General features: G+C 40.1%; 8 protein-coding genes, 2 long non-coding RNA genes and 1 pseudogene across 26 annotated transcripts; 6 read left to right on the forward strand and 5 right to left on the reverse strand.

The window, feature by feature from the left end:
- The first annotated feature begins 11,140 nt into the window (after positions 1-11,140).
- On the forward strand, positions 11,141-24,029 carry LOC128092127 (uncharacterized). The gene is made up of 3 exons (XR_008211641.1): positions 11,141-11,193; positions 22,225-22,302; positions 23,743-24,029. It is a non-coding gene; the product is annotated as an uncharacterized LOC128092127 (long non-coding RNA).
- A 7,993-nt stretch (positions 24,030-32,022) lies between these two features.
- On the reverse strand, positions 32,023-245,584 carry LOC128071766 (uncharacterized). Its single transcript, XM_052664791.1, has 3 exons — positions 244,971-245,584; positions 68,320-69,468; positions 32,023-32,223 (listed from the first exon to the last, which is right to left on the reverse strand). Exons 1-3 carry the CDS (start codon positions 245,058-245,060, stop codon positions 32,023-32,025), a joined length of 1,440 nt encoding a protein of 479 aa, XP_052520751.1. The 5' UTR covers positions 245,061-245,584.
- A 380-nt stretch (positions 245,585-245,964) lies between these two features.
- Positions 245,965-972,897, reverse strand: LOC128092111 (uncharacterized). The gene is made up of 2 exons (XM_052705646.1): positions 971,324-972,897; positions 245,965-246,477 (listed from the first exon to the last, which is right to left on the reverse strand). Exons 1-2 carry the CDS (start codon positions 972,128-972,130, stop codon positions 246,451-246,453), a joined length of 834 nt encoding a protein of 277 aa, XP_052561606.1. The 5' UTR covers positions 972,131-972,897; the 3' UTR covers positions 245,965-246,450.
- Positions 296,747-301,482, forward strand: LOC128092143 (uncharacterized). Its single transcript, XR_008211659.1, has 2 exons — positions 296,747-297,088; positions 298,590-301,482. It is a non-coding gene; the product is annotated as an uncharacterized LOC128092143 (long non-coding RNA).
- KLF12 (KLF transcription factor 12) lies at positions 304,896-620,248 on the forward strand. Of its 9 annotated transcripts, none has more exons than XM_052705638.1 (8): positions 304,900-305,083; positions 380,520-380,583; positions 407,324-407,413; positions 468,953-469,496; positions 491,665-491,800; positions 505,100-505,159; positions 546,688-546,845; positions 620,202-620,248. In XM_052705638.1, exons 2-8 carry the CDS (start codon positions 380,563-380,565, stop codon positions 620,210-620,212), a joined length of 1,020 nt encoding a protein of 339 aa, XP_052561598.1. In that variant the 5' UTR covers positions 304,900-305,083; positions 380,520-380,562; the 3' UTR covers positions 620,213-620,248. The 9 variants fall into 9 exon arrangements, with proteins under 9 accessions (XP_052561597.1, XP_052561599.1, XP_052561598.1 ...); XM_052705630.1 differs by lacking the exon at positions 620,202-620,248 and adding an exon at positions 563,462-565,841 and having other exon boundaries at positions 304,903-305,083; XM_052705634.1 differs by lacking the exons at positions 304,900-305,083; positions 620,202-620,248 and adding exons at positions 305,241-305,259; positions 563,462-565,841.
- On the forward strand, positions 329,937-358,854 carry LOC128092105 (E3 ubiquitin-protein ligase TRAIP-like; annotated as a pseudogene).
- Positions 775,675-794,500, reverse strand: KLF5 (KLF transcription factor 5). Of its 2 annotated transcripts, none has more exons than XM_052705621.1 (4): positions 794,132-794,500; positions 791,935-792,799; positions 790,836-790,895; positions 775,675-777,623 (listed from the first exon to the last, which is right to left on the reverse strand). In XM_052705621.1, the coding sequence occupies exons 1-4, from the start codon at positions 794,345-794,347 to the stop codon at positions 777,445-777,447; spliced, it is 1,320 nt and encodes a 439-aa protein (XP_052561581.1). In that variant the 5' UTR covers positions 794,348-794,500; the 3' UTR covers positions 775,675-777,444. The 2 variants fall into 2 exon arrangements, with proteins under 2 accessions (XP_052561581.1, XP_052561582.1); XM_052705622.1 differs by lacking the exon at positions 794,132-794,500 and adding an exon at positions 793,782-793,880.
- Positions 813,865-949,127, reverse strand: PIBF1 (progesterone immunomodulatory binding factor 1). Of its 4 annotated transcripts, XM_052705585.1 has the most exons (17): positions 948,501-949,126; positions 947,293-947,393; positions 944,791-944,989; positions 938,657-938,776; positions 924,636-924,769; positions 922,547-922,655; positions 921,422-921,603; positions 914,406-914,531; positions 910,381-910,479; positions 868,367-868,532; positions 860,140-860,290; positions 852,248-852,338; positions 848,448-848,550; positions 843,295-843,425; positions 834,648-834,732; positions 816,387-816,566; positions 813,865-814,196 (listed from the first exon to the last, which is right to left on the reverse strand). In XM_052705585.1, the coding sequence occupies exons 1-17, from the start codon at positions 948,750-948,752 to the stop codon at positions 814,140-814,142; spliced, it is 2,286 nt and encodes a 761-aa protein (XP_052561545.1). In that variant the 5' UTR covers positions 948,753-949,126; the 3' UTR covers positions 813,865-814,139. The 4 variants fall into 4 exon arrangements, with proteins under 4 accessions (XP_052561545.1, XP_052561544.1, XP_052561546.1 ...); XM_052705584.1 differs by having other exon boundaries at positions 813,865-816,566; positions 948,501-949,127; XM_052705586.1 differs by lacking the exon at positions 860,140-860,290 and having other exon boundaries at positions 813,865-816,566; positions 868,477-868,532; positions 948,501-949,127.
- DIS3 (DIS3 homolog, exosome endoribonuclease and 3'-5' exoribonuclease) lies at positions 949,199-968,412 on the forward strand. Of its 2 annotated transcripts, XM_052705582.1 has the most exons (21): positions 949,201-949,475; positions 951,139-951,296; positions 952,014-952,213; positions 952,326-952,399; positions 954,292-954,459; positions 956,246-956,410; positions 957,102-957,215; positions 957,317-957,454; positions 958,447-958,593; positions 959,466-959,582; positions 960,340-960,441; positions 960,644-960,708; positions 960,805-960,889; positions 961,413-961,540; positions 961,814-961,900; positions 962,739-962,895; positions 963,885-964,099; positions 964,937-965,105; positions 965,634-965,792; positions 966,171-966,293; positions 968,095-968,412. In XM_052705582.1, the coding sequence occupies exons 1-21, from the start codon at positions 949,236-949,238 to the stop codon at positions 968,182-968,184; spliced, it is 2,901 nt and encodes a 966-aa protein (XP_052561542.1). In that variant the 5' UTR covers positions 949,201-949,235; the 3' UTR covers positions 968,185-968,412. The 2 variants fall into 2 exon arrangements, with proteins under 2 accessions (XP_052561543.1, XP_052561542.1); XM_052705583.1 differs by lacking the exons at positions 965,634-965,792; positions 966,171-966,293; positions 968,095-968,412 and having other exon boundaries at positions 949,199-949,475; positions 964,924-965,054.
- An 18,037-nt stretch (positions 972,898-990,934) lies between the features above and the next one.
- On the reverse strand, positions 990,935-1,007,338 carry BORA (BORA aurora kinase A activator). Of its 4 annotated transcripts, none has more exons than XM_052705611.1 (12): positions 1,007,250-1,007,338; positions 1,006,534-1,006,704; positions 1,005,735-1,005,841; positions 1,003,032-1,003,077; positions 1,001,140-1,001,221; positions 998,545-998,607; positions 997,747-997,803; positions 996,396-996,613; positions 995,026-995,179; positions 993,230-993,825; positions 992,892-993,023; positions 990,935-991,365 (listed from the first exon to the last, which is right to left on the reverse strand). In XM_052705611.1, the coding sequence occupies exons 2-12, from the start codon at positions 1,006,687-1,006,689 to the stop codon at positions 991,180-991,182; spliced, it is 1,797 nt and encodes a 598-aa protein (XP_052561571.1). In that variant the 5' UTR covers positions 1,006,690-1,006,704; positions 1,007,250-1,007,338; the 3' UTR covers positions 990,935-991,179. The 4 variants fall into 4 exon arrangements, with proteins under 4 accessions (XP_052561571.1, XP_052561572.1, XP_052561569.1 ...); XM_052705612.1 differs by having other exon boundaries at positions 993,230-993,795; positions 1,007,195-1,007,331; XM_052705609.1 differs by having other exon boundaries at positions 1,007,195-1,007,327.
- Positions 1,007,339-1,007,554: 216 nt separating this feature from the next.
- Positions 1,007,555-1,012,931, forward strand: MZT1 (mitotic spindle organizing protein 1). Its single transcript, XM_052705655.1, has 3 exons — positions 1,007,555-1,007,621; positions 1,011,344-1,011,489; positions 1,012,346-1,012,931. The coding sequence occupies exons 1-3, from the start codon at positions 1,007,573-1,007,575 to the stop codon at positions 1,012,367-1,012,369; spliced, it is 219 nt and encodes a 72-aa protein (XP_052561615.1). The 5' UTR covers positions 1,007,555-1,007,572; the 3' UTR covers positions 1,012,370-1,012,931.
- Positions 1,012,932-1,153,433: the final 140,502 nt, after the last annotated feature.

Here is a 1,153,433-nt window from a genome sequence, read left to right on the forward strand (position 1 = left end):
ATTGCCTCTATATTCTTCACTCACAGAATTAAATCTGCACTGTCCAACTGCATTCAAGAGTCTCTTCCTCCTTTTTAAAAAATAGTATGCTTCTGCTTCTAACATTTGTGGATAGCCTTTAACAATATGAACTGAATATAAATTCATACAGTGTTGTTTTCCTATGTCAAGAACTGAGAAATGCTGAATGCAACTGAAATACCAGTGCATTGACTCTTGCAGAAATATGTAGCTAATGTATGTCTCCTATAGTACAAACATCTATCTGACATTGGTTGCCTACAAATCTCAGCTTGAATGCGCTCAATTGCCAAGGCCCTCATCTTCCTGTTCTCTACCCTGTCCCACATTCTGTGGTTGCATACAACAAAATAGGGGTGTGATTGTTGCATTTTAGTTTTAACTCTTTACTCCACTCATATAAGACTCTAGCCTGACTCAGGCAGTTCTATGCTTCTTGATTGCTAACATTACAGTTATAATGTAATGAGTGCATTCAACCCTATTATGTGATGATGATGGGATATGTTGCATGAATAAAGCCAAAGCCTAGCTAATGTTCAGGTAATTTCTAAACGATATTCTATAAGTGCACTTTAACAAATTCAAGAATTTCAGCACTCTTGTTGCCCAGGCTCCCAGCATTTGGCTCTCCCTCAGTGGGACGTGCAGGATGCTGCTCCAGTCCTGCCAGTACCCACGGAACAAAGGGAATGCCTCTCTGAAGGAGCTCCATGGGGATCTTTCTGATCACCTCCAGTAATTATTCCTGCACATCTGGCAGCAGTCAGAGATGGAAAAAAAAAAAAACAAAAAACAAACAACATTCACCATTGTTAATGGTCTACTTTTGCCACATGCGTAACAGGACAAGAAAGCAATACAATGCTCTTACTAACTGATATGTCTTGAATGCCCTTACATTTTTTTTCTTAGAGTTGACCCTTGACTGGCTGGATTAAACCTTTTCCACCAGTTTTCTGAACATTTATTGTAAATAATCTTTCAGTGTTTTAGTACTAGCACGTTATTTCTACTCTGGTGCAGAAATCTAAGAAGGATCAGTGGAAATCTTTTAGCTGAAACCATATTTTTTCTTTTATTTTTCCAACAAAACCCACAGCTAGATAAGGACTGTGTCTTCCTAGGGTACTGTTTTCTTCTACTGTACAGTTTCAGAGTTGATAGCTCCATCACAAGGTTTAATTGGAAGGCTAATACCTGCTTCTGGACAAACGTGGTCTCTACATGGAAAAGATATTGTCTCTTCCCCTTTTCATTGCTCCATGCAGTTAGAAATTAAACAAATGTACATAAAGATCAAATTATGCTAACATTAAAACATAAAAAGAATGTTAGTGTTCACTGCTGCCCCCACAACACATGCCTGTGAAAATATCCTGTCTATAAATCTTATTATCTTTGTTTCTAGATCAATATGATTATGCTTTACTAGTGCTTATATCCTTTGCTTTCATTCATTTTATTAGGAAATTCAGATTGCTCCATGTCTCTGACCTTTCCTCTTCATTATTTTTCAGTTCACCAATCTTTGTGTCACCTGCTAATTTGATTAGCAGTGATTTTTTTTTTTTTAATTTTTTTTTTAGTTTTTTTTACTGTCAGGTTTTTGAAAAGTACAAGCCACAATCTGTGCAGGCTTCCATCAGCAACACTCTCACATAATACTGAGTCCTTGTTTACAATTACATTTCTAAACCTATCAGTTAGCCAGTTCTTAATTCACTCAATGTTGTGTCTGCTATATTGATTTTTACATCATTCAAGTTTCCTAATCAAAATATTGTCTGGTACCGAATCAAATGCCTTACAGGAATCTAAGTATATTACATTATCATGATTACTTTTATCAATCAGTTTAGTAACCTCATCAAAAAAGATAGGAAATGTTCTCTGTCAAAGTCTATTTTCCATAAATCCAGGATGATTGGCATTAATTGCATTATTCTCCTTTAATGCTGTATTAATCAAGTTCGCTCTCTTTTCCTGTTTCATTTTACCATGGACTGCAGAGCTGCTGACAGCCTTATTGTGAACTCAGGACTCATTAATCCCTTTAAAATATTGCCACAGCATAATTTTTCCTTTCAGCCATCTGAAACATTCCCAGTATTCCAAGATTTAGTGAAAATTGACTTTAGCATACAGATAGATATGTGGAAAACAGCACATAAAACATTGTTTTTATTCCTTTTTCTTTTGCTTTTTTTTTTCTTTTTCTCCTGAAAGAGATATCAGCACTATTGCCATTACTATTATTATGGCCCTAAGTTTGTGCTGTGTCTAGCATGGCGTCGCATCAGAAGAGATGATATAAGGAGCCCTTGATTTCTCAGAAGGAATAATTTCTCTGGCAGCCTGCCACGTCTCCTGGCCAGTGGGGTGAAATCCAGATGATGTCATATGTCTGCTTTTGCAGCACTCCCTGCAGCTATCTGTGCCAGAAGATCACAGTTGTTACTCAGATTGTCTATGAAGAGTAAAGAGACTTAGAATAACAGCAAGAGATTTGCTTTAGAAATCACTGAATTTGCAGAGAATTTGCACAAGGTTTATTCCATCTTCCAAGCTGCTTTATAAGAGTCTTGATTCAAACTGAGTAGAATGATTAATATACTGAGGTAAATAAAATTAAGTGGCTGAGAAGTTCACCAGGCTGTTGGACTTTTGCATCTGCTATGATTTCTTTTGGGGAAGAAGAATCAGTTTTTCTGATTCCAATCCCTGAATGCATTCAAGGCCAGGCTGGATGTGGCTCTGGGCAGTCTGGTTGGTGACCCTGCACATAGCATGAGGGTTGAAATTAGATGACCATTGTGGTCTTTTTCAATCAAGGCCATTCTGTGATTCAGTTTGAACACCATGAAATATCTGCATTGAAACAGAAAATAAAGCAGGTTGCCTTAAGGCACACAGATTTTGTAGACCTTTGAATTATTATTATTTTTTTTTAATTATTGTTATTATTATTATTATTTTGCTTGCTGAAGCTCTTTTTCTGGCACTTATTTCTGCAAGAAAATTCAGTGAGTGGGAGCTGCAGAGCCTGGGAGCGCTGCACAGGCTGCTCACTGAATGGCAGCCCCAGCCACTGACGCATAAATAACAAACTGCCAGGCTGCCCAAGGCCACCAAGCTCCAATATGGGCAAGCAAGTTCACAGGGCTTGGGCTTTCCTAGATTAAAAGTTACACAGTGAGGAGAAGAATAAGTCATGTTGAAGTGCTAGTGGGCAAATAAGTGACAGCTACTCTGTCACACTGCTCAAGGGTCTGTGTGGAAGAACTAGACAACTGAGGTGGCATCAACATGACTGATGTTGTGCAAAAGGAGCTAAAAAGGGTGTTTTCCATTTCCCTGGATTTCATTTTTCTCATTGAGATCTCCTCCATTGCCACCCCATGTTTTTTAAGGGCTTGGGACTTCTATAGAGTACACCTTGGAATGTATTTATACAGATTTTTGTAGGTGAAGGCAGGCAAATTCAGCCCATGCCTCAGGAAACAGAAGACCAAATCACCTCTGAATTGGAAGCCACTGACTACTAGTTAGGCTGCTGCTAGTCTTGAGTCAATACACTTTGCAGAACTGCATTTCTGTCCTGCTTGTTGGACCTCTATCATTCACAATAGAGTGGTTTATAAGATATATTTAGCTTAAAAGCGATGGCAGCCATTATAAAGAATCAAGTCAATTACTCTCTGCAGTGTTTTAATCAGATGAATTTGAATTAGTTAACTTCTTAATGAAGAAATATTACCTTCAAATTGCTAGGCTATTTTGTTACCATAAGAGTGCAAACAATAATAAAAAGCCTTTTGATTTAGCTTGGTTTTACACAGAAAGCTTTGATCCTGAAATAGTTCATATTTATTGAATAGAAGATGTGCACAGAAAATTTCAAATGTTTCAGAATGATTTTCTGTGCAAGCTTTCATAAGGATGCACTTTCAAGATTCATAGGGAACATTTCCTGCCAAACCCACAAAATTTGCTCCTATTTTCTGAGCAGTCAACTTGAAATATACTGTTACTGTACTGAAATTCCTGTGATCTTAGCAATAGTAGACTGTTAGGGTGGAGTAGAAAAACAAGCTGGGGAAAAAGGTGTGTCTAAAGGAAGTGGGTAGGGTGTGATGCCAAAATGCAAGCATTACCCATTTTTCAAGGCTTACTTGGAAATTCACAAAAACCCTGTGGCTTCAACCCATACTGAGTCTAAAAATGTTAGAGAAAATCATGATTGCTTCATATGTCTTCCATCAAGATGCAAAACTGCAGTGTGAGAGAAAATTCAGACTCACACTGAGGATTTCCCATGGATTTCTTTTTATGTGGTCTTTACCATTTGGTGAAAAACCTAAGGTGAAAGCGAGATGTGTAACGCTCTGGCTGTGCAATGCCTGAATAGGGACAATCAGTCATCACAGCAAAGTTTGTGCAGAAAAACAATGCTAAAAAAGCAGATCTAGAAATTCAGCTACACATTTAGAGAAATGAAATTTCTCTAACGTGAAAACTGACCAGCATGTCCTCATAAAAGAAATAAAACTTTCCAAAGAGTTGGCTGCGATTTTATACTGTTTGTGTAATTGCAGTAGATGAAAGGAAAATCTAGGAAATGCACACACTGCCATTTCATATAACTATACCTTAGTACTATGTAATGGTGTAGATGAATTGGGGTCAAATTCAGAATTTCCCATCTGCTTATTTTAGCAGAAATGGTTTTAGTTATTTCATAGCTAGGCTTTTTGGACTGAACGGGTATCTGAAACTGCAAAGACAGTGCAAAGTCTTGAGGATGATGTTGCTTGTTGTGGAACATATAATTGCCTCTCATTGCAGACATCTTCCATAAAGGCAAATGTTGCCATCCCTCTAGTAACTTGTCTAGAGAGGACTTCTACTAGAGATGAATGCTTTCTCTCAGGGAAAGCTTTTTCTGCAGTACAGTGCCAATATTTACAGGTTTTTTTTCTGGGCTGAGCATCAAGTATTGGAAGAGATGGAACTGAGGAATCCACCTCAGCATGTATCCATTAGTCATTTCCCTCATGGAAATGATGGAAAGTTAAGTGGAAAATGAAATCTGTGATTCAAGCTGGTGCTCTGCTTTTTTTGTGCTTTTGTTCTCGATGTTGGTCTCCAAATACCTGCCTGCAGTTTACTTGGTTATTAGGTAAAAGAAGAGGTTTGAGATAAATATATAAATATATAAATATAAAAATAATATTCTCAATATCAAATGTTTTCTCTTGAAAAAGCTTTGCAATTTCTAATTCTTCTCTACTATCTACCTTTCTTCCTCAAATATATGGTATGCTTTATTGTCCAAACTCTGGTGACAAACAGAAAGCAGACTTGTGTGTGCCTGAACTCTTCTCCCTAACCTGAATAGTGTTTGGCATTTGAGAACCCCTTACTAAGCAATATACATGTGAGAACAGCCATGGCATCACTCATACAAATCAACTGATGAAAACTCATTTATTTCCAATTCAAATAACAAGAGTTTGGTAACCTGTTTCTTCTTTATTTCTTAGGATAGCCTATTGTTTAGCTTTATTGAGAGGAAAAGATAACCTGCTTGAAAGCATTCAGGGTTTGGAGGCAAATAGGTAATGATCTGGAAATATTTTCTCATATCTTAATACCTTTATTTTGAAAATTTTCTGTGAAATGACACTTTCCAGAAGAGATACTAGTTGCCATTTGCTTCTCATGGAATAAAATGATTAATTAAGGTGTGATGCAAGAATGAGGCTGCAAAACTAGGAGAAATGGTGATAAGGATCCACCATTACAGTATTAGTTGCTTCAAATGGTATGAACCAACAGGGTGGATTGCCATTTTGGTTAGTACCTTCTAGTGTGGAAGGAAATTATAGCACAAAATACTAGGATAATGTCTGAATCTCTTGGGAAAGCCATACAAAGGGGTTAAAAATAATTATACATCCAAAAAACTTTTTTTAATTAATAAAATGCAGAACATACAAACCCAAGTTAATTTTCTTCCTTTTTATTCTGCAAATTCCCCTCTTTGCTCTCTTCTTTTTCATCCTCCTGCCTCACACCTAAAGAGAATGGAAATTCTTTCTTAGTTCAATCCATTATAAGAAGATTGCATATAGATTAAGAAATAGAGGACTTATCAAGGATTCAAATTTGCAGAAGACTGAAGATTCATTTAAGGGCACTTGGAAGCCTTCTATGGATTATATACACAAAACAGATGTTACATCTTAGAAATCTTGTAATTCATTGTTATTTGACTATGGGGTGGAATAAAGACTATATTGTGTAGTACTGTGAAGTAAGACTTCTTTCACGCAGTACAGTTGTTCTGCTTTCTTTCCTTTGCTCTCTTGGGATGCATGTTCTCAATCGTAGAACATAGTACCTCTTGTGACAAATAATTATTGTTTTCACAAAGAGAACAGTTGTTCAAAAGCCATCGAGAACACTAAAGAACAGGAGTAGGAACACAATGCGTAAGTGTTCTAGAAAACATCTTATTAGGAAAGAAATTATTATAGAAACCATGTTAATTGTTCTTTAGGAAGAATCCATCATTTGGTTGATATGAAACAGCATTGAGGTTTGTGCCTTTTCTGTACTGGAGTGAGTAGGGATCTTGCTAGGCCCTCACTTAAATCAGCTGAAAAATGACCTGTTTGTCAGAATTACTTCTATGAAACTCAGTCTTTCTGAGGATGTCATCCGAATCCTGGGTCTGGAACACAGGCCATATGAGGAGAGGCTGAAGGAGCTGGGAATGTTCAGCCTGGAGAAGAGGAGGCTCAGGGGAGACCTCATTGCTCTCTATAACTTCCTGAAGGGAGGCTGTAGTGAGCTGGGGGTCGGCCTCTTCTCTCATGTCATCAGTGATAGGACCAGGGGGAATGGCTTCAAGCTACGGCAGGGGAGATTCAGGCTGGACATGAGGAAGTATTACTTTTCGGAAAGGGTGGTCAGGCACTGGAACGGACTGCCCAGGGAGGTGGTGGAGTCACCAAGCCTGGGGGTGTTCAAGGAAAGACTGGATGTTGTATTGAGGGACATGGTTTAGTAGGAGCTATTGGGAATAGGTGAACGGTTGGACTGGATGATCTTTTAGGTCTTTTCCAACCTTGGTGATTCTATGATTCTATGATTCTATGAATTCATACATGTGGTGTCTGGGATGTGTTGTCTCCAGAGAATCTTTAATCCATACCAATTCTCTTGTTATCTATTTTGTGAGATTTTCTCTAGTATTTTGTGCTGCGTCTGTTGGGTCAGGAATTTGAAATCCCTTATGGGTTCTCATTTTTAACCCAGAGCCTTCATGTTAAGAAGCCTGTTTTATTGTAATGACCATTTGTCCTTCAAAGGCCTTGCTATTCCCTCACTTCTGTTAAGGTGATTTATATATCCCAGGGAGCTGGAAGAGATCTTCAGACTTCAGACACCAAAGAATATGTCTTGGGATGTTAGGTTCAAAACAAAATTAGAACAAAATTAGCTTATTGTGTAGATGCAGGGAATAAAAGGCAAGCAGTTCTTTGCCTTCTTTTGATCTGTCCTTATACTTGCACTTCCTGCCACTTGGGTCTTCACTATAAGGTTCTTTATCATTTCTGCTTTTTAACCTAGTTATGACTGTTATTTGGCAGCTTGCCTTTTTTGGAATAATGCCATTTATTTCTTATACTTGTATGATGTATGTTTAAGTATGTTAAACATTTAATTTGGAGGATCTGATTTTTATCTATGGCTTTTATCAGCTGATTGCTTGTTGCTGGTGGCTCACTGTCAGTAACTAATTCCAATTCTAATTTTTGCTCTAATGGATGGTCTGCAGGGCTGCAGACATGCAGGATGGGTTCAATTAGTAGAAGAGAAGCCTTTGCTAAAACTAGGGCTGATGAGATCCAGAGGCCTTCTTCAGTGTTTGTTTGAGATTTGCATGACCTGCTGGATGAGAGGGTCATTAAAACAGTTCCTTTTCTCAATAGGGAACCCTCTGTTACAGATACAGAAACATTAGATATAATTTGAGATACTCTATGAATTATAAAGCTGAAGAATTAGATAGTCTAAAAATTATTGTTTAATACTACTCAAATATGAAAGATTTTATTCATAACAGCTTTTTGCCCATTAACTGAGACAAATATATCTGTATTTCAAAATTAGTATTTTCAGCCTACACAAGAAGTTATTGAGAAGTGTCTACATAAAGTTAACTCTCCCTTTTTCACACAGGTATGTAAATTTCTTCATTAACACTTGTCGTTGAATACACAACCTGGCTGAACTGGATCCCAAATCCAGCCAGTGCATCTGCTTTTGTAGTGATTTACAGGGCTAAATATGACAGCAGTTTGACATAGAAGCTCGTGTGTCAGACTGAAAAATGCTGAAAGAGGGTGGGAAAAATAGATTATTCAGCTGCCTTTGACATGCTAAATCAGGTTAGTCTTGTCCTGGGGACCTAGAAGCTGACAGTGTCCTGCTTTATGTCTGTGTTGGCTAGTGTCTGCTCTTTGGGCCTCCTAGAGGTCTGTCAGTTCTCCAAAACACGAATGGACCAGGGCAGATCTTGAAATGTTTTCTGAGTCTGAAGAATGAGTCTTCTCAGTTCATGCTGCAAGACTGCTGCTCTGCTCTCCTTTTCTTTGTGTCAGTGCCTACACCACCTGCTTGTACTCTGAACTACTTCAGTACTGCAGTCATTCTGGTTTGGGTATCCGTAGCACAGTATATCAGGTTTATTTCAGGTAAGCTGCTGAAAAGAGCTTGACGTCGTAATGCATGATATCTTAACTCAAAGAAAATCTGTGCACTGGCAGTGGTCCATAAACATGTTGTAACAGAGGATTTCTGTCAAGCCCATTAACCAGTGTGCCAAGACCAAAATTTTTGCAGTAATCGTAGCAATAAAAAGTGTAGTTTTGTGTAGCAAGACACTTCAAAGCAAGCAAAGCTACACTGACATTTTTGATGGGAGTAAGAGTATTTTTTAATATTTTAATCCCTGAAAAACTAGACTTTTCTGAAGAAATTTTTCATTCTGCTGTTTTCAAAGGAGGTGAGTTTGAGAATGAAAATTAGGCTCATCTGAGTCAAGCTTATTCCAGAAAAACACAGATTTCTACCTGGACAACTGAAACTGTTCAGCAGCATCTGCTGGGGATTGCTCTGGTACTGCCATGCTAAAAATGATTGCAGTGCTATATTTACAGCCTGATTCTGCTCCTGGACTACTCTTATCTCATGAAGTAAAGACTGATGGCTGTAGAAGAGTTCTTTGTTTCAGCGAAAGGGGGACAGTGGTGGAGAGGATGGGAGAATTTAACAGCAGTACATGACTATCAACAAAAGCAACTGTTTTTGTACTGTTTGTTTAAAAAATCTTTAAGGTGTTGGGGATCAGCTAAAATTATTCCCAGCTGAAAGATACACATAGCCCATTAGCTATTAGCAGTACTCTGGTTTTCCTGGGGTGTGAAGAAATAGGGCTTACAAGGACTACCAGAAGAAGCAGGCTTGGCTCTTTGATGGCCCAGCCAAGGGTTAATGGTTTATTTGTTTGGATTGCTTGAAAATAAAGCTAATCTAAAGGACTGCCTGTCAAAGAGTCTGCTGGCAGTTTATTTGTCTGGGCTGGTGAACATGGAGCCCGTGATATCCTAGACTAATTTATGGATCTGTTCATTAAAAACAACAACTTAACCTTTACCTGCGAGCTCACCGATACAGAGCACTGAGTTAGTATTTATGGCGAGACAGTCAGTACTGCAGCTAGTTTCATATAGTCAGAGCCAGCTTCAGTTTCTGTATGCATTCAAGCTGTAAATCTCTGTGCACTTGTTTTAGGAGCATAACTTCAACACAGCTATGTCTGTCTCTGAAAGGACTGCTGCAGTGTCCTGCCTGTGTTTTAATAACAGAGCAGAGATGCTTGCTCCTTCTTATTCAGCAGTGCAGGTTCACATGCGTTCTATTTTCTCCACTTGTATGGTTATGATCATTCATGAGATGCTGAAAAATAATCAGCTTTGAGTCCCATTTCTTCTAGAATTCACTTTACGATCTCTGTGGATTTGTTTTTTCATTTGTATGTTGTGTATTTTTGTTGTTCATTTTGCTTTGTTTCACTTTGCAATTGTGTTTGATTTACTAAAGTAACATCAATTTTCGTATCTTTTTTACATTTAAAATGGTTAAATTATAAAAAATAGTGACTTGGCTTCTCCTCAGCCCAACCCTCCTCCTCACAAGTTCTGCTGGAATGGATGATGACATTGGCAAGACTTTTGGTGGGGTTGGTAACCTGAGCATCTAGTATTTGAATTCTAGATGTCAGTCTCTTTCCGCATTACACACTTTAGTACTAAAACTTCATGAAAAGTAAAACTATAACATTCTATTAGATCTGTAAAACCGTAAATTTGAATTTGAACTGGATCTCGCAAGAAACTGTGCTCAGAAAAATGGCCTTATTTTGCTTGGGGACCTTACAGGTGAGTTCAGATTCTTTAGATATAGCTTAGTTTATAGCTTATAATTTAGATATAGTACAGATGTTTGTTCTATAGCTCATGGCCTTGGCCAGAAGATGGTTCATTTCCTCCTAAGGTAAGAGCTCAGAATCGTAAGATATATTAATCAGACTCCAGTGTTTATAAAGGGAGATTGTATGATTACTTCAAGAAACATAAATGTTAACAAAAAGCTTAATTTTATTCTTAGCTTCTGGGTGAGTCCTTGATTGCTTGCATAGTGAGTCACAGACTGATAGGTATGACAAGTTTTGGAAAAACCTACCAGAAGGTCACACAGGTACAGATTTATGCATCCAACTCTACATTTCAGCTTCAAAAATCTTGTTCTATTGATGTTAAATTGAAAAATTATTGAATCAGTTGGTTTTAGTTGGTGTAACATTTAGTGTTTATAATTGTATGGGAACTGCTGAATCATGGCCTGAACCTCTGATTAATCACCTGAGGTGAGCAACGAGCCAGCCATGGAGCACAGGTGAAGGCAACTCACCTGTGCTGCCAGAAGGGGTGGAGCCTAGATCCACCTCTCCTAGACCTATTCAAGAGCTGACTATGAGGGGGAGGATCTCTTCTGGAGATCCCTCCTCTGGAATTTTGCAGTAAGCCCAGGATGCAGGTAGGCTTTCTATCTATTCTCTTTTTGTTGTTATAATCTGCTTTGCCAAACTGTTTGTTTCATAATTATAGCATCTTTATATTCATTGACTATACAATAATCATAATTCAAATCTTGTATTCAGTAAGTATTTTTTTCTTTACTGATTGTAAAATGTGGATGAAAGGTTAGTTGTGGTATTTAATTTTCCTGATAAGAATGAAATAATATATTCAGAATCATAGAGTTGCAAGGTTGGAAATGATCTGTAAGATCATCTAGTCCAACTGTCCTCCCATTGCTACTGCTACTACAAGCTACTAAACCATATCTCATAGCTCCTCGTCCAGACACCTCTTGAACATTGCCAGGGATGGCAACTCCACCATCTCCTTGGGCAGGCTGTTCCAGTGCCTGACCACTCTGAGAGAGAAAATTCTTCCTTATGTCTAAACCTTCTCTAGTACAACTTGTTACCATTTCCTTGGATCCTGTTTCTTCTCTGGAGAAGAGGCTAATCTCTTCCTCACCACAACCTCTTTTCAGGAAGCTATAGAGTGTAATAAGGTGTAAGGTTTACGGGCTGGCTTGGCCCAGTTCTGTGACTAGTTGCAATAAATGTAAACAGCAGGGCAAGGGTAAATGGTTTTAAGTTGAGGGAGGGAAGATCTAGGTTGGATGTCAGGGGGAAGTTCTTTATAGAAAGAGTGGTGAGGTGCTGGAACAGGCTGCCCAGAGAGGTTGTGGATGCACCATCTCTGGAGATGTTCATAGTCAGATTGCATGGGGACCTGGGCGACTTGGTCTAGTAATAAATGTGCAGGTTGGTGGCCCTGCCTGTGGCAGGGGGATTGGAGCTTCATGATTCTCGAGGTTCCTCCCATCCCAAGCCATTCTGTGGTATTCCTGGTAGACTTCTGCTGTTTCACTTTTTGGTAAGATCACTTGACATTTATCAGTATTTCAGGCTTCGTTTATTTTGTAGTTATTGAGTAAGGGAGATAAGCACACACCCTTGCTGAAGTGTGTGAAGGTTTTTTCACCATGATACACCATCACAGAAGACTTTGGCAGCATAGGCAGGATTAACATCTATGACAGCATCTTGTTAACTGTATTTAACTCCTTATTGAAAAGAATTAACTGTAAGGCCAAAGTAGTTTTAAGAAAATAAATGAATGTGAACTGAAGTGTCTCAGAACATTTAGTTATTTAATCTGATGCACCTTGGTTCAACTTGCATATGAAGCAATGAAGGCTCATGATACTTGTGCCAGCCTGCAACAGAGATGTAGAATTATCTTTTCCTTGTTGACTGTATTTAGAAGTCAAATGAGAACAAGAGAGAAGTTGTACTTCAGTCAGAAGATTTTGTGTAGACTGGAGATGTGGTTCCCTTGTCCATTCTTAGAGCTAAATATATTTTTTCTTCAGTCCAGTAAAGCAGAAGCTTAGAACATAAATGCCAATACTGTTATTTTTTTGTGATTGGGCTGAAAAGCTCAAATATTCAGCTCTCTTCACATTCTTCATACATGTATACAAATGTGCATATGTATAAATGTTTTGTCTGCAAATCAAATCCTCTGTCAACACCAAAGTATTGGTCACTGTCTATGACCTGGTGTATGAGCCAAGGTGAAAATTTCATCATCCACACGCTGCTCTTCACAATTCAGACTTGTTTATGTGACATAGTACTTGAAATACAATTTTCAGAAGCGATGGATGTCACAGAGCTAGCACAATGATACTTACACTTGGTCCATGTCTTTCTCCACTCTTCTTACCTCTTTTTCCATAGCTAAGCTTGCTGGCCATGCTGATGCATTGCTTGTCCATCAACTTTCTTTTCTTCAAGGGCATGCTGAGCTTCCTCCAATCTTGCTCCAGTAGCTTGATTCCTGATAGTACTTTCTTCTTTGAAGCAATGAGAGTATGAATGACCATGAGGAGAGCTATGTGAGAGAAGAGGGTAACTGCAGGGCAGGCTGTGACCTCAGTGATTATGGCTTAGACCCATGGACCTGCACTGGGCCAGGCTGGTGGTCATGGCAGGTTCTGTCAATGGACACTAGTCAAGACAAGGTAACCAATCAGACCTCAGGACGGTTAGCAAAAGCAGAAGACAAGACTGGAAAAACTGACAAACCTACAACATAGTTCAGGGCAGGTGTACATGCCCAGGAGTGGCAGATATGAGCCATTGGCTGAGGGATAGTTGGTCATAGCCAGAGATTGCCCTTGGATTAGATGAAGGTGGTCAAGACTATTAAGATTTATTAGTGCACTCAAGACTGACAACTACTATTTTCATAACACTTCCTTTTCCACTGAATTACAGGAGCAATGCTCCATTCCCACCCTAAATCTCAGTGTAGGCTGGAAAGGCTCCTTCAAAATGTTGTCATCCACTGTCTTCTGTTTTCTTGGGTGACTTCCAGGGCCCAACTGTTTCTTGAGAAATTCTGTTAGTTGGCAAGCTCTTTTGAACAACTCTGCCCCCAGCTTCTGGCAGGTGTTTTTAGGGGTTTCTCTTTGGCTTCCTCACCTTTTGACTTCCTCACCTTTATCTCTTCTCTTCAAGCAGCAGAATCCACTCACATTCAGCTTCTCTTTTGATTGAGGTGATTCACAGATCTTACCTATTAGCTCATAGTAACAGCAATGAGAACTGAAGAACTCAATTCAGGTTCCTGAAGCAATTTCCCTTGGAGATAATTTCTGTAGTTAGGATTTTTGGTTAATATTCACGTAAGAAATCGGTTTTGTATGCTAAAGCAGTCATCCTACTAAATATAAGTTCAATTTTTCAGACTAGGAGTGTTACTAGTATTATGAAAAACATTTTATTCAGAAAACTGAGTCTCAAAAAGGCAGCACTTATTTCCTTTTCCATTAATTATGCAGAGGAGAATTATATAATTAGGAAGTCCATTTGGCAAAGCAGACATAAAAGCTAGTGGTCACTGCTACACCATACCAGCTGATGCTATCAGGAAGCACTGTTGTAGAGTGCTTGATTAAATGTGTTTTTTTGTTATTATTTCAGATCCTCAAATCAGTATTGCTTCTGAGTTATTCTTTTTTACAAGTTCAATATTAAAAATTGACTATTAGAGGTTATAACTAGTGCTCTTTGCATTACTTTTGTGTGAGCGTTAAATAAGACTAAGATGAGAAAAGGGAAAGCTGATACTTTGTTTCAGTAACATCATAACCAAAATAAGCTAGATACTGCGGTCCTTTACTAACCAAGCCATGAAGAATTCTCAACTAAGGTGACTTCCTTTCTCTGTGCAGCCCTGCTTTTGTTGTTAAATCTTTATGTGAGAAAGGTAAACAGTACTCTTAATGCAGCCTGGGGAAAGGGTGGGGCCATACCATCCATTTTCCTGTGTGACTGGAAAGCAGTAGGCGATATGTGATTCCTATTGAGTATCATTTAGGTGGCACATCTGGCCACCAGCCTGGAGCTTGAGTTTGAGAAGGAGTCTCTGATTTAAAGTGATGACATCTGTGAGACAGAGCCACTATTTGTACATGCACACAGGAGGAAAAAAAGCAAAAAAAGAAAGAGGCACAAAAAAGGGACTTTCATTCTTGGTTAAGCACGCAGAAAACTAGGTGCTCTGCTAGGGTCTAAGCAGGCTGATACCTGTACGAAGATCCACTGGTATTTTTTATTTATTTTTTTGCTCCAGTGAACAGAGGGAAGGTAAGATTGCCCAGAAATGGGGATACTGAGGTTTTGCTGTTTGTTGTTCTACTCCTAGAGGAAGTCACATCGCTCTAGATAGCATAAACTTCGTCAACTCCAAGTATGCTGTCTGAATGAAACTCCCACAGTGACAGTTAGTAGCTCAGTACATTTTGTACACAGGGAATTCTAGTGTGGACAGTTTGTGTATGTCCCTTCAGCAAGAGAAATGAGTTTTATTCTCTTAAGACCATAGAATAGAGGCAAAAAAAAAAAAAAAAGTCCATTTTGTGTGCTCATCCAGGCAACTTAAAACATTTTTTGAGATGCTGAAGTAAAGGTAAGATTGCTCTATAATGAATATTAATGTAAGAGTCAGAAACTACATTGCTGCTTTTTCAGAATTTGAAAGACTGCTGTAAAAGAGCTGATGAACTTGAAACCCTCATACTGGTATTTTTACCAGTGCAAGTCAAGCAAACAAGTGAAATGGCATGAATGTTGTCCTTGCTTCTACACAGGGAATGTGACAAGATCTGGTACAGTTGTACATATTCGTACTGTTGGGGTAATAGTCATTATTGGACAATTTTTATATTGGTAATATTCCTGCAGCATAATTTATATCCACCATTAAAAAAAAATATTACTGTAGAAGAAGTGAGATCCAGGAAAAAAGAAAAAGTACAAACTGAAAACAATGGTGTTTAATTGGATGAAATAGTTTTGGAGAAAGAAAGAAATAATGCCATAAAATAACCAACCATGGTAGATAGTACTATAAATGGACAATAAAGACTAGAGCTCTCTGAACGGTTACAGTTTAAAGATCTTCATACGTCTTCAAAAACTGCTTTCCTGATCATGTTGCTACTAGGTATTTCCATTTCAAAATGATTATTACTAAAACTCTAAATGAAAGTGTGATTGAGTCTGGTTGATGTGTAAGATACTGCTTACTGAATAAAGCTATGTTCTAATAACACACATAGCAAACAGTCTTCTAATGAAACAGCCAGCTTTAGGATTAATGCCTATATGTCTTCTATTTGCATCTCACCTCTGAGAGAAAAGATGGCTTTATTAAATGTACAGATCCACACTGAATGCTCAGATACACATTTTGAACACAAAATCGCGTAAGAATTAACCTAGTCTTTAGCTCTGATCTGCGACTAAAATTTCTATGTTTTTTTGAGCAGTAGATTTCAAGTTTTGGAATTCTTTCTTATCCTACAGATACAGCATTACATGAAGAAGAGAAAGTGTTTGTCTTGTTTGGTGAAAGCCAGAATGCTGTCCTTAATATTGGTGTTCTAACTTATACTTGAGCTTACCATGTTTTTGTTCACTGACACATCAAAGTGCTTCCTGCAAAGTTTGGCTGAGATTGTGAGGTCTTATCAAAAGACTCTGTGAGGCTCAAATGTAAGTTTATTTTTTCTTAAGATGTGACACACTGAAATATATAATGTTTATAATGTCTGCATGTATGTAGTCTTTGTTTTAATCTTAGTTCTTCTTAGTTAAGACTAACAGTCTAAGAAGAAATCAACTGACATTCCTCTGTGTTGATAGCTGTAGGACAACTGAAATTTGTTGTAGTCATTGCTTTTCTAATAGAAAGATACTGGAATGATAACAGTATAAACTTCTTTGTCTACAAAATGACATTATGCATGTGATCTTAGCCAGAAGATACCTAAGATGGTATCATCTGTTGGTTAATGAACCACATTTTTTGTCGTCTTTTCTGGATAAGTACCATTCCTGGGGACAGTGCAGCAATGTAACAAATATGCAGGTTGTGAATGTGTACCACTGAAACCTTGGTGGCATTATATAATGGTTCTTCAACTAAACTGATGTTTGCTTAAGAGCATACTCACATCTGTTTGTCGTATGATGTCCTCAGTCAGCCTGATGTTATTTATTACTAATGGCCAGTAGGAGAATTCTTTGTCACTGTGGATCTCAGAAGAGAAAAGAAAATCTATTATCTCTTTCCTTCTAGGTGTGCTTGTACATACCTGGAAACACAGCCACAGTTATTTCAGAAGAAAGGTTCTGTATATTTGTCACTTCGGATTCTGATCTTTCTGTTTCTTTGATATGTAAATAGATGACCTGATGCAATCAGTGAAAAATGTTCTTTAAACTTTATTCAAAATAAAATCAAGTAATGGATCAGCTGATATCAAATCTCTTTTGCTCTTGACATGTTCATCTATGGCTTTTACAAATTGATATTTGAGGTAAAAACTAACAATGGAATTTTAAGTATGTGCAACTCATGAATCAGTATGATTTTCTTTAAATTTATTTTGTCATTCAACACACTGTGTTTTGTTTCAGTAGTTATTTTATCAAATAATCAGACATCACTGGATTGGTTTTAAATCTGACCCACTGCTCTCATAATATGCTATAAATCAGTTCTGCCTCCAGTGCAGAATGCTCTTGGTGCGACTAGAATCTGTATCTGTCAACAGGGAAGACCTTCACATCTGTGGGATGATGTTGTTGATAAGCATTCTCATTCTCACAGTCTCCTACCAGCTGACCTATGTAGGTGAGTTCCTACCCACTCAGATGCTTACCATCCTATAGCTCACTAGCTCAGGCAGTGAGATCAAATTTCCTACATCCATCTGGCAGTTCTAAGGTTCAGCCTCCAAACCCTAAGGACAAAAATATGTAGCATCACATCGACATGATCTTTTTGGAAGGCTAGGCTTTCAGATTGAATAAATGTGAAGACTGTTGGGTATTACTTCAATTTTAAGGGAACATTAATATTAACCAACACTCAAATCCCAATGGGAAAGTGTGGCTGCTCTTTGAATATAAAATCAAACTGTTATAACTGGTGCTGAACATTACAGTACACAATAAAGCTGGTTAGAACCTGGTGAATGTGTTAGACTGACAATTTATTACGAGGGCACAAAATTATTGCTTTCAGTGCATGACTGAGTCTAAACCACTACAGGAGTAATTTTGATGTTCTGCTGTTTGTGTTGTGTTGTTTTTTTTTTTTTGTGAAACTAATTTTTGTGAAATTAATATATTAAATTAGCTGTGTATAATTATAATTTGTTTACAAAATCATTTCAATTTGAGATATTGCAGTGTGGCATGGTTGAGTCTTCTCATTTACTACATTAGAATAGGTTATTCTCATGATCAGTATAGTATCAGAACCATACCATTTTAGAAGTGTTTCTTACATTGTTTTACCTTCAGAAGTATCTTTTTTTTTTTTTTTTTTTTTTGTCAGTTTTATTGGTACTTTTAATTGTTATTGGAGAAGTAAAGGAAACACCTATATGTATGTTACCTGGACTACTTAATCCCACTAGCCTTTCCAGATTTAAAATAAAAGGTAAAGTGTATGTAATTGTGAATTGATTGTGTGTCATAGCTGAGCAAATAGTGACAAATACTTCCTATGGATATTAATTGACTTAGGATTCGAATACAATCAATATCATTTTATAGAAGCTTGCTATGGTAATCTACTGCTTAGAATTTACTCTTAAGAACACTCAAAGTGTATTCTTATCTGACATGCTTGGATTGTCTGTGGAAATGAATTTTGATTACAGCTTGATTGTACAAGATACACTTTACAATTTGCATTGGCCTACACAATATGAATTATAAATACTGTAAATGGCCGCAGTTCAGACCTGCTATGTGGGAGAGACTGAATCTGCCTAAGGGATGGTCTGTATACCTCAAACTAAGTTAGCATGTAAGTTTCCAGCTCACTAGACATTTCATAATTAATCTCCATGTGGATACCTTACATCAGTTGGCTTAGACTACTTCAAAGCTGAATCTAAGCATTTCTGTTCCATCCCATGTTAGCCCACTTTTTTTTTTTTTTTTTTTTTTTTTAAGTTATGGTAGTTTAAAGTGTATTATTTCTCAAACTGGTATTTACAGATACTCAGAATAGGTTTTCAGTGGAAGGTGCCATAGAAATGCCATAGAAAACCACCACAGCTCCATACCCAATATGATGGATTATTGCTGTTTAAAAAATGAAACAGATCTCATTTAAGATGTTCATTGATAGTTACTTTTTAATTTCTTGCACACCAGAAAATGAACATTTTGATTTTTCCTTCTCAGAACTCTTTATGCCCTATATCTTCCTGTTATTATCTGAAGTAGCTCTCATTTTTATTTATTTATTTTTACAGGAATACTACATAATCTTGGGATATTCTCAATCAGTGTTGCACTGCTTTTTCTTTTTTTTCTTAACAGAATCACAGAATTATAGAATGGTTTGGGTTGGAAGGGACTTTTAAGATTGCTTCGTTCCAACCACCCTGCTACAAGCAGGAACACCTCCTTCTAGACCAGGTTGCTCAAAGCCCCATCCAGATTGGCCATGAATGCTTCCAGAGAGGAGGCATCCACAGCCTCTCTGGGCAACCTGTTCTAATGTCTCAACACCCTCACAGTAAAGAGTTTCTTCCTGATATCTAGTCTAAATCTACCATCTTCCAGGTTAAAGCCACTTCCCCTTATCCTGTTGCTACATGCCTTTCCAAAATGTCAGGCCCCCTTCAAGTACTGGAAGGCCTCTATAAGCTTCCCTTGGAGCCTTCTCTTCTCCAAGCTGAAGAGCAATAGCTCTGTCAGTGTGTCCTCGTATGGCAGGTACTCCAGCCCTCTGATCATCTTCACGGCTCTCCTCTGGATTTGTTCCATCAGCTCCACGTCCTCCTTATGTTGAGGGCCCCAGAACTGGTTGCAGTACACCAGGTGGGATCTCACAAGAGCAGACTAGAGGGGCAGAATCATCTCCCTCTCTCTGCTGGTTCCGCTGCTCTTGATTCAATCCAGGATACAGTTGGCCTTCAGGGCTGCAGGCACCCGTTGCCAGCTCATGTTGAATCTTTCATCAAACGACACTTCCAGATCCTTCTCCTCAGGGCTGTTCTCAAGCCATTCTCTGCCCAATCTGTATCTGTGTGTGGGATTGCCCCAACCCAGATGCAGGACCTTACTCTTGGCCTTGTTGAACTTCATGAGGATTGGATGGGCTGACTGTTCAAGGTCCCTGTTGCTTCAGGGCAGTTCCACCTTCTGTGAGACTGGTGAAATTCCAACAACAATACAGTGGAAAAGGGGGGAAAGAAAGTTCCATCTCCATATGTGTAACAACTAGTCATACTTAGGAGTGGTTTCTCCTTGAAGTCTGGAAGCTTTACTTCAAATTCTATTTTAGATTTCTGTATTAAAATCATGTGTTCAGAGATTTCTTTCCTGTTTTTTGGATGGGTGTCCTAAATTTGGTCTATGGGTGCTATTTGGTGGAACTATGTATAGCTCTTTCTCTTTATACAAATATTTTGTAATTTAAACATTACGATCCATTTGAGAGTTGTAACAAGCTGCATGCAGTATCCTTTTCCTCAGTGAGGAACCAGGATTTCAGTCTGATTTTGAGAATAATGCTAAAGTATTCTGCTGGTGTGTGAATCTGGGTCCCAAGGATACTCAGCGGTGTGATTTTCTAAATGTCTGTCGGCACAACACAGTCATCTACTAGGTGCATCAGTATTTGAGAAGTGAATTTGAAGATCTGTTATGCTTGCATATTGTACTTTATACATCTGAAGGGCAACTGAGCACCTACGTTGATGTGTTTCAGACATAGAAAGAATGGCTACCATCACTATGTCCAAGTCCTCATATTGGTTCTGGAAGTCAGGCTTCTTCCCTGGAATACAAGAGGTTTGTCACAAGACCAATATGAACCTCTACAGATTTTCACTGATAGCTCATGCATACCTTTGGGACTTACTAGATTATAGCTATGGATCAAACAGAAGGAAAAGACTGGGAGAACACATGGAATAAATGTCTCTAGATGTTTAATGGATGCGAAACCTCAAAAGTTACAGATATTTGGACACTGCAGGTTCTAAATCCATTCTGTCCCTGAAAGCCTTTCAGAATGTAATAAAAATAAAATAAAAAGGACCTTGAGGTACACAGTCTGCCTGCTGCTTTGTCTCCTGCTAAATCTTCTTGCTATTAAAGGAAATGTAAGGGTCCATATCTTAATTTAGAAAAAAAAATTCCTAATACTCTGTGCACCTCCACTATTTTTTTTCTCTCCAACATCTGACAGAGGACAGAGTTTTGGCAGAGGGTTAACTGTTCATCTCCTGTTTTAGCAGTACAAGGTTGTTCAAATGTTAATGGTCTTGTTCAGTCTCTGGCACTGAGTGCTTTTGCCCATAAAATGGAAGATTTAATCTGTATTGAAGGTTTTGGTCAAAGGTAAAGTTCAGAAAATTAAAAAGAATTCGGAAGTATAACGAGATAGAGTCCCTACTGTGTTTTACCCACTTCCACCATTTCAGCCTTATCTTGCAGCATTACTTAAGATGCATTTGTGAACTCTCCCTCAAACATCATCATTCCTTCCTTAATCAGTGGTAACGAAACAGTTTCTGTTCTAATTTAAACTCAGGTAGTTCTACTTCAGAAGACGTCAAGTTAGCAAATGCTGTAGCATGTAGATTTTAGAACATTCTTGCCCTGGGAGAAAATAAGAGAGCTGACCTTGATTTTTTTTTTTTTTCTTTCTTCCAATTGTGTGATAACTAAGTAATTTCCTACTTTTGTATAAAACAGGTTTTTTTTTTTTTTTTTTTTTTGGTTTTGTTTTGTTTTGTTTTTTTTGTGAAACAGAAAAACAGAAGGATATCAGGCTGCCCTAAAGCAAGAAGCTGTGATGTCAACATGCTACAGGGATGCATGGATAGCTAAAACAAAACTGTGTAAAAGAAACATAATACATATTTTTCTAATACAGTGTCTATATATGAACATGCATATATATATATGCATATGTAAAGTTTCTTTTTTTCTCTGATGTTTTTGAAGATAACTTTCCCATTAGGGATTTACTTTTTGAAATATTAATGGTATTAGTAATTCAGATCTGCACATCTAAATGTGATTTTTATTAAGTGCTTGAAATGACTTTTTTCCCCCAAAAGTAAGACATGATTTATGGCATTACGAAGATGTGCAAAATCTTAAACAATAAATGCTGTCTCTATATTAAGTATTATATCTTAATTTGAATCTCCTGATGACTGAATGGCATTTTTTTTTTTCAAATGTCACTAGACTGGCTTTTTAGTAATTTGTTCAAGTGCGTAGAAGGTAGATAAAACATTAAGAAGCTGTGACAGGTCAAGTTTAGCATGACTAAATTATATCTGATACTAGGAAGAAATGGTCAGAATAGCATTATTGAAGCAGAGGGGATGAAAAGAGGAGAAAAAAAGTAACCTTTCTGTTTTTGTTACTAGGTGGGGAATGAAAATGGCACCTCTAAGCCTTGAAGCAGAGATCTCTGTCGTGTCAAGATCCTTCCCTATGAAGTTCAGGTAATGTAATTAAGTAAAAAAAAAAAAAAAAAAAATTGGAGTTGGAAATGTCTTCTGTAGTCCACTTCAAAATCAGTCTCTTGGTGAGGTCTCTGGAAGCAAAGAAATGAAGTGTTTTATGACAAATGTTAATGAGTACAGGTACAGGCAAAGCAAATATAACAAGAAAAATGTGAAGGGTGCCATGGAGAAAACCCTACAAGAGAGCATAAGGAGAAGAGATGGCCATCCTCAGATTAAATAATGCTTCCACAAGTTTGCCAACAGTGGCATCTCCTTTCTGATGCTCTCCATCCTCCAACATAAATTTGATGACTGGAAGTTTCTCTTTAACTGGTGAAGATATGATACCCATGTTAAAGTCATTCTGAGGAACAGAATGAGGTTGGAATCATGTAAAAATTCTCCACTGCTACCTTTCCAGTTGAATAAAGTGGAAATCATCTATTACTGTCAAACAGTTATTTTAGAAGTAATCGTTTCAGTAGAGGGGAGGATAAACGTCTTTTTGTCACTACCTTGGCAGATATCTAAGCTCTCCACACCCCTGCAGTGGCATTTTCTTGGGATTATGTATGTGAAATGTATCATTTACTCATCCAAGGCTGTGGCAACACTAGATATGCTGCACTAGAGTGGGCTTAGATGTGCTCTGGCTATCTCCCAAGTCACAGCAGGCAATCCACTTAGTACAGTGTGTGTCCACATGAATGACTGATAACTGTGGCTCTATTTCTGAGAGCATTTGCTTGGTACAAACAGTGACTAGCAATATCATTTCTACTACTTTGTTTAATACTTTATTTCAACAAGTCTGACAAGGCCTAAATGTTTCTGCTGTCAGGAAAAAAAACACATGCAGTGGTAAGAAATGGAAGGCAAATGGCATGGCATCTATGGAAATATCTACTGGTGTTAATGAAATGAGCAGAAGAGCTCTGACTTTGGACAGCAGTACAGCAGCAGTCCAGAGCTAACTGCATCACCTCACAGATCCTACTGAGTTCTCAGTCAAAGGAGCAATGTCGGATGAAAGGAGAAGTAGTGACCAGAAGGTAGAGGTGTTGGAGAACTTATGGCTCCTTGAGACCAGCTTTTCTGCTTTCCTGACAAAGGGCTTAAGAATCTAATTTCAGAAAAAAATCTGGCTTACTCCAAGACCAAAGATGGTGCGTTTTGCAAATATGGTGCACACTTCCTGCCAGTTTCACTGGGTGTGCGTCCTCTAGGATATCTACGCACATTAGCACTGGGTAGTGGGAAATACACTGCCAAGAGCCTTGCTGCTTGTGAAAAATACCAGTGCTGCTAGCAAATACAGAGGATTTGGGAAACCTGTCCAATGTGATATCTAGTAAGCAGCATGAAATTTTCATGCAATTACAGAGTGAAATAAAATGTCAGACAATGAAGAAAGCTGTTATCACTTATACTTTCCAGATCCAAGCCTTGTCTTCAGGGGACACAGAGACTCCTGCTACACCACAGTCACAGCCCAGAGAAAAATGACAGCAAACTCGATGCTGTTCTCAGCTTATCTGCCAAGACCAATGTAATGCTGAAGATGCTGATGTTCAATGACAAAAGCAGAAAGGAAAAATTGTTTCTTATCTAAAATCAAATAGGTGAAGTATGAAACTATTCAATCATCTTGACTTTCATGAAGATCAGCACACACACAAAAAAGCTGTAATTGTTATGCTCTCATGTAAAATTACAGAGACTGTGATCTTACAGCACTTGCCTTTGCTCATCGCTTGTCCTATGCTCAACATTGCTGAGGGCCCTTCTTGGAGTTTGTGCAGCATGGCAGGGAAGGTACAGCAGCTCCCATGTTGACTGGGGAGAAGTAAAATGTCGTGACAGCTCTGATGAAATTGCAGTTGCAAATGGCCACTTGAACAGCCTCAAAGCTTGGATGAAGAGAACAGCTCTGAAGTTCCACAGCTTCATGAACAGCTTCTTTGTTGTCAAACCAACGTGATGTGACATTTATAAGGAATCTTCTGGGAACAGGGGGATGTGCTGGAATTTTTCCATGTCCAGTAAATAGATTGTTTCCAGATAGAGCTAGAGATCTCTGCTTCCTGTGCTGAGTGAAGATTGACGATTTGGAAGCCACTTTGAGCTTCCTGAACCTTTTAAGAATTTCACAGAGTAAGAAAACAGATTATCATTCTTTCAAGCTAAAAGCTCATTTCAGGTAAATGTGCTATGCTTGAAGAATATTTCATCATATCCATAGTGGCCATAAAATATACGATTGACTACAGTGTACAACTGTGCAGATCTCTGCTGCAAACCTAGAAGAGACCAGTCTTTCAAAAGGCACTGCTGATGGGATAAAAGCCCTAAAAGCTCTGGTACTGAACTGTATGATATTTTCCTCAACATCTATAAATGCACTTAACAGCCTGGATTTTCCATCAGCTCCTTGCAACTGTCATCGAGAGAGAGACAATGCTTTAATAAGTCTTTAAGGATAGAAGAGTAACACTACGAACCAGAAATTTGTCTCACTTTTTGAGTTATTTATAATTCATCCTCAGGCAAGACCTTCTGATAACAAGTCTGTTTTTAAGAGTTTTTTGGTGTCTGTCACTTTGTGAGCCCCTCCTTACATCAGATGATTAGTGACTGGAGTTCTAACGCACTTTACAGGAGGAAAGCAGAAGAATCTGGTGCTAATCTAAAGTTCTCATACTGGACATTCAGTAGCACATATGAAGACAGAGTATCTAAGAGTGCCAACAGAGATCACCAGTTTGTCATGCTGGTATTCTTCCCAGCGCCTTAAAATTGGAGCACAGGGAGACCAGCTTGTTAGAGGAAAATATGTCGTGACAAATCCAGCCACCTGAGAGAGGCAAGGTTATTTTCTGAGTCCAGGCAATATCAAGGCTGAAGATGTTTTTCCAGTAGGCACACACACAGACTACATGTATATATACGCGTATACATAGCTGGGTGCATAGGTCTTGGACAGACACTCAGAGCATCCACATGAACACAGACAGCATCAATATCCTAATCCTATTACCATCTCTCGCTGAACAAGCTGGAAGTCCACCAGTGAGATTACGGTGATGTACACATATGTACAAGGTGAGTCTATAGAGAGATCTTCCCACTGAATCCCAGTCTTCCACTTCAGACATCTGAACTTATGAACTGCTAGGACTGTAATTCTACTCCTTCAGTGTGTAGAATCATAGAATCATAGAATGGTCTGGGTAGAAAAGGACCACAATGATCATCTAGTTTCAACCCCCCTGCTATATGCAGAGTCACCAACCACCAGACCAGACTGCCCAGAGTCACATCAGCCTGGCCTTGAATGCCTCCAGGGATGGGGCATCCACAGCCTCCTAGGACAACCTGTTGAGTGCGTCACCACCCTCTGAGTGAAAAACTTCCTCCTAATATCTAACCTAAACCTCCACTGTCTCAGTTTAAAACTATTCCCCCTTGTTATATCACTATCCACCCTTGTAAACAGTCATTCACCTTCCTGTTTATGCACTCTCTTGAAGTACTGGAAGGCCACAATGAGGTCTCCCCAGAGCCTTCTCTTCTCCAAGCTAAACAAGTCCAGTTCCCTCAACCTTTCCTCATAGGAGTGGTACTCCAGCCCTCTGATCATCTTAGTAACCCTCCTCTGGACCTGCTCCAAGAGCTCCATGTCTTTCCTTGTACTGGGGGCCCCAGGCCTGGACGCAGTACTCCAGATGGGGCCTCACAAGAGCTGAGTAGAGGGGAACATAGAGGGGAACACTCACCTCCCTCTCACTGCTGGCCACCCCTTTTTTAATGCAGACCAGAACACAGTTGGCCTTCTGGGCTGCAAGCTCACACTGCAGGCATGTCCAGCTTCTCATCTACCAGGACCCCCAAGTCCTTCTCTGCAGGGCTGCTCTCCAGGAGATCCTCCCCCAGTTTGTATAAATACCTGGGATTGCCGCAACCCAAGTGCAGCACCCTGCACTTGGCCTTACTGAACCTCACTAAGTTTTCATGGGCACACTTCTCCAGCCTGTCCAGGACCCTCTGGATGGCTTCCCTTCCTTCCAGCATAGTGACTGCACCGCTCAGCTTGGTTTCATCTGCAAACCCATGAGGGTGCACTGGATGCCATCATCTGTGTCATTGATGAAGATGTTGAAGAGTCTTGTTGGTCCCAAGACTGACCCCTGAGGGACACCGCTTGTGACTGGCTTCCACCCTGACACAGAGTCATTAATCACAACCCTTTGGTTGCGTCCAGCCAGCCAATTCCTAATCCATCGAACAATTTGTCCTTGAAATCCATACCTGTCCAATTTAGAGATAAAGATGTGGTCAGGGACCATGTAGAAGGCTTTGCAGAAGTTGAGGTAGATGACATCCATCGCTCTTCCCCCATCCACCAAAGCCGTTACTCCATCATAGAAGGCCACCAGATTGGTCAGGTACAGGCGTTTGGTACAGACAGTCATGCATGCAACTGTCCCATGCTTTCAGCCCTAGAGATGCACAGGTGCCAGACTTAAGGAACCTGCTCATGCCCTAGTTTCCAGGCCACGTCACCTACTCACTGGCTCATCCAGTTTTACCATCACTAACAATCACAGTCTCTCACACACTTGCATTTGTTCCAATTGCTGCACCATAGACACATCACCTCTAACTCATGGTTCAACTCCAGCTGCTGTACTCACGCCCTCATACAGACCTTCTCCCAGGGAGGCATTAGAAACGAAATTAAGAAGAAGACAGGACAGACTACTCTGATCAGATGCAGGGCACACCAAGACAGATATACCAAGCAGTCCGTTATTTACAAGCAATTGCTTCTTTTTATCCCCTAACTGCTTCACGTTTTCATATTTGTTTCTTCAGAAACTACTAAAAACACTCACAGTTACCAACTTTGGTTCTTCCCATGAGTACTATGCAATCCCTAGGCTGCTCTTTCTCTGTATCCCATGATGTGTTCTGTCTCTCCTGCCATGGTCTCTCTGAGATCCCTTGTGAGTGATTTATCACATAATCTAACATGGCTGGGGCAGTAACTCAAAACTCAAGCAACTCAAAACTTAGTTGTGCACCTCAGCCGAAGAAATCAGTGTGAATGGAGAGTTGTTTCTGAATGTGCACTGTGGAATGATGAAGAAATTGCATGAATTTAACCTACGCTGATGTCACAAGAGATTAAATACAAGCAGTAAGTTTATATGTACATGATTTTTTTAAATGCAGTAATTCCCCTTTTCATTACATGTAGAGAGGGCCTCATGAAGCTCTCAAGACTCCTGACATCTTCAGACAATACCGTTTAGTTTCAAACCTGACAGGACCACATTGAATTCAAGGTAACAAATGCTAGATGGTCTCAAATTGATCCTGTCCATCTTTTCTCTGTGGTTCATACATAAGTATATAGTATATGTATGTACCTAACAGCATAGAGCTAGTAGGTATAACATAGAACCCTGCAGAATATCTGCAACTCTCCTGAAGGATAGGTAGGGCCTACGGATCTCAAGCAGTACCAGAAACAAGCATCCAGATAACTGAAGAGATTTTTTGTGGTCAAAATAGTGAATGAGATATGGAGTGCTGTGGGGCTAACTATAGATGTGTGCATCAGAATAAAGTTAACAGCCCCGTGGAAGAAAATAGGCTTGGCTGATGCTTAAACACAGGTTGCTTGTAGTGTTCAAGACTCCCTAGAATTTGAAAAACACCTGCATGAGGCTGGAAGATTTTGCACAAAATCAACAGCTGTCCCATGCCCTTCTAGAATAGAGACTGGAGGCTGGAGAGGTTACTTAGGGCATTTCAAATTGTTCTAGGCTTATGAACTCTTATGAATGATTATGTACTCTTATGAATGATTTGGTTTTCCTATCCTAATCCTCATTTAGCTCACCTAAATTGAAGACATTCAGTTATTTCTGATGTAAGAGATTAAGAAGAATGAAAGAGGTGGGAGCTATTTAAATGGGTTTTATCAAGTGTGCAACAGCAAGATATCTTGCTGCAGAGGAAAAAAAAAAAGACATGAGAAGTTTAATAATAGTCTATTAGCCTATTCCTGACTGTATAAAAAGCTGTTCAAAGACATTCAAGAAGGAATTTTTAAAAAGTGAAATAGCATATAGAACATAGCAACAAAATAGCAGAGGCAAGTGGATAGAAATACAGCGAATAGAATGAGATTTCTTAAGTGAAGTAGAACACAAAAAATGACAAGAAAACTTCTACAAATGTAGCAGGAGGACAAAGGCAAGGAAAGGGTCTGTTGCAAAACAGTGGAGGAAAATGAATGACAGGAGAACCAGAAATATTCTTTTGCCTTAGTTATACCCTCCCCCCCAAAAAGTGTAATGTCGTAATTAATATAATGTCTTTTAATAGAGAGGCAGGAGAACGTAGCAGAGCAGGGAAAATAGTGTCAGACGATATCACAGAATCACAGAATGGCCTGGGTTGGAAGGGACCTCAGGGATCATGAAACTCCAAACCCCCACCACAGGTAGGGTCACCAACCTCCCCATTTAATACTAGACCAGGCTGCTTAGGGCCCCATCCAACCTGGCCTTGAACACAGGCATCCACAATCCAGAGAGCAGCCTGTTCCAGTACCTCACCACTCTCATAGAAAATAACTTAATTTCCAGTCAGAGACACAAGAAAACTTGTTTTCTAAAAAATATCTCTGTACATCTTGCCCAAGATGCCCAGAGAAGCTGTGGATGTCCTGGAAGTGCTCAAGACCAGGCTGGGTGGTCCTTTGGGCAACTTGATCTTGTAGAATATAACCCTTCCCACAGAAGGGAATTAAGTGATCATTAAGGTCCCTTCCAACACAAAACATTGTGCGATTCTACAAGTGTGAAACATGTACAAGCTCATTGTGTGGTACAGATCTGAAAGAATGAGTCAACATGAGAATCTGGTGTAGAAAAGCACGTCTTGATCTGAGCCATGCTGGACAAGTACTAATGTATGGCAATGGAAATAATAATTCTGCTATAGTTAGTATTGGTAAAGCCTCAACTGGAGCATCATGTTTCATTTTGGTCATTATACTTCATAAAGTGTAAAGGCAAGTTGGAAAGAGTATGGAGGAAAGAATGCAGAAGAATAAAAGGCCATGAAATCCAATAACTTTCTTTGATGGGTTGATTCCCCATAGAATGACAAAAAGAAATCCCTGGATTTTTCAAACAAGATAGTTTTGGTAAGATTTAGGAGAGGGAAAAAAGCTGTAAGGACAAGAGACCTGAAACACTGAAGGAATTCTGTTGAGGTTCCTTCACTCCAGGAAGGACTGTTGGGAATATTTTAGTTGAAGTGGCTAGACACCACTAGCCTGGTGGATCACTGCATGCTCCTTCCAGTCCTCTGATCTGCAATTCTACATGGTCCTTCGTTCCTTGCTGTAGCTAACGAGGGAGCCAATTAGCAGTAATTGGGATGCAGCCAAGTTCCTGCTAGGAAGAGTGTGATGCCTAAGAAGGCATTTCATACAGGCCACTAAACAGCTGTCAGATGGTAACAGTGCTCAGTTGCTACTGACCTAGGCTGAATTTATATTTTAGTGACTTGCAGTGAAAAGCTCTGTATGCCATTATCAATCCCATGGGCAATGTAGCTCCTGTTTTAGAGTTGCTTGACAAATGAGATTTAGTTTCCAGAGAAATGTTGCTAGGTAGCACCTTTTTATTCCTAGATATTAACTTATCACACCTCCCACTGTTTTTCTTTTCTCTCTGACAAAGTCAAATAGATATTAAGCAAGAGAAAAAAAAGAGGCAGAATGGAAGGTGTTTTACTGCAATATGGTTTTATGCTGTTATCATAAAAGAGCTGAATTGGCCGTTCAAACAAAGAGAGAAACATACACAAAGCTCCAATGTTGTGAAATTACCAGAAGTATTTAATTTTCATGGAAATAAATGTCCTTCAAAAATATCATTAGAGGTCTGTGTAAGTATGGTTTGAGATTCTCAAGCTTTCTGCTGGGAGTCCTCTTTTATTGTTTTGTAGAAGTTTTATATTACCACTCTGTCTACTCACTGCTGATACTAAACACACAAAACAAAAGACAACAGGCCCTTCTCTCCCTTCCCCCATGGAAAAATGTTTTAAAAAAAAAAAAAAAGAGAGGAGAGGAGAGGAGAGGAGAGGAGAGGAGAGGAGAGGAGAGGAGAGGAGAGGAGAGGAGAGGAGAGGAGAGGAGAGGAGAGGAGAGGAGAGGAGAGGAGAGGAGAGAGGAGGGGAGGGGAGGGGAGGGGAGGGGAGGGGAGGGGAGAGAAGAGAAGAGAAGAGAAGAGAAGAGAAGAGAAGAGAAGAGAAGAGAAGAGAAGAGAAGAGAAGAGAAGAGAAGAGAAGAGAAGAGAAGAGAAGAGAAGAGAAGAGAAGAGAAGAAAAGAAAAGAAAAGAAAAGAAAAGAAAAGAAAAGAAAAGAAAAGAAAAGAAAAGAAAAGAAAAGAAAAGAAAAGAGGGAGTTGTTGACAGACTTTTGACAGCAAATAATTAACTAAAAAATTAGCTGTGTTCATTTGTTAGCCAGACAAAAGTTCTAGGTGGAATATAAAAAGAATTTGATTTAACAAAAAATAGTGAAACCAAGTTGTTATGGTAACTGGATTTTGACAGGATGCAGGTTTAAAAGAAAAAATAGGAAAAGGAAGAAAAGATTTATGCTCCATCTGGTCTAATCACCATGGTAATACCCAATTGTTAAAGAAAAACACCTAATAAGGGTAATTTTACATCTGGCTTCAAGCCTGTATGATATTTCATATCAACAAGGTACCCAGATGTGAATCAAATCTTGCTCAAATATCTACCATACTACACTGAGAGGGGAATATGACTGCAGGTTATGCTGAATTACTAATTGAATTTAATAATTTTTAAGCTACATTACTGTGAAAATTCAACTGTTTGCATTTGATCACTTGTGCTGCATACACTGTGCTTATTGATTTTGATTAATTTCTATTAGTGCACGCTAATTATCTGACACAAGTTAGTGTATACTTGCTTCTGTTTTTGTGCTAGCAAGCAGCACTGGGAAATGAGATGCTTCATCTCATTTGGTGCTTCAGTCTATTACATAAAATCTCCACTGAGATTAGAATTGAGAATGTCTGAAAGGGAGCTCTGTCAGAGAAATAAAGGCTTGCCATGGATTTTGCAGTCTATGTCTTTCAATTCAAGTGAAAAGCACATCAGATGAAAATCACCACCACCACTTCACCCTCTGAAAAACGAAGAATCTTAGAAAATGTGTGTGGGAACCTATGCTGTGTAGTCTCACATTATGTTTTGTTTATTTTCAGTTCATTAGAAGTCTGTAGCTACACAAAATACCCCCAAATAAATAAGTTTTTAATGGCATAACCCAACTTGTTTGTAATGGCTTCATTTTGTCATTCCTTTAAATTCTGGCATGCATTTTCTGATTTTTCACGTTTATGATCCTTCTTACATCTTCAGAGCCAGATACTTAGGTGGGTTCTGAAGAGAGAGATTCATCTTTGCTAACCATATTTTCTGAAAAAGGTGTTATTCTGATAATTTAAGTTCCTATCTTTCCTCCCTCTTCCCGCTTTTTGCCTTCTGTCAATAATTAAATGTTCATAGTTAAAACATGCTTTTATAGTTGATTGAAATTTAATACATATATTTGTTCCACAACCCATGAAAGACCATCTTTCTCCTTTTTCACTTCACAGTCCACTGTGCATTATTCTTATAATCACTCTGTGGTGCCCCTCTCCCAACAACTGTCACTAGGGAAAACTCTGCAGTGCTTATGTCTGCTTTCTTCCCAAACTGTCCGTGATTGGGGTTACGAGTGATCTCATAAGCTGTATGAAGATTCTTACAGAGCCGATATGATACTGACCTGAAGGGAGACAGCGTCTGAAAGATGGATGAAATACAGAAGGTATCCCGTAACTCAGGCCCACCACGTGTTCATTACACAAGCCTGAATCTGAAGAACTATAAACCCTAAAGTGGAATCTGTTTAGGGGAATAGCAATTAACATTTTTACTGATTGTACTGATGAGTAAGGAGTGCCATGTCATGAGGAAGACACAATAGGCTTTAAGATTCTAAGCAGCAAATTTAGAGAACTAGTCTCTGTTTAGCAACATGAATATTATCTTTACTTTTTAAAGTCCTCATGATCTTGCTCTGTCTCACATATCTTCTCAGACAGCTTCACTGCTCTTTTCTAATACTCTTAAACAAGCAGCTTCGTGATTTCTGTCATGTTTCCTGAGGCCAATATGAATTTCAAGAAAACTCTCACTTTTTATGTCTTAACTACAATTCATAATTTTATCAATATTGCTATTGGTCAAAGACATCGGTATTACATTTGTGGTTCCCTTCTACTCCCCCAAATTACCTGTGCTTATTTGTAACCCCTGTTTTAACATATACATTGCAAGACAATGTCTTTCTATGTCTGAGCAGGGCATAGCATGAGAAGTCAAAGAAGGGCAACAAGGATTGTGAAGGGCTTGGAGAATATGCTCTACAAGGAGTGACTCAAGGAACTGGTGCTGTTTAGTCTGAGGAAGAGGAGGCTGAGAAGAGATCTTATTGCTCTCTTCCAGTATCTGAAAGGTGCTTACAGTGAGAGCCTTTTCTCACTGGTGACAGGACAAGGGGAAATGGCCTCAAGTTGCGCCAGGGTGGTAAGTTTAGGTTGGAGATCAGGGAACACTTCTTTACGTAAAGGGTTGTGAAGCACTGGAATTGGCTCCCCAGGGAGGTGGTTGAGTCACCATCCCTGAATGTGTTTAAAAACCGTTCAGATGTGGTGCTCAAGGACATGATTTAGCAGAGGGTTGTTAGAGTGAGGGTAGTATGGTTAGGTCACGGTTGACTTGATGATCTTGGAGATCTTTTCCAACCTGAGCAATTCTATGACTCTATGATTCTATGTCAGAAAGTACAAGAGCATGAGGTCCTGTTGCTTTGATTTGCTTCTCTACCCACTACTATCCTTCTCTTCTGAGCATGTCAGGCTCATATATACACATACATAGGCACACATACGATGTCTGCAATATTCCCCTCAGAAACATCCTTCACACTCAAAACCTTCCGAGGCTGTTAAAACAGCTTTTGCCAATAACTCAAACCTATCATCTTATATTTTCTAGAAAGGGCGAATTAGTTCATTTTAAACTGCTGAAGAATTTGCATGTGCTTCAACCAGTCTCAGAAAACTTTTCCTGGAATGCATGGAAATATGCATATTTCTTAAAAAGGCTGCATAATAAGTGGTGGTATTAATAACATTGTAGTGGGAAATCTGTATATTTTGGCTGCCGTTTGCCTAGTAGGAATTACACTTCACATACTACTTTAACTCTTCTAATTTACTTAATTATAGGGAAAACAGCATTTTCTCATATGTTCTGGATGGAATTTCAGAGTGCAAAACTATCTCACTGCAAATCTTTTAATAATGTTACATTCCACTTCCACAAATTTGGAGGAAAATTAGAAATTTTAAAATGTTTTGTGTTCTTTCACGGTCAGCACGAGGACTATCAGTTCTCCTGCCCAGTTGCCTTAGACAGTTTTCACATTCAGCTTCCCTTGGTTTGCACAGAATCACAGAATAGCCTGAATTGGAAGGAACTCACAAGGATCAACGCATTCAGCCCCTGGCTCCAAACAGGGCCACCCAAAATCCAAACCCTTCGTCTGAGAGCACTGTCCAGGCACTTTTTGAACTCACACAGCTCAGTGCAATGGCCATTGCCCTGGGCAGCCTGTTCCAGGGCCCAGATACCCTCTGGTGCAGAGCCTTTCCCTGACACCCACCCTGTCCCTCCCCTGACAGCTCCATGCCGTTCCCTCGGGCCCTGTCGCTGTCACACAGAGCAGAGCTCAGCGCTGCCCCTCCGCTCCCAGTGAGGAGCTGCAGTTGCCATGAGGCCTCCCCTCAGCTCCTCTGCTCCAGGCTGTTAACTGCAGATTAAAAGCACGCCACTATACCACCATCAAAGTGTTCTCTTTAGGATGGCTGTTCACTGATGAAAAAGGAAGAATAAATTATCATCCCGAATCTTAGAAAACAGAAGATTTCTGGTCCAATTAGTGTTTACTGATCACTTAAACACTGAGAGAGAAAATTCCCACTCCCACAATCATATATGAGTTTGTATTCATCCAAGGGAGAAAAATGATGTTAAATCAAGTCGATGGAATAAGAAGACATCTAGGGCACTAGATTAGAGGACAATACCACAAAGAGGTTTTCTTTATTTATATCTATGATGCCTTGTCTGCCAACATTTCCTACACTGTTACTTAATCCATCATGTATTACTACGCTTTTTTTGGCTACAGCTGAATCTTCTCTTTGCAGTAAAGTTCCCCCTTTGCAGGCAAACTGCACTTTCAGAACAGTGTATAGTACTGCTGCAAAGAATCTGTCACTCTAACCTCCAGTAAAACCAAGGTCAGAACACAATTATAGGGTTCAAGTGTTTGGTAAGTTATTTGCTTGCACAGACTGCTGATTGATTGTTCTGAAATTGCTATTAGGTAACTGCAAGAACCAGTGAGCAAAGAAAAAGTGGAATGAAACAGGAAGCAGTAAACAAGGAAAACTTCTACAGGCTGTAGAGCTTGTGCATCAAGCTTGTGCATTAATAAGGGCAGTGCCAAGGAAAACATGAAAATACTGAAAAGCAAATAATGTCCAGTGAGACACCTCGTCAGTGGCACATACACCTAAAATCCAGTATTCTATGAAACTCTCAATTCATTTAAACTTCTCCATGAGAGGGCAAAAGATCACTGCTAGGCTGCACAGCTAGTTATAGATCCCGCTAGTCTTCTTCTGCCCATGGCCAAAGACTACTTTGACTGTTAGACAGTTGTCTATACAAGATCAGGGTCAAGAATTCTAATCAGTCCCAGACTCTTTAACCCCTGTAATCCTCAGAAATCTTTCAGAGTAATTTTGGTAAGTACAGCAAAGCCTGCATACATTTGGGCTGCTTTTTCTGTGCATATTCACAGTATTTGTAAGAAGGAAAAAAAAAAGAAAAAAGTCTAAGGATCTGCTGAGCTTGAAGGAGGAGTTACTAGGGAAAAAAAAAAAACAACTGAAAATTGAGAATGAAGAACAATTTTCAATATAAACTGTTACCTCTGTATCAAGACCTATAAAAACATGTTTTATTTTGTCAGTAAAAATTGTAGTGAGTCATGGTTGAAATATCTCTTTAAGTACTGGAGACTACAGAACTGTGATCCTGATGTGGATATTTTCTTTGTTTCCTGTCATGCAGGACTGGAACGTGGGGGAATCTTTGACTCCTTACTGCCGAGACTCTGTGGAGGGCCGACATGGATCCTTGCTGTACATCTAGCCATCTGCAGCTGCATCCCTCTCCTCAGAAACTCCTAAGCATACTCAAACTATTCTCTTTCCTGCAAGCCCTAGCATTTTAAAAATCATTTTTTAAATATTTTCCCTGGCATTGTTAACATGTGCTGAGGAAATCTTTGGAAAATTTGTTCAAGGAAACAGAAACAGTGCTTTGTAAACTACTGTATTTTCTCACTTTGTTCACTTTTGACATAGATTTAAGCATCCAAATTAAAAGTTTATATTTTATTATTTATGTTGTCTTTGAAGAGAGGCAAGTCTCAGAACAACAACCTAATTAAGATGCTTAAGAAGTATGTTATTAAATTACCTGACTAGGTAAAGACCTTTGAAAGTCAATTTTCTGTTCTTTTGTTGGAAAGTATATGGGACAGCCAGGAGGGGGGGCTAATACAGGAGCAGGAAGAGACGAGTATTCCTGGATAAACTGAGTGTGAAATGCAACATAATTTAGCCTGCTGTAATGTGTGGAGTCAAGGGCATCTAATGCTTATGGAAAACAGAAGATCTAGTTTATAAAATCCAGATGTTCCAAAGCTATTTGTTTCCTGATGGCTTGTATTATGGCAGGCTCAGACAGAGAATATAAGACTCAGCCAAAGAGTATAAGGCACAACCTATGACATGGATCATTAAAAAATGTTGGGATTATGAGCTCATTCAATCCTTCAGAAATACTTGACTTACTCAAGTGCTGGATAGAATTTAATCCTTTACCTAAGATGAATGCTTTTGAGTTAATATGGATTTTTACAGAATTGTCATCAAAAACCATCTGAAATAATGACTCGAAGTCACTTAATTATCAGTGGAAAAAACAGACATTTCCAAGATGAGACTGAAAACAGCAAGCAGTTGTAGATTCAAGACAAAATAAATAACAGCCTAAAGATGCTTTTTTTCTCTTCATTACAAGTAAGGAGAACTTAGAGTAGTCAAGAAAAACTTACAGAATTCTGTAATAAATGTCTAATTGGACAGAACAGATCTTCTCTGATTGTGTATTACAAAGACTGGATCAAGTGATTTGAGAAAAAAAAAAATCAAATTTAATTTTAATTGTTGCACAATTAAATCACAAAACAGCAAGACAAACAACTTTCCTTTAGTTTTCTGAGAAAAAAAAAAAAGTAGAGAATACAGGTCAAGAAATCAGTATGTAGCTGCCTTGAGGCAAAGAAGCGGAGTATATATCTTCAGTAGCATTTTACTGCAGTCACCTAGACAAAGTAGTTATGTGAGATAACAGCACCTTTTTTCTTCTTTTTTTTTTCTCTTCCCATTTTTCCTTCCCCTTCCTTCTTCCTTTTCCAGTTGCAGACTTCATATATGGAAGTAATATAAAAATAAATTTAAAAGATCAAACTATCCTAAAAATCTTTAATGCTTCACTACACAGTCAATGCTAACCAGAATATTTACTGCCACTGTTACAAACTTTTTGTGAGAGCAGGGAAACAAAATACTATTCAGTTTGTAGACTATGTGATACTCTAATACCATGAGAAAAACTAGCTGTTTGCTACCTAGAGCATGTTAATGTTTTCTGAAGGTTGCTTTTGGTAGAGGTTGTCAGAAATATAAAAAACACAATGAGAAGAAAATACTAAGATGCCTTGATTCCTCAAATAGTGAATATGTTTGACAATTCTAGGTGGTGCTGTTTTACATTGTAAAATGAGAAAGGAAGTGGGAAATATGAATCTGAAATTAAAAAACAAAGAGCCCTTCCCAATGTCTTTTAGAAAACTGAAAGGAAAGGAGATGAGATGCTATTTTCCATGTCTTGCAGATGCATCAACTATGGTCATTTTCAATCACTGATATTCATACACGCTGTCTTTACAAAGGGCTCTTCTTGAAGAATGGATAACCAGTGTAAGCTAGTAATCTTTGGCAGTGCCACAGTCCAACATTTCTTTCCTGCCATTAATCCTCAGAAAATGCCCTGTGTTTTACTGGCTTCTCTTTTTAAAGACAGAGAGGATATACTCAGGTTATGAGAATTGCATCCATTTATTGCAAGTCTCTTACGGTGCCCTTCTGTCATTTCTCTTGTTGACATTTCCTATGTGATACTGTGTCTTGCGGTATGGGAAATTGAAACACAGCAAAAAGTGGTGTAATTTAATACTCTGCAAATAAGCCCACCAAGACTTTTTTCAGATCCCATGGCAGAGAACAACAGTTGACCCAAGTTTAACACTGAGTAATAGACTTCAACCTTCACATAGCTGTAAATCTCCCACTTTCAAGTCAGATTTATCTAGAATAAGAGACCACTTTATTTTACTAAGGTACCTTGGAAACTGCAAATAGCTACATTTGAGATTGCTACCTGCTTTTTTTCTAATGCAAATCAATGGATTTATCACTGCCTTTTCCTGCAAAAAGTATGCTAAAAAAGTTCAGATTACATCAGAGATTCTGCTGTTTACAGGAGTCTTTGGAGAATTTGCTGACTTTACATATATAATATAAAATCTTCCATGTGCTTGCTATAGTAAGGAGAAAGAAGATGTTCAAAAGAGTGCTCCATCTTAGTTAAAATGGGATTAATTACCTTCATGAAAGCACCTGTTCTGCATGGACAGTAGATCTGATGAGATTGGCTGGAATTATTCTGCTGAATTTAGATAAATAAAATTTTCATCCTCTGCTGTTATAAGTGAACTTAACTAGATAAAACAGAATCTTTGAAAACTTGTCATTGTGTTGTCCTCCCAGACATCCTCCTTAATCTTAAATCTTTACTGTAACTAAAATTTTATTTAATTTGGTTTCTTCTTAAAGCAGACGCATAGTTCTGCTTTTCACCTATGACATTTTCTTTAGGATGAGGATTTATCCCTCCACCTCCACTAGGTTCTGTAGATTATGTCAAGCTGACGCTGTCCAGTAGTGCAACACTAATATCAGACTTAGTCTTTCATGGATCTGTGGTTACCAATACCACTTCTTGGTTTGGAGATTAACTCTTTTCAGTGTTCAGAGCTGTACACTTTCAGGCAGTTAACTTCATCCTTTTTGACCGAGTATGCATTTTAAATAGAATTTTTAACTTCCCATTTGCACATCTCATCTGACCATGATACTAGCACTTGGTTGTGTTGGAGAGATGGCTGAGATAACCTCAAATGAACATGAGTGTAACAAATAGATCTTATCTGGAAAATAATGTTGTCTAAATATTATTTGTGCTTTTCGGTCAAGTTTGTATCCTGATTTTGGTGTCATGAATATGAGATAGATACTTCTTTTGTGGAAGAGACTTGTTGGAAAATAGGGAAATTAAGTTTTAAAGAAAAAATCCCCAACTTCCAGTTAATAACACTATACATTGTCTTCAGTTATTTTTGAAGAACAGTTAATTTCCACGTTCAAATTTTAATCACTGTGTATAAATATACAACTGGTCAATCAAAATATGTATCTGAATGAACACATAATGCTTATGAATACTGGAATACAAATTAAGCAAGAAGGAAAACTAGATCATCATAGATGTTTATCCTTTATATGTGTTTTTATTGTCATAGAAATATAAACACGATTTTCTTAAATTCACCACTTCAATAGCAAATCTTCCTCTAAAATAACATCTTCTAAGACTGACAGAAACAATAGAAATAAAATGCTTTTGATGCAAATGAGATGAAATTCAACCTTAAAGATCTACATGTAAGAACCATGTGTCAATCAGTACCATGTGCATTCACCATTCTCATTATAGAAGAGGCTCTGCAAACAAACCACAAGAGGGCTAATCAAGAACATCTTTGACAGTACAGTGAGAAAATATACAGTTTATAAGACCCTCAACCTACTAGTTGGCCTCAGTAATTACTGAAACACACTCTCCTTATTAAGCAAGCCCTTACATAATTGATCTTTTATTTGCCCCTGCTCACTATGGAAATACCATACATAAACAGATTTTTTTTTTACATACAGTATCTTACTTGCAAATTTTGCTAGCAAGAAATACATGATTAGACTATGTATCAGGCGTGAAAGGTTCTAGCTTCAGCTCTGCAGCTGATGTCCTGTGTGACCTTGGCAAAGTCCTTCCCTGTCATACCTTTCGTCTAAAACTTGCTGTCTGTCTTGTGTACCATCTGGTTTAAATTACCTTGATATATTTTACTTTCATGTAAACACCTTCTGAAACTACTACTTTTTCCAATGCATTTGAGATTCTGTTTAACATCAAATTTTCAATTCAAATAATGGTAGAAAAAGAAGCCAAATTAAAAAAAATGAATAAATGAAAATAAAAATGAAAGCCTTTGAGACTAGTGAGGAAAGATAGCATAGATTTTTATTTTTATTTTAAGTTTGATTTGGGTTTAAGCTGGTTTGGGTTTCATTACTTCAGCAAGTTCTGTAGTTACCACAGACAGAGCTCAATTTAGAAAAAAATTCTGAAAGAAGCTTACTGAAGAGAAAAGCTTTTGCTTAAGATGCTGTGAAGGACATTTTACAGTTCTCTCTTCTCTTCATATTGAGTGGATAAAAGCTATTACAGCCTCCCTCTGTGCAACATTACTGCCTAGTTTTTATCATCTCATTCCATAAGTGCCAAGTAGGTGGTGTGCCAACAGGGATGCAACTGTCCACCATGATTAAATGTAAGCACTTTGGCCTGGGGAACAGATGGGACATTGGCTGTGCTAGAGGGAAGGCAGAGGAAGTTGAACAGTCTCTCATCTCTCATTCATTTCAAATGTACATGTGAATGATACTGTACATAGTTCCACAAAGAAAAATCCAAATCCAGAAGAAACCATGTGCTTTTGCCTTCACAGTTTTTAAATAGTCATGTTTGAAATATTTTATAATTTGCTTTGATCAAATAAGTATAATTCATATACATATTTCAGTCTATGAATTCCACAGACAAATGCTACTTTAAAAGTACTTTTCATACTGTGATCCTAGTGGTAACCTAGATTGTATAAAATACAACATAATGAGGAGACCTGAGGATGTAATACATTTTTAATGTGAATTACTACAAATAATGTAATAACCCTTAACAGGAGTGATTCTAGGGATGTGTCTACTAGATTAGTAGGGAAAGAAAAATAAGCATTTTATTTAAATATATTTTAGTTAGATTAATATTAATATTTTAGCATATTTACTGAGGAAAAAGTGTTATGTTTTCTCATATAAAATATTCAGAAACCTTTCAAATTCTCCATGTATAATAGATATATTTTAATACTTGGTAAAGGTTGAAGGTTGTATCTGCATACAATAAAATTATATTTTAGAATTGATTGTGGATCTGGAGAATCAGGAGCAACAGAGAGGTATAGCATATTACAGATGTAAATTCATGACATTTCTGAACTCATGGTTAAAGCTCTTTATCATGTGTCTGAACAATTAGAGAGGTCAAATGTGACAACCAGTACCCGAGTACGGTACCTCCTGCTGGGTGTTGAACAAAATGCTAAATCTTGAAGATCTGCAGTCAAGGTTGCCTCCTGTTCTTAGGGCTTTGGTTGGGTAAGATTAGAGAGCTGTTGGAGAGGAAACATTTGATATTTTCAAAATTCTGTAAGTCATATCTTTGGAGCCTGTGAATTGAGGCACTATAGAATATGACAGTAAAGAACCACCACATAGTGCTTTTCCTGTTTCTCAAGTTACTTTCCTTGCTTAAGTGATAAAGAGCACTGCTGTGCTTAAGGACTGTGGTTCTGCTACACTTAATGTCTTCTAATTGGCACAACTATCTACACTTAAATAATTTTCCTTTTACTCTGTTAAAGAGATTTTTTATGCTTCATTGTAAAACCGCTGTATAAAGTGATAAATTGTAGAAGTCCCATCCCACTCCATAAATGGTGACATATAGGTAGCAGTAAATGCTAGCAGTAGTCCACACTGAAAAGCAAAATAAGAGAAATGAAAGCTGTCTGTCAAAATTCAGATTACTTGCCCAGTTTTAAAATAATCAATTGGTGTTGCTCTGTTCATTAAATTTAAAACAAATTATGAGGAACACCATTAGGTAATTATTTTAACACAGAAGCAATGCAATAAAAAGAGTCTAAATTACCACAAGTTGTTGTGCTCGTTGTTACCTAAATCTTAATACCTAAATCTTAATATTCAGTCAACAAGGTCTACAGTACAGAACGTTGAAATAATAACAAAATTAATTTATTAGTGTAGTTTACATTGGTGATTGAAAGCATTTTGCAGAAATACAAGAACGTTAAAAGTCATCAATTATCTTGGATATATTTAAGCAAATTTACAAACAAAAAGTGGATTGAACACCATCTTCATACTATATCACACTTTAGAATCAATCCCAATACCTTGGGATAATGCATTACAAATATTGCCAAAAATTACATATCGTATGTACATCAGGCTCCTTCATCTGCCAGTATGTTAGAGTCAAAATAAGAATAACTTTTTTTAATTCTCATCAGTATCATAGAAATGTCAAGAAAATATTAGCCAAACTATGTTTCAGTCTTCGAAACTTCCAGTGGGCTGTCTTAGTAGTAATTTTTCTTCTGTCTGCTTGAGTACTTGGTATCTATTCTTTAGCCCATGAACAAAGGGCATGACTCATTTTGAAGAACCTGTGGGATCAGTGCATCACTGTGCATCACAGTGCATCACCTCTGACACAATATGTCAGAGGTGTCTTCTCAACATATATAAAAGACATGGACTCCCTTCTCTGCGTCTGACACACTCAGGATTTCTCTGAACACAGAATATTTTCTTGCATTTCTATTTAATACAGAAGAAAATGTTGACAAAATGACTGATGCCTTTCTTACTCAAAAGCAAATTAAATGCTATTTTTTCCAGACTTCTTATACTGCTTCCCCAGAGAACTGTGCATTTTTTCCAACATAGTGATCTTTAGGCACATAATTAAAATTTCTAGAAGTTCATACCTTTTTAAGAGATCATAACATCCAACTTGGTCAAGTTCTGCAGTCACAGTGAAACTCAGCTGTGTTAGCTTGCTAAAGTGAGGAACAGAAAAAAAGACTCTCCTTTGCAGAGAATGTAGCAGTTGTTTCTGAGATTTTGTCCCTGACCCAAAAACACTGACCTAAGTTAATGTGGATTTCTGTATTCTGTTTTCTGTTCCTACTTTCACTACTAAACCTAAATATAGGACCATCAACTGGAAGGTTATCCAATTCAAGTTCTCATGGAATAAGTAATAGAGGGAGCATACAAAAGATTCCTGAATTGATGTACTAGAACTTTCCATTAAACCAAGGAGCTTCGCGGTTTTGCTTCTATGCTAGTATGATCTGTCAAGCAACTAATCTCTCCAACAGATATGTCCTTAGGTACACCTATGAAATTTCTTGGAAGTACACCCTCATTTGAATATTTAGGAAAAAGGTGCAGCTTTATCTGGGATACTGTAAAAAGCTGTGTCGATTGAATGATGGAAAAATTATGAGCTGAAGAGAAAGAAGTTGTATTTCCTAATCTTGTTTAAAGATGTGAGTTGGATGGAATTATAGAGATAGAGGAGGGCTGGACAAATGGAAGGCTGATGCAATCTTTTTCTGTACTGTAATAAATAGGAAACAAGTATCTACTTCAAAATGGGAAAAGAATGGATGTATTTGTAGAATATCAGTTTAAATTAAGCTGCTTCTATTTTTGTTGTGGATCAATGCCCCCTGCAATGATTGTCTGTAGATTCTCTGGGAGATTTAGGTTTGGCAGCATTAATGAAGTTACTGTCAGAATGCCCTGTGTCTGTCATATTTTGGCTCCCTGCTTTGAACAACTTTTTGCACCTCGAGGTGAGCACACTTGCTTCCTCCAGGTTTTATCAGCTGAATATCCCAAAAGCCTTTCAGGCTGGAGTACTTTCAGGCTCTCATTTCCCAGCACAATTCCATTGCTGCTCCCTTTTTTGTAATTTGTCTTTATTTCTTATCCTTATATTGCTGGCCAGTTCAATTCAGAAACAACTTGATCAAATTCACTCTTTCATTAAATAATTTATTAATAAACTGAGAAGACTGCTCAGATGACTCAAATGAACTTCATTAGCATAGTGTGAATAATTCAGCACTTTTGACAGGGAAAAAAAAAAAAAAAAGGGCCTTTGGAAGTACAAAATACACTTTCTTGCCAAGTTTCCCATCTAGAGTTTTCCTGGAGTCAAAGGGTACTTCATGATGCACCACTCTGCTGCTAGAGTCTGTCCCTGTGAGGAGGCTTACAAGCTTAAATTTTCATAGAATTGCTTTTTTCCCCAGTACAAAACCTGAAAGTTTGCCAAAATTATTAGGAAATCCAATACTATTTATATTTTGATAAGTTTCTTCCATACAAATAAAAGCTGGAAGAGACTACCTGACTTAAGGAATTTCCAAAATACCTGTAATGTAAATATTGCAATTTATTTCCTCTTCTGAAGAGACTTCTAACTCTATGTAAGTGTGATCAAAAGTTAAGGAAAGTTTTGACTCGGCTCTGAATGGTAGATGTGTTTAGGATGAGCCACCTGAAGAATCTTGACTATATATTGAATATTGATTACAATCCTGACAAGGTTATACAATTTTAAACTAAAAATATTGGGCATAGAGTGTGACTTTGCAGAGGGGACTTCCATATTAAGATATTAGTTCACAATAAATAAAGGAAACATAGGAGATCGTGGATATGCTCAGTGCAGGAGAAATTCTGTAATGGAGACACCTAGTACTCTGGGTCTTTTATCTTCTGCCCACTTTTTCCTGAGAAATGTCTGTTCCAGCTGCAGTATGCTTGTTTCCAGCAAGAGGTTTTACTCAAATGCTCTCACAGGAAGGGAAGATACATAGAGGAGGAAAATGGCATTCTCTTATGTTTAAGTTTATAGATATTCTAGGATATTGAGCTATTTTGCAACTTTTGGAGTGATCCATTTGAAGTCAATGGCATAGAGTTGCCTTTGGCACCAGTGAAGAACAGAGAGTCTATTAACAGCTGTTGCCATTCCAGCTGTGAAAAACAATTCCAGTTCTGAACACCTGGAATCCAGTTGCTTCCTTCTTTCATAGTTCTGAATAGGTGCTATCTTCCACATAAATGGTATACTAGTCCAGAAGAATAAGTGCATTTTGGCAAAAGAGTTTTTCCTTGTCTATTTCAGATTTTTCCCCTTTAAACTGAGATTTAAGTAAAAATTCAACTCCCACTTACCTCTCAGGAGTAATAAGGAATAACTGGCTCATATTTAGATACAGCTCTGAATGTGTGGCAAACTTAACTGTTTGTTTTTGTAATTAAAGAGTTCTAGGTGTGAAATTCTGGCCCTGCATATAGTGAATTTAGCAACTTCTATTTTTACAACTGTAAGTTTCTGTTTTAAATATGCATACCTTAATACAGTTCCCTTCTTCAATTCTTTGGATTGTTGAGAAGCTCTTGTACAGGTAATAAAGTAGCATACATCTTTGCTTTGCTAGTCACTAATATCTCTTTCCATTGCTCTCCTGACAAAGGTTTTCCTTCTTCTTTGCCTGACAATAGAAAAGCACCATGGCCCTGATTCTGTTTGTCTCATTCTTTCTCTGCTCTTAAGGCCACAAGTTCACATTTTAAGAGAAATCCTCTGAGATTCATGTGTGTGGTAATTTCTATAAAGCAGCTGGAAGTACATTTTTTTTATGACAATATCTGTTTTTGTTTACAAAGGCCAAACCCAATTCTATTGTAAATCTCTAGGGGAAATGCTTTTAACTTTTATTCAGTTAATTCAAAATACTGAGAGAGTAAAAATTGCTTGCTTAGATGTCCATTGTAAAAGCAGTGATTTATGATGTCAGTAACTCTAATGATAGCTTTATAGGATTAAATTATTTATCACCAGGAATTCAAGACAACCAGAAGTAAATGCAAAGCCAATAATGTTGCCATTAATGTTTCCTTAGAAAAGAGAACAATTAGTTTTTATTGTCCCTTCTTCATTGTTTCTTCATGTATAACTAACTTTTGGTAATTGAAATACATGTCAGTGATGGATAATTGTAAGTTGCAATCCACCTCCTTCTGGAAAAATGTACAAATACACAAACTCTATCCTATGTATCAGTATTTTTGTTCAAATCTTGCTTCCTCTTAAATCAGTGACAAAAGTACAATGCCTAGCCCACTGAGGATCAAGTCTTGGTCATCGTCTGTTTCTGAAGAAAACCAAACATTTTCAAATATCAGCCTTATGTCTTGAACATGTATATTTGCAGTACAAATTTAACTGTAGTATTTCTTGTTTGTTTGTTTGTTTTTCTGGGCTGGTCTGGAGTATAACCCTCACTCTAAATAAAAATATATTTTTGTTCAGAGGATAGTTCCTGTAATCTGCAAGTATTCTAGAAGTTTTGCCCTTCACTAGGCATTGGCAGGAGATAAGAAAATTAAGGGAAATGTTCTACTCTATTAAGGTTCGTGTCTGTATCTTTGCTACAGAGGGAAACCTAACTCTGGTTGCAGGAAAATTGTGTAAGATATATGATTGGATGAGATGGGAAGAACACAAGAATGGTGGAGAGGAGAATCATAGAATCACAGAATGGTTTGGGTTGGAAGGGACCTTAAAGATCATCTAGTTCCAACCCCCCGATATAGGCAGGGACACCTCCCTCTAGACCACATTGCTCAAAGAGATTGGGTTGCTCAAAGAGAAGACGACAATCCTGAGGCACACGATATTTCAGAAAGTCACAGAATCAACAACAAAAGCTAGATCTTCGAGTCTCAATACAAAGCTCTGCACATACTGGCAGTGATTTTCTCAAGACTACAAACAATGTACAAAGACAGATAGAAAAGATATTAAAAAAATGCTTTTGACAGAAAGGACTGTAATTCACATAACATTCCAGATAAATCCTTTTTCTTTTCAGCACAGGGATGTAAATAATAATGTTAGATGAAATTGTTAATAAAAGATATGAGACTGAATATTTCCACTTTCTGGGATCACAGAACAGACATTCATGTACCTATCTATCTGACATATCTGTTTGCAGATCTGTTTGCAGATTCACAAAGTTTCATTATTTTCAGTAGGTTGCAATTATTCACTTCAAAAGTCACATCAGAAAGGCTTTACTGTATAGTCTAGTTTAAAAATTCAGTCATCAGCTCAAGCAGTTGAACGTATTACAGGACTAGAAACTACTTACGTACAAGGAATACTGAAGAAAGAATAAACAAATTACTGTCTAAAATGTCTTTTCAGAAACTCTTGGTTGAGCAATTACATATAATGAAGACATCCTTAAAATACAGTTTTTCTTGAGATCTATTAAGCAAACAAGGAACAGAAGCAGGTATAAAATGAATGCTATTTGTAATAGAAAACCTGGCTAGTTCTGATAACAGCTGGAAAGTTGGTTTCAGTTTCAATACATTACTATGAAACAGTTGACCGATAATTTATTACTTCCCACATACATATGAGACTCTGTTAGAGCAAGACTGTCAGAAGATATGCATGAAAACAACATAGAAACATACAGCGTAAGATACTGGCTCCTTTTTGTGAAAAGTCCTTGATACATGCAAAGGATACAGAAGTTTGGAAGCAGTAGTTATCAGGTCATCAAAAAGACCTACATTTCATAAGAGTTCTTGGATGAATTTGGCATTCAATAACCCAATCCAGATCCAATGAAACAGGGCAAGCAGGAGAGAGAAGTTGAAAAGCTTCCCATCTGTTATTCCTGCAAAACTCCAAAAAAGCTTGGCACAGAATGACAGAACCATATTTTCTGCAGAAATTGAGAGAAATAGATAATGTGGTCCCAATTCTCAGTAGAGTACTCCTTGTCTGATATCCTTCAGGAATGGGAACTCCACCACTACACCAGGCAGCTTCCAATCCTAATATCATCAATCAGTTCACTTGGGCTGGTGAGCAATAGGTCCTTTGTGCAGCCGTCTTTTGCTTGGCTCAAGAATTCATCCCTGATGCAATCCAGTAGCTTCCTGGATTGCCTACAGCTTACCATGCTACTTTTCCAGCTTTTCCTAAATCACTTCAGAAAGGAGTTTGTACGCACTTACAAAAACATAACCAAGGAGTTAAAATCCCCAAAAGGAAAATTTTGAATGAAGAATAAATATGGTCATCCTGGCTAACTAAAGGAAGAATATGCTTGCTTTAAACAGAGAAGAAAACAGAGAAATATATTTTGAACAATCTATTTTAAATTGGTAGGAATTGTATAACTCATTGCACACTTATCGTGTAAAACCTAGGAAAAACAAACTAATAAAAAAGGAACTATCAAAAATCATGTTTAATAGAAAGCTAAAAATTGTCAGTCTAATTGTATCCAATGTGGTTTTCATTCAAATGTAGAGACAATCAAGTTCACCACACTTGGTGTTAATAATAAGTAGTGTCAAGAGATTTTATTGTGATTAGTGATGGCTACACACTAAAAGAATGACACAGATGAAGAAATAATTGAAGAAATTAGTTCCTTGACATTCATAAGAATGAATTACTTCCAGAAAAGTAAAATATGCAATCAATCAACTCAAGCAAGGGCATTCTCATGGGAAGAAAGGAAAGACCACAGCAGGATTTAAACTATAGCTAGTGACCTAGAGTAAAGTGTAATTCATGAGATAAATATTTAAACAAACTTTATGAGAGCTCAGCATTCACTAGTGAAGTAGCAATGGTTCAGTAAAGTCCATTGGTTAGGACACACTATTCGGATATTGCAAACTGTATGACAGAGCATGAGTGCAGCAGAGCCATGCCATCCTAAAAGGTTTCTTATAAAAAAATCTCTCTTGAGTGCATAAGTGTAAATCTTCAGTATGATTTTACAGGGAAATTTTATAGTAGTTGAAGATCTGGCTGACTACTTTCAAGTTAATTTTCTTACAGTGCAGAGGAATACAGGTATTAATGCTATCTTTTTTTCTATTTCTATTATTCTATTTTCTATTAGTTATTTTATCCCATCATAAGATAGACTAAATTGAAATTAAATGATGAAGATTTGTAGCTTGTCACAAACAAACAAAACAAAAACAAAAACAAAAAAAAATAGAAAAATGCACCACATCCAGGTAGCCAAATTTTTTTAAATTTTATCTTAACACCTAAATCCACTGCTTTTTTAAGAACTGAAAGGTTGGAGATTTTATGTTCTCTGAAGTTTATAAATGAAATTGAGTTATTTTGAACTATAACTTATATAAACATTGTAGATTAATATATAACATAGAATAATAGAATCATAGAATTGTTCAGGTTGGAAAAGACTTTAAAAATCATCAAGTTTCCAACCATGGCCTAATCATACTGCCCTAACTCTAACAAACCTCCACTAAATCATGTCCCTGAGCACAACATCCCAATGGTTTTTAAACACATTCAGAGATGGTGACTCAAACATCTCCCTGGGGAGCCTATTCCAGTGGTTCACAACCCTTTCTGTAAAGAAATGTTTCCTGATATCCAATCTAAACCTCGCAAGTTGCAACTTGAGGCCATTTCCGCAACATATTTGTATAAGTCATAGAATAATAATAATATGCTATGGAGGTAGCTGTTCTTCATCTTGGCTTTGGTGTTTACACCAGGTGGAACTACCCAGAGTATCAAAAATATATTAGGAGCCCTACCATGGGTGCAAAGCATGGCTGGCCCTGGCAGCAAGGACAGAAGCCCAAGCATGACTCTCCTGCATACTCTGCTGCAACACCTTATTTCATCCCTTAGCGTTTCTACCACTGATGTGGTTAGATAACTCATGTATTTATATCCTATTTATTTTTCTAACCACATTTATTGGATACAACAAATATTTATAGCTACTCATACTAACTCTAGCTTTGCAATGTCATGAGAAGCAGCAGGATGCAAGAACCAGCATTTTCCACAAAGTAAAAGTCACTCTGGGCTGGGCAGACAAATGAAAGGTGTGTAATAACAGCCTTGCTGGCTATCTTGTGAGTGGGGCAGAGTGTGTGAGTTGGAGGGCACTAGGGCGGGTGGGCTGTCTTGTTTGCAGGAATGTGGATTCAGAAGGTGAGACCTGAGATATAAGATTAACTAGCCTGTATTTCAACCACACCTGGAGACAGCACCATTAAAAATCCTTGTTGCAAAAGGTGCAAGTCCTTGGAAGAATGTCCATTTTATGTTAGCAGGAAACATGATGTTGCAAGCACGGTGTTGTTTAACTTATGAAATGTAACGCTGTAGGCACATGTACAAGGCACTGAAGGTCAGACTGTGAATCTATAGCATTCTACTCTCTTCACATTTACTGCTTTTAACAATGTATTTAGTTGACGTAAGTAATTCTAGGTAGTCCTTAATTAAAGAAAAAAAAAAATTCTACAAATAATAATGATAATAATAAATGATGCCCACTGTAAATCCCTCTCTGCACTTTTTGCTTGCTCTCCTTGTAGTCCATCTCTGTAGCTAGATGATTAGACCCCTATCCTGCTCAGGTGGATAATGTGCAAACTGTAATTTTGTTCCTCCTGTCTTAGATGTCCTTCAAGATCAATCCAACCTAGGCAACTTATAACACTAAGCCATTGCTGTTATGCAGTCTTTTTTATTTTTTTTCTTCCAGTGAAGACTCCAGTGTTAACACTTTCTATAATATATAGGTTTATAAGGTTATGAGATGATATTAGGTAAGAAATAGTTCTGGTGGTAAAAATGATTAAATTATGTTTCCAGATTTTGCAGTCTAGCCCCTTAAAATTTTGTTCCTTTCACAGCTCTTTACCAAAACATTTACACAAGAGGAGAAGCAAAAAATACTACAAACACTTAGAAAGAAACTAGAAAAATACAGGTTTGGGTACCAGAGAATGAAGCAATAGCAGAAGCACTAGAAATATATTGATACAGTTGAAGAAGATATTGACACAGATGACAGAAGAATGTGAATATCTACACTGTAAAATAGGCAACCTATTCAGTATATATAATGTGTATATGTTATCCATATATTTGGTATTAATATTGTGCAAATCTGAAAAAATATATATATAAATGTCGTTATATACACTGAATATATATGCTGACTAAATTCAGTACCGAAAAGCTTTTTTTCACTTTAGAATTTTAATCCAGGTAAAAAAAAAAAAAAAACAAAGATAGCTGCAGTATTTTAATATATTTTACTGAATTGAATTTTTGATATCACTGCCTGAAGCATTTTATAGGTTCTAAATTTCATAGTATGAGCTGGAGATTTTGATTTAACCAGTTAGATATGAGGATAAAGATTCATAAAATTAATCAAAAGCAGCTAGGACAATTCCCTGAGTGTATAACAATCAGACATTCTGAGAAGATAGACTATCAGAGCAAGAAAATTATAACCAATGACTCTTCTGGTGCTTTTAAATTTTTTACAAGCAAAGCTTTGATAATGTATGTCCATCCTCACTTATCACTTTATATTTCACAACAAAGACAGAACCTCAGCTGGAGTCAATTTCCTTTTAAGACATGTACATGAAGCAGTGTCCATGATGTCAGCTGAAGATTTTAATCTCCTTTATTCTCTCGACTCTCTTCCCATTGTCTATATTTTACTAGAGGTTTATTCTTGATTAACATTTTAAGTGTCTTATAAGATCAAACGGTTCTACTATAGTTTTAAAGGCCCTCCAATTTGGCAAGAAGCTCACACTTTCTACGGAAACAATGTAAACAAAATGAGTTAGTTTTGAAAGTAATATATTGAAAATGTCATTTTCTTTTTTCTTTTTTTTTTTTTCTTTTTTTTTTTTTTTTTTGGATTTACAAAATCCATGCAGTGTCTTAAAGTAAAGCACTTATTATTTGACATGAGAATACATTTATTGTAGCAGATGTTTTTTGGTTATTGTTCCAACCAGTCAACGTTGCAATATAATCTGTCTAATGTTATGACAGAGCGCAATGCATAAGTAAAAATATTTAATAGCCAGAGGGTTTTGTCCTTCAAATATATCTCCTGGCTGCATCAAATGACCATATGAGAGAAAGATATGCTTCAATAGTGCATGTGAGTAATTCTACTTCTTTATAGCTGACTAGTTCTTTGAAATGGTCAGTCTTGACAGAATGTGAAAAAAAGGAGCAGAAGACTGATTACAATGATTACAATGTGCAGTCTGAGCTAATTGTCCATAGGTGAAAATATTTACCTTCCTAAAAACGACTCTTATGAATCAAATGAGGTACAGAACTTTGCAGAGGCACAGAACTGCAGAAATTATGCCATGAAACAGAATCACTACTACCTCATGGGAGGTAGGAAAAATTAGTGTGGCCCAAGACAGTAGGTTGACATTCAAGCACTTCTTCCAAGCTCAACATTGGTAAATCCCTAAGAGTATCCCTAAGAAATAATGCAAAGTTGGCAAGAAGGCCACATAGATGAGCAATGAGCCAATTGAAAAACACAAACCAGAGAAGAAAGTCTACACAATGTGGATAAGAAGTCTGGCCCTTGGCAGGAACACAGGAACATTGTCAAGGTGTGCAGGGATGTGACAAGGAAGGCTAAGGTCCTCTTGGAATTGAATCTGGTGAGAGAGGTTAAGGACAACAAGAAGGATTTCTTCAAGTACGTCAGTAGTAAAGGGAAGATTAGGAAAAATGTGGGTCCACTGCTTAACGATAGAGGAGGCTCAGGGGAGACCTCATTGCACTCTACAACTTCCTGAAGGGAGGTTGTGGTGCAAAAGGATCTGGCCTCTTCTCCCAGGCAAATAGTAGGACCCGAGGAAACGGCCAGAAGTTGTACCAGAGGAGGTTTAGGTTGGACATTAGGAGAAACTTTTTCTCTCAAAGGGTGGTCAGGCACTGGAATGGCTGCCCAGGGACGGGGTGGAGTCGCTGTCCCTGGCAGTGTTCAAGAGGCACCTGGATGAGGAGCTACAAGAGATGGTTTAGTAGCTTGTGGTACTAATAGGAATGGGAGGGTGGTTGGACTGGATGATCTTGCAGGTCGTTTCCAACCTTGTGATTCTGTGATTCTGTGATATGGCTGCCCTTGTAACGTAAGACACTGCGAAGACAGAGTTACAGGATGCTTTCTTTGCTTCAGTCTTCACTCATAAGACTGTCCCTTGGATACCCCAGATCCCGGAGATAAGTGCGAGAGTCAGGAAAGAAGGACTTTCTTTTAGTTTGAGGTGCAGGGGGGCTTCGGTCGGTTCCCTCATGCAGGGATCCCCGAGACAACAGAGCGGCCGCGCACTTCGCGGCCTGGCAGTGCTCGCGAGAGCGGCTGAGGCGGCGGGTGCGTTGCCAGGGCAATGGCTCTGCGTCCACCCCTTCGCCTTAGAAAAAGCCTCCGGAACGGAGAGAAGGAGTCGGGGTGTGAGAATCACTGGGGTGTTTTAACGAGAAGAAACAGTAAGGTACCCATACACGGGACTCCCCAGCAAGGACGGTTATCACCGACAAGTGAGTGATAAGTGCGCGGGCTCCTGTTAACGACCGGCAACGGGGTGAGGGCCGAGCCTGCGCTACCGGCAGCAGGGCAGGGCTGATCAGTCACACCCCATTAAGGCTATCTAGTGCTGTTAGTGTGCCTGCTGGTTTGCAAAATGGCTGCATCCCGGCGGATGGCTACCGCCACAAACATTGTGGAGACCCAGATGGAAGGCCCATGCTCACGCAGAAAAAAAAATGCAGCCAAAAAGAGTGTGGAGACCCAGACTGAGGTCCTGTGCATTAAAAGGATGGCTGATGCTAAGTGTGGAAACTCAGACTGAGGCCCCAACACAAGATGCTAGTATGCAGGTCGCTGGCTGTCACGAGTGCCAGAGCCTGGCCTTTGCAGTACCAGGCAATGGAAGTGACACTTGTATAAGATGTGACCAGCTAAATGCCTTACTCAGCCGTGTGGTTGACTTGAAGGAGGAGGTGGAAAGACTGAGGACCATAAAGGAGTGTGAGAGGGAGACTGATTGGTGATGCCAGTCCCTATCAGCCCTGAGATCTTGGCACACAGCTGAGTCTCCACGTGGAGCACATCACCCCCTGCTGCCTTGCAAACAGGTGGGAGAGGAGAACAGGCAGGCAAATGGTGCTACCCCCTGTCCTCTCTTCCCCCTAGCAACAATTTGAGAGAGGAGGAGGAGTGGAAACGGATACCGGCTTGGCAAAGTGGGCATCTCCCATCCCGACCATGCTCTGCTCTATAGGTGCCTCTGCACAATAGGTTTGAGGCCCTGGAAATTGAGGGAGAGGTGAGTGGGGTTGTGGAGGGAGGTCCACCCATGAGGTTGCCTAGGGTGAAGTGGTTGACCCCATGCCTCAAGACTGCCTCCATCTGGAAGGACAGAAGGGTGGTTGTCATAGGTGTCTTGCTGAGAGGAACGGAAGGCCCTGTATGTCGGCCTGACCCTACCCATAGGGAGATGTGCTGCCTCCCCAGGGCACGGGTCAGGGATGTTTCTAGGAAACTTCCTGGACTGATTTGCCCTTCTGATTATTACCCCTTATTGATAGATCAGGCTGGCAGTGATGAAGTTGCTGAGAAAAGCCTCAAGACTATCAAGAAAGATTTCAGGGGACAGGGGTGGGTAGTTAATGGAACAGATGTGCAGGTGGTTTTTTTCTTCCATACCTTCAGTGGCAGGGCAGGATACTGAGAGGATCCAAAAAAACCCACCTTATAAATAAATGGTTTTATAATAAAAGTTGGTGCAAACACAGGAATTTTGGTTTATTTACCATGGGGCAATTTACTCGTCACCTGGCATGATGGCTACAAATGGAAGTAGCTTGTCTCTGAGGGGTAAGAGGACCCTAGCTGAGGAACTGGTGGGACTCACTGAAAGGTCTTTAAACTAGGTATGAAGGGGGAAGGGGACAAAACAAGGGCCACTGGGGTTGAGTGGGTCGTTTGAGGGCTCATACCAAACTTGATGGGTGAAGATTATAGAGTACAAAGGGATGGACTGGTGCAGGGGGATGCTGGGGATGCTGCTGTTCTAGGGGATCCTAGATCCTCTATAAAGGCGGTGAGACAGAAAGCCCAGCTGAAGTGCCTTTATACCAATGCACATGGCCTGGGAAATAAGCAGGATGAGTTGAAAACCGTGATGCGCTTGGAAAGTTATGACCTTGTTGCTATCACAGAAATATGGTGGGACAACTCCCATAGCTTGAATAACACCGTTAAGAGGTATCGTCTCTTTAGAAGGGATAGGTGAGGTAGGAAGGGTGGGGGAGTTGCCCTCTATGTCAAAGAGTGGATAGACTCTTTTCTTAGCAGCTTTCCTTTCGTGCGTGCATGGGATCTCAATCTGGGTCTCCACATTTTTCCTGGCAGTAGCCTTCTGCAGGGGTGCAGCTATGGCAAACATCAGACTCACCAGCACTATTTGGGTAGCCTTAATGGGGTGTGACTGATCAGCCCTGCCCTGCTGCCGATAGTGCTGACACCACCCTCACCCCATTACCAGCCCCCGCAGGTGCCCCCGCATTTATCACTCTCTTCACAGTGATAGCAACCCTCTGCCCCGTACCGCTTCTCCTCCTCTGAACAGCCCACGTGCTCCACACACTCTGACGGCTCCCCTCCGTCCCTGAGGCTTTTTCTAGGCAGGGGGGCGTGGATGCAGAGCCGTTGCCCAACGCGCACTTCACGTCAGCCTCTCTCGCGAGAGCTGCCGGGCTGCTCTGTTATCTCAGGGTTCCCTGGATGAAGGAGCCGAGCGAAACCCCCCTGTACAGTTGCGGTTCTGGCAGGAACAGCTCCGAAGCAGCGAACCTCAGCAATCAAGGCCAGGTTGCATGGGGCCCTGGGCAGCCTGGTCTTGTATTAAATGGGGAGGTTCGTGGCCCTGCCTGTGGCGGGGTGGAGGTGGTTGAGTCACCATCCCTGGATGTGTTTAAAAACCATTTGGATGTGGTGCTCAGGGACGTGATTTAGCGGAGCATTGTTAGAGTTAGGCTAGTACAGTTAGGTCATGGTTGGACTCGATGACCTTTAAGGTCTTTTCCAAAACCTGAGTGATTCTATGATTCTAGGCAATCAAGGCAATCCTTGTAGGTTATTTTAGGAAGTGTGAGATAGATGAAGGGACAGTGAGATGGACTGAGAACTGGCTGATCTGTAGAGCTCAGAGAATTGTGTTCAGCAGTGAGTCTAGTTGGAGGCTTGTAACTAACAGTGTTCCCCAGAGGTCAGTATTGGATCTGATCTTATTCAGTGTGTTCATCAATGACCTGTTTGGAGGTATAGAGTCCACCTTCAGCAAATTTGCTGATAATACAAAGTTGGTAGGGGTGGCTGACACAACAAAAGGCTGCGCTGCCATTCAGTGAGACCTAGGCAGACAGGAGAGTTGGACAGAGAGGAATCTTACAAGTTTTAACAAGAACAAATGTAGAGTCCTACACGTGGAGAGGAATAACTGTATGCATTAATAAGGGATGAGGCTGACCAGCTGGAAAGGAGCACTGCGCAGAAGGACCTGGGGGTCCCGATGGACAACAAGTTGACCATGAGCCAGCAGTGTGCTCTTGTGGCCAAGAAGGCCAAAAGTATCTTGGGGTGCATTAAAAAGATCTGGGCCAACAGGTCAAGGGAGATGATCTTACAGAATCATAGAATTATAGAATCACAAATTTGGAAACAACCTGTTAGATCATCCAGTCCAACTGTCTTCCCATTAGCACTGCTACCACAAGCCAGAAAACCATATCTCATAGCTCTTCATCCAGACACCTCTTGAACACTGCTGGGGACAGTGACTCCACCACCTCCCTGGGCAGCCATTCCAGTGCCTGACCACTCTCTGAGAGAAAAAGTTTCTCCTTTTGTCTAATCTAAACCTCCTCTGGTACAACTTGTGGCCATTTCCTTGAGTCTTGTTTGCTGCCTGGGAGAAGAGGCCAAATGCCTCCTCATCACAACCTCCCTTCAGGAAGTTGTAGAGTGCAATGAGGTCTTCCCTGAGCCTTCTCCAGACTGAACAATCCCAGCTCTCTGAGCCGCTTCTCCTAAGACTTGTGCTCCAGACCCCTCACCAGTTTCGTTGCCCTTCTCTGGACACGCTCCAGGACCTCAACATCTTTCCTGTAGTGAGGAGCCCAAAACTGAACACAGTACTCGAGGTGCAGCCTCACCAGTGCTGAGTACAGGGGGATGATCACCTCCCTACTCCTGCTGGCCACACTATTTCTAATGCAGGCCAGGATGCCGTTGGCCCTCTTGGCCACCTGGGCACACTGTCAGCTCATGTTCAGCCAGCATCAGCCAACACCCCCAGGTCCCTTTCCTCTTCACAAGTATCCAGCCAATGAACTCCAAGCCTGTAGCGCTGCATGGGGTTGTTGTGGCCAAAGTGCAGCATCCAGCATTTGGCCTTATTGAACCTCATCCCATTCACCTCAGCCCAGCGATCCAGCTTATTCAGATCCCTCTGAAGGGCCTCCCTACCCTCAGGCAGATCAACACTACCTCCCAACTTAGTGTCATCTGCAAAGTTACTGAGGGTACACTCAATGCGTCATCTAGGTCATCAATAAAGATGCTAAACAAGATAGGCCCCAGTACTGACCTCTGGAGGACACTGCTTGTACCAGGGCACCAGCTGGACTTAACTCCATTAACCACTACCCTTTGGGCATGGCCCCTCTAGCTGGTTCCTTACCCAAAGAAAGGTATACCTGTCCAGGCCACAGGCAGCCAGTTTCCCCAGGAGAATACTGTGAGAGACTGTGTCAAAGGCTTTGCTGAAGTCTTGCTGATGTAGGCAGACTACATCAACAGCCCTTCCCTCTCTACCAGGCTGGTCACCCAGTCGTAGAAGGAGATGATGTTGCTCAAGCACAACCTGCCTTTCAAGAACCTGTGCTGGCTGGGCCTGATCCCCTGGGCATCACGCACATGCTGTGCAATCTCATCCAAGATGATTTGCTCCATAACTTTCCCTGGTAGTGAGGTCAGGCTGACAGGCCCATAGTTCCCCGGATCCTCCTTCTGGCCCTTCTTGTTGATGGGAGTCACATCAGCAAGCCTCCAATCTTCCGGGACCTCTCCAGATAACCAGATAATCTTCCCTATCTACTCTGCCTTGATGAGGCCACATCATGAATTATGTACAGTTCTGGGCTCCTCAGCTCAGGAAAGATAGGGACTTCTAGAGAGATTCCAGTGGAGAGTCACAAAGATGATGAGGGGCCTGAAGCATCTCCCTTGTGAGGAAAGACTGAGAGACCTGGGACTGTTCAGCATGGAGAAGACTGAAGGGGGATCTTGTCAACGCTTGTAAACATTTAAGGGTGGGAGTCAAGTGGGTGGGGACAAGCTCTTTTCAGTGGTGCTCAGTGACAGAACAAGGGACAATGGGAACAAGCTGGAACACAGGAAATTCAATATGGACATGAGGAAAAGCTTTACTTTGAGGGTGACAGAGTATTAGAAAGGCTGCCCAGAGATGTTGCTTTTCTGGAGATATTCAAAGCCCATGTGGATGCTTTCTTATGTAACCTGCTATAGGGAACTTGCTTTAGCAGGAGGCTGGACTTGATGATCTCCAGAGGTCCCTTCCAAACCCTGTGATTCTATGATTTTGTCCAGCATTGGTCATGGCACCATGCTTGCCAGAGTACACGAAGCATACAGACAATGCTTTCTGACATACGTTTTGAATTTTGGGTGGTCCTGTGTAGTGTCAGGAATTGGACACGATAATCATTATGGGTTCCCTCCAACCCAGGATGTTCTATGATTCTAAGGTTCTGTGATTATTGAGCATTAGTAATTCTTCCATTTTAAAGGAACTTTATAGATTTTGCTTGTTAAAAATAAATCTATCATGGAAAACATGAAATAACATTATGCTCTAAGGGTACAATAATTTTAATCCCCTTTTCTTTGAAATTCCTGTCAAATCTTTGATCTGGTGAAGTGAGGTCTGTCTATAGGTTACAGTAAGTCTAAGTATTTAGGTAAAAGGACTTGAGTCTTATGATTAAGGGTAAATATTATTTATAGTTAAAAAAAAAAACAACCCACAACCTATTTTCAGTTCCATGGCAAGTTTTGAGTATAGTATATAACAGAAAAGTTTTGTTCTTATTTTATCTGCTTAGATGTCAATTGGTAAAATAATCTAATAAAGCCATTGGCCTTACTTCAGTATAAAATTATACATCAGGCTCATAATATTACCTAAACTCTTTTTATTTATAATGGAACTATGTGACTCACAAAAAAACGAACATTTATTGTGGATCATTTAACACACCATCTGTACATTTCTTAACAATGAAACTTTCATCATGGTTTGACTTTGTTCAGGATATCAGTCTGGTTTTTATGCCATGGCTTAATTCACTCTCACAATAAAATCACGCTTGCAGTTGGCAGATGAAATATGGAATAATGAGGTACTTAGAGAAATTAGATTTGTGCATTACAGTATAATCAGATTTTAATGAAACAAGTAACATATACTATTCATATAATTTTGGTTTATGAGAAACTTCATTTGATTAATACCAGATTTGTTTGGTTGCCAGAAAGAACTGGGATGATTTCTTCTTTGATGTATAGCATTGCCTTATCTGCTTAAAATCTATTATGACATTATATACAGTTTGTATTAATTCTTTCCTATTGGATAATTGGTGGTCCACAGTATTATTTAAAGTGATGAAGAAGCAACCTTAGCTCATTCTGCACTTTTTAATTTCATGCTTGTATTCTGTGAAATCTTTTCCATAAATTAATTTTCAAGAGAATGTGAATGCAGCACAAAGCATAAAACTTAAATATGTATTGATTAAAATTGTTTCCAGAATCAATGAAGCTAGAATTTCTTGTGAATGTGTTATCAGTCAGTGTAAACTTTGCTAATAAGGCGTGTATTCTAGCAGTAGTGAACTTAGCAAGCCAAGTTAGAAATAGTAAAGTCAGCAATATCAAGATAAGTATCTGAATGTTTGCAACAGTTATTGTGCCAACTTCTATTCATCCATGATCAAATGTGTGATGTTTACAAAATGTCCTTGGCCTAGGTCCTCATTTCTTCCATAGAAATACAACAAAGAAAACAAGTCAATATGAATACTTAAGTCTGGGTATGAGTTTTTGCTGCAGGACTTTAGGAACCTCATTAGATTCTTCATTTAAAGACTAGCTTTTATAGTCTCTCTCATAACCAATACTCAGAAATATATCTCCAAAGGGAAAATAAGATCTTATATATGTGTCTTAAAAGTGTCTTGTCTTTTTAATGATATAATACAATGCCTGAGCCCTTAAATAAGGTATGAAAATGGTCCCAACTGTGTATGGTCCAAACATCTCCCTAATATACATGTATGCAACAAAATAAAGATTGGATGAAGAAAAAGTCTGTAGTAAACTTCTATGGAAACAGGCACTTGTCTAGCCAAGACACAATTATGAGGGAAAATTCCCCATTTTATCCTTTGGTATTATAAATATAGCTTATTTTCTGAGTATTTTGATTTGTCTTCCATACTTAGGTCTCAGGGTTGCTTACAGATTTAATTCCACAATGTGAGGTTTTGTCACCCTGGTATCTGCAATCCAGTATTTTGTACATTACATAACATGACGGATGAACAATTGAGTGACTTATGAGGCAATTTATGAAGGAACTTGTGAGGGTTATAAATACATAGTGAAGCTGTGCAGGGAGAAAATTAGAAAGGCCAAAGCCCAGTTAGAACTGAACTTGACCACTAAGGTAGAAGGTAACAATAAATATTTCTATAAATATATCAACAGTAAGAGGAGGGCTAGGGAGAATCTCCATCCCTTGCTGGACGCAGAGGGCAACACAGTTGAACGGGTCCAAAGAAGGGTAACGAGGCTTGTGAGGAGCTTGGAGAATATGCTCTATGAGGAGAGACTGAAGAACTGGGGCTGTATAGTCTGGGGAAGAGGTGGCTCTTTGCTCTCTTCCCACACATGAAAGATGATCGCAGTGAGGGCAGCGTTGGTCTCTTCTTGCTGGTGACAGGTGAAAGGATGGGGGGAAATGGCCTCAAATTGAGCCAGGGTAAGTTTAGATTGGATGTCAGGAAACAGGTCTTTACAGAAAGGGTTGTTAAGCACTGGAATAGGCTGCCCATGGAGGTGGTTGAGTCATCATCCCTGGATGTGTTTAAAAGCTGTTTGGATGTGGTGCTCAGGGACATGATTTAGTGGAGGGTTGTTAGAGTTAGGGCGGTATGGTTAGGTTGTGGTTGGACTTGATGATCTTGGAGGTCTTTTCCAACCTGAGCAAGTCTATGATTCCATGATTCTATGACAGATAGGGCTCAAAGTATTATAGTAGATGGGGTTATAGCAGTTTGGTCGCCAGTCACTACTGGAGTTCTCCAGGCCTCTGCATTAAGGCCAGTTCCCCTTATTGTTTTCATAAATGATTTGGATGCAGGACTCAAAGGTTTGCAGATTACAGATAATATTAAATTGGAAGATGCCATTGGCTCCCTTGAAAGTGGAGAGACCATACAGAGAGATCTTGAAAAACTGGAGAGCTAGGCAATCAACAACTGTATGAAATTCAGCAAGAATTTTTAAGTGCCAGATTTTGCACTTGGAATGGGGCAATCCTGGATGAAATTACAGACTGGGGGATGAGAGGTTGGAGAGCAGCCTATAGAAATGGATCTGAGGATTTTGGTTATGGCAACTTGAATGTGAGCCAACAATATGCCCAGTGCAGCCATTGGGTGAGGGGAGGGGCTATCCTGCTCTGCTCTGTGCTGTGCAGCTTCACCGTGAGCACATGAAGTGCATGAAATTGTTAGAGCATTCAAAAGAAGGCTAGAAAGACGACAAAGGGCATAATGGGTAAGATGTATGAGAAACAGCTGAGGTTGACAAGGCAATCGTGTACCCTCAGCAAGTTTGCTGATGACACCAAGTTGAATGGTGTGGATGACACAGTGAAAGAAAGGAATGCCATTCAGAGGGACGTCAGCAGACTTGAAAGGTGGGCCTGGGTGATCCTGATGAGGTTCAACACAGCGAAGTGCAAGGTTTGCACTCGATCCAGAGGAATCCCAGGCATCTATACAGATTGGAAGAAGCAGTCCTAGAGAGCAGCCCTGCAGAGAAGGACCTGGGGGTCCTGGTGAATGAAAAACTGAATATGACCCAGCAGTGTGCTCTAGCAGCTTGGAAAGCAAATGGTATCCTGGGCTCCATCAGAAGAGGGGTGGCCAGCAGGAACAGGGAGGTGATTGTCCCCCTCTACTCTGCTCTTGTGAGGCCCCATCTGGAACAATGCATCCAAGCGTGGAGCCCCCAGTACAGGAAAGACAGGGAGCTGTTGGTGAGGGTCCAGAGGAGAGCTACAAAGATGATCAGGGGACCGGAGCACCTTCCCTACAAAGACAGGCTGAGGGAACTTGGCTTGTTCAGACTGGAGAAAAGAAGGCTGCGGGGTGACCTCATTTCAGTACCTGAAGGAACCTATAAACAGGAGGGGAATCAACTCTTTTAAAGGGTTGACAACTGCAGGACAAGGGGAAATCGTTTTAAGTTGAGGGAGGGAAGATTTAGGTTGGATATCAGGGGGAAGTTCTTTGCAGAGAGAGTGATGAGGTGCTGGCACAGGCTGCCCAGAAAGGATGTGGATGCCCCATCCCTGGAGGTGTTCAATGCATGGGCCATCCTGGGCAACCTGGTCTAGTATTAAATGTGGAAGTTGGTGGCCCTGCATGTGGCCCTTGAGGTCCCTTCCCTGGCGATTCTGTGAGATTTGTTCACCCCAAACAGAGGCAGCTGAGGGGAGGCTTCATGGCGGCTGCAGCTCCTCAGTGGGGGAGCAGAGGGGCAATGCTGAGCTCTGGTAACAGTACCAGGACACGGCATGGATCTGTCAGGGCTGGGTCAGGATAGGTGGTAGGGAAAAATTCTGCACCAGAGGGTATCTGGTACTGAACAGGCTTCCCAGTGCAGTGGTCATGGCACTGAGCTGCTGGAGTTCCAGGAGTGTTTGGACAGTGCTCTCAGATATAGGGGTGGTCCTCTGTGAATTTAGACTTTATGATAACTGTGGGTCTCTCCCAACTCAGAACATTCTAAAAATTCTGGGTAAAGGCTAATGATTGACTCATAAAATCACAGGTAATTACAATAAGTAATGTAGTAAGCTGAGTAGGCAGGCAGATAGGAGTACACTGTCAAGTATTTGGAACAAAGATGTTTGAAAAGGATGTGGAAAAGTCACAAATGGGAATAGAGATCCAGTAATATGCCTTGCTAGGAGATAAGAGTTAGGACTGTGTACTTTATTACAAAAATAACCTGACAGGTGACTTGTTTATAGTGTGTAAGTAGCATAAAAGTGAACCCTCATCCCACTAGGCCAAAACCCAGTTACTCTGTGGTACATTAATTCTCAGAGAAAGAAATAACTGGAGACAAAATCTGGAAGTCAAAGCCACTTAAATGTACAATGAAAACAGATTTTACAGTAAAAATAATTAACTTGTGGAAATCTGAAAGGAATAAATGGTTTCCACTGGTGATATTGGTGGTGATCAAGTGCATAAATGTCCATTACTGCCAGTCTGCTATATAAATCCTGCCTTTACATAGTTTGGCCCTCTAGCTTCCGTATTTAAGCAAAACTAACAAGTACAGACAACGTTAAGCAAATATCTCACATTAAAAAAAAATATTTTACATTGTGTTTGGCAGATTGTGGCATGTGTATATATGTATAAAGTTATAAATTATAAATAAATTATTCAATTATTAACAGGAAAAGTGTATTATCCTTTTGGTTATCAGCTGTTTTAAAATAATTCTGTCTTTGCAGTCTTACCATTAATAACCCTCATATTAAGATTTTACCTTGAAACATTCCCTACAAGTTTCTTTATTCTATTATGTTATGTCTATTTGCATGGAACTTTGTCTGCCAATTATGAATTAAAATTGACAAATCTAAGTTATTTAAGTCGTTCATAATGATGAGTCCATTTTTAATATAAAGATTTGATCTGTGCTTTATTTGAATTTAAATAAATCTCTAGTCAAACCATTAAGTGAGTCATTTCAGTAACAATCATGTTTTAATATTGATTGAAACAATTGTGATCACTATTCTACTCAAAAAATAGTTTTTGTGTGTCTTTTCTTTCTCTAAAGAACATTAAAAGGAAATAGAATTTTAAAAATGTTCGAAAATCATATACAGAAATATCCAATATAATACCTTTTCCTGTCTGTATTGAGAGAACAGGAAAAGTAACTGAACATCAGGAAACAACTCTTTACAGATGACCAAATACTGGAGCAGGTTGCCCAGAGAGGTTGTGGAATCTCCCTCTTGGAGATCTTCAAAAGCCCCATGGGAGAGTTCAGTGACACTCTTTTGCTTCATTCATTCTTCAGTGTCAGACGTGAATCTGTCAGACTTCCCCATTGCTGCCATCTGTCATGCCGCAACAAAATATAATGGAATATTGGTGGGAAGGTTCAGCCTCTACTACCAAACCACCAACATCTGCCTCTGGCATCGTGGTCTACATCATAAAACAGGAGGGATTGCTTTCAGAGCAGCTCCTGTGTAGCAGAGAATGTGTAGCACAAGAGAATATTTTATAAAGCAGGCATGAACACTTCTTCCATCAGACCATCACCAGAGAAGTAGGAAGAACAAAGTGAACACTGCATAACCTACATCAAGTTTATCTAGATCAAGAGAAGTAAGTTACAGACTGTCAGCCCTCAACAACAACTTCTGTTATTAAAAGAATTTTATGGCTTCAAGCTGTGTGTCACCAGATCAATCTATGTCCGTGACAGAGGCAACAGGCCTCTGCCCTCCCCCCCCAGCCCAGTCCCACAAAAAATGGGAAGGAAGGAAGGGAGGAAAAGAACAGCAGCAACAATCTATGGAGGAAAACTTATTTTACTATAATATTGGAATACAAGATAACACAATATGTACAATTTAATTGAAATTGAAATTAATAAATCAGAAAAAAAAGATGAGAGAGAGAGTTCCTGGGACCGAGTCAAACCTGAAAAGCTTGGAGCGGATAGGAAAGCACCTCCAGCACCCACTGCAAGGCAGCAAGAGAGCGCCCCCCCCACCCGGAAGGGCCAGATCCCGTGACTGCTGTAATGTACAGGGATAGGTACCTGGGATGGGGAATTAACACTTTACACTACATGATGTTTTGATGTGGAATACTGAAACCCCAAAACAAAAGAAAACATAGAACCATGACATTCCACCCCTTATTCTACATCATTACATCATGCTTAAAATATTTGTACATATATACAAACAAACAAAAAATGATTAAAATGCATTACTCACACATGGCTCTATATATATATATATACATACATGGAATTACTAACTGCATTCCCCGGCATCAAGTTTCCTTGTGGTACACATTGGACATCCCCATTCTTTTGCATTACCCACCAAGTGGACCCTGGTCCCTGGGCAAAAACTGTACCACGGAGAGGTTTGCCCTTTCCAGAAGCTGGAAGAACCCAAACTGCCTTTCCTAACATGTTCTTTACATGTACAGTGGGGACTTTATCTCCCTCTACAGTATGTAGGGAACTGGATTGGTTAGGACCATCACGATTGATAGATCCTCTGGTATTGACTAACCAGGTGGCTTCTGCCAAATGCTTCTCCCAGTGCTTAAATGTTCTGCCACCCAGTGCTTTTAGCATCGTTTTTAACAACCCATTGTATCGTTCAATTTTACCAGAGGCTGGTGCATGATAGGGAATATGGTAAATCCACTCAATGCCATGATCTTTGGCCCAAGTATTTACAAGAGAATTTTTGAAATGAGTCCCATTATCTGACTCAATCCTTTCTGGGGTGCCACGTTGCCACAGGACTTGTTTCTCGAGACCCAGTATGGTGTTTCGGGCGGTAGCATGGGGTACTGCATATGTTTCAAGCCACCCAGTGGTTGCCTCCACCATGGTGAGCACATAATGCTTACCATTGCGAGATCGTGGCAAGGTGATATAATCAACCTGCCATGCCTCCCCATATTTGTACTTTTGCCATCACCCTTCCTCCCAGAGAGGTTTCATCCTTGTTTGATGATGGCACGTTTCACAGTTGTGAATAACCTGTGCAATGGCATGCATAGTTAAGTCCACCCCTTGGTCTCTAGCCCATTTGTATGTTGCATCTCTCCCTTGATGACGTGAGGTCTCATGGGCCCACCGAGCTAGAAATAATTCACTCTTGTTCTGCCAGTCCAGGTCTATTTGAGCCACCTTAATTTTGGCAGCTCGATCTACCTGATGGTTACTTTGCTGTTCTTCAGTAGCCCGACTCTTGGGCACATGAGCATCTACATGGCGCACTTTTACAACCATAGTCTTTGTTTGGGCAGCAATGTCTTTCCACAGTTCAGCAGCCCAAATAGGTTTACCCCTTCTTTGCCAGTTATTTTGCTCCCACTGCTGTAGCCACCCCCATAACGTATTTGCTACCATTCATGAGTCAGTGTAAAGATAGAGCATTGGCCACCTCTCCCACACAGCAACATCTAAGGCCAGTTGGACAGCCTTTACCTCTGCAAATTGGCTTGATTCTCCTTTCCCTTCAGTTGCCTCTGCAACTTGTTGTGTGGGGCAGCTTTCCATCTGCGATGCTTTCCCACAATATGACACGATCCATCTGTGAACAGGGCATACTTCCTTTCATTCTCTGATAGTTCATTGTATGGTGGGGCTTCTTTAGCACGTGATACTTCTTCTCCTGGTGATGTTCTAAACTTTTTACCTTCAGGCCAGTCCATGATCACCTCTAGGATTGAGGTTCCCCATCCGTGCTCGTTGTGTAATCAGTGCAATCCACTTACTCCAAGTGGCATCAGTAGCATGATGGGTGGAGGGAACCTTTCCTTTAAACATCCAGTTCAGCACTGGCAGTCGAGGTGCCAGAAGAAGCTATGTTTCAGTACCGATTACTTCAGAAGCAGCCCGAACCCCCTCATACGCGGCTAAGATCTCCTTCTCAGTTGGAGTGTAGCCCTCCTCTGACCCCCTGTAGGCTCGACTCCAGAATCCCAGGAGTCAGCCTCGGGTCTCTCCTGAGGCTCTTTGCCACAAACTCCAAGTGGGACCGTTCTCTCCAGCAGCAGTGTAGAGGATGTTCTTTATACCCTGTCCTGTCTATACTGGCCCTAGGGCCACGGCACGGGCTATCTCCTGTTTAATCTGTTCAAAAGCCTGCTGCTGCTCAGGGCCCCATGTAAACTCATTTCTCATTCGCGTCACATGATAAAGGGGGCTTACAATGAGGCTGTAGTTTGGAACATGCATTCTCCAAAAGCCCACTACACCCAGAAAAGATTGTGTCTCTCTCTTGCTAGTGGGTGGAGACATGGCAGTGATTTTGTCGATCACATCTGTTGGGATGTGATAACTTCCATCTTGCCACTTTATACCTAGGAACTGAATCTCCTGGGCAGGTCCTTTCACTTTGCTTCGCTTAATAGCAAAACCAGCACTCAGAAGAATTTGGATTATTCGCTCTCTTTTCTCAAGGACTTCTGCTGTATCGCCCCACACAATGATATCATCAATGTACTGCAGGTGCTCAGGAGCACTGCCCTGTTCCAATACAGTTTGGATCAACCCATGACAAATGGTCGGGCTGTGTTTCCACCCCAGGGGCAAACGGTTCCAGGTATACTGAACGCCCCTCCAGGTGAAAGCAAACTGTGGCTTACATTCTTTGGCCAAAGGAATGGAAAAGAAGGCATTAGCAATGTCAGTGGTGGCATACCATTTGGCCGCTTTTGACTCCAGTTCATACTGGAGTTCTAACATGTCTGGCACAGCAGCACTCAGAGGGGGTGTGACTTCATTCAGGCCACGGTAGTCCACCGTCAGCCTCCATTCTCCACTGGCTTTACGCACTGGCCATATGGGGCTGTTAAAAGGCAAGTGAGTTTTGGTGATCACTCCCTGGCTCTCTAGTTGACGAATTAACTTATGAATGGGGAGCAAGGAATCCCTGTTGGTGTGGTACTGCTGCCTGTGCACCGTTTTTGTAGCAATTGGTACCTGTTGCTCTTTTACTCGCAGCAGCCCCATAACAGAAGGATCTTCTGACAGGCCAGGCAAAACAGACAGCTGCTTAATGTTGTCTGTGTCCACAGCAGCTATTCCAAAGGCCCATCAATACCCCTTAGGATCCTTGAAATGCCCCCTTCTGAGATAATCAATACCTAGTATACATGGAGCCCCTGGGCCCGTCACAATAGGATGTTTTTGCCAGTCCTTACCAGTGAGGCTTATCTCAGCCTCCAACACAGTCAATTCTTGAGAGCCCCCGGTCACTCCAGAAATATGGATTGATTCTGTCCCTTCATGACTCGAGGACAACAGAGTGCACTGTGCACCAGTGTCCACCAGTGCCTTATATTTCAGTGGTTCTGATGTGCCAGGCCATAAAATCCACACAGTCCAATATACTCTATTATCCCTTTCCCCCCCCGACTGAGGGCAGGGCCCCTCTATTCATTACCTGTGGTAACTGGAGCAACTGCACTGGTGGTTGATCTGCCTTGTAATTCTTTCACCCGAGCTCGTAGTACAGGAGTAGGTTGACCGTGCCACTTCCTCATGTCTTCTCCATGATCACGTAGGTAATACCATAAGACAATTTGCGGTGTATTATCCCTTACTTGAGCCGGAAAGCATTTGCCTCTAACAGCTGAGATTTTTGATGGTGCACATGAGAAGGAAGGTTTATCCTCTTTATTTAGGTGGACTCGCACAAATTTCATCATCTCCTTCATGAGACTCTTTTGATTATCCTGATCTTCATCAAGCGTCTCTGATACTGCTACAGGTTTGTCATGGTTAATCAGCTGAGACATTTGTTCCCGTGTTTCATTCAGTTGGTCTGTCATTTTTGAAACAGCAGCAACTGCAGCATGAATTGGGGATAGCAATTGTTCATAGTTTTGGAGCGTAAGAAATAATTCATAAACTAAGAGTGTTCTCTGTTGTTCCTTGTATCTGTTACACGCTGACGTTAGTGTAGCAGCATATTTGTCCGGCGCTGCTGTCACGATTTTCTGCCATATCTCAGGAGTCGTCCTCACTTTTTCAGGGTCGTGGTCTTGGCATGGGTGGTTAGGAACAAAGTCAGGGTCATACAACATTTCCACCATGCCTATTTCCCTCAAATACTGGATACCCTTTTCAACTGTAACCCATTTTTTCATCGCAATCCTTAAGCCGTTTTTGAAGGGATACTTTTCCTTCACGGCTGTTAACACTTGTTCCCAGAGGGTGGCAGCCTCATCCGAACATCGACTAATTCCTCTATCAATAGCTGGATCTCTGGCAATGGCGCCTAGTTGGCGAGCTTCATTACTATCTAGAGACAAGCTATGGGCCCCACTGTCCCAACAGCGAACCAACCAGGAAACGAGAGTTTCATTCGGGCGCCGTGTAAACTCCTTTCTTGAACCTTGGATTTCAGTCATCTTTAGAGGCCGGCGAGTAGTAATAGAGACTTCCTCTTCATCACTCTCTTCTGCATGTCTCTTAGTTTTCCCTTTTGCCTTTCGCGATGGTGGTGGTTCTGAGGAGGGCCCCTCATCTGGATCTTCCTCCACCTCCTCCTCCTCCTCTTTTTCTCTTTTTCGTTCAAGACGCGAAGACACTCGTTTCCATTTCTTGCCCTCCACAGGAGCAACTGGTATTGTTACTGGTGTCTCCTTTAATTGATTAGATTTGACTTGGAGATTTTCCCCTTTGGCTTGAACCTTAGCTCAGAAACTCTCTCTCTCCAGAATGGTATTATATAGGGCACGGTAAGCACAAGCCAAACCCCAAATAAGTTGTACCTCCTTAGATTTATGTAAGCCGCATAGTCCCTGACTCAAATACTGGCTTAGTTTCTTGGGATCCCACAAGTGTTCAAGAGTAAAATCCCATGACACTGCGGGTCCCCATGCTTCTAAGACCTTTCCTAAACCTCTCCATATTCCCTGCCAGTCATCATTCTCTAATTTTGGAGGAGACTCCGTATTACGAATGCGATGGAGTACATTCAGGAAAATTAATGACATGCACATCAACATAAGTATTGATGACACGCACACCAACATGACCATTAATTCAAGATTCAAAAAACGTTTGACAAACCAAGAAGAAAACCCGGAGACTGGTCTGAACATCGTGTTGTTTGTAAAATTAGCTATTCCATTTGGGATGTAGTTGTTTGTGAAATTAGCCATTCCTTCTGGGATGTAAATGTCAAATTCAAATCATACCACATTGTAAATAGGTAAAACATAGGTGTCTCCATCAGTGCCCTTAGGTAGTTACATATGAATGCAATTCCACAACACACAAGTGTGAGATGGATTATTGGCCAGTAGGTTGTGAGTAACACCATTGCTTGTAATCCTTTACCCAGCACCCCCAGGATAACGAGTGGGTTCATTGCTGGTGCTTGCTAAAAAAAAGGGTTAATGAATTGAAGCTAACAAGAGGAGAAAAGAAAAAAAAAAAGTCACTACCCAGAGGAAGTAGTGCTCAAAGTTTACAAATATCCCAGAATACTGGCAGTACGCCTAATCTTTCAAGGTCAGGTTTTCCAGCACAGAAACCTGAACTACTGATAATGCACCTTAACAAAGCTCTCTAAGAGCAGAGAGAAAAAAAGATTCGTTCTAAAAGCTAAGAAGCAGCAATTTCCCAGCCAACGCGCCAAAAATCTGTCACGGAGTTGACTAGATCAATCTATGTCCGTGACAGGGGCAACAGGCCTCTGCCCTCCCCCCCCAGCCCAGTCCCACAAAAAATGGGAAGGAAGAAAGGAAGGGAGGAAAAGAACAGTGGCAACAATCTATGGAGGAAAACTTATTTTACTATAATATTGGAATACAAGATAACACAATATATACAATTTAATTGAAATTGAGATTAATAAATCAGACAAGATGAGAGAGAGAGAGTTCCCGGGACCGATTCAAACCTGAAAAGCTTGGAACAGCTAGGAAAGCACCTCCAGCACCCACTGCAAGGCAGCAAGAGAGCGCCCCCCCACCAGTAAGGGCCAGATCCCGTGACTGCTGTAATGTACAGGGATAGGTACCTGGAATTGGGCATTAACACTTTACACTACATGACGTTTTGATGTGGAATACTGAAACCCCAAAACAAAAGAAAACATAGAACCATGACACTGTGCCAGGGGAGATTTAGGCTGGACATTAGGAAATAGTACTTTTCTGAAAGAGTGGTCAAGCACTGGAATGGGCTGCCCAGGGAGGTGGTGGAGTCACCGACCCTGGAGATGTTCAAGGAACATTTGGATTTTGTGTTGAGGGACATGGTCTAGTGAGAACTATTGGTGATAGGTGTATGGTTGGACTGGATGATCTTGTAGGTCTTTTCCAACCTTGGTGTTTCTGTGATCCTGTGATTTTGTGATTCTGTGAAACAGGAACAATACCTTTCATTTTCCCGTTACACATAGTGCCTGAACTTGAAGTCAAAGTTGGTATTTAAAGAACTGCATGAGGTGGAGCAGATGAGAAATGCAGGAAAATACATTCTCAGCACAGTCTAGCATTGAAGAAACTTTCCTAATGGTGACAAAAGAGATCAGCAGTGATCCTTGTAGCCCATGTATCAAATGCAATATTAGTGCAGTACACTTTGCAGATATTTACATTGGTTGGACTCTGGGAGACAGGCTGCATTCTAAGACTGCCAGCAAAGGAGCAGCTAAGGAGTTGAATAGCTTCATTCATCTCCCTTTGCTGCTTTTACCAGCAAGAACAAACCCTGCAGCTATGAAACAAGCTCTGATACTGGAAAAAAACTGAACAGATTGTGACAGCAACTATACAAATTCAAGGTATTGCTGCCATGCATGAATGAGAGACTAAGTGCAAAAGCCAGCAGTCAGCATTACAAAGCAATATACACAATGCAGTTACATTTTGAAAGTGGCACAAAGCTGTATCTAAAGCAACACAGCAGCTGAAAGGTATGATTAGGGATGACATGCATATTATCAGAATCTGTATTGTTACAATCTCTTATAAAGACTACAAGAAGATCATCTTTCTTAATTTTAGTCAAGTAGGAGTGAAGGATTAGGAGGGGAAATCTATGTTTGTTTGTTTGTTTTTTGTTTTTTTCTTGTGACTGTTCCAGTAGACATAAAATGAGAATTAGGTTATCTGTGAAAGACTTGGTCATGGAACTGAACTAGCTGAGGCAGCAGCTTTTCAGTACCATGTGTCAAGATTTGGCCTTTGACATGATTTTAAAAACATGATAGGGTAGAAGTATTGCATTTTTGACTGAAGTACTCCATAGATATATGTCTCCATGAGATACAAGAATGGCCTAAGCCATGATCAACCTTATCAGGTGTATGTTCCCTGCAAACAAAAATAACAAACTTCTGTGATAGTCACATGACACTCTAGCTGTTAATCTTTTTAAGGCATATCAAAAATCTACTTCACTGATAATTTTTAATATAACTATAGTTTTCTCATAAGATAAATCACATCTGTATTCTGTACACTTCAGAACTGACATCCACAGAATATACTTTAAAAGTCAATATTACATTAAGAGCACTGGTCTGCAACCAGTGTCCTTGGTTTTCATTAAATATACATAAAAGACATACACAAAAATACCCCCAAACTATTCTATGATTATACGATTCTAAGAATGAAGAAATAACAAGAGCGTATCAGATCATAGTAAATCAGACTGATGAGCTCTCTATAATCAGTATATATTCTACACACTTACAGAATCATAGAATGGTTTGGATTGGGAGGGACTTTTTAAGATCATCTAGTTCCAACTCTCCTGCTGTGGGCAGGGACACCTCCCACTAGACCAAGTTGCTCAAAGCCCCATTCAGCCTGGCCTTGAATGCTTCCAGAGTGGGAGCACCTACAGCCTCTCTTGCCAACCTGTTCCAGTGTCTTACCACCCTCATAGTAAAGAATTTCTTCCTAATATCTAGTCTAAATCTACTCTCTTCCAGTTTAAAGTAATTTTACTTCATCCTGTTGCTACTTACTCTTCTAGAAAGTCCCTCCCCAGCTTTCCTGTAGGCCCCCTTCAAGTACTGGAAGGCCACTATAAGGTCTCCTCAGAGTCTTCTCCAAGGTGAAGAGCCCCAACTCTTTCAGCCTGTTCCCATAGGGCGGGTGCTCCAGCCATCTGATCATCTTCGTAGACCTCCTCTGGATCTGCTTGAACAGCTCCATGTCCTTCTTATGTTGAGGGCCCCAGAACTGGACGCAGTATTCCAGGTGGGGTCTCACAAGATCAGAGGGGCAGAATCGTCTCCCTCAGTCTCCTGGTCACACTTTTCTTGATGCAACCCTGGATACAGTTGGTCTTCCGGGCCGCAAGTGCAGACTGTTAACTCATTTTCAGTCTTTCATCCTTCTCCTTAGGGCTGCTTTCAAGCCATTCTCTGCGCAACCTGTATACACCCTTGGGATTGCTCTAACCTAGGTGCAGGAACTTACACTTAGCTTTTTTGAACTTCATAAGGTTGGTGTGGGCCCACCTGTCAAGCTTGCCAAGGCCCCTCTGGTTGGCATCCTTTCCCTCTACTGTGTTGACTGCACCTCTCAGTTTGGTGTCATCTGCAGACTTGCTGAGGGTGCATTCAATCCCACTGGTTCCAGCGTTGGTCCCTGAAGAACACCACTCATCACCACTGGTCTCCATTTGGTTGCTGTGCTGCTAAATGCAACTCTCTGAATGTGACCATCCAGCCAATTCCTCATCCAGTGAGTTGGTCTGTCCACCAAATCCATTTTTCTCCAACTTGGCAACCAGGATGTTGTGCAGGACAACGTCAAATGCTTTGCACTTTGTGCCATGTGACTCAGAGAAAGGTACAACAAGATAGATGGTTGTAAACTATGGATTCTTTTTCTTATTTTTATAAGTGAAGATTGATTTATGTCCAGAAAGTTTGAAATTTTGGTTCCTTTTAAAATCTTGCCTTTCTATAAATTTCACGTGTCACAGAGCTCTTATTAGCAATAGTAGTATTGGATTCTTTTAATGACAGCAATGTGTTTTAGTCATGTTATCTCTTAATGAGGAAAGTTTCTTGGTCAAATTATGTGCTCTAAATAGTCCATTTTCCATCTGGTTTTAATATGAGACTATTTCACAATCTCTGATCTTATCACTCTCACCTTTGAGCCCCACCTGTTTCTCTACTGTTCTTTCAGACACAGGGCAACATTTACTGAATGAAATGTTCCAGTGGAAGGCATGCTCTTGAATCCTGTATGATGCTATTAAAAATATCATAAGCACCATTCCTCACGAGCACGCTGTTTAGCTGACTGCTGGATGATCAACAGAGGCCTTCAATATATTTTTTAAAACAGAATATGATTAAGTTTTCAGACTGTAGTATTTATCTACTACCAAGTTACTGAAAATCCTATCAAAATAGCGTCCAATTGTTTCCTCCATATACTTCAGTTCAAACTGCATTATTAAGATGTGTTTCCCCCCATGTCTAGATGTTATCAATCTATTTGTTAACAGTTCCACCATTATTCTGGCATTTTATATTTTTATCTATTATCCTTTAGATTTTGATCCCTGATTCAAGTAAATCTGCTCTTCCACCGCACTTCAGGAAATCCAAAGTGTTTATGTCTAATGCTGGTATTTTTAATCCAGTGGCTTTAATTTCCAGCCATGCTTAAAAAGATAAACTTTATCTTCCTCCCTTGCCTATTTCTTACATTCTCCAAGAAACTGTTATTATTGTTTCTTAATCCACTAATTACTTTTTTATTTGCTACTGTGTTTGCTTTTTTCAATCCATTGCATTTTCTATTGTTCAAATTAATTCAAACTAATTATCATAAATGCTTTGTGTTGCTGCTATTGTTACATCTTTCTACATTAGTTTCTACCACTTCTGGATAGTAGTATGTAGTAAAGTATTTCTGTAAATAAACAGAGAGCATTTGTATTTTACAGTTAAGTGAATTTTGGTATAGGGAAAGGATTTATTCTGGCCTTTTGAAGATATAACATGTTGAAAGGTACTTCCATTATGTGTCAGATAAACAATGATGGTAAGTTTTCCACTTTTTTAGTTGTACTGTTGATCTTGTTTATCAATGCTGCCACAAATTACCTACCTATTCAGTGTCATTCCTGCAATTAATCTCATTAATCCCATCTTGTATGTTATCTGTCTTAGAACTTGTAAGATTTTCATTCTGTCTTGAAAACTTTACAACAATCAAACAAGTTAGCAGAACAGCAAAAACAAGCTTTTATTCTGTTTCAACATCTTACGTGTATGAGGGCTGCTCTGAAAGTATTGTCTCCTATTTTACTTTGTTGGCTCACAACATCAGAAGCAGATCATAGAATCACAGAATCACCAAGGTTGGAAAAGATCTCTAAGATCTTCTAGTCCAACTGTCCACCTACCACCAATACTACCCACTAAATATGTCCCATAGCATCACATTTAAATTTTCTCGAGTTCCTCCAGGGATGAGGACTCAACCACCTCCCTGAGCAGAACTATGTTGGTGGTATGGCAGTAGAGGCTGAATCTTAACACCAGTATTTCATCACATTTTGTTGCCGTGTGACACATAGCAGGAGATGGGCTCTCTGACAAAATGATATCTCACCATGGAAATGAGTATGAAGTGAAGTGTGTCACTGAATTACTCCATTGGAAAAAAATGACACCCATTGTCATTCATTAACACTTGCTGAATGCTGATGGAGATCCAACAGTGGGTGTGAGCACAGTGAGGTGGTGGGTAGTGTGTTTCAGCAGTGGAGATAAAAATGTGAAAGACAAGCCATGCTCTGGACAGTCAGGCACAGATGTCACACCATGAAATGAAGAGTGTTTCAATCAGCTCATCCACATGAATCAGCAGATAACAATCAGAGAACTGTTTATGGAGCTGAATATCAACTCTGTTTCTTGGAAATGATGGTGACAATGTTGGAATATCACAAAATTTGCATCAAGTTTGTCCCAAAATTGTCAAATCTTCATACAGGAACAGAAAGAACTACAGGCAAGTTTGTCAAGACCTACTGAACAAATAGGAGACTGAAGGTGACAGTTTCCTGGATCACACAATTATCAGTGATGAGACATGATGTCACCACTACGAGCTGCAGTCTAATCAATAGTTCATGGAGTGGTTATATGTGAATTTTCCATTAAAAAAAGTTTAAGATGCAGCCCTCAGCTGGAAATATTATTTTCCAAAAGTATCCAAAATTTTGGACTGTTGAATTTGTTTAAAATCGTTGTATTTAATTGCTTTGCACGAGGTACTTCTTAGGCAATGCTTCTCCGACCTGGTCTCATCACTTGGACTTTAAAAGTGTCCAAGTGCTTGATGACTGAGATTCATGAGCGTCCCTTCAACTATATTTAAAAGCACAAGATGTAAATAAAATCAGTTATTGAGTTCTCTTTGTTGCCAGACCTTGGCCATACTTCTTGTTCTTCCTTCATGTTGGGATATTTTTTTCAGAGCTACGCTTTGCTAGACCAGAAATAAATATTTAATACATATTATCGCACTTTTATGTTTATCTTTTTTTCCAAATGCTATTGATCCTGTAGTAGAATCCATTATTGCTTAAGGCAATAATTCATATATCCACATCTAAAGCTCTGGGCCTGCTTAAAACCCATCTGGCCTTTCTGGACAGCATTTTGCTCTTAATTATATCCATGCTAATTTAGAGCAAGTCTGTTTAAGTCAGTTGAGGATAGAATCTGGATTTCTGTCATTTATATTCAGGAAGTTTCTTTATTAATTTTTGTTCTTTTATTTAATATCAGAGTTCCTCCCCTGCACCTCCCATATGTTTAAGAAATTATCCACTTAATTGTTTCTCAGGATTGTTCACTGTAACAATGTTTATTAAAATGTCGCTTTGAAACTTAATTAATATCCAGATGTTTCCAATTCTATACTATCTTTTGTTTTTTCTTTATTGTTGGGTGAAACATTTCCTGATAATGAAGGAGCATATTGGTGCCAGCCAGAACTTCTCCTTTGGCATAACCCATTTTTTTCTATTCAGTTCATAAAAGTGACGGAGAGATCATTTTTCTAGGTCACTAATTAGGCCATCCCTTCATTTTCCTGGCTTCAGTGGCTCCCTGCTTTCTACTGCATCAAAAATATTTTCCTCAATTTGATAGACCACACATGATGGAGCTGTGCCCATCTTGCCACTTCTCTCTTTCTTTGCTATTGAGATCACTTATCTCAGTTAATCAGTCAGATTTGTTGGTCTTCATCATATTTGTTTGTTCTCTTTTTCAAAAACAACTTAAGTAAACACTCAGTGCTTAGATTACTTACCGTGTTAGGAAGGTGATTGGTAAAGTGGATTATGATTTTTTTCTTTGGTTCCTTTAATTTCCTTTGTATTTTGCTGTTTTCCTTCATTTATGCTTAAATGACAAACTGTTAAAAAACAGTATTGCTGCTGAAGCAAAGATTCTGGTGCATGACGTAGTAGTAATAGTAATTCCAGTAGAAATTATAAGAATATACTACAGATAAAATATAGTACAAGCTAATCCTTTAAAAACAGGTCTTTATTCAATGTATTGTTTGATTTTTCTGTTAACAATTGCAGAAAAATTACTGAAATCTCTGTTTTCCCAAGCAATTTCCTCATACTGGCTGGCTACCAATTTACCACTGTATTCCACACTGATCATTTATATAATTTATCCTCAAGAACAGTTGCTCACATCCCCACTTTACTTGTAATTGCTTAGCCTTCCATTTAGTTTTAGCTGTGCTTCCAAGAGACTTGAGAGAAGTGATGCCAAGGAATTTCAGAAGAGCCAGCCTGAAACGCATCAGGATATGATATGGCTAATCTGATCACCAAACTGAATGTACAAATAATTTAACAAGGGTTGAGAGATGTCTAGCTCAAGGTGGAATCGGCTCAGTAAGAAATGAAGTCCAGCAGTTCCAAACAAAAGATGAAAGACTCCTGAAAGGCAACAAGGTTCAAATTGATCAAGCCAAAAACAATAGGCAGATCTTTAAACAAAAGATGACGGAGGTACCTCACAAAGCCTGGCAAGATGGGAACTTTGTGATTCTTTAGAAGAAAGTGAAAAGTGCCCATGATAAGTAGAGCAGAAAAAAAGAGAGTCAGAAGAGGTCCTGTGTTTATAATGAACTACTGTAGCAGGCAGCTGTACTTGAAACTGCATGGAAACTCATCAACAATGATATTGGGATGGGAAATGTTAATTACAACTGAACAGTCTCCTGGTTTGGCAGAAATCCCAGGACAAAGTGATGGCACTTGGGCTGCAGATGTACTATTTTATACAATCCCTGCCATCAAAAACGCTCTACTTTTCTCATTTTCATACATTTGTAACAGAGAAAGTGAAAACAGATTTTGTTTCTTTTATAGAGAATCTCATGTTTTTATACTGATTTCGGTAGCAAACTGATGGTCAAAATGATTTTTTTCTCTCCTCTGGAGCTTAGAAAATTTAGCTGATGTTTAAGCAGTAAGTATGCTACCTAGGTGAAAGTCAATTCAGGGCCTATCATACCAGGGACATTGTAGATTCAAATGATTTCATTACTTTATTGGAGACAATTAATTATTGTACAGCACTTGTAGTTTGTAACATTAATTATAACCTCAGTGAGTAAGTACACAACAGTCGTACCTGCAGCACAGAGCTATGTCTGTGCCTGATGAGTATGTTCAGAATTGCCATGGTGATTCAATGGCTTGCAAGATGGAGGGCCAGCCACCATGATTTTAATAGAGATTGCACTGCTTCATGACTTATGTCATATTTTGTACAGGATACACTGGAACTCTTTTCTTTTTGAGTTTGAATGTGTTTTACCAAGTACCTGTAGAAACTTGCAGGTTTCCCACCAGGACATAAAAAGAAATTGAGAACCAGGAAGACATCTTTTACAGAACTGCCAGCTTCCTCAGGAACTGCACATTCATAATGGTGACATTGTTGAATTTAAAACACAGAAGTTTTGTTTCATTTGTTGTTAACTTCAGACCTCCAACCTGTTTGTGTTCCCTCTTTGCCAAGGAAAGTCATACATCATTCTCAGACTTTACAATATTCTGCCAGTACATTCTGTTTGTAAAGATAAAAATCCCAAAGATAAAAAAGAGGTTGAGAATGAAATTGAGAACGTGCTGGAGTATTACGACATGGAGCTATACATTTAATGATCAGTGTGAACAATTTGTGTCAGGCATAATCTTCTCTTTCCTTGTCCCTCAGAAAGGCTCTCCTTTAGCACTGCATTTAGTTTTGTCATTAAAAACTTAAAAGCTTGCCTTCAAATTTCTTCTGAATAGTCATAAAAGAATGCAATGCTGCCAGAGCTATTATAGTCTATATAGAATAAAATTAAACTTTTATTAAAGTAGAATGCCTTTAGCTGAATGGCTGGGCATTCACCTTGCTGAGGGAGATCGGGTTTAAATGACTTTATAATTTATTGATGTGGATATCACTCAGTGTGTTAGGACAATATAATGTGAAGCACTGGGTTAACTAAAACTCTGAGAACATAATTTTTATGTCATTCCAGCTCTATGACAACAGATCTAAGGAGAGATATATACTTCAAGAACTAGCAAGCACTCCTAAGCTGAATGAAGTTGCTACATCTTCATCTTCTTCCTAAAACTATGCTATAATAAATAAAGCAGCATAATATAGCACAGTAGTAAGAAAACAGGCTTTAAGCCAAGCAGTGGGAGACTAAAAGGAAAGAATATGTGAAAGGTAAAACCAAGAGTACTCAGTAACAGCAAGACGTGGCTTAGCAATTTATTTTTATGCTATTTGTTTAAAGTGAATAACCTCATGCTTTTTACATCACTATGAAAGTGCAATATTTCAACTGCCCTCATTCATCCTTAATTTTGTATTTTTCAGAATTCTTCACACACTATCAAGAAATCCTTCCCTACTCTCTAAGTGCAGTTTCCTAACTACATCCTTTATGTTTCTCTTTCCTATCCTCCATATTAAATTTTCTGTGCCAGCAACAATGATCAGAAAATAATACCATACCGAAGAAAAACAGTCTCTTTAAGACAACTACCTCTGGGTCTCTTTTTGCTCTGTGAAACAGCCTTACAGCCAGTTCCCAGATAATTCTCAGCTTACCAGCTGGCTGACTGGCACAGAGCAACTGGGATGGGCTCAGCTGCTGCAGAGCTTGCCAGTAAATTTGTTGCTACATTAGTGGAGTTGTTGGCTAGAGTTTAAAAGGTGGGGGACAATAAAAGGGCAAGAATGAGGTGGATGACAATAAATATCAGCCATGTGGGTGCAATGGTGCTAGCCAAGAAAAACAATTCATGAACACTGTTTGATAGTAGTTGTTGTGTTGCTCCTACAGATTATTTTATAGTGGATATGTTTCATTTATGGGCCTAATTTTAGAGAGTATGAGTCCTTGACAGTAAGAACCATAGAGAATATAAGCAGAAACGTTTACCATATTATGGATGTCATAATGATGGAAGTCATGGATGAAAGATTCCTGTGAAGATTTGCATATATATATATACATAAATATATATATATTTCTTATCAACCATATGCAGTTTCTATATTTCTCTGCTCAGATATTATGGAGTAAAAAAAATCAGATTTTATATATACATAGAAAATACCTGGGAAGCCAGGTCTAGTGGTTGGCAACCCTGCCCATGGCAGGGGAGTTGAAACTAAATGTTCTTTGAGGCCTTTTTCAACCCAGGCCATTCTATGATTCTATGAAACATGTGAACTACATTTGAATGATGCAATCAGAATCACACCAATGCTATTTGCAGCTACTTGCAACTGAGGAATAATATTACAGAATGTTAGAGGGAGTGTACTGGAATGTACTAAAAATATTCTTGACACTGTGGTCATTTGGGAATAATTTTTGTGCATTGTCAGGACTAAAAAGATCTGTCAGTACTGTTATGAATCAAATTAAGAATAAAGATGACCCTTAAACATATTTATTGCCCCATTTTGCTTTTTGATCCACTCCAGGCTATGAAGAAGGCATACATAGCCATAGGATCAAATGCAAATTATCTGAATTTACACTGGGCCTATACTTAAATGCCTGAATTTTAGGCATTAGTCTGCAGGCCTTCAAAATCACCAATTTCTCTTTGTTGTTTCTACATGAAGACTTTAGATTTCCACTTAAGAACACCTCCTTGACAAAGTTACTGAAGTTGGAAAAAAGTTAGTTTCCAAAGTTAGATGCAGTGTTCCTGGGGTCCTCCTTGCTCCCTTTCTTGTAAATGGGAGTGATGTGATCCTTCCTCCAGTCGTTCGGGACCTCACCTGACAGCCACAACTTTTCAAATACGATGGAGAGCGGCTCGGCAACCACCTCAGCCAGCTCCTTCAGAACCTCATATATGAGGTCCAGCAAGGTGAAGTGCAATGTGTTGCACGTGGGTTAAGGCAATCTCAGATACATGAACAGACTGGGAGAAAAACTCATTGAGAGTTGAGAACACATTGAGAAGGATTTGGAGTCCAGATGAACAAAAATCTGGACATGGGCCAGCAATACGAACGGAATGGCCAGCAAAGTGAGGGAGGTGATTGTAAAGCCCCATCTGAAGTATTGCACCCAGACTTGGACCTCCCAGTACAAGAAGGATGAAAAGCTGTTGGAGTTGATCCAGAGGAGGTCCACAAAGAGAGGGCTGGAACACCTCTCTTACGAGGAAAGTTTGAGGCAACTGTACTTGTTTAGCTTGGAGAAGAGAAGGCTCCCAGGAGATCTCACTGCAGCATTCCAGTACTTGAAAAGAACTTACAAACAGGAGGGAGATCAACTTTTTACCTGGATGGGTAGTGATAGGTCAAGGGCAAATAGCTTTAAATTAAAACAGGAAATATTTAGTTTGATAGTAGGTGGAAATTCTTTACAGAATAGGTTTCCCAGAAAAGTTGTGGATGCCCCATCTGTGAAAATATTCAAGGCCCCATTGGATGGGGCCCTGGGCAGCCTGATCTAGTGGTTGGCAGCCCTGCTCATGGCAGGGAGTAGGAACAATAAGATCTTGAAGGTGCCTTCCAATCAAAGCTGTTCTATGATTCTATGCCATTCCACATCACTCTAGCTACTACAAACACATTTCCTGTGACATAAATGTACAATGAAATGAACACTCAGAGCATGAACATTTTATTTTGATTGTTGCCTCAGGTTAGTGTCAAAAAGATTGCAATTGTTTCATTTCAAATAAGATTGAGATTATAATATAAGTATGATAAAATTTAGTTGAAACTTAGTGAATGCTGGGATAGTTATCCACACTAGATTTAAGATGAGGCATACAGTGTGCATTTTATAGAATCACAGAATTGTAGGGGTTGGAAGGGACCTCCAGAGATCACCAAGTCCAACCCCCCTGCCAAAGCAGGTTCCCTACAGCAGGTCGCACAGGTAGGCATCCAGGTGAGACGTGAACATCTCCAGAGAAGGAGACTCCACCACCTCCCTGGGCAGCCTGTTCCAGTGCTCCGTCACCTCACTGTGAAGATGTTCCTTTGCACATTTGAGCAGAACTTCCTATGCTGCAGTTTCCGGCTGTTTCCCCTTGTCCTGTCACCACTCACCACTGAAAAGAGCCCTCCTCGCCCTTCTGCCCCCCACACCTTAGATACTTAGAGACCTGGATCAGGTCCCCTTTAAGTCTTCTCTTCTCGAGGCTGAACAGACCCAGTTCACTCAGCCTTTCTTCATAGGAGAGATGCTCCAGGCCCTTCACCATCTTTGTGGCCCTCCGCTGGACTCTTTCCAAGAGATCCCTGTCTTTTTTGTACTGGGGAGCCCAGAACTGGATGGTACACTCCAGATGAGGCCTTACCAGAGCAGAGTAGAGGGGGAGGATCACCTCCCTCAACCTGCTGGCCACGCTCTTTTTAATGCACCCCTGGATGCCATTGGCCCTCTTGGCCACAAGGGCACACTGCTGGCTCATGGCCCAACCTGTCGTCCACCAAGACACCCAGGTCCTTCTCCATAGAGCTCCCCTCCAGCAGCTCATCCCCCAACCTGTACTGGTGCATGCAATTATTCCTCCCCAGATGCAAGACTCTACACTTGCTTTTGTTAAACCTCATCCGGTTTTTTTCTGCCCAGCTCTCCAGCCTGTCCAGGTCTCGCTGAATGGTGGCACAGCCTTCAGGTGTGTCAGCCAATCCTCCCAACTTCGTATCATCAGCAAACTTGCTGAGGGTGGCCACTATCCACTCATCAAGGTCACTGATGAGGATATTGAACAAGACTGGACCCAGCACCGACCCCTGGGGGACACCACTGGTTACAGGCCTCCAGCCAGACTCTGCACTGCCAACGACGACCCTCTGTACTTTGCCAGTCAGCCAGTTCTCAACCCACCTCACTGTCCACTCGTCTATCCCACACTTCCTCAGCTTTGTTATAAGGATGTCGTGGGGGACAGTATCAAATGCCTTGCTGAAATCAAGGTAAACTACATTCATTGCTCTCCCCCCATCTACCCAGCCAGAGACAACATCATAGAAGGCTACCAGATTGGTCAAGCACAACCTCCCCCTGGTAAACCCGTGCTGACTACTCCTGATAACCTCCTTTTCTTCCAGTTGTCTGGAGATGACATCCAGCACAAGCTGTTCCATCACCTTTCCAGGGACAGAGGTGAGGCTGACTGGCCTATAATTGCCTGGATCTTCCTTGTTGCCCTTTTTGAAGACCGGAGTGACATTGGCTATCCTCCAGTCTTCAGGCATCTTCCCCATCCTCCAAGACCTCTCAAAGATGACAGAAAGTGGTTCAGCAATCACCTCTACCAGCTCCCTCAGCACCCATGGATGCATCCCATCAGGTCCCATGGATTTGTAAACATTTCCACCTACCTGAAACAGTAGAAACCCAACCCAAAAGTACAAGACAAATGGTGAAATGTGTGCTAAGAATTTACTGGGTATTGTTTGACAGACATGTTTCAGAATCAGCTAAAAAACTTCAAAAACAGAGAAGACAGTGAAAAGACAACAAGGAGAGATAAGAATGATTCATTTGAGAGGTGGGGGGTGAATTCTGTGTAGACTGGAAGTTAAAACTTTTGGCAAAGCAATAGCCTTTTATTGTTTAACTGTTTAATGTAATTGTATCAAAGAAAATAAAATTTTGTTAGCTTTTTTTTTGGACATAAACAGGTGTGTAAGAAAGAAGTAGCTGATGAAGTCACCAAATTAACCTCCAAAACATTTTAAAGAAGCCACATAGTGGCTATCTGAAAATGTCAAAAATCTAAAGTTTAATGAATATGCCATTCAATTGGTACAGGAAATGTGGGTTTTGTTTGTTTGTTTTTTGGAGCTTGACTTCAGATTTGCTGACTGCCTTGTGCTGCAAAGGAAATCACAGAATCACAAAATCACAAGGTTGGAAACGACCTGCAAGATCATCCAGTCCAACCACCGTCCCATTCCTATTAGTACCACAAGCTACTAAACCATATCTCGTAGCTCCTCATCCAGGTGCCTCTTGAACACTGCCAGGGACGGCAACTCCACCCCCTCCCTGGGCAGCCATTCCAGTGCCTGACCACCCTTTGAGAGAAAAAGTTTCTCCTAATGTCCAACCTAAACCTCCTCTGGTACAACTTCTGGCCGTTTCCTCGGGTCCTACTATTAGCCTGGGAGAAGAGGCCAGATCCTTTTGCACCACAACCTCCCTTCAGGAAGTTGTAGAGTGCAAAATAACTAAGATTTGTTTCTATTAGACATACAACTAAGATTAGATTGAAAAAAATATATCCATCTTTAACACAGGCTTTAAACTAATCCAAAATTCTGCTTTAAATCTTTCAGTCCTTACTTTATTTCAGGCACAGGTAAAAGAAGGTAATTGTGACAAGACTTAGTGAATCACGGACTGGCTTGGGGTTAGACACTGTACTTTAGGAACAGATGAACAGTAATTGGGATGAATATAACTTATTCTCTTGTTAAAACTTCATAGCTAAATTGAGAGAAAAAGTGGATAAGTAAGTTGTAATATTGACATCATACATTTTGAACAAGGTGATTCTATGAACGACTAAATAGCTGTCCATATTGAGAAATACAAAGAGTGACTTCGTAATTAAAAAATGAAGCAGAGTACAGTCTCTAGGGATTCTATAGCTGTGATAAAAGTGATTAATATGAGTTATAAGCCCACATGTATGATTGGTAATTTCTTCTGACACCTCTATCAGCACTAGAGCAGCCACTGAAGAAAGAAACAAGGCTGTCAGAGATGAACAGACTGTAGGAACGTGTGGTGTTCCAATTTTAACTCTCCAAACCACATATGCAATGTTTTGAGGAAGAAATTTGAATCACATATACAAAGTGTCCTATTAAATTTAGTTAACAAAAATAAAAACTGACGTCCTCCAGTATAAAAATTGGAGAGACTTAGGCATAGGGTCTTAGTAAAGATTTATGCTACTAAGATAAAAGTACTGATGCCAGGAGAGATTCATGTTGGATATTAGGAAACACTTATCCAAAGGAAGTAGTCAGGCACTGGAATGGGCTGCCCAGGGAGGTGGTAAAGCCACTGTTCCTAGAGGTGTTCAAGAATCATGGAGAAGTTGTACTGAGGAACATGGTTTAGTGGGAAATATTGGTGATAGGTTGGACTGAAATAATCTTGGAGATCTTTTCCAACCTTGGCGATTCTATGATTCTCTGACCATTACTAGACAAAAGAGAGAAAGACACGAGTTCTGGAGTACTGTCTCACAACATACAGGAAATCACCTGGGAAGTATTCTAAGTATCACAAAGCCAAATTTAGACCACTCTTTACTAAAAATTGTTTTATAAGTTTTCCAGCACTAGAATACAGGCAGACTGTAGCCACAATTCCACTATATTTTAAAATACAAAGCTGCATGATTCCAATCAAGTTCTGGAATCTGTATTTGTTGAAAGGTGCTTCAAATCAAGTCATTTTTATTTCCCAAGATACAAATATTTTCTTTACAGAAATAAAATAGCATATCCCTTTTACGTTTCCCTGAACTTGGGCTGTAAGAACCATGCACTTCAGTGCAACATCTGAACGGCACGAGTGTCAGACACTGTCAGGCACTTTACCAAGGGTGCAGAGATAGTTAGCAGGGAAGTATCCCAAATGCTATTTTTCAAAACCGTTTCTAGCAATCAAGAACATTGTAAGGATTTTCAATTATTAATGACCAGCATGCCTGGAAATAAGTTTCAATTACTGCTTTTTCTCCCCGTGCTGTGGTTGTATAAGATCTATACATTAAAACTAATAATTAGAGATACTCTGAAACTTCCCCAGTCTGACATAGTTTTAATATTTATTGGGGAAAGTATTCCTTTTAAAATATATTATTAATATGATGGGCACAGCAGTTCTATGCCATTGAAACAGTATGTTTAAAGGAGGACTTCCACAGGGAAAGATTTGCAATTTAGAGCTACTGCAGCACAATCTCTTTGCATAGAATTGGCAATTAGAAAACTTGCATTGTATTCCCAGGGCTGGTGTCTCATCATGGGATGGTCTCTGAATACAAATTTTTACAAAGAAAATTATTACTATGCAGTAGTTGCCTATTAGCATCTGTACACTTGGCTATACTATTAATGCTTATGTTTTGAGTCACGAATCATCCAAACCATATAACTCTAATCAAATAACATAACCCTTCACTATTTAGTTATGTTTGAAATTAAACTATATATGTATGTACTTAAATACATATAATAATTTCATATTATGGACTACAATAGCCTCATCTGTTAAATAGAGAAGATGCAGGATGCATGAAATTGTACAGAGCCCTGAGTTCTCTACAGAGATAAGTGAAGAATTTGGAAAGTCTCTTCCTGTATCCACTGTGAATTAACCCTGTGATAACAAGGGACGCGTGTACTAATTATTTAAGTAGCTAGTTTTTATTTCTTGTCCTCTGTATAAACACAGAGAGCTTTAAAACTCTGTACTATCCTTACCTCTATTGCAAACTCAATATTTATTAAACTATAAGGAGTAAAGGAGAAATGCAATGGCTCACACTACCTTAAAATTCATCTTTATGATGTACTGTATTATTGTGTAGACTTTAAAATATAAGTCTTGATATTTTATGCTGTGTTAGATTTTGGCAAGGTTTTTAAGCTACATCCCTAAGCCTTTAAATAAAACTTGGCATATGTTATATTGGGCATGTTTGGAATATTTCCTAAATTACTTAATTTATTTTCTGCATGACATTTAAGTATGAAGTGTTTTAAAATGGTACAATTAATGATTGGGTTTTATATTAACTTGCTTAACAATCAAGCCCTAGATTTAGAAAAAAGAACCATGTGGAGAAATCTTGTTTTCGACACCGAGCAATGCCAAGACACTCCATTTACAGCTTTGTTCACATCCTGCTGTGCTGTGGTAATAATGATGTCTGAACCTGCTCCCTGTGTTTCCCTTGTAGGTTAAATGAAACTCTGTTTCAGCTATTCTCTGGAGAGCAAAATCCCTCTCCTTAGACAGATGATGATGAGATGCCTGACAGAAGTACACCTTACAGGGATACACTTACATTGCAACCTGAGTGCTTAGGTGGTTCAGAGTCCTATTACTCTCACTGTTGTGTAACCAGGCACAAGGGAAACTCATTGATGATTTGGCACAGCGAGTGGAAAAATGGCAGTCTTTCAATGGCAAGCTGAAAATAAGCTGGCAGAGGACAATTCTGAAAAAATATCCCCTTAGAAATGCTGTTTGAAGTGTGATCCAGTTTAATCGATTCATATCGCCAACAAGTTATGTAAATCCAGTTCCTCAATCATAAACCCCATTTCTCTAAAGAAGTGAATCTCTTTTTTTGTGAAGAACAAAAACGTTTCAGTATCCAGAACCAACACATTTTTAATCATATGGATTCTGGTCCCTTTAACTTACTCAAAATCTGTTGAGTGAATAAATAATTGAGAATCTGTTAGGTGGCTTCATTATATGAAGTTTGGAAAATCCTTCAGAAATTATGTAAAAAGGCAACTATTTTAGTGTACTAGGACTAGGATAATAATTATGACCAGTATACGTATATGAATGTATGTAACAAATGATGCAAAAGTAATTGCTCACCACCCACCAAGCAGCTAGCTCCCCCAAGGAGGGGAAGAGAGGAAGATACAGACAGAGGCGATACCCCTTGGTGGTGAGAGCTCTCACTGGAGCTAGCAATGACAAAATAGTAACCAGTGCATATCTTTGATGTCTGCAAACTTGGGTTGTGATTGGGTGATTGTTTCAAAGATTGCAGAGTCCACTGACAAACATAGAAATTATATAGCTCTTGTTTCTCTAGAAACCAAATTAAACCCAACAATGTTACATATACAATCAATTGTCAGTGTGTGTTTTTTTTTTAAACTGGCTTTGGCACTCAGTACTTTCAAATGCAAGACTGAGAAAAGAAGTTTGTCCTGCACTGGAGTTCTAAATTTGAATAGTTCATAATACATAAATATATCCAGCATTTTGTCTACAATTCTTTTGTTAACTTTTTGTCTTTTCTTATATCCTCTCCTTATAACTTATCTATTTTATGATGAGTTCTCAATTCTGATCAATCTAAATGATGCAAAATTTGTTCTGTTTTTTTTTTTGTTTGTTTTATCATAAGTGGATCTCATTCTTAGAGATCTCATTCTTATGCAGTTTTGATACTTTACTCCAGTAGATATCTTAAATTGTTTACAGTTCTTTCTTGTTATACAAACTGGTTTTCCATTCAAAACCTAAGGTTTCCTCACATCTTCAATGTATGACTGACTGGATACTAATATAGTGAAAAATAATTAAAAAAAATATATATAGTCTACTATTTTTGTTCTTATGCCATTTGCCAAACCTAGGTTTTAACAAGCAGGCCAATGTTTATATCTATTTTGCAGCAAAGCTGAGAAAACTGTCAACAGTGTAAATAAAGCCAGTGGTGACAGGAATTTAATGCCCACTGCCATCACCAGTCATGGAGGAAAAAAGAACTTTCATTAAGTAATGGATGAAAGAAAGAGACTGCCATTTTAAAGCCATACACTATATGAAATACATATTGGAATCATTCTTTCAAGGATGTAATGCTTTTACTAACATTTTGTAACTGCTTATGGAATTTAAACATCTCCAAGTAGGGACATTAATTGCCTTGATTTATAAAAGTCAGGCTCTTTTGAATGGTACCCAGCATCAAGACTGGAGACAATGGGCTCAGAATAAAACACGGAAAGTTCCATTTGAGCCTTAGGAAACACTTCTATGTTGTGAGGGTGACTCAGCACTGGCACAGGTTGTCCAGAGAAGATCACATGTATTTTTAAAGTCTAAATTAAAATTGAATATCAGGAGGGTCAGTTCCTATAGGAAAAAGGAAGCAAGGATTCAAATGCTAGTATTCAAATATTAGTTTTCTAATGCTTGTCAGAAAGCCATTCATTCAGCATGTCCACCCTCCTCCTTTTGTGCAGATTCCAGTCACCAATGAGAGGACAGAGGAGAACACAACTCACACTCCTGATCCCTTCAGCGGTCTTCCCAGAGCCCTGAAGTCCCTTTTGGTCACCCGAGAACTTCTTTTGCCTCCTCTTCATTTCCAATGTGGAAAACCAGTAATGGATAATAACTGGAGGGCTTAATCAGGTGAGTGATGTTCCATACATGTGTAGCGATGTCAGTTGCTATCAGGTATGCAAGAAAATAAATGATCAGGTTTGCTATGGCAGATCTCACATCAACATCTGTATTACTGAAATCATATTCAAAAATTGTGGTGGAATTGTAAGAAGGATAAGCACCAGTCAGACAGACTTAAATTTAAAATAAGAGGATGTATTAAGGAGGACAGAACAACAAAAAAATTTTGCCCACGAAGAAAAGAACTGGAAAGAAGAGAAACAGCACTATTTTATTACAGAATGATTTGAACAAGAAAGCTTGCATTGCAACCATAGGAAGAACAGAACAAGGATGAAAATGCTGGAATCTTAGTTCCTGTATACTAAGTGCAAGTTCTTTTAATCGTAGTATGTCAAATATATGTATTGCCTGGCTGATCTGTGTAAAGATCTTGTTTACTAACAACAGAAGTGCTGTGACTTGAAATGAAAATGACCTCCACAGTGTATGCTGTTAAAAACAGAACTTTCAAAAAGACAGCCAGAAGGCTTCTTACTGCTTTGCTGACTTAATGGGGTGACATTATCACTCCTGTGCTTATTGCCAATAAATACTTTTCAGAATTTCAGAACTTTGAACTAATTTGACTGGCATGAGCCAGTAGGGTGTCTGTGTGTGTGCTTGCGCATGCTCATTTGGTCTCACTGATTCAGCTGCAAATCAAAAGAAATTCTCTGTTTAAATGATCTCAATAACACAAAAATAGGATGTGATCAGCAGTGTGGATTCTCACTCAGCAGAAAGCTGTGGCTCCTGATGACCTTGATGAATGACAAAGAAACTGTCAGCAAATATTTGACAGTAGCATTTCATGTTGTGTTTCAGAAGACCTGCCATGATCTCTGCAAAGGATTTCCCTTTTGGCCAGAAAAGCGATCTCAAGCATAGCTGAAGCATCAAGTGGCAGATAAAGAAGAGTAGCACTATATTCAGTACTTTCTGTTAAATAAAGTAAAAAGTACTTTGATTGAGATTTTCTTTTTTCTTTTTTTTTTTTACTGCAGGGTTTGGGTGGGAGCTGAACGATCAAAGATGACCGCAAAGTTTTTGGTATAAATGTAGATCAGACATAGTTGAACCCAGGAAGCTTCACTTGAATTTACCAAAGTAAAATTATTTGAAGGTTTGTTAAGCAATCTTACTGTGAAAAGTCGCTTACATATGTTTAAAAAATGTTATGAATAGCTGAACAATGAATGGGACCGTGATTCAATTTAGAATTATGAATTGTGGCTATTCATTTTTGTCTAATGTGTATAACCCTCATGGTAAAGTCTGAGTCCTACAGAAGCTACACTGAATTGAAGGACTTCTCTCCTTGAAGAAATGTTCACATTTTAGCCTATGGCTGTCACTGTCTCTCCTGTTTTATTAATCTTTCTTATTTTACCTCGAAATGATCTGGATGTTCTTTCCCTCTTCCCATTGATCCCTCTTTTCCAGAGAAGTGTAGACAGGGCACATGGAGAAGAAGGAAGCCGTAGCAGTCCCCTTTCTGATGAAGGCTGCCCTACGCTTGTTCCCAGTTTCTCCAACTGGTGGCTTAGCTCACATTATAATCATGACTTGAGCTTCTGGGCTACTCCAAGGATGGGGTACTTTGGTACAAAGCCTAACCGAAAATCATATAGGAACTTAAAATATTCTCAAGAACAAGTCTGCACTAGGCCTGCACTCCTGTAAAATCATGCACAAATTTCTCACAGTACCAGAATTGCTTTAGTGAAATTAAAGTTCCCAGTTTTGCTTCCAGTGACATGTTTGTGAGATGCAGGTACTCAGTTTGTCCTCCTTCTCTGGGCAGATCATCATGCCAACTAGCTTTCCCTGAAAGCTTTCCCCTTTAGTTCTTTCCCACCACCCATTTGCACTTTCAGCATTCTAGGCATCAAGGGAAGAAAGTGGGGCTGCCTCTGACCATCGGCACCCATTCCCTGACCCCACACTGCTCGTTACCTAGAACATCAGAGCTGCTTGTCCACGGGGCCTTGGTTGACAGCTTCCTGTGGAAGGCCAAGAGGTTGACAGTGTGCAAAGCACTGAGGCTCTGTGGCAGCCCTGGTTCTGGTGGGACCTCTGATCAGGCCCTGACATGGCAGTGGAGAGACCAGGGGCAGAGGCCAGTGGCCCAGCGTTCAGGCACCACTGCATCCCGTGTCACGTTGCAGCTGGTTACCATTTGCAGAGTTGGCAGTGGGGATGGAGGCCTGGCTGAGGAGTGCAGCGCAGGGAGAAAGGCCCTTGTTCAGCTGGTCTTCTGGGAGCTGCTGCTTGTGTATTGTTGAGAGGGCTCCCAGGCACGTGCCTTCTCTGGGCAGGCAGTCTGTTGGGCTAGGGAGAGAGGCAGGGAGAGGGGAGACATGCAGAAGGAGACTTCCAAGGACGCTGTTGCATTCCTTTCTGCCTGGAGAAAAAGCACCTAGCTGAGAGGTCCCTCATACAGGGACGTGGCTATGCACATTGTTTTGGGCCCAATTTTGACCAGTTCGTGCAGCTGCTCAGGAACTAGGCCAGGCCAGAAGTCATTCATTGTCAAGGTGTACAAGTAGGACTGGTGAAGGTGCTGTGTTACCCTCTGGCCTTTGCTAATGTCTTCAACAGATGTATGAATGAAAACCAAGGGAAATGCTTACTCTGCAAGTTCTGTCTGCCCAGAGTTGCTTGTATTGATCATCTTTTGGTGGTTTCCCCAGGTGGTATTCATCTGTGTAAGCCTATTTCCATTTTACCTCTCTAGGACTTCTCATCTCCAACTATGGCTCCAGAGATTGTTGGGCTCCTGTAGACTCTGTACTGCCTTTTTCAGAAACTGTGAAGCATCTCAAGACATGCTAGACAACAACATTTAAGCAGCAGAATCTATATCTTACAGCAAACCTGAGGATTGTTTTTAATCAGCCTACCCCTGTAGATAGTGACATGAAAAATATTAAAGCACAATGTATGCTCATTCAGTAACAATAATTAAGTAGCTCTTTTGTTTTTGTTTGCCTCAACTGAAACAAAGACAAATAAGCTTTCTATCACAAAAGCCCAGCAGTTCATTGTCATGCTCACAATCCTTTTTGTTTATATAAAACAAATAGCAGATACCAGAGAATCCTTTTCAGGAAATCAATTTAAATTCTTAAGCATGTCTTTTCTCAGTAAGCTCTTTAATTTATATCTGTTTTCATACACAGTACTCATTAATTATTTATTAATTACACCATGCTAAGTATACTGGGCTTATGGTTCATGTACATCACTCACAGCTGTGCTCTAATACCACCAGATAAGCAGTATTTTCCTTCATTAACTCCACAACTTCACTTACACCACTACACATTGCTATGTAAAATACACTCTGACTTATTAACATCCTCCGTATATATTTGGTGTAAAATTGCTGTTACTGCTTGGACTGAAAACATTTGAAAACATGTAAATGCACAAGACTAATTGCTCCTATTACTCCTCGTTTTGAAATCACGTAACCTTTTCATATTCAGGCAAGCTGTTTTATATCTATTTTACTTTTAAGTCTGATGTTCAAAGACAATTATATTTAAAGGCATTCACAAACTTTCAGTGTTTTTCTGAAGACTTAGATAATGTTTATTTTCATATACATTACCTTCTTACATTCAACATTTCTTTTTATTCCTATGAGCTAGTGTTTCTGTAGTATGTTCTGTGTTTCTGGTGGTGACTAACAAACAAAACCTGGACACGGGATACACAGAGACTCTTGCTTTGTTTTAGCAAAGGGATAAATCCTGACGATGGATACGGACAGAAGATGATGACCCCTCCTTCTTTCTCCACATGCTGCAAAATGATAATTAGATCTCTCAGTAACATTGCAAAAGACTGTGGAGTGAGGGCAAACATTCAAGTATAGTTCTAGAATTCAGAGATCTGTGGTCAATTTAATTACGACTGACAATTTCAAACAGGTCTGGGAGAAGAAAGATTTAGTCTTATTCTAAGAGTTAACCATACCCTGGGGTGCAACAGGTCCTGGGCTGCCAATGGGTGAGGGAAGGGATTGTCCTGCTCTGCTCTGTACTGTGCAGCCTCACTGCCAGCACTGGGTGTAGGGTTGGATGACACAACATAAAAAGGATATAAAACGTTCAGAGAGCACCCAAAGAAGGACTATAAGGATAGTCTGAGGGGCAAGATGAGGAGTAGTTGAAGTCCCTTGATATATACAGCCTGGAGGAGGCTGAGGGGAGGCCTCAGCTGCAGTTCCTCACAGGGAGTGGAGAGTGGAGGGGCACTGCTGAGCTCTGCTCTCTAGTGACTATGAAGGAGCAGGACCTGAGGGAATGGCATGGATTGCATCATAGGAGGGTCAGGTTGGATATCAGGGAAAGGTTCTTCACCTAAGGGTGGTCAGGCACTGGAACAGGCTGCCCAGGCCTGGCACCGAGCTGCAAGAGTTCAAGGAGCACTTGAACAATGCTCCCAAATGTTTTGATTTTGAGCAATCCTTTGTGGAGTTGGACTGAATGATCCCTGTGGGTCTATTCCACCTAAGGATATTCTGTAGTTGTATGGGTCTATGATTATTCTATTGAACTTCTGCATGAAACTGATGGACTACTTCTAGTATATTTGGTCCAAGTCTATGTCTCATCTGGTTGATGGTAGTTCAGGTGTTTTTGTGATGCATAATGTTTTGCTGTGTAGATGGTATAGATGCTACCAATTACTGCTTTTCAACGAAAACTTCAAAACTGTCATTTAGATAACCAATATATGATTAGTAGTACTACTACCTTTTTCCTTTAAATTGGAAACAGAAGGGAAGAGTGATCCAGAGCACGTAGCAAACCACGTACTACCATGTACTACTGCCAGTTTCGACAATTTTACTTTCAATCTCATCATCAGAAAATATAATATCAACATGTTAAAATAGGATGTATTCTAGATAGTCATAATGGAGGTGGATTTCCTCAGACAAATTACACTTAGTTTTTAAAAACACTCTCCCTTTGGAAATCATGTGAAAAATCCCAACATTGATAATATTTTCTTTTCCATAAACATTTTATTGTTTAAATATTTTCTAATTGTTTTAACACCAGGCATTGTGAAGCAGAGGAAGAACAGGAATATAACAGTCCATCTCTAATGATTCTGTGTCAGCTAACCAATAATTAAAGGTGAATTGCACCTTTGATAAAGAACATGCTAAAGGATAGAAAATAAAAGACTGTGAGAAAGAACAATAGAATGAAAGCTTAATCACTGAAGTCTATGAGAATTTCCCTACTGTATGCTTGCCTGCCTTATTATCAACCTGCAACTTTGCCTAACCATTAAATATTTTAACTCAATTTGAACCAAAAGTATATGTCATCTAATGTCTGTCAGTCATACCAATACTTCAGATAAAAGTTCAAGAAATCCATCTACAGGCACATGTCAGACAATCTGTTTTGCCTTTTAAAGTCAACTAGGTCTCTAGTCATTAGGGACTGGAGCGGTCTCTGCAGCAACAGATGTGATATTCTTTCAGTAACTTCTGTCATCATTAAATAAGATTCCTTTGAATTGATAGCTGAGAAAAACTAAATCCTTCTGCATTTCTTCCATTCAGAATGTCATGGTGGCAAGTTTCTACGTTTCTACATTCTACAAATTATGTGGAAAAAAAAACACCTCATCAACTTTAAATTTGTAGAATGATTTTTCCTCTTAATTTTGTAGAATGATTTTTTTTAAATAAATACTAAGCATGTTACTCCTCTGCATGCTTCTACTTTTCTTCTTACTCATCTCTTTTTTTAACTCACCAGAAAAACTTAATATGGTTCCATTTTAACATTAAAACAATTTCTACCTTCAGTTATTTGTAAGTAAAAAAAAAAAAAAAAAAGCAAATATTGATTCTGACAGTGGTTGATTGGGTTTAGGTTTTAAAATACTAATTTTACCTGAAATATTTACTTATATCTTGTCTTAAGTTCTAATGATATCGATATATGTGGGAACATGGTCTTTAGACGACTGTGGTGTTAAGGAAGCATATGGCATGCAATATGTTAGAAACATCTTGGTGGTGGAAGTATATGAATTGTGAAAAATACACAAATTTGTAAAATGCAGATGCTTTGTTTTCAGTAAATATTAGCTATCTTCAAATTTAGATTATGAGGTGACCTTTCAAAAAGCAATCAGATAAATGAGAATATTTAGACCTGTGGACACTATAAACACAGCCAGATCCATGCTTCCTTTCAAGTGGATGGATCCTTGAGATACAGATTGCCTAATGCTTTATAACAAAGAAATCTGTCCTAGATCAACACCAATCCAAGAGAGACTACTAACTCACATCTTGCAACACAGGAACACAATCATTTCTGCTTGCAGTAAAAAGTAAGCCATTTAGTTGTAGGGTTTTTTTGTTTGTTTCCAGCAGTGTCCAGCGATAGGACAAGGGGCAAACTGAAACTTAGGAAGTTCGGTTTGAATACCAGGAAGCACTTCTGTGCTATGCAGGTGACAGAACATTGAAATAGTTTGCCCAAAGGGTTTGTGGAGTCCTCCTCTTTTGAGACCTTCCGAAATTGTCTGAATATTGTTGTTGACAACCTGCTCTGGGTTGCCCGTTTGGGTAGGGGGGCTCTACCAGATGACCTGCAGAAGTCCCTGCCAACTTCAGCTACCCTCTGATTCTATGAGGACCACTCAGCTGAACTGTACAGAAATGTGTGAACAGTTCACAGCCAATTCAGTCCTAATACAATTTTGCCAGGCAAGAGTAGTTTCCCTGAATTGCTGGGTGTTTCCATATCTTAGTTCTAGGTGACCTGTGAAGTCTTAGGTTGATACATGAACACTCACAATAAAGTATTTTTCTTGAAACTGGTGCAACACATTTCTGACACCCAAATGGCTCTCTATGGATTTAGCTTGAGTCTGGTATGAACTGCAGTAAAATAGTGCTAATAAATTTTGCTGAACTGAAAATGATTACTACAACACTGCCCTGCTTATACCTAGTTTGTTTCAGCCGAGCAGTGGATTAGAGGTTTCCAATCCTAAACATGAATTGAAAGCCTGAAAGACCCCACTTCTGTTTTTCAGGCATTTGTACTTCTACTTTATGTGTTCAGGTGGTAGAAGCTATCTTGGCTAAGAACTGGGCTCAAGTTTAGGCTCAGGCTACCTAGCCACTGTCCTCAGTATGTCAATTAACAGGGAATGTACACTTCCAGACATGTCTCGGGGAATTCACCCTGAAAGGGGAAGCCAGAAGCCACAATAGTTTTTCTCTTTTAAAATGTGGAAAGTTGCTAGTGCCTTATGTTAGACTGGGAAAAACTCTACACGCAGTAGGAAGAAGTCACCATGCTTTGCAGGTGCCAGGAAAGTCTTATATTGCTGTTAACTCCCTAACAAACATAGCAGAACTGCTAGACTATGAGCGAAGGAGTAATAGGAAAATTATCTCTGTCAGAAAATGTGTCAGGAAATGGCAGATGGCAACCATGATGGCAGCTATGATAATGAAAATGTGGTGGGATTAAATTGCACTCTCTCACTTTTTTGCTTCTGATGTTTCTTTCTTACTCAGATTGTGGCACAGTGAAAATGAAGGAATAGTTTCTGCTTGCAGCACTATGCAGTTTGGTTCGAGTTCAGATTGCTGCGCCTTTCACAAAACCAGTGGTAGCCTATGAAACATTTTCAATCAAAATATAATAGACTTAAGAATCAAGTTAAAAAATGCTTTGTTCCTGCTCAGTGCAAATGATTGACGTGCCTCACTAACTGGTTTGCTAAACTACTACTGCAAGATTTAAATACCTCATGAACTTTTAAAAGAAATTAACAGTGTTGCAGCATTAGGACTTAATAACATGCATTTTCGAGGTTCAGGAAAACACTTAAAAATGTGTATCCCAAAGTGTTTCTATGAAAAGTAATTGAAAATGGCTCAGTTATAAAAACCTTAAATTGAAAAATAGTCTGGGTGATGGAGTATAAAAGATAATGATAAACAAGAATTCATTACGCAGGAGTCATCCAGCAGGATCTCTGGGGATTAGTGTCACAACACACCCTTACTAACATTTCCATTAGTAGTATAGACGTAATGAAGATGTTAGTGATGTTTGTGTATGGTACTTCATACTAGATTAGGATATTTGAAACATATAGTGAAGTGAAGGACCAAAGGAAAGTGATAGAAAAGTGAAAGATTAGTGAGGTGATAGATCAAGCGTTAACAAGTTAATTTCTTCCACATATTGCTGGGGGAAACAGGCAGCATGAGAGAAAATGGAAACTGTATTCTGGTTTTGGTTGGGATAGAGTTAATTGTTTTCATAGTAGCTGATACAGTGCTGTGTTTTTGGTTTTTTTTAGGATAATAATGTAGATAAGACACTGATATTTTAATTGTTGCTGAGCAGCGCCTACACAGAATCAGTGACTCTCCTGCTTCTCATGTTGCCCTGTCAGTAAAGACTGAAGATGCACAAAAGAATCTGTGAGGGGACAGAACCAGATCAGCTTCCCCAAAATAACCAAAGGCCATCCCACACTTTATGTTATCGTGGTGAACAATAAAACTGAGAGGCCTGCTGTAAGGGGACCGGCTGGTCATTAGCTGGTGATCAGGTAGTATTTTGCTTTACTTGAGTCACAGAATCATTAAGGTTGGAAAGACTGCTGAGAGCTACTCCAACCATTGATCCACATTTGTGCCTGCTCTAGACCATGTAATTCAGTGTGACATCTACCACTTGCTTTTTATCCTTTTGAGTTTTCATTTTCCTTCTCGTTTCTTATTAAACTGTCCTTATTTCAACCCCCGAGTTCTCACATTTTTGCCTTTTTTAAATTCTCTCCCTTACCCATTTTGTGGAACTGAGCAAATGACTGTGCTGTTTAGCTGTTTTCTGGGTTAAGTCACAAAACTTTGCAACCAGAACTCAATTATGGAAACTTTACAACCTTAATAAGATAATATGTACAGAAAATTACTTTGCAGGGATAAACAGGTAAAAAAAGATGGGGAAAAGAAAAGTATCACAGTAGTTTTACATCTACTCTTAGCTGGTTTTTCTTACCATAAAGAAGCTGACCTGGTCAGAGATCATGAGGTTGATCAAAATTGACTAGTGGATATTCTGAAATTTCTCCTGATAACAGTAAATGCAAAATTACTTGAAGACACTGTGAGGCAATACTGTAATATTTCCAAAAAGGAACTGGGAATATTGTTGTGACAAAATAACTACAAGACATTAAATTTGACAGTGCAAAGTCACAAAGAACAAGCGTGCTATAACATTTGAATATATCACTGTTACTGCTTGTACTAACTTTTCATATTCATAGGTAGTACCGAGGCTTGATATCTAGTGAAGACAAAGGATTTGAATGATCTGTTCTTGTTCTTCTTTGAAATAAGATCTTCAGTATCAGATTCCTTATTGAAGCCAGTCAGTACTTTCATAACTACTGCCACCAGTAGGGCTGAAATGCTGACATTAACAGCTAGAGCAACTGAAGTATTTCCAAGCCCAGAAAAACTTGCTCATGGTATTCTTAGATAAGCCACCTGAACTGTCTGTCCTTTACTCAGTGGACCCAGCTGCAGTACAGTGTCAACGGTTTGTGGGCTGGTTCGGCCCGGTTCCGTGACGAGCGGGGCGAAGGGATCTGCAGATCCGTGCCTCTGGAAAAAAGGAAACAGGGGACCCCAAAATAATTAAAAACAGCGGCACCGATCTGAGGAGAAACAAACTAATTTACTAAGTATATTATCGGAATGCAAGATAACACACCATAATACAATATAATCAGAATTGAAGCTAGTAAATCAAATATAATGAGAGAGAGAGAATGTCCAAAAGGTGGATAGGCCTCATCACAACGCTGAGGTGAGATGCGCAGTGCAGTTGAGCAGCAGGGAGACGGGAGCAGCGCCCATGATGAAGGGCAGGTGAGAAAAAGCAATCAGGCGACATTGCCAGGAGTTAAACCTCCTCTCCCTGACCGCAAGGTCCCCTGGGGAATGCAGTTCTTCTTCTCTTCAGGGCAGGTACCCAGGACTTGAGCATTGACAGTTAAAGTCCCAACGCCCCACATGATGTTATGATATGGAATACCGAAAGCCAAAAATCACAAAACCATGACATACAAGCACAGTAAATCTAGTATAAACAAAAACAGCATGCATAGGTGAGTGAGTGTGTGGTACAGAGAACTGCAGCAAATAAACTCATGCTATTTTTATTTACACTAATGGAGTGTATCAGTTGAAATGAACTGTCACAGTTGTTGTTGTTGAGGACGCGATGCATGAAATGCAAGTTATAAACAAGTACCAAACAGCTGAAATGAAAGCCCATGCATTGCAGCAGAAGGAAGTAATATTGATGAAATTACTCCCATTGAATTTATTCTAACATTTATTGTCTAATGGCAAATTAGTCAAGCAAGTTATAGTTAATTTAATTTTATGGTTGTTTTCTTTATCAAATCAGTACTGAATAAGATAACTCTTGGCTAAGTTCCTTATTCATAAATGTGTAGTTGAATGTTTCCATTTAGCAAACAGTTTATGAATGTGAAGGAAAATATTTGTAAACTGTATGTCAGTATTTTAGCAGTAGGAGAATTTTTCTTTGATTGAATGGTACATAATATCCTCTTCTAATTGGAGGCCTTTGCAGTTCAGTAGAAGACTGTGGTTCTTTTAACATCTCCATTAATAGCATTTAAAATGTATGATTAACTGCCTTTTTGTTAGCTTCACATTATTTTTACCATAATGCAGCTACAACAAAGTTCTCCACAGAATGTAAGCACTGTAACTTCATTATTAGTTATGCTAGCATGGCTATGACATGTGCTATGAAGAAAAGGAAAACAGAAGGAAATTTTACAACACTGCAGCAGCTCTTTTGGAGTCCAAATAGGTGCAATCAATAGAGTAAAATGAGTAGGCTCAGTCGAAATGGGTGGAAATGAAAAGCTTTAATTTGAAATATTATCACTTCCTCTCTAATGACAGCCTCAAGTTTGTTCCATGTACTCATTTTTTGCTTTATTTATTGATCTCAAGGTTGCATTAAGACAAATCAAAACTTATACATGCCTGTTATGTCAATTCCGCACTGCCATCACCTCTGCTCCTGATCAGTGTAACAGCAGATGGACTTCTCCATATTTTCTGAAGGGAAGGAGAGATGTAGCAATACCCCTGCCCATCTATACCAGAAAGTCTGTCACAGCTGTTATTCTGCAGCTTCTTTTGGATGCCGCAGCTTCCTTGTGAAACAGTAGGAAATGTTCCCTCCTCTCCCCTTTGTGCAGTAGGGGAGTCCCAGGCTACCCTCCTACATGGCAGTCAGGCACTTCCTGAGGCAAAGCATTGCCACCATGAATAGCAAACAGAGTCTGCTTTAGTGATACCAGGCAGCATTGTCCCTGGCTCTGGTGCTTGCTATTCTTCTTTTGCCTCACGTTGACTGATGGCTATGAATTTCTGTCATTATGACAGCTATGCATGATTCAGGTTTTCATATTTTTCTTCCTGGAGCAGAAGGCTGGGGGACTGAATTTCTTTTCTAAAGAAAAGTGGGCTACTGGCACAGTCTGTCCACATCAGTCTCCAATTGATATAGAAAACTGAGCTGTACTGATATACAAAATGGAGCTGTCCCATTCTTAGTGAGTCCTTTCTGACACCACACAATGTAAAATCAGTGCTGTGGTGTTTGTGATATCTGTGGTGCTTAGGAAACAAGAATCCTTGCTAACACTTGCAAAAACATGTCCTGGTGCTGTGAAAACACAATGAACCACTTTAAACCTTGGGACACAGCACAATGGAAAAAGTGGTCAGGAGATGGTAATTTCACCTTGCAATGTCACAAAATTTCAATCACTTAATTTCTTATGCCATTTCCCAGAACTCTGGGGCTCAGAGGAGCAGCAGAAACATACACTGCAACCTCTTCACTACCCAGCAGCAGCGAAGTCAATGAGCATCAGCAGCGTAAAGGAAATTTTATGCAGAAGTCTTGTATTCAGAGCAGTAAGGTTTAGTCAACTTTATGTTCTTTATAATGCTTAAGTCAGTCCCAATAGCAAACTGCTCTTGCCTGTTGCTGGTTCTCCTTAGAGAGCAGTGTAATGTAATGTAACTCACTGTTGGTCTCATGCCTGTTCAAAGTTTGAGGGAGCACTTAAGCCATTAGGAAGTTCTGCTCTTCACTGAGCTCCACAGCAGACAAAGCAGGAGGCGATCTTGGCTGCCTCTCCCAGTGCAGGGAGAGATGGTGACCTTACCTCCCATCACCATCAGGCCCTGCATCTAGTCTACAAGCTTTAGAGGAGAGGCCTTTTGCTCTCATTGATTCTGACATCTCTCCTTACTGCTGGCTGGCAGTCAGCTGAAGACAGGTCTGAAAAAGAGAGGTGATCAGAGGGATTCAGAAGTAAAACAGCAATACAAAACTTTGAGAGAAAGAGATTTTTCAGTGTTTTGTCTGGAAATAAAGATGTCCTTCCTTCGAAACACATTCCTAACAGAGTGTTAGGAGTTCACTCCATTGCAAACAGCTGACATCCTGGACAAAGTGTACTGGGGCCCCCAGTACAGGAAAGATGTGGAGTTCTTGGAGACGGTCCAGAGGAGGGCCACTAAGATGATCAGAGGGCTGGAGCACCTCTCCTATGAAGAAAGGTTGAGGGAACTGGGCTTGTTTAGCTTGAAGAAGAGAAGGCTTTGGGGAAACCTCATTGTGGCCTTCCAGTACTTCAAGGGAGTGTATAAGCAGGAGGGGGAACATATGTTTATGAGGGTGGATAGTGATAGGACAAGAGGGAATGGTTTTAAACTGAGACAGGGGAGGTTTAGGTTAGATATTAAGAGGAAGTTCTTCACGAGGGTGGTGACACACTGGAACAGGTTGCCCAAGGAGGCTGTGGATGCCCCATCCCTGGAGGCATTCAAGGCCAGGCTGAATGTGGCTCTGGGCAGCCTGGTCTGGTGGTTGGTGACCCTGCACATAGCAGGGGGGCTGAAACTTGATGATCATTGTGGTCCTTTTCAACCCAGCCCATTCTATGATTCCGTGATTCTGTGAAAGTCTTGGAAGTGCTTGCCATCATGTTCTGGATATGGGGTACAGGCTCATCACCCATTAGACACATCAAAGTCAGCCTTTTGCACTGAGAAGTCTTCCATCTACTTTGGCTGTTCCAGAGCTGAAGGACAGGAAGACTCAATATGTCAGCCTCTCCTTCAGAAGAAGGCACAGAGAGTGCTGGCCTCAGGCAGCAGAGATGCTCTGTGATTTTTCCATTTTAAAATAATAAAAAATCCCCAAATGAAAAACAATCCCCAAAATTAAATGAATATGAAACCTCCTGAAGTTCTACTGATGTATTGACATTCTAAATAAAGTTGTTTTTTTGTTGTGTTCTATTTTTATGTGGTATTTTACAAAAGCAAGACTAAGTACTAATGTTTAGCCAACTGTTCCAACAATATTATGTTCAGCAAAACATGTGGCATCTTCCCTTGGCTTTACAATTATTTGTTGCTAGAATATAATTAATGAATTGGATCTTGTAATTACCAATGTGAAGAATGTATCTTTTGTTGTAGGAGGAAGGGAAAGTAATCCTTTCCAAAATCTTGTAAAAGGGTCTTATGTTAGATGTACAAAAAATTCCAGCTGTGACAGGCTGAGACTATATAGCCCAAAGCCAGTGCCTGTCATTGTATGATATGTGAGCATAACAAAGACTCCAGCTGGCTTCTATCAGGGCTAATAGAGGCATTTTGGCTTATCTACCTGGTAGACCATTTGTCAGGTTGTCACTTGTCTGTCCTAACCTTGAAGCTTCTTGGTTCTTTTATTTCTCAGTGTCTTCATTTTCATATTCTGAATTACACCAAATGTCTATTCAAACTGACTGCTCTCAAATCAACAGGATGCATGCTAAGACCTATGAAGAATTAAGTTAGGGACAGTGGAAGGGACAACATTTTTCTCTCTCTTACATGCATTCTCCCAACAGCTGGGGGCTGTTAAGATTCAGAAGTATGAGACATTAAAAGATTTTTATTAGCTGGTGGCGGTGATTTGGAAACTCAATGTTAGTTGGTGTACAGCATGTCTCTGCTGATTCACTAATATTCTAAGCTATTATGTCAGCTTTCAAATTTAGTTTGTGAACATTTATGCCAAGAAGAGCACTCCATTTCAAAATGCTTTTTTTAAAAAATCAGTTTTTAATGGTATGCATAGCTACAAAAAACATTGTTGTATTATCTTGTTAGGTAAAAAAATACTTATATTTCTTCTCCTGAGACATGGTGAGAAGAGTAGTCAATTTTACAGTGCTGACATCAACAGATTAGCATTGGCTGTCAGGATTTTAATGCTGTCATGAAAATCACTGCAGAATACTTATTATTCTGCTCCATGTTTGTGTGTGCTTGAGCTGTACCAGTTCAAACCAATGTCAGTGTAGTCTGTGCTGAAAATCGATATGCTGTTGCTTTACCATCTCTGAAAAATTGTGAGGTGGTCTCACAATTGACTTAAAACATGCCAAGAGTTGCTCTAATTACAGATGATTAAAGCATTGCACACAGGATTGAGTATGTTCTCTTCCCCTGTTGCATCTATACTGTAAACGCTAGAATCATATAATAATCATAGAACCACAGAATGGAGTGGGTTGAAAAGGACCACAATGATCATCAAGTTTCAACCCCCCTGCTATGTGCAGGGTCACCAACCACCAGACCAGGCTGCCCAGAGCCACATCCAGCCTGGCCTTGAATGCCTCCAGGGATGGGGCATCCACAACCTCCTAGGGAAACCTATTTCAGTGCATCACCGCCCTCTGTGTGAAAACTTCCTCCTAATATCTAACCTAAACCTCCCCTGTCTCAGTTTAAAGCCATTCCCTCTTGTCCTATCACTATCCACCCGCATAAACAGCCGTTCCCACTCCTGTTTATATGCTCCCATCAAGTACTGGAAGGCCACAATGAGGTCTCCTCAGAGCCCTCTCTTCTTCAAGCTGAACAAGCCCAGTTCCCTCAACCTTTCTCCATAGGAGACGTTCTCCAGCCCTCTGATCATCGTAGAAGAAGACCACTTTATTACAGGTAAGCCCAAACCTTTATATTAGAGCATTTATCCATATCTTTTCAGCACTACTGTGTGCAGGGCTGAAGCTAGGGAACAGAACTGAGGCTGTTTATGTCTTAAATACAATCAACTTTAAATTCTGCTGCTAATAGACCTTGCACTGTACCTTTTTAACAGTACACAAACCTAACTGACATTTGCAAAGGAAATACAGTGATCCCAATCTAAATATCCCAATCTAAAAGGGGAAAGCAAAATAAAATACAAAAGGAATCTGATATGAATAGATGTATGAATGAAGCAGGATTGACAGGTAAGAGTATAATGGGATAACACAGGAACTGCCTTTTTAATGAGAACATTTCCCAAGACAGCTTATTCTTCTCTTGACTTTCTCAATTACTTTCAGTATAACTATCTTCTTGTAAACAGATAACTGCAGGAATCAATATTGCAGTTGTTCACATAACATTGTGCTGAAAATACTCATTTACAAAAGTCAGATGTAAACAGAGAATCACTTAATAAATCAAACTATTTTTTCCTAAGGTAGAAGAGCTGAGATATCCCTCACAGATTGCTGTATGCTTGCAATTTGGAGAATGGAACTCAGTAAATTATCTGTCATTTAGGGAATCCAGTGAAGCAAGAAAGTGAGGTCTTCAAGGTACAGAGAGAAGAGGATTGCTGTGAGAATAGTCAACAGAGAAATCAAGGCAATCTGGTACGGAAGCCATACAGTTATAACTACTATTTAATTACATAGTTCTCTCCAGAAACCTACATCATCATGGACAGAAAGGGGTCGTATTTTCAGATACCTCTGATAATTTTGTGTGAAAGCTTTAGGTTGAGGTACTGCAACCTCAACACCTTTGCCCCTACAAGGGGTTATTTTAGGCATCTGTGTAAAAACCTGTAAGTGAATTAGTTATGTGAACTCTTTTCATAGAGAGAGAAAAGCAAGCATTGCTAGGTCTATGTCAGAAGTCCACATTAAGATTAGATGGACTTTAAAATGAAATAGAGGGAAAAAGGTAACCAGGTTGTGGAAACAGGAAAGGGTTTGCTTACTGAATGAAAAGAGTGTCCCATAAGATCATGCTATACTAGTGCACAGCTGTAATGATTGTTAGAGGAATTTTATTGGAGAGCTTCAGTGTAATCAGTGTTTAAAGATCTCCAGTGATAAGTTCTGCAAAAAAAAAAAAAAAAAATTGCTCTTGCAGCTTACATCCCATCTGAACAATGAAGAAGTGGTAGTTACCCTGGGTCCTGAATTTAATTAAAAGTTGAATGTATAAATCTTAATGTGCGTATAATAAATTTTAGATGTAGTAGGTAACTTCACTGATACAGAACAACAATTTCATTTAGATGTAATGATACAGATAAGATTACCTAAGAGGATAAGTCACTATGATGAAAACCAGTAGCAGGCTAATAACAGCAGGAGAGAATTTTTCTCCTGCTTCATTGGAGAGGCAGAAACATTGTGGCTGGTTTTGGGGGAAAAAACAAAAAGGAACTGCTTTACGTTAAATAAAAAGACAAAGCAGAATGATTTAATTTGAGGTTTTTGTTTCCAAGTGCCTCTAAGAGAGGAAAGTGAAGGTAGAAAACAATTTTGACACTTCTCCTATTGGGCCCAACTTTGGTAATTTCATCAACATAGTACACTAAGCCTTTGTAAACTGAATTCCTGTCTGCTGATGTCACGGAGTTGAGCAGATCAATCTATGTCCGTGACAGGGGCAACAGGCCTCTGCCCTCCCCCCCCCACCCCAGTCCCACAAAAATGGGAAGGAAGGAAGGGAGGAGAACAGCGGCAGCTTTCCTCTATGGAGGAAAACTTATTTTACTATAATATTGGAATACAAGGTAACGCAATATATACAATTTAATTGAAATTGGGATTAATAAATCAGACAAGATGAGAGAGAGAGTTCCTGGGACCGAGTCAAACCTGAAAAGCTTGGAATGTCTAGGAAAGCACCTCCAGCACCCACTGCAAGGCAGCAAGAGAGCACCCCCCCCACCTGGAAGGGCCAGATCCCGTGACTGCTGTAATGTACAGGGATAGGTACCTGGGATTGGGCATTAACACTTTAATGCCCCATACACTACATGATGTTTTGATGTGGAATACTGAAACCCAAAAACAAACAAACATAGAACCATGACAGCTGATAAGCACTCTGATAATGGAAACTTACAGATAACAGAATAACAGTCCTGTTGAAAATGAGAACTATGAAATCTACAATGCAATGGAGTCCAACGTCAGGTTCCTCTCACACACAGTTCCCCGGACTATTCCTTAAGAGACTAAAGCTTAGATGGCACCATTCTGTGACATCTTAAAAAACGATTACAATAAAAACCATGTATAGAAAACAGGTGAGACGTGAGGCACTGAACAAAGCTGCACTGTGATTTTAATTTAAACTGTAGTCATTTTGAATACGTATTACATGAGTTTTCCAGACAATGTGCTTTGTCAGTGAAATCATCCGCGGTCAAAAAATGAAAGCTGTATTTGGCCAAAAATGTTCCACTAGTTGCATGACGATTAGTAGAAGCTAAGGGAAATTTCACCTTGCCCTTTTTTTATTTCTAAGGCAATGAAACATGACAATTACTTGTGTTGTTTATAGATGAAGAGTTTCTTCACCACATGATTGCCTCTGGTATGGTGAATGCTTTCCTCCCTCTTGTAGCTGTACCCCCACAGATGCCTCTCTGGTTTTGTGCTTAAATCCTAAATCTCTTTGAATAGATTCAGAACCATGACGATTCTGCAGAATAGAGTCTACAAAAGAAACTTGTAACTTTTTAAAAAAGCATAGAAATCTAAAGTGTTCAACCTGGCATCTGCATTGACAGCTTTTAAGAGTGGGTTCAGGCCTTACATTCCATCGTTTCATCACATGAGAATCAGCTACCATCTGACTGCCATTGATTTGCTAGGACTCTAAATTAATCCTGCAAGACAACCTCAATCAAATTAACATCAGTAAGTTTTGAATTGCAGTTCAGTTAACAGTAAAGACATTTGCGATAAAGGAAGAAACATGTACATGTTTTGGGCTGTTCTTAAAGGCCTTATTAAAAATCATGCCTAAGATTCTGTGCAACCCTTCACCTGACAAGCAGGTCTCATAAAAGAGAACCCTGAGAAGCACTGCAAGTAATTAAAAGATAAATGATTGTCTGTTGTGTAACTTTGGTAAGTTCAACCAAATGTGGGCTAAATACAGAACATAACTGGAGTTGCACATCGTTCTAGGAGAAAGGGAGAGAATTCTCTACTTGCCAGTTCAGCAAGTGCTGAATCAGTAGGGTAGGTTCTGCTTTCTCACTCTTATTGATGATGGCTTTATTTGACAGGGGGTCGACTCTTCAGGTAGATAGAACCAAAGTCTGAAGTTGCGATGTGTTTGGCAAACACTGCGGGACGAACAAAGCTATGGCAGAAACTTAAGCTGTTGGTGTACAGTAGTAGGGTTTCAAATACATCAGTTACATAGACACACATCTATGTTGCAACTACAATATTTTTTTCTTTTTTTTCACATTTATTTAGAATTATTAAAAAAATATTACAGTTGTTAATATTTCCTCAAGTAGTGCTACCTACAAGAAAAATACCTTAGCAGATTAAAGAACCCCTAATGTATGCTTGAACATCCTTTTTCTGTCTTTCTTAAGTGTTGAGAGTCTGTCTTGGCATAGAAACTACATAAAATCACTGTGCCTCTTAAATCACTTGAAGACCTCCAAGACAGAAATAGCTTCAGTGCGAATGTTGGAAGGGTCTGTGCAGCTGTATGGCTGCTTTATGTGATGTGACCTGCAGAAGAAGCACTGAATTGGTGTTGAGGACCACTCCTCCAGTTTCCTTCCATGCTGGAACACATCTGCTTTACAACCTTTTCCTTTAGCCAGTTCACACCTCTTACAATAAAACAAACCCACTAAAGTGCATGTAAACCTGTGTGCTTCACTTGTTTCCAAACAGAAAATGTCAGACAGTGATCACAACCTAAACAACTCTTTGTTAATAGCAGTATAAGACTAATCACTAGTATTTACAAAATCTCCCATAACCAAGCCACGTTGATGTCTAGAGCCGGTATATTAGATTTCCAGCTGCTGTAAATGGGAGTTGTTTCTCAGCATTTAAGTAGAAATGTATTGATTTACTCTTATTGCAGATCTGGCTCAACACATCTACCTGCTACTGTGCTAACGATATTTCATGAATAAAAACGTTGGGTGGCAGCAGATGATGAAATCCGCAGGATTTATATTGGGCTCTTTTCTTTCAAAATGAACTGCAGAAGCCAAATGTCTTGTGATTCACATCCTAATCCTCAGAGTTCTATATCACTACAAGGCTTTGAATGCATAACATTTTCTGAATCAGGTAGTTAGCCTACCTATTCTCTGGAATCTTCTTTAAAATCATTAAACACATTTCAACTCTGCAGCACAAAGAGGAAAAAATCAAGGCTGTTAAGCAGCCTATGTTGCTGCAGTGTCTAAGCTTCCTGTAAATTTGCCTGGATTTGAAAGACTGTCTGGGAACAAAGGTCTTTGTGTTGGCTTTGATAATGCTCTTGTACAAGCTTTGGACACATGTCAGAAAGTGAAACCCTATAGCAGAAACATTAGTACTGAATGTGGCTGCTCTTTTAGGAGCTGTAGGGAAGAACTGTGGGCTCTGAGGGCTTAAGCCTGCAATTTTCTGAGTGTCTCGCCATGTGGATGACTGCCATCTTTTCACATAGTGTTCAGTAAGAGCAGTGGGTGCTGGCACTTCCAAGAGATGTAAATACCTTAGAGAACTGGGCTGTTATCTTCAGTCGAGACAAATAACCAATGGAATTTTTAATGTGAGTTTGACTTCATCAAAGCCACAAGTAGGGGAAGGGACATATTAATCACAGAATCACACAGAATCACAGAATTGTAGGGGTTGGAAGGGACCTCCAGAGATCGAGTCCAACCCCCCAGTGGACTCCCAGTGGACAACCATCCAGCAGTGATTTAGTAAATAGAAGGCCCCAAGGCAGATTTTCCCATTTTGTTTTTGTTACTTTGTTCTTCTCGGGCATCACAGATTAGCTTTTAAAATCAAGACCTATTTTCAGCACTCCTGTATCTCCCACTCTGTGATGCTGTGCAGAGACTCGTGTCTGGAAAAAGCCTGTGCCAGTCCTTATTGAGAGCTCTAGACAGCTAATTCTAGGGTTGTCAGTGAGAACATCTTGGTGCAGAATGATGCCTGAGTCACAAGAGTATACCATGATTATTTTGTGAAAATGTAAGAAGAAGATGGAAACATTCATGAAGAATTTGAAGTTGATAAAATGTTCAGCTACCTGATTTGCAGAAGAGCCTGGGATGCAGTGATGTCCCTGCAGCATACTGTGGTAGTTACATTGGGTTTCAGGTGTGACAAGCATATGATATATGAATTGCATTTACTTTGAAATACACAGAGAATAAAAGCTAAGAATATTATTTTCCACTTGTTTTCTCTCTACACTGTGGACTGGCACTGTGTTGCAGACTGAAACATCTGGTGTTTGCTTTATGGCTTGCATGGGGAAAAAAAAGAAAAGAAAGCAGAAAGAAAGCAGATAGTGCATTAGTATAATCCAGGGGTGTCATTCAGAGAACTGGATAATATTTCCCAATCCTTTGTCTCCAGTTGCTCTAGAAGAATCAATTATCATCACCACATGGCAAGCATCAACAGCCATAAGCAGAGAAATTTAGGCCTGAACAGCCCTTGCAGATGTATGTAAATCATAGACTTCTGCTTCATGTATTCCCCCCTAATTCATGCTGAATAGGAGATATCTCAAAAGGCACTGGGAATAAGGTTTTCATGTCTCAGTGGGTGCACAAGGACCAATATGCCTCTGCAAAGATGATAAGAAATCTATATGCAATGGATAGTGCAGACTTCAGTTCAAAATGTGTCTGAGAGCCATAGGTCAGTTATTTTTCAGGGCAACCAGACAGTTTTTGGAAAGCCCAACAGCTGGGGCTGCCAAATACTGATTTCTGATGCAGGCTGAGTTCAGTCACCCCTGAGCAGGGCAGCCTGATGTGACATATTTCAGACCCTGTATTTGCACATTTGACTCATGCCTCTTCTGAGAAAGTCTGTATTCTTTGCACAGTATGTGCCTTTCCACACACTGTACATGCAACACAGGCTTCTTCTGGGCCACTTCGCTGTCCAGGAAGGCACAGATCTCCAGTGAGATCTTTCTCTAGGACCTCTAAATTCTTAGGAAAGGCCTGGCATATGGCCACATATGGAAATACAAAAAGGTCAGCTTCCAAATTTCCTTTGCCCTTCCAAATCTCACTGGATTTCTTTATTCATGCATCTGATGCTCTAAAATAAAAACTCAAAAATAAAAAGGTGTATGCACACTAAGAGATTAAAATGTCTTAATAGATCTGAAATATTACCATGGCTTGTGAATTTAATCAATAGTAATTATTACAGAAAAATAAGCAAAAGGTTGACAACATGGTGTCAAGACAGTGCCTAGCAGTAGCTGATACCCATTTCAGTCATTTTCTCTCACAGTCTTTTAATCTCACCCATTTCCTGAAGCACACAAGGAACTAGCAGGATAACTAAAAGTAGCTTAGGAGGTATGGATTATTGCCATACAACAATGTATTGGCCCAAAAGATTACAACATCTTAGGAATCACTTGTCCAGAACAAAATTACTGCTGGTTAATGATAATCTCTCATTCTTTATAATTTTATTTTCATAAAAGCACATTAAAATATTATCCATGTTATCAACTACTTATTTCACTTCGAAGAACAGAGTAATTTTCAAATTACAAATGGTTAAGCAATAAGATCTTATTAAAGAACATAACATTTGAATTTTAAAAAGACAAAAAAAAAGTTTCTTAAATTTTGGATTTGGAACAAACAAACAAACAAAAAAAACAAGAATAAAATCAGAAAATCAGAAAAGGAATGTTTACCAAAGAATTTCATCCTGGAGGAAAACTGAACTGAAGCACAGATCCACGAAAGCACAAATTTACAGTGAGACAATTGAAATTGCTTTGCATACAGTTTCTCTAGAGACTAATTTGTGTGTGGATGTTGAACAAGGTACAGCAGGATTAAGATTCAAAATAAGTAACTTTAGACAATATACATATACAATTTCACAGTCTAAGGACTAGATTCAGATGAACACTTAGTTATCTACTACCACTGGAAGTGTCCTAGAGTATCCAGACATGTGCTTGAGCTAGAAGATAAGGCATGGGACCTAAGCATAGACACCAGTCTGTAAGGTATTCTGCCTAGGCAGGATACCAAGATATCTGCATGATGTTTCTGGTTTTGATGCATTAATGATAAGTGAGCTGCACCTTTCTGAAGTCGAATTTAAGAATCTGGCAAGGTACACTGAAATGTTTAGGGTGAATTCTGATGCTCTATTTAGTCGCCTGTATCTCAAATATCCCACTGTGCTTCCAGCTCCTCCTTCAGAAAGACAAAAAATCTTCAGAAAGTCTTCCCTATCATATCTGCCAGATTCATGAGTATGTCTTGAACAGTAATGTTGCAACAGATGGCTATGTTTGAGCAACTGAAACAAACTATGGATATTGCTGACTCTAAAAAGAACTTAAACAACTAAGTCATGTGTAAACACCTACACTGAGATGCCTAAGTGGAGCTGTCTGCAATCTGCTGCTGACTCTCACTCAGTAGGTTCAGTGAGTCACCTCCACTAAGAGAAGTCTTAAGGTATGTGCAGAGGATTAGTAGGACATGAGACCTATGGAAGAGCCATGTCTTTCTGCAGAGCAACTATAGACCAGAAGACCATTACTGCACTTACTACTGTGTTTAGTTCAATTTAGCCCTGAATGCACTCCCTGTGAATAAACAATGGATAAGTAACAGTATTAGGAACAACTTTATCTGGTATTTTGCTAATTGTAGGTGATCTGACAATGGATAATGTGCCTGCAGTATTTCCAGAAGCTTAAAAACTCACAGCAAACAGGAATTCTTGGCTCATCCAGAAAAGTCTGCTGGATTTCAAGAAAAGAGAGAGCCTTTGGGCAGACATTTGTACCCAAGATGTTGTGGTTATATCTTTTCATTATAGATTATCTATTTGTCCCAGTTAGTTAAAGCAAGGCCTTTCTTACATTGGGTGAAAAATATGCTGTGAAAGAAGTTAAAACAATATTATGTTTGTTTGTTTAAATACGCAGAAAATCATAATCAATACTAGAAAGTAGGTGAGACAAAACTGCATCTGTAAGTGACTGAAGATATTTGTGATCTGGTCAAGAAAAAAAGTTAAAAGTGTCAGAGAACCTCATTATTGCATACATGAGGATGACTCCATGTTACTCATATTTGTTCATGAGAAATAGAAGTGACAAATCTACAGACTATGGCAAGAAATCTGCATTTACTCTTTTTTTTTCTTTTTTCTTTGTACTGGATTTGACATTAATGACAACAAACATAAAGTAGCTCGTAAAGTTCTGTGCAATTATTATGTTGACTTGGCAGGAATGCTCAACATTTAGAAACAGGTTGTCTTAAAAGTGGCCATGCTGTCTGGGAGGTATAATAGTTCTGGAAAGATAAATCTCATGTACACATTTCTGTGCATGTACAGAAATGATCTTCCAGCATTATATGCTGAGTGTGGCTGAATCTTACATATGGGGCACCAAGTCAGCCTATGTAGCCATAGTAGGTTTGGCATGTGAAGATAAGCAGTCATAGCAGATCAGTGGCACAGCACTTGTGCTGCAGACATGACAACTCCTTCAGAGCTGCTATTGCATATGTACTATTTATGAGACACTATGTACAATTTATGGGATACCTGTTTAGCCACTATTTTTTTTTTTCAACAGACCAGACTGCTTGGCAATCTGAGCGAACAGCTGGCAGCTACAAAATTATGACAAAAGAAGAGTCCCACATATCTTTTCGTTTATGGTACAGGAGCAGATCATGAATGGGACATGAACTCAACAGACTTATTTATGGAAAAAAAACCAGTTTATCTGTTTACCTACTGCAAACATTTTGGTATATCTGTAATGCAAAAAAACAGAGTGAAAGCTAGATGCACAAACTTGTGGTGCTTATGAGCTCTTCCTCAGAATTAGGCTTGCTAGATATGGATATTCAAGTCATAGATAGATACAGATACTTCAGCTGAAAAATATACAGTCTTTTATATCCAAAAGCATTGCCACTGAATATAAGAATTACATAATTTAGCTTCCTCATACCTAAACTGACTTAAATTGGTGGGACTTCAGCATAGTCATCTGCAATATCCCTGACATTTTTTATTTTGCTTTGACAAGAATACTGGTCTTGTATTAATTTGTATTGATTTACACTCTTCCAAGTGCACGTAAAAATATCTGCATTTTACTTCTCTTTTTAAATCTTACATTAAATCCAAGTTTCCGGTGAGTTGTTTGATTTTGGTATTGCACTGAAATCTATCCTTCTCAGCAGTGTTTTGCATCTGTAATTGTTAAACCTGACTGTCTGCAGTGTTCCAGAACTATCAGGTTGATAGGAGCCTGAGGCAGAACAAAAAGACTAGGCAAAAACAACAAATCATAAACAGGTTGGCTTTCTCTCTCAGCTGTTCTAGTTCTTTTCTGTAATGTAACAGCTGTGTTCAGCGTGGTAAATTTGAATATGACATATGTAGGAAAAACAGCTCTAATAAATGTGCAGAGCTCTTCAAGCTTGAAATCAAATCCAAAATTTCAGCCTGTGTAAGTTAGGCAGTTTTTCTTAATCTCTATGTCAGGCCTCCTGCAAACTGATCCTCCTGAAAGAAGGGTGGTGCTGCATCCAAACGTTACCTAGTCCACACTAACTGTATTGATTCCCTATCATATCTGAGCTTGAAGGGATGTGGTAAGGAAAGTCAAAGCCTCATAAAGAAGATGGAGATAGACTGTTGTCAGTGACAGGACACAAGGCACAAGGCACAAACTGAAATACAAAAGTTCATGTTTGAACACGAGAAAAAGCACTGTTACTGTAAGGATGACCTAACACTAAAAAACAGGTTGTCCAGAGAACTGTGGAGTCTCCATCCTTGAAAATATTCAAAACCCAACTGAACATAGCAACTTGCTTTAGCTGACCCTTTCTTTGAGCATTATGGTTGGACTAGGTGCTGCTCAGAGGTGCTTTTCAAAATCAGTTATTGTGTGAAACTGCGATTCTGTATTAAGTGCGAAGCAACATCTCCATACAAATATACAGATGAGCTTATAAAGTAGGACCAATTGCCTTTCCAGGGTGTTTGTTTTTCTCCATAGACTTTAAAGGGATTTTGGTCAGCCAGCTTAAATTAGAGATGGGATTTATTTCCAGATTCAGACACTGGAATTCAGTAGACTATACTGTAAGTATTAATGTGTGAGTTAAGTATTGGAGCTTAAAAGCTTTGGTAGTGTTGGGCAGGTGAAACCTTCTACTTTAGCAAATCTGTCCTTTTCTTGGAAAACAAGAGATAGTGAAAGATGAAACTGGGGTAGAGACTGAGCTCCATGTTCAGGGAACTAACTTTATATGACTGTAATACTATTTCAGCTCCAACTACTGTGAGTGGCTCAATTTAGTGTACTAAACAGAAAACATTTGATTCAGTTAAGCACCTTTCCTAATGCATGGTTGCCACTTGAGAAAAGCAGGGATCTCTTGTATGCCAGTTCCATGAAGATGATGATATCTTAGGAAACTGGAGCATCTCAGGTGCTTGTTTCTGATTGCTTGAATCAAGCCTTAGGTTTCCATTGATCATAATGGAGCTGAGGCAGTCATATGAAGGGAGAGATTCTGTCGTCTAGACATAAAAACTTAGTAATACTTGAAGTATCATAGAATATATTAAAAGTCTGGTCTCTAGGTGCTGTTCCAAAAGGGTCCATTTTTCCCAAAGGTTCTATATCTCATCTGCCAGATCCATGCAGCTGTTCTGATTAATCTAAGTAATGTCAAACAGCAGTAACTAAGGAACTCTGGAGCTGAATCCAATTCTTCAAGTCCTGCAGATACTTACAATCATTAGATAATTCAATTTAGGATACGTCAATCCAGATTTAATTACAAATATTTGCCAGTTAAGTAATAGACACATAACTAGAGATTTCTAGGTCCCTTCAAGTCTTTTCTGCCTAAATATAGGTTTCTAAGGCACTTATTTCTCTGCAGTGACTACATAGAGAATGTAGGCATCTACTTTTGGTACGGGCGTAAGTGCCTGTCTTAAGGTTCACTGGATTCTCTTCCCAGTTACCCACACGTGGCATATGAAACAAGTGAGATGCTTCAGGGTATGCCATCTGGCATCCAGCTCTCATTCCAGAATAGCACTTCTGCATCCCTGTGTCTCATATGTCCTATCTTGTGTTTGACAGTCCCAGCTGATTGCCCCAGGTATCCTAGAGCATTCCAAATGGTACAAAATAGCATTTAGGCAACAGAACTGATTGCCTACTGTTCTTTTGGTGCTTAATCATAGAGATTTAAAAACTACCAGTTTAACCATAGGCTCATGAACAAAAAGAAAGGCATATTAATACATATAAATGATGGTTAGAAAGTATTACCTTGTAGATATACAGCAATTGAAGCCATAATCTGGAAATCCATAATGTGATGCTGATGTCTTCTCACTAGATTTTTATCATGTATATATGAGAATGCCATGAAGTCATACAAGAGGTATATGTACATCTAACTATACACAACGTTGGCATAACACTCCCTTCCCCCTTCCCCTTTTCCATAATCATTTTAAAAATAACACTGAAATCTCATTTCAACATTAAGACTGAGAAAGCAGACAGTCAAATGACTCCCTCTGTTGTAATGAGCTATAATTTTGTGCACACTTATAGTATTTCCCAGTGCGGTATTCTGAAAACATTACTCCAGGGGGTCTATATCTGAACAGAAATAGTGTGAGAAATTAAAAGCCAGAGGTAAAACAGCTCTCAACCTTGCTTGGCTATTACAAGTATTACAATATATTATGCAACTTGATGCAGATGAGGCAGTAGCCTAATATAGCAAAGTTAAAGACAGAAAAGGTAGGAAAAGGACAGAGCTGTAGTCTTAAATCTAATTAAGACAGAATGGGTCTATTTTGGACCCATGCCTTATCTGCTAGCTCAAGCAACTGTCTGGGTACTCTAGGCCACTTCCAATATCTGAGGTATCTGAGGGTTCATCTGAATCTAGTCCTTAGATGCTGAAGTTGTATCTGTATTTTGTCTAACGTTACTTATCTTGAATCATTTGTTGACCAACTAAAACATTATTTTTGGGATGGGGAAAAAAGAATAGTAGGCTAAAACATCAGATCCCATTAAGCAGTGACATAATGAAATGTTAATTGTATTAGCACTTACATATTTCAGAGTTTGCAGCTTTTTATGAGGCTCTCAATGACTATTCTTGACCTGTAAGTGGTACCATAGAAAGTGATACTTTTAAAGTCAGAACTGGGAAAAGAAGCAACAAACATTTATGGGGTTATTCTGGTAAAACAGTGTAGAGAAAGGCTTCCTTAAATGGCAGTACATGCATCTCTAAATATTCTTCTAATTTCACAAATTTCCCAACCACTATAGACTTTGTATAAACTGTTGGAACAGTAATTCCGTGTAGGTGGAAGGGGATGTTTGCAAAACACATGAAGTGTCAGTAAAACCTAAACCAAACCAAAATAAAACTAGCTGAACAACTAAGCAAACAAACAAGCAGAATCAGTCCTGAAGAGGGTGTAAAAGTAAACTGCAAAGTACACGCTATTGCACCCCAGTGTTCTTCTGCTGAGCCTATGTCTAGTAATGTCCATAAGGACAACATAGACTGTATGAGTATATGCCCTCTAGGAAACATCTTCTTCAGTTTCTGTTCAGGGACATAATGTTATTTGCAAGCCTCAGTGAAGAGAAAGGTTTGAAATCTCATTTGAATTATAGAGAATCTCTTTTCTGGTCTATCTATGAGGGCTACTCGAAAAGTAATGCCTTCTATTTTATTATGTTAGCCTGCAACATCAGGGGTAGATGTTGGTGGTATGGCAATATAGGCTGAACCTTCCCACCAATATTCCATTATATGTTGTTGCTGTATGACAGATGGCAGCAGAGAGACAGTCTGACAGAATGGCATCTGACATAGAAGTGCGTGTGGAGCAAATGGGTGTAACTGAATTCCTCCATATAAAAAAAAAATTGTACCCACTGATGCTTACTGAATCTTATGGAGACCAAACAGCAGACATGAGCACAGTCAGGTGATGCGTGGTGAAACACGCTGGAACAGTAGGTCACCTCCACTTGCAAAGATTTTTACAAGCAAAGCATGCATGCTCTTGTTCACTGCTGGTGAAAATGCACAGATAATGGTGGTGGTTATGCTGAAAAACAATGTTTTTGTCGCCGAGAATTTGCTCTATCAAATAGTGTTACTGTGCTTTTCATATCTGTTGTAGTTTCCAAGGGAAAATACAGGAGATTGGGGGTTGGAACTACATGATCCTTGAGGTCCCTTCCAACCCGGGTGATTCTGTGATTCTGTGATTCTGAGATATTACATTTGAGTGACCAAACATAACATTTTTCTTTCTGAATGATCCATATTTCACTGCTGTAAGTCACCACAGTTTTCAACTATTGGCTCTTGCCTAACTGCCAGCAATCAGTTTCTTACAGTTTGGAGAGATCTCCAAGGAACGAGACACAGGCATTTTTCCTGCTGGTTTGATTAGTCATCTCCAGGGAAGAAAGCCAGCCTCATTAACAAAGGTAATTCCAAGAAGAAAACCTACAGCCTTCCAGCACTAAGAGGGTCCCCAGAACCCTTTTGGAATTTCTGCAGGCAAGAAATTACAGTGCCTGGCTTCACTGAATACATCTGAAATAGTTTAGTGGAGATTTAAGACAGGATATTTTAGAACTCTCTCCATCAGTTTGAAGAGAAACTGATCCAATTAATTCTCAGCTGTTCTTCTACCACAGAAAACACAGGGAATAATCTTAGTTCCACTTCATTTATAATTTAAATGAGTATTTGACTGTTTAAATAAAGCCTTATTTTATTTTTGAAAGTGCTTTATTGTCAATTTAATTGACACTTTAGAATCTGCTGCAAATAGTAGGAAAAATGCTATAAAATAAATGATTTATTAAAATTTAAATAACCTCTTGTTCATAGAAAATTCAACCACACTGTGTATGTCAGGGGAAAAACTGAAATCTGAGTAGTTTCAGGCATGAAAATGACATGGCAGTCTTTCACCCAGCTGCAAGTTCTAGAAGGACCATTTACAGACCTCAGAAATAGAGTTTTGATCTAACAGGAACAGAGAGAAATTCAGTGAATTTATCTCTCTGGTCAATAGACCATAGGTAATAGCAGAATAGCTTTGTATTTTGAGTCTCTTCTGGTCTGAACAGCTTGTCCCCGCTTCTTGTCTGCACAGTCCTTGCCTTCTCTTGTTATTACTACAGGCATATAATGCTATGTAACCTAGGAGTGATAGAATGAGTATTCCAGTTAATGCAGGAGTAACAAGCTTTGTTCTCTGCATATTGTTTCTGTCTTTTCTCACCCTTCAGTTTGGAAAAAATCAGGGATGCATGGGATGGAGAAAGAAATGGAAGTTTGTAGTACTTGAGCTGAAGGTTTCAAGGAGGTTTCAGGAAAGAAGGGGTTTAAGCAAGTGGCGGGGAAGTTATCGTAGGGAAGGAAAGTCAAAGAAAGGAAGGAGATGATGCTGTAGATTTCCTGTTCATATGCCCTAAAATTGAGAAGTGCAATTCCTGCCAGTCCAAAGGAGCTCTGACTTACCTCCCCCCCTCATCTGCCTCATCAAGCCTGATGACAGTTCTTCAGTAATTCCCATGGAGTGCCTCCTTTTACAAATTCAACCTCATGTCTCAGGTTATTTTGTTCCAGTATTGAAAAATACCATTGCTTTTCCCCATACCCTGTCCCTTTGGTTATCAAGTTAATTAGTCAGCAATATCCGTCCTACTTAATTACTAAGAGAGACATCATCTGCTTCAAAGCTTCTCACCCTTAAGGTATCTATATAAAGAAATGTACACTCCTGTAGACATTGCTTATTAAAAGAAAGTCTGATAATGACTGTGTTGTTCTTGTGGTTGACTCCCCAAGAAGCAACTGAGAGCTCCGTACAAAGACTGCAGTATGTAAATTTTAGTTCATTTAGTTTCTCTTCACACTGCTGTGTTAGCAGCCCTTCTTTAAATCTGCCTGTCTTTTCAGTACCGAAATGCAGAGGGAAGTGCAGGTGCAAGGGAGACATTAGTGCTGATTAAGTGACTGACAGGTCAGAGGAGTGGGAAAGACACAGAGAAAAAAATATCTCCAGCTTTCGTTTCCCATGATTCTTCAGCCAACAGTTAGAAATGTCTGTTTCCCTAGATATTGTACTCTGTAGCTCTATAGAATTAAAAATTTCCCTGCTGTTCTATGGAGGAAGCACAAACTTTTGGCAGGAACAGTAGAAAATAGTGCAGCTGATATTTTCTTAAAAAGGTCAAGATATACAAACATTAGGATCATAGGATTAATGATTCCTGGGTACCACCATACTAAGAATAATAAATTTTGTTTTCAATGTGTTAGCATGATGTGAGAATGAAAACATCTGCTTTCAGAAGATATTTATAAGGCTATCGTAACCTAATGTAACGCCACTATTTCAAAGCTCACATTGTAAAACCTAACAGATAACATGGGCAAGGTGTTGTTAATTTCCTGTAATGACCTGTGTAATTAAAGGAGGACTGGCCAGCAGGGACAGGGAGGTGATTGTCCCCCTCTACTCTGCCCTTGTGGGGCCCCATCTGGAGTACTGTGTCCAGGTCTGGGGCACTCAATGCAAGAAAGACAGAGAGCTGTGGGAGAGTGTCCAGAGGAGGGCCACAAAGATGGTCAAAGGGCTGGAGCACCTCCTCTATAAAAACAGGCTGAGGGAACTGGAATTGTTTAGCTTGGAGAAGAGAAGGCTCTGCCTCATTGTGGCCTTCCAATATTGGAAGGAAGCATATAAACAGGAGGGAGAATGACTCTTTACATGGAGGGATAGTGATAAGACAAGGGGGAATGGTCTTAAACTGAGACTGTGAGGTTTAGGTTAGATAGTAGGAGGAAATTTTTCATTCAGAGGGTGGTTACACGCTGGAACAGGTTGCCCAACAAGGCTGTGGATGCCCCATCCCTGGAGGCATTCAAGGCCAGGCTAGATGTGGTTCTGGGCAGCCTGGTCTGGTGGTTGGTGACCCTGCACGTAGCAGGGGGTTGAAACTAGATGATCACTGTGGTCCTTTTCAACCCAGGCCATTCTATGATCCTATGAATACAAAGATACTCGGTCACATGCGCTGTTTCCGATAAAATGCTGTCATTTTGCAGAATCTCAGAACTGCTGTGGATTGGAAGGAACCCCTAATGGTGACCTGGTCCAACCAGATATCCAAGTGGAGTTTTTGCCACTTTCTTTCCCACAGGGGTTTCACTACTATTTACTCTCTATACAAACACAATGATATTCATGAATGGTAAACCTAAAGCTATCAAATGCTATCAGGCATACTGTGTGTGCTGTCATTGCCCTGTGTGTGGGCACTTATTCCAGTCATGTGGCAGACAAGGAGAACATAGCAGGGCCTCTAGAAGGAAGTATGGGAGTGTGTGAACTTGGGCAAAATTCATTGAATTTAACAACTGAAGTAAGATCAGTGTGCCTTGGGGTGTATTACCGTCTTTTTTACAGCAGTTTGGGCAGTGTGGGGAATATGCACTTACAGTGATTATATAGTAACCAGAAATATCAATTAGGTCAAATCAGTTTATCGAAGTAGAATACATAATTTTCCTGCTTTCACTTACAATAAGGTAAAAGTCCTCTGCATCTAGTTCTGTGCAGTTCTATACAGCCAAGACTTTGCTCCACATATTCCACAGTTTTCATGCTCCCTGTTAGAGAAACCAAGCCACTTCTTTGCTGTCCATCTGTTTACTTCATCTGCCTTCGTCTAGCTAAAGTCCTTAACGCGCACTTTTATGTTAAACAACACCCCACAAATAAGTGAAATTGAGGGGAAAAAAGGATCTGTATGAGTAATGAAATCATTGGAATTTTAATTTTCAAATAAAAGGTTTCCTTCTCAGTGTTTTCTTTTAGGGTAAGCACTAATAATAATGAAAAATTTTGTAACCCTTACATCTCTTTAAATCAGATGGTCATTTTTAGACCCATGGAACCAAATTAACCATTCTTCTACAATGTATGGAATTGGAATTGGATAATATGGAATTATTTTTTCTGTGTGTTCTCAAACGTTTTCATTTTTTAAGTATTCAGATAATAATGCTCCTGCTAGCTCTCCCAGGGAATCTTTCAGATATGAATCTTATTTATATATCATTTTTGTTTGATGACTTTTCAATCTTTTTGTGTGATTGTATCAACCTTACTTTTTTCTCCATTTCTTTACCGCTACTTTTTTTTCATTAACACCAGTAATAAATAAGGAGTAAATATGTCAAGAACTGAAACTATGATTGTGTGAAATCTCAGCTGTCTGCACACTTAAAATATCAGCAATTACAATTGTATACCAAGAAACAGGCATTATTGGGTTAACAGCAATGGAGCTATTTCCCCAACTGAGACTCAGTGCCTGACTCATAACAGATGGGATAAAAGGCTGCAGACCAGGCAAAATAAGGTGATTGCCAGAGAGGTTAGGATTTACCTCAAGGAGACTCTTTAGCTACAGTTTATTGGAGGAATGTCTTGGGAAAACTCAAAAAAATGCCTCAGGTGTGCTGACTAGGAAAGGGCTGAAGAGCATCAGACTTTTTAAGGCTTATGTTGTGAGTCACTGAAGGATATCTGATGTGGGTGGCAGGCCATGAAGCTCAGGTCTTTGCAATTTGAATGTCCTTGCTAGCTCCTTAAGTAGGCTCAGGGAGATTGAATTCTTTGGGTACTATGATCTTCTGGGAATAATTGTGTGTACATATATATATATATATATATATAAAATAGTGCTTAAAGAGAGAAATACTGCACAGAGAAAAACTTATAATTCTATGTAGGATGCTGTATTGCTAGAGAATACCAAATGAATGTATTCAAGAAAAAAATAAAATAGTCAGTGGTTTTATGAGCATGGCATAGATAGGAAGGAATGAGAAGAGACAGAAGAAAAGCAAAGCATCAACATAATGTCTGCAAAGCAGTTGACAAAGTGATTGAGAGATGGATTCAATGTGTTTCAAAGATAAACCAAAGCAGTTTGTAGTGACAGGAAATTATTAGTGTTCTGTCAAGTTCATTTTACTCTTGTCATTTAATGGTCTTGGCAGACACAAGAAGGGTACATGCTGATGTTGTGAGGATACTAGACAGCACTAACATAAAAGTGCAAGGTATTAATAGTACAGGAGGAGCTAACTGGAGTTCTATGGGTTGTTTTTTGTTTGTTTTTTTTTTGTACATTCCAAGTGCAAAGCTGTAGCTAAGAGAATCTGTATTCATAAGGCAATTGGAAAAGGAAATAAAGGGAGTTCATCATCAGGAGCTAGAAGTAGTGAGAGAGTTGATTGTATGATGCCTGAGTGTTGTCATAGGGTGGTTGATGTACACTGAAGATGTACAATTGTGGTTGGATTTTTCCAGTAAGAAAATGGAGAAATATTCCTGCTGTATAGGCCTCATCTTGAATAGTGCCTATGGTTTTGATTGCCCAACTTCAAGGCAAATTAAGCCACTAAAGACTACTGGGATGACTCTGGAAATGGAATACAATCTTTCCATTTGAAAAGTGGGTGTGTTTAGTCTACTAAAGGAAGATCAAATTGAGAAGGGATATGATTGCTCATCAGGGAAGAACTACTTAAAGTGTTGACAGAACAGCAAGTGGATATAAAGTAGCCTTGAATAAATTATGATTGAAGTTAAACAGTAGTTGAAACCACCTGAGAAAAGAGCTTCTGAAAGTGAGTTTCTCTAGAAGTTCTAGGAGAAAAACCTAATTGGTTTTAGGAGTTGGACTCAATGACCCTTATGGGTCCTTTCCAACTTGGGACATTCTATGATGCTATGACTTTAGAATGAAACTAGTTTGATTGAAGAAAAGACCATACCACTGGAGTACTTAAAATTGTTGGGCACTGTTTTCTTTTGATAACCTGTGTTACCCTTGTTGTGGTTCTGACATCCCGATAATGAGTGGGAGACGGGGAGTTCGGGAGAAGTAATACTCATCACTCATGCAGACCTCGTTTATCTCCAGCCTCTGAAGTGTCTCTGTCAGTAAGTAGTAGCAGATTCTGTTCTGAGGGGAGAATCATGAAATTATTGCTGGTGTTCTGTGCCCTGCCAGTGTGTGCCGTAGTTTCAGTGAGTGACATATCCATTTGCAGTGTCATTTTCTAAAATACTTGTAGTTCTTGAAATTGCACTCACGTGAGGCCGAGTTCAAATAAACACTGATATGAGGAATATATAACCTTGTGAAATCCATAATATGTACACAGCATTTAGTCACCTCTGCTTTATTGTTAAAATACCAAGCATGTGGTCTAGCTGACAGAGTACTAGAGGTTCTAAGCTGAGGTTTCACTACTACAAGAAACAGTTTCTTGTTCTCACTCATGAAATGCCAACCTTCTTTCATGTAGCTGTTTAGTGTTTAGAGTAGGGACATGGAGTTCAAATATAAAAATCTTTCTCTGATGTAGTCTATTTTTTGAATGATTTTTTTCTTCTGAACTTCAGTCAAGAGACATTATTTCTTTCACATAATTGAAAATGTTGTGTCAGTTTTGGTTATGATACTTCATACCCTTTAGACTGACTAAACACAGTTTCCTGGCTAGTAAACCTGAACTGCCTGGGACACTGAGTTGTTAATCTATGGTATGCAAAAATGCTGTTTACTGTCACAGGAGTCAACAGCATGCTTCAGCCAAGTTGTACATGGAACTCCACTTTTCATGTAAGCATGGACGTTTCCAACTGTTTCTTACAAAAGCATATGAATGATATTAGTACACGCAGGTTGCTACAGGCATTTAGTCAAGATGGTAAAGCTGTAATCAACCTTGTAAACCAACCCTGATCCTTATCTCTGGGAGTTTTCATGAAAACCAGTTAGTGGTGGCATAGTTATGAATAGATATTTAAGATTTGTTTAAGGAAGCCTTTTCATTAAGTGACTATTCAGACAAAGAGAAAGCACCTTAGTTTTCACTGAAGAGAAGATAAATCTTCTTTGGGCCTGTTTTGGTTTAATGCTTCTTTCTCTAATTCTAAAAGTAAACATTAACTCTATTCAAAACTGCAAAGAACTGTTGTTCTAACCATCAACTACAACCGCTAGTGCAAAAAGTAGCTTAGGAAAAGCAGTATTTTCATGGCACAGAAAACCAGAAATTAAAGAGGAAGTGTGATTTTGTGTTCTCTGTAGTCTGACTTATCCTCAGAAGAATTCAGCTGGTGATATGGTGTGTCATCCATCTATCAGTTATTTTCTAACTGTTTCACTCTAGAGAAGCCCGATTCCACATTATCTTTTGTTTTATTTCAAATTTAATTTATTTGGCTGTTGATAAATCACCAAAATGCACTGTTTTACCATGCTTATAAGACTTTTGAAATGAGCACAGCCACCAAGTTTGTAAATCAAGAAATCATTTTTCCCTCTTCTCCACCATGATGCTTGTAATTCCTTGTTCCCCATCTGACAAATGTCTGGAGCTCATAATATGCCTTAATGTTTCTGGAACACTGTGGATTCTCATGTTTCCTATACTGTTTGCAACACTCACACTGGCCAGGACTGTATGTATTAAAGTACAGCTGCTCTTTTAGGGCAGACAAAAGGAGAGAATTATGTGTCCACATATTCTGTGGAAAACAATGGTGCAAATTGCAGTGCATTACAGCAATATCATACTAGCATGAGATGCTTCTAGCACTGGAAGCTGGGTAGCTGAGGCAGACCCTTCCTAAACCAGTGGTCTCATGGACTCAGAAGAAGGACTTGTAAAAGCACATTGTAAAACTGGATGTTTTGCTGAGATCTTTGGTGCAGTAAATATTAAGATATGTGTCATTAAATTACTGGGCAAGTAATCTCTCTGTTGCATCTGAAGTTAGCATTATTACTGTACAGTGCACGTTCTCCTTTGTGGTTTGGCTTCCTCATAAACCAGATACTTAGTGTTTTCTTAGCTGTTTCTTTCTCTTCATACCATGCTTCCTTCTGAACTCACTGGCATCATTAACAATGTAGATTGATGCAGGCAGCTTATACCGCAAATGGAAAAGCCTGATTAAGTTATCATGCAATGCTTCTCTTAAGTAAGGATTATCCTCATGAGCTGTTCTAGAGTTATTTTGTAATAACATAGATTTAAATAGACATGGGCCCAATTGATAAAATTCAGATGAGGATTCAAAGCTTGTCTTCCTGAACTTTATGGCGCTCAGATGCAGGTTTTCTTCAGGGTTACATTAAGTCAACCAGGGGCACTAATCACATGAGGAGATGAAGGCCTCCCCTTTTATACAAGTATGCCCTTGTCCCTCATTGAAAGGACTGAAAAGGGTCACTTCTCTGCAACCAGGGAGAACACCTCTGTTTATTGCAATGTGCGGAAGAAAAGACCTCAGAAATAGGTGTTGAGCCCAATTCCCAGTGGAGGTGCCCAAAGCAATTTCCACCATTTAATTTAAAAAGATGACTGTTATTTTTAAACCATATATGACTTCTCACTATTACATATTCTATGTGACGTTTTGTGTGCTGAGTTTGCTTTATTCAAGACACAGTTCAGGCTGTTCTTATCCATTAAATCCCTTATTTCCCAGTCTAATTTCTCAAATTAGTCTAAAAACCTGTAAAGGTAGTTAAAAATGAAAATGTATTCTCACAAGAAAAATTCTTATTATTAACAGAAAAATGTATTTCTTCCACAAGCAATATTTTTGTGGAAGGAGCAAATTATGGGGTATTAACAGAATAAAGAGGCACACTAAACAGCATTGTTAATACTTAGCTTAGTCATACTTGTATATCTTTGGCAGTAGTTAATCACTTTAGATTACCATTACTGTAAAACTGCTACACTGTTTGTAATATCATTTTTATTTCAGAAGAGATTCATGTCTTCCAATTGCTTAATGCAAAATAATTTCTAATTAATAATCCTTTTGGAGTAATTATAATTAGCAGTGTGAATGTGGGGAAACTAATAAATTAGGAGGTAAACTAAAATTTTGTGCTTCGATGTGTATGCTAGAATGATTTACAGTGCTTTCTGCTTACTCTGGTAATGGCTGTAATTTAATTGTGACAACTTCAAGAAATGTTCCCTTTCCATTCACTGATTCTGATTTCCCGTAGCTGTCATTGCTTTAGAGATTCACACTCAGAGTGAATTAAAAAAAGTAACTGAAAGAAAGGGAGTTGTTTCACCTTCTGCTATGGATCCTAAAATGAATAGCTATTTTCAGTTGTCTCAACAATTCCTTCACCAGGATGATAATGTGACCTTGAAGATCATTTATTGATTGATTGATTGATAAAAACTTCTTACTGACTCTTATTGGTAGGAAGACAGCCATATCATAAAATCACCGAATGGTCTGAGTTGAAAAGGACCTCAAAGATCATCTAGTTTCAAACCTCCCCCCCCACTATGTGCAGGGTTGTCAACCACCAGACTGTGGCTGCCTAGAGCCACATCCAGCCTGGTCTTGAATGGCTCCAGGAATGGGGTATCCACATATCTAGAAATTGGATTTCCAAGTGTCTTAACTCAGGTAAATTCATGCATACAAATAAAGTCAGTCTTGGATATTTGTCTCAGGGAGTGTCCTGGCAATGCTCAGAATTAGTACTCTGAAAACAGAAATGAAAAGACTAGTCAACATGAGAATCACAAGCAAACCACTTGATCATTCCATGTTTCTATGACTACTTTCAGAGCTAGTGCTTCAAAACAGTAAAATTTCTACTTATTTCATTCATGTTCTCCTATATGCTGAAATTATTTTTTTCCAGAGCGTCTATAATTCTTGAATAAATTCTACAGTTTATTGCTAAGATCGAAAAGGTAGTGCAAGTGGATATTGGCACCGCCCTATCAGTTGTCGTCTGGACCAAATACTGAGTAAGATATAAAGTTCAAATGCCAGTTACTGTGTTTGGTCTGTGTTTGGACTCTGGGAGTCAATATTCAATAGCTGAAGAGCATCTGTACAAAAATACTTGATTGCCACCCAGGCAGTGTGATCTGTGTTTATAGTACAAAAGCATCCAACCATACTATTCTCTCAAAAAAATGCCAGCTATGAAATGCACTAAGATTAAGCAAACCAGTAGCTCCATTCTTTAAAAGGGTTGAATTACTCCTTTGTGACAGTGACTGTTCTCAGCTACCATATCAGCTGGACTTTGATGACTTTCTTATCCAAGATGCTGTCTGAATGCTTCTTGATTCAGGATGACAAAAGATGTAGGACAGAGCAAGGAGAAGCCAGGGGCACTCAATGTGATTAGATTTGTCATCCTGCTCCTGAGGCTGCAAGCTCATTTGGCCTGTTAGGCTGCCTCAGAGTTGCTCAGTGTGATGCCTAGATGCCCATATCTTCAAGGAATCCTTTCGAACTCTGCTAAGTCACTTTAGAAGGGTCAGAGTAGTTTCCAGGATTTCCGAGTTTAAAAATCACTAGCATCTTTATAGTCTTTGAGAATTCCTAATGCATTTTACTTTCTGACTGCTGAAATGTCCTCTGTTGTTATCAGTGAACTTCAAAAATATGTCTTCTGTTTTGTTTCACTGATTTCACCATGGCGATTCTATTATTTAACTGTATTATTTCTGATGATATATGAGTTCTGATTAGCCAGGGTCTCTGAAAAGTCAGTCTTGATTTCCATTGAGGCTGTGATCAGATGTTGTTCTATCCTACTCCTTATAATGTCTTTTCGTATATATACCAGAAGCTTCTATATCCCAAATAACATGGTTTTCATGTATGTCTTCTCAGCAAATGTGGAAACAGCCTAAACTGCATTCACTTCAATCATCTTATTATATTTCCAGACCAGCATTTAAATAGAAAACCATTAATACTGAATTGACAAAATATCATTAATATGTCATTTTTCCTCCACAATCCTCATTTAGCTACCCTGTTTCTGATACTAGGCCATTAAGTCTTTTTAATCCCTGGAGACCCCTTTGTTATATGAAGAAAGGTTGAGGGAACTGGAATTGTTTAGCTTGGAGAAGAGAAGGCTCTGGGGAAACCTCATTGTGGCCTTCCAGTACTTCAAGGCAGAATATAAACAGGAGGGGGAATGTCTGTGTAAGAGGGTGGAGAGGGATAGGACAAGGGGGAATGGTTTTAAACTGAGACTGTGAAGTTTAGGTTAGATAGTAGGAGGAAGTTTTTCACTCAGAGGGTGGTGCAGTTGGAACATGTTGCCCAAGGAGGCTGTGGATGCCCCATTCCTGGAGGCATTCAAGGCCAGGCTGGATGTGGCTCTGGGCAGCCTGGTCTAGTGATTGCTGACCCTGCACAAAGCAGGGGGGTTGAAACTAGATGATCATTGCGGTCCTTTTCAACCCAGGCCATTCTGTGACTCTATGATTCTGTGATTAAATAAAAAATAATTCTGCTTTCTTGCTACTTGCACCTCCCATTGCCTCAACTGAAGGAACTGGGAGGGAAGAGCGTACTGCAAAAACAAGGGCAGTTGTGGCTAGAAACTGATGAGGAGATTTGGTTGAAATGGAGACTCTTTTGGCTGATACAAAAGTGAACCATTAGTCCTATTGGGAAGGAAGAAAAGTTTCCCTTCTTTTTGCACTAATTCTATCTTCACATTCAGATCTCAACTTGAGATCCAGTAGCATATGTTAAGCACCACAGGAGCATCTCAGAACAGAATGTTTTCCGCTTCAGAATATTCATATGTGAGAACTTTCATAACTATTTAAGGGAACTAAGAGAATTATCTGGTGTACAATCAATGAATATGCAGATGATATAATATATCCAAAAGCTTGGCTTATGTAGTTATTATACAGAAAAGGACACTCACCCTATCCTGGGCTCACATGGGAAACTCTGGTGGAGTTTCCAGATCCTTCCCCCTGGTAGTCAGCTCTTAAATGGGTCTTGGAGATGTGGAGCCAGGCTCCACCCCTTCCAGCAGCACAGCTGGATCGACTTCACCTGTGCTCCTGTGGCTGACATTGCATGATGGGAGTCCCTTTAGCAATGAAGATTGGAGTGTTGACCACAATATCAGTAGGTCAGGTACCTATTACTGGAGGGACTACTGAGCCTCCTGCCTCCAGCAATCTCCCCCAAGGTGCAAGTAGGCCACACCACTTGGCCTTCCACACACCTTCCAAGGCCATTTTACTCTATGGGTGCCAGGATCTAAATTCTCAGGGGCAGGGAGCAGATTATTTTCATTACCAGTTTGGGGTCTTACCTGATTATCAGTGCCCATAATTTGGATCCTAAGCAGAGGGGCCCATGTCGTTTGCAACATTCTCAGGGCACTGGGTCTGTGGTCTTTCATTCAGGTCCCACAAGGTTTCAGTCTTTTTGTCCACCCCTGCTGACTGGGACTGACTGGGAGTCAGTCTTCATGGCAGCCTTAAAAATACTGCTGTAATGTTCAATGAGGCCTGCCCCCGTTGGATTATATGGCAGGCGGAATCGCCATTCGATGTTATTTTCTTCTGCCCAGTGCTGTATATTGTTGCACCAGTCAAATGAATCACTTGATCTCTCTCGATGACTTGAGGTGTCCCCTAGGCAGACATCAGTTTAGTGAGTCCCTTCATGGTATATGCCAGGTTTGCTTCTGGTACTGGATAGGTGTGCAGTAGCTCGCTTGCAGCGTCAACGCAGCTGAGGGCGTATCTCACCCCCTGAGACTGAGGAAGGGGCCCAATGTAATTGACCTGCCATTGCTGGAGAGGATTGTGTCCTCTAGCAAGATGGGCTGTTGTTTCGGGCAACGATCTCGGTCTCAGAACAAGTATTGCAATCTCAGCATCCTTGGGTGGTCAGGTAGCTGTATGGGCATTGTATTTTGTCCTGCATGCCGTAGCTTCTGATGTAACCAATGGATGATGTTCTCAGATGGTGAATTCTCAATCCATCAACCTCAGGCCAGCATGCCTTAGCAGCTGCAATAAATGAGGTATAAACAAACACCAGTAACCCAATATACCTAGAAATTCTTGCAGCTGCTTCAATGCTGTAGAGACTGGGAACACCTTATCTATAACAGCACTGGGTAGTACTTTGATCTTTCCTGACCAAACCATCTTCAGGAATTTTACAGACAGGCCCAGACCTTGGACCTTTTGGGGATTTATAGGTGTAAATAGTCGGTTAGTGAATCCACTGCCTGTCCTATTGCTTCCAGTGAGTTAGATGTCAGCAGGAGATCATCAATATAATTGATATAAGTTAACATCATCTGTTTTTTTCCAATCAGCCAGGTCACGTGCCACTAGATTATGACAATACGTTGGTGAATGCACGTACCCCTGTGGCAGGATCTGAAAGGTCCACTGCCTGCCTCCCCACATAAACGCAGACTGATCCTGCGATTCTTCAGCAATTGAGATACTGAAGAACGCGTTTGCTAAACCTAGGACACAATGATAGGTTTTTATCTCCCCCTACTCAATGTGCCCATTAGGGAGGCAATATTGGGTACGGCTGCATGAATAGGCAGCGTGACCTTATTTAATTCTCTGTAATCTACCATCATTCTCCACGTGCCATCTGACTTTTGCACTGGCCATATGGGGGAATTATATGGGCTGTGAGCAGGTCTTAATAATGCCCACTTTTTCTAATTCCTGCACCGTTTTTGATATTTCATCCTGCCCACCCAGGAGTCTATACTGTCTTACGTTAGTAATCTGGCACAGTTTCAGCAGGCAAATAGGCCCATGCTTCGCATGGCCTCTTAACATTGCCTGCACAGCCTGGATACTGATACATCTCTGTCGAAATCTGAACTCTCCCACAGTTGTCTGGAGAGCCAGACTCCATAGAATATCTATGCCCTAGATGTATTCCTTGACTGGGGCAATAGATACCTTATACTCCCAAGGTGGGAGACGCCCAACCCCCAGTTTTAACAATGTTTGGGTGACAGGAACAGTTTGTCCTCCAAAACCACCAATCATCACTCTGTCTCCATCAAATTTGTTCGGATCTCCGTAGATAATTGATGTTTCTGCTCCAGTATCAACAAGTGCCGTAACTCTCTGGATGTTTTTCTGGGACCAGTATATTGTCAATTCTACATACACCCCTGGAGGCCCCAGGGGTACTAACATCCCACGTCATGCCATGAACTGGGCCAGAGTCAAGTCTCCTGTTTCAGGTGGCTCGGGCATTGTAGCCCAAGACACCTGAGACGACTTCTTTTTTCTATTGGGAACAACGAAATCCTCTAAGTTCCACGTTGTCGTTGGTACTGTTCTGATAATTCTTACCCTTGGTTTCTTAGGGTAGCTTCGGAATCCTTCAAAAACTCCTGTCTCCACAGCTGAAGGAGGATGTGATTGGGCTGGCGGTCGATCTTCACAAATTGGATGCCAGCCCAAATAAGATCATTAAACACTTGTTTTCACAAGATCCTTACAGGCCCCAACTGAGGATTCTGCACAGGTGGCCTCTTGGTTTTAACTACTGGAAGCACCTCTGCTTCTTCTATTTCTCAAATATTGTGCATAGTGTGCAGATGCTCTGTCTCCCCCAGATCAGCTACTAACTGGGCAACCTGTTGAACCACAGCCTCCAAGGCCACCAGAGGGTTTAATATAGAAACTAAGGTCCCATATAGGTGAGAAGGAGCCTGTTCCAGTTTTTCAATCTTTTAATAGCTGATTTTCACTTTCTAAGGTGTCCAATCTTACTGCGGATGCAGCTAACTGCCTTTCTTTTGTAGTTAGGATGTCTCTGTCTAATCCTTGAAAGTATTCTGCCATGCAGAATGGGGAAATATTCCCCATAGTATGCAGGGTACCCCATTTCTCAACTATGGTTGCTAATTGGTAATAAGGAGATAACAGAAACCCTGGGATCTGTCCAGGGATCATTTTATCTAAGGGGGTGATGTTCTCTCCCCTGACCCATTTATAGAAGCTCCACAGAAAGGCCATGATATAAAGTACATTTGGCCTGCTTGGCTCACTAAGTGTACAATCAATGAATATACAGATGATATAGTATATCCGAGAGTTTGGCTTATGTAGTTATTATACTAGAGCAGAAAAGGACAGTCACCCTATCCTGGACTCACATGGGAAACTCCAGTGCAGTGGTTCTCCAGAAGAGATCCCTCCCTACCAGTAGTCAGCTCTAAACCCGATAAATGGGTCTAGGAGAGGTGGAGCCAGGCTCCACCCCTTTCTGCAGCACAGGTGGATTGCCTTCACCTTCTCACCCGTGGCTGACTTATTGCTTGCCTTAGGTGATCAATCACAGGTTCAGGCCGTGATTCAGTAGTCCCCATACACCTGGTTTTTCTGCTATAGCTTTTCCACCTCTCAAACTTTGAATGTTTTGGTAGTAGTATAACCGGAAAATGAAATGTCTGAGTTTGCAGATATTTCTTTTCACGGTATTTTATACTTCAGATACATTATAGTGCACTTTACCATATCCCATAATATTTCGCAGCTATTCAATAACTGCAAAATTAACTTCATGACTTAAAGCCCCCCTGATCTTACCAAACATACGTATTTCCAAATCATAAAAATTCTTCACAAGTGAAGTGTACATTGTAATTTGAGGCCTACTAATTGAAATTTGGTTGCTATAAACAAATCCACAATTAGAATTATTTTTCTGCTCTCAGAAGATTTGGTAATGAATCCAGGTATTTTTAGAAGCAAGGTATATTCAAATGTGCTTTAGTCTCCTGCTACAAAGCACAAGGACTCCTCATGTGACTGTGCACCTTCAGCAATGTCAGCTTTCTTACTCTCAGCATCTTTAACTTATTGCTATGGGATAGATACTTATAAGCAGCTCTTCAAATATCTGACTTTAATTTCTTGTAGGTTTTTCTTTCTCATTTCTTCTTTGAAAGGCCAATTTTAATCCTGATAATCCAGTTCTGTACTTCCCTAATGTACCCAAGGGACAACATGAAAATGTAAGTAGAATGTGTTTAAAATGATGCCTAAACTAATCAAAGGAATTTATTGCTGTTGGGTGCTGTTAGTATGAGAAACTTAGTATGATTTCTAAAATGCACTAGCTACTTATTTGACTAAACAGGTTACTCAGGTTCACTCTGAGAAGCAATGACAGCACAGCTGATCTAACAGCTTTGGATAGCTACATTTGGTTGGTTGGTTGGCTGGAATTTTGGGGGAAATTTTGCATAGAAGCATCATTGACATTTTACAGAGAAATTAAGGCTGAAATTTGTAATTATTTATATGAAGAACAATTGTAGCAGTAAGAGATGGAACAATATGAAACTAGCTTGTATTTTATCAATAAAATCAAAAGATATCAAAGTCAGGAACACTTGAAGGTGACTACAGTAGGGCAGTATTTCCCCATAGCCAATGGAGGGGACCATAGCAAAGCTGACACCCACATAGCACCCTGTAGAGGATCTCAAGCTGGAGCAGTGTATGTGCTGTGAAGAAGTTACTGACTGTGGAGAGTCCGTGCTGAAGAAGGTTTATACTGGAGGACTGCAGCCCATGTTGAGCAGCCACACAGGAGCAGGCAAAAAGTGTGAAGAGGAAGGAAGACCAGAGAAGAGCTATTATGGACTGACAGTAACCCATTCACCATCTCCTTTTGCTGCTTGGCAGGAGAAAGAGCAGTCTGAAGAATTGAAGCTGAACTCAGGAAAGGGAAAATAAAATACGTTGTTTTGTCTTTCTTTCTCATCACCCAACTGTATTTTAATTGGCAATAAATTATTTTTTCATTAAGTTGAACCTGGTTTGCCCACAACAGTAATTGGTAAGCAATCTCCCTGTCCTTACCTTGAGCCACGAGTTTTCTCATCCTATTTTCTCTACATTCTAGTGAGGAGGGGGAGTGAGTGAACAGCTGGGTGGGTGTCTGGTAGACAGCCAGGATCAACCTATCCATGCATGCATTGAATGCCACAGCGGATCATTTGCTGTTGTGCATTTTTTTTTTAGTTTATATTCCAAAAAACTGGATTACAAGATGTCTATATTTGGTTGAGTTCTCCTTGAACTCATTTAGGAGAAATACTCAAATCATAGCTGAGAGGGACCACACAGTAGCTTGGATTGGATTTCTCGCTGCTGTGGAATATGACTACACTAGAATATGAGGCCAAATTCAGTCAATACAGAGAGGTGATGACGGCAACTTGGCTTATTAAAACTATCTCTAAAAGATTTTGGCATTTCTTTAAAATGGCAATAAGTCTGATGATTTAATACATCAGCCTCTGATAAACTGGAAGATTTTCTTAAGGAAATACGAAAATGTTACTTCAACACCTGCAGTATTTTCTGTTCTTCTCTAATGTGTATTTGCTATAGAATGATGAGTAATACTACTCAATCTAAATCAATTATCGAAATGGTGTGTATTTCATATTTTTTATAATTTACTTACCATTAGGGATACGATTTGCTTATCCTCATTACTTTTCAGCTTGCACATTTGATTTCTACAGAATTTTATTTTTCTATTACCTCAGGTAGTCAGCTGAAGTCAGCGTTGGGGGAAACTTGCATGGGAGCAATTTTGTTTTTAGCAAGTCCAGAAAATTTAATCACCCATGGAAACCAACCAAACAAACAAACAAAAAAACCCCACAGTGTACATTCATAGTTTTCATGAAATAAAATGTTTCAGCTTTTTCTCCAATCACAGCCTACAAATAGAGCTGTAGAGAAGAAGAGAATGCAGTAAAGGACATGATGAGATCACAAAATTCAATCCAAAAGATATAGGTAAATCTCTCATTCTTGACTTGTGGGATTTATGCTTAGATTAAGAATATTCATAATTGCTTATGCTATCACTTTCTTTGGTCAAGACCAAAGGAACAGGGCACAAAAATGACACAGAGCATCAAAGATAGCTACTGCCTTTTAAGCTTTGGGTCATCAATCCAAAAGGCAACTGGGAGACTGAAAGGCCAAAATGAGTGAAGAAAATGGGGCAGAAAAAGAAATGAGAAGATATCCTTTACAAGAAAGCAAAATAGATCACAACAAAGACTTTCAGTAACAAAGGGAAATGTCTTCTATTCACAAACCACAACTTACTGGAGTACCTCTTGAAAGCAAAGGCCTATAGTTAGTTTGCTGCTTTTTGAATTAATTTAGAGGTAAATTATTACTGTGCAATAAAACTAACTTGAGTCAGGTGTTTTGCTACAGGCATATAGGTTTTACTTACTAAATATTAATTTAGTAGATGGTATCTGTGAAACTCACAATGGTATTAAAAGTAAAGCAGAAGTAACAGGTGGATCTGTGTATTTACTGTTTGATAGCTAATTTTAAAATCGCATCAGCAAATATTTAGAAATGTCACATATTAATATAGTTTTATATATAAAAATGTTTATTATACCAGCAATCACGAGATGTCCTTTTTTAAAATGTCAGAAACATGTTAAATATGTACTTTACACTGTTTGTTGAAGCTTGGCAAGAGGGAATCATTAGAGAGAACAAGCAACAGAAACAAACCCTGGTACTTGTTCTTAACTATACAAGCTCAAAAAATTGAAGGAGGGTGCTCCTACTAGGCCTTTGCCATAGGGCAACAGGACATAAACCTCCTTGACTATGATGGGATTCAGTTCACCCTAACATTTAACTCTGTCTTAGGAGTAAGTACCTAAATAGCCATTATAACTAATGGATATTAAGGATATATTTTTAAATCAATCTATGCATCAGGTGACAATTTTCTCTTCTGAGTCTGGAATTTATGTACCTAATATTTACTGACACTGTTGCGGAATCCTAAGAGACCATTGCTGCATCCATCACTGCCAACTAGAGCATAATGAGGTAATATCTCCAGTAACATACTATTTTGATGGACATTGAAGAAACAAATTACATCAGATGCAGTTATGTTAGTGAATGACTTAATCATTCTTTGAAGCAAACAGTTAAAAAGTGGAGGAAAGTCTTCTGTTGGAATTTCTGTTAGAAGCCTCTATTATGGAAATCTCATTTCTTTACGCAGAAGAGATCATAGTGATTGAAACAAATATTTTAAGTGATTAAAAATATAAAAATCAGCAGAAGATATATTTCAGATCATTTTTTCTTTCATTTTGTTTTGTTTTGTTTTGTTTTGTTTGTTTGTTTGCTTGCTTGTTTTGCCTGAATTGTCTGCAGATCTTTTTATTCTTTGTTTACTTGGTTGGTTCATTGGTTTTGTCACATGTCAATAGAGAATATCTACTTGTCAAAGTGATTTAGATTTGTAATAAATATATATATGTTTTGCTATTCTATCCAAATTTTCAATGAGAGAACGTATCTGCAGGAATTTTGCATAGGGCTGCTCCTATGGAAAAGCGAGAGTGACTAAATTGGATTACCTTCACCTCAGTTTAGCTAGGGAGCTCCTTGTGAAGATAATGTAACTTCCTTCTGGTGAGATTGGATTAGCCCTATTAAAATCAAACATGATACTTCATTAGGTGAGTATTCCTAACACTCTGGACATTGCCTGAGCAATTGATTGCACTTACTACATAGGAGAACTTTTAGAGTGTTCCTTGATTTTATTAAATGGGAAAAATGAACTGTATGTCTTCATTAATATAGTTATTATTGAAAGAAAACAAGAAGTATGACACCAATTGCCACAAGATGTCACAAAAATACCAATCGTTTGTATTTGTCAGACATCTGTCTGTCCCTTCTTACAGCCTCCCTTTAAATACTGACAGACCACTCTCAAGTCTTCCCAGAACCTTCTCTTCTTCAGGTTGAACAGCCCCAGCTCTCAGTTTGTCCTTGTTGGGGAGATTTTATCAGCATTCACATGATGCCTAGTATGTTGGAACCTATTCAGTGTAATTTTTGGTATAGTGTTACAGTGTCTGTGACACTGATGTCTATACTAATGGAGAAGAACAGCTGATGTTTACCCCCAGTAACCAATACTTTCTCAACCCAAGGTTTCCCAGTAAACAGGATACTATTGTCTTTCTTGAGTGGAATTTAGTTTTGTGACAAAGACCTATGCAAACCATATCCTTCTTCCAATGAGTTGGATGATAAGGAAAGTGAAAATGAGTTAAGACTGCTAAAGATGTTAGAGCTGTTCCTTATGTGGGGTCTTCTCATGTGCAAATTGTATACAGCTTGGCTGACTATTCTTTGAGCAAAGAATAGCAAAGAAAGAAAAGCATCTATACTAAGTTCATTCACAAAGGGCTTCCAGAAAGAAAACTGTCAGAATCTACAGGTTCAAGTGAACGAATTACCAATTATCCCTCTGCATAGTGATCTGCAGAATAATCCTACCAATATCAATCGGTTGGTCATTTCCTTATAGTTTTCTTTCAGGGGAAAAATGTCAATGTCCTAATTTTTGTAAGCAGAAATATATATAACAAACTCTGCATGTCGGGGAAAACAAAACAATAGGGAGTCTGGAACCTCTGTCATAACCCCAAAATCCCAGAGATTGCTGCCATCAATAGTAAATTATGGTTGTGTTCTAACCACAGTAGTCAGTTAAGCAACACCCAGCCACTTTTGTACTCTCCTCAGTGTGATAGTGAAAAGAATTAGAAGGACTAAAGTGGAAAAAACTTGTAGGTTGAGATAAAGACAATTTAGTAGCTGAATCAAAACAAGCACATGCAACCAAAGCAAAACAAGGAATTAAGTTCCTGCTTATTATCAGTTAGCCTATAAGTAGCTGCTTCCAGGAAAGCGAGGCTCCATCACACTTAACAGTTTCTTATGAAGACATGCACTCTAACTCCAATTATTATGGAATCCTTAGAGATGTAAGGGACCTTTACAGTTCATCTGGTCCAACTCCCCTGCAATTAACAGAGAAACTCACAGCTAGATCAGGTTACTAAGAGCTTGACCTTGAGTGATTTCTGGAACCAGGCTTCCACCACTTCTATGGAAAAGCTGTTTCTGTGCCTCACCACCTTCTCTGTAAAAGACTTTCAAGACTTAAGACTGTAAAAGACTGATTATTGATTATCTGTGTCCCAGTTCTCATTCCATCGTAGTTGTTCTTGTTTGTAACCGGAGCAAGGTTTGACTATGAAAAACTATGACAGAATAACTCCTAGGAGTCCAAACCTAGACATTCATCCATGTCAGGGTGCTCTTGAGCTCTCTTTGTCTCTGCAACAATCTTTGGAATATAAACAGTAATTTTGAATGTACAGGTAGTTTTGCAGTTAGTTTTTGGTGTTTCAATGTCTTCTGACATGAAGGGAATATTTGGTGCTTTATTGAAACTTCATCATTTTCAGTATCAAACTGTTATCATCACTTGTACATTGTCATTGACAATGTACATGTCATACTCTGGCCATTCTTTGTTTGCTTTGCTCAAGTTCAGTTTTATCCTCTGTTCCTCTGCAGCTGAATCCAGGCCTGGCCACTTTACCATAGATTTATACAGCATTTGAGTCAAAGCCTTTTGCGTTCTTTGAAGTGTCCTCATACTTTGACATTATAAATTATTAGTATGGTTCTTCCAATCTATACAATCCATAAAATGCAGATACAAGGAATCCTGCAAGGAAGGCCATTAATGGATATTGGATTTCTCTTTGAGAGGAAAAATATTCTTCTTCTCCTCCTTTCCTTCTTGTCCAGTTCCTGTCCTTATTTTTTTCCCTGTCCTTCTCAAGGTAAGTTGAAGAGATTACACTGAAGAGATTGCACTGGGACCTGATTCTTGTTTACTTTAATGGCTCATCAGACTATTCTTCTGAGGAAAGAAATGTTTTGTCAAGTGCAAACCTATTTTACCCTCACGCTGTCACTGTTTTTACTCAGCTGGATGGTCTAGAGGAACTTGACTAAAATGAGATTATAACTCATTATTTTTCCAGAATGTACACCAGCACAGTATGATGTCTAATGAATAATATATACTATCACTGTCAAAATAATGGAACAAAGGGCAGTGGAGTTTTTTTAATGCATTTTTTCACAGGCCAATTTGCAACTTTCAGGAGTTTACAATAGATTTTTCAGCCATTAAAGCCAATTAGTGAATTTCTACTGTAAATAACTACGTACAAAATAGAGGAGTCAACATGGTGCAATGTTTTGCTGTCATTCATAACAAAAGTTGAAGCATAGTCTAGCATCTTGACATCATAAATCAGTGGGACTTAGGAGGGTGATATCCTTGAATTAATTCATTTTTATTCACTTTCTTCTGTTGTGAGATAGAACTGCTGTGTTGTTTCCTTCGAAAGTTTTTCAGAATTTGTATCATCAGAGGCATTTTGATTGTAGCAGATGGCTATTTTGCTGTCAGATATTGAACAGACACTGTGTTTCTCTAAGATCTTTCACTTCTCTTTTTTGCAGTATGTAAATACAGTCTGTAGGAAGCTGAGGTGCTTTCCCTAAAAAGCTTAGAATCAATTTAATGTTAACAAGTTATTTTACTGACAGGTAGTGTAGAGATGACCCAAGATATCTGGTGTACATCCTTTCAGAACTAGTAATTATATATTTTCACTATATTTGAATACTCCTTTCTTGTTTGACATGAAAAATACTTTAGATGCTATATACCGCGTTTGAGTTGCAGATCAAGTGGCTTGTAAACCAGGAAGCTGGAAAAAGCCATGCTGCTGTATTTATGCTCAGAGTCATTGGCAAGAACTATGCCAACTGCATTATATGACAGTCTACAAACATACATTTGCCCAAGCTTTCAGCCAACTGCAACTGGTTTATTCCAAAACCCAGTGTGCTGTCACTACCAGGAGCATAACATTCATTAAAATGGCTTCTGTCACTGCGCTGTTACTATTTCATGCTAACATATGCTGTAAAAAGCATGCATTTCTTTACAGTAATTTATTTTAAGCATGGAGGTAATCCAATGGACTGCATTCATCTGAAATTATTTACTCTATTTTGGAAAAATCTGATAGCAAATACTAGAATTATTTACTTACTGAGTTAACATATAAGCATGCAGATGGGTGCATATATCACTATTGAAATGCTGGTCTTTTGCGCCTACCTTACTATATTAGAAGAAAAACACATGCTATGCAGCCACATCACAAAGGCAGGCTGTGAGTTTCCTCCATGTTTGAATGGACAGATACTCTGAGATGATGATAAAACTGTTATATGTTAATGTTATTGTGATGAAAGAGAAGAACTCTCCCTTGAACTCCCTTGCTCCTCTTCCTTCCTTGTCTGTATTTTACAATAATTAAGTATATCCCAACAAAAGTGATGCAGTTTGACCCTGCAGGCAGCTCAGCACCACACAGCTGTTTGCTCACTCACCCCTCCCCAGTAGGAACAGGAGAGAATCAGAAGAAAAAACAACAAAGAAGAACTCATGGATTGAGGGGAAAAAAAAAAACAACCAACAACTCTTTACTAAGACTGAAAAGGAAGAGAAACAATAGGAACAATAAAAATCTCTCTCTATATGTATACATACAAAATGATGCACAAAACAACTGCTCACCACCTACTGACCAATGTTCAGCCAGACTCCCAGCAGTGGCAGTCCCCACTATGGCCAACCCCCTTCACTTGTATTGGTTTTTCACATGTTGTTATATGCCATGAGATATCCCTTTGGCCAGTTTAGGTCAACTGTTCTGGTTCTATCCCATTCCAGATCCTTGTGTTCCAACACCCCTTTGCTATCAGGACAGTATGAGAAGATGAGAAACTGAAATGTCTTTGGTTCTATAAAGCTCTGCTCAGCAAGAGCTAAAATATCAGTGTGTTATCAACATTGTTTTCCTCCTAAAGCCAAAACATAGCATCATACCAGACACTATCAAGAAAGAATCAACTCTATCCCATCTGACTCTGGGACAAAAGCAGGATCTGTTTTGATAGGGCAATGGGAAATGATTTCAAACTGTAATAGTTTAGGCAGGATATAAGGAAGACTTTTTTACAATAAGAGAGGTGAGGCACTGGAAATAGCATGCCCAGAGAGGTGGTGAATGCCCCATTCCTGGAGACATTCAAGACCCCATCAGGCTGGACAGAGCTCTGAGCAATCTGATGCAGCTGCAGATGTCCCTGTTCATTGCAGAGGAGCTGAACTAGACGATCTTTAAGGGTCCCTTTCAACTCTGTGATTCTATCATTCTAATAGATTAATTCTCCATAAGATTGAGTTTATAGCTGATAATCAATGCAATTAATTGTTCATATGGTTCCCAACGTGACACATAATCTAGCGTTGTTTCCTCCTACATCGTAGAATAGGGCACATATTGTCTGGCCTTCACTACCAAAATATTAATTGTTGAAGCCTAAGCCAGTCATCCAGACTTTCTTTATGATCAAAGTTGAAAGCCACATACAGAGCAATCCAGCTTTCCTATAAAGAAAGGTACTCTAGGATAAGATGAAACAATCTCTCCAGTGCCCATACACAGAGAATCTGTATGGCTCTGTATTCAAGCTAAATTTAAGATGATTAAATATAGTTGATACTTATCCACATTCTTACTCATTCTACTATCAGATCACACAACTGAATATTACCATACAACAATGTATATGGATGTACTACTTAAGCTGTTTTTTATGACAAGATTTTTAGCACTTTTTCTGAAAGGTGAGTTTGTGTTTTATAAATTTAAGCAAAACCATCTGTTCACTATCATTTAATTAGCAATTAAATGATCTTACTATTGGAATAATGCAGATGCCCTTAATTTCATTTATAAAATCAGTATTATTCTCCAAGGACTAAAACTGTTTAAAGTGGAGCATTTTGTTGTATTTTTAAAAGAAATGAAAGAACATAATCCATAAAGTCAGAAAATTAGAAAGTAGAGGAAGGCACATCTCTGTATTGTTCTACTGCTTTCTTTTTTATACAACCATATATTCATCTGCAGGACACACTCATGCTGTGGGAGACTTTGAGTGCATGTATTCTTTTGTGATTTTATTACATGTATGGGCGATGCTAATTATGCCACTTTGTGATTCTGTACTGCATCTGCATTTTCAGCCCCATGTGTCTATCAAAGCCAAATGCTAGATAAAGAAGGTAATTGGCCAGTCCATAACTGAACCTCCCAGCTGAGCAGGGCTGTCAGCCTGCCTTTTGCCTCTAATCTGCTACTCTCATGAGGTTTGGAAGACACTGCTCCTACACAGAATCATGGAATCATTAAGGCTGGAAAAGGTTACTAAGGTGATCTAGCCCATCCATGAGCCCATCGCCACCATGCCTGCTAAACCACACCCTTCAGTTTCATATCTACGCATTTCTTGAAAGCTTCCAGGGACACTGACTCCACCACTTCCTGACAGGAGATGACACCTCTTGGACAGCCTCTTCCAATGCATTACCACTCTTTCTGAGGGGAAATTTTTCATTGTATCCAACCTGACCATCCCCTGGTGCTATGTGATGCCATTCCCTCTTGTTCTACTGCTTTTAGCTGGGAGAAGTGAACACTGACCACACCACAATCTTCTTTAAAGCAGTTGTAGAGAGCTATGGGATCTCCCCTTAGTCTCCTCAGTCTGAACAATCCCAGCTCTCTCAGCCACTCCTCCTAAGACTTGTGCTCCACACCTCTCACAGTTTTGCTGCCCTTCACTGGATGCGCTCCAGGCCTCGATGTCTTTCTTGTAGTGAGGGGCCTAACATGAACACAGTACTTGAGGGAATCATATGGAGATTCCAGAGACTATCAGGAGTATTTTGAGAAAAAATTTCCCTGTCTGCTTCTTCAGTTATTTAGTTCCCACTTCGACTTCTGGAGGAGAAAGACTTTCATTGACTACAGAGGCTACTTCATGGACTATTTGGTTACTGTGAATTCTCTCCTGTGTGTATTCAGTTTTTTGTTGTAAGGAGCACACTTACAACTGTCAGTAGAGGAAACTGTCAGTAGAATCTAGTCCTGAGTAAGCACAGATGTGTGCCCCAAGAAGATGGAAACTCAAATAATTAATGTTTAAAACCAGCATCTTACTACTGTGAAGTAATTGTATTTCTAGCACAGCTTAATCCATGCTAGTGTTGATCTTCAGAGTAATGTATTCAGTATGGACTGGAGAGCAAAAATGCCAAAAATATCAATAGTGTGACAGACCAGTTTTAATGACTAATCCTCTATTTTTATATAGGAGTATCAATGCACAAGTAGTCAGAGTGAAATCCAAAGGGATGCTGGGTGAGGATAAGCATTTCTAACTCACTCAGACTGGAAATGTATTTCTTAATACAAGTTATCAACATTTCTATTTTAAGCATCTATACAGATCAAAGATGCAACCTCTTTGGAGTTAAGAACTGAGAAGTAGAACTGTGTAGACTGTTGAACCACTTTTGCATTGTTCACCTGAAGTAATTTGCAATTCTGCATAGTAAGTGAAGGTAAAGAGTACACAAAGATAGTCACATGGTCCTTCAGCACCAAGAGTTCATTATCCCTCAGGAATCCTCCATTGTGTTAAAGCTAAGTTTGAGAAAAATGGAAAGGATCAGAGAAAGGGCTCAGTGAGACTTGCTGAAGACCAGGATCAACAAATTTCAGTACAAGCCTCAAGAATTTTATAGAAACTTCAAAGACCAAAGGAGCATTGCTTTGCTTTATGTTCATACATGGCCTTTCACAGGTATGATTCAGCCAATATGCCAATTACTAACACAACCTTTTGTGGCCTTCAAGTAACACTGACTCTTTTTTTGTTCCATGATTGTTCTGTTCGGTCTCTGTTGCACTTGTACTTCATGCTTTACTCACATAGCAGACCTTCTTCCACTTTATTTCTGGAATATATGCTATTGAACTGTTCCAAGGGCCTGTCCATACACTTCTGGTATCATAAAGCCTCTAACTTTGAACTCTGAAATGAGGCAACAGAAGGACAAAGCAGGTCGTAGCATTAAAGACTGAAGCTGTTCCTCAGCTGGCATACTTAAGCATAGCTTTTGAGCTTTCATAATATTAGTGGAAATACTTATGAATATTTTTCTGTCCATTTAATGAAGGCCAAAAGCTTCACTTGTCATAATTAGCACTTCATGAGTATCACATTTAGCTCAGAGTATCTTGTTGGACCATTCTGTTTAACAGCAGTTCTCAAGCTGGCCTAATTTGAAGATTAGCCCCTTGGGGTGGGACACATTTGTCTTAATTTTAGATATCCAGCAGTTCAATGTGCCAATTTGAACTAGTCACCCTAAGACACCTAGCAGAGAAATAGGCACCTCCAGAGGGTGATTCATCTGGCCTACTTTAGGATGAAATGAGTCACTACCCAGAGATACCTCTTTTTCTCTTTTTTATTACAAAGAGATCCTACAATGACTGGCTAAAGACCTAAATGTTAGACTTCTAAATGCTTCAAATAGGAACATAAACCCTAACTTGAATATCATCATGATTAGTGAATTATAGAAACTGAGTGAAAAGAGAAGTAATAAAGTAGATGTTAATGGATAAACTCATTCTCAGCCAATAAGGAAAACAAATTTAAAAACACGTTGAGGTAAACTTGATCTCTTCTTAACAAGGACTCATTTCCAGTGGCTTTGACTTGTTAATAAGTTACTAAGCTCTGCTACAACAGAGCCATTAACAAGTCACTTTTTATTAATTTGCACAAGGGTGATTAGGCTTCTTTAAAAAAAATTAAAAAATTAAAAATAAAAAAGAGAGAGAGAGAGTTACTTGGAGCTTACCTAAACATAGCCAGCCATAAATTTCTGCTCAAGGAATTAAAGTACTGATGTAAAGCGGGTTCCATGTAGAATTGATGAGTTCTGTCATTTGGCAATCCGCTGTCTTCTCCTTTGTCACACACCAACCCATGGTTCCTTGCCACTCACCTCCACTAAGCCACCTCGATTTTGGCGGGGCTTGCCAAATTGGCGGGGCTTGCCAATTTGCTGACACCCATGCCAGGTGTACAAGCTAGACGTCTCATGATCATATCAAGAGGGTCTGTCTGGCATGAATAGTTACAATCTTTAACTTGTTTATACCTCTGAAGGTCTTTTGCTAGTCCGAGCAAGAATATCTTTAATTTTCTCCCGATAATATACAGGTTAAAGTAATTGAAGTAAGGGACCTGGACAAATTAAATGAGGGGGCCTGGAAAGTATACAGAAACAGGGATTGTGATGAAAGAAAGAAATTGAGAAGTACAGCAGGCCTTGAAGGACCCAGGATGAGTATTGCCCCAGTAGACAGAATGCAGTTCACAAGAAAGTGAGAGTTATTTCAAAACTTCCCTTTTCCCGAATGGAGTAATCTAGTAAAAAAATTTGGTAGGTTCAAGAAAAAGGGGGGACTGAGTTAGGGGATGAAGGGTAAACATGGGCCAGGTGTAAAGGAAGACAAGACAAAAGAATGTAGCAAGCAGGATGTGCAGTAAATAAGGGTTAACAATTGCATAGGAATGTGAGTAAAGATAAGGGTTAACCATGCATAGAAATGCAGGTAAGCAGGATGTGAGCCCAGATAAGAAAAGAACATCTTGAAACTCTATTGTAAACTTGAAAAGAACATGGCACAAGGAACAGGTAGGGTCAGATTCCTTCGGTTGAAGACAATGAGCCTTCATCCCATGACCATCAGAAGAAGATCCCCCACTGCCCACAGCGCAAGTGCAAGAGGGAGGGACCATATTCTGATGGGTTCTCGGAAATGTAATGAATATGTATACGAATTCTGGGAAAAACACTGATTATGTATTAGTTTGGCCTATATCTGTACCAAGCTTTTGTCCTATGGTGTGCAAGTTCGGAAGAGCTATCCCCCTTGCATCCAGCTTGGCGCCAAATGCTGAATAAAAACATACCTGTTTTATAACCTAACTCTGCTCGATTCCTTAAATCACTGATTTGACATTCTGCAAAACTGAGGTGGAAGAAACTTCCAGATATGAGTACTGAAAACATTTCTGGTGAGCTGATATTAGAGGGAATAGATCAGTCACTGATACATGAAAAGATTTTACTAATGAAAGATGGTTTTGGATCTTTTGCTCTCTGCTGGATATTTCCATCGCTTTACCTGCTCTAAATGGTAATAAAATGCTTATGTCATTGAGCTTCATAGTGCACAGTTTTGCCATGGAGTGAGAAAGAGATGATCATTTATTTCCAGCTTTCTTTTTCAGACAACCTGGCAAGATCATAGAACCATAGAATGTTTAGAATTGGAAGAGACCTCCAAAAGTCATCCAGTCCAACTGCCCTGCAGTGAACAGGGACATGCACAGATAGATCAGGTTGCCCATGGCAACCAGTCCCTCACCTTGAAAGTCTCCAGGGACAGTGCATCAACCACATCTCTGGGCAACCTGTTCCAGTGCCTCACTACCCTCACTGTAAGAGGCTTCTTCCTTGTATCTAACCTGAATCTGCCCTCTTTCAGCTTTCATTTCCTAATCATTTCCTCTTATCCTAGCATAACGGACCCTGATCAACAGCACACCTTAGGTCTTGAGGGTCCAACTCCAGCCTGTAGAGTTTAGAATTTTTCCTGCCTGGGTTTATCAAATAATTGTCAGGATCAGATACTGAAGAATACATTGTGAATTGGTTCAGCTTTCTAAGTGAAAACTCACTGAAATCCATGGAAGAAGATACTACAACAGCAATTGGATGTGTATTACAGCATTTAACCTGAGCTCTATACCACTATTCTTTGAAGACAGTGCTCCAGTATTACGAACACTTACCAGGATTTGCTTTTATCTACTTTATTTGGTAAGTTGCTTCCAGAGAATGTTTTACATACAAAGTAAATTACTTGAGTGTCTTTTAAGCCCCCCATTTCTCCACTTACTATAATCTGAAGAACTTCACGTTTCTCATAAATTCAAAGTCCCCTCAAAGACTGCTGAGAAAAAGCTAACAGTTAGCAGCCTACAGGTCATAGACTATCAGCTAATGATTTGCACATTGTTGTAAGAAATTCTCCCTTATACTAACATGGTTTCCAAAGTTTATGTAAACACAGTGGGCATTCGTGCTTCTCCTGAATGATGCCAGTTTTTCCTGTCACCCCACAGCTCCATACAGCTAGGATGATTAAGAAAGACAGCAAGCAGCAAAAATAATTTTGTTGTAGTGTTTTTGTATGTACTTTTACGACTCTTATTTCAATGCCTGATGGCATGATATCAAACTACCTTTCAGTGTCTCATAGTACAACAATAAAGAACAAAGAAAGGAGCGGAACATTTTTGTCATGCTATTTTCCTAGTCCACAGGACAGAGCTAAATTATCAATAAGGTTAACATGCTGATTAATTTAATTTTGTTTATGCAGCATTTTAAAGAGAAAAAAACATTTCAAGATACAGATATTTTCAACCAAAGGCATGGATACCTGCAATGTACTGATGGTCCTCCAAGTTTTTGACATAATACAGAAAATGTATTGTGATCTGGTTCAGTTCTGAATAGAAAAACATTGGAAGGCCTTAGGTAAATAATGTATTTTGCTATTCACACTTGGGGCATTACAGATTTTTAAAAATATATATATTTTTTTTTCACAAAAGCTAAACTAAAATAAGTAATTGATTCCAGTTATAATGAGTTTCCTCTAGCATCAGAGTAATACCTGATGGTCCATTATGGCCAAGCATAAATAATTTCACTATTTTCTCCCCTCACTTCATACAGAAATGTTTACCATTGGGCAGGTTGATTACCTCTTATACGCTTTGCACTTGGAGGGCCCTGTATCTTGGTAACAGAGCCTTACACCTGCACCATTGAATCTCAGCTCATAAGGATTTACAAACATGCCAGTTTGACATGGTCGTTCAATAATCACACTTTTACACACTCAGACTCTCAGAAAAGTAGAAGTACAGCTTAGTCATGGAATAAAACTATGCCAGTAGATTGCATTTCTACAGAATATGCAAGTCTGAAGGATGGTCATATCACACTGCCTCTGTGCCTCATCCCTGTGCTGGAGACCCCTGCTTATACATCTTCAGAATTCATTCAGGCTATCAAGGAACATTTCCTTTTATTTTTTTAACAGATTTCTTTCCTTTTTTTTTTTCACAATCCCAATATAATTTTGACAAAACATTTTAATAGTGAACTAAAAGAATTTGTGCTGTCGTTGTTTTGATATTCCTGCAGTGAGAATCCAGAAAAGTTTATATTCCTGAAAGGGTTATGTGTTGTGAGACATAAGCTGGGAAAAATAACTCAATGGAAATTTAAGAACTATTGGTCCACTACTCTTTTTTTTTGACCAAAGATTCCTACAGATTTTAATAGATGTCTTCACAGAATTGTGAAATCTTCCTGGTGATCAGATTTTGTTAAATATTTTTATCATTAAATTTGAGAATATTTCAAGAGAGGAAGAAAAAAAACATGGAAAAATGTAGTCATCCACCTCATTGGGAAGAAGTGAACAGATATTCCTACGCATCTTTGCTGTGCATTTCACGCACCCTACTACTATCAGTGAACATCCATAAGGTGTGCCTGATCAATCCCAAAGACAGCAGGAAAAGAAAGGAGGAGCAGTCTCCCGAGACAAACTACAGAGAAGATAGGCTCCACACATTGGATCCTCAAGGGATATAGCCATCCTCTGACATGCCCTATGGCTTTTCTAAGTGCTTGCCTAGCTCACTGTTTCATTGACTGTGTCTGAAATGTACTGTGCCTCCCACGTGCACAAAGCACCATCAGTGCCAATCAGCAGACAGGTAGCCACCAATATATATTGCTTTGTGCTGAGCGCAGTGGAAAGAAATCATTAAAAAACTCCTTAAAGCTCCCATGCTTTGTGTAGCTCAAGCTCCCCATTTTGTGCCTGCCTCCGAGAGGCTGCTGATAGGTAGTAGGTAGCTGAGGGGGGTGGAAGAGGATTGACATTTTCATAAGCAGCCTTTTAGCTCTGATTACTCTGGGGTACTATTTCTGCTACAAAGCAAAAGCAAAGGCCTGGTTGCATCATTTAACTGAAGGAGACCTTTGTGCTGTAGCTGTGGCAGCAGAGGACAGAAGCAGCTATTTTTGTGTTAAAACTGATCCAGCTGCAGCAGCTGTGCAGTGACATACTGAGTTTGCATCCAGCTGCCCCACCTCTCCCTTCCTTATTCATGCACTCGCAGATTTGTTAGTTCTGTCACCTATATCTTACTTTCCCCCACCCCCCTCTTTAGATCCTTAGGCAGCTCAGCTGAGCTTCACCCTCCGTAGTGTCACCTGCTGCATGCTGATAGTGACAGGAGCAGATACCACTGCAGGCACTGACATCCCTCTGTGTCAGGTGGAATCAAGTAATCAGCACACACAGTGCTGTGCATGGCAGCCATCTAATTGTTTATCTTCCAATTTTTCCTGCCCTGGGGAGAAAAAACTCCAAAGAGCAGTCCATCAGCTGAAGCCCTCCAGACCTGGAAGCATGCCACACGCATCCGACCTGACTGCTGGGCCAGGGGCTGAGACACAATGCTGAGAGGAGAGGGCTCTACAAGCAATACATCTCTCTGTCCTTTGTTTGGTAGTTTGTGGTTATTTGTTGGCATTGCCTTCCTAAAGTGTACTGCTGAAACTGGAATGGCTGATGTTATGACCAGCAACAACAGCAATACTCAGCATTTTGCATTTCCACAGTGTTTTCCATCTGTGGATTTTAAATGTCTTCAAAGAATAGGTAATGTCAGTGTCCTCATTGTGCAGGTCAAAGAACTGCAAAATAGACTGGATAATACCTTTTCATCTCACTTCTGCTCATTAAAGCTGTTATAAGAGGCAGGAAAGCTAGGAAGAGAAAGTGTGTGAGAGAGACGGAATGGAAGGAAGAAAAAGAAGGAAGGAGAAGGAGAAGGAGGGGGAGGCGTGAAGAGGAGAAAAAAGGATGAAAGATGGATCAAGATGGGGAGACCTCATTGTAGCCTTCCAGTACGTGAAGGGAGCATATAAACAGGAGGGGGAATGTCTGTGTAAGAGGGTGGAGAGGGATAGGACAAGGGGGAATGGTTTTAAACTGAGACATGGGAGGTTTAGGTTAGATAGTAGGAGGAAGTTTTTCACTCAGAGGGTGGTGACACACTCAACAGGTTGCCCAAGGAGGCTGTGGATACCCCATCCCTGGAGGCATTCAAGGCCAGGCTGGATGTGGCTCTGGGCAGCCTGGTCTGGTGGTTGGCGACCCTGCACATAGCAGGAGTGTTGAAACTAGATGATCACTGTAGTCCTCTTCAACCCAGGCCATTCAATGATTCTTTGATTCTATTATTCTATGATCCTATGCAGCTTGGGGCCTCAGACCAAGGCAAAAGTAATGTCATAGTACTGTGCCCAGTGAATCAAGTTTTAAATGGAAGTAATACAATTCACGCAGATCCGCACAGATTGATGGTAAGGGATTGCTGTCAGGCTAATCTGATGCACATTTTTTATGAAGTTAGAACTTGGGCTGATAATTATATTTGCATTGGCTTCTGTGAGGCATTTGATTCGATGGTGTATAACCTTATAATTAAAAATGAAAGCAGATTCTGATGATTTTCACAGATTTCTATGAAAACAGAAGAAAATCAGTACAACGGGTGTTAAGTAAAGCAACTGTGATCTAACTGATTATTCAAAACATGTAAGTGAGAAGTCATCCCTAAGAAAGTATCATCTACAAGGTCTTGAGTGGTTCTGTTCTTGGGCTTTACTGTACCTTTTATCAGTAGACCAATACTGTCACAGTTCCAAAATAGACATTAGAACCTTTGTGGTTACACTTGTAGATGATCTGAAGATCAGAGGGGCAGCTAATAACAAAATGACAGGATAAATAAGATTGAGTTATGTCAGCTCTCTGGTAAATTAGGTGCAAGTGAAAGCATCCTGTTATTAATTTATATGATTGTGATGGCATACAATTACAAAGACAGTAGACTGTCCCCAGCAGATTGTACAATAAACGTTTGGAGGTGGACAACTCTGTGGTCTACAGAGAAAAGGTGCTCAGGTAAGAACAGTTTAAGGCTCACTAGTGGTTCATAGAAAATCCACAGATGATTTGCAGTGATTTAAAAAATGCATTTAAGAATTCATACACACACAATCCCCCCTCCCAAAAAAAAAAATCAACAAAATGAGGAAAATGTGGAAAACATATTCAAAGTTTAATTTTTTTTTTTTTTTTTTTTTTTTTTTTTTTTTTTTTTTTTGTAAATAACAGCTCATAGAGATGTTAAAGATCTCTTTTATTTTCACAGAAATCTTTGTGAATCAGTAGACTGAAAGTGATCAGACACAGTAGTTAATAGTTGTGAACTCAGAAAGACTGCTCAGAGAAATTAAAAAGACTTAGGATAATAATGTAAGGATTGGAAAGCAAGCCTAATCAGGAAAACTGAAGGACTTTGTTTAGTTTAACTTCCAGAAGGAAGGTAAGTTGTGATTTGGTTTTTGTAAATTATCAACACTATTTTTTATTAACCAGGACTGTTAAAATAACAAGTTTTATGGGGAGCAGCTGAGGCAGCTGGGATTGTTCAGTCTAGAGAAGAGGAGGCTCAGGGGAGACCTCACTGCTTTCTATAACTGCCTGAAGGAGGGTAGTGGCGAGGTGGGGATCAGCCTCTTCTCCCAGGTAACTAGCAATAGGACAAGAGGGAATGGCCTCAAATTGCTCCAGTGGAGGTTCAGGTTGAATGTTGGGAAGAATTTTTCCTCAGAAGAAATTGTTTGGTATTGGAATAGGCTGTCCAGAAGATGCTGTTCCTGGAGATATTCAGGAAAAGGGCAGATGTTGTACTTGGGGACGTGGTTTGGTGGGCATTATTAGTGGTAGATGAACAGTTGGACTAGATAAATTTAGAGGTCTTTTCCAGTCATAATGATTCTATTATGAAAATAGTTAATGGCATAGGGCAAGCTACACATGGAACACTTTACCAAGGGTGATGGGTAATCTTCCTAGGTATGAAGATTTTTCAGTCAGTATATGACTGTTTTCTAAAACACATGCTCTCTCATTCCATTTTGACTGTTAGGTCAGAAATAGGAGTTAGTATGATGAAAATCCTAAGAACTGAATATTGAGGAAACTCTGCGCAATATTTTAAAACCATGAAGGCTGTCTATGCCTCTGTTAAATGAGTGGCTTCTCAGCCTTAGTAAACACAATGAACATGGGTGACCCCAAGAGACTGATCAAGTCCATGATGGAGTAGGTAAAGCTGGGACCTCTATACCCCAAAGTGCAATGTCTTATCTGTGATCCACTGTATCTTAGCTTTACTGTTATTGCCAAAGTTTTCTTACCTAAGGACTGAAAGCAACTCCATTTCAAATATTATTTCCAGCTGCTGCAAAGGGAACTCAGCTGGGTACTGAAGAAACAAAGGCAACTCCCATTTCTACCATAAATCTTCTTTTCTAATAAATATGTCTCCTTATTGCACCTAGAATTTCAAACACCTGTCTCTCTGAGCCTTCTTAAGATTCTACTAAACTATGTATAAAAATCATAACCTCATAAAGAAAACACAAGATGATAAAGTAGAAGAGAGTATGGTAAAGAATTACAAATATGTGTGTTATAAAAAGTTAAACTAATCCCTTGAGCAGGAGAGGACTTGATTTTTCAAAAGTATGTCTAACTGCACTAAAGAATATGCAGTTTTAAATCACTTCATGGCAGTCACTTTGCCAACAGACAATAAAGCTGCAGTTTAAAACTGCATTCATCTTCTGCAAAATACAGCAGAGAGCTTTCAGTGTATTTTAAACACCATTTTTTCACGTATTACCAACTACTCTAAATGTGGCAGGAGAAAAGGGTGGGGAAAAGTGCCATTAAAACTTCCAGTTATCAAGATGTGGCCAATAAACCTTTCTCTCTCCCCACTTCGCCATCACACTTTGTCTACCCATGGTCTCCAAGGGTGCACCTGCAGGTCTGCCCATCATTCTCTCGTTTCTTGAGCTATAGTAATGCACCTAGATGTATTCCAGACTCACCTTTGCCCAACCTAAGCATATCCCAGCCCAGGCAGAAAAGATGCGTGTCTGTCTTTGTAATAGGTATACCTCAGTTCACTCCATTCACATCTATTCTTTTCAGATGCTGAAGACTCTGAAGAAAAGGCTTATCTTCTTTTTGTGTATAAACACAGTGCTCCCAGTATCTCACAGCCTGTGTTCTATCAGAAACTTCAAAATGTCCTGGAATCACCTGAGTGTTATAGCAAGGAGGTGTTTAAAAAGGAGGAATATGCAGGATGGGAAAAAACATCCTTCCCTAGGTAGCATTGAAGTTAAGGGGCATACATGTGCTTTCCAGTGGTGTCCTGCATTTTACTGAGGTATAGAACTGTCACACTGAAGGAAATAAGCAATTTAATTATTAAGAAGTTTATCTGTCTATTTTCTATAGTTGTTGTTATCATAGCTGCTGCTAAGTGCCTTACAGACTAGAATGTATTTGTCATCAGAATAGCTTGGTGAGTTATGAAGTTCTCCTGCCACTTTTTTTTTTTTTTCCCCACAATCAAATTTGATCTCTCATATAATTAAAAAATAGAGTAACTCATTTGACCTTCCAGTAATTTTTTGGTACTTTCTCCATGTTCCTCCCTCTACTTTCCATCATTTTCAGCAGCACCTTGATCTGAAGCACAAAGAAGAGGCCATCTTGCCTGGGGCAAGATAATTGCTGCTTCACTGAACTGAACATTAGGCTCATGTAAAAATACAACCAAGGTGATTCATCACAACTCAAGATGCCTGCTCTCCTTAAGCCTCCTGGAGGTGGTGTATAGGCAAGGAAGCATTACTCAGTCCTTAATGTTAAGCCTCTCCAACACATGATTTTCAATCTTGCTGAAAAAGAAGCAAGAAAAACAAAACTAGTTTTTTCCTAATGTAATTATTATCTGAGGATATTCACACTTATTCTCCTCTCCGCATCACTGTTTTCCTCCCCATGTACACACTAAGCACATGTAAATAACAGATGGAAAACTACCAAACCAAAGAAAAACCCTCATGAGTTCTCACAATTTCTTTGTTATATTAGATGACAGTTGCATAGTGAAATATCTCACTAAGAGTAGGCAGTAGGCATGAACACCTGTTCAATAGTTGATACCATGTTGTTGGACTCCAACACATCCAAATTCCTAAGTGGTCACATTTTTCACCATATGAATGTGCAGACATTTCCCTACAGCAGCATTTTTGTATAAGTCACACCCAGCAGCCACAAATATATGCTGTCAGTAGTTTCTTCTGTAAATGCAGCCAACAATGGCGATGATGTTTCCTCCATGTGTATGTAATAAATCAGGCAAGTAGTGACAATGTGGAGTCTTACAGACAGACAAAATAAAGATGAAAATACAAATTGTCTTATTTTGATTCTCAAATCTCATTCTCTGGCATCAGCTATGGTAAGAACTCTGTGAACAGCTATCCTAAACTGTAGTTTAGTGGGAGTCAGTAGATTACTGCTAGAATTGTAACAAGGTGGCATGGTTCTGCTTTTCAGCTCACTGAGGTTCTGTTCTTCATCCCTTTCCACACCTGAATAAAGCTGTGAAATCAAACTAAAACTGTGAAATTTTGCTTAGTTTCCAATCAGAACAGCAAATCCCTGCCTTTTGCTTGAAATCCTAAGCTATACTGACCCAGAAGGCTTGAGAACTAGAACAGTATCCTGAGCATGCAGAATAGCCATGGAGGAAAACGAATGGTTTCTGATAAGCATTTTCATTAAAGATCATACCTCTAGTTCCGTCACAGGCTAGAAAACTGCTGTGAAAACTTGATCACACAGCAGTATGGACAAGTATCCACATTTTATACATGCAATGCTTGCCAGGAAAATCAAAAGTCTCTTATGTAAAGCACATGCATACAGAGTTTTCCTGGAGTCTTATGAAGATGACCTACGTTGTTCTCAATGGATAGGAATATTGTGGAGAATATCTAAGAGGCCCTTGCTTGGATGTAAATAATTAAGTATCAGGAGACTAAAAAATCCTTTTTTTTTTTTTACTGGATGAGTTGGTCACTGTATGAAAATACTGCTTTTCCATGGAATAGCCTTTCGGCAAGACTCTAAATGACCTAATAACTTGGTAGATTTTTTTCTTTAGTATTTATATAACTTTATCATACTCCTGTATGGATAACTGATTGATCTCTACTATCTCTATGAGTTGGGAAAATAATGTTTGTTCGGGTATATACATAGAGATACAAGACAAAGCTGCCAAAAAAGAGAGCCAAAAAAAAGTACTTCACTGTCACAGGCCCTGGTACTGCACTATCAATAATATCAATGCATGGGAGTGCCATATGCCTAGCTTTACTCCAGAGGGTTGAGGGAGAACTGCAGACATCAGATGAGATAACCAAAGCATTCATAAGGCATCTGCCAGATCACAGAATCATAGAATCATAGAATCATAGAATCATAGAATCATAGAATCATAGAATCATAGAATCATAGAATCATAGAATGGCCTGGGTTGAAAAGGACCACAACGATCATCTAGTTTCAACCCCCCTGCTAAGTGCAGGGTCGCCAACCACCAGACCAGGCTGCCCTGTCAGAGGAGATAGTCCCTAGGATGTCAAGGTGTACCAAAACCACATAAACATCTAGGATTACAAATTCTACTTAAGACTGTAGGAATATAAGTTTTCTTTTTCTAAGATGGTGTAGTGCTTCTTTCATGCAACACTGTTGAAAACATCCAGGTGCTGGCACCTGCATTTAGTTCATCTCCCAGCATAAATGTTCCTGTTAGTTTGCTAAGAGTTAGAGAGCAATACGTAATTAGGTGGTCAGAGGAATCACCTTGCCACAGTGAGCTTCCAACTCTTATTCAGATTCTTTATTTCGTACAATAAGTACTTGATTAGGGTAAGGAGCACATCCATCTGAAAGACATTTTTGCATGCAGGAGGAAAGAGAAATGCAAGCACCTATCCTGCAGAGCTGTAGAACTACAGTGCTGAATAAAAACATGGAAATCTTCATCTTAATGATGCTCTTAAGATCATGGAAGACTAGATCAAATAAAGGAACTTAAGCCATGTCTCCAGTGAGGACTATCACTCTAATGATGACCATATATTACATTACTTTGTCTTAATCCTGCATGCTTTTATGCACATATTTGGCTCTATGTATCATTTAGCTATGTCATCTTACTCACAGTTCATTTTAGTCTTACTGAATTCACAATTTTGGAATACACTTAGGAGCAAGGCTATTAATACGGGTAAGTATTAATAGGATTGGGCTGATAACTGTCCAAGTAATCAGCCCAACTAATATTCTAAACTGGACATATGGATAAGATACGCTTTTGGCAGCCTATCTCATTTCTCACTCAAACAGGTCACAATTGCTTATAAAACAGGGCTTTACTGCAACATTCACTTGTGTTATTTATTTTTCCTATGCTTAGAGTTTAGAACTCATTTGCTCTGTTTCCTGTTGGTATTTTCTTCCTTCTACTTATCCCCTGATTTGTTTATTTAAATATGTATATTCCTTTATATAAACAAATACAAATGTTCTCTCTCAAAAACTTATGCTTTCCCACGAATATAAACATTCTCTTTTTCTTGTTTTATACTACACAGATAAAATAGAGACTAATTTTTAGCTGATCTAATTGCATTCTGTCATGGGGACATCAGTGTTACTATTACACTATATTGTGACCAAAAAGACATGACTGCAGTTGAAATCAGAATATGTAATATTTATCCCATACATATGTTACAAATCTGGAGAGATAAAATCCAGAAATGCAGAGGTAAGAGACAGATTTATTCTTCTTTCAAAATCTTTTCATTTAATAAGGAGGAAAATGATGGAAGGGAACATTTTCTTATGCTTTTTTCTTGATTATGATTCCTATGATTCTCATCATGGATCTGGGGCAATCTCTCATAAATCAGAGAAACCTCTCTATTACTTCATGTTATACTACTGCAGGAACCGGTCCAGTAGCCAAACACTATAACTTCAAACACTCTCTCCAAAGCTACATCCAAACATGTTGCTACTTCAAAATAAGATAGTTAACCAATTTTCTGTATATAAACGGTGTTCTTTCTTTCTATGCCTGAAAGAATGGAGATGCCAACTGCACTCTGAACTTCTTTACTGCAGAGAAAGACACAAATCAGAGGAAAGGGCTGACAGCTCAGGAAATCAACTGTTTCTTTGTATTGATGGAAAATTAGGAATTCTTGAACCTCATCTTTTCTCCATTGGCTCACCTGAATAAATCCTGTAGATTTACAAGAAATTATCAGAACTTTATTGAACCACCCAGCTTTAAGTCACTACATTTTTTGCAGAGCCTACAAAGAGTCAACTCTTTGAAAGGGTAGATAATAGCAGGGCAATGGGAAATGGCTTTAAGTTGAAGGAGGGAAGATTTAGGTTGGATATCAGGGGGAAGTTCTTTATGAAGAGGCTGGTGAGGTGCTGGAACAGGCTGCCCAGAGAGGTTGTGGATGCCCCATCCCTGGAGGTGTTCAAGGGCATGTTGGATGGGGCCCTGGGCAGCCTGGTCTAGTATTAAATGTGGAGGCCAGTAGCCTTGCCTGTGGTGGGAGGGTTGGAGATTCATGATCCTTCAGGTCCCTTCCAACCAGGGCCATTCTGTGATTCTGTGTGCCTCAGATAGCTCTTTTGGTTTTCTACAAAAAAGAATGGTTTTATCATTCTGATATTGATAGTATTCCAAGAACAGACAGAGATACCACTCCTGATGTGTTCCCAGATGATCAGCACAAGAACTTGATTTTAAAAACATGCTTTACTAGAGCTCGTTTGAGTACAGAGTTGTGAGCCAGATATCTTTATTATTGCCCTCAATCCCAACTAAATCTATAAGGGGCCTCCCGTTAATCTCACAGGGAAATGGATCAGGTCTCATACACCTCCCTGTGCCCTTGAAAAACCTAAAGAATTTCAAGGTGTTTTTTCCCACTGAGGAGTTTGTAGCAATTCAGGACCCTTCAAGATTTGCTACAATCAAAACGCTTTTCTGCAGACCTAATGTACTGTTGAAAACATCCATGAAAGCATCTTTATTTCATACCAGTAATGTGGAATGCTAGCTTTGAAAAAATGACCTGGCAATCTTCCCACCACATACATCTGGTTGTACATTAAAGAAAATGAAACTGACCCATGGAAGCAGCTGTAATTTTAAGTGTTTTCTGTTTGAGAACATTATTTTCCGCTCAGTTCCTCATCCCCTCCATACTTTGAGATACCAGCTGCCTTAGTTTCTTTCCTCTCTTATTAAAGGCATACTTATACATTCAAAATACCTATGTACAGTTTTAAAGATCCATTTTCTCCTTTGTGTGAGAATTCATTTAAATTGCTGCTGAAGTATAACTCGTTTTGCTCATGTAACAAAATAACACTTCTGTAATAGGTGCCAACAAAAGTTTTGTTTGCTCCCAGTGACCATTTGGTAGATAAAAAAGGACTTTTCTTTGCAGCTTGCATCAAATTGGAAGAAACTATGACCATTACCAGCTTTTCTGTAAAGAGCTCAGTGAGGTACAAGCAGCACAGAAAATACTAGCAGCAACATTAGTGAGATTAACTCACACAGTTGTTTCTCTTCAGAAACCTATGAGTATAGATATGTGCTGGTGACCCTGTTTCCTTCATAGTGGTGACCTCAAAAAACCAACAGGTTGCTGTGAGAAAACTTGCATTGCCTTATTCTATCTCATCTGGGAAGAAATGTCTGTTCTCAAGACTCTCTCTGTTACATGACAAAATCACGATTAGCAGAGGGTTGTTAGAGTTAGGGCAGGACGGTTAGATTTTGGTTGGACTTGATGATCTTTAAGGTCTTTTCCAACCTGAGCAATTCTATGATTCCACAGCAGTACTGACAAGTGAATAGCCACTTTTTCTATTTTCTGGCAATTCTGAACTTGTTTTACTTAAGTTAATATGTAAGGTAATTTGTGATAGAATATTGAACTACCTAAAAGCAAAAGACAAAATAATTGTAGCAATGAATTACGTATGTCTTCAATTTTTTTCTTTGTTTGCATAGCTTAAATATATTTTAAAAGGATAATCTAATTTTTGAAATGAAATTTTATTTAAAAATATTTAAAGCAGGACATTTGAAATAGTTTTTATTCAGTTTTCTTAAGATTTTGGAAACAATCCAGAAAAAAAGTTGATAACATGTTTGTCAGTCAAAATATTGAATAAACAATGAGATGACTGTAAAAATGTTTATCCTATTATACTATTCACAGAGCCATCAAACAGTATTAGTTGGAGGACTGTATCTTCATCTGAACTATTGTGCCAGTGTCCCCTGCGACTGCACGGTTTGCACCACGTCTGCTATCTTTTCCAGTATCTCATTTGCTCGGCATCCCTGGAGTCACTGGAGTCACTAAAAGAATTGCCAGCATCTGAACAGACTGGATCCCCAGTGCATCCTGCCTTTATACATCTGGGATCTTCTTATCTCTTTGAATAATGAATGGAAAGAGGAAGGAATCAGTGTTGAGTGATCTTCCAGCTTTGCATGATTCTCTGAGAACGATACATTCTCACTGCAAATGGCTCAAAGGCCGTGTACTGGGAATTGTGCTATTTCAAGCTTTGTAGTGTTTAACACAGAAAAGTAGCTTTATGGCTCAGCTTATTTGGTAATCCTTTCTTAATTATGGGAATACATATGAATCTAAAATGAAAGGCTATGCTCAAAAGAAAATTAAAAAAAAAAAAAAAAGAAAAAAAAACTTTCCATGTATACATTCCTCTTTAGCCACGGAAACAACAAGAGTGGAATATAAAATCTCACCCAATCTTATAAGAGCAAAAAATAGATACTTAATTCAAAGCCAGTCACCATTGGCTTCCTTTATAATAAATGGAAAGACACAGAAGGATTCATTTCAGATGACTCGTTCTGATGCCTACATTAGAACGAGATGAATAGCCTTATGAAAGTGCCTATCTTTCGCCATTGATTTAAAAGGGATCCCAGTGTGACTTAGATGCCCAAGGTAAGTGAGATTAATCTTACCTTGAACCTAAAGGGACAATATGGTTTGGCTTCTCTACATAGACTTCAACAAAACTAAGGAAATTTCCATTCCAGATCAATAGTGTCCTATACTTCCTATTTTATGAAGAACACATTTATAAATGTTTGCTTAAGATATTTCTTGGTAGCTATTATAGATGAGAAAATGAAAGAACAGGACCTTTCCCTCTCCTACTTTGTCCTCAGTGGGATGCTTTTCAGTACCTGCATTAACATTTTGCTTGCCTGACTAAGCCAATTACCAGTATGCAGAAAAGCAGTGCTGAACTTCAAGGGGGGCAAGATGGTCCAAAAAGAATATCCTCCAACTTCTGTAGAAGGAGAAATGATGACTTTATTAGTACACTACTGCTGTCAGAACAGGAAGCTGGGGTGAACGAATGAATGCCACTTTTGAATGGCTGTGCATGTATCCTGACCTGGTAAGTGTCTCACAATGGGTGCAATTATCTTTGCTGTGATGCCATATCATTAGTTGTCATCCTAATTGTCACACCACTCACTTGACAAAGATTTATTTGATGTGTAGTCCTACAAGCCAAGCCCTAGGATATATTCACGAATTAGACATCTCCACGTTCTGAAAGAATTGCACCTTTCCAGAGATGAGGACGACAGGATCTCTACAGCAGTGCTTAATTAGTTAGATTTACAGTGTACTGCTGCTTCTAGTAGTTGGTGTGCGGTAGCTAAATGTGTTTCTGAGTGGAAATGGCAAACAAAGACTCAGTCCCTGAGCTGTATTTTCTCAGAGACAGTGGGGGAAGGGACACAATGCACTCATACAACCAGAAAACCTGCAATAAATGAGTATTGATAATTATGCTGTGCAGAAATTGACATCGTTTATAGTCTCGATGTTTGTCCTAGTGAAATTTAAATGCCATGGTGTTGATGTAATCAAGCCCCCCCCCTTACTCCATTGTCTCCAGGCAGTTGGGGTCAGCAGTAAGGAACGAAGCATGGTTGGCCATGGCGAGACCCAGCTGCTGAGCTAAGGACGATATCTTTTCAGTAGCTGCATCTGGCTCTTTGGCAAGCTCCACAAGCTGATCTGCTGGCAGGCCTGGGTTTGCCTCTGGGTCTGTCATCTGTCATGCTGTTCTGCTGCTGATGGGCTGTCTCTGCTGCATGGCTCTCCCAGGCTGCATTTGCCTTTCAGCTGCGTGTGCTGCTGATCAGCACTGAAAGAGAGGATGGCAAAGATGCGTGGTTCAGAGTGCAAGACCAAGACAGCATGCTCAGCATCAGAAATATGTTTGGCACATGCACATTTATGCACGATTTAAAAAACAGTCCTGCAGATCTAGAACCACCTTGAAGACTATTTGCTATGCTTTGATGCTAGTTGGTAAGGCAGCGCTCTGGTGACTGATGCACCTTTGTTTTTAATTATGACACCTTCATTTCCGCATATAGCTGATGATGACATACACAATCACTGATTAGCAAAGCAGAAGCCTTAATGAGCATGGAGTGGCTTAGTGGGCTGCCTGTAAAATAAATAGAGAATGTAATAGAGATTTCTCCCTTCCCTACTGCATGACGCATAATAACTTGAAGAAAACAGTTAAAATAAAATATTAACAGGCTCACAGAACTGCAAAACCAGCTCGCTGTTAACATGTCCGGTAGTGAGAGAAAATTACAGGTTTCATTGTGTATGCTGCACCATCTGCCTACACAGAGAGCCTAAGCCGTAGGCTCTCCCGAGGGAAATTGCTGCGGATAAGTTATTCAATTAGAACAGCATTATTGGCCAGCTACCTTGGAGAATTGGGTTGATGATGTTGTGATTATCCTGCTCTACATTCCTTCATGTCTCAGACAGGCTGCATTGCTTTGCAGCTTCCTTAAACGTTCACTCAGCTGTACAGTAGGTGAGCAATTGAAACAGGGAATATCAGGGATAGCTGAAAGGAAATCAATTTTGAATGAACTTTCTCTGCTTAGACATAGCCTACATATTCTGAGTCATACTGTATTTTTGCAGACTTCAGTATATACTAAGTGACAGAACCAGCAGTGGGAGGAAAGAGAATCTCATTGTATGTATTTAACCTGCAGCTGGGCACCAGGACTCGTGGCAGGTTACAAAATAGGACAGTGCTCCTTCAGGTGTGACATTCCTATTACAAGTACAGAAACTTTAAAAGACTACAGCGAGACTTGTTTGGAGAAACTCCTTTGACTCCTTATCACCAAAGCTAAAGGCAAGTTTTTCTTCTTTGAAACTATTTTCTTTCAAAATAGAACAAATCAGGGTCTGATCCCAATCTTGCAAACTCCCATTTTTGTTGGCCTCCTGTTGAAGATAATGACGTCTGAGAATATTCTCAAAATAGCGCTCTCAGCCTCATTTTTCTGCCTGCATTGGAACTTAGAGAAACCCACGTGTGTTTTGTTTTGTTTTTTAAATTACTAGTGTTTTTTAAGAAGAAGAAATGCCGTGCCTTAAAATAAATTAAATTTTTAAAAATAAAATAAGAACCCCCCTATCAGTTTTTATAATCTAGTGCTGCTCTACTTGTCCCTGGTCTACTTCACTACTATTAATGATGGGTTTTTAAGACTGCAGAGACTTGCTGTGCCATTTCTTTTGACGTTCTGTGTCACACAGAGTATAGAATTTTTAGTCTCACCAAATGAAATTGTATCCCTTTAAAGTAAGTAGCAAAGGCTTATTGCTTCCCCATTGAAGACCAAACACTGCCATTTTTTTCAGCTGCTCCTACACTCAACATTGTAGTCACATTTCTTTTGTGGCTGATCTAGCCTGGAAAGCCTAAGAGGGAGCCTTACAATGAGAGCTCCTTAGAGAGACACATTTTTTCCAGCGTGCTTTAATCAGAGCTGAGCTCTCCCATAAAGGTGACTTATGTGAGTTCTGAGTTCACACCACTATCAGTAATCCTTTCCTCCTTATTCAAAGCTGAATGTCTAGTTAAACGAAGATGTACATCATCCACAAGGTCCACACGAGGGAGGCATTGAGAGGTGACAAATGAGGTCACTGGCTTTGCAGCTGAAGAGCTTTCAGATGAGCTCTGATATGTCCACCCTCTGGAAACAGCAGTGATGCTGCATGGCTGATAACACCAGGTCAGCTAGTTTCATTTTTCATTGTTTTCCTTTCACTGCTTATTTTTTCACTGTGTATTACAGACGGACAGATGGGAGAGACCCTGCATGTCCACCTTGTCCTTGGCACAGAACCTTGCTCAGAAAGAGAGGAAGCAGTCAGTTGTCCCAAATGGCCAGAGCAGAGCAGGCCACAGAGGATGGAGGGGAAGGACTTCTCAGTACTTTCTGCAAATCTTATTTGCGCTGCATCTTACGTGCCTTATTTCCCAGATCCCACCACTGCTTCTGTGTGAATCTAGGGGACAGAGGCTTTAAATTTTATGATTTCAGAGTACCAGCACATAGAACTGAATACTGATGTAGTGCTGCTGTGACGTGTTCTTATGCTGCTAATGAAAAATACGATAGTAATAACAAGTCCTTACAATCAGTAAGAAAATCCAATTTCTGCTTATGCGGTGTGTCTCAGTATCCTTCCCTGCCACTGAAGGTATAGAAGAAAAAAAAAAACAAAAAAAAACACATGCACATCTGTTCCATCAGCTACCCACCCAAGTCCCCTGAAGACTTTTTTGATCATCCTCAGGCTTTTCTCAGCGACTTCATCACTGCCAGCCTGAACTATCAATAAGGAGTAATAGTTAGAAGGGCGAGTCAGACTGGGAAGATTCCTAGAAATATCCCTGACCCATTCCACAGGGAGGCAGCACAACTCCCCATAGATTCGGCCAGGCAGACATACAGGACCCTCCATTCCTCTCAGCAAGGAGCCACATATGACAACCACCCTTCTGTCCTTCTGTGTGGAGGCAGTCGAGTTGTGGAGTCGACTGTTTCACCCAAGGCAACCTCACAGGTGGACCTCCCTCCACATCCTCACTCACCTGTCACTTGGGTTACAGGGCCTTAAACCTATTTTGCAGAGGCACCTGGGGAACCAAGGATGGTTGGCATGAGGGATGCCCACTTCACCGACCCAGTACTCATTTCCACTCTTCCTCTTCTCCCACATTGCATTGCTCTGCTCTGCAGTGGCAGGGGGTCCAACACTGTCCAGTGAATATCACCTCGATGTCTTTCTGGGAAAGAGTTACACCAACGTACCACCAAGTCGGAACAACCATCATCACCACCGCTGTCCAGTTGTCCCTGCAGAGCACTGTACCTGTTCCACAAGGGCAGCTGGGGAGGCAGGGGAATCTCTGGGAGGGTGCGCCTGTATCACTGAGCAGGGGTCTTTTGCCACTGCCCCACACCCCCAATTCTTCACCCTTGTTGCTAGGGAGAGGAGAGGACAGGGGGCTCACTGTAACAGCATCATTGCATGCTGGTTCCCCTCTGTCAGCAAGGCAGCTGGGGATGACGTGCTCCATGTTCAGCCTCAGCTGGCTGCCAAGATCTCGAGGTCAATAGGGTTTGGCTCCACCAATCAATCTCCCTCTCACATTCCTTTACTCTCCTCAGCCTCTCCACCTCCTTCAGATCAACCACAAGGCTGAGTAAGTCATTTAGCTGGTCGAATCTCACACAAGTGCTGTGTCCCTCACCCAGCACTGCAAAGGCCAGGCTCTGGCGCTCACTGTAGCCAGAGACCTGCATACTGGCATCTTGTTTTGGGACCTCAGTCTGGGTCTCCACATTTTTCCTGGCAGCAGCCTTCTGCAGGGGTGCAGCTATGGCAAACCAGCAGACTCACCAGCACTATTCGGGCAGCCCTAATGGGGCGTGACTGATCAGCCCTGCCCTGCTGCCGGTAGTACTGGCATCGCCCTCGCCCTGTTACCAGCCCGTTAAATGGTGCACCTGCACTTAACACTTTCTGCAGTGATAACAACCCTCCTCCCCTGTGTAGACCCGTGAACGGGTGGCTTACCGTTTCTCCTCCTCCGAACAGCCCACGTGCTCCACACGCCCTGACGGCTCCTCTCCGTCTCTGAGGCATTTTCTAGCCAGGGGGCGTGGATGCAGAGCCGTTGCCCTGGCAACGCCCACTTCACGTCAGCCTCTCTCGCGAGAGCTGCCGGGCTGCTCTGTTACCTCGGGGTTTCCTGGATGAAGGAACCGAGCGAAACCCCCCTGTACCACGCGGTCGGTCGCTGCGGTTCTGGCAGGGACAGCTCCGAAGCGGCGAACCTCGGCAATCAAGGTCAGGTTGGATGGGGCCCTGGGCAGCCTGGTCTTGTATTAAATGGGGAGGTTCGTGGCCCTGCCTGTGGCGGGGGGGTTGGAGCTTCATGATCCTTGAGGTCCCTTCCATCTTGGGCCATTCTGTGATTCTGCGTCTCAAGGCGTGCTTCTAGAAAGGACAGAATTAATGTCAGCTCCTTGTAGGGCCATAAAGTATGGCTGCACTCTCAACTGCTTCACACTACGGAAGCGCTTTTATTTGAATGCAGACTGTGACAGAGATTAATCAACTCCTGGGATACACCACCTACTGAGTGAAGGGAGTGCCATTTTGCTTTTGTGCGCCACCAGTGGAGAAAATGGTGCCAGGTGAACCCATCTGCTCACCTACTGATGAGTGTGAAGCTGTTTGTTGGGTCTTCAATCAAAGTTTTTAAATCCATTTTTGGGGCATTGCTACTTAGCACTGTAATTTGAAACTGTGGTGTATTTAACAGGCTATGGTATTATATAGCATCCTTGCAAGACTGCGTTACAATCTTTAAATGATATTTTTATCTGTTGTGAGAGGTTTTTTTGGAACAAACCTTCCAGAAATGTGTACTTAGTTAAACAATCACTTATCAGATAGAAATCTGTCTTTTTTTTCTTTTTTTTCTCTTGTGCTATGTTGTTGATGCTCAACAGAACAAGTATTGTACCTCTTGTCTATTTTGAGCAAGGTCAGGAGTTGGACTCAATAATTATAATTAAATAACCTAATTAAATGGCTTTTTAAAATATTCTTTGAAATAAATATGAGATAAGGCTATGTAGGTAGATAAGGCTACTATGATTTCAAATAACAGCATTGAGAGAACCAGGTACTGTGCCTTTATATTTACATCAACAAGAATTTTTGCAATGACACTGTAAGAAGGGAAAAAGTTACACAGAGGGATTCACCTTGTCTTTGCACAGGTTCCAAGAAGTCCACAAACAAAACACTTCATAAACCATCACCTTTAATGCGTTTTATTATCAGCATTGCTGCATGCACAGACAATGTAGTTTTAAAAAAAAAAAAAAAAAAACAGATTGTAGAACTCACATTTTTAATCTTTTTTCTTCCTGTAGAAGAGACAAAGATGTGGTCCTTCTACAACATGGTCTGCTGTGTGCAATTTCCAAAACCACCTGAGTGGTCCATGCTTTGCTTAGGTGGAGCATACACGAGCTGCCCATGATTCGCTCCTAAGCAGAGGAAAAGGAAGAGAAGGTTTGGCTCTGAGCAGAGGCTATGGCTGGAGAACAAGGGCTCTGCACACCATTCCTCTTGTTGTACTACTTACTAATGTGATGTTACATCGTTTGAGCTGGACCTTCCTGGACAAACTATTTGCAAATGGCTTGCTGGTGTTTTTGCAGGCTGCCCGTGAAACGAATGAGATGAGTGGAGACATGAGAGCCCTGCCCTGCCTACCCAGGGGATGCTGTCTAGTACAAACAGTCAGCCAGCCTTAGTGACACACAGCTGTGACTGGATCTAGTAAACATCTTCCAAATCAGTGGAAGCATTTCAGCTAATTTGAGTATGGACAGGATGAAACTTTCTTTTGCTACTGTGCAGAGGTGACTGGCAGTATCCTGATGTAGAAGGCCTCCAAGAATTTCAGGAACTTTCCTTGGCTTATAAAGGGGTTAAAGATAAGCAGGGGTATCCAGAGCCACACTGAAAGCTATGTTTTTCACTCTGTATTGCTCAGTATTTAAGTTTTTTGAAGTTTAAGTTTCAACACTGATATGAGAATTGATTATCTTTACTGTCTAAGGAAGAACACCTGGACCTCAGCAAGAGATGGTTACAAAAGTGCAAAAAATAAATGAAACTTGTCAACATTTTACAGGCTGATTTGGCCCAGTTCCGTGACTCGTGAGGGGGAGGGATTTTGCAAAATCCATGCCTCTGGAAAAGAGAACAGGAGACCCCAAAATGATTAAAAACAGAGGCAATCTGAGGAGAAACAAAATAATTTACTAAATATAGTATCGGAATGCAAGATAACACACCATAATACAATATAATTAGAATTGAAACTAATAAATCAAATACAATGAGAGAGAGAATGTCTGAAAGGTGGAAAGGCCTCACCATAACGCTGAAGTGAGATGCGCAGTCCAGTTGAGCAGCAGCGAGAAGGAGGAGAGCCGACGAAGAAGAGCGGACGAAGAAGAGCACATCAGGTGACCTTGCCAGGAGTTGTATCTCCTCTCCATAACCACAAAGTCCCCTGGGGAATGTAGTTCTTCTCTTCTGGGCAGGTACCCAGGACTTGAGCATTAACAGTTCATCTCCCAGTGCCCCACATGATGTTATGATGTGAAATACTGAAAACCAAAAATCACAAAACCATGACAAAACTTGACAATGAATCTTGGGTCAAATAAAGTAAACAATGGGAAAAGGGTGGTGCCAGAGATGGGTCTAATTTTTTTGTTTTGTTTCATGCATTCAGACATGAATAACCTTCAGCTTCTCCATTAGTTGGGCTACAGTAACTTCCTGAGAAGGCCTAGGAGGAGAATTTATGCAAAACAAACTTATTCCTAGTGAAGATTCTTCACAAGGAGAGTGGTTAGGCCCTGGAATGGGCTGCCCAGGGAGGTTGTGGATGCCCCATCCTTGGATGTGTTCAAGGCCAGGTTGGACGGGGTCCTGGGCAACCTGATCTGAATGTGGATGTTTGGTGGCCCTGCTAGGCAGGGGGGTTGGAACTACATGATCCTTGAGGTCCCTTCCAACCCAGGTGATTCTGTGATTCTGTGATTCTGTGAAGACACCCCGCATCGCAGTGATGAATACTTGGTTGTACTGGCAAAAAGTATTTCTATGACAATCAGGCAAATCAAGATGAATATTTGCATGGTTCTGATCTAAATAGTGCTGGAGGGAGCTGTGTTAAGAGCAGGGCAAGTTCTGCATCTGAGAGGTGCAAAGGTTAGGCTGAAGAGTCCTGAATGGATCTATGCTGTTCAACCTGGAGAAGAGAAGGTAACCTGAGAGCGGGCTTTCAGTTTTTAAAGTGGAGCTACAGTAAAGAAGGGGACAGACTTTTCAGTGGGGTCTGTGGTGATAGAACAAGGGGACGGGGCTCTGAGCAACCTGATGTAGCTGTACTGTTCATTGCAGGGGAGTTGGACTAGATGACCTGAAAGGGTATCTTCCAACTCTAAGGATTCTATGATTCTATGAACTCTAATTATAATTGAGGATGTGGGTTGGTAGGGCTCAGGCTGTCATTTGGTGCATTTCTACATTTGTTCAAAGTGACAAGATCCCGAAACTTAAGTCTTTACTTGGGTACATATGCCTTTTTTTTTTCACCATATTCTTTGCTTTGATAATCTCCAGAATAGGGTATTTCTTCTTCTTTTTTCTTTATTTTTTTCCATTCCAAACCAGGTAGTTTTGCAAATTTGTGACCCAAAGTATTGTTCTGCAGCTGAAGTTCAGAAATACAAGTATGTACATATCAACTGGACTGAAAGGAGCGCAGTTCAACAAAGGACATATCATTGCTGAGGTCACTGCAACAACATATTCATGTTACAATCAAAAAGACATCTCCAAAGTCTCTGAAAGTATCCTTTACAGACTATGGGAAGAAGTTAAATGTCCCTATTGGACAGTGCCTTTAACAGTCAGACATCTGTATTGTGTGTTTAGTAGAGAAGGCAAGGAGTATGGAGTGCAAAGCAAATAGTACCTTTCCAAAGTATCTGTTTTTCTTTAATTGTTTTAGAACTCTATTTTAGAACATTCTCTTTGGCTAATTGTTGTGTTTGGAAAGATTCCAGAGCTGCCCAATGTTCGTAGAACAAGGAGATTTTTTTACATACATCTGCCTTTGAGAATTCTACAATAATGTATATTTGTGTTGTTTCATCTTTGTACATGCTTCCTCCTCAGGGAGAGTTCTGCATTTGGAAGCACATGTTAATTTAATTTAAGGGTAGAACTGCAGCAATGATGGTTTGCCTCTGTGAGAACCTGGTGGTGATGGTGAAGAAGCAAGCTGTAAAAGATTGAGGCTATCCTGTTCTTTCTGTCGCCTGCTTGTTTGTTGTTGTGAGTATAGGTGCACATGTGTATAAATAGGGTGTGAACCTGAACATATAAGCTAAAAAAATTGCTACTGCGTGAGTAGGATGATCAGGATCTTGGAGAGACTTGTATCAACACTGCTACCAGTGATGCCATGATGCCAGTTCATCTTGTCACAAATGTCAGGAATGTTTTTTTTTTTTTTTTAAGATTCTTGATTTTTAAATGAAACCTAAGACTGCCACAATGGAAAGAGGAAAAAGAGAATCCCAGAAGGACTGGAATGCTGAGAAATGCAGTTGATTTTTCAAGCAAACCAACTTAGGAAGTTAGTTTAAAATGAGAAGGAAAAAAAGGACTTAAAACACATAAAAATTCTTAATTTTTAATGCTGGTATACACTGCATGGGAGACAAAGGATAAAATATCATTGAAAAAAACATTTTCCAACACTTCCCAATAGCTAATGCCTTCCTGTTAATTTTTATGAACATAACTAATTGTGCCAGGAACAATTTAAGAAATAAACCCTTGATCTTTAAATGCTAGCAGGATGGATTGCAAGAGGGGGAACTATTGGCAGATACCTTTTTTGGGATTGCTTTTCCTGTAGTGCCCTTGGTGTGCTACTTCACAAAGCAAAAAAAGGAAGTCCAGCTAACTCCACAGAAGCCAAACACCGCAGAATTAGGGACAGACTAATCCTTGAGAAAGGAATGGCTGTTCTTGGATAAAATACTAAAAGACAGAATATTTGTAGGAGAATATTATAGGAAACCTATTAGGCACTTCTACAATTCCGGCATTAACTTCTCTTTTGTGGTACTGAAGACCATGTCTTTTGTGCTGAAGAGTTTCACAGATGATGTTGGGTAAGTCTTTAAACGCATCCAAGTTACCAAGTGGAATGTGCACAGGACATGTACTTGCATGACATGAACCTTGCAGGACATGAACCTGAGTTTACCTTTGTTTTTGACTAACATCCCTACCACAGTTTACCAGGTCTCTTACAGCCAGAAAAGAATGATCTTGAAGATGTAGCAAGTAAGTACAGGATGTTCTGGTCTAGGTTCCACCTCACACAGACATGACCCAACTGGGTGTGCTGTGCAAGAACACCAGTACTAGCAATGTAGTAAGTGTAACCAGACTTGGCACGCACAGCAATCTTAAAAGCTCAAGAAAGCATCTCCAAAAGCAATCCTTAGCAGGAGATTATGTCTTTGCAAGTATTTTGAAGCCTATTTCACTCAAAACTTACTTCCAAAACCATTCTATTTCTCTTTGTTAACGCTATGAAGTTACCAGTACTTACCTCACAGCTATTTTATCAGCATCCTTCTGTACAAGCTTTTCTTCAGAAAGGTTCGCATTTCTGGGCAGCTACGCATGTTCTTCTCATAGGTGATGGCATGTGCAAGTGTTTGAAGAATCAACAGCTCATTTGGTTTCCTGTGTACCTATCAGACTGTAAATTCTCAGAAAATAACCTTTGACAACACCAAGCAGAGCAGTGCAGTTGACGCATTGGAGGGAAGTGAAGCCATCCAGCGGAACCTGGACAGACTGGAGAAGTGGGCTCATGAAAACCTAATGAGGTTCAATGAGGCCAAGTGTAGGGTGCTGCACTTGGGTCTGGGCCATCCCAAGTATTTATACAAACTGGAGGAAAATCTCCTTGAGAGCAGCCCTGTGGAGAAGGACTTGGGGGTCCTGGTGGACAAGAAGCTGGACATGAGCCCGCAGTGTGCGCTTGCAGCTCGGAAGGCCAACTGTGTTCTGGGCTGCATTAAAAAAGGGGTGGCCAGCAGAGAGAGGAAGGTGATTGTCCCCCTCTACTCAGCTCATGTGAGGCATCATCTGGAGTACTGCATCCAGGCCTGGGGCCCCTAGTACAGGAAGGATGTGGAGATCTTGGAATGGGTCCAGAGGAGGACTGTTAAGACGATCAGAGGACTGGAGCACCTCTCCTGTGAAGAAAAGTTGAGGGAACTGGGCTTGTTTAGCTTGGAGAAGAGAAGGCTCTGGGGAGACCTCATTGTGGCCTTCTAGTATTTGAAGGGATTGTATAAACAGGAAGGGGAATGGCTATTTACATGGGTGGATAGTGGCAGGATGAAGGGGAATGGTTTTAAACTGAGACAGAGGAGGTTTAGGTTAGATAGTAGGAGGAAGTTTTTCACCCAGACGGTGGTGACACACTGGAACAGGTTGCCCAAGGAGGTTGTGGATCCCCCACGTCTGGAGACATTCAAGGCCAGGCTGGATGTGGCTCTGGGCCACCTGGTTTGATGGTTGGCAACCCTGCACATAGCAGGGGTGTTGAAAACTTTGTGGTCCTTTTCAACCTAGGCCATTCCATTATTCTATGATTCTTCCTAGATGATAATAACGACTTACCAAAACCAGTGAACATTAAGTTTTATTCTTAACCTACTCTACATGCTGCTGATGAGAACAAAACGGTTTTGAATCAAAATGAGACACTTGCAGTTGAAGGGGAAAGTGTATCTGCAAAACATCTCACACCTGAACAGGATGAATGACAATGAATGGTCTGCCATAGGTTTTTCATGCCCTAGGTCATTTGTTCTGCTTATTGCTGGGGAAGAATTACTGTCTGTATCTGTCAAAAGAGACTTTCCATTCTGAGTCATTTCAAAAGTTGGTTTTTTTGTTTCCCAATAATTTGGTGTAATTATCAAGATACTGCATATCTATTTTAAAATTCAAGTAATATTCTCTTCCAGCATGCTAAGATAAACAAGCAGATAAGTCTGATAAACAGGCTGGAAGCTCTGTCCTATAAGCAGAGACCGAGCACATTGAGTTGTCTGGTCTGGAGAAAAGGAAGCCAAGAGGTGACCTCATTGCTTCATGCAGACCCCTGAGGAGAGGAAGCATGGAGGGAAGTACCAGGTTCTTCTGGGAATCAATGACAGAACATGTGGGAATGGCACAGAGCTGTGCCAGAGTAGGACCAGACTGGATGGTAGAAAAAAATCATTTACTATGATGATGGTCAGACACTGGAAAAGGTTCCCTAGAGAGATGGTTAACTTCCCATACTTGTCAATGTTCAAGAGGCATTTGGATAATACACTCTGTAATAAACTTTTCTGTTATCCCTGAAGTGGTATGCTGTTGAACTAGATAATCTTTGCAGATCCCTTCTGTTCTATTCTAAGGAAAACAGGCTGATACTTAAGATCTGGATCTCAATGAGCAGCAGTAACTAGAAATGTATTTTCATTTTCATGCTTGTCAAGCTATCTAATCTAAATTAAGTGGAGATCATAGGATCTGGAATAGCTAACATCATATTTTTTTTAAGCGACTCTGAAATTTTCTGTCCAGTGACCTTTACAATTTTCTTCGCAAAGTTACAGATTTTCTGGCAGTTATTTACTGAAAGGGGGGAGTGGGGAAGTGGGAAATTATATATAATTATCAGCATCTGTTCTTAGAGCTGGCAAGCAAAATTCAAGTTTGTTTTTCATTTGTGGATTTTTTGCTTTAAAAGAAACACCTCACCTATGAAGCACAACTTGTGATTAATTACATGCTAATAAAACATTTTCCAGAATATTTAGATGTTAATTTGGTGCTACTTGAATAAGCATCTGTTTCAATTTCAGTGCCTGCTGACTCACCTGAATACCTACAGCAGAACAGCTCAAATAATCTTCCAGAGGACAGAACTGGAAGTTTTATTAACATCATTGGGAAAAGTGCTTCCCTGTAACATGTAGAATATTAGAATCATAGAATCACCGAGGTTGGAAAAGACCTCCAAGTCCAGCCATCCAACTGCCACCAATATTTCCCCATGAAACCATGTCCCTCAGTCCCTTAAATGTTTCATAAACACCTCCAGGGATGCTGACTCAGCCACCTCCCTGGGCAGCCCATTCCAGTTCCTGACCGCTCTTTCTGAGAAGAAATTGTTCCTAATATCCAACGTGAACCTTCTCTAGTGCAACTTGAAGCCATTCCGTCTTGTCCTATCACTAGTTACTCGGGTGAAGAGGCCGAGCCCCAGATCACTACAATGTCCTTTCAGGAAGATGTAGATCACTAAAAAATCTCTCCTGAGCCTCCTCTTCTCCAGGCTAAATAATCCCAGTTCCCTCAGCCACTCCTTTTAAGGCCTGCACTCCAGACCCCCTCACCAGTTTTGTTGCCCTTCTCTGGACATGCTTCCAGGCCTCAATGCCTTTTTCCTGTAGTGTGGGGCCCAAAACTGAACACAGTACTCAAGGTGCAGCCTCACCTGAGCTGAGTACAGGGGGACAATCACCTCCTTGCTCCTGGTGGCAACACTACCCTGATACAAGCCAGGATGCCATTGGCTTTCTTTGCCACTTGGGCACACTGCTGGATCATGTTTGGCAGAGCATCAATCAGCATTCCAAGGTCCATTTCTTCCATACAGTTTTCTAGGCACTTTTACTTTATCTCTTTTACACTAATACTGCTCCTTAGATGGGGTGAAAAAAACTGCAGGACCTCTTGCCTCATAGAGTTGTAGACTGAAGTACTCCTTAACATCAGATGCTGTTTTATTTCCACTGGTGGTAATCTGACATACAAAAATGACTAACAGAATGAAAGAGAAAGTTCTTCATATTGAAGTCACATTTGTGTAGGTCTCATCTCACAGTCAGCCCCATAGTGCCCAAGATAGAGAGGTTTTTAGGATAATGAGTGAAAATTAAATATTCCCATAATCCCACCATGAACAGGATAGAGTTTGTTTGACCAAACAGATATCTCCAATATAGATATCTACATTTTAACTCCCATTACAAGCTCAGTGAATAGAAGGGGTATAATTCATCTCACTCTGAAACAGAATTGAAATAGATGAAATTAACTAAGTTCTGATAGTATTTGTCTCTTTACATTGAAGTGGGTTACTTAAATAATGAAACAGAATTAAGCATTTAAAGATAGTGGCAGGAATTCACATCTTTGGGATTGAGTCCTTAACACCCCGGTATACATCCAGTGTGACTTGGGAAAGTAATGAGACTTCAAGTTGCAGTAAGGTTAATTTAGGTGATATGATTTAAAACCTACCAGTAGAAAATTTGGTGATTTTTTTTTTTTTTTGGAGAGCATACAATCAATAGGTATACAGAGGTTAGGTTTAGTGAGATTACCGCAGTGGAAAGATAATCAGAATAAATGGAAATGCTCACTGGTGTCATAGGCTTACAGTAAACTTCACAAGGAGCAATCTCCAGAGAGAGCTCTTTCCTCAGTTGCTATCAGCACTTAAATGGGATTTAGGAGAGGTGGAGCCCGACTCCACTCCTTCCAGTAGCACAGGTGAATTGCCTTCACCTGTGCTCCTATGGCTGACTCATTGCTTGCCTCAGGTGGTCAATCAGAGGTTCAGGCCGTGATCAATAGTTCCCATACAGAGAGGAATAGAACTTCCAACAGCAGAAGATTTTAAGAAGATATTTAGATGGTGGATCCAGCATTGGGGTAATGAAAAAACTTTCCGTTTATCAAGGTGAGCTCTAAAGGTCCTTTCCAATTTTTTTTTTTTTTTTTTTTTTTTTTGTAATTATGGACAGAATAAGGATGAAAAAAATACAACAAAGTTCTCTAAATAGAATGGTCAAACCACAAGGTCAAAGGCACTTCTATGCAACTTGTTACCTTTTCATAGGCAACATGGACTCACTTATCTCGTTACAGTCAGCTTGTCTCATTGCTCAATGAATCTCAGCTCAGAACTTCTTTGCAGTCCAGGATACTCTATTTTAGCTGATTTTTGTTTTTCATAATGGCTTTTTGCCTTGAGTTTAATGTCAACTCTAAGTGTTTTGTCAGCATCATGCTCAATGCTATTCTGTAATCTCTCACAAGTCTGAAAAAAATATCAGAGAAAATAGGCATTTTTAAATGTTTGTGAGAGGTGTTCTTCTTTTCCCAAAACATATTCACGATGTTTATTCAAGTTTTACTAAGTATGCAGTAGTTTACAATGCAGCAAAGATGCTTAAACTGGTAAATAAACAAATAAGGAAGATCAGAAGAAGAAAGAGGAGGAGAGAGAAGCTGTATTTCTATTGAAGATATGACAAAGCAAATGGCTACCTTTTGATAAGGTAGAAAAAGAAACCTACAGAGATATGCTTCATCTTACTGAATTCTGCCTTTACAAGATTTTCAACAAGTCCTTGTCAGAGGATGAGGGGAAGCAGAGCAGCCTCTTGCTGAGTTCACACAGCCATTGTTTTGGAAGTGCTGACCAAACAACCCTCAGGTGCATAACTATAGCTGGGGAAACTGTGATCATTGTTTTGAGGATTTGTCATGGCAAAACTAACCATGGATTCTTAATTTCTACCAGATGGGACCACAATTCTTACTTTTTGCAGGAAAGTATTTAGAAGCACTCTGAGAATAAATATGACAGCCAGCAGATTAATACTAGCACAAATTTCATGCAAATTAAAACTACTTACCACTGCCAGGGAGAACACAAATGAAAATGCAAAAAGTTGTCAACACCCCACCCAAAAGTTTTTAAAAATGTGAATTCAAAAGGGTACTGCCAGTTAATAGAAATCTTTCCTGTCCAAAAGTTATGAAGGCCAGCATTAAACCAAGCTCATGCTTTAAATATGAAATTAACAGCACTGATGAGTTAAGACCTTGCTTAAGTGCTCTGCTGGATCTAAGCCCTAATTTTTAACCAACATCCAACTTTGTGTAAAGATGGTGTCAGGAAAGCCAAGCTTGAACTAAACTTGTCAAGGGATTCCAAGAAGAACAAAAAAAGCTTCTCCAGGTACCTCAACTGGAAAAGGAAAGTCCAGGGGGGTATACTCCTCTAGTGAGTAACACAAGCAAGCTGGTAACAACAGATAAGGAGAAACCGAGGTACTTATTTTTTTTTTCTCAGTCTTCTCTGATAAATGCTTGTCACACAGCCCTCAAACATTTGGTTTGGTAGGAGGGGATTGGGAAAGCAGCGTCCCTCCCAGGGACGTTGACAACTAGGTTTGTGATCAGCTCTGAAACCTGAACATCCACAAGTTTATGGGTCCTAATGAGATGCATCCCAGAGTCCTGAGGGAATTAGCTAATGTAGTTGCTTAATCACTCTCAATGCTGTTTGAAAAGTCCTGGCAATCAGGTGAAGTCCCTGGTGACTGGGAAAAAGGCAGAATCACACCTATTTTTAAGAAAGGTAAAAAGGATGACCCTGGGAACTACCAACCTGTCAGTCTCACATCTGTGGTTGGGAAAGATCATGGAGCAGATCCTCCTGGAAGCTATGCTTAGGCACATGGAGGACAAGATGATGATCCGGGAGAACTAGCATGGCTTCGTCAAGGGCAAATCCTGCTTGATCAACCTGCTGGCCTTTTATGATGGTGTCACTGCATCGGTGGAAAAAGGAAGAGCCAATGATATTATCTATCTTGACTTTAGAGAGGTCTTTGACATGGTTCTCCACAACATCCTTTTCAAATTGGAAAGGTATGGATTTGATGGGTGGATTGTTCAATGGATGAAGAACTGACTGCAGGATCAATTCCAGAGAGTGGTAGTCAATGGGTCAGTGTCCAGATGGAAATCAGTGCTGAGAGTTGTTCCCTAGAGGCCAGTGCTGGGGCAAATACTCTTTAATATCTTCATCAATGACAATGGGGTCAAGTGCACCCTCAGCAAGTTTGCTGATGACACAAAGCTGTCGAGTGCAGTCAACACACCAGAGGGATGGGATGTCATCCAGAAGGATCTAGGTAAGCTTGAACAGTGGACCCAGGTGAATCTCATGAGGTTCAGCAAATCCAAATGCAAGATCTTGTGCCTGGGTTGAGGCAACCCCCATGACCAATACAAACTGGGGGATGAAAGGATTGAGTGTAGTGCTGCTGAAAAGGACCTAGATGTACTGGTGGGGTGCTGGACATGAGCCAGCAATGTGCCCTTGCAGCCCAGGAATCCAACCCGTACCCTGGGCTGTATCAAAAGAAGTGTGGCTAGCAGTTTGAAGGAAATGATTCTTCCCTCTACTCATTACTAAAACAAGGCATTATTCTTTTTATATATTTTCTTCTGCTCTCCCTAACTTGTGAAAAGTAAAGTAGTTTCAGGAGGTAAATGTATGACTCTACTTGGCATGCAGAATGCTGGAGAAAAGTGCTAAATTGGCAATGAAGGGAAATATTTGTACTTGTCAACTTTACTGATTGAATATTAGAATTTTAAGTAGGAAGACATAAAAATTGTTCAGATAAAGAAATTACCTGGCAAAAAGTTTTTTGCCTAAGGGAAAACTAACTTCTGATGGACCCAATTCACTCAGAACTTTAATTTTTTTTCCTAGATTTTTAATAACTGTTCTTTCTCATCTTCTATTTTTATACACATTCCATTTGATGTAAGATTGCACCAAGCAGTGTTCAAATTGATGTTGTACATGCACAAAGTTAGAAAATCTACATTTCATGTTCCTACATCAACTGCAATTCTTTCTCAAAGTACAACTCCAAACCATTATATTAATTTTTAAATTATTTATCTCAATCTGTTGAAAATTAGAAGATAGTTGGTTGCTGAAGACACTCCAGGCTTAATCTTAAATAACGATGATATCAAAGCCTTCATATGACAGTTCTGGGATTTCTACATGTTCCAAATACAATAGCATACAAGTAACAACTAGAACTTTCTCATCTCATCCAAAAATCTACCTGTGCAGTGCGATGGTCCCTATCCCTCATAAATCAATAATCAGTTTTGTGGAAATTCAATTTTGTGGAAATTTATATCATGCCTAAAGGTTAACATATGCAATTCTGAACAGAGAAGGACATCAAGGATGTAGTATGCAATTTACAAAATAGAAAAAATTATGAAAAATGCCTCACAGAAAGCCATCTTTTGCTTTTCATAATGTATAGAATTCAGTTTCAGAATGTGTAGGATTTCACTGTATGTGTCACAGGATGACACCTTCAATCATGTAAAAAGAAACTTACCAATGATGTGAGAATTTTATGAAAATTTCCCAAGTCCTGTGCAACAAAAAGCCATCATCTACCATAGCACAAATTCAGTACAGACAGAACAGGAATGTAGCATTGAAATTAGCAGAATACACATTAAGGAATTAATTGTCTGCTCCATTAACTATAGGCAGCTGTGGCGTTAGCAGAAACAACTTTCTGTATGGGGCTGGAGTCCTTCACTGTGATATGTAGGGTGTGATATCCACAGCTGTATGGATCTCTGGCAACTTTGGAGTCTAGATTTCCACTTGGGTATAGAAAAAGGAGTTCACAGATGTAAATGCATTGCAATCATTTTCATAGGAGTTACTGCACAGCTCTTTAGTTTCCTTCAAATTCGTATCCCTCTAAAACATTTGTTCATTTCAGTGAAGTTTTATATATTAAAAAAATTGAAACTAGCCCATACAGTCATCTTCTGTTGACCCACTTTTGGTAGGGCAGTAACTTTTGCTTTTGTTCAACCTTTTCTCCTGAGAAATTTGTGAAATAAGATCCAGATGTGGAGTTTGAGTACTTTTCTTTCTTCTCACTAGAGAGTGAGACTGCTTCTAACGGCTTTTCATCTGTGGTCACCTCTGAAGTACTGCCTCACTTTTCATTTCTTCTAGTTCAAATCCATGTTGTTTTCAGGATGTCATATTAAGTTGTACTAAAATGACATCTTTATTGAGTCAGAATCTTTCACTATGATTCAGAGGACACCTAATCTTTCTCAAAGTAATTGGGAAGAGCCAGTGAGTATTTTATCTAGCCCATACTGCCCTCAAACATTAAGTAAATATCAGATTGCATGAATAATATAAGTAAATTTATTTTTAAATAAAAATGATTCACATTAATGCTTAATGTCACTGAATGAGGCACTATCTTCAAATTTAAAAAGAAGCAGCTATCTCAATCTGCTGTTAAATAAATTGCAGGTTCAAAATACACATTTTAAAAAGGTGTTAATTTTGGGGCACATTTTGAAAAGCTACTACTTGTTATTTCTAAGATGATTCTCTTTTAAGGAAATTCTTTTTTGCACATCACCAAATACTATATTGTCCTTTCCTTTTAACAGTAATATAGCTGTTCAGAACCAACACCCGCACTGACCGGGGAGGCAGAGGAGTGTAAGAGAAAAGGTTTCAAAGAGTATTCTGGAAGCAGGACTTTTGATTTGATTTTTTGATTTTGATAAGAGAAGTTCTTATAAGATATTCTCCCACATTATTGACAAGAAAAAATACCTATTCCCTACCAAATAGTGGATTTTGGAAGAGGATGGAATGGGAATAAATTGAGTACTTAAAGCCATCTTGCAGATGTCTTTGAGAAAAACAAAACAAAACAAGAAAACCACAGTGTAATCAACATTAAAATGCACTAAATTTTTGCCAAAAGTTATATTCAGTGTTACTTGAAACTTCTTGCTGATTTCAATATTTTACTGACAAAAATTTGGAAGATAATATTTATCTGATGCTGAAGAAAAAAAGATACTACTTCAAATGTTATATTTGGTAAAATGTATTGTCCTTATTTCCAAGGTAATATGATAAGTATAAATTAATACCACACATTTGCCTCAGATGATTTTGTTTGTTTATGACTTTGGCCGAAATCCTTTTGTCTGTTCTCTGAATTTAGCTGTTTTTTTCTATATAAAGAAATACTGTTCTTGAGCCTCTCTAGAAATTTGACTGAACTCTAATTTCCAATGTAGAGAAATTCATTCTTGGTGTTGATAATTGCTATAATCTAATTTTCCTTCATCTCATCTGGTTGTCCTACTCTTTGTCTTGTCCCTACTTGACTTATCTCACCTCATAAAAGACCTAGCATCCACAGTGAACCTTACACGTCTCATTTTTCCCACCTGAAAAGATTCTATAAGTTTCACTTCCACAGAACTATACAAAGTCCTCAGGGAAGTGGACCTCTCCACAAAGGATCCCCGTGGCTCTTGAATGGTAAGATCAGACCATATCCCCGAAAACGCCTAAGATGAACAGCTGGGGCAATGATCAGACCCACATGTTTATCTCATTACAACTTCTTGTCGCTGTCCCAAAGGGTAGTGTTGTATATCCTCCTGACAGGAGGCCAAGTTAGTCACAATAAATATTTATTAGAATATCTTTTACTGTTTGATTTCTTATTATTAATAGAATGTTGTCTGTGTTATATAGACTGTTGTTGATACCAGTGCCACATCAACTCCTGTGGCTTCAACGGGATTGTCAGCCTCTGAAACGTCACTTTTTTAGGGGGAATTTCACATTCTAACTCTCAGTACACTTTGCTTCATCCTTTGCCCTGCCGTTTCCTGAGAACTATTTCTCCACACCAACAGCTACTTATACATTCCATTCACACAATCTCCAACCTAAGGGGCTCTTTAGAGCAGCACACCTGGTAACTGAAGGCACCTGGGGATGCTACAAAGTCTGTTGAATTTTACAATATAAGAAAATAAAAATTAATAATAAATTAACATTTTTTCAAGTTTAATCCAATGTTAAAAAAATTGTAAAATCTTTGTGTCTCTGTCATCTGGCCTATAGTGTTTGCTATCCCCATTTTTCTTATTAAATATGTACTTAAAATCTGTGAATTGTTTGTAGTCTGCAAATCTTGCTTGCAGATGCCAGTGGGGTTACTTGCCTATATAAGAAGTGTTAATCTGAGCAGAGTTTACAGAATTGGGCACTCTGTTTTGAAATGCATACTATGAAATATATGGATTCACAAAAGAGACACATTAATATACAATTATGTTTCAACTGTGCAACCTTAACACTGTGTTTATATAGTCTTCTTACATTTAGCGTGCAATATGTTTGAGAAAACATATGGCACATAATCCTCTCCAAATGGTTTTAGAAATGAAAAGGTGTCCTCTGTGAGCCTCTGCCACTGGGGAAGGGTACATTTTCTCATTTCTCTGGATGTTGGAACCCCATGATGAGCAGATTTGCATAACAATTAACCTCTAAACATAATTTATAACCTCCCAGATGAGAAATCAGCTTCAGGGTGGTTAAAAGGGGAGATATTCCTTATTAAAGTGACTGTTTGCATAAAGGAGGCATCCAACAAGCATAGGCAGTCCCTTGGAATGTGATGTAATACTTCCTATGTACAGTGGAGAGTGAAAGGTGGTGTATTTCTTCCATTTGTTCTGCAGATGCATTAGTGTCTCAAAAACAAAAGAAGAAACCTTTAAAAAAAAAAAAGAAAGAAAATGAAACTTCATTTATTAGCAGAAAGTCTAATTTGGCCTAATCAAATGTTTAAAAGTTTGAGCACTTCATTGTTTCTGCATTCATGCAAAAAGCACAAGAATCCCTTCATTCTTCACAGCCTCTCTGCCATCGTAGCAGAAGTGATGTTCTGTTTTCATCTACTCTCTCCCTGGCTTTATGGTATAGACAAAGGGAAAAGCAAGGGCAGGAAGAAGGTATGAAAAGGAGGATTTATAGTTTAGAAGTGCTGTGGTTCTCTTACAACCAGGGCTATTCCAAGGATAACACGCTGCATCTGAAGATAAAAGCTGGCTTTCCACAGAAGGAAACTAATTTATTTAGAGAAATTTGTTCTGTCTTGCACTCACACTCTCTTACAGGCTTTCCCTCACTCCTTCCTCCTTATTATTCAGAAGGCAAGACCCAATGTAGAAAGAAGTCAAATGCCGTTCAGTACAACTGGAGTACATGCTCACTTCCTGTCAACGGTTTGTGGGCTGGTTCAGCCCGGTTCCGTGACGAGCGGGGCGGAGGGATCCGCAGATCCGCGCCTCCGGAAAAAAAAGAAACAGGGGACCCCAAAATAATTAAAAACAGCGGCACCGATCTGAGGAGAAACAAACTAATTTACTAAGTATATTATCGGAATGCAAGATAACACACCATAATACAATATAATCAGAATTGAAGCTAATAAATCAAATATAATGAAAGAGGGAAAATGTCCGAAAGGTGCATAGGCCTCACCACAACGCTGAGGTGAGATGCGCAGTGCAGTTGAGCAGCAGGGAGACGGGAGCAGCGCCCATGATGAAGGGCAGGCGAGAAAAAGCAATCAGGCGACATTGCCAGGAGTTAAACCTCCTCTCCCTGACCGCAAGGTCCCCTGGGGAATGCAGTTCTTCTCTTCAGGGCAGGTACCCAGGACTTGAGCATTGACAGTTAAAGTCCTAATGCCCCACATGATGTTATGATATGGAATACCGAAAGACAAAAATCACAAAACCATGACACTTCCTTGTGATGGATGTTGAGAAAATTCACACTTCTTTGCAGAGCATAACCCAAACATCGAACACACTAATGAAACTGTTCTACACAAAGATACTCCCACTGCTGTTTCCCTCCAGTATGACCATCTATCTAAATTACTCCGTTTGTTTTTTTCAACGTCTTGATGCTTGTCTTTTGTTGAACAACTTCACAGAGGATCATTCAAGCAGAAACAGCAAATGAAACCTTTTCTGAGGTAGAAATGCTCATCGCAAACTAACAAATACTGGATTTATTTTCTGTGTTCCTAACATTGCAAAATATTTGGCATCAGCCAAAACATTTTCTATAATAGAAGTAAATGATAATAATGGTGACCCTGCATGTGGTGGGCAGATTAGAGCTTGATGATCCTTGGGGTCCCTTCCAACCCAAGCCATTCTATGATTCTATGAATAAAAATAAATTGTCCAGTCAGCTTTTGATAAATAAGGAATTATTTTTTGGTTTGACATTAGGAAATACTGGAAATCTCAGAAGAAAGCCTGCCATGCGACTTTACTCCCCTCTTCTGCAATCCCTGGTGGTTCAGATAAGCTTTGAACAATCAGCCAACATATAGCTTACTTAGCTAGGTAAACCACTGATGATATTAAGGTTTGTCCATTGAGCAGAATTATGTGTTCTGGGAAGAGATTCATCTAGCGCTCTGGCTGCACAGGCAGTCAGCTGCCATGTAAGATTTTTTCAGAGTCCCCACATTTTTATTGCTTATCCAAAGTGTTTTGTAATGATCTGAGAACATTTTCGGTTTGGTATTTATGCTTTATCAAGTTTTGTTAGTGTTTATATACTGTATATATATTATCTATATATAAATATACCTTCTTTTTGAAAGATTAGCCACTCTTAGTGCCAGCTAATGGTTTTGGATAGTTTGAAAAATGTGAGATTGGATTCAAATCTATGAAGGTGAAATGTATGGAGGTATCACCATTGCTCCTCAGACTTGGGAGGTATTTGACAAAATCAGATAACTCCTCATTCAGAGAAAATCGGTTCTGTGACAAATGAAAATCTTGACATCCCTGTCTTAGTCTATAAGAGACATGTTGACCTATCTCAGTATTTCAGCTGCTGGAGAACAACAAACACACAGCCCATGATTTCCAGCCCATGTTTTACTTAGTTTCTTTTGAGTCAATCTTGTACTTTAGACTTATATTTTATTTAGGTGAACAACAGCATAGCCACAAGATTACTCCTTTCTGTCCTGGGGAAAGTCCTGTGCATTACACTCTGATTCACCACTCTATTTCCTGATAATAAGCAATTTGAACGTTTCATTGAAATACTTACTGAGCTTACTTCTATTTGGGAAGGAGAAACAAACAAATACCTGACTGTTTTCTCATTCATAATTTTATTTGCATGGTTTTGAAGCTTTATCAATAAATGATCGTGCATTAATACAAGGCTTATGTCAGGACAAAAAGATGGAAAAAACTTGTTTGGCCATCATTTGTACCTTTACATTAACTACCATAATACTAAATGATGCCTATTGGATTCACTGTTTATGAGAAAGTTGTCCATGTGGCAGATGCAGGCAGAAAGGCATCTACTTCTGCTTTATGGTAGAACTACATGGAAAAAGCTAATCACTGCAGAATGAGCAATGCATCTCCCTTTGCTTATACACAGTGAGCAGTTCAGGGTTTCAGAGGTAGCTGCCCTAAATTCTACACCAGAGTAATTTGATTGCACATATTTTATGAGGCAGATAGTAATTTTCTTTTCAGTGAGTATATGGGAACATATAGGAGTTCGTAGCATTCTGAAGTATCCTCAAAGAAAGTGACAGTACTTTCCTTATACAATGAAAATTCCTAACCAGGTAGCCAGACCTTGTACAAAATGCAGACGGTAGATCTTACTTCAAATTACAGTTTAGATTTAGTGCTTATAACTTTAAACTTCCCATTCATATTAAGAATTTAGTACTGGCTTCAAATCTTCCAGAGTTCAGAAGTGTTCAGTGTAGAATTTGTTTGGATTGAGTCGTTTGAATCAGAAGTGCCATTTTGGCACATACTGTTCTAAACTCAGAGAAGCCAGAGTGGAATGTAGATCAGCACTCCCATGATATTAATTAGGCAAGTGTCAAACAGTTATTTCTGTTTTCCTATTAGGCACTTATGTTGTCCTCCATCTCAGCGTCTCAATTTTTTCCCACTTGCTGAATCATAATTGATACTGGCTGTGAAATTCTGGCTCTACTGAAGTGATGAGAAATTGTTCTACTTCTTCCACTTTGCCAAGATGTCATCCACTGTCACAGCAAGGATTTTGTTCTTTCTTCCCTTCACAGTGACCCAGTCTTCTTATTTGATCAGAGTTTCTCATCAATAGTGCAGCATGTAAATTTATTAGATTTCTGGCTTTGTTCTACAAAATATGAAACATTTGCAGGCACAAAACTGATCTTGCTTTTTTTGATCGTGTATTCTTCAAGGCAGAAATATGTTTTCCCTGTTTGTTGCATCCAGAAGTTTCTGTTGCATATTTACTCAGACGTTCATCTTTATACTGTAAAAGGATCTTTGAGATAAGTTTTTGGTCAGAACCCCCATAAAGAGATACTGCCAATGTTTTGGAGAAATACAGCACTTGAGAAGTATAACTATCGAAACTGGAGAGCAGCAGTGGTCCTGGATAACACTGAAATGATGTTGGATGACACCAAAGAACTTTTGGAGCGCAGGGCTCTGAATCTTCCTGAAATCTATTAAATGTGGAGGCTCGTGGCCCTGCCTGTAACAAGGGGGCTGGAGATCCTTGAGGTCCCTTCCAACCCAGACCATTCTGTGATGCTATGATTTATACCCCAAGCTTTTCAGGTTCTGAACATGTTCTTATTTCTGTAGTTGAAGACAGTGGAAATAATTACACATTATGCTAAAGACTTAACCTTTTGCCAGCAAAGATCAAAGAGGTTTTTTCATGGCCTGCACTGCATGATTTTGGAAGTTTGTTCTCCTGTGCCACTGACACTTGGATCTGGATGAAGGGAGAGTATCGGCCCATACCTTTGTTAAAACACTCCTCAGTGCCTGGGAAGTGTCTTTATCAACATGGCTAAAGACCCTTTATTGACTCTCGATGAAGATAGGGTCTTGTACTTAGTTATGACATTGATGATGTTTGTAACATAGACATGGTTGGCCCTAAGGTTTCTCAAAATATATTTTAGCTCATTAGTTCTTTCCATTTCTAAGGCCTAAGAAGTCAATATCGACCTGGTCTCTAACTGCACTACATAGCTGAAGTTTCTCAGAAGGCTGAAGTATGATCTAAAATTCCAATGTTTCATGAAATCTAGGTGAGTCTTGATGCATTTTGGTATAAAAAAGAGTATCAGAATCAGTCTAGTGATCTCCACTTTCATTTCTAAGACATACATGAGAAAAGCTTTCATACTTCCTTCTCATTCCTTTCACAATTTTTTCTGAAACAACTACCACCATACCTAAAAACATAACATAACTGCATTACATTCTGGAAGTCCGTGTAGCATGTCAAAATGTGTTTCATTCTGAAGAGAGTGAATAATGCCAGATGTAATTTGAAAGATTCATAACTATGCTGATTACAAAATGCACTCTCCAGTCTTTTTAATCTTTTTTTCCTAATGTGTCTAATTAATTTAAAAGATGAATTTTTTCTTTCACATGGCCTCAGTTATTTAAGAAAATTGTTGCTTTTACAACCTTATCTGCCATTTATTCTCTAATTTCCCCACTTCTCCAGTGCCCACCATATCTTACTGGACTCTCAATGCAAGAAGAGAAGGAAGGATAAACAATTCTTTAAGACAAAGAAATATAATGAAAATAAACGCAAGGCTGGTAATCCAGCAACACTTGCTGTCTTAACACAGTATCCATTAAAATCTAGTTCAGAGAATAAGTACCATCATTTTAATCACAACATACTTGGGCTGCAAATGACTTCAAATCTGTAACACAGACTTCTGCTTTGCTTAACCCAGCAAGAAATCATAAAAAGAAACAAACTGGAAACAAATTGGAGTTTTCTTCTGGGAAGAAACTCTCTATTCAGTGAATGACTTATAAAACCTGGCATAAAATGTGTGAGTTATGCCATCCTGATGGCTTCTTAGCATTGAAAAAGTGACTGTACTGTCTACTTGAAACATGCTGTGATTATACTGATTTATGCTTGGTACACATGACCAAAATTTCAAACATTTATCGGACCTTCTAGGCCACAGGACTAGATTTGACTGCTAAAGGAAGTAATAGGAAAGAAAAGAGGTACCAGGAAGCATTGTTTATATTCTTCATAGCTGGAATATACTTTAGATTCCCATGGAGCATGACTTTAACATCTGACTTACAAGGATGAGCATCTATATAGTGCAGAGCAGTCCTTTGTCCTACTGAGTAACACTGCTCTACCTAGCAAAACATAGACCCAGGCCTGGGGCCCTCAGCACAAGAAAGACACAGAGCTCTTGGAGCAGGTCTAGAGGAGGGCCACTAAGATGATCAGAAGACTGGAGCACCTTTCCTATGGAGAAAGGTTGAGGGAACTGGGCTTGTTTAGCTTGGAGAAGAGAAGGCTCTGGGCAGACCTCATTGCGGCCTTCCAGTACTTGAAGGGAGAATATAAACAGGAGGGGAAACATATGTTTATGAGGGTGGACATGATAGGACAAGGGGGAATGGTTTTATACTGAGACAGGGGAGGTTCAGGTTAAATATTAGGAGGAAGTTTTTCACCCAGACGGTGGTGACGCACTGGAACAGGTTGCCCAAGGAGGCTGTGGATGCCCCATCCCTGGAGGCATTCAAGGCCAGGCTGGATGTGGCTCTGGGCAGCCTGGTCTGGTGGTTGGCGACCAGCACATAGCAGGGGGGTTGAAACTACATGATCATTGTGGTCCTTTTCAACCCAGGCCATTCTATGATTCTGTGATTCTGTGATTCCATGATTCTATGATTCTATGATCCTGGCCTGCATTAGAAACAGTGTGGCCAGCAGAAGCAGGGAGGTGATCATCCCCCTCTACTCAGCACTGGTGAGGACGCACCTCAAGTATTGTGTTCAGTTTTGGGCTGCTCACTACAGGAAAGATGTTGAGGTCCTGGAGTGTGTCCAGAGAAGGGCAATGAAACTGGTGAGGGGTCTGGAGCACAAATCTTATGAGGAGCGGCTGAGGGAGCTGGGATTGTTCAGTCTGGAGAAGAGGAGGCTCAGGGGAGACCTCATTGCACTCTACAACATCCTGAAGGGAGCCTGTGGTGAAGAGGGATTTGGCCTCTTCTCCCAGGCAACGAGCAGGACACGGGGCAATGGCCACAAGTTGTATCAGAGGAGGTTTAGGTTGGACATAAGGAAGAACTTTTTCTCTCAGAGAGTGGTCAGGCACTGGAATGGCTGCCCAGGGAGGTGGTGGAGTTGCCGTCCTGGCAGTGTTCAAGAGGCGTCTGGATGACGTGCTGCGTGATATGGCTTAGTGCTTGTGGTGGCAATGGTGATGAGGAGACGGTTGGACTGGATGATCTTATAGGTCGTTTCCAACCTTGTGATTCTATGATTCTATGATTCTATGATCTGATCAGAATTTGAGCTCTAACTTTTTAGTTCTGCAAAGGTTGTAGTGCAGACAAGATTAATTCCTCTTTGTATGCTACATGCCATTTCAATAGCACTATCAGAGGAGATATCAGTTCTAAGCCAAGTATATGGTATAGAATTAAACACACAGAGGCCACAACTATGAAGTGCTATAATGAGGTTTGTATCTGAGTTTCTATTGCTATACTGATTCTGATTGTTATTATCTATGTGAAATTGATTTAAGAAGAACATTCCTATGCACTCCTCAAGAGTGTTGTTAGAGAGGTTTCAGATCAGTTACCCAGGACAGGAAACCATAAACTTTACTCAAGTGCTCAGAATGAAGTGTTCTGTTAACTCAGCTGATGAACAGCTGGGGTGAGAGTCTTTAAAACAGTGCTTCTTTTGAGCATGTTTGGAAGTAAGAATAACAACACAAGAAATGCAGCATGTTCGTTCAGTGCTGACAATCTGGCCAGTTCGAGGCCGCTTCAAGTGGTAGGCAGTTTGTTACTAAAAACAGGCTCTGAAGCCTGAGTGCTCTGTAGGAAATCCTCCATAGGCAGAGGTGACTGGAAGAGCATTTTGGAAAGTACTCAGCTGCCCCCATGCACTAGCACGCATTTCTCTGCAGGTGAGGACGTAAGGAGAACATATGCCTGATCATGGGACATAGATGTCATCTCAGACCCTTCTTGGCCTTTCCCTCTACATAGCCTGCTGGTGACTACATAGTTGCAGACAGCAGTGTTCCCATCTTTGTGCTGCCACCAGGGGGGTGCCAGGGCTGACATATCTCTGCTGGCACATGCAGGAACACAATGTGTGGCTTTCCGTCTGTGCTACCATGAGATCATCGTTGGGCCCTCCTCCTGTCTCCCACAGAGCTGGGTGCTGCAGCTGCACCACAAAGCATTTGGCAGCTGTTAGGGAGAGCCAGTGCCCCACCTCCAGCCCTTTGAGGAGCCCACAAAAAAACAGCTTGATCCAGCCCGGGATAGCACCACCTGTCTGCTGGGTTGGACTGGAGAGTGGGAAATAAGAACCTGGGGAAGCTCTGAGCATATAAACAGCAGTACATCCTCTCTTCTGAGGATTTCAAAGGTAAGGTTGTATAATGCCAGCCTGTGCAGTGGTACTGTCATATGCACCTGAAGAACTGAGCATAGGGAAAGATGATATGTTGTTACTCAAACTTTACTGGAGACTTCTGCATTTCATAGAACCACAGAATCGTAGAATGGCCTGGGTTGAAAGGGACCACAATGATCACTAGTTTCAGCCCCCCTGTTATGTGCACCAACCACCAGACCAGGCTGCCCAGAGCCACATCCAGCCTGGCCTTGAATGCCTCCAGGATGGGGCATCCACAGCCTCCTTGGGCAACCTGTTCCAGTGCGTCATCAGTGCTGGGTGAAAAACTTCCTCCTACTATCTAACCTAAACCTCCTCCGTCTCTGTTTAAAACCATTCCCCCTTGTCCTATCACTATCCACCCTCATAAACAGTTGTGCCCCCTCCTGTTTATACGGTCCCTTCAACTACTGGAAGCAAAATATTTAAAGCAGGCAGGTGGCTGCTGGTGAGATGGAATTGGAAAAAAGTGTTCTTGTTTGAATTTATATCCTTGGCTTAATACTCTGCAACTGCACAGTCATCCTGCCAGTTTCCTCTTTTCCCAAATAATGGTCCAAACATCTACCCAAATTTCTCATTAATTACTGTTGTTTGTAGAGGGGATCAGCTATCTGCTAGTGAAAATAAGTAATCCCAGTTCTTCAGTCATTTTTGCAAAAGACTTGAAATTTTTAGGAAATTTTCAGTGCTTTACTCCTTGTATCCCTTTACACAGGTAGAAACAAGAGCAAATTAGTTTGCTTGATCTCAGCTACTCAGACACTGAAAACAAAGTTAGCAAGAACCTGGCTGCTGCTGGACCAGAGGTTTTTGAACACAAAACTCAGCCAACCCTATCTGAAATCAGATACTGCTCCAGAAAAAGTCCTGGCAGTGCTGCTCCCATGAAATGAACAGTGCTGTGTTTAATGCCAGGGAAATGCTGAAGAATGTCATATGTTTTACTGTTGAAAACTTTGTGTTTTTGGAAACTCCATGAATCATAAGGATTGAAGAGAACACCTTACATTTAGCAAAGCTCTGCCCTGGGAACATCTAGATGGCTACGTGGGATTTGTCTTACTGACTTCACAGGATCACAGAATCCCTGAACTGTAGGGGCTGGAAAAGACCTCCAGAGATCATGGAGTCCAGCCCCCCTGCAAAGCAAGCTCCCTACAGCAGGCAAAATGTGAGAGAGGTTACAAATCACGGCATGTGTTTCATCTGATGCAAAGTATATCGATCCACTGTTACACATGATGGAAATGAAAACCTGTTAGCACGAGTCATCATGTTTTCAGTATTCAGTGCTTCCCTGTTCCTGTAATTCCTGAAGACAACATGCTGTTGGGCAGTAAACCTGGATGTTCATTAAAATACGGACAATTCTTTCTGCCACTTCAGTTATCGGACAGACTGTGTTTCCCACTCTCTGAAGAAAAGCAACTCTGATTGCCTTGGGTCCTAAGGTTACTCCTTATCTTTCAGCAGAGATACTGTATGGTCTCAAACAGCTTTGGAACCCATCTACATGAAAACGGACATTCGGCACAATGTTTCTACCATGCAAAAATTTGCCAGTAAGTCCATTTACACGGCAAAGACTTTTGATCTCCTGTAATGTAATGAATAGCAAACTCTGCTTCACTGTGGGGAAACTACAACAGTTTTGTTTCAGGAGCACGTTCCTACTGTGACCACAGTAAAATCAAATTCTAAGCACTACAGCTTCAGAAGCAATGGACTCCATACTGAGTTTGTGAAGAAGCAAGTCTGAGTTCGTGGAATGGTGACAGGAGGCTTTCATGGGTCTACTCTGCAGAAGCATCGTGTAAGTAGAGTCCTGACAAGAGTACAAGGGGATTTTAAGCTGACATTGCTGATCTATCTTTTTTAGAATATGCATTTGTTGATGACTTCTTTAATGTTTCATTGTCTGAGACTGTTTACATGAGTGGATAGGGATAGCACAACGGGAAATGGTCTTAAACTGAGACAGGAGTTTAGGTCAGATATTAGGAGGAAGTTTTTCACTCAGAGGGTGGTGATGCACTGGAACAGGTTGCCCAAGGAGGCTGTGGATGCCCCATCCCTGGAGGCATTCAAGGCCAGGCTGGATGTGGCTCTGGGCAGCCTGGTCTGCTGGTTGGTGACCCTGCACATAGCAGGGGGTTGAAACTCGATGATCACTGTGATCCTTTTCAACCCAGGCCATTCTATGATTCTATGATTATATCACAAAATAAAATAAAATAAAATAAAATAATTAAAAAATTGAAGTTCTGGTAAAACTATTTAATCCTAAATTGTTGCAGCAGCTCTGTACTAAGAGTGTAGACCTAAAGCAGCATCATAGCAGTAGCTGGGTGCTCTATGTACCATTTAATTACACAAAACATCCCTATTTCTCAGCCTTTTCTGAAATATCTCAACCTCACATTCTGTTTCCTGCCTGTACTATACTGTCTTCCAGAGCATAGTTTAAAATTTAATGCATTAATAAATGCCATCAATAAAAATATCCTGATAATTCACATGAGGTGCCATGAATAATTATAAAATCAATCATCAAAATGATCTTCCCTAAAACTATGCATTTTTCCTTTTCATTGCATCATTAATTTGAGGCCTAATCCTGTGTACTTTGGCCTTCCAATGTTCCTGCTGATGTCAAGCAGAGCCTCATTAAATTCAGATATTCTGCCCTGCTGGTTCAAATTCCAGCTTCAGAGCCTAATTTTTCAGTTCCTCTGGCTTCCTTCCTGTTTCTGGAGAAAGCCTGAGGAAACATACTGTGCCTCAGCTAAATCTTGCAGGCCTTTTACCTCCTCACTGGTCTCAGAGTTGCTGATCCCAGAAAATATCCCTTCATGATCTGCCTGGGAAAACAGGGAGCAGACGTGTCTTTATTCACCTACTGCTGTTAGTGAAGGTACACGGTGAAATCGTGGCCTTCTGTGCTGAAGCAGATCCTTCAAAATCATGGGCTATTTTTCAGACTCGCCCTTGGTACGTTGGTGCAGACACACAAGTCTTTGTTCAAGAACGTTCACATCCAGCAAGGATCAACACCACAAGTGTCACGTGGAAATGCAGAATTCCCAATAGCCTGCCCATTCAAAATGACTAACTTCTGGCCTCTGCCTTGGAACAAATGAAGAAACTCTTTCATTTTACGCAGTACACTTTCCCGCTCGCTTGGAGTGGGAACTTGGTACCAGCCCAGGTTTCTCCTGGAAGTTTCAGTAAATTCACCTTCAGGCTATTGGGTAAAAGGACTCAAAGCCCACTCACTGTCTAGTTCCCCTGCCCCTAACTTGCTTTCCTTGCAGCATCAAATTGTCCACCTATTTAAAGCTGAAGGAAGAGGCACTGCCAAGTCAAACAAGACATGATACAAAGCTCATTATTTAGGTGTTCCATTCATTTGAATTTCACAAGGTTTCCTCTAAATTATTGTATAGATCATAGATTCATCGTAGAATCATAGTCATAGAATCATAGAGTGGCCTGGATTGAAAAGGACCACAATGATCATCTAGTTTCAACCCCCCTGCTGTGTGCAGGGTCGCCAACCACCACACCAGGCTGCCCAGAGCCACATCCAGCCCGGCCTTGAATGTCTCCAGACGTGGGGCATCCACAGCCTCCTTGGGCAACCTGTTCCAGTGCGTCACCACCGTCTGGGTGAAAAACTTCCTCCTACTATCTAACCTAAACCTCCCCTGTCTCAGTTTAAAACCATTCCCCTTCATCCTGCCACTATCCACCCATGTAAATAGCCATTCCCCTTCCTGTTTATACAATCCCTTCAAGTACTAGAAGGCCACAATGAGGTCTCCCCAGTGCCTTCTCTTCTCCAAGCTAAACAAGCCCAGTTCTCTCAACCTTTCTCCATAGGAGAGGTGCTCCAGCCCTTTGATCATCTTAGTGGCTCTCCTCTGGACCTGCTCCAAGAGCTCCACATCCTTCCTGTACTAGGGGCCCCAGGCCTGGATGCAGTACTCCAGATGGGGCCTCACAAGAGTTGAGTAGAGGGGGACAATCACCTCCCTCTCCCTGCTGGCCACCCCTTTTCTAATGCAGCCCAGAACACAGTTGGCCTTCCGAGCTGCAAGTGCACACTGCGGGCTCATGTCCAGCTTCTTGTCCACCAGGACCCCCAAGTCCTTCTCCACAGGGCTGCTCTCAAGGAGATCTTCCTCCAGTTTGTATAAATACCTGGGATTGCCTTGGCCCAAGTGCAGCACTTGGCCTCATTGAACCTCATTAGGTTTTCATGAACCCACTTTTCCAGCCTGTCCAGGTCCCTCTGGATGGCTTCTCTTCCTTCCAGTGTGTTGACCACACCACTCAGCTTGCTGTTATCCACAAACCTGCTGAGGATGCACTCGATGCCATCATCTGTGTCATTGATGAAGATGTTGAAGAGCACCAGTCCCAAGACCGACCCCTGAGGGACACCTCTTGTGATCAACCTCCACCCTGACACAGAACCATTGATCACAACCCTTTGGCTGCGATCAGCCAGCCAATTCCTCATTCACTGAACAGTCCATCCTTCAAATCCACATCTCAGTTTAGAGCGAAGGATGTGCTGAAGGATCATGTCAGAGGCTTTGCAGAAGTCCAGGTAGATGACATCCATCACCCTTCCCACATCCACTGAAGCAGTCACTCCATCATTGAAGGCCACCAGATTGGTCAGGCAAGATCTGCCCTTGGTGAAGCCGTGCTGACTGTCTCGAGTCACTTTTTTATCTCATATGTGCCTTAATATAGCTTCTAGGACAATCTGCTCCATGATCTTCTCAGGCACAGAGGTGAGGCTCACTGGCCTGTGGTTCCCCAGGTCTTCCTTTCTCCCTTTCTTAAAAATGAGACTAGCATTTCCCTTTTTCCAGTCACTGGGGACTTCACCAGACAGCCATGATTTTTCAAATATGATGGAGAGCGGGCAGTGCTATGAGGTGATGCTATTGGATGATGATATGGGGCAGAACAATGGGATGACACAATGGAGCAGTGCTAAGGAGTGATGCTATGAGGCAGCAGTTTCGTGTGACCCTGTGAGGTGATGCTATGGGCGAGCACTAAGAGGTCACATTGTGGGGTGATGCTATGTGGTGATGCAAAGGAGCAGCACTATAGGTGATCCTATGGAGCTGCACTGTGGGATGACTATGGAGTGATTCTATGGGGTGATGCAAAGGAGCAGCACTATTGGTGATCCTATGGGACTGCACTGTGGGATGACTCTATGGGGTGATCTTATGGGGAAGCACAATGGGTGATGCAATGGGTAAATGCTATGGAGTGTCACTACAGGGTGATGCTATGGGGCAGTGCTGTGCAGCAGCATTATGGGAATTTGTTGGGTGACACTGTGGTGCAGTGGTATGGGACAGGGATAGTGCTATGGGGTGATACTATGGGGTGACAGTATGGATGTTGCTAAGATGCAGCACTGTAGGGTAATGCTATGGAACGATGCTGTTGTAAGGTGACACTACTGGGCATCACCATGTGTTGATGCTATCTGGAGACTGCTGCAATGGAGCAGCACTGTAGGGCAATGCTATGGCGTGATGTTGTGGAGTGATGCTATGCAGCAGTATCATGAAGCAGCACTAGGGGGTGATTCTATGGGATGAAGCTACGGGCAGCGGGATGTGGCAGTGACATGGGGAAGTACTATGGTGTGACATTATGAGGCAACACTATGGGCCAGAGGTATGAGCCAGCAGTATTGGGGTGATGCTATGGAGTGGCACTATGGGATGATGCAATGGGGCAGTGCTATGGGGTGATACTATGGGGTGACTCTTTGGGGCAGCACTATTGGGCAGTTTTATGGGATATAGGGCAGTGCTATAGGGCAATGCTACAGGGCAGCAATATGGGGCAGTGCTATGTGACAGTGCTATAGGGTGAACCTATGGAGCAGTACCATGGGGTGTCTCTATGTGGTGATGGAATTGAGAAGCGCTATGGGGGACATTTTGTGGCTGAGTTGTGGGGCAGTGCATTGGGGCAACGCTACGAAGCAGCACTGTGGCATGATACTATGGAATGTCAGCATTGGGCGATTGTATAGGAACTACTGAGTCACAGCCTGAACCTCTGATTGACCACCTGAGGCGAGCCATGAGTCAGCCAGAGGAGCACAGGTGAAGGCAATTCACATGTGCTGCCGGAAGGGGTGGAGCCTGGCTCCACCCCTCCTAGACCTATTTAAAAGCTGGCTACCAGTGGGGAAGGATCTTGTCTGGAGATTCCTCCTTCTGGTGTTTTGTGGTGGGCCCAACTAAGGGTAAGCCTTCCATTTATTCTCTTTTGTTATCATAATCTACTTCACCTAACTCTCTTGTTTATTTTGTGATTGTAACATCTTAATGTTCATTGATTATACAGGTGATTCTATGGGACAGTGCTATGGAGTGATGCTATGGGGCAACAGTTTGAGGTGATGCTGTGGGGGCAGTGTAATGGGCTGACATTATGGGACAGTGCTATGAAACAGTGGTAGGAGGTGATTCTATGGGGTGATGCTATTGGGTAGTGCTATGTGTTGATGCTATCTGGTGACTCATGGGGCATGGGTGATGCTATGGGGCGATGCTATGAGGCAGTGTTATAAGGTGACACTATGGGGTAAGTCTTTGGGGATGTGTCATGAGATCTACCTGGGAGTGCTGAGAAAAGTGGCAGAGGTGATGGCCAAACTGCTCTCCATCATCTGTCAGCACTCCTGGTCATCTGGAGAGGTCCCAGAAGGCAGAGTGTTGCATCGTGATCCCATCTCCAAGAAGGGCCGTAAGGAGGCTCCAGGAACTGCAGACTGTCAGCCTGAGCTTAGTGCCAGGGAAGGTTATGGAGCAGATTGTCCTGAGATTACACAGTGTATGTGGGACAGACAAAGGACCAGGAACAGCTAGCATGGGTTGGTGAAGACCAGGGTCTGATCTTCTATGATGGAGGGACTGCCAGGGGGTGAGGGAAAGGCTGTTGATGTGGTCTGCCTTAACTGCAGCAGAGCCTTCCGCACTGTGTGCCACAGTGTGCTCCTGGAGAAGCCACAGCCTGTGGCCTGCATAGCTGCACTGTGTGCTGGGTAAGGAACTGGCTGGGCTGCCCAGGGAGGTGATGGAGTCACCAACTCTGGAGGTGTTCAAGAAACATTTAGATGTTTTACTGAGGGACATGATTTGGTGAGATCTATTGGTGATAGGTGGATGTTGGACTGGTTGACCTTGGAAGCCTTTTCCAACCTTGATTCTGTGGTTTTTTAAGATGAGGGTGATGGAGCACTGGAATAGGTTGCCATGAGAGGGGTTGTGGAGACTCCCTCTATGGAGATATTGAAAACCCATTTGGACACCCACCTGTGCGACCTACTGCATGGCACCTGCTTTAGCAGGGAGTTGGACTCCATGGTCTCTTGAGATTCCCTTCCAACTCCATGATTCTATGATTGTGTGATACCAGCTCTTAGCAGATCCTCCTATCATGTAACCCATATAATGCATATAACACAGGAGGCACAACACTCAGCTGCGGCCTTCTGAACTTTCAGGTAGGTACTCAGCCCTAAAAAAAAAAATCACATCCTGCTTTTTCATTTTTAGCCATTTTTTTCTATCATTCTTCACAGACTGTTTTCCAAAGCAACAAAAGAAGAAAAAAGTACAAACAGGAAGCTCTCCCTGTGTTATCACCCACCACACCCAGCTCCTTTTTCTACAAAACAACAACTTGAGGAGTCTGTTCCATTCTTCATTATCGTGAAAGAAAACCACCAAATGAATATTTCAAGACATGCCAGCTAACTTCATTGGCCAACTCCAAATGCTGTACATATTTTTACCTAGCATTCCTCCTGAGATGACAGCCTGAACTCGTTTTCTCTCCCTCCATCCCCCAGTTCCCCTTGTTCCTTCCCCTGGAGAGGCTGAATGCTGCTGATTGTGCAAATTGAAGCCCATCAGCACTTGTCATCTCTCATGGAATTTACCCTTTGACATTCAGCTTCCTCTCCCCACTTGGAGGCAGAAGCTTTGTCTTCGCAAAGCACAGAAGTTGTTTCCTTGGAAAAATCAAGAAATATGTTCTCTTGTGGGGAAATCGGAGACCTTAGGGAAACAAATTTCTATTTATTTCCTTCTTATTTAAATTTGTATATTCTTGTGATAGGGATTTTTTTTTCAAGTGCTAAATTGATAATGATAATTTTTGCAATGATAAACTGAACAAGCGGAAGAGGTGCACAGTCCAATTCTTCTGGTTTCATCATCCAGCTACAAAGCTGTAAACAGTGATTTTGACATTTAACCCCAAATTGCAGCACACAGAATCATACAGTTGTAGAATGGCTTGGTTTGCAAGGGACCTCAAGGATCATCAAGATCCAACCCTCCCACCACAGGCAGGGCCACTAACCTCCATATTAATACTAGACCAGGCTGCCCAGGGCTCCATCCAACCTGGCCTTGAATACCTCCAGGGATAGGGCATCCCCCTCTGGGCAACCTCTCTGGGCAGCCTGTTTCAGCACTCACCAGCCTCTTGGTAAAGAACTTCCCACTGACATCCAACCTAAATATTCCCTCCTTCAACTTAAAACCGTTTCCCCTTGTCCTGCCATTATCTATCCTTGTGAAGAGTTGATTCCTCTCCTGTTTGTAGGCTCCCTTTAGGTACTGAAAGGCTGCAATGAGGTCACCCCGCAGCCTTCTCTTCTCCAGCAACTCATCTTCACAAAATTTCACTCTTTCTTTATTGATATATTGTGAAGATCTCACAATAGTAGTCTCCCTTCAACTACAGCCTGTTCTATTGTGATATATTTCTATACATAACAAATACTTTTTGTTTGCTCACTTTTTAGTGTACTAAGAGAAAGTGAAAGAAAGTTGCAAGGATTTTTCATTCTTCTTTTATCAGAAATTATGAAGTCTCAGGTAGGGGCAAGCCTGTCCTCATTTATACCTGTCAAGCCTCATTAAAACCATTAGGGTTGAGCTACTGTAGCTGGTTACAGCTGGCTCACAGCCTGTCTCCTTTTAAGTCAGAGCACCATCTACCACAGGTAGACCAAGCTGAGATCTGGTGATTGCAGTGCTCCATTTATAGGAATTTGTAAGAGATCTACGATAAGTTCCCAGTCTTTACTGATGCATGGACCCAGATGCTTGTGTTTGCTGAGTGTCAAGAGGTTCCTCTCTGCCCATCTCTTCAGCCTGTCAAGTACGTTATGAATGGCAGCACAGCACTTTGAGCTATCAGCCCCCCATCCCAGTTTTATATAATCAAAAACCTGCTGAGGAGGCATTGTCCCTTAATTCAAGTCACTGATGAATAAGTTAACCACCACCGGAGCCAGTGTTGATTCCTGGGGAACAATGCCAGCTACAGGCCACCAGCTAGGCTCTGTGCCACTGATCAGTACTCTGAGACCTACCATTCACGTGGTCCTAAATCTACCTCTTACCATCCACTCATCCATCCCACACTTGTCTATGAGGATATCATGGGAGACAGCATTAAAGCCTTGCTTGAAGTCCAGGTAGAAAACATTCACTGCTTTCCCCTTATCTATACAGCCATCTGTCCCATCATAGAAGGCAACCAGGTTGGTCAAGAATGATTTCCCTTTGGTGAACCAAACTGACTACTCCTGATCACCTTCTGGTCTTCCGCAAGCAACTGTCTCCTTCAGATCCAGGCAAAAAAAGCTCAATTTTCAGCATCTCTTTATCAAAGTAAGCTCAGTTTTGAGCTGACATTAGCTTTGTTATCCTTTGTTTGCAAGTACTACTAAGAATTGCTTGTATCAAACTGAATTAAAACAATGCAGTACAGCTGATGCCTAGATCTTTGTAGCCAGTTTTTCAATAACATAAGGCCTATATAAAATGTGCCTTCTGTACAGGGAAAGCACATCTTCCTGACTCTGAAACCTGTAAGATGTTATGATTGAAAGAGAACCATTTATTCCCAGGATGCTGACTGAGCTCAATCCTCATTCTCTCAGCCTCAGTCAGGTCTTATGTGTTACAAAATATGCACAGGAAAGCATCCATGAGGGATAAAGCCACAGAAAACAAGGTTCTATTAATCCTAGTGTCACTAAACTATCCATGATTTGATGCATACCCAATGGACTGAGTAAGCAAACCTTCCCAGAGTTTACTTACACCTTGTCTGTTCCACGTTAACTACAGTTGTGTGGCACATTCACACATCACAAATGGAAAGTTCAGAGCAGATAAGCCATAGGAATGTCATGTTCTCCTTTAGGTTTGTTTTGCTGTGGTTATTTCCCTCTTTTCACTGGAGGTTAATTCAGTCACACCAATTATCCAGACTGCCTTGCAATTTCTCCTGGCACATCATAGAAGTCACTGCCATGCTGTGCGTGCCTTTTTGATCACTGTGCTGCTGAGAACAATTTGAAAGATAGATTATAGAGGACCTAAACATTTCTTTATGCTTACAATTCCAAGTGGCATTGATAAATAAGTGTAAAATGGTAATATTACAACTATAATTTTCAATGTAGATCCTTATGAAATCATTATGTAATTAATTTCTTTATCAGCCATGCAAAGTTTAGATATGGAAACTGGATGATGAAATATAGGAGCAGATAAGTTCATAAACAACTAAATATTTTTAGAGATGCGTGCATAAATATGTTTACTCCTTGCTGTTCTGCTATTATGGGAGTTCTCCAAATACAAAAATGAGTCCCAAAATTATGTTGTTTAAATCCAAGCATGGCAGAAGCCCTGTGGAAGAGTACATTAGCAAACCTACAGGTCTAGAGGAGGGCCACTAAGATGATCAGAGAGATGGAGCACCTCTCCTGTGAAGAAAAGTTGAGGGAACTGGGCTTGTTTAGCTTGGAGAAGAGAAGACTCTGGGGAGACTTCATTGTGGCCTTCTAGTACTTAAAGGGAGCATATGAACAGGAGAGGGATTGGCTGTGTAAGAGGGTGGATAGTGGCAGGACAAAGGGGAATGGTTTTAAACTGAGACAGAGGAGGTTTGGGTTAGGTATTAGGAGGAAGTTTTTCACACAGACAGTGGTGACACACTGGAACAGGTTGCCCAAGGAGGCTGTAGATGCCCCATCCCTGGAGGCATTCAAGGCCAGGCTGGATGTGGCTCTGGGCAGCCTGGTCTGGTGGTTGGTGACCCTGCACGTAGCAGGGGGTTTGAAACTTGATGATCGCTGTGGTCCTTTTCAACCCAGGCCATTCTGTGATTCCATGATTCTAGGATTGGACCTAACTTGCTATTTGTTTTGGAGTCACAGAATCATAGAATCACAGAATCGCAAGGTTGGAAAAGACCTGCAAGAACATCCAGTCCAACCACCCTCCCATTCCTATTAGTACCACAAGCACTAAACCGTATCTCGTAGCTCCTCATCCAGGTGCCTCTTGAACACTGCCAGGGACAGCGACTCCACCACCTCCCTGGGCAGCCATTCCAGTGCCTGACCACCCTCTGAGAGAAAAAGTTTCTCCTAATGTCCAACCTAAACTTCCTCTGGTATAACTTCTGGCCATTTCCTCGGGTCCTACTATTTGCCTGGGAGAAGAGGCCAGACCCTTTTACACCACAACCTCCCTTCAGGAAGTTGTAGAGTGCAATGAGGTCTCCCGTGAGCTCCTCTTCTCCAGACTGAACAATTCCAGCTTCCTCAGCAAAGGATGTGTAAAACTGGGGATAACTTCCACTGCCAAGAGTACAGTCTTTGTGCTTTTCCTTACAAAGAGCTCCCACTATAACACAAACACCTAGCTGCACTTGCAACTTCTTTGACTCATTAGCAACTGTCTAATAAGCCTATGTGATACTGCCTAGTAAAGCTAAAACAGTCCATATGCTAAATTTGGATTTAGGGTAACGTGAAACAAGGTCAAACCAGCAACATACAACCCAAATCTTTTGCAGACAGAAGGTGATGCATGATCAACTGAGGGACCACAACTCAGACTGGAAACCTTGGGACATGGACAAACAGGGTTTCCTTATCTTCTGTTTCTGCCTTCTACCTTTTTATAACTCTCCAAGAAAAAGTAATTTTATGGTTGCATTCTGCTATCATGTTCACAAATGAAACTTCCCAAAATCAACTGAGGGCAGAAAAAGATATTTATATATGGCCTTACTTGAAATTTGTGTCAGCTCTAGTTGATATCTTCAGTACTCCTTTCAGCATAAAGCAACCCTTCCCATTCTCCATTAACTTCTTTACTGTGAAAGTGCTGAGGAGCTGGATGAGGCTTCCCAGAGAGGTTGTGGATGCCCCATCCCTGGAGGTGTTTAAGGCCAGATTGGATGGGGCCCTGGGCAGCCTGGTCTAGTATTAATATGGAGGCTGGTGGCCTGGCTTGCAGCGGAGGGTTGGAGATTCATGATCCTTAAGGTCCTTTCTCACCCAAGCGATTCTGTGATTCTGTGATTCAGAGTTTTAGGAATTACCCTGCCAACATCCCCAGCACTTGGCTCGTCCATCTATTCTCCAGATGTTACAGCAGTTACTGCTACTCGTGCCTCTTCTCCTCCAGCACTGCAGTAGCCCATTCTTATGTCAGTGGTAATATTTCTCCATTATTCAGATGACACTGAGGTTAGAATTTGTTTCCTTTTTCTTTTTCATTCTTTTGTAACATGCAGTTCTCCTTCTAGTGCCACCTTTACTTATACCTTGCAATTGATGCATGACCTAGCTGGCTAAAAGAGTCATTTTTCTGCTGATACTTTAATTCAAATCTACCCATGGGTGGTGGATAATTTTAATTGCTACCAGCAGGAAGCAGGGCATATTCCGACCCAGACACCTCTGTCAAGAAATACTGGTCATTTATGACATGCTGGAAAATAAAAGTAGCTGAGGGCATTGTCTGACTTGAACTGAGCTGACAGATTTTTATAGTGTTATGTCTGGAGTCCAACAACCTACGTTTAGAAAAATATACTGAATATTATGAGATGAAAAAAGGCAAGGAAAGTCACTATGTAGATTAAAATGTGTCATATGACCTCCAAATCTTAGGTAAAACTGGAGACCTAAACCAAATCTATGTTGTGCTTGGGTTTTAGAGGTGTATGCTATTTTTTACCTCAAGAAACAGTTCTCTTGTGTTTACATATTATTTTATAAGCATTTAGAGGCCTGTAATAAGTGACGTGGGATATGAACTTCCTTGTTTTTCACAACAAAAATTAGCTTTCTTAAAAAGCGTATTTCCAGCACAAATTAGCATGTTCTGTCAGTCTTAGGGAGCACTTTAATCAGTAGACTGTTCAAATGTAGAACCTAATTAGGATGAATAAAGATTATGGAACCTGGCCATAACTAAGTCTCTACGTGCATTTCTCATTGATGCATACATGTAAGTTAATAACAGAAGTGCTTCCACTTCTGAAGAGCTCTTCACTGAATCGCATGAGTCTAAAAGTGGTGTGGAAACCCATCAGCTGAGGATCTGGCAATTTGCCTAAGGTCAGGCAGCAAAGTGGTGTCAAAGGAAGAATATTGGATAAACCTCATGGTTTGATGCAGTTTGACAAATGAGCAAGTCAAACTCTCGTGTGCAGTAAGCTTGTGTGAAATACCTTCTGTAAAACGTTCTCACTGCTGTGTCACTTATGTTACAGGCAAGTGTTATAAAAGGATGAGAAGAGTTATAGGAGACAGATCCCAGACAAAACAATGTGTGCTGAAGAGCCTCAGTACCTTACAGGTTATGTATACAGAAAGAGGCACCGGAATAAGCCTTGAAGAGTTATATTCAAAAGCTGGTATATGTACACTACATAAACGAACCAAGCATAGCTCTATGCACTCCCTGGCAAGTTTTTGTCGTAACAGTTCCTGATGTAGTGGTACTGCAGAACTATATGAGCCATTTAAACAGTGCTGATTTAAAGATGATTAGGTCTGCTCCCATCAGGCTTTCTATTTGGGGTGCACAATTGCACCTTTGGTCTGAACATTGGCACCAGTGCTCCATATTTGCCACTTTGCATTTCCCCAGCAATGACACAGGCTTCTTCAGGCCATCAAAACAAGGTACAGCAGCTAGGTCCTGTCTATACTGCACAAAGCAGCTATCCTGCCTTTGGAGCATCCTGCTGAACTTACAGGTGTTATTATGTCCTAATCTGTCTCCCTTGACAATCTTAGATGCTGACAGTTTCACAAAATCTTCCTTCCAATCAGCAGTGCTGTACAACAATAATAAAAACAAATCCAAGCATTGATTGTATTGCAGCTCAGAGTAATACTGCAGCAAGACCATATTTTCTACACTTAATAAAAAACATCCTGTCAATGGACTTCTGTACATTCTAACTGGATAACATCCAGAGTGTGCAATATGTGTCAAAATCCTTACTGGATGATATTTCTTCTTGTCAGAACGACAGGAACATCAATACTGAGAGATCTTCAGAGCCAAGTGGGACACTGTTTGCTCAACTACAAACCCACTTTCATCTCTCATAAGCACTCAATGCAAAAATATTCTATTGACGTATCAAAGTTGATATGGGTCGCTAAAGGAAAATAGGAGTAGGAAGCAAGGGTGTTTATCAGAGATAGGTAGAATGAGATCAAGACACTCTGCCAGTAGCTGACAAGCCAAAAGGTTGCAGGTCAGCACTAACAGTGTGTGGTTTAGCTCTAAGAAGCCACTTGTCATAGAGCTGCAGCCTCAACATAGCCCCACTGCTCTTCAATGAGTGCAACAGGCCCACTTTAGCCATGTGAGTGGAGTGGATGTTCGTGCATCAGGCCTGTTAGCTGCACTACTGACAGCACCTCTAACCTCTAAACAGTAAATCACCCAGTTAGCTGAAACAGAGTCTGATTCCTCTTAGGTTTTCATTTTCCACTTTGTTATTTACTAGTACAGCTGAAGTGGGGCTTTCATGCCATTAAGTTGCAGTCTTTGCTAAAGTTATGCAGGTAGTTTTGGCACAGAATATTGCTGTCCTTGCTTGCCCTGCTAGACCCTTACGTGGCCAAAGAACTGTCTCCCTGTGTAGCTGGCCTAATGTAACAACATGGTACCCAGCCCCTCCAGGAGCTATTTGTCAGCTGCCATTGCCACATACTCTGACTGTGAACTACCAAACACAAATGTGGAAAGGGTTTTATGCCGTCTGCTTGATTACTAATTTCTTGCTTGTTCTCAGCATGCCCCATCATTTATGAAGTTGCATGAGTTCCTAGAAACTTTCTAAACTGATATGAATGGATTACTTATTTTTATTTTTCTGGCATCCTTCCAGTGGCCTGCCTTGTTTTAATCAAAATGGGTGGAACACATATTGCATTTGGTTGCACAGCACTAAATCACTTTAATAAACCCACTGCAGAATTCAGTCAAATGTTGCAAAACTCAATGCTGACAATCTGTCAACACTCAGAGGCATTTTGCTTAACGGGATGTTATTATGTACTCTGCCCATTGAGTTTCCTTTCTGAATTCCTGAAGAAAAAAAAAAAAAACACCTTTTTGTTTTTATGGGAATTCTCACATATTTCAATCTAACTTTTTTATTAAAAAATGTTATAGCTTTATCAAGTTGGTGCCTTTCTCAAGGATTACTGCAGTCACAAGCTCTCTCTGCTCGCTTACAGTACCATGCTAGAACAGATTCCTGCCATTCAGCCAGGAAAGGAGGGGCTGCCTTCTGAAATAAAAATCAGCTAAATGAGAAAGGTATTTTAGGGAAGGGCAGCTCTCCCCCTGAGGTGCTAAATATAAATCCTTGTTGTCAGCTAAAAGCCTCTTGACTGCGTGGATGCAACGGGAAGAATTAGCAAGAACACACCCACATTACTGTGGTGCCTCTGCCAGGATGCCAGCACATTTGTGTTCCTTTCTATGCCCGTTCATTCTAACAAATTCATCGCCATCCCTATTTTTAAAACAAAGATTTTCCCATGAGCAGTGCCTACGAGATTAGCATCCCCTTTTGTCTTAGCTCAATAAACTGGGAAGGTTCCCCGCAGGAGCTGCTGGGATTTGGATGTGAGCCTCAGGGAGCAGCAATTATATAAGCGGTGTCTCTCCCCCAGCCATACGCAATTGATCACCACAGCTCCAGTCACATTTGCTGAGCTGCATGCAGAAATTGTACGTGATCACCTGAATAAAACATAATCTGAGAAATGACAGTCTTTCCACAAATATTAGGCGAGCAGAAAAAGATGTCAAATTTGCTGGATAGGTTGCAGGGTATGGAATATTCAATCAGGTTAATTTAATATGTGCGCATTATATACTAAATATTGCTGTCGTTCAAGCTGCAAGAGGATTCCAGCACACAGGCAGATTCCCACAGCAGTGAATGGGTCTCTATGTGGGGATATAACTTGTAAGATAAGATTTTTGCTTGATAGCTTTTAGCATTCTCACTATCAGCGTAGTGACTAGAACGACGTTAGAAGAATAAATCACTTAGAGAAAACTCTGCTCTAAATTATTATAGCAATCTTAAAATGCTGTCTGCTCACACTCTTGCTCCTTCGAAAGTCTATTGTAATGGTTAATATTCCTCATTTCTACACTCCAGGAATATTCACTACCTCATACAATCATAAAATCATAGAATGGCCTGGGTTGAAAAGGACCACAATGATCATCTAGTTCCAACCCCCTGCTATGTGCAGGGTCACCAACCACCACACCAGGCTGCCCAGAGCCACATCCAGCCTGGCCTTAAATGTCTCCAGGGATGGGGCATCCACAACCTCCTTGGGCAACCTGTTCCAGTGTGTCACCACCCTCTGTGTGAAGAATTTCCTCCTAATATCTAACCTAAACCTCCCTTGTCTCAGTTTAAAACTATTCCCCATTGTCATATCCCTCTCCACCCTCATAAACATACGTTCCCCCTCCTGTTTATATTCTCCCTTTAAGTACTGGAAGGCCACAATGAGGTCTCCCCAGAGTCTTCTTTTCTCCAAGCTAAACAAGCCCAGTTCCCTCAATCTTTCTCCATGGGAGAGGTGCTCCAACATGTTCTTCTCTAAGTACAGAGGAGCCTGACCTGCAAATTACTTGAAAGATTGTTTCATTAGGAGACTTGTCAGTACAAACACCCCAGAATCCAACCAGGTGCTCAGTGGTTTGTGTTGATTTGGCCCCACACAGTCCAGCAACTCCCATAAAATCTCATAAATCGCAGGATCTAATCACTCTCATTGCAATTGCTCGAGGTCCTAACAAGAGAGCATCAATTAGACCTTTGAGGTTACATCTGTAATTGCAAAAGATCAGGGACCACCTTACATCCATTCACTTATCATATTTCCCTTTGAGGAAAATCACCTTCCTGTGTTAGATATATCTGAAAGAATTCATTGGTCTGACTAATGAAATGGTGGAAAATGCAGTGTTTGCAGAAAAGCAAAACAGGTTCCATTTATTTTTCTTGGGAGTCTTGAATTTAAAATCTCTAGCAGTGCAGAAAATGTGGCTTGCATAGAGGCATTTGCCATATGGTTGCACCAGCATTTACCTGTCGCTGTGTTACGCTGTGGCTGCGCTCTCAGCTGTGTGTTTGAGCAGCCTTCCCAGGGCTCAGCCTCCTGGCTGTGCCTGACCCAAGGCTGCCCTACTGACCGATTCACGGTCAGCACGATTTCTCTCAGACATCCTTCTAATCAGCCCGTGGTGGCACAAGACTCACTGATTGTCTTTTCCTTTATGTTAAAGGAACTAGCCAGGATACCACGCCTGGATTTTCAGACCCTCCTATCCAATGTTTTAACTGGCACACAAGAGTGAAAGCAAATGCATGAGCTTCTTGCAGAGTTAGCTGGGGTATGCTGCTCCACAAACACATGGTCATGGTGCTTGCTCCACTACACAATTTCCTAGAAGCCTTCCTGTTGCTCCACGGCCTTTCTCTTGAGGCCCAGGGCTTCTCCTCGAAACTGAAGAACTTCTTAGATCAGCTATTTAGCCCAACTTTACTTTACCCCAGATGTAATTCCAAGCTTCAGATTTCCCTGTGAAAGCATCCCCACCTCATTCTTTCTTCACCTCAGAGCTGGCTGTGTATCTTTCCAGGTTTATATTTCACCTAACTCACATATGGATTCATTTTGCTGTGTCTGGGAATTTGCCACTCCCAAACCACCACACCCTGCAGAAAGATCTTTCAAGTAAACTTTCCATAGGCTTCAGCTTGCCTGATGTGCTTTTGTTCAGTCATCAAGGTTTTACAATTGATTTTTAACACCAAAGTTGTTAAAGTGATAGCGATAGGACAAGGGGGAATGGTTTTAAACTGAGACATGGGAGGTTTAGGCTAGATATTAGGAGGAAGTTTTTCACTCAGAGGGTGGTGACGCACTGGAACAGGTTGCCCAAGGAGGCTGTGGATGCCCCATCCCTGGAGGCATTCAAGGCCAGGCTGGATGTGGCTCTGGGCAGCCTGGTCTGGTAGTTGGTGACCCTGCACATAGCAGGGGAGTTGAAACTAGGTGATCATTGTGGTCCTTTTCAACCCAGGCCATTCTATGATTCTGTGATTGTATGATAAAGAATGGTGAACTCACTTTCATTGAGGCACTTAGCTCTGTTTTTTTCACATTAATATGTAATATCAGCCCAAATCCCTTGAGTGTAAACAGACAGCTTTTCCAACTCATCACACAGGTACTCCTGTGGGAATCATGTCAGGCACTTGGCATTTTCTTAGGAAGCACTTTATAATTTTTTATGGAATTTAGAGCCAAAGGAAAATGCCTTCCTTATATTCTTACTGGGGTAAGATGAGGGGTACGTGAGGCGTTTGGCTACAGCCTACTCACCACTTTCATTAGCAAATTTAAAAGATAGCTTTAGCAATGAATCACTCAATGTTTTGGGCTTTCACATAATTTTCTGCCTCATTATCAGTGTCTCCTTTTCTACTAAGAAAAAATCCCACCATTCCAAGCTTTTCATTTATGTGTAACAAATTACATTATATTAAAAAAATAAAGGTTTATGCAATGACAAGGGCTTTCAATAATAATAATAGGAGGGCTGTTCATTTAAGTAAAACATGGTCATGTTCTGGGGCTATTTTGTTTTGCTTTCCAAAATCACACAGCATGGCTAAGACACAACAGCCAGTGATTCCTGCCCTCCACTTTGGTCCTGTCTTTCATGCTCTATTATACATAAAGGGAACTAATTACAGTAGAGGACATTGCAGAGACTGGAAGAAGGATCAATGCATGTATTCCCCTAAGAGCGTTCAACCATTAAACCAAAGCAGGAAACTCCCTAAAGCTAATAAAGGGTTTCTGTTTTCACCAAAAAATGCTCATAATTTTCCCGTGTTTCCTCTCTACTTACTAGCATAAAGCTTTTCTCATCATCACGTTTGAGACTTTTTATATTAAAGGCATATTTTGTTTTCCCCTTTGGTAATAGTCAAGGTTTTGTGTTTTTTTTTAATGAGCTACACTATTAATACAGCCAATTAATAATAGTACAAAGCAAAATCTTCCTGTAGCTAAAATCACATTTAGGTTCAAATACTTAAATATTGATATTGATATTAATAATATTGACTCCTAAGTAGACTCACTGTTGGTATCATAGGCTAGCAAGTTATTTTTCCAATTAACTTTAGAGTTCCTGGTGAGTTACTGTGCTTTGGAAATAACCAGATGTTAGGCAAAGATTCAGTTTCAAAATTGTCAATTCCAGAAAAACAACACTTAAACAGATTTCCTCACTTTTATGCATCTATAAAATGGCCATATCTGAGTCAGGGAAGCAAACGTAACCATGGCTCCTCCCCACCTCTTTGGCTGCTTGGCTTGGATTTGTCTCCCATGAAATACATTCCAAATAACCCTCCCTATAACATTCAATTCAAATCTAGCCATTTCTGTTGTGGCTGCCAGCCCAGCTGTGCTAAAGTTACATTTAGACATGATTAGACACCGATTTATGCATTCTACTGCCTTCCTTTTACAACAGCATCATGAACAAAGTGACTTGGGAGGAGTTTTCAGTTGGGAAATTGCATAGGGAATATCAGTTATTACTGAAAATGTAATGAGGACATCAAGCAAGAATGCACTCTCTCAGCTTTGAGGCTACAACAGGCTCATTAAAAGTGAAAAAGAACTTAGCATTTAATGATGCTTTAAAACTGTTATATTTAATCTTAATTAGAAACATGACCATTGAAATAGTATTTCTGTCAGGCAGTACTGAGTGCGCTGTCTCTATACTGCTGTTTTCATAATTTTGGTAGGAAACTTTACAATTTTGTCTATTTCCTGACAAGTTGCATTCATGGAAAATTTATGTTTCCAGCATTTTGAATCCTTGCCACAGTCATTCTTTTTTATTCATCCTACTGTTATTTATTCTATCAAAGAACAATTAAGGCGATTAATTTTGAAAGAAATACTCCCCTTTGTGCACTATCATCTTTTTATTTCTAGTAAAGCCACATAATTGTGTAGGGGCCTAGTGCCACAGCAGTTAAAGTAGCTTTCTGGGCATTTGGATGGAGAAGATATAGGCAGCCAAACATAGTGCCTTGCATCCCACCTAGTGTTGTCTCATGTGGGCTGGACTTTCAGCTTTGAATGCCTCATTAAATCAGCGAAGTTCGAGTGAAGAGGTCTCAATCTGTTGGACCCGCTCTGTTGAAGGTGTCAGAGCTGCAATGTGGTCCTGCCAACCACTACAGCAGGCTGCTATCTCCAGGCCAGGACTTCCCACTTTTGGGAATACTAGGACATAAAACCAGCGATCATGGTCTCAGGAGTAGAGATCTGCCTGAGCATCAGGAAATGAATGTGGAAGACGCTGAGGAAGAGCAAGAGGCTATACATGGCTTGTCTCTGTTAAAAAAAAAAAAGCCAAGAGAACTGAGATGTTCAGCCATGCTCTTGCAGTATATTGAAAGTAGTGATGTACTGGAAGAGGCTTCCCAGAGAGGTTGTGGACGCCCCATCCCTTGAGGTGTGCAAGGCCAGGTTGGATGGGGCCCTGGGCAGCCTGGTCTAGTTTTAAATGGGGAGGTTGGTGGCCCTGCATGCAGCAGAGAGGTTGTAAATTCATGATCCTTGGGGTCCCTTCCAACCCAAACCATTCTATGATTCTATGATTCTATTTCAGGTTAGGCTTCTGTTTCTCAGCTGACTTGCATCATTACCCACAGCTGAAAAAACAGCTGTGAGAAAGGAAACCAAGATAGGATTCATTTGCAGACTCAAACTTCAGTTGAAACGTAGCACATATCTCTACATTCTCCTAATATATAAGCATTTCTTATAATCAGTGGAGATCTGGACAAAACAATTAGGCAAGTTTCACTGGCTTTAACAGGGTTGAGGCCTACCTCACATTTGTGTCTCTGAGTCTGGAACGGACCCTCAAGGCCTTGGACTAATTGAGACATCTTTAAAAATCTTGACCAAAGCAGAGTTGGTCTTGAGAAGAGTAATATACTTACTCATGCAGAACTTGTTCAAGTGCTAGTACTGGAGTCAGAGACAAGCCATCAGCTTACTAGGAATTATTAAAGAGATGAGCTGAGACACAATGGCTTAAGGCTGCAACTCACTGAAAGTAGCCATCCTGCAGTGTTTTGTTAAGAAGTTGTGTACTGTTTTGTCTAATACTAGTACTGTCACATGGTATGTAAAGCTAATCATACGGGCTTTGTAAAATTAACATATTGCTGCCAGGATGAAAAGATGAAATATATAGATTGTATACTTTTAATCGTAAAAAGTGGGGTCAGAGGAATTGGAGACAATTGTATCTTTCTACAGACTGTAGTCATATATACTGAGGCAAGACATAAGCTTTTACTAGAGGTAAACAAACTTCTTGGGTATTGATGTCTCTATATAAAATGGTAAGACAGTACCCAAAATCAGTACCCGCAGTACTGAGCATTTTGCATGCATCAGTTTGTTCCCAAACATTAAATTGTTTGATTTCTAATCAAAATCATAGATGAATTGTAGGAGTAATAATAAATATATTTTTTACTACTGTGGGTGAGTAGTAGAGTATGGGATAAGACCAGTGGTAGGATGAATTCCTGAAGAAAACGTTTAAGCATTTTACTTAAAACTGAGAATTCATACTGGTATTCACTGTTATTTAATCCCCATTAAACTGAGAAGGATAGAAGTGATTACAGAAATGGGAAGGAGAAAGGTCACAAATCAATAGTGTGAACACTTGAACACAGCAGTTAGTTCTGGTCAATCTCTACCTAGCAGTACGCAGTGGCAATTTGGGGCTCAGAGATGTGTGATTAGTATGACTATAGGTGCATACTACAGGAAAAGATATTTCTCTCGAGGAGTACTCCAAAAATCTGGGACTGATACTTCAGAGGAAAGATAGAGCCAGAAAAAAAAGACAGGCTTACAGAAGGGGACATATATCAGTAACAAACATACTGTACTACACAATCCAATATTTTTATGCAAGTATACAAAAATAAGGGGAATTTCAATAAAATCAAAAGATAGCTACACTCAATAGACATATTTTAAGCTAAATATTGTTTGCCAGGCTGTGAGCAGACAATTAGCACAACATGTAATTGAATCCAGAGCACAGAGGGTGTTCATATGAATAATTAAAACATACTGAGCTCTAAGTTCAAAATTTTAGGTGTGATATCCCCCACATGTTGAGGTACAAATATCTGCATGGCAAGAGAAAGCTTTTTAGCCTCTGGGCAGATGTTTAAATAGCTGCTGTTGACTGATTTGAAAATACTGCTGTAAAATCCAGTACTGGCAGGTGAGGAAATGCACCTTGAGTTTGCTGGGTTGCTGGTCTGGCCTGATAGGGCTGTACCCACAGCCCTCTGCCCCACAATGGCATAGGAACTGCTGTAGTAGCTGCATACCAGCCAGGGGCCTGGGCAGCATCCACCACTTAAGTACTACTGAAAATGTGATCAAGAACTAAAATCAAAGTACAGGCAACTAGTTCCCCTTAATCCACCTGTCTTATAGGCCATAATAAATCCCTTTAAACATGAAAGAAATTTTTGGAATGAACATAGTTGCCAACTCATCTCTACATAAAATGTGAACAACTCATTAATCTTAAGATCCTTTTTGAAAGTGAAACTCTAGTGTACTTGTTCAATTAAAAATAAAAACTGCAGTGGTGTTGGCAAATTCTTGCTTCACTCTTCTCATAAAATTGTATGCAGTGTCTTAATTGTTCTTGGCCTATATTTTACCTACAGTAGTCAATACAGTATGTTCTGCCTGTGGAGCAACTTCTTCCCACAATGTAGTGACAGCAGCAAATTATCAACAAACAATGTGCCTACTCGTGAATGGTTGTAAGTATTTAACATTGCCCATTGCCCAAGTGAATCATTTCTGTGGACCCAATCCTCATGTACTCTAAATTGGCTCAGTCTTACAAAAAAAAAAAATCATAAAATAAGTGTAAGAGAAGATGTGAGTAAAGCAATTTCTTATGCAGAGATAGGCCAATGTATATAATATTGCAGAAATACACGTGCCCAGGATAACATAAACAGCACTGAGCATGTAGAGAAACATAGTTGTTTAATCTGTGAACTGTTAAGTCTTTCAAAATAAACAGTATATTTACACCATAATTCAAGTTTTATTGCAACTCTTTGAACTCCAGACAGCTGTAATTTCCTTTTGTCTATTAGCCAACAGGAGTTTTACCTCAGTTTGATATTTTGCATGGAGTGAAAGAAAGAATGACTCAGATAATTGCATTCAAAGCTGCTGGGTAAAGCTATTTTCACTCCCTAAAGGTAATGTTTCGTATGCCAAGCTTGAAGTTTTGAACTACAAAATAAAAAGTGTGCAAATACTGATTTTATTAGCCTTTTAAGCAATTCACTCTGAAATAATGGGAGGAAAGATAATCATATTTTTAATATGTGTATTAAATCAATTTTAGGAAGGGAGATGCAATACAGTTATTTAATATTAGTAGTCTTCTTAGTCTTCTTAGAACTTCCATACATGGGTTTGTATTGTTGACATCCTCTGCAAAAGGTTCATGTCACCCCCATCACTACAGTTTTCTGAAAGCCAGCAGACTGCAGAGGCAGAGCCAAGGAACCGGGATTTTCTTCTAATGCTATTTATATCGGAAACATACATCGACCTTATGATAGATCTTGTGTATTCCATGAACAAAAAGGGCTTATCCATGTGCCCAAGCCAACAGCAATGGCAAAAGAAGGGCTAGCATAAAATAAATGAGAGCTCCCTAAATCTTTTTTAAAGCCCAAAGCTTCTGCCCTGGCATTTAACGTTGAACAAGGTTTCTGGTCTGTTCTTACTTAACTGATAGTTTGCCCATGCCGATTATGTACTGAGGATTAGGAAGAGCCCTTTCAATTCAGAGTTATTAAAGAATAAAATAGGCTGCCAAGGGAAGTAGTTCCAGCATCAAGCATCAGAGCCTGGAACTAATGAGCATCTAGGGACTCTTATAGTGCTGGCTATATTTCCTGAAAGAGATCACAGAATAGAATCATAGAATCATAGAATCATTAAGGTTGGAAAAGACCTCCAAGATCATCTAGCCTGATTGTCCACCTTCCACCAATATTTCCTCACTAAACCACGTCCCTTAGCAGCACATCTACATGTTTCATGAACACCTCTAGGGATGGTGACTCAACCACCTCCCTGGGCAGCCCGTTCCAGCGCCTGACCACTTTTTTTGAGAAGAAATTGTTCCTAATGTCCAACATGAAACTCCCCTGGTGCAACTTGAGGCCATTCCCTCTTGTCCTATAAATAGTTATGTGGGAGAAGAGGCCAATCCCCACCTCAGTACAACCTCCTTTAAGGCATTTGTAGAGAACAATAGGGTCTTCCTTGAGTCTCCACCAGACTGAACAATCCCAGTTCCCTCAGCAGCTTCTCATAAGACTTGTCCTCCAGACCCGCCACAGCTTTGTTGCCCTTCTCTGGACACACTCCAGAGTCCCACTGTTTTTCTTGTAGGGCCCAAAACTGAACACAATACTAGAGGTGCAGCTTCACCAGGGCTGAGTACAGGGGGACAATCACCTCCCTAGCCTGCTGGCAACACTATTTCAATACAAGCCAGGATGCTGTTGGCCTTTTTGGGCACACTGCTGGCTCACATTCAGCCAAGCACTGACCAGCACCCCCAGATCCTTTCCCTCTGCACGATCTTCCAACCACTCTGCCTTGAGCCTCTAGTGTTGCTTGGGGTTGCTGTGACCAAAGTGCAGGACCCGACACTTGGTCTTGTTGAACTTCATCTTATCACCCTCAGCCCAGCTGTCTAACATGTACGTATCCGTCTATAGGGCCTTCCTACCCTCAGGCAGATCTGCACTTCCCCCAGCTTGGTGTCATCTGCAGATTTACTGAGGGTGCACTCAATCCCTTCATTCAGTTCATCAGTAAACATATGAAACAGGATGGTCCCCGGTGCTGATCCTTGGGGAGCACCACTTGTGACTGGACATCACTTGAGCAACACAGTGCCACCAAAAACTGACTGTGTGGTGGTGTAACTTCACCTCAAACTCATAGTTCCTGGTCAACGAGCCAAGTACAGATGAAAGCTGCAAGCAGGATGCCTAGGAATAGAGTAGTGAAAAAGTAGGAGAATATGTATTTGATCAAACATAGCAGCAAGCTTCAAAAATACATCTAATTAAACATTATTTTTCCCATTGTATATGAGAGAGAGATTATTAAAGAAGTTCAGTAGAATTAAATTGTGTGTTTTTTTCTACACTTGTAGCCTTCCTATTCCTTGGCTGCCCTTCGGTAAACAGATGCTTACTGTATTCTGCCTTTGACACATATTTTATCTCCTTTTGCCTCCTACAATTAGCTTATCTTTATTTCCTTTGAAAAAAGTAGTTGATAGGGAATTTCCTATGAATCTTCAGTTCTTAAACTGCTGCAGCAGTAATGTTAATAAAATGTATGACAGCCAAATAATGCATCAGACATTCATGAAGCTTTCCTCTAAAAAATATGGAATACAGTATGTTGGAAGTATTATATATCAAATAGATTTTACAGAGAAAAGATTAGAGAATCAGTTCCCTGCTCATAAATAAGACGGGATAAAAGAGATGGAACTATCCCTAGAAGATCTGAAGTTCTTCCTCTGCAGGTAGTTAGTGCTGCCTCTTGTAATGAATCTCTTGTCTAAAGTCACTAATAGCCAACAAGAAGTCACCGTAACAAGTTAATGCAGGAACCTTTCATTGGTGATGCTCTAGGTATATCTATCTTTGGACAAGCTAGATAGCTCCCAGAACCTGCTAAATTGATATGGAACTCACAACTCGAGAAAAGACTGAAGTATCACATGCTTCTTGGTGGTATCAGATATTTAGAAAGAAACCAGAAGAGAATGCCATGGATAGTATAGACTAATAAAATATTTCACACCTTAGAGCCTGGGATAGAAGGGTCTTAAATAAGCATCTAAGTTGAATAAATGCACAGATAATTTTAACATTCATTTCTATTTGTTACTCAGTACACAAAATGTTGATTTAAGCAAGTATTTGTTTTAAGAATGTATTATTAACTTTTACTTTCCATTGGTGTAGAAAAACCCACCTGGACACACTTTGCAATTAAAATTTCTGTGCAATTGAGTGAAGGTCCAAAGCTTAGACTGAAGTAGAAAAATCAATTATTTTACTCCAGTGCATTGAAGACTTTGGCTTTATGATATTCCACAATGAATAAAGGAAGAATAAAAATCTCTAACTAATCATGCAAGACTGACAATGATTTTAGAAGAATCTTCTCAGCTGTAGAAACAACCTCAAAAGGAGTCCGAATCAAGCTATCAAATTGATTTTAACAGAGTATCCCAACCTGGTTTGTCATTCTATAAAGAAGCAAAAGGGGCAGATACAAAGAGATAAAGCTTCATCATATTGTTTCTTAGTTTAGGTGAGATTAAGATTTTATCCTGAAATTTGTTGGTTGTTAGGACTCACTATTCTATAATTCATTGCTTAATTTTACATTTTTTTCATTTGTGTGTCCAATGTAGAAGATGGTATGACACAGTGGAAGGAAGGGATGCCATTCAGAGGGACCTCAACAGACACAAAAGGTGGGCCCAGTTGAATCTAATGAGGTTCAGCACAGCAAAGTACAAAGTTGCATTTGGGCCAGAGGAATCCCAGGCACTTATACAAACTGGGAGGAGAAATCCTTGAGGGTAGCCCTGCAGAGAAGGACCTGGGAGTCCTGGTGAATGAAAAACTGAACATGAGTCAGTAGTGTGCTCTTGCAGCTCAGAAAGCACATGTTATGCTGGGCTCCATCAGAAGAGGAGTGGCCAGCAGGGACAGGGAGGTGATTGTCCCTCTCTACTCTGCTCTTGTGAGGCCACATCTGGAGTACTGCATCCAGGTATGGGGTCCCCAGTACAAGATAGACAGAGAAGGTCCAAAGGAGGACCACAAAGATGATCAGGGGACTGGAGCACCTCCCCTACGTAGACAGGCTGAGGGAGCTGGGCTTGTTCAGGCTGGAGAAAAGAAGACTGTGGGGTGACCTCATTGCAGCCTTTCAGTACCTGAAGGGAGCATGCAAACAGAAGGGGAATCAACTCTTTGAAAGAGCAGATAACTGCAGGACGAGGGAAATGGTTTTAGGTTGAAGGAGGGAAGATTTAGGTTGGATATTAGGGAGAAGTTCTTTACCAAGAGGCTGGTGAGTGCTAGAAAAGGCTGCCCATAGAGGTTGTGGATGCCTCATCCGTGGAGGTGTTCACGGCCAGATTGGATGGGGCCCCGGGCAGCCTGGTCTAGTATTAAATGGGGAGGTTGGTGGCCCTGTCTGTGGCAGGGGGGTTGTGTGGGAATACAAGAAAAACTGTTCGAGCAGAAGCTGTCCCTTCCAACCCAAGCCATTCTATGATTCTATTGTTCTGTGATTCTGTATGATTCAATTAGTGAAAATCAGTTTGACAGTACATACTCACTTTTTGGGAGGTACCATGAGCTCATCTAAAACACTGACTTTTTCGAGTACTTTCCAAGAATTTCAGACCTCCAGTTAAACTAATCCTTGAAGTTCATATCTAATATTTTGTCATTCTCAGAAGCTCAAAAGGTCTTTAAGAAAACATGTGGCAATAGCTGTAGTCAGGAGAAAAAGAAATCCAGCCTGGTAGAACTGATATCTTTCAGTTTAGAAATCTTAGAGTAGAAAAAGCCCCACGGAATGTGATACCAGTATGCCTTCTGGTATTTATCAGGGAAAGCATCTATGATAATGACGAAAGCAGTCAAAGAATCAATAAGGGGTTTTAATTTTTAACCATTGTTAGCAATTGATGGGAAATTTTCAAAAATGCTTGTGGTGTAAAAAAAAAAAAGGCTATCTACACACTAAATCTGTTAATCACTGTGGATATAAAGGCATCACTTCATCTATGAAAATTTGTTCTGTGCTTAGCAGCTATGCTGCTACATTGCTTTTGCTGGAAAGAACTGCCCACTACTCTCTATCCAGTATTTCTCTCTCTTCCCTGGTATTCAGCCCACATCACAGTTGGCTCAGAGATCAATGCAGTTACACTTTAGGTTTGCAAAGCTCCTTCTGACATACAGCTAAGGGAAACACTGGTCAATCTGTCAGTAACAGTACCCCCTAAAAGAGAAGATGCTGTGCAATTAAGAAAACTCACATCCCTTTAGATGTACTTGCTCAATTCCTTTTGATTTCTCATATAGCTCTATTACCCTCAGTTCAGAATACTGCACCAAGAGAACTTGCTGCTAGGAAACAGCACTTCCAAAAAACCATTCTCAGCTAGAATTAGATAACTCCTCTCTCCTGATTCTTCCTAGATGGATGATATACAGTAGCCTATATGCCAGTGTTCTGTTGTAGAAGGTTTAATCAGGTTTAGTCTCTTCTCTTGAAACTCGTATTTCCTCCATAACTGTCCAGTTTCTCCGTTAAGATAAAGACTGTTTCCCTTCTTTTAGCACACAAATGTCTCTTTGTTAGATTAAATGCCATCTCTTGCACTTAACAAACTACTTTTTTTACAAGACAAAACTTCATCCTTTCTTCTCAGGCACTGGAATGGCCTGCCTATAGAGGTGGTGGAGTTGCAGTCTCTGGCAATGCCCAAGAAGCGTCTGGATGAGGAGCTATGAGATATGGTTTAGTGGCTTGTGGTAGCAATGGTAATGGGAGGACAGCTGGACTAGATGATCTTATAGGTCCTTTCCAACCTTGTGATTCTGTGACTCTATGATTCATATCTACTTGGCACATTTCAGAAAGGAATCTGCCTTTCACTATATACATGACCTATATCAGTCCATACATGAAATATATACATGAAATGAATAGGCAAAGTGGAAATACAGAAATTTCGGGGGAAAAGGATTGCTGGAGGTCTATTCCAATAGTGTGCTATATCAGGACAGCCACAGATAATTGCTTTGCACTCTGGGGTTTCGTGACTTCTATCATACACAACTTTGAGTAAATAGTTGAAAGCGAGAACAGTTTGAATTATAGAATCATAGAATTGCTAAGGTAGGAAAAGACCTTAAAGATCATCAAGTTCAACCACAGCCTAACCATACCACCCTAACTCTAACAACCCTCCACTAAGTCATGTCCCTGAGCACCGCATCCAAACAGTTTTTAAACACATCCAGGGATGGTGACTCAGCCTCCTCCCTGGGGAGCCAATTCCAGTGCTTCACAACCCTTTCTGTAAAGAAGTGTTTCCTGATATCCAACTTAAACTTACCCTGGCACAACTTGAGGCCATTTGCCTCATCCTGTCACTTGTCACCAGTGAGAAGAGACCAACTCCACTCTCCCTGTAAGCACCCTTCAGATATTGGAAGAGAGCAATAAGGTCCCCCTTCAGCCTCCTTTTCCCTAGACTAAACAGCCCCAGTTCCTTCAGTTGCTCCTTGTAAGACATATTCTCCAAGGCCTTTGTAAGCGTTGTTGCCCTTCTTTGGACCTGCTCCAGCACCTCAATGTCCTTTCTGTACTGAGGTGCCCAAAACTCAACACGGTACTTGAGATGAGGCCTCACCAGTGCCAAGTAAAGGGGCAGGATGACTTCCCTAGTCTACTCACCACACCATTCCTGATACAAGCCAGGATGCCATTGGTCTTCTTGGCCACCTGGGCACACTGCTGGCTCATATTGAGCTGACTGTCCATCAGTACACCAAGCTCCCTTTCCATCAGGCAGCTTTCTAGCTGCTCCTTCCCAAGCCTGTGGGGTTGCCTGAGGTTGTTGTTGAACGAAACTGACCCACAACTCTTTCTTAGGAGGCTTATCACAGTTTCATGATTTGGACCTCACTGTTATCTTCTACTGCTGTGGGTACTGCTGTGGCTCTTCATCTGTAAGAGATGAAGGAGACCTCCACATCTCTTATTGTCTGACTTCCAAAGACTAGTGGACACATTATGCTCACCAATAAGAAAAATGTCCAGAGAAACAAATGACTACAATATTGTTCTTTGAAACAGATGTAGGTAGAAGGATTTTCTTTGGAAGTGTTGAAATGTTTGTTGCTCAGAAGAAGCAGATAAGGTACTAGATGCCTGAAATTTAATATATATTTTTAATTTTATTTATTTATTTTTAATCTTGAAAGATTGTTTATTTTAGGAGTATTACCAGATTCCTGTAAATTGTTGAGTTGGACATGAATCACAGGAAGACTTCAGCTATATCAGGAGTTATAATCATTGAATTTAAAGTTATTAGTTCCATTAGGAATAATCCTCAGATTGTGTTTACATCTCCTTTGGAGGCTGCCAAGTATTGGAAGAAGCAAAACATATCAAAAACTTCCTAAAGGTTGTGAGGACATGGAGAAGATGCTTTAACTACTGGACAAATCGGGATAGTTGCTAACTATTTGCAACTGCTGTTTGCTGCTGTGCTCACAGGAGGAGCAAATGTCAGCACCTCCAACAAGATCTCAGCATCCGTCTCTAAGGAAGAGTTGAGCTGCTGCAGTCTCCAAAGATTGCTTAGGTGAGTTATGATAAAGACGGCTTCAGAAGAGATCAGAGAAAAAATCTGTGGCCTTACAAAGCATTGACAGGACACAATGATCTCTGTACTTAGCCTATAATTTTATTTACATTTCCCTTGTCTTTGAAAATCCACTTCTATTAAAACTGTGAAGTGAAGAAAAAGTCTATTTTTTTCAAATTTGAAAGCTCCTACATTAATTAATGAATTTTGGTAGGGCTGTCATTGGCATGTAAGATATAGTGGATAAGACAAGCTTTCTGAATGCATCTTCAGTGCAAATGCAACTTAATGTGCTCTGTAACAAATTGCTCATACATAGTGATGGAAATGGTATTCTTCTGTGTCGCATCACCAGTGTACTTCTTAAGCTGCATCAGTGCTTCATATTTTCCATAAATAAGCTTATAAATTCATGGCAAAAGAAAGTGAAGCCTTTATATTACTATTATTTATTCATTAGTCTTCTACGGATTTAATACTCAGAGACAGTAGATACTTTACCAACACAGTGAGATAAATGCCTGTCAGAAGACTTTAGCATCTAAATAAGTAGCAAATAGAAAAAGGCGGTGATATTATGTTCCTAGTTTCTGCTTCACATTATGCATAATAGGTTTGCATACTTTATTGCAAACTTAGAGGATAATAGGTTGGTACATGACACCAGGGTGTCAAAAAGGAAATACAACTTAATTATGTAGGTTTCAAACAATTTGTTGAGACAGACTGACACTGCAGCTGTAGTAGCTCTTTCAGCAGTGTTGTGCTGTCAGCAAGGGCCAACGATTTATTCCAGCATCTCTGCCAGTTTGTGTATTTCTTAAGGTTTCCCTCTTAGTCTCTTAATATTCCTACAGTATTCCTATCATATACAGTTTCTATTTAAACATGTGGGATCTCATAGTCCCTCATGAAACTTTAAATCCAGCTATCCTTTTTCTCTCATAATAACACAGTCTTTTAAAATAAAGGCTTTAAAGTATAATATAATGTATAAAGCACGTGACAAAGTGATTTTTTTGTTTTGTCTTCTTTGGTTGTTTGGTTGCTTTTCCTGATTAGGACAGAGACTCAGCTTAGTTTTAAAATGTGGGTTCTGATTTGCTCTGAGTGCGGCTTTCGTCCTGCAGTGTGAGGTTACAGTGACAGGGGTACCAACTGCACACCAGGAATGGCCTCAGTTAGTGTTGCCAATGAATTAAGAAATCATTCATTGTTCGGCCTGGAGAAGAGAAGGCTTCAGGGTGACCTCATTGCAGCCTCCCAGTACCTAAATGGAGCCTATAAACAGGAGGGAAATCAACTCTTTGAAAGGGTAGATAACTGCAGGACAATGGGAAATGGTTTTAAGTTGAAGGAGGGAAGATTTAGGATGGATATCAGTGGAATTTTGTTACTGTGTGGAACAGGCTGCCCAAAGAGATTATGGATGCCCCATTCCTGGAGGTGTTCAAGGCCAGGTTGGATGGGGCCCTGGGCAGCCTGGTCTAGTGTTAAATGTGGAGATTTATGGTCCTGCATGTGGCAGGGGGGTTGGAAATTCATGATCCTTGAGGTCCCTTCCAACCCAAGCCGTTCTATGATTCTATGATTCATTCTATGATTCATTGTGGTGGATGACTTCTGTGGTTTGGTTTTTATTTTTAATTGTTGTTGTTGAAGGTTTTCTGTTGTGTTGTTGTGTTTTTTTTTTTTTTAAGGACTTTAAATAATAATAAAAAACATTAGTTTGTTCTGTGTAGCTCCATAATGGATTTCACCTCATTTGCTGTTTTCAGGAGTCAGATGTCTGGCTATGAAACTTGCCTACCTATGGCCAGCATTTATAGGTGCATAGCAAAATTGCACTTTAAAACTCAAGCCTGAAAAATGTATGTACTTTTAAACGAACTGTTGGACTGGAAAATGATTCAGTCCTTAGTTCAGTTATCAAAGAAGGATAATTCTTCTCTGCTTCAAGTTAATCCTCCTTTGAGAAGACTGGCGGATGAACTTTTTCTGCACAGAAAAGATTTCTAAAGTAAATATTTAGCACTTAATTCAGAAATAATATTTCCAGCTCTTTAAGTGCTCCATTAAAAGGTCTTTAGATAAACTTCCTGAAGATTTTTAGTCAGAGTTCAACAGTTCACTTCCATAACAATAATTCTAAAAACCTGCATAGTATAAAATGGGATTTCCTTTCTGTGAGAAGAAAGTTCAATGATATGGAATGCATTACAGCGGATGCACCAATGTAATGTTACAGAACAGTACACAAAAATTATAGCAAATTTATTATTCCAGCCTTATTTTGTAGTGTTAACTTCCAACACAGTGGAAAGCCTGTAAAACAGGAAAGTGATTTGCTTAGGTAGAAGAAAACATTTCTAGATCAGTTGGTATCATCTGCCACTAATAGAAAATTAGGGAGCAAATTTCCTCAAGGACAGATTATTTCCTAATCGTCTATTTTAAAGGCTCTTCTTCTTTACGGTTGGCATTTATGTTGTACTAGTGCCTACAGATTGAACTACTACTGCATGCTGAGCAGACACACAGGAAATAACTAGTGGCAGAAAAAAAAAACACAAAAAAAACCCCAAGTAATTAAAATAACAGGTTATCATGAATGACAAGAAAAAAATTCAAGTCTATAGTCTAATTTCCATGACAATTCTTTTCATAGTAAAATATGAATGGAGTCAGTTAAGTGGCTGTTAGTAAACAGTAGAATTCTCCATAGCTTTTCATTAGCTGCTGTAATAGAGCCTTCATCACATCAGTTTTTATAAGCTACCAGATTATCTCAGCACCTCAAATAATGTTTGAATTATTTTTGAATAAAATATCACTTTCTCCTTTTTAAGTCACAGTCACCAGGAAAGACAGCAAATATCCACTCTCATTCAATTAAAGGATATTTTGTGCTTAAATATCCTCTCAGAATTTACTTTTTTCATGCTATACTTTCACAGAAATCTGTCAGACGAAAGATTTTGAGTCACTGTATGTGGGAAAAAAACCTGCTTCTTTTCTTTCAATGCTGTTATCATCTTGCTTTGATCCAGAAACAAATGATGAAACAAACATAATGAAGTAGGCCAACTAATTATATAATCATGTGAGTAGCTATAAAAAGTAACAAGCAAGAAGCATAAGAATAAAGGGTTATGTACACATCAGTGCATTAGGACATATAAGGTGCTCCACTTTGCCATGTAGCAATACTTAAGAGTCTCTTCAAATGTATCATACTAATCTTCAGATCCAAATATTAGTATGATGAGAGAGTTATAAGAACTACAGACAGAAAGATTACTCCTCCCAGTGTTCTGGAAATGTCTTAAGAATGGACAGTTCATGCATAAAGGAATGATCAAATGAGAGTGTATTGCTTATATTTCTGCAGAAAGAAGTAAAATCCCTCACATCCTTCAAAGTCTACATAAAACCATGGGAATCAAAGAACTCAGGGGTTGGAAGGGACCTATGAACATCATCTAATCCAATCCCAAAGCAGGTTCCCTACAGTAGATTACACAGGAAAGAGCCCAGATGACTTTTGAGTATTTCCAGAGAATGAGACTCCAGAGTATCCCTGGACAGCCTGCTTCAATTCTCCGTAGCCCTCACAGTAAAGAATTTCTTGGACATATCCAGGTAGAACTTCCTGTCTGGGCCCATTGCCTCTTGTCTTTTTGCCAGGCAGCACTGAAAACAGCATGGCCCCATTCTGTTGATACCCTCTCTTAAGATTACATGTTAATAAGATCCAAGTCCTTTTTAGTGCACTCCATGATACCTTTGGCTTTCTTGGCCACACAGGCACGCTACTGGCTCATGGCGGACCCTGCTGTTAACCAGGACACCCAGGTCCCTTTCTGCAGGGCTCCTTTCCAGCAGGTCAGCCCCTGTAGTGATGCATGTGGTTATTCCTTCTCAGGTGCAGAACACAACACTTGCTTTTGTTGAACCTCATCAGGTTCCTCTTCACTCAACTGTCCAGTCTGTTCAGGTCTCACTGAATGGCAGCACAGTCACCACAGCACAGTGGTGCATCAGCCACTCCTCCCTGCTTTGTATTATCAGCAAACATGGTGAGGGTGGATTCTGTCCATCCATGAAGGTCATTGATGAAGATGTTAAACAAGAGTGTCTCTCCCATCTACGCTTATATCAATATCATAGTAAATGTTGATGTGAAAATATTTAAGAACAATTCTGCGAATGCTGCTTAGTACTGGGCATCAAACGTCATAAAAGTAATTTTTTAACACTTAAAATTTCTTTATGTCTCCTCTAATGACAACATTTTCGTTCATTAGATCCAAACAGCTTTTCAGTCATCAGAAATGATAGGCAGTGGATATGATCCAAAACATTATCTGAACTGGAAAACAACATCAGCAGATTGGTTCTCTCTCAGCTTCTGTACATCACATCAATTGATGTGTAGGTTTAGCTTGTTTTTTTCTTGTTTCTTTCTAGCCTTCTGACTGAATTGCTCATAATGCAGCATTCAGACATCTTCTCACAGAAGTTCCTGCACTATGCACAATGTGTAATGTTCATTAGACATTGTTCAAGATCACTTCTTTGTTGTTGTTTGTTTGTTTGTCTTGTTTTGCTTTGCTTTAAAAAGCCATTAATTCCTCTTGAGAATTTGCTTTCTGATACTCAATTCTTATTGTCCAAGCTTAGCTCTCAGGCTTGCATGTAAGAGCTTTCCAACAGTTCTTAATGTCTTTGACATGAAGAACGTTTTGCTGTCATTTTCCATTTGAAGCTTTATTTATTCCCCCCCTTTTTTTTTCCAATTTACTATTTCTTCATTCCTCTTATATCTTTACAACTCAGGATTAAGTACAGAGAAAGAAAATATGAATTCAGTAGGTTAAAATTTGAAGAATGTAGAATAACCTTTTCTGAGAGCAAATGCTTTTCCCCATTCCTGTGGGGGAAATATAACCAATAGAATAAAAAAAAAAAAATGGGTGACTCCAAAAAAAACCTTTTACACCAGATGAGGACAAGCAGAGTCCGATGAGACCTCATTGTGGCCTTCCAGTACTTGAAGGAGCATACAAACAGGAGGGGGAATGGCTGTTTACATGGGTGGAGAGTGATAGGACAAGGGGGAACAGATTTAAACTTAACACAGGGAAGATTTAGGTTAGATATTAGGAGGGTGGTGATGCACTGGAACAGGTTGCCAAAGGAAGTTGTGGACGTCCATCCCTGGAAGCAATCAAGGCCAGGCTGGATTGTGGCTCTGGGCAGCCTGGTCTGGTGGTTGGTAACTCTGCACATAGGAAAGGGGTTGAAACTAAATGATCTTTGTGGTCCTTTTCAACCCAGGCCATTCTATGATTCTGTGATTCTATGAAACTTCAGAGACACTGAGTTTTTCCTGAGCCAGGACAGGTGGCCTAGTGAAGTGGAGGAGTGTAAATCTCTTCATCAACAGCCAACTTCTCTCTCATTCCAAGTTGATTTCACACTACCACCAAGTCCCTCCACACAGCAGCCTTCTTCTACCACAGTTGTGTTGAGGTGCTGATGATTCTGGCTCCATACACTTTGAGTAGGTCAACACCATGAAATGAGGGGGTGATAGAAGCAGACTCCACCTCTTGGGAGAAATGACACAATCAACTCCCTCCCAAGATATATTTGGAAGATTTGCTTTGAGATGAGTCAGTCTGCAGCACTACTTGGACCCATATTTTTGACTAACTATGGCCTCATAGTTAGATAAGAGCTCAGTGCTTGAGTTCCCACTGTTCTGTTCAGCAGTGCACATACTCTCATTTGAAATGGAGCCAAATGGAGCCATGGAGAATGCATTATACATCCTTGAGGCAGAGAGACTGGGTGGTACTGTCTCCCTGTTCTGCTGTGTCATTTATCAAATTAATTGATAATCTCATTGAGAGATGACAGTGAGATTCCAGAGATAATTTTTACTTTTCAGTAAAAATATTTGAGGTACAACTTTTTCAATCACATCCCAGAAAAGTACAGATTTGTGAAGATTTGAGGGAATGATAAGATTTCCTGACAATAGCTCTGCTTGATAAGAAATTTAATTATCAACATTTGCATGTAGAGTTGAATGAAATTTATCAGATAGTGTTTGTGTTTAGATCTATAACTGTATTCAAGGTGGATTAGGAAGACCTGAAGAAAACTACTGCTGAGGTATTTTTAAAAATTAAAATTACCTGAGTTTATCTAAAAGGAGCTAACATCTTTATAAAATAATTCTGTGGGACATGATGTTATTTAAACATTTGAATTTAAACTTGAGATCTTACTGCAGCTCAGTTGCTGAGCCCTTGTCAGGTCAGTGAGAGAAAAGTTCTGTTTCATCCTGCTTAATTCTGCTTAATTTCTTACTAACTTGAAGGCAAGACGTTCTCTCAGTATGACATTTGTAACATAGGGCAAAAAGGGTCTGGGGCTGGAAAATGAAATTCTTTGCAACAGTAAAAAAGCTTGAAAAAAAAATTAAGACTGCTGCAGCCTTTATCTGCTGGGTATGGTCCTGTACCCAAAACTGTCCCACTGTATTTAAAAAAAAAAGCACCTTTGCCCCTTAGAACTGTAGAAATAAGTGGCAATTTACCAATGCAGCTGTTCATTTTTAATCAGAAAAGGATTTGGTTGGGGGTTGTTGGGTTTGGGGAATTTATTTATTTATTTGTTTGTTTTTGCTTTAGGCCTTTCTTTTTCATTTGACTCGTATAAATCATATTTCATTCCCTTATATTTCAAGCCTCGTTTCACATCTTTATGCACAAGGTCAGAGAGTGTAAGTCTAATAAGTACAGTGGTGGTTTGCCCTGTGGATATGCAATGCGTGCTCTTCTGTTCTTGTCTTCCACCCCTGAACTTTCTAAATGGCACCCAAGAGATTAATATCCATTAAAGCCAATGCTTAACTTAAAACTCTAGTTTTGGATTCTGTACAATAGAATTGTTTATAACACCATGGAAGCTGATGGTCCAAGCTTTTTATTAAGTTTCACATCTGGATTGATTACTATTTGGAGTGTTTTAAAGACAGGTTTTATTTTGTTACTTTTGATAAAATAGAACAACTTATTTCACAGTTCAGACCAATTCAGCAAATGTCTCACTGTGATTATATTCTGTAATTACTTGCAAAGGACAGGAAAAAGATGAAGAATTCCATGACAAACAAAAAAATGCCACATTTCCATTTGGATTGCCAAATTCCAATTTGGAATTTCCACTCCAAAATGCCAATTTCCAAAAAGTCCTTTCTTTGCTCATGATAAGTATTACCTGACTGTATAATACTAAGGTGATTTTCTATCCAGTACTCCATGGACATGCTTTGCAGGACTCTGGGCAATGAGTTCAATGCTGGTAGGGACATTGACTCCGCATGTCAAGCAGGAGACAAGTCAAGAAGAGGATAGGATGTTTAGTGATGTTACACTGTCTCATCACTCTGTGACCCCAAACTACTATCAAAAGTACTTTTTGCAGCTCTCGGTTGAAGTTCACACTACGGGGGATCTCAAGTGCTGCATTCAGTTTTGGGCACCTCAGTACAGAAAGGACATTGAGGTGCTGGAGCAGGTCCAAAGAAGGGCAACAACGCTTACAAAGGCCTTGGAGAATATGTCTTACAAGGAGCAACTGAAGGAACTGGGGCTGTTTAGTCTAGGGAAAAGGAGGCTGAAGGGGGACCTTATTGCTCTCTTCCAATATCTGAAGGGTGCTTACAGGGAGAATGGAATTGGTCTCTTCTCACTGGTGACAAGTGACAGGATGAGGGAAATGGCCTCAAGTTGTGCCAGGGTAAGTTTAGGTTGGATATCAGGAAACACTTCTTTACAGAAAGGGTTGTGAAGCACTAGAATTGGCTCCCCAGGGAGGAGGCTGAGTCACCATCCCTGGATGTGTTTAAAAACTGTTTGGATGCGGTGCTCAGGGACATGACTTAGTGGAGGGTTGTTAGAGTTAGGGTGGTATGATTAGGCTGTGGTTGAACTTGATGATCTTTAAGGTCTTTTCCTACCTGAGCGAGTCTATGATTCTATGATTTTATCTGTGGGATACCTACAGAGAATTTGACCCATGGTATGTACCCCTAATATACACATAGAGAAAAAAAACTGTTAATAGTTGGCCAGTAAAACCAGTTTGTGGGCTACTACTTACAGAAGGCTTACGGCAAGAGAAGAACTTGGTCCTTTCCCCTCATGAGGACAAAAGAATCTTTCTGAGACCATTCTGTGTGCTCTAGCATGCAGTTAGTGAGACAGCTGGTAAATAAATATATTTTATATGTAGATGCTGATTCATGAAAAGGAAACCTCAATGTTCACAGTAAAGAACTGGTTTCAAATTTCCCACTTTATGAAAATGCTGGAAGAAAATTCTCAAAGTGGTATAAATAAACAATGATGAAACAAAAAGGTTCTTTTTTATTTAAGCCATTTTTTTTCTTTAAAATTTTAAATTCACTGACTGGAACAACAATATAAAATTACTGAACCAATTTTTTTTCAGATAAATAAGCTTCTCATTTGAAAACTGAAATGTTCATGACTTGGTCTGCTTTTCTGTGTAGGAGAAGAAGAAGGAAAAAAAAAGATTGCTTGCTTCTTTTCTAGCTGTGTTGTCCAAATCCCTATAATGGCTTTTTTTAATTAGGTATCACAAAAAAAAATAAAAAAAAAATAAAAAAAAAAATTCTTCTTTTCTCAATGTAACTGTTACTTCTAATATTCTCTAGAGCATGAACTCTATTCCACAGGATCATGGGATATTCCAGCTTATACCTGAAGGCACATGCTTTATCTCCTTGCTATTACTAATAAGGTTTCCCCATACTTTGTAAGCAAAAATTATAATAATAGAATCATAGAATTCCTCAGGTTTTAAAAGACCTCCAAGATCATCAAATCCAACCACAACCTAACCATACTACCCTAACTCTAACAACCCTTCGCTAAATCATGTCCCTGAGCACCACTGAAACACCACGACTCAATAAACCACAACTGAATAACACATGGAAAACAGCATACAAGCCATGCTTCAGACAATGTGTATATATTTGCATGGCAACATTCAAATTAATATCCCTACCATTTTCACACATGAATAATGTTATATTGTGCAGTGAACCCATGACTCCAACTACTGTAAGAGAAAGCCAAGGTACTCGTGTAGAAAAAAGAAAATTCTTAATAACTTTTATTGGTTTATTTCATTTTTATTTCATTTTAAAAGGGTCAGATATATGCACCAAAATGCTTCTAAACTTTACAGCTTCCTGCTTTGCTTAATGCCCCGCAATGAATCACAATCCCCTTCATCCCTTTATCAATTTACTGCACATTGTAAAATCCTCCTCTTTTCTCAAATAATTAAGGGGAAAAAAAGGAAAAAGAGAAAGGAAAAATGCCCCCAACATGTTAAGACACCTCCTATGGAGTTTATCTTCAAGCAGCTTACATAATTTGTTTCCAAGTTCTTTGAGTACTTTAGAGCAGAATGGTTCATTTGGAATATGTATCTTTTGATAAGTCTTGAGGCTGCAAGACGGGCCAGGTGAGGAGAGTGCCTGGCACCTTGCTGAATAAGAGCTTTGATGTTGAAATCAAATTACCCAAACTGCTCGTATGCAAACTGCTTGTTTTCACTCAGCCATGTATTCTTGATATTATTAATACTGTTGCGTAATTATTTTTGCATTAGCAGTTATTCAATTAAAAATAATTAAGAGGAAAATTGAATGGACTGTATTTCTGTTTTCCCTGCCAGTAGCATAATCTAACCCCACAGCTACCTGAAGCAGCTGATATTTTGCATCACTCTCCAAAATATGATGTATCCAGACCATACAGATGTAATTAACATCTTCCATTATTATTGTGCCCCTGTCCTGGGACACCATCTGATCTCCTAAAACTCAGCAGTTAGGTCTGAGAGGTATGGGGATAAGTAGAACTGTCCCCGATTTCAACTGGGAGCTTCAATCCATGCAGATTCTGTGCAATTTACTGAAAGTTAGAAGTTAGCTTAAAATATGCACTCTTTCAGATAGTTGGCTATGATGAGCTGCCTCTATTAATTCTTCATACATCTTGCCATATGGAAAATCTTTTGCTGTTTCAATCTTCTCTTATTTACACTGGAGAAACTGAGCCTGTTCAAAAATCATATGACATCACAGCATAAAATGTTTATCAAATTCTTCTTTTTCTGAGAGCTCTTGGATCGTTAATGGATCCAGTTTCTCACATGGCATGATAATTACAGAGACCAAAGGTACTCTGATTAAATCAATATATGACTGTCATCGTTGGTAAAAAAAATTTCCCACTTTCTACATGCCATCTTGAGATCAGCCAGTGTGTTAACAACTAACATCAACGTTATTTTATTCATGACAAAAATGTGGCAGACAGTGGATTTGCTTAGCACAGGGAAACAGGCTTGAGCTATCTTTACTTCAGGAAAAGCAATATTCTTACATCCAAGAACAGCTACACAAATGATGGAGCTCAGTGTCAAAGCATTAGAGAGCAAACAATTCAATACGAATTTAGGAATAGTCCTCCTCTCTTACATAAAAGTCTACTAGAAAAAAATTAAAGGAGCTGTTTTTCTGCTTAAAAAAAAAAAAAAAAAAGTAGTTTAAATGGAAGGAAAGAATTTTATCACTCCTAAATCTATTGTAATTATCAGAATAATGAGGCACAAGAACTAGCTAAGCATACTAACCATATATAAAATACAAGTAAAACACATACAAGACTTTATGAAACCACTTTATGAAAAGATATAGCCATCAATAGGTGAATTATATGTACAATATTCATATGGGACTCCTCAAAATACATTGTTTTGAAACTATTACTGCTGCACAACACTTTAATTGAATTTTTTATTAACTTATTCCTCCACAATGCCTCTTAGAAACAACATACAGAAAGGTATCCTTCATCACAATGTGCTTTGCGATTACACATTTATGTGGTAAATATCCAAATCCATACTCATCTTCTTGCCATGCCACATACAGTCATGTTGGTTTTTGTTTATTTGCTTTTAATGGATGTGCTTTTGCTGTGTTGATTGTAAACACAATTTGTAAACAAGATCAAAATTTAAATAATACTTCTCAATATATGCACTTATATCCTCCTTCATTCTAGAAATGAATAGTAGACATCTGTTTCCAAATGAGACTGGAAATGTCTTTGCTTATGTGGGATAATATTTATTTCAGAGAAGTATAAGGGTGATCTTGGGAACTAGAGATGAGTACTTTTATGTTCAGAAAACTGGTAAAAAGCAATTATGAATAACAGAATGGAAGGAAGGCAAATAAATATGGTATATTGAGGAATAAAATTCTAGTTTCCCATACATCTTTGGCTGTACAACGGCCTTAAGCAGACAGGCAACATGATGCTCCAAAAGTACCAGAGCTAACAAAGCCTGGTTTCCTGTGAATTTGTGTCCTGTATCTCCATTACACATGAAAGGATTCACAGGGAGGCCACATCTTTGAAGGATGCCCTTCCACTGGTCTGGTGAAAGACCTGAGGTACACTTAACCCAGCAACTGGGGACCATTCTGAGGCAACCCGAGAGCAGTGAACAGACTCAATATTTTGTGTAGCAGTTTGTGCAGAAGGGCCCAAGAAGGTCCCATTAAGTCTTACTGGCATACAGTCCCTCAGGAATAGTTTTGACACACTGCGGAGCTCATTCTCCAGCAGCTGTTGGAGTTGCTGTGTCAGCTGTGGCAGAAGCTCCCACCCAAACAGAGAGGCACTCTTCAGCTCTCAGGTTGCAGGGAGTACCTGGGGCCACTATGTGGAGGCTTAGAGCCATCTCCTGTACAGAAGACGTGTTGCTGTTGTTGGTGAGTTATGGCCCAGGTAAAGAAGTTGCAGGAGAAAGTGAGCAGTCTGCAGAGCACTCAAGTAGGTGAGCAGGAGATGGATAGGATAATATCAGAGGCCCTACAGCTTCGGGGATCTTAACTCCCTATTGCAGTGAAGATGGAGGTCAGCTGTGTGCCATGTGAAGCAGTGTCAACGTCTTACAGGATGGTTTGGCTTGGTTCCATGACAAGCGGAGCGGAGGAATTCGCAAATCCACACCTCCAGAAAGGGGAAACAGGGGACCCCAAATAATTAAAAACAATGGCAACAATCTGAGGAGATTGTTTCATTTTCCGTCCTCTTACAGGGGAAACTGATATCAACTCTGGTGCCTTCTGTGGTAGATTAAGTTGGTCAGTTTTGATGCTCTCACTCTCCAACTCAGCTCAGAGTCTGTCCAGTTCTATTATGAGAGTATTTGGTTCATATTTGAGCATGACTTGATAAGCCTGAATGTTGTTTACTTCAATTTGGAGACTGAATTTTGTGAACTGGAAGCCATCTTTCTCAGTTCGCAGTATGTCCTGTTTGGACTTGAGGATGTCCCTCGGAGTGGAGGGCGTCTCACTCGGGCCCAAAGGTGTCTCACTCGGACTGGAGGGTGTCTTGTTGAAATTGAAGGTTGTTAAATTTGTATTGAAGGGAGTCTCTCTTGGTTCGGAGGACACATCTCTTGAATCGGAGGGAGTTCTGCTCGGATTGAAGGGTGTCTCTCTCGGACTGGAGGGTACCTCGCTCGGATTGGAGGTCTTTTCTCTCGAGTAGGAGACTCCATCACTCAGCCTGGAAATTCTCTCTCGGCTGTGACACATTCCCTTTCAGCACAGAGACTCTTCCAATTTCAGAAACCCTCTCCCTCTCTGGGATACTATTGAATAAGGCCTGATAAGCATTAGCCAGGCCCCAAATCATTTGTGCCTCCTCAGATCTGCCTGAGCCGCAACATCCCTGTCTCAAATATCTGTTTAGGCTCCAAGAGTCTTTCAGGTGTTCAGGAGTAAAGTTCCATGACACCGAAGATGTCTGTCTGTCTAAAGTCTCTCCCAAGCCTCTCCACACTCCCTGCCACTCAGTATTCTCTGGTTCTGGAGAAGGCTTCTTCAAAATACGATAAATACAGATGCTGAGTGAAATAATCAAAATGATGAAAAGTGCATTCAGGGAGATTAACAATGTGATCAGATGAGCATTCAAAAAAGGCATAAAGGATTCAAAGGAGAGACTAGGAGCCTGCTTAAAAATCACAAGTTCTGTAAAATTAGCAGCTCCCTCTGCAAACAGGTTCAAAAGAGAAAGCAGAATTATTTTGTTTTTCTCCTTACAGAAGCAAGATAGCAGTGCTCAAAGTTTACAAATATCCCAGAATATTCGTAATAAATTGTATCCTGGCAGTCCGCCTGGACTTTAAGGTCAAGTTTTCAGTGAGCACCTGCAGAAGAGATAAAACTGTCCTAGCAAAGCTCTCTGAAGCAGAGAGGTTTTCATTCTAAAAGCTAAAAAGCAACTTTTGCCCACATTCTCCACCAAGAATGTCAATGGCTTACGGGCTGGTTCGGCCCAGTTCTGTGACTAGTGAGGCGGTGGGATTCGTGAATCCACGCCTCCAGACAGGGGAAACAGGAGAGCCCAAATAATTAAAAACAGTGGCAACAATCTGAGGAGAAACAAAACTGATATGAAAACTAAATATGGTATTGGAATGCAAGATAACACACTATAATACAATATAGTAGAATTGAAGGTAATAAATCAAATATAAATCAAATACAATGAGAGAGAGTGTGCAGCAAAAGCTGGAAATGCCTCACCATATCGCTGAAGTGAGACATGCAGTCAGGTTGAGAAGCAAGGAGAACCAAAGGAAAAGGGAACATCAGATAACCTAGCAAGGCCTTAGATCTGTTCCTCTTGAGCATGAATGATAACAGAACAGTGAACAGTCTTCTGGGGTATGTAGTTCTTCTCTTCTGGTACAAGTACCTGGACCTGGAACATTAACTCTTCAACTCCCAGTGTTCTACATGATGTTATGATGTGGAATACCGATAACTAAAAATCATAAAACCATGACAAGCAGTAACTCAAAAGTCTGTAGAAGATGAAAACTGGAAATTGATCATTCTGGATATAGTGTTCTCCAAGCTGAGGAGGAGCTGGGCATGGCTTCAAGGAAAACAACAGAGCTGATGGACCCTGTGTCATGCAGGAAGAAGCAATGACTGCTGTGAGTGACTCCTCCGGATGTGCTCCAATAGGTCCATGTCTCTCATGTACTGAGGACTGGGTTGCGTCATGGTAAGTTTAGGTTGGGTATCAGAAAAAACGTCTTTACAGAAGGGTTGTTAAGCACCAGAATAGGCTCCCCAGAGAGGTGGTTGTGTCACCATCCCTGGATGTGTTTAGAAACCTTTTGGATGTGGTGCTCAGGGACATGATTTAGTGGAGGGCTGTTAAAATTAGGGTAATATAGTTAGGTTGTGGTTGGACTTTGTGATCTTTAAAGTCTTTTCCAACCTAAGCAATTCTATAACTCCACCATTATCCCAAGTCATCTTCAGAAGAGCTGTACTCTATCCTTTCATCCCCCAACTTCTATTGATAGCAGAGGTTGCTATGACCCAGGTGCAAGACCTTGCACTTGGATTTGTTGAAGTTCATGAGGTTCACCTCGACCTCTGGAAATAAAGAGAAGGCATCACTTTCAGAATGACCTATATGTATGTGCATGCAGAAGACCTATATTAAAATAATTTTAAGGTTATGGAAAAAAAAAAAAAAAAGCTCTTATAAGTTAGAAACTTCTGTCATTAATTCTGCAGTGTTCATGTTGTTCAATTCCCAAGATTTATGGATAGCTTCATTGTTTTGTCCACAGAACTGTGCCCCATTCAATGCATAAGATTGTTGCTTTAAAATTAATAAGCAGTTAGTTGTTCAATACTTACAGTTCAGACTCTAGCCCCAAGCTTTATTTATGGCACAATACAGAAGCCGTTCCCTGAAAATTTACTTATTTCCTTCTGGGTAGAATCAGTTGAAAATCTTCCAATTAAAAAAAAAAAACTTTGGAAAAAAAAGAAGAAAAAAAAAAAGCACAAAACTTTCTATGTCAGATTCTCAGGATAAAGAAATTCCATCCTGAAAAAAAAAAAAAAAACAGGAAGAAGAGAACGAAGGGGGGAAAAAAGAAAGGAAAGAAAAAGAAAGTAAGAAAGGTGGAAGAAAAGCCCCAATTTAAAAGCATTTTGATTATGCTGGGTTTTTTTTTTTACATATTTTCCAAATAGAATGTACTGCAGTTTGCTATTAAAGACATAACGTACTTTTGTATATATATATATTAATCACATCCACCTCCAAAGATTTGACTTTTATAACAGAAATAACAGTATAGGCCTAAACTTTTTTTTTTTTTTTTTTTTAATTTAAATATTCGATTACATTCTAAATTGTTGCAGGGTGGAGCTAGCTTCAAATTTTCATGTTTTTCTCTGCATTTCCTATGGAATGCTATTTTGTATTTTCATGATGCTCATTGCCATAGATCTCTAAATGTCTCACACTATTAATTACAGTGATTCTACAAAACACCTTGATTTTTGAAACTTACTTTACAAGTCAATGAAGATAAGGAGGGATTTGTAGAATCATTTAATCTTTTGAGTTGGAAGGAAGATTTAAAAGCCATCTAGTCCAACTTCCCTGCAATGAACAAGATCAAAACTAGATCAGGTTGCTCAGAGCCTGGTCCAGTCTGACTTTGAATGTCTCCAGGGACAGAACTTCTACTACCTCTCTGAGCAATCTGTTCCAATGCCTCAACAGTCTTACTGTAAAAACGTTTGTCTCTATATCCAATCTAAATTTTTTCTCCTTTACTTTGAAACCATTTTCCTTTGTCCTGTCTCAACAGATCCCTCTAAAGAGTCTGCCCTTTTCTTTCTTATAGCACCTTTTTAGATACTGAAAGGCCTTTATCAGGTCTTCTCAGAGCCTTCTCTTCTCCAGGCTGAACAGACACTGCTCTCTCAGCCCATTCTCGCAGTGAAGGTGTCCCAACTCTTGAATGATTTTTGTGGCCCTTCTCTGGGCGTGCTCCAACAGGTCTATGTCTGTCCTGTACTGAGGACTCCACATTTGAATGCAGTACTCCATGTGAGGTCTCTCCAGTACAGAGTAGAGGAGCAGGATCACAACTCTCAACTTGCTGGCCATGCTTCTTTTGACACAGCTCAGGATACAGTTGGCTTTCTAGGCTGCAAGAGCACACTGCTGGCTCATGTCCAGCTTCCCATCCACCTTAAGTTCTTTTTGGCAGGGTTGTGCACCATCTTTTTATCCCCCAGCTTGTCCTCATGGCAGAGTTTGCCACAATGCAGGTGCAAGACCTGGCACTTGAATTTATTGAACCTCATGAGGCTTACTGCTTGGCCCCCTGCTTGGTGGTATCTCATGGGTAGACAAAGGTCTCTCTGGGTGGCGTCCTGTCCCTTGAGTGTGCCAGCTGCATCATACAGCTTGGTGTCACCTACAAACTTGCTGAGAGTACACTCAATCCCACTGTTGATGCCATTGATGACAATGTTAAAGAGCACTGGACCCAATACTGACTCCTGAGGGATACCACTCGTCACTGGTCTCCATCCAGACACTGAGCATTGAGCACAACTCTCTGGGTACAATCTCATAACCAGTTCTTCATCCACTGAACAGTCCACTTGTCAAATCCACATCTTTCCAATTTGGAGAGAAGGATTTTACAGGGGACTGTGTCAAAGATCTTACTGAATTCCAGATAGATATTATCAGTGGCTCTTCCCTTGTCTACTAACAGTAGACACCACCACTGATGTACATGCCGCTGTAACCTGAATAAGTAGGAAAAAAAAGAAACTTGTAAACATGAAGACTATTTTAAATGACCTCATAACAATCAACATGAACATCTTCCTAACTATAACCATTTTTCACACACCGCCTACAATGAAAGCCAATGAAGCCAGCTCCAGTTGGAAACAGAACTTACTATTCCCCTCACTCCCTCCATAAATTAAGCCATCATTAAGAAATGAAATAGTGCAGAAAAATAGGAGGTAGTATATCTGCATTAGATTACAGCAAAACAGTCGTGGTCCTCCTATAAAATCAAAATGGTAACACTTAGATATTACTACTTATCAAAATCAGTTTGAAGAACAAAGTGAAATATGAACTGGAACAAGCTCTTTATCAGTCTTCTTTTGCTATGAAATAAATAAATTTTTATCTTTCCATGCCTTGTGCTGCAATGTTTGCAACTGAACTGTAAAGTATGAAGAACGTGACATTACTGTTACATCTACTGAAGTCAGACCTAGAGTTTTTCCACTCTACAGCCTGTCTGCAGTGTTACACACTTTCAAGCTGCACAGCTAGTTTCTTAAGCCTTCCAGAAAGTAGTCTTTCAACAGCACTTTAACAACAGTAATTTGTAAGTATTCACATAACACTTAGTTTCATTTGAATGCTGCAGTTTAAGGGAGATGACGAAATGAGCAATTGGTCCCTCCAATAAGACATAAACAATGACTACCCAACAAGTACAAATGCTAACATGAAGTCATGGCACCAGTGAACCAGGAGTATATTGCTTGCAAATGGATTTATTATGAAACAGTACTACTGATTGCTTCATAAATTACTTTGTGTATCTATGTTTTACTCTCGGATAAGCACTGATGTCTGGAAAAGTGATTAGGGATTGCTGTCCATCTATCAACATAAGTTGTGCCCATTTTTTGTCACATACATTCAAAACTTCTGCTGAAATGTACTGAGCTCAGGCATTGAAGTTGAAGACAAAACATTGCCCCAGTGGCAACTGGTGGGGGAAAAAAAAAAGCACCTTGTTAGATGCTGTAAAGATAAATGTGCTTTGCAATGTTGCAATGGAAATCAGTTACTATGAATACTGCAGTAAATGAACTAGCTGAATCCCCAGATGTATTAAATGTCTCTTTCTGCTACTTAAGAAAGTTCTACTGTGAATTTGAAAACTGGTAAAAGTTTTCACAGCATGGTTGTGAATGTTTAATTGCCAAGTGCCACAAAGGCACCAGGAAGCTATCTGGTTGTTACGATTAGTCACTCTGCATCAGTTGTAACTGACAGGCACAATGAGAACGGGAACCAATGAAGCAAGAAGTTTACTTGGTTTACTGAAGAAGGCAGGGCGAAAAAAAAGAAAAAAGTGTTTCCTGTCATTTCACAGAGATTACCTTTCAGTCACTGGGAGACTGTCCAAATGTTTCCAGTCATTCTTTATCTAACCTGGATCATCACCAAACCAAAAGCAGAAAGCAATTACAGGGGTGAGAGACACAAAGGCCAAATCAAAGGAAATGTGACATATAATATACACACTATACAATGTCACTGCTTTCTTACTCTTGCTGGAGGTATTTATTCAGAACATGTACTCTGTAGCATATCTGACCAAAGACAAAATTCACCATATGATGTTGTCTGACCATAGGTCTTGTTACCAAGTTACACACAATTCCTGGTACAGCAGAGTTGACTGCTGGTTTGATATACCACTATTGTGGAGAAAAATGTTAAGAAATGCCAAGAACAATTTCTAGCTGATTCCTCACATGCCCACTTCCTTAGTATTTTTCATAAATCCTTGAAGTGCTAGAAATGCCTAGCATCTATTTTAGGACTTCCATCCTCCCACCAGAAATAAATTCAGGAACGAATCAGTGTGGGTTTCTAAAGGCCAATTCATTTAGCTAAAGGAAACAAAACCTCATGTTTCTATGTTGATTCTAATCCTATTCAGTGCTATTCTCTCCTTGGAATTTACATTCTTGGAATTTACATGCTCAGAACCAGATAACACTATAATGGTAAAACAAGTGAAACAACATGAGGGAGATGGCCATTCAAACATTTTAGAAAGATTTCTAAATAATATTACAAAGCAAACAAACAAACAAAACAAAATGAATATAGAAGCAGTAAAAATAAGAGCTGATTATAATTAAGAATTGAATGCCACGTGAAGCCCAAAGCTAGTCTACATTTTTCATTAAGTTGTTCAAGGCAGTATAAAAATCAAAAACATTCAAGTAGATTTGAATGTAATTTCAATCTAACAGACATTACTGGTTCCATTGATATTCCCATTCTAAATGAAGGAGCTTGCTTTACAGCATTTTATAAGAGCCCAAAAGATTTTTATTAATAGCCAAAGTGTTTTCAGGTATATAGTTGCAATATTCATATATGCACATAAAGCTTGTGGGGAGAATTCACCCAAGGGTATATGTCTGGATATAAATAAACTGTGGGCACATTCTTTGATCAGCCAAGTGCATCCTGAGACAGAGCACAACTCAATTATAAGCAATTGATCCCTGCCCCCACAACTCCCCTGGTCTCCTGAACATACCTTACAATCTTGCATAAAAATGGCCTGGAATTCAGCAGGGCCTAGGAGCAGAGCCAGAAACCACAGGACGCCCAATGTGCAACCACCAATACAGCACAGAGAAATACAGGTGTTTGGCATAAAATCACAGGTAACATTTCATGATGCAGGCACAAGAGTGAGAGCAAGCAGAGCAGAGATACATCAGTACACATATAGGGATGTAATTATTATTCCAAAGGGGATTCTGAACATCAGCAAGCCATTAGAGGACAGCTTCTTTGTTTTTCTTGCAAAACTCTACCATAACGCACAAACTAAATCTGATTGGAAATGACAGGATACTTTTTCTGACAATCCCAGCCTTTGTCCTCTGTATGTGTATGGTTTCTTCTATACCTGTCATGGAGTTGACCAGATCAATCTATGTCCGTGACAGGGGCGACAGGCCTCTGCCCTCCCCCCCCCCACCCCAGTCCCACAAAAATGGGAAAGAAGGAAGGGAGGAAAAGAACAGTGGCAACAATCTATGGAGGAAAACTTATCTTACTATAATATCGGAATACAAGATAACACAATATATACAATTTAATTGAAATTGGGATTAATAAATCAGACAAGATGAGAGAGAGTTCCTGGGACCGATTTAAACCTGAAAAGCTTGGAACGGCCAGAAAAGCACCTCCAGCACCCACTGCAAGGCAGCAAGAGAGCGCCCCCCCCCATCCGGAAGGGCCAGATCCCGTGACTGCTGTAATGTACAGGGATAGGTACCTGGAAATATTGGTGGTAGGTGGATGGTTGGTCTGGATGGTTTCCAACTTTGGTGATTCTATGATTCTATCACTGTCTGCCCGTGTAAAAGCCAGTCTCCTTCCTGCAGCTCCTGTTAAATCATGGAAGGCCGCAATCTATTGAGGTCTACTAACTAGAGACAAGACTTCTGGTTCAGGAAATTCTTGATCTGAAATGTGCTGGATACCAACAAAGCATTGAAGATCTCTGCCATGTGTTTGCCCTCTCTTTAACTTTCCCCTAGACATCCAGTATTGACCACTGCTAGAGACAAGATGTTGAATGGTTCAGTATTCTGATCTAATCCGAGACAACATCTGTGTGTTCTTACTGTAATTTTTATCTCTGTAAATCTGCTTGTCCCATCCCCGAAAGGACCATCATCTTTAGTATTTCTGAAGCTTGCTCCAGTTCTAGTAATTTGCCATTACTCTCTCACTGGAAGTAATAGCTGTCTACAGAAAGAAAAAAAAAAAAATAAAATCTTTTCATGAGAGAAAGAGTCAACATACATGGTTATAAAGAGTAAGCATACTGGGTAGGCATAGTGCTTGAGAATACTTTTCTGTAAGAAAAAAAAAAACACACACAGTGGTGGTTTGTTTTATAGTACTTAAAAAGTGATTATGAAGTAGAAAAGGCTAGCAACACTGCCTACAGCAATGCTTGTATATGTATTTCTTTCTTGGTTAAGAAAATGGTTTTATGAAAATAAAATGCATGAAGCACCTGCAGTTGGCTTAAGAACTTCAGCAACCTGCTCTCTGCAGTGATGGAACCAGTTTTCAGCAAACCGTTAAAGTAACCCAAGGTATCTTAGTAATCATGCAGTGACTTAGGAACTCAAAATACCACAGCAATGAGTGGCATTGCAGTGGGTTAAATGGTTGAGATGACTTTTCTGGTGGACTCTTCACACTCTCAACCCTTAAATCATATTACTTTAATTTTCAAGTACGCTGATCTATCAAATCAGTAACTGAAAACCATGAGAAAAAATTCTAAGTTTCCTATCATGCAGGAAAACAGCTTTTTTTTCAGTTTGAACTCTCAGATACTGAAAATTTACAAACAGATGACAGATTTCAATCATCTCATAAGAAAATGTTATACCTAGTCATTTGACAAAAAGAATTCATGACAAAATGGAAAAGGATATCTGATAATTTTTCTAAGTCTCTAAATAAACTTACTGCATGAATGATAAAGGATTCAAATTAGCAGCAGATGCAGAGAGTTACTCCATTATTTTTTTTTTAGGTAAGTAGACATCCAATGGATGGAAACCTAGCATACCGTGGAGGATGTTGATCAAATTTCTAAATGAATATCTAAAAATGATAATGAATTTGAGTCAAAATGGCATATACAAGTCTTACTGCTTTGTCCAAGTCCCTGTACTCCTTGTGCTTTCAGATTAAGGACTCTCAATGTGGCACTCGATATAAATAGGCTCTCAAAGTGTGTTTTTGTTGTTGTTAAGTGTTTTACATACTTAACTCTTCCTCAGAGAGGTGAATTATGCCCATCAGATCAACGTTCAGAGAAAGGACATGATTAAAAGACTGAAGCACTGCTGCTAATGGCAAGGAAAGACAATTCATAGGTATCCAGTTTAAAGAAGGAATAACATACAGTCTGAATCCAGCAAATGCATCAGGATGGACAAAGGAAAATGTCAGTGCTGGGGTCTATTCAGACTTAGGAAGGTGAAAAACATGTGAGTTGAGATTAAAGTAACTGTTCAAAAATGCTCAGTAATTGCATAATTAAAAAAATAAACACTTCAGGATCACATTAAAATTTTTCATTGACCTATTTTTATCACTGAAGTTACAGGCATTCCTAATAAAATGAAGGGCAATGCTCTCAAAAGCTCACATTTATATTATACATCTTTAGGTGTCTGAACACCTTAACTTGAAACTTATTTGAGCTGCAGTTCCTTTACAGCTGTGAAGCAGCTCAGCCAAAATCTGACCAACTAAAAATGGCAGAGCAGAATGATCCCAAGTGAGGCTGTATGCATAATTTACAGAATTCATAAAGATAATGACACTCTTATACTGCATATTCAGTCTAAGAACTGTAGGGACATGGGCTTTAGCACCTTTCATGCCTGATTCAGTGCAACCATCTGAACATCCTGGGAAAATGTCCTAACTGGTTTGATTCAGTGGCATTCTGGCTTATACTTTGCTACTTCTCTGTGTCGAACATTTTATTTTGCATAAATTACACATTCAGGGTGTGTGAGAACTCAGAAAGGTTAGGACTTGCAAATCCTCAGATTAGGGAGACTACATGTTTGTTTTATAAGCCTTGTAGCGTATTAAAACACAGTTGAAAAAAGAAAAACAACAAATAACTACAGAGTTATCTAAGGGATGACGTGCAACTCCTTGATTTTGTGGCTGGTACATATATAATATTTTCATCCACTTTGGAAACAACATGTATATAAAATGCACAGTTGTCATAGATTTGCCATTTTTAACATGAATTGACAAATATATGTGGACATCCCATTGCTGTCTTCCCTCTGAAAGATAAGCAATCAAGCCTTCAGCAAGAGCTATTTTGCAAAGGTCATTACAAGCCTTGGGTTTAAAAAGAACCCCCTTACACTAAAGTGGTACAGTGTGAGGGACATAAAATCTGTATACACAAACAGAAGTACAATAGGGACTCTCAGAATCTTTCAGTGTTTCTCAGTCTAGCTACTCCAGAACAAATATTGAAATTTCTAACACCGTCAAATTGAGGGTTCAAGAAAGCAGCAACTGAATCTTCTGTGTTATATGCAGCATCAGCTTTGAAAGCTGTTTGCCTCTAGATCTCTAAGCTCTGTATTTACTGTCAGACTACACAACAGTCCATAGAGTAAGGGATATAGTCATACAAGACCAGTACGTGCTTCACGCTTACTACATTTGTTCATTACTGTCAATGGCTGGTTCAGCCCAGTTCCGTGACTAGCAGGGTGGAGGGATTTTGCAAAATCTGCGCTTTTGGAAAAAGGGAACAAGGGATCCCAAAATAATTAAAAACAGCGGCAATGATCTGAGGAGAAACTAACTAACTTACTAAATACATAATATCGGAATGCAAGATAACACATTATAATACTATATAATCAGAATTGAAGCTAATAAATCAAATATAATGAGAGAAAGAATGTAGGAAAGGTGGATAGGCCTCACCATAACGCTGAGGTGAGATGCGCAGTCCAGTTGAGCAGCAGGGAGACGGGAGGAGAGCTGATGAAGAAGAGCGGACGAGAAAGAGCGCATCAGGTGACCTTGCCAGGAGTTGTATCTCCTCTCTGTGACCGCAAAGTCCCCTGGGGAATGCAGTTCTTCTTCTCTTCTGGGCAGGTACCCAGAACTTGAGCATTAACAGTTAAACTCCCAGTGCCCCACATGATGCTATTATGTGGGATACCGAAAACCAAAAGGTCACAAAACCATGACATTCCACCCCTTATTCTACATCACTACATCATGCTTAATATATACAAGCAAACAATAATTCCAAACATTAAACACACGCACACACAAACCTATCTATGTACATGGAATTACTGACTGCACTCCCCCAACATCAAATTCCCTTGTGGTACACATTGAACATCCCCGTTTTTCTGCATCACCCACCAAGTGGACCCAGGTCCCTGGGCAAAAACAGTTCCATGAAGAGGTTTGCCCTTCCCAAAAGCGGGAAGGACCCAAACCGCTTTTCCCAACATGTTCTTTACATGTACTACAGGGACCTTATCTCCCTTGACAGTATGTAGGGAGCTAGCAGGACCACCACAATTGATCCTCTAGTATTGACCAACTAGGTGGCTTCTGCCAAATGGTTCTCCCAATGCTTAAATGTTCCGCCACCCAGTGCTTTCAACAAAGTTTTTAACAATCCATTGCAGAGTTCAATTTTACTAGAAGTTGGTTCATGATAGGGGATATGATAAATCCACTCAATGCCATGATCTTTGGCCCAAGTATTTACAAGAGAATTTTTGAAATGAGTCCCAATATCTGATTCAATTCTTTCTGGAGTGCCACGTCGCCACAGGATTTGTTTCTTGAGACATGATATGGTGTTTTGGGGTACTGCATATGTTTCAAGCCACACAGTGGTTGCCTCCACCATAGTAAGCACATAACACTTCGTGGCAAGGTGATATAATCAACCTGCCATGCTTCCCCATATTTATACTTTTGCCATCACCCTTCCCCCCAGAGAGTTTTCATCCTCTTGGCTTGTTTAATTGTGGCGCATATGTCACAGTCATGAATAACCTGTGCAATAGCATCCATAGTTAAGTCCACCCCTCGGTCTCTAGCCCATTTGTATGTTGCATCTCTTCCTTGATAACCGGAAGTCTCATGGGCCCACGGAGCTAGAAATAATTCACTCTTGTATTGCCAGTCCAAGTCTATTTAAGCCATCTTAATTTTGGCAGCTCGATCTACCTGATGGTTATTTTGCTGCTTTTCAGTAGCCCGACTCATGGGCAAATGAGCATCTACATGGCGCACCTTTACAACCATATTCTCTATTCGGGCAGCAATGTCTTTCCACAGTTCAGGAGCCCAAATAGGTTTACCCATTCTTTGCCAGTTATTTTGCTCCCACTGCTGTAACCACCCCCAAAAGGCGTTTGTTATCATCCATGAGTCAGTGTAGAGATAGAGCATTGGCCACCTCTCCCATTCAGCAACATTTAAGGCCAGCTGGACAGCCTTTACCTCTGTAAATTGGCTTGATTCTCCTTTCCCTTCACTGGTCTCTGCAACTTGTCGTGTGGGGTCCATACAGCAGCTTTCCATCTGCAATGCTTCCCCACAATATGACACGATCCATCTGTGAACAGGGCATATTTCTTTTAATTCTCTGGTAGTTCACTGTATGGTGGGGCCCCTTTAGCACGCAATACTTCTTCTGCTGGTGATGTTCCAAACTTTCTACCTTCAGGCCAGTCCAAGATCACCTCTAGGATTACTGGACGGTTGAGGTTCCTCATCCACGCACGCTGCGTAATCAATGCAACCCACTTACTCCAAGTGGCATCAGTTGCATGATGAGTGGAGGGAATCTTTCCCTTGAACATCCAGTTCAGCACTGGCAGTCAAGGTGCCAGAAGGAGCTGACATCTGACCAGCTACTTCAGAAGCAGCCCAAACTCCCTCATGAGCGGCTAAGATCTCCTTCTCAGTTGGAGTGTAGCACTCTTTCCGACCCTCTGTACGCCCGACTTCAAAATCCCAGGGGTTGGCCTCTGGTCTCACATGAGGCTCTTTGCCACACACTCCAAGTGGGACCTTTCTCTCCAGCAGCAGTGTAGACAATGTTCTTCACATCCTGTTCCATCCGTACTGGCCCCAGGGCCACAGCACAAGCTATCTCTTGTTTAATCTGTTCAAAAGCCTGCTGCTGCTCAGGACCCCACACAAAATCATTCTTCTTCCGTGTCACATGATAAAGGGGGCTTACAATGAGGCTGTAGTTTGGAACATGCATTCGCCAAAAGCTCACTGCACCCAGAAACGATTGTGTCTCTTTCTTATTAGCGGGTGGAGACATGGCAGTGATTTTGTCCATCACATCTGTCGTGATGTGACAACAGCCATCTTGCCACTTTATACCTAGGAATTGAATTTTCTGGGCAGGTCCCTTCACTTTTCTTTGCTTAATAGCGAAACCAGCACGGAGAAGGATCTGGATTATTTGCTCTCCTTTCTCAAAAAATTCCTTTGATGTGTTGCCCCACACAATGATGTCATCAATGTACTGTAAGTGCTCTGGAGCACCTCCCTGTTCCAGTGTGGCTTGGATCAACCCATGACAAATGGTTGGACTATGTTTCTACCCCTGGGGCAAACGATTCCAGGTATACTGAATGCCCCTGCAGGTGAAAGCAAACTGTGGCCTAGATTCTTTGGCCAAAGGAATGGAGAAAAAGGCATTAGCGATGTCAGTGGTGGCATACCACTTAGCTGCTTTTGACTCCAGTTCATAATGGAGTTCTAACAAGTCCGGCACAGCAGCACTCAGTGGGAGTGTGACTTCATTCAGGCCACGGTAGTCCGTCAGCCTCCATTCTCCACTGGCTTTACGCACTGGCCATATGGGGCTGTTAAAAGGCGAGTGAGTCTTGCTGATCACTCTCTGATTCTCAAGTTGACGAATCAACTTATGAATGGGGAGCAAGGAATCCCTGTTGGTGCGGTACTGCCATCTGTGCATCATTTCTGTAGCAATCGGTACCTGTTGCTTCTTCACTCGTAGCAACCCCACAACAGACGGATCTTCTGATAGGCCAGGCAGAACAGACAACTGCTTAACACCTTCTGTGTCTACAGCAGCTATTCCAAAGGTCCATCAATACCCTTAGGGATCCTTAAAATATCCCCTTCTGAGGTAATCAATACCAAGTATACATGGAGCCCCTGGGCCAGTCACAATAGGGTGCTTTTGCCAGTCTTTACCAGTGAGGCTGATTTCAGCCTCCAACATAGTCAGCTCTTGGGAACCCCCAGTCACCCCATGATTATAAATTGATTCTGTCCTTTGGTGACTTGAGGGCATTAGAGTGCACTGTGCACCAGTGCCCACCAGGGCCTTATATTTCTGTGGTTCTGATGTTCCAGGCAGTCCAATATACTCTCTCTATTATCCCTTTCCCCCCCGGCTGGGGGCAGGGCCCCTCTATTTGTTACCTCCATTGTTTGTAGCAACTGGAGCAGTCACCTTTTTGGAGAAGTTCACCTTGGTGGTTGATTTGTCTTGTAATTCTTTTACCCGTGCTTGAAGTGCAGGAGTAGCTTGTTTATGCCACTTCTTCATATCTTCTCCATGGTCACGCAGGTAATGCCAGAAGGCAAAATGTGACATAGTCTTATTGTTGTCACTTGCTTGAGCAGGAAGACATCTTCTTTTGATAGCTGAGACATAGGATGACACCCGCTGGGAGGAAACCAAGTTGATCAGCCCCTCCAGTAGGCTGTTTTGGGAATTCTGGTCCCCGTTGGTTGTATCTGGTACCACTGTGGATCCATCAGCATTAGGCACGTTTTGACAGTTTTCCTATTATATCTTCTTGTTTGCTCTCCATTCTGTTCAGCTTTTCAGCTACCTTTACAATGGCTGAAACACAATCTTGTAGAGGGCTTAAATGTAACTCAAAGTCTTGAAGTTTATTAATCAGTTCACTTATAAGGGGTCTTCTTTCCCCTTTGCCATACATTGCTGCAAATGTACTGGCGTACCTTTCTGGTGCAGTCTTTGTGAATGTATGCCACATATTTGGTGTACACCTGACTCTCTCAGGATCATGCTCTTATCAGTCCATTTCTTTTTTTCAGGCATCAGATCGTCTTTGAAGGGGCATCTTTCTTTTACAGCTAACAGCATCCGCTTCCAGAGGGTAAAGGCCTGATTCTGGCATGTACCAATGCCTCTGTCAATGGCTGAGTCCCTAGCAATGCCACCCAGTTGGCAAGTTTCTCTACTATCCAGCCACACACTGTTGATCTGATTGTCCCAGCATTGAAGTGAACAAGTAACAATAGGCTCATCTGGGCAACGTGAGAAGTCTTTTCTCAGACTTCGAATTTCATTCATTTTCAGAGATCGATCAACAAAGGTAACAATATCTTGCTCACCTCTTTCAGGACTCTTTCAGGACTTCTTGTTGCCCTCATAGACGTTAGTGACCGTGGTCTTACTGAGGGCCCCTCCCCTGGACTCAGGGGTATTTCTCCTGGACCTCTGAACCACTTCTCTGGACCTCTTTCCTCCTCTTTCTTCTGTTCTGAGTTGAGATTCGTTTTGTTTTCCATAACTCTTACAGGGGCAATTGACATTAATTGTGGTGCCTTCTGTGGTTGATCAGGTCGGTCAGTTCCGATGCTCTCACCCTCTAGCTCAGCTTGGAGTTTGTTTTGTTCGATTATGAGAGTATTTAGTTCAGAGTGGAGGGTGTCTCACTCAATTTGGAGGGTGTCCCATTCAGATTGGAGGGTGTCGAGTTTGGATTGGAGGGATTCTCGCTCAGCTCCTAAGACATCTCGTTGAGATTGGAGATTCCTTCTCTCAGCTCAGAGACTTTCCCCTTCGGCTTGGAGACTTTCTCTTTGGATTTGGAGACTCTTGTTTCTTGACTAAGAGACTCTCCTGGAAACTCTCCTTTTCAGCCTGGAGACTCTCTGCTTGGGATTGCAGGGAGTCTCTCTTGATTTGGAGGGCGTCTCTCTCGGACTTGAGGATATCCCTCTCAGATTGGAGGTCTTTTCTCTTGACCAGGAAACTCTCTTGCTCATTTTGTACTGCCTCCCTGAGACTCTCCCTTTCAGCTCTCACACATTCTCTCTCAATTTCACGAACTCTCTCTCTTTTTGGGATACAATTGAAAAAGGCCTGATAAGCATTAGCCAGGCCCCAAATCATTTGTGCCTCCTCAGATCTGCCTGAGCCGCAACATCCCTGTCTCAAATATCTGTTAGGCTCCAAGAGTCTTTCAGGTGTTCAGGAGTAAAGTTCCATGACACCGAAGATGTCTGTCTGTCTAAAGTCTCTCCCAAGCCTCTCCACACTCCCTGCCACTCAGTATTCTCTGGTTCTGGAGAAGGCTTCTTCAAAATACGATAAATACAGATGCTGAGTGAAATAATTAAAATGATGAACAGTACATTCAGGGAGATTAACAATGTGATCAGATGAGCATTCAAAAAAGGCATAAAGGATTCAAAGGAGAAACTAGGAGCCTGCTTAAAAATCACAAGTTCTGTAAAATTAGCAGCTCCCTCTGCAAACAGGTGTAAAAGAGAAAGCGGAATCACTTTTTTTCTCCTTACGGAAGCAAGATAGCAGTGCTCAAAGTTTACAAATATCCCAGAATATTGGCAGTCTGCCTGGACTTCAAGGTCAAGTTTTCAGTGAGCACCTGTGGAAACAGATAAACTTTCCCAACAAAGCCCTCCAAGAGCAGAGAGAGATTTGTTCTAAAAAGCAGCTTTTGCCCTCATTCTCCACCAAGAATGTCAACGGTTTATGGGCTGGTTGGGCCCTGTTCCGTGACTAGCAGGGCGGAGGGATTTTGCAAAATCTGTGTTTCTGGAAAAAGGGAACAAGGGACCCCAAAATAATTAAAAACAGTGGCAATGATCTGAGGAGAAACTAACTAACTTACTAAATATATAATATCGGAATGCAAGATAACACATTATAATACTATATAATCAGAATTAAAGCTAATAAATATAATGAGAGAAGGAATGTAGGAAAGGAGGATAGGCCTCACCATAATGCTGAGGTGAGATACGCAGTCCAGCTGAGCAACAGAGAGACAGGAGGAGAGCCGATGAAGAAGTGCGGACGAGAAAGAGCGCATCAGGTGACCTTGCCAGGAGTTGTATCTTCTCTTTGTGACCGCAAAGTCCTCTGGGGAATGTAGTTCTTCTCTTCTGAACATGTACCCAGAACTTGAGCATTAACAGTTAAACTCCCAATGCCCCACATGATGTTATGATGTGGAATACCGAAAACCAAAAATCACAAAACCATGAAATCTTCTGTGCTACATGTAGCATTAGTTTTGAAAGCTATTTACCTCTAGATTTCTTAGCTCTGTATTTACTGGCAAACTATACAACAGTCCATAGAGTAAGGGATATGGTCATACAAGCCCAGTATGTGCTTCACGCTTATTACATTTGTTCATTACACATTTCCAATCTGAACACAATAGCATAGAGAACAGTTATGGGGTGTAAGTAATTTTTTGTGGATTTTTCCCATTCCACATAGCCCAAAACACTCTGAACCAGCTCCAGGAAAACAGGAGCCTGCCAAAAGATTAGTTCAAGCAGGTGGTTCCAATTCATAGGACCTTTACCTTCACTATGCTTCAGAGGTTCTTGGAACGAAAAAAAAACCCTCACATGCCTACACTGGCAAGTGTAGGATATAAAAGGCAGATGTTATTCCCACCTCCACCCATTGGAATCTTTTTGCCAGATTAGCTAGTATAAGAACTATTAGTTAGCTTCTCAACCAGCCACGTGGGAAGGCAGTTATAATAACGCAGCTATAAGCCATGTGCTGCCACTTATCTTTGTGCTTCTTACTGGGAAAGAAAAAAAAAGGAAAGAAATGAGTCAGAAGAATGGCAATTTCTTACCTGCTAATTTGTTTCTCCATATGCCCTAATATGCAAGTCCAAACACTAGCTGAAACTCCTCCTGACAGCAGATGGACACAGGGAAAATACAAAGCCCTTGGGATGTCAGATTCAAAATGCAGAGTGAGGATCTGTTTGGCAAAGCTCAGACCCAAAATTCCTAGAACAATGAAGGGGAAAAATATATTTCAGAACGTACAGCACAAAATTTTCAGGAAAATAAATTCTTCAGACAAAGGAGAGATACTATGATTTTACAGGCAATTGCTAATGAAAAAAAAAATAATAAAAAAAAAAAACTGAACTAGTCATTCATGGAAGCACTGCACAATTGACATTTACCTTCTGTCCTCTGCCTCTCTGTAAGCACTCTGATTGCAAGGCTGGTCTGTGTCCCTCCTGCTGTTGTTTTTACCTCCAGCTTTGTCTTGACATAGGGTTAATAACATATGATTTTGTTATTCCTTGATAATTTCTTACTCGGATGCACATGACACATGGCCAGCCTACTCAAGCAGGACCAGTAACCAAACAGCAGACCACCTTGTGATGTGATTAAAGCTTATCACAAAATCATGTGACAATGAAAGATGACTAGACATCTACGAAAGGACTGAACCTGATCATAGCGATGCCATCTCTCACTTATTTCAAAGTCATAAGCATGTGCTGGAAGACCAAAATCTAGGACAACATTTCTAACAAAAACAGATTGATGGGCATTAGATACAATGTGATTTTGCAACATCATGCATACATGCAACATCTCCATGCCTTTGCCTTCCAAACCTATGCTAAGCAGCTTCTTCATAGGAATAAGACATCCTTCAACAAAGATGTCAAGAAGCGAGCACTGAGTGAGAAGCCACTGAAAGCCAAGTGGTAAGAAATACTGGCATCTTAGACCTATCCCTTTGAAGAACTTAGATTAGTTAAGGCTATAGAAAAGCTTTTCTATCTTTTGAAGGGATATTTTCCTGATTCTTATTTGAAGAAATGTATCAAAACTCACATTCTTTGCTGTTGCTGCTAAAATGCAATTGGATGTTTTTCACACAGAGGGTGGTGGCACACTGGAACAGGTTCCCCAAGGATATTGTGAATGACCCATCTTGACAAGTGGATTGAGTGCACCCTTACCAAGTTTGCAGACAACACCAAGCCAGGAGGGAGTTTTGATCTGCCTGTGTGTGTGCACATGTGTGTGCATGCATGTATAAGTGCTTGGCATCAAAGCACCACTGCTTCCTTTTCAGTTGTATTTCAGAGGAAAGCATTCATAAGCTATGCTCTGGAAATATCTAATAGATTGAGTCCCTTGAGGCTTTGTAGATGGAACACAGCCTGTGTTCCCAACTCTCCCCTACATTAGAAAACAGGAAGGCATTAAGCTGCTTAATTTAGTTGTAAGTGTCTCAAGAACTTCACCATCTGAGAGGAAAATATCTAATCAAACTAGGCAGCAGACAAACAGGTGGCTTTTGGATCACTGTCCCAGGCTCAGGCAAGATAATTGCACCTAAGTCCCACTTGTAGATGCTTGAAGCCTTTTACTGGCTTCAGCCCTGTGAAGGTATCTATAGCAGCTGTGACTGATGTGAAAAGGTGAAAAGTCTGGAAGATGTTCAAGTGTCTGACTTAAACATTTCACCAGGAAAAGCACATTCTCTCATGGCACGAGAGCATAAGGTTGAGTTGCTTCTCTGAGTCCTAAAATTTAAAGAGTCTCAAAAGCCTGACAAGATTCTCATAAAATATTGAAAAGTATAAAAAGATGACCTGACTTTCTGTCACATAAAAGTCATCTGAAGGCAGAAGAAGTCTTTTTAATTTTCAGAGGAAAAAAAGATGGAAGAATAAGAGAAATTCTAAAACTAACAATGTTTCTCTAAGGGAACAGAAATAAAGAAAGGTCATAAAGAAATGAGGCGGTGGGGAATCTCTGCAAGTCTTTGCAATATTCATTGGGTACATGTATGGGAGAAGGTGGGTCTTCTCCCATGCTCGTACTCAATCAATTTTAAGTTTGATTGGATCAAGATGTCTTAATGCGTATCAGAGATGCCTTAAGAGATGTCTTCAGTGTGTATCAGATTTTCTTTCTCTGTGCTGCTTTCTTAGAAATGTCATTTTTTTGTTAGTTTTCCTGAATTTATTCCCAATGTCTGTATATCCGTTTTTACTGTTATTCTCCCATATATCAAATTGGTTTTCCTTTACACTGTTCTATTTTTTCTTTATAATTCTCTAAAGATTCTGTGATTCTATTTCCAGTCCCCTGAATGAAACCACTCATTTAATGCTTTTAGCCCTCTACCTTGATCCTATGATCAACCTTTAACTTCAGAGAACAGTAAGATTTCTGCCACTCGCACTTTCAGTTTCTTAAATGGCACTCACATTATCTTCCCCACATTTTTTTTTCCCATTTGCACTCTATAGCAGTAAAGATTCTGGAAAAGAGAGGTCTTAGACAGCTCTGAGTTTCTAGAAAAGGTTGAGGCTGTATATCTTTTTTTTTTTTTTTTTTTTTCTGGGAAGAAAGAAATGAAACTTCAGAAGAGTATTTTTCTCAGAAAATGTTTGAAGAATTACATCTGTGGAAGTAATTCACAAGAAAAGACCTTCAGACAAGCTGAATGCATAGACTGGCTGTCACTCCAATAGAAGTGGGCCTCCCTCAGGTCCAAGGCCATAACTGACAGTGCTGCATGGCAGTCTTAAAGAGTGTTGGTCACCAGTGTTGAGGCAAGTAAATTAAGCCTGTAGGGATTAACTTCAAGTATGCCTGCAGGACACAACACCTGAATCAAAGAACTTAAGCACAGATGAGAGCAAGGTGCCTTGTCAGTGTAGAAGCTGGAGACTTAGCTGAGAAAATGGAAGGATCTACTTCAGAATGCAAACTCATTTGAGTGTACTAGGTTAGATGTAGTTGCCTAAATGTGGCTTTTTGAGCCATTGGAGTTGCCCTGACTAATCCTGCCTGACCTTCAATGGCCTATCAGGTCATGAATCCCTGAGAAACCCTACATCATGCTGCATCTGAATGCCTGCTTTCAGTGTATTCAAGTGCAAGGTTCAAATGGCTCCTGTGGAGGAACCTGAATCCATTGTCTGTAATGGAAAGTTAAGATACCTCAGTCACATTTTTATAGCTAAATCTCTGTGCTTGAAGCCAAAGCTGAACTTCACTCTAGGGGACTGCCTTTGAAATGCAGTGTACAGAAAAAAAAGAACTACTCCCCTTTTAGAGTGGAAACATTAAAGACACTCTCAAATACCTTGGGAATCATAGAATATAGATAATTCATTTCTGTACTTATTTCTCAGAGTTCAAATCCCATTTTGAAATGCTGGGAATGTCTCCAGCAAGGCTCTGACATTCTTTCTCCCTTCTGTTTCTGCCTTCCTTATGATCCCATCGGTGTCATGGCTGGACCTTCTCTGAGTTCCTCTCAGCTTCTCCTAACACTGTTCCCCCCTCCATATCACACCCCCACGCATTTCTATTACCCACTACTGTAATATCCCCTTTTTCCAGAGTATCACAGAAAACAACTTCAGGCATGACACAAAGTGCTTTTTGTAAGTACTGTTCTCACAACAGAACACCATCCAAGTAACATCATGAGCACTGACTGAATCCTTACTGGTATTTTTTCCAAATGTACCTAAGATTTTAGGTGGATATTCCAAGCTACACTTCAGATAATGTTGCTGACTAGGAAAGAAGTAAAAACAAATGCATTTATTCAAAATTCAGAGATCATTTTGTCTCACATGTGACTTACCAAAGCAGTATGCCTTCCTGACACTGGCTTCATCTCCTCATGTTGGTTCATCTACGGCAGTTGTTTAAGCCATTGGAGGGAATACAGTGAAAGACTGAAATGACAGAGCAGAATCAAAAGTTTTTTAAATCCCCAGTGCTCTTCTTCAATCCTCTCATTTGGTCATCTTTCATTCACTTTGCAAAACAGTTACTTACCGAATAGAATAGGGACAAACTGCAAGGCACAACCAGCAAGACAGCTGGGGGTAGTTGATCTTTTTTTTTTAAAATACAAATGGTCCCTAAAATAATTTTCTTCAGAAATCAGGCAGTGGGAATTAGCTGATATCACCCTCAGTAAAACTCTGGATCATGTATTTCAATAAATAGCAATATCTTCATATAATTAGTATTCCGAGATCATTAAGTATTATGTAATGTAAATTACATGATAGAGTAAGCCATGAGATACTATAAAAGCACACAGAAAAGCAATGCCACTCTTCTAGTGCCAGGACTCACTTTATGACTGCATATGCGTAACATGCTTCTTTCTAAGGATTCAGAACTCACTCTTGAACTAAACTGTTGTTCGTATGACAGCAAAATTCCAAAAGACATTAATTTATGCTACTTAGGTCTAGTCTTATTTTTGCTGACCTTTAACTTGTTAAAATGTACAGCTACTATCTCATGTCCAGTTCTGTGTTACACAGTTTACTAAACCAGAAACTTACCCCACACATAATCTCATGGGAATCACAGAATCATAAAATGGCCTGGGTTGAAAAGGACAACAGTGATCATAGAGTTTCAACTCCTCTGCTATGTGCAGGGTCACCAATCACTAGATCAGGCTGCCCAGACCCACATCCAGCCTAGTCTTGAATGCTTCCAGGGATGGGGCATCCACAACCTCCTTGGGCAACCTGTTCCAGTGCATCACCACCCTATGACTGAAAAGCCTTCTACTACCTAACCTAAACCTCCCGTCTCAGTTTAAAACCATTCCCCATTGTCCTATCACTATCCACCCTCATAGACAGTGAAATTGTAAAATTGTGAATACACAGTTCAGTTCAGAAAGCAGCTATTTTTTTGTTCCCTTCCACTTTATTTTCAGATTATTGTGATTAACCTTACATAGAAAGAAAATGCAGTAAATATCAAAGCAACCACATAAAGCCAGCAATTTGCATTTGTGAATACATTTTGTGCAGGGTAGGATGATCTTTCAAGGTCTCTTCCAATCCCTGACATGCTATGATTCAGTCGAGGCCTCAGTACAAATACTCCACTCCAGGATGCCTGGAGGGAGAGCACGGCAGCTCTGAGCAGATGTCCAGCACCACTGATGAGAAGGACTCAGCCTGGGCCGACCGCACCAAGCACAGGTGCCTGCTGTTTCCAAGAGGAAGTCATGTCCCTCGCAATGCAAGTGCATCTGCCAGCAGAGCATTTGCCGGGGGAGCAGCACGCAGGTGACGCAAACATCATCAGAGCTGTTATTTCTGTGTCAGCCCTCCCACTGCGTTAATTCAGCACAGGAAAGGGGAAGCAATGCTTTCCTAGCGTTCACATAGCAGGGCTACGGAAGCAGAAACGCAGCTGTGTGCCCACGGCCTGGGGGGAAAGCCTTTTGCTGGGAGACGTTGAGGATGGCTCGGAAAGCAGCGCGCAGGTGCTGGGACCGCCGCCATCTCCTCTGCCTGCCCTGCTGAAAACGGGGAACCGCCGCGGGCCGAGCCGTTACTCCCGGCTCTCATCGCAGCGGGCAAACGGCAGCGGAGCCGGGCGTCGCGGGGCCGAGCAGCGCTAAGCGACGGGGCAGGACGGGGCAGGGCAGACCAGCCGCCGCCCGGCAGGCCGGCCGCCGCCCCGCAGGCCGCCGGCCCCGCCGTTGCCATGGCAACCCGCGGGCAGCCGAGCGGCCCAACGGCTGCCTGGGGTCGGCGGGCAGGCCAGCGGGAGGAGGCGGGGCCGGCAGAGCGAGGCGGGGGGGGGGGGGGGGCTCGTTGATATGCGCGGCGCCTCAGCGCGGCGCCGGGGTGGACAAAGGCGGGTTTTATCCGGCGGCGGGGCCGCGTACACAAGTCGGCCTTGTGCTGGGCTGCAGATGTGCGGCGGGGGCGGGCGGTTCCCCGCTTTCCCGCCCTTCCGTCCTCCCGTTGTGGGGAGAGGCCGTGGGTGAGGCCGGCCCGGCGGCGGGGCCCGGCTGGGAAGGCTGCCCGGGGAAATGAGGCGCGGCCCGGCCGGCAGGTGTGCCTGGCGGCTGGGAGGTGTGCCGTGGGATGATTTAACTAATAAATAAATAAGGAGTACTAACAGTACTTAATTTAGAAACAAGATGAGGTTGTGTGATGCTGTTGGTTTTTTTTTTCTTTTTCCTCTAGTGGCCAGAAGCCAAGCTCTTCCAGTGAATACCTCTGGCAGAATGGAAAAAGCTGCCCTGATTAATTAATGTTAGTCCTGTCCCCGACAAGAGAAGGAGGAAATATTCCCGTTCTTTTAGATGTGGAAAAGCCACGGTAGACATGTTGAGCCCAGCCCTCCTGCCTGCCTCCCTCCTCCCTTCTGTGCACCACATACACAGGCAGCACACGGACACAAAGGAAAAGGGGAGAGCAGGGAAAACATTTCTGAGCAATTAAATACCTGAGCAATTGGATACGGTGCTGTAGGGCACCCTGGGTATAGCTTTCCTCCCAGGAATTTCAGGGGCAGAGGTAACCTTTGCGGTAACCCCTCTCTGCACCACGCCTCATTTAGTACACTGACCCACCCAGCAATGAAACGTGTTTGTCCAGAGCACGCACAGAGCAGAGCTGGTAGCATTTGTAATGCAGTGGGATCTAGGATTCATAAAGCCGTGTGCTTGTGCATAAAGACATTGAAATCTCACTACGTATCTCTAGATATCTAATTCTGTCTAAATGCACGGAAGCAAAAGATATAAATCAGACAGTAGGTCAACCTCCTTTTCAGCTGCGTGCTTTCCTGTTCCTATACTGTTTCAAAAATCATGGTTTATTGTATTTCTGTACAAGACACAAATCTATGCTACATTGGTATAAACATCAGCATTCATACTTGCAGACTTGCAGGTACGAAAAATATGTTTGTACTAATTGTGGTCATAAAATAGGAGTCATAGAATGGCCTGGGTTGAAAAGGACCTCAAAGATATTCTAGTTTCAACCCCCTGCTATGGGTAGGGCCACCAATCACTAGACCAGGCTGCCTAGACCCACATCCAGCCTGGCCTTGAATGCCTCCAGGGATGGTACATCCACAACATCTTTGGGCAACCTGTTCCAGTGCGTCACCACCCTCTGAGTGAAAAACTTCCTCCTAATATCTAATCTAATTGTTGAAGATGTTACAAAGAATAATATATGATCATTTAGATTTTTCAGGGCATTGCTTTCTTTTCAGGTTCTAAAGTCTGAGTTCTGTCTTAACTACAAAACATTCAGTTTTCTTGATGGCTTTGCTTTGTTGCATGTTTGCTCTGTGACTGAGAGCCTTGTATTTTTGAAAGGATTATTTTTCACTTATGGGAAAAGTCTGCTGCAAGTTTTAAGATGGTGTTACACTTCTTTTCTTGGCCTTCATTCCAGTTACACCTTTTTTTTATGTGCATAGAGCCTGTGGTAATTTATTACTTAAGTTAGTTATAGCTTTTCGATGAAGCTAGAGGGGCATATAGAAAATCTCTTAGCAATGTATTAGCATGGAAATGCAGTTCCAAGCAGTAGAAACACAATGATCTCGAGCAATACTTGGCAAAGGAAATCACTGTGTTTAAACCTGACCATGGCTTAATTTCACAGTCCCTGCTTAAGTGTTAAAAATTTTCAAACTGAAGTACTCAATAGGCTACCAAGTCTGAAAATGAAGTCAGAATACGTAAGGGAGGATGCACTGCTTGCAGCACAACACTTTTATTTAACACTCAATTATGAAGCTGTGCACAGAGAGTCTTCTGAGATTGTTGCTATTAGAAACTGAGCCCAAGTCACTGGGGTTGTGGTCAGGCTGCCATTGCCACTCTGCCTCTGTTCCCTGCTTTTCTGCTTGCTGACTGACCTCACCATGCCTGGCTGAGCTGGCCAGGGGTGCTCCATGTTCTACATGGCAGGGCCAAAACATCTCAGGTGCGAGGGCTGGTGCTGTCCTCGGGGACAAGGGCGTTTTGGTTTGCTGAAATCCTGTCAGCTGTCACTTAACATCACCGAGCATCATGTAACAAATAAAAAAGCTACATGACAGTGGGAATGTCTCCTTTGCTACTGATTTAGGCTGAAATTTTCCATTTACTTCTTGCTGTTGTGAAAAGAGAGCTCTCTTGACCTATTTTGACAGCCAGCCAGAGAGGTGACTAAATCAACAAGAAGCTGACGATTTTTGTTTCCAAACTCACCCACCAGAATTTTAATACCATGCTTTGTTTGAACTGAAAGGCTGTCATTTCAGTGCTCTTATTTACCGTTGACCACAGCATTATGTATTTCACATAGTATTTTGGAGACATACTATTAGCCTTTTATCATTATCATATTCACTGTACAAAATTATTGCATATGTAAGCCTGAAAAAAAAATCTGGTGTATTTTCATTATATTACACAGTAGCACAGCGCTTAACAATCTTTAGTGCAAAGATTATCATAGGTTTGCTTGTTTTCTTCCTATGGATCCCAGGCAGAGCCTAATCCTTCACTACCCAAGACTTTTGAGTTTATGCAGTTGATTTCTTCAAGACCAGGAGCAAATATTCAGGCCTCTTAATTCTACATGTCACGGAGCATGTACCAAGAGTCATGCAGGATAAGTGGGATCTAATCCTGAATTAATTCTCCTGGTGGTAACTGGTCCTCAGGATGACTTCACAAGCACCGCTTCCAAAGGTGCCGAGTGCTGCACAGCAGCAGTTCTGCAGACCAGCCAAGGAATCATAGCTCTAAGCAGCAAGGTATAGGGAAATGCTTTGCAGAAACAGTCCACTAGCAGGAGTTTACCACCTTTAGTCTGGATTGTCAGTAGGTCAGATTGGATCATTGCTGGCACACTGCGGTGCTGCCTCAGTTTTCTTTCCCATCAGTTCAGCCACGCAGGATTCCATTCAGTAGCATTTTTGCTGTTATGAGAAGAGAAATTTGAGCTGGGCTGTCAATAGTGCTGGCTGCACGGGGATTTTTTTCCCCAATAGGTATAAGCATCAGTTAGGCACTGGAGCTCCACTCCCTGTCAATCATTTGACAATCTCCCTCTGCATGATGTTGTGTGGCCTCAGGGCTAGAGCAGAAGCTGGTCACTGCTTCAGTGTGATCCACATGGGAAAACTTCTGCTGAGGTTCCCTTGTCAGGGAAGGAGCTCTTTAAACCTTGCATTCATTACCCTTTTAAAGAACTGTACCACATTCAGTCTGAATGTGTAACTAAGACTTGCATTACAAGGACAGACATAAACTTTGCCTAGCCTTCTTTTTGAACAAAAGTGAACGTCTGGACTGCTACTAGGGGCAGCAGAATCTCTGCCTTCAGTACCTAAATAAACACAGTAGTTATGACCGATATGGATGTTAAGAAAAGTGTGAAAAATCTATTTTATTGTAAAGTTGAATCTGTTATTGAATGTGAGATGACAGTAATTATTTTTAACAATACTTCAAAACTGTTTTTTAAAGAAAATGTGGGAGTTCAAATATGTCTGACATTTGCAAGTCAGAAGCAGTACTGCTGACTGACAAAAACAGCAGTTTTAAAAAATAATCTTCAAATGCAGTATCTAAAAATGCTGAAATTATTGGAAATAAATCTAAGCATAAGGATAGAAAGTTAAAGAACTGAAAAGAAATTTAGTGGAGATATGGTGAGCATAGCTATTGATGTAACTTCTGGTGAGATAGAATATTATAAAGAGAATAGAGCAAGAAAAAGCTTGCTATTTCAGATATCCCCTTTTCAGTAGCAAGCTCAAAATCCATATATTGCCTTTTGCTATCATGGTTGGAGCAAGTATTTTTCAAATAACATCTTTCTGCTGCAAACAGTGTGTTTATAATAAATGCAGTACACACTTTTAACTGTCTTTGTTTGCAGTATGGTTTTAAACAAATAAAACTTTTCCAGTGTTTTGAAGTTTTGGCAGACTGCGAAGGCTTAAGGTGGTACATCTCCCATGTAGTATCTGCAGTAGTTGAGAAGCCAGAGCACAAGCAAAGCTCACTAAGTGTGTGTCTGTCGTCTTTGTAAGCTTTGTCCTTGGCTATTTAGTACAGCACTGACCAGTATGTCAGGAATATCTCAGGAATATTATGGAAATCAAAAATATTATCAGAGTTGTGGTTCACAACAATAGAAATGCTTGGAACCCAATCTGCTAAACCATGCACTATGTTTTCAAACAGATGGCAAGCATTCTTATCACTTCAGATTACCTTGCAAAATTTTTAAATGTAACCTTTTAAGGAAACTGAGAGGTAAGCTTCCAAGCTCTCAGAATGTCATGATTTGTTTAATTTATACAATAATCATTAACATACCTTGTTGTTTCAGGAGAATGCTTTATTCACCTACAAGAATATGACTGGTTGAGAGAATTTAAAATGTATGTTTCCCTGAAAGCTGAGGCCTGTCTTTAGGACTTCTTGGGAAACTTCATCTATTGGCAACTGGCTCCTTCCTTCTTTGCACGTAAAATCTGCCCTTCTCCTAGCATTAAATTCCCAGTTCTTCTTAACAAGTTTTTTTGGCTCCTCAAGGGGGGATCTTGAACAGTCTTCAAATTCATATTCAAACTACATTTGAAGAACCAGACAGCAAGAGATTTACTCCTCCCTCCAAAGAAGATGCAAAATTACTTTTTCAAGGATAGCTTGCTGAAGTACCTGCTTAGAAGTATAACCCTGAAAGGAAAGCGTTCTTCTCTTTTGTAGTGTGCATATTCTCCAAATAGTGTTTCTTACATAAAGCCTTCTTAAAAACTTTTCTGGAGCAGTTGATGTATATGTCACAGCAGAACTGGAAACTAGGAAGTACAGTGGCCATGCTTCAGCCTGTAAGCCAGGAAGGCTGGACATCTACAGAGGAGAGTTCCTTTGTTGTCTTTTTGTAGCAGTCATCAGGTACTCACCCAATATTCATGTCAGCTTTTTGGCTGGAGTGACTAAGTGCCCACTGCAGCCTTTTTGCCTCCCCAGCATGACTCAGCCTTCAGAAATCTAATTATGACAGCAAACAGAAACTTGACAGAAAAGTGATTAAGCTTGCGAAGGTTAATTTTAATGAAAAAAACTTATGGTACTGAGCAATCTTTTCTGATATATGAGACTCACATGTAGTGGGCAAGTGGTAAGAGGAAGAAAACTTTGAGTGTCTTTCAAACCAACAGATTTGATCAGGAGAAATCTTTGGCTCCAAGTTTGGGTTTTGTGTAAAGTAAATATCTTTCTGGCAAGGTAGGCTTTGTAAGTGAGGAAGTCATTTTCTGACACTTGCACTGATGTCATTTTCTAACACTAACGAGTTTGCATCTCCAACATGTGTGCAGTCCTCAAATACTCTTTTACAATATGCAAGAGTCAAATAAGAATATTGAAATGAGCAAAATTATTATGATTTTACTGGAATACCTGAGAATGTAATGTGGCCAACTTAATTATCTGTACCTGCATCAGTTAGCATACACTAACTGATGCTTTCTAAGTTTGAAGTAAAGAAGTGTGTAATTGCCTTATATTTATTAGAGATGTTCTGAAAGTGTTTGTAGAACATACTGGAAATTTATCCATGCTATCCAAAGTTGGAGAGGCAGTTCTTCTCTTTGTAGCAGTCAGGATCTCAGTGTGGTCTTTGCATTGTTCCACGGTGTTGGAGAGGCTGGCGTGATTTTGCTGAATTAGCATGGACAGGCTCCTCTGAAACCATTCGTGTCAAAACAATTTCTGAAACACCAAGACAAGAAATTAAACTGGGATTCGGCAGATTAAGGGACATACAATTACATAAACACTCACGACAGGAGAGAAAAATGTGATTTAATTAGTGTTTGTGATTTAAGTTGACTGCCAGACTGTGCTTGACAATCTATATTCATTCCTAATGTCAGGCTGACCTTAATGTGTTTTTATCATGAATTCTTGTTGACAACGTACACCACCTGCACAGTAAAATCCTGCTATTAACCACAATCACAAAGGGTGATTTTATAGTACATACAGTAGATGGAATGTCATTTGGTCATTTTTGTGGAAGAGCTCCATATTTTACAGCTGCTTGTAGTTACTGTCATATACTGGACTATGAAATCTTGCTGAAGCGCATTTCAAAATTAATACTACTGTGAATTCTAGTGCAGAATGCACTTGCTAGCTTTTGTGATAGTCAAACATGAAAATAATTTTGGTTATTTTAACAGATGCATCAGTGTACTTGAAAATGTATTTCCATTTCCATACATACCTTTCTTTGTTCAAAAGGACATACTGTCATGCACATATACTTTTGCCTTGTATTGGCTGGAGAAATTTTAAATTGTAGGAGCAATGTGGTCAGTCTTTGACTTCCAAAATATCTGAACAAACAGAAACTTAGGAAGTTGAAGTAGTGAGAACTGTGGGCAGTGCAGTGCCGTCACAAAGCTGTCCTATGTAACTAGGGAATATATCCATTATTGCTAGGAAAATGTTTTCCTTTTTCTGTCATTAGATTTTAAATCTCTCTGCAATTATCTGTGTATAGATTTCAATTCTTGCATTATTCTGTACAGTTTTTGATTATGTTGCTTTTGATACGTTGCTATGTATGTGTGATATCAAAACAACTGCGTCCTTGGGGGCTGTGGGTATCCCATAGGTCAGTACAAATTCCCCTTTCTCTGGATGTATTCACCTATCAAAGGATTTCTTCTTCCAGCAAGTCTCTCTATATCTGTTTCTTAAGTATTCTCAAATGCTTACTGTTCTATAGTGAGGATTTTCTCAGTGAAGTGCTCTGGCACCTGATACTGTGCTGGTAGCCAGCCATTTTTACAAGGGCTGAACAATATGAAGACAGACCATAGAATTATACAATCATGCAATCATAGAATGGCCTGGGTTGAAAAGGACCACAGTGATCATCTAGTTTCAACCCCCCTGCTATGTGCAGGGTTGCCAACCACCAGACCAGGCTGCCCAGAGCCACATCCAGCCTGGCCTTGAACATCTCCAGACGTGGGGGATCCTCATCCTCCTTGGGCAACCTGTTCCAGTGTATCACCACCCTCTGAGTGAAAAACTTCCTCCTAATATCTAACCTAAACCTCACCTGTCTTAGTTTAGAATCATTCCCCCTTGTTCTGTCATTATCCACCCTTGTAAACAGCTGTTCCCCCTCCTATATGTACTCTCCCTTTAAGTACTGGAAGGCCACAATGAGGTCTCCCCAGAGCCTTCTCTTCTCTAAGCTAAACAAGCCCAGTTCCCTCAGCCTTTCCTCATAGAAGTGCTGCAGCCCTCTGATCATCTTAGTGCCCTCCTCTGGACCCGCTCCAAGAGCTCCACATCATTCCTGTAGTGGGGGCCCTCACCTCCTTCTCCCTGCTGGCCACCTCTTTTCTAATGCCCAGAACACAGTTGGCCTTCCAAGCTGCGAGCGCACACTGCTGGCTGGTGTCCAGCTTCTCATCTACCAGGACCCACAGGTCCTTTTCTGCAGGGCTGCTCTCAAGGAGATTTATAAAATACCAGGGATTGCCCTGACCCAAGTGCAGCACCTTGCACTTGGCCGTATTGAACCTCATTAGGTTTTCATGGGCCCATCTCTCCAGCCTCCAGTCCAGGTCCCTCTGGATGGCTTCCCTTCCTTTCAATGTATATTGACTGCACCGCTCAGCTTGTTGTCACCCGCAAACTAGCTGAGGGTGCACTCAATTCCATTGTCTGCATCGTTAATGAAGATGTTGAAGAGCCCAAGACCAACCCCTGAGGGGCGCTGCTTGTGACCGGCCTCCACCCTGATGCAGAACCATTGATCACAACCCTGTGGCTGCACGCAGCCAGCCAGTTCCTCATCCATCGAACATTCCATCCTTCAAATCCACACCTCTTCTGTTTATAGAGAAGGATGTGCTGAGGGACCATGTCAGAGGCTTTGCAGAAGTCCAGGCAGATGACATGCATCGCCCTTCTGCCATCCACCACAGCCATCTTTCTATGAGAGATCAGTATCCCTCAGGGATCAGAATGCCACCAGACTGGTCAGGCCCTTGGTGAAGCCATGCTGGCCATCGCAGATCACCACTTCATCTTGTATATGCCTTGACATGGTAACCAGAGTAAGCAGGAGGATCTGCTCCATGATTTTCCCAGGCACAGAGTCAGGGCTTACCGGCCTGCGGTTCCCCAGGTCTTCCTTTCCCCCTTCCTTGAGAATGGCAGTAACATTTCCCTTTGTGCAGTCTCTGGGGATCTCACCCAACAGCCGTGATTTTTCAAATATGTTGGAGAGAGGAGGTATCGAACCAGGGACCTTTAGATCTTCAGTCTAACGCTCTCCCACCTGAGCTATTACAGCTCATGGCGCACCAGACCAATACTCGCAGACCTTTTCCGTCTCTGCAGTGATAATGATTGGAGGATGCACTTGCACAGGCAACTTTGTAGTAGGGATTCTGGAACAAGAAGAGAATATAAGCGGGCCCTTTTTTAGGCATCTGGAGAAAGCCTCACAGTCACAGGCTCAGATGCTCCTGCATCATCTTAATCACCACAGTATCTGCTGGAAGGCAAATATGGCTAGATACAAACAATCCAGATTTCTGAACTGTACTGAAGCTAATTTATTGATGCAGGTGGTCAGTGAAGAAACAAGGAAATGTACTGTTTTACCTGCTATTCAAAATCAAGGAAGAACTGATTGAAGATGTGAAGGCTAAGGGTGCTCTTGGCTGCAGCAGCTGAGACTATGGAAGATTGTGAGAGAAGTGAGCAAGATAAACAGCAGAGGTCCTTCTCTGGACTTCAGAAGAGCAAATTTAGGTCTGATCAGGGAGGCTTTCATGGGAAACTGTTCAGCAGGGCAAAAGGCCTCAAGATAGCTGGCTGATCTTCAAGGACAGCCTCCCCAGAACACAAGAACAGTGCACAATGTTCAGAGTTGAGCAAGCATGGCAGAAGGCCAATGTGGATGAACACGGAGCTCCTGCCTAAGCTCTAATACAGTAAGTACACAGAAGGTGGAAACAGGGACAGACTGCTTAGAAGGGATGAACAGACACTGTTCAAGCATATAGGAATATAGTCAGGAAAACCAAAGAGCAACTTGAGCTGAAATTAGCAAAGGAGGCAAAGAAGAACAAAAAGTTTCTTTAAGTATACCAGTAGTGAAAAGAAAGCTAAGAAGAATGCAGACTCAGTGCACTGGAGCAGGAAATCTTATGACAAAGGACATGGAAAAGGCTCAGCTACTGATCTTTGATCTCTCTGGTCCTTGAACCACTTAACTGCTGTGGGTGTGAAACAGTATCCGTGATAGGAGAAGATACAATTAGGGGATATTTAACCCACTTAGACATTCAAATGTGACTACATGGAATATACCTGACGTCTGGAGGGGCAAGTCTGCTCTCTGGCACCTTTGAAAGGTCATGACAGTTTCAAAGGTGGGATGACTAGAAAAGGGCAAATATTGTACCCATCTTCAAGAAGGGCAGGAAGGAGAATTTAGATAACTACAGACAGGTTGCCCTCATTTCAGCTTTTTAGAAGGCTATGGAACAACTCCTCGTGGAATCCACTTTGAAGTACGTGAAGGGCAAGAAGGTGGCTGTGAGTACCTAGCATGGATTTATCAAGAGCAAACCATGCCTGACCAGCCTCATTTCTTTTCAGGGATGTTGTGCACAAGAGAGAGGTGGCATGTTTTGAATATCTTTACTTTAGCAAGCCTTTAACAGAGCTTCCAATAGTCCATTTATCCCCAGTCTAGAACGATGTGGGCTAGAAAACTGGATGATAAGGTGAGTGGAAAATTGGCTGAGCAATTGGCTGAATAGACTCAACAAGTTGTTATCAATGATGTAAAGTAGCTTTTCTGGTTGCAGTAAATAGTAGTATCCCTCAGGGATCAATACTGGGATGAGCAGTGTTTAGTTTCCCTGTTAAAGACCTAGATGATGGAGCAGACTACATTCTCAACAAGTTTGCCAACAAACTGGGAGGAGCGGTCAATGCCCTGTAAGGTAGGAATGCCATACGGAGGGACTTTGACAGACTGAAGAAATGGGCTAATGGGAATTTCGTGAAAGGCAAAAATATGAAGTCTTCATCTGAGGAGGAATAAACCCATGCAACAATGCAGGCAGTCAGAGAAACTGCTTTTTTTTAAAGGACCTGGGGATTCCAAAGGAAGAGTTGAATGTGAGCCAAAAATGTGATTGTACAGCAGGGAAGGCCAACAGAATCTTGAGCTGTATTATCAAGACTGTAGGCAGCAGATCCATAGAGGTGGTGCTCTTTTATGTGTGACACTTTTGACACTGCATCTGGAGTTTTGTGTCCATTTTGGGACTCGACAGTGCATGAAAGACATGGGTTCACTGGACTGAGTACAGTGGAGGCCAGTAAACTGCACTGGAGCCACATGGCCTACAAGGAAAGGCTACACAGGCTGGACCTGTTCAACCTTGAGAAGAGATAAGGGTAGATCTTACTGGTCTGCAACAGGGAAAGCAAAGAAGACAGAGCTAAACTCCTCTTGAAAGTACACAGCAATTGGATGAAAGAATGGTCAGGTGCTGGAATGAACTGTCCAGGAGGTGACTGAGTCAGCATCCCTGAAGAGGAAACATTTTGACATTTTGACTAAAGGACATGTTTTGGTGGAAAAAAATTGATGGTAGGACGACGGTTGGACTAGATATCTTGGGGGTCTTTTCTAACTTTGGTGATTCTGGGGAACATGGGAGATTTCAATTCGATAGATATAAGAACACTTTTTTTTTTTTTTTTTTTTAAACCAAGAGGGTGATCCAATACTGGAAGAGACACAGAGACTGTAGGACATGCAATTCATTCTTCGAAATGTCCAGGTCTCAAAAGGACACAGACAAGTCCCAAATGCAGTGTTGGATGAGATGACCTCTGGAGAGACTTCCAGCCTACCTGGTTCTGCATCTCCATGATTCTGTATTGCCTGGATTAATGCTCCCAATATGAAATGCATAATGTGAGGAAATAATAAGTTTCAAAAACTGGATTTTAAAACTCTTAAGGTTGATAAAGATATATCTACAACAGGAATATCAAATGACTTCTAGAGGTCACCACAGATGGCTGCACAGGGTCACAAACTATAGAACTCTAAAAACACTGTTCTGGTAGAGGGAATTTCCACCATGTCTTGTAAATGTAGTATCCTGCAATATTTAGTGTTGAGTCTATTGCTATAATTGTTGTTCCAGCAAACACCTGTAATAAATTAAAGATCCTGTTTTTGTCATGGTAGCTAGAGGTCAGAATCCAGCTTCAGCTTCTGATTTTGATATTGAGCCAAAGAGCAAAGATTGCCAACCTATGGCAAATATGCTTATTAATAATGAAACATAAAGCTGAACTAAAATAATATCCATAACGCTAAGCCTGGTCAGTCAAGAAACACTGATTTTTTTGTGCCATCAGCAATGTTTCAGCCAAAGTATGTAAGAGCAAAATAAAAAAGTGAAATGTGTCACAAAATCGGGATATTCCTCACATGAGTAATCCCTCAGAAAAGAAGTATCAATAAAGGCTCAAAACTCATAACTGTGCATAGTGTAGATGATGCGTATTAATTGCATCCTCTGTGAACTAGCGTTCTAGCAAGGCTGCTCCAAAATATTATTAAGGGCACTGCAGCATATTGCAGAATGTGTTGGTGATGCCAAAAACATAGGGAAAACAGTAGTGGCAAAAACATAAGACAGCTGCCAAACACTGATTTTCTTTAAAGGTGGGATAGGAAGATACTGGGGCTTTTTAAGAATGAGGAAAAAATGTTTATTTTTTTTTTTACATGTCTAAGGAGGATAAACATAGTGGTTGAAATGTGTTTAATGTATGCACATTCTGACTGTAATTGTGCTTAGGGGAACACAGTTGACAAGAAACCAATAGTAATATATCAGTGTCTGTCTAGGAGCATCTTAGTTGTTACCACGCAGCAACTCATGAGCTGTTGGATCTTTACAGTCACTGTCAACAGAGATTTTATTGCTGTCCACCAAAACCACGAGTCTGTGCCACTGGAAATTTGAAGAAAACAAGAAAAAAAACACCAACGTGAGCTGCAACACATCATAGGTAGCTCAGAAAAGAGGTATATAAAATCCTAGCTTCACTTTGACTATTGCCATATGATAGATTTCAGAAAGTTTGTTAGTGAATGCAAACGTTAGAAAATTTAAAATGTGGGAAGTGCATTTCAGAAGGACTTTACACATGATTTGGTTGGGTCACCAGTCATAGAAAATGTGCAGAAGATTGTGAAAACTGTTGAAATGTTAGAATTCAAAAACTGAATGAAGCAGAATTCTGTCAGAGTACTTGGAGCTGAGGAACTACTCAATTACTTGTGGTATCAACAGTGAAATAAACTACAGAATTCCCATGGAGATAAATGGACCAGTAAAAAGTCCCTCTATGAATGTGAAATACAACTAAGAAAGATTTAAGTAGCTCTTCTCCATTGATTCAAATAGTGTCTGGAACAATCAAGAGTCAGAAATTAATTATTTCTGACTGGAGGTAGCTCCGAAGCATTCATGTTTTTAATACTTTTCAGTTAACAGGAGGCTGACCATTAAAGAACAGAAATTTGAGGAAAATTTTACTCCATACAGAAATGAAAAATATGAGTGATATCTTTTTAAATTGAGAATAAAATCGAAAAATGGAAGTATAAGCACTTGCGACTGATTTAAGAGCTTTCATTCAGCTTCGCTTAGCAAACAGTTCAGGTGCTTCAAGATGTTACTGATGGCCAGCTGTTTGCTATGGGCTCTTTGTAAGAGGTTATCACTCTTTAGCAGAACTGACAGCAGGAAATGTATGTCCATGCACAAACTACTTCAGTACACGGCTTTATTCAAACCCATCTTCACTGGTGATTTAAAGTTGGTTGTCAAAGTCTTAAATCCACTAAGACAGCCTTAAACATTTGAAAGGAATTTTTGTGCATTGGGGAAGGGAAGTTCAGGGACTGAATCACAGGGCTGAGGGGCTGAGTGAAGGGGTAACTGTGAGAAGACCTGCAATTATTTAAGATGTAAGACTTAACGCTCTTACAGAGGCTATCTTGGAAAGAAGGAGAAGAGCACTGGAGTATGTCATTCAAGGACTTTGGAAGATCTCAGTGAGTTTCAGAACACAGATAAGAAAATCAAACTGCCTTCCTTTGACTAACCTCCTACACAAACCACCTCAAATTTCTAGGGGAATACTCTTCATCTTGAAATATAAACTGCTTTGGAACAGGACGGAGCTGCTGCTCTGCAGAAGCAGATGAAATGGCTTACAGCATGGGTGCAGTTTCCTGACCAGAGTACAAGCATAGTAGAAAAGAGGGTAGTTTCTTTCATTTCTGTATAGGTCCTAAACAATTAAACCTGTAAAGTGAGAACATTTTCTTCCAGACCAAGATATACATGTCTGTAGAGAAGAAGATTTGGAAATATTTTTCTGCATTTCGTAAGAAGAAAAACAAAACATGTGTTTGACAATCTCCTCCCTGCTGGAAAACACTGAAGATCACTGTTTCCGTTGTTTTTAACAGATGGTTCATGTGAATATACACCTTTCTCACAATCTAGAGGCTATTAAATTATATGCAGATGAAATTTTGATGTGAGAAAAGCACAGGTTGTCATGCGACTCCTGGGTGCTCTGGAAAGAGTTAGAGCTTCTGGAATAAAGAAAAAATGTAAATTTCAGATCATGAAAATAGCATACCTCATTAAGAAGATAACCCTATCATGCGTACAGGGAAATGAAAGTACAGCTGAGGCCATCGCTTGCCTTAACAAGCCAGAAGCAATGTTTTTTTTTCACATTTCTCAAAACTGTATGTTCAAAATTAGAGATCGCTACAAATGCAGCATGTTGATGAGAACAGAGAGAGGGAAATTTGGCTTTAGTAATTAGACGTTGAAAGTTCTTGTCTTTATTAGTCATAAGGTTATTTGTGACATGTGGATGGAAGCTAACGATAAATCACTTCTTGTCATTGCCAGAAACACTTCACAAACACCCTTTCTACACCTTGGAGAACAAATATATATGTATTTTAGCTATATATATGATTTAAGATTGAATTGATGTCTTGGAAACCATTTATTGATTGGTATGTTCTTAATAGCAGAGCTCTGTAACTGGCAATTTAGTCTGGCCCAAAAATATTTTAAACATTTTGAAATGCATCACCAGATATTTAGTCCTGTGATCTGCTTCTGCATGTATAGGACCAAGAGATGATAGAGCAAGATGGAAAAGCTTCCAGAACAGATGTTGCGCAAAGAGTACTTAAAATGTTCAAATAGGGAACCTAGAAGATCTCAGAAATACTAGAGATGAAAAGGAAATATTTTTAAATTTCTTGTGTATGCCAAACAAATAGGCCAAGTCAGATGAAAGAGCTCATATTGACACCACAGAAACTGTTGGACCCCTGGAGCAAGGTAGACTTACGTTTGTTTATGCTGGCTGAAGAAGACAAACATTTCTCTTTGTTATTTTCAATTTCCAGTGATAGCTTTTCTAGAAAATACCACTGCTAAGTAGACAATTAGACAAAACAAATTATTTTCTGATGTAGAAAGGACTAAGCATAAGGCATAAAAAAAAAGTAGATAATTTGTTGAGCATAGTTGTGTAACTGCCAGTCCTTGTTATCTCAAATCTAAAGTGTTGTTAGAAAACAATATCAAAATAATAAAGTATTATAAAATGACATACACAACCAGATTGATCTGTATTTAGATTAAATTACAGCAGGGCAATGATTAAATTTAGACTGTCATCTGTTGACATTCTCTTTGACAGGATGCTGAGAACTACTAAACCTGATGCCTGCTGTATAAAGAATGAAATAGAGCAGGATAAAAAGCCTGATATGATCTCATGACCCAAGAACTACCATCACTTCATAAACTGATGCTATACATCAGAGAATAATGGTCTCAAAAGACAACGTCATGCTTGCATGAGAATATCACTCTTTTACGTACTGTGAAAGAATGGGTGTCTCTTTTTCACAAGCAGTATCACAGAATCACAGAATCACCAATGTTGGAAAAGACCTACAAGATCATCCAGTCCTATCACAAATATTACTCCTATCACAAATAGTTCTCACTAAACCACGTCCCTTGACACAAAATCCAAATGTTCTTTGAACACCTCCAGGGTCAGCGACTCCACCACCTCCCTGGGCAGCCCATTCCACTGCCTGACCACTCTTTCAGGAAAGTAGTAAGAGATCTTGCCAGAAAATGCTGAGGGCACTTTTTCTGAGAAGGCATCTGACACAAATCAAAATAAATGTTCATTGCTGAACCTTATGAGACTGCTGTCCAGGATCAAAGGCCCTTACTAGCCTTTACTAGACTCATATGGGGCTTTCACCTACACCCTGCCCATGGCCAACCACCTGCTCACACAGGACCTCCACTGATTCTTTAAATACCAAACAGCCCAAAGGTCTCTCCAGAGGAGAGAGAGGATGTCTCTGAAGCTCAACAGCTCTCCAAGCAGCAGCAATGAATGGCAGAAATCCTCCTGCTAGCAGTAGTAATTAATCATTTTACTGCAAATCAAAATTGTAGTAGGTTGCCAATTTTCTTTTAAGTGGATATGGCTGGATGCGCTGATATGGAGAGCGTACTCTGAACTGTTCAAACTGATCCAAGGTGGTTTTCTAAGTCATTTCATTGTCCACAGACAGTAGTTAAAATTGTTGATTTTGTCAGAGAGCTAGCTTCATTCTGCTGAGTATACATAAACGCATGCTGAATGATGCACATAGCAATGCTTTTGTTGAAAATAAAACTCACAGGTATTTCTGAAGTGAAGGAAAACAGGTGTGTGCAAGTCTTTGGGATTCTCTTTTGAATGAAATCCCTATCCATAGTTTCTACATTGCAGTTTTGTGCCAGAACGACCAAACACTGTATGGTTAACTCATTCTCCTGAAAGCATTCTTCTATTGTGTCTTTATAACACTGTCCTGTGGAACTATGACAGATTTTCTGTCAGAAGAATTATCATGATCATTACACTACATAATATAAGCCATAGGACTGATGAAAACTAGTCCCTAATTTAAATTAATGACTGACAATTTAACTAAATCATATCTTAGAAATAAACAAACAAAGAGATTTTCTTTAAAATTTCCAGTATCACAGGACTTGTCAGCATATAGGATTACTTTTGTGCTAGAAAGATGTCATAAAATCTTTTTTGTATAATTGTACTGCACAAAATCTAGTGCTTCCTTTTTCCTAAAAATTACACTGAGCCAGGATCTGCAATTATGCCATTTGTTTACGATCCTCACATGTTAAAATTTTACCTTGTTTTGGTCCGAATGTGTTTAGCTACAGTGTGGAACCGTCAGAACATGTTGCACATTTGTGAGATCAAAAAACCATCTGTTATTCAATTTCTATTCTGCAGGCCAAAACTACCTAGCATAAATGGTAAATGCTGTGCTCCTGATCATCTGACACCGCACTGATGCAATGCAGTCTATCTCAGACATGGTAGGAGGACAGAAGGGAATAAAAGTGCACTGAAATGCAAAGAAGAATGGAGAAAGGTTTCCAGGCCCTATCTCACTTTTCCTTCCTGAAATTTTTTCATTGAAATATTTTGTGCAGCATCAGTAAAATAAAGTAAAATTATAGTGAAAGTGAGATATGTATGTTTTGTACCAGTTTAATATCAGCCACAAACACTGGCTTTTATAAAACAGTTGGTTACTGATTCTGGAGGGAATCTCCAAATAGTAGGATGGTTGATCTCAATCTGAGTAATCCCACAATGATAGTGTTTTGATTTGAGATGTTGTAAAGTGCATCCAAGGAACATTTAATGGCTGAATTGTCCCTGACCAAGTTCAGAAATGAGCCACTGAATCTAGAACACCTGTAATTTATACATTCAGTTCACAGTACAGCTGAAGGTAGAATAAAAGGGTTAAATTCCAGTTACAAATATTAAATATTTAAACATCTACCTACACATGCATTAAATAGATCATACACAGCTCTTCAAATAATATAAATCTCAGATACCTTGTACTTATAAGACTACCATCTCTTTAATATAAAGGATAAATTCAAACCATGGGGCTGGGCTGTATTTCATTTCCTCTCTCTACAGCTTTTAGTAAGATACCCAAATTCCTTCCATTTTTCACAGAACATTAAGAACATATTTTCATTACGGATTATATAGTATCAACTGGTAATGTGCCATCTTGTGATGGATCACAAAACATACTATAACCTGCAGCAAATTTCGGATGTATGAAAGAAATTCTAGTTGAACAACACACCATGAAAATCTAGGGGAAGCTGGAACTCTTTGACTACAATTAAAGCATGCAGAAAATTTGTTCCACCACCAAGTTTTCCACCACCAAGTGTTACATGTTTGACAAGGTTTATTCAGCTTGTACGGCATCATGAATACCAACTTTGTTCCTGAAATTATTGCCATATATGGATTATACAAATGCTCTGCAAATTAAGCAATCAAGGCAAAAAAAACAAAAAACAAAAAACAAAGACATAATTCACATCCCACTGTATTGCTTTCCACAGCAGGATACTGTAGTTTCTTGATGTCCAAATCTGTATTTACTGAATGGATGCAGTGCCAATCGCTCTGATAAATCTCAGAAAAGTCTTCCATCAATGGGACAGTTTCTTGAGTTGCTTTGCCACTACCAGCAAGGCACTGAGTTCCTAGCTTTGCTCATAGAGCCTGATGCCAAAGGATAGTTTCCTCCTCTGTGCATTCAGTTCCTTGGCTTTTGCTAAGAATCCAGAAGAGTCCTCCTAGGGACAGCTGTGGTCTTGTAATTCCATAATTTTGTCCTCAGGGCTTTCACTAAAACTTATTTCAAATCAGCAATTAGAGTCATTTCTGTCAGAGTGACTCAGGCCAGAGTCCCTACATGAAAGGTGAAATATTATTAACTAGCTCAGTGGCAGTAGGTTTCTGAGCATTCTGGATATCACTAAGTCACTTTATTGCTGATATTGTGTGTCATGTTACTGGAGAAGTGAAAAGATCCATTTTAAGTAGTTGGCATCTGAATGTATTGCGACAACAGTGTGTTTCTCTCAGCAAGCTTTATGTGCATCTAATACCCTCACAAAGTCACGTTTGATGACTTGTATACATCAATGTTACAGTAGTTGGGGGAAAAAATAACTGTAGGCCAGTTTCACGGCCAGATTAATTTTAACTGCAGCCTTGAATTTTTACTGCTCTTTGATGATGGAGGACCATAATAATCCGTCACAAGTACCGTCAGATGTCACTATCGCTGTATGTAGAGTACTGGATTGAATTTGGTACAGTGGCTATTATTGCTAGCATGAAACCGGCTTACTGCTTCATTATTAAGAAGCAAGGAAAGAGCAGCATGTACCTGACCTTTGAACAGCATAGGTGCTTTGAAAGGACACATTCATTTTCAGATTTTCTTTAGGCTGGCCCCCTCATCCGGAGCTCCTACTGCTAGTAATGGTTATTTTTAGACAATTTTTTGCCATATAAACTTATACATTGTAGAGTACATACGTAACTTGGTGGTTAGAAATCACCTGAGTACACTGTCACTGCATCAGGACAGAAAGACTGGCATCTTATCAGGAAATACAGTGATTTTAGGACATTTGACCTAGAGAAATGCTGAAGAATAGCACAATGAAAACCAATGTGTTGTAGTGCTGCTGAAAATTTGGCCCTCTATTTCTGTAGTTGACACATTCAGCATGTTGATAGCCCCAAATATTTTGCCAGTTTCTTCACACTTTTTATTATGCAGGCCACATCTTTAACTCAGGAGTAGTATAACATATCCTGGCTCTGAGAGGGGCACTCTAATCATTGCATCATCAATTTTTTTGGTTGTGGTTTTTTTTTCTTGATTCTTTCTGTCATAGTCAGTGGAGGCAGACCCATGTTCTATAGTTCCTTAACTTAGGAAAACAACAATAACAGAGACAGAGTTAGACTCAATTCTTTTCTATATGTTGAAACTTCTATCAGTATCATACAGCCACCAACAGTGCTGCAAATGGTGCACACTGCCTATGCCCATAACATGCATCTTCACAAAGGACATTATGGACATATCAGTCTTTGTTTCCTCGCAGCACCCCTTCTGAGACATTTTTATGATGGAATGGGAAGTACTGATGGAGACAACTATGACAACTCAGAGTCAAGTTTGCACACTTTCTTTCCTTTTATCTAATAGAATTACATTTTTCTTTTTCTTTTTTACAGAGGTTTCTGTAGTTCCCTGTACTGTTCTGCATTCCATCTAGTATCTCCCCTGCAGCTGCTCACCAGACCTACAGAATTCTTTTGAGACACAGCATCTGAGTATTCTACACAGGCAGGAATTCAGTAACCACAGTAGCTGTGTGAATAGTGATCAGAACAAGGTATTCTAAGAAAGGCAGATGCTGTAGATAATGAAACCCACTGGGTCTTGTAGGTATCTGTTATCCAGAAATGCTGCTTTGCCAGGTCAGACTGGACAGTTGTTGACAGAACAGTCAATAATCCCAGGAGTGGACTAAGCATTGCCCAAAAGGTGTTGATTATGATAGGGATATGTCCTGACTTCTATTTTTGAGTCTATAAATACTTTTTGAGTATTCTTCTATATTTTATGAGCATTAATAGGCCAGTGAGGTTGTGTCACTGTCTTGACCACTGACTGCTCAGAGAAAGTAAGTAAAACCCATATCTTTAGAGAGACAGGACTTATGAAAAAATGATATGATTTTTTTTTTCCCCAGATTAACGCACTAGCAGTTATTCTTGAGGGAAAAGACTACACTTTTCCTGGCCTCATAAATCCCTATTGCAGATATCAGGACTACTGCTATAAAAGATCTGTTTTTTCCCTACAAGCAAGTATAGCATGCTTTTCTTGTGATAAAAGACCAAGGAGTGATGGGCTAAAACACAACGAAGTAGGCTCACAGTAAAGAAAATATTACCATTGTTTCCTTTGTGTGTTAAATAAGGCATAACATGTGTGTCAAACAAGAAAACCTGATTATCAGAGTAAAGAGTAAGGTTGAAGACTTGATTTTGAACAGTCTGTCAAAATGCTATAAAACCAAAAACTGCTTTATGGTTTGTCACGATATAATGATTTGTCTTGTATATACTACTCCTTCTGTATGACTTGCATAGGAATTCAAAGTCACTTTTCATATACATCTTCTGAATTCAGAAGGAAGTTGCTGACTTACTGTCTGTCTCATGTTTCTGATTTTTGAGGCTCATTGCAAAAAATATTACCCTGTAAAGCCTCTTCTGAAATTTACTGGATTAAAATGAGAAAGGATCAATTTAATAAAAGCAGCAATACTTTTAAAAATGCATTAATCTATCCAAAATTATTATGACATTTAAGAGCAAAGTGCAAGGTGCTTACCGTTCTAGCATTGATCGTGTACTGGTATGGATGGGATTCATTTCACCTCACTATAGCCATCCAAAAATAAGTCATCTCACCTTATCTACTCACCTAAATTCCTAAAATAAATCAATGGATAGAGACAGGAATCCCCAGGGGGCACGCTAGCCTGTTCTCAGATAGATTAGATAAACAGCCACCTGTTTCTTACCAGTAAGAAAAGACAGATCTTAACTGATGGGAGATAGGAGATTAATTTATTTGCCCACTAGTAATGATCCAGGGCCATTTGAGGTCTCCTTTCATATCCAAGATATCCATGTAGAGGAAAAGACGTAGCCAAGGACTGACCCATAGCAGAACCTTCCACGGTGGCAGCTGGGAGGCTAGACAAGTAGATTCTATGCAGAACTGTGAATATCTTTCAGATCTACAAAATGTACTGAACAAGTGACTGTTGGACTCCAAATCATGTGTGATGACTCTAAGGAGAGCTTCATCACAAGTACCAACATTTAACTGAAAGTGTGTACCAGTGCCATGCTGCCTAAAACTGTTAGGTTTACATCACAAAGGGAAAATGTGAACAGACCAAAAGTTTCCCAATAAAGATATTCAAAATAATAAGAAGGCCTCATCAAGATAGCGTGGTGCAGGGTTTCTCTTCCCCCCTTCTGCTTGTTCTGTAACATGGTATTGAGCTGGAGGTCTATAACCACCAGCTGAAATAATTCCTAAGGAATGAGTGCAAGGATGGTGCACGAAAGATTGAAACAGAGTATTATAAGCAGTGATTATCACCACTGGTTTAGGCTAATGAAGGAACACTAGCAAAGTAGCTTGCAATCACCCTGATTTGCTTGATGCCAGCAGTGGCATCAGCAGCAAGAACCACAACATGGTTTTAGATGAAGAACAGCATCCTGCTGCTCCAATTGGCTTCTATCAGCAGCCCAGGAAAGAGTCAAGGACTGTCTTCCTGAACACACTAAAGGGATTGTTAGAGGACAAAAGGAACATTCATGCTTAAGGCAAGAAAAAGAGAAGAACTGCTGTGGTTTCCCAGCTTCCCAAGCCAAAGCAAAGTGAGAGCTATGAACCACCCACACTGCCCTTACCGCATCCCTCCACCTCAGTCCAAGTACTGCAGGAGAGCAAATTGTTCTTGAGCAACAGGACTTGAAAACCAGGCTTCTGCTCTCTACAGTCTTCAAGTTACGTATCTTAAAAGCGTATCCTTCATGAAAGCTGACTTGTTTGCAACAGTGACTTTTTTTTTAATGCTCTTTAATGTTTATTCTCAGATATGAACTGAAGCAAAGATTCTCTTTTATAGTTATAATCTTCGCCTCTTGACATCCTTACCCAACTCACAAAGTATATTTTTCCTAGCCATAGCTGGGCTTCTTTCCTCTTGGCCACTGATGGCCCTCATGATGGTCTGAACAAATGGCATGCGGTCTGAAAGCAGCACCTGACACAAGCATGGTCCTGTCTCCTTACATACCTGGTAGAATGGCTCATTTTTTCCTTCATTAAGTGTTGTTAGCAGCCTCAGTGGTACCCTTAACTTCACAAATCCTCTGCTGACCAGGCAAACATTTCTGCTTGCTTGCTCATTCTGAAGGTTGGCTTGCTCTGTCCATCCATAGGATGCTGAGGACTGCTGCCTGAGACGCCCTGAAGGCTCAGTCTACATGCACTCTCACGCGTGTTTGCTTGTAGAGGTGGTCCTCCGTGCACAGTTGTGGGCTTGAAGGAAGGAAGGCTGATTTCTGAATCATGCTAGACACTTGGAAGCTGTTCAGGAGTTTCAGGGACGGAGGCAGCCTGGGCAGCAGGAATCAAGCTTGTGACAAGGGCAATCACTCTTGTGTGCCACTAGGGGATGTGGATTGCTGCTGAAAAGACATCTTGCATCACATGCAAGGTAACATTTAATGAAGAATTAACCGTTGACCCATGACCCCACATGTTGACCCATCTTACAAGTGAACTTCTCTCTTCGAGAATAGAGTAAGATAGCATTTCTAGCACCCCTACAACATGACTGGGAAGAATAGCAAATTCTCACAACATACGTGACTTCGTGCTACACATCAGGAACGAATACTTTTTAGAAATACTTTTTTTTTTTTCCACTGCCAATACTACTGAGGATTTTGCTGCCTTCCCTTTGATGTGCTCCTAAAGGACGTATGCCAATGCAGCACCCAGCCCAGCAATAAGCAGACATTCTGTTCATAACAGTAAGGACAGGCTTATAAATAAACAGATTAAAGTTTCAAATTTTGGTGCTGTTTTCTTTTATTTATTTAAAATTGTTATTATTTTATTATTTATTAGGATCCAGTTCTGCCTTCCTTCTAGTTTCAATATCATGTGTATATGCTTAGAATATGCTTTTCTTTTTTGCCTTACCCTCACTGAACTGGTAAGGGGGCAAAATGATTCCAAACCTCAAATTCTGTTTATTTAGCACATGCTGTATCCCAGTCTGGAGACAGCTGCACTTTCCGAAGAGGTCGAGTGAAAACTGACAGCACCAAGTTGAGCGGTGCAGTCGATACATTGAAAGGAAGGGAAGTCATCCAGAGGGACTTGGACAGGCTGGAGAAGTGGGACATAAAAACCTAATGAGGTTCTATAAGGTCAAGTGCAGGATGCTGCACTTGGGTCAGGGCAATCCCAGGTATTTGTGCAAACGGGGGGAAAATCTCCTTGAGAGCAGCCCTGCAGAGAAGGACTTGTGGGTCCTGGTAGACGAGAAGCTGGACATGAGCCAGCAGTGTGCGCTTGCAGCTTGGAAGGCCAACTGTGTTCTGGGCTGCATTAGAAAAGGGGTGGCCAGCAGGGAGAGGGAGGTGATTGTCCCTCTCTACTCAGCTCTTGTGAGGCCCCATCTGGAGTACTGCGTCCAGGCCTGGGGCCCCCACTACAGGAAGAACGTGGAGCTCTTGGGGCGGGTCCAAAGGAGGGCCACTAAGATGATGAGAGGGCTGGAGCACTTCTCTTATGAGGAAAGGTTGAGGGATCAGGGCTTGTTTAGCTTGGAGAAGAGAAGGCTCTGGGGAGACCTCATTGTGGCCTTCCATACTTGAAGGGAGCATGTAAGCAGGAGGGGGAATGGCTGTTTACAAGGGTGGATACTGATAGGACAAGGTGGAATGGTTTTAAACTGAGACAGTGAGGTTTAGGTTAGATAGTAGGAGGAAGTTTTTCACAAAATTTCTGCTTTAACTTACAACCAGGAATAGAAATTAGGAGGAAGTTTTTCACACAGAAGTGGTGACACACTGGAACAGGTTGCCCAAGGAGGTTGTGGATGCCCCATCCCTGCAGGCATTCAAGGCCAGGCTGGATGTGGCTCTGGGCAGCCTGGTCTGGTGGTTGGCAACCCTGCACATAGCAGGGGGGTTGAAACTTGATGATCACTGTGGTTCTGTTCAACCCATGCCATTCTATGATTCTATGATCTGTACGTCCATTTTGGCTGTGTTTATGCTCTATGGTTGTTATGAAGTGTTAGGTTATAGTTGCTTCCTTTTTGATTCTTTTTCTTTTTCCCTTGATGTCAGAGACTCATGTATCAGTACTAGAAGTTGTAAAGCAGTTCAGCATACAAAAAAGAAAACTTATTTCTAGTATTACCTTGTTTTCTGGAATTTGCCTGCTGAAACAAAGCGGCCTAGTGGAATTCTACTCTTAAAATTATGCAGCTATGTCTCACAGAAGCTTAGCAGCCATGGCACGGCAGTAATTGTATTTTGCCTTGGAGTTTTCTAAATTATCAGGGCATGAAAATAAATAATGAAAAATGTGAAGTGGTGGATTCACTGGTGGCTAGGCAGGTACGAGCAGTCTCTCTTCATTAGTGTTTGTATCATGGCACTGCCACTGGAGATCAGTGGAGAGCTGGGCCTGATTGTGCTTGGCATGTACAGCCAGGTAGAACTTGCCCCAGAAGGGCTGAAATCCAGAGACACGAGTACCAAGCGACAGGGAAGGCGGCCCTGCATCACACAGGAGGCCAGAACCTCTTTCCAAAACTGACATCTTCAAATCAGAGTGCTTCTCTCTCAGAGCTCTCCGTCTCACAGGTATCCTTCTAGCCAGACAGCCTTTTTTTTCCTCTTTCTTTGTGCTGCAAAACCTTTAATGTTCTGCCCACGAGGTACACAATATTGATTTAAAAAACAAAACCAGAGAAAGAGCAAGGAGGGTCTACTTAGAGCTGTCGAGGTTAAACTTTGAAATGATTAGTCACCTTCCATTTCAGTCAGTGCAAACTACCAGCATTTCTCAACATTTCTTTTAGCATTCACTTACTCGAATAATTAACTCCTGTGACCCTGCCTTGTCATTTACTGGTTAACATGGTCAAATGCTATCATTAACTTTCAACATTAGCAGTGCTTTCTCATACTTTCCATGCACTGATGTGAATACCCTGACTTGAAAGCTCACATTTCTCAGTGTAGCCACATGGGAACCTCTCAGGGGACTCCTCCAGAGTGGACCCCATGTGCTGCAGTCCCCGTGTTTCCATGCTCGTCTCAGTTCCTTGCCCCTGGGTGGCCGCAGAGGAAATGTGTTGGAGGGAGAGCAGGGCTTTACCTTGCGGTGGCCTGCTTTATCAGCAGAGCCAGGAAGCTGCACAAATCCCTGGCAAGGATCCACCTTCAGCTTTCTGAGAAGCAGATAGCATGTTGCAGGCTGTGCTTCTTTTAAAGAGGCAGGCTGGTTTGGGTGAAAAGTTAAAAGCATGGAGCACTAGTGCATCATATTTGCCCATATATATATATGTATATGCACATTATAGATATGTATATATACATGTATGTTCCCATCCATGGCAAAATGCAAGCAGTGCAACACTGTGGACTTTGCAGTTCACTGAACCTAATAAAATTCTCGGTATATATATCTACTGAATTCTTTACTGGGCCAAATTTGCACACTTTAAGCTGATGGGAAATTTTATACTGGAGACAAATAGAGATTTTTACACAACTAAGAAGCTTTCATTTTGAACTCCTTTTAGGTGTAGAGTGGGAAAGTGAAACACAATAATCTCCTTCTGTCCTCTTAGTACATGGGAATGAACAAAATGTTATCAGTCTCAAAGAAAGATTTCTGTTCTTGTCCTTTCAAATCCCCACTTTGCATCACACCATTACCACAATATGTAAAGCAATGGCAGAAGTTGAACAATTCATGGGAAACTTTCATTTAGATTCAATCCAAACTTTAAAAGCTGCCTACCCTGCATTGCCACAGCGTGGCATGTTTTTAAGCTACAGGAAATATGCTGCGTTCAGCAACATCACGTAATGTTAATTGCTGAATAATCTACCCTGCAGTCACCAGTGTCAGTGCTGTAGGTGACAAGCGAGGTTAAAAACTGCAACTCTGGTTGTTAATGTTGTATTTCTCTAGCAAAGATATTCTTTTGATTATGGAGGTTATTATGGAGCTTGATTTGGGGACAGTAAAAAAATTACTTTCAAACCCACCCTAGTGGAAAAACTCTAAGCTGTTCTTTGGTACATCTAAGAATTCCAACGCTCCCTCTGGGAACAAAATCTAAAACAAAATCTGGTATGAAGGGGACAGATTTGCTCCAATGCCAGAAGTGCTCTAATTAATGTATATGGTGTTTGTGGTGATAAATGGGGTCTGTCAGAGGGTAATAATTAATTATTAATCATCTGAACTTCTCAAGGTCATTTTGCCCTTAGGCTTCTGAAGTGTTCTCCAAAAGCAAAAAACTGATACTGTAAATAAACAACTCTTGATTTGCTACACATGAAGTCCAGGCATGTTCTTGCATTGCTGCTCTCAGTTCTCTTCAGAAGCAGGCATTTCATTTCTAATACTCTGGCTACTGCCCTCCCGCCCCCTGTTTGCACTCACTTATCTGCACTGCAACTGGCAGTGTTGACTCACACTGTCACTACCCAGCCTCTTGCTAGCAAGGATTGGTCCACAGCCCGTTTGATGCCAGCAGCCATTATGTGAATGAAATGCCCCTGTTATTCTGTGTTAATAATATCCTACCTCTAAAGTGATGGTCTACTTTGTAGCTGGAGGGCCTGTGACTACAAGGACGTTAAATGTTAAAATCAGGAGGAGTTTTTAAAAGCAATCATAACACCAGGGAGAAAAAGAAAGAGAGAAATAATATTTTTTGGGGGGTGGGTTGTTTATTTTTGTTTTGTTTTTGTTTGTTTGTTCTTTTTTTTGTTGTTCTTTTTTTCTTTTTCTTTTCTGAAACTCTAATCTCTGTTCTGCATCTGTCCGCTCATTTACCCTCTGGTAACTCTGTCAGCTCCCCCTTTCCCAACAGTTCCCTCATGGAAAAACTGGGCAGGAAGAGGTCATTGAAAACATTCTTGGGGATTGAGGCTACCAGGGCTTGCTGCTGCACAATTACGCAAGCAGATCCTTTTGAAAACAACTTTTAAGAAGGAAATGGGGAGCTTACAGTGAACAAATGAGAACAGTGCTTATTGTAACTGCGTGCCTAGCACTGACTTTTCAGCCTGATAATGTAATTTTGGCTGCCCTAAGGTGTAACTGCAGGACAGTAAAGTGAAAAAGAAAGTAAGTAGCTGGCATTATGTCAATCATTTTAGACTTTATTCTGTAATTTAAACTACTAAAAGGAAAAAAAACAACCCAACAACCTCTTGATCCTTAATTTGAAATTAACTCGTTTATTTAAAACATGTGTTTAATAGTAAAGAAATTGCACTGTGTGAGCATAGGTGGCAAAGCACACACTTCCACTTGTAGTGTACTTACATAAGTCATTTTCCTGTGAACACTCCAGGCTCTTTCATTGTTTTTTTCACATGGGCTTCTTTCAAGGGTTTTGAAATGGTGAACTTAGATCACAAAGCTGAGCTAGGTAAACACAGTTAGGGGTTCTGAGTAATCTTTCATTGCCAATCAAAGTAATGACTTTCTTTTTGCTTGCCCTTTTTCTTTCTCTCTCTCACTTTGATTTATACTCTGGAGTTTTGCTCAGTGATTTTTCAGAAGCTCCAGAGAAGTTAAAATAAACATGTTTAGTGTTGAATAGATTCATCTTCTCTCCATATTTTCCCTCAGGTCTTTTGCTGTGTTCATAGAGCTGCCTTACAGAATCTCTGACTCTGTGTGACAGCCCCTGCTGCTGCTGTCTGCAGCCGGAGACATCCTTTAGGAGGAAGTGGGAGTTTCTCCTATGCAAGAGTGGCAGCACTGTGCTCTTAAAATTGCTTGCCGTCTGGGTTAGGAAACGTGTTCTATGTAGGTCACTGGTCAAATTGTCACATCTGTATGCTCAAAAATCGAGGCTGAAAGCCTGCTGTGGCAGTGGGAGGCTGTGCAGGGGCAGGGTCCAGGTGCAAGGTCAGGGTCCAAGTTTGGGAAATACCTTCATTATTGACTCAGTGTGTTACAGATACGTTCTGCACATTCAGAGGGAAAGGACAGGACATGGAGAGCTTTTGGCTCTCCTCCTCTTCTTCTCACTCCACTCTGTTTTTAGTTTTGGTGTTTTCTCCTGTTCAACACAAGTGCACAAAAGCTGATTGAAAATAATTATGCATGCTGAATCTGATGCTATTCAAATGCTTGTACAGAAAGGCTGAATTTTTTTATAAGAACTACCTCATGTTTTCAGCTGGTGCTACAAGTACAGCCTAGCTTAGTGTAATATACAGACTTAACGATCAGAGGAGCTACTTACCATAAATAAGGGCATAATTTTACAATAAAGGCTTAAAATTATTACAGCTCTTTTTAAATGCTGCTGTCTTTGCTAAATTATACCACAGAAATCCAAGGCTGGTGTTTAACAGGAGCAGGGTGCAAGCCACAAGAATGCAGCCATCATTGCACTGTGTTTATCCAGTTCCCCATAGATTGATTTTAATGTGTGTTTATTTTTATTCTGCTGCCTCTGTGGAAAGCAGGACCTGGAAAAAAACAAAAAACTAACAAAAAAAAACCCCTCTGGCACAGCTGTGCAGATGTCCCTAACTGATACAGTAATGACATTCAATATTACTACCAAATAAATGTCTAATACTTGGTAGCTGCCACATACTTATTCTGCGTGTGCCTCCCCTCCTTTCGCTCAGCTTGGTTTCAGGTTCCTTTGCTATTGTCACTCTTGATCATTAACAGACCAGTGGCATATTGCACTCACAGCTGGCATGGTGCTTTCCTGTCTGTATGCCTTCATGTAAGAAAGTCACTGAAACGATGCCTTTCCAGTGAATCTAAAGGTTGAAGGAATAACTGAAAAATTGCTGACACGTGTTTGTTTTCTCAAAATAAACCTCGTGCCCACGGCTGAGGGGATTTCTTCCTCCGGCTGTGTGCAAGTTGATAGTAAAAAGAAACCTTCTGACATGGAAGTCCTTTCCTTTCTCCAGATGGTTTCCCTATGAACTAAGCTCATCTCCAGAGCTACAGAGCAGCAAGGGGAGCCAGGCCTCCCACTCAGCCCCATGTCAGCAGAGGCCTCACATCCAGGCCCACCCTGGGTCCCTGACACAGTCTTGTCTCCAGTTCCATCTGCAGCCCAGCAGCAGGCCCCAGGGCTGGGCTCACAGGGTGAGGCTGGGGAGCTGCTGTGGGGTGGGCCTTGATGCTCTGGGAATCTTGTGTCTCCATTAACAACAGCATGCAGCTTGGGGCACCTTGGTGCTACCTGATGGAACTCTGAGCTGCGGGAAAATGGTGTCTGAGGCCAAAGGGCTCCTGATGCTTTGTGTAGAGCGCTTCTACTTTCGCTTGAACTCTTGCCTACAAGATCTGAGGTGGAAGCCTCTGTTCCTTCTGGTGCTTTTCCCATAGGGTCTGACATAAATAATGAATTGAAAATTAGGTGGGATACCCAAGACTACTCACTCGCTTTGCACAAACAGGGTGTAATGTGCTCAAGTGGGAGTGTCGGACTTTGGCTTTCTCAAATTTCCTGGCTATTGTTGATTTCTATCAGGCCTTTAAAGCTATTTAAACACAGTGCGTCGTTTGCGTTTCCTAAATGAGTGAAAAGGATGACATATTTCATTGAAGTTTTATGCATTATTGTCAGAAAGACCCAAAGGGTTCTTCTGGCATCAGCACATCCATTAGGCAATTGTTGCTAACATGCATAATACGCATCAGGTAGACTTTGTGGCTCCAAGATGTTTGTCATTCTGTCTTCCTTTAAACACATGCCTATAATATTTTGTGTACGACTTCTACAAAAACATACGCATCTGTGGTGGTGTACATGTATATAATACAGAACACACTACTCCATAAAGCTGTCTATCTTACAAAACACGCAGAATATATGCCATATGTGGGAAAATTCTGTACCAAATTAGATGTTAAAAGTTTTTATGCATACTTAGATGATTTTTCAATCGAGCTTTTAAGAAAAAGAGATCTTTCAAAGCTTTCAAAAGGAACTGTTTGCTATATGATTACTGCCAGTGCTTACTTTCAATTAAAACTATCCTGACAAAAAGCAAGAATAAAAAATATATGAAAATAAGAATCATTCTGTTACGCTAATTCTTGCAATTCTTTGTTCCTAAGAGCTCCAAAGGCCAGTTACAATTCTGGGAGCAGTTCACAAGGATATCCCTTTTTACCAATTCACACTTGGTCTACACTAACGGTCTTTTTATTTTTCTTTTCAAAGTGGCGATAAAAGCACTGAGCTCTGTGGCTGAGTTCAAAGCTTTGCATCAGTGGCTGGAGACAGCAGAAGGCAGCCTGCAGCCTGCAGCCATGGGGAGTCGTGCCTTGGAGACGGGGACACCGCTTATACTGCATCCACGTGGCCAGTGGGCAGTCAGCAGCTCAGCCTGGCCACATGGCCTCCAACACTGCGAGGGCAAACCGCAGCAAGCAGCTGGACAAGCAGAAAATACAACAAAGCAAGGCTTCTTTTGACCTCTTTCTCACTAGCATGCAATGCTGCCTTTACCAGAAAAGTCCCTGGGATGGCTCTTCTTTGGCAGTATTCTCTGAATTCATTATGAGTACGTTCTTCTGAAGAGTGCAGACTTTGAGCTCAGTGCCTCGAATGTGTAGCTTAAAAATGTCCTGATCAAATTGCCAGCTGCTGAAACATGGCATGTACAGGGCCAGACCTATACCATGATGCTTTGAATAGCGTCCTCTCTGTGTAAGGCTTTCAGTGAAGACTGTACATTCCGGGAGAGATTCCAATTTTAGGAGTACAGCAACTAGATTTCTAAACCTAAGCCATTTACCTAAGCCTTTACCACTTGCTGGTACCTCTGTCAAATCAACAAGCCTGCACAAGACTGTTTCTTAAACTTAGGCCCTGTGCAATAACAAGTGAAAATAAAAGTCCAGAAAAGGTAAAGCACCTAAAATGTGGGAAAAGGACCTATATTTTCAGAATATTATACAATTTTTTTTCTTCTTCACAATATAAAAATGAGATTTTCTCACAAAGTAAATTTACTTCTTTTTCAGGACATACAACTGAAGTGCTGAGAATACTATAATAGTCATTCGTCACAGTGCAAGAGAAGCAAATTCCAAATCGTCACAGAACGTATCCAGCAGCTGCACTGTTTTGACAGGTACAACAAAAATATTTCTCACTGAAAGACAGCAGCATTGACTGTCTAATATCAGGTGTTGCAAAAAAAAAAAAAAAAGAAAAAAAAAAAAGAGTATAGCTTTCTTGTTTTAAAACATGCAGACACGCTGGGGCACTGGGTGGGGAGCCAGGGAGTGCTGTGTTGTTATGAATGAAGGAGATTAATCCCAAGTAATATATCATAACCTGTCAAAAATGTTGTGTGGGTTAAACTGATAAGTTGTTAACGTTAAATAACCAGAGAAGAATATTAGTCAAAAACTGTTGCAAGTAAAGATTTGATAGATAGTTTCTAAGAAAAAATAATAAAAAAAGAATGCTCATTTCTGAAATGGGCCTTGGAGACATTCAGATATTATTTAATGGGAAGCAAGCTTTTCCTGGAACAGGCCACTGTGCAGGAGAGTGACTGAATAGGATGAAAGGCTCCAATTGCAAAATCACAAGGTGGTATCTATCACTCCAACCTTTTCATTTCCCAGCCAGACATATGGCTGAACCTTGTAATTTAAATGCAGATTATCTGTCCCAGCAGGGGCGCCTGAACACCCTGGAACCAGGGTCGTGTTTCAGTAGGGGTGTCAGGAACGGTTTCACATTGCATAATTTCAAAATATTTTGTTCTCTACCAAATTGAAATATTTTTCATATTTTTAGAGGATGAGCTTTTTACTCCTTTAAGAAGAAAAGCATTTATTTTTGATTTTCACTACTGCCTGAAAGCTAGTTTGTCTCCTATTTACACAGTAGGAATGAATCTCCCCATTTACAGTCCCAGGATGGCTGAACTTCAGAGTCTTTGGCACTGCAGCCTGGATGGAACTGCAGTGTACATTGCACAGTGGTGAGCTTTATGTCAAGGGCCTGCTGATGCAGACTTGTCATTTAGTCGTGTAAATGTAGGGATTTCATTAAAAAGCAAAGTAAATAGGTTTGTGAGTATAGGTACACAGATCTTAGCATACACAATTACTTGCCAGATTTTTGAGCAGAAGGCAGTAAGAGCAACATACACCCTTATCAAAACTATGCTTATACAAAACTATCAAAACTATCGCAGGGATCCACGTTACTCACTCACTCCAGCACTGTCCAATCCACTAAACACTTACTCTCCAGAAACACCCTAAACTGCCATCAAATCCCTCAAAGCAAAGTTTTGAGTAGGCTCAAATGCAGCCCAAGCTGAGGAAATGCCACACATTTCTCACCTAAAATCTGTTGTGCCCTGGACTGACCAGACAAGATGTCTGGCTTCTTCTGAAATCCCCAAGGGCACGTAGCCTAGTGTAGTCTGAGTTCAGCTTTCAGGATCTCTGGTGATAGCCATCTCACCTTGGAAATAGGGCACGTCTTGAGCTGAGAGGGTTTTAGGCTACAGCTCCTAGATACCAAAAGAATGATTATGTCGCTGTGCAAGGGATATTCAGAGAAGGAGTGAGCTCTGCTGCAGCTAAAGCTAAGACACTGTAGGTGCAGAAAAAGACACACAGAGAAGAGGAAAGCAAGGAATATAAATTTATATTTTAAAAATATATTTTAAAAATATTCTAAGAAATAGTGTTGCCAGTAAGAGCAGGGAGGTTACTGTCCTCCTGTACTCCGCTCTGGTGAGGCCACATCTTGAGTGCTGTGTTCATTTTGGGCCCCTCACTAAAAGAAAAACACCAAGGCCCTGGAACATGTCCAGAGAAGGACAACAAAGCTGTGAGGGGTCTGGAGCACAGGTTTTATGGGGAGTGGCTGAGGGAGCTGAGTTCAGTCTGGAGAAGAGGAAACTCAGTGGAGAACCTTATTGCTCTCTCCAACTACCTGAAAGGAGGTTGAAGGAAGGTGGGGGTTGGTCTTTTCTCTCATGTAACAGTGATAGGACTGGAGTGAATGGCAGGTTGCACCAGGGGAGATTCAGGTTGGATATTAGGAAAATTCTTCTTCATCAAAAGAGTGGTCAGGCACTGGAACAGGCTGCCCAGGGAGGTGATAGAGACACCGTCCCTGGAGATGTTCAATAAATGTTTAGATGTTGTACTGAGGGACATAGTTTAGTGGGGAAATATTGGTGGTAGGTGGACAGTTGGACTGGATGATCTTGGAGGTCTTTTCCAACTTTGGTGATTCTATGATGAGTCTATGATTCTAAGACACAGCCTCCCTCCACCTTGAGCTGCAATAGAGGAATAGAAGAAGGAAATGAGACAGTGTGGACATGGGGCAATGATTGCTTTCAAGGGGGGTACGGATGCTACACATAGCACAAAAAAGTTCTAATAAGGAAATCATTTGGAAAGACATAGGCATCCCTAGAGGCCCAGTAAGGGTACTGCCTGACAGATGCTTGTTCTCAGATCACATCCATGCCAGTAACTGATGGTGCGTAGACCCACATGCTAGCATATGATTAGCAGTGTAACTAAAACATTAATGAGGTCTTTAGTATCATTTTGGCTGTCATCACCAGGGGTAAGACTACATCAGGTCTAGAGCTGATGTGCACAACACATTTGTTAACATGGCAAGGATGAGGAAGCCCCAACCACTGAGGCTTTTCTCCCAAGTAAAGGAGAAATGCCTTAAAAAGGCTACTTTCAGAATAGGATGTGAAGAGTGAATTACAGTGTGGGACACAGGGGAAGTGGAGGGGGGACACAGCAGTGACAGAACAGGATTTAAGTGCAGAGAAAGACACACTACACAACTGATCTTCATAATCTTGGTGTTATTAAATGGAGGGCAGAGGGAATATAAGCACATCCTGGGCATATCGTGATGAAATACCATTAGTGTGTATGCCCAACAATGGAACTTTTGTTCTAACCTGTGGGTAATGAATCAGTGAATATATCCCAGCATAAGAAACATTCAAGCTACAGTAAATTCATGTGCGAAAGATGTGTAAAAATTTATCTTTTGGGCAAGTTATTTCCACACTTACTATATAGAATAGTGTGTATGGTGCTGTGGAGAGCCATTGCATAAGCAGAGAACTTACATCCCTCAAAGACACACAGAAGAGGAATTAGAAGCCCATAAAAACTTATTTCAAGAGCTTGTTGTAATGCCTGTGTAAGAGATTGTTGGTTCTTCTTCTGCATGCTAGAAAAACTAAGTTCTTCCTAAAAATCCGCATGCAGGCTCAGTGAGCAAAACTGGAGATGAAAGCAAGAAAGGGGAAAAAAGATGATGTAATCATTTTGGGGCTGTTCAGTCGGTTCTTTCCACTGAATCTCCAAATGTTTCTTTAGCAAAACACATTCAATAAATTAGGAATCAAGGAGTGTTGCCACATTTTTGTATGTTCATCAGCAATCGGTAAACGAGAGAATGGTTCAACATTTGTCAGCCTTCTTTTACAAGTAAAATCTTGAAATCTCTGTGTTTTAGAGAGATTTTGACATGCTCATTCTCCAGCCCCCTGGCTGGAGTCACGTTGCTGTATGTTTTGGTTAAAAATCCCAACCAAGAAAATCATCCCTTTCTGTGCCTTCAAGCTTTTGAAAATCTAATTTAATGAATTCTGCCTTCTGTCTCTCACCTAAATAAACAGTCTTCTTCTTCTTCTTCTTCTTCTTTTTTTTAAAAAAAAAGCAAACAAAAAAAGCCCCAACAAACTATTGCCATCAACAACATTAACAAATGTCCTGTCTGTGAGCACAATTAGTAAGAAAACAGCCTTAGTGGTTTTTAGCCTGCAGACACCCTGTGGAACTCCACAGTCATAGATTCTAATTAAAGGATTGACTTTTCAAGAAAGATTAAAATAACTAAATGCATTTAGCTTTGCAAAACAATGGTGGGGAAGGAATAAGAGAATTCTCAGCAACAATAACAAGATTGTAAACACCAACAATGGACAAGGGCTGTTTAAAGGAAGAAAAAAAGCGCTTGTTTAGGCACCAAGAGTAATAGGGAACAATAGATGCATAAGATAGAATATGTTCAATGTCAATTATTGGTGTTCTTATTACAGCACAACTTTTGAACAAATGCAGTGATGCTACTTGTCAAGCAAAGATTTACTCACGATTGAGGAAAATGGAAGGGCTCTAATTATGCTAGTAGCACTGCCAAATACTACAAGTAACTACTCTAGCATTACCAGAAAAATTTTGTACAACTTTGCATCCACTTTATTATGAAGGTGTTTGAAGTTCTGCAAGTGTTTGCCTTTTAGACATCTTTTGTGGGAATGCTAATCAGAAATAACATTTAGAGAACTGCAAACCTTCAAAGGACTGGAGGTGGATCCATCACCTTCCCTACAGCAGAGTGAGTAGAATAATCAGGAAAGCAGTAGAGGCCAGTGCCTCTACTGTGCCAGTAGAGGATGATGTGCCTGTTGTTTTGATGCTACATCCAGGGGTGCTCTGTTTCTAAAGGGAACTAAAGTGGATCCTTGGCTCCACCAATGGGATTGCTGTTCTGAGCATCTAAGCAGCTTGATGGAGAAGACAGAAATAAAGCTGGAGCAACCTCTGCTCAAAATAATCTGCAACCCCACTGCATTGATTTCTGCTACTTACTTCAGAGACAGCCACATTTTGAGGTTAGAATTCTTGACTGGCTCTAAAGCCTCTGGGGAAATGTAGATTTAATTCATATTTAAAAGGCCAAGGTCAGCGCTATCAAATATTTTTAGGTTATCAAGATTCAGGCTGGAGCAGAAGTCTGGCTGCAGTAAATTCTATTACTAAAAACTGTCTTTAAAAACTCTGTAAAGCAACCTATCACAATTTTTAGGTCTTGATAGCGGAAGTGTATGCTGTCATTGTTGAAGTAAATATAGTCTTTGAATTAACCCGGATTGTATCCATTAAAGCTCTTGTGTAAAAGCATGAATACTTCCATTGATGTTTTAGGATCCAGAGCTAAATGTGGTGCTGATACACAGATCCACGTGTCAAGACTCAGAGGTAAATCCAGCAAAGACTTCTTGCTTGGTCACCTAGGGACAGTTTGTGATGGTCTCCCAGAGTGCTTCTTTTCAAACAGCAATGCATCATTTTGCCTGTACTAAACGTCCCACTCTTCCCCTGCACGAGGGCTCGCCAAGTGAGCATCTTCCCTCCATTCCACATTTCACAGTGCACACACAGCTGGGAATGCGCACGATTTCATGACATTGTAATGTACAGATTTTATCAACCTTTGCCAGCAGTTATTCAAACTGAAAGATATCCAGGATTACTTTTTTATTCTATTCCAGAGCACGCGTGCAAGTGTAGCAATACAGCATCTATCATGCAATTGCGATGCCATGCCTTAACCACGTTTCCAAACGGCCTATCCCACAAGAAAAGATCAGCAAGTAACTGCTTAGACATACACAATGACTGACTTCTTTTCTACCTGACGTGCAATCTTATCAGAAAACGAAGACAGAAATTACTAAGTACATTCAGAAAACATGGAGTGAGAGGTGTGTGTACAAAGCCAATTAAGGAAAGAATTGCTTTTCGCTGCTTTTTTTCCTGGTGCACTCTTTTGGAAATTTACCGCCATATACTAATTAACCTCTGGGTGACTTTATGTAAATTAGATGGCATGTTTTGCAGTGTTGCTGTGGTAGTGTAAATGTCTTAAAGTTATATGAAGTGCTTTGAAGGTAGCCAACAAAGTTTGTTTTTAGTGTATTACTACGAGATGATAAAATAGCCATGCTTTTTTTGGAATGAGAGATAGATGAGAAGAAGAAAAGATGAGAAGTGATGTGAAAGGTATTGGGAAGATACACAGAATTCTTGGGCCACATCCCCAGCTTGCTAAACACAGCCAGGACAACCAGCTCAATGCAGCTGTTCAAATTGCCATTATTTCAGGACTTGGTCTCTTGCACTTAAATAGATATTAAGGATGCTGACTGAAGGTCTAGAACCCTTGGTGATCTTGGAGAAGTAATTTCAGTAACCTCAATCAGAGAGTACCACTTAGGGAATCAAGCAATTGATTTTCCTTGTGCAATACTGTTCCCTTATGCGTACTGTGCAATTAGTTTTCTTGGGGGTCTGGTGCATTGGGGCAAACATTTTTTTTTGTGGGAAAATTAATTAAGGGGACAGTGGCTGGATTTATAAAGATTCACTTTTATGTCGTGAAGATTTGAGTGCAGAATTAGCCTTAGGGACCCACTGCTGCCTACAAATACACAAATTATTTGGAGGGACCAAATTGGTATTGAGAGAGCCAAAGTATACAGTGAAGCAAAATATACTTCTGAATGCCCTCTAAAGTGTATGGCACAACAAAGGTGTCTGGCAATGCCAATTGGATCTATACATCTGTTTCAGGATGAAATGAGCAAGACCCTAAAGAGGAGTCTTTTCCCGTTAGAGAGAGGCAAGAGTGGTTGGTGCTGATGAAAACACCTGCAGTCTACATTTAATCTGAAACATCCCAGTCTCTCAAGCAAGTGTATCTAATATAGGAAATTGTGCGAGGAGATAAGAGAATTAGGGTATATATCAACTAAGTGCCTGCTGTCTAATATTATTTATAAAAGATAAAGTATTATACATTAACATGTGCTTATTACGCACTATATTACATGCCACACATCTGTCGTTGTTGGGGTACTGACACATCACATTTTAATAATGTGAGCTGCCCCTGGGAATGATGGCTAAGGTGCTCAACATGGGGAGATAGTACCAGCCTGTGAATTCCAATCCTGTGAAGCTGTTTGCTTGCAGCCCACACTTAGGCACTTTAAGTCTTGAGATGAAGGAAATGCTACTGTATATCTGTTTTCTGTCATTCTTTTTGGTTAGTTTAAGAGGCCTCCTGCTCAGTACTCTGGTTGTTGTGAATCTGAGGCACCTAATTCTCCCCGTGATATATACAGAATTGATATTTCACACTGCATGTTATGAATTCAGTAGTAGGAGCCTATGAGTTATGTGTGGGGAAGATCAGTGCTTGCGTGTAGTTTGTAGATGTAAAGCCACATGTCTGTAAGTTAAGCACAGTACCAGCTAGCCTGTAGGCTTGCAGATTTTGCTGGGTTTTAGCCGGTGAAATGCTGAAGCATTTGAAGCAGTGCCAAATAACTGTCTTGTTCACCACCTATATTGAAGAGTGAATATTCAGGGTGAGAGATCTACTTCATGACAGTCTGGGGAAAAAAAAAAAAAAAAAAAGAAGAAGAAGAATTTCAGAGAAATATTAAGGAAAAAATCATATAATCAATTCCATCAAAATAGTGTCATGCAAAGTTGAATAAAGCTATTAGATGCAGGGACAAGTTCTTAGTCTGAAGGAGAGGCAGGCATGATTAAAGAAATGAGGATGATGAAGGTGCTTCCTCCTCGCACCCTGACCATCGAAGTCTCCCCAGTTACACTATTGGGAGAGCAACCTGCTTAATTTCTTCCCTTCACTCACTTCTTTCTTGGTCAACTGGTTCTTGAGTGAAGTGGGAATACATACAATTCTGGAAGATGGTGCAGAAATTTCATCAGCCTTCCTTTGCTGCTTTCTACCTCTTTTTGGATGAGAAGAAACACTGAGTCTGCAACACCTTCGACACACAAGGGTCTCTGGCTCAGCAATGCGTTTTCGAATCTCCTCCCACAGGAGCCTGCATTTCTTCACATCGTTTTGGTGGCACAGGCAGGGTCTCCTCCTGGTTCTGGCACTTGGTTGGAGTGAATAAGGGAGAGTGGAGGTGTGCAATGTTGGGGCTGTAAGGTGTACTGCAATCAGCTCCAGGTTGCTGAGGGTGAGCATAATTTTACATTGTTACAAAAGACAGACAAAAAACATTGGCAGAGGAGGGGGATTGCTAATATGCTTTTTTTTTTAAAAAAAAAAAAAAAAAAAAAAGAAGAAGAAGAAGAAGAAGAAAGAAAGAAAGAAAAAAGAAAAAAGAGTGTGTTCAGAAGGAAATGCAGCAGACTAAGAAAAAGGACGAAGCTGCCTTTTCTCTCTACCCCAAGCTGGCCTCATGCTCCGGTGTGTTTCCATGGAGGCTGTTGCTGTCACTGCATGGCTCATGCTGGAGTGTCACATTGGATGGGAGCCAGCTCAACAAGAAAAATAAAGTGAGTTTTTAAGAGGTAACGTGGTAAATGTTCTTCTCAGTCTGGCTACCAATATGTGCTGTCTAGCCTGAGGCGCGCAGCACATATGGGTGAAGCTACTGAGGTTTGGTACTTTTAACTTCTCAAGTCGCTTTTTACAAAACCAGAGGATACGCATTAGACGCACTGAGAGGGGGGAAAAATAGGTAAGGAAAGGCAAGGCCTAGCATTCTGACTGCAACAGACTGTCACTGGCAATTTCTGAATTCCTACGCCGGGGCTTAGAGGCTTTTCTACATACCGGGGGATTTTCCCCGCTGATGAGGTGCAGGCAGGGAAGGCAGCTGCTTGCAGCAGCACACTGGGCAGCACAGCAGCCTGGCCACGCAGGTGACGGTGCAGCAGATGCTGGCATTTGGGCCACCTGCTTGAGGCAGCTGCGCTGGCACCCCTGCCCTCCTGCTCTCCCAGCAGCAGCCTGGCTCCGGTTCCTCCTTCCTTCCTGGAAATTCTATTTTACCTCCACTGCTGAGAATCTGGTGGGCCTGTTTGGGGGGCTGTGTTAGAAAGGGCGACCTCTGAAACAAAGTACAGTTGATGTCTGCTCCAGGGAAATCTGCTCTTCCCTCACTTGGGGTCTTTCAAGGCACTTGAGCAGTCACTTCACGCTGTGCCTCTGGGCTTCTGGGATAGCATCGCAACCTCCTTCTCTTTTTCCCATCTGTCAGCTCAGTCATGACAATGGGGCAGGCTGGAGTTTCTTTCAGCTCATTCGATTTCTATGGCTAGCATTTGCCAAGTGCTCAACCGTTTGTAAAAATCATGTCATCGGTTGTCATTAGGAAGAGAATTGATAACTGGTATTTTCTGAGCCTTGCAGTCAGTCAAAGGAATTCATTCTTTTAGTTTAAAAAAAAAAACAACAAAAGTGACACAAACAAGCCAAAACGTTAAGTAAGCAATTGCTACAACACAATGATTGGGTATTTTAGCTGTTAGATTGATACCCAGTGGCACGTCTATGGTTAATAATTTGTGAAATACCCTTTTTAAAAATTACAACACATTCCCCCAAAGAAATTTAGTCATTTGAAATGTGATGTGTACAAGTGAGTCCAGATGAAAACTCTTACGCAACTTTTAATCCCGAAAGCACTATGGTGTGTTCATTATGCCCAGGTACCAGAGTGGGCATTTCAAGCCCAAGTCATGAAATAACAGAAGTGTTGAAAAGAAACATTTGCTCTGTGTCCCAGTTCCATTCTGATTCCAGATCTCTTCTACTCTTGAGGCAGGGGAAATCTCATCAGAATCCAAGAGGCTGGTACTGGAACAGCCCAGCTGTGAAATCAAAACAAAAGTTATCAGTGTGAATGTCTTAGTTATACAGGACAGTGTCTGTAGCAAAGGGTGAAAGATGAGAAAGGAGAGGAAAGGAGAAAGGCTGTCTGAGGAAAGAAAAAGCATGTAAGTACTTATTTGCTCAGGGATTTCTCTTGTAATTTATTTAATACCTCCACAGAGAACAAAGAACTTTGCTGAATTAAAAACAACTGGAAACAAACCGCAGAACTTCCTGAAAATATTTGCTATACCCAACATCTGACAAGAAAAGCGTAGAAGATTGTTAAGATAATATGAGCAAAGAAGACATCCCAGGTGTTTCAGCTGCCTACAAAGTACAGAATCAAAGAGTTTGAAGCCATACCTACCCAACTGAATGTGCTCTGTTGCCAAGCTGTCTGCAGAACCCTTCTCAGTACCATGAACAAAACCCAAGTGCTTATGCAGCATTTCTTTGCACTTTGAAACTGCCCTTCTGTGTCTCCCTGTGCAAGACTTCCTCTGCAGCTCGTGAAACCTGCACACAGGGAACAAATCACAAATGGGCACTTTTGCAGAGAAACAGTGGAGTGCAACATGACCAGGAGCCACACAGAAAACAGCACAGAGTGAGCTACAAGGGAAGATGGTCCCACGACAAGTTGCTGTCTTACCAGATGAGATGTAGTTACTTTGGTGTTGATATAAGAATTTGATACCCCTCTCTATAAAGTACTGCTTAAGAGATCCATCATTTTTTGTCGCCTCCTGAACAACGAAATAACGCGTAATTCAATATACTGAGCTCAGACAATGGAATCAAATACAAAGCTTAAAATGATGTAAGAAGATTTCTCAGAGTGATCTTAAGTCCATAAATTCAGCTGACATAGTTTTGAAAGGAAAATCCAGAGCCACTCGTTCCATCCCTAGACTTTCAACTGATATGCTCTCCACAGCCAGGAGTGCTTTTCTCAATCTTTTTTCCTTACAGAAATATTAACCAAACACTGGAGAGTTGAAAGAACCAGAATTTTCTTTCACAGAATGCGTTCATTGACGATTTCTTTCTCCCTGTTAACTTTCGCCAGTGTCAGATTACACTAAATAAGAAACTGTCCCTCCTGTGATTCTGGAGCTATTCTCTTAAATAAGATCACAGCCCTTCAATGGCTCCTGCTGAAAGACAGCAACTTTAAAAAAAGTGCAATCCAAGGTTATATGAAGGGCACACAGCTTTCAGATCAGGGGAGTAGAGCACTAACACTATGCAGCCCCACTTTCCTAGAATATGCATCTTGGCAACACTGCTAATCTAAATCTGGCAAATTGAATATTTTGATCTCTGTCCCCAGAGACAAACATACTCTTATTATATTAGATTATAATTTTCGCTCTGATGCTGAAGTATTCTCCACTATACCCTTCATCATATAAGAGAGGCTATATTGTGTACACTAAGGTTGCCATTCAGGCCCTGAGCCAGGTGTTCAGGCTTACTCAGGAGAGTGGGCTGAAGGAAACAACTTCCTAATTGTCAGTCCGAGAATGAGCAACTGGCTTGTACGAAGCACAGGAAAACACTGATATCTACACTACAAAGCTCTGATCTTCAGACCTGAGGAATACCACTGTTGATGTTTGCAATGAGCTGTGTGAAACATGGCCATGTATCACTTGTACTTCTGTGTATCAGCTAGACCACTTTGGTTAGTGGCCACCTAGAAGCTGACTAAAATACCCCAGTGCTTGGCAGCACAGTGCCATACATACAGGCATGCTTTATAACTAGATTGAAAGAAACGGAAGCTGAAGTCCTCACTCCAAAGAATTTGCAATCTAAGGCTTTATCATGGCTCTTAGAAAAAGGGGCAAGCACAATTTATTCACATTAAGCCTAAAACCAACGTATACAAGGAACGGAGGAACTACTTGGCAGATGATCACAGGCTGCATGGCAAGGCAGCAACCTTATCAGAAAGGCTGTATCTGCTGATGTGGTCAGTTCCTGGGCAAAAAACATTCACATGCCTTTATTCAAAAGGGAAGGCTTGTGAAAGGAATTAGCAACACAATCCCTCAGCTGCAGGTATTTGAATTGATTATCTGTCAACCCAAAGGTTCCCCCAAGTTCAGTAAATGAACACAATCTGTCTTCTAAAATATATCATGTAATTTGTTACTGCTTTTTTTTTTTTTTTTTTTTTTTCCTAGCCATGCATCACAAATAAAAAAGCACTTAGTTTTCAGTTTGGGTAATAAAGGTTGAGTTCTTTTTCTTTTAACTTTACTTGATATTTGAATTAGAAAATTAAATAAAAGCTGAAATGGAATAAGCAGTAGGTAACTTAAGAATATATGTATTTTTATAACTGGAGTTAATTTAAATGACAAAATGGTTCAAACCTCAGCACCTTACTGATTTATTTCAGATGCATCTTTATTTATTTCAGGCTTCCATTGTTAAAATATGCTATTGATTTTCTGTTTTCTTTTGTTCTGAGGTTCCAGTGTGCTCTCTGCTGGTGATGCCATTCCCCATTTGGAAAATGATTGATTCATTATTATTATTAAAACAAAACAGCAACAACAACAACAAAACAATAATCAGGAACCAAGACAAAGTTAAATGTAAAAGTTGCTAAAGTGCTTTCAAGAATATTATTTACTTGACTTTTGGCTGGATTAGAATCTAAAATGAAATGCAAATGGCTACTGGGGAAAAATGAAGAAATCTGTATCCATACAGGACAGATCTAGGAGAGAGGAGAGGCTGAGGGACAGGACATGGAGATTTTAAAGGACTTTGCTTTTGATTAGATTTAGAAAGCTCCATTAAAGGAAAAAAATCTACAGGAAGACTGAAAATAACAATTTGGGGTTGTAAGAGTGAATAACAGCAAGCGTGTAGTACTGGTTTGCAACATGGCAGACCTGGAAAGGGTAATGGAAAAAACCCTCACATACACAACTGTCGGGTCTGCAATAAAAGCAAATAACCAAAAATGTTCCACCGGCTGATTTCTTCTATTTTTAGAACTTAATATGGCAAGACATCTTAAAAAAAAAAAAAAAGAAAAAAAAAAAAAAGATGATGCTGTTTCCAAATTTATGATTCTTGTTTCTGAAAAAAAAAAAAAAAAAGATATGCAAGTAAGTCCCATGGATTAATAGACAATTAAAATCCTTCAGAGAAGAAAAAGACAAAAAAGAGAAATGAGACATTTGTGGAAATACTACATGCCTTCAAAGCACTTCTGTGTTGAAAATTTAAGTCAGAACACTTCCAAATAGATGGTGTATGCTCAGCTTTGTTAAGCTGCACAAGAATGGAAACAGAGGGTTCAGGTATGTGGAGCGAGCCAAGATGGTGATTTAGTAGGACAGCTTTTCCATAAAAGTATGTGATTGAGAACTACATTTCTCTATAAATCTGTGTTATATATCAAATACTAATGCGTAATATCCCTGTTTCTGTATCAATCTATTGATATATAATCATGTAACACATTTCTCCTATGAGTGTAGCCACATACTTTAGCTTTAGATACTGGCCCGCAAATTCATGCATATGGGTAATAGAAGGCAGCGGACCATGTAAACAGCCAGCATAGCACACAGGGAAGCTCACGGAGAACACCTTTCTATCACCAGCCCCTCTTCTAGACGATTTCCTTAGATATACTAGATAAATGAATAAAATATTTCTTAAGTGCGATAAAATATATATTGACGTTTTTAAATATTTTATCTGCGATTGAATGGAAATGAGCTTCATCTGGCTCTCAGGGCACAGCGACACGTGCAGTGTGATGTTTCCCCGCTACGCGCCTTATCACACCGTCTACATGCAATCTTCTTCCTGCGACTGCTATTCATTTTTCATGTGCCAAGTATTCATTAATCCTTTAACCTCTGTAGGTAAATCCTAGTTTTTCTCTGCAGAACGCTCAAGGCTAGGAAATCATTGCTCCCCATTCCAAGTGCTAATACTTACGTTTTTATTGATAAATCTGAATACAACCTATAAATCTACCCAGGTACCATTTCCGGCGGAGTTCTGAAGTAGCCTACTTCTTGCAGGACTGCATGTTTTATCTTTTAGAACATGGTGCTACAGTGTTAACTTTTGACTTGGGTTAAATCTTCTGTAAAGGAAGGAATCACATTCCTAATCTCTTGTGAGTTTTTGGAGCTGGCACTATGCGTGAAGTAACAATAAATCTGCTGTTTGAGTCATTAGACTGTATTTTAACTCTGCGCTCCCTCTTCTCCAAAGGAAAAGATTACACCAGAGACAAAATAATAGCAAATCACACCTAATCTCCTTTATGGCTCACAGAGACATATTTATATACAGTGCGGTGTGGACTTCTGTTTCTGTCTGATTTAGCATTTCTTATTTGCCATCCTGCCTTTTTTAACCTTGTGAGATAACACACAGGGATGAAGAGCAAGGAGCTTGCTTTACCCAGAACACTCATGCCCAGAGGAGGCCGAGTGCCGTTCATGGTAAGGGCAGAACACACCAAGCACTGCATGGATGTACTTCACGTTAAAGGAACAGATGCTGGTTCTGGTTCCTCAGACTCCCTGCGTAACTACCGGGTAGAAGAGCAAGCGTTCCTTTTTACGTACTGAAAGTCACAGCATTCAGCAGTAGTTATTTACCTGGGCTCGGCCTGGCTCTCTGTGTAAATATGCACACCCTACGGGTTGTTATGAACGTGGTTGCGTGGCAGGCCAACCTCACAGCCACAGAGTGATTCCTGTGTTGTGCTTTACTCACCAAACCATTACCTGAGAGGTTACAGACTGGGATTTGAATGTGAGGAGGACAGGAATGTGACTGGAGCGCAGGCCAGGGACCAGCGTGGCAGTGGGACCTGAGGAGGCTTTCTGGCCTCCTTATGCTGAAGGTCTCCTGATCATCACCAAGGGGCACACCGGCAGCCAGAGCTGGTCACAGCCTATGGGCACACCAGCCCTGCTGTTCTGCCCTCAAGCAACAGGAGCCTGAGGGAGAAGGCGAAGAACAGCCACAACAGCTCTGCACTGAGCAAAGGCTGGGAGGCTGGTTGCAGGGCTTGGGCACCACGTGCACGTGAGCCAGCATGCTTCCACCAAAATATCTCGCTGTATAAACATGTACGAGGGCCACTTCAATAGTAATGCCTCCCATTTCATTATTTTGGCCCGCAGCTTCACATATTGGTGGTATGGTGGTAGAGGTTGAACCTTCCTGACAGTATTCCATTACATGCTGTTGCCGTGTGATGGATGGCAGCAGAGGGACAGTCTGATGACATGGCATCTAACATGGAAGTGCATACAAGCAAAAGCGTGTCATTGAATTCTGCCATGCAGAACACATGGTGCCCACTGACATTCACTGATGCTTACTGAACACTGATGGAGACCAAACAGTGGATGCGAGCACCGTGAGGTGGTATGGCTCAGCAGTCCTAACAGTGACAGTGGGTCACCTCGTCACCTCCACTTGTGGAGGGCACAGGCTCTTCTTCATCAGTGCTGAAAATGCACGGATCATGGTTGTCACCATTGAAAACCAGCATTTAGTAGCTGAGAATTTATCTAACAGTGTTGTTGTGCTCTTTGTACTGGTTCAGTTTCTGTGGAAATAAACAGGAGGCATTACTTTCAGAGAGACCTACACCTTAGTAAGCATACTTTGGAGACGACATAGGTGTTTACTTCTCAAAGTTTAGACACCAAGTCCCAAGATTCACGATTTTGTTTCCTAAGTGCTTTAAAGTAACGCCTTCAGCGCAGCCATGCAATAACGACTAATTCCAGGCTGTCGGACTGCCTCTATCTCCGCGTTGCCACGAGAGCCCCGTGCTCCGTTACCCTCAGTTCCTTCGTCTGAAACCCTCCCCATAAGAGAAGTTCTCGGTTTGCAGAGGCGTGACCCTACACATCGACCTCCCTACAAACAGAAGAAAAAAAAAAAAAAAAAAAAAACCACAAGAAAAAATCCCAAACAAATCGACAACCAGCCCTCACAGAGTTCTCAAAAGCTGCAGTGTGTTTATTTAAGACAAAAAATCACAAAGGAAGGTCGGCACAGCTCGGCCCCCACCCCTGCCAGGTGACCGCCCGCACCCCCACGGGGCCCCCGCCCACTATTCCCTTCTCGGGTCCGCCCCGGCCCGGCGGCCACCCTGTGGGAGGCGAGGAACGGCCACCGCCCACGGCCGGTGCTGCCCACGGCGCCCCGCGTCCCCTCCCTCCCCACCGCCTCGCAGGGCTCCCGCCGCGGGTATCCCCTCGGCGCCCCCATCCCCAGGACGCCCGCCGCGCCGTGCGCACCCCCAGTCCGGGCCCCGCCGGCGGCCCCTCCCCCGGGCCGGGCGTTCCCGTCTCCACCCCGGGGGCGGGCGGCTCACCGAGCCCCGGGGCGGCTGCGGGGCGGAGGCGCGGCCCCTCCCTCTCCTCCCTCCCCGCCCGGCGGCCGGTGGGGGCGCTCGGCGTGCCAGCGAGGACACCGGCGCCCGCCGAGGCGAGAGGGGACCGGCGCGGCGCCTTTGTCTGAACGGAGCGGCTCGCTCGGCTGCCCCGCGCGGGGCTCGGCCGCGGCGTTGCGCGGTGTTGTGGCGCGGGCGCGGCTGAGGCGGCGCCGGGAGCCTCCACCCCCGGCCCACCCTGCCCGCGGCTCATCATGTGACGCGGGTAAGTCGGCGGCGAACGCCGCGCTTCGCCGGGGTGCCCCCATTCATTTTCTGGGGACGGCGGCGAGCTGCGGGCGGGCGGGGGGCGCTGCCCCGGCGGAGGGGGCCGGGCCGGGCAGCGCGGGGACACCGCGCCGGGGGGAGGAAGCGGCGCTCCGGCTCTGCGGCTCCGCTCAGGTCTGTGCCCGTTCCGTTCCTTACCGGAATAAACGTAACGTCGGCGTTATTTGGCTTTCGGCTGTCCCGGCCAGCGCCGAGATGGAGTGAAATAATTAAGAAAAAAAAACAAACAACGAAACAACCCAACAGAAAGCAGAGGGGAGGGAGACAGGGGGCTCCGCGCGGGGCCGGGGCTGCGGCCGGGCCGGGGGTCCGCGCGCCCGAACTTTCCCCAACTTTCCCGCTGAGGCCGCTGCAGGGGGCTGCCGACGGGCAGCGCGGGGCCGTTTGTGTCTCCCCTCCCCGTCCGCTGACCTCCGTCCGGGCCGGCCGCGGGGTCCGGGCGCTGCCCCCGCCCGGCTGGGGAACGCGGGGTGAGCGGCGGTGCGACCTCGTTCGCCTGCATCCCTCATCCCTCCGGAGCGCGTCCGCGCCGCGCTGTCAACCGTTTGCGTTGCCGTTGTGTGCACGGGGCGCTGCGTATCCGTGGCTGTGCCCGGCCCGGCCCGGGGGAGCCGTGCGGCGGAGGTGCGCTGCCTTCCGCCCGCCCTCAGCGCGGCCGTGGCACCCGCTCTGCTCGGGACTGAGCCGGCGGCTGTCAGCGCTGTGAATCGGAGCAGATGTGTGTGCGCCTACGGGGGTCAGAGCGCCTCGGTCCGTGCGAGGTGCCGGGGATAAGTTCGCTCCCCCCACCGTGGCTTATGTCAGCCTTTGGCAGCTCCCCCCTCCGATCCCCCGGGTAAGTAAGTAAACCGCTTTTTTTTTTTTTTTTTTTTTCTTCCCTCCACCGTCGTACGATAAACGGTATTCTCTTCATTTTTTTCCTCTTCGTTCCCATCCTGCCCAGCCCCAGCAGGTAGCGACCGCGACAACTTCCCAGGGCCGCTCTGTAGCGCGGGCGCCGGGCTCCATTTTCTGGAGCTCCAACTCCGTAACGTGCGGGAGCGGCGGAGCGCTCCGTGCGGGATTCCGGGGGGGGGGGGGGGGGGGGCGCGGGCAGCGCTCTGTGCATGATGTCAGGCTGCGCGCACCGCGCCGCCGGGCTCCTACGCGGTATTCCTGCGGGGGTGCCCGGAAATACCTTTCTAACGGGACGTAATAAACTCGCGAACATCGCCTGGAAGCCGCCGTGTCGCCCACCGGGAGGTACGGGCGAGCCCTGGGCCGCGCTGCGACCGGAACGCCGCGGCCCCCCCGCTCCGACCGCCCCCGGCTCCGTCGGTCGGTGGCGGCCGCTGCGGGTCCCCGGGCTGAGCCTGGCGGATGACATCACCGTGCCGCCGGCCGCAGTGCCCGGGCTGCTCCCGCACCCCGCCCCCCTCGGATCTCTGGAACCAGGCGGTGGGGGTAGCCAGAGGACGAGGTGGTCCGTTTTCTGCTTTTTTTCCCTCTTCTTTTAGCTTTTCAATTCGTGGAGCAGTGCATAGCATTTAAAGGGGGCTGTGGAAGAAATCATCTTTTCCCTGCCATCCGCCAGCACTTGGCTGCGGGGAGAAGCGCTGCGGGGCATTTGAGGAATGATCGCGTTGTGTGCTGGAGGGACTTAGGGATTTGGGAGGTGCTCTTTGGTTTCTGCTGCTGCTAATGAAGTGGTGTCAGACTTGTGGAGAAGGGGAATGGGAGATGAGGGTGGTTTTTGTTTTAATTTCTATTTTATTCTTTTCCTTCAGCAGTACTTGTAGTAGCATTTCCAAGCTGCCTACCCGTTGTTCCGCTAGAAAAAAGCCTGTGCTAAAAAGGCATCTGAGAGCCTAAGGGAGGCCAGAAGAAAATTTGTAGCAACTTTTAAAAATAAACTTTTAAGATGATTGCAGGACTGGCTAATAACCATGGAGCCCTCTGTCTTTTGGGATTAGCCAGGTCTGAGTGTGTGCAATTTGAGCTTCGCTTCTGAAGTGAGATTTAGGTACTGCAGCATCAAACCAGCTCTTGTGCCACAGAGAGGGTTTAGGCTTCAAACCCCACTGGTAGGCATAGTCCTTCTGCTCTTGAGTTTGCAGACCTCTGCAGTGTGTGACTGATGAACCCCCCTGTAATTAAGTAGAAATAAAGAACACACTGTTTTGGCAAGAAATCCTCTTCCAGGTGTTTGAGGTGCGCTTTGCCACAATTCAGTGTTGCTGAAACCCTGTGAAATTTGGTGCGTGTGTTTTAGCACTTAGAAAGGCATCCTGCTGTTGAGCTTTTGGATACGCATCTACCCACCCAGACAGTTTATCAGCTACAGGGAAGGCATGTGCTGTGTCTCATTATTAAGTAGGCAGTGCTTGCTAACTCCACCTTCCCAGTGCTGTAGTGTTGCAGCCTTCATCTTTGAGGCTGCTGGATGATCTCTGAGCTCTTTGGGATGGCCAACTCCTTGCTCATTTCCCAAAGGCATGAGTGTTCTTTGTGCTGGGTAACAGATCTGCTCAGTGCAAGGTTGGTTTTGACCAGGTCTTTGTTCCACTCAGGTTGAATATACAAATGCCTTATTCACCATCTCATATTAATAATGCTGGGGGAATACTCTTTTTTTTTTTTTCTTCTTGAAATGTTTCATTTTTGGTTTCTGAAGAGTTGTCTTGATTTATTGTGTTGGGACATAGTTGTGGTTTGCCTTTCCATAGAATCATGGAATGCCCTGGGTTGAAAAGGACGACAGTGACCATCTGGTTTCAACCCTCCTGCTATGTGCAGGGTCGCCAACCACTAGACCAGGCTGCCCAGAGCCACATCCAGCCTGGCCTTGAATGCCTCCAGGGATGGAGGTACTTTCTTGACATAAATACAAAGAGAAACAAACAAAAAATTTCTTCAACTGGAAATTTCAATTTTGGAAAAGCTGAGATGGATGCAGCAGTTGAGACGTTGACCTTCTCAGCTCTTGACTAGTGGTTGTTTGCTACAGCTGCAGCTGTGCGCCTTTGAAAGAGGAGGAGCTGCACATGAAGCATGCTCACTTTCTTCGGCTATGAAGAAAACATAGGAAGATGCGTGATGGTTCAAAGTGAGATTTTAAAAATTATTAAGCAAAGTGCAGCTTTTCCTTTATTGTTGTGTTTTCCTTTATGTTGTTGCCATGCCGTAAGACAAATATTTACGTCTTCAAAGTGCAAATGTGAAAGCATGAAGTGATGATTTTCCCTATGCAGTGAAAAAAGATTATTTTTTTAATGAAATAAAAGCATTTCAATTTTATAGCATCTATGCTGTAGCGCTGAAGACACTTCAACAGTGCTTGTCAGTCAAAAGCTCTATGTAAACTGATTCTGTTGAACTTCAGACAGACCTGTATCAGCTAAATGGATTGTTTTTTAAGTCAATCCTAAACATGAAAATGAATGAGCAACAAGAGTTATATTTGCAGGTTATGTTTTGCTGGGATAGATTCTATCTGGGCAGTCAGCTCTATAGGCAAAGTAGAGTACTGATGAGACCGACTGTGTATGTAGACCAGTGCAGTAGTGGTTAGAATTGGACCTGTATGAGGAAAATTGTGCGGTCTCTTTTGGTTTGCACTAAAACTGAGCTGGTAGTGTTGCAGAAAGCCCTTTCCTGTGTAGGTCTGCTTAGATTTGGAGCCCAAAAAGGTGTGAACTTTCTCATACTTCATTGAGGTTTGGTGTGATTGGTTGAAGTTGACTTTGAATTTGTGCTTTTGTCATTGGTCCCAAGCAATAAATATATTGCAAATACAAGTGACTGTTCTTTAATCAGTTGTATTTATGGTTTGGTGGCAGGGAGTTCTTAAAAAACAAAACAAACACTGAGAGACAGAAGGAAGGAAAAAGACCAGTGTGGCTTTGCCAAGAAGTGAGTGGATCTGTGCTGTATATAATGTTGAGCTAGTGTGGGTTTTTCCTTTCTTGATTTCAATGTAATACCTCTTGGTATTTTTCAGAATGAATAATTTAGACTTTAGTCTAAACCACAGTCAAAGTATAGTATAGAATTTTTTTGTTTTCTTTTTGTCTATTGCAAAATAATGTGATTTGAATTGGAGAAGACATCTTGATGTTATGGCTGTGCCTGGCTCATATAGCTGTTTCTCTTCCATTTCCTGCCTTTTTTGGCAGAGGTGGTGGCATGAGCCATTGCAGTGTTGTTCAATCGAAATACACAGTAAAACTTGGCTCAGGAGTCACTGTATGATCTTGTGTGAAACGTCTTCAAAGACTGCAGGTGGCACAGCATAGGTCCATGGGTAAACTTGGGTGCTGATCTAAGAAGGGCTGTCCTCTTGCTTTTCTGCCTCTTTGCACTGTGACAGTGTAGAGGTGACTGAAGCTGTATCAGACTACCACTTGCAGCAGCCCCTGTGGCCTCTGAATAGTCAGTCCATGGTGCGAAATACAACCAGTGCTGGATCCTGAGGTGTTGGCTCTTCTCTCCCTTCAGGGAGCTCCCTTGCCCTCCGGTCTTGATCCATCCTACTGACTTTGCACATCTACTCAGCTGTGCACATCAGCTCTTCTGTCAGAGGAGTCTGTTCATCTGCAGATGCAGAGATAGGACTTGCCTAGGTGATGGTAAGGCTGCGGGGTGACCTCATTGCAGCCTATCAATACCTGAAGGGAACCTACACCCAGGAGGGGAGTAAACTCTTCAGAAGGGCTGACAACAGCAGGACTAGGGGAAATGGATCCAAGTTGAAGGAGGGAAGATTTAGGTTGGATGTTAGGGGGAAGTTCTTCACAAGGAGAGTAGTTAGGCCCTGGAACGGGCTGCCCAGGGTGGTTGTGGATGCCCCGTCCTTGGACGTGTTCAAGGCCAGGTTGGACGGGGTCCTGGGCAACCTGATCTGAATGTGTACGTTTGGTGGCCCTGCTAGGCAGGGGGGTTGGAACTACATGATCCTTGAGGTCCCTTCCAACCCGGGTGATTCTGTGATTCTGATTCTGTGATGGCTTGCTGACTATAGTTATTGTTCTTAGCTCAAATGAAAAACCACACAGTTAAGGATGCAAAAGCTAAGGTATGTCAGAAATAAAATTGCGTGTGTAAGATTGAAGGGAAATCACATGATTCAAGACTTTATTCATTAGTGTAGACCATTGTAGCTTGACATTTCCTCTGAACGCAATCCTAACAATGTCTGGATTTTTATTTTTGTAATCTCTTGGTTTGTTTATTCATAGATACTTTTTTTCCCCCCCTCTGGAACACAAGAAAGATGTTTTCTCGTGCTTATTGTTCTGTGGGTTGCTGGTAGCACTCGCATTGATGGGCTTTGAATTTGCAGCACAAACCAGCATCACTTGAGTTAAGGAACGTCTGGTAAGCAGTAGCAAGCTTTTGTCCTCTGCGTGAACCAGCCCTCAGAAGAGGAATGAAGTATGCTCTTTGCTAATGGCTGGCACGGTATTTGCTACATAGCAGAGTAATGATGGGACTCAGAAATCCCCAGCTTTGTTCCTGGCTGTGGGGTGAACGTGCTGCCTTTGTTTAAACACAGAACAATCAAATGCATGACCTTGGACATCAGTGCAGCAAAGGGGATAATTAATCAGACATATCGTGTTGGAGACCTGAGCTCTGGTCTCAGCTTTGTCAGATGTCGCGTTAGGATAACTGCTTTGTTATCCCTCTGTGAGGTGACAAGCAATGATCCCAATTTCTAATTAGTGTGGGCGTTATCCACTGGTCAGAGCTGTAAAGAGCACAAGGTTAGGAATGCTAACACTGGTCTGCCTGCTGACTACCAAAGAATGATTTCTTTTGCTCTGCCTTGGCCAAAAAGCCCATTTGTGATGGTGACATGGCACCTGTTTCCTAAAGGCTTAGATACCTGTCTGCAGTGCAGGAAGCTTGGTGGCACCGTCAGGCTGGGTCACTGCAACTGGCCTGCAAAGAGGTGGGGCTGTCGGAAGGAGTGCTTGGGGCCTGTTAGTGAAGTTGGGTGTCTTGCCAGCAAGTTCTGGAAGCCTTCCTGAGCGTGTGCAGGCTGTAACTTTGGTAATGGTGTTCAGCTCTCGGCAGATTGGTTGCAGCACAGGGAAAGGTGATTCTCTAACCCCAGCAGTTTCTATGAGGAAAGTATTAATCTCCTTCTGTGGATCTCTGAGGAAGAATCATTCCAAATAAAAACATCCTGAATTGTTCTTTAGACTTTTTCCTTTACCAGTATAGTCAAAAATACCTGATGTATTCTTGAGTACTTTGATATCAAACTTTGCAGAAGCAGACACTGAGAACTTCAGCTGGAATGACTGTTAAATAGAATGATCCAGCATTAGAAGTTTGCTACATTAAAAAAAACTGGTTGTCAGTTACTGTGAATGTTATGGTGTTTTTGTTTTTTTTTTTTTCCATGGGACTGACATTTTTAGATGATATGCTAAAAATTCAGGACACTTTTCATAGCAGATGTGATAGTATGTGGTCATCCTCGCTAGAGTTAGTCATATTAGTTGCTGGTTCTTCCTAGGAAAAAAGGAAAGATGGCTGTATTAAACAGTAACACTTGACACAAATCTGAGCAGGACTTAAAATCAGAATAATGTAGGCAGTCTTTGAGTGTGCTATGCTGGCATAAAACAGTTCTGAATAGTTTTGGAATAAGAGTTGGCAGTGCTGCAGGAGAGCATGTAAAGAGCTATGATTGATGATGCTTTAAAATCTTTTTAAGTGTTGGACAGTAGTTGGAGCTATTCCAGTTTCTTTTTCATGGACTCTTGTAGTTGCAAGAAAATTTGGGTTAAGTGGGAAATGAAAAGATTTTTCTTAGGAAAAAACCCTAAAACAGAAGTTGGGAATATCATTCCTTTCCAGTCCCTGTAAATCAGTAAGTTACAAGACAACTTAGTTTCTACCTAGTCGCAGTCATAGGGGACCTGCAGAGATTGAGTCCTGCCAAAGCAGGTTCCCTACAGCAGGTCGCACAGGTAGGCATCCACGCAGGTCTGGAACATCTCCAGAGAAGGAGACTCCACCACCTCCCTGGGCAGCCTGTTCCAGTGCTCCGTCACCTCACTGTAAAGAAGTTCTTGCACACATTTGTGCAGAACTTCCTATGCTGCAGTTTCCGGCCGTTTCCCCTTGTCCTGTCTCCACTCACCACTGAAAACAGTCTGGCCTCGCCATTCTGCCCCCCACACCTTAGATATTTATAGACCTGGATCAGGTCCCCTCTCAGTCTTTTTTTCTCAAGGCTGAACAGACCCAGTTCACTCAGCCTTTCTTCATAGGAGAGAAGAATTCACCATCTTTGTGGCCCTCCACTGGACTCTTTCCAAGAGATCCCTGTCTTTTTTGTACTGGGGAGCCCAGAACTGGACGCAGTACTCCAGATGAGGCCTTACCAGAGCAGAGTAGAGGGGGAGGATCACCTCCCTCGACCTGATGGTCATGTTCTTTTTAATTCACCCCAGAATGCCACTGGCCTTTTTGGCCATAAGGGGCATGCTGCTGCACACACCAACCTGTAACGGCGCATGCAGTTATTCCCTAGATGCATGATTCTACACTTGCTTTTATTAAACCTCATCTGGTTTCTTACTGCCCAGCTCTCCAGCCTGTCTGGGTCTTGCTGAATGGTGGCACAGCCTTCAGGCCTGTCAGCCAATCCTCACAACTTTGTATCATCAGCAAACTTGCTGAGGGTAGCCACTATCCTCTTGTCAAGGTCATTGATGAAGATGTTGAACAAGACCGGACCCAGCACAGACCCCTGAGGAACACCGCTAGTTACAGGTCTCCAACCGGACTCTGCACCACCAACAACGACCCTCTGTGCTCTGTCAGTCAGCCAGTTCTCAACCCACCTCACTGTCCACTCATCTATCCCACACTTCCTCAGCTTTGTTATAAGGATGTTGTGGGAGACAGTATCAATTAAATCTTTTGTATAGATGGGGCCCTGCAGAATTTTGGAAGGAAAAAATAAACAAAATGCTGTTCAGTTTTCTTCCTTTCTGAAAGGGAGAGCATGCAAACTCAGTCTAGTTGGCACATAGGTTTGGAGGCTGCTAATTGAAAAAGTATTGCCGTGATTTCCAGATCTGTATTCAGCTGAGTCAACATTTTGCTGAAAATGTCTTCAATGTATATTTGAAGAATATACATCAATAGTTCTGGGCCTTGTATTCTGGAATGATCAATAGTCACATGAAACAAATACAAGCACAGGACAAACTGAAAAATAATATTAGATTTAGAACAATTTTTTTTTTCCACACCCCAGCCCGTATTCGGGATAGATTTATTTTATGCTTGCAGGAGATGTGCTCTCCTTTAGTTTCTGTGTGCTGCAGGATTTAAGAAGGCAATATTTCTTTTTCATTGTGATTGTAAATAAGCATGTGGGCAGGGGCAAGGGTGGGAGTCTCTCATCTATGTGTAGTAGCTGAAGGCACTTGCTGAAGAGAGTTCTGGTAGATAGCTTGAATAAAATTCATTCCTTTCCTTAAAAGAAGAGCCTTGCTCCATCCTTACTTCAGAGGTATGTGCTAAAGTCACGATACTTGAAGTGTTCTTAAGGTAAAAAAACAAAATAAAGTCTCTTGTTGAATGACTACAGAGAAAGTCTAAGACGATTAGCTTGAACACAGGCATGCACAGTGTTCTTGTTTAAAAACAAGTGAGAGGTGACTGCACTGGTCATCTTAAATCCTTGGGAAAACATTCCTGTCTCTGTGGGATTTACTGGTGGTGAGGCAGGGAGATTCTGTGTGCTGTTGATTTTTGTGTGGCTTCCACGCTAACACCGCACACTGTGAGAGCAGGCACCCTTAACCAGGCTGTGGTTTTCTTCAGTGGGGAAAAGCACCAGGAACTTAACTCTTTGGTACCCAAGTCATTCTGTGAGCGTGACCCAAAGTCTATCAGCAGAAGTGAGAAAAGCTTGAACTTTCACATTCCTGTCAAGCATGGCTACAGTTCCTTGCAGCTTTCATTAGCTCATCTTTTTCCTCTTCTGGAAAAATAAGACTTATAAATAAAGGCAGAAAATTTCTTTCTGTGATTGAATTGACTGCAATCAGAATGAGCTCCTTCACATCCATCAGTTCGTCTCACTGTGTAATTATCTGTTGCTGCTTCTGCCTCCTATGATACTGTTTCCCTGTACTTCTTCAGGTGAAAAATACTGTTTTCTGCCATTGTTTTCTTCTGCTGTAGCCCTTCTGCTAATGACCTGAGTAGAACAGTCTTGTAATGAAAAGGCTTTGTTAATTTTTAATTTTCTTTTTTTTGCCACTGTTTTTTCTTAATCTTTCTACTTGTACTCCTTTATGTACCCCAACCTGAAGGCCACTAAAACTTGTCATTTGGGCTGTGTTTGCTGTGATGGTGGATGTTGTTGCTAGGAGTAGCATTAGATATTTGAGATATCCTTGTATATTACTGCAATACTATAAATAACAACACAAAACTAGATAAAAATTAGAAATATAAAAGTACTGTCTGTTGAAATGTTCTTATGTTATACAGTGTTACAATTAATTCAGCAAAACTGAATAATTTTATCTTTATAAATGAATCTGTAGAAGTAATTTCTGAAGAAGTGAGGCATGTGCTGTGGCAATCATTTGATACAATCTAAAACTTTAATTGCGGTCAGACATGATGGACTTTTTGGTTTCAAAGTTGAATGAGTAAGCTTTTATAAAGTTTGAGGCAACGCTGTGAGGTAAGAGTTATGTTCTGAAAGCATCTTAACAACACTGAATGCCACAGAAAAAGTGAAGCCAGACCTGACCAGCGTGTAAGTTCTGAAGACTTGTAAGGAATTCTGTCTGGATAAACAGGCTTGCATTTAGCTGTAAATGTCACATTTGGTTCATTCTTTCACTTCATAGTTTGACTGACTGATTTTGGAGATACATCTGGCGGCACTGAGCTTAGAAATGAACTCTTCATTTGGGGGTTTAGGTGTATTTCTAGGCTTTGTTCCTCTGAGACTGCCATTGTTGTTCTTTCTGTCTGGCATGGGTATTCCTCTCTCTTTGTATGGTGCTTTTCTGCCTAAATGTGAAGCCCAGTATTGAGAGTGGGATTTAATTCCCTGTGTCCTAAGCTAAAGATCATATCAGCCCCAACAGAGAGGTGTGTAAATATGTATTTTAAATCTATAATGATATAGTGAAAAAAGATTTTAAAGCCTATGTTTAAGTTGTTAATTGAGGAGTGAAGCTGAATTTCAAGTTCACTGCCGTCCTGAAGGGTGGTTTCAGATGATGATGGATTGTGTTCAGTTTTCAGTTGATGGTGAATGTGCTGTGATTTAAGCAGATCCAGAAGGAACTTAGCATAAAGTCAAGGTATATTGATTGATGAAAGAACTTGGTGGGGTGAGAAGGGAAAAATAGGCCGGTCAGCCTCGCTTTGGTGCCTAGCAGAATATGGAGGTTATTCTGGGAGTTAACAAGTAAACACCTGAAAGACAGTGCAGTTGTTGGTCAGGATTTCTGAGGAGAAGTCCTGTATGGTGATCCTTTTTATGACAAGGTTACTCACCTTGGAACAAGCAAAGCTGGTTGATGTAATCTTTTTTTAATTTCAGCAAAATTTTTGGTGGTGTTTATTGCAGAATTCTGCACAAAATGTCAACATAAAGCTAAACAAATACATAACGCAGTGGGTGAACAGTTGGAAGACAGGTTGGGCTCAAAGGGTTGCAATAAAATGGTACTACACTGGTAATACCATTTACCAGTCACTGGTAGGATTCCACCTACAGGGGCTCTGCTGTAGGGCCAGTTATCTTAAGTGTTTTAATCAATGATTTACGGACTGGACTTGAAGGTGTACTATTTCCACTGTTTGTGGGAATACCTGTGGTTGCCTTGGTAGTAGAGAGACTTTGCAAGGAGAATGACAAATGGGAGGACTGGACAATTGCCAGCTGCATGAAGAGAGCAACTGCCAGGTTCTGCATTGGGTGCAGGCTGAGGAAGAGAGGCTGGTGAGCAGTCGTACAGAGAGGGATCTGGGGTTTCAGGTTGAAGACGAGATGAATATGAGCCAGCAGTGTGCCCTGGCAGCCCAAAGGGCCAACGGTACCCTGGGGAGCAGCACGCCTAACTGGGGAGGGACTGTCCTGCTCTGCTCTGTGCTGTGAGGCTTCACCTCCTGCACTGGGGGGCAGGGCTGGGTGCCACAATGTGAGTAGGACATAAAGCTATCAGTGTCTTAACGGAGGCTCTGAAGATGGTGAAAGATATGGAGGGGAAGATGTATGAGGAGCAGCTGAAGACCCCTGATTTGTTCAGCGCAGAGCGGGCTGAGGTGGGGCCTCATGGTGGCTGCAGCTCCTCACAGGGAAAAAGAAGGGCAGCACTGATCTCTGTTCTTTGTGACAGTGATGGGGTGTGAAGGAATGGCATGGAGCTGTGTCAGGGGAGAGGCAGCTGGGGGCTGGGGACAGGATCTCCGCCAGAGGGTGTCAGGCGCTGAGCAGGATGTCCAGAGCAGTGGACATAACACTGAGCTGCTGGAGTTCAAGGAGTGCTTTGGACAGTGCTCACAGACATTCAGGTAGAATTTTGGGTAGTCCCGTGTGTAGCTGGAAGTTGGACTCAGTGATCCATTGGATCCCTTCCAGCTCAGGGTATCCTATGACTCAGTGGGGTCAGGTTGTAGATTTGTTACTTTGAAGATCAGATAAGACTGTCACAATAAGCTAATTTGGTTTGAATTTTGTCGTCATCACCTAGGCTTACATACTTTGCTGGAGTTAGAACATCTATGAATGAGTAGGGAGATGATCATCCTCTACTCAGCACTGGTGAGGCTGCACCTCGAGTACTGTGTTCAGTTTTGGGCCCTTCACTACAGGAAATATGTTGAGGTTCTGGAGAGAAGGGCAATGAAACTGGTGAGGGGTCTGAAGCACAAGCCTTATGGGGAGCAGCTGAGGGAGCTGGGATTGTTCAGTCTGGAGAAGAGGAGGCTCACAGGAGACCTCATTGCACTGTACAACTTCCTGAAGGGAGGTTGTGTTGAAGATGGATTTGGCCTCTTCTGCCAGGCAGCGAGCAGGACATGGGGTAATGGCTGCAAGTTGTATCACAGGAGGTTTAGATTAGACATAAGGAAGAACCTTTTCTCTCAAAGAGTAGTCAGGCACTGGAATGGCTGCCCAGGGAGATGGTGGAGTCGCCGTCCCTGGCAGTGTTCAAGAGGCGTCTGGATGACGTGCTGCGTGATATGGTTTAGTGCTTGTGGTGGCAATGGTGATGAGGAGACGGTTGGACTGGATGATCTTATAGGTCGTTTCCAACCTTGTGATTCTATGATTCTATAAATACATGATTGTAATGCAATAAAGAATCATCTGTGTTCTTCAGTAAGCAGTCCCAGGTATTTATAATTCCCCTAACCTTTGTGCCTTATTTGTACCCTGAATTCATCCATATACTTGGCTCCAGCCATTGTACTTCTGTCTCTTAAGTTAGTGGTCAGCCAGTCTTCTGTCGATTCCTTCTCTTTTTGTTTCTGGAGTTTGCATAATTGAACAGTGTTTTAATTTGCAGTTGCTGGAGAGAATTGATTGAAATCATTTTTACTTCAAAGTAGGAAGCAGGAAACCTTTGTTTAAACAATCAGTTTAAGCATTTTTTTTCTGAATACTTACGTGTTGTTTCCAGTGCTGTCCATTGTCTAAAGGATGTTCTAAAGGATGATCAACATGCTGATAAACAGGAGAAATCTTTACATTCTGCATAAGCCACTTTTACCTAAGAGAATGCACACCCTTGTATGTGTATGTATATATATACATCTAATACACATGCAGTATACTTATATATATGTGTGTATATATATGTATATTAGATGTATATATTGTGTATACATATATAAGTATACTTATGTATTAGCAGGGGGGTTGAACCTAGAAGATCATTGTGGTTCTTTTAAACCCAGGCCAATTCTATGATTCTGTGATTAATGGAGTTGATTCTTCTGTTGAAATTTTGAGTTAATAAAATTGCATTATAAGAGGAGTTGTATTATTTCCTGGATGGTTTAGTTTTAATACTGACTCATTCAAACTGTACTTGGGTGGAAACTGGAACTCTCCTAAGCCCTAAGGAATCATCACTTAAATTATTTGTATTATTTATGTCTATTTTCAATGTGCCTGGTTATTATAAAAATCTTAATAAAAAGTATTGGCTGTTAAAATTGATTTTTATATTAAATAATGGGAAAATGTAATAAAAGAAGAGAAATAGAAGAAACCCACAGGTTCTGTTTAAATTGTACTTGAGAGTTTTAGAACTAGTATGTATCATTCTTCAGCATATTATTTATACTAAAAGATTGGAAGAGAAATTAAATTAAATTTGTTGTGTTTTTTTTGCTCCTAATACACTTTTAACTTCTGTGTGGGCTGTCTAGTGGTCTGTAGTAGTAGAATAGGCTGTGAAAGAGATGATGCTTTTGTGCACCTGCTTGTTGGTTAGTGCACTACATTGCATTTTTGTTGGGTCTGTAACTTTTATCAGATTAGTAATGGTCATTTTGTTGAGACTTCAGCAAGCGAGTACTGCTTGAATGTGGACAATAGAAGGAGCTTAAATAATTTTTACAATTTTAAACTTTATTTTTTCAACTTTTTTGAGAAGAATCGTTTTAAATAAAATCAGATTTTTTTTTCATTTTTTTTCATTTTTTCATTTCAGTTTCATAATAATTCAAGAAGATTGGTTCTTGACTGAAGACTGTGTCTTTACTGTAGAAGTTTAGAGTACTGTTTGTTAGGCTTTTTCTAGAAGAATTAATCTTTGTCAAAAGATAGAAGTGCCCGTCGTTTCATATTGTGAAGCTGCATGTGAAAGTAACTACTACAGAGGTTTCACTTTCTCTCATATAACATCACCATTTAAGTGCCTTTTCTGAAATGTCTAATGTGCTCATGTTCTGTTGTACTACTTGAGACCTTTCTGTCTCGTTTACCATTTTTTCTTTCCGTGTTTGTCCAGGATCATTTCAGATGTAATAATGCAATTCAGGTACTCAGTTTCCCCCTGTAATTGCTGCTAGTTAACCATACCATTTTTAAAAGAGGGAGTGTGGCTGTCAGGTGATTTTGCTGAGTTTGGTTCAACCTCAGGAAGTTCTGCTCTTTCACAGTAATTTCATCGTTGATGCCCTGCTGATACTCAAACTAACTGGGGCTTTTTCCTATAATTATTGCAGACTTCTTAGAGACTTGCTTTCGTATGTGCTGCTCTATTTCCCCAGTCTTCTCAAGGAGATATGTAAATAAAGCTTAATTTCTACGTATTCTGATTGTAAAAATATGATAATGGAGAAGTTTGTTTTCATAAGGAAACCAAACCAAAGATAGGCTTTTCTCTTTTTTCCTCAGCTTTTTCTTAACTTCTTGAAATAGGCCAAAACATTTTTATTTTTATTTTTATTTGGCAGCTTTTCCAGTGTATGCAATGTACTTCAGCGCAATAACTCTGTTTCTGCTTGTATTTCTCTTGGAGACAGATAGGTATGCAGGATGCAGCGTTATCAAAAACTGTACAAGTTGGAAGTGTTGAGTATCTTCTTCCTTCTTGAGGAAGAAAAAGGAAATTTGTTGGCTCTGTCGCTTTCTTTCTCCAGGTTATTGTAACTAGTGTAGATCATGTCAGAAGGATCAGGTTTAGGAACAAGTGCCATTGTGCTATATAGCCTTGTGCAGCAAGTCAGAAAACTGAAAGGAGCTGTTCAGAACAAAGATATTATTAATGCTTCAAGCTGTACCAGGAAAAAAAAAAAAAAACAAACCCAAAAAACCCAGCAGCTCACCAGGTGAAGAGCACTAGGAATACATTCGGTTGAGGCTGTGCCAAAATAGTATCTTGTTTTGCTCTTGAGAGAAGTTCAAATCAGTGTTTATTTATCAGTGTTTTAAAAGAAGGAAAGAGAAATACATTGTAAAAGCAGATTCTATACATGTCTCATACAAAACTATTACAGACCTGATTGGACTGTGGGGAGGCATCACCTTTCTAAAATCAAATTTACCTTCCATCATCTGTTACAATCCCGGTTTTTGCTCCGCATCCTCCTGTTTGTGAACTGGCTTTCATTTCACTCTGTGATAACTTTATTTAGGCTTCCAGTGGAGTGCTTGAATTGGGCTTGTACTTTACTCTATTGGACTTAGTACTATTCATGATTTTTATGCTCTTCGTGGACCACCAGTTTATTAAGAAATAGCCTCTTACAGTCAAGGAATAGTGTTTCAGCCTTGTGAACAGCTCTCCGTGGAACTTTTGAACTGTATTCTGAGTGCAACTCTTCACTTGGCAAAGGAAGAAATGTGAACCTAAAGCATATGCAGCCATTAGCTTAAAATCCTAATATGCTATTAATGATATCATTTTTTATTAAAGTGGAAGCTTCAGATGTTGCATGTTGTTCTTTGCCAGTAATACTGCTTGTTTTCTTCAGTGTCTGTTAGGCTTCTTATTTTTTTTACTTCCAGGCTTTTTTATTTTTTGAATGCAGCATTAGTTTCCATTGCACGCATTTCTAAATGTAAAAACCAGTCATTGCTTAATTTATATTTTTGTGTTATAGATCACATAGCACGTTACAGGTCCCTGGAGTCCTGAAATTCTGCTGAAGATTTATTACAGCAGTTCCTGAAAACACTGTGGTAAAGCAGTAACCCATTATTTTCTGAGTTAATGCAGTAGGCAGCTGGAACTGCACGTGGCATCTCCTCACTGCTGACTGTATTACCTTTGGGAAAATCTGTGATACCTCACAGCTTACCACGTGGAAGGCAACTCCATTTCTTCTGTTAAGGGTGGCTCTCACAATCGTTTTGTGTCCATCTGGTTTCTAACTGGAGGCATTCAAGGCCAAGCTTGATGAGTTTCTGGGCAGCTTGATCTAGTGGTTGGTAACCCTGCTCATGGCACAGAGGTTGGAAGTAGGTGATCTTTGAGGTCCCTTCCAGCCCAGGTGATCCTGTGATTGTATCTCAGGGTCAAGGTGACTTTGACTTGGCTTGTGGTCAAGGAGTTTTTCTTGAGCTTTTTCCTGTTCTTGCACACTGGGCAGGGGCTCCCTTTCATATGTCTTTTCATGGTGGTTTGTTGTATTGAGAAATGGCTCGAGTATCTTATCAGAGTGTTTCTGCTGTTTCTCATCTCTTTCCCATTTGTGTGATTGAATCACAGAATCACAGAATGGCCTGGATTGGAAGGGACCTCAAGGATCATGAATCTCCAACCCCCCCACCACATGCAGGGCCACCAACCTCCCCATTTAATACTACACCAGGCTGCCCAGGACCCCATCCAACCTGGCCTTGAACACCTCTAGGGACAGGGCATCCACAACCTCTCTGGGCAGCCTGTTCCAGCAGCTCACCACTCTCATTGTAAAGAAGTGAAGAAGTGAAGTGCAAGTTGCAGGGGAGACAAGCTGAAATCAAGTTGTGGGGCTCAGGATAGGGGGAAGGATACAAGTAGTCCCAAGAAAAGTAAACTAACACGTGCATGCGTGTTTTGTTTTGAAGTGGCATAAAGATAGCCCACCGTTGCTGAGCAGTGATTGAAGATCTTTTGAAAGCTATTGGATGCTGAATATAGTTTTAAAGCAGCACAGACAGCATGTTGTTACCCATTAGTAACATCTCAATCAATCATCAGCTGTAGAATGATGTTTGAAATACTACAGACAATTTTTGAGACCTTTTTTTAAACAGGAATTGGCTTTCACTGCTTGCCAAGAAAGTTTGTGTAGCTAATGTAGTGCCTGGTATATTATGTAAAGTGATTCTTTTTTTAATGGGTTCAGTTTTTTGGGTGCTGTATGAACAATTTTGCAGGTTGAGAAGCTGCAGGTTGATTTTGTGTGGTATTCTCAAATCTGGATCCCTGCAGGTTGCAGATTTGTGTGAATAACAATAAATCTTTCTTACTGTCTTGATCCATGGATTTGGCTTGGTGTCTGTTCTGGCAGGAGGAGGTTGTGGTCCCTTTTTGAAGGGTTCGTGTTTCTCTCAGCCACCAGAATACATTTTGTTACCAAATGTGTAGTTCTTTTTCTGACTGAATCAATGGCAATATCCTGATGAATTTTGATTCTGTATTTTCAATGCTAAACAGTTCTATGGGAGTGTCTTGCAGGTAGATGTGAACAGATGAGGAAGTATGATGTGTACTGTTTTTTAGTCTGGATTTTTTTGGTAAAACTTGACTCTCTTTTTCAGGAAAGATGTTTGGGCAAATAACATTCTTCAGGAACGTGACTGCAGAGACACCATCACCAGTTTTTTTGGCAACTGAAATCTTACACAACTTTGGAAAAGTTTGCAAGAGCACAGAAATACTGATGCAGGCATTTCATTCATTTTTAAAGTTTGAAGTATTCATATGAATCAAAGTGGAATTTGTAGGTTTGTTAGTGTTGTTTTTTCCTACATTACTTTTTCTTCCTCTCCAGATAGATTATTTTGTTGTTACTTTGCTGATAACCTACCTCTTCCAAAGCTCTCATCCACAAAATGACTTTGAGTATGTCATGTGGCTCTGGTGTTTTATTGTATTTACAGGATCTGTTCAGCTGATCGTTCCTTAAGCTGATTTAAACAGTTTTCTTCTATTTTTCTTACTCGACAAACAAAAAGTTCTATGAGATGTGTGGTTTTAGACTTGATCTTCTTCATTAACATTTACATTGAACTTTATTATGAGATGCATAATACATTTTTGGGGTGGTGGTGACATGTTAAGACCTCTGTAGTTGGTGTACCGACTGATAATTTAGAAGTCATTTAAGAAGTGCTTCACTTTTACATATGCAAAATGAATGTACTGCTGTTTACCCTGAACATTTTAAGATCAGTGGGAAAATTACTACAGAAAAGCAAAGTAATGCTAGGGTTATTATACGTGTTCTTCACACTGGGAAGTCTTCAGGGATTTCTATATGTTCTTAGCACGGAAGTTGCTTCGGTTGTTTCTGCTAGCTTTTTTTTTTTCTGGAAGGTATAAGGAAAGGTATGACTTTCTTTTGTGACACCAGGAAAAACTTCAGTGAGCCATGTAACCATGAAAAGTGTATTGAAGGAGCTGTTTGCAAGAGGTATTACCCATTTGGTTTCCTTGGAAACATGAAACATGATTTACAAATATTGACTTGAGAAAGCTACAGCTTAGAGGAAATCCTGAATTGTTGGTTCAGGCTTTTAAATTAATATCTCTGAAGAGTGTTGACCATACTGAAAGTTACTGCGTGCACATGAAATCTGTAATTCTGGATTTATATGTTCCTTAATGTAGTAGCTAATTCTGGATGCAGGGCTGTAGAGGATCTTTGAGAGATTTGAATAAGTTGAATACAAAGTGCCGAACTGGGATCTTTGGCTCTGTTTGCACTGGTGTTAAAGAAGTTATCGTACATGGCTGTGAAGATCAGGTCATTAGTGACTTGTGTGCAGCTGGTGAACTGCAACTTGGGATTTTTTTCTTCTCACGCTTCTCCAATGTTTCCAAGCACCTTGGAGAGTGATTTTTATGCTCTTGATTATGTTTATGCAGGATAGTATGTGAGAAATCGTAGAATTGGCTTGGGTTGGAAGGGACTTCAAGGATCATCAAGCTCCAACCTCCCAGCCACAGGCAGGGCCACCAACCTTCATATTAATACTAGACCAGGATGCCTAGGGCTCCATCGAACCTGGCCTTGAATACCTCATGGGACGGGGCATCAGGTGTTTACTGGGTAGCTTATTCTTATTGTGCAGGGATACTTATGCATATTTACTTTTAAAGGCTACTGATTGTAGCTCTGTCTTGCTGGACTTGTTAGTATTTTCAGAATAAAAGTAGCTTTATCCATGGAGTGTGGTATGTACTGTATGGAGCGTCCTGAAGCTGTTACCATGTTCATCTTTAGGGAATAAGAAGCACCTTAAGGAAAAAAAACTATACAGCAGAGTTCTTGTGTACATTTTAGGAGTGCTGAGCTGTATGCAGAGTGGGCAGTGCTTATGTCTGTGTGTTTGTTACTGTGTAAGTAACCCTGGTTCTGTTGGTCAAACCAGTGTATTTCTGACCATGGGTTTGTATCTCCTTCTCTTAGTGTCAGTGGTGGCTTTTGCAGACTCTGTTGACGTCCATCTCACAGAGTGCCTGTTCCTCCTCTGTTGGCTGTAGTCATCGCTTGTACTCGGTGTACTGTCGGTGATTCTGCATGATGAACAGTCTAACTTTATGGGTTGTGCTGATTTATGCTCTACTTTGGCTGTTTTCCCAGTCCAGTTGTATACTGACCCCCTGAAACCGTTGTGACTGTATGAGAGTGAAAGAGGTGTTCAGTGGCCGCCGCTGCTGCCAATGGATAAGTACCTCAGACTCTTCCCAAAACAAGGAATGTGGTGGCCTTATGTCCCGTGCCATGTTATTGAGAGAAATGCCTGCAGAGCAGAAGTTCTATCTTTGGTTTCTCCAGGAAAATGCCCGTCCACCCTGTTTGTCTGTTCACTGCAGTGCTGGTCGCTTCATAGTCATGATCGTGAGAGTGTGGCAAGGCACAGTTTGTAAGGAGATACGATGTGTTACTGTGAACAAATTGTTGAAAGAATATGTGCATGCAGGCCTGTGCCTCTCTTTGAAACCTGCATAAGAGCCAGTGTGTCCCAAGCATTTAATTTTTTCCGCTACAACTTTAACAATATTTTGCATCCAATTTATAAGGAGTATTTTATTTTTCCTTGCTTGATAATTATAAAGACACTGTAGTGAGTGTGTTAAGGTAGCCTTACATGATTTTCTTAATTAAGGCAGGATGAATCTAGATCTACCTACATCTGTGGCTGCAGGAGTATTTCATACTGCAAGTGGTAAGATGAAGGTGGGAAGCTGAACAGTGCTTGAAGCAGTGGCTCTTAAACATTTGGAGGCACTGGTGGCTTGACAAGCAAGAACCACTGAAATCTGTAGGTTGATGTGTCACAGATGGGACAGCTATATGCATGGACCATATATATTACGTGGGATTTAAGAGTAAGAACAGATAGGGGACCACAAAAGCCGTCTATGCATAGATAAGTATCATTGCTTTCCTCATCACATTGGTTTAACTGAGAAGGGCTTTGTTTATTGCTTCTGTAAATAAGGCCTAACATCCTGAAGGCTGTGAAGAAGTTTGGCAGTTATAAGGAAGGATTCAACTACATTGTTTTTGTTTTCAGTTGCATTGTGACTAGTTCTACCCGATGAAAGCAGTCTGCTCTTGCCACATGCGAATGATGGTGCTGCGAATGACGGTGGCAGAGGTATGAAATGGCAGAAAGATTAATTAATTAATAGGAGGAGGGAATCAGGGATCTCCTCTTGGTAAATAATGTACAGAGATGTTAACCCAAGGGAAGGTCAGTCAATCAGGAAAAGCTTTGTTGGTATTTTCCTTTACTGAAGGAGGAGTTTTTTGTTTGCTTGAGGAGTCTCAGGTTGCTTTTCTTTTTTTTTTTCTTTTTTTTTTTTTGGACTTTCTTGTTTCCTTGTCTGCTTACATTATTTGTGGGGTTGGAGAAGGTAAAATTCTGTATGGCTGAAGGCAGAACAGCGGGTATGTCAAGTCATTTGTTGGCAGTCGTGAACGTGGATCCAAAAAAAGTGGATTTCATTTTAGGATGCCAAGTAGATACTACAGAAAAAGATAAATTATGTGAAATGAACAGTAATTCCTCATGTAACCAAATAAACTGCATGGACTACGGCACAGTAAGTCAAGATAGAAACAAGGAGCTGTAGCATAATAGACTTCTGCTAAATTTATAATTATTTTTATGAGAATCCATTGTGCCAGTACAAACGGAATTTCGTATTGAAGGACCAGTTGTAAACTAAGTGCCTCCAGATGAAAGCCAAACAGAATTTACTGCACTTTATTTAAACTTAAAAGGAATGCAATGAATGTAGATGAAGAGTTATCACAGTATAAAAAAAAGATGGAAATGTAACAGATAGTTGTGTGATACTCTTAAAAGGGATCCAAAATAATCCTTTTATCAGGATTGTCTTCTGAACTCATTAGAATAGCAGCATGTAACTATGATATGCTGCCCCTAACGCAGTGATCATGAAAAAAGAATACTGTTTAGCCCTGTTGTGCTTTTCCAATTTTGTTTTTTTGGGTGTCACTGATAAATGGATGGTTGCAAGAACTCAGTCATGTAGAAACATCAGGAGAACTTCCTGTGTTCAGTATTTTTGTGTCAGAATATTGATGTTCATAAAATCATACAGTCACCAAGGTTGGAAAAGACCTATAGGATCATCCAGTCCAACCATTCACATGCCACCAGTATTTCTCCAATAAACCCTGCCCCTTGGTACAACATCTAAACATTTCTTAAACACCTCCAGAGATGGTGACTCAACCACTTCCCTATGCAGCCTGTTCCAATGCCTGACCGATCTTCTGGGGAACAAATCTTTCCCAATATCCAAACTGAACCTTCCTGGTGCAACCTGAAGCCATTCCCTCTGGTCTTATTGCTAGTTATGCGGGAGAAGAGGCTGACCCCCAGCTTACCACTACCTCCCTTCAGGAGGTTGAGAGTGGTAAGATCTCCCCTGAGCCTTCTCCATTCTAAACAATTGTAGCTCCCTCAGTTACTCCCCATGAGACCTGTGCTCCAGACCACTCACAGCTTTGTTGCCCTTCTTTGGACACGTTCCGGGGCCTCAATGTCTTTCTTGTAGTGAGGGGCCCAAAACTGTGCGCAGCATTTGAGGTGTGGCCTCACCAGAGCTGAGTACATAAGGATGATCACGTCCCTGCTCCTGCTGGCAGCACCAGATTTCTTGTTGTTTCTATCAAGTATAGACAGATTTCCAAAATAGTTAGGTGATACTTAGCTATTTCATGAGTAATACTGAAGACTTGGAGAGTCTTGCAGATTTGCCGTGGCTTTAGAGAAACAGCATCAATGTCAGTCCTCAGATATGTTGGCTTTTTCTTCAGGTTGTTGTGACTTTTGGAAGTAAGGTGATGAAAGAAGTCAGGGATGACATTAATCACAGATACACAGAAATGTCAGTTTTAATAGAAAGTAAGCCCCTCTTTCTTCCCACCTTCAGCCTGCAGTTCTTTGAACCCCCAACTGTAAAATGCTTCTGTGTCCAGGCTTGAGAAGCTGCATGGTGTTAGAGCTTTCTAGTCAGAGTACTCGACTTCTCTGTGGGTGAGCACCAGCAGTCTAGTGTGATTATAGGGGTTTTTTTCTTTAGCAGAAGTAGCAGAGGCTTTTTTTCAGCTACATGACATGATGCTGAAACGAGAGATGCAGATAAGTTGGAGATGTTTTATCCTTTGACTTTGAGTTGACTTTTTCATAACTTCCAATGTGTTCATCAGGTCAGCATTGTTGCAGGCTGTCTTGTGAGGTAAGATCCCAAATATGGATGTCAGGTATGTCCTCTGGAGGGTGAGAAAGGAAATGGGAGTGGAATTAGCAAGGTGTTCAGAGTCCTTCTTCCCAACAGTAGGGAACAAAATCTCTTAGGATTCTGTCAGACTTGCTTGATGTGGATTCAAATCTGTACCCAATGCAACTTGAAAATAAATTAACTGAGCAGCAATATAATAGACTGGGCACAAGTAAATGGGGCAGTTACTAGGAGAATGGGAGATGTGGAGTTGAAGAGGGTAAGATTAATGTGGCAAATGGAGTCTTGTGGAAGGGTTAAATTACCAGCAGGCATTCTATTCCTGTTTGGCCAGTTTTTCTGAACTAAAAAGTTTAACACGTGAAATATTGTAAAACATGTGATTGAGTATTAACATCAAGAAAATCAGTTGCAACACATATATTCCAATTTGCAATTTACAAATAGGAAGAGTGCAGTTGGAGTGACCATATAAAAATGAGCAAGATTTCAGTAGTACTGGCTTCCAAAAACAGTGGCCTTCAAAACAAAACAGTGGTATATGTAAGAACTGCTACCACTCTCTAGGCTTGGTGGAGGCAGTTTATACTCCATGATGTTTGTAACTTACATGCAGTTTTTTGTTTTTTTTTTAATTATTTTTTTTTTTTTCACCTTGATAAATAATGGGGACAAGACTTCAGAGTCTGATCTTAATTGCATTGTTACATGCATTTGTGTGTGTATGGTAGGATGAGATAGATCACAGAATCACAGAATTGCAGGGGTTGGAAGGGACCTCCAGAGATCATCGAGTCCAACCCCCCTGCCAAAGCAGGTTCCCTATAGCAGGTCGCACAGGTAGGCATCCAGGCAGGTCTTGAACATCTCCAGATGTAGAAGCAGAGAGGAGGGAACAGGGATGTCTGCTTCTTACTTGAAGTTATTTCTGAATTTAATCAGTCGTCCAACTAATGGGGAAGAGTTAGGAGTCAGGCAAGTCCTTGGAAAGAGAGAAGCAGCAGGAACCTAAGGAGGACTGAAAGTCACATGTTGTTTAACAGGAGGTAAGAGTGGCCATAGCTGACTGTTGTGGTCCTTCTCAATCTGAGAGCTGGTTTGTTTCCCACTTTCCAGTAGGTTATTCAAAAGAATAATAAATAATAAAGAATAATAAAAAAAGGTTATAGAGCCTAGGATAAAACAGTGCAGATGGTGATGTGGAAGTGCTCTAGAGGCAGACCGTAACTCAGGGCATGGAAGCAATAAAGTGCATAATTCTGGATTTACTGGAAGTGTAAAGAAGGGTGAAGTGATAAAGTGACTGAAGGAGATAAACCACTGCATGCTAAAATCTAAAACAGCCCCTGGTAGATTTCTTTTGGTCCTTCCCTTGGAAAGCTGCAGGGTGAGGCGGCATGGTGAAGTTTCGCTTCAGAACTGGTGGGTATCCACTTCTGTAGCTAGCAGATTTGGTGGGGGTGGTGTATTCTTTCCAGTCAACTGTGTCCTGAGTGTTGCTGCAGCCAAAGTAAAATTATTGCTTCATGGTTTCATTGTTTGGCTTTGTAATAGTGAAAAATTCTATAGTTGGCAGACGCTTCAAGGGTGTGGATGGGCTTATCTGCGTAATTCTTTTCTTAGATACCTGAAGCAAAGGTCTTTCTCAGGGCTTTAAAGTCTTGGTACTAAGTTACCTGTAGTATACATGACTGTACACTTACAAATTCCTGATTTTTATGGTTTGTTGTTGTGACTAGGCTTCAAGTTTGTTTTCTTTTTAAATAAGTATTTTTTCCCCTCCCTTTGACATACTTTAAAAATCTGAACTGAGGTGCTGTCTGAGTTGAGTTGTGAGGTAGTTTCATCAGTAATAAATGCACACCACCTCCACTTGTGTGTAACTGCGTTGTCATTTTAAAAAAATGTTATTAAAGTAATGGAATATGGACTCTGTCTACTTTCATTTCACAGTAAGAGGAAATAGGTGACTTCGATCATTAAAAAAAAATTGCAAAACTGGGAAAATAAAGGAACTCCACTGTTGTTCTATCTTATGTGGGTGTAATACTTACAAGAAGCTGTGAATTCGAGCTTACATTTGCATTCGTTCTAATTCTTAGAAGTCCCTTCTGTTTTGTTGTCAGTTCTTTGCTAATTAGTGTCCAAGTGTAGTATTTCTTTCTCCCTTTTCTTTGGGTCCTTCTTACACTGTCCTTTCTCGTTTGGATTTTGAAATGTAACTGGGTAATTGGTCAACAGCTGTCTCCAAGTGCACTTAATAAGGACTGACTTCTTTTCTAAGCCCCATTTCCCCTCAGCACATGCCAGTTAACGATGCAGTAAGGTGCAGAGGAAGATTAAGATGACTGTGGGAGTTTCCGTTTCCATTGCTGATATAGTCTGTGTGATTCTGGGAAATTTCTCTCAGCATTAAATCTTGGACTCAGGTGATGATAATAGCTGGGGGAGAGCAGCGTTCTCATAAAGGTGCCAAAAGCTGGAGGTTGCATTAAACTGGTTTGAGACAGTCGAGGTGTGATGTAGAGATGCAGGGTTCTTTCTGCTCGTTTGCTGAAGCAGCAAAATTAGTTCAAAAATTTACCCACAGAGCTTGAAGTTGGGTACTGAGAATGTGTCTGCTTTTGAAACAGCTCGGCTATTTGTACTAGTCCTCATAGCGAGACATTGAGAAATTCTTAATTAAAAATATGATAGTTGCAAGGGGCAGCCTGTACAGATTACTGTGCATTTGTGCATGAAAGGGCTTTTGTAATAATAACTGTCTGCAGCTACATCTTGGGGTTTTTCTTATCTTTATTTTTCTGTTTGTTTGTTTGTTTTTTTTCTCTCACAGGCATAAAACTTGGCTTAATGTCAATCCTGGTAAGATGGTAGTTTTCCAAAAACTGCTCCCTTCATTGCTGTCTATTCAAGTTGTGAGTGGCATGAGATGTACCTCATGTCACAACACTTTGAAGTGACGTGAACTTTGCCTCAGTCATGGTTTCTAACAGTTGAAAACAACAGCAATAGTTAGCTAGATTTTGGTTCTTCGGTGTTCCATATGGGACTGAAGATTTAACTGCAGCAAACGGTAGCATGACAGTGATAGTGGGTTCAAGTCTCATGGAGGTTGACTTTAGGTAAGTACATGCTTTCTGTGGTTCTGCTAGATGAAGTGAGGGAGGACAGTTCGGTTCTTTCTTTTCAGATACAAAGTTTATGAACATTTACAGTATGTCTGTTTAATGCAGTGGCACTCTTGTAAGTTGGAATTAGAAAAGTGAAGTATGATACTATTTTTTTCTGCCTTGGTACTGAGCTTAATCAGAATCCAAATGAACGCTGTTCAGTACTTCTAGCACACTTCAGTTTCACTCATAGTAGAGCCTGACCAGAAGGGCATGGAGAATAGCAGAAAGAGAGCATGTGGGTGGTCCCTTTGAGGAGGAGCTGATCTCTTTATTTGGGTCTATCCAGAGACTTGGTGACTCTGAATTGTTTAATCTGCTAGGAGAGCATAAAAGCTCTTCAATTATGTTAATCGGGGGTTCTGCATCACTGCGGAGTGGAGCTGTGCTTTTCTTGTTCTGCTGGAGATTATTGTCCATAAGTATATCACAAATGTTTCACTTTGAAATAATTTCATTGTTTCGGTTGCAGTGCTTACAAGCCTTGGTCAGAGGTTAGGATTCCCTTCTAGTAAGGGGTCCACAAACGAACTCCTGAGGGTCTAGGATTAAGAAAGCTGGCAGTGGAGGGACACTAACAGGGGAACAGAAAGGAGAACAATGAAGGACAAAACAGACCAAAAAAAAATAATCAACCAACACAAACAAAGCTCAAACCATAAGGGAAAACCCACAAAAGTAAAAGCAAATCAGACAAAACTAGAGGAAAAACAGCTGGTCTCAGCGAATTAGGATCAATGATAGAGAAATTTAAAGGTGGAAAAATCCGTTTTGTTGCTGGAGTGACTGAAATATGTACTATAGCACTGCACATATATAAATACAGTATTTTCTGTGCATTCCACTCATATGCCATTTGACTTTCCCTGTGCTGCACCCTGTGTGTTTACATCATTTCAAAATTTCAGTGCAATTGTTGCTTGCACAGTAAAAATGCAGCAGTGATGGTTGCCATTCTCAGGGGTCTTTGCTCTTTCTGACTTACTCCTGACTCTGCATTTCACACAGGAAGCATCTCCTTGGATCACAGTGTCTCTGCTCTGCTACCTGAGGTGCATCAAGTTAAGCTTCCCTTAGCTCATAAACAATTTTAAAAGACTTTCCTGTTTTTTTTTCCCCTCACATTTTGTTTATTATGATTCATTATGGCCTTTCTTTCCTCCTGTTTCATCTTGTGTGTTGATATCCAGCCCAAGGGTATGTATGGACATACCAATCTATTGCCTTTGCACAGATATTTTGTTTTACAAGGGAGCAGCTTTCCCCATATTGTGTGGTGAGGTTTTTACTTTTTTTGTCTCTGCTGTGACTTTGTAGATATTGAGCCCCTCCCGGTCAGGAATTCCATTTAAAAATACATAACGTCAACCAACGCGCTGTTAGAAGTAGAAAAATCTGTGAGGTTCTGTTGGGTGGGTGAAGAGGGTTCATCTGTTGTGAAGGCTAGAAGCGGAGGGATGGGTACTGGCGCAGGGCTCTGGTATGGTGTGGCTCAGGGTCGTAGCAGGATGAAGCCATGCTGTGAAGTGAGGGCTTTGTGGGCTGCAGGCCGTATGGCCATGCAGGCTGCAGGTGGGGTAGGCTGGGCCCGTGTTACCAGCTGGGCAGGGGTGGGGAGATGTGCTGCTGTATGGACTGACATTGGAAAAGGGGAAACGGCGGTGGTCACGATTTAATCATGGCTGAGGTGGTTTTGCAGAAACCTGGGACGTTTATGGTTTTGTTGATAATAGCATGCAAATCCTCTTGCTTAACAAAGGTTTAGTAGGCTATCAAGTGACACTAGCTACTGGCATAGAGCTTAACTTGTGTGTTTTAACAGCAGAGCTGAACAAGAGATGGAACTGGAAGAAAACCACTTTTCATGTCTCTGACTGAAAACACTGTCAGAGAGATTAAATGCTTGCTCCCTCCCCCTCGCCTCATATGATTGCATGTGTATCTGCAGACAGGACTGGCTGCCTAGGGCTTTGCTCATAGCCAGAGCACTGTGTGCACTTTGCTGATCTTTCCTTTGAGGCCAGGTAGGGCTGGCACTTGGTGCTCCCAGCTCTTTAGTGGGCTGAGGCTTCTCTAAGCAGGGCTGCTTTGTTCCCCTCTGTCTTTAACAGCAGCTGGAGCAAAGCACCAGAGTGCCTGAAGTGAAAAGAAGTTCACTGTGTGCTGTTTTCAGAGAAAACAACACAGAATTTCCTCAAGGAACCTTGAGCAGGACTTGGTACTTGTTCTGGGCAGATTGTGGCTCTGATGCGTCTTACTGATTTCTCACCTATGACTTTCTGTGCAGTTCAGCTGTCATATGGGTGTGGGAATTGGAAACTTGGAGTTCTACTTTGAACTTTTGGAAACATCCACACTTAGCCATGAATGGGCTCTGTGGGACAGGTATCTCACTTGGCAATTGCTTCTGCTCAGCAGTAGTAAGAATTACGAGATATTGAAGAGCTTTTAATGCTTACTTTGAATAAATTGATAAAGTGGGACGGACAGCAGCCAGAGGAGATGAATCAAACAATTTTTTAAAGGTACTGCAGCAAGTCACAGGTGTTTGAGTGCTGTGTGCCAACCTCCTTACCCATTTCTACACAGAAGTGTTCCTGCCATACCACAGAGAAGTGAAACTACTTTGCAAGCCAGGTGGTACATTTCTTTTTTTTTTTTTTTACTTTTCTCTCTCTCATCGCCAGTAACCTTTATGAACCTCTTAATGTTGTTCTTTTTTTGTATGTGTGTGTGTGTGTTGTTTTTTTTTTCTTTAGTGGATGTTCTTGTAAGGTTTCAGACTGCCAATGGGCGTCAGTTGGAGCGAATTCCCCGAAAGTGACTTCTGTGAAGTCATCAGTAAGATGTGATGGTATTGCCAGGTGATCCAGAGCAGCACTCAGCTCATAAGCATCAGAAAAGAAGTTATAAAGTGCCAGGCACCTTTGCAAGGAACCTTCAGACCTCTTTGGTTTTTACTTACTGTTGACTTAAAGAATGGGCCGCTGTCCTTCCTTGACTTTTTTCCCTTTGTTCCCCAGTGAACTGAAGCCCAACGTATCTTTGTGCGAATAATATTTGCACTAGACTACAGAACTATTTGGCACCTGGAAGGAAACAAATTGAAGACCTGTTAGGGTGGAAGTCATTTCCCCTAATTTCAAATCACTGTAGTTAGAAGTCTAGTTTAGGCTAGTTCTCTGGGTTTCCTCTGTCAGCAATGAAAAACAGTGATGTTTCTGCAGAGCAGTTCCTCCCATCCATCACAGAAACTAATCTGAAAAGAGGATAAATTGTTGTGTAGCTGTGGTTGGCTTCTTCCTTCACTACAGAGCAAGCTTTGGGCCATTACTTTTAGCCAAAAGTAAGCATACAGATAACATGCTAGGTGAGCTGAAATCCAGTCTCAGTTTGTAGTGCAAAATGTGCAGTTGGAGTAACCTTTTTCCTGCATTATTCTTCTCTTAGTATGTGTTTAATTAAAAAATAACAAATCCTACCTACTGTAGTTGTGGTGGTTACGTATCTCTACAACTGTAAAAACAGACTGTAAAAGTTAAAGGTTTTCTGAAGGCTTGATTTACGTAATATGCAAGGGATGGTTATCAGTCAGTTGGTCACTGAAGGATGTGGCCATATGGAAATGTTTGTATTTGTCACCTTTTTCTGTCATTCCCATTGCCTGTTCTTCTGTTGTGTAACTAAGTGGAGTTATTCAAGTAGATATGTACTTCTTTCTTTTTCTTCCATAGGTTATTTTACCATACCTTCCAGTGTATTTCTTTCTAGTTTATTCCCTCACTTTTACCCCTTGCCTGCCTGTAAATATATTCAGACTTGGAGAAAGGAGTTTTAAGTAGTTGTTTTCCTCATCTCTCTCTGAAGAGCTATCTGCTCTTTAGTCCCAGCAGCAATTCAGAAAGGGTAGATTTCTCCTCCCGTATGCAGGCAGTAAGAGGAGATTTCAGAACACTGTTCTTCTAAAAGCTTGCTTTCCTCTGTGGTTAGGGAGGAAAAGAATCTCAACTGAGTATTTTTATGGCACCAATTAAGTGTTAGTAAGTTTTGTTCGTAGGCTTCCCTGAAATACCAGGTAAGGTAATCCAGTACTGTGATTGCATTGGTAGGGTTGGTCTGGAGACGTGTTCTGGGCAGAGCACCAGCAAACTTTTATAATGAAACTCAGATGAAAAATGTAATTGGGTTTTTTTCAGAGGCTGTGCAGAAAAGCCTGAGCCAATCCCTTCCTCCTTTCAGTATCACAAGTTTTCATCTGAGTTGTTTCAGCTTAGTGGCATCCTAAAGTTTCCCTTGCGTAAGGCTGTGTTGTAATCTCTGAACCTCTTTTTCTAAGAAATAGATTAACCCAAGAGAAAGTGAAGGGAAAGTGAACTTACAGATGATCATGGCCAACTGAGAGGACGGGAAATGACTGGTGTGAACAAGTGCAGAGATGTTTGACTTATGGGCCTTGGCTGTTGTTGCCCTTGAGGCCTTGATTAAGAGGCCTAGATGGTTTGGGTCTTCAAGCCTTTCTAGGCATTCCTTTGAGTTGCTTTCTCTGGTTACTTAACAAGCAGACAACATAAAGGTACTGGCTGTCATGCATGGAGGACGGTATTTTGACAAATAGCGTGATTAACCCTGTGGAACATCATCCATGGTTGAAACTTGAGTTGTCCTTCCCCACAGGCTTGTCCTTGCTGATGGAGTTATAGCTCTGGCAGCTCCAAAGGAAATTGCACCTCTTGTTAGCTCATACTTCATTTTGCATGCCAATTCTTTCTCATTTTCCTCTGTTCATGATGCTTGGTCTCTCACAGCAACTCTTCCACTAATATTCGTCTTGCAGGTGGCAAGGAGAAGGTAGGCTACTGTCCTGATTCGAGTGGGCTGGTATTTATGGTGCGCCTGCCAGTCCTTTGAGGCAGACGTGTGCAGGAGAAAGTTGTGTTGGCCACTGGGGTTTGGGTGATCAGAGCACACAGCTGTAGAAAGAGGCAAGCCAGCAGGCTCCGCTGAGGCCAGCATTGCTGCTCCCACTTGCATGGTGAAGTGTCCAGCACTGGAGAAGTGAGGCCTTCAGAGAGTTGTTGTCTTTTCCCAGCTCCTCCAAGGTGTGAGGTATGTGTCACATGCTCTTCAAGCCCCAAGAGGATTATGGTATGTAGCCTGTAGGTTGGGTAGGCTTGCCTCTTGTCTCCCTCCCCAGCCCCTCCTGAGTGCTTTCAGACTTCGCAGCTGTGCTGCTTTGCAGCTGTTGCTGTTCCCTACTGGAGAGGGCTTCACCACTGTCATATTTCCTTTGTCAAAAAGTTGATGTGTCTCCAGCAGGGTCTCTGTCCCTCCTTCCCCCCATCCTTCCTGAAGGGGGCTTTGCTTGCCTTTCTCATCTAGAAGCTCTGTACTTTGTGGCCCAGTCCTAATGTCTGGCTGCAGATGGCATCACTGGCATTGCCACTGAGCCATTGCAATGGTGTGTGGCTGTGTCCAGACTGAAATGACTCCTCAGTGTGCAGTTCCCAGTGCCTATATGGTATGTAATTGCTGTTGTCCCTATGTGCTTTCCTTCAGTATCTGTTCCTATGTGATGAACAAAACTGATATCTCTGTAGTTTTGTACTGACAGTGCTGCTCTGTCTGCCTGGCTAAAGGGTCTTGACTTCTTTAGTTGTGTTCTGAGCTGCGGTCACCTTGACTATGGGTAGCACTCATCTGCAGATACCTATTAAATGAGTTGTTGCTGAAATCTTCATCTGTATGCTTGGGCTGCCAGCTTGGGATTAATTTATTGTCTAGCATAAAACTCGCAGAAGGACTTTATTCCTGTGTGTGTTCATAGAAAAGAAAATGTGTGAAAGCGATCATAGAAGTCAGTTAAAAGCTGTGCTGAAAGTTGCTCTCACAGTCACCCTTGTAAACAACCGTTCCCCCTCCTGTATATACACTGGAAGGCCACAATAAGGTCTCCCTGTAGCCTTCTCTTCTCCAAGCTAAACAAATGCGGTTCCCTCAACCTTTCTTCAAAGGAGAGATGCTCCAGCCCTCTGATCATCTTAGTGGTCCTCCTCTGGACCGGTCTCCACCCTGACACACAACCATTGATCACAACCCTTTGGCTGCGTCCAGCCAGCCAATTCCTCATCCATCAAACAGTCCATCCTTCAAATCCACACCTCTCCTTCTCTTTAGAGAGAAGGATGTGGTGAGGGACCATGTCAAGGGCCTTGCAGAAGTCCAGATAGATGACATCCATCGCCCTTCCCCTGTTCACTGAAGCCATCACTCCATCACAGAAGGCCGTCAGATTGGTCAGGCATGATCTGCACTTGGTGAAGCCATGCTGGCTGTCTCGAATCACTTCTTTGTCTCATCTGTGCGTTAACACAGCTTCTAGGAAGATCTGCTCCATGGTCTTCCCAGGCACAGAGGTGAGGCTCACTGGCCTGTAGTTCCCCAGGTCTTCTTTTTCCCTTTCTTAAAAATGGGAGTAACATTTCTCTTTTTCCTGTCACCCAGGACTTCATCAGACAGCCATGATTTTTCAGGAGTGATGGAGAGCGGATCGGCAACCACATCAGCCATCTCTTTCAGAACCCTAGGATGGATATCATCCAGCCCTATGCACTTTTACATGTTCAACTTCATGAGGGGAACTTGGACTTGTTTCACCATTGCAGTGGGACAGAAACCACTTGCCATACCCTCACCTAGAGGCTCATGGTCCTGGTTGAGATGGGAAGCCTGACCACCCATGATGATCAAGGCAAAGCACCCATTGAGTAACTCAGCTTTGTTTATGTCTGAGGATCTTCCTGTTCTTGTAATTCACCTACTAAGTTTCTCTTTCCACATGGTAAACCATCAGCTTTGTTGAGTTTATTTCTATCTGAATCATAGAATATCCCTAGTTTGAAGGGATGCTTGAGGATCACAGAATCATAGAATGGGCTGGGTTGAAAAGGACCACAATGATCATCTAGTTTCAACCCCCTGCTATGTGCAGGGTCGCCAATCAACAGACCAGGCTGCCCAGAGCCACATCCAGCCTGGCCTTGAATGCCTCCAGGGATGGGGCATCCACAACTTCCTTGGGCAACCTGTTCCAGTGCGTCACCACTTCTGTGTGAAAATATCTAACCTAAACCTCCCCTGTCTCAGTTTAAAACCATTCCCCCTTGTCCTGTCATTATCTACCCACGTAAACAACTGTTCTCCCTCCTGTTTATATGCTCCCTTCAAGTACTGGATGGCCACAGTGTGGTCTCCCCGGAGTCTGCTCTTCTCCAAGCTAAATAAGCCCAGTTTCCTCAACCTTTTCTCACAAGAGAAGTGCCCTCTCATCATCTTAGTGGCCCTCCTCTGGACCTGCTCCAAAAGCTTCACGTCTTTCCTGTAGTGGGGGCCCCAAGCCTGTACACAGTACTCCAGATGGGGCCTCACAAGAGCTGAGTAGAGGGGAACAATCACCTCCCTCTCCCTGCTGGCCACCCCTTTTCTAATGCATCCCTGAACACTGTTGGCTTTATGCACTGCAAGCTCACACTGCTGGCTCGTGTCCAGCTTCTCATCTACTGGGACCCCCAGGTCCTTCTCCGCAGGGCTGCTCTCAAGGATCATCGAGTCCAACTTCTGGTTCCTCATAAGGCCACATAAAAATCAGGTCATACAACTGAGAGCATTGTTCAGACATGTGAGATCTGCAAATGACTTAACCTATGGATCTCGACAGTCTATAGCACCTGGTGTGGAAAGTGGCCCTGTCTTGAGCTGATTTTGCCCTGGTGTATCCAACTTTCCCAGGTCTTAAATAACTATGAGTCTTAAAAATGAACAGAGGACAAACCAATGCACGCAGAAAGTATTTGGAGCTGATGCACTTTTTTAGCCTGTGCATCAGCATTCCACCTTTTAATATATTTTCCTCCTTCTCAAGGTTCGTCCTTTGCAGCTTTAGACAATCAGAAGTAGAATTATGGGCTTTGTTGCTGCATCGTGACAGGGAGAGATGCTCAGGAAATACGCTAGGAGCAAGCAGCTTTGTGATGCTGCCAGCAGCTGTCCATCCAGGGGAGAGCAAATATTCCTCTTATGACCACGCAGTAGTGCCCTGTGGTCTTGTCTGTGTGACCGCAGTGCTAACCGTAGTGCTAAATGTTTGTGCTGTTGTACTGATGGTTTTAGGTGAGCCATCATAAATAGATTTTGTCCCTTCAAACCATACATGTCTATTTTTTGACTGGATGTAAACTAGGATGAATATTTTTGATAGTCTTTCAGTCATTTTGGCTTTAAATGAGAAATAGGCTCTGAAAACTAGCAGCTTTAGTAACAGGACTGAAGCTTCTGAAGTGGAGAGATGACTTTGTAAGTGCATGGTACTGAGATGGTTAGTTTATGTTCTGACATAATGCAGTCTAAACCCTTTTACTTTAGGAGATCTTTTGTATTTGCACAGATAACTGCTGCCAGTGGTGCTTTCTGTCTGCAGCATGGGCACATCTGGGCCTTGTTTGATGTCTTACGTGTCCTTAGTGATGTAATCATGCAAAGGCGTAGAGTGGTCATGGGCCTGAATAGATGTCAGCCGGAAAGCACACAGACTGTGCCACCTGATTGCTGCAATTCCAGCACGCTGCTCTCCAGCCAGGCGTGCAGAACTGGCACGCTGCAGTCCCCAAACACCAGCTGTGCAAACTGGGGTTGGGGTGAGGCTGCAGCCTTGGCAGTGTTTCTCTTCTGGCTTGGTCCAGTTGTACAGGTGCTGTGTGCTAATTTTCACATTGAGATCTAAAGAATTGATAGTAAAATGTCCCCAAGTGTTCTAAGGCCATGTCTGAGAAAGGCTGTGGATGCAGGCATTCTTACAAGAGCATGTTGGTATGCATTTAAGCTTAATTAAGAAAGCTTATTTTAGCAGCACGGCTGTTGTCTATTAGAGTGTTTTGTGTTTCTTATCAGGCTTGGTCTCTGTCCCCTTCTGTCTTCTGAGTGCACCAGAAGAGCTCTGGGCACTGCCACTCTTTGTCTTTTCCTTGCTGTCCTGTTGGATTTCAGTATGCCTGTAGCCCTTCATATCCCTCTTGCTGGTTTGCTTCTCAGACTTCCTGTGTGATGGCCCATGGCCAAAATAGCAGCAGTGCAAAATGGAGGCTCTTCAGTTTGGGCATTGTCCCCAGGTTTTCTGAGCAGGAGTTTTCTTTCTCTGAACAGGATAGCAAGGTACAGCAGTAGTACTGGGTATGTTTCTGTAGTTCATTGCCTCATTCGTGTTCGGAATGTTGTCTCTGCATTAACAAGTTTTAGGCTTGCTCTCCCCTTGTCAGGGAGAGAAGGTTGTGCAGCACCTGATGATGCTCATGAAGTCTTCCTACTCACCAGGCGAGTATCTGGATGTTTCAGATTATATTCTAAAGGGAGATTTTCCCCCTCACTCCCCTGTGGTCAGAATGAAAGTGAGCAATTCAGACTTGAGCGGTGGAAGGAGAACCAAAAAAAAATAAAATTATGTATCTGTTCTTTTCTGCTTGGGTGTTGGTGGTTCTGCCAAGCTGGGCTCTTTGAGAGCCAGGGCAGCTGCTGTATTTTAATCACCGCCATGATCTCTGGGTCCGCTGGAGGTGTGGGCACGCACAAAGCAAGCAGGGGAGAGGAGTGACTTTTTTTTCTTTTCCTTCCCGTTTTCTGTCCCTGCAACAGAAGTTATTGGTGATTGACAGCTTCACAGTTTGAATGCTGCTGAGGTTTTGGTACATGGAGTCAGTTGAAAGGGCTGGAAATGTCTCAGCCAAAAGTGTTAGAGGGGCAGCTCAGCATTTGTCTTCAAAAGAAGCTCATCTTGGTTTCATGTGCTTGTGGCTTGGTGTCAAGGTGCTGTGATGCACGTGTCCAACAGACCCGCTCACTTTGGGTAAGCAAAATGGTGACTTTAGGGAACTGCAGGCAAAACTCTGTTTAAAGAAGAAAACTGAAATTTTGTGCCTAAGTAAAGGTCAGAAGTGCTGGGGCTGCTATTAGCTGACTCTGTCCTGAAGGAGATTATCAAAAAGGTGGTACTACAAGAAGTGGGACACACATCATTTATAATTTATCAGCATATAGGAAAACACATTTAATGTCCTGCTGTGCAATAAATGTATCCTCTACAGGAGCACCAAAGAGTGCATAGATTCTCTGCTTGTTTTTTAATTCATCCTTTTTCACCTACGTAAGAAAAGTCAGGTTGTCCTTTATCGCTTCCTTAATCAAGAGCTTTATTTTGCGTGCTCGAGTCTGCATGGTTAGAGGAGCGACTGACGCATGGTTTGATCCTGGGATCCTGCCTTGAGGATTACGTACTTGTCACCACAGTGCATTTAAAGGTGTACCACAAACAGCCTATTGCAAAGGAAAATAATAATGAAAATGGTGTTATTTCTGAAACAACAGCTACTGCTCTGCTACCCGCGGGAGTGTGCTGGCGGGTTCAGAACTGGCGGAGAGGAGAGGAGGCTGTTCTGGACGCAGCAGCAGAAATGCTCTCTCACTGCTGCGTGTAGTTAATAGAAACAGACAGAGTTGCAGCATGAGTGCATTCAGGGGTCACAGCTGTGAAGGATGCCATGCTTCAACCTGATTTAGCAGTGGGAACCTTGGCAGGAAGTTGCCGTGTTTATGAGAAGCAGGGTAACCACAACTGCAGGCAAACCTGAAAGATTCCACTGTGGCTTTCATTATGAATAGCAGGCAAGAGTGTTGAAAACTGGCTGTAAAAAATCTGAATACCAGAGAGAGAGAGAGACGCTGTGTAAAGGAGACATAAATTCCATCGTGATGTCTCCAAGTAACAATAAAAATGCTGGTTCCGTCTGCCACAGTTGTTTGCAAGGTAGAGAATGATCAAAGATGGAGTAATTCCAAACCGCCAGATTTTTTTTTCTTCAGATATGGAATTGATGTTTGTGGGCACTGGAGGAAGAGAGCAGGCAAGTGCCATTTTGGCTGCTTTCAGGAGGCACGGAGTAGATGTGCTCAGTGTAGTTGTCATTGTGCTTCATTGGGTTAAAGGGCTGCTCCTCCTTGTGGTTTGGTTTTGTTGCAGAAATCAAGTGTGTCTTTTTTTTTAAATGATAGCCTGCGATAGTCGAGCTCTGTTGAAATGATGTCTTAATCATCTGAATGCCATGTGAATATGCTGCGTTCACAGTCCCACTTGGAATATAGCTGGGGACTAGGGAAGCTTTTACAGTCATTTTTGTTTTGTAAAAATAAAGGGATGTGTTTCTTTTGTCTTTAGTGATAGGAAGTGCTTGGAAGTTACAAACCTCAGTCATGGTTGACCCTGTCCTGATGTGACGCGTATTTTCCACTGTGGGTAGGTTGTATTTATGCACAGAGCATCAGATGTGGAGTTCCTAGTCTCTGGCAGTGATGACAAATGAGTCATGCAAGCCAGGATTTTTGGCTGGTGTATTACTGTGAAACAAAGTGCCAGTCAGTCAGTTTTGCCTTCTTAACATAAATTATATGAAAATGGTTAAAATTGCCAGAGATAAATTAAGAACTTTCCTGTTGCAAATCTGTTACTCTCAGTAATGAAGGCATGCATTTCACTTTTAACCTTTGTTATTTTAAATGACAGCTTGTATTAATCGCTACTAAAATAATAATTTTCTGGTGCATGACTGTGAGTGCCTAAAGGGTGCTGCACTTTCCTGGTACCAGGCTCCGCCTTACCTGTTGTTTCCTCCACACAGAAGTGTAAGAATTGTTCTGTGTGAGCTGTTATTGCTCCACAGCTCTGAGTTGGGCTTGCTGAGCCCACCGTGGAGCTGTGTACGTGGAGGGAGCCTGGTACCATCCTCCCACCCGCAGTGGTGCTGTGGCTCATGGTGCTGTGCCAGGCTGCAGGGCCCTCCCAGGAGGGCAGAAGGGCAGTCTGGTCGTGCTGACTTTTGCTGACCTGCCTGAGCTCAGCTGATGAGTTGCATAAGCGCCCTGTGTGAAATTGGTGGAGGAAGCATGGGGGTGGGGAGGAAACCCACTAAGTTGCTATATGCTATAAATTGGTTCTTGTTGCTTCTTGGCATCCTGCATCGTAGGGAAATTTGATGAAACTGAGCAGACAGTCAATTCTGAACTTTACTGATGGTTATCTTCTTCCTCAGAGGTCAGAAAAGTGCAGACTGGAGCTTGTTTCGGTCACCACAAGGATTGAATTACAGGCGTGCTGTGTGGGTTGGGCAGGTTATGAGTCCCCAGCTGTGGATTCAGGAACAGAGAGCTCAGATCTGGCTGCTTTGCCCCTTACTCTGTACCTGTGTAACCAGATCAGTTCCTTGCAGATCTGACCTTACCTTGCACACACTGGAGGGCCAGGCATGCACCTTTTGTGTGTAATTGTAGCAGTTGCTCTTGTAATGTTCTCCCGTAGAGTTACGGAGGTGATACCTGTAGTCCCTTTCCTCTCACTACCTCTGGAAAACATATAGTTGTTTTATATGGCTCTGTGTGGCGTATTGTGTAATAAATCTCTGGAGATCAGTGAGCTTAAGAAACCCTTTTCCCTTCTGAAACCTTTGCTGTTGTGAATAAACAAATTACTTGAGTTGCAATCTGTGTCATATCAGAAGACAGTTACTATCAACACATTTTCCATGCAGGGCTTGGACTTTGGAATTTCTTTTTTAAATTAGAATCTGTTTGTTTTGCAGCACAGCAAAACGGCCCTTGCCCAACAATTTTGTGAACAGATCACTGAGACTTCTGTCCATGTGCTAAGCAATGAGTCTTAACAGTTGGATTGGCATTTGTCTTTTGGGGAGTTTGCTAAACAGTTCCTACTTGCATTCATTAACTTGTGGATGTACTAGATAGATAGAATTGCCTGGAGTTCAGTTATGTATTGCTCTCTTCTCTCCTGTGATATGAATCTGAAGCTGGGAAACTTTTATATTACAGAGCAGTGCAAATAGGCAGTGGGCTGTGACATTATTCAATATATTAAAATAAATTAGTGTTATAACATTGGTGTGGAAGAGGTAAAGAGCAGAGTGCCATTTTGCATTGACGCCCACAACTCCTGAAAATCACAGGAATGTGTAGGTTTCTAGGTTATGTGCTTCTCAGCCTCAAAGGCAAGCTTTAAGAGAGTAACAGCACACGTAAAGCCAAACCACTTTAAGTCACCTCAAGTTAGTTGCCCGGGTTCTGGGAACAGGAGCCATGTTCAGAAGTGCTGGCTGACAATTTGGGTTTGATTTTATTTTTGGGGTTTGCAGATGCCAACTAGAGACGTGGTGCATGGAGGATCAGACACCTTTTCCCTCCATGCTTGCATTTCTGCTTATTCTGTGGGATCTGATCTGGTGATCAGCACTCAGTGTGAGTGGAGGCTGGGCTTGCCTTCTTGTTGCTGTGATGAAATTCAAGCAACTCTTCAGATTCTTTAGCAGGATTCCTTGTGATAGGACAAGAGGAAATAGTTTCAAATTAAAAAGGGAGAATTAGAGTGGGTGTGTAAGGAGAATTTTTCTATAGTAAGGGTAGCAAATCACTGGAACAGATTGCCCAGAGAAGTGGGGGATGCCCCATCCCTGGAGACACCCAACGTCAGGTTGGATGGGGCTCTGAGCAGTGTGAGTTAGCTGGAGGTGTCCCTGCTCATTGCAGGGGGGTTGGACTAGGTGACCTTTAAAGATGAATTCTATGATTCTGTGAACTTCATTTGTGTGCAGAGACCTGATAGTATCAACGTAGATCAAAAGGGGTATAAAAAGGAGAGATGGGTTGCACGAGTGGATGTCTGGAGAGGAAGGGTGGAGGTGGACCCACACATGCGTACGTCTGCACTGCCAGGTTCTTGCACCCTGTCCTATTTGCAGAGCCTCCAGCTGGAAGGAAGAGGTTTGCAGGCTCTGTGTGTTGCTGATTCTGTGTTGGCAGATACTACCTAGCTCTCCAGAGCTACTTATTTTCATATTTACTACAGAATTGGAGAATGATTAATGTTGTAAGGGACCTCTGGGCCCATGTGGCCTAGCCTGTGCTCTGCCAGGGACACCCAGAGCAGGGTGCCCAGGCCCATCTCTAGGTGGTTTTTGAAGAGCTGCAAGAAGGAGACTTTACAACCTCTTTGGGAAGCTTGCAGCAGTGTCATGTCACCTGTACAACACGGAAGTGCTGTCTGGTGTTCAGAGGGAACCTTCTATGCTCCAGTTTGTGCCCAGCATCTTTGTTCCTTGCACTGCAAACAACTGAAAATAGCCTGCCTTCATTCTCTTTGCACCATGCCTTCAAGTATTTATATACATTGAGTACTATGTTCAGTTTTGGACACCTCAGTACAAAAGGGACATTGAGGCGCTGGAGCAGGTCCAAAGAAGGGCAACAAGGCTTATGAAGGGCTTGGAGAATATGTCCTACAAGGAGAGACTGAAGGAACTGGGGCTGTTTAGTCTGAAAGTCTGTTTACCTGAAAGGTGATTGCAGTGAGAGTGGGGTTGGTCGCTTTGCACTGGTGACAGGTGACAGGATGAGGGGAAATGGCCTCAAGTTGTGTCATGGGAGGTTTAGGTTGGGTATTAGGAAACACATCTTTACAGAAAGGGTTGTTAAGCACTGGAATTGGCTCCCCAGAGAGTTGGTTGAATCACCTTCCCTGGTGTTTAAAAACCGCTTAGTAGTGGTAGTCAGGGATGTGATTTAGTGGAGGCTTGTTAGGGTAGTATGGTTAGGTTGCAGTTGGACTTGATCTTTAAGGTCTTTTCCAACCTGAGCAATTCTGTGATTCTGTTGGACCCTCCTGAGCCTTTCTGTAGGCTGAAGAGGAATTCAGTTCTGGACGTGGTTACCTTTTTCCTTCCCCATGTGCTCCAAAATAAGTAAAAAGTTGTAAACACTTTTGAAAGCAGAAACACTGCTTTCCAGGGACAGCTCGGGAATGGAGGTGGCAGGAACTTCTTTCTGAAAATGTCTGCAGGAGAGTTAGTGGCAATTCTTGGACTCTGCAGTTAAGGCTGCCTAATTTAGCACCCTGTCATGAATCAGATTTCAGGCTTTGCCTTTTTTTGAAGAAAAGAGGTTAAATATTGCTCAGTGATCACAAATGTTTCTGGTCTGGGTGCCTGAATCTGTAGTAGAATAGCTAATTAACAGTTGTATTATTCCTAAGTTGCATATATGAGCCACTTTAGATGTGATGCTTTCTAATACCAAATAAGTTGCAGTTGTGTTGTCCCATTAGGTACTATTTCCCATTTGCACATGCCATTGCAGCAAGAGAATTCTGCAAATGTTATTAGTTCACAAATCCCCCAAAATGGGAATTTCTTATTGTTATAGGAATGGAAAGAATATGGGAGGTGAGCAGAGCATTTAATGTATGATACATGAAAAATACTTCAAAGCCATGAGCTACATTTCCTCATATTCAAGCTGTGATTTCTGTAAGCTACTAATTAAAAACTAGAGGAGACTGCTGTTATGGTGAGAGATCACTGAAATGAAAAGAGCAGGTTGAGGATGCTATACTTGACTACCTTTAGAAAAGGTGCACACTCTTCCCAAGTGTGTTCCTTTTCAGTTTTCTGAAGGGCTGCTAAGTCAAGATGTGTATGGTGTATCTTAGTTTTCATCAATAAGAGGAGCTGTGATTCTGGTTTCTTCCCCCTCCTTTTTTATTTTCTTGATTTGTTGCTACAGACCATCTCCTTTCCTTAATGATACTGAGGCTTTTCTAGATCGTGCTGCTCCACCACTCCTCCCTGAGGTCATTCTCAACTCATCCGTGTTCTCATGACTAAGGATAGACAAATGTGCAGATGCGTGTGGGGGACAAAAAAAAGAATGAAATGACCTCAAATCTCTCAAATGCTGCAGTGCACATGTGGATTTTCTCAGGAAGAATTTGAGAGAAAGTAAGCTCTAGATGACAGATGTAAGTTATGTTTTTCACATTTTTTTAGAAGATGCTCAGAAACTAAGGAGAAAAGGACCTGAATTAATTTCATTTGTTTAAATATCCTAGTGCCTTTTACATTCTGCTTTCCTTATGGTTGGCAGACTTTGAGAGTATTTTAGAACTGTGTGGTCTTTTTTCTTGCCTTGGGCAAAAAGTTTTAAATAAAGAAATAATTCACATAACCTTCTTTGGGACTCGCATATTTTTTCTTCTCTAAGAACACGAACTCACATGCAGAAGGTACCAGACTGCTGTAAGGGAAGCCTCCCTTTTAATATGTTAGGTCTCTGCAGTTGTGAAACTCCTAATATTCACCTAAAATTTCTCCGGATGAGGGTTTGATTTCTTACTGCCAAACTATTTCCTGAAGTCAGGTGTTACCTCTTGATAAAGACAGTGGCGTTTGTTTTTGGAGCAGCTCACTTTTCAGCTGCAAGAAGTCTGAAGCCATATTTTTTGATAGAGGACAGCACCCTGGAAGACTTGTGGTGTGTTTTTCGTTCTCTAGGAAGTCACTGAATCATTCTTCTGCACCTCGCTGTCTGCTTTAGACATTTGAAATGTTAATGCTCTGGAAATTACTACTTTGGGAATTAATTAGGTTTGGAGGTTCTCGCATGAAGATGATCTGATGCAGACTTTTTATAGGTTTCAGTGGTGGTAAATGCTTCATATTTGTAAAACTGTATTAGCAATGAAGGGTTCTATCCAGAAGAGAAGGATTTTCCATTTTTGAGATTAAAAACTATCTTGTAAGAGCCAACCTACATCCTGGTCTTGGTATATTTTATGTTTTGACTTTCAGAGTTAAACATATGTAAGTTGTGTAAGTTTCTGTTTTCATTCTTGGCTGTTATTAGGGGATGCTGTGCAACTTCAGGACAGGGAGATGATAGGTAAGAGCTGCTCAGCCAGCAGAGAACCAGAAGTCTGTTTTTAAAGCTTCTGGCCTTTTACAAATAATTTTGCTCATAACATTCCAAGTACTGTGTTCTGTTCCGCACGTTTGACAAAATACAATGCGCTAAAGCAAAGAACATCTCCAGAATCATTTTGCAGGTATGTTTTTCTGCAGTTTCAGTCTCAGTAATAATAAAAAAACTTGCAGTTGATAGTAAAATTTTTGAGAGAGTTTCTGTATATTGCTTCGTATAAGGTTCATGGGCACCTTATATGAGGAGGAGGTGAATGTAAAATAAAGAAAAGACATTAAAAGGAATTGAGGAATAAAAGGAGTGTGGGTTTTTATCCTTTTAAGTAAGGCTATGTAATCAGTAAGTCTATAGCAAGCCAGTATATTTCAGTGCTGTAGCTGTGAAGTAAATACTAGCATTTAAGCATTGATCTTGCAAGGGCAGCATGCCTCATGCCCCAGCTCCTGCAGCTGACGAGGGCTGTGTGTAGATGTCACACTGTTGTGTGGGGGCCGTGGTTTCCGGAGAGAAAGGGGTCCCAAACAGTGGATTTGATGAGTGTGGGAGACTGAAATTTTCAGGAACGGGAGACTTAGAAAAAGCAGTGATGGGGGAGGGGAGAGCGAGCAGCTCATGCCTTGGTGAATGGCTGCCTACCTGCTGCCGCCTCACCCAAGCTGTTTCTTCCCCTGCAGCACCTCATAGCACCTCAAGGGTGCTATGATCTAGCTATGTTAACTTCCATGTGTAGAAGATGATGCTTATCTACGGTTCTCTGAATGGAACTTCAGTAGGCAAGCCGTGACTGATCATATGTGAACAAACCAAAGCAAGCATAAGGTTTTCAACAACAGGAAAACTATCCTTGGTGGTACATGTTTGTTACACTTGGATGTCAACTCTGACAGCGCATGACAAGAGACATGAATTTAGCAATGGGTCAGTCAACCTGAAGCACTGACTGAAACAGTCTTTCCTGTTTGCTGGTGTCCAGAAGGTGGAAATCTGCAGTTGAATGGCTTCAGGTATGCTGCCTCAGCAGAGGGACAGAAACATGCATGCCTAATACCTGATGTGTGGTTTGTTTAGCTACCTATTTTAGGGTGAGCGAAATTGGCTCTGGAAGCCTTTCTTCCCTTGAGCAGTAGGGAAGGCCTTAGGTGATGGGCTCAAGTGTACAGCTGCCCAAGTTGGCATAGAATCATATCATAGAATTATAGAATGGCCAAGGTTGAAGACAATCATCATGATCGCCTAGTTTCAACCCCCTGCTATCTGCAGGGTCACCAGCCACCAGACCAGGCTGCCCAGAGCCACATCCAGCCTGGCCTTGAATGCCTCCAGGGATGGGGCATCCACAACCTCCTTGGGCAACCTGTTCCAGTGTGTCACCACCCTCTGTGTGAAAAACTTCCTCCTAATACCTAACCTAAATCTCCCCTGTCTTAGTTACAAACCATCCCCCGTGTCCTATCACTATCCACCCTTGTAAACAGCCGTTCCCCCTCCTGTTTTTACTCTCCCTTTAAGTACTGGAAGGCCACAATGAGGTCTCCCTGGAGCCTTCTCTTTTTCAAGCTATAAGGGGACTAGTCAGCTGCCTGCATCTGATCAGAGAATGTGTGTCAGGTTCACTTCTGTTCCCAGGACATGTACTATTTCCCAGTGACAGAGCCACCCTACTCTTTGGCTTCAGTACTTCAGCCTTTTTCATGATTTTGTAATTTTGTGTAAAGACATTTAAAAAGTTCTGCTTACTTGGAAAATTGGATAAGGTTGTTCAGAGAAGCAGCAGGAGTCAAGAGGAGTAAAGGGAATGGTAAAATATCCAACAAATACTGATCTAGTGTTATTAGCAAGTCATATTTCTAACGTTGGGCAGTGCGAGTTTATTTTAAATGAGATTTGAAGCAGTCACAGAATCTGCAGCCCACCAGATTTAAATTCACCTCACCTAATTTTGACACGAGTGTGCTGGAGGCTATTTCGACATAAGAAAGTAATTTGGAGCAGCAGGAGCTGATCAGTAGATGAAAATCATGAAACCAGTCATTACTGTGGGCTTCCGTGACCCCGCTGGGGGTTGAAGCGTGCTTGGTGTGCTGCTGCAGACGGGCTTCTTGTTCAGCCTCCTCCAAAGGCAACCTGGTGTGTGTGCATCTCAGCTCTGCTGGGAAGGGGGGTGTGCTGGCACTTCTCCAGCAGCGGCCTTATTGCTGTGGGTTTTCTCCAGAGAGGGGCACGTGGTCTGTCTCTTAGCTGTGAAGAGCAAGAGGAGCAGCATCTCTAGGCACGTGCAGGGATGGTTCTGCTCTCCTGTCTCTCTTCAGAGAATATTCCAAGTTGGAAGGGACCCATAGAAATCATCAAGCCTAATTTCTCATTCCACACAGGACCATCCTGTTTGACTGCATTTGAAACTTAGGGCCACCGAGCTCTTAATTAAGGCACTTTGGCATTTAAAGCTGGCGTGGAGCAAAGCTCAATCCAGCTGCTTGAAGAGTGCTAGAAAATTGCTCTAATTGCCATAGTCACAGCCTGTCAGACCCATCTTGCCCATCTACGCCCACTGCACTGTCTGCTCTGATTTCTTCAGAGGTGTGCTGTGCAGGCGTACCTTCCACTGTGCCTGCCTGTTCGTAGAATCATAGAATCATTGAATCACAGAATGGCCTGGGTTGAAAAATGCCACAATGATCATCTAGTTTCGACCTCCCTGCTATGCACAGGATCACCAACCACTAGGCTAGGCTGCCCAGAGCCAGTCCAGCCTGCTTCCAATGGTTCAGTATGGTGCCTGGCTGCATGTGCCCTCAGTGCAGGATCCAGCTCAGCAAAAGATAAGATTATCGGTAAGCTCTTCTTTGATGTTGCCCTGAAGGAGCAGACTGAACTGGATGCAGAGACCTTACAGAATGAAGTGGACAAGGTGAAGGCTCAGCTCTCTATGAAAGGGAAGGAAAAATGGGAATACCAGGCCATCGTGGATAGGCTGTGGGATGCTCTGGACATTTGCAGTATCACAATAGAGTTGCTTTAGAAGGTGCTGGGAGAGACACAGAGATGCTTTGTTCCTCCCTCAGGAAACAGGTAAAACTCCTGGAGAAATAGCAGGAGGATAACAGAAGACCAGAAGAAGAGGCCTGCCACCAGCAAAGCAATCTGAGAACCATGGAGTGGATTGAATTGTTGTTTCAGAGACAGTAGACTGAAGTGGAGGAGATGTTCAGAGAGATGGGAGATGGGCAGGCAGCAGTAAAGCAGCTTGCTATCTACTGTCTCTCACCGAGGAAGGAATATGTGAACTTGAAGGAGACTTGGAAGATGTCTGGTGAGATGGCAGAGAACCAGAAGAAGTTATTCTCTGTCAACAGTAAGCTGCAGAAAACAGTTTCAGAGTTGGATAAGACAAAGGAGGAGTTAAAAAGCACGCAGAAGAATCTGAAAAATGCAGACATGGGAGACCCCAAGTTTGAGGAAGATAGACATCTATAACCAGAGACACTCAGATGACTCATCTTTTGCAATTCCATAGGAGTGGGTCTTTCAGCATCCAGAGCTCCGTTACTAAGCCCACAGCAATGAGATTGATCTAGATAATGTTTCTGATGTGGATACCCCTGCAGATCAGCCCTGCAGGTCTCCTTTAAGCCTTGCAAAAAAGGCAGAAGCTGGATTAAAAAGCAGCTTCCAGTGGTGAAATCTGCTAAAGAAGGCTTTAAGGGAAACAGTGGAGAACTGGGAACATAATCTGGAGGGTGAGACTTTTAACAGATTCCTGCCAGCATTCATCAGGAATTCAGGATCCAAGAATCGTAAATTGAGTAGCTTGCAGAAACGTGGGCAAGGTGAGGTTGGGGCGCGATGGCTTGGGAGGTAGAACCAAGTTTGTTGAGCCTACAGACCCTTCAGAGCTCTGTCTCTTAGCTGTGAATAGCAAGAGGAACATCTCTAGGCCAGCATCCATCGCTCCCTCTGAACTGTCCTCCACCAGCAGCTGGGCCAGGCTAAATGCTTCGCTGCAGTGAGGTCCCATGCCCCCAGAAACAGCAAGACTGAATGTACTTCCCAAAGCCTACCCGAGCAAAGTCCTGGCCCTGCAGCAAGCCAGTAGCAGACCAGTCCTCTACCTAGTGCACTGACTGGTTCATCCCTCCTTTCAGCCCTCTTCTTTCCCATTTCCTCGCAGAATAAACAGGGTGTTCTTATCTGCTGGTACGCTTGGAGCTCTGCACTTGTTGCTGTTCTTGGGCTCTGCAGGTGGAACCGCGCCTCTGGGACACAGCCGCGAGCTGGAGCTGCCGGAAAGAATCTGGTGTCTGTCTGCAGCTGGGGCAGCAGCTGGGAGCACAAGCGGGGAGAGAAGGGACCTGGAGCAGTGCTGTAAATAGTGCAAATGTCCCTGCATCGTGCGCAGGGCATGGCTGCTCCCAGCAGTGATGCTGCAGCACAGCTGTGCCTGCTGTCACGCCACTCATTGTCCCTCTGAGCTCTGGGGCACCTGTGCCAAGCCAGGGTGCCTCACTGTGCCTTGGGTAGGGGCATGGAGCCTGTATCTAGCACTGGGATCATGGATCAGGGAGGAGGATGTTGGTGAGACCTATCCCATGTGGAAGCAGGGAGGTTGCTGTGCTGATGACCTTTCTTTCTGGCCTGCATGATGTGACTTCTTTATATGAATTTCTGTTTTTTAATGTAATTGTAAGCATTTTTTTTTTGTTGTTCTTTTGTGCGATGGTAAAAATAAATAAATAAATATTCTTTATTGCAAGAAAGACATTGAGACCCTGGAGTATGTCCAGAGAAGGGGGCAGTGAAGCTGGTTAGGGTCTGAAGTACAAGTCTAATTGAGAATGGCTGAGGGAACTAAGATTGTTCGGAGTGGAGAAGAGGATGCTCAGGGGGCCATTATTGGTCTCCCAGGAAAGGAGGTTGTAGTGAGTCACTCTCTTCTGTCAGCTAACAGCAATAGATTGAGAGTGAATGGCCTAACAGTGTATCACAGGACGTTCAGATTGGATGTTAGGAAATACTTCTCAGAATGAGCAGCGATGTGTTGGAATTGGCTGCCCAGGGAGGTGGTGGAGACATAGTCCCTGGAGGTGTTCAAGAAGAGTGTGGATGTGGCACTGAAGGACGTGGTCTAGTGCAGTCACAGGCATGGGTTGTGGATGGACTAGATGGTCCTACTGGTCTTTCTGACCTTAATGATTTTATGAATTTGTGGTCCTGTGTTGTAGCTCTCTGTTCTCAGTAATAGCTGCAATTTAAGATTTGTTGAACATTTACTTCTAGAACCCAAATTCACAAAAAAAGTGCTCCTTCCACTTCTCAGAAAGGGTAGAGGTCTTATTTTATTTACTTTACACTGCACTGGGTTTGTTTTTTTTTCTATATCTGGCATTCTTATTTGGCCTGAATATTACCCTATGAACAGATGAATGATTCATTGTTGTGTCCAGAGGAAGATGCTTTTTTTTTTTTTTTTTTTCCTATGAATAACGTTACAGAAGTTGCCTTTTCTTTTTCTTCTTTTCCCCTTGGGAATTGCTGCTGCTTAGAAAATCCACCACATGGAATGCAGTTATGTAAGAGATGAATCTAGCCTTGCTGCATGCTTGCTGCATCTCACTGGAGGAGTCTCAGCATGATGTGCAATGCAGGTGATTTCCAATTAGAGTGTACCCACATGGAGGACTGTCACTTGAGCCCCCTCTCATGGACAGTGTCTGTGTCCTGTGTTGAGTGCGTGTCAGTGCTGCAGTATCACCTTATTTCCTACTTAAGAAATGTAGAATATCCTGAGTTGGAAGGGACTCATGAGGATCACGGAATCCAACTCCTGGCTCCAGACAGAACCACCCCAAAATCAGACCACATGATTGAGAGCATTTCTCGAGCACTTCTTGAACTCCATGATCTCAGTACCATGACCACTGCCTTGAGGAGCCCGATTCAGGGCTCGACCACCCTCTGGTGAAAAAGCTTTTCCTGACAGCCAACCTCTCTTCCCATGACCTGCGAGCAGGATGTGTGAATCTTATTGTGAATCTTGGACTGACAGTTCTATATGTTGTGTATCTGTTGTTTGTGTCATAGTCAGTCAATCCCCTTTCTTTCTCTAGTCTGATAAATGGGTCAGAGAACTATGTAATGAGAGTGTGTTTACAGTGCTCTCTATGGATGTTATTGATGCCTCTGGACGAAGGGGACAAGGAAAGATGACAGTAAGCTGTCATGAAGGGCTTAATTTGAATTAAATCAAACCCAGAAGAGTTAATGCTGTGAAGATCTTGGAATAGAAGTGTATTTCAGATTTACAAGGCACAAGCTAGCATAATGGTAACTACCTTAAGTGGCCTGTTGTATGCAAGAGAATATTTTTTGCATGCTGAATCACACAGAATCACAGAATGGCCTGGATTGCAAGGAACCACAAGGATCATGAATCTCCAACTCGCCTGTCACAGGCAGGGCCACCAACCTCCCCACTTAATACTGGACCAGGCTGCCCAGGGCCCCTTCCACCCTGGCCTTGAACACCTCCAGGGATGGAGCATCCACAGCCTCTATGGGCAGCCTGTTCCAGCGCCTCACCACTCTTACCACTCGCATAGTAAAGAACCTCCCCCTGATGTCTAATCTAAATCTTCCCTCCCTCAACTTAAAACCATTTCTCCTTGTCCTGCCATTATCTACCCTTGTAAAGAGTTGACTCCCTTCCTGTTTGCAGGCTCCCTTTAGGTACTGAAAGGCTGCAGTGAGGTCACCCCACAGCTGAACAAGCCCAGCTCCCTCAGCCTGTCTTCAGTGCTGCATCGAGTTCTGAAATTTAACTAATACATTTAATGATTATTTCCAATATAAATGGGTGATACTTCATTGTGTTGGTTCTTCATTTCCCTGTGACCGTTTTCTGGTGTGCAAGAGATCGATTGCCAAAGTGGATTAATGCCTTCCACATCTGCACTTCATAGTTCAGATCAAAAGCAAAGCAAGCCATACGTGTTTTGAGTGGCCATGTGTGCACATCATAAATACTGCTGCACAATCTGGCCTGCTTAGAGAATTAAGAGCTCCTATTTTGCGGGAGAGATTCAGTGCTAAAATATTAGTATTTCATAAGCACCGCAGATTTACCCTCAATTACATTTTTTCAGATTAATCCCCAAATCATTCTCTGAGGAAAATTTTTCAGTCAGACCTCAGCTTTTTGCTGCTTTTAAAAAGATGCTCTGTGTTAAACTTTGCCAGTTTTATAGCCGCTGGGTTTTAAGGAGCGGAGTTGGCTGGCAGTTTTCCAGCCAGCACAGCTGCCTTGGTAAGAGCTGTGTAGGTCTGCAAAGTGTGGTGTGGGCTCCTTTGTTAAATCCATTACTCTCGTACTGAGAGGGTGAGAGAAACAGGTATTAACTGCAGTGAGGGCTTCATTATTTGAGAGCTTTCTGCCTTTTCATCTTGACCTTCCAAAATTATTATCTCTTCTGCTGGGGTACCTCAGGGCTTTTTTTCCCTCTAAAATTCCTCATGGCTTTCAGGTGTTAGCGAGCCTGGAGGTTTCACTCTCCTTTTTTCAAGGGAGCTGTTGGGGGGGCATGAGTCTGTGTGGCCTCAGCCATGAAGTTGGTGCTGCTTTGTGGAGAATACATAAAAGTCTATAAAAGGGTCCTTCTCTGAGGGTTCTCTGAGCATCTTCAGGGGATGCAAGCACAGCTGCCTCACCTTTTGGTCATAGCATGGGAAGGATACTATTTCCAGGCCTTTATAAAAAGACCAGTGAGTGTGGGACAATGGCTCCCAGGTGTTTATTTTACACGGCTTACTTAGAGGTATGGATGAACAAATATAAAGATTAATGCAAGCAGCGAGCTGCAGGTTGTGGACACTACAGCAAACACAGGCAAGAAAAAATCAATTTTTCACAAATGAAAAAGGAGAAAAAAATCAATAGGGAAAGGGCTGTTATTTTCAATTTAAAACCAGAGGAGCTGAGGTTTGATCTCTGAGTTCATGCTTTCCTGTTCTCATTCACATGTTCCACAGCTCTGTTATTGGAGAACTCCAGACTGAGCGGTAGAGAGATCATTAAATATAAATGGCTAAAAGAGTGTGAAATGCTCCCCATCCTTATTTATTTACTCGTCTTGTCTGCTGGCAGATATTTATACATCTTTAGTTAACTCCTGCAGATGTTAGTTCTCAATACAGGAATATTTGTGTGCACCGAGCTTTCTCTCTGAAGTCCACCAGCCTTTTTCTGGTACGTGTTTTGACAATATTTAAAGCGCAGGACTCAGGCTGTCGTTATTGATCTGTGTTTGTTTCCTTTCAACAGACTGTGATTCCATCTGGCTACCTGATGGTGAGAGTGCCCCACAAAAACATTACCAATATTTTAAGTGGAAGTGCAGAATTTGTCTTTGCAGTGCTGTCTGCATGGGGTCTGGTCCAATACACTGTGAGGGGGCCCAAGCGGGATGCTGAGGACCATCTCATCTCCTGTGGATGCAGTGTGCCAGAATGCCACGGCAGGGTGCCAGGTTCTTACGTTTAAAAGAGAAACCAAAACGGTACTTTTTGGGCAGTATCTGTAGATTCCATGTGTGCAAACACATCTGCACCAGGATTAACTGTGTGAGAGCTGGGCTGCCCTGCAAATCTGATTATCCAAAGACACAGCCTGATAAGTAGTAGGCAAAACTGTGTGTTGGTGCAGAGCCTTTTCTTATTAAAGGCCCATCATGAAAGTGGAGGGCTTGTTTGCAAGCAGGCACTTGGTAGGTCTTGGCTCAAAAGAGCAAATGAAAATAGTCATTAGGAAGGTACTGCAAAGTTCATGTAAGATCTGCAAAACAAAAAAATCTTTATCATTGTTTAATCTCCAGTAATTATTTTTGTAGTGTTTTTTTTAATCTTAATTGGATTTGCTTATCTCTGGTATATGACTTCTGCTGTGGCATAGCAAAGGAGTGCAGAGAAATGCACCCGCCATAGCTGAGAGGTTCTGCAAAGGTCAGTGGGAGAAATAAGAGTCCAGTCTGATGTTACGGTTTCACCCTGACAACTCCACCACTCTCACTCCCCCTCCTCAGAGGAAGAGGGGGAGAAAATATGATGGAAAAGGGCTCACGGGTTGAGATGAGGACAGAGGGAGGTCACTCACCTCATACCATCCCAGGCAAAATAGACTCACTGTAGAGAGATCAATGCAATTTACTGTCTATTGCTAACAGACCAGAGCGGTGAGAAGAAAAAGCAAACTATGAATACCTTACGTCCATCCACCCCATTCTGCCTTCTTCTTCTGGTGCCCAAGGGAACTGGGGCTGTGGTCAGTCCATAATGCTTTGCCACTACTCCTATTCCACATGAGATGCTGTCCTTCCCAAACTGATCCTGCTTGGTCTTCCCACAGGCTTCAGCTCTCTAAGCACCACTAACACGGCTCTGTACCGTAGGGCCCACCCCTCAGGCACTGCTCCACACAGGTCCCCACAGGCACAGCTCCCCCAGCCTTCCTGCCCCACAGCAGGCTGCTCTCCACGGGCTGCAGCTCTGGCCTGGGGCTGCTCCTGAAGGGGTATACATGGGCTGGGCCTCTTTCAGGCTTCATCCTCTGCTGCTCTGTAGGCTCCTCCATGGCTGCAGGTGGAGATCTGCTTCATGTACTGCCCATGGACAGCAGGGGGACAGCCTGCTCCTCCATGAGCATCTCCTGACCTGTGGGGAACCTCTCCTCTGTGCTTAGAGCACCTTCTGCCCTCCTTCTGAACTAACCTGAGTGATTGCAGGGCTTTTCTTTCTCATTTCTCATGCCTCCATCCCAGCTGCTGCTGTGCAGTAGTTTTTGAAAATGCATCTCAAGCTAATTGGTAAAGACTTTTGAACTGAAACAGTGGCAGGTATATACATATAAACTGCAAGCCCGTCAACATGTGAGACTGTGTTCCTGTGTTAACCAGACTGTGCAGCTAGGCAAGAGTACTGTGTGTTTCACCATGCATCCTTGTCCATCCTCTACCCTAGAAAGCTGCTACCCAAACCTCACCCGGTGGTAGTTTACTACTTGCTTGCATTTGTTGTGTACTTGAATCCATTATTTTTCCCTAAATGACATCTGTTGGAACACTGGGTCTCTTGGGAGGATGAGCACTGGCCAGGGGCTATGGGTAGCATCATCATGAGTGGTTGCAGTGGTGGTGGGAGATGATGTGCTCAAACCCTCAGTTGCCTGTGTGCAGTGTTACTGCGTGGAGAAGTGTCAAAAAAAGACAATTTGATCTCTTGTATTTCTGTTCTTTCCTCTGCAGTTTCTGAGGCTGTGCAAGTTTTCTGTCATCGCAGCTTCTGATGTGGTATGAAATTAAGCTGGCACTTCTAATGAAAAGACATTTGTAGCAGAAATAATCCTTTCCATGAGGTTTGAGGAATGGTTGCTTTATTATTTTAAAACTTTTTTCTTTTTTTTTGCCAAGACTGCGGGAAGGCATGGGAGACGAACAAAAAAAGACAGAATTCTTTGCAGATATACAGAAGCTGAAGTGTTAAGGGATTCTTTCATTATATACGTGTACACGTCTGGTTGAGAAAGCAGCCAAAGAGACTGACAGACTCTGGGACGTTCAGTAGTTGAAGATCAGAAAAAAACAGTAGTGTGCCAGACAACCTCATGTAGAATGTCTTTCCTGCTGAAGACAAGGTAAATAGTATTAGCTGTTCTGTTCAGTCTTGCTATAGAGTGTGTGAACAGGGTTTGAAAATCAAAGGGCACAGCAGCTCAAACTTACCATGTTTCTCATTTCAGCTTTTTAATAAAATGCACAGTAATGCTGTGATTCTGCTGCAGAATGGAGCTTGGTTGGTCTCGTGAAGGACTCAATCATGGTTTGCTGAGGTTGTCAGCAGCAGCCAGGTACCCTTGTGGCACTGTGGCTGTTGAAAGGTGTTCTGGAGGAGAAAAACAGAAACAGTCCTTGGCTTTAAAAGGAGTCCCCTGGCTTTAACTGACTGCAGTCCGGTCGGGATTGGAGAAAGCAGGACAGTGCGTAGGATGATACGACACGCTCCTGCTGTGGAGTTCTACTCCTCCCTCAGAGGCTGCAATAGTGGCCACGCATTTGAAAATGCTTTCAAGAAACTGTTCTTCAAGTAAAGCCCGAGTGGTTCCTGTGCTCATGCTGAGCTTGAGCAGAGGTGCACTAAACATTATTTCCTCTGTCTTTCTGTTGATTTACTAAAATTTGGAATAATCAGAAATATGAATGTAGTGAAAATACTACTAATAACTATATTATCTTATTAGTATCCTCATAATCATAGGGCATTGGCCAGATTTATGTAATATATATTAAAAATGAAGAAGCCACAAGTTTTACAGATGAGTAGCGTAGAAGTTGCATCTTTGTGAATTTTTCCATCCTCTCATTTCTCTGAATGCTTTTTTTCTTCCTCTCTCCACATTTGACTCATCTTCATACCAGTGTCTTGTTCACGTTTGTCTGATGTTTTCTGTTCATCATCCTCTCACCTTTTTGTGTTTCTTTCCATTCTAGTCTCTTGCTAATGAGGATACATATGAAAGATGCTCTTGTAATTTTAAAACATGTAAAATCAGTAGATATGTTTTGTTTCATTGACTTCACTTTCTGAGAGTGGCCAACTCAGCTTGCAGATTCAGTGGTTTCTGTGAAGAACAGAACAAAAAAAGCAACACAACAAAACAACCAACCACCACCAAAAGAAAGATGTTCTTTCCTATGACCTTCTGAAGGTTCTTGAGGTACTTTGAATTTTCGTACTGAAAGAGCTGTACAAGTTTACTCTGTTTCTTCTGAATTTCCTCTCTCCATCTCTTGTTGTTGTCTTCCTACTTTCGCCCATATTTTTTTCCCCACTTGGTGTACTCTGTTTCCTTGCTTCTCTTGCTTATGTTCCATCTTTCTCATGCTGTTCTTCCTTGTTTTGTCTGTACTTCTCCTTCCCCAGGAGAAAGTTACACTTTGGCCACTCCTTTTCTTGAAGGTGGCTGCTGCCATTTGCCACGTCCCTCTCTTTGTTTGCCTTTGTGGAGAGGACTGTGCTTTTCTGCAGTTTTATGTTTCAGTGCATGGCTCATAGTCTTCTCCCGTTCATCATATTCATAGAATCATTTAACGGCCTGAGTTGAAAAGTGTCTCAGTGATCATCTAGTTTCAACCCTCTGCTATGTGCAGGTCACCAACCACCAGACCAGGCTGCCCAGAGCCACATCCAGCCTGGCCTTGAATGCCTCCAGGGATGGGGCATCCACAGCCTCCTTGGGCAGCCTGTTCCAGTGCATCACCACCCTCTGAGTGAAAAACTTCCTCCTACTATCTAACCTAAACCTCTCCTGTCTCAGTTTAAAGCCATTCCCACTTGTCCTGTCTTCCTTTTGAGCAAGAAGAATTGTCTAATTTGTCTAAATACTGTTGCAAATAATAGCATTTCTAGATGCTCCTGAAATTTTGTCCAAATTGTCCTTTTGCTAACTCTGGTCTGATCTTCAGAAAGTGGGTGAAATCTTCCATCGCACCATAAAGAGCTTTATTCTCTAGGCATGGAGTCCCAGCTCAGGTTTCTGGGTGCTCGGGCTTGTGGACCATTTGCCTCTGAGCTCAGGGTGGTGATGTGCAGAGCCCAGTGCCACATGCTGGATCTGATTGTTCTGGTCTGTTCTGAGGTGTCAGGTAACTTGGAGTCCCCAGGCTGAGTAGCTTCCCTTCTAAGCATTGGAGTTTATTGCATGTTTTTATTTGTGGTCATGGCATTTGGAGGTAATTTGAGATTATGAATAACTAGTAGTGAAAAATCATTGTGACCATGTCAAAATCAAGCAGTTTGAGCTAGTTTGAAGGGTACTTCATTGCAAAAAAAAAAAAGAAAAAAAAAGTAAAAGAAAAGGAAGCCATAGCTGAGATAAGCACTCTCAGTGAAAGGACCTTAAAAAGGTTGCAGCCAGGAGTCGTAAAGATAGGATGTGTATGGAAGTGACTGGAGACAGTGTTTTACCTTGAACTGTCCATTTCTTTTTATAATCTTACAGCAAAGGTTTAATGTTAGGTAGATGAAAACCCGTATTTCTTTCAAGATCCTCTGTTAAATATGTTCTAGAAGTCTGCGTTTCTGGAAGCTGATAACGCTCAGCTTCAAAAATTTATTCTGAGCAGAAATTTAGCATAGGATATTGCAACAAAAGTAAAATTAAAGTGATTCAGGTTTAAATTATCTTCTACCTGTATGAAGGATTTAATAGTACTGCAAAAATTGCATTGCATTGTTCTACAGAACAGCCTCTATAATAGCAATGGCACGTTTTCCAGAAGAGTAGTGGTCTGCATTTGACTAGTTGTGGTGAGGCCCTGTGGTGGTGTTTGCTTTGAATTACTTGAGAGGGACCAATTCCCTTAAATAATATGTTTAGAGACCATGCCAAAGAAAACCTAAGTGATTCTAGGAATGTGTATTGCATTTGTTTAGTAACTTTGTGGTTCATCTCTGTCTCAGTCCCTTTGCTAGACATGCAAGCAAATCTTAGAGGTTTCATTGCAGCTTTGTGTTCTTTTATGTCTGTAATTGAGCACGTAATGTGAGTATGCCTTTTGTGCTGCATACTGTGAGGCAGCACGGAGGTAAAAATTGGAACTGCATCCAAACACATTCAATTGTACAGAAGCAAAGTACTGAAAACCACCACAGCATATCCTGCCTCTTGTCTCTGACTGCCTGTTCTTTGTTGACTCACCCGTTGGCATTGTATTACATAGTTAAATGTCACTCATGGGCCAATGTAGTTTTCTTTTGAACCACATCTGTATGTATATCAACACTCTATATTGAGCACTGAGAAATGAAAATGCTCCTGTGGGTTCTTCATCGCCTTTTTATGGAGAGTTCTCTTGCCATTCACTTTGTTAAGGATCGATCCCACTGATGTTAAATGATGGCATGTATAGCTCTGTCAACAGCGGGCAACTCCTGAGATGATTCCAGAATTACAGGAAAAATAAAACAATTATAAGACCACAGAATTCAGTGCTACTAACTTATGTTGGTAAATTCTTGTCATCTCTGTACTGAACAAAAATGTAACAGGTGTCTTAAATTCTATTTAAAATGTATGGAGGCATTAAAATAAATATGAATTAAGGAATGCAAGAAATAACTGTGGCTTGAGAGTAATTATTAGTTTTAGTTTTGTAAGTACAGTTTTTTTACCTATATTAGATGATCTAGAAACTGTTCCTGTCACCATCCAGATCTGTTTTGGTCAACTTGCATAGCAGCGGTGACATGAAAAAGAGAGCTGGCAGTTGGAGATGGTGAGTAAACCTTTGCAGAGCTCTGAAACAGCTCACAGTTCTGATGTCAGTGGGAGTCCTGAGTGTCTGACATCTCTTGCAGTCAAATCAGATATTTATGTGTGGAAAAAGTAAACACTAAGTCTGTAGCATACTGATAGGTTATTCTTGAGGGATTTGATACAAATGCATGATATTAAAAATTTGAGCTAACTGAAACAATGTTTTTCTCCTCCCTCTGGGTATATTTATGTAGTGTAAGCCTAATCGGAAGTGTCATAAATCAGTTTTTCTCATTCTTGCAGTGAAAGCCAATATGTAGAACTGTGGTAGCCATACTTGTCTCAATACTTTCATGAGTTGCCATATAATAATTAATTTAAATCCCTTCCTTTTACCACTTCAAAATCCACGAGGGTGAAACTAGCTTTATATTTTACACAAAAGTATTTAGGCAGTGAATCTTCAATGTTAAGCCTTCAGTAGATGAGGGATGCTCCAACAGTAATGAGTGCAGCATGCAGGCTGTTGTTCATCACTGGTGAAAATGCATAGCTAATGGTGGCAACTGTGTTGAAAAGTAATATCCTATAGCTAAGAATTTGCTCTGTCAACTAGTGTTGTGCTCTTTGTATAAGCTGTAGTTTCCATGGAAATGCATAGGAGACGTTACTTCCAGTGTGACTTATGTATTTGTTATCTCCCTCCCTCTTCCTTGAAGGATATGGGCTAAATAGAATCATAGAATCATAGAATTGTTCAGGTTGGAAAAGACGATAAAAGATCAAGTCCAACCACAACCTAACCATAGTACCCTAACTCTAACAACCCTGCACTAAATCACGGCCCTGAGCACCACATCCAAATGGTTTTTAAGCACATCCAGGGATGGTGACTCAACCACCTCCCTGGGGAGCCTATTCCAGTGCTTCACAACTCTTTCTGTAAAGAAGTTTTTCCCTATATACAACCTAAACCTAAATGTTAAAGTGTCTAAATTTTGTGACTGTATGTTGCAGAAATGGAGCTGTGTATTCTCTGTCGCAAGGGAATTGATAATAATATGGTGGCTCTCTTAGAAATTAGTTACCATGGCAAGGTTGGTTATGGGTTTGATGTGAACTGTTGTTCTGTTCTTATTTTTCTGTGACACTGCCAGTTGCTCAGCTGCTGCTCTCTTTTACAAAGATGTTAAGTGCTGAGTATCGGTATGACCCAACACACTGGGGGGGGGTATGGTTGCTTGCCCTTGGGCTTTGCTGTGATCTCTTGATGTGTGGATCATGGAGAGACATGCTGGTGAACAACTTTGCTGTCAGTGGCGGAGCTCCCTTGCGCTCTTCCAGATATTTCCCAAGGACAGACATGTCCCATGACACTAAGCCAAGTGTGACCATCATGATGCTGAAATAGACAGGATTTTCCAGTCTGCTTTTTGTTCCTACTTTTGTGCAAAATTTGGTACACCATTATGAAAAATGAGTATGGACGTTGCTGAAGAATGTTGTAATGCATTGTGAAGTATTCTGGAACTGAGGCACGACCTGGGCACTGTGTTATTGTTCTGAATCTGAGGAACTGTATAATCTAAGGTTGCATAAATTTTGAAGATGAGGGGGAACTGAATGTGTCCTCAGAGACCTCAGTCTAACTTTAGCATTGCAGTATAATAATAACCCTGTATTCTGTATGCAATTCTGCTGATGCGATCTGTGGAGTCCTGGCTGGTTAGTATCATGTATGTTTCTCAGTGCTTTGTTCACAGATGATAAGAAACTGCAGAAATCTGCTCATCCGTCTGTTTCATCATGTGATTCATATTCTTGGTTTGTACATAAAGATCTGAAAGTTGAAATTTCTGTTTGGAAGATATTTTATATCTCAGATGGATTCCAACATGCTTACATAAACATTTCGCACGTGCCTGGAAGACAAGGAAAGTTACCAGTGCAATTATTGTTATTTTGCTTTTTTTACTTTTTTAAAGTTTGCATGGTCTTCTTCTGAGCAGTGAACTTGAGCTACTGAAAAAGTATGCATTAATGATGGTGTGATTTTGCAGTCATGTACTTCTGGATGTTCTTTTCACTCGCTTTTCACTACTTTTGTAGTGTCTTTATTGCCATATCAATAGCTATTCCTCATAGAAAAATAGAATTTTAAGATAGTTTGCTCTGCTGTTGTTTAGTCAAGTTCTGATTATCTTCAAGGATGGATGTTTTGTGACCTTTCTAAGTACTCTCTATCCACCCGTATCATGAACTCTTCCTCATAGCTAATCAGAGTTAATTTTGCTTGCTGGAACTTGTATCTTTAGGTTCCTGCTATGTGCTTCTGCGCAGAGTCTGGCTCTGATGTTTTTGTACCCCATTAGGTAGCTGCAGGCAGCAGTAGGATCTCCTTCACACTTTCCCTTCTCCAGGTGGAACAGTCCCAGCTCTCACAGCCTGTCCATGTGCACCATATGCTGCATCCCCAAACAGACTGATAGCCTACACAGGTTTCATGGAGCTGGTACCTAGAAGTCAGCAACTAGTGGGTCTTGGAGTAGCTGAGGACTTGGAGTAGCTGAGGTGTTCTGAGCCCATTGATCCAGCTGGTTTCCCACCTGTGTTGCACTCCAGTAGTGGGAGGTGAAGGATGGTTTATCTGACCTGCTCAATGAATCATATGTATTTCACAGTAGAAATATTTCTCTCTTGTAAATCTTGTGGATTTTTTTAGAACGTAAGTCAGAAGAATGATTTCATCCCTGCATCCTCTGGTTCTCTTGGTCTTAAGGGTTTTATTTCAATCACTGTGCCTCTGTCAACCATCTGCAGTGTTTTTGTTCAATTCACATTTTTATATATCCCCACAGGCCTTCCTGCCCTGTATTTTCAGGAGAAAACCTGCATGTCTGGTAGTTACAGGAGGCAGTCTTTGCTTTTGAAGGTCATGGTATTTTGCTTCCTTTAACTAATGCTTTCTCCTGTCCTTTTCTTGTTCCACCGTGTGCTAATATTTCTCCTCGTTTCCCATTCTGTCTTCTTCTCAATGTTAATCCTTGTTCTTTGAGAGTTGGCTTTCTGTTTTTCTATTTTCCTTCTTCTAAAATATAAAACACGATGAAATTTTCTGTCTTTGTCAGGCTGCTTCCTTGTGTGTCTCCCCAGTGGTCTGTGTGTGATTTTGGTGACAGGGCTTCCTGTCTGTGTGAGAAAGAAAACCTGCTTCTTGAGCTTGTTCTCACGGGAGGGAATCACTACAAACGGCAAAGCTGGGGCACTGGACTGTGATATCTTTTCAAGCAAAAATTAATGAATAGACCCATTTCAAAGTAAGTAGGAATGGACAGTCACAAAACAGCAGTCAGATGCTAGATTTACCTGCTAATTCTGTGAAAAGAGTCTTATGTAGAAGTATTAGACTGATGTGAAAACACGAGCTCAGCAAAACACACTTAAAGCATGGTTTACCATTTGCTGTATCTTGCAGTCATTTAGTCTTTTCAGAGCAAGGCTGGATATAACCCCAGCTTTATACTCTAGGGATCAATTGTGTCTTGCATAGTTGCAGTAACCAGTAAGTTAATACTCCCCTGTTTTCATTTCTGAGTAGCAGAGGAAATACAAATGCAATAGAGAGAGTTGCATTAAATATGTATTCATTGCCCTTCTCTAATTTTCAGTAGTATTTTGATTCTTCTTGCTCTCTTTGTGGTATTACCTTTTCCTTACTGCTGGTCTTCCCTTGTTTTTCGTAAGTATGTATTGATGTTTCTTCCCACCTTTAAAAGCAGTGTGCCATGTGACTATAAAACATGAAGATAATTAAAAGATATGTAATTTCTAATGGCTTTATTAATCTTGTTTTCAGGCAGTACATCCCCATAGCACAGTCCAGAAATTAAGCATTCTGTCTGACAGTTACCCATTAGAGTACATCTGTAGATCCAGGACTGTAATGGCTAAAAACTATTTTATGGTCAAATTGTAACATGAAAAAAACAGTTTGCAAAGCTTTCTGTGTGGAATATAATAAAACCTGGTATTATTTGTGATGGCTTTCTGAGTGTGACTAAGCTGGTGTAACCAAATCCTAAGAGATCAGGGGCATTTAGAAGTATCTATACATAGAAATAACACCTTTGATATGTGGTTACTTTGAGAGCATCTGCGTTTCCGCGTGTCCTTTTGGTGTACTACAAAGATTTTTATTTTAATAGTGAAAACAGTGTTATTTTGAGTATATGCACAATTGTTTGTTGCTGCTGTATAGCTGCTGGATGCTGCAGATTTGCACTATATCTTTACATGTCTTGAGTTGAGATGTATTGAAATTCTGGAGGGAAAAAAATATTAAAAACCTACCATCACCACCAAAAGAGCATGGACCAAGTGCTGACTTCTGTATTCAGTAGGGATCACCACCAATTAGATCATCAGCTCCAAGGACCTTTGCAATGACCTAGATGTGCCACTATCACAAGTTCAGCCGTATCCAGAAACTTAATCTGACTGGGATTAGCACCAGACTTGCCTCTCAGAAAATAGATTCAGCTGGGGAACGTGGACTTCTGCACAAAGGAACTGTCTGTTGCTGGTTGTGTTATTCTGGAGGGACCATGTGTCAGAAAGCTCGTGTTCAAAATCAGTTTTGAGAAACTGGTGAAGTGATTGCTATTGTGGATGTATGTATATATATTTGGCGTTTAAAATACTATCATGTTGTTCATTGTGGTGCTGAGGAATGACGGTGTATTTTTTGTGTGTTCCCTCTTGTTCCTGACAGCTACGACTTTGTAGCAGCAACACCTGTTGGAGGGTTTGACCAGGTGACCTCCAGAGGTCCCTTTCAACCCCTATGCTTCTGTGATATTGCTTTTTGTCTTTATAACACGGCAGACATTATCTGTGAAATATATCTGCAGAACAATCGTAAAAGGCATACAAGTAATTGGAATTAATCACAGTCAGTGTGGAGTAAAGCCCTAATTTTCATTTAAAAGTGTTTACTTTGTAGATAGATATCAGTAGGAATAATTGAAGTAAATATCACAACTCTCGACAAAACTCTCAGCGCATGAACACTGACTGTTTTTGACAGAATCATAGAGTGGCCTGGGTTGAAAAGGACCACAGTGATCATGTAGTTTCAACCCTCCTGCTATGTGCAGGGTCACCAACCACCAGACCAGGCTGCCCAGAGTCACATCCAGCCTGGCCTTGAATGCCTCCAGGGATGGGGCATCCACAGCCTCCTTGGGCAACCTGTTCCAGTGCGTCACCACCCTCTGTGTGAAAAACTTCCTCCTAAGTTCTATTCCTGGTTATAAGTTAAAACAGAAATTTTGTCTCCAGACTGAGTTGGGATGAATCTAGATGCCGCAAGCAGTTCTTTTGCAGGTCCGGTGATTTGTTCTTAAAGCTTTTATATAATGGATATAATGAGGCTGTAATGATTTTGAGGTGATCACAGCAGTGGAAATTGACAGGGATAAACGAGGAAATTTCTTGAGGTTCCCAGTGGACAAGCTTTTAGAATTTCAGAGTTCTGTCTTGGTGGCTCTTCAGCTGAAGGAAAAGATGTGCCAGGTGATAAGGATCCTGCTTTGGCATGTACCAGACTGGAGGGTGGGGGAAGGGCTGATGCTTTTTTTACATCACCCTCCTTTTGCTAAATTCTTCCAGTTTGTCAGTGCTCTATAGACTCCATGGTCTGATGCTTCTTGCCTCTGGGTAGTCTTACCTTAAGCTCCAGCTGGTATTGATCGTATGCTTGAGTACTGCTTGGTGTTACTTTAATTCGGTACTAACAGCATTCTGTCTCATGGAGGTGGTGTTTTGTCTTGGTCTAGTTATAGGGCTGGGTGGGGAGGAGACGGACAATGGTGACAAACCTGGCGCTGCTGTTGTCTTTGTTAGTGTGCTGATCTTTGGGAAACTTCTGAAGAGATGCTTCTGTGAAATTTGCCTGATGCATGCCAGGATAATGCTGTTTAGTTTATGGCCTTAACAGGGTTGTAACAAGATGTTGGTGAATGTCATTCCTGGATATTAATGCAACTGTGCTTCTGTATTTATATAATACACTCCTTCTGAACTCATCCAGCGTAATGCTTTGTGGGCTTTTTTCAAACACTGATAAGAAATAGAACACAAAAGAATACAACATTTGAGTATGTGTTGAAGAGAGGGTATTTTGTATTTGCTGACAGACTGCAGGTTAATATGTTTCCAGTTAAGCTTGTGTATTTTTAGTGGGTTTGTTAGGAAGCCAAACCTCGCTGCTATTTCATTTTGAAACGGTGCTGCCTGTTGTAATCCTGCTCAGTGTGTCAAAGCCCTTTAAACCGCTGGGCCGGGTCCAGCACATCTTCCCTATGAGAGGATGACTTACATGCTTGATACTCTAAAGATTAGGGAACTGTTGAGACTTCTTAACTGCCCGACACTTGCAGTGATGCCTGCTGTGAGCAGTGGGACATGAAGGCAGGTGAATTGCTGGGCTGATCTTATGCTGTTGTCACTCAGTCTGTTGATAAGGGAGAGGGAGATGAGACAAGTGGGCTCCTTCTATACACTCGATTAGAAATTGAGCTGGAAAGCAAAATAAGCTGATAGTAGTGCGTCAGTGGGGCAGAGAATAGATGTGATTCAGTGGGCAGAATGACCCTTAAAGACAGGAAACCTTCCCCTGTTTGCCATCCCAGCTGCAAGGCCTGCCCTGACTGCCAAGTTCTGGTAGGCTGCAGCAGGCTGACTGCAGGCCTCTGCTGAGTACAGCTCTGGTGCAGCAGTTTGCTTTGATATGTGTGGTTTTGTGCCTGTGTCCACGTGTGTCCGTGTGTTTTATGCATGTAATGTTCACTTATTGCAGCTAACTGCTCGGTGATGCAGAGCATCCTGATGCTGCACCTACACATTTTAACTTCGGCTTTGTTTCCAGTACTAACTTCAAGCACGTACCCTTGTGCCTTTTTTTTCTATTTTAACTCTCAGTATATTATTTTTGTTGTTTATTGATTTATATTACTTCTCCCTTGTATATTAAAATATGTTAGGTTTCCTGCTTCCCCCAAGGGAGACAAATGTTTTGTTTTCTAGTCGGTGATTCATTGTCTTATAAAACCAGCAAGTTATAACTTGTTTCCGATTATAAGTCTAAATTACAGTTAATTAAAATTAGATATTTTCAGTGGACATCTTAACAGAATCACAATTGTGATAAAAAGATGCAACTCAATAAGGGTTGTGAGAGTGTGAGTTATTTGCAATATTCCTTATGCTTATCAGAAAGAATACTGCAGCTACCTCTGCTGTACAGCATACAGCCTCTGGACTGCTTCAGTACTTTGATTGTATGTGTTCTTGTTATCATAGAGTGGCCTGAGTTAAAAAGGACCACAATGATCACCTAGTTTCAACCCCCTGCTATGTGCAGGGTTGCCAACCAGCAGACCAGGCTGCCCAGAGCCACATCCAGCCTGGCCTTGAATGCCTCCAGGGATGGGGCATCCACAGCCTCCTTGGGCAACCTGTTCCAGTGCGTCACCACCCTCTGTGTGAAAAGCTTCTTCCTAATATCTAGCCTACACCTCCCCTGTCTCAGTTTAAGACCATAAGTTATTAAATGAAGTTTGCAGTTCTATCAATGCCTTTCTGATTACTTATTTTTTTTCATCATCATAGAATCACAGATTGGCCTGGGTTGAAAGGGAAACACAATGTTCATCTAGTTTAAAACCCCCTGCTGTGTGCAGGGTCGCAAACCACTAGACCAGGCTGCCCAGAGCCACATCCAGCCTGGATACTTAGGTTACTCTGAAAGTAATGCCTCCTCTGCATTTCCATGGAAAATATAATTCATAGAGAGCACAACATTCTTTGATACAGCAAATTCTCAGCTACAAAACACCACTTTTCAGTATAGTTGCCATAGTTTGTGTTTGCAATTCAGAGGGATCCCTCCTTTCCTAACCCAAAAGATAGTGCATATCACTTCTACCCACAGAGGGCTGTATCTTGAACTCTTTCTTGTATGGGGAATTCACTTGTCACCACTCCCTGGAGTGCAATTCATTACTGATAATGATGAGATCCAGAAAACTGTCACCTTCAGCCACATGGTTGCCAATGGTTCAGTAGATTATTACGTATTTGCATAAGGTGTTCTTTCTCTGCCTGTGTGAGCACTCGTGAGACCAACCTGGTGCAAACTTTGTGTTATTCCAACATTGCAATCATCATTTCTAATGCATTGAAGCTGATATTCAGCTAAATACAGTTTCCTGGCCATAATGTGACAATTTGCACGGATGAGCTGATTGAGATGCTCTTCATTTCATGGTGTGACAGCTGTGCATAGCCATTTGGAATGTGGGTTGCCTTGCATGTCGCTGTCACCACTGCTGAAACACAGAAGTCAGTACCCCACTGTGCTCGCATCCACTGTTTGGTCTCTATAAACGATCACCAAGTTTCGATGAATGTCAAGGGATGCAATTTTTGCCACATGGAGGAATTCAGTGACACCCCTTTGTGTCATACTCACTTCCATGTCAGGCGCCGTTTTTCAGACTGCCCCTCTGCTGCCATCTGTCACACAGCAACAACATGCAATGGAATATTGGTGGGGAGTTTCAGCTTTTACTGCCGTACCACCACCATCTGCCTCTGATGTTGAAGGCCAACATAACAATATAGGAGGCATTACTTTTGAAGCAGCTCTTTCAGCATAACCTCTTCAGTAGCACAGTGTGTGAGACATGTTCAGTTTGGGTATTTTGGGAGTATCTAGCAACTGCCACATCAACTGCTAGCAATGAATTCAGAGAGTGAACACTTCAAAAATGGAGAAGAGACAAAATATATTTCTAGTGAATAATCAGGAGTACAACTTATGATATAGAAAAACTTATTATCTTTTGTATATTAAAGATGTGAAAAACCCAGCCAGCCCTGTCATCATTCACAGTTAGTGGATGGATTACAGGTTTAAGTCAGAATGTGTCTTTTTAATGGGAATGATGCCAATCTCAGTGAAGCTCTGAGCAGCTTATTGATGGACTAACACTAGTGAATGTGTAGCCCACAAAAGGCAGAAATTCAAGGAGAAGAATAAAAAGAAAACTATGTTGAAAAGCACAGTGAGAGTAGGTGGGACGAGTTACAGAAGGATGTTAGGTTCACAAATCTTCTTCTTCGCAAAATTGTCTAGTTTTGGATTGTTAGTTTTCTTTGAACCCAGTGATGGTTGTGAGGTGTGGTTTAAGAGTGCTGTCTGTGGAGTAGGGTGATGTGGTTACCGAACCTGGACCCCTGAAGTTTATAGCTGAGGCTCTCAGTTGCCAACAGTGGTACTTGGGTGTGCAAGTGGGCATCTATGGGTTTGGCTCAGGTGCCAGAAGTTCATCCTGGCAGCAGTGGTGTGGGAAGGGGAACAGAAACACAATGGTCAGGATGGGAGGATGTTGCTGCCTGGCTCAGTGTTACTGTAATCTGGGGCTGATGGTGGCTGAATCTCAAGGGTGGTCATAAGGGCCCTGAACCTTAGAAAGATAGGGGAAACTTGAGTCTTGAGATCTGGAGAACTGATGTTTCTGCAGTGGGTAATGCAGAAAGCAAAGGCGATGTAACAAAGGGAATATCCAAGAGGTAGGGCCAGATGTGACTCTGTGACTCAGATTGTTGATGAGGGGTAACAACTTGAAATCAGTATAATTCTAGCACCAAGAGCTGTAGTTACTGTTTGATACTGAATTAAATTACATAAATTAGGTATTTTTCAACAGGTGATGCAGTTTAGGAGCTTCCTCATAATTTCAAAACATGAGATAGGTGTGTTCCTGGAATTAAACCAGGGTTGGGTTTAGCCGCAGGTGCATCTGTAGCTGCTGCTGCCAGTTAGCTCAACTGCTTTGTTAAGCAGTTTGTGTAATGTACTATGTCAGGTGTTACCTGCATATTAAAAAGTAATCAAAGGGAACTGATATAAATACAAAAACTTTGATTGTCAGGAAATTACTGATCTTGAACCTCAGAGAATTGGTGAATGTAGTTCTTAGTCATTCTTGTTTCTTCTTCCCAAGGATGGTTTGTACTGATTACAGATTTCAGTGGTTGACCAGAAATTGTTTCATTTGTCTTTGACAGAAGAGTGGTGCTTAACAAGACACTGTTCAAGCGGAGCAGTGTTCATAACATCACATCTGCGTTGGTTTTCTGTTACACCTGGAATACTGAAAAAAATAAAAGTCCTGTGCTCTTTAGCAGAAGCCTTTTCTAATATCCATGCTTTGTATTATTATTAAATTATTTACTACTAAGTTATTATTTAGTTAGTTGCTGTACCCTCTTTTTCCTGCCAGATAATTAAGTATGATGAGCCCACTTGCTAGCTATTAGTGAGAGTGACAGGAGCATAAGTTGGGATTGATACACTTCCATGGCACAGAGTACAGAACAGCCAGTCTGACTGAGATCCATTAAGTACAGGATGAAAACCCTTGCTTTTTACACTGAGCTTTCCTCTGTGCAATATAACATTGTTTCTCTGAAGCACTTTCCAGTCTGCTTTAATTAACTAAGCAATGCAGCTTCCTTATCATTGTTAGCTTCTGATTTTGTAATGATTTTTTACAGTTTTATCTGTACTTCTGTTAAGTTCTGCTAGCTTTTATGTATCAGCTTGGTCTTCTTTTTCAATTAAGAGTGATTGCTGGAATGTGTGCAATGTTACAGAATAGGGACTCAGGGCCTTGCACTGCATCTTTCTCTGCTTTAGCTGTAAAGGCATGAAGAGCAGCAAATGCAGATGTTGCTGTCTGTAGGTAGTTGGGATCACCCCAGTTGGAAGATGAGAACTGGGTGAGAACTTTATTTGCTGAAGTTACTCTTCAGGTTGAGCCTACCATTAAAGGGGGTTTTGTTGATTCCTGTTGGCCTGCAGAATGCAATGGCTCCTACAGCATGTAGATGGTAGTTGCCGCTGCCTCCTCCAGTTATCCCTTCCCCACTCCCCAGGATTTCTGTCTGGTTGGATGTGGAACTATCTGATAGGAGGTGTGAATATACTTTTCTTTAAAAAAAAAATAAATAAAGATAAGCATAGCAGCTGTGTCTCCTGTCAGAAATATGTGGGCTGTTAAAACAAGCAGAGAAGTGATTGGGGTAGGAAGGCTGAGGAAATACATGACCTGGTATGTAGCAGGTAGATCCTGTCTCCTAACAGTACACTTTTTCATGAGATTAATCATAGCTCGCACGGAGCTCTACAGTATATTATTAAGGTTGAACTGTTAGGACAGAGTTTCTGGTAGAAATTCTCAAGGAACAGTATTGGAGTCAATTTTATTCTTCTCAGTCCTTCCAAAGACATCAAGAGGATGAGTGTGGTTCAGTGACTTGCTTTGGGTTTTAAATTATTATTTAAAGATTTGTAGCTGCTGAATCTGCTAGTGGAGCCGTTTCAAGATGTGGATGCTGCTGAATGGGAATATTATATATTCAGTTGTGTGATTTCTCCTTTTTTCTGAGCTTTTTGCCTACAGTATCTTGAGGGATAATTATTAGTAATAATGCTAGTGTGCACTTTCAGTAAAGGCCATGATAGGCGAAGAGCCATTAAAAATGATTAATGAAGACTACTGGTCAATTGATCAATTTTAGAGAGCTTACCTTCCTATTAAACCAGACACTCATCAGCCACGTTTGTATCATGCCAGCCAAATGGACTCGTAAAGCTGATTAATGGCGTTGCTGTTATCACACAGCGTACAGGGCTGTAGAGCCTCAATATGTGTAAAACTGTCACGCTGATTTTCATGAAGAAAAAAAAAAAGTGGTTGGGACACTTCTAACTGAGAACAAAGAAGGGTCCCAAATTGTAATGAACGCAGTGGGAAAACTTGATGGGGCTGAGGGAAGGCAAGAATAGGAGCTGAGCACAACCACCCGGTAGAGCAGCATGCGTTCAGCTGTGGCTTCCTTTTCTTTTGGAAGCGTAACTGAGCCTGGAAGCAAGGTGGCTGGGCTTCTTTGGCATATATCGTAACTTGGAGCTCTGTGGGCATGTTTGCTTGTTTTTCTTTGTTCATTTTTCCCAACTTTGTAGTAAATTTTGACAGTGTGTCCTCTCCTAGCTGCAGCTGTGCCAGATGGCACGTTGGGCTTTTGTCACTTGTGTTTTGGAGCAACAGAATGGGCTTGCTTGAACAGTTCGCCAAGTTCTTTCTAACTTACCTTACCATGATCAATGTGGTGAGGTGGGACTTGCGGATGGAACTCAGAGGAGATCGCTATCTGCCATCTGCAAGGGAGTCAATGTGGATCTTACAGACTTCTTTTGGTAATACAGAAACAGCCTCTGTAGCCATCTTTGTTGCCTATGGAAACATTTTTTTCTCTTTTAAAATGAGTTTACTAGGTGCAGCTCATTCTGTTGCTGCTTATTAAGTGGTTTTGCTATAAAAGCTAGCAAAGCATGCTTGGTACTGTGGTTAGGGGGAAGCAGATGTTTCATGCACACTGATGCTGGGTAGTGCAGATCTTTAACTTCTTTACAACTCTTTCGGAGCATAGAAGGAAAAGACATGGCAGGGTTTATGTAAACTGCTACATATATATTGTATTACTTATATACAAGGCTGGATGTGGCTCTGGGCAGCCTGGTCTAGTGGTTGGCGACCCTGCACATAGCAGGGGGTTTGAAACTATATGATCTTTGAGGTCTTTTTCAACCCACAATCGTTATTCTGCGATTCTATTATATAAACAGCATTCATTTTTTTTCTTCCTGCTGTGATTTTTCCATTGTCCTGGAATTTCCTGTAAGGCAACTGTGAAGAAACTCCCTAATAATTTTTGAGCCATGTAAATTTAGCATTTGGCATCCTGATGCAGGATTACTGGTTTTCAAATTCTCTAGAAGGTTAAGTCTTGAACACATTGCTGTGTTACCAAATGGCAGGATGCTCACTGCAGCTGGAGAATGGTTTTTGACACAAGACTGCAGCTCAGTAGTGCTTGTTCCTTTTTTGGGCTTGTGGTGAGGGGCCTTATTTGTTCAGCCACCCTGCGTGTTCAGGTTGGGTGATGGCTGCCAGCACAAGAAATATTGGATGCACGGTACATTCAGAAACCAATACTTTGCTGAGTTTCCTAAAGAAATGATGGCTCCTCCTTAAGCTCTTAATATTTCACTTACAACTGCATGTGAGTGCAAGAATTGTTTGTTCTTTTGTTCTGGGATTCAGCAGCCCCTTAACAGGAAATCATAGAATCACAGAATGGCCTAGGTTGAAAAGGACCACAATGATCATCTAGTTTCAACCCTCCTGCCGTGGGCAGGGTTGCCAACCAGCAGACCAGGCTGCCCAGAGCCACATCCAGCCTGGCCTTGAATGCCTCCAGGGATGGGGCATCCACAACCTCCTTGGGCAACCTGTTCCAGTGCATCACCACCTTCTAAATAAGGAAATAAGGAAAATCCTTGTTTTATTTTTAACTGGGTTAGGATATAAATGTAGATTGTCTTGCAAGTTTGAGCAGAGAGTGTGAGTACTGCCTTCACCACCGGTAGAGCCAGCTAGGTTCTGTTCTGAACATAAAGCTGATTTCAGTAATGATACTAAACCAGAGGGGGTGGGGTGGGTAATAACATTTAGTAATGATACTTGTTATTAGCAGGAAGATATGACAACATGAAACCTGCCCAAACAGTGAAATGCTTTCCTGTGCAATCTCTGTAGTCAATCCAGTCACTTCATTCATTCCTCCCTCTGTTGGAGAGCTTTGGGCTTTGTCCCCTTCCCCACCATGATGGTAAGGAAGAATCATTGGCAAGTCTTCATTCTGTTGTTCTGTGTGGGGCATGAGCCGGAGTGCAAACAAAGTGCAGAAGCACTGTTTCAACCTGAAACTGAGGTGGCACTTGCCTTGGTATTACTGTTTTGTAATTAGTTTCAAGTGGAATAGTCATCTCAGAGAGTCATTATCATTTTGAGAGTAGTATGTACAGTTATATAGTTTTGCTGAAGAAAGTCTAAAATAAGAGGATAAAATGACTTTTCTTAATTCTCTCTTTGAGGGTTCAGAGATGTTTTCAGAGTTTGGCTGAGAGGCCCTGTGTTATTTTGGTGATTGAGAGTGTGCTTTCTGCAGGTTCCTTAAGTCAATTATTTACAAACAAGTAGTTGATTGATTCATCAGAATTCTGTGTCTGTGTTTTTTCATATATCTATGTATTACGTATTTTCATATATCTATAATCATATAAATGTGTGTATATATATATATATTTTAAAAGTTGCAAGTAATTCTTCTACCAAGAAAGGGCCCGCTAAGTCCTTTGACTTCATGTGTGCAGAATGTTAAATAGGATTTTAACTTTAATGTGTAGTTTGAACTGTGTGTGAGGGTAGATGGTGATCTGAGAGACCTTGTGCTGAGTGTGTGTGCTGTGTAACACAGACATTTCCTTATGTCAGCAAGCTGTCCAAAGTGATGTGTGGCTGTGTTTATCAGAACCTTATTTTATTTAGATCTAACAGAAACCAATGTCATTCTACTTAGGCTAGAGGTGCGAAGGGAATAGAGAGATTTCAGAGCTATCCATTCAATCAACAAAAAGCATGGAGGATAATCAGTGCTTTTACAATAACGATTCAAGGGGTTACGTTGTTTTGCTGTGATTTTCTCTGCTCCCTGCAATTTACAGCACTACTCTGGATTGACCAGTGAATATTACCTAAATTCAGATGTTTGAGGACTCTGTTCTTTCTATGTATTTTAACTACTCAAGCTGTTTAACCTTCACAAGGTTTCTTGTCTTCTTTGCCACACCAGAATTCTTTGTGGACATGCGTACAGTTGCAGATGTTTTCTTTACTGAAATACATTTTTCTCAGAATAACAATTCTCTAAAGTTATAGCACCAGAATTCTAGTATGTTTCTGTATATTATTTTTGTCAAACCATGCCCTTGATTCATAGGGAGGTTGAAGTGCATCTGTAAGTCCCAGGAGATCTGAGACTGATCCTTGAAGCTGTCTGATTCTAAATAATTAATTAATGTCATATATGAGATCTGTAAAGAACAGTGTTTAATACTCTACTGGAAGTGTTCATAAGCACTCCTAGGAAGTTTAGCCATTGAATAAACCTTTTAAAGGGAGGAGGAGGAGATGGGTGGCTTGCAGCCTTCTTGCCAAGGCTGTATGTTCTGTTAGTGACAGCGTTGTCCACACCTGGCCAGCTGCAAATCCACTGTTGAAATACAACAGTTTAAAACACAACAGCTTTTACAGTCAGGTGGGTGAAGGATGCAGGTTCTCCTGCTGCCAAGACCCTAGTGGAACTGAGGTAGTCCCAGTTTGTTGTAAAAGAAAAGCTGGTTTTGGAGGTGTCTTGCTGCTGGGGCTCCAAGTGAAGTCAAGGCAGACGCCGAGGAGGAGCTGCGTCAGCCTCCCCCTCAGCATCCCTGTCATGGTGCACCCCAGGGACTGAACTGGTGGCAGAGCTGCTGCTTCTCACCTTGAATCATGATGCATTTCAGTCAGCGTGTCTCTTCTTTCTCTGTGCTGGATGTCATTCTTTGTGGGAGTCTGGATAAATATTTCAGTCTGTAGGAGTTCAGGAGAGCCTAGGTATCACCTAGCAACAAGCATCCCACTCTCTGCCTGCTGCTTCTCTTTAGTTTTATTAAAATATCAGTCTCTTTACTTTTATTAAAATACCAGAAGTTCAAAACTTAAGTTAACTTTCGGAAATATTTTTGAGATATTAGAGCAGCCTCAGGTATTTTTGTTACTGACACCACGTCAGAGTAACAAAGATACTGGGAGGTGCCGGTGGTCTCAGAGCAGGTAACTCAGTTTGCCTCATCTTAAGAGAAATTATCAAAGACAAGCAAAAACTTTAGCTGAGAACAGAATAAACTTTATGTTCACAGTCGGGTTATCAGTGACAAAATGCGTCGTAAGTGCTCTTGTGATGCTGTTACTTGGCTCCACTTGCAGATTGTGATGCCTGCTGACACCGGCTCACATTGCAGTTTCGTTTTCTCCACAGAAAAATTGGTGGCAAAGTATTTTGCCTAGTCTAAATTACAGCAGTGCAGAATCCAGTTTATGAAGATCTTTGGGGCGAGATCCAAGGAAAGAAATGTAGGTACTTGAGTGCAGGTGTATGTAAAATTTTGGGTAGGCAGATACAGTACAGTGATGCGCTGAATTTTATCTTCTCCTGTCTCTTATTGCTTCTGAATGGGAAGTCTTGTCTGGTTTACAGAGTTCACAGATTTCTCTGCAAGAACCAGAAATGTGGGAAACAAAGGAGGTAAGTTAACAAAACAAGGGAGAATGGTTTTAAGCTGAGACAGGAGAGGTTTAGGTTAGATATTAGGAGGAAGTTTTTCACACAGAGGGTGGTGATGCACTGGAACAGGTTGCCCAGAGAGGTTGTGGATGCCCCATCCCTGGAGGCATTCAAGGCCAGGCTGGATGTGGCTCTGGGCAGCCTGGTCTGGTGGTTGGTGACCCTGCACATAGCAGGGGGTTGAAACTAGATGATCATTGTGGTCCTTTTCAACTCAGGCCATTCTATAATTCTGTGATAAGTATGTGGCTACTATGAGCATACAGGTAGCCATTCTCAACACTGCATTGATGGCAACCACTTTTCTTTATGTAGTACACTGCTAAAAGTGTACTTTCAATTATTCTGCTGCATCTGATGATTAAGATGGCCTTTGGAAGTAGTCACTCTTAGTCTTCATGAAGCTGGATGTGACTCGAGGCGTTTGAGAGGGATTGTAAGGGGATTTGTTGAAAGGCAAGTTCAGATTTGAGAGTTTTGAAGAATAAAAGTGCATATATTTTTTAAAGTAAAATAAATGATTCAAGACAGTGATTCAGAGGTATGGTTATATCCTAATATGGGTTTTACTTTGTAGAGAGGAAAGTTAAGCAAATTACTACTTTGTAACATAGTTGATATTGTCTGTGTATGTGTGTTCTACCTTATATATCCAAATTAGAAAAAGGAGGTGTATGACATGAGGAGTACTTCTAAGGAATTTACTTAAAAATTAATAGTACATAAAACAGATAGTGAAACGATACTTGTATGAACTTGTTGTTGTCTAGAAACAGACAAAAATATAAAAAATACATATAAAAACATTCTCTACAAATAAGAGTAGCCTCCATTTGTCTATGAATGTCTAGCATGATTGTCCTAAAAGTCTTCCCATGTTCCTTACTCTAGCCCTCTCTGCTAAGCACTGGGGATGCCAACCGGATGAAAAAGAGTTGTTTCCAAACTGGACTTCTGAAATTTCTGTTTACTTTTTTTCTTGACATAGGAGGAGCAATCTATTGCTCAGTGGTTCTGACGGGACAGAATCAGTGCATGAGATCTGCAAGGACAGACGGCCCTGTTTCTCATGTACATTTCCATGTCATTTCATTTCAAGTCAAAGGTGTACAACGCTTCTAAAAATGAGGCTGCTCATTGAGCAGGTGTTTTCAGATAGAGATTTACCTCTCAGTACCTTTGTGATACTAAGGAGCATAGTTTAGTGGGCAGTATTGGTGTAAGGTGGACAGTTGGACTGGAGGATCTTGGTTATCTTTTCCAATCTTAATGATTCTGTGATTCTTTTCACCCATAAACAGCCTAAAAAAGTCACGGTTAAGTTATTTGGCCTATATGTGTGGAATCTGCGGCCAGTGCTCATTGCTCATCACCATCACTGCTCTTTGCCACCCTTGCTGGCCATCTCAATACTAGGAGGCTGATTCCTGTTCTGTCGTCAAACTATGTGTTCTGTATTTTGGGTGTTCTGGATCGTGTTTTGGGCAGTGGGGTGGTTGCAATGCTGGAACTGCTTGTGCTTCTCAAAGAGTCCGTACAGTAGTACTTCCATGAGCTTGGAGTGCATTAAGGAGAGAGATTGCAGTGATGTGGTGTGTGGAAGGAAATGGAAGATGGGCAATTCGTTGCTTTTTGTAAATTGTAAATCATGCAAACTTGAAGAAAATGAATAAGCAAAGGCAGAAAATGAATAAGCAAAATTATTGCTAAAGAAGTATGTTTTTTTGTGAAGGGCAATTGTGTGTGATTTGGTAATGCAAACATGGTCACGGTTGTGATTAGCTACGTAACTGTGTTTTAGTTTTAGTTTTGAAACACATATCTATGCTTTTTTCTATTGCCATAGCCACAGTAACCTAAGAAGACTGCCAGCATTCGTGTGCTTTCATGAAGCTAAGTTGCTTTGCATTGCAAAGTTTGCCTCTACAAACGTGATGCAAACATAATTTGAAGAATAACTGCAAGCAGCTTAGAAACGAACAACTCTGAGAACACTGAATAAAATAATATGTTAACAGGAAATATATAAAGCTTTCTCCAATATAGTTAATATAGTTGTATCATAATAATCCAGTTTTATTTTAAAAATCTTACTGTTCTTCTAAGCTATTTCACTGCAAAACAGAAGTCTGTGGTTACCTTTTTACCTATATATATATATATATATGTAGTAATATTTGAGAATTTAATTAATAAGCCAATAAGAAAATAAATCAATCATATGCCAACTAAGTTATTCCTCTTTTTTCTTTTCAGGATTGAAGTGGATCTAGGGACGAATGGATGACTGAATATTCATATGAAGAGGAAAGCCATAAAAGTTGGTTGATATTTTTACAGCCATATGCATTATACATATTACTGCTATTATAAAAAATTACAGTATATTACAAAACAGAATAGATGAAGCAACCAGTCAGAGTTTTATGTGCCATATTGTCTTTCCTGCAGGGGACAGCTTTAGCTTGATGTAACTGTAGCTTAATGCAACAGTTTCTGAGTTTAAAAAAACAAAAACAAAAATAAAAAGACAACAGAAGAAAGCAAAAAAAAAAAAAAAAAGAAGAAACAAAAGCTACAGACCTGAACATTCAAATGAAAAGGTAGTAGTGCCCTTAAGGAAATGAGTGGTGTCATGCCATAGAGATCAGGCGTTTGAATGGTCAGACACACAACAGGGTGTGTTATTCTTGTGCACAGGGATGTAGGGTGAATGGGTTAGGTGTTATCTTCCATTACGTATGATGGCTGTGAAGCTTAATATATTGTTGTGTGGCAGTCAGGTACCACACTGACAAATGCCATGTAAGTCAAATAGGATATGATGTTTTAGTAAATACCTTGGTGCTTTGGTTTCTTACCATGCCGAGATATGTCATACCACCTGTTTTTTCTATGGTAGATGGACAGGAAAACCTATTAGTGGATCTCTGTGTATTACTGAATTTATTGTTATGTTTCATAAGATGATAGAATTCAGTAGGACTTGATATTTGTCAGTCTGACCTGTTGGTGAACTATGGACTTTGACTGGGATGCTGTGTTAACCAGTGCCAGCTAAGGATGTTCAGACAAAGCTGACCGTACCTGGCTTTGCACCAGATGAAACAAATTGCAGTGGCAGATGCAATGCACAGAGCAGTGAAATGCAGTGCAACAGCTCTGTTAAGTAAGGGATTGTGGAAACTATTTGTTGAGAAGGGATGTGTCATAGAAGAAAAGTTCTTTTCCAGACAGTTTTCTTCATCCCCTGAACCTTGGACAGGGGCAGGAACAATCAAAGAAACAGAAATTAAGGTTCTCCAAAAGTGCAGTTGACTACCAGAAATGTATAGCTCTATTTGACCAAAGTATTTAAGTAGGGCTAATATTATCATTTATCACAAAGGTAATTTGGTCATATCAGTACTTGAGTGGCACAGATGTTTTACAGTTTACTGACAGCTGATTTAGTTATGGAAGACTTAAATTCCCAGATTAGTCTTTTTAGTGTTTGCAACAAGTAAAAGATGCATTGTTCCTAACCACCTGAAGTTTCACAAGGACCACAAGCCTTGAGTGAAGCATCTGTGTCCTTGATCCCGACCTCCTGATATAGCAGCCATTGAAATAGTTGGACATAGAAATAGTTGTGTTTAGTTTAGTTTTAGTTTTAGTTGTGTTTAGTTTAGAAACATCTATAGTACATCTGCATTTTATACCACAGGTTCCTGAAAACCTCCAGGAGCCAAATTTAAACCTTAATAGAGTTGACAAGTAGTAGTATTGGTTCTGTGGCATAATTCATGTCAAGGATCAGGGCCTGTATTCCCAGATACGAACCAGCAGTTGCTGTCTGTAAAAGCCACCATACAAAGTCTTAAGGAATTTCTCTGATTTAATTGCTGACACATCCATCCATGGCTGCTCTCTGTACAGATATGTAGGATAGCTTGGGGTAGGATGACATCGTGGAGGAGCAAACACTTCCCTGCTCAGAGCTCTTGGTGTATAAATAGTAGTAAATAGTAGAAAGACTGATACGATTGAGACTTTGCTTGCATCTTACAGAATGAGTGACAAAATTCTGCACATACAGGCTAAAAGGTGGGGATAATGATGATGCTTCACTGGCAGAAAGTTAATGAGAAGTTGTCAGTACCCTCTTACTATCTCTAAGTTATTTCTGAATATTGGAGTTGGAGTGGGTTCCACATACTCTCCAGAAAACAGGATAAGACAACACAACCATGGTGTAATAACATTTGTGTTGGGGGAGAAACATGTTCAGACTAGAGGGCCATACTGTGTATTTGGCCTGGGATGTGACACTAGGGCAGAAAAAATGAAAGATCTGTCAGATCCACAAGATTGGCTGTTGTAACCAGGAGAAAGTGAGAATGTTCCTTGAGTTCATATGGCCATTTTCCAAATCTCTTGGAAAAGACTGTAGTGGTGTGAGAAATGCAGCACTTCTAGCTCTGTATCTCTGATCCTTTTTCTTTTGTTTATTTGACTCAGTGTGGAGGGATGGCAGGAAGAAGAGGAGAAATGGGATGACCTCTTTCTTTTCATAGTATACTTCTACTCTCATGTTCCTCTGATATCCCTCAGTAATCATGGGGTAGCTGTGCAGAATATGTGCAGATAAGGGAGAGAATGCTGCATTATTTCATTGTGTGTTATCAGTTTGGCAGTCTTTGCAAACGTAGGGCTCTGAATCCAGCTGTTAATCTTTATGATTAAGAAAATACCATGATTAAATCATGTAGCTGAACAACGAAAAACAAATGTTTTTTTTCTGTGGAATAACTCAATGTCTGAGACAAAAATCCTTGTCTGTGAAGACTGATTCCAGAAAAATTAAGCAACAGAGGTGGATGCTTTTAAGATCAGTTGATAAAATTCTGACTCCAGTGGGGAGAAGACTGGAGGATTTTAACCAGCATCCTGGTTTTCAGTTTATTGTACAGCTGTGAAAATGCTGCTTAGCTAAATAAGTTTTGAAAACCAATATTTTTCTACTAACATGGAATGAGTATGTTGGTATATCGTTGGTAGTATAAAGATCTTGGATTACATCATCTGTATGCTGTATTGGTATTTTTAAACTCTTTGATGGTCTCCTTCAAACCATATCACGATGTGTGTAAATTTACTTTTATGTAAATAACTGATATCTAGCCATATATGTAATTTTGGATGAAATAGGGACTTAATGTTCTATTTTTCGTAAAATAATGTCAGATGAATCCTTCACAGCAAAGTAAGAAACATGCATGACAAACTTGATGGCATGCCGTGCATATTGGAATGGTTCTGTGTTGTCTTTAACAGTGTCTGAATCCAGAAATTCAGTTTTTTGTTGAATATGGCATTTAAGATTTACATTTTTCGGTCTACATTGATTGAATGTGAATTTATAAAGAAGAGAGGTGTAGAAGCTGATGAGGAATTTGGTAATTGGCAGGGAGGAGCTAGAGCTCTGAAAGTCCTAGGCAGCCGTATTAAGACCGCAGGGCAAAAGAAGTGGGTAGGCTTGAAAGGTGGTCAGAAAGCTTAACTTAAGGACAGAAGAGGGGAGAAGAAGTTGCTTAGAGTAACAGACCTGCCTTTTCAGTGAGTGGTCTTGGGTGCAGTCTTCCAGTCAGGCTGTGGTTTTATGGACAGCCTACTTCTGGACGGCTCCTTTGATCAAACTTAACAACATTCTGAATTATTTAAGGTCATGCTCAAAAAATGTGGAACACACAGAATTGTACTGAATTGACTGCTGCTAGGAGCTGGCTGCTTATTTTCTTGAAGGGGTCCGTGTGACAAACCTGAGAAGTGAGAATGTAACCAGTGTGTCATCTCTGAATAAGAAAGAGAAAACTTTTGTCCAGCTGTATCGGTTCAGTGTCACCTTCCTCAGCTCCCGTGCAGAGCAGGATGTGTGAGAATGAGGACGTGTTGCTGACGTGGTGAGAGCAGGGCTGATACTCAGGTTGGGTGAATGGGCTGGCAGGAGACTCATCAGGGTCAGCAGAAGATGTGAAGTCCTGCACATGGGGAGAAACAGCTCCACAGAGGGCAAGTCCCTGAGATGTCTGATGTATCCTTGAAGCTGCCCTTTTGAATGGAGTTTGGTCTTGTTGGACTTCAGTCTGTATTTTACTGTGATTTTAGAGTTTGATAATGATAAAGGTGATTGTTTTTGTTATTAATGTATATTTGAGGAATTTTTACGTTGTTATTTGCATAATGTATCCTGCTGTCACAATACTGGTAGCAGCATTGCAGTGTGTTTGGCTTTTGTCACCCGCTTTCTCCTCTGTATCTGTTGCAAGCACTTTTCCTAGAAAGGAAATGTCTGCTCTTAAGCGGTCTTTCACATCTAACAATGTTCAATGGATTACTGGAGTATGATTGCAGATAGAAGTACCAACAGGATAAAATGCATTAATCTCAAGAGAGTTATCTTGCACTAGCCATCAATCCTTCCTTTCTGTCATGTTCTTTTCAATGTAGATTACGGCGAAGAGGCTGCAGTTTGATGTTTTGTTTCATTATTATTATAAATACCTTGGATAAAAAAAAAAAATATAACAAGCAACCACTTAAAAATGACCATTGGCCTGATTGAGCAGGGCAGAAAGTCTGGAAAGTTCTTTGGGTTTCATCTGCTGGGTAGCATTTGTTGAGATCTGTCCCTTAGCAATCCACTGGTGGTTGCCATTTAATGGATGCTCAACAGCTAAAACATAGCAGAGTGTTTGTTGTCTGGGGGCACTCATATACACAGAATAGAGCTGCTTTTACTGTTAATCATTTAAAGATATAAAGGACTCTGAAATGGTAACATGGGAGGAAAATTTTACTTTTTCCAAAACCTTATATTCAGAAAATGGAGATGCAGCAGAGATGCTCTGTCTTGTTCTGTCCCTTAAAATGATCACGTGCAGCACATTGGGTCTTGGCTCTGTTCTATTCATTTCCCCACTGTTCTGCTGTGTTGACAATGCTCTTCAGCAGCTGGCTTGGGGCAAGCATCCAAAACACACCCACATATATACACATAAAACCAGTTCATCAGACTTAGGGACAAATCATGCTTGGTGTTTGACTCGTGACCTGAGCTTGTTTAAACCAAGTTGGATTTTAATTTGGGGGCTTTTGTGCTTTTATTTTATTCTTGCCAATGTGGACTGGGGACAGAGGTCTATGAACGATCATAACCATTGCTTTAAAACTCACATCACAAAACAAAAATGTATTTGCAGAAGTGTTACTTCAGAAGAATACAAAGTAGTGGTTAAAGGTAGCTGTGGTTTTTCTGTACCCTCAAACTTCAGAAGGGCTTCCATGTCAAAGCCTCGTCTACTACAAAAGCCTCAAACTTCAGTCTAAAATCAATAAATAAAGAGGTTCTTATATATAATGAATAAGGTTATGTTTTCAAGTTGTCAGTGCAGAGCTGTCCAGGAGGCTTTGCTAAGAATCAGAGAAATGTCTTTGGCTTAGCAGCTGCTCAGTGGTGGTGTTGTGGGGCTTGCATCCTGGTGGCTGCACAGGTTTCTGTTATGCTTGGAACAGCTGTGGGATGATTCAGGTGCATCGACTTTGCAATGGTTCTTGAATTACAATCCTATTTATTAAATATGGTTTGTAAACTGGAGAAGTGGAGAATTGCTTTAAAAAAGCAAGGCAGCAATATCTGTGTAAGATGGCACTGGGGAGAAGCAGCAGCTCCATGTTGTAGCGCAGTGTAGCTTGTAGGAGAGCGATTAGTCTAGAAGTGACACAGTGTAACCAAACTATGGAATATTTCTAATAAGCAAGTTATTTTCACAGTGTGTGTTGCTGAGATTACTAAATCACAGCATACTGTAAAGGTAAATCTTGCTGTTGTCACCTAGATCATTGCTCCACAAAATGCTATCCGACAGTAATGAGCCAGCTAGTAAATTGTGGATGTATGGGAAAGCTGTGTTTAAGGATCTGATTCATTTGACATAACTCAGTATAGTAGGATGCCTGTTAAACTACTTTTGAAAGTTAGTAGATGTCTCCTTACTATTTTAGTTAGTAAATGTGTTGACATCTATCACATTACTAATTACTGTTGATTGTAAAGCTTGCTTTATGATTACTTGACCTTTTGAGCTTAAGTTCTTCCTGTAATGAACGTCTTTCTGTAACCATTACTTTGCTTTTTCAGTGTTTTCTTTTGAAATTCATTTAGAAGTAAAAGCCAAAGAAACCCTTCACTTTGAAAAGTCTAACCTAAAAGTCTAAAACTAACTACTGAATATAAAATGACAGATTGCTTTATAATGCAGACAACTTTAATAGCGGTTTCTGGGACTTTGAAATAGTTGGCTGTGTTAATGATCCTGGGAGAGGGAGAGGAAACGTACTACACAGTCCCTGCCTCTTGGGAGAAACTGAAACAGATGCTGTAACATCTTAAAAACTGTATTATGATGGAAGCAGCATGAAAATCAAGTTCAGAAATCTTGACTTGCACGTTTCCTCAGTTCTGGCTGCTGTGTGAAAGCAGAGGGTGTCTGCTGCAAGTGGTGGGCTCTGTGGCTACAGGGGAGACAGATTTGGAGTGTTTGGTAGGACCATACTGGTACAGGTTTGTCCCCATGGTTACCAAATATGCCTGGAATGATCCATCACCCAAACCATAGGCTAGTTTGTGTTTTGGTGAAAGCTAGTTTGAACGGGAGCTGGAAAGTGAACTGAGTGTATTGCTGTTGTAGCTTAGATCAGGAAGTGCATCCATGAATCTTGTTTCTGTGATTTGGTGACTGCTAGCTTGGCTGTGGGCTGCTCATGCTGGCTTGCTAAACAGGAGCTAAACTGAGAGATGTGCTCTAAAAACTTATCTCACATGCTCTGATTTCTCACAGTCTAAAGCAAAGTAAATCCCCCAAAAGATATGGGCTATGGGTGTCTTCAGGAAAATTTGTCTCACTGAGGAGTTCTTTCCTGTTGCATGGTGGTGCTTGCTGATGGAGACAGGCTGGTGGTGCTGCTGGGTGAGTGCCACAGAGGCCTACCAGCTGGGGAGACACTCTGTATTTCTGTCTGTATTTCATGCTGTTTTCAAACTAGCTACTTTGGTTCTTTTACCCTTGTTGCTGCTGATGAAGACTAGTCCTAAGTGATGGGACAGAGTCCACAGGGAGCTGGATTGCAAATGCTTGGATCGTTTCACTTTTAACTCGGTGATTTTGCTGAAGGTTCCTGCCATCAACAAGCTGACAAGCAGGAGCAGGCATCTCCAGAGGGCACTTCTTCCCACTGGATTCCTTTTTTTCCCTGTAAGAAAAGACATCTGCTGCCCGAAAAATATTCTGGCCCAGACATCATGAGCATACGGGGCTCTGCTTTGCAAGACTTTTTCTTCAGTCCATGGGTTTTCAGAGCATCACTGAGCATCCCTGCTCTTGCATTCTGACTGCTCTGCTGTAACACGTCCTCATGGGAACGAAAGAGCAGCCACTGAGCTCATTTCACCTTTTATTCCTAGAGCACTTAAAGAACAATTATACTAATTCTAATAATGACTAAATTTATAGTACTCCAGAGAGAGAAGCACAAGGCGTTTAATTTCCAAGCAGTTTGACAAGACCATTTTGATGTATTTTCCAAAGTACGACACAAATTACCAAAGTGGGGAGAAAAATGTTTAAATTCATAACTCTCAGGTTTTTTGTTTCCAAGAAGCTGAATACCGTTCAGGTGGGCGTTGTCCATCAAATAAAACAAGTTGAAACCAGAGATTTACAGAAACTTAATTCTTCCTTTTCTTAATTGCCCATTTCCAGTCATTAGTTATCGGAGTTTAAGTGCTTACCTGGAAAGTAAGAATACTTTTTGAGGGATTTTTTTTTTTTTTCAGAACCATGAAGCAGCACAGCTAACTGCAATTTGGAGTTAATCTTTAGTTCTCAACAAGAAGGGAAAAGATATGGCTCTTGGTCTGCACAGTCATACTGATTAAGAAACATTGAAACAGAAATGGAAATACTACATGTACTTTACTGCTTTCCCTTTCCTACCTACCTGACAATAAATGCTGAATGCTAGAAATAAGTGTATATTTTTGACATGTCATGGGAAGAATAATGTCAAACAATGCAATTTGTCAGTTCTCACAGGAAGGCATAGAGTAATGCGTTAGAATTCAGTAGCTAGCACGTAAGGAGAAGGCAGTTATTTTAATACTGATATCCACTGCTCACAGACCTGAATAATGATTGTAAGGAATACGGTATTTCATGTACCCAAGGACATGTGTCTGAAGGAGAAAATAAGCTCCTGGTATTAATCTAAGTGTTGACCTGCTTGTATGCTTCCCACATGGCATGTCAGATGTAGTCTTGGTGATTCATTAAGCCTTTCTTGTTCATGGGTGTAGTGATGAGTCATGAAAGGGCAAGTTTTCTGCTTTTGAGGTTGTTACCTTCTTTTGAACTTTGCTGTTTACCTAGATTTTTTGTTATTGCTTCAGTTCAGTTTGATAGCAGTCCTCTACAGCTGTGATTTCTACAGTCAGAAGTAAAGGATGTGTAGGCATAGCTCAACTGAAAAGAAAAGCCTTAGCTTTTGAACGTATGTAAAGAGGCGCTGGCTCTCTGCCTGAATTCCTAGGTCATATAAGAACATTTCAGTATTATTAAAAAGCAGGCAAAAAACTTCAGTATTATCAAAAAACAGACAAAAAACTCACGAAAAAATCTAGAGGAAGAAAAACAACAAAAAAGATGTTGTCCTAGAAATAGTGAGATTCAAAGCAATACCAGTGCTTCTGCTTCTGCTTTTTTTTTCTTTTCTTTTTTTTTCCCTGTCTTTTAGGGAGATGATGCCCCCCCCTCCCCAATACACATGTGTTTGGATTTAAGTCTGAGTTGTGTTTAAAACTGTGTGGGCTTGGGCTCTGGTGGTTATTCTTTGTGGACAGATGATGATAAGACTGTGTCTTGCAAATTAAGAAATAAAGAGCTTCTGTCGGTCTTCAGAAAATGAAAATTAACTTAGATGTGTAGGTAGTCTTATTAAGTACAGTGATATTGAGATGATGTTTGCTGAACTACTCTGTGGAGATTTTACATAATGGATGAGATACAGGAGCTCCAGGCTGCATGACAGTGGAGTTTATTCTATCACTGAATGTAAAACAAGTGAATTGCCTTAATAATCTCTGCAGAGAGCAAGGATAATGTTTTTTATATGCAGAAAGAGTCAGAGATTTTGTAATCCTGGCTATTGGTGTACAAGGAGCCAAACTTTTCTTTAGAATAATCTGGATCCTTTTAACATACTGTCTCACTCAGTTCATGTGAAGTTCTTTAGGAATGACAAGTGAATGTACATCTCTCCGTGAAAATATGGCTTTTATGCAGTTAAAATATGCTATCTGTTGATAAGTCATGGCTCGATAAAAGATGCCTGGAAGAGGTTGTATAATTATCTCAACAGCTATGTATTTAAGTATATGGAAAGCATTTATAAATCAAGCTCACCTACTATTTACTCCTGTAGTGGCAATAACAGTAATCACAAAAATTTAGAACCTTCATAATTTTGAAGTGGTTTATGTTGGGAAGATGTTTTAATATTAATCATAGAATCATAGAATTATTGAATGGCCTGGATTGAAAAGGACCACAAAGATCATCGAGTTTCAACCCCCCTGCTATGTGCAGGGTTACCAACCACCAGACCAGGCTGCCCAGAGCCACATCCAGCCTGGCCTTGAATGCCTCCAGGGATGGGGCATCCACAGCCTCCTTGGGCAACCTGTTCCAGTGCGTCACCACCCTCTGTGTGAAAAACTTCCTCCTGCTATCTAACCTAAACCTCCCCTGTCTCAGTTTAAAACCATTCCCCCTTGTCCTATCACTATCCCCCCTTGTAAACAGTCGTTCCCCCTCCTGTTTATATGCTGCTTTCAAGTACTGGAAGACCACAGTGAGGTGTCCTTGGAGCCTTCTCTTCTCCAACCTGAACCAGCCCAGTTCTCTCAGCCTTTCCTCATAGGAGAAGTGCTCCAGCCCTCTGATCATCTTAGTGGCCCTCCTCTGGTCCTGCTCCAAGAGCTCCACGTCCTTCCTGTAGTGGGGATCCCAGGCCTGGACGCAGTACTCCAGATGGGGCCTCACAAGAGCTGAGCAGAGGGGGACAATCAGCACCCTCTTCCTGCTGAAAGGTCCTTTTTTAACGCAGCCCAGGATACAGTTGGCATCATTAGCATCAAGAGGTTTCAGACTTTAATTTCACCCATTTTGTTCACCCATTTTGATTATTGTGGTTTTTTTTTTTGTTGTTGTTGTTGTTGTTTTTATTTTATTTTATTTTATTTTATTTTATTTTATTTTATTTTATTTTATTTTATTTTATTATTTTTTTCCCCATACCTTGGTTGAAGATATTTTTCAGTGTGGAATATGAATGAAGGAAATTCTGAAATGGTAGATCAGTTGAACGTAGATGGTAATAATAGCACTCAGCTGCCATTGTGTGCTTCTCAACTTCATATTTGACTTCAGGCAAGGGATGCCTTCTGTTTTACTCAGAATATTTATGTGCCATCACTCTTTGATCTGTAGCAAGTGTATGCATCAAGGCTACTTACCACCATTTGCGAGAAGGAAGAGATTTAGTGTTGGGCGTAGGAAGTTTCCAAAACAATGAATTATGTCATAGAATCATAGAATCACAAGGTTGGAAACGCCCTATAAGATCATCCAGTCCAACCGTCCTCATCACCATTGCCACCACAAGCACTAAACCATATCACACAGCACGTCATCCAGACGCCTCTTGAACACTGCCAGGGACGGCGACTCCACCACCTCCCTGGGCAGCCATTCCAGTGCCTGACCACTGTCTGAGAGAAAAGGTTCTTCCTTATGTCTAATCTAAACCTCCTCTGGTACAACTTGCGGCCATTACCCCATGTCCTGCTCGCTGCCTGGCAGAAGAGGCCAAACCCCTCCTCATCACAGGAAGTTGTAGAGTGCAATGAGGTCTCCTGTGAGCCTCCTCTTCTCCAGACTGAACAATCCCAGCTCCCTCAGCCACTCCTCATAAGACTTGTGCTCCAGACCCCTCACCAGGGGCCCTTCTCTGGACACGCTCCAGGACCTCAACATCTTTCCTGTAGTGAGGAGCCCTAAACTGAACACAGTACTCAAAAGTGCAGTCTCACCAGTGCTGAGTACAGGGCGATGATCACCTCCCTGCTCCTGCTGGCCACACTATTTCTAATGCAGGCCAGGATGCCGTTGGCCCTCTTGTCCACCTGGGCACACTGTCGGCTCGTGTTCAGCCGAGCATCAACCAACACCCCCAGGTCCCTTTCCTCTTCACAGGCACCCAGCCACTCAGCCCCCAGCCTGTAGCGCTGCATGGGGTTGTTGTGGCCAAAGTGCAGGACCTGGCACTTGGCCTTGTTGAACCTCATCCCATTCACCTCAGCCCAGCAATCCAGCTTATCCAGATCCCTCTGAAGGGCCTCCCTACCCTCAGGCAGATCAACACCACCTCCCAATTTGGTGTCATCTGCAAGCTTACTGAGGATACACTCAATCCCCTCATCTAGGTCATCAATAAAGACATCAAACAAGATGGGCCCCAGTACCGACCCCTGGGGGACACCACTTGTAACAGGTCACCAACTGGACTTAACTCCATTCACCACTACCTGCTGGGCACAGCCCTCTAGGGAGTTTCTTACCAAAAAAAGTGTGTACCTGTCCAGGCCACAGGCAGCCAGTCTCCACAGAAGAAGCCTGTGAGAGACCGTGTCAAAGGCTTTGCTGAAGTCTAGGTAAACTACATCAACAGCCTTTCCCTCATCTACCAGGCTGGTCACCCAGTCATGGAATGAGATGAGGTTGCTCAAGCACAACCTGCCTTTCATGAACCCGTGCTGGCTGGGCCTGATCCCCTGGACACCACACACGTGCCGCATGATCTCACCCAAGATGATTTGCTCCATGACTTTTCCGGGTACTGAGGTAAGCCTAACAGACCTATAGTTCCCTGGATCCTCCTTATGGCCCTTCTTGTGCATGGGAGTCACATTGGCAAGCCTCCAATCCTCAGGGACCTCTCCAGATAACCAGAGCGTTGATAGATGGCGAGAGCGGCTCCGCAATCACCCCCGCCAGCTCCCTCAGCACCCGAGCCCATCCGGTCCCATGGACTTGTGACAGTCCAGATGCAGGAGGAGCTCTCTGACTGTCTCCACCGGAATTACTGGGGCACATTCTGAGCAGCGTCCCAGACTTGCAGATCTGGGCATGAAAAGCTGAGAGGATAACTGATCTGGTTATTAAAGGCAGATGTAAAGAAGGCGTTGAGGACCTCAGCCTTCTCTTTATCCTCAGTGGCCACATTCCCTGCTGCATCAAGTATAGGACGAGAATTATCTTTGATTCTTCTTTTGCTGTTGATATATTTATAAAAGGATTTTATATTATCTTTTACTGCAGTGGCCAACCTGAGTTAAGTTGGGCTTTTGCCTTCCGAACTTCCTCCCTGCATACCTTAGCTACTTCTTTGTAATCTCCCCAAGCAGCCTGTCCCTTCTTCCAGAGGACGGAGACTCTCTTTTTCTCCCTGAGTCTCAACAGTAGTTCCCAGCTCACCCACAGCAGTCGTCTTCCCCTACGGCTTGCCTTATGGCACTCAGGGACAACCTGTTCTTGGGCCTCATAATGTGATGGACCCATAATTCTCACCAGTGAGATGAGAAGCTTGGCATTCTCCAGTCCAAGTCGATTTGGACGGCTTAGAACACTGTGGGATGGTTCGTATAGCCAGCCGAGATTTAGACCTTTATAGATAATAGTTATTGACCTCTCTGTAGGCTCTTCAAGATGATTGGCACGTATAATACTTAACTACTATCCAAGTTGCAGAATTACAGTACAAGTTTTGCAGTTCAGGTATAAACCTTTGTCTTAGAGTGTATGGCTGCTGCTGATGCCCCAAGTGTAAAGGATTATTTGCTAACCTATTCTAAAAGGTTTGCTTTGTTTGGATAGGATGTTACCTGCCTTGATAATTGTATATAGCCACAGCAGTGTTAACATTGATCTTCTGAATTAATTAGTAGTTGCTCAGAACTACTTCTCGAATCAGCAAAGTGATTTTTTTATTTAGCTAGTTTTGGTGTAGTCAGGTTAATACCTAATTAACTGTTTTAGAATAACAAGTATAATCTACTGAATCAGTGAATAGGCTTTCAGGTTGGAAACAAATTTCTCTCCCTACCTTTTCTCAGACAAATGGCTGCTCACAAAGTATAGTCATTATTTAAAACAAAACAAAATAAAAAAAGTCTGAATTATAGTGCAGAGACTATTTTAAACTCGAGGATAAATGATGATAGTCAGACATGCGCAATTTGCTCTTAATAGTGGACAATTTATTATTGTTCCTGGCACCAAACAGGAGCTATAATTACTGTGCTTTTTTTCTATAATTCTTGAAATGCAGAATTTATCAGTGTCTTCAGATGATGTGAAGTATACCACCACATACATAATGTGCACACATGCGCACAGGGAGTTCAACAGTTTAATGACTGTTTATGAGGGTTGATAGTGATAGGACAAGGGGGAATGGTACTAAACTGAGACAGAGGAGATTTAAGTCCAGTATTAGGAGGAATTTTTTCACACATTGTGGCGCAGTAGAACAAGTTGCCCAAGGAGGCTGTGGATGCCCCATCCCTGGAGGCATTCAGGGCCAGGCTGGATGTGGCTCTGGGCAGCCTGGTCTGGTGGTTGGTGACCCTGCACATAGCAGGGGGTTGAAACTAGATGATCACTGTGGTCCTTTTCAACCCAGGCTGTTCTGTGATTATATGAAAAGATTGAGGGAGACCCTGTGATTGCTTTGTGCCAGAGTGTCCCCAGCAGTAACACAACTTTGGTTCTTTCCATCACAAAACATGAGTTAGGTACCTGACATACATTGTTCTGTCCTTCTTTAATTCATTTTTAATTATTTAAGCCTTATGAGGAGTGATTTTAAGAAAAGCCATATTTCCCTTAATGATCTATGTTACTCATATGTATAACCCAGTGGCTTGGCATGAACTTTCAACGTGGAAAGCGCTGTTGTTAATCTGTGTTGATTGATGGATTTGCTGTTTAGATTTGTGTCCTGCATCATTCAGTCTGATAACACTGCTGGTGAAAACCACTACTGTTGTGATTTTAGTGGTTAAAATAATTTAATATGTTTATTGAGTTTCAGCATCCAGAATGATGATGTTGGCAGTCTTGTCACAATATTAATGTTGGTGGTCCAGGTCTCTTCAGAAGGATGCAGTACACATTTCAGTGCATATAACACTCTATGCCTGTGTAAAAATCATTGTTTTAAAATATGAGCAGCTTAACCCATCCAGTTCTGGTGGCACAAAGTAAATCTAATAGAAACATTTTACTCTACGCAAGACATAGCTGTTGTAAGTAGGAAATCATTTCCACTGTTTTACACAGTGTAACTGAGCTACGTGTTGGGAATAAATATGTGATTTACACGGGCACAATTTCGCATTATGTTCTAATAAGAAGCGTTAAATATATTAGTATGACTCAGGGCTTGACACTCAATAAAGACTACGTATGATGGCAAACAACCAATTATCTCAGTGCATTATTTATTTCTTGAAAGCCTTGACATGGGTAAGGTCACTATACATTTTTAATGGGAATGAGATGCTAGGTTATAAAAAGATAATTCAAATAGCAATACTTTGTTAGATCTTCCTGCTGTGCGATGTATAATCAGGTGCACTGACTTAAAGAACACTAATGAGGATTTAAAGACACAGCAGGGGCACATTTAATAGTCACACACAATTCCGTCAAACACGTTTACACAGAGCACCTCTGTTGCAAGCTAGTGTTGAATAGCTATAGTAGAGGTGTATGTGTTATTGTATAGCACGGTGTACTTTGTGAAAATAACAGTCAACATTCTGGTTCATGCACTGGGCAGCCTGGTCTAGTATTAAATGTAGAGGTTGTATATATGTATGTATGTAAAAATAAATGTAGGTTTATTTTTGTGCTTAATGTGTCTTGGAAAAACAAGTTTGTAGAAGAAAAATCAAATTGTTTTTTAATCCCTTTGCAGGTGATAAGACAAGTGGACTTCTAATGGCTGAATTACAGTTCAAAAATAGTAGTATCACAGGAGGGAGAAGCATGGATAGGCTGCAAAGAATGAACACTAATATCGTGCAGGCGTGCAGGGGCAGGACCAGGAAAGCCAAAGCTCAGCGTGAGTTCAGGCTTGAAGGGAGTGTCAGAAACAATAAGAGCTATAGGACAGTTGACCTTCCTTCAGTCCACAGAGAATATCATGGAGCCAGTCCTCTGGGACCATGCTTCTGGGCACCGTGAATGAAGAGATGCCTGGAAATAGTCAGCATGGAATCACCTGAGGCTGATGCATGCCTGAGCTGCTGTCTTGGTTTCTGTGACATAAAGTGACTGGAACAGTGGGCAAGGGGAGTGAGAACTGTTCATCTCAACTTCTGCAAGGCTTCCAGCTGTCTGCAGCAATATTCTTGTATGCAAGTTACAGTAAGTGCAGCAGGGATGGGACACAGTCAGATGTGCAAAGCTGAGCTGGATGTATCAGCTCAGAGGGCTGCGGTCAGTTGGTTGCATCCCAGCTGGAAGGCATGGACTGCAGGGGAAAGGGAATGGTAGAAGGAGGAAGGTTCAGACTATGAGGAAACATTATTTTCTGTCAGTGGTGCAGCTTGTCCAGAGGGTTTGCTCCATGTCCATCCTTGCAAGTTTTGAGGCCTGACTGGGCATAACCCTGAGCGACCTGGTCAGAGCTCCCAGCTGCCCCTGCTTAAGGCCAGAGGTTGGACTGGAGACCTCCTGAGGCAGCAGACTCAGCCTTCAATCCTGTCAAAGAAAACATTAGCTGTAGCATTTGCATCTCCTTGAATTTTTACTGGGTATCAGAAAGTTTTGTGCTAACTGATGTGTTAGAAGTTATGCGTCTGTTTTTCCCCTAGAGACGCACGTTTATTTATTTTATGTACTTCAACAAATTTGGTATCTCTGAATTTTAAGGGTGCTATAATCAAAGTGCAAACATCTGTTATTGTGGAGCTTTATATGCTAGCTGAGTATCTCTTTTTCTGATTTTATTATATTTTTTCTGTCATTTTCATGGCTATATCGGAAGTTACTTAAAATGTTCTTTAATCTTAATGTTAGGCAGATATTTTAATTATTGGCATAACTGTTCATATGCAGTACGCTTGCCATCAAATGTGTTTGAGGAATTGCAACTTCACTTAGAATCTGAGAAATTCATGCTGTTGACATTTGAAACTCGTTAATTAGAAATTCTTAACACTTAATTAGAATTGCCTTTGAAGTGGACCCTAATTCCACCATAATTTATTACTTGTGGAGTTAAATGTGACTGTTTTCTATTATGCATAAGCATTTTGGTCACCCTGCTTTGGGTAAGAAGATACATTGTGAGCAATTGAATACCCTTAATATTGACTGTAGGAATTGATGTGAGCAGTTTGCAGGTGATGCATTATTTCAGGCATTTTTTTTCCTCGTATTTGGTAGATACTTAAAAATTCTCATTCTTCAATTGAGCTCCTTTATAATTCATTTGCTAAAAAGTCAGTGTTTGCCTTTTAAAAAAAAACAACACACTAATGAGTGCTACTTGCCAGCTTCAATATTAACATGTTCTCGGGAGTTCATGCTGAAGCCTGTGGGGAGTGTGAAGGCCTCAAACTGATGTTAAGTAGGATAGAGATGAGGTTGTGACAGAATGTTCAACATTTGCAGTTTGGGAGTCACATCACAGGGTATATCTTTCCTTTTGAAGCATCAGAATAAGCAGATTGTTTGCTCCACAGCAAGAAGCATCTACAGCTCTTAGTATGCTTCCATACACGTGCTCTCTGCAAAAGAGAAAGTTGATAAAATAATGTTTTGCTTCTGGCAAGCACTCTGACTTTTTCTCCTGAGCATACAATCATTCAGCTTAATTTTATTACTTTTGTGTTATTTTGGTATGTACATGAATCAAGTGGTATTTATACACAGATTTGCAAATAGCAGCAGCAGAAAAAGTCTGTGCTCTGTTGTTGCTGCTGCTCTGGTGGAGCTGCTTGGGGCGAGGGCTGTGGTTACAGCTCTTCCTAACAGGTGGGATGAGGCCGCTGACAGTATTTTTGGTTTCATCACTTGCTGCCTATCATCTCTACAGCTCTGTACTTGAACTGTGGCAGATGGTTTCTGAGGTCCCGTGAGAGCCAGCTATGCTGCTTGCAGGTATGTCCTACAGTTTTTTGGTTTTAAGGAGTACAGCTGCATTCAGGCGTCTTCTCTTTGTAAGCCTATAGTAAACATGCTTTATCTTCTGTCTCTCTACTGGGCAGTGCAACAAGCTGAGCTGGAAAATAGTGTCTGACTTCTGGGAGCAAAGGCTGTCATATACTGGTTTTGCTTTAATAAAAAAAAGGGCTGAATCTAAATTGAGGCTGAATGAATACAAGTCTATGGTGCTGGATGGCACGCACCCCAGGGTTCTGAAGGAGCTGGCTGAGGTGGTTGCTGAGCTGCTCTCCATCATATTTGAAAAATAGTGATAGTCAGGTGAAGTCTCTGGTGATTGGAAAAAAGGAAACATCACTCCTATTTTCAGGAAACATCACTCCTATATTCAGGAAAGGGAGAAAGGAAGATCTGGGGAGCTACAGGGTGGTGAGCCTCATCTCTGTGCCTGGGAAGACCATGGAGCAGATCCTCCTGGAAGAGATATTAAGGCACATATGAGAAATGTGGAGGTGATCTGAGACAGCCAGCATGGCTTCACCAAGGGCAGATCATGCCTGACCAGTCTGGTGGCTTTCTGTGATGGAGTGACAGCATCAGAGGGCAAAGGAAGGGCAACCGATGTCATCTACCTGGACTTCTGCAAGGCCTTTGACTTGATCTCACACCACATCCTTATCTCTAAGTTGGAGATAAATGGATTTTAAGAGTGGGCTATTTGGTGGATAAAGAATGATAGGAAGAGGGTGGTGAGGCACTGGCACAGACTGCCCAGAGAAGCTATGGATGCACCATCTCTGGAAGCATTCAGGGCCTGGCTGGACAGGTACCTGAGCATGCAGATCTGGTGGGTGGCAGCCCTGTCCATGGCATGGGGGTTGAAAAATAGATAATCTTTAATGTCCCCTCCAACCTAAGCCATGCTGTGAAAAAAAATGTTTCTAAAAACTGCCTATAAATAAAGGAAAATCTGAAATTCAAGTAAGACCTGCTTAATTCAGTTTTCTAGAGTTTAGTGGTTACATTTTTAACCCAAAGTGTGAAGGCTGACTTCTTGGTATACTTTTATTTCTGCTTATATATTGTAGCTCTCAGATAAATTAGAAACACTTCCTTTGGCTTAGAGTAATATCAAGTCAAAACATTTTTAGGGCCCAGCTGCTAGAAGGGAACTAGGTGTACTTAAGGACTACATTACCTTATATTACTCTTGTTAAAAGGGTGTAGTTTGTAATGTCTGTGATTAATAACATGTCAGCTTTCGTCACTGACAATCAATTTGTAAGTATTCTCTGTCCTATGGGAGGGAATGTGATATATGCAGGAGCAACAGTTTTCCCCCCAGACTGAAGGGCATGATCCACCAGCCAGTTGTGCTCCAGCAGGGCATACAGTTTTGCTTGTAGGTCATTTATTTCCCTGGAAAACTGGATTGGCAAAGGGCAGTGTGATGTAAGGAGGAAGTACTGATGTCCAGGCCTCCAAACCCACTTCTGTGGCTGTTTTACGTCCCCTCTGGATCTTTGTCGTGGCAGAGATGAGGATCTGTGGTCATTTCGGGCTGCAGGCACAGCCAGACACATCCCACAGGCTGCACTGGGGAACAGCATTCAACCATTTGACCTCTCATCCAGGATCTCAGACAGAAATGCTGGACTAAACCATGGCTGCTGTTACATGCTAAATGCTCTCTTTATTCTCCAGTGTGCAGTGCCCGTTGTATCTGTCTTCATAGCAGCAGACTGCACATTGGTAGGTGGGTAGAAAAGTATGCCAATGGCTCCCTACAGTTCAAGCAGCTCATTCTGCTACCAGAGCGGCAGGTGGAATTCAGAGTAGAATTCTAGTCATTGTGTGTTTCCAGGTAGGCTCCTGGGCAATTCTATTTAATACTTATTTGGCCGTCAATTACTAGCAAGCCACAATTTGTGCAATTAAAAGGTATGGGAAAATTTGTGTCAGGTGGTCAAACTATTCCCCTGACACAGTTGATGTCATATGCTCCTTCTGGCACCAGGAGAAGTTAATTAAAAGCCTGTTGTGACTTGAGACTTATTTTTGATTTTACAAACTTTGATTTTAGTTTTCAGTAAAGGCAAAAGATAAGGAGACTTCTTAAATAGAAACCTGAGCTCATGCAAACTGTGGTGACATGCACGAACAGGTTGCCCAAGGAGGTTGTGGATGCCCCATCCCTGGCCCATTCAAGGCCAAGTTGGATGTGGCTCTGGGCAGCCTGGTCTGGTGCTTGGCGACCCTGCACATAGCAGGGGGGCTGAAACTAAATGATCTTTGAGGTCCTTTCTAACCCAGGCCATTCTATGGTTCTATGTTTATGTTTTATGCAATCTTTTTTCTCAAGTTGAATAATGAAGCAACAGCCCAACTAATAGTAAGGGTAACCTTTAAGTAATGTTTATTTTGTAAATTGGATCAATATTGTTTTTGCAGGACAGTGAAAAATCTTCCACATTATCTTGACCTATTTTATTTTTCCTATTTGTTTTTAATTTTAAGCGTCATATTCTTCAAACTGTTCTCGAGACTCGAGGGCAATTGATATAAGAGCACAAAACTACTTCGGAGATTGAGTAGTAGTTTTTCAAAACCACTTCACTTGTAACTGCGGTCAAGGAAGAGTGGCAGTCTAGCTCAATTACTATCTTTTTGGTGAAAAGCTGTTCTTAGAATCACAGAATCACAGAATCACAGAATTGTAGGGGTTGGAAGGGACCTCCAGAGATCATCGAGTCCAACCCCCCTGCCAAAGCAGGTTCCCTACAGCAGGTCGCACAGGTAGGCATCCAGGCAGGTCTTGAACATCTCCAGAGAAGGAGACTCCACCACCTCCCTGGGCAGCCTGTTCCAGTGCTCCGTCACCTCACTGTAAAGAAGTTCTTGTGCACATTTGTGCAGAACTTCCTATGCTGCAGTTTCCAGCCGTTTCCCCTTGTCCTGTCTCCACTCACCACTGAAAAGTCTGGCCTCGCCATTCCGCCCCCCACACCTTAGATATTTATAGACCTGGATCCCTTTACTAATTGTGCTTGAAAGAAATATCAAAATTTCTTATTGCTCTGTATCATGAGGTATTACAAAAAGATCTTTTTAGCTTTTAATAGTTCCTGTATAAAGGTAAATGCATTGCATTTTTCTTTGAAACATGTCCTTTTTAAAATACTTTTCCGTTCTAAATAGATGGCTCATTTTTGTCTCTTTGTATGTGTGTGTGTGTGTTTGTGCAAGGCTTCTAAGTGTAAAAAAAAATAAATCTGCAATATTCATTTGGTGTTCAAAAAATCTTATCCAGTTGTTCTGTGAATATTGTGCTGGGAGGAAGTCGAAGTGGTTATTCCTGGTATATAGTGAAAGGTATGGCTCTGATATAATTAACGTTACTTGTAACGTAGTGTCAGAATTACTGTGCTGGTTTCAGCTGGACAGCCTGAACAGCAAAGTGGTGTTTGGGCTGTTGCTGAGCGATGGATGCACAGCCAGAGCCAGGCCAGCCACTCAGCAGGGAGCAGCTCCCGCCATGATGGCACGGGTTGGAGCCAGGACAGGTGGCCTGGATTGGCCAAGGTTGTCCTGTACTACGTGGCATCGTGCAGAAGGCCATAAAGCTGTGTGTAGTTGATTGGGGCAGGCCAGTGCTCAGTAGTTGGCTGGGAGTCCACCGGTGGGTGGTGAGACGTCATGCTGCTGGTGAACAGTTGTATTGTTGCTGTGTGTCAGTCAGTGGGTGGCGCGTAACTGTGTTGTGTATAAATACATACAGTCATCATTGCTTTTTTTGTTCCTGTTTTCCTTTTCTGTCATAGTAAATGGTTTTTTTTATCTATTTTCTATCCAGTCCTTTCCCTCATCCCGCCTGGGAAAGAGTGAGTGAACAGCTGCACGGTGCTGAGCTGCTGCCAGGTTAAACCACGAGAGTCCTTTTGGCACCCAGTGGGGCTCAAAGGATTGAGATAACAGCAAATCTGACCAGAGTATGTTAAAATTGTTGTAAGTGTGATAGTTGCTGGTCACAATATTATTTTTATTTTCTGAGGTCTTGCAGAGTTGGCTTTTTTTTTTTCATTAAACCTTATCGTTTAGCACCTTATTTGTTAGTTGTCTTCCCTGTTGTGCTGTTTACCATTTCAGGATGCTGGATTAAGGTTGTCATTTTTTTGTATGGTGTAACACCAGACAAGAAACTAGTGTGGTATTTGATATTGCAGACATCTTCTTACTTTGAGAACCTTATCTTAGAGATTATTAATGATTACACTCTGTCAATGGTTTATGGGCTGGTTCGGCCCAGTTCTGTGACTAGAGGGATGGAGGGATTTCGCAAAATCTGCCTCTGGAAAAAGGGAACAGGGGACCCCAAAATAATGAAAAACAGTGGCAACGATCTGAGGAGAAACAAAACTAATTTACTAAATATGATATCGGAATGCATGATAACACACTATAATACAGTATAATTAGAATTAAAGCTAATAAATCAAATATAATGAGAGAGAGTATGTCTGAAAGGTGGAAAGGCCTCACCATAACACTGAGGTGAGATGCGCAGTCCGGTTGAGCAGTAGGGAGGAGAGCCTGACGAAGAAGAGCACATCAGGTGACCTTGCCAGGAGTTGTATCTCCTGTGTGACTGCGAAGCCCCCTGGGGAATGTAGTTCTTCTTCTCTTACGGACAGGTGCCCGGAACTGGAGCATTAACACTTTAACTCCCAGTGCACTGCATGATGCTATGATGTGGAATACCAATAACCAGAAATCATAAAACCGTGACAGTATGTAATCACTGGATGCCATGTAGATATGTGTGTGTGATATGTACCTCTTCTGTAGCCTTACAGCCTCCTCTGGCATGATGTAATGTTTGGGATTTTATGAACTACATTTGGGTTCACCCCCAGCTCTTTATAAGGCTAGCAGGGTTAGCCATAGTTAATTATTCTTTGCAGTCTCATGCTGAGCTGATGTCCTGGGGTATTCACAGAAGTCCTTTGCTGTTCTATTTAAAATTGTCACTTAAATAAGATGTAAAACAGAGCACTTATGTCCATGTTGTTCACATAGGCTTCTGCAAACTCTAAGTTCTGCTCTCACTTAAGGAAATTAACTTTGAATTGGAATGGAATGAGATAAACCACACCCGGTTTCACTTGAAAATAGCATGAAAATTTAATGTTCAACCATTTTTTTTTTTTTTTTTTTCCTTTTCCTTGAAGCATCAATAAATGCAAATGATCCTTTTCTTTTCTGGTGCATTTGACATGAAATTCAAGTTCAGAGTAAAATGCAGAACTACCAGAGTTTCTGCTTTCATTCTAAGCATTTCACACGGCAATATACATAATTGCATATGATGAAGATCCTATGGCAAGACATGGACTGTTAACCCCGATTCCCTGGCAGAATTCCCAGTTGAGTGATTACCTTCTAGCCACATAAATTTCCTTTTATTTTCTATTGGATGGTTGCTTCCTTCGCTTATTGGAATGAACTGCTAGGATACGTACTGTGGCAATGTTAACCTGTGTGCTTTACCCTAAAAGAAACATCATTTCTACAACTAACATGTCATTGTGTTGGTGTATAAATTACTTTTTTGGAAATGAAGGTCTTAAGCAAGCATAGGAGATTAAGTTGAAAGGCAGTTTCATGCTTTCTTCCTGTGAGAATTCAAGGTTTCTCCTTCTCTCCTTAGGGGTGGTAGTGGTGTTTGAGAAGAGATTATGATCTTTCATTCTTCTGGTTTCCCTTGAACCTGAGAAAAAGAAGCATTTCAAACTTTCAAAATCATATTTTTATATCATTCAAATGTTCAATTATATTTTCAAAAGCTTTACCTTGCATGGATCACTTCAGATATTTTGTCCTGAGTTGTCTATTGCTTTATTGCTTTGATTGATGGATACTGTATTTTCAGTATAGTAATGTAAGTAATAAGAATAGTGTGAATTCAGGTATTCATTTTCAGAAAAAAACAGCAGTCATCTTATTGCCAGAGCGTAGAAGGAATGTGGGCTGTTTTGTAGTTCTGTAATACATTTAAGTTGTCTGTCATTAAAAAAAAAAAGCAAACAATGAATTTGGGAGTCCTGCAAAAATGGCTCAAAGTTTGAGAAAATGATGAATTCTGAAATTCCTGTGTGTGCAGAAAACTTGTGTGAAAACGACTCAAAGATGAAGAAGCAAGACAAATTATCTGTCATAGCTTTGAGATAGGAAGACTTTTAGGGGCCGTCTTCTGCTCTTAGCTCTTTGAGCATGCTCTCATTAAGACTGAAACTTGTTTACTGTAAATCTAAAGCTGTGTTTGGAAATGCTCTTCCACTGACTGATGCTGCATTTCTCAAAAATAGTGGTTTCTTATTAGATGTCTTCTCAGAAAAGGAGCATGTAAACCTTATAATGTATTTGATTCCTGTGACAGTTACTGTAATGGTAGTCATTGTGCTGTAATAACTGTAATTGCACATACTTGGTGTTTTATGTTCATTTTTCAAGACAGTAAATGTCCAAACCTGATCAGTGAAAGGCTGAAATTGATAGCAGTGAGAAACAGAGGTTTTTTCTTTTAGGGTCAGTTAGTTTATTGATCCAAGATAGCAGATGTTTCCATAAAGTCGTGCAGAGCTAGGCTTGGTGATATGCCTACTTTAGACTATGCATCTGCTGTGTTGTGCCTGGGTGGGTGAGTGGGGTCCAGCAGGTGGGCAGGGCTGGGAGGTGGGATGGTGTGCATCAGAGGCTGGCACAAGAGTTCGTATCACCTTCACATGTGAGAGGGCTGCAATTTAGCTGCCACAGTAGGGTTTAGTGAACCAGGAGGGAAGTGTGGTGTGAAAAACGTTTTGACTTAATACATCATATCGGCAATCCTGGTTGGTGGGTCCCCTGAGTGTAATAAATTATCATGGGGCACTGGAGCAGCCTGGCCTCGCTCAGGTGTGAATGCTCCATCTGGCCCAGCTGACCAAGGGGTTCCAAGGGAAGCTGAATTCACCTCACCACCCGTCTCACTTGAGTCTGTTCTCCTTAGATGGCTGCCCACCATACACAAGCCTCAGCAATTATATTGTATTTGCAGAATGGCTTTAAGCATACTGTAGAGCAAAGCCTTGTTGCAGCAGGAGAGTGGAGTTAGGAGAGATCAGCTCTATGAGTGAATGCTGGGCTAAATATTTCACCTGTGTGTGTAAAGCACGGATTAGATCTGCTCAGGTCTGCCCGGATATGTCACACAATGTCTTTTCAGCTACAAATGCAGAAGGATCAAATAGTTTGTAAAGAATCTACTCCTGAGATTGTTGCTGCTCTTGAATTATGAATGACCCAAAAGCCAGCACTGTTCACTGTATTCATTCTTCAGACCTACGCTCAAAAGGCATAGCATTGCTTTTAAGAAATACGATTTCAGACAACAAAAGGGAAACAGGTGCTGGGAAAAATTGGTTAAATGTGAATGTGTTAAATGGTACATGAACCAGTCAGGTTTTCATGATTTATCAGTTTTAAACTTCAAAGGCTCTAGTTAGCTTGCATTTTTAGAGCTAATGAGTTTACCACAGCCAGTGGGAAAAAATGGTTCAAGTATATCAGCTATAAATTGGTACAAAGCACTAAAAGGGACATTAGCCTCTAATCAGATTCTAACAGTTCATTAAACATGCCTTTCCTCGATTGTGCTTTGTCTTCCCCCCTCCTCCTGCTTGTGCCTTCTGCAGCAAGTCCCTTTTTTCATTTGGGTAAGACGTCCTCGGGGACACAAAGCAATATCTGCTCATTCTTCTTTGTCAACAAGCTAAACAACCTAAGGGATGCTTTATTATGGTATATTCCTGATCTTTCTGTAACACTCAACTGTGCTGCTTATAAATCAAGAATGTAGGGGGACTTCCCTGCTTGCAGAACAGGTGCTGGGAGAGCCCAGAATGCCAGCCTGGCTCCTGCTGCTGCTCCACCCCAAAGCACATCCAAGTCACTGAGGCACTGTAATGCCCAAAGGCATGAGATTCACTTGTGATGAGTAAACACAGTGCAGCAGCCCTTGCTGGGAAGAGGGATGTAGAGCCTGGAGTGATTTCCAAGAGCTATTCCATGGCGTCATACTCCTCCCCTTGCTTTTCCCAACCTGCACCTCAAACACTGAATAATAATCAATGGGTACAGAACTTATTGCTGAAAAGTAAGCATATTTCAGAAGCTTTTAGGAAGCATTAGGGCATATGGTTTTTCTTAAAAATTCTTCTGAAGGACTCATGATAAGGAACAGGGCAGTTAACATAGGAACTCCTTATGGATAATGGCACCACACAGTGCTGAGCAGATCTGCTGCCAGTGAAACACGTAAAAAAAAAAGTTTTTTTTCCATTGCAGTACATTTATTGAGGTCTCTGTGGTAACAGAGTGAAAGTGAGTTTCCATTCTCAAGTACTGCTTTCCAGAGGGGGCCACAAATAAGTAAGTAGCTGTGAAAGTCACTTAAAAGCTTGTATATGTGTCATAGTTTCATATTTGATAAGTAGCTCTGAGGCTTTCACATTTCCATACAACTGACAAAAGTGTGTTGATTCGTCAGGTCATATTGTCATTGAAGTGATAAAATATCTTTATTCTCAGCATCTTGTCCAATCCAAAAGGCAGCTGAAGGGACTCACTTTCAAGTACCAGACTTGAACCTTGGCTGCATTATGAAATTAACTCAGGTTGAGGTGGGATCTGAACTGAAGGCACAGAAGATTGTTCTGCATAGTTCATGAGAAAACTCAGGAAACAGTGGAATGGGGCATTCATAAATGAGGATGTCGATGCAGACAATCTCAGCTTTGCAGCTCTCACTTCTAACCGAAGTTCTCAGCACATATTGTCCGTTACTAAAACAGTGGTTTAACATTATTATTACATGTTATTAATATGTACCTGGACATGGACCTGGAGGTAGTGATGGATGCTCAGCTGAACATGAGCCAGCAGTGTGCCCAGGTGGCCAAGAAGGCCAATGGCATCCTGGCTTGCATCAGGAACGGTGTTGCCAGCAGGAGCAGGGGAGTGATTGTCCCCTGTTCTCGGCTCTGGTGAGGCCACACCTCCACTACTGTGTCCAGTTTTGGGCCCTCACTACAAGAAAGACATTGAGGCCCTGGAACGTGTTCAAAGAAGGGCAACAAAGCTGGTGAGGGGTCTGGAGCACAGGCCATATGAGGAGCGGCTGAGGGAGCTGGGATTGTTCAGTCTGGAGAAGAGAGGCTCAGGGGAGACCTCATTGCTCTCTATAACTTCCTGAAGGGAGGCTGTAGTGAGCTGGGGGTCGGCCTCTTCTCTTGTGTAACTGGTGATAGGGCTAGAGGGAATGGCTTCAAGCTGTGCCAGGGGAGATTTAGGTTGGATGTCAGGAAATACTATTTTTCTGAAAGAGTGATCAGGCACTGGAATGGGCTGCCCAGGGAGGTGGTGGAGTCACCGACCCTGGAGGTGTTCAAGGAGTGTTTGGATTTTGTGTTGAGGGGTATGGTTTAGTGAGAGCTATTGGTGATAGGTGGATGGTTGGACTGGATGATCTTGAAGGTCTTTTCCAACCTTGGTGATTCTGTGATTCTGTGATTATTATTACGTGTTCATGAACTTCATTTAGAAGAAACTTACTTCTCTAATAGTATAGAATTACAACTTTTGTCAAATGTTTTTCATGTCTTTTGTAATTACTCTTGTCTTTTTTTGCTCTAGGACGTCAGCGCTTTTGAAAACAGAATGTTAATGCTGGATGGGATGCCGGCAGTCAGAGTTAAAACAGAGCTGCTGGAATCTGAGCAAGGGGTAAGCAGAGGTTTCTATGTATGTGGCTTCATTTTTCAGCAAGCTGGTGACCCTAGCAAAGCTACTCTGTGGTTAGCTGGCCCTCCTGTTGTATTGCACTTTTCTCTGTTACCATTTTGGAGCTCATTTTCTTGAAAATGTGGTGATGTGATCTTATCTACTGGGAACACAAAATTCTGTGGAAGATATGCTGAAATTATCTGGTTTAGCAAAGATATTTTCTACAGTGTAATTATAAGACTACCAAAAAGCATGCAGTTTGAAGAATAGAGAAAAGTAATGGATTGCAGCAAAGAAGCCAAATTCCTATATCCAGTAAGGCCCACAAGTTTTTGCTATTCTACCTTCTTGCATTCTTTGCCTTAGCACGGTTGATTTGTCCTTTATAAGCTTGTCCTATTTCATTTACTATTTTTGCAAAACTGTGTAGAACTGCTCTTTAGGGTGGAATATATTTGTTTATTGTTGTGATAAGGGGCTGGAAGCTTCATATGGTTAAAGTTAGTGTTGTGGAGTTTGCTGAGTACTGAACTGACCCTATGAATACAATTCTGAATTTCTGCAGAGGAAACACTTGGTGTTAGAGTGGTAGATTTTAGGAAAATGGGTGACTGAAGTTTTGGCTTTGCATGGCATTTTCTTATATGTGTGATAATAATTACATTAGGGACTGCAGACTGTCATGAGAAGATCTAAATTTAATGGGGATGTTTATAGATACTAACAAGATGAGGTTTTGTTCTGTCACGAAGTCTTTATTCCCTTGTGTGCCTTTTATGCTATGCTGAAGAATTCTAGCCACCTTCCCACTCCGGATTCAACAAGCAGAGAATAACAAAAGAAGCAGTTGTTGCCATGTGAGGATGGGCTTTTGCCTCCTTCTGTTATTTTTTTCCTTCCTGCTATTTTCTCGGTTATTTAATTGAGAACTTAAATGATATGGAAGACAAGGAATTAACTTTCAGGATGGCTTAACCTGAAAGACTTGCTAGGAGACATCAGTTATTCAGAATGTTCTTGAGGCTTGTTTTGAGCAAAAAACCTTGACATTTAAGGGCGCTTTTGCTCATCTCTATGTCTTCTCAAGAGTACCATCAGAAAACATACCAGCCCAGCAAAGGCTGAGAGAACACTGAAGTTTGACTGTCTTATAAGCCACGGTGATGGAAAGACAGATCCATTAGAGGTAGTTTAAAATACTTTGGATGCTTTGTATTGTGTCTTTATATGTAATACAAATCTTCATATTCTCCAGAAGGCAAATGCTATATTGTTTTGTTTTGTTTTTCATTTACAGTAAGTTCTGTACGTGATAGATATAGCTGGTCCCTTCAGGAAGAATGCTTCCTTCAGTAAAGTGTGATTTCATTCTGGAAGACCTACTTGGCGTCTTAGAAACTGGAAGGAAATGAGTAATTTATATAGTTTTATTAATTTCCTTACATTTTATTTTTTTAATATAAATGTACAGACTTCTGTGTAAGCAGAAAATGATTTCATCTCTTTCTTTTCCAGTGACTGAGACTTTGGACAAAGAGCTCAGTTTGATTTGAGATTTTATGTGCTTTGATACTAATTAAGAAATGTCTGGTCAGGATTTTCCAGCACCTTTATGACTCTTCATTAGGGAATAATCAATAAATACAAGATGAATTCTCCAGTTTGCTAACTGAGGAACTGGCCATTAGGATGGCAATTTTCCAGGAAACAGCTCAAACTCTAAAGAGGAAAATGGTTGAAACAGATGTTTAGCGTGTGCTTCAGAGACTGTTTTGAATATGTAGATGTTTGTAGACATAACAGGAACAAGTGTTTGAAGGCTGGGATTATCAAAGACGCGTGCTGTGAAACTGTTTGGGAAGGTGAATATCATAACTGGGAAGAGTGGGGTGGGATCTGAAGTGTGATCTGTGCAGTGTGAATTTGAAATAGCTCCTCTTGTGTTGTTTCGGTGTCTGAAGTCCATGTAGTTGCACCTTATTGCAGTGTGGTAGAGTTCAGGGAGGCATTTCTACTTTGAAAACTTGGCAAATTGGGATAGCATTTTTGAATCTTTTTAAAGGTAGAAGCCAAAGCTTCATCATCTTGGATGCAAACTGCTCTAAAACCTCTCTAGGAAGACAACTGGCTCTTAGCTGTTACTGCTTGGTTATCTCATTATTGGTTATAGGTTGAAATTAACATTAAATTAATTGCAGGTTCCAAGGATGTGTGACTGTTTCTTATCTGCCATACTGAAAACTTCCTTGCAGGGTTTATGAATCCATCATCCAGAAAAGGTGTTTTTGTATTAGTTATGCCTTGGTTATCTGTTGCTTCTGGTTCTTAACCTCCACGGTGGGATTCACAGAAAGGGCTTTTTTCTTTTTTTTGGATATTGGTTGGCCATGCATGCAGTGCTGTTTGAGACCCCCAGACAGTCCTCTGCTGTCCTGGCTTTTGAAATGTTTGCCTGGGGAGAGAGCAACTGGTAGAGGAGAGTTTAATTGCATACTGGGCAGCTGTTGCATGGATGCAAGTGGACACATTTGGAATGATGGCAGGTGGGAACTGTGTAAAGTTCTGCTTCTGTGCCAGTGTGCCCTGTTGCATTCATGCTCCTGTGGAGTGCAGTGTATGATGCAGGTGAAGAAAAGATATGGGGATTTTCTCAAGAGTCATTCAGTGCCAGTGCTGAATTACTAGCAAAGAGCAGGAGCCAGAAGGTGCCCCTGTGTTTCTGGGTACAACTCCAAGGCCACAAGGAGAGTAAGCTAAATGCCTCCATCATTGCTTCAAGTGGGAATTGCAAGTGTAAATGTAAAGTGCCAGCTAGGCAGATGACTTCAGGAGATGACATAACCATAGCATTTGAGGGTGCACTACTAAGTTTCAGTTTATTTTATAATTTGATGTGTGTAATGATTAAACAATATGTGTTTAATATGGGACTTAAAAGCGTATTTAAAAAAAATCATGCTTGTCCTCAGTGTTTGTGAAGTAGTAATCTCCCAGCCTATTGACAGCAGTAAAAAATACTGCTGTGTAGCAATGTAGCTGAAGCATGTAGTGATCACTGCAGCAATGTGACAAGGTAGAAAAAAAAAGCTCAAAAAGCAGTAACGTTCCATTTCCTTTTACTCCCACTCTGGCAAAGCAGAAGCACGATAGAAGGCAAAAAACCCCATTCCTTAAACAGACAAAAACTGGTATGAACCTGAAGTTGCTCATACTTCCTATTTCGGTCAAATCAGAGAATCACAAAATCACAGGGGTTGGAAAGGACCTCATTGAGTCCAACCCCCCTGCTAAAGCAGGTGCCCTACAGTAGGTCGCACAGGCAGATGTCCACAAGGGTCTTAAATATCTCCGTAGGAGACTCCACAATTTTTCTGGGCAACCTGTCCCAGTGCACTGTCACCTTTATCATAAAGAAGTTCTTCCTCATACTAGTACAGAACTTCCTGTGTAAGTTTTAGGCCATTATTCCTTGTCCTGTCAGTACACACCACCAAGAGGAGCCTGGCCTCATCCATTTGCTACCCACCTCCCTTTAGGTATTTATAAACATTTATCAGATACCTCTCAGTCTTCTTAGGTTGAACAGACCCAGGTTATGGCTATGGTGAAGGAGGCACCACTTGTCCACATGCACTTCCATTAGAAATTTGTCTTCCATCTTCTGCTCTGGGTAACCTGGTATTCACCTGATGCTGGCCCTTGACAACATGTGGTTGTTATAGAGATTCCAGTTGTGAACCAGGGCAGAGCAATTAATTAAACCTGAGACTAAGCATTTTCCGATGTGTTTGGAGTCAATCCATTGTTTTCTTTTTGGGGACCTTGATCTTTTTGCAGGGTAGGTGAAGTATGAGGTCGTTCTTTACTGTCTGTGCGTTGAACTCCAAGATCTTTGTCTGTCTTGCTATGAGATCTTTGATTTTGCTTTGTTTCATGATATGTCTGTTTCTTGCATTGTGCTAGGGTGTTCTATATTCAAACCCGAGCTGACATCTCTGCACAGCAATGTTAAGAAAGTATACTTCTACAGCAGAAATGTTACGTATATAGAGTAATTAAATTTGTATTTAAAAGGCAACACAGCAGAAGGGACACAACAGAGAAGAAAGTGTAGGCCAACTAAGATTTCAGGGTAAGCGTAGAACAAAGCTATGTGAGCTGGTTCCACGGCACAATAGACAAGTTTCTTGTTAAGCTGTAAGAAACTGGGGAGCTAAAAACTGTATTTCAGCTATGACTGAAGTACCAGTTCCTTCAAGCCCGTGAGTAGAGAGAGATGGTCGTGACTCAGGGTCTGCAGACTGTGTCAATGAAGTAAAGAGAAGCTTTCACTAATGCAGATTTAAGAAGCCAAACGATTGTGGGTGAATGAGATTTAGGCAACTTCATAAGAAAGAAATGCCTTATGAAGTACAGGGTACCAGGTTACTGAGCAAATTTGGAACAAAGTATTTGCAAGGAAAATGGATTTTCTCTTTGCTTTGGAAGAAGTTAAAACAGTTTTGCTTTGTTTTATCATGGCCAATTTAGAATAGTTTAATGATTTTTAGAAGGCCATTAGCATTAGCAAGAACAGATGCTTATTTTTCCCAGTGAACTACTGTCCTTAATTTTGCACAGGAGATTTAATGCCGACTATTGTTTGAAGCTTCAAGAAGATACAGTGCTGCTTTAATGACTTCATCACAAATTAAAAAAGACATTACATAAAAGATATCACATTGCCCTTTAACAAGTCTTCGTTATTACCTCCCCTACTGTGGAACGGGAGCTGGCATTGCTAATAAATTGGTAGAATTACTTTAGAAATGTGAATTTGCTTATCATTTAATATCCTCCCACGACCTGCAGCTTTAGATCTTTTGGTCTGCAGTAACATCTTTGCATGTCAGTAACTGCCTTCAAAGAAAGACACAAAGACAACTGTCTCGGCCTAAATTGGTGTAGGTGGAAATAAATACTTGTTATTTGGCTATGCCAAAAACTGATTTAGAAAGCAATGGTCCTCACTGTAAAAATGGAGGCTGCATTAATTTAAATAGTAATACAAACAAGACAGTGGATTCATTAACTGATGTCTACTATCAAGAAGATAGGATGGATGTTGGCTGCCTTGAGTTTGATGTTTTGGTGGCCATTGCTGCAGATGTAGACCAGTTTTTTAAAACTGTTGTGTCTCATGCAGGCACATGAAGTTACACTTCCTTCAGTATTTACAGATTCAGACCATAAGCCCTTGTGGAGTAAGTCCATGAATTAATCCTCAAATATGGAGAATAACACACTTCTAATTTTCGTCAGTCTTTTTGTTTCTGGACCTTCAGCTTCATCCATTGCTGTGATTGCACTGTCTCCTCTCAGATCTCTGTTGGAAGATTATTCTGAATTCGTCTTCTAAATCTGCATTCCAATGCCTTATAATGGCTGAATTATGAAAACAATGACTGAAACGGCAAAACCCCTTAACAGGCCAGTGTTGTTCTGTGCCTCTTGCCAAATTATCCTATCAGGTCTGAAGAAAGCCATGAATGCTTAAGTTGTATACAGAAATCTGTTGTGCTTGGATGGGAGTGACAGAAATCTCTTCTATTTTCAAAGTCATCTGAAATCACCTATTGAAATTCTGCTGAGAAGTGTGTCAGTAGCAAAGCTTGCTCCTCGACTGCATAGAGAAACTGTTTATATTGATTCATTTTCCTTACAAACATCTTTGTATTGTTAGAAGAAACCATACTTGTAGTATTCAGTGCTGTAATTTATGAGTCCTTGATTCTTCCGCATAATTTTATCTTTTCTTGCTAAAATGATACTTCATATTTAGCACTACTGTTTTGGGGAATCAAGCAGCATGAGGGCAGTGCACGTTTATCAGTATATTTTGTAAGGAAACTTGCCATCTTTTCTTGTTTTTCTTCATCTTGGAAGAGACCATACGCAAGGAGTGTCATTGAAGTGTTAGAAATACAGCTGGTGTGATTCATTAGTTGCCCTACAGAGCCGTAAATTTGACATTATTTAGAAAGAGATCAAGATCTAATTCTAGCAAAAAGTAAGGACATAAGGATGGGGCACGATGCAGTGCTGCGTGAGACATACCTAAACTGGTTCCTGACAAGAAAACGCAATTATATCTTCCTTCACTGTTGTGCTCAGGCAATATGATCACAACCCAGAATCGTAGAATATCCTGAGTTGGAAGGGATCTACACAAAATCCAAACCATACGTAGTCCAGATGCTCCTTGAATTCCCTCAGCTTTGTGCTTTGGCCGCTGCCCTGAGCAGCCTGTTCAGTGCACGACACGCTCTGGTGCAGACCCTGTCCATAACTCTCAGCTGCCCCTTCCCTGGCACAGCTCCATGCTGTTCCCTAGGGCCCTGTCGCTGCTCTCAGGGAGAGCAGAGCTCAGAGCTGCCCTTCCGCTCCCTGTGAGGAGCTGCAGTCGCCATCAGGTCTCAGCTCCTCTGCTCTGGGCTGAGCACACCGAGGGCCTCAGCCACTCCTCGTATGTCTCCCTCTGCAGACCCTTCACCATCTTCTTTGTCCCCCTTTGGATGCCCTTAACTAGTTTAAGTCCTTCTTACACTATGGCACCCAAACTTGCACCCAGGGCAGGAGGTGAGGCCGCGCAGCGCAGAGCAAAAAAGACAACCCCTTCCCTCACCTGGCTGTCAGTGCTGGGCCTGCTGCTTCCCAGCGTGGTGTTGACCCTCTGAGCTGCCAGGGCACACTGCTAACTCATATTCAACTTGTTGTTAACCAGAACTCTCAGATCCCTTTCTGCTCTGCAGTTTCTCATCCCCCAGTCTGTACGTACAATCAGGGCTGCCCCATCCTATGTGCAGAATCCAGCACAAACAACATTGTTAGACACCTTCACTGCTTTTTAGACACAAATGGACTTCTCCTCTGCAACCTTGCCAAATTATTGCCTGCATGATTATGGTGTAGCTCATTTCTTATTCCTTCTGAGATCAGCCCTTCCACTTATGTAGAATAGAGAACCAATTTACACCATGGTTGCACCAACTGTGGTTTATTTGTCTGGGATTTTTTCCCTCCAGGATCAGATGCAACAGTACTGTGGAAAGGTGATCAGTCCAAGATTAATAGGAAATGAGAGCTTAAACAGCTCAGTCAGCACACCCACTTTCACACTTGCCTGACAGCCTTTAGCCAAGTTAACCAAGTTTACAAATGTAAAATGCAGGTGGGATTGCAAGATGTATCATGCTGTCTAAAATTCTCACTAAGAGAAGGATCTTAGATCCTATGAGACTTAATTTACTGACCACTGTCTGCCATTGCTTTATTTTCCTAGGCAGGTAAGTTGGCTGTTATAGAGCACTGCAGGGAATACATTCCTTGTTCTACCTAGTATTGTTTGCTATATGCATGGTAGTAATGTGTAGATTTTCAGCTGGAGATGAGGATTTCATTGCACTAGACACTGCATGAATAAATAATAAGTGGACAGTCTCTGATTATCTCTGGTTTAATCGATCAAAAGATGTGTTTAGACTTCTTTTCAATGGATATTTTCAGATAACAATGATCATGCAAATTAGGAGTGCAGTAGCAGGTCTAAAAAGGGATGAAGCAGAGAAAGATGGAAATAATGTCAAGCGGAATGTTTGATATTACCCAGAAATGAGCATAATTGAATGTTGTTACAGTCACATAGTAAAATTGTTATGCAGAATATTATTCCTTAAATATATAAAATTGTTAACAGCTTCATGTACTGGCCGTAAAGAAAACAGCAACGACTGAAAAACAGTGCATCTAAAAAACACACTGTATTTGGGAAAAAGGAAGTCAGATTTGAGTGTAATCCTGAAGTCCACCATGAGGTTATAGCCTTCTATCCACAGTCAATCATTTTGTGAGCTCACCTTGAAATCGGCTTCTTTTGATAATGTATGACATCTCAGCCTTCTCTGCTACTAGAGTTTATGATGGGAATCTCAAAGATTTATTCATCGGAGAAGCACTAGCTGTAAAGAAGAACAACCATGGAGCATACCAGTTGTCTGTCTATTACTGTGAATTTCTGAATCGTCTTTTTGGATTGAAAAGAGTTGTTTTTATAGAGTTGTAAAAGATCAGTGTTACCTTAAGTGCATTAGACAATAGCTTAAAATGTAAATATATATATATATGTGACATAAGAGTACATAGTTGGATGGTATGTAGCCTTATGTCATTCCCCTGATAACTCCGATTCTAATGATGGTTTTGTGTGCTCCATGTTATGTTTCTTCTGGGAATTCGGCATCCACAACTTAGCTGTCACTTTTGTCTTGTTTGGAATCTTAACTAGGAAACCAGCAAGGTGCAGATTTTTGATCTTCGTATCCTGACAGAAAGGTGTCAATGCTGTACTCAAAGGAGTACGAGGTATTCTGTAGGCCAACTGTAGTCTAAAATCCTGTTATACTTGTTACATATTTAACTAAACAGACCTCTCTACTTTTGTGTAGCAGTGCGAAACAGTTCTAAGATACAGTAATATGATTTTTAGACTTCATGCAAAACAGTCACAATCATTGGCATCTAAAAGGCAGTTACTTTTCTAGTCCTGTGACATACTTGGTTGGGCATCTGTAGTTTGCAGGTTGCTACTGCACTGAAATGTAGTACATTCCAAAATATGGTTAATATGTTCTTATGTAGAAAATGATCAAGGTGAGGTAGGTAATCTCTCCTTTATTAACTAGAAAGTTACCTTATATTGCCTCCTGTTTACCTCTGTGTGTTATGTATGCACACAGGTTAATGAACATCTGCTGATGGCATCTGCTGATGGATGGATGGTCTTCATGTTTCAGAGGTCTTTATTTCCTTTGTTTTCCATTCAAACGTATCAGAGAAATAACTGTGAATACAAAGTCTAATAATCATTTTGAAATGAAAAAAAAAAGTTAACACATTTCATCTTGTTCTACTCTGCAGAGAATTTGATTTTTTTAATGTTCATTAGAGTCACTTCATTCTAGTGGTCTGTGTTTTGATCAGCAGAGCGTGTTTGTATGTTGAGAGTGGAAGAGGAACTGAAGTGACTGGGCTGTAGTTCTTTTCCTTTGTGTTGGCTCAGTGTGAAGTGAAATCTCTCTGTATCCCTCATTCTCACTTGGGTAATTGCTATACTTTGTTTCCTTAAGAACACTGAGATACTTGAAGTGAGAACTATTGTGAAAGTGTACATTATTATTACATCTTTATTATATACTCGTTAGCATAAGAAAAATAAGCATAATTGAGTAATTTACAGTATGACAGAACACTTCATCAGTATGAGCCACTATGTTATGATATTGCCAACATTATTTTAATCTTTGTTTTGTTTTTGTTAAAAGATGGGATTACTTCTAGTTTATACTTGTTTTTTGATATTCTTTCAACTTTTTTTTTTTTTTCCTATTTGAGGTTGCCTTATAAATAGTCCTTTTAATCTATATTTTACTCTTGCTTCATATCCTGCTGGGAAATACTGAAAGAGCTATATATTTTTTAGCATTATTGGCTTTCTCCCTATTTCTCTCTGTGGAGATGAACCCTTACATAAATTACTTTAAGGATCCTGTTTTTGTGATTTTTCCTCCCCTGTCATGCTGGGAGGATGAGTTTTTAATAAACTGTTATTTAGGGGCATCTTCTTTCACAGACACTGTTTTACAAACGTTATTTTTTGGTTGCATCGCCTAAATGTGTCAGAATATCACAAGAATGACAGGCCAAAAAAAAGCCCTAAAAACAACAGCAGTGACAGGCGACGTTCATCTTCTCCTCCAGGTCTGTGTGTGTGTTTGCTATTTGACAAGGCCATTGACCAAACATGGAGCCCAAACTAATGAGCATGGGGAGGCCTATGAGAGCCCCATGTGGGCTCACCCCATGCACATCTGCGCCAGGCCCTGCACCTGGCTCTTGCAATGAAGCCAGAGCTCGTTTGGGTTGGCAGGGAGTGATGGGCTTCTTGTGGAGTTGGTGCAATGGATGGAGGACAGCAGGACCTCCATAAGGGTTGTTCATGGAAAGCCTTTCCAGCCCTTCCTCTTTCAGCTGCCTCTGCTCCACTTTACTAGAGTGGATGTGCGGATAACACCAGGCTGAGAGGGACTATTGGTCTGCCAGAGGAGAGAAATGCAGAGGGACGTGGATAGACTGGATCAGTGGGCCAGAGTACACTGTATGAGTTTCAGTAGGGCCAAGTGTCAGGTCCTACATTTTGGACACAACATTCCCAGGCAGCCCTACAGGCTTGGGGAGAAGTGGCTGGAAAGCTGCCTGATGGAGCTTGGTGTACTGATGGACAGTCAGCTCAATATGAGCCAGCAGTGTGCCCAGGTGGCCAAGAAGGCCAATGGCATCCTGGCTTGTATCAGGAATGGTGTGGTGAGTAGACTAGGGAAGTCATCCTGCCCCTGTACGCAGCTCTGGTGAGGCCTCATCTCGAGTACTGTGTCCAGTTTTGGGCACCTCAGTACAGAAAGGACATTGAGGTGCTGGAGCAGGTCCAAAGAAGGGCAACAAGGCTTACGAAGGCCTTGGAGAATATGTCTTACAAGGAGCAACTGGAGGAACTGGAGCTGTTTAGTCTGGGAGAAAGAAGGCTGAGGGGAGACCTTATTGCTCTCTTTCAGTATCTGAAGGGTGCTTACAGGGAGAGTGGGCTCATCTCTTCCCACTGGTGACAGGTGACTGGATAAGGGGAAATGGCCTCAAGTTGTGCCAGGGTAAGTTTAGGTTGGATATCAGGAAACACTTCTTTACAGAAAGGGTTGTGAAGCACTGGAATTGGCTCCCCAGGGAGGTGGTTGAGTCAGCATCCCTGGATGTGTTTAAAAACTGTTTGGATATGGTGCTCAGGGACATGATTTAATGGAGGGTTGTTAGAGTGAGGGCAGGATGGTTAGGCTGTGGTTGGACTCAATGATCTTTAAGGTCTTTTCCTACCTGAGAAAATCTATGATTCTATTATATCAGCCACGTGGGTGTAGAGGCAAACTGCTGCCACCTACATTCCACCTCCTTAGGCAGCTTTGCCATTTGTAGTCTCCTACTTTCAGAATTTGCACTAGAGATCAATATTATAACAGATTTCAGCTTTGATCATCATCAGAGATGCTGTTGTTTGTAGAACTCCTGTCATGGCTGTTGGTGAGTTGCTGGAGATTCCCTAGTAGTCACATCAGTTTGACCTTGAAAAACAGCAGCATCGCTCTCTCCTCTCTGAATTACAGATACACTCAGTTATGTTTCTAATTCTGTATGTGTCTTTCCACATCATTTGCCTCTTTCTCTGATTATTTTCTGTTAAAAAGGTGGCTTAGTTACAGTTTGGTTGTAAGCAGGTTTCATAGTTCTCAGGTATTGGGTGCCTGGTAGCTCCAAATGTTTATATGTTCCTTACACTAGATTTCTGTTCTTGTTTTGCTCTATCAATACTGAACATCTGTTTGTGAATGTAAAATGGTAAAACCTTAATTGAGAACTTACGTGTTGTACTGTGGTACAGGGCCTTCTTAGTGAAGAGACTGTTGACTGAGGAAAGAAAGGCAAGATTGGGTACCATTAGCAATATCAAATCCTGGGTGAATTCATGCAGAATCTTTCCTGTTACCTTCCTAACCTTCAAAGAGCCCAGAAATGTGCTCACAGAGAACAGGAACAATTTTTCTTCTAGATACCAGGGATCTTCCACTGTCTTCGTGACCTTTCAAACACTGTAGACGAGGGCTCTAAAAGAACTTCGGCCAGCTGCCTCAGCAACCATCAACACAACCATGAGCTTATTTCAGTTCAGTTCTCTCAAGTAATCCCCAGCTTGGTTCTTAGTCACAGCAAGGGGTACTACTGCTTGAACCCTGCCTCCAAGCACAGAGACCTGTGAGTAGGCCATGCTGGTGATGACTCAAGCAGAGAAGGCGTCAAGTACCTCAACCTCACCAATGTTCACTGTCAGTAACTCACGCCCCATTCAGCACGGACCCATATTTTCCTTGTCCAGCCTTTTACTGCAGATATTGTGGTAGAATCTCTTCTTGTTGCTTTTGACATCCCCTGCAAGTCTGAACTTCGGCCTTCCTCATGCAGTTCCTGCATGATGTTTCCTTGCTCATTCTTTTTAGCTTCCTTGCTTCCACCTCCTGTCATATTTCTTGCCTCTTTGCACTGGAGCTTCACCATTGGTTCTGCATTTGTCAAACCAGTCTCCTGCTTTTCTGGTTAGCAGAATGCACTAGTCTTGCACTTTGATATTGTCCTTGAAGATCTGCCACATTTCCTGTACCACCTGACTCTTTTATTGCTGCCTTGTGTGAGGTCCTATGTAGTTCCCTGAAAACCTCTCTTCTACCATACTCCAGGGTCTAGACTGATCTGAGCAGTCCTCTGTTGTTATCTTCCTTTCCTCACTCAGTTAAGAGTCTTGAATTCCATTACTTAAAGGTCAATACAGTGGTGCTACTAGTGATTGCCACTGCTCCACACATTAGTATTTATTCTTTTTAAGTCCCATATGAGGCTTTATGAAAACACAAGAGTGACCACATTGGTTCGTATGGAAAAGTTTTTTCTCCTATGCAATAACAAATCATAGTGTGTGCACTTGCAGCCTGAAGGCCATTTGTATCCTGGGCTGCATTAACAAAGGGGTGGCCAGCAGGGAGAGGGAGGTGATTGTCCCTCTCTACTCAGCTCTTGTGAGGCCCCATCTGGAGTACTGCATCCAGACCTGGGCCCCCACTACAGGAAGGACGTGGAGCTCTTGGAGCAGGTCCAGAGGAGGGACACTAAGATGATCAGAGGGCTGGAGCACCTCTCCTGTGAGGAAAGGTTGAGGGAACTGGGCTTATTTAGCTTGGAGAAGAGAAGGCTCTGGGGAGACCTCTTTGTGGCCTTCTAGTGCTTGAAAGGACTGTATAAACAGGAAGGGGAACGGCTGTTTACGAGGGTGGATAGTGACAGAACAAGGGGAAATGGTTTTAAACTGAGACAGGGGAGGTTTAGGTTAGATATTAGGAGGAAGTTTTTCATACAGAGGGTGGTGACGCACTGGAACAGGTTGCCCAAGGAGGCTGTGGATGCTCCATCCCTGGAGGCATTCAAGGCCAGGCTGGATGTGGCTCTGGGCAGCCTGGTGTGGTGGATAGCGACCCTGCACATAGCAGGGGGGTTGAAACTTGATGATCTTTGCAGTTTTGTTCAACCCAGGCCATTCTGTGATTTCATTTTCGCTTGAAAATCAAGTATAAAGTGATAATACTTCTGATACACCCTTCAGTGTCTGTCAGCCTGTATACTAGGGACCATGCAAACAAAGATGAACCTTTAAAATTGCAAATCATCACTGCTCTTGAACTTCATGGAGACATTTATGACTACTGGAGGCTGTGGTATTAGTTACAACTTGTAAAACCTTCAGTTGTCTTGTGCCTGCCTACTGCCATCCTGATACTAATGAGAGTTTAAGATAAAGGTGTTGGTGGCAAAGTGTGTTTTGTGTGCTAGATTTTCGGTTTACTTCCCCAGTAGTCACAGGAGAGCAGACTTGGGATTTTTAAAGATCATTGCAGAAGGTGTCCTTGTCTTGAGGTTTCTGGAGAGGACAGAAGCTGTGCCATTCGGAACATACTGAAATGCACAGGATTTTTTTTCCTGTGGCTGTTGTGCAGTGTGGAGCAATGCAATGTAACAACTTCATGTGACTATAAACCTCACACTTCATAGGATACATACAGCTTGTATACTAAATATGTCTTTGTATTGTTGAATCTAAAGCACCTAAAGAGCTAACGTCACTAACAGCTTTTTCTTATGGAGAAAAAAGACCCCCTGTGGAAGAAGTAGTGTTCTAGGCTGTGGTTTTTATTGTAGACCATTAGTTGAGAAGCTCCTGTCTACAGTTAACTCTTCTGCAGTCATACACATGGCTGAGCTCTAAACCAGAGCTGGGAAAGGATTCCTTGGGGGAAAAGCAGCAACGATAAAAAACCCTCTAAAACTTCTTGAAGTTTTTCTTTCTAAATTCAGGTTATTCACAGACCCAGGTTCAAATGTAGGTATAAACAGATTAAAGTGGTGAATCTGCAATATCCTCAGTTCTGTATAGTTTGCAAGTTAAAGCATGCTGCGTAGCTGTGGCATGAAAAGTGCTATTAATTTTCATGATAGAAAACTCTGAAAACAGTGGACAGAATAGAAGCCAAAACTATCTGACCAGAGTAGCATGACTAAACTCAGGACTAAACCTGAGATCTATACAAACTGCTGCCATAATCTCTAGAGCCACTGAGGTGTGTATAAAAGTCTTTAAAATGAGTAGAAGAAATCAACCAGATTAAATTTTCTGGCTTTTTAAAGCAAAATAATATATTACATGTCAGATACAATGTTTATTCTTAAATTTGTTTGAAATCTACAATGAAATACTCAAACTAAACTTTTTTGGAAGTAGTGAATGTTAAATATTCCTTATGTACTTATACTAAATGGAATAACGTTGTGAAACCTGTACGAGATAGGCTTTTTTATTGATTGTGTACCCTGATTATTAGTATGTTTCTTGATTCCACTCAAGTGATATGTAAAGCTTTATAATCTCTAAAGAGATGCATGTTATTTCTTGTTAGCCAGTAGTTAATGGTGAGTGCAAATTACATCAGCAAATATACTTTGAGTGCATCCTAGGACAAAATAATTCGCTATTGAAAAATGGTGTCTGTAGTATCAGTAGATGGACTTGCCCTTTTCATTTGAACGGAAAAATATCATAGAATTATGGAATATTCTGAGTTGGAAGGGACCCTCATGGATCGGCAACTCCTGGCTCCGCACAGGACCATCCAGAATCCAAACCCTACATCTGAGAGCGTTGTCCAGATACTTTTTGAACTCACACAGCTCGGTGCCATACCCACTGCCCTGGGCAGCCTGTTCCAGGGCCCGGATACCCTGTGGAGCAACACCTGTTCCCTAACCCCCAGCTGCCCTCCCCTGACGCAGCTCCATGCCGTTCCCTCGGGCCCTGTCGCTGTCACACAGAGCAGAGCTCAGCGCTGCCCCTCCGCTCCCTATGAGGAGCTGCAGCCTCCATGCGGTCTTCCCTCAGCTTCTCTGCTCTGGACTGAGCAAACCAAAGGACCTCAGTCACTCCTCATATGTCTTCCCCTCTAGACCCTCCATCTTCTTTTTTGCCCTCCTTTCCTCCTTCTAATGTGGCACCCAGCCCTGCTCCCAGTGCAGGAGGTGATGCTGCACAGCGCAGAGCAGAGCAGGACAGCTTCTCCCCTCACCCGCTGTCAGTGCTGGGCCTGCTGCTCCCCAGGGTACAGTTGACCCTTCAGGCTGCCACAACACACTGTATTTTTCTTCTGAATTGTAATTTTTTAATCTCAAAATTTGCATAACATAGGTCAATAACTGATTAGTGACCACTTTCACTGTATGTTTAGATGTATCTTCTTAAATTGAGCACGTGTTCCTGAAACTGCACTCAGTCCCCAGCTCCAGCGTTTGCCAGAAGATGGGATGACCACGTGCACCTATGGATGTCAGAAGCAATTTAATTAAAAGTCCATGAAATGGAATAAAGTATGGACTGTAATGGCACGGAGGTCTAGAAATGAATTGGTTGATATTCACCATCCTCAGGAGCTGAAAGGAGGAACAGGGATAGAAATTCAGGATGGGAATGTTACCATGCCAACAGAGTAATTTCTCTAACAGGAGAAAACAGGTAATGAATAACTGCTGAGTGGGAATTCTAAGAGAAAAATATACCTTGAGAAAACCGAAGGAGGTTACATCTTTAATAATTGACCTTGACTCTGCTCCTTGTGCTGGGAATATCTCTGCTGGAGATTTCTGCAGTCCTTTACCTGGCTCTGCCGTGCCCATCTGCCAGCCTGGGAAGTGTCCATGCACATCGTGCCCATGGGTGCCAATACTGAGCCCACTGCTGCAGGTTGGCATGAGCCCCGTGTAGACTGTATGTGGAGCAGCTGAGAAAGCCAGATGAGCATTTCACAAGTCAGTCTAACAGTTCTGACTCTATCTTTTAAATAACTTGACCATATTTGCTTTTTGTCTTTCTTGGCTCTTCTAACACAAAGTGAGAAATGTGAGGAGGAGGATTTTAACACTGGTGTTTCTTACAAATACTTACTTTTAAGCCCTGATTAGCCAGGTGTTCTGTAAGTCTAACATGTGCTATTTGGATATGCTCTGCAGATCTCTAAAAATCTTTGATTAAAAGGGGAAGAAAAAAAGTCGGTATAGTCCACATTGTCTGAAGTGCTGGATTTTTGCTTTGCACTGGGGGAGCAACAAGTGCAACGGTGCAAGGCCGTTGCACTGCTTTACCTCTAACGCCCTCAAAACAAAGTTCATTGTGAATTGTGTGTTGTTTTCAGGGCAGCACTCCCAGTCTGTTCATGCCCTTACCCTGCTACCTCTGGGACTAGAAGCACGCGGTTTGTGGGAACTCAGAGCACCTCTGGAGAGATGAGCTCCCTCTAAGATTTATGCATTTGGTTTGTGCTCCTCTGCTGCTTTCTCTCAACAGTCTCAGTTCTTCTGTTTTTTCTCTTACGGACATGCAAAACCTCAGGACAGTAGCTTACGATATACTCCCACCTGTCTTTGCTGCTGTTCTAAATTATGATCTTTACTTTTTCTGGCAGTGTAACACATGTTAGCAAACTGTCTTAATAAAAGAGTGTAGTGCCTTCTTGAGGATTGTGCTGGAGGAATGGGAATTGACTGCTCACCAATCTTAGCAAGATTTAGTATTCCTTGTAGTAAAAATCTTACTGTTAGCTGTAGTGGAAACCCAGTCTGTCATAGTGCACCGTGGTTTAGAAAAGGCTGTCCTATTTGTTATCCTCATCCTCTACCTTCCTTAACTCCTGCCATCCTTGGCCTGATGCTGGCACTTCTGGGACCCCTCTATGAGCTGGTTCAGATTGCCAATCTGGCATAAAAGCAGCCTGGTGGAAAGGAATAACAAGAATTTTGACTTTCTGAGGAGTCAGATATGAAGGGATGTTCACAGAAGGGGACAAGTGAGAATAAGCCTTTGGGTTGGATCTGCTACTCTAGCTCATGGGTCATGCTTGCAGTCATGCCACAAAGATGAAAGATGCATGGTATGCTTCATTGCCTGGTTTGCAGGTGTTGAACGGATGAAGGAGGCAGGTGAGTGAAAGACTGCTAAGTTACATTGTGAGAAACAGTGGAACTGCGGGACAGCACAGTCGGCCTTTGTAAGCTGATACAAGGCTTCCCATTCAACCCTGCAGAGTGTACTGCTGCTTTTTTTAGTTTTGTTTATTAAGGCTGTTATACTGAGGAAATGCGTGTGCAAAGGAATGGCAGTTTTCAAACATTGTGGAGAACTACGTCCAAGGCCTGTCCCTAATAGTGCCTGTGTGCATCTATTCTGGTAATGGAGTTCATCAAACTTGTGAGTTGCACACAGACTGCAAGATCAAGGCCTTTCTTTATGAGGGTGATGCATCTGCAGGCTAGAAATCTTGGAGCACATCGTGAAAAAACAAGATGCAGTGGTACAGATCTGTTAAGATTTATTGCATCATTATCTTCACATGAAACAGTAAGATGATCCTGGCATGACTGAGCAGAAACAATGGTGTGAGGGTATCATTATTTATTTTGATGCCCTGCTGATTACAACTAGACATTCCTGGGAGCCAAGGCACTCTGCAGAGAATATTATTTTTTTTCACGTAGTTTCAAACATAACAATTTCAAGGAGGGAAACCTGATCTATATCATGTTTCCTTCTCTCATATATTCCATAGGTAGGTTGTGTTCATCTACAAGTTAGTGAGACGCTGTAGTGGGAATAGTTTCTCCTCGTGACTTGTGTCTGCTCATATAAAAACTGACAGCGAAGCCCCTAGGCAGATGACTTGCAAGTTTACACCAAAGAAACACAAAGTCTGATCCCTTTCCTTGCAGACTTGAAGAAAAAACAAACTCCACACAAAATATTCTCTCTTTCTGACAAACCAACTGTTCCTGCTGCCTGCGGGAACAACAGGAGACTCAGCAGCTCATGCTCAAGACACATCCCTTGGCATAGTTTTATTAGGTATATGATCTTTCATTATTTATGTTTTTCTGCACTATTAATAAATAATACTGCAGTGTTAATGTGATCTTGGTATGTATCCCAAGAAAGGAACTTGAAATGAAGAACCTCCTCAGTTTTGTATAAGAAGCTTAATAATTACAGAGTCACAGACTCACGGAATTGTAGGGGTTGGAATGGACCTCATCAAGTTCACCCTCCCTGCAAAGCAGGCTCCCTACAGCAGGCTGCACAGGCAGAATCTGGAAGTTATGTGATGAACACAACATTGCAGTGTTTTACATTGGATAGTCCTGGGCATGTATAATGACTTAAAAATGGAGGCTATCAGCTAATAGCAGGGGGTACTTGATCAAATTGTGTTTTAGAAATCAGCAATCAGTATGAATAAAACAGGTATCAGTAGTGCAGTGTTACTGTTTCTTACAGCACAGAGGTTTTGAACATCTGCATTTGTTGAATCCAACATGCATGGTTTTTCAGTATGAGCTTCAGCGTGGGTAAGACTGTTCCCATTATGCACTTCTTCTCAGTATTTTGTTTATCTTTAGCATGTTGGTGTATTTCTGTAGACATCTCTTGAAATTCACTTACCAATTTGCTGTAGGCACTAAAGTGCCTAAACTGGAGCTTGCAAAAAAACCTCTTTGTATGAGCTAGAGACAAATATATTTATTGTGGTCCAGCTTCAGTTGAAGGCTTGGTCTAATTTTGAATTCAGAGTGTGTCTTCTCCCAAGTAAATCATTTAGCTCACTGTTAACTCACCACTTCAAGCCTGACCTTGAGGAAGTAAAAGAACTTTTCATCGCTCATAAGCTCAGCAAGAGCAGGAAAAATAAGGTTGGGCTTTGCTGGGCCAAGGAAGGCACTCTTGTTACAAATGCCCTGAACATCTTAATGTGGTCAGGTTTGAGCTGGAGAACCTTATCTGAGTCCAGTTGTCAGGGGAGGATGTATGGATGAGAGTTTATCTGGGCTAACCAGCCTGTAAGTCAGTAAAGAATTCATAGATGGAAAACAACTGCTTCCTCTGCACCCTGATAAGAACAAGAGGCTTGTGCCTTTTACAGAATACAGGTATTTGTTTTGTTGCTCTTTTAGGTTCAAATGAATTTTGTGTGTCTAATAGGAAGAATTAGCTCAATGCCCGGTGTGTGTAATCTCATCTTTACTGTGTTGACCCTGTGTCAAGTTTCTGCATTCTAAAAATAGAAATGTGCTCAAAACCGAAATACCAGCGCTGTGTATTTCACTAAATATGAGTACAGTTCTTGCTTTCCAATACTTCAGCCCTGAATAAATGTTCTGTCGATCCGTTACCTTGTTTGATGATCTGGGTGACTTCCACAGTGGGCAACCAGATAGCCTTATTGAGATGCAGTGGTGCCAGTAGGTGAGCTTGAGGGAACACCTGCGCCTGCAGATCTGTTATTCCTGTGAGAAGCCCTTGGAAAAGCCTCGTCTTCAATCTGTGGAAGCTGTGTGGTGTGAACTCTGCCCTCACAGTGTCATTCGTTGTGACAGGAAAGAAGTACAAAGCTGTATTAAAGGAATAAGCTGCTTCTTCATTTTATATTTTGATCAAATTGTCTCCTGCATAGTTTTCTTACTGGGGAACATGACAAAGCTTTATAACTTCTCAGTTAGATTTGTATCCAAATGGCATCTGGCTGTGTACCAGGTATGACATTTTGAGTGATAAAATCCACAACAGGACCTACACTGACTGCTAGCAAACAGACCCTTTATTATATGAGTGCGTGGTGAAACATATTGTGCATTAGTACAGTTTCTGGTTTAGATCTGCCTGTGTGGAGTGGAACGGTTGTTGGCTCTTCAGGAGTACTGTAACCACCATGGTGAGGAAAGCTGAAGGCATATATGGCCACATGCTCCAATATGGTCTGCAGTTGGTGAGGAAAACAGGGAAGATGAAAAAGGTCTATGTCAAGCAGTTCTTCCTTGGACAGAACTGCTGCCAGTCAGCTGTTTTTAGGGGATGTTAAGCACATTGTTGTACTTGGACTTTTGTATTTCACAGAATCACAGAATGGCTCGGGTTGGAAGGGGCCTCAATGATGATGAATCTCGAACCCTCTGCCACATCCAGGGCTGCCAACCTCCACATTTAGTACTAGAGCTGGCTCCCCAGAACCGCATCCAACCTGGCTTTGAACACCTCCAGAGATAGAGCATCCACAATCTCTGGGCAGCCTGTTCCAGCACCTTACTACTCTCTCTGTAATGAACTTCCCCCTGACATCCAACCTAAATCTTCCCTGCCTCTACTTAAAACTATTTCCCATTTCCCCTTGTCCTGCAGTTGTCAACCCTTTCAAAGAGTTGACTCCCCTCCAGTTTGTAGCTTCCCTTTAAATACTGAAAATCTGCAATGAGGTCAATGCACAGTGACCTTCTCTTCTGCAGGCTGAACAGGCCCAGCTCCCTCAGCCTTCATAGGGGAGGTGCTCCAGTCTCTGTGGTTCTCCTCTGGAACCTCTCCAACAGCTCTCTGTCTTTCTTGTACTGGGAGCTCCAGACCTGGACACAGTACTCCAGATGCAGATGCCCTCTCACAAGAGTAGAGAGGGACAATCACCTCCCTGTCCCTGCTGGCCACCCCTCTTCTGATGGAGCCCAGGATATCATTTGCGTTCTGAGCTGCAAGAGCACACTGCTGGCTCATATTCAGCTTTTCATCCATCAGGACCCCCAGGTCCTTCTCTGCAGGGCTGCTCTCAAGGACTGCTCCTTCCAGTCTGTATGGATGCCTGGGATTCCTCTGGCCCAAGTGCAAAACCTTGCATTTTGCTGTGTTGAACCTCATCAGATTCACCCGGGCCCACCTTTTGAGTCTGTTGAGGTCCCTCTGAATGGCATCCCTTCCTTCCACCATGTCAACCGCACCGCTCAGCTTGGTGTCATCAGCAAACTTGCTGAAGGTGCACTCGATTCTGTCATCGATGTCATTGATAAAGATGTTAATGAGCACTGGTCCCAAGACAGACCCCCGGGGGACACCGCTCATTATCCGTGTTTAATAGCTACTAATGAACTCTCCCTTGTTAAATTGTTTAATTCATTTTTAAAACTCATTTATGCTTTTTGGTCTCCATAACACTTGTGGCAATGTAGTAGTTGTACGTGTTATGTGGAAGACTAATTTTCACTTACTCTATAGCTATTGTCTGCTAATTGCACTTGTGTAACCCTGTCAATCAGGATTTTCATGTTTATCATTGAACTTCATTCATCGTTTTCTGAACCATTCTGAAATACATTCTGAACAATGTATTGTCTGCTTTATATATCCCTGAATGTTCACTTCTCAGATCATCCGTATAGCTTTTTTGCACATCGTTTTGGCACTACCATGGCAGTTTCAAGTAAGAAATGTAGGATTCTTCTTCAGTAAGCTGGGTATTTTAACTGTTAAAAAGCAGTGTCTGAGTGAACCACCTTGCATTGCTAAGGCAGGCAGGACAAATTATTCTCTAGCACCCTGATTTTTCTCGGCTCTGCAAGTGGGTGCTTGGATGAACAACACAAATTAAGGGTATCAAGATGAATTGGAGGAGTTGACTCCCACATGGGAAACTAGAGTTGCGTGGTTCCTGTTGAATTTGTTCAGTTGTACAGTGTTATTTTCTGTTTTTGCTCACTCCCTGCTCACTGTTTGCATGTGGGAACATCTAAACATTGTTGGGCTGATGCTCTCAGACAAGTATGCACTGTAGCTTCAAGGTCTCTCAAAACAACAGCGTTGTCATTCATTATATATGTAAAATACAGATTTATAATGAGTTTGTATGTTTTATGTTGTGGTTGGCTTAAAACAGAGGTGTTACTTAGGACTCCCCCACCCATCTGCCCCAAATGGTAAGACAATATAGTTAAGTCTTCAGTGTAAGTGAAGTGAATTCCTGAAAAATGGGAAGTCTTTTATTGCTTAGTCTATCTCCCATGCTGCACTTGAAGGAATGTGTCACACATTCCATAACCTGATATCTTTTTTTTTGTTTGTTTTAATAGTCTTGTTTCTCAGCAGAACTACTGTAGTATAACCCATTATCACCAGAACTGCTATATATGTACATCTGACCAGTTTACATGTCATGGTTGTGTGTGCCCAACATGGCTGAGTTCCCACATGCATTACGTGTTGCTGCTTTGTCACTCAGTATTTCAAGTTCTTTCCACAGGTCTTCATAAATAGAGATATCATATAAAGGATGTAAGAAAAGCCTGTGAAACTTGACATAAAAAATGGAAGTGCCATATGTTAAGTGTTCTTTAAAGGCCCAAGAATATAATATATTAAATAACGTGACCTTTTGTGGCAGTCTCTTGATTTAATTAGCATCTGTCTTCTCACTTATGCAACTGCTGTGTGTCAAGTGGCAAGTTCTTCTAAAGCACCAAGCTGTTGAACGTGAAGTCTCCTGCTTAGGAAGTGGCATTCTCTTAGTGCAAGTCTTGCTTTGGTTCTTAACTACTTCCATTTTTAAATTCCTTTGGGGTTTGATTAGCTGAAAGGTATATTGTTAAAAAAATTCTTTACTATTCTTTTCCTACCTTGAAATTTAAAACTGTATCAGAAATCATAGGAACGTCAGTGTGTGGAAAATGCTGGTGGGATCTTTGGTTATTTCTGATAATAGGTGCATTGTTCTTGGCAAATACAATGTTTGTGAAGCCAATAATGCTACCAGAGACCATTTGTTGTACAGCTAAATGCAGCTAGATTGTTTGTCATTATCTCATTGATCCTAATTGGAACTGGATTTAGTTTCGGATCTACAGAGATCTTTAATCTTCCTTTTTAATTAAAAATAAATAAATAAATAAAATTAGTGACCTGCATATTATTCCTGCTGTTCATCTGGCATAGTTTGTATTTAACACAGCTTAAATTAAGCTTTGTGATTGGCTTTCCATAGTTATTCAGTTGTTTAACTTCTGTAGTATACACAGTATGGAGGGGAGGGTGTGCACTTTGTGTCCATCGTCATCCTTTACTTCCATCCATGCTTTATCACAGGCAGTATTATATGCCTTAATCAGATTGCTGACTTTGAGCTCAGTTGGTTTGGTGCAGTCTTCATACTCATGAAGACTCAACCCTGTGGCACTTCTATCTGAAGGAGGATTTCCATTGGCAGAGGCTGCAAGGACAAAAGGTACTTTTGATATCTTGTGCCTTGCAGGGAACAGAAGTGTCACTTGTGGTGTCCCAAAGGCAATAGATTCTCTGTACTACAGGGTCTCAGATAGTGAAGCATAGGGTTCTGTACAACTATGGGGAATTCTGTAAACCTTGAACTCTGATGATGTCTTACGGGACATAAATGAGAAAGTTTTACATAAGGTGGCTGAGTGGCATCTTCCAAATGAAACAGAGCACCTAGCAGCCATCAGTGATGGTGGAATAACAAATAGGACCTGTTGTCTTGGTCACTGATTGCCATTTATCATGAGCGCTGAATGAATGGGGAGTTTTGTACAAATGTTAGTAGACAATTGTGTAATTTAAATACACAGGAAAACTTTTTTCAGTCACTGTGAAGACAGAATGATCCATACCGCAGATCCTAGTGGGCTTACGAAAGAAGACAGTACAGAACATGACTTGATTGCACAGGAATCCAACCACTCGAGCAGATGGCATTGCCCTTGTCCTTTTGTGTCACCCTCACACCTCCACTTCATTGGCCACTAAGGTGATCAGAGGGCTGCAGCACCTCTCCTGTGGAGAAAGGTTGAGGGAACTGGGCTTGTTTAGCTTGGAGAAGACTCCGGGGAGACCTCATTGTGGCCTTCCAACACTTGAGGGGAGCGTAAGAACAAGAGGGAGAATGGCTGTTTACGAGGGTGAATAGTGATGGGACAAGGGGGAATGGTCTTAAACTGAGACAGGGAAGGTTAAGGTTAGATATTAGGAGGAAGTTTTTCACACAGAGGGTGGTGACGCTCTGGAACAGGTTGCCCAAGGAGGCTGTGGATGCCCCATCCCTGGAGGCATTCAAGGCCAGGCTGGATGTGGCTCTGGGCAGCCTGGTCTGGTGGTTGGTGACCCTGCACATAGCAGGGGGTTTGAAACTAGATGATCATTGTGGTCTTTTTCAACCCAGGCCATTGTATGATTCTGTGATTCTATGATTATGATTCTGTGATTGTTGCCATCACTGGCAATGCACAGTATCCATCCTCTTACCTCATCTTGGCTGCATGGGATCAACCTCTATCCCCTTTCCCATTACCAGCCACAGTCTTGCTATGGCATCAGAGGCACTGAAAGGGAATAAAAATTCCCCTTCTTTTGGGGCAAATAAGGCTGTTCTCAACCTGCCAGTTCTCTGGTGCCAGGGTCCCTGTGGCAGCAGGAGGAGGAGGCAAGCTGAGGGGGCAAGCTGGGAGCAGCAGGGAGGTGGGACTGCTGTTTCTCCCAACAGCAGTAAAACTTGACATAAGTGTGCACTGATCCTGGGATTGTAGTGACATGGTTAGAGACACTGGAGTAATAGATCGATTCTTTGGTAGTGGGGCTGCATGTCTGGCAATGATGGTGGCTAGTCTGCTTGTTATCACGTGAACATTTCCATCTTGCAAACCTGTTATCAAGCATTTCTAACTCTACAGAAAACATCCATATGCTTATTGGAAGAAGCAATTTTTTGATCAGAGGGGATATGATCAAGAAGAAATAAAATAGAGACTGAAGGAAAGGTGTAAGGAAAAAGAGGGAAAGCTTAGTTTTTATTATGAAAACAGGTGTTTTTTAGCTGTCAACAGAGCTTAATGTTACTTCTGAGCAATAATTGCAGGCTTTTTAAAGTCTGCAGGACAATTTCGGTGAACTTTGCTTGAGTCAGCAGTTCAAAAATAGGTCCTAAATCACTTGTCAGACTCTGGGCAGCCTCAATTTTTTTTTTCCTTTTTTTGATTTTTTTCATTTTGCAGACACATAATGTATTAGAAAAGAAACAAGCCTGTAGGATATGGTTTTGCTATTGTTTTCATTACCTGAGAAACTTCACTAAGTATTTTGACTAGCAAATACAATTCGTACCAGAAGACATAGCTCTGTATTTTCTTGGGTTTTTATGATGTCACTCAGTTCCTGCTTAAGACATTGACTGTATTTCAGTGGACATTTGTCTTGAAAATCTCTGAACAAATATTTGTTGAAGAAAAATGAAGTGTCACAATTCAAGCTAAGGGAAAACTCTTCCGATTGATTTTCTGTTTAAAAGTTATTGACAATATGAAATATTGTCAGAGTAAGGAACATCTTCAATTATGCCCTATTTAATTTCAGAGAAGTGGTCAAAATGTCATAGATAATTAAGAAAAATGTAATTTCTAAGCTTGGAACTTTAACCCTGCTTGAGACCAAAGGTTCATATCTCAACAGAGGTTAATTTCTTTCTTCAGTTATATGAAATAAGTAAATTGAATCTTATTCACTTGCCTGTGTGGGTGTCTTTTGGATGAGAGCTTAAAAACTGAGATCCTGTTTATACTGTGTGGGTGTTAAAGATTTCAGTGTTGTGCCGTATGCTGTGGGCAAGTCTCTTAATACCCTGTACCCTTTGAGTGGCTACATTTCATTGATGCTATGTATATATAGTTGCAAAATATTTTGGGGGTTCTCTGTGTGAGAGAGTTTGTCTTTTGTACACTTCTGCAGTGCCTGTCACTGTAATGCCTAAGTTCAAGGTCATTTGGTGTTGTTCATTGTGCTCCTGACTGCTTCTGCATTAATCGTGTGTCTCAAAAAGCAGCAATCCGTTTCATGTGTTTAACTGACATGACTTAAGTTGTATACAAACTTCTACAGTAACGTGAAGAAAATTTAGTCATGACCTTCTGGAGAGCTGCTAGTAAGGCTCCTCTCCTTGCTGGTTTACCTTGACATCCAGTTGCCAGCGGAAGCTGAAAATGCTCAAGACCTTACAAAAGTAAAAGCTGTACAACATCAGGCAAGTATCCAGTTTGTCTGAAAGGAAAGGCAGTTACCTGTTTATGTAGCATTTGTGACTCCTCGTTATGTGGAATCCCTCAGAGTCAGACGTAATATCGTTTGTAATAATCCAATTGTGGTGAGTTAGTCCGTAATTTGTACTAATACCCATAGAAAAACATAATAATAGGTTAATGCAGAGGTAATGTCTAGAGCTAAAGACAGCTCAGCCTGAAGATATTTCCATGGCAACAGAAGAGTCCCTACAGATGTATTCCTTCTAAACTTGATGCTGTTTATTAAAGGCTGTCTGTAGTACAATCTGTAATTATCATTAGGTAAAGAAAGGTTGTGAACGTGGGTGGACTGCTTGGCTGATGCTCTCCAACTGATTTGTTTAGCATTGCTTTGAAATACAGTTACAAAAGAATATTAAAAACCTGAGATCATTTAGCCATTTCTCTCTGCAGGTAAGCTGAGACTTAATTTGAGACTGTTGTCTAATAGGAGTGAAGTGTCTGAACAACAGTATGGGGGCAGTAAGGAGAAATGTTTTTAAACTCTGGCAGCATGGTAACTATGAAGAAAAAGAGCATCAGAAGCTTACTGGGCAAATTAAAATATGCTGAGTAAGGGAGGTGACATTAAAGTTTTTTTTAATAACAAAAGCCTTCCGTAAGTAGAGGGAGACAAAGGAAGCTGTAAGGCTTATGTAAAGGAGAAGAATAATGGAAGACACAAATGTTGGAATAGAATCACAGAACGGCTTGGGTTGGAAGGGACCTCAAGGATCATGAAGTTCCAGTCCCCCCAACACAGCAGGGCCACCAACCTCCACGTGTAATACTAGAGCAGGCTGCCCAGGGCCCCATCCAACCTGGCCTTGAACACCTCCAGGGGCGTTTGGATAGGAATTTACCTTTCTTGCTTCCCGTCTTTGCAAAGAAGGTTATTTGGTTCAAATGCTTGGCATGATTCAAATAACAGCAACATCATAGGAACACCGTGCAAAAAAAGGGAGAAAACAGGTTAAATAACTTTTTTTGTGTTAAAAGCATTCAGGTTAATAGGCTTAGGCTGGAGTTTATTCTGGGCTACCCAAATGACTAAATGAAGAAGCTCTGGGTAGAGGAAATATTGACAGATAAATGCTTGCTTTGACTAGAAAGGAGAAAAGAATGATTTTTATTTTTTTTTTAAATAAGTCTTTTTCAAGTTACTGAAAAGACTGCATAAGGACAACCTGACAAAATTAGTTCTTTGTTTTCTGTGAGGCTGTGATGAGAAGGAATTTCCATCTTGAATTTAATAAAAAAGTTCAGCTTTTATAGAAAAAACTCAGTAGTATTAATGATAGCAAAACGTTGTAATGGGCTGCCTCCTGAAGTTGTAAAACCTGAGTTCTGAAAGGTTTAACACTGACTGAACAAACCTCTCCAAATCCTTGTGCTTCAGTTCTTAGGACGACAACATTAATTAGTTTCTGCCTTGCAGTCCCACATTTCTGTAATAATCTTCTACAAAGGTAAGTTTCTTCTTTTTGGGAGACTCAGCATCCTTTGAATATGTTTTAGGATATAGTCTGTCATCATTACCGTAGAACATGTTTCTTTAATGGCTTGTGGGGTTTTCGGTTAAGAACTGAGACAGAAGTGAAAACCAGAGTCAGCTGGCAGAATTGGGGTGATCCTGTTACTCCGCATAGTGTGCACATCTTATTGGGGGCCAACTCCGTCATTACAGGAGGAAAAAGATTCTGCACTAGTCCATTTTACAGCATTAGCATGTTATGCCCTCATGAGTTTTGCTCTCTTGTTTGCCTGAGTCTGACATTTCGAATTGCAGTTCAGTCAGAAGATGTTAGTTGGTGTTCGTCGTAAGGTTCACTTCTGCATTTGAAATTTAGTGATTTTGGCAGCTAAATGCACAGCAAGTAAGAGTGGAGGAGAGATGGGACAAGCAGATTTGTAAAATATATTTTATAATATCTGGCATCGATAATGTGGAACAGTGCTCTTCTGTTAATATGATAGTGAGGTGTTCGGTACGTTACTGCATGGTACATGAGATCATGAATGGGCAAATAACAGAGAGTCTGATAAAATCAGAGGATTACCTCAAGACAAGAGTAAATAAGCCTTTAATTTATTGCTACTACATCTCTGCAATCTTTGCATCTGAAACTTGGCAAAAATTAAGCGCTGTTGACTACAACATTTTAAGGAAATCAGAAAGACAGAGATGGCAGATAAGAGATGGATGCAGTTGAGTGAATACTATCGCTTTCTTTTTGTTTGGTCATCATTTTACTATCTCCTTGAGAAGACCTTTTTACTGGGGAAGACATGGCGTAATGTTGGCTTTAGACTTACTTAAACAACTTCACCACACTAAACATTTCCCACATCTCTAACAAACTATTTTCTTGCAGTCCATTGCCTTATGCAGGCATTATCCATAAAATGAGGGTAGTTGATGGAGAATGCTAAGGAAATTCCCTATTGCTATCAGTTTTATATGGGAAGTGTTCAGGTAACACAATGAGACAAGTAGCAATATAGAATTTTAGCAGTGAGTTTGGAGAGTGAGATGCTACTCAGTGCATGTAAGGCTAGTAGCAGTAAACTCTGCTTATGATACACAGCGTTCATTGTGAGCCCTCCAAAATCCAAAACAGCAGACAGTGAGGTTTTGGACTCACTGATTCACACAATGAAGACTATAAATAACACATGGAGAAGTGCCATTGATAGCAGACACTGTTTATAAAGTTAATCCCTAACTGTATCTGGGTTAGCATCTGTGGGGAGAAAATAAGCTATCAGGAAGAACAAGGCAGTATCTGGGACTGTTTCTTGAATCCTTTGAGCCCATGCCTTTTATTTCACATGCTTTGTGTGACCCTTTAGTGCAGCGTGGCTAGGATAGCACTTTACAGATGTTGTCATTGGAAAGATTATCAAGGTGGAAAAGAGTCAAGGAAGAAATACTTACCCATATCCAGGGATCTAGGTTCACAGTAGAAAACCCCAAAAAGGAGGGATCTCCAAGAAGAGATCCTTCCCCAGTGGCAGTCAGCCCTTAAATGAGGTTTAAGAGAGGTGCAGCCAGGCTCCACCCCTTTGGTCACACAGCTGAATTGCTTTCACCAGTATTCCCACGACTGACTTAGTGCTTGTCTCAGGTGATCAATCAGTGTTTCAGGCCAGGACTCAACAGTTCCCATGCAGCCTTAGGAACATGTTGTGCATACAGGCAGTTTACCGTAACCATGTGAAAACGGGAGCCTGCTTTATGTGAATTAGACAGTAGCAGTTGCTTTATTGTAGAAATGAGAAATATCATGAGATTCCCTGTTGTAGGCTGGTCAGTCTCCAAATTAAATGATAAGCTGAGGTACTTAGTCTTTAACTGTGTCTTGTGCTGTGTAGGAGTAGAGTCATAGTATAATTTTTCCACTGAAACTTTTCTTTATAAACTCAACATAGAGAGAAGGAGGCACGTGCCTTGGTGTCTATGCCTTATGCAAGCATGAGTAAGTGACCGCTTGCTATAATCCCTGGCATCTCTAGGTGAGGTGAGTAAAGCCATGCATACATACAGCCCTTCCTCCCCCAGATGCATCCACAGTAGGGGCTTGGATCTGTATTACATTGGGAGGTGGAAAATCCTGTTTCAAGTCAAGACCCCACTGTTGTAGGAGTTGTTCATATTTCCAGATTTGGGTTGTTAACCCCTCTAAAAAAAAAGGAACCCTGAATTGTTTTCCCGTAGTTTAATCAGTACAACTGTATTTGAATTTGAGAATATGATGGTTTATCTTATAATTACTCTTCAGAATGACTGAATCCATATTTATTTAGACTCACCATACATACACGCTGTCAGGTAGAGAAGGACTGTGATGGCCAAAAGCTATATATGACCAAAGCAAGACACATCAGTGTAACATTACATATTGTGTTACTTGCTCGGTTCTCTTCTATGGGCAGAAGAGAAATACAATTATTCTTAATGCCCTGTTGGTAGGTAAGAGATCTTTCCTGGTAACAGTCAGAATTCTGATTTTAAAAAGGGGCCTTGACATACATGGTGTACTTATTAATGTCAGTGCAGAGTTTGCATTTTCAGTTCTCTAGGAGTTATGAACATTTTGCAGTGTTCCTGTTCGAACCTCAGTGGGGTAAACTGGAGAACCTGGGATATGTCTGCAGACGCACCAAGTCTCTTCTGGAACAGAATTTAAAAGCAGAAATGTTGAAAGGCATCCTCTGTAACCAATCTCTGGTCTGCTGTTTTGTTTTAGATTGCTAAAGCAATGTGTTCACTGCTTGTAACTCAGAGAAAAACCAAAACTTCTCTGAAGTGCCTCATGCTGTCCCTGCACTGTGCACTCCCTGCTCTGGCTGTGCAGAGCAACACAGCTCAATGTTTTCCTTTCTGCTGGGTCATTTAAGGTAACTGCTAGGCTTCATGTGCTACAAAGAAAATGACCTTCATACACTCAGGTTTAAAAGCTTGATAGTTTCAAAGTCCATTGGAGACTAGCCAGAAGTTAAGATATTTTCCTGTAGCAGTCGTTGTAAAACATTTCTGAACAGTGTCAAGCAGCAAGACAGCTTTTACCTGAAAAAAAACCTGTTTATTACCACTGGAAAGTAGTAGTGAAAAGGACTTTGAAATGAAAACACAGGCTTAGTCGGCAGGCAAAAATACAGGCAAAGGATCAAAGTTGAAAGTGCCTCAGTAGTGACTGGTGCTCTGTGATAATGCAGTTTTTAATAAGCTATGGGGAGATGAGAAGAGGATGATAAGGCATCAGCAGGCTTTGCTGTCAGAAGCAGCCTGTGTACAAGATCCAATTTTCGTAAAGGTGCCAACTTTTATAAAGCATGGGGTCTGAGTATGAAAACCGGGATTATCTGTTGGCAGGACTGTGGCTGTATGCTATTGAACATTGAGTTTAACACTAGCAAAGAAAAATGTTGCTGAATGGGAGGTATTAAATTACTGAATCAATACGTTTCACTTATAAAGACATTTTCTTTTTGAAAGAAGTTCTGCTTGGACGGCTTCTTTCCAGACTCTTCTTTACTCCAGAATATATGGTTACTGGAACACTTTCCCTGCCCCTTTTTTATGCAGCACCTTTGACCTAAAAAAGTTGTGGGAAACCAAACAACAAGGGCAGTCCGTTACATTTTTTTTGGATTTTCAGACATGCTTTTGGATTCTTGGATCCATCAACCAGGATTCAGCATATCTGAAGATAATTACCATTAAATCTTCAGTGTTTACATTGTATACTTTCTGACTGAATTATGGAAATTCTTCTTCGCCTCTTGACCATGACAGATAGAACATCTGATTGTGCATTAAAAAAAACTAACACAAATGTGTCCTTCAACTTTTTGTAAGGCTTTCAGTTTCAAAGTAAGAGTTCATTTGCCTAGCTGTGTCTGCAGCTGAAATCAGAATAAAACTCTTTTGCCCACAGAGTGTTGGTAGTGATGAAAAACAGCTCCTAACTTAAAAAAAAAAATCGGCATCTCCATGAAGGAGAAGACGTTCTGGTATGGAATTCAGTCTCTCTCCTGCTGCTCCAGTAGTTGGACTGGCATGTCTGGGAGTAAAGTTAAGGTAAGTTTGGAAGAGGCTGTATAACAGCATAAATCACTACTTCTGGAAGAGAAAAGGTTTGAGGAGGAGGGCTGGGGAAAAGCAGATACTTTTAGTATGTTTTTTTCAGTATGGGATGCAAAGTAGAGCATGGAAAGGCTGTGCCCCATGATCTCCGTGGGTGGTAGGAGATAGTGTGTGGGAATGGCCTCTAGGGACATTGTCTTTATCAGACTGTCTAATTTAAAGCTAAAAATAAGATGAGATGCAACCCTGTAAGATATCTTGTGTCCTTGAGTCTACTCTAAGAGGAACATGATGATGTTTGATAGAAAGGATTAGCTGCTGGTAATGTCACACTTGTTACTTATCTCAGGTTCTTTTTTGTTCATGGTGTCCCCAAATGGCTTCCTGTGACATCTCATATGGGTATAGCTCCAGTCCTTCTATAAGTGCACGTGGGAAAGAAATGGCTGCTACTTGCACTGGTCCTGATGGAGAAGGTATTGATGATGCTCTCTCCAGAAACTTAGTTACACTTCATCAAAACAAATATTTGAGTTATTTCTGAAACTTCTTTGCTTGGCTTTTTAATATGAAATTGGGCAGTATAGAGGACGTATAAAGCCAGTGAAAATAAGCTATGTTATGAAATGAGATATTCATGTAATAAAGACAATACTTTCATAAGGATCTCTAAAAATGATCGTTCATTAGGGAGCTGTATCCCCACTGCTTCTAAGGCTGTTGCAGGGGGCCATGTCCTGTTGGACACATTCTCTATTGGAATTCACAAAGGAGGAAAGTGATACGAAATTCATGCTGGTGTTTACCTAAATTGTTGTTTTCGTAGTAAGACTGGACATTCACTGAATTAGGAATGCTCTGCAGAAGCGAAGCACAGAGGGGGTTACAGTCAAGATAAGAGGATATTTATATCTCTTAAAAACCTGCCTGGCCAGTAGCCTCAAGGAGTGAGCACAGGAGTAGTTAAGTCATGGTCAAGTTTGCCCTGGGACATCTGTCATCACTATTTTGCCAGTTTTAAGGAAAAGTTTGGATTTATTGTCTTGAACTTTAGGTTTGAAGAAGAATGATGAATGAAATTTACAAGTATAAGAAGCTTTTGCAAACCAAAAAGGCTTATTTTTGAGAGCTCTTTAGCTGCAGTGATTTCAATACTTGTCTGAGGATTAAGCTTCTTCACTTTTTCTGGGGAAATAAATCAATGACTGGATCAAAACATTGCAAAGTGGGATCAGCATCTGTTTGACAATCTTGGAGACTGAGACTGAAAGAAGTGCTTACAGTTCTTCCGTTTACATATTTATTCCCTGTTATTTTTTGTCACCTCTCACTGTGGTCATATATTCTTTGTCCCAGTATCAGGAAAATCTTTATATTTGTAAAGATTGTTAGGCACTCCCCAGGAAGGTGGTTGAGTCACCATCCCTGGATGTATTTAAAAACTGTTTGGTTGTGGTGCTCAGGGACATGATTCAGCTGAGGGTTGTTAGAGTTAGGGTGGTATGGTTAGGTGGTGGTTGGACTCAATGATCTTTAAGGTCTTTCCATGATTCTGTGACTAGATCTGTAAGTTCAAAATCAAGTTGTGTCCTATAAACCTAAGAATTTGAAGATTCATCTGAGGTGGACGCCATTTCAATGTGGAAACTTTGCAAAAGAACTTGTTTTCATGTCCTTCAACCCCTTGAAGAGTCTTTGCAGTGCTGTGCTTGTGGTTAGCTGGATCTGAAACCATATTTAGGGAAACCTGAAGGGTGAGCAGTGGGAGTGGTGCGGGAGTCTGGCAGTTTCCCCTGCCTAAAATTTTCCCAAATTTAACACAGTTGCTGAATTTGGCCTGTGTCATACACGTAGGTTTTGACAAATGTTGTTTTGCTCGTCGGTTCGCTCATCCCCAGTGCAAATGGCATACAGAATGTTTCCTGGGAAATTTGTGCCTCTGACACCATTTCCCCAGTAATTTATGCTGCAGCAGTTGGGAGACTTGAGCAGAATAACCTTCCCTGGTTAACTGACGCAGAAGAAAGAAATGGAAGGAACCATTATTTTCCTGTCAAGATTTCCCTGAAACAAAGAGGTGCAGAATTATGCATGCTGAGGGGTGTCTTTGGTCCTTTGATTAGCAGCAGAGGCCCAATTTCACCATCAAAAGCCTTTTAATTATAAGCTTTGTTGAAAAGGCTGCCTTGAACACTACAGAAATGATACTGCAGGAGCATGTCTTTCTTAGTGTAGGTGATCTGCACACATTTATAGGATAATTTTATTAAAATAATTTGAAATATATTGAGAATGCACAAGAAAGCTCAGATTATCTGATGCTTGTTTCAGCCAATAGCAGCAGCAAACATTACATCTCTGCATCTAGTAGCTAGTCGTGGCTATGAATGTGAGAAAGCCTCCTCTTCTGCTACCTTAGCAAATTCGGATCTTCTCTCTTTGCAGCTGGTGATGTAATGTGCATCACAAGGTCTTCCTCAAATAAAAGACGTTGGTTATTTTATGAGCCTGCTGATTAAAGAGATTTTATTGTAATTACTATGACTAGAAGGCTGCAGCAGAAGATGGAAATGTTAATTTACAGTCTGCTTGCTGACCAAGTGTCATGTGGTAATGGATTGGGACAGGCTGTGGTTTACAAATGGACCTGAATTTTCAGAGCTGCTAAGTTGATGTGGCAGATGAAGTAACAGCACGTACTTTGGAAAAGGGGGTGCATTTGATTAACCGGCCAGAGCCTAGCAGTAGTTGTTTGACAGGTTGTTCTGAGAAATGATCACCTTTGCTTTTACAACAGCAGCAGAGATGTAAAAGAGCAGAGCGAAGTAGCGGAAAGACAGATGGGCAGAACTAGAAGGTAAATCTCTGCTTTATAGTAAGCAGCCTATGTTCCAGATCCACCACATGTCCCTCATTTCCAGTTCAGCAGAGAGGATATAGGTGCCCACCTAGGTATGCAGATCAGATCTTTAATGCTATTGATCTTTTAGGTTTGTATATATAGTCATAAATGCAGCTAATTCATTTTATGTGTATATATTTCATCAGTAGCCTTGGCCCTGCTCTCTTCCGTTCCAGAGGCTTGGCAGCTGGAAATGCAAGGTGTCAGGCGCTCTCAGATATGGCATCAAAGGATTTGAAGGAGTTTCAGAGGCAATGGGCTCCTGTGTGCCAAGCAATACCAGTGGTGGTAACCTGATAGCATTTAAAAGGGGTTTTAAAGTTTCTGCAGAAATTTTGGGATAGTATATTTTACAGCAGGGAGAGAGTCTTTTCTGAGGTCCCCCATCTTGGTCTGTGTGTCTTGTTAAAAAGATTGTCCTAATGTATAAATGTACAGAACAGTTTCTGTGAGTTTCAGTTCCTTGTGCTGCTGAAACCTCCTAAGTAAATAAATCTGTACAAATCTGTACACGATGCTGCTGTCAAAGCCCATCAAACGGTGGGCTCTTGGTGGAGAACTGTACTGAAATATTAACTGCAGTTATCTTGAACTACTATGCTGATTGTTTAAACTCTTAGTTTGTAAAGTGGTATTATGTTATTGAAATGGTTGCTTGCAATGTGGAACACCTGAGTTTAGTTGTATTACCTACAGAGTTTGTATTAGTCACTCTAAAAACATGTATGCTTCTGTTAGCATATGGGGGTACTACTATTCTGTTTTCTGAAAAGGAGGAGCTTACTACTGTTGGGTACAAGAATTGAAAAATGAGACGAGCTTACATGTAGATTTGTTGCAATTGGAAAAGATTTCTAGATGGATATTATGGCTTTACAGAGTGATATACGGCACATTGCTGTGATATCCTTTCAATAATGCATGAATTAAAAGTGATCAGTTCTGCTCTAGAGGTGACAATGAAAAAGAGGGATAGAAATAGTTTTGTTGTTTTGAATCTGCTACATACTGTGGGGTTGCAAGCTGGAAGCAACAAGTCTGTGTGCTGGCATCTGTTTCTGTGCCCTCGTAACCACAATATATTACATATACTCTCAAAAATATTCATTGCTGAATGTCAGGAGCAGCTAGTGCATTTCTAATAACATACTTTAAAAGATACTAAAAAAAAAAAAAAAAAAAAGAGGCATTTTAGTGATAGACCCCAAAGCACAGATTCATAAGCACAGCCTGAAATCTAATGACCTAGTAGAATTAAAGTTCATTTCATTAGAATTCTTCCTCTTTGCCTTTGATCTTTTAAGGGACGGCAGTAAGGTTATGCTGGTGGAAAACCAACTGTAATAAGCAGAAATTCTCAGTCTGAAGAGTTCGTTAGGATATTCATAGAATCATAGAATCACAAGGTTGGAAAGCACCTACAAGATCATCCAGTCCAACCATACTCCCATCACCATTGCTACCACAAGCACTAAACCATATCACGCAGCTCCTCATCCAGACGCCTCTTGAACACTGCCAGGGACAGCGATTCCACCACCTCCCTGGGCAGCCATTCCAGTGCCTGACCACTCTTTGAGAGAAAAAGTTTCTCCTTATGTCTAATCTAAATCTCCCTTGGCACAACTTGTGGCTGCTTCCTTGGGTCCTGTTTGTTGTCTGGGAGAAGAGGCCAATCCCCTCCTTACCACAACCTCCCTTCAGGAGACTATAGAGTGCAATGAGGTCTCCGCTGAGCCTCCAATATTGATCCCCCTATATTGAGGATATCTCAGGACTAACTGAATGGCTGAAAGGGAAGAACTGATATTCTCTCTTTTATTTATTTATTTATCTATTTAAAGAGAGAGTTTGCAAAGAACAAAAAATAGAAAAAGATACTGAAGTGATACCAATCTCTTATACTCATTTTTATACTGTTCTGAGTGTCACTAAGAAGAAACGTAGGGTGCAAAGAATTGCCCTGGTCTCATAAACGTATAAAGTGCTTATAATAAATGTATTTCTAGTTGCACATTTTTTTAATATGTATATAAGTAAATAAGCATATAGTATAATTACATATACAATCAGACTGAGTATAACTACATAGAATATACCGAATGTTATGTAAAATTTTTATAATTAAATATTTTTGTTTCTGTTTTATACTTTGTATGCATGCATGTGTATGTGCGTATAAAGTATTATATTCCAGTATTCTTGATGCATCTCAAAATGAATGAATTTGTGGTTAATGGTTGTTACAGACAGATGCATTTTTGGGACTGAGCTTGGCACTTGTTAGTGTCAATGTAAAGGCAGAATGAAGAGAATATAACAATTCAGCCAATATTGTAAGGTAAGGCAGGTTTTTGTACTATGAGATGTCTGTTCTGGGACGGCAAAAGGAATTGCAAAACACTATTCTGATCCCCGAACTACCCTGAAGCATGTGGTGTGCATTCATTGACTTTGTCACAATTCTTAATGTTGTGAGAAAATGTCACTATCTGTTAACAATAAATTAACAACTATTTGTTGTTGATTTATTGGAATACCATTTGTGAAATAGCTGACGCACTGTAGAAAGTAGTTGATCACCTGTATATAAGTGTTCTGTAATGGTGAACATTGCTGTTGTGGAAGTCTGTGTTCAAGTGATGATGAGAAAGTACCGGAAACTGGGTTAGTTCAAGTGAACTATTCTCAGTTTCTGAATAAGAGGCCAAGGGAAAAGGCAAATAAATCTTGACAACCTGTGTTGCCATTAAAGAGCACTTGAATTGTATTTCCAAATAAAGCTGCTTCTCCTCACTGTCATCTTGGGCTTTGAAGGTAGTGGGAGTGAAATTTCTAGCTGGTGGTGACATCAGGGATGTCAGCTGGCCCTGGTCCCAGCAGCCTGCGGTAAGGCTGCCAAGGTCTTTGTGGAGAGCAGAATTTCAGAGACGCACTTGAACTGAGTGTATCAAAATGTTCAGTTGGGTGGTTTTGTGTTGTTTTTTTTTCCAATTTTTGCAAATTCATTCAAGATTTTGAGAGAACTTGAAATGTTATTGTGGTAGTATAGCGTTAGTTTAATGGAAATGGGCTGCAAGGGAGTAGATTGCCCTAGGCTCTATCATTAACACCTTTAATGACTTCACAGAATCCTCCATTATTTGTTGTTTGGAACTGCTGGTGAAAATAAAGATTATTGTTCCTACTAAAAGCAACTACTTTTAGTAGGAACTAAACTAACTACTACTACTTCCTACTTTGAGATCTACGAACATTCCCACATCTTGGTGGCTGACTGGCAAATGACCAGGGGCTGTGGATTACGCACAGCCACCCTGGATCGTAGGATTCTCAGGTTTGTTGAAATGAGCTACTTACACGGCTCTACCAAGAGAGGTGTTGGTGGCTTATGCCATCTAGAGAAGAGGTTTTCTGCAAAGAGTGAATAAAGCAGCATTGTGTGGCTGGAATGATGGCAGTGATTCATCACCCCCCAAAAAAGTATCATACTGATTGTAGATGCCAAATACTCAGTCATCAATTTCCTCCCTGTTAAGCATTTACCACCTCGCCAACTGTGTTGTAAACAGGTGATGGTAGAGAGAGTTAACCATTGATGAAGTCAGTTATTGCTGGAGCTCAGTGACACATTTGTGATAGTCCCTGTGTTAGAGTCACAGAAGCACCAAGACTGGAAAAGACCTCCAAGATCACCCAGTCCAACGGTCCATTTAACACCATTACTTCCCCACTAAACCATGGCCCTCAGTACAAAATCTAAACGTTTCTTAATCACCTCCAGGGGCGGCGACTCCACCACCTCCCTGGGCAGCCCTTTTTAGTGCCTAACCACTCTTTCAGAGAAGTTGTTCCCAATATCCAAACTGAACCTCCCCTGGTGCAACTTGAGGCTGCTCCCTATAGTCCTGTTGCTAGTTATGTAGGAGACGAGGCCAACCCCCAGCTCATCACAACCTCCTTTCAGGCAGTTATAGAGAGCAATGAGGTCTCCTCTGAGCCTCCTCTTCTCCAGACTGAACAATCCCAGCTCCCTCAGCTGCTCCTTGTAAGACCTGTTCTCCAGACCCTCACAGCTTTGTTGCCCTTCTCTGGACACGTTCCATGGCCTCAATGCCTTTCTTGTAGTGAGGGGCCCAAAACTGCTCACAGCATTCGAGGTGCAGCCTCACCAGTGCTGAGTACAGGGGGATGATCTGGCAACACTGTTTCTGATGGCCGGGATGCCATTGGCCTGCTTGGCTACCTGGGCACACTGTCGACCAACACCCGCAGATCCATTTCTTCTACACCTCTTAATTTTCCTGTTTAAAAATATTTCTGTAATTAATGCAAACACCAAATTTTACTACATTTTTTCATTTACTACGTCAAAGTCATTCATGACTACATAGATATTTTTATTGCGTTGGTCACTTCAAAGTTTTATTTTGAGAGTTAATTAAACAACTCCTCTGGTTTCTGGTAACAAAGGTTTGAAATACTGTACTTCTCTTGGCTTCAATAAAGGCAATAATATCATTACTGGTAAAAACCAAGGTGATTGACATCCTCTAATTCTAGTGCTCTCAACAAGCCTCCAAATGGTGCCTTTTTAAAGCAGAGGAAAAAAATATTTCTGCAGCATCCAATTGCTGGCTGTTTTTGTGTTTTAGTTTAGATAATTCATGTCGTTCTATTTCTACTTCCTACTAGGCTCTTTGTATTCTTACTTCAGTCATGCTCTAACTTCCCATACCTTTGGCCATAGGCTAATCTGAACAAAACAAAGAGGGTACTGGTAGACTGAGAAAATCAACCAAAATATCTTAACAAGAATATCCCTTTTACTGAGTTACTTTGCTTCCCTCTATCATTAATAACCATTTTTTCAGCTTGGAGTCTCCAGTTAGGAAATCAAAAGGGCTAAAATCCTTATTATCACCTTGTATGTTGCCTTCTTCCATTAAACAGATGGAAAATTAGGAAAAAAAATCAAGGCTATGTTTTGTCAGCAATAGCTTTCAGACAATGTGTACATAGGCTGGTAGTAGAATCTGGTTGGTAGTAGAGGCTTTCTTCCTGGAAGTCTGGATTTTGGAGAGGCTCCCTCTATTTCTGTTATTGACTTCGACCAAACACTGAACTCATAGCTCATGTTTTGACACTTCCTTTGTAGACACTGAAATTACAGAAATGGACAATTGCTTGTGGCACACCTTTATGACAACAACCCTCCATCATTTTTTCTTTTTTTTTTTTTCTTTTTACAATATTCAGTGTACAAGTTCTGTGGTTTCATTGTCATAATAAAAACATTTCAACACCTACACTCCTTTCTTCATCAGTAATTTTTCTGGATTTTATTATTTTTTGACCTGTCACGTTTCTAGTTTATTGGTTTCAGCTGTACTTTTTTATCCACTTTATTTGCTTGTTAAGTTAATTAAGATTTGCAGTATGGCAAGAGGCATGTTGACCCATGAGTACCATAAGCAGAGTAATATTTGACAGTTAAATATCTCTCAAATTTCATGTTACCTATCTATTAAAGAAAGGTGTTTTTTGCTCTGGGTTAAGAATCTATAGCAGTAGCATATAAAAATATAATGCTATGATATTTTAAACAAATTATGCATTCTGATTTTTAAGCCATTACATTCTAGTTTAGGAGAAGTTTTACTTGCATGTATACATCTATTTGTAGAAGGACACTGCAACGTTTGCTATGGCTTTGAGTTCATCTTGCACGCAGATGTTCTCTCTGCCTGTTTGTATGTATACATATCTGTACAGTGGAAATGTAAGATTGAGTCTATGAATTTAAACATGATCACAGAGGGCTTGCTTTGCCTATTTTTCCGTCATGGATCCTTTAGGAATGACTTTGATGAACTAAGTGGGTGAATTGGTTCAAATTTCTCTCTGTTTCCTATCATCTTTTTTAATTTATATTTCATCTTCATGAAGTTTTACAGCATTCTGTGTCTCACTGAAAATGTATGTGGTAGGGAAATGACTGGCACTTGTACTGTTTATGTACCAAAGATTTGGCCTTCCTGCCAGATCTGAAAGGATGAAGACAAGCCTCAAACATAGTTTCTTTTCCAGAAGGATTTGGTTGAGAATAGCGGGCCGAGGTCTTTTATTGGATAAAGCTAATTTGTAAGGGAAGTTCACCACCTTTCATGCAGGAGAGGCTTACTGAACTCAGCATGAACTTAGGACACCCTTCCCTTCCAAGATCCAGTTATCTTATTTGTTGTCATTGTTGTACTCAATTGCCTTTCCAAGAGCTACATTCTCTTCATAAGATGTATTTCTGTTATCTCAAAAGAGCTACAGAGTAAACACATTTTCCAGAGATAACTGACTTAGTCTCACAGTGATAAACATATCCATCTATGACAGTATGCAGTTACTTCTGAATGTAATGAAGATGTGATTTCAAATGTCACGCTTTTGGTGTGTAATCAATATTTCCAAGATCAAGTGTATCGTGTGCATTGATACTGTTCTGTAGACTGAAATCTTGGAGATACGTAAGATGAAAGTAAAGCATGAAATACATTTTACTTACATTTTTCTTAGGTTCATGTCTTAAACAGCCCTACAGAAACTTTGGTTGTTTTCTCTTGCATTATTCTCTTCCTTAGTCTTTCATTTTTAAGTGCATCAAGGCCAGCATTTTGAAATAGCACTGGTGTCTGAACTAGGACACAGTCTGCAAATTCTGGCTTAAACAAATGTGCTTTCTCTCCTGAGGTGATGAGTATGAATTAATAACCTGAAAATTCCCTGGATAAAGTCTCACATTCAGTAATCTTTTTGGCAATCAGCTGGCCCTACTGTTTTAACTATCAGCTCTGTTGTGACATCTTTTTAACAGTTGGAGCTGATCAGTTGATAAGCTGGCTTTCCTGGCTGTTTGAGAAGCTGTTCAGTGGCTCTCAGCAATGGCTGCATCCCCCAGGACTTGAGTTGGGTTGATCTGCACTCATGATATTAAAAATTGTCAAGAAAATTTTACAGGATGTTGCATTCCAAAAGAAAACAAAAGCAAGTTGGCAAGTAGAATCCCACCTTCCTGTAGTGCACGGGTGTATTGGCAGTGATTTTGTTGTGCTCTTTCACATAGCACAGCTGCTGCACTTAGTCTTCAGGCTAATGCAGCTCACTTTGTGCTGTCCAAGCAAAGACCTTCCAGCATAATTATTAATTGACTTTACATTTAATAAAATTGAAATATCTGTGACTGACAGTAAAATGTAACTGTTCTTTTCTTTCCACATAAGAAGAATTCAGTTTTAAAAAGGAAAGGAAGGGGAAAAAAATGGTGATAAAGCTTGTCATTACATTCGAGGATAATAAAGCAATAAAGTTATCAATTATGTCGGTGCAGGCACTGGATTAGTTATTAGCTGAATATAAATTGCTGTCTGAGCAGTAGAATCATTGGGTTTGAAGTTAAACAGATTCCTCAGAAATGCTTTCTGCATTTGAAGAATAGGCTCTTGTATATCAAAGTTCTTGTTGCCATGTAGTGTGATGAAGTACCTCATCTGTCTGTGAAGACCACCTGGGTTTGTATTAACTGTGAGTCTCTCTATTAAAATCTTGTAATGGCATTATAAACAGTCTTTTCACAGCGCTACTGTTGCTCTAAATTATCTCTGTGTCATTTGGACACCTGGTCATGTGTGACTGAGCATCTGAGTTTCTTCTTCTTTCCTGGTGTCACAGAGTTAATTAGATCAATCTATGTCGGTGACGGGGGCAGTAGGCCTCTGGTCCCCCCCGGCCCCATAAAATGGGAAGGAAAAGGGATAGGGAGATGGGAGCTGGGCTCAAGGAGGGGAAAAAAGAGAAAACAGCGGCAAGGATCTAGGAGGAAAGCTTATTTTACTAGCTATGATATTGGAATGCAAGATTACACAATATAATGCAATCTAATTGGAATTGGGACTAATAAGTCAAATAAAACGGGAGAGAGAGAGAATGAGTTCCTGGGACTGATCTAACCTGAAAAGCTTGGTATGGCTAGGAAAGCACCCTCCAACACCCCCTGCAAGGCAGTGAGAGACTGCCCAACCAGGAAGGGCCAGATCCTGTGATTTCTGTGAGGTACAGGGACAAGTACATGGAATTGGAGCATTAACACTTTAATCCCCATTGCTCTACATGATGTTATGACGTGGAATACTGAAAAGCAAAAAATCACAAACCATGACAGCTGGAAAGGGCCAGATCCTCTGCACAGCAAAGTAAATGGCTTTTAGCCTGTTATGTTCCTGAAGTGGAATATAGTAAGGATTTCAGTGCCAGGATTCAGAACTTAAATCCTTAGATCTTCTTTTTGACCACAGAAATTGGAGGTATGTGATTCTTATTTAATTGTTTATAATATATTACACTTCTGAAGGCCTGAAATCTTGTTTATGTGTATGTGGTGTTTTTAACAGTGGAACAGCTCAGCGATGTCTGTGTCTAATCAGGCCTAGGAAAACAGGTAATCTATACATCTCCTGTCGAGGATATCTGACCTGGCACTGAGATACTACAGCTTCTACTGCTCTGGCCCAGACTCTGCTTTAAGCGCCCATAAACCTTGTACTTATAATACAGAAATAGCCAGCAATGTTCATGCCCTCCTTTTACCCAGAAGCTTGGATCACTTAGCCACTAATGATGTGGAAGACCTGGCTTTAGTTTTCACTGGTGCCTGAAGAGATTCAAATCTATCTCCAGTATTCTCAAGGAGAACTCTATTTTTGAGGCTTTTTATGGTTTACGAGGTGCAGTTACGAGGCTGTTCTGAGATGGGATCCTTCTGATGCATCCTTTTGAAACTGGTCCAATTTACAGCTTGTAAGATTTACTGGACATGAGAGAGACAGAGAGAATATTTTTATGGCAATTTACTTGCCAGGCTGTGGCGAGGCAAATTTTCAGGAGGGATGTTCTCAACAGCGCTTATTTCTTTTAACTGGAGGTACACTACCAGACAGGTAGCTGGTGCCGTCTTGCTTCTCTGAGCGGCGGGTCATTTGGGCGCCCCTTTCCACAGTCTGCCGAGTGCCATCTTTGAGGCAAAAGCCACAGGTGCTGATGGCTTGCTACAAGAAGGAAGAAACACACTGTCTCAGTCATAGAATCATAGAATGGCTTGTGTTGGAAGGGACATCAAGGACCATGAATCTCCAACACCCCTGCCACATGCAGGGCTGCCAACCTCAACATTTAGTACTAGACCAGGCTGCCCAGGGCCCCATTCAACCTGGCCTTGAACACCTCCAGGGACAGGGCATCCACAACCTCTATGGGCAGCCTGTTCCATCACTTCACCACTCTGTAAAGAACTTCCTCTTGACATTCAACCTAAATCTTCCCTCCCTCAACTTAAAACCATTTCCCCTTGTCCTGCAGTTATCTTCCCTTTCAAAGAGTTGATTCCCCTCCTGTTTGTAGGCTCCCTTTAGGTACTGAAAGCCTGCAGTGAGGTCACTCCACAGCCTTCTTTTCTCCAGGCTGAACAAGCCCAGCTCCCTCAGTCTGTCTTCATAGGGGAGGTGCTCCAGCCCTCTGATCATTTTCGTGGCCCTCCTCTGGACCCTCTCCAACAGCTCCCTGTCTTTCCTGTATTTCGCTGTCTCAAGTGATGCTTACACAATACTTTTAATTTATTTCTTGATTGAGTAACTCAGGGCTGGCACTGGCTGACTAATTCTAACGGGTTTCTTTCCACTGGGTTTTATTTGTTAGGGAATTATTTTTTGTTCCAGAGTTCATCTGAAGTGCTTGACCCCCTCTGATGTGTTACTAATGAGGACCCAAGAAGTTTTCTTTTTCAAAATGTTCTATAATTGTGTGTTTCTGTTTCAGCCTTCCTCTGTAAAACTGTCCAGTTCACAGTTGGAAATGCAAGTACTTTACCTGTTGGTCGCTGTGGTATGGCAGTAACTGTGAAACTTGTTGCTTGTTAAGCACACCCAAGATGAGCTTCTTGTCATCACATCTGCTCAGATAAGCGGCATCTGGCCAACTCACCCCTCCTTAGAAGTCTGCAGTCATGAACATGCTTTTGAAGTAGTGAGAAGAGTACAGTTTATGCCGTATGAGAGTCATTTGCGCTGCAGCTCTGCCCTGAGTAGCATTATAGAGGAACTGTGGCAGCCTGCTCATGTGTTGCTGTTCATCAGGAACAATCCTCCGGATGGCTCAAATGCAAAAGTCTTGAATTATTGAGGAGAACTCACGATACAGAACAGCTGCAGCTGTTTTTACCTTCCTTGTATTAGATTTTCAAGGCTACAACATGCAATTGCATTTATATTGAAGAGAGAATTTTTTCTTTCAGTGGGAAAAAACACCTTAGTGTTAATTCCCCAGTTTCATTTGTAAATGTTAAGAATTGTCAGTACTATTTGGCACTGTAAAATAGCTTAAACACAGGACCCGTGCATCAGTGACGACAGTAGTTTCTGTGTCTCAAAAGAAACAAGTACCTGAGAATGGCTACTCAGAGATGTAGTTGTGGTGCTGGTATTTGGGTTTTTTTTTTGGTGTGTGGTGACAGTGGTTAGTGAAAAAACAGAACAATTCAATCTTTTCTTCTTTTAGAGTCACATCATGCACCTCTTCTGAAGTAAAAAAGAATGTAGGTTTTTCATGTAACTGGTCTCCTTTTTGAGTCAGGGAAGCAAAGCAGCAAGCATGCAGGAGCAGATCAACTCTTGCGCCTTAAACCTTGGTGCTCCTTGAACAGGGTGTGTAACAACAGGACAAAGAGTAATGGCTTTAAACTAGAAGAGGGGAGATTGAGATAAGATCTAAGGAAGAAATTATTTACTCTGAAGGTGAAGGTTGTGGATGGCCCATCCCTAGCGGCATTAAAGGCCAGGTTGGAGGGGGCCTTGGGCAGCCTGATCTCGTAGGTGCCCCTGTCCACAACAGGGGGTTACAAATAGGTGATCTGTATCTTTTGCTGGGGTCTGCATATGTAGAAAATTTAATGGTTGCCAGCTTTATCACTTTGTGCCCTTGGCGTTACGTTGGTGTAGCGTGATCACTGCCAGTGCATCTTCATGAGGATGCCAGGTCCTTTCCAACAGCTTTTCTGGACTTCCATGATGCCAAAATATTAAATGGGTCAGTCTGCATCTGTAATGATGTTTCATCTTACTTATTACTTACAATAAACAAATATGTCCAAAGAGTTAGAAAATAAAATTGGACTTTTCATTCCATTGAAAGATAATTGATGGGCTAAGCTGAATGACTGCTATCCATTTCTTTTACTTTTCCTATGGACAAGGGGAAGAAATAGTCCCCATCACCATAGAAAGCACATAACAAGCTTCCATTACATTGAAATCTCTCTCTCAAGGGGACTTGAGAACTGCTTTATGTGCAGTTTAGCCTCAGGTGTCTAATTTAGTGTTTTATATGCATTATTTGTCAAAAAACAACAATTTTGTATCTAACATTTAATTTTAGTCAATGTTGTATATTCTCAAGTTGATATAAGCTTATAAATGAGAAGTTGCTAGGCAGCTCATATAAATACTTTTTTTGGAAATTGATGTTTCCTCTGTTAAAATCAGTTAGTCCTCCTGAACAAACTTGAGTAATGTCCTCCACAAATAATACTGTGGTGTTTGTATTACTTTTGTATTTCTCTGTTCTGAGAAAAACAAGTAAAATCAATTTTTGCCTGCCATGAAATATTAAATGTAATGTAATATTAAATTTATTAATATTAATATTAAATGTAATATTAAATTTCGATACTGTAGTGCTGAAAAAACTCCAAATTCTCCCCCTACATTTTCTTTCTGTAAAGCAAAAGTAGTCTGTATTATTTCCACCTGAAAGAGACTCTTGGAGAATAACCAGTCTGCAGTAATTGTCAGGTGGGCTGACAATGGGCTGAATACCAAAACAAGTCACCTCAGTAGTGCTGTTCTAATTGGTCTGTATCTGAGTTAACACTCAGATACACTGCAGTTCCGGGTATAGTGTCAATAGGTTGCTGATCTCGTAATCCATATCCTATCCTTTTTATTTTTTAACTGTAATTTTGGTATGTATACTAGAGGCTGAGGTACATATATAGGGTTCGACTTTTATTCTCAGTTTTCTCTAGCAGTAAGTACTGTGATGTACTAGGTCAGTCAGTTGAAACAAAGTCCATTGCATTAAAGACTAATTTTCCAAATCTACATATTCATAGATTATATAAGATCACATTCACTTTTATGGAAAAAGGCAAGAATAGCCATTCCCATCATTGCCTCCCAAAAGCTTTGTTAAAGTAGCATTACTAAGCCTGAAAGATTAAGCAATCGGCCTTTTGGGAACGTTAAGAAGAAAACTGTCTTCTTGTCCAGATCCTGCAGTGGGCAGTTACTTCAACGTGTACTTCTTGTCTTCATTTTTTGTGGCCTAGTATTAACAGAGGGACAGGATGTTTCAACACTGTGTTTCAGGGATATCTGCTGACAGTGGAGGAATGATGGATCTCAGCAGCTCTAGGTCCCATGTCAGCCACTGGCAAGGCATTTTGCTTTACTTGGCAGAAACTCTTCCACTCCCATGGTGACTGTCTCCTCCCCTCTGGGCGAGGTCATGCACGCTGTTCCTGACCATGAGCCAAAGCCTACAGCCTCGCCAGTCAGCCCCACAGCCCTGGGGGATGAGCACCATTTCCTTCTCACACTCATCTTTTTCAGAGAGGTTTACTCGTAGTACACTCAGTTGCTTTTAAGGTGACATCAGGTAGCTCTTTTAGGGTTTGTAGGACAGCTCTCAGGATTTAATATGGTGGAATCCCTTAAATCGCAGCTCACCTCGCATGACCTCTGGGAGCCCTGGTCTCTATGCTGGTCTTATCTCAGCCTTTGCAAACACGACCTGCTACCTGTTTCCTTTCTCAGAGAACACCAGACCCAGTCTTTGCATTTTGTCTGCCTGTAGGGCTTTTTTTCCAGCCAGTAACGACTCTTCTCCTTCCAAGTCTGGCTATTCTTCCTTCTCAAAGGTCAGCTGGTGCCCTCCTTGGTGCTGCCTGGTCCCAAGGGCCGCAGCGGGAAGCAAGAGGAATTTGGGAGATCAGAGATGTGTTCCTTAGACCCAAGATCTAAGGAGCAGGGAGTAGAGCTCATTAGATTGAGCTCTCATCTTGGAGAATGAAAGCTTTGGGCTGTGTGAATTCACACTGCGGACCCTCATTGCCATCAGAGGTGCAGGACCTATTTGTTTCACCAGGCCCAGTGTCCAGTTTGGGGCGGCTGTCCCTGGATATCTGCCTGAGGAACATGCTGCAATTCACTATTTTTTAAAAAGCTCATTTGAATTCTTTTCGTTCTGAAGTGAATCTTCTTTTTTTTTCCCCCAAACTACTGAAAACATCAGTTTCAGTCAGATCTAATTGTAGCTAATAGTACTCAGTGTACTTACTGCAGTAAGGAAAAGTGTGTTGAAATAAAGATGCAATCTCATTTCAAAGGTCAGAAGAACAGAATCATCGTAAACTCCAGAAGGAAGGACATTAAGCAGAAAAAGGAGGGTTTGATTTGGGAACATGAATTCTGCTGGTGAAAATTAAGATTAACAGAGATGTGCATAAAGTGGCAAAGAAACTCAGCTGTAGTGTATGAGAAATACATGTCAGTTTGGGGCAAGGCAGCTCCACTGCTCCTGCTGTGTCTTCCAGCTAGCTGAAGAGTTGTTGCCACCTCATAGGTAATGTGAGGAAGACTGAGTAAGGGGAAGAACTAAAAAGAACTAACTGCCCAATCTTTTATGCCTTTTTCACATCAACTGGTGTGTAGAGTCCTGTTGTGGTATCTGACCCAAGGAGGAGTGACTTAGATGTGCAAGATCAGTTTGGAAGGGCTGAACTCCAAGGTGGAAGGGGGGGGGGGGGGGAGGGAAGAATGGCTGAGTTTCACCTGGAGCTATGCAACAACTTGTATATATTTAAAATATTCATGAATTATTTGTCTTAGTCCTTCTATTGCTTTTGCATTGATGAATATTCTGTGGCCAACTCTTTGTGTAAAACTTTAACTTCTATGTCTTCAGCAAATTATTAGCTGCATATTATTCTTCAGGCTTTCAGGTCATTTATCAAAGCAAGCTGGTTTACTTGTGAGCACTGAATACTTCCATGTTGGATAGAAATAAATTTTAGAATACAGTCTGAATATGTTCACCTAGAAGTATAAATGCTGCTCAGCACTTCTTTTCAAAAATGACTTTCACTAAGCCTTGCTAGTTTTCTGGACCTTGCTATCACAAATCTGTTTGGTAGGTACTTGAAGAAAGTTCCTGATATGTTCCATTTCATGCTAAATAACCAGCCCGTACTGACAACTCCAAATTCATTAAAAAATGCCTATGTATGTTTAATACATTTTTTTTCTTACTATTATTTAATGTAAGCATCAAGGATTCAAATTTATTAACTCAATTGTCTTTGGCTCATAGTACTGTTCAGTGCATAGTTTTTTCAATAAACTAAATGGAAAGATTCCAAATTAAGATTGGAGTAGGGAAAACAGAGAACTAATTGAAATTAAAGACAGGAAGAATTACTCCAAAAACTTGAGAGAAAATCTTACAAGAAGTACTACTGAATGGACATGTGACATTGTTTGGGATTTTATAAACTATTTGTTTGATGCCAAGAATGACCATGAATTGGGGGAAGTAAAATACTTTAAGCAGTGTTTTACTTCCCCTTTAGCCTTTATTTAGGGGACTGCTGTTTCTTCAGAAATGATTCTCAAATCTAAAACGAATTAGTACAAGAAATACAAGTATATTAGTATTCCTTGTATGGTTGAAGCAAGTGTTACTGCAAGAACTTACACTGCTGTTGTTAACACCTTTGTTAGACTTAAGTTTCTCTTGTCTACTGGTATTGTGTTATACCAGTAGTCATCTAGTGGTTTATTTCAACAGATTGTTCCTTTGGTAGAGTATTGTAGTCACACTGGTCACAGAATCACAGAACTGTAGGGGTTGGAAGGGACCTCCAGAGATCATCAAGTCCAACCCCCCTGCCAAAGCAGGTTCCCTACAGCAGGTTGCACAGGTAGGCATCCAGGCAGGTCTTGAACATCTCCAGAGAAGGAGACTCCACCACCTCCCTGGGCAGCCTGTTCCAGTGCTCCGTCACCTCACTGTAAAGAAGTTCTTGCGCACATTTGTGCAGAACTTCCTATGCTGCAGTTTCCAGCCGTTTCCCCTTGTCCTGTCTCCACTCACCACTGAAAAGAGTCCGGCCTCGCCATTCTGCCCCCCACACCTTAGGTCAAATGTAGACAATCAATCCATGCCAAACATCTTGCTTGCTGAATGTGTTAATGATGTAGGGATTGAAGGCATAGAGTTTTCTGTTTCTTAAAAAAAGTTGTGGTAGTCCTGTGTAGAGATTGAAACCCTGTGAGTGTTGACTCATATTTTTGAAAGGTATTATTTAACTTATCAGATAGTACAGGGGCTGATTGGTTTTTTGGGCTGTAGAAGGTGTTAATCACTTTTTCTCCATGTATGCCATGGGAGAAAGGCCTTGATATATCTGTCCGTTTGGGGATGAGAGAGTTAAACACCAAGTAACCTTAATGTTTACCCCCCTTTGGAAATACATTATTTAAAAATAAGTCATTTTACACTAAGTGTATTTGTGTTCACTGTTAAACATGTTTAAAAATTAATGCTGTTTGTATAGGGATCTCTTTTTAAGCACATTTCCCTGCACCTAGTTTGAGCCATTGCAAAAGGTTTGAGTTTTTATTACTGCAATAGTTGTAGAATACCTCCACATAGAGTGCAGCAGTGTGGCTGTTCAGGAAAACTTAAGAAAATATAACCGTGAAGCCTGAATTTTACTTGTCTGTTTATTGATGTTTAGTTTGACTTCCATCTCCCCAGCTAGAAGTTATTCTCTTATTTTGGATCATGTTGTGTAGGTTCTACACCTCTAGCAGCGGTCTGCTAACAAAGGGCACCTGCACCTCATAGATCGCACTGAGTTTGTTTTGCCTTTTCAGAGTCACAGAGAGAGTAGAATTTTGTTAGCTATTGAGAGTTGGAACCATCTACTTTGAAATCAAACATCCAAGTGCTATGCTGAGATAGTAATCCATAAAGAGGGCATCATTCAGTCACTCCTGTTGAATTGGCAGAGTTTGTTCAAATGCATTTACACTGGACCCATTTTTATTTCAGTCATTCCTGGTCCCTGCCTCTCTTTCTAATGGTACCAACTGGTGCTGTTTAGAAAAGGAGTAATGAGAGTTACTGGAATAGAGTCTGGCTCAGCCTAGTTCAGGAGTGCAGTCTCTTGGGATCTTATTTTCACTCTGAACACAAAGTTCCCTTTGACCCTAAGCAATCATTTCTCAAGAACTGATGGTAAGCTGCTTTTAAACTCATGCTCCCTATGAAAAACAGGAAGATCTAGCTGTCTTCTTCATCATGACCTCTTGGATTTGTCTAATGAATCCAGACTGTACAGTCACAGAATCACAGAACAGCCTGATTTGAAAAGGACCACAGTGATCATCAAGTTTCAACCCCCTGCTATGTGCAGGGTGGCCAACCACCAGACCAGGCTGCCCAGAGCCACATCCAGCCTGGCCTTGAATGCCTCCAGGCACGGGGCATCCACAACTTCCTTGGGCAACCTGATCCAGCATGTCACCACTCTGTGTGAAAAACTTCCTCCTAATATCTAGCCTAAACCTCCCCTGTCTCAGTTTAGAACCATTCTCCTTTGTCCTGTCACTATCCACCCTCATAAACAGATGTACCCCCTCCTGTTTATATGCTCCTTTCAGTGCTATCAGCAAAGGAAGGCTCAGAGCAGCAGCCTTGAGCAAAAGGCACAAATGCCTGCTCTCTTGGAGCTTTTCCACTCAGAAACACAATGTTAACATCTTTTACTTGGCTGTTTCCCCTTCCGATTCTACACAGTAGTCTGTCACCACCACTTTTGTTATTCATTTGTTTATCCATTTGTTATTTTGAACCTACCCTGAGTTTCTTTTAGTGTAGGTGCTGGGATATTTCTGGCTGTCTGGATTTCACCCTGAACACATGTCAGCCAGAGCTGAAAGCTGTTTCAGATGGGCACAGATATGTGCTCGTAGCACCCAATCTCCTCCTTTGGGTGCTGCTGTGGCAGGCATAGCAGAATTTGCTCATCTCACCCTCCTGTAACCCTTTGACAAAACAGCATCATCCTGCCTCAAATTCCTGCTGCCAGAGCAGGACAAGGTGGGGCAGCACGATGACAACTCAGAAGGGTGTGTGCTTTTTTGGTGATGTTTGAAGAGTTAAATATTCAGCAATTTATTTTTTAACTTCCTGTCCTCAAAGCTGGCTTATTTTATAAAGGCTAAATTTAGTCTGTTCAGCTTCCGTCATCAAGGGCAGCTTTTTTGGTCTGCTTTCTTACAAGCTGACCTTGAGAGAGTGCCGCTAGAAAAGAGGAGCAGTTTGAAAGCTGACAGCTGATTGTTGAAGGGTTGTAAACTGTGCTGTGGAGAGCAATAGCACTCCACAAAAGCATGAAGCCTCACTGAAACCCAGTACCCTGTGAACTTTATGAGCGTAAAGGTGCCAGGATGGACTGCTAGAAACAAAATGATCCCTGATTTTGTGCTGCCTTTAAGCTCTGCTGTGCGGACAAATGCTGGTGCTGAGAGGAGATTGCCATAAGAGAGCAAGAGCAGGACTGGTCTCTTCTCACTGGTGACAGGTGACAGATGAGGGGAAATGGCCTCAAGTTGTGCCAGGGTAAGTTTAGGTTGGATATCAGGAAACACTTCTATACAGAAAGGGTTGTGAAGCACTGGAATTGGCTCCCCAGCGAGGTGGTTGAGTCACCATCCCTGGATGTGTTTAAAAACTGTTTGGATGCGGTGCTCAGGGACATGATTTAATGGAGGGTTGTTAGAGTGAGGGCAGGATAGTTAGGTTGTGGTTGGACTCAATGATCTTTAAGGTCTTTTCCAACCTGAGCAACTCTATGATTCTGTCATTCTATTAGTAGGGTGACGGTGTGAAAAGGAGCTATTACAAAATATGGCCCACAGTAAGCTACGTTCAGGACACTAGAAAGAAGATGATGTGTAGATGGGCAGGAAAGGGTGGCCATCCAGCAGATAATTCTTTATCAGCCCTTGCTGTAATGTGCAACACTCAAGGCCTGGTGACTGGTTGTGTGGCTGGCTGCTTGGTTTTCCAGGAGAGATGGGAAGACAGGTAGTAAGGAATGCTTTATCACACAGCCAAAAAATGCTTTGTGAATTGGGAGATCACATGCTGTGTGTGCCTGGCAGCATTTATTAGCAGCCAGCAAATGAAAGGGAGCACTGCAAGGATACTGGGTACGGCTCTGAAGGGCTGGCACAAAAAGCACAAGCCAAGACCAGTGACCAGCAGAGGCTGCAGCATTGTTCAGAACCCCTTCTAGCAGGGAGCCATGCTAATCTGCCCTGTGCTTCTGTTTCTGCCTGGAAACTAAATCCTGGACTGCATTAAGAAAGGGGTGGCCAGCAGGGAGAGGGTGCTGATTGTCCCCCTCTGCTCAACTCCTGTGAGGCCCCATCTGGAGTACTGCGTCCAGGCCTGGAGCCCCCACTACAGGAAGGACGTGGAGCTCTTGGAGCAGTCCAAAGGAGGGCCACTGAGATGATCAGGGGGCTGGAGCATCTCTCCTGTGAGAAGAGGTTGAGGGAACTGGGCTTATTTAGCTTGGAGAAGAGAAGGCTCTGGGGAGACCTCATTGTGGCTTTCGAGTACTTGAAGGAAGCATATAAACAGGAGGGAGAACAGCAGGGGTGTTGAAACTAGATGATCTTTGAGATCCTTTTCAACTCAGGCCATTCTGTGATTCTCTGATTTCGACTGATGGTTGATGGCCCCATTGTGCAGACGTGAAGGCAGGGACAGAGGCTGCTCCTCTTCCTGACACCAGAGGCAAAGAGCACTTTGGGAGGAGGGAGCTGCATGGAGACACACGCCCTTATGTTCTGCTTCCGTGGGCTGGGCTGGGGGCCAGGGCAGTCCGCTGGGTCACAGGGACCTCCAGCTGAACCCCCCTCCTGACCCACTAAGTGCTGTGGAAGCTGCCAAACTCCCAAGAACAACACAAATGTTTCTGGGAGATGGCTGGGAAAAATATGTTTAATAATTATTTCTATAAATACAGCAGGAGTAAGAGGAGGGCTAGGGAGAATCATCATCCCTTGCTGGACACAAAGGGCAACCTGGTCACCAAGGATCAGGATAAGGATGAGGTACTTACTGCCTTCTTTGTCTTAGTCTTTAATGGTAAGACTTGTTACTCCCTGGGAACACAGCCCCCTGTGTTGATAGGCATGAGAAACAGAATAGGTCCTCCGTGATCCACGATCAGATGGTTTTGGACCTGCTCTGAAAGCTGGATGCTCATAAGTCCATGGGGCTGGATGGATTGCATCCTAGAGTGCTGAGGGAATTGGCAGATGTGGTTCCCAAGTCCCGCAGGGCTCAGTACTGGGTCTGCTTGTATTTAACATCTTTAATAATGACTTTGATGAGGGGATTGAGTGCACCCTCAGTAAGTTTGCAGACAACACCAAGTTGGGAGGGAGCGTTGATCTGCCTGAGGGGAGAAAGGCACTACAGAGGGACCTGGATAGACTGGATTGATGGACCAAGGTTAACTGTATGAGTTTCAATAGGGCCAAGTGTCAGGTCCTGCATTTTGATCCCAGCAACCCCAGGCAACCCTACAGGCTTGGGGCTGAGTGTCTGGAATGCTGTCTGATGGAAAGGGACCTTGGTGTACTGATGGACATGTAGTCTCACTGAATAAAACCAGTGGCCACACTCACTGTCTAAGGACGTGAACAGTCAGATATTGGTTAATAATGTTCTTGGAAGATTCCAGGTAACAAAGTGCTGAGAGATAAGCCATCCCTTTTCACTGAGGTCCATTAGAAAAGGTTTTCTTATACTATGCCTTTCCAGCAAATAAACCTAATTTCGTATTTAGAGGTTTTGTTCTAATACAGTCTAAACACTGTGGGGTAATGCGATGGGGTGATGCTATGGGGCAGCATTATGGGTTGTTGCTATGTGGTGTTGCTACAGAGCAGCACCGTGGAGGATATTTTGTGGCTGAGCTGTGCGGCAGTGCACTGGGGCAACGCTATGGAAGAGCACTATGGCGTGGAACTGTGGAATGGCACCATTGGCAGATTCTAAGGGACAGTGCTGTGGGGCAGTGCTATGGAGTGATGCTATGGGGTCACAGTATGGGGCGACACTGTGGGGGTAGTGTTACGGAATGACATTATGGGACAGTGCTATGAAGCAGCGCTAGGGGGTGATTCTATGGGGGTGACACTACTGAGCAGTGCTATGTGTTGACAGTATCTATGGGGCAGTGCTATGGGGTGATGCTGTGAGGTAGTGATGCAGGGCAGTGCTCTGGGAAGACAATACGGGGTGACACAATGGGAAAAAATTTGGTGTGACCCTATGGGGTAACAGTGTGGAGTGACTCTATGGGCCAGAAGCCAGTGGTACGAAGTCGTATTATGGTGTGATGCTAAGGGATGACACTATGGAGCAGCGCTATGAGTTGATATTATGGAGTGATCATAGAATCATAGAATCACAAGGTTGGAAGGCACCTACAAGATCATCTAGTCCAACCATCCTTCCATCACCATTGCTACCACAAGCTACTAAACCATATCTCATAGCTCCTCATCCAGACGCCTCTTGAACACTGCCAGGCACAGTGACTCCACCACCTCCCTGGGCAGCCATTCCAGTGCCTGACCACTCTCTCAGAGAAAAAGTTTTTCCTTATGTCTAATCTAAATCTTCTCTGGTACAACTTGCGGCTGTTTTCTTGGATCCTGTTTGTTGTCTGGGAGAAGAAGCCAATGCCCTCCTCATCACAGCCTCCCTTCAGGAAGTTGTACAGTGCAATGAGGTCTCCTCTGAGCCTCCTCTTCTCCAGACTGAACAATCCCAGCTCCCTCAACTGCTCCCCATAAGGCTTGTGCTCCAGACCCCTCACCAGTTTTGTTGCCCTTCTCTGGACACTTTCCAGGGCCTCCATGTCTTTCTTGTGGCGAGGAATCCAAAACTGCACAGAATTCTCAAGGTGCGGCCTCACCAGTGCTGAGTACAGGGCGATGATCACCTCCCTGCTCCTGCTGGCCACACTATTTCTAATGCAGGCCAGGATGCCGTTGGCCCTCTTGTCCACCTGGGCACACTGTCGGCTCACGTTCAGCCAGGCATCAACCAACACCCCCAGGTCCCTTTCCTCTTCACAGTCATCCAGCCACTCAGCCCCCAGCCTGTAGCGCTGCATGGGGTTGTTGTAGCCAAAGTGCAGGACCTGGCACTTGGCCTTGTTGAACCTCATCCCATTCACCTCAGCCTAGTGATCCAGCTTATCCAGATCCCTCTGAAGGGCCTCCCTACCCTCAGGCAGATCAACACCTCCTCTCAGCTTGGTGTCATCTACAAACTTACTGAGGGTACACTCAATCCCCTCATCTAGGTCATCAGTAAGGATATTAAACAAGATGGACCCCAGTACCGACCCCTGGGGGACACCACTTGAAACGGGTCACCAGCTGGACTTAACTCCATCAATCACTATCAATTGGGCATGGCCCTCTAGCCAGTTCCTTACCCAAGGAAGGGTATACCTGTCCAGGCCACAGGCAGCCAGTTTCCACAGAAGAAGCCTGTGAGAGACCGTGTCAAAGGCTTTGCTGAAGTCTAGGTAGACTACATCAACAGCCTTTCCCTCATCTACCATTTTGATCAGGAGATGAGGTTGCTCAAGCACAACCTGCCTTTCATGAACCCGTGCTAGTTGGGCCTGATCCCCTGGATGCCATGCACGTGCCGCATGATCTCACCCAAGATGATTTGCTCCATAACTTTCCCTGGTACCAAGATCAGGCAGACAGGTCTGTAGTTCCCTGTATCCTCCTTACGGCCCTTCTTGCAAGATGGGAGTCACATCAGCAAGCCTCCAATCTTCTGGAACCTCTCCAAACAACCAGGAACGCTGGTAGATGGCAGAAAGCAGCTCGGCAGTCACCTCTGCCAGCTCCCTCAGCACCCTAGGGTGGCTTGACTATGGCAAGGGGAGAGGGTCACCATGGCTTGGGGGGGTGCAATCTCTGCATCTTTCTCGCAGAGTCACACCACCAGTCAATCTCCCTCTCGCACTCTCTGATGGTTCTTAATCTCTCTACCTCCTTTCAAAGCTCCACCACCAGGCTGAGCAGCCATCTATTTGCTCGCACCTCACTCAGGTGGCATCCTTCCCATCCTCCCCCGGCAGCAGCAGGCTCAAGCACTCCCTGCAGCCAGAGACCTGAACATTTCTGGGCAGGCTCTCCATCTGGGTCGCCATAGTCTTCTTGAGGCAAGCCGTCTGGTAGAGACCATGTTTGAACCTGCAGTGTCAGGATCTGTCAGTAGGAGAGCAATCTCCTGAGCAAAGACAAGAACACTGACGTGTTCTGCCACAAGACCCACCTCCTGCATCTACTGCTTCAGTAATAGGCAGTGTGGGCTGCACTAGTACTCTGACTTCCCTCCCTGTTATTGGTAGTCAGTAAAACCCTTTTCTCACCTTTTCTTATCTGGCACACTAGATGGGCAGAAGCTAGCTTTCTCCCTCCCAAGGGCTGCTTTTAGCCTTGTAGAAAAGGGTCAAGGTCAAGCTCAGAGATAAGAGTGGACAGTGCCAGCTCCATCCCTGCTGGCTCAGCAGCCTGCCCACAAGCTGCCAGTCCCTCCAACACTGGCATGGTGCTTTTGTTGGTTGCAAAAAAAAAACCAAAAAAGAGCTTTTTGGTTGGCCTTTTTGCTTTAGGTCCCTTACCCAGTGCAATCTTACCTGCCCTGAAACTGGTCTCCACAGCAATGACTTTCACATGGTAGGAAGGTGTTCAAACTCCACTGCAATTGTGCTAGCTCCGCCTCTGCTGGCTTAGCAGCCCGCTCACAAGCATATAAACAGGAGGGGGAACAGCTGTCTTTTTAAGGGTGGATAGTGATAGAACAAGGTGGAATGGTTTTAAATTGAAACAGGGGAGGTTTAGGTTAGATATTAGGAGGAAGTTTTTCACACAGAGGGTGGTGACGCACTGGAACAGGTTGCCCAAGGAGGCTGCAGATGCCCCATCCCTGGAGGCATTCAAGGCCAGGCTGGATGTGGCTCTGGGCAGCCTGGTCTGGCGGTTGGTGACCCTGCACATAGCAGGGGGTTGAAACCAGATGATCACTGTGGTCCTTTTCAACCCAGGCTGTTCTGTGATTGTATGAAGACCAAGTGCTGGGTTCTGCACTTTGGACACAATAACCTCAGGCAGTGTCAGGCTAGGGGCAGTGTGGCTGGATGACTGTGTAGAGAAAACAGACCTGGGGGTGTTGGTTGTTGCTCGGCTGAACATGAGCCAACAGTGTGCCCAGGTGGCCAAGAGGGCCAGTGCCATCCTGGCTTGTATCAGAAGTTATGTTGCTAGCAGGAGCAGAGAGGTAATCATCCCTCTGTACTCCGCACTGGTGAGGCTGCACCTCGAGTACTGTGTTCAGTTTTGGGCCCCTCATGACATGAAAGACATTGAGGCCCGGGAACGTGTCCAGAGAAGGGCAACAAAGCTGTGAGTAGTCTGGAGCACAAGTCTTATGGGGAGCTGTTGAGGGAGCTTGAATTGTTTAGTCTGGAGAAGAGGAAGCTCAGAGGAGACCTCATTGCTCTCTATAAGTACCCGAAAGGAGGTTGTGGTGAGGTGGGGGTCAGCCTCTTCTCTCGTGTAACAGTGATAGGACTGGTGGGAATGGTCTCAAGTTCTGCCAGGAGAGATTCAGGCTGCGTGTCAGGAAATACTGCTTTTCTGAAAGAATGGTCAGGCAGTGCAATGGGCTGCCCAGGGAGGCAATGGAGTCACTGACTCTGGAGGTGTTCAAGGAACCTTTAGATGTTGTACTGAGGGACATGGTTTAGTGAGAACTACTGGTGATAGGTGGTCAGTTGAACTGGATGATCCTGGAGGCCTTTTCCAACCTTGGTGACTCTATGATTCTGTGATGCTAAATAGAGCTCAGGCACCTTAGTTTAAAATCCAAGATCTTGGAAAAACATCTCCATCGTGTTTAGGTCACTGTCAGGGTGCAAGTTGTTGGAGCAGTGTCTATATTGACTACCGTCAGTACAAAATATAACTCATTTGTTTACGGTTTTTATTTTAAGAAGGAGGCACAAACTGTTACCAGCAAGGATCCTGCTGTGTTTTGTAATGTCAGCTGAATTAGGTTACAGATGAAGTGTATGAAAGCACAATCTTACTTTTAGAGTTTTGCCAGTGAAAAGAGGGTATAGGAGCACAAACCAGTTTTATTCTTTGTAGACATTCATGAAGGCAGTGTGAATTTTTCAAGTTTCATCTTACTAATGAGGGCTGAAATAGTAATAGTAACCGTATTGCATAGTACATAGCAGCCCCAATCATGTACAAGGACTGATCCAGAAACCAGATGGAAAGAGTGTACTAATGAAAAGTGAATATAGTGTAGGGACTGTGTGATAGGAAAAATAAATATAGAAAGACTGCTAAAAAAGAAAGTGATTTACATGGTAGCCTACTGTTACATGGTACTTTTCTTTCTTTTTTTGTTGTTCCATACAACAAATGAAGAAAGAGCTTTAAGACTGTGGTGATACATGAAGTGTGTTTTACCTCAAAGGCAACTGACTTTTTATTCATGGAAAGAATGCTTAATATGACTTCTGTCTGTCGTGTTTGCACTTGCAGTGGTGGCAGTGGCACTGGCTTTGTACAGGTCTGGGGTCCTGATACTACTGAGGCAGGCAGCGCTGTCACTGAAATCTGCCTCATGCTCCCAGGGGAAGCCTGGATCAACATGCATGGGTTCCTGCACTGTCTATCTGCCCTTCTTCAACCAGGAGCTGGCAATTCGTACTGCTTCTAAATGCTGTACCATACCCTTGCCCAGCCTTGTGCACGAGGGGATGCATGAGGATCTTGCATCTCTCCTGTATATGTGTTAATCCCATCTATCCCCTTTTACTCAAGCCTTTAGGATATATGATTGAAGGCAACGTCTTCTAAAGGTTTTGCCATACGGTGCGCAGGGTATCCCTTTCCACCTTGTCTTCCCTCTGCCACTGGTCTCTTTAGCTGAGCAGACCCAGGCTGCTTGCCCATTGCATGTGTAAGACTTCTGTCAGCTGCTGTCAAGATTTGAAATGTGACCCACTTTGTGCTATGTATGTTTTATGGTTTTGTCTTTATCATCATACATCCAATGTACCTAATGCTGAATCTCATTACTGGCAGTATGCAGGATAAGGTGTTTCAGGGTAAGTTGTAAGCAGTCGTCACTGAGCAATTACAGACTCTTCTACCTTTTTGAAGAAGAAATTTTCACGACCTTGCCACTTGCTTTTGTTACTCACTTTGAAAAGTGACCTGTTCTTTATGGTGTGTTCTTTTTTAAGCAGAAATCCCCATTGTCTTTATTCTGTGGCCGGATGAATTGGGGTCTCTTTGTTTTAAGTTGATTTGTATGTGAATAGAGCAGGAGACGTGCTGTTCCAGAGATGTTCTTGCTTTCAAATGGGGGGAAGTGTTAGGTCCAAGAACAAATCTGAATCAACTGAATGGATGAGGTCTACTAAACATCTCATCTTTCATAATGCTAGGGGTAATACCCACTTAGGCTGTTGTTTTTATGGCTTTTAATATTAATGCTTCTGTTTTCCTTTTGCAATTGAACTTCATTCTGTGATGAAATCTGGCTCTGACTCAAAAATGTTGTTTCTCAATGAAAATATTTACCGTGGTAGATTATAAAAATCCCAAATCAGATTTATAGTTTGCTTGATTGTCAGCCTATCTAGAGTGGGTGAACTGAAATGTTTCTGGGTTACATGTGTCTGCCTTAATATTTTTAGAAATTGCATAAATACTGTGGTCTAGAGAATGAGGGAATGCATTTGGAGCTGCTTAGGTACCATAAAAAGATGACTTATTAGATCTGTGTACGGAAGAACTGTTTTGGATCAGAGTTTGAAGTAGCTTGGCAAGCTTTTTGATCTGTGTTGAGTTCCATACTGCAATAGGGAACGGATTGTGTGTACCTGTGGCAGTGTGCCTGCAGAGAAGCACTGCTGCAGTGTTGTGCCAGGTAAATATTAAGTGTTCTCTTACTACCGGGTTATCAATGGGCATTTCCTTTCTTGCTATTCCTATTGCAAATTGCTTGAAAAAAAAATGTTTTTGTAGGGTAGTTACTAATGATGTGCTGTCATGAAAGGCAGATGTATCAAATGGGCTTCTCCAAGGATCTATCTTTGGCCCAGTATCGTTATCCAAAAATTCTGTTAACCACATTGATGATGAAAATAAAGAATAAAGCTATCACAGGTGTCACCATTCTAGAATAAATTTAGACCAATTAGCTTTGAAAGAGTTAGCCTATGGCACAAATCTGTTTTGCAAAGTCAGTTTTTTTTTTTTCTTAATTAGTTTATAAAATAAATTTTCAAGAAAGAGAAAGTATAACAATGAGAAAAAATACATATGACGTTCTAACTCAAATAAGAATTGCTGCTGCAAAGAATGAACAAGTGATTAGACTTGTTCTTTTGAAGGTTGCTTATGACAGAAAGATGAAGCGAGGTCTGCCTGATCTAGAAGAAAGTAGACAAGCAGGAGAACTTACAGTCTTCAAGCATTTGAAAAGTAATTTAAAAAATAGTGGGGACCATCGCTGTTGGAGATGACACGTTGGGTTTTTATGTTGCCTTTAGCCACATATGTAACTAAAAATATGTCCTTCTGTCCTTCCCCAACAGTCTCCAAACGTCCACAACTACCCAGATATGGAAGCTGTGCCCTTGTTACTAAACAACATGAAGGCAGATCCCCCGGAGGATTCATTATCTGCAGATCATTTCCAAACACAGACTGAACCAGTGGACTTATCAATAAACAAAGCCAGGTCATCCCCTACAGCAGCTTCATCTTCACCAGTTTCCATGACAGCATCAGCCTCCTCCCCTTCTTCTACTTCTACTTCTTCTTCTTCGAGTCGACCAGCTTCATCACCCACAGTAATAACGTCGGTATCCTCAGCAGCATCTGTACCATCAGTATTAAGTCCAGGTCCTCTCGTGGCCTCTGCATCTGGTGTGGGAGGTCAGCAATTTTTGCACATTATCCATCCAGTTCCACCTTCAAGCCCCATGAACTTGCAGTCCAATAAAATGAGTCACGTGCACCGTATACCCGTTGTGGTACAGTCGGTACCTGTTGTCTATACAGCCGTGAGATCACCTGGGAATATGAACAACACTATAGTAGTGCCACTGTTGGAGGATGGGAGAAGCCACGTCAAAGGTAAGGTAGAGCTGGTGTTGTGTGTCTGTGGCATCTGTAAAATCATTCTTGTATGAGGAAAACAGAACAGCCTTACAAAACTGTTTACAAGCTTGCTGTGTCATTTGCCAAAGTGACATAAAACTTCAGCTACTCACAGAGGACCTTTACAATTCTTATCCTCTGTGCTCTTCAAAATAAATTCCAAAAAAATAGTTGAGGTCAGCTGTGATGTTAGGTGCCTCGTGTCAAGTTTTGTCCTGTGAGAAATAGATCATTCCTAGGAACTGAAGAAATAGGACAACGGAGTAATGACAGTGTATAGAATATCATTGAAGGACATGAAAAACTCACCAGGTGATACAAAGCTCAAAAAACAAGAGCAGGAAGGAGAGTCAGAGAGATTGTTTCCATCAAAGAGAAAGCACTTGTTCTCTTGGAACGTGAGAAGGGAAGGTTTTTGGAATAAAGAGCAGGTTTTGTTAGGCTCAAGGAGTGGCATATTTTGAATGAAGTTGCCTCTTCCAGATTAAACAGCAGGAGGGAAGGAAACCACACAGAGTGCTGGGAATGAATTTTGCAGACACAGGATATAAGAGGCTCGTGGAGGTGTGAGGAGAGGAGGAAAGCACATGCCAGAAGGACAGATATGGTTGTAAAGGGGAGTCCAAAGAACACAGAAAGGGGATATGGAGAGCAAGAAAATATGAGAAAGTAACAGTTACCAATGTAGCAAAAAATTGTTAAGAGATGATGATATAATGGATAGAGGTAGAAAAGAGAAAACAGATGTGTCCAAATGCCTTGAAAAGTACAGCCTTATAAAGAAGGACATTAGTGACAGAAATGGGAACATGAGGTAGGGAATGAGGGATACCCATTTCAGGGTTCACTGTGTATGGGCGTATAAAATATGGCTAATTCTCCCCTGAAATGAGGTATTGCTTGAAGCGGAAAGGAAGGCTACTGACAGATAACCTCACTTTAGGGCTTATGAAGTTATGGGACATTTAGTAACGCATTATGTCTCTTGGGTACCTACTTGCATAATGAACAGATACCCACAACTGAAAGACGTTTTCTTTTAACTCTCCTGTCTACCTAGTAGTGTATATACAACAGTGGTTGGTCATCCTGATGTTTAGTACTGTTCTGTTGTCCATAAGTCTGTGGTTCTCCTCCCATTCCTTCAGTACTCAAGTATGAGGTGTGTCCTTTTTACAGGCTTAAAGCATAGAAACCAAACTCAAAGCAGATCTGTGTTTCGTTTTAAGCCTCAAAATGACAGTTTAAGAAGTTTTAGTACATTTCATACAATGACGCAGTTTTAGGACCTTGTGGCATTTTGTCAAGAAGTGATAAATGAGAGCAGAATGTTTCACCATGTTGTCTGAAATTAAAAAAAAAAATAAATCAGTTTTAGCCTGTATTTTGGTTTTGGAGCTTTGAGCAGCACCTGACCTTGAGCTCATCCGGAATTTCTGCCATGTGTTTTCTTTTCTGAGGTGCTGCTTGGCTCTGCCAGTACTCTCCTCCATGCGAAGGACCTCTTGATCTTGTAAAAGTTGGAAATTCACTACCCTGGCTTCATCAACGAAATTCCAGAATTTAATACGCTGTAGGGATTTCAGCCCACGAGCTCCAGGCCTCCTGAGCTGCCCTGACAATCTCTCTTTTGTACTGTTATTGGCAGAGACCATTAACCAGCCCTGCAGCACCTATTAAAGCTAAAGGAAAAGAAGGAATTACGTTTTTTTTGTTTTTTCTCGTCAGTTGTACCCATTTTGCTTTCACTAATTAATTTGATAGAAATGTTCAGGTGAATTTGAATTAAATACAGTAGAAGAATAATGGGCAGCAGTCCACTCTAGGTAGTCATTTTTTGTCATCTTTTGCTGGAGTGTATTTTTCTCTTATTTCATGTAAAACAATATAAATGTAACAGTGATGTTGCATGAAATAACTGATTAAACAAATTTCATAAATGCACGGATTAACTTGTCTTAGCTCTAAAGAAGTGAATGGACTGAGGCTAACAAGACATCTTTGACAAAATGAATTGACTACTAATCCTCTATACCAACTGAGGGAGAAATGCAGGTTCAGAAGTATCTGAAGTCACTACTTCTGTCGTTTACATGACTGTTAATCATTTTCTGAAACAAAAAACATGCACGCTGAAACAAAGTCATCTGCTGATGTTATCTGTTTGATAGCATCAGCAACATTGGTCCCATAATTTATGTATTCTTGTTGCTTCGGGTCCAACTCATGATACAAGAGTGTTTTAGGGTAGCACTTGCTGTTGGATTTTACATGAGTTTGTATTGATGTTCTTTTCATTGGAATGAAACTTAGGCATTTTCCTGAGCAGATACACTTTCAGTTGTAAACCCATCCAAAATTAAGTGCACCCTGGTTCAGAGCAGGGAAAAATGCAAGAGATGGGAAATACAGAGAAATACTTTCCATTGTTATTCCCTCTCAGATCCCAGTTTTCCTTGTGCTGAATTGTCCTGTTCCTCCCATGTTTTACTAGGAGCTTTTCATTTTTAACCTCACAAACTTCCTTTATCAGTTTAACCCTCCCTCCAGATATTTTATTCAGGTGGCTTACTGCTTCTCCTAGTGCTTTATGGGAACCTCTCTCTCCAAGAAAACTATCCTTCCAACAGCTGCTTTGTAGACAGTTCAAGTAAAATCTACTCTTCTTCATGTTCTGTTTGAGTACTCTCATTATTTCAGGAAAAGGAATCTGTTTCTTTGTGTCCTCTATCTTCCTCTCTTTTCACCTCTTTTTTTCTACTTTACTTATTATTATCCTTCCTTATTTTTCTCTGAGTTAGCAGATCTGTTTCATCTCTTCCTCCTTATCTGTTAATATTTCTGTCCCACATTGTTGTCATCTCCGCTGCCATACTTTCTTATCCATGGCATCACTGATCCATGCACTTTCAGTCACACCTTCCTCCATGTGTGCTGCTCATTTCTGTTCTGTCTTGCCTCCTCTATCCTATTTTTCACTTGCAAGATTCCCTGTTAAAATCCAACCTTTTCTGCACACTGAAAACTAGATCATTTTGCAAAGAAATAGCTCCCATATACCTGAGATGCTAGCAGCACAGATTCATAAAATCACAGAAAGGCTTGTATTGGAAGGGACCTTAAAGATAATCTAGTTCCAAACCCCTGCCATGGGCAGAGTCACCTTCTACGAGACCAGGCTGCTCAAGGGCCCATTTAACCTGGCTTTGAACATTCCTTGAACACTTCGAGGGATGGAGCATCTACAGACTTTCTGGACTACATTTTCCAGTATCCAGCTACCCTTAGAAGTAAAGAATGTCTTACGTATATGTCTATTCAAAGTCTACCCTCTTTTAGTTTAAAGCCATTACCCCTTGTCCTAATACTACATGCTCTGACAGAGAGTCTCTCCTCATCTTTCCTGTAGCCCCCTTTTAAGTATTGGAAGTCCTCAGTGAGGTCTTCCCAGAGCCTCCAGGCTGAACAAACCAAATTTCCTCAGTCTTTCTTCATAGAGAGGTTCTCCAGCTCTCTGAGCAGCTGCATGGCCTCTAAGAGCTTCCCTGTCTTTCTTGTCCTGGGAGCCCCAGGCACTGGGGCACTGGCACAGTGCTCCGGATGGGGCTTCATGAGGGCGTAGTAGAGGGGGACAGTTGCCTTCCTCACCCTGGCAGCCATGCCTCTTCTGATGCAGGCTAGAGTACAGTTGGCCTTCTGGGCTGAAAGTGCACACTGCTGGCTCGTGTTGAGTTTTTCATCCACCAGTAGCCTGAAGGCCAGCTCTACATTCGTCACTCAGCGTATACATGCTTGGGATTGCCCTGACTAGGGTGCAGGACCTTTCACTTAGCCTTGTTGAACTTCATGAGGTTCACATGGGCCCAGTTTTGAAGGCTGTTGAGGTCTCTCTGCTTGGCATCCCATCCCTACAAAGTGTCATCTGTACTGCTCAGCTTACTGTCATCTGAAAGCTTGCTGAGTATGCACTGTATTTCCACTGTCCGTCTCACCAGTGAAGATACTAAACAGCAAGGGTCCCCTGCAGGACACCTCCTGTCACTGTTCTTTGCCTGGACATAGAGTCATTGACTGCTGCTCTTTGGAAATAGACATCTAGCCAATTCCTTATCCACTGAACAGTCCATCCATCAAATCTGTCTCTCCAATTTAGAGGAAAGGATGTTATGTGAGAATGTATCAAAGTCCAGGTGGATATGTCAGTTGTTCATTCTTTATCCTTAATCATTTCCCTGTCTTCCACATGCCATAACATGTTTTTGAGCAGGATCTACTCAATTAAGTGACGAGGCACAGAAATGAGTGTCCCATCAGGTCCTGTGTCACATACTATGTTTCAGGAGGAGCGACAGGAACCCTGGCTTTGCTACAAAAGCACCTTGCTGTCAGACTGTTTCAGAATAAAAACATCTCAGTTCACCTGATTTAAACCAAAATCGGAATCTGTATTTTGGGGATTCATTAAAAGTATATGGTAAGAAGGTAATGAGGGATTATACATTCAGGATATATGCTGGTAATGTAACGTCAGGAATGTATAAGTCTCCATAAGTACCTACACATTTCTAACACCTTTATGTGATCCCAGAACACTCTAATCACATGCACATGCAGATAGACACATACTTTCCTACCGTCTTTGAGACTTCCCATCCTGATACTGTCACTGCTGTGGGTGGCCCTACATGCCACCTCTGCACTGCCAGCTCACCCACAACCCAATCCTTAGGTTATTCCATATACACAGAGTGAGGCAATATGTTAAGGCTGTGAGGACGCAGGGGGGATGGAAGCCATGCAGTTATTCCTGGGCGCCATGAGTTCCTCAGCCCCTATAATGTGATGAAGGGATGAAGATTGCTTCCTTCAGTGGTCACTATTATACTCTGTCATCAGAAATTTTGAAAAAGATTTCAAGATGTTTTTGTGTGTTATGACAGCTAGGCATTATTACATATTAAAGTATTCCAGCTTGTTAAAATCCCAGGAGAAACTCTTTTCTCACCTTCTTTTTTTTTCCCTGTTCAGCAATGGTGTGTGTTGCTAAAATGTGCAATTAGAGGCACAGCAGGTAGCAACACCTATGGATAAGATTGCCTGAGAGTTCCCCTTAAAGCCTTTTCTTCAGCTGCGTGAAGTTTGTCTATATGTTAACCATTTAGGCTAGCATTTTTCATGTCATATTCTTGCCTCAGGCCATTCCTTTTTTTCCTTCTTTTTATTTCTTTGATTGCATGAAAACTAGTCTGTAGTCTGTTCTTTCTGAGATTGAGAGCAGGGAAAAAACATAGCATTTTCTATGTTGAAAAATGTATTCCTTTTGTTGTTGTTGTGCAAAACTCTAGAACCTCACCTCTGTGGTACTGAGCCATGAGCCTCAAGTTTCAAGTTTGGTTTGGACTGTTGACCATTCTTTAGTATTCATAAGCATTTGCAGAAAGCCAGCCAGATTCAGAGCTCTGGAAAAAAAAAAAACAAAAAAACAGAGTCTCCTTAAGGAGTAAAGCAAGAAAAAAAAATACTTGAGGAAAGGCAAGGAGAAACTTTACTGGGAAGCTGGAAAGGGTGGGTAAAACACAGGATGAAAGGGAACAAGGGAGAAAAGGAGAGGTGGTGAGATGGGTATGGATGTGTGAATATGGTCAAGAGGAAAAATAGGACAGGATATGAGAGACAGAGGAAGGAGACAAAAGCATGAGGAGGGTAGCGAAGGGATCCAGGCAGAATTTGTAGTGTGAAAGGGAACAAGGAGAGACTCAGATAGAGAAGAGCAACATGGCCTGGCCAGGTAGCAACACATTCCCCTGCAAACTATAGTCCCATTATTCTGAGTCTTTCCACTGCTTTCCTTTCAGATCATAGCCATGAGTACTACCAGCAAATCACATCCCTCTAGTGGCAGATTTTGTGAAAGATAGTATCCCTAAAAATTGTTTTCCATAGTTCAGAAGAGTTACTCCGTTCACTGAAGGGCATTTCAGAAGCTCCCCCTGGTGATGGTGCACCAAGGACCCGCACAACTGCACAACCTGCACAACAATCCAGCATTCAAAATGTTATAAACTTTAATTTTCCACTTCAACTTCAACCTCTCATGCATAAGCATCCATAATGACATTGGCATGACCTGTTTTTATGTTATTACACTTGCATATCGACCTGTAGAAGTAGCTGGATTGCGTATCTTCACAGCTTACACATACCATATCCCTAACTTATAAGCGGGAAATGTAATACTTGTTGCTACAGATTTTGCTGTGGCTTAAAACTGGAGTATGTTGTCCACTACCTACTTTTTAAAGTACCATCTACTCTATTTATATAAATGTACATGCTGTATTTCCACCTACTGTAAAGCCTATTCCGCAGAATTAAACACAACTTGTAGTACAACGTTAGGAATTTGAGAACCATCCATTTGTTTACAGATCAAATTATGTGGTCTGCTTGTATCAGTTTTGCTCTGAAAGACACTCCTGATTAAAACTGGTAACCTTGCCTTTTTTTGTTTCATGGGAAATCTTTCTGCATTTCAGTGGATTTGGGATTTGAGTGGTGGACCTAGTTGAGCTGTAATTTTTTGTTGTTGGACACAAAAATATTTTGGGTCTGTATGTATTCCAACCTGTCTGCCCCCGCTTTCCTACCCCCCAAAATGTTTGCAGCTTGAATCTCTCCTTCTGTTCCTGCAGTTCGTCTGGAAGAAATATTAGTTGTTCTTGGAAAGGAGAAGCTAGTTGGCAGAGGCTAGGCTGGGAGAGAAACAGGCTTGGCTTCAGGGTGGAGTCTGTGTCACTGGAGATGGTGTGTATATTTAAGAACTAGAGTAAATAGTAATTCTCACCAGAACTGAGAGTCAAAATACAGATTGCAAGATATACTTTGCTGTTTAAATTGAGAAAGAAGCCTTAGACAAAGAAGCTTGAATGACAGTCTTCTACAGAAGGTCAGATCTGTTGACTCACTAGCTTCATGTATAGATGTTTTCACCACAGAAGCTCACTCTTTTAACATTTATCAGCAATGGATTTAGCCTCATGTGTTTCTTGTTAGCAACAGGTTTGGGGAAGGGAGCGAGGTAGGTAGGTATTCCAGCTTTGTTTGTGAAGCCAAGCATAAGGAGGATTAGGAAGGCCATTTCAACATGTCCTGAGTCCCTACACTTATTAGAAGCTGTTAATTCTTTGCCTTCAGCACCAGGATGCCTCTGTTCCTTCCGTTTTGTGGTCTCACCAGCATTGAGCTTTGATCTAATTGCTTTTATCCCACAAATTTGGATCCAGCTGAAATACGCATAAAACTTCTCATTTATTTTATCCCCGCCTTGGGTTTTATTGTGACTTGGACCAACCTACTGGAAACTTTCTGGTGTCTAAAATATCTTTAGACTGTTGAAATGCATTAGTTGCGATCTGCTACTATTTTTGTAGGGGCTTTGTGATACTTTAGTTAATCTTCCCTGTTAACTTCTAGTGATACAGTTTTTGTGTATTTTATGCTGTGATTTAATTCTCATAGTTTCAGTCGTTTGGTGTTTCTGCAGATAAGAATCACAACATTCGAATAGCCTGTAATAAGAAAAGTTCTTTCTTTAAATAGAGTGGTATTGTATGTTTCTGTAGGCAACCCAATGACAGAGATTCTTAAATACGTGCATGCATTCCATTCATGCAATCACTCTCACCTTTACATTTCTACGTACAACCATTCTTTCACAGGTTTATGGCAAATTATGTGATTGGTGAAATGATTTTAACTATTGCCTTTGATGGGATCATAGCAATTAATATTCTATGGTAGATTAGTTACACTGTATTCAGTGCCAATTCCCATTCTCCATGAACCGTAGCTATGCTGGGTGCAGTTAACTGTTCTAGCCATACAGTCCCATAAAATCTCAATAAAATCTGAAAACTGTGGAGTATGGGTAATCTTGCTATAAATTGTAATAAAAATTACCCCTGTAGACTCTATATTCTGACCATTAAGTTCATGGATACTGCTGCTTTATACATAAAATTTTATGAAATAAATCGACCATTTCTACAGCCCCTACCAGACACCAGGCTGTTTTGACTGAAAATCTGATAGGTGTGCTCGGAGTGTTTCTCAGCGCATGAAGTACTTATAATGAACTTTAAATAGGAAGAAAAATGCTCTATATGTGCTTCATATAGTACGTACCAGATTACGAGGAGAAAATCATAAATGCCTTCATTCCCACTGTGAGTGCATTTGCTAGGTCTCCAGAGCCAGGGTTTGGTTTCCTATGGCACCTGTCTGAAAGACAGGAAGTAAACCTAAGTATAACACCCAATCTCAGAAGACTTTGTTTCAAATCTCATGTACCATCTGTATCTGAAAGTGTTGCTTCTACTGCTCAAAACAAAATGCAGCCTCTGTGATGTTCTTCTTCTGTGTTTCTCTGCGGGAGGACTTGGCACTGGGCTCCTGCTCTGCACAAGCCTGCCAGGAAGGAGGATTTTCAGAAATGGCTGGGACTTGCTGGCTGCAGAGTTGCACAGGCAGTTATTTCAGGTACTGAACTGTGCCACATGCCAAATGCAGAGAGCAAAGTTATGCTTGAGACACTACAGTATTCATAACCCTTGGCAAATGATGGGTTTTAATGACCATTGCTGTGCCCCCCTGTGAAATAGTCTCCACGTTTGTCTGTTGGGTCCCCGTGGCCAAAAATGGTTTTCTTTAGTGTTGCTGCTGGTGACCGAGACATCATTTTGGCATCAGTGGTCGAAACAGGCAAAGAGGGGGAATAATACTCTTGCCATTGTTCCTTCTTTAGGAACTTAGTGAGATGCCCCAGAAAGTTTTGCTCTTTTCTGAGGATACTAAGGCACGACTTGTTGAAGGCTCCTTTCCTCTTCCCATCAAGGAGTGGAGCTGTGATTGTATTACCTCTATTTTCCTTTTGGCAGCAAATGTCACCTTCTTAGAATCACAGAATCATAGAATGGTTTGGGTTGGAAGGGACCTTTAAGATCATCTAGTTCCAACCCCCTGCTATAGGCAGGGACACTCCTTCTGGACTAAGTTGCTCAAAGTCCCATCCAGCCCAGCCTTGAATGTTTGCAGGGAGGGGGGCATCCACAACCTCACTGGGCAGCTTCTTCCAGTGTCTTACCATCCTCACAGTAAAGAATCTCTTTCTGATACCTAGTCTAAATCTACCCTCTTCCTTTTTAAAATCATTTTCCCTCGTCCTGTCACTACCTGCCCTTATAAAAAGCCCCTCCCCAGCTTTCCTACAGGCCCCCTTCAGGTACCATAAGGCTGCTATAAAGTCTTCTCAGAGCCTTTCCTTCTGCAGGCTGAAGAGCCCCAGCTCTCTCAGCCTGTCTGTCCTTGTAGGGGAGGTGCTTCAGCCCTCTGATAATCTTTGTGGCCCTCCTCTGGACATGCTCCAAGAACTCCATGTTCTTATGTTGGGGGCTCCAGAACTGGATGCAGTACTCCAAGTGGGGTTTTGCAAGAGCAGAATCACCTTCCTCCCCCTGCTGGTCCCACTTATCTTGATGCAACTCAGGATACAGTTGGGCTTCTGGGCTGCAGGCATACATTGCTGGCTCATACTGAGTCTTTCATCAACTCACACTCCCAAGTCCTCTTCTTCAGAGCTGCTGTAAACCCATTCTCTGCCCAGCCTGTATCTGTATTTGGGATTGCCCCAGCCGAGGTGCAGGACCTTGTACTTGTCCTTGTTGAGTTCATGAGGTTGGCATGTACCCATCTCTCAACTCTGTCCAAGTCTCTCTGGATTCTATCCCTTCCCTTTAGCGTGTCAACTGTACCGCTCAGCTTTGTGCTGTTGGCAGACTTGCTAAGGATGCACTCAATCCCACTGTCCATGCCTCTTACAAAGATGTTAAGTAACACTGGTCCCTGCACTGATCACTGAGGAACACCACTCATCACCAGTCTCCACTTGGACACTGAGCTGTTGACCACATCTCTCTTAGTACAACCATCTAGCCAATTCCTTTTCCAGAGAGTGGTTCATCAACCAAATCCTTTTATCCAATTTGGCGACCAGGATGTCATGTGGAACAGTGTCAAACAATTTGTGCAGGTCCAGGTAGATGACATCAGTTGCTCTTCCTTTATTCACTGAAGCTGCAACCCCATCATAAAATGTCACCAAGTTCATCAGGCATGACCTGTCCTCGGTGAAGCCATATTGGATGCCATCAATCACCTCATCTTTATTTTCTGTGTGCCTTAGTAAGGCCTTCAGGAGGATCTTCTCCGTGATTGGCACAGAGGTGAGAATGACTGGCCTACAGCTCCCTGGATCTTCTTTTTTTTCCCTTCTTGAAAATGTGGGTTATGTTTCCCCTTTTCCATTCAGTGGGAACTTCAGCTGACTGCCAGGAAGTTATCATCAACACGTTCCAGGAACCTCTTCAGTTTCTGATGCCCTGTTGTGTTGTCCCTCCAACAGATATCAGAGTGGTTGAAGTCCCCGTGAGGACCATGTTTTGTGAATGTGAAGCTGCTCCTATCTATTTATAGAGGGCCTCATCCACTCTGTCTTCTCAGTCAGGCTGTAACTGACTCCCACTACATTTCTTTCCCTTGCACTCCCTTTAACCCTAACCCGTCTGTCAGCTATTCCATCTATCCCCAAGTGGAGCTCCATTGACTCCAGCTCACAGTTGTAGAAGGCAACACCCCTCTCCTCCTTGCCTGCCTGTCATTCCAATAGAGTTTATACCTGTCTATTCCTACATTCCAGTTGTGAATTCCTTCTTACCTCACTCCTTCCCTCTCCGTGCCCATACAGATACACACGTGTCTCAATCTTACTGATGAGGTTCTTGTAAATATAAATTTTGAAGCACTGAGTAGTACATTTTTCATTCTTAGTGGAAGTCAGTGCAGAGTGACTTAAAACAAGTTATGATCTCTTAGCTACTCTGTGCCATCATGCACTGGAAACAAATGGAGAGGAAAAGTTCCTAAGAAAATAGAAAACATGACTCTTGCAAGTATATTTGAGGTTCCTCAGGACTACTTATTTCTGCAGAATTTAATTTCTGCAGATGTTGTGGTGAGATGTCAGGTCACTTAGGAACCCCATCATGAGCAATCACTTTGATCAGAATGTTGGATACTAGGCATTCTTCAGAGAAAGCACAGTGGGAAGTTTAATGTGTGAAGCAAAAACAAGCTAGGTCTGAATTTGGAAAAAACAGATTTTTAATTATTTTAAGAGGGAAACTAAGCATGCTGCAGTTTGTATTTTGCTGTAGTGTATCACCAGGCCTACATGTACATATGTTTACAAAGCTATTAGCAGTGAAGTTAGCTTAATTCAGAAAACTGAGGTATTAAAATAAAATGAGCCAGAGGTTTCAATGTTTCTGGATGCTGAAATCTTCTCTATTTTCACACCAGCAAGCATCATCTAATAATGTGTCATCTTTTAAATCAAAGATGCTGTGTAGATGTGAAATTATCTAGTAGATCTTAGCAAGCCTACTGATGGGATTAATCTTTGCATTTGCAGGAGATTTCATTTGAGGAAGTCCAGTCAAGTTGTGGTCACTGAAATCTGTCAGCAGTTGCAGATGCATATTTGTGTATGTCCTGTTTCACCCCTGAGAGGGGACAGATTCAGAGCACCCACTACAGGCATCCAGCCCTAGGATTTTTGATGGTGCATGGCCTTCCCAACTATGTCAGAGAACTTGGGCTATGTGTCTCTAAATAATGATGGGGTGGGACATGTTAGGGTGGAATAAACCTCTTTATTCTCTCTTGAGGGAGCTCAGATCTGTTCATTGCCCCCAAAAGTTAGGGTAGCTGATGGGAAACAAAAGATCCCCAAGAGTGGCTGGAGTGATTCAAATCAAAATTTCATGTGAAGTGTGCGTGTCAATTTGTGATGAAAACACAAAGTTTTCCTCAAAGGAAACATGAATGCTGTTTAGCCAGCAGCCTGTTAGCCTGAATATGTTTACAAGAAGTGCAAATCCCAGTACAGGGATGCTGTCCGGACTCGAAGACGTGGGATATGGAAAGCCAAGGCACAGGCAGAACTGAATTTGACTGTGGGATGTGAAAAACAATATGGAGACATTCTATAGGTACATTGGCCAGAAGAGAATGGGCCAAAATGAGAGTACCTCCTTTGGTAAACATAAAAGGAGATCTGACTTCAACGGACAAAGAGAAGGCTGAGGTACTGAATGAGTCCTTTGCCTCAGTCTTCACTGGCAGCCAGGATTCTAATATTTCTCCCATTCCTGAGCCCTGCATCCCTGAACCTCTAGGTGGGGACCAGGGCAGTAAATCCCCCTCCATTGTAAATGCAGAGCAAGTCCGAGACCGCCTCATGAGACTGAATGTGTACAAGTCTGTGGGGTCAGATGGCATGCATCCCAGGGTTCTGAAGGAGCTGGCTGAGGTGGCTGCCGAGCCGCTCTGCATCATATTTGTAAAGTCATGGCTGTCAGGTGAGGTCCTGGATGACATAGGAAGGATCACATCACTCCCACTTATAAGAAAGAGAGCAAGGAGGATCTGGGGAACTACAGGCCAGTGAGTCTCACCTCCGTGCCTGGGAAGATCATGGAACAGATCCTCCTGGACAACATGCTCGATCACATAAAGAATGAGCATGTGATCCGAGACAGCCAGCACGGCTTCACTAGGGGAAGGTCATGCCTGACCAATCTGGTGGCCTTCTATGATGGAGTGACGGCATTGGTGGACAAAGAGAAGGCAACAGATGTCATTTACCTGGTCTTAAGCAAGGCTTTTGACATGGTCCCCCAGCACACCCTTATCTCCAAATTGGAGGGAGGTGGATTTGATGGGTGGACCACCTGATAGATAAGAAACTGGTTGAAAGGCTGCAGACAGAGGGTGGAGATTAATGGTTCTGTGTCCATTAATCTGGAGATTAATGAAAGCTGTTAACGAGCAGTGTGGATATCAGGGGGAAGTTCTGTACTGTGAGAGTACTGAGGTGCTGGAACGGGCTGCCCAAAGAGGTTGTGGATGCCCTGTCCCTAGAGGTGTTCAAGGCCAGGTTGGATGGGGCCCTGGGCAGCCTGGTGTAGTATTAAATGGGGAGGTTGGTTGCCCTGAATGTGGCAGGGGGGCTGAAGATTCATGATCCTTGAGGTCCTTTCCTACCTGGGCCATTCTGTGATTCTGTAATTCTGTGATTTCATGATTCTGTGATTCTATGAAGTGGCATGCTGGGCTCTTGTCAGCCTGGAGAGCGAAATTCAAATTTTCCTCTTCCCAGGAAGTGCTCCAATGCAAACAGTATAAGTCTAGAGAGCAAGGAAGAAGAAAAATACGACAATTATGTGTCCTTGTAGTTACATTATTACCTTGGGAAGGTGAAGGCTCTGTCCTCTGCCGTGGATCCAAGGGATTTGAGCTGGCAGGTTCATTCATTCACACAGATTCTGTGCCAGAAAGCACAAAATACATCAGCACCCATTAAAACCTCATACAACTTTAAGAAGTTTGTTCTGGCATTTTAGGAAAGGTAATTTTGTCCCCAGAACCAGGATCAAGTATTGAGTATACTCTCAGTAAGTTTGCAGATAACACCAAGCTGGGAGGTGGTGTTGATCTGCCTGAGTGTAGGGAGGCCCTTCAGAGGGATCTGGATAAGCTGGATCGCTGCGCTGAGGTGAATGGGATGAGGTTCAACAAGGCCAAGTGCTGAGTCCTGCACTTTGGCCACAACAACCCCATGCAGTGCTACAGGCTGGGGGCTGAGTGGCTGAATGCCTGTGAAGAGGAAAGGGACCTGGGGGTGTTGGTTGATGCTCGGCTGAACATGAGCCGACAGTGTGCCCAGGTGGACAAGAGGGCCAACGGCATCCTGGCCTGCATTAGAAATAGTGTGGCCAGCAGGAGCAGGGAGGTGATCATCGCCCTGTACTCAGCACTGGTGAGGCCGCACCTTGAGAATTCTGTGCAGTTTTGGGCCCCTTGCTACAAGAAAGACACTGAAGACCTGGAACATGTCCAGAGAAGGGCAACAAAACTGGTGAGGGGTCTGGAGCACAAGTCTTATGGGGAGCAGTTGAGGGAGCTGGGATTGTTCAGTCTGGAGAAGAGGAGGCTCAGAGGAGACCTCATTGCACTGTACAACTTCCTGAAGGGAGGTTGGGATGAGAAAGGGATTGGCTTCTTCTTCCAGGCCACAAACAGGACCTGAGTAAATGTCCGCAAGTTGTACCAGAGGAGGTTTAGATTAGACATAAGGAAGAACTTTTTCTCTGAGAGAGTGGTCAGGCACTGGAATGGCTGCCCAGGGAGGTGGTGGAGTCGCCGTCCCTGGCAGTGTTCAAGAGGCGTCTGGATGAGGAGCTATGAGATATGGTTCAGTAGCTTGTGGTAGCAATGGTGGTGAGAGGTTGGTTGGACTAGATGATCTTGTAGGTTTTTTCCAATCTTGTGATTCTATGATTCTATTGCCTGGCCCCAAAAACCAACATAAATTTTACTTCCAGAAACTGTGTTAAGTTTGACAGAAATAGAAATGATGTTATATCTAATCCAGATCAGACTTTCTTCTGCTGGCAGCTGACAGTTGGCAGATTACGTATTAATGGTGGTAGACTAAGTTCTATAGTATTTACAGGTTGGCATGCATCTTTTGTCAGATCCATTTGCAGATCCTACCTTAAAACAAGTACAGGATGAGTTCATTTGTATTGCCTAGAAGGAAACCCCTTTTTGGTACAGTTTGACAATGTGTATATCAAGGAGAGGCTGCATATATGTTTGTGTCAAAAGCAGTTCTCTGTATTATCTTTACAGAATCACAGAATCACAGAATCACCCGGGTTGAAAGGGACCTCAAGGATCATGTAGTTCCAACCCCCCTGCCTAGCAGGGCCACCAAACGTACACATTTAGATCAGGTTGCCCAGGACCCCATGCAACCTGGCCTTGAACACGTCCAAGGACGGGGCATCCACAACCTCCCTGGGCAGCCCGTTCCAGAGCCTAACCACTCTCCTTGTAAAGAACTTCCCCCTAACATCCAACCTAAATCTTCCCTCCTTCAACTTGGATCCATTTCCCCTAGTCCTGCTGTTGTCAGCCCTTCTGAAGAGTTTACTCCCCTCCTGGGTGTAGGTTCCCTTCAGGTATTGATAGGCTGCAATGAGGTCACCCCGCAGCCTTCTCTTCTCCAGGCTGAACAAGCCCAACTCCCTCAGCCTGTCCTCACAGGGGAGGTGCTCCAGCCCCCTGATCATCTTAGTCGCCCTCCTCTGGACCCTTTCCAAAATCTCAGTGTTTTTCTTGTACTGAGGGCTCCACACCTGGACACAGTACTCCAGATGGGGCCTCACAAGAGCTGAGTAGAGAGGGACAATCACCTCCCTGTCCCTGCTGACCACCCCTCTCCTGATGGAGCCCAGGATCCCATTTGCCTTTCGAGCTGCCAGAGCGCACTGCTGGCTCATGTTCAGTCTCTCATCCATCAGGACCCCGAGGTCCTTCTCTGCCGAGCTGCTCTCAAGGACCACTCCTCCCAGCCTGTGTGGGTGCCTGGGGTTCTTCCGGCCCAAATGCAAAACCTTGCACTTTGCCGTGTTGAACCTCATTAGGTTCACCCAAGCCCAGCTTTCCAGCCTGTCGAGGTCCCTCTGAATGGCATCCCTTCCTTCCACCGTATCAACCGCACCACTCAGCTTGGTGTCGTCAGCAAACTTGCTGAGGGTGCACTCAATTCCCTCATCGATGTCATTGATAAAGATGATAAAGAGCGCCAGTCCCAAGACAGACCCTTGGGGGACACCACTTGTTACCGGCCTCCACCTGGACATGGAGCCATTGACCACCACCCTCTGTCTGCGGCCTTTCAACCGATTGCTTATCCATCGGGTCGTCCACCCATCAAATCCACTTCCCTCCAATTTGGAGATGAGGATGTGCTGGGGGACCATGTCAAAGGCTTTGCTCAGGTCCAGGTAAATGACATCGGTCACCTTCCCTTCGTCCACCAATGCCGTCACTCCATCATAGAAGGCCACCAGATTGGTTAGGCATGACCTTCCCCTAGTGAAGCCGTGCTGGCTGTCTCGTATCACATGTTCATTCTTTATGTGATCGAGCATGTTGTCCAGGAGGATCTGTTCCATGATCTTCCCAGGCACGGAGGTGAGACTCACCGGCCTGTAGTTCCCCAGGTCCTCCCTGCTCCCCTTCTTGTATATGGGAGTGACGTGACCCTTCCTCCAGTCATCCGGGACCTCACCTGACAGCCACGACTTCTCAAATATGATGGAGAGATCTTTAGTAGAAAATGTCATTGCTTCTTGAGGCTAACAGGGAAAGAAAGTGATATGACTGTTTGCAGCCATTTATGTCTAAAGATGTTCTTAAATAACTCACCAGGCTTGCCAGTCTTGCCAGTGTGTTGCACTAAAGCTTGCTTCTGGAATTCCTGTGGGGTCTTTCAATGACACCTTTGCCTCATGAAGCCTGTCACTAAATTGTTTCTTTTCGCTTGACTCACCTTAGCCTCATTCACACTTATCAGAATCACTGGATAGTTGTGCTGGACAAATCTTGCCTTTCGAGAGGAATAGTAAGGGGAAGAAAACCAGGTCATTTTCAGAGCCTAAGCTTTATTGATTAAATATGTCTGCTTGTACTAGGGAAGTAGATTTCTTCAGCCAGATTTCTTTAAGACCCGTGGTACTAAGTTCAAGAAAAATCTTGGTCCCCATACAAAGGGAAGGTTAAAATGTACTGGCATGTCTTGTGGAGTCTCTTGCTTGCCAATTGTTTTCCATTACTCACTTGTCCTCCACCTTTTTCATCTAATTTTGTTAATCTTGCCTACATCTCTTCCTTCTTTCCAGTTTGATGTTCATTAGGCCAATATTTGCTCTTAATTCAGCATTTATGAACTGCTTCTTGTGTATGTGAAACTTGGTACCAGCCATTCAACAGTTGTTCTTACCCGTCCAAGAGAAAGTGAAAGATGTTGACACAAGTAGCAATTGTGAACTATATATGTATAAAAATCTGTGCTGTGGTTCATGCACTGTAGTGAGTGGTGAGGAGGAGAGATTTGTTAGGCTTTCGGCAAGTTGGTTTTTCACACAACTCTTTTGAGGGAGGAAAAGCTTTAAAGGCTGCTTCTCCTTACAGGAGCTGCAGCCATGCTGTGGAGAAAATGGGGCAGTTTACCCCACATATCTGAGGCAAAGCTCTACCTCCTGGATAGTCACCTTAGCTCACCAGCATCATGGCTGTCCAGATACGAAGCAGGAGAAGGAAGGAAGTTGAACCTATCTTGCTTTGTGTTCCACTGGTCCTCCATGTAGAGTCTTTGGGGCAAGGAGCACCTGTAGGGCTTTCAACACTTGCTCTTCCCCAGCGCTATCAAAGAATCTAATAGGCATAAATTGAATAACAGAATCAGAGAATGGCTTGGGCTGGAAGGGATCATTACGTCCCAACTCCCCTGCCACAGGCAAGGTTGCCAGCTGCTATAGATCAGATTGTCCAGGGCCTCAGTCAGTCTGGCCTTAAACACGTCTAGGGATGAGGCATCCACAACCTCAGGCTGTGAAGGTTGTGAGGTTGTGAAGACTTCAGCCAGTCTTCATAGGAGTGGTGCTCTAGCCCTTGGATCATCTTTGTGGCCCTCCCCTGGACCCTCTTCACAACCTCCACATCTCTCCTGTGTTGTGGCCCCAGACTTTTATGCAGTACTCCAGATGGAGCCTCATGAGGGCAGAACAGAGGGGAACAATCACCTCCCTCAGCCTACTGGTCGCTCCTCCTCTTATGGAGTCCAGGATACCATTGGCCTTCCAGGAGAAAGAGAGCAAACAATTAGAGGGCTGTGGGGAGACTGAGCAGGAGAAGAGGTCACAAATGGAAAGTGGGACCAAAAAAAAATGTGTATGTATATGGCTGACATTAAAAAATAAGGGAATAATCTCTGCATCGTTCTCTAATGTCCATCTTGAATTAGGTTCACTTTGAAAATATAACAAAAATATCTTTCCATTCCTAGCATTTCACTCTCACCATACTGATGTGTCACAACACCTTGTGATGTTCTCAAATGTTGGCTGCTGGTGAAGGAAATAGTGTCCATGGGGCTGTATTATCCTTAGCTGCAAAAGCACAGTTCCACTGGCAGCCTCATAGGTACGTGAGGAGTATAGGGAGTACTGTGTACCTCATTGAGCTCACACAGACAGAAGGCATTAATTTAGTGTAACTGAATTTTCACCTTAACACCTTCCTCAGGTTATTTAAAAACAACAGCAAATGGTGTAGAAATCCCAATAATATCTTAAGAGCTGGCACTCTATAATAATAATGAAACAGTGTGTCTTACAAGCAACACAAGTATGTAAGATACTTATTGTACACACTTACATCAGCACAGTAGGTGTATTCATAGTAAAGTGTTCAAAATTGGTGTATAATAACTATATTGTGGACTAAATTGCTAAATAACTTCCATGATTTTAGGTTAAACCTGGATGTAAACATCAAGAAAGTTTCTGAGTTAGCTTTTTAAAGCGTTTTCCATAGTGCAAGTTGGTTAAGCCACAGTAAATGCAAAGTAGCAAACACATTTTTTTACTTAATTTCATTTTACAAATGCATCACCTATAGAACATTTAAAACTGGGTGTATATAAATGCATAACTTCCTGCAATGAGAGTCACTTTAAGAAAAACTGGAAAAGTAATAGAGTAATAATCATCTTAAAGTTTCATTTAAAAGATAGCCTTGTTGCCAAATAAGTAAGCTCAGAAGTAATGCCTTCTTTCCAAATAATTTTCTGGGGCCAAATCAGCTGATTGGAGTGTTCTGTCAGTCTTAAATACTAAATTATCCTTGATGATCAGAAACACATGAAATATCATCATGAATAAGTTATAATTTTCAGAAGCATGGTCAGAATGGTGATCTACCCAAAATAATTAAACGTTTGAATAATTTTTAAAATGCTGCATGCTTGTCTCAGTGCAGGTTATTTTTCATTATCAACAGTCTTGGATTTGATAAGCAAAAGGTGCTTTCTTGGTTCTACATGCAGAAATAACAAGCAAACAGAATGCAGCCAGTAGTACTGAGGCACTTTAACTGTGCTAATAGAAGTAATCCTGTGCATCTGCACTACGGGCTGTGCTTCAGGAGGGGATTGCTACATTGGCTTACTGAACATATTTTAATAACAATTTCTTTGTGAAGTTCTTTAACATAAATAAAAATGCAGCTGAAGGGTAGTTATAATCAGTCACTCTTCTTTCATTCAGAAGTGGTTCGCCGCCAAGATATAAATTAAAATTTAAGACCAACTTTCCCTAGAGTCATCACTCATTTAGGGAGTGCTTTCTTTTCAAGAGCCCAGCTATCCATCAGTGCTACTTTTATGGCCGCACAGCTCCTGGAGTATTATATCCCTCCCATTCTTCAGTGTAACTCAGTCCCTTTTCTAGAGTCGTGTGAATACAGCAACTGAAAAAATGTGGTGAAATGGGAAATTTAGCTGTGATTTTCAAAGTCGTTGTGTAGCCGCAGACACCTTATGAACACCTTATGAGACACCTTGTGAACTGTTTGTGATCTGTAAAGGAAACCTGTTCTCTAGGGCTCTCCTTAGCCAGAGCTTGAAGGAGAACAAAAGCTGTCTTTCTTGAAACACATGTAAGCAAGACCCAGAAAGCATCCTCTCTCTCACAGCGTGTTAGAGTACAAGCTAACAAACTGGAATGGTAAGCTCATTAAATAAGTTATCTTACGTTCTTCTGTTTCACCTGGCCAAACAAAGTATGTACATTTATAAACAAATCTCTTGCCTGCCCTCCCTTCCTGCTCCTCCCTTGCAGTATCAGGCATCTCTCTGGTTTTGTTCTCCGCTCCACACGCTTTCAGTATCTCTCAGAGCCTAATGATTGTGCATAGTAATTCACAGGTGACAAGGAGTGTTTGTTTACTTCACCTCTAAAGTTTATCTCTGGATTTATACCTTGATGCAAGCAACTCCAGTCAGTATCCCAGTTCATACTTGTGGGAAACTGTAGGGACTGGAGCACCTCCCCTATGAAGACAGGCTGAGGGAGCTGAGCTTGTTCAGCTTGGAAGAAAGAAGGCTGCGGGGTGACCTCATTGCAGCCTTTCAGTACCTAAAGGGAGCCTACAAACAGGAGGGGAATCAACTCTTAGAAAGGGTAGATAACAGCAGGACAAGGAGAAATGGTTTTGAGGGAGGGAGGATTTAGGTTGGATATCAGGGGAAAGTTTTTTACTCTGAGAATGGTGAGGTGCAGGAACAGGCTGCCCAGAAAGGTTGTGGATGCCCCATTCCTAGGGCAAGGCCAGATTGGATGGGGCCCTGGGCAGCCTGGTCTAGTATTAAATGGGGAGGTTGATGGCCCTGCATGTGGCAGGGGGGCTGGAGATCCATGATCCTTGATGTCCCTTCCAACCCTGGCCATTCTGTGATTCTGTAATTCTGTGATTGTGCCCCAAGTTTGCTCTCAGTCCATCTCTTGGTTTCCTCTCTCAGCGTACTGTTGTCCGTGCTTCACTTTAGAGGGCAATAGCTGAGAGTGAAGAGAGGACACATGTAGCCTATGTTTTTGGTCTCCTTAGCTGTCTCTGTTTTCACAAAAGGTACCTCTGGAGGGCTGACTCTTGACTGTCTGCCAGACTTCATCCAGCCACTCTTCCCTGCTTCAACAGAACTTGGAATCATAGAATCTCTTGAGTTGAAAGGGACACTTAGAGGTCATATAGTCCATCTCCTCTATAATGAACAGGGACTGACAGCTAGATCAGGTTCCTCAGAGCCTAGTCAGCCTGACCTTGAAAATGTAGTGAGAAAATAAGATGGAAGACAGGAAGATGGGGAATGAAGCTTATGGTCAGAACACAGCAGTTTGTCTGTGCTGCTCCTTCTTCCTCACACTTTCCTCTGGCTCTGGCATGGCTCTTCTTTGAGCTGCAGTCCTTTAGGATGAGCCTGCTTAATGTGGGCTCTCTATGGCTTGTAGTTCTTATCATAAGAGCTTTCTCCAGCTTGCTCCTGAGCTTCCCCATTGAGGAAATACTCCCTCCACAGGCTGCAGTATGGGTATCTGCTCCACAGGGGTTCTTCCCACAAGCTGCAGGGAAATCTCCACTCTGATATGTGGAGCACCTCCTTCCATTCCTTCTTGTCTGGCTCTGCTGTCAGGACTGTTACTCGCTTTCTTTCTTCACTGCCTGTGCAGTGTTTTTGCCCTTTCACAAATAGCCTTGCCCTGAGGCACCGCCATCTTGGCTGCCAGGCTCAGCCATGCGCTGCAGTGAGGCCAGCATGGGGCAGCCCTGGCCTTGCCTCACAAATACAGCTCCTCGCTGCCTGCACCTTAACACCTACTGCATTACCATACAGTATGGATGCTGTAAACTGTGGATGGACAAAATAGTCGTGCAGTGAGTGTTTGGATATTCTTAAGACTTGAGAACATGTGACCTTTCCGAAAGGTCTTACTTAAAGGAGGAAGCTTAGTTACCCAGCATCGGTCACCTGAAAGTTAGCCGTCTGTGCAAGGTTATTTGTAGATGCTTTGACACATTACATGTAGGGAAAGCACTTTCAGAAGTTGACACTGACAGAAAACTGGATACCTGGCCTATTTTAGATGCCTAGCTGTGAGCTGACTGGCGTGACGCAGATCTCAACCCAGTGTCTTAGAACAGGCAGTCAAAAACAAAGGATTACTCTTGAAATTTAGCTGTAAAATTTGCTCTCATGTGTGATGTACATAGCACAAAGCAAATGCATTTTCTTCACCTTCTGAAGACATCCAGAACTGAGGGTGAACTGAGTCTTTGACGAACACTGTGCATGCATAATGATCTGTGTTCAGTGGCTTAGGTCCACAGAATGCATTCCTATAGCTTGTATGCATTCAAATATTTGCATGCCATTGGAAACGTTTGTGTTTATCTGTAGAACTTCTAGATTATTTTGCAAATATGACATCTTATTTGTGAAGCTTCAAGCAAAATGTGCCATGCAGCTTAAGTGGATGGATGTGTTGTACACCCTAATGTTGTTCTGGGACAAGATTAATTTCAGCATGCTCGTATTAATCCATTATATGTCTCTTTCCAGCACAAATGGACCCCCGAGGCCTATCTCCCAGACAAATTAAAAGTGACAGTGATGATGACGACCTGCCAAATGTGACCTTAGATAGCGTTAATGAAACTGGATCTACAGCGCTCTCCATAGCCAGAGCAGTACAAGAGTAAGTATCGCCTTCTCAGAGTGAGACAAGTACTGCCAAGGTGTGCCCTGGCTGCTGGAGGCACCGGTCATCAGCAGCTCTGTAGAGGTGTCTCTCAGCTTTGAGCCGGCCTACCTGTTAGCAGCTTTGCTGTTTAGCTTCATTCCCTTTAGGAAGAGATAGCTACCACTCTCTGCTCTCTCTGATTCATTTCTTTCCTCCCTAATTACTAGGTAAAGTTTCAGATTAAAATTATTCTCCATTATTTGCTTACAGAACTTGCAGTGTATTTATATTTACACCAAAGGGATAGCAGTTTAGACTTGCCTTGAAAAAAAAAAAAGCAAACACTTTTTTACTGATTGAAAGCAGCATCAGGAAGTTTCTTCTAGTTGCTGTCAAACAGAAATCGCCCACATTTCTCGTAAAGAATAGAATAATTGAAAGGAAATTAATGGTGTGCTTTGAACACTTTCTACTACTGCTGTTTTTCTTTGTACTTTTACTTTCTGGATGGACAAAATATATTCCCAATTTAATTTCTTTATTGCTTGTTCAAAAAAAAGAGAAAGTTTATCACAAGCATTAGTAATGCTGCAGGCACATAAGCTTGCTCAGTCACTGTAGCAGCTGGAAGGGAACCAACTGTGAGGTAAATAAGTATTAATATCCCCTTTTATAGGTGAGGAAAATGAGGCTATGTGTAAAGGTCACCCTGTAAGTCTGAAGCAGAGCTGGAAATAGAACTAGAGCCTCCAGGCACTGAAGCCTGTGCTAGCCCTACAAAACATATTACTCCATCCAAGAGGTTCAAACTATGGGCCTTCTGGACATTATTAAATAGGAAGAGATATAATAAGGGCTGCAAGACATTGTTGTTATATAATTAATTATAAATGCATTTTAAATGTATTAATATCTAAAAGTATTTACATTCTCTTTTCTTTCCTGGCTATCAATAGCCAAAAATGCTGATGTTCCCAAAGCAATAATCTATATGCTGAGAGAAAACTGTTGTGTTTGGGGGGAACTGCTTTTTTTGCACTGTTTAGGCAGCTGGGACATGAATTTTCTTCCTGAGGTGTTCCTTACATCACCCCCTTCCCACCGTAACTCAACATTCCGTGCAGAGGTGCAGGAAGGAAGATGTGTTGTGCAGGAGAGGGCTGGCAGTAATGATTCTCTAGTGCAGACTTAGCAGGTACTGGGAGCCTGAAAGAGCATCCAGCCATGCTGCCTCTCAGAAACACTCCACCTGTCCCGATTCAGGAGGACTTTGATCAGACACCTGCTAACTCATCTTTGGGTCAAGCACTGAAATTGTGATCCTCAAATCTGTATTCCCCCTGAGCAGAGAGGGTGTATGTCATGGCCAAGGCAAGGTGCTGGCTCTCACTGTAATTAGCATGACAGTGATAAAGGAAGGAAACAGTTCTTCACCAGTGCTGCTGCTGGTTGACTGACAGGCCTCACACATATTTTAAATTTGCTAGTTACAGCACCCAACCCTGAAGTGCCAAGTATTTTTTTTCTCAGTTTATAGCACACATAATAAGCCAGAAAAGTAGTATGACCCATCATGATTTTGCTTTAAATAGTTTTGCCTAATTAAAGAAAAGAGAAAAAGGCATGGAGAGCTGGTGAATACTTTTAACATATGAGTGGCAGGAAGATGCTGTTTTATGTGCTTGACATTGCTGGAACACTTAGAGAATCGGTCAAACCATGAAAAGCTTTTTTAGAATAATTCATTCCACAATTTATGAAGGAAAATGTGTTGAATATTACTTGGCTGGCTCTGGAGCTTAAGAATTAAATTAAGAAATTTAATAATACAGCATCAACTCATCCTTGTTCCAGGTTTTATTTAAACAGTAATCTGTTAGTTTATTTCAAAAGCCCCATTAGGAAAATTTAATTTGACTGTGATCTGCAATTTGTCTTATTTTTTACTTCATTCTCAGTTGCAGACACTATACATACAGCTGCTGAGCTGAAGAAAAAGATGTTAGCACATTATACTGACTCCATTCCATTCATTTCTTCCTTGGTCTATAATACATTGCCTCACAGGCAGGCTCCATTCTATAATTTTGTCATCTAGCCTGTACCTTAATTTTAGATGTCTAGCAAAGCAATTCACTGAAATTAAAAGCCTGCATTCTGTGTCCCATTCTTGCAGAGAGGAAAGTGCCTTTGAAGCCTTCCAAAGGGAGATCCTCTGTGCTCAATTTAGTATCTAAACTTAGCGGACAGGAATTTCCTCTGAAGACGAGGACAGGCACCTCCTGTTCCCTGAGTAACTGGCCAGTGTAGGTGCATGCAAAGAACGAGTGGAACGAGTGTTTCAGGTGGATCTAAGCTAAGTGCTGAGATGTGGTAGGTTGACCTCAGAGTCTAGAAGATTCTCCTATAGCAAGTGAACTTTCTTAAGCAGTATTTAAGTGCTTTCTTGTGAACAGGTAAACGGCTAATGACAAATAACTTACTGGTGAGAGTATTCTCTTCGTGGAGGATACTGGCAAATGCAGCGTGGCTGCCTGCAGAGGGATGTCAGTATCGTGTTCTTCAGCATTGGTTGCTGTTGTCCTTGTTTAACAAAATGCCAATCCTAGTTTGTATGTGCTAGTGGCAGGTGCCACACAGTATTTGACCTTTTTCTGATTGGGTTTTATACATTTTTTAAATTATCCTTCATAAGGATTATAAATACATGTCTATGTAATACATGTTTGCCTGTTGGCCCTTATCCTCCAATTGCCTAATTAGACATCTGCATCCAGGCTCATTATCTGGCCTCCCAGCATATGGAGCAGATAGCAGGAGATGTGCCCAGCTGGTAATTCTTTTGACCAATGCTAGTTGTCTAATTTAGGGAGAAGGAGGACCATGTAGTTTAGGGAGGCCATGCGCACAGCTGTCTAGGGTGTGCACATTGGCCCTGCAGTGCACACCCTAGTGCCAGGTGAAGGTAAGTCAACCCTTGGCTGGACTTGAGGGTCAGTATGTCACCAAGTGGGAGTTGGTGCTGCATGTACCAGCATCTTCCCTTGGGTCTAAACCTGCTAAGTTGGATGAGTAGCACCAAGGATTAGCCATGAACTGGAGAAAACCAGTCAGTGTCTGAGGGGGAATGACATTAATATAACCATTTTTAAGCTTGTTGCCTTGGAAATTCCCCTTATGTGGGTAGTTCACAGGATAGCTTGGAATGCCTGTATGACAGCTTTGCTTTTCATATCATGTAAAACTGAAGGCATCCTCCTGTGTTTCTGCTTTGTTTCAGGTCCATTGCAGTCTAAGTAGGAAAAAATTCTTTCCAGAAAAATTCGGACAGTTAGATGCTAAGAGCTGCGTGTTTGGCATTAGTTTTATTTACTTAAACAGAAATGTAATTTGGTTTCATATTTGTAAAATAACCAAGTATGACTATTTTTTCTCAGAGAAATTGCCTTCTTGCTGCTAGCTTTGTATTGGCAGAGCTTGCAGACTTCTCATTAGTTGGTTTGGAATGACTTTGTAGTCCTACTTCAGCTCAGCAAACCCAATCAATAATGTAAAGTTATAGATAAACAAAGTCATTATTTCAAGCAAAGCACTAGGGTGAAATTTCTTTATGTGAGAGTGCTGCTTCGTGGCAGTTCTTGTGCCTTACCATATCTTAGATTAAGAATAATTTATTAATCTTAGATAATTTGCTCTGTCTGGTAATAAATATTGCCTCAATATGTAGATTTCAGTGAGCTTTGCACTGTAAGCAGCATTTCATCCTTTTTCTAGCATGTTTTACAAACTCATTCTGACATGTAGCTCTCTAATAAAGAGCAGGTTTGCTTCTATATGCCTGACACCACTGGATACTTATTACACAGCATCGTATATTCAGGGTCAAATCTCAGACACACTCCAGAAATCTTTATGAAGGCAAGGAAAGAGAAAGCATTAGTCAAGGCTTAGAAGACCAGTAAATTGTTGTAAGGTGCCCCTTATAGGTTGTTCCCTCAGCTTAGGAGCCCTCCCACCCCTGGATAGCTATGATACAGTGGGTCTCAGGAGCCACCCCATGGTGCATAGCAGTGCAAAACTTGATCAGGGCTTTCATCTCCTTCTTGTCCTGCATGCTTGCACCACATAACTCCAGTATCTTAAAACATGCAGCTCTCTCCCTGCAAAAAACACGTGCCAAGTCATCTCCCCTACATGCAGAGACTGAGGGCAGAAGTGGGAGGGACAGAGGGGGATGTGTAATGTGAACTTATGATAAATGTATTGGTTAAAAAAAAATTAAAAAAAAATCTAGACATTCCTTTCTGTCTCTATTTAGTTTTTTTCTCACTGTGGGATGTAGGTGGATAAAACCTTTTATTTTCTTTAGATAATACCAAGGAGAAGATGCACTGTGCATGTAAACTGATGTTGCTGCTTAAGGTAGCTTCCTGTTTCTCTAGAGTGACTGAGAGACAGAAAATTCAGAAAGGAAGTCCTGAATACTGGTAGTTATAGCTGCAGTTACCTCATAGAAATGTGATTTGTCATCTGGTTGTGACCATGGTGACCTTTTGTGTGAACTCTTTTTGTGCTGCCCTGGATGCTGCTAAGTGCTTGCGTGAAAATGAGACTGGGGGCTTTGATCCTGCTGGCCCTTCTATTTGGCTGAGATTGATATGTTATGAGATTGATATGTTAATGCTAACATGATCATCTTTATTTTTAAATTCTGTTGGAACATAGTTCTGGATACTGCAGTAGTGAAAAGCTAAGTCCCCAGCAGGTAGATAGCACAGCCACGGTACCAGTGTACTCTTAAGATGGTATGTAGCTTTCACATCTGATTTGTTTCTCCTTATATCTCTTATTTCCACAGTCCTGTGGTTGATTTTTTTTTTTTATCTCTCACAGGTTTTATAAGTGTTGTTCCCATCAACCATTCATTTTCTAGACTGATACTGTCTGTTTTCCTGTTTCAGCTGCAATCATTGCTACTGCTGTGCTATTCATTATAGGGAACTTTCACCTCAGTTTTTTCCTCTAGTTACAAACAAGATGCTTTATCCTGAGTCTCCCAGGAAACCTAAGTAAGGGTGTTTTGGCAGTACTTGCATGAACCTTGCTTCTCTCTACTCTGGTACATCCACCCTCTGTGAACAAATGCTCAAGTTAAAACTGGCTCACAGCTGAGAGGTGATTTTGCACATGAAGAACTGAGTAGTGCTGCTCCAGTATTTCTCAATAAAGCTTTTTTTTTTTTTCACTAGAGAATGCTAGTTTGTCTAAAGTAAAACTGTGGGAATATATCAGCTTCAGTTTGACTTCTCATGAAGATTTTCCAAGTCTGGGATGCATTTGTCCATTGCAGTAAATATTTTCCATCTCAGTAAGACCTTAGAGCAGAAGATTGTTGAGGAGTGCCAGGTGCCCCAAAGGATCCCCCGTCTCCTCACAGGCTGTTTTGCCTAGGGCTTCTCCTCAGCCCTCAAGTCACTGTACTGAACTGACTGCACGGATATTGACATAAGTGGGATACCCTGGTGATGTGGAGCCCAATCATCTCATATTGGGCATGTATTATGGTTGATGCCCTCACTTTGTGGTTATTTCACGGATGTTTTCTGTACTAGTTTTACTTTTTGTCAGCAGTCTCCCATGTGTATACTATGGCAGAAAAGAAAGGGATTGTGCTTCAATAAAACGGCACTGGGTTGGACAGCAGAAGAATGCTGTGTCTCAGCTGGACCAGGGAACCTCTGAGCAGTACTGGACTGTGCAGTTTGTGCTTAAGATTTCATGTCTGCTAAGTTAAACTACCTAAAAATTATGCTTGAGTGTTTTGGATTGTCTTGGAGTGGAGATGTGCATACTTGTAGGTCTGCTCATCTCATCATTTGTGACCACCTGCCTTTTGGAGATACCTGACTTCCCCAATGGTTATAGAAAGCCTGCGCAAATGGCTTAGAGAGAACAATTAACCTTAAAAGTGCAGCAGTTATGTGAGGAATCCTGTTCCATGGGACTATCTAAGGCCACGACAAAAGTCTGTGACTTACAAAGAAACTGAGCCAGCACATCTAAACTTTGGGCCTACGCCACTACTACAGGATATGATCTCTTCTTACATGCAGTTTGTATGACTAACTAAAGAAGTGCTGATTTCTTCTGCGCTGTATTTATTCTGCACTTTACAAAGTTATCCACAGAGCTATATTAATCTAAAAGGTGTTTTGTTGTTGGTTTTTTGGGTTTTTTTGTTTTTTTTTGCATATACAACATTCTAAAAAAAAAAAAAAAAGGAAGTTTAATAACTTGATAGGTTGGGCAATAAAACCACAGGATACCATTGCACACGTGTACAAAAGCACTGGGATTCTTGGTGTGGAAATCTGCTTGTGCATGTCTCCGAGCCTTTTGCCAAGAAAACAGATTCCCCATCAGCCAGCCATCATTAGGAACAAGTGCCAGGTGGACAGCAACTGTAAATCAAAAGCAGCTTCTACAAAGAAATTACCATAGCTGCCTGAAGGGATGGTATTCCTTAAATGGTGGTGTGTTAGGAGATGGGAATATTTATTTCCTGAAGAAACCTAGTTTAAAAATAAAAATGCTTCTAACTTGATCTACACAATATCAGTTTCTTCCTGCCCTTTCTTCCTGCCCTTTCTTCCTGCCCACCCTCTAACAGTGAGTTACAAGTGACTGTTGCACAGATCTAGAATCTAGAGCAAGGAAACATTACTATTAGGAAATCTGTCCTCTCTTTTGAATCACTTTGAAGTGCCAGGCATTGAGCTTCACTAGATATTTTACCATATCATTACTAGGACTAATATTATCTTTTTAAGAGGAAGATTTAAATAAAGCGCATAATAAGCTGGAAGAATCAAGGAATCCTGCGTCTGTTAAAGCTCAGAGGAGTTTTATCATTAACTGCATAGCATCTAATGATTAATCTTGAAACCATAACAGAAGTCTGGATTGCTAAAAAGAAAGAAAGTGATGCTTAGGGTGTTTGGGGACCAGATTGCTGCAGCAGGACACTTATTTGTAATGTGTGGATTCATAGATACTTTTCTGTACGTCTTTTTCGTTATCATTATTCATTGCAAACAAACCTTCAAAGATCTTGTTTTCTAGTTTTAGTTCAGTATCTATATTTGATTGTTTCATATAATTGCCTTCTAAAAAAAGGCAACACTGGAACAGGTTGCCCAAGGAGGCTGTGGATGCCCCATCCCTGGAGGCATTCAAGGCTAGTCTGGATGTGGCTCTGGGCAGCCTGGTCTGGTGTTTGGCAACCCTGCACATAGCAGAGGAGTTGAAACTAGATGATCATTGTGGCCCTTTTCAACCCATTCTGTGGCTCTGTGATTAATTTTTGTCCAAGAAATGCCAGTCATTTAAAGGTAGCTTTCAAACTTCTCCATTGTTAGGATTTTACATTGCTAAGCATGTTTACACAAGCATGCCTTCTAATAAAATGCCTCAAAACAATATGGTACAATTATAATTCATGCAGTGTTTTTTTATCTTGTGAGAGCTTTGCAAATATTGACTAATTAAATTGTACTGGTCCCCTGTGTGTTCAGATATTATAATTTATCCTCGGGTTAGTGACTTGCTAAAGGCCACATAGCAAAGCAGAGGGTGAGCTGAGATCAGGAGCATCTGCCTTCTAGTCTCATGCTGAATCCACTACTATTGCTCTAGAGTGAAGCTGAAGTCATTAGTGGTTAGAGATGTGAAATGCGTTGTATTGATAGAGGCAGGCATTGTGTAATTGCTTCAAGAGCGTGACACTGAATATGAATTATAAATAACAATATGTGTTACTGCTCTGCAGTTAGCAGTTTATGCACCTATTTGACAGGAATTTCCCCAGTGATTCATTATTCAGCTTTTTCTGTATTTTCTTTCTAAATCAACACCGAAAGTGGAGGCAGAGCTGTGCATGTGAAGAAGTTTAGAACTGCAGCAAATATTCATCAGTGTGGGTTAGACAGCACAATTCTGCCAGAAGAAGCCTCAGTAAAACTACTTCACTGATCTGCTACCTTGACATACTGATAAGAAAAAGAAAGAGCATTGTCCTCTGCTGTCATTTGAGCCAAAATCACTTCTTTTTCATTATCTAGATCAGATAACTTTTTATCTTTCCTATTTCGTGATCCCGTTCCTGTGATTTTGTGACAGACAAACATGGTGTGCAATTAATTTGTAATAGCAGTGCTGATGTATGGAAAAATGTTTCCTGAATGTGATCAATACACACAAAAACATGAAAGACGTGTGGATCCCAGGTATATGAACTGCTAGCAAAGAGGGCACTCTTAAGGGGGGAACACTGGTTAGCTGGGCATGATAAAATGTGTAAGTATAGGAGTCTTAAAGAAGAACAGTGCTTTTTTTTTCTGCTGTTTTCCTTCTTCACGATGTCCAGTTTTTCCCCTTTATTAGTACTGTTTCTCTAAGATTGACTCCACCACTACCTCATTTCTCACAGCAAATTCTTTTTAGGCTTCAGGTAAGGAGGAGTGAAAGGAGATTCCTGGATAATGGATATGGAAGAAATTTCTGTGCTGAGACCTTTTGCCTAAGAAGTGTCATTTTTCATGTGCATGTGGCTGAGGACACGACCATTACTGTTTTGGGCACTTCAAGGGAGGGCTAATTGGAGCTTCATGCCACTAAGCATATGAAGTTACTGTAGCCAGAATGAACTGATGGTTGAAATAAGAAGTGAAGCAAACCCACAGCTGAGATAACATCTGATCCTGTGGTGTGTCAGAAGTAGCAGTAGTCACAAATGACAGAGCTGAGGTGGACACCTTCTTTGTTACAACCATGGCAAACAAAAGAGGCATCAAATGTGGAATGAAGTGGTAAAAGCACTCTTCCTTAGTCTGTATCTAAACTCAAGCAGAGTGGAGTGGGCTGGCAGGCACTGAGGTCAGTGACCTGAAAAATGCTCATCGTGAGGCTTGTCTACGCAATCTGCTGCATATGGAAACCTCCAATGTTGCAAACAGAGCCTAAAAATGTAATAAACTGGATAGGAATAGGACCTACCAGCAGGCACAAAAAGAAATAGTTGCATTTATTAACTTGTTAAAAGTTAGTAGGAATTTTGATCTTTTCAAAATATTTTTCTCAAGTATTTGCATCAAAGATTCAATGTTTAGCATAGGATTGGGATACTGCAATGTAAACCAGAAAGCTGTCAGGTAAATAGCTTCACACAGTAAGATCACAGGAGGAGCTAGAATAATGACTGAATTTACACAAACCTCAATCAAAAAGGTTTCAAAAGCAGAGGAGTAGGATGCTGTTTCTTAGTAATTTGTATATTAATGATGATTTACTCAGCTGAAGCGGTTGGTTCCCTTTGCACTCAGCACTTCCCCTTCCTGACTTGGTATCATCACATCATTTCTGAGTTTCTTAGCCACTATTAAGGTAAAGTCAAACTAAATGTTTTTCCTCTTGCTTGAGAATGTATTTGAATCTTCATAGCTTTACCTACCAAGTAGAGAACACTACCAAGTACAGTTCTATAATGGGAGCATGCCTGTTAATATACTGTGTGGCATAGAGGTACCACTAGTCCTGTGTGCTTGCAATATGCATGAAACACTGCATGTACTCAGAACTAGGATGAACCATAACAACACAGGCACTTGAGATGAGATGTGCTTTGTCTGCTTTAAGGGGGCTTGGTGAAGGCGTTGTAAAGTTATAAAATTGGTGTTTGGCTCCAGAAGTGTTTTAGAGCATCTACACAAATGCATCAGCACTCTCTTAACATCATCAGTGAAGTATTAAATGCTCTAGTTCTCTGCTAGGTGTGTGGCTATTGTCATCTCTACTCTCTGTTGAGCTTTTGACTTGTAGCTGTTCGTTAAGGCACAGTTTGGAGAAGAAAGGTCTGCAGTGCCATCTTCCCATGGTGGCAGATGAGAGAACAAGCATTTTGTTCAGAGCTGATCTACTTCTACTTGTTTTAAAACCCATTCTATATCTCCCAAGAGGGGATCCATTCATTTCAATACCATGATGACCAGTGGCAGTGGTGGTGAGCGCTCACATCTGGCATACAGGCATAGCAGTTAGCACACTAACTTAGGAAGCCAGATACCTATGTTTGCCAATTAACGAATGCAAAGCTAGGACATGAAAAATATCTAGGAGCGGCTTCACAACATCCTTTTCCTCTTCTTTTTTCTCCTACACTGGTATTTTGGATTGGAAAGTGACTATTACGGATCCTGTTTTATGCTGATTATGCTGTTGTCAAGTCTGTTTTAGTCATTTCCAAAGCAAAGAAAAGCTTCAAGCCCCAGAATCAAGAGTTGGGCACTTCTTCAAGGTCAGAGCAGTGGGAGGTGAGTACAAAGCTGCCTATGCAGGATGCTTCTCTGCATAGGCAAGCAGTTTAATGCTGGTCTTTGCCCTACCAAACTCCTCCACAATTTTCTGAATGGTATTTTAAGGTACAGTTTACTCTGAAGAATTGACTTGTAATCTCTGTTCGTCCCATTCAGATATTGGCGCAGTGAGTGTATGGTAAACAGGTGGGGCAGGAAACTCATTCGCCATCTCATAGTGAGTTGTGTTCACTTGTGAGCCACAGCCACTTGGCCTTGAGGCCAAACAAAGAGGAACACGAGTGTTAGGTGTCTTTTGGATTGTTGGGAAGATAGATTTTTCTGGTTGTTCTTAGCAGAATTTCCCATTGCCAGAAATTCAACATGCAAATACTTCTCATCCTCATCAGCAGTAATTTTGTTTACCCCGTTGCTTATATGTTAAAAATGGAGTGTTATGAAAAGAATTATACAAAATTGAATCATGATTTCTGGGTAATGTATTGCTGTCTGTATTAGCTGTGGGAATAGGTATTTTTCCACTAAGACCTGAAGAGAATTGAAAGATTATTATAAATTGACATGGGAGAGAATGGTCAACAATGGTCAGTGGTTCAACATCTTCATCAATGACCTTGATGAGGGGATAATGGCCACCCTCAGCAAGTTTGCTGATGGTACGAAGTTGGGAGGATTGGCTGACACGCCTGAAGGCTGTGCTGCCATTCAGCGAGACCTGGACAGGCTGGAGAGCTGGGCAGTAAGAAACTGGATGAGGTTCAACAAAAGCAAGTGTAGAGTCTTGCATCTGGGGAGGAATAATTGCATGCGCCAGTACAGGTTGGGGAATGACCTGCTGGAGGGGAGCTTTACGGAGAGGAACCTGGGTGTCCTGGTGGATGACAGGTTGGCCATGAGCCAGCAGTGTGCCCTTGTGGCCAAGAGAGCCAATGGCATCCTGGAGTGCATTAAAAAGAGCGTGGCCAGCAGGTCGAGGGAGGTGATCCTCCCCCTCTACTCTGCCCTGGTAAGGTCTCATCTGGAGTACTGCGTCCAGTTCTGGGCTCCCCAGTACAAAAAAGACAGGGATCTCTTGGAAAGAGTCCAGCGCAGGGCCACAAAGATGGTGAAGGGCCTGGAGCATCTCTCCTATGAGGAAAGGCTGAGTGAACTGGGTCTGTTCAGCCTTGAGAAAAGAAGACCGAGAGGGGACCTGATCCAGGTCTATAAATATCTAAGGTGTGGTGGCCATAGTGGTGAGGCCAGTCTCTTTTCAGTGGTGAGTGGAGACAGGACAAGGGGAAACAGACATAAGCTGCAGCATAGGAAGTTCTGCACAAAAGTGTGTAAGAACAGCTTTACAGTGAGGGTGATGGAGCACTGGAACAGGCTGCCCAGGGAGGTGGTGGAGTCTCCTTCTCTGGAGATGTTCAAGACCTGCCTGGATGCCTACCTGTGCGACCTGCTGTAGGGAACCTGCTTTGGCAGGGGGGTTGGACTCGATGATCTCTGGAGGTCCCTTCCAACCCCTACAATTCTGTGATTCTGTGAATGTCATAGCTTCCAGTTTCCATTTCTCCTGTACATATTCATTTCAGTTGAAGGCTAGTGGAGTGGGAGAGATATTGTCTGGTGATTCTGATTGTGAGCTGGTGCAGTTGTAAAGTAAAATCTGTACCTGGTGATTTGATGGGACGCATACCTCAGATACGCTTCTGAAGAATGCAGAAAGTCAGGTTGGAAAAAGAGTGTGAAAGAAATGTCACACTGTGATAGAGCTGATTTTGCTATGGAGATTCTTTGCATCATATTGTCACTTCAGTAGCAGATTTCTGTCATTATCAGAAATGAATCATTTAAGAAATTGCAAAATCAAACAGTGGAGAAGACAGATATTTACTGTACACTTCAAAATGTGGAAGCATGAGAAGTTTGAAAGATACAGTGCAAAATCTTGGGGGAAAAGATTCTTTCTAAACGTTGAGATGCCAGGTTAGGCCACAGGAAAGAGCATGAAACAAGAGAAGTCACTTTGAAAGTTTCCTTTTCACTTTCAACAACTACCATGCCAACCTGGCCATTCTAAGTAAATGCTGTAAAGGATCCAAAATATTTGCAGTGCACATGCATTCAACTGCTAGTGTGCTAGAACATTTTTTATAGTTCAGGTTATTATTCTGATATTTTAGTTGGCTTCTTGGGTGTTGGCCTCACGGTACATTTGAGATCTAAACTATAGAGGGAAGGACTGAAGGGGGTTATTCATGGACTTGGCTTTATGCTTTATCCCCTAATATTATGAAACTATTTCAGAAAGGCAGCTGCCTGCTGCTTGTTTGGGCACATACAGTAGATCAGGATTTGTAGTAAAAAAGGACTGTTCATGTCCAAATCACAGTGTAAGGGCTTACATAGCTATTATGTAGTATGTTTGTATTGTTCAATATTCCAGATAGTATTCTACCACATTATCTGTTTTCCTTGGAATCTCAGTTTTAAATAAAGAGCGTTTATGGCTAGTTTTTTTCTATGATACCTTGGGAATAATGAAGCAGCAGATTTTTAGAGAGGACGCTTGTTTCAGCCTCTATTTCCTCTTCGTGCAATATCTGCCTGCTCTAAATTCTCATTAGTGTTTTCTTCTTGGTCACTTATTGTTTTTTAATGAGAAAACGTGTTTCACCATGATCTGGAATGACAACCAAATGACACCTGGGCCCTTAAGCCTTAACTCTGCTCCCATGCAAATTAATGGCAGAGCTCTTAATGACTTGCTTAGGTATGAGCTGGGAGCTCTACAGAGCATTTTTAGTTTAAGGAGGAGTTTTAAGTGGGAAAATCCTGAGTCCCTTCCATGGTGAGGCTCTTTGCTTACTTTGCAGTAAGTGTTCCCCAAGTTTGTCTAAGTTCCCTGCAATTGTTTGGGATAACTTAAAATTCCTAATTGTCTGTGTTCAATTTCCAGAGAGAGCATGTGGGGCTGTGCCAGGTCAGCTGCTAACCCTTTTCGTTTTTTCAACTCCAGGTATGAAGCATTTTATTGTGTATTATATAATGTTCTGTTGTATTGACAAAAGTCTAGTAGCAGTACTTTTCAACTTTATTTCCCTCTTTATGCCATGGCTGGGGAATATGTGGGGTTGGGCAAGGTCCAAAGTTGATCTTCAGTTTTGGTTTTTATTCTCTGGGGATGGGAGGATGGTGCTGTGCATTGTGGGAAACTGTAGGGGTATTTTTTTCCCTTATCCTAGCAAATAAATTAAAAAAACGGTAACAGCAAAAAAGAATCCTATCTCAAGTTTGATAACGCAGTTGAAAATGTCCAAAATAGCTTACTGAAGCTGAGTAATACCTTGCTTTATGGATGGTCAGTGTGGATCTAGATAACTTAGGTTCTAATGGATCATTGTCAGTTACCACAAAGTAGCAGACAAGCAAAGCTGTAAAATGCAGGAGGAGATATTTGCAAACCCTTTGTTTGTTAGGGTTTATGTTGTTTGGCTTGTTTGTTTGTTTGTTTTTGGGTTTTTTTGAGGATGCCAATAATCTAAAACTTCACTATGTGATATGTTCAGTAGATACCCTTGTGAAGAGTGCAGAGTTTACAGCCAAATCTAGTGGGAGGTTCCAGCAAGTCTGTAACACTTTTTAACACTGCAGAATGTCTCATGTTCACCTTACCTGCACAAATGTAGCGTATATGGCAGAACAAGGATATGAATGCTGATAGGGTTATTGGTTTTGTTGGTTTCATCGCTCTGGCTTTAGTGAGTTCTAAAATAGTGTGCGATGAAATGTCCACTCTTAGTGTGTTTGCTTGTTTACTTGTCCTTCTCCCTTCCTTTGTTTTATGGGCCTCTGAAAAGATTTCTTTGGGGTTGCATTTATTGTGTGACAAGTGTAAACCCATCAACTCTTAATATAAGAGTATGGACCATCTATCTGTGGACTACCAAAGGAGAAACAACTTCATTCATTCACTGTAGGCAAATAAGTTGCTGCAGAAAAGTAATTCTTCGCATTTACAAGTACGTCTAATCTTTGTAAGAAAGTTAAGATGGCATGTTTAAGAGCAATTATGCTTTCAAATTGCTAATAAGTAGCCATACAGAAATTGTTCCTCAAATCTACTCATGTCACTAATTTGCAGTTAATTCCATTACAACTTGTATATTTACATTAAAAAAATGCAAGATCTTGTTACACAAACATTTTCAAAGTAGTAGCAGCAACTTCTTTGTGAAGGCCAGTGCAGAGTTCTAAGCTTTTCTGTTAGGTTCTATTTCACAGGAAGATTTACCTTCTTTTTTTTTTTTTTGTCCAAGTCTGTTATGTTGTCAGTAATTTGCTCAAACAGTTCTGAATTTACACATACCATAACAGAGGACATGAGATCCTAATAAGTCCCCTGAACAGCATGCCTAGTTACAAGTAGATGGAGATGGTGTGAAACATCTCCTATACCATCTCTGCCGCTGCACATTTGTTGGCTTGACTGGCACGAGATGAGACTGAAATTCAATATTTTCATGAGGCAAATAAAGCCATAAACTTGGAAGAGAGATACAGGGACTTCTCTGTCTTTTTTAAATAATGGAGCAAATTGTTTAAGGTCACATCTGTCAAACCTCATTTAGACCATGTGGACTATCTGCAAAGTGATATGGGAAAAGCGAAGCCAATGAGATGAATATTTAAGTCAGTGTATCACTTGAAATTATGAAATCCTGTGGCCCACTTAAAATTTCTTACATTGCTGGGAGTATTTCTCACAGCTGGTCTTGCTTCTTGGAGTATGGAGCTATTACCTTTTAGGAATAAGTAACTGCTTGTCAGAAATGAGCTCTGTTGCAACTAAAGACAGCTGTCTGAGGATGTGTTTCATTTGAGTGAAATTTTATGCATCCTTAGCTCTGTTCTTTTTTCATTTCTTCCTATTTAATTACATTTTTTCACCAAATTTCAAAAAGGCTACTTTTTCCACAAAATAACACAATTATGGTATTTTAGTTATGAAAGTACTAAAATATTTGCAAGTACTTTCTTCATGGCAATAGGAGAGGGGAGTGCATCATCAAATCCTGAAATAACATTTTTGTAGGTTGATTTCCACTCTTTATTGTGCTCACCAAATCTGTTTTACTCAGAACTGATCTCTCCCACATTCAGCATCTGCTGACTTCCATGGATGGCTGCAGACTGAGGCTGTTGTTCCAGTTCAGAGATACCAACTGCTCTTTTCCTGTAATTTGCTGAGCATTTTATCTGTACTTTCTCTCCTGATCTAGAAGTTGCCCGATCCACCATTTCACCATTCACAAAGTGATTCTACATGTGAATCTGAGATATTGGTATGCATAACATGCCTCTTCACCCGTGGTGTCTTGCAGACAGTTCTGATTTTGGTCCTTGCAATTCACCCCGTTCTACTTTTTAGCACCTCATTCCACAGATTTGGCCAGATGGAAGATGTTTGGCAGCTGGAGGACCCAGATGCCAAATTCTGGAATATAGCTTTCTTGCATTGGCACATGGATTTGTTGCTGGCGTCTTGGCTTGTACCTCAGCTAGCTTCTTGGCTAGCTGTCTAGCTGGCAGCTGCAGCACTGCCTCTGGGGCTATGTTAGGGTCAAGCTGCTATGGAGTTGGATGACTTTCCTGATCTGAATCACTCTGCTTTAGTTTCACCTTAGTTTGCTTTGAGTCTCCACTATTAAAAGACAAACGTTTGTACTGTTGTGTTTTATTGCTGCCATTTGTGAGACTGACTCAAAGTAGATCTCTTTTGTCACCAGTTTAAAAAGAAAATAAACATGGCAAAGTACACGGTTTCTCTTGTTGGGATTCCCATTCAGTCAGTAGCAATTTAAGGTCCAGTTTGGTATTCGCAATTCATCTCCCACACCAAATATTAACTACAGAGCACAGAATAAATAAATGTTTAATAATAAACAATAACAATAATAAAAAAAATGTTTGTGTCTAAACTTTGGTTGCTTTCAGCCATGAATGAATCTTGCCTCTGTTGAACAGAAAAAAAAAATGGCGCATTTGGGAGACAATCTGGATCATTTTTAAGGAAAAAGAATAAAGAATAATGCTGATAATAAATAGAATACAGCTGACAGAAGAAAATGCTTGCTCTTCTCTTTGCCTGATTTGGAATGTCCTCATTACATACTTCAGTTTTACCTTAGATGTTTTTGTTGTCATTTTGTTGTTGGTTTTTGTTTTGTTTTGTTTTGTTTTTTTTAATAAGGTAATGAAAAATTAATGCATCTAGGATAGCCAAAGCATTTGAAGTAATTCCCTAATATATCACTATATCTTTTCCTCCATGCAGCTCAATGCATAAACATTGCTTTCAGTGGGAAAAACTTCAAAATCAGGAGGTCACTGAGATTCCAGATACAAGCAGTAAAGTACAAATGAGTCAGACTGAATATGAAATTTTCATTCCTTCTCCTTCTCTCAGCTACACTGAGAACATGTTGAGCCACACTGGAGGCTGCGGTACCTTTGTTTCACACTGATAGAACTTGTTAATCCTATAGCAAAAAGCACTTGTGCCTAGCTTACATACCAACTTTCTCTTTGTTGTTTATAATTTCTGGAGAATGATTTGACCTTGGAAGTAAAGCACCAGAATTCCTCATCATAGTCATTACAGACTCACACCTCAAGAGTGACCAAAGAAAGAGCAGATCCTCTCTATCTGATTTAGTTGTATACTTATCTTTCGTGACTGTCTACAGAACTTAAATGCTTCCGTCAGAGTATAGCCTCACATTGGGTAAGTTGTTAGGGACTTCAGAGGGGACTGGCAGGAACTAAGAGCATCTTTTCCGCTTACAGAAGATCCTTTCAGCCTTTTTTTCTGGATGATAACAGAGCAGAGATAGTTCTTTTGAGAAACAAGCTGGTAGCAGCAACAGCAGTACATCCACCTTTTGCAGAAGTTTGTTAACAGCTTGTCAAATGAGGCCTGACTTTCAGATTCTCAGCTCAAGCATCACAGTTACATTTTAATCATTAGGATCTTAAGCACAGGTCTTATCTCCTTTCTTTCTGAGTATAGAGCAGTGTATAGACAAGAGGACTGGATGGGATGGAAAGTGGGTAAGCAGAGCCTGAATCCTAGCTGAATATAGGCAGGACTGTAGCTATGGGCTTAGTTCTCTGAAGCAGCATTAGAACAGAAACAGCCCTGAATAGTGAGACAGAGCTTCCACCATTTCCTGCTTGGAGCTGAATGGGAGTTCTTCACAAAACGCACACAAAGTTCAGGATGTTGCCTTTGCCAGTAGGTGGAAAAGAGGCACCACCCAGAATAAGTGTATGCAAACTTTGGATAAGCACCCAGAGAAGCCCCAGTGTAACAGAGAAGGACTCTGTAAGTTCATGCTGGGTACTCCTGTTTCCTAGACAGTGGGTAGGAATGCAGTCACAGATATAGGAAAGGTTTTGGAACGCCTTCTTCACACATTTCACTTTAAAAACTATTTTCTTCTTTCAAATGAGCAGTCTCAGTTCTTAATGTAGTAGAATGAAAGGTATTGTTCCTTTATCTGGAGGACTCATTTTTCCTTGTTTACCTGTTTCTGTCCTTTATCAAAGAATGGAACTGGCTGTCCAAAACTTTTACATCTCAGCCACAATTTCTGCCCTATTAAAGAGATTCTTGTCATTTTGCATATCTAAATCATTTGGAAATAATATATAAGGTTGAGCAAATTGTCTTTAAAAAAATAACACACACAACAACAAAAAGAACAAAAAAAAAACAACAATGATATGGGGTAATAACTCCATATGCATTCTTGTCAAGTGGAAAAACAATGTATGCTAATCATTAAAAAAAAAGAAAATAGCTGCAAAGATAGTTTTCTCTGCCTTGCACTTCTAGTACAGTCTGTAATCCAACAATTCTTAAAAAAACATTTTAAAACATTTGTGCTGCCAAGACACTGCTGTAAAACATTGTAAAACAAGTAGAAGTATTACTCTTAAGGCCAAGTGACTACAAGGGATAAAAAAGATGACAGAGCAGAAACAAAATTTCATGTTTTGTTTATCAACAACTTTTTTTTTTTTGCTTAGTGGCAGATGCTTGGAGAGAGAACCTGTTTACTTCTATGAAAGGCTTGTATACAGGTTTGCTGAATCCCAAGGCAAAAAGAAGGCACAGATTCCAACTTGCAAGCTATTCGATGTGTGATGAGCTTAACACATTTGTGGATTTGTATGTTGCATTTTGACGTGATTAAATGTTGTAAGTCTATTGATTTAATGCTGGGGATTAATGATGCTGAATGAAAGAGCATCAAAGAATAAAACGTGTTTATGTGCCTGATTAAAATACCTTAAATAAGAACTGGAGAAATTCTTTTTGGGTAGGAATGAGATAAGAGCAGGACCATTCATGCATTCAGCATTGAAGGGAAGCTGAATTAACTTCTTTGGGCATAAAGAGAAGAATGAAGATGCGATAAGGATTTGCCGTACCTTTCTGAGTGTTTGACTTGTTATTTTTGGAACAGGGCATTAAAAAGGTTTCATTATCAGTTGCTTCAGATCTCTTTTATCGTGTCAATCCAAGCATGATGTTTAGCTGTGATTAATAGACAATCTTTTAACTTGAGGACTTGTTGGTGATGACATGTTAATAAAGGACAAGACCCAAGGATATTCACTGCGACTAAGGACGTGAGATACAGTAAGGATGAGAACAGGAATGTGCTACTTTCAATGGGTGTAATACCTCTACATCTCTTTGCCTTAGCATGTTAACTCACAACCGTCTCATAGTTATCTTTAAATATTCGTGGTGATACGTGGTTTTCATCTACTCTCTGCAAATGTGCTTAATGGTCTAGTTTCATGGCTCATATCTGGACTTGCAGTTAGGTGTGTGACATTTTGTTTACTGAAATAATGGTAGATGAAGATGGAAAAGACCTGTGTGCTCATTAAATCCTGAAATCATAGTATTGACTCTTACGGCATTTTATTAATTAAAATGTCAGTTTCCACGATGCTTGCCAGAAGGTCAAGGAGAAAATGCATTTCTGCTGTACGATCTGTGGAGAAGGACGCCTTAACAATCAAGTTAGCACGTGAAATACTTGATGCCCTGAGCTAGAGAAAAGTTCAAACAAAGACTAATACAGCTGAATAAATATCTGGCAGGGCCAGTTTGTGCACATGGTTTTTTCTCTGATGATGCTCTGGTCTGAATTAGCATATGTGAGATGAATTCAGCACTATGACAGTTATGTATTGTTCTAGAAGGGGTAGAATGATTATCCAGGGTTCAGGGCAGCAGAGGGGGGGGGTTGACAATGTGAGATTTATTTTCTTCTCCACTTCCATTGCTTACTATGAGACCTGAAATCTCAGTTACAGAACAAAGTGTCTGAGCAGTAACTGAATTTGTGCAAACCCAAGAGAAGAGTAATGACTGTTCCTTAGAACTTCCTGCCTCTGTGCAGGTGCAGGAATCAAGAGCGCCTGAATAATTCATAATGTGCACATTAGTTCCGGCTTGCTCTCACTACTTAATTTTTTCTTCAGCTTACCTACCTAGTTGCTGATAGAACGGAAATAGAGGGAGCTGGTGAAACTGGAGAGGGAAAAGCTGCTGCAGAGTACGGGCCAAAGTTGCAGAAACAGCTCAGTGTTGTGGGTGTGTTTGAATGGTTGGTGCTTGTTGGGAGGCTGGAATATGCACTATTCATTATTCATGAAAGGTTTCCTTATGAACCAGCGAGCTCTAAGAATCCATTCCATCACTTTTGGAGAAGAGTTTCATTTAAGGAATAAAGTTTTTCCTACTTTTATTGTAACTGTTGCTAAGAATTATTGTTGGGAGAAAAAATAATCTCTTAGAAGCCTGTTTAAAGCCTATTACACTGTTTGATAGAGAATGCATTTCTTATGTCAAAATGTGTCTGAACTTAGAGGTCTGGATAAATTTCACTCGAAATTTCAGGTGTCAGGATTGTTTCTGCTTGGAGTAAATGTGGTTTCCAAGGACTTGTATTAAGCTAGCAGAATCTGAGTTTTCAGTGTGTAATCAGTAATCGATTTTTGTCAGTCAAGGGGCAAAACTTTGGAATTGTTTTTAAGAGTTAGCTTCTTTTTGGTTTCTTGGCTGTTTTTGTGTTTGGGAGTATGGAATGGGAGGCAAGTGGAGCATTCTCCTGCTGTGTGATGTTGCAGCTTATGCAAACGCTATCAGTTACAAGATATTGCTGAACACCATTTTTATGGGAGAGGAGAAACCCAGACACAAAGCTGTCAGCGATCTGTGACCCGTCTGTGTGTCACTACACAGGACAGAGAGACAGGTTGTTTCTGCTGCCTATCTGAACCTCCATTTGAAATCTCTCCTTCAGGAGATGGAAAGATGCGACCTCCCCAGCAGAAGCAACAGCAAAGTGTTTTTCCACACGGACAGGTGCCTGTGTGGAGGGAGAACTACTCTTCATGTTTTTGCTATGCTGAATGTGGAAAGAGAAAGCAGAAAGACACAGCAAAAAAAAAAAAAAAAAGAAGAAGAAAAAAAAAAAGGTGTTTTTTTAGCTGCTTTTTTGTGTTGTGTTCTTTCTTTCTTTTCTCCGCACATATTCCTCCTCCTTCCATCCCCCCACCTTCTCCCAGCTCCTGCCTGCAGCAGCCAGGTCACGTTGCCATCATCTGTTTTTGTATTTCCCTCATCTGAGCAGCAGGAATACGAGCTGGCTCTCGTTTCTCGCTGATTCTGTCATTTCCGTTAGGCCCCAGCTTGGGCGGGTGCCAGGGCCAACAGGTGATCCTCAGAGCTGCAGAAGCAGCAGGAAGGAGCCCGCACGGAGGAGGCCGCTCACTGGAGGAGCTGTCTGGCCCCGCTCCATCTCGCTGTATAATTCACACCCCCTCTCTCACCCCCCCCTATACCCAGCAGAAAATCTGTGCGGAGCAGCTCAGCTGCTGCAGCCGTTGTAGGGAAAATGTTAATAAAGTGCGTTGGAAGAATAGCGGCTCTGCAAGGGCAGAGGTGAGCGAAGCTTTGAGGAGAGGCTGCGGCTGGACCTCCCTGCTGGGGAGTGCGGTGCTCGCAGGCTTTCTTATTTGTGTGGAGCCAGTTTGGAGTGAGCTACTAATTATATTGAGCTTTTTTTTTCTAAAAGCAGCAGCTTGTGACGTCGTGTGGAAATTATTTGGGCAGGGAAGGAGACTGTAGTTGGGAGGGGCCATCCCCAGGCGGAGAGCTGTGGGTAGAGCTATGGGCAGAGCTCTGCCATCTCTGGGCTGGGGCCTTAAGGAGCCCTCTCTGATACATGGAAAAAGAAGCTTCCAGGAATCCTCAAGATAAGTCTCAGAGATTTTTAATTGTTTATTTATTGGAGGAAATTCCCAGAAGATTTTGGGAGATTCTTTTTAAAGAATAATAACAAAATTGTATTTGAGAGATGACGGTACCATAACAAAAGCCACTGTAAAACATTATCTCCGAGGCTTAGGTTAACCCCTTGGCCTATCCCATCATGTGAGATAACATCCCTGGAAAGTTGAACTGCATGTTTGTATTTGTAAGGCAGGCTGATGTCCCAAGGTAGACGTTCGGTAGCCTGAATCCTCTGCAAAATAGATGATATCTCATATTCTTTCTGCTCTGTACACACAGAAGCAAAATTGCCTCTCCCACCTGTGGATTCACTGTTAGTGGTTTGAAAGCTGAAGGTTGTGTATAGATGACATATCATTTTCTGTCTGCACAGGAGTTGGGCTCTTTCAGCGCATCTCATCAACAGGGGAAGGCTGCTGGGAGAAACAACCTGGGAAGCCTTCATCACTCTGCCGCTGAGGGTGAGGCATTGCTTTAGCTCTGCACAGCAGCAAGCCTTCACAGTGCCCTACTCTTCTGGCAGTACAGAAACCAGAAACAGAGCCAGTAATGAGAGCAAGCTCAGGAGTGAAACATCAACATATTTAGTAATGCTTCCAGGACCTAGTCGTCTGCAGGCCCTTTAACAAAGCCAGGAATCCAGGATTTCATTCTATGAGGAGGGTGCATTGCTCTGCCCTTTGTCAGGCATCTGAAGTGAGAAGGGCCCTAGAAGGAATGCATTGTGTCCCAGGGGTAGTTTGTGAGTGTGGAAACCTGAAGGCGATCCAAGACTGTGAATGCAGTGGTTTGTTCATGAATATACTTCTTACTTCCCCAGACATGTTTCCTCCCTGCTAAAATGAGCACTGATGAATACCAGCATCTTAATTTTTTTGCCCTTCTCTCTGCTGCTTTTCTCAGTGCTGTGCCTTACTGAAATCTCGGGAGTCTGATAGCAGGAACTGAGCTTTTCCGTCAGAGCATACTGATTTTTTTTGTTCTCTGTATCTGATGAGATGTCCTATTCTTTTTGTTTGTAGTCGGTTGTGGACAAACCTGAATAGTCTCTGCAGCAGGCTCTGCCATCCCTCTTGCATCCCTTTGAATTAAGGGGCTAGTTAGAATACTTTTTTTATCAGACATTCACTCCTGCCTTGTGACCTCTTCATACACCCCTGGGTGTGGAGTAGAAACTGATACAGCTGGGGCAGGCAGGGTCACTAGCTCAGAGCTTGCATTTGTCTCCATGTAGCCCAGTCCAGACATAGGTTCTCACAGAAATACTGTGGTCTGGAGAAAAGCATCCTTGGTGGCCCCTGGAAAAATCAAGTTTTCCAATGGATTTGGCAGGCAGCCTGGAGCAGATCCATCCCTTATGCCAGCCTTGTGGAGCGCCACCCCTCTCAGTTCTCCCTCCTTCTGCAGCTCATACCTTACTATTAATAATAATTTGGAGGCACCGCAGAATGCTTTGTTCTGAGTGGTATGCAGCTTCTGGAAGAGCAGGGAGCTGTATGACAGTTGTTTATCTACTGGTAGATGTATTTGGAAATGAGCACTCTTGTTCTTCCTGCTCATTCTTTTTAATTCACCTTCCTCTGTTTTGCCTCCTCCCTGGGCTGTCCTCAGTGCACTCAGCAGACAAAGCACGTGGTAGTGCCTCCAGCAGAGGACAGGGAAGCGCTGTGAGGCTGCAGAAGTGTGGGAGCAACAGGCTTATGTAGCATCATATTCCTTCAGCTTCATCAGCTATACCAACAGGCTGTCCATACCAAAACAGTGAGTCCTAAAAGTTAAATGAAAAATTGGTAAGAAAAATACATCTGTGACAAGCTCTTGTGAGTGTGCAGAGTCCTGCTGTGTGATTTGTCAGTGCGTTATGTTGTATGCAGGGATGTAAGCTGCTCCTGTGTGTTTGGCATGGTGTGACTTGGCACAGAGTCACAGGCATTATCATGCCATCACTATGAAATCGATGAAAGGTTCAAAATATGGGGCTGCTGTTTGCTAAACTGAAAATCGTTCATGGTCATATTTACATTGGAATTGACAAGACTTTCAAGTAGATCTATTCTGGGACCGCAGAAACTAAGCAGCATAAGATACAGATATTTTATTATGGATTAGCATGCTTTTGGAAGAAAATGTGGACTAGGAAAGTTCACCAAACATTTTCTCATGGGGAGGACACGAACACGAGGAGTAAGAATTGGCAATGTTCATTGAACCTGGTGTATTACAGATGTGTTTGGTGGTGTTATTGATATCTGATCCCTCAGTAACTGTTTGGTGTTGTTCCTGTAACTCACCTGTTCCCACCAACTCTTCACATACTTTCACCTCCTGCAATTCCACTGTTTCACCAAATATTAGCTCACTGCGCACACAGTTTAACTACTTCATGAAGTACCAAGTGCTTTTTTGGGTGCCATAGAAATCATAATAATAATTTGCTAGGTGCACTCTGTCAGGTTTTTCCCGCATTGTTTGTTATACAAATGAAGGGTAACTGCTGAATGGTGGTAACTCAGGTGTTAGATAACCTCTAATGCAGGAAGGGAAATAGTCTAGTTTATTTATGGTTGCCCCCAGAAACACTGCCTTCCAGTGCACCCACACTTTTCTAGGATGGCACATTTTGCTCAGCTGCAGCATCACCAAGGGTCGGTAATCATCAGAGTTAAATTGCTTCCAACACAAAGGTAATGCAATGATCTCATTACACCAGTCATCATTTTCATTCTTAATCCCACATTGTTCAGCTTCTGCCTGCTTCCTCCATGACAACTGTGGCAGCAGACAGCTGCCACTGGTTCTTGAAAAGCACAAAAGGGCATGGCCAAGGAAATCGATTGACTGTGTTCGCTGTATTAGCGAGAGACCTCACTTGAACCAGAAGTAACCAGAGGGAGGCAAAAAGTAACTGAATTCTCCAGCAGACCTCTGAATATTAAAGACGTCCATAGTAGTTCACAGAAGGCATTCAGAGTCTGCTCATGTTCAGATCACATTCCCTTGGCTTCCTTGTTTTCACCGTGTGTGCTTGCAGCTGAGGCAGCAGACGGGAATTCTCTAGCTTTTGCACTTAACATTAGATATGTAATTGGGTGGAGAATTAATGTAAGCTTAAAATAATTTAGTTTCATAGTCATTATACTTGTTCGCTTTAAATTATTTAGCTTTGTGTCTCCAGTGTCTCCCCAAAGCCCTGCTATTACTGATCTCCTGGCTCTCTTTATTAGCTTGTATTTTTTCCTAAAAGCAAGGCCTCGTGTTCAGTGTAATTATCCAGCAGCACTGATTAACTGCATAATTCTCTTTTCTGTAAAACTGCTGTGTAAATTACTTTTCATTTCACAAAAATGACTGGTATGGCCATTTCACAGAAGGTTTTTTGTTGGTAGTGGTGTTTGTTTATTTGTTTTTTTTAAATTCCCCTTTCTAACCCCCTTCTTCATGGTAAGAGATCATTAAGTACTGTTGTGTATAATCTTGGTGCGAGCACTAAGCCGTACAGTAATTTCAGTGGAAAAAATTAAAGTGGTTTCCATGGTATTGTCACTTCTACCATCAGAATAGATGAGTAGAAGTTACTAAGACATTGTACTCTGTTCAAGTGGGAATGTTTTTAGGGAAAGTGGTCTTAACACCAAGGTGAAGGAAACTCATTCATTTCAGTCAGCTGAAGAAGTGTCTGCTTCTTCTCAACTTCTGAGATTGCCCATGACTGCTTCAGTCACCTTTGCAGTGTGCATGTTCTGTTGATGTCGGCTATTGTTCCCTTCTCAAGCCTAAACTCACATACCTTGGCAGTGGCTCTCTTCCAGCATCTTGCATTGAAATCAGGAAGGCTACTGTCATGGTTTTATGATTTCTGGTTATTGGTATTCCACATCATAGCATCATGCAGTGCACTGGGAGTTAAAGTGTTAATGCTCCAGTTCCGGGCACCTGTCCGTAAGAGAAGAAGAACTACATTCCCCAGGGGGCTTCGCAGTCACACAGGAGATACAACTCCTGGCAAGGTCACCTGATGTGCTCTTCTTCGTCAGGCTCTCCTCCCTACTGCTCAACCAGACTGCGCATCTCACCTCAGTGTTATGGTGAGGCCTTTCCACCTTTCAGACATACTCTCTCTCATTATATTTGATTTATTAGCTTTGATTCTAAGTATATTGTATTATAGTGTGTTATCTCGCATTCCGATGCCATATTTAGTAAATTAGTTTTGTTACTCCTCAGATCATTGCTGCTGTTTTTGATTATTTTGGGGTTCCCTGTTTCCCTTTTCCAGAGGTGCAGATTTTGCGAAATCCCTCCAGCCTGCTTGTCACGGAACTGGGCCGAACCAGCCTGTACACCCTTGACACAGAGACCTCATCCTTCCAAGCTCTTAGCAATCTATTGCTGCTCCCTGCAGTTGCTTCATAGGAAAGATGATACTTGGAAAGATTGCATGTCCTTATGGAAGTATCAAATATTCGTACATAAGAAATGGTACTATGTTCCTCTGTCTCTGGCTTGGATTAGGTCTGAGCAAATGATGGGCAAAGTAAGAAAAAGCAAAAAGCCCACCTTGTTGGATAGATGAATAGTCAAGATGTTGCAAACAAGGTGGAAGGGGCTGTTGATCTGCCAGAGGAAAGAAATACATTACAGAGGGACCTGCATAGACTGAATTAATGGGCCAAGGCAAACTGTACGAGTTTCAGTAGAGCCAAGTGTCAGATCCTGCAGTTTGGTCACAACAACCCCAGGCAAACCTACAGGCTTGGGGAAGAGTGGCAGGCAGCTTTCCAGCCTGATGGAAAAGGAACTTGGTGTACTGATGGACAGACGGCTGAATATGAGCCAGCAAGTGTGCCCAGGTGGCCAAGGCCAATGGCATCCTGACTTGGTGTGGTGAGCAGGACTAGGGAATTCTACCTGCCCCTGTACTCAGCACTGGTGAGGCCTCATCTCGAGTACTGTGTTCAGTTTTGGGCAACAAGGCTTGTGAAGGGCTTGGAGAATATGCCCTACGAGGAGTGACTGAAGGAACTGGGGCTGTTTAGTCTGGGGAAAAGGAGGCTGAGGGGAGACCTTAGAGCTCTCTTTCAGTATCTGAAAGGTGCTTACAGTGAGAGTGGGGCTCATCTTTTGCCACTGGTGACAGGTGACAGGGCAAGGGGAAATGGCCTCAAGTTGTGCCAGGGTAAGTTTAGGTTGGATATCAGGAAACACTTCTTTACAGAAAGGGTTGTGAAGCACTGGAATAGGCTTCCCAAGGAGATGGTTGAGTCACCATCCCTGGATGTGTTTAAAAACTGTTTGGATGCGGTGCTCAGGGATGTGATTTAGTGGAGGGTTGTTAGAGTGAGGGCAGGATGGTTAGGCTGTGGTTGGACTTGATGATCTTTAAGGTCTTTTCCAACATGAGCAATTCTACGATTCTGTGAAACTGAACTTTTTCTTTCCTGTCCTTTGTTGCACATGACATAGTAGTAAGTACCTCCAGCTGTATGAGATATGGCATGGGGGCACTTAATAAAATTGGCATTTGGTTTCAAAATTGTATGTTTCATGAATGTGTGTAGAAAGAAATGGTCAGTGTTGAGGCAGTGGAACAAGTTGCCCAGTGATGTGGTTGATGCCCCATCCCTGGAGACTTTTGAGGTGAGGCTGGATAAGACCCTGGGCAGCCTGATCTAGCTATGTATGTGTGTGCTCATTGTAGGGATTTGGACTAGCCGACCTTCAGAGGTCCCTTCCAACTCTAAGGATTCTATGATCTGTGTAAACCTAAAATCCTTCGTACCATGTCAATCCAAGCAGAGCTGGTAGCCTATCTAATGTGTAATGAAAGAGCAGAGCAAGCTTGGTATTGTGTGGTTCTTTCTCTGGATTACCTACTTTTCCTCCACCCATCCATCTTCCTCTTCACATCTTAAAAGAATCAGTATTTTATGCAGTTTCAGATTCTGAGGCTGTTTGTGGGCCTTAGTGTTTAGTATTTATAGGTGATCCCACCCTTCGTGATCCTCCCTCAAACCCATTTATTCTTTTGGCCTCGACAGTGTGCAGAGGCAATGAGTTCCAAGTATGTGTTGCATGAGAAAAAAAGTTCTTCCCTCTGTTCAGTTCGTGCCACCAGTTCTTAGAAAAAATATTGAATAGTCGCCTCTTTGCAATCTCTCCTCAGTTATCTCACAGATTTGGCGTGGTTGTGGGCCAGCTGTCAAAGATGTGGCTGAAAGAATTTTCACAGGGGGAGTTTTCACTCTGCACTCCTCCGTGAGACCAAACTAATCCTAGATCTGACAGCGTTTCAACCTGTTACTAAGAATAGGATAAATTAGAGAAACATGCTTTCCACTACTCGCACAGAGCTGTTCTATCACTTTGTGTGTTCAGAGCATCACTACAAATCATTTCTTGTGGCACAAATAGTTGCCAAGCATGAAACTGCTGCAATGAGAGTTATTTAGCTGCTCTCACCATTTGCTTGTAGTGAGTCAGTAACTTGTCCAGCCCTTTATTTTTTAAGTATGATAAAATGATACGTATTGCTGCTTGAGATAGAGGTATATCCCTGTAGAAGTAGTTTTTGCAGTGCCAGGAAGATCTGGGGTTACAGTACCAATTATTCCAATTAGTTCTAAATTTCTGTTTCTAGCCCGTGTCTCTGGAATTAATTTGGTATGTTTGTATATTGTTTTATGTCTTTCTTGGTTTAATCCCATGCACTTGTGCTTTCACACTATCTACCCTTCCTCTAGTGTTCTGTGTTGCAGTGAGATACAGCAGTGAGCAGATGGAATCAGACAAAGTATTTTTTTATAATAGTAATTTTTAAAAGTTGTTCTACTGTGTCTAAAAATGCAAGTATGTATTTTGCAGGTTTTAATTTCAGTTCCTGAATTACAGACTTTAGCTGCTTGTGTTAAAAATGAGCCCAATGTTGTTATTTCTCTGTCCCTTCTAGTTTCAGTAACCTTAAGAGCTGGAATTTTTGTTGGCACATAGTTTGGCAAGTAAGTGCTGACATAGTAAATGAATATTTGAGGGTAGTGATGCACTGAAACAGGTTGCCCAAGGAGGCTGTGGATGCCCCATCCCTGGAGGCATTCAAGGCCAGGCTGGTGTGGCTCTGGGCAGCCTGGTCTGGTGGTTGGTGACCCTGCACATAGCAGAGGGGTTGCTAGATGATTTTTGAGGTCCTTTTTAACCCAGGCTGTTCTGTGATTCTATGGTTCTATGATTTTTTCTTTGATCTTTTTCATAACTGTTTTCCACCAGGCATTTGCAGTGCTGTTTTTAGGTGTTTAATTATCTCACTATATTTAGAACGCATTTTTCAGCCACTTTTGTCCAACTTTGAAGGGAGAGAAGTAACCACTTCAGTACATTCTTCTTTTTCCCCTAAATTCCACAGCACCTATGCTTTTGATAATGTTTTCTCCTGTTGGTTTATTGTCTCAACAGAGAGATCACTGTCTCCAAATGTACATAGGCCATCAGCTGAGTGATTGTCAATACTGAGGACAGACTTTTGTAGGACATGAGACAGTGTTATTGCTGAGTGAACTGTAAACCCTGTGTTTCCTCTCTCGTTTCAGTAGTGAGACTGTACTGTGGAAGAGATTTACATCAGTATATGTAATGAAGCGTTGCTCTGCATGGCAGTCTGCCCCTTGTAATAGGCAGAAAAAAACACAAACATTGCTTTGCAGCGGGGATTTGCTTAATTGTAGCGGAGGGAAGGCTGTAAACCGTGCTAAGTCATAAAGGTCACAGCTTCTGTGAAAAGTTTCTCTATTAATAGTCTTCAAGTATTTTGTTTCTGCCAAGCTAGTGCTTAGAACCAAATTAGTCCCTCATTACAAGCCCGATGCGTTGAAGTCAAGGGTGTATCAGCATGACCTGTGTTGCCTTCAGACACCCTCCATGGCCCCTCACTCAGACTGCATTTTGATAAATGTGTTGTGTGTGGCAAATGTGAGAAGACAGATGACTAAGCGATTTGTTGAGTTATCAAGCAGCTTGTTAAAGAAATGAGTCTTTTTCTTTCCTTTTCCTTCTCAAATACATTTCCCCCATCACCACCTGGTTTATCAGCCATGTGGAAATAGCTGTGTTGATTTCTCAGTGTCAGCTTTTGTCCTCAGTGCCTTCAGTATAACAGCGGAAGACATTACCATCAGTAAATATTCAATGTTTTTCTCAGTATGACTCCTGCTACTTAAGAAGGGATGTAGAGTTTTTTCTGCCTTTGATGGAGTGAGATGAACATCTCCATCCCGTTTTAAGAAACATATATGTGAGATACATGAGGTGAATTATCCCAAGTAATGCCAATTATCCCCTCTATGTCTCTGTCCATTGGCCATCATAGCAAACTACTTAAGTAGGTTAGAACAGAGTGAAAGTTTTGAAGAGGACATTACAAATGTAGCAGAAATGTGAAGTAAAAATACCATTCTGGAGAAAAACATCCTCCTTGGAAAATTAGTATGTGAGTTCTAATCTTAAATGCTATGAAACAAACGTTAAATAAAAGCCAGGAACATGGAGTTTGAAGGATCTGGAATCACATGTACCTTTGTGTTCAGACTGTGACTCAAAATTTCTTACCTGCCATAAATCATTTCTGTTACCTTAGATGTCGTATGCCTTGTCTTTTAAGGATCTCTTATTTTCCATTGTAGATCATACCTCTTGTAAAAAACAATGATTAAAAAAAAACAAACACAGATAATTACTCTGACATGCTATTCCTTTGTCTGAAAAATGTTAATAACATTGTCAACCAACCTCATTTGGATACTGAATCAATTCAAAAATCTAAACTCAGTTCAGTTATGTTGATTCTCATAGTGAATCATAGATGTGAATTATAGATAACCCTGATAATTGTGAAGAATGAGAGTAGGAAGTTTTTCCACTTTGTTTGCTCTCTTTTTGCTCCCTCTACTAACACCAAAATGAAATGTTCATGGCTATAGTCCTAAGGGTGAGAGGGTGATTTCTAATGTTGTCATGAATTGTGGTAGGTCTTTGAAATACAGCCTTTAAAGTGGCCGTACTTCACATGTGATTTCTGAGTTTTGTGTTAGACCCAAAACCTAAGACTTTTATCCCAGTGCTGCAAGTGCATTCAAGTAAGCTACTCTTTCTACCTCAAGTGAACATCTTCAACTTCACTGAGGTCCCATGTGGATGCTGAGGCAGTACTGGTGTTATGTGGTGTTATGCCTGGATTGCTTCACTTGTGATGTGAAAACGATTTTCACCTACATATGCTCTTAAATTTCTTTTATTTTAAGCTTTCTTGCTTGGGTTCTTTACCAAGTGGGTGATATTGATTACTTTTCAAAAAGTAGCAGGTATGCCATAATTAAATAGGTGAATGGGCAGATCTAAAGGGCAGTCAGGCTGTGGATTTTGGTCTTTTCAGTGGACACCAGTGTTCATCCAACTGTTGGTAAGATACATGGAGATGTCAATATCACAAGTTAGCTCCCTAACCTGTCTCTGTCTAGGGTTAGAGGAGTGCTAGCAGTGTATGGCTTGGGGTGGACGGAGAAAAAGCATAATACTGACTTAATTACAAAGCTGGCTCATTTCTGCTGTATCAGAAAAAAAAAGAAAAAAAAAAAACAGCAACAAACCTACACTGTGAAAAATGTTATGTAATGACCATGTAGTTAGTAATGGTAATCAAGCAGAGTTTAGGAAAAGACCTACTCTTTATTCAGACACAATAAAGTTATCTGATCTTGCTGTAGGGCAAGTCAGAGATGAATTCAGAAGTTAAAACTTATTTTCTTCAGTGTTTTTCTATTTCTTAGAGTACTTCGTGTTGGTATGTTACTCTTAAATTCTTGTCTCTTGGAAAATACTCCTCATAGAAGAGCATATTCAATGACTGCAAGCAGAGGAAGATGAAAATATTAGTTTTCTGTTTTTTTATAGCCTTCCTAAGTCCAGAAAATGATGTGTTATGTATTACAGCAAGGTCCATCCTCCTTTCTTTAGAAACCTTAGTTTTACCAGCCTTACAATTTCTGGGGTCTGAAAATAGCATCTAGCAGGCAGAACTGTCTCCTCTCCTCTCCTCTCCTCTCCTCTCCTCTCCTCTCCTCTCCTCTCCTCTCCTCTCCTCTCCTCTCCTCTCCTCTCCTCTCCTCTCCTCTCCTCTCCTCTCCTCTCCTCTCCTCTCCTCTCCTCTCCTCTCCTCTCCTCTCCTCTCCTCTCCTCTCCTCTCCTCTCCTCTCCTCTCCTGCCCTTCTCCTCACGTCCCCTCCCCTCCTTTCCCCTTCTCCTTCCCTTTCCTTTCCTTCCTTTCCCTTCTCTTTTCTGTCCCTACATTTCCTTACCAGTAGAACAAAATATCACAACATGTATGCAGGAATTCCCAGAATGCTGACAATAAATATGAACTCAGAAGTGCGATAGCTTGGTTTTGAAAGCATGTATGTGGAAAACTGCACAGAGGGGACTGATAAAGATGTACTGGAATAGTTCACCTGAATGAAATTGCTTAGGTGCTTGAGGGTTCACCGAATCAGATTCTAATTGTGACAGATGACAGATGTTAAGGAATTAAGTAAGCACGGACTTCTAGAAATCTGTTTAAGATATTTCTGTTTCCATTTGATTCACATGGATGACAGAGAAGTTTGCTTATGTCCAAGAGCACGTGGAGCTGGAGGAGGTACAGCTCTCAACCAAATGCCCATTACAAGGAAGAACGTTCAGCATAGAATACCAAGAATGGTATTTGATTGGCAAAATTAAATGCCAGTATTGGGGGAAGGAAAAATGAAGTCAAATGAGGAGTTCTAGCTTCGATGATAGCTTTCTTTATGTGTTAGTTTTTAAAACACTTAAAGTGGCCTTGGCTTATCTGATAAAGTCTACCAATGTAGTGTTAGTATACTATGCCCAAAGAGAGAGATTTATAAAATTATTTGATGCTTTAAAGTCATATTCTTTAGGTAGACTTTTTTCCTTGTTCCAAGTCATTATGAAATGGCACCTTTTTGTTCTGTTTCTTTTTCTGTGTTTCTTTATTTTTCTCTGTCTTTTGCTCCCTCCCTTTTTACTCGAGGGCTGTCATTAAAGAAAAGAAGCACTTTTTTTTCTTCCTAACACTCCTCCAGGTGACTGATAAAGAAAGGAGGAGGGGAAAAAGTCTTCCTTTCTTTTCTCCCCCACTTCAGGCCTCAATTATTCTGTATGCTTTGAAGAACCATGTAGCTTAACTGCAGGAATGGCCTGATTTCTTTCATAAAAATGCCTTGCAGTGATCTTCCCCAAACTGCTTGGAGCACTGAAGTCTTTATTTTGAGGGAAGAGAAGGAAGTATAGAATTATTTGGAGAGTTAAGGAACAAAGACCTTAGGAACAGAGACTAAGGAAGGAGAAAACTTAAGAATCAAAGGAGGCTACTGCCATCTAGAGCTGAGACTTCATGTTGGTTATGTTTTCAAGAGTAGCGTTCAATTATTGCATTTGTCTAACAAATGTAGAGAAAAAGCTGTCAGAGCAATAGAAGTGCTTTCTTTGCCTTTCAGTGAGAATAGCTGGAGCATAAAAATATGTTTTGAACCTTACTGTGTGCTTTTTAGTGTACAGATAGTCCAGGTATATTAATTCTGATGCAGATTTTCTAATTGCATGTAAAAATTTAGAAATGCCATGGAAGGCCCGTGACCAAGAGAATGATAACTTGCAAATAAGTAAACGTGAACAGGAGTTGCAACAACAAAAGCTTGCAGCCAAGCTGGATGCTGATCACTAAGACTGAAAGCATTTCCTTCAGTACTTCAGTCAATAAAGATACACTTTCTATTTGTATTTATGATACCTTTAGGACTTGCGGTAATATTAAACACCAACATGTAGGCTTCACTTTCTTTTAAAGTCTGTAAATGTTATCATAGTGTTGTTAAATCCCAGATTTCACCTGGTGGTCAAATTGCCTGAAGATTAATCTGAAGAAATGTGTGTTTAAAAGCAAACCAAGCTGGTTAGAAGCTAGGACTTCCCTCCGTAGAGAAAGAGAGAAAGAAAGTTGCTCAGTTTTCCTGAGTTCAAACCTTGGAGAAACAATAAACAGCTAATTGAGTAACATGTCCTGTCCTTTCTGACCAACTTAAAATGTGACCTGAATTTTAAACCCTTCTTTGCTAAGGGCTATATTCCTGCAAACACTGAAATCAAATTGAATTAATATATATATACAAAGATACTTAGACTTGTGGTCCTTGTTAGGAGTCATTAACTGACAGCCATCCACATGTTTGGCTTTGCTTGAGTCAAAAAGTCTGCCCAGTTGTTATGGTTTTTTTTTGCAAGGTGATTTCATTCTACTTTGCAAGTGTTTATAGGGTGTTCTGGGAATATATGCGTGTTCTGAGAGTATATGCAGAGGGCCTGTTCCTTCTGTGGTGCTGTGGGATTTTGGTCATCTTCTTTGTCTTCTTCCTCAGATGTTCCTACAGCTCCAGCCCCTCAGCCCATGTGTAACACAGCACTGGGAAGTTAGAATGCACACCAGGTGGTAGCATACTGGATGGGACTGGGAGAAGGGCAGCAGGTAAAGAAGATACAGTGCAGAGTTGTTTGGAGTAAGGCTTATGAAGCACAGGAACTGTTTGTTTGCTTATTACAGTCTTTTCCCTTCTAATTACAATTAGAAATCAAAATGGATTACCTTAATCTGGAGAACATGGAGGTTTATTGCACCTTACAGCAGGGCAGCAGCAGGCACTTTCTGTCCTATAACACATGCAGTGCCCTCACTCTCCTTGTCCCCATTGCTGCTCCCTCTGGCTGCCCAATTTCACAGCCCCAAGAGAAGAATTGGCTGTGAGTCTTTCAGGGATGAGATTCTCTTGTGCAGAAGGCTGCTCCCCTCAGTCCCAACATGGCAGCGTCCCACCTGAGATACGAGATGTGGCATTGATACCTACAGGATAACAGACTCTTCCCATCTCAATGATCTATGAACGTCCCATTCCTAACATAGTTTGTGGAGTGGTGGAATGGCCTCATTCCTCTCAGTGGGTCACACCATCTCAGTGCAGGGGTGCTGGATGTGGCAAGGGAAGGAGGACAGCCCTGAGCTGGAGCAGAGAAGGGCTGTGTTCAGCTCCCAGGTGGCACCAAAGGGCATCAAGCAATCGGGCTGCAGCTCAAGTTGTGCTGTGTTGTTTGGTGCTGTATACTGTTAGGATAGGTACCTTTCATCACTGCAACATCATACTGTCTTTACATCCCTGGTGCGCTGCACTTCCAGAGCTTTGAGGTGCGCCTGCTTCTAATTAGCAAAAACAGTTTGAGTTAATTTACATATTTCTTTTCTCCATATAAAAGTCAGTGTTTTAATTGGCCATTTCATGTCATTTGCTACTCTTAATTCTCAACTATTCCAATTTTTGTCTTCTAGTGAATTAAATATGTAAAAATGCTTTGTGTTCAGGAACTGCCATTTAGCTACGTATATATTGACATTTGTGTCTACACATGCAGCGCTACCTAATTTAAAATCAAAAAGTGCTCTTCCTTTTCTTGGGCTCTGTCTATGTTTCTCTGACCTCAGAAAAGAAAGGAATCTGATTCTGTTTTTGTGGAAGTTCAGATTAGGATCAAACATTTCAAGTCCTTTGATAAATCTGCTCAGCCACTTTTTAAAAATAAGGCTGTCTAAAAGTGCCTTATATATATATCTTTTCCTCAGTTCTTTGAATTTTCCTGTTCTGAGTCTTGAAAATAACTGCACACTCTTTAGTAGTTCTGTCTTTATCAGTTTTTCCCCAGTATGCTTTTGTCTTGCTATTGCAGCCTACACAGAAACATTAAGAAGAATTTAAATTCACAGAGTACTTGAACTCTTTTTACATTCATCTCTTTTGAACTTCTTCATCTCTGTGTTTAATTCTCAGGGCTAAAATGAAACCCTGGCACTATTGCTCTATTCTACCTTGCTCTATTTTCCACAGTTCTGAAAGGAGAATGAGACTTAAGACAGCTTACTCATAGTATTATGCTTTGTAGTTGCTGCAATTAAGAAGAAAACTTTCTGAGGATCTGAGTTTTGCGGGTTAGTTTTATGGATTCTTCTGGATTAAAATTCTTTGCTTATTGGTCTAACATGATTACCTCCTCCAATCTCTTTTTTCTCTCTCATATGCTAATAGAGTTTTAAACCAACACAGTGATTCTGTTTATTTTTGTATTTGGGCACAGGCATCTCAGAATTTATAAGCAGTTTGCTTGTATTCTCTGACAGACTTATAGAATTAATCATTTATTCATTAATAAATGCATTGCATTCTTTAAGTATGATTTTAAATGGAAGAAAACATAGCGGAATAATATTCTGCACAGGAGATTGCGCTTTGTTTTTAGATTCTGGATGCTTTCTTCATTCTTTATGATGGCGGATTTACCAACCCTCACATACAATGTTTTTTTGTGTATGATACCCATATAGTGTAATGTCGTTATGTTACACCATTGCCATGCTTCTTGGCTGAGAGAATAATGTTATTTCAGGGAACTGTGCTGCATTCAGTACATTTACAGATCCAAACAAGACCTGAGAAGAGTAACAAACTTAGATTGCTGGAGGGGATAGCTAGGAGGACAGAATAAAAGAGTTGAATATGTACTGCTTGGCTAAATAGCAATCAGGAGAGTATAGCATCATGTCTCAGAAATGCAGAGGTGAGAAGATGGAACAAGGAGGAGTCATTAAAGACTACAGGAATATATTAGGTAAAAGTGGCAGTAGCAGATGAATTTCATCTACTTCAGTTTAAAAACTTTCTGCCAGCAGTTTTAGTTTTGCATCACAACATGTGATGGGGAAAAAAAAAAGAAAAAAAAAAAAAAACGCCTTTCTGATATCTAAATGAATTAGAAAAATAATTTTGAAAGGGTACTTCATGAGTATTCTGTTTTTTGAGTGATAAGTTTTGGAGATCTCCTAATCCAAATGCAATGAGTTGTCTTTTCCTGTTTTGGATTATTTATACTACATCCTCCTTTCTCCTGTCATCATATCCTATAGGACCTTTGTTACTACTGACAAAGTCTGCTTACAGTTGCCTCCAGGAAAGAAGATGAGGTGTCAGGTGGAGTGTATTCAAAATTCTGCTACGTTGCAATTTCTCCTGTCTGTGAAGGCCAAAAAAGTGTGACCTGTACTATGCTCATGCCTCATTGTACTCCTGTTAATCTGTATTTCTATATCAGTTGTCACACTGATAATCTGCACAGTGTTATTTGGAAGCCTAACCCTATTCAGAACTGCAAAGGAAGTAGGGAGAGTGAGGTGAAATTACATCTCATTGCAAATCAGTAGCAACTACCTAGCTGTGATCCAGAATTAGCCCCTGAGATAGTGATCTGTTAGTAGAGCTATCTTCATTCAAGAAGTTGGTTCTTCTGCATTTTGTGACTTGAGCCATTAGAAATTTTCTTCTCTTAAAAAGTTTTAAAAGTTCTCTTCAGATATTACTGAACAGCTCTTCACCAAGATGCCCTATTAGATGCCGTGTTAGATGCCCTATTAGCTGGAGCAAAGAAATACTTATATTACTATGTCTCCATTTAAATAGGTACTATTGCCCTTGAAATGTCAAATATAATATGACATGTCAATTATTGTATGTCAAGCACATGATGTATTTTCAGTCTCTGTTGATTTAGATGGGTTTTGACGTGAGCTTGACGTATTATAATGGGGCTTCTTCAGTTCAGTGAATGTCTTGAAAACAACATTGAGTGGCACATAAATCACTGCACCACCTTTCACAGGGACATTTTCCAGGATATGAAAGGGAGGCTTTGCACTCCTGTTAGGGTTTGGCCAATAATGACTCTCTTGTTCCAGATCTAGAAGCTTGCAGTTTGCCAGTAGAGCAGAAACAGTCTGATCACAAGCTGTTTTACTCAGTGATTTTTTAATTGCTTTAGGAAAAGAAAATTAAACATTTTCTAACAAGTCTTTCATAAATTATGTACCATTTGGCTTGTGTTTTGTCCAGTAATGTGTGTGTAATGCTTTGGGACTAACCATGATAGTTAGCAACATAACCTGTTCCTTACCATGTTTACCACAAGTATGCATCTAGACTAAAAAACTCTATACATCATTGCAGACAGTAAGTAGCATTCACTGACTGCTAGCAGAGTTAGACATTAGAGGAAATTATGTTTTGAATTTTTTGTACTCTGTGCTTTGATATTGTATTAGTTCTTTTTAGTACTAGTATTTACTGTTCTGCCTGAAAATCATAGGCAAGTTGGAGCTCCTTGTTACTGTGCTTGTACAAGCATACTGATAGATTCGGCCACTACCCAAAATGATGGTAAGTCTAAGGTAGTAAGATGAGGAAGAAGGAAGGGGGAATGATATATGGTAGTATCCCCAATATTTTCAAACTGAGAAGTAACACAGAATGAATAAGGGACAGAACTGAGGTTATCCAAGAGATAAGTTGCAGCATTGAGGAGTCCTGTGTTGTCCTCCTGATCATCCTTGCTATTAGAGTGTAAAACATCTCTTTAAAGAGAGAGGCTGTGTGTTTAATTTGAATTCATTTAATTTGAATGACACTGTTGAGTAATACAGATGCTGAAATAGTGTGAGACTTTGTAGTAGTGATGTGCTCCATAGAGGTTTTAAAAGCAGTGGTTTTAGATGGGTAGTTAGGCTTCAACACCTCAGGAGAAAAACTCACCCACAGCACATGTATCTAAACCACATCTCTCCTCTAAACTCCAGTGACAGAACTGAAAACAGCCTGTCACAAACATAGATCAATAGTGGGTATTTTTTGTTGTTGCTCAATTCTTTGTCACAAAAATGAGATAGTAGAATTTAGCATCCCAATGTTAAATTCAGAGTAGTGCAGCATGCAGTAGCAGTTTGGCTGATACTCTGTAATTTTACATACCAATTCCCTGCCTGACCTGACTTTCTAGGAGATGTCTGTCAGACTTCTAATATGAAGAGCCATGAGTGGTCTGCCAGCCTGACCACGGGCCACTGAAAAGGTTAAAGATGTTCAGAAAATGACTATAATTTGCTGAACACAAAACACATTGAAATCCTGACATCTCAATTTCGTAGGCCAGCAAGCACAGCCTCATAATGCTGATAACTAACCATTGGCAGAAGCTTTGCAGCTTTATTCTGGGCTGCATGTTCCTGTCCTTGTGCTCTGTGTACCTGCCCTCTGTATGGCAGGAGAGGACTTCCTTTGGCACAAGTACTTCTACAATATATTTCATTCATATTTTTGCTTTTTAAAAAAATCCGTGCTGTCAGCATTGCCTCCATTTTTTAACAGGCTGGGTTGCATTTCAGTAGCCTAATATGAGACTTCAGTGAGAAGCGGGTTTTTATGTCTGATGTTACAGCTAATAAAAAGAATTCCAAATGGACTTCCATTTATTCAAGCAAGAAGGAAAATGTGGGCTTGGAGATGGGAATGTCCAGGGAGGATTAAGGAGCGTAATTGAAGTAGATGTATTTGTGGGGGGAAAAAAAAAAATGTATGCAAACACATAAAGTTAGGTGTATGTGTCCAGTGTGACACTGGATCAGGTTGCCCAGAAAAGTTGTGGTAGCCTCATCATTGTGAGTATTCAGAGCTGGGTTGGAAGGGGCTTTGAGCAGCCTGACCTAGTGGAAGGTGTCCTGGCCTATGGCTGGGGTTTGTGATGGATGATCACTTCCAAGCCAAACCTATCTATGAGTTAGTTCTGTTACCTAGATTCAAACTGATCATGAATTTTCCCAGTGAGCCACCTCTGAGCAACTTACCACTGTGGCCCCCAGTTCATGTGATAATAGTCCTCTACTCTATGTCCATCCCACGCGATGTAAAGGAATACAAAAGCAAAGAAACAAAACCTGCAATGGGAAGGGTGAGCCTCTCTCTCTATTCCCCCTGAAATGTGTTTTCTGCCTACTGTGTAGGTGTCATGAAGTACTTTGAACAACGGCCCACACCTTGGGGTTCCAGCCAGTGTCAGCAGGGACCCCATTTCCAGGCTACAGGGTCAGATGTGTGGCATGTCTCATTCAGGCCATCACTCTTGATAATTGCAGTCATCTTGTTTCACCTTAAGCTGAATGCCTGTCTGATTTCTCTACCTGCCCAATGCTCTCTATCTCACCGTAGTTACAGCAGTATCATTCTGTCATGCTGAGAGGGAGTTTTATTTTTCTTCTTTTTCTTCTATATGTGCCTCATCCAAAATGAACAATTGTGACTGCAAAATGCTTTGATAATGATCCCTTCTTACTGCAAGCTAAGGCTGCAAATGTTTTAGGAAATTATGGAAGTTTTTGATCATGGAAGTTCTGGTATGTTCCATCCCATTTAACAAAACAGAACAAAACAACATATGTTCAGGGTTGAGTTTTGCTAGATTTTAACAGACTCTGATTTCTCTAGTAAAAGCTTGACTGTATGCACATTGGTTGTTCTTAATTACTAAACTGACAATACTTGTTGGTGCTTTATCTGGTGAGTGAAACTGTAAGATCTCAACTGTTAAGCAAACAGAGACTTTAATAGATAAGGGGTGGGAAGATAGCCAGAAGTGGTGGTGGGGATTGATTGATTGAATGATTTTAAGAGGATATTCTAACAAAATTCTATTTAGTACTACTTTTAAGTAGTCACAATGTGCTTTTAAAGCTTTTTTTTAATCAAATGTTAATTTTGTTGAGGTTCACTCACTGTTTCCTCTGCAGAGCAAATTTGTCAGTAAAACCTCTTCAGAGAAGCTCTGTCGTCATTCATTTCACTGTGTTTTCTCACTGTTTTCCACTGGAAACATTTGTAGCTGTATCTTATATGAGGGCAAAAAATGGTGGTTATTGATAAAGAGTTGAAGCTCTTAAGCCAAAGATCCCGTTACTGAAGATGTAGGAGATTGGTGCTTTCAGGGGAGCAGCAGAAATTCCAGAGACCAGTGAACTGCACTCTGGGTCAGCACAACTGGTTTTGAGTCTAGATTAATGCATAGGAAACTTGTAGCAAAACAAGAGGCCGCTGGATCCTAGACCAGTGCTCCTGACCACAAGTTTGAGGTACTTGAAATTCAGAACACACTCTTCTAGATGCTCAGATCTGTTGACCTGCCTTTGGGACTTGAAAACTGCAGTTGGCAGAGCACTAATGAGCAACATGCATAAATTAGCAAGGTTAACGGAGTGGCCCATTATTACAGTCCCTTGATTTTCAGCATTGTAGGAGATGCGGGAGGGGCTGACGTGCCCACTTCAGAGGCAGCAGCAGCCAGACAGATGCGCTTCGTTTCTGTGCGAGTTTCCCTTTGTAACCGCCTGAGCTTCGAAGTGTGAAAATAAATGATGGTGATAGTAGTGTAAAAAATAAATACAGCAAATGATAACAAGGCTGTAGAAATATACTTCAGCACTAAATAGAACAAGTAGCGTCTTGTGGATGAAAGAGGTCTGATGCGTGTTTCTAAGTCATCTGCAAGAAATCCGTGCAAGCAATTCAGTTGGTGACTGGATGATGCTTCTAATCATACGGGAAGTGAGTTCCTGCCTTCTTCCTTGAGGCAGTTACAAATTGAAGGAAAAAATGTGGTATCTGAAAATGGTGACTATTCAATCTCTTGTCAAACAGGGCTCGTTTGACTGCAGTAGTTTTTAAAGATTGCCAGTTCTCTCTCTGTTTCATCAGCATTTTTTCTAAATATTTACAATATAATTACATATATTATTAATAATACTTGTGGAATAACTCTAAATAAAATTTCATAAAGCTGCAAGCGTGCATTTCTGTCTGTTTGCTAGTGCTTAGGGAAGGGCTGGGTCAAAAATCTTTTGTCTGCAAGGCTTGTTCAACTTTACATATTTTTGTCCTTTTCTGAACAAAACATTCAATGCCTCTTGGAAATAGCAGAATAATTCCCCTCAAGTAATTGAATACTTGATGTCCCAGAGGGAGACACACCCCCTTCAGCCAGTGGGAAAACATTTCTTATCAGGCAAGCGCATTGTGTTACATTTCAGAAAAACTGAAGAGGCAACATCATGTAAATCTTACCCAGTTTAAATCCTTGCATGAGAACTTTCTTATAAACCCACACACAAAGTCATAGTTGGGAAGGCATAGTTAATATAACCAGCCAAACCCTCGCTCAGATTTTACTTTGGCAGAGCTGAAGCACGCATAGAGTGAAATCCTGACCCTGTCTTTTGACAGCAAAATGTCATCAGGATTTTGTTCTTGCCTTTTTATAGACGTCTGTTCCCATCCTAAAGGCTTCTGTAGTTTTTCCCAGCCAGGGACTGACTAACTACCCTGATCCCTGTCCACACAGTTGTTTGAGTGCAGGAGCATGAGAACATGCAGCCCGTGCAGCCAGCTGGACTCATGGAAGCCCAGAGGACTGGAGCTGCTTGGCTACCAGCCTGATTCATGTCTTCAAAAAGGGTTGTGGATAATTTGGGTGGAGAACAGAGACTTTATAGTCTGTCTCTGAGTGCAATTGCAACAATTTCTAAAGCAGCAAAAAGATCTGGAGAAGATATATTTCTTTATATTTCTTAGTACAAAATGTGCAATATGGATTTATGCAGATTGTCTACCAATGTAATTTTGCTCTCAATCAAACCTTGTGCTTTCTGTAATCTCTTCAGATAAAGCAGTGCTGCCTTGTAAGAAAGTATTAAAAAAACCAATTCATGGAAACTGGAGTTTCCTCTTCCAGCTGGGAGAGTGTATCTTTGACTCCACTGAAGACACTGGCAGTTTTGCCAGACTTTCTGTGGGCCTGCATCCAAACCAGATATTTTTTTCATTTTTGAACTGATGTAGTGATAACTAAGGAATTGTTGAAATTCACCTGTTTGATACATTTGAATGGTTGGTAAGTGTAGCTTAATTACAAGTGCAAAGACTGTCTACTCACAGTTAACTGTGAAGAGTCCTGACTCAGCATCACGGGAGCCCCCAGTGCCTGCCCACCTCACTTCCCCAGCTCCCACTAAGCAGCAGGTTTGTGACGCTAGAAATTGAAGGGGAGGTGAGTGGGGAGGCAATGAAGGATCTGTCTAGGAGGGAGCCTAAGGCGAGGCAGTCACCCCCATGCCTTGAGACTGCCTCTATCAGGAAGGAAAGAAGGATGATTGTGGTGGGCGACCTGGTGCCTGGGTCAGGGACATAACTACAAAACTCCCAGAGTTGGTTAGGTCCACTGATTACTTTCCATTGCTTGTAGTTCAGATGGGCAGTGATTAAATTGCTCAGAGAAGCCTACAAACTATGAAAAGAGATTTCAGGGGTTCAGGGTGTTTAGTTCAAGAAGCGCAAGTGGTCTTTTGTTCTGTACCTTCAGGGGCAGCGAAGTACACAGAACGGGCTTGGAAAGCACAAGTAATGAGTAATTGGCTCAGAGTCTGTTGTCGAGGCAGAAACTTTGGGTTTCTTGATCAAAAAGCAGTTTATGTGGCCCTGGCTTGTTGTCCATGAATGAAATCCACCTGTCTCAAAGGGGGAAACGAATCCTAGTGCAGGAGCTAGCGGGGCTTATTGGAAGAGCTTTAAACTATCTATAATGGGGGAAGGGGACAAAACAGGGCTCACCAGAGAGGAACATAGGGGAATGATGCTTGAGCTGGGGGTGAAGCAGATGTCTCAGCTGAAGTGCATCTACACCAATGCACACAGCATGGACAGCAAGCAGGAGCAGATGGAAGCGATTGTGCACCAGGCTATAACATAGCTGCTATTACCAAGACATGGTGGGAGCACTCTCATGACTGGAGTGCTGTGATGGATGGCTACAAGCTCTCCAGAAGGGATAGACAAGTAAGGAAGCGTGGTGGTTTGGTTCTTTATATTAAAGAATGTTTTGATGTTGAAGAGCTTGGGTTGGGAGTGATGAAGTTGAGTGCCAATGGATAAGGATCAGGGGGAAGGTCTGTAGGGGAGACGTGAGCAGCTTGCAGAAATTGTGCGATCACCAGCATTCGTTCTCATGGGGGACTTCAACTTCACTGACGTAAGTTGGAAATATAATACAGTACAGAGGAAGCAATCCAAGAGGTTTCTAGAGTGTGTGGAAGATAGCTTCCTTACGCAGCTGGTATGAGGTGGTGCCCTGCTAGACCTGCTCTTCACTAACAGAGAAGGACTGGTGGGAGGTGTGAAGCTGGGGACTGTCTTGGGCAGAGTGACCATGAAATTGTAGAATTCTCCATTCTTGGAGATGTCAGAAGGGTGACTAGCAAAACTTCTATCTTGATCTTCCAGAGGGCAGACTGTGTCCTGTTGAGGATGCTTGTTGCAGGAGTCCTTTGGGAGTCGCTCCTTAAGAGTGAAGGGGTTCAGGAAGCCTGGACAATCTTCAAGATGGAGATGTCCACAAGAACAGGATGTTCCTCAGTGCTGTATGGCAAGCCGTAGGGGAAGAAGATCGGTATGGATGAACCAGGAACTGTTGCTGAGACTCCAGAAGAAAAAGAGAGTCTATGTCCTCCAGAAAAAGGGGCAGACTACTTGGGGAGATTACAAGGAAGTTGCTAAGGTATGCAGGGAGGAAGGCAAAAGCCCAACTTGAACTCAGATTGGCCACTGCAGTAAAAGAGAACAAGAAATCCTTTTGCAAAATATGAACAGTAAGAGAACAATCAAGGAGAATTTCCATCCTTTACTTGATGCAGCGGGGAATGTGATCACTGAGGATATGGAGAAGGCTGAAGTCCTCAACACCTTCTATACATCTGCCTTTAATAGGCAGATCAGTTATCCTCAGGGCACTTTACGCCCTGATCTGGAAGTCTGGGATTCTACACAGAATACATCCCCAGTGATACAGGTGGAGACGGTTAGAGAGCTCCTCCTCCATCTGGACTGCGACAAGTCCATGGGACCAGACGGGCTCCACCCTTGGGTGCTGAGGGAGCTGTCAGGGTTCGAGCTGCTCTTGGCTACCTACGAGCATTCCTGGTTATCTGGAGAGATCCCAGAGGACTGGAGGCTTGCCGATGTGACTCCCACCTACAAGAAGGGCTGTAAGGAGGATTCAGGGAACTTCAGGCCTGTCAGCCTGACCTCGGTACCGGGGAAAGTTATGGAGCAAATCATCTTGGGTGAGATCATGCAGCACGTGCGTGGTGTCCAGGGATTCAGGCCCAGCCAGCACAGGTTCATGGAAGGCAGGTTGACCAACCTCATCTCCTTCTACGATTGGGTGACCAGCCTGGTAGATGAGGGAAAGGCTGTTGATGTAGTCTACCTAGACTTCAGCAAAGCCTTTGACACGGTCTCTCACAGGCTTCTTCTGGGGAAACTGGCTGCCCATGGCCTGGACAGCTATACCCTACTTTGGGAAAGGAACTGGCTAGAGGGCCGTGCCCAGAGGGTAGTGGTTAATGGAGCTGGTGACCCATTACCAGCTTGGGGCTGAGTGGCTGGATGACTGTGAAGAGGAAAGGGATCTGGGGGTGTTGGTTGATGCTTGCTGAACGTGAACCGACAGTGTGCCCAGGTGGCCAAGAGGGCCAACGGCATCCTGGCCTGCATTAGAAATAGTGTGGCCAGCAGGAGCAGGGAGGTGATCATCGCCCTGTACTCAGCACTGGTGAGGCTGCACCTCAAGTACTGTGTTCAGTTTTGGACCCCTCACTACAGGAAAGACATTGAGGCCCTGGAACGTGTCCAGAGAAGGGCAATGAAACTGGTGAGGGGTCTGGAGCACAAGTCTTATGGGGAGCAGTTGAGGGAGCTGGGATTGTTCAGTCTGGAGAAGAGGAGGCTCACAGGAGACCTCATTGCACCCTGCAACTTCCTGAAAGGAGGTTGGGATGAGGAGGGGTTCAGCCTCTTCTCCCAGGCAACAAACAGGACCCAAGGAAATGGCCGCAAGTTGTACCAGAGGAGATTTAGATTAGACATAAGGAAGAACTTTTTCTCTGAGAGAGTTGTCAGGCACTGGAATGGCTGCCCAGGGAGGTGGTGGAGTCGCCGTCCCTGGCAGTGTTCAAGAGGCATCTGGATGAGGAGCTACGAGATACGGTTTAGCAGCTTATGGTAGCGATGGTAATGGGAGGACAGTTGGACTACATGGTCTTGTAAGTCATTTCCAACCTTATAAGTCTATGATTCTATGAACTCAAAGTGCAGTGTGAGACTTGATGGGGTAGAAATTAGGTGTATGTCAGTGATGCAGAGAATAAAAGGAATGGCTACCCTCACGGTGCAACCAATCCATACAAGGACAGTAAAAGGATACTGTATTCCAGCATGTAGATAGTGGTCATGGATTTTTCTTTCTCAGAAATTCTATGGCGGAAAGCTTTCTACAACTTTGAGGGTTGCCTTCTATCCCAGAGTAGTTGGAGCCACTAGAAATCTTTCCAAATCTAGCAGAACTAAATGTGAATAAATGAAAATGTGAAGATGTAAGTAACCTGCCCATGTAAGTATCTTCATGGAGGACAAAATTTAGCTCGTAGAAAGGAGGTGGCCGGAATGCCCAGAACCTTGATGGTCTTTTTTTTTCCATAGGAATAAACCATAAATGCAAGGAGAGATAGTGGAGTTTCTTCATGCTGAAGTAATATGTTTTTACATCCCTCATGGATTTGAGCCTCACTGTATTTATTTGCTATGCATAAGCAAAATACTGAAAAAGATGTAGCAAGGAGAGTGTAATCTAAATGAAGATCTACACAGATATGCGTGACTGTAGATGCAGGTTCAAGTTAACATTTTCAATATACCTAGCATCTTGCACTTCAGAAATACACCAATGTTCCTCATTGTTAATGAAAATGTATGGTGGCACAGTTTGCATGGCCTCTGGGGGTGTAGTAACTATTTTGATTTCTAGAGTATTTTATCATATTCTTTTATAAAAATTTCCTTTCATTAAGAGAGGGAGCTGTGGAAAAAAATAAAAATCTCAGGCTTTATTGTTTAGATGAGAGTTTTAGAAGAAAAAATTGTACTCACTCAAGTATGACCTTGCATTTAGTAATTCTTTTTTCCCCAAATAATTAAATTACTTCATCTCTTTTTCTTCTACAGGTTAAATAGGTATGACACTTTATCTCTGCAATAGATGCATTCTTTGCTGTAGATATTCTCAGAGACAGGAGCATTGTGAAGGGCTATGGAGCCTATGAAATTGTTTTTTGAGATAGCGTTCTCTTGAGTGTGGCAGTTTATCTTTTCATATTATAGCTGAAGTGTACGTGTCAATGGAGTCAACTATTTAGTAGTTAACAAAATCTGTTTGATGGCAGTGTTACAGTTGACCACCCTGAATTGCATTATACAGAGGTATCCAGGGTAATAAAATCTTTAACATATTGATAATGAGCCTTCTGAGCAGGAAGGAAAGAAGAAAAGGTCACTCACATGAGCTCCAGTCCCAGTGGATGTGGTGTCCTAATTTAATGTCACTGACTGGGTGAGATATTATGTGACAGTTTTGTCCGCTAAGGATATACAAGAGAGTTTTTAATTATCAGTAAGATGATCAGTTCCACGTTTCTTGGTATAAGCATTAAGATGAGGTGGATACATAGGTAAGAGTTGTCACTATACAGACATTGGGAATGACTGCTGTGCAACAGTACGAGAAATCAGAATCAGAGGTACAAGAATAAAGAGAAAAAATGGTGAGCAAGTTAAAACGTGCAGGGAGTGCTGCAGTAGTAAGTGGAGCAATAGCACTAGTCCTGCAAGCAACCAGAACAAAAGTGATAGGCATGAGCATGTACATTCTCGTGTAGTTTCCACACTGAAGATTTCAGCTCAGCTCGTGTCTCCAACATGAAAGATATGTATGGATCAGAAAGGAACAGGAAAGGTAAAAAGCAAAGCCCTGTGCTGTCAAAGCCAAGTTGGAAATGCTCAGTTACCCAATTTTCTGCAGTTTAGAAGGAGTTTCAGGAGTTTAAGTTGCCTATGCTTGACTATGACTGAATGTAGTTTTGAAGGAATCATTTTATTTCTTTGTATGAGCTTGCCCAGATTTTGATTTTTACAGTGGGGTATCTGCAGGTAGAACAAGTTGTCATACTGGAGTGAACTTTCTGTTTCCCAAACTGGGAGTAAATGTTTAAATAATGCACACAGTGCCTAAGTACAAGTTAGTTAACGTGTAAGTCCTGTGCTCTTTTACACAGTAAGTCTCTGGGGTACCACTTTGCTAGCTATTGAACAGCATAAAATAGACGGGAGGCTCTGGTGGAAGCATTTTTGGCATGTCATTTCAAAGTTCATCACAGGCTTGATTTATAGCATTTCTCTATCTCACAGGCAGTGTGTTTTGCAGACCTGGTCCTCCAATCAGATCTGAGGGAGATGCTGAAACATGTCACACATGTTTTTTGGCCCAGCTCCTGTTCCTCAATAATCCATCACAAAGGAACGGAGTGAAATGTGTGTGCTTGGGTTTCAGTCTAGCGTGGAGCTGGAATACAGCACTGCTATGGGAGCTGGAAAGCACTCTCAGAGCATCACCACAGCTCAGGAGGATCAAGCAGCCATCTCATTCTCATGTCTCAGTTTAACACAGCTGCTAATGGATCATTCTGGTAAGACATGCTGCAGTTGACATTGGCACTTTTCCCAGTAGGGCCCCAGGCTCTTTCCCACTGGCAGAAGTTTGTTCCACTTACAGACATTCAGTTCCACTGCAGCTGGAGGGATGTAACATCCTGTAGTGCTGCAAGGCAGCTCAACAGTTCAAGTGACTTCAGCTGATCTCAGTGGAAATAAATGCTATGGATGAAGTTGTGGTCAAAGATACAGGGATATTTTTTTTTTTTTGTGACCACTGTGGACAGGAGCTTAGAATCATAGAATATCCCAAGTTGATAGGGAACTATAACAATCATCAAGTCCAATATAGGAGCACAGGAATGGCCATATGGGGCCAGATCATAGGATCTTTTTGCCTGGACTCTGCTCGTTATTCAGATTGCCTCTTGTCTATGTCTCACTTACCCATATGATTTTCCTATGTAGTATATGTAACTGTTTGTGTATATTGCCAGATTTGTCCTTTCTTTCTTTCTTACACAAAAGGTGTAATTTCTAGTATAAAATCACCTTTGCACAGACACTGATAGAAGTACACTGCACTTGCACACTTTGCACCTGCACACTGATAGAAGTAGCTAGCACTGATACAACGAGGCAGATGCTTGCTATTCATGAAACATTAATCTCCTCTGAGAGAGGAGAAAAAGTACATATGTATTTATGCATGTACATCTGTTTGCCTGTGAACAGGACACAATAGAAACTTTGTATTAAAAAAAAGAAAGGTGTGTAAATATTTGAGGGGATAACTTTAGCTGTAGTAGCTATGGTAATATAAACTGTAATTAAAAATAATGCATATTACATTTAATCATGGTCAAATACACAGTGTTTGTGAAGTTATTTTCACTGATACCCTGAGCAGTAACATAACATTGTGAGAGCTATCAGACAATGAAATTACATTATGTGAAAAGCTGCTATGAAGGAAAGTAATTGAGAGCTGGAAACTAGGGAATGCGTTTCAGTTCCCTCTTTCAAACACATACAGACTGCTGAGATCTTGCCTGTTACCACCTGAAACTTGAAGGTCTTAAACTGAGAAAAGGGCACTTGGTCTTCAGAGAGATTAGCTCCATGATTGGGCTGCGTGCTGCTGAGTGTGGGTTAACTTCACTCTGAAGTGTCCTGAAGGAATCAAAGTAAATGTGTTGGGATCACTTTTGTCTCTGTCTGTCTGTCTGTCAGCTCTGTGAGCCTTGGCATAGTCTTTAACAGTGAGCTGCTTGAAATCCAGAGTTATTCGCTTAAGAGCTCTGAATTCTATAAATGCTAAAAGGAACCAGAACTCGCCATGTTTCTGCAGCCCAGTGCCCTCTGAATTGCAAGCTAATGCTAGAGGCCTGAAGATGTTCTTCAACTGCTCACTGCAATACTATCTGCAGATATATAATACTGAATTTTCTGCTTTTATTTCATTTGACTGCACTTTTAGTTACTGTGAATGAAAGGCTGGCCAAGAAAGTATGCGTGTCTCATAAATGAAGAATTCACATTGCTACATTTATGGTATAACAGCTGATTGTCACTGTGGAAGGCTACACTCCCCTTATCCTTGGCCATCTTCTCCATTGTGTCAGGGCAGGCACTTGGCAGACTCCACTATTTAGGAAACTAAATGAACAAAAGCAAACAAGCAGCTCAGTTTCCTCTTTTCAGAGTTGACTTTTCATCATCATGTGTCCCTAAGCTGGCTCACTGCACGATCAGACAAGAGCTTGTGCTGGCACAGAGGAAGCAACTGGAGCAGGACTGTCCTGTTATGTCAGCTTAACCAAATCACATCCTTCAACAGCCTGAAAAACACATGAGGACCACAGTTTGCATTATGCCTACTTTGCAGAGCATGCTCTGGCTTGCCAAGCCTGTTATCCAGACTCAGCAGCTGTGATGTGCCAGCTCCTCTGGTGCTCCTCACAGAAGAGCAGAGGGGCAGTGCCGATAAATGCCAGTGTTTTGTACCGAAGTGAAGTCAGCATGTTTTTAGCAGCCACAGACCCACTGGTAAAGCAGTGGTAAGTCTCACATCAGCTACAGAACCAACTAGAGGAGAGGGTAAACCTGTGAAGGATGCTATATGGTACAGTTTGTCCAAGCTTTTGCCAGGTTGCTGGGACACTGGCAAGGCCATGAGCCTCATGGTTTGGTGGCAGAAGGTAACACTGCATTTGCAAGGTTGAGCAGGCTGTTTCTGTAAAGCACTTGTCACCATGTGGCACATTTTATTGTATCACTGAACACAGTTCAAGGCCTCAGTAGTAGACATACTGCTGTCACTGAGCAGCTCTGCTCTGCGTATTGCTCAGAAAACACAGGGTTAGTGTAGAAGCACTGTGTGTGCTTTTAGCAGCATTACTGCAGTCTGTATGAGGAGCAAAGGCAGAACACCTAAGGCAGCATTCATAGAAAGGGAAAATAATTTAGCATTACCAGACTTGTTCTAATCCCCATTGAATGCAGAACAGATAAGAATGGAGATCTCGATGGCCATCTACTGGCGAAACCTGAGTTTTTGTTTTAGCATGCAGACTTTTGCATCAGAGAAAAGCACTTGGATGTACTTGAATTGTAAAAACACGTTTTCACATCTAGCTAGAAATAACAAGTTTTATAAATTAACTTAAATGCTCCCATCCAAAAAATGTCTGATTTCATTCATTCCACCCTATGAACACTACTGACTATAGGTGTTGCAGCTGCTTTTGGAAGCAACCAACTATCTCTCAAGATTTATGTTAGTGCAATACTTTCAGTAACAATATAGAAATTACACTGTTTTTGGTAACGATGAGTTGCAAATAAATGTCAAACTGATGAGCCAGAGCCAGAACACAATTTTCTTCTTTGTTATTTTACCTTTCAAACTTGATGTATCAGCAGTAATTGGATATAACCTGCAATTTCCCCGAGATGTTACATATCATGTTGATCCTATTGCTAAACCCCACCTTGAGCTTTGAAGGCTTCCTGAGATCTTGGATGTCAGCAGGAGAGCTGACAGCTCCTCAGGGCACCCTGGCAGCTCACAGCTGCTGATGCTCTTCCAGGTCTTGATTCTGGGCAGTCTGCAAGAGATGTCTGATGTCAAGAGAGGCTACTGCTAAAGATGTTTTTTTTTCTTTAAAGATATTTTCAAAAATTTTTACATTACCTTAAGCATATTGTAAACAGAAAAAAAAAAAAAAGGAAAAAAAAGAATCATTACAAAAAGCAAACAGCTTTGAGTTCCCAATCATTTTCATTCTCAAAGCGTTTATGCTTTGTGATGCCACTGAATAGTAATTCTGAAGCTCTGTAATGACCAGAGCCACCTGGCCAAGCTCAGTGGCCTTCAGCAGGCACAGAACTTGCTTTTGAGGACTTCAGGGCTTTTTTCTGTCTATGCGATCAGTTTAGTTATTTTGTAGAAAATACTCAAGAAAGTGGAGCATTTCAGAGGGTAGTGACGCACTGGAACAGGTGCCCAAGGAAGCTGTGGATGCCCCATCCCTGGAGGCATTCAAGGCCAGGCTGGATGTGTCTCTGGGCAGCCTGGTCTGTGGTTGGCGACCCTGCACATAGCAGGGGGTTGAAACTGGATGATGATAGTGGTCCTTTTCAACGCAGGCTATTCTATGGTTCTGTGTTTTCCCTTTACTGCTCCATGACCAACAAGAAGGACTGAACTGAAAGTCACTGTGAGAGGTACGAACCTCAGGAAGCTCAGCCCATCAGGAGCCCATCTTTATGTTCTTTTTAAGGCTTCCCATGGTGTCTGCAGTTGCACGGTGATAAGGCCTGTACTGGGCTGGCAGTGTCAGGTAGGACCTGGCCCTTTCTCCACCTGTGAGACCAGCACTGTAGGATGCCCCTGCAGCAAAGGGGCTGGAGGAGATCCCCATATGGTATGCGCTCAGCTGTCTCATGTGTGCCTTCTGCTGACCAGCGTGTCACTTAGCCTGCAGTGCTGAAGGAAGGCATGAGGTTATGTTTGCTGTTCCCTGCTGGCGGTAACCTTTCTCCTTGTGTGCACAGCTTGTCAAGGCTGTGGAGCTCATGATGGACAATGGTAATGCACAGCACTTTCTGTGCCTTATTTGGCTATTCCCCTGTCACCTATAACCAGGTAGCCCTGATGCTTCACTTTTTAGAAAAAGGGATTAAAAAAAACCTGAGAAATGGCAGCATGGATTGTGTGGCACCACTGTATTCTACCCTCTCCTGTATAAATCTCTGAGAAAGTGAGAGCAGCATGCAGTGAGGTCACCTTCTGTACGTGACAAGTAGCTTTTTATGAGGTGGCGACTGTTCTCAAGGTTCGTTTTTTTTCTCAGTTCTGGCAGCATTGTAAGCTCGATCCTCCTCCCATTTGAACAAGCTGTATTTTTCAGGATCTGAACACTCAGTTACAAAACAGGCTCTTAAGACAGCTCATAAATCATGCAGCAAAAAAGTGATGCCCAAATATTTATTTTTGCAGCTAAAGATTTTCTGGTCTTGTGTGCTGCACTGTGTACTTTCAGTGTTGAGCTTTAAAATTTGATTTACACATTTGCTTTTTATTTTAGCTGGTGGGATGTTAAAAAGAGAATCTGGGGTACTCTGATAGATCTCAGTGATTCATCTAACTCAAGACTTTTATTTGCCCTGAGATGCAGATGCTTCAGTACAATTCCTTAGCCATTTCTGCAGCAGCTAAACATATCTGTATTCTTGTCACATAGTTAAAGTGCTGATGTGTCTTACTCTCTAGAGGACTCCTTTTTGCTAGTTAATGTTGATATAACGACCCTCTGCCCATTTCATCCTGTACTTCAGAAATCCCCTGTATGCCCATTTACACATATTGTACTTTAGGCAATAATAATTAATCTGAAAAATCTCTTTGCCTGAAGGTGAAGTATAGCTGTATATTAAGTGTTAAGAGAAAAATAAAGTTGTCAGAGAATTCTTCTTTTTTTCAGCAGTGCTTTAAGTTGGAATTCTACTGTAAAAACATTTAGACAAAAAGAAAGAAAGTGCAATTTGGACTGCCACAGTTTGAGACTTAAAGATTTAAAATGCATAAGTTGAAACATCAGCGAAATCACATGCTAGTTGCATGAGATGCCTAAAATTTTAACCCAAAACAATCATCAGCAAACTTCAGAAATCTCTAGAAATGAAGTTTATGCCAGAACAGTTATAGCTGCAACAACAGTGGCTATTGTCACAGATTGAATCTTGGTGTTGACACGGGAGCTTCTCAGCGAATACCTCACTATCGGTATTTCCAGTTCCATTCTTAGTATCTTAGCTTCCCCAGAGGTTCATGCTTCTTTTTGGGAGCACATTCCATTTCCTTCCCTATGATTCATTTTCATTTGACAGTCAGAAGTTATTTCAGGAGCTGAGAACTTCCACGTTGAGAGTTTAAAAGAGCTCGCTGATGTCAATAAACCTGGGAATGTGGTGGAAGTTCCAGAAAGTTGAGGAACGGTAATGTTGTTCACACACTCGAAACAGCTGAGCAAGCTACTATAACTGTAGGTGAGCACAGCCGCTGTGCAGTATAACTGTAATGGAGCTGATAAGGAAATCAATGGGTAAGGATTTATAGGTAGGTAATATAGTTAACAGAGATCAATAAGGGTTTGGTTCATGTACCAACTTGATAATATTCTTGGCACCAGTTTGTCTAGCTCAAGGCAAGTGCATTGTTGTAGCAGAATTTCTTCAAGAATTTGACTCAATGTGTACTGCGTTTATAAACTAAAATAATATGACTTTTAATACTACGTTTTAGTTGCTTAAAATTGGGATAACTGATAGGACATTGGAATAAATGGAGTAAATCTTCTGTGAGTGTATGCATTTTTTTGTGGAAGGTTCCCTGGCCCTGTGCTGCTGCTAAATTCAGTGGTCTGAAAGGAGTTCAGTGGGGCTTTTGAGCAGCCTGGTCTAGAGAGAGGTGTCCCTACTGATAGCAGGGGTGTTGGAACTAGGTGATCTTAAAGGTCCCTTCCATCCCAAACCATTCTGAGCTTCTGTGATTTTTGGGTGATTGAGAAGTGTTAAATAAGGAAATTGAAAAACCACTGCTTCCAGGTGATGAGAATCTCTTGGCAATCTGTATACGAGGACACAATAGATATTTGGCCAAATGTGAGGATTCGTAGCCAAGATCTGGGTACTGGAAACACTTCTTCATAAAAGTTGTCAGAATTTTTACCAATTTAAACATATCAAGGAGAAATCACTGAGTCTTTGTAGAAGATTGTTTAGAAATCAGTGTTCACTGAACTTGGAACTGGACACGTAAAATAGAAATAAAGTCAGGCTGGTTCGTTATTGAGGCATTATTCCAAGGTGTTTTCTCTGGCAATAAGCACCTCTTAATCAAAACTTGAATTATGTAATACTGCAAAATATACTGTCATTCAAACATAAATGATTTCAAAGAGGTGCTGCTGACTGTTACGCAGAAAAGGAAATATTTAACATTTAAGATCAGGTTGCCTTTGGCACAGTGCTTTGCTACTACTCATTTTTTGAGGTCCAAGATATATTTTGTGCTCTTGCTTCATTTTTCCTTTTTCCCTCTGTTCTGTTCTTTAGTTCAATTTCGCCATTCAGTATTGAGAGCACAAGGCGTCAGAGAAGGTCTGAGTCTCCAGACTCCAGGAAGCGGCGCATCCATCGGTGTGACTTCGAGGGATGCAACAAAGTATACACAAAAAGCTCCCACCTGAAAGCTCACCGGAGGACGCACACAGGTAAGGCTCTGCTGGCGCTGGCATTGCGTGGTTCTGTCAAGCCTTTCTGCCTAATTTAGGACCTATTGAACTTGCCATCCTAAGCCAGGAGATAAAAGTCTGAATATAAATAACAGGGATGACTGCAGGTGCATCTGAGCTTTGGCATGGTGGTACAGATCAAAAGCTTGCTTTAGAGTTGGAACTTCCCTATCATTCTCACTTCCCATGTTTTGCTTCTCAGAACAAGCTCTCTTAGCAAAAACTGGACTCTTTTCAGTTGAAAGTTAACAGAAAAGTAGCCTGCGTGGATACATCTAATGTGTTTCAACAACAATGGATGATCGTTGTTTGGGACCAACCAAAGCTATTCAAAATAAAAAAACCTCAAGAAGTGTAGATGTAAATCTTCAGCACCAACTTCTTCACTCAGCAGCCATGCTCCTATTGTACTATTATTTGCTTTTACAGATGAAGCCTTTCAGTGATAAGTGTTGCTAAATACAATTGAATTGTAAATTCAAGAACTCAGAATTTCTTTCTGGATGTTTTCTGATGCATCTATCACATATTGAAAATGGAAGTCAGTCATTTTATGAGAATAGATTGCACTGGATCCTTGTGACATAGATGCAAGAGAGAGGCATCTGCATGAGCTGGATCTCATTCACTGATATAATACGTAATCGATACCTGTTTTTCTTATTGACCCTAAGGGCTGCTTGCTACTACTCTGCATGACAGGCATGTGAGAGTAGCTGAAGCACTGATGTGTAATCGTTGTGATTTTATTGTGGATAAACTCAGGAACAACTCCTTGAGGTCATCTAGAACAATTTAAAAGGTTACCACTGGAATGGCTAAAAAGGCAGTGAACACAATGCTGCTGATCTTAAATTAAATGTATTGATTAATCTGTTCTTAATGTACTTCAACATTCTTGTAACTCCTTGGAGACAAGATGGTGTTTGTCCAGCATTCTAGCACAGTGTTGGTTTTTGCTGAGAACCTGCTGGTGTTTTCTGTGTTGTTGCATAATCTAAATGTTATGAGATACTACTTGAAAAAACAAGTGATGGCTTCTCCATTTCAGATGAAGCCACTTCTTCATCACTCTTTTCAGTACATCTTTTGATTAGCAGGGCTTTCACTGAGAGGAATACTGAGCAAGACTTTGTCTTGATATTTATCACTTAACTCATTCCTGTAAATAGAAAATCCTTTCCTAGAACAGCAGGAATGTTCTGGCTATTTCATTAGTTCTCCTCCAGGCGAATTATTCTGATTTCTTCATGTCTTCCCATTAATGTTTGTGCATTCTCTCAATGTATTATGTTTTGTCTTAATTATTTTTTCTTCTTTCTTCTTTTTTCCCTGTATATTTTGTTGTCTAATGCGTTTTATGTACCCCTATCCTTTGACTTGCACTCTGTCCTTCGCTTTACTTTTTTATCCCACTGTAGCTCTACTCCTCTTTTTCATTCTCTTGTTTCCTAAACTGTTTCCCTATTCTCTAATGATTCTGTAATTCATTAATGATCTCCTGGCTGATAACTCTTGCATATAAAGCACCCAAAATCAATGTTAGGAATTCTGTACTACTGAATGCACTGAGTGCTCAAAACTAGACACAGAAAGCTAAAATGTAGTTGATAATTCCAACTTCTGCAGCTATAACTATCCAGTAGCATGAAGAGAGTTTCTGTACCAAAAGTAATCATAGAATTCATCTATCCAGCTTTGGCTCATCAGCAGTTAAATGTCTAGGCTATGCTATCTGTCTGGAATCTCTGGGTAGTCATAGAAGAGGGATTGGCACCTCTGGGGCACATTATTCCCTCTTCAGGTTGACCCAGGAATTGGCATCTGAAGGTACTTCTCCTTCACTGTTGAATGCAGGAGAAGCTCAGGTACTTGCCTGTTAGCTGGCTGAACTGAGTACCCATCCCAAAAGGCAACTGCCTGAAGTATTTTGGATATTGGTTCATTCCTTCAAGGAGAGAACATTAGGAAAAATAACATCAAATCAAAAACCTTCATTAAATGGTTGATTAGCTGTTAACTGTTCTATCATCTACTCATGCATGCTGCAATATAAGAAGTAAAGTGTAGTCTATAGAGAAGGTGAGCACTGAACTTAGCCAGAGATCCAGTGAGAAAATCTGTATTGTGCTGATAAATCTGTTTTCAGATACTTCTTTGGTCTTGGTAAGAAGCTGCTGTATTTTGACTTCACATATAGCATTGGCCATGAGCATACTCTATGTAGTAATCTCATCTTACATTTTTTATCTTGGCTTGCACTGTTGCTTCAGGCAAAATAAGTTAATTATTCACGTATGACCCACAGTAATTAGTGTGCAGTTTTGGATAGGTATAAATGAATTATGACAGCTAGGCACGCAAGGATGAGCACGTTTGAATAGGAAACTTTCTGAAGAAGGATCACAGAAACTCAGCATTGCATAATCTTGACTTTTTTTTTATACAGGCTGGTTGCACTAACAATTTTTTAACTATGCAGAATGTGTTTGAAAACTAATTTTCTTTTTCATTTACTATATGTGCATATTAAATTCACTCACAGTAACATTTGTTTGGATATCAGAAGAAAAAATATGTGATTTTTTTTGACAGGACAAACAGCATTGATTGGAAAGTAAATTTCTTTTGAATGTACTTAAAAATGGAAGCAAAATGTTATACACAGTACCCATTGCATTCAGTTCTCGTGGAGTCTCCCTTCATTTTCAGGATGCTATCATGTGGCTTCTGAGTACTTCTCAACTTTTCCTTCAAGCTTAGTGCAGTGTGTGGGCACGGAATCCACTGGGGGGCGGCCTTGAATTGTGCATTAGCTCTGAAACTTGGAAACGTGCAAGTGAAACCTGGAATCGTTGGAGCGTTTCATAAATCACAAACACTTGCTATTAAATTTCTCTTTCTAGTATCAGGTTCTTGGTGTTGCTTTGCCAAATCATCAGATAAAGCTATCAGGAGGTATCGGGTGTGATGGAGAGCCTTCTGGGCTCACCATCAATCTTGCAGCACAGGTATATCAACTCTTTCTGCAAGGAGAAAATTGTGAGAAAATGGCTTATCGAGGTTGTGTTGAGTTGGTTTCTTCTTCAGAAAAATATTAATGTGTGTTTCTATAAAGGAATAATCTGAAAAATCAGAAAGTTAGCAGCCTTGAGTTGCATTCCTCGTCTGCGTGTGTCCGTGTTATGTTCAACACAGGCACTCCTATTAGCTCAGGGAGTTAGTGGTGGTAGAGAGCTAGAACTTCCATTCCCTGCAAGCTCAGTACAGCCTGGTGTACTGACTTGTAACTCATCTTCTTTGGTTTGCATCTTTTGCTTTGAAGACAGGGAAAAAAGTGTAGCATTATTTTATGACATGTAACTGCCATTTCAGATCATTTAGGAGGTATTAAAGTTGCTGTTGATGGTTCTAGTAGGGCAGCAGAACATTTCAGACTAAAGCAATACTCATTCTTACCACTGTATTTTCTTTTGGTTTGGTTTGGTTTTGTACCATCAAAATTTACGTCTAAAAATACTTACATTTATCTTAAAGAAATATTTCCTTTTCTACTAGACCTAGTTTGTGAAAGATCTACTGATTCTCTTCCTTTCAGACAGAGGTTATGAAAATCTGCTATGTTTTATATAAATTGAAGAGGCAAATCTTCTGTTGAGAAACTGGCATGGGTTATAAAAATTAGATTTTAATATCTGATCTGTGATGTTGATGCAACTGGAAGTCATGGGACTTCACAGCTGTAAAATTGGCAATAACTATCAAAGATTTCATTGTTTTGGCAAAAAGTATGCAGATATTTTCATGCCATATATTCAAAGATGTATCTCAGCCTTCTCTCTAATTGGCTGCAGATTTCTGAAATGGCAATGAAAAGCTGCAAAGTGCTCAAAAATATTTGCAATCTCCCTGCAATATTTCATGTGATGATTATTTTTTAATTTTTTAATTATCTGTAACTGTAATGAAACTAAGTGAGCTGGAGATGTTGAAGGTGGATGGACAAAGCCACGCGGTTAGGTTAGGGCAAGACAGTAACGTCTCAGGTGACATAATACATCTCAAGTGTATGTGCAAGTCATTTGGAAAATAACACCTATTTATTTCAATGGAAACCACAACAGATATAAAGAGCACAGTTGCATTATTTGATAGAGAAAACTCTCAGCTATAAAACACTATTTTGCAACGTAGTCACCACGATTTGCTATGCATTTTTGCCAGTGATGAACAAGAGTCTGTATGATACACTTGTAAAAATCTGCATGGCCATCCGGAATGTAGTTTGTCTTTTACATCACTCTCCCTACTGCTGAAATGTACTGCCACCACCTCACTGTGCTCACATACACTGTTTACTCACACAAAAGTTCAGCAAGCCTCAAGGAGTTTCAGTGAGTGCACTTTCTTCCGCACAGAGGAATTCAGTGACACACCATTGCTTCAGATGCACTTCCATGTCAGATGCCATTTTGTCAGACTGCCCCCCTGCTGCCATCTGTCACACAGCAACAACATGTAACGGAATATTGGGGGAAAGGTTCAACCTTTGCTGCCATACCACCAACATCTGCTTCTGATGTTGTGAGCCAACATCATAAAATACGAGGTGTTACTTTCAGAACAGACTTTATATTGCTATAATAGTTTCAGTCACATAGTAGTGTAGAATAAAGATTGTGTATGGAAAGATGAGAGATGAAGGAAGTGAGCTTTAAGGGAAGAGGGAGTTTAAGAACAGATACCTGGGATCCTCTAGGCTAAGTGCCATAACATTACAAATGAGTTCTGAAAAAGTGAAAATACCTTTTGGATGGATAACAGTTATCACAAGAAAAACACACAGAGCCATTTCTGTGTGTACTGATTTCAGTTGTTTTGGTGTAAAATGCATTAAATAATAGAAAATGTGAATATAAGAAAATGACAGTTTCTAGCTGCCTGCAGAGATACTGGAGGAAGCCCATCTCTGCACTGCCGGCCTTCGGTGATGTCCCTGGGCATGCATTATGTGCACTGCTAAGTTCTTCCACACAACAGGGGCAAGCTGTCGCATTGGCCACATCTTCTATTCTGATTCAGAGGCTATCTGGTCTATAAATCCTAGTCTGTAATATCCTACTTCAACCCGAATGACAGGCCAACTGGTACCAAAACTAACCTTTGCATATTGTGACCCAGTTTTCATAGACATTATCTGTCTCCTCGTAAATGGAGAGCACATGTAAATTTGAGCCATATTATGTAAACTGAAGAGGCAAATTATCCTGTCTGCTAGGGGGCTTGGTAAAGAACACAGATTTGAAATGTATAATGGATAGTTACATGTGGAGTATATTTAAAGATCTTCCCTTTCTTCTAAGTGTGTGGAGTACACTGTGTGGTGTGAATGCGTCACAGCCAAAGTGGTGCCGAGCACAGGCAGTATGACCTGAGAAATGTAACCCACTAACTACATAGTTATTTAAAGGGATTTTGATTTACCTTGGATTTCACATCTAAACTTGCTCACAGCTAAAACCATTTCTAGCTTCATGTGGCCACCCTTTTACCATATGAAAATGCCCAAGGAGTTTAAAATTGTGAATCATCCTGAAGAATTGAATAAAGAAATAGGATGCCAGCTTTAAGGTTATAAGGAATGTGATTTTTCAACATCTGATACAGAAGAGATTGTTTTCTGTCTTCTCATTTCTGTGGTGTTTTTCTTATAGCCATCGTTGTAGAAGTAGTAGGCAATTTCTTTTTCCTTGAAACTGTATTTTCAGTCATTAGTTACTGATTCCTAGAGGAATGTGGCAGAGTTGCTTCCTGGGGTCAGTGGCAGCAAAGGCCTGGGATGTTTCAGTAGGCGAGAAGTGGGAATGGATTCAATCCATTACTGTAGGGCAGGGGGGGAGTCTTATAGGCATGACTGTGGCTTTGCTCCTGCCTCTGAGAGGCTGAGGAAGGCATGGAAGCTTCCCCCCTGTCTGAAGCACCTCCTGTGAGACACAGGGCTGACTGCAGCTTTTCATCCGTGAGTCCCAACCAACACTGAGTCCGAATCACCCTTCTTGGTGCCAGCGCTGCAGAAGTTGGGGCAGCACTCACAGAATCGTGCTGAATGCAGCCTCTGGGCCAAATAATTTTTTTCAGTGTTCAGAGTTTTGTCCTTGATCAACGCCTATATCATTCCTGAGATATGAGAGCAAATACCTTTGCAGCAGACGTAATGAAACTTACTTGTCAGTGTCAGGGTGTTCTCCCCAGCATTACATGGAGACACTAAGCATCTCAGAAATGTGCTTTTGTACCTGAGAAAATGACATTTCCTCCCCAAGAAGTTCCTTTTTCACTGGGTTGAGACACCACCCTAGAGGAGAGAAGGCTAGTGAGTACATGGGTGTTTTATTTAGTCTGTGCTTTTTCAAACATTGCATTCCTCTCGCTCACTGTTGCTCCATATATTATTTTAATATGAAAGGGCCCCTGTCATTAGTCTTTGTTCACTTTTTCCTTTCAGCAATTTCAGAGCAGACTTAAGAAGTCGGAGGCACCAAAAAAGTTATTTTTGCACTGTAGGTTTAAAACTCCATTCATTACCTGTTGTTTTCTTAAGGTCTGTTTAATTCCTTTTGCTAGCTATATGTTCCAGAGAGATATTTACAGGTTTGTAATTCCTCCTTAGACAAGTATTGGGAGGAAGCAACATTTTTAAAATAATCCTCTTGGATTTGACTTGAACTGTGTAGATTTTTGGCCTCCTTTAAAATTAACGTCTCTTTGTCACCTGCCCTCCAGACTCTCTCTTCAAAAGCCCAGCTTTCCTTTCTCATGTCCTACGTGCTCCATAGGCTCTTATCCCAGAACTCTTCCTCCTGCACGTAAATCTGATGGGTGAATAAAGCTGCTGCAGCAGGTTCCTGCACTGTTCCAGAACTTAGGAATTCAAACAAACAAAGCCAGTTTTAATAGCAATTTGCTTTAAGTAAGATAGGAGGTTCTATTTGTACTGGGTGACGCTTTTGTTTTTTAAGAAACAATTTTCTTGTAGTGTTTAAAATTTACTGCCAGATTCAATAAACAGTAGAGCTTTCCAGTGTGGAAACCAGTGTATTTCATGGAAGTCTTCATGTCTAGTTTTTTTCTCTTCATGCAGTTTCTATTTAGAAGAAACACAAATTATTCTGCTGGTTGACTATGTACCAGGGTATAAAGGCTCACCCACGCCACCACATCGTGGTAAGGTGATGTTCAGAAATATGAACCTCTACTAGCTGCCTGAATGTACTGAGATAGTTGTCCAAATCCAGCTACTTACGGGCAGGTGTCCATACCACAGGGAGCTTGTACATCCAGTTCTCTTCCAAAAGCTGCTCTGTGGAAAGTTAAATGATTTCATTTCTGGCGCATTTTGCAAACTCTGAACTCACCTTACACTCAGGGAGTCGTTTCTCTGCATTGTAGGTCTGATGCTGTGCCGATATGGAAGGGTGCCCACATGGTTATTCCAAGGCACTTTGATGGGAAAGCAAGTCTAATTGTGTCTGTGATTGCTTTCAGTCTCTAGGTTATGAAAAATATTTGCAACCATGCCCCTTGACTTTGTAAATATGGGGTGCATATGTGTTTTGTCTGTGTGTGGCACAAGGGAATAATGATGATTTCATTATGCAGAATAGAATTTTCTCTAAGTGAACCATTTAGTTCTTAGTATTCTACCTCCAAAGAACTGTAGTTCATCTGAGGTCTCAGGCATGATTGTGGTCTACCATTCTATGTAGCTCTGCAGTGGCATGAAGGCAAGAAAGACCTCTCTAATCCCATTCCCTCCAAAGTGCTTTCCCAGATGTTGCACCCAGATGCACCCAAGCCATAGAGAAGCAAATACACATCACAGAGCTTCCAAGGACTTTAACTCTTGCAGCCTGCTCTTCCAATCCCAGGCAGAGAATCGGATAGCAACTTGCTGCTGAAACATCCAGTATTGGTGATCCCCACATGTCCTTTGCAAAGCGTGAGTGGAATTGCTCATGCCCATCCTTTGCAGGGCAGCCTGTCAGTCAGAAACAAAGTCCTTGAGAGTAACTGCAAGTAAGTTTCACAAAAGCCTTTGCTTTAATATTTTACTCAAATTTCCTTTCTTCTTGTTTTTTTTCTTCTTTGCTTTTTCCCATGCCTCCAAGGAAAAAAAGAAAGCAGAGCCTGAACGCTAGTGTTTTCAATCTTTATTTTTTGCAAATGAGTAAGCAGAAAATTGGGAAAATTCTACAAAACTTCTCCTTTCCTGTGAGAAGAGAAAGATTAGATATGTAGGACAGGTGATTCTTTTCTATATTTCAGTATTTTCTCTACTCAGAATATAAAGCTTTGTGGTATCTTGCTTACACTAACTCTAATGATCTCCCAGACTCTTTTTGTATTTTGTTGGTTAATATTTTTCTTCCGTATTGTATTTGTTTGTTCTATATTTTATGGTGATAAAATTGGTATCTCTACATTTGAAAATCTCACTGCTATTCACAATTCTTTTTTTTAGCAAGCAAAGTTTTTAGGGTTTTTTAATGCTTTGATTCTGTGAACAGAGTGGCACACCAGGGTCCTGCCCTCTGAGTGAAGCAAAGCTCATCTCCTGGAGCTTTTGGTTGTTGTTTAAATATTATTATTATTATTATTATTATTACTATGGGACTTTTCTTTGTTTGTTTGTTTGTTGTTGTTTTGGTTTTAGTTTTCATTCCATGAAACATCAATATTGCTCTTGCTGAACATGGTGGAGCAAGTCCTGGAGCATCCAGGAGGAGTGGCAGGAGCAGAATCAAAGGCATAGTTCTTGTAGATGGGAAAGGAAATGTCACTTAATTGTCATCTCTCTCGCAGTTACGGACCACAAATAAAAAATTATGTTTTATTTGAGGAATCCAGACTAAACCCCAGAGCAGCAGCACCCTAGAAAAAGAGAGTCACTGTGCAGGTGTGCTATCACCCTGTGTGCAGTTGGCTACTGATGTAAGCAGAGGCCTGTTGCATCACCTTTCCCAAATTTCTTTGTGAGTGGATGTTGCCATAAAAGGAAAAATCTCATCATTCTCAGGGAACTGAAGTTTTGATGGTCCCATAATGTGGCTGCAGACCAGAAGGAAATTTCCATTCCCTCTTCTGCTCCAAGTGGATATACATATATATGTAAGCATGTACATATACCTTGGTGTGCATGTATGTGCATACATACATGTGAAAAATCACCTTGACATATGGAAAATATGATCAGGAAATTTAATAAATGCTGTTTGACATCTGTTGTTGGGATTTGATCTGACTCCTGAATTCAGGCGCATGGGAAGAGGCCTTTTACAATTCCAAAAATGTTATTTTTACTGTTGTAATAAGCATTGTGTTTATCATTTTATTTCAGATACGTCTTTGGTAAGGTACATAACCAATCCTTGTCACAGAGTGTTAATTCATTTGTTTCTCACATAGTGCTAGGTATGTTCAATCAAGGGACAAAGCCTCTGCAGAACTTTAAGGAGAGAAAATGTGAAAGAAAAGCTTCATGTGTGAACTGTTTCTCTTCTGAGTGTACAGTGACAGAACAGGCAGGGCTGAGACTGATGAAATGAATTTGGAGAGGTGGAGTTATGGAGAATCTAGTTCTTGTGAGTCTGAAAACAAAGAGTTTTTCTTATTTGTATAGAACAGCAATAAACTGAAGCTGAACCTAAAGGAATGTTGGAACAATATGCAAGAGAAGGAAATAGATTATGGTCCTGAACTAGAACTGGTCTTGCAGAAGGAGTGACAAGGAGAGCCAGGGTGACAAACAGCACTCATAGTCAACAATACAGTGAAATGAAAGATACTTGTGTGTTGTGATGTGGGAAAATGACTTGGATCTGAATTATCAGAATCAGAGCTTGAACATAATTGCTTTTAAAACTGTCAGAAATCAGTTGAAGTTCTGTTGTTTAAGAGTTCAGATTTTCACTGTGCTTTTGAATTGAAGAAGTCATTTTGTTCATGTGAAGTAACCACGTCCCTTTGCTTTGCCTGAGAACAAGGAGTAAAAAACCTGAATTTCAAGACACGTCACAATTAGCACTGTACATCCTGTTCTGCTCGTTGAAATTATTTTCCCAGACTTGCTAAACTGATACGAAACTTTAATCTCTTCCCAGAAAGATCTTTAATTTGCATATTTCAACAATGCTGAAACAAAATTCAAATTCATTGTATTCACCGAAAAGATAATTTGGAAAGAGAGATCCAAAATCACCTTTTGAAAGACATTAGAATAGTCGAATTTTGAATCAAGATGATCCAGAATATTTCAAACGTTCAGAGGGGTGGAACTGAGATCTAATGGTCTTTGTACAGAAAGTAAGTTGTTCCTAATACACTGCTATTCACTTTCTGTGCAGCTTTGGGAAGGCTGCTTGTGCTCACTGCATTGGTTTTCCTACCTGCAGAAGACACAGTGTTTGTTACACGGTGCTATTATGAAGCCAGATTTTTATAAAGTATTAATATACTTTTGTAAAAAGATATCTTTGCAAGGCACTCTGAAGTTGGAAAGTGCTTTATAAGTGCTCAAATGTTTTTTCATTAAAAAATTATACTAATAAAAATGTCACACTGAACATGAGTTGTCATTTTTCCCTTTTCCTTGTGTCTAAAAGCTAAGCTGCCCTCTTCCTGCCAGGAGTGCCTGAGGATGCTCTTTATAAGATGGTGTTTTTGCTGTAAAAAGATTTCTGCCTGAAATCACTTACTTTTAGTAGAAATGCAAACTCTAATTACCCATTATTCGTGGTTTTCAGTTTCTGATTTTCACTCTTGCAGTCGCACAGTTTGTGTTTTTGAATGGTTCTGGTGTTTACATGAGAGCTGAAACCCAGTTGGCATAAATCCTAAATGCAATGTATTTTGCATAGTGCTCCACGTATGTTGCACACTACTTCCGCAGCAGAAACCAAACCAGGAATAACTCTGAGATGTCCTGACCCTGCAAAATTGCAGACCTGTTGACTTCAACTAGAATATGTAATATCATCAGACATAGGCAGAGGCATGGTTGCTGTGTTATTTGTTCTCTTTCAACTTGCTGTGGGCTAACTCTTTAGTACCTCATTCTGTTCTGTTTTGGTTTGTTTTGTTGGTTTTTTTTTTTGTGGGGAATACTCCTCCAAGACTAATGACAACAGAAACTGAATAAGGAGTGTATAAAGATGTGGCTGTAAGTAGCAGAGCTGGGCAGGAGCCACCCGTTAAACCATGCAAGTTTGGCTTAAGCCATTGTACTTTGTGAATGGAGTGAGGGACAGCATCTCCCTTATGCTCCCACGCTCCTTGTTTGGAAACACTGCACAAAACTGTAAACAGTTTCATTTCAAGTGTTTTGCAAACTTTTTCCTTCTAAATAAAAATTGAATTTTAGCACTTGGCTCTCTCACAGGATAATGAAAGCTTAAATGCAGACAAATCTGACTAGATGGCTAAGCCTGTAATCCTCAACATTCCCCTGAGTATACTTTGTTGGTGAATCTTAATTGACGTAAAAATATCTGTTTCAAAATGATGACTACCATTGCAGAAGGGGCCACAGAGAGGAGAAGTAAGAACTCGGATTCATGGTGAGAGTTACATGGAGAAAAAGCAGATAGATGGGACATAGTTGGGAAGGGTCATGACATCACCTGTAATAACAGAGAAAGAAAGGAGTTCATGTCAGAAAAAAATCAGTCACTTCTAGATCATTGGGATGTTTTCTGTCCTGGTAGTAGACAGTTACCTCATCATTACTCAATAGCATAATTGCCAAAAGCCTGCTAAACAGATGAATAAATGAAGCTTAAATAATACACAAACGAAACGGACTACAGGTGTACAATAGACTATCTGCAGTTTCAGTCAATGCATTTTCAGAGAATGCAAGCCCAGCTCTGTTCTATGGAGTTCCTGAGCAGTTTCCATGCTGGCAGCACACGTTATTACTCTTCACATAGGACTTTTGTTGCACCTTTCTTTGAAGCATCAGCATCAAATACTGTGATTGCAGCTAGTTGGTGGGCAGAAGAAAATTGTTGAGAAGTGTACTATGTGAGAAATGCTCATGCAGAGCAGGTTGTGGTTCCTCCATCTGTTACACAATGTGACGTATCAACCTATGGCATCTTTTCTTTGGAGTGTGTGAATGTCACTGAACGGTAAAGTAGAAGTTTGGGGGAGATTTATTTCCTTGGATGAATGATCTTCCAGAAGTTAAGAGTACATGAATGCTGTAGGGAGGGCAGAAAATTTTTGAAGGATTGACTAAATAATGGTCATTATTCAGCATTATTAATTCATTATTTGCCTGAGTTCAGAGAGATTGTGTGAATAACTATTGTAACTGTGTTCTTATGTGCTTAAGTGAGAGGTGTCATGGTAGCATAGGAAAATTAATATAATAGTACTAAATAAACTAATTTGGATTGTGGCATCTGGATTAGAAAAGGCAATGTTTTGGAGGGCTCTTAGAAACAGATATTTTGTTTTTAGAAGATTAAAAAATGACTAGTTCCATCCAGGGCATTGAGTCATATGTTTAAAACTTTCTAATTAACTTTTCCCCTCCAGACAATAGAAAATACTCATTTTCTACAGCAGACAGTCTAGAGGAATCTTCTCATGCTCCTCAGTCTCACTTTATTTGTGTAAATGACTGTCAGGATATACTGTTTACCATCCATTTCTTGCAAAGCTGTAGGGTACCACCAGAATGTGATTTCTCTATGTTTCAGGATCATTTTTTCAGATTGCAGGTCCAAGTAGTAGAATTTGCAAAGTCTGGTGGAGAAGTAGAAGGCTAGCTCCCATGAAAACGATCACAGCTTCAGGCTTCTATTTTTAAACAGGCTCCTTCTACGAGTCTAAAACCTTACAGATTCAGAAGATTAAATTAGCTAATGGTGTTTTTTCTTTTTCCAGTTTTCTTTTTGTCCCTAATTACCGCAGGTTCTTAGTTTCTTTCCATGCTATGTTTCCTGCTGTTTCCCAGAACTTGTCCACTATTTTGTCTTCTCCATTCCCATGTTTCCACTACTTAGGGCAAGGAGCCTGCCTTTGCTCTCAAAGAGGAGCTGAATGAGCACTTGAGTGCCTCGGTGCATGGCAGTAACTCTGAGGCCCATGCTCTGGCATCTGCTGAGCTATTGAAGGAGCCCAAGAACAAGAGGTACATTGAACCTGAGAGTGTCTTAGATATTTCATCTAAAGTGCTCACACGAGGCAGAAGTGCCCGAGTTGAAATGGTCGAGTGTTTGACTTTGACTTGGCCATTACCAAGCAAAAGGTTCACAGTTAATGCAGTATTGCCTATGAATAAGAACTTTTTTCTAGCGCATAACCATCCAGAGATAATGTAGGAGTTTTATAGAAAATTGTAATTTTTCCCCTAAAACTAGGTTTGTGTAAAATGTTATCATTAATCTTTAGGGAAAACTGTATCTGAATTTCAAAGTTTCTTTGACAGTGGCTTTTTTAAGGTGCATATTACTGAATGTCTTTAGAGTAACACTGCATTGTCTTGTTTTTTTCTTCCTTACGCTATATGTCTATATTTAATTGAAAATAATGAAAGGTCTCCTTGGGTTGAACTTGTAAAAGATATTTTCCGTCAGTGGTGTAAATAGCGTGAGAGGAATGCAGTTAGTCCTGTCCCTTGCACATAGCTCTGTAGGGGCTGGGTACGCCGGACTCATTGAGGAGAACGGCTCAAAGCAGCACCTGGGAACTTCAGCTGGGTGACCCATGCTCACTTCTTCCTATTGGCTGGCTTCCATTTCCTATCCACAGTGATACCCTTTTAAAGGACAAACAAACTAGTTCTGGCATTTTTCTGTCATCTTCCATCCCTTCCTGCATCAGGTTTTCCCACTGCTTTTCTACCACAGAAGACAATTTGGAACTTTTTGTACCAAAGTGGCTATTGCAGTGAAGGATCTTGGGATCAACAGAGACACAGATTTTCAGATCTTTTTCAGTGAGGATCCAGAGCATGGGAAGTACCTCCCTGCTTTGTTCAGGAGGCTTCTGTAGTCAAAGAAACCAATGGGGGGCAAGATCACAGTTTCAAGAGAAGAATGTTTACAGTAAAGCTGGAAGCAGCAAGCACTTCACTTATAAATTGTTCATGTGGTGTGACAAGGCTATTTGGGTAGAGCTGCCAGGTCACACAGGAAGACTTATATTGCACAGTGCTTCACACCAACTGTTTGCAGCAAGGACACATACACAAGATAGTTCAGTGGCAGATCGGGGCACATTTTATAGCACTTTGTCACTGGCAAGAGTGCATGATGTGCTGTCTGCCATGCAGCTCCTGCCTGTCCTACTCACAGGAGGACAGTGAATGTTTTTCTGCGCTTTGTGCTCTGTTGAGACCCTTAAAGTCAGGTCGGTGACATGAATGCTGGCAGAGCACTCTGACTGCACTGTGGGTTTTGCAAATCCAGCCAGCATTGGGTATACTTAGATACTAGGGGATTAGAGAGTGAAAGGCAGGCCTACGGAAAGAGGTCTGGGAGTTTGAGTTGACAACAAGCTGAATGTGAGCCAGCAGTGTGTCCTGGCATCCCAAAGGGCCGACCGTATCCTGGGCTGCCATTCGGAGAGAGGAGGGGCTGTCCCACACTGCTCTGTGCTGTGCATCTCCAGCACTGGGGGCAGGGCTGGGTGCCACAGTGTAAGAAGGACATAGAACTATTAGAAAGTGTCCAACAGGGGCAATGAAGATGGTGAAGGGTCTGGAGGAGAAGATGCATGAGAAGCAGCTGAAGTCCATTGATTTGTTCAGCCCAAAGCAGAGGAGCTGAGGGTAGGCCTCATGGCAGCCTACAGAATGGCATGGAGCTGCGGCAAGGAGGGCCAGGGTGGGTGTCAAGAAAAGGTTCTTCACCAGCAGGTGGTCAAGACTGAACAGGCTCCCCAGGGCCTGTGGTCATGGCACTGAGCTGCAAGAGACCAAAGTGTGTTTGGATAGCGCTCTCAGTCACAGGGTTTGGGTTTTAGGTCGTCCTGTGTGGAACCAGAAATTGGATTTGATTCTTCCAGCCCCGCATATTCCAGTCACCTTGGAGCCTGGATCACTGGTTTCTCCTCACAGCAACAGTTTCTTACCCTATTCAATACCAAAACTGCAGTGCAGCCCAGATGGAGCCCAGAAGGTACCACCCCAGTGAGTTCAAGTGCTGCTGACAACCGTACGGGTGGCCAAGGCCTGTACAGCATCTGATTTCCTGACAAAGGCAGCAACATCCATTTCAGCTGCGCTTCTCAGACCTGTTTGAACTTTGCAGTGATTTTGAAACTTTGGGCTCTCAGCAAAACATTTATTGACTTTCAGAAACACTTGGAGGGCGGTGCTGTCTACGACACAGCAAGTGTTGCATCACTGGTTTGTAAAATTGAAATAGCATCTTGCAAGCTGCTTATGATTCATAAACGATAATAAATAACTGACGAAGGAAACAGTTGTTGCAGAGATGCTCTCATGTTGTCCTGCTTGTGGTTAACTGGTGTAGGAAGGGGAGGTAAGAAATCACTTTTGACACACCAAGGGAACACACATGTGGACCTCACACAGTTTCTCCTCCTCATTTTTGAAGCATGCTCATCTGTGGGACGAAGGTAATTCCCAAGAGTGTTTAACTTGTAGGCATTAAGGAGCAGTGATAAAAATCCCAAACAAGAAAGGCCTTCAAAGATGACAAAAATGGAATTTTATAACAGTTTCTTCATCAAAACACAAGGTCTGGATCAGCCATATTAATCTCCTGCTGTGGCATTGTGCAACACAGAAGCTGAGACAGAACATGATGCTTAACTTCAAATAAAAAGCAGAGGGTGGGATTTTCCAAAAATCTGTTCTTAGCCCAAGTCTAATGTCATTGAAGTAAATGGGATTTTATCAACAACTTTGTGCGAGTCCTGCGGCACAGTACTTTTAGAAATGATACGCCATTCCTGGTAACATCTTGCACATGGAATTAATTTTACTGAAAGTGAGTGAGAGCAGTAAATAAAGAGAACACTTTGCTGATTGAATTTTTATGTTTCCTTGGGAAATGATCAGTCATTTTTATCAGCTTGCTAAGAAATGGCCTGCAGTGTTGTTTTATCCAAATAATTAGAAACCTTCATAAATTTCCTAAAAATAGTTGGAAGCCTTTGATAACTTGCTGAAAAACAGGGTAGGCTGTCTGTTTTGGGAGAAGGTGTAGCCTGATGGGATGAGGCTAGCTAAGTTGTACAGTAATCATGAGAATAATTATACAGCCCTTTGTCCTTACGCTAATCCCCGCATCACTCCTGCAAGGTAGGATCTATATTGGTGCCTTAATCCTGTTCATTTTCTTAGTGATGTGAATGCCACAGGAATGATAAATCACAAGGCCCTTTCCTTATATTCAGCAGATTTGCTACATAGTAGTTGTGTAATTTGGCCTAAAGAAACCCCTAGGCAGTGGGTGTTCATGGGAAGCCTACAGAGGAGGTTGTGAGGATTAAGAGTAATGAGGGAAAAGTCACCACCTGTTTCCCACCCCCCTCTCTCTTTCTTTTGTCTCTCCCAGGAGAAAAACCCTACAAATGTACCTGGGAAGGCTGCACCTGGAAGTTTGCTCGCTCCGACGAACTGACGAGGCATTACCGCAAGCACACAGGAGTGAAGCCATTCAAGTGTGCAGACTGTGACCGCAGCTTTTCCCGCTCAGATCACTTGGCGCTCCACCGCCGCAGGCACATGCTGGTTTGAAAAACGCTACCTATTCCAGCCGAGCTTAAGAGCTGGGTCTCTTAACTACCCGGAGTGAATTCAGCAGGGCTGAATCCCCTTCTACAGTGTTAGCAGGCAGGGCTGTCTCTGCTGTCTGTAAGAAAAAATAATAACAAAAAACAAATAGCAGGAAAAGAAGTGCCACTCTTCTCCTCGCCATCTGAAGCTAACCCCATCTGCCCCTCAGCATGGTTACCCCAAAGGTGTCATCACAGTCGCCAGGGAAATAGCAGTCAAAATGCTACAGGAATGGGCATTATTTTACATGCTGCATCCTTTGAGAAAAAAGTGTTTATAGCTTGTATGTTTTTTCAGCTGTTGGACATTTTGTTCCTGAAAAATCGCTGCTGATTGGAGGATTAGATGCCACAAACCGATGATGATGATGATGAGAGCAAGAACGGTAGACCTTTGTTATCCCTTCTTTTCCCCTTGTTTTGAATACTACCTGGCCAGTGTCAGCATCAGCCTGAGCAGTACTACATAGGAGCTGATGAGCTGCATAGGAGTAGGCGAGAAGATCCTGCTGGAGAGGTTCCACCATCAGAGCTGAAGGGTTGCTGGAGCTGACTTTCGCAATAACAATGGTGGCATTTTAATGTTGTATCACAAGTTGTCATTATGCCCTAGAAGACACCAGCCATTTAACCCTTTTCTTTTATCCTTTCCTTTCCTTTCTTTTCTTTTGTTGTTGTTGAAGTCTGTAAAACAAAAAAGGGGCAGCAGCATTTCTGTTACAAGTACAGTGTCAAGTATCTGTATTTTACCGTTGACTTATTTAGAACCATTTTCTGATTAATATAGAAAAAAACAATCTAAAAACTACTACCCCATTCTCAAAGTGCAGTTTTCTTTCATGCAGGTATCCTCTTCCCCATGACAGTGTTTGAATATGAGGAAACAGTCAGATCTTATACTTTCTAGTACCAAGGTTAGTGGTGTAGCCATCCATGAAATGGAATTGAATGTACCAACAGTGCAAAATAGAGAAGAAACAGCTGCGTCTCTTTGCAGAGAAAAAGCAATAATGAGTAAAATGGCTCTCAAGACAATAATTTACTCCACATCAACAGAAGGGAGGTATGCAGAAATTGCACGTAAGATAATTTAAGTTAATCTTCCTGATGGTTTCACTGACCTGTTAGTTACCACAATTAAGTACTTTCATTTCCTTAAACATAATGCTTACTTGTGTCAGGAAAGCAAAACATATAAAGGAAAGAGCTGAGTGTTGAGGAGTCAGTGGATGAACTGTAAGTAGGAAGAAGAAACAGTTGTACAGTGGTGCTCTGCAAGACATTAGGTTTCTCCCTGGGAGTTAGAGAATAACAAGACATTGCCAGCTGTCTATTATGATACAAATGCTCCTTTATATGGGTATCAGTGGCTGCCTCTGCTGGGATTTTCAATCCAAGCCTTTTCAGATTAAATAAAAGGAAATTCTTGATCATTCCCATACAGCTCTGTAATTGTGAATCAATTTGTATTAATTAAATTATGTAGGGGAGAGAGAGAAACTCCTAGTCATCAGTTGTTCGTGAAAACAGAATAGTGTTTTTCTGTTTTCCTTCTTCACAAGGATCTGCCTATTCAGCTAAATGAGACAAAGAGAAGGCTTGGCAAGATTTTTTAAGTGTTGAGATTTTTATAGCTTAGAGATAAAAGATGTATACATAAAGGTCTTTTGCAGCAATGCATTTAATTACAAATATTTGTTTCCAGAAATTGCACAGATTAAACTTGTGGTGCCACTTGTTCATTTTTGAAGGTTAGATCAGTCTGAATTCAGTTCTGATTCCCGAAATACTAGCTATGTTGGGAACAGGTTCTGAAGTCAAGATAATCTTTAAGAAGAAGCAGAACAGAGAACCCTTGCACACACTGATAGTAATTGCAGTTAATTGAGGATTAATAAGACTGGGATAATACATCATAACAGCACTTAGGCGCTCCAGAGTTTGATTATCTTTAAATACATTGTTCATGTTCCCCGATACCGGATAATCTGTCAGTCCCCCAAAAGAAGAACTTCAGTTACTATTCAGTATCCCCTCTGGTGAGTGGTCAGTATAGAAACTGCAGACAAATTATTAGCAGCCGTAGGTTCATGCCCCCTCCTAGAGATTTTCAAGGCAAGGCTACATAAGGCCCTGGACAACCTGATATCACTGTGGTGTCACAGAATCACAGAATCACAGAATTGTAGGGGTTGGAAGGGACCTCCAGAGATCATCGAGTCCAACCCCCCTGCCAAAGCAGGTTCCCTACAGCAGGTCGCACAGGTAGGCATCCAGGCAGGTCTTGAACATCTCCAGAGAAGGAGACTCCACCACCTCCCTGGGCAGCCTGTTCCAGTGCTCCGTCACCTCACTGTAAAGAAGTTCTTGCGCATGTTTGTGCGGAACTGTGTCCCTGTTCATCATAGGGGAGTTGGACTGGATGGCCTTCAGAGGACCCTTCCAACTGTAAGGATTCTCTGATTCTGTGATAGTGCAAAAAAATGTCTCTCCCATTCCCACCGTCTGCACTGGTGATCAACTTCTGTGAAATTTTGTAGCATTTAAGCATCCAACTCAGAACTGGGCATTAAGCAGCACTTAGTGTTGATGCAGTTTAAAACGGCTGAAACAGATGAGAGATTCTTGATAGCCCATAAGCCATTGTGGAGCAACAGAACTGGGTTTTTGCCAACAGCATTACTTCTTTCATTTTCAAAAATGGTAGTCAGTGCAGTACCTGAGGTGGTTCATGGATTGCATCTGAGGTCTATCTTTTATGTACTTTAAGGTCATTCCCTTTAAATGGATCAGACAACATCAGTGTTTTGGAGAAGAAGTCAGGTCAGGTAAAAGTCAATTTATAAAATTATTCTGCTTTTCCAAAAATGTTTTACCAACTAATTTTCTAAATAGCAGCAGAATCTGTGATTTTATTTCTCCCCCATAGAAAATGAAATTTATTTGACCAGCAACACATAAGGACATTCTGTTAGCATTCAGGAGAAACAATAAGAGATCTTCTCTGATGCTGTTCACAGGGGCTGAATATAACTCAGAGGCACTAATGTCTTCTTCAGGCTTCTATGTAGTGAATTGGAATTAAAAATCTCCAAGAGCAATTGAGAGGCTTTAAATTTTGGTATGCAGCTTTGAATTGTCCTGTGCTGACTGCACAGAGATCCCATAGGAAGCTCATTCCCGAGGGCAGAAATCACTCTTTGCGAACCCCTTGTCTCCATTCTGTGAGAATATTTTTTGTTTTCCTCTTTGGGAGTATTTTAAGAGAGGTTACTTTGTGGAAGGAGCGTGTTGGGACATGGAGTGGATATCCCCCAGGTTCTCAGGGCGCTCTTCCACCTGTGTTCCACCAAGTTCCTGTGCTTGTGCAGAGACAAAGGGCAGCTGCTGCAGCGTGGTTTCCTCAAAAATCACAGTAACTCACCGCAGTGCATTGCACGCGCGGCATTGCATAACCGTGGTGAAGGCTGACTTCACATGTGGCATGCAGAAATACCAGATCTTGTCTTGGCACAGCACAGTAAGTCCGTCTTAATTAACTGAGCAGTTGAGAAATACAAAAATACAGCGTCCCTATCCTTTCAGACAGACAGATTTATGCTTTTCAATATGAATAAAGGATGGGTAGTACCGACTGAGCATTATGGCTTACGTGGCAATCTCTGCCATGAAGTGTCAGATTTCAGGTGTTTCCAGAAAGATTCAATGGATTTGTCAGCAAATCTCAGTAGCCAGCATTACATGAAAACATAATGAGTAAACAAGTTTGATACAGAACTTTTTAAATTTTAAATTGCCATTATTTTTTGAGCGTCTGTTTTATTCAGCACTGTAAAATTGGCTCATTGCAACGGCAGTTTTTACTGGGGGTGAAGATGCAGTATTCCTTATTCTCTATCGTGCTTTCAATTAATGAAATAGATTTAGACTGATTTGTATATATGATTATTTGCTGGAGTAATGTATAACAAAATTAACAGTGTTAAAAATGACATCAGTGATGTTGATGCTTGGGATAAACTTACAGTACAGAGCATGGACAAATAGTTGGACAACCTTTCTCCCCTTTAATAATGGAATAGCAGTGATCATAAATCTCGTTTTCCATTAGCTACACTGAGAATGTATTCTAGTTACCATTTATAAATTTATCTTCTGATAATAAAAGATGTTTAATGGAAAAAATCTCTTTCTCCTTTATTGAAGTTGGATACCTCAAATCAGAGTAAGATTCACTGTTAATACCCTGCTTATTTTTTAGTTTGAACATTGGTTTGGAAAGGTCATGTGAGGAACCACATTTTCCGCAGCAAATGCGTCTAAAGTAATTTGCCCTGCTACATGCTCACCCAAACACCCATGCATATAAATGCCAGCACTTTCACATCCCTCCTCCCATCAGCAGATAAAAACAAACACGTTTGTGAAAACAAAGCACAAGATGAAGAATTTAAAATAAATTGGAAATAAAAGAAAGTGCTACCTTCTTAAGAAACCAGCTCATATTACTGTATTATGCTTTTGCCTGTGATTTATAATTGGAGAAGCACACAGATTTAAAGATGATTGTTATATTTTCACAGTGTCATGATAGCATTCCAGTTGCTGTGTAATATGCTTACAAAGTCATACCCATTGGTACCTTAAAAATGCTTGATTTCTGATCAACTGCAGCAGCAAAGCAGGTTTTAGTAGAAAAAAACAAGTAGCTATAAGGATACTGCATCTTTAGAAATTGAAATGCATTGAAAGTATTTTACTATACTTGTAACAGTTTAAATATTCTGTAATATATGTGATAGTGGAAAAGTATTTTCAAACTCACGGTTTTTCATGGGGTGTAAATAGGTTAAATGAAGTACATTTTTAAAAATCCTTCCGCTTTCATAAAGAAAAAATTGTTAGATAATGCCTTGCAAAGCTTACACAGAAAATGCTGAGAAGTAAATTATTCTGTTTTGGCAGAAACATTTTCTCTGCAACATGGAGTCGCCACTTTTTTGCTGTTTTGCAGATAGCGTGTGATATAGTGAAGTCATATTGAGTCCTTCAGTATCAAATAAGTCAACATTCAGAATGCCTTTGACTGAGTAAACAAAAAAAACCAAAACACTTAATGAGAATGAAAACCATATGAAAAAGTTTTGTTTTGTTTTCCTTCTGGCAATTTACTGCAGATACAGTACCAGCAAGCTCTCTGATTTTATTTGATTTTATTTGTGCTTGTATTTCCCTGACTACACTGCGTCTTGAAAAAAAGGTTGCAGAGCTGAAATAGGCAGCTGTTCTTTGCTGATTCCAGGGGTGTTCAGTCTTCGAGGTACAGTAGTATGCCAACAATCCAATGGTAGCGGGCAGTTGTGACATTTAGAATGCTCATATACTCCAGCACGGTAGTCTAAAATCCATTTTAAAAGATGAAACAGAAAGTGCCTGTTATTAGAACTGATGGGATGTTCCTATACTTTTACACAGCAATAACTTATGGGATTCTATCAACAATAAGATGAAAATAAAATTAAACTCTGAGAACAATAATGCAGCACAGAAGCAAACACAAAGTGCCATTTGTATTTTCATGTCGATGTATTTTGTTAAGAGTTTTAGTTAGTTTCTCAAATAATGTCTGTCAAATATGTAAGATGAAAATGGATCCTCGTTTACAAATTTCTCATATCCATATGGATTCCAAGTAGGTGTAAATGGAGATCATTGTGTTTTGTAGCATTACTTCCTAATTTACGTCTGATTTGCCCACAAATATCCATGGTATTCTATAGTAAAATAACCACAAAACCAGCAATGGACCTTCTACAGGTTATACACCAGAGCATATTCTCTTGAAAAATCCACTACATTGAATTGTGGAGTTCACCATATTTCACTTTTCTATTCCTTTTTGTAATACCAGTGCTTAATACCGTCTTCAAATTGGAGAGGTCAAAATATATCCCTTTTTAAAATTATTATTTTGGGGGAGAAATAAGTGGGGGGAAAAAGGTGGGTACTGTCAGTTTAGAGACTATTTGAGTAACAAACAATAAGCTGATATTCTTAGAATGGAGAAAGGATATTTTTTTTTAATATTAAGTGGCCTAAACAATTGCATCAATAGGCTGGTGGATCTCGCTAGAAAATGACCAGCTGTGTTTCTTCCACTCTGTTTTTTAATTATTTTTAATCTGGTAGGTTTCTGTCAAAAAGAAAAAAAAAAAAAAAAATTACTGTTGCTAATGGATTCTTAAAATAGCAGTGTAATGCCATCCCTCATACTTGTGCTTCTAAAAATGAATTTACTGGAGATCAAAATGTAACTGGTTTTCCTAATGCCAAGAAATGCTTTCCATTCCCTAAGCTTGTATGCAGCATTTATCCACGCAGAGCTATGCTCCCATCAGTGGGTTGCTGTTTGAGAGAACAGGTTTTTATTCACCAGGGAAGGAACTGTGTGCACACAAAGACAATGCAGAAGAAAGTGGAGGTGCAAAGTAAAAGCATATGAAACTGCATGTGAAAACTATGACACTGATACATGCAGGTTAATCACGTGATGACCACTGGTTTAGTAACAATTTATACCTGTTGGGCATCAGTGGAAATAATCCCATCAGAACGTGCATATGCTTATTTTCCCATCCCAAACTGAATTTCCAAATATTAAGCAAATAAAAGATCTCATTTCATGCTGGAGGTGTTAGGAGAGCACGAGCGAATGTGTTAGGAGAAAGGAAATGTGGGTTTCTTATATCTGAGCGGCTGTTAGAGAGGAGGTCTCAGTTCACTGCTCTGAAGCAGCAGTGCTCCAACGTGGCACCCATAGAAACCCACAGTGTTCAGTTGACTCCAGTTCTACATGTGTTGGTTCTTGCATAGGAAAGGACACCGAGGCTTCTACACCATGAAATGAGTTGGGCTTTTTTCATGTCTTTTTGAAAAACAAGAGGTTTTTTTTTTTCTTATTGACTTGCCAGCACCTTGTGCTTACTGATTTCAAATGACGAAATTAACTGAGACACTTTTGAAGTGATTTGTAGACTGTCCAGTAAACAACCATTCAGTCCTCTGGACTAGCAAAACTGAATGCAAGTTCTAGCTGTTGTGAAAATAAGAACTGTACAAGTTATTTGGGATCCTCCTGGCCGTCTGTGTGACTTCAAAGTCACACTTCCCCCAGCTCATTTTCAGGGTGCTCTCACTATTTATAAAAGAGAATGTGAATGGAGGTTCATACTGTGACTTCCTAAACCTGGTTCATGCGCCTGGCTGCATTTGGAAAAATCGTTGTCAACCAGGAGACATGCTCAAGTAGCTGATGGCTTTGATGGACTGTCATAAACATGAACTATGAAATGCAGACATCGGTGGTTTGGATGCTGCCTTTCTCCTTGTTCCCATCTTTGTAGATTAAAGAACTTCTTTGGAAAGGCCGTTTGACCCATCATCTTTGCAGGAGAACTAAACTTTTTCAAAATTCAGATTTGATGTTCTTGTCTCTGGTTTTCTGATTTCGGTATTTTTCACTGCTAGATTTATATCTTATTTTGTCACGAAACAAAAAAAAGAAAAAAAAAAAGTTTATTTTTCCCTATAGTCCTATATATTGCCTCCTTTGCAATATAAGTTCTCCATTTTACACCTACACAGTGTGCTCCCTTGACCTGCTCTCTGTCGCTAAGAACTTATAATATCCCATTTGCACTCACAATAGAATATACACAGAGATAGGAATGAATGACTTAAGCTTCACGCACCGCCAGCCTTAAACCCTTCAACCCACACACACAGACACACACATGCATACGCTTCAAATGAAAGGGAGATTTGGACACTGCTATCAACATGTGGGGTCAAAAATATCATTAATTTGTAAAGTTCTTTCAGCTGTGTTTAGGAAGAAACGGCAGAATAATGAAAAATACCATTCTTGGCCAAGTCATTTACGGATGAAGCAAATTCCCCTATGGCGTTAGTTGAATGAAATCCTAAGAATGGAGTTGCATTTGGCCCCAAACTCTTCCTTATTAATCAGGTTGCTGAAGTTGTATATTCCAATGAGCATTCATTAGATCCTCCTGTGTAAAAATACAAAAACATCCCTTAGTTTTTAAAGTGATTAATTTGAGACCGAAGGTTCACAACAATGGAATTAGTGTGTTCAGCACCTCAGTCTTTTTTCCTACGATAAGATGCAAAAGGGAGGGTCATTATCACTAACCCCATAGAGATAATAGTGTCAATAGAAGTCCTATACTTCAAAGGAATAAAAACAGCAGTGCTAGCAAGCAAACATCGTAGTTTCTTAAGTCTTTTCTTTCACCTTCTTTTCAAAAGATTTTAAATGCAAAAACTTCTGTTCTTCAAAAATAATAAAAGTAATTATCTGAAGATCTAATTTCCCAATAGTTTCCTCTGCATTTATATAGTATGTAGTGTTTAGGCAACACCTATGTTATAAGTTTATTAATATTATGTAAGTGTTGTTCTTGTATTTATGTATAGTGTATGTATTGTAAATATACTCAGAGCTTTTTTTCCTCTTCCTGTAAGATGGTGATTTTTTTGCCCTATAATAATGTAAAGGGAACCCCCTAATGAAATTCTGTCAGAGGATGATTATTCCAGTCTATTCTCAAAGATTTAAATGAACAAGTGTTATCGTTTTTAATGGTGTCTCAGACATATTTTGTTGGTGCATTGCTTTTCTGTATTCAACTTTCCTATGAATTGAGCTGTGAATTGAAATAGAGTTTAAACCTTTAAATGTATGCATTTGTATAATTATCTGAATGGAGGCATGAAGGTTAAATAAAGCATTTTGTATGGAACAAACCCCCTAATTATTACTGTGAATGACTCAAGCCTTCTGGAATACCCAGCTATTAACTTTTTAAATTAAACCTTTGTTAAAAAAAAATCTTTTCTATAAACATATAGTGATTTTTTAAATGGAATGTTTTCTTAAGAAATGGATTTTACTCGCTTTCTGATTTTTTAAAAGCCATCGTATAGAGTGCACATTCTTTCTCCTTTCTCAGTGTTTGTGCATCTGTGGCAAGGCTGGAACAAATAAAATAGCACTCAGCAGTATAAACAAAAATGAGCTGGGATGATATAAAAATATTTTGCATTACTATATAATCTGACTTCCTTACGTATTTTAAAATGGAATTCTGCATCTGCCTGTTTTCTTTTTTCCCTCTTCATCCCCCATTTGTAGGGATGCAATTAATTTATAATGGTCTTAAGATGCCCACGCTGCTGAGAGAGGATTTGCTCATTGTGTGCACGTCAAGTGAAGGAATAGCTGTTGGAGGTGGGCTTTGGTGAGCTGGAGCATTCAGTTTTGTACTTAGATGAAGTTAGGTGGTATTTGGTGATTGCTTCTAGGGACATTTTGACATCCATAGGCTGCTCCCTCATGTTTTTTCCACAAAGTTTCCTTTTTGTTTGAGCCAGCATTTAGGACAACTGTGGAGATGAAGTCAGAGGTTGTGAGCTACGCTTTTCCCTTAGTGGTGAAACTTCTCCTTAGGTGTCCTTAAATGGGGTTCTCCTTGCAACACCAGTTATTTGCTTTTAACGAGTATGATAATTTATCTAATAAAAGCCTCACTACTGCATGGTTATAAGCAGGAAAACAAGTAAACAAAGAGATTTGGAAACCTTGGAGCCTTAACAAGAGATGTGTCTAAACCAAAACCCTGCTTGAACAGATCTTGGATGTCTGAATATGAACATCAGTTCGTCCTGCTAGTCCTTCCAAGGTACTTCTGCTCTCCACACAATGCGTTATTTGTTATTCCTCAGTGTCCTGACTGTGCTTAATACATTTTTCTCCCCACAGTGCCAGAAGTGTAAAGCACATCACTGCCTGTTTAGTCTGATGTCTCCAATGAACGCCCACACCGTCCACTGCCCTGACCCGTGATCTGTTCCTGAAAAGTTATTTCTTCCACTTGCACAAGCAACAGCTCAATTGTCTGCTAATCTGTCCTCCCCCCCTTTTTTGTTATTGAACGGTCCATTTGGAGTGAAAAGTCTGTCTGTGTGTTTTTATTCACCATTATGCAGCATACTCAGCCCTCTGTGTGCATGATGAGGAGTGGCTGCTGGTAACCACCTTCAGTTTTGCACGCTGAGCTGCTGCTCAGATAAGTAGGGATTTCTCGCTACATGTGGAAACGATCACAACAGGAGCATCCTTGAACCTTGGGAACCCACCCGCCTCCTGAATGGAGCTCTGACAGTGCAGACTTTCACCTACACATTTATGATGCCATTCCTCCTAACCAACGTGCAATAGGGAAGCACACCAATATAGGAGGTTTGGCTCAAAAACCTGTTTGCTGTACTCCAGCCTGCTGCACTGTGACCGAGGCATTAGGTTTTGGCTGCAAGTTGAAAGGGTGAGACTATGGGAGCCAAATTTTGGTGGCTGGTGGGAATTTTACCTTTTCCAAAGAAGAGCCACCCTTGTGGGGCAGACTGCTCTTGGACAAAAACAGTCTCTTCAGTGCAATGGTTGCGGTTCATGCTGTGGAATCATGCCCCTTGTCAGCCCTCCCATCCTTGCAAACTGGACAAAGTTGCAACCTTTCTACACACAAAGAACTAAAGGTGATCAACAAAGCTGGGGCGACTCAGGAGTTGGGTAAGAAACAACAGAACTGCAGAACTGCAGAATGGTTGAGGATGGAAAGGACCTCTAGGCCCACCTGGTCCAGCCTGGCTCCAGCAGAGCCACCTCAAGTGGGGTGCCCATGTTTGTGTGCAGGCAGAAGATCACCAAGGAGGAGAACCGACAACCTCTCAGGGCAGCATGTGCCAGTGCTTAGCCCTCTGCACAGCACAGAAGTGCTGTCCTGATGTTCAGGACAGTGCTTACCACTTCACATCTCTACCTGCCCGCTTCAGCCATTAGGCAGAACTTTTTTTCCTCACTGAGGTTTTGACCCAGTCTGTAACTGGCCACATTTTTCTTCATTCAGGGTATTTTCTCTGAGAGGCCCTGAATAACAGCAGTAGCCACTACCCTTCCTGCTGGAGCATACTAACGAAGGCATTTACTGCCTCACATATTTGCCTTAGCAAAAATATATAGCCCATAATAACTGTGGCTGCCACTTAGGGAGGAATGAATAACCAGATTTAGCCAGTAGGCTCAAATATGTCAATATATTTTATCCCTAGTGTTTTTGTTTATATCTTTGCACAACCTCTCTCACAGATGCACTGTGCCCTTTCCTGGTTATCTTTCTCATTCACTGGGGATATTGATCTATAAAATCTCCTTGTAAAATATTTCCAGTGATTTTTATTTTTTTTTTTCTGGGGTGACTTCTCTACACATGTATTTCTGGGGCCGTACAGAATATCAACAGACAGAAACTAACAATAAAGCCCAGAAATGACTGCAAAAGCAAACACTGAAACCAAGACACTTGCAAAGCTCTATAAATCTCCAGCAAGATCAGGTTGCTGTTTAATCTTTATATACAGGTACGTCTCAAGGTTATCTGCTCCTGTGGGGTTCACTGCAGGCTTTTGTGATTTGTCATCCACTCAACTCCTTATCAGTCGAAGGTATTTCCCCTTGTAACATTTATTATGGGCTGTCCTCTGTGTTTCTTACTCATGCCGTGTAGTCAAAGAATGCTGATATGCAGTCTGTAAGGAGTTGCTAAATTTCCCCCTCCTGTGACCAATTGACCAATGGGATCATAAATGTGACATGCACAGTGTAAGATAGGCAGCACCACAAATGGGGAACTCTGACATCGTTCCCTCCTCTGCATAGTGAGTGAGAGAAAGGGAATTAGCAGCTCTATAAACTTTTCCACCAGCACTGATGTGGTCACTGATTTCATTTTAACAGAGATGAATCCAGCCTTTGCTGATAGATACAACCATACATTGCCATGTCTGAGAAACCAGCAAGTTTGGGAGAAGAGTGCTCCAAAACTGCTCTATTGCTGTGATGGGATGGAGCCAGTCTCTGTGTGGCTGAGGCAGGAACAGCAGCTGATGTCCTGGGATACAGCTTCTGCCTCCAAAGTCAGGTGGAAGTATGTTAGAACCACCCAACGGGAGGGCCGGCTGCTGCAGGACACTATCTGCCACTGCTCCACGGCTTTATCGAGCACACAGAGCTCCTGTAATTCCCATTTGTTCTTAAGCACAGGTGTCAATGGTTTACTGGCTGGTTCGGCCCGGTTCCGTGACCAGCGGGGCGGAGGGATCTGCAGATCCGGAAAAGGGAAACAGGAGACCCCAAAATAAGTGAAAACAGCGGCAACGATCTGAGGTGGAACAAACTAATTTACTAAATATAGTATCAGCAAAATATAATGAGAGAGAGAGTGTCTGAAAGGTGGACAGGCCTCACCACAACGCTGAGGTGAGAAGTGCAGTCCAGTTGAGCCAATGAAGAAAAGCAGACGGAGAAGCGCAGGCGAAGAAGAGCAGGCGAAGAAGAGAGCATCAAGTGACCTTGCAGGAGTTGTATCTCCTTGCTGACCAGAAAGCCCCATGGGGAAATGTAGTTCTCCTCCAGACAGGCACCCGGAACTTGAGCATCAGCAGTCAAACCCCCAGTGCATTACATGGTGTTATGGTGTGGAATATTGATAACCAAAAATCATAAAACCATGACAGAAGGCAGTGTCCAGACTGACACCAGAGGTCTGGCTGGTAGCACATACAGGCATGCAAGTAGAAATATTTGTACGTAGGTTCACACATACATGCACAAGCATACAGTCATGCCCAAGCATATAAGCACGGAGTGCTTTAGTCACCTCAGTGAGCACACATCTCTAAGCACAAGGAGAATTAATGACAGTATCTTTGGAGTTAGGTGATCACACCGAAGTCAAACCCATGGAGCCATTTTGGAGATCTTTAAGATATTAGATCCAAAAGACCAAGAGAAGGACATGAATGCCCAGCCTCTCCTTATGCTTAGTGCCACAACTGAGCTGATTTTTCAAGGGGTGCCTTGAAGGCGCTCTCCATACCTGACCTGTTGTCATTTTCCATGCAATCACCATGAGCCCAGCCTGAGCCTGGACTACAAAGTGCATCTGACAGGCCTGGCCACCTGAGGAGGGTCCCCAGGCCACTGGAACAACCTAGTGTCATCCGCACTGTGCTGCCATCATCGCACATGTGAAGTGGATGAGGGAGACACAGCCCTGGGGGTCAGCAGGGGCACAAAGCAGAGGTTTCTCCCACCAGAGAGGGGTTAAGAGCTTCATCTGTCATGGTAACAGAAAACCTGTAATTATCCAATGTGAAATTGATCTCCACACATGCGAACTGGCAACACAGCTGTTTGAGTCAGATAGTGAAGTATGCGATCTGTTTATGAGGTGTGTTCCCCCCAAAATTGGGAAAAAGTCAGCATTTCTGCAAGGCTTTTTGGTATATTTATTTATTTACCAGGGATCATTTGTACCAGCTGGAGCTTTTCAGCTTAACTGGGAGTAAACTGAGATTTCTCGGATGCTACAGGCATGCCAAGAAGGGAATGCTGTAAAGGCTTTAGAGCAAATAAAACAGAGAAAGAAAAGCAGTTCATCGTGACAAGCGGAGGGAGGAGAACACAGGGCCCACGCCGTTCTTCCTTGGAGCTGCTTTGTTTCCCATTTTGTTTGACATCTATAATCAAAGCCTCAGCACCCCTGCTTCAGTTATAATAACTTTGCTTTGGTTATTACATGAGGCTTTGCAGATGAACACACAACACGAGTTTTTAGCCTCCGGCACTGACCACTCCCAGACAAGATGCTTGTTCCTGTACCACAGTACGTGTGCTTCTGCAAGTTTCGTTTATCACAAAGCAGCAGTACAGACACAAGGAAAGTACAGCAGGAGCCAGGGGCTCAAGATGAGGTTTGGCACACAGTACATCAACAGCAGAAAAGGCTTATTCCTTGGGCTTTCATCACTAACAGCAGCTGGGAAGATGAATGTAACTCAGTCTTGGTTACTGCAAATTAAAATAAATGAGTAACTTGCCAAGTGTGGGACAGAAGTGCTACATTCATGGGTTTCTTTATGTGGGAAAAACTAATGTGGCCCTTTGGGACCGTCAGCTTTAGTTTGATTCTCTTTGATAGCTATGTACCCATAAACTTAATGGAGGCTTTGGGGCTCAAAATATTTTTTATTCCATTTCTGATATAGGCTGCTGCTCATAGATTGAAAGACTGCACCTTCTGCACAGCAGGACTGGGGTGTCATCCCTGTTCCCAAAGGCATGACAGGAAAGTTGACTCATATTCATAACGTTGGTGCCAGCCCCCATTAGAGCACACTGAAACAGGAGTGCACTCATCGGGATCCAGAAGAGCCCCACTTGCTATGCGGTACTGTCATAGTCGAAGAGGTAATTATTATTTTCTGCGTGTTTTCCTGTTCTCAGGGGGTCTGGGGCAGAGGCAGAGCTCTGCTATGGGCTGTTGGGGTCCTGGATTTCCAGCTGCAGGAGAAGGAAGGCTGTGTATGCTGTGAGGTGTGGCACCAGGACATGAGGGATGTCTGAGGATGCAGAGCCTGTGAGAATAGCATGGGTGGGTGATGGAAGAGCCAAACTCCATGTTCTACCAGAAGTGCTCCTCTGCATGAGCCCTCTCAGCTGAGAGGGCTTTCCCAGGGCCAGGATCATGGTTTCCTGGAAAGAGAGTCCACTGGGGAAGTCTGGAGCAGACAAGAGAGGGAGCTAATCCTATCTGACTTCCGCAATCATACTTACCACACAATTGCAAATCACAGCATGGCTGAAGTTGGAAGAGACTTCTGGGTCCACCTAGCCCAGCCTGTGCTTCAGCAGGGCCACCCAGATCAGGGTGCCCAGGCCCATGTCAAGGCAGTGCTTGAAGTTCTCCAAGGAGGAGACACCACAGTCTCTCTGGACAACTTGTGCCAGTGCTCCGCCAGTTGCTGAGAAAAGGAATGTTTCTGATGTCTCTAGGGAATTCCTTGTCAGTGGTGACTGCAGGCTTACCCTTGCTCCATATCTACTTTGGAGTTTTATTTTATTTATTTTATATTTCTTCAACATCCAATGACTTAACGTACTGGATTTAGAGTTGTTAGTCTGACTTCATGCCAAAGCCAAAGGCCATCAAATGTATCTTGTTTCTCCAGCATAACATATGCCACATGTATTAGTAGTACACATACCATGCTGACTCCAGGGGCTTCTGCATGATGCACCGACACCTTCGTTCACAAAGAACCTGAATGGGAAGTACTTAATCATTGTCACATAATTATATTTAGTTGTAATGATAATAATATACTACTTGGTGCTTTTACACATAGGAGGAGCACAGGATGCAGAACTCAGGCTTTCTCAGCATCATTTTGCAAACAGCTGCATTACTCACAACCACAAACAGCACAACCGGAAAATGCAAGTAATGCAAGTCACCAGTTCCTGCCTGGGGAAGCAAGGCTCCCACTGCTTGTTAGCCAAGCTGACAAATGCTCTGGCCTTTGTGCAGGCACAATGTGACAGATTCAGGTGGGTCTATTTGGGGTTGTCACCCTTAAGTCCCGCATGGCACAGGAACAGGAGAATAAGCATCTGGGGATGGAGAACTGGTAAAGCATCTGTAGCATGAACCAAGAACTAAGATAGGAGGGAGACAGGATGACAGGAAAAGGGCTGAAGGGATATAAAGCAGTATCAATAAGCCTGAAGCTGCGATGAGAGTGAAGTATGATTAGATAGCAATCCTATAAGTCAGGGTTAGAGGAAAGAGGATCATGGCAGTGCTGAGACGCAAATATAATTAATTAGGTTGTGAACCACTGAATCAGATGGTGTCAATTGTAGACATTTATGCTTCTTCACACCCTCATTTGTATGTGCTACATAAAGGTTTACAGGAATACCTGTATAAGCTTTGTAGGAATTATTGACTCTGGTGTATTTTTCCTCTTCTGAAATGTGATTTTCTGGTCCCATGATTGAAATTAAACAAATGCAGAGAGACAAGTCTAAAAAACTGTGTAATTTTATCTGAAGCGACAATTGTAGCAAGTTTATATCTAGCTTTGTTACAGAAAAAGCAAGTGTTTTACATCCCATGTGGATATCTAGGTCTTCCCATTCTTTTGTAGTGTAAAAGCAGTGTTTTTAATCTTGGCAGGCAAGATCATGAGTCACAGGCTTGAAGATTCAAGTAAATGTGAAAGAAATACTGGTAGTGATACTCATTCCTGCTTATAACAGGTGTTTTAAGTTTCTCTAGAATTTGGGAGTTTGGCTAACTCTTGAAAAGCCTGTATGAAATGACTTAAAGGTCAACAAAGAATGGTGTGGTGTTTTTTTTATTTGGTTGCTTGGATTTGTTCTAATTTGGTTATTCGTTTGTTATTTTTTATTGAGGGAGCAGAGGAGACTATGTGCCAGTTTGGTTTCAAGTCAGACCATACATCTCAGACACTTCAAGTCAACTTAAGGAAACCATTCTGCATCTGACTGAAAATACCAAGCTTTTTTTGTTTTCACTGACAGCAGAAATGGGGGAAGTTGACATGTATGTATTCATTAAGAAGCTGTGAAAATTCATATGGTCCAAGTAACTGATGCAGACTCATTTGGGATCTGAAAACGTTCCTGGGTTTATTAAGTATGCATTGAAATGTCCTGAAGGAGGGAAGATTTAGGTTGGATGTTAGGGGGAAGTTCTTTACAAGGAGAGTAGTTAGGCCCTGGAACGGGCTGCCCAGGGAGGTTGTGGATGCCCCGTCCTTGGACGTGTTCAAGGCCAGGTTGGACGGGGTCCTGGGCAACCTGATCTAAATGTGTACGTTTGGTGGCCCTGCTAGGCAGGGGGGTTGGAACTACATGATCCTTGAGGTCCCTTCCAACCCGGGTGATTCTGTGATTCTGTGATTCTGTGAATGGATAAGCAGAGCTCATTCCACAAATGTATTCTTCAAAAGAAACTCTTTTGTGGTGAAAGCCTGTTGACCAATGTTCCTCTTAATGTGAATGAGTAGCTTATACAGTGCAAGACCTGCAAAAAAGTGAGATTAGGTTCAACCTAACTCTATTACCTCTTCCTCTCATAGACATGCTCTCTACAGAAGGGGCAAAGATGCCACAGATTGAACCTGCAACACTGAGCAGTATCTGCATCACGGTTCAGTCTGTATTCCCATGAAGAGGTACAGTTTCATATTTCAGATATACAGGAATAGAATTTGTGAAAAAAAATAAAAGCAGTGGCCCCAACTATTGGTTGTAGCATGAGTTTTTGCTTGGTGGACATGTATGTTTAACCACAACACCAGTGACATGTCAGCAGTTTATGGACTGGAAAACAGAGCGATTAAGTTCTTTTGGCATTGCATTTCTCACAACAAAAAAGAAAGTCCGAAGAAAAGGAGTTACAAAAATGCGTTTTACACTGGAGGCCCATTAGCTCTTTTGGTTGGAGAAGCTGCTGTGCAGCCTCCACCTGCAGTATCGTGTGAGAGAGATCTGTTTCATGCTGTGTTAATCACAACAAACAGACCTCCCGAGTAGCAATGTGCGTTCTTATATAAAAGATAATTTGGGGGCTGAGAAGACTAGAAACTCAAATTTGGTCGTAATTATTGGAAGGTCACCTAGGAATTCTGGAGTAGTTTGTTTATCCTGATTCAAGCCTTCTAGGTCCAAGAAAATACACTTAATTCAATCCAGGTGACTCTCCATTAAATATAATCTTGTCCTAATTGGTGCCACCTTGACCTCTACTTGTGAAGTCTGTTCTGAGGTCTACAAGTCTAGCTTTCAGTGCTCAAACACACATTTTTCCATCTGATTCTCCATTATTTCATTATGACAGCTCACTTCATAGCAGGCACTCCACATATGCATGAAATGTAAAGATTTTGTAATGAGATGGTGTCTTAGCAGGATGGCAATAGCTTCCTTGGACTGCTGGCCATCATGGGCATGTTCTTCACACCCAGCTTCATTGTTGCAGCTTTTGAGAAGTCTAAGATCAAGAGATCAGTGATTCATGTGCACTACTCTCTGGTGCTTCCTGGCTGCTTCTACAGCTCGTGGAGAGCAATACTAGGGGTTAATTAGCCTGGCTGGTACACCAAATAGATTTCGTATGACCACTGCCCTCCATTCAAATACCCAACTCTGGCAGCCAAGGGTAGCAGGAACCAAACTGAACACTGCTCACTCTCCCACAGAGAGGTCTCAGTGTCTGATTTATGTGACCATGGAGCAGGCTGCATGCACCAATGAGTTCCAGTTTACATCCCCACTGGAGTGCTTCCCTCCTTGATGTGACCCTTTTGCCCTGGCAGCCCTATAGCAGACTTGAGATTGCTCAAGCAGAGCTATTTCCAGAAGATCTTAACCTCTGTTAATTTGTTCACATTTGCACTGCTCTAATGAGGGGAGTAACAGGAAGGTTGAGGTACTTTTACAAAGTGGTGGACTGAAGAGCATTACGAACCACAGCTCAAAGCAATGTATCAGATGCCCTCCACTTGGCATTAGGGCTTTTAATCTGATGTGGCGTTTCAAGCTGATGAAAAGATTGTGCTGAATTTCCATTTCTGACAGAAGCGGAGAAACAGAAGCTTCATTATTTCACCGAAAGCCACAGTTTCCATTCTGGGAAGGAAAAGAGGAGTTAAGTAGCCTGTATTACAGGCAATAGCCAAAAGAGAGTTTGTCATCTTTGATCATTTGCCGTTGGTAGGAGATTTTCTGTGAAATGTGGTACAAAAAATGGTCTCAACCACTGACATATATTAATACACTAATGATATTAAATCTTGGCTCCAACACTGGCTGCTGCTTCAGAGTATTTGAAAACCTGAAGTTCTTCAATTATGTACCAAACCCTTGTCACCAATTCATCTGGCAACATTTACAAATGTCATATCAATACTTTGCCAGCTAAGAACAAAGTGAAAATGCTGACAGGTCTCAGCAAGCCTCAAATAGGTAGAAATAGGATAGAAATCTATGCAGAGTGCATAAAACAGGTACAGTCTGGTTTAAGCTGTAGGTTGGCATGTCAGGTACTTTACACAAGCAGGAGGTTTGAAAGCTTTCAGGTAAATGATATGAAATCCAGTGCTATTAATAAAACTACACCATTGGCATAAGGAAGCCAAGCACTGCTGATGGAATACACATATTCATTGTCAAGATAACAGGCAGTGTATTTTGTATGTGGCGCCTGAATAACATCTACTTTTTGCACGTTAAAAAGGCAGATATTTTGGCCTTCTTTCAAAGCCACAGCTGCCAGAGTCACATGACATTGTGAGACTCAGTCTTAAACCGAGGCAAGGGCTTATCATTCTCAGAGCAGCAGAGAAAATTTAAAGTTGGAATTGTCCAAGAAGGGAGAAAGCAAAGAGAAGGAACACATTTTTACATTATTATTGTTATTAAGCCAAGTCTAAAGTTGGAACATTAACATGAAGATTTTTAGATTCATTTTGATAATGATATCTGACCTTTTGGACCAAGCTGATAAATGTCACTATCCAGGAGCTACATGCAGTTTCTGAAGCAAAATCTGCAATCTTCAGCTTTGCACTGGTGGTGTGGTATGAGATTCCACATGTGCCACCTTAAGGCATCGTGGTGGAATTTTATTAAAGAAAGAGCTGGGTGCCAGAAATGGATGAGGAGAAATTTAGCAGTGAGACCTGTTAAACTGCCTAAAAAGAGATTAAGAGATTGTCATGGTTTTATGATTTTTGGTTATCGGTATTCCACATCATAACATCATGTAGTGCACTGGGAGTTAAAGAGTTAATGATCCAGATTTTAAGGTCATGGAACATAGGTCTATGTAGCAATGGTGGTGTGAAGGCAGCAAGCACAGAGAACTCTGTTTTTCTTTAGAGATCAGTCAGTGTTTTATGGATGTGTGCTGTGATGCGACTTGAATTTCTTGATATTCAGAAACTCAGCTATGCCAAGCATCACTACATTCTATGTCTGCTGCTGTTGATTTAGGAGGAATCAGTCACCATTTCACATGGGAGTGCTCAGATTAGCTCCCAAAATCCACATGAACATGCGGACCTCACCTGGATGCAACTACAGAGTGTGGCAGCAATCCTAAATCAGGACCTGGGGCCAGAGGAGACCATGCAGGAGGGAACCTGCTGTCAGGGGGGTTGGACTCGATGATCTCTGGAGGTCCCTTCCAGCCCCTACGATTCTGTGATTCTGTGTATGTGTCCTTCTTGGAGAACGGGTAGGAAGCTAATACAGGCAACTGGGTCTGGGTTGTTCCTTCTGCTAGGTCCATTGCAGCCATACACTTATGCGATGGTGTCCCACTGTCTGCTCTAGGACTGTTTTAGCTAATCTGAAACAATTAACAGACTATTGCTGAATGCATCAGATATACACATTTTTTTCAGGTTTTTTTTACACTCAACTGACCACATTCTTCAAAGCATCATCTGCACAGAAGGACATAACTAGGTAGGTAGCTGTATGGTTCCCTGTTTAAGTGATGAATTTTCAAAGGAGTTGAAATTCACCTGGCTGCTATTTCCTTTCAGAGTAGCTTTTACTGTCATGGTACTATGCCAAGAAAGACGTCTTTATTTGTGCCCTTTCTACCGGCAGTGTTAGCAAACTACTGGCAACAACACAGCGTCTTCATCAGCGCAAGGATTTATGGTGTCAACACTAACTCCATCAGGGACATCACATCCTTATAATTCATGGATGACTCTTGTACACATGAAAGGGATGGCCATGCGCCAGCTAACAAAGAATAATTTTATTACTTACCTCAGCCACAATGATTTGCTTAAATAATAAAAATATACTGGTGTGACGAGGAAAAATTAACGCTCTGATAAACACAAAGGAGAAAAGCTGGGAAGTAGTCAGCAGTATATTAAATATCCATCTTTTTGGCAGCACCATTTTGAGTTTCTGATATTTTAAGCTGATTGAAGCTTTAATCAATATTTACATTTCAGTCAATCAAGAGGAGCACAGCATCATTATTTGAATTTAATGTAATAACCAAAAGAATGGCAGTACTGTAGGGCAGGAAAAAAGTGTACAGGCAGCAAGTTGCAATCATTCCATACTTTTAATGCAAATTTTACTGAATATGCCCAAGAAAAAATCTTAAAAGGATCTTTCAGAACCATAATTTCATACCAGAAGAAAGATAAGCAAAATCAGCATTAAAGGAAGAGGTACAAAGAGGCCCCCACTGCAGATTTCCAGATTCTACATTGCTCACATCAGACTTGCTTTTCCTTTAAGCTTTTCTCAGTGATAGACAATCTGCAAAAACGCGAGTACTAAAACTAACCAGAAAATGGGATTTCTTTTCCCATGAAAATATCATCATTATCATCACTGCTGTTATGAGTATGTTTGCAAAAGCAGATTTTTGTTTCAACAATGCAATTTATTTACCTGGAAATAATCGTCTTCTGTATGGAAAAGCGTGAAGGCACCTTGTGGGATCTGTTACTGGAGTGTTTCTGTGAGCTGAACATAGTGGAGAATGTCACTCACACACCTCTGTTTCCTTCTTGCTGAACTGTCTCATGGACCTGGTGGCTGCTGGGAATGATGGGAAGAGTATTTCACATAACGCACTTGTCCCGCAGAGGAGAGTTATGGAAATAAAGAAGCAGTCATCTTGGTATATGCAAAAGGAACATTTTGAAGTACCTGTTACTTCACCAAAATTTCCAGCCTGTCAAAAGACTTTTCCCCTCTTTCTCTGGTCTCTGCTGTGAAAACCTCCTTTAAAAAGCACAAGCGAACAATCAAAACCACTTATCACTAAAAGTCAGTCTCAATGGAATGTTTCCAGTCAATTCAAATGAATGTGTTTTTGATAAATTGAATGCAAAGAAAACTATGGAGAAGGAACATTAGCCAAAGGCATTTGCCACATTAACCCATCCCTCATTTACTAAATGACAGAAGGGACTGTGCAGTCAAACAGCTTTGCTTTTCAAAAAATCACACTTACAGGGAAGGGGAGAGGAGGAAAAGAAGGGACAGAGAAGTTTGATGTAAGAAATCATCTATACAAGCTACAAAGGCTGCCAGAAAAAATATTAGTCTTCTGTTAAATTGTACAGTGTGATATGGAAACACTTGCATTCCTTTTAGTTTCTGAAATGTACTGAAAGAGGAAAATAGTGGCAAAGAAACTAAACCTCAAAAGCCAAAGTCAGTGATGGCATTCTCCACTCAAAGGTAATTCCTCTGCTTAGAGTAGCTCTCTGGTAATGCCAAAGGACAGTGAGCTCCAGTGATTTCACCAGCACTGTCCTGCAACCCGTGAATCAGAGACATTGTATTGCCGCCAGGAAAAAGGAACCTGTTGAGAGATGTGCTCTGTAACCATGGCACTCGTCAAGAGGGTTACAAATTTTAACCACATTAGTGAGAAAAGTAAAGCAAAGCAAACTGTCAATGTAAGCACATGAAGGGGAAAAATCTAGAGAGAGGCAAACTACTGGCGTGATGATGACATTTCCATGATTATGCGAGACTGGTGAACAGTGCATACCTTGTTGTGTGACTTTTGAAAGCAGCTATAATTTGTTATCCTTACCTTTTGGAAGATGTTTACTGGCATAGATCATGCCGTAAATGGTAAGAAAAGCTATCTATATTTACTGTATTAAAGGTAATGTGTAGCCAGTCCAGGCGCTTTTAGTTTCTTATCCAAAACTTGTGAAGTGCATTTTCTCCTGCAACTTCTATTAGCCAGCCAGAAATATTAGCACAATTACTCTACAACATGTCATGTGTTATCTGGAATACCTGAGTCACTTTGTACTCTGCATACTTCCAGTTCTTTTAGTGCTCAAGCTGAATGTTATCATGTTAAGATGTTGCTACAGGGATTTATTACTATAAATATTTTTCTTATGACTCTTTACCAGTTCTTGTTTGACAGTGATAAAAACCAAACTGACATGTGTCCATTGTGTGGTAATGCACTTAATCCATGCTTTGTCTCTTGAGTTTTATAATCTATAGACTGTGTTGCATAAAGGAATGGCTTTTACTGTACTTCAGTCTTTATAAAGCAAACATTCATGGATTAAGGGTGCATTTCTCTACTGATACATGTTGGCACACCTCATTCTAATTTCCATTGCACATGCCAAGATATAATTCTGCTTGGTAAGAACATGTAGGTGTATTGGTGCAGGTGAAGTATGGTATATCTGCACTGTATCCCAAGGTTATCTGAGGCCACCCTACTGCCATATTTAGTACTTATGGGCCATAAGGCCATCAAACAAATGCTTGAGCAAGTGGAGACTTTTCTCCAGAGAATTTTATGAGTTCAGGTATGTCCAGCAGGTTAGTATGCTATAAATATATCATCAGGAGGTCAGGGTGAAGGGAGGTCAGGCCAAGCATACCTGGACAGACTTCTGGCAGGTTACATATCAGGAGCCCAAGTGGGTGGGATGGGACTGTAGCTACAAATGCATCAACAGCATCCCTTGGCCAAAGAATGCTGAGCACACACCTATGACAAAAAAAAAAAAGCCTGGCACTTTTATTTAAATTTGCAGGCCAGTGCTGAGCGTGACTTATTACTCATTTGACCTACTGTGCGAAAATGTGCTTACAAATAACCTTCTGCAAAAATCTGGCTTGTGTCAATCAACCCATTGTTAAGACTGTCTTGGATCCAAAACTGTCATGAGCCTGTTATTTGGATTTGGTTCAGATGTGGTCAGAAATGTAAGTGGATGATTACTGCAGTTGGAAGTACAATTTCTGAAGGACCATCCATCAACATGGCTAAATCCAACTGAGTCATCTTATTTGTGTGCACATTTTGAATCCAATCTACTCCCTTTCCCATGTTTCAAAGATAATGCATTCAAGCCTAAAGCACTCTTCTGTTATGAGATTTGAAAGAAGCCTCACAATTTATGTAGTGCATAAAATGCAGTTGCGGTCTATAGCAGGTCAGTTGAAGCAACAAACAAAAAAGGCAGAAACTTCCTCATAACCCACTGTGAATAAAGAGGGTGGAGTCCATGTAAAAGGTGGAGGTGCTTTGGAGAGCTTTTCAGCAATCTGTTCAGGAATCATCCAGAGGCAAGATCAAACCTGTTGATATACAGGCCAAACGGTTCAGAGTCATGACACATGCTGCACAGAGAGATGACTGCAGCAGAACAGCTATGATCTCATGATCACTGAGCAGATGGGCTGCTTTGTCTCCATATAGATCTCTTTCTAGTCCTATATGGACTAGAAGGGCTGTACCCTCTGTATAAGGCCATGAGTCAAGGGAACAGAAAGTCAGTTGAGTAAAACAGGGTGATGAGGAAGTCTGAAACTTCATATCTGAATTGACTTACAAGGCGATGATCACAACATGAGCCAGAGACCAGCTGATCAAGGCTGTCCTTTCTCTGCTATCAACACTCTTTCAGTGAGCCTTGGAGACGGGTAGAAGGAAATCTGGGTGTGGTGTTGTAGAGAACAGGCAATTGCTACCTTAGCTCTTCTTTCTCTTTGAGACACATCTAAACCTGAACTTTCCCATGTTCAGCGAGGGACTGAAGGCCCACCTCTTTGCTTAGGCTTGCAGCCAACTTCCCTCTCTGATAAAAATAACTAATGGCAAATGTGGAGTTCTTGGCAATTGTGCAGCAAACTGGCAGAAGTTTCTACTTGTTCTTCTTTCAAAGCTGAAGAACTTCAGCCGTTCACAAGCCATTCACTTGTTTCTTAAATCAGGGGATGGCGTTTCTTTTTACTTGAAAATTTCTGAGTACCTCACGTTCTTGGAAAAAACAAAAACAAATAAAAGAAGACAGTGTAAGGACACTCTTCATGTTGAGAAATACCGTTTATACTCTGGACTCAGTAGTGTCTGCCTGTTGCCTGCTACTATGCCTCTTTCAGTTGAGCCATGTCCCACAGCAAGTCTAGGCAACTCTGAGGGTTTCCCTAGAGAACCCAAAGAGCTTCTGTAACACTGTGGAGCACAGTTTGCAGATCTTCATTCTCAAATGCAAATTAGTTGTGTAATTTGCTTACAATAACTTAAGAGTGGAAATGGTGACAAACACGTCTCCTCAGGACTAGCACTGAACAGCAGGAATTGTTTTATGGAGAGAAGGAATAACTTCTTAAAATTTCCTTCATCTTAACAAAACAACAAACTCTGGAGAAAGGCTTATGTGTATGTTCCCACACCTCCACACATTTGGTTAATGTAGACAGTATGTTGTAGTCAGCATCTATTCAATTCCTCCTCCTCCAGTCTTTCTCTACAAAATGACCAGAGGAGTATTTGAATTTCTAATACTTCAGTATCCAATTTCATTCACAAAAATATCACTTCTTTCACACAGGGAGGTCACTTTAAAGACAGTTATGCACAGTCTTTGCACAGGGCCAGATGTTCAGCCTACTTTTAGTTTCAAGTTTGATAATAAAAGCCTACTTTGAATAAGGAATTGCAGCTCACAATGAGCAGAACTCTAGTTGCTCTTCAGTATTAAAAGGCCCTTCCTTATTGGTAACCCTCTGCATAACTGAAAATGAGGTATATCTTTCTTTATAAGGGAGACTCTGTATTGTTTGAAAGTAATCTCCTTGAGATCATTTCCAATATCTGCTTGATTATAACATTCTATTTAAACAAACTAGCAAACCTGTCAGAAATGGTACTTACTGCAGAGCAAGAGGCTTTTGACCTTCTGTGTAATTATTCCCAGCTCACCCCTGGAAGTCTGCAATACTCTGAACTGAATTTGTGGCATTGTGTCATGCAAAAAGGAACGGAATTGTACCCATTAGTAAATTTGAACTGGAACGAACAGTAAATGTCAAGACTCTTAATTGCACTTTCTATAATGGGTTCCAAGCTTACTAAGAAACAATCAAAAGCTATTAGTTATAACTAGGTAAACATTTTGAGGATTTTTTTTTTTGCCAGAAGACTCTTCACTTCTATTTGATGGTCTTTGTATATGATTTAATGTAAAGTTATGAAAGAGTAGATGTGTTTGTGATGAAATTAGTTGGGGAATTTTATGAGAACGTCCAGGCCTAAATGCTCATGATTTCAAAGTTTTAACTGTAAAGCTTTCTGCATTGCTATGTATTATAGTAAAGTTGTTTTGTTTTTTTTTTTCCTTTTTTTTCATACTGGAATAGCTAATGCCACTTACTCATAAGTGCCCAACTTTCTCCTGTTAGTTGCTCCCTACTCAGTAGTATGAAATTGACCATGAAAGTGATCTTCCTTTTTATATGAAATCAGTGATGGAACAATCTGCTGTTTTATTTTCTAGAGTAACAGTTTTCCCAAAGCTATATAGCAGTCTTATCAAAAATCTGGTCAGGAACAACCTAATTTCATTTTCTTCCATAGGAAATCTTTTACCCAACCAGTATTTGACTGAAAGCTGGGTAGAGGGCAATGACAGTAGCTGCGTGCAACACCTCCAAAGTCAATGTTATCTGAACCAACCCTAACACATGCTTATCCAAGACCAAGTACCTGTTCAAAGATGAAGATAAAGTAGTTCTGCACCTAGACTGGTGAAGATACAATGCTTCTGTAGCCAGCAGCACAAAAGGGAACAATATGTTTAGCATCAGATCTAGGTCATATCTCAGCTCACCTAACCACACAGGCATTTAAGTTGTGCTGAGTGGAATCAGCTTTCAGAAGTAGAAAGACTTGAAGTAAGACCAGATTAAAACTTGAGATCTTATCAGTGAAGTCCTAATTCTGCTACCATCCCCCACAGTCTCATTTAAATGCTCAGAAAAAAAGTGTATATTGGGCTGCATGTGCATATGAGGTACTTTGGGTGTACTATACTCTGATGTATAGCAATGGGCAGCAGAACACATCAAGACAAAACCAACCAAATAACCAAGCAAAAAAAAAAGTCCTGAGGTAAGTCACTTGCTGACAAGTAACTAAATGACATAAGAAGCACTGAGCACTGTTACAGCCAGATACTGATTATGGGATCAGATAGTGAACGCCTGACCTAAAGTTCCTGTGCTTATTGTGCCCCATGTCCCTGGAGACACAGGAAAGCCCAAAAGGAGACAAAAGTTTTAGGGATGCAAATAAAATACAGACTGCCTTAATCTATGCCTAAACGCTTTAATGTACATCATTCTAAAGACCCTTTTATTCACTGCTCTTAAAAACAACTGCCACTTGTTAACTAGAAAATTAATTTATGTTGATATGTTGATTAACCTTTAGAGAATTATGCAGATTTTAGTAGAAGTGTAAAATCATTAAGAGACAGTTGCCTGCAACTGGCTCCTTTTCTCCACAAATAGAAGAATGTGTTAAAGCAATACTCTTCACTGACAGAGGAACTGCTAAATTAGAGATGGTGCTGTTGACAGGGACCATGTGTGAGAAAGAAGGTGCTCTTAAGAATGTAGTAAAATAGAAATGAGAAACATTCCAGGAAGAAATCCAGAAAGCAAGTTATTCACAAGTAGTTTTCAAAAAGATTACCCAAACTGAAATAGCAAAAGCAGTTGACAGTCAAGAACTATCCTATTCCTTCCTTCCTTCCTTCCTTCCTTCCTTCCTTCCTTCCTTCCTTCCTTCCTTCCTTCCTTCCTTCCTTCCTTCCCATTTTATACATATTGATTTCCATACAGTCTTGAATAATATTGTCGTGGCAAACTGGAATGTGAACTCAAGAGGAAATCACTATAAGAAATACTTCATAAGATGCTACCAGTGCTTTTTGTCATGTTGTTCCTTCAAAAAAATAATCGAGTTTGTGGGATTATTAATGTGAAGAGGTGAATTTTAAGTAAAGAGGAGGAAAGATGAAAGATAACCACAATAAAGGAGAACGGATAACTACCTTTGTGCCACTATAAAAGTGAGAAGACAGTGATAAACAAAAATCATGTGAAATGTTGGCTGTAATTACATATTTCTTTTTTCAAAAAGCAACTTTGCCCCATTAATTCTTCTGCCACTGCCTATCTAACATACTATCATACTGTTCTACTGCTATGCAGCATCTTGTTATGAGGAGGTGCTGCATTAGAGTGGGATCCACTGGCCATACTTCAGGTAGCTGGGCTACTTCAGGCACCCAAGTCTTTGGTGCTGGATTATCTAATCCTAACACTACCATCAACTCTCCTGGATTTATGTCTAGTAAGTGACTAAATTCAGGTGCTCTGAGATACTCATACATCCATGGCAGCAGTTGCAGTATACATATCTATAATAGTGTATGTCTCTAAACCAAGGTAAAACCTGTTACTAGTGGAAAGCCATTACATTATTTGTGGGCAAACAAGGTATCATGGGCAACCTGAAACAAAAGCAGCAGGAACGTCTGAAAAGCATCATGGCCATACACAGTGTCCCTGACCCTTAGGTTGCTGAATAGGAGTGAAATATGATTTCCATTGAGAACAGGGACCTTTTTGTAGATCGCTGAGGTTTCATGAGTACAGACAAGTGGAGGAACTATCTTAGAAGTCTTTTCCAAACTGAATGTTTCTATGATTCTATGATTAGTGGAAATAAGGGTAGTTGTAGCTTTAGCTCAGTGCGAATGTCTGGTGAAACACAGTTTTCAAAGCCATAGCCATGAGTAAATTGTGAAGGACAGATGTATTTCCAGTAATGTTGTAACACAGACACTACTGCTCTTTGGGTATGTATCTGACCTAATACTTGGCTGGATCTCAACTACTGCCATGTACATTGGACTCTACTTCAAAATTATCTGTTGTTTTTTGGTTTTGTACTTTCCCAGCAGAAACTAATGCTTATCTTCCAGATCTCCTTCAAAGCATGCTTCAATCCATTTTAAGAAATAGCATGATTATTTCCACGGTAATAGACTCAACCTTCATTAAAATCCTGTCAGTGAGATGGTATCCCTTCTGGTCTAGCAGTGCATTTCAGTGCACCCTGGAGAAAGATGAAACAATGCCCTGCTTGCTCCTCTACCTCCAAGGAGCATGACAAACAGCAGCCATTGTGGGGGCGATAGTTAAGAAAAGGCTTCATGGAGGCTTAAGGGACTTGGAAAAGCAGAAGAGAAGTGAGCTCCAGCAAACTGCATAGGAAAATAGGATGGCTGCAGCTCTCAGTGCCAGAAGTGTCCCTAGGTACTATGAATGTGGTAAACTGTTTTCTTCAACGTCTAAATTGCTGACAAGTTTCTTAGGAACTTCAAACACCTTCTGTCTCATCCTACTTTACTGAAGGCTACAGGCCCTGTAGTCAGTTATTTTGCACATACTAAGACATGTATGAAAGTCCTTACACAGTTATTAAAAGAGACCACAGGAGTGGAGCAGTTTTGCTTTCTTTTCCTGTGCAGTTCAGAATAAAACTCATTAGCTACCTTTAGTGAACAGAGAGATGTTCATGACTAAATGCAGGCTGAGTGAGGTACATGTTGTAAGCAAGTAGCTGTGGGCGGGAGAAATGAGTTGCTTAGGACTCGATTTGTTTTCTGAATGTGTCTATCTACTGTAATTAGAGACATCGTAGAGGAACCTCCCATGCTTCGACTGCCTCCACACAAGGACAAGGATCACCAGGAAGCTGGGCTTAATAGCTGTCATAGAGTCATAAAATAATTGAATAATTAAGGTTGGAAAAGACTTCCAAGATCATCTAGTCCAACTGTCCCCCTACCACCAATATTGCTCTACTAAACCATGTCCATCAGTACAACGTCTACACTTTCCTTAAACACCTCCAGGAATGGCGACTCCATCACTTCTCTAGGCAAACAATGCCTAACCAATCTTTCTGAGAAGAAATTCTTCCTAATATCCAACCTGAACTTCCCCTGAAACAACTTCCGCCCATTCCCTCTTGTCCCGTCACCAGTTATATGGGACAAGAGGCCAAACCCCACTTTGCCATAATCTCCTCTCGGGTAGTTATAAAAAGTGATAAGGTCTCCAGATGAATCCCAGCTCCCTCAGTTGCTCCTCATAAGACCTCTGCTCCAGGCCCCTCATCAGCTTTGCTGCCCTTCTCTGGACACGCTTCAGGGCCTCCATGTCTTTGTTGTGGTAAAGGGCCCAAAACTGAACACAGTACTGAAGCAGCAGCTTTGCCAGAGCTGAGTACAGAAGGAAGATCACCTCCCTGTTCCTGCTGGCTGCACTGTTTCTGATCAAGCCAGGATGCCACTGGCCTTCTTGGCCACCTGGGCACACTGCTGGCTCATGTTCAGGCAAGTGTTGACCAACACCCTCAGACCCTTTTTTTCCACACAGCCTTCCCACCACTCTGCCCCAAGCCTGTAGTCTGTTGACTCTACATATTAGCTTGTCTGTGTTTAAGGTAGGAGTCTTTATGTAGAATAGTTGGAAAGTCTGCTGTCCTAACTGGGAAAACTGATGAGGATGAAGACTTTAACATCTAGGTGGTTCATGTGGGTGTGCAGAAGAATTACAGCATTCTGCAGTACTGTTGCTCAGCGCAAGATCTAACTGGAAAAAGATATCTACCTGTATCTTGGATGCACAGCTTAGGGCAGACAAATTACAGAGAAGGAGTCTAATAAATCATTTTGTCACAAGCATAACCAAAGCAGTAATGTGCTTTCATTCAACAGAGGCAATAAAGTTCTATGGAAACATGCCAGTATGGTACAGCAGTAGCTTTAGAAGTCCCATAGTGTTATTTGCTAATGGTGCAATTGTACATTTCAAAGTTCTTTACAGGGAAGAGTGATCATGCTGTCTTGCAAAAAGGCTGGAAAGTAAACAGAGATTTATAACAACTCACTGAAGAACTCAGGTATGGCCATCCTGAACAACCCTCATGACCATCTGCTCTTTTCTTTTCAGCTGTGGCTGTAGAAGAGTAGGTGGATAGATTGTGCACACAGTGATATTTCCCTCCAAATTTAAGACTCAGCTAAGATTTCTTTCTGCTTTCCCTAAATTGCTATCTAAAATTAATTTAGGAGACTGTCAGCCCATAGTCAATTCCAAGTGCACAGACTCCTCAGCACAGGAATGAGCTGGTGACAAGGAACCACAGCAGTTCCTGGGGCAAGGATTTCCTGGAGCAGAGTGCCTGAGCATTCAGAATCACTGAAATGTTAAGGGGAAATTCCTGCGGTCCTTGCAACAAACTTCTCTGAGAGGTTGTGGAGATGGCAAATGCTCAAGGAGGGGAAACCTTTCCTCTCATTAAAGCAATTGGAGGTTACATTTCCAGCAGTTCTCACCAATGCTCAATGTCTTTTTATTAGAGCCAGATGGAATTTCTACCTCTGACATATGTAAGATCAGCGTTACACCAATTCACTCTAAACCAAATTAAATAATTGTGTCATGCTGTATAGCAAACACAAAAGACTTTCAGATATGTCGTTTTTTTTCCCCTCTGTAAACAGTCAGAATAGGAAGTGACCAATAAGTAGTACTGCACTTCATCATTGGTCTCTTGAATTCAATTCACTCGTAATTCAAGCTCATAAGTAAGAGGAAAAGCTATAAAAATAAGTAAGTCCCACATACATACACAAGGTAATCCCAGAGGGCTCTGCTAAATGAAAGAGGGAGCTAAATAATTTTAAAAGCTGGATTTTATTTATTTTAGCATAGCAGAATAAACAAGGTAGAGAATGTGTTCTGCTGATGCTCAAAAGTGCATCATAGGAGCAGTAATTACTCTTAATTACTATTCTCTGTAGCCAGCTGAGCTCAATATCAACTTCTCCATTTGTTCTGTTTGAATCCTATTATCTTTCCTTCTTCCCTTCCTCCTTTTTTTTCTTTCTTTCCTTCTTTCCTTCTCTCTTTGTTATTTTTGAGGAAGGACATTGCGTGTCTGTGCAGGTACTGGAATGGAGAAAAGATCTTAAGGGATTGGCAGGTGAAAGCTGAATGCCTGTTGTAATTGACATGTATGCTCTTCCCTCCAGTTTTACTTTCAATAAGAGATTTGCAGTGTATATACTTTTGACAGGACAACAAAAAATAAGACCTGATTAAATGAATCTGTGACTTGTTTCCACCTGCAGAGTGGGCTTTCTCTGAGTGAGCAAACTGGAAGTGACTCATAATTGCAATCAAGGAATAATAAAGTTCCTATAAGAATTACCTATCTAAGCAGTAGGGATCTGGTCGTGACAACCCAGACCTGATTTCCTAAAATAGGTGTTACTTGCCAGTGTAAGGAGTAAGCTAATAGAAAAAAAAGGAGCCGTCTGAAAGATATTTCAGTGTCTGCCTCCCCTTTGTCCCATTACTTGGCATGTCCCCTGTTCCTGAACATTAAGGGTATCTAACTGAAAGGCCAGGTTCTCCCAGGACCAATTTAACATCCTATTCATGCAAGAGACTTTGATCCACAAACACACACAAACAAAAAAAAATCATAAACAAAAAGGATGAAGAGGATGAGGAGTCTGAAACAGGACAGAGGTGAACTTCAGGTGCATGTGATCCAGCAAACAAACAAAAAACTCACATTTTCTCTGCCTAACTGTTCTGAGCTGATTACACCTGTTGAGCTTATTTACTGTTTGACCTGAGAGTTGTCTTGGTGTCCACATGCCTGAGCATGCCCCAGAACACTGATGTGAGCACTTTTGGGGCTTAGTCTATAGTGTGCTGAGACTCAGATTGATGGAGCAGAATGGTCTGATCCTGAAGTTTCACAGGGCATCGCCATGTACGCATCTCAGGTTGGGACTGCAGAGAGGAGGCACTCACTTTCACACACCCTAAATGTGCATTTGCACAGCTGCTGGAATGAATCCTAGATCCTGGTGCCTACAGCTGAGGCATTCAAGAGCTACACTTTAAAAAGTGTAAGAGCCCAGCTGGCTCTGTCCTGTTGTGTCACTGTGAATTTGTAAAATATTATATTTACAATAGGAATGTGCATATAGAAAATGTCAGCTTTAGGTGACTGTTTTGTACTGGCACTTACCAAATCTTAAGCAAATCAAAAAACGAAAATGTCAAGACTAACTTTCTATTAAAATAAGCTAGCTGGGCTCTATGGACATGTCCCATTTTGCAACACTGAATGCAGAATGCTTTCTTATATAGGTCTTTTGGCTGGAGAACAAATGCAACAGGAAAAACAGCAATCAAAACAGTTCAATCTAACTACGTTTATCTCGGCAAACACACAGAGAAGTCTGGACAAGCTTTGGCTCTCAAAAAAATTCTCAAGCTTGAGGGCTAGAGTGCCAAGATTTCATTGCTGTTATGCTGAAAGAGTTGCTGCTTTACCGAAAAAGCTGGAAACCTGCTCCCAAATACCGAATATGATTTTGTACTTAATATTACAATCCTCCACTGGCAATGAAGGAATGAATTAGGTGATGTAATAACTATTTTCAATCTCAAAGTTCTGCTAGGCCATGTATTTTCTTTGGTAATTATTGTGATTTCATCTAATGACCCAAAAAGCGCCTCAAGCTTTGGCAGAGAACTGAGTTTTGTTAATTGGAGTATTATTAATTACAGTAATTGCATATTTCAATAAATACTTTTTGCTGCAGTGTATTTTGCAGTTCCTCCTTGAAATTTCCAGCAGTTCCTATTTTAAACTTGGTGAGAAATTGCTCAAGACTCAATGCCCAATGTTCTGCAATGATTTGAATGGGCAGCAGCATGAATTGCAAGTCCAATTTATTTCAAAATTTGACATCTTCTCATAATGCAGAGTATGTGCTATGCAGAAGGTTCTGTTTCTTTGTTTTCAACATACTGAATTTTAATCATATCTCGCTTCAATTTCCAATTGTTGGAAAAATTCTGCAGACTCAAAATTGAAATAAATTAATAAATAAATAAAGCTAGTGGGAAGCTTTGGTTTCATTTACTCTACTTCTTTTTCCTCATCATATCACGTATGGACAAATGCAGCAGTGTTGTTGAAGTTTCCTCAGATACAGCTTTACTGACTGGAGTCTTGTGCTGAGTTAAGGACAGAAGAATGCCATTTTGAAACCATGCAAATGATCTTAGATTTCTGAGCTGGCAATTTGATAAGAGAGCAGGAAAGACTGCCATAAGTATTGTAGTAGGTAGGTGATGCCCCATTCTAGCGGCAGTGCTACTTGCTTTGTAGAGCTCTGGTAATTAACTATGTTTTAGATCTTTCGTCTGTGGATTGATACTTACCAGACATGACATGGAAGAAGTAATAGGACTGAATAGAGAAGAGAGTGTCTGTAACTGAAGAAGAAGGAATGCAACATCTGCCAGATCACTTGCAGCTAAACATCATAAGGAACTTAACTGAGGTCTTTGAAGGCCCATGGTAAATTTTTGTCAAAGCATGGAAAAGTGAAAAACTGAAATACTTCAGAGAGGACTGACAAACTCTTGATAGAGGTCTGGTGTTTGAAAATGGAAGGAATGACAGAGATAGCTACCAGATTATTATACTGGTAGAACTGGGTAAAAAAAAAAAATACAGGACCATGTGTTTTGAACTACAGAGCAAAGAAGTAGAAGCTGAAAGTATTTTGATCAGAAGGTAGGTTTTGTTTGCTTTCTTTTGTTCTGAAGCTGGCAGGCAGTGGTCACTACACTGATGTCACATTTGGATTTCTCCAAGGCATTTGACTTTTTATCCATAACTTTTTTACTAAGAAACATGAATTATATAAGATTAACACTATATAATGAGACTGTCATAAAGTAGGTCCTGGAGAGATCTCAAGCAGTTGCTACAGAGAAAGTGGTAAGAAGTAGATCTGTATCCAGCACTAAATATTAAGCAGACATTGTTCAGCATTCTCACTAACAACAAAGATGAACATACGAAAGTGTTTTCCAGTAGGATATTTAGTCAGCACAAAATATGTGGGGTTAAAATAGAAGGAAACACAATACAGTCAGCATTGATATAATTGCCTCCTTAAATCGTCACACACAGTCCCATAAAATGTGTGCCAGTAGATGACAATATCTCTAGAAATAAAGATGCAAGAAACATTTCTTTCCATAGAAAAGTGAGCTGTGCCCTGGATTTCCTCTGGCTTGTGTTAGACTCTTACCAGAGTCTTACTGTCCTGGATGCTTTCCACAATCACTGGGGAGAGATATGCAGCTCCTGAGGGTCTTTCAAGCAGAATCAAGATGTGCTCCAACCGGAGTTCATTAACTCTTTAATTATAAGCCATCTATAAAATTTTATTTAACTTTTTAGTATTATACTACCAAATTAGATGTCATCAGGAGTTGTGTTTGAGAGTCTGAAGTTAGATGAGATTATCTCGAACATTCCAATGGAAAAAGTGGCTAAAATAAAAATTTATTCAATATCTTCAAAATTTTGAACTCAGAATAGTGTGATCCTGGCATATAAGAAGGAAAACATTGCATTGATACTAGGAAACACCATGTCTGCACAGCTTTGACTGGACTGTTACCGCAGTACTAAGCCCACTCTTATGTCCGCAGTTCAAAAGAATGTGGAAATACCAGTTGAACTATAAATGGGACCTAAGGTTTGGGAGGCAAACCTTTTTTAAGGATTAAGATATACAACTTTCTAAACTCATTGAAGAGAATAGGAGAGGTCATTCATCCATATTCTAGTGTGTATGATAAGACCTGATAGTGGCATGTTTTTCATTCTTGACTGCAAAGGCTAAAAAGGAGCTAATGGCTTGAAATTTGACTTAGACAACTTGTTGTGAAGTCAGATGCATTTTCCTAGTGGTAAGGATAGTTAAGCACTAGAAACACATAACTAGGATGATAGTGGATTTACAGTCTCTTAAAGAGATTTAAGTTTTACACTCTAAACCAGAAACTGGATTCAGATATGAGGATTACTTTGGTAACTTTCTTAGGCCTGGGAACCAGCAGATCCACAAACTATGTTTTTTATCTCTCTCCTTTATGAGCCACAGTGAAAACAGAAGAGTAGGCATGTAGTTCAACATACTTGTAACATCTACATTTTATCACAGACTTGTAATATATCTCATACTTCACATCTCCAGTAAGTTGCTGAGGAAGATTTCCCTCTTTCTTTATGTTTATTTTTTCCAGATATATATGTTTACTTATTTCCTTTTTCCTACCTCCCAGCCATTACAGACTTGTTTCAACTGGAGGAGGGCCATCACAGCAATGTTCTCAGGGGAAGCAGATATCAGTTTGTCCCTCCTGCTAGCATGCTCAGGAGTCTACTGATCACCAAAAAATTCAGTGCAGACACCAACAGAGCTTTATTATTCTATGCTTGAGACATTTGTAACCCTTTTTAGTCTAGCCCTAGCACATCCCTGAAGACATTCAAGGCCATATGGGCTAGGGCCCTGGGCAACCTGAGCTGATGAGTGGCAGCAAGTGTTTGGAGTTCAGTGATCTTTAAGCTCCTTTCTAACTCAAGCCATTCTATGGTGATACTACAACTGGTAATTTCCCTTCACCTGAAAGGGAATGAAGGCTAGGATCTTTAATAGGAATGACTTGAACAAAAATACCAAGAAATTAATACCACAATTCTACAATCATTTGCCATTTTCTCTGCCATCTATTTCTATTTAAGTATGTTCATAGTCAACAAATGATGACAAACTGGAAGTCTTCAGAAAATATACAGCTGCACTTGAACTCTGATACAGGACTGTTATACTGTCTCATTCATGCAAAACTGACTAAGGACCAGTGGGTGAGTGTTGAATTAACTCATGTCGTGTTTTAAAGGGAAAGTCTTCAATGTACTAATGTTTGAATCCTGAATGTCTGAATGTCAGTTTAGTAAACATATAATGTCATTATGAGTGATTTTTGGCTCACCAGTGTTTTGTGAGGTAATGCACTGTGTAGTGGTTACTTGTTAGCAGTTGTGATAAGGGATAGCACTTAATTCATCATCTTACATTGCCTGGAGTCTATAGCTGAACGTTAATTCATCTTAACCAATCTGACGCACTTGGGACTAAATTACTCTTGGAATGTGCTTGACTAAGTATTTTGGAAGTCATCTAGAGACCTGCTGTCTGAACCTTTCTTTGAATTTCTCTCTTCCCAGACATCCAAATATTGCTGTGTCTCTATACTTTATAAGAGGACTGCACACAGCAAAGATGAAGAGTCCCTTCTGGCTGTCACAATAATACTTACTTCACTTTTGGTGACACCAGGCAAGGTGCTGGCAACAGTGAAAAGGTCAGCTCCACGTGATTCAGTTTCCAAAATAATTGGCTTTTGGTTTTTGTTTGTTTGTTTTTGATTTTGTTTTTTTTTTGGGGGGGGGGGGTGGGGGGGGAGGGAAGGAGAGGGAGGTTGTTTTTGTTTTTTGTTTTTGGTGAAAATATGGGCTTGGGATGGATCCAGTATGACTTTCAGAAGGACAAAAGGTAGGACTTATTAGGAAGGATACTTCGGTGATGTGAAAGAGCACAGCTCTGCTGAAACCAACTGAGCTCTTGCAGGCTGTGTCTTGGGAGCAGCTGGCCAAAGGACGATAGTCTTCCCAAGAACCACTAGTTGCTGCTCAGGTAACAAGTCCTCAGCTGAGAGGTGCTCTGAGCATGAAAGTATAATAGATACAGATTTTACTGTAAAGCGAATATGTTCCACAAGTGTGAAACATCTTTTTCTAAAGGTAATTTGTTATTTTTTATAAACTGTATCAACCCCTTTCAATTAGATTTGCTTTCTGTAATTATTTGCTCATTGAGTCATGTCACTTGCTGGATTATTTTGCCTAGCATTGGCATCACGATGACATATCTGTAATTATCCAAGTCATTTTATTTACCTTTTTGAAGTATTAGCAAAATGCTTGGATTGGGGGGGAAGGGTGTTGCTATTTATGTTGCTGTTAAAATGCAGCAGGTATTTCAGATTGCTTCTCAACTTTTTATTTTTCTATTTTATTGTTCAAGGGATCTACTTCTTTAAATTAAGAAATACCATTTCTTATCTTTCCTAATTACTAATGTGGTAGGAAACCCAAGGATGGTATGATGATAAATGGAAGAAGAAGAGTTAATGACTTATTCTGGTTGGGGTTTCTTTTGCACTGTAGATAAGTAAGACATTCTGACTCTTCTAACAAGAAGTCTATAGTTCTACTAGAACTACTGGAAAGCCTGAAGTCTTACTGAAGTCTTAAAATTTACTTCCCCATTATGTTTATTCTGTGTAAATCTCAGTGGTTGCCTAAAATGGGGGGTATCAACATTTCAGAAGATAACATGTCAGCATTAAATGTTAGAAGAGTGAGGATGCTCCAAGAATACACTGGAGCGATAGCAGATCATCTCAGGGTTTCTTTAGAAGGTGTTAAAATTAATTTGTATTTCAACTTTGGTCTTCCAAAATAGCTGGGTTATAGCTACAATAATTAACTTCTCTTGTGTATCATTACCAGTCATTAGCAAATGTCACCTGTCATGTTTTCCAGTTCCCACATTATGACGTGCATTTCTGCTTCCCAATGACTGTGAATTGCCCTTGTTCGATCCTGAACTGTTGAGACAGCTGGCAAGAACATCCAAGATGTCAATTATCTCATATGTTTGGCAGATGGGCAAGACTTCTTCCAGAAGACCTTTCTGACAGACTCTTACTGAAGCTGTCATATCCCCCACCTGACCCTCATCCTTACTCCATTTACTTCTGTCAGAGGACTTTACTATGTATTTTCATAATTACTTTCCACAACTTATCATATAACTCATACTCTTAGTGATGAACTGTGAAATGTAACAGATGGGATTGCAAATCCCCAAAAGCCCAGGAAGTAGTCATTTTCCATGGCTGCTATATAATCATGCAAGGATGTTAGTGACATGTGAAATTGCTTGAGACTTGCAAATCTTTCAAAAACACCTGCAAAAGGGGTGCTTATTTTCTGTTTAAAATACTAGCATGAATTTCTACAACTATGATCCATTTTGGGTGGTAAATTCAAAACTTTCATTTCAAAAAAGATGTCCCTAGGGAGAACTGACCATGAGAAAACTTCTGGACTGTGTAGAACATGAACTTGGGGGGAAAAGAAACGTCTAAAGAAAGTCACTAATGATTTCACATTGGTTTTCACATCCAGTGGGGGGGGGGGGGGGGAAACCCACCTGTCAGTTCTTGCCACTCTGATTATTACACTTGTACTTGCAGATGAGCCAGTGTTGTACTTTTCATTTGGCTTGCCCCAACCATGATGAGTGTGACTAATGACACTGAAATTTCACCTTTCTGGAAAGCTTTGAGGTCACCCCAACCTCTCCTTTGCAGCAGGCGTTATTGGTGTGCTCAGCATCAATCCTGCACTTCATTGTATACAAAATAGTACAAGCATTGAGAGAAAGTATATGTACTTAAGACTAGATTTAAAAGCTCATTAGAATAATATTCAATTCCTATTTTTAAAAGGAATGTTTACCTGAGGCTTCTGGACAGGTTCCATTCCCACTAATTATGTTTATGAAATAAATTATCACCTGCAGTTTTACTTGGACAGACTACACTTTATTTGGTTCATGCTCCATTTGGGTAAGCAGTGTTCCTCTGAGGTGCAAGCAGCTGCTATATGTATAAATCATGGATAATTTTGCAGGAAAATACAGACCAAGGTACTTGATCACATCTGGATGAGATATTCAGAATGTTTTGCAGGTGAGCAGGCAGAACAGGTACTATAAAGACTAATTCAGGATATGGTGATTAGCATGTTCTCAGCCAGTCAAGGACCCAGTTTCCAGTCATTTTCTGCTATGCTATAATTCTTTAATTTCAGCTTAGAACCTGGTCCTGACAACAGTTGCATGTGGAATCAATTGCATCAGCATGCTTGCTCCCATTAACTGAATGGAATTAAACACGTGAATGAGGTTACACCTTGCCTTATCATGCCTCCATTTTTTATCATAACTAATCATACTTCTTCAGGAATCTTTTAATAAGTTGATCATCTACTGGAAGTAGTCTGGTCTGGTTTTTTGTCCTTTGCAGAAAACAATTTTTACTGCAATTTCTGAAACTCAGACTTACATGTAAAACTATTTCACTCAAACAGTATAATACTGTAAAAATTCAGTAAGAAAATATTTACGTTCATATACTGGCTGTATAACACAAATATTTTATCACCATTAACATTCCATGGCAGCTTAAAAATGAAAAAGCATACAATATACTTATTTCTGAAGTGTTGAATATATTCCCTTTCAAAACATTTTCAGAAATATTACTAGGATGAATCACTGAATTTCTCTGCCTTTTGGGCTCACCAGAGACACTATTATTCTCTCTTGTTTATACTGGTAATTAAATTTTTGGCAGTTCTCCAGAAATATTCACTAGCACGAATCGAGTGCAGTGAACAGGACATCAGAAAACTGGCATCTTGGACTGTATGTACTTGAGGGGCCGTTAAACACAGTCATTCCGCTAATGACTAGATATGACTCTGAGCCAATCCAGAAGATCTACACACCTCTCAGCATAGCTCCGGGCATCATATTATAAGCTTATATCAGCTATGAGCAAGCAAGGTGCTAATGTGGCTCCTATAATGTAGGAACATGGAAGGTGTTTCTTACCAGTTTCGCTCAGAGTGCAACTGTTCTGTCTGCATCCACCTGGAAGGACACCTCTCCACATTTCCCATAGTCAAAATGGAGCTTGTACATTTCTTCCCAATGTTCCCTTTGCCATAACTCTCAAATATAATGATAATATACAAAGTACTAAAAACTTTGAAGAGGTTACAGAATGACTATACCATCATCCTGACATAGAATTCTAGTTTTCATTGGGTTTGAGTGTTTGTTTGTTTGTTTTTTCTTTTAGAACAGTAACAATTTTTATCTCACTCCTTCTTCATCCAAGGCTGTCATCACAAAATCTCATTTCCCACTTCCCCTCCTCAGGCCCTGCATGGGGTGCTATCAGACTGGACTATTTTGCTATCTTGATCATTTTCTTAGTACCTGAAACTTCTTTTTCTTTTCCTTATCTTTTACAGACTCTACCTGTTTCTCATCAGATTATCAGTGGCATTTTTCCCCCAGCCACTCCATCCATACACCCAGCCTTGACAGTTCCTTCATGCCCTGCCATTGCTAGCACAGATAAATAGATTCTTTGCTTCACTTTCAAGTGGATTGTCAATATCTGCTGATAGATGTGGCATGACCGAAATCTGCTAGATTCTTCCCTAATTAATGTGAAAGAACCCAGGCATTTAGGTTTAGTCACCCACGTGTGGGAGCATCTGTTCCTGGTTGAGGAATTGTTTAGGTAAATAGACATATAGTGAAGTCTGCAGTTAGTGTCACTAGGAACAGTCATTCTCTGTTTTCTACAACAGTCAGATAGATTCACCTTTTTCCAAGACCTTCTTCCCATTCTTTCCAAGAAGAGGGACATTACATTTTCAAACTTTAAATAGCATTTATGTTTACCGACTAAGTTCCCTAAGCTTGCAATCAGATATCCTTGCTGTTTTTTTCTACTCTGCATTAAATCCAGACCAATGCAAAAAAAAAAAAAAAAAAAGTGTCTTGGAGCTGTACAAATAGTTACACTAGAGCCTACTACTTCGGGCCTAGGGACACAGTTCCTCAGCTCCTGGAAATTTTTCTTGTTTTTGTTCTTGTTCCTCTCCAAGCAAGACTTTATTCTTCATCCAATGTCTTATGTGACTAACATGCTCATCCAAGGGACTTGGTGTGAAGCTCCAGCTCTGAAGTACATGTGTTTCCTGTAGATACAAAGAGCCACTGTACAGCACAAGCACCCTGGAGTCACCACTGGACATGACATCATTGTTCTGATGATGACGATAACATCTTTCTTCCTTGAGCTTCAGGAAGAAATCAGAGCAGCAAGAATATGCAGTCAATAAAAAAGGCAAGATGCTCTGAAGTATTCAAGCAGTTTGAGTAATAAATTTCAGGCAACTCTCAGTTCCCTGCATAATAGAGGATTATACGGATCAGAACTGCAGGGTCAGTTTCAAAGCTGGGTCTTTAGTACCTCAGAAACAACAGTCCCTGAGCATGAATACGCTGTTTCTGATATACTCATATTCAGAAGCATCATAGCTAATTCAGCATGTCCTGCAGTTCAAGCTACCAAACCCTGCTAAACGTGTAGTAATTCAGGATAGAACCAGCTATCTGCCCCTTGTTCATATCCTTGGGCTCCAAGGAGACATGAAATATAGTGCATGATATAGAACCAGCTCAGAACCAACAGGGTTTATTAGTCTTGTTAGTCTGAGCTACTTCTGTATATTCACATTATTCTCTAGCCAGCTTAAAGCCTCTCCTGACCCTTTGGAGGATGGAAAACGTGGATATACAGGCACAAGAGAGATTCTCCAGAAGCCACTTTGAGTTGAGATAGCGCTTTGGCCAGTGCTTGAATATCCTGATGAAACCAAGTTGACTGAGTGGGGATGATGTTAGCACTGTGGGTTCAGTAACTCAGGCACTGGATTTTCCAAGTGCTTTCATCCTCAGTAGCCCAGATAACAAAGAGCTGATGGTGCAATTTTTACAAAATCACATTTGAGATTATCTTCAGATTGATGTTCTTACTGCTGTTAAAAATATAAACCATAACTTAAAGAGCAACTATTCCAAGGACAGGCAGAAACTTGCAGCTTCACACAAGAGGGAGCCATTTGTGGAAGATCTTTGTTTGGAGCATGCCCCAACTCTGGAATTTTGACAGCAAGAAGAATTACCAGGTCCTCAAAGCCATATAAAAACATACTGTAAAAATCTTAACTTGCAGAGCCTCACAGTTGGAAAGCCCTTAGCTGACTTCTTTGGAGTATTTTCTTTTTTCTTTTTTCCTTTTTTTCATGTACATTTCTTTGAAGTGTTTTGCATGAAAGTGTTATGGCATATTTTGGGAAGTGATATTGTCCCTGTGTTTTTTTTTCCAATGTAACTATAAATTTCTACCCAAATATGCTCAGAACATGTTCACTGTCAGAACATGAAATCGACTAGTAGATAAGCATATATAAAGGTAGTTATTTTCATACAGAAATCAAAGGCATAAAACAAATTAACATTCTTTGAGTTTTAAATACAGACAGCTATATGGGTGGCGGGATAGGTGGTTTTGCTTTTTAAAGTATATTTCCTTAAGCATGAGCTTGAATTTAAATGTCCCCAACATGAATTTGCATCTCACTATTGAAGATCCTATCAGCTTTTTTATTTCACTTTGTTCACAAAACTCTATCTCGTATTTCAAACAGTGATAGAGCATTGATTTTAACTGTCTAAAAGTTAGTTAGACAGTATAAAGCATGTCATCTACTACCTTCATAGTGCACTGAGGAGGAGAAGAAGATCCCAGAGGTCATCATCCTATATACTATATAGGATCCTACATCTCAATCTTTAAATACCATGAATTCAAAGCCCTGACTTTGTGATTACAGGGAGGATAGTGGCCACCTAACTTGGATGAGGTGCACAAGTTTTCACAACTAAAAGTAATAGCATTAAATCTTGTCCAAATTGCATTGAGGATATGGGAGGCTAGATTTATGCTAGCAAGTAATTCACTCTAACAGGATCAGGTCAGTGCTTCACAGTAAGGACCTCACAATTTTTCATGCTTAAGCCTTGTGCTGTGGACTAAACATCCCCCCGAACTGCTGGTTCAAAGCCTTTTAAAGGGATGGCTGTTGGTTTCAACCTTTATGTCCCCATGAAGGAGATCACACAGCATGTGCAGGACAACCAGGGGGTCAGGCCAGCCAGCATATTTTCAGGTCCTTCTTGATCAACCTGATCTCCTTCTATGAATGAGTGACCCTTTTTGTGAATGAAGGCAAGGCTGTTGACGTAGTCTACCTAGTCTTCAGCAAAGCCTTCAACACTGTCTCCTCCTGTATTATCGTGAAGTAGCTGGTAACCCATGGCTTGGACAGGTAAGCTGTTTGCTGCATAAAGAACTGGACGGATGGACAAGCCCAGACATTGGTGGCAAATGGGGTCATGTCCAGTTGGCAACCAGTCATGAGTGGTGTTCCCCAGGGGTCAATACTGGGGCTTGTCCTATTCAGTATCTTTACTGATGACTTGGATGAACGCATTGAGTGCACCCTTGGTAAGTTTGCCAGTGACACCAAGTTGGCAGGATGTACCAACTTCCTGGGGTAGGAAGGCTCTACAGAGGGATCTGGACAGTCTGCATTGCTGGGATGAGGCCAATAGGATGAGGTTCAACAAGACCAAGTGCTGGGTCCTGCACTTTGACCACAGTAACCCCAGGCAACGCTAGGGGATTGGGGCAGGATGGCTGAAGACTACGTAGAGGAAACAGACCTGGGGGTATTTGTTGACACTCAGCTGAACATGAGCCAGTAGTGTGCCCAGATGGCCAAGGCTTTCTTCAGAAATAGTGTTGTCAGCAGGAGCAGGGAAGTAATGATTCCTCTATACTCAGCACTGATGAGGCCACACCTCGAGTACTGTGTTTAGTTTTGGGCCCCTGCTGTGGAGTGATCTCTAGACTGTATCCATGACAGTAGGCCCACAGGCCACTGAAAAACAAGGTGGGAGGGTTGTGGGCAGTTTATGGGCTGGTTCAGCCCAGTTCTGTGACTCTTGGGGCAGTCGTCCCACAGACCCATGCCCAAGGAAAGGAGAAAGGGGAAAAGGGGGAAGGGTAGGGAGGTAGGCGATAAATCTAAAAACAGAACAGGCAATTAGATGAGGAGGATAGTTAATTTACTAAATATGATATTGGAATGCAAGATAACACAATATAATACAATATAATTGGAATTGAGGCTGATAAATCAAATAAAAGAGTGTCTGAAACCAAAGGCCTTATTCTAAAGTTGAAGGTGAGAAACATTCATTTCCAGGTGGATAGCAAAAAAACAGCCTCCCAACTTGTGAGCAGTTTTAACTTTTCCTCTGAACACAAAGTTCTCTGGGGTATGTAGTTCTTCTCTTCTGAGAACAAGGAAAATTGGCAGTACACAGAACCGAAGCATTAACTCTTTAACTCCCAGTGTTTTATGTGATGTTACGATGTGGAACACCGGTAACAAAAAATCATAAAGCCATGGCAGCGGCTCAGTATAAGAAAGACATTGAGGCACTGGAGCGTGTTCAGAGAAGGGCAACAAAGCTGGTGAGAATCTGGAGCACAGGTCTTATGGGGAGCAGCTGAGGGAGCTGGGATTGTTCAGTCTGGAGAAGAGGAGGCTCAGGGGAGACCTCCCTTCCTGAAGGGAGGCTGTGGTGAGGTGGGATCGGCCCCTCCTCCCACATAACCAGAAATAAGACAAGAAGGAAGGGCTTCAATTTGCATCAGTGGAGATTCAGCTTGAATGTTAGGAAATAATTCCTCTTTGAGGGACTGGTCAGGGTCAGGTGCTAGAATGTGCTGCCCAGGGAAGTGGTGAAGTCACTGTCCCTGGAGGTATTCAAGGAACATTTAGACATTGTTTAGTGGGAAATATTGGTGATAGGTGGATGGTTGGACTGGATGATCTTAGAGGTCTTTTCCAACCTTGATGATTCTATGATTCTATGATTTGTAGTCAAAATGCTTCTGGCTTAGTTTCCTTTGGATTTCAGTTTTGCCTTCCCCTCAACTGCCTTGCAATTGAACCATCACATGAGACAATCAGTGAGACCCCAACAGAGATTGAAAAATTTGCAGGGAAAGATCCTTGGTCCAGATAAAAACCCATATAAACATATTGATAAGAGTTTCATATTTCTAAATCATTGGTCTTTAGGCAACATTGTGATCTATAAGAAAACTTGCAAGCAAATCCAAGGACAAGAAATTAAAACAAATTGAACAGACAGTAATGTAAGGACAGACCAAAATCTTCTTGTACCTCTTGTGATTTACTTGTTACTCATTGTACATGTACTTATTTACATTTTTAAAAAATCTCCCCCATCCTTTACTAAAACCAAACGCTTATAACCTGCTGTTACAGTGGATCTTTCACACAGCAGTTCAAAGTCTGTTTTCTTTTTTTATCCCTTATACTGTCACATCTTAAATCCCTCTGCCTCTTGGTTCTTGCAAGGCATTAGGATTGATTTTTTTTTTTTAACTGTAACGAAAAAAGAGTTCAGCTCATTGCAAAAAGAAAGGTGAGATCTTCTCAGGGTGGTTCACCTGCCTGAGCTCTAGATTTCCTTTTGAACATGGCGCAGTTCAGTTCAATATCAGAATTTTAATGAGTCATAGTTGTAGTTACTGTCTGTTATCAGGTTTTCCTATACACATCAGGTCCATGGGATGAGTGAGTTGCCTTTTGTGCAATATCTATACAACATGAATAGGTCCTTGGAATTACTTTGATCTGGTCATTAGTAGACTGAATAAAAAGAGTAGCCATTATATGAAGCAAATTCTGAGAAGGCAACAGAGAAACATTTGCATCCTGCCAGAAGCAAAAGAATCCAGATGGGAGGAGCTCAGATATGGTAGTGGCAAGATGAATATAAAAAAAGAGAGTTGATAGAAAAAATTTATTATAGCAAAATTGCTATTATAAACCAACTGCACTGCAGGAATAATTGGAGAATACACAATGAATAATATTCAAAGAGCTTGTGTTTCATGCTTCCCTTTTCAAACTGTCCCTGAGCCATTAGAAAATTTAAAATTACAAGATTTCATCAAAAGTATTTCACACATGAAGATAACTGCAAATTGCAAGGAACATTTACCCACGTGAAGCTTTCTAAACAAGGTGTATGCATCTCATCACAAAGCATATATGTAAAAAAAATTAGTTGGTAAATTTCCCTTAACAGTAAAGACAGATTTCTTGTTGTTGTTGATTTTCTATATAAAATAATAATAATAATAATAATAAAATCCACAAATAAATCTGGATTTCATATTTTTTTAATTAAATTCTAAAAATGCATTATTTTATCTTCTTCCTGCACTTAACACACTTAGTGGTATTTTGACATAGGCAGGTGGAACTTTTATATATGTTGATATGCTCTTTTTGCTGTTTTTTTGTTTTTTTTTTTTTTCTCTCTAATTGCCTGATTATTAGAGGTAATTGTCTAATCATTAAATTATTAACAGCATATTTATAAACTTGGACAAAACATATCAGTAGTTAATTGAACTTTGCTCACTATTTAGAGTCATGTTCTCAGCTGCTGTAAGGGTTCTGGGATATGCAAGTGTATCTATTTACACCACTGAGCCTGATCTTTTGTATTCTTTAGAAATTCTGAGTCAGCAAGCACATCTTCTACTTTCTGCATAACTGTGCTCCAGACTATCAGATCCCTGGCACAGAAATAAGTGAAATAAGTGAGAGTTCTGTTGAATGATTGGTCTGATAAGAGTGAGGAATGTTTTAAGAAGAAAAAGTTCATAGCTGGAATTGCAATCATTGCAGTTACTGTGAGCTGGTCTTAAAGTAGATAGATTGAACTTTAATCAATCAGTATGCTTTTCCAGATGGCCATAAGTATGTGTTGTATAATCTGCAGTTTATGGAGTGTTTGTTTCTTAACTCCTGAGGTAAGAGTAAATTAAGATATAACTCTGAAATTGAAGTACACAAATGCTGAAATTTTGCTTTCCAATACACAAATAAGATATTGTTGAAAGACAGTGATAGCCTATTCTTTTCCATTTCTGTTATGTGAATACTTGCAGGTGCCCATGAATAGTGTGCTGCCAACACCTTCATTGCTTATTCATCAGCAGAAAAGCCGCCAGACTCTAAGGTCTGAAGTTAATCAGCACTGCTCCGAGCTTTTGTGTCTGTGTGCTCGATGCTGGGTTAAAGAACATCAGTTATGAGTGCTGCTCCCTGTGCAGCAGGCTGCTCCAGAGGATGGCCTTTAGCAGCAAACCTCAGCAGCAGGTCCCAGCAGCTGAAGAAGGCAGGCCCAGGCCCCACAGTGTGCCAGTCGCTCTAAGCAGCCCCTATTATCCTGCCTTAGGAAGGAGCAGATCTGGAGGGAGCCTCAATTGTGTAACGCCGGTATTAGCAGGGGGATCAGAAATGCCCTAATTCCTAGAGTAATTTGGAGTTGTGTAACACAGCGAATGAGCTTTGCTTTAGCACATGCTCTGGAGCAGGAAGGAGGCACTTGAGGGAACGAAATGAAACACACTACAACTCAGATGAAGCCGTGGATTAAATGGGATTTTAAAACAACACAAGCATTATCTGTAGTAGTGGCAGAGCATACCAGAATGTACCGCCTCTCTATCTCTGCAGGAAAAATCAACAAAGCAAAAATCAGTCATGAAGGAGCAGGACAGCAGAAAGCTTCAGAGGGCTGACAACATGGTGCTCAGAGATTACAAAGCCTGCAAACTCCCTTTTTCAAGGCTGACTCTTTCAGTGTTGCTAGCACTAAGTGCTTTATCCCTAGTGGCTCCCCCACAAAATGAATGTGTTTCTTCACATTTTATTATTCAGCATCTCATAAAGTGGAGCTTCTTCTTTTATGCCCCACTGTAGGAAGCAAGAAAGACTTGTAAGGAGTCAGAAGGAAGGGAACAAGGACAAAGCAGGAAGGAAACCATAAAAGTTGGTATTTTGTTTCCAGTATAAATTAAGAACATCTAGCATAGTGCCCTTCAGAAGTTTTATAAGTCAAACAAACTTAACAATAGAAAAAAAGAATGAAAACAGCTTTTCATCAGTGCGCCAGGAGCTCTTCTAGGAACATATTATGTGAGACACAGAATCCTTCTGAGCAAGATTCAGACCTTGCTTTGTGTCATCTTCTGGAAATCCCTTCCTCTCTGTTGGCTGTACAGGGAGGACATGAGAGGTCTGCTCTACGATAGGCTTCTGCTTAGGGACCTGAGCAAGGTGGGTTGAATCTGCAGCTGGATGAGTATGTGTTCTCTCTGGAGAACCTTGCGTAATTTGCCTCTGAGGTCTATAAAACAAAAGGCAGCACAGCAGATCATGACACAATGACAACTGTAGCTGCAGCTCTCCAGTGAGCTCTTTATACTCTTCTTATTTGGCAATGAATGTATGGGAACAACTTGTTTAGCATCTCCTGCTACAGTTCCACCTTCTGATTTTGTTTTCTTTAAAACACAATCAAAAGGTGTCCCTTCTGGATAGATCTGCATTGTAAGCAGTACTAGGGGCAGAAAAATAATATCTACATGAAATTTTAAATCTGATTTGAGAATAGTCTCTCAGACATATATTTAAACCCAACTTACTAGTCTCTTGCAAAATATGTCCTGGGATCTTTAGTTAATTGTGTAAAATGAAAAACACATTGTTGTGGGTGTTTTTGCTGTTGTCGTCGTTGTTTTGGTCTGTTTTATTGTTTTTTGTTGTTTAAGATTTTGTTAATCTATGTATTGGGCTACCAGTACGTAAAACCTACACTGAGGTGTTCATTAACATTCTTGCAGTATGGCTGTTTTGTTTGTTTTTTTTCCTCCTCTAAGTCATTATGGAATATCATCAGGAGGAAGCAAAATCTTTCACATCCAGTCACATTCCGAAAGGCAATATCAAAGCAATTCAAATGCCATGAATGGAAGCAAGACTTGTGTGCTGTACTTACTGTCCTGCATCATGTGGTTACTCGGATGCATTTGTGGAAGAGTATCTGTACACACAGAAATAACACCACTAGGAATCTTGGCAGTGCTCTTGAACGTTTTTAAAAATATATATTTTATTACCTCATCTGGCTTATTATTGTACCTTGTATTATTTTCCTTCTTCATTAGAGTTCTGTAAAAAGCATTTGGTCTTTTTGTTAATTTTCTTTCTCTCTCTTTTTTCCCCCAGTCTTAATTGTATACCTCTGAAAATGTGTCTCTGAGGTTTTCACTTTGGCTGGAAACACAGTAGTTATATTTATGGGTCTACTGTCAGTTTGCTGCAGTTCAAGTGATTTTCTGCTTTTTGCTTGTTATGTTTTTGCCTGGACTTGATATACTTTATGAGTTTTTCTGCGATATTGGCTTGTGTATCTGGCATAGATAATATTTTGCCTCTCTGCTAATATCCTATCAGAGACCCAAAGAGTAATAATTTTTTCTTCCTGTGTAATGTTGGGAGATTATTTTTTTTTAAATGAGCTGGAAAGCTTTATTAGTTTACCAGAAATGAAAGCTTGTAATGAATCCACATGGAATTCTTTAATCATATCTCTGTTATTTTATAACTGTACCTTCAAGTGGAATGTGTTTATATTTGCTGAGGAAAAAAAAAACACTTCTCTTGTTTAGCATTTCAACATTATAAGAGAATTTTCAGTGCACGGGGTTGCTCATCATTTTTTGAAGAGTACAGATAGTTCCCAGAAGGGAAAGAAGAAAAAGGTGAGAGGTGCTCTTCCAGTCTGAGAAAGGTGAAACAGCAGCTACTCTTTGCCATCAGAGATTCAACTTCTGGCAAGCTAACTAGCGCACATGGAGCAGGGCTGCAGTACTATAACTGACACAGTTTGTCGTATTGAAGGCTTTGGCAAATGGTTCTGTTTTATTAAGCTTGCTCTACATGACGGTGTTCCAAGAGATCTAGGCTAACAAGGTTTTCACCTCCAGAATTCAGTAGATATCCAGGTAGATATTTTGAGATGTTGTTTTGTGCATATCATAATATAAAAAGCACACACATCTCTGGCAGATTGCAGACATGAGATCTCACATGGAGATTTTGTTCATACAAATACGAACCTAGCCTGGCCACATTTGGAATGGCAGCCTTGACCTGCAACCTCAGCTGAATCTGTCTGTAGCTGTGGACACTCTGGGTGGTACACACACAAGGCCTCAATGTCTGCCAGATGAAACTGCTTCTGCTGGGTTTCCTCTACAATCCCCAGATAGGCTGTTGGGTCTGTTGGAGAAGGTCCAGAGGAGGGCCACTAGGATGATCAGGGGACTGGAGCACCTCCCCTATGAGGACAGGCTGAGGGAGCTGGGCTTGTTCAGCCTGGAGAAAAGAAGGCTGCGGGGTGACCTCATTCCAGCCTTTCAGTACCTAAAGGGAGCCTACAGAGGGGAGGGGAATCAACTCTTTGAAAGGGTTGATATGTATAGGACGAGGGGAAATGGTTTTAACTTGAGGGAGGGGAGATTTAGGTTGGACATTAGGGGGAAATTCTTTACCCAGAGAATGGTGAGGTGCTGGAACAGGCTGCCCAGAGAGGTTGTGGATGCCCTGTCCTTGGAGGTGTTCAAGGCCAGGTTGGATGGGGCCCTGGGCAGCCTGGTTTAGCATTAAACATGGAGGTTGGTGGCCCTGCATGTGGCAGGGGGGGTTGGAAATTCATGATCCTTGAGGTCCCTTCCAACCCTGGCCATTCTGTGATTTTGTGATTCTGTGACTCTGTTGGGTCTCTCAGGGAAGGATGTTCATTGCCTATTTCTATGCTGCTACTTTGACATGCCCTCTGGTAAAATCCAAAACCTCTCTGAACCATATCCCGTATCTGTAAAACCAGCACCAGCTTGTCTCCTGACTGAGCAACTCATCACTTCAGTGTTATCTTTGTGGTGGGTAGCAGCTCCTGGCAACATTTGCAGCAAAAGTGGCTTAAAATGACGTACTAAAATAGGAAAGGGAAAGCTTCTCCAAGAGTTCTAGGGAATTTCTGTTCTAAATATTGGACTTTTTGTTTTTTAAATACTGGATCCTAACTGATGGCAGATCCTGGTTGCAGGAAGGTGGGCAATAGGTCTGGAGTTTTTCAGTTGATAGATGCCTTTCATAACAAAGCATTAAAGACTTAGTAAAAGATCCAGGGTCTGTCTGGTTAAAACATGTAGGATAAACAGACTGAATCCTGCCACTTTCTGATGTACAGAAAAGGTTCTTATTCCACATTGCTTTCAGCTGTCTTTGGAATTGCTTAACATGCATAAAAGCATTAGAGCATCATATTGTTATAATATTTTAACACTGTCAAAAAAACAACATGCATTTATTTTTGAAAGCATTGTAAGACCTCCTTCAAAGAGTCCTGCAGAATTCCAGATTGCCTGGATTGCTTTCTTACATTACTGAAAACTAATCTCTCAATGGTCTTCACAACAATTTCCATTTCTCTACATTATGTCAACTGTTTTTTGTTTCTTTCCCCAGCTGTTAGGTAGCACTTTCATTGCCACCTTTCAATTACTGAATTAGTTTCTTTCTTCCTAATGCGGCCATACCTTTATCACTTCATTTTATAATTTAAATGGGATGCCTTTCTTCCACTGTTGTTATTTCTGAAAAACATTTGTAAAAAAATGTAAGTGAAGTTAAAAGAAAGAATATTTAAGGCCAAATCAGGATCAAATTGGAAAGACAAAGGAAGCAGCAGCTCCCTGAACAGTCTTATTTATTCTTCTATTTATTCACTTCTCAGACATCTTGCCAGGAAGGCTCAGTTTGGAGAGTATGCAAATGGTAGCAAAGGGAGAGGGTGGAGTTACGCCAAAACAACGGATATGTTGTGGGGAACAAGCCAAGTGCCAAGGGCAGTCCTGCACCTGAACAGTGGCCAGAAGATGATGCCTGCACTTCAAAGAGCTTTTGACACTCTGAGGCTTAGTTCTGGTGGAGAACAAAAATCAGACCTCTGGTGTATTTTTTGTGCAGGAGGAAACAAACAATAAACAAAACTGTCAGAGACTGCTGGCAGCATAGCGAGGACATCTTCTGTTGAAGTTAAGCTGTAGGGCACTGCAGATCAGAGACTTGAAGTCTGCATGCCCACAGATCAGACAAGAACCTTGAGCTCTTGTAGGGTCTGTCTTGGTCTTTGAGCTCCTCTTCCTACAACCTATGCAGCTACGTCAGGAGGCAATGACCATAGGATCTATCTAGCTAACACTTTCCATTGTAATGTGGTTCATCCAGATAAAATTTTTCCTCTACCTCCAAAAGTACAGAAAGTCTTTAATTTGGATTCTGTCACATTTCCACATCACCAGACCTGGGAGGTTCCCTCCTGTGTCAACCTGGAGCCTGAGTAACAATGCTGTTTGACAGAGGGAAAATGTTTCAGCCAGCTCAAAAGGACTCATAATTTGGTCTAATACATACCCTCGGATTTACTCCACGTGTATTAAATACATATGTAAATGTCTTTGCATTTTTTGACATATATGTCACGTTGTACAAGCTGTCGAGAAAAAAGACGAGAGGTGCAAGTGTTTAGTAGGAGCTGCTGACATGCTTCAGAATTCTAAATAAAGTGTTACTGTAGAAAATTGTGACAAGCCTGACTTCTGCCCTCCTCAGTTTTTCAGCACTCAATCAGAGACAACTTAAAAGGACCCTGGTTTTCAAGGAGTGCTTTTGACACCAAGGTCTTTTATGGCAGCAACTCAAATAACCTGAAACAGTTGAAATTCCCTATTTGTATTTGAAAATTTAAACGAGGAATTTATTTTTCAAAGTTACTTGATAGTCAAAGACAATTACTCACTCCATCTCCTTTCAGAAGACTGATAGTATATTAATATCACATATAAATCTTGCACAGATTTTGAGAACATCCCCATGGAGATGGTTTTTACCCTTAATGAGATATTTCATTTCATATCATTTGACTTGAGATATCAAGTTTTTTGTATCACTCTATTCTGTAGTGTCAGTGCAAATGATATGCTATGGCTGAGTTTTTTCATTAAAAAAAAAAAAAAAAGCTGATATTGGTACTGGAATAAAATGAAGCTTCGCTTTTAAGAGGAAATTGGAAACAATAACAAGAGCAAACAAAAAATACTATACATTTTAGAATAGGTATTGCTTCTAGTGCTGTCATCATAGGCTGACAGGGGAAGAGAAACAGATCAAGTCATCCATGTGAGAAAGAGAAGGAATTTCATCTCTACTGGAAATTCTTCCAGACCACTCTAATAATTGGTTGTTCCTGAGTTTATTTCCCATATATTTTAATACTTGATTAAAAACAAGGAAATGAACACGTGCAGGAGGGCTGCAAACTCAAGGTTGTGAAGATGAGGGAAAGCCAAGATGAGGGCAGGCATGAAGTCCTACTTAAAGCTACGTAACATCGTGTTAAGTTACTGTCCTAGAAATTTACATTAACTCAGAGAAAGAATAATTCTCCTCTGTGTATTTTTGTTCTCTCTGTACATGCAAGTTTTTTTTTTTAATTTCCATTTCTGTTTTATTTTCATCCTAAAATAGGCAGTTAGAAGATTGGATGAGCTGTTCTCTGGAGATGCTAAATTATTTCTGTTGCTTCTGTCCACTAACATAGTCTAGAGACACTCTATTCAAAAAAGAATCCTGAAAAGTCTGTGTCAGTGATACTGAAAGAAAAAGAGAGAGGAGCAAGTTGTGACTTCAGTTTGCTTCCAAAGTGAGATATGAATTTCACACCTACCTTTTTCTTCTTCCTTAACATTCTTGGCTTCATGGCTTCCCTCTCAGTTGTACTGTCCATGTGTTCTTAAACTTTCCCCTTCATTATCTTTCTGTTTCTAATTTTCTCTCTTCTCTTCCCACCAATGTAACTGTGTAGTTCCTCAGTGCTGCTACAGTCCCATTGTACTTCTACAGGAGCAGTCACTAATCTGCAGATACATGCCTGCAAAGTGTTGTCTCCTTGTTGTTCCTTCAGGTCCTACCAATAGTGAGGCTGAGCACATCTCAGGAACGGGGTACCAAGGTGTAAATCTGTGGGGCTGTGCCCCACTCATAAATAGAAGTCTCTAGACCAAACCCTAGTTGTGTGTCATAGCTTAAATCCTCTGTTTGCAGCTTAGTGTTGGCTCTCAAGAGCACTTAAGAGGAGCTGGCTGGAGCAAAACTAGGGAATAACCTACTCTCATAAGGGGGTTGAGTCATCAAGAGCCCCATGCTAGAACTTTGTCCCTGAGCTTCTTGTTTCATCTGCGTAGATGTGCCATAAAAACTCAGTTCCATGGAGACTTATTTGTGTAATAGTCATTTTGTCTACAGGGCATCAAAGTCTGTGTACCCCAAACAGACCAATATGCTGTGTTCACGAAATGATCTTTCCAATGATTGGAACTTTGCAGAATAAAATCTTCCACTGCTTTGCAATTCCACAATTGCTTTTCCTTTCAGTAATAAACAGTTTTTCACAGATTTATCTTCAAATGAATCTCTAATGGTTCTGAACATGCTTGTTCCTCTGTAATTGCGGGTTTCTATAAAGCATAATGTCCACTCTCTAATTTTTCCAGCTGAAATACGTGAAGAAGATCTGACAAGGATAGAGCTGGTAATTCTATAAACCCAGCCTCTAATTTTCACTTAAGAATCTGTGAGGTAAGCAGTATCTATTAAAAAAAAAAAGAAGGAATTTGTTGTTGTTGTTTTTTTTTTAAAAAAAAAAAAAGAACTTTTAATGCTCTTTTTTGTTTTGTGGTTGTTGTTTGTTTTTTACTGTGATATTGCCAAAAATCTTTCTTTCACAGTCATGTTATATTTTGAAGTGTTTCAAATGTTCAAATGCTTTATCATTTGTAAGTATAAAAGGGTAAAAATTGTCATCAGTATTCAAAGGGAATTTGATCTTGGAGTTGATCTTGGAGTTAACTCCAGAGTTGGTTCAAAATTTACCTTAGGTTTGATGATAAGCTGATTTGTTGGTTTCTTTCTTTCTTTTTTTTTCTTTTTTTTCTTTTTTTTCTTTTTCTTTTCTGTGAATAACTGAGAAAATGTTTACCACTAATAGTGACTAGGTACAGTCAGCCAAAAAAGATGGTTCTTGGATTGAGAGTCTTTATGCAGTGAAAGAGGAAAAAAATTCAGTGTATAACATTATCTCTTTCACATTTTTCTTATTTTTCTCAACAGTTCCACTTATTATCTGTCCTAAGATATACATTCCTAGTCATAGCTAAAAAGCTCATGTTCTATGTCTTCTTAAACATAACACTCATGTGTACAAGTATTAACAAACTCAAACATGATACAGAGTGATACATGATACAGATACATTTGATAAGAAATCTAAGAATTGTCAGAGTGGAGTCTAAGAAACTGTGTGTATTAGAGAAGCAAAATAGTACAGACACCTCATGCATTCCAGAAGATCAGAAATGTTAGAGTTTCTGGATACCATATTTGAGTCATCCTCCCATACATCAAAGTGTAGAAAAAAAACAACTGCAAATTCCGGAGAAAACTGCAGGGTTGACGAAACATACGTCAAAAATTCTGGATTCTTTACAGTGTGACAAAGAAGCAATGGAGAGGCTATAATGTGTACAAGACTGCCTGCAGTAGCATGAGAATTGCAGTATTGATGAAGATCTGATCACTTTTGATAGGCCCCATAAGCAGACCAAAATGAGGTTATCTCAGAAGTTATTTCTCTGCTTGCAATTGCAAAAAATGGAGCAAGCCAGAAGTATACTCTGTACTAGAAGAACCCACAGCTGAAGTGGCACTTTTAAAATAGAAAATAAGAGACCTGGTAAAGTGAGGCTGTGATAGGAGTGACTGCTGCCATCTGCCTTCTGCTTAATGGATAAGGTGAAAAAGAAAGGAGGAGGTTAAAGCTTAACAATGCTTTTATCTGAACCCACAGGGCATGCCTAATGTGGGTATGATGAAACTTTAATATCAGAGGACACCTATCCAATTGGTGAAATCTGGAAATGGTAAGTACTCTTTCTCATCCTCTTGAAACTGAGTAGTTATTTTATTTATTTTTTTTTTTAGTATTGAAATTGGAGGCAACTTGACACTAACACTGTAAGTTTTAAAACGAACTGCAGATTCATTCAAGTTGTTCACCCTGCAGCTCATGCAGACAATGGTAGAACAGCAACTCCAGTGGCATTTCAGGTACAGCTTCAGAACCATGTAAAAGAATCTAAACAGTCCTGCTTCACAGGGTCTAGTTTTGAATTACCACTACTCCACTCCCTTTACTGTCTCACTGTTGAAGAGGGACAACTCATTATAAATTCAAGCCCCCAACCGCATGTTTTAGAAAACTTTACATGATGTTAGGAAAAATAAGTCTTTCTAATTGAATTTTTTTTCCATATGGGTATTAGAAAAATTGCCTCTGAAATGAAGGTGTAATTATTCCTCCTGTTTCGCAAACTGCAAGTAAACATTAAGCAATCACTATCTCCTTTTTATTTCTATAAGCTTTGGATTGAGTAATGCTTAAAAGTCTATTGGATCACATCAGAAGACATGACATGATGTACTGTACATGTCAGATGTATTTAATTTTGCCACGCATTCAGTGGGTGGCTGAGGAAGAAGCACATTCCAGGACCTTGAAAATCCTTCTTGTTTTGCAAAAAGAGAGCATATTTTTTTCACAAAAACTTTTTTTTTTTTTTCCAGTTATCTTACAGTATTCACCCTACAGAACAATAAAGCTACAACAGGACAATAGAAATTTCAAAGGGACCTGAAGGTAAATCAACCAAGTGCTCAGAAGGCAAGAAAATACACCACCTTCATCCATTTCTTGAACGATAAGCTGATCTCATGAGGTACATAGAACTAGTTAATTTTTTTCAGAAATTGGTGTATTGGCACAGTTAAGAGGCACATACATGTTCTAGTCACTGAAGTTTTGCAAGCAAAATACCATATAATTCTATAGCTGAAGCTTCACATTCAACTTAATCTGCAGTACCTTTTTTTAGCTACAGAATCAGCTGCCATGGTCAAACAAGGTCAGGACTATAAGTAGCTCCAATGAATTGTGGAATGTGTTTTCCAGTAACAACATCTGGCTATTGAAAACTCTACTGACAGCTGCATTGGTGGCTGCTGGAGGCTATCTTCAGGTCAAACTGCTGTAGGGCTGGCTGAGCCCTCATTTTCACAAATGAGATATTCTTTTTCCATCATTTTCCTTTGAATCTGGATGATATCAAATTTTCAGCCTTTCCTTGGACTTGTGAAAAACACACTCATCATGTTAAGCTACGAACAGATGTAAGACTATAGTTGAGTAATAATACAGTTGAGCTTGAACAGCTGAATATAGTTGAGGCTTGAAAGATTAATGTGTATATATTTTTGGTTTGCAAAAATGTATCCAATAACCAGATTTATATTATCTTGTGAGTTAGATAAGGCAGCTTGCTGTGCTAACATACCAGCTGATCCTGGGATAATGCTGGCTACCTGGAGGATTGTAGGTCTTTCCCAGTGTCTCCCTCTTCCAGAAAGAAATATGTCATCACAGTGCCTTGTGAGATGAGATCAGGCTTCAGTATATGTCTTCCTAGAACAGAAGGAGGGTCTAAGCTGCATTTCCTCTGAACTTCACATCTCACATGTCTCTATTTATTTGGTTGTGTTTATTTCTTAATTTCTGTTTAATTGCTCTAGAGTAATCCTCTAATTGGAGACGATTTCCAGGGAATGCAAACTGAACTGATAGGTAACAGAATAAAAGTTCATTCCAGTAGGAATTAGGAAACATCACTGGAAATGTTTAAGGCTGTGTTTCTAGGAGAGGCTGAAAATTAGACAACTTTTTCCAGTTGTCTCTAATTTATGATTAAATTGATTTGCATAGTTGAGAACTGAAGGAAAATTGCTGCTTGTGAGCAATTTACTAGGAAATTGTTTTAGCTAGAACATTAGTTTTGAAAATGCTCATTTGCCATTAATCCTGGAAATGTTCATGCCCAGTCCTCAGTGGATTTCAGTGTTTGTGAAGGTCTCAGTCAAACTACTGAAGTAAATGGAAAAATCTGAGTAGTGGAAAAGTCTCTAAATATGATCAAATGTATCCTCTACTTTCTCAGAGGTCATATCTCCTATGATTCTTAAACAAAATTCAGACAAGAAGTACAACAGATAAAATCCTGTCCTATCTGAAATCAGTGACATATTTGCCTTTGACTATAACAAAACCAGAGTATCGAGTAAAAGGCAGAAAAGACCATGACAGTATAGGCTTTACTTTTTTCCATTTATTCTTCTCTACTAACTGTCATTTTTTCCCAAAACTAATGTGCATTACAAATTAAATTTTAACTCTAAATAATAATTCAGCATTAGCAAGGCCTGATTATCATTCACTTTATATTTACTATTGATTTTGTGCAATTATTCATAATATACAGAGAGATAAGAATTGAATCTTTCCAATTCAATTAGATATTGTTCTGCTGAAATCAATGGGAACAGGAGTTAGTCATAATGAAAACTGGGATGTTTTCATTCACGTGGATGGCTTTCACTTCAGATTCTTGTTGAGGATTGGAAGAAAACTGTTGCTCAAGCACAAAACTTTCTGCCACTTTCTGAATGAATATTTAAACCTTACCTGGGTAAGTCTTACTTTTTCTTTTGTATAAACTCAACAAAGTCTTTCAAGAACAGAGTTGCAGTTTGACATTTCCAATGATAATCTCTTTCATACAGAAGAAAATAGTTATGTTGTATAAATTACCTTGGGTTATTAAAGAAAGATGACTGCAAATGGGAAAAAAAATAATTCCATTTGCAATACTGAACGTAGGCAGCATTTGTATCTGGCAAAAACATTTTGTATGCTACTACACTGGCTTTGAACTTATTTCCCATGGGAGTAAATGTTGCTCAAGAAAACAGGTGTTTCAGTATAATACCTGGAGGGCATTATTTAAGTAAGTTTAATATTATTTGTTTAAGAAATCCAGCGAAGGTATCTTGCACTTTGTTTTGACACAGTTCAGCAGAAGATATTTATTAGGATTTAAATAGACTGTGATTTCTAATTGTAAATGCCCATGACTGCTACATAAATCTGTTTAGACCTGCCAACAATTTAAAATTGTATCAGGACATCACATTTTCCAAGCTCCAGTTTTTACGGGCTCCAGTTCTCAAAACTTTGAAAACAAAGTAATTAACCCTTTGGCTTATCCTGTCTGAGACATCTGACCCTGGCAGCTGCAGTCACGTTGGCTGGCACCCCTCTGTTGTGCTCGCTCAGTGGAAGCTCGCTCACAATCTAGCCCTTGGAGATGAGATCCCTCTTACATAATTCCAACATCTCACACTTAGAGGTTGAAGGTAATCGCTGCAGTCCCTGAGAGAATGAAAAGAATGGGTACTTCCAAGAGGAGGTTCTTTGAACCATGTTCTGGTACAAATTGCTGCTGGAGCTGCCCACCTTTCCATGACTTACAGAGAACCTCTACAACTTTGCACGCCTTCCACATCCAGCTTTAACACGGATGGTGTTAGGGAAGTTAATCCTATGGTTGTGACTAATGATTTACATAGCATGCCTGCACAGGTGTGTACAGACAGCCCTGACTTCCTCATGTCCACACTGCTGCTCAACTAGCTCTGAGGAGAGGTAAAATGAGCTCAGGTCTGCTTGCACCTGCCTTGCTAAGTCATGTCCTTGGAAGAAGAGAACTAAGAGCCCATTTGCTGCTTTCCGTTGCACCTATGCAGGTCTATGAGGTCATACAAGGGGAAAAAAATTCAATAAGAAAAGATAACAGGATGATTTCAAAAAATGCCCTCTTTCTTACACTAAGTGTGAAAGAAAAAATTTAGAATACAGGAGTTACACCCATTGAGATATAATTAATATGTGAGACTACAATTTTTTCTTTTTTTTTTTTTAAGGCCATTAGGCTCTAATTGCACTGAAAAAAAGCCAAGTTCCATAAAACCAGCTTCTCACAATAGCAAATGCTCTACTTTCCACAACCAGACTTCTCCAAGTGCAAGGCAGATTTGGAGGTGTATATGGCACCAATTAAAAAACTTATTTTCAAAACTCTCTTTATCTGAATGCTGGGAGTTCTATTTTTATAGTGCAAGTAAGCACAATAACATGTGAGTGCTACTTTTTAAAAAGCATACTTGTGTACTTTAACAAATTAAGCATATTGAAAGTGCCTGGTAGCGAAATTTGAAAAGAAAAATTGCTTAAGCATATGGTTTTAAAGCTGGCAAATTTGCATTTTAAAAAATTGTACGCTTTGCTTCTGAGTATAACTTTTTTTTTCCACTGAAGATTAGGTAAAGATGAATTAATTCTGTAGGCTTAACATTAGGCTATCATTAGTTGGTTGCATCTCCTAGCAGATGGAAATCATTCACTTAATCAAGTAAATTTTGAAAACACAAATTTCCCAAATTCCTCCTGCATTGTTATCATTTAATTGGATGAATAACAATAATGACATTTCAGAAACCCAAGGTTACTGCTGTAAATCTATTTAGAAGTACAAAATTTAATTCTGAAGTACCTATCATTATATTTTGTCTCCAAATATACACCCTGAAAGTAATGCACTGTTGATATAAAGATGCAAGTCAAGAACTACAGTACTGTGTGATATTGCTAATGGAGTCCATGACAAGAAGTTCCTCCAAAAGAAATAGCCCTGTTAGGTACTGTCTCTTTTACAGCCACACTCAACTGAAGCAGAAACCCCACTTTAAGCAAACAGATTCATAAAATCATAGAATTGTTTTAGTTGGAAGGGACCATTAAAGGTCATATAGTCCAGCTCTTCTGCAGTGAACAGGGACATTTGTAGCTAGATTGGGTTGCTCAGAACCCAATCCAGCCTGACCTTGAATGTCACCAGGAACTGGGCATCTACCACCTGTCTGGGCAACCTGTTCCAGTGTCTCAGCACATTTCAAAACAGACTTTGCTGAAGTGTCTGTCCCCTTTTTTCCTATATTCCCCTTTTAGATACTGAAAGGCCCTATAAGGTCTCCCTGGAGCTGTTTCTTCTCCAGGCTGAACAGCCCATGCTCCCTCAGCCTGTCCTCACCAAGAAGATGTTCCATCCCTTAGGTCATTTTTGTGGCCCTCCTCTGGACACAATCCAACAGGTCTATATCTCTCCTGTACTGAAGATTCCACATCTGGATGCAGTACTCCAGGTGAGGCCACACCAACACAGAGTAGAGGGGCAGGGCCACATCCCTCAAACTGCTGGGCACTCTTCTTCCGCCTAGAATACAGTTGGCTTTCTGGACTGCAAGGACACATTGCTAGCTCATGTCCAGCTCTCCATCCACCAATACTCCTAAATCTTTTCAGCAGGGCTGTGCTTGTACTGATAGTGGAGGCTGACACAACCCAGGTGCAAGATCTTGCACTTGAATTTATTGAACCACATGAGGTTCCCTGTACTCACTGTTCAAGCCTGTCTAGGTCTCTCTGGATGACATCCCGTCCCTTGAGCATGTCAACCCATCACACAGTTTGATGTCATCTGCAAACTTGCTGAGCGTACACTCAATCACACTGTCAGTACCCTTGATGAAGATATTAAAGAGCACCAGCCCCAGTACTGACCCCAGTACTGACCCTTGAGGGACATCACTCATCACTGATCTCCATCCAGACATTGAGCTACTCACCATCACTCTCTGGGTACGATCTTGCAACTGGTTTCTCATCCATTGAAAACCTATCAAATCTATATCTTTCCAGTTTGGAGTGAAAAATGTTACAGAGGTACCGTGTCAAAGATCTTAAACAGGTCATAAGACAATCAACACACTTTATATCACTGAGAAAGCAGAAAGTAGTTGATGAACATTGATACAGAAGCACAGAGGAAGCAGTCCAATAGCAGAACCTCTCTGCCATGGCTCCAATACTCCAGATTATCATGCAGGTCCAATCGTACTGCTTTGCAGACTGCTGTCATACTAAGGACCATTAGAAAGCACCTACTGGATGTGAATAATTGTTTCATCCATCAAGAGATTCCATTCTGAGACTGTATTTGCTTTCTGGAGTCAGAAAACTTTTATTGATATTTTGTATTCTATTCCACTCTATTCATAGACACAATGAAAAATGATTTCAATACATTTTTTTAAATTAATTATTTAGAACTTTTCACTATGCTCTTCACCTACATATTTTTGGAGTGTTTGGTGCATGGTATCACATCTATCATCTTCTCTCCTTTCTTTCTCTGCCTACTGCATATTTACCAACTTGTGTCTAGAACAAGTCTTACTGTAGTATATGGACATGCATGCAGAAATCAGTATATGATTAATTTTGTCCAAGATGAGTTATCTTCAGTCACTCTTTTCTTCTACTGTGTCATCACTGATGTGATCATGTGTCATGTATCACCATCAAAAGCAGACGTCAATGTAAAAAATGGTCCAGCTTGTCTAGCTCACATATCTAACTTCCTTCTAATTTTAGGTTCCAAGTTAACACATACATGTTTATCCAGAGAAGAATGGAAGGTGCTTTCAAAGTCATCCATATAGAATTAATACCCATTATGTTTAGGGCATCTAAGTTAGGCATCGACTTTTCTCAGTTAACAGCACAAAGGACTTTGTTGATCATGGTAGTGCTTCCCTAGATTCCTAAAATTTAGATTCCTGAACTAGGCAGACACAATCCCTATTAGTGGAATTAATGTGAGTTGTGGTTAAATATCTGCAGTATAAATATCTACATTTGATCCTTTTCAGAGATCTTCCTCAAGAAACCATAAACTGCATGATAGGAATGTTTATTTGTGTTCGCTGATTTTAACCAAGGATAATTATCTCAGACGCAGGTACCAACAGAGTGCAGGCATTGAAATTCAGACACTGTTTGCAGTGGTGATATTTATGGCAAAGACTTCAGAAAAATGTTGGACTATCCTTTAAATTAGGAATCATCCTGATTCATAATGAAAGCAACTGCCTGTGATAGATACTTTCCCCAGAGAGGCTGTGGAGTCTCCTCCTTGGAGATCTTCAAAAGACATCCGGACATGGTCCTGGATCCATCATGACTTCTCCTTGCATCCTTGCTAGCTGCATTTTCAACTTGTAAGTTAGTTTTCATAACCACGGTGGTTACAACTGTCATGTTTGACTGTCTTATTTTTCACTGTATTATACTTATTATTCACTGTATGTTTACTTGACTTACTTAAACAGATCTGCTTTTGTAAAGAAGAACTACTAGATATTCTACGCTTCTTCAGTTTCAGTTCAGGAAGATAAGGGTACTCCAAGTGGATTAGGAATTTTACTAGGCAAAACCCACACAGAAAATGAGAGGTATTCAGTCTCATTATCATAAGTCACAGCAAATACGTTCAAATAAGATAGGAGATTAACAGATTCATGTCACTTCAAAGTCTCTGTCATGTATTGGCATTACTATGTATGAAGATCATTTGAGGAGCAGAACACAACATCACATACAGTTCCTTTATTAATGGGCAATTGGACTGTAGAATACCTTTCATACAGTGAATAAAGCCATTTGAAAATGTCTAGGTTTACTCCGTTCATTACTATTCTAATATTTGCTATTTTTGTTTTTAGAATCCTTCTTTTATTTTCTATCCTGAACAGTATGAGTTGCTAGTTTTTAACCATTTAATCTATTAAACACAATACTTCAACTTGGAATAATTCTTTTACTTTCTTATGTTTACCTCCTCAATTTAAAGAAAGACCAGCAGACTTCAATTTGGCTAATGAAGGAATCAAAGACCACAGCAGGGGACTTAACGCAGTGAAATTACACACATTTTTGGTATTTGGACTCAAGAGTGGAAATTAGAAGCCCAAATAATATATTTAAACTTTTCATTCAAGGATTTGGTACAGCCCAGTTCTTGTGAATAGAATTCACTCACAAGAACCAACATGTCAACACCTGAACTAACTCTGTAGGAAATGCCAGAGAGAAGAAAATGTCTGAGATTCTAGCCATGGTCTCTACCATTATATTTGTACTTCTAGTTTTTTCCTACTTGAAATATCTGGTCTGAGGTGTCCTAAGAATACCATACTACTAATCTGTTGCCTCTGGAGACTTATGTTCCTAGTTTAATACACAAACTAGCCATGAATTATGCTGGAATTTCTATGCATTTAACAGAAGTTCAGACCTAAAATAGTAAATATAGACTGATATGTCTGGTAGAGTCATCCAACTTATCAAAATGGCTGAAGATTATTCTGGGATATGCTGGGATATTGATGTCTATGAGAGTTGCTCTGAAAGTAATGCCTCCTGTTTTATTATGTTGGCCTATAACTTCAGAGATGGATGTTGAAGGTATGGCAGTACAGATAAAACCTTCCCACCAATATTCAATTCCTTTTTGTTGCTGTGCAACAAAAGATGGCAGCAGAGGGACAGTTTGACAAAATGGCAGTGGTCTGCATATGAAATTCATGCTGTGAAGCACATGAAAGTGCATATGAAGCAAAGGTATGTCATTGAATTCCTTCCCGCATGTGGAAAAAATGGCACCCATTGACATTCACTGACACCTCATGAATGTTTATGGGGACCAAACAGTGGATATGAGCAGAGTGAAGCAGTGGGTGGTGTGTTTCAGCAGTGGCAACAGCAATAGTCATACAACTTCAACTGGTGCAGAAATCTGTGAGCACAACATGCAGGCTCTTGTTCATTGCTGATGAAAATGCATAACTAATGGTGGTTACTGTTGAAAAATAGTTGAAAATGTTGAAATTGTTGAAAATGTTCAAATAATGTTGAAAAATAGTGTTTTGTAACTGAGAATTTGCTCTATCAAATTGTGTTATTGTGATCTTTGTATCCATTATAGTTTCTATGGAAATAAATAGGAATCGTTATTTTCAGAGCAACATATGTAAAATCTAAAATTTTAAAATCATCAAATCCAAATATGCAAAATTTTATTCTGATCTAACACAACTAATGTCTCGTTATTCTAATAGCACTGCACTATTTCAATTGAATAGGAAAAAAGAAATTTCAATGTATTCATATAAAAAGCAGAATTATCATCGGCATAAATTTCATGTTGCAAGAGCATCAATGCATTAAGAAAAAAGTGTACAAAAATAAAACAGACCAAAAGTGATATAAAATAAGATGTATTTTCTTATTAGAAAAGTTTAGTTTCACACAGACAAGATATTCTCAACAATCATTTGTTAATCTACTACAGTTGTAAATCTCTCAGCTTCTCCTAAATATTTATATTTCAGTCTTAGTCATATTTCTATAGGTTATTGGGAGAATATATTTAACCTTTTGCACAAAAATGTGAAGACTACTGTCATCCCAAATTTGAAACTCCATGAAATCATAATTGTAAGAGCAAATATAATGTTATGAAGAAAATAACTAGTTAAAGCCTTCCTGAAATCCTCTCCACCCATCAGTGTAAGATATATCAAGTTTTTCACATTCTTCGTCAGATTTATTTGGTTGTCAATTCTGTTACTGAAGCAATTAAAAGGCTTTGTGTAGGTATTACATTTCTGACAGAAAAAAAAAAAGAAAAAAAGAAAAAAAAGAAAATACTATTTGTGCATTTCACTCATTCATCACTGTTTAAAAGACACTTTTTTGGAGTTTGGTTACATAGCAACATTCCAGTCAAACATCCCCAGGGGCATATTTTCCCTAGTTACCAGAAATGTATCAGTCAACAGGTGATAGTGGCATTAGGTGTTCTAGTTTGTTTCAGTGAGCTAAACATTCATGAGCACACAGATACCAAATTTAAGACCTTAAGTTACTAGCAAATTAAATTGGTATGGGTTTTGTTTTTTTGCTTTGTTTTGTTTTGTTTTTTTCAGTGTGCCTATTAAGATGTGTAATTAAGTAGAAAATAATTTCTCTACATCATAAAGATCCATTTAATATCTATGAATGTCCAAGTAGCAATGACATGGATCAGTAGAGATCGCATTGGTTTAAATGGGTCAAAGTAAATGCAAGTACCACTGAAAATAGAATGAATCCCTCAGTATTTATCTAAGATATATATATGTTTTTTCTTTTGATATCCATGTTCATCTAACCTGCGTTCAGGTTCTCAAGTTCATTATGCAAGACAGCCAACATCTTAGGTTCCCTAGGTTACTTGCCATGATTTCTACTACCTCTCCAGATGGATACAACATCTTTGGATGTTGTCTAGTATCCAATATCATCCCCACTGAGATTTTTTTTATACCATGAAAGACATTATAAGCAACACTATATGCCTATATTTAGACAGCTGACTAGAATTTCCAGGTGTTTAATTTGTCTTTTGGAGTGAGTTTTATGTATCAGCATACAGGTGTTTACATGTCAACAAAGTTTCTAAGCAATGAAATTAATTTGAAGGCTAATTAATACAGTTGTTGGAGTATGGAAGTCTTGCACTGACCAAATGAAGTTGTCTAATGTGGAGAGCGTTGAACAGCTCTCTAGATTATAATGGCTATTCTAAGAGTAGGTTAGCTGATTAAATCCACATTGTGAGAGCTTCCTTCTGTGTGGATTGAACAATGCAAAACAAGTAGGTTTCTTTTATTATTTTGTGGAACTGACTTTTAGGCACAATCTGAATGGGTGTGGAGCAGTTGTTTTTTAGTTCTTGGGAGTTTAAAGCCTGTCAGTTTGAATTCAGTAAATCAAGAGCTCTGAATAAGTTAAGAAAAGGCTTGCCTGCCTGTCTCTTTTATTAGACCTATCAATTCATAACATGGTATTATGTGACTGTCCAAGGAGATGTACCAGGAGATGCAGAAACAAAGCCTTGATTTAAGATAATGATTTCATGAGCTTTGGTCTGTACCTCTTAAAAAAGATAAGTTCTTAAACCATTCTCTTTAAATCTGTCAGAATCAATCTAAGGTTAAAAACATAACATAATTTAAACAAGTTCTTATCTTCTTTTATCAAAAATAAAGAGAAAATGATAACACAACTATTTTGCTGGACATCAGCTGTCACTTTGGATTTTAGAGATAATGGGTACTGAGACACATCAGGAAATAAACAGTGCAGAGACAGTAATTATCTAGGATCCACATCTTGAGATTCTTTGACTCACATTGTACAGTCTTTTTAAGTTTTGTTTCTTCCTACAGATTTGAAGCCTTTCTTACCTTTTCTTTAGGCCTCATCTGAAATAGAAAGCGGAAATAGAAGAAGAGCTTATCTAGATTCCACTGTGCTTTAGACTAACACCAGACACTCCAGCTTCATCCAGATATATTTGACCTCTAAAACTTTTCATTGTTGCTACAGAAGTCATAAACGAGGGCTATGACTATCCAGTGCATGCAAATACACAATTTGTCTTTTGAAGATTTGTTGACTGTTTTGCATTCCAAAATGTTCTTGCAGCTATGCAGAGCAGTGTATCCTATTTCTGTCCAATGCAGTGTCCTTCCTTCATGACTAAGAATGTGTAGTAGATGTAAAAAGCTCTCTGAAATCCTTCCTAAGAGGATAAAGATACATCCATTGTCATGAAATCTATGATGGGTGGACAACAGCTACCTAAATGAGTTATGAAATAATAGAGGGAAAGTGTATGGTCTTAAATTCTATGTGCTATCTGCTGAAAAAAGGAATGAGCTTAGGTATTTCTCTACAGATCTTCTCAGTAACATAGGTAGATACCTATGTTCACATGGCCACATAAGCACATCTGGACAGGCTTTTTGATTAATAGTTATTTAATTTACAAAGAATGCTACCAGCGTTAAAGACATGTTAATACCAATGGATAAGCTAGTTAATCTTTTATAAACTGCCAACATGTAGTGACATTTTCTGTTTTGTTTTGTTTTTTTTTTTTATGAGTTTCATCACAGAGAAGTGCTGGTTCTGATCTATAATTCAATCCATTTTACTGACTCATAAAGGGTGGAGTAAAATGACAGTGTCTTTTGGTCCTTCAGTCAGAACTTTTCATAATACTGAGCAATTATATACTTATCTGCTTATTAACATCAAGAACAGCACTATGTGAACTCTTCATCCATAATTACCATTGTAAAACTGACTTTAAAGTACAACAGAACTATTCTGACATCTAAAGAGATAGAGAAATATGCTGGGTCTAAGGAAGTACATGTAAAGCTCTAGTCTATTATTACCAGCTGAGAGATGGGGGAATCCCAACCATAATGTTGTAATGAATAAAGTCTTGGCCAGAGACCGAAGGCTCCATGTAGCAGATAATACAAAGAAGCCTAAGAGGTATTAAATAATGTTTGTCTGCCATAAAACAGGAAACAGGAATACCTATATTAAGTGTTTTGGAGCAGGGAGGGAGATCACATGTGTGTGAGTCTGTTTTCATCCACACTTTGTTTGCTGGAGAAAAAAATAAATAAAGTGGTTTTGACACTCATGTCATGTAGATAGTATTCAAAGGTTTTGTGAAAGAGCTTTACACAGGAGTCTGCCCTTTGTGGCTAAGCTCTGATGACTGCAAAAAATAAAGATTTAAGAAAGATTTAAGAAAGTGTACCAATTTTATATAGGAATAAAACAGAAGACTTTCACTGTTAATAAACAAAAAATGAGAAGGCCCTGCTTTCAAAAAGGCTACTCTTAGTTGTTACACTACTTAGCTTTCACGTGCTTCCATATCCAACTATATTGCATATCTCTGCACCCTTACCACTAAGTTATTATTCAGTATTTTATGATGAATCTTCTGAAGTAATTTTACTGTGCACTAGCTAAAAATACTCCAGTAATACTCTAATGTGTTTATTTTTTCTGACTGGAATCAAGGAATTAACAAATTCAATCACAGCAGAGGAGGGAGGAGAAGAGGAGAAGTAGAGAACAAGGAAGAACAAACATCCAGACTTCATCATGTCATGTTCCAATTTTTGGCAAGGAAAAGAAATCATGAAGATTTCTAAGTGACTTATGATCCCAAGGCTTGTAATTCAAAGAGACAAAATTTTAAAACCAGCTAGACAGTTAATTATTTAGATACAGTCACCAGAGAACTTTGTTTTTTAAAACATTGAGCAGCCAGCAGAAAATAATTACTGAAATCAATAGGAGTTTGTTCTGACAATAATGCATTGTTTAGAAATCAGCTGGAGCCTGGATGTTCATAGAGTTCTGTTATTGTCCTAGTTCTGACTGATCGGCACAATAAAATAACCAGCTCTGCTGATTTGTGCTCTACCATTTTCAAGGTGCTACTGTCAGACCAAGGCATAACATTTTCCTATATGCCATTAGTTAATTATTGCAGAGAAACAACCAAAATGGAAAACAATGGAAGAGTTATGATTCTATAATTCCAACTGTTCTGTCAGAATGTCAGCTAAGCACTAAGATACTCTTTTGGGAGGTCAAAGTGAATTAAATATCAGTGGAGAGACCTGAATCTAAGTCTTTCTGAGTGATTAAGCAATTTAACTCTGATATTGACTGAAACCAAAACGTCAATCACTCTAACCTTGTAAGATTTCTTTGTCTTGTTGTTGTTGTTTATGAATATGTAAAGCTTTAAATATCGAGGCCTGTCTTCAGTTCTTCAGTGAAAAGACACTGACAGAGCACAGCTCAAATCTTGGGTGAGCCAAATCACCCTCCGGAGAAACGTCTTCTTTGACAAGGAGGGAGGCTATAGTGAACAGGCGCCTAACTTCAGTAGTAAGAAACCAGCCTTTCCAGTCTGGTGCTTCTGTGTTGTTGCATGCTTTTGACAAACTCTTCTTAATGGTTACCTTTGGCTCAAGTGATCTGTGTTTATGTTTCTTTGTTGCTCTCTATACGCAGGTGTGTACAGGTACAAAATGCAAATGTACTGTTGATGAATCTTTCTTCAGAAAGTATAACTACCAAGAAAAATGGAACTCATGATTTGAATTACATTTCATTACCATGAAATGGCAGTTTTTGCCACTTTTATTAGCCACCATGAAAGTCTAGAGGCATGGGAGACATAGGTTTATTGACATAACATGCAAATTGTGAATGGGACATGATCTATGATTCTGAAGAGTGCAATTCATAGTCACAAATGTTTAAATTAATAAACACCTACTCCAATACCTCTTTGATTTTTTTACTGCTCTATTATCCAGACTTTTTGAACAAACTTTGTAGTTCCTTTAGACCAAGCTCTTAGACCATCAGCAAATCCAGGTAGTTAACACAGAAGCAGAGGTAAATAGTCTAAATTCTTCAAAACCATAAATGAATTCAGAATGAAACATTTAATGAAGAAGTCAGAATTTCTGATAGAGCCATCTCAAAGAAAGTACTAGTGGTAAGTCTGTTGAATAATTAAAAGGAATTTTTTAAAGCCAGGATTTGAGATCATTCCATTTATATTGTTCCCTCAAGGACTGACTGAACAGGCCCTGCCTGATTTCCTAATGTGGAGGAGCTAGGGTGAGAGGGAAGAAGTGAAGTCAACATACTGGGCAAAGGGAAACATATTTTCCCTGGCAGATTTAAGAGGTCAAGGCTGCTACAAGCCTCGAGGCACTGCTGCATTTCTATCTGACTCTAAGGATGACTATATGAGAACAGACACCTTGTTGTAAACAAATATAAAGAAGATTCTTAGAAGAAGCTGTTGACTTTGAAACCCGGGTTGATAGACCTAATGCTAGGATGACAGTGTAATATTTTACAAGGCAAGTCTCACATGATTTCATTTTTTTGTTGAAGTCCAAGTTCACAAGACAAGCACTTATCTATAAATCTCAGGTGTTTCTTTTTTTTCTGTTTTTTTTTTTTTTTTTTTTTTTTTTTTTTAATGGGAATTGTTTAAGTGAGATATGTTGGCCTCTATGTATAGTAGATGTAGAGAAAGAGTCACCTCTAGAAAGTGATTCATCTCATCCCAAGATAGGTATCTAGATAGGTCATACGAATTGCCTCTGGTGATGTTTATGTTCTCCTGTACTGACTATAAAACCCTTGGTTGACTAGCTCAGATTTAAATGTCCAATTTACAGACATCTGGAAGCCATCTCAAAGCAGTGTTTGAGAACCTGAGTAATAAGGCCGGTTGTGCTAATGGGATGCACGTGGCTTTTGGTTTTCTCAGAGACTGGGCAGAGCCCACTCAGTGCCTGTCTGCAAAAGACAGTAAAGTCATACCCCATGAGAGGTTATCTGAGGGTATTCCCTCAGAGAAGAGAGAATTTTTTACTTACCTGCAGCAAACCTTGAGCAATTGTGGCAAAATTGCTGTAAAGGACTGGGAAGATATGATGAATACATGAGGAAAACTAGAAAGATATCTCCCAAGAAATTGAATTTCTTTATCTGCCCTGACCTTAGCACTAGGAATAGCCACAGGTGATAGAAATTCCACCATGTGTCTATCTCCCTGAAAAAATGTGAAACCAATGACAAAGAAATATCTGCAATTTCCAGGCATGTTTTGCCTAGGGGTTCAAATGGTCACAGCAGGTTTCCTTCATAGCATCAAGTTTTACGACATGCATAACAGCACTTTATTCTTTCACTTCCGTTTATGGCTCTTTATACATGACAATAGATACTAATTGTAAGCCATGTTTATGACAGTAATGTCCCCGGCAGTATTAAAGATGAATGGACTACCATCAGACTTCACAAACGATGTCTATGTTTCTTGCTTTTCATAGCTAAGATATATGACTTTAGTATTAACTGGAAGATGCACCTGCTTTCCCAGGCTTTGAATGAGCAGAAGAGGGGGAAAAAGGAGTGAATAATGGCTTTTTGGACAGACGCATGCTAGAAGACTGTTTAGATGCTCAGCATTAGTGGATGGCTTAGCAAGTATTATATGCAGAAAGAATACAGTTTGAATGATTTAGTACAATTCAATTCACTGTTTCCAGATTTCAGTTCACAAATTCTTCAGTATGTGCAGACTATGAGATATCCACAATGAAGACCTAAAGAAATAAATAATACGATACAAACTTACAATCATTAGACTGTAAAATTATCTAAATATGAATAGGAAAAAAAGTCTAGCATTTCTATTTAGGTGCACATTTGGAAGCTTGAAGCCTAGCTCACTTGCTCCATCATAAAAAATAACTTCTGGAAAGATGAGCACTGCATAATTAGCTAAACTATTGAACTTGGGAGCAACAGAAGGCAATGAATGTCTTATACAGCTCACTTACATAAATGAATAGCATGCACTGTTTCGTGTATAAACATTCAGCATAGTTTCATTCAGTTATTCATTTAATGTAAACCAGAAATGCTGGGTTCTACATGCACATTAAAGTAGTTTTGGATGCACACTATGCATAATTTAGTAGCTATGACAAATTGTGTTTCTTGTTCACATCCTGAAACTGTACGTGCGTTTTTGGTGCCCAGGTGTCCAGTATCTTTCAAGTAGACCAGTGAATTCTCAATTGGAGCTATCATAAGATGTCCTTCTCAGTATTCTCTGACTAATTATAGCACAGACTAAATCTGAGTAATTTTAAAAGTATCTAAGATTACTATTTTAGATGTGTAGGTGACCTAAATGCTTCAATAATCAATAGAAAAAACTAGTCACTTCTGAGGGTGCTGAATCACTTTCGAAATGTGTCTTTCTTTCCCTGTTTACTCCTCAGGGGCCTGGAGGAATGAATTTTCTGGCTTGCATGCTTCAGTTAAAGTGTTTAGGGGAGGAATTCAGGTCTACACGATCTCTGGCAGAAAAGCACAGAACAGGCCAGACTGCATTCCCTCGATCAGCTTTCCCATGGAGGCCAATGGGGGCCTTGGCTACATGGTCTCTACAGCAAATAGAGATCTGAGGCCTGGTCCTAGGACAAGCGATGCTAATTGCCTCTCCCCACTGCTTTGGATTTGCTCCCTCTAGAGTAGACTTCCCTCAGGCAGAAGCAATTGGAGTATCCCAAGTAGAGACTGGCAGCAATTAAACTGTGTAAATCTTCAGTGCTCAAATGTGCTCCCTGGCCCTGGCTGACTTTTCCTGTCTTATTATTATCCTGTACACTAGTATTTATATTCCAGAGAAGTATCAGAAATAGCAATTTATTGTGCACCCATTCTCAAAGATGGATATTTATGCTTCAGGTTCTTTAGCAAAATACCTATCAAGCCTTCCCATCCATTCCTCAGTTACCAGGCACAGATTGTTAGTCTAATTCAGAAAGTGAATGGTCATTGTAACATCACATTTGTGCGTGCTGCTTCCACCTGGAAATTTTAACCACTCTAGTGAAGAGAGATACCTGAAAGCCATCTGAATTCCCCCCTTAACCCTTTTTTCTTTTTTCAATAATTTAATCTGTTTTAATCACTACTTTGTATACATCTCTGTATTAATTGTAATTTCTTTTCAATATTTTAGAACCCTTTGAAAAAATCCAAGTTGAGTATTATGTAGCAAAATTACCAAGAGAGCATTTTGAGAAATCCTGCCCATATGCTCTAGACCAACATTACTCATTCTGCAGTCACTGGCAGATGGTTCATGAAAGATTTATCAAGAAAATGAAAACAACAACAACAACTGATATATACACACTTTCCCACATGTGCAAATTATTGATTGAAAGCCTTTTCCTCCATGAGGACAGCCAGATAGTAGAGCAGTCTGTCCAGAGAATTTGTGCTTGGAGGTTTTCAAGATCTGACCAGACATGTCCTGAGAAATCTGTCTGGCACTTGAGAAGCTTATGCCAGAGAGGTCCTCCTGCCTGTGTTATCCTATGACCCAGTTATTCCGTGTTTATTTTACAGTGTGAGTGGGAATAAAAAAATCAAGGAAATATCTACACACATTTAGTCTAATATTGATTTAATCGTAAGAAAAAAAATTATTGATATAACACTGCAAAATACAATTCCTGGATATCATTCAACACAGGAGGCCATACTTGGTTTTATTAATTTTTTTCCAAAAGAGATTTTACAATAAATGCACCTCACAAATTGAGCTGTTTTACGTAATTTTGTATAATGAAATTAACTGTTTTTCCAACATCCATTTTTTTATTGTTAAAATGAAGAATGCAGTGAAACATCTATTTTTCTGTCAACTGCTAAAAAGAATAAGTATTTTGTTATTTCTCCTTATAAAATAGTGATAGTATTTCAGAAGGATCTGATCAGATGGAACGCAGTTTCAAATAAGAAAGTGGTAGTAAAAAGCAATTTAAAAATATATATATGTTATTCTTTTTTTAATACTGGTTTTAAAATTGTTGGATTGTTCTTTCTCTCTAACTAATGATTTTGAAGACTTTAAGTGCTGTTTCGGAATTGTTAAGATCTTGCAAATTGTTCCAGTAGAGTAAAGCAGCTTCATCTGGATGCATACGTTCACTAGTTTTTTTAATAACTCCATTAGAAAAAGTTTCAGCCAACTTCAGTTTATTTCCACATCAGATATGTTATCTTTATTTCTTTATTTTCAATACAAGAGCATGGTCTGTATCCCATAAATGTTTTTTTTTTTACTGTTTACTTACAGACTTGTTGCATTGAAGTGGTTCCATGTTTTTTCAGAAGTTCAGTGCCCAAGTTATTAGAAATGGCCCATTTGTTTCAGAGTTTCTAGCATATTGTTTAACTGGAAATTGTTCTCTGACACCTTTTCCCAAAGTTTTTCTGAGAAAGATATTTAAAAGGAAATAATTGCAAGACTACTTTGTATTCATCTGCTTAATCGCTGCACATAGATAAGAATCACACATTCAAAATATTACAGATAGTGAACACAGCATATCTAAATATAGTGTTTTAAGATGAAAGTTGACATATATACCTGGAATAGATGGTTTTATAATTATGTGGATAAAGATGCTTATAACAATTCCTGCTCATACTGGCGTATTATTATTGATCTCTTTTAACATAAGTGAGTCCTGTGGGGATAGGCAAATTACCCAGGAATATGGGAGTAGAAATGTTCTTCCGTTATCTGTGTCTTTATCTCTTTTGCTTTTGCAACTGATAAAAAATAATCCCTGATCTGTGAAGCCTGGAGAATCAAGTGAACTATAATGGGAACAGTCAGCTCTGCTCTATCCCCTGAGCACAGCACAGGGAGGTATTCTGAATGCCAAGATTTTGTGAGCTGCAGAAAAAATTAAAAGTTGTGTAATCACATGCCACCAGCTTGCATTCACTGATTTCAGTGACGGAAAGCTCTGTCCTTCCCCCTTCTGTCCTGGACTGCTGCTTGGTGCTGCTCTATGTACGGCAAAATTTTTTCAATCTAGAGGAATTTCCAGATGGTTTGAGGGCAGAAGCTTCTGAAATTCACACATCACTTTGGAATCACCGTGTTCAACAGCAAGTCTATATTAATGAGGATATTATTGTCTTATCATCATGCTGGCATCAGGAACTCTCAGTATTCCAGCAAGTCTGCACAATGCCTCGCACCTTGACTGATCTTTAATGGCCCTGTGGTGTGCTACCCATGTGGGATTAGAAAATCCCACTGAAAATCACACCACAGAGTCACGCCACAGTGACCTAGATTTTTCCGTGTTGTTTTAAGTACTTTCCACCGGATACCAGATTCAGAGAAACTCCAAATCAAGCCTGACACTGACATCAAAGAGATACAGTCAGCATTTTTTATTGACTCCTCAATTTGATAAAAATCATCCTAGTTCAGTCTGAGCAAAGAGCAAACAAGAAGTCCTGAGTCAGCCCTTGCAGTGTTAGCTGTCAAATCATCAATTAAATGTTTCAGTCTGTGCTTCTGGTGCTTAACTTCTTAGGAGCTATCAGCCCAAATTCTTTTCTTATTTTTCATTGGCCAGGTCTCCTCATTCCTTACCTACAGACTGGTTGGAAGAAGCCAGTGAAAAGGAATTTGAACTTGTACAATCAAGCTGCTTTTGCATCACAACTAGGCCAAAGTGAGTTGTACTTACAACAGCAATAAGCATAATAAATAAGGACTTTGCTGGTGTGTACTTTAAAACAGACTTGGCTAATATTTTCCAAACTCTTCTAAAACTAAGCAACAAGCTTTCCAAAATCAAGGAAAAAATGTTTACTCCTTTTCTGTCTCTAAAACAAAGGTAGAAAAAAGGGGGCAAGAATACAGCAAATGCTGAATAGAAAATAAATCACATTATAGAGGTCTGTTGTGACCTCAGTGTGTGGTTCTCCTTTGAAAAAGGTTTCTCTAAAGTTTTTCCAGCTCCCATTGTGCACTCCAAGTTCTAGCCTTCTCTTTATTCATCACCTCTAGTTTTAAAGATCATGTGGGCTACGCTAAAAAATAAATAAATAAATAAATAAATAAATTAAAAATGGGCATTTTTTTTCCTGACCATAGTCCAATGGAAAACATCTATGAGCCTCCCCAGTCAGTTTCCCAGCTCCTGAAACATCTTTGCCAAATTGCAATTTATGTAATTTGCACTTCAAAATGTGGGCACGTAACTTCAGTGCTCTCAGAGTTGTGGGAATAAACAGAATTTCTCCACAAATCTTCAGGGGAACTTTTAATCAAAAACTTGCCTGGGGCTGGATGTTATCACGCAACATGAAGAAGCAGGATTCTGATAGATCTACACCCAGAAAGGTTTAATCAAATCTGTTCAGTCAGAGTACTCTGCCTTTGAGTCACTGATGGGCATAGGCGATGCACGAGTGATGCAAGAAAGTCCTTAAAGAAGCACAGCACTGCCTTGTCCCTTGCATCAAATTTTGTCAGCGTAGGCTACTGAGCCCTGCTTGCTTTTCACTCTTGGGATGACAGATAACATGCACTTACTCTCCTTTGTAGGACTTGCGTAAATATCCTCTTAAATCACATGACATTTGTATGTGTCTCTGGAAAGCGTTTTCAAATTCAGTAACCTACAAATGACGAATAATAAAAGTATTTATCACCAACAGAAGAGTAACCCTGAGGAAATCTCAGTCAGTAAGAGGGCATTTACACTGTAATTTATTTATTTGTAAGTTTATGTCTAGCTGCATATAAATTGGTTATGTTGATTATTAACAAATCATTTAATACCACATTTGCATATCGATTGTGCTGGAGCTATTCTGAAATGACTCCTCGAAGTTAATTCTTTTGAATCCAGCAATCCAATCTGGATTTTAATCTGGAATTTCCCCAAGTTTATACTGTTTTATCTGTGAGCGTAGAATGAAGACTTGTGTCTGGAAGAGAGGCTAAAACAACCATAAGCAATTTGCTGTAGGCTGTCAGGGCATCATAAAGAGATCATCAGTGAAAAGTGGCTTATGTATTTATAGCTCAGATAAAAGAGAATGACATGCTTATCTGTGGTACCAAAAAAATGCATTTGCTGCTTTTCAAATAACTGCGATCAGCAGGCAGAAAATTAGGGGCATTTAATATAAGGCACTAAGTTGCAGTTAGGCTGAAAATGTCCATCATTTGAGCTGGATTTGCCTTGTGTCTTTGTACGCCAGTGCAGTAGGACTTGATCACAGTAGTACTGATAAAACCGTGCCCTAATACAGCAGGGCCAAATAACCCTAAAATTAGAAGTGAGTTCATTTTCACCACCTGGTTGTAAAATTAATTAAGTGCACTTGTTGGGCAATGATTGGAACAATATTTATTTTAACATTTTTCCACAATTTCTTAAACCAAAACATCTTCTGCTTAAAATACATGGGACACTGAACTTTTAATAAATACGGCTGTTGGAATGTGGTTACACTGCTTCATGTGTCTACAGTTTGGGATTATTTTGAAGAAATAAGAGGACGTGGTGCATTTCAAATGCTTTCTCAGTTGACTAAAAAAAACCACAACTTTTAGGAAAATAATTCCCAGTAAGTCAGGTTTTGGTTTTCCTCCTACAGGAAAAGTATGGGCTCCATAGAGACAGAGCACTGTAGGAATTTTCATCAATTCAGACTTTCAGCAGAAAGTAATGATTCAGTCAAGAGATATTTCAAGGAAAAGATTTTTTTCTACCTACATTCTTTCAGGAATTATTTCCAAAATTTGTTTTCTGTTGCTAATGGTGTTTAAATTGATAGCAAAGGTAAGCTTGAATTTCTCCATAAAAGAAGAAAAAAAATGAATTCTCAACAATTTCCAGAAGACAGATACTCTATATGGTTAAGATGGTTAAGGACTGAATACAATTGTCTTGCCAACTCCATGTGTACTGCTTTTGAATTTTTATCCAAGTATAGACGCATGTTTTTAGAGATTTTAGGAGCAGGATTGCCAGCAGGGCCCTTTTGCCCCACAAAAAGTTTGGCTGACAATGGGAAGCACACAACACATGAAAAGTGCAGATATCCTAAACTGTGAGATATAGCCCTGAGATGTTACCACTAAAGGTTTTGCCTTTAACTCTCAGTGTCCCCACAAGAGCTTGGGAGAAAGCAGTAGAGAGGGAGTCCCACCTGCAGCATTTTAAATCATTCTGAGAGGGATAGATTTACAGTATCCCTTCAGGCCAGAGTGAAGGGGATGTACAATGCTGCAGACAGAGACTGGAGATGTTTTACAAATTGTAAAGACGTGGAGACAAAGACACAGAGCAAAGTCAGGAGTGAAATCTAGGCAATCTTGCAAACGGCTTGATTATTCAGCCTCTGAGCAGGAACTGAGACTTCATCCCTGTGAGCAACCTTTGAATTGATCTTATGCTAAACTTCAGATTATATTGATGGCTGCATTTCTAAGGAGTACAGGTCCCACCAAACTGACAGAGAGCACATGAAAGCGCAGCAACTACCGAGGGCAGGAATGAAGAAAAAGCAGTGACTTGCTTTAAGAATATGGAACAGATCCTGTATCATTTATAAATATTTACAAAGTGATCAGAAAGAAAAAAAAAATCAAAAGGAAAGAACATGCACATCAACAAATCAGGTACATCTAAACACTGTCACTAAAGCTTGCACGTCAAAAAGTTAGGAAGAAGAGAAGGTCAGCTGTAGTCTATAGAAAAGTTCATTAATGCTTTCAAATCACTCATAGGATTTAGGTGCTGAAAGGCATGCTAAATTGGGATTTATACATAATCAGATCATTGAAAAACATACAAATGGCTGCCAGAGTAAAGTACAATGTTCACTTTTGAAATTACAAAAAATCCTTTGTTTCACATAGTGAATTGACTAAAGTTTAGTTTCAGTGAAGCATGTTTTTGCTTTGGGTGTCATTATTTAGTTTGGCATCCTCACCAGAGAAACCTTTTTATTGACTGCAGTTCCTTCAACTGTTGTTTTTATTCTCCAGCAACTGAAAAAAAGAGAAAAGAAAGGAAAAAAAGGAGAAAGAAAAATCAAGGCTGTATCAGATGCTTCATATTTAAATGAGAATTGCTCAGTGTTTACCTTTAATTTTGAGATGGCATAGAGGGAGAATTTCAGGGGGCTTGATTGCTTGCCAGCATTTCTAAAATAGGATTTAAGCCTCTTTACTTAAATAACCTGGAAAATCAAGTTAGACAGGTTGAATCTAAGAGCTGGCGAGTCAGTAAAGAAAACATCCATCCATCCATTCGGCCATCCATCCATCTCTCCAGGCAGCTATATCGTTTCCATCACCATGGTATCTGTGCACCTTCACTAGCAATGTCAGGCAGCAGCTCCAGATTCCACACACCACCAAGTATGCCCCTGGCAAAAAGCCAACAGCTTTGCCAGAGATAAAGGATTAGGTATGTTATGCCTGCACATACTGAGGAAAGAGGTTTTGCACTTTATCAGGCATTTCTGAGGTTTCTATGGCTAAGATATTCAAGCACAAACATATTCTAAATCTCAGTACTTGGTGATGATGAATGGACCTAAATGTTCGGTTATTGTATATTTGCATTAACCCTGCTATTAGGGGAATAAACATTTATTTCCTTTTATGGTTAGAGGTTGAAGGTAGTGTTTCCAGGTGGTTACCAGGTAAACTCGTTTGTCATTATTTTGCTTCCTTTTTTTTTTCTTCTCTCTTTTTTTTTTTTTTTTTTTCGTGTGAGAACTGCTTGTCTCAATACCTGTAGAGACAGGAATTATTTAGATAGGAATTCATTCAGAGGAAGGGGGGAGAAAGTAGGGGTAGAGCTGAACTGTCTGTTTGGACATCCACCCTTGTTGATGGTTGTTCCCATGGATACAATATAAAAATATATTTCTCTCCAAGGAAAAATGAAGTTCCAGTAAAGAAGGGACATAACGTGTTCTGTACAGACTTTGATCCTCCTAAGCTTGTCTGTGGAAGATATTTTATAACAATAGAAAGAGTAACCACAGCCTGTGTCCTGGAGTAATACTACATGAAAAGGTCTTAACAAAGAACCTGAACCATTTCTCCCCCTCCCCAGCCCAAACTTGGCAGAGTACACTGACATCAAACTAGTTTACAGATAGAGAAACAAGCAGAAGAATTAAATGAGTTGCATACTTCCTGGGATTATGTATTGCACATGCTTTGTAATGATTTAAGAATTGATTTGTTGCCAAGAATCAACGTAGGAAAAAAGAAGACACATTTATCTTTTCTGTATTATATGTTTATAGAGACATACGTGGTTCATAGGAGTACTCGTTGCTTAATTGCACTGCTTTCTGAGCTATTATTTATATCATGTTTCCCATCTTCCTTCAGTTTTCTAGCAGGTCAGGAGACTCCCTTCCATTTCTTCCAATTGAACAACACTGCAATTAAGTTGTGGATGTTCTTTCCACAAGATGCTGAAGATGTGGGATCTTTAATTTGTTCACACAAGATTGACCAACTACATGATATAGAAAAAAAATTGGGGGCAATTAAGCACAATGCCATCATCTCTGGCACAGGAAATACATCCTCTGGTATGTGACGGGTAGGACCAGTCCTTCAGCACTGCATGATGCATGGAAACAAGACATGGAGAGAAGAACATTGGTCTGACCACTGCAAAAGCTGTTATCCTCTGCTGGGTTTGGTGACTTTTCAGCCACACAATAAGAGCTACAAATACAACAACTCTTCTACATTTAGATACTTAACTGAAATTCTTGAGTTAAGAAGTGAGATGCACCACAGATCCCATAACCCCTCGATAGGGGATGAAAGAAGCAAATACTGCACCCATCTAATATCTGAACTGCCCTCCAAAGAGACCTCTCTCTCCACTAAATAGAGATTACCGGGCAGCTGGACTCTGAGCTCCCTTGATGGCTAATTGCTTAAATTTAGGTAGGCTAAATCTAGGCCTGTGCTTTCATATGTTGCACTAGAAAACTCTTGAGAATGGATGTTTAGTAATTGGCTAGAATACTAAATCTACATGTGTACTGGAACCAGGAACCGGGTTCATTTCAAAGTGTAGAACACTGGAGAACACTGGAAAACCCTGATTTCTGAGCTTTTTGGTTTTTTTCTTTAATATTTTTAATGTATTTTTCATTTATTTTTCTTTTTTTTTCTTTCTTCAAGGAACACTGGTGTTGAAAAATATTTTCAAAAAAATTAAGAGAAAAAAATAGCTTGTTTTCTTTTGAAAGTCCTTGAAGGTCATTAGCAAAAGCTTTAGGTTGTTCACTTCCTATTAAAAAGAAAAGAAAGAGAGTATGAAGTGTCAGACAGAACAGCTGTGCTCTAAAAACTCTTATTGTGGTCAAAAAACACTTCTCAATTTAAAAATGCCAGTGACACAATGTCTCTATGTTCTAATATGTAGTTAGAAATGCTTACTGTTACATGTAATCTTCGACTTTGTTAAAAGATGCTTGTAAACTGAACAATCATTATTTTTAGGCATGCACAGTATACCTTAAAATTATGATTTTTAAAATGGTACCATCTATTTCATCCCAGTTGATGAAATTAGAAGGGTCTCTGAATCTTCAAAACCTCAGACCCCTTAGATTTATTAGCAGTGGTGCTTCATACACCATTGTTATAGTGTTTTTGTTTTTATACTGAAAGTAACATCTAGTCCCCAGGCCTAGACAGGGCGTTAGCGTAGTGCGTACAGGTACATGGAAAACAAGTTTGTAAAAGGTTTTATAGAAATCACCATAACATGCTGTCATGCAAACATAAACAGTTTTCAGTTTGTGTTTTCAGAGTGTTAATGCAGCTATGTTGCCAAGGCTGGAGCATAGAAGCTCTCTGCACACTTATTTAATTTGGGCTGGAGTTTGTTAGCTTTATTTATACTGAGTAGCAGTGGAATCCCTGTATGAATCAATGAAATATTTATAGGGCATAAGGCTGACCACAACCAAGAACATGTTTACAACCAAAGTGAAAGGAGATGCAAAGAGCCCAATGCCTGCTCTGAGACTAGTATCAACTCTGGAAAACAGTACAATAAAATTAGACTAATGTGACAACAGCATTTCCATCTGCACTGCAGAATTCAAGATTTGCAGTCCTTGACTCCGCAAAATGCAAAATGTTTGTCCTATGTAGACCAAAGAGAGTGCATAGTACAAAATGCATGGCTCTGGCTCTCACTTAAGCTGATCCTATAGTTCCATTTGAAGGCAGTGCTATAGCTCATTAAGGTAGTGTTTCTATACACAAAGCTAAGAGTGTATGTGACATACTCCCTGCTGTAGAGTGATGGGAACAGAGCTCTTTGGTGGAGTAGCTATAGCTGCTGCCAAGTCCTGCTCCTTGGCAGACACAATGAGCTTGGTGACAAGAAGACCCTCCCATCCTCTTGTCTCTAAAGAGTTAAACAATCTATTTTTACCTCCATTTTTTTCCTCTCCCCTAAAAAATTATTTACCCCTCTGTGTCTGAGGGGCTCTTTTTCATCTCCTTCTTTATGCTGAAAATCTGAAGTGATTGTGCAGATCACTGGGCTCAATACTGGTCACATCTTCAAGTTTTAGGACACAAATCATGAGACAAAGCAGAGAAAATGTGTAAACAGTTCAAAAATGAAAGTGCATTCTTATTTTGTCTTAGTTTTTCTACTGAAGGTTATATGCTCTCCATGTCCCTACTTGCTTCCTCTAATTGGTTTTGTAAGTCAACTGTGCAAACATATCCATTTGTGTACTGACTCTACTATATATAGAACAACCAAGAAGAAAGGATGGGTCTCTTTTGCTCCTCAAAGAGCTTTAACTGCCAAGAGGACGGGTAGTGAATCACTGGGACAGACTGTCTAAAGAGGTGGTAGATGCTCCATCTCTGGAGACATTCAAGGTGAGGCTGGACAAGGCTCTGAGCCGCCTGATATATCCATAGGTATCCCTGTTCATTGCAGATGAGTTGGACTAGATGACCTTTAAGGGTCCCTTTCAACTCACAGTTCTATTATTATATGATTCTGGGGAAAAAAAAAAAAAAAAAAAATCAACAGCAACAACAGAAGATTTGATCTTAGGAGAAAAATATTTGAATTCTGAAGTCCTGCCATCTTTGTGCCATTTCAGCAAGGATCCCATCCCCATAAAGACAGGGAAGACAATTTTACAAATTGTCACATACATATGCTCACTAGAAATTTCCTTATGCTCAGTACGGTAGAATAAGTAGTGGGCAGGAAGTTACTCATCTCATTGCACTGCGCACATGAAAGAGGCAAGATTAACAGGTTCCCTATAAGTGCTTGTTTCTTTACCCAGACAATAAAAGCAGTTTAGAGCAATGCAGATGTCTATATTATAGATGTTTGAAGTTAGATGTAAACAAAATATTTACTTCTGGATTAGGATGTCTTCATGCCACTACCATAAGTGCACAAAACTCTTCTTTCATACCTGCTAATAATTATGAACTTGGCCCTAATATCAAAGATATTTAGAGATGAAACATATTTTAGACTTTTTTATTTACCTTCTATGTTGTGGGGGGAAGTTCAACCTTCAAGGCACAGTTTGGTCACATATTTAAGCTCTCCCTTAGAATGAAGGCTAAAAGTCTCATGTAACCCAATGACTCTGGAATGTGGAGCTTTAATATTCCCTTTACCTTTGTTAGGAGTAGGAGAATTAAAAGTAATTATTTGTTTACAATGTAAGAATCAGAGAGGTGTTTTCTACAAAAATATAATGCCCATTGCAGGAGGTTTTTCTAGTTTTTTTCTTCTAGACTTAAAATGAGTAAAAACTGTATTATCAAAACCACTTATATTTATGAGTATCTATACATCAAAAGATGGAGAAATGATATTTTAATGCAACAAGTGGACTTCTGGGGACTTTGTTTTCTTCCTTATATTTTAGGTGGAGATAGCATTCAAGCAGAGCTGGTAAGATGGGGGCTACCTCAGTGCTATCTGTTGTCGCTGGGCACAGTTGTCTGTCCGGAAGTGTGTGCAGGCTCATTGCACTGAAGCACTATTCCAAACAGAATCACTGTGTTCTTCAGCATTAAGTGGCTTCTTTTAAAAGATTAAAAATCAGATCCTATTTTTTATATTGAGTCCTGTGAGATGAACAGCTCCTGAAAAAGAAGAAACTGTTGTACATTTACACATACTAGCACAGGCACAATTATGTTTGAATGACAATCCTTGTGGATCCTGTACGAAGAAAATATTGCTAGGTAGGTGATAAATAAAAACATGGTGGGTTGCATGTGAGGCTAAGTCTGAACATGAATTTTCAGAACTAGCAAATGAATACAACGTGAACAAAGGAGTCAGCAAGAAAACAAGAAAGAGTTTCATAGTAATGCTTGTTACATTGCTTTCCAGAGGTAATTAAGCACAGTCAGGTGCAACAGCAGTCACTGTTATGTGGCTGCAAAAATTAAGGTGAGAAAGACAAAAGCAAGTTAATTTTAAGGTGGAACTAAGGCAGCTTTGTAACACAGAAATACAGATTCCGCCAGGGCCTCCAAACAGGCAGAAGAGTTAATTTAGGTCAGGGATGAAACAACATACAAATAAAGCAAACAAACCACATAGTCAGAAATAACCTTTGAAATCATTTATTCTGAGAATTATTTAAGTGCAGACTAATTTCACAGCTATGTGACACAAATTATGTATAAATATTATTTTCAAGAAGCAACCTGTGAAATGCTGTGAAGTATGCTGATCTTACAGATGCAAGGCTTGAACTGACTAGTTTAGTGAAGTGAGGTAGGTTTGGGTTGGTTCATAAAAATTGGTAGGCATTATCCCAAAGTTATTGCTTTGCTGCTCGAACTCTATGTTGTTTTCCTGTAACTTATTCAAAATAGGATCAAGCCATGTCTGCCATATCAAAACTGCAATTCTTGTTTGTATTGAGAAGTTTCTAATTTCCTTTAATTTTTTAACCACACTTTAATTCAATTTATGTCATTCTTCTTGATATTTATGTCGGATTTATGGTATTCTTTGTCTTCTTGACCTCATCACTGGTGAAAATGCATAGATAATGGTGCTGACTGTGTTGAAAATGGTCTATTGCAGCTGAGAATTTTCTCTGTCAAATAGTGTTATTGTACTCTTTGTGTCTGTTGTAATGTCCATGGAAATAAATGAGAGGCATTACTTTTAAATTGATCTATGTATTATGAGACTTGTGAAACATCTTAAGAGTCAGTAGAGCTGAGTTACAGAAATAGAAAGATGTCGATGGTAGGAGCCCATGACGTTCAGGACAGATTTTCCCTCATAAAGTAGCAAATGTATCTTTTTGACTTTTGAATTTCACTAATCTAACAGTATGGCAGTCTCCATGTAAAGAAAGTGGAAAATATCTCACCTCTTTTCCTTCATACTGGAATTTCCCCTCAAAATGATGGCAGACCAAAAATGGGATTCAGAATAAGTGACATTCAGACATACAGGGGGGTGGATTTAAAAGGCAGCTTATGCAAAACACGTGTTTAATAACTGTTTTTAAAAAACATTCAGTCCTGCAGTGCTAGAAGCAAGAGCTGAAAAGGTCCTGCAATAAATATTAACCATCAGAATTCTAACATTTTTATGTTTAGGAATAGAGATATGTGCTGGTTTTTTATGATTCTTCTTGAGCCGTGAAAGGTAGGCTTCATGGTAATAAGGGCATGTGGCTTTTCAAGGCTACATAGCATAACAGGCAACACTCCCTCATTGATGGTTACAAACCTCCTTCTAATTTCTAGCTCCAATTTATTCATGGTGAGTTTATACCATTTGTTCTTGTGCCAGCCTTATCCTTTATTTTTAATAGCTTTTCAACATCCCTGTATTTACCTTCCCAATTTATTTATAGCAAAAGATTTCATCTCCCCTCAGATCTCTGCTAACATTTTTCAATGTCCTCTGGTTAAAAATATTTAAAAGATTCTGCTCTTACATACTCAGAATATGCAGAATACATGGCATTCTGCTATAAAATTTTCTAGTATTTACGAGGACTTCTCTGAAAGTATTACCTCCTATTTTATTATGTTGCCCCATGACGTAAGAGGTGGTTGTTGGTGATATGAAAGCAGAGTCCGAACCTTCCCATCAATATTCCATTACATCTTGTTGCTGTGTTACAGATGGCAGCAGAGGAGCAGTCATGGCATCTGACATGGAAGCAGGAAGCACATATGGAGCAAAGGTGTGTCATTAAATTCCTTCATGGAGAAAAAATGGCATCCCTTGACATTTATTGATGCTTGCTGAATGTTTGCGGAGACTAAAGATGGATGAGAGCACAGTCGGATGGTGGATGGTGTGTTTCAGCAGTGGCAACAGCAATGTGAAAGACAAGCCATTTTCTGGACAGCAATGCAGATTGTTACAAGTGTGGCATGCAGGTTCTCATTCATCACTGGTGAAAATGCATAGATAATGGTGCTGACTGTGTTGAAAATGGTCTATTGTAGCTGAGAATTTTCTCTGTCAAATAGCGTTATTGTACTCTTTGTGTCTGTTGTAATGTCCATGGAAATAAATGAGAGGCATTACTTTTAAATTGATCTATGTATTATGAGACTTGTGAAACATCTTAAGAGTCAGTAGAGCTGAGTTACAGAAATAGAAACATGTCGGTGGTAGGAGTCAAGAGAACAAAACAAGTATCACTGCTGTCAATGGATTATCTGGAAGGCTGGAGAACAATCTTTGGAAAAAAAAACCCAGGAGTACTATTAGGAAGACTTGAAAGTTCTAAGAGTGTTCTGATTACACTTTTGAGAATTGATGTGAAGGTGATCCTCTTCTATGAAGAATCTCTTAATGTATCACCTATTGTTGTTCTGGGTCAGGAAAGAGGCTTTAAGCTGCTTAATATCCCAACTTCTGCATACTTGGAAATCTTGTGGCTGTTTAAAAAATAGTATGCTGGATAGTAGCCTTTATGGAATGGGAATTACACAGTGGAGATCACTGGAAAACAGCTCGCTCTAGTCACAACCCTTCCAGATAGGAGAGTGGTCAACTGCTCAATTTAGGCAATTTGCCAACCTTCTTGTGTTGTCAAAAGTGAATCTAGCCCAAAATATATGAGGTTGGGGCAAGTGCCTTAAAAGTCCATAAAAGCAGGGGAGCTGTTTAGATCTTGAAATCATGAAGAAACTTTTACAGTTGCTTCAGTGTGGGGGTGATGCGTCTGCACTTTTTTGTACTTGTGAAAAAGGCGCCCGCAGCACTCTGCACCAGTTCTAGTCTGGAGGTCTGAGACTTCTGGAGGCCAAAGAGAAGAAATTGCATTGATGCCAATAAAAAGTATATGGTATGCTGAAGTTTAGTTCAAAAGCAAAATGACTAGCACACCTTCCAAGGGAAGAAATAACCACAAAAAAGAAAATCAAACCATGGAAATTGTTTAAAGAAGAAAACTCACATTTAATTGAGAATTGCTTCATGTGAGGCAAGGGAGCCAAACCCACAGAGTGTTTCAGCTCTATTTGATTTATTGAGCACAGTAGGTTTGTCTCTATCAGCTGACACAGTAATTTTAAACTATCTTTGAATTATCTTTTTAAATTACATTTCTAAAGGATGATTGGATTTTCTGTTTGAGGGATTATTTGTTTGCTTAGAAAACACAGTAGACATCTTTCGATTTGACCTTCCTTTTACTTCAGACGAGAGCTTGGAAACATTCAATAGTTGGCTGCTGTTAACAGTCAGTGAACTGCAACTCCAAAGCTGGTACATCCTTTCCTAGCAGAGTCCTCCCACCGCACGAGAATTCTCTGGTAACACACATCTCCGATAGAAGCCTGCATGTTTCCCATCAACTTTAGCTGTTCAGGTACGAACTTTCATGTCTGTCTCATCCCTGTCCACCATACTGGACACCATCTTCCCTGACAGTACCAAGGAAGATAGTAAAGAATCCTTAATGTGCACCTATATGAGAGGTGCAGAAAAGGAGAAGGGAGATAGTAGTGGATAAGGTCATAGATGGAGATCAACTTTAATCAGTGCTTTGTATCAATACAGAAATAGAAATTGTTACATCTTGAAGAAAACAGAAGAAGTTAACTTTCTACAAATTAAAGATGAGTGCAGCCAGAAGCAGACATTTCACTCTCATTTCAGTGATAGTAAACAAAGCTGAATGCTTAAGATTAGTCTCATCCAATATCATATTGTAGAATCAGAGGCACAGTATCAAGAGTTGGTTTTGGTTTGTAAAAAATAATGAGAGGATTAAGCTATTTGGCTACAGCAACATTAGAAAAGCAGAAGCAGAAGAACACATCCTAATAGAGAATTAACAGGCAGCAATCACTCCAATGTGAATGAGGGAATTAGCTCAGAAACACATTTTAAATGACTGACCTTTTCAACCATTCACAGGCACACTGAACCCTGGGATTTAGGCACAGCTCAGATTAACGCTGAGCTATGGACTCCATAGATTTTATCCCTAGTAATTCATGAATAATCAAACCAGTGGCTGTTACACAGTTATTTTCTCCCTCAGAGGGAGAGATTAACATTAGTACTATTATGAAATTTTACAAAAATACAAAGAGAGTTAAAGACCTGATTTCTCAGACAAGTTTCAATACTCAGTGAACTCTTTCATTAGAACACCTAAGCAAATTTCACAGAGTTGGCTAGAGATCTAGCAAGCCATTTGGAGGAATCTTCTCATCTTATTTTGCACCTGTACCACATAGACATCTACATCTGATCTAGTCTTGCTAGTTTTTGTTGATGAAAGAGATCAGCATGCAGGGTACATTTTGTCTGAACTGACTTAGATGTTTCTATTATGATAGAGGTGCATCACACATGAAAAGATATTTTTCTCTCCAGTGCCTATTAAGGAGGTCTCAGATGTAAACACCTATTCTATAGAACGCGTGTAGACATCTACAGATGGAAAATATACCCCACGCTTTCTTACTCTTATGACACAACATAACACCTGATCCTAAAAGCTGCTGTTTTGCCTACTTAATTTTTGTTTATTTATTTATTTATGATGAGAATATTTGTGCACAATCGGCTTCATATTTTTTCTTATAGACATAACAATCTTCTGATCACACAAGTTCTTTTTGACACATACATTCATTTTGACACATACAAACATACAAGTGCACATTATAATAGTTGATCTCATTATACCAGCAAAAAATAGTCGTTGTTCTGCGCTAGATGACCTCAGCCATGACCTGTAGATTATCTGCAGATGATCCACCCTCTGTGACTCCCTGACTGTTTCTCAGACCATTCTCAATTCACAATGATGACTGATTGTGATGTAGTGAGCCAAATGACTCAATTTCTTAGTATCTCTGATTAAACTGTTATGCTTTCAAAACCAGTTAAACAGTTTTAATTTAATTCTAAAATTGGGTTTCATTTCTGACGGGAAGAAATGATTTATTTCTACTTTATTTAGAATTTTCTACAGCTTAATGTTTCTGTCTCTGTTGTTTGGGCGTATTTTTTGTTGTTATTCTTCAGCTGAAAAAATCAGCACATTTTTTTCAATGATTGGAAAACCTATTTCTCAACTTTTTAATCCTTTAAATTTTTCTAAATATTAGAAAGTCTTAGCACAAGAACAGCTTTCATTGTGTATAGTCCCTTACTCCTCACACAACCCATTTTTTCAGTGGAAGAAAACAAAGGGCAAGAGAAAAAATGAGTGAAATCTCATTATTGAAGGACATGGTTATGTTTTTAGCTTTACCATCCTCTGAAAATAAAACATTTGACTAAATTAATTTTTTCAGGTTTTTTTTTTTGTCCATTTATATTTTTAATATAAAATCGGCCATTCCTTAAGAAAAATGGCAATAAATTGTAATTAGCATCTCAGTCTTTTAAAATAGATTTGTATTTCTTTACAGCACCTGGGATGAATAGCACAAGACTCCTCTGCTTTAAAAAAGGGTTATTTCATGAGCATAGACAGCTCACCCAGCTCTTGTGTTTACTTTCCAGTTCCAAACAAGATAAATTTGCTTCCATGCTATAAAAGTTTTTGCTCATTTATCCTGCCCACAGAACAGATGATTTTCTACTGCTGTATCAAGCTAGCCAGGCAATGCTGTTTCAGATGGGAGGAAGGCAAAAGGTCTATGCAGGTATTTACGCTCATCAGATTTCCTAAGAATTTCATGCATGCAATTTTCACTAAATTTATAAGGAAAGAACCCTTCCCACCCACTCCTTGTTCCAAACACTTGTTTATTTCAATGACATTGTATCAGAAATCATTGAGAACACAAAGACATAGGAGATCATGTAGGCCTCTGGAAAGTTTCTGAAAGCTTCAGCCAGGCCCTGACTTCTCTGGTCACTATGGTCAGATTTACATGCCAGTGTAATGAGTACGAATGATGAACTGCTCTTTGTCACAAACCACCCTATGGGTCTGTCTGCAGAGCAAGTTTAAAAGCAGATAACCTTTGCATAGTAGGCTCTGCTCCAAGTGGACAGATGAAAAGAAAATAGTTCTCAGTAGATGCAAAGCTAGAGATAGTCCAATTGAAAAGAAAGTAGAGCTCTGGAAAACTCTGCAAGAATAGTGGAGAATTTGAGACATTTCTGCAGTAAGGAAAGTCATATAGTGTTGGTGAAGAACTTACCTGCACAATTTGTCTTGTGAGACTGACATTTGTACAGACATAATGTGACCATAAAATGGTCCTTCTCAGCATTTTCTGTCTCCTCTGGCATGATGTGAAGCAGCAGGACACCAACCAAAAAATGCAAGTAGCTCAGCAGTGTCAAATCAAGTGCTGAAACACACATCTTTAGCAAGCTGCAGACTTTTATATAGGTGTGCAATCTATGATACATACACATCGTTTTAGACTTTAGATTGAGACATAGCCTATAGATAAAGACAACACAAGAGAAGTGAGACAATAGAAAGAAAATACCACCAACATTCACTAAATGAAAGTAAAGCATTCACTTTGATCCGTGTTTTAAACTATTTCGCACAGACATGAAAACAAAGAATTGTTTTCTCTTAATTCTTACTATGAAGTTGCAAGTAGTATTAATTTGTTGCTATTAAGGGTATTGCCAATAAACAAAAATCTCAAGCCAGTGCATAAATAGGACCTAGATTTTAACGTATTAGAAGGCATGAATTAATGGATTTTCCAAAAGTGATTGTTTAATTACTTAACCATACAAGTTCTTATCCATCTTTAATCCCATTAAAAGCTATTTGTTCCTACCATTTCTTCAATGATGTTCAAAAAACTGACCCCCTGTTTTTAAAGAAAGAGTTTGGTATGGTTCTTTTGAAATCACTTTTACTTCTTTTGTTTTATAAAAATGTCAGTTATTCTATGAGGTAACTGTTCTACAGAACCAGTCAAATTCCACAAACAGTTTCTAGCCAGTACTTTGGAGTGTGCACATTTTAAATAGTCCATGGATGGCCTATATGCTCAAAAGACTTACAGAAGCTTTCTCAGAAATATTTTGGATATCTTTCACATAGAGGGAGAAGATATTTTTTGGCCTGTTTTCTAGGAGTAGCTCTTCCAGCTCTAAACAAAAGTGTAATTAGAGTTCCCAACATCTGAGATTTTTTTGCTTTATTTTGTTTTGTTTTTTAAACACACCACGTTTTCCCCTTCCCAAGGTTACCTTCTGTATTTTGCAAAAATTAAACATGTAAATGCCTACCTCAGAAATTGGAGCAGTGAATTAAAATGATATTCAAAAGGAGCTGAATTCATCTAAAACTAAAGTACATTGTCAACCACCTCCACTTGCTCCAGGCACTGATGCTATGATTAGCTATGCAAGAAGCTACCTGCTGGTTTAGAATTATATGAAGTCACCTCAGGGTATCTACAAGCTTCTCACGCACAAGATACTGACAGTTTTTTTACTTGGCTTGAAACATAGTTGTTGCTACATCCAACTACTATATCACAGATTGTTATTTCACAAGCTGTCATTAAGGTAGCTTGCCTTATTCTCACCAAACAATTAGCCTGCAAACAGCAATGGTTTGTTCCAAATACCCTCAAAGATTACAAGACCTCTAGCATTTTTTGGGTAACAACTTCTCATCTGAAATATTAATCTGCATTCCTTTTTTAATAATAGAGAAGTAGAAAAAAATAATATAATAGTCTGCCTTTACAAAGCAACGTAAACTAGGTGGTGGCAGAAAAAGGAAGACCTACCATGATACTAAGATGCCTGGTAACAAATACCTGGGAATCTGAGCACTAATATTTAGGTACAGAAGTCTGAAACTCAAAGTGTTTTTACCTGACTTTTCCAACTTTTGAGAATTCATGTATTATTTGTTTGTTGATGGTTACTGTGTATGTGAACAGGAAATCCTGGCAGTGCTACGGATACAGTGACACATATATTTATGGTCTCATGATGAGCAGCATAAATGTTGTTTATTCTTTTTAAAATCAATGAGAATATTTAGGTTATCAGGTGCTTTATCTACCTTCAGTAGCCTTTTTACACACTATTTTTGATAGCTTGTTCTCAAGGTATCACTAATCCACAGGTCAGAATGAAAGGAATAGTAGTTTTGATGAGATCAAGCATTTTGTAAGCATCCTTATGCAATTGCATCAATACAATTCGACAATACACAGTCACGTCTTTGCTCTTCCGTATTAAGATGTGTCCTAGGCTGAAGTCAACAGACTACTGCATTTTGCAGCTCTCACTGACATGAACAAACATTTCCTTAAAAAGGTGCTTCAGTAATTATGTACCTCATTATTCAACATTTTGTTTGACTCATTTTCACTTGTAGTCCAACCAGACCTTCAGTGCCATAAAAAAAATGAAGTCTAACAATCAGTCTTCTCTCTGATCTTCCCAACTTCTGTGCTCACTTACTCAGTCTCCCTGAAGTGAGTCCATATAACTTTCCTCATCCTGGTCCTTTTACGCTTGCAGATGGCATTCATGATATTTGCTTGTGCTTGCATGTCAGGAATCTCTGCTTGGCACAGCACAACATGAACGTGCCTCTTAATAATTCTACCAGGGAAGATGGGAATAGATGCTGTCAGCACCATCCAGGAGTAATCTGCACCTTTGAAAAGAAACTGTTTATATTTAGGTACATAAATATAGACTGAAAAATCTAATTCTTAGGTTGAAAATGTTTACTTCAATGAGCAGATCTCTCTGGCAAAAGCCAAAGTACTATTAAATAGTCAAAGAGGATGATTTGAACTCTTCATTGCATTAATCTACTGGTATACTCTGTAGCCCCTAAGCAAATTCTTTCTTGAAAATTATAATGATCTTAGCTAGCACACAGAATTCACATCTTAACATAACTGCCATTAAACCAAAATATAATCCATGAGTAATAAGAAAAAACATGTTTTTATAATGGAGGAATTGTAAGACAGCACCATAGTTGTGCTTCAAGAAACTCTTTCACAGAAGAATGTAAAGGGCACAGAATAGAGAAGACATTATGTACAAAATATGGGCACACAGACAAACATACATATGGCTATACATAAGCAGTCAGTATTCCTGCCTCAAAAAGTTGATACTGTAATCACAGACAAGACGTAACATTAGAAAACCACAAAAATACGAAGTAGAAGGAAGGAGGAAGAATGGAAAATGCTAATGCTAATGATCAGCTGAGATTTCACCACTATATGTTATTCAAAAACATACTCATTAGTGACTTCAAAGTACACGGAAGTCAGCATAAAGGCTCTTATTTGTCTGCCATAGATGTTGAAGCGGGCCTTTGAAAACGTAAGGCTACCTGCTTTGTGTCAGGTGCTGTTAACCAATGCAGAATGTCACTCACTGAAACAAACAGTGTGCATGAATAGATTTTCTGTTTCTTCCATATTTTGCTGTCAACCTGCCATACAGGAGTTGCTTAACAATAATAAGCAGACCATGGTAGGTTTGATTAATATCAGGTTTTTATTACTGCAGTTTCAACCATTAATTATCTGTCTGACTAATGATGAGATGTACTGTGGTTCTTATCTACTAGACAAGGATATCAAGTTCATTAAGGTTCATTGAGTATAACACAAAAAAATTAGATGCTACAACTTTTCTAGAAGTCTCACAAGGGCAAATACTGTATTATGCACAGTCATGTGGCTTTTTTGTCCCATCATGGTATAAAACTTAGGCAGCATTAAACAAGAAGAACAATTGAGAATTAGTTGGAAGAGTATTTGAAGTTTCTCCAATCTTAAAACTATTTGTTGTTCCCGAAAAAATATTTAGTAGCTTCCTTAGTGGGTGTTTTCTGTTATGATTTAAAATTATATCTCATAAATCCCTTGAAGAATTATCCTAAAAATACAGGATGAAACACAGGCCTATTGAAGTCAATGCCAAAATTCCCATTGACTGCAGCAGAGCCAGGATTACACCCACAGTAAGATTCAAAACAAGAAATTACAAAATGTCCTTTCTTTATGGATGTTTAATACCATTGTTTAATGCCCCATTCTTCAGTGGTTTTAGTGTTCACTTTTACCTTGTCTTTGAAACAGGTTTTAAAGCTTAACAAAGTTTTTAATTGCTCTGAATGTGTTTTGGTGGGTTTTTTTTTTTTGGTTTTTTGTTTTGTTTTGTTTTGTTTTGTGCATTCATGCTTGTATTTACAAAATCTTTCTCTGTGTAATCACTCAGTATCTAAAGAAATACGGTACTTGCACTTATTCTTGCCCTTGTGTATCCAAATGTTTTGCTGCCACAATTTGCATGTATATTAAAAAGCTTGATTAAGGCAACTGAAAAAAAATGACTTGTAAATGACTACAGCGATAACTCCTTGCCTTAGAGAAAAGGCACGAATTCTGTAATGCAAGATAAGAGAGCTCTTTCTTAAATTGACTACATCTTGAATTTTAAGTGTCTGGCATCCAGATGACATTTTAAGAATTTAACATTAATATCCGGGAAATAATGAAGCTGTTATAATTAATACTGGGAAATCTTGCTTGTGAAGCTCATGGGACTACTACATATGCAACATATTCAAATCAAGGCTAGAAAACAAGGAAAAGAAACCTTAAGCTACATGCAGATTCCACTTCTTTCAAAACTTGTTCTTTAAGAAGCTTCTTTAAGAACAGCAAACTCTTGCCATCTATTCAGTCATTTTTTGCAACCTGCCACTTAACCAGATTTTGCTTACAAAATGTTGTTGCTGTGGGATAAATACAGGAGACTTAGACAGTAGTTCACCAAATACAAAACAAGACCAGGAGGTGGAACAGATCCTTCATGAGCACAGTGGCTGCATGACCGTGATCACCTCCTGTGAGCAGCATCCCTTGCACAGCAGCATGGGCACCCTGAGTCATCCTGTGCCACTCTCCAGAGAGTTTTGGATTCAAAGGGCTGATCTCTGTTAATGAGAAACAAATAACTGAGGTTGCCATATAGTTCAGTCCCATCTGCAAAATTTTTAAAGAGATTAAGTTCTGCAATGAAAATGTATAATTAAGTCACCATTTTCATTCTAGCTCTTTGTATTCACTTGCCAGATGAAAATGATAATAAGATGATATGGTCTCTCTAGCAAGAACCTATCCGCCTTTAGCTCCAGGGTATTAGATGACTTGTTCTCACAAAAGGACATATTAATAGTACTCATTAACAGCACTCTAACTTTCTTTCTACCAGCTTATAATAACTCAGAAAGGCCAGAGCCTATTTACTAAGGCCTGGGCACTGCTTATTCAGCACATTCAGAACATGCATTGATGAGTCTGAGTTACTCAGACAGGAAAAGGCACTTTTTATCCTGAATAGCTCTGACGTGGTCCTGGCCGGCTGGAAAAGCACAACGGACAAGTGGAACAGCTCGTCAGCATCTGCAGTGGGATGCTGTTCAGAGTGAACATTATTTGATGACATAGGAATACATAGCCAAGCTACATTTTGCAAGAAACAAAGGCATGTAACTTCCCTCTCAGCTCTAGGGAGCATTATGTTTTCACACGTCATAGAATCATAGAATCACCAAGGTTGGAAAAGACGCGAAAGTTCACCCAGTCCAACCATCCACCTATCACCAATAGTTCTCACTAAACCATGTCCCTCAACACAACATTCCAAATGTTCCTTGAATACCTCTAGGGTCAGTGACTCCACCACCTCCCTGGGCAGCCCATTCCAGTGTCTGACCACTCTTTCAGAAAAGTAGTATTTCCTAACGTCCAGTCTGAATCTCCCATGGCACAGCTGGAAGCCACTCCCTCTAGTTCTATTACTAGATACACAAGAGAAGAGGCCGACCCCCAGTTCATTACAACCTCCCTTCAGGTAGTTATAGAGGCAATAAGGTCTCCCCTGAGCCTCTCTTCTTCAGACTGAACAATCCCAGCTCCCTCAGCAGCTCCCCATAAGATGTGTGCTTCAGACCACTCACCAGCTTTGTTGCCCTTCTCTGAACACACTCCAGGGCCTCAATGTCTTTCTTGTACTGAGGCGCTGCCATGGCTTTATGATTTTTTGTTACTGGTGTTCCACATCATAACATCGTGTAAAGCACTGTGAGTTAAAGAGTTATTGCTCCGGTTCTGTTGTCTGTCAATTTTCCAGGTACCTTCCTTCAAGTGAGGGGTCCAAAACTGCACACAATACTCAAGGTGCAGCCTCAGAAATGCTGAGTGCAGGGGGACAATTACTTCCTGCTGGCAACACCGTTTCTGATGCAAGACAGAATGCCATTGGCCTTCTTGGCCACCTGGACACACTACTGGCTCATGTTTAGCCAAGCATCAATCAATAACCCCAGGTCCATTTCCTTTATGCAGTTTTCCATCCACTCTACCCCAAGCCTGTAGCACTGCCTGGGGTTGTTGTGGTCAAAGTGCAGGACTCGGCATTTGGTCTTGTTGAACTTCATCCCTTTGGCTTCAGCTCAGCTATCCAGCCTGTCCAGATCCCTCTGTAGGACCTTGCTACCCCTAGGCTGATCAACATTTCCTGCCAACTTGGTGTCATCTGCGAACTTAGTGAGAGTGCACTCAATGCCCTCATCCAGGTCATCAATAAAGATATTGAAGAGGACAGGCCTCAGCACTGACCCCTGGAGATCACCACTAGTGACTGGTCACCAGCTGGATTTAAATCCATTCACCATCACTCTCTGGGTCCGGCTCTCCAGCCAGTTCCTGACCCAGCCAAGAGTGTGCCTGTTTTGGATTAACATGGCACATACAGGTCCTGAATCCTATATTTATGCAACTTTCATACCCATAGATGCAGGGAAGAATGGCAGAACCATAGAATGGTTGAGCTTGGAAGGGATCTCTGAAAGCCATATTGTCAAACACCTGCTCCAGCAGAGCCACCTAGAGCAGGGTGCCCAGGGCCAGGTCCAGGTGGCTTCTGAAGATCTTCAAGGAGAAAACTCCACTTCCTCTCCAGGCAGCCTGTGCCACTGCTCTGGCACAGAAGTGTTCACGGGGAACCTCCTGTGTTCTGTTTGTGCCCACTGCCTCTTATCCTGGCACTGGGAGACACTAGAAAAAAAGCTGGCTCCATCCTCTTTGTATCCTCCCTTCACGTATTTATACACATTGATCAGAATCCCCTGAGTCTCTTATATAGAAATCACTGACTTTCCAGAGATGTAAAAGCTATCTCAAGCCCCTGTCTTTCTCTGGCTAATTATGAGAATCACCATTGCTCTGTGTCCTCAAGGCAAGAAAGAGACAGCAGCACATTCCTCACAGAAGCCTTGTATAACTTGAAACAACTTGCTCCTATGACCTCCCAGAACCAAGCGTGGTGATTTTTAGAAGGTGGAGAGGACTGCTTATTAATTCTGGCATTTCCTCCATGTAGACCTGTGATCACAACTTCCTTGTTTCAGCCTGACAGTGCTGTTTCTGACCTATACAGTCCTAAAAGGCTTGACAACTGTCAAAAACCTGGAGGATTACTTCTTTCCCTGCTCTGTGCCGCTGCAGCTGAAATGATACTCCCAGAAGAGAAGACACTGTTGGCATAGCATGGAGATGAAATGAATTTGGTTGGATACCTAGAGGAAAAAGGTTAATACTTTGATGTTAATGTGACAGTTTACATAAAAGTGACTGCACTTTAAGGATCTGTATGGGGTCATTAAATCCTGTTATAATTAAATGATAGACGTATCAAGTTGCAATGAAACAGTAGAATTATCAAGCCACCACTGGACTCAAAAAACTCCAGTGCAGTGTTGAATGCAGAACACAGAATGTGACAAGCAAAATGATATGGATCCCATACACTGTTAATGCCTGAGGAGAATCAAACAGAGCCTTCTGGTAGGATCCACACAGCACTTAGTCTCTGTTACTGCTCTTTCCCAGGAACAAAGTGCAGTCCTCTTTTGTGCAGCTAGGGATTTCCAACTGCTTGCTAACAGAGTTTCTTGCTGGCCCCACAAGGGCCTTTTACATCTGTAGCAGTTGAACAGCCCTGGTGCAGCTCAGCTGTGGCTGGAAGAAAGCACCACAAAACTCAGCCCTTCCTTTTCTCCTTGGCTGCTCCCCTTTTCCTCCCTGGATATCTGGCACATGAAATCATGATGGCCAGCATAGTGTGGCAGCTACAGCAACAGGGTCACACTTGTACACATATCCAGATTGATAGTTCTAGTCTTTCTGTGGGACACAATTTAATTGTTCCTGTCTGTTGTGGAGGGTCTACATCCTTTCCCCAGAAAAATTTGAAACAGGTGTTGTGGCAATTGCAGTGGCATTTACAGTCGTGTGTGGAGTATCTCACTGGTATTTCAAGCATCCCTATACTCGCTAGTCTATGCACATGTAAGATCCTATGGGCCCTGTCATGTTGAGATAGTATCTTCACTCATTTAGATATATGATAGTCATGGCTCTGTTTATGTAGCCATTTGAAATTGTTAAAGGATTAATTGATAAGAATACACTTTCATGTCCAAGCTGCGTTCACTCCTTCTGAGCACACACAATGAGACTGTCAAGAGCAACAGTGTATAGTAAAGGACTCATCCTGGAAAAGCTCTGAAAGTATCTAGATAGGACTGTTGCATGGGGGATTGTAAAAGCAGTACACAGATAGGCTAATTTATTCAAGTGAGGTTCATCACCCCTCCAGCACTGGTGCAGAGCACTGAGCAAGACACCTGTTCTGCTTTATCTACAAAAGCAGATGACTTGGACTGAGACTGTCCTCTGAAATCCACATTGAGAAACAAACCAGGAACCAGTACAGGCCAGAATAATTTTACAGGGAAGATGTTTATAACAGGTGTAGTTCCATCACCATAGAAAAGAGAGAATTGTCACTTTTCCTCTTTCTATCACCACCTTGCTGAGCTGCCGGCCTTCCAGGGACTCTGCATGATACACATGAAGTGAGGAAGGAAGCACTGAGGAACACACAGAAGATATCTGTTGGGGGCTAAAGCTCAGGTAAACATACCAGAGCTGCTCATTACCTCAGGCAAGCCAAAACAATGTAGCTGTGACAACTTGGGGCAAAGTGCTGATTAAAAATGTGACAAAATACTTGGGTCGTTAGCTCATGCTGTGCATTGTGTTATAAGGTCATGGTTGCTATCAGTACATGGGGAAGGAGGCACAGATTGAAGCTTAACAAGCTGAAGTCATTGGATAAAGTAACGCAAGGCAATGGGTTTTCACTGTGAGATGTGTGGTGAGGAAGAGAAGAAAGTCCATTACCACAAAGTGATACTTCACCTTTACCCTGTACACATAGAGATCCTCTATACTCAGCAAATGAGTATCTAAGAGATAGCAATATTGTACAACTGCTAGCATGCTAAATCTATTTGTGTCCACCTAGTAGAGACTTTTCTCCTGCATACTTTTTTCTCTTGGCTTTGTGGAAGGTCAGAAATTGTAAGATTCTTCTCAGTCCTCATTTTGTCAGCCAATGTTACCCACAGAGGGTCAGAAACCCCCTTACAACATCTTAAATGCTTATTGCTTTCAGAGGAATGCTCCTGCATCGAAGGAAAGCTCAGCTGTGTAGACCATCGCCAGGCTGATTGTGTTTCATAATACAGAGTTCAAGTTGGAGGGGAAACAAATCAAAGTACATGTGATCCCATCCTGCCCATTGTCTCTGGCAGAGATGATATTGCAGAAACAGAAAAAATGCCAAAATTGTTGGGCAGTTGTGAGTGCAATTGGACTTATTCCAATTATATATATATTCCAAACTTACATTCAGGCATCCACAGTGTAGAATTATTTTTAATATCAGAGCTGGTGAGGAGTCACATTAAGCGAGGGCTATCTGTGAATCAAGAAAATGATCTCAAGCCTAACTTTGAGATAAAGAACTCCATTTTTACTTCCCCAAAGCCCAGATACTCAAAGATATTCAGAAGCTACATTCCCATGGACCTCTCTGTAAGATTTCAGGTTTAAAATTTCTGTGTTTTTGAACCAGGTACACCAGTATGCTCCTCAAGTCTCTCTAAAACCAAGATTAACCTTCCATTTGCTTCCAGCTTATATTACACAGTGATGACAGAATTTAAGGCAGAGTATTTGACAGGTAATAATAAATTGCAATTGCTTTGCATTTCTGGGTGAAAATCCAAAAGGAACAAAGAGAATAAAATATTTTTCCTTCATTGTAGTTTTTGCTGAACCAAATTACATTTACAAATGTGAAAGCTGTATATAGAATTCACTTTGGAAGCAAATTTAGTTTGGAAATTAATTTATAGAAACACACTGATAGAAATAGATACAGAATATCTATATATAGATAGAGAATGAAAAAAAGTGTTTGTCTATACCTGCTTTTCTATGTAGTTTCTAGTTTAGTGAGATTAATTGCTTTCCTTCATACATTGGTTTCAGGTTGCTCTAGAAATCACACTTCCATACCAGGGAAATGTAGAAAAGTTTTAAAAAAGAAAGCAAGAAAGCAAGAGAGCAAGAGAGTGAGAAAGTAAGAAAGCGAGAAAGCAAGAGGGCAAGCAAGAGAGCAAGAGAGAGAAAGAGAGCAAGAGAGCAAGAGAGAGAGGGAGAGAGGGAGAGAGGAAGAGAGGAAGAGAGAAGGAAGAAAGAAGGAAGAAATAAGAAAGAAAGGAAGGAAGAAAAAGAAAGAAAAAAGAAAGAAAAGAAAGAAAAAGAAAAGGAAGGAAGGAAGGAAGGAAGGAAGGAAGGAAGGAAGGAAGGAAGGAAGGAAGGAAGGAAGGAAGGAAGGAAGGAAGGAAGGAAGGAAGGAAGGAAGGAAGGAAGGAAGGAAGGAAGGAAGGAAGGAAGGAAGGAAGGAAGGAAGGAAGGAAGGAAGGAAGGGAGGGAGGGAGGAAAAGGCTTTAAAAACATCTATTTTGATAACTTGCAAAAGTACACAATAAACAGAATTTATTTATAAAAATAAAATGCAAAAAATGCTGCAAACAAGTTTTATATATTTAATGTTACAAATGCCTTGCACTTTATTTTTAAAGGAATTTTGAAATAACTGGATATAATTATTTTTTGAAGGCAGTAAAGCTATAATGGTGATAAGTACCTCTGAACTTAGAATGTCTTGTTATGCCAGTCTTGTCGGTTCATATGTACAGATCATTCAGATGAGTATAACATTACATGTAATGGAGGATGAGAACTTCACTGAAATCCATGCGTGAGGAGGGAGGGAGTACCAGCTTTCATGAAGAGTTTGCTAAATATGGAATATAGATGGCTGAAAAATCATTTTAAAAGGAAGAGATGTTATAAAATCAGAAAGAAAAAAAAAATCTTGATTCCAGTCTGAACTAAAACTTTTTGCTTGCCCATTGACCAGTAAGTTGTCCATGAATATTCCTGGTATTAAGTAGTTTAAATTAAAACCATAGTGCTGTATTTCATCACAATTTTTTTCATATCCAATGCCAGACACAGTAAAGTTTGAATGACAGAGCCACATCGCAGTTTCAGTTCCAAGTGTAGCCTGCAGGGAAGCATGAGTGTGTGAGCAACTGCATTCCAACTGTGTCTAGAGTATCTGGACTGCCAGACTTCAAATCCCCAGTAAACAGCCTGTTGCGAAACTAAAAATAGCTGGACATGTGCATGACCTGATGCAACAGCTTTCCAAAGAAGATTCCCAAGCAAGGGGACAGACAGAAGGCATTAGGAGCTCTACCAGTTACTACAGATGATTTTCACTTTAGTTTTTTTCTCTGCTGTCTACCTCTTTATCATTCTATAAATACTCCTCTGAGTCAGAACATCAGTTAGACACACAGAGGAGTGTGGAACACAAACTTTCCAATCTTTTGCCAGATACAGTGTCAAATGTAATTGTTATGGCTGTTTTTCCCACTTAAATAGTAACAAAAGGTCTACACATCTGGGTCAAACTCCGACTGTTGAACATCAGCAACTTTTAGAGAAGAATCTGGTCATTTTCCTCTCATTTATCTTATTTGTTCTCCTATTGTCTATCTCAGTTTCAGGGTCTCCAGAAGAAGGTCTTCAGATTTTTAAGAATTAATCTATACTACTGAGATATGTTGAGTTGTAAAATTGTTTCAGATAAATGAAAGTGCCACAGACTATCTTAAATATTCCCTAGCTGTATGAATAGGCATATATGGCTTCCATCAGACCTATATGACAGAGAAATAAAACAAGTACTCTTCAGTCATAATCTGGCATATAAAAGAAATGTAAACTCCATGAGGGAATGATATGCAGCAGCTCATTAACAAAAATTATATTGTTAGTGTTACACTAAAACAGGACTTGGAATTTCTCAGAGTACGTTAAATATTTAGCGAAAAGAAATCTTCCAAAATTTTGTGATCAGCTAAATACAAGCTATTTTCAGTTGTTCTTCATGTCTTAAATCTGCACCCTTTGGAGCATGTCCAGAGAATATCAGTGAAGCTGGTGAGGGATCTGGAACACAAATCCAATGGGGAGGGGCTGAGGGAGCTGGGATTGTTTAGTTTGGAGAAGAGGAGGCTCAGGAGTGACCTTATCACTCTCTACAACTGCCTGAAGGGAGGTTGTGATGAGGTAGAGGTCTTCTCCTAGCAATAGGACTAGCGGGATTGGTCTCAAGTTGTACCAGAGGAGATTCAAGTTGAATGTTAGGAAGAACAACTTCTGCAAAAGAGAGGTCAGACACTGGGATGGACTGCTCAGGGAGGTGTTGGAGTCACTGTTCCTGGAGGTGTTCAGGAAACATTTAGATGTTGTACTGGGGGACATGGTTTAGTGGGAAATATTGGTGATAGGTGGACTGTTGGACTAGATGATCTTGGAGGTTTTTTCCAGCCCTGGTGATTCTATGATGCTATGCTTTCTGTATTTGAGATCGCATACCACTATTTTTTCTTCCAGGCTAGACTGAACTGTAAAGGTCAACTAGTTCCATCCCTCAAAGATGAGAAGTTAAATCTAACAGACAGTGTACTTTTTAATCATTTATATCATATATCGTTGAGGGGGCTCAGGACTCACTTAGAGTTTCCTAAATAGCCCCTGCAAAGCCCAACAGTTCAGCCCTCTCACTCTCTATATACATGCCCATGTGCACCAACCAGCCATTGTCACTCAAACCAAGGGCTGCTTGGCATGTTGCCCCCATTGCTGTGTGGCAGGGAGCATCACCAGAACAGTTTGCCAGGGCATGCACCTCAAAGTGCACATCTGTGAGGCATCCTAGGCCTTCTCAAGAAATACTTTTTCACAGTACTGTACTTCCTCAGTGAAGGTCGTGGTATCAGTACGTCTTTCTCCTTCTGTGCTGTAACACAGTGTGATAATCAGCACAAAGAGATAAAAGTGGGATAGCAAAGTACTCACTCATTGGGCTGGGAGGCAAGCACAAACAATTGCAGCTCTGTGAAACTTCCATACATGTACAGCTTATCAAATAAGTGCATTTGAAATATGATTTATGTGTAAAGTTCATGGTGTTCTTTTTCTGACTATGAGTTTGCTGAAATTACAGTGTAAACATGTTATATAAAATGTTTTGAAGTCTTAAAATAAAAAAAACCTGGCACTTCTTATGTCCTCCAAGGATTTATACTGCAAATATATATGCATGCTGAAACAGTCATATTTCAGCATCTTATAGCACCTTGCATATGCAGTTCACCCTTTCCAAAGAATTTCATTGCATGGATGTTTTTGATCTATTTATATTCATCCTGCAGTAAAGTACATTTGGGATCTACTTCCATTACTTCAGCACCTATTTTGGAAGAACTCTGTTCTGGTGCATTTATGTCTTAGATATTTACATAAATCCAATATAATAATCATCTCAAATTACCATTTGGTTACTCTGTACACCAGAGACATTACACATAGTATAGCCAGATGCCACCACTCATTTCACCCCACACAGAGCCAAAGGAGATTTGCCACTACTGTATGATAGCAATCCTCTTAAATGATTGTCAGTCAGAGTAAGTCATAAAAATCTTAGTATGTTCAGATCTGAATAAAAACAAATGTTTGCAACAAATTCTCAAACACACTGAATCTCAAACCAAAGCACAAACTTAATTTTTTTTGTTTTATTTTTCAAAAGAGAAAATAAACCAGTAATTTATCTCTTTGTGCCAAAGGAGATCAAACAGACAATAAAGAACACATTTTCACAATGGCTTATTTCTGTGTGAGAATGCATTTTTCAGCATTTACATCTGTGACCATTTCTTTCTTTTAAATGTGAAAAAAAATGGACAAATTTAAGTGCACTTTGATACCACAATTTTCTCTTTGTAAGTCACAAACATTCCATTTTTCTATACTGAATTGAAAGGACACCTGAAATTAGTATCACTGCTCAGGGCGGGTCAAACTCAAAGATTCAAATCCATGCTCATTTGAAATTTGTAGGAGCTTCAATAGATTCCATAACCAAACTGGGATCAAAAGCCAAGCTCCCATTCAGAAGGAGATCAAGACTCATTAGAACAATGAATATAGCCAAAATTCTCATTAGCTTTTCCATGATGCCTAAGCTTGTATCTTCAACATAATTGTTGGATTAAGAACCTGATCTATCTCATATGGATTTGAGAATAGTGTTCTGTCTTTTTCTTCCCCTCATCTGTTGTACTGAGGGAAAGCACAGAAAAGAACCACAGCATTGTGTTAGTGTGTAGTAAAGCAGTAGGATGTGATTCAAGAAAGTTATCATGAAAGTAAATACAGGGAAGTTGTGAAATAGGGCACAGAACTGTGCTGCTAATTAGCAAATAACACTTATAACTCAGCAACTAAAAAAATAATGAAAGTAAATGGAATGTCTCCTCCCTTTTTCTTCCACATACACATCTTTGCCTTCTAGCAAATTGCTGCCTGTCATTCAAGCCATGCAACGTCTGGAATTACATAGTGCCCATACTGAACATATATTCCATGCACTGACAGACACGAGTGACACAGGAGCCACAACATCCAGAGGGACAGGGGAACCCAAGAGAAGGGGGAAAGCAGATCATCTCTCTAGTGACTCTGGCATGTACTGAAAAATAACCAGCCACAGGCATTTACGTAGGAGGCTTTTCTAGCAGGATTTTCCATGCTGCGTAGGTACCTAGGGCTCAGTGCAAATTTGCCACATGGGCCCACTCCCAGCTGAGGCACCTACATCCTCTTAAGGATTTCTGCCAGGAACCATGTTGCAAAAAAGTGTTGGACTCATGTCTTGTTAAGATTTGGGCTAGTGCCCTAACCACCAGAAAATCCTTCCTCTTGCTATTCTTTATCATTCAAATGTTGAAGAATGATCTTGCGGTTTAGCCCCACAGAATCAGGATCAGAAAACATGGAGCCAAGCACCCCAGGCGTAGGCAGGTGCAACAGGAATTGTAATCAGTTGGAGGCACACCCACCTTAAATCAATGGTACATTTGCTTCCTGGCTCCCATTCCTGGCTTGGACCCTGTGTAAGTCACTTGAACTGTTGGTGCTTCTGTTTCCTCACCTGTAATTTTAGGATAACAAAGCTGGCCTACCTCCCAGGGCTATTGTTAGATTCCTCCAATTCTGACATGTAAAGGACCATGAGATTGTTGATTGGGAAGCTGTATGTAAATGGTACAGTTATCTTTGACTCTACTTGAAGAGAACTCAGACATACAAAAACACATGCAATATATAATTTTATTGGCTCATTATTTAACAAGTGAACTAATTGAGGATTATTGTGGCATTAGTCTTAAATAATGTTCTTTCCGGAATTACTGAATTGCTCAGTCAAGTGACAAAGCCTGCCTGATTATATTTAAATAACTTGGGTCATTTACTCCTTCATATAAATCAATGGCTGTGGTTTTACACATTTGAGAATTTGACTTCTGAATTTTTGTTAGGTTAGGTTTTAATCACTGCCATCGGCAATTACACAATGTTCTAAACCAGGGAAAAAATCATGGAAATGAATAACCTGGAGTGTTAGGTATATCCCTTCTCCCATTTCAGGGCTGCAGGCATGCCTGCCTGTGTGGGATTCCTGGAAGGAGGACAGGCTATGGGAAGGGTAAGTGTGCTGTGCTTAGCTGGTAGGGCTGCAGCCTGGCTCCCTTCCCACTGGCAGCTCCCAGGCATTCTCAGTGCAGCTCCGGCTGATGCTGCATCACTGGTGGCATCACCCCAGCTTTAGGTCAGCTATTCAGGTTGTTATTGTTTTGCCAAGCAGACAGTATATTCCTGAGTAGCTCAACTGGTAGGAAAGTGAGAAATGTCAGTAGCGTGTAAGGTTCCCCAGAAAAGGCGTTTCTTCCCCTTGCCAAAAGTCAAAGTCTACTGTATACAAAGGAGGCATTATAGCTTCTCATAAAAAGGTCACAAGACTTGAAATGAAAGTCACATGAAAGTGGTATACAGCCTAAATATAGGATAACTCCCAGAGTTCCTACAGTGTGTAGATTAAATTATGTTTATTAGTAATGGAGAATGCTGCTATGCTGTGCTGTGCAACATTTGGCAGGTGAAACAGAAGAAAACCAATCTATTCTGTGCATAGCTACGTAACTGGAAGGAGATGCCGTTTTACATATTTTAAAGGAGAGGAATTTTAATTCAACTGCAGAATATTCCAAGATGAGTCATTGACCTCTCAGTCTCTTATAGAAAAGATGTGTATTGTCTTTGTTTTCCTTCCCCAGAAATGTAACCTACAGCATGTGTGTTCAATGAAGTGGAAATAACTGTAGGTTAGCTTTCAAAATATATTTTAAAAATCCATAGTGTGAGGAGTTTCTGGACAACACAAGCCATCATGCAAAAATTCCTAAGTGTGGATTACATCACAAGCCATTATTGTGTCAAAATATGTAAAGATTAGCTCTTAACGGCTCCTGGATCAGTAACAAGCATTTGAAATGTCCCCGAATGCATATTCACAAGATACTGTTCTGCAAACTTACAGAGCTCTTACCCGAAGGTGATGGAAGCTGATTAATTACAATTAACCATAATCCTGTTTAGAAAGCACAAGTCATCCAGTAATATATCATGTGCTGCCCAGGGAAATAGCAGAGGGAATTTCTCTCTGGTCTCTCTTTTGCTGTAATGTTCATGATAGCTTTTCAAATCCCAATTGCATGTGGTTGCCACTAAGAAAGTCTCATGCTAGAAAAGTTCACTGGACTCAACTTATCTACTTAGGCAGACTTAATTAAAAATAAAAATAAAAATAAAAATAAAAATAAAAATAAAAATAAAAATAAAAATAAAAATAAAAGGCATTTGAAGAAAATGATGGAATTTCCAAACTTTATATTGGCCCCACTTAATCTAAAAAACCTGCTTGGCCTTTCAAGTACTGTTGAAAACCTGGCAGGCATCACAAAGAGCAAAGCAATACTTATTAGCTGTGCTGTTAGATATTCTTTTCTAGGAAGCTCCTCCCTTTTGACATTGCAAAGCTTGAAATGGGGGATTACTGGCAATTTTAACATCAGAAAATCAAGCCAGCATTTTCCATGGAATAGCTTTTCCTCTGCCTGCTTGTATTTCTGACTACTCAGAAACAAAACAGTTCCTTATCTATCAGTACAATTTCTATTCCATTCTCAAAAAATTGTGCAGGTTCTTACTAATAGATATCGTTTCAAGAAAAGCAGCTTTTACTATCCGAACTTTTTATGGCAAGAAATCATTAACCTTTATAGTTTCAGCTTATATTACTGCTTGCGTAAGATGAGGCAGTGATCTCTCCTACTGGGAACATAGGAAGGCATTTGTGGAAGACACTCATTCACGTATCATCTATACTTTCATACACGTATATTTTTATACATACATACAGAGGCACATGCACACTTGAGTTATAACAGGTCTGTGAGAGAAATGCTGAGCATAAAATGGATGTTCAAAGCCTGTATTTCTAAATTGCATTTCTAAACTAGCATTATACACAGAAGACAATAGAAAAGTCATACTAAAAATATATTAATATGAAGACTGTGTCCTGGACACTGATCATGAAATTCCAATAAGTGTTCATCCTGCACTACTGAAGTAGCATACAGTTAGGGATACCAGTGATTCTGAAAGTATTTGACTTGCACCAGGAAAAGAAACAAATAATGTCACAGGCAGCTGAAGAGACATTTTTTAGAAAATATATGGTTGCTGGAAGCCACGATTCTGGTGAGGTAAGATTCCTCTCCTTACTTGTGTCATATTAAAGAGAACTGTCTTATCTAAACTTGTCACCTCATTTCTCTCTGGGGAAGTTAATAGGGAAGTGACAATTCATCTTATTCCTCAATAATTGTCTAAGATAGGTAGCGTGAGCTGCCCTCTATAGGAATCTCGTTCTTTCCACCGACTGCAGAGGCAAGATAAATTATTTACATTTTGTTTTTAATTTTTAGGTGACTAATGGTTAGTGAGACTGCCTCCCGTGAAGGAAGAGACAAATTTCTCTTTGTGAGGGCAGTATAAGGAATGAGGCAATGGACTTGGAGGCTGCAGTTCAGAACATCACTTCCTTGAACTGAATCATTGAGTCTGGAGGGAAGGAAATGAAAGGCTTCCCTCTTTGCCATAATTTGGAAGAGAGATTCGGATTTCCCATGCCATCACTACCTTCTGTTTTTAATAGCAAAAAGTAACTCTTCAAAGAAAAGGATTTGCCTTTTCTTTTTAAAAGATGTAATAGCAAGTCCTACAATGTTGCTAACTCATAGGCATCACAGATCTATTCCCAAAAGCAGTTTCTATGTGAGACACTGCTCTTCTGGACAGTATAAAAGCTGGATTGTGTGGGAATGAAACATACAGCAATTATCAATAGTTTATTAATGTGTATGTTTTGTCCCATATGCAAAGTGTGCTTGTGCACCATTTGAACTGCCAACTGAAGCAACTTGTGTGTAGGTGAGTGAGCATTTGGTGTAGCTGGTTCTTCGCACAGGAAGTTTCTTCTGAGTGGAGAAACTCAGAAATCACTGACCAGGGCTGAGTTCTGGTCTAATCAGCACAGTGTGCATGTTTTATTCTACCATCCTCCACTGAATGAATTCCTTATAACACAGGTGTCAAAATGGATGTGAAAAGGGTAGCTCCACTGTGATTACTAGCTAAAAAATTAAATAATATAAGTAGTCCAGTGAAGAGTAGTTGGAAACATCTTCTTCGTCGAAATTCTCCCAAATGCGGCTAGCATGATGTAGAATAAGCTGAACTAACAGATTAGCTTCTCTTTGATGGCACCCTCTCATTTCTGTTTCCAAATATTTGATTTGACAATTTTGGGAATTTTGTCACTTTGTTGTATTTGAAGAGGCACAGCCACCTGCTTCACTCCTCTTTTCAGCAAATGAACAGGCTGATGTTTCTTACGCTTGGAAAAGACAGTGTTTGCACCCCTTCCATCCTAAGCCACTTTTGCCAGCCATTTCATGGGAAGTTCAGTGCAGGCCCACCGTTCTGGCAGTTTTCATGGTTTTCTTTTCTCTATCTCTTTTTTCTCCCTGAGGTATATCTCGTACACAGATATATTACCATAGTCCCTCTGCCCCACAGACATATCTTCATGATACAAGATAGCAAAAGCAAGCATTATGCATGCTCACTCTGAGCTGCCACGAGCAGCAGCAGGATGTTAGCATGGCTACAATGCTTAAAACTTGGTATCTATACTGCACAGCTTGTTGTGCTCTGCAGACACACTGAGAACACAGCCAAGCCTTACAGCATATGCTACTGACTTGGTAGTGGCCTTATTTTGGCTGAACAGTCTTGACGTTTCAGCTGTCCCTTACATAAAGAAGCTCAATTCCTTCTTAGAATTATCCTGAGTCAAAAAGAACTCTCATACTAAATAATGTCAGTGAGGGTTAGCTTAATAAATGTGAATTTATTGGAGTTCAGTGATAGAGTCTCTGGCTCACTCTAGGTATCACTTATAAATCTGTGGACTTCAAAGCAATTAAAAAAATAAATATTCTAAAAATCTACTGCAATCATTTGCAATTTATACTCAATTCTTGACTATTTGTGTTTATGTAAAAAAATAGAAAAAATATTTTTGATAACTTAATCTGGTTTATATCAACTTTCTGTTTCTGGAATGTAAAGCAAAGACATTAACTATCCCATAAATTATAACTAAGCTACTGGGAAAGAATCCATGAAAAGCAAATTTTAGAAGAAATGTTAGAAGAAAAACCAGGCTTCTTTCTCTAATTAAGAATTTTCTAGTCACTTCAAAATAGTTTTTTTCTAAACAAACTAGTACTTACTTACCATTAACCTAATGGTACACCAGTGGCATTAAGAAGTTTACCTCATAAACAAGTACACTTGTGGCATAGAAAGCTGCAGGTAGACATTTTAGTTGGCTTGCTTTTTGAAGGAGACTGATTCCATGGAACAGGAAAAATTCATTTGTTTTAGCATATAATTGTAAACTACTTAAATAATAAATAAAGCAAGGGCCAATTAAAATGTTGCTGAGAAAAAGTCTGCACTTCTGTCACTCTTGAAGCATTTTGAATGACTGAAAAGATTTTAGTTATTAGTATTTCTGGAACAGTGTATCTCATTGTCTTTATCAGTAACTGATATAGGTCCTTGAGGAGAGATGGAAAAAAAAAAAAAAAAAAAAATTAAAAACAACTTGGAAAATGTACCTTCTACACAAGAAATAAGCTGAGCATTATGCAGCAGTAGAGGACACTATACACTTAAGTGGGGAAGGGCTTAAATAAGGGAGGTGTTTTTCAGAAGTACAGTGGGACTTACCAGAGCAGTCCATCCTCTGACTTGGTTTTGCCCTGTAATGACAAATGTGTCCATACCCAATTGCAAAATGAATAAAGTATTCTTTCTTTTCACTTCTTCTCTGCTTATATTTTGCTTCCTTCTTACCCAATAAATTTCACAATGTCTGTACTTACCAAATAAAAAACTGTGGTACTTTCCAGCACTTTCCAAGAGATCTTTCTGCTGTCATCAACATGAATGACTCTTCATCTGCTCTTTACAGTTTTCCTCCCAAATTTTTTTTTTAATTGGCTACTGTCTGTGATAAGTTAATGTAGTAGAAGGACCTATGTTCATATGTAGTTTGGCTGTCTTCTAAGGGAGAGACACAGATTCTTCATGCGCTTTTTTCCAAGTAAAGTTGTATGTCACAAGTATGAAAGTGACAAACGGGGTATGATGGTCAATGGTGCTGGTAAAACTGATTGATTTACTTTTATATTAAAGTAAGTGATAGTCAATTTTGAAAGCTAAGCTTTCTAAATAACTCATCCTAGCTATTACTATAAATAAGTTAATTGTGTTTACCATCTAATAACAAACATACGTTGGCGTCCAATATATATCAGAAATTGGTAGCAATTTCATTTGATAAATGAAGATTAAGAGTGTATGTTCATTACTTAAAAGAAATGGAAGTAATAAGAATTCCACATAAAATAAAAGACTGCAAGATCCTCTTCTTATTTGGTTATTGATAATGAGACAACAATGGAAATACACATACATTAGGATAAAATTAAGTGGAAATTAATTCTGAATATGGGGAAGGAAGTAAAGGATGGCCTGGTAGGGGAATTTACAAGGTGATCTATTGTGACTGACTGAACAAGTCCTGGAGCACCATAGTACAAATTCAAAACCAGGTTTTTTTTGAGCAGTGGATTGGACAGAAGGCATCCAGCTATCACATCCTGCCAAAATTATCCTATCATTTTACATCTCTTCAAAAAATAGGAAGAGGTGAGGAATTGGCTGTAGAGTGGCATCTCTGTCTTCTCTATTAAGGATGGAGAAGAAAGCAGCAAACCATATAGTATCCATAAAGGAACATTATACCACCCAACACAGCAGAGGATGTGTATTGGCTGATATGTGACGGTAACCTGAATGAACAATACACAGCAAGCTTCTCTATTCCATCAGCACTGAGGCACTTTCCTGGTTTGAAAATAACAGCAGAACTTTTAAGCAGAAATCTGCAGGTCCTCACAAAAGGGACCTGTGCAGCTTTGTTGCACTTGTAAATGAGAAGATAATGAGTGTGGGCTTTTAGATAGCAATTTTCAGGTTTCAAATAAAAAGATACCACTTCCTATTGAGACAAGAAAGCAGCTAGTGACAGCAGTGATGTTGGTAGTGCAGTTACTCATTTTTATAAGAATGTGATGATGCGGAAGAACTTCTTTATGGAAGGATAATGGAGCACTGGAACAGGCTACATGCAGTTGTGGAGTTTCCTTCTATGGAGATATTCACTACCTGACTGTTCACCTACCTGTGTGACCTGTTGTAGGGAACCTGATTTGGCAGAGGGGTTGCACTTGATGATCTCTGAGGTCCCTGCCAAGCCATGTAAAGGGATGTGTAAAACGGAACAGAGAAAATATAGTTAATCACAGCAATATTTCAGAGTGAAAGAATGGAAAGCTGTATTTGGAGTTTGTTGTTTTGTTTTTACTTTGCACAACCTAATTGAAACCTAAATCACTTTGAAATGTAGAAAGCATTATACCTTATATCTTAAAAATATAATGTCTATAAAATTTCTACATAAAAACAGTATTTGTTGTTGGCATCTCTCAGTTTTATATAACATCTCTAATGAGTTATGAAAATTAGACAATTCCTTTGAGCTTTGTCTTGCTTTTATTTTTTTGGTTAATCAAAACAGACAATTCTGATTGTGTTTCCTCTGGTCCAAGATACACAACTTTGAGGAGGGGGTTGTGTTTTTAAGAATATTTTCCCTTCCTTATCCCTTATATAAACTCTTTCCAGATCAAAAACAATAGTTTTTCATTTCTGAAGTCAACTGCATACGGAATCTTCAAAACATTCCCTTAGCATAAAAAAATAAAATCTAATCTAGAATTTCTCCTCAGTGAAAAGGTACATATAAATTCAGGTCAAAAGAACTATGTGACAAATAGAGTAGGATGCAGAATACAACCGTTTGAGTTTCAGTCTTTTACAAAGCACCAGCATCACTTCATGATTTAAATGGGCAATGAAAACAACTGCTGTATGGAGACCCTGATAAGGATTTTATGGGACTCTTAAAAGGAGTGAAGCAATAAACACTCGTGCTTGATTAATAAAGGAATTCAGGAGCCTTCATCTCCAGGTTCTCTCTGCCTTGTAAGCAGCAACAAACTATTTAGTACGAGAAATGCATCCTGAATAACATCAGCTAAGTAGCTGAGCAAACAGCTACCAAACAAACAAAAGGGTAGGAATCTAATCCTAAATGTGGCAATTAAATTTGTTACTCAAATAAGTTTATTTTCTACAGAAAAAAAAAAAAAAAAAAAAAAAAAAAAAGAAAAAAAAAAAAAAAAGTTTCTTTGGCATTTTAGTGGTTTGGATTGTGAAAATAAAACAAGCTCTTCTTCTAAAGACCAATTCCTTCCAGGTGGATTTTGCATTAAAACTCTGGGGTGTGGTACATAGTATCACCCACTGCAAAGTGATAAACAGCGGAGAGGAGCATGTTTGTCCAGCGGCACAGTGGAGCACTCAGAGGCAGTGCTACATCAGGACGTGAAAACAACATGGTTCTGTCAGTGCAGACCTAACACTGTTGCTCATTTTATTCATATAGGTGAAACCTAGATTATTTTAATGGTAGTTTCATGGAACAGAAAACAAGAATCTCAGAATTTTAAATATTTGTGTGACCATGTGAAAAACATTTTTCAAGAGGTCATAATCAGTAAAATTTATTAGTTGTCTCTTGTAAAAGAAAGAAAGAAAGAAAGGCAGCCTTTTATACTTTATGTAGGTTGTTTGTTCTCTGCTTCTTAATTCCATGAACTCCCAGCGGTGTTTGGAGCCTCTTTCCTATGGGACAGCTAGAACAAAATCAACCTACACAACTCAAATTTTCTCCAAAGGCACTTCTTCCTCTGTGTCAGGAAGGAGTGGGAAGAAGGGGAGTTCACCTGATTAATGTTTGTCTAGCTAGCAGAATGCTTGTCATCCTTGATCAGGACTCTTAATTTGTGTGACCACATGAGAGACAGAGAATCTCAGTCAGCAACTCTCTCACTCACTACTGGAATAAGACTTTGGCCAAAATTCAAACCTATTATTTATTTTTGAAAACACAAATACAAATTCCATTGGGATTTCCCTGATGAATAACAGCATAAGCCAGAGAGGGAGGTAGGATCAAATTAACAGAGCTAGAAAGCCACATAGGTGTGGAACTGATGTGGGCAAGGTATTGTCCAGTGAAAACTTGTATTAGTTATTAATTATGTTTTGATTTCATGGAACTTTTAATTTCTGTAACATTTCAAAATATTACGTGAAGAGCCAGAATACTGTGCCCAGTTTTCTTTGTCTGAACTGAAGATAATTTATGAAGAACATGCCTCAAGGAGAGAGTGTGAAAAGATGAAATAAAATCTGTCACCAAGGATGAAGTCCTGCATGATAATAGACAAGTAAGGAAGGACAGTGTAGTCACTGAGGTGTTCACAGGTAGATTAGTGAGGTTTGAGGGCTATCATCCTTCATGGGAAGAACTGAAATGAAAACTGGAATCTCGATTTCACAGTAGAGAGAGGTGGAAAATGATAGTAAGCCCTGTGAAGTATCTGTGTGTAAATACAGTGAGTGTAGCTGTTAAAGGAGCAGAAAGATCATGACTGTGTGTCAGAAGATATAAAGCGTGAAGAGTAAGTTTTGTCTCACCTTCAAAAATCTCTTCAAAAATCTTTGAGTTAGTCATTCAGATTCCTTTTATAGTCAATAAATACTTCCAGAGAGTGAGTCACCTGACCTAATTTAGACGTCTATCTTGAGATGGGATGAATCACACACTCAAAGTATCTATTGACATCTGTTAACTATAAAAGGAACCAGAACTTGCTTAAATGGAGAAATCTACATTGCAAATGAATCCTGTCCTTAGGCATTTTACAAAGTAACTTCATAAATACCAGGGGAATCCATTCTTTTCAGGCAGGCCTCTAACACTCAATGGTCTTATGGTGAATGCAGGGAATATGGTAGCCCTCCCCACCTCCTTATAACTGGAAATTGGATTATTAGACTGGTTTTTAGGATAATCCACTATTGAGCGAAGAAGGAGGGCAAAACCTAGGAATATTGTTCCACAGAAAACTCTGCTGTTAATGACAATAATTAGGCTGATGTGGAGGCTCTGCATAAAAAAAAAAAAAAAAAAAAAAAAAAAAAAAACCCCACAAGTAAACGTTGGACAGAGAAGAGGAGAAAATAGCCTCTCTTCACTTTGGAATGTGGGATGCTGAATCTAATAACAGACTGATAACAAAGTGTTAAAACTTTATTAAAAGCAGAATCTAAACAAATGCCTTTCTCCTCTGCTCACCCTCCCAAATTCCTTAATGGAGATTTTAAATGAAAATAAAAGTTCAAAATGAGTTCAGTCACTCTTAAGAAGCTCTCATATCTGAACTTTCTGCAATGAGAGTGATTTGTTATACATTAACTGGAAAACCAAATCTTTGAAAGGTGTTGTTCATACTAGGAAAAATTTACCACATATTGCTAATATCCCACACATTTTAACATTGTGTGTTAGAATTACTCTCACAGGATATTGAATATAATCTGTTTTTAAAACTTTCAATGTTCTCATTTCTGTGTTCTCACCTATATGCAGTATCCTCACTTGAAAGAGGCAGATAAAAAAATTCACGATTGACTTCTGTGGGAATAGTATTTCATCCACTATGTGGGCAATGTTGAATCTGTTGCAATACAAGCACAAGACTTCGACCACAGCTAAGGCACCCGTTCTCCCCTTTCAGTAAGATTTTACCCAGTGTGTAATAGATCTAGTATAGGCATTGATTTTGGTTGCCATGGTTTGGGTCTGCTGCGTTTTGTTTTGGGAGTCGTGTTAGAACTTCAGGTGCTTCAGTATATTTCAGTAGTGAAATAGTTAACCACTCCATTTTTAAATTTTGTTTGGCCTTCTCTCAAGTAGATGCTTCCTGTTGATACACGGTTTCCTTATTTTAAAATTAGACAGGTGCAGTATGCCTTGCCTAGGATCACTCCTCTTCCTTCACAGTGTTCAGCATGTTGTGGGTTTTAGTGAGCTGCAAGAATCAGTTTATTGATTTCCACAATCCGTTTGTTGAGGGTATCCATGATACAACTTAAAACACAGATATCAACATCAAATACTGGTATTAAACAGATGTTGTACTCATAAAACAATATTATGCCTACAATATAATAAGATTGCATCACTGATGATGGTAATTTTTTCACCTAGTACTGTACAGGAATTTTTTGAACTGTACATTATTGAACCATCAGCAGTACAACTCCAACCAATGTGCAATAGGTTAAGTGAGGCATATCATAAAAATTACCTTCTAAAACAGCGAAACTCCAGGGAGGCTAAAACATGGAAAGATCTACATAAATCTTGCTTGCATAATTCATGGCAGGGTTTAGTATCACCTCCATTAGAGCTAATATAGGGAATACAAAGACAATTTAAAAACAACCAGCAAAACATTTAAATGTGCTCAGCATTCAGACTTAGTGTGGAGATTCCAGTGAATCTTAGAGTACATTTTTTAGTTTAACATTTGTTTTGCTAATTCCTCCATGTCTCCAAGGACTGTATTTACTGTTCTGTTGCTAATGCATTTTAAAGCTTTAAAGCTTTTAACCTTTAATCTCCACTTATTCAAGAGAGGTTAAGTGATCTTTTTCCTTACCTTCTGTCCAAAAACAGGTGTTCAATCAAACATTCTTCTGAAAAGACCACACTCACACTTACCTATATCCTCATAAGCTTCCTTTTAAATGTGGAATCCTTTCATAATCGTAATTCATAAGAAATTTACTAAACAGTTAGTGCAGAATTCAAGAGCAAAATAAACACTGCTATTTTTCCTCTGTCCTTTTATATTTAAAGAGGAAGATGTAAAGCATACTTGATGGAGACACAAGAACAGTCCAAAATGACATTAGCAATAGTGCTACTGTACTGTAATATATAGATTATATTGAGATAAAAGAAAAGCTTCAGGGAAAAATCACAAAATTGGATGTGCATTATCAAGGCAGATGATATGTTTTTAAACAAACCAACTCCAGAATTAGTTTTGTAAGCAGAAGTGTTATGATTAAAAAAATTTCAGGATTTAGGACTGCATTTAAACATTCAATTGGTTGTTCCTTTGACATTTCTCCCTGATTCAACATCTACTATTCTAGTGCACCTTCTGCAGGTGCCGTCAACTTTCTATTGATTGGGGGAGGCCGGAAGACCAGCTCAAAGCAAATGACCAGCCTTTAGACAAAGAACATAAGTTCTACTTCTAAATAACACTACAGAGAGAGGCATTTGGATGTAATTGAAAAGTGTGGGCCTACTATGTCCAATTCTGCATGTTTCTTCTTGATCTGCTTGGGTAAGACTTGAACCTGACAACAACAGAAACAAAAGGCCTGTAGAAGAGGAAGCATGTAGGCAGGACACTTCTATGATTATTCTCTTTGTGAAAATATCACTCTGAAATGATACTCACAGTGCAGCTAAATACAATTCTCATTTTTTCTTTGTCCTCCGGATTGAAATTCCCAACCAAGTCTTCAGTTATCAATTATGAGATTTGCTAATGGAAGTGAGTGACATGATCTGACCATGACATTTTTCTTCTGATATTTTCTACATCTTAACAATCAAACAAACTATCAGATATAAGAGGCCAGAAAAATTAGGACTTTCAGTCATCAGAAACAGATTTAAAGCTACTTGTTCTCTATGGGAATTCTGTTTATCTTACGAACTTTCAATCAGTCTCCAAACTAATAATATAGCAAAATATGGTTTCAGTTTCAAAAGCTTACGTCTGTTTCTTGACTACTTTCTACACACTGTAAAAACATAGGGGAGATTTGAAACTAAACTGATTCAGTAACTTGTGAAAAGTGGAAATGCAATTGACTCTCAGATGATGTAACAACATAAATATCACACTCTGTGACATTGCATACCAGCAAATACCTTTTTTCAGTGTCCAACAGTATAAAAAACCTTTAAAGGAATTTTACAGCATGTTTGTTCAAAGATAGTATTCTAGAGTGTTTCTTTTTTAATTTGAGTTATAATTATAGCAATTGCCTTAATAAAAGGTTCTGAGGTAAGGACTTGTGCATGCCATTCACTCACTGCCGCGTTTAATTCCTATCACTGTTCAATCACTTGTTACTTTATTTTTAGGGACAAATTTATAGCAAGCTGCTGGATCACATGTACCCAAGTATTTGAAGTATCTGCAGCTGCTTACATTGCAGGAGATCCAAGCTGCATTCCTGTCATGAATCATAGATTTGTGAGGGCAGAGCCACAAATATAAATTTAAAAAAATGCAGCTTACACTGCTGGCAATCAAATTTTAAACAGCTTTCCTAAAGATCTATCCTGCCAGCAGAGCCGAGGCTCTCGCTCACTCTGGTTATGATTTCTTTCCTGGGACACGGCATCTTTAGGTACTCATTAAGAGCTTCTACTGGAATGTTTACTCAGAGAAACTATAATCACTGAGTGACTGCAGGTAGAAAGGTTAATTAACAGGTAATTAACAGAAAATCATTCAGGACCACCTTCCCAGGGTTTCCCCTTTCAAAAGCATAGGCATTCTGTCATTAGTGTAGATTATTTCCTGGAGGATTTGCTTGTACAAACAGGATTTGCACCTATAAATTACGTCACTTCTCTAGATACTAACATCATCAAGTTGTACAGTTAAGTTACTGGGGGTGAAAGAGGCAAAGCAGGAAAGCTATCACTTGAATATCACTGAGGCAGACCTACGAAACAGTGACTATTGCACATGTGAATGGACTTGGGCAGCTTTTAGGTCATTCTCAATCACATTCCTTTGCCTGAAAATGTTGACAATCGCCAGTTATTCTGAAAATATTTGGGACTTAAAAGTTTCTCAGTTGCTATTGTGACTTGATAACAGAAAATAGAGGGATTTGGTCAATAGTAATAGTTTTGTGATTCAGCTTTAACTTCCAATGATGAAGAAAAAAGTTAACATGTGACACAGATATCAGCCCAACCAATACAAACAGAGTTAAACAAACAGTTCGTGAACAACACGGAATCTGAAATTAAAGTTTTCCACCACTCCCTGTTTTTTTTCTTTTCTTCTCGTTTACAGATTATGATAGTTCTGAAGAGAAAGAGGGGAAGTTCATACATGAGTCAATATGGAGAGGGCTAAGCTGCCTCGTTAGTTTGAAAAGTTCTCTGCATAATAAGATTAAAATAATAATATACACTTTTTCATATATGGAGAAATAGTTATAATATGAAAATGAGAATTGGTTAGAATCTCTTGTGCTATATATAACAAAATCCATAATTTTTTGTCCATATAAAATGTTGTCTCAAATACCATACACTCACAAGGCAGGTGATTGTCAGAAGTTCCAACTGAAACAAAAGCTGTGGTTGTGTATTACTGTGTGAACTTCATAAAATGTACACAAAAACACTTGTCCTCAATTTCTGACATATTTACCACATCTTTTTTCTCTTTCTGCATTTCTTTCCTAAACTACAGTGTCATTCCAATGCCTTAAACTTCTTTTTTCCAAACCTTTTTTAAACAAAATCCTCAAAATCCAGTCCATTGTTGATTTGTAGTCTTATTACTTGCATTTGTTTTTCCCTTCAACAGGAGATATTTATAATTTCCTGAAGGAAACAGAACATCCAAATATTTGTCTTGGTTAATAAGAGAAGACAGAGGAATAACGAAGAGGGTTTTCACAAAGTGATATGCTGGGAAGATGAGAGTAATGCATTTTTTCCCTCTAATGTCTCTGATGTTCTTGACCAAGTTCAGATGGGCTGAAAATGCACCACTTTTGACACAAAGATCACGCATTTGAACAAAGTGCTACCAGACAGACACAAGAGTTGTAAACCTGATATCAGAAAAACAGTCTCTCTACATTTTATGATTACAATGGGCAAAGAGTGCATGAGAGTATCAGTGCACAGGGAAGGAGCCTAAGCTCTGCTCTTTCGTTGTTGGTGGTTTTGTTTTTGGTTTGTTTGTTCATTTTGTTTTTGTTTTTGTTTTAATGGATGCTTTAACTATACTACAGAAGATAGGTGAGTTATGGATTCAAAAAAATACCATGCCTGGTTCGTGCAACTTGTCATCTGACTTCAACTTTTCTCTGAATCAGCTATTTATGTGATCTCATAATGATGGGGTTGGAGATAAGAGCAGAATGTAGAACAACTTTTTTTTTTTTTTTTAAGGATGTCTGTCTTTTTTATTGCTAAACTTTATTCTTACTTTTTATACTATGTTCTACAGGCACACATCCATAAAATGCCATCAAATAAAATTTTATTTATAGATATTATAGGAAGTATAAAATATATATCTGTAAAAGCGTTTTCTGAGAGCATTGCCCAATCCAAGCTGACCAGCAATTCTTCCCAGAAAATGTGCCACATCTGGTACACATGTGCATGTTTACATGGACACATGCAAAAGCCCATACCATGAGAAGGCCGAGCGCATACCAGCTCTGCCTGAAAGCTTTATGGCCCTATTAGTAGGAAGTGCTCCAAAGCTAAAATGCCCTTCCTTGCATAATTAACTCTCTCTGCCATGGAGGTAGACTCTGTTGTTAAAGAACAATCTATGATCCTACAGATTTTCCTAAGATAATTGTTTTGGACTGATGACGGTGCCTAAAGAAACACATGATATCATTTCCTTCAAATTCCTTATAAATGTTTGTTCAAATATTTATTAAAGGATTGTAGGGCAAGCATTTTCACAGCTAATTTGAAATCTCTTTGATTTCACTTTTCTTCAAAAACGTTGCATTTAATAAAACATCAGAAACAGCACCATATGTTTAATCTCAATAAAATTAGAGAATAATTTTGTATGGAACAAAAAGAACAAAGACACAGTCAGTGCGAAGGTCCTAATTCAGACTACAATGTTATCAGGACAAGTGCCTCTTTTCTAGTAAGTCAGTAACACATCTTTTTGCTGAGTATGGCTCAGACTTCAGGCTTCTACTACAGGATATGTTTGTTAGGAAAAAAAATCACAAAACTCACAGCATGGCCTTGTCTGTTGCTATAGTAAATACATAAATTATACAGGTTTCTTCTATTTTGAAATATTTGCCGAAGTTGATAATGGAAGAATGAATTAAATCATTTATTGCATAAATTCACAAAAGATCATTTTGCTTCATATGACAATTAGTCAGACTAAGAAACTATACATTTTTAGATTCTTGCTTCAGCCTTTGTATTTAGAGTAAATGATCAATCAGTACAGACGTGAGTAAAAATCAATAAAACAAATACATTTTCCTTGTGACTTGTCCAAAGGTTGCAATTTAGTTATAGTGCAACTTAAGTTGTTGGCCCTGTTACATCATGTACAACGTCTTGTAACGTCTTTCTTTCTTTCTTTCTTTTTTTTTTTAATTGAGGAAGGACTGTGTAGCTCAAAAAACAAAGAAGAAGGGATTTAAAAATCCTAAAACCAAAAAACCAGTTTTGTGTTAATGGGCTTTATTACATCCATTTATCAACACTATATCTTGATCTAAAGCCCACTGAAGTATGCAACTCTCTTTCCATTGGCTAGTCAGCATTGAAACAGGGTTTTGAAATTTTATATGGTTAAAATATAGCAATAAAACCTACATATGTGAAACATTTACCAGATGCATTCCTCACATGGTGTTTTTCTTGACGACAATGACATTTTGTTGCACAGAATGCATGCAGAAGTACTGCGTAGAGTAGAAATAACTCGCTTCAAATAGGTATAAGGTATAATCCAAACCCTCCTCAAACTGTCGCGCGTGAAGATTTCTAAATCATCCTTTCATGGAGGACATTCTTTTCTAAGAGAATTCTCTGAAGGCAAGACCTTAAAGACCAAGCTCACTGAGTTAATCTAATCTTTGCTGTAGGTGGATTAACGTATATGTATTCATGTGTGTATATGCCAAGTGAAAAAGGCCTCCTAAAATCAGTTGTAGCTCTTGGCCTGGGAAGACTGGCTAAGGGCAAAGGGAGAGAGATTTTGTTACCACAGGCACAAAAAATTCTGGCACCACTGCTTGCAACTGCAGAAGAGATCAGACTAATGATAGTTTACATTTTTTAAATTTCCAGGAGGACATATTTAGCATCCTATGGGCTTATCACTTAAAAATATACGCCATTCACTCCTTAAATAAAATTCCTATTTTTAATAACTTATGCTTTGACCTTGCAAAATAGACAATGTTATAATAAATTAACCCTAATGCCTTCCTTAAATATCCTTTAAAATGTTGCCTACTTCAGTGACAAAAATAGGATCCAAACTTTGAAGATGTCCCAAGTGAAGTAGCAAGTGGCATCCGCTGAAACCAGAATGTATTGGACATAAATTGCTGTATGCCTCATTAATGCCAGTCCCTACTAAGAAGATCACTAAATATGCATTCACAGATTCCAGAAGTGTCCAAAAAAAGCCAGACTGGGGAAATGGAGAGGTATGCATGTTCCTGGGATCTGTTTTTGCCCTGTCATTCCATAATACAGAATAGAGCTAGTGTAGTTGTCAGCTGAAGGACAGAGATTCTAGAAGCAATTCAAAGTTTTACTGCCTTCTGAAGACTAAAACTGAAACTTGTTTTCCAAGAAACTGAACATAGAATCATAGAATGCCTGCATTGAAAAGGACCACAATGATCATCTAGTTTCAACCCCCTGCTATGTGCAGGGTCACCAACCACTGGACCAGACTGCCCAGAGCCACGTCCAGCCTGGCCTTGAATGCCTTCAGGGATGGAGCATCCACAAACTCCTTGGGCAACCTGTTCCAGTGTGTCATCACCCTATGAGTGGAAAACTTCCTCCTAATATCTAACCTAAACCTTCCCTGTCTCAGCTTAAAAGTATTCCCCCTTATCCTATCACTACCCACGCTCGTATACAGTCATTCCCCCTCCTGTTTATATACACTCCCTTCAAGTACTATGCCAGTGATGAGAGGATTCAGTAATATGAGGTATGCAGGTACAAATTTCCTGTTTCAAAATACTTTTATACCAAATAAAGTTTTTTTTTTTCTAGCTGTGGTAAGAGGAGCTGAAACCAATGAACTCAGCAGGAAAGGAATTTTAGCTAGGCATGGGGATGACTTGGGTCCAAACTCTCCAGTACACAGGTGAGAATTTTGTATAACTCTCACCATGTAGAATTGTTTCATTTTTAGTGTTCACTACAAAAGCATACTCTGGCTATGTATTTTGCTGTACTTTGGCATGTTCGTAGGATTAGGTCCAAGATACCCTGCTTTGAGATTTCAGATTTGGCTTGAACATAAACAGCTACTGTACATATTTGTATTTCGGCTTTAAATAGGTTTTTGAGTAAAAAGTACACCAACACTCTGAAAACTGGAGTCTGGAGTAGATTAATATCACTTGTTTGTTTGTTTGTTTTATAGATTTCCAATCTGTAAAAATCTGCAATGCATTTTGGGCAACAATTGTTTACTGTACCATAGTGCAATACTGAATTTGGAAGACTGCACAGAAGATTTTAAAATTTCACATGACATCAATTCTTGCTACAACTAGAACTGGCATTCCTGAGGAGTTGTCTGTCCCACCAATTAAAGACCCTTTGTATAGGCTAAGCCATTGGTGATTTTCTTCCCAGGAGATGATATGAAAGAGACATTTTATGTCTTTGCTGCAGACTTTCTGCCTCACTTCCTGGAGCAGAGAGAGAATTGAAAAGGGTGTGTTCCATACCTGCAAAGTATATACAAGGGCTGCTCCAAAAAAAATGCCCTCCGTTTATTATGTTGACACAATGTCAGAGGTGGATGTTGATGGTATGGAAGCAGAGGTTGAACCTTCTCATCAGCATTCTGTTACATGTTGTTGTTTTGTGACAGATGGCGGCATAACGGCAGTCTGACAAAATGGCATCTGATATGGAAGTGTGTATGGAACAAAGGCATGTCACTGAATTCCTTCATGCAAAAACTGGCATTCACTGACATCCATTAATGCTTGCTGAACATTTATGGAGACCAGATAGTGGAGCTGAGCACAGAGAGGCAGTGGGTAGGTGATGAGTTTCAACACTGGTGACAGTGGGTAACCTCTGCTGGCACAGATTTTTACAAGCATGACACGCATGCTCTTCTTCATCTCTGGTGAAAATGCATCAAATGTTGTTATTGTCTTTTTTGTATCAGTTGTAGTTTCCATGTAAATAAATAGGAGGCATTATTTTCAGAGCAGTCTGAAACTTCAGGAGATTTTGGTAACAAGTGATGATGAAATAAGAGTGCTGCTCATACGAATGTGGTAGAGGTAAGAGAAAATTGGTTTTCACTGAGGAAGGGAATATAGAATATAAAAATCTTTGGAATTATGTCTTGGCTTGTTTGGCTACTTGGTATTAGAAGTTTCAGCACATTAGCTTTTATAATACAAATAAACTCTATGAAGCGATCTGTTCCATTAAAAGGCTCCTATCATTAACTGACCTGCTACAGTTGTACAGATGCAGTCTTACACATTATTTTGAACTGAAGGAATACCAATCATTTTCTTTACTTTGAAAAAATCACCATTATTCCTCTATTTTAACAGTCCCCTTACTTTCCTGTACTGCAAGTCATTTTTAAGTCATTCTGATGAGTCATAGTGCTATGCTGGCAGGAGATTTTGTTGTATAGCCAGCGTATTATTCTGCAACATTTCACTTTATTTTCTTTTTGCTATAACTTTGCCTACAATAACTTTGGTCCAGTTAGTTCTTGATTAGTCCCATCCAACATTCAAGCTTATGACTGACATAGGAAATTAACAACTTGAGGCTTCCTGAATACGTTATACGACGTTCAAAACGTAAATTCATATTGATGCACCCCAATGCTGCATTGGGTTTTATTTTACTGAGTACTGAGAAAGCCTTGAATGACAGCTTAGACACAGGTAGCCTAAGAGGGATTAATTCAGATCCATATTTCTTTAAATCAGTACTGAATGTTTACTTTTTAAAATGAGCTAACTTTCATACAGATACATACAGAAAATTTACTGGTGAAACTGGTAAATGCTGGACAGATTTGGGGTTCATAATCATAGAATCATAGAATGGCCTGGGTTGAAAAGGACCGCAATGATCATCTAGTTTCAAACCCCCTGCTATGTGCAGGGTCACCAATCACTGGACCAGACTGCCCAGAGCCACGTCCAGCCTGGCCTTGAATGCCTTCAGGGATGGAGCATCCACAAACTCCTTGGGCAACCTGTTCCAGTGTGTCATCACCCTATGAGTGGAAAACTTCCTCCTAATATCTAACCTAAACCTCCCCTGTCTCAGTTTAAAACCATTCCCCCCTGTCCTATCACTATCCACCCTCGTAAACAGCCTCTCCCCCTCCTGTTTATATGCTTCCTTCAAGTACTGGAAGGCCACAAGTTCCCCCCAGAGCCTTCTCCTCTCCAAGCCAAACAAGCCCAGTTCCCTCAACCTTTCTTCATAGGAGGGGTTCTCCAGTCCTCTGATCATCTTAATGGCCTTCCTCTGGATCCTCTCCAACAGCTCTGTGTCTTCCTTTTACTGGGGGCCCCAGGCCTGGATGCAGTACTCCAGATGGGGCCTCACAAGAGCTGAATAGAGGGGGACAATCACCTCCTTCTCCCTGCTGGCCACCTCTTTTTTAATGCAGCCCAGAACACAGTTGGCCTTCTGGGCTGCAAATGCACACTGCTGGCTCATGTCCAGCTTCCTGTCCAGCAGGACCCCCAAGACAGACCCGTGAGGGATGCCACTTGTGACCGGCTGCCACCCTGACACAGAACCATTGATCACAGCCCTTTGGCTGTGTCCAGCCAACCAATTCTTAAGTCACCGAACAGTCCATCTTTCAAATCCGTACCTCTCCAATTTAGAGAGAAGGATGTGATAAGGGACCATGTCTGGGAAGATGACATCTGTCACCCTTCCCACATCCACTGAAGCTGTCACTCCATCAAAGAAGGCCACCAGATTGATCAGGCAAGATCTGCCCTTAGTGAAGCCACGCTGGCAGTCTCGATCTACCTCCTTGTGTTGCATGTGCCTTGACACTGGATCTGCTCCATGATCTTCCCAGACCTCACAGGGATGAGGCTCATCAGCCTGTAGTTCCCTGAGTATCTCTATAATGGCATAACAGCATTGGTGACCTTTAAATCTATGCACCCACGGTATAAGATACAGGGCTGAGGGAAAGCACCTACTATTAGTCTGGCTATAAAAACTTTCACTAAGTAAAAAGTCTATTACATGTATATCAATGGGCAATAACAGCTCTGCAGTAAAAAATCATGAAAATGAGTATATTGCTGAAACATGTACTAGTGGATTGCAAAACAAAGCAAAGTTTGAATGACCAATATGCAATGTTCCATGTAGCGTATAATTCACAACAAGATATACAGATTGATCACAGTTGCCTTTCTTGAGATAAATACGGGTTCCAAAATTTTGCTTTCCTTCTCTATAATAGTTTGGGAGTTCTTTTGCTATGGAAGATCATTTTCTGATCAACAACTGATGTTCAGTTTGTACCTGTGTTCTTTGTTACTCTGTAAATGAACTCATGATCTTACAGTTGCTGAGGTTGTTGCAAAAAAAACTTGGTTTCTTCATCAAAGCATTTTTCTTTACATGTAAAATGGATGGGAACATTTTCTGAGCCTTCAGTATTTCCCTTGTCCCTTCTTTTGTTCTTGTTTGCTTGTTCTTATTCAATCTCATTTTCTGGCATTGTTCTTGACTAATTGTAATGGACTGATTCCTAACATGTGTTGTCAATGGATTGTTTGCTGGCATATCTGACAATATTACCATCTACTTCAGCCGTTTATAAATTTTGGTGTTTTTATACTGTGGAAATTTAATAAACAGACTAGTAATTTAGAAAAGAAATGTCAGCAAGATGTGTGGGATAGGACAAGGCCTACTCTATACCCCATATTCTTCAAATGCAATTGTTTCTTTTCAAAGCAGCACAGCTGTTCAGCAATCAAGAACTATCTGTATCCCATATGCTAAAACCAGATGTCAATATTGCTGTGTGTGAATTTGCAATGCAAGACTGTTCAGAACAGTCAAACAATATTTCAGGGGAGGACATTGTCCAGGGAACTACACTGGAAAGAGTTTCCAGCACAGTTCCCTGCCAAAGTAGTAATAAATCCTTTCTTCAGGGATTAGGCAAAAGCTTTGCATTATGTAGAAAACTAACTCTTCTTTCTTAAGCAATAAAGCCACAAAAACCCAAACTAATGTTTTCAAAAATGCTTACCTCTCTCCACTGCCTGTAAAGGGCACAGAGTGTGAGTAGCTCAGATAGGAACATCTTCTTTTTGTCAAATGAATTCCACCGGGATTGTCTAGTCACATGTAATTATGAAAGAATAGATTTATTCTTTTCCTAAATTGCATGCTGTATCTTCCCACTCACTCCACACACATACCCCTCCCCACCATCAGATATGTTCATCATATGTAGCTCTCCCTCTGATCCTTTTAAATACTCTTCTTAGCCAGTACTGCTGAGACAGCTGCACACTTACCACCACTCCGATGGTGGCAGCAGCTGAAGCAGCAGCATTACTCTCTTGACTGCTTAGTTTCCAGCCTCCTAGTAGGGCCTAAGATTTCTTCTTGCTCACTATCTGAGTGTTGTCACCACTTTGTTGGAAGGATTCAGGTTCTTCACAGGCACCATGTCCCACAGAGCACAACATCCACATTAGGGCTGGAGGGGTGGAAATAGAGAAGCAAGAGAAAGGGCATGGTACTAACTCTGAACTCAACAAGCATCTTTCTGAGTTTATTTGATCCTAATTACTTTTTCCATCAGTGGCTAATAACCTGAATAAGCAGAAGGAACAAAGCACAGTCTTTTCACATATCAAGATGACTCTAAAGATAGCAATAAAGAAATATCATCTGTAACTTTACATCTGGGACTATTGATAGTATGAAAGCTGTAAGACCCCCCAGGATGTGTGAGGAGTTTCAGTAATATTTGTATGCTGAATCATGACACTAGAATCTGCATGAGCACAAGTGAATGACTTCATCTTTCTAATAATTTGAACCAGGATGATCTCTTTATAGAAGAGAGATTGCAGATTTGTTTGTGTGTATGTAAATCAGGAGAGTACACAGAAATAAATTTCATATAAGAAAAATTAAAAGAGAATCTTCACTGTGTATATATTATTGTCAGTTAAGAAACACAAAGCTTTCACCAAAATTGAAATGAGAATGTAGTTTCTTTTCTTTTTTCCATTACCATGCTAAAGACAGATGCCATTTCCATTTTTCCTTTCCTGGAAGACACCAGATGGCTAACAGCATGCTACAGGAGCTGAAATCAGAGGAAAAGAGATGGATCCTATTTCCAAGAGCTGTGTAAGTTTCCAGATTTCTTTTTGAAGATTTTTACAGCAATGTTGTTCCCAACAGTTTGTTGTATCCTGACTAGAACAGTTTTGGATACTCTCCCGTTACATAGCAGCATCCTGAAATGCATTAAAACAAATTTTAGCACCTCTACTATTTGACTGAGAATGTTAACTTCTCAAGTTTATTAGCCAAAGAGTGTAATAAAAGAATACATATTTGGCAGCACCCGGAAGAATGACATCGAAATAGCCCCCTGAAGACCAACATCAATCTCCTTTGTAGATCCAGATTTGAATCTGTACCCAAAGAAAAAAAAATTCTAAGGCACCTGAGTAACTTGACATCTCAGGTTCCAGTTTCAAGGTTATATTTTCTTATTTCCTGAAGATCTCATCTACAACTTTAGGCATTTTAACATGCCAACAACTCAAGTTTTAATGAGAATGTGAACTGAGCCTTGTAAGCGTTCAGATGCAAAGCAAGAAAATAGCCTTTTCACAGTGATTTAGAGAAGTCTGCTTAACTTCTGAGTTGAATATCACAATCAGGGGATTAAACAAGGTGCTTCTAGTGTATGAATCAGTTCTTCTTCTGACCTGTCCCTTCTCCAGAGGTTAGGCAGCTAACCCAGGGTTTAGGGAGAGACAGTCCTAATTACATGACTTTCAGGCTGCTTAACCAAGCAGAGATTAGACATTCACAAAGGCAAAATTTGCTTTTCTAAATACAGATTGCATGCTGCATAACAGTTTACTGGATTAAGCACTCACACAGGATGCAGGAAACTCGGATGCTTGAGACTTTTTATCTTGAGGGGAGTCAAATCTCATTCCTCCTTTCTAAGGCTGTGGCTTGAAGTTTATGCCATAGACCAGGTTCCTCAAGGCACTCTACTTTCTTCCAGTTAAGGCTTTGCTTTTTTTTTAACAAGACAAGATTTAAGCCGGATCATTGCCTTCCTGCTGTAGGGAGAACTGCAAACAATGCAGTAACATAGTGGTTAGGTCATTCAGCTGGGAGGCAGTGACCTGGTCATGATCCTAGAGTGATGTTTTTTTTCCTGAATCCCATGTCTATCTCATGTAAAGTGCATAAACAGTTCTGGAATAGAATCAAGCATCTCTCTGCTCCCATTAGAGTGCTTAATAGTGAGGCTTCAGAGCTCCAGGTAGATTATAGCTCAGTGTATGAGGGACTGAATCATTCTCTCAAATTGCCTCGCTTTCTTATTTGTCTGATCAAGCTGTCCAAAAATCTGATTTAAGTACTTCAACTTATTCCTTGAGCACTAGACCACAGCTCTGTAGGCAATACATGACTAATGTTCACAGCATGCATTACGAAACTAGCTTTCAATCACTGTATGCAGGTAGTCCAAAATCTATCAAGTGCAAATGAAAAAAATCATCATGAGTAGCTTATATTTCTATAATCTATAATGCTATATTTCTGTATCTTTTGCTTTGCCTCAGACTTTCTGGTGTGTGTTGAATTGCACTAGTATAGACACTTCCCAACTCTTCAATGGGAAACATTTATGTTGGCCAGGCCGCTAGAAGACATCATTACTGTTGTCATAAAGATGCACAGAGATGTGGCAAAGCTAAAGACCAATTTAATTGTCTGTGTGGTAGCAAGTCTGGCAAGAGGTACCAATTCCCAACCACAAAGGTTGTCCTAAGGATTTTCCTAAGGAGAAAACAAGAAAAATCGAACTACGCATGGTGGTACAGTGTAGAAGAGCATAAAGAAAGAACCTGAAGAGAATAGCACAGATAGTATTGCACTGCAAAGAATACAGTATTCATCTTATGCTCTTGATTCCCAGTGATTTTGCCACCCTGTTCTCTGTACTTTATATTCTTCAGATACTAAATGAATTAAAAATTCAATAATGCACATTAAAAATTGTATCCTTGACCCAAAGGAATGGAGATTACTGTTGAGGCTCTCTAAATTTTATGAGAGAAAGCAACAAAAACATTTACAATTCTGCAATTCATCAAAAAGCAGCAAATTGTTTCCTATATACTTTTATTATGTGCATCTTTAAGGCTTGTGTCAGTTTTATGCGGAAGGTCAAATTAATTCCATGTGTCATTGTACTTAGCAAGTGAAGCTGCATTGTGGTTTCCTGTGGCCATATAGATTATCTAGACTATTATTTAAAAACAACAAATTATCCTACGTTAAAATTATTTGTAATAATACAAATAAATGTTTCACCATGTTCCTTCCTGAGACACGTTAAAGCTGTGGCTGTTGGTCTTTTACCGCTAAGTCTCAAATCTGTGAAATGTTTTGTGGCCTATGGTTTGAGGGGATGTTTGTAGTAAATGTTCCATGAATCCTTCAGGACTGTCCTGTCTTTTGCATGCAATCGGAGAGGACTGGACTTGGTGATCCACGTGGTCCCTTTTGCCCCACAATCTTATCTATTCATTTTTCAAACTCTGCACCATATACTTTATAGTATCTGTCTTTTAGATCTTGGACAAAATCACTAGTCTCAAACCACTGACAGAGAAAGTTTAACTATTATATAAAAAATAAAAGGGTTTGAAGGGTCAAGGACTTGGACAGTATTCACTTCCAGCAGTGGGTTATTAATCAGAAAGAAAATATATTTCACGGTAGGTTAAAGAAACATCTTTTTCAGTTCTGTGACTTCAGCTGGATTTTGCTTTCACTGAAACAAAGGTATGTTTGCATGTAAGGCAAGTAGTTACTACTGTATGCAGTATGTATGTAGCTTGAAACTTCATTGGGCCATCCTGATTCATCTTTGTCAAAGACTAAGCTCTTCGGCTACAGTCTTATTTTCCCCACAGGTGTAAAAAATGTAAAATTGTAATTTATAAAACAGAAAATGACAGAATCCCACTTGAACAATATATCTAGATGCCAAAAGGTAATCTTATTACAAATAACACAATCTTCTCACAGCACTTGCTGTATTATTTTCCGGGTGGTCTAAAAAGTTGATTCAGAGAATAATACCATAACAGCAACTTGTAGTTCCTAAGGCCAAATAGCCAGATGTGTCAATAATCAGTGCAAACTGGAAACAGATGTAGGTCCTTGTTGAATAATAAATGTAATGAAAATACTTCCTTAGCTCTCTCATGCTTTCACACACACAAGAATTTATGTCTTCCATATTTTTTTAATCGAATTTATTTGCTGCTTCATTTTTATGTCACCAGGATCTCTTTCAAAATCTTAGTCATTCCAGAATGAACTAATAAAGATTAGCATATCTACAGCAATTGCTTAACATATGGTCAAATTGCTTCTGCCTGATCATTTTATCAGGAAAATTCCTTATCATTAAGATAAGATTAAGATCATTAAGAAAACTGTTGAGGGCAGATGTGAAGGCCAAGTCTGGGTAGTCTCTAGTACCAACATAGTTTCTACATGTATATGAAAGTAGACAGCCTATAGAACTGATAATAAAGTTCAGGCAACTGGCAATATCTCTGACATGACTAAATAGACTTACGCATTGAGTGAAAGTCAAAACAATCTTTCAGGAATATTTCATGCTACCAGGATCTCTGTGAGACCTTGTATAAAGCCACATGTCCAAACGTGATCTGAAACTTCAGATCTCGCTTGTAAGTGATGACAGCTCAGTTATGTGAAAAGCTGCTTTAAAACAGAATGCCATCTTCAAAACTAAAAATAAGTATTTTTTGCGCTGAGTATTCAGGTACTATTTATTTACATGATTGTTTTTGGCACCAATCCAAAAGAAAAACCAAAACTCACTCCTTAAAATGGGAGAAGCCACATTTTTCTTACCAGAAGTTGTTAGTAGAAGTTTGAACACTGCACCCTAGATAAAGACAACTGTTTCCACTATACAGAAGACACAATGTTAACATCAGAAAAGCAGAGCCTTTGTACAAAGCTTATATTGTGCCTTCAGAGACTAGCTGGAACTGAACACCTTACAAAATGAATGAGGAAATTGGGAGAGAAAAGTTATCTACTTCATTCTCCAGGTTCCAGCACGCACACTGATCCACATCAAACATTTACCAGTCAGAGCAGTTATTTCTGCTTATGAAAACGACAAACAGGAGCAAGGAAGAGCTGAGGAGTGTGAGCCATTGCCACAAACTGCACTGGGGGAAATACTTTGCATGCAAAATCCCGGAAAAGAGTCATAGAACTCATTTGTTTTCCTAAAAATGAGTATGAGAGGATAGTTACTACTGTGGAGAAAAGATGGCATAGACTGGTTTTACTCCTGTTTTCCAAGGTGCTCTCCCCCTTCAGGCTCTGGCTAAGGTCTGCAAGCAGATGGATTCAGTGACAGTTCCAGTTTTGGGAATTTCCACCCCACCCAGATCCATCCACTCACTCTTCCTCAACCCTCCTTCCTCCTCCCTCCTAGTACCAAGCCATCTCTACTTTGCCAGCATCACTGATCAAAAGGCTGGGCACTGAGTCCCTTTCTAACAGACCTTTTCCCCAATACAGAGCAGTTCAATAGATCGGTTTAGAATGTATGTACGTGCACATTGAGTTAGCACAGAGTGGGGCATCTGCTTTGAACAGAAGAGGGGCAGGAAGGCACGGAGCAGAAAAGCCAAACTACTTAAGGTGGCATTGCCCCATAGCTGTTGTATCCTGAAAGTGCAGCTTCAGTAATAGTGCTTTGCCCTTCCACGTTTATTGTTGATGAAATCCTACATGGGTCAAATAAACTATGAGATAGTATGTATACATACACAGGATTATTATCTTGTCATAGCAGTGTAACTTACAAGTGATAGCCTTACCTCAACAGCCATGTGTCTCCTTGGATGTTGATAATATAATAAAGGGAAAATGGGCAGATTTTAAGCAATTGTGAACAAATCTGCTGTCTGAACTGTTAAATTAAATTTATAGAGATTAGTTAACTACGTCCATGGGCAACTAGAGGAATGTCAAAGTTGAAATATACCCCGTTCCCTAGTTTAAAGATATTTCAATTAAAAAATCAACCATAACCAAGTGCTAGATATGACCTAACAACATTAATTTTCATACAGTCATAGAGAATATGAGGATAAAAGAAAAATTAGTCACATTTACCAGATGAAGGACTGCAATACAGAAAGCAGTGACACTAAAAGGAGCACAAAGGTCAATGTCCAGAACCACCTAAACATGCCAACATTTTATTCATGTTGTTACAAAAGCAAACTAAGACATTACTCATGCAGACAGGTAGAATTACCTTAAGCTGGAGTTGTCTGGTGGCATTACCAGCATTTATAGCACTGGAAAGTCACACTTCCTGTACCTAGTATTGCTGCCCTCATTGAAATGGATGTTGAAAACCTGGTGAGGATTCATATAATAGTTAGCTTGGGTTTAGAAAGTATGCCATATAAAATAAGTTGAAGGTCACGTCTACAATCTTACACCACTGTTCATTCTTTACTGGACAGTCATCTATGCTGCTGAACAGCATAGAGATACTCAACCATCTGGCATGGGTTCCCAGTAGGTCTCTAATTAGAAAACTGGGGCTTTTGATGAGCTGCTGTAGAAGCAGCTGACTTAGAAATATGGGTCTCTCTCAGAAACAATCCAGGTGTGAATTTGCTTAAATCTTGTGGTGTGCAGCACGCAGTTCCTCTCTCATGCTCTGAGTTCCCAGCTCAGAAATGACTGTAGGTTCAGTTCTCTTCAGGCGGGGAAGAGATGTGTACATCACTTTCTCATACATCACATTTTGGACATGGTTTATGAGAGAGTTTTCCATTTCACCATGCCTGTTCACTTGGCCGAGAAAACCTGCTCCTACGTCACTGTGGAGTATAGACAAGTCAGCATCTTTACCATTACCCATGGCCAGGTAAACACTGGGATGAGAAATCTGCTCAAATCCTAAATATACCTCAAAGACAAACAATAGCTGTTTGTTGCCTCATTTGTGAAAGGGGTGTGATACCTTTCTGTCTCACAAGGTTATTAATGAGGACAAACACCTTAAAAGTATTCAGATATAAAGATAGGACTATGTTTTATGCACTCGGGTAGGTAATGCAAGTCATGTGGTAAAGAAATTCAGACAGGTGGATTCTGAATCTCAAAGAAACCATGACAGAGAGTGTAACCTCCTTTATTATACAGATAATACTGACAATTTTTGATAACATATTACTCAAATAGACACACTCTTCCAAAAGATATCCCACCTTGCTTTAAACTTCAGGATCTGGGGAATTTTTCCTATGTATGTGTAGTCTGCTAACAAGAGTTAATTAACTTTGTGAAAAATCTCATCTTATTTTCTGCTTATGCTGTGTTGACTTAACTTACAGCCATTAGATCACGTAACATCCTTGATAGATTACAGAATCATTGCAAGGCTACTGGAGCAATGCCTAAATACCTTTGAAAAACACACCTGAAGCCTGTTTGAAAAGGAACTTTGACTTCTCAGTTTCTGGGCTGGCACTATAATCATTTGCCCATCTTTTCTATGAGCAAAAACACTCACCTGCCTAATTTTTGTATATACAAATAAACATATATTATTCAAAATAACATGGAATAACCAAAATATGTTTTTTTTTATATGTACAAACAAGAGATAAAACTGCTGCTTATCCACTCTCATTAATATGAAAGTCCTCTGAACATTATTTTCTTTCACTTTTACTTTGTGATAACTGATGGATAAGTGCAAGTCTTTCCCCAAAGAAGGTGATTCAGAGAAAGTGTTCTTACAAACACACAACATTTAATACAGCTGACAGGGAAAAAGAAAAGCCATATCTATAATTTCTTTCTTATTTAATTTATCACAGACCACTGCACATTAGCCTATTATTTCCATAGTGTCATTTACCATAGTAAACTATTGTTTCAGGCTATGCTAAATAGGAAGCTCACATTTTTTATACTAGCTGTCAAGGACCAGGTTCCATGGGATAAAGTAACTCATACTGAATGCCATTCCACCATAGCAGACTTTACTCGTAATTGAGATAGCTTAGGTATACATTGCAATGTATATGTTTCAAATAGCATTAATCCCAATTAATTTGAGGCATTTAAATCTGAGTTGGTCATCCTCATCTTCTCTTACTATAATTTGAGAAAAGTAAGGCACAATAAAAGATGTAAAAATAACACACATGGTCATGTTCCTTCCAAGTTCCTGTTTGTCTCCATTAGCTACAATGTGGTGAGTAGTTCAGGTATTGTAACTTTCATAGTCTAAGGACAAAGGTGAAGCAGAGTTTGCAGACAGATTTAATGCCTTTTACCCGAACAACTCTTAGTGTTGGGAAAGGTAGTAAAACTTTTGCTATTGCAGTCTTTCTGTTTTGAAGCAGGACCTGTATATCTGACATTTTCCTGTTTCCCAGCTATAACAGTTCTTCCAGTAAAGTTTCAGGTCTACTTATAAACCTGAACTTAGCTCTGATGGAAATGTATACACCAGAAACACTTCTTTTTGGTCAAATAAACCCACTTTGATGCTCGGTAATGCTTTTGTAATGATTACTGTTTTATTTGCAAATTAGAACTCTGAATTAAATACAGCCCACTGGGAGCACTCATTCTCAAAGTTCTTGTTTACACTTCACTTACAGCTCTGTACCTTGCTCACCTTGTTTAACTACCTAATAAATATCTCACTTCCATAAAAGTTAGATATTCGGTACTAACATAACACTTTATAGGTAGAGAAGCATTATCCAAATGAAAAACAAGAAGAAAGAAGAACAAAGAGAAGAATACCAGGAAGTTGGACCGACTCAATGCTTCTGAAAGAATTCTTTTCAGAGACAAATTATTCATTCCAGAGAGGCATGGCAACACCCAATGTTTACTCTGGGTCAGCTGTCAAAATGTAGGCCTTCCAGAATGGGATCCTTGGCCAAGTGATGCTGCATGGTTGCACCTGTGCTGTTCAAGAGTAGTCTGTTTCAGTGAAAGCTCATCACTTCTGCTCTGATGCAGCATACACCTGTTTGAAAGGTTATCTGCAAAGCCCTTAAACACAGTTGTCATTTTATGTGTATATGTATTCCATGTAAGTACCCAATATAACACAGATCTGCTTGATAATCCATATAGTTTGTTTTAGTTCCTGTAGTTCTTTTAGCATGAGCCAGAATAAAGTGTTGTATGCCTGGAGGTGTGGTAGGAAGACACCAGGAGGAGTCTGAAACTGTAAAGTCTGCAAGATGTTCTATGGACTATGTAGAGCAGAGGTATCCAAACATGAGACAGTCTCATCTTTCTTGCATTATATTGGCATTTCATTTTAGAAGAACTGTTTGGCTCACTACAGAGAATGGCTTTGTAACAAATGAAGGCTTATAGAACATGAATCATGAGGGATATGAACACAGGAATGAGCAAAAGAGCTAACTTATTTGATAGTGTAGAAATGTCCAGGGACGTCTGAAACATGTTTGGTAATACTTGGACAACTAAGAGCATGAGATCTTACTGAGATCTATCTTTTATTTATTTTTTTTTTTTTCCCTTCTTCTGATCTTGAATATAACACGTGAAAAGCACAATGATGATCAGTATATCCAGAGCTAGATTTCAAATACTGCTTCAGCCTTGGTCATCATCTAAGCAAAAGTAAGCTACCAATAATGTTCTTTGCTTGACCCTTCTTGCGTTATGGAGAAATGGATTTGAATGTAACCATGAAATGCATGCTAATTTGTCAGAGAGGAGTATTTTCAAATGTTGTATCAGCTGCTGTACTAATTCTAGTGTTAAGCTAAAGCAAAGACTGGAGTTGTCACTTACATAACTTTGCAGTTCTCTTGTCCCAGATTAAGTGCTTGAGTAACCTCTTTTGTGTTGTTTTGTATTCCTAGAAAATTTCAGACATCATTCCCTATTTCAAAATTTCTCAGCTGCAACCGGATTAATAATATACTTTACTTTTCATGGTTACTTCATAGAAGTTGAACTCCTGTGCACATCTTCCCAAGCCCTCTCAGCATGCTTTTAAAGTCTGCTGACTCTGCTTTTCAAGGCTTTCCCATAGTAGTCCTGTCCTCCATACTTACCAGCTTTTTACACTGTTAATATTACATCTAGTTGATAGGTTAAAGCAGCTCTCCTTGCTTTTTTTTTTTTTTTTTTTTTTTTTTTTTTTTAAACACTCTAAAATAGGGGAATAGGTTGAACTAACCCATGAATAAAAAAAAAAAAAACAGGTCTTTCAAAAAACAGATCTAGTGGCAGTTCCAGAATTCCCCTGGGTTTCCCATGTTTTATATCACATGCACAAAATCTGTGAGCCTGATTTTAGAGGTTATAATCTGACTCCTACAACAAACACGAATACTTTCTCCATATTTCTACCAGCACTATCTGAAAATACCCTGGAAAATGGCAAATGCTCATTCCTAGACACAGTTTGAAGTGCAGTTCCATCACATTAACCCATGTTACGAAATCGTTGTCAAAACAATTCCTCCATTGTTGTTATAACAAACAAAGGACTGGTTGGATTATTTCATGTCCTACAGATAATTATTTTGTCTTCATACTTCTTGAATAGATTTTCATTGGAGATACAAGCTAAGAAGTGTACCAAATCCAAACCTTTGTTCTTATTTCATGATTATATTGTGCAGTAAGTAATTGCATACTGGTAAGGTAAGAAAAGTGCTAAATAATATCATTAAATTTCACTCTCCTTTTTTTGTAGATTGGACTAATTTATTTTATTTCTAATATTTCAGTGGCCAAGAATATGTGTGTAGAGAGAGTCGGCGATGTTTCATTAAGTAAAAAATAATTTTACTATATATTTGAACATATCATATTCTCCGAAGTTTGAAATCATTTCAAATTCAATTCAGAACAAAATTATCTTAGGCCCATCCACAATATAATCAGTGAAATTTAGTGAATATGATAACTCATTCCTCAGAGGGGTGGCTCTAGTAGTAACAACACATAATCCCTGATCAATAAGACTGGATTTTTCCCTTCCTTTTCCCTTTCCCTTTTGCTATCCCTTTCCTTCTCCTTTGCCCTTTTCCTTTCCCTTTCCCTTTCCCTTTTCCTCTTCCTCTCACTTTTCATTTCCCTCTTTCTTTCCTTTTTGGCTTTCCTTTCTCTTTTTCATAAAATTTCATCAAGACTACAAAAGAAAAGTTACTTCAGACACTGATATTTTATTTTGATATACGGAAAGATTTGCTTTAAAACCCTATGTTATTGTAGTCAATATTTCAAAACAAACAAATAAATAAATAAATAATTTTTTTTAGTGGGAAAACAGAGCTTCATTCTGTATTTCAACAATTCCAAACTTTTATATCCAAATGATTTTCAAGACTCTGAATATATCAAAACCAGCTATTTCTTAAAAACAGCTTTAGCTTTGATGAACTGACTTTTTTTTTTTTCAATTAAAAACATTTCACAATAATTTAGATCTGTTCCAAAATCCACTGAAGTCATTACAAACTTTCTTTTGATTTCAGAAGTTTTTGGATCAGGTCCACAGATGGAATTTATGAAAGCAAGGGAAGAAAAAAAACACAACTATTCCAGTTGTTCAGATTAAAAGCTACATGCTTAACTTGAGAGACAAATACACATAAGGGCAATATTTGGCCCTGAGAATTTTTTCAACATAAAGGAAACAGAAACTGAGATTAACAGCTGAGAAAACAGCCTATTTACTTTTTTTTTTTTTAATTTTTACTATTATTATTTGTGAATTATACCATAGTTCTTGACTATATTTCTACATTAAAAGAAGTTAGAGGTCTACAATGTAGATTTAAATCTTCTTTATTAAGTGTTGATTTAAATCCAAGCAATGATTTAATTTCATGTTCTTGACAGGACCTCACTAGTCACAACACAATTTCTGTATAAAATAAACATAAGAGAAAGGAATGCTTTAAATCCACAAAATTTGGGCACATATTTCAAATAAATTACTTAATGAGTAGAACACTCATATTACTTGTCTTTTTCCTACATTGTAGAAACAATCCTGAGTTGTGCGTAGTTTATTCAGTGACTTTGCCACTAGTCTGGTCCTGAAGCAGTTGATCTGAGTAAGAGCAGTCCTGCTATTTCTAAGCTCTCACCTACCAGGATCTTCATGGTGCGTTATTGGCAATGTAATGAACAGTATGCAATCTCCTGTCTTCTTGTAAATGCCATTGGCAAAGTGAATAGGAAGGGATTTAGAGATCATTACGTCTTTCACCATCTTTGGTCAAGATATCTTCAGCAAAACCTTCAGAGCTGTTTTCTAGTTGCAAAGTAACATGAGCAAGTAATGAAGGATAGGGCACTTAATATGGGTTTGATATACTAGTAATTATGTTGGAAAGAGGTATATAGAACATATATATACACAAGTGTATATCCACCTATCTTGAATTTCAAGATAAGTAATATCATATAAGTAATATGACAAACTAAACTTAGTTCAGAACTACTATTACATATACACTATATGGTATGAATACACAGGTAAATATGTATATGTATTTCTAAAGGCCTAAAAGAAGATTTTTGTGCCTGAAATTTTGTCACGGCTACAATAGGTGGTTATTTCCACTAGCATGTCTTAATTTTCTTGTACATGTGAACATATGAACACGTACACAAAAATACTGTTTTTTTCATTCTGGGTGGCAAGATAACACATAAGACATAAAAATGCAATGTAAAAAATAACCTTTCACCTCAATTTCATTTATTGTAATCACTCTTGTTCCGTTAAGTGTCTTTGAGTGTCTTCACCAGTTATTTTTTCAGGCTCTGTCTTCAGTGACTGGCAAGAGACAGGCAAATCATATTTTCGTAAGATAGGTATCTAAGATAGGTTGGTGAATCACTAACTGAATGTGCCTATTTCTCCCCACTAGAAGACAAAACAAGTAGAATAGATTTTGACAATTAAACATTAGACATTTTAAGTCAGGAGTGCTGAATCATACCCCAAGACCCATACATGGAGAAGCAGACGAAGGCAGAAACTGAATGACATTAACATGCTGTGTTTGCCTTCTCATATATACCTGTGTCCACATTACTGGGCTGATGCATTTCTTCAGATGACTTAAATGTTAACCCTGCCCTTTCAGCAAAGTAGGATATGTGTGGGATGTCATGTTATTGGGTGATAACAAACCTGCACTGAGGGCTAAGTTGTGGTTTGCCACAGGCTCATGCATGGAGCAGAGTTTGGCACAGTAGCCTCAGACACACACCACAGAGTCTCTTGATGATGGGATGATCCACAAGATCAAAACTTGCTCCTCTTCTGTAGTCTTGTCCTGGATGACAATGATGAGGATTAACCTGGCTGTGATCCTGGACTCAAAGCAATGTATGCTTTCAGGCTAGAAACTCCATTTCCTTTTCTTTCATACTCACTCCATTCTTGCAGGAAGAGAGGGAGTAGTGTTTCTGTGTATTCTGGACTATCATGTTTTCCATAACACTTAGCAGTTGTAATGTTTTAATGCTCATCTATTGAAAAGAATACGGGCTTTTCATGGGCATATTTGTGAACATGGTGTATTTTCTCATGCTTCCAAACAGTTCTACCTAATACAGAGGTAGGCATGGTGCATAAGAAATGGACTGAATTATTAAAACTTTGACTTGAGAAATATGAAGCCTATGATGTCCCATATCATGTTGCTACTACATGGGAAACCAGCTTCATTTTTTTTTTTATTGTGCACAAAGACTTCTATGAATTGATTGAAGCCCAATTTCAAAGCATTGCTATAGTTCCTGAAATGATGCTTGGACTACATGTCTACAGACACTTCTCACTTATGCAACTGTAAAAAATGTCTATCCATAATAAAAGGCAGTAGTTCACTCTTTCAGATTCAGAAATACCGTAAGTCTCCAAAGTTGAGTAATTGTCACTGAAGAAAAACAGGAAATTTTTTGTATTATCATTCCATATGTGGGTCTTTTTTTATAACACATTAGAATATTTCTACCCTGATACGTTCTCTAAGATGTCTTGTCTTAGTATTTGTCAGAGTTTATTTAATATCAGTCCTGGTTTACAGATTCCCTCAAAACTAAACAGTCATCATGAAGCTCAAGTGAAAATTAGTGAGACCATGTAAACTATGGGTGAAAAGGTGCTCTTAAATATTCAAGACTCAAGCATTGGATACCACACTTAAAGGTTACCACATCAGACATCTTTTCTCTATTCCTACTCCCGCCTGTTTGGAGTATTGCTCTGGCATCAAGGATTGATAAGAGCAGATACAATGGGACTTTACTGCTGGTAAACAGAAATTCATGCTACCTGGTTTGATCTCATCTAATTTTAGTCCCTTAAATTAAGCATGCAAGGTGACGTGTTTTCTTCACCACAGTTCTGTCAAAGGAAAAAGAAAGAGAATTTCTCTAGGGTAATTAGTCCATGTAATTGCTTTTAGTAAGTACCTCCTCCTTTGTGATTCCAATCTTAGTGTCCAGTCCTGAATATCCAGACCCTTGTGAGCCAAGCTGTAATACAACTCACTGAGCTGAACTTCTCAACAGCTTTGCCACTCTTTCAGATGCAGGTGATATTCTTCAGGTATTTTGGAGGAGTACTTGGGAAAGAATTGGCCCAGGTGAGCCATGTGAAACTTAGCTTTGCAAAGGTGACAGTTGATTTGCTCTTTCAAGGAGCAAGGCAGTGTGGCTTGCTCCATTTATCCAAAATATTGTGTTTATCTGTTACCAGACGGCTGTATACAGACAGGACAGTTCATCTGGCAGTGAGCTGCCACCATCCCAAACTGTGCCGAAAAGCATAAGGAGAGCAAGATGCTTTTGTTCTCTGTCCTGACTTCTCTCTCAGGGTTGGGCATTGTCTCGCCATAATAGAGACTTCAGTTAGCTTGTCTTTGAAGTGGGAGGTTGAGTCACACCATCAGTGAAATCTTTGAAATCTTCCTATTTCATCATGAAGAAAATGCATTCCTATGCCAGGATATCCCATTGTTTATCCACTGTTCTGTCATGGCCATGCTGGGGGAGGGATGCCAATCACAAAGCAAATTGTGAGAGGCAGAGAAACACACTAAGTGAGACTGGTTAGGCTATATAGGCTAGATGTTCACTCAAAAAGGGGCCAGTTTGTTGTGAATATTACTGGAAGCCCTCACAGGCTTCAGAAAGGTGTTTGTTGGTATTTTGGCTTACAAGTCAATTATATAGGAAAACTACATGCAGTTTTTCTATGCCCAGCAATACATCTCATGCCTCAAGCAGAATTATATGGGTTTTCTTTTAGAAAATAATGGGAAAAACACTTTGAACTAAAAAGAGATTAATTCATGCATTTGCAGTTAAATAAAATGCATGTTTTTGCCAGAGTACCTTCTTATGCAGCCACGGCTTTGGCATACCAATGTAATGAGCATGCCAGTTATCACATAATTACAAAAGTGATCCTAACAGGACTGTCTCTTACACCTTTTCTTCTTTCAGACTAGCAAGCAAAATGTCATCCCCACTGAAGTATGAGTACCTTTCATAATTAAATCAGGATTTCATGCATAACTTCTTGCAGCTGCTGTCAGTGGTAAATTTCATTAATAAATTACTTCCTTTGCTGACAGTAAGTCATTATATATATCAATTATCACTAATTCTCTATCTGAATTTGAGATTTCAGTAATTTTCTAATACAAATACCTCATTGAAGTTATTTGCCAAAATCTAACCATGAAATAAATTCTTACTTTCTTTCTCTTTATAAGAACTACAAAAGGCTGCTGAAAAAAGTAAACAACATAACAATATAGTGAAAATTCCTTTTAGACTATACCATCTACATGTGAGTTGTATAGAGTTCATATATTCAAGTATTTCTGAAGCAACATTTAATTTTAAATACAAGTTGAGATTATTCTGTAAGTACATAACTTCAAAGAGGCGAATTTGAAGGCAAATATTAAATATAATTAGGATTCAGAATAAAATCTTGATATATTGCAAAGAGTCATTTTCAATGAAAAGGGGAGTAAACAGTGTTTAATTCAAGAAAATTCCAACCTATATCTTCTCTCAGTTACAATATTTTTATATGGTAAAATCCTTGAGTTAATCCCAGTTTAACTTTCTCACTGGCACTAAAGATCTATCTGGAGAATACAATGGAATACAGTGCAGATACACCCTTGCCCTCTCCAAGCTCACTCTGGAACTGGAAAATGTATTTTAATATACTAATGCAGCCCTGCTTATAAGCTAATGCTTGTTTAGAGGCTGAATTAGTATATGTGTTTGATATAGCTTTATGTGTCAGTTCATGTAGGTAATGATGAGTTCTCAAAACTGTACATTCTGTAGGTCTCAAGACATTTTGTTCTTGAGATTTGAAGACGTGACATTTGGTGGAGTAGGGACATCTCTGAAATGAAGTCTTTGAGCATAAGTGGAGGATTAGAGTATTCAAGGTGTTAAAACTTATCTAGTATACTGGCTGGTGCAAGGAAGATATGTCTTTGGTGGAAGAATATCAGTTCAGAGAGCACTTGAACAAAATGAATGTTTGGAAGTCCATGGATCCAAATGGGATGTACCTGTAACTGCTGAGATACTGACAGCTGTGATTGTGAAGCCACTCTCTACAGTCTTTGCTCATTCAAGTCATCTTGAAGAAGTGCCAAAAGACTGAAGGAAAGCCAGTGTCACTTCTATCTTTAGAAAGGGCAAGAAAGAGGGAACTACAGTCTGATCAGCGTCACCTTAGTCCTTGTGAAGGTTTTGGAATAGCTATTCCTGGGAAACATTTCTAGGCATGTGAAAAACAAGGAAGCCATCAGGAGTAGTCAGCATGGATTCACCAAAGGAAGTCATGTCTAACCAAGCTGGTAATCTTCTAAAGCAAAATTATCAGCCTGACGGATGAGAGGCAATCACTGGATATTATGCGGATAACCAGTGCATATCACAGGATATGTATGCGCTATTCATTGTGTTTTGTAGCACTATAGGAATAGTCAGTTATACTGACAAAGAAAATCTTCTATATGAATATAAGTTCGTAGGTTTTCTTAGAACTTATGAACAGAAGATTGTCAAAATTGAGAATCCTGCCTGATCAACAGCAGCTACTGCAGAAGGGTATAGATATCCTGTATCAGGCAAGTGTCATGCAAGTGTCTTGGATACCCAGAAGTCTTTGTATCTGAGTCTACTTTGGCTGGCACTAGGTAGCTAAGTCAGGCAAATGAATCCTATGTGTGGCGATCAAATTCTGAGTAAACTTCTAAAAGAAGTAGGATTGTTGGCTCAGGGTGCTTGAGTGAAGCATATCAGGTCCAGATCTGCAGAGACTTACTCATAATCCAATTCTAATGATTCATGTGGGCTTCCAAGACAGCAGAGTTCTGCATTATAGATGACACAGCTATCATACTACTGAGGTTGAAGAAAGTCTTTTTCATTGTTTCCCCTATGTAATAAAACCCATACTGACTATGGTTTACAAGAACAAGAGAAAGGCCTTGACAAGAGTCAAGGCTTGCCACCTGTGTGTCTCAAATTGTCCATATATGATTCCAATACTGATATTGCTCTAACCTCTATTATGCCTCTCTCTGCCATCTGCAAAGCTGGGGGAACAGGTTTCCCTTCTACTCACCATGACAAACTGTGTTATAGATTAAAGGAAATCATGTTTATATAAATACATAGTGTGTATACAGTACATATAAAATAACTTGAACAACTTGTCTGAACACCAAATACTCAGGAAAGGACAGTAAGTCACCTCTGTTATCAAAGTGCAAACAGAATTTAGTCCAACCAGAACCCTTCTGAAACAGGTGGCATGCAATAGTGTGTTTGAAGGTTATGTGCCTATGTCAAACTTAGCTACAATAACTGGTAAGAGTAGAAAGATAAATATCAATTAAAAGTCCAAATAATAATGTTGAACTTTTTTCACTACTGATACTATAAGAAATTGTCTAAAAAAGAATCAGCGCAGAATTTTATGACTGTTTCTGAAATGGTGAAAGAATGTTGTCTGTTAAGGATACGCTTCTGCAGAAAGGTAATGAATGTGTTTATGCTTTCCCTTCAGCAACTGTCAAGTGTAGGAACACGCTTATATAGGGAAGTATAAATTAAAAAGAGCACCACACTGGCACTGGAAAGCGTGTCTCAGAAAGATATGCTGAGAGAAGCCAATCAATGTCTGAGCACAGGCTCTGGGAGCTTACTATGAAACAGCTTATGTCACTTGGGCTGCATGGAACTTCAGGAGCAATCTTTTGCCTAGGTAAAATTATCTTGGAGTTAAAGAGTTATTTTAATACCTGCTGCTGGTCACTTTCTTAAAGATGTCATTGTAGGATGAAGAAGGATCTGAGAACTAAAGTCTTCCTTCGTCATTTGGTGAAAAACTTCAGACCTGTGCCACAAGCCACTGAGATCACAACAGACTTTCAATTGACTTCAGCATTCTTTGAGTCAGAGATGTCATAAAAGAACAATGAAAAGAAGGTACTTAGAGCTGAATATTTCTAGGCAGAAAGGGACAAGATTTGATCAAATAAGAGAGAAATCATGAGACATACATAATGTTCATTTCAAAGTTCAGGAGAAATGTAAGGAGTAAAGGTTATGTGCAACATTCAAAACTGGGAGTCTGAAGGATCTGCAACTATGGAAAGCTCTAAAGAATTGACTGCTCACCCTGAAAGTGGCAGACTGATAGCAAATGCACCCTCAAGAGCCTGCCAAGCACCAGCCTGGTTCTGACTCACAAAGAAATATACAACATGGTGAGTCATAAACATCACTTCCTTCTGCACAGTTCATTTCCTGAAGGTTTCCCATCAATTTCTGCTTTTCTGTAAGATCTAGCAATGGCATGGCTGAAGATCAGCATAAAAAATTTCTCACTGAAAGAACAGTTCTTCTCAGAACATGTACAGAGCATTATATTTACCTATTTCTGTGGGAGTGGCGGCAGAAAAGACAAGTCATTTTATAAATTAGACCTGTTTTCCCAGTGTTGTTTTTCATGTGAATCATCACACTGAGTTGATCGCATTTTCTGATTTTAAAAGTTTAAACATGCAGAAAAATGTACCTTTTCACTCTTCATCTTATCACGTACATCATCAGCACGCTACCACCCTCTTCCACTAAAAATATTCTCCACCATGCCAACTATGAACATGCCCCAGGCTTATTTCTTAAGAAACATTAAGCATTACTTCATAAAGCACACTGAAAATATGTCCAATAACAACACAACATCTAAGAAAAATGCAGAAATCTTTTCTGCTGTCAGTGAGGTTAGCAACTAATTTTCATCTTTGTATGAAAAAAAAAAAAAAAAGAAGAGTGGTTTTCACTTTACTTTCTGATTTCTTGATGCAGATTGCACCATTTAGACGTCATGTCCCTTTAAGCAGTCTCACAAGCGAGACCAGACTGGTCAAGTGAGTAGATTTTATTGTATGTCACAGTCAACAATATCTAGACTTCAAATTCTTATGGCAAACAAGAGATAATAAATCCATAGGCTCACCTTGCAATTATTATCCATTAGAGCTAGCATAACACTCACAAACTCAAGAAATGATGAAAACTGTGGAAAGTCTCAATGAGGAATACCCTTGGGCTAGCCAAAGTCACTGCTTACCCTACAGTAACCATGTCTGTTTCAAATGCATTGTCCATTTGCACTTTGCTCTTGGCATGCCTGAATTTCACATATTTATGCTTGGTTTCTTTTTGCCAGCAGCGCCTACTGAGGTTGCACCTGTACCCTAGAGCTTCTCCACCCAGTGCACCAAGAGCAACTTATTTTTGCCATTACAGATTTCAAGTGTTATAAAACTCCACAGCAGTGAGAAGGAGAGCTGGTTGGGCAGCATCTCAGAGAATCCTCACAGTTACTGCAACCATTTTCTTTTGCCAAAGGGAAACCCTCGTAATGGAAATTTCCATAGCTGACGTCCTTTCTTGACATCCTTCTGTTTTCTGCTACCATGACTCACAAACAATGACCTAGTATGTAGGAGGTGAGAGTACTTGGAGACTACCTTAAATAATGATTACAGGACATCTCTGTGAATGCAAACATCGTATTTGTATTTGTTGACCAAAGAATATTATTGTGCAAATGTATGTCCTGATCCCTGGTCTCCTTCAGGCACACTTCTCAGAGAAGCCACAGAGGCTGCCGGCACTCTGGTGGTGGCATGATCTCTAGCCTGAATTGGTAGATCTAATCTGGTTAATTCATAATAAACTTAGCGCAATTAGACGCCCACTTAGATAGCCTCTGGCTAACTGTCTGACTTTCTATCCTATCTGTGAAACTGGCAAACATTTGCGAAACTTCAAATTTTGTCCTATCCTCATTTTTAGAAGAGTTCTGTGTAGATCCAGAATGTGTATGTGTGACTTCTTTGTGTCAGAGTCAGGTCTGATAAATGAATAATCAAATAAGTCATCTGATTTAAATGTAAGGATAATAATATGTAGAGCTTTAACATGAGGTATAAATATGACTCTGCCCTTTTGGAATTCAGTGTCCTTATGTATACTGCCAGCACTTCCCTACTTCACTGGCAAAGGGAAAGATAAAAATGCATGCTTAATAACTGCTTCTTAACAGTATCTGTTTTAGAAGTTGATATTACATTTGTCAGCATTCAGTGTATGTTTCTCACCGGCTTCAGTTACCATTTGTTAACCAGCATAGCCAAGAGAGCAAACACCAGTGTGGGGATGTTCAATGGTATGTGAGACAGGGTTTTGACTGGTCATTTCTATGGATTCCTTAACATTTCCAGCTGAAGAAGACAGTCCTGAGATATTTGTTGGTCATCATGCCAAAATGAGGGTTACAGGAATTTGAGATTTTTTTGAGGATAACCAAAGGACAGTTTAGGGTTCGTGGGTGATATCTGCCAAAGACAGTCTTTCCAAGGAGAGAATCACAGAACCAAGCAATACAGGAAGCTTTGTGGTCATGCTATTTTGACCCTCCACTGAGTCAAGGGGAAGCACTGTACTCCCTTAGAGCTCTAAGGCACGCTAATTTTCTGTGTGTGTTTCTGATATGAGGGCTTCACTGTAGCAGGTGGAACAGATTTCTTAAGGTGTCTGTGATGTGTTACGTGTCTTGCAGTATAGCATATATATTCAGTCAGGGATGCTTGGAGAATAATTCTGGAGAACTGTAGAGATGGAGGGAAACAAATCTGATGGTGATGCATCCATATTACTAGAAATCCCTGAAATCCCTGAAGTGAACTATCCCCAGAACTGATTATAATCTTGAAGGGAACTAGTTGGTTTGCCCCAGGAGAGATGCTAAAATCAAACTAACAAATATGTGACATGAGCAACCTGGAGAACAAAAAGGGAAGCTGAGTTATTAGATAGTACAAACATGCCAATGGGGTCATTGTTTTGCAGATACTCCTTGCCATTCGTCTATTCTCAGCACAAGAGAGCTCACTTTTTTAGCATCATCTCAGTATTGATGGCCTAGTTCTGAAATGTGTACTGCAAGTGGATGAGCAGAAAGGGGCCACGGCAGCACATCTTATCTGGGGGCCTACATTTACTGTCATAGTGAACAGGGATTATTTCACTAACATGCTTGGAAGATGATAAATGTTTATTTCACAGTGGAGATAACCTCAGCAGGCTGAATTAGGTACTCCTTCAGCTCTAGGAAAAGACTCATTAATGTGGCATCATACCACAGGCTGAGACATCTGCAAATGCAGTTCTATTAGCCAGCTCTGCAGAGCATGCAATTGTGTTAGCCTGCCTGGGGTCAAACTTCTTTGTTAGCACATTACCTCTAAGTGATGTGATGTTAACACTCCACTACCAAAAACACTGTTCTAGGGGAAGGCTGACACTGTGACTATTTTTACCTACCACTGGCCTTCCAAGTATTAGCTATGAGCTACCTTTTGAGAATTACATAAAGCCTCTCCCTTCCAGGGGCTTAGGAATGCAATCCACCCTTTAGTCCCTTGAGGAAAAACGCTTTTTCCAACCACTGTCAGGACATTGTGTGAAGGAGGACTTGGCTGCTTTTCTGGTGCCCTGAAACCTGCCTAACAGAAGGCACGCAGTAGCCTGATTTGAGCCAAAGCGCACATGAAGTCTCTCCTAAAAAGGACTGGGTCTGTAGCGGTAGAACAAGCATTCCAGCCCTTCTAAAATGAAAGGAACTGTTTGCAGTACTATTCCTCAGCATTCTACCATCTTTCAGGGAAGGAAAGGCAAATGAAATACTCTTCTGGAATATGCCTCTCCTGAAGGCCAAAAAGTGCTTCTGTGGATCAATGTTTAAAAACACTGTAGGAGAAGAAAGGCAATTCTTGAAATCAGAATATTTTGTTTAGTTATAGAACAATTCCCAACACTGTAAAAATATTTCCCTGACCTAACATTAGAAAAATTGCTTTTGCTGTTTATGATATGATGAACAAGATGCTGCACACTGACACTATCTTTAACTAAACAAACATATAACTAAATATTTAGTTAAAAAAAAAAAAATAAGCTTCCCTCTTCTGCTTGGAGAAGAGAGTTCTGCCAAGAGTTTCTCTCTGGCAAACACAGAGCCATAGCCGAAACTCAAGGCAAGGTTCCTGCTACATCTCTCATAACTTTCAGTGGGGTATAAGGACAGTCAGAGTGCAGACATAGACTTAAAGGCTAATAATGATGATGGGAAGCCAAGCTCACACCTCCTGGGGACAGTTGCAACAGAATTAGAAAGTCCCTAGGTCAGTGGAGATCCCACCTACTAACACCAAGTTTGCTGGAATAATTAACAGCTAAGATGTTCTAATGCCTACTTTTAAAAAATATATCATGTAGTTCTGTTAGAGGAAAAAAATAGCATTCCAGGAATGTAAGTGCAGTTAAGCATGCAAATGTAAATTTACAGTGGACTGGCTCCTGAGATATTAATGGTACAGACTTCATATTGGAGTACTAAGGCTTCTTTTTAAATAAATTTACATGAAAAATTGTAGAAAAAAAGACCCGATATTCAAGTGATCTAAATTAATAATTTACTCTTTCTGGTTCTTGGATGAGAAGTTATAAAGCAGATTAAACTTCAATATTTCTTACATGATGAAGGCAGGGCTAGGCACTTATTAACTGCACATGAAGCAGCCATCGATTTGATGGGCAATACCTCAACCATTAAGAAAATCATGGAGATGTGAGTAACCTAACCAGGTTACATGTCTCATTGAAATCCTCTGTAGGCACTTTGATTTGAATGTATAAGCAAGTTAAGCTGTTGCTTTGGATTGACATCCAGTGTTAGGGTCCAGGTAGTTAGTTAGGACTGCAATACGGAAGCTTCATATAGACCTATTTGAATTTAGTTCAAAAATTTGGAGAAGTCTTCATACCACCAATTCTGGCATCTATATTTATGTTTGGTGTTACTTGGTTCCTTACTGTAGAAATGTCACAAAGAATTATTCCCGGTGAAGAACAGCTGGTGAAGAAAAGAAATTATACAGATCTTCATAACTGTGAGTTAAGGAATAACTATTCCTACAATAATTACAAAACAGAGGCCACCTAATTAAACTAGTAAGTAGAGAATCATAGAATCATAGCATCACAAGGTTGATTTGGATGGAGAATCTCAACCATCCAGGAATCCTGGAGGTTATCATGGACTGACCTGAAGATAAAAAGTTTGGAACATCACCAGCAGAAGAGGTATCATGAGCTAAAGAGGCCCCACCATACAATGGACTAGCAGAAAATGAAAGGAAATATGCCCTGTTCTCAGATGGATCATGTCGTATTGTGGGGAAGCATTGCAGATGGAAATCTGCTGTGTGGAGCCTTACAAGACAAGTTGCAGAGGCCACCGAAGGAACAGAAGAATTAAGCCAATTTGCAGGGGTAAAGGCTGTCCAACTGGCCTTAGATGTTGCTGAACGGGAGAGGTGGCCAAAGATTTATACTGACTCATGGATGGTGGCAAATGCCTTATAGAATCATAGAATCACAAGGTTGGAAATGACCTGTGAGATCATCTAGTCCAACTGCCTTCTCATCACCATTGCTGCCACAAACTAAACCATATCTCGTAGCTCCACATCCAGGCGCCTCTTGAACACTGCCAGGGACAGCGACTCCACCACCTCCTTTGGCAGGCCATTCCAGTGCCTGACCACTCTCTGAGAGCAAAAGTTTTTCCTCATGTCTAACCTAAACCTCCTCTGGTACAAAATGAGAATAGAATCACAAAGTAGGAAAGGACCTACAAGATCATCTAGTCCAACCAGCTTCTCATTACCACTGCTACCACAAGCTACTAAACCATATCTCCTTAGCTCCTAATCCAGATGCCTCTTGAACACTGCTGGGGATGGCGACTCCAGCACTTCCTTGGGCAGGCCATTCCAGCACCTGACCACTCTCTGAGAGAAAAAGTTTTTCCTTATGTCTAACCTATATCTCCTCTAGTACAGCTTGCGGCCATTTCCTCAGTCTTATTTGCCTGGGAGAAGAGGCCAAACCCCTCCTCATCCCAACCTCACTTCAGAAAGTTGTAGAGTGCAATGAGGTCTCCTCTGAGCCTCCTCTTCTCCAGACTGAAAAATCCCAGCTTCCTCAGCTGCTCCCCATAAGACTTGTGCTCCAGACCTCTCACCAGTTTCGTTGCCTTCTCTGGACACATTCCAGGGCATCAACGTCTTTCTCGCAGTGAGGGGCCCGAATCTTGAAGACAGTATTCAAGGTGCAGCTTCACCAGTGCTGAGTACAGGGGGATGGATTACCTCCCTGCTCCTGCTGGCCAACTATTTCTATTGCCGGCGAGGATGGCATTGGCCCTCTTGGCCACCTGGGCACACTGTTGGTTCATGTTCAGCCGAGTATCAACCAACACACCCAGGTCCCTTTCCTCTTCACAGGCATCCAGCCACTCAGCCCCAAGCCTACAGCACTGCATGGGGTTATTGTGGTCAAAGTGCAGGACCTGGCACTTGTTGAACTTCATCACATTCAACTAAGCCCAGTGATCCAGCTTATCCAGATCTCTCTGAAGGGCCTCCCTACCCTCAGGTAGATCAACACTACCTCCCAACTTGGTGTCATCTTCAAATTTTCTGAGGGTACATTCAGTCTCCTTATCTAGGCCATCAATCAAGATATTGAACAAGATGGGCTCCAGTACCAACCCCTGGGGGACACCACTCATACCGGGTCACCAGCTGGACTGAACTCCATTAACAACTATCTGTTAGGCATGGCCCTCTAGCCAGTTCCTTACCCAAGGAAGGGTATACCTGTCCAGGCCACGGGCAGCCAGTTTCCCCAGAAGAATACTGTGAGAGACCATGTCAAAGGCTTTGCTGAAGTCTAGGTAGACTACATCAACAGCCTTTCCCTCATCTACCAGGCTGGTCACCCAGTCATAGAAGGAGATGAGGTTGCTCAAGCACGACCTGCCTTTCATGAACTCATGCTGACTGGGCCTGATCCCCTGGACACTATGCACGTGCCATGTGATCTCACCCAAGATGATTTGCTCCATAACTTTGCCTGTGAGCTCAGGCTGACAGGCCTGTAGTTCCGCAGATCGTCCTTACAGCCCTTCTTGTAGATGGGAGTCACATTGGCAAGTCTCCAATCCTCTGGGACCTCTCCAGATAACTAGGAGCACTAGTAGATGGCGGAGAGCAGCTCGGCAATCAATCCTGCCAGCTCCCTCAGCATCTGAGGGTGTAGCCCATCTGGTCCCATGGACTTGTGACAGTCCAGATGGAGGAGGAGCTCTCTAACTGTCTCCACTTGAATCACTAGGAGTGTATTCTGTGTAGCATCCCAGACTTCCAGATCAGGGCGAATATAGAAATAGAGTGTTTATGAAATTTTTTCATACAATGGCTGACTACATATTCCATGAACATTCTTCAGACATTGAAAGACATGAATTCATTCAAAGTGGAATTAATACAAACATATGCAGAATTGTTCATTCATGCATAAAAAGTACAATGATTCAAATACATCTTCAGACTCAACTAATCATAAAAATCCAGAAAACTACATTAAAAATAGATTATCTACTTGTTTATAGGAACTTAATCTAGGCAACTGTTCCTGAATGTTACCAAAGACAGACATATGGGGAGATCTGTCTTACCTAGACCAATATTTCTTATGCTCGTTGTCCCCTGACACCATTGAATATGGACATCAAAGGAAGGGTCTTCCTTTAGTGTTTATATCAGAATCCTACCACTGCATAAATGAATCCACAGATTGTGGATTCTAGCTGTAGAATCCTTCCATGAGAACAAATAACAACAGTATGCATCATAGAATATTCAGACATAGGTAAGTATAAATCCTTTCACTACTTAGCTGTCCATCTGCTTGCTGAAGCTGTATTTTGGGACAGATGTGAAAAGCTGAACCCCACATTTTATGTTTGTGTAAGGATAGGAAACACCAAGTGCTGGAAATGTGTGTGCGGGCTTTTGGGAAGAATTACTGTTAATGAACATATAAAATCTCAACTACTGCCAAATATGCTACAAACACAGAAGAGCAAATTAAAATTTCTGAAAGAAAACAGTATGGAAATTCTAACAAGTACAATTAGAATGATCAGAAAGGCCTGCGGGAATTTCCTAAGGGAATGTGAAGACATTGCTTCTGCTGAAGAAATGTTGCCCACAGTCAATGAGGATAGAAGAGGCTGATTATACTACTAGACTGGAGGTAAGATTATATTTATTGTTTGGCTGACTACAGACAGTATGCTCTATCTATTTATATGCTCTCTTGTCTTTGTTCTCTAATGTTGTATTGATTGAATAAAGCTGTCAAAAAAAGATTATTTGGTAGAAATATTGTAATTAATTATTTTCCCTAGTCTTTCTATTTCCTAAGAAATACCTTTCCTAACGTCTGAATATATGTATTTTTTCATACATTTCCTTTTCATATAAAAAGTGTTGATAGGAAGCAGATTTTTCCTAGATTTATGTGAAATGAAAAAAAAAAGGGGGAGAGTGAAGAAAAAAGGCTCTGTTATATTTTACATGGAACATATAACTCAACTATCCAAACCTTAAAATTTTCATTCATAGTGAATGACACAAACACAGTCTTACATTTTGAAGAAAGCTCATGTTTGTGGAATTGTATAGCTAGTAATAGTAAAATACATTAAATTACCTAAGTGAATGACAGGCACTAATGCATCAGAGCTGAGTAGGGTCTGTTTTCCACCAATTATGCAGACATGCAAAGGTCTTTTGATGACAAAGCTGGAATGCAAGAGCATGATTTTTAACTAACTCACCCCTTCACAATTGCTCTTTTAATCATTAGAGGCAACACATGGAAATGTTACCCAGTGTGAATTTCTCTGATGTAAATAAAAATCACACTGCAACTTCAGTAATTCCTTATCTGTACTACTAATTGAGGGCCAAATTGAGACCTGAAAGATAATGAAATAATGAAAAGATTGGGAAACAAGGGACTGTTCGATGACAGCAAGAGTGACTGAATATGGACCTTGGAGCAAGATTCCTCAAGTGAAGGCCTGGAGGCCAAATGCATCTCGTGATTCCCAGCCAAAGCACCTGACAAATGAGCCTCTGCAGGGAGTGGCCTTAAATCAAGATGAGGTAGTGATAAGAGTCCAGGGATCCTGCTCACACATAAGCATGAGGCATGGAGAAGCAGCTACAAGTAGAAGGGCAACAAGGCTTGTGTAGGGCTTGGAGAATATGCCCTATGAGGAGATGGGGGAAAGGAAATACTGTCTCTTTTGAATTGCCCTAGAAAAGAATGCTGTTGATGGGACTCCCAGTTTCAAATCTTCAGTGCGGAGCCTCAACTCGTGTATAAAGGCCAAAATACTACCGCTCTCCTTGCAACCAAAGCCTATCCTGCATAATTTACTATCCAATATTGTTTAGAAACGTGTTTATGTTGTATATACTTGTAAGGACCGCAACTTTATTATTCCAGCTGTCATCCTTCCTTTTCTTTTTTTTCTTTTTTTTTATAATATACTATTTCCAGTGTATTTTTTATGCTATAGTTTCATGATTCATTCCAGTTTGGCTTCAGCACAACATTTTTCCATCTACATAAAAAAGCATGCCAAGCAAGCTTCCAAGGTTTTGCAATATTCTTTTGTAGTATCACTTTTATCAGGCGATCAAGTAAATATTAATATAACTTTTTTTGAAGGAAAATCAACTTTTGCTGCCAACTGCACAACTTTCTGTGTGATAATATGACGTATCAGCATGTATCGTCTTTGAGAAATTCATCTTATGTATTCCTAAACACTTGTAACTTTAAGCTGCTTATGGGTATGAACATAGTTCATATTTATTTTTATTTTTTTCCCCATAAAGATTGTTCATGTTGATCAAGACCCACAGTCTGTTCATTTTATGCATATATATATTCTCATTTGTATCAGTGACTCAAAGCAGGTAATCCCTAGAAGCTTTATGAGCACAGTTTTGTTCTCTAAAGCAGACACAATTATGCCAGCATTATACATTTTAGTGCTATTATGGCTTATTCTAGACTTTGAATAGGCACAACCTACAATAGTTTTGGTAGTTCTGAAATTATGATAGAGTGTTTAGACTGATATTTTTTACCAGTTAAAAGATATAATTAAACCTGAAAACCTTTCAGGTTTGAGTCTGATGTCAGAGCATGAGAATCTGCCTCATATACTCTTCAAATTGTTATTTTTTTTTTTTAATGATTATTTTGGAGATGGATGAACATGTAGATGCATAAGAGATTCTGCCCTGTTTCACAATCTTTTTGCATGATGAATCACTTTTGCGCACTCACTATGACACTTCAAGTGAATGCAATTAAAGCAAAAGTTGCAGAGTAAAATCCATAAAATATGTAATATAGGAGATAAGCTTTCCAGTCATTCTGTGAAATAAGGTTTATTATTTCCTGTCATATTGCTGCACGTTAATTTTCGGTTTGTGAACTGGCACTTCCTGCCCAGCATCCTTTCTAGGCTTTTTAAACCACAGCTACAGGAAAATAGCTATCATGCTTAACCCATGGATACCAGCTATGGATAAATCTAAGTCTCAGTCATTAATGAACCAACTGAGATACATGTTCCTTACACTAGTTAAACAAAACAAAAAAAGAAAGAAAATCATCTATTTCAGGTTAACTGAAAAGAATTTATCTTCTAGTTTTCAGTTCAACCACCAAAGCTCCAAATCCATTATTTGTGCAGTTCTATTTCCAGCACACGTAAATGTTCCTGGTCAATTCCTGGTCATTAATAGCACCACAGTCTACCTCTCTCCACTTTTCCCTAAATAGGGCTATTCTTCACATTGCCAACACTTGTTTACCACTTCCACTGCATTTATTATGAGATGCTGGGTAGAATTCAGCTAGTCTGAACTTAAGCTCTGCAACACCACTGTCTGCATTTGAGTATACCCAGTTCCCATTATAGTCAAGAGAAAGCTCAGATCCAGTTTGATTTCCTAAACATTCTAAGATGTCTTAATGGCATGTTAGATTCTGTGTGGTGTCACTATTTGGCTGCTCCAGAAGAGCATGGGTCCCCTAGGTCATGTGCCTTATCTGCAGGCTTCATGCAGATGTCTCATGTTCTTGATGTCATCTCAAATGGCACTAGAAGACTCTGCTTAGGCAATCTTCAAGCTCTCCATTAACTTTAATAGAAGCTTAACATTTAAATGAGATGCAGATATCGACAATGCAGATAGGCTGAGCTGAATCCTGCATTCTCAGAATTGAGGGGAATAAATAGCAGGGGGGCTTGGGATCAAACTTATCCTGACTTATTTAGGACTTGTCTGAATTTAGGCATCCTTCTCATGAGATGCTTTTTCTTTACCCTTATACCTTAAATCCTTATACATTAACAAAGGAATCCCTTATCATTCGTAGATAGACACTGAAAGTCATCTATATATTTTCTGCAATCATTTACATCTCTGTAATGCAATACCATCTGGCAAAGAAAAACATCTCACAAAACACAAAGTCAAGAGGTTCATTTACACACATGGTGTTAAGCCTGTCCCAAGGAAAGTAGTACCCAAATGTTCAAAGGAATTTTTTATAAAATGAAATATTCTTTTTTTTTCCAGATCCCCCTGTACTTTTAGAGCATATTTAGTTCTGAATATCAGCAAGAGGAAAGTAAACCAAGATGTGAAAGAATAGAAAGGAAATCGGGTGCTAAGGAGAAAACCATAATCAGTTTAAATATCCTCAACAGCGCAAAGGAGATTACTTGCTCACAAGCAACCAGAATAAGTGGGCATTATTAAAGGCTCTCAGGTCTCTAACAACAAAACATCACCATAAGAGAGCTGACAAATTTTTAAAGCTTACTATATCACTCTTACCACAAAAGAACAAATGGAATAACTGCAAATTGAAGTTGAGGTGATTTGAGACCATCTATCAAGCCCTCTCATACCTCTGTAGTGAGCCTCTCAAAACCTGGAGTATCTAAGGCTACACCTCCTCTAGCAAAAACAGTGCAATGGGAGTGTGCACACTACACACACTTCATGAGTTTGACGTCAGACTAGTTCTAGTTTGGTCGTGTTGACTGAATTTCCAGCAGCAACTGGATGGTGTTAGGTATGCTATCTTCTGGAACACATATTATAGCTAAGTCATCTAAAAGGAATCCAGTTTGCTTGCTCTGAGGCTCCATGATGCAAACCAAAGCATACTAGGCAGGGACAGTCAGATGATTCTTTTTCAAAACAGTACTCATAAGCCAAACTAGAAGACTATTAAAGATCTATCTGTGATTTCTTCTCCTGTCTTCTGACTTCAGTAATATGTTCTGCTTGCGTTTTCTGAGACTATATATATTAATTAGTCTTAAGAAGTATTTCTGTCCTTTAACAGAATTTATTGGGATGGAAAAAATTAGAGGTCTGAGCAGATGCGGATACCAGTGTCATTACATGAGATGACTGTGACTGCCTGAGTCTATTTCCCAATACACAGATGTACTCATCAAAGGACTTATCACAATTAACTTTCTTCGTTACAGTCTTCACAAACTGAGTTGTCAGAGAAGTAATACATTAACTGAGCAGGTTTATGGGGAGATTTTTGCGCTGTGCTTGTTCTACGTCTGTGCTAATGTCTTCTTGTGCCAGGTTTGACGATCTGAGACCTTTTGACAGTTCTCTGTTAAAGAAAAAAAAGGACTTCTCTGATTTTTATAGTCACTTGCTTCTCAGCACACTTCATTCATGATTTCTTTGCATCTTTAAATTTGGTGATGTGTAAGTGGAGCATAAAGGTTAATCAGTTTCCAAAGAGTGTTGTTTAACAATGGTTGGCCTTCTGAATCATGGATTAGCAAATAATCATTTGTTCTGATGATGTAATATCTGTAACTTACAGTAATGTTGCTAAAGGGAGGAGTTCTCCGAAAATTGGCTTGAACTGGTCTCTCTGGTTTATGATCCTTCCTGTTCCCCTGTTCGTGCACTGATTTAATCTTACTCAGTAAACTAATTTGTTTCCTAATTCTCCATCAGACATTAATTTCCAAAAAGCACTGTTTTCAAACCCAAAAGGACCAGCCACAAAAAAAAAAAAAAAATTTTAGACTGAAAAATAAAAGTCTCTTAGTACTGGAAAATAATTTACTTTCAGAAATTGCATTCTAACTCAGCATAAAATGGACTCCCTGGAGACAGCTGATAAATACATTTATCTTTCTAAACTTTCATTTGGCTAAGAATCTGGAACATATCAAGGCTTTCTTTTTAAGGTATTTCCTACCAGGCAAGACTAAATATTTCCTGTTGTTATTAGGAGTTAAAAATGAATAAATAAACATTAGATCATATTAAAATATTTACTATTGGAAGAACAGAATGCACATGCAAACACTTCAGATATTCAAGTGAAAAAATTTCTGTTAAAATTTATTATTTCAAAATGGCTGCAGACTCGCTCAGGTGCATCCTGAATTGATACATTCTGAAATGGTATTCTGCCTTTTTCACCATTCCCTTCCCTTTTAGACCACTCATAAATGATTCAAAGCAAGGATTATCTCGTCACTCATTCACCCCAGCAATGACCATTGTTGAAAAATCAACGACTGTCGTCTGTTGTTGCACTATAATGTATATCATAATGTTTAAAATAAATGGTTGCTTTCAAGTATCAAATATCAATACAGGGAGTATCTCTGTTGATAAAGACTAATAAATATTTACTTTTTAATGATACCATAGTGTGTATCTGATTACGTTCAATAATATAAACCGTATGTGAAAGATGAAATGAATTCAAGATGGAAAGTCATGCTTATACTGTGGAGTGAGCAGGAAGGAGGAATTATTCTGTATGATGGATTGTGATTGTGGATGTGACAGTTGCAGGATGGAAATTAGTGCCAAATGCCAAGCAACCTCCTCTGCATGAGGCTGTAGCATTTCTCAACTTACCACCTTGATTGCATAGTCCTGAGCACTGCCCACTGCTAACTTGCATCTGTTATACAAAAAAGAATCATAATATCTCATCTTAAAAATTAGAGACTTTTTGCTCCTCAGACAAACTGAACTTTTACAATAAAATCAGTGATGTCAATATCAACTCCTTGCCCAAGAGAAGTGGTAGAGCTGCTCATTTACTGAAAATCACTGTTAATAAATTATTTTCCCATCTGTGATTATGTGTATGATTCAAAAGAAAGGCAAGTTAACTTGGAAAAGCAAATGTTCCGAGAGTTTGTGTAGGATTATGTCAGAATTTTCTCAAACTGTGAAATAACTCAAATAGATTGGCAAGCAGTGATGCATAGGTCAATCAAGTTACAGCATGATTTTTTGTTTGTTCAGTAGTAGTAGATACTCTGCAAACAATCATAACATTTTTAGTTACACATTGCATACTCAAAAAATAGCATAAATGTATTATTTGTGTGTGTTCTTTAGTTCATATTCTATTCAAAACAATGTAGGCTTTTTTGTTTTGCTTTCTTAAGTCTGGATAATTTTGGTTTTGCAGGTTGAGTAAGTGTTTGGCGACTTTCTTACTATTGCTACAAAATGCTTTGGTGAACAGCAACATTTCTTATCCATTTAGAATATGTTGTCCTAGAATGTTTCTGAAGAGTATTCATTATCTACCCTTAAACCCTTAGCTTAATTCAGTATCCTAAAGCCAAATACTTTGGGCAGTTTCCAACACGTTAGTGCTAATGCGGTCCATTGACCCACTACCAACAAAGTCTGCTGATCACTTTCTAACATTTTATTCAGACTCAGATATGTGAACTGATGGATGAATGGTTATAATGTTGTTGGGACAAAAAGATTGGTTCAAATTGTGAAAACACACATTTCGCATTCAGGAGCATTTCAAAATCTGTTGTGGAGCTGAGTTACAACTAAATCATATATTTAAGAAATTGCCACAGATTAAAGGCTTTACATTTTATTTTAAAATTTAGCCTTGAGGGAAAATCTGATTTCAGACCAAAACAAAATTCCTCATTTTCCGTAGTATCATTAAAACCGCTACTGTCATAGATACTGACTTAATTTTATGCATAGATTGTGGAAGTCCATAATAAAACACATTCCATAACAAATTAGTTGAAGCAGGATTGCAGGGTAATGGAATGATACAGTAAACAGCTGGCTTCCCTAATTAGTATGTCAAATGTTTTTGTGCTTTTCTTGTTAAGTACCAAACAGTTTCATCAGAACAAAAACATGAGATACTTTGATCTGGAAAATAAGGCAAGATGTTTCAATGATGCACTGTAGCCACAATCCATCCTACCTAACATTACTCACCTATGCGAGGCATGTAAATTAGAGGGTTAGTCACCTTGGACTCCTTCTAAAATCACAGGAATAAGATGGACACTTTCTAAAGGTGAGGATGAGACTTGACAGCTCCTCAAGAGTGGTAGGACTCTAACACCAGCGCTTCATTGACACTTGAGGGACAAAATACAGGCACTACACTCTTCTGCCTCCACTTCAAAACAAATTAGCAAAATGGTATAATTGTTTCTACTTTGTCATTCAATTTGAAGACAGTTTATTCATATAACACATAGGCAAAACCTTTCTGATTTTGCAAAAGTCTCAGTGTTGTTGTAATGGGAAGTAAATTTTGTCTGAACCAACCCACCAACTTCAGCTGTGAGTGCTGTGAAAGGGAGTTATATTATCAATTCATACAGGAAAAGGTGTGTATTAATTCTTTAACAAATTACGTTTATGACTTCCGAAATAGTCCTTAGCAGGATCTGGAAAGAAGCCAAGTCAACTTCCCTTTGACTCACAGGCAAGTCAAGCAAAAGTGATGATTCTGAGGAACAAAATGGGGAGATCAGAAAGATGCCTGAAGTATAAGATGAATTCAGCAAGAGGTATATAAATCCCATGGGTAGCCTTCTTTGTACGCTCTAAATCAGAATGTTTTTGGCTTCAGAAATACAAACTCAGAATACATTCTTGCAAGCCTATGGGAGCATCAGTTAACAGACAACGCAGTAACACTTAACTGCTATCTTGTGCAAAAGTAAAGGGGAATTGAAGAAAGTTTAGTGTGAGATGCCAAAGGAAAGAATGCTTCTACAACCAAAATCTTCCTAAATTCCTAGGAGCTGTGACTGTGTGATAACCTGCTGGAAAGGAGTGCTGAAGGCCATCTACTGCAACCCCTGGCTTGAAGTGGAACTAGAACTAACAGCTCAGCCAAGGCCTTCTCCAGCTGAGCACTGGAGTTCTCTGGGGATGGAGATACCACAACTGCAGGAGAAGTTTGCTGTGCTTCTAATGAATTCCTGCTCTCAGGCAAGAGTTTTGAGGACTTCAGAAGTGAAAGCAATAAGGGAGGAAATATGAGAAAATGTCTCCACCTCAGTTTCTTTTCCTCCAAAGCATTCAGCTGCTAACCACTGTATTTCCTCAGAGGCCTCTGCCTATTCCCAATATATCCAATGTCCTTTACCTGGGGGGAAATTTCCTCCCCTGGCACAAATCTCAGATCTTATACTTAGCTCTCTTCAGAGATAACTATTTCCTGTCTTCTCCTAAGTCTCCTGCTCTTCTGCAGAAAAATGCCTCCCATTTGATCTTCCTACAATATCCATTCTCATTCTTCCAGACTAGGCCCCAAATTCCCTGCGTCTCAAAGCCTCCATTTTTCTTGCTAATCCAACTCAACCTCCCACTCATTGCTTCTCACCTCAGAAGCTTACTGGCTCCTGCAGCCTCTTTCTCTCCCACGCTGATGTGACCCTCCTGTATTATTGTCATCCTCTGCAGTAGCCATCAGCAGAACATCCACTGAGTATTAATTAAAACCCAGACCACACTCTGCTTTACCCTTCCTTTCTGTATTTCCCCAGACTGTCTTTCATTTTGACATGGATTTAAAGCTCACATTCTCAAAAATCCATTTCAGTGTTTGCTTAGTGAGCAAAGACAATAAATATATTAATGAAAAAGAGAACAGAAAGAAATCATAGGTACAGTAGAATATAAACTCATTGCCATTATGAATGATCTGAAATCCTTGCCATAGAAAACAGGTAGAGTATAACTGAGGGTAAGCAAGAAAAATTCTTTCTTATAGAAAGAAAAGTCAAATTAGAAACAGTGAAATTATATCATTAATTAAAGACAGCTGCTGGTCTGTTGGCTAATATGGAATGGAATACAGATTGGCATTATTAAGTCCTATCAAGGATAGAAGAAATTAAATATAGTGTAATTGAATTTGGAGTGAAAACCGGAGCTTATGTATGAGGTAGACAACAAAGGAGAGGTCAGGTGCCAGAGAAAAGATCCAAATTCACATTATCACTATATTCACCATTCAAGCCTGTTAATAGGTGTCTACAATTCCTCCTTCTGAGGTAAACTTCTGAAATCTGCTGGTGATACTGTAAAGTTATCTGGCCAGAGCTGTAGAAGAATGAGTGGGAGAGCAGCATTTAGTTTCAAGTCTCCCGCTCATCAGAGCTGAATTGAAAGGGTGTTGACTATAAAGAATATAAACAGGCCTGGAAGGAGGAAGCTGTGCCTAAACCTGTTCTCTGAGGGCTCTAACAACAAGGCTACAGAATAATGTACCTCTCATGAAGTACCTGTCCAGTGACTTTTGCATTCTCTTCTATACAGCAAAATGATATCAACAAGAAAAGTCAACAGTGTCACTATTGGAGAAGAAAATCTTCCTTGGAAAAAGCTAAATTTCAATCCCTCTAGTCAGAGCAAAATGTTGAATCCAAGTGTAATTTCCTAAGTGAACAGCTTAACCACAGAGTATTGTGTAAAAGGTAAGTGGCAGTCCCCCTCAACTGTCTGTTCTGAAAAAGCACCCACAAAGCATTTTCCAAGGAGCCTTCTGGATGATTGTTTTTTTGAGAATGTCTGCAGGTTTGAGCCCCCCTGCAGACTTCAGCAGAAGAATGCATAGCTTCTTAAGTGGGAGATAGCTATTAGACTGCTTAAACAGTTCTGGGCATGTGCCAAAGCAGAGTTCTGGACACCCAAAAGAGCTGAAACTCAGACAGATAGATGCCTTCAGCAAGATTCAAATAAAACATCTAAGGACTTACAGTGAAACTGAGGAGAATTTAATCAAAGAAAAAAGTTATTTGCCCAATAACATTTGCCTCACTAAGGTACTTGAAATTCCCATTACAAAATCTACTTTGATGCCAAAAATTACACCACTGACACCTTGACTGAAAAAGAAATGTCTAGATTGCCATTTACCCAAGTGCATTTGGGATTTATAAGGTAGGTATCCTATTGCCTAAGGCCTCCAAGGATCCAAGTCTTCTCGGTGCGTTTAGATTCTGTCTAACACATATCAACAGCACTAAGTTCAGCACAAGGCAAAGCAGCCACAGTCACTGTAATTCAAAAACAGCGGTGAAGGAGACCTTTATCTACCGTTTGTGTACTAGTCTACAGGACAGCCTACTCAGCCATGTGTGACGTTCTCTGAATTCTAGCATCGGACTACAAGCACAAGAGCAGACAAATCCCTCCCATTGAAGCCATGGTGTTATTTGTCAAGATTTCTGTAAAAAGGTAAATTTTGTTCTTATCTGTGCTATTCCTAACAAAGTATATTTAAAAGATCTTGTGGAAGATCTTTCTGTCCCAATTGATGTCCTGTGTGGACTAGTTCAGTCCACTGTTAGGTTAATCAATCCTTTCTATTAAATAAGTTCCCCTGTTCTACGAAAGAATAACTCAATATATCATATCATGTTCAAAATGGATGGGGACTACACCACAGCCACCTACCCTGATCTGTGACTAGGAGGAATGTAGCCCATTTTCACTGAAAAGGGCAAACAGTGACAGCAGCTGTCTGTTGGGATAAGATGATAACAAAGTGTGAATAACAAGACTCCCTTTCATGAAGACATTATGTAGATTATTCTTATTTGGTAACACCCGGAGTTATTGAGAAACTTAAACACATGCTGTTTGGTTAAGTAAACTAAGAAAGAATACAGCAACTCAACGGCACCAAAAAAAAAAAAGTCATTGCCAGATTGGATTCAAAATTCTGCAAAGCAAGTGAGTGTGGGCTGCAGAAAACAAAAGACAGCAATGCTATCTATGACACAAGAAAGAAAATAAGAAACTCAGCATTGGGTTTAAAGATTTCTGTGGAGCTTGGTGAGTCACTGTTGCTCACACTTTGAAGTGAGTGAGACAAGCCCATGCGTCATATATTGTTTCCTCTTAATCTGCAGAGAACAGGCCATCCTAAGCCATTGATGGAAGCCAAGCACTTGGAGCACAAATGAAACGTGACTGGACATGGGTTTCTCTTAGTCAAGCATCCTGGGAGCCTAGAACCACAAGTCAGACTCTGTCAGCAGTTGAAATGCCTCTGGTTTACAGGTTAACAACCTGGCGATAAAAATGAACTGTGGCTGAAACTAATGCTACGTGGGCCTAATGTAATTAGGAGCCAAGTTTCATACCGCTATAGGGCTGATACTACACCCACTGAAGTCAAAGATAATCTTTCCATGAATAATAGAGGCAGGTCCTTTCATCTCTCAATGTGTGTATTTATAAAACGAGGATAACGGTATTTTCTTTCTCTTATGTTTGAGGTCTCAACAACGGTTTGGGGAAATGATTGTCTCTTTCTAGGCACTCCATGTGGCATTTAGCACCTCTGGATTCCTGTCTTGGTTGGAATTTGAAGCTAGAGAAAACACTAGGGTGGCATGACCTTTCCAGCAGATACAACATTCATTTAGTACAGAATACCACAGAGTATACAGAGTATACCACAAACTTGTGCAAATCTGAAGATTTAAGTCTATGGTTACCACTAGAAATTCTGTAAGTGTGTGCTACAGGTAGTTTTTGAAATCTGTCTAAAACTTGGGGTAAGGGGGGCTTATTCCTTCTTTGAACTACTGCAGCAGTTTAAAGCTTTCGAAAGCAACATAGTTGGTGAGAGTGTAAGAATTTTGTAGGAAGCTACAGGAAGAAGGTTAACCCCACAGTGAAAATACTTATGTACTTTTTATTCATACTGTGCTGGTTAGGTGTATAGATCACCATATTAGTGACATTACATTAAGAACATAATTGAGATGCCTCTTTCATTTCATCTTTAAGCTGCTTATGTGAACATATGCTTGTTTATCTTTTCCCTTATGAGAAGAAACTATACCTTGCATACAATGTAATTTTGCATTATTTTGGAAGGGACACCAGCAGATTTGTTAGTTTACATCCTCTAGAGGGAGAAAGGGGCTTGTTTTCTTTTCTTTTTCTTCTGCTTCTTTTTTTTTTTTCTTTTTTTCTTTTTTTTTTCTTTATCTACCTATGAATATAAATTCATTTGAAATGAGGTACTGGAAAAATATTTTATTTCAGTTTTGTACCAAAGCTCCACAACATCTTACACCATGCAAGCATGAAAGGATATTAGTATTTGTTTAGGTGTAAGTACATAGTCATGCCCTTTGTTGGCTGTAAGTCCATCATTAATAAATGTTATCAAGTAAACTAGTGTCAATACTTAAGAGGAATGCTTCCTCAGAGTCCTGAAGTGCCCTAAGTTGAACCTCCAGATGTGGTCAAACTGTGGTTTTGTCACTGCATATCTGTCAGGTCACAAATTAGAGAGAAAAATCAGAGATAACAGCCTATCACTCCCTCGAGTCTTGTAAAGCCCATTCCATTTTGAAAACCTGCTGTCTGTTCTATTGAAACTGCACATTTTAAGGCTAGAAAACTTCTCAAAATGATAGATTTTTTCAAAACTTTTGTAAGTCAAAGGCTTTGTTGTTGCTCTTGGAAGAAAACAAAACCTTGGGCAACTGAGCATAGAAAATAGGGCTGAACAACCTGTTTAGAAATCCCAGCCTGACTAAACACAGCAAGTTTCAGCTTGACGAAGACTGATTGCACTGAGGATAGCCTGAAGCCCACATAATGCAGCTAACTTCCGTGTCAGTTAAGAGCTTCAATGAATTAGAGGTGAAACTTGCATTTAAAGAGAAGGCTCCACACAGATATTGGAATCAGATTTAGTTTTGTTGATAAAGCATAAGCAATAGAAAAACAATATTGAAATAACCTGGGTGGCATTTTTCAGTATTATAGACATCATTTTCCCTGAGATGCTTGTCAGAATTGTAGAGATGCCATATCTTAAACTGCTTACTCAGAAAGCTCTCAGATGTGGAAAATCTCCCTCAATGATCATGATCATGGTGGCCATGAGAAAAAGCAAAAGAAAGAAGCAAATGAGGCTGTTCGCTATAGTGTTTTACACCAAAATGTCATGGATTTAATGCTGTTGGGATTAACTGAGTTACGTGACCAAAAACTTTGGTTAAAAAGGTAGTGGATTGGGCTCAAAATGTTTAAAAATAATTTAAAATTTCTGGCAGCCAATTCTACCTTGTAACTGTATATATATATTTATGTATATATATTTTACATATATATATATACATATATATATATGTTGAGGAATGGTATACTGCCTCCTACTACTTCAAAATAGCATTATTTTTTCTATAAAATAGAAGTTGCTGCCAGTAGTTCAGCAAGTGGGTTGAAAACAGTTTCACATGACCAACCATATGTTATAAACTAGCTGAGAACTGGGAAAACACTCTAGGCAGTGGTAGGCAGACAGGTAAACTCAACCTCATCCTTTGCTTTTAGAAGTTCCAGTACATACTGCCACAACCAGTTTTTGTTTTGTTTTGTTTTTCCCAGAGAGACAGTCTGTAACCACAGACAAATGTTTTTCTCTGCTGAAACTCATCCTTATGGTACAACAGACTGGCTTATTCTTGGTTTTACTGGGTATATAATGAAAATGCTCAAACATAAAAGGGATGAACAACTAAAGTGGAAGAAATTTTCCCTCATCATAATTTTCCAGAAAAGCAAAATCTGGCATACTTAGGTGTTGTTTTTTTTTTGTTGTTCCCAATGCTCAAGCAGGGTAAGCAAATAGCAGCCACTGATGTCAGATAGATTTCTAAATTTATTTAAGAACTATTACTCTTAAACTTCTCTTTTGACAATTTCTTTTAACTGTTCTCTCTCATACTCTAGATTGAGTTCATTCAGCTCGATAGCCCATGATGTATAGACCCACACTTCTAAATTCTGAGGTCTAGACTCTATCATCTAGTTTCTATTTTGTTCACCTTTTGTGACTAACCTTGTAGGTCACCTCTTATCTCACTTAAGTGTAATTGTGCCAAGAAAAAAAAAGCAATAAATGACGTTAAGAAGCCTTATGTTCAAGTTCTGCTGTAGTGTCAAAATATTCCAGCTAGCAGCTTAAGGTGAAAAAAAAAAAATCTTAGCTCCTTGCCCTGAAAATTCATCCTTGACATCTGAAAGTCAAATTGCTCCCCCTCCATATATTTAAACAACTATAAAAATTCAGCTATGGAAATGAGATCCTCAGCAAGCACAACTATTTGCTTAATAATGGATGAGACAAGGCAGATCCAGTTCACTTTTCCGTGTACAAGGCAGTGCAAAGCCAACGAGAATCAAGGAAGTAAGAAGATAATTTTCATAAGCAATGGAGTTGGGCTAAACTTTAGAAAAACAAGAGGATTTTTGTTTAATTTCATATTTGTACTTATTTATGATTTCCACCTTATATTTGATCATGGATCCTCTGCCCTATGCTAGGGCTCACTGATTTACAGAGAGGGCTTAGAGCTGCCATTATGGACAGATCTGGGTATTGCTGACTGGATCACACTTATATGGTACTGTTTTTCAGCTACCCAGCTGTGCCAAAGGAGCTAATACTCTCTTGTTTAGTCTTACTCCAATTATCTTTACTCATAGTGAGTAATTCTTTTGAAGTCAGTGTGTCTGCGCAAGTGAGTAATGGCCTCAGGATCCGGCCCTTCAACAGTGTATGACGTGTTATGTTTCAAATGTTTCTTCGCTGTTGTTTTAATACTGCATTGCAATTTACTTACTGGAATTATCTTCTGAATAGCTTCTTTCCATGGATTCCATTATATATATAATTTTATTTATTACATTTCCACTTTGATCTTCATGCCAATCAAGATAAGCTCAATAAAGATAGAATTTTAATGAACACAAGGAACTATGTGTAGCTGCAACAGCCAGTTTTGCTAGTTTTATGGGTGTGTGCATTTATTTTTACTTGTGTAACATCCAGATTGTAAGGCTGAGTGTGTGAAGCACTTCATATTCATTTGTTTTTTTGGAAAGAATGAGATATCTCTATCATTTTCACAGTTAACATAGGTACCACATTTTATCTGTTTTGTGTTTTTTTTCTTGCACAGAATTAAAGGAGACTGTTAAGAAAAGCAAATAATAAATGAAATTATAACAAAGATTAATATATTCCAGAGGGAATTGCTGGAAGACTTCATTGTTAGAGACTGCTAACAGTGAAATCTCTACCACCCCTGCAGGTTATGGATGGATTTTTCCAAGGTATGGATCAAAGAAATTTAACATGTTAAAATCCTTTGTTTGGACTAGAAAGAGTGAGAACAAGAAGTAGTTAATTGATACCACTTTGATATTCAGTAAAAAGGAAGTGGGATAGGACTGAAAGGAACATATGCAAAACATGCAAGGAAAGCTTAAGGCTTAGATGGAAAGCAGCAAACCTTTCCCTATCTTGGCCCTCTGTTCTCAGAAATGCATCTTACAGCAAATAACATGTGGGTTACTATAATAGGACAGTCAACCCAAGCTTTTGGATGTGTCAAACCCAGTGACGTTATGACTGGTGGATAGAGGTAGCTTTCTCCAGTCTAAGGTCCCGCCATGGAGCTGTTAGTCAGGGATAGTTTCTATTCACAACAGACCTGGAAAAAGATTGGGTTCTACTTTTGAAATAGGGTTAAAAAATAAAGAAGAAAAAGAAGGAAAGAAGAGAAGCCTGCAGTAGAAAAGGTCTTGCAAAGGTATCTGAGACATGGCGTGTCTGGTAAAAAGCTGTTTCAACAGACAATAGCTGCCACTATTGTGTATGTACATGAAATTTATAAAAATAAAAATAGAGGAGTTAGACTTAACTGTCTGTCATCTAATATCACTGACAAAATTGATATTTACTTCATAATTGAAGTTGGCTTTTATCAAAGAAGTCACATTTTGTCCAGCATTCATTTTATATTCCTTATCATTTTTTCCCAGTGACACTGAATTACCCTACCACTGAAGTTACTTGTATGTGCTTAATTGTGACACAATATGGAGAGAATATTGGATCACAAAGCACTTCCCAGTGGGTACACCTACAGTAGCTACTCCTGAAGACAAAGAAAGGAAAAAAGCGGGCTTGATTTTGTGCAATTTGTGTATAATGTGGTAAAATTTGTTACAGTAAATCTGTATTGCTGTGGAGCTATTCCAAAACAAAATATCACATCTTTTCTGGCATTGAAGTCAACACCTGTTGTCTGTTCAACATATGCATTTCAACGCAAAGCAAACTTCCCACCATCCCAAATTTTTTTTGCCATTGCTAACAGAACTGTATACTTGCACGAAATGTGAACTGCTGGAGGATATAAGGTGCTCTGGAAGTACCTTGCACTGTCGGAGAAGAGTTCTGGTTGGAGCCCTGGGGCTTTACTTCAGTCTCGGTACCTGCAAATGTGTGCTACGGAATTCCAAGAATAGACACTATAGGCAATTTTTCACCTAAATAATAATTTCTGCACCACTAAATAGCTAACACAGATGCATCAGTTGAGCACAAACCTATCCCATAAGTGAATACTGGCATTAATCATACTTGTTCCTCTTCAAAATTCCAGTAAGAAATGCTTGCACCAGAAGATATTTATGCTCTTCTTTATCTGAGATTTACTACAGTTTAACAATTGGTAACAAATTGGAACCAGCACAATATGTCTACACAACCATAAATGAAACACCAGTGAAGTATGAAGAATGCCATTAGATTAATCGTCATAATGATTTTCTGTATATTAAAAATGTTATGATAAACAAGGCCAGAGGTATTTGTAATCCAAATGATTTAAACAGAGGTAACAAAATAACAGTTCAATGGGAAGGAACCTACAACAATAATGAAGTCCAACTACCTGACTACTTCAAGGATAACCAAAAGTTAAATCATATTATTGTGGGCATTATCCATATGCCTCTTGCCCTCTGATTGACATGGGACATCAACAACTTCCCTAGGAAATCTGTTCCAGTGGTCGACCCTCTTATAGTAAATGATTTTTTCCTAATGTCCAATCTGAAATTCTCCTGATGCAGCTTTGTGCCATTCCCTCACATGCTGTCACCAGCTCCCACTGAGAAGAGATCAGCACTTCCCTCTCCGCTACCTCTCCAGGAAGCTGTGTAGGGTGGAGAATGAGGAAATGAGGAAAGTAAAGGCAAGCTGTCCAGAGATCCCCTAAAATCACTTATATTTTCCAAAGCCAGTCAGTAAATGTTGAAAGATCACTACATGTTGACCAGCGTCAAGGGTGTATCTGATCATTTTATTGATGACACAAACAAAGCATTTGTTGAGAAAATAACAGAACAAGTTCTGCTAATCTAGGTAATGGATGTGGCAACTCAGATTGTTTGTGTAACAGAAATAATAATCATTTGCAGTGTAAATGGAACAGAGGAAATATAGAAAACATATGGCTCGGCAGGAAGGATCAGAGAAAAGAGGACCGAGTGCATAAACTGGAATGCAGCGTGAAACACAGTCTTTTGACTTGATTAAGGGAAATTATTCTTTCGGTTTGGAAGTAGTGGAAGAACCACTTAATTTTCAAGCATAACTGATAATGTTCAAATCATTTATTTCCTTTTACTCATAACAAGTTTGACTTCAAATCATTACCAGAAACCTATTGCCAAATTTTCAGGATGAACAGATGCGGAAAAATCCATAAAGTAAAAAACAAAAGGTTTCCTGCTGACTTAAATTAGTTAAAGTCTTTATTGGGCCTGATCAGTCCTTTAGTACAGTCTTCACATTTACAGCACCTGGCATATAAATATGGATTGAATCCCAATTTCTGCACTTTCAAGAGCCAGTGCTGCTTCATTGGCTTCAAAGAAACCTAAAGAATGAAACCGGAATACAGTGCCCTACAGGCCGAGTAAGTGAATGGAAAATTTGAGCAGCATTGCAAGTTCTACGAAGGAAAGCCAACAGCAAGCAGGTATTTGCCCATTACCACGAGGAAAATGATTAGTATATACTAGGCAAACAATTTTACTGCCCTCACCCCAGAGAGAAGATAACCACAGGAGGTACATCCTTGGTGTAAATATGCCTACCCAGACAAGAGGGCTGGAATAATGAGCAGCTGTACTGAAATCCCTGCAGGTGTGTGAACCAGTGTGTGACCTCTTCTTCAAGTTCATATTGGTGGAAAGGGAATTTAAGTGGGATACTGGTAAAATTTCATGGAACAGAGGAATGAGGAACCACCCCATGTAAGGCTTGCTGATTCAGTGAAACCAAAATGTGAGCAAGCATACTTGCAATCTGTCAGTTCTTTTGACACTGTGTAGGGTGGCTCCACTTAGATGACTTCACATCTCAGAGATCTGCTGAGCTACACTGCCAGACTGTAGACCTTACTCATTGCTCAGGGCTGCTGCATTTTCTCCTCTGCCATCATCCCTGCAGGAGAAAGCTTCCCTTTTTGGTCAGGGTGGGAATCTGTGGCCCATGGGCTGCATCTGGTCTGGAGCTCTGTTCCAGAGGGCCTGCAGCCACATGAGTGGGAAGAAGGCAGACATGCATCTCACTAGTGCAAAAAAAAGTGAATGCTAATTATGTTTCTGGTCATCACGGGAGAAGTTTATTGTGTATATATGTGTCAATGTGCAGCCCAAGGAACATTCACTAAAATCCCAGCTACAGCCTAGGTTAAAAAACAAATTCCATTTCGTGACTGCAAAATGTGTTCTTCTCATAATCTGCAGCAAATGATACGATAGAACTGCATCAAGTGCAGCACCTGATCCTTTACACACCATTAAGTAGATGATTTATCACCTAATTCTCCACACAACAGAGGTGTGTTATTACTGCAACAAGCATAACCTTGTACTCTGTCAGTAATTAATTTATGTGCGTATGTCCCGCTAACAAATGGATTTTACCGTGAATGCTGATGATGAGACACAACTATATTCACTGAAAAAAACATTGATTTGAGTCAAGTCAAAACGTCTTTAAAACTGTGTCAAATTCACACTTGCTTTTAAATATTCCTTTAAGGAGAATGTTAAATTCAATTTAAAATCTGCACGGTACATTCTATTTCCAATCAATCCAAAATGATTTCTTGAAAGATAACAAAGTGTTATCAAGATAACAAGAATGTCAGTTATTCTCACAATCTTGTCTTAGTGACTACACTAAGAGCAGCATCCAGAGGTCTGCAATTCTTGATGTTTTTAAAGGGCAAATGCTATGGAAAAAAAAAAAAAAGAAAACAACAACAACAAAAACTGTTGCAAAGCAATGCAAGTGAAGAAAAAGCAATGCAAATAAACCTCCCCAGTACCAGTATAAAAACATTTTGAGATACTGAAAACTATTTAGGTTGCTCCAAAAGTAATGCCTCCTGTTTATTTCATGGAAACTACAATGGATACAAAGAGCACAAGAACACTAGTTGACAGAGCAAAGTCTCAGCTATGAAACAAAATTTTGCAACACAGTCACCACCAGTGATGAAAAAGAGCTTGCCTGCTGCACTTGTAACAATCTGCACCAACCACCACCTCACTGTGCTCCCATCCACTGTTTGGTCTCCGTAAATATCCAGCAATTGTTGATGAATGTCACTGGGTTCCATTTTTTCTGCATGGAGGAGTTCAGTTTCACACCTCTGCTTCAGATGCACTTCCATGTCAGACGCCATTTTTTTAGACTGCCCCCACTGCTGCCGTCTGTCACACAGCAACAAAATGTAATGCAATATTGGTGAGAAGGTTCAGCCTCTACTGTCAATACCATCAACATCCTCCTATGATGTCATAAACGTTATAAAATAGGAGGTGTTCCTTTTGGAGCAGAACTTGTATATACAATTTCTGGATAAAAATAATAAGAATCGTGTAGTTTGCAGCTAAATATCAGTATTACACTAAATAAAAATGTTACTATAATTTTGAGAGAGATTAAAACCTAATCCTCCATGCTTAACTGTCTAAGAGGAAACAGATTAAAGATGCATTTGCCATTTAACAGACACTTAGAACCGAACCCTTTGAAACATGATTATTATTTAGAAAAGACCTTCTAAACTTTCAGTATGAATATTCATAAAAATAATTAAATGCTAAGAAAACACAGACATGAGATTTAGAAAATTCTCTATCTATGCAAAATAGTAGAAGGTATGCTAAATATAGCTCCCTCCAAAAAAAAAAAGGTTTTCTAATAATTTGTTTAAGAATATATGCTTGATTTTAGATACAGTTTTATGGAACGGGTTGATGGATCACAGCTGTAAAAGGCTGTAAATAGACTTTAGAAGTTGCTGAGAAGTATTCCCAGCTCATCTTTATGGATATTTTCCTAATCCATCCTTAAAAACCTCAAAAAAGTATATTTTCAGTCCCTTCAAGTGAATCTGTCCTTCTACAGTAATCTTACAATAGTAGACTTTCACCACATTCCAACCTCATCCTTTCTCTTTCAGATCAAACAATCCCATTTCTATCGTATGTCACGTCTTCTAAACCTCTTACCCTGCTTGTTACCTTTACTCTGGATTTGCATATATTCTATTTCAAATTAAGTGTCTGAAAGTGGGCAGTCTTCCAATTGAGGCTTCACCAACACCAGGCAGGGTGCTAAGCAGATGCTTCCCAATCATCTTCGTCTTGATCAAAACAGCATGATAGAGCTGACTCATAACTGGTTTGGGCTCAATATCCTTCCCTGTTGGGCTGCTGTATCTGACATTGTCCATATTATTTGTGTGTTTTATTTTTCCTGCTGAAGTGTAGCTCTCTGCCCTTCGCCTTATTTTATTCCATCCAGTGGATTTCCGGCTATCCCTCCATTTTACCATTTGGTTTCTGAAGATGTGTTCCAGATTGCTTGAGTATTACCCCAGCAGTGCTGTCTGCAAATTGACTGTGTGTGTAATGCTCTCTAACCTATCATCTAGATCCTTAATGAGGGTCTAGAGACTGGGACCAGGACAAAAGCTTGCAAGCACCTGACTTAGAAGGACTTCAGAATTTTGCAGTGAATCTCACATTTTATTTTTAAGAAAGATTTTGTAGCCTGATCTACTTTCCAGTTATTTTGTAGAGTCTATGCTTCCTTAACTTGCCTGTGGCATTCTGGGAGGGAAAGCACAGAAGTTTTACCAAAATGTCTGCTGTTCCCCTGCTCTTTAGCAGGGAAAGGTACGTTAAGGTAAAACTTTCACATTTAATCATGCAATAATTCCTAAATTCTCAATTAAATCCTAAAGTAAAGCGATTTCTAAAATAAATACCTAAACTTCCCTCACAGTGATTTAATAGACTTCCCACCTTCCAAAAAAGAAAATTTAAAATAAAGTCATACTACAAATGTGTATGAATTCCCCTGACTGGATTGCAAATTAATAAAACTTTGGCTTCATTTATAAAGTGTTTGCTTCGACACTTGCCACAGAATTTGTCTGTAAAAAGAGAAGCCTATGTGCAATATAATTATATTCCTACCTATTTTTTTCACAAAGTTTCCTGAAAGTGCAAATTCTTTCTTCACTGCGTGTACATAACCTCAAAATACTATCTTATGGTCACAGAACTCTTATGTTGTGTAAATATATTTTAGGACATTTGATCTTTTCCCTCTTCTTTCCTCCTCTTCCGTTAGCAGTTTTTATTGCAGCTGCTTGAATACAAGGCAATGAAAGCTCATGTTTCTGTTTACTCTAGGTCTGTATTGGTACACATAACTAGAGAGGAAACAAAAAGTCTGGGCATCATTATAGAGATTGTCATCAAACAGCCAGTATTTTCTAGTTTGTACTTTAATCAGTGTCTGGAATTATATTTCAGGACCTGGCAGTTAGTGCATTAAGGGAACATTCTCAGGCATTCTTTGAAAGATGCTATTTTATTTCTGTGCATCAGTGAAAAGCAGCACATTTCAACATGGAAAATGATTTAAATTTAAATTAAGTGATAACTTATGCATGCATAAGAAGCATGATCAGTGACTGCTTTGGGATTGTGCAATTTCTTTTTTGACACCATACACTGGATCACACCTGTGGGAGGTGAACTAGGCTGCTACCTGCACATCCTTGGAGTCTGTAAGACTCTTCCATCAGAGCAACGGGGAACCTTCAACAGTGGGAATGATGCTGCAATATCATACACAGGACAAGGATAATTAGAAAAGCCCCACAGGGAGGTCATGTTGTTGCAATAAGCTGCATCCTTTTACATTACTACACAGGGGTACATGGTAGGAGTAGAAGAAAATAGCCTGACAATAACTTTCCATAAATTATCCATTTCTTGTTGAATTTCCTCTGCTCGGAGATGTGTGACGTATTAAAGTCTGGTGGCTATTTCAGCTGCTGGTCCTACAAGGTCTGCACGCAGCTCAGCTGTCACTGCATGCAAGAGAAGGATCTCTCTTCTCTTTCTCTTCATCTAATCCATTAAAATAACTTCTGTTTTCTTTTCCTTAAGCTGGTAGTAAGGACACGTGGAATCTCCGAAATTCAGGCCTAAAATGTGTTTTTGGCATTTTTGCTATTATTTGTATTGAATACTTCACAGGCAAACCCATCCGAAAACAAGTGAGCCATCTTGTGTCATTGACCCTTTGAACCAGTGTGTTTGCAGCAGAAATATGATCATCTTTTGGTATATTTATTGCAATCCACACTATTAATATCAAGGTTTCTAGAAGATGGCATTCCTAATTCTAAAAATAGTGTTTTAATTACGCAAGCCATCAGAGTCAGCCTCTCAGCTCTGGGCTATCAGTTCCTCACCAAACTAGCACTCCATGTTCATCAATTAACCTCCAGCTTACCGGCAGCTCTTATGGGCAGCTGATGATATGACGGCAGCTTTTGCAGGCAGGACAGAGCTAACTGTAAACTAACAAGGCTGACCGAGAGCAACATTAGTATGTAGTTCAGTACAGGCTGCATGTACATTTAGGCCAGGTAAATATTTGTGTGGTCTGTCCTAGCAGAGCACTGAGCTGCTGTAGATGCCAGTTGATTTACAGCTATTGTGGGAACATTAGCAATGGCTACAGTGATAACCTTGGTTGTAGTAGAGATACACCCTAAAAAGGAAGAGATTTACTAAGCTAGCTTTCTAATAATTTTCAACATAGTCTGTTTGATCCTTATTTATTCTTCTAGTTCAATTCACTCTGTAATATTAAATTAAAACCAACAAATTTTCCAGTAAATTTCTTCAAATCTCCATATAAGTGCTAAATTGTTCTCATCTGAAACAGGTAAAACTATGAAGGACTTCAGAAACTGGATAACTTACATATTTATCAGGAAGTCATACTGATTTGTAATTTCAGTTGTGTCAAACTTGAAGGATAAAAGTGATTATCTGTGAGGTATGGATATGCAAAGTGATTAAAAGGGAAATGTGTAGAATAAAAAATATTAATGAGAGAATGCTGACAGTACGCATAAAGAATTGAATAAGGCAAGGTATAAACAAATTCATGACAGACAAAGGGACAGATCTGGAATGGGGAACTATCTACAATGTACAGAGAGAAGTGGTTGGGGAAATATTCTATTTGTATTCAATTAGTATATAAATATTACAGTCTCCATGGTGTCGGTATTTGTCAAACAACTTTCTAAGGAGAAGTTCAAATAGTGAACAGTTAAATGACTACGAATATCATTTGAATGTTAGGTACTTCAAAAACTTAATATGTAACAATATCCACCCAAAGCATTTACAAATTCCAAACCACAATTATTTTGGAAATTATAGCTCCTCCCATGAAATATGTACAAACAGAATTCTCCTCACACAGTGAAAAATGTCTTGAAAATCTGGCATTTTGGTGCCAATCTTTGGATCCTCAGTTAATTAATTAATAGGCTTTTCCCAGAAAATAAATTTCATACAAATCCGAACAATGGACAGATTCATGGAAAACAGGAACAACTCACAGATGATTCATGAACAGAAGTAGTTGGAGTTCCTCAAAGAAGTTGATAGATCTTAAGACATTTTGCTTAGGTCCTTGTATATCTAAGAGGCAGCGTAGTAGTAAACTTATGCATGGTTGAGATAATTCTGGAGAGGAAATAACAGTCAAGTACCACAATTGTTAAGTTTCTTTCTATTCTTGGCATTCCTGTTAAATTCAACCTGCTTTTTCTAATTCCCTATACTACAGAATCTGCTGTTTGTTGAATTACATTACTGTAAAAGCATACTTTGTATTGGCTCTTCTCTAATTACTACATGGAGTATAAAAGAAATTGTTATAGAGGGAATTAGGAACGTGATTAAATACATTTTTAAATCCCATTGAACCACATCTATATTTTTAGGCACATAAGTACTTATAACAATCCGTCTTTTTGTGTGCATTATTTCAAGCCCACTGATAGCTCATTGCAGTCGAAGGATAGTTTTCACATGCTTGAAATTACACATTTTTCTAAGTGCTTTGCAGATTCAGGGTCTACTTTATCTGTTAAATGGAAGTACAAACAGCTGGAAACTCTTTCTTAAGCAGCCGGAAGGGAGGGAAATAAAATGAGAATTTAATAAATCATAAAAATGTTCTAACAATTGGTTTTTACATGAAAAATTCAAACCAACTCCAAACATTTCTGGATGAAGGTCTCAAAGGCACATCAATATATATTCCAAATAATAAAAACCCACCCTTGTGCTCACACATTTCATTTACCCACTTGCTGGCTTCATCCTGTACTTTTGAAGAAGACAAACTCTCATTAAAACTAATGGCAGCTTTGCCTGAACATGCACCTGCAGGATTGGGCTTCATTTGCTGAAACTAACATTTACTCCCTGAAACTACCAGCAGATCAGCATGTTGATAAGCCTGAATACATTACCGCAGGAAAACATACAAAGCTGCGTTTGAACAGGTGACATTTCCTTTTCAAGGCAGACCTGTTCAGAAGTTTAGCATTAATCATTTCCAAGCAGGCATAACAGAATTATCTACTATATCTGTCAACTTTCTGCTTCTTATAAAGGTAAACTTCTTCAACCTGTAGAAAGCTATGTCAAAAACAATAAAATATGGCCACTGATTAACTACTCAGCGCAATTTAACAGCAGCATCAGAGCTTACTCCATCAACAATTGCTACATCAGCAAAATGTGTGTGTATATGTATATAGATTTATACACTGCTTGAAGTTAGAGACAATATTTGGTTTAGTTACTTCATGCTCAGCACTAAAGAGCTCTGTATAGTGCTATGGTCACAATTAGCTTTTCACAGATGAAAAGCTTCTGTTCCACACTGCACAGAACTAGAACTAGATACCCATGTATGCTACAAGAGCATGCATCGGATGCGTTTGAGTCCTACTTTAAAGCCCTTCCATTGCCTTTGCTTCAAGTTCTTGAATCACTACAACTCATTGTTTGCAAGAAATGAAAGGGCAAAGCACTTGCATACTTCTAGGGATGCCTGTAGTATTCCCTGCCCACACTGTGGGAAAGACCCGCTCAGGTTCCCAATTATGCACACAGACTGCTGTGGCGTCCATAGTAAAGCTGCCCAATGGGCTAGGTGGCACATAGCAGGACTGTGAACTGCTAGGGAGTCCCTTGAACTCTGCAAAGTGGATTTCAGCCGCAGCTGAAAAATCTGCATTTGCAGATCTTAGCATTTGTGCTGTCCAACTGATCTTACATTAATAAATTACTTGTCTGGGACCATTCTTCAGCATCAAAACTGGCCAACCCACAGCGTACCATTCCATTACTGTTAAACTCTCTTACTCCCCCGGAACAGGGTGGCCACGCTTACACAGCCATCTGGGAATAGTCCCTTGCCTCTGCTGACTCCCCAGTCATGCCAGTGAATTGTTTAGGAGAGTGCTTGCTGGCCCAGGCCAAAAGCATGTCAACAGCTGCTCTGACAACTTCAGTTCCAGTGCCCTGGTACTACTTAATTTACTAGCAGAAAGGCAGACTCAGTGCATGTGGTCTTGGGAGCAGCTTTAGGGAGCATCTCTAAGTGAAATGTAGAAATATCCCCTGAGGCTACTAAAGGGATGAGGAAGTCCTTGATCTTAGCAAGCTTATCAACCTCTGGCCTATAATTAATTATGCTGTCCAAGCTGGCAATACACTGATACAGTAGCACTTAACATTGTTGTAGCTTGCTCTGTTTTGTTTAATGAGTGTGTTTAACTGAACAGTATGTATTAACTATTATTAACGGCACATTAATTGTTAACTATGCATTACCTAAAAAGACACCCTATTAGATAATTACTTCTACATTAATACATTAATCAATATGCTTGTAGGTTAAATACATGTGTAACTTATTTGGAAAAACTCATCTATTGATCAGAAAAAAATGTTTATTAATTATTACTCTACAAGGATTCTGATTAAAGAACTCTGATCACCTGGCTGTGAAAACATCACTACTTACACAATTCCCACATGTATGCCACATTCCTATAACCCTCATGTTATCATCCTCTTTATAATCTTTGTAGCACATATTACCAAAGTTTACCCAACAAAAACTTCTCAAAATACAGTAAATAAGAACTAGTGCTAGAAAAATAGATGACTAATAATCTGATAATCCCAAATCCAAAAGTCTTCTTTGGAATCAGAATCTTAGGTTTCCATCTCCATTTTTATTCAACAGGAGGTTAAGCAAAACTGGCATGTACTCAAATACTACAGCCATAAGCACTAATTCGAAAGTTGACCTTGAGCTAGCTCATGGATGGAGGCCTTGTGTTTGCTCATACAGTGCTGAACCTGCTGAATTCTGTGATGATGAGTAACTCAGACCTGGACTGGGAGAAACCTGTAAAGCAGACCTTAAATGGCATGTGTTCACTCATACCCAAACTCACTTCTCTCCAACCACCCAGTACCACCACAGGCATCTTGCTTCCACAAATTATTGCCTTTTTGCTCTGGGAAGTTCTCCATAGACCTTGAAATGTGCCTCTGGGCATATGCAGACATATTTTCTTCATGACAGGTCTGGGGATCTTGGCCCCTGATCATGTCTTGGCCATACTGATACACAACCTGAGGAACTTTTGTTTATTGGTTTTCCTAACGCATTCCACACAGCCAGGAAACAGCTGCCTCCATACAACAGAGTGGTTCATACCACCTTTTGTTGAACATAGCTAAAGAAAGAGCTGCCAACAATTGCTTTGTATACAAACACTTCGTGGCTAGGGTATTTACGAAGGATGTGTGATATGGAGTCTATGCTTTTTTACCCACTTGGAGAGGTTTGGCTACCTATCTTCCAAGTCCCCAGGGAATGCTTAGGTCAAGTCTGTACTCAAGTTGCCAAGCTGCATGGAAAACAAAGTTATAGGCCTAAAGAGAGAAAAAGGAAAAAAGGGGTGTGACTGCAGCACAGTGATTAGGGCCATCAGCAAGAAGAGTCCTAGGAGCTGGTTCTTGTTCCAAGAGCTGTTTGTACACTTTATCTAACAATTTCATGTAAACAGCTCTTGTTTGAGGGTCTGGAAATCTCTGGGGCAGATCCAAAGCCTGTTGAAGTCAATGGAAATCAAAGCCAAGTGAAGCAAATAGAAAGTTTTCCACAGATTTCAGTAGGCTTTGAATTACTTTGGGAATACTTCTTGGGTGGTAAAGGCTCGATGCCAATGCACTGAAGGCATGCACCAATTGCATACTAACACACACGTTGTTGTGGCTTATTGCTGTATTGGAACCAGCCTTTGAAAACTATCATAATATCCTGAGGCAAACTAGAGAGAGTCAATTATTCAAAATTTTGGTCTTGAATGTTTAAAGGCCCAGTCATGGTCTCCTTAGGCTAAGTTCCCACTGCCTGCAATGAGAAATCTCTCTGAGGAGCACAGGCATGGGCAAGCTCTGAGATTCACATTTGCAGGGTATTTTGAAGATCTTGGCTGAGCCATGACTACAGTTTAATGTAGAAGCAGTCAAACTGACTAGAAACTGTGTACTGTGGGTTGCAAACACAATATAGCTATATTAGCATAGTACTTCATATGAGTTAACAGTCCTGCCAAGAGGCAAAGTTCATCAGCCTGGGGAGTAAGCTATAGGAAGATGAACAACTTCCAACTCATTTACAGGTAGCTTTGCAAAGCAACACTTTGTGCCATGCAGACATGCTAAATATCCTCTTATTCCAAAGATTACACAACTTCCAAATCTGCAGCAGATATAGAAATTGTGCAGTAATCGTGGACTCATCTTTCTTTTGAAAGGAAGAGTCTGTCACACATATTTCATTTACCAGAGGATACACACTGAGGCTTCACTCTCACGAGACAAATCAGTCCCATGTTAAAGCTTGGCAAGAAAAGCTTTTTCACTGCTTTCTTTTTTAAAAAAAAAAAAAAAAAAAAAATTACAATAAGCTTTCCTAGTGATTTCAGCAGTGCAAGGCTTAGATTCATGGAGACAATTTACAGCACAAACCAGTCTCATCACTAAGTCTTGACCATGCTTCTCATTCCTGCCTGCAACAATCATTTTTCTACAGTTTGATGGATAGCCTTCTTAGACCCAAAGATTCCAGTTCAGATATCTTTTTATTAAGGCTTGCCTTCCATTAGAACTCTTTTCCTGGCAGCTCTGCCATTTTAATTTTCCCAATGCAGGTTTAAAGCTTTGCTTATTAATTTGCACATGAAAGTCACTTCAGCATCCTGACTTCAATAAATCCTAGAACTTTATTCCAGGAACAAATTCAGATACAGAGAATGATCCCACAGTCCAGTTTATGTACTACTTATATACTACTACTACTATATACTACTACTTGTACTTCTAAGTGAAGTATAAATGAATATGCATAATGAATACTGTGCTGGATCTGTCCATGCCCTTGTGCAGGTCTCCTTATGGCAGGTGTCATGATCTCTGGTCCAGAAGATCTGCGTTATCAATGAGAAGCCTAGATGAGAAATTGCTCAGCTGAGGACTCTGATAAGATCCTGAGGTCTATGAGGTCCATGAGCTGAAGAGGTAGGGTAGATACATGAACAGATCAGATACCTTTGTTTCTCAGGTGAGTTGCCACTTTGTGGGTATTCACATTACCAACTTGTGAGGTACAAGAACAGGCAGGAGCCTGTTCTGTTGATGTGATCCACTTTGGATCTAAGGGTACCATCATGGCAATAAATTTCATAGCAACTTCATGTCCTAGGCATGTGACACTGTGCATCTGTAGCTAGTAATTACTAGATTACCCCAGCCTGCTTTGAGGTTGCCAACAGATTTATGCACTTGCACGGAATGCAAATGCTGGAGGATGTTGGGAACATGTTCTCCCCACTTTTGGAGGTATCTTGCACCACAGTGCCAGTGAGGTGCTCTCATGTGTGTGCTGCATGACTTCAATTATAGACAAGACAAATTTGCACTCTCTAGAGTAGTAAATAGCTAATGTAGATGCACATACAGAGTGCAGCAAGCACCTCCTTACGTAGACCAGAAGAAGCTACCAAGGAGGGAACTGCAAGGAGGCACTAAACCCCTTTCAAACTCTGGCTGTAAATTTAATTTCATGTTTTGTTAACAAAAGAGTCATCTGTTGCTATGGTAAGATCCTAATCTGAAGTCAGTTCTTGACTTCTGCTGAAAGTTGCATTTCAAAATTGACTCAGCCAGTTGCATTTAGAAGAACAATCTCTAAAAACAGCAAAGAGGTATTTAGAGCTAGAGAAGATGTAAGGAATGGAGATGTTCATGTAACATAGATACAACATTCTTCTTGAAAAGGACATGCATATTAAGTTTTATGAGAAATCTGGATATTTAGAACTGTGAAAGCAAATGAGGTTCTAGACAGTATTTACAGCCCTTGGAATTTGTATCATTTAAAACTTAACATGTGTCTTCAATGGGCAAACATACTGTATGCTTGTTGTACATTCATATGCCCAATAGGCTGAATAACTTCAGAGAAGCTTACTCTGTTTCTTCTAAAAAGCCTTTTTAACATCATACGCCTTCAGAAATGTTATGGTACATGGTGCCAAGAATCTGTATTTTTAAAATTCCCTTTTTCAGCTTGAGTTCTGAATCCATTTAACTCAGTAAGAATTTTGACATCGACTTAAAAGAATGAAAGATCAAACAGTTATCTGACAAACTGTAACAAGATTCAAAAATAATTAGGGAGTTTTTAAGCCTATCCATACAGGGGATTTTTCTTTGCTTTTAAATAAGAAATGTTTTCACAAACATATTTTGGAAATATTAGTTTAGGTTTAGAAGAGGAAAGATTGAGCATTAAGGCAAATATCTGCTTTAAGTTTTAGGTTTGTTTCATGTATTTTGCTCATTTTTGAGCTAGCTTCTTATGTCAATACGAGTAGGTAAAGCTGGGATGACAGTCAGATTGAACTAATGTACTGGTTTATGTTTTAGTTAGACAGGAATGGCATTTCCCATCGAAGTACACCTTAAGTATCCTTTTTAGATCCTTTTTCCCTGCCCCCAAAATGCTTCACAATTCATCCTGATCCACACAAGACATCATAAGAATTCATTTGACTGAACTGTGTAAGCTATTTAAGAACTTTCAGTATCTCTGTAGTTAGAGCTCAAGAGCTCTTTAGCAAGGCAGCAACAGCAATTTGTTGCAGAAATGAAATTTATCAAATTGAAAATACATGGATGTATATATGGTTCCCAAATCATCTATTTTTGATGAGGCTTATTGTCAAAACACAGTATTTATTAACAGTGCAACCTGCTATTATTCTTGACAGCTCTATGTATGTAATCTTTTTCATGTCTAATTTGTTTAGTGCCTAAATAACAATACAAGCCCTTTCCTACTTCTATGTTCAACCACAAAACCTAAAATAACTGATAAGATAGTAGGAAAATTATGATGATGATTCATGGTTTGTAAAAGACAAACTGACACATCTTACTCTTGTAGCAGGACAAACAAATTATTATTTTGTAGATATTTTCATGAGTTCATCACCATACCATCACACTGTGATAGAAGAGAATTGGACAAAAGGTTTCACATTTCCTGTACTTATTTTGGAAAAGGATTTAGACACATCAGCCTGAAGCACATGATTTTAACATACTATGCAAGTCAGTTTCACAGTGAAATCATAGGAGAACAGTGTTCAACAACCCTGAAATTTGAGCCTTGAAGAAAGATGTACTGCTTAACAGATTCATTTAAATAAACTGCATTTTATCTTTTGATAAATTCACCAGTTAGTTTTTTCTTTCTTTATTAACTGGGAATCAAAGTTTGATGGTTAATCTTGATGACAGCTCTGCCATGACTACCTAAAGGTACCTGAAGGACTCAAGCAAACTTGACCCTATGCAAAATTTGAACAGGAAATAACTTAGAAATTCAGATGACAAAGATACAACCCAAGCATTCATGGATAACCCCCTCAAGAAATGCATGAGATGAAAGGCTCCATTTTGATTCCTTAGTCTAGTTGGCTAAGTAAAAAGAAAAACAAATATAAACAAAGTAATAATATGGTTTTGAAGCTATCTTCTTATGTTGGTTGGTTGGGTTGGTTTTTTTTTTGTTTGTTTTTTGTTTTGTTTTGTTTTGTTTTCATGTTTACATGTTTTACTAGCAAACCAAAAATTCTATAATTCTATTAACTGCATAGCCACCAGCATAGGATGACTGACTTTGAGAGAGGAACTATCTCAATAAGGCCAAAGATCTGCAGCCAAAAATTAAATACATTATTTTGTTTTTATTTCATTTCAGTTGGGGTTTTTGTTCACTGTTCCAAGGCAGAACTATTCAGAACCTGATCACCCCCAGATTTTCATATTTTCACATTTTTTCAGGGTAGCCCCCTTCATACAAAAAAAGGAACTGGAAAAATGAGGCTTTGTGTCTCACAAAAGATTTGGACATTTTATTTGGGAAGCAGATGATGAGGACTTTTTTCTCTCCCCTGTAAATCAGCATTACTATTTAGGAGTGAGAACCTGAGCTGTGTGGCTGGTGAGCTATGTGGGGGGAAATGGGAATGAGACTCAGTATGCTATGCATGTCTTTGGGGAGGGCGCATCCTTGCAAACAGACTGGGTCCCTACTGTGAATAATTAGGCTTTAGTGAAATCAATAAACAGAAAGACATTCTTCAGACTCTAAAGACATGAAATTACCCTCAGGTTTAATCCAACCCTCTGTGTAGACAACTGTAGATAATTCCTGGTTTGCTGTTGTTTACTGTTGTTGGTCTATTTTTGGTGTTTTTTGTGTGTTTGGGTTTTTTTGGGGGGAAGTTGGGGGGAAGGAGGGTAAGGCAAAGGTTTTGTTCACTGTAACATTCAGTATAATCCCAGGCAGCTCATTCAAAACTCTGAGCATCCACTCATCTCTGTGAGTTGCCCTGAAAGTAATGCCTTCTGTTTATTTCCATGGAAACTACAATGGATACAAAGAGCACAAGAACACTAGTTGTTAGAGCGAATTCTCAGCTGTAAAACAATACTTCGCAACATAGTCACAACCATTAGCTATGCATTTCCACCAATGATGAAAAAGAGCCTGTATGCCACACTTGTAACAATATGCATGGCCATCTGGAATTTGACCTGTCTTTCATGTTGCTGTCTCCACTGCTGAAACATAAAACCCACCTCCTCCTCGCTGTGCTCACATCCACCTCATGGAGGAATTCAATGACACACCTTTGTTTCACACACACTTCCATGTCAGACTGCCCTTCTGCTCCCCGTTGCATAGAGCAACAAAATGTAATGGCCTATTGTTGGGATGGTTCAATCTCTACTGCCATATCACCAACAACTGCCTCTGAAGTCTTGGTGCAGTATAATAAAATAGGAAGCATTACTTTTGGAGCAGCCCTCATTTAAAAAATGGCAGTTGGTTCAGGGGGTCCAAAGAGCTTCTCAGTTTGTAGCAAGGAAGACTTCTATGCAACGCTGCAGTCCAGACCCACACTATGGTGGCTAGAACTCCGCTGAGGACTCCAGGTGCTCAAATAGTTGGCTCCCATGTCATGCCTGCAGTGACACCTAAGTTTTGCCATCTGCAACATGAAGGTGAATCTCCTTCAACGTTCATTTAAAGTTTGGTGCAGAGATCCTGAAAGTCATTCTCCGAGGATTTCTAATGCGTTGTGAGGTGGCCTCCATCCAAAACATTCCAGTACTTCCATGTCCTATTGGTGAACCCTTTTACCCTGGATACCCTGAGGTGTCCAATGGCACCAGACATCTAGGGGTCATCAGAAGGCACTAGACATCTAAGCTCAGGCACCTTATTTTAGTCATATACATAATCTACTTCAACAAGGTCCTGTTAGCTGGAGGGAATGTTTAAAAAGAAAGGATATTCAGCCAAATTGCATAGTCTTATTTGTTAACTGAGATTGTCTCAGCTTTGTGGTCCTTGCTCAGAAAATGATTTCAAGAACTTTTTTTTTTTTTCCCTCATCAAATGGAATATCCCTGTGCTTGTCCTCTGCTTAAAAGTATGTGTGTACAATTAGAGAGGAAAAGAGAACTGGAATTTTCATAAATAAATAAAAAGGTAAAATCACTTATCAAAACTGGATGCATAATTAATTCCTTGGCTTTTCCCACTCCCAGGAGAGCACAATAGTTTCCCTAGAGTACCAGCAGTGCAGAAGGTATGCACGTACCAGCCACGTGCATGCACACACATGACTGGGGGTCTACAGCTTCCCTCTCCAGGCTCCCACGCTTGGTTTTCTGACAGGGAACTAACTCACCAACATGAGTGGAAGCAGTGGATAGGGGACTTTTCTCTCCTTATTACTCCATGTCTTCTTAGATTGAATCACGGCCTGGCAAACACAACTGGGTGACAGGGAGGAATGAACAAAAGCAGCAGATGATATCACACCACACAGTTCCTGTTTTCTGACACTGAAGAACCCTGTCCTAACTTGCAGGGGTTTCTGTTTCCCCTGAGTTGTCAGTGGCCTTTTAAGTAACTCAATCTGTTCTCACTGCTGTCGAGATGGCTACTTTAAAACAAAAGGGTTCGTCAGACATAATCCCTTCAGTTTAAAATAGAGACGAGTTCAACAAGTTCTATATTTTGCTTCTTTAATCCATTTCCTTATGATCAGCATTTACGGGAAAGCTTTAAACTTTTAAACTTGTAACTCATACAGATTCAAGATGCTCGGCTTGCTGCATTCAAATAAGAACTGGCTGGCACCACAAACAACCCCTTACTGCAGTCTCAAAAAACAAAAATGTTTGTGTTTGGTCAAAATAATGTGACATTTTGCATTATGAGATTTAAAACCTTGCAAGTAGGTAAGGGCCTTGAGTTTATTTACCTGAAGGGAAAACCTTTTCTGGAATGATATTGCTGGGGACCTGAGTGGTTTTACATAAATACTAATTAGTTTACTCAACATGCCTTCTAAAGGACTCGTTTTTTCAGAGCCAATGGTTTACATTTATGCATGTCCTCAATGACATAGTCATAATTTCCCACCTCACCTACCTACATATCTTATTAAGTTTTTGAAACACAAAATGAGTGTGCAGGTATAGATAGATTTAAATCAAACTCACATAGACACATTCTCACAAATAAGATCAAAGCAGTATCTTGAAAAATTCATATGAAATTCTGTTACAGATCCCTGTAAATGAGTGCATTTGCACCAACCATTGAGTTTAGAAACCTTTTATTTTTTATTTTTTATTTTTTTCAGCTATAAGAGTAACAAAAAAGTGGAAAAACTTATCAAGGGATCAAGAGGATTCTCTACTTCTGATCCTAAAATGAAAACTGGATTGATCTTCGAAAAGGCATGCTCCAGCTACCCAGCCTGCAGCAGGGTAGATTTGCTCATCTCTTTGTTATATTCTGTTTTCTTTAATGAGCTTCTGAGGAAGTTACTGTTACTGTATTCCTATGTTATGTTCAAATTTAAAAGGATGAGTCAAAATAGATCAAAGCGACTGATAGGTAAGTGCTCACAACATCTCATTTAGAACAGTTATTTTCCTTAAACAAAACTGATTCAGATCTTGTGTAGTAAATAAAGCGAGTTCCACAAATCTGCTGTTCCAGGAAGGTTTTTTCCAGGATGACTCCATGGTATTTGAAGTCCTGTTTGCTCCTGCTAGACATCAGTAAGTCTCTTTCTTCTGTGGACTTTAAGCAAATTTCCTCTAGAAAACTCCTTTGTAGTTTGCTCCCTCCTGACTGGTTTTTCCTCTTGAATACTGTTGAATACTGAAATACATCAACTAGCCAACATCCTTGTTGTATATATTGGCTTCTGGGAATTGTCAGACATACAAAACTTGTGAGTCTCATTGCCTTGTAGAATCAGGCCAAACATTAGTATCCCACTTTGTGATCAACAGGGCATTCTCCTAGTAAGGAAGGAAAAGATGAAAATGAATTAAACATGTAAGATTCAAGAGAGCTGTCAAGTTCTTTCACTCCTTTCATGACTGAATGAACGAGGTTAGAGTAACCGACAGAGTAAATATGATGTGGTTTCTTGCCAACACAGGGATTTCCAACAGCAATTTGGAAGCACTTGTCCTGTCAGGAGAGGCTGAGGGAGTGAGGCTTTTTCAGCCTGGAGAAGAGATGGCCATCATCCACCTGAATCAGCTCCTCGCACCTACAGGGAGCCCAGAAAGGAGCTGGAGCCAGAACCTTCACAGTGGTACATGGCAGGAAAACTACAGGTAAGATGAAAAAAGGGAGAGGCTATAAATAAAGAAAAAAAAGAACTCAAAAAAAAAAAAAAAAAAAAAAAATCACTACTGTGAAGATAACCACCCATTAGAGCAGGCTCCCCAGAAATGTTCCAGGCTCCAGCTTTGGAAATTTTCAAGGCCCAGTTGAATTAAGTAATGAACAACTTGGTCTAAGTTTAGGGTTCACCCTGCTTTGAGCAGGACGGGATGAGAGACTTCCCATGGTCTCCTCCTGCCTTAGTGATTCTGTTTTTTAAGAGCACAGATGTTTTCAGGTTGTATAGTATCACAAGCACAGATGTGGTTTTGTGTACAGAACATGAATGACATAAATATTTGCCTTTGAAATCACTGCACTGGTCACCACAGGACATAGAAAAAGACCTTGTATTTTTGTACCAGCAACTTGTAAGGAGAGAAGAAAGTTATATTTACATCGTCTGCATTTACTATTTTAGATATATAACACAGGTGCAACTGAAAATATCAAAAGTTAGGGGTTTATGATATTCATATAATCATCATCAAAGACAGATGCTTCCAGAAAGTGAACAGAGTATGTATTTTGGATTCATAAAGCTATGAATGGGTCAATGTCTCCTCAATTTTCAGATTGTGGGTGACATTGATTGGGATGTATATACAGATATAGCTATAGTTCTCTGATTCCTCTCACACAACTACTGGCTATACATGGGCATTGTTATTTTGATCAGCAACTGGAGATGAGATGTAATGTGTTCCCTTTGGCTGTTATATTTTCAGCTGTATTGGAGAGATGTGAGTAACACGTTTATTTTGTAGGTCAGTAATTTGTAGATTGCATTCCATACCACTTTCTACACACTATTACATTTCCCCTTTTTATGCTGGATGCTTTACAATGTGGCCTGTTGAGAATTTAAATTTATGATGAAGATACTTTTAAAAAGACAAAGAAACTCTACATGCACGTATAGCTTTAGAAGGCAAATGGAATGTACATGTGTTTGTTTTAACCCCCTAATGTAAATATATACATTCTGAAATGTATTTTACTCCTCCAAGAAGCTAAGAGCAGCCCTCAAGATCACATGACAAGCAAAACATTTGTTAATCAGAAAAATTACAGCCTATTCATACGTACTGTTTGATTATTTCCACTCTGACCTTAAAGATCCCATTGTTGACTGAACTAGTTATAGTAACTTCTATTTATTTTTACAACTAGCTATTATGAGTGCAAACTATCCTTATCTCCAAGTGATTGATAGGTGCATTAAGAAGCTGTTCAACAGGTTGCTAGGTTTGAAGAAATGCTTAAATCGTGATTAGTTATTCCTTATCAGCTAAGAGTGGGCACTAAGCTCAGATAAATACATGGTGGCAAAAATTAAATTTTCAAGTCAAGTGCTCTCACTATTTTCTGTTTGCAATTGCTAAGCACTGGTGCTACAGTTTCCCTTCAGTTTTATTTAATGAGCATTTGGGCTTTCTTAGCAAATGAAGTTGTCATGTTAGTACACTCAGGAGAGCTGAAAATCTTGTTCAGTGATAACTTCCATCTGGGCCACTCGTGTAGCTTTAGTAAGTGGAGAACTACGAGTTATAGAAAGAGGTCTTCACAATTTCTTCTATTAAACATTTGACATAAATAACTTTCCTGGGTGATTCATTATTATTTTTTTTAACTGTGGAGATATTAGAGTCATTAAAATTCTTATGTGGGGATTCATAGCTTTATTTGTCCTACCCAGAATAACGTTTATATTAGCAACATAGTGAAATCTGCCTACATTCAGAGTCTCCAAATAATTCAGACATTTTGGGTACATTTCTACCTTTACCCCACAATAAAGGTTACTCCACTGTGCTTTGATGAAATTTGTGAGATTGGTATATGGGAAGAAGCATGACTTAAACAATCAGAAAATAAAATGAACTCAGTTGCTAGGTTCCTGTTTCCGGAAAATGGAGCTGGAAAATTGTAAATCGGCTATCTCAAAGGAGGGCTGCTATAAGATATTTGTCAAAAAGCACTCTATGCAGTTTCTACTCCCTGAACTGTATTTGTAAATAAAGTCACACAGCATGAACTGACAACCAAATTGCAGGAGACTTAAGCAGAATATTTCTTTTTCCAGTTTTAAACCATAACTACTCCAAACAAATCTTTGACACAATTACATGGCAGATGAAATCAGGGAATTTAAGCAAATATATCAGAATTTAAGCAAATATATCAATTATATATATATAATATACAATATACAATCATATACAAATATACAATTATATACAGAATTTAAGCAAATATATCAATTGAAGAGATTAAAATGCTTCTGCTCCTTTCTATCCACATTGTACAAAAGGTGAAGGGGCTGAACTTCTATTCCAGTTTACACTCATGAGTATGTGAAAGGGAGAAAGTAAAGTCAGTTTTCAGGTGGTTCTGAAGCCACGAGATGCTCCATGAAACCTTCAAACACTTTCTGTTGCACAAGTAGCAGCAGTCCTATAGCTAACATTTTGCTGTCACAAGCACAAAAAGAGCTCTAGCTGTTCTGCCTGGCATGGTACCCCTGCCAGTGTTTGACGTAGAAATGGAGCAGGCAGAGTCACCTTCACAATACCAGCCTTATGCTACCCAAGGAGGACTCCTTTGGTGGAGGAAAGATCCATCTGCCTTGGCAGCAAGTTCTCCCATTGCGTTGCACTGGAGTAGCACAGAGGGTTGAAAACAAGGCCTCCGGTCTACCTCCAAATACAGCTCCAAAAGGCAGAGACTTAACAGGTTCATGGGTTTCACTTGGGAAAGAGGGGTGGAGATTAAATGAATTAATTTCCTGCAGCTTTTATACTGTAGATAATTTCGATTTGAATGACAAAGCATAGAATCACGGAATATCCTGAGCTGGAAGAGACCCACAAGAGTCCAACTCCTGGCTCCACACAGGACCACCCAAAATTCCAACTGAATGACTGAGAGTGTGGTCCAAACGCTCCTGGATCTCTGGCAGCTTCTAGAGCAGACCCTGTCCCCAGCCCCCCAGTTGCCCCTCCCCTGACGCAGCCCCATGCCGTTCCCTGGGGCCCTGTCGCTGTTACGCAGAGCAGAGCTCAGTGCAGCCTCTCCGCTCCCCGTGAGGAGCTGCAGCCATTATCAGGCCTCCCCTCAGCTCCTGTGCTCTGGGCATGGATGAAAATAAGTCCTAACGATCATTAAATGAAAAACAAACAAACAAACAAACAAACAAAAAAGCCACTCTCATGTTTTGAGAGATTGTTTCAATCCTTCCTGGTGCTGGAGGAGGCAGAGGGGGGTGCGCATGTCTCATACTTCTTCCCAGACCCCCCTGCCATCAGCCAAGATCCCCCAGGTATGTGGATGGGCTGTCTCAGCCTTCCATCAGAAACAGTCCCAAATTGAAAAGAATAGCTAAATATTCATTGAAGAGAAAGGGAAACAGGAGTGGAAGAGCACAAGGTGCTAATGTGAACAAGGGCCACTGGGCAGGAGAGGAAGAGCTGTGTGCCCACAAAGATTCTACATCACCAAACACGTCATTAAAAAAAAAACAGGGACAAATTCATTAAAGGCTATGATCACCTCCAGTTTTCATAGAACCACAAGTCCCAAAGAGACTGATAGCAATCATGCCTAGGAATCCTTGCTGTGAGGCAAGCACTGTTCACTAAGTGACGGAGAGACTCTGCGCAGCAAAACTAACATGCAGACCAGAGTCAAGAATCACTGTGTTTGTGGCTGGTCTGTGAGGCTCACGTGATGCTAAGATTTTTGTAGGCAGCCCCTGTTGTTGATTGACAGCCCAAATGTCTGAGTGTCTATCTAGAGGAGAAGCTGACTCTAAGTCACTCTCAAGTGTTTGAATTGAGTTTGAATCAAGGTTTGCACTTGCATCTATGGCCTCTCAGCAACCTCAACCACTCTGCCTTCTTTCTAGCCTGTAAAAACTAAGTTTTGTTAACAAACTTTCAAATTATCATCTCATTAGCATTTTATGTTTATCTTATGCTTCCTCTTGTTTGCAAATGTAAAGTTAAGCATAGGTGGGATTGCAGGATCAAGGCAGTATTGAATCCCCCCATTGTGACCTCAGTTTGCAATCACTTCCAGTGTTAGCACAGAGTGAGTTAGTCTTCTCAGCCCTGCAGCCTGTGCACTTGTCATCCTTCCACGTGGCGTAAAATAACATTTGGACCCCTGGATTGTAAATGTATTTTCCATGCTGTCATTCTGCCTACCTTACAGACATGCTACCTTAAAGGAAGGAAGCTTCACGGGAAAACATGGATGCAAAATCTGCCTTAAGGAAATAAGTGGGTGGCAGCATGTAATTAATAGAAGAAACCCTCCAGAAATTACTTGCTACAGACAGAACCAGTCTTTGCAGGAGACAACTGTGACAAAATCCAAACCTCAATCTAATTTTTGTGGTATGCACATCTGAAAATTAATAAACAAAAGCAATCTTAAGAATACCTCTACCATTCAAGTCAGACTACAACCTAATATGGCCAAGGAACAAAGAGACTGTGAACTGCACGGTTTTGATATGAAAAATCTAGTTGAAAGTCCCAGCTCCTCTTGGCTGTACCAGTCAAAGGACCGTGAAGGATTTAGGATGCTTAGGTTGGCTTTGATGTTGTACGTGACCTGAGCTGCTTCATGCAGTTCTGTGTCAGTCATCTGGTAGGCTGCAACAGCTTCATGGTCTTTTATATGAGGGCTGACCTGAAAGTAATGTCTCTTATTTTCTAATGTTGGTCCACAATGTCAGAAGCAGATGGCAATAAAGGTTGAACCTTCCCACCAGAACTCCGTTACAGTTTATTTCCATGAGACAGACGGCAGCAGAGGGCAGTCTGACAAAATGGCGACTGACATTGAAGCGTGGAAGAAATAAAGGCGTGCCATTGAATTCCTCCTTGGAAAACAACTGCACCCACTGACATTCAGCAATGCTTGCTGAACGTTGATGGAGGCCAAACAGTGGATGCGAGCACAGCGAGGCGATGGGTGGTGTGTTTCAGCAGTGATGCTGTCATAGCAGCTGTGGAACAGTGGATCAGGTCTGCTGGATTTTGACAAGCACAGTGTGCAGGCTCTTGTTCATCACTGGTGAAATTGCATAGCTAACGGCGGTGACTATGTTGCAAAACAGTATTTTGTAGCTGAGAATTTGCTCTAACAACTAGTGTTCTTGTGCTCTTTGTATCCGTTGTAGTTTCCATGGAAATAAATAGGAGACATTACTTTCGGAGTGACTTACATACATCACAGGAGCCAAGAAACAACCAAGAGAATGTGAAGTCTTAGAAGACTGAATGCAGCAGTTAGGGGTCAAATGCAATGGGAATACGAGAAAACAAAGAACTGATAAGAATAACAATTCACGAAGTGAATTAGATAGCTGGTAGCCCTCAGGAAGCTTCATCACCTATTTGGCGCGCCTGAAAAGCACGTATAGATCCCCTGTGAGCTCCTTGGCTTAGGTGCAAAGCTCCAGTCACATTCTGACTCCAGAAAGGCGAAACAGGGATACGCACTGCACTGGCTTTTAGCTGCTTTGCAGCCCCTGCTGCCTCACAGCAGAGCTCAGCGTTCGTAACCGCAGCTAGAGATGGGAACTGCTCCCAGCAGGTAGAGCTGAAGCGTTGAGGATCAGCCCCCATGACCTTAACCGAATGAACAGCTAAGTGAGGGCTCTTCCCTCAGGCTGTCCCGTGAAGACCATGAGCAGGTGAAATCAGCATTTAAAGAACTCTTTCATATGTATCCTATGGAAATCTGAGCGCTTCTCGTAAGCACCCTGTCCCACAGAGTGATCCTACGCTGAAAGGCAAAGCCTCTGTGTCCTACCTTACTGAAAATAGGCGGTGTCAGACGGTCTTGTCCTTGAGCGTAGCTTGAACGTGGCCAGTAACAATACAGAGTGAATCTCGGTGTAAGACCACATCTGTATTGCAGCCTTCCATGCTGTGGGCAGCTCAGAGATAAGCCTGCTTACAACAGAGCCTAGAGGCGAGTGCACACGTGCTACCTTCTCCAGTTCCTTCCAGGAGGACACACTGTAAGGCTGGTGACTGAAGACAGCTGGTGCTCGGGGCTTCCCTGCAACAGCAGATCACAGCCACAGCTGTCCACGTCCCACAAAGCTCTGAGGCCTTTCAAAAGCTCCAGGCACTGCTTTTTCCTCCCCATTTTCTCTCTCCCTCTCTCTCTCTCTTTTTTTTTTTTCTATTTTTTCTCCCAGTGATTCAGAGTCATTGAGAGCACAGTTGAAGGCATTTTCCAGCTAAGGAAAGATTGCTTTCAGTTGCTTATCATCTAACAAAATGTAACAGTGTGGCCTCAAACTTCACAAGTGTCTTACCTATCTCTACAGGGTTTTCTTTTTATTCCCCTGCTAATTCTGAAAGGATTTTGACCATTATGGCACATAAATCAGTTCTTGAGATTTTATTTTAATAGTCTTGTGTTCCCATGTTTTCTAAACAGTCCTCTGAAGTACAGCACTAACGGCAAGCCCAGTTCTGTGCCTTCCACTGCCACCATGAAAACCTATCCAAATTCAGGCAATTAAAAAAGAAAAAAAAATGAGATGGACACCTGCTGAGGTATTTTTTTGGTTGCAGTGACTGAAGTCCTGCACAGTCACTGAAAATACCCACACTTCTCATAATCCCCTAAACGTGACTGTGCTGCACAATTATCCTAGGTACAGAACACAGGCCTGGGCAGATGTCCAGTTCTAGATCGCTGGTGCAAAAAATCTGGTCTCAATGCATATGTAAAAAACAGACACACAGAAACACAGAAACAGACAATAGCCAGGGTTGGAAGGGACCTCAAGGATCATGAATCTCCAACCCCCCTGCCACATGCAGGGCCACCATCCTCCCCATTTAATACTAGACCAGGCTGCCCAGGGCCCCATCCAATCTGGCCTTGAACACCTCCACGGATGGGGCATCCACAACCTCTATGGGCAGCCTGTTCCAGCACCTCACCATTCTCACAGTAAAGAACTTCACCCTGACATCCAACCTAAATCCTCCCTCCCTCAACTTAAAACCATTTCCCCTTGTCCTGCAGTTATCTACCCTTTCAAAGAGTTAATTCCCCTCCTGTTTATAGGCTCCCTTTAGGTACTGAAAGGCTGCAATGAGGTCAACCTGCAGCCTTCTTTTCTCCAGGCTGAACAAGCCCGGCTTCCTCAGCCTGTCTTCATAGGGGAGGTGCTCCAGTCCCCTGATCATCTTTGTGGCCCTCCTCTGGACTCTCTCCAACAGCTCTCTGTCTTTCTTGTACTGGGGGCTCCAGACCTGGACACAGTACTCCAGATGGGGCCTCACAAGAGCAGAGTAGAGGGGGACAATCACCTCCCTGTCCCTGCTGGCCACCCCTCTTCTGATGGAGCCCAGGATATCATTTGCTTTCTGAGCTTCAAGACCACACTGCTGGCTCATTTTAAGATTTTTGTCCATCAGGACCCCCAGGTCTTTCTCTACAGGGCTGCTCTTCCAGTCTGTATGGATGCCTGGGATTCCTCCAGCTCAAGTGCAAAACCTTGCACTTTGCTGTGTTGAACCTCATCAGGTTTACTCGGGCTGATCTTTCCAGCCTGTCAAGGTCCCTCTGAATGGCATCCCTTCCTTTCACCGTGTCAACTGCACCACTCAGCTCGGTGTATTCAGCAAACTTGCTGAGGGTGCACTCAATTCCATCATCGATGTCATTGATAAAGATCTTAAAGAATACTGGTCCCAAGACAGACCCCTGGGGGACGCCACTCGTTACCAGCCTCCACCTGGACATAGAACCATTGATGACCACCCTCTGTCTGCGGCCTTTCAAACAATTTCTTATCCATCAAGTGGTCCACCCATCAAATCCACATCCCTCCAATTTGGAAATAAGGAAGGGTTGGGGACCATGTCAAAGGTCCTTGCTCAAGTCCAGGTAAATTGCATTGGTCGTCTTTCCCTTATCTACCAATGCTGTCTCTCCACCATAGAAGGCCACCAGATTGCTTAAGCATGACCTTCCCCTGGTGAAGCTGTTCTGGCTGTCTCAGATCACATGTTCATTCCTCATGTGATCAAGCATGTCATCCAGGAGGATCTGTTCCATGATCTTCCCAGGGACAGAGGTGAGACTCACTGGCCTATAGTTCCTTGGGTCCTCCTTGTTCCCTTTCTTGTAAATGGGAGTGATGTGACCCTTCCTCCAGTCATCCAGGACCTCACCTGACAGCCACGACTTTTCAGATATGATGGAGAGCAGCTCAGCAATCATCTCAGCCAGCTCCTTCAGAACCGTGGGATGCATCAGGCATTTTATGACCATGTTGTAGGATTCTCTTTGGTCTAGAAGTGGAACTCTCATGCCTATGGACCCAAGTACTGACTGCTCTCAAGAGAACAACTGAGGTAAATGAAAGCAGATTTTCTTCATGACTTAGTAGCTGGTAGCACTGGTCAGGAGAAAAGGGTCACATGCTCTGCCCAAAAGCAAGAAATGCATGTCTCCTGCATACTCCAGGATTGCAGTTAGAACTAAGGCAGTGGGAATCACAGAATCATAGAATGGCCTGGGTTGAAAAGGACCACAATGATCATCTAGTTTCAACCCCTCTGCTATGTGCAGGGTTGCCAACCTCCACACCAGGCTGCGCACTGCTACATCCAGCCTGGCCTTGAATGCTTCCAGGGATGGGGCATCCACAACCTCCTTGGGCAACCTGTTCCAGTGTGTTACCACCCTCTGTGTGAAAAACTTCCTCCAAATATCTAACCTAAACCTCCTCTACCTTAGTTAAGAAGATTCCAAGCTGTGAGCTGAAAACTGAGTCGGATCAGGAAGTCAGAATAGGATCTGCTGGAAAGAGATGTTTTGTGAGATGGATCTGAAGCAGGGAACAGAAACCTAGACTGGCTGGGTGTGGAGATGGGGAGCAATGACTGTGTATGGAAAGTTGGACTTGATACTGGGACTAGAGAGCCAGCTAGCTGAGAACAGCTGCCGCATCTGTACTTACTTGCTCTGCAGCATATCTCAGGGCCCTCATTTCCTGGTCATCTGAATTGTTGGGCCTGTTGGGACATGCTGTGGCTCCCATACAGTATACGCATCCAGGTTTCTATCCTAGCATGGAGCTGAGGCATGACTAAGTGTACATCCAGACATGGGAACTAGGAAGAACTCTGAGGTCTAATGATGTAAAAACAGACAGTATGTCTAGATAAGGAGCTTGAGAAAGCAAGACAATGACTACATGACCACAGCTTGCTAATGCAGACAAGCAGTTTGGGCATGAGGGAGAGCTGGATGGGTTAAGAAGAGACAACAGGATGAAGTGTCAGAGCTGGGGGACTCTTGTGGCAAAACTGTGGGAGAGGGAAGCAAGCTGAGGAGTGACACAGAGCTGAGTGGACCAGGGGGCAGAGCAGACATGGTGTAGCTGCACAGAAGGACTGTGGGCTGGGCACTGCGGCAAACACTGCCTGACAAGGTCCAGAGTGGAGCTGTGTGACCAGGCTGGGACATAGCAAGCCCTGGGAGAGGGTTGGGACTGGTTACAGAGGGAGCTGGGCATCAAGGTGAGAGGCTGGATGCAACTGATGTTTCTGATGTCCACTGCTCATTTCATTCCATCATTTAAGCCTGATCTGATTTGTGAAAAATAACCAGACACTGTAATGCAACCTGTCCAGTAAAAAGATACTTGATGGTTGTGATTACCTTTCTGGTTGTGGTACTGTACGTAGAACTTTCTTGCTAAATTAATGTACATTTTTACATACAGCTTAATTATGATTACTTGGGTCAAGGAGTCTGTTTTATTTCTAGGCCTAACCTGAAATACCAAATATATATTCTCTCATTTCTTTGTTATATTTAAAACATGGGTCAAGCTTTTAGAGATTTCTCTGTTTGTCCAGACCCAATCTCTTACAGCTTTCTTATATATATATATATACATATATATATATATTGTGCTGCTTGCGTTATTCTTTAAAACTTTATTGTAATGCTTTAAGATTCAATTCTTCCAACCACTTAAAATCCTGCTAGTCCTAGGAGCTTCTTTTAACACTGACAATAGTAACTGGAAATAGACTTCCCCAGAAGCATTATGCTGAAAGCTTCAACTCCTTTTTGTGGCATCACACCCTTATACATGTCAGTTACAGTCTCTATTTTGTCTCAGACAGGATTTTCAATAAAACTGAAATGTAAATACCCTACCTCTGGACTTTATTCCATTGCATTTTTTCCTAGGTACTCTAGAGAATCTATCTACTTCCACAAGTCCTGCTCAGGCTGTATCCAGTTTGCAATTCTTGTACTTGTAATTGAAAAAAATGAATTGTTTCCCAGCAATGTGCTTGCCAGGCCTCTTTTAGTAGTAGAAGTAAGTAGTTTATGATCAGTTTCAACTAGCAAAAATTCCAATAAAGCTTTTTTACACCTCATGGCCCGAGATCAAGTCTTCCTTCTCTATTTGAGTGCAGTGACATTTCATTTCTATAAGTGCCCATGACACATGATCCACTGTATTGCTATTTGGCTGGTCTCCAACCAGCCAAGGCAGTTTTGCTGTGGCTTGTTAGCTGCTGGTGGAAAATTTAATCCTGAGTTTTCCTTATGTTGAGAGGATTGGGGTACCAGTGAGGTGGGAGAGAACAGAGGGAATGCAGTGGGCCTGATGTAGCAAGGAAGGAGAGGACAAGTCTCCTTCCTTCTGTCTTGGGAGAGTAAAGGGTCTTTCTGGTAACAAGGTGGTGAGATGGCTTTGTTTAGGGTGAACATCCACTACACTGTCAATCACACTGTGGTGAGGGTTGCTGTGACAAGAGCACTGACTGGAAGGAGAAAGGAAGGAGGCAACAGGATAAACTGAGACTACAACTGGGAAATATTGGGGAAGGACTGGGGAAGGAGAGTTAGTTTGAAGAAAGTGATGAGTTTTAAGGTTGCTGCAGAGATGCGAAGAGATCCATCAGGACTGTACAAACATGCCCTGATCAACGGCCCAAGAGACCTGCAGCTCTCAGTCACTTCAGTTCTGATGGGTGGACAGCTTTTGTCTAGGGAAGCTATGGAAGTGAGGGAAGCAGGCTTGCACCTCTAGATTGCTAGTTTGTTGGGTTGTTTGTCTTATTTTCTTTGTTTGTTGTTCTTTTTAATTTCAAAGACTGTAATCCTATGCCCAAGTCCAGTCACACTATTGGAAGAGGTCTGAGCCAGTCCCTTCACACAGATGTCTGTAGATAGCTTCCTTCTCCACTTAAAATTGTAATGGCTAGATTTTGCACGTCTATATACTATAGCAGTCACTGTCTTCTGGAGGCATCAGGTGACACAAATTCAGTGTTCCCTTCATAAAGTCTTCCTTTCCCAGGAATCATTGTACCCTGATATGTCTGCTTGTGCAAGACTACTGGGTGGTATCATAGTGGTTAGACCAATAACAGGCTAACATAAAATGTCTTGTGGGCCTTGTGTTCCTGGAAAAGTAGTCCTCCCACAGGCCTAGTATGCAAAAGCTGGCTACCACCATTATTATTCCTAATGAGTAAAAGTATTACTGTTTTTAGGCTGGTCTTACAGGTATCAATAGAAGCAGGGCAGTACTAGCCAGTTGGCTGTCTACACTATTCTGTGGAATTAGGCACCTAAGATCTGCTGAAGTCTGTACTTCAAAATCGATAGAAATCTTAATTTAGATGTAGGAAATTATATACAGGAAGTATGGTGGCTAGTATTTGCCTCAGAACCCAGACCCATATTTTATGCTTTCAATTGGGCTGTAGCCATACTGTGTCTTTGAATCAAGTTATCTCTTTGAAATGTACAGATGAACAGTTTTATAGAGGATTCCACTTGAGTACTGCTAAAATAATATTGTCATATTCTCTTAGAACAATAAGCATCTCACACTCATGCAAATATTAGTAAAATGATTCCGATTATTTACAAATACAGCTGCAGGCAAACTTGTTCACTCAGATGCAGCTATTATTTCCCTGCTAAGATTCAGTGCAAAGAATCTACAAAGCCAAAGACCTGGCAATTGATTCTTTAAGCTGGCCATTACAAGCACTTCTTGAGGGCAGGCAGACAGACAGAGGAGCAGCAGAAGACACTGAAATGAGAGACAGGCAGCCATAGGGAGGCCTACACTTTGGGGAAGAGTGTCAAATGTGTGAAAGGAGGAGGCTGAAATGAGTGTACTAAGGCAGTAAAAAAAGGGATCAAATGATGGTGCAGCCAATTTGGCAGCCCCAGCAAGAAGGAGGGGAAGGGGCTACCTCTATGCCCATGAGAAAGAGGTGCTAAACCACAGTTTTTGCACAGTCAACCAAGAGATTTAGGAGGCAGAACAAAGGTTATAGAAATGTATGGACATTCCTGGGAAAAGATGGGTTCATCACTGTGCCTTTCCTTAGCATTTTGAATATTGAATTTGCTGCTTCTCTGAAGTATTCTGATTTCAAAGCTTGCAGTAAATGGGCAGTGGTGTTGCTTGACCAGAGCTCCTAAAGGATTACAATCCCCAGCATCCTTTGAGGATGTCAAAGTCAGCCTGGTTACATGCTAATCAGTGTAAACATACTACTGTGGTCACACTCAGGAATTAGAAATATGTTCTCACTCCAAAGGGAGCCATGGCATTTTTTCAGCTCTTACCTTTCCAATGGTTTATGAATTCCCAAGGTCAGAAGCAATAAAATATTAACATCTAATCTGTCATACCACCAATGAAAACTATAATCTGGCCCCTGACCTCACGTGAGCACCAGGTTGTTAACTAAAGAAAGGAATCAAATCTTCCTATAATAAATACTCCAGACTGTGACAGGTAAAATTCAGGTCATACGTCTCCTTTGAAGTTTTAATGGCCACTCCAATTTTATGATAAAACCACTCACCTTATGTTTGTACTAATTTTGCAAAGCTCGAAGCGGCTCTACTCATCTCTGGTGAACAGTTCCCAAGGACAGAGCTCTCATAAAACTTCAAGCTTCAAAGGGATTAGACCTCTTCTTTGCTCTCTCTGGCACACGTATTATTTTTTTAAAAGCAACATTTCCTCACATTTCCTCTACATAGCTCCATGATGAGCCTCCCAGTTGAGCCCCCCATCTAGACTTCTTCCTCAAGCTCTGTCACTCACTAAAGTAAAATAATTAAAGCTAAAATCTTTTTTTCTTTTTCTTAATAGTAAGGCAATTTTCTGGGCCATTTCTGCTTTTTGTCTTTATTCTATTGTCAGTTTGAAGTAATTTGAAGCAAATCAATAGAGCCTGTGAATTTACATATTTCTCAGGCTCCAAGGCTGCCACATGCAGCAGAACTGCTCCCCTGAATGTCAGTTTTTGTTTGCTTGTTTCTCTTCTTTTACAGACAGGGGGAAGCCAGGCTGAATCTGGCAATGCTTGAACTCCAAAGCTAACGTCTGTACTGGTAAATTAAAGAGTGCCAGGAACATTCCCAGGCACTGGAAGACAATTAATTGTCTATGTTGTTTAATTGTTAGCACAGTGCCTGGCACAGCAGGACTGGGGCCAACTTTCCCAAACAATTCCCAAATACGGGCCAAGAGCTGGCATGGGCCAGGATTGCTCTCAGGAGATGATTTGTTTGCAGGGCACAGAGGGGAAGAGAGATCAATACCACAGATGGACCCATTTCCATCTCCATTGGCCTCAGTACCTAGGAGTAGTCCGAGCTATGCTTAGCTTACTCAGGCATTGTTGCTTATTAATACTTCTACAACTGTGTCCCTGTGAGGAGAATGCTGACAACCTAACTTCCCGGGGTAAATAAACATATATATATTTCCTTGCAGACTGATTTTGTGCATTGTCTTGGATTAATTTGTTCCCTTTAATTGCTACTGGTGTTTTTTCAGATGCTTGTGCTTAAATGCTAAGGATGAGGCAGTTGGGGAAGAATAAACAACATCTGTCCAAATTGCTAATGCCTCAATGGCACTAAGAAGTAACAAGTCTGAGAGGGAGCAGATGGGAACTTTCTGCAGTTACACTGACCTCAGAAAAACAATTCAAATCAGATTCCTGATGAGGCATTGGCAAAACCACCCCAAACCATGGCTATTTAAATGGCATGGAGTTTGATTTCATTCAGTTTTATCAGCAAATCCTCCAGTCCCAGGTATTTCACCAGATGCATTAAAAGGCACCAACCCATGCACGCTATAGCAGTGGTGGCAGGGAGTATTTTCATGAAAACAGTACTTGCTTAGAAACAAGTAGGAGACTGGTCAGACTGCCATCCTCCCTTCAGCTCACCAACTTCAGCTAACACCCTGTTTCCCACTGCAGCAACAAACTGAGTAACACTGAGAAGCACGAGGTACCTCTAAGGGACTATCACAAAACAGCAGTATCAGTCACAGCAAACTGAAGAACATCTACCAGCTACAGTATGCAAGCTGAATAGCATAAATACACAGAATAAACATACTAAGAAGATTAAAGTGGAATATGTGCATCCCTCAAGCCTAATTTTTCTGCATATTGTACATGTCAGAAATAGCTGATATTCAGAACTATCTTTTCAGAGTATGCTTCTTTAAGGTTACTGAAAAGTTCCTTTATTTGAGAAATTAGCTTAAATGTCCTAAGGCACAGTATGTACTCTGAAAATACTCACATTTCATTTGATTGCTGTTGTTAATGTTTCAGAAATGAAGTAAGTTTTCCCCTGGGGACATTTTGCCTGGCTTACCCGTTTGTCTGAGCTTCTTCAAAGGAGGAATGATTTTTAGTTCTAGTCTGATAACAGCACCAAATACAGTGCTTGGAAAAAAACAATTTATTAATTTTTGGGGTGGAGAGGGGGCCACAGGTAAATTCAATATTAAAATACAAATATTTGTATCAGAAAGCTACTATTTTATTATTTGGCTGAGAACAGTGAGAACAAAAATAACAAATCAAGCTGACTTCAAGATTATCTGAACACATGACTCATGCTTTTTCTTACCAGCAGTTTGTGAATGTAAGTCTTCATTTAAGGGATCCATCAGAGCTGGGCTGAGGGGAATGTTTTGGACCATGTAAGGTTTTTAATTGATAGTTGGCTATAGAGCAAATGCTTGCTCTATACTCTTGCAAGAATTCTGCCATCTTCCACCATCAAAATCTGTAAAATGTTGCTCTTGGGAGACTGCTGTATTTGAACAAAACTGGAAAATAAACCTCTTCATAAGTACAAAATCCAGACTCAGCCTCAGGAGACACTGTGGATTAAAAGACCGAAATTCAGAAATTTGCTGTGAAAGCTCCCTGAGAACAATTGAGAGCAAGACTTTAGGTCTTCTGTGTCAAACTGTAATGCAATAGTTTTTAAAATTAAATCTTATTTCATTATGTCATTTCAATCAGCCATGGAACTTCCTGGTCCAGCCATAAGTGTACATGGTGCCCAGGTGCCTGCAAAATGCTGGTGTTGCTCACCTGGTTCCAGCTTTGCACTGTTGACACTGAGACAGTTGGCAACTCCTACAGACTCAAACTTTAGGTCCAGCTCTGGTGCCAATGCAACCTGCAGAAACAGATTTCTCAAGCCTTCCCCAGTCATGTGTGTTACTGAAGCTGCACGTTGATTCTTCTCATTGAAGTAAAAAATTCCACTTCCCCAAAGGATTTAGCACCTCAAGTGTGATGCAGTGTATGCATAAAATCCAGAAAACATTCATACTTCCAATGTTCAACCCTACAGGTTAAGCTCTATATGCCCATGAATTTATGAGTTTAAAATTCCTCATGGTCCTTGAGCTGTGCTTATGTAGATATGCAGTAGAGCCTCAGGCTTCATGCTGTTAAGGATTCAGGTCACTCTTATCCCTTATCAGGATCCAGAAGCTAGGTGTTGTCCTGCCTGAATCCTCCTGAGGTCTTCATGTCAAAGACACTTTTCTGACTCACTTTCTGCATGTGTGCAAGATGAGGCTTCTCACAGGTTGCTTCAGCTTTCCTTTGCAATGCTCCTACCTTGAGGGGGTTTGGAGATGGTGCTCTTTTTTTACAAAGTAATAATAAATGAATGAGGCCAATCCTCTGGTGGCCAGGAATGTGGTGCCCACTCCTAGTCGTCCTGAAAAAGCTGGAAGCACACATCCCTGACTTCTCAGGAGATTCAGCAGTCCATGAGATATATGTAGTCAGAGAGGATACAACAGAGCTTGTTTTCACCCTCCTTGAGGCCAGAAAAGTGTGTATCAGAGAACACAAGGTTTGTGGGACTGGAAAAAGAGAGCAGCAGAGAATGTGAGTTCTCAACCTTGCAGCTCGGGTATTGACCTGGGAGAGCAGACACTAGGTTTTTGGTCCCTCTGAGGGTGCCTTTGTCCTTTTTTTGGTCTAGTGATCCACCCCAGTGGGCTGGAAATAATGGCAAACCACAATAACAATAGCCAACTAAACAAAACAAGTATAAACAGAAACAACAACTGAGGCTGGGAAGAAAAATGGCCTATGGGGATATTATTTAGAAGAGACTTCAGACTTTGATTTCCCAGGCAGAAAAAGATGGCAAATCAGCCAATATGATTCCTCAGTTCTTGAGAAAGAGGCAAACCATATTTTCCTAAAGCTTCCTGTAGTTGAAGTATTGAGCTTACTGTACTACAGTAAAAAGAGTAAGGAAGGAAAACAAGGTCAGTCCAAAAAGCAAGGCTGAAAACCTCATGACTCTGCACTGAACAGTTGAATATTTTTGAGCTGCTGCCTCACTGCGAGAATTCCCCTTGGCATCACATGCCTTTGCCCTGTCCCATGGGAAGGAGAATGCTCTCACAAGTTTCCTGAGCCCCATGAAGAAAGAAGAAATATCACTCTGGGTTCAAAAATCGTTATGCACATAATTATGTCATGTCCTGTATATTTACACAAGCACTGTACATAAAGAAAAAAGGAAGTTTGCCCCGGTTATACAATACAGTGTAGGGAGGCTGGCAGAAAATAAACAATTTGTGCTGTTATTCGTCGTGCCAAGAGGAGAAGCGAACAGCAAGGAAGGTATTTCTGTCCAGGTTCATGGCTTCTTCCTCCTACACTGTTGCTTCTCCTGAGTCAAAAAATGAAAAGTCACACAAATGACAATAGAAAGAGACAGAAAACTGTGGAAAAGAGACAAAAGCTGTCACACTTCCATGTTTTATTTCCCACGTTCTTGGTCTGAGCTCCTCTGCACACAGCTTCTTCCTCCACATTCCCTGCAGTTTGCCCTATCTTCAAATGGGGCAATTGCTGCTGAACTGAGCTGAGTGAGGTGCATGTTCTGGCTGGGAGCAGGAGCACAGGCAGGAAAAGCCAGGGTTGGTGCTCAGCTGGTGGCTGGGTTGGACCAACCTGGGCAGCCAGAGCTTTGGGAGCAGTGAAAAATATGAATTAAGCATGAGATAGATGGACAACAGAGATGGGGATATGCCGAGACCCGGAAAGAAAGGAAAGCTGAGATAGAAGAAATTCTGCTTTGACAAGCTACACCTGGAATTACATTCCAGGACACTGTCTGCTACCATGTGTGGAGGTTCTTCTGCAGAAATAAATCATTATTTTAGCTTGACCAATTTAAAAGTTTCTTTTCCGAATTAGCTTCTTTGCTGTAATGTAAATGCTATTCCTTCTCTGCACAACTCTCACTGTCTCCAAAATTTTTTTGAAGTTGTAAAGTTAAAACCTACTCTTTGGAAACTGAATTTAATTGTGGCATTTTCCCTCAGTATGTATCTGTAGCAAGGAGAACAGACATTTACATTTCTCTGTTTGTTTAGAAGTTTTGTGAAGAAATGTAGAAGTATGTGTTTTCTCCTCCCCCTTCTGCTCCTCAGCTAACCCTGTGGAACTCACTGCCATGAATCAAAAGCATTTGCCAGGAGTCAGAATTATATTGAATATTCAAGTGAGCAAGCACACATACACACATGCCAATATATATTTGCATATATATTTATATATAAACAGTAACTATTTTTAAAAAGCACAGTACCAACATCAAATAAATCTTTGAAACCACTGTAGATGGGACTTTGTAGACCTCTCTGCCTGGTCTGCCATGAGTTTCTACAATGGCCTGTATCAGCTCACATCCTAAATCCCCAACAACAAGCATTTGTGGGGGCGCTAGAAACACAGCAGATGACAACAACATAATGGTTTGTGGTAAAGGAGAAGAGGAATAAGTAAACACAAGCAAAGTATGCAAGTCACTCTATTAAAAGCATACCCATTGGACTGCTTCTCCTGCTTACAGCAGCCAAAAAGTTCCCTCTGCCTTCGTACGCTTAAAGCGCCAGGATACATTATTCAGCACATGAGTAATTCACCACATTCTTCTGGATACTAGTCACCTTTGAGCTGGACTCTCTTTCACAAAGTTCAATGGCAAAACCATGATTGTGGTTATACAGCATGGCAGAGCCTTGTGGCACCTTGCAAAACAAGGATCCTTGAGAAGTTCCCATGCAGTGAAGGCCATAGGACTGCCACATGGGTGGCACCTTACAGAGCTGATTACAAGGATCCCAGAGAAGATCCCCACGTAATGAAGGCCACAGGATCCCCATGTGGGCACAGAGGCACCTTGTTCACACCAGTTGTGCCTCAATTAATATAAAAACCACAGGAAGGAACTCAGCACCCAGTGAAGAGACAGCGTGGCTTTCACATGATCACCGGAAAATCCAGTTTGCCAACTGGATTTTCCCTCTTCACGTGGAATGATAATTTGAGTGTTGAATGATAATTTGAGAGCTGGATCCGAGAGCTGCCTCAGTACCTCAGGGTACTCTGCCCAATTGCTTCCAATGACCAGGCAGGGGCTGTGGCAATGCAGCCTTTTCTGGCTGGTGTTGAGATCAGTTGTGCTATTCAACTGTTAATACAAGGATATAGCACCCACCAATAAAGCTAGCTTCTCTGTCTTCTGTTTTTTAATGTATTCTAGTGCACGAATCTGCTGTGTGCGTTTCTGTTTGAGTTAGGCTAAATGCTGCTGAAGTAGATGGACATAATTATGGCCTTTCATTCAAGATTAACACAGAGTCATTAAGCTGGTTTATGCAACCAGGTAGCTGAGCAAGAGAAATATTTAAAAGTAGTATGAAGCAATTTCAGAGGCCAAAACCATGCAATCAGTGGGCCCTCGTTGAGAATAGGCATGGGAAACATAGAAACTAGAACTGTCTTCGTTCACAGGAGACCAAAACAGCTCCTAAACCTGCTGCCCATCCAATCCCAAGCACGACGTGAGCTGTTTGGGCTGAGTGAAGTGGCCAGGCTTGGCGCACTGAACGGCCTGGAACACTGCTGTTATTTACTTCACCCTGTGCTCAGGAAAATAAGCTCTGGTAACTCTCATTTACCATGACAGCACATGAGTGATTACTGAACACAGCGCCAACTTCCCCTCCTAGCAGAAAAACTCTGAAGAAATGCAGCACTTCTTCTAATTGCTGGATCAAAAAAGGATAATGCAGCAGTAATGCTGCTGGGAATTACATTCCATGTTCTCCAAAACATTGCTTTAGCATTTGTGGTTGTTCAGAGTTAGGTTAGACACAGCCAGATTATCTTGGTAATTAGCTGGGATTTCATTGACTTTACTGATGACTATCCTACGTATTTTCAAAAAGGAGGAATTAGTTGGTATATGGAAACACTTTTATGTGAAATGGGAAAGGCAAACTAAGAGAGAAAAAACAATTAAAGAAAAATCCAAGTTAGATTATAAGGAAAGAACTGGGACATACAAGAAAGGATTTAGGAGCCAGAGTTTGCAGGAATTTGAAAACTGGATTTTTAGTAAGTTGATGGTTAATATATCAATTTGAAACAGTGAACAAAATTTAAACTGAATTTTTCATTGGTAAAACTGATTTCCTTTGGAAAGTTCCAGTATACCCATTTTCTTTAAGCCTGACATTAAGGATTAGGTGACAATTGCAACCTGAGATCTGTACGCACATCAACGTGAGTTTCTAAATCAAATGATACTTCCATCTTCCAATAAAAAATACTGAAAAGGAGATGTGGTTTTGGGAGTGGGGGGAGGAGAGGACATTGTGTAAGACTTCTTTGGGGTCCTCCTGTTTTTCTATGACATGAGAAGAAGTCTGGAGGAAGAAAGTAATTTTGGGCAACGCTAAACGGGTGTGAACAGCTTACACCCATTTTGAAGGTAGGAGAGAACTCCTATACTTCTCGTATTCGTGCCATGAGCATTTTTCCTTTCCAGCTACTTGGCTGTGGATGGACTACCAGAATTACGTTCAGGCTACTGCACACTTCTGTTAAAGTCCCAGTGGCAGAGAAGCACCCTAAACTAATAATCTTTTCACATTTATTGTTTTAAAGAGGGCCGGATGCAGAAAGGCAAGGAACTTTCCAAAGAGACAATCCCTACTATGAAGAATAGACATTCTTAGCTTAATATAGCTGTGATTTCCAGCTCATCATGCAAAAACACAAAACTTTAATTGTTAAGAGCTACAGAGAGCACACACACACACATTAGGCACTTTGTTTTATTCTGCAAAAAAAAAGTCTTTTATATATAAACCATTTCATTCTCTCTCAAAACATTCTACAACTATACAGCTGTTTGCTCCAACATTTGCATAGGAAATACAACAATACAAAAATAAGGTAGGGGGGAGGCAAAAGAAGCAAAACAGCAACCAATTTATGCATGTGTTTCCACGTATAAACATTTGAAGCCTTACAAAATTATTTACATCATTTGTCAACTATTTACATTAAGAGCAACATTTCTAACTATAACAAACAAAACTATAATTTATCAAGTATATGTAAAATTGTCTTAAAAAAAAGTCTATCATATACCACAAATAAATAAAGACAAACAACAGTTTTAACAATGCTAGGTTTTCCTGTGAGACCCTTTTTTGGTATTTTGATTGTTTATTCTACCCTTTGGTTGACAGCTTAATATTACAGCTTGTGAACTACAGACACTTTTACTTGGTTTGTTACGTTTTCTCCTGTTGCCTGGCCAAATCCTGCACGGTCTAACCTCATCTTTGGCCCTTCACTTAATGTTTCAAGGCTGAACACTGTGGATCAAAGTCATTGTTAGCATAAAAGGGCACCACTTCACTGACTTCAGAGGAGTTTCAGCTACCTTTGTCAGCAGTTAATTTTCCCTGTGTGTATCCATTTGAACAGTGGATAAACTAAACTGCACTGTAATTTTAAATAACATTACTGTATCCTTTACCTTCTAGTAAATTACATGCAATATCCACGTGAAAACAGATCATACTGGTGCTGAACCAGCTTAACATGTCCGTATATGAAAATTGCATCCTAAATCCTTCTTTTTAAAGTGATACTAAGTTTAGCTTATAGTAAGAGGTTTAACATTCTGTATACTGTAACTATCCCCCCCTCCCCATTTAAGCTTCCAACATTTACTTTCCAGTTCACTTTAAATGTTTCACCCTTTTAAGCAATTTGAAAACAAAATCCTGCTTTGAATATTCAGTGCACACCATCTGAGTTAACAGGTACAAAACATCTGAATGTCTTGCTCATTTCTCTTAAGAGAAATGAAGCTAAGTTGGTACTGTTCTGAGAGGTATTTAAGTAACTTTCTGTGTAAATGTGCCGTTAACAAATGTAAAACAACTGTTTTTTTTTCCAGATAATTCTTAGAAAATTTTTCTTTTTACCCTAAAAAGCTGATTTGCATATTTACAAAATCTTTGTCATAGCAAACATGCAACATACAGAACAAAATACTTTGTTCTATGGCTGTTTATGAATTTTTCTATGTATTTTATCTCCACAGAACGACTTAACATTTAAAAAAAAGCACAAGTACTAAACAAATCCAGTAAAACCCTGACAGATTACAATGCATGGCTTTTCCACTGTGTCCATTCATCTGCAGTCTCTCATTAATTTGTTTACTAAACATTGTCACAATAATGATAGTGCTTTGGTCAAAACACCTAGAGAGAAAAAAAAATATATGTGTAACGCTGCCATGTGTCAAGACATAATACTTGTAAAGAGATGAAACCTGCTGACTAAAGCCATATACACCCACGTGAGCAAACCAACGACTTGAACACTCTGGTATTGCGATACAGTGTCTTCCCTTTTTCTGCATAAATATACAAAATATACATTTTCCAGTTTTGAGATTTCTTTTAAACGGATGATCCATCCTCAAAAATTAAACTAATTTCGGTTGTAGGTTGAGAGTCATTAGGAAATTGCATAGATACAGAACAGCCTCGGCAACAAGCCTGGCTTTCAGTTCTGATGCCTCTTCATGTGCAGAGCCAGGTGATCGGAGCGAGAGAAGCTGCGGTTGCACACGGCGCACTGGAAGGGTTTAGCCCCGGTGTGCTTCCTGTAGTGGCGCGTCAATTCGTCGGAGCGCGCAAATCGCCAATCGCAGCCCTCCCACGTGCACTTGTACGGTTTTTCACCTGAAATCAGACAGAAGGAAGAGAAACATCAGCTGCGCATCTTCTGAAGAGAGCTGGCGTGAGGCTGACACGAGTAACAGCGCTGCTCAATTTAAAGGAAACGACAACAGAAAAAAATCTCCTGTTTCCTAATTCACAGGCATGTTCTGCGGGCCCCAAATGAACAGCCCCTTTGTTTATTCTGAGCTTTCTGCTCAGCAATTCTGCAAATTAATACTTGGGTAAAATGGCATCAGGAAGAAAGAAGAAACTTTCAAACATAAGCTGGGCACTTATACAAATCAGGGACAGTTACGATAGAGAAATGATCAGAGGTTTAGAAAAAACCTGCGTGAGACTGAAATATGCTCCCTCACATTCGTCTCAGTATGAAAGGGAGTAGAGAGAGGAAAGCAGTCTCACATGACAACCTGGCCCAGTTTGTAACTTATGCTCGCACCTTTTAAAAAAGGATAAATTAAGTTTGAGTGAGCTTTTTTAAGAGAAGCCTGAAGTGGGAAGAAAGATTCCTATAAAGAATCTTTGTAGCGTATAGATCGGTTCAAGGTCTTCTGAAGCATGAACAAAGGTGCAGTGTATTACAAATACAACTGGGATAATATTTTCTAAAATGTCAGAGGCAATAAAATCTTGTGGTGCTCTGCTTTCAGCTAGCTATATATAGAAGAAAGCATCTAAAAGACCAAAGTCCTTGTTTTCAGAATTAAATGTCTACCATCAGGTAATCACACTGCAGATGTGGCAAATGCTTGTTGTTTCCATCAGGCTGTACCAATGCAGAGGGAGCATGGCATCTTTGAAAACTTGCTGTATTACAGGAACTCTGAATGCTACTTTCAAGTACCCTGCCAGCCTTGAATATGCTAGCTCAAGCACCCGAAATACATGCATTCAATCATTTTACAACCATAAATGGGGTCTCTGAAGCATGTCTATAATATATGGATTTGTTTGTTGAAATGGGAGAAGCATGAAGCCACAAAGTCAAGATGACTTCTGTGTGAAGAGAACTTCACATGTTGGACATACACCTGCTCAGGAGCCGGCATGGACATGATGTCACCACACAAGCAAGCTTCATATAAATAAAGAAGCTAAGATTACCTATTTATAGGATATTGGTTGACGCTGGTTGACAAAAACACCTTTCAGATGGCACAGTCATTGCTATCTATATCCTTTATATCAATTTGATTCTGGCAAAGAAAGAAAGAAAGCCAAGTTTATCTGAGCTCTCAGCAGCAAAGTGGAGCAGAATCACATGAAGACTTGAGCTTTCAAAAAAACTCTTTCCACCATGACTTAAAGACCTTCTCCTTCTTCATCTGGTCCCAGACCTTTACTCTAACAGCTTCAATCCTACAGCTCTATGGAGCGACTCAGTCTCCCCTGGGTTATTGTCACATTAGCAAGTAGAAAACAGTCAGAAGATAGTATCCTGCCATCTGTTTGTTCTGCAAAGAACACCATTTGAGAAACATCAAAACGTCTCTTCAAAGACTCTAAACTGTAATTTAAATGAAATTATGAAACATGTTTTGTCTGTGAGTTTCTACTGCTTCTTCTCAACTAAGCAGTAACTTTCCATCTACAGCTAAAAGTGAAGTCAGCTCTCTGCTTGCCATGGCAAACTGATTTCATATCAGCAGCATGCTCACAACTAGAATGAGACTTCTACAAGATAAACTAACCAGCCAAACAAACCACCACCTCTTTGCATAAACAGCAAAGGATTTACTGAAATTGCAGTGGATAATAACAAACCTTAAGAAAACAACAAATTTGGGGCCAGGAATCACCTCACAATTCAAGTTCAAAATCAATTGATACATGGTAAAATAGATCACAATTTGTTGAAAATTTCCATCACAGTTGAATTTACTCTTCCTGACACTGACTAAAGACTGGAATGACCTACAAAACGGGATTTTTTTTTTTTGTTCCAAGCAACATATACTGTAGATCAAAATACAGAGCTCATTCAAATTTAGTACATAAAGCTTTTCTAACATCACAGAAGTCAGCTGAGATAACACAGTTAGTCTTCATAGCAGAATGACAGCAAAGATCTCAGTGCAGGATCCTTTGTAGTATGTATGTCATCCTTCATGTATTTAAACTCAGTCTTGCTTTAATTCACATGGAGGTCTGTAAAAGACTGCACTGCTGTTCCATAAGCGTAACATCAGAGAGACCTTCAGTGAATGTTTTAAGCTTTGTTGCACAAAAGCATTACTCATATATGTAAAGCACCTTAACTCAAAAACAATTCCCTTTTCTCTTTTTTCCTCTTTTCTTCCACGTTGGCTTTAAGCTCATCTAATCAAATGTTTCCACCTGGTTTACAATTAATTTAACCTAAATCCAGAATAGTCTCAGTAAGATGACACTATTAAAAGCTTCTGACCAATCTTCAAAAACCGTCACTTAAAACTATCATAAATTCCATCCTGTAATCCCCCCACCCTAACTGCCTGCAGAGAGCACAGAGATTTAGTCAGCTCTCTGTTTACTCCTGTCTTGTTTACCAATTTACAGATTAACATTGGGTATATAAGAAATGATAAAGAAGGTGGGAAAATAGCACTTATCAAACAGAAGACCTGGACACCTAGAATAAAACACTAAATGGGAAACGAGAGACTAAAAAGCACACTTCATAGACTTGGTGTAGAGGTGATATAAGGTATGTTGAAATTCACTGACACACTATGTTGTATTACTGAAAAAGCAGTCTCAAAATTGTCCCAGTAAGTAGCACCTAGCCCTAAGACCAAACAAAAAAACCTGCTGTCCTCCCATTCTATCTTGTTTTTCATCTGTGACAACATGTTGTGTGAAGACTCCTGGCATATAAACCACCAGAAATCAGGACAGCAGCAAACCATGCCGCTTCTTGGACCCAAACAGATTCAAAGGCAATGACGAATTCCTACCTAGAAAACTCTGTAGCTTACCCCATTGCAGTGGTCACCTCATCTATCAATGCTACTACAGTCAAGAAAGAGCCATGGGCATCTCGCCGTCATGTAGTGCAGCACCAGCACAAGCAGAGAAGCTGTGCTTGCTTCTCCTTCCTGGACAAGTGCTGCAGACCTGAGCTGAACTGAACAGAGCTTGAGGACGCACTCAGGGGAACAAGGGGGTGCCTTACTCAGATTGTTTTAACAGCGTTACTTTTATGTACTTGGAAATTAAAGCCAGAAGGTTGCTTTTAACCCCTGCTTTGGCTAACAGCGAGAACTGGAAAATTTATTTTTAGCGCCAATATAGAGGCCCAGATTATTCTGAATAAATCCTAGGGGTAAAATACTGAATATCTATGTTTGTAATGCTAGTTTCCGCTGGAAAGTTCTATTTAAGAACTGAACCAATTTCAAATGTTTTCCTTTTGGGCAAGAAGGAAGGGGGGCAAGAAAAAGAAGGTGGAGGTTATTTTCACTCCTTTAAAGATAGCAGAACAACTAGCTGCTAGTATTCTCTCTGTCAATCTATACACATGCTTTTTGTCACTGAGCAGAAATAAGAATTTGGTTTAAGCTCCTGTGGCAAGGAAAAAAAAAAAAAGCCTCATGTTACATATTTTCTGTAGTGATTCTACGTTCTCTGTGCTGACTTAAAAGCTCTGAGAAATCTGAGTTTGAGAACTTATTTAAAAAAATAACAACACCACCACCACAGGTATACACAAAAAGGGACACTGAACCCTTTATAAACTATTTCCATTGGCTACACAGTAGTGTAAGATTTGTTTGCTTTAATGATTGTGTGAAATACAGTAGCTGTAAAGTTTTAGAAATGCTTGGTTTTCCTCCAGCAATTTAGTATTTCTATAGGGTGTTAGACCAACGCCATTGGTCATTAAATACGAACGCAGTATAGCTCAGTTACTGGAACACGATCACTGTATCAAACAGATATTTCACTGTAAAAGCAAGAAAACAGCTAACTCCTCCACTTCAGGGGAGCTTCCACAGGATTTGTTAGAATGTCAACACTGTTCAGCTAAAACACCATGGAGGAAGCTGGTACCGATTTCCAGCCAAATAGCACACTCCAACCCTTTCTTCCCAAGCCAGAAATATTATACACAGCACTTCTGGGAAACAGAACTGCTTTCCTTTAAATTATACTTCAACAGGATAGGGATTTCATAAGTTTAATTGGACTTTTGCATAACCTCCTTCCAGTATCACTCATTTAAAATATTTTGCTAGGCTTATGCATCACAAAATATATTTTAAGTTCTTGAACTGCTAATATGTATCCATTCTCCAGTTTTAAAAATAAATTTGTAGAGCATGAGAAACAGGCTTGTACTTGAGCACTGAAATTTTAATCACCCATGTTTAGTTTGGAAGCTCTTTTACGGAATGTACCTAACAAGAGATAAGGGAGTTTAAAACCTGAAAGGAGACTATTTTTCTTCCAATGTGTTTGTCAATCCCCTAAAAATTAAAATAAATTATAATGCTCTGAGATTGCAAAAATGTCAGAAACATGTACACACACATGCATATAACATGGCAACCTTACTAGCCACGTCAATAGCTAAACTACACCAATGTAGATCCTAAGGTTTGGGATCCTTATCAATATCTCACAAAAATTATCTGGACCTCTGAGTCAATGCTGACTCTTCTTTTAATTTATCTACAGGCTGCAGTAGTTTAAAAACAGACCAAGTATTTTCCTAGCATTAATTCTATCTGCTGGCAGTGACTGTCATTGCCATACTCACATAGGAAAGGTATGGTGCCACCCATGAGGTGGGTGATGGTAACTCGGAGGACATCCTTTATCCTACAGTCCTTGTCCAAGAATCACAGAATAATTTGAGTTGAAAAGGACGTTTAAAGGCCATCTAGTCCAATTTCCCTCCAACAAGCAAGAACTTCCACACTGGTCAGTTTGCTCAGAGCCCCATCCAGCCTAATCTTGAATGTCTCCAGGGACAGGGCATCCACCACCTCTCTGACAACCTGTTCCAGTGTTCCACTTCACCTTGTTGTAAATTACTTCTTTCTTATACACAGTCTGTATCAATCTATCAATCTTCTTTAATTTGAAACAATTTCCCCTTGTCCTATTACAACAGACCCTGCTAAGGAGTTTGTCCCTTGCTCTATTATAACACCCCTTTAGATACTGAAAGGCTGTGATCAGGTCTCCCTGCATCCTGAGAAGACTTCCTTATAAAATACTGTTTGGGAAAAACAATCACTCGAAACCTCTGTTAGCAATGAATTTTTGCATTAACAAGAAAGTAAACTTCCTTACTCCACTGAAGAAGCAGCTGTATAATTTTATTTCTGTACTTCACTACTAGAATGGCCTTCTTAAAATATAAAGTTATACAGAGTAAGGGTCAGGTTTTCAAACCTAGTCAACTACTTGAAGAGTACAGGAGACTGATCTAAGCACATGCAAATATGCATAAAGAAGCCTTCATCAAATGGAAATACATAGGAATGCCAGAAGCCTCCACATCTGACAAATCACACATAATGACTCAAGTGAATTAAAAAGGGACAATTCCACCCAAGGTCCCACATTTCAAAGCTACTGCAGGACACAGGAGGGAAGAGTAGACCAGGTCGACGTGAGTAAGCACTAGAGTTGGCTAGAAGATGAAACACTCTGTTCTTGCTCTGCTGGGAAGCATTTTCACCTGATGTTGGAGTAGGGGGTGGGGAAAGGACCCCTTTGAAGTTCTGTGGAGAGGCATGCATGGCGTTCATGAGTCACTGACAGAGACAACACGTTTTTGCTCCCTTTGTGCCATATCTCTGTCTGGCATCTGCCTCTTCAGGAGCTAAAAGATGGACATGTCTGGCAACAGCAGAATGCCAGCCCCAGAAAGCCCAGACAACAGGTAATCCTAGCCCAGGCATAGCTGGCCTTGCTTCTGGGGCGAGACTCAGAATCAGCTGGAACACACAACATTTTCTTCCTGTAGAACTGCTTCCCCAGAGGCAAGTGCCCAGCCTTAAAAAACATTCAACTAGGTGTGATACCAAGGAGGGGGGAAGAACAGTTTTTTACTGGTATAAACACTGTGGTGCAGAAATTTTCACACTGTGCCCTGCTTTAAACAGATTACTACAAAGGTTTCTGACATCTTTGCTTTTAAAATTTTACATCTTAGAATCAGTTGTCTTAGATTCCTGATGTACTACAGTCTTCAAAAAGCTAAGTTTGCTCTTTTAGTTTGCCTGACTTTACTCTAGGTTAAAGCATGACTGTTTTAAATGCGTGCCTCTTCCTGGCTAACTGGAATTGAAAGCAGTTGGTTGAGTATCCTACCCTCGATCGAAAGAAGTTTCTAGCTCTGAAAGTTTACCTAAACTTAGATCCCCATTCTATCATTAACTAAGCTGTCACTGTTAGAAACAGTCTTTTATTTGGGGTTTTTGTCATTTTTTTTTAAGCAGTTTTTGTTGTTGTTGTTCAGATAAAGAACAGAAAGCTGAAATTTCAAAATTAAAAAAAATATCCCTCAGCTGCTTAAAAGCTCTTTAGAGCATTGAAATTCTCTGTGTTGTCCAAGTCAGAGAGGGATTAGAAGGCTGAGAGAATACACAGAGGCTGAAGGAAATCCAGCTTATTTGAGTGATGAAATAAATATAGTCCTTGAAATAAGCAGTCCCCCAGTGATACGAATACATAACACATGCTGTGCATTTAAAAATGTGATAGAAGTCTGTGTCTAGTATAGTAATGGCTAATGGGTGACCACTAGTTAACAACAAAACAGGATTTTTAGGAGTTATGTAACACAGTTGTTTTTCCCGGTACATCCCATCACTGATAAACCAAGAATTACATCTCTTTCTAACAAAAGCATGAAGAGGAAAAAAAAGACAAGAGTTTGGTAAAGCAAAGAGGACAGTAAAAAAAAAGAAGTTATGTATCACTCAGTTTCTGACTGCAGCCACACAAAGGCATTATCTTCTGAGAGCTCCCAGCAATGTCTGAAGCACTCTTATTTCTAAGTGTTGTCTTACGCAGTTCAAGGATTACTGGGGAATCTTGACTGGCCTGTGAAATGGTTTATTTTCTTTCTGGCATAACATTCTGTCTTAACAGAGGTGGTCTCTCCACAAGGAGATATGCAAACAGAGGAAAGGAATTTTTTAAAGTAGGTTTATAAGAAATCCATGCCATCTGGGGCGTATGGCCATGTCTACGGGTTCTGTGCTCTGCTGAAGAACGCATTTCCTCATCTACGGCTGTGGTGCAAGAACAGCTCTTTAGCTCTCACACCAATAACACTGGCTCTTGTGCAGCCAGATAAGAGGTGCTCTTAACGTGGAATTCATTAAACCTGCTGTAGACTTCCAGATTTCCATCTACTGTACGCACACACAAGAATTGAAAGCAATACATTAAAGCTATTTTAATTCAAAGCAAAGTGCTGTACACTTGCCAAAATCAAAAGTTTTAATATGTCCTTAATCAGACTTGTTAGAGATCACTGAATATAAATAATGCAGCCTGACAGAACGAGAATGCTGCTACCAAGATACTCAGACTAAACTAGGACATTACTTACATGTTTCTAATCTTTCACCAGTGGGAGGTTCAGGTCATCTAACAAACAACAAACAACGCTACTCAGAACATGTTCAGTGGAACCAGGAGTCAATTGTCCAAGTCAAGCTCAGAAATTAATTACAATAAGGAATGTCTACTCAAATAATGGAAAATTTTAATCACTGGCAATTGCTGTGAATCTTGGACTATAGTAGTGTATGTAGGGCGGTCTCAAAACGAACTATATTTAAATCCGGTCTCTTAGGTCAACAGTTTCCTTATCAGGAATCAAATATCCTGGAACTGAAGTTTAATCCTCTCAGGGAGCAATTGACAGAAACAACAGCGTGGTTTTTTTTTTTTTTTTTTTTTTTTTTTTTTAAAGCTTTCATGCTTAAAGGGACTTTCTAGGCTTTTAATCAAAAAGAAAATGTTAGGCTTTTCTTTTAAGTATCTCAAATCTAACAGAAGTATCCCTCACCTGACACCTTGGAATTTAATTCCCGCATCCGAAAAACTGAGTGCCAGACACTGACGTGAATGGCCAGTAATACTTAATTAAAATTTAGGAATATATTGCTAAGACTTCGCCCAGAAAAACACAACGCATTCAAGTATGTCTCGTTTAGGTTATGACTACAGATAAAGAGCTGAATCAATTAATCCAAAGGTCTGCAATCATCCACAGAGTGTTTGAAAAATGCATTATTTTCCCTTAAACTGTGGTTTGCACAGGAAAATAATGTTCTTCCATTTCTCACACAGGCAACTAATGGATTTAGCAGAATTCATAAATAAAAGATACCAACATATTCTCCAGCAGCATCTAGCAATATTGCACTTTAATGCACTTTGTCAACAATTTTATTTAACTCTCCTCCACTTTTCCTTATTCTCTCTTCCAATGATGGCATTTACTGACATCTCCTTAAAGAATAATCAGCACAGCTGACTCACTCAACAGGTTAAAGAAACAGAATCTGTGCTTACTTAATAGCTATTTTCACGATCTAAAGGTTTTTTTCCTGGATAAAGTGTCGCTACAGACACAGAAAGCTGCTACCATGAGCAAGGCAGTCTTGAGCTCCAGTTCCCCACTTGTATAACACAAGCAAAATCCTTCACCTAATTCTCAGGACTGAGATCAGTATGTGTTCTTTGTGAGGTGCTTTTTTTTGGTAGGGTCCACTGTCACTTGTACTCCCTTCTAAAGAATGGGTGTCCTGAGCTTCTGGGCGATTCTTTAAGGTACCACTGTTAACATGCATAGATCTACAGCTACAGTAAATTCAGAACACAAAGTCATAAGGACTGCTAATGTCTACTGCACACAACTGGTTCTAATTCTGGTGTATATAAACTAGTTCTGGATCTACTGAGGCAGAGATCTAAATGGAAGTAAAATGTTTAACACCTTGAGGAACCGCACAAGCTAGCAGCTGTCCCATGCCAATGCAGCATTTGAAATAACTAGGGCTGGTGGAAGTATTTTGAGTGCATCTCATTTAGAGAAATGCCATTTCTCTTGAGTTATCTCGGCTTCCACTTCCCATCACCAAATACAAACTAGATCTATAGATAGAGACGAAATAGTTATGCAGTTAATGTTAGAAACTATTAATGGCAAATCAACCATGTGATCAGAGAACATGCCTGTACGAAGCTTCTGTATACGGAAAACCAGTACGCAGCTGGAAAATGCCCTCAGTGCCTTGATGAGTTCAAAACAGTGACAGATTTTCCTCTAAAAAACCATACAAAATTCTCAAGTGTGCGGCTGTTTGCAGAAATAATAGAAGAAACACCCTAGAGCCAGCAGCTCTGCTGTAGCATTACAGGTAGTGTATTCCAGGTGCCTGCATATTAAAGACTCAACTTCAAGAGTCCCAAATTTTTACATATAAAGAAACGTAACAGGTTTAAGTTCTACAAAACATGGTTCTAAAGGATCATATGCATATATATAGATATATATATGAAGTATGTATCTACTCATGTTACAGGAGAAATCTAATGAGGTTATCTACAATACACAATGAATTGCTTCGCTCTGACATCTGGCACGTTTTTCTAGTTGGACACAGAACTGTTATGTCAGTGTCTTGAAGTAGTTTTCATGTTGGACAGCTTGCAATAAATGCATAACACCCTCTAATATATACACCAGTTGCACAATACAAGTTATGAAACTTGTTCCATGACTAACGGGTATAATCATTTTAAAAGAAAATCCCCGCTTCCAGAAGTAAAAAGAAAAAAAACTACTTAATCTATTTTGACAAATGCTCCAACAGGTATTTCCATGTGATGAGTACTGTCCTATGCGTCTTGGAAATAACTAAGAGCAAGTTAAGATACCACTCTGAAGTGTTTAAGCTTTTCAAATGTACTGGACATCTGCTCCACAACTGCACAGAAATGGATACACAGTGCTGTGTTTCTCCACAGCAGCTGAATGTTTGTGTATATTCCACATTTTGTGTTACCAGTTTATCAACAACAAAAACTTACTTCCTAATTTACAAACACTAAAGCAGTATCTAGAAGAAGGAAAGTGGATGCCTGCTCCAGCAGCTCAAACAAAGATATTAACCTTGCTTCTCTGTGTGATTGTTGGAGAGAGTGAATATGGCGTCCAGCATAATTCCATTACGTACCAGCTTAAGCTATCTGACTTGCTGCAAGGTAAACATGCAAGAAACACGTAAGAAAAGAGAATGGCATTTTGCTCTTGCCCATTTCCTAGTGTTAGTTAAATGTAAAAGTCTGAGAGTGTGTTTGTATTTAATTAAAAAAAAAAAAAACCAAAAAACAAAAAAACCAAAAAACTACAGCCTACATTCCATCTATTAAAAATAACACTTCCCTGAAGTTTGTTCTCAAAGAACATCTTTTAGACCTGGTGAAAGCCATTCAGAAAAAAAAGACTGCTAAATAAATACTTTGAAAAGACTGAGATTTTCCAATATAAAAGGAAAACCATAAGGTCTGTCTTGACTTTTACTGGCAGACAAACTTTGCTGCAGGCTCTTTTATTTTAAGATGACAGATTGCTAAGAAGGGCGGGGGCTGGTTGGGATGAGAGAGAGACTGCAGCCAATTTTGAAAGGTATTGTTAAGAAACTAAGAATAAGGAGAAAACAACTTCAGTGGTCCATGATTACTAAAGAACGGGTTTAGCCAGATAAACAGGTCTGCTATCCCTGAAGGGATTTGAAAGAATATCACACACAACTTTATTAAAATGGATTACGTGACAATTACTTCAGACTTTGAAGGTAAAAGCTTCACAAGAGTCTTAAAAATAATAATAAATTAAAGCCAAGGCTCAGTAACACTGCATGAATGCATAGTTCAAGGGGACTAGGTGCACGCAAAGTGGACTGATACACAAAGAAACGCCTCCCTGAAGTTTAGCACCAAGCCTCCCTCTTTTGAGGCAAAGCAGAGAGATCTCCCTGCACTCCTGAGGGAGCCCCGAGGGCCCCCAGCGTAACTACGCCATTTCCCTGAGATCGCTTCCATTCATGTTAACCTTCAGCTGATTGATTTATGTGGTATCAGTACGTCAGAGATCCTGCTCGTAAATCGACGCTGTATCTTAAGCGAAGAGATTACAATCTGTACTGGAAATCTTCAAGTATTAAATGAATATTCAAGAGAGCTAACTAATCCAAACTCTGAAATAATGCAGGTAACAGGATATGGACTCGCATTCTTGCATGTTAGCGCTTCAGACAGTTTATCCCTTCATTCACCTCCCCAGAAGACCCTTTGTATTCTAGGCTTGCTTAAATTCACTAGATTTTTATCTCCAACATTCTTGTTTCCATGAATACATCAGCTTCTCTGACCTCTGCACATTAATCCACATTTCTAAGGTCAAACATCTATAGCTAGAAAAGTGAAGGTAACAATAAACATTAGTGATCCCATGCAGTATGTATTAGGGGTGTAAATATTTCTGTGCACACAAACATTAACTTCATAAACCCCTAAAGCTATTACCACTCAGGATTAAAAAAAAAAAAAAAAAAAAAAAAAAGAAAACAAAACACCACACTGATTTTAAAAAGGGAAAGTAGTATTTAGTGATGCCCAAGTAACTCATTTTTTTGGAGTAGAACATTACTTTTATCTTCTTCCTAGTTACTGTATAATAGCAAGTGACATTTAAAACTGAGACTCAACTGCTGGCTAAATTGCACGGACATCACTTAAAGGTTATTTATTAAAGACCAATAGTATTATTCTGTCTGACATTGTTCAGGTTTACAGTTTCAGAAAAATATTCTTATCAATCTAGTCAGCAATGAGTGACCATATGTACAAAAATACCAAAGTGTTCTTGTTTAGTCTATTATGAAATTAAAGTGGTAGAGTTGCTTAGAACTTTTTTTTTTTTTTTTTTTTTTTTTAAACTGTGAGTGCAACACAGATAACTCTTTCATTTATCAAAACAAAATTTCCATAGTAACATTTAGCCTGGAGATACTCAATTTCTTACGATAATCTAACAATCCATTCAGAACAGCTGAAAACACAGCCTTGTTTCCACAGAGACAGCAAAGCATTTTGCTGGATCACAGCTCACGCAAAAGTTTTGACTTTTGATTTAAACTTAGGTGAAAACTCATTACTTGAGCAGCACAACCTTAGTGCTGGCAGCCTGCTTCAATAAGCAAACTGCTTGAAGTGCATTGATGTTCGCAGGTAAGAGTTCAAGCTCACACTCCATTTTAAAAACACAGGTAGTAACCCCCTTCCTTTTTTTTTTTTGTTTAATTTTTTATTTTGGCAAATAGATAAGTAATTGTATTTTACTGTAAAGTAAAAACTGTCTTCTTACTGTAGCACAACTAGTTTTGTATTAAGATCCCAGAACTGTCCTAATAGCTCTAAGCGCGCTGTTGGGGAGCTCAGCATTCTTCCTCCTGCCTCCTTTGTCTACACAAGTCCATCCTTAGGAACAATCCCTATGAAGTTCTGGGTTTTGAAGGCTTGGCTCCTGTGTGCATGAATAAGCAAAGCTTTGTCCTCAGCCTGTCTAGGTTTAGGCCCACGAGCTGCAATTGTGTCAGTATGTGCACACAGAATTCGATCAGTGTGTAAAAACAGATGTTATACACTAACACTCTGCACTTCCATTTCCTCCATTCTAATGTCTTCCACTAGCAGAAAAAAAAGAACTGTCTCAGAAAACAAACAAACAAACAAAAACACGCACAATATGCAAATGGAGATGATGAGAATTTTCAAAGCATTTTGGAAAAAAGAAGTTTAAGATTAAATAACTCTGAACAGGTCAAAGAGAAGGCTCAAAATAGAAAAACTCTATTTATGTAGATACATCTTCAAATTCGTAATGTTTATTCTGCTGAATTCATTATTCCTAAGAAGATTTTCTGGGGGGAAAATTGTATTTCCATCTGTTTTATTCTTAACAGTTTTGAGTTTTGCATTGTAAAAGGCTGAACACTGCATTTAGAATTTAAAAAAAAAAATAATAAAAAAAAAGCTTTTCTTCTCACAGACTAAACCTGAAATTTTTCTTAAGTGCCAGTCTGATCCCATAGCACTGTACAGAAATGGGGAGAAGATGGCAGATCAAACACTTGTGCCTTTTCAGAGATATAAGCCATTAATGAGCAAGAGACAGTGAGAGCGAGTACATACCCGTGTGAGTTCTCAGGTGTGCTTTTAAGTGAGAAGACTTTGTATACACTTTTGTGCAGCCTAAAACAAAATAAGAAGGGAGAGAAATGCTTCAGTAGGGAGAACAGGAACACTCTACATTATGCTTCAACTTCCTCATTCAGTGCTGAGGTACTATCTGGAAGCATTTAAGTTTACTACCTTCTGGCACGATAACCATTTAGAAGTATAATTTAATACAGAAAGTTCCTAGGGAGACATTGCTTTACATAGAAAAAAAATATATGTTTCTGGGAGACTTACTTCCTTCTGACATAGTATAAAACAATAGCTGCTAAAATCTACATGGCTCCATAAATCTTTAAGTCTACTTACAAACTTGTTTTTAAATTCCTAAAGCCAGTTCACCTAGGATTCTATCTCACTTCTCCATTTTATGCATTTATCACGTTGATCAGATGATATACCACTGTGAGTTATAATTATAAAGAGGGAGAGAACCAAGAGCTGTGACCTTCTCAGTGTGCACAGAGTGGTGTGAGCATCCTGTACCTGGGATCACATATTACTGGAAGGAATAGCTTAAAGAGTGAGGTTCTTCTTTCAGTGCAACATACATTCCCTCTGAGGCTATCCTCTTATGTGAAATTTTTAAAGGTAATTTTAATTGCTTTATCCAATTCCTTATTTGTATCAAGGGAGGTACAGCCATTGGCTCAACTGCCAGCAGATGAAGCAAGTCTTACAGGATCAAACTGAACTTCTGCTCCATCACAGATATTAGAGAAGTTAGGGCACGAGCTGGACACCCACAGACTCTAATTAGAGATGGACATCCAGCTAATTTTTTTTTTTTTTCCCCCCCCCAATAAAGACAGAGCACAACTTTTTTAAACACAGTAAAGTAAGGTCAGAAGTTTGACTGTAAAAATGACATGCAGAAAATGACAGGCACTATTTAAAGAATGTAAGTACACACCACACAGAATAAGACGCTGGAGAAATTCCACTTCAACAAGAAATGATTTGATTCTAAATATAGTAAAGAAAATAACTTATGCCTAGTGTATGACTATTCACACTTTCTTATTCCCAGAGGTGCAGTCGCCATGCTGCTTACCAGGGTAGTCACAGTAGTGGATGCGTCTTTTCTCCAAATCTGGGTTACTTCTTCTGTTGTATCTGACTGGCTGTATGTTCTGGGGAGTTATTGGCAGAGTTGCAGGTAAATTCGGGTTGTGAATTGCCAGCTTGGAAGCTATAGTGGCAGCGTATGATGGAGGAGGGGTTAAATTCTGTAGCATCTCTGCTTGTCTATCCGGACTTCCAGGCTCTGAGCTGGGGGGAGAGGGGGGGAAGTAGGTGGCCTGCTGCTGAAGAAACTGGTTTGGCATTGTATAGGAGCATGGGGGAATGCCCTGGAACTGTTTCATTGCAGTCTGTGGGACAGCTGGGGAGAGGGTGTTGAGGCCTGACATGGCCGACGGCATGGAGACACTGCTAAGGGAGTCCATGACGGCCGCCTGAGGGGCTGCACTGGGCATGTCGAGGTCCGGCGAGCTCAGGAGTTGGTAAAGCTGGCCCTGCTGGGGCGTGACAGAGAGGTGGACATCAGGGGTCGGGAGCTCCTGCTTGATGAAAATGTTGTTCACATCAGGGGTCTGATGAGAGCTGAAAATGCTGGTGAACTCGGGGAGGGCCTGAGTAGGGGCAGGGGCAGCAGTTTCACTCTGGTGACTGAAGATGGTGACGGGCTCGGTCTTGATGTGGGGGACGCAGGGCCGCTGGGATTTGTACAGGCCGGTTCTCAGGTGGCTGATGTCAGGGAGGAAGACGTTCATGTTGATGCTGTAAGGCAAGCCTTCGCTGTCGGTGAAGAACTGGTCTACGACTGAGGCACTATCTCTTCTGTACTTCTTATGCTCAGAGATGACTGGGACGGGCGGAAGCTGAGGTGCCAGATATTTCTCCATTTCACATCTTGTCTGCAAAAACAAAACGTGCGATAGCCCACATGACTGGCTGCGAAACAAGGTGGCACGTGCACAGCTTGAGTTGGGAAACAGAAAACAGCCGCTCTACGGCCAACTGTGAGCTACCTATGGAGGGAGATACCAATGCCACTGAGAACGGGAAGGCAAAACAAAGGCAAGCACAGCTCACACAGAGAAATGCCGAGACCAATCGCGTGCCTCAGCCCATGGCAAGCTTTCATCTTGTGTCTACAAGACAACCCCGTACGGGGAAATGACAGGCCCCGGCCTAATCTACAGATCTCGCCTTCGGAATTTGCTGTCGAACAAGGTCGCTGCCGATCGGTTTCACTCACTCCGCTTTGAAATGCGAACTCTGGGAAGTCACATCCCCAGACAGCCGTTTGAGCTAACACTTCAAACGATGTTTATACGTGCCTGATTCCTGCGCTTCCAGGTTTTTCCATGCTTAGAAGAAAGGTGTTCGATTAGAAGTACAACACCGAAGCGTAAAGGTATAAGTAACGCCGAATAAAAGAAAGACTGGTCGGCGACTTTCGCTCACCCTTTATGCAAAGCGTCTCACTAAGACTTCAGAATCTGCACAGCAGTGAATAGCAGATAAACATGTCCCAGCTCTGCTCGGGTCCCGGGAACTCTGTAATTACGGGGATCGCTGCCCCGGTGCAGTGGTGCCGGGGAATCCGTGGGCGGCAGCGCCTGACCCCGCACACTCATCGGCCAGGCATGTGCCGAGCAACACCAGTGGGCAAACGCGGCATTCTCCCTCGCCCCGTCAGGGCTCATTCCAGACCCGGCGAGCACCCGAGAAGAGAAAGCGGCTGATAAACAACCTGCCCTGCTTTAAGTGGCTTTCAGGACATTTCTTCAAAGCCCACCAGTAAACAACACAAACAAACAGAGACGCATTCCCTCGCTTTGATCTGCGTCTGCCCTAAACACGCCCGGCTGCTTTCCGCCTCCCCCCTCTTACAACGGGACGCTTTGAAGCCGGGACCGCTCCTCTCGGAGGGGCACGGCGCGGGTCGGAGGGCGGCCGGCAGGCAACTGTCCGCAGCGGAACCGATCCCGAGCAGCGTTCCGGGACGGACAGAAAGTCCCGGGAAGTCCCCGCCGCCCCCACACCAACTCCCCCCCCCCACCCCCCCCCCGCTCCCCGAACATGACTCTCCGCGTGGGCGAGGAGGACAGGCGGCCGCTCTAATTCTGCCACCGGGCAAGTGCACGAGCGGCAGCCGGAGCTCTGAGCTGCCCCCGCCCCGCTGCCCGGAGCCCCCGGCCCGGACCCGCGGCGCGGCCCCACCCCGTCCCGCCCGCTCCTACCTGCACCATCTCCTCGCCCGGCAGGGCCGCGCCGCCGCCCCCTCCGCCGCCCCCCGGGTGCTGCTGCTGCTGCGGCGGCTGTTGCTGCTGCTTCAGGTCCTCTCCGGGGAAGACAGGCGCTTCCCTGGCCCCCAGCACGGGCTTGAGCTGCGCGAACACCGGCTCCTCGGGCATGGGAGCCAGGCGAGCGCTCATGGTCAGCACCCGAGTGGCCATGGGCAGGGCACTGCGGTGCGGCACGGGCGGGCTGCCCGCCCCGGCGCTGGGCTCTGCCCGCGGGCTGCTGCGCTGGGCTGGGCGGCGGCTGCTCGGCTCTCACTATAGCCACGAGCCCCGGCCCGGCCGCGCATCCACTCAGGCGTCGTCAGCGCCTCCGCCTGTACCTGGCGGCTGGTGTCTATCGCGGACACGCGCCCGCCTCTATTTCACCCACCCCACCCCCTGCACCCCACCCAGCCCTGCGAAGGGGCGGCCCTGAGGCTGCCCGGCCCACGGGGCGCACGGCGGGCTGGGCGGCGGGCTCCTCCCCGCGGCGTGCCGGGGCGGCGGCGCTGGAACTGTGGCGACGGAGCGGCGCTCGTCCGGCCCCGCGCGCGCTTCGGACCGCTCGCAACCGCGCGGCTCTCCCGGCTGCCACCTTCCAATAGGTTTTTAAAGCCGTTCACTCATAGTTTTTGTTTTTGTTTTTTTTTTTTCTTCTGTCCCGGAGGCAACTCGCAGTCGCAACCCGCTGCCCGTCCCCGCGCGGACGGAAGGAAGAAGGGGCGGAAAGGAGACGGACACGGCCGCTGCTGTCCCCTCTTTCCCTCTACTGACGCGGCGGGCGGGAAACGGGGACCGAGCTGAGGCGGCGCGCCGCGCTCCGCCGTGAGGGGCGGGCACAGCTCCTCGTGCTGAGGGAGCCCGAGTTCGGGCGGCGTTAACACCTGTGCACATGCGGATGCCCCTCGTGTATCCCTCCTGTAGCCCAGCGGGGCTCCAGGCTGCCGTTGTGAAGTGAGGAGTTCGCTCTGTGACAGCTCTAAAGAAGCGGAGCTACCAACTGTGCTGTCCGGGGCTGTGTTTCTCCAAGAACAGCAGCGCGAAATGGGACTGGGCAGCGTCTGGTGCGGGCATTCAGCAGCAGCGTTCAGACGCTCGTGCAGATCATATGGCTGCCGTAACCGAAATGTCTCAGGCTTGCAGACTTTAATGATATGCTTTGCCTCCATCTGATTAAATGGGTAATAAACAAACCATTTCAAAACTGGGGTTTTTTGTTTGTTTGTTTTGTTTTGTTTCCCTTTGTGCTGTGTATGTCTATGGCCTGCTCAGGAGAACGCTTTGCTGCTCCATCAGAGTGGTACTGCAGATGTGTATACACATCTCCAGAAGCAGCTCTCAGTGTTGGTAATTTTTCTAAAAGGCTGCAGTTGGGGCCGAGCTGCAGGTAAACAAATGCAGCCCCACCACCTCCTGTTGTGCTCATGGCGTCCCGCTCTTGCAGCCTTTTCTCAAGCGGCAGTCGGTGGAAGATTACTAAAGAGCAAGCAATTGTGAAGAGTCAATTTTTATTTTAGCATTTCTTCTGTCACTAACAATTAGTGGCAGTATGTAAAAGGCAGGCAAATCGCTTCTGACTTCCTGCTCACGTTTGCTGATTGAGCTACGGAGTGCTGCACTATGTAGCTCAGAGATAGTGCACACAAAAGCCTTGGGTTGGGGCAAAATACCCTATTTTTGGAGTTCTCACCATTACTAGAGTTTATACCTCTTTCAAAAATAGATTTTCTTTACAATGTGAAAGTCAGAAATAAACTGTCAACTGATACGATTCCTAAATGGAAACAATGTCTTGCTCAGAGTTAATTAGTAGAAAAAAAAATATGAGTTTGCTGTATAATTATTTCAGAATATCTCTGTTTCTTCACTAATTTTACAGACAGTTACAAGTGAATTTACACTTCACCAGACAAATTTGTAGTTGAAAACCCAAGTAGGGTCTTGCAACCCCAGCTTGGATATGTTGTGTAAGCGAGAATTTCAGCGGAGCGTTCGGGGGTTATTATAAAGAGATCCTTCCCCTGCAATGCAGTTCTATGAACATCTCACAACAGGGGACTCGAGAGCTCAAGTCACTGTCCCGCAGAGTGAAAAAAATGGGAAATAAAAAGTGGAATGGGATTGCTACAGGTGGGTTTGTGAGAGATACCTTCCACTGTGCTAAGGCACTGATGAGAAGTGCTTGCCCTGTGCTGGAAAGCGCATTGCCAGGTTTAATGGAAAAGGGTTAAACTTTCTGAAACTATGTAAATGCTCCAGGTTCTGGGCGGGCAAAGATCCAGACATTCTCAGTAAATGTAGGCTTGATTGCTTTGAACTCCCTTGTTCTTTGCATTCCTCTTCGCTTAGTAGTGCTGTACCCATTAGGGAAGACGGGAGAAAACAAGAACAAATGTCAAGTCCTCATTGGGGCGGTTGGAACCTGGCAGTGGTAGAGCCCAGTGCTGCCTGGTGGGAGAGAGCAGCTGGGGCAGAGGAGCAGGGGTTGCCAGGTGGGATGGAGATGGGTTCCGCTTTTAATAAATTCTCAGCTACATGAGGTGTGCCTGCAGGGGCACCCTGTGTCTCTCTGTCCTTGTGAGGAGAAGGACCAGCATTTATGGGGACCTGTACCTCATATCGAGGCAGGAGAGGAATGGAAGGACATGGGTGGGTTGTTTCATAATGACGAGGTGAGGGAGACCTGAGGACATCAGCAGGCTTTAAGCCTCACAAAGATTTCTGATAATGATTTCAGGAGCTTTTTAGCACACTCAGAGGCTGTTTTTGAGCCAGCAAATACCCAGTTTGTTTTCTCACATCAACTTTCTAGAGAAGTGGAAATGAATTTCCTTCCTGGCAAATCAGTAGCCACCTATTTTTGGCCTCCCATTAGAATCCATCTCCCCAAAGGAAAAAATGGTTTCTCATTTTACATTTGATTGTCAAAAGAGAGCCAGTGCGATACTTTTACCTCAAGGAATCATTTTTCCTCGTCTTGCTCCCAACCAAGCACCATGGTAGGAGCTACCAGGTACCATGGCAGCTACCGACAGGCCTTGCAAATGCCACTCGTGGCTCTGTAACACAGCACCGCCACAAAGAGGAATGTAGCAGGGTGACTTTCTGCTCAAGTGAATGTGGGAGTCATGAAACGATAGTCTGCTGCTGTGTACTTCATCTGCTTTAGCTTACAGAAGTGTCTTCTTCAAAGGCAAACTACACTGACATTTTTCATCTCCCTTTATACAAAATAGTGTGATAGGCCCTATGGAAAAAAAGGATATTCTTCCTAAAATAATGAATGGCACTTCCTTATTAATTCCAACAGGTATTTTAAATACAAACACGTTTTCTTTTGACTTCTCTTCTTACGTTTCAGTAGTCATCTGCTTCCACCTTTCTGCTCTGCTGTCCAAAGAGTTACCAGCAGAAAAATACCTCTGGTTCCCCTTGAATGGGATTTTATTGTGAAGCATGTCCAGAAAGTAAGTTTCATGTTTGTAATCCCCCTGCATGCCTTCAGACAGTTGTGTAAATATTTCTTGTTTTCAGTACAGTCCTTCAGGAACCCTTTCCCATATGGCTAGGAGTGGTTAGTGCAACTTCTTCAAACCAGCTGGATGTTCTCTGTCACTGCAACTCTACAGGCACATCTTATCAGGTAGAAAACTCCTAAATGATGCGACTCTAGCATCAGAGAACTGAATTTGAAGCTTTTTAGAATATAAAGCTGTAAACAGTGCAAAACAACCCATTTCTCTATAGGCCAAGGGAGAATCATCATTGCAAAGCTTAGTAAATACAAAACAAGTGATGTTAGCAAGCTTCTCTTTTGCACAGTTAAAACAGGGCAAGATGCATTGTTTGAAGTTTATTAAGATTACTAAAAACACTCAGATGCAGTTGTATTTGTGGTTTGTTTTTATCCTTTAGCTAAACATATTTTTATTCCAACGTAGAATGAGTAAGTTAGAATAGCAGTGAAGGTTTGTGACAACTAAATAAAGGCATGTAAACTTACCCACAAGTAACCTTTGATTTTTTTTTTTTTTTCCAGCAACAGGTAAAGATCCTACCATGTCTGCATTTTCTGTGTTTTGACTGAGTCAGTCTGCACCATGTAAGGCCTAATTACAGATTAATTATATAAATCTGTCTATGCAAGGATCTGTTCAAGTATTTTCTCTCAAATTTAGCTTGAGCATGTGTGTATACACTTGCATGCATCAGTCTGATTTGCTATTTATCAAGGCCAGTGCTGACTTGGCGGAACAGATGCTTCAAGATGGAAACTTCAACTGCTCATTACTTGAATTCTTGGATTAAGAATCATCAACCTGTCTGGAGGAAACAAGACATCTTACTCAGTAGCTGAACCCAATCTTTACTCAGGTTTTAAGGAGTCTTAATAACTTTTGTTAACAGTCTCCTGTATTTTGGTTTCAGGTACATTTCAAGTATTTTCAGCTTATCTGGGAAGAGGAAGTACAGCAAAATCTCTTAGTGTTCCCAGTCCCATTCTGTGACCTTTACAGGCCTAATGTGCAGACTGTTTATTACAGCAGGCCTTTTTGAGAACAGGTCACTGACTCAGCTGTAAGACACAAGTGTTTCCTGTAGTTTCATCAGTTGTCATACAGCTTCTCAGCAATGACTTGTTGCATAGCAGGGCCAGAAACTACAACAGCGTGCTCCTTAAGCATGTTGTTTAATTATTTATGCACTAGTAGTGCAGATGAAAATCTGTACGAAGTATAATTACAGAAGATTAATTAAAATACATACTTAGAGAATAACATTGATGATTTTTGAAAAGGTGGTTTGTCTGCCACTTGGAATTTTTGGTAGAAACTACCACCACCCTTTTCTTCTGCCTTACCTAAGGAATGCTGAGGCTACCTGCCTTGCAAAAGCAAGTGCTGTTGGCAGCATTTGTTAGCAATGGGTGGTCCTACCCTGGTGTTTAACCGCTTGAATATGAGACAAAACCACATTCTTCACTACTAAAGAAAGCATTTTTGGCTCCAGAGTGTTTATGCTGAATATTTGTTTGCAAACACTTCCACTGTAAAATTGGCATGCTTGCATGGTTTGGCTGAGGTCTCCTGATTAGAGAAAAAGAGTAGAATGGTTTGGGTTTTGTGGAGTACTGCTCCATCAGATGGGAGATGGAGCCTTTATGGACTTGGACATAGCAGGAGCAATGGTCTGGCTAGACAGGCTAGGAGGTCATTAAAACAATGACATAATACTTGTTTAAGAACCTCTTAGCATAGTAAGGTATGGCAGTGAATACTCATTTGGAACTAAGTCCTGATGTTGAGAGCAAAAATAATTAAGGGATGTGGTCAGAAAAAAAATCCTTCACCTCTTATGCTGCACTCTTTCATGTAGGGGAAGATAGGATAAGCTCCTTAATCAACTGCCTATAATGTGCAAAAAGAAGATCCTAGGGCTTTGGATCACAGCATCTTCACAATACAGTGTGCTGCTAGGAGCATTAAAGAGACCTTGTCAGACCACTTTGGCTATCCAGAGAAGCTATTGACCCTTAGTGGCTATGTTTCTTTTGATAGCTATACTGTCATATTCAGAGTGAATCTAAATTTCAGCATGTCATGCAGCTACACCCTTAGTAGTGAAGCAGGAGAACTAATGCTATTGGTGACAACATCTTTACAGTTTTAAAAATTAAGTAGCCTCTGTACTCAGTCTTGCATGCAGCAATTCTGTACTAGAGAAATTTATAATCAGTATACCCAACAACCGATCAAAAACATGGATATTTTTGGCAAACATCATAAAACAATTATTTAAACATGCTGCCTGTAATCAGCTGAAAAAAAACGGAACAAAAACAGTTGGTGATATAACAGAGCTAAGTTTAAAACAGTGAAAGAAATAGTAGGCTAAATTAGCCAGTAGTGAGTAATTAGGCAGAGTCTGAGTGAGGTGAGTACAAGCACTGAAGTCCACGACTGCAGGGACTCTAGTTTAAAAAAACCCACTTCCTTAAAAGAACAACCCCTTTCCTTCTGCCTCTTCAGAGTGGATTTTGAAAAGCAGTTACATATTAATTGATTAATAATTAATTAATTATAATTACAGATACTCAAGAGCTCAGTAAATGAAAACAGAAACACAAGTAAAGTGAATATAAACATGACAGTATAGAGATTATGGAAAAATAATATGGAAGAAAAAGATACTTAAGAAGTCAATGCCTTCTGAAAAAGAAATTTTTTTCTGAAATCTTTCCTGAAAAGAAATTTTTTAAAAGAAGGTCCATAAAATGCATTAAGAATTCTAACATTTATCTGTTTTTAGACAAAGAAAAGTAGAACTGATGATAAGCAAGCAGAAAGAACATGGTGAATATTCCTGTGCTGTACTTTAGAAAAGAGTAGGTAATGTATTTCTATCACAGGACAATGACAGAATATTTTCCATTTCAACAATAATTCAAGAGCACATTAAAGCAGCTACTATTGATACTCTTTATATTGGTATGTCTGGATAACTTCACACCAAGAGCTTTAAAAGAGCAGTCAGTGAGCTTTCAGGATTAATATTCACTAATTGTTAGAACACTAGGCATATTCCTGAAAACGGTTAAGAAAGCCAGAGTTAGAACCAATACTTGAAAGAAAATGTAAAATGAAATGATGCTGGTAATTATGTTTGCTTTAAAACATTGACTGTGGAGCTCAACATTAATAATCAGTGCCGGGATTTATGAGTATAGAAAGATAATGCAATTTAGGCCCAACCTGTGCTTGTGAAAAACAAGACCTAGTCAAACTAGCGTGAATATACTTGGTCACAAAAGATTAAATAGAGTTTGTATAAAACATTTTTATAAAGTATGTCACTTGATTTAGCTCAGTATTTTTGGCTAAAATTGCTAAGCATCAAGTCTCAGTATTTTCAAATAGGATTTTTAATTGCAGGGATTAGCTTATAAGTTAAACTACTTTCCTTTTTTTCAAAGACTTAGAATAAAACATTGTAATTAAACAAATTTGTTGAGGAGATGAAAAGTCAGGAAACCTGCCTATTGAAATAACAAACCATTCACTGGTATGTTGGATGCTGCTGAGCAATACATCTTCTGATATAGATGTATATGAAGACATGGAAAGGACCTGGGCTACATAATAACTAGTTAACTCAAGGTGACTCCTCTGTCTAAGGAGGATGTTTAAGTGCCTAAGCAGATGATACACATCCAGTCATATAGGTATTATACCCTAAGTGGCACTGGAGAGTTTTATGAAATAATCTTTTTCACATACACAGTTCAAGAGGGTGTGAAATCTCTTTTCTCATGCTTAGTTTTTGAGCTAGCACTCAGTTGTAGTGTTCAATGAATTAACCGTGTGTAGTCAATGGTGATTCTCCAGATGCAGGCAAACATTGCTTCCCTCTGAAGGTACTGACCATGCTCTAAATTTAGGTGTTCATTTTAGGAAGCTGTTTTCAGTCTTTCCGACTTAAAGCCACATTTATTTTTTTTCATTAAAGATAAAGAAAGCTTGGATAATAATGAATTTAAATTTTTGCCAACAGGTTTGCTTTTCTTTTCTGTCTCTTAAGAAGCATAAGCTGATGCTTTAGAAGGATGTTTTCAGTAAACACTTTAAATTTATGTGCAATATAAATGCCTAAGCAGAGTAGAAAATAATGAATTTTTCAAGCTATCAGACAAAGATCTATCTGGGCTGGAAGTTGAATGGCTGAAGGGAAACCTAGACAGTTTTAAGCTGGATCATGTCTCCCAGAATGTGATTTTTGATCATCACCGTAATGTTCTGGGTGAGTTAATAATCACTTTTTTCTTAGTACTTGAGAACCACTCTGAAGCAGCTTATAGATCACTAATGACATGGACAATGCAGCTCAGAATCTTCCTGATTTAGAAGTACACTTGCAGTGTACTTTTGTTTCTTTATTTCTTCTGTTGTGCACCCCAATTCCATGACGTATTTAGGAGAGCTGCACCAACTAAAAGGAGCTCAGAAAATTTAGTTGTCTCCTGTCTGTTTTAACAGTGTGTTTCTGGTAGGAAAAAAACAACACAAAGCAAAACAAGATGAATTGGAAAAAGCTAACCCTTCTGCTATCAGGAACAGCCATAACAGCAGCAAAAAGAGGATTTTCAGTCAGTCAGAGGATATTAAAATTACGACAGCGTTCTCTCTTGCTTAATGATAAGGGTAATAACTCAGATGACCCTCACATTTTTGAACACATCCTGGCAGTTTGATTGACATTTTTTGAAAAAAGAGGAAGTTTAGGAACCAGCAAGTAATTTCCACAGATGTCAATAGTAAGTAGTGATTTTCCATTCATCTGTCTTAAGACTCTGAGCTTTGACCTGCACTGAAGGCACATTAAACATCTTTTGGGAGTGAGCCGGATAACTGGACATCAGTTGTCGGAAAGGGAAGCTGCAAAGAGTCACTACAAAAGCTTACTTCAGACCAAAGTGGAAGCATGAATCGGGTGTTTAAAAGGGGTTTCCTATGAAAGGTTCTGAAGGTGTACCTCATTTATCGTCCAATCACACCATAGAGGAATATCATCTTGTCAACACACAGTTTTAAATCCTGATCATAGCCAAAACTCCCAAAGTCAGAGTATGTATTTGTACTCACCAGTGAAGTTAAAATTGAGAACTATTGCTGGTATTAGAGGCCATCACAAGCTGTTTGCTGACCAGTAAGAAAGATGGATGAACCATATACCACTGATCTCACTCAGTTTCTCCTGTTCCACAATGAGGAAACTGGACAGCCTTGCTAAAATGTGGCTGCACACGAGTACAAGCCTTATCTCCTGTTCACCTGGAGGCTTATGGAGATGCTGACAGTGTTCTGCTTGCTGGATAGGGGAAGTTCTGTATTGCTAATCATGTGCTGTAAAGAAAAGACATAACTGCATCCTCCTTTAAGGTTTCTGTTTGTCTCATGATGAACTCCTCCCATTAAGGAAGCAACTGCCTACACAGTTTGTCTAGTTTCATTTAATTAGATGAGATACCGTTGGAAGATACAGACACTGGAACATTCTGGAAGTGAGACGGTAAGGGAAAAGTGACAGTGATTACTGGTGATGACTGAAGTACTCTGTCACGATATGGCCTTAGAACTGACATACATCTATCTAAGCACACGCAGAAATGGTGCTCTTCACAAATAAAGAACGTAAGTTAATCTGTAAATTAAAAATAATACACAAATCAAGTGTTATAGAAAGTGAAATGTCTAATTACATAGAAAAGTATTATATATATCACCTTAGTTTATCTAACTGTATTATTCAGCTGTACTCTGAGTGCATTCACTTTCAAGGTCCATTGTAATTCTTTTAATTTTAGTTCTCAGATATATTAAATAGTGCATTATGTGGAATAATATACAATATATTTAAATTAAATTAACACCGTCTTGCTTTCTTTTGCCCCGTGATTTTCAGCCTTCCTCAAAATATTTAAAGAGTGATGAGCAGAAGTAAATTACTTTCCAGTGAGAAAAACATGAAACACTTTGTTCATATATTGGCACTCGGAGCTTCGAGTGTTACATTGTTTTCCACAAATTACGTTGGGAAAACAGCAACACAGAATTCAGTAAACTGTCCGTTTTATTTGAAACATATTTAAAAGATACTTACTTATTCAGTTGTATTTCAGGATATTATTCTCCAAAAAGACAGATTTAAATTGCAGCTATTTGTTACCTTCAGTTTAACCAGGGTTTCCACCTGATGAGAGTATAACAGTTGAGATTTTTGTCACTTTTCTTTGAAAATAATGTATGAAATACTGAAAATAAATTAAAAAAAAAGGAAATGCTTACTTTCAGAACAAAGGACCATATTGAAAAGCTTTCTCTATTTTAATGATATTATTTAAATTTGTGTTTTAAAGCTAGATAAAAATATTTGTTTATAAGTCCATGTTTGGCCTGCAGGTATTCTTGCTGGATGACTTAATGGAAGGTTGGTCTATGTCTGTTGTGTTATGGTATGGAAAACAACATTTCATGAATGTACAGCCTGTTTCAAATGTTTTTACCTGACTGGTTCATAACACGCTTAGTTAAAGCTAAGGAGCCAGCTTATTCATGAACTCATAAGTAATGTGGCAAGTTGGGTGAGGCAAGACTTTAACAATACATCTTAATCCCCGAGCTGCTTGGAAGATAGAAATAAGATAAAGAAGAGAAGTTGATTCACTCTTTTAACAAGCCAGGGCTTCTTTCTTTCCTTTCCTGCGATTTTTTTTACTTTAGATTACTTGCTCTCTAGATGACCAAAGATCACTCTGTGAAGAGAAGACTGACAAAATACAAAGCTTCTTTTTAGTGCATAGAAAGCCTTGCTTCTGTGCAACTCAACAGTAAGGCCTAATGATTCATAAAGCTGATACTCAGTATAGGCTATGAAGTACCATAAAATACCACCGAACCAAATCTTACCTCTAGAAAAAAACCCACACATTTTATGCAAAAAAAGAAGCAAGTATTAAAAGATGATAAGAACAGGATGAAAGTAACCTCTTGTTCTGAAGCATTTCAGTGCTGCACTGGAATTTTTCAAATTCTGAGTTATGAACTCAGATATGGCATCAATGAACGGATGTAAGAGTGGAAGGGACAAAGAGGATGTAAACCCTTTCCCTTATACCTCATGTTAGCATTGCCAAGTGTTGTGGATAGAGCAGCTTGCAGTTACACAAACTGACTTTCATTAATGCCACATCTATATCTGTCCTTGTACTTCTAAATCTTACATTCAAATGATTATTTGAATATAATGAAATTCACCTATGAGATAATTATTAATCACAGTAGGGGCAGATCAGCTTGGTCCCCAGTGTTCTATCAGCAGAAGCATTTTGCAATGATTATTGCAGCACTTCCACTCCAGGTGACGTTATTTATAGTACGAAACTGTGGTAATAAGCCTTCCTGGTATCTAATTTAAGAAGAACTAAAAAAGGGTCTGTGTTCATTATCCAAAGGACATTGTGGTACCATTAAACTGATCTCATGTCAGTTTTTCTTTGAAAAAATATTGCAGTGACAGAGAGTATGGTGCAATGCCTGCTTCCCTCTGCTCTGAATGGAGGAATGAAAACAGTGTTCATGAAAAGCTAATTATCACCGCAGCTGAACAAGTTGCTTATTCACACTGAGATATGCAGCTTAAGGAATTCCCCTCTACAAAGACACTGCTAAACATTAATGCATTATATTTTTAAATACCCGCCTTCAAGCAGATGCTATGGCATGAAAATTTGCTGGATTGTATTACATCTGCTCTTAGTGGCTACCTAAATCTAAAAAGCAAGCACTAAGCTTTGCAAAGTTAAGTAACGAAATAGTCATGCTATTCATACTGTCCTTGTCCAGTGTTTATTATTTCTTAAAGTTGGGTGCTTAAGAATGGAGTAAATGAAAGCTAGCATACACTGTGTTCAGCACCTTGTCAGCACTTAAGAGCTGACAGTCTGGAGGAGGTGATTCAAGCCAATAGACTGTGGAAGGTCTGGATTTTTTCTTGGCTGTTTCTTTCCAACGCCAGATGTCATTCCCTTGTTCAGAAATGTTCCCATCATTATCTTGTCCAGAAGTCAAGCTCTATGAACACACAAGGAGGCTCATCAATCGTCTTGTATCTGAGGGAAAGGGGAACACACTTCTATAGTAGCAGTATAACTGCTACAGAGCGCTGTGAAGCCAACAATTATGGCAGCACTGTTTAGACTGTTCCACTATGTATTTGATAGGTGAATATCCCTTGAAGAAGGAAGTAGTGAACACAAGCATCTTCTACTGCTTAGTACTTAGAACAATGATTCTAAGAGGAACTCAGTTCCAGTTTATGGTCCAATGAATAGGTGTTCCAAATCATGCTTGTTCTTATTGCCAAGCCCAGCAATTAGTATTTCATGCAGAGTGAAGCACTGTACTGTCATTTCCCTACGTATGACCTTGTGGAGAGACTAAGCATTACCATGACTGGAACAAATTTAGATGGTCACTGAGAATCTTGGTATAACTGTGCTCATGGTACCACCATGATTGAGTGGCACCAGACCTGAGTTTTAAGCATGTTGAAGTTACAACTTCATGTTTTCAGAAATTAAGTTGGAGTAATAACAATAAAGAGCACATGAAAGGATAATTGGAAAAATAATAGCCATAGGTAGCAAAGTAGATCAAGAATTCCTGTTTCCAAAGACATCCAATAATCTGAAAGCCTGCAAATTAAAGATACTGAGCATTTAAATGGAAACTAGTACTGTCAATCAGTAAGTATGCGGCCGTCCACTGCAGGCCCATGGTGACTTTGCGTGGTGAGCCTGACAGTACCTGAAGATGGAACAGTAGAGCAGACAAGCCCATGAAGGTGATGCAGAACAGCGCAGCATTTTTAAATGACATCAGACTTTATTTGCATTTCCTTCAGTCAACTTTAAGATATCTGTTCACAGAAAAATATTTTGCTTTGTATTAAAAATAAGCATAATCTAAAACAACAGTCTCACTTGCATGCATTCTAGAATATATATATATATTTCACTTTACAAAATAATAGTGAATCATCAAAGATTCATAAGAACTTCACATCATTTGTTTCTTTGTAATTTCATAGAATTTAATGTCCCTAAGTCAGTCAGAGATTTCAGATTTGTTATCATGGTGTAAAACTATGACAAAGGTTTCAGCATGGACAGATTTAAAGTGTAAGAAGGCCTATATTTCATAGGATTGGCTATTTTGTTTTCATGGACAACAGATCTAATCAGTCCACTTCGGTTACCTTAGGGGAGATTTCAGACAGCTCCATTGTGTCGGAGGGCACCCTGGCTGTGCACTAAGATTAGCCTGTAGAGATTTTACAGAGTTGAGAAAGAAAGGTAAGCCCTCTCCTGCTGCTGATAAACACTGTTATTGTTCTCCATTCCCTGCTGAATAGAACAAATGCAATTCTGTGAAGTTAATTACTGCAATAATGAAAGAAATGACACAAAATGACAAGGAATGTGCTAATTCAGTAAGACTTAGTCATTGACAAATTATTCCCTTTACTGCTCGTTGTTACCGTCAGGCACGTACTCCTCTACTCATAAATACTAAGTAGACTTTTTTGGACTTAGTATTTAAGTAACAAGCTAATAAAATAAAGATTAATGTGTAAGTAGTGGTGCCTATTGGTCTCTTAGTTGTCTGTTCTGTACCTGAGATCTGAGATGAAGTACTGGAAAGAAATGACTTGGCCATCCCTGCAGGACATAGAACTTCTTTCCTTTGGAATGCCCAGGAATGAAGTCTCACTCAGATTTTATTGATACATTAAGATAATTTGACTCCCAAGAAGGAAGAGATGGCCAATGAATCAGGCTGCACCAGAATACTTTATTTTTTCCTCACTTGCACTTCTCACAGCGTCACAGGAGAGATGAATGATACCAGTACTTCTGTGAACATAGCTCCAGGTGACAGCTTGTGAATGCCTGCTTACACGGCTCCGTGCTCCACTCACTGGCACTGGGAACTGTGCACTTAGAAATAACAGTGCCTGAGAACCCCGAGAACACAGTGCAGAGACTCTCCTCTGTGATGGCACTGTACTGTGATAGGAAGCATAACCCTGGGCACAGAAACAATCCTCTTTCACGGTCTCAGAACTCAGTGGGAATATTTCCAACTCTTTCTTTTACGAAGGGTGACTGCATTTAGGTAACAGTCCTGTTTAAAATCCACATACAAATGCAAGGTTACAACTTCCTCGTAGAAACTGAGTACTACATTGCCATGTCTTACTTAATAATAATGCAAAAAGAAACAAATTCTTCTGAAGAACTGAGTAAGAAATCAAAAGAGAAAGTATATGCTGAAATACGTATCTCTAAAATGACGATAAAAAGGAGCACTGGGAATTGCTAACAATTTCAGCTGCAAAACTGAATAATCTAAGTAATCCTTCTTCTATTTAACCAAGAAGGAAAAATGAAAAGACTTTCGTTGAAATGCAGTCATAAATTCCATCCATAAGTCTTTTCCTGCAATTAAGTTACATTTACTGATCCACTACCCCCTAAAAGAAGCATTAACACAAAGACTTCAATTATTCATGGTCAAACAAAGTTGATTCTATTGCTTCAGTCAAAGCAGCATTCTCTCATACAGTGGTTATTTCTGTAGTATCTTCAAAAAGGGCACAGTCTATGAAAACATGTAAGTTTCTGAGTAAAAGCTATTTCCATGATCAATCCCAAGTTTTTGCATATCATACTTCTGCCATTTCTTGCTTTCATGGGGATTAATTTTTGTGTATCCCCTTCATCCCTTTCAAGATGAGATGACTAAAATTCACCCTTTATTTGAATGCAGTTCCTATGTCCTGAAAAAAAGGAGACTCTGAAAAGTGAGGAGAGAAAGGAAAAAGGAAAAAGGAAAAAGGAAAAAGGAAAAAGGAAAAAGGAAAAGGAAAAGGAAAAGGAAAAGAAAGAAAAAAAAAAAAAAAGGAGAAGAAAAAAAGGAGAAAAGGTGGGCATTTACAGTTACCTGAGGGAACATTTATTATGCAAAGGGTATGTATAGTTATGCAAAACTTATGTGAGGAAAAAAAACCAGGAAAGTGCAAAATTAACTCTGTGGAACAAAGTTGGTGCTTCCCATGCTGTCAGCAGAGGGCTTAAAGAGCTGCAGAGGGTCTAACATCTGCCAGGAACCACACCTACCTCTCCGCAGTGCTGTGACCTTCAGCAGTATCCTCGCTCTTCCATAATACTCAGCTACCATCCATTTGCACTAGCAACGCTGTCCCCAAGAGTTAGCACCTTGTACTGCTGCCCAGCTGAAGACTGAAATGCCCCAAGTGTAACTGCCTTATTAAGCTATGGAAGCATGCATTTGAAAGGTCAAGAGTTCCCAACCAATCCTGGGAATTTAAGAAGGGGATAATATTGCCCAAAGACACTAAGCAAAACTTGATCTTCTGGAGATATTTATTTCATTTGCAAAGGTCAAGAATGAATACAGATTGTCTGTGTGCTTTGCTATAAGAAAATTCCAGGGATATCTTTCTTTGACTCAGTAAAGTCTAGCATGTGTTCTATTAAATGCAGTGTTAACACGGAGATACGTTCTTTCCTCAACAGACATCCCTAATGAGAGTAGCCCTGAAAGATGGCAGGATGCTGCAGTCTCAAACTGTTGTGTGTAAATCTGTTTTTCAGCAGAATGCCAATTGATGCAGTTACACACTATCGTAAATATTTCTTCAAAAAGTACCACACAATTTCTAGAAAGTCACGCTCCCTGCCTTGTGTCTTCCAAAGGCATGGAAGCACGGTGTGGCCATCTGGAAGCTGAAGTGGAGTTAGCCTTCCTTTTTCCTGGAACTAGATAGCACATAAAGTGATAACTGAAACTGAAAATAATGAAGTCTGAGAGGTTGCAAATCTTATCTCAGAGATACTGACAAATACTCAGACAAGGAATGTAAAATTTGCAGCTGTTCCTCTTTTCCAAAGTTTCATTGCTATTTTATACAGAATGTCTTGGAAGGGAGGAAAACTGCATATCCCAATGATGTATAATTTCTTTGCACAGAAAATATTTAGGAACAAATTCGAGTGAAGCGTGACCACAGGATTCAGCAGCACACTTTAAAAGTAGTGCTTTTTTAAAAAAAAGCCATTTCATGTTTTCAATTTCTTTGATTTCCTTGATGTGTCAGAAGCCTTTTGCTTCTAGCAGGAAACAGAAATGTGAGAAAGCAATTACACTGTAAAAAAAACCATTGAGAGGTCTTTACCTCTCTAAAGCAACTATGCCTCCTTCTTTCCTGTTCAACCTATGTACTTAGGAAACTCTACACTGAGGTAACACCAACTTAGTGTACCAAGAAATGTACTAATGGATAGAGAATTTTCTTTCTTTTTTCTCTGGTTTGAAAAAGAGGAACTGAAGGTGATTATATGGGTTGGGTACTTCAGTCACAAGTTTCTTATGTGCATGACTACCCTTTGAAATTTCTTTTCATTACTTTTGACTCATACATCATTGACACAAGACCTACTGCAATGGAAAACTATAATGACCATTTCATGAAGAATAAGTCTGGAATAATTCATTTTGCAGCCATGTTTGCAGGAAATAGCATCAGTCAAAATACTGTACAGGTAATACAACAGAACCTTTTCATTACTTAAAGAGCAAATATTTATTAATTTTTGCTGTAGGGCTCATTGTGTCTGAATAGTTACATTTAAGTGACATTCTTGTTCTCACTTTTTAAAAGTTTTTTCTCTCAATAATGAACTATAGCCTTAGTCTAATGATGAGAGACAAGAAAAATAGTCTTCAACGAGAAAAAAAGTGTACACATGGAGCAGGTTTTGTTTGAACTTACCAAAAGCATTATGAATTGTCATTATATGTAGACAAATCAATTTTTGTAAATTTCATGTTGGGAGTTTGTTATTAATTTTCTTAAAATCCAGTAAATGTCAAATTGTCATCTGAAGAACTGTTTAAATGTTGATATAATTTAACCATATAATAGTTTTTGTCTGCCCTCCCAGAAGATCTGGCTGCTGCATAGAAATTTATGAAGCACAATTCATTCAGGAAGCATCTTAAATACTTAAAAAGTGTAAACATTAAGAAATAAATTAATGTCGCTATCTTGTATATTTAGAAATGTTGCCATGGAGAAATTTAGGTCGGAAAGGAATTCTGAAAAATAATCATCTGGTCCAATGTAAAGGCAGGTCCAATTATATCAGATTGCTCAGGGCTTCACCCACTTGGTTGCTAAACCTCTCCAAGGATGAAGATGCTACCACCCCCCTGAGCTATCTGTTTGAGTGTTTGACCATCCTCATAGTCATAGAATCCTTAGAGTTGGAAGGGACTTTAAAGCCATCTAGTCCAGCTCCCCTGCAATGAGCAAGGACATCTACAGCTCCATCAGGTTGTGTAGAGCCCCGACCAGTCTGGCCTTGAAAGTCTCCAGAGAGAGGGCAAGTGCCACCTGTCTGGGCAGTCTGTTCCAGTGCCTCACCACCCTTGCTGTAAAAGACATTTTCATTATAGCCAACCTAAATCTCCACTCTTTAAGTTTGAAACCATTTCTGCTTGTCCTCTCACAACAGACTCCGCTGAAGAGTCTGTCCCCTTCTTTCCTGTAGATACTTTAGATACTGAAAGGCTGCTCTCCGTTTTTCCTTTTCTTCTCCAGGCTGACCAGCCCCAGCTCTTTCAGCCTGTCCTCATAGGAGATGTGTTCAATTTTTCATAATAGACAGTTGAAACTTTTGGTGTTGCACTTTTTGTCAGTTTCGTCTTATTCTATATTGTGCAGCTCTGAGGGCAGGCTGGCCCTCAGAAGGCCTACCATCGCATCAGGTAGTTGGAGACTGCACCAAGATCCCTGCCAAGCCCTTTAAGTCTCAATTTGCTCAGCCTCCCCATCTACAATATGTACTCCAGCCTCTGATCATCATGGTGAATCTCTGTGGACTCGCTTTTGTACATGAATGCTTTGAACAAACCCCAAACTGAACATAACTCTCTGGATGTGGTCTCCCATGTACCAAACAGAAGGGAAGAAGCACTTCCCTTAATGTGCTAGTTATACTGTTAGTACAGCCCGCGATCCTTTGCTGCAAGGGTGTATTGCTGACATGTTAACTTTGTTGCCCAGCATAATGTTGAGATCTGTTTCTCCCAAACCGCCTTCCTGTCAGTCCTGGAACATGAGGTTCTAGAGATGGGACTTGCCCTTTGAACTCTGTATGGTTCTTGTTGGGTCATTTTTCCAGCCAGTTGATGTCTGTCCAAGACCCTGCCCGGTAGAGACTACGTCTCCAAATTTGGCATTGACTGTGAAGTTGCTGAAGGACGCCTTTGCCCGTTGGATTTTGCGTTGCTGATCACATTTCCTTGCGCTTGGTGTGTCGGCCAAATTTCCATCCACTTCATAGTCTATATCTTACCAATTTGTCCATACTGGACAACAAATAGTGAATACTAAAGATTGCAGCTAGCATCTTAGAATAGTTCACAGGTCCAGATAACAGAATTTACTGATTATTGGGTGATAACAGACAAGCAAGACAGTCTGGGAAAGATAAATTAGGGGCAGTGAATCAGATTAAATACTTATTACAAAACTATTATCTGCATATGTGAGCTGTCTCACACAAAAACAACAATTCTATTTACAAAAAAATGCACTACAGAAAAACCTAGACTTCAAGAAACCAAAGCTGATCAAGCAATATCAGTACAGATAGTCTTGTGTGTCCAAATAGCAGTGCTTTTTTTCCCACGTGAACATTTGTCTACATACTATGCCTCCCTCGTTCACAGAAACATCATTTTAATCCCATGCTGTGCAAATACTTGTGTTTTTACCTCACTCTCTCAGAATTAGCAAAAGTTGAAGCTTACCTTCAGTAGAGGAAGTATTGCTTCAAGTACTGTTTCAACTTGATGTTTGGAAAATGAAGAAGAAAAGTGTATGTAAGAATCATAAGCTCAATATTTACATACAGTAAATAATTATTGTTCACATCCAGCTAGGAACGATGAAGCAGTTGAAGAGATACTGTCAAGGAAACAGGAAGTAAGAAAAAAAGAAACTTCTAGTTAAATGAAATCTGAGTGAAATCAGTACGCACTTACTTAAACAGTGCCATCAATATTTATGTGATACAGAACTGCAGAGCAAATGCATCTAGCCCCGAGTATCAAAGCTGATAACTAAGATGTATTTCATTGCTTCATCAGAAGATCTGTAATGATTGAATAACCTGATATTAATTGTCAAATTATACAAATTGGGGCTGATAAGGGAATTGTTTTTTCACTTGACATACAAAAGCAGTGTGCCCTTGTGGCAAAGAAGGCCAATTGTACTTCGTGTGCACTAAGAAGAGTTGTGGCCAGCAGGTTGAGCGAGGTGCTCCTCCCCCTACTCTGCCCTGGTGAGGCCGCATCTGGAGTACTGTGTCCAGTTCTGGGCTCTCCTGGTGTGGAAAAGACAGGGATCTACTGGTGAGAATCCAGTGGAGGGCCAAGAAGATGATGAGGGGGCTTGAGCATCTCCCACATGAGGAAAGGCTGAGAGACCTGGGTCTGTTCAGCCTGGAAAAGAGAAGACTGAGGGGGGAATCTGATCAATGCCTATAAACATATAAAGGGCAGATGTCAAGTGGTTGCAGCGTGCTGTTTGCAACAGTGCCCAGCAACAGGACGAAGGGCAATGGGCAAAAACTGGAACACGGAAAGTTCCATCTGAACATGAGGAAAAACTTCTTTTCTGTGAGGGAGACAGAGCACTGGAAGAGGCTGCCCAGAGAGGCCGTGGAGTCTCCCTCTATAGAAATATTCAAAATCTATCTGGATGCTTTTCTGTATAATGTAATGTAGGGAACCTGCTTTAGCAGGGGATTAGACTAGATGGTCTCCAGAGAACCCTTTCAGCTCTTACAATTCTGTGATTTCCCTCACAGAAAGTAGGGTACAGTCTGATGCTAATTCATGTATATTTTTTCAATTTCTGTGAGCCAGAATTGTTGCAGGGAATGTGACATGAAGCACAAGGTCCAAGAAAAACAATATAGAGAGCTGAAGCATGCATTCATTTGAATGCTATGAATAAGACACCGTTTACAACTCCGATTATAAATATATGCAATATGATGGTGTTTATTTATCTTTCAAAATTCAAATATATGGTAGTAAGTTCATTGCATGCATTATTTCCACACATTTTATTCACACGGCAGATCTAGAAATTACATTATACAACATAAGATAATTTCACAGATATAAAGCAACAATTGTAAACAAAAGAGTTGTTTGCCTTTATGGGAAAAGAGGCATTATTATGGTGAAAATATCTTTCTTCAAAGAAAATCTCCTGAAAGGATTTTCATAGTATTTACGGAAAAATGCTATGGTGATGTTTTCTTCTGCAGTTTCTTGTACCATACAGGTGCCTGTGTATTTGTCTGTAACATAAAGAATGTATTAGTTGTGAGAAAGAACAAAAGTCAGAATAAGAACATGCAATCTATGATGAATTCTCTTTCTTTCCTATGTAGCTCATAGTGTTAAATCATTTTTTTCTGCTTAAAGAAAGTAAAATAAAGGTAAGACTATGTATTCAAGGTTATTATTACTACATATCTGTATTTAAACCAGCTGATTTCTAGGTTATAAAAAGCAGATGAGGTAAATGTTTTGTTTTAAAATATTGAACATGAGTCAAGTGTAGCACAGATAGATTTCATTCTAAATAGCATTATTCAGTGCTCCCGTTAGAGAAGGAGATGAAACTCAGGAAAGAGATTTTGTGTGTGCCATAGACCAACACTTTGTCCAAAATAAGAGCTCTCAAAAAATTGTAATCCAAAATGAAGGAATTCAGCAGTTTAATGACAGTGCAGGAATAATTTTATTGGTAGAGAATTATCAGTGAGTAACTTCTTGCTTTCATAATCCTTTGGGCTACTGCACATTCAAGACAGTATAGAACATTCTTGTGGCAAATTCAGAAGTTGTTTATATGAAGAAAAAAAACAAAGTGAAGATGGAACAAGGTTAAGGACTGTTCTACATTCAAGTTTCAGTATTAACTCTTGCTTTTGCTAATACTGTTTCTTGCATCTGTTGTCTCTAAACTCAATTCTAAACAGTTTGTTTTCTTCTCCCTATTTGTTCTGTTCCTCCAAGACTTAATAACCAATCAGTCTTCAAATTCAGCTCGCCTTGGATCATGTTTAAATCTTCATCTTTCTCTGATTTTGAAGCTCTCAGTTATAAAAATAAATTTACTCTATTTGTATAAGCTATTAAAATTCTCAAAATTGGCCTAAATGGGCAAGACTTCAACAGGACTATTGAATTATTTCCCCATCTAGTAGGAAACCCTGCAATCAGCTTGTTTGCATTTCCTACTCCAAAGTTATAGGAGGAACAATTTCAACATGTCAAAGCATTTCTTTTTCTAGATTGCCACATCATTTCTATATCCCTAAGAAAGGCAAGACAGATTATACACTCAAACTCTGGATCATCTACACAACCTAATCGTTAGCTCACAGTTTGTCTTTGGGTCACTGCACCAAAGACAAAAGCTTGGGATATATGATTTAGCATTTCCAAAAGGATTACAGATGAGACAACACATGGTGTGCCTTTTACCTCTGAGCAGTCTCAAAACACTAAGCAAAATAACAACCACTGAATAATCTAAGTAATTGTCCCCAAATGCCCTCATGCTATACTCAGGGGATGTAATCATTCTCTACATTGTGTATTACAAAAACATTATCTGATGTGTTGCAATATCAATCTTACATTATTTGAGTCTCTTTCAATTTTAAGAAGATTCTTTCCAGAAGAAGAAATAAAAATAACAAAAAACAACCATATATAGATACACATTTGGACCAAAGCAGCAAAATATTGGGCCCAGGGGAAAGGGAAAAAAAGAGGGTTGTGTAGATTGAACCAGCCTACCCTAGAGGAAAACAGCTGCAACTATTGTAAATACAAGTTATCATTTGCTTTGTGACTCAGCATTATAATTCTCTTAAATTTATCAGCTGAGGCACACTTGTTATCAGAAGCTTCTATATCATTTTTGGGAACCTTTCAAATACCAGAAGCACTAAATTCAATAGGGAACCCGAAGCATTTAAATCCAAGCATTTATTTTTTTAAAGGTATAGAACAAGGTTTTCTAGTATCAAAATTATCCATAGTAACAGAAGTTACAAAAATCCTAAGCATGTGCCTGTATGTATACATGTATATGCAGCAGTGTAAATACACATAAATACATTTATTTCCCCACTGCTGCTCCTCAGTACATCGGTACACAATCACCTCATGCTCAGGGTAGACTTAAAATTGCATATTTATTTTGTGCTCATTACAGTTTTGTGAACTGATAGTAATATAATTGGTTTTCTTTTAAAAATCTTGTTTACTTCAGACTTTACATGCACGAACTACCAAACATGTAAATAACATCACAAACTGCAGTTTGTCTCCTCAAAATCAACCACAGCCACACAAAGTTGCAAATACTATGTGGAATAAAGTGTGTACCTCCTTGAAGTATGAATTACCTTTTTTCTTTTTAAAGTGTGAGGAAATAAGTTGATGGCACTTACTGTTAGCATAGTACTTACAAATAATGTTGGCTTAGGTCTGAATACATTTTCTTCTTCATATTCTGGCAGCGGTTTTACTGAAGGGTTTAATTTGTTTTCTGCAGTCAAACTTTTTAAATTAATTTGAGATGGAAGTAAGTTTTGTTCCTTGTGTTTATCCTGTAGATTAATTAGAATCTGTTTCATTACGGCTAGTTCCTGGAAAACCATAAAAAGGCAATGCTCAGTTAATCAGTAAAATTACATTTGAATCTGTTTTGTTAATAATGGATTTTTATTCACCAAATGAAAAATGCCAGTGGAATAGAAAATCCAACAAGCACCATATACTTACAAAATTACTAATTGCATATTAATAAAAGAAAGTGAAAAATGTACATATGATTTATTTATACAACTCAAATTTTGTACTGAATAATTGCTGTAAAAGACAGCATTTGTTGTGTAATGAAGAAGCACTACCTCTTTTAAGTTAAGCTTCCATTTAATTTAAAAGAAATATTTTGAGTTTGTTTTGTTCAGGCAGAGGGAGTTTACCAACATAATTTGTATATGATAAATTGTATTTCAAGTGTTATGTCTTGCACAAAAGTCCTACTACTAGAAATATACCTGTGTCTTTGTACTCAGATCAGAAAAGTCAATGCAATACCTTACGAAGACTTAGAGTAACAATGGGATCAAGTGGAAAAGAATTTTTGCGAAACATAAAAAATTCCAACATTGGAAATAAAAAGGAAAAGCATGAGGAAATACTCAGTTTTTTTTTTTTTTAATATTCTAATAATTTGTTGGCTAAACAATCTGATTAAAAAACAAAACAAAAAAAAACCCAAAAACCACGCTTTCTTACTATTTAGCTGAAAAAAAAATCCATTCAAAAGTTACTGTAAAGTGAGAATGGAAAACTCATGGTATTTTGTGTCTTTAAATGGCTGCCTTTTTGTTGTCATGCATCTCCTAGTGCCTAAAGTTCTATTCCCTTACATCTAGTAGGTAATTAAGTTACAGAATTCAGAATGTTTTATCTGTCGTTCTACGCTGTACATAATTCATGCTTCATTACTGCAGAGCTAGGTTAGCAAAGTCAGTAGAAACATCATGCAAAGTGTAAGACAATTTTATATATTTTTAAACTCTGTTTTAGCTTTCTTACAGTGCTCCTGTTTTCAATAAACACTGCTAAAATATCAGCATTATAATTAGCATTGTATCTTATCTCTCAATCAAAGCAGAGTAATTCATATCTATAGCTGAATGACAAACATTTGCCGTGCCTTACCTATTTCTTAATAATTGCCAGAAAAGTATATTGATGCACATTCTGTTTTCACTGCATTTTAATAAGTAGTCAAAAGAAAATCCTTACAAAACATTCTTGCCATACAGCTTCTCTCTGCCCATTTCTGCCTTAATTCAAGTATTTGTACTCAAAGTCAAAAGAATCACATCTTTAAACTCCCCCAGACTCATTCAGTTACAGGAATGGCTGTTACACTCCACAGACCGGCTTTATTGAGTGTACAAATTGTTCTTGTATCTCAGTCATTTAATATTAACTATTTGCATAATTCAACCATGTGTAGTGGCATGTTAAAACAGCATGACTGCAGAGCAGCTGTTTAAAAGGACTGCATAGTTGATGCCAACATGTTTTTCAAAGTTGTAAACTCTGCAAAGATGTTGCCAAAGTGACACATAGACAGAATTTCTTGATGAAAATAACTCAAGCAAGTATATAGCAAATACGTACACCATCACAGGAGATTAAATGGTACATAAACAATGTTTTGACATTAACAAGTGCTGTTCCTATAGTTAAACTTGGCTATTCTGTAGACCAAATAGCTGCACGTTTGATCAAGGCAAAACTCCCAAACTGTCAAGTAGATTTATTTCAGAAACAGAACTGAAACATGGACACGTAAGGTCAAATTCTCTCGTCCAGATCCTTTCAGCACTCTAAGGTCTTCTCTGCTCGCAGAGTCTGTCCTTTACTTGACAGCCCTGCCTGTTTTCAGACTTGGAATAGACTCTGGAGTCAACTCTGATATGAGCTTCCACTTGATAGGGGAATTCCCAATGTGAACACATGGGAAGGAATAACAGGGAATTGGGATGGCAAATCAGAACACAATGTATAAATCAATTTGGCATCATAGCCAAGTTTAATACAAGAATGAAGCCTTAATATTTGTTCTAAAATCCCATTTTGTGAGAAAAAAATTCTAACAGATGTGCCAAAATACTACAGGAAACACTGAATCCAACAGAATCACTAGTATGTATACTGCTTAACATGACATTTCACATATTTACCAGAGGTTTGTAGTTTTCTACCCAGGAAATACTGAAAACAAATTTCTGTCTTGAACTGCAGTAGGTTTTCAAGGCCAGGTTGGATGGGGCCTGAGGGAGCCTGATCTAGTACTTGATTTAGCAGCTGACAATCCTGCCCCTGGGCAGGGGGTTGGAAGTTGATGATCCTCAAGGTCCCTTTCAACCCAAGCCAATATATGATTTCTAAAGACTTCTCTGCTCCTTAACACAATGTTAATTTCTAGTTTTGCTTTTGAATTCTAAACAGAGTCAGTAGTAATACCTGGCACTGCCAGCAAGCTATCATGGTCCAACTATTTTCTAACCTTAAAAGCTGGCAAGTTGGTCTAGAAAGCTAGTAAGGCAAAAGATGCTCAGGACATCGCGCATAGCAGGAATCTGCAAACCTTTTCCACTGTGAAGAGTCTTGGGAAAAAAAAAAAAAGGTGTGGGAGAGTTGGTTTTAGGGTTCAGAATGGACAGGAACAACCTTTTGTGTACAACGACATGCTTTAGTTTCAGGATAAGCTGAGTATGGGAAGATGTGAGGAGAATTGGATGGTTACAATTCTTATACAATTCTACTGTGTCAATTCCCTGTTTTTATGTCATATCAATCTTGTGGGATCTGATCAATGTCTATAAATACCTATGGTGTGGGAGGCAAAGAGACGAGGCCAGACTTCTTTTAAGTGATGCATGGCAATAGGACTAGGGGAAATAGCCACGAACTGAAGCATAGGAAGTTCCTCACAATGTGTGTAAGAACTTCTTCATGGTAAGGATGATGGAGCACAGGAACAGGCTGCTCAGAGATGTTGTAGAGTCTCCTTCTCTGGAGACATTCATGACCTGCCTGGACGCTAACCTGTGCAACCTGCTGTTGGGAGCCTGCTTTGGCAGGAGGTTTGGATTTGATGATCTCTGGAGGTCTGTTCCAGCCCCTACAATTCTGTGAATCAGTGCAAATCCTTTTGTCTATGTTATTCACTTTGGTTCTTTCATGCACTGGAGAAACCATGTCACTTAAGCCCTGTATGTCCCAAGCCCTCTGTAGAGATACCTGCCCTTTGCTGCTGGCTTCTGCAGATATTAAGAAAGCCATGCTATAGACCTTACGGAGTGTCACTGTCTGAGAACTTTGGCTTTTGATGGCCATACAGCCCTTCTTGGGAAGAGTACGAGTACTGGAAGCTGGGAGTGGATTCACCCAGCTCCTCTCTGTACCTGGCTGCACAGCTTTTGTCTCACCTGCATCCACTCTTCACCTCAGGAATATTATGTGCAGATGTGTGGCGGCACACATAGATGGAAAACAATGCAATTAGCTCAAAAAGGTGGGTTAAGATGAAACAAGGAAAAAAAAATAAGTATGCAACTGGAACAAAAACACTGCTTATACACAGTGAGTGTCACCCGCACAAATAATTATCAGCCCCAGACTGTACCATTAAATATTTTGAAAGTCTGTCCACAGAAATCTAATGAATTCTTGTTTAAGGATTCTAGTTTGCTCTGGCTACCAGCACAAATGCCAAAAACACAAAGCAGTGACCTGTTTGACACACGGGATTTAGCTCAAGCTTATAAATTTACATGTCTAAACTTAAGTAGCTACACATGAAATAGGAATCTGATTTTCCATTACAGATGATGTAGCTTGGAAAGTGAGTCAACGCATTCGGAAGTAGACACCTATTGGCATGACAGCTGAATTGTGTTGCAACAACACTAACATATTGACTAGGTTGCTAGCGATGAGGCTACTGTGAAGCAAAGGAAAGAATGCTCACCACAGACACCTCCTGTAAATACCTACATTAAGGTGTCACAAGCTGAATCCATTTCTCACCTCACTTTCTTCACTTTTCTGATCCTTCTGCTTCACCACTTCACCTAAAACATCTTTCATCCTAAATAGCCAGTGTACAATTATAACATCTAACATCCTATATTCCACTTGATTATGCACATTTAACAAAGATAATTTGAGCTATAAAATAGTATTTGAAACTTTTGCCATATATGACCAAAACATAACTGTAATTCAAAATAAGTGATTAGAATGAATGGACTGAGAACAAGGGGAGGGACAAAAGGGGAAACCAAGCAAAGGTAAAATATATTGTGTTGTGAGAATAACACAACATCTGTGCATTTCCATTTATTCTTTGCGCTGTTATGTCCAAGACTTTAAAACTTGCAAAAGGAATTTTGTGTACCAATACACAAATAATAGTGTTTGGGTTTTTTTTGTTTGTTTGTTTTTTAAATTAAGAAAGGATTTATTTAGTTATAGACAAAGGATAGGCACCAACATTTTCCTTGCTGTTCTTCAATGAAAGTATATTCTGCTTGGGAATTTTTTCCTAATCGTACCTTGTTAATTATTAAGTTGAATGCTATCAGTGCTATTGTTGTGAAACTCTTACAGACTGTGAAAGTGTTACATCAAAACCACCAACTTTTTAAACAGTGTTAAAAGGAACAAAACCAAGGAAATGTCAATCATTTTTAAAAGGTAAAGGAAAAAAGGCAAAATAGTTGGATCCTGTCAGCATACTCCTATTTCAGTAGAATTTGAAACTCCAATAATAATGTTTGATCTTAACACAGGTGAAAGGAAATTATATTTTATTTATATTTGTTTTTGCCTGCTTATAAAGATAATTGAACTAGAAATTACAGGAATGGAGACTGAAGATCAGTTTGGGATAAAAATGGATTGTTTCCACTAAATCAACCAGCAGTGTAATTAGAAGATGGAGATGAACAAACAGAAAGATAAAAAGGCAGCAGTTTAAAATATAAATGCATTTATAATTATGAATTCTCTAAACAGCTCTATTAACATTCCTTTTATTGTCCTTGATACATGCTCAAATATATATGTACCAGAAAAGTCCCTTACATTTCCTAATTGAGTACTACAGAAAGATTATGTTGAATGTTATAAACATATCTTAATTATATAATCATAAAAAATAAAAGGAATCTCCTAATATTGAAAATTACTAAGACATAAGGAATGCTGTTTTATTAAGTAAATAATTGAAGAAATGAGTTAAAAAATTATCTACATTGGGCACAATAAGTACTTATCAAAGAGTAATTCCATTTTTTTTTCAGTGGATTATCAAAAGGTGAGAGGATTTTTCTTCTTACTCTTTTCATGTAATGATAATCAAAGAAAGCAAGAATCTTTTTGGTGCATTCAACAGATCACAGAATCACAGAATGGCCAGGGTTGGAAGGGACCTTAAGGATCTTGAATCTCCAACCCCCCCACCACATGCAGGGCCACCAACCTCCACGTTTAATGCTAAACCAGATCGTAAAGGCCCTTAACGTTATGTATGTGTATAATTATAATAAATTAAACATATAAAATGGATTTATATAAGCACTTAAAGTAAATTTAGATACCACGCTCTGGAAGCAGATGCAAAATAACAGTGTTAAGAAAAAGCAACCGACTTACAGGAATCAATTACATAAATATCAGTTCTCATGTTATGCAGCCATGTCCTGCACCTCCAAACACTCCATACAATAACCTTGAAAAGAAACTTCACACAGACCAAATGGAATGGTTGAAAATATTTAATAGGGAGAGACAGGTAACTTTCTGGACTAAAGTTAACTAATTCTGGTAGTAAACAAAGTTTTTGAATTGCGTTAACTCCATCACAGAATCAGCCAGTGGGTGTCAGATCCATCAGTCTTCCTTCCCATATATTAAACCATATGATTACAGCATTCAGACAAATGTCTTCTGAAGCAAAAGTGATCCTAACAACAGCACCAACAGTTACCTGAACCTTTATCATGACAAACCATATTCTACTTTTAGTTTTACACAGAATTTATGATTACAAACTTCACCTCGGATTAGAACTCCATTTTGAATCAGAAAACTTCTATTGTGGAAGCTGAACAATGTGGTTTTCGTGCTAGAAAATGTATCAGATTCTGGCTGAGCCACCAAATTCTGATGACTGACTAGAGTCCCCAAAGAAGAAAACAGCATAAATTCCCAGTAAAAGAAACAAAACACAGAAGAGGCACTAAATGCTATGAACCTTGAACACGAGAACCCATTTCTCTGACAAAAACAGAAAAATCAGCTGAAAGAAAGGCAAAAACAGATGTTTGCCTTTCTCAGAAATGTTAATCAAAACTTAAAATCTCTCGGAATTTGTGAGTCAAGTACTAAGACAATGGTTTTAGATGTGTCATTTCCCATCCTCCTCAATCTTTAAGACTTGAGTAAAGCGTATATGTTTACCAGCAACTTTGGAAAGCATGTATTCCTCATTTCAACTGCCATATGGTTCCCATGTGGCTAAACATAAAATAAAAATATATATCCAGCCTGGAGAAACTTGTGAGATTATAGCAGTGTCTTTGCGTTCAAGAACAGATGAGTGTGCAGACCTCTTTGCATGGAAGGAGACCAGATTAAAAACTGCCTCACAACAGTCTCAGTACATTACCTCTTGAGTCGGCGATCAGATTCTTCTCAATGCGGGAGCCAAATAGTAGCCTTGAGTTCAGCAGCCTGCTGACTATACTAGCTATACTTTAATCTTTAAAATAACAACAACAAAACCGACTAAAATAGAACATGCAAGTGAGGGATGACAGCTGTGATGGGATGAAAAATACGTTTGTGTTAAATCAATGCAATCGTTATTCATATGCACTCTCCAGCTTAGGCATCTATTGTAGTCTTCAAACAAGAAGTCGCAGGGAAAAGCAGAGTTCAAAAAATGAGGTTATGGATATGTTAAAGATTACTGATTTGAGAAACCTAAAACAGCACTTAAGAATACTAAGTCCATTTGTCAGTGCTTTGTAAAAAGTGCATTTCTGAATGGATTTCTCAGTTCCCCAAGAATTAAAGGCTCACGTTCAGATTCCAAATGTTCTTGGGAGGCCTGAGAAAAATAATTTCTCTTGAGAGAAAGTGATCTAAATCTGGAAATGGGTAGGGCAGGGTGGTTTGGAACAAACTGGCTTCACAGCTGTTTGTCTCAGAGCGCTCAGTGGGTCAATTTGATGGTCATATAATGTGAATAAAATACTAAGGATATTGTCCTGTATGAAGTCTATGCATTTTCTTACTCAGATCCTTCTTAAATACTTATTGTGACTTTCTGTGGAAGTAAGTTCTGTGTTAAAAGCAAAGTTGTATCATATAACAGTTGATGCCAAGATGGAGACGGATCTCTCTAAGAATTCTGGTTGTAATTCTGCTTTGAATCATATGACCAGATTGTTAGGTGGACTTCCTCACACTGAGCTTCAGACAACTTCCGTAATAACATTTATACCTAGGCAAACTAACTTGTTTGACTCCTTTCTGTACCTGTTGGTGAGATTCATAAGTAACCCTTCATTTAGAAGAGGACATGGTAAATCACATCATAATAGTGCTTGTTTTTCTTTTCTGACTGCAAATCAAAAAGGCAAGATCCAGCTCTTCTACTGTGTTAACCTGACTTCTCAAAAACATCTCTGATTATCTTTACACTGATAATACTCTTTAATATCACCAGAGACCTGTTAAAATGGAGGTAAACAGAGTCTTCTAGTCCTGATTGAAATGGAGGTAGAGTCTTCTAGTCCTGATTGCTGGCACAGAATATCCAGTCACTGACTTATTTCTGAAGAACAGACCACAGGACTGAAATATAACCCTAGTTCCACCTATCTACATTTGCTGTGGCTTGCATACAGCACTTTGTGAAGAAAAAGCTTCAGCATGGTACTCTTAATTCTGGAGTGTGCCCAGATAAAGGAGTCATTTATGTGTCACTATCCAGGAATGAGACTTTCCAGCAAAAGTAGTATCTAGAATGTCTCCTCTTCAGAATACTGACAATGCACATAAGGAACTGTTTTAGAACTCTTCTTCATTGGCTTTACTTTTGCCAAACAGCTGGAGACACACTAAAAAAATTGTTCTTACTTATAACCTGGAAATAATTCCAGGTGGAATTCAGAAAGTGGATAAACCACCGATTCTGCTAGTACAGAATTATTTATGTTAGAGATTAATGATGAAAAGTATGCAATAGGAGAAAGATATTACAGAAGCTCCATTTTATGTATCAGGGAGCAAAATGAAGCAAATGGTAAGTCCTACAGTCTGCATATGATTGCAGATGGACAGGATGCAGTGGCATGAACAATGCAAATTCAGCTTCAACAGTGGAACACTTTGGGTATCAGGAATAGAATCTACATTCACGTCAGATCTCAAAGAAGATTTTAATGACTACCTATTAAATATAAGAAAGTATCACTAACGTTTGACAAAGTTGCATCCTCTGATGCTTCTGTACTGGAAATATCGGAAGTCAGCAAGAATTCTTGTGTGAGATCTGAACATATGGTCATATTAGGCACATGGATACAAACTGTAAAGCTGGAAACTGGAAGACACTATGAAATGTTCTGATCAAACAAATGAACCTGATAACTGGGTGATGGAAAGATGCCAGACCATATGCAGGATGTTGATAGCTTCTCTGCACTACACTTAGTTCGGGAGTTCTCTATATCCAAGTGAATATAGAGCCTTAAAGTGAACTTACAGATCTGTGACAGATCTACAGACTACTTCTTGATGTATAAAGTAAATGCATTAGAACAATAGCAACAATAAAATGGCAAAGTCACCACAGAGAACAAATTCTATCCTTCTGCTTATTTCAGCTGCATGTTCTCAACAGTTAAATCTAATTTCATATGAAAAATACAAAACAATTTGTCTCATGATGAGTTATTGTGACATGTAGTCAAATTCAAGTTTAGTAAAGAGTAAGTTCCATATAAAAAGATGCTACAAAATGTTAGTATGTTAAAACAGCCTTATTAGCACATGCTATTATGAAGAATTTACTGTATTTTCCAGGAGGATAAGCATACTACTACAGTTTGATTTTCCTTGTCTTTGGTATTTTTTACAAAGTACTAAAATTCAATTTCCATTTGGTAGCACTCAAATGCTACCATAAAGTGACCAAAACTGAAAAAAAAAAAAAATAATTGCTAGATAAACAGCAGAACGTGTCTGGAATATCCATAACCAACGCTGGAAAAAGGAATACAAAGAAAGAACGGTTTCATGTTCAGAAAACCCTTTTGCCAACAATTGCTTGTTTAAATTTCTTGTTACATTCTCTAATACTGGCTCCCTCAAAAATATATCTTTTAAAACAGACATGCCAATTTTACCTTGTAATCCATGAATTGCATTTTGTCTAAGAAACTTTCTGTTACTGAGAGTAAAAATGTATTTGAATTGGACTTAATATTAACTGACACTATTGAACCCTGTGTTACTATCATTTTTCCCAAGGTTCTAAAAAAAATAATGAACTGCTGACTAGTAAACACTAGTTAGTATACAGATCCTTACTGTATACAACTGCAAAAGCTGCAGAAGATAATTCTTCAAAGAGTATCTATAAAAACTGATAAGATATTCTGAATAATATAGTTCCAACAAAAGATGAATTGTACCCAACTGTTAAATCCTTCCTCTTCCTAAATTCATTATTTGGAATTCAAGTTTTATTAAAGTTTGACAACAACAAAATAGATAACAAAAATGAAGAATACTGCTGAGGAGCATTTTTTTTTCTTCGTACAATATGAGCTAGAAACTTCTCTACACTCATTTAGCACTGTAAATGTCACTTTGTTTCTCCAAGTTTTAAGCTGAGAATAGCTCCAGGGCTTACTTGTGATGCAGAAATGGCCCTGTAATCTACTTAGAAAACACGCAGAACATTAATAGAAACTAGAATCTTGGAACACAAACGTAGCATAAGAAAAATGATAATTACTCTGTGGCTTAACATTTAAAAAGAGAGCTAAGCATTGTACATCAGCATTTTTTTTATATAAAACAAGTTGCAGCACATAGATGAGCAGGAAGTCATTCACTTTTGAAACACAAATAATTTTGACATTATTCTGTGCAATCTTTTAAACAAAAAAGAGAGGGAAAGAGCAGAGCTAGAGATTGTTTGAAGGCACCTGTTACCAATCACTTATTTTCAGTCGTATCTCCCCAACCCCTGCAGATAGCCCTTCCTTTCCCTCTTGCCTACAAAGAAGTTTTCTCTTTTCATCCAGTAAGCTTCCATCCCCGATTAAACACGTACTGCCCTCCCCCTTATGACTCCAGAGCCTTTTGTGAGCCTCTGAACTTCACTACCTCTCTTTTTGCAGATGGCAGCTGTTGTTACTCTCCAGGTTCCTACAACCAATGCACTGACCTCCTGTCCCATGTTACTTCAGTCAACCTTCTTCAACATAACTTAATTATAGCTAAGGACAGTCTTAGCCATTTTTTAAACTATGACTAATAACAAAGTGCTGAAAACTCATCTGGAATCCTCAAGGTCATTGCTGAAATGGAATGAAATGGTGCAAGGAGCCAATTTAGCAATGAGGGACAATCCTTAAGGATATTATGAAAGGAAGAAAGACAAATATGAGAATTTAAGAGTAGCTGATCAAAGTAAGGTAAAGACATTTCACTTCTCTAAAAAGAAAAAGAAAAAAAACATGCTTCTTTTCTTTCACTCTTATGAGTAAAATAATGGGATAACTATTGAGAAGCGACAAGGTTTTGTGCAAGATATTGGTATAAGTTGGCATGTGCCAACACAGAGACTATTAGATTCTCAGATTCTAGAAATATTAGATTCAGAACAATATCACAATTCCAAATGTTTCTGATAATCTACCTAATGATGCTTAAAGTCCAATATTCATCAAAATTTATTGAAATCCTTGAGAACCATAGCCTTTTTATTTAGAGAAGCACTCTGAAAAAAAACAGTTAGAACCATTAACAAACTATGCATATTCTAATAGGACTAATTAGTAGCTGTTCCTCCTGCCTGATCACGTGGACTCCCTCCAATCTCATGCACACAGTGGAAAATACATTAAGCAAACATTCATTAAAAAAGGAAAAATATGACAGTTTTTCCATATTTTGGGAATAATGAAATAACGATTTGCTGTTCTTAATTTTGTCTTACTCTTCCATTTGTTCTGCCTTTTTTCTTTGCTCTCATGCATTACCTATGCAATGGCTGCCTTATGTTTCTCAACTTGCATTCAACTGACTCCCTTTTTGCTTCAACAAAACAAGCTACATTTTTAATCCTGTTCACATGAGAGCTTCAGCCTGCTATGGATTTTCTTCTCTCTGGGTTTTTTTTTTTGTTTGTTTGTTTGTTTTGCTAGTGAAGAAATGTCTTTTGAAAGAAAGAGTGTTTTCTTGTTTTGTTTTCAGGAATTTGCTGAAAAGACAATAATAAAGTTAATAATAAAGACAACTACAAATATGGCTAAGGACAGTATGACCCAATCTCTTTGGATATGTCAATGTTGTTAAACAGAACAGCACCCAGTCTGGAGCAGACTACAGACTACAGAGTCTACAGAGCTGGAGCACTGTACCTTGACAAACTATAGTGGATAAGAATTACCTTGCTCCCTTTTTCTGTTGTGGATGAGTTTAAGTATTGTTAGGAAAGGTTCACTGCTATTCAACAATCTGCTCCCCTCAAAAGGAGAGATGGATGAAATTGCACCACATTTGCTTCCTTTGGTTTGGTGGTTTCTGCTGGGATGGTTCCCAGCAGATTTTGCATCCTCAAGCATGTGGTAGGTTATTAATTCATATTTAAACTTCACATGATTTTAAAATGTTTGAATTAAAACAAAAGAAATGGCTCAGTGTTAAGGTAACATAACGATCACGTAGGCCTAGAGGAGACTACTGTGTACAGAGCTAATCTAGTCTGCAGGACAGCTGTCATAAGCAGTATGAAACCAGTATGGCACTGGAACAGGGGTCCCTGACCTTTAATAGCACAGATGTGACTTCTGGAATAAAGACCCAAATGAAGAACGACTGTTCAAACTGTGCATGTAATGTATAGGTGCATGCATATTGATGAGAAAAAATGTAAATAAATGTATCCATTCCACAGTTCAAATTTTAAAAAACAAAGTTAGTTTTAATTTTTAAGAAGCTTACAGGACTTTGGAAAGTGGACTTTTTCAGGAGACGTGAATTAAAAAATCAATGTGATTGTAAATTCTTAAAACAATACACAAAGTGAAAATGTAATTTGCTTGGGAAATTACTTCCAAATTGCAATCAATTCACGTATAAGAAGATTACTTAGAAGAAAAAAAGAGGTAATTCGCATCTAGTAGGGAAAAATAAACACTGAGGAGATTTTCTTTTCAAGCCTTTAATCAGAAAAATGTAAGGAAAAAAGAATGAGTGATTAAGATACTGCATTAGCGCACATGGATTCATGGCTTAACCTCTGCCACAAACTCCATGAAGTTTTGGCAGGCCACCATTTTTTTCATTGTGGTTGCTGCTTCTACCAAACAGAGCTAATACTTTTCTGCTCCGTGTTACGAGGACAGTATTTGTGAGGTATTCAGTTATTGTGATGAAGGCCAGAGAAATATTCAATACACAGGATTATTTTTATGTATTGTTAAGAGACAGGGAAAATGTTGAAAGGGGGAAGTGTTACATGGCAGAGAAAAGCATTATGCTTATTCATAAATGGCGAGTCCTGAATTTGATTTGGAAAGCTTTTGATCAGCCAGTAGGTATACAAATTCAACATAACAGCCGCTCAGGCAATAAGCATTTTAACATTAACCTAGGTAGACTATTTCAGCAAGAATAGCTCAATAAGAATTTTTTACTAATTCAGGCACACGTATTTAGGCAGATGTAGCCCTCAATTCAATTAGAGTGATACAATAATCTACTGACATAAGCTAAATTGATTTAAGTAAACAAACAGCAATCAAGCCCCGTGTGTTTGTATCCATTTAACTGACTGATATCAAATGTATTTAAACTACTATTAGACTTTTACTGCTGTGTCCCATAGCAGACAGCCAATGCTTGGTTTGTGGTTGCTAACTCAACTTGAAGAGCTTTGGCACAGCAACACATGAATGCGTCACCAAGGCGGGTGACTAGTTCTGCAAGTTTACATTCTATCACTTGTGTGCACAGCTGCTAATGTACTACAAGTGCACAGATGTGTAAGGGAGATAAAATCTCAGCAAATTTTCATGTAATTTTAACCAGTATATGATGTTAAGGTGCTTATAACTAATAATGTCTGCACAATTATGTTCTAAGAAATCAATAGACTTTACAGACAACCTTCCTATGCGCTGCTCGTGTTGTAAATTTTACCCTTTTCTTTCTTACTACAATATCCTCACAATGGTAGTTTTATATATTAAAAATTACTCTTTCGGCAGAGGTGGTTTCAGGCAAGATAAATAAATTAATAAATAAAAAGTAGTACAACTCGAGTTATCGCCTCTATATTCATAAGAACTAAAACTGTTCTTTGCACTCAGTGGAATGCCTATTTAATGGCTTTCTATTGCTGTTTCTTACATCGCTCTCTCATTTTTTTCTTTTTATGTCTCCTAGAATATTTATATTTGAAAAACAAAATAAAAAAATCTCTCCATTTATTATAATTGTTCTACCTTTTTAAAAACAAAAGAAAACAAAACAAAAAACAGTGGATTATGTACACACATAGAAAATATAAGTAAGTATTTATTTTCAAGACTTTAGAAATTAAGTTTCTATACTCTGCACTTTGAATTGGATAAGCTAAACAACTTTAATTTTGCACATTTTAGCATTCCTTTACAATATGTTTCCATCTTAAATATCTGAAGAAATAGTACAATGTCATGCATCAAAGCATAGCAAATTTACAACCTCTTAAATGTAATCTCAGAAAATGATTGCTAAAGGTTTTTGCCAAAAATCTGAGCACTGACAGACTGTCCTTCCAAGTTTTTATCTGAGGTTTGTAAGCCAATGAATAAAGTCTAAAATTACACTTCTGATGTTTCAAAATACCAACAACTGCATTGACCATGAAAGACAATGGAAGTGCCAGGATCACAGAGCTCATGGTAAATATTTCTTTTAGTCAAAGTTTGATTATTAAAAGAGAAGGAAAATAAAGAGAATCACAGATCAAAAGCTTCATCTGGAAAGATTTAGTGGATTCATCTCACTTAACTTTAGCACTTCACAGATACTGCACTTTAGTGCCTGTAAGTTACAGATCAATGCTGCCTGCAGGAAAGGATAAGGTTTGGATACAAAGAAAAGCACAGAAGCTTTGTGTGCTTTGCTCTGCAGTTCTAGACACAAATGCCTGTCACCCTCTCCCCCAGGTAAGAAATACTGACATATATTTTTAAAAGGTTCTTCAAACTGCTGAACTACCAGATAACAATTCAATAAACTTTCTCATTGTAGTCTAGGCTACACTTCTGTTCAGTGATATGAGTGGTTCCAGTGCACTATTAGAGAAGTGCCAAAGCTGGTGCGAGATGAGGACAGAGAAGAAGGCATAAGCAAAGCAGGAAGGCAGTGTTATAGATATCAGGTCAAATCAGGCCTAATGTGTAATTTCATCCTGATTATTTCTGAAGGAAAATCCTTCCTTTTTGCACCACTCTGACTACACAAAGACATTAGGGCAAGAAAGGTCCACCTTTGCAGGTATAAAGCTAAAGGCACAGTTGGATAAATCAAGGTTCAAGTTTTTATGTGTGTGGTTTGGTTAGCCATGGTGAAAGATAAAGTTTATGCTGATTAAAAAAATAATGCAAAGTACAAATAGTAACACAAAAAAGTTTGGAATTGTTATATCCTTCTAAAAAAAGAAATACATTTTAGTAGAGGCTATTAATGGGAAACTCCACTGTCTCTCTGAACAATGTTTTATGCTCTTCTGTTGGATCTGGAAAAACAATTACAAACCTTATTGGTTACCCTGATAAAATGTAAAATTTCTTAGCATGAAATCATGTGAAAAACTTGACTGTACCAATTGTACTTGCTATCATGCATTCAGGGACTTATGAATGGCATCACATTTTCTTCTGATAGCTCAAAGAGGACAGCTGCAATGTGAAGGCCATATTATGAGCCTTTAAGAACATAATCTCAGCATGAATCCAGATACCAAACCTGCTCTGAAGTAATAGTTTGCATTTATCCATATAAAGAAGAAATCCACAGAAATTGTGAATGTACCAGCATATTCTCAATGATTTACATGAGAAGCTAGATTAAAAGGTTTTCAAAATTCATTTACTAATTGATTAATGAAAAAAAGGAAACAGAAGGCCAAGAAACAACTGAAAACAGCAAACATAAAAGCAGCTTCTGTTTTTCTCCTGAATGGGTGGCCATACTTTTTAAGAAAGTACCAAATCAAATGACAACTTTTCATTTCAATTTCTCAGAGCAAATGTAATATTCAACATCAGATTACCTTAGTCTCCATAATTTGAAATAATGAGCTGTTTTATTATATGAAATACATTCTTTTATGTAATAAAAGAATAATATGAATTCTTCCAACATTTAGAGTTCAGTATTAAACTTCTTTCTTCCAAGATTAAAATAAATGATAAAGGAAGTAAGATTAACCGTAAATATAAAACCTTTATGTAAAAAGTATGCAAAATGCTATAGTTACTTCAAAATCAAAGGGTATGAATCCAGCTGATATCACAAGGAGATAAAAATGAAAAATGACAACAACAAAAAAACAAAAAACCCACCCACCCAGCCTCAAACTCTTAACATTTCATTAAAAAATGAGTTAATGCAATCTGAGACCACACAGGCTGGAATACCTTATATCAGAAGTGTATACTTACTGAAACATGGAAAGACAGCATTGACACTGGTGCTTGTACTTTCAGTGTACTTAAAACATTAGTTTATATTAACTATGAATATCTTAGGTTTATCTATTCAAGAATTCTACTGTTCTAACTTGAAAACAAGGGTAAAAGGGTAATTCCTAACATGAATTGACAGTTTTATATGCACAATGATTAAACAAGACTGATAGTGATCATATTACGTAACAGAATACAGTGAACACTTATCACCGTCATTCATATCTTTTCAAAATACATAAATTAAGGATATAAACACTGCATATTACTTACATTTAAAAATAGCCCGCCTAAATGAAATCATGAAATTATGATATTGCTGCATATTTTATATAGCTTTCTTTATTAAGATGGCAGAGAAATTTACTTGAAGACTAACTCTTTGTAAACTAAGTTGTCCTATTGTGTACAAGCCATTCTATGATTCTATGTGTGTTAATACTCAGTCCTGATATTGAAATTTAATTATATGATGTAGATAAAGACATTAGAAATAAGAACTATCAAATGATCACTTTTGATGTACCAACTGATGATCCCACTATGTTAATGACACCTGAAAATTACTCTGGGGAAGCACGCTCAATTACTCTCTTCTGTAACAACACTATTTTAATCGCTGTACACCGAACTTCAGAAGCATGACAATTCTGAAAGTTAAATGTGAAAACTATTCTAGGAGGATATTGCATCAGATGACCACCCAGTGTGATTCAGCAAAGAAAGTAAACACATTAAGAACTCTTGTTCTTTTTACTTCAATTTAAGGGGATTCGAATCTGAGATCTGATCTCAGGAAAATGACAGTAGTTTTAGCTTAAGTCAAGGCTCACTTAGTCTCAGCTGTCAGTGAAATTATTTCAGTTTTATTCTAATAAAAATGGTTTTCTAACTGGTTAGCACAGACAAACTGTGTTGGATCAGTTCAAAAAATGAGTTCTGCCGTAAAAATCTAAGAAGAGAGTTTGGGGCAACAGCAGTGAAAGAAGATGGGGTAAAGAATTTTGGAGGTGTAGTGAGAAGACTTCAAGAGGGATGTGAATAGTCCGGTTTCTGTAGAAATAATGGTATCAGAATGAGTGACAAGGATACTTTAGGAGAATTGCAAGTTCCTTGAAAGGCATCTCCCCATCTTCTCAGTCTATTGATATAACGACTTCAAGATGACCATTCTGAACCAGTAAGAGGTTATTTAGGTTCCATTACCTTGTGTAAGTAGTTTGTCTTGCTTTTTCTCACATTCATAATTTTTGATTCGTTAATGTTTTCTCGTTTTGCAAATCTTTGCCAAAACATTCAGTAACTCTGGGAGAGCATTTAATCACTCCTCACTGTCAGCTTTTGTTTTTATATCTTCACTATTCTCTAGCTTCAGCAAACCTTCCATATTACTATTCACGCTTTTCCAGATTTGTTCTGGAAAAATTTGGAATTCCATAGGTAAATTTCATTTATTTCTATCCTCTTTTACAGACATTTAATTTACAGAAGGATTTTCTCCCTTACTCCACAGTAGATTAGTCTCTCAATATTGTTAAATGCAAGATCTTTACAAAAGCCTTTTGGAAATCTCCATATAATGTGTTGACTCCTGAAATACAAGATTTTGCACACTTCTAGATGTGAAGCACTCTTCTTCCAGAAGCACTCTGACTTCTTGCTTGGATGAAACTCAGGTGTGTTTATACAGAAATATGATTCTGGATGAAACCTAAGTGATTGCCATCTCGTTTCCTTTCCTCATCCTGACTTTCTCCAATAGTTCCCTGTCCGGAGAACCCAGAATTGGATTTAGTACTCCAGATGTGACCTCACCAGGGCAGAGTAGAGGGGGCAGATCACCTCCCTCCACCTGCTGGCAACACTTTGTTAATGGATACCAGGATAGCCCAGACACCTCTGGCCTTCTTGCCCACAAGGGCTCACTACTGGCTCATGGTCAGCCTGTTTAGCAAACTGTTGTACATCAAGACATCTATGTTCAGGTTCTCCATGGTGCCTGACAGATATCATCACGTGTGTTTCTCAGAACGACACAGGAAAAGAAAAGAAATAAAAAAATCAAACCTAAACATTTTTTCCTATGGTTTAAGGCTAAGGAGAGAGAAAATAGACTTTATGTTAGTTATGCTAAAACAGAAAGATTACCTCACGATGATTTAGAAGTCTCTCCAAATCTGCTGCCATTTGATTCTTGACACGCAGCAAAGCTGTCTTTTCTTTATTTAAAAGACTGGCAAAAAAAGAGGATAGGAAATACAGTAATAGCAACAGATAATCTCTTTTAATCTTGTATTCAGGTTGAAACATGCATTTTCTAAAGCTAAATATTGGCAACAATGAAAATCTGCTCAAGTAATTGTATCAGATGATCCTGCTCTGTCTTTAAGCACAGGAATTTTTATAAAAGGACCTAAATGCAGCCATGTATACAAAATCTTATTCAGTCAAGTAATTCTATTCAATTTTTTTTTAATTCTCTGAAGGGTAATTTAAAAATTATCAGAACCTTCTATTATTATCTATTGGTTTATTCTTAGCAAAAGGAGTTCATTTCAAAAGCTATGCAAGGTTTGTTGTACCTCTGATTTCAATATCAAAATTCCTTTTTCTACCTACATCACTAGTACAGCAGACATCACCCTTTCAAAAATCACCTTTTTTGACATTACTGTATTTAAAATTCCGAAAATAAATACAAGAAATATCAAGATGCAGCTTCCACTTTCAGCTCTGTAGTTTCAGCAGAAATTTCAAATGTGTTTTTTTATTTGATATGACAAGAGACTCAAAAGAATCAAGTCTTTCTTATGAACAGCGCGAAAACTATTTTAGCATAAATACATGCAATATCAAATTTAGCTTTAATTGTCCTTTTTTAAACAATTATGTAATCTGAACATTTTATTTTGTGTACACATTCTGATTCTAGGTAGCAATTCACCTAATATAGCTAAATATATTTCCACAATTATCTCAAACAACAGTTTCCAATAATAAACTTCACACTAACGCATACATAATGTCTGGACATAATCTATTTTCTTAAAATAGACGGAATTTTTCTTAGTAGAACAATGTTGTACCATTACTGTGACTTAACTAAATAGGTTCTGCAATATAAACTGCAATATACATCAGCAGCTATGCAAAATTCAACTCTGCATATGGAATGAAAACATACAGTACTGAATCAGATTATGAGTTCAAAAGCAAATGTATTAAAATTTTAGAAATTGAGTGGAGCAATTATGTATATTGCAAACACAATTATTTAGTATTCCCAATATTTGATCTAGAAATTATCAGCAAAATAAATCAACATTTTCTTTAGTTGTATGCGTAACATCTGCTCGTTTCAAGTAAACATCATTCTCTGTTCCAGACATTTTCTGGAATTTTCTTACAAGATTTGTATTGGAGACTTCGGCTGTCAATTTCTTCTGGCATTTATCAATACTCTGAAATTTTGCTTACTATGATCAGATTGCTTAGCTGCCTTGCTCAGTTACTTAAAAGGGCAATAGTAAAATTTATGAAAAACTACAAGGATATTATACTATTTTCAAGAGTTGTATTTTCTATGACATTTTTAATCATAATAAAATTGCTGTACTGTTTTTTCTTGGGTTAATTTGTTGTAATTTACTGATGCAAAAGTTTTTCTTGGATTTTCTCAGAGCAGAAACCAATTATTTTAGACAATGACTCACAAACTTATTAGAGAAGCAATAACGAAAAGTTCCTGTACGACTTAAATAGTGTACTGAATAAGCACATACGAAAGTGTTCATGACTAACCAGAAATTCATGTTCAAGGTTTAATTTCATCCACAGAGTAAAACCTATTCTAGTTATACCAGTTGTATTTTCTGAAAGAATGACAAAACCAACCCATGTGGAGCACTCTCAGCATTATTTTGATTTTCTTTGTTTATGATAAAATACAGGAATTACTCTGCTATATCATTCAGTAGCACTTTAAGTGTTTTCTGTTGTATGTAAAAATGCTATGAATGCAGAATTACCAAAATACACTTCAGATTTAGTAGTTCTGCAAGAATTATGCTTTTTCATCATTGCTGTCAGAAGGGAATAATTCATACACTTCTGCAAGAGTACTGCAAAAGAGGCATATATACAATTAACATGTTAATAAATTCACGCCTATAATGACCACATAAAACTTCCTGAAAGTTCACTTTGGGGAAGAAGATAATTTCAGTCCCTGTAAAGAAAATGTTCTAACAAGTATCTTGGATATAAGAGGTCAATGAGGTTCTAACTTTAAGCCATCTGACATGTCCATCAACAAGCAGTTTAAACTAATCCAGTTTTAATTTGTGGTGTAAGAAAGCAGACAGCAGTTCCTTTAAAGTTCATTTCAGATGACTTAAGTGAAACCTGCTGTTCAAAGGACAGCCTTTTCTATCCCTAACCATGTGGGTAGAAAAATTGTGACTTTGCAAAAAGATCATTCTACTAATCTGGATTAATGACAGGCAGGTCCTTGACCAATCAGATCTTTTTTTGTAACTGGGTGACCTACCTGGTGGAAGATGGAAAGGCTGTTGATGTAGTCTACTTAGGCTTCAACAAAGCCTTTAACACTGTCTCCCACAGAATACGGCTGGAGAAGCTGGCAGCCCATAGCTTCTCTTTGTTGAGTAAAGAACTGGCTGGAGGACTGGACCCAGGAGTACTGGTGAATGGAGTTAAATCCAGCTGGCTACAGGCCACAAGGGATGTTCCCAAGGGTCGGTGCTGGGGCCTGTCCTCTCCAATATCTTTACTGACGACCTGGATGGGAGCATTGAGTGCACCTTCAGTAAGTTGGCAGTTGACACTAAGTTGGCAGGAAATGTCAATCTGCTCAGGGGTAGGAAGGCCCTACAGAGAGATCTGGACAGGCTGGGTCTCAGGGCTGAGGCCTATGGGATGAAGTTCAGTAAGACCCAGTGCTGGGTCCTACACTTTGGCTGGAGCTTTGGCCCTAGTCAATGCTACAGGCTTGGGATGGGGTGGCTGTAAAACTGTGAGGAAGAAATGGACCTAGGAGTGTCGGTCAACACATGGCTAAACGTGAGCCAGCAGTGTGCCCAGGTGGCCAAGAAAGCCAATGGCATCTTAGTACCAGAAATAGCTTTGCCAGCAAGAATAGGGAGGCAACTCTCCCTCTGTGCTCAGCTTGGTGAGTCTACATCTTGAGTACTGTGCGCAGTTTTGGACCTCTCACTACAAGAAAGACACTGAAGCTCTGTAGAGTGTCCAGAGAAGGGCACTGAAGATGTGAGGGCTCTGGAGCACAGGTCTTATGGGAAGTGGCTGAAGGAGATGGGGATGTTTAGTCTAGAGGAGAAGAGTGGATCTTAACGCTTTCTACAGCTCTGAAAGGAAGCTGTGGTTGTGTGGCCGTCAGCCTCTTCTAACAGTGACAGGACTAGAGGGAATGTCCTCAAGTTACGGCAGGGGAGCTCATGCTTCTTCTGCGTGCTTAGGCTTGAAGAAGAAAAGAGAACGTCTACAAGGGCATGCACTTGCATTCCACTACACCTTCAAGACCTCGTCAGATATGAATTCAGGCATGAGAAATATGGAATACGCTTGTCTCATACCTACACATGGCACACTGCAACTATTGCCTTGTTTTGGTTTGCTTTCCTTGTGATCCACAGGCCATTTAGCGTGGATATCATAAGAATATGGTAATTTGAATTACCATAAGAATAAGGTAATGTGTTTTTTTTTCCGGAAAAAGAAGACTAACATTTCCTAGTCTCAGATTTTAAAGCATTAAATTTAAATTTGGGCAATTAAAACATCTTTTAAATCTCTGGTCTAAGAATATCAGCTATTGGCATACTCAGAAGTTTCTATTATTAAATGTTCTGAATAATATGTTTGTGCTGAACACACTAAATAAACACTGTTTTAATATTGCTGGTTTTTATTATTGCTTCTATTCAGTTTGACAAAAAGTAGGTTCCTTTTCTGTAGAACTGTAGATCCCAAACGTTTATGAAATAAGGATTGTACCTTCATGTTTGTTACTTTCAAGTTACAGTACAATGAAGATGAAAATTTAAGTTCAATCTTGGATTATTTCTTTGCATCTTATTATCATATGCAAATACAAAAAAAAAAAAAATCAAATTAAAAAATAGTATATAAGATGGCTTTGTACACAAAACTAAATCTATAATGTATGCCCCTTCTCTACAAATGATGATGAGCTCAGAGCAGGCAGCGAGTTTTGAACCTTGAAGTAGTTTTTAAAATTCATGCAGTTAGATATAAAAAAGTTCTTAAATAAAAGTTATTTAGAGAATATATGAAAAATTTCTGAGCTCTCATTATGCAGCCACAGCACAATAACCACAGATCAAATTTTTGAAGACATTTAGAAGTCTGCTGTTTGATGATTTCAACTGGATTACTTCAGGTGGCTTAAGAACTCTAGTCTGTGTAGTGTCCAAATTGAAAAAGGATTTCTTTTTTAAGTAGTTAGTAAACAAAAAAAATCCAGCTATATATATATATATATATATATAAGTTGTACTTATATAAATTGTAATAAGAGTCAGTAAACATACATTTGTAGAAAAAAGAAACAGTTGCATAACTGTTGTTTCACAAGTAGCTTACTTTACTGTTTGGATAGATGATGCACAGTTAACAGAACGGTAACATTCTCACAAAAAGCTCATTGCTCATTCTATGATGGGAAAAAGTCAACTAACACTGTATGCTGAATTTATAATGTTTGGAACGCGATTAGGGAACCCAAAACGCAGAACTTCTTAGCAAAATCCTTGTACTGCTTCTGGTTTTGCCACACAGTTAGGCTTTTGAGGAGTGCTTTTGGATCAGCAAACCACTTTTAAAATCAACCATTGGTATGGAGAAATTTGAGTAAATTTAAAATAAATACTCTCTTTATGAATGAAGTCTTGTGTAATGTCTCCAGTTATTTATATACCTAGCTGTTTCAGCACAAAACTATGTACCAAAACTACAATTACTTCACTACACACACAAGAATGAAATTCACAGTCTTGTTTGCCCACAGCATGACATAGTTACAAGGCATTTCTTTTCAAAAGGAGAGCTAAATGTAGTGTTTTCATTTCTGGTTAAAGAACTGCATGCTAGAGAGCTTTCTTTATTATATGAAAGAGTCATCCACATACACACAACTGCTCTTACTAACCATCACTATTTACTTTTATTAATAAGTGCTATTTGAGCTAACAAATAAGAGGTTACTTTATAGAGTATTTTGAAATACGTGGATCTATAAATTCATCCTGTAGACGCCTTGTCATTCAAGACCTGAGAATTTCTGCAGGTATGCGGTTCACAAGTATACAAGGTGGCCTCCTCCCAGTCACACCTCAGCTCCACTGCAGAATGCCAGCACAGAGTCAGTGTCCTGCCCAGAAGAATTCAGTGGCAGATGGGGAAGAGAGTGGTAATGGAGATATAGATGGGCAACATTTTACAGGGTTTTGACTGTCCCTCAGTAATCTCTCATCTTTGAATGGTAATCAACTCACACATGATATCAAGCAGTGCTTAAGCAGTTAAGCACACAACTATTGACTACTTTCAGGCTTTGATTCAGTTTGGTACATATTTTGACCCTCTCTTTTCAACTTACCAACTATTGACACAAACAACCTTGCACACTATTTAAATAATTACACAATATTTCCCATGTAAGGAAGAAATTTAGATACAGGGGTTGTGAAAGACGGCTTTGGCTCAAGAATTTGGCTTATGGATATGGGCACAACGCTACTGCGGTTCAAGTGAACTACAGAGATCACAGAAGGAAACTTGGATGGACCTGCAGGACTTCTCAAGAGTCATAACTAAAGGATCTGCCCGAATGTCCCACTCCTCTTGAGGAAAAAACTGATATCAGAAATCACGCTTTCTTAGAACAACCTGAAATTTCATGCTGAAATGGATTTATAAATATCTACTTCTGACTGAGTTCTGAGATACAGAGAAGCCAGGTTTCATAATTAATATTTAGTTTTTGCACTATTTGCTTTTCTAATAGCACCAACATTATCTGTAGAATTTAGGTCCTTCCTGAGCAGCATTAATTCTCTGAACTCACTCTTTCAAAAATATTCCACAGACAAACCAATAAAATTATGTTTAACAGACTAAGTAAGATTGATGTGAGTAATGGTCTAAATCTTTTAATTCATCAGAGGTCTACCTGGTACATATTTTGTAGGGTTTATCATTAATTTACTTTAAAAATATTCAGATTAAGTTCTGTGAGAGCTGAGAGACAGCATTCTGCAAAATAATCTGAAGTAACCAAAGTGATATTTTAAATCTGTCATCAGTAGTTTCAAAAGGCTACTGTCATGATAATTGATTGCTGGAATGTAGTATTTCTCTCTTCCTCTATCTTTTATGCCAGTTAGAGGTACGGGAAAGCCTGTGATCAGTATTATCAATTTTATATCAGATTATGATTTCTCAGCTAACAATTTAGGACATTTGGTTTAAATGTACAAAAAAAACCCCAAACAACACAGATGTTTCTAGTAATTTCACTGGACAATGAAATTATGGCAAAGATAAAACTGTGACATGAGAATATCAGATATTTCTGTTTTAAAGAAAAAAATGGAAACTATGGGAAAAAAACTTCTTACCAAAACATCTAAGTGTGAAGTGTCACCTTTCTGCTACAAAACCATTGATGGTGAAAATAGTTTCTTGTCAGGCTATAATTTCATTCAAGGAAAGACTGAGTTGTGGTGAGCATACCTTGGCTCACCACAGTAGAGTACTGCTTGTCTATTTACTCACTATGTGGTATGGATATATTTTCTTTAAGAAGCCAAAAATTCCCTCTATAGCTAATGAAGATTAACAAGCATCTCTCACAAAAGGCTCACTCCATCCAAAATCTGAATTACTTCCTCTGTGAGCTACTAAGAAAACCTGACATGGCCAAGTTCCTAATTTAAATGCCTAAATTTGTAGGCTAAATTTAGGAACAATATCTGGGCAGCATTTGTGACAAACCGTAAAAGCTTAAGAGAATCAATGATGATAATGCAAGTTCTTATGTCTTAATGGCACAAAACAGACACTTTCAGAAAACTGATCAATCTACTATTAAGCAAATATGAAGACTTCATTTAAAGAAATCTAAAACTGAAAAATACTCAAATACATGCATTTTCTTTTCCCTCCCAGCTACTGACAGACTTTTGGATAACTACATGAATAGTTAAAAAAAAGTTTTCAGGTCACCTTGTAAGATATTGTTCTGTTAACATCGGTGTCTCAAAGCTTGCTGGAGACACAGACGGACTTGTTCAAGTCCAGGCAAGTTCTGTGCAGGGGCTGAGAAATCCTTTGTCTGGGAGACACAGATGGACAAGGCCAGGGGTAAGGAGAGAGAGATGAGCTGCAGCTAAATAGCTGTGAAGTGCTCTTTTGTTTGCACTTATCTCAGGATGATGGCCATCCCAGGGGGTACTCAATGACTCTTGCTCAAGGCCCATCTTGTCCCGTAGGCAGAACAAGTTGGATTAAAGAGGAATCGAAAACCATGAGGATAGGTTTTCTGGCAACAGGTTCCTGAAGAACAGGATTTCTGACAACAGATTCCTCAAGAAGTGATGCCTACATGCTGAAGTAGAAGAGGTCTGCCATCGGATTCGTCACACTACGGAATTGTTGCATGTTGATGAACTCTCCTGGGCCTGCTGCCTGAGCTGCTTCCTCCCGCATTGGCTCTGCGGCTGCCTGCTGCTACCTGCTTGCTGCCCAAGTCCGGCCACGCTGCTGCTACCCCTCCCTCCCCCCCATCTCCCGCTGCTTCTGCCTCGGACCTTCGAAACGTCTTGAAACGGGACGCTGCTGGATCCTGGTGGTGAGTATCCCCGCTTTACACAATTCTTGCTTCTTTCCTATCTTTTCTATCGCCCTCCTTCCCTTCCCCGTCTCCTTGATTAGGATTTGTAATAAACTGGATGGACTAACATATGAACCGTTATTTCTTAATCTCACGCCGAGTATACAGATATTAAAAGAACCTCATCTCCCACCTATAAATTGGAGCGAGACACACCTCTACCTGAAAATTTTATTTGTTGTTGACTAATTCTTTATTTTATTCACAAATGGAAGATAAGACCTTACATATGTAGTTATTACTGTGATTTTTCATCTTCTGGAAAAGGACAATTTACATATCATATATTGTAATATATCAACACTTGTTTTCTGAAAGAAAAATAAATGATCTATTAATAATAAGCCAGCAAAAGATACCTTGAGAGAGACTATGAGTGAAGACTTCATTTATAAATGTGTTTGTGTATAGATTTATTTGGATAAAAGAATTTTTAGGTATTCTTCCTAAAGGCTTAGAAAACCCTATTCCAAACCATCCTAATATTCTGAATAGATTTGGTATGAAACAGCCTCAAGTTGAACTAGGTGAAGTTTAGATTGGATATTAGGAAAAGTTAATAAAATAAAGGGTGGTTAAGCATTGGAACAGTCTGGAGTCGTCATCCCTGGAAATATTAAAGGAAGTTGTGGACACGGTGCTTAAGGACATGATTTAGTGGTGAACTTGGTAGCATTAGGTTGGTGGTCTTAAGGGTCTTCTCCATCTAAGCGGCTGGACTTAGTCAGTGATGGAATGTCTATATCTGCTACTTTACTCACAATAAAACAGTTTTCTAATGAAACATACAGAAATGGTTTTACTTTCAGTTTAAAATAAATGAACAGCAAATTTCATTACCTGACATCTTTTTCAAGTTCTGCAATGTGTTCCTTCTGTACACTTATTTGAGAATCTCTCTGTTGCACAGTTTCAATGAGGTATTTGTATGGCTGTTGTACTTGACTCAATAAAGAATTTGCTCTGTCAAGCTGACAAAGAAAAAAATTACTAATTTTTTTACTAATAAGGACAGTAACTTATTACTGAATCACAATTATTACCAGTTGCATAGTAATATAAAAACCAAACCCATTCTCTCAAAAAATGCCACAATCTATCTCCAAATTAGTATCTAGTAAATTACCTTCTTCCTTGTATTCTAATTTTTCTATATTTTCACTACAATCATGCTACCACTATCTATATTCTCCTAATGTGCATTTTCAAGAGTTTTAATTTAACAGCTTTCACTGATGGAAGAAAAAAATGAGAATAAACAAAGCCTCTGTTTGTTCACCTTACTGACCACATGTGACATTTGGAATGGAATTGAATCTAAATAAAAATGCAGTAATAATGGAAGAGAAGTCCCATTTTCTTTTATCGATAACTGTATAGAAACATCCAATAGGATGTTTAACGGAGTAGTTTAAAAGACTTCTCATTCCTATAACGTAGGAAACAAAGCCTTCCTAGTCTTACATCCTACACAAATAAAGATCACTAGGAATAAAAACCAAATATTAGCTTATGCTGTTACAAACCATATAACAACATAATTCACTAAATACAGAATTCGTAATTTACTAAATTACTAATTTACTAATAGATAATTAAGTTCAAACGTCAAGATTTAGCAGTTTAATCTGCTGGAATACGCACAAGTCAAGAACATCAACTAGATTTAAAAGAAAATATACCAATTTTTTTAAATTTTGATGTGAACATGCCTAATGGGAAGCTTAACCATTTCCAATGTATTTCTTCAATTAATTAAAAATTTCTGAATAGATAAACAATCTGCATTTGCCAAATCGTTGTTCCAAGCAAGCAGGAAAAAAAGACCCTACAATAACAACAAAAAACCCCCACCATCCTATTAAACTAGCCTAAGGAGTAATTTCAGGACTTTAAGGTCAGATTTTTCTCTCAGTCCCCATTTTCAAAACATGAGGCTGTTGCCTGAGTTCTTTACTTTCTTCCTCTGATTCCCTTATATTTTATTGCAGTTTTTCTTCTGTTCTCTTAGTCAAATGTGCAAAGAACTTATAATCCAATGGTTTGTATTTACTAAAAAAAGACATTTAGACAAAACTGTCATCATTCATCTTTGTGACCTTGCTAAAAGGGGAGTTAACTTCACATTTTAAAAAAGTGGAAAGAGAGAAAGTAGCACTGCACATCTTAAAAGTCATATAAATCTTTAAGTATTACTTAAATACATTATTTAGGGAAGTTACTCTAGTCTGCAGAGAATTAAAAATAAAAGGCGATCATCTTTTTGATGAAATAAATTACCTTCAGTAAATTGATAATCAACAACAAAATAAATTAAGCTATTAGGTTTCTGAGAGTGGAAGGTATCAAAAAAGATCTATATCGGGAAGACAACAGAAGGAGTCTTTACATGACAAAGAGATAATTTTGAGACATGGAATATCAATCTCCAGGCTGGCCTAAAATTTCAGCATAAAACCCTAGGACTGCCTTTAAAGAAGAAACAAAATCCAACATTTCTTGTTCAGACAGTCACATTCCAGATAACCTAAAAAACTTCAAAAGCTGCTTGGTGTGAAGTTCCTCAGTATTTTCAAGTACTTTGGTGGGAAATAACAAGTCTTGCAAGCTTGTTTTGATGCTGCTAAACTCATTGGTTCTTTTGCTAATTTTACTAGCTAGAATGTATCACATTTAGTAAAAAAAAGGCTGTCCCTTTCCATCATGGTGTTTTGCTATTTTTATTCTATGCACTTCGAAGAGATCATCATCATTAAACTGGAATACATTAAGCACCAAATGCATGTATTGGATAAATTTTTACTTATACATACATATGTATATGAATTAACCATTATCCTTGAGTAAAAAGCATTATTTTTTTTGTAAGCAACTCTGATTTCTACCTTAACGTACAAGATTCTTACATATTCAGTCTTTTAGGATCTGAGACTTGAAGACCCCATACAGTAAAATAAAGCCTGAAATGGTATAATGGGATCAACTGATTAGTTTTCTTCAGCAGCTGAACTTTTACATTGGGTTCCAACTTCCAAGCAAGCACGCTGCTTAGCATAGTTCCATCAAATGAATGAATCTAAGGAGGAGTGTGTATTTTCTTCTTGGTTACATGAAACTTTTTGAGGAGATCAACACAAAAGCTTTTCTATATAGCTCCCTTTCTATAAGAACTTAGCAATACTTCTTTGAGGATACTCCATAAAAAGAATCTTACAAAGAACACTTACTGTAGTTTTCATAATCTCCCTCCTTTCATATAGTTTTAGAAAGTTTGTATCATAACTACTACAGAACAATCCCAATACTTAATCTGAGTTCAAAACAAAAGTTGGTCCAATCATTTTTGTCATCAACATTCAATCTGTGTTCTAGATTCCACGTAGATGTCTTAACTAACTGCCAATGAAAAGAATAATGGACTACCTGAGCTTGATGTAGATTGGTTTGGTCTCTGAAACAATCAATAAATAAAGCAGGTACCATCAAGTAAAAAGTCATCCTAGCTCAGGGGATGCAGTAGAAATAGCAAACTGAATTTTAAGAAATAAAAATCATAAAGATAACGACAACTTGCATAAGATATGAAATACAGATAATTTACAAGAGAAGTTAGTTTTGTGGGAAAAGTTGATACTAGTAGACAAATTACTGTTAATAAGCAGCAAATAAACCCTAGAAACACACAACCCACAATTGCAGAGATACAATAAAACTGAATATAATTTTGAAGAAAACACAATTTTCAGTAATGCTTTTGTCCTCTGCTTGAAAAGTCAGATCGTTAGTTTGTACACAAGAACAGCGAGCTACTTCCTAGCCCATAAATAAGTGTAAAAATTCTGTATGTATATTGAGTGGCAAGCAGAATGGTTGAAATAATACATATGAAACTAAAAATCCAATAATCATACGTTAAAAAAATAAAAATGAAGCATTTACACATTAATGCCAAATATGAATTAAATAGAAAGCAAGTTTTAAAAGATTTATTATTTAACCTCGTAAGAACTTAACAGGCTTAGTAGCTGCTGTGCATTAGCTAAAATCTGTAAGATATTTAATTTATTACTGAGTCATATCCTGATTTAAAATGCACAATTACATTATAAAAGATCAAGAAAAGGCTACATAACATCCCATGAAAATTCTTCTATTCTTCCTAAAAAAAAAAAAAAAAGGGTTGAAGTTGTTCTAATGGAATTTTGCAGGAATTTGAATGAAAGTCTGTAATTCTAAATCTTTCATTACTGCTCTAGAAACAAATGTAAAACTGCAGCAGGTAAGAAAAAAGTCTACAAAAGTGGAAGCTAGACATTTAAATGGAGAATAAAGCACAGATTTTATTAATGATTAAGAAAACTATCAAGGATAACACTGGATTCACCAATGCCCCTGAATCTTCAAGTCAAGAACATATGGCAGATATGTTTTACTCATTCCTAACATGTATCTGGAAGAATGTATTAAAAAAAAAAAAATCTAGTATTAGCTAAAAATAAATAAATAAACATTCACTGTTGACATGTATTTGATTAAAATTAAATTAGATATACGTGATTACCTATATAAAAACAAACACGTAAGTACACATGTATTTTTAAACATGCAGACGATTCCAATATCTGTATGTGAAGTACTTACATTGAATCACAGAATCACAAGTTTGGAAAGGGCCTACAAGATCATCTAAGTCCAACCGTCCTCCCATCACCATTGCTACCACAAGCACTAAACCATATCTCATAGCTCCTCATCCAGGCGCCTCTTGAACACTGCCAGGGACGGCGACTCCACCACCTCCCTGGGCAGCCATTCCAGTGCCTGACCACTCTCTGAGAGAAGAAGTTTCTCCTCATGTCTAACCTAAATCTCCTCTGGCACAACTTGTGGCCACTTCCTCAGGTCCTGTTTGTTGCCTAGGAGAAGAGGCCAAATCCCTCCTCATCACAGCCTCCTTACATGAAGCTGTAGAGTGCAATGAGGTCTCCTCTGAGCTTCTTCTCCAGACTGAACAATCCCAGCTCTCAACCTCTCCTTAGAAGACCTGTGCTCCAGACCCCTCATCAGTTTCACTGCCCTTCTCTGGACACATTCCAGGGCCTTGATGTCTTTCTCGTAGTGAGGGGCCCAAAACTGAACACAGTGCTCAAGGTGTGGCCTCATCAGTGCAGAATACAGGGGGATGATTACCTTCTTGCTCCTGCTGGCTACACCATTTGTAATGCAGGCCAGGGTAGTTATCCTAATTTATAATTACTGTTAAAATAAAAACAAAAAAACAAAAAAAAAAAACTACCACATATCCAAAGCAGGTAGCCTTGAAATTTCATATGGTGGCACTACCTGACAGCAAATCAAGACAGAGTTCCTTGGTTGCTAAGAGAAACTGGTAAGATAATCTTAAAAATATTTCAAAAAATTAGTTCAGCTTAATTGAGGAAGATTGCAAAATGATCATTTTACAATGTTTATTTGACAAGTCAGTGTAATATGCAATTTCAGCTATTACGTCCAGATGTATTATGAAATTTAACACATTATAATACCTCAAAAAAATTAAACTTTTTTTTTTTAACAGCTTATATCAAACGTTCCTTAGATTTGTATATTTGAAAGACTCAAAGTAGAAGAGGATTTAGAAAAATATCTTCAAATGTGATTTAAGGGCAGAGCTTTGTAAAATATAATGAAATATTTACTGAACAAACTAGTTTGGCTAGCTGGTTTTCTGTTCAGAAATCAGAACGTTGTCTGTCTGGTCTACATTCCTGTTTAGCCTACAAAGTAATCCCGTTTTTGATCTTCATTTCAAAATACAATATAAACTTCTTTCATAACATTCACCATGGAGTTTTGGTTAATTATGAGGCTTTTTTTTTATTAAAAAAAACATCAAATAGATAATAAACAGTGTTTAGAAAATATTCCATTTTATGTACAGCTGTTCCACTATGTTTATAGTTTCTACACTTTTTTTTTTAGCAATAATTTACCTCTTGTGAAATCTGTGTTACTTGTTCCTTCTGATGTTCCAGATCTTTTACAAGCAACGAGTTTTGCTTTTCTAGCTGCAGTAGCCTTCTTGCCAAGTGAACACTGTGCCAAGAAAAACAAGCTCAAGTTGATTTTTTTCAAACTATGCTAAATAAATTCTCACAATTGTACTTCAAAACTTGATTGCCTTAATTTTATACTAATACATAAACTATACAGTGAGACCATGCATAATCAAAGCTAACAATGAAAACATTACAGACTTCAACAGCACTGAAATAGCATTCCTGTAGTGACACCATATTAATATTTCTTAAAAAGTCATTATTTATATTATTTGTAAAATACTTTATAATTGCAATAATCATGTCAGGATATTTCAACTAATCATGAATATTTACTTTTTTTAAGCTACTTTAAGGAATCACCATAAGTGCCATCTGCTTAAGTCAGTTTTAAAAATACATACAACGTATATCTTGTAGAAAAGCAACAAAAAATGAAATACTTGATCATTTTCTAAACAGACAAAATCATTTTGTCTGACATCTACTGTGCTAGTTAAATGTCATTACCACTTTATTATTATTATTTTTTAAATAAAAAAATAGATCCACAAAAGAATTATTCAGCTGTGTAAGTTGAATAAATTCTTGCATATTTCATGTCCAATATTAGAAGACTCCATCATCAATTCAATAGCATAGTTCCATAGACAGTAATGGGAAGATTTCACATACCTGGAAAGAGGCTTTGGAATTATATCTAACCCAGTCTTTCAATTTGTTATTACAGTCACTTAGCCCTATTCAATAGACAGGAGAACCTGAACATATTCCACTAAAACAGACTCTTGGATGCGCTGAAATGTACTCAACTTCACTGTCTGTACTAATCAGAATTGATTACAATGGCTGGATACAAAGTCTCTGTCCTAAGCCTATGGTCAGATAGCTAAATTTGTATTTAGATATTTATATTTATCCTGTAACAAGTCCTGTCATCTTTGCAGCATTCAGCAGCTTGGTAACTGACTGTAAAAAGATATACAACTCAAGAAAGTATCACTGTATGCCTCCATATTTAAGTAATCTAGCTACAAATCAACATACTTATCCCTTTACGTGCCTTAACCACTGAAATAACAGCTCTATACAACAATCTATTGCTTCAGTCAAATGCATGCCATTTTTTTCCAAAACATCTACATTGAAGAAAAGAGAGGAGTCACTCCAGTTCAGATCTTAGAATTAATGTATACCTTCCATACACTGAAAATGTGTACCTAAGTCAACAAATAAAAAAATAACAAGCTTTGGACTATGATGCTGAAGATGTAAGAGTATAAGTGGTTTAGAGCTGACCAACTGGGAGGTTTTATTTGTTTTTAAGTTGAGGATTAAAGTTAGATGTAAAGCTAGATCAGTATGTATTCTTTCTGAGAAAATTTGAGAAGTCATATTCACCACCTCCCCCTCTGTAAAAATGAACATACTTCTAGATTTGGTAGAACTGTTGATTTTAATTTCTTGATATTCTGTGTTACAATCCTACTCTCACACAGATTCTCTTTCACCTTTTGTGAGACAAATGACCTGAAATTGGCAATAGCACTCACTAGAATGTTGGTTCTCTCTCAGTTCCTCCAGAAAGAGTATCAGACTGTATAAACATTAACTGAGAAAAACAGCCTTCCCCAAGCTAGTTTTTCTGATTTTAGCTTACGAGTTATGAGATGTGCATGAGGATCCCATCTAGCAAAAAAACAGAAGACAAACACTTCTGTAATATATCTAGTCAGGGATCTTACATTAGACATTTTACATCTTACATTAATGCTTGGAGCGCAAGGGGAAACAGCGATACCTTCCCATTGCAACATGGGGAATGTAGAATCATAGAAATCATTAAAGTTGCAAAAAAAAAATAATCAAGCCCAACTGTCAACCTATCATAACCACACGCACTAACCCATGTCCTTAAGTGTCACATCTATACATATGTAGCCCATCATACTTATTCCACTTACAACTGTTCAGTGAACTTGATCGGAATGTGCAAGGATTTAAAGATAAGCCCAAGTAACTATGTTAAGTATGCTTTTCGGTTTGTTTTTTTTTCAAGTAGCTTAAATTTAAAACATAAAAAGGACAAAGGTCCTTGAATGTGTAAATCTAAACTGAACCTAATATGGTGAGGAAAAAAAAAGAAAACTCAGAAAACTTCTGAAATTTTAAGAAGTTCTCAGAAATTGGCATTTCCAAAAATAAAGTTCTGGACATTTTTTTATTCCACTGTAACAGAAACTAAACTCAAGAATGTGGTAATCCCAAACAGTTTTTAGGCACAGTGGAGGAGTTAATTTGGGCCAACAACCATTGCTAGTAAGTCATTCATGTGCAGCTAACCTACACTGAGAATTCAGTTTTGTGAAAGTGTGCTACTACATGCTATTTCATCTCAATGCTCGAGAATGTTCCCAGAAATACTTAATTTACTAGTATGGGTGTATGGCACTTACATGCAAATACATGAGATAGTTGTTTCTGGCAAGTAAAAGCAAAAAAGTATAGACACTGTCATGCTTGAATAGACAGCTTTGCCTTTTTTCTAGAATTCTACTTAAGAGGGCTGCTCCAAAAGCAACGCACCTTTTTTTTATTATATTGTCTCACAGCGACAGAGGCAAATGGTGGTATGGCAGAAGAACACTGCCATCAATATTAAGTTCCATTTTGTTCCCACACAACAGATGGCAGCAGAGGGGCAGTCTGACAAAATGGAGTCTGATGTGGGAGTGCATATAAAGCAAAGGTGTGGAACCAAATTCCTCCACAAGGAAAAAAAAAAATAAAAATCATAGCCACTGACATTAATCGACACTTGCTGAATGTTTACAGAGATCAAACACTGGATTTGAGCACAGTTTCAGCAGTGATGACAGTGACACTAGGTCACCTCCAAAATGATGGCTGATGAAACAGTATGATGAGGCATACAAATGCTAAAGAGCAAATTAAGCTATGCCAAACTTAAGTACTGCATAAAATCTTCATGATCCTTACAGCAATATGTAACTCAATACACGACAGGTCTGAATCTGATAGACAATACTGACAACATTTACTAAATTGGAAAAGGTCTTAAGCAATTGAATTTGCTCTGAGCAGGGTGCTGGACTCCACTAAGTTCCACATGTTCCTTTCAGCCTAAATCATCCCACCATTACATGATTTTGATCTTAGGTTATGTTTTCCTTTTATATTATTTGGGTATATTTTAAACAACTGCAGAGTATTTTTTTTGCTGTCACAGTTGAAAAATAGTATAAATCATGTCAAATATTGTAGATAAACCTACATTCCCTATCCTTCACAATGAGCTGTAGCCTTTATGCACACAGTGAACTATTTGAATGTCACCATTATTTCTTAAAGACAATGTGTTGTATAAATTTATTATTTAAAAATGATTATGACCAAAAGGTACGTTATTTGGTCTACATGTTATTTTAATCTATTAATCAAATGGTATCAGAGAAAACTGAAAAACGTAACTGAAATCAAATGCTGTGTATGTAAAGATAAAACGATGCTCTTAAACTTTACTGTTCTTAATTTCCTGAAAGATATGTATTAAATACAGTACGTTATCTTCATCCCATTTCTGTATTCTTAAGTAATTAAGAAACTAGTCATTTTAGTTAACATAAAGAGGTTTTTAAGATTAAACATGCTGTATCTCTCTTCATCTACTACTTTGTCTTGAATGAGTAAATTCAGAAAAGGCACTTGTTTACCTTTGCTTTAGTCGTCTTTTGGCTGTTGTAGGAACATTAGCACCATACCCATATGAGAAGAGAACTCTTTCAGCTTCAACTTCATTTTCCACTGCAGAAAATTGCAGAAAGGTACTATTAGTAAGGTGTCCTTGGAAGAAAATAATTAGAATGCAAGAGCTTATTAAGTTACACATATGCCTTTTTTTCCTAGAACCTACATTTTCAGGTGTGAACTGCTATAGCCTCTGGTGCTTCAGTGGAAGAGTTTTGTTTACTATTAGCACTGACACAGTGCCATACATTCATGTTATGATACAGGCAGACTTCTCACTTTAAAAAAAACAATTTATATTAAGAAATAATACAAAAGCAAGATAAAAATTCAGTGACCTTTCATATTCATATGCATGGTAACAAAATAGTAGTAGTAGAAATTTACAGTAAAAAGTTGGTTGGTGATTTTTTTCCCATAAATAATTCATTTTTTGTGTATTCATGAGGCAGCAGAGGAAGATAAAATCAGGTAGTGTTTAAGACAAATAGAAATAAGCAAGTCCATGGGATCAGAAGAGACAAATTCAAGGTTGCTGAGGAAACTGATGTCACTGTGTCTCAATCATTTTTGAAAGACTGTCGCATTCAAGTATTTCTTATTGTCTGCAGAAAACAGATACTGTACCCGTCTTCAAGGATGGCTAGAATGAATGAGAAACTAGTCAGCCTCATACCAGCCTCTCAAATTCCAAGCATGGACAAATAGGTGGTTAGAACAGCTAGCAAAAAGAAATCATGTCTGACTAATTTAATACTCTTTTGTGATTAAACAAATGGTCACACCTTGACTAGGGTGAAGACAAAACCTTTGTACAGTCTCTCATAGCCAAGTCTCTCTTAAAGCCAAGCAAGGTATGGACTAGGACCTTTGGACTCAAATAATGGTCATTAGTCATACAGAGTCCAACTGATAGTCATTTACTATTGGAATCTCTCATGTTAATACCATTCAAAATCTTTACTAAAAATGCAGACAGTAGGATATTGTGCACCTTCAGAATGTTTCATAAAGCTAGCAGCTTAGGGAAGTGGTACGACAGATCAACAGGGGGACAGAGCTGCTAGTCAGAGGGACCTAAAAAGGCTGGAGAAAAAAAAGTGTACGAAAAATAACATTAAGTTTAAGCAAAAGCAAATACAGAATCTCACATCTGGGACCTAGATGCTAACACAGTTTGGGGATTGACTGACTATAAAACATTTTGCAGAAAAAGATCCAAGGGTTCTAGAGGACAAGCTGATCACAAATTGCCTTGTAGCAAAGGACAACTACATCCAAGGCTGTATTAGCAAGAGCACAGATGGATGGTCGAAGAAGGCAATCCTCCCCATCTACTCAGTATTTCTGAGGCCACATGTGGCTATGCTTAGTTTTGGGCTTCCTGGTGCACAAAAGATGTTGATGTATTGGAGGAAGTCCAGCAGAGAGTCACCAGGACAATGAGAGCACTAGAGCATGTGACATACAAGTTCAAGCTTAGAAGAGATCTTCTGTCCCACTACCAGATGGGAAACTACAGTAAAAACAGGAGACAGACTCTTCTCAGAAGTGTACGGTGACTGGGACAAGCGGCAATCCTTCTTTTAGGTAACAAGTTCAATACTGTATTTCTCAGAAAAACGTCAAGGAAATCCTACCCTATAAATGAGTATCTACCAGTAATATACACATAAAAGTCATATCAGGAAAACAACATAGCATGTACCAACCCAAAATAATCTCTACCAGGATATGCTTGTGTTACCTTTTTTTTCTGGGCTCTTCACCTGACTCTGCGGTATACGATAAACATTTACTAATTAGGGACACACTCATTAATTTCATTCTTAAAGTGTGATTGAGAGGATACAGATAGCCTTAATTATTTTTCTTAAAAAGATGCCAACCAGTAAAAAACAAGGAAGTCATAGAATCACCATGGCTGGAAAAGACCTCCAAAATCATCCAGTCCGACTGTCCACCAGTATGTTTCTACTAAACCACTTCCCCTAGTACAATATCTAAATGTTTCTGAAACAATCTCAGGGACGGTGATTCCACCAGCTCCCTGGGCAGCCCTGTCCAGCACCTGACCACTCTTTCAGAGAAGAAATTTTTCATATCATCCAACCTGAATATCCCCTGCTATAACTTGAGGCCATTCCCTCCAGTCCTATCACTGGTTACATGACAGAAGAAGCCAAGGCCCACCTTACCACAACTTCCTATCAGTCACAGAGAGCAATATGAAGTGCTCTGTGAGCCTCTTCTCCAGACTGAACAATCCCAGCTCTCTCAGTAACTCCACATAAGACCAGTGCACCAGATCCCTCATAGCGTCTGCCCTGCTCTGGACACGCTCCAGGGCCACGATGTCTTTCTTGTAGTCTTGGGCCCAAACCTGAACACAGTACTTGAGGTGCGGCCTCACCAGAGCGAAGTACATAGGGATGATCACTTCCCTGCTCCTGCTGGCAACACTATTTCTGATACTAGCCAGGATGCCACTGGCCTACTTGGCTATCTTGAATGTTCTGACTTAATAGGGACCTCTAAGTTACAATCCCCCTGCTATAGGCAGGGACACCTCCTTCTTGACCAGTGGCTCAAAGCCCCATGCAGCCTGGCCATGAATGCCTCCAGGGAGGGGGAATCCTCTGGGCAACCTGTTCCACTGTGTCACAATAAAGAATTTCTTCCTAATATCTAGTTCAAATCTATCTTCTTCCAGTTTAAGGCCATTTCCCCTTGCCTTGTTGCTGCATGTCCTTATAAAAAGTCCCTCCCCAGCTTTCCTGTAGGCCCCCTTCAGGTACTGGAAGGCCACTATAAGATCTCCCCAGAGCCTTCTCTTCTCCAGGCGTAAGAGACCCAGTTCCCTCTTCCTGCCCCTGGCGGGGGGGTGCTCCAGCCCTCTGATCATCTTTGTGGCCCTCCTGTGGACATGCTCCAAATCTCCATGTCCTTCATGCGTTGGGATACTCAGATCAAATAATCAAAATAAAATACCTAGTCTAAAACTAAAATTTTCCAATGTGAATATTTTACATTGAAAAAGAAAAAGAGAGAAATGCCAAGAAAGCTTATTGTAATTCACATGGAATATGTTATTCATGCACTTCAGCAAGGGCGTTGGACTAGAAGATCTCAAGAGGTCCCTTCCAACCCCTACAATTCTGGGATCCTGCAAAATCATTCAGTTGCTGTAAGGAGTGGCTATATAAATTCTTGATCGTTTCCTGAAGAGGCTGTTTCATGTTACTTCGATATTTATAAAGTGAAGCATACTGATGAGGGAATAAACGATAAAAATGCAGTGATCCCTTCCACATTTACATTCTCTGAAGTAAGATCATATAGTTACATGACAAAATCCACCTCACATATACAAATACAAAGCTTTCTAAGAGGTCCACAAAATTTGATGATCAACCCCTCAAACTCCAACACTCCTAAACAACAGAAACAACAGTGAAACAACAGAGGCTTCATAACCCACAGAAAGGGAAAAAGACTTATCACACTGAAATGTGAAGACACGATCACAAGACTAAAAAGCAAAATCTTGTTCTCATTATAGCTTATAGGAAATTCCCACTGTCTTCCACATTGTGCATCAGCCTATATAACATTCTTTGAAAGACTGGAAAATTTCTAGAATGCCTTAAATTTGAAAATCACGTAGTTTTCCTTCATTCAAATATTTTTTTGACCTTCTGTTATGACATGTAAATGCCAGGTCTTAATTTAGGAAGTAGGAGAAAGTATGTCTGTATTCTCCTTCAAATATTTTGAAAAGAAGTAAGGCTTTTACTTTCTCTGATTTACCTCAGAACTTCAACTTAGTGCTGGAATTCTGTCATAAGTATTACTTCTAACTTTCAATGTCAAAGATACAATAGTAAGAATAAGCAATTATATTAGTTATATAAAATAAGCAATATATTGAAATAATCAGAACACCATAGATTAGTTTACGTTTGAAAAGACCTCAAAGATCATCGAGTCCAACCACAACCTAACCATACTACCCAAACTCTAACAACCCTCTGCTAAAGCATGTGCCGGACTACCACATCCAAACTGTTTTTAAGCACATCCAGGGATGGTGACTCAACCACCTCCCTAGGGAGCCTATTCCAGTGCTTAACAACTCTTTATGTAAAGAATTGTTTCCTGATATCCAATCTAAACTTACCCTGGTGCAACTTGAGGCCATTTCCCCTCATCCTGTCACCAGCGAGAAGAAAACCAACCCCACTCTCGCTGTAAGCACCTTTCAGATATTGGAAGAGAGCAATAAGGTCTCCCCTCAGCCTCCTTTTCCCAGACTAAACATCCCCAGTTCCTTCAGTCACTTCTTGTTGGGCATATTCTCCAAGCCCTTCACAAGCCTTGTTGCCCCTCTTTGGACCTGCTCCAGCACCTCAATGTCCTTTCTGTACTGAGGTGCCCAAAACTGAACACAGTACTTGAGGTAAGGCCTCACCAGTGCCGAGTACAGGGGCAGGATGACTTCCCTAATCTACTCACCACACGATTCCTCATACAAGCCTCATACATGGCCACCTGGGCTCACTGATGACTTATATTCAGCTGACTGTCCATCAGTACACCAAGGTTCCTTTCCATCAGGCAGCTTTCCAGCCACTCCTTCCCAAACCTGTAGGGTTGCCTGGAGTTGTTGTGACCAAAATGCAGGACCCGACACTTGGCACTGTTGAAACAGTTAACCTTGGCCCAACGATCCAGTCTATCCAGGTCCCTCTGTAGTGCCTTTCTCCCCTCTGGCAGCTTAACACTCCCAACTTGGTGTCATCTGCAAACTTACTGAGGGTGCATTTCAATCCCCTAATTGAGATCATTATTAAAGATATTAAACAGAAGCAGCCCCAGTACTGAGCCTTGGGGGACACTGTTTGTGACTAGCCACCAACTAGATTTAACTCCATTGACCACAACTCTTTGGGCCCAGCCATCCCCAGTCAATACTTCACTCAGCAGAGTATACACCTATCCAAACCATGGGCAGCCAGTTTCTCCATGAGAATGCTGTGGGGGACAGTGTGAAAAGCTTTACTGAAGTCCAGGCAGACCACATCAACAGCCTTACTTTCATCCACTAAGCAGGTCACCTTGTCCTAAGATGAAATCAGGTCTGTCAAACAGGATCTACCATTTGTAAACCCATGCTGACTGGTCCTGATCCCCTGGTTGACCTTTAACTGCTCCCAAGATTATCCATTCCATAACCTTCCCAGGCGCTGAGCTGAGACTGATAGGACTATAGCTACCAGAATCATCTTTCCAGCCCTTTCTAAAGATAAGCATCACATTTGCCAGTCTCCATTTCCCCAACACATTTCCGGTTAGCCAAGACTGCCAAAGAATGATGGAGTGTGGCTTGGCAACCACATCGGCCAACACCCTCAGCACTTTCTTCACAGTGATAACAATCCTCCTCCCTGGGTACTCATGTGAATAGGTGGCTTATGGTTTCTCGTTGTCTGAATGGCCTGCGTGATTCACATATCTGACTCTTCTCCATCTCTAAGGCTTTTTCTAGACAGGGAGCATGGATGCAGAGCAGTTGTCCTGACAACGCCCACTTCACATCAGCCACTCTCGTGAGAGCTGCCAGGCTGCTCTGTTACCTCAGGGTTCCCTGATCAAAGAACTGACTGAAACCCTCCTGTACCTCATGGTCAATTACTGCAGTTCTGGCTGGAACAGCTTTGAAGCAGCAAATCTTGGCAATCAAGCAATATTGTGCTATATCTCCCTTTTTACCTCCTCAAACTGAACCAGAATACAAACTGTTGTTAAATATACAAATTGTTGTTAAACAAGTGCATTTGTAAACTTTGACTTCTTTAGGTGATCATACAATGACTTGTGTTGGAAGGGACTGTAAAAATCTAGTTTCAACTCCTGCAACCATGGACAGAGCTAACACCCGTTAGATCAGGCTACCCAAGGCCTTGGACACCTCCAGGGGTATGGCATCAACAGTGTCTCTGTTCCAGCGCCTCATCTCTCAGAGTGAAAAGTAACCTCCTAATATCTAACACAAATTACCCTCTTTTAGTTTAAAACAGTTCTGCCTTGTCCTATCACTATCAGGCTATGTAAAAAGTCACTCTCCATGTTTTTTTTTTTTTTATATGCACTCTTTAAGCACCAACATTCTGTAGCTTACAAATATAATTAAAACATTATTTAGGAAGAAGTTAAGAACTATTCAGTTTTGTAAAAAAAACTTTACTACCATAAGGTGAATGAGAAAATGCAAATCACTGTGAGCAGAAAACGTTATTCTTAAGTTCATTTTCACCTCGCAAAAAAATATCTACAGTGTATTAAATGAGCAAAAGTACACACATCTGCACACGCTAGCTATTGAAGGCTGCTAGATGCCACTAAATCCCATTAATGCATACTTAGCTGTAGACTAATGTTTCCATTTAAAGCTTATGTAACTATCTCCTACCTGTAAAACATCATTTATAATTATTCTTTTTAGAAGAGAAAATGAAAACAGAAGGGCAAGAAGATCCATAAATTAGTTTGAGAAATTAAAATGGCCTATTATCATCATACACTGGCTAGAAGACTTCAGGATTAGAGTCCTAACTTTGAATTAGAAAACAGATGCTTTGTTGATTCACCTAAGGTAAAGGAGATGTCTCTGTTTCTGACCCCAGAGATACCACAATTTCTACTCTTTGAGAACAGATATTGTTATTTTGGCCAAACAGAGAGGAAAGTTTTCCAAAGTAATCAGATCAGAAGCAAATCACTGGTTTAGTACTTACAGCGGGATGAATTGCCATTAGTAATTAGAACAGATTGATTTGCCACTAGCAATGACTTCACAGAATCACATAAAATTAGAGAATCATAGGGACTGAAAGGGATGTCTGAAAATCATCTAATCCAGTTCCTCTACTAAAGCAGGCTCCCTAGAGTACGCTGCACAAGAAAGTGTCCAGGAAGAAATCTCCAGAGTATCTCCAGTAGAAAGAGGCTTCACAACCTCTCTGGGCAGCCTGTTTCAATGCTACGGCACCCTCAAAGTAGACAAGTTCTTTCTCATGCTCATATGGAACGTCCTGTGATCCAGTTTGTTCCCATTGCCCCTTGTTCTGTCACTGAGCACACTGAAAAGAAGTCGGCCTCATCCACTTGACACCTGCCCTGTAGATATTTATAAGCATTGATAAGATCCCCTCCCAGTCTTCTCTTCTACAGGCTTAACAGTCTCAGGTCTCCGAGCCCTTCCTCCCAGCGGAGATGCTTTAGGACCCTCATGATCTTTGTGGTCTTCAGCTGGACTCTCCATAGAGGTTCCCTGTCATACTTGAACCGGGGAGAAAGAACTGGACATGGTACTCCAGATGTGGCCTCACCAGAAACAGAGTAAAATTATTATTAATTCAACACAAGAAATAACTTTTATTTCCCGTAATTAATTAAAAAAAAATCACATTTATCACTCTGCTATATTATTAAACCTATAGTTGTCTGTCAACAAAGCTTCCTGGTACTCAAAACATTTGATAGAAGAATTCTAAAAACAAAACAAAACAGAAACCCAACAAACTCATAATCTTAATGAATAATTAGAACAGGCAAAAGAGAAATGAGGGGAAAAAATGAGATGATTTTTAACATCAGTACGTCTAATATGTTTATTTGATAGATATTTAAAAATATATGTATATAAACTTGTCATTAGTATTTTCTATCAAAATAACTATAGCTTCTTAACTTTTAGGCATGAGGAAGGAGAATAGCAGACACTAAGTGCTGTAAGATGTAAGATACTGCCAGAATTCTAGAAACATCTACAGATGTAATTTGTATCAGAACTTACTTTCTGCTGTCTGCATTATTATCTCATCAAGATCTTTTTCAAGTTTTTCATAAGTATCTAGTCTTGCCTGAAACTCAGAATTCTGTGTTTGAAGTTCAATAATGCGTGTTTCACTAGAAGACTGAAGACTGTAAAATTCCTTGGTGAGCACCTGTGAGAATGAATAATGAAAATATCACTGAAAACAGCATGACAGCTGTTTATGAAAAAGGTGAAAACCCACATGTAAATTAATCAGCAACAGAATACCAAACAACAATAATGTATCACATTTGATGCAACTTTTGCACAGGTACAGTAAAATAGTTGAAAAAAAAAATTAGTTCTTTTCAGCTATGTTATCTTGCACAGACTACACACTCATGTCTTACAACACTTTATAGAATCATATGACTATTTGAACTTGAAGGGACTCTTAAAGATCATGAAGTCCAATTTCCCTGAAATGAACAGGGGCACCTACAGCACCATCAGTTTGCTCAGAGCTCTGGGCAACGTGTTTCAGTGCTTCAGTCTTACCATAAAAGACTTCTTTCTCATTTCCAATCTAAATCTCCTCTGTTGTATTTTGAAACAATTCCCTCTTGTCCCATCACAACTGACCCTGCTAAAGACTCTGTCCCCTTTCTTACTGCCTCCCCTGTAGATACTGAAAGGCTGTTATCAGGTCTCCCCAGAATTTCTTAATGCCTTTGTCTCAACTTGGAAAAATGGCAGTAATTTTAAAGGGCAGTTACAACAACCAAAGCAATAGTTACAAAAATTAATAGAGAAGTAAAAAAAAAATAAAAAAAAATGACTGTTTCTTTTTTGTTGATTCAATTACATTCATATACCAGTAACCAATTTACTAGATTGGTTCCTTTATGGAATAGTAAATGCACAAATAACAAGATTTGTTATTTAAGTTATATCAGATTCTTATTATTCACTCATCATTGAAAAGTAATACATCATGAGCATTTTCAGTTAACATAAATACTTAATCTACCAACATTTTACAAAAAAGGGACATATTCAAAGTTAAAAGTTAGGAAGTTCTGTACAAACTAAAGCTTAACAAGAAAGCTAAGTGATATGGTGCTTGAAAATAGAAAAATACAACATTGACAAATAGCGTAAAACCAGCTGGAATGAAAATCTTCGTTTAGTGAAGTAGCAATCTATGTACTGTGTACACAGCAGTAATGCTGTATGCAGTCAGAAATACAAAGCTATCCACAGTATTTAGGGAAATAAGCAACACAAATATAAAAACATGGAAAGCATCAATCTGTTGTCACAGAAGGCTACATTTATAGGTCAAATTTTGGCAATATATAAAACAGTTTCATAGTTTAGGATGTTTAAGAGAAACTATGCTGAAATCCAATTAAAAACAGATTTTTTTCATGAAGCAGCTACAGCTCTATAGCTGAGTCCTAAGTTACTGGCGACTACATTAGTCAAAATTGATATGCTGTACAATATTAATATTAATACACTGATTGTGTATTTTAGAAAAGAAATATAAGAAATCAGTCAAACAAATGCAAAAAAAAAATAAAAAAGGATTTCAAGTGTTTAAATTCTGCAGTAATTCTCTGTAACGAGAAAGCATTGGTTTCAAGGCATATCTCTATCAGGAAAAGGAAGTGCCAGGAGAACTAATACAGCTGAACACCACATATTCAAGAGTTTATTCAAATCAAATAAATATCCAAAGAAAATGGAAGCACAACTCAAATGCAACTTCCTTAGTCAAAGTTTAGACATGTCTGTGCAATTAAAATTTATTTAGTAACCTCAAAGTCTAGCACAGCTGGCACTCCCAGTGCTCATGACCACAACTAACCTCATCAGCCAGGATCTGAATGTTCCAATACAGACAGAACAACAAGAAATTACATTTCATCTAAAGCTTTGTTTCCACTCTGTAAGTGTTTCCACTCTATAGCTCCTTTTCATAAACATCCCAGTAATGCAGAATCTCCAACAACAGCATATTTCCCCCCAAAAACAAAGACTGAACTAGCTGAAACTTAGAAAAAAAGAGTTCTTATTCTGTTCTACTAAGTTTGTGTAGCCTACTGTCTGTTTTACACACAGTCAATTTCATTTAAATCTCACAAATTGGATGCAGTGGTATGTTTTCAGGACTAACTTTGCACAGAGGAAGAAATTTTGTTTTGATGTAAGTTTCCTCTGCTGCAGACTGGACATCTTTCCAATACTACAGTGAGTCAAACAGGATATATTACATTTTTTGAAAGTATGCATTTGAAAGAGAATAAATTCTAAGCTTGTTTAGATGGAAAAGTCCAACTCACTGAACTTCATGTAAACAGATGTAGTGAGCGTAAGTATCAAAATGCTGCAGTCTCTTGATTGTGTAAATTTTATCCATAGTGCATATAGCGTATTTGCACACTAGTGAAATTTTATATACATGTCTTAGATTCATGTGGGCTAGAATTGTTTTTTTTAGAGTGTCTGGTACAACACTATCTTTTGGTTCCAGGAGAAAAGCAATGTTGATAACAAATTGATCACAGAATCATCAAGGTTGGAAAAGACCTCATCCAGTCCAACCGTCCACTTATCACTAATAGTTCTCACTAAAACATGTCCCTCAACACAACATCTCAACATTCCTTGAACACCTCCAGGATTGGTGAGTCCACCATCTCCCTGGGCAGCCCATTCTAGTACCTGACCACTCTTTCAGAAAACCAGTATTTCCTAATGTGCAGCCTAAATCTTCCCAGTACAGCTTGCAGCTGTTTCCTCCAGTCCTATTACTAGTTACACAAGAGAAGAGATTGACCCCCAGCTCACTATAACCTCCCGTCACGTAGTTACAGAAAGCAATAAGGTCTGTTTTTGATGCCATTGGCCTTGGCCACACTGAAGGCTCATGTTCAGCCAAGCATCAATCAATATCCTTCAGGTCCATTTCCTCTGCACAGTCTTCCAGCCACTCTGCCACAAGCTTGTAACATTGCTTGGAGATGTTGTGGCCGAAGAGCAGGACCTGTGCACTTGGACTTGTTGAACCTCACCCCATTCACCTCAGCCCAGCGATCCAGCCTATCCAGATCCCTCTGTAGGACCCTGCTGCTACCAAGCAGATCGACACTTCCTGCCAGCTTGATGTAATCTGAAAACTTACTGAAGGCACACTCAATGTCCTCACCCAGTTGATCAATAAACATACTGAAGATACTGGGGACAGGCACCAGTACCGATCCCTGGGGAACACAACTCGTGACTGGTCGCCAGCTGGATTTAACTCCATTCACCACCACTCACTAGGCCCAGTCCTCCAGCCAGCTCCTCACCCAGCACACAGCTTACCCCTCCAAGCCATGGGCTGCAGCTTCTGCAGGAGAATACTGAGGCAGAGACTGTGGGAGGCTTTGCTGAAGTTAAGGCAGATCACATCAACAGCCTTTCCCTCACCATCCAGGCAGGCCACTCCATCGTAGGAGATCAGGTTGGTCAAGCAGGCCCTGTCCTGCACAAATCCATGCTGGCTGGGCTTGATCCCCGGTTGCCTCACACATACTGTGTAATATCACTCAAGATGATCTGCTCCATAACCATTCCTGGCACCAAAGCCACGCTGACAGGTTGTAGGACCCCAGATCCTCCTTGCAGTCCTTTTTGTAGAAAAGTCAGATCGGCAAGTCTTCTGTCTTCTGGGACCTACCCAGCTGACCAGGAATGCTGACACATGATGGAAAGCAGCTTGGCTATCATCGCCACCAGTTCCCTCAGCACTTTTGGATGGATCTCATCTAGCCCCATGGACTTGTGGCAGTCCACATGGAATAGCAGGCCTCTGACTGTTTCCTCCTGAATCACGGGGGATTTATTCCTCTCCCCATCCAAAACTTCCAGGTCAGTGAGTAGAGTACCCTGATGATAACTGGCTTGACTTTTAAGGACAGATATAAATAAGGCATTGAGAATCCTTTTCCCTATCCTCAGTGACCACATTTCCAGATGCATCCAGTAAAGAAAGGAGATTCTCCTTGGTCCTCCTCTTACCGTTAATAAATTCATAGAAGATTTTCTTGTTCCCTTTTACCCCAGCCAAGTTGAGTTCAAGCTGGGCTTTTGCCTAATTTTCTCCCTGCTCATCCTACCAACTTCTTTGTACCCTCTCCAAGTTGCATAGTGCAGAGCCAAGGCCATTTTTAGCAAAGGCCTCAGGGAGCTAGGATGGAACAGAATTAGGACAGCTGACTAAAAATGACCAAAGGGATATGCCATTCCTTATGATATCATGTAGAAGCAGTTCTGAAAGAGGTGGGAGTTAATATCTCTCTCTTCCACTGCTCAGGTGACTAGCATGGGACTGATCAGGTACGGTTAGCAATTGCTTGTGCATCTCTTGTCATATATGCTCACATAAATATATAAATGGTAATAACTATTGCCTTTCTCCTTTTCTCTATCCTTAGTAAACAGTTTTATCTCAACCCCTGAATTCCACTTGTACTTCCAGATTCTTTCCACCATCCCACTGGGAAGGGCGGAAATGAGCAATGGACTGTGTGGTGCTTAACCACCTGCCAGGTTAAACCACAACACTATGTTATTGAAGTTAGGCTCTTGAATTTGTGATGTATTTTCAAGTGCTGACACAATACATTGGTGTTTCTGAGATATGTTTTCTTTTTTTCCCTTAATATCATTTATTTTACCTAATATATTCTATTCTTTTAGGTATTGGAGGGCCACTATAACGTTCCCCGGAGCCTTCTCTTCTCCAGACTGAACAGCCTCAGCTCTCTCAGCTTCTTTCATAGTAGAGGTGCTTCAGCCCTCTGAACATCATTGTTGAAAGTGTCACCACCCTCTGTGTGAAAAACTTTCTCCTAATATCTAACCTAAACCTCCAATGTCTCAGTTTAAAGCCATTCCCTCTTGTCCTGTCACTATCCACCCATGTAAACAGTCATTCCCTCTCCTGTTTATATGCTCCCTTTAAGTACTGGAAGGCCACAAATGAGGTCCCCTCAGAGCCTTCTCCTCTCGAAGCTAAACAAGTCCAGTTCCCTCAATCTTTCCTCAAAGGAGAGGTGTGCCAGCTCTCTGATAATCTTAGTGGCCCTCCTCTGGACCCACTCCAAGAGCTCCACATCCTGCACTGGGGAACCCTGGCCTGGATGCAGTACTCCAGATGGGGCCTCACAAGAGCTGGCTGGGGGGGGGGGGGGGACAGGGACACAACAGACACAATCACTCCCTGGCCACCCCTTTTTTAAGGCAGCCCAGGATTGTGAGAATCCTTCTTTGTTTTTTGGCTCAAAGCTTGCTTCCTGAGGTATTTCTTGTGATAAGATTGACTCATCAAGGAGATGAGCGATGGGTGTTGCCATGTGGCAATCAACATAGCTGTGTGGACAATTTTACATTTAAAAGCATTTCTTTGGAGCTGTGTGCCTTTGGAAGATAGTGCTCAGGACTGTTTACTGGCAGAAGATCTAGCCTGTGACCAAATAACTCCAGCTTGCTATGGGAGACTGGGGGTTGATGCCACTGTATCCTGTGAAGGCAAGATATAAGTTGGTGCCTCCCTGCTCCTTCTTACCTGCTGGCAAGGCCCAGAAGATGCGAACAAAGAAGTTTCCTGCTGAGATCCCAGAGTCAGAATCTGCCACTCCAAGTAGAGCTGACTCAACCACTTTGGACTTATTATAAATAAGTTTGTACTACCATTGAAAAGTTGCCATCATTGCCGTGGTCACCATCATCATCAACAGAACAACAATGTCTGACAGCCCACCACTACTGAAGATCAATGACTGAACTATGTACCACGCTGGATTCATGGTGGTAACTATCTCCCTCTTGCTTCCTATAAAGACTCCTTGCTTCCTTTTTCCTATCTTTTCTATCACCCTCCCTCCCTTCCCCATTACCCTAATTCATAGTAGTGTCCATCCTCCCCTTCTCCATCTCCATGATTAATAACTGTAATAAACTAGTCAGACCAACATTTGAACTGCTGTTTCTTAATCTCACACCAAGTATACAGATACTAAAAGAACCTCCACTCCCTCCTATAAATTGGAGCAAGACAAGGATGTAGTTGGCCAGCTGGACTGCAAGTGCACACTGCTGGCTCATGTCCAGCTTCTCTTCCACTAGGACCCCCAAGTCCTTCTCCACAGGACTGCTTTCAAGGGCTTCTTCCCCTAGTTTGTATAAATACATGGAGTTGCCCCAACCCAGGTGCAGCACTCTGCATTTGGCCTTGCTGAATCTCAGTAGGTTCACATGGGCCCACTTCTCCAGCCTGTCCAGGTCCCTCTGGATGGCTTCCCTTCCTTCCAGTTATTGACTGCACCACTCAGCTTGGTGTCATCCGCAAACCTGTGAGGGTACACTTGATGCAATTGTCTGTGTTATTAATGAAGATGTTGAAGAGCACCAATCTCAAGACAGAGCCCCGAGGGACACCTCCATCCTGACAAAGAACCATTGGCTGCGTCCAAGTCCTAATCCATCGAACAGTCCATCCTTCAAATCCACACCTCTCCAATTTAGAGTGAAGGATGTGGCAAGGGACCATGTCAAAGGCTTTGCAGAAGTCCAGGTAGATGACATCCATTGCCCTTCCACCATCCATGGTGCCATTACTCCATCATAGAAGGCCACCAGATCAGTCAGGCAAGATCTGCCCTTGGTGAAGCCAAGCTGGCTGTCTCAAATCACCTTTTCACCTCATATGTGCCTTAACATGGTAACCAGGAGGATCTACTTCATGATCTTCCCAGGTACAGAGGTGAGGCTCACCAGCCTGTAGTTCCTTGGGTCTTCCTTTCTCCCTTTTTTAAAAATGGGAGTAATGTTTCCCTTTTTCCAGTCACCAGGGACTTCACCAGCCAGCCATGATTTTTCAAATATGGAGAGTGGCTCGGCAACCACATCAGCCATCTCTCTCAGAACCCTGGGATGGATATCACCTGGCCGCATGGACTTATATACATTCAGTTTCATGATGAAGTCTTGATCTTGCTCCATTGTTACAGTGGGACAGAATCTGTTCCACTTCCTCTTGGTGTATGGATAACCTCTAATAAGATAACGGCTCTTGTCATAAGCTAAGAGTAGCCATAGCAGGATAGTGCTTAAGGCTGTCCACTTCCAACTGTTTTTCTGTGATCCTTTGTGAAGGTAAAATTTTTAGTCATGTAACAGTACCGAGTGTGTCCTGAACGAAGTAAAAGAAATAGCTCTTCTACAGAAAAAAAAAAAAAAATTCATTTTTTCCACTTAATTTTAGAAGGAATGAGTTAAATAAAAAAGGGTTTTAATTGCCACCTATTAATGAATGCAGAGCTGTTCAAGAGAGCTAGCAAGCTATTACCCTTGTGTGTAAGGGAACTCAAAACAGCTTATTTTTCATCTTACACAAATAGATTCTGAAGGATCTGCCAGAGATCAAATATCCATATCTAATTATGACAAACTGGATTCCTCTGGATACATCTCCTACAAAAGAGTCTGAACGAACTTCTTCTAGCAATACCTCTATAATAAAAGGACAGTAATAGAAGTTCTACTAAATCAGTTTGGTTTACTCTAGTGTTATTAAATAATGTAATAGACTTTTTAAAGTTCTCTATGCTTCCAAGAAACATCTATGCTTTTAAGAAGTCTATATACTTTCAAGAGAATTTCACCATATCACCATTTTTTTTTTTGCTCTAAAATTGTTCTACTTACTACTGGTATTGAAGTTCTAATATATACTTGAAAGAATAAAATAGAAAGACATTTTCCTATACATTATCTGTTTAGCTTCCTCAAATGGAATTAATAAGCAGTTTTATACAAGCCAGATTAAAAGACAAAGGATTTATCAGTAAGGATGCATAATAAGGACCTATCCTTACCAAGTGAAGTATCTAATGCTAACGTATGACATGCAGAGATAGTTTCTATGATGGATACTGTTAACCTAACACACACGTTTTAAACATCTCACCATAAGAAAATGTTTTGCTTTCTTCTTTCCTTAGTTTTCCCTGAAACAGTATAGCTTGGTAAGCTTTTTCAAAATGTTCTGCTTCAGCACTGTTCGGTGGAAATACTAACTCAACCATGTACGTCTTTTGGTGATGTCATCTTTTCCTTCTCCCCCTCTCCCCCCTCCCTCCCCCAAGTTTCTTCATTTTGAATTATAATTGAAAACAACTTTGTAATGCCTCATTAAGTATTAATAACATACCTCCAACTTTCTCTGATATTTCTCACATTCTATTTGGCACTGTGAAAGATTCTTAGCTGTTTCTTGTTGCATGAGTTGAATATGTTCACTTTCAAAGGACTTTAACTTACTTTGGTGAAGAAGTTCAGATACTTTGCTTTCTGTGCCAAGCTGCATTTGTCTATACCTAAAAACAAACAAACAAACAAACAAAACAAAAAAAAAAAAATTTTTTTTTGAATCTTCAAAACATCTGCTTGTTCTGTTTTGAAATTTATACCCGAAATGAAATTGAGAGTATTTTTAAGAGTTTGGTAAATACAAGTTAGTTATCTATTTATAGTTGCCTATCTAAGTACCATTGGATAGATGACTATAGAACACAGCAGGTAGAAAACTCAGTCCATGGCTTTGCTAAATTTGTGGATTGGTAATGCAAAAATCAAATGACAGTGACCTTAGTTTTTAAAAATATTACATCAACATGAATTTTCTTTTCAGTATAGATGTGTATACACTCCATGCCTCTAACAATGAAATCTTTAAAAGACACAGGAGAGATACCAAGGAGGCTATTGCCTCTTCTCCACCAACTGTAATACATGATCCAGAGAATTAGTGTTAGACACCAACGGAATCAAGGCTGCATTCCCTTAGGTTTATCTTGGATATGTGCTACACTAATTCTTCCCATAACCGAAGACATAAAGAAACCAGACCATGACAGTTTATTATTTCCACAGTCAACCTCAGGTTGAAGATTATCTACAAGGAATTAAGCTATCAAATAGTATTCCACTTAGAAGCAGGTATCTGTTGTTCCACTCCTAATGCTTAATAGGCAATCTCAAAAAGGTTTCTAATGGAATACTAAATTACTGGACTGTAAAAATGAAGCTGATGTGAATAACAGTAGAAAACCTTAAGAAGCTGGGTGTTAAATCATATGAAATTTAAAGGAGATACGTAGAAAGTAACGAATAAAAATTTTCTTAACCATATACATAAAATTACCAACTCCTACTTAACTTTTAATTTGGAAATGAGATCTTGGGTTATACTGGACAAATCTATTATATCTTTAATTCAGTTTTAAACAGTGGTAAAAAATAACATTTGGGGAATGGCTGTGAAAAGAATAGAGAACATACAGAAATGATCATGTCACTTTACAATTCCACACTGCTACCTGCATAATGAATACTGAACACATTGCTAGTAACTAACCTCACAAAGAATATACTAGAACATGTAAACATGTTCTTTACATGTAAACTACATGTAAATGTAGTTTGAGAAGGGCATTAAAGATATTTGACAATTGGCAACATTGTGCTATAATATAGTTATAGAAATAGGTTAATTAAGCAAACCAGAATGCTAAAGAGATGGTATAAGAAAATGGGAGTTATAAGAGGCCTGAAACAGCCTAAGTGGCATCGAGAATGGGATTGAGAATCCCATTTTTTTTTACCATATTTTCCGATAGATGAATGAGGAGGTGTGTAATAAAACTAGCAGCTGTGGAATGAAAAGCAAATATAATTCTTCACAGACTATCATGAAATACGTGAAATTCCTTGTATAAGATGTTCTGAATACTCAACACTTACTCAGGACGAAATCGAACAAACTCTCAGAAGATAAATCCTTTGACAACCATTAAATGTAAGATGGTACTTCTCACACAAATCACTGAAATTGTTAGAATGCTAGATAAACCTTCACTCTAACCCATTACTGCTCTTAACTGCCATTTGTCAAGTAGCAGTTGCAACACATTTCTACTCTATTTAGTATCTAATCTTTAGGTAAGATTGAGAGCATTTGAAAAAAAAAAAAAAAAAAAAAAAGGGATTAGTCAGATATTTACCCTGAGGATTTCAGATGTAGGAATGTTTCTAAGATACAAAAAGGAAGCAATTTTCACTGAAATAAACAGAAAAAACAGGTGACACTATGATGTCCTCTGTAAACATTTGTGTATGCATAAACAGTCCAATGCATGAATGAGATTGTTCCCATACAGACTGCATGAGGAAAGAGTGGAAATTTTGCCCACAAACTCATGAAGACATCATCACTCTTTCTAAAAACAACTTTCTTGTTCAATAGCAACATGACATTTCCTCTCATACAAAACTGCTAAATGCCCATTATCTATCTGATATCAACTGCTGTCAATTTTGCTTGAGGCTGATACTTTAAGCATTTCATCATTGCTCTGACTGTATGTTCCCATTTTCATTTTACCACACAAAAATAGTTTCAGCATGCTTACATTCTGTATACTTTGTACGTGATTGGCTGCAGACAGGACAGTCAATCTTTCCTGCTAAGCACGTTGTTTACAACCCTGGGAAGAATATTTCATTCCAAAATGAGCATGTCTTCACAAAGATACATGTCATCTAACCATCTGCAATGCAATGCATAAATGAAATTTATCTACAAGTGACATTCATTGACTTTAAACAACATTATGCCTTCACAGAAAATAAGTAGCTGTCCTTTCCAGAAGACTGCTTCAGATCTTAAAATAGTCTGAGGCTTAATGATCTGTAGAGAGCATACACACTGGAAACATGCATAAACAGAAGTTATATATACTTTCCTATACCTTACAAAACTTTCCAGAAAAGTGTACTAGATCTGACAATTTTCAAGTCCACTCAATCAACTAGGTGCTTCCAGACCATGCTTACCAGCAAAATCACAAATGGTGACTTTAGGAAAAAGAAAATTTTCTTTAGAAATTCTAAGTAATTTACATTGGCATAGTATGGTTTGTACTGGTAAGGTTATGAAGAACCTCGTGTGCTTTCCATTGGCAATGATTTTTGAGAAACAGACAGGGCACAGCTTATGAGTAATGATAAGTAACAACTTCATATGCTCTTTTGTCAACAAATAATAACATCTATTTTCATGTGTAGTATGGAAAATTACACTCCCATTAATGACAGAAAAGCCCTTTTCTCAGAGCTGGTAAAGGAGAAACTGTTGTCCAACCAAGAATATTTTCTAGTACGCCTCAAATAAGATTTTCTTACTACACCTTTGAGCTCACCAGTGAGCTCTCCATTGCAGCAAAGCTTTCAGAGTTTCTTCGGCATGTGAGTTTTTATTTGGCTAAATAGCACATCTGACTTCTTGGCTATTATTTCAGCAGAAGTCTAGGAGCACACATACACATACAGTCATGAAACACAATGTCAGAACACATTCCTTAATCCACCTGGATGGTCTCCAGGAAAAACAACAGAAAACAAATCCACCCTATGCTTGAATATCACTACTATTGTGGGTGTACAGGATTTTTCCCCATAAAAAAATTTAATAAAACTGATACGGTATAGTTTTTGTTTCATAAAAGAATATGGATTGAGAATTACAGAGTAATTACAGTGTGAGTTAATGAAAAGAACAAACATGCAAGAATCATCTGAAATGAAGTCTCGACTTCATTATTTTTCTGCACCATCAAGATGACCAACCAATAATGCTGGAAGTTCACTAAAGTGGAGTGACACAAAAGTTATTAATTTTAGAGTAAAGTAGAATGTTTAATATTGTTTAAGTAGGGACTTAAACAATAGTTCCTAAGCAAAGATATAATATTAAAATTATCACAAAATGGACTTCAATGTAAGGAGTGAGAAAAAGTACACTTCTCTAAATAGTGTGCATCTAAAGAAAGCCAACTGAAAGCAGAGATTACCAACTGCTCTTTCATTGGGGTAAACTACCAGGCATATCCAGCACAGCCCAATCTAATAGTCATATTCAAAAGCTTTTACAGTCTGTGCATGTAACTTTACAAACTTCTTACAAGCATTGTGTATGTACTGAGATAGCACTGTTTATACCTGACAGAAATAGACTGTTAACTTCTACCACTGTATATTCCATAGACAAAATCTGAATTTACATCAGTACTCTTCAAAAGCAGGTATAACTGAATAATGAAGTACATAGGAAGACAATGAGATCTGTGAAATTAAGCATTCAAATAGTAAATTGTAGTGGTAAGATCATTATAAAAGGGAATGACAAGCAAGTAAATTCTATGAAATACATCTCCCAAATGAAGTCCACTTGGATTATACAAAGATGAGTACCAACCCTTTCTAACTTTGTGAACATGATTATAGAAATCTAAGGTTCTTTAGGATACAGTTGAAATGTTATTTTCAAGTTAAAAAAATGAAGAAAAAAATCAGTGACTTGTAAGTTGCGAAATGCTCCTCACTCCACAGAAGGGTCAGTTCCAGGTCTAAGATCTTCAGAGTAATTACAATATACTCTTTTTTTTCTTTTAAAAAAAATGTATATGCTTTGGTTCAGTGCCAAATCTGCAAAGAAACCTAAATGCTACAGACATTTTCTCCCTAACCTCTCCTATTGCAATCCTGTTCCTTCCAGTCCCAACATGTATTCTAATGTCCCTATCCTTCTCTCACCCTGTTGCAGCTCCAACTCAGATTTCTCATCATTTCCAATTCTGCATTCATTCTTTCTGCTTGAGGTATGTTTTTTCTCTTCATATTTGTTCCAGCCTATTCAGTTCTCATTCCTGTCTTTTAGTCCTATTCTCCAACTGTTGGTCATCTTTTTATTCCTCTATCGCTCTCATGGTTCACAAAAATCAGGGAATCGCAGAATGATTTAGGCTGGAAGGGATCAACAAAGATCGAGTCCAATTCCTCTGTGTCACGAGCAGGGATATCTTCACAGCATCAAAGCTGGTGAGGGGTCTGGAGAACAGGCCTTACAAGGAGCAGCTGAGGGAAGCAGGATTGTTTTGTCTGAAGAAGCAGCAGCTGAAGAGAGACCTTACTGAACTCTACAACTCCCTGAAAGCAGGTTGTGATGAGGCAGTGGATGGCCTCTGCTCCTGCATAAGCAGAGACAGGACAGGAGGGACTGGCCCCTAGTTGCACCACAGTAGATTCAGGTTGGATATTAGGAAGAATTTCTTCTCTGAAAGAGTCATCAGGCACTGGAATGGGCTACCAAGGGATGTGGTTGAGTCACTGTCCCTGGAGCTGTTCAAGAAATGTTTAGATGTTTAGTAAGGGACATGGTTTAATGGGGAAATATTGGTGATAGATGAATGGTTGGACTGGATGATTCTGGAGGTATTTCCCAACCTTGGTGATTCTATTATTCTATCTTCCACTAGACTAGATCATGCAAAACCCCATTCAACCTGACAAACACTTACAGGGATGGTGCATCCACAACTTCTCTGGATAACCTGTGCCTCACTATCCTCTGAGTAAAGAATTTCTTCCTAATAACTAACCTACATCTAGCCTTTTTTAATTTGAAACCATTACCCTTTGTCCTGTCACTACAGGCCATTGTAAAAATTCTCTTTATAAGCCCTATTTCAGTAGTTGAAAAATTGCAATGAGGCCTTCCCTTTCAATACCTAAAGGATATCTATAAGAAGGAAGAGGATATGCTTAGTAGCACAGTCAATTGTGACAAGGGGAAATGGAAATTGAACTAGATGACCTTTAATTTAGAAGTCCATTCCAACTCAAAAGATTCTATGATTCTATGAACAAAATCTTTGCTGTTTATTCTTCTCCCTGGAGTCACAGAAGGATTAATAGGAGCTTACATTGGTCTAAATTAAATTCAGTCATGTGATAGACCACATACACACTGTCCATACCTGAGACAAGCTATAAGACACCAGTTCAAATATGAGTAGTCAAAAGATCCTATTGTCGGTATTCTCTTTGATCCTTGGTACTAAAAATTGATTGGCTTGTTTCTGAGCAAGAAAAAAACTTCCCATAAATTGAGTTCACACCAAGTAACTGGAAATGTAGGAACTCCACTGCTTAGTTTTAAATATGTTAATTGCTCAATTTCTGAAGCACTGAGCATAAATTGGATGTGTTGTGTATCTGGCTAGTTTAATAAACCATACGTCTATTATAATAATCACTAGAAAATGGAAAACTATTATTCTTAATTTAAATACATGTAATTAATTGAGATACCTATGTCAGTTTTATATTATCTATTACTTTAAATTACTTCTCATATGGACTAAAGTAACAGGGTACTTATTAATCTTAGTATAATGATTAAACAGAAGATAAAATATGTTATCTAAAAACAAAAAAAGTTTGCTTCTAGCACAGCCCTGATACATTACACAAAGCGATCTTTTGCACATGCATACCAGCACATAACATGGTAAAAAAGACAAATTTTGAAACTATAAGAAACATACTCAACTGAAGAGGAAAGCACAACTGTACAAGCTCCAGAATAAGCATAATTACATTTCTCATTACCTAAACAATATCAGCGTTCAAATGAATAAACACTTACTCTTAAAAACTCACCTTGAAATGACAGATAGAAAAGGATTTCTTCTCCACAACATTGTTTCAGTATTCATATTATAATCAAAAAGCACAAAAGTATACACATGAAAATCTTGTTATATTTTAAGTCACATTTTCTATGTACACTTTCCTGTTTGAATTCCCATTCAATTTCAATCATGACTAAATTAAAACAATATCCATATTTCATGCTTCAGTTCACAAGACCTACCACGTTGAAGCTGAATTCTGTAATAAATCAACAAAAACACAAATAATAACAAAGAAACTAATTCATCAATAATGTATATTAACTATGTACAATCAACAACATACAATCAGCAGAATAGCATGATTAGGCTGGTATTTAACAGGTTGTATAACTAGAAGAATAATCACAGTGGAAAGGGACAATAAAAAATAAATGAAAATGCACACCCTTTTCTGAGTCGACAGAAAAAATTCAAAGGGAACAATATCCAGAAAAAAAAATCCACAGAGGCAGTCAGCCCTTAAATGGGGTCTAAGAAAGGTGGTGCCAGGCTCTACTCCTTCTGGTCACACAGGTGAATTGCCTTCACCTGAGCTTCCGTGGCTGACTCAGTGCTTCCCTCAGGTGATTCAATCAGTGGGTCAGGCCATGACTCAACAGTTCCCATACATTCTGCCTCTTCACAGTGTGAAGAAATGATCAAGTTTACTAGGGGGTGAATATTCCCTAATACAGAGATCCAACACATCGTGGCATTTATACAATTGCCTGTCGTGATGCAGGTTGACACAATTTAAGACAAGTGATGATCAGTGTAAGGTGGAAGTTCATGTTCTTATATGAGCCGGTGCTCAATTGAGTTACCAGAGGCATGTGGTTATCAGGTGCAGGTCCATCCTATGCTCCATTAGTCCCATGTAGATCATCACTGGATGTTACACGTGATCTGACAATAACACTGGAACGCTTTGATGGCATTTCGTTCCTTCCAGTGATCCTGAAGGCTCAAAGACTCATGAGATGGAATTGCCACTCAATGTTGTTTTCTTCTGCCCAGTGTTGTATCATTGCACCAGTAAAATGAGTCCCTCGGTCACTCTCGATGATTCGAGGTGTCTCGTAGGCCAACATGAGTTCAGTAAGTGCCTTGATGGTACATGCCTGGTTTGCTTTCAGTACTGGATAGGCCTGCAGTAGCCCACTTGCAGTGTCGACGCAGGTCAGGGCATATCTCTCTCCTCAGACCGAGGGAGGGGCCTGACGTAATCAACCTGCTATCGATGGAGAGGATTGTGTCCTATAGCAAGATGGGCTGTTGTTTCAGGCAACGATCTCAGTTTCATCTTGGAGCAAGCAATCTCAGCATCCCTGGATGATGTCAGGTAGCTGTATGGGCAGTCCCCATGTTTTAGCAGCTGCCCACATTGTCTTTTGTCCAGCATGCTGTAGCTTCTGATGTAACCAACGGACGATGTTCTCAGATGGCAAATTCTCAATCCATCAAACTTGGGCTGGTGTGTCCGCTTTATCATTTCCCAGTGATTGTAGGGGCTGATCCTACAATCAGACCCTTGGTAGACACATACAGTCCTGTGTTTAACTGCATTCCATATGTCTAATCACATGTCTTTGCCCCAGATTGGTCAGGTGTGGATAGTCCATTAATGGGTGGCCCAGGAATGTGCAATCCAAAGAGTGAGCCCCCAGTACACAGCTCAACTATCTGTACAGATATTCAGGATATCATCACCAGGTTCCTTGGTTATAACCATCCACATGGCTCGCAGTTCTGCCCATTGGCTGCTCTGACCGTCCCCCTTGTCAAATCAGATTGTCTCGGTGGAGGGATGGTATGCAATTGCTCTCCACCATCTTGAGTTGCCTTTGCTGGATCCATCTGTGTTGTCATGGTTTTATGATTTTTGGTCATCAATATTCCACACCATAACATCATGTAATGCACTGGGGGGGGGGTTTGACTTCTGCCGAATGTTCGTCCGACAGAGAAGAACTACATTTCCCCAGGAGGCTTTGCGGTCAGCAAGGAGATATAACTCCAGGCAAGGTCACCTGATCCTTCTTCTTTGCCTGCTCTTCGCTGTCTGCGCTTCGCTGTCTGCGCTTCGCTGTCTGCACTTTGCCGTCTATTCTTCTTTAGTCACTCAACTGGACTGCACTTCTCACCCCAGCATTGTGGTGAGGTCTATCTACCATCTAGACAGACTCTCTCTCTCTCTCTCTCTCATTGTATTTTTTGCTAATACTATATTTAGTAAATCATTTGTTCCACCTCAGATTATTGCTGTTGTTTTCAAGTATTTTTGGGGTCCCCTGTTTCCCCTTTCCCAGAGGCGCGGATCCGCAGATCCCTCCGCCCTGCTGGTTACGGAACCGGGCCGAACCAGCCCGTAAACTGTTGACATGTGTACTGATCCATCAGGCATCTTCAAGGATAGGATATTTCCCGCTCTTGAACTGGACTCTTCCCTGGTGGAGTGACCAACATTTCTTTTGGTGCATCACAGTGATATGTCACTGGGCCTAGGAACTTCTGAAGTTCTTCTTTCAATGGTGATGAAGATAGATGACTCCTCTGGCTGAGATAGGTGACCCATCGTGCCACTGTTTGTGCTTGGGCCACCCTTGTCTCAGGAAGGTGGGTCAGATCTTTCACCTGCCCATGAATCGGCAGAGTGGTCTTAATTATGATTTCAGCTGTTTTGAGTTATTGGCTCTACTGCCTGTAATGCCAAATAGGCAGCCAGTAACTGTTTCTCAGTCATTGTGTATCTTTCTTCTGCTCTACGCCAGACCTGAGCCAGAATCCAATGGGGGTCTGAACAGAACTCTGGCGTTGCCACAGGCTCCAGCCAAAGCCATCCTGAGTGACATGAACGTCCAACTTGTCTGGGAGGATAGGATCAAATATATCCAATGCCTGGGTTTAACTGCCAGTTTTGCCTGCTGGAAGGCAGCTTGTTCTGTTTTCTCCCAGTCCCATAATTGCCCTTCCTTCATGAGTCTGTACAGTGGCTTCAGCAGCTGTGCTAAATGAGGTGTGAAAGAATGCCAGTTTCCCAATATACCTAAAAATTCTTGATTGTTGCAGCTGCTTTGGTGTTGTAGGGACTGGGAATACCTGAACCTTATCTATGACAGCACTGGGCAGGACTTCAGTGTTTCCTGACCAAACTACCCCCAGGACTTTTATGGACAGGCCTAGACATTGCAACTTCTGAGGATTTATAGCCCATCTTCTTTCCTGCAGATAAGTAGTGAATCTGCTGCCTGTCCTACCACCTCCAGTGAGTCAGATATCAACAAGAGAACTTCAATATAATACAAGTTAACATCATCAGGCTATCTTCAATTAGCCAGGTCACACGCCACTAGATTATGGTATTATGTTGGTGAATGCATGTACCCCTGTGGCGGAATGTGAAAGGTCCACTGCCTGCCTCCCCATGTAAACACAAAGTGGTCTTGCAATTCTTCAGCAACTGGAATACTGAAGAATGCATTTGCTAAATCTAGGACACAACGGTAGGTTTTTATCTCCCTACTCAATGTGTCCATTATGGAAACAATACTGGTTATGGCTGCATGAATAGGCAGCGTGATCTTATTCAATTCTTTATAATCCACCATCATTCTCCATGTTCCATCTGAATTTCGCACTGGCCATATGGGGGAATTATATGGGCTACGTGCAGGTCTTATAATGCCAACTTCTTCTAATTCCTGCACCATTCTTGATATTTCATCCACGTGGGAGTCTGTCTACCATTAGTAATCCGGTACGATTTCAACAGGCAAATAGGCTCATGCTTCACATGGCCTGTCAATATTGCCTATACCGCCTAGATACTAATGCACTTTTGTCAAAGTCTGAACTCTCCCACAGTCATCTGGATAGCCAGACCCCATATGCCCAAGATGTATATCTGGGCTTTCAAATGTATCTTCATATATCACCTATATCCAATTAGCGAATGTAATTTTGAAGGTCCTTCATGGAGGACCATAGCCCTGTGTAACGGTGTATCTGATTTATTAGGCCAGACCTTATGGAATGCCACCATCAACTAATGTATTATGGTTTTTATTGACATAGTGGATGCCAGCATATAGCCTCTGCCTAAGGGCAGACTGTACAGTTTAGAGATTTCTGGCCTGTTGACCACAGCACTTTCTGCTCCTGAATCCCATAATCTTAACAGCCAAGTTGGCATGCTTTCTCTGGGCTTCTGTCAGAACCATTATACTTGGTCCATTAATTCCATTGACGTATATGGACGGGCCATCACATGTAAATGAGTTTGGGCAGGGGGTCACTGATTAGTGGGCATATCTTGCATTTTTTTCATTTTGAGTTACATAATAGATCTCCATGGGTCCATTGCTAGCGGAGCATTGAGATCCGATTTTAAATTCTACTTTCTAGATCAACCAGGTCCACTGATTCAGAAGCCTGGTTATTATCTGTTGAAATGTTACAGACCTGCCCTACTGGAAAAAATCAGGCTTGCTTTTTTCCCCATCAGTATACCAAGTTCTTGCTCTAATTATTCTATGTGGACTTGCAATAATTGATTTTCATTTCCTAAGGTACTGGCTCTGATTTCAGCCTGATTTAAAACATCTAACAGTGGCCATGCCACTGCGGAAGCAGCTAGCTACCGTTCTTTTGTAACCAATATATCTCAGCTTAATCCATGAAAATAGTCCGCCATGTGGAAAGGAGAAATATTTTTCATAACATGTAGGGGACCCCATTTTTCAGTTGTGGTTGCTAATTCATAATAAGGTGAACCCAGAAATCCTGGGATCTGTCCAGGGATTGTTTTGTCTGGGGAGGGTAGCATTCTTTCTCCTAACCCACTTACAGATATTCCAAAGGAAAGACACTATATATATATTATATGTATATATTTTTAGTATATTTGGTCTGCCTGGCTCACCAATTGTAGTCAATAAGTACACAATCAGCAGAGTGGCATGGTTAGGCTAGTATTTTACAGGTCATATAACTAGAAGGATTATCATAGTGAAAAAGGATAATCAAAATAAATGAAAATGGCCTCGTATTAAATACGAAGGTTGGTGGTCTTGCATGTGGCAGGGGGGTTGGAGGTTCATGATCCTTGAAGTCCATTCCAACCCTGACCATTCTGTGATTCTGTGAAAATGCTCACCCATTTCCTAGAGCTGCAGGAAAACTCCAAAAGAAGGATCTACAGAAAAAGACCCTTCCTAGGGAGCAGTCAGCCCTTAAATGGGGTCTAGGAGAGGTGGAGCCGGGCTTCACCCTCTTCTGGTCACACAGGTGAATTGCCTTCACCTGAGCTCCTGTGGCTGACTCAGTGCTTGCCTCAGGTGATCAATCAGTGGTTCAGGCCATGACTCAACAGTTCCCATACAAACTGGAATAGAAACAAATTAATTTGAAGTTTAACTGTGAGAGTTTTTGACATGGGTAATATAGAACAAATATGACTGAGAGAAACATCACTGATTTTATTGCTATAAAAGACTAAGAAAAGTATCAATTTTTAATACTACTCAACACTAAACATTTGTAACCTACACTTAGAGTTGTCTCAATAATTCTTTTTGCTGTTCATAATTATTTTTTCAAGCTGCTATGCAATTCAACAGCTTACCTCCCTAAACTAAGTATTGCCTGTGTCCAAGCCTGGGGCCGCCAGCACTAGAAGGACATGGAACTCTTGGAACGGGTCCAGAGGAGAGCCACTAAGATAATCAGAGGGCTAGAGCACCTCTCTTTTGAGGAAAGATTGAGGGAACTGGGCTTGTTTAGCTTAGAGAAGAGAAGGCTTTGGGGAGACCTCATTGTGGCCTCCCAACACTTGAAGGGAGAATATAAACAGGAGGGGAAATGGCTGTTTACATGGGTGGATAGTGACAAGAGGGAATGGTTTTAAACTGAGACATGGGAGGTTTAGTTTAGACATTAGGAGGAAGTTCTTCACTCAGAGGGAGGTGAAGCATTGGAACAGGTTGCTCAAGGAGGCTGTGGATGCCCCATCCCTGGAGGCATTCAAGGCTGGGCTGGATGTGGCTCTGGACAGCCTCGTTTAGTGGTTGGCAACCCTGCACATAGGGGAAGGGTTGAAACTAGATGATCATTGTCATCCTTTTTAACCCAGGCCATTCTATAATTCTATGATTCTATGATTACTTCATGAAAATATGTATTCAATCACTATTTGTATTTAATCACTATTGGTATTTGTGGTTCTGGGTTATAGTTGCAGTAGCTACTGTGGTTGATTACACAAACCTGAAGAGAGCTGGAGTGATATGGGAAGTGATGTATTTGCTGATTACATTTTTAATTGCAGTACATTGCTCTTCACAGCAAAAATTAAGAGATTGTAGTAGGCTGCTGTGAGACCCCCCTCGGGATGTGATGCGATAGGACCTCCCCAAGCTCTATGATTGATGTGTGGCACATGCTTTAGGGGCCTAGGCGAAGCACATAAGGTATATAAGCTAGGGCTCACGTGCAATAAACACCATTTTGCTGTTCATCATATTGGTGTATACGTGCAGTTATTTGGTCCTGACCTGGTTAGGGTTAGTAGCGTAGGAGGCAATGCAACAGAGATCAGAGTTAACAATTAAACAAAGACGCTGAAACTATTATCTGTATTAGGTTTTCACAAATATAGTATTATTCTTCAGATATCTGTTTGAGTCAGTATAAATATTTTCAGAATCTTGTGACTCTAGGCAGGGTGATTATTAATTACTAGGCTATTTAGTATTTGGGGAGTTGTCAAAGTGCCAATACGTGCATGTAGTTGTACTCTACATGGAGGACATTTATTTTATCACAACATTATTCAGCTTACAACTGTCCAACAGCATGTTTACATACATTCCTTTCACTAAATGTTTTGGTGCAGTAATTTTTCATAATAGGAGCAGAAAAATTGATAATGAAGGAAAAGAGACACAATTATCATTAAACTGCCAAGTTTATATCAAATTCTTTAGGTAAACAGTCAGGAATTACTCCCAGTATGCTGTAAAACTCTACCAGGGAAAAGCCTTTTTTATTTTTCCTTATTTAATCAACCCACACCACTACTGCCACTGTGAAAAAAAGAACACTGCATTGAAATAAGCATGTGTTGGTGCAAGTGCATACAACATACAAAAACAAAAGCCTTAAAAACTGTAAAACATTTGTCCTAAAGCTAGTATATGTTTTCATTGATGTTAAATAAATAAAAGTTCACAGAATTCAAATCTCTGCAGACAGTGAAGATGAAGCTACTGAAAACTTCTGATATACTCAAACTGGTCAAATCTATACCATAAACAGATAGAGGGGAAGGAGATTCAAGGAAATCAAGTTCATGCTGACAAAGCTTGTTACATTTTCTATTCATTTACATAGCACATTTAATGAACACATCAATAGTTAAATTGCTCTTATTAATATTTTTAGATCTCCAATCTTCTTTCTCTGCTCTTGTTTTTACAAATCAGTGTGCATTTGCAACTCATACCAGAAAATTTGATTGCAAACATATTTTGGAAAGAATATTACAGGCCATGCAACGGTTATAGAAATTGCTGTAGTACTGAAGAACAGAATACAACAGTTCAGCTGGAAAAGACCTACAAAGACCATCAAGTTCAACTGTCTCACCTCTACAGCGCTAACCAAAAGCTAAAACACATTGTTGTGGAGCATTCTGAATGCTGACAGGCCTGGAGAATCACCCACATCACTAGGAAGCCTGCTGCAGTGACTGACGATCCTCACAGAAAATAAATTCATTCTAATGTTCATTCCGAACCTTTCCTAGCACATTTTTATACAGTTCTTTTATGTCCTGTCATCAGTTACAAAAGAGATCAGCATCCTCTTCTGCATTTCTCTGTACACAAACTACTACTAAGCAAGATGTAAACTGTCTCATACAACTTTAATAGAACTTTTACAGAAAACTCAGAGACTGAAAGACAAGGATAACAGACTGAACTGTGAAATTCAAGTCATATTTTAGACTCTAGAAACATTAAAAATGAGTTTTAAAAACTTATATATACACTGGTAATCTTAAAGTCTACCACAGCAGCATTTCTTGTCTGCTGCATACACTGCTTGATTTAATAAAAAATTCCTAAAAATAATTTTAGATGTAAATACACTAATTATGTGTGTATAATTTTTAATTTTCACTGCAAAAAGGGAAATAAATCTATGTGATATGACTGACAGAAAAGCAGCTATATAAATGAGAACAGCAGTAGTGAAAAGTCACTTTCTTTTAAATAAATAAAACGTATTGAAAACACAGAGAATAACAAATAGAAGAAAAATGTTCGGAATGCCAAATACCTCCTTAAAATGGTCAGAAATGAACATACTGATATTTAAGTTCCAAATTCCCCAAATTTAACTACTGTATGCAATTAACAATATCAAAACAAAATTTCTATTCAGGGATGAAAAAGGGGATCTTTTTTGATTATCAGTAAGAAAGAAAATAAGAAAAGGAAATGTCATCTCTGAAACTTCCCAAAAAGGACATTGAGAGAAAAGAGAAAGTAGGGACACAAATACTTTGAGATACAGGCTAACTGGGACCCTATCTGATAAAGTTCCTTTGTTATCTGGAAAAGAAAAGATACATGTAACTACAGTACTGGTAGACAGATTGCTCTCCCTAAGCCACCATTTTCCTCACTGAAACTCTGGCAGCATAGGTCAGGATGGTTAGGGTTCAAGCTGCCATAACTTAGCAAATAACTGGTCTATCTTTTATATCACACGTAACAGCTTTGATTCACTGATAAGCAGAGTTCAAAGTACAGGCATACCTTGTTATATGTCAAGGATGTGCCCCTAAAAGTGCTATGGTTAGCAATGATGGATAGCAAAGCAATCTTTCCCATAAGAATTCATGTACTGGGGGAAGGGAGGGAGGATGTCTTGGCAGTGACAATGCAAAATTTAAATATGAGGCCACTGTAGCGCTAGATAATTTTTCAATTTATTCCCCAGCAAGTTTGTTCATAAAAACAAATGCAAAACAAAATTACTGAATAATTCAGGTTGGAAAGTGTTTCAGGAGGTAGCTAGTCCAACATCCTGCTCACAGGAAGGTGAGCTATGAGATCTCAATGGATTGCTCAATTTTTCAGCCATTTTGATCTTGACTACCAATGATGGAGACTGTTCAAATACAATGCTTGACTGTAGCGAAAAACCTTTTCCTTTCACCAAGTTTGAATATCCTTTTCAACCCTTCCCACCGTGCACCATGCATCTCCCCCCACTGAAAGGGCAGAGCAGGTCCAAGACAATCTCATGAGACTGAATGGCGTACATGTCTATGGGGCCAGATAGCATGCATCCCAGGGTTCTGAAGGAGCTGGCTGAGGTGCTTGATGAGCCACAGATCTGCTTTCACAACATACTTTTCCATATTTCATAAGATACCTGACAAGTTTTAACAAAAATTTTATAGACATACACAACTTTGCCTTTATACATCCTTTCTACAGAAGATATTCTTTACAAACAGTAAGACTGTGGGGAGCAGTTATAAAAGACAAAAACAAGTTCTGAGAAGAAATTCAGAATTCATGAATTATGGGAATGCTAACGGGCTTTGCAACAAAAGTTTCAAGCGTGTCTGCTAAGAGTCTTATATCTGATATAATCATTACCCAGATTCTGAGAAGACACAAAAAAAGTACTGAGTTTTATTTATTCTAATGCACACAGATCTTAAGGCTTGCTGAATATTATTCCTCTGCTCTATGTAATTATGTTTAACTCTCTTCCCCATTTGTTACCTTCCCCTATTGTCTCGCACCAATTTATAGGAGGGAGATGAGGTTCTTTTAATATCTGTATACCCAGCATGAGATCAGTCCACACAAAGGAGCACTTCACAGCTATTTAGGTGCAGCTCATCTCGCTCTTGTTGCCCCTGGCCTTGCCCATCTGCATCCCCCAGAGAAAGGATCTCACAGCCTTTGCCCAGGACTTGCCTGGACTTGTTCATCTGTGTCCTTCAGACAAAGGATTCCACAATCCTTGCTCGGGACTTGAACAAGTCCATCTGTGTCCCCAGCAAGCTTTGAGACACAGATGTTAACAGAATAATATCTTACACCTATTTTCTCCATTCTCTCAATAATTAATTCTTCTTTCAGCTGAACTATCGTAATATGTGCAATAGCTACATCTGATAAATTTTCCTTTCCTTCTTGTAGTTAACTTGAAAATGAAGTCTGTTCTTTCAGGCATTTTTTCCTGATGGGACCGATAGGCAAGACACTCCTGATCTCCAAGTATCCCCTGTCCCAACTGAGCACATGGATACTACATTTTCTTTCTTATGACCTAGGCTGCAGCATATCAGAGTAGATACCTTTTTAGTCTGGGATAGAAAATGAAAGCTTCCACTCCTCTGTGTGTTCCATGTTTGTATTATGTCATTTTTGTCATCATCACCCATTCTTTCTGCCAGAAGCCCCAGAATATGGTTACATCTATCACATAACTAATGAACCAAGTGAAGATGCAATTGAATAGCTGTCAGAAAGTCCCATTCCTCCATTCCTCCATTCAATGGAGACTTAAAGACAGGAAAAGTTATTTCCCTTTAAAAGGTGAAGAATCAGCTGTTACATTTCAGTCTGACCATGCTAGTCATCAGTTTTGTGTGAATGCACAAAACAATCTAGTTAGTACTGCACGTCAGTTAACCTTATTTTGTGTGATGTGTAACTCTTTTGCCTTCTTTATTACAAGAAGGTTTAAGTAGATGGAAGTGTTTAATAGTTTTTCCACACTATTTTTAACTTTATTCCACTCTCATCTCCATTCTCAGCATTCCATTCTTCTATTGTTAAAAAAAAAGTCTGAACCATAAGAGGACATTCAAAGACAAGTAATAAATAGAGTGATCTGTGAACAATCACAAATAAATTTGATTTCTGTTTCAGGACATTCACACTGCTAGTGACTCTGAGCTGTACTCCCTACTGAAAACACAAGTCTGGGTACAGAATCTAAAATCAGAACTGTTGAAAGCGGTTTCAGTACTTTAAAGGTTTCAGGTATTAAAAAGCAGCAATGTGAACTCCATGAGTGAACTTCTTTTTCTGGAACTGTCACTGTGACACAGGCTTTAGCAGGTTTGGATGACAAAAATCAGAGCTTTTTCTTCCAGTGAAAAAGCTTTGAGACATCAAGGTTCCCTTTCTCTAAATCAATATATTTTAGAATTTTGAGTCTATTAACGTGAAATGAAATTATAACAGCTATCCAAGCTATGTAGAACTTCCCAACAGAAGAACAGAGAAATTTTTTTTGTTCCCCGACGCTGTTAAGAGGATCCAACATTTTGAACTGCTGAATATAATGAAACATTCATCATATTACCTCGAAAGAGATAAGAGAGTAGAAAGAGAGTAACCTACCCATAAAATAAGAATCTAAATGATTTAGTTACAAACCCATTAATGATACTTCCTCATATCAGGCTAACCTATTGTTATGATTTTATGATTTTTGGTTATTGGTATTCCACATCATAACATCAGGTAGTGCATTGGGAGTTAAAGAGTTAATGCTCCAGTTCTGGGCACCTGTCCAGAAGAGAAGAAGAACTACATGCCCTGTAGTAGGCGCTAGCGAGGCACCCCATTGGGATGTGATGCGTTAGGACCTCCCCTGCTCTGTGACACATGCTTTAGGGGTTTAGACAAAGCACGTAGGGTATATAAACCTCTGTGTAATTGCAATAAACGCCATTTGCCTCTCCATGTTGATGTATATGTTGCTAATGGCCCTAGTCATTTGCTAGTCCTAAGGTGGCCTGACCCTTCAGAACGGGAGCTGCAACAAGTGGTGCCCCGTGTGAGGAGACAGATTGAACCATCTTCCCATCCCTTCCTCCCTCTGGCAATTAGCAGTGCGGTGTTGGCGCTGTGCTGGGGCCCAAAGTCACCGGGAGGCAGCGTGGTAATGTCGCTGCAGCGTGGTAACGTCGCTGTGCTGAAGTCTGGGTCAAGTGCTATGGCTCGTAGTTAGCAGAATGGAGGGGTAGAGAGGCCGTGCTGAGGTCCAAGTCATGGAATCCGTAATTAAGGTAATACTCCTGCTATGCAAGGATTATTGCGGCAAGAATGTTCCTTCTTAGAAGGAGATTGCTGCGGTTATCTCCCGGTTAGAGCGGGAAGGGGAGGTTAAGGCTCCCCAGGATATTCTCGATCACAGGAGGTGGGATGATCTCACTTCTGCACTCGCACAATATATCATGAGTGCCCAGAAGGGTGGGTCTGAGCTGAAAACTTGGGGCCTGATACTAGGGACGATGAAAGTGACTAGAGGGGAAGGAGAAGTATCGGCAGAGGCTCAGCAGCTTTTAGGTCTAGGTGGTGGAGGAGAGACATGGGATCCGGTGGGTTCCGGTGAGGGGGGCTCGGGAGTGGTTGTCGTTTGCAGGGGCCAAGAAGAGATGAAGCTGCTGATGACTGTTAGCAAGATGGCGCCAGCTGAAACAACCGTGCCCAGCCCGAAAGAAGACAAACAAGATGGTGGATGTTGGTTGACCCACCCCCCGCTGCCGTATCTGAACTCGTCGGGCGGAACATTATATCCTTTATCAGAATTACATCAGTGTTCCTCGTCTCAGGGAGGAGGAGGAGGATGTGATCTCATGGGTGGGATCAGCTTACTGCCCACACAGAGGGGGACCAAACCAAAGGCTTATCTGATGCAGACAGAGGGCTAGGCCTGCCATCTCCAGCTATACCTAGGAGCAATAACACAAGTAACAATTCGGGGGAGCAGCAATTAGATTTAGAGGGCTCTGTAAAGGAGGCATTGACAGACTGGGGTCGGATTAGATCTAGTTTGTTGGAGGAAGGCATGATCCCCGAAGCCTTCCCAGTAATAGTGAGCAACAACGGGCCATAGTGGATACCCCTTGATCCTAAGGGCGTCACGCACATGATGGACTGTGTGGAGAAATGAGGGTTGAAGTCACCCCTCACTCTAAATGCACTGGAAGCTCTAACCACGCCAGGGCCTCTTCTCCCCCATGATATCACAAACCTAATGCACATAATATTGAAACCAGTACAATACACAGTATAGACACTGGATTGGATGACAAATTTACGGGCTATTTCCACAGCTGCAGAAGTTGATCCGCATCACCCCGTGCATGGGACAAATTTGCAGTGGCTTTCAGGGAAGGAGAGAGGCATGACCTCCCCGCAGGCTCAAGCGGCCAGATTAAGGCCAGGGGAGCTCATAGCAGCCACGGACGCAATGATAGATGCGTTCAAGAAGCTTGCTAGTAATACCGAGCCGCCAGTCCCTTGGACTGACATTACCCAAGGTCCAAGTGAGTTTTTTCAAGAATTTGCAAACCGGCTTTTGCAGGCAGTACAGGGGTCAGACCTCCCCAAGGCGGCATAGGGGTCAGTGACTGGATTGTCTGCGACAAAGATCGCATGCAGACATTAAGACATTATTGAGAACAGCGCCCAAACATGTAACGCCAGGTCGGCCGGGAGACATTATTAAGTATGTTCTGGATAAACAGAAGACTGCACCATTGACAAACGAGGGTATAGCAGCAGCAGTATAGGATGGAATAGTTGATCAAATCACTGTGTTGTGTGGGTGGGGTCCATTGGGGCCGCCGGACCGCGGAAAGGGATTGGCAAAGACTATTTGCCAAATTTGTGGGAGGCAGGCTGGATGATCCTGGTATGGGGAATAGGTTATGCAGCAGTAAAACATCATGAGATGGGAAAAAATAGTATGGGTACCATTGTGGAAAGTCAAGCCAGATACCAGTAAGGAACTAACCGGATCATGAGTCTTGCCATTTGCAGGAATGGCTCCTAGGAAAACTTAGAGCATGCTCCAATTGGAATGAATCTTGCTTTGGTGAAGAAACTTTTACAACATGATCACAGAATCACAGAATCACAGAATTGTAGGGGTTGGAAGAGACCTCCAGATATCATTGAGTCCAACCCCCCTGCCAAAGCAGATTCCCTACACCAGGTCGCACAGGTAGGCATCCAGGCAGGTCTTGAACATCTCCAGAGAAGGAGACTCCACCACCTCCCTGGGCAGCCTGTTCCAGTGCTCCGTCACCTCACTGTAAAGAAGTTCTTGCGCACATTTGTGTGAAACTTCCTATGCTGCAGTTTCCGGCCGTTTCCCCTTGTCCTGTCTCCACTCACCACTGAAAACAGTCCGGCCTCGCCATTCTGCCCCCCACACCTTAGATATTTATAGACCTGGATCAGGTCCCCTCTCAGTCTTCTTTTCTCAAGGCTGAACAGATCCAGCACACTCAGGCTTTCTTCATAAGAGAGTTGCTCCAGGCCCTTCACCATCTTTGTGTCCCTCCACTGGACTCCTTCCAAGAGATCCCTGTCTTTTTTGTACTGGAGAGCCCAGAACTGGACACAGTACTCCAGATGAGGCCTTACCAGGGCAGAGTAGAGGGGGACGATCATCTCCCTCGACCTGCCACGCTCTTTTTAACGCATCCCAGGATGCCATTGGCCCTCTTGGCCACAAGGGCACACTGCTGGCTCATGGCCAACCTGTCATCCACCAGGATACCCAGGTCCTTCTCCGCAGAGCTCCTCTCCAGCAGGTCATCCCCCAGCCTGTATTGGTGCATGCAATTATTCCTCCCCAGATGCAAGACTCTACACTTGCTTTTGTTGAACCTCATCCACTTTCTTGCTGCCCAGCTCTCCAGCCTGTCCAGGTCTCGCTGAATGGCAGCACAGCCTTCAGGCGTATCAGCCAATCCTCCCAACTTCGTATCATCAGCAAACTTGCTGAGGGTGGCCACTATCGCCTCATCGAGGTCACTGATGAGGATGTTGAACAAGACTGGACCCAGCACCGACCCCTGAGGAACACCGCTGGTTACAGGCCTCCAACCAGACTCTGCACCGCCAGTGACGACCCTCTGCACTCTGCCAGTCAGCCAGTTCTCAACCCACCTCACTGTCCCCTGATCTATCCCGCACTTCCTCAGCTTTGTTATAAGGATGTCGTGGGAGACAGTATCAAATACCTTTCTAAAATCAAGGTAGACTACATCTACCACTCTTCCCCCATCCAGCATGTGATGACATTATAGAAGGCTACCATGTTGGTCAAGCACGACCTCCCTTTGGTGAACCCATGCTGACTACTCCTGATAACTTCTTTTCTCCCAGTTGTCTGGAGATGGCATCCAGCACAAGCTTTTCCATCACCTTTCCAGGGACAGAGGTGAGGCTGACAGGCCTGTAATTACCCGGGTCTTCCTTCTTGCCCTTTTTGAAGACCGGAGTGACATTGGCTATCCTCCAGTCTTCAGGCACCTCCCCCGTCCTCCAAGATCTCTCAAAAATGACAGAAAGCGGTTCAGCAATCACCTCTGCCAGCTCCCTCTGCTCCCGTGGATGCATCTCATCTGGTCCCATGGATTTGTGAACATTGGTATTGCCTAGGCGCTCTTGGACCACCTCTTCCCTGACTGAAGGGAGGTCTTCCATTCCCCAGACCCTCTCTGATGATCTGTACCAACTGCTAAGGTACAATGGACAGAGAGCCTTGATCACTGTTCACCATGATATGACGGAGATGCTTCGTGTCCTGGAACGAGTGAAGAAGGATGGAGAACACCACCGGTGGGAAGCACTTCTTGGACCGTCTCCTAAAGCAACAGGGATATTTAACTCCATACTGCATCTGGTCATGATTGTGTTACGTTTAACATTAATATGTTTGATGCTTGTAGTCATATTATAGGCTAAAGTTTGGCACATGTTGAGATGGATGGTCCAACTCGGACCATCTAAGAATATATCATTCCCTGTATGATCTACGCTAGGGTCATTAGGTTAATAGGTTATTAGGCTATTAGGATGGGGCTATTAGGCGGTAGGCGAATCGCGCTATAACAGGTAAGGCTTTACTGAGCATGGGGAGGAGGAGATGTAGTAGGCACTAGCGAGGCACCCCATTGGGATGTGATGTGTTAGGACCTCTCCTGCTCTGTGATGGATTTATGACACATGCTTTAGGGGCACACACGAAGCACATAGGGCATATAAACCTCTGTGTAGTTGCAATAAACGCCATTTGCCTCTCCATCATGTTGATGTATGTGTTGCTAATGGCCCTAGTCATTTGCTAGTCCTAAGGCGGCCTGACCCTTCAGAACAGGAAATGCAACACTACCCCAGAACACTTTGCATTCAGAGAGGAGATATAACTCCTGGCAAGGTCACGAGACCTTCCCTTTTTCGGCTCTCTTCCCTGCTGCTTACCCTGACTGTGCATCTCACCTCAGCGTTATGGTGCAGCTTTTCCACTTTCTGGACACTCTTTCCCTCATTACATTAATTAGCTTCAATTCTAATTATATTACATTATAGTGTGTTATCTTACATTCCGATACCATATTTATATACCATAAATTAGTATGTTTCTCCTCAGATCTTTGCTGTTGTTTTTAATTATTTGGGGTCCCCTGTTTCCAGAGGCGTGGATTTGCAAATCTCTCCGTCCTGCTAGTCACAGAACTGAGCTGAACCAGCCCATACACCATTAACACCCACCTATAACTGTTACGAGTAAAGAAACTAGTTCTGACAACCTAGCAGTCCCACTAAGCAGAACTCTCACGAACATCAGCGGTTTCCTGCCTTTTATAAATAACTTTATCAATTACATTACAATTAGCAGGATCCCTCTGTCAGAGTGCTTGGGACTGACTAATGAACTGCAGCAACAAAGGCAGTTTTCCCAGCTAGGAAATAAAAAATCTTCTCAAATTTATTCTAGATTTGTTCAAATTTGTAGAGGAAGATATACACTTCCTATGGTGTCTAACATAATACGATTAATCTTGCCTTGTTTCCAAGCTGTTCTGAAAACAGTACTTAAACCATTACCCCTCACTTTATTTTACTTTCTTTTAGTTGAGAACAGGCATATTTAATAACATATTCAACACTAATTCAGTAAAACAATTCAATAAGATCAGTTATTCCTAAGTCAGGAAACCTCATTTTTACTTTTATTAACAAATGATATGAAAATACTATTACTCCACTATTATCCATGTAACGGTAGAGAACTTGGAAGTAGAGCACATATCCATATCCAGAGATATGAAAATGTAAACTGCCATCAAGGATGAAGCATAAACTTTACATCAGCAAATTACTGGAACCAAGTCCTTACATGAGGTAAAAGGTATCTGTCATGGTAGTGAAGATCTTAGGAAATGAAGAAACAATTTTACTCAAAACACAACCTCCACCTGCATCTCCTGTTTTTGTAAAAAGTAAACACACTCTTTCAAAAGTTACTTCTGGAAGTTTTAATAACACCTTCTGTTTGTCAGTGCTTTAGTTCTTAAACAAAATGTCTGTTTTACCCCTTTGAAGCAAAGGAAATAAAAAAATATGCATTAAACTTGAGGAAGTTATCTTCAATGAGAAAACTACTGGTGGAGGTGATGCCCCTGGATAAGTGAAGAAAAAGTAGCAGCAGTAAAAGCTGTGTCCTTCACGCATTATAGCCTCTCAGTGTTAAAAGGAACTGAGCATGAACATGCAGGACTGTTTATCATAGGTGATATGAATGAATTCTGACAAGCAAAGGAAACTGACTTTACACTTGAGTGTATAAATGTATGTATCTGGAAACAAACATGAGGAAATCAGTATTTCATTAAAATACATTAAAATACATCAAAAACATTACTTCTAGATGTGTACTGCTAGGATTTACAATTGTTTTGGCCACAGTAGGTTTTCAGATAGAGTCTGGGCTTTCAATAACAAAGAGCATTTGAATAATGAAGAGCATCCAAGACTCTATATGAACTAAGAACAGTAAATTAATCTTTGCTTAGCTCTGTGCTGAAACTAGTAATTGTGTATGAGCTGACTAATGTAAAGCTACATCAGGTACACCCAGAAAACATGACAAACTGTGTACATGCAGTTTTTTATATGCCAAAAGTAACCACAGAATCCACTTGTTTGACTCACGTAAAACACAGGACTTCCCTGAATTAATTGTTTGAATTAAAACATGGAAGGAATAGTAACAAACACAAACAGCATTTTCAATACGTGTCAAATTCTAAAATTCTGTAAAGGACTATTGAGAGACCTGTGGCTTAATCTGTTTGAACAACTTCTTTAGAATCTGCAATGTAAATTCAACCCTTCAGAGTAAGATAAAAATATCAAGCTAATTCAGTTCTGCCTGCAACACCAGCACTGGAAGATAGAATATTTAGCATTTTATCCCATCTTAAAAATGCTTCCTGAAAACAGAATGAAATATTCACGGAATCACAGAATGGCCAAGGTTGGAAGGGACCTCAAGGATCATGAATCTCCAATGCCCCTACCACAGGCAAGGCCAACAACCTCCCCATTTAATATTAGACCAGGCTGCCCAGGGCCCCATCCAATCTGGCCTTGAACACCTCCAGGGATGGGGCATCCACAACCTCTCTGGGCAGCCTGTTCCAGCACCTCACCACTCTCTCTGTAAAGAACTTAAGTTAATAAAGTTCTTTATGAATCTGTTCCTTAACCGCAGAATGTAACAAAATTAAACACAACTTGTTTGTTTACATACAAATATGTCTTTTTAAAGCCAAATGAATCATTGGTTATTTGCCCCTTACCATCACACGCAACATAAAACATTAATCAAAGAATAACATTTGTTACAACTGCAGAATAATACATTTTTCAGCAATTACAGACATTATGATATTTTGTCAATAATAATATATTTCCAAAGTTTTCTTGCTGGACAGTGAAAAGTTCTTTTAGGTTTGTAAAGTTACTGACTTGGACAGTTTTGAGGAATTATTTCTATGACATTTTTGGAGGTTGTGAAGTTTGTTAGCTTGAAGTGTTTGCTTTAAATTCTGAAAAAAATGCTTACATAGGTGAAGCAATATAGAGCAATTGCAATATATTAAAAACTAAAACTATCATCACTTAAGAGCAATAGTGCGTGCCAGGATTTTTGGTACATTACACTGTTCATACACTGTTCAGTCTGTGTTCTTTTATCTCTTGTGTTTCTAAAATACCATGCATTAAAAATGTTAGATATGGCATTGTTAAACACAATGTTCTTTAAGTTCTTCAGTCTTACCCATATTCTCTCCCATTTTTAAGATATTTGATTCTTTTACTTTCAAATTTTCATTTACTCTATTATCTTATATTCTTCCCTAAAACGACACTCAATCCCTCATGTGAATTATACTCTATAGCAGCTGGAATGAATTTAAGGACTAGCTAAGCATGTCAAAGTTAAAATAGGACAAATATGTTGCTTTGGCATGGTACAGTCAAATCCAGGCCACAAAAGTTTGGATTATGTGCAAACAACTCCCCTCTTCACTGCTCCTTGGGATACCATCATTTACACACACTCTACAATATCAAGTACAAACAATAAAAAATTCCTTGCAAATATATTTGCTTATAAATGAGGAATATGAAAAACGAGGCCCATTTTAAATTGATAAAGACTGAGACCTATTTATTCCCTTCAGATAATGCTCACTGATTGAATCAGAACGTAATCCTTCAACAGAATGCACAACCAGTATCCACTCCTCTTCTAGCTTTACCTCCACTCCAGATAAAGGCATCTTATAGTAACTTCTTAACTTTGACCTGAGTTAACTACTCTTAAGAGTGTTTTCCTAAAACACTCAGTTCTCAGCTGTAACAGCATCTGTCATTCTTGGCTTGAAAGCAAGCTCTTTTATGAATGTGAGCAATCTTTTTTTGCTTCTTTAAAAATGCAGGGTATGTCCAACAACTGTACTATGGATCTATAGGAATGTAAAGTATGTGTTTAAAGTTATTCAATGCATCTCTCAGATCATGATCAAATAAGGCATACAATATGATTAATAAAGTAAACAGTATATAACAGTATTTGGTACTCCTAGTCTACAACAAACAAATAAACAAACAGGTGTATTAACTTTGTGGAAAGTACTTGAAATATTCATTAGAAAAAGCATTTAGCGTACATGTTGAAACAAAAGACTACTGCTACTGCACACATTTTTACCAGACTTTATACTTTAAAATATAAGTATACAACACTTGGTGCTCTGTTACCATTCTTTCTATGAATTCAAGTTTCCACAGCTCTAATGGCATGTACAATTCCCATTTTACTTTTTTCACTGACTTAAACTCAGTTTGTGCAGCTTCAAAAAAACAAAAAAAAACAAAAAACCCACACAAAATAGAGGTTGGAACTGTTTAAAAGAATACCGAAGAGCAAAACAAATCTGAAGAAAAAAAAAAGGACCATTTGACATAGAAATGACTCCAAGTGTGTAAATATATCTATCTACAGTACTCTCAAATATTTAGAGCATTTCTTTCATTCTCTGAGGAAACATTTCTTTGTGCTCATTTTCAATGTTGAAATCGTTTTTTTTGGAGATTCTACCAAATTTTTTGAAGTTTCTGCAAAGTTTTATAATCTATTTAATGGAATTAAATTGTTATTAAATATGCAATAAAGATGAAATTACAACATGAAAGATGTCTAAAGTGAAAGGCAATGTTCTTGAGCACAATTCAACGGGAAGAAATAGAATTCAAATTTTTCACAGTTCTAGAAAAAATTTATATGAACCTATGTTGTACTTGCAGAACTATTCTGCTGTCATTTTTTAAAATGAAAATTCAGTTATTGTTTAAAATATTGATATATACTTCCTCTTATGTTAGATTATGCTTCACTTTATACAAATTTTATTTTTATTTTGGGAAATGCATTATGGTTCTAGCTTATAAACAAAATGAGTTTAGTATTTCAGAGGATTTGTTTTGAAAATGATCATGAGCTATTTTAGAATTAATATGGCAGTAAAGAGAATGACTACACTAAACATTTATAGAACATGGAATAGATACCAAATGTGCACACATGCAAGATCAACAAAGATAATCTTTTTTAGTGATCAGCATTCACACATATAAATTAATCTTTGTCATTCCATAAGAATGCACTAGCACACCAATAAATGCCCCAGGAGTTTTTAATATGAATCATGTGTTACAATTTGTACTGCTGGCATCTTGGCATCAATATGAACATACAAAGATTTATTTTGCAGGATGCTATGTGGAGTAGGAAAGCAACAGAATTATGAAACTGCTAAAATCGCAAACATTATAGAAAAATGACTATTACTAAAACAATAAGAGAGTTTGAGAATTTAAGAAGCGATGCTTAAAAATGCCTTAACATTATGTAGGCAAGCTATAATACATGGGTAAAATAATAATTGGTAGAAAGTGAAACATATTTTGAAACTGCTAACTATCTATACTATGGTGTTCTGAAAACCCGGAGTGTATTGAAAAGGCATTCTTCCAGATAAAACATTTTCTGCTTAACAGGACCTAGAAAGGTAGACCACATGGCTAGTAATTACAAAACAAATCCGAGTAAAACCTATGGACTTCTAAAAATCAAAAAGTAATGCTAGTCAACATTTTCATTATTATTAAAATTGGTAGATTTCTAATTTATGAAAACAGAAAAATTAAGAGAGGCAGAGTAATTTGTTTCATGCTTTTTTGTGACTAGTGAATACAGAAAAAAAAAATAAATAATGAAAAAGACAAAAACAGAAACCCTTGGACAGGTTTGTAAGAACTGTTACAAGACAAAAAAACCCAGACAAGGAATCAACTTACAAGTATTCTCAGTTTAGTGAATCTTACATTTTTCCCAATTCAATAATGAAAATTCACATTGACTAGAAACATATACTAGAGCCAAAATTGTAAGTTTTGAGATTTCTTTTCCTTTTTCTAAGTAATTCAGTTTTTGTTTCCTACTGAGGCATTGCTGAATTGTTGAACAATTTTTTTAAAAAAATTAATGTAGATGAAAAACATGTTTCAGTAATCTTTGCTCAGGCAATTGTGTTGTATCTCAGGACGGAAAAATAGAAATGAAACCTTCTTACTGCCAATCTCTCTTATCCTGCTGACCTAAGATTGCTTTCTATTTCATATCAACCGAATTTCACTAAAGGTAGTTTTCAAAAGCTTCAAATTCTTTCTTTATGAAATTGCTGTAGGGGTTACATTAATACAGATTCTCTGACATTCATGTGACATCGCCTTTTATTGTATTATTGCACTAGCTGCTTATAGTTTCTAAATTAAAGAGTGTTATTTGCCTACATAATATAGTTAATTGCTATAACCGCTGTATACATTTATGACAACTAAGAACAGAAATACATGATAAGGATAATGTTCTGTACAGTTCTTCTTCTACTTCTGAGTACAAACAAAGATAATAAAAATATTAATTTTGCCAGTTCAGTGTCACACCACAAATACATGTCCTGTCCATTTCATGCTAAAATGAGTCCATGGTAACACTTAAACAATCATTTATATTGTAGCCAACTATCTCAGAACTACTAAGAAATCAGTGACTACAACAGCTGAGTATTTATGTACCTGAACGTGCTTTATCTTCTGGCTTAGAATTTGAGCAAAGAGATTCTATGTGCACCAAAACAGATTTTTGCTTACAATCTCTCTAATGCCGTTTATCATCCTGGCTAATGTAATGAAATACAGTGGCAGCAACCTCAAAATAATTGACAATAAAAGTGCTTTGAAGATCCTTATTAAAAACTGCCTACTTTTCTTATTTGGTTATTTCCAAATGTAATATGAATTCCTCCTATACTTCAGCTTGTCCAGAAATCTGGTACAACAGTTATTGTGAGAAATTTTGCTGCTGTTCTTTTTCTCCTTGCTTGTCCATTAAATAAAAATAAACAAATAAGTAAATAAAAAACAAAAAAGAGTAAAGAATGCTTTTATCCTCTATATAAGCAATGGAAAGGTGGCTATATACATAATTCTACAAATTCATTATGCATTTGGAGTTGTGATTAAACTTGTCAAAATTTACAGGTTTGACTCAATTATTCCCCCACTCATGTCTTAAGAATTCCATCTAGTTTAACTGCTGCTTCAAAAGTGCAAATGCTATTTGTCAACCCTGTGAACATCCAAATACCCTATTTGATACTGGATGCTTGTGTTTAGGACATTAAACATTTTTATGCTGTATTCTGTAAAATCTTCACAGAGAAGCTGATGGAGGAAGGTTGATAAACAGTGTGAAGTGGACTGAAAACTAAACGGTCAGGTAAAGGGGCTAGTGGTCAGTGGTATGAAGTCTAGTCGGACGCCAGTAACTAACAGTGTACCCAAAAGGTCCAGTCCTGTTCAACATAATTAATGTTAGTGATCTAGAAGATGGGGCAGTGCACCCTCAGCAAACTTACTGATGACACAAAACTGAGTGGAGAGTGACTGTTGTACCAAAGGGTTGTACTGCCATCCAGAGGGGGACAGGCCAGGCCAGGTCTGACAATAACTTCATGAAGCTCATCAAGAAATGCAGAGTCCTGTAGCAAGGGAGGAACAACCCCAGAACCAGTATAAGCTGGATGCAGATCAGCTGGAAAGCAGCTCTGCAGAAAGATACTTGCAAGATCTGGTAGACATCAAGTTGAACAGGAGTTAGTAGTGTGTCCAGGATGCAAAGAAGGCTAGTGGTATCCTTAGCTGTACCAGGCAAAGTACTGCCAGCAGGTCAAGAGAAGCAATTCTTCCCCTCTGCTGAGCACTGGAAGGCTGGATCTGGAGTATTGTGTCCAGTTCTGTGTCCACTGGTACAGGGACATTATGGAGAGAGCCCAATGAAAAGTCATGTAAATTATGATTCTCTGAAAGTCTGAGAGACTTAAGACTGTTTAGCCTGGACAAGGGAAGAATCAGCAAGAACATTGTCAATGAACATGCATATCTGATGGGAAGGTGCAAAGAGGATGGAGCAGTGCCCAGCGGTAGAATCAGAGGCAACAGATAGAAACTACAACACAGGAAGTTCCCTCAGAACACCAGGAAGCACTTATGTACCGTGTGGGTGATGAGAGCACAGGCTGCCTAGAGGTGAACAGGTATCTATGTGTAAGTTAGGTCCTCAATATAACCAATGAACCCTGCAGCCCTGAAACAGCAACTTTTATTTGGTCAGCTGAAAAGCTCTCTAAACCTCGCTAACTGCATTTACTAAGTCTCTTACTGACTATAACAATATCTTGTACATTTGCAACTCTTCTTAGTACACTTGCATTTAGATGAGTTGTAATGTTTAGAACCTTCCAGAATGATGTGCCTCTCTAATAAGCTGGAGGGTGATTTACAAATGACTAACATAACCATATAAAAACAAGTAAGAATGCATATACAAATCCAGGACTTAGAGCAGGCCTAGAAAACAGAAGACACTAACTATTCTGACCCAAAATCCAGATGCTTAGAGAGAGAAGAAGGAGCAAAAAGATCTAGATACATCACATGACTTCGGGATAACTGAACTATTAATACGATCCAGCTATGCAAAAAGCATACAATTCCAGGAATCACTATGGTACATCCAGTGGAAATGATGGTATCATAAAAGATACAGCAGGAAATTAACTGGAACACTTCAGATCTATGTTGAAGTAAGGTCAAGATTAAACAAAATGCTACTCATATGTTGAAGACAAAAAGGAACCTATCCCATGAGAAATGAGATAAGCTACAGTAGAAAAATCAATTCTGACAAGGACTTTTATGAGCAGGTAAGCATCCAAAACAACAGATATTTAAGGACTAATGCTGGCACAGAACCACTTGCTAAAATCCAGGAAAATAACATTATAACAGGAATTAAAATCTCATCTGAACACTGACAACTAAAATAGCTCCCACTAGGAATAGTGGAAATTTGTTTAATTTATGAAAATATGATTATAAGAAATGACAAAAGAATGAAACATCCTGGAGGTTCATTCTCTGTAAAGTTTGTAAGGCTTATAAATATTACAAGTAAACTTTCTTATTTCCAGTATCCACATCAGTGTTTTTATTTAAATAATGGAAAAATAAATGCAAAAAGCCTTACAGCTGTAAGTGTGTAAATATAACTTTTCTGAAATGTGTATTTTAACTGTATTTTTATGATTTTGTGTGTATTTGTACGATTAGATTTCACAAAACCAAAAATAACTTATTGTTCTCTTTTGCACCATTTTTTTTTTGCACCAAAAGCACTCTTTTGCTTTGACCCACACAGAGTTAACTCATAGCAACACTTGCTGCCAGTTGTTCAGGCAAATGGACTAACATCCTAGTAACAACAAGTAACTAGGGAGAAAGAGAGGGAAAGGACCAAAGTCTTGAACTTCCTGGATGAGTGCTCGCAACATGTTAAAAAAAGAGGCAAGCTTAGCAATTACCACTACTAACAGTGCTCTGGAGTGAACTCAGTTCTATTGCATGAGTTAGCTACAACCTAATAAAAAAACACCCTCCAGGGACTTGAACAGAGTTCAAGCACCTTCCTGCCCTTATCAAAATAAGTACTTAGGTTTCCAAACCAGGACACTTCCGAGTATGTACGCCGAATTCCATCCAGATGTGCTCCAACTTGGAATTCAGGCTGATTTTAAGTGCCTCTGAGGTTAGGTGGTGCTTGAAAACAAAAGGTATTGGTAAGACTTCAGTGGAATCTAGTCAAGGAAAATCTGCCCCCAGATGTTACTGTGGCAACCTGCTGGAAAACCATTAGTACGTGCAAAATCTGTACTCATCAACAATGCACTAAAATTTAAATATAGTTATGCATACTTTCCTTAACGGTATTGTTATACATTTAGAACCAAAGAAACTTACATGTATGTGAAGTACATAATTAACATGAGCTAATTTTGAAGCATGTCTTCCCACATTTTGCAGGTTCATTAATGAGATTTAATCCTCTGTATAATCACAACTGTATATATAAACTCAATGAACTTTCTCTACTAATCATGGAATACACTACAGTTCATTAAAAAAAAAAAAACTGTACTTACAATGAAAAAGTTTAATTTAATGATCAACATCTGACAAATATTTAAATATTCTGTATAGAACAGGACTCAGTAAGAATGTTGGTGAAGGACAAGGGGAAACAGTTTTGAACTGGAAGATGATAGATTTAGACTAAATATTAGGAAGAAATTCTTTACTTTGAGGGTGGTGAGACACTGGAACAGGTTGCCCAGAGAAGTTGTGAATGCCTCCTCTCTGGAAGCATTGAAGTCCAGGCTGGATGGGGCTATGAGCATGGTCTAGAGGGAGGTGTCCCTGCCTATAGCAGGAGGTTGGAACTAGGTGATCTTAAAGATCCCTTCCAACCCACACTATTCTATTATTCTGTGATCTGAGCTAATCATGTAGACTTCTTTTCTAAGCCAGTGGGGGAAAACAAGTATTTTGTAGGCATGACTTATTTCATCCCAGTGCAAGAATGTGAAGTTAAACAAGAGTGCTGCAAGTCACATCCATGTTGCACTTAACTGCTTTTCTCAAAAATTAATTTCCAAATTCATACAAAGTCCATCAGTCGATTACATTTAAAAATAAAATCTGAAATGGTGTTACGAACTAAACAGACTTTTACTAGGAAACAAAACCACAGTATTTTCAAGGGTTCTAGTAAAGCATCAGCCAAAAAATTAACTGGTAAAAATATTTTAGAATCAAAAAGAGGTATTCACCTTGACTAAGCAAAATGCATAGAAATTAAGATTGATAAGATTCACAGTTTCAGCCTCTGAAAATAGCTGGACAGAACTATGTGGGCAGAACAGAGAAATGGACTTTACCACCACTAATACACTGCCTTCAATTACTAAATCCCTTCACACAAGTCTTGTGCCTGCTTGGCACTGATAAGTCTTCCAAAGAGTAAGACTGGCAAATAGCATGAATCCTAAACAATAAAGTTTTCAAGACTGCTCTTTTGTCTCTTCTCATTTTCATTCTCATTATGGCTTTTTCCCACCCCTCATCCTTATTACATTTCCTCTTCTGCCTACCATTAATTTTTTGTAAGCTTCATAACAAATATAGTAGAATATTGTCTCATTTTCTCTCACAAAATAATTGACTCTTGATTCCCTAAATTAACTTCTCCCAAACTTTAAAAATAAAAAAAATTCTCCTGGATGAAAAGTTAAATGCATTCAAGACAATGGAGGATGTTACAGGGTTTTGAAGTAGGTTTCCTATATATGTTACATGGCACAACCAATGGAAAAAGGATTTGGGGAAATATACAATGAAAGCCTTAGTAATCCAAGTTTAAAATGTTTAAAATGTTTTCCCCATCTTCTTCTGCTTCTATTAAAATGCTGAAGATATTTTTAAGGGTAGCAATTACAGTAAGAGCAACTTAGTGATAATATTGTGTTGCAATGTGGAATACATGCATATGGTTAAAGCTGGAGGAGAGAACCACAGATTTGCAAAGTTAGCCCTACTGTGAATATCAGACTGGCAAAACAAATGCTGCCAACAACTGGACAAAATTTAGGATGGCATCCAAATCCAGACTACAGAAATGGGAGTGCATCTAAACATAGGGTATCAACAACTGAGTATTTAAGCTCTCATCATAATAAATTTTCCAGACACCAGAAAACCAAGACAGGAAACTGAAAATAACAAATATTATTTAAGTAACTGATAAATAAAAATATTAAAATATTTTCTGACAAATGAGGTGGTTTTTTTTTTTTTTATTTAATCTAACTATGCCTGTTATGTCTTCCTAATTTTCCTCCCACTCTACTCCTGTTACTCTTAATTTTCTTTTAAACATATGAGCTATTTAGTAATGAGTTTTAATATTCGAATTATGAAATTGCCAAGTTTACACATTAAGGAGCAGATTAAGGTATAGAATAACACATGGCATAATAACATCATTTTAAAACAGAGATGGCAATAAGAAAATTGTAGACTTAAAAATAAAATAGCATGAAATTTTACAAGGTTCAGTTTGCAAAGAAAGCTACCACTTGCTTGGCTAAAACAATCCATTTAACAACACTTTGTCTATAAAACTCAAGCATCTGATTTCTTGAATAGTTAAACTGAAACATGCTAAAGATAATAACAAACATCATCATCATCAATAACAGCAACAAAAAGATCTCTGCAAATGATTTTAGGCTTATCACAAAGAACACTTCTGCATTCTAAAAGGTCTATTCACAGTCATCATGTTAGTAGATTATTTGGAAGCAGTTTCTAAAACTGGATGCAAAGCTCATTTACATGCATCTGCCAAGTTTTAAAATGTTTTAGAAGCTAAACTAAAACATGATGAAAATGACTCACTGTGGTATCAGAATATGTACTGTAGGAAATAAGAACTCATTTGCAAGTGGGAGAAATGCACTCACACTTCATCTGTGGGAATTCACTAGACTGCCCTTCCAGTAAACATTATATTTTAAAATAATGACGGAAAATATGCTTCCTTTAACTGGAGTTTATGAAAAGATTTAGACAGCTGGCATTACAAAAGAGACTTACAAAGATAAATGTAAAAGCTGTTTTTAAAAATAACTCACAAATCACTTTGCCAAAAGATAGCAACTTTACAATACTAAAAAAAAAGATTGCCATTATTTTTGCATATTTCAATGGACAAATTAAAACTGCTTTGTCCTTTTGAGAAAATCAACAAAAGAAACGCTAGAGATTGCTTTAAGAAGTAAATAAAACAACCAACCAAACAAGCACATTAGCAGGCACACTGATTGCCACAACATAGCTACCTTCTGTTCATTTGCACATTTTAATGAAGCAAGTATCTTGCAGCAAATGAACTACTTGAAAAAGCTATTTCTTTATTTTAATGGAGAGAAGCCATCCAGCTCCAAGAAAATAAACCTGATATTTACCTCATTATCTACGCATACGGAATGCTTTGTAAAAAGCCCAAAACTTCAACATAACACAGAAATCAGACCCAGAATCCAGAACCTGTGAATGGGAACAGTGTCATAAGCAACAGCACTGGAATGTGCAAATCCAAGCCACAATCTTATAAAAAGCACACCACCTGTAGTAAAAAAGTCCTTCACGAATATGCAACAAAAAAAAATGTAATATTACAAAGATGATCAGGGGGTTGGAGCACCTCCCCTACAAAGACAGGCTACAAAGACAGGCTCATGGAGCTGGGCTTGTTCAGCCTGGAGAAAGGAAGGCTGCGGGGTGACCTCATTGCAGACTTTCAGCACCTAAAGGGAGCCCATAAACAGGAGAGGAATCAACTCTTTGAAAGGGTTCATAACTGCAGGACAAGTGGAAATGGTTGTAAGTTGAAGGAGGGAAGATTTCGGTTGGATGTCGGGGGAAGTTCTTTACAGAGAGAATGGTGAGGTGCAGAAATAGGCTGCCCAGAGAGGTTGTGGATGCCCCATCCCTGGAGATGTTCAAGGCCAGATTGGATGGGGCCTTGGGCAGCCTGGTATTAAATGGGGAGGTTGGTGACCCTGCATGTAGCAAGGGAGTTGGAGATTCATGATCCTTGAGGTCCCTTTCAACCCTGGTCATTCTGTGATTCTGTTATTCCTCATGTAGTTCTAGATGTAAAGATCTTATAATTATAAGACATCAATCTAAGCTTCATCTAATTTCGGGCATCTCAAAGAGACATAAAATTTAGATCAGTCACCTTTTTTTTAATCCTAGAGAAATAGTGTATACCGAGTATGGTTGGAGATTTGACAGTCATTTATATGTCTGAAGTTAGGGAGCATGAAGAGAAGAATGAGGGCTTCTAATTACTTTCACTACTCACAGTATCATTTTGCACAATCAAAATGTTTTCTTTTTCCCATAGGGATTTGAATAGGAAAAATTCTTCCTCTCTCTACAATCCAAAACCAATTCTAATGATTTTGGCAACCAAGAAAAAATGGGAAAATGCAACTTTCTAAATCATCTTTAAGCTTATTATCTAGAGCTGTTTCCTATCCCAGAGAAGCCACAAGTAACATTAAGCAAAATTTCAGAAGGAATGAATCAGATGAATCACTGTTTTTATCTGTTTACCCATGGCAATGGACGCCTTCCATGAAACAGAATATCCTTGAAAACAACTGCAGAGTTCCACATTGAAGCTTAAACTACATTAAGATATATGCAGTAGTATTTCTGTTACAATATTAGCTACAAGTTGCAGCATTTTTACCATGTATTTAGTATGCAAATATTTTAAAAGATATACAAATAGACAGTAACAGTAGTTAAGGAAATTAAGGGCACTTTACATTTCATAATTTACATTTGATATCTAAGTTATGAAATCTAACACTTTATAAAAACACTAAAATGACTGAAATGTGTATGTATTTTACATGGCACCCAAGCTTCATCTCAGAGGAACTTACACAATATCTCCAATACTTTTATTTCCACAATTCTGCCATTCCACAATTCTGCCATTTGATTATGAAGGTTAAAATGCTTACTCACTCTTAAGAGAAAGTTTCTTGAGTTTTCCTGCCTGCAAGTATTTTTATTCTGTAGGTGAGAAGCTGATAGAAGCTACAGATTTTTTTTGCTTCTGGATTACCTAGTAAGGGCACATGCATACACAATCCCTATGTTCTTCATGCTTCATCAAAAATGTCTGTGCAGACTGTGTGCAACATCATCTCCAGTCATCATCATCAGCTTCATTTCAATTACAAAAACTTGCTAACAAGCAGAGGTAATATGAAAGGAGTAGACAACATATGTTCACATGAGCAATTTCTAAGAATTTTACCTAGCACTATGGAGATCTACAAAAGAAGTTTTTTGTTTGAAAATCTGCCTACAACTCTATCAGATGTACTCTTCCATACCACCTCTGGTAGATTTGTTCAATTCCTCGCACCGCACCTTTTCTCTGGAATTACAAATACTCTCACTAATCATCACCAGCAGCAACCTCCCCACTTTAATTTAGAGCTGTTCTCAGAGCCCCACTCTGAATAAATAATCCCATCTCAATTAAGTCTGGCTGAACTTTGGCTTGTAAGTAACTTTTTTTTTTTTAGATATAAAAAAACACTTCACAACTGTACACTCACTGATATAAATATCTCAAACTAGTACCACCCCATTCTGGTATCCCCAGGACTCAAACATCACAGTACACCTAAGTGCCAATACTGCTACATACTATTTGCTAAAAATTCTGCTAACATGTCACAAGGATCCCCCAGACCAAGTTATTGCTTAGCAAGAAATTAAACTCTGGTTAACTATGCATTAAACATTAATTGCGCATTCATTTTAGTTGCTTCACAGAATATTCTTACGGTTAACCAGATAGTCACATAAGTAGGCATTACTGTGCCACCAGCTTATTTAGCTAAAAAACCAGAAAGTATTTAAGCAGCTTTCCTTAGCGTAAGCTAAAGGACACAGACATCTCAATATCTCGCATGCGATGCAGTATTTCAGTGTTGATGGCATATAGTTTAAAAAAAAATTTGCTGGTCCCTGAATGTAAACAACTCTGACCAAAGAAAATAATAGCTAGAAATAAGATCATGCAAAAAGGAAGTCAGTTCTTCAGCCCTGATTTTCCTATTCTCTTCCTGGTCAACAGACAGATTGATCTCACAGAGAGAGCAAACATTACACAGGATGACAAAGACTCTCATGATGGTTTCATCAGTTGTAAATACCACCTGTAAATACCATATTGTCCCTTTTCTTTGGTAAGTCTTCAATATAATTATCATCAGTTAGGGGTATCCCAATACTGGATAGACTACTGTCAAAGGCAAACAGCTCCTGGTAGCTCATGGCTTGGCTCAAAATACCTTGGCTCAAAGAGGTATATTGTTTTGGTAGCATTCATGAACACAAGCATGATGGTTCCTCGTTTACAGAATGCTCATCAAACAGACTAGCTATCCTCCACTGTATAACAATGTGCTAATGTTTTTCATATTGTTGAGTGTTACTTGCATCAAACAGGTGTCACTACCAACAAGTGAGGAGTAGGCTAAGAGTAGCAGTTAGTTTCCCATTTATACCTCTTCCTCAACAGTTTGAATTTGACTCTGTGGATGACAAGCTCTGCCCAAAGTTGAGATAAACGTTAGTCTCTACGTCTAATATTCTGGGGAGTTTCCCATGGGTTTACTAGGAGGTCTGCAAGATGATGAGGCTTTAACTCCCTTCTCAGACCACCATATAAACACCTAGTTAGACAAACTGTTCTTTACCAGTTATCCAATTAAGAGGAAGGTGATCAGATTCCGAATTTACCCACTTGATTCTAAAACGCGTATTGTTATTGAGATACTAAGACTGAAGAAGTGTGTATCATAATGGTCTGATTCACCCTCAACTTTAGTTAGGGTTCTGTCAAAATGTTTTGAATGTTACACGGAAGACAGCTTCCTGAAAGTACGCCCAGAGGAAAAACACAGAACGATTTTAATTCCTAACTTAGATTTAGATGTCCTTTGTGCTTTAAAGCTACCAGATCTGTTTCAGGCCTTATCCCATACTACTTGTATTATACATTACATGCCATGCAGCAACAGAATTTTGAAAGATGAAATGATAATCTAAACGTGATGGCTACAATAACAGATTTTACAGTCAGAATGCTATAGTTTTAATAACGTTGAAACTTAATGCTAAGATAAATAAATAAACAGTAGTAGGTAGTTCACCGAAGACAATGACGAAAAGAGGCTGAATAAGCTGGATAATATAACAGAATTGTCATATAATGAGCTGAAATACTAGAAAACTGTAATAGTTAAGTGAGTGCCTGAAAATTGTGGTGACTGAGACAGCTGATTTCATGGTACATATTTACATTCCTTATTCAAGGTTTTTAAAGGGATACAAAGCACATACAATAAACAGTAAGAAAATTCCCAGTATTTTACAGCTTCTGTTCAGTTTTACATCGAGTAGCTGCAGTGTATCAGAAAATAAGTCTATGTAGCCTGGTAATACTGTCCTCAACTATGGACAAAAATGTGTATTTTGATCAAGAAAAATGTCTGCGAACATTGTATTTCTTCTTCTCCTGCTAGTATTTAACTATTACCAATTTTCAGCACATCTAATTTTATGAGTCCAAACACAAAACAAGAAAAATCACTTCAAGTACATCCCATGAGCAGCAATGAACTAACTGAAGAAGAGTTGAGATTTTCTTGTTTGATCACTAAAAAAAGATTTTATTTAAAAAAAAAAACACACAAGAAAACAAAATATAACCAAAAATACACCTGCATACTGCATAGGTGTTTCCTTGCTATTCCCAATATTTCTGATTTTTTTTTATAAAACCAGTTTCCACAGATACACAGATAAAGCTGAGCTACAGTTCTGGAAGAAGAAATTATACTCCTCAAGGTTTAAAAAAAGTGAATAATCAAAGGAGTTTTCTGTTGGCTTGCTTTCTGGTAAGGAGATTAAAGGCCATTATTTTGAAAATAATACTTAAGAAATATTCAAACTAAGAAAAAGTTGGCATACATTTAGTATTGCGACTTAGCCTTGCAGTAGAAGATGGAAGCATAATTAAGTGACCCTCTCCATTCAACCTCAAAACATTCAATTGAGTTAATTGAGTTCATATAGCTTTAAAATTAGAAACAGTAATAATATCAGCAACTTGAAGCAAAATGAAAACATTTCTATTTGGTCATCAATTTCCTTCAAGGTTTAACATTGACAGCAATTTAATCCAAAATATTGATTTTTTAATTTCATTGGAGGTAAATGAAGCATATTCTCACACAGAATTCACAACTGTATAGTACCAAAGAAGAAACAAATACTACATCCTAACATCACAGTGATCTACTCTGAGGTAGAAACAGCAGATTCTTTACCAATATAGCCTTCCACAAATACTATCATTAAGTACTTTATCAGCATTTGTAAGCAGCTATTTGCAAAAAGCTATTGCTTTTTTTTATTATTATTATTGCTTATATCAGTAAGCAAAATGGAAATAACTGCACCTGACTGGTAAATTGGGCATTAGTTACACTTCTGATCACAAGATTTGCCGGGGGCTTAATTTAACCAGAATTCAGGCCAGTCAACATTCCACATAATCCTGAAGCTTTCAAACATGTTTGCTTATATAGATTATGATACCAGTGGAAACTATGATGAGTCAACTTGTTTTCAATAAAGCAGAGCTAACTGTTATATTCACTTAAATACAATGATGGACAACACAAGTATTCCTTTTTTATTCGTGGATGTTCTGGTTATGTTAGAAAATTTCTTTGTTATATAGAACTGTAAATTCAGACGTTGGAATTTTTCATTCCATCTTATTATGTGAATTTATTATTTTGCAGTACAATTTTGATAAATTATTTGGAATGTGGAGAAAGTCAGAGTCTTGACAACTCTACGGTCTTGGAAGAGTGGTATTTTTAAAGCTATGCCTTTATTTTAAAGATGTGAAATATGGCCTTTTCATTTTCCTAAACAGATTTAAAAAAAAAACAACAACCCTATTCATCTGGGGAGTAACCTGTTGCTTTGAACTCCCAAAATTGTACTAATCAACATTTTAAGAGTGGAAATAGGAGTTTTATTTGAATACTTATTTATGGAAAAAATTATAGTAGGATGGAAGCACAAGTGTATTAACCAAGATGATGACAAATAGTAAAAAAAAAAAAAAAAAAAAAAGACACATCACATGAGTGATCCTGGGGCAATGTAGATCCTTCACTAGTATTATCACTTAATGTAGTTATGCATTAAAAAAAGGTTTTTAAGTAATTTGTGCCTATGCTTAAATTAACATTTTATTGTTAATTAACAGATTATTAAGCACAGCTAAAAACATCTCCAACCAAACAAGTTTACATCAAGTACTTCCTTTAACAAGATGACTGAGTGGCATAGCTGGTTAAAGCACTGTGCTTTTCTTTATAGAACAAAGATGTTGATAACAAATCAAGCGCAAAGATTAAGCACATATGATGAACTTACCCTGAACAGCTTTGATTATGGTCAGTAGTTTTAAATTAGCCCATTATTTACCGTGTCTAATATTCTAAATTTGCAAAAAGCGAAGGTGCTGCAAAGCAAGATAGCAAACTGCTTGTGAATCAGCAGAGAATAACAGTTTTCCCCTATCGATATGAATAGAATTGCAGCTTCATACAGATACTGTGCTTTACATATTGAATATGAAAGAGGGAGGAAAGAGAGCAGTAAGAAGCATGTAATAAGCATAACAGTTCATGACTGTTGCTCTTTATCCACACTTTAGAAAAAGTCATCATAATAGATAACTTTACATCTTCAACCAGAAAAAAAAAATAAAGAAGTTCAGAGTTTGAGCACTTCTATGGCACAGCATGAAATACACCTTTTCTGTGAGAGGCATAATGACGGCTGCCTGTCTTTACAGGATTGTGAGAGAAGAATCAAATGTCCACATTGTTACCATGCTGGTAATGGGAAAAAAAAAACAAAAAACAACCTACTAGAATTAAATCTGTAACTTCATTTAAACAAAATTCTTGTAATTCAAATTATTCTTTGTAAGCAGAAAGACACACTGGTCATTCCTCTTCCTTAAAACTTTGAGTATAAATGTACTTGCATTTTAAGATTTATTTTCATTTTTAAAAGATACTTACTGTTCTAAGAGTTGGTCATACTTTCTTAAAGCGTCTCTTTCAGCAGTAACAGCTCTCTCTTTTTCAGCAACAGCATTATCTCTTGCTTCTCTCAAATTTCTGAAGGAAACAGAAGCAATTGTGTCAATATTTGGTTAGACTATTTCATTTTATAGATTACTAATGACTGAGCTTAACTTTAATACTACCTAATTCAATTTTAATAGAGCAATAGATAGACATCTGTCTATATGCCTATTCATTATATTTCATTCTTATCAACAAAATTTCTCATTCTAAAATTCTAAAAACAATGATCAAAGTTCCTATTTTTATGCAGAAATCCATGAATAATTCAGAATACAAGAACTACAAATTAGTTTTTTTGTTTTGTTCTGTTTTTTTCCTGAGAATTAAATGCATTGCAGTAATTGGAATGTATTTATACATGTATATATGAATTTGCATTTACACTTGGTACTTCACTAAATCTATGTTGTCCTCCTAGGTGACATGATTCAAAACTTTTGTGATACAGCAGGAAGATTAGCTGAACATAGAAACCCTACTTGCATACACAACTAATTGGATAGTCAGTCATATAGGTCATTACAAATTGTTGGTGTTTCTGTCTGCCTTTTGCTGTTGTTGAAACTTGCAAACTAGCTCACTTCTACTTCATCTATACATACCAGAACAGTATCACAAGAACTAAGAATAATAAATATAACTCTTATGTTAAAAATGATATAGGTATTAACAGTAGTATTACAGTTTATTGCCACTTTATAAATGGCACTTAGTGCTTATAAGCTGTATGTTTATTATTAAGTATTGTGATACAGCAATAACCACAGAACAGTTTTGCTGAAGGTCTGATCTATATTATGAACATTTTCAAGGATTTTACTTGAAGATATCTACAGTTTGCTCCAGTGATGTGAACACCTTCTGGCATTTTGAATGTATTAGATGTCCTTAGAGATTCCTTTCAGTTTGGCTTCATAAAAAAGGAATCCTGTTTATGGATGAGAGAACGATAACAAAATCTACCTTAAAAATAGAATTATTAGGTTGCAAAATTTACCAGTGAAATTCAGCAATTCATCTTGAGAGTACACTATTTAAACTGGTTCTTGACAAATTGTAAGAATATGGCAGTTAATTCTCTTAACAGCAGTGAGGTTGACCATGTTAAGTTTTAGAGCAAAAGCACAAAGTTGCAATCTTAAGACTAAAGGAAGAGAACTGGATGATAATTAAATGGTAGATGTACAGTCACTTGTTTAGAGAATACACTATTTTGCTTAACCGTTAATTTAAGCAAATGAAAATTATACAGAGAAAAACCAGCATGAGTGAAGTACTACTAAGCAACATGATGGCAATCACAGATGTGATGCAACTTCTGTTGAAATATTTGCAACAGAGCTAGGAAACACATTAGTGACACTGCCAGTTTACAGATCATGAGCATGTTTTTAAAAAAGGTAAAACATCTGATTGCTATACATACAGGCCACATTGAACATCATGTATATGGCAAGCCTATCATACAAGTGAAAATCTCTAAAACTGGACAGGACTACTACCAAATATTCATGAACAGGTCTGGTAAATGAGAAGAAAGAGGTTTTGAATCTTCTGAAGCAAAGTTGGGCTGGTTTGAGCTGACGAGGCTCAAGAGGGCTGAATGTCTTTTAGTGTTCAGAGTGTTCAGAGTGCATTGTTTGGATTCTCAAAAAGGAACTCAGCTAGCAAACATTGAGATGATTTCGACACAAGCTGGTTAACTGGAGACAACCAGGAAACTTGGTTCAAACTAACAATTGTCATTGTATTGCACTTCTCACCCCAAAACTATGCTAGAGTGCATAAATTGGATTCTAGTCAGACTGAAGATCTGCTCACAGAGGGCATCTAACATGCTCAAAATCATTTAACTGTGTTTGACCTAGAGGAACAGACTATAGCTAATCCAGAGTAAAACCTTACGTGGCTAATCCAGGGCTCTGTGAATTCATTCGTGCTTGCTAATGCAAACATCACCAATGATGACTGCAACTGAATAAATGAAACTGATCCCAAGTAAGTTAAGGCTCTAAGTATCATTTTTTAATAGGATTCCCCTCCTCCTTACCCCTTATTTTAGCTTCTTAAACTGACTCATCCAAGTGTAAAACAACTATCAATAAATTCAAGGGAAACATCAGTTCTGTCAGGCTCAGCAAGTAGAAAGGAGTAAGAAGAGCAAAGTATTATATTAGCTCCATGCTTTCAGCTTGAAGATAAAACTAGCATCTTATTTTCAGTCACAGTCAATCAGCATCTCATCACATCACACAACTTCACTACAAATTGCTTTGCTTCCCATTTAGGCTTCCATCTGTCCCACTACTGAAGGGAACTTCAGACAGAAAAGCACCATCTTATGGTAGAATTTTTAATTATTTTATAGAAAGGTCACAAACCAAAAATCATTTTTCCTGCAAAATATGAAATAAAATCTTAGGGACTTACATTTCAAAAGTAATTATTTCAAAGTGAGGAAAAAAGCTTCCACAAATTTATTCCAGGTGCAAACAAAATAACTTTTGATAGCTTTCTCAATGATGTACAGACCCTCATCAAGTCTCCACAAACTTTCAAATCACTCTTTGTAACTGAACATAGATTTGAATACAGGAAGTGGTGTGGATGTGTGTGTTTGTTATATATAAATTTTACTAACACTTGCAAAAGTACACAATGATGTAATATTTTTAATTAAAACCTTCAGTTGGCTAGAAAACAGACAGCAAGAGTCACGTTCTTTTTATACACTTCAGAGCAATAGCAAAGCTGCCTATTAGAAGAACAGATGCTGATGCTACAAATATCTTTTTACTCCAGTCATTTCCTCCTCCACACAAGGCACTTTCAGGACATCTATGATGAGTTCACAATTGTTCAGTGCTCTTCCCATTTTAAGTGAAGACAAGTGTCAAAAAACAAGCTAAGAAAGAAACATACTAAAAATAGTCTAAATCTCTATGGGGATCCCTGAAGACCTATATATGCCTAATATTGCTCATAATTCCATGATATTAAACAAGAAAAGACGTTTAGAAAATTTAGCCTGTAGGTCTTTATAGGACTAGGATATTCTTCGAAAGACAATTTTATAATACTCTACAAGAAAATCACAGAATCACAGAATCACAGAATTGTAGGGGTTGGAAGGGACCTCCAGAAATCATCGAGTCCAACCCCCCTGCCAAAGCAGGTTCCCTACAGCAGGTCGCACAGGTAGGCATCCAGGCAGGTCTTGAACATCTCCAGAGAAGGAGACTCCACCACCTCCCTGGGCAGCCTGTTCCAGTGCTCCGTCACCTCACTGTAAAGAAGTTCTTGTGCACATTTGTGCAGAACTTCCTATGCTGCAGTTTCCAGCCGTTTCCCCTTGTCCTGTCTCCACTCACCACTGAAAACAGTCCAGCCTCGCCATTCTGCCCCCCACACCTTAGATATTTATAGACCTGGATCAGGTCCCCTCTCATTCTTCTTTTCTCAAGGCTGAAAATAATGCTTTTGTGAACGAAAATGCTGTAAGTCAAAGACTGACGTTTAGAAGACGTCTTATTCATTTCTCTCATTTTTTCCTGCATTACTTTCTACATCAATACCTTCCTTCTGATTTCAAGACCAGACCATGACAAAAAAAAAAAAAATCAACAATTTTGCAAAAAAAAATCAACAATTTTGCATGAATTAGTTAACATTACACAGCTGAATAAACTTCAAACTACTAATATTTATGGAGAAGAATTTTAATAGCTATTTTAATTGATGATGTCAGTGTAAATCTGTTTATAATAAATATTCATGATTAACATAACAGTATCGTTAACATAAAAGTCATTTATTGTTAACATTTACAAGATTCACATCAATTTTAAAACAACTTCATTTCTAACTTAATACTCGTCAACTTTGATTATGCCTTAGCACAAAAATACTACTTGCAAATTTCTGCCCTAATTTTGTTATTGCCACATTTTATCTACCTGTTTTCACGCTCATACATCTCTTTCGAAGCACTTCGAAGTTGCTCAATTTCTTGATTTGTTTTCAGTCTTATTTGTTCCAATTCCTCATGCAATCTCTTCTCAAATTCTGTTTTGTAGTGGTCCCTGTAAATAAACACATGACAGAGGAATGTAAAATGAATTGTATGGCCAAAATATCAAAGCATCTGGTACAGCAGTACAAGCGTATTTTACAATTTAATATTTTGATTCTTACTTGTTTTCCTGGTTGGAATACATACCAGCCTATATTGCTCTGTAAATCTACTGAAAATTTTACCAGGAATAACAGCTTTCTGCAAACTGTAAAATATATAAGTAATTTGACATTGATTCATCATGCAATTTAACACTAACCATTTTTGTATAGGGAGGCAAAGAATTTCTGCAAGTGTTCATATTAATTAACCACTGAAAATGTTTTTAATTCCTCATTTTGCAAAATTTTCTGGTTTCTACATCAGTAGGAAGGGTAAATTAACTTAGTAACTCAGAATACTTCCAAGCTACAACACAATATTGATGTGTACTATCTGCACGTCTCATCTGAGTGTGAACATCGCAAGAAACTTTGAAGATTACATGCTGTAGACATTTGTGAAATAAAGCAGGAAAAAAAAAAAAAGATTTGAGTACTCATCCTGTCAATGTCACAAATAAATTACCTGAAATAAATATTTAAGCTTTTAAGCAGAAGATATTAAAAGATTCCAAATTACTTCATTTCAGATTAACATTGTCATCTTCCTTTTTTGTAAATTTGGAAGTTCACATGAGAATGGATAAAACCCCATACAGAATTGCTCTTACAAAACTATAAAGGCTTGTACTGTAGGGTAGTGTGGTTAGGTTGTGGTTGTACTTGATGGTCTTGAAGATCTTTTCCAATGCGAGCAATGCTATGACTCTATCTAACAACTAAAGGGATGTTAATTTCTATAGCATTCAGCTGCTATTCAAGAATAATCAATCCGCAGTGAAGCCACTGTTAGACATTGCAGGTCTGGAAACAGATAAGCTTTTATTATTTTTGTTATATTAAACACGCATTTACAACCATAAAGTATTTTGATTCTAGGATTTGCCGTATGGCTTGTACTTGTTAGAAACCAGTACCTGAGTTCACAAAAAACTCCTTTGCATTAAACAAAAGCTGAAATCATTTACTTATTTTAGAATGCATGCTCTTCAAGTTTTCTTGTTTGCTTTTTAATAAAACACAGAATTTTTGTTGACTTTTCAAAGCAAAAGTAAATATTTCTCCCTTCCTTCCTCGAGTGTACCACTCTTTAGCAAGGTATTTTGTGAAGGTCTTTGATACAGTGAAATAGTTAATGATCCCAAAAAACACATTATACTGGAATGTAAGGTCCCCGCTAGCAATTTTTTTTAGTTCTTCATGTACTGTACATTTCAGTACATACAAAATAAATGAATGGCGAAGGCCATTCAGAATCTCAAGATACAACTCATACAGAATTAACTAGCATTATTTTCTTGGTACTTGGATGACAATGACTTGCTATTAGTATTACTACTTGCTATTACCATAGCTACTTACTATTTCTATAGGTGAAGAAATTAAGACTTTCCCTCCTGTGGCAAGACTTTAAAGTCGCCCTATAGCTGATAATTTCAGTACAGTGCTCTTAAATGCCCATTTAGAAAACAAAGTTTTTTAGTAGTTACAGGAGAATCACATTAAGAACACATCAAGTAAGTTTTAAGTATTACAAGGATACAAGATTTATAGATTTATACAAGTTTGCAGTTACACCTTGCGGTTCAAACAAAAGGATGCAACTGAAGGAAATCTGAACTGGCTTAATTCTCTTAAGCTCAAGAGGATGTTCATTTAATCAACTGGTGTTTGTCACTCTGCAGAGAGGTACTGTGGGTGGAGCTGCACTGCTCAGGTGGAAGGTCAGCTCACAGTGGTGGCTGAGCTCAAGGAGAAGGTGGAGAGACTAAGGAGCTTCAGGGCATGTGAGCAGGAGATTGACTGGTGGAGTAACTCCCTAGTGTGCCAGAGGGAAGGGCGCTGGGAGGATGCCCCCCACAGTGCAGTGGAACCCTTGTCCTGTTGCACTGAGGTAGGGGACCAAAAAGACAAGGAGCGCTGGAAGCAAGTCCCAGTTTGGCATCAGCGGCAACCCCCCTCTCCCCTCTTACTCCCTGTCTCGCTTTCCCAGGTGCCCCTCCATAACAGATTTGAGGCCCTGGATCTTGAAGGAGGAGTAGAATGATAAAATAATGAAAACAGAAGTAATGAATAGTTGGCTTAGAGGCTGGTATCGAGGCAGGAACTTTGGGGACAGTTTACTCAGCCCCTGGCCTGTTGTCCATGGATGGAACTCACCTGTCTCAAAGGGATAAACAAATTCTAGTCAGCAGCTAGCAGGGCTTATCAAGAGAGCTTTACATTAGCTAAGTTGGGGGAAAAGGACAAAACAGAGCTCACCAGAGATGAACCTAATGAAACAATACTGGATCTGGAGGTGAGGCAGATGTCTCAGCTGAAGTGCATCCACAACAATGCACACAGCATGGGCAACAAGCAGGAGGAGCTGGAAGCAATTGTGCTGCAGGCTAATTATGATCTCATTGCTATTACTGAAACATGGTGGGACCACTCTCATGACTGTGATGGATGGTTAAAAGCTCTCCAGAAGGGATAGACAAAGAAGGAAGGGTGGTGGCGTGGCCATTTTATATTAAAGAGTGTTTTGATGTTGAAGAGCTTGGGGTTGGGAATGATAAAGTTGAGTGTCCATGGATATAGAACAGGGAGAAGGCCTGTAGGGCGACATCTTGGTGGGGGTCTGTTGTAGACCACCTAATGAGGATTAAGAGAAGGACGAGGCATTCTATGAGCAGCTTGCCGAAGCTGAACAACCCCAGAACTCGTTCTCATGGGAGACTTCAACTTCACTGATATATGTTAGAAATATAATAAAGTGCAGAGGAAGCAGTCCAAAACGTTTCTAGAGTGTGTGGCAGATAGCCTCCTTACACAGCTGGTATGAGAGCCTACCAGGGTGGTGCCCTGCTAGACTTGTTCTTTACTAACAGAGAAGGACTGATGGGAGCTGTGAAGGCTGGGGACTTGTAAGATATTACTCTGTTAACATCTGTGTCTCAAAGCTTGCTGGGGACACAGATGGACTTGTTCAAGTCCCAAGCAAGGATTGTAAAATCCTTTGTCTGAAGGATACACATGAACAAGTCCAGGCAAGTCCTGGGCAAAGGTTGTGAGATCCTTTGGGGGACGCAGATGGACAAGGCCAGGGGCAACGAGAGTGAGATGAACTGCAGCTAAATAGCTGAGAAGTGCTTCTTTGTGTGGACCTATCTCAGGATGATGGCCATCTCAGGGGGTACTCAATGACTCTTGCTCAAGGCCCATCCTTGTCACGTAGGCAGGAGAACAAGGAGGATAAAAGAGGAACTAAAAACCATGAGGATAGGTTTCTGACAACAGATTCCTCATGAAGAACGGAGGATTTCTGGCAGCAGATTCCTCCTGAAGAAGAAGAGGGATTCCTGATGATCAGATTCCTCATGATGTGACTCCTGCATGCTGTCGAACTCTCCTGTGCCTACTGCCTGAGTGCTGCTGCAGCAGTTTCAAGTATTGGCTCCTCAACTTCTTCGTCTACCTGCCCGCTGCCCAAGGCCGGCCACACTGCTACTCCCCGTCCCCCTGCTGCGTCTGCCTGGGACCATTAAATGCCGTGCAACGGGACGCTGCTGGATCCTGCTGGTGACTATCCCCACTTTACGCAACTCCTGCTTCTTTCCCATCTTTTCTATCTCCCTCCTTCCCGTCCCCGTCTCCCTGATTAGGTTTGGTAATAAACTGGATGGAACAACATATGAACCGTTGTTTCTTAATCTCACGCCGTTGTACAGATATTAAAAGAACCTCATCTCCCTCCTATAAATTGGAGCGAGACAGGACTGTCTTGGGCAGAGCGACCATGAAATTAAAGAGGTTGCTATTCTTGGAGATGTCAGAAGGATGACTGGCAGAACTGCTATCTTGAACTTCCAGAGGGTGGATTTTGACCTGTTCAGGATGCTTGCTGCAGGGGTCCCTTGGGAGTCGCTCCTTAAAGGTAAAGGGGTCCTTGGATGCTCTTCAAGATGGAAATCTTAAAGACACAAGAACAGGCTGTCCCTGAGTGCTGTAAGGCAAGCCATAGTGGAAGAAGACTGGTGTGGATGAGCTGGGAACTATTGTTGAGACTGAGAAAAATACTCTACATCTCAGAGAATCCCAGTCTCTGGAAGAAGGAACAGGCTACTTGGGGAGACTACAAAAAAGTTGTGATGGTATGCAGGAAATTAGGCAAAAGCCCAGCTTGAACTCAGATTGGCCACTGCAGAGAAAGAGAACAACAAATCCTCTTATAAATATATTAACAGAAAGAGAAGAACCATGGAGAATTTCCATCCCTTACTAGACGCAGCAGCAAATGTGACCACTGTGGATAAGGAAAAGGCTGAGGCACTCAACACTTTCTTTACATCTGCCTTTGAGACTCACATCAGTTATCCTCAGGGCACCTTGTTTGCAGAATATGCCCCTGGCGATTCAGGTGGAGACAGTTAGAAAACTCCTCCTCCATCTGGACTGTCACAAGTCCATGGGACCAGACAGGCTCCACCCTCAGGTGCTGAGGGAGCTGGCAGGGGTGATTGCTGAGCCCCTTTCCACCATCTATCAGCACTCCTGGTTGTCTGGAGAGGTCTCAGTGGATTGGAGGCTTGCCAATGTGAATCCCATCTACAGTAAGGGTCATAAGGAGGATCTGGGGAACTACAGGCTTGTCAGTCTAACCTCGGTACCAGGGAAAGTTATGGAGCAAATCACCTTGGGTGAGATCACACAGCACGTGCATAGTGTCCAGGCGATCAGGCCCAGCCAGCACAGGTTCGTGAAAGGCAGGTCATGCTTGAGCAACCTCATCTCCATCTACAACTGGGTGAACAGACTGGTAGACGAGGGAAAGGCTGTTGATGTAGTCTACCTAGAATTCAGCAAAGCCTTTGATACGGTCTCTTACAGTATTCTTCTGGGGAAACTGGCTGCCTGTGGCCTGGACAGGTATACCCTTCTTTGGGTAAGGAACTGCCTAGAGGGCCATGCCCAGAGGGTAGTAGTTAATGGAGTTAAGTCCAGCTGGTGACCCGTTAGGTACAAGTGGTGTCCCCCAGGGGTCTGTACTGGGGCCCATCTTGTCTTTATTGATGAGGGGATCAAGTGTACCCTCGATACGTTTGCAGATGACACCAAGCTGGGAGGTAGTGTTGATCTGCCTGAGGGTAGAGAGGCCCTTCAGAGGGATCTGGATAGGCTGGATCGCTGGGCTGACGTGAATGGGATGAGGTTCAACAAGGCCAAGTGCCGGGTCCTGCAATTTGGCCACAACAACCCCAGGCAGCGCTATCAGGCTTGGGGCTGAGTGGCTGGGTGCCTGTGAAGAGGAAAGGGACCTGGGGGTGTTGGTTGATGCTCAACTGAACATGATCCAGCCCTGGTGGCCAAGAAGGCCAATGCCATTCTGGCCTGCATCAGAAATAGTGTGGCCAGCAGGAGCAGGGAGGTGATCATCCCCCTGTACTCAGCACTGGTGAGGCCGCACCTTCAGTGCTGTGTTCAGTTTTGAGCTCCTCAGTGCAAGAACGACATCAAGGCCCTGGAACGTTTCCAGAGAAGGGCAACAAAACTGGGAGAGGTCTGGAGCACAGGTCTTACTGGAGAACGGCTACAGGAGCTGGGATTGTTCAGTCTGGAGAAGAGGAGGCCTCATCATACTCTGTAACTGCCTGAAGGGAGGTTGCGATGAGGAGGGATTTGGCCTCTTCTCTCAGGACAACAAACAGGACCCGAGGAAAAGGCAACAAGTTGTGCCATGGGAGATTTAGATTAGATATAAGGGAAAACTTGTTCTCTGAAAGAGTGGTCAAGCGCTGGAATAGCCTGCCCAGGGAAGTGGTGGAGTCACTGTCCCTGGTACTGTTCAGCAGGCATCTGGATGAGGTGCTACGAGATATGGTTTAGTAGCTTAGTGGGTAGTAACGTTGATACAGGAGGAGGAGGACAGTTGGACAAAATGATTTTGTAAGTCCTTTCCAACCTTGTGATTCTATGATTCTGTATATTCTAAGATATTTTTTTATGTTCTAAGTATATTGCTGACTATTAACAAAGTACATATAGGCAAATATCTAATGTCATTTGGGGGTAAATTTGAAAGTCTTATTTATCATCTGTACGTAAGGAAATTACATGAATTTAATAACCATGAATTCTGTGTAAGAAAAAACTTAGTATGATTAGAAATTCTGTTGTATAGCACTATACATGAAGCAAGACATTGCTAAATAACGTAGAATTTTCTACTTGACATTGTATACACAGACCTACAGCAATTGAAATAACACAAAAGCTTGACACTGTTTACCATTGTGGCTAGCACAGAATGACCAATTTGTTTCTCAAGTCTACTATTAGATTATCTGCATTCAAACTTGAGAAATGAATGACACAGAGCTGATACGAAACATACCACTTCCAATTTTACTTGTTTGTGAAAATATTTTATTCTCCAAATTAGATTATCTTTCATATACTAGTTTTTTTCATTCATTATCTTTCATTTACTAGTTTTAGTAAGATTCATTTGGGCAAAAAAAGAGCTGCAACATAGGCACTTAGAATCACTTTTCTGTTTTGCAATTAACGTTACCTTAGTAAATCTTTATCTATACAGAAGAATACAGATATTTTCAGTGCTATGGAGTCTCATATCAATTTTTTAAGAAATAAATAGTTGATAAACCAAGAAAAGTTCTTTTTCCAGTTACACAAATATGGAACCAATACACAACTTCTGGAAGCTGAAAAATTTTAAACAGGGTTTGTGCGAGAAACAAGGCAAAACAGTTGAACATATCTGACTACTGATAGAACTGAACGCAGAACTTACCTGGATGCAATATATTTTTCATACATTTCTTCTCTAGCTTTTTTGGCATCCTCCAACTGAATCTGAAGCCTTTCAAGACGATCTTCTTCATGTGCACGGCGAACACTAAGCTCCATGTTCTGGCGATTAAGGTAATCTTTATCTTTTTGCAAGAGGTTGAGGGATTGTTGTATGGTTGCCAGCTATAAATTAAAAATAACACTGTCACATGAACTTAAAGATAAATATTTAACCAATATACATGTACATAGTTTTTCATTATAATTATCTTTCGTAAATCAATTGAACTGAGAAAAACTATACTTATAATTACAGTTAACGTAAGTTGCAACCCTGTGTTGAAAAAAAAAAGACTTCAATTTTATGAATTTTCATGATTGATTTCTCATAGTTGTCCCCTGAAAAGATGTGAAGTGTCCTTTAATATTCCTGAGTATCTACTAACCGTGAGGTAACTAAGCAGTGATAGTACTAAATCAGAAATTACAGATACTGAATTTGAGTCCTGATGTGAATCCAGTCATACCGGCTACAACACTCTCAAAATTTCTCCTCCTCTGGAATACTTGCTGTGTAAACAAAATTGTACACTCTCTTCGTGTTTCCTGAGAAGATTTCTATACATAAACCCAGCTTAAAAACTGGTCTCATTTTTACATGGAAGATGCACTGAGTTGCATTAAACCATCCAAAAATTAGACAACTGTAATAAAAATCAAATAACTTGTTTCTTGGGATTCAGTAAAAACTCTCTCACTCCAGAAAAGCTGTTGTAAAATTACATCTACCCAGATAAAAATAAAAATTAGTAATGCAGAGAGTTTTGGATGATTCACTCCTAACTAGCTTAAGATAAAAAACTAATACTGGAGGTTTAGTGAAGAAATCTTCCCCATAAACAATCTAGATGCAGAAATAGTGATAATGGATACTGAGTAACGGAAGCTTGTACTAGAATAAACTATCAAAATCCAATAGATCAAGGTAGCAGATTTGGAAACATTGCAAACGTGTCTAAGTCCTTTGAATCTGAAGCGCTCAACAGGGAGCCATCACTGAATCACTGTGACTGCTGAATAAATGAGGTGACAAACAAGACAAAAAAATAGGAAGTTTAATGTTTACCTCCTTTGATAAATCACTTCTTTCTTTAGCTTGTGCTTTATGTGAAATTTCCAGTATTTCGTATTTTCTTCTGAGTTCTGACAATTCATGTTCAAATACATCTCGTTCACTGTGAAAAGAAGGTAAAATGTGTAAGATGTAATGAATAAGAATCTTCTTCATTCTTAATTTCTTTAACTTCTTTCAGTTCATAACAGTGAATTCCGCCACTAATGATAATCTTTCTTAGTTACTAGCTCTTGCAATTGAATCATATTATAGGAAAGAATTTTCTTACATATTTGAACAATAATCCTTAATTACAGTAGAGTAATTCTGAATTTCTATCCTAAATTATTTCATTCACTTCTGATTATTCTTCTTTAGTGTAACTTTGGATTGTTCAGTTCTCCAATTAGCAATGAGTTTTACACAATCTTGCCCAACCTTTTCATTTTCTCAAGTTTTTAACGCTATTTCTCTTGAATCTTTCATAGACATTGAATTTGCATGAAGACATTTGTCTGATTAGACCCTAGTCTTCATCCTATTCAGAAATCTAATCAGACAGAAAGCGGAGTAGAATTGTTTTCATCTTCTTTCTCTTGTACACAGTCACTTGATGCCAGCGGGAGTTGTACTATTCTTCTCACATTAAAAATTCATACAATACACTTGCAAAGTTTATGCTGTGTCCTCAATAACGGTGATTTCCATATGTACAAAGAAGCAGCTTTATGTCACCACTATATCTTATCCTGTCAGAACAATGGAATGAATGAGCCAGCATAAGTCTGCAGTTTGGAAAAAAAATCTCACCAGCTTTGTATTACACACAGCATAGTTTTAAAACTAAGATAACTTGTAGTACACAAGAACCAGAAGATTTAACAAAATTTTTAAAGGCAGAAATGAGTCTGGAAGTGATTAACTCCTGCAATGCTCTCAAATATCCTGATGCAGGCATACCAATAATGCTCTACCCCTCCCCTTCGTCTGTGCCTACCTAGATGAATACAGCCTACTCTCTCAAATACAGGTCTGGCACGTTCATTCATGCCTTTTTCAACTCAAGACTTATTTTAAATGTACACTGTTAAACACTGGGTCCTTTCACAAGCAAGTTATTACAATTCATTTAATAAGATGCAGTTGCACACAGGAAGCAAACCATAGCATCAATCCATCCTATTTGCAACAAGCTTCCAGGTAGATTCCAAGGTTATTTTAGTATATATGGTTGTGAACAGTTATCCATAAGACAGACTCTCTTTCAGATGGGTTAGTGGCACAGTCATTTGTTTCAGTAACAGTATTTGACCTTATTCAACATGAACAAGGAACTGACAGAGTGTTTTCTATTCACCAATCTCATTTTTTAATCCATTTCCCAACAAATCTACCAAGGGCCAGATTTCTTGTAAGTACACTGAAAAAGCCATCAAGGAGCTGGACTGTGAACTACATGTCTATGAGAATATTTATAAAGAAGTTCATTTTCACTCTTTTGCTTATGATGTGGGCATTCAAAGCACAGGCAAGAACTTGTTTTTTTTTTAAACAAAGAGAGACACTTGAAAGTTATACTAAGATTCTCTGGCAAGTAGAATTTTAGAATCTGACCTATAAAAATCCTTCAACATGGTTAACAACCAGAAATCTTAACATTTAAGTTTTCAAACGTGAATTCCCAAGGTTCTACTCTCTATTTACTGTGCAATCACACTTCAGTTAAGCACTGGGCCTTCTATTAATTGATAGCTTTTAAACTCTGAAAAAAAATATATTAGTTTTAACATGTTTAATATCAGGAGCTCCCATGTCTTTATATGCAATGCAACTAACAGGCTTTTCTGAAAATACAGTAAATTGAAGAATGTAAGCTTTCAGATTGAAGATGTAAACTTTAATTTGATGCATCAGATTCTGTAGCGTTTTTCATTTTATTCTACAAGAGACAATTGGGCCATTAGTGGATAGAAGAAAAATGAGATACATATGAGCAAAAAAAAGATCATGAAATGGAACTTCAATCCTGACGGACAAAACTAGAGTATTCTATTAATATTTGCATGTTAGTAGGAAACTTCTAGAGATTTTAGAGACCTACCATTTCACTTTATCATAGTTCTCTTGTCTGAAATCACCTTGCTGAATCATCTGCTTGGTATCAGCCAGTTCCAGTATTAAGCGTTGGCATTTAACCTCAAGTTCTGACCGACTTCGCCTCTCGTTTTCATAGTTCTAGAAGGCAAGACATTTTAAAATGAGCACAGCTTCATTGATAATTACTTAAAACACTCATGGACTGAAGTTTGAGAAGTCCACTTACAAATATTCAGATGGTACTATTTCCATTTTTCTAAGTATTTGGACATCTAGCATAGTTGATTAATATATGTATTTTTTCCTAACAATTCCTAAGGCTTTTGTCCACTAGCCCACCTTTGTAGCCCACTAGTAGCCTTCGTATACAGTACAGGTTGTACACTATGTTATGGGACAGAAGTCATACTACTGTTACAACATTTTAAAGCCAGTATGCTTGTGAAGATACTTGCTGGTCTATTTGAAAAAGAAGAAAGACATTTGATGATTCAGAAACTTCCAGAAAAAAAAATAATCAGCCAAATCCCAAATTTAATCTGGTAATTGATATTTGTTTGTCAATCATAGATATGGTGGAAGAAAAAAAAAAAACAAAAAAAAAAAGAAGGGGAAAAAGAAGTGCTTATTCCACTCCCACAGTAATTCATTGTCCCCTTTTAATCCTGAAGATATCTTAAGACAGTGTTATGGGAACTAGAAAATTGGATCCAAGAGAACACACAGAAAAAAAAACTTTTAAAACATTGGCTATCCATTATGGAGATTCCTTACCCACTGTACTTTTAGAATCATAGAATCAAAGAATCACCAGTGTTGGAAAAGACCCACAGGTTCATCCAGTCCAACCATTCACCTATCACCAATAGCACTCACTAAACCATATCCCTCAACACAATGTCCAAATGTTCCCTGAACGCCTCCAGGGTCGGTGATTCCACCACCTCCTTGGGCAGCCCATTCCAGTGCCTGATCACTCTTTCAGAGAAGTAGTATTTCCTAAGGTGCAGCCTAAATCTCCCCTGGCACAGCTTGAAGCCATTCCCTCTAGCCCTATTGCTAGTTACATGAGAGAAGAGGCCAACCCCCAGCTCACTACAACCTCCCTTCAGGTAGTTATAGAGAGCAACGAGGTCTCCCCTGAGCCTCCTCTTCTCCAGACTGAACAATCCCAGCTCCTTCAGCCACTCCTCATATGGCCTGTGCTCCAGACCCCTCACAAGCCCTTCTCTGAATACAGTCCAGGGCCTCAATGTCTTTCTTGCTGTGAGGGGCCCAAAACTGGACATTGTACTCAAGGTGCTGCCTCACCAGTGCCTCTGAGTACAGGGGAACAATCACTTCCCTGTTCCTGCTGGCAACACTATTTTGATGCAAACCAGGATGCCATTGGCCTTCTTGGCCACCTGGGCACACTGCTGGCTCATGTTCAGCCAAGCATCAATCAATAACCCCAAGTCCGTTTCCTCTACGCAGTCTCCCAGCCACTCACCCTCAAGCCTGTAGCATTGCCTGGGGTTCCTAAGGCCAAAGCGCAGGACCCGGCATTTAGTCGTGTTGAACCTCATCCCATTGGCTTCAGCCCAGCTCTCCAGCCTGTCCAGATTCCTCTGTAGGGCCTCCCTACCCCAGGCAGATTGACACTTCCAGCCAACTTGGTGTCATCTGCAAACTTACTGAGGGTGCACTCAGTGTCCTCACCCAGATCATCAATAAAGATATTGAAGAGGACAGGCCCCAGCATCGACCCCTAGGGAACACAATTCATGACTGGTCGCCAGCTAGATTTAACTCTATTCGTAACCACTCTCTGGGCTCAGCTCTCCAGCCAGTTCCTTATGGTACCTGTCCCAGCCATGGGCTGCAGCTTCTGCAGGAGAATACTGAGGCAGAGACTGTGGGAGGCCTTGCTGAAGTTAAGGCAGATCACATCAACAGCCTTTCCCTCACCATCCAGGCGGGTCACTCCATCATAGAAGATCGGGTTGGTCAAGCAGGCCCTGCCCTTCATAAATCCATGCTGGCTGGGCTTGATCCCCTGGTTGCCTCACACATACTGTGTAATCTCACTCAAGATGATCTGCTCCATAACCACTCCTGGCACCAAAGTCATGCTGACAGGCTGTAGGACCCCAGATCCTCCTTACAGTCCTTTTTGTAGAAAAGTCAGATCGGCAAGTCTTCTGTCTTCTGAGATGTCCCCAGCTGACCAGGAATGCTAACAGATGATGGAAAGCGGCTTGACTATCATCTCTCCCAGTTCCCTCAGCACTTTTGGATGGATCTCATCCAGCTCCACGGACTTGTGGCAGTCCACATGGAATAGTAGGCCTCTGACTGCTTCCTCCTGAATCACGGGGGATTTATTTCTCTTTCCATCCGAGACTTCCAGGTCAGAGAGTTCTGGGCCTCCTGTCCAGACTCATTTGCATATAACTCAGCCCAGCCATACACGGCAACAGAATTGATGGATTTAGTACAGCGATTTCAGCAGAAGCCTAGAGAAAATGTGCCAGCTTGGTTATTAAGACTGTGAAATTCTGGGGCAGAAAGCATTATGGAGAATGGCCTGGAAATATCCAAGTTGGCCATCTTGACTGTCCATCCTGCCCTTAGGCAGAGGTTATATGTAGGTATTCAATATCTTAATGAAAAACATTCTATAATAGAATGGTTAATGACAGCCTGCTCTATGGTATGGCCGAATAAATCCGATATACCTCTACATATAGGGATGTGGTCCTCCATGGAGGATCTTCAAAATTATATCTGCGAACTAGGCATAAGGGAAGCAATTTATGAAGTTACATCTGATGGCCCTGATATGGACAAATTCTCAAATTTATTGGTCCTGAAAAAATATTCAAAGTTATGGCGTTGGTGGACACTGGAACCGAAACATCAATTATTTACAGAGATCTGAGGAAATCTGATGGAGACAGAGTGATGATTGGTGGTTTTGGAGGAGAGACTATTCCTGTCACCCAAGCATGGTAGAAATTGGGGGTTGGGCATCTCCCACCCCGGGAGTATAAAGTGTCTATTGCCTCAGTCCAGGAATACATCATGGGCATAGATATTCTGTAGGATCTGGCTCTCCAGACAACTGTGGGAGAGTTCAGACTTAGAGATGTATTAGTATCCAGACGGTGCAGGCAATATTAAGAGACCATGCGAAACACGGGCCTATTTACCTGCCATATAATTCCCCCATATGGCCAGCGCGAAAGTCGGATGGCACGTGGAGAATGACAGTGGATTACAGAGAATTAAATAAGGTCATGCTGCCTATTCATCCAGCTGTACCCAATATTGCTTCCCTAATGGACACATTAAGTAGGGAGGTAAAAACCTACCGTTGTGTCCTAGATCTAGCAAATGCGTTCTTCAGTATCCCAATTGCTGAAGAATCGCAAGATCAGTTTGTGTTTACGTGGAGAGGCAGGCCGTGGACCTTTCAGATCCTGCCACAAGGGTATGTGCATTTGCCGACATACTGTCATAATCTAGCGGCGTGTGACCTGGCTAATTAGAAAACAACTGATGATGTTATCTTATATCACGATACTGATTTTCTCCTGTTGACATCAGACTCGCTGGAGGCAGTAGGACAGGCAGCAGATTCATTAACTGTCTATTTGCAACAGAGAGGATGGGCCATAAATCCTCAGAAGGTGCAAGGTCTGGGCCTGTCCGTAAAAGTCCTGGGAGTGGTTTGGTCAGGAAAGATCAAAGTATTACCCAGTGCTGTCATAGATGAGGTTCGGGCGTTCCCAGTCCTTCCAACACCAAAGCAGCTGCAAGAGTTTCTAGGTATATTGGGTTACTGGCGTTCCTTTATATCTCGCCTAGTTCAGCTGCTAAGGCCATTGTACAGACTCACAAAAAGGGGCAGCTAATGGGACTGGGGGAAAACAGAACAGGACGCTTTCCAACAGGCAAAACTGGCAGTTAAACAAGCCCAGGCATTGGATATATTTGATCCTATCCTCCCAGACGAGTTGGACGTTGACGTTACTCAAAATGGCTTTGGTTGGGGCCTGTGGCAACACCAGAGTTCTGTTCAGACCCCCATTGGTTTCTGGCATCAGGTCTGGCATGGAGCAGAAGAAAGATATATGATGACTGAGAAACAGTTACTGGCTGCCTATTTGGCATTACAGGCAGTAGAGCTGATAACTCAAACAGCTGAAATCATAGTTAAGACCGCTCTGCCGATTCATGGGCAGGTGAAAGATCTGACCCACCTTCCTAAGATAGGGGTGGCCCAAGCACAAACAGTGGCACGATGGGTCACCTACTTCAGCCAAAGGAGTAGTCTGTCCTCATCATCATTAAAAGAAGAACTTCAGAAGATCCTAGGCCCAGTGACATATCACTGTGATGCACCAAAAGAAACATTGGTCGCTCCACCAGAGAAGAGTCCCGTTCAGGAGGGAAAATATCCTATCCTGAAGATGCCTGCAGATGGGCAGAACTGCAAGCTGTGTGGATGGTTATAACCAAGCAACCCAGCGATGGTATCCTGAATATCGGTACACATAGTTGGGCTGTATACCAGGGGCTCACTCTTTGGATTACACAGTGGGCCACCCAGAATGGACTATCCATGCCCGACCAATCTGGGGCAAAGACATATGGTTAAACACATGGAATGCCGTTAAATACAGGACTGTATGTGTCTACCATGTTTCTGGTCGGTCATCAGCCCATACAGTCACCGGGAAATGATGAAGCTGACACGCTGGCCCAAGTTTGATGGATTGAGAATTCACAATCTGAGAACATCACCAGAAGTTACGGCATGCGGGACAAAAGACAATGTGGGAAGCTGCTAAAGCATGGGGACTGCCCATACAACTACCTGACATCATTCAGGCATGCCGGGATTGCAACTCTTGCTCTAAGATGAGACCGAGATCGTTGACTGAAACAACAGCCCATCTTGCTATAGGATACAATCCTCTCCAGCAATGGCAGGTTGATTACATCGGGACCCCTCCCTCAGTCTGAGGAAGGAGATATGCCCTGACCTGCGTTGACCTGGGCTACTGCAAGCCTATCCAGTACCAAAACCAAACCAGGCATATACTATCAAGGCACTTATTAAACTGATGCCTAACTATGGGACACCTCAAGTCATCAAAAGCAACCACAGGACTCATTTTACTAGTGCAATGATACAGCACTGGGCAGAAGAAAATAACATTGAATGGCAATTCCACCTGCTATATAATCCAATGGGGGCAGGCCTCATTGAACATTATAGCACTGTTCTTAAGGCTGCCCTGAAGACAGATTCCCAGTCACAGAATCACAGAATCATCCGGGTTGGAAGGGACCTCAAGGATCATGTAGTTCCAACCCCCCTGCCTAGCAGGGCCACCAAACATACACATTTAGATCAGGTTGCCCAGGACCCCGTCCAACCTGGCCTTGAACACGTCCAAGGACGGGGCATCCACAACCTCCCTGGGCAGCCCGTTCCAGGGCCTAACCACTCTCCTTGTAAAGAACTTCCCCCTAACATCCAACCTAAATCTTCCCTCCTTCAACTTGGATCCATTTCCCCTAGTCCTGCTGTTGTCAGCCCTTTTGAAGAGTTTACTCCCCTCCTGGGTGTAGGTTCCCTTCAGGTATTGATAGGCTGCAATGAGGTCACCCCGCAGCCTTCTCTTCTCCAGGCTGAACAAGCCCAACTCCCTCAGCCTGTCCTCATAGGGGAGGTGCTCCAGCCCCCTGATCATCTTAGTTGCCCTCCTCTGGACCCTTTCCAAAATCTCTCTGTCTTTCTTGTACTGAGGGCTCCACACCTGGACACAGTACTCCAGATGGGGCCTCACAAGAGCTGAGTACAGAGGGACAATCACCTCCCTGTCCCTGCTGACCACCCCTCTCCTGATGGAGCCCAGGATCCCATTTGCCTTTCAAGCTGCCAGAGCGCACTGCTGGCTCATGTTCAGTCTCTCGTCTATCAGGACCCCCAGGTCCTTCTCTGCCGAGCTGCTCTCAAGGACCACTCCTCCCAGCCTGTACGGGTGCCTGGGGTTCTTCCGGCCCAAATGCAAAACCTTGCACTTTGCCGTGTTGAACCTCATTAGGTTCACCCGAGCCCAGCTTTCCAGTCTGTCAAGGTCCCTCTGAATGGCATCCCTTCCTTCCACCGTATCAACCGCACCACTCAGCTTGGTGTCATCAGCAAACTTGCTGAGGCTGCACTTAATTCCAATATTTATGCCATTGATAAAGATGTCAAAGAGTACTAGTCCCAAGACTGGGGAGATACCTTGGAGATATCGCTTGTGATCAGCCTCTACCTGGACACAGAACCATTGATGACCACACTCTGCCTGCAGCCTTTAAACCAATTTCTTATCCATCAGGTGGTCCACCCATCAAATCCACATCTCTCTAATTTGGATATGAGGATGTGGTGGGGGACAATGTCAAAGGCCTTGCTCAAGTTCAGGTAAATGACATCGGTTGCCTTCCCTTTGTCCATCAATGCCGTCACTCCATTGTAGAAGGCCACCAGATTGGTTAGGCATGACCTTCCCCTGGTGAAGCTGTGCTGGCTGTCTTGGATCACACACTCCTTCCTCATGTGATCAAGCATGCCATTCAGGAAGATCTGTTCCACTACCTTCCCAGGAACAGAGTGAGACTCACAGACTTGTAGTTCCCCAGATCCTCCTTAGTCCCTTTTTTGTAAATGAGATTGACGTGACCCTTCCTCCAGTCACTCAGGACCTCACCTGACAGCCACAGCTTTTCAAATATGATGGAGAGCAGCTTGGCAACCACCTCAGCCAGCTACTTCAGAACCCTGGGATGCACGCCATCTGGCCTCATAGATGTGTACACATTCAGTCCCATGAAGCAGTCTTGGACTTGCTCTGCCCTCACAGTGAGGGGTGGGGGGGGGGAGGGATTTACTGTCCCAGTCCCCACATAGAGGTTTAGGGATGCTGGGCACAGGGATGTGAGAAATATTAGAATCCTGTCTGCCAGTGAAGACCAAGGCAAAGAATTCATTCAGTACATCAGCCTTCTCCACAGCTGTTGAAGACAGCTCTCCTTTTACGTTTACCAAAGGACTCTCGCTTTAGCCTGTCTCTTCTGGCCAATGTACCTGTAGAACATCTCATATTGTTTGTCACATCCTTTGCCAAGATCAGTACTGCCTGTGCAGCGCCTTTCCTGATCCCATGTCTGCAAGTCCAGATGGCATCCCTGTATTCTTCCCAGCTGACATGCCCTTGTTTCCAAAACCTATATGTACCTTTCTTTGCCCTCAGTTTGCCCAGCAGGTCCTTGCTAAGCCATGCCGGTTTCCTGCCTCTTCTGCCTGCTTTCATATTCAGAGGGATGGAGAGCTCTTCTGCTCTCTGGAAGGCATCCTTCAAGAGCAGCCAGCTTTCCTCAGCATCTTTGTTTTTAAAGACAGAATCCCAGGGGATTTTGGCCAACAGTTCCTTAAATAGCCCAAAGTTCGCTCTTCAGGGCTGTTCAGGGTCCTGACCCCACGCTTTGCCAGGCCCACATTCCTCAAGATCACAAACTCAACCAGGGCATGGTCACTGCAGCCCAAGCTGCCTCCAACCATAACACCTTTAATGATCTCCTCCGCACTGGTGAGCAGCAGGTCCAGCAATGCTTTGCCTCTGGTTGGTTTGTCCAGTACCTGAACCAGAATGTTATCATCAGCAGATTTCAGGAGTCTCCTGGATCTTTTGCAGCTCACAAAAACTTGTAGTTTTTACAACAGATACACAGATGGTTCAAATCTCCCACCAGGAACAGAGCCTGTGAGCATGATGTCTCCTGCCACTGAAGCAAAAAGGCCCTGTCAACAGGCTCTCCTTGATCAGGCAGTCTGTAGTATACCCCTATCACCAATGGCCTTTATTAGTCTTATCCCTAATTCTAACCCAAAGGCTTTCAGCCTGTTCCTCACTGTTTCTCAGAATTAGCTCCTCATAGTCTACCCTGCCTTTGACATTGAGGGCAACTCCCCCAGCCCTCCTACCTAGACTATACCTTCTAAAGAGCTGATACCCCTCAATCATGGTATTCCAGTTACAGGAGTCATCCCACCGTGTTTTCATAACAGCAGCAAGGTCATAATTTTCCAAGTGCTTCACGGTTTCCAACTCTTCCTTATTTCCCAGCATAGGTGTAAAGGCATTACCGCTGGGCTTTCCATCTCACCAGCTTTCTAGAGGATCCAGGATCCCCTAGAACAAACAGCATCCCCATGCCTTCCTCCATCCCTTTGTACTCCACCCTCTTCAGACATCAAACGTGGGGTAAACCCTTAAACTACCCGCTCAACCCCACTAGTCCTTATTTTGTCCTCTTCCCCCTTCATACCTAGTCCCACCAGTTCCTGGGCCATGATCCTTTGACCCCTTGGAAACAGGTGAGTTTCATCTGTAGCCATCATGCCAAGTGCAGAATAAATTGTCCCATGGTCAAAAAAAATCAAGATCCTTGTGTTTGTACCAACCTCTAAGCCATTTTCTGAGGTGGGTTTTCCTGATCATCTCAGTATCCTTCCCCACCACTGAAGGGATAGAAGAAAACACCTGCATACCCACTCCATCCGCTACCCACCCCATTCCCATGAAGTCCTTTTTGATAGTTCCCAGGCTTTTCTCAGCAACTTCATCACTGCTGGCCTGAACTGTAGATAAAGAATAATAATCAGAGAGTGAATCAGACCAGGAAGTTTCCCAGAGATATCCTTGACCCATTCCCCAGGGAGGCAGCACACGTCCCCATGGGTAGGGTCAGGCAGACATAAAGGGCCCTCCAATCTTCTCAGCCAGGAGTTGCTTATGACAACCACCCTTCTGTCCTTCCGTACGGAGGCAGTCTTGAGATGTGGAGTCGACTGCTTTGAGACAGCCTAGTGAGTGGACCTCACACTGCAACCTCACTCACCTCTTCCTCAAGTTCCAGGGCCTCAAACCTATTTTGCAGAGGCATCTGGGAAAGTGAGGATGGTCAGGATGGAGTTTGTCTACATCACTGAGTCATGACCCATTTCCACTCCTCCTCTCAAATTGTGTCACTCTGCTCAGCAATGGCAGGGCAGGGGGTCCACCACTGTCTAGTGAATATTGCCAGTGTCTGTCTCACAGAGAGTTACAAGTCTGTCACCTGCTCACACTCTCAGTTACTTCTTAATCTCTCACTTCCTCCTTGAGTACAGCCATTATACTGAGCAGGTCACCCACCTGCTCACACCTCACATAGGTGGAGTCCCTGCCTCCCTTCTCTGGTAGTAATAGACTTGCTGGAGCCAGAGACTTGAACTGCCACTTTTTCAGGCAGGGACTTTCTGAATTGCCATCTTCTTTCTCACCAGACTTTCTGCCTGGTGGAGACCATTGCAAGATATAGAATCGCAGAATTGCTCAGGTTGGAAAAGATCAACCATATACTGTTGGGGAGGTACCAGATAGGTGGCCGGTCTACTAGTGGGCAGAGATACTACGCCCTGCTCTCCTGCCCTGCGCAAACTGCCACACCTTGCCCTGTTTGCTCACCCTGTTCACAGCGCTCCCTAGAGGCAGATTTTAAACACTCATGGGATTGGTCCACCGCTGCTCCTGGCTCTGCCCCCTTAGCATCAGATTACAGCAGAGAACAAAGTCAGCTGCTCCCTGACAGGTCTGCCCCTCAAGCAGCGGAGGCAATTCCCTGCTGCCCTGCAGAATGCATCTGCTCCTTGTGGAGTACCTTGCCAAAAAGCCCTCTCTTCACGCTGAACAAGCCCAGCTCCCTCAGCCTGTCTTCGTAAGGGAGGTGCACCAGCCCTCTGATCATCTTTGTGGCCTTCCTCTGGACACTCTCCAGCTTCCTGTCTTTCATGTACTGGGGGCCCCAGACCTGGACGCAGTACTCCAGATGGCGCCCCACCAAGGCAGAGTAGAGAGGGACAATCACCTCCCTATCCCTGCTGGCCACCCCTCTTCTGATGGAGCCCAGCATCCATTTGCTTTTTGAGCTGCAAGAGCACAATGCTGGCTCATGTTCAGTTTTTTATCCACCAGGACCCCAAGGTTCTTTTCTGCAGGGCTGCTCTCCAGGACTGCTCCTTCCAGTCTGTATAGATGCCTGGGATTCTTCCAGCCCAAGTGCAAAACCTTGCCCTTTGCTGTGCCAAGCCTCGCAGGGTTCACACGCGCCCATCTTTTGAGTTTCTTGAGGTCCATCTGGATGTCTTCAATTCCTTCTCATGTGTCTACTGCATCACTCAGTTTGGTGTCAATCAGCAAACTTGCTTAGGGTGCACTTGAGCCCATCATTGACGTTATTGATGGAAATGCATTATTGATGGAAAGAGCACAACAGCAATTTTTCTCTGCATCTGAGCTGATGAATATCTGCTCTTCATTGAAATGCTCTCAGGAGAAAAGGTTCATTGGGATCACCGCATTGGAGACTAAAAAAAGTCCTCAAGAGCAATGCCTAGCATTCTATAATAGCCACAGCTGTACAGCCAAGGAAATAGAAAAAAACACTGGACTGAAAAGACAGTTTTCATAAATACATGTGTTTTCTTGAGACTTCAAAATGTTAACCTACTGCCCTAAGCTAACAGTTTTTGGTAAAATATTTTTCTTGGCATTTTTTTTACTGTACAACATAAGTATAAATAATAATTAAGAGAGACATACACGTGACCTAGAACTGAAGCCTTATCTGCCTTTTCCAGAGAACAATGTAAAGGCCAGGTAATTAAAGCACTGCATGAAAGAATGGGAAAGGGAAGTGAATTGAGGAAAGCTTCCAGTTTGCTGCCTTTAATTACAGATGTGAAACTTCAGAAGAAATCTTAGGAAACAGTCTTTCTGGGGTAGCAATAGGAGCCTCAGTTTTACAACACAGATACATCTAGCGCCAACTGACCCTTTGAATGCAATAGGGTAGTACATTCTTTGAAGGCTATAGAAACATTCTTCCTTCAGATAGGAAACATTATCACCATAAAATTATTAGATTTGTCTAGTAAAACCTGACAGCTAGTAATCCTGATTCAGAGACAAGGTCTTAGAAGAGATCTTTGCCCTACATGCATTCAGCTTTGTCTTTCAGCTAATCAAAGCTTTTAGATAACAGTCAAACTATAAATTTGATTCCAAGCCCTGAAGGCAACACTACAGGAAAAAGAAAAAATATATATATATACACATATATATATATATATATATATATATATATATAAACACAAGAAGAAAGCCCTGATAAAACTATATGAAGACTGAATTCCAGGAAAACATTGTCAAGATACATAGCTAAAATGAAGAAAGCAATACTTAACCTCATAGAGCTGAAAAGAAAAGCACCATTTCCTTCTCAGATTCTCTGAGCCTTGAGAGACAGAGCCAGTAGCAAATTACATCTGTTTGAGTGAAGGTTCTAAGCACTCCGGAAACACAGAACTGAAAATAGTACACATGGCAATACCCACACCAGGAGCTGGTTCTGTTTCTGGGAAGCTCCTGGCAATACAACTCTACACACGGACTTTCTTCTTTAATCTGTACCTCCAAAGGCAGCAGTGATGCTGTAAGTACAGAGCACCAGAAAAGGAGGACTGAAAAAGCCCATACCATACATCTGGTAACAGATCCATCAGCACTGAAATACAAGAACATCACTTCTGCAAGTTCCACTGCCTCCCTCCTAGGACTGCTGACAATGATTCTGGAATCAAAGGAACTGCACAAGCAGCAGCCATGAACAGCGGCAGAACTGCAGAATTTAAAAACAAGAAAGAGGCAAAGATCTTTTGACGCTAGCTGTGTCAAAAGCTATTAAGTATGTTCCAGTGTTCAAGAGCACTTTTTGCACACTTTTCTTCTGCTACCAGTTGTCAGAAGCAGCTTTCCACCCTACTAGGCCTGCCCTACAGATTCAGCAGGCTTTGATTAAGTGCTAACTCAGAGCAGCAACAGGCAGTCAACAAGAGAAATCTCTAACAAAGCTGTGGAATTTTAGTGGTCTTACTGCTCCGCATACCAAGGATTAAATTACTGCTAACAGAGGCTGTACACACTTAAAACCTTCTGCTCCTTCTGTAAAGTGTTTTTGTATACCTAAGAGATACAGGTGCAGGTACATGAAAGGTGACTTTTATCTAATGAAGTCAGAAATAAAAGTTGTTGTATTACAAATGACTTTATGAACTGCCTAGAGACAAAGAACATACGGATTTAACAAGTCTTACAAAAGTAGTTCTTTTATGAGGCTACAATAACAATTCCAGTTTTACAGAAGCAAACGATAGCTGGTGCAGCTGGATTTTTGCACACTGTTAACTGAGAAGTTACAACACCAAGCAACTATACTGAGTTTCCCAGTACTTACTTCTGTGTAAGGCTAGATCTATTGTGCCAGGTAAGCTCGTTTTCTAAGAATAACAGCAACCCCCAAAAACATGGCAGCAAGTCTAGAAAAGATTTAGTGGATCTGAAGACCTGACTTCATGAAAAAAAAAACATTCAGCCACAGCAAGTCTGCAAGTACTTTTCAGAGAAAAGAACTACCCTGTTTTGCTTTCCAACTAAGAGGTAATATGAATGATCATGAGAAGAGGAAAAATACATTCTATGCATCTTTCATGTCTCACATTGCAGTACCATAGACTTAAACTACAGCTCACATCCTTGATGAAATTAAAGCACTACAGACTTTCTGTCACAACACAACATAGCTAATGTGAGGCAATAGTTGACTCATTTGATGAATTTGTTTCATGTTTTCATAGAGTTGGCAGAACAGACTGGACAACTTTGGATTTTGCTTTAGACTTCCTGAATTCTTTTCTGGCTAGATAGAATAGAATTCTTTATTACGTGAAAGTAGAAAAAGAAGGTTGGAAAGCTGAAGTAACACTCGGAATGAAACAATGCTTTATTTCCTGTTGACAAGTTTTCTTGTATTAACATCTGACCTTACCAAAGGAGCTCAAGTGACAAGGCTACTCAAACAGTACATTAATTTGTATCCTGCAAGAGATGTTTATGTAAATTAGGTTCGGTTCACTAGCAATGAGATTCTGAAGCAGTCTCACATTTTGATGTTCCTCTCACCTTATGATCTGAAACAACCTGAGATACCTGCTTACAGCAGTACTCATCATTTGTTTGAAGCTGAGCTTGCTACAAACAAAATACTCTTATGTCCCCAGATATGCTGCACGAGGCCACATTTCATTAAATATCTAAAATATGTCATCTCTATGCAGAATGGACAAAGAGGAGACTTGGTTTTTTTTTTTTTTTTCAGTAAACAATAACAAAGCCTAACTCTACAAATTCTTCAAAATGTATCAAGCCATCCTATCTGAATCCTTGGAAATAAGGTCTCAGAGAAATGGAAATGAGTCCTAAAGACTCGTTCTTATTCACAACTGTACGCTTTGTCCCTGGTGACATTTCAACATCCTGATCTTTTTCCTTACCTTTTCTTCTTTAAAGACATTATTCAGTCTGACTAATTATTTTCCAATATTTCAGCATGATTAAGCAAACAGCGTACAAGCATTTGAATAAAACCACTTCAACTTAACACAGGTAGCATTCTAGTGCCTTCTCAAAAGTGTCAGAAGAAAAATGCAGTAAGCTTTAACATTTGAAAAATGAAGTTGTGGGAAAGGTGGATAGCTCCATCATGTGGATTATAGCAATAGAGAAATGTCTGTATTAAATGAAGGTCTGAACCAAGAAATGTATCAACTATCACGTCAATAAATCCCTGCAACAAAAACTTACATGAATGCCAGTTACATATCAGAAGCCTGAAATTTTCCTATAGAATTAAGCAAGTCAGAGCACAGTAAAAGGCACACTGAATGAAAATGCCCATGCAAATCCCAAGTAACATCATTATTCCGGTCTCAGACATGATCAGAGGTGAACACAAAATAATGCTGAAGCACATAAATGCAACCATTTTGGCATATAATTCATGTTTACAGTTTCTTAATTGAGATGATTAGAGTGCACAGACCTCTGTTAGAGCCTTCAGCTGGGATTTGTATTCGCTTACTTCTTCTGTTAACGTGTCCTTCTTCATCTGTAGATCACCCAGCTCTTTTCTTAAGGAATGGACCACTTCATAGAATCGAATCTAAAAGAACAGGATACATATTCAAAACAAAGACTGGCAAAAATACACATTTCTTTTCAACTGAGGCAGCTCTCAGTAAGGCTGCTTACTAAAAGCTACAGGTCATAGGTGACCACGAGGTCCCACACCCACTTGTGGCAACTCTAGAGCCTTTGACTAGCAATTTACCAGCTTAACTTCTAAGCTCCCTGAACCAAGCTACGTTTTTGTGGGGTGTGAAGCAAAGAAGAGAGATTAGTTTTGCCTTCTGACAGCTCAGTGTACTAAGTCTGCTCCTTCTTCATTAAGGAAAAAGAAAGAGCAAGCGTAGAAGTGGGCACAGCAAACATCCAGGAAAAAAAAACAACAGAGCACCCCCCACACAATATCAACATAACAGGTTGCTCTATGGGTTCAGCTGCTTTACAGAACCATACTACTAGTATGTTTGGGTTTTGTGACATGGATTCTAACTGAAGCAACTGGAAAGCTTTGGTTTCAGCTCCTGTAGAACTACATCTTATCTGAACAAAACTCTTTTAAAAGGATTTTCTAACAACCCGTCCCACATATTCCTCCCTTCACCCATCCCACTCCAGTCACAGGCACAGTCTCATATAAAAAAGAAAATCTCACAGCTATAAAACTTTCCTAAAATGCTTTTACTGAGCAAGAACACTACAAAACAGAGTAATAAAAACACAGTAGTGAAAAACAAAGCATAAAAAAATGAAGAAAGAGCTTTTATGACGTTACGCCCTCGCTCCTACTGTAACCTCCATGTTAACTCAATACTTAAAAGTATTTCTTCTGGGGGGTGAATAGAACACCAAGCATTATTTTCATGCAAAAATTACTGCATTGCTCCTCCCCTCCCATCCCTTGACATTTTGTCTTACATACAATTAAAGAAGAAAAACAAGTGAAAACACACAGATAAAGGAAGCGTTCCACAGCAAGCAAATGCTTCCATGAGGGAAGGCAGGTCTCTGTTCTGCTGCAAGCAGGAGACTATGAGAAGCATCGAAGGCTTTGATATGCCTAAGCTTACTTACATCTTTAATTTTGTTCATACTACAAGCAATACGTTTTTAAAATTACAGTCTAATTTGACTCAGAAAATGGTATTGTAACTTTTTCTTCATATTCTGTGAATTCCAAATGGCAACTACGAATTTTACTTTCATTTACAAGTGAACTAACTATTTTATTAGTTATTTTATTTCTATACCATTTATTTCTATACCAGAAGCTATTTTATTTCTATACCATTATCTTATTTTACAGTTTCATTACTGTTTCATTTTTGGAGTAATCTAGCCCTATAATTTTTAAAGAGTTTTTCTCATGTAAAAGTGAAATCACATTGTGTTGACATGAAACTGAACAGCAGAATTAGTTCTGTGTGTTCTTTCTAACTTCTGACCTACAATAGGCTTCAACTACTTCCTTATAGAAAATGCTTTAGAACTCCACACGCAATGCTGCTCTCTAGCTTAACTGTAGTTAAGTCTTAACTACAGCTACCAACTGACAACAGCTTTCACCTGTCTGGATTATTTAGGAATTAGCCTGATGACAACTAAAGCTGATAACTGAATTTCAATCAAATCCTTTCCCCTCTAAAATTATTCTTCTTGAAAAACAAGCTTTGTTGTCACCAACTGGTAGCCATTTGAAGTAGAAGCACAGAACCATAGAATTGCTCAGGTTGAAAAAGACCTTACCGAGTCCAACCACAGCCTAACCATACTACACTAACTCTAACAACCCTCCACAAAAATCATGTTCCTGACCACTGCATCCAAATGGTTTTTAAACACATCCTGGGATGGTGACTCGACCACCTCCCTGGGGAGCCTATTCCAGTGCTTCACAACCCTTTCTGTAAACAAGTGTTTCCTGATATCCAACCTAAACTTACCTTGGCAAAACCTGAAACCATTTCCTCTCATCTTGTCACCTCTCTCCAGTGAGAAAAGACCAGTCCCGCTCTTGCTGTAAGCAGCTTTCAGCTATCAGAAGAGAGCAATAAGGTCTCCCCTCAGCCTCCTTTTCCCCAGACTAAACAGCCCCAGCTCCTTCAGTTACTCCTCGTAGGGCATATTCTCCACCCCTTCACCAGCCTTATTGCCCCTCTTTGGATCTGCTCCAGCATCTCAGTGTATAGTTGGGCTAGAAACAGCAGGGTGCAAAAGAAGGGAAAATTAGCTTCTGTTAAATGCAGTTATCTGAAAACAGCTGCTTCAGTTAAGAGCATTCTTAAAGAAGAAAGCATGTGAGCTTCAGAGGCAATAATTAAGCAAATGAAAGACACTGGGGAAAAAAAAAAAAAATCAAATATCATTTTTAACAACTGTTTTCCCTTCAGGATTCAGAAGAAAAAAAAAAAAAAAAAAGCATTTACCTATCTTTCTAGTTCATTCTGAACAACTTACTAAACTGAAGAACTGAGACATACCCACAGACTCATTTAAACAAACAAAAAGGCAGCTGAATTTATTTCTACAGGTGTGTGCATAAGATGCTCACAATTTTACACACCGCGTTTTATGGTTCAACTGCCAAGCAAAGCACCAGTTCAGCGGCCTGAAGTACTTCCCATGTTTGTCATAAACTGTTTCTTAAAAAAATCACTCTTGTATGTGATAAAAACCCTAACTTCTTACATACAATCTCACTTTTCACGTCCACATAAATCGAAGTTTTTACAAGTTCTTAACAAAGAAGCAACACTTTTTAAGAGAAAGATGCTTAAATCAACATTTCCACTTTGTCATCATCACTCAGGAGAAACATCGCTCAGTCTTTCTTTTAACGTGTCACTACTGCACCCCTTTGTGGAAGAAAAGAGAAATACACATAGAAATACACATCACACGTTTCAACTCTGGTCAAAAATTCAAAAGATGATCTATACATTAAAAACCTGTACTCCTGCAGTTTGTCCAGCGTACTTGGTTTCACATTAATACAGATACTATATATAAATTTGTTTGCATGCTGATGAATTATATGGCGTAGTTTAATGCTGGTAAACAGTGGGAAAAAAAAAAAAAAAAAAAAGGTTTTCAAGTCTGGAACTTTCTTGCTCAAATTTTCTGTAAGCAGAACTTTTTCTCACCAAGAGAAGTTTACTTAACATAAACAGACTGCTATCTGTCTACGCATAGATCTGCAACCTGAAATTGTATCTGTCTGCTGGTATGTAGCTGATCTCATAGGTCTTTTCCAAACTTGGTGATTCCACGATTTTATAAGCACATCATTCCTCCTTAGGTAAGCAAAGATGAAAACATCTGAAAAACTACGCCTCTCCCCTCAGCATCCTTCCTTTCCTAAACTTTAGAAGTCAATTAGATGCATAGACAGGACACGTAAAACAGCTTTGTAGCCTCCCAGTGCCTGGATCTGCCAAGAAAGCTCAGTGATCGCTTATTCTTAAGTGGCATAGCCAAGTTCACTTGATTCCATTATGAAAAGTTGGGAAAAGCAGCAGAAAGCAGCATCTTACCACAGCGTATCTTTAGAATGTTTTCTTCTGGGGAGGGGAGCAGAGCAGCGTTGGGAAGGGATAAAAACCAGGAGTTCTCCAAAAGAGCAAACTGACACACATATAAGGAGGAAACAGGCTTCAGCAGAACTGTATTAGGTCACAGACAAAGTAGCCAGGTGAATGTCCGAGACAAGGAAAGGTACTGGGACAGAAGAGTGTTACTGACCACTGTCATTTCATGTATTTGAGAACCCTTTCCTGCACTCTAATACAATCTAAGCACACTGATTGTACTGCAACAGCTTTGTTTACAGCAGCTGGCAAGTTATCAGCTCCCGGAGTCTGTTCTGCCCAGCTTTCATGCCTGTCAGTCAACTCCTGAAGTACTGAACCTTTCTGCACACTGGCTTCAAGCAAGCTGACAAGGAACTGAATTTGTGTTTAAAATCTCCTTTGTTGACCATGGCAACACAGAACTCAACAGCAACAAACTACTTCCAGATAGTTATATTGAAGGCTAAAGGGAAAATAGGCAGTAGTAATCTCGTGGGCCTCGACCTCATCATTTTTGCTTTAGCACCTGGAGCCTTGAAGTTTTCCTAGCACTTGCAAAAGTATAAATTTTGGAACTTCTGAAACGGATGCTCCCAAGAATGTCTCCCTTCTGCTAACAGGAATAGGTTTTACTTCACTGTACATACCTATTACTACAACTTCCACCTAGCAACAGGGTCATTCACACAATATTTATACATAACTAATGCACTGAGCTTCTTAGAATTATCATCATTACAGCTTCCTTAATAACTACCTCTATAGATAACTACAATGCTAACACTTTGGCGAATCACGGTTTACATCCCTAAACCCTTTGCGTTCTCAGAAGCAAGCCAGGATGCTCTGAACATGCCAAAAATCTATGAAAGCATTGTACTTTCATTGCAAGCTGAGTTCCACCACTGACTCTATATTGACACATGAGCCAGAATTAACAAACTTTTTAAAATAATGTATTAATGAAAGTATAATTTAAGCTACAGTCTGGCTTCTGGAAACGGCCAGTTGGAAAGCATAACAAAAAAACAAGAGATGTTTTCAGAACTTGTTCTGGCAAGCTGAGTTAAAAATTCCTTCAGCCTGTTGTATTCCAGATCAGTGTGTCATTTACCATCATCTAACTGAACTACCTTATTTGTTTCACCTCCATAAAATCAATCAGCATTTCTATTCAACATGCCATTAAAAGGTTCTCTTCTTTACTCAAATCCAATTAGAATGCATGGATCCAGAAGCACATCATAGAAATACAGAGTTGCTCAGGTTGGAAAAGACCTTAAAGGTCATCGAGTCCAACCACAACCTAATCATACTGCCCTCTCTCTAACAACCCTCCTCTAAATCACGTCCCTGAGCACCACATCCAAACAGTTTTTAAATACATCCAGGGATGGTGACTCAGCCACCTCCCTGGGGAGCCTATTCCAGTGCTTCAGAACCCTTTCTGTAAAGAAGTGTTTCCTGATATCCAACCTAAACTTACCCTGGCACAACTTGAGGCCATTTCCCCTCACCCTGTCACCTGTCACCAGTGTGAAGAGACCAGCCCCGCTCTCGCTGTAAAGCAGCTTTCAGCTATCAGAAGAGAGCAATATCTCCCCTCAGCCTCCTTTTCCCCAGACTAAACAGCCCCAGTTCCTTCAGTCACTCCTCGTAGGACTTATTCTCCAAGCCCTCTACTAGCCTCATTGCCCTTCTTTGGACCTGCTCCAGCACCTCAGTGTCCTTTCTGTACTTACTCCCCTAGTCCTGCTCACTGCACCATTCCTGATACAAGCCAGGATGCCACATCTGCACAGAAGTTTCTCCTTTCTAGTTGGGAAGAATAAGAACAGACAAGTAGTCTGGCTCTGCTATATGTAGGTCCCCTAGATTTTAAATAGAAGAAATTTATAGCTTGGACTGGGTTGAACCTAGCCTACAGTCCTATTTTCCATTTAGCTGCTCACTGCTCCCAGTTGAAGCAGGACAGAGGGAGAACAGGAGGACCAAAAGCAAGAGAACTCAGGGGTCAAGTTTTCTCAACTGTTTAATAAAAAATGGAGGGAGGAGAATTTAAAAGAAAAAAAAAGCAATGCTGAGACGTCACTCATCACCTCCCAGAAGCAGCCAGTCTGAGTGACAGCCACCTTGGAAGCTACCATCCCCCACCTTCCTCCTCTGCCTCCAGTTCCTCCAGTTTGTGTTGCTGAGCATGACACTATCTATATCCCTTTAACCAATACAGGTCAGCTCTCCCAGCTGTGTCCCCTTTCAACCTCATGCCAACCCCTGGCCTTTTTAGAGCCAAAGCAGCAGAAAGACAAAGCCCCAACAACTTACAATTTCCAGCAACAGCCAAAGCCCTGATGTGTTTCAACACTGTTTAGCCACAAAACCAAAACACAGGAAGATATAAAGCTGTCATGAAGAAAGTTAATTCCAACCCAGTCTGACCTTCCACATGGCTGTATTTTAAGCCAATGCCGGACACAATACTCACAGAAACATATTCTGGGATGGAAAGCTGATCTTCAGGCAGAGACTTCAGCTTCTCGTAGCCATCCTCTGTTAATTCCAAGTCACGCAAACTACGACGGATATCTCCAGCCCTCTCCCTTAACTGATGATTTGTTTCCTCCAGTTGCTTTTGTCTCAATAAAATAGTTTCCATTTCTTGTCTCATTAGCGCCTGATGTTTTCTTTAAGATTCATTTGAAAACAGAAGACATGAAGTAGTGAGTAACACGAGTGACAAATACTTACAATACTCTGCCTAGGGAGTAAGTTATGGTCATGTCATAGAAAAATGTAGAGTGACATTAGCTATACTGTGTACATGTGTTAAAATATGTCTGTGTACATGTATATGCACACTCATTTAAAACCAGGAGCTTCATAGCTCAATACACTGTTCAGCAAAATTACGCTGATAACAGCCCAAAGGCACCGACGCCAGCAATGTGACTCTGAGAAGTGACAGTCTCAGCATGTGATGATTTTAATTCCCGTTAGCCTTAATTTGGCAATTTAAAAAGTTAAAAATATGAGAAAACAGTATTTACTTCTACAAAAATTCAAGGAACTGGTAAGCAACCAAATAAAGCCATATTAACTTCAATGTGCATCTCGCTGACCTTCAGAATACACACAGTATGGTCTATTTCACACACATCCCTTCATTTCCACCCCATGTAACATCCAAAGCTGGGGTCCTTTAAAAAAATTTAGCAAGTAACTTAAACAAAAAACTTTGAAACTAAAAAACAAAAACAAAAACTGATAGCATTACAAGACTTTTTTTTTTTCCCCTTAAGAAAACTCCACATTGGTCAAGCAGTCAGAGAAGGACAGTTCCTGTATACAGTGTACCATGCTGTTAAATGGGGATGTCAGGTAATAGACAGCAATGAGATGAAGAAATGAGGAAAGCAGTTCAACCTTTTTGCATCCGTTAAGATTAATTTGTACATTAGCACTTTTTTACTGAGCACTCCTCACTAATTCGCATACAGGCAAACAAAGATATTCCAACCTTGTGCAAACAGGCACACAGAGACATTGCTCTGCTAATGAGATACCCTTATTTGGGAGACTTTACTGTAACTAATCCCAAGTCTAGCTTCACAGCATTAAATCTGTTCCAAACTTATTAAAGAATATGGCTTTGAATTTGTCACATTCTCTAAGCTGGTGTACTTTGTACCTTGATACAGTTAAGTAATGCTGTATTTCACAGACCTATCACAGGTGTTAAAACAATTAATTGACAAAGTAACTTGGGAAAGCCTGCTAGCCAGTCTATTTTCAGCTATATATGAATTCAAAAGTTGCAAAAGAGCAAGGAGAAAGGTAAGATTTTACTTTGTTAACAGAAAGTCATTCTGGGAAAGCATTTCTGACCAACTAGCAATTCTCACTGGAAGTGCTGAACATTATTTTCCCAAGGTACCCAGGCTGCAGTGTCAATCTGCCTGGCGGTAGAGAGGCCCTACAGAGGAATCTGGACAGGCTGGATCACTGGGCTGAAGCCAATGGGATGAGGTTCAACAAGGCCAAACGCCGGGTCCTGCGCTTTGGCTGCAGCAACCCCAGGCAATGCCACAGGCTTGGGGCGGTGTGGCTGGAGGACTGCATAGAGGAAATGGACCTGGGGGTATTGATTGATCCTCGGCTGAACATGAGCCAGCAGTGTGCCCAGGTGGCCAAGAAGGCCAATGGCATCCTGGTTTGCATCAGAAATAAGAGTGGCCAGCAGGAACAGAGAAGCGATTGTCCCCCTGTACTCAGCTCTGGTGAGGCTGCACCTCCAGTACTGTGTCCAGTTTTGGGCCCCACACTGCAACAAAGACTTTGAGGCCCTGGAACGTGTTCAAAGAAGGGCAACAAAGCTGGTGAGGGGTCTGGAGCACAGGCCTTATGAGGAGCGGCTGAGGGAGCTGGGATTGTTCAGTCTGGAGAAGAGAGGCTCATGGGAGACCTCATCGCTCTCTATAACTGCCTGAAGGGAGGTTGTAGTGAGCTGGAGGACGGCCTCTTCTCTCGTGTAACTAGTGACAGAACTAGACAGAATGGCTTCAAGCTGCGCCAGGGGAGATTTAGGCTGCACGTTACGAAATAGAACTTTACTGAAAGAGTGGTCAGGCACTGGAATGGGCTGCCCAGGGAGGTGGTGGAGTCGCTGAACATGGAGGTGTTCAAGAAATGTCTGGACATTGTGTTGAGGGACATGGTTTAGTGAGTGCTATTGGTGATAGGTGGATGGTTGGATTGGATGATCCTGAAGGTCTCTTCCAACCTTGGTGATTTGGTGATTCTGTGATCTTTGTATTCTCAGTTTCAGGGAGAGCTCAACTCAAACTTACTTTAGAATGGAAATTTTACTACAATCTGCCATAGAAATCCCATTTCTTTGGGATGATCACTCATGATCACCACTTTTCATTAACACGAATTCACATTGATTAAGTATTAAAGATGAAGGTTTTTGTGTTACTTGCCATACCTAGCATCTTCTTGCTGCAATGCCAGCTGGCTATCCAGTCGCAAAGACAACAGCTGCTTCTGATGGATTGCATCATTCAGCTTCTCTTCTAGCTCTTCAATCTAAGAAGTATAAATACAAAATGAAGTTACCTTGTTCTTTGTAGAATGTTTTTTTAAAAAAAATCACAAGTAGAGAATGCAATGCCCTAGAAAGTACAGTAACTGAAGATCTCTACAATAACAAAATCTATAATTGCACTAAAGCTTTGCAAAATAAGATATGGAGTTTGCTCTAAAAAACTCAAAATTAAAAAAAAAAAATAGTTCTGGAACTGATGTATTTTGATCACATAGGTACTTGAATTCAACCTTTTTCAAACTATCCTTTAAACTTTGGTCAACAAGCTAAGGAAAGCCACAGCTGTATGGAAGGTTGTAAACACGAACCTCACACAGGCAGGGCAAAGTTTTTACACCTTTCAAAATCCCATGCATCTTTACTGAAACCGTACACAACAACAAGACCTCCTACTATTAATTAGTATGCCAGTATACTTTAGCCACACCTTTGCTATCAAATCAAGAAAGGCTGCTGATGAGGTTTGCTCGCTTTCACTAACTTCTGGTCAAAAGCCCTGTTAAGTTGCTCTCATCAGTGATTAATCATTTTTAATTTCTGAAAAGAAAAAAAAAAAAAAAAAATATTTTTCCTTTGTTTTTGGAAGTGGAAAAACTAAAGAAAACCAGTTTGGTCTGGGCAGCCTGGTCTAGTGACATTGCCCACAGCAGGAGGGCTGAAACTATTGGATCTTTGAGGTTCTTTTCGACCAAGGCCACTCTGATTCTATGATCCCACCTCATCCATTCCTAAGAATGAGGCAGCAGCCAAGTCATTTAAATCTTCCATATCCCTCTTTCCCTCCTTCTGTGATTTAAAACCAATACAAATTAAAGAAGCACAGAATGGACTCTGTTGGAGGGGAAATTAAAGACCACTGATTTCCAAGCCCTGCTGTGGGCAGGGCTGCCCCCCACCAGCTCAGGCTGCCCAAGGCCCATCCAAGCTGGCCTTGAGCACCTCCAGGGATGGGGCACCCACAGCTTCTCAAGAAGCAGCTAACGAGGGTTCCAGCACACAACCCACAGACGTTCTTTTGAGAACTCAGGCTTCTCACTGAAAGCACCAAAAACAGCATTGCGCGACAAAAGACACGTAGCAGCTCTGACCTTGGTCAAGTATTCCACTTTCAGGTTGTCGATCATGAGGTTTTTCTGCGACAGCTCTATCTTCAGCAGCTGCAGGCCGTGCAGCAGCTCCTTGCGCTCGATCAGCTGCCTGGTGACCCGCGCCGCGCCCTCCCGCTCCTCGGAGGAGGACAGCTCGTCAGTGGGGACGGTGGTTTCCAAGCTGATGTCCTCCGACTCCAGGGAGCTGGAGACGTTCGCCTTCCGGCCTTCCCTGGAGCTTTTACGGGACATCTTCTTACGCCGTTTGCTTCTTTAAGTTACGAGCCGCCCTGAAGAGCCAACGGCAGAAATCGAGACCACGAAGGCGTTGCGCCGTGATGGAAACGAACCGAGTGAGACCGCTAAGCGCAATTCCTCACGCTTCGTTCCCCTCCCCTGAAGGAAAACGCTCACGGAAGATCTGAAGAGGGCGCTTTCCTGAGGACTCCTTCCCGAGAGCTGCCCCCGCGGCGGTTCCGGCCGCAGGAAGCGGTAGCGAGGCGCCGCGCTGCCCGCTGGAAGCGCGCCCGGGCGGCTGGCTGACCAACCGACCGTTAACGGCCGGCGGGAGAAAAGCGCTGCCCCGCGCCCGCCCGGATACGGGGAAAAGCCACAGCTGGCGGCGCACGCGCAGGTAGGCGGAGCCGCGAGACGCCATCACCACGGCGACCCGGCGGCCGCGCTGTTTCCCGCCCCGCGCGGCGAGGGACGCTGGGAAGAGGCCGCGCCGGCGCCATGCTGACCTCGCGGACCTTCCTGAAGCGGACGCGGGCGGGTGCGGTGGTGAAGGTGGTGCGGGAGCATTACCTGCGCGACGATATCCCCTGCGGTGCCGACGCCTGCCCGCTCTGCCCGGCCCGGCCCGGCCAGCCCGGCCAGCCCCTGGGGCTCGAGGCGCGGCCTAGCGGCGCCGCCAGCGACCTGTGCCCCGGGCCGCACTACCTGCTGCCCGACACCAACCTTCTCCTGCACCAGGTGAGCGCGTCGCGGCCTCGGTTCGGTTCGGTGCGCGCGGGTGGGGATGGCCCTGGGGCTCGTGCTGCCCTCAGCACCGCGCTGGGCCTTCCCCTGTTGTCCGCCTGCTCCCGAGGCTGCGATTTGTTTGCCTGCCGCCGCAGTGAGGAGCTTTCAGCGTCGCCCGGACCGGCCTGCTTTAGGCCGTTGGGGCTGCGTACGATTCCACGAGTGTGGGATGGACTCTTTTTTGTAATTCGTCAAAATGAGAGGCGGAAGGATTGAGAGCAGCCCTACCGAGAGGACCTGTGTGCTCTGGTGACGGGCAGGCTGGACATGAGCCAGCAACGTGCCCTCACAGCCCTGAAATCCGACTGTATCCTGGGCTGTATCAAAAAGAGAGTGGCCAGCAGGTCGGGGAGGGTTATCCTGCCCCTCTGCTCTGTGCTGGTGAGGCCTCACTTGGAGTACTGCATCCAGGTGTGGAGTCCTCAGAACAGGAGAGACGTAGACCTGTTGGATTGTGTACAGAGGAGGGCCACAGAAATGATCCGAGGGATGGTACGCTTCAGCCTAGGGAAGGGAAGGCTGTGAGGTGACCTGATAGCGGCCTGTCAGTGTCTGAAAGGGAGCTACAGGAGAGAAGGGGACTTTAGCAGGGCCTGTGATGATAGGACAAGGGGAAATGGTTTCAAGCTTGGAGATTCATGATCCTTTGGGTCATGAACCTTCTAACCCTGGCCGTTAAAGAGGGTAGATTTAGGTTGGATGTAAGGAGATCTTTTACAGTGAGGGTGGTGATGCAGTGGAACGGGTTACCTGGTGATGTGTGTGGTTGATGCCCCATCCCTGGAGACTTTCACAGCAAGGCTGAATCAAGCCCTGGGCAACCTGATCTAGATGCATGTGTTCCTGTTCATGGCAGGGCAGTTGGACTAGATGGCCCTTGGAGGTACCTTCCAACTGTAAGGATTCTATGATTCTAATTGCATGAAGGCTTGATGTGATTCTGTGATTCTGCAGATGGAGCAGTAGCAGGCTGGAGGCAAGGAGCTCCCAAGCTGAATTCTGAGGGTTTTTTTGATTGCTGTCGAATGTGTCTGTAAGGCATGCAGTAGTCTGGTGCAAATGTTTGAGACTGGGAGAAGTAGAACAAGGTGTGACAGCCTTAAGTTGCAGCAGAGCAGGTTCAGGTTGACTTTTAGGAATAATTTTCTCAGAAAGAGTGGTGGTGCATTGGAAGAGGCTATCCAGGGAAGTTGGTGGTGTCACCATCCCTGGAGGTGCTCAAGAAATGTGTTGCACTATGTTGTTTGCCTGTGTGTTGCACTGAGGGGCATGAGTTAGTGGGCACAGTGGTCGTGGGTCGATGGTTGGACTAAATGATGTTAGAAGTCTTTTCCAACCGTAATGATTCGGTAGCCCTGAGTAATTCATGAAGGCTGTTGTCAGTTACTCAGGAGAAGGGCAGAGCGCTCTGGCATTTTAGCAGTTATTGAACACTCAGAGAATTTGCCAGGGTACACTGGGAAGAACCAGAGCAGTGGGGATGCGATGGTTGTGGTGACAGCAGGAACAGGTTTTTACCCAGCTACAAGGCTGCAACAGCAAGATTGGGCCTGGTAATTTAGCCTGCATGTAGAAAAACACCACAGTTCTGATGCATTTCCATTTTGTTCCTCAGATTGATATTCTGGAAGACCCTGTTATTAAGAATGTCATTGTGCTACAGACAGTTTTACAAGAGGTCAGGAATCGGAGTGCACCAGTGTACAAACGAATCAGAGACGTGATCGGAAACCCTGAAAAACACTTCTATTCCTTCACCAATGAACATCATCGGTAGGGTTTGGAATAGGGTATAACGTTGTACTGAAGTTTGGTAAAGGAACTGGTACATGTGAATCAGGCAGGTAAAATGAGGCTGATGTGCACAACACTTGATATATCTAAGAAGTCCGGCTGGGGAATAATTGGATGTTACAGGAGCTTTCTCATTTTATAGTTGGTGTTGGCATGCATATCTTCTGAAAAGGTGATTAAAATTCTGAATAAACTTGTGCAGCAAGACCTTTAACCTGAGCAGTGGAATCATGGTTATGCATTTTACACAAATTCTGATGTGTTATTACTACTGCCAGTTCAATCCGTAGAACTCAAATCAGCTAGTTAGCAGCAAAAAAAAAGGGGGATGCAATTAATTTGCCTTTATGTAGTTTCTGCTACAGCAGCATCAAGGCTCAAGCAGTGCTTGTCTTGAATGCTGTTCTGTTCAGTCCTCAGTGAGGACACTGTGTAAGAAATTGCCATTTCCTCGTCAGTTTTTTTGATCCTGTGTCCAAAGCCTTCAGTGCTCTTTAATGTTACATGTTTTAAAAATTGGTTCAGCTGTATTTCTTTTGTCCCTACAGTCTACAATGTTTGTCTGAAAACAATAATAATTGTAACTGCAGATAGATGTTTGGATTTCTTGTTTGATGTAGTTGGCTTTGCTAACCTTCTCCCTGCCTGCTCTCTCTCTTTTTTTTTTTTTTTTCTTTTTTTATTTTAAATTGTTAGAGAAACATACATAGAGCAGGAGCAAGGAGAAAGCTCTAATGACCGCAATGACAGAGCCATTCGGGTAGCAGTAAAATGGTACAGTGAACACTTGAAGAAAATACAGAATGAGGAGAATGAAGACATCCAAGTTATCTTTCTTACAAACGACAGAAATAATAAGGAGAAAGCCCTTGAGGAAGGGATAACTGCTTATACGTGTAAGTATGGTGGCATGAAGATTTAATTCATTGCTCAGGTATAAAATTTCAAGTGTCTTTATACCTAAATTCTCTGCCTCTCTTGCATAAATATTTGTGTGTGCTTTTGTAGGTGAGGAGTATATTAAAAGCTTGATAGATAATCCTGATCTTGTAGATCGTCTTGCTTGCGTATCTGATGAAGGGGTATGTCTTTATTCTCTTTTGGTTTATTTATTTTATAATATAATTTTGCAGTCTGTTATTGGATGCCGTTTGTCAGGCTACTAGCATCAGTTCAGAAAAAGGACTCTGGTCTTCATTACCATTTTGACAGTAAAACTTTTTGATGACTGAAAAGAATACTGCAGCTATTTTAAGTGCTGCTGATATGCCTACTGGAAAGTATTGTTTAGTTCTTTGTAAAAAGACAGTTGCTAACATGGGAAGCTTAACAAGTGATTCAAGGAAGTGTATAAGTACTGCAAATAATTGAACTAAAATTAAAACTTCAGAAGTCTGCATGGCAAACCATCTAGAAGTTTGTTTTGTGTTTGTTATTTTACTGTTCATTTGTCAGAAACATTTTTGATGAAAAGATTTGATATAGTCATAAGATAAGTTGATAGAATTGTGTGCTGCAGCTCGAAGATGGGTTACTTCATCATCGTAGAATTATGGTAGAATGGGTTGGAGGCCCATCTGGTTTTCCCCTCAGGCTGTGGGCAAGGTTGCCACCCGCTAGAACAGAATTCCCCACCCAGGCATGTCCCATAAGACTGACACAGCTGAAAACTAGCACACCTAAAGTAAAGTGAATGAAGGGATGCCATTCAGAGGGACCTTGACAGGCTGGAAAGGTGGGCCAGGGCAAACCTGATGAGGTTCAACACGGCAGGCAAAGTGCAGAGTTTTGCACTTGGGCTGGAGGAATCCCAGGCATCCATGCAGACTGGAAGGAGCGGTCCTGGAGAGCAGCCCTGTGGAGAAGGACCTGGGGGTCCTGAAGGATGAAAAGCTTAACATGAGTCAGCAGTGTGCCCTTGCGGCTTAAAAAGCAAATGGTATCCCAGTGGGCTCCATCAGAAGAGGGGTGGCCAGCAGGGACAGGCAGGTGATTGTCCCCCTCTACTCTGCTCTTGTGAGGCCCCATCTGGAGTACTGAATCCGAGTGTGGAGCCTCCAGTACAAGAAAGACAGGGAGCTGTTGGAGAGGGTCCAGAGGAGGGCCACAAAGATGATCAGGGCACCGGAGCACCTCCCCTACGGAGACAGGCTGAGGGAGCTGGGCTTGTTCAGGCTGGGGAAAAGAAGGCTGCGGGGTGACCTCATTGCAGCCTTTCAGTACCTGAAGGGAGCCTTGAAACAGGAGGGGAATGAACTCTCTGAGAGGGTAGATAACTGCAGGGCAAGGGGAAATGGTCTTAAGTTGAGGGAGGGAGGATTTAGGTTGGATGTCAGGGGTAGTTCTTTACAAGGAAAGTGGCAAGGTGCAGGAACAGGCTGCCCAGAGAGATTGTGGATGCCCTTGTCCCTGGAGGTGTTCAAGGCCAGATTAGATGGGGCTCTGGGCAGCCTGGTCTACTAGATGATCTTTGAGATTCTTTTCCACCCAGGCCATTCTGTGATGATAGTTATTCTAATGGATTGGAGTGGGACATGCGAGAGTGGGAGGCTGAGCTGATCTTTTCAGCAGTTACCTGCAGTTCATTTAACTTCGACTGATTCATGCAGCTGCTCTGTGCACTGTAGTACTGTCCTAATGTTTTTTTCCAAGTCTATGTTTAGTGAATGCATTAAAAACAAACGTCTCCATCACTTATGTGGTGACCTCTTAAGTCTGTGCAGGCAAGCAGGGAGAGAAACAGAGGTGTTCTTAGTGTTGTCACATTTTTATGCTTTTTGTGCTTCGTTAGGAAAGTTACTGTTCAATACCAGTTTGTCATTCTTGTGCATTTCTGTTCCTATACACAGTTATAATTTTGGAGTTTGCTAACTTGAGTTTCATGTTCCTGAGATGATCAGTTTTGGAGTAATTATGAATGTAAAAGACTTTTTTTTTTTTTTTTTCTTTTTTTTTTTTTTTTTTTCCCTTAAAGAAAGAAATAGAAAGTGGCAAAATAATTTTCCCAGAACATGTTCCTCTTAGCAAATTGCAGCAAGGAATAAAATCTGGCATTTACCTCCAAGGAACCTATAGAGCAAGCAGAGATAATTATCTTGAAGCTACTGTTTGGGTTCACGGGGATGCTGAAGAAAACAAAGAGGTGAGTGTTTTAACTTCACACTGTGAATTTTACTTGGTCATTACTGAATGATTATGTTATTATTTCACAGTGATAAGTGGTATTAAATGGCAGTATTATTTTTTTCTCTTTTTGTTTATTTTTATTTTTCTGACATGGGGTTTTTGCTTTGTTTTTGTGGAGATAGACCGCTGAAATAGTGAGGATGCCTTTTTTCAAAAAAGATGTTAAAAAGCATAATGTGTTCTTTGAAAAAGTGTATGAAAAACGGAATCTTTGATTTGAAACACTGTCATATTCAAGTCAATTGAAGTAGTATTTTCTTAAATTATTTTAAAGTGTGTGATGGAAAAAGTAATAGACTCGTAGGAAGATTTTCAGAAAAACTGTGGTGAGCCCTCGTGGAGCTCTCTTGCGTTATTTGCCCCAGTGTTTTTAGGCTGTTGCCCTTTGAGCAGTTTACCTTGGTTTCTTCCTGCTGGATTTTGAACGTGCAGCTGGTACAATTGGACATGTACTGTTTCCAACTGGCAGCAGATGGCTCTTCACTCTCTTTCTGGTGGCAGCTGACAGTTCTTCCTTGGCTCTCAAATTATTGTATTCCAGTCTCACAACAGTATGTGGAAGGCTCTTAGCCTGCAAAAACAGAAGAATTTTCTGATTTGAAGAAGAAAAAAATTGAGAAAACAAGTGGTTTTACAGGGACTACTGGAATTCTGAAATAAGAAATTGGTTGAAAGGCCGCAGACAGAGGGGGGTCATCAATGGCTCTATGTCCAGGTGGAGGCCGGTGGTAACAAGCGGCATCCGCCAGGGGTCTGTCTTGGACCGGTGCTCTTTAACATCTTTATCAGTGACATCGATGAGGAATCCCAGGCATCCATGCAGACTGGAAGGAGTGGTCCTGGAGAGCAGCCCTGTGGAGAAGGACCTGGGGGTCTTGATAGATGAAAAGCTTAACATGAGTCAGCAGTGTGCCCTTGCGGCTTAAAAAGCAAATGGTATCCCAATGGGCTCCATCAGAAGAGGGGTGGCCAGCAGGGACAGGCAGGTGATTGTCCCCCTCTACTCTGCTCTTGTGAGGCCCCATCTGGAGTACTGAATCCGAGTGTGGAGCCTCCAGTACAAGAAAGACAGGGAGCTGTTGGAGAGGGTCCAGAGGAGGGCCACAAAGATGATCAGGGCACCGGAGCACCTCCCCTACGGAGACAGGCTGAGGGAGCTGGGCTTGTTCAGGCTGGGGAAAAGAAGGCTGCGGGGTGACCTCATTGCAGCCTTTCAGTACCTGAAGGGAGCCTTGAAACAGGAGGGGAATGAACTCTCTGAGAGGGTAGATAACTGCAGGGCAAGGGGAAATGGTCTTAAGTTGAGGGAGGGAGGATTTAGGTTGGATGTCAGGGGTAGTTCTTTACAAGGAAAGTGGCAAGGTGCAGGAACAGGCTGCCCAGAGAGGTTGTGGATGCCCTTGTCCCTGGAGGTGTTCAAGGCCAGATTAGATGGGGCTCTGGGCAGCCTGGTCTAGTATTAAATGGGGAGGTTGGTGGCCCTGCATGTGGCGGGGGGGTGGTTGGAGATTGTTGATCCTTGAGGTCCCTTCCAACCCTGGCCATTCTGTGGTTCTGTGAATTCTGAAATAACATCATGAGTACCAAAAGAAACTTAGTGCAAGAAGTGTGTCACAGAGCGTGGAGCCTGTTGTACATATATACTCTTCTGTTACACTGATGTGAATCTTTTGTTGCTGTCATCATAAACATTTCTGTTTATGTTTTTTTATGTATTTCTGTTTTGTTTTCTAAAAATCCAGATAATTATACAGGGTCTTAAGCATTTAAACCGAGCAGTTCATGAAGATATTGTAGCTGTGGAGTTGTTAGCAAAAGATGAATGGGTGGCACCATCCTCAGTGGTCTTGCAAGATGATGGCCAGAATGAAGATGACATTGAAATGGAAGAAAAGAAAGAAAACATTGTATGACACAAAATTACCTTTTTTAATTATTATTATTTTAATGATTCCTGTCTTTATTAAGAGATAAATGTTATTGAGCAGTAGCCAAGTAATAATGCAAAGCTATATTCTGATATGTGGATAGACTGGTTGGTTTTTAATGGCAATGCATACATTAGGAGCAGGTTATAAAGTACTCCTTACCTACTTGCAGTAATTCTGCTTACTGTATATGCACACGTGTATGTATGCCCTGTGCAATAAATATTTGCGTTTCCTTAATAATACAATCTTCCCACTGAATTCCGTGGGAATACATTTTAATTACTGTGTTTAGAATTGCTGGAGAACTTTTCAAGCTGCATAAAAAGGCTTCTTAAAAATGAAAATAATGGGTTGGGGGAAAAAATAGAGATAGTAAGGAAATGAGCAGAGAGTGTAGTACAGGATAGCATTTCTTTAGGCTTTTTCTGTTCTTTGTTCTAAAACCATGTCCACGAGAAAACTTGACCAATTAGTCATGTTTCAAATATTAAGAAGCCTAGGGAGGCATTATTCCATTCATGATGTCATAAGAGGGTTCATGGTGCTGTAGTGATACATAACCTACTACCAGCAAGGTTTGAGATGAGTGCTGATTTTAAATGGTTCTGTGATCTTTAGCTTTTGGTTTTTTTGTTTTTTTTGGGGTTTTTTTGTTTTTTTGTCTCAGTTGAAGGTTTCTGTTAACAAGAACATGCTGAGACCTACAGGAAAAGTGGTTGGTATTATAAAGCGAAACTGGCGACCCTTCTGTGGCATGCTCTCCAAGTCACAGATTAAAGAGGTAAGGCAGTAAATCTGTAATCTACCTGTAAGGGTAGGATAAGGTAGGATTTAAAAACAAAACAAAGTAGAAATAATTTGTTCCTTTGTCTTTGTTAATAGGCAAGGCGACACTTGTTTACACCAGCTGATCGCAGGATTCCTCGGATTCGGATAGAAACAAGACAAGCAGATAAATTGGAAGGACAAAGAATAATTGTTGCTATTGATGGTTGGCCTAGGAATTCTAGGTATCCTAATGTAAGTTCTGATGCTTCTTTCTTAATGCTTACCTATCTGACATTTAACTGTTAGACTGAAAGGCTAATGGAGTTGTTTTGAGTTATGTATAAACCTTCAGCTTTTAGGCAGAACAAACTGCTGTTTGCAAGTCTAACAGCAGCATAGAGGTTATCATAAAAGGCTTTATGTGAAGAGCAGATTTATCTGTGAGTAGTGAAGGTCGCTTGCACTCAAACAAAATTTAGCCCTGTATTTGGAAGTTTGAGGGGGGAGTAAAGGGGGGCACGTGGAGGGATCCATTTTCTCTTTCATGTGGACAGTAGATATATTGCATGTGGAAGGAAAAAAATATGTTTAAGGCTCAGGGATACAACCATAATCGGCTTAGGACATTTCTACAGAGTAAATGGATGCAGTATGCTAACAAGAGATAAGATTGCACTTGTAAAAGTTTTGTGAAGATGAAATCCTGTACAGAACACAGGGATTTCACTTCTCCACTTCCTTGAAACATCATCATATGTGCCAACTATTCCAGTAATAAAATAGAAATCTAATTTATGCTAGCTAGTTTGTTAAATAAACCAAGACAGCTGTTTGCTAGTTACAGGTGTGCTGCTATTGCAATGTTAGGCATCTTTAGTATATGCTACATTGCACTATTTAAAACAAGTTAGATTGAGTTGAGGAGAGGAGAGGGGAAAAAAAAAAAAGGCATTTAAAGTTTTTATCTTAGGTTTATTTCATGTATTACTTTTGAACATACAGTGTTACTTGATGTTTTTGTGTGTGTGTGTGTGTGTGTGTGTGTGTAATCACCAAGGTTGGAAAAGACCTCCAAGATCATCCAGTCCAAAATCCTCCTATCACCATGTTTCCCCACTAAGCCGTGTCCCTCAGTACATCTAAACATTTCTGGAGCACCTCCAGGGATGGTGACTCCACCACCTCCCTGGGCAGAGCGTTCCAGTGCTATATATGTACATATACACGTGTATGTTATTTCTCAGGGTCATTTTGTGAAGAATTTGGGAAGTGCTGGAGATAAAGAGACTGAGACAGAAGTTCTTCTCCTTGAACATGATGTCCCTCATCAGCCTTTCTCTCAGAATGTCCTCAGTTTTCTTCCGAAAATGCCATGGAGCATTACAGAAAAGGTAATACTTTCAAAGTTATAGCCATAATTACCGTGCTGTCTTCAAATTACGATATTCTTTAATGGTCCGGTGCACCAAAAATAGAGGGATAAAATTATCCTAAAATTCAGGTTGTTCTGAACATTTAGTCTGCTTTTCTGTGGAAAGTTCTCCACAAGACTTTGAATTTTGGCTGAAGTTTGTTGGAGGTAGAAATGTTAAAATTAAAAACAAAACAAAAACACAAGAAAAACTACCATAATGCAGATGTCATTTGAAATGTTTAAAAAAATTTGTTTAACAAAGGTGAGAGGTTACAATTCACACACACACACACACATCTGTGAGTTGGGGGGCTTTCCTGCATCTCACTAGACAGGGTTGTAACCAAATGCAGTAGCCTACATGTCTTTTCTCAGATTATTTTGGTGTTAATTTTAATACATTCCAGTAGAATCCAGTACGGTAATCAGAGGAAGGAAAGTTACTGTTTGCAGAATTGCTTGTTTTAATTGATGTGAGTGAATTTCAGATTCTCCACAGTGTCTTAAATGTGGAAAATGGTTGGCTTAGAATGTAAAGGAAAGGAAACACTTGATTGGAAAGATGTTTTATTCTCTGTTTCCTTTTTGCTTGCTCTGTAACAAAATTTTGGTAGTTATCATTGTCTTGCCTTTGTTATCACTACAGTCTCTGTGTACCTCTTTTGTTTGGTTGAATAATGTTGCAGACTGTGTACTTAAAAATATGTGATTACTTTGGAAAGTCTTACACAAAGTCTCAAATTATCTTTTCTCAAATTATCATTTCTTGTTATTTCTCCTTTAATGTGGATGTTCTGATGTTCTGTACAACTTCCTTTTTTTTTTTTTTTTTTTTTTTTTAAATTTCAGGATATGAAATATAGGGAGGACTTGAGGCATCTGTATGTTTGTAGCGTTGATCCTCCTGGCTGTACAGATATTGATGATGCATTGCATTGTAGAGAAATAGGAAATGGAAATCTGGAGGTGGGTTGTGTTCTTGTTTGCTTATTTGCTTTTCAGAACAGTCAGTAGTGAGAACAGTAATTGATGCAAGCAAAACTCTAGGTCTGTTGTGAAAGAAACCAATGGTCTGCACTGCTGATGAGTGAGGTGGGAATAAAGAAATGTAGTTGACTTGCATTACATCAGTATCTAAAGCATAATTGAACGTCTTCTCAATTGAACCTGCTGTCTGCTCATTTGATGTGAGAAAGTAACGGGTTTTATTTACTGCTTTAACTGAGTATAGACACAAATATCTATGGCTAGAATGAGGAACTAGTGGAAGGAGTGAAGTTATAGCTGTAATAGTTAAGGACTTATTAGAAAAAGTCACTGAAAAGCTACAAGATGAACACCAGCTCTGTACCTCACTGTATCTGATTTAGGCAGATTTTCTTTGTTACTTTGTAATTGCAATAGCAGAGAATGTCAAAATTAAAAGTCCAGCAAACAGGGAAAAGCAAGAAACCTGCAGAGTTGAATTGGTAATGAAAGCAGTTTTCCACTAAACGTACACATGGCTTTATTGTTCAGAATTGCTACAACTGTTCATTTTCTGCAATGCTTTTAACTAACTCTTCCTTCTTGTAAATATAGAAGTTGCTGGGAGGAATAGGAAAAGGGTTAATTGGGTTTGAAATAAAACCTTGAGAAAGTTTCTTTTATGTTGAGAGCTGTTTGCTTCATAGAATGTATAACGTGACACTGCCTGGGTTTTGTTATTTATTTATTTTTTTAGGTTGGTGTGCATATTGCAGATGTCAGTCATTTTATTCGTCCAGGAAACGCTTTGGATGAGGAATCAGCAAAAAGAGGAACAACTGTATATCTGTGTGAAAAGGTAGGTTTTCTATATGGAAAGTTTTTTGTGCAATTAAGTGGTTGGATTTTTCATTGCTTTCCTTTCCTTTGTTCCTGATTTATACAATGTTATCAGAATGATGGAAAGTATTATTTTCAAGCTTTCAGTGTACTAAAAATCACAATATGAAGTAATTGTGATTAATTGTGACTAGTGATGCATTTTATCTGTTATTTTGCAGAGGATTGATATGGTTCCAGAACTGCTTAGCTCCAATTTATGCTCCTTAAGATCTAATGTGGACAGGTATATGTATACGATCCGTATGTTGATCCTGACAAGAAACTCCAGATGTGTGTGCATGGATTTTAATAGATTTCCCCCCTATTCCCCTTTTCATAGGCTTGCATTTTCGTGTATATGGGAGATGAACCAAAAGGCTGAAATTCTAAACACCAGATTTACAAAGAGTATTATTAATTCCAAGGTTGGTTGGATGAATGTGGTATTTATTTAAAAGAAAAGAACACTTCTTGTGAGAAATGTTATACTGAAGTTTTCCTGTTTCTGTTACTGATGTGCTTTCTCAAAGTTAGGAAACCAAGCTTGAATCCTTAAGTGAGGGAAAATATTGTTATCCTATGCTATTCTTCTAGACATTCAGTGGTGCAATGTTGTTTTGTACAGTCACTTTATAGTATTTCATTTTAAAAATATAAATGCATTGATGCATATTAGACATAGTTTGCTGTACACCAGCTTGTCATCTAGTTAAGTTCAGGTATTATATCAGCATTTTAAAAGAATACTGTGCATGTTTACTTTTTTCTTGGATTTTTGTGTAGATCTGTGCTGTTCTGTTATTCTTTGAGAATGATGTTCATAGAGGTGTTGAGCAGAAAGCTTTGTATTATTATGAATGAGCTTTGACCAAAAAAAACTGTTTTTTTTCTGAAAGATAGAAGTGTGCTTTTTCAGTATTGTGACGTTTTGTTTTGTTTTTCTCCAAGGCTTCTCTTACGTATGCTGAAGCACAGATGAGAATTGATTCGGCAACAATGAGTGATGATATTACTGTCAGCCTGCGTGGACTAAACAAATTAGCAAAAATTCTGAAGAAGAAAAGAATTGATAATGGGTAAACAATGCAGTGATGCATTTTTCATCTCTTTTTGGCTGTTGAACTACATGTGAAGATGCTCTATATCCCATTTTGCAGTTAAACTCTTTTGGAAACAAAAGCTAATAGTGATGTGTATCAGCACTGCTATTTCTACTGTTTTGAACGTTAATTCCTTTTTCTTTTCTTTTTTTTAAATTAGCATTTTGTTACAAAGCAAGCTGTTGTAGGTAGGCCTCCAACTCAGCTGCTGTTTCTCCTTTACAGTAATATCACTTAACTGTCTTGCAGAGCTTTGACGCTTTCCTCACCAGAAGTTCGTTTTCACATGGATAGTGAAACTCACGATCCTATTGATCTGCAAACTAAGGAACTTAAGTAAGCCCTGTTGGTTTCCTCAGCTACTTAAAAATTCCTATTGCTCCATCCCTATCCCGAATTAAGTATCAGCCTGTAGTGTACAGAGTTTATGCAGTAGTCCAAGTCAGTAATCGTAGGAAAGATGGTTCTTCTGTATTTTACTACTCTGTTTATGAAGTATGTTTGAACTGTGTTTCATCTGTGAGCTTAAGTCTTTGCTACTGGTTTAATGGAGCACTAGGTTACAGGCTCTCCACATTCTCTGTGATGCTTTCCTACTAACAGGAAGGGAAAGTAGAGTTTGGAGGAGTGGATTACTGGAACTTTAACAACAACATGGTAATCGTTGCAGAGGTGCAGAGTGATATTGACAGCCTTACTGAGGAGTTTTTAAAATGGTGCTACTGATTCAGTTTCTGAGTCCAGATACTCCTGTCCTACTAGTAGTTATTTTCTGTGCTAGAATCTGTATGCAGATCTTACAGTGTATACTGTTATGACTTGATGGTGTGCAACATAGTGCTTTCAAGCTTTGTATGTGTGCTTGAATAGTATTCTTAAGCATAAGAAATCTGTTGGTCTTTCCAGAGATGGCATTGCTATTTTAAAGAGTGTTTTTCTCTGGATTTGTTATTTTACAATATTTTGGGGTTTTTTTCTTCTGTCCCACCATTTGAAGTTTAGTAAGTACATTTTGGCATGCTCTCAGTCTTAAAAATATGTCTACTTTGTACCATTTTAAAAAATTCTAGATAACTAGATAATGTTATAGAATATTGTTAGGATAATAATAGGATACGTAGCAAGTATCTAATTTGACACTTTTCTAACTATACAAAATATTTTCTGTTGATAGAGAGACCAACTCCATGGTTGAAGAGTTCATGTTGCTTGCCAATGTCTCTGTGGCACAAAAAATTTATGATGAGTTCCCAGAGTTTGCCTTGCTCCGGAAACATCCTGCTCCTCCTCCATCGAATTACGACATCCTTGTGAAGGCAGCCAAGTCCAAGGCAGGTCTTTACCATTCTCATGAGTTAATTTAAAAAGCTGTGCTTTCTGTCTGGTTGGCCACTTATCCAAGAGTGGCGATTGGAAATCAATGTCTTGAAAACATATATTGATTTGCCTTTTACCTGCTGGTACCTGCAGGAGGCGTCTGTACCTTTAGATGAAAAGAAGAATTATGTGCTTAAAAAATGTGCTTTTTTCTTTCAGGAAAAGAAAGTAGAAAACACTAATTCTTTTCTGTATTTTAACTGTTAGTGAAACACTTTTCTCCTTTCCAAGCCATGAATGCTGTTTTTCAGACAGTTCTTGGCTTTGAATCACATACATTGTTGCTCTCTGTTAAAGTCTGGAAGTAAGGAAGTGTTTGCATGTGTTCACAGTTTCCATCTTCTCATTAGGTCAGCTAGGGGTTAGTTAGTGTAGCCTGAAACAACTCGGATTTGATTAGTAAGTCTTAACTAAGAAGCATTACTTTTCCAGTTTTGTGATCTTGTGTTCAAAGATTGCAGTCCCCAGTTGAGTTGAACTCTTAAGTTAACTTTCTAGGCATTCTCATGTGAGTTAGGAATTCCTTTCCACACAGTTTTTTGTCCCTCTGCCTCCTTTTTTTTTTTTTTTCTTAGAGTATGTGGGAAACAAAACAGTAATAATTTTAAAAATCACTTTCCCCCAGGTGTAAGTTTTAATACCTACATTACTCCTAAAGTAATGCTTCCTATTTATTTCCTTTGAAATTACAACAAAGAGCACAATCACACTGTTTGATAGAGCAAGTTCTTTGCTGCAGAACACTGTTTTGCAACACAGTCACCACCATAGGTATGCATTTTTGCCAGTGACAAACAAGAGTTCTGTGTGACACAGTTGTCTTATTGTCTACATCTCAGAATTTATGAGGTAGGAAATTTGTTAGCGTTACTAAGAGCGACACGGGTTCAGCTGTGGTATTTCTGCTTACAATCTGTTCTTGTTGTTTTTTTGCTTTCTCCAGAATTTGGAAATAAAGACAGACTCTGCAAAGGCGTTAGCAGAATCATTAGACAAAGCTGAATCTCCTGATTTCCCATACCTAAATACACTGTTGCGAATTTTGACCACTCGCTGCATGATGCAAGCTGTGTATTTCTGTTCTGGAATGGATAGTGATTTTCATCACTATGGTTTAGCTTCACCTATTTATACCCACTTTACCTCACCTATTAGAAGGTACTTTCTTTCATTTTACAGTATTGTCAGAGGACAGACTAAGTGATTTATTTGTTAAGAGAGTGCATTGGAGATTGTGTTTCCATTCAGTTTAAAATTTGAATTGGAAAGGCAGTGGCTTTACTTTACAGAAGTGTTATACAAACCAACTTTGTTCAGCTTTAAATAAGTCAAGCAGAGAGTAAGGCAGTGTTTGGCTACTTGTCAAGAGGAAGCTGTGTTGTAAACATTTAGATTCCTTCTTATAAAAGCATATGAAAATATTGTTAATTTGAATTTTCTTAATTAAACTTATTACAATGAAATTTAAGGCAATGTCTCTCTTGTGTGGGTAATTTCTAGAGCTTCTTGGAGTTCCACTAGTGAATCATGTTTGTTAACAGATACGTTAAAGAATTTCTGGCTCAAATTCTCATAAAAGCTGTGTGCCAGGAGCATTGTGTGATTATGTTTTGCTGAGTAAGGGCACTGAAATGAAGTTTTCCTAGTTCTTGAGAAAGGAAAGAGGAAGGGGCTTAATCTGTTGTGCTGAAACATCATTCTTGAGTTCAAAGTTAAAGCTTTATTTCTTCTTTGTAAGTATTTAGTAATGCAGGCTGCATTGGTAAACTGTAGTAAAGAATTCCTTAGACTAAAAAAGAAAATGGTGTAGTTCATAGTATTGTGAAGATACTCTCTGCAGAGTGTATATTTGATCAGCAAAGAGAATGTGATCTTCTAATTAATGTAGAGACCATTACTATTAGAAAGGATTCTTGAGCTGTGAGATCTGTAAAAAAGCAAAATGTTAGTCAAACTGATAAAAACGTTTTGACACATCACAGATCTTCTTTGCAGGTACGCTGACATTATAGTGCATCGTCTTTTGGCCGTAGCCATAGGAGCAGACAGTACCTATCCAGAACTTACTGATAAACATAAACTGGCAGATCTGTGTAAAAATCTCAATTACCGGCATAAAATGGCTCAATATGCACAAAGAGCATCTGTTGCTTTCCACACACAGGTAAATACTTCTGAGATGTAAGCATGATCTGTGGGGGATTCATGTTGCCCTTAAAGGAAAGGAAGAAACACTGAGCAATAACAGGCAGGTTGTGCTTTGGTGAGCAAAAGTAAGTCTGCAGGAATTATTATGAAAAAGTGCAGTTTCTTCAAGGAAAAGCTTCAACGTAACATTCCTGGTACTGAAGAGCTTAGAGTTGCATTTCTAGAAAGTGCTTATAACTGTCTATATGGGTTCTGTTGTTTCTGGAAAGTGCTTTTAACTGTCTATATGTCTATCATTGGCTTTCTTTTGTGTGTGTGTGTGTGTGTGTGTGTGTGTGTGTATGCGTATATTTTTAATAAATATTCTGAATGAAATGGTATTATAAATAGCAAGTATAATTATTTGAATGAACTTTTTAAATATGGTGTGTAATAGTAAGTATAGATCTATATTTGCTCAAGTATTTTACTCTTTTTAAGTGGATATATTTTTAATCCAGAAGGGAATGTGCTAACACCTTTTTTCTTCTATCTTCTGTTACAGCTGTTCTTTAAAACTAAGGGAGTAGTGAATGAAGATGCGTATATATTGTTTGTAAGAAGAAATGCAGTTGTGGTTTTAATTCCAAAGTATGGGTTAGAAGGAACAGTCTTCTTTGAAGAAAAAGATAAGCCAACACCAAAACTTGATTACAACAGTGAGGTACATTCATTTCCTAAGGTTTATTCTTCTTTGCCTTTTTTTTTTTTTTTTTTTTTTTTCCAATGAGGTACACAAGCAAAATGACTGAAATCTATTATAGTTGTGTTAGAAGGGTAATAGAACCTTTTCTAATTTCATAGTATTTTGTTACTCTGCAATAGTAGTATTGTTGTGGTCTTGAGTTTAAGCAAAAAGATTCTGACATCAGAATGGGTTTCTGTAATAGACAATATCTAATGATCCCAAAAAAATGCCACACAGATGTGTATCTGCACTCTAACTCTCTGGACATTAAGAACTACATCTCAAAATATTTACTTGTATAAAAATGTAAGACAGTATGAACAGTAAGTATTAATACAAAATTTGAACTTACAGGTACCATCACTTACTGTGGAAGGCACAACACTATCTGTATTTGACAGAGTCAAAGTGAACATTACGTTAGATGCGTCCAACATTCAACATCAGAAAATTCGGATGGAATTGGTAGAACCAAAGGTAAGACGCAAGATTTGTGGTTTCTAGTAACCTGAAGGTCAGGATACAGCAAAATTGAAATACAACCTAAAAGTAAAAAATAAAAATTATTTTAAAAAAAAACACCTCCAAAATCAACCAAAAAAGAAAATATCAGTGAGCAAATCTATAGTGATTTGCTTCATATCTATTCTCATTAAAACATAGATCTGCTTTTACTGTGTGTTGAAAAGCAGGAAGGATTCTAAATGAAATTTCCTTTCTTGGCCCATTAAGAATATTACCGTTGGAAGGATGATGATTTGCTGAAATGGTTTATCTTAAGTTGTGTGGTTCTGTAATCAAATTGCTCTGAAATTCTGCCAGAACTCAGTAGGATCTTCTTTTAGCTCCAGTAAATTACTGTGCAACTCTGATGGGATTCTCAGAAGGAAGCTGTAATTGCTGGTTCTTTAATGAACACAGAGTACATAAATGGCAGTGCTTTCTTACCACAACTTCCACAATCCAAGAGTCTCTCGTGATAATACTGAAACAACTGTAATCTCTTATTTAGTGTGTGTCTGGCTTTAAAAACTGTTTCTGCTTTTAGCTGCTTCTCTCTGCATCTGAGACATTGGGGTTTTCACTTGGTCTCATGCCTCAGGCCTGCTAAATGTTTTGCATGGCAGTACAAGGTTGTGTGTACTTGCATTACGTTGCACATGACTCTTGGTAAATGGTTTGTTGCAGTAATTGAGTATATAAAATGAATAAATACAGTAATGCAGGGGAAGTGAAAATAAACAAAATATGACTGTTTATACATATATGTTAGGTTTTTCTGAGAAATCATGTTTCCAAACGTGTTTTGGTCTGTTGTAGTAGTCTGAATTGGGATCATTTAACTAATTTCTCCAGAAAATATACCATTACACAGCCTAGAAAGCTAGAATGCTTTATGCTTTCTTGTGACATTTGCTCATTGAGAACAATTAAATTTTTGCTTTCACATTCTGTCTTCTCACAGTCTGATATTCCCTAGCTTGTCATAACGGTTACTTTCATCCTAGGTGTCTTAACAAATCCACACCTTAAGTTTATGGTGGTGGGTCTTTAATTCTAGTATAGGTGCCTGTGTTACTCTGCAATTAATTGTAACCATATTAGAATATAACTTGAATGAGCAAGTAGCATGACTTTTCTTCTGGTACATGCTCTTGCAATTTTCAAATCATTTCTATCCTGATACTGAAATCATAGTAATTAGTTCCTTGCATCAAGTTTCTGAAGTACCTGTTACCTCTTTACTGGTCAGGCATTGCAGTTAGCCCATAGACTCACTTGCAGAGAAACATACATGGGTCTAATCCTGGTTCAGTTACTAAAATCAATAGTATTTCATTCTACAACCTGCTTCACCCACTCTTTTACGTATTCTCAAGGAAAGCGTAGCATGCCTTTTAACGACCTCTTTCCTAGAGTGCAGTTTACCATGCCTCTGTAAAGACACAGGCTTTTCTTTATTCTAATTCCTCCTTGTTCTGTATTGTCTGCTTTCCATTTTTCCAATTTCTACCAAGGCGTAATGTAACGTCCCTTTGCTGGGCTATAATCAGAGCCGCAGATTGAGCCTGACAAGGACTCAGTTTGATGCCTAGTGTTTCATTTAGAAGGAAGCTGCTGCTTGCTTAGTGTTTGAGCTGTGATAGCTATGCGATGCTAAACACTTCGTTACATGATTAGTGTTTTCTCATGAGGATAGTGTAGCTGTAGAAGGTAAATGTATTACCAGAATAGTAGAAGCTAAAATGCTGTTTTCTGATTTGTTGGTTTACTGTAGATACTTGCAAGTGGTGTTCCTTCACATTTATCTACGGAGACAAACCACAGCAATGAACCAGAAAAAAAGAAGAAGAAGCTGCAACAGTAGGAAGGTCAAATAGTTTAAAAAAGTAGATGTGAGTTACTTGTATTTACTTATTTTTCCCTATGGGCAAAGTAATAGAAAATACTGTTTACTTTTACATCCACTTTTTAATACTTTGTAAAACTCTTCTCTTTTTACAATTTTTATGTGTGCAAGAAGATAAGTTTTAAAATCAATGTCTATACTTTTATTGTATGGATGAAAAATAAATACTTCTCCGAAGTAACGGTACTCATGCATTAGCATTTTATGGGCTGGTTAGGCCTGGTTCTGTGACTAGCAGGGCGGATGGATTCATGAATCCATGCCTCTTGAAAGGGGAAAACAGGGGACCCTGAATAAGTAAAAACAGCAGCAATGATCTGAGGAGAAACAAACTAACTAAATGTGGTATTGTAATGCAAGGTAATGTACTGTAATATTATATAATTAGAATTGAAGCTAATCAATCAAATACGAGAGAATGTCCGAAAAAGCTGAAGACCTTACGCTAACAGTGTGCAGTCGGGACAAGCAGCAGCGAGCAAGCCTGATAATGGAAAAAGAGGAACGTCAGGTGACCTATTGAGGTTTTCCACTTGAGCAGGAATGATAAGTCTTCTAAGGTATGTAGTTCTTTTTTTCCAGGAAAGGTACCCGGAACTGGAGCATTAACTCTTAACATCATGTAGTGCACTGGGATTTTATGATGTGGAATACTGATAATCAAAAATCATAAAACCATGACTCGCTCAGGAGCCCATGCAGTATTATGCTTATTCCGCATCATCTGATAAAGGGGGCTTACAATGAGGCTGTAGTTTGGAACATGCATTCTCCAAAAACCCACTACACCCAGAAAAGATTGTGTCTCTTTCTTATTAGTGAGCGAAGACATGGCAGTGATTTTGTCAGTCACATCTGCTGGGATGTGACGACGGCCATCTTGCCACTTTACACCTAGGACAGGTCCATTCACTTTGCTTCGCTTAATAGTGAAACCAGCACACAGAAGGATCTGGATTATTTGCTCTCCTTTCTCAAGAACTTCCTTTGCTGTGTTGCCCCACACAATGATGTCATCAATGTACTGTAAGTGCTCAGGAGCACCTCCCTGTTCCAGTGCAGCTTGGATCAACCCATGACAAATGGTTGGGCTATGTTTCCACCCCTGGGGCAAACGATTCCAGGTATACTGAATGCCCCTCCATGTGAAAGCAAACTGTCGCCTACATTCTTTGGCCAAAGGAATGGAAAAGAAGGCATTAGCAGCGTCAATGGTGGCATACCACTTAGCTGCTTTTGACTCCAGTTCATACTGGAGTTCTAACATATCTGGCACAGCAGCACTTAATGAGGGTGTGACTTCATTCAGGCCATGGTAGTCCACCGTCAGCCTCCATTCTCCATTGGCTTTACGCACTGGCCATATGGGGCTGTTAAAAGGCGAGTGAGTTTTGCTGATCACTCCCTGATTCTCTAATTGACGAATTAACTTCTGGTTGGAGAACAAGGAATCCTTGTTGGTGCGGTACTGCTGTCTGTGCACCGTTTTTGTAGCTATTGGTACCTGTTGCTCTTCCACTCGTAGCAACCCCACAACAGACGGATCTTCTGATAGGCCAGGCAGAACAGACAACTGCTTAACACCTTCTGTGTCTACAGCAGCTATTCCAAAGGCCCATCAATACCCTTTGGGATCCTTAAAATATCCCCTTCTGAGATAATCAATACCAACTATACATGGAGCCCCTAGGCCAGTCACAATAGGGTGCCTTTGCCAGCCTTTACCAGTGAGGCTGATTTCGGCCTCCAACATAGTCAGTTCTTGGGAATCCCCAGTCACCCCATGAATATAAACTGATTTTGTCTCTTGGTGACTTGAGGGCATCAGAGTGCACTGTGCACCAGTATCCACCAGGGCCTTATATTTCCGTGATTCTGATGTGCCAGGCCATCTAATCCACAGTCCAATAAACTATTATCCCCTTCCCCCAACTGGCTGGGGGCAGGGCCCCTCTATTTGTTACCTCCGTTGTCTGCAGCAACTGGAGCAATCACCTTTTTGGAGAAGTTCACCTTGGTGGTTGATTTGCCTTGTAATTCTTTTACCCGTGCTTGAAGTGCTGGAGTAGGTTGCTTATGCCACTTCTTCATATCTTCTCCATGGTCACGTAGGTAATGCCACAAGGCAAAACGTGACGTGGTCTTACTGTTACCACTTGTTCAAGCAGGAGGACGTGTTCTTTTGATTGCTTAGACGTTGGATGACACTGGCTGGGAGGAAATCAAGTTGATCAGCCCCTCAAGTAGGCTGTTTTGGGAATTCTGTTCCTCATTGGATGTATCTGTTATCACCATGGATTCATCAGCATCAGGCACGATTGATAGTTTGTCTATTATATCTTCTTGTTTATTCTCCATTCTGTCCAGCTTTTCAGCTACTTTTTCAATGGCTGAAACACAAGCTCGTAGAGGGCTTAAATGTAACTCAAAGTCTTGAAGTTTATTAACCAACTCATTTATAAGGGGTCTTCTTTCCCCTCTGCCATACACTGCTGCAAATGTACTGGCGTACCTTGCTGGTGCAGTCTTTGTGAATGTACGCCACATATTTGGTGTACACCTGGCTCTCTCAGGATCATACTCTTGGTCTGGCTTATCAGGAATGAAATTGGGGCTATGTAGTGTTTCCACCACAGCACATTCTCTCAAATAACGGATGCCTTCTTCCATATCAGCCCATTTCTTCTTCTTCTCAGGCATCAGATCGTCTTTGAAGGGGTATCTTTCTTTTACAGCTAACAACATCCTCTTCCAGAGGGTGAAGGCCTGGTTCTGGCATGTACCAATGCCTCTGTCAATGGCTGAGTCCCTAGCAATGCCACCCAGTTGGCGAGCTTCTCTACTATCTAGCCACACACTGTTGGCACCATTGTCCCAGTATCGAAGTAACCAAGTAGCAATAGGCTCGTTTGGGTGACATGAGAAGTCTTTTCTCAGACTTCGAATTTCATTCATTTTCAGAGATCGATATCTTGCTCACCTCTTGCTCTTCCAGGACTTCTTGCCCTCGTAGGCGTTGGTGACCATGGTCTTACTGAGGGCCCCGCCCCTGGACTCAGAGGTGCTTCTCTTGGACCTTGGAGCCACTCCTCTGGACCTCTTTCCTCCTCTTTCTTCTCTTCTGAGTCGAGATTTGCTTCGTTTTCCGTCCTCTTACAGGGGCAACTGACATCAGTTGTGGTGCTTCCTGTGGTTGATCAGGTTGATCAGTTCCAATGCTCTCATCCTTGAGCTCAGCTTGGAGCTTGTTTCGTTCGATTATGACAGTATCCAGCTCAGATTGGAGGGTGTGTTGTTGAGATTGAAGATTGTCGAGTTTGGATTGCAGGGAGTCTCTCTCAATTCGGAGGGCATCTCTTTCAGATCTGAGGTTTTTCCTCTGGAGCAGGAGACTCTCTCGCTCATTTTGAACTGTTTCCCTGAGGCTCTCCCTTTCAATTTCAGAAGCTCTCTCTCTCTCCAGGATAGTATTGAATAAGGCCCGATAAGCATTAGCCAGGCCCCAAATCATATGTGCCTCCTCAGAACTGCCCAAGCCGCAACATTCCTGCCTTAAATAGCTGTTTAGACTCTCGGGGTCTTTCAGGTGTTCTGGAGTAAAGTTCCATGAGACTGAAGATTTCCATCTGTCTAAGATCTCTCCCAGACCTCTCCACACTCCCTGCCACTCAGTATTCTCTGGTTTTGGGGAGGACATCCTCAAAATATAATAAATACTGAGCAAAATGATGAGCAATACATTCAGGGAGATTAGTAATGCAACTAGGTGTTCATTCAAAAACTGCATTACAGGCTGAAAGGTGAGACTGGAAACCTTAAAAATCCCCAGTCCTGTAAAATTGACATCTGTTCCGGAATTGTATGCCACATTGAACGAACATGCCAGGTCCATATTTCCACCCATGTTTTCAATTGATTGTATATGCCAATTGCTCCATAGAGCAAGGTGGCAAGCTTAATTAATGCCCAGTATGTTTTGAGCATTAGAAAAGAAGCAGCATGCAGCATGCAGCCCTTTAAGAGTCAGTTTCACAACAGAAAGTTTTTTTTTTTTTTTTTTTTTTTTTACAGAGGCAAGATAGTAAAGCTCAGAGTTTACAAATATCCTAAGTTATTGGCAGTCCGCCTGGAGTTTTCAAGGTCGCGTTCTCAGAGAGTAGCAGTGAAACAGATAAGCTTTCCCAATGAAGCTCTCCGAGAGCAGAGAGTCTAAACAGCTAGAAAGCAATTGTTGCCCGCATTCTCCACCAAAAATGTCAACGGTTTATGGCCTGGTCCGGCCCAGTTGCGTGACCAGCAGGGCGGAGGGATCTGCGGATCCACGCCTCTGGGAAAGGGGAAGCAGGGGACCCCAAAATACTTGAAAACAACAGCACTGATCTGAGGTGGAACAAATGATTTTACTAAATATAGTATTAGTAAAATACAATGAGAGAGAGAAAGAGTCTGTCTGAATTGTATAGACCTCACCACAATGCTGGGGTGAGAAGTGCAGTCCAGTTGAGTGACTGAAGAACAGATGGCGAAGTGCAGATGGCGAAGCGCAGACGGCGAAGAGCAGGCGAAGAAGAGGAATCAGGTGACCGTGCATGGACTTATATCTCCTTGCTGACCGCAAAGCCTCCTGGGGAAATGTAGTTCTTCTCCGTCAGACGAACATTCGGCAGATAGGAAACCCCACCTCCCAGTGCATTACATGATGTTATGGTGTGGAATACTGATGACCAAAAATCATAAAACCATGATAGGGCTCCACACTCGGACGCAGTATTCCAGGTGGGGCCTCACAAGAGCAGAGTAGAGGGGGACAATCACCACCCTGTCCCTGTTGGCCACCCCTCTTCTGATGGAGCCCAGGATATCATTTGCCTTCCAAGCCACAAGGGCACATTGCTGGTTCATGTTAAGCTTTTCATCTATCAAGACCCCCAGGTCCTTCTCCACAGGGCTGTTCTCAAGGACTGCTCCTTCCAGTTTGTATGGATGCCAGGGATTCCTCCAGCCCAAATGCAAAACTCTGCACTTTGTTGTGTTGAACCTCATCACATTCACTCGGGCCCGCTTTTTTAGTCTCTCGAGGTCCCTCTGAATGGCATCTCCTCCTTCCGCTATGTCAAAAGCACTACTCAGCTTGCTGTCATCAGCAAACTTGCTGCAGATGCACTCAATTTCCTCATTGATGTCACTGATAAAGCTGTTAAAGGGCACCGGTCCCAAGACAGACCCATGGTGGATGCCGCTCATTACCAGCCTCCACTGGACATAGAACCATTGATGACTGCCCTCCGCCTGCAGCCTTTCTACCAGTTTCTTATCCATAAAGTGGTCCATCCATCAAATCCACATCCCTCCAATTTGAAGATAAGGATGTGGGTGACCATGTCAAAGGCCTTGCTCAAGTCCAGCTAAAGGTGACATCAGTCACCTTTCCCTTGTCCACCAATGCCCTCACTCCATCATAGAAGGTCACCAGATTGGTTAAGCATGACCTTCCCCTGGTGAAGCTGTTCTGGCTGTCTCAGATCACACGCTCATTCCTCATGTGATCAAGCATGCTGTCCAGGAGTATCTCTTCCATGATCTTCCCAGGCACAGATGTGAGACTCACCGGCCTGTAGTTCCCCAGGTCCTCCTTATTCCCTTTCTTGTAAATGGGAGTGACGTGACCCTTCCTCCAGTCTTCCGGGACCTCACCTGACAGCCATGACTTTTCAAATATGATGGAGGGGCTCAGCAACCACCTCAGCCATCTCTTTCAGAACCCTGGGATGCACACCATCTGGCCCCATAGATTTGTACACATTCAGTCTCATGAGGCAGTCTCAGACTTGCTCTGCCCTCACAGTGGGGGGCAGATTTACCGCCCCAGTCCCCACCTAGAGGTTTAGAGATGCAGGGCTCAGGGATGTGAGAAGTACTGGAATCCTGGCCCCAGTGAAGACTAAGGCAAAGAACTCATTCAGTACCTCAGCCTTGTCTTCATCCGTTGAAGCACGTTCTCCTTTTACATTTACCAAAGGAGGTACATTCACTTTGGCCTGTCTCTTCTGGCCAATGTACCTGTAGAATGTCTTCCTATTGTTTTTCACATCCCTCGCCAAGTTCAGTTCCGCCTGCGCCTTGGCATTGCTGATCCCACGTCTGCAAGTCCGGACGGCATCCCTGTATTCTTCCCAGGTGACACACCCTTGTTTCCAGAGCTTGTATGCACCTTTCTTTGCCCTCAGCACACTCAGCAGGTCCTTGCCAAGCCACACCAGCTTCATACCTCCTTTGCCCACTTTCTTATTCAGAGGGACGGAAAGTTCTTATGCTCTCAGGAAGGCATTCTTGAAGAACAGCCAGCTTTCCTCAACATCTTTGTTTTTGAAGACAGCATCCCAGGGGATGTTGGCCAACAGTCCATTAAACAGCTTAAAGTTCACTTCGAAAATTCACGGCCCTGATGCCACTCTTCACCAGCCCCACATCTCTTGAGATCACAAACTCGACCAGGGCATGGTCACTGCAGCCCAGGCTGCCTCCAACATTAACGTCTTTAATGAACTCCTCCACATTGGTGAGCAGCAGGTCCAGCAATACTTCACCTCGGTCGGTCTGTCCAACAGTTGGAGCAGAAAGTTATCAACAACACATTCCAGGAGCCTCCTAGACCTCTTGCTACTCGCCGTGTGGTCTTTCCAACAGATATACAGATGGGGGTTGAAGTCCCCCATCAGAACAAGAGCCCATGAGCACAAAGCCTCCCTCATCTGAAGGAAGAAAGCCTCGTCAACAGTCTCTGCTTGATCAGGTGGCCTGTTGTATACCCCTATCACCAGCTGGCCTTTGTTAAACCTATCCCTAATTCTAACCCACAGGCTCTCAGCCTGTTCATGGCTGTTTCTCAGAGGGAGCTCCTCACAGTCTATCTACTCTTTGACGTAGAGGGCAACTCCCCCACCCTTCCTACCTCGCCTATCTCTTCTAAAGAGCAGATAACCCTCAATGGTGGTATTCCAGTTATGGGAGTCATCCCACCATGTTTCAGTGATAGCAACAAGGTCATCACTTTCTAAACACATCATGGTTTCCAACTCGTCCTGCTTATTTCCCAGGCTGCATGCATTGGTATAAAGGCACTTCAGTTGGGTTTTCCATCTCACCACCTTTATAGAGGATCTAGGTTCCCTTAGAACAGCAGTATCCCCAGCATCCCCCTGCCCCAGTCCATCCCTTTGTACTTTACCGTCATCACCCATCAATTTTGGTACAAGCCCTCAACTGACCCGCTCAACCCCAGTGGCCATGATTTTGCCCCCTTCTCCCTTCATATCTAGTTTAAAGACCTGTCAGCGAGTCCTGCTAGTTCCTCAGCTAAAATCCTCCTACCCCTCAGAGACAGGCTACTTCCATTTGCTGCCATCATGCCAGGCACCAAGTACATTGCCCTGTGGTAAAAAAAAAATAAAATTCCTGCGTTTGCAATGACTTTTAAGCCAATTATTTATGAGGTGGGTTTTTTGGTAGCTCTCAGTATCCTGCCCTGCCACTGAAGGTATGGAAGAAAACACCACCTGCACCCCTGCTCCCTCGACCACCTGCCCTGGTCCCCTGAAGTCTTTCTTAATAGTCCTGAGACTTCTCAGCAACTTCTTTACTGCCAGCTTGAACTATCAATAAGGGGTAATAATTCGAAGGGCGAATCAGTGTCCCCCAGTGGTCTTTCTTAGAACTGGTGCCCTTTAACATCTTTTATCAATGACATCGATGAGGAAATTGAGTGCATCTGCAGCAAGTTTGCTGATGACAGCAAGCTGAGTGGTGCTTTTGACACAGCGGAAGGAGGAGATGCCATTCAGAGGGACCTCGAGAGGTTAGAAAAGTGGGCCCGAGTGAATGTGATGAGGTTCAACACAACAAAGTGCAGAGTTTTGCATTTGGGCCAGAGGAATCCCAGGTATCCATACAAACTGGAAGGAGCAGTTCTTGAGAACAGCCCTGTGGAGAAGGACCTGGGGATCTTGATAGATGAAAAGCTTAACATGAGCCAGCAATGTGCCCTTGCGGCTTGGAAGGCAAATGATATCCTGGGCTCCATCAAAAGAGGGGTGGCCAACAGGGACAGGGAGGTGATTGTCCCCCTCTACTCTGCTCTTGTGAGGCCCCATCTGGAGTACTGAATCCGAGTGTGGAGTCCCCATTAGAAGAAAGTCAGCTGTTGGGGAGGGTCCAGAGGAGGGCCTCAAAAATGATCAGGGGACTGGAGCACTTCCCCTATGAAGACAGGCTGAGGAGCTGGGCTTGTTCAGGCTGGAGAAAAGAAGGCTGTGGGGTGACCTCATTGCAGCCTTTCAGTACCTAAAGGGAGCCTACGAACAGGAGGGGAATCAACTCTTCAAAAGGGTTGTTAACTGCAAGACGAGGGGAAATGGTTTTAATTTGAGGGAGGGGAGATTTAGGCTGGATGTCAGGGGGAAATTCTTTACCAAGAGAATGGTGAGGCACTGGAACAGGCTGCCCAGAGAGACTGTGGACGCCCTGTCCCTGGAGGTGTTCAAGGCCAGATTGGATGGGGCCCTGGGCAGCCTGGTCTAGCATTGAATGGCCCAGCATGTGGCAGGGGGGTTGGAGATTCATGATCCTTGAGTTCCCTTCCAACCCTGGCCGTTCTGCGATTCTGTAATACTGAAGAACAGCAAAATAACCATCTGGTAGACCAAACTGCCAAAATTGAGGTGGCTCAAATAGACTTGGACTGGTAGAACAAGGTTGAATTATTACTAGCTCTGTGGGCGCATGAGACCTCGGGCCATCAAGGAAGAGATGCAACATGTAAGTGGGCTAGAGACCAAGGGGTGGACTTAACTATGAACGCTATTGCACAGGTTATTCATGATTGTGAAACATGCACCATAATCAAGCCAAGAGAATGAAACCTCTCTGGGAGGAAGGGCGATGGCAAAAGTATAAATATGGGGAGGCATAGCAGGTTGATTATATTACCTTGCCACGATCTTGCAGTGGTAAATGTTATTTGCTTACCATGGTGGAGGCAACCACTGGGTGGCTTGAAACATATACAGTACTCCACGGTACCACCCAAAACACCATATTAGGTCTCAAGAAACAAGTCCTGTGGCGACATGGCACCCTGGAAAGAATTGAGTCAGATAATGGGACTCATTTCAAAAATTCTCTTGTAAATACTTGGGCCAAAGATCATGGCATTGAGTGGATTTATCATATTCCCTATCATGCACCAGCCTCTGGTAAAATCAAACAATACTATGGCTTGTTAAAAACTATGCTGAAAACAATGGGTGGCGGAACATTTAAGCACTGGGAGAAGCATTTGGCAGAAGCCACCTGGTTAGTCAATACCAGAGAATTTATCAATCATGATGGTCCTACCCAATCCAACTCCCTACGTACCATAGAGGGAGATAAAGTCCCTGTAGTACATGTAAAGGGCATATTGGGAAAGGCAGTTTGAGTTCTTCCAGCTTCTGGAAAGGGCAAACCTCTCCGTGGTACTGTTTTTGCCCTGGGACCAGGGTCCACTTAGAATCATAGAATTACTCAGGTTGGAAGGGACCTCAAGGATCATCAAGTCTAACCGCAGCCTAACCATAGTACTCTAACAACCCTCTGCTAAATCATATCTCCAAACACCACATCCAAACGGCTCTTAAACACATCCAGAGATGGTGACTCAACCACCTACCTGGGGAGCCTATTCCAATGTTTAACCACCCTTTCTGTTAACAAGTGTTTCCTAACGTCCAACCTAAACTTACCTTGGCACAACTTGAAGCCATTTCCCCTCATCTTGTCACCTGTCACCAGTGAAAAGAGACCTACCCTGCTCTCACTGTAAGCACCTTTCAGGTACTGGAAGAAAGTAATAATGTCTCCCCTCAGCCACCTCTTCCTCAGACCAAACAGCCCCAGCTCCCTCAGCCTCTCCTCATAGGGCTGATTTTCCAAGCCCTTTACTAGCCTTGTTGCCCTTCTCTGGACCCACTCCAGTACCTCCACGTCCCTTCTTTACGGAGGTGCACAAAACTGAACACAGTACTCGAGGTGAGGCCTCGCTAATGCCAAGTTCAGGGGCAGGATGACTTCCCTAGTCCTGCTCACCACACTATTCCTGATACAAGCCAGGATGCCACCGGCCTTCTTGCCCACCAGGGCACGCTGCTGGCCTGTTCAGCCGATTGTCCATCAGAACACCAAGGTTCCTTTCCATCAGGCAGCTTTCCAGCCACACCTCCCCAAGTCTATAGGGTTGCCTGGGGTTTTTGTGACCAAAATGCAGGACCCGATACTTGGCCCTATTGAAACTTATGCTGTTAACCTTGGCCCATCGGTCCAGTCTGTCCAGGTCCCTCTGCAATGCCCTTCTCCCCTCTGGCAGATCAACACTCCCTCCCAGCTTGGTGTCATCTGCAAACTTACTAAGGGCATGCTCAATCCCCTCATCAAGATCATCAATAAAGATGTTAAACAGAAGCAGCCCCAGTACTGAGCCTTGGGGGACACCGCTTGTGACTGGCTGCCAACTAGATCCAACTCCATTGACCACCTCTCTTTGGGCCCAGCCATCCGGCCAGTGCTTCACCCAGTGGAGCATACACCCATTCAGACTGTGGGCAGCCAGCTTTTCCAGGAGAATGTTATAGGGGAAGTGTCAAAGGCCTTACTGAAGTCCAAGTAGACCACATCAACAGCCTGACTCTCATCCACTAAGCAGGTCACCTTGTCATAGAATGAAATCAGGTTTGTCAGACAGGATCTACAATTTGTAAACCCATGCTGACTGGGCCTGATCCCCTGGTTGACCTTTAATTGGTCCATGATGGTTCCCAAGATTATTCGTTCCATAACCTTCCCAGGCACTGAGGTGAGACGGATAGGCCTGTAGCTACCAGGATTATCTTTCCGGCCCTTTTTGAAGATAGGTGTCACATTTGCCAGCTTCAAATCCACCGGGACATCCCTGGTTAGCCAGGACTGCCGAAAAATGATGGATAGTGGCTTGGCAATCACATCTGCCAACTCCTTCAGCACTCTAGGGTGCAATCCATCTGGTCCCATGGACTTGTAAGCATCCAGCTTTTGCAGTAGGTCCAAAACTATATCATCATGAATCATGAAGGGTTTATTCTGTTCCCCATCCCTGTCTACCAGCACAGGGGGCTGTGTTCCCAGGGAATAACAAGTCTTACTATTAGAGACTGAGGCAAAGAAGGCATTAAGTACCTCAGCTTTATCCCTATCCTTGGTGACCAGGTTGCCCTTGACATCCAACAAGGGATGGAGATCCTCCCTAGCCTTCCTTTTGCTATTATTGTGTTTATAAAAGCATTTACTGTTTTCCTTTACCTTAGTGGCCAAGCTCAGTTCTAACTGCCCTTTGGCTTTTCTAATTTTCTCCCTGCACAGCTTCACTACATACCTGTAATCCTCATAAATAGCTTGCCCACTCTTCTAGAGACCGTAAACTTCCCTTTTGTTCTTGAGTTCCAGCCAAATGTCTCTGTTCAGCCAGCCCGGCCTCCTTACCCATCGGCTCATCTTCTGTGACATGGGGATGGTCAGGTCCTGTACCTTTAAAACAATTTCCTTAAAATATTCCCAGCCTTCCTGGGCTCCCATGCTCTTCAAAGCTACCTCCCAAGGGACCCTCTCAACCATGGTCCTGAAGAGTTTGAAGTCCGCCCTCCGGAAGTCCAAGGTGGCAGTTCTGCTGACTCCTCTCTGTGGTTCAACAAGAATAGAGAAGTCTAGTATCTCATGATCACTATGCCCCAGACAGCCTCCAATCTTTACATCCCCCACCAGACCTTTTCCGTTAACAAACAGCAGGTCCAGGATATTCCTTCCCCTCATCAGCTCCCTCACCGGCTGTGTCAGGAAGTTATCTCCCACACACTTTAGGAACTTCCGGGACTGTTCTCTGTCAGCTCTATTATAATTCCAGCAGATGTCTGGGAAGTTGAAGTCCCCCACCAGAACAAGGGGGAAATGACCTAGAGACCTCACCCAACTGTTTATAAAGCATCTTGTCCACCGCTTCATCCTGGATGGGTGGCCTGTAGCAGACTCCCACAATAACGTCAGTCTTGTTGGCCTTTGCTTTTATTCTGATCCATATGCTCTCAACCCAATAGTCAACATTATTAATTTCCACACATTCATAGTTGTTTTTTTGTTTGTTTGTTTGTTTTGTTTTGTTTTAACATAGAGAGCTACACCACTGCATTTCCTACCTGGCCTGTCTCTTTTGAAAAACTGGTAGCTCTCCATCACTGCACTCCAGCTGTGGAAGTCATTCCACCACGTTTCCATGACGGCAACTATATAATAACTTTCCGAACACACAATGGCTTCCAGCTCCTCTTGTTTATTACCCAGGCTGCGTGCATTAGTATAAAGACACCTGAGCTTGGTCTCCTTGCGAGTGGCAGTAACCCTAGTACCCTCATGACCACACTCAGATGTTTCCACAGCCACCTGCCCTCGTGTTCTTCCTACAAAGGGGTGAGTCATTCTCCTCTTCCACCAAGGCACAAGACCATGGGACTTACAAGCACATCCCTCTCCTGCAAGCACAGGGATGTTACGTTCAGGCTCCGCATTAGTGACCCCAGTTACAGCCCCACCCCGCTTCGAACCAGATGGGAGAAGCCACTCCTATCAGCTGCTAGCCGGCCCAGTCTCATGTAAACAGAGCTGAGGTCAAAAAACCAAACCCCTACCAGGCACACCAAGCTCTGAGCCAGTTATTAATCCATTGGCCCATTATATTGAGTCCCTCATTATTCCCTATAGCTGGAGGGATAGAGGAGAATACAACTTGTGCTCCTGAATCCTTTACCTGTCTCCCCAAGGATCTGAAAACCTTTTTCAGAGTCCTTAGGGAAGTTCTGCCCAAATCATCACTACCAACCTGAAACAACAGCAAGGGATAGTAATCAGTGGGCCGGACTAGGAAAGGAAGTTTCTTCCTCATATCCTTAACCCGGGCTCCCGGGAGGCAGCAGACCTCCCTGTGTAGAGGGTTTGGTCTACATATTGGCCCTTCTGCTCCCTTCAGCAGAGTCACCAATAACAACGACCTGTCATTTTTTCCTAGTCGATGAAGTTTTAATGCTAGGCAAAGACTGGTCAGACTTGGGGAGCACCACCGACTGGGGAGAACCATCATTAGCACCATTGTCCAGCTGACCCTGCAGAGCACTGAACCTGTTTCGCAGGGGCAGCTGGGGGCGCTGGGGACTCACTGGGATGGCACGCTTGCATCGCCGAGCAGGGGCCTTATGCTACTGCCCTACATCCCGCAATTCTTTGCCATTGTTCCTGGGGGGTGGAGAGGATAGTGGGTTCACTGCAGCAGGAACTTTGTCTGCATGTAGGTTCCCCTCTGTCACCTGTTTGCAAGGCGGCAGGGGCTGACTTACTTCATGCAGAGCCTCATCTGGCTGCTGAGATCTAGAGGCTGACAGGGTTTGGTACCAGCAATCAATCTCCCTCTCACATTCTTTAGTGCTCCTCAGTCTCTCCACCTCATCCTGCAGGCTGGCCACAAGGCTGATTAAGCAGTTTACCTGGCCACATCGTACACAATCGCTGCCTCTCTCACCTAGCACTGCAAAGGCCTGTAGTTCCAGGCTCTGGCACTCTCTACAGCCAGAGGACGGCACACCAGCATCTTGGTTTAGGATCTCAGTCTGAGTACCTTCATTGTTTTTGGCAGCAGCCTTCCTTTCATACATGTGTGGGGCCTCAGTCTGGGTCTCCACGACATTCTTGGCTGCCGCTTTCCTCCTGTGACAGCATGGGAGCTCTATCTGGGTCACCTCGGTATTTCTGGCAGCAGCCTTCCGCCGGGACGCAGCCATGGCTAACCAGAATACTTACCAGCACTGTGCAGGTACTCACGCGACTCACAGACACGACCCTTCCCGTTTGCTTCCGGCGGGCAGCGCCGTGCTCCTGCCCTCCTCGAGGCTTTTTCAAGGATCGGGGGGCGTGAATGCAGCGCCGTTACCCAGGCAACGCGCACGCGCTGCGTCAGCTGCTCTCCCGAGAGCTGCCGGGCGAGAGCTGCCGGGCTGCTTCGTTGGCTCCAGAGTTCCCTGGGTGAAGGAACCGTCCGAAATCCCCTTGAAGCCCGCGGTCGGTCGCTGCTGGTCCGCCCGGGGCGGCTCCGAGGCAGCTAAGATGGGCGATCAAAGGGCTTCTTCCAGCTTTGGTGCCCGTTTAAATCTCTCGCCGTTACCCAGGCAACGCCCACGCGCTGCGTCAGCCGCTCTCGCGAGAGCTGGCGGGCTGCAGACAAACGGGGATGTTGAACGTGTACCGCAAGGAAACTTGATGCTGGGAGAGTGCAGTCAGTAACGCTATGTATATATATGTATGTATATAGACATGTGTGTATAACGCATTTTAATCACTGTTTGTATGCATGTATACATATTAAGCATGATGTAGGGATCATGGGGTGGAATTAGGGGTGGAATAAGAATAAGGGGTGGAATGTCATGGTTGTATGTTTTTTTTTGTTTTCTGTAATGTATAGGGACAGGTATGTGGAATTGGAGCATTAACACTTTAACTCCCAGTGCACTACATGATGTTATGATGTGCAGTACTGAAAACCAAAAAAACACAAAACCATGCCAGGATGATGAATCCTTCAGCTGCCGCATTTGTCTCACTGCACTCTGGACCCGTCAGTCTTCAAGTCAGGACAAGTGTCTGTTCACATCCCTGTTCTGGCACCAGTTGTCATAAGTCAATAACACGACACAGGGTTCTTGTGCAAGGAAGATTCTCTCCTTTGTTTTCCTAAGCAAGCTTATTATATTCTAACACGAGTATTCAGTACATTTCGACTAACAATCCATTGGCTAGAAAGAAAGCCAGAAAGAAAGAAAGGCTAGAAAGAAAGAAAGAAAGAAAGAAAGTTCCATAACAGATCTTGGTATGGTAGATCCTGGTTGACAGACCTGATTTCATTCTATGACAAGATGACCTGCTTAGCGGGTGAAGGTAATGTTGTTGATGTAGTCTACCTGGACTTCAGTAAAGCCTTTGACACTGTTCCCAACAATATTCCCATGGAAAAGCTGGCTGCCTGCAGCGTCTGATGCACTGACTCAGATGTGAACGATCCAAATCCTTTATTACGAGTTCTCACATCACTTATATAGCTTCCTTCACAAGTTTTCTTGTTTGAATGGCCTTAAAAGTATAAGCAGGTCCATTATCCGTTTTTATAGTATGTGGGATGCCGACAGCAGCATAAGCAGATAACCAGTGTTTATGGGCTTGAGCCACTGTCAGTTGGAATTGTTTGTATGGCTCTCCAGTGCTGATGGAAAAACTGATGGGAGAGTTGCACTTGCTGAAATAATTGAGGGTAGCAAAAGCTACTTCGGCTTGATCAGCTTTACGGTTGCCCTCAGTTATAGGACCAGGCAGCACAGTGTGTGTCCAAATATGCATGATAAAATAAGAAAGTACGGTGAGAGACATAATGTAAAACTTGCTTGAGCTGTGCAAACAAAGCAGGGTTGTTAACTTACTTAAGAAAAGATCCTTCAGTCTGCTGAATGATACCTGCAACATACAAAGAGTCAGTTATATATTGTTTTGGTACTACATAAATTTGAAAATCTTGAGCTACCACAGTGAGTTCTACAGTTTGAGGTGATCCATCGGCAACACGTACGTCTGACTGCCATTGTGTAGCAGTCCCATGCCAGAGAACCACTTCCTGAAGTGTCTTGCTGCTGGTGGTGACTGGTCTGAGTGAGCTGGCCAGGCACTGGCCAACCGATTTTGGACCATATTTGTTGTCAGAGCGCGTGGTCTCGTACTCTTCTTCCTGTTTCTCGGCAGACTGTAGGGCTGTGCAGCAACAGGGAGTTAAGCAAAACATCCCGGGCGGCTTGACTTTCCACTTGTCTCTCTAGCATATTTTGTCAACGGTCACGAAATTTGACGTAGGGCTTAGCAGCTCCCTTCTTGACTGATGTAAACGAGGCATGAGATGAATTTGTATCAGGTATCCGACGGGTAGCATGCAACACCAGAGTCTTAACTTGTTGAAGGCATTGCCTGTGCATCTGTAGCTGGGCCTGAAGTGTTGCCCGGAGCCCCTCCCCCATGAGTTCCTCCGTGCCATGTGGTTTAAGTTATTCAAATTATTCATAGCCTGGATGGTAGCCTGTTCTCAGTATTCAGTCATAAACATGGTGTATTGCATGGAGACAGGATCGTTTGTAACAACATTTTCCAGTCATGAGGGGTCACGACATAACTGTCACTGATTGCAAGCAAAAGATAATAGGTTAAGGCACTGAATTCCATAATCTCTCACTGACTTCCTTAGCTCCTTTACCGCCTCATAAGGCAGGGATTCCCACTGTGGGAGCTGAACTGCATGATACACCACAGGAAAGGCAATGTATCAGCATCACCCTGTGATGTGGCTGCTTTTCTGCACTGCTCTAAAGCACCGTAGTATGCTGTAGAAAAATTTTTCTTTCCCGCTCCCTTCCACGTATCATCAGGAGGGAAAATGTTCGGTTCGTTTTCCGGATCTACTGGACCAGAGTAAAGTATGGGAGGGAGAGCGATGGGGAATAGTCGGAAGAAGCTCTTCTATGTCGAATTTGTGGGGGATTTCAACCACCTGGATATCTGCTGGGATAGTGGCATGGTGAGTGCCACAACCCAGGAGATTCCTGGAGTTTGTTGAGGAAAACTTCCTGATCCAGGTAATAGATGGACCAACCTGAGGTGAAGCCTTAATGGACCTGGTGCTCACTAATCCAGAGGAGTGCAATAGAAGGGTTAAGATTGGAGGCAGCCTGGGCTGTAGCAACCATGCCTTGGTGGAGTTTGTCATCTTGAAGAATGCAGGCCTGGCAAAAAGCAGAACTAGGACCCTGTGCTTTAGGAGAACAAACTTCTGGCTTGCTCAAGGAACTGCTGGATGGGATCCCCTGGGAAACTGTCTTTAGGGGCATGGGCACAGAACAGAGCTGGCAGCTCTTTAAGGACACCCTTCTGAAAGCACAACGGCTCTCCATCCCCCAGCAGAAGTAGTCAAGCAGGGGAGGCAGATGTCCATCATGGATGTGCAAGGATCTGCAACTTAAACTGAGAGAAAAGAGGGAAATGTAAGAAAGTGGAAGCAGGGTTGTATATCCTGGGAGCAATATAGGGTTGTCCGTGGGTGTAGAGACTGGATTAGGAAAGCCAAGATGCAGATGGAGCTGAACTTGGCGAAGGATGTGAAAGGTAACAAGAAGGGGTTCTACAGGTACATAGGCAGAAGACAGGCCAAGGAGAGTGTTCCCCCTGTGATGAAAGGTAATGAGGAGTTGGCTTCCTCAGACATAGAAAAAGCTGAGGTAATCTATGAGTGCTTTGCCTCTTCATGGGTGGTCAGGCTTCCCATGTCTGCCAGGACCGTGAGCCTCTAGGAGAGGGTGTGGGGAGTGGTTTCTGTCCCACTATAATGGTGCAAAAAGTCCGAATCCACCACAAGAAACTGAATGTATCTAAGTCCATGGGGCCAAATGATATCCATCCTAGGGTTCTGAAAGAGATGGCTGATGTGGATGCCAAGCTGCTCCATCATATTTGAAAAATCATGGATGTCTGGTGAAGTCCCCTGAAAGGGGAGAAGGGCCTCACAAGTGAAAGTAAAAAGGCAAGAAGGCTTCACAGTGACTGAGAATAAAGGGGGTGAAGGGGAATAATTAGAGATAGATTATAGAAGCAAGAATGTAGAGCTTGTTAGAAAATAAGAGATGGCAGACACTAGGTCTGGAACAGTGAGGGGTATAAAGGCCATTAAGATAAGTGTTTGAGAACAGCCCGAGGACATTTGGCAGGGAGGTGATCAGATGTCCACAGGGCAAGAAGAAACCAGTTGGGGGGATGTCCCCCGAAAGGTCAGAAGTTTACAGCAAGATCAGAAGCCTTCGGGAGGAAAAGAACAAATGTTCATCCCACGACCCACTATGCATGTGCAAGAGGGGAGGGTCTGCATGCTAACGAACTGTCAGGGGTGAAATGAGTAAGTATCCAAATTCCAGGAAAACTATTATGTATTAGTTCAGCCTATATCTGTAGCACGATTTTACCAGGTGGTGTGCAAGTTAGGCAGATCATCGCCCTTGCACCCGGTGTCTGCGCAGCACTGAATAAACCATACCTGCTTTGTAATCTTACTTGGGTTACAGTTTGATTCCGCATGTCACCCCGATGACTGGAGAAAGGGAAACATTCCTCCCATTTTTAAGAAAGGGAGAAGGGAACACCCGGGGAACTACAGGCCAGTGAGTCTTACCTCTGTGCTTGGGAAGATCATGCAGCAGATCCTAACAGAAGCTGTGTTAAGGCACATATGAGATAAAGAGGTGATTTGAGACAGCCAGCATGGCTTCACCAAGGGCAGATCATGCCTGACCATCTGGTGGCCATCTGTGACGGAGGGATGGCTTTGGTGGATGGGGGAAAGCTGGTGGATGTCATCCACCTGGACTTCTGCAAAGCTTTTGACATGGTCCCTCACCACATCCTCCTCTCTGTCTGGAGGGCACAGGCCTTATGAAGAGTGGCTGAGGGAGATGGATTTGTTTTGTCTGGAGAAGAGGAGGCTCAGGTGAGACATTATTGCTCTCTACAACTCCCTGAAGGGAGGTTGTGGTGAGGTGGGGGTCAGCCCCTTCTAATGTGTAACTAGAGATAGGACTGGAATGCATGGCCTCAAGGTGCACCAGGGGACGATCAGGTTGGATATTAGGAAGAATTTCTTCTCAGGAGGTCAGGCATTGGAATGGGCTGTCCAGGGAGGTGATGGAGTCACTGTCCCTGGAAGTGTTTAAGGAGAGCAGATGCAGTCTACAGGGACATGGTTTAACAGGCAGTACTGGTGGTACATAGACAGTTGGACTAAATTATCTTGGAGGTCTTTTCCAACCGTAATGATTTTATGATCACTGCTTCCCTCAGACAAACTGCCTTAAATATAGTTGTTTCCATCCTTTTAACTATTACACAGAAATCCACAAGGTAGTGATCCATCTAGCTTGCACTGCCACAGTACTGGCACGCTGGCAGTTTTCCAAAAACCTGAAGTCATGTTAGATCACCTATCTTTGTAGTCATGAGACACATAAGTGCTGCCAGTAGTGAACCAAAGTAATCTTAACATGTACATACCCAGACTCAGTGCAGAACTCCCACCACAGCAACTAAGGAAAGCTCAAGCTATCGAATGTAGTAGCTATCAAATTCTCCAAGTTTATTTCAGTTGAGCTATCCTTCAGAGTACCTGGGATTATATTAGCTTTCCTTCTAGCTTCAACATAGACTTGTTCTACCAATGCCCATTCCTAGCTCATGAGTCAAGAAATTGCAATCCCACATGCTATAGCTTTCCTCCAGGATCTTAACTCATGAGCTGCTGAAGTCAATCACTCTTCAGTAGTTTTCTTAATTAGCTGTCACTTGGCAGTATTCACTCAGTTTCCTGAATGCTGTCATTACAGAGGATTTCAACAAATTTAAAGCCCATCTTGATAAAGACTTCAGAAGGAGACGATTATAACAATTAACTGATTGTAATAGAAAAACAGCACATTACATGACTTGTAATCCCATCACCACTATTCTGAAAGACTGTTCTGGCTATCTTACAAAGAAAGGCTAGTTCCAAGAAACACACAGCATATTGGATCTATAACTGATTCTGCACTTTGGCTGCAGGACCATGTATTATAGTAACTCAAATTAGTTTTAAAATGTACATATTTATGTTAGATGTTAGATCACCTATCTTTGCTTGCCAGCCTCCTTGCCTGACCTCTTTCCACTGTTCCCCAGCACCCCCTTCCCAAACAATGCTGCAGGCTATACCAAAGCACTAAACAAGTGAGCTATTGAAGACAAGTCTTTATTCTGTTTTACTACTCAATTTACAACTATTCATGTTATAAGACTCTTTTTTAAAAGCTATTTAATGTAAACAAGGACTGTTTTGTGCAACATGTGCCGAAGTACGACTACAAACACAGAATGATTTCCATGGTAATCCCTACGGTAGGTTTCTTCCACAAAACGATTATACAAAGCATATTTGCAAGTTTTCATAAAATCTGGATTTCAGACTGAAGTCTGAAACAAGACAGAAGATAACATTTCACTGGGGTAAAGGAATGTCTTATTTCACACATATAACCATTTCTGGTGTTATCTTCCCCTTGCATTTAAGGAAATACTTGGATGTGGTACAATCAAGCATCTTAGGGATTGCTTTTATTTTTGTGTCTGTTTTAATCTGCAGTTACTTTAAAAACCTCTGGTAATAGAACACAGCATTACAAAGAATCACAAGTTTTAATTAAAAGAAAACAAGTCTTAATCATACATACTATACAGTTCATAAATGATTACGATATGGACAGCCCTGCTTCTTACCTATACTCACTATACTATTATTTTTTGGTGATCAGACTTAAAAAAATAAATCCTTTGCACATTCCAAAAATCTACAATTCACCACTCCAACTCATTCTTAAAAATCATCATTAGAAACAGAAAAGACAAGATAAATATTTTTTAAATTGACAATAAGTTGTCTAGTCTTTGAGCTTCAAACCTTATCATCTGAGGCTCATTTCAGATGCCCCATTAAACATGCTAATTTCCCAAATGTCCAAATTAATTTTTATTAAAAAGAAAAAAATCCTCTATAAGTAATCATTCAGTGCAGTTCACCTTTTAGCAGGGCACTGCTTCAAGTTTATCAAGCAGTGCACTCAGGACATTAGGTTCAAGTTATTGCTAGGTACACAGTACTGAAATATTTTATTTTATTTTATTTTTTTTTTTAAACTTCTGTAACAATTTGTGTGTTGTGTTCACTGGTTAGAAACCTGAAGGTTTTTTTTTTTTAATTAGACGTATTGATTATGAAATGTGAGAACTGAAACCAAATACTGTTTAATTGATAGAAGTTTCTCTTTTAAGCGTATTTTTTTCAGCAACTCTTTATGGTAAAATCATCGATCAAAGTTTTTCAGGAATTGCTCCATTCATACAGCGGCTGCACAGAAGTCCCAATTCTAATCCATTGCTTTGTAATGCTATGCAATTCTGTTCATATTGCAAATTTTTAACACGTTTTCCAGTCCCCTTGACATTTAGACATGACCAACTATTTCAGGCTCAGTGTGCCAATAGTGTGCATTTGTCACTTTGAGACAGGCCCTTCTGTGAGCTGCTGCTCAGAATTGGAAGCGTAGTTCCATGCAGCATCCTGGAATTGGTTATCCTTGCTACTAGAAGAAACAAGCACTACTTCAGCTGGAGCAACCACTGGAACATATTCTAAATAATCCACAAAGGTTTACTTCAGAGCTCTACAAATGCAGACATTTCAGTATTTCCCTTACAGTATTTCCCTTTCAATCTCCTTTTCAGTCAGCAGGGCTGGAAGAATGCCATACTTAACAAGAAATTAATTTGAAAATAACCTTTTAAGCAAATATAATCCAATTTAACTAAATCTCATTTGATAATGCAAAAGGAATTCTCAGCTTCCAGACTTCCTCATTCTATTACCGTTGTTCAGTAGTGGCTTTTTTTCCATTGAAGATATCGTGAGATTTTTAAAAACTAATAGTTCTGGCAGAAATTGGCGTACCGAAATTACATGTCAAAATACTTACCTAAATATTTTGGTCATTTCTGCAGCAGACAGTACAATTGGGAAACAAATAAGGGGAAAGTAAAACTACAGTTGTCTACTGCAATACAAGAAAGACATCACCATTCCATTAAGGACATCCTAAGACCACTTAATCTTATGCACCTTCTTTGTTCCTTTGAAAGGATGCTAGGAGCATCAGTTTGGACACAAGTGTTCTTACTAGACATTAGCTAGTCTGGTAATCATCTTCAACATCAGTAGTAATGCAACTCTGAAGTAACACAATCATTTAATTGGAAGTACTGAGTAGTACATCTTAGTTAAGCATTTGGCACAGGTAACGGATGGATGCACACTTTCCTTAATAAGTTGTTTGACTGAAAGGAAGAGATTCTGTTTTCCTGTAAAGGAATTTCTGCCACTTATCCTTTTTCTTGATTTCTGTCAAACCAAGAGAAAGCCTGCTCAAAGAATGGAAAGGATTCTTTAGACACGAAGCTCATCTTATCACTAGAAGCAATTAAGATTTAACTATGGAAAAAAAAAATACATTATTTCCATAATTGTAATGGAGTTTTCATGCAGCTGTTCACAAGGAAAATATGTGAAGGACTAACGGGGCATCATTAAAATCAAAAGCACCCATTTTAAATGGTTTGCAACCTGTTGTAAAACACACATGTTGCTAATGAAAGTCACAGCTGAGTTTCATTTCTTTTTAGATCGAGACTCCAATCCCATTCCTGTTTCCCTAGCCCTACTCCCATCACATTTCCATTTAATCTCTATCTGTGTTCTTGGTACCAAGCCACACAAATCTGCCAAGGAAGAAAGCAATTCAAATCAAGACTAACACTGCTTACTTTCTCTCCCAAAGAGAAACTTCCCTCAGGTCTGTAGGAGTTGTGCACATTTTGCAGCTCCTTCTTAAAGCTGAAGTTATACCCAGACTTTGAAAACAACAAGCCTCTGCAGAGTGGTAACGGGTAGGAAAAAACCTCAATGATTTATTTGTACAGAGTTCAACTTCCTTAATTTTCAAAACAATCACTTAATAGTACCAATAAGTTTTATTAAAAATCCCCCAAAAAATCACATTTGTTAAAAACTCCCCACATATTAACCAACTTATGTTTCCATCAGGAAAAACAAGACAGTTTGTACAATCCAGGCAAATGGGGTCACATATATAAACATTTATTGGATAACACAATTCAAGTTCTCCATCAGAACTACATACCACTCGTGTGAAACCCCTGAATTTGATTTTCATTTTTATGTTTCCAGGTAGAAACGTTACAGCTCGCACTTTGACAAAATACTGCATGATGCATTTTCACTTTATGGAAACAGGACTGCTTCTCTGGAGATTTTGCTCCCAGCAACTGATTGTCTTTGTGGTTTAAAACAGAACACTCCTAAGGTTTATAAGGAAAAAGTTTACTTTAAAACCATTTTCACAAAAAAAATCCCCCCCCCAAAAATCAATATCCAAACTTACTATCTGAAAATGTCAAGTTACAGTTAGTAATGATTGGACTAAACAATACAGTTTGACAGTTGGACTAGATGATCTTATGTGGTCCTTTCCAACATTGTGATTCTACATTCCAAACTCAGTACCTTAGCCTGCCACCTTCTCCATTTTGAGAAGGAGAAAGGAAGATTGTTCTCTCTGGAGAAGTCTTTGAGACATACTGCCAGCAAGAACTTCTTTAGACCACGTGCTGTGAGTGAGCCAGACTGAAGTATTTCAGCCAGTGATTGCCATGTGCTGCTTTGTTTTCTTCCATTCTCTGTGGGTTCTCCGTTTTGAGATTTGAATCAAGCACTTAATGCCATTAAAAATTAATTCTAATTCAAAGTGCAAAGTTGGGCTTAATCAGAATAAAAAAAAAAGTTAAGAGTAGCAATGGGAGAAGCCAGTTGCATGGTACACTGATTCTGTACAGCAGGTTTCACAGAAGAAGTTGATTTTGAAGGATATATTCACACACAATTTATACCCAATAGGATGATTAGGATAAGACCTCAGAGCTAGCAGGTATTTTTAGATTTTTGACTTTAAAAAATTCATCTGTTCTTCCTGTACGGGCACGGTTATCCAAATCTGAGCTGATCAAAATTTAATGTAATTGATCTGTGAGACTCCATCAGTCCACTCTCTACCATGGCAAAGCAGCAGCTATCAGTGCATAGATACAGGCTAAATAGGCTTGAGTTTTATGACTAGTCACTACACTACCACTGGTCTCCCCTTCCATCAAAGACCATAAATCATACCAAGCACTTGACCATGAGCTAAATTCGTAAGACCATAGTTACTAAATATGAGGAGATGATCTTTGCTTTTTCCTGCAAAGAAAACAGCCTTGCTTCCCAGTCTCTGGAAGAACTTCCCACTGATCACAAGAGATCACAAGATTAAGAGCTCGGGAGCATTGCTAGTCTTTTTTTCCTTCTTTATAATAAGAAAGGTGAGCCATTACTTGGCTTGTAAGGCACACATTTAAACACAAGTTTTAAAAACTGGCAATGGAAGAAAAAAAAAAGTAGCAAGAACAGAAGCAAAAGTAAAGGAGACTTCAATGCACAGTGCATCATAAGCCATAAGCAGCCTCACAGCCTACATCTGTGCATATACCTCAGTTTCCTCCATAACTTCTTTTGACTTTGTCATAGAATATGTTAATTTTATTGCCTTGTATTTTATTACAGTATTTGTCCTACTTGTTTTCAACATAGTTCTTGTAATGATGCTATATTACTACGCTGGGGCTTTTGCTGTTCTTCAGGTGTTCTTGTTTTGTTTGGTTGTGTTCCCCCCCTTTTCCCCACACTTAATTCCCTGAGACACTTTTCTCTCAGGCTCCTTGAAACAACAAAGTAAGGAATGGGTGCATTACACGCAAAGGAAATCACTTCTGTATAAGTTAACTCCTACCTTTGTCTTAGGAAGTTGAGGTTTAGTCTGAAGTGTGTTAGTGTTCACATCATTTTCTCTGCAACTGTTTTCAGCTCCCGCAGTATCCATGATGCTGCTCCCACACGTCTGGGTATTATAGCCACTGTCCACCTGAAATCAAGAAGCAGATTTTAAAACTGTACTCCAATTTACCACCAACAAAACCCCACAGATTTTATAACAGATGTAATTTGCATCCGATTAACACAACTTAATCCATACCACCTTCATTTGGTGTGAAAAAAATATGCAAGTGAATGGAAGATGTTTTGAACATTACATTGAGGTCAGTTTTACAGAGAAGCAAACTTTTTTACCTGAATACTACTGTTGTCACACGGAATTGCACTACTTTCTGCAAGAGGTGACATGCACATGCGAGAGTTTTCAATACTGAAAGTAATCCCTGTCATAAAGCTGGTCATTGGTGCACTGCTACTGCCAATTGTTTCTTTTATCCAAGTGTTTTCTGACACTTCAGCTGCATCAGCCATATCTACAGTATTATTTTCCTTCAAGCCTTCTATATCCTGATAGGATGACAACCTTTGATGACAAGCTTCCGAATGATCTGGTGTGATAGACACCGTTGCAACGACGAGATGTGTACCAGGTGCAAAGGCGTCGCCATCTTGCTGACAGAAGTTGATTCCATTTTCCACTTCTGGGAACCGCGCTTCTGCCGGAGAAGCATTTTCCCTGTCCTCATCCTCATCGTGATTTTCAACAGCAAATGGTATTCTAATGACAGAAGTTTGGTACTGGGCAGTTCCTCTACACCCTCCAAGCCTCATTGGAGAACAGTTTTTAATTGGAGAACAACCATCTATATAAGGACTTCTTGTATTTGCAGGTGTCATTCTATTTGAGACAGAAGGAATATCTGGAGAACAAAATGCAAGTTTTCTTTGGTCTGTGAACAGTAAAAAAAAAAAACAAAACAAACCAAAAACAACATTATTGCATCAGATGGACTTACAAGTTACAGTTCTCAAAGCCTTATTCTCCTTACAATAATTATAGACAGCTTTACAGTATTTCACAGAGCACTGCCTCCTTGCTCCAAGGCCATCAAAAACAATCATGATAAAGAAAACTTCTTAAATCCAAGTTTTATCACTGTTTTGTTTCCTGTTGTGTATTTTGCATTTTCAAACAGTGATGCTCTATTCTGTTGACAGTACTGTGTGTGCAGGTTGCTTCTGTGGCTTTTTCAGAATTAATGAATGTAAATGTACATGTTCTACAGGCATGTAAAATAAATTTAAGTAGTAATAAAATTGTCAAGAAAAAAAAAATGAGAAAACACCAATGCAATCCCTATATATAACAAACTATACTGAAATATTACAAGGCTGAAAGCAAAATCATGCATAAACATGGCCTAAGTCTCTCTAAATAATAGATGAAAGATGAGTGGGGCAGATAATAGGGCAGAAGGAAGGAGTGCCATCCAGAGAGACCTCGAGAAACTCAAAAGGTGGGCCCACGTGAACCTAGTGAGGTTCAACAAAGCAAATTGCAAGGTTTTGTGCTTGGGTCAGAGTAATCCCATATGTGCAGACTGGAAGGAGATCTCCTTGAGAGCAGCTTTATGGCATGGGTTGGAACTTGACAATCCTTGAGTTCCCTTCCAACCCATGCCATTCTATGACTGCATGATTTTCTAGAGCAACAATACCAACAGCTGTTGTTTCTTCACTAGAAAAATAATTTTAAATAATCTTGATTGCCACGACTCAATAACTAAAGCTAAACATTTTCCAATTAAAGTGCTTTGGTTTGGGCCAAATAAAAACTGTGACTTGACTTAGTTCAGATTTAAACCCCCCTCTTTACATTAAATCAATCCCTTACATTTTGTTCATTAGGTCTCTATTCCTCTTTTCAAATAATTTTCTTTAGGGAAACGTATCTGCTTACAAAAAATTGTTTCACACAATTAAGGTATTTCACTGCCAGAAAGTAAGTATGCCATACAGAAGGAGACTGCCGGTGTGCCAAGCTGCATGCCTTTCTGACTCTGAACAGAAACAGGTTCCAGAGCAGAACTGCTTTAATAATCAAATTATGTAAATCAAGAAAGAATAATACATATACAAGAAAATCATACCTGACAGCGGTGTATGTCTTATATGAAAAGCAATAGGTGAAAAAGTAGGAGAACCATTACGTGCAGGAGACCCTTCTGGAAATGAGGGACTGGTAATACTTCCCAGACTGTAAGTCCTTGCTCCTCCCTGGATAGGGCTGGATGAAAACTGACCCTTCAATAGCAAAAAAAAAAGTATATCTTCATTATGTAGCCTTAGACTAACATGCATAACAAGCTCTCTAACTTGAAAACTTATTATGGCAGTACTGAGGAAATCTAATCTTATAAGAAGACAATCTGTCTACCATTAGCTTGACTTAGATACTCCAGTTGCACTTTTCACTTTATACCAAATAAATTGTCACATTACATCAACTAAGATAGTTTGTAAATACAGTGGATGTTACTAATGAACAGCCTAAACAGTACTTAATTCTTTGCATAGTCAATTACATCTTACTCGTACCATGATAGATGAAAGCTGACCACTATTTATATTTAACGGAATCAATTTGAATTACTTATTGCACAAGCAGATAAAGTTTTCCTCAAGAAGGAAAAAAAAAAAAGAAAAAAAAGAGAGACCATGCTTAAGACAGTGTGGTGCAAAAAAAATCTCCAAACAGCATAACTGTGTTGTAGGAATACATGACCAGTTTTCTCTAATACAGACTATTTTTGAGCCATACTCTTGTTAGGACTGTGTTTTTCTCCCACACACTTCAATTTCCAAACAGATGAAGCCACACCACCTGAAACAGCTTAGCTGTGCTATGGTTACGTCGGTGTAGGATTCACCTCACTTAATTTAAGAAACAGACATTATGTTTTGTGTTCTAATATTTATCTGTTCACCTGAATTCACTGGTCAATGGAGAGGGGAAAAGAGCATATCTAGCACCGCATTCAGAGACCTATTCATATGACAAGTTATTTCTTCCACCACAAACGTTTATGAGACACAAGGGATGTAATTACATCCCTGCTCATATCAGCTAATATTTTAGACAGTTCACTGATTTAAATAGGTATTTTTTCCATGTAAACGTATTTTATGAACAAGCAGTTCAGTAGTTTATATACCAAATCCTACGTAATTTCCATAGCAGAAGGAAGTTAAAACATAATCCCTTCAACAGAGAATAGCAGCACAGCATCACATCTTTTTTAGAATTAAAAATTAGTTGCATTCTCTCAAAATTGTTGCTCATATAAATTGTTCTGAAAACGTAATTAAAAAACATTGGCCTGATACCTAATCTCCTATAAAGCTTACTACAGAAATATGATTGTCTTGAGTTTGTCAGAAAATAGAATTGGTACAGGCTGCTGTAAAGAGTTTGTGCCAATAAAGTCACCTCCCATCCATCCCCCATCTGGCTACTTACTGAACTAGATGTTTCCAGGGGGCTCCTGCACCGAACTGGAGATATATCTATTGAGCAAAGCACTCCAAGTGGCTGACTACTGCATGGATTATGCAGAGAAGGGGTCAAACATTCAGATATGTTTCCATTTTCTTCCAAAAAAAGCTTTCTTCGGAGTGATGAAGAGCTCAGATTTTCCTGAGACTGATCTGCAAATTCATCAGTTCTAAAATATTCACCTAGAAATGAAGGGAAGGCAGTTGTTTCCAATAAGAATGGAAGAAAAAAAACTTTCCACTATGGAGCATACATTGCAAAAGTAAAACATACAATTCAATTTACCAATACAGCAAGAAATTAAATCTAGGGACCTCTTCCAAATGAAGACTTGTTACCATACAACAAATCCACTGTCTACCATAGTTCCATTTCTGACTATCATCCTTAATGCTTTAACTTAGAAGAATAGGTTGTTATATTGTATAGGTAAGACAAGACTCTTTTTCAAGTCTCTCATGTGCTTTGATGGTCACAGACTCAACCTGAAGTTAAAGCAGTTATAGTTTACAATAGAAAATCGTATTAACAAAAGTCATTCAAGTATCTTGCTCTATTCTAATTGTTCTTTATCTTGTAAGAGAAGTTGTCATGAATTAATAATCTACTCACTGATGGAAGCATTTGTCAAGGTCTAACACTAAAGTTGTTTGTATAGTTCTGTTAAGTTTGTAACACAACCTCAACTTAACTGGCACAATCAGGGTGGTGAACTTCAGTACTGGGAGAGAAGCAAGCAGCCAAACGCCTCTGAACTGCCTATTCACATACACAAACTGTAAGCACAGGGATTTCCTGTCCTCTTTCCTGCCTGAGAATCCAACAGCAATTGCTTGAGATAATAGTTATAACCCATCTGTTAACTTTGGTCTAGTCTCCATCTCTCCTCAGGGATCAGGGCATTTTTGCCACCACGTAATTTCTTGTCACCTCCATGGACATACTGAAAGGCACAGAATTACAGCATAGATTTGCTCAAGGCCAGGCTAGGCGCCTCACTGGCAGCGAGGTGTGCAAAGATAAGTAACCCCTACTTGAACGTGGAAAAAAGTTTTTCTGCTTGGTAACTTTCTTGTATTTGATGTTTTTACTGTATTCCCAATTGACCTCCATATCACTCCAATCTCACCTTTATGCCTACGCTCTAATCTGTGAACTTCCTCAGGTATCCCATGCAATATACGGAACATGACTACTTCTAAAAACCACTTAACATTCCCTTAAAATTCTCATTCATACATTAAGCAAAAACAAGACAGAAACACATCTATTTAGACATCTATAATTAAGTTTAGAAATTGTAACACATACGTACCTAGGATTTTCTCTAAATTAAAATCCACTGGCAAAGACAGTACTGTTTGACAAGCAGCTACAATGAATAAAAACAACAAAATCAGCTTACAGTGAACTTTCAGTAAAACCGAAGAAACAAAAATTTGCTTTTAAATTGCACTGTGATACAGCTATTTAGAAGTTACAGTTGCAATAAGGAAAACTGTTAATTAAGGCTAGGATTCTGATTCGTCAACGCTATACACAGCATATTCAGGCCTAGAGATAAAATAGAGAGCTGCAGCATAGAAGCCTCCAGAGAGAGATGCTTAACTGAAAAAAGAGCTCTGATAAAAGGCAGAATTGAAAATGAACTGGGAGAAAGATCAAAATACCCTGGAGAAAAAACTGCTTATCTAAAATAGCAGAAATCTTAAGACATCTTTTAAACTACTTATTTGGCAGAGAGAATAACCAAGATTCTGTTACTCAAAACAACACATTAAAGACTTCTCAAAACTGTAATTTCCCCATAAGCCCAAAGCTTATATTCAATATTTTTAACTCAGAATATAGCATATATATTTGGACTTGGGAAAAAAATGCATTCTACAGAGGATTTTTTTTTTTTTAAACTTCTGGAAAAAATATACCTATACGACAATTAAATTACTATGGGAAACATAAAAGTCAGTAGTAATATACAGTTCAAGAATAGTTATTTCCACATGAATACTAACAAAAAAAACTGACTCCCCCTTTTCAAATTAAGTAGTCCTAAAAAAGAGGTCATTACACTTCAAAGAAAACCTGCAATCAGACAACACTTTTTACTCACCATTGGTTTTCCCAGGCAAAGTTAGCTGTCTTCCAATTGGAGAAATGTTATTTAGATCTATGGCTGTAAGACAGGTAAGAAATTTAAGCATGAATTACATACAGCTTTGAAACATAGCAGCATTAAGTTAGTGTACTTGATACAGAAGCAGTTGTGTAGTTTGTGTAGTTGGATTAAAGCTTGGGAGAACATAGAAAGGAATGCTTAAGAAAAGTTGGAATTATAGCTGATAACAGAATTCCAGCACCTTTCTAGAAGCTTTGTGAAGGAGCATCAACCTTGCCCAAAACTTTGTCCACTCCTCTACCTTGGATGGGCTGTTTTCATGCAAACACATCTGCAGAAAATCATGTAGTCTGGACTTGAAGACAAAAATGAACAATCTACCACTCCAACCTGTGTATACAGCTAAGAACATTCAAACATTGTTTTACCACTCACTTTCCTAGGTTTAGGATTGTGCTCTATGTCCTTTAATCAGTAATTGGTTACTTGAAAACTCACAATTAAAAATACACCATTCAGAAGTTGTGTAGACTTCACAAAATACCCTAACAGTTTATCCTTAGTCAAAACTTGGAAAAAAAAAATAAGGATTTTCTGTCAAATAGTACTTCATAGCCAACACTTGTCCAGCTTCTCATTTGTTCACAATCTACTGGTTATATCTACATTAACATTAAAACCAAGTAACAGCATAAATTGAATAAGTTTAGTAAAACCTAGAATACTACATACACAAACAGTGAGAAAGCAGAGCACCAAGAGGACAACAGGAATTAACACGTCAAATAAAGCTAGAAAGAAATGGAACTCTGTTCCCATGTATTTATACTGATGGGAAAGCAGATAGAATATGAGAGATGACGGATGACCAGGGGAACCACAGGCCAGTGAATCTCACCTCTGTGCCTTGGGAGGATCATGAAGCAGATCCTAATAGAAGCTGTGTTAAGGCACATACAAGATAAAGAGGTGATCCAAGACAGCCAGCATGGCTTCACCAAGGGCAGATCATGCCTGACCATCTGGTGGCCATCTGTGACAGAGAGATGGCTTTGGTGGATGGAGGAAAGCTGGTGGATGTCATCCACCTGGACTACTGCAAAGCTTTTGACATGGTCCCTCACCACATCCTTCTCTCTAAAATGGAGAGCTGTGGATTTTGAAGGATGGACTGTTCGATGGATGAGGAATTGGCTGGCTGGGCACAGCCAAAGGGTTGTGATCAACGGTTCTGCCAGGGTGGAGGCTGATCACAAGCGGTGTCCCTCAGGGGTCGGTCTTGGGACCAGTGCTCTTCAACATCTTCATCAGTGACGCAGATGATGGCATCAAGTGCACCCTCAGCAAGTTTGTGGATGACACCAAGCTGAGCGGTGCAGTTGATACATTGGAGGGACGGGAAGCCATCCAGAGGGACCTGGACAGGCTGGAGAAAAGGGCCAATGAAAAACAAATGGGATTCAATACGGCCAAGTGCAGGGTGCTGCACTTGGGTCAGGGCAATCCCAGGTATTTATACAAGCTGGGGAAGATCTCCTTGAGAGCAGCCCTGCAAAGAAAGACTTGTGGGTCCTGGTGGACGAGAAGCTGCAGGAACCAGCAGTGTGAGCTTGCAGCCCAGAAGGCCATCTGTGTTGTGGGATGCATTAAAAAAGGGGTGGCCAGCAGAGAGAGGGAGGTGATTGTCTTCCCCCCCCCCACTCAGCTCATGTGAGGCACCATCTACAGTATTGCATCCAGGCCTGGGGCCCCCACTACAGGAAGGACGTGGAGCTCTTGGAGCAGGTCCAGAGGAGGGCCACTAAGATGATCAGAGGGCTGGAGCACCTCTCCTATGAGAAAGGTTGAGGGAACTGGGCTTGTTTAGCTTGGAGAATAGAAGGCTCTGGGGAGACCTCATTGTAGCCTTCCAGTACTTGAAGGGAGCATATAAACAGGAAGGGGTATAGCTGTTCACAAGGGTGGACAGTGATAGGACAAGGGAGAATGGTTTAAACTGAGGTAGGGGAGATTTTGGTTAGATATTAGGAGGAGGTCCTTCACATAGAGGGTGGTGACACACTGGAACAGGTTGCCCAAGGAGGTTGTTGATACCCCATCCATGGAGGTGTTCAAGGCCAGGCCGGATGTGGCTCTGGGCAGCCTGGTCTGGTGGTTGGCAATCCTGCACATAGCAGGGGGATTGAAACTCGATGATCATTATGTTCCTTTTCAACCCAGGCCATTCTATCATTACATGCAGATACTGGAGATAAAAAAAAAAAATAAAAAATGAGACAGAAGAGCTGTCTATTCTCAATATTGTCTCAGCAACATGTCTGTCTGAAGCTGGCTGAAGAAGGGTTAGGACAGGAAACAAAGCATTAAGAAGACGATCTCAAAAAGCAAAACTGAAGAAAACAAGTGGGATTCTGGATTAATAAATGATATTCAAAATAATAAAGCACTTGGAGAGGACTGCTAGAAATCCCATCAGTTGTGTCATCTCTCAGCAGTGCTTTTGGAAATTTAAACTGAGATTGGAGAAAAAAAAAAAATAATAATTATTCCCAATGCTGGACTTTGAGCAGACAGATGAAAGCTACTTACATTTTGTTGAATTGAACTGTGAAACTTGCTTGCCTTCATGTTCAGTCCAAGGAGAAGGAACTATGAGACTCTTTGTGAAAAACTAGATCAGAAAAAACATAGTAACATTTTTAAGAATTATGAACTCTAAACTTACATTTAGATTAGTATTTTGAATAAGAAAAAAATAAGGCATATCTTTTACTACTCACAAACCTATACTTATGAATTTTAACTCTGCCCTCCCCAAAACCCATAAGACAGTTTTCTCTTATATCTGAAATAATTTCATTATTTCAGGTCTATAAAGATTTGTATAATCAATGAATATAAAGATGTTATAATCATTAAATAAACACAAGAGTTTGGCTAATCAGGTTACAATAACAAACAGAAAATAGATAGAAAGTTTACCCACATCCTGGACTCACTGCAGAACTCCAGAGGAGGGAATCTCCAGAAGAGATCCTTCCCCCCTGGTGGTCAGCTCTTAAATGGGTCTAGGAGAGGTGGAGCCTGGCTCCACCCCTTCCAGCAGCACAGCTGAATTGCCTTCATTGCTTCCCTCAGGTGATCAATCAGAGGTTCAGGTTTTTTCAGCAGTTCCCATACAAGGTTAAAGAACAAGGATTTAAAAAAAAACCAAAAAAACAACAACTCATGTTCTGTAAGGCATATACTGCCTCAGAACTCTCAGGCCTGCAGAATGAAACTGTACAGAAGTTTCATTTAATACTAATTACTCATCCAAAAATGCAAATGATCTCTATGGTACTTACTGCATACTACCACCCTTGCAGAGTAATTTAGCATAGTTCTTCTCAAATTCCAGTTTGACAAATTTTGTCCTTTAATAACTAGACTATTTTGAAGAAGTACTGAAAGGATTCTGCATTAACAACAGACAAAGAGGATGACCAAGGCTTTTTGGCAATATTTTAAATGCGCTTGGATAAACCAGCTAACAGTGAAATATGTATCAGCACTGTCCTTCAGAGTTTGGGTTTATTTGTTTTTATTTGTTTATTTATTTATTTTTCAAACTAGAAACCATACCTGCTGTCACAGCTACAACACAGAATGCTCAGATGTTGAAGACATGAGCACTACTATACAGCTTCAAGAAACACATGGCAAGTTCTGTTCTCACAACAGAAGCTAATCTTAAGCAAGAAAACTGAGCTTGAAAGATGCAGCTAGCTACCCAAGCTATGAAGGTTATCCATCAGAGACAGGGCTGCAGGCTGTTCTTGTGCCTTACAATGAATCCTTTTAAAATGCAGATTTAAAGCAGTCGAGTAGGTTAGGAAATACTGCTTCTCAAAAGAGGGGTCAGACGCTGGAATGGGCTACACAGGGAGGTGGTGGAGTCACTGACCCTGCAGGTGTTCAAGGAATGTTTAAGATGTTGTAGTGAGGGACATGGTTTAGTGAGAATTATTGGTGATAAGTGGACAGTTTCACTGAATGATCTTGGAGGTCTTTTCCAAACTTGGTGACTCTATGATTCTGTGAGTATCTTAGACATAAGCCAACTACAAAGCATCTTTACAGAATCATAAAACAGACAGAAAAAATCACCAAGCTTCTGCTACACATTTTTTTTTTTTTTTAAAGCAGGAAAAGAATCATAAACTACCCAACATTAATAATTCCTGGAGGGAAACCAACACAAAAGATAGAAAATATACTATGTTCACCTAAAGGCATGTAAAAGACAACAAAAAACAAAAGAGCATTCCAACTATATTGCTGCAAGGGATAGGATGCAAAAATTACTTTCTTACCACTCAGGAAAACACTGTAGGCCTGTGGATTTTGAAGTTCTGTAATCAACTTTTTTTTTTTTTTTTTTTTTAAAAGCAAATAGCTAAAACAAACCAGCGATTTTTAAGCACAGAAAGCTTTATTACCTCCTCAATGGCTTTCTGCCTCCTCTCTTCTGTCTCCTTATCAATTCTAAGGAAAAACACCAACAAAAAACTAATTAAGTTACCGAAAATCACAATTGGGAAAAAAAATAATGAAGTTCAGCCATGTCTGTAGACTGAAAGGTGCTTACAGTGAGAGCGGGGCTGGTCTCTTCTCACTGGTGATAGATGAGGGGGAATGGCCTCAAGTTGTGCCAGAGTAAGTTTAGGTTGGATATCAGGAAACACTTCTTTACAGAAAGGGTTGTGAAGCACTGGAATTGGCTCCCCAGGGAGGTGGTTGAGTCACCATCCCTGGATGTGTTTAAAAACTGTTTGGATGTGGTGCTCAGGGACATGATTTAGCAGAGGGTTGTTAGAGTGAGGGTGGTATGGTTAGGTTGTGGTTGGACTCGATGACCTTTAAGGTCTTTTCCAACCTGAGCAACTCTATGATTCCATGATTTGAGAAAAACATGATAAACAAAATTTAACCCCATCTTAAAATATTTCACAGTTAAAGCAATGAATTCATATCATACACTTAGAAACAGACAAGCACTTTTCAGTTACTTCAGTGATTTTGAAAAAGATGTATACAATTCCTAAGTACAGATTCACTGCCCTATTTACTCCTTGCACTAGCAAGCTTTTTATTAGAACAAAAAGTCAATAATAATTGATTTTTCAAAATAATCCATCTAGTTATGTTCAGGTTCAGATGAATACCTTTTACTGCTGAGGTTACCATGAAAGTAGGCTTACAAAATCAGAAGAATTTAAGATGTTTGCATCCTGAAGTTCCCAAGACAGCCTATTTTCCCAGCAGAGTTCCCCCTTTCAAATGACTGCACTGCCATATTTTCTTCAGCTCAAGAACAAAACATTATGTTTCAATTTGAATCAGCTAACACATTCCCTTGAACACTTTTGCAAAAAATAACAAATGAAAGTCCGAATTACATAATAACTTTTCTTTAGAAAAAGAATTGTATTTACATCAGCCATCTCCAAACGATGTGTTACGTTCTACATTTCTACTTCCTTTAACTGTCACAATCAAATCTTACTTCTAGGGTATTTTTTAATAAGCTTCAAAAAGATTACAATGAACATTCGTCATCTTAGGAAGATTAATCACATAATACTTTCATGCATAATTATATCCCTGAGTATATCACTTTAGAAATCAGTCAGATAACAGACATTATTTGCCATACAAACATGCACAGGGGTACCTGTACATAAAATTTCTCATAGCCCTCCTTGATGGGAATCGGACTTTGAGCAGATGTGCAATACTCTGAAATGCTATTTTCAGTTACGTTGGATGATGCTGAAGACACTGTAACAGTTCAGTGAAGACACTTGCCCCAAATTTCACTATCATACTAAAAGAACACGCATACAATCACTGTTTTTGCAGAGTAGATCATGATTAGTAAGTGTCTCTACAAGCCTGATTCCAAAAGAGAAACAGTAAAACCAACAGTGCAGTAGGCATACAGCATGGATGGCCAGTTCATGAAAACAGTAATATTGCAGAAATCTAATTCTACACATGATGCACGTTCAGATTTTGCAAAGCACTCTGAAGCTTTCACACTGCTGCTACCCAATGTTTCTATTACATAATGGAGAATTAACTGTTGAAAACATTCACCAAATTCCTTATGCTTGTGATAATTTGCAATTGTTGACAAGCGTTATTAAAATTAAGCATACAGTCTGTGCAACATAACACAGGTTTCAAGAAGTCAGTTCTTTCATCTGGCAGGTGTAATGCCAAGAGCTGTATTTATGACACTCTTTAGTTTCCATAAAGCAGTGTTTATGCTGTGTACATTGAGTTGCCGTACAGTTTTATATGCTTAGACCTCTATGCAATCAATCACGTACTCAGAAACAACCTCCTTTGTCTGTACAACACTGCAATAGGCAGCCACGGCCACACCACATCTAGACAGACTGAAAAACATTGCAGCAAGCATGAAGCAATGGGACGGACTGAAAGGACCCACTGAGACAACATGTTTATGTTTACTGGCCACAGCACTAATCATCACTTGAACTGCCACATAAGCCACGTTAGTGTCAAATACAATCCCTCAGCAGGATCCGTGACTACTAGCAAGCCTGTTTTACTTCAGTCATTCGTTGTACCCACAGGAAAACTCAAAGAAAGGAAAGTTGAGATAAAGATCCCCAAATTACTTTACGCAACTACTAGTCTTCTCCTCAAAGAGAGCAAGATTATTGGTCTTTCCTCCCTCACATTAATTCCAGTCTGTACCTTTCAAATAGTACTGCCTTCGCCAGCTCTATCATTCTGCAGGAGTCCCAAAAACACTTAGGCTTCGTAGGTTCCAAAACTGTACACTCCAAGAAGATAAAGAGCGTTGTGACAAGAAGCAGGAGAGAGAGCCAGACAACATTCATTGGCAAGGCATTTTTCTTGCTTCTGCTGACTGCTGTATCTGGCTATCCTCCAAACTGCAATCAGAGAGGATCGGCAGTTCTTAAGATTTAAAAACAGCAACCCAAGTGGCCGCATCTGAATATTATATTCACATCAGGAACAAGAAAATGTATGTTGAAAAGCTGGAATGAAAGGTTTTTAACGACGTGAGAAATATAACTAAAGCAAATGAACAGTGTTCTGCTATTCAAGCTAAGTTAACAGCATAAAAACAGATGGTAAGTTACCTAGCGTGACTCAAATACATTGCTTGGCGTCGGATATCTTCTGAGTCAATTTCCACAGGATTTATTAAAGCAAGCTGATCAATAGACCATCTAAATTTTCCTGGTGTCTAAAAAAAACAAATGCACATATGAATACTTGCTAATCTAAAAATATTTTTTTAAAAGGGAAGCTAAAATCAGGCTTTCTTGTCTTGATGGTGGAATTAAAATAATTATGAGATAATATTAAGTGAAAGACTACTAAGAATTACTAACCGAGGTGTCATGTTATTCCCCCTGCATTTCTGAGGACAGGCCCACTAAAGATCTGAAGCATGGGATAAAGTTTAGTTGCTTCTCGATAGACACAATGAAAATTGTGGCTCCCTGAAAGCACTTCAATCATCATCCAAGCCAGGATAGTATAGCAACCTTCCTTTTACTTTACATTTCATGGGAGACACAGGACAGCCTATAAGCAGGCCACAGAGACTCACTTTGAGGCACTGTCAGTCATAGTTCATAAAATCCAGTTTGGGAATAAAGCAGTGTAATTCATTTATGTAACACTTCAGTACAAAATACTGAGCAAGTAGCATTTAGAAAAACAGCCTAGCAAAACACTCTTTCTAGTTTCATTATCAAGAAGGTGGGAAGACCAAATTACAGTATTAGCATTAAATGAAGCATACTGAGGTAACTGAAAGAACCAGAAAAACACCTCAAGTTCTTTGGGTTAGTACACTCTACATCAAATAAATGCACTGTGTTACATGCTTCGAAGTATTAGCACTGCATATAAGGGAAGATGAGATCTTACAGATGAAGATTTTGTTGATTTGAAGACGGAAGGACTGGAGACAATCTGCTCCTGAAGGGTGCAATAATCATTGGGACTTTCGAAAGGATTCAGGACTGTGACCCGCCCAGGAGTTTCGGGGCTGATCTGCATTTGGGCTTCTTCCGTATCGCCCATAGCAGCGCGCTGTTCCTGGGGAAAAGAGGGAAACGAGAGGGGAGGAAATCATCATTCTGACTCGTCAGGGTCATCCTAAGCATTTCAGCAGATGACCGATCACTCAGAGGAGACAGAAAACTCATAACGGCAAAGCAGACTTTTGGCTTGGGCGAGTGAGAAGCCCATAAACGAGGCTGGCACAAAGACAAAACTTAAAAAATAAAGCCAAAGGAAACACGACACTGAAAACGCGATTGGAACAGAAACGGGCAGGGAGTAAACCAATCGCTTTCCTGCCGTCAGCTCGCGTACCGAACGGCGGCACTGTGGGGCCTCAGAGGCGAGCAGCTGTCAGCAGCAGCCGGGGTCGCTGCCCCGCAGCGATAAGGCCCCACACTCCTCGCAGACCAAGCAGCGCACACAGCGGGGAGCGAAGGACCGGAGCCGCGTGTCGACGGGACAGCCGCACCAACGGCCGCCCCCCGCTCCTCAGGCCCGGCCAGCCCGTTCGAGGCCCCGCTACCTGCATCAACACCGCACCGCCGCTACCGAGCCGCCGTCGCGACGCTCGCTCATACCCGACTCCAATCTAAACCGCCCGCCTCCGCCGCGCCGGGCGGCTCTTTAACCACTCCCGCCCCTTCCCGGATTCTGCCCAATCAACGCGCGTCGCGGCCGCCGCCGAGCCAATCGTAGGTTCCCCTCCGCTCACAAACGGACCAATCGCTCGGAGAGCCGCTGCACAAATTCGAACGTAAGCCCGCCTCTCCCCTTCCTGCTGCCGAGGGGGAGGGTTCCGTTTGGGGGGTGTCACGTGGTGGTGGGGAGCGGGAGCGTCCGAATGACGCGGGGTCGAGGGTGGGGGGGGGGGGGGGGGTCTGCTTCCGGGTAGGCGGTCGCCATGGCGAGCAATGCCGCCAGCCTCAACGCCGTGCGGGAGACCATGGACGGTGCGCGCTTGCGGCTGGGAGGGGGTCTGCCCTATCGCTTCGTTGCTCGAGGCGGGCGGGGTTGTGGGTGCGGCCCTTTCCGTTGTGCCGGTGCTTTTGGGTCTCGTGATGCTTCTCGGTTTGCTGCTGAGCGCTTAATAAGGCATAGCGGTTTGTAGATATGTGGGGTTGATTTTAGTAGCTTGCTCGAAGTTGGCAGAGTGAGTTGCGTTATGTGGCCCAGGCTGGGAATTTGGTGGAGGGGGGCAAACCTGTGGGGCTGTAGCAGCTGTGCTTCTGTCTGGGGGCTGTCCCTGTCTGCAGCATAGAGCAGCACTGGGGCTTCTTTGTTGACCTGTTAGCTCAGTGAACGGGCCTATTGCTGAGAGCTCTGCTTAGTCTGTGTCTCTCCTTTGAGGAAGGGTGGTAGTGAAGAACTGTAGAATTGTTTCAGTTGGAAAGGGCCTTTAAATGTCATTTGGTCCAACTTCCCTACAGTAAACAGGGACACCTACAGCTCCATCAGGTTATTCAGAGCTTTATCCTGTCTAACCTTGAATGTCTCAGGGGTGGAGTGTCTGCTGCCTGTCAGAGCAACTTTTATCATAAAATCCACAGAGTGGCCTGGGTTGAAAAGGACCACAGAGATCATCGAGTTTCAACCCCTGCTATGTGCAGGGTCACCAACCACCAGACCAGGCTGCCCAGAGCCACATCCAGCCCAGCCTTGAGTGCCTCCAGGGATGGGGCATCCACAGCCTCCTTGGGCAACCTGTTACAGTGCGTCACTGCCCTCTGAATTAAAAGCTTCCTCCTGATATCTAACCTAAACCTCTCCTGCCTCAGTTTAAAACCAAATCTCCCATCTTTTAGCTTGAAACCATTTTTCCTTTTCCTCTCTCAACAGACCTTGCTAACGGGTCTGTCCCCTTCGTACAGGCTTCTTTTAGGTACTAACAAGCTGCTATCATGTCTCCCTGAGCCTTCTCTTCTCCAGGCTGAACAGCCCCAGTTCTTTCAGTCTTTAAGAAGCTCTGAGGAGAGCAGTTGCTACTACAGAATTTGAGTAGATCCTGATAAAGAAAACTGAGGTTCTTGTGGGTTAAACAGTGTGGCAGAATGGTACTGCAAATGTTGGCAAATTTCTAAATTTCTGAGATGTGGGAAATATAGTCAGGATGTCTAAAGAGCAATTGTTCACTTTCTCCCCCAAGCTAACTATAGGTAATTGAGGACAGCAGGTATGGGAGATGATGTATTTCAATTGTGTCTTCAGTAAGTATGAAATGAATGCTAAAAGCTTACATGGGTTTCAGACTGAGTGGAAAGTTGATGAGAAGTCCCTTGAGTTGAGTATGGAGACTTATTTTAGAAATGCTCTAATGAGGGTCTGGAGACACTAGAGGCATGTATTCACTTGTATTGCTTAATATTTGCTGTCTTCTTACATCCTTACCTTGTATTCTAGCTATGACTGTATTCTTTATCTAAGACCTTTTGTAGCCTTTGACCCAGTATTTTCATCAAGCAGCTGCTTTTGGAGGCAAGGCAGGCCAGTTAAGGCTGTGTTGGTGCTCCTGTGTGCCTGAAGAGAGATTTGTTTGGGAAGGACGGTGATACTAAGCTTTATAACTGTAGTTTTATAACTGCCCTTTTTCCATTTCTGCAGGATGGCAGGGAAGAGCATGCAGAATTAAAGGCTAAAGAAGGCTTTAAGAACTTCAGTGAAAAGTGTGCTAGCTTTCAGATTTTGGAACCCATGCTTCCTTTGTAACAATATGTATATTTAGGATGCACTCTCATAACTTAATCTACTGAGGTCAGGTAATTTTTTTGGAAGTAAAATTTCCATTTACCTAAACAAAAAAATACACTTGATGCTTAAAGATTTGGCTTAAAGGAGTCCTCATCCTTTTGCAATATTTAGTAAATTGCTTAGGGTCCTTTCTGCTGTTCAAAATATTTTTTGAAATTTTTATTGGACAAATGTGCTTATAAGCACTTTCTTTTTGTGAAGTAAAAGAAAGTTTAAAAGGCTGATGGCTATGTTATGTAATTAGCTTTTCCTTGAATAAGACTCATCATGAAGAGGAAAAAAAAAATAGACTTGTGACAAGGTTTTTCAGACTCCTAGAATAGAACAGGGAAGCTGTGCTGCAACTTGTTTTATTGTTGCATATGAAATGCACATAAAGGAAGCAAATGGGTTGGTAGAAGTAGTTTTAAAAAAAAAAACCACAAACAACAAATGTTAGGCAAGTGAAACATTTGATTTAGAATATCATATATACACATTTAGTCGTAATTCTCTGCAGAATTGTTAAGAGCTCAAATTTTTCTTAGAGAAGCTTTTGCATCTCAACCAAAGATGGCTCAACACTTAGATACTGGCGGAGACCAGTGAGAGCTACTCTTTCTGGCATAAGAAACTTGAGCTTATCATTTTTCACATGTACTTCTCTGCCTTCAGATATGTATCAGGCTTAGTGAATTTTATAATGAACTTTTAAATGAGTAGAAAAAATAACAGTTCTTTGTTTCTGGAAAGACTAAATAGTCTTTAACACTTTTGGAGCAGTTAATGTTCAATTGCATTTTATTACAAATGCATCAATTTGTTGTTGCTGTATGTGAGTGTTGGTCTTCCAAAAGGGCAGGGTGTGCAGTGTAATGGACCATGTGGAGTAGTTTACCTTCGAGGTAATGGAAGTCAAATACTGTGTTGTGGTGGGGGCAGCTTTCTTTGTGTCTTGTAGCTAGTACTGTGGTCTGGCAGACTGCTTTCCTCTCTTAAGTGTATTCTTAATCAAATCTGCTTATGGGGCTTGATGAGTATTGATGTACTTATGTGGAAGTCAGTGTTTATTTTTTTATTTAACACAATATCTGGCTTTTCCCTGTGAATTCCACGGGATGGAGTGGATGTGTTAGGCCTTCAGTGGCTTGGCCTGGGTAAATGCAACTCTGAGGCCATGCTACAGTGTTTGGTATACTGGCATAGGATATTTCCAGAGCTGTCAAGTGGACAGTAGTCACCATATTGATTTCATGTGGTAAGGATGACCTGCTTCTTTCCCCTAATTTGGGGCTGTAAATAAATGAAGTCTTAGCTTCATGGTAGTGAGTACTGTAGCATAAACAAAGTAGTGACAAGGTGTGGTGTTGTGCATATAATGAAAACTGTAAGGGTACCAGGTAAATGGGGCCTTCCAAGAGGCTTTGGAAGAGGGAGACTTGTTTCAATGCAAAACTGACTGTGATCTCCTTCAACAAAAAGTTTCATACTGACACGTGATCATGTCATCCTTCACAACAAACACAATTCAAATACTTTTACTTATATTCAGCCTGCTGGTAATGTTAGACATAAAGGTAGGTGTAGCTATAGGAGGAAAGGGCTATAAAGCTGAAAACAACTGTCAAAGCTTCTAGTCCATTTAAGTAGGACTTTCAGTAATTGTTTGGAGTTCAAAAGCAGCTATTCTTATAGCCATCTTTCAGATAATCAGCAAGCATTTTAATAACTGATTTTTTTTTACTCACTGTTTTCTGCATTAGAAGAACATTATATTGAAGTCATTCAGAACCTGTGGCTTCTACCTTTTACATTGGAAAACCAAAGATAAATACTATTGAGATTCCATGACTGCCACTTCCACGCTCTACAGGAGAAATTCAGTTTTGATGAATAACTGTTCTGATCACTGTAGGGACTAACTCGCTTTTTTTTTTTCCTCTTGCAGTCCTGTTTGAGATTTCAAGAATATTGAACACTGGGTTGGATATGGAGACCCTGTCTATTTGTGTGCGGCTTTGTGAACAAGGCATCAACCCAGAAGCACTGTCTTCTGTCATTAAAGAACTGCGTAAGGCTACAGAAGCTCTAAAGGTGATGCTGTTGCCTAAAAAGCACACGCTTTTAAGAGAATCGGATCCATTCTTCAGTTTGCTATACTTCAATTTCTAAGTTTTCCTTTAAAGTAAAAAAAAATAAAATAATATATATACAAATTTATCTTCTGGATGCTTTCAGCCACTGTTTGCCCCTTTATCTGCATCATATCCTGACTGCATTGCGGCTTTCTTCTTCAGCCTGTATCAGCTCCTTATACAGCCTCAGGCCTCATAGTGTGCAGCAATACTTGTAAACAAGTTCATGAAGCTGTTGTACCTAACGTAGTCTCCACGCATTGCTGTAACCTCATTAGCCTGTGCTTTACATCTTTCAAAAGATAGATTACAGCATTTCATGGTGTGTGCATCATAAATACCAAACTACAAAAAGCCATGTATAACTTTGGTTAATAGGGAAGATAACTATAGTTAAAAAATCCTCATCTGCCCTTTAAAGAATGCCTACCTAAACATTATGGTTCCTTTTCCATGGTATCTTATGTTGTTTATATGCCTGTTTTTGAACACTATGTTCTGATTCTTAGAGAACTCAACTTTTAGATTTGACTAGATGGATACTACTCAGGGCTTTTTTTCCCCCATTATTTTTCAGTTTTTTGACTATTTCTCTCCTACACTTGTGCATATTTTATATTTGCTTACATGTTTAATGTGTGTATATACACAATTGTGCATATACATGATTGAGGGGTGTTCTATTTCTTTTCTGTTGTAGTTGTCTTATTATTTGTGTTGCTTCCATTTTCCCTTTTTATCTCATAACTGGCTTCAAATCTGCAACATAAATGATGTCTGTTTTTGCTGACTAAATATGTTTGGTTTTTTTCTAGGCTGCTGAAAATATGACAAGCTGATGTGGTAGAAATCTTTGTAAGAAGAATTCGAAGTTGTAGAGTTAATAAAGGATTGGAACACTGGGCACTGCTCAGAAATACAAAGTGAAATTATATCCGAAGGTTTCAGAATATCTCTGCAAGTGATCTTGAAAAAAGCAATGTATGGGAGAGCTTAAAGTTTGGTTTTCTTAAATAGGCCCACCACTCAAGATTTTCTTAAATCTTACCACACTTGAATACTTAGTTATTTTTATGAGCTGGGAGTGAACTTACTGCAATTGCTTTTCTTCAGCATCCAAGATTTTTAAACAGTGTCAGAGATCGATTCGCTTGTTGAAATTACTAGTATTTAACAGTGAATGTTGTTATCATGAATGTAGCTTGCTAATGCATCCTTTAGAAGTGTGTTCTGTTTGTTCCTATTGAATTGGTGTGGAAATGAGTGGATGCTTTTATCTATGGGAAAGATAGGAAAAAAGCCCCTATTGACTTGATTTTAATTACAGTACAGATGATGACTTAAGTCATTTAAGTCACATTCTGAAAGTAAGAAATAAAGCACTTTTGATTATAAAGATAATGATTTGTCCTTCTAATTCTGTTGGCAAAAGTGTTTTTAACTTGTATTAGAAAGGAATTTTGGTATAAGCAGTGATGTATGTAAGTTTGAAATTGAGGTAACATGGAATATCAAATGCTATTTGTTTACTTATGTTCTGAACACTCAAGCTGAAAATATTAAGCATATATTGTTACTTCCTAGTAATTACAAGCATTACAAGAAGGGACAGATCTAGTTGTGAATGTTACACAGTCATTTGGCGTAGGAGTGTCTTCTCATTCAGCACAAAGAATCTCCACTGATGTAAAAACAAGTCTTTCCAGATATGCAGCGCAGTATTGAGCGTGTTATCATGCAGTGAATATCCTTGCATCCAGGAATTATGTTTCTTAACAGGAAGAAAATTTTCTTGTCCGTTTGTCCTCTGCTACTGTTCTAGCTTTTCCAACTTTTTGTTAGAATCTTTTTAAGGTGTGCAGTGGTGTTAATAAAACCCAAAGCAAGCTCCGCGGCTGATAGGGGAAGCACACATGAAAATAAACCTTGTATCTTTATTTGTGTAGACAAAAAAGTTCCTTTTGAGTTTACATCACATACTCTGTCTGGGTCACAGCTTTATAGGAAGTGATCAAAGCGGCTAAATGTCCTACCAGTATTTCACAGAATGATAGAATAGGCTGGGTTGAAAAGGACCACAAAGATCATCGAGTTTCAGCTCCCCCTGACTTGGGTAGGGTTGCCAACCACCAGACCAGGCTGCCCAGAGCCACATCCAGCCTGGCCTTGAACACTTCTGGGGATGGGGCATCTACAATCTCCTTGGGCAACCTGTTGCAGTGTGTCACCACCCTCTGAGTGAAGAACAATACCTAACCGAAATCTCCCCTATCTCAGTTTAAAATCATTCTCCCGTGTCCTATCACTATCCATCCTTGTAAGCAGCCATTCCCCCTCCTGTTTATAAAGTTCCTTCAAGTACTGGAAGACTGCAACAAGGTCCCCCAAAGCCTTCTCTTCTCTAAGCTAAACAAGCCCAGTTCTCTCAACCTTTCTCATAGGAAAGGTGCTGCAGCCCTCTGATCATCTTAGTGGCCCTCCTCTGGACCTGTTCCAAGAGCTCCACGTCCTTCCTGTAGTGGGGGCCCCAGGCCTGGATGCAATACTGTAGATGGTGCCCCACATGAGCTGAGTGGGGGGGAGGGGGACAATCACCTTCCTCTCCCTGCTGGCCACCCCTTTTTTTAATGCATCCCAGAACACAGATGGCCTTCTGGGCTGCAAGCTCACACTGCTGGTTCCTGCAGCTTCTCGTCCACCAGGACCCCCAAGTCCTTTTCTGCAGGGCTGCTCTCAAGGAGATCTTCCCCAGCTTGTATAAATACCTGGGATTGCCCTGACCCAAGTGCAGCACCCTGCGCTTGGCCCTATTGAATCTCATTTGTTTTTCATTGGCCCTTTTCTCCAGCCTGTCCAGGTCCCTCTGGATGGCTTCCCGTCCCTCCAATGTATCAACTGCACCGCTCAGCTTGGTGTCATCCACAAACTTGCTGAGGGTGCACTTGATGCCATCATCTGCGTCACTGATGAAGATGTTGAAGAGCACTGGTCCCAAGACCGACCCCTGAGGGACACCGCTTGTGATCAGCCTCCACCCTGGCAGAACCGTTGATCACAACCCTTTGGCTGTGCCCAGCCAGCCAATTCCTCATCCATCGAACAGTCCATCCTTCAAATCCACACCTCTCCATTTTAGAGAGAAGGATGTGGTGAGGGACCATGTCAAAAGCTTTGCAGTAGTCCAGGTGGATGACATCCACCAGCTTTCCTCCATCCACCAAAGCCATCTCTCTGTCACAGATGGCCACCAGATTGGTCAGGCATGATCTGCCCTTGGTGAAGCCATGCTGGCTGTCTTGTATCACCTCTTTATCTTGTATGTGCCTTAACACAGCTTCTATTAGGATCTGCTCCATGATCTTCCCAGGCTCACCGGCCTGTAGTTCCCCAGGTGTTCCTTTCTCCCTTTCTTAAAAATGCCTCCAATCTTCTGTATTGCTCTCCTCTGCATTAGTGAGCACCAGTAATTTCCAAATACTCTGGCCTAGAAATCACTCCAGGAAGGTATGAAAACTTTTAGATAACAAAGCTGGGAGAGATGTATGTAAGTAGTATCATTTAACTTACTCATACACGTTTAAAATCTTTTGTAAATCTGTGTTAAAACTTTTGAATACTGGGTATAATGTTTTTGAATGTATTAAAGTATCTGTAGTAGTATGAAAAGATTGGCAATGAAATGTATCCTAGAAAATGTGAGAAATGAGCAAAACTTGAAATTGTTAAACAAAAGAGCAGTTGGTTATTTTACTGTTAGGTGGACTCAGTGCTGCAAAAGCAGAAAAGCGTTCTTGCAGTGTCGACAGGTCATCATTTGTTTCTGAAGAGAGCCAAGGAACTAAACTTTAAACAGCAAATGTACCCCGAATGCTTCTGAAATTAGAGTGCTTGTTCAAGCCAGTGCATTGTTTTTACTTTCAATTACCAGATGTTTAGGTAATTTAGTAATTCTGATGGCTTCCCTTGCCACTGCTATTTATCACTTTGCTACTGGAAATACACAAATGTTTCTAACTTCTGTTACATTTATTGTGTTTTCAGTGTTTGTTTTATGTCCCTGTAAAACCAGCTTGCAAATGTAATATGTGTGCAGTGCTGTCTAGGTAAGTTGTGCCTGTCATTTTACTGTTGATGAACTTGCTGTTTTTATGCACTTAGACTTTTTCTGGTACACCATGTCTCATACAAAATTATAGAGTCAGGGCATGTTTTAGATATTCAGAACTCAATTTGGCAGCTATAAAATTGTAAATACATAATATTTTTTATTCTCACATGGAGCTAATTGGTAATGTTTAACTTAGATTTATATGTAGGGAGTCAAACACCTTGAAGTCTTGAAAACAAGAATAGCTATACTGGTTCCAGCTAAAGGTTTTCATAACACAATAGCTTTTCTTCTGTAGTCAAAAGCAGATGCCTGAGGAAGAATAAGAACAATACAAGCATGTTTGGTTCTTTTCCTTCTGTATTCTAGCTTCCAAATGTCTTCTATTCCAGGCTTTCCTGAACATCATGTGGTTTGTCTATTAGTGATCTCTAATGCTGTTTTTTCTAGTACTTGTCCAGTTTCCTTGGGACTGTATGCTTCCTGAATAAAAGCAGCTTGTATCAACTGATGTCTGTGGCATAAAGAATTGATGCTTCTTGTTTATTTTGAATCTGATTTTTACTGTCTTTATGTTCTTACGCAGTAAACATTTAAGTACGGTGGTTGTGCCAGTCATGATTCTGCAGGTATAAAATTTATGTTTAAATTTCCTCTATGTACTACTGTAACTAATGCTGAAATATGTTAATTTAAATATTCTTTGGCTGCCCAAGGGCGTGGAATAACTTCCATATTTGAAACTTTGTCTCATTTTTTTGAGAAGGGAACTTTTAGACATGCAGACTGTTTACTCTTTTTTAAATTCCTTTCCTGGTATCCATGCGTGCCCTTTTTTGCTTATCTATACTGAGTTTCATCTGCCATTTTATTTCCTAATCATATTTTTGCAGTTCCTCACAGTTTTCCTGCAGTTTTGTATCTAGTGCCATATGAATCATAGCTGTGAGAGCTTAAGCACAGTCATGAGTTTCATCTGAACATAGTTTTCATAGAAATGTAGATGGGCTCTTTTTTCAATTACTACTTTTTATTATTACTTATAGGTGTCTGTGTGTGAAATTAGGATAAGGTATGCTTGAATTTATGCAGGACAGTTTTCATCTAAAGCACACCGTTGGCATAATTCAATGCAGACAGAACAGTGCTGTGTTGCTACCTCTTTTGCTGTCCTGTTGGGTGTGGAATAAAACACCATTAAGAAATGTAAAAGAACAAATTCTTAATTTTCAAAAAATGGTAAATTGAGAAGAATTTTTGGAAAAACATCAGTAGTTGCTTCAATGAAAGTGTTTCCTAGGAAGAATTCCTTATTTTTAGGAAACAAATTTATTTTACAGACATAGTGAAGACAAAAAAAGAAAAAAAAAAGTGTTCACTTCCACACCCAGTGTTATATATTCAGAAAGTTGTTGTGACAGAAAACTATTTTTTCTGAAAGCCATGATTTCAAGACTGGAAATCTAGTCTTACGAGATCTTAAAGAACTCAGTCTATGCAGTTTCTCAAAGAGAAGTTGAGGAGATATATATAATTACCACGCGTATATCTTTAAGCACAGAAAGAAATCCAATGGCTACCTCTTTGAATCCAACAAAGCAAACATAGTTGATATTAGACAAGTAATATCTTAAAAATAAGGCACAACTTCTCAGGAATTAAAATAGCTGAACACTGATATAGCATACACTCTGTGTTGAATAAGGACCTGGCTGGACAGCTGGGCCCAGAAAGTGGTGGTGAGTGGAGTTAAATCCAGCTGGCAACTGGTTATGAGTGGTGTTCCCAAGGGTTGTTGGTGGGGCCTGTCCTCTACAATATCTTTATTGATGACCTGGATGAGGGCATTGAGTGTACCCTCAGTAAATTTGCAGATGACACCAAGTTGGCAGGAGGTGTCGATCTGCCTGCAGGTAGGAAGGCACTACAGAGGGATCTGGACAGGCTGGATTGCTGGGATGAGTCCAATGGGATGAGGTTCAACACCACCACGTGCTGGGTCCTGCGCTTTGGCCACAACAACTTCAGACAACACTGCAGCCTTGGGGCAGAGTGGCTGCAAGACTGTGTAGAGGAAACAGACCTGGGGGTATTGGTTGGTGCTAAGCTGAACATGAGCCAGCAGTGTGCTCAGGTGGCCAAGAGGGCCAACAGCATCCTGGCTTGTATCAGGAATGGTGCTGCCAACAGCAAGAGCAGGGAAGTAATTGTCCCTCTGTACTCAGCACTGGTGAGGCTGTGCCTTGAGCACTGTGTTCAGTTTTGGGCCCCTCACTACAAGAAAGACATTGAGGCCCTGGACTGTGTCCAGAGAAGGGCAACAAAGCTGTGAGGGGTTTGGAGCACAGGTCTTATAGGGAGTGGCTGAGGGAGCTGGGATTGTTCAGTCTGGAGAAGAGGGAGCTCAGAGGAGACTTCATCGCTCTATAACTACCTGAAAGGAGGTTGTGGTAAAGTGGGGGTCGGCCTCTTCTCTCATGTAACAGGGATAGGACTGCAGGGAATGACCTCAAGTTGCACCAGGGGAGATTCAGGCTGGACATCAGGAAATACTGCTTTTCTGAAAAGTGGTCAGGTGCTGGAATGGGCTGCACAGGGAGGTGGTGGAGTCACCGAACCTGGAGATGTGCAAGCAATGTTTGGACATTGTGTTGAGGGACGTGGTTGAGTGAGAACTATTGGTGATACGTGAGTGGTTGGTCTGGATGATCTTATGGGTCTTTTCCAACCTTGGTGATTCCATGATTCTGTACTAGACAAATGGCAAGCTGGCTACTGCTTGATATTACTAAAATGAAATTAAGAATGTTTCTAAAAGTCATGCCTTTAGTGCAGTTTCTGGGGATAAGTCTCTGATTATTTTTTCCGGGAGGCCATATTGGCTGTAGCAGTTCCTTTTGACTTCACTATCTATGAAGGGCAGTAAAAAAGAGCTCCGTGAAAATATGATGAAAATTAGGAACATAGAGGATAAATATCAGCAGTGTTTCTGTCAGTAAGATAAATGGAAGCCTAGTTTCTAAGAATTTAAATGTTACCTGATAAAAACAAAGCACCACCACCTGTTAAAAATTTGAGCTGGCAATCTTGGATATGTTGAGTTTGAGCACTTTTATTATCACGGTATTCCTATTTCTTCACCTCTGATTTGTTACATGTAAGGAGATGCATGAAAATGGATCTCCAAAAGCTGTTGGAAGAGATCAGTGGATGTGAATTGAATGCTCATAGCTAATTTTCTCTGAAGATAGAAAAGAGAGGAATCGAGGAGGAGACAAGTGGTCATACTGCGATTTCTGATGGAAAGAGCTGAGGATGACCGCTGAGCCAATGGGAAAAGGGAGCAGACTGCAGGATGGTGAGGAGGCTGCAGGATGGTGAGGGATAACCCAGCCTGATTTTATTATATTTGACCTGCATAACAGATCCAAAATTGTCATGTTTGAAGTGAGTGATGGGTTCCTATATAACGAAGATGAGGGAAAAAGGGACTAAGGTTCATAGCTGGTCATGTTTCCTTTCTCCTCATCCCCAGCATCAGCAAGTTCAGCAGTAGATTTATTTTTTTTAATTGAACACAACTGTTTATTAAACACTCAATAATGCTGAAGCAGTGTCAGGGCACAGCAGGTGACTGCAGAGGCTCTCATCAAAGGCAGGGTTTGGCTGCCAGGAGCAGTGTGGGCTGCAGGGGCATGGGGGCAGCCCTGGGCATCAGGCATCTCCAAGCAGACAGTGGTAGGCTGAGGATACAACAAGGCCAGGCCTACTGAAGGTAAGTGAGGTTAGACACAGGCCCAGAGTGGCTGCACTAAAATGTCTTTGACTGGATGGCTTTACTTTAGCCTTGAGGATGGCTGTAGGGGGACAAAGGGGCTTCTGGCCACCCCTGCCATCACTACCGTGATGCAGATGTCCCATCACACACCCCTGTCAATGCAAGTGGTTTGTGAGGTTACTAGCTGAAATCATCACCTCTGGCTTCATTCTTCTTCAAGCTCCAGAAAACTTTCTGGTAACATTCATTCTTGTCTCCTAAGAGACCTGCTTGGTACACTCCAGCTTTGTTCCCAAGCCAGTTTATAGTTGCAGACATTTTCAGTGCAACCTGCTTTAGGAAACTTGCATTAATGGAGGGATTGGACACAATGATCTCCAGAGATCCCTTCCAAACCCTACGATGTTATTGTGAACCAACAAAATAAAATTTTGAGAGGGCTCAGCTAATCAAATGCAGAGAAATAGGCTAATTCCAATGACCAGAGAGCCTGCATCAAACTCAAATTATGTGGTGAGCAGCAGATTGCTATATACTATTTCTGATTTAGAGCTGTGGAAAAGTCCAGACTTTACAAGTTAAACTAAAGACCATAGATATGTTATAAATGCTGTAAGAAAAACATTAGGGAAAAATATTAATCACTTGAAAATACTGTAGTCTAAGTTTGATTCCCCTTCCAATACCTCATTAAATCTTACACTAGCTTAACATATTTTAAGATAAAGATATAATCAAAAAACATCTGGACAAATGTTCCTTGGGCCATAGAGAAAGAAGTCTAGTTAGTCTCTAGCAGATCGGGGATACAAACTGAAGTAAAACTCAGGGTTTTTTTTTCACATTCAATTGCTTTTCCAATTGAGAAATGAATGTTTTGTTTAGCTTCACTGTTTGTCTGAAACCAGTGAAACTTAGGAGCGACTCACCAAGTTACATGCATGGTTATTTAGTCCTACATGCTGTGACAACTGTGTTCACATGGAAGACAGAATGCCATATATGCAGTCTGGTAACCTGGCCTTTATTTTTAGTACAGTATCTCAGGCTATGCATTTCACTGTAAGAATGACAGTAGTAATAAAGCTGCCAGTTTTTGTCAATCAGCACCTGTCTGTCTGCTCTAGTTAAGCGACTTTGCAACGACCATTCCATTTTCAGACATGCTGAGCCCAGATTCAGCATTAACTTACACCATGTGAGGTTTTATTAAAGTTAGTGAAACAGTCATACAAGACTTAAATTACAGGTGGATATGGACATTGTTCATCTTACGTGAGACTGAACGGAGGACAATGAAATTATTTTGTTAGGGCAGATCTAGCTTGAAAGTGGGAAAGCACTCTAGTTAAAATACGGTGCTTTTTTTCACTGACGTAAAAATATATATATAAATATTTTTAAAAATAGCAATAATTAAAATTAAAAAAAGTAATACAGTGTCAAAGATTTTAATTCAGAATAGTTTTATCATAGTTTATTCTTCGATGTCTTGTCCTCCTGTTTCTGTTTTGTCAACTGGATTTCATGCCAGCTCGATCTGCAGCTCTCCAATTTAAGTTTCTCATTTGAGGAGCTTCACTGGTTTCCAATTTTTCAGCAGTCGTTTCTGCAGTATTTTCTCAAGATCAGGCATCATTCCATAAGTTTTGCTGACAACTCATATTTCTTCTGGAAACAGTTTTGATAGAATTTTATTTTGAATGGACCTAATAAGAACACAACTTCTAGAGAGACTGTTAGAGCTGCACAGTGTTATGCATGGCCAAATCTGCTCAGTGGCCTGGTGCATAAACTCCTGTATTTCTGTACCTCCGAAATGGATTTAGGCTGTTACAGTGAACAATTTAGGTATCAAACGGATTGGAATGTGATTTCCATTTTTGTGGGGAGGCATCATATAAATATCAGGGATTGTTATAAAAATGCAAATTTTGTTTGCTTTTTGTTATGACTGTCCTATGTTGAGTCAAATACTAGATATATGAGTCATGTTTGGCCTCTGTTTTAGGTTCAGGTTTGGCCAAATATTTCTAGAGCAGAATCTCAGAGGAAAAAAAAAAAAAAAAAAAAGGAAAAACTGCTTTGCACTTTCACCATATTCATCTTTTTCCTTTGTTGGCTTCTGTGATAATCAACTGACACATCCTAATGCATTACATTATTTTATATTTACAGAGGTGGCTGAAGCAACTGAAGTTTGTTGCCTAAGAATATTATGACAAGAAAACTATTGTTATTCCTGCTTTCCATGCTTACTTCTGTAACTTTTTTTGAAGAACATCCAACATTCACAAAACATAAAGCAGGAGGGAAAGTACAAACGTTGCTGAAAACTCCCGTACATTCCACTAGATGGCAGACAAACATTTGCAACCGCTGCTACAGTGTTGTAAAATACTCCTTTGTTGATTTTGCGTGGATTCTAATAAAGAGTATCTTAGGATCAATTTTCAGTATAATGAAGGATTGGTGTAATTTAACCTTTTGATTTATTTTTGAAAACATTTTAAATCTTGAAGGAAGAATTAAAATATGCGTGCTTATTGATTGTATGCTTTTGGCCCACAAAAGTGAGAAGTGAGGCTTAGGCACTTGAAATGTTGTGTTATGCATTTAACTTTTACTGAAATAGGATACGTTGGTATTAAAATAGCCACAACAGAGAGTGTTTTCAGCATAGCAAATCTGTGATGGCTTACCTTTTCCTTTCAGAATAACAGAGGCTGCACAAAGTGTCTTAGTGTCTGGTTTGAATGTTCTGCTTTGAATTTACTGGTTTGAATACTGTAGTAGCATCACAGTCTAAAAGTGCAAAATGAATAGTCACATTAGACTGTTAGCTAAGAACTGAGGCAATTCCTACCATTTCCAGTAGTAAAAAGGAACAGCAAGTGGAGGCACCCTCCCAATTTCCATGTGGCCGGGAGCTTTTTGCTTTCCACCAAATACTGTTCTGCATCTCTTTCCAGTTCCATGGTCTCCAAAATGAGAGAGGAATGGAGGAAGGATGGAGGTCTCCTAGAGTACATTATTCAGGGATAAATAAATGATTAAATAAGGATTAAATAAGGATAAAGGATTAAATAAATGTTATTGTAATCCTCACCTTCACTGTATTGGTGATAAAATCTCTGGGACAAACTGTAGCTCCTGCATAGGCACACGTGAGCAGACTGAGTTATCAAGGGTTAATTAGTGGAGAGACACCCCACTTTCCACTTAGCCCACTAAGCCCTTCCCCAAGCATGTAATATATTGTAATTTTATAATTACAGTTGTAGAGTGGTTACACTTTAGTGAAGAAAACAGTTTTTTTCCTTAAACCTCTGATTTCCTCTCTTGCCAATGGAGAGGCAAGCTCTCAGTGGAGAGGGGAGAATCAGAGCTCTGAAGTTATTCTTCTCTGAATTGCTCTCTAAAGAAAACTCTCTATTGACTGAAGAGGTAACCCAAGGAGACTAGTATCCTGAGGCTAAGATTAGTCTTTGCAAATATTCCCATTAGATCATCTACTCTAACTTCCTGTATTTCACAAGCCTTTGAATTTCACCCAACAGCCTCGCTATTGAGTTCAATAACTTGTGTTTAGATAAAGCATATCCAAAAAGACATTTATTCTTGAGTTGAAGACATTAATAGAGATAGTGTATTCACTGTTTCCTTTGTTGGTTTGTTCCATAGTTAATCACCTCCACTATTAAACTTTGTGCTTTACTTCTTGTTTTAATGTATTTGTCTTGTGCTCAGTACACAGCTGCTTGCTATGCTTTTTCCTTCTCAACTAAAGAACTCTTTAGTTTGTGGGCTTTTCTCCTGAGGGAGCTATTATAATCAAGACAACACTCTATCTTCTTTTTGATAAGCTGAAACGATTTTCCTTTCTGTAAAAGCATTTTTCTTCTCTCTAGTGTTCATTTTGGTCTTCCCTCCAGATTGTCTTATTTTTGCTCTCCCTTAGGTTGACAGCAGTTTCACCTGTGCTGTGTGTGGAGATAAGATCGTTCAGCTCTATTCATTATTTTGCTCCTGTATCACACTCTCGATTCCCTTTGAATTTATATGTTCTCACTGAGCCTTTAAATCCTTCCTGAAGACACTGATTTGCAGAACATGGTCCTTCACTTTTCACATATGGCCCAGCTTGTTCCTAGTTTTGTGAGTTCTTTGGTTTTTTGTTTTTTTTTGGGGGGGGGGAGTGGCGGGGGGGTGGTGGTGTAGTTGTGTTAGAATGGTAGACTTCGGTCTACCTTACTGATCAGTTCAAAATCCCTCTGTCTGTCTGTCTTGTCTTTATCATTCTGCGAGCTTTCATGCAATATATGAACTCTATCAACAATTTTTTTTAAATTGCTGTAAATAAAAAGTGTCAGGCCATCTACTGAACCTAACAGTGCCCTGCTAAAATCAGGATAGATGCTCTTGCATTGTATGATCTTGCATTGTATGATATGGCCACAATGTGCTTACATACAAGGCCTATCCTTTCTCGTGGAAGATTTACCTATTTCTTAATCCTGTGAAAGGAGTTTTTACTGAAATTTTTAGGCCATTTAGGAGAAGGCAGAGGAGGGCTGTAGCAGAGTTCAAACTCCCTACAGAAGTCCAAAAGTATGCTTTTTACTTCATAAGCCAAATTAATAATCCCATCAAAGAATGAAATAAGTTTTATTTAACAAGACCTATTTTCTGCAAAACCATGTTGACCATCGTTAATTATATTCATACCTTTAATTTTGTATTAATTGAATCCCATCAGCTTATTAGCTTTTCCATTAATTTTCCCTATATTTTTTGTGATGCTTACCATCCTTCACTTACTTGGGTCACCACAATTTCCATTCTGAAAGAATAGTATAATATTAGTGCTAATTCAAGATTTATCCTATTAATGAAGGTTTTAGAATATGCAGTACTAAAGATGATTTGCTTAAGTGTACCTTTGTCCAACTATTTTCCTTCACTTAGCATAAATAGCTCTTTTGCACTTCCAAGTACACACACATGAGTATATGTATAATATACGATGTAATATTTTAATGGTTTTACTTTTTAATACTTTTGCATCGTTCTTTTGACTGCTGTTTGTAAATATTGAAAATAACTGGAACACTTCCCAAACCCCAAGCCAACAATCAACATCAAGACACCATCTATTTTTTGCCTTTTTTTTGAGTAATTAAAATCAGAAGAAAGTCATCCCTAATTATTTTGGGTATGTTTTGTGATGCAAACTTGTAACTGTTGAAAATAAATCCTATGTTGAAAATAAATCCTATGATTATGGCTGACAGTACTGGGAGTCACCAGATGGCACTGTCGCAAATGTCTTGCTGATTCTTTTGTCTAGAGGAGACTATGTAAAAATAGGCCTTGAAAGATATACTTAGTTGTTACTTGCTTATTTTTACCTTGTAGGAGTATAGCCTATCCCTTGTCCAAATCTGACACAAGCTCAGTATTTTCTCACAGACGTTGCAGCAGTCTAAAGCTTTTGCTCATTAACAAGCTAAACATTCACACAGACAACAAAACACACAAGAAACACACAGCCTTATGTGGTGACTGGGGTTATGACATTCTTCAGTTATCCAAAATATTTTTGGAAAGTAAAAGTCATTCTTTGGAGTTTAAGATGTTTAAGCAGTTCCAACACAGCCTAGCAGCACTTTATGGGTCCTGAACTTCAAAACCTGAAGGGAAGAATGTTCTGTTATTTGCCGATTTGCATCAGAACAGTTGAGACATCTATTATGCTTTCAAGAAGAAAAAGAGAGGGGCGATAAATTTATTTTAATGCAGTGCAGGTTCTGGTGAAGTTCAAGCCAATTCAAATCTAAAGCATGGACAGGAATAGCAAGACACAGATCTGACAGACAACCACAGTAGAAGTACATAGCTGTGTAACGGAGCTTGTACAAATCTCACATTAATTTAGATCTCAAGCTGCTAGTTCCTGTAAATTACTACAAAGCTTAAAACTTACAAGAATGTATTGAATATCATTGCAACTATATATGCTACTTTGATGGGGTTTGCATATTTCTCACAAAATTATTTTCATGTGTTAGGAAAGATGGGATTGCTCCACTTGTTTGGATTTTGTACACTTAAGCCTAATTTATTTATTTTCTACTCAGCACAAAAATTATTATTGGCTGTGTACATGTGAAACATACCTACTTAATCATTATTTTGCAACATACATATTAGAACTGTGAATCTTAGCATTTGACACTTATTTAGCACCTGGTTAAACACCATTAAACTACTTGACACTGAATGTGTGATAATATTTTCTCAATTAAAATACCTGTTGGCGTTCACTAGAGTAAGGATAATCGGTTTCATGGGGAATGTGCCCATAAAACACCTGTCCAGGTATAACCTATCCCAGTGAAGCAAAAAGAAATTATATCCATATTTATCAGAATGCATGACCTATGTACTTCATACATTATATTCCTATAATGGTTTCAATTACACTCATACCATCTCTAGCATAATTCCCTGGGGAAATGTTATTTGTTGCATTGACACTAGGCTCATACAAAACAAAGCACAAGAATGTTGATATAAATGCCTTTACCTTAAGCTTCAAGCTTTAAAGTAAAGTCAATAATTCCCTTGTGAGCAGCATGAAGTGCCATTTCCCTCACCTGAGGATGAAGGACTAACCAATGCTGTCAGATTCATAGAATTATAGAATGGCCTGGGTTGAAAAGGGCCACAATGATCATCCAGTTTCAACCCCCTGCTATGTGCAGGGTCACCAACCACCAGACCAGGCTGCCCAGAGTCACATCCAGGCTGGCCTTGAATGCCTCCAGGGATGGGGCATCCACAGCCTCCTGGGCAACCTGTTCCAGTGCGTAACCACATCTGTTCCTAGAGAGCAAATGTTTAAAATGGAATATTAAACAAATACTTCAATTAGTTCTGTGAACTTATTCATATGCATTTCAAATCCACGTTCACTGGCTTTCTATGTAACTTTATATTTTTTTAAGTAAGCAACCTTGTTACACTCTATACTGATTTTACCACATTTCCTATTGTAGATCTGTTGTAGATGGTAATTGTCACATAAAGAGACAACAAATTTTATTAGAATATACCATCAAGTGATGCATTAAAAAAAAAATTTAAAAAATCCCTCATTATTTGCATCAGGAAAACATATAGGTCCCAAACTCCTTTTGGAACCGTAGCAACTATCTGAAGGCATTTGGGAGAATTTGGGAACTAACACTTCTCACGTCCATGTTCTAGGAATAGGAGGTATCCCCTCTTGATAGGAACTGGCTAGAATTTTCTGTCTCTCCTGGATATATATCAAATTGCCAGTTTAAATGCACTGATGAATAAAGGCCTTCAGATAAAGGTGCAGAGGTGTTTCAGATATGATGGAGGTAAAACCACATATATTCATTGTATTCCTAGCGTTCTTGTTCATAGCTGCATTTTTCCCTGTATTCCTTGTCACAGATAATCACAGTACTCTTATTCTTTGTGTTCTTCAGTGGTCATTTACATGCCATTCTCCCTACATTTTTTACTCATTTATGTGCTTGCTGTTTCTGGGTTGAGGATAATATTTTCTCAAGCCACAGCTGAAATGCTAATCCATATAGTACTTCTGTCACCTCCAAGGTGGATTATTGTAATTCCTTTCTGGTGTCTACCTGATTGTAAAACTTCACAAGTTCTGTTTTACATAAAATGCTGCAACTGACATGCTTATTCATCTTAAACCAAATTAGCATATCACTCTGGTCTTTTGATCCATGCTATGGCTGGCAGTTAGAGTAGTGCTTCCTTCCTATACGACCTGGCATGCATTGATGCATGATGATGGATTCTGACCACAAGCATTAACACAAGCATATACTTTAGATAGTAAAATATTGCCTCACTCCTTTTGCACAATCTAAATTACCTTTATCTTTGCCTTATATTAACACTTCTAATAGCTGTGTTTAAGAATAATTAATACATTCCTAGATATTAGGAGAGGGAACAGATATTCTAGCTGAAGTAATGTGTCCTCTAACTGCACAAAGTCATGTTGTGAGTGCTCTTCTAAATGAAGCTTTTATAGACAAGCAGGATTCCACTACTTTTGTTGTAGCTTGAAGTACATTCATGAAGATTCTGGCTTAAATAAATAGATCAGCACATAGGAAAAACATGACTGCTTATGCCTGTGTCAGCCTGACTTTGTGTGAAATAGCATGATAACAAAAGGAATTTCCAAGCAATTGTCCCCATGCTCTGTACAGGGTTTGGAAGTCCTTATCAATAAAGGGGACAAAGCCCAAATAGAATTTTCCATAAAACTGAAATATTTCCATGAGCAATACCATTGAAACACGACATTTCTATTTAATATCTACAGGAAAGCAAATACGAATTTCAGTGTTGATAACAGCTTTATTAAACTACTGCTATTCAAAGTGAACCTATTTAAGAGAGGATGATCATAAAGAACGAGTGATTGAAAGACCATTAGTGGATTATTTCAGGCACATATGGCTCATGAAAATATTCAACTTTTTCCTGCTTTGTGTTACAACCTTAGCTTACGTATATTTAAGTATATGTATTTTCTCCCTATGAGCTGAAGAATTCCCACACATGAGTAGCTCAGAATGGAGACCCATTTTCTACATGCTAGCAATACCTCTGTAGATAGTTAAGTTGAATATTTGCCCCGTTTAATGTTCCTTTTGCCATAGTGAGGTCTACTGCTGAGCTGGTTGCATTAAGCAGATTTGTTTATTGATGAGGATACATTTTTGGGGCACACTGAGACTTGTTTTAGACTACTGTTACAGACCATTCAAATATTAATCTGCTGATTATCTAGATTAAATTGGACACGTCCTTCTACTGTTGATCTGATAAATTCCCTTCTCACAGAGACAACTGCCATTATTGACATAACATTTTGCTGAGCACAGTTGGACTGGTTGTGTGTACAACTGTCCATGGGTGAGGACTTTATACTACTAACTTCTGATTCAGAAAATGTCAGTAAGTCACACAGTGATTAAAAGACACCAGAGGAAATTCTCCAGTATTAATATTTTCACTTGGCTTTCTAGTGAATTACACATATGTTAAGCAAGCAAAATTAAAAAAATCCAAGGCTTAACGCATAAATACATATTCTTATCATATTCTTATACACAATAACAAATACACGTTGCCTGTGTACATAATGCCATCCATATTTTACTCTATGATATAGATTGAAAAACACAGAGGTTGTAATAACTTAGTATACAACCTGGGTCACATTCTCCTTGTCTTATATGAATATGCGCATGAATAATGAGATCCATGTTTTGGCCTTCTCTAGTAGCAGAACCGAAATTAAAGCAAAGGGCTTCTTCCTTCATCTATAATGTTGTTCGTCTTAGCAGACTTTAGAAACTTGCTTGATGCTAAAACCAACATCCTTATGCTTATTTTAGTTTTAGTTATATGAAAAAATGAATTGAGATATAACTTTAATAAAATGGTTACGTTGTTTTGGTTAGATTGCCCATGTCTCATAAGTAGTGAATGTGCACTGTGTACTTTTTGCAAAGCAAATTAATCACAGTTTCTAGGCAAGTACAACATTTCATGCTATTGGCTATTAAGTCACCTCATAAATCATGCTGTTAATGATGAAAATAGAGGAAGACTGAAAGAGAAAGGATTACCTGTATATATATATATTTATAAATATATGTATGTACGTATATAGAGTCATAGCCTGAAATTCTTGGAATGTCTAATATGAACAGACATCTCTGGAAAGTTATTGTATATTCTTTCATTAATAAGCACACACATATGTGTGCTTTAAAATGTACCAGATAATCAGACATCACTGTACTACTGCATAGACTGCAGTGCACAGAAATATCTAATACTTACCTGTTTGCCAAAAATATTACATCTTCATTTATTCATAGGGCTGGAACGAAATACAAACATGTATGCACACATATGTACCACCAATTTTAAAAACTGATGCACACAGTGGAATATTCTAATAGCTTGGCTCTCTGTTTATTCTGAACATTCTTTCCCTGAGGCTCCATTTCTGCTACTGTACCATCTCAAGTGGATTTGAATTTGAAAGTGTTCTCTGGTTTTGAATGTTAATGGATGTCATTGCACTATGGCTCTACAAGAAGGAACAATATTACTATCAAATGAAAACACTACAAGTTTTGAAGAAGATGAGTTTTAAGTCACAGCACTGTTAAAAAATAAGGATGCTTTCATTTTTGCACATGAAAACAAATTAATCTTGCTGTATAAATACAGAAAATTTATTTATTTATGCAGAGAGCATATTAAAGCTTGTTTAAATGTGCAAAGTAAAGTAATGGGATGAAATTATTATTGATAAGAAATGATAATTTGTATTACATTAGCACACTGAACAAGTTCAAGACCTACTCTGGATTCCACACAGAATAAGATAAAATCGTTCTGATGTTTCTTAAAATTTGATGTAATGAATATTAAAAAAAAAAGAGAGAATACCTATCTAATACCTTATCTGTCCTCAACAAAGGTTCAACTAAATCTGGTGACAGAAATTGCTTTCTGGATCAGCCCTTTTATTTGAAATCTAAGACTCTCTTATGTGAAATTTTAAAAGAAAAACATGCTTGTGGAGACTGCAGTTTAATAGATGAGATGCTACCAGCATTAGTATATGAAAGATTTGGTGGACGGAAGATACCTGAGTTCATACCAAAAATATCAGCAGGTTGCATGCTGTAGTGTAAGTCATGCTGTATGCATTAAAAGCTCTCACTTATCTAAATGAGATTTGTCTAAAGTAGTTTCTTTCAGAAATCAGACTCTGTGGAAGGATGTTACATAGGTCAATCTTCTATTTTTTTTTCTTTCAACCAGATTTCCATTAGCAATATTTTATTTTATTTCATTTTTATGGCAATACAAGTTCTTAAAGATCACATATTTCAAGAGTTCAGGATCTAGCTATTGTAACTTTCTTACTTATGAACAAAATTTGCTCCCACAAACAAGCCTGCTGGTGTCTATGAAATGATGAAATTTGGTACTACTCATTTTAGAATCCAGGTAAGAATTGTGCCTTAGGACCCCACAAATATGAAAACTAAGTAGTACGGGGAATTGGTATAAATCATATTTTCTGGATGTTTTTCAAAAGTATGGCAGAAAAAAAACTTGTAAGGTTCAATGTGGTGCTCACTGAAATCAGAGAAGTAACAGCCATTTAAGAACTTTGTATGCATTCTGGCATGCATATGTAGTAAATTAATTCTTGATAGCATACAGTGTTTTGCTCTGGCTATTTGCTAGTAAAAGCTCTGCAGCCGCTGGTTCAGTTATTCAGTATAACAAGTAAAAAGTTACATAACTATGGTTTTCTAGCTCCGTCTTTCCTTGATCTTTGAAGTGTGTCACTCTTTCATTTTGCCATTCAACAGCCTGACATGCAAAAGCTTTGTTCAGACAGTTTAATTTAATCACTGCCACTGGTTCAACAAGATGATAAAATCCCCTGTGCTGTACAACATCCAACATCCAGCTCACTGTTATCTGATACTGTTTGAAGCTCCTCTCATGAATGTATGCTGATAACACAAGAACTCCAAACATGTCATAAACAATATATTAATACCCTTGATTGAATTCCATTAGAATAAGAACTAGATGAAGTTTAGGCCGTCCAAGCAGGCCAATGTAATAAAATGTAATTTGGACTAATCTTCCCAAAGAATGCCTTGTGTTTGAAGCTGACAGTCTCCTATCACAAGCAGAAGTAATTGCTTGTTGAATACACTGAGAACTCTTTTGAATCCTGGCCTTTGTACTCTGTGCACCTTCCAGGTGTCTCTGGTAGCAGACAATCTACCCTTTTGTTTCAGCAGAGAGACGTCAGAACGTCTAAAATAGGCACTGTTTATTTTAATGAACGTTGGAGAGCCGGATGGAATTTCTAGAAGCTTAAGACCAGAAGCTGAGCTGTTTAAGCAAAAACAAAGGGAAGGACTTAGTAGGTAATGTTCACTCAAATAGCTGATTTTCTTAAATTGAATCAGGAAGAGATAGGAAGGCATTTCAGTGAACACATAACTATGGATCTCAGAAAGTTAATCTGTCCCTGGAGTAGTTATTTTCGTTGTGAAGGAGAAACCCCAAAAATATGTTTAAACAAAGCACTTAACCAGTTTAAACCAGAATTTTGGTGATGTGTGATTCGTTACATTGATATGGTTTACACATAAAATGTTTCCATCTTCTTTTTTCACGTTAAAAATAATTTGTTAGATTATTTCAGAAGCAGTAAATTAAAAAAATAAATGGCAACACTATGAATTTTCTGTGAATTTGTTTCTAGGAATTACTATTTTTAATTAAAACTTGCCAGGTGTTGGCTATATTCTTCCTGCTGTAGGAAGCTTCTGAAGCTAATGCTTAAAGAAAAATGAGGCAGGTCTGTTTAGCAGAGAATTAACTTTGCTTTGTTTAATTGTTAATTGTTCAGTACTGCTTGCTCTCTTCTACATCTCAGGAAATGTGGGATAAACTATCCAAATAACAATGCTATAAGAAACTATATGTTTGGACAGTAGTCAGTGTCAGAGGGTAGCTTGTCTGTTCACAGAGCAGGTCCATGGACATCTCTGCTGAACACCAGCGGTACTTTACATTCTCACCTAATAAGTGCTTTTATGACTTTTATTTTGATTAAAAAAATCAGTTATGTCTTCATGGCTGTATGTGGAGACCATCTGTCTCCTGCCCATGAAATGTTTCAATCCAGACTGGAAAGAATACATTCCCACTGGGGGAAGCTGTTGCAGTTGCAGAGGGGGACTTCTCCCTATTAGAAATCAGACTCTTGCCATGGGACCTCTACCTTGTAACACAAATACTGAAGTTTGGTTCTGATGCTTGTAGAACCACACTTTCATGAGCATGCACTGCATGCTGTTCCAAATCTATCTTGGTTCTGAAAAGCTGAGAAGGGGGTACCATTTTCCCATTCAGACTTTAATTTGTTTGCTATTTACTGAATGGTGTTATGTGAACACCAAAGTATCGACTGAGATCACTGAGATTGCTTTTGTAAAAGTGCTTGACCTAACCAATAACATTTGAAAGCATCTCAGCACCTTGAATGCACTTCCTCTTACTAGTTTGTACAGGTTGAGTAAATTAAATTATTTTTTTCTCACTCTCCTCAATACCCAAAGAGACGAAATACTGTCTTTGGCAAAAGAATAGTCTCAAGGTCGCTTTGTTTGTCTCGGTAAATACATGGAGTTCTTAGCAGTGTTGTGACAGGGCTTTCAGCTTTTCCTACTCTGTTTCCAAGAGGCTGCAAAATATAGCTACTCGAGGAATGGTAATAGCTGTGATCTTAATTTGGGGCAATTTAAAATAAATACAGCTGGCATTGTACACAGATAGCTCCAATTATGACAGAACTGTTTTCTGTAATATCTCAGTTTCTTTTAGGCTAGAATCTGCAAACACATATGCTTAATTTAAAATCTGTGAAATTCGCTGTGCCTCACTGAGTTCAGCAGAACTATTTGTATGCTTGGAGGAAGCAAGTGCAAAGCGTTTGCTGGATTAGGGCCTTCAAGGCTGCTTTTGGGGTGTTTTATGTACAACATACATTAACTGCCAGTTAAATCTGTTCCAGGAAAAAAATTCTAGAGATTGATTGTTTCTTCAAATATGCCCCCCAAAATCAATCAGAACTGTTTTAGAATATGCCTACTATGCACAAGATCTCATTTTCTTTTTTTTTTTTTCCCCTAACAAAATGTATCAATCCATTAGAGAGAAGACAAGTAAACAAAAATGAATTGTCATTTTTGCTATTTTATTATAGTCACACGAGATTACAGCATATTATTGACGTTAAGAATATTTTACCCTTGGAGGCTTGTTTTAACATGCACAAATCAGGATCAATACTGGATATGCGTTAATTTTCATAAAATGCTACAAGGCAATTTTTTTTCAAATCCCCTGTTTGTACTCATAGTTCTATAAGAAATCATGATTGTGACCAAATAAGGACCGGTAAGATTTAATTATTAAAAAAAAAATGGATTATTATTTGAATTGTTGTTTGCTTTCCCCGGTGTATTATTTAGTGACCAAATGTAATTTATGTGCTCACCCAGTTATAGAGTGAAGTTAGATAGCCTGCACAATTTTTGCTGACTTTGCTGCCTTAGCATGCTTTATCAATCCCCCTTTTTTTTTTCCCCTCCTTTTTTCATTAGAGATCACATATAGTTTAAGAGCTGTAATCTGAAACCTTACAGCTCTAGTGGATACTTAAAAGACTCATTGATACACTTTGAAACCTAGTCAAATGAACAGCATTAGCAACGGCAGCATCTAGCCATTAGGCTATTAGGATCATTTGCCAAGGCACTAAAATTAAATATAGGGACTCCTGCAATTCCCGAATTATATTCTGTTAGTATAATGGCAGTGAAAAGGATATTATTTTAGTCAGCTTAGTGCCTCTATTGCAAGAACCAAGATGCTTTTTATTTTGTGGATGTAGATATGTATTGGCCAGGAGAGTTTGACATTAATGTAATTCCCTTTGCAAGAAGAATAGATCAACACCATAGACAACATTCAAATCCTACTAGTCAATAGCAACTTTTCAGAGATCCCATGTTTATTTATGTTTTTGTGAGGTTTCAGTACTTACAGTGATACAGGTAAAATACAAGATAGAAAAAGATTAATATTGACAGGAATAGTAAAGGATGCATAGTTACAGGAAGGAAATTCTTTGCTGTTGACTGGCTGCTACAGCTGTATCCTTTCAGTTAATCCTCCCATTTGAAGCTTACATCTTCACTGATCCCTGGCTTCCAAAATCCCAGAAAAAGGATGATGAGAGAAGTTCTGTGTAGAGCTAGGAGCCTGCTATAAACACATTTCATCCAATTTGGAACTGTGCACAATCCTCTACTGCAGTAAGACAGAAAGAACCTATTAGAAGTTCAGTCATTATGGATTACTTTTATTTCCCAATATACACTGAAGCCAAATCGTACTGAAGTCGAGTGGTACTAATAGCAATAAAAGAATGTCTGCAGTGCACTGAGGAAGGAATTCTATTCACCCAGTTTCAACACAGACAACTGCAAGTGCCTTAGAGAAGTGCATATGGTGAGAGGTGTCCAGCACACAATTCAGCAATTTGCCAGTCAGGGACTTTGAAACATGATAGTCATGTTTTTGTGCTTGCTAGACCTTCTATTTTTTTCTTCATTAATTTGTCCATTTCATTTTCAAATCCATGTATCAATTGAGGACCCACTAAAATCTTGTGGTTAAGTGTTCTGCATTTTACCTACAAATTATGAGGAAAATGTCCTTTATTTGACAACATGATCTGCCAGTTTGAGGTCTCTTTCTGTCTTTTATTAAAGGGAACAACATGCATCTTTCTTTCTCCATGCCTCATAGGATTTATAGCCACTATTATCCTTCAGTGTTGAAGGTTTCTAGTTTATTTAGCTGGTTTTTTGTTTGTTTGTTTGTTTGTTTGTTTGTTTTTCCCATGGGAACCATTCTACACTTTTCCTATCTTTTTTATCTTCTCCTTTTTTAGTATTGATATACTCTTTTTTACTCTGGGGTTCACACATATGGGGGCTACTGTGAAAATAATGTCTCCCATGTTATTATGTTGGCCTACAATGTCAGAGGTGGATGATAGTATGTCAGTAGAGGTTGAACCTTCCCACCAATATTCAATTACACATTGTTGCTGACAGACAGATGGCAGCAGAGGGGCAGTCTGGCAGAATGGTTTCTGACACGGATATGCTTATGGAGCAAAGATGTGTCTGTCACTGAATTCCCCTATGTGGAAAAAATGGCACCCATTGACATTCACTGAAACTTAGTGAACATTGATGGAGACCAAACAGTGGATGTCAGCACAGTGAGGCAATGGGTGGAGTGTTTCAGCAGTGGTGACAGTGACGTGAAAGGCGAGTTCTGTTCTGGACAGCCATGCACAGCTGTCACACCACAAAATGAAGAGCATCTCAATCAACTCATCAGCACAGATTGGTGGACTGTGACCAGAGAACTGTGTACGGAGCTGAATATCAGCTGCAGTGTGTTGGAAATGATGGTGACAATGTTGAAATATTCCCAAGTTTGTGCCATGTGGGTCCACCAATGCTCAAAAAGGAACAGAAAGAACACAATACGCAAAATACTTCACTCTTTGTGAAGAGCAGTTGAACCAATACAAGGCTGAAGGTGGCAGTTTACTGAATTGCACTGTTAGTGGTCATAAGATGTGGTATCATCACTATGAGCCAGGGTCAAAACAGCCGTCCATGGAGTGGTGAATTCCCCATTGATTAAAAAGTTCAAGAAGCAGCCCTCAGTGCATAAGGTGACGTGACTTGTCTGTTGGGATAGGAAAGGAATGAAGCCTTCAGCTCAGTCAGCAATGCAATGGAGCAGTCAAAGTGTCAGCTCTTGACTCCTCCATTGTAATACTGACTGAACTGAAGGCTTCAAGGCACTGGTAAGGAAAAAAAAGCTAGAAGGAATGACAGGAATTCTTAAGTCAGTTTTCTGCTATTCTAGGCATAAGCACTGGTTTCTGGAAACAGGCTCCTATGCTTTTGGAATTCACTTTAGTTCTGTGTTTCTTTCCTTGAAAATCGCTTTTACCTATGGCTTACAGTTTCTACTCATTCCTAAAATTCTTTTTAAGATATCTGCTATTTTCTGCCAGATGAGGATACTTTCTTTTTGTGTTTTTGCCTATAATTTCTGTATTTTTAACTGAAGAAAATTCTAAGTCTCCTGTAAATTCCACTGCCTGAATCGAAGTGTAGCTGACTTCAATAACTTACTTGAGATTGTTCGTTTGTCTTTCAAAAAGTTGAGATACTCAGCTATCATTATACTTTATTCTTTCTTCCATTTATTTAATTTGAATTGATCTGTGGTCGCTTTATCCAGATTTTCTATGGTGTTTTCAATTTTTATTGAATCCAAATCTGAACTAGCATCATTTCTTAGATCAGGAACACTTGTTAAAAAACATCTGTTAGTAGAGCTGGAAGTATCTAAGTCCAGTATTAGAGATACGAAAGCATCGTCTCATGCTCAGATAAACAAAGTATTATATGTTATTAATAGCTTTGTTTTATTCATGATATAATTTTGTAGTCATAAATAATAAAATTACTAGCCTAACTGGAAAAAGTGGATGAGCTTCTGAGGACATACATTCTTCACTCTGTAGTCAACAATTTTTTTGATCCTAATATCTTGATTTTTTGGATCAGAAAATCCATTCCCTCTTTTATAAAATAAGTTTTCTGAGAACATGGTAGACTACTTCCATTTCTAATCTTCCTCTTTTCAAAAAACATTCAAAAATATAATTTTCTCACTGGATCGTTCATCTCCCATATGAGCTAAGCTCAGTTTTCAGTAGGGATTTGTTCTGGCTAATTGAATAGTTTAGGAAGAAGATCTGAAAGGTTGTGCTGAAGTGGGAGAAACCTGGAGAAAGGACAAGGAGAAGGCAAGGACTGAGAAAGCGAGATGTGAAATGATCTTTTGTGAAGAAAGGAGTACCATCTCAGTATACCTGCACTTGAAACTGAGTAGCTGAGTAGCTGGGAGTGAGGAGAAGGAAGATCTTAGTGTCTACACTAGTTTGGTATTTATTTTGTAGGTAACTGATATTCAAGCAACAGCAACAACAAATTCAGATTTTGACCTAGGTTCTTTCTGGTTTTTTGTTTGTTTGTTTGTTTGTTTGTTTGTTTTGGTCAGTTTTCATGGCGTTTTGTGAAAAAGAGCTCTACTAAAATAAAAGGTTCCTTTTCTAGACATTTGGGAGCAATGCATTACTTTTCCTTTGTATTTATATTATATTTCAATTTGATGTTACTTAGTATTTTACTATGTCCTGAGATTGTGAATGAAAACAGTGAGTGATAAAGCTTAGTGCCAAGTTAAAATGCCATTCCACTGCACATCCAGTGTGGATAAGTGGTATGCTCTTTCTCTTTTGAAAATTTACAGTAGCTCTGAGTTTTCATGAAGTTTGTAATCAACCTGTGCAGCAAGGAAGCAATAGAAACGTCTGGATCAATGCTTCTGAGTTTAGTGAGGGGTTTTGGAAAAGGAACATGGAGCTTTTCTGTCAGGAGAGAAATACTGCTCCTGTAGCAGACAGCTTTTCGTGACACTTTACGGCTTTATTTTTCTTTTCTAGTCCTCCACACTGTAAAAATAATATTTCTTCCTCCCTAGCACATTCCCTAGACAAAAGCTAAATTATATAACTTAGAAAGCAAAATGAAAATAAAGTTTAGTTAGTAATGTTGATATACAATGTACAAATTGTTTCTGTCCACCCTTAATGAGTGCGAAATCTTCAAGAGTAACCAATGCAAACTTCTGAATTACAAAATTAGTTTGGAATAGATCAACATACTGTGGTAACAGCAGTGGATTTTTTCTTCATCAGCAGCTGAATCACATTGCCCAAAGCATTTGCTGGACACACTGCTCATGAACTGGATTGCTGTTTCACAATCATGCACTATTAACTTTTGCTGTAAATGTGTTTTTGCCACTTGGTAATTGGATTAAAAAAAAGCTGGCAACCTTTATTGAGGTTTTTGAACCCTGTAGAGGATAGATTCCCTTCCACTAACATATAATATGGCATACGCTGAATTTGGCTAAATGTGCATAGTTAAAGCTATAATAATTTTGTAATGAGGTATAAAGCAAGCATAAGAATCTACAATGGATATTCTGATCCCATCATACTCCAAAGTAAATTAGTACTGAATCCCAGCCAATCATGCCATCTACTGATAATATTACAATTGCTTCAACTAACAAATTAAAGACACAGGACCAGCAAGATGCTGGTAATTTCTGCATTGATACTTGCAGAAGATTTTGAAAGATATTTTACAGTAAAGTCGGGGATAGCAGAAATAAGCACACACAGAAAAAACATTTTAGACCTCAAGAAAAGAAATAAATATTTCAATGAAGTATTTGCAACATTTTCATATTCTTGATTTTTTAATAGGTTTGTAAAACATCAGAAAATTAAGACAGAGTAGTGACTACGATATTAAGTTAAAGTGCCAGAAGTATTTTAATCCAGGTTTCCTAGTGAGTAACAGCAGTCTAGGTTTACTCCTCTGACATGCATATGAGAAAATGAAAACCTTATTTTATTATAGTTTTTATGTTTTCAATGGCTTAGTGATGAAACAACAGGATTTTGAATTTGTATTGTGTAAGAGTGCTTTAACTGATGCAGAGAGCCCCTTTTTGCTCCTTTTTGTGAATAGCCAATACACAGACTAAAGAACCTGGACTTCAAATGGAGTTTACAGGTATTTTAGTAACAGAAACCATAACAATGTAGTGAAGATCTGTTTTCCAGGTATGCAACATTATTTAATAAAGTGCACCAGTGAAAATATGCACCTGTCCTTAGAAATCTGGTCTGAATCAATCTTCTGTGTTGTGTGAAATTGTGGAATTATAGAATTAAATATCTATCATGGAAGCTAGAACATGGAATGTTCTTTTCCCTCTTCACCTCCAACCTTAGACTCTATCTGTGGTTTTGGATCCTAGGCTTAAGCACAGTCCAGAATCACCTGTATTGTACACTCATATAAAGAAGGAGCCATACCAGCTAGCCCTAGAAGATGAAACCTGGGCACAGTTCTACATGAGCTGAGGGCTATTCTAGCAAGTATGGAGAAGGCTATTGTGATATGGAGGCAAAGAATGTTTGCCTGTATAGATGTAAACAGTGGCATGCCTCTTGCTTACAGAGCCAAATAATTGGTCCTGTCCTCTATTACTTAAGTTTTTGGATGCAGTTGCAGATGTTTCCCTTGACTGACCCTTGAAATGTAAGAACTGCAAGATGCACCTCCTCCACAGGCAGTCTACTATAGCACTGGGTTCTCAACCAAATACCATCAGGTTGCAGTAACTCAAAGGGCAAGAGCCCTCTTACGTACCAGCATGTAAATATACATCAGGCCTGGTCATCATAGCTGCTTTTGTGCACATTAGAGAGAAAAAGGCACTTGATTTATGTTAGACACTTTTTGAAGATGGGATGAACCATGCCTTGTTTATTTCTGTTTGTCATACTGATGCAGCTGTTCAAGCAGGCAGCTGCAAAAAATATAAAATGAAACATGGATTCAATCACTGTCCTGCCACCCTAAATCCTTGGGCTAATGGAACTGAACTTCTTTTCAGGCAAGATATGATTATCCAAAATACCTACGTGGAGATTCAAGGTGGCCAAGACAGCAGCCTCTTCCCTATTACTAGTCCCTAAAGCAGTGCATGCACTTCAGGTCACTTGGTGTGCTGGGCAACCCCCTCCAAATCTGTCATATCTGCTTTTGAATGGGAGCATCTTATGTACAACTATCATCTAGAGATGGTTCTACCCCCAGAGTGGCCTGGAAGGTGGGCATTACTGCTCCCATTCGGACAGTTCAGAAAATCTGTTGAGTTACAAGAGTGGTTAAAGTCTGACAGTACAGCTTCCTTTAGCTAAGTGAGGTATGTGAATCTGCTCTTCCAGTGCTTCCAAATGCTGGCGCTTCTTTACCCCTGTGTCAATAACAGAATAGCTGGGCTTGTCTGTCTTCTGAGTTAGTCTATATTTGGAGTACATATCAGTGCTGGTTCTGTATTCAGTCAATTAAATCACGTGTCCAATTGTTGTAGCACACTATTAAATATTAAGAGAAGAGAAAATTAAGTAACACTTCACCCTTCTTAATAATTTATAAGCCCACCTAACCTTAATGATGAATTTGAGTAGGATGCGATGTGTTAAGCAGATTTAATGCAGTGCAGGATTTACACTTCGCTGCTGCTGAAGCAAGTTAGTGCTAACCAGACGTGGGCAGGGTGGGGCAGATTATGTGAACCCTTCATGGCCAGGAGAAACTCATCTAGAGAGAGAGCTGAGGCAGTTCCAGCCTGATTCTTTTTAATGTCACAGTTCATTTGCAGAACCATAACTGGAATCAAGAATTAAAAAGCCTTGTATAAAAGTCAGTAACATTAAACCTTTAAGACTCATGTTTCATGTGTCATAAAAAGTCTATGAAAGGATTTTATATTCTGTACAGTGTTTTAGCACTTTCAATCATTTTTTTTTCCCGACATAACTTTTGTGAACACTTTTATAGCCTCTAAATGAAAAACTAAACTATGTGTCATTCAAAAAAAGGTTTTATGGATCACAGAATTTAATATAAGCTCTGCACCATAACAAGGAACTGATAAACCTATATTAGGATTAATTTTAAATGTTGAAAAATGTTTTAGAAGATCGTGCATCACGTGTTGTGGCAGCCGACACCAGCAAGTGAAAACGTTGGTTGTATACGTGCAGTCTTTAACAGCGAACTACAAAAATAACAAAAGTGTTAGCAGTTAAAAAATTACACTTATGTCATGAATACTAAAATGGCTAATTATCATGTAAAAGAAAATGTTTTCCATCAGTGAAATTGAATCAACTTTTAAAAAATCATCAAATATAGATGATAATAAAATCCAGGTTGAAACCACGTCCAGGAAAATATACATTATGATGTAAGGTCTAATCTCTCTCCGGGGAAGAGATAGTTCCTCCCAACGTCATTAACATTTATGAATTAAGGCTTTTTAATGAAATGGCGAAATTAAAATTATATTCTTAGGGTGCTAACACTATATTATACATCTGTTTTACACTTACGGAGAATCTCTTCTTTAATAAGTGATGGTTATATGTGGGTAGCAAAGGAAGTAGCGGTGACTTAGGAAAGTAAAAACTGGCACATTTTTTCTTCTGCAAAATGTTGCACAGTTTAGCAATAATTTTCAGAGGACTCCTGTGAGATAGGTAAGTATAATCTACCCAGCACACAGACTGTGAAATCTCATTGATTCTCCCTGCTTTCCATGCTGGTTTTGTTCAGGCCTGTTTGTGCTGCAAGAGGACTAGAGGGCAGTCCTTGTCTTTTTCTTCACAGGGGCATTCTCTTCTAGACCTGTTTGCCTGACACTGTCTGTAACTGCAACCCACCAGGAGCAGATCAGTAACATAAGGAATATCAACACTATATGAGTGATAACAATAAAGTGAGGGAAATTAAATATTGCATTCATTCATCCTAGCTTTAGCTGTTCAAGAGCATCACCAGGGCTTCTTGTGTGGGTTATGAAGAAGCAGTGCTTAATTAGGACTGAAACTGAGCTTGTTTATTTACCATCCCTGTCTGAAGTGTAGAGTTCTGCATATTCTCATCAGGGAGCAGTCTATTTGGAGGCAGTTATTTACAAGTGATGATCACTTTGGTCATGGATTACTAGGTTTTACCAAAGAAACAGTAAGTGTGACAGCCACCTTGAGACTCCGTTGTCTAAATATATAGTGCCTAAGTAGCAGACACCCATGTGTGAACTAGGTGTTTAAGTTTCCAGTTGCTTCACTGAGGTCCCATGCATAGACTCCATTGTCCACCCCCAGGCATCATGCCCCACTTGATTTCAGGTGAGACCTAAAGCAGCAGTGGGAGATTTTCTGGGATGCTCCAGTGCTCAGGTTGTCTACAGAATCTGCCCCATACACAACTGAATCAAATCCCAGATCTTTCTGTTGACTGTGATTGAATTTGGACACCCTACTGTCAAATTGGTGTCTATGTTGGATGTGACTAAATGTGAGAACATCTAGTAAAATCTACTCAGTTCTACCCTGTATGAATGTGAGGAAAGAATACAGGGAGAAGTATTCCAGGAACGTATGCCAGCAAGTTTGCACTACATGATCATATTACAAAAACACACTACTTATTGTCTTAATAAGAAATTCTCCTTTGTTAAGTGTCAAAACCTTATTGGTGGTGCTACCCATCACTGGATGCACCTTTTCATTGCTGACATGATCCTACCTGCTCTTGGGTTCACTTCTACAATCTTTAAGAAGGTCAGGGAATCTTTCTACGTTTTATTATTTCTATAAAGTGTACTTTGGTGATTTTGCCACTCACATAGTTGAAACTGGTTCACTGCCTTCACATTTGAAAGACAGAAAAGGTAAGCACAAATTGGTCTAGAGAAGATAGCACTGAGTGTATGTGCTGCTTGTCCTTGGCTTTGTTGTCTGTCTGTGAGACAGTGGGAAGAGGAAGTAAATTAGCTCACACGTTAATTCTGTCAAATTTTGCCATAACTCTTTTTGCTTGTCCTTTTTGAGATTTGTTTGGCTGCAGAGTACAAAAAGAGGTGGTGCTGCAGTATGCCCAAAGAGTACCATGTCCAGTTATAACAGCATGTGAATTCTGGTGTATATTCCACATTTTTGTCTGCCTCTCCTCCCACTAACATCAGTGTTGCTAGGAGTTAATTCTACTAAGGAAAGACCTATTTAATCTAATTCATCAGTACAGCATGCACATCTTACATTAACCATGTAAGCATGTCGTCATAGAATCACCAAGAGTGGAAAAGACCTCTGTCAATTGTTTACAGGCTGATTTGGCCCAGTTTCATGACTGGCACAGCAGGAGGACCCACGGACCCATGTCCCAGGAAAGGGAAAAAGCGAATAAACGGAAAAAAAAGAGATGGGCCTAAAAACAAAACAGTAGCAGTGATCTGAGGAGAAACAAACTAATTTACTAAATAAGATATCAGAACGCAAGACAGCACACTATAATACAATATAATACAATATAATTGGAATTGAAGCTAATAAATCAAATAGAATGAGAGAGAGCATTCAAAAATGAAAGGCCGTACTCTAATACTAAAGCAAGATGTCTAGCCAGGCTGAGCGGAAAAGAGAGGGCATCTCCTGATATGTGAAAGTTTTATCTTTTCCTCTGAGTGGAAACAGTAACAGAACAGCGTACAGTCCTCTGGGAGATGTAGTTCTTCTCTTCTGGGACAGGAACCCAGAACTGGAGTGTTAACTCTTTAACTCACAGTGCACTACATGATGTTATGATGTGGAATACCAATAACAAAAAATCTTAAAACCATGACAACCTCCAACCCTCCAGTCCAACAGTTCACCTCTCACCAATATTTCCCACTAAACCATGCCCCTCAGTACAATGTCTAAATGTTTCTTGAACACCTGAAGGGTTGGTGACTCCATCATCTCCCTGGACAGCCCATTCCAGGACCTGAGCATTCTTTTGGAGAAGTATTTCTTAATGTGCAACCTGAATCTCCCCTGGTGCAACTTGAGGTCATTCCCTGCAGTCCTATCACTGTTACACGAGAGAAGAGGCCAACCCTCACCACAACCTCCTTTCAATGATACAGAGTGCAATGAGGTCTCTTCCCTGAGCCTCCTCTTCTCCAGACTGAACAATCCCAGCTCCCTCAGCCACTTCCTGTAAGACCTGTGCTCCAAACCCCTAAAAGCTTTGTTGCCCTTCTCTGGACACAGTCCATGGCCTCAATGTCTTTCTTGTAGTGAGGGGCCCAAAACTGAACACAGTGCTCAAGGCACAGCCTCACCAGTGCTGAGTACAGAGGGACAATTACTTCCCTGCTGCTGTTGGCAGCGTTATTTGTGATACCCCAGAATGCCGTTGGTCTTCTTGGCCACCCAGGCACACTGCTGGCATATGTTCACCCAATAATTGACCAATACCCCCAGGTCTGTTTCCTCTACACAGTCTTCCAGCCACTCTGCCCCAAGGCTGCAGTGTTGTCTGAAGTTGTTGTGGCCAAAGCGCAGGACCCAGCACGTGGTGGTGTTGAACCTCATCCCATTGGACTCATCCCAGCAATCCAGCCTGTCCAGATCCTTCTGTAGGGCCTTCCTACCCGCGGGCAGATCAACACCTCCTGCCAACTTGGTGTCATCCGAAAACTTACTGAGGGTAGACTCAGTGCGTTCATCCAGATCATCAATAAAGATATTGAACGGGACAGGTCCCAACATCGACCCCTTGGGAACACCACTCATGACTGGTCATCCATCAGTGGTTTAGCTCCATTGACCTCCACTTTCTGGGCCCAGCCCTCCAGCCAGCTCTTCACCCAGGCAAGAGTGTATCTGTGCAAGCCATGCGCTGCCAGCTTCTGCAGGAGAATACTGAGGGAGGCTTTGAGATTAAACTGAAACGTATTTCAATGACTTTCCTGTTCAATGAAGTATTTAAACTCTTTTAACTCATGAGCCTGAAGTGTGTTCTTAAAGGCTTTACTTAATTTGTGTCTGTATGAACTGTTTTTCTAGTTATTGCTTCTTGTTTTGTTTACTCCACATCAACAGCAGTAATCTCAGTTTGCCATGTGTCTAGCTTCTGCTAGGATGTTTTTAATTCACAGGCACTTCATTAGATGTGAGTGTTGACTTTAAAAGAAACAGCCTTGTGGCTTTTTGAATCTTCTGGGAAATTTAAGCAACAGGCTCTTTGGTGATCTGTTACTTCCCTCAAAAGTTAACCTTCCTTCTAACTTGTATGGCTATGCCTAACCTTAGCAATACTTTCAATATTACTTGTACACATGTCAGTTTTCCTACATGTTTTGACAAATGACACATTTCCTTTGGTGCTTCTTTGTGGGTAACAGCGTGTGAGGATATGGTAGTGGCAAAATTTATTACGGTTATTTTGTAGTTGATATTAAAGAACATGATGTATTATATCAGGTGTCTGACCTTTAAAGATCTTAGGACCCAATTCATTACAACATAAAATTTACATATTATTCAACATTCTACAGTCCTTTTATGAAGAAGTCATGATGCATACGTGCATGAGATTTAAGACAGATAAGTATCCTTGCACATTGAAGATACTGAGATTGAAGACAATATGAGATAAAAAAAATTGTAGGTTAGAAAGGATTCACTTTTTTAACCCATAAAAATGATTGCTCTGCCTGAACTTTTTTTTTTTTTTTTTTTTGTACAAAGTCTTAGGAAAAATAAATGGAGCATATAGAGACAATGCTGTATTGGACATGAGCTGCATTCTTGAGTCTTTTGTAAATCCTGACAAGGCCTACCTGTCTCTGTTTCTGTGTTTGACATAGTTTTTCACTGATCTGATATATGAAGACTCAGCCTGGGGGATTTCATCAATGAAAAAATGATGAGTCTTGCAGTGCCTTGTGTTTACACTCACTATGAACACTACATCAGCATTCCTACATTTTGTGCTGTGCTCTATTATTCTGATTTTGGTGGTATGAATATATATTGTTTGCCACAGTTGACAGTGGCAGCTGCAGTCTATAGATGCTTTCTATATGTGATACACCTCAGGTGGGTATGTGATATTTTGCACCTGGATGCCATGCAGTCAGTTGTGGATATCTAGAGATGCACCAGGTGTTCGAGACCAAAATAGCTGTGCTTGCTTTTATGTAACATCTGTGCCAGTGCTCTAAGATCTTGCTGTTGGAGTTCTTTTATACCAGTGGAAGTACTAAGGTGACATACGGAATTGGCTAAGACACTTGATAGAGCAAGAACTGTAAATTGTCCAAGCTGCAAAGTCTATGTAGAGGGGTGGTAAAGAAAATGAGAAGTTCATATTTACTTTTGTTTGAACCTGGAAATCTCTTTCATTCCAAACATTCAGATGTAATCTCTTTAAATCTGCGCTGGCTTCTGTACTGATTTTGTGTCTTAGTTGTCATTTATGGCATCTTTTGCTTTTTCCAAAGCACCACAATTTATGAACAGATTTCAGTGTTGTGGCAATACCATATGCTGGACACAATTTTCACTTGAAGAAGGCTGGATCAAGCACTCCGCTTATTTGTTATTCCAAGGATCATACTCCAGGTATGGACTAAAATGCCTAGGGATGCAAAGTGGCCTTCCTGAGCTCTTTAAAATAATCTCTCTCCTTTAGTTAGACAGAGAACATAGGCATTTGTGATAGGACTGATTTACTAGAACCATAAAACCTGGATTCAAGCTCAGTGATCTGGCCATGTTGTGGTTTGTATCAAAGGGTTACTGACTATGCAATCTTAAAGAGTTGGTGTCTGGGCTTTGAATTTGAACTGATTCTCTGTGGACTGAACATTCCACTCTCTATTACAATAAAGAATGTGGATTCCTTTATTGTTATCACAAAATGTGACAGTATGGGCAGTAATATGCATGTGAGATGACAAGGAGAACTGAGACAAGGACATACCCTGCCTGAGCTAAACAGGATTTTACTTGCAAAACCTGTGTTGAAAGAATGTCACTAAATTACATTTAGAAGCCTTGTGCACTGTTCTAAGGCTGGGATTATGTTTTAATTTACCTTTGTTAAACAGGTGTATCATAGAACTATGCAGGTTGCTCCAGAAGTAATGCCTCCTTTTATTTTTTCAGAAACTACAGCCAGTGCAAAGAGCACAATCAGGCTATTTGATAGAGCAAATTCTCAGCTACTCTTTTTCAGCAGTCACTACCATTACCTATGCATTTTCACCAGTGATGAACAAGAGTCTGCATGCTGCACTTCTAAAAATCTGCATGGCTGCAGTGAAGTCTTTCACTTCACTGCCCTCACTGCTGAAATTTACCACTCACCACCTCACTGTGCTCACATCCAGTGTTTGGTCTCCATAGATGTTCAGCAAACATCAATGAATGTCAGTGGGTGCCATGTTTTTCACACACATATTTTCTCCATACTCACTTCCATGTCAGATGCCATTCTGTCAGACTGCCCTTCTGCTGCCATCTATCACACAGCAACAGCATGTAACAGAACGCTGGTGGGAAGTTTAACCTCTACTGCCATACCACTACCACCTACCTCTGATGTCATGGACCAAGATAATGAAATGGGAAGCATTACTTTTGGAGCAGTCATCATATTTTTCTTACATGATCCACATATGTAACTCTTGATGTACTCAGTTAAGAGTTAACTCCATACTGGGCACTTATCAGATTTTTATTATGGGGAATGCTACTATTTATTTTCTTAGAGAAAATTAAGTTCTATTAGAAAGGATTCATTTTAACAACATTTAGCCTTACAAATGCTAGATGTCTATTCTAAACTAGCGTGGGATCTCTCAGTAATCAGTGGGAAAAGACAGACACCTACTCTACCATTCTGTTTATCCTTACAGATGTTTAGTGATTCATCCAACCTCACTGTTGTCAACAGAGAGATATGACAACCAACTCAGGGCTAACCTCTTGACTGTTAAAGTTTGATGAAATAATCCCACGTACTGTGGCCAAGATAAGAGACTGTAAAAAAAATTATAAATAAAAATAAGAAGAAAAAAAAGAAAAGAAGGTGTCATGGTTAAGGGAGCTGAGTGCAACCACAGGGAATTTCATTCTATCTGTGCATCTGTCAGGAAATTCCTTGGGGATGTTTGGAAAGTCACTGAACAGGTGGTCAATAATTGCGTGTTTCTTGTGTTATGGGTGTCTGGAGTCTGATTTACAGAAGCAGTAAGCACTCACAACTGAAATTGAAGTAAATTGTAATTTTACTGTAGAATGCTACATGCTCATAAATACTTGGTCCTGTTGTTCTTAAACTGAACATCCCAAACTAGTGAATACTTTGTGCCTCACATTCTTTGTGCCATTATTCCTAACTGTAAAATGACACTCATCTCCCAGTTGTGTTATGAAAGTAAACTCACTACTGTCTAGGAAATATTTAAGAAAGTTTTACAAAGCAACCCTTGGGAACGTTAATAATTCTGTATTCAGAGTGGGATTCAAATGGTGTGCAGTACGGTCTGAACACTGAACAAAATATTGAATACTTGTTCTTTAACTGAGCATCAGCCTTCACATGCATAGATTGAAGCAAGGGGAAACACAGAATGCGATGATACCAATTTGAAGACTTCCTAAAGTGCGGACAAAGAGGCAGATTAGTTTTCAGAGGTAACCTTAGCTTCGACAATTCATAATCACTGAGTGACTGACTTTTAAACTTCTTTTACCACAGTTAATTTTGTTTGTATGAAAGTAAACGGAAAAACAAAAACAAACAAAAACCCCAATCCATTCTAAAAAATGGATGATGAACATCAGCCACAAATGCTACATTAGCTGCTTGACTTCATGGGTAGAAATACTGGACTACTGTGTGTTTGTCTTGTTAGCTCAGCAGGTTCATCCTCTTAGCTGGATACATCAACAGGTATGTGAAAGACACAAATAAAAATAACTTCACAATGAATATATGTCCTGTGGGGGGCAAGTTGGTGGATTTAATAGATATTAAAGCCTGCTGAGGAGTGTTGGGTTTCTTTCCACTCTCTAAAAAGAGCGTACTTTTGGACACAAACTGTGCTTGTTTTCATCCCTACTATGAATTTCATTACCCTCTTCCTCCAAGCTACACTCATCTACATAATTTTAACCCCTACATCTACACCCTCACTTTCTCACCAAATCAGACTGAGTCTCTTCTCAGATTTTTCAACAGTAAGTTGAGTGAATGCCATTTTCCCATCTTTCTTGTCCAAAATTCTCCCACACTGCCTGCACAGCATCCCTGTCTCCAGCTCCACTCACTCTCCCTCCCAATTTCTTTTCATGTTTACCCTACCCTATCTGTCTCTTTGTTTCCTTCCCACACTCTTCAACAAGTGGAGCTACAGTGTGGACAACCTGAATTCCAATTTCACTTGCAAAGAAAGTCCTTTTCTGTTGAGGTGCCTGGTATGGATAAAAGCTCTCAGGAATCAATCTGTCAAATTTTACTGCTCTCTTATAAGTACTTTTGGCATAGTTTCAGAGATTTGTGATTCTCTCAAATTTGAGGTAGGTTTCTTGGGGGTGAAAGTCCCTGATCCACAGGTAAGCTGGAGTTTAATTGCTGTGTAAATGCCCCCATAAAAGTCCAGTTGGGATCATGATTGAAACAGTCATCCCTTCAGCCGGCTGCAAAATTGTCATGCCATGCCCCTGCAAGCTGTGTCTTACAGTCCCAAACAACGTTCCCAGTGTGCAGCACATGGAGAGAAAGATCCTAATGCCCTGCAAATCTTTCCATCCTGTATAGGAACACATTTCTGAGGTTCTTTATCAAATGCTTAATACTTTGGGATATTTTCCTCATAGCCCTCCCATAACTGTGTTTCTGAATGTGAATGATATGAGCTGAAAGAAGGCAAAACAAAGCATGGCAAGGGCAGAAAATGTTTGGCCCACCTAAAAAGCCCTGATCTCCTAAGGGAGTTCTAGTTGTAATCAGTGCCTTAAAAATGACTTCAGATCCTTTGACAAAAAATATTGCTTGTTTTATGCAAATAATCAATATCTTTGTTTAAAAGTATGAATACTAACACCAAACAGCAAAGATGGGTGACCCCTTTATTTTTGCTGATCTTTGCTACTAAAGCATTCAAGACACTTCCCCTCACCCCCACTATTAAATTTTTTGAGGATAATAAAGCAAAAGCTTAAAGAAATTTAATAAATAACCTTTTAGACACATGAAGATGCATACTATTGTAACTTTTTTATTGAAATAATATAAACAGGTAATAAAGCTCACAGCACAAGCTTGTAAGATATCTTAGTAGAACATCTAAGTACTATAGAAAATCTATTGATAATACAAGACATTATTTTCTGTGGCCAGGGAAATAAATTGTTGCACAGAACCTATTTCAGGTTTTGATGCATTAGCTGTGGTGTGAGAATGGTGTATGAGCAGGCATTTTATAGATGAAATGTCCATTTATGTCCTATTACAGACTCTCATGATCTAAAGAATTCTGCTTTTAAGACCTGTGCACAGCTTGCAATTTGGTAACCTTCGTGGGAGGCAGCAAGGTGCTTCTCAGCACTGAGCTGGTAGCCATGTTATGAGAAAAAGATTGCTTCATCCAGAACTCTTTGTCTCCCTGCAAAATGTTGGCCACTATTCTGATTTTACTTCTGTCAGACTTGCATCAGCATAACAGTATCATTTCAGAGCACTGGCATTGAACTGATAGTGGGAAATCAGGCACAGGAAACCAAGAATGGATAATGAAGGAAAGCACTATGAAAATAGGTAGAAAAAAGTGTAGTTTTTAGAACCAAATTGATGAAGAGACATGAATGTCAACTCCTTATTCATCTGCTGACTACACCTAGCTATGACTGAGTTCTAGAAATTCATGTCCGCTTGTAAGGAAAATGCTGCCATTCCAGCACCTCACCAGTTCAGCGTGTTACACGGATTTCTGAGATCCTTTGATCCAGATTCTCAGTCAGGCCTAACCCTACTCCCACCTGAGTGTCACTGAGAGGATCCCTCTCTGTGACCAAGCAAGATTTCTTTAGAGAGGTCCTTGGAACCTGAGGCTCTACCTCTTGTTGCACTCATTGACCACAGGATCTAGATGAAGGTGGACAAAGCTCACAGAACTTCACTGTAATCCTCCACAGACTCACTCCTGTGCTGTGGCATTGTTGGGCTATTGCCTGGCTGTGGTTATCTTTGATGCTTTTTGGATACCCTCTGTCTCCTTGCACTTCTGCTGTGCTGCCTGGTGCACGCTTGCTCTCACGTGGGTTATTATGCCTGATGAGACAGCCTAGCTAAGTGGGAAGCCAGACTCCATAGCCATAAACATATTTAACTTGTGGGACCTAAAAGGAAACAGTAAATTAAATACACAAAAAGTGCCCTGCTGTGCAAAATTACCAAAAAAGAGAAAAAATAAAAACTTGTTTCTCTGCAGTGGCAGCTGCTGGGCTTTTTAATCATTGTTTTATCACAGCAGTTAAAAAAAAAAAAACCCACAACAAAACAACAACTTCTTTCACAGAATTACTTTTAAACTCTGCATGTACAGAGGAAATAACGCTAGCCATTCTGAGTCACTGGTTCCTTTTTTTCTCCACTAGGAGGAAAAAACAAAGGCAATTTTTGTGTTTTGTGTGTGTGCGTGTGTGACTGAAAAGCCAAGCTCTCCTCCAGAAATCACTTTTGCCTTAACAAAAACGTGCTCTTGCCTTAACGAAAATACAACTTTAAAACTATCAACCAGTTCCAGCTGACAGTGCTGTTAAAGATCTCCTCCATAAGAAAAGAAGGGCTCTGTGCTGTCTTAATACAGCAGTGTCTGTCCCCAGACTGAAGGAACTGGGGCTGTTCAGTCTGGGGAAGAGGAATCTGAGGGGAGACCTTATTGCTCTCTTTCAATATCTGAAAGCTGCTTACAGCGAGAGCACAGTTGGTCTCTTCTCACTGGTGACAGGTGACAGGGCAAGGGGAAATGGCCTCAAGTTGTGCCAGGGTAAGTTTAGGTTGGATATCAGGAAACACTTCTTTTCAGAAAGGGTTGTGAAGCACTGGAATAGACTCCCCAGGGAGGTGGTTGAGTCACCATCCCTGGATGTGTTTAAAAACTGTTTGGATGTGGTGCTCAGGGACGTGATTTGGCAGAGGGTTGTTAGGGTAGTATGGTTAGGTTGTGGTTGGACTTGATGATCTTTAAGGTCTTTTCCAACCTGAGCAATTCTGTGATTCTATGAAACGGTGTGACTATTAGAGAGGAAAAGCCTGCTGTACTGCCTGTAGGATGCAGTGTGCAGGGGGGACTGAGAGGCTGTGTTAAGGAAAAGGCTCATCAGAGGCTGACACGATACAAATTCAAAGCCTCAGTGGGATCATCTGCCCTTGGGGAGTCCCAGAGAGCAGAAAGAAGAGCAAGGTGCAGTGCTCTGTGCTGGTGGCCCTGGAGCGGGGAGAGGAGCAGAGGAAGAGTGTGGAGTACTGAACACCCCACAGGTTTAGTCCCAGGAGTTCAACAAAGCAGTGTGACTTCATGGGAGCTGATACTTCATTGCGTGAGAACATGTGAAAGTACAGCTGCAAAAAATGAGGGCTGTAGAATAAATGGGAATAATGCAGAAATTATCTGGTTTCAGATAACCATCGTGATTCATACCCGAGCCACAAATTGGCCTTGTCTTGCAGCCGCTATATTTCCATGTCCCATTGTCTAATTACAGCAAGTTTGTTTTGACTGAGAACCAGTGATTGATTTACTTATTATTTTCTCCTTTGTTAGCTGCCTTGTGAATCTGTATTGCAGTCGGCATTTTTGAGCCTTCCCAGCTAGGCAATTTAGACTTGATAAAAATGAAACAAAGGCAGAAAGAATGAAAAAAAAAAAAAAAAAAAAAAAAAAAAGCGAATATTATTTTAGATTGCCTTTGCTGCTGGAAAGTGCTAAGGGACGGCCGGGAAGGATAGCGGTGCGGGTGGGAAGGCGGCCCGCCCTCAGCAGAGGGTGCTGTCTTCTCATTCTAGCGCCGGCAGAAATGGAAGGTCACTCAGCCTATTGATAAATCACTGTGCCGTGATTCCTAACTGACAGCTCAAACTAACATCAAGCTGGATGAGAGAGAACAAAAGGCCATCAAGCAGCCATTTTCTTGACACTTTTATTCAATCACCAGCAGATTGCTTACGACAGCAATAGCAGCTGTTTTGTCTTCATCTTTCCACATTTGATAAAAGGTGTCAACTCAAATTTTTGTAAATAATTCACTTACCCCTACTGCACACACCAGCTCTGTTCAGCATATGTATTCTGTGCGAGCAGATCACTGAGGCAGGTCAGGGCTCAATGATATCAGCTGAAGGTCATCTGTGATCTAAAAGGAAGCACTGATAAAGCTGCAGTCCCTCAAGGTCAAAGATAAGAACTACATTGAGATATTTGTAACGTGGACAAAAGGTTAAACAATAGAGAGAAAAGTGCGGCATTGTTTCAGTTAGCACACTAATGATTTTTCTATTGTTCTTTAGGAAACGCTGTTCCAGCTGATCTGGCTGGTTAACCCTTTCTGAGAATGGCATTTCTTTAAGTGCTGATGTAATTAATTAGAGAATATCACTTTCCCAAGTTGGTAATACTGGGCAGCAGCTCGCAGCCTTAGCGTGCTGCTGCTCATACCTCTGCACTGCAAAAGGAAGTGTTTTTATCACAGGCGTTTGAAGGAAGGAATACCTGGAGAGTTTATCTAACAAAAATGGTTAAAAAGAGTAATGCTTTAAAGTAAAACACAGTTTATCTTGAATTCCTCCTTAAAACAAATTAAGGCCTCAGTCCTGAGGAAAACTAGAGACTGTGTCTAACATTTCCTGTTGTAACAGCTTCATTTACTATAAAGGCTTAGAGAAACTAATAGAGAGATCTTTGAATTATTGCAATATGACACCCTATCTGATGTTGGCAGTAGCCAAAGCGCTGAGATTAAAAATGATACATCTTCGATACCAGGTTGTTTTTTTCACTCAGTTATATTACTCAGAAAATAAATCTGAGCCAACAAATAGTCACTGTTTATCACTATTTGGTTTATACTTTCTAATAGCCAAAGTATATGTGCATTTGAGATTCTGTCTGTGCTCAAATAGCGGGGAATTTATTGCATGTAATTGATGTACATGAAGATCAGAGAACAGTCGCTTTACATTTTCCCATTCTTTCTGCCTCAGTGCTGTGGTGAAGGCAACTTTCTTTATTCCAGCATACGTGTGATAGAGAAATAACAAGAGCTGAATAAAAGAAGCTATCTTTTCTTCCTAGCTAAGCAAGGTAATACAGGAATAATTTCTTTATGAAAGTAGGAATCCTGTATGCATTAATATTACTCCTTACCTACCCAGTTGCATATGAACTAAGAGAAACCGTGTTAATTAGAAACAAGCAAATGATTTTCAGCAACTTATTTTCGTTGTGGATATTGACTCATTTTCTTGTCATGCAATATTTAGATTGTGGTTTCCAGCTTGCTTAATATTCTTAGTGATTTGAAAAATCTTAGTCAATTAGAAAAAAGTTTTGTGGACATTACAGCTAAAAAAGAATTGTGTTTTAAGGCACTGACTGGCCAAGTAGTTCATATGGCATTATTTCCTTTTACTGACTGTTTATTTTTTCAAGGAGACAAAAGGTTGTCTTGAAAAAAACACACGGATTTTGGACATCATCAAGTCTGCAACATGAAAACCTTCAGAAAACTTTCCATTGCTGGTCTTACTACTATCTTGCTCAAATTGCCCTTCTTACAAGAAAAAAAGACCACTAACAATTAGTGTCTGGGTGAAGAATTAAAATGTGATGTTCTTTCATTGCAAAGCAATTGCTTGTGAACGCATGCTCCTAGCAGTGAAGGGTGCTGCTATATTATTTAATTGTCATTGTGGAAAAGCACTAGTAACGATTTATGGGGACACCGATCATTTGTTTTTAAGCTGTATTATATTATGAAAAAGCAATCAATGTATTCCATTTACCAGTTTACTAATTCTGCATTTACCAGTCTATGGTTCCTGACACATAATAACTGTAGAGAGTAATCTGTGTGCTTTAGATGTTTGCATCCATAATATTAGCTTAAACCTCTCCTTCCACAAGCATTAACACAGGCAAACCTGCATTAGTCTTGTTAACTCATGTTTTCTTTCCGTGAACACATAATAGCAACGTGTCTATTAGTATATTCATGCTATATGCAGCTTTGCCAATATTCACAGAATTATTTTTTCAACATTTGCTTCTGGAGTCAGCAACATATTGTGAAACTACAATCAGTGTGAGTAATTATGTCAGAATTTATCCTCGTGTCCAAAAGCAGAGTCATTGCCTGCTCCTCACTTGACCAGGATAGGCCCTGAAATTTCACATAGCATGTGTCATACACAATTTTAAAGAAAAAAAAACAACAGCATCAGTTCGGAGTCTAGTATGTTAGCTTGTGTAAACCAGCACATGCTGTTTCAAGGTAAAAGAGCTGTTACTGAATTTGAGACAACAGGACTAGGAAGAAAGCAGGAAAAGATGACATAGAAATAGTGAAAGTACTGAGTAGTGAAGAGAGGAGACATGTAAGGTGGAGAGGCAGCAAAATGGACGCAGAAGGTGCTACAGAACACAAAGCATGAACACAGGAGACGGAGGCCAAAATAGAGTAGGACACTGTAGAGGACATAAGATGGAATCTTTCTTCCTTGTATTGAACTTTAAGTATTTTCCCCTCTATCTAAAGCTATGGGCACTTAAAAGGTATTAGCCAGGTATTGCTAATTTATTGCAAGTAATATGATTTTGGCCATGACTGTGGGAGCATTTGTGATAATTGATTCTGGAGGAAAATGCCTCTTTCTTATCCCTTAACTTGCACCCAAGGTTAAGACTTGCACTGAGCTCCCAGCCAAGAACTCTTTTACTCAATTCTATGTTCCCCATAATCTTTATTATTAAATATCTCTCTAGGTAGCTATTTCTCACACATTTGCCAAACTAAGAAAAATAAAAGCTTGACAATGTCACTGAATTAAACCTATAAACAGAATGTGTCTTGTAATGTAGCAGACCAAATGTTATTTACTGTGCAGGAATTCATTTCAAAAGGAGTAAACCAAATGATGTGCTTATGGAGTGCGCACTCCCTGTGCAACTTTTTGTTAATGAGGGGATTCTTTGTGTGGTGCCTAGAAAAATTATAGGGCACCAGGAGTGTTCAAGGTTTTAAATCCAAAGTTCAGGTTTTATCCTAACAGAAGGTCAAGCTTGCCTGTAATGTCTGGAAATCCTTAGTCCTCAGTTTGTTTCCCTAAACAACAACGAAAGATCCATATTCATTATTCTGCTTTTCTTGCAAGATAGTCTTGCAGCCTTACAAGATAAAGTTGTGTTTTGTCATTGTAAGTCCAGATCTAAAACGGTAGTTTTAAAATAAATTTAGCACTGCTTTCTGGCTCCAAGACTAATTGACACAGAATTGCTGGCATTTATGCTGCTAACATTCTTACCCTCCCCAACAAAGTAGCCACATATAAATTGCTTCCACTTGATTATAGTCTTTGGCACTTACTAACTCCTAAATTATACTTGAGAATGGCTGGGAGAAAGTTGTTCAGCCTTGGCCAAAACCACAGAAAACACTATTCTAATAATTCAGCAATATGAAGAACCATGTTTCAGAGCCCGGGAATATTTCTAGGCAGCAATGGTTCCTGAGAAAGCACAGCAAAATAATGCTGTGGCCCTTCCTAGCTCTCTCTGAAGTTACAGCATCTTTGAAAACTAAAAATGTAAAACTCTTCTGTGACTGAAAAAACACTCTGTTGTGCTTGCATACACAATAAAAAAGGAACCTTACCAAAACTATTGCAAAATTAGCTGAACTTCTAACTTGCCAAAAACATTTAGTAAGTTGTCTAGTCTATTATTTTTGCAATGTTTGTTAACTACTTAATGTGAGACAATTCTTTAGGAAGAAGTTGAAATATTTTATTGTAGAACTTGTCTGTGACTGAGAGCAGTTTATGCAGGAGATGTTATTACCTGTATGTCCAGAGGGTGGATAACTTTGCTGAAGTGCTCAATAAAAGTCAAAATCTTGAATTAATAAGCTTATCTTTCCAGAAAACAAGATTCTACAAAGCATAACATCAGTGCTTACCAGGTTGCTCTAGAGAATCACTAACGACGTACACAAGGCTTTTTGCACTACAAGTCACTGATTTTAATCCAACCTGCCTCAACAGCAACTAGTTTTTCTTATGAATGCTTTGTGGCTAATGTGTATGTTGAGTGGGATTCCCATATATTAAGATGGGAGCATACCACATATAATCTTCTAGTTTGAAGCATGCCTATCTTGCATAGTAGATGCTTTATGTTTTTTTCCAAGTGGCTTCTACATTAAACCTCTAACTTTTGGATAGCTAATGATTTTTTTTTTCCCCAGAATTTAAAAGTAAAGCTTTTAAGTGATAGTGTGTCAGCAACATCTCTGAAGAAATTATGCCATTAGTTAATTACTTTCATTTAAAAAAATACCTTATTTCTAATTGGAATTGGTTGTGGGAAGTAAGGTTATAAGTTCAGCTCCCACATCACAGACTCATCTTCTGCCTTTGGTCTATGCTGTTGAGTTGAAGCAGTAGTTGCCTCATCTTCATCGTGTCTATAAAATGCCTAGGGAAAATCCTGTGTAAGAAGCCTCTGTCACTTAACCTGTAAAAAGTTATGAGTATGAAACAAGCAACCCAGGACATTTCCAGAGAGCATTGACGCAACAAAACACAATCACTGGGTAATGTTATGCTCTGCTGTGTCTGTTACTCATGGACTAGGAAGAACCGATTGGAATGTGACTACTATTAAGCAGTGCATCTCAGCGTCGTAAATGGAGTAAGGAAGGCAAATGGCAAGGTATAGATGCCAGGCTTAAGGCAACAAAACTGCGACTTACTCAGGAAAGTGGTGGTTGGGTTCTTGTTGGAGGCAGCTTTAAAGGGAAAAGGAGCTTAGGAAAGCCAAGAGGTTTTTTAGGGCAACCACCCTGCAAGCTCAGGAATGGTCTACTCCAGTGCTCAGGTAAAATGGCAGACATATCAGCAGACGAGCTTGACTGAAACTGGAAATCATTATTGAATTCCAGTGCAGAAAGGCAGTACAACAGGAGGTGTTAGAAGGATAGGATACAAATAATATATAGTAAATAAACATCATTGTTTTGAAACCGTCAGAGCAGTTGACAGCTACACCAATGCTAGGGGTGCTAGCAAACGAGGAGTTTGAACTTGAGTTAAAACCATGGCCTGACCATGATGGTGGCTTGTAGTATCCTGGGCTGTAGCAACAGCAGATAAAGGAAAATCAATAATTTTTCAGCAATCATTGATCTGCATTTGGAGTTTTACAATCGGGTTTGGCCCTCCAGTTTTAGAAAGGCATTAATAAACCGAGGTGAATTCTCCATCATATTTGAAAAGTCGTGGCTGTCAGGGGAATCAACTGTTTGAAAGGGTAGATAACTGCAGGACGAGGGGAAATGGTTTTAAGTTGAGGGAGGGAAGATTTAGGTTGGATGTCAGAAGAAGTTCTCTACAGTTCTTTACAGAGAAAGTGGAGAGGTGCTGGAACAGGCTGCCCAGAGAGATTGTGGATGCCTCTTCCCTGGAGGTGTTCAAGGCCAGATTGAATGAAGCCATGTGGTTTCCCTTTTAAATATGGACTGGACAACATAGAAATATAAAAATCACAAAGAGTCACTCTCAGTCTTTAATTTGGATTGCACGAATTGTTTATTACTAACTGTTGTTACTTGTTTACATTAGTAGAAGCATCAGCTGGTATGTCATTTAATGATCTCGACTGAGAATCTGAGTTAAACGGACAGAAGAGAAGAATAGCAATTCTCAGTCTCCATATAAATGGATTTTGATGCTGTGCAGCCATTGCTGGTGAATGACCTGTACTGTCGTTGTGTAGAGCACTTTGGTCTTTGATGCTGTCAACTTCATAAGGAATAGATTTTACTTTAAAAAGTAACTGACATATTATTTTAGAGAACATTTTTTTGCTCCAGCTCTGGAGTATGGAAGAAGAGACCTGGGTTCTGTTCTCATGTCTGTCACAGACTTCCTGAACCATCATCTTACATCTTTGTTTCTCAGCTTACCCTTGGGTATAATATGGATAATACTTACCCACTTTACTGGGCTTAATTCATTAATGTCTGTAAGGTGCCTTGAGATCTGTGCACACAAGGCACATTAGCACTGCAAAGCATTTAGTATATTATTTTATTATTTAAGACTTCTGGGACCATTTTCACTGATGTGCTCTATCCATTTTGCACTGCTTTGGTGTTGCAAAGCAGCCATATCCCTCTTTAACAGGCCAGTGAGGCTGAGTTTATGACTGGCTTAACAAACCAGACATCTAGTACATATGAAGCCTGTTATCAAATATGTCTCTGCTTTTTCCATCCATCTTGCTAAAATGATGAGTACTATTTTTTTTTTTTCTCTTTCTTGAGGACTAAAGAGAGAGAGAAGCATGATGGTTCAGATCTGTTGGAAAATTTTGTTTAATGATGAATATTTCTGAAATAGTGGTAGAATGTTTTGGCAAAGTGAAAGAGGAATGACATTGGTGTAAAAATGAGTCCCCTATATATACATATGCTAGGTAACTTCTCAAAGTTAATTACGTAGCTTGGAACTCTGATATGGACAAGAATATCTGTATCTGGCAGCCTGAAATTGGTCTGAAAATTTTAATTCAAAACTTTTGGAAGCACGCTGGTATAAAGGTTGTCAATTTGCAGTACCATTCTTCAGTATTTTCTAGTCCTTTCCTTGACATTTTCATTTTTTTCTACATTGCTTTCATGAATGTGGTCACTGAAATTTCTCAGATAAGCTTGTATACAGTACTTGCCATTTCAGTAGAATTGTGCACTATGTAAATTATTCTTATTCAAATAAAACATTATTTCAACATTATGCATTTATTTACAGACGTGTATGCTGAATGTAACGTAGAAAAGGAGAGATCTAAACATCAATTAGCCACTTCTAGGTCCTCTGAATGATAAAATTGTCATTCATTTATTTAAAATGACATTAAAAAGGAATGGTTTAGCAGAGTTTTTGCCCTCTTGTGGGACACATGGACTGCAGCCCAAGTTGCAGCACAATCCTGATATTGATCTCTCAGGGAGAGAGTTAATTTGTCGATGACTGTAATTCGCCAAGCTTTATGAATCCATTCTTCTTCCTTTGTAAGAATATTTCACTTCCCGATCTTTGCCATTACATCTTTTTTTTTTTTTTTTTAATACAGTAAAGATAAAAAATGACATAAATCTCTAAAATATTTCACAGACATAGAAATGAGTACCAGACTGGTAAAAGAACATGGGACAGGAAGACATACTGGCCATCCTCCACTGGATTATTAGCCTTTCTTCAGACCATTTTCAGTCTCAATTCATCTTTCCTGAATAAACAGAATTGTACTCAATATTCCAGATGAATTGTGATTTGTGTGTGATAACATAAATATTTTTCTATCTCTGATGAATATACTTTTACCATCACCCTGAATGTCTCCTCCTTCCTCCTTCCCATTTTATCATTGATCATGGTTCTATAAGGTATGAAATATCCCTTTGGCCATTTTGGGCCAGCTGTCCTGGTTCTGTATGCTCCTAGCTCCTCATGCACCTCCAGCCTCCTCTATGGCAGGGCAACATGAGAAATAGAATAGTCCATAGCTCTGTGTAAGCAGTGCTCTGCAACAACTAAAACATTGGTATATTATCAACACTATATTCATCAAAAATCCCAAATACAGCATCATAAAAATTTCTGTGAAGGAAATTAACACTATCCCACCAAAGCTATGACACTGGCACAGCTGGTGCATACTTTCTGTCATTTCCATTCCATAAAGTCCCCACTCTCATGCTAAATTCTTGTTACTAAAAATTCTCAATTGCATTACTTTTCACGTTTACAGTAATTCATAGCAGCCCATTTTTTGTATGTCAATGCAGAAGGTCACCCAGTCCCTTCTGTAGGATGTATCAGTTCTTTTCCGGCCTAAATTTATCTTGCAGCAAGGGCGGAGATGTTGAGCCAAGTGGGAAAGCTGAGCTGCAGTGGTGCCCACACATTCCTGCTCAGAAACAGGAACTACGACTCCACCAATCGACTCAAACTACCACAACATGCATGCTGCATCAAGTTCCTGATGAAATTCATACAGGTACTGTAGTCACTGCAGCCTGGAAAGCTGGGTACGCTGAATTTACAGAAATTATCTTCATCTTTTATTTTGACAAATACTGGAACAATTTTTGGAGTTGGTGTGTAGACACCTGCATAGAGTAGAAGCTAGCACAAGTAGACCCACTTAGTGTTCCCTAAGCCCATACCAACCAAGGGGTATTCAAAGTTGTATTGAGAATATAATTTATGATAGCCAATTCATAAGAAGGACGAGACTTGTCCTGAATTCTGCTCAATCCAGATATGGGACAATTGCTCTGGCTCACAGTTCAAGTAGATTTCAGCCATGGACTTGGTGGATAATTGTGTTGTCTTCGCATAGGCATTACTGTCAGACAGTGCTCAGAGATGCACAAAGTATTTACTGGCTTATGCAAGTGAATCTCTCCACACCATTTTTTTTTTAAGCTACATTTGAATGTGATAAAAATGGTAGGCATTACTGATTTTTTTCTTGTTATATTTTCTATAAGAGATTACTCCTTTTTGATATTTTTCCAAGATCATGGATGTGATTTTATATCTCTAGTTCTTAAAACAGCTTTTTATTGTTTTACTCAAAGTACTTTTATTTCCAAAGGTCCTAGAAATACTGATCTTTAAAAGCAAGTAAAATTTGTTAGCCTATTGTTCTGTCAGTAAAAATGAGATAAACTTCAACCCTGAAAGGTTAGTCTACATTTCTTAATGTTTCCAAAAGTAGATATTTGCGAAGAAAAGAGCTAGAAATCTACATTATTAAAGTTTGACACTATTATATTTTTTGGACCTTTCAATGAAGATGAAGGGTTTTGATAGTTGTACATTTTTATTTATAATAAGAGAAACAACCACTCTAATCACATCTCACAGCCTCCATAACAAAAAGGGCTGATGAACTGTAGAGTGTTCAAAGGGCAAATGTGCCTGACCAGTGAGTCAGCTCTTGTCTTGATGTAGACTGTCAGTGTGGAAAGAACAGAGATACTTAGCAACCACAATCATTAGACATAACCTTCAGAGTCATGCAGCATCATGGCTCACATTCCCTGAAGCCCAAACACTACTGGTTTTAGAATGAAGAAACTGTAGATGACTGGTGATCTCATAAAATGCCACTTTATTTCTGAGCGTTTTCACAAATGCTGCTCAAAGAAATGCATGGAACTTTTTACGCTTGTCTAATGCAGTATCAAAATTAGAAACTCTGTTTTGTGACATGGTATCGAGATCCGGCTGACATCAAGTAATTCTGTCCTTTGCCTGAAACTGAACATCAATATGGAAAATAAACAGGCATGAGACTGGGAGCCTTCCTTCAAGCAATTATTTAGCAGTTATGTAATGTCTGGTACAACATAGCGTTACAAAGCAGAAAGGGATACAAAGGAGATGATATTGTAGTAACTGAAACATACGGTTGTCCGTTTGTCCACTGTGTTAAGATGAACTTCAGTAATTGATTGCATACAGATACACGATGAGTGTCATAATCATTCTAAGACTGCAGTGTTGCTAATGAGCAGTAAATTGAGGGCCAACATGAAAAGAGTGCCAGATTTTAGGGGCAGAACTGATCACACCACTGCATGTGCCTGGGTGGACTTATAATTTATAATTGCAGGTAATATCTTTTCACCTCCACACAAGGGAAGCAGAGATTTTCTTGAGCTCCCATTACATTGCTAAAGTGGTATTAATGGGGATTTTATCCCAAAGATTCAGTCCCTCTACTTTCACCTTGTCCTTATTCTTGCAAGCACACATAAGCACATAAACAAACATAAATACATATGCAGGGAGAAATGTTCAACAGTCTGCAATTATTTAGGGCCTGCCTGCCCACGAACAAGGGAACATTTACCAGAGACAACCTAGCATTCACCTGATCAACCTGAGAATTTGGACTGTAGTGGCTGTTCCAGAAGGATCTGTTTCTCACAGGTTCTGTGCCATTTCTACCAGCCCTTTGTCAATGTTAAATATACCTGTGATATCTCAAAAGGATCAGAATATATGAGCAGCAGAGCCATGTCCATGGTACCCATAGGGTACAGCGTATAGGCTAATATTGTACTCAGAGGTTTGTGGTGAGATTGATGCCTAAAAAGCTTCTGTTGGTATTTTAGGTACCATAAAGGATTTAATCTTATTCCAGTTGCTGTCCCAGAAGGGCACAAGTATCCTGTAAGTCCCGTGTTGATCAGCCCTAAGAAGATATCTCAGATTCACAAGAACATCTGAAATGGCCATGAATGTCTTTGTTAAAGAAACTGAAGTTCACCTTTAATGTCTATGTTAGATTAAGCCAAATAGCTCTTTTTTGTTAATCTTACACTTGACCTTTTCAAGTCTCCAAGCCTCACTGTACACCAGCAACAAGCTGAAACAAAATTTCATAGATGCATTTCACAAATATTTTCACCTTATTGATTCTAGAATTAGTGGTCTACATCTGGACCACTAACGTGTCCAAAAAGGGAAAATATAAAAGAAAATATCCCCCAAATCCTTCATGAGTAAAAACCCCTTCCTTATTCCTCAAACTACTTATCAGAGAGAGGTGGAGAAATCGTTTCCTTCTGTGATTTTGACTTGCGAACTTGATAAATGAGAAAGCTTTTAAGGTGATAAACCAGATAATTATTTCCTCTTTTCACTGAAGATCTCAGGCAAAATCTTCTGTGGGCAAAAATCTCCTCTATCATGCACTGGATAAACCATAAACATTTATGCTTACCAACTAATTCCACACAAATAACCAATCTGCAAAGCTATCTGGAAAATACTCCTTAATTGGTATAAATACAAATGGTAAAGGTGGAGACATGAATGATAGTGGATTAAGGACATGTCAGTATTTTAGAGGTTCATAACTTAAACATAAAACTTTGCTCTGGGCTGAAACTTGGCATGGAAGGCTGCCATATTTGTAAGTAGGTTACTTAATTTTAGGTTATGTTACTAATACACTAATGCATTGTGAGCTGCTATATTTATTAACCTGCATTGATTTTTTTTTCCCCTTAAAAAAGGAACAAAAACACTCTTTTCTTGAATGGGTAGAAAGGAAATAGATAAAACTACAATTTGCTTTCCAGTGCGTCAGCGTAAAGGAGGAAATAACTTTCAAGAGGTAGATCTGTTTATTTCATAGAGAAATAAAGGAAAAATAAGAACATGTTTGATTTCAAATTTAGTCTTGAGAGATTGCATTATTGATAAACTTAAAATTCTGTAGGCAGAATTTCCTGTTATTAAAAAAAAGGTTTTTTTTTTTTTTTTTTAATTGTATGGTAACTTTCATAAGATATTACAGTCCACTATAACTTTTTTTTTTTTTTAATTCTTCTTTTTTTTTTTTTTTTTTCAAGATCATTTACCTTTGGAAAAGGAGAATGATATTTTTGAGAAGATATCAAAATAAGTTGCTTGATGATCCTTGAGGTCCCTTCCATCCCAAGCCATTCTAAGTATGAGGGGATAGGGCCTTCTAGTGATATTGAAATGATCTTTAAATCTTTAAAAATCTCTGTTTTGAATGATTTAGTAGAAATACTGACATAGAACATCTACAGCAGTTTTCTAAGAAACAAGGGTGTAGAGTTCTCTGAATATTTCATCTCCTTCCAAAATGTAAGCCAACTGTCTCTCCTAAAGATTTGCCTGGTGTGGAACCCTTGCCAGAGGGTAATTTTGGTTAAATTTCTGTCACTGCTCCCTGTCATGAATATTTATTTACTTCCCAATGGAAATCATTGCTCATATGAAAGGGAGTTAACAGTTCTTAATAGCCTTTTCTGATTTGATTGATGTTTTTGTCACTTCCTCCAGTAAATAGGTTTCTATTAGCATACCAAACACGATGTCTTATCCTTTTGCTTCTGTAGAGATTTAACTGACCAAGTACTTGAGGTTTAAATATCCCACCTAGGGTTTTTTCAGTCAATTTAGGGCCAGTTTTTCCCCACTACTTACTGAAGGACTTTTGTTAGGTTGGCTATCTCTGACCATACACAGTAATAACATCAGATCTGCTTGACTGGATATTTTGGAGGAATTCTGTAAAACCAATATAAATTTATTAGTAGTAATATTAGTAGATGAATAAAGTTCAGGGACATGTAGTCATATATTTATATTTCAATAACAGGATGATGGTGCAATGTCTTTCATAGGCTGAGCAGAGGCTGGAATAGGTTTTTCATAGAAATAAATCCTGAAGTCATGTATTATTTATGTGCCACATGCTAACTTTGAAAATGAACTGTTCTGAGCAAGCAGCATAACATAGTTTCTAACAAATAAACTCTTTCAATTATTATCTACTATTATCAGAGCTGAAGACATTTGCTTCTGAAGTAACTGTCTCAAAGTTTCTGAAATATTTGTAACACTTCAAAAAATATAAATTTTCTGTAGCAGTGTTGGAATCATGAAATTTATGTTTGTTGTGTTTGTTTTTTTCCCCTGTAAAACACTCCTTTGTGTGTGACTCAAATGAGTAAATTATTGCTTATATACAAAACAGAGGGATCTTCTGAATGTTCTCAACAAATCAAAGTGAAAACCCTTCCTCTTTTATTAGTAATGGTAATTTGAAGCCGAGGGAGGACTTACACTAACAAGAGGTTTAAAGTGCAGTTATCTACTAGTTCATGCAAATCTTGCTATGCTGTAAATCTGTATTCTAGTGAATAAAAGGAACAGAGGAAAAAGCAGAGTATGGAAATATGAAATAGGATATACCCTAGCTTTTGAATCAGAAATTTCTTATTACTCAGGTACTCATTTCTTAATTTGCAAGTGGTTGTCTGATTCTTCTGTATTAGGAACATACAGAGCAAGACACACAAAAAATAATTTAAAAGATGCCTTTTGGAGGACTCTAGTGGAAAACAGGTATATAAATGAGGCACAAGGCCCCTGCATAGTCCTTGAAAGTCCATGTGTGCCTAAACTTGTACCAATAAAGTAATCTAAGACTCATAAAAGCAGAAGATACTATTGCTTTGCCTAAATTGAGAACCTGACTCATAACCAAGGTTCATAGTGTTCCCAGGCTCACCTTCATCAAACTCCTCACAGTGTAAACTGTTATTTGAGCTAATTCTAATATAAAGGATTAGGTAGGAAAATACAACGGGTTAGGAGTTAGAAATCCAAATTCTTAGAATCACAGATGGCATAAGGAGAAAATTGTAGTTGCATTTATTCCTGGAACTGCCAGAAGTGTTGAATGTTGAATAGGTAATTTTTAGTCTGTTGTGAGTCATTTGGGATTATGATGGAAGCAAGGATAGTATGAATTTCCTGTAACAGAACAAGGAACTACCATTGGTCCTGAAAATCATATGCCTTCTACTCTGATATATGCACTATTGTCCTTCATTTCTGATTAGACTGTATCAGCTAGCTCTGAGATAAACTGTCATGATGGAATATACTGTAAATCACCCATGGAGTTGATTTAGGAGCAAAATATAGGCTTCTTACTCAATATTTGGTGGTATGAATATAATTTCCTCTTTTTTGGACCAATGTTTTGATCAAAACCTTTTTAATTTAATTGCTATTCAGGAATACTCTAGAATAGGGATGGATTTTTCCACGGCAAAATAAAAGACATATCTCCTGGCAACTTAGTGCCTGACTACATAATCTCTGTATTCATAGGTCCATCCAGCACTGCATCTAGTCTTGATCAATTAAGCAGTGAAATTCTCGTACAATAAATTTTCCTCAGATAAACAAAGATCATCAATATTGTCTTTTATTATTTAAAGCATGTAAGGTTGTTACATTTACTATTAATATAATACTTATTCTGTTAGGCTGGATATAAAAACTATTACCAAATCACCCAAGTTAACTTAGGACAGTTGAATGTTGCCAGCATCAACATCTGCTGGTAATTTTAATGATTTCTCAAACTCACTATGGTCTGAAATTATATTTGCAAAATCAATCCTTTAACTAGGTTTTAATCTGAAGTTTTCTGTTTTATTATGAAAATTAAACAATGTGCATCTATCCTATTCTTTTAGCAGAATATAAGACAATTCTTGGTAGTTTGCAGTAACACAAATTTTGGTCCAATTTGGTTTTATTTGGCTAACAGAAACACGGAAAACCAAAGAGTTCTTCACTTTACCAATGCTACAACAACACTGTAATATTTTCTGCATTTTAGCTGTTTTCCAGTGGAAAAACTAGCAAGCAGTTCTTATGCCAAAATATAATCCTATCATTTTTACGCAAAATATTGATAAGGAATAAACACTTAGTATCCCTGGTGTGAATTCACTGGACTTCACGAAACTGTAATATATGGATTAAGAAAAGTTAACATAATCCTTTTATGGGAACTAAAATCAATTACATGTCAGCTTTGTAGTGTTATAAATGTATTTAGTCAGCATAGAATTTTTCTAGCAGTGCTCGTTTCAGATTGAAATTGACTAACCAGATGTTAAATATTAAATAGAACTAATCAAAGTATGGTTCAAGAGATTTTAAAAACAATGATCAAAGAGAGCTATTTATTACCTGATTCATGTTCCTATTCAAACACTGCTCCTATGATGTTATATCTACCTGAATTCAGTTTGCTGCAAGCTCTTAATTTTTTTTAGTTCAACATGAATGAGAAATATAATTCAATAAAAAAATGTTAATGCAGTACTATAGACAAAAAGGCACAAAGCTCAGGGAATTACAAAAAAAAAGCATGTGTTAGAAACAAACCGAACATTAAGCCTGATCTAAATATGATCAAAATCAGATATATTCGTTCAATTCTTTCCATATCCTGTATAAATCCACTGTGCAAGAAGTAGGCTTTATATTACTTGTATGATAAATTTCATGTATAAGCAGTATAGCAATAACTGTAAGAATAGCCTCTGACTTTCCTATGTGCAAGCAGGCTGAACCCAGTAATCACAAAGGAACACCATAGAATCATAGGATCATAGGATATCCTGAGCTGGAAAGGACCCATGTGAATCATTGAGTCCAACTCCTGACTTCACCCACGACCATCCTAAACCCAAACCCTGTGTCTGAGAGCGTTGTCCAGACACTCCTTGAACTCCAGCAGCTCAGTGCCATGACCACTGGCCTGGGGAGCCTGTTCAGTGCCTGACCACTCTCTGGTGAAGAACCTTTCCTCGACACCCTTGACACCCACCTCCCCTGACACAGCTCCGTGCCCTCCTGCAGGCTGTTGTGAGGCCTCCCCTCAGCCTCCCCTGCTCTGGGCTGAACACGTCAAGGGACCTGTCTCTCCTCACACATCTTCCCCACCAAGACTTTCACCATCTTTGTAGCCCTCCTTTGAATGCTCTCTAATAACTTGAAGTCCTTCCTACACTGTTGCACCCAGCCCTGCCCCCAGCGCAGGAGGTGATGCTGCACAGCACAGAGCAGAGCGGAACAGCCCCTCCCCTCACCCGGTGGCAGTGCTGGGCCTGCTGCTCCCTGGGGTACGGTTGGGTGGCTCTTCTGGCTGCCAGAGCAAAATGATTATGACTGATTGTGCAGTTGTCTGAACACAGGATAGGACTCCAAAATCCACAAGAAGTCATAAAATCAGCCTGTTTTTCAGGGGAGTTTCGTACTTCCCAGTCCCAGTGAAACCAGCAGAACTGCAAATGAGTCAGCGACTGCTATTCCCCCTCTCACTGTGTGAGGATAAAGCAGCTCTGTGCACAAAGAGCAACATTTAAAATGGATCAAAGGAAACGTTCTTTTACACAATGCATAATTAATATGTGAAACTCATCACTGTAAGAGATGGCGGGGGTGGGAGTGGGGCAAGAGTTCAGTAATCATTGCAAAAAAAACCTGAAAAGCATAGCTGCAAGAAATGAATGTTTGTACCTGTGTGTTTGATAGAAAACAATCCAAATTTTGAAATGTCTGACCCGATCCATTTTATTATTTAAAGAACAAATCATCAAAGATGGCAGAAAAACTTGCTTTCCAGAGGAAATTTAGTAACTGTCCATTAGGGAGTTAGGTCTCAATTTAACCAACAGTAGATGCTATCAAAGACAGATCACTAAAACAGATGGAATATTGCTCTGATTGTGTGGCTTTTCCTTTGTTGCAGTGATGGGCTGCTGCCTGGCTTTCTCACACAATTGCAAACAGCATATCAAGAAAAATCAGAGAGAGCATCAAACAATTACCTGTCATTTCTTGCTCTTAGTCCCTCTTTCCCTTTTCAAAATTGGTATTTAGTTAGAATTGCGGTGCAGAGCATAGTCCTCAAGGTCCACAGCCAAAGGGGCTTTATGTTACTAAGAAGAGGAAAATGACTCATGGATCCCTGAAGTATTTCTCTTCCTTCTTTTGTATTGCAGAAGCCAGCTGGGCACCTAACTTGAGGTGACTGCAGCACAGCCAATGGCTCTGACAGTAACTGAAGAACAGATGCAGATCCCTGACCAGAGAAAGGTCCCAGACCCTTGCATGTGGAAGGTCACAGGACCTGGGTTCAGACAGATCCACTGCACTGTGGTGACTATGCCAAAATGTACCTTTGGGCTTCCATTCTGTAAAGCTCTATTCCTCTAGAATGCATAAAAATCACCTGAAAAAAATCATTCTGCCCTTAGACATTTTTTTTTCAGTGACACTGTTTGAAATACAAGATCTGAAAAGAAATGTCTCTCTCCAAATCGTGCATTTCTAGGTTGGTTCTCATTTTTCCTATTTTCCTATTTCAATCTTGAATGGCAAGATTCATTTCTTCATAAAGCTGCACAAACTGCAAACTAAAAATCATCTGCTTTCTGCACCCCCGGGACTCAGCTGTGACTTCCCTCACTCTCTCTGCTGCAGGAAGGCCCTTTGCTCTTTTCATGAGCCTCCCAGCTTACACTGCAGGTATTTGTGGCATCCCATTTTCACCTCCATTCCTTGCATTTTGAAAACTTTCCCAGTAAACAGATTTCATTCTGGCAAGAGCTGTGGACTTCTGTTTCTAGAGGCTTAGCCTCATCCAGAGTGGAAGAGCCAGGACAAAACGATCAGGAGGTCTTTTGTTCTGCTGTTTAGGCACAACCTTTTTAACAGAAAAATAAATAAAAATGCATAGTCTTATTTTATGTGAGTATATATTTATATGAACACACACTATGCACCTGTATATATACACACACATAAATGTAAGTGAGCAGATACAGAGCAAATCAAACACTACCTGTTCTCACAAGGACACATTTTTCACTCAGGACTAGGAGTTATGTATGTAACTAAAAAGCACAATTGATGGCCAACAGTCCCTATGTAAATGGGAAATTTGGTGGAAGATGTATGGAGTCAAGTACAGTTTTCATGAATAAAAATTTTTCTCTAATCTTGTTCTGACAAACTTCCAAAGCTCTTTGCTGAATTGCTTCTTCTCTTCCAGCAAACAAGCTATAACCAGGCAGAGGCATAGAAAATTACAGTCTTCATGATTCAACTCTGCCAAAGTTATGAGCAGCTAAAAGCAATGTTATATTTATGGAGAATGTTAAGCACCTTTAATTCTAGGTGGCACTACTTTTGCCACCAGTGCAGCAATTCTTTAGCTACCTTTACACTGAAAAGCATTTGCAATTTTCAATCTTCACTATTAGGCAGAAAATAATTTAGCTTCTGAGTAAAGGATCATTTTAGATCAAGTTTTATGGTTAAGCCAATTGAATGTGATTTCTTATGTCTTCGTTATTTTAGTAGTTCTTCTTTAGAGTTTGAGCACATGATTATATAAAAATTATATTTTTTAAATGTTGTGGTAAGCCTTCTTAGACAAACCTGGGTACTCCTTGAGAGATAAAAAGCAAACTACCCACTGTTCCTTAAAGCTACGAAATCATTTGCTTTTATCACCTTTGCACAAAAGGGTCCCAAAACCTCAGAGAGATGATTCTCCAAATGACTGCCTTCTAAGCTTGACTGATTGATTTAAAAGCTTGCAAGAGATTTATAATGATTCGCTTTGTAAACCACTGATTTTATATTTAAGGCAGAAGACTGCTTTTAAATGGCAGAAAACTTTAGACCTAACATTGAATGCAGCAGGTGATGTCCTCTTTGCTCAGAATTTATATGGCAGTGTTTTTCTGTCACAAGATTTTGAACTGAATTTTTGAAATGCATGCACAATGAATTTCATCTAAGATGATTGCAGAAAGCATGGAAATCTGTGCGAGGATTTTCGAAATTCCCCCCTCTATGCTTAATCACAAAGTAGTTTAGGTAGGAAGAGGCTTTAAATGGATTGCTTATTTCCAACCCCCTTCCATAGGCAGGGTTGCCAACAGGTAGATCAGGCTGCCCAGGGCCTCATCCAACCTGGCCTTGAGCACCTCCAGGGATGGGGCATTCTCAGATTCTCTGGGCAGTCTGTCCCAGCGAATCACCACCTCTGAGTAAATAATTTCCTCTTAGTATCTAACTTAAATCTCCCCTCTGTTTATACAGTACTTTCCAGTCCTGGTAGGCCACAATGAGGACTCCCTGGAGCCTTCTCTGCTCCAGGCTAAACAAACTCAGCTCCCTTACCTTTTCTTCATAGGAGAGGTGCTTTAGCCCCCTGATCATCTTAGTAGCCCTCCTCTGGACATACTCCAACAGCTCCACATCCTTCCAGTACTGGGAGCCCCAGGCCTGGATGCAGTGCTCCAAATGGAGCCTCACGAGGACAGAAGAGAGGGAGGCAACTCTCCATCTTTCGATACAGTCCAGGATACCATTGGTCTTTCAGGCAGCAAATGCACACTGCTGGCTCATGTCCAGCTTTTCATCCACCAGAAGTCCAAGTTCCTCTCCACAGTGCTACTCTCAATGACTTCTTCTCCCAGTCAGTACAAATGCCTAGAATTGCCCTGACCCAAGTGCAGTGTCTTGCATTTGGACCTGTTGAACCTCCTTAGGTTCACAAGGACCAACATCTACATAGTAGGTACACAAATAACTGAATGATCAGGTTTTTTTCCAAGTACTCTCAAAAAAGAATTTTAAGCACTTGTCTTTTGAGATTCTGTACAGATGGCCAGAATTGGAAACAAAATTAATGATTTTGTGTAGGTCTAGGGGCAGAATTAGTTTCACAGCCGGGTTAAGTGTGGATAAAAGAATAAGGGGAAAAAAAAGGAGGCTGTGCTGGATGGTTGAAGTAACAGGCCATATGTACCCTGGTAGAGAGAAAGAGAAGAGGAGAGAAATGAATGAAGAAGTCCCATAAAGCAGGTTCATGGACTTTTTAAAAATCATTGTTTACATTTTTTATCATGGCATATAAAATCAAGATAGTAGTTTTAAACTGTATTGCTAAATTATTGGAAGTAGAAATGCCAAGTATCATGATTATAATTGGAATTTTCTGTTTGCAGTTCATCTGATCATGGAAATTGATCTATGACTGTAGTAAGGGACGAAGCAAACTACCAGGAGCACATTTCAACACCTTCCTTAATTTGTACCTCCTGCACAGTGTATGCTTGGAAGGTATACAGATGAGCACGCTGCTTTACAGGGGCACGGATTCTTAGGAGGTTATTGCTGCATCTGTTCTCAGGCTGAATCAAGGGCACAGTGAGTGACTTCAACAGCTCTGCAGCATGAGATAAGTTAGACAAGAAAGCAGATTTGCTAAGGTCACTATAGGTTCTGGCTAAAAAGCAATAGCAAATCTGGTAGAGGCACTGTAACAAAAAGACTTATTCTACGTGTTAGTTTTGTATAGAGGAAGACAATATTCTATATTAGCTGCATTTGGAGATACTCAGGTGAACACTTCAGGTGCTCCTCATCTTGATCAGGATGGCTTGAAAATGTTTGATGTCAATTAATTTAAATTGGAATTACCAACAATAACCCCTACTATCTGCCCACTCCTCTTCTTGCATATCAGTGAAAGCAAACTGTTGGCATCACTGCCAGTTAGGCATGAAAAGACACCAGAGCCACACCAGAATAGTAAATCCGGCACCAAACATCCAATTCTGTTTTATTTCTGCAGAATGAAACTGCCTGCCCTTCTCTGTCACTCTGCACTCAGACAGCCTTCCCTGAGGTCTTTGTGTCTGCAGTTCAAATCTGATCAAGTGAGTTGTTCCCTGAACCTCTCTGCTTGGGGACTCCATCATGGCTATTTATTTAATATTTCTTTATCGAGTATACTTTTAAAAATGTAGAGATTGTCTACCAGATTTGAGACTGCAAGTGCAGGATGTAAGATTAAGCCACGCACTGCATTTAGAAAAAAGATTTAAACATTTTCAATCAGCATTTTGCCTAAAGTAACATGAATTTTGAATAATGAGTGAACAAAGTATTTTACACAGAATAAAAGTCTGGGTATTTTGGTTTCTCAAGGTGCACGTCTGTACACTCTGTACCAACTTCTTCCACTTAGAAGACTGTCTCTATACAAAGGAATATTTCTTAGGTTTTTCTAGGAACAGCAAAAAAAGAGAGATTCTTTGTGATATCGATCCCCTCACAACAGATCACACATGCTTAAGAATGATAATACTGCTGTGCAGAAGCATGCCCTACCCAAAAGTAAGTCCCCTGGTAATTGTGACAAATAGAGAAACGCTGTTTTATTGCCTTACATATCAAAGGATTACTTATTTTCTATGTTATTGACATAAAGATTGAGGATCGGGGTGTTTGTTTCTGTTTCATTTATCATTTAAGCTTATTTCAAAAAAGTAAGTCAATTTGCCTCTCTGTTAATACCAGCTAGTGGCTGACACATTTGCTCAGGAAATGGTAATTTCAGGTCCAGCACCTTTGTAAGATTAAGAAGATAAAATCAACAACTTCTGTTAGGTAAAACTATCCACCCTCAACACTCATGTCATAAGTGAGACAGGGCAGGAATTTTTTACTCTTGTCCAGCAGAAGCTTGCAGTCAACAATACAATATTCAAATGACCTGTACCAAGGCAATGCATCGCTGTGATTTAACAGATATGGACTGATCAATTATATATTGCCTTGGAAGAGAAGGGCCTGGCTGTGATTCCCTCTGCATCACTGATAAAGTTTCTTTAAATCAAAATGTGTGAACTAAGTGATGACTGCAAGAATCACATCAACCCAAGGCTTGAACCAAGCCATGGGTTTTGGGTCCTTGGCTGAGTATGGCCATGAGTAAGCAAAGCAGTCCTCTTGTGCTACTTATTGCTTGTTCTTAATTTCTCAGCAGATAAGAGTATTCTATCCATAGCCACTTATTTCTTGATGACTATTCTTTCTTGGGGGGGTTAACTGTTACAGAAAATGTTTCTGACTGTTCTTTTCTCTAATCTGGCTACCAAAAAAAAAAGCACAGAAAATGACTAGTCTTATTATGGCAATTTTGTGATGAGATGTCACTGGTATCTCATTCTTTCTTCTGGTATCTTTCAACCTGTAAGTGACTGATGTATGTTTAGTTTTCAATTTGCCTTATTCTAAGAATATGGTGTAACTGCGCAGCCTATCAGTCTTCCTACAAATTGGCTGTAATATCTCTTCCTTTAGAAGGCAGATTCTAGTTCTGGGATCCCTTTTCAACATAATTTTATATTCAAACTTAAAAAAGAGAACCTGAATTAAAATACTGTGTGAAAATCTGGATAAAATGATGTTTTTTCTCCTAAATTCAAGAGCTTTGCATTTCTGAAGTGCATGTGAAATATCTGCTGCCAGTGGCCCTGTCTCCAAAATTGAGTTCAATCTGAAACATATTAATTCTTCCTTGCCTATATTTATTCAGAGTAAAACAAGCCTCTATGAAAATTATGTCTTGTTTATGGTTTTCCCTTTTCCTTGCCATTTAATGCTGTATGTCTGAGAGGAGTCTGAAAAAGCAATACAGGACCTGTCATCATTTTCATCTCTTTTTAAATTTCTTTTTACATTATTAATATTATTTGGGAAATATTTGAGATGGGGAAACAGTTTTCTTATGTGTCTGATATAGTTCTCCTACAGTTGCATCCTGATCTTTATTGGTTTTTGAATGCTGTGGCAATATAAACAATACAGAGCTTTAAGAAAATGTATATAATTCAAGATTCAAGTCACAAATGATTTGCATTATAGCCATTAGCATAGGCTAGATTTACAGCAAACACATTAAAATAATTAGCATTATTCTTAAATATGAGTTAGTGTAATTGAAAGTGACAGATACTAAGTTGATGAAGGTAATAAAAAAACCTTAATCTAGTTGAGAGTGTCTGAGTAATAAAAAATATACCTTTGCAGAGAGCAAATGTTTCATGCCAGTGAGCCTGCAGAGAGAGAGTGTGTCCTGGGTGTATTCAGCTCAGGCAGGCATTGCCACTCTGCACCTGCCCAGGGTTAAGTCCAGAGCTCCTCAGTGCTGCCCCAGCCTTTGTGTATTTTCACATCCTCAGGAAAAATGATGGCCCAGAGCTGCTCAAAAGGCTCTATCCTTGCAGCACCTTGGATCAATATCTGTTTTCAGCAAGCTTTGAGGCACGCTGTGAGCTACAGGGCAAGAGAGGGAATAAAGCTGAGTTGTCAGATCCTTGAGGACAGTGAGACCTGTGATAGATGGCATCTGGTGTATTTGTTTGCTAGCTGTTTTTCCATCAATGTATGTCATCTTCCTTTTAAAGAGGCAGCCAAAAAAAGGGGGCTAAAAAGAGGGCTCCTCTCCCCTTTATTTTTGTGGATGCACTCGAGTTGTGGGGAGCCAGAGCTGGGAGAAGCTGGCTCATCCTGGGGAGCAAGGCATGGGAAACCTTTCATGGGTGCAGCCCTGGACAGGCAGGGAGCCTGCAGGGTGCTGGGGACAGTGTGTTGGAGAGAAGCAGGATGTCCACACTGCCTGAGTGCCACAGAGTTGGAAAACCCCTGCACTTATTTCAAGAACCTGGAACGACAACAAGGCTTGCTGCAAGAGAAAGGCTGCTGGACAAAGCAGAAGCCTGAATAAAATCATGCATACTGCCAGTGGACAAGGAAGTGAATACAAGTGAAAGGCTCTGTCTGGCCTGGGGTCTCGTTGCAGGGCTGCATTTACTGAAAAGGGCCACATGTCCTTCACATCATGATTTGTCAGCATGACTTTTTCATTTTTTTCTTAGAGACAGACTTTCTGCACAGTAGCTTTATGCAGAATGTGTAAGAACAGGACTTCCAGTGTTATGTGTTAAATGTGTTATGTAAACTTCTGTTAATGTTACTGTGCAGAATCTGCAGTGCCCCTTCCTGTTGCCCTCTCTACATTGTCCTTTCTTTCTGTATGGACTTTCTCTCCCCAAAACAGCAGTGTATTCACACTGCCATCTGTGGAGGTGCAGTGTGAAGCTGGTTTTGAACTGGTTTCATCCTGTATAAAGCACTAACAGTGGGGGGTGACATTCATCTCTTTATCTTAGTGTGAAATAGAGAAACTAGGCAGAGCCCAGACTTGCTCTTTGTCTTGCTGATTGTTTTGCTTTAGCTTAAATATCAACAAGCATAAGGAGTCTGACAGTGGTTTTGCTTTTGAAATGGACTGCGTCAAGGATTTCTCTCTTTGTTCTTTCTAGATTTCCATGACTCAAAAAGAAAAACAACCAGGCGCTGCTATACCCAGCTGGTGTAAATACAGCGCAGTTCATCTAATGTAACCAAACAGCTCAAGATCCAGCAACTGATAACAAGGAGAATTGCTGTGGGAGTATTTCAGAGTAACATAGATGTCAGAGGCCAATGCTGAGCCTGGAGCCAGCCCAACTGCAAGGAACAGGGCCCTCAGCGGCTGTCCTGGCTTATCTCACCTGTGCAGCAATGTGACGGCTTGGAGCAGATAACTTCAGGACTAACCCTATGTGATCAAACACATTGCAGAAATCACTCATGCTTTGACCATGTTTTACATGCACCTAAAGTAGTCAGAGGAAACTCATCCAGCTGTGGCTGTCTCAGAAATAAGGAAGAATAGATATATGAGGGCTGCTCCAAAAGTGATGCTTCCTATGTTATTATGTTGTTGCACAATGTCAGAAGTGGATGTTGGTGGTATGGCAGTAGGGGCTGAACCTTCCTACCAACATTCCATTATGTGCAACAGATGGCAGCAGAGGGGTAGTCTGACAGAACAGTGTCTGACGTGGAAGTGCATATGGAGCGAAAGTGTGTCACTGAATTCCTCCATGAAGAAAAAATGGCACCCACTAACATTCAGTGGTACTTGCTGGAGACCAAACAGTGGATGTGAGCACAGTGAGCAGGGGAGTGGTGACAACAATATGAAAGAAGAGCCACATTCTGGACAGCCATGCACAGTTGTCATACAGTGAAATAAAGAGCATCTTGATCAGCTCATCCACACAAATTGGCTAATGGTGGTAACCATGTTGAAAACTAGTGTTTTGTAGCTGAGAATTTGCTCTATCACTCACTTTGCAGCTGCTTTAGTTTCCGTGGAATTAAATAGGGGGTATTGTTTTTGAAGCTAGCTGTGTGGCTTTATGATCAACCAGAAATATGCACAGAGTATGGAGTCATAATTACAAGGATAGGTTATGGCTTCCTTTAGGAGCATAGAGATCCTGTCCATGGAATCTGAACTGTCAATGAAAGCTGTGATTCTCTGAAAGAAATTTTCAGAGTTGTTTCAGTATACTCTCAGCACTGCAGAAAATAAAAATTGATGAATTTGAAGGTGAAATTTAATCTTAATATTGGTTCTTTCTGGCTGCATGATGTTACCATTACCCCTAGGTGGTATTCCAACTTTATAAATCAAACTTGCCTTTTATTCATTCTACTTATCATGTATTTGATGTGTAATGCAATTTTCAGAGATTAAAATGATATACCCCTAATTCTTGGATGCTCTTTGATCATGTTTATTCCTTTACTCCTTTAAACATTGCTGAATAATTGTATATGTATTCAGTGGCTGACAAGTGCATTCGCTGTTTGATGGGCTAATTATGGAGAGACACTAGTCTCCCCATAGTTAAGTTTATAACTTGCTTTGAGCTGCAAGGCCAGTTTTGATCTCTCTTCTAACTCTACTAAAATAAATCCATGCAATAGAATCTTAAGAAGTATGGTATAATTGTTGAAGATTTTGTGAAGTTTTGTGGTTAACTATATGTTGCTCCAGACATAATTTTTTATTTTTCAGTTAGAAAAGTATTTTCCACATTGTTGACCTTTCAGAAATATTTCTTATGAGAAAGTATGTTAATTTTGATACGACTGGATACATTTGGGCTGACTGGGAGAACATCTCACTAATGATCTTTTGGGGATTTTATGCAAGACCCCAAAGAACAGCAAGCACACAGGCTCTACAGAGTGAATTATTCTCCTATATGACTTCCACACTTTGATATGGAGTTATATCTCACATCTCTGTAGAACAGAAAAATGAAATAAACCTTCCAAAAATGAGCCCAAAATAGCACTGTCATAGAAAAGTCTTCGATCTCCTCAGAAATTCCAAAAGAAAAATGGGTTTTTAAGGTAAAGTTGCATGAGCAGAACCAGCTCAGAGTACATACTTGGTAAGAGAAGTGCTGCTTGGCCAAAAGAGGATGCTGTCGCTGTATTTAACAGTTGTTAATCTCCCTGGAGTAAAACCAGCTAATGTTGCTGGCAAAGTTGGATCTCACCTGGGAATAATAACTTGTAATACGGTGTATAGTAACAGCCATATTTCCTCTGATCTGTCACATGGGACTCTGCTGGGACACGAGACACAGCGAGTTGCAAACCATTTAGGTCACAGAAACACATTCCCCATCCTATAATATATACACTCAGGATTCACCTGCTGACAACCTACTGGGTTACAGAACCCTTGGGGCCTTCCTACTCTCCTAACACAGCAGAACTGGACATGGTTGCTGCAACCCTCATTTAAATATCGACAAAACCAGGCCTGCTGGACACTAAGAAGGCAGAAAAAACTACATTGGAGCAGTTTGTTGGTATGGGAAAAATCCTTCGTATCCCTCACACCTGGCAATCAGCCTTTCCATCTGCAACACAAAAAAGCTGGCAATTAGATGAAGGGAGAGGCTGAAGCAGGCAATTGTAAGCAGCAAACCTTCTGAGGATAGGGGCTCCTGTCAGGAAACTCACTGAAGGGGAACGGGTAACAGACCCAATTATAGGGTAAAGCTGTTTCGGGGAACTTTCATCTCCACCTAACATTGTAATTCTGGTATTGCACTAGGCTGCAATTCTACTTGAAATCTGTGTAGCTCTATTACTTGGCGGAGTGGTCATCCTTATTTTATGGTAATGTAATTATATTGATGCAATCTAATTTAGTATGTAGTTATATGTACATACATACGGTAAATGTATGCATGTAACATATGCATACATGCACACAATGCATAAATGCATGAATGTCCAGTTCCATATTTTTTATCTCTGTAACGAGCAGAGTTGTGCTGGTATATACATGTCATAGGTATATAATCTCATTGCATTCATGCTAGGGTGGGGGCTATGATAGGCGTTTTGACTTGCAGTTCATGCTGATTATACTGTTCACAGCATTTTCATATTAACAGAAGGTGAAGTGTAAAAGCAGCAACAACACCAAGAAAAGAAAATGCTTGTGGTAGAGTTCCTATTTGAGGAGCTGGCTTAAGAAGTTTAACTCAGTAAAGCACTCTTTTGTCTGTGTAAGCTCTATTTATACTGGAGAGGCTTTGAGGAATAAAACAACAAACCATACATGATCTGCAAACCTCACCAGGGGTTGTAGCACTTTGTTAGAGTAGCTTTGCTGGGCAGAGAAAAACCCGGCATGGTTTTCTTTCATGCCTCTAGACAGGAAGTTTTAATGAGAAACAAGAATGTATATTGGATTGGCAATGTTGGTTTGCTGGTTTGGCACTGAATAAACACCTAATTAGGCTTAATATAGCTCTCCTCATTCCTTTAACCATTTTTGTATCAAATTACATGATTTGTTCCACAGACTTTCTAGCAGTTTTCTATTACCGTTTGTGCAAACTCCATTAATGCTTTCTAGGAGACCAAATGTGAAGAAATTTTAAATTTCAGTTTTCCAGTTTGCAGTGTCATTCTTAGACAATGTTCACTAAAACAGCATGTAGTGGCTATCAATTCAATTTCTTTCTCGTGATCTTTTTTTTCCAAGAGAAGCTCAGTCTATTTCATTTTTTGAAAGACTACTAAGTATTTTGGGCAGGCTAGAACTATAAATCTAGTATTGCCAAAGCCTATAGAAAAAGAAAGAAGCTTCTGAAATACATTCATTACAACTGATATTTATTCCCTTCTACATTGGAGACAAATAAATGACTATGGAAAGACTCTGACACCACACTGGAGTTAGAGAGTTTTCTTTCTGGGTTTCAGATGACAATACTACAGGATTGTCATGGTTGGAGCCTTTGTGTGATTGTATCATAGCATTCTGTGAACACTCTTAGCAAAAAGTCTTATTTTTCAGTGTGATAAAGTTCATTGTCTGTACTTCTAAGTTCCTACTGAATTTGATAGTGAATGCAAGTGATTAACAATTACATGTCCTCAGAATTCCTGATTTGTTTCCTGTGTCAGGACTGCGAGTCTATTAAGAAGCGATTAGGGAGGATCTCCTTCAAGTCTCCTTCACATCAAGATTCTCCCTTTTTTGGTTCAGTTAACTTGAGGTGGGAGTTGCCTGTGATATTTTCTACATTTCACCTTCTGAGGTTATAGGCACTATTCATATGCCAGATCTCCCTCTGAGATGAATAAGTACGACTTTTATGAATTTTTCTTCACTTCTAGAATTTAATTTACATGAATAATTAGAAAGGGATGAGTTAAAATTCCCATTTAAAGAGGTAGCATCCTTTTGTTAGCCTATTGTCCAGCTGTGGAACCCATTTGTTTTAAAAAGGATCTGGATTCTTCTCCACAGGGATTCTCCTCTGTGTAGTTCTGCCTTGATCTAAGTCAGCTTGTTTTTTGTAATGAAAATTCTGGCATGAAATATAGCATATAAGAACTGTTATCTAGAGAACTGAAGGAGCTTTCATTTTTCTATAGGAAATATTTACTGCCTTCTTCTTCTGATGGGGCCAGGATTAACTACCAGACTTACTACAGTGTTGTTTAATTCATGCATCAAAAGTGCTTAACTTCATTTAGTTCTTTGCACAGCTTCCTGTACCATTAGGGCTTTAATGAGCCCAGCTGCTCTGTAGAGTTGCTGAGGGTGGAACCTGGCTTGGGAGGGGAAGGAACAACAACTCTTTGAAGTGCTGTGGTGGCATGATCACCAAAGCAAGGCTTTGAGGGAGGGGAAATTCCTGTTTCCCTTCCTATCCTACTTCAGTGGGCCTGAATGCAGCTGTTATATTATGAGCTGCACTGAGGCTTTCAAATTCAGCTTCTTGGTCATTTGATACTAAGCTTCAAATAGGAACTATGCAGAAATGAGGAAGAAGAAAAAAAAAAAAAGGAGAGAAGACTAAGATTAAAATTAAAAATATTCTTTACCTGTATCCATCCCGAAATCACACCCACCTGCCTTGCTGTCTTTATGCCTAATAATTTATATGGTGAAAAATTAGGGAAAAAAATTGTTAACAGACTTACATTTTTGAGAACATTTAGCTACCCTCTGTGTTTGCATCTACATTTTTGTAAGTATATATGTGAATAAAGCAAGCACTCATATGACAGTGCGATACTCCAAACCACTCCCCTCTCCTTATCTACAAATTTGGAAATGCCTTGTTGTAGTAACATCTGTTACTACTCAGCAGATAGCCAAAAAAAAAAAAAAAAATTTGTAAAGACTCTTCAAATGTTCCCCTTCCCTACCTGTCCCATGCATTCATTTTAGGGTGACTTACTCTCCAAAGGTGCTTTTACACTTTATAGTTAATGAGGAAATGCTGGTTGGCTATGTCAGCTGAGAAATTTAATTTTTTGATAGCTGAGGTATATTCCTTTAACTCTACTAAGCCTGGAGAAGCAAAGCTATCATGTTGAATCAGCAAAGTACCTCCAGAATGTTGCTTTTTATAAACTGGAGAAGAAAAACTATCCCTCTGATGTGGAGGGGAAGGAAGGAACGAATGGAAGTGAATAAGACAGGAATAACAATGCTAAGTGACTGCTGAGGAACATCAACAGAGTATTCCTTATTTTTCCTGAAGACAGACGTCTTCTCAGGTAACAGCAGAGGCGGTGTTAAGCAATAGCAGTGTCTTGCAGGGAGACTTCTCAGAATTTTTACATTTTAATTTTAATGCATTTTAAAATGTTACCATAGCAATAATTTTCTTGTTCTTATAAGGTCTTTAAAATATCTTCTGTATTTGGACAGAGTGCCTTGCTTAAATATTCAGGGCTAAGCAACTAGATTTAAGAATAATCAATTTTATTTTATTTTTTCTAGAAGCAGGTATGCATTCAAGTTGGCCATGTCCCTTCTGTTTGGATGTCACCCTTTTTCTCTGAATCACTATTACTTTGATTTCATTTTAAGTTGACAGTTTATGACATAGGGAAGGGAACTGATCTGTGGCTGGCCCATTGCTTGCAGTAGTTTTGAGTAAGATGCTTAGCAGACTTTGTTTAATGCAATACTTCTGGACAAGCTTGAAAAATGGACCCATGTGAACCTAATGAGGTTCAATAAGTCCATGGGTAAAGTAAGGGAAGACCTCACTGTGGCCTTGTAGTATTTAAAAGGAGCTTGTAAACAGGAGGGAGAATGATGTCTCACGTGGTCAGATAGTGACAAGGGGGAATGGTTTTAAACCAAGAGAAGGGAGATTTAAGTTAGATAGGTGAGGCACTGGCACAAGCTGCCTGGAGAAGCTGTGGATTCCCCATCCCTGGAAATGCTCAAGGCCAGGCTGGATGGAACCCTGGGCAGCCTCATATATTGGAGGTGTCTCTGACTGTGACAGGGGAGTTGGAACAGATGGGCTTTCACACCTCTCAAACCATTTTATGTATCAATGATTCTAGAATTATGATTCTATGAACATCCCCTTCCCATGACTGTAAGCAAATAGCCTTGGTGACCTCTTTATCCCTTCTAGTCCTGTGCTTCTAAAATCAGATATCTGCATTATTACTACTTAACTACTGTCTCTTTTTTGATATGAAGTCTGCTCCAAAAGTAATGACTCCTAGTTTATTATTTTGGCCGGCAATGCCAGAGGCAGATGTTGGTGATACAGCAGGAGGGGTTGAACCTTCCCATCAGAATCCCATTACGTGTTGTTGCTGTGTGACTGATGACAGCAGAAGAGCAGTCTGACAAAATGGCATCTCACATGGAAGTGTATTTGAAGCAAAGGTCTGCGACTGAATTCGTCCAAATAGAAAAACTGGCACTCATTGATGTTCATCAGCACTTGCTGAACATTTATGAAAACCAAACAGTGAATGTGAACTCTGTGAGGCAGTGGATGGTGTATTTCAGCAGTGGTGACAGCAGTGTGAAAGATAAGCCGTGTTCCAGACAGCCATGCACAGCTTTCACACCACAAAATGAAGACAGTCTTGATCAGTTCCTCTGCATGCAAATAAGTTAAAGATGGTGACCGTGTTTTGTAGCTGAGAATTTGCTCTATCACGTAGTGTTATTGTGTTCTCTCTGTTGTAGTCTTCATGGAAATGAATAGGAGGCATTGCTTTTAGAGCAACCTATGTACCTATATCAATTATTAAAAAGAAAAAAAAGGTGATTGTAGATTACTGTGCAGGTATTTCATGAGTCTTCTGTACACTAAAGAGAAGTTAGCTTGAATGCAAGTTTTCTACAGTGTCCTGAATATTTCTTGTCTGCTTGTAGTTTTTTTAGAAGTATAGATTAGTGTTGTCAATTCTTGTGTTCTTTCTTACTGCTGTAATAGTCAGACAAGCCCTTGGAGTGCTTGATTACATAACCAAGATAGCTGGATAATGTAAGGTAATTTGCATCATTTCAAATAAAACATACTTCTTGTGTACTTGACTTTGCAAAGCTGTAAGATCTAAAATGATCTTTTTATCTTAAGCATTTTTACATTAAAAATGTTCGTCAGTAATTTTTTTTTTTTTAAAGGGTAACTGTATTACAGGTATCAAATTTCTCCCAGTGGAATACTCTTTTCTGATCCTTCTAAGGGACTTCTGTCTTCTAATGGAAAGACCTAGAGGCATTCTGAAGGCTCAAAGGAGTCTATGGAAGCTCTTTTCCTTTGATTTTTACACATCTGTAGTATCAAAAACTACTCACCTCATTCTTTATTCATCTAAGTTTGCCCAAGAATAATAGAAGATACCTTAAAAGTGTTCTTTGACCTGAATTACAATAGAGATAATGTTCTGAAATGCAATATACTTCACAACACGATAACCAGGTAGTATGAGTGTACTTCTACATTTTTGCTACATATGAGCGTGCAACTTTCTGTCCCTTTTTTTCTCACTCTAATTCTTTGCTTCTCTGGAAGCAGAAAATCTGTTATATTCACGTTCTCATGTGAAGCACACTGGTTTTGAAAGTTTTAGCTTAGAATTTGTTCCTGATTATTTTTGTTCCTTGATACTTCAAAAGATAGAGCGAAAAAGTCATTTTTCATATTTTTTCCTCCCTCATAGCTTCACACATCAGACTAAAGAAGTTGATATAACTATCTTACCATGAACTGTAGTTGTCAATTTTTTGCATCATAGGCTGAATATGTCCTCCCTGGCCTTTCTTAACCCTCGTAACTGCTACTTCATTGCCTGCATAGGCTGAGGTCCAGCCTTAACTTCCATATCCAAAATTTATTAATGTCTGCAATAGTTTTCTTTCCTCTCAAGAACTACAGTAATCTACTTCTTGCCACCCAGAGATAAAATTCTTGCTCTACAACAAGAGGAAATTCTTTTTGGTAGCTACAGTTTCAAGGTAACTCATTAGATGGATGCTGGCATAGTATTTTATGCAAATGCTTCCAACAGAAGAAATTGTCATGTTAATAAGGCACTTTATAACCAGACTATGATCAGTTATTCAGCAACTTTAATTCCACATTCTGCAGCTTTCTCTTACTGTTGTAGTCTGTCTTCTACTTTGTATAGGAATGACAATGCTAGAAGAGTAGCACAGATGTCCTTCAAACAAAAGGGAACATAAGAATTGCACCAAAGAAATTCTGCCTCGGTTTGAGCAGATGTCAGTTTGGAGCACTGATCTGCCCTTAAAAGTGACCAATGGCAGAGCCCTAGGAAATGAAGTGTGAGAATACATAGAAGATGAACACTATCAGATATACCCTCCTTGCTTCTTTAATCAGTGTCTTTATGATGAGTCGGTGGTTGAATCTGGAATGTTAATGTCTAATAGTTCTAAAACACTTTTATTCATTTTATTTATGGTTTTATGTGATTGTTTCCTAAACTATTTTGTTTTAATGTGGTGGTGTTCTGATGTGCTTTCTGCAACGTCCAAAATGAGTCACATAATTTAGTTTTGTATTCTATAATACTTCTTTTCAATTTTTTGTTTTGTCTGAAAATTAAGAAGTGCTCCAACACTTCAACATTGTGATGAAGCCTAGCCAAAAAATTTTAAATGGGAACTTGCTCTGAAGTTACGGGAGTGCTCATTTGGTCAAGTTCAGTTATATTTTACTGTGATTTTTGTTCTTAAAATCCTTTAGAAAACATTGTAATTAGTAATTTCAGTTAAAATTAATTTGAAGGTGACTTAACTGCTTCAAGAACTGACGTTATATACCAGTTAACCACTGATTGTCTTTAGAAGATAAGGAAAGAAAATAATCAGCTATCACACAATGACACTTAGAGACAGCAGAATCAGAAAGTATTCTGAAAGCAGTGTGAAAGTATGACAATATGGGTAGAAAGTGCTGAAATTTTTTAAAGATTGTATCAGAAAAAATTTAAGAGGGTAAAAAAGGCCACAAGAAAATGTATCAGGCAAGATGATAATGTAATAAAAACACTTGTTTGGGCTGAAAAGTTTCTGCTTCTAGGCTTTTATTTTTTTTGCTTCTTGTTTTTGCTATTAAACTGATGTGTGTGCTTGCATCTTTGTAACTCACCGAGTGGCTTCATTATGGTCATTAGGTTCATGTGGTGGTGTTACATCAGGTACATTACTGCTGCTAGTATCACCAGCTAATGTGAAGATGAAGATAAACAGAAGATTATTTCCTCCTATAGTCAATATGAGTTTTAATTTCAGAGAAGATGAAGTGCCAGATCCCAAGAGACCCTAAGCGCCTACACTTCCATTGACACATCTTTTTCAGCCCCTCTCAGGTTCTGCATATTAACAATAACACTGCTGATTTGCTTCTTAAATCTGAACACCCTGTTATTAAGCTTCGTTTATCAGCAAAGTTTGTTTGTTTGTGTTTTGTTTTTTCTTTTCTACAGTCTAACGGTTTTTCTCCTTTCAGTTCATTACTGAATCAGGAACATCTGTCTAGTGTATTTCCTCACTATCTGCTGTCTTTTCCTCTTGCATTTAAAGAAATAGTTACTGATTCACTGTAATCATTGACATTTCCTCTGCTTTCATTTGCTCCTGTACCACTGGCTGTTTCCTCAATTTCGTTATTATCAAACAGCTCTTCAGTGATAGACTGCTGTTCCTCATCTTCATATTGATAATTTTATTTTCACATGCATCATCCTGATTTCCAACATCTTCAGTTCAGGCCTTAGAAGATGAGTCATTTGCAACAGACAGCTTCTCATTACTGGAGTCATCTGTAGAGTCAGAATGTGTTGGTCTATTCTCAGGGATATTGTTTGCTCCTCTGTGCCTTTCATTATCTCTTGGAAGGGATGTGCCTGATGTACTTGCTTGGTCATTATCAAGATAATTAAAATCAAATGTACTTATTTTGTAGATTAAACAAGAACATTTTTTATTATGATTGTTTGTCTTTGAAGCTTTGAAAACAGCATAAATGTTGAACTTAATTTCACTGGCTTTTTAAACATTAAATTTAAGAACTATTTTCATTCGATAGGCAAAGCTGTTAATTTTTAATAGGTTTGCCTCATGAAAATATATATGTTGACATGGATTTGTTTTGCAAAAAAAGTGGAAGAAAATACATAAAAGTGCAGGTTTTAGAAGCTTCTATATAAAAATATTCATTTGCATATGTGACAACAGTTGCTGTTAAGAAGATTAAGAAATAGTAGATGCTAAGAAAGTTCAGTGTGGCTGCAAGATTTATAAGGGCTGGTTTTCTACCAAGCAGAATGCATAGAGAAATAGCATATATGTCATAAATTAGTGTACAAAGTCTGAGACTATCCCTGCTAACTTACCCAACCTAAACTGGTAATTCGGGCTCCCTGCACGGCCTGTGGAAAGAGCTTCCTGGGTAGTATCAATCCACGTACTGTAGGCATCTAGAGCAGAGAATTCATTGCTCTCTGGAGCTATGACTGTACACTGGCTATGGATTGAGCCTGCATGTCTAATTGCTGAAGTTAGGTGAGAAGTAGACTCCCCGAAGACATGTTAGATTAGTAGCGGCTGTTACTGATACACTCTTACCCTGTCGCCAACCATTCTTTTGAGGTCAGATCTATCGTTCAGTCACACTTAGATTCCTTCTATATCTGTGTTACACCAAGCTTTTTCCAGTACAACACAAGGCACTCACTCATTGGCATCCCTTACAGCTTTTTGTCAGTAGCTCTGTTGTCATTTTAACTGTCAATCGTTTAGCTTTTTTTTAATATGTTCTCCAGTATTTAATAAATTTAATAATATATTTATTATATGTTAGATAGTTAACAGATCAGTTTTTTATAGAGAAGTTTGTCACCTACTTAGAAGTATTTTCGTTGAGTTTTGACACAGCAGACTGAAACAAATGGCAGTTTCTTTAGCTGCAGCTTCCTCCAAGTGACAGTATTTCTGCTAAATGTTATGAAAAGCCTACGGAAATTTAGGCAACATAATACAAAACCCATTTATTGTTTACTTTTTTTGATTGATTACCATTAGTATCATACCCACCACAAGTGTTCAGGCACCAATGAAACAATTAATACGTTAAAAAAAAAAAATAAGATCTGGTAGTGGATTCTGGGAAGCTTTTAAAATTATTTGGCCCTTTTTATGGCTTTTACTGCTTTCATAGACAAATCTGGAGAAGTTGATTTAACTTACAGAACTATTTTATATATACCCATTACACTATTATGAAATTTGAATCAATATGTTCTATTATATTTCATTCTCATGAATGTCAGCCTCCCTAAAATCACTGCACTTGTATTTACTAGTATACACTATGTCTCCCTCGCAATAATTCTCATACTGTTTGTACAAGATGTTCTGTAGATGCAGCCTTACGGTGCTGATCATGCTTGGCTCATTCCCTTGAACTGGATCCAGAATAACCTCATTTTGCATTAGGGTTATCCTCTTTGAAGAGTCCTTACATCTGTTGGAGAGATTTGGAATGTGAAGGAATGAGATCTTGTTAAGGCTATCCCTTTTCATATTTCCACAAAAAAATTAAGGAGAGAATGAAACCACTATAAAGTTTCAGTTAATTAAAGGGAATTAGTAGGTCACGGTAAGTTTTGCCATCATTACCATACTCATTTTCTTATGGGTAGCTTTACTTATTTTTCTCTTTATTTTTACCAGATTCCTTCTGCGCATTTTCTTGAATTTTCTGAAATACAAAATAAAGTAATAAAATAAAATGAAACAAAACAAAGCTTTAAGTCAGTGTAGTTTCTGTTAAAACAGTACAAAGGATTATAGTCTTGATTCTGTTGCTTGGAAAAACACACAGAATGGTCTGTGAAAATGAGTTCTTCTGACTTTCCAATATGCATTTTGAAGAATGGTCATCTCTGTATTCAGCTGCAGTTTTGAGCCAGATTTCTGCCAGCCTTTCTTGCACACAAGCTTACTTGTCTGGGAAAAAAATAAAAAAATTGAGATTGAATTTTTCATTCTCTATTTTACAATCTAAAGAATCTACATTCCTTGAGTCTATGTTGAGTGTATACATATATTTGTACATGAGTATGTGTATATACATATGAAGATGATGTAATTGAAAGTAGAAATGTAAATAAAAACAGGCTCATGGCACTGACAGTACTTGAGAAGTATCAACAGACCTTTTGCTTTTGCCGTGTAATCTTCACTAGTAATAACAATGCCACTTCCTGAAAACAGTGTATAATAAAGGGAAAAAAGCAGACATTATATCTGGATACGTGCTAAAGTTAAATAATATCATTTTTACAATAATAAATTATTTGGGGAAATGTAGGAACTTCCTGAATTTTATAAGTAAAAATTTAAAAATATTTTAAATATTTTTATCTCTCATTTATATATTTCAGATATTTTGAACAAGAAATAATTTTATTTTTCAAAATAAGAAGATGAAGGAACGAAAAAGAAGTTTAAGGAAAGAGAACTAAGACAATAAAAAATTGGACATGAGCTATTGGAGCCAAAATAATTTGCACAGCTCTAGTTACAAGTCATCATTTAGTCCAATCAGATAATACCTACAAACTGTTTTTACATGAAAGTTGATCAAAGGCATCTGAAGATCACAATTTTTTTTCCCCAATCTGGACGGTACACGTGACTTCAAAACACTCTGCTGCCATTGTCATGTCAATCTAGCCAAACAATCTGGGCAAGGATTAACTGAACTCAGGTTGCTCCAAAATTAATGCTTCCTGTTTGTTTCCACGGAAACTACAACAGGTACAAGGAGCATAATAACACTGTATGATTGAGCAAATTCTCAGCTACATGCTTTTCAGCACAGTCACCACCATTAGCTGTACATTTTTGCCAGCAATGAACAAGAGCTTGTATGCTGCTCTTGTAACTATCTGCACCAGTGGAGGTAACCCACTGTCACTACTGCTGAACCACAGCACCCATCGCCTCACTGTGTTCACATCCACCGTTTGCTCTCCATAAATGTTCAACAAGCCCTGATAAATGTCACTGGGCACCATTTTTTTTCGTATGGAGGAATTCAGAGACAGCTTTGCTACATATGCACTTCCATGTCAGATGCCACTTGTCAGACTGCCTCTCTGCTGCCATCTGTTACATGGCAATGAATTGTAGTGGCACAATGGTGGGAAGGTTCAGCCTCTACTGCCATACCACTAACATCTGTCTCTGACATCGTGAATCAGCACAGTAAAATAGGAGGCATTATTTTCTGAGCTGCCTGCGTAAAAATGCTTTCAACTTGACTTGAGAGATCACTAGAACAAGCCAGGGACATTCTGGAAGGTTAAGATGAATAAGCCATGCAAGATTCAATGCTTAAATCCAACCTTTAAATTCTCTTAGCATTTGTAACATCTCATAACATTAAACTCTTTTGATATCTTCTCTCCTCTCTTTTGTGTCTATTAAAAAAAAAAAAAAAAAAAAAAAAGGATGCCTATTCCTAAAATAGTATTGGAAATTCTTTTTAGGAAATGCTATTTTTATGTGTCATACTGTCATACTTTAGATGAAACTTTTGCAGAGCCTGGAACTGAGTCAGGATGTGTAACAGCCAGTACGGCAACTTGAGGAAATCATGGAGCCTTTTTCAATTCTTGTTCAAGCCTTTTTCTAGCTCTGTTTGTGGATAAGCAGATGCACAGCCACTGCCTCTGGAACAAAACTGAATCTTGAAGGTTGATAGTACTGCTGTCTTTTCACAGGTTGGATATGGAAAACAAATCTTGCAAGAGATAGAGACCTATTTTCTGGGAAGGATTTGAGACTCCAAAGAGGAAACGCTTACAGCTCTATTTGCTTAAGCTCTCAGAATTAAAATAACTTTATTCCCACCTTTGTGCATATTATTTATTACTCTCTAGGGTACTTAAGACGTAATTTGGGTACTATTCTATATATGCAGAGAAAGAAGATTGAAAGCAAAATAATTTTTTTCCTATGTAATACTGCAAAAACATTATCAAGTGGCACTTGGTTGTTCTAGTGCAGAAGTTCCCAGTTACCCAATTGAAAAGGAGATACCTTGTCCAGAAAGTGACTTTCTTGGGAGGTGGAGGACATTGCTTCTTTTAATGAATTTTCTTTTCTTATCATTCTGCTGCTGGCTTTGCTAAAGTAACCAGAATTGATGACTAGTCCAGCACCTGGGAGCGTGTGGATAAAGACAGCACAATATAAGCGCAAGGTATTCTGAGCAGATGACATTGTGCATCTCCTTCATTATCCTGCTAATCCATACCTCACTTGGGAAAGGAGCTGCTTTTGATATGATTGGTGAGATGATTGATTTTCACTTGTGTTTGAAAATTTCATACATTTTTGTGAAATGAAAAATAAAATACTTTCACGATGGCCTGTTGTAAAACATTGCAGCTACTTGCTATGATGTTGACTTTCAATAACTGAAAATTAAAGGTCTACTGAAATCATTTTGCTCCCCAGTGATTTAGAGACCCAGTCTCACCATAATTTAGAGTCAACTTTTTGTCCCCGCATAGTTCCATGATTTGCAAGCTGTTTCTGGCAGCCATCGTTGTCAAACCAATGATATTTCTTCTTCTCCTCCTCACATTTTGGCCCTTTTCCCTCATAATTAACTTCTTCGTCAGATTTACAGCTATTTAGGTCTACCTTTCTAGGGGAAATAAACTCCTGAATGAAAATGCTTTGGGAAGAGTACTTTTTTTTAACCATTTCCTTGCCTGATGTAACCATGTTTTTTATATACAAAATTCAACTGGAAAATGCTTTTCTTCGCAAATCTATAATTTTAAATCATGAACACCACATTCTCAGACAAAGTAAAACTAAGTTCACATCCTCACATTCCAGAGGAAACTGCATGTTAGTAAGACAGGAATATAATTAGTTCTACTTGTGTACATCCCTTAACAGAAAATTGGTGATTTTTTTTCAAGCAAAACAAAAGAAAATATTAAACTTATGCTACAGCTTGGACAAAAGTGTTTGGTAAACTGCTGTTAACTTTAATCTTATTGAGTATGTATTCCCAGCAATAAAGTAGCCTAATGCACCTCTTGCAAATAAAGGCTGTAGCTTATTCTGCTCTCTCCTCTTTGTCATGTGTATGTTTGGGACTGCACACATGCCCACATCTTTATGGAATGTTTCTGTTTTGAAAGAGTATAGAGGAAGCAGATTAACCCAAATCAAAATAAACATTAAATCTAATGGAGAAGAGACAGGTACCTACTGGTGTACTTTTTTTGCTTGTTTGCTTTTGTTTGTTTGCTTTCTCCTGGACTATGAAAGATCTGCCTACTTTGAGAAAAGTCATACTCTGCCTATTTAGTTTGAGACCTTCAGCAAATTTCTGCACAAAAGCCTATTGCACGCCGATGAACCAAATCATATTTTTATCTCCTAACTGGATTTATGTTTCCAATAATTATTTTGGCAGCTAAGTCAGATCAGGTTTTTTTTCCTGAGGTCCTCAAGAGCTTGCTTATTCTCTGCTACATTCTATTTGAGAAGTAATGCTACCATCATCATTGAGACCTGAAAAATCCTATTTCTATTATTACTTATAGATGCTCACTTCCAGTGAGAGAGTTTGATCTGATCAACTATGAAACAAAACCTGTTCTCATAAGTATGAAAAAGCTATGTTTTGTCCCCGTGTTTTGAATTACTATAAGCGACTACCATGGACCATGCCCCTTTTGCACAAAAATCAGAACATAAAGTTGGTGACAGATATAAAAAGTTCTGGATCAAAAGAAAAAAAAAAAAAAAAAAAAAAAAAACCCACAACAAAATAAGATTGATATAGACAGATGAGGAAGTAGAAGGAAACAATAAGTCAGTATGATGAGAAGTGATGCCAACAATACCAACTTAACTGCTGTCAGGTCTTTCATAGGCCTTTCAGCAAATGGATTTGAAGGTGGATGTTTACAGAGAGCTTCCAAGCATGAAGGGTAGCACAAAAGAAAGCATTTGAGGATGCAACAGATGAATGATGAGTATGGGCAGTATTCACTGGCCGGAGCTGGAAGGTGACAATGTGAAACAGAGTAGGAAATAATAGCCAGGTGGGCTAAACCACAAAGAGCGTGGATTGAAAAAGATGGAGTTAGGGGAGAGATTTATGAAAAGAGCTGTTATAGTCAAAACTGATGGATTTTTCTACAGGCAAGAAAAATTGAAGTCTTGAATTTGTTAAGAAGTGTTTCAATTGATTGAGAGGATTAAACCTTGTGCAAAATTTAACTATGAATATGCAAAAAAGACTGTGTCCTTAAAGAAGATGCACAGAGAAAATCTGCAAAATTTAGGTACAACTTTCACCTGAGTGATAACTTGGGTTATACACTAGTCCACAAAAGCTGGAAAATAATAGCAGAGAAAGAAAAGAAGTCTGTTTTAACCCTGTTGAACTGAGCTTACAACAAGAAATTTCAAAAGAGGTGTTGAAAAGAAGGTGGCCTGTTTTGCTGGTAAGATGTGTTGACTCTGTGAGCTAACTGCATAAATTTCATCACTGAATTTGCATTTGTGTGAAAGATTTTCTTAAAGCTAGAGTAGCTAGGTGGACCATGCGTCTATATAACTCTTCACCACCCCCAGAAATGCAGGCTGAGGGGGGGACTTTCAAAAAAGTAAACTGGAGACAAAATTTAGTCTGGAGAAGAGGAGGCTCAGGGGAGACCGCATTGCACTCTACAAACTCCTGAAGGGAGGTTGGGGTGAAGAGACGTTTGGCCTCTTCTCCCAGGCAACAAACAGGACCCAGGGAAATGGCCACAAGTTGTAGCAGAGGAGGTTTAGGTTAGACATGAGGAAAAACTATTTCTCTCAGAGAGTGGTCAGGCACTGGAATGGCCTGCCTAGAGTGGTCATGGAGTTGCCGTCCCTGGCAGTGTTCAAGAGGTGTCTGGATGAGGAGCTGAGATATATGGTTTAGTAGCTTGTGGTAGCAATGGTAATGAGAAGACAGTTGGACTAGATGATCTTATAGGTCGTTTCCAACCTTGTGATTCTGTGATTCTATGATTAAAGAAGAGACCAAGAGAACAAAGTACCTTGATTAAGGAAGGGTGGGATTTGAAAAATGTAGTTTGAAAGTAAGCTAAGGATGAATCTGAACTATATCAGGAAACAGAGGGTATAAGGAAAGAAGTCTCAACAGAGATAGATTTTGCAATTTTAGAAGTCTAACACAGATTTGGAAGAGAATTCTCAGTGGTGATTGTACACACTATGTTTGTGCTTAAAGGTGAAAAAGAATAGCAACACCAGGAAGGTATGAGTAGAATGCATTTTTATAAGATTGGAAAAACCAACGAAAGTACAAGCGGTGCTGGTGACTACACATTACAGGAGTTCAATAGAAGTGTCAGATGTAGTCATGTTTCAGGTACCAATCCACAGTAATTCTTGTCATGAGAGGTTGCAGCTATTTTTTTAGCTTCAGATTCTGCTCACTGAGAAAATTTGGCTTAGTAGGGTCATTCCAGGCAAAGGGACAAGGCCAGACTCTTGTGTGGCAACACAACAAGGGGAAACAGCCACAAACTGAAGCATAGGAAGTTCCAAACAAATGTGCATAAGAACTTCATCACAAGGGTGACAGAGCACTGGAACAGGCCGCCCAGGGAGGTTGTGAAGTCTCCTTCTCTGGAGATATTCAAGACCCGCCTGGATGCCTACCTGTGCAAACTGCTGTAAGGAGCCTGCTTTGCAAAGGGGTTGAACTCAATGATCTCCGGAGGTCCATTCCAGCCCCTACAATTCTGTGATTCTATGATTGTACTCTTATTTATATCTCACAATATATACACTTAATATACACTCGGGGGGGGGGGAGGGGTTTCAGCAGTTCTCCTTTCCCTGAGGAAACCCAGGAGAGGAGAGTGACCCGACAGCAGCTGCCAGTTCTCAAGAGACAGGCTGACCGCACCCATGGCCTCACCAAAAGCCTCAGGGAGAGCCACCACACATCGCTGTGCAGCAGGCATGGAGAGGAGGAGTCAGTGTGTGTGCATCACGTGGGCCATTCAAACGTGGAGAAACCATAAGCCACCCATTCATGTAACTGCACAGCGAGGAGACTGTGCAGTGAGTGATAAGTGCAGGGGCACCTGTTAACGGGCTGGAAACACGACATGGGCAGAACCAGCGCTGCCAGTACAGGGCAGAGCAGATCAGTCACATCTCATTAAGTGCTGGTGAGTCTGCTGGTTTGCCATGGCTGCACCCCGGTGGAAGGCTACTGCCAGCAAAAATGTGGAGACCCAGACTGAGGTCCCACAACGAGATGCCAGTGCACAGGTCTATGGCTGCAGTGAGTGCCAGAGCCTGGCCCCTGCGGTGCAGGGTGTCAGAGACAGCACTTTTATGAGATGCAACCAGCTGAATGGTTAACTGAGCTCAGTGGTTGACCTGAAGGAAGATGTGGAGAGGCTGAAAAGTATTAGGGAGTGTGAGGGAGAGTGATTGGTGGTGCCAGTCCCTACTGGCCGTAAGGTCATGGCAGCCAGCTGAGGCTCCACATGGAGCACATCACATCTGAATGCCTTGCTAACAAGTGATGGGGGGACCAGCAGGCACGCAGTGTTTCTGCTGCAGTGAATGCCCTGTCCTTTCCTCCCCATGTGAACAACAGTGATGAACTGGGTACAGAGGTCAGTGACAAAAGGTCTCTGCTTGAGGATGCAGAAGCACCTCCCCAGCTGCCCCTGCAGAGCAGGTACAGAGCTTTGCAGGGACAACTGGACAATGGTGGGATGATGGTTCTCCCCTCTTGGAGGTGCCACGAACATCAAACCAGACTACCCTTAGCACTGAAACCTCCTCAGCAAGGTCAAAAAGATGGGTCATTGTCATTGGTGACTCTCTGCTGAAAAGAACAGAAGGACTGATACATATTGACCAGACTCCCTACACAGGGAGGTCTGCTGCCAGCCAGGGGCCTGTGTTAAAGATGTAAGAAAGAAACTTCCTTCCCTAGTTTGCCCCCAGATTATTATCCCCTATTGTTGTTTCAGGTAAGCACTGATGAAATAGGAAGAACTTCCCTATGGGCTATGAAAAAGAACTTGAGAGCCTTGAGGTGGCACGTAAAGGGTTCAGGAACACAATTTGTGTTCTCCTCTATCCCCCCAGTTATAGGGAATGATAAGAGACTGAACACAATGGGGCAATGGATTGATACTTGGATCTGAGCCTGGTGTGCTCAGCAGGGGCTTGGGGTTTTTTTTTTTACCTTGGCTCAATTTACATGAGATGAGGCCTGCTAGCAACCAGTAGGAGTAGCTTATCCCATCGGTGGAAAGGGCTTTTACAATGGGAATTGGAAAAGTTCATTAATGGAACTTTAAAGTAGGTATGAAAGGTGGTGGGGTTGAAATTGGGGTCACTAGAAAGGAGCCTGTATGTAATCTGCCAGTGCTTGTAGGAGAGGGATGTGCCAGTAAGGTCCCACAGTCTTGTGCCTTGGTGAAGGAGGAAGATGGCACACTTTTTTGTAGGAGAACACTAGAGTTGGTGTGAGGCTGGTGGGTGCAGAAACACCTGAGTATGGTCTAGAGGGTATTAGGGCTTCTCCCACTCAAAAAGGTGGCCCAGCTCAGATGCATTTATACTAATGCACGCAGCATGGGTAATAAACAGGAGGGGCTGGAGACCACTGTGCAGTTGGAAAGCTATGATATAGTCGCCATCATGAAAACATGGTGGAATGACTCGCACAGCTGGAGTGCTGTGATGGATTGCTACCAACTTTTCAAAACAGATAGAGTATTTCAAGGCAGAAAAGGCGATGGTGTAGCCCTTTATGTTAAGAAAGAATGTGAATGTATGGAAATTAATGATGGTGATGGTAGGGTTGAGATCTTATGGATCAGAATAAAAACAAAGGCCAATAAGAACGACATTATCATAGGAGTTTGCTACAGGCCACCCAACCAGAATGAAGAGGTGGACAAGACCCTTTATAGACAGTTGGGTGAGGTCTTGAGGTCACTCCTGCTTGTTCCTGTGGGGGACTTCAACTTCCCCAACATCTGCTGGAATTATAAAAGAGCAGAAGGGAAACAGACCCGGAGGTTCCTAGAGTGTGTGGGAGATAACTTCCTGACACAGCTGGTGAAGGAGCCAACAAGAGGAAGCAAAATCCTGGACCAGCTGTTTGTTAGCAGAGAAGATCTTGTGGAGGATGAGAAGGCTGGAGGCCATCAGGCTCTTGGGAGATAGAATTTATGTACTTTGCTCTTTCTCATGTGAAGGATTTCTGTCTCCTTTGTTATATTCAAGTTTAGTGTGCAAATATTGTGAATAGCAAAGTAAGTATAAAAGCTGTGGAGACTTTGATTTCTTCCTCCTTTTGACGGAATTTCCTGATCTTCTTTTGGTACCCAAATATTGTTCATTTCCTTTCCATCTGCTTTTCCAATCCAGTAAATTCTTCTCAGTTGTATGTTTGCAGAAGGAAACTTAAGATTATTTATTATTCAGGCAAAGAAACTCAGATGCAGATGTTCTCAGGTAGGCTACTTTACTGCTTTAAATCAATTTTATGAGTCACTACTGTGTCATGTAACCATGAAGATCCACGCTCCAGGACCCAACTGCAGCCTCACTGCACATGGCACAATCTACTCATTGGCCACTGGGCACAGGGCGATAATAATAAATCAGTACCTCTAGATTCCCATTTCACACATACACAGGATTTATAGCAATACAGCTCTGTCTTGCTGCTTCTTTGTACCAGTATAAGTAGGAAGATGGCCAGTCTAGTTGTTTCTTGACTTATTTTAAATACTGTAAACTGTTCTCATAGATTCTCTTAGCATCTTCATGATAACACCTAATGAAAACACTATCCAGTCTTACCAGTCTGGCAGGCTTTCCCACAGGGTGTCCATCATTTGTGCATCAGCCTGTACATGTTCCTGAAGCAAAACAGAAAGCATAATGCTGGAAAAGCTTGCAAGAAACTTTCTTGTTTCCTTCATCCTTTTATAGCAGTCACAAACCTTTACCGCTGATGCATAATGAATGGTACTGACTAACTGCTGTTATACATTACTTTTCAGTAATCAGTCTTTCAGAAGGAGAAATCAAAGGGAAACATTTTGTTTTAAAATGTTTTGTGAGTAGTATATTTATTCATACGTCTATTAGTTTATGCTCATATTAGAACAAGAACCTCAGTAGAGAGAAACTGAGATTTAATTGAAGAATATGAGATCTGTGGTGGCTCTTCTTTCCATGGTTGCTGTTTTACTCGTCTGGAACTGCATGAAAGCTTCTGAAAAACAATTTTACCTACCTTGACAAAAATCCAATTGTTTCAAAGGAAACTGCCTTCATCCTTTCACTTTACGTAATGTTCTAGTATGCCTGAAACTCATCAAATAAAGTAAGAACCAGCAGAAATACAAAACATGCTTGCAGTGATCAGTACCATGTAAGTAGTGCACCACATATACTGTAACGTATCTTTTGAACTTAGACAATAATGTCTTTATGTCTTTATGTCAGGAATCACATTGTTGTAGTTTAGGCAAAAGATGACAAATCTGAGTAATTGAGGCCAAAACATAATATTAGAGGATTAAAAGGAGTCAGTGAGACAGCTGGAGAAGTAAAAAATCGTGAGCTTTGCCAGATAGGTTCTAAGGAATCCTCCCTAGAGCTGCACCAGGAGCCATGAATTCTTTGCTGGAAGACAAGATTTTGAGTATATAGTAGCAGTCTTTTTCAGTCATCATCCACACTGCCAAGAACAGGAATTAAAAACTCATGAATCAGATACCAAGACAACTTGGAAGTGATTTATACTTCATCATATCTGGGGAAAAAAATCAGAGTTTCACACACTTTACACATTTTACACTGAGTCTTTGAGTACTTTCATGATCCCTTTTTCTTCAAATTTCTTCAAGGATCTTGGTTTTTGTTAAAATATAAAGAAGAGTATTTTATGATCCACTAAGTTCATAAGAAAACTTCAGATTACTGAAAGGGATCCACACAGGCCTGACTCCTCTGCAACCAAATTAGTTAATCCATATGCAGATAGCTCCTGGAAAAAGAAGGAATAAGGCTGTGAAAATAGCAGGTAGGGAAGGGATGCTCATTTGGAGGGCATGAAATTGTCTATTGCTCTTCCTCCGTTTTATCACTAGGTGAACAAAGGTTGAAGAGTCAGACAATCATTCTGCAACATCTCTAACACATTCAGACTTCTACTGCATAGTTTGAATCAATCCAGCAAACCCTGAATTATGTGAAAACTTATTGTCATGACAAAGACTATAAAAAATGGAAAATGAGACAATTAAAGACCCCGTGACAAATTTTATAACGAGCATAGAAAATAACACAAAGGTAATCCATAGTATTATCTTTTCAAGGTTCTTCTTAGATGTTGTAAATAGGGTTTATAGTACTAGTTATTTTTTTAGCTACTTTGTCATCAATCACCCCAAGCCATTACTAAACTGTTACTTATCTGATGACAGGTAAAACGAAACTTTATTGCTGATATTACTGAAGTTTTACGACTGAGCATCAAGAGCTTGATAGTACCCAGTGAGAGGGGAAAAAAGCAAAGTTTGTTAAAATATTCTGTTGAAATTTTTAGTTTAGAATCATAGAATTGTTCAGGTAGGAGGGGATCTTAAAAATCATCCATTTCTACCTCTCTCCTGCCCCACTGCTGCTCCACTATGGGCAGGTTTGCTACCCACAAGATCAGGCCGCCCAGATCCACATCCAATCTGGCCTTGAACACCTAGAGGGATCAGTCATCCACAGCTTCTCCAGGCAGCCTGTGCCAATGCTTCCCCACCCTCTGAATAAAGAATTTATTTCTTACATAAATTCTAAATCTACCCTCTTTTTAGAAAAAATTGTTAACCTTGTCCTATTAGATTCCCTGATAGAGTGCCTCCCCATCTTTCCTGTAGACCTCCAGTACTTTAATACTGTAAGGCGTCTTTAAGTTCCCTTCTTTAGTGTTTTCTTAAGACTTTTTTAGGGTAAATAACCATAGTTGTCTCAGCCTGTCTTTATAGGAAGATTGCTCCAGCCCTCTGATCATCTTTATGTCTGTCCTCTGGGCCCAGTGTAACAGGACTGTGTTTTTCTTATGCTGGGCATCCCCAAGCTGAATACACAACTCTAAATGAGATCTCCCAAGAGCAGAGTAAAGAGAAAGAATCACTCTCTTTTGATGCAGCCCAGGATATGCTTAGCTTTCTTGTCTATAAGTGCACGTTGCTAGCTCATGTTGACTTTTTAAAACATGTATACTCCCAAGTCATTCTCAACAGTTCTGCTCTCCATATATTTGTTTCCTAGCCTGCATTCATGCTCAGAATCACTCTGACCCAGGTGCAGGACCAATCACTTGGACTTTTTGAAAGGCATGTTTTTCTTACAGGCCCACCTCTTGAGTCTGTCAAGGTCCTTCTGGATGTCATCCCTTTCCTCCATCATCTTGACTGCACCCCTAGGCTTGGTGTCACCTACAAACTTGTGGAGAGTGCACTCAATCCCCTGTCTGTGTCACCAACAAAGATGTTAAATTATGCTATTCCCAGTACAAACCCCTGAGGAACATCCCTTGTCACTGGCCTCCACCTGTGCATTAAGCTACCGACCGTAACTCTTTGAGTGCAAACATTCAGCCAGTTCCTTGTTAACTGAGTGATCCATCCATCAAATTAATGTATCCAGGCAGATGATGTCAGTTACTCTTTCCTTATCCACCAGCACTATAATCCTGCCGTAGAAGGTCACAGATTTGTCAGGCATGATGTGCCCTTAGTGAAGCCATGCTGGCTGTCACCAATAAACTCTCTGTTATCCATATTTCTTATCATAGTTTTAGAAGGATCTGCTCTAGGCATGGAAGTGTGGCTGACTGGTTTGTGGTTCCCCAAGTCTTCTTTTTTCCCCTTTTTGAAAACGGGGGCTATGTTTTCCCTTTTCCCGCTACTGGGAACTTCAGACTTCACAAATATGAGAAGTGGCTTAGCAACTTCATCTGTTAATCCCATTGGATGCATCTCGTCAGGTCCCATCAGCACATGCAACTCCTTAGGTTGTCTTGAACTGGATCTTCTAGAGTAGGCAGTATTTTATTCTCCCAGTCTCTGCTTCTGGATTCTGTGACTTCAGTGGTGCAGCTAGAAAAATTTCTGGTGAAGACTGAAGCAAAAATTTGTTGAGTACTTGTCTCCTCCATATCCATATCCCAGGTAACCAGGAGAGGGTTTATGTTTTCCCAAGTTTTTCTTTCAGCATAGATGTGCTTATAGAAGCCTTTCTTCTTGCCTTGACATCCCTGGCCAGACTAAAATCTATCTGGACTTTAGTTTTCCTAATTTGCTGCCTGCCTGCTTGGGGCTGAGGTTGCTCACCTTTTTTCTCATGGTAATTTTTTTTTTTTTTTTTTTCAAATTCTTTGAACTGAGGAAGGGAAGGAAAGGAAAGAAGATAGTTGACCTTCTAGTTGTCATTCATGACTGACAGCTTTTTTTGTTGTATGTTGGTTATACTGGAGCAATCATTTTGTTGTATTGCCCTCTGACACCAAGAGAAACATAGATTTTAAGCAACTACTCTGTTATGACGGATGTATGATTATTTTTATATAGGTTTCTAGCATGTGCAGGAAAATGTTACAGGAACCATTACTTGAAATTAAGATATTTTTATGCCACTAATCCTTATTATTAAACCTCAGATTTCTGCAATTCCATTTCTTTGTTTAGCTTTGATACTAGTTACTAAACATATAGTCATATCTCAAAGACAGATATCAGAGAAAAACAATGAATATCATTGTGCCACAAAGTAAAGAAGAATCCTGAATTTGTGAATTGTACTAAACACTATTGAAATGGAGGCAAATTGCTAATTAAATATATCTAGGTTTATCTGTTGGTGATGGATTCTTCAAAACACGTATTTTACCCAATCTTCTGTTCTAGTTCAGCATGAAATGAAGCTGGCTGAATTTCAACACAGTCTCTCCCCAAAAACAAATTTTAAATATACTGCAATTTTATTTTTGCATCATATTTCTTTCTTTGAATGAAGAAGACCAAAAATCAATCATACATATATCTGGGATTTAGCTGCTTCAGATAGAGGTCAACTGAATAAAAACTGGCTTGCTATTAAAGAAAATCTACAATGCCAAGGTGAATGTTTTAAGCAAGCAGTTTTTAAAATACTGATTTTAATAAGATGTGTGACCCTGATGCTTGCTATTTAGTCTTGCACATCTTGCTAACATTAGCTTTTCTAAACTTGGCCAGCAGAGAAGCTACTGTTATTTGCTTCAGCAGCAGAAGTACATATTAAGTTTCTTCATATAGCAATTTCTCAGCATCCTGAAGTTCTGTTCTTCTTCCTGACCCAGTGACGAGATCAGCATTCTGTTATATCTAGTTGAAAATTAAGTCTCTTAGTGCCTCATTCTAGAATTCTGAATTTCAGCAATTGTAGTTGTTCCTTTGTAATTTACCAGTGATATACACATATGACATGATGTAGTCCTTAAAATGGTGTCTCTTCCCTTTGTTTTTTGTAGCATTTGAATGTGTGCATGCAGAAAATAGCAAATAGAGATGCTGTGTGAAAATCAGTATGTGCAGAAGACAACAAACCTTACAGTGCTTCAAGTATCCGCAAGAGCTGAAGTGGGATTATTGTTGGAAAACGTACTTTGAAAGATAGAATCATAGAAAGATAGAATCATAGAGTGGCCTGGGTTGAAAAGTACCCCCACAGATCATCTAGTTTCAACACCCCTGCTACGTGCAGGGACGCCAACCACCAGGCCAGGCTGCCCAGAGCCGCATCCAGCCTGGCCCTGAATGCCTCCAGGGATGGAGCATCCACAACCTCTCTGGGGAACCTGTTCCAGTGCGCCACCACCCTCTGACTGAAAAATTTCCTCCTAATATCTAGCCTACACCTCCCCTGTTTAGGTTCAAAACCATTCCCCCCGTCCTATCACTATCCACCCTCATAAACAGTTGTTCTCCCTCCTGTTTATATGCTCCCTTCAAGTACTGGAAGGTCACAATGGTCTAAAATGTATGTATACAAAGACAATTGTACAAAATCCTGTGAATGCTGAATTCTGTTGGAGCTTTACCATTTAAACAACTCAGCCAATCCTTAGCCCCTGGCAAGTAGTACCAAGGAGACTCAGAGATGGTAGATGGCAATGAACTAATCCTGAAACTGTTTGAAAATGTTTGCTTACAGAGACACATTGGATGCAAAAACGTCTTACCAAATGCAATCTTAGGTAACATTCTGTGATTGGTACTTCATTGCACATTAGCTCCTGTTTCAACCATGTCATTCATTTTGTGGAATGCACTTATCATTGCGCTCTTTGCTGTGACTCATGTAGTTTAGAGTGACAGTGCAGTGAGGTCAGATATGCTGAGCAGACAGAGGATTGCACAAACATTTATGTGCTTCCTGTCACAGTATTTGCAGCTCCTTTTGAGGCACATGCCAGTCCACTACATAGTTCACCTTGTGAGATTTTTTTTGAAGGAGGACTTGTGGTTGTTGTTCACAGAAACTTATGGTTTCCTTCATGTGCTGCTCTACCACTGCTTGTTTGCACCTGAAAGCTCAAAACATTGTAAGTCATGCTCAGTAATCATCAAGATGACCTCTCAAATAATCTATGAATACATAGGACTGGGAATTTTCCTGAAAATTTTTTTTGTGTGTTTAAAATTGTTTAAAAGTGTTTATTCTATGGACAGAAGTTCTTCTAGTGATAATGGTTTTTATTAGGAAAAAAATATCCTATGAGTAGAATTTGTGGTGAAAAAAAGAGAATGAAGAGGCATCATTTATGAGTTTATTTATTCTTTCTCTATGAAAAGGCAAGATTTAACCTCTTATATCTAAAGGAAAACAAATGTTTGAACAATTTGTACCATGAGTTACCTGATTCAGAGGAGTAATCAAGAAGTGTCCTTGCATAATAGTTCTAATGATCTACTTAATATTGGACCTCCACATAAGAAATATTAAAGAGCTAATGTATGGCATAGATTATAAAGAAAAGTTCATTTTGGAAACTGAAAATTCACTGTGTTGCTTGTGACAAAACATCATGAAATAACGGTTGGATTCACAAGTAGCTCAAACGTAAAGTCTCATGCTGGGACCATGAAGAGATTTAGGTGTGTCCTGTGCCTATTTTTGACAAGTCAGAAGTATATCAAATGAGTGGCTTGGCAGTACTAGATTAGACATACTAAGAGCCTAACCTACGGAATGATTTGAGGTCCCCACCTGTAGAAATGAAAATGCATAAATGCCATAACTCTTCCTGTGCTCTGTAGCACAGGCAGCTCCACTGCAGTACTTCACACTGCCATTTGCTGTCTGATATGTCTAATCGGCCTCAACTATCCAGTCTCTTGATATGATTCATTTTCTTTGTATGTGTTTGTCCTCACTCACAATTTTGCTACTTTACATAGAGAAGAAATTATTTCCCCTGCTGGAATACAAATACTGGAAAATTTACTGAAAAGTGCAAAAAGTGATATTTGAAAACAGTGAAATTAGTTAGCTTGTAAGAACTCCCAGGATTTTATACATCATAAGTGCATAAAGGAGATTCTATTTCTAGCAGTTTGTTTGGATATCTCTGTGATTTTTGCTTTGCCCTCCACCTTTACATTGGTTTTGCAGTTAACCTTCAGTCATGAATTGACTTTCCATGCCTTCCAATTTAACTTGGATCTGCTTGTTTTCCTCATTATCTGCTTAGCTGTTCCTGATACTACTTTCTTCACAGCTCTGACAAATATTATGTTTTTAGCAAAACTATTAGTAATTCTGATCTTCTCATTGTTCTTCCTTTACAATATAAATGAAGGAAATAAAAGAATAAGCTTTCACCACTTGTAAGTGCAGAGATATAGTAAAAATTTCAACTTAAAGAATGTATAAGCCTGAAGTTTATGAAGAAAGCTGGGGTATATTTAGATTAAGATATCCTTGTTCCTGATCATCTAGACTGGGAATGTAATTCAGACCACAGTTTCTTTCAACAGAGATTCCTGGAGGTTCTTTCAGCAGAAACAAAATTTCATGGGTAAAGAAAGGAAGAAAGCGTATGATCTCTTATGCCCTTATAAAGGCCTGGAATATGGTTAAGAGATGGACTTGTGCATGCAGCATGCTTAGTCAAAATAACTACTCATGTCCTTATGTAGATTTTCTGTCCTGACCACCATCACTACTTGCATCTGTCCCAAAAAATTGCCCTCACATCTGGTATCTGTTCTAAATACCTTTACTCACATAATCTGATAATGAAAATTCCTTTACTTTAAATTAGTTTAAAATTCAAACAACTTCTTAATAGATGACACTGAAATGCAGTTTTTCCACTGTTTGTTTTTGGTAAAACATCCTTCATAATTATTGCTGGGGAGGAATAATTGCATGCACCAGTACTGGTTGGGGGATGACCTGCTGGAGAGGAGCTCTGCGGAGAGGGACCTGGGTGTCCTGGTGGATGACAGGTTGGCCATGAGCCAGCAGTGTGCCCTTGTGGCCAAAAAGGCCAATGGCATCCTGGGGTGCATTAAAAAGAGTGTGGCCAGCAGGTCGAGGGAGGTGATCCTCCCCCTCTACTCTGCCCTGGTGACGCCTCATCTGGAGTACTGCATCCAGTTCTGGGCTCCCCAGTACAAAAAAGACAGGGATCTCTTGGAAAGAGTCCAGCGGAGGGCCACAAAGATGGTGAAGGGCCTGGAGCATCTCTCCTATAAGGAAAGGCTGAGTGAACTGGGCCTGTTCAGCCTTGAGAAAAGAAGACTGAGAGGGGACCTGATCCAGGTCTATAAATATCTAAGGTGTGGGGGGCAGAATGGAGAGGCCAGACTGTTTTCAGTGGTGAGTGGAGACAGGACAAGGGGAAACGGCTGGAAACTGCAGCATAGGAAGTTTCACACAAATGTGCGCAAGAACTTCTTTACAGTGAGGTGATGGAGCACTGGAACAGGCTGCCCAGGGAGGTGGTGGAGTCTCCTTCTCTGGAGATGTTCAAGTCTCACCTGGATGCCTACCTGTGCGACCTGCTGTAGGGAACCTGCTTTGGCAGGGGGGTTGGACTCGATGATCTCTGGAGGTCCCTTCCAACCCCTACAATTCCGTGATTCTGTGATTCTGTGATTCTGTGATTGCTAAGACCTCTGTTCCTCCTTTCTGAAGTATTCTGTTAGCAAAGAGGTGATACTGCTGTCTTCTGTCAATATTTTGTTGTTGCTTTGCTTATAGTTGTTTTATATTTTTTTTTATTCCCACTTACCTTTGGGTAATTGGGGATTTCTCAGATGATGTCTGAAGGAGATACTCCATGGGTGAAAGCTCTGCCACTCTGTTCATCTCTAAATGTGTTGAGACTGAGGTTGTTCCTTTGCTGATGCTTTGTTCTTCATAAAACACAGAGCGACAGTAGTACAACACATATAATATTCTTGATCATTTTTGTGCTCCACCTAGAAGACAGGTATTCAGGTATTCTACCACCTTTGGTCCCAGTGCTACTAACTCCAGACCTAGCACAGCACAAGAAGAACAAGCAAGCTCTCTGTTTTGCTGTGTCTTCCAGATACCAGGTCTGTTGTGCTTTATTTTTGTCTATTTTTACAAAGGAAATCATATGATAGAATCATAAAATGGCCTGGGTTGAAAAGGACTGTAACGGTCCCATATTTTTAACCCCCCTGCTATGTGCAGGGTCGCCAACCCCTAGACCAGGCTGCCCAGAAGACAGACCATCAACATATAATGATCACATCAATGCTAGGCACTTAGGCCCCCATTTACTTTGGGAAAGTCTTCACAATTCAGCATTAGCAAATGGATTTTCTAAGGCAGTTACTGCAGCATTGTCTTTTCTTTTCCCTGAAGGCAATGGTCTACAAAACCATTTTGTGAATTTATCTTGAGATTTTTGACTAAGAGACTTTCAGTGAAGATTTAGTGTTTTATAGACACAAAGGTTTCAGACTTTGAGTAGAAAAATGAAACATTCCTGACAACAAATAAAGAAAGCACAGGAGACTGGTCCTGAAAGAATATTTTTTCTCCCAGATACTGTTTTCAATATAAAACTGCTTTTGCAAATAAAAAAAAAATAAAATAAATGCAGGCAATGTTTTGGAGACCTTAGAAAAGCCAGATCAAGAACTATACAGATATATCTTATTTACCTCCAAACATGACTGGAGAGCTTGGTATTTCTTTTATACAAGGATGTCTGTTACACTGATCTGCCAACTGAAGTTAACAAAATACTCCCACTGGTTTCACTGTGTGATAGATTGAGCCCTGAGGGCTCTGCGTGGTTGTGCAGTCGAGTACTGACTAGTCGTGTGTGTGTCTGCTCGCTTCTAACCCATCTAACCTTGCCACACAGAGAGTGTTGGTAAGCCACATAATGCAGAGCATGTAAAACTAATTTTCAGTAGAATATAGCCCTTGTGGGTAAATAATTTAATTCTCCTCCCCCAGGTACTGTGTTAGAAACAATATTCGGCATAAACTGACTGTATAGATAGCCTGATTGTAAAGCAAGATTAATATGAAAAGGCAAGAAGTCTGTAATAAAACCTACTAACTTAAATCATCCACATTTGTATACAAGCATTCATATTTAGCAACAGTCCCAAGGCTGAGATTAAAGCTGTTTGGTAGGTTACTTCAAGGCCTTTTTATTGCTAAATCTTATTATGTCTCTAAAATGTAGAAATTAATCACCTGTCATCAAAGCTACAGTGGATTATTGACTTCTAAATGTCTCTACAAAGTGATTCATGACAGAATGAAACAGAAGACTGAACTAGCGCTGAAATTCTTTTTGCATGTGATAAAAAGGGTCTATTAAAAGTGTTTGAACAAATGCTGGCTATTAGGTAATCATCACAAAGGATTTTGTTATCAAAATGTGGTGCTTCTTGAATAACCTTATTCACTTAAATAGATTTCCAACACCAATCCTCTAATGGGAAAGTTATCTGGAGAATTTAGCTCGTTCACATCTGAAAAGCCTGATGGTAGGCAAATTGGAGCAGGATTTTCTGAGCTACCTTTGAGTCAGTGATGGTGAAAAGTGCTTTGTTGTTTTTTTTTTTTAAATTCACTCCAAGGCTTTGCAACTGCAAATCATATCAGTGTTCCAATTCAGAATCACTGGGTTGTCACAGGAAAATTTCTTTTGATTTGGATATTTTGCCATATGTTCACTGTTGGTTGTTCTTTGAAATTTGTCAAAAATACCACAAGGTTGTGCTACTGAGGGCTTTTGATTGAGCCAGGATGTTCTTGAAGGGTTGATAGCTGCCCCATTTAGTTATAGCTATTAGGTGTCCAGATAGATGTGATTGTGTGCTGTAATCTGGGGATTTAAAGTGTGTTTGCAGGCATTTACAGAAGAAATCTTTAGATCCCATACTGCTCCAGCTAAATCTGTGTGTGTTCTACACAAAAAGGCTTCTAAAACTCATAGAATCATACAATAGCCTGGGTTGAAAAGGATCACAATGATCAACTAGATTCAAACCCCTTGCTATGTGCAGGGTCCCCAACCACCAGACCAGGCTGCCCAGAGCCACATCCAGCCTGGCCTTGAATGCTTCCAGGGATGGGGCATCCACAGCCTCCCTGGGCAACCTGTTCCAGTGCGTCACCACTGTCTGTGTGAAAAACTTCCTCCTAGTATCTAGCCTAAACCTCCCCTATCTCAGTTTAAAACCATTCCCCTTGGTCCTATCACTATCCACCCTCATAAACAGTTGTTCCCCCTCCTGTTTATATGCTCCTTTCAAGTATTGGAAGGCCGCAATGAGGTCTGCCCTGTGCCTTCTCTTTTCTAAGCTAAATCAGAAAAGAAGTCTTCTGCACAGAGAAAGAGACACATATTTTGTCCCCAAAAAGGAAAGCACTAAAGATAATTTCTAAAAAATCAAAAGCCGGCAAGCGTGTTGATTCTGGATTAATATCCTAGGTGTTTTGCAGTCATGTTAGCTCAAGCTTGCCTACATGCACTATAGGACAGAAATTCACCAAGATTTTGCTTAGAATCTCTTTTATTTCTAAAACCAGGTGGAGGAAAATGAAAGAATATATCTTTAGCAAGACCAAATATTGTGCTTTTCATTATGAGACTGGGCATAATGGAGGCTGTAATTATGAGGAATAATGAAACAGGTTTTCTTTTTTTGCTTTAGTTTACATTTAAACCAGAATTTCTTTCTACTTGTGTTTTTATTACCCTTTATCTATAAGCTGTCAGACTTAGCAGCCAAATACCTGGCATTCCTACAGTCATCCTGCCTTGTCATAACTTCCAAAGGGCTCAGCATCTTCCTCTATACTTTTTTTCTATTGATTTGTAGAGGAAAAAGGTGATGACATTGATTTGGATACAAATGAAAATATTTCTGATGGCACCATGTGAAGTCAGACAATTTGGGCACCTAAAATGATTGCCCTTGCTTAATCTGACCTGCTCAGACAGGGATCTTTGTGCGCATGTGTCTTTGCCTGCTTCTTATGCCTGCAATTGGTCCTTTTGGAAGTATTGATTGCGTGAAGGGCTTTCCCCCTTGCTCTCTGTCAGCTTTTTTCCTCTTTTCTCACTGTTGTGACTGGATAGTTTGTTTTGAAGTCCTGCAATTAAACTGTGGTTAAGACTATTATATGAAACTTCCTCAGATGTGCATGTGTGCTGTACACACATACTAGTGTGTGTTTATAGTCCCTGCAAAGACTCCAGATTACTGATAGAGTTTAAAAAAGTGTTCATATGTGGATATGCCAGTTTTTTTCTGTCCTTATCTCTGCCTTTCTCTGTTTGATTGACGTTGCTGTGTTTAATAATTGAATGCAGATTTAAATGTTTCTGTTAGTGTGTTTTTATAAAGTGCTTGTAGTCTTTCCAGCTGATGCGCATTTCCAACAGTTACAGTAGCACTGGGTGGGTCACAGGTTTTGGTTGGAAGATAGCTCTGAAGATCATCTAACGCAGCCTTCTGCTCACAATGTACTATTGCCAAGAGTGGAGCATATCAGACAGGACTTTGTCTCATTGAGTGCTGAAGATCTCTCAGAATGGTTTGGCACAAATGGTTGGGATAAACTCTTGCCTCTAAAAATTTTCTTCTAATGCTCATCTTGAATTTCCCAAACAACGACCTAAGGCCATTGGCCTTTCTTGCTGGCTGCTACTGACAGAAGTTTGGCTCCATCACCTGCATAGTATCTCTTGTAGCAGTTGTAGGTTGCTTGGTCACCCCTAAATCTTTTCTTTACCACACTAACTGAAATGAACTTCCTAAATCTCTCTTCATAAACTGTAGGTCTCTGACCAGATTTGTTGCTGTCTACTATAATCTTGGGATCCCTCTTCAGTTACATCATGCCTACTTTGGGGAACGTACACTGGACACTGCATTCTGGGTGCAGCTTCCTTACCCAAGCTGTGTGCAAGGCTTGTTGCTTCTAATGCAACCAAGGAAGTTTTTGCTTCGCTTATGGTGAGCTACACTCTTCGCTCACTTTGATAGTGTCTAGAAAACTAGTTTGGCATTAAAGTTCAGCAGGGCTGTCCATTGGATAGTTACAACTTGGCTTGCACTGATATATGGAGTTATTCAACCACGAACAGAACCTTGTAGTTTTTCTTTATGAACTTCAGGAGATTTTTCTTGGCCCAGTCCTCAAATTTACCAGAGAGCTTCTGGATCAAAGCTCAGCCATTCACTGTGTCAGCAACTCTCTCCAAATTTATTTGCAGATTTGCTGAGGATGCAATCTGTGTCACTGCCCACATTATTGAAGATGTTGAAAATCCTGGAGTATGTTGCTTGTTACTGGACATCAGCCATATGTTGAAGCACTGATCACTGCTCCTTGGGCATGCTAGTACAGTATTCAGCACACTTGACAGTCTAGCCTGGACAGTATTGCAATTAATACAATGTACTGTCTCCTTAGGGATATTTCCCCTCCCCCCCCCCCCCCTCCCATTTTAGAATAGATAGCAACATGGAAATATCAACAACTTAACATGTAGCATGTGTGGCCAGTGATGAATTCTGTGACCACATAGATCACGTGCTCTATTCAGTGCAATTCTGGTTAATCTTGGGACTGAGAAACAATGCGACTTTAAAGCAAGTATGATAAAAGAAAATAATCCTCCTAATTTTCTCCTCAAAAAATTATTGCTAGCTGTCAAAATAAGTACCCATTTTCATGGAACTTGGGGCTCTGTTAAGGTGAATAGAAGCTTACCTGTGCATGTAGGGTTATATATATTTTTTCCTAAAATCTTTATGGTTAATATTAGCAAAAACACATCACACTACATAGCTATCTTGTGACAATGATGTAGAAATGTAGATGAAAGTAAAAGTTGCTAAGATTCAGAGATGAATGACAGACATCATAGCTAACTAATATCTGTGGCAGAACTGCGAAATTCATTTCTTCACCATTTAAAATAAACCACACATGCTATCTGGAAGCCTTGTAATGATAGTTCCAACTTCTTGTGCACTTTCAGACAAAATAATTGAAGTATACTTTGTCTGGGTAGCCTGGTAGTTGTTGGCGACTGCGCATAACAAGGGGGTTGAAACTAGATGACCGTTGTGATCCTTTTCAACCCAGGCCATTCTATGATTCTATGATTTTGAATAAACATCATCTCCTTCTCTTAGAAATATGCTAGGAATATGTTCCTGCTTATCTTATGAAGCTATGATTTTTAACTTTAGCTTTAATTCAAAAGGTTGGTAAAAAAAAATTCTGCATAAAAGCCAAGGTGCGAATTCAGTACTGGCCTATGACAACACAGGTGCAACAATGTGGTGTGCTAGCTGAAGCTGATTTGAAGAACACCTGGCTTTGTCACTTTGCCAATCTACAAGCTGGCTAGAGAGCTTGGTCTACAATGAGTGTGGTTCAGAAATTCAGGGGCTGTTATTACCTGTAATTACTTCTAGTTCTTCTACAGTCTTCTGCTTTTTTTTTTTTTTTTTTCTGATAGGCTCCCTCTTTCCTGGATTTTGATTCCTTTTTTCTTGTGGACATCAATAAAAGCTGAAGAAGTAGAAAAGAACAAAACACTATAGACATTCTTCTCCTCACTGTGTCTTCTCAGTTTGTCTGCAATAACACACATATGGAAGAGGAAAACAATCATAGAACCATAGCATCATAAGGGTTGGAAAAGACCGCTAGGATGATCTGGCCCAACCATCAGCCCATGACAGCCATGGCCACTAAACGACATTCCTCAGTTCCACATCTACACATTTATTGAACACCTCTAGGGACGATGACTCCACCACCTCCCTGGGCAGCCTGTTCCAATGTCTCACCACTCTTTCTGATAAGAAATTCTTTGTAGTATCCAACCTGAACCTCCCCTGGCATATCTTAAGTCCATTACCTGTCATCTCAACATACATGGAAATGGTCACTGCTATGGGAGCAGAAAAAGATTACAGGAAGATCATGTAAGGGGCTATGGATATACTTAGTTATCCACCAGAACAAAAAGAAAGATAAAGCAAACCATAGTGTGATGCTGAAACTTACCTCCCTCCCCTTCTTAAGTATGAAAAGTGGACAAACCCTGAAGGTCACAGTGATAATTATAGCCCACTTGCCTGCCTTGGCTCCCATGGCTGCTTTCACTGCTGGTTGAGTTGGCTCTCAGATTTGACTTCAGAACCATTCAGTGTCCTCTGAGCAGATATGCTCCCTGTGGATTCATGCAGATAATCAAGATCCATCATACCTGTTCTTGTATGAAGCAGAGAATTTCTGTAGAGAGTTTGTATCTATGAGAAATCAGATCCTCCACACTGAACATATTGTGCTGGTTTCACTCACAGCCATGCCATCAGAAAGCTCTTTCCAGCAAGACCCATCACAAGAAACAACTTGAGACAGAATGAGGATGGTTACAATAGTCTGGATGACTTCCAAGTGATATTTTCCTCACTGAATGGATGTACGTGCATGTATGTGCATCTGTTCAGGAGAACTGGACATTTTTATTACTCTGAAACATTTGTATACCCGGCAAATGAATGTATATAAAATTGCTTATGATGAGAATGACAGGAAATCTCATTTTGGTCTTTCATATGAAAATGGGGGTTGTAAAGGATCCTTGTTCTGGAATATAAAGCTGATTGCTAATATGTGCAAGAAAAACTGGAGCAGGTAGTGACTTACTGAAATGTCTTTTGAACTAAGAAGCTTCATGAAAAGTTTTGTAAAATACTTTGTGTCTGGAACATTTATTATTGTCTGATCTGTGATGAATTAGTTACTACATATCAGGTGAATTTATTGTGAAAATGATTATAAATTAGGATTTGCAGTTACATGTCAGAGAATCATAGAATCACAGAATGGCCTGGATTGAAAAGAATCGCAATGATCATAGAGTTTCAAGCCCCCTGCTGTGTGCAGGGTTGCCAACCACTAGATCAGGCTGCCCAGAGCCACAACCAGCCTGGCCTTGAATGCTTCCAGTATTGGAAGACCACAATGAGGTCTGCCCGGAGCCTTCTCATGGGGCAAAAATCCCTTGCAAACTTGTACGTAATTCCAAACATTATTCAGAGACCAGATTCCTTATTAAACAATGGAAGAAGGCTGGCACTGAAGAGAGCCTTTAAAACCCTCCTCTATGCATTGTTATCTTCTTGCTCCGGGGAGATCTCATTGCAGCCTTCCAGTACTTGAAGGGGGCATATGAACAGGAGGGGGAACAACTGATATGGGGGTGGATAGAGATAGGACAAGGGGGAATGGTTTTAAACTGAGACAGGGGAGGTTTAGGCTAGATACTAGGTGGAAGTTTTTCACACAGAGGGTGGTGACGCATTGGAACAGGTTGCCCAGGGAGGCTGTGGATGCCCCATCCCTGGAGGCATTCAAGGCCAGGCTGGACAGGCGCACACAGCAGGGAGTTTGAAACCAGATGATCACCGTGATCCTTTTCAACCCAGGCCATTCTATGATTCTATGATTCTTTGGATAAAGAAGAATCTAGCTTCCTATATAATGAGAAACGCCCTCAGACCTTACCAATCTGGAACAAGAGGCCTGGGTTTTTGCAGCATAATGGACATTCAGGGCACCTTTCCCCTCTAATCCTAAAATGGCAGATTGGGAAATGGTTTTCACAATAGACTCTAAATCACTGTGACCCCTTTCTAATTATGGTATGCCTGTCTCAGTCTTGATACAGCACCTTTGCAAAGATGTTCTGCGGGCAGTGCAGCACAAAGGTGTAGTTCATGAATGACTTTACTAAATGTAATTGTATTATGCCGGTGTAAAATATGTGTAAGTGAGATCATATTTGGGTTCATTAAATTAACTGATAGCTACCTTAACATCTCATAGTCTCATGGCATCTGGCACTTCGATACATGTATTATTAGATGAGACAAGAGTGGGGATGTATTTGTCTGTTTACTCACAGTTCAGTAGTTCAAAGGAGAATTTCTGTGAATCTGTTGTACATTTTTTGTGCCCCCTGGGTCACATTCTCCCTTATTTTCCCTACACTAACCGTTGTAGCGTCTCTGATGTCAGATGAGTTTCTTGTCCAGAGAGTGGTGCTCTCTGCTGAATAGTAGATTTATGGAGAGTAAGATTTGGCCTCTCATCCTTACATTCTTTTCTTTATTTCTTTTCAAATTAATTTCTCGCTTTGATTTTGGCGGCATATTTGGCGACCCTCAAATCCTTTTGCAGAGCTGCGTTTTCACTGGTAACATATGGCTGTCTAAGAGGTGGAGCAGACACTCTACAAATGAGAATTTGCCTTTGGGTCTTTTCCTACTTCACCTTCTGTGAATTTGGCTGTTGCACTTATTGTTCTAATCAACTCATCTTCTTCCAGCACATTTGTGATGTGTCTGAACAAGTTTAGAGGATTGTAACAAAGTGAAAAGCCCCCATGCACAGCTTTATGGATTCGTGTTCTGTACTCCCCTTATCTCTCCTTTCCCTCTCTTACTACATTGGTTTTTTTGTTCATAATACATTTTCAGGTGTGGCAGTATCTTTTTCTTACCTCCTACCAGACTATCTATGCTCCTTCTCCAATGCCTTTCATCACTGATCTTTGTAAAACCACAAACTTTGCCTCAAGCTTGTATCACCGTTTGGATGTAGTATAATTGTCTTCTATTTCTTTAGAGTAGTATTGGTGGGAAAGACTTTGAGTGTCTCACCAATAGTTCAGGAGAGCCTCACCAGGCTGCATAAGTACGGTGAGTTGGGGATTACTTTGTATTACAAGACCCGTGCCAAACAACTTGTGAATTTGGCCCACTACTTTTGTACATGCATACAGGATTAAGCACAGAACTGTAACTTAATAGACAATAAGATATTGGATGCCTTAAAAATACCTATGACAAATTCAATACAAGATTTGAAATACAGGGTGAGTGGAAAGGTGAAGTGTTGGTGAAAGTCTTAAATCTCAAGCTGACCTTTTTTTTTACCCACAGGACTCGCCGTTGCAACTTCTGTGCTGCTCTATGGTTGCTTTAATTTATATGACTAATGACATGAAAGATGTAAAATCTGTAAAAATACAGTGTTTGGCTGCTTAAATTAAGTTTATGAGTTTTTCTTAAGCCTGCCAAACAACTTAAATATTTCATGGCTTTCACGGGCTACAGTTCTAATATTTATAACTCTTGTGTGAAGATTTCAAAAATTATAATTACAACTCCCAGGATCCCAGATATAGCAGATGTTCAATATTTTGTACAATGTTGGCAGAAATGCTTTTCATGCTCTTTTTGATCTCAGTACCCCATCCCCTTGTATTGTATCTGCTACAACACACTGCTGATAAGAGAGTTTATTGTTATTTCCCTGTAAAAGACTATAGGGCAGATTCAAGAAGGCGTATGAAGGAGAGTGAAGGGTGATTCAGTCCTAATGAGTAATGAGGAACCCTGTGTAATGTATTTCTCAAGTGCCGCCCTCTTAAATGGCAACTAGGGTGTCTCTCATTACATATATCCACACTGGACTTATGGAGTTAATGTGAGCCTTGCATTTTAATATACCTCCTATACCTCCTTGCCCCATTCTCTGGTACTGATGGATCATGTCATTTCCCATTCTCTCTTGTATATTCATCCCCATGGTGCCTGTGTTCCCTCCATGAGGATGCAAGAATAGCCTTATTTGAGTCAGATATCAAAGCCCATTCATGTGTTTTAATCAGAGAGTTCATGTGTGAGTTAAAATTACAGCACTGATTGAATTTTCCAATGATCTGCTTGTACAGAAGAGAAATAAACTTCAAGCAGCTGGGCTTGTCTCTGGGCTTTGCCACATTTTAGTGATATTTTTTTCCTTGTTATTGTAATTGAGCTCTTTTCTTAGAACTGTATATAGGTGCTCAGTAAAACAGTTAAATGGTTAAACCTCACTGTCACTCAAATGATTGCCCCACGTTTACAGTGCTGTAACTATAATCAGACTGTTCTTTTTACAGGCAGATTTTAATGTGGTCCACAAATGTTTTAAAAAAATGAAATCAGTAGGTTAATATATTATCTGCAATATTACTGTAATTGTGTAGCAGTAGCAAATAGATAGTCCTTACATAAATGGAATAAATTTTGATTATACAATCGTTCATTTAAATCACAATTAGGAATGTACAGAATACATTAGTATTTGCAGTGTTTTTTAAGGATACTCTATAAAAAATATGGGCTATGTATGTGGTATTTGATGTTCAGTAATACCATAAAAATATCTGTGGTAATATAAAAAATTAGATTGAAAACATAATGAAACTTGAAACAACGTCATTTAATGATATATGGATGTCTTCTATTATTCATGTCCATAATACAATTGTAAGAAAACTAATATACCAGACCTTCAGGCAGTTATGTTGTTATGTGTTGAAGGTGTTTTCTGCTTGTTTGTTTCTTTCTTTTGAGGTTTCAAACAATGAACAGTGAATTTGGAAAACAATTAAATCTGTAGTTCAGATAAAATCTAAATATAAGGTGGATCAAACTCTTGAAGCTTAATGAGATCATCTGGAGCAGAAAATGATAACTATGTAAAATGTCATCTCCAAATTGGTGACATCAGATCTGATAAAGATTCTGTGGACAACAGTCAGCTATAGGTGGTTACATGACAGCTAATGTTCAGTTCATTTTGTGAGCTTGAACTCTACTACTAGAGCAGTGTATCAGAATTAAAGCACTATTGCTTAGAGAATGTTGAAAAGTAATGTTTTCTATACTATATGTCAATTGAGTTTACAAAAATTGTTCTAGGGACTGTACAGGTAACTGAAGATGCACATTTAGTCATGTATTTTATATTTGTCTCCTAATAGAACACCATAGAAATCAATCCGTTATGGAACTGGATGTGTAGAACCATTGCAAAGCTTTTTGGCATTGCAGTCAAACATCCTTTCATTGGTTTCCCTTTCCCATCACCATCCTTTTACAACTCTTGGAATTACATTTTCTAACTTTGTATGTATGGAATGGGTAAACCTTTTGCTTCTTTAAGCTACACATTTATTCCAGCACAGATATAAACATTGATATTTGCTTTGCTGCAGTTGCAGTACTTTGAATACTGTGATTTTAATACCCAGCATTGTTTGCAACAGAAAATGTCTTCTGAGCTGGAAGCACGAGGTTCTCTTGCCAAGTTTGGGTTACAAAAACATTTTAAAATCTGTGTCTCACCAGAAGATACACTACCATCCACTACTGATGCAGAGGAGTTACTCAGAAACCTGTAAAATTAACAGCATTGTCATGGGTAGTGGACTGAAAATGCTAATTAATGAAGCATCATGGACTGTGGGATGAGGCAAGATTCATAACATCCCAGCTTTGCCATTTAGTTCAGTCCTGAAGATTCTGTAATTTAACGTAACTGAACCTATGTATCTGGCTGAGCTTTGTTCAATAGTCTGTCCAGAGAGCATTTTGACATACTTCTGTGGCCTCCTGGAAGCCTTTAAATTTTCCAGGACAAATTTTTTACATATGGGCATTATTACACTCACACTTCACTCCAGCAAATCCTGCTGTTTCCACATTTCATGTTTCCCAGTTCTGAGTTACACTTTTCAGGTGATTACTATACCAGACTTGAGGTTTCTAGACTATTCTTTTTGTTTGTTTGAGATGTCAGTGCAGAAAATATTCAGATATATTTTAGAAGCAAAACAGTGGTTTATTTATTTATTTGTTTGTTTGTTTGCAGTTTAGCATGGTGCTCTTAATATTTTGCCTAATTTTGGTGAACTGATGTCTTTTGTCAGTGATGACAGGAATAGACATTAGGAAAGGAGTGAATCACAGTTTTTGTCCTCTTAGGACAAAAATGTACTTTTTGGTTATGGGCTGATTTCTATTTTTTTGCAACAGATCTATCAGTTACTACAAATGGTAGTAATTAGTGTGGTATCCTGGGAAGTCCCTAAGATATGCTCTATCTTTGACTACTGGAAATGTGCAGACCTGAAGCAGCAGCACTGTGCAGGAAGGCTCGTCTTTGCACTTGCCATTGTAAGGACTATGTGAAATGAAGCAGAAACTGTTTCTAAAGAGCATAACATTGGAAATGCAGATTGCATTCCTGTCCCCCAAAGTGCTGTAAACCTGCATGCATCCATTAATGTTTGTGAAATTTTCTGACACTTTTTAGATGTGTCATAAAAACAAATCCTATCCAGGAAAATATTTTTGAGGTGAGGTTTGAATGTTGGTCAGTAAATTAGCCTTTGGACTGTATTCTGAAATATGAATCTAAGAGGAAACACAGACGAGCTGTCTCATTTGTGCAGCATTGTCCATGTTGTAGACCAAGTAGGGAAGTTTTTCCAATGGAAATATATTGTGCAATTTTATAATTAAAACCTAATTAGAACAAAGATTCCAAATGAAGCAAAGACTTTTTTTTTTTTTTAGAATTCATTTTCCAACTCTTGATTCCACTTTGGTACTTTGAAGTACAATTTATCATCAGAAAAACAGCCCTCTAAACTCTGCTTCCAAAATGGGTGAAGCTGGTGTAACAAGTTATGTCTGTTTCTTGGAGGGGTGCTCACCCCTTCATGGAATGTATTCAATTGTTGTGGAAATTTCACATTCCTTTGCTCTGGATAGTAATTAATCATTATTTTGCAGCTCCTTTTTAATTATGTGATTGATGACTTCTGATATGTCAAGAGAAAATGAAACAAATGGAAATCAATTGGAAAATGAAACTGGAATGAAAATAAACACTGTGGGCCCCCACAGCACATAGAAACAGAAGGGGTGGAGGAGTTTTTTGCATCGGATAGACAGAATCCTTTAAATATTATAAGAGCAATAGTTATAATTTATAACTGCAGATAACTAAAGTCCTTTTCTTCTCATGGCTTCTTGTAATCCCAGTTTGTGTAGTCTAGCTTGTTCATCATGCCTATGATTATAACATAATGAGCAACAAAGCATTATACAGCACAAGGGACATAGCTGGAACATTTAATTATTAAAAGCCAGGGTTTTTAACACTCTTTCTCCTCACCTTCCTCTCCATCTCCATACTGAGACTATAATGAAACCACTATTGAGTGTTAGTTGAGTCTGCTCTAAATAGTAGCATCATCAATTTTAAAAGAAATGTTGCGAATATTTGTCTATTGTTCCCAGGAGAGGGACTATGTTATATGGTAATGGGTGAGCTCTCTTACTCCAGGAAATAAGATTAATACCTCCCAAAGTGAGAATGGGAAGAGTTTTGTATATGAACTTTGGTGAGCTTATGAATGCCAGAAATTCAAATGGAAGTAAGAGGAGGGAGAAAAGAGACAGCAGAGACGTTGTTGACTTGACAATGTGAACCGTAAAGGCAGAGGAGCAGAGGCAGTTCAGGATGTCAGCATCTCATAACATCTTTGAGAGAGAGGTGAAAGAAAACCAAAAAAGAGTAGGAGGTCTTCACTGCACACGCTGCAGCTAGAAGTCTGGCCTCTTATATCTTTGGGACCTTGTAAAAATAGTTGTGAAATAAGGATAACTGAACAGAGGAATTACACTGTCCTTCTTCAGTTCTGTTGGGACTACTTTAAGTTATTCTATGTTTGGTTTGGTTGGTTGGATTTAGTTTAGTGTTATTTTCCTTTCTCCCTCCTCCAAGGTAACCTAAAAACTTGATAGGAGATTTGATTCATAGTTTGACAAAGGACAGATTTAATATGCCTATATTGCTTATATCTGTCTTCATTTCTATAAGCCAGCATGTTCTGTAGATTCCTGCTGACACAAAAGTTGTGCCTAGCTTGGAGGAAATTTACTTCTACCATTCACGTTACTATTGAGGTGATATTATCAGTGGTTTCACAAGAAAAATTTCTTTAAATGGATGTATAAATCTCATAAATGGGGAATAGTTGCTCTGATTTGTGCTTGGTCTAATAGAAGAAATTTGGTGAATGAAGAGATTGCTTTGCAACAGTGCAGATACCAGATCATTGACATTTAACCCAGTAGCTCTTGGGCCTAATAGCAGGTCATTGATGAAAACACAATTGGGAATTTCAGCTTATCTTCTTTCAGATGGAAGCTTATATCATCCCAAACAATTACACATACACTGTGTGTACATGTACAGCTGGCATCAGCTTACATTCAAAGACGAATTTGAGAATATTCTAAACAGGAAAAGTCTACAAGAATATTAAAACTTTATCGCTGTGTGTCATTGACAAAAGATAGCTTAGCGCTAACGCTGGAGATTATTTGGAGGACTGGTAGACTCAGGGGAATTGTAATAGACAGCAAAATTTTTCATCCATAACTCATTTCACTCAGCCCAGGTCAGGTGCAGATAAAAGTCACTGCTTGACACTTATCTGTGTTAGTCATTGTACAGTGAGCTGAAGCTTCTCCTTCAGTAATGCAACACAAAACCCATCACCAGTATATCAAACCCAATGCCAACAGTCAGAATGTAGAAATGCCATTGAGGTGCAGTACTACGGGTACCTGCTGCTGGAGTCAAGGCAAATCCCCATATAGCTATGTTTCTACAGCCCTATGGCTCCTATCTATATTATCAGAGATCTAGTAACTCGAGAGCTTTCCTGGCTACTTCTCTTGTGGTTTAAAGGTTCCCTGCAGCTCTCTAGTTCTTCTAGAGAAGCTTCCCTTATAATCTTGAAGAATATACTCTGCAAGGAGTGACTGAAGGAACTGGAGCTGTTTAGTCTGGGGAAAAGGAGACTGAGGGGAAATCTTATTGCTCTCTTCCAATACCTGAAAGGTGATTGCAGTGAAAGCGGGGCTGGTCTCTTCTCACTGGTGACAGGTGGCAGAATGAAGGGAAACAGCCTCAAGTTGTGCCAGGGTAAGTTTAGGTTGGATGTCAGGAAAAACTTCTTTACAGAAAGGTTTTTTTGTTTTGTTTTGTTTTGTTTTGTTTTGTTTTAGCACTGGAATAGGCTCCCCAGGTAGGTGGTTGAGTCACCATCCCTGGATTTGTTTAAAAAATCGTTTGGATATGGTGCTGCTCTGGGACATGATTTAGCAGAGGGTTTGTTAGAGTCGTATGGTTAGGTTGTGGTTGGACTTAATAATCTTTAAGGTCTTTTCCTACCTGAGCAATTCTATGATTTTGATTCTATGATTTTCCTTAAAGCAGGCACTAATGATTTTCCCTGCTCAAGTGTTAATTTTAGAAGATTCATATTTTCAGAACGACTACTCTTTAGATCAAATTTAATTGAAAATTCCAGTAGCTCCAAACATCTAGGAGTCCAAGTAAGTCTCCAAGATTCACACAATATGCAGATTAGATAGATCTTTCTAAACCTGACCATTTCAAAATATTGGAAGTTTATTGGCAAGGTGCACTGGGAGAGAGAGAACTTGATTTTGTCAGAACATCTTGTGGTCTGTAAAGATTTTTGTTCTGTCACTTAATTAAATAAAATGGTGTGGAGGGATTCTGTTTTACTCTCAGTGGGAAGTAAACGTGAGCTGCAGTGGTTTAAACAAATGTGTCATCTTATAAGGGAAAGTGGACATCTCAGCCGATAAATGGTGTATGCAAGCTCATGGGGTTGTAGTTCTTTTAACTCTTCCAGGCAGATGGCTTGTATTTATTTCCAGCTTTAATTCTGAGGAAATAAGTTAAATCCAGAGTTACAGAGAAGATCAGTGTATCAAGTGACTTAACAACAGCTAGAAGTAGAGATGATATTATAGCTAAAGATGTTGAGAACTAGTAAATCAGAGTCAGTACTAACTCATAAGAGGATTGTATTCAGCAGCTCTAGAGATGCCAAATACCAAAACTGAACTAGATAGTGGCAGCATTATATGGCTTGATTATATTATAAAAATTGGCATTTTGTGTAGATAAAGTGGCCCAGAAAGAGTTTGGAGCAGGCTACAATTCATCTCATAAGTTGATAGCTATATATAGTTAAACAGGAGTGAGATGTCTAGCCAATACAACTAAAATATCATTGCAGTCAGTACCATCAACAGTGATACCTATCTAATACCATCTGAGACGTCCCAAGATATTTCATCAGTCCCTGTCTGTCTTTCCAGATGTGCATGTGTCTCCCATAGATTCTGCCCCATACCTACCAATTCCAAGCAGTCGTCTTGGGCTTTGTATAGTGTTCCTAAACACCTTTGTTTAAGAAACTAAATCAAATCTCTTTCCTCATTCTTCCGAAGATACTGGGAGATTTGACTCCTAGTTTATCCACAGATTTACACATAGGTATCTAATTTAGGTGGCTTTAACTGGGAGCTGAGTTCCACCTCAGATATCCTTTTACCAAAAAGAAGACGACCAGTTTTTTCTTGCATCTAGCAGCTGAATAAGAAATTTCCTGGATAATGTGTGGAAGGGGAGAAGGAAGTATAGTTTGATTGTCAAAGAAACATCATGCAGTGTTATATATATGAGCAGAAGACAAAACTGAGGAAGTGATCTCAGCTACTTGTTATGTCCAGCTGCCCCTTGAAAGAAAGCCTTTTCTTCCCTCACCCTGAAAGTGTCTCAGGCTTCTATTATTTCACTGAATTGAATCAAATGACCAAGGCAGCCTGGTCTAGTATTAGATATGGAGGTTGGTGGCCCTGCCTGTGGCAGGAGGATTGGAGATTGATGATCCTTGAGGTACCCTTCAACCCAAGCCATTCTATGGTTTTGATTGTATAAAAATAACTATGTCTGCAGAGGGAAATAGTTCAGAAAGCTGAGGACAGATATATACATATATATTTGCATTTTTCAGAGTTTGTTTTCCTCTGGATCCCCATAGATGAAACAGCTCATTCTGTGACCATTTAGTTCTTCCTTATTCAGAAGGAGAAAAAGAAGGAAGAGGAGACTGCAGTTTTTTTTCCAAGAACTTGGGTTTACTTTGGCCTACCTGTGTTGTTAGCATTGGCCTAAGGCATAGGTATAGAGGGAGGACAGTGTATAATTTCTGATATATCTATTGCTTGTAAGCAATGATTGTATTTTCCCAATTCTTTCTTTGTTTCATACACACTGAGCATTTATCTTGGGGGAAGTGATATCCCTTAGAAGTGTCCTGGAAGACACCTATTGAGAAGGCTAAATTATATGTGTTTTGTGCCTGTATGCACTCACGTGTGGGTGTATAAGTGCATGTTCACTTCAAGACGAATGCATACTTATCCTGAATACTTTCTCATCCTAGTGATCATACCATGAGATAAAGACATTATGAAGAAATTTCTTTTAAAATAAAAGCTATTTTATTGTATTAACCATTTTTAAACATCAGTGGGATATTTTATATACTAGGCAGTTTTTTTAGTAGTTTAAATGTATTTTTAATCTTTCCTGTAAAGCTAAAGTTATTATACAAAATTATTTTATCCTTTCTATGTATGTATCCTCATCCTGATAGTATCTGAAGAACTTAAGAATATAAGCAACTAAACAAAACATTTCTCTACTTTCAAATAATTCTACTACCTACATATCAGTCAAGCTTTGCACTGATGAATAAATAAGATTTGCAAAGATAAATAAAGGTACGTTCTTGCTTTCCTTCTAATGTAATGCGGAGAAATGATATCCAGTCTTGAATGTATGAGAAGAGAAACCTTCAAATCTGTTGTAAAATAATTATTTTTGCTGCAATTTATAACTCACTCTCCCACTTTTTTTCTATCTGGACAGCCTACTGCTTTAACAATATGTTGATCTCTTCATGTGCTAGAACGTATCTGAAGAATGGAGTTATGCATATTTTCATCACAGTGCTCTGAAGAACTCTTTTAATCATATTTTGTTCGCCGGCTTGGGGAAAATTTCCATAATCTTTGTTGTTAAATTGATATTTGATAAATCGGTAATCGTGGCTATCTTGATTAAAACATGATTAAAATGCTCTTCAAAGTAGGAAAAAGTATGTATATTTTCATTACTTACATTCCCTATACATTTTAAGATCACTTACCAGGAAATCAGTTTCACCTCCTGAAAATTTCTTGATAATGTACTGCTTATTATTACAAGACATTATGCTCAGCTGTGTTCATTATAGGCATGGGATTCCTGAGTACATAAGATCCCCAACATGTTCAGACATATGGCTCTGTCTTCACATATGGGACTGAATATGATAGGGCTATATCAAAATATATGAACTGATGATGTATGATCTGAGGCAGCTTGTTGTCCTGTGGATTCATCTCCCCCTGGTCCTACAAACACTGAACAATAAAAACTATGTGAGTTTCAGCAGGAGAGTTTGAGAGAACTAAATTTTGGGTCAACTAATGCCTTCAAGATCAGAAAATGAAAGATTTGGTTCTGCATCCATAGCATATAACTGTTATTGAGTTATATTGGAAGAGTTTATCTATTGATGCCTCTGTAACCGTGTTTAAATTCAAGAAACTGGCCTTGATGTTGCAGCATGACTTCTATCCATGTGGCAATTCATGTCTCCTCTCTTTCTGGGCTGTACAAAAAAAACCTGCAGAATGACTGTTTTCATATGAATGGCTGTGGCCCCCTGACTTTGGCAAAACAGACTTTATGATCACCAGAGAGAGCTAGGCTTGAGATCAAACCCATAATATTGGTGATTGGTGGTGGCCAAGTTTCAGCCATGTATTCTGGCTTTGTTAGCTTTTGTCCTGGGCCATCTGAGTTGTTGGGTTTCTGGGACACCTAGAGCCAGCCTAAAAATGTTCTTTGGCTAGAGGATGATCAAAGGCAGGTGAGAGATAGGACATAAGTGGGAAAAAGGTGAGAATCCCTTAATCTGGGAAGCTGAAGAAAAACGAAGGTGCTGGGGGAAAAAAAATCAATTAACTGGAAATAAGTTAGCAAACTAGACATCAAAGTTCCACTTGACCTAAACCATCAAAAACAATGAAAACTGTGTACTCACATTATAGACTATGCCCTTCTGCATGGTATTCTGTATAGAAGAAACTGTATCAGTCACATTGTAAAAGACCTAGATCAAGTTAAAAAAATAAAACCCAATAGAATGATTACAGCCGCTGCATAGAATGACAAGTATTATCAACAAAAATTAATCAGGCGCATCTTTTAGTGAACTCAATTAATAATGTGCAACAACAGGGTCTCTTTTCTTAAGATGAAAATTAATTAGTAGAGGGAAGGTCACTTGGAGATGCTGACATCACTCATCAGAATGCTCTGGCAGCTCTAATTATTTGTCTTCCAGGCTTGGGTGATCAGAAATTATTGCAATACCTGAGCAACATTTTGAAAAAGCTTTGTGCATGGCTCTTTTAATTAGACCTGGTATTTGATTAATGCAGTGGAAGCATTTAGATCAGCCTCTTATCATTGACTGACTTAGAAGTTTTGGGGAATTACACCGTGCAAGATGGGGTCACTACAGTAGATTTCAGTGATTCACACCTAAGAAAAAATCAGCTTTAACAATTTGAGCGGACATATATATCTTTTCCTTCCTTTACTTCATCATTAGCTAGAAAGAAATTGCATATTTTTCAGCATCAAGTGAAGTAAACTGCATACTGTGTGAAAACATAATTTGTGTGTGCATAATAATACATGATTTACATTTATATATATAAATATAAAAGCACCTGCTAAATTTGTGCAAGCTGGATTTATAGAAGATTACAGCAAAGCAGAACACAGCTACGCTGTGTAATCTGTATTGCACTGACTTTTTATTTATTTTGGTTTTATTTATACACAGAAACACACACACTTGTGTGTATGCATAAATATATAAGAATTATTTCCAGTTAGAACTGTGTGAATAATTTAGGGCAATTTTCAGCGTCTTTGAGGACAGGCATTGGCTCTTGTTCTACCAAGCTGATCAGGTAATAGGGGCTATACAGGTAAATGCAAAAAATGTGAATATTATTAAACATAATAGACACAATTATGAATAAATAAAAAGATCAGAAGGTCAGAAGTAAAAATAATATCTGTCAAATGACACAACTAAACAACAAAAGCCACCATGTGCCCATGAGCCATGTGGATCACAGATGTCATTGGTAGGTGGCAGTTCTCCACCTTTTGAAAAGCTATTGTTTATTTTGGAAATTCAGCTTTTGTTTTCTGCCTATGGCTTCTATCTGGCCAGTAGATCATTTCAGAGAGTTCCTAGTGTGAATGTGAGCTTCTCATCTACAGATGCAAGTTCTCAGACTGAACAAAATGCTCTGATTTTTTTTTTTTTTTTTTGTGAATCACTTTTCATTAACAATGAGATTTAAATTTAAAGCATATACTCATTTCCCATTTCATAAGTAAACAAGAATGTAAACTGACAACTTATTATCCCCTTGTTTTTTAAAGAAATCTCTCAAATGGGCACACTTTTGTAGACATGAATGTAATTGTTCTGGCTGAGAACTGTATTTGGCCCATTATGTTGCATTCTCTCTCTCATTTCCTCCCAGCATGGTTTTATTATGACACGGTTTTAAATCATAAACTTATTCACTCTAAGAGACTATAAAATAGAGTAATCAATTTTTATTTTTGATGTATTTGGTTATTTACAGCTTCATTGTCCAACTAGGGAATATACAGCACTGATATACCACCACTGACTTCAATAGAATTATACTCTTTTATACTGAGGCTGAATTTAGCAATAACAGCTAAAAATGAACGTATTTGGAAATGCAGTAAATCGCGATTTCCCATAAAACCCCGTGAAAAAAATGGCTTGGTATCCCTATTACTCAGTGTTCTTAGAATATTGTGTTGTTCTGTATCAAGTATAGTTAGCATCATTCAGATAGTAAAAGACCTTCTGAGTGGAAGGAATCATATCCTGAGACAAAAGTAATATTGTAGAAGAACTTTAACAGCAATCCATATCGTGGAAGATGGTTTGCCATGAAGTTTGTAGTAGGTCTGCTTTGTTTCCTTTGCCAGCTGAGCTGGCTTTCTGGGTGAGCAGATGTTTCTCTGTTCCTAAAACCTGTAAAACTTCTCCAGACATGGATTTCTCATTGCCCTCAAGTACTTCCATCACAAAGCAAGTGCAGCTCTTCTCTGCAGCAAGGTTGTGGTAAAGAACATAACTTTATAAAGTGAGTTTTTAACTTTTCTGTGATCAAATTATTGTTGAAATGCAGTTTCATGCTACTAGATGGATTCCCAAAAATATCCATATTTTCAGATCCAGTTGGTGCTTTGAAATTCATTTTTTTATGAGGGAAGAAGCTCTTATTAGTTATTTTACATATGCTCACAATGTATAAAAATCGGGAATAGCTATTTGGCTCTTTAGACAACACTCTGGAAAAATTCATAAACACTTGTTAGACATATTCTGAAGATTTCATATTAAATGAAGCAAAACAAACTTTTTTTTTCCTTTTTTTCTTTTTTTTTTTCTTTATTTTTCTTCACATGGCCTGGTGCTAAAAAAATTGTTGAGATGTTAAATTATCTTTCAAAGAATAGAGTAAAGCAAAAACAAATATGGCAAAAGTGTACATGGACAATTTCTCCTTGCTTATGATTTTGAGCAGTTTAAGTTGGATCCTTGCTTGTGAACAAGCTAATAACATAACTCACCCAAGTTTCATTGTTTTCCTAGTAGAAAAGGCAGACATCCATGTTTAGGTTTCATGCTATTGTCCTGCCAATTGTAAGTTAATGTAATTCTTTGCATAGTATGCAGTTTGCATTAAACCTGTTTCAGATTTATGAGTGGAATTCCTAGAATCATAGTATCATGGTATCATAGAATCAGAGAATCAGAGAATGGCCTGGGTTGAAAAGGACCACGGTGATCATCCAGTTTCAACCCCCCTGCTATGTGCAGGGTTGGCAACCACCAGACCAGGCTGCCCAGAGTCACATCCTTGAATGCCTCCAGGGACAGGGCATCCACAACCTCCTTGGGCAACCTGTTCCAGTGTGTCACCACCCTCTGTGTGAAAAACTTCCTCCTAATATCTAACCTAAACCTCCCCAGTCTTAGTTTAAACCATTCACAGAATCACAGAATCACAGAATCACCCGGGTTGTAAGGGACCTCAAGGATCATGTAGTTCCAACCCCCCTGCCTAGCAGGGCCACCAAACGTACACATTCAGATCATTCCTCCTTGTCCTGTCATTCTGCACCCATGTGAACAGCTGTTCCCCTTCCTATTTATATGCTCCCTTCAAGTATTGGAAGGCCAGAATGAGGTCTCCCTGGAGCCCTAATTTGTCACTCCCGAGAATGAGCATGATTTAGTTCCTTACTCAGAAGATTCCAGTGTGATGTGAGATGCCCTGCAGTACCACCATTTCTGTTCACAGAACTTGCCTTCTGTACCACATCAGTCAGACCAGACAGACAGATGTTTGGGGTCTCCTGTGTCACATGGGACTATATGTGCCTGTATTAAGGCTACCAAATCTCATTCTAGCTGTTCTCGATGACAAATTCAGCATCTCAAGGGGACAAGTTTAAACTGTTTATTGTATGTGATCATCTGTAGTCATTTTAGGCATTTGGGTAGGAGCCTACCAAATGGTAGAGTAAGTGAATGAATCCTTTTCTTGAAGTGACTGTTTTTATCTATGGCTCACAGGTTAGGTTATATTCCAGGTAGTTAGCTAAAATTACATGTGGTGAATCACACACTGTATCTAAGTCATAGTTCTGTTGTACTTGCCATCCAAATGTTGAAAACATGCCTAATTCTAGCACCTTTCCACACTTCAGAATAAATCAGCCATGGGAATCTGTCTGAGCGGTGCACAAAGTAATGACAGGGTCCTGCAAACCCAGATAGATTTTATGGCAGTTCTATTTAGCAGTTGTTTGCGATCATGTTTTGTTTAGAAATGCACTGTATGTCTTTATTCATTTGTAGCTTTCTTATTAATTTCTTTTCATTATAATTTACCACTAAAACCATAAACTCCTCAGATTCTATGCCTAAATATTATTGTCAGCTTGATTAGGCAAGTTCTGGAATAACATCAATCTAATTTACACCAGTAAAATAGTGCACGGAACTTAATCTCAGCTTAATGTGGAGAACTTCATAGGCACTTGATAATAAAAAAAGGAAGTGTAGGATAGTGGATTGGAGCTAGCTAAATTCTTGGTTTTGTTTTGCAATCCATCATTAGTCTTAACATTTTACTTTTTTCTGTTCTGATCTGGCCATGAATAGGCACAGTTGTAGTATGGTTCTTTATATGTAATGTAGTTTTGCAGAAAATATTGTTTATTCTGGATTTTAATATTTCAGAGCTGCACTTGACAGATCTTTATATGAACGTGATGGTTCCTTGAAGTTAAGATACTTAACTATGAAGTTTTTAAAGGACTGCTTTTGCTTGTTGTTTAAAAGGAATTCCTTTGTACCAGACGCCGGGTGTAATTTACATTAACGTTAATTATCAATATTTGAAACAAATCATGATAAATAGATGTCCCCTCAAACATTATGCATATTGTTGTCTAAGTAATCTGATGAGTAACGAATCAAATTAGCAAAAGATTTGCCAGTGTTGAGACATAGGTCTTTATTAGAAGATGTATACATCATTCCAGCTGTGATATTTTTTATGCTTATTATTTTGATCAAATCTCAATTAAAAAATTACAATGAAGAAATATTTACTGCCTTTGGAAAATTCATTTCTCTCTGCTTCTGGAGGGTAAGCTTTACTTCTCCTTCTTGCATATACTAGATTAAAGAAAATCTGAATTTAAAAAATAACACAGAAGTAATTTGTTTTATAGAAAGCCTTTGTTAAAAATCCCTCTGTTTTCATAAAAGCAGCAAAATCAGATTTGGCCATCTGTATTTAAAATATATAGAAACATCTTCTCAAACTGCATTAGCAAGAAAAACCCATAATTTCTATGCATTTTGACTTTAACCTCCCTACCAAATGCTATCTGATGGACAAAGGGAAAGTACACATTTATATTGTGTCAGTATTACATTTTATAGCAAAGGATAAATATTAGATTAATTTCTACCACCCTTTGTTTAGCTATATGGGGCTCAGCTGCATTGCTTCTAACCCTAACTACATCACTTCAAATTACCAGTAAATTAACAGAGTAACACTTGCAACCTTACAGCAGATTTGATCCAAATAGTCTTTAAATGCCATTTCTGTTCCTATTAACCTAAAGATCGGCATAGCAGATATTTTCGTAAGGCTGCCCAGCAATACAGGGCATTAATGGCTAAGTTGTGACAGCACTTTTCATGATGATTTATGATTCAGTGTTTAACTTGATTACTCCACTGCTGACTCTGAATACTATTTCAATTAGTGCATGGAAGGTCACATCACAAATATTCCTCTATAATCTATTCCTATTAACACTAATACACAGAGTAACCAAATCTTTTCACCCTTGTTGATTCGAATCATCCATAGCACTAACTGTAGGCTTGTTTACTAGTTTACTGCTCTGGACACATCCAAAATGGTAATTTTCAGTCCTTTTGAGTATCATTAATGACATTGTGAATAAAGCATTCCTTTGCTGCTGTGTGTACATTAATAATTATCAAAGGCTGAGATATTCAAAACAGAAGGTACACTTTCAGAGAAGGACTCTTGTTTAAACAGCTATTTTGTAGCTAATCACAAAGGGGAAAATAATAAGAGAAGATAGTTTAGAAACAAAATAGGAAAGGTTGGTTAGTATAATGCAGGATGATGTATAAAGCTAAAACACTGTGGGTAGGAGGCTCAGTAAAGATGGGATTTGGAAGCTATGTTTTTCCTGACATCTACACTGTCCTGTGTACACCCATATAGGCACTGATGTTAGGCAGCTGAATCACACTTTATCTCTAACTTTTGGTTGGTCCAGGTTGAGCATGATGATGGGCTGTGCAAAGGTATCACATATTCTCTAGCTGAGGAGCTATGTTACATCAGTGATTATAGTTTTTACTGAGCAGAAGGGTGAATAGAATTTTCTGGTGTGATGGACAGGGCATTATCTGAGCAATAGGGTGGGACTACCACTAGTTCCTGCTGCAAAGACCACATAAGTGTTTAATACGTGTTGACTTCATGTTAATATCAATGCCCTTATGGTAACAACCTGAATTTCTAGCCTTTGAGGAGTTTTAAAAAAACAAATTAAAAATTATTTGTGCTGTTTTGAAGAACAGTATGTTGTCAGTTCTACTTTTTGAAGAACATTTTTTTCTGTGTCTGTGGATGAACAGCGCTTCAAAATGACTAACTTTAGTGGATGTAATTACATTAATGTTTCATTTCAGATCAGGAATAAAACATTCTGATTGCTCCCACTTTTGATGTTGTAGTTAATGCTGTAGAGCATTGTAGAGTGTACAAACTGTATCCCTTTTTTGAAGGAAACTAGCTCAAAAGATGTGGTCTAGAAGCCACATAATGAGCTCCAGCTTCTAATTTGTTTTCACCATGTGGATCAGATTAGCCCAAAATAAAACCCCAACAAATCATTTCTGTGTATATAGATCCACAGCACCAGCTGTTTTGCTCTAAAGACACACTTGTTCTGTCCTGCACTGCTTAATGTAGTCATTAAAACACTAAGTATTAAACATCTAGGAGTCACCCATTCTAGTCCAACATTTCACTTTGATTTAGTACTAATTAATACTTTGATTTGTTAGCAATGTATACATCAACTAGGTAATATGTTTCAAAATTGAATTAAATTACTTGTTACATTAATTATTTTATAGATAAGTTTCTGGGTTTTTTTCCCCCAAAATATTTCATTCACAGCTAGCTTACACAAATCAGTTGTTAATTTGCACACAGATGTCACTCTCTGCAGGACATAAAAACAAAGCAGAGATAGCCAGCAGAACTATATCTTGTTGCATCATGCTTACAGAAGGAGCCTGCCTTTCATGTTTGTTCTTTGTAAAACAACAGCAAGATCTCGGGTCAGACAACATACAAAGTGCAGGTTTTCTATTCACATATTTATGAAAAGATATCATACAATCATAGAATCACAAGGTTGGAAACGACCTATAAGATCATCTAGTCCAACTGTCATATTTAGCCACTTGTTGCAATGCATGTACTCTTTTTGGAAAATGCAAATTTACTGAAAATTGACAAGATGGAAAAAATTCTGGAACATTGGTATTGTTTCCCTCTGTGCCACAGAGTGTGTGACTACAGATTTGGACAATTCTGGGACAATTCTGGACAATCACAGAACCACAGAATGGCCCAGGTTGGAAGGGACTTCAAGGATCATGAATCTCCAGCCCCTCTGCTACAGACAGGGACACTGATCTCCACATTTAATGCTAGACCAGACCCAGGACCCATCCAATCTGGCCTTGAACACCTCTAGGGACAGGGCATCCACAACCTCTCTGTGCAGCCTGTTCCAGCACCTCACCGCTCTCATAGTAAAGAATTTTCCCCTGACATCCAACCTAGATCTTCCCTCCTTCAACTTTAAACCATTTCCCCTTGTCCTGCAGTTATCTACACTTTCAAAGAGTTGATTACCCTCCTGTTTCTAGGCTCCCTTTAGGTACTAAAAGGCTGCAATGAGGTCACCCCGCAGCCTTCTTTTCTTCAGGCTGAACAAGCCCAGCTCCCTCAGCGTGTCTTCGTAGGGGAGGTGCTCCAGTCCCCTGATATCTTTGTGGCCCTCCTCTGGACCCTCTCCAACAGCTGCCTGTCTTTCTTGTACTGGAAGCCCCAGACTTGGATGCAATACTCCAGATAGGGCCTCAAAAGGGCAGAGAGGGACAATCACCTCCCTGTCCCTGCTGGCCACCTCTCTTCTGATGGAGCCCAGGATACCATTTGCTTTCCGAACTTCAAGAGCACACTGCTGGCTCATGTTCAGTTTTTCATCCACCAGGACCTCCAAGTCCTTCTCTGCAGGGCTGCTCTCAAGGACTGCTCCTTCCAGTCTGTATGGATGCCTGGGATTCCTCCGGCCCAAAGTGCAAAACCTTGTACTTTGCTGTGTTGAACCTCATTAGGTCCACCTGGGCCAACCTTTCAAGCCTGTCGAGGTCCCTCTGAATGGCATCCCTTCCTCCCACTGTATCAACTGCACCACTCAGCTTGGTGTCATCAGCAAACTTGCTGAGGGTGCACTCAATTCTGTCATCGATGTCATTGATAAAGATATTAAAGAGCATCGGTCCCAAGACAGAGCCCTGGGGGACACTGCTCATTACCATCCTCCACCTGGACATAGAGCCATTGATCACCACTCTCTGTCTGTGGACTTTCAACCAATTTCTTATCCTTCGGGTGGTCCACCCATCAAATTCACATCCCTCCAATTTGGAGATGAGGATGTGGTGGTGGACCATGTCAAGGCCTTGCTCAAGTCCAGGTAAATGACGTTGATCGCCTTCCCTTTGTCCACCAATGCCGTCATTCCATCATAGAAGGCCAATGGCAACTTTGTCTTCTCCTTAGGGAAATGACAGCAAGTTTTATCATGCTGACACTTCCAGCAAACATTCTAATATGAACTACTGTTAAGAAGTCTTTGTCATATGGGTGATAGGGATTGCACTGAGGTCTGGTAGTTTACACAGTTTCAGGAATTACTGCTTGGGAACAGCACAGTGGTGACTGCAGGTGGAGGTTTAAAACAATCTGACTTACACTGGGTTAGTGTGATATGAATTGATTAGTACTACTTTCTGCAGATACTTCATGCCATAACGATTTGTTGCCCCATCACTGGAGGTGTTCAAGGCCAGCTTGGATGGGGCACTGGGCAGCCTGGTCTACTATTAGATATTAGATAGGAAGTTGGTGGCCCTGCATGCACCAGGGGAGTTGGAGCTTGATGATTCTTGAGGCCTCTTCCAACCCATTGGAAGCCATTCCAAGCCATTCTATGATTGTGATTCTGTGATTCTATGATTTATTCTCTTATACTAACCTGTTTTTCTCCTGTGGTAAATATAAAGGGGCATCAGTAGCAAAAAAACTCTTACATTTTGATACTTTCTGTAAAGTTTCTTATTGTTCAAATTCTTATTTTCCAAGTGATCTGAAAAGGGATAAAACTGTATCTAAAAAGCATTTTCTGTGATAAGTACAACTAAATGATAGAACTTAATTTTCTGAAATAATCACTGCAGTAGGTCTCACTGGACCGTAGAAAGAACCCTCAAACAAACTAATGAAACCAACATCCATTTATTTCTTTCCCAATTCACAACCAAATTCTATAAAGTCTTCAGACAGTTCAGAGGTGTCTATGGGAAGTACTAAAAAGCAATATTTGTGTACATATTTATAGAAAAGGAGTTGTCGTTTATTGGATTAAAGTAAGTATAATTACTTCTAGTACTTGAGTAAATGTGGAGACCACTCTTGGTATATGCATCAAAAAAATGCCAGTCCTTTTAATATGCATTTAACATTTAAACATCCTTATGGAAGGTCATATTGTTTCTTTAACTAATACGCCAACATTTTCAAATGTCAGAAGGGGTCTGAATCAATGCAGAAGAGAGGGAATGGGAAAAGGAAAAGGGCAGCCTGGAGGCAACGTGTACAGAGATGTACAAGGGAAGGATAGTTTGATAGGAATAAGGAGAGAAGGAACTGGCAGAGGCAGAACAGGAGACATGCTGTGGGCGGACAAAAATGGAGAAGAAAATCTTATAATCACAGAATCACAGAATTGTAGGGGTTGGAAGGGACCTCCAGAGATCATCGAGTCCAACCCCCTGTGTAATCCTACACAGACTACTTCTCTCCAGAGTTTCCAAGAGAATTTCTGAGCTGCAAACGTCCTTGGTTGTGTGGGAAATGGTTATAAAACTGACAAAACAGACATCTCACTCCCATTGGAGTCTAAATTTAAAAGAACAGTAGGAATTGCCAGTGTCCTAACTATTTTAATGAACTTCAGCAAGGGTGCTGAATTAAGGTTACGTAGGTACTTTGGTACAAGAATCTTTTGAATTAATTTTTCTATGATCTGCTTTTTGTAGGTAATTTGTTGTCTTTATTTTCATTGTTTGTTTTTTTCCTAGTGTGGAGAGAATCTCAGCTAGGAGAAACAGGGAGAGACATGAAAATTGATATAGGAAGTAGCTGACTTTCTCAATGAGTTGAAAATTTTAAACAAACTAAAAATCCTGCAGCATTTTAAGTTACTGGCTTCAGTTGTGAATAACTACAAGTATATAAAGGCATAAACTGAACAGTGTGTCCTCCTACAACTTGAAGATCTTCTCTGTCAACAATTTGATTATGTTCATGTTCTATGGATATGTAAAGATGGAATTAAAAAGAAAGATCCTTTATCAGCTCCTTTTTTGTGTGTGTTTACTTTTTGTCATAGAATCCGTTTATTAGCCTGGAAATAATGTGACAGTTGACTCTAGCAGTAACACAGTACTTATTAGTAAGCTTGACAGGAAAGTGCCAACAGCTACTTGAGATGGTATTTTATCAATCTTCATGGCTCATTTGAGAAGCCTTCTACATCATGACCTACTCCCAGTGCTTACTGGGACAGAGGCAAGCAACCAAAAGCACAATGGGGACTTGAAGAAGGTTTTTATTTGGCAACTTCTGCCTACCAGATTTGATGTCAAGTGTAAGACACATTGCATGCACATTTTGTATGTCAAGGAATGCAGGGATATGACAAGAAAGGCTAAGGCCCACTGTGAATTAAATCTGGTGAGAGGGCTTAAAGACAACAAGAAAGGCTTCTTTAAGTATGCCAATAACAAAAGAAAGACTAGGGAAAATGTAACCAACTGCTGAAGAAGGCAGGCACCCTGAAGAAGGTAGGTAATGGAGGACAGTGAGAAAGCAGAGTTACTGAACATCTTCGCTTTGGTCTTTACTGCTAGGACTACCCCTTGGAAATCCCAGACCTGGAGACAAAAGAGAGAGTCTGGGAATAAGATCACTTCCCCTCAGTTGAGGAGGGTCCAATCAGAGATCATCTAGACAAACCTGACACATACAAATCCATGGCCCTGATGTGATGTGCCCACAAGTTCTGAGAGAGCTGACAAAAGGGACTGCTAAGCCATTCTCTAGTGTCTTTACCAGATCATGGAGAACAGGAGTGGTGCCTGAGGACTGGAGGATAGCCAGTGTCACTTCAGTCTTCAAAAAAGAAAAGAACAGGACTCAGGAAACTACAGGCCAGTCAGCCTCCATCCCTGGAAAGTTGATGGAACAGCTTATTCTGGATATAATCTCCAAGCATCTGGAGGAAATCGTGCTTGACCGATCTGGTAACTTTCTATGATGTCATGACCAGCTGGGTAGAGGAGAGGTTAGCATTGTGTGCTGTGTACTTTGATTTCAGCAAGGTTTTTGACATCCTCATAGGTAAGCTTAGGAAACGTGAGATAGATAAGTGGATGTTGAGATGGATTGGGAATTGGCTGACTGGCTGCTCCTCGGTTTAAGAAGACAGAGAACTTCTAGAGAGAGTCTAACGGAGGGCCACAAAGATGATTTGGAGCCTGGAGCATCTCCTTAAATGAGGAAAGGCTGAGAGACCTGAAACTGTTCAGCCCGGAAATTAGAAGACTGAGAGGAATCTCAGTGTTCTCAGTGAATCTCATCCATGTCTATAAATATCTAAGTGTAGGAGTCAAGAGGATAGGTCCAAGCACTTTTCAGTGGTGTCCTGTGTCAGGAAAAGGGGCAACAAACACGAAATGGAACACAAGAATATCCACTTGAGTATGGCAAAAATCTTTACAGTGAGATTCACAGGGCACTGGAACAAACCACCCAGAGTCTGTGGAGTCTCCTTCTCTGGAGATATTCAAAACCCACCCGGATGCTTTCCTGTGTAGGGAACCTTCTTTAGCAGTGGGTTGGGCTCAGCAATGTCCAGAAGTCCTTTCCATTCCTTATAGTTCTGTGATTCTGTGACAATTGTACAGGGTTTTTTGCATACATTTTCTAACATTTTTATAATCCTTAGAATAGTTATTTGCAGAATTTAAAAGAAAAATTGAGAGGATGAGTACAAAGATTAATGCCACTCATGGATTAACATCATCATGCAAAAGAAGCAGTGACTATAGGTATTTTAGAGATTTCACTGTTTGATCTCTCCTGAGTTTTCTCATGATTTTTTTTTTTCTTTGGTGGATTATCATCGTTTTGTGGTAATTGATATTTTCTTTTTAATTTTAAGATGCTATTGATTTGTAGCACAGTGATTCATCACAGTAATGACATTCTAAAACTAAAAGATTTTGAATTATTTCTTCCACAGATACTGAATTGTAACAAATGGCATTAAAAAAAAAAAAAAAAAAAAAAAAAAAAAAAAACCAACAAAAAAACCAGCTGTTTTTCTTTTCTTTCTGATGATTGAGCTTTTCAGATGCATTCTGTTTATGGTTCAGTGCCCATAGAAAAGACAGCTATATATTCATAAAACAGATGTGAATTGAGATTACAATTTATTTGCTCTGATCAACAGCTAGTAAAGAACTGAATAAAAAATTAACTGTTACAAGATTCACAATAAAATCATGACTTTGGGTAAAACTGGTGTCTGTTTTGTGTAGTGAAGTATGAAGTCTTGATTCAGTTTTCTACTGCTGTGCATTAGTAATGTCCTCTAGATTACTGGGCAGGGAAACTCTGTCAGTTTTTGTCATGCAAGAAGAAATGTTTTAATCTGTTTAGGAGGTTGGGGCATTATGAATTACTGAGATACCATATGTCCTCAGAAACACATGGCAAATTCCTCTTGCCTGCAGAACAGCACCAAAAAATTGTTTCATTTGTGAGGTCCAATATTGGGCATGTAAAACAAAAGAAAGGAATATATGCCTTTGTATCATCTTTAGCAATGCATTTTATGTGCTGGTTAGGAATGGCCACTATAACAATAAAGAACGTGCAAAGAACAGTTTGACTTTGCTTGTAAGATACATACATTATTTATTAGATCATATAATTGCAATAGAATCATAAAATCATAGAATCACAGAATCATAGAATGGCTTGGGTTGGAAGGGACCTCAAGGATGAAGCTCCAGGCTGTAAATAGTAAGAAATCACTGAGCTCAACCAGACTCAGTAAATAAAGGGAGCAGATACTGAAGGTAACAAGAGGTGAGCAGGAAAAGGAGAACACTAGGGAAAGAAAGACATGACGCTGCACATTTACGTGATGCTGCTCACTTACTTTTACACATAAGCATGTGTGTAAAAAGAGAGGCAAGAAGGGAAGACTTTGAAAAGTAAAGATGCTATTTACATATTTGATTTTCAGATTCCACAAATATGTAAAATCTGAAAGGACTCAAAGATTTAAGAGTTAGAAATCAACATGTGAGTGAACGAATTGTCTCAACAGTATCATCACTAAAGTATTGCGATGCCTGCAGCAGAAAGCCACTGAAAGAAGAAAAATCACTGTTAAGGCTGCACCATGCCATATGTCCTCTAATACCTAGCAACAACAGGGGCACAAAAAGCAAGTCATTAAAGTTGCACCCTATTGTGCGTAGGTATTAGAGGACATATGGTGCATTTCAAGTAAAAGTATAAAATTCCATGCATTCCTTTTCTGGCAACTGTTTTTAACATAGGAAGCTTTTGTTGCTATTTTGATCTTCTAGGAAAATTGCCAGAATTACAGCTTTTGATAAAAATGACAAAAAAAAAAAAAAACAAAAAACAAAAAACAAAAAACAAAAACCTCACACCTAAAGCCTTTTGAATTTGCAATAACTGTTTACATTAGATGTGCATCAGCTTTCTTACCAAAGTCTAGAAAATGTTCTGTATTGAAACATTTCTAACTTTTTTCACCAATTTAAGAAACTGAGTTGACATAAGATGGGAAGAAGGCTCTTTTATGAAAGTTGGTTAAAGAATAGCAAACCGTAGGTCTCACCTGTGGAGTCAGGAGACAAGAGTAGCAATTGAAGAGGAGGGAGTTGAAAGGCTTGCTTTCTTTGTTTCTGAGAGAAAAACGTGAGAGTGATAACAACTATTATTCACTGACTCACAAAGGTGGATAAAGTGCAAGCTAATTAGCTAAGTTTGTGCATAAATGAACTTTTCCCATCTAGATATTCTTTAAGTAGATCAGAAGTACTATAAAGCAGCATTTCAAAGTGCAGTTTCAAACTTTGAAGATTCCTTAAATGAGACTGACATCTTAAAATGCAGAGTTGAGGAGCTTTCCATTAACATCATTGTTATTTTACAGCCCTTTGCTTATTTTTCAAATTCATTCTTATTTCTCACTTTCAAAATTGTCACTGGTGTCCCCTTCATTAAGTGCTGAGTAGTCAGTTTTATACAAAACATGGCAACTAGTGTAGTCCATTATGGTCCAAAGGGCTAGGAGTTAACAGGGGACAAAATGCTAGAAATAGGCTCAGGCACAACTCTCAGAAACACAGCGAGCAGGTACATAGAAGTACAACATGAAGGCTCCAGTTATGGTGTGATAACTTACAACTAACAACAGTGTAGGCATGCTGGTATTCCTACACTTGATACTTTCCTTTTTCTTTGTTTTTATATAGCTTTATAGGCATGAATCCAGTGACATTCCTCTTCCAAAAAGATTCCCTGGCCTTACATTACCCATTTCTCCTGCAGCAACTCTTCCTGCAGTTTCTGTATATGACACAAGAAAGGATATATTTATTTTCCAGAGCAGAATATCCTTAGCTCAGCCTTTAATAAGGTAAAAGAGGCAAAAAATGGAAATCAATTATGTTCAAGTCTCTTTGAAGTACAGTGCAATAAAGCAAAAATTGTGCTATTAAAACGGACCCACTCCTATATTAACCTAGCATCTCATTCAGTCTGCGTTTTCAAAGAGTTTTTTTTTCCCTTGGTGCCCAGACACAGACATGTGAGATGTGCAGAACAGCAATAGGAACATTATAAAATGTCTGTAATTGCTGTGCATGCACATAAACTCGTTATTTTAAACAAAAAAAGCCTTCTTAGATTTTTTTTTCCCCCCACAAAATATGTAAAGAGATTAGCTCACATTAAGGTCCAGTGGCCTGCAAAATTAAAACTGTTGGAGCAGAAAAAATCCCTGATCAGAGATTTTAAAATCTGAACGATAAGATCAACAGTGGACTACCAACAAATATCAGAGGTTTGGAATAAATCGTGTCTATCAATTTTCTTAATGTTAAGATTAATATTTTAGAACTCAGTTACCAAAGTAAATGGGTAACAAGTATATAGGAAACAATTTTATTTAAGTACATTATTGTGTTCACGCAGTAAACTTCTCTTCATAAAAAGTGGACTCTGAAGGAAGTTTTCACCATTTCCATTATTTCAGCATACACTGTAAATGCATGCACATGTACACGGCTGGCAAGAACACTTCCACTATTGATGTCTATAGTGCTAACTTTTGTTAATGTAATGGAGGATGGACAGAGAAAGGAATAAAAGTGCCTGCATTTACAGCATTGTGGAAAGTAAATGTTTTGTGTGTGAATGGAAAAATATGAAGTCTTTACATACGAGAAGGTCATTTGCAGCCTAAGAAATATTAAAGTCTGCATTTCTTTTCCAAGCCACCTTTTCTTCTAAAAGATGTTCCAGTTACTTAACTTTATCCAAATACTTCCTTGCATTACTAGGCTGATGGTAATGTTCTTTAGAAGAATCCTGCCTGGAATTGTTTTGTTCATTCAGGCTTTCTTATGATATTAGTCATGCCATTATCAAACAAATTTCTTCTTGTTATTGATTTTCGTAAGGTTAGTTGCTACTAAGCCATAAAATTAAGATCATATGGGAAGAAGTGGCACTGCAAGCAAAATGGTGCTGTCCTGAGTAGGCAGAAGTGCCCTGAAAATGCCCAAATGAGCAAAGGGATGGAAATTCTTCTCGTGGGAAAGCTTACTTCCTTTTTATGATGTGGAGAGCTAATTACATATAAAACTGAAAAAAAATCAAATCATAACAACAGTATGTTACGATCTTACATAAAGCACACTAAACAGATATTAGATATCATAACGCTCTGGTACGCGAATAGTTCCACATAACAGTGTTCTTAAAAAACAGCACCATATTACTTATGTCTTCAGCAGAAGAATAGCTTGTTATTGCAATGAATGTCAATATGAAAACTCAGAAAAACACAAGTTTATCTCATCAGATTGTGGGTTGGATGCCAAAACAAAGTTTACTCTGTCTGTTGTTGTTGTCCTTGGCTGCTTGAAAATACAGCTGGCAAAACAAAGCTGTCTGAAATCAAAGAGTACACAGACTTTCAAGTATTCAAATGGTATTCATCCTCCAGCTCATCTACAACAAACCTTGGATATTTGGGTGTGTTGGGGTGTTGGGGAGGAACAGTTGTCTGTGGTTTTTTTTGTTTGTTTGTTTTCAGGGTTTGCTTAGATCTTCATATTTAAGAACTACATTTTTGAAACTTGCCAGCTTTGGTCCTATTCTTAAAATGAGGGTTATAAATGACTGATCTATATTTCACAAAAGAAATATTTCAAGCTTCAGATAGACACCAGCCAACGTTTGTAAAAAATATTGATTCATGAGGTGGATAATTCACAGTGCCTGTTTTACGTGAAATATTTTGAAACATACATTAACTTTTGAGGTGTTTTAAAGTATTGACGAGAATCACTAGTCAGCCTTGACTGCCTTTTTTTTCCTGAGTATTCACTTTCTCACAGCCTAAACAATAGTACTTCTGCCAAATAATGTCACGTTATGTGCTTTGAAGTTTTAGTTGGCACCTGTTTAGATATTTAATCTCTATGTTGGAAGAACAGTGTTCTCCATATGAGCTGGTACAAAGCTGCTCATAAACCAACAAGAGGCTGTCATGCTAACCTGTCAGTTAGCTAACCTTTGCTGAGGGATTTCTCCAAGTACATAGGTCATGCTGAAAGTAATGCTTCCTATTTATTTCCATGGAAACTACAACAGATACAATGAGCTCAATATCACTGTCTGATAGAGAAAATTCTCAGCTGCAAAATAGTGTTTTTCAAAAGTCACCACCATGGGCTATGCATCTTCACCAGCAATGAACACGAGCCTGCATGCCATGCCTGAAGAAATCTGCACCAAAGGAGGTGACTCACTGTCACTGTTGTCACTGCTGAAATGTACTGCTCGCCACCTCACCATGCTCACTTCTGCTATTTGGTCTCCATCAACGTTCCACTTCTACTGCACTGCCTTCAGTTCTCTTTCATGTGTCCTACAGAAATTCCTCTTTGCTACACTGCATACAGTCACTTCCCATCACCTGAACTTCTGTCTGGGCAAATGGCCACAGAGACTCTCTGATTCCAGGCTACACATATGGGATGTGTGGTCATCTGCTCATATCTTCAGGGACAGTATCACTGAATCACAGTACCACAGAAAGGCCCAGGTTGGAAGGGACTTCAAAGATCATGAATCTCCAACCCCTCCCCTCCCCCCCACCACAAGCAGGGCCATCAACCTCCCCATTTAATGCTAGACCAGGCTGCCCAGGGCCCCGTCCAACCTGGCCTTGAACACCTTCAGGGACGGGGCATCCACAATCTCTCTGGGCAGCCTGTTCCATCACCTTACCACTCTCTCTGTAAAGAACTTCCTCTGACATCCAACCTATATCTTTCCTCCTTCAACTTAAAACCATTTTCCCTTGTCCTGCTGTTATCTACTCTTTCAAAGAGTTGAATTATGCTTAAGCCATATGCTTATGGCTACCTGTGGAAAACACTCATAACCCACATGCTAACTCATGAACAGCTGATCCTCATTTAATCATCTCTGGCTCTGCTATTACTCTATCGAGATTGTCTGAAATGGAGCAGAGGTTTGTCAGTGGCAAGGAGGTGACCAGGACTGATGAATGAGTAGAACATTATTCATCCATCAAGATATTTTTCATTAAGAAAGCTAGCATGAACAGCTGGAAAGAGCAGAGTTGACCAGGCAGCCATACATATTGGGGTATTTTTGCCTACTCTAATAGTTAATTTTGTCTCAGCTGGCAGACCAGATTTTTCTGTCTTCAAAAAATTTTTTCATGCTGGTTCATGTTCTAATAAAAACATTCTTTGAGGGCTTCTGAAGCCTTTTTGTGGTTTTTCGATACCCGCTTGAAAGAAATACTGCAGGCCAGTTCATTTGAATGCTCCAGCTGAACTGGGCTGACACAGCATGTTAAAAAAATCCCCTTGTTAGGTAGTTTTGAGATCGTGGCAAGATGAAATTAAAATGTTCCATTTAATTAAAAAAAAGAAAAAAAGAAAAAAAGAAAAAAAGACAACTTTAGAGCAAACTACTAATTCACCTTTCTTTATTTGTCTTGATTACAACAGAAACAGACTTTCCGCACTTCTACTACTTTTTCCTTTGTCTGTCTGACTATTTCTCTTGACTCTTCCTCTCTCAATAACCCATAGTAAGCTGTGATGAAATTTCACAACAACATGTATGTTTCACATCTCACAAATCTGTGGAAAGTTGTGAAGGTGAATAGAAAGACCCTGTTAGTGACCCAAGTGAAGAAAAGATTGCAACTGCTGCTCAGCCTTCATTATTCATCAGAAAATCCACAGAAAACCAAAGTGGTTTCTGACAGCAGAAATGCTTGGTAGAAAAAAAATATCTGTAACAGGAGAATATATAATCTGTAAAACAAATCTGTAGGAAACCAGAAACCTTTTTAGCTCCAGTACTCAAAAAAAAAAAAACCTCATAAAAGAATATCACCAAATGTATTCTTGTAAGAGTTTGCATGTGTATATCTCTTCAGCAAGATCAAAGGAAGCTTTGTTATTCATTCATACTATAGTAGCAAAAATGCATAGGGCAATGCAGTCAGAGCTAATGGAAAGCCCTGTGTCACAATTAAGAATGGAAAATTGCTAAACAAAATGATCTGCTGGAGACTTTGTTGCATTTCCCCTATTATTCTTTCCTACCTCACAGTGTCTGTTCAACTTAGATAGACTACACAACTATGATGGAGTGATGGCATCGATGGAGAAAGGAAGAACAAGTAATATCACCTACCTGAACTTCTACAAGTCTTTTGACATGGTTTCATACCACATTCTTATCTCTCCATTGAAGAAAGACAAACTATTCAGAGATCCAGGTGGAGGTCTGTCTTGGGATTCTTCAATATCTATCAGTGACCTGGATATGGGATCTTGTGTACCCTCAGAAAGTGTGCTAATGACACTAAGCTAAGTGGTACAGCTAATAGAATAAAAGGAAAGGATGCCATCCAAATGTACTAGACAGGCTTGAAAATTGGCCCTGTGTGAATACAGTGAGATTTAACTGGTCCAAATGCAAAATGTTGCATTTGGATCAGGGCAGATATGTGTACAGATCCAGATATATGTACGGACTAGGAGAACATGTCATTGAGAGCTGTCCTGTGGAGAAGGACTTGCACACTTCTGGCAGATGAAAAGGATTCAAGGAGCCAACAGTTTGCATTTGCTGCCTTGAAGGACAAATGTATCCTGGGTTGCATCAAAAGAGGGGTTTCCCTCTTGAGGCCCTGTGTGGAGTATTGTGTTCACATCTGGGACCTTGTGCACAATAAGGACATAAAGATGTTGGAGCAGATCCAGAGGAAGGCCACCAAGATTATCAGAAAGCCCCTATTAAGAAAGACTGAGGAAGCTGGGTTTGTTTAGCTTGGAGAAGGGAAGGCTCCATGGAGACCTCATTGTGGCCTTCCAGTACTTAAAAGGGAACTTACAAGCAGGAGGCAGACCAACTTTTTACACAGCCCGATAGTGACAGAACAACAGGGAGTAGTGTTAAATAAAAGATGAGGGATTTAATTTAGGTATTAGAAGGAAATTTCTTATTCAGAGTGTGGTGAGGCACTGGAACAGGTTGTTCAGAGAAGCTGTGGATGCACCATCCCCAGACCTATTCAAGACCAGGCTGGGGCCATGGGCAGCCTGATCTGGTGGGTAGAATCCCTGCCCAGGGCACAGAGCTTGGAAGCAGATTCAGCCTGGAGAAGAGAAGGCTGCGGGGTGACCTCATTGCAGCCTATCAATACCTGAAGGGAACCTACACCCAGGAGGGGAGTAAACTCTTCAGAAGGGCTGACAACAGCAGGACTAGGGGAAATGGATCCAAGTTGAAGGAGGAAAGATTTAGGTTGGATGTTAGGGGGAAGTTCTTCACAAGGAGAGTAGTTAGGCCCTGGAACGGGCTGCCCAGGGAGGTTGTGGATGCCCCGTCCTTGGACGTGTTCAAGGCCAGGTTGGACGGGGTCCTGGGCAACCTGATCTGAATGTGTATGTTTGGTGGCCCTGCTAGGCAGGGGGGTTGGAACTACATGATCCTTGAGGTCCCTTCCAACCCGGGTGATTCTGTGATTCTGTGATTCTGTGTGATTCTGTGATTCTGTCCCTTCCAATCCAAGCCATTCTGTGATTCTATGATTCTATGATTCTACAAACTTTGTATATTCACTGTCTCTGAAGTCGATGACTGAATGTTCCTGGTTCTGTAAATTGTAGGCTACCCTTGTGCTTTTTATTTCACAGTAGAAAAGAAAGCTAACAGGTTGAGGGGAGATTCTGTCTGTGCTTTATTCTTTTTCACATTGAAAATAAACAGGTAAGTACTATTATATAATTTTTATCCACTTATGATGTTTAAGAGAAAGTTTCTCCATTTTATGGCTGGAACTGGGCATATGAGTTAAGTAGGTGTGAGGAAAAGTAATAACAGCATTCCAAGACACCTTGTGACATGAGGATTGAGGGGCTTGGAGCATCTCTCTTGTGAGGATAAAGCTGAGAGACCTGGGACTGTTTAGCCTGGAGAAGTGAAGACTGAGGAGGGATCTGATCAGTGCTTACAAATATCTAAATTGCTGAAGTGGATGGAGCCAGGCTCTTTTAAATGGTGCCCAGAGACAGGACAAGGGACAACCTGGAACAAAAAAGTTTCATCTGAACTTAAGGAAATGCTTCTTTACTGTGAGGCTGACAGTGCACTGGAATAGGCTACCCAGACAGGCTGTGGAGTCTTCTTCTCTGTAGATATTCAAAACCCACCTGGACGCTTTCCTGTGTAACATACTGTAGGGCACCTCATTTAGCAGCAGGTTGGGCTCAGTGATCTCCAGAGGTTCCTTCCAACTCCTATGGGTCTGTGATTCTGTGATTTCTTGGAGACCTTGTTAGAACTGTGTCACCTCGCTTATTTTCCAGTTACATACATTTGATTTACTCATTGCTTTCATTTTTCTCTGAAGGGAAAAAAAAAATTCATCTTGTTCATTTCATTTTTTTTCCTTTGACATCTTTAAACTGTTTAGAGACTGAGATGCTTTGTGCTGCTGAACTAACCGATCAAATTATTTAATGATTTTTAGTACGTAACTATTTTTTACATGCCCTTAGAAATGACATAGTGCTTCAATAGCTACATTATCTAAATCTCAGCCTCCTCAGGTGTATCACGGAATCATAGAATGGCCTATCTTGAAAAGTACTTTAAAGATCACCTAGTTTCAACTCCCCTGCTATGTGCAGGGACGCCAACCACTAGACCAGGCTGCCGAGAGCTACATCCAGCCTGGCCTTGAATGCCTCCAGGGATGAGGAATCCACAAAAAGTCATCTATATGTCATCTGGACCAGAAAAACTGAAAAATGATCAGCTTTTTCAATAACTGTTATTCCTTTCTATTGAGAATTCTTCTGTTTTAAGGCTTTGGCCCAACCATATTATTCACTATTTCCAAGAGCTCAGGTGAGATGGAATTAGAGAATTATACAAATTATTATCAGCAATAGTTAAATTCTTTTTCTTTGCTGAAAATCTTCCTGAGAAGACAGCTTTGCTAAATGTATGTGTATAAAACGATTAGTTTGCAAATGAAAAGAAAAAAGCCTATTAAACTACCAGCTATTTTAATTAGATAATGACTCCATTCTGTCTATAACTTTTCTGCAGAGTATACTTCTTTAAATGGGGCAATCTGTATTTGAGTTGGTAGCAGTAATTACTTTAAGTTGATTGTAGAGAATCATAGGATCATAGAATCACAAGGTTGGAAATGACCTATAAGATCATCTAGTCCAACCGTCTCCTCATCACCATTGCACCACAACCATATCACGCAGCACGTCATCCAGATGCCTCTTGAACACTGCCAGGGATGGTGACTCCACCACCTCCCTGGGCAGCCATTCCAGTGCCTGACCACTCTCTGAGAGAAGAAGTTCTTCCTTATGTCTAACTTAAAGAAGCAACTTAATGAACTTTTAGCATGGTAGGCCTTCAGATTGAGAAACAGACTTTGTAATGGAAAAAGCAATAGAGGGACCACAGTGGGTAACCAGTGTTCTTCTCTGTGTTCAGGGATCCTCTTGGACAGCAGTGAAGGATCCTGGGAGCCCTTTGGCCAATCACTTTTCCAGTTGATTAGCTAGATCAGTAATACCACAACCCATACTCTTATAATCATGTTGAAGCCCTCTGGAGGTTTACAGACTTCTACAAAAATGATTACCAATCTGAATGTGCATATTTTTCAGAGATGCGAGAACTGTAAAGTGTTATATTTGTAATGAGCTAGCATTTTCTTCCCCCGTGTGAAACGTTGGCAGAAATCACAATAAATAAACACAATGTCAGGTTAGAAAAAATGTTGTAGTTTCATGTTGTTGGTTTGCAAATTGAATTTTTACATAAAATTTACACTAAATGGAACCTCATTATACAGTGATGAGGTCCAGTATGATCCAAATCATTAAAATCACTGTACTGCTTAATGATTCACTAAGTGGTACTGCAGTGTCATAAATTTAGCACTAGTTTCATGATTCAAAACACCAGACTGAGACACCAGCAAATCGTATGTGGATCATTAAATTTACAATGAATGTCAGAGATGAAATAAGGGGGAAAAAACACTTTGAGAGATAGGGATAATATGTGCTCTAAGGTGACATCCATCAAGATAAATGATCTTATACCACTTACGCTTGGATAATAATGGGGGGTTGTTTTTTTGTTATTCTTCATTCCGTAATTTCTAAAAGGGTTGGAAATCCAAGCCCTTTAAGAATTAAAGTAGCTGTCATTTTCCTGAGTACTGTGTGATCTGTTTTATTTGTATTTATACAATGTACATATGCTGTTACATTTTTCTCTGACCCCGCTGCGCGATGTTCTCCCCTCAGCGGGATCAGAATATGTCAGGTCTGTTAATTTTACAGAGCTGCCCTTGGATTACAATAGTATAAATTGAACACTGTTAGTGCTGTTGGGAAACTAGAAATTAAATGTGAATTTAATGGAGTGTTTGGGTTTTGGGTTGTTTTTTTTTTTTTTTTTGTTGGTTTGTGTGTGTGTGTGGATGTGGGGGGGGGGGAGAGAGGAGGAGGGCTGTTTCAATCAGAATTTTCTATTATAATAAAAGATCACATAAAGAAGAACTTCCTCTGTAATAATCATATAATTTCTCTTTTATATTTCATTTGTACAGATATTCCAACCTACATTAGTGAATATAAAAAAATCATACTCAAAGACACGATACTGTCTTATTCAAGATACAAGTATGGAATACTTCAGCCTTTACTTCTGAAGAGAGAATATTTCATTTTTTCCTTGATTGAGTATTTCACTGGTTTAACTCTTCTGTGATTCTCTGTCATTTTTATTTGGGCATCAACAAATCATTAGCTACTGTTTGTTAGCTACATTTTTCAGAATTGGTATTTCATAACTGAATTTAGAGGAGCAGTGCATAGATTTCCACATGGAAGTAATGCACAGATTTTCGTTGGGAAAAAAATGTCAGCTACATAGAATCATAGAATCATAGAGTCAATAAGGCTGAAAAAGACCTCCTAAATATCCAGTCCAACATTCCATCTCTCACCAATATTTCCCACTAAGCCATATCCCTCAGTAAAACATCTAAATGTTTCTTGAACACTGATTAACATCACTGGATAGCAGAATTTGAAGTTTTCTCCGAAAGATGGAAATTAAATATAAAGAAGTGCATGTTTGTGAGTTTTATTACTATGTGAAGAAATAAAAATTCTGATATTTCTTACATACAAAGGAGAAATAATGAAGAGATCTCCCCAGTTTTGTCACACTTAAATATTTCAAAATTCCATCTTCCTCCATTGCACCAAGTTGCCAAATGCAATAAAGCACAAGACAAAAACATTATGAGATATGCACTTGAACAAAAAGAGAGAGAAAAAAAGATGCAGAATGCAAAAAACACATTATTTGAGAAACTGTGTTGTTTTTGTTGTTTTTTAATGGCAACCCAGTTATCCTAAGGCATGTGAAAGATACATGGAACTTGTTCTTTTATTAAGATACTTGCAGTGCAGCTATAAGCATACAAGACAACAACAACAACAAAACAATCAGAAAAAATATAAAATACTCCTGGTTATGTGATGACTGTGATCATGAATCCACTTACAATCCAAATTGGTGTTATATGCAATTACTAAAAGGAACAATTAAGAAAACACAGTAAAAGTCCATGAGATCAGTCTGGGTTTCCTCTCAGGGAATTGCCTCCTTGCTGAGTGCTTTTGTCCACCATTTTTAGGCTTCTGGCTTCATGAGCAAACTTATTCTCTATTGTTTGCTCTGACAACCTTTTTTTCTTTCAGAACGTAAGATTTCTCCCTTTCTTGCATCAGTCCATAGGACTAATTTCAAATTCAGCCCACACTTTGCATGGTGGAAACAATGATTCATGTTATTACAATAAGGGAGGTTTAGACTGCAGATAGATATTCATTCTGGGTCAAGGAGCAAAGTGAAAAAGGAGAAGGTTTTTGGGTGCACGTAGCCTTCTTCTGGACATATGAGAGCTTAAGCAGTGGAAAAGGATTCAAGAACTAAGCAGGACTTGAATTAGTGTAAAGTAGCATATTACACACCCACTTTGACAGCTGTAGGATTTTACTAAAAAGGCTGGTTGGAAGTATAGTATCTGTTGCAAGGAGGTTGCAGGCTGTATGGACTGTGAAACTGTATTTAAAAATGATATATGTCAGCCAACTTGGATTTAATATTTTCACTCCACACTGGTCTGGTAAAAGTGGTGAGATGAAAGGAAACGAATTAATTTACCTTCAGACACAGGAAATGCTACTAAATTTGGATATGTGAAAATACTGAACTTTCACTGGGGAAAAAAGTAAATGATTTGAGGCCCTAGTGATCACACGGAGAATCCAGACAATTTGACAGGTATGAATTTATCTCACTTGTGAATGAATAACCTTTGGTAACTCACTTGAGACTTCAATATTCTGAACACATTTTCTCTGGAACACTTCAAAAGACGCAGTTCATTTCTGTCTCTACCAAATGGCCCCTTTGGTTACTTTCAGTTTAGTGAGGTTTTGCTTTGCAAGTTTGGAAAATTAACATAATAAAAGCCTACTAGTGAGTTTTAGTCATGTAGGAATGAAGTTAGATTAACTCTTTGCTTGTTCTGAAGTCTACACAATTTTTTTTTTTTTTTTTTTAATCAACTGAGAAGGGCTTCATTGATCTCCTGTAAATCTTACTTCTGCTGTACATGGAAATTCACTTCTCTTTGAAAATGCAGGGGTACATTTTCTAAGAAATGTTTCAATATATTCACAGAGTGGCTTCAGCATAAGCCACTTTTTTGCAGTTTTTTGAAAGAGAGGTGATCAATTGTGAGTCAGTGAGCTAAAGCTACTGCACGGGGACCTGCCTTAAGATGTGCCAAGGTACAGTGCCAAGAGTTGCTCCATACTTTCAACAGAGGTAGGAAGCTGGGGATATAAATGAAAGCAGTGGGCATGGATGCACCCCAGCTGATCCTCAAAACTGTGCATGACTGGGTTGTAACAGTCTCCAGTTTCCAGAGTGTTTTGTCTGTGAGTAAAATACGTTAAACTTGCAGATGAAGGTAACCATTAATGGATATCTTCATGCCAGTCACCATCAGCTGGCAACCATGACAAGTACAAAAGAAGTCAGTTTTTCTTCTCAGACACAGAATTATAGAACTGTCTGAGTTGGAAGGGATTTTTAAAGGCCATCTAATCCCTGCAGTAAGCAGGGACATGCAGAGCTAGATCAGGTTGCTTAGCCTGACTTTGAATGTCTCCAGGGATGGGGCACCCTTCTCTCTGGGCAGCCTGTTCCAGTGGTTCACTAACCTCATTGTAAAAATCGTCCTTATTCCAATCTAAATCTCCTGTCTTTTAGTTTGAAACACTGTGTGTTCAGTTTCCTCTGAGGGTACAGCAGAACAAGTCTGCGAGTAGTAGGTTACTGGTGCATACAGGAGCAAGCTCACTTGTTTCATAATACTTTACGTATAGGTTATTTGTTCCCCGGGACATATGACAGTTTGAGGTTATTTACTCTTTTATAAAAGAAGAATAAGCTAATTTTCATGCAGCATGAGGCAAGACCTAGATGACTGCCAAACACAGGAGACCTGCTGCTGTGTAGTAATTCAGTAATGTATTAGTTGGTCCAGAAAATGGGACTGAAAAGAGAGAAATCCGACACATTCCTTAAGAGATTATATTCATCCTGTCCTCAACAATGGTATTTTTAAGCCTTGTGGTCTGCCTTTGTGTTCTGAGTTCATCCTGAGCAGCTAACAAGCAAGTACACTTCTAATGCCTGTGACCACAGAAGCACCAGTTAGAAACACAGCGCAAGAGTGATGCTCAGCTTCAAATAACAAAAAAATCTAAATTTAGTTTTACAAGTGCCAAAGCATGAGTTAGATATCTAGACTTCCATTTAATCAATACAGTTAATAGATTTTGGAGAACTTGAAAATCACCCCAAAGTATATAATGACATTTAGTCAAACGTATAGCCCACCTGCTGGTATCAACTAACAATGAGTTGACCACAAAGGGAACTTAGACATATAGTTTTTATGTACATGTAGTTTTTAAGTACTGACATTTAGACACTGAGATTAGGTTTTGCTGCCTGAAGTGAATAACTCCTGGGGATGTTGATCCATTGCTTTCTTTTATTCTTCGGTACACATTATGAAAATGCACCAACCTTGTCAGGTCTGACATACCCACCTGATATGATCCAGACAGAGAATATATACATATTTTTCCCTCTCTGGAAGATTTTTCTTTTGCTTTCATTTGAGAAGATCTATGCTATTAATTTGAAGGAAGGACTGATAGCAATTCTCATTTATGTATCTCATAACAGAGACTTTTGTTTCTCTGCCTATTCTGGATTACATTTGAGACTTCAGCATGGCAAGGAACAAACTTCTGTTCTAGGCAGTTTTTCTAATTGCTTTAATTATAAGTGCAAAAGCAGATATATCTTGAGAGATGTTTTGTTCTGGGTGCTCCTTCCTGTCTTGATCAGACTGTATCTTATGATCCTTACCGATCTATTCCATGCTGTTCTGTGCTTTTTTAAACACCACACAGCTCATGGAGCTGTGAGGCCTAAATTGTGGCCTTCCAGTACTTGAAGGGAGCTTATAAACAGGAGGGAAAACAACTGTTTATGAGGGTGGATAGTGATAGGAGAATGGGGATGGTCTTAAACTGAGACAGGGGAGGTTTAGGTTAGATATTTTCACACAGAAGTGGTGACGCACTGGAACAGGTTGCCCAAGGAGGCTGTGGATGCCCCATCCCTGGAGGCATTCAAGGCCAGGCTGGATGTGACTCTGGGCAGCCTGGTCTGGTGGTTGGTGACCCTGCACACAGCAGGGGGGTTGAAACTAGACGATCTTTGAG

The sequence above is a fragment of the Tympanuchus pallidicinctus genome, unplaced genomic scaffold, assembly GCF_026119805.1.
Source record: "Tympanuchus pallidicinctus isolate F22 unplaced genomic scaffold, pur_lepc_1.0 scaffold6, whole genome shotgun sequence".
In the NCBI taxonomy this organism is placed as follows: Eukaryota; Metazoa; Chordata; class Aves; order Galliformes; family Phasianidae; genus Tympanuchus; species Tympanuchus pallidicinctus.

Coding starts and splice junctions, on each gene's coding strand:
- LOC128071766 (XM_052664791.1), bottom strand. CDS start 245,060: ATGCGCTCTTTCTCGTCCGCTCTTCTTCATCAGCTCTCCTCCCGTCTC. Junction 69,469..244,970: donor CATCTCACCTCAGCGTTATG/GTGAGGCCTATC, acceptor AATCAATTAAAG/GAGACACCAGTAACAATACC. Junction 32,224..68,319: donor CTCCTGTACTACGAGCTCGG/GTGAAAGAATTA, acceptor TCCATCTTTCAG/ACGCTGTCTCCCTTCAGGTC.
- KLF12 (XM_052705630.1), top strand. CDS start 380,563: ATGAAGAGGAAAGCCATAAAA. Junction 380,584..407,323: donor TGAAGAGGAAAGCCATAAAA/GTTGGTTGATAT, acceptor TTTTTGCTCTAG/GACGTCAGCGCTTTTGAAAA. Junction 546,846..563,461: donor TCACCGGAGGACGCACACAG/GTAAGGCTCTGC, acceptor TGTCTCTCCCAG/GAGAAAAACCCTACAAATGT.
- KLF5 (XM_052705621.1), bottom strand. CDS start 794,347: ATGGCCACTCGGGTGCTGACCATGAGCGCTCGCCTGGCTCCCATGCCC. Junction 792,800..794,131: donor CGGGCGAGGAGATGGTGCAG/GTAGGAGCGGGC, acceptor TTGTTTTTGCAG/ACAAGATGTGAAATGGAGAA. Junction 777,624..790,835: donor ACACCTGAGAACTCACACGG/GTATGTACTCGC, acceptor GTCTGATTTCAG/GTGAAAAACCGTACAAGTGC.
- PIBF1 (XM_052705584.1), bottom strand. CDS start 948,752: ATGTCCCGTAAAAGCTCCAGGGAAGGCCGGAAGGCGAACGTCTCCAGC. Junction 922,656..924,635: donor AACTATGATAAAGTGAAATG/GTAGGTCTCTAA, acceptor TTCTTTTCACAG/TGAACGAGATGTATTTGAAC. Junction 921,604..922,546: donor GAAGTGATTTATCAAAGGAG/GTAAACATTAAA, acceptor TTTAATTTATAG/CTGGCAACCATACAACAATC.
- DIS3 (XM_052705582.1), top strand. CDS start 949,236: ATGCTGACCTCGCGGACCTTCCTGAAGCGGACGCGGGCGGGTGCGGTG. Junction 951,297..952,013: donor TTCACCAATGAACATCATCG/GTAGGGTTTGGA, acceptor TTAAATTGTTAG/AGAAACATACATAGAGCAGG. Junction 960,890..961,412: donor AGAGTATTATTAATTCCAAG/GTTGGTTGGATG, acceptor TTTTTCTCCAAG/GCTTCTCTTACGTATGCTGA.
- LOC128092111 (XM_052705646.1), bottom strand. CDS start 972,130: ATGGGTGGAAATATGGACCTGGCATGTTCGTTCAATGTGGCATACAAT. Junction 246,478..971,323: donor GAAGAAAGAGGAGGAAAGAG/GTCCAGAGGAGT, acceptor TGAATGGGAGAG/GTGGCCAATGCTCTATCTCT.
- BORA (XM_052705609.1), bottom strand. Junction 1,005,842..1,006,533: donor AATCAACAAAATCTTCATCT/GTAAGATCTCAT, acceptor TGTTTTTTTTAG/ACACCAGGAAAATTTAGATG. Junction 996,614..997,746: donor TAATTTAGAGAAAATCCTAG/GTACGTATGTGT, acceptor CTTCATTTCTAG/GTGAATATTTTAGAACTGAT.
- MZT1 (XM_052705655.1), top strand. CDS start 1,007,573: ATGGCGAGCAATGCCGCCAGCCTCAACGCCGTGCGGGAGACCATGGAC. Junction 1,007,622..1,011,343: donor CGTGCGGGAGACCATGGACG/GTGCGCGCTTGC, acceptor TTCCTCTTGCAG/TCCTGTTTGAGATTTCAAGA. Junction 1,011,490..1,012,345: donor AGGCTACAGAAGCTCTAAAG/GTGATGCTGTTG, acceptor GTTTTTTTCTAG/GCTGCTGAAAATATGACAAG.